Below are 946,230 nucleotides of genomic sequence, written 5' to 3'. Positions count from 1 at the left end.
GTCCCCTCAGCCTGCGCCTTCTCTGGCGCCTGGGCGCGGGCATCTTCCTTGTTGACGAGGCTGCTCCGTCCTGGAAAAGGCGGGAGAGAAAGGAGGAGGGAGGGAAGGAAGGAAGGAAGGAAGGCGAGAGACCCGCCTGTGCTCCAGGGAGAGGCAGGCCCAAGGAAGCAACCGCGGCAGCGGCTTTCGCCTCAGCGAAAGGCTGCGGGCGGCGAAGGCGAGAGCGCCAAAGCGCGACTCGGTGCCATGTTCTCCTCCGGAGGCGGCGCCGAGGAGGAATGGAGAGAGACGGGGGTGACTGAGGGGAGGCGCGCGCGGCGTTTTGGCTGCCCGGGGCGGTGCGGAGGCAACGGGAGGGGCGCGCGGCGCTGCCGGCGCTGAGGTGAGAGAGAGAAAGGCGAGACGGAGCTTTAAGGAGAGCCGCAGCAGCTTGCGCAAACAGACGCTCTCCAAGCGCGAAAGCCGCCGCCGCCGCCGCTACGTTGCTTCCTCGTCGCCTCTGCCTTTTTGCTTCCCTCCCAGCTGCTGCTGCTGCTGCTGCTGCCTGTGGGTGGGGAGCTAACCCTAACCTCCACCTCTTTGCAGGGGCTGCGGAGGGAGAATTGTGGGTAATCCAGCTGCGCTCCTTCCCTCGCTCTCTTGGGGTCTTTCCGCCTGTCCTCCTCGAAGCCGCCTTCCCCGTCGGAAGCCAGGGCGGACGCCGCCCCCTAGAGCAGCTGCCCGGGAGCGCGGCGAGGCGTCCGGGCGCCGCCAGCTGCCGCCAGGAGCCTCGCTCCCTCCCATAAGGGGAGACCTCCCCGCGTGGGGGTGTTTCTTTAAACTGTTTTTACACAGCCCACAACGTTTCTCCAATGGAAATAGGGGTGTCCTATCCATGATCACTGCAGATGGTGACAGCAGTCACGGAATTAAAAGATGCCTGCTCCTTGGGAGAAAGGCGATGGCAAACCTAGACAGCGTCTTAAAAAGCAGAGACATCACCTTGCCCACAAAGGTCCGTATAGTTAAAGCCATGGTTTTCCCAGTAGTGATGTATGGAAGTGAGAGCTGGGCCATCAAGAAGGCTGATCGCGGAAGAATTGATGCTTTTGAATTCTGGTGCTGGAGGAGACTCCTGAGAGTCCCATGGACTGCAAGAAGATCAAACCTATCCATTCTGAAGGAAATCAGCCCTGAGTGCTCACTGGAAGGACAGATCCTGAAGCTGAGGCTCCAGTACTTTGGCCACCTCATGAGAAGAGAAGACTCCCTGGAAAAGACCCTGATGTTGTGAAAGATGGAGTGCACAAGGAGAAGGGGACAACAGAGGACGAGATGGTTGGACAGTGTTCTCGAAGCTGCCAACATGAGTCTGACCAAACTGCGGGAGGCAGTGGAAGACAGGAGTGCCTGCCGTGCTCTGGTCCATGGGGTCACGAAGAGTCGGACACGACTAAACGACTAAACAACAACAACATACATCTCTTGTACATCTTAGCAAGGCTACTCCGAGGCATTGCTGTCAACTTACAGATTTGAAAATAAGGGACCAGCAGCCTCGGTAATAAGGGATCAGCAGCCAAAATGCGGGATTTTGCTTGACTTATGCATAAATCCGGCACTCATGGAGCCATGCTGCTTTGGCTGCGACTGTGTTCTGCAGGGGGTGGACTAGATAATCCTAAGGGTCTACAACTGACCAAAGAAAAGGGGCAGACAAAACTGATGAACGACGTCCAGATGGCAAAGCTTACAGGCAGAATTAGAAACCAGGAAGAGGACCTCTTTAATAAAGAATGGGGAAAGTTTACAATTTATTTGAAAAGCTATTATAAAGAGTTACATACATTATAATAATAATAATAATTTATTATTTATACCCAGCCCATCTGGCTGAGTTTCCCCAGCCACTCTGGGCGGCACCCAATCAAGTGTTAAAACCAGTACAGCGTTAAATATTAAAAACTTCCCTGAACTGGGCTGCCTTAAGATGTCTTCTGAATGTCAGGTAGTTGTTTATCTCTTTGACATCTGATGGGAGGGCGTTCCACAGGGCGGGCGCCACTACCAAGAAGGCCCTCTGCCTGGTTCCCTTTAGCCTCACTTCTCGCAATGAAGGAACCGCCAGAAGGCCCTCGGCGCTGGATCTCAGCGTCCGGGCAGAACGATGGGGGTGGAGACGCTCCTTCAGGTATACAGGACCGAGGCCGTTTAGGGCTTTAAAGGTCAGCACCAACACTTTGAATTGTGCTCGGAAACGTACTGGGAGCCAATGCATTGGTAGGATTGACAGAAAACTTGTAGTAAAAATTTGAACTATGGCTGGACAAATGATTTATAAAAATAGAGTTATGAAAGTGATGCAGAGGGGGAAATCACTGCATTAAGATGCTGCACTGGTTGGAGGGTATGCTAAGCAGCACGTCGGGGCTGCCGTTGTCCTGGTGCAAGGAGTTCCATTGGCCCTTCCCTGCCCGAGAGGGAGGGAGGGAGACTCTCGCCCACACTACCTGTGAGCCCGGCATGAGGCGGTTGCGGCGCCGCCGCGGTTGCTGAAGCGCCGCCCTTCTGCGTCCCTCCCCATCCCCTCCTCTTCCTCCTTCCTCAGGCCGCCTCCTCAGCAGCTGGCGCCTCCAGCTTCCCCTGCCAGCGCGGCGGAAGTCTCGCAAGAGAGGGGCTGCCTGCCTGCCCGCCGCCACCCGTCTCCTCACGATGCGCCACTGAGGGGGGAAAGGGAGAGACGGAGACGCGGCAGCTCGTGCACGCTCTCTCGAGGCGAAGGACCCCGAGCCACTGCTTCCCTCCCAAGCCGGGCAAGCATGAAACCAGGAAATTTAAGGCAGGAAACGGCGCTGGGATAAGGGAGTTTTCCGCCAAATAAGGGACAGTTGACAGCTATGCTCCGAGGTAAATACCATTTGTAAATCATTTTCAAGTAGTTCTCCTTCAACTAAGAACGTGCTGCAGATGCAATGAGGTCTTTCATAGGTGGTGGACCCCAAAAAGGCTAAAAGAGTATTGGGAAATAATTTATACAGTGGTACCTCAGTTCTCAAATTTAATCCGTTCCAGAAGTCCGTTCCAAAACCAAAGCGCTCCAAAACCAAGGCGCGCTTTCCCACAGAAAGTAATGCAAAACGGGTTAATCCGTTCCAGACTTTAAAAAAACAACCCCTAAAACAGCAATTTAACATGAATTTTATTCTCTAACGAGACCGTTGATCCATAAAATGAAACCAATAATCAATGTACTGTGCTATAAAATAAATAAGACAGTATTGTATATAATTAAAATTAATTATTTTTCCTACTTGCTCTGATGCTAGTCATTGTTTGCGGGGGGGGGGGGGGGGCTTTTATCCATTTCCGCAGTCAGACAATCAATCAGCTGAACTGGGTTCCACACAGTCACAAAAACAAATTAACCAAAAAATCTTCAAAAACAAAAACACAAAATAAATAGCAAAGCCAAAAGTCCCAGATACAATGGTACCTTGGTTCTCGAACTTAATCTATTCCGGAAGTCCATTTGACTTCCAAAATATTCGAAAACCAAGGTGCGGCTTCTGATTGGTGCAGGCGCCTCAGAAACAAAAGCCGATGGCCGCATCAGACGTTTGGCTTCCGAAAAACGTTTGAAAACCAGAACACCTACTCCTGGGTTTTTGGTGTTTGGGAACCAAGTAATAATAATAATAATAATAATTTATCATTTATACCCCGCCCATGTGGCGTGGTTTCCCCAGCCACTCTGGGTGGCTTCCAACAAAATATTAAAATACAATGGTCTGTTAAATATTAAAAGTTTCCCTAAACAGAGCTGCCTTCAGATGTTTTCTAAAAGTCTGGTAGATGTTTTTCTCTTTGACATCTGGTGGGAAGACGTTCCACAGGGCGGGCGCCACTACCAAGAAGGCCCTCTGCCTAGTTCCCTGTAACCTGGCTTCTCACAGCGAGGGAACCGCCAGAAGGCCCTCGGCGCTGGACCTCGGTGTCCAGGCAGAACGATGGGGGTGGAGACGCTCCTCCAGGTATACAGGACCGAGGCTGTTTAGGGCTTTAAGGGTTAGCACCAACACTTTGAATTGTGCTCGGAAACATACTGGGAGCCAATGTAGATCTTTAAAGACCGGTGTTATGTGGTCTCGGCGGCCGCTCCCAGTCACCAGTCTAGCTGCCGCATTCTAGATTGGTTGTAGTTTCCAGGTCACCTTCAAAGGTAGCCCCACACAGAGCACATTGCAGTAAAAGCAAGAGATAACTAGAACATGTACTACTCTGGTGAGACAGTCCACGGGCAGATAGGGTCTCAGCCTGCGTACCAAATGGAGCTGGTAAACAGCTTCCCTGGACACAGAATTGACCTGTGCCTCCATGGACAGCTTGGTTTGAGAACTAAGGTGTTTGAGAACCAAGTACCACTGTAGTTCTCCTTCAAGGAATAACATGCTGCATAAATGCTGGAGATGCAATGAGGTCTTTCATATGTGATGGACCTGTAAAAGAATACGGAGTATTGGGACATAATTTATAATGAATTGGAAAAAATGTTTCCAAAAAGACCCCAGAGTCCTTTTTGTTGGAGATAATTCAGATGGAAATTCCCAGGTGTCAAAAAAGGTTATTTATGTACGCCACTTTGGCGGCCTGTGTTTTGTTAGCCGAAAAATGGAAAACAAGTAAAGTCCCAACTAAAGAAAAATGGCACCTTAAACTGATGGAATATGCACAGCTTGCAGATCTAACTAGAGAATTAGATCTAACTAGAGATCTAACAAGAGAACAAGAAGAGCATTTGTTTAAAGAAGATTGGAAAATGTTTATTGAATATATGGGGAAAGTGTGTACACTTGAAAACATTGGCAGCATTAAGAAATTCAACAGTGTGAATAAGTATTGGTGGAAGTAATAATGGAATACTGAATGGTTTAGTTTATATAAAATATGCAGGGATTTATGTTATGCAAAATGAACCATGGAAAGAGAAGAAGGGAAGTCACTGATATTTTAAGGTTGTTTAAATGAATATTCTAAATTGCAAAACAGAAAATTTTATATATATATATATATATATATATATATATATATATATATATATATATTCTATGTTTCTATATGCTGGAAGCAAATATATATATATATATATATATATATATATATATATATATATATAAAATATCTGTATATAATATTATTTATATATATATATATATATGCTTCTAACCTATAGAAACATAGAATTGTAGAGTTGGAAGGGACCACGAAGGTCATCTAATATCCAACCCTCTGCAATGCAAAAATCGTTTGCCCAACATGAGGCTGGAACCCATGACCCTGAGATTAAGAGTCTCCCGCTCTCCTCACTAAGCTAACCCAGTGATATTTGATTTATAAAAACATAATAAAATATTAGACATTTTTTAAAAAACCGTATACAGGGCTGCCTTCAGATGTCTTCCAAAAGTTGTATACTGACTTATGGCCTTGGCTCAAGAGTCATATAACTCCATACCCTCTGATAGAAATATGGATATCCTACTATACATTTTTATGATGAAAATAGGGACGTCCTTAGGAAAAGCAGAACATTCCGGGATCAAATCAGAAACCGGGACGGCTTCTGTAAATTCAGGACTGTCCCTGGAAAATAGGGACACTTGTAGGGTCTGTTTTTATTAAACATTTTCTTGGGTTATAAAAGTCCATACATCATCTCTCTTTTCAGTTCTTAAAGTCCTTTCTAAAGATGAGTTCTATTCTATCCCCAAGGTTGTTGGTGCATTTTAAATGGACAAAAAAGGGCTGAAATAATTGAACCCAGTGAGACTTCATTCCGAATAGACATGCAGATGATGACACTTGCAGGATTTCTTAACAGTAAAGTCATAACTAATCTGAGTTATGTGACCCATAATATGTACTCTTGCTTAAGCAGTGCTTTACTTAGTCAGAAGGATGTCAACGCAGACTGTGTACACATTACTCTTTTAAAGCGAAGTGGTTCTCTCCCCCCCCCCCTTCAAATCACATTTGCACATCGTTGAACACACAGTACAGTTAGATGTGTTTAGATGTGTTTACCGTGTGGCCTGTACACACACACACACACACACACACACACACACACAGAGTAGTGAGCAGAGAGAATACATATATTCATATGATGTACATTTTCAAATTTGAGTGAAAACGGTTTGGTGGGGAAATGCATCAAAACACGGCATTTCTCATGAAACTGCAGGATAGATGTGGATTGTGGCTAACGTACGTACAGTGGTACCTCAGGTTAAGTACTTAATTCGTTCCGGAGGTCCGTTCTTAACCTGAAACTGTTCTTAACCTGAAGCACCACTTTAGCCGCCGGAGCACGATTTCTGTTCTCATCCTGAAGCAAAGTTCTCAACCCGAGGTACTATTTCTGGGTTAGCAGAGTCTGTAACCTGAAGCGTATGTAACCCGAGCTGGCTTCACAAACCAGCAGTGGGAGTATTCTAGATACAGAGTAAACAGGTAAAAAGATGAAGGTAAAGGACCCCTGGACCGTTAAGTCCAGTCAAAGGCAACCAAGGGGTTCTCGCTTTCAGGCTGAGGGAGCCGGCGTTTGTCCACAGACAGCTTTCTGGGTCATGTGGCCAGCATGACTAAATCGCTTCTGCCACAACAGAACATTGTGACAGAAACCAGCATTCCTTATGATAGGTTCAGGATACAGCAGGCACTAGGTCACACACACACACCTGAAAGTAGCTAGTGGTCACCACAGAACCTCATTTTATCACCTGCCCATTCTGAGGTAGATTGGGCTCTCAGTCCCATAAACTCCTTAACTGAAGAGGGGTTTGATCTTGGATCTCCCTTCTGAAACCTCAGGCCTGACTGCTGAACCCATGATTTGTTTTGTTGTGGGTTAGCATGACTGGCTGATTATAAAGGTTTTAGCATCCAGCTGGATTTGGCTTATCGCCAAATACTGGGATTGGTGCTTTTGAGGGCAAAACAGAGCAATGATAATAAATGGCTCGCCATTTATTTTTTTATGAGATATGGGCTGTACCCTTTAATAGCAGCTAAGCAAGGCTTTCCTGTCTGCCTCGACAGTGGGATCAGTCAAAGCCATGTCTAGCAGTCAGGAAGAAAACACTCCTGTGATGGACAGGCTACAGACACACAGAAACTGTTGCCCGAGGGTTGACAGACTTGCGTCCCCAACAACACACCATATAAAACAGAGATGGCACTTCCTTCTGTTGTACCTCAGGCAGAAACAAGGAAAGGGGGAAAGAACAATGTGGGTGACATTCACTGAATATTGCAATACTACCTGAGGTTAAAAAGATGAGTGTTAAAGGCATTCATGCCATTGTGGAGGGCTGCAATGTGCTATTGGAGGTGGTAATCCTATTGGTACTTAGCTGGGATTAAGTTGCATTGAACTCAGTGGGACTCACTTCTTAATAAACATGCATTGGGTGCGATCAGAGTTGTAGCTCAACAACATGGCGGCGGGAGACCATAGAGTTGGTTACCTCTTCTTAAAGTCTTGTTCTCATTTTGATGTTGTTTCCATTATTATGAATCAGCCTCTGAATCCAAACCCAGTATTGGCCGTTCTATCACTAGACAGTGCTCTAGACCATGGGTCGGCAAACTAAGGCCCGTGGGCCAGATCAAACCCAATTGCCTTCTGGATCCGGCCTGCGGATGGTCCGGGAATCGCCATGTGGATCACCAGTTTGTGCGTTCTTTCCCTCTCCCTCCCTCTCCCTCACGTGACGCCTCCCCCTCCCTCCTCCTGGCTTCTCCCTGCCCTGCCTAGAGGAGGAAGGGGGCTGGGCTTTGTTGGTGCCAGCAGCAGCAGAGCTCGAGCGGTCGCCATTTTAAGCAGCCCCTCTCCGGAGCCATTTTGCGCACGACTCATCGTCCCCCCACCACCGCCAGCTCCTGCCGCTCACAAGACACAGGTAAGCAGCCACTGGGGCTCGTGGTGATCTTGCCTCATTTCCCCCCCAAAAATATAGCCCGGCCCCCCACAAGGTCTGAGAGACAGTGGACCGGCCCCCTGCTGAAAAAAATTGCTGACCCCTGTGACGAGAACCAGCTCGCCATCCGTAAATAATCAGTCTCACGCCAAGATGGGTTGAAGAAGTCTGGCTGCAGCTCTCCTAGAAGCTGCTGCTGCCCCAACCTTTATTGTGTGTCCACGAAAAGATACAAATTCAAGGAGAGAGCTTTGCCTCAGTCAGCAGATAAAAGACAATACAATACATTAGTCTCATGTTCTCACACCAGACCACGTATTTGATCATGTTATACTACGTGGACCAATCATTGGATGGCATGAGCTGTCCACGCGCTGCTCATGCTTCCAAGCAATGCTTTCTGCTATGAAATCATCCTTGCAATAATAATCTTTTGCCCATGCTCTTATGGACAAATGACCATATTCCCACACCCCTGCTCTAGACCCTCCCCTTATAAAGATCATGTTGGAATTCTGGAAGCCAAGATTGAAGTTTCAGGCAAGCTTTCTTTGGTGAGAGAACCCTAGTGTCATAGTTCTGTGCTGCCAGCCATGGCAGAGCTCAGTGGAGGGAGAAGCCAGCTGAAGCTCAGGGGGTACTTGCCTGGAGGCAGAGTTGGTATACAAGGTCCAGTCCAGTCCAGTCCTAAGATTAGGCGTATCTCAGTTCATGTAGTCAGACAATCCAGGGGTCAAGAAAGACAAGAGTCCAAGGTCACAAGAAGCATGAAGCAGCAAGGTCTGGCTAGGAATGACAGGTGTTGTTTCCAACAACTGACTGAGGTTGAAAACCCAGCTCAAGATAGTTGGTTCTCCTCAGGAGCAAGAAGGCTGATCAGTAGCAGGTGGAGTCATTCTGCCTTCTGCTTCTTCGACTTCTGGCCCATGACACCCAGTGAAGATTTACCATCACAAAACATGCAGCAAAGTAAAGGGTGGAAATATAGTCTGTAAAACCTTTAAAATGTGCCCTTCCAGTGAGCCCCCAAATATCCCACTTTAAAAGCTATTTCCAAGCTATCCCACTTCACTAGCATATAGTAGAGCTAGAGCACTGGCTGTCAAAATGTTGCTTAGTTACAGAAAGTAGAATTTTCTAAACAATTGGTATATTAAAAACACTAGTTTCAGACTACGTTCTGGTCTGAAACAAAAAAAGGCTGGTTAAATTCATGTGCCAGAACAACAACCCCTATGGGTTTTGTTGGAATTGATCAATGTTATTTTACTATAAGGTTAATAACATACTCTTTTTTAAAAAAGAAAAAAGTCTTATTCTCTTTCTGTCTGTAACATCAAACAAATTCACCCGGCATTAACCAAAATGTTTATTTGCTAGCAAATAATTGTTGATTTGTTATCAAACTTTACTACCTGTCAGGGAACTGCCATCGGAGCCTAGGGGGGAGGTAAGGCTCCCCAATGACGCTGGAGAGGGAACCAGCAAGGAGAGAGGGAGAGCTTCCGCTGGGGAAGGAAATAAGCATGACGCCAGGAAGGAAGGGGAGGCTGAGGGAGCTTCGGAGGGAGGGCTCCAAGACTCTTCGAGCGGGACCAGCGGGGAGAGCACAGGACCTCCGCTTGGGACGCCCACTCTGCGCAGAAAGCTTCCGCGCAGGGAGGCTAGGCGGAGACTTGGTGTCAAAGAACTTTTATGTTGGAAGAAGTTCAGGAAACGCCCACTGACGGATTCTGCCAGTGATTGAGACAACCACGGAGTAAAGGCTGTCCAGCCAGGGGAAAGTTTTTAGCCAAACAACCCAGCCTGGAGCAGTTTGCGGCTTACGCACAAGCAACCCCAACCCCCATTACACTACCCTATTCCAAATTTTGAAGAGAGAAAAAAAATGTATTTGGAAGCTATATTTCTATGAAATCCTTAAAATATAAAGATTGGGTATGTGAAAAAATATCGGTGCAAACAATACGCTTTTAACCAGTAAGAAGTACACATTTCAAAGGTTTCTAGATTCATTTTATGGATAGAAAAGGCACCGAGCCCTTTGTGCTACTTGCTTTTGAGTTCACTTTGAGGAATTTCTCACACACATAAATGTATCTGGTACTCAGCTTCATCTGACAAATGCTGGAGAGCACATTACATTTTATAACATCAAGTTCAGAGAGGGGTCATGTCAGGCCAGGTTGTGTCTAGGCATCAAGCACACAGGCTCCAACATGGGGATAAGAACAGGCTAGATCATGGCAATAATTAACTTAAAAAAACCAAAAATGAAAAGGGGATCTGTAATATTTTTCGCTAATGAAAACAACTGCAAGAGATGGGTCTATTTGTATTACAAATGTTTGCCAGGGCAGGGACGACCAACTATAGTGAGATCTATCTCCACATGAAAAATGGCTATTGCCCAGAAGATAAGCTTTTAGGATTAGATCCTTTTAAGCTGTTTCTAGTTTGTGTGTGTGTGTGTGTGTTTTCAATGGACTAAATACGATTATTCAAGTACATTCAAATAAGATGCTGCCATCTGTTCTGTACGAGAATTGATATAGTCTGAGATAGAGTTCTGCAGTATGGATAATCAAATACTGATTCATACATGCCACTGATCTTATTTCTCAGATTCCATGTGGATCCTACAGCTGATGTGCATGATAAATAGCTTAGAAATTGACTATTTCTACCATACTGATGTGTCCTTATAAATAGAGAAGTGTGTCTGTGTGTATGCTGGCTGTTTTTGCCAGGAAGAAGAAGAAGAAAAAGAGTTTGGATTTGATATCCCGCTTTATCACTACCCGAAGGAGTCTCAAAGCGGCTAACATTCTCCTTTCCCTTCCTCCCCCACAACAAACACTCTGTGAGGTGAGTGGGGCTGAGAGACTTCAAAGAAGTGTGACTGGCCCAAGGTCACCCAGCAGCTGCATGTGGAGGAGTGGAGACGCGAACCTGGTTCGCCAGATTACGAGTCTACCGCTCTTAACCACTACACCACACTGGCTCTCGATAGCTCAGAATAGCTTCAGCAGGGGTCTGCCATACTCACTGCAAGAAACAGGCAAAAATACAGTCGTACCTCAGAAGTCAAGCGCCTTGTGAGTCGAATGTTTTGGCTCCTGAACGCTGCAAACCCGGAAGTGAGTGTTCTGGGTTGCGAATGTTCTTTGGAACCTGAACGTCTGGCTTCTCATAGTTTCCAGCAACTTCCCCCTTCAGGGCCTGTCTAGAAATGACTGGAGGTTTCCCAGTGTCCTGTCCATCCGCTCCATAAATCCTGGCCATGTCGATGGGCTATACTAGTGGGTGTTTTGTTTTTTGCTGTGGGTCAGGAAAGGTAGTTCTTAACATATATCATAGGTCATTTCCTGTCAAAGCTGGCTTGATTTACCAGTATAAACTATTCCATTGTAAGTGGAATACAGTGGTGCCTCGCAAGACGAAATTAATCCGTTCTGTGAGGCTCTTCGTATAGCGGTTTTTTCGTCTTGCGAAGCAAGCCCATTGACAGCTTAGCGGATTAGCGCTATTAGCGGTTTAGCGGCTTTTAGCGATCAGCTGTTAAGCGGCTTATCAGCGGATCAGCTGATAAGCGGCTTAGCGGCTTAGGGAAAGGGGGGGAGGGGGAAAAACCTGAAGGAACTCGCAAGACATTTCGTCTTGCGAAGCAAGCCCATAGGGGAATTCATTTTGCAAAGCGCCTCCAAAACGGAAAACCCTTTCGTCTAGTGGGTTTTCCGTCTTGCAAGGCATTCGTCTTGCGGGGCACCACTGTACACAGCAGAGAGCCAGTGTGACAGAGCTATTGGACATGGGCTGTGTACCTGTTTGCACTTACTCTGCATCTAGTGTGCTGGTTTGGGAAGCTGTTTACATAAAAAGTAGCAGCACATCGATCCTGTAAATTATTGCGAAATACTTTGTTTTTATGTGCTTTCCCCACCCCACAAACCAGCTTCAATTCGAATTGAGAACATCTCAATTCGAGGCAGATTTAGGGCAGCATGACCAACTTCGCCACACTGGGTGCCAAGCTTACTTCTACACCACCTGTCCGTTACTCAAGCGAGGGAATGGCTTTTCAATAAAACGCAAGAATTGAGCAGAACGGAAGGCATGAGAAGCAGGTGCCAAATTTTGGCCTCGTACAGGTCACCGCTGAAATTTGGAAGACCCCTGCAGCTGATCAGGTAACGACATCCCCACCTAGTCACTACTCAGTGGCAGAGACATGCACCTGTTTTGCAGCTTAATACAGGACAGTGGTACCTCGGGTTAAGAATTTAATTCGTTCTGGATATCTGTTCTTAACCTGAAACTGTTCTTAATCTGAAGCACCACTTTAGCTAATGGGGCCTCCTGCTGCTGCTGTGCCTCCACACAATTTCTGTTCTCATCCTGAAGCAAAGTTCTTTTTTAAAAAAAATATTTTTTATTAACCGACCAATCAAATCAAATCAAATCACATCACATCACATAAATTCCGAATTACAAAGCTGAATTTTAAATTTTTGTTGGGGGGACCCATATTTCAAGTTCCGAAGGGGGATTCCGATCATCTTCTTGCTGCTGCGCTAATATCTGCTAATCTGTCCAAATAATGTTCATAATTCTATCCAGTCTTATCTTGCTGTTTCCACATCTCATCTTGTTCGTATATTTTCCTTTTTTTCTTTATGATCTCTTCTGATAATCTCCTTAAGCAGGTAAACACCAATTATAATCCTGTGTGAATTTTTCTGTTCGTCCAATCATCATATCAAGATGGTTTCCATATATCATCACTTTCATAAATAACAGCACTCTTTCCATCATTAATCTCGCAAATCTGTCGCTCTTTAGTCCCTCTGAGGAGGCTCACCCACAATATAAAAACAGATCTGTTCCTCCTCCCAGACATAAGTCTTCCGACAGAACTTGCCAAAATGGTGACGGTTTTTTTGCTGCGTCATTCCAAAGCTCTTATGCTTTCCACGATCTTCTTGAAACATGCTTTGGTTAGAAAATTATCTCCACACAGTCTTAAATCCACAGCTTAAGTCATTTAAACGGCATTTCTGACTTGTGACTTGTGGGGGGGGGGGATTCTTGGTTAATCACATAGAGAAAAGAAAGAAAAGTTTTTCCCCCTCCCCCATCCAGTCCCGTTGCCGCACATACCGAGCCTTGGTGTGTCTTCTCATGATTTATTCTTGTTCCTCCGACCTGTCTTGTTTATCAGAGATCTCTTCAGTTAGCAGTCTTTACTCCCCCTTTTTCCTTGAAATATGTGCATTAGCTTCCTCCTAATTGTTTCTTTTGAAGTTGCTGCAGCTAGAGGCGTGAGTAGAGACAGCGTCCAGGAGTGCCGAGATCCGCACAAGGGCTTTCTGCCTAGTGCCCCCACCCCCACAAATTCGGGGGTGGTATAGGGCACAGCAGGCAATGACAGTCCCCCACACACACTTGGGGGGGGGGCAGGGAGGCTGTTTACTCCCATCACAGCCTCTTAATTACCTCGTGTGGGTCGGAGAGATGTTATTGTCAGCCATCTTCCGATACGCCCCTAGTGGCCCCCCTTCTGAAGCAAAGTTCTTAACCCGAGGTACTATTTCTGGGTTAGCGGAGTCTGTAACCTGAAGTGTATATAACCTGAAGTGTATGTAACCCAAGGCTGAAGTCTGGCACTGGTCACCCTTTCCAAGCATTCAGTCAAGATAGAAGGAAGAGTAAACAATGACAGCAGTCCAATACATGGTTCTCTTAATTCCTAACGCCCTGGGGTTTTCTTTCCCAAAGTGAAGGCTGTGTTGCAGAAAGATTGCATGCAGGCGACAACTTTCAAGATCTGGCTTTGTTGAGGGGAGACATATGGAACTATTGCACTTCTGCTGTGGGCTCACTTGTGGAGATGAGACCGGTCGCTTCTTTTTCCTAGTCATTTTCCTGAAGACGCAGTCAGTATCCAAGATCTCCCATGCTTTTGTAGACACTTCCCACCCTTGGCCTAGGCAGGCATTAAAGTCTCCAGTTAAGATGAAGTCAAGGTAGGTCAGGGCAGATGAAGTCCAGATTCTCGAGCACGAAAGCAGAGTTAGAGGTCATACATTTTCTATTATTGGGGAATAATCAGGAGCTCACCAAGTTAGTGGCAAATATCTTTATCTGGTTTTTTGTCGGCGAAACACATTGCAGACGTCTGATCTCCCTGGAGACCTAGAGATGTAATGTTAGACTGCTTTGCCTCTTTCATTTGACAATTGGTTTGTGTCACTGGGAAGGCGGTAATTTTGTATTGATTTGCTGCCAATAAAAGGTTTGATGATGATGATGATATGGAACTATTATTCAAAGGCATATGGAGATATATAGTAAAAAAAGTTAAAGGACCACTGGACAGTTAAGTCCAGTCAAAGGTGACTATGAGGTTGTGGTGCTCATCTCGCTTTCAGGCCAAGGGAGTCGGCACTTGTCCACAGACAGCTCTTCCAGGTCATGTGGCCAGCATGACTAAACCGCTTCTGGTGCAATGGAACACCATGACGGAAACCAGAGCACATGGAAACACTGTTTACTTTCCCGCCACAGCTGTATCTATTTATCTACTTGTGCTGGCATGCTTTCGAACTGCTGGGTTGGCAGGAACTGGGACAGAGCAACGGGAGCTCGCCCCGTTGCGGGGATTCGAACCGTCGACCTTCTGATTAGCAAGCTCAAGAGGCTCAGTGCTTTAGATCACAGTGCCTCCAAAAGATGGGCGTCCTGGTTGGAGGGTATGTAGGCGCTGCTACAATAAATAATCAAGTTCTTACAAATGCAGAAGGGGTGTGGATTCCTACTCATCCCAAGGAAAAAAAGTTGCAAGTTGCACGTGGATCGGTTGCTGTTTCATTAAGCTGGACAGGGTCACCCTTGTGAGCAGGCCGCCCTCCCTCTCATTCCTTTACATCAGGGCTGCTTCTCAGCTGTTCAGCAGTTATCAGAGTTATGAGGGACACAGCTGGCTGTCACATAAGCCAGAGTTTCATAAAAAGAAAGATGGAAGCAACTTGACAATTTCAAACACTTATGAGTAAGATGGTTCAAGAGCACAGGCTAAATATATTTCCTGAATGAGAATGCACACAAATAGAAACTGAGGCTTTGCTACCTTTTAGAAGAATGGCTCCGCATTTCCTTTTTGTCACATTCATGTTTTCACAGGCACTCGGGACAAATTACTCATGATATGGCAGATTTACGATTGTGTCTTCTGTCTTTTTGTATGTATATATAAAAACCAAACTGCAATCTCTTGCAGAGCTATAAATGAAATTAGCATGCAGAATGAGAAGTGTGGTATTATTTAGTTAATTTGTAAACTCCTCCCTTCTGTACTTGATGCCCAAGTCCTATAAACAGTTGCCCTATAAACTCAGAAACAGGACCCACTGAGTTCAATAAGACTTTAATGAAAATGCATATAGGATTTGTGGGATGTGAAACACATAGCTGTCAATTACAACATTCCTAGAGCGGACATGCTAGTGGATGCTTTGTACCAGCCAGGAGTCTAACTTCCCATTTCCTCCTGAGCTGTGACAAACTTCTTCTGCATGGGACTAGAGGCGTGTGTGTGTGTGTGTGTGTGTGTGTGTGTGTGTGGCCTAACCTGGGCAAGGGAACACAGCTCCTTTCTCTGGCTCTTCTCCATTTTGCTGTTCCATGTGTTAGCAGAAGTGACTGCCTGTCCACAGTCACTTAGGCACTAACTCCCTAATGGGATAATTACACATGCGTATATAGTTTTGCAACCTAAGTCTGCCTTCAGGGATCCAACTGTGAACTGAATGATTGTGAGTAAACTACTTTTATATTGACTTTAATAAGACTGTCGTGTCTATTCCTTTTAAGAGGGACAAGAAGGGATCTTACCAGGAATCCTAGCAAGTTAGGAAGGATATCATCAAACAATATATCCTCTCCTGCATCCCTGAACATTCCCACAGGATTGCAGCCTTTTTCATCTGAATACAGAACATTAATGGGGGGGGTAAGTTGTAATGTGGTACGCTACATTTTCACAATACTTATTTAACAAATGTATAACCCACATTTCACACTTCCGAGGCAGCTTTGTACTAGGATTACAGTCCCGGCCTTGCTCTAATCACACACACACCACACACACACACAAATATATAAGCACATGGCACACTAACACTTGCTTAATATAATGACTTCAGAGGAGCCAGTCTCACTGAAGAGTTCAAGGATGTGCCACTTCATATATTATCAGCATCCAGAGAATGCAAGAAGCTATGTTCTCCTCCTTCCTAGGACAGAATGTCTTCAGCATGAGGGGCCTTTTAAACCCTCCATACTATTAATGGGAAGCTCTGATACATCACATTATTACAACAGCTTTCTGACCTTTCACTATCCCTTGAGGCACCCTAGAGCAAGTTGCAGTAATGATGTCCTTCAGTATAAGAACTCTACTATCCATTTCTGGATATCAAAACTTTTATCATTAGAGGGACTGAATCTCCTGAGCAAGCATAGAATCCGTTTTAATAGGGAATATAAAGTTTCCTCTACAGATCTAACTACACAGGTCATAACCTTCCTTTCCTAGAGTTTGTTCACACTCCTCTAGCATCTAAACATCCTAACATCAGAAGGTGTCTTCACATGTACACACAAGTACACACATCTTCCCATTATTGGATTACTGACATTTGATTCATAGCAGTTGATCTGCCATTCCCAAGTCATTAACTCAGCTTTCATAGATAGATCTATGCTTTAGAATCAGCCAGCAATATGTAACAATATAGAGCTGACCTGTTTTCAACATGGCCTTAGAGTATTGCAAAACCAGCCAGATGATAGGAATCTGGGCATCCCAACAGTAGCATAGCGTGGGTTGTTGGTGCCCGGGGCAGGCAAACTGCTGACGCCTCTGGAATGCCCCTCCACTGGAGCCAAGTGGGGCTCCAATGCACTACCTGCCTTCCCGTGCAGGAGGGAGCCTGGCCAGCCGACACAGTTCTTGGCAGATTAATCACCCTAATGCCAACAGAGAGGAATGCAGGGCTGGGGTTCCCCCTTGCCCACCTCTCTCCCTCTATGCCCACTCACCGCGGGCCTGGGTTGCTCTGCTGCCTTTGCCAGGACGGGGCAGGGATCCCTGTGGAAGCTGGTGCCTGCATGGGGGTGCAGTCCCTCAGAATTTTGTGCCCAGGTCCCCACCCCCTTGCCCCCCACGCTATGCCACTGCATCCCAAATTTAGGAATTTTGAGTCCCTAGTACTGCACATATTGTTGGAAGGTTGCTTCAGGCAAACAGGTCTGCTAATTCTTCTTATGACATATACATCAAAATGTACCTGCTTGCTACACGTTTTAAAACCTAAGAAACTAACCACAGCGTTAAATCGAAATGGGACTTGGGTAATTTTGTGATCCTATGGGCTTGGTAAACATCTGTAAGGCTTGACTGGCCTGTTTCAACCTGCCAGTGGGTGACTCTTGGTCCTCTGAATGTGTTTTCTTTGTAATATTATGACAGAAACTGGCCATGGCATGGTTACGCTGAAGTCTACTTTTGGGGGTGTTTGGAAAGGAATGATGTCTGGGTTTTCTGAAACACTGTTTCGTGAGTTTTCCCCACCCAACAGCCTGGTCTCTTGATTCAGTGATGCTTATGGGAGAGAAACACCATCACTTTTCTGCTGCTCTATTTTGAGCTTACCATGTCTTTTCCATACCAGGAGTACTAAAAATACTTTTTGGTGTGACCTTTATTTTTGCTTGCCTGAGAAACAGAACAGACGTATCAAAATAGTCTCTGATGTTATCTTCACTAACTTTCGTTCCCAAACGGAAACAAGCAGAATGGCACTTTGTTATTTGAGTACCATCAAATAAAAGTGAGCAATGGATAGGGGTACACACACACACACACACACACACACACACGTGAGGAAGTTGCAGTCTAGAATTGTGGCTACGGTAGGTTTCACTTCCCCCCAAAATAACTTTTTGTGGTGCTTCCTAACTTTGGAAACTGCCTCTAACTGCTCCTACAGCAGGCTACTACTGCTAATAATTATATATATATATATATATATATATATATATATATATATATATATCCCACCCATCTGACTGGGTTTCCCCAGCCACTCTGAGCATCTTACAGCATATATAAAAACACAACAAAGCATCAAACATTAAAAAACAGAATATCCTATGCAGGCAACAAACAAACCAATAAATCAATAGAAAGCAATAATAGCAATAATAATAAACAGTTTACAGTTATACCTAAATTAAACTAAACCCAACTAAACATTTATCCAACCCCAATCTGACAGAAACAAAACAGAGGAACCAAAAAATTAGAAGTGTTGCCCCAACCCAAAAGTTGTTCCAGCAATGTCCCAGGGGCCTCCCAGGAGCCTCTTTTAGCTGTTCAAGGTGAGTCTGGGCTCCACCTCCTAGGCCACGTGGAAATGAGCCTTGTGGCAGGGAGTGGTCTTCCTTCCAGCGCTCACAGCAGCGGCAGCATGGTTCCCCAGATCCTCTGGGAACGAAGATTATGTGGGATGTGAAGCACATAGCAGTCAAGTACAGCATTCCTAGAATGGCCATGCTAAGAGATGCTTTGTACCAGCCAGAAGAAAACTTTCTGTTTCCTCCTGATCTGGGGCAAATTTCCTCTGCATATGACTAGAAGGTGTGTGTGACCTAATCTGGGGAAGGGGAGCCTAGCTGCCTGAAACCCCCAGAGCGCAGCAGCAGTTTGCGCTGTGCTCCGGGGGCTTCAGGCTTCAGGCGGCTATCCGCAAGCCTTCAGAGTGCAGTGCTGCGTTCCAAAGGCTTGCGGAATAGCTGCCTGAAACCCCCAGAGCACAGCGCAAACTGCCACTGCGCTCCGGGGGCTTCAGGCGGCTTCAGCGAAAGCAACGTGAAGCCTCCAGAGTGCGGGGGGGGGGGCTCTCCGTCTGCGCTTTGGAGGCTTCGCGTTGCTATCGCTGAAGCCAAGGAGCCTGCATTCGCTCCATAGGACGCACACACATTTCCCCTTCATTTTTGAAGGGGGGGGGAAGTGTGTCCTATAGAGCAAAAAATACGGTACATAGTTCTCACCTCATTTAATCCCCACAACCTGGCCCTAGGTCACCCAGTGAGCTGCATAGCTGAGTAAGGAGGTATTTGAACCCAAGTCTCTCCCAGGGTTTCCCCTTCTGAGAAACAGCTCTTCACTTCACTCACAGAAGCTGCTCAGTTCTGCTCCTGGTGAGCAGTTGCTGGCATGGTTTAAAAAAACAACAACTGCAAGCATTCTATGATGTCACAGTAGGGGGCTTGCAGGCACTGGGCAACCAAAGTTGGCATGAGTGTTACACAAATCTTAAGGTGCACACATAGCAGACATGCATCCTAGAGAAAAAACAATCCTTCACCATTCAAAAATTATAAAATATTCCCTAAAAAGAAAGACACTTTTTTTGAGTTCACAGAGCAATCCTGAAGCCATCTTGACCCTCTAAATGGCCCCAGATATTTACTCTGCAGTTGAAGGAAAAACCTTTCCCAATAGTTCTTTTCACTTACAAATTCTTCAAAAGCTATAAGCCTCTCATATAAATAGGGGTAGATTTGTATTTACCATTTCAAGGGAACGGCTCAGACTGGCCAGGAAAGGGTAACCAGCAAGCATTGTCAGGTATCATGACAAGAGACAAGCCAGGAGACAAGACTGCCTCTTTCTGTGATGTATGTATGATGCTTGTTGGGTGGGCAGTGGTTTTCAGCCAAGGTGCTGTGGCACCCTTTGGTGCCTTGAATGATGGTCAAGGGTGCCCGTGAGCAACACGGGCCTCTGTCCCTCTTTCTCTCCCCCCCCCATGCCTTCTTGCACTTCTGCCTCCCAAAGGCTTGTGCAGCTGTAGCACCCTGCTTGTGGTTAACGCTTAGCTGGAATGAAATATTCAACGCAGCAATAGAGAAATTAAAATAATTTATTTGTCAGACAAATAAATGATAGGCACAGTGGTATATGGTTACCAAAGCTCTGCCCCTTCCAGCCCTGATGGCCAGCACTTATATTTCCTCAGCCCAGCCCCCTTGCTCCTCCTTTGGCTGCCTCTGTCCAATCAGCCTGGTTGAAATTCCTATTGGCTGTTTGCTAGAACCAATCATAAAAGATACACCCATTTCCTATTACCTTTTATGGGAGACAAAGAGCTATATTTCCTTCTATCCATAAATGGCAGACAAGTAGCCATATATCTTACATTTGCCTCGACAAGGCACCTTAATTACCAGATCACCTTTTGCCCCTGTTGCCCCTGTTGCCCCTGCATTCCAAAACAAATGGCTAAAACAAATGGCTCGTGGTATTAAATTCTATCTAAACAGAGACCTTGGGTTCACATTCTCACACACCATCAATGAAATAAGAATCTAACATTTCTTACTTTCTAAATCCTTTGCCTAATTACATTAAGCCAACAAATCTCATACATAACATAGATAGCTTTTTAGAAGAAAAGGCCTTTGCAAAGTAAAAAGGAACTCAGTAAAAAACAGCTTCAAAAGAAGCCTCTTCAGTTTACACCCCCCCCCTTTCCCAGCCAGCTGCTTTTCCCATTAGCTCTTCCCAAAATTTATTGCCCTTTAACTCTCTCAGTATACCTTAAACCTTAGGAAAATATGGCTAGGGTCTGATGGGAGGCACATGGTATTATTTTCTGTTAAACAACAAATCTTACTATTTACCAACTCTTAATTAGTGTTTTTGCAGCTTGATTGTGAATATGTAGGGTCAGTGTAACCTTTGCTCCTAGCCTGTAATTCCCTTTTACAACTCTGAGAAACTTGTTTCCTGCTACTGCTATAAAAAGGGGGGGCCTTGTTCAGGAGAGCAGGAAGATAAACAACTGCCAAAGTCCTTAGCCAGCTGGTTTCTGCCTGGCATGAAACATACAAACATTTGCAAATATATCTTTAAGCTCATTTTAAAATACAGGCCTTGATCAGATGCCTCACAGCTATTTGTTGCAGCACCCCTGGCTACAAGCTCCCCAGGCGAATGGTGCCTCTGGAACTGGCCAGGGGGTACTTCCCAGGCCCCTGTGGGGCAACATGAGGAGGCACCTCTCTTTAGGGAAGGGGCAGCAGCTGCGGCTGTCCAGAGGACTCCTAAGGAGAGGGGAGAGGAGGAGAGGGAACTCTCCACAAGGGAAGGAGTCAGAAAAAGAACGAGAGGCTGCCAGCTCTGCTGGCAATGGGTGACATAGCTGGGCTCCTGAGCCTCACAGGGCTGCTGCAGAAAGAATGTAGTTGGTCAAGGGAGCCGTGGACTCAAAAAAGGTCAAAAACCTCTGGGCTAAGGGAAACCCAGCCAGATTGGGAGGGGGGATATAAAAAAATATTGTTATGGGCAATTTCTCAAGTCTTTAAAAGTTGTTACACACACTTGTCTTGGCTCCTCACCTCCATGCAACATGTAAGGTGAGAAACCCTGTCGCAACAGTAAAATTAAGATCTGCCTTGCTTTGACTGGTTCCTGCTGCTGCTCATTTTTCTCTGACCCATCATGGATTTAGCCCCAACCCCAAGAAACTAGTAACTGAAAGGAGGTGGGTCATGGGAATTGAAGCGTGTGCTTTCTGCATACGACACCCACTGCCAAGCAGCTCCATCTCACCTGCCCCCAACCCCATACCACCCTCTCTCCTAAAATAGACTGGGGTCACTGAGTCCTTCCCAGCAATAGCCGTACTGGAAGATTCCTAAAATGTTATTAATCCAGAGTTCAGAGTTAAGAAGCCAAATATAAAATAAACGTTCATAAATGTACACGGCAAACACATAAGTAAGTACAGGGGAGCAATCCTGCCAGCTTCTTTAGGAGACAACAAGAGTCTGCAAAGCAGGATACAAATAATAGAAAAAGTATTAAACTGTACATTTCAAAGAATATATAAAAATCACCCTAGCGTTGCATGGCATTAACATTGTTGTAACCACTAGGCACATGGACTCTCCAAGAACCTTGGCACTGAGGCCAGGAATTCCATGTTCTCAACTGCCGTTGCCTAGCAATGGAGCTAGTGACCGTTTGAACTGAGCTTCCTGCATCCTCAGCATCTCGTGGCCTGTAGTGACCTTCGCTCAGTCACTACGTTAGAAGATGGCGTCAAAGTATCCCAATACTAGGAGGAGATAAATGTTTTAATAATTGGAAAAGAGATTTAGCTAAATTTGTATGGTCAGGGGAAAAGCCAAGAATAAAACACAAAATAATGATAGATAAGAAGGAGAGAGGAGGATTTGGTCTCCCTGACATGGAGTTATATCATGATGCGGTGGGTCTGACCTGGCTAAAAGAATGGATCAAATTAGATGACTCGGATGTATTGGAGGGAGTAGAGACGAGATTCGGATGGCATGCCTATCTAATAGATGAAAAAGTCAAAGTACATAAAGGCTTCCTATGGCATATAGTTAGAAAGTCTATATATAAAATATGGGAGAAATATAAAAGGCTCCTAGAACCGAAAACTCCCTGGTGGGCATCGCCGGCAGAAATTGTTGCAGTGAAAAAATTAAATATGAAAGAAAATTGGGATACCTATAAAATTCTATTAAAGGAAGAAAACGGAAGAAGAAGAAGAAGAGTTTGGATTTGATATCCCGCCTTTCACTCCCCTTCAGGAGTCTCAAAGCGGCTAACATTCTCCTTTCCCTTCTTCCCCCACAACAAACACTCTGCGAGGTGAGTGGGGCTGAGAGACTTCAGAGAAGTGTGACTGGCCCAAGGTCACCCAGCAGCTGCATGTGGAGGAATGGAGATGCGAACCCGGTTCCCCAGATTACGAGACTACCGCTCTTAACCACTACACCACACTGGAATTGGAATTAAAGGATTATACAGAAATTAAAGCTCATATTAGTGATTGGTTCCAATATATTCAAATTAAGTATAGATTAGTGAAAGACAAAAAGTTAGGATTTGAAAAAGAAATATCAAAATTTGATAAATACTTAATACAAGAAAAAAAAATCTAAATTGTACAATCTGATCTTAGAGTGGGAAACAAAGGATGAATTGGTTAAAGCATCAATGATTAAATGGGCACAAGATATTGGGGAAAATATTATGTTTGAACAATGGGAAAAATTCTGGAAAGAAGATATGAAATTCACTATGTGTTATATATTGAAAGAAAATTACCTCAAAATGCAACATACATGGTATTTAACACCTGAAAGAATAGCAAAAATAAATAAAAATTGTAGCGACATCTGCTGGCGATGCAGCACTGGAAAAGGGACTATGATACATATATGGTGGAATTGTTTAAACATCAAACAATTTTGGGAAATAATTTATAACGAAATGAAAAAAATGTTCAGATATTCATTTAGGAAAACACCAGAAGGTTTTCTATTGGGAATAGTACCAGGAAGCCTAAAGGAAGAAGACAAGACCTTATATTTATATGCAACAGTAGCCGCAAGGCTATTGATTGCGAAAAATTGGAAAAGCGGTATTGTACCGACAAAAATAGAGTGGCTTGCCAAATTATTGGAGTACTACAATATATCCAAAAGAATGGGAGAAATAGGAAGGATCTCAAAAGAGAAGATAGACAGGGACTGGAAGGTGTTTAAAAGATACTTGCAAAACCATATTGAAAAATCAGAACTATTAGAATGAACAAGTTCCGTTTCAAATACTGAAATACTAAATAAGATGGATAACAATGTGTAACAGAAAAAGAGGTATGAAATGAGGTTAAAGGTGTGTGAAAGAAAGTAATAGAAGTGGAAAGAAATTGCAACTGAGTAGATTGGAAGTCAAACACAAAGGTGGGGTGAGGGGTGGTGGATGGTGATGGGAAAAGGAATTATTCGTGGGATTGAGTGTAGGTATGTTTGAACACTTTTAAGGATTGTATGAAATGTATGTTTGTATATTTGTAATATATGTGTATTAAAAAATCTTTTTAATAAATAATAATAATAATAAATTTAAAAAGAAGAAGAAAAAGAAAAAGAAGATGGCGTCCCAAAGACTCCTGGAGGTAAGTGGAGGTTGCCATGGCCAGGGGACTTAACTCTGGAACCTAGATTAATAGCATCACCAAGTTTGGCAAAGAGCTATCCAAAGTCAAAGAAAGGGTTGAGCTTTGCCCAAGTTTTTGGAAGGGGAGAAGGAATGCCAAAAAGGAAAATTCAGTGTGCGATATTGAAGTCGATTGAATATTATTTTGAACAGAGGATTCCTTCTGATTTATGTACATGTGAATCTAGAACAGACTTCGTTTCTATACAGTGGTGCCCCGCAAGACGAATGCCTCGCAAGATGGAAAACCCGCTAGACGAAAGGGTTTTCCGCTTTGGAGGTGCTTCGCAAAACGAATTTCCTATGGGCTTGCTTCGCAAGACGAAAATGTCTTGCGAGTTCCTGCGGGGTTTTTTCCTCCCCCCCCCCTTTTCTAAGCCGCTAAGCCGCTTATCAGCTGATCCGCTGATCCGCTAAGCCGCTTATCAGCTGATCTGCTGATCACTAAGCCGCTTATCAGCTGATCCGCTAAGCCGCTAATAACGCTAATCCGCTAAGCTGCTAATGGGCTTGCTTCGCAAGCCGAAGAAACCGCAAGATGAAGAGACCCGTGGAACGGATTCTTTTCATCTTGGGAGGCACCACTGTACATGCTGGATGTTATCTTTGTACTATAGTTTGGAAGGGAAAGGGGAAAACAGAAGAAGAAAAGAAAGTGTGAGCGGCTGGCCCAGTGGAGGGGAAGGGGGTGCCAGATGGAGCTGGTTTTTCTGCAGAGCTGAGGCAGGGAGCCCTGCTGCCCACCTGTCCACAGAGTCCATCACAAGAAAAGGGCTGCTCCTAGGTGCAGGCGAGGGAGAGACAGGAGCCCTGGCGGAGCTCTGCTCCTGGAGGAAGGACGGATAAGAAACCGTGCCATGGGCTCTGCTGAGACAGGCCAGCTCCTTCAGGTCTCCTCTCCTCCAACTGTCATCTGGCGGCAGCCATTTCAGCAGGCTGCCTCAGTGGGAGAGATGACAACAGCATTCTAGACACTGAAGCCTGAGCTTGTGAGTTGTCTTTTCCTCTGCCCTCCTTGCCCCCTTTCCTTGTGTGTTGTATTTCTGTTGGTCAGATTGTTTCTTACAATAGAAGTCTGCCATTAGGGAGTTTCTTGCATTTGATTTCATGGAAGGCTCTCTTGGAGCCTTTTTGGCTTAAGAGAGGGGTACAAATGCTCTAAATAATAATAATAATAATAATAATAATAATAATAATAATAATAATTTTATTTATACCCCGCCCTCCCCAGCCAAGACTGGGCTCAGGGTGGCTAACAACCAATAATAAAAACAAGTTGATTAAAAAACAATTTAAAAGATTAAGATACAACATTAAAACATTAGGATGCAGCCTCTTCACAGGAGGGAAAAGGAAACAGAAAGAGGATGAGGGAATCAAACTGATTCTAAGCCAAAAGTCAGGTGGAACAACTCTGTCTTACAGGCCCTGCGGAAAGAAATCAGATCCCGCAGGGCCCTAGTCTCATGAGACAGAGCCTTCCACCAGGCCGGAGCCAGAGTTGAGAAGGTCCTGGCTCTGGTTGAAGCTAATCTAACTTCCTTAGGGCCCAGGACCACTAGGGTGTTGCTATTTATGGACCTTGAGGCTCTCTGTGGGTCATACCGGGAGAGGTGGTCCCGTAGGTACGAGGGTCCTAGGCAGTGAAGGGCTTTAAAGGTCAAAAGCAGCACCTTAAATCTGACCCTGTACTCCACCGGGAGCCAGTGCAGCTTGAAAAGCGCTGGGTGAATTTGCTCCCATGGCAGAGACCCCGTGAGGAGCCTCGCTGCAGCATTCTGCACCAGCTGGAGTTTCTGGGACAGCTTCAAGGGCAGCCCCGCATAGAGCGAATTACAGTAGTCAAGCCTGGAGGTTGGAACCGGTTCAGACCAGTTGGAACCGGTTGAAGCTGGTTTAAACCGGTCAAAGCTGATTGGAACCGGTCTAGACCAGTTGGAACCAGTCCAAACTGCTTGGAACGAGTCTAGACCGGTTGAATTTGGTCCAGACCGGTTTGAACCGGTCCAAGCTGTTTGGAACTGGTCTACACCAGGTCGAACCGGTTGAGACTGGTTGGAACCGGTTGAAGCCATTTTAAACTGGTCTGGACCGGTTTGAACCGGTCCAAGCTGGTTGGAACCAGTCTAGACCAGTTGCAACCGGTTCAGACCAGTTGGAACTGGTTGAAGCCGGTTGGAACTGGTCCAAGCTGGTTGAAATCGGTCTAGACCAGTTGGAACCGGTTCATACCGGTTGGAACCGGTTGAAGCCAGTTTAAAACTGTCCAAGCTGGTTGGAACCGGTCCAGACCGGTTTGAACCAGTCCAAGCTGGTTGGAATAGGTCTAGACCAGTTGGAACAGGTTTAGAGCGGTTTGAACCGGTTGAAGCTGGTTTCAGCTGGTCTAGACCGGTTGGAACTGGTCCAAACCAGTTGGAACTGGTTGAAGCCAATTTGAACTGGTATAAGCTGGTTGGAACTGGTCTAGACAGGTTGAATCTGGTCCAAACAGGTCTGGTCCGGTTAAAGCCGGTTTCAACCTGTCCAAGAAGGTTGGAACCCGTCTAGACCGGTTAGAACCGGTCTAGATTGGTTGGAACCATCCAAGCTGGTTGGGAACTGTCACAGTTGGTTTGAACCAGTCTCAGCCGGTTGGAACTGGTCCAAGCCGGTTGGAACTGGTTGAAGTCAGTTTCAGCTGGCCTAGACCGGTTGGAACTGGTCCAAACCAGTTGGAACTGGTCCAAGCAGGTTGGAACTGTTCCAAACCGGTCGGAACCGGCTGAAGCCAGTTTGAACCTGTACAAGCAGGTTGGAACCGGTTCAGACCGGTTTCAACCAGTTGAAGCCAGTTTGAACCGGTCCAAGCTGGTTGGAATCGGTCTAGACCGGTTGAAAGTGGTCCAAAGCGGTCTGGACCGATTGAAGCTGGTTTAAACCTGTCCAAACAGGTTGGAACCGGTCTAGACCAGTTGGAACCGGTTGAAGCCGTTTTAAACCGGTCCAAGCTGGTTGGAACCGGTCTAGACCGTTTGAAACCGGTCTAGACTGTTTGAAACCAGTTCAGACCGGTTGGAACCGGTTGAGGCCGGTTGGAACTGGTCCAAGCTGGTTGGAACCGGTCTAGACCGTTTGAAACCGGTCTAGACTGTTTGAAACCAGTTCAGACCGGTTGGAACCGGTTGAGGCCGGTTGGAACTGGTCCAAGCTGGTTGAAATCAGTCTAGACCAGTTGGAACCGGTTCAGACCAGTTTGAACCGGTTGAAGCTGGTTTAAAACGGTTCAAGCTGGTTGGAACCCATTTAGACCGGTTAGAAACAGTCCAAGCTGGTTGGAACTCGTCTAGACCAGTTGGAACCAGTCAAGCTGGATGGAACCTGTCACAGCCAGTTTGAACTGCTTCAGACTGGTTTGAACTTGTCCGAGTCGGAGGGAACAGGTCCAGATGGTCTGAACCGGTCGAAGCTGGTTGGAACCTGTCCAAGCCGGTTTGAACCGGTCCAAGCTGGTTGAAGCCGGTTTCAGCTGGTCTAGACCGGTTGGAACTGGTCCAAACCGGTTGGAACTGGTCCAAACCGGTTGGAACCGGCTGAAGCCAGTTTGAACCAGTCCAAGCAGGTTGGAACCGGTCTAGACTGGTTGGAACCAGTCAAGTTGGTTGGAACCTGTCACAGCTGGTTTGAACCAATCCCAGCCGGTTTGTACGGGTCAAAGCCAGTTGAAGCCGGTTTTAGCCGGACTACACTGGTTGGAACTGGTCCAAGCTGGTTGGAACCGGTCCAGACCTGTTTGAACCGGTTGAAGCCGGTTTCAGCTGGTTTAGACCAGTTGGAACTGGTCCAAACTGGTCGGAACCGGTTGAAGCCAGTTTGAATCTGTCCAAGCAGGTTGGAACCGGTCTAGACCAGTTGGAGCCGGTTGAAGCCAGTTTGAACTGGTCCAACCTGGTTGGAACCAGTCTAGACCGCTTGGAACTGCTCCAAGCTGGTTCAAACCTGTTGGATCCGGTTGAAGCCGGTTGGAACCAGCCCAAGCTGCTTGGAACAAGTCTAGACCGGTTGGAACCGGTCCCAGCTGGTTTGACCCGGTCTAGACCAGTTGGAACCGGTGCAAGCTGGTTTGAACCGGTCTAGACCGGTTAGAACCGGTCCAAGCTGGTTGGAACCGCTCTAGACCGGTTGGAACAGGTCAAAGCCAGTCTGAACCATTCCAAGCTGGTTGGAAACGGTCTAGACTGGTGAGAACCATTCCAAGCTGGTTGGAATGAGTCTAGACCGGTGGGAACCGGTCCTGACCGGTTGAAGCTGGTCTAGACCGGTTGGAACCTGTCCAAGCCGGTTGGAACTGACCTAGAATGGTTGGAACTGGTCCAAGCTGGTTAAAACTGCTCTAGACCGGTTGGAACTGGTTCACAACGGTTTGAACTGGTCCAAGCTGGTTGGAACCGGTCTAGACCAGTTGGAACCGGTTCAGACCAGTTGGAACCCCTCTAGACTGGTTGGATCCAGTTCAGACCGGTTTGATCTGGTCCAAGTTGGTTGGAACTGGTCTGGACCAGTTGCAACCGGTTCAGACCGGTTGAAGCCAGTTTAAACCGGTCCAAGCTGGTTGGAATGGCACGAGACTGGATGGAACCGGTGCAGGCCGGTTTCAACCGGTTGAAGCCAGTTTCAGTCGTTCAGGACTAGTTGGAACCGGTTCAGACCGGCTGGAACCGGTCCAAGCTGGTTGGAACTGCTCTACACCGGTGGAACCAGTCCAAGCTGGTTGGAATGGGTTTAGACCAGTTGGAACCGGTTTACACTGGTTTGAACCAGTTGAAGCCGGTTTGAACCGGTCCAAGCTGGTTGGAACCGGTCTAGACCGGTTGAATCTGGTCCAAACAGGTCTGGTCCATTTGAAGCCGGTTTGAACTGGTCCAAGGTGGTTGGAACCGGTCTAGACTGGTTGGAACCGGTCCAAACTAGTTCGAACCACTCTAGACCGGTTGAAACCGGTTCAGACCGGTTGGAACTGGTTGAAGCCACTTTGAACTGGTCCAAGCTGGTTGGAACCGCTCTAGACCGGATGATCCAGGCTGGTTTCAACTGGTTGAAGCCAGTTTCAGTTGGTCTGGACCAGTTGGAACTGGTTCAGATCGGTTGGAACCAGTCCAAGCTGGTTGGAACGGGTTTAGACCAGTTGGAACCGGTTTAGACTGGTTGGAACCAGTTAAAGCCGGTTTGAACCGGTCCAAGCTGCTTGGAACCAGTCTAGTCCGGTGGGAACCAGTCAAGTTGGTTGGAACCTGTCACAGCTGGTTTGAACCAGTCTCAACTGGTTTGAACTGGTTCAGGCTGGTTTGAACTTGTCCAAGTCAGAGGGAACAGGTCCAGATGGTCTGAACCGGTCCAAGCTGGTTGGAACCTTTCCAAGACAGTTTGAACCGGTCCAAGCTGGTTGAAGCCGGTTTCAGCTGGTCTAGACCAGTTGGAACTGGTCCAAACTGGTCGGAACCAGGACTTCCTGGTTGGTCATGTGGTATGGCAGTCGTGGAGTCTTTCGGCTGAAAGAATTCCAGCACTTTGAAGAAGGGAGAGACTGTAAGAGTGACACAGTTCCCCATTAAAATCTCAGATCGGGCATTCTGCGACTCCTCCAGTCCCCGGTAAGCTTGTAAGGGCACCGAGAGTGAGTGGGGTGAGACGCAGCTCAGCGGAAACGACTGCTCTCTTCAAAGCTGCAAAGCTCTGAGAAATGGCTCCCCTTCTGTTGAACAAAAATATGAATCGGCGTGCAAAGACTAAAGCCTAAAAGTAAAGAAAACTTTTAAAACTGGCAGCGATTTCCCCCCCTTTCCTTTCTTTGGGTATGTGAATGATTTATTACAATTGGAAACTTGCCTAATTAGACTGAGATATCCTCTCTTGGCAGCGGACCAGCCGAGAGGAAAGGCTAGTCTCCATGGTGATTTTATAAGGAAAGTGAATAAACTTAATCTCCACCTCGACTGAATAGCCTATAAATTGTCCTGCACTGACTAGTAACGTTCTAGAGTGATAAAAACTGTCTTACTTCCTCTCAAGAAAGAGAGCTTTGGATAAACTTCTCTCTGCCATATTTTTTGTTGTGACTGAAGCAGTTTTAAAGACTAAGGAAGCTGCTTTCGATTTGGCTGGTGGAAAGGAGAAACTCTTTTTCCTCCATTGTTCTGGCAGACTGTGTGATTGACCTTGACGTTCCTCAGTTATGACTTCAGAAAAAGAAAAGCCTATATGTGGCTCTAAAGAACCGACGCAATTCGAGGAGTCGGTATTGTCAGCGTTAAATGATATTAAAGAAGGACTGGACCGCAATACAGGCACGGTAAATAAATTGGAAGAAAGGTTTGACCAGTTGAGCACCGACCTGCAAGTTGTCAAAGAGCAAATTAATACACATGATGAAAGATTGACACAATTGGAGAATGTTCGGGTCCAGGACCTGGAATGCTTGCAACAGGAAAATGCAACAGCTATAGCTTATTTACAGCTGGCCCAGAAACAATCTCATCTGAGATTGAGAGGATTTCCTAATCTGGAACAGGATCAAGATAAACTCAGAGAATGTGTGATAAAACATTTTGTTGAATTCTGGGATCTGAAAAAAGAGGAGAGGGAAGACTGGGTGGAGAAAGCCTATAGATTTGGACCTAAAAAAGAGACTAAAATAACTTATGACTGTATTGTGGTCTTTAAGACCAAGGAACAAAGAGATATCATTTTGGGACATCACTTCAAAAAGGACTCAAAGTGTTTGATAAAGTGGTGGTTCTTTTCAAGGAAATTCCTAGGGTTTTTTTGAATTTGAAATCCCAGTACAAGGATTTGACAGACATTCTGAGGAGAAAGAACATTTTTTTCAGGTGGGAATTTCCAGAGGGCCTATCCTTCAAATTTGAAGGAAGAAAGCAAAAGATTAAGAATCTTCAGGAGAAGGATAGATTTATCCAGAAGCACTCGGTAGAACTTGGATTGCAAACTCCCCAGCTGCGGGGGGCGGAGGCAGCCTCCTCGTAAATAGACAATATGGTGTTGAGAATTTATTCATGGAATGTTCATGGCATGAACTTGCCACAAAAAAGGGAAAAAAATTATCATATTTTGGAGAAACAACATTTGGACATAATTTGTCTACAGGAAACCCACATTACAAGATTACACAAAAAATTTTTAATAAATAAAAGATTGGGTCAAGAATTTATTTCTTCTGACAAAGTCAAAAAAAGAGGAGTGGTTTTCTACATCAAAGATAAATGGAATCCAAAATTTGCTTTCAATGAGGAAGGAAGATATATTGCAGTTGAAATTTCAGCACAAGGCGAGAAATTTTTGGTATTAGGAATCTATGCACCTAATGATGGCAAAGCGGAATTTTTTAAGAACCTGGAAGCAAGTCTGCCGGAATACTTGGATTATAACATTATTTTGATGGGGGATTTGAATGGACTTGCATCTACCTTGATGGACAGAACTCAGAGATCAAAGGTTACGAACTCTGGCAGACTACCAAAGACTTTCTTTGATCTAACTGAAAAATTTGATCTGTCAGATATATGGAGAATTAGAAATCCAATGGAAAGAGACTTCACTTTTTTTCCAGATGCAAACCAAGTATTTTCATGAACAGACTATATATGGATATCCACAGACTTGGTTCCTAAAGTGGCAAAAACGGAAATTTGCCCTAAAACCTGCTCGGATCATAATGCAGTTTCTATGGACTTGAAAATGTTTGTTCAGGGTTCCTTCAGGTGGCGAATGAATGACGATTTGTTGAGAAATTCATCAATTGTAAATAAGGCCAAAAAACCCTAAAGGATTATTTTGAACTTAATATGACTCAAGGAATGGAAATAAGGGTGATTTGGGAGGCCAGCAAAGCGGTAATGAGAGGGTTTCTGATACAACAAAACGCAATTAGGAGAAAGTCACAGAATGAGGCAAAAGACAAAATTATGGAACAACCGAAAGACAAAGAGGAGAAGCTTAGAAGAAACCCAAAGAATTTGCAGATCCAAAAAGAAATTAAAGCCTTACAGGTTCAATATTCACAGTTAGTAAACCAAGAAATTGAATGGAAGAAAAGAAGGATGAGACAAAGAAATTTTCAATCTGCAAATAAATGTGGGAAACTATTAGACTGGCAATTAAAAAAGAGACAAAAACAAAGTACTATTACAAACATTGTTACAGAAGGAAAATCGGTAGAGAAACCTGCAGACATTAGAAAATGTTTTTATAAATATTGTAAGCAACTGTATAAAAAAGAAAAAGAAGATCATTGAAAGATTGGCTTATACAACCTCTGGTAGAAATATCTAATTCAATTTTACAGGGTGGGAAAGCACCTGAAACCTGGAAACAAGCTTACATTACTCTGATTCCTAAACAGGGTCAGGATAGATCCAACATTAAAAACTACAGACCAATCTCCCTACTTAATGTGGATTATAAAATTTTTGCAAATATACTGGCTAATAGGCTAAAAAAGATTTTATCTGAGTATATTCATAAAGACCAGGCAGGATTTCTGCCTGGAAGACATATGAAAGATAATATTAGAAATGTTGTGGATATTTTGGAAAAGTTAGAAGCAAGAAAGAGTTGTAAAGCAATGTTAATGTTTACTGATGCTGAGAAATCCGGCCTCGACTACTTCACCTGCGGAACAACATTTTTCTGAAAAAATCCCTAAGCCGCGCGGTCACAATTTCATCAAAAATCGGCCGTTCTCCACTTCACTCAAAAATGGTGCCAAACTGTTGCGAATTCTCCCCTGAAAGGTTTGGCGGTGGAAACAGAAGGCTTTTGGTCATAGGCCAAGAAATCCGCCCTCAACTACTTCACCTGCGGAAAAACATTTTCCTGAGAAAATCCCTAAGCCGGCAGGTCACAATTACATCAAAAATCAGCCGTTCTCCACTTCATTCAAAAATCGTGCCAAACTGTTGCGAATTCTCATCTGAAAGGATTGGCGGTGGAAACGGAAGGCTTTTGATCACAGGCCAAGAAATCTGCCCTCGACTACTTCACCTGCGGAAAAACATTTCTCTGAAAAAATCCCTAAGCTGGCCGGTCACAATTTCATCAAAAATTGGCCATTCTCCACTTCACTGAAAAATGGTGCCAACCTGTTTCAAATTCTCACCTGAAACGTTTGGTGGTGGAAACGGAAGGCTTTTTATCATAGGCCAAGAAATCAGCCCTCAAAGACATAGCCCGTGAAAAAAAAAATTCTAAGCCCCGGGGTCACAATTTCAGCAAAAATCCGAAATTCCCTAATTAACTCAAAAATTGTGCCAAACTGTTGCAAATTCTCCCCTCAAAGGTTTGGCGGTGGAAACAGAAGGCTTTTTTTTCACAGGCCAAGAAATCAGCCCACGACAACTTAACCTGGGGGGAAATAAATTTCTAAGCCCCGGGGTAACAATTTAATCAAAAATCGGCCGTTCTCCACTTCACTCAAAAATGGTGCCAAACTGTTGCAAATTCTCACCTGAAAGGTTTGGCAGTGGAACGGAAGGCTTTTTATCATACGCCAAGAAATCAGCCCTCAAAGACATAAACTGTGGGGGGGGTAAATTCTGAGCCCCGGCGTCACAATTTCTGCAAAAATCTGAAATTCTGCAATTCACTCAAAAATAGTGCCAAACTTACAAATTCTCCCCTGAAAGGTTTGGCGGTGGAAACAGAAGGCTTTTTGTCATAGGCCAAGAAATCAGCCCTCGAAGACATTACATGAGGGGGAAAAAATTTCTAAGTCCCGGGGTCACAATTTCAGCAAAAATCTGAAATTCTCCAATTCACTCAAAAATGGTGCCAAACTGTTGCAAATTCTCCCCTGAAAGGTTTGGCGGTGGAAACAGAAGGCTTTTTGTCAAAGGGCAAGAAATCAGCCGTCGAAGACATAACCTGTGGAAAAAATATTTTTAAGCCCCGGAGCCACAATTTCAGCAAAAATTTGAAATTCTCCAATTCTCTCAAAAATGGTGCCAAACTGGTGCAAATTCTCCCCTGAAAGGTTTGGCGGTGGAAACAGAAGGCTTTTTATTATACGACATGAAATCAGCCCTCAAAGACATAACATGTGGCAAAAAAAAATTCTAAGCCCCGGGTCACAATTTCAGCAAATATCTGAAATTCTCCAATTCACTCAAAAATGGTGCCAAACTGTTACAAATTCTCCCCTGAAAGGTTTGGCGGTGGAAACAGAAGGCTTTTTGTCATAGGCCAAGAAATCAGCCCTCGAAGACATAACCTGTGTGGGGGGGGGGAAATTTCAAAAGCCCCGTGGTCACAATTTCAGCAAAAATCTGAAATTCTCCAATTCACTCAAAAATGGTGCCAGACTGTTTCAAATTCTCCCCTGAAAGGTTTGGCGGTGGAAACGGAAGGCTTTTCATCATAGACCAAGAAATCCGCCCTCAGCTACTTCAACTGCGGGAAAACATTTTTCTGAAAAAATCCCTAAGCCGCCGCGCGGTCACAATTTCATCAGAAAATGCCGCTTTTCCACTTCACTCAAAAATGGTGCCAAACTGTTTCAATTCTCACCTGAAAAGTTTGGCAGTGGAATCGGAAGGCTTTTTATCATAGGCCAAGAAATCAGCCCTCAAAGACATAACATGTGGCAAAAAAAATTTCTAAGACACGGGATGACAATTTCAGCAAAAATCCAAAATTCTCCAATTCACTCAAAAATGGTGCCAAATTGTTGCAAATTCTCCCCTGAAAGGTTTGGCGGTTGAAACAGAAGGCTGTTTATCATAAGCCAAGAAATCAGCCCTAGAAGACATAACCTGTGGGGAAAAAAATTCTGAGCCCCGGGTTCACAATTTCAGTTAAAATCTGAAATTCTCCAATTCACTCAAAAGTAGTGCCAAACTGTTGCAAATTCTCCACTAAAAGGTTTGGTGGTGGAAACAGAAGGCTTGTTATCATAGGACATGAAATCAGCCCTCGAAGACATAACCTGTGGGAAAAAAATTCTAAAGCCCCTGTGTCACAATTTCAGCAAAAATCCGAAATTCTCCAATTCACTCAAAAATGGTGCCAAACTGTTGCAAATTCTCCCCTGAAAGGTTTGGCAGTGGAAACAGAAGGCTTGTTATCATAGGACATGAAATCAGCCCTCGAAGACATAACCTGTGAAAAAAAAATTTAAGCCCCGGGGTCACAATTTCAGCAAAAATCACTTCCGGAGGCGGCGCGAAACAGCGATGGCGGTCCTCTTCACTCTCTGAAGAGGGGCTCCGCAGAAAAGGGTCGCTCGCTGCGGCATAGCGGCGACCCGTTAGGAAAAACCACGGGCAGAGGGAGCCCGTGGCCGTGGGACTCGGCGGGCGCCAGGAACCCCCCCAGAAGTGTCGAAGGGACCCCGTAAGGGGCTCCGGAGCGCGAAAGGGGGAGCGGCGCTGTGAGTTCATCGCTCTTTCTGCGGGAGGCGAAGCCGCGCGGCTGCTGCTGATGAGCGCCGACCTTTCTTCCTGTGAACATCAATTTGGCAAGTAACATACCCGTGAGTAAAGTGAACTACAATTTGGACTTAAAATATTTTTTTTTCTCCGGGTTTGAAAACGGGAGACGAGTAAAAGGAAGTCCGTCTCCCGATACTGCTTACAAGATCAAAGCATAGACATAGAGGAGCGCTGAGGCGTTTAAGGGAACTTTATAAAGTGGAACTATTGTGCATTTACAGAATTTGCAGTCTTCTTATTCAAAAGACTAAGAGAGATCTTATCTATGCCTACGGGACTTGTATTTGGAACTTTGTTTCAAGAACGCAAGTCGTCGGGCTGTCAGTGCGTAATTGAGCTGTCAAACTGCGGACTACAGTAACAAGATTTTAAGTTGCTACATATATTGAGACTTCAATGTTTAAAACACTGTTGCAAATACCTCTCTGGCTCCTTGTGGCTTTAGTTTAAAAAGTAGAGGACTCTGCGAACCTTCCTTTTGTCTTGGAATTACAAATTAAAAAAGAGATCATAGAAACTTTAAATGGCGGAAAAATCCTCTCCTTCCTTGAAATTTTAAGATACTCCCCCTAGAGGATTGTGGAGTTACAGAGGCCTGGGAAACATACTTTGTTTGGAATCTCTGTGGTTTAATTGTTTGTACTCTGGACTTGCTTTCTCATGGAATAAAGGATAATTTGACCTTGAACAAGAGGCAGGTGTGGAATGAGTGGCACAGGGAAAACAAGAGCAGCAAAAGCTAGAGAAAGAGAAAAAGAAAAAGAAAGGAAGCCTGTGCAACTTGTCCAAACAACCTTAGCTCATCACCGCAGATCATCTGTTCCAACCGTCCTGATAGCACAGGAGGGGGAGGCCGAACAGCCTGCTGAAGAGGACATGGCAACAGGAGGATCTGACACAGTTTTGAAACAAATTTTAGAACAATTAGCAATTTTAAATCAAAAAGTGGACAATCAATCACTAAAAATAGACCAAGCAACATCCACTATTAGTGCGCTATCTGAAAAGGTCTCTCAGAATACTCAGGCAATTGAGAATTTACAAGGAGCTACAGCTGAAAATCATAAATTAGCTGTGGAAGCTTATCAAAAAGCGGAGCAAGCAAGTAAAAAAGTTGATGAGATTAAAGGTGAAATCAAGCCTCTGCAAAGACAGGTAGGGGAACAACAGGCCTACGCATGCACACGAAAGCTCATACCTAGAACTAACTCAGTTGGTCTTTAAGGTGCTACTGGAAGGAATTTTTTTATTTTGTTTTGACCATGGCAGACCAACACGGCTACCTATCTGTAACTGGAACAGGCCTACCTGTCGATGGTTGAATTGAGAAACAAGGAAAATAACCTTAGGCTGAGAGCTGTCCCAGAATTGGAGGAAGGCAACTTGGAGGGATTCTTGACACTTTTATTCTCCAAATTTTGGGGAATAGAAGAAGATAAAGACTTTAAAATTGTGACTGCATTTAGACTGGGCAGATCGGTGAAGAAAGACAAGTCCAGAGACTGTTTGGTTATTTTGAGATCAAGAGAAGAAAGAGACAAGATACTAGGCCTACATTTCAAAAAATCTTTAGAGATAGAAGGTAAAAAGGCTGAAATTTATAGAGATATACCCAAATTGTTATTGGATCTTAGAGCCTCATACATAGAACTGGCAAAGCTGCTGAGAAACAACACAATCCCTTACAGGTGGGAGTTCCCGCAAGGACTATCATTTAGCTATAAAGGAAGGAAAGTAAGAATTAGAACACCAGAGGACCAGCAGAAGTTTCTTCACGACAACGGGGAAGACCTCCAGAAAGGAGCAGTTGCGTCTTGGCCACCTCCATTACCAGAAACTAAACAGCCTGGAGCTGGACCATCATTACCACCGCCGGGAACGGGGGAATCCTAAACACCCCATTGTAAGGCCTACAAATTGATTCAAGATGTCTCTGCAACTTCTTAGTTGGAATATAAATGGCGGAAATTCTCCAGAAAAAAGAAGGAAGGTATTTCACATTTTGAAGAAAGAACAATTGGACATTATTTGCCTGCAAGAAACACATGTGACAAGGCTCCATCGGAAAGTGCTAATTAATAAAAGGTTAGGCCAAGAATTTATTTCTTCGGACAGAGTCAAGAAAAGAGGAGTAGTGATATATGCAAAGGAGAGCCTGTCACCGAAATTTCTATTTAAAGATGAACAAGGCAGAATCTTGGCTATTGAAATTCACACACACGGAGAAAAATTTTTGATATTAGGAATCTATGCACCTAATGATGGAAAATCGGAATTTTTTAAGAAGCTGCATGAGACTTTACTGGACTATCTAGACTATAACAACATCATTATGTTGGGAGACATGAACGGGGTTGTTTCTGTAAATATGGATAAGTCGCAGAGTGCAAATATAACAAAAGATGGCAGACTACCTAAAACTTTTTTTGAAATGACGGACAATATGGATTTGATTGATATATGGAGAGTCAAGAACCCCTTAGGAAAAGAAGGAACTTTCTTTTCTGAAGCTCATCTGTCATGGACACGAATCGACCAAATATGGACAACTAAAGGACTGGCACCTAAAACTAGAAAAGTGGAAATTTGCCCAAAAACTTGCTCCGACCATAATGCTTTGAAAATGGAATTGAGACTAAACATAACCGGATCCTTCCGATGGAAAATGAATGACACCTTATTCAGAGATCAGGAGATTGTGAAGAAGGCCCAAAAAACTTTAAAAGATTACTTTGAGATAAATCTAAACACTACGGTGGAAAAAAGAACAATCTGGGACGCAAGTAAAGCGGTCATGAGAGGGTTTCTAATACAACAAAACACTGTAAAGAAAAGACTCTGGAATGAAAAGAAGCAGAAGATACTGGAGAGAATAAGTGAAGGAGAAAGGAAATTAAGATCCAGGCCCAAGTCTAAGGAAGTGCTGAGAGAAGTGAAATTTTTCCAGGCCCAATACATGAAACTGATAAATCAAGAAGTGGAGTGGAAAATTAAACAAATGAGACAAAGATCTTTTGAATCAGCTAACAAGTGTGGGAAACTGCTAGCATGGCAGTTGAAAAAAAGACAAAAACTAAATACAGTTACAAATCTAGAGATTGAAGGGAGAATGGTTCAGAAACCTGAAGAAATCAGAAAATGTTTCCAGAGATATTTCAAAGATCTTTATGCACAAGGGCCGCAGAAAGAATCTGAGATGGATCAATTTATTAAAACTAACGGATTACAAAAAATTTCCCAGGAAATGAGAACAATCCTGAATGTTAAAGTTTCACAGCAGGAAATCGAGAGTGCCATACAGAACCTCCAACTAGGCAAATCTCCAGGCCCTGATGGACTTACCTCCAAATATTATAAGGTTTTGAAGGACTATTTGATACAACCCTTGATGGAGGTATGTAACCAGATCATGGAGGGTAAGAAGGCACCAGAAACGTGGAAAGAAGCTTTCATCACATTGATTCCCAAAACAGAAACTGAAAAGACTCAACTTAAGAACTACCGTCCCATCTCACTCCTAAATGTGGATTACAAAATTTTTGCAGATATTTTGGCTAATAGATTTAAAAAAGTATTGAATGAAGTGATTCATAAAGATCAAGCAGGCTTTCTCCCGGGTAGGCATTTGTTTGACAACACGAGAAACATTATTGACATTTTGGAACTCTTACAAACAAATATTAACACTAGAGCGGTGTTAATTTTTATTGATGCGGAGAAAGCCTTTGACAACATTTCTTGGATGTTCATGAAGAAAAATTTGGAAGGGATGGGAGTGGGACGGGGGTTTGAAAATGGATAGAAGCAATATATTCAGAACAAAAAGCTAAATTGATAGTAAACAATGTGGTGACGGAGGAATTTAATATTGAAAAAGGGACACGACAAGGGTGCCCCCTATCCCCATTATTGTTTATCTCGGTCCTGGAGGTGCTTTTGAACATGATTAGAAAGGACCGGTCAGTTCGGGGTATTGAGGTCGGAGTGAAACAATACAAATTGAAAGCATTTGCAGATGACTTGGTATTAACATTACAGGAGCCAGTCCCTAGCACAAAAAGAGTTTTAGATTTAATCTCTGATTATGGTCGGGTGGCGGGATTTAAGTTGAATAAGCAAAAAACTAAGGTTTTAGTAAAGAATTTAACATCTACAGAAGCAGATGAGTTTCTGAAAGAGACAGGATTAAATGTGGTTAAAAAGGTGAAATACCTAGGGGTGTATCTGACTTCTAAAAACTTGAATTTGTTTAAGGATAACTATGAGAAATGTTGGTCAGAAATTAAAAGGGATTTGGAAATTTGGACAAGACTAAAACTTTCCTTGTTAGGCCGAATAGCAGCTATAAAGATGAATGTTTTGCCGAAAATGTCATTCTTGTTTCAGACCCTGCAGATTGTGGACAAAGTGGAATGTTTTGGAAAGTGGCAGAAGGATATTTCTAAGTTTGTTTGGCAGGGCAAAAAGCCCCGAATTAAGTTTAAAATACTAACAGATGCGAAAGAAAGGGGGGGGGGGATTTGCCCTGCCAGACTTGAGGTTATATTATGAATCTACAGCCTTCTGCTGGATGAAAGATTGGTTCTTGTTAGAGAACACCGATGTCCTAGATCTGGAAGGGTTTGATAACGCTTTTGGGTGGCATGCGTATTTGTGGTATGACAAGGTTAAAGTTCATAAAATGTTCAAAAACCATATTGTTAGAAGAGCAATTTTTATGGTCTGGACAAAATATAAAGATTTATTGGAGAGTAAAACACCAAGGTGGCTTTCACCGGCGGAGGCCAAGGCACGTAAGAGACTTAACATGGAGGCCTACTGGCCAAAATACTGGGAACTAATCGAAAAAGTTGGTGACAATTGGAAGCTGCAGAGTTTTGAAAGTGTAAAAAGCAAGGTGCGAGACTGGTTGCATTATGCTCAAATTCGGGAAATTTTTAAAACAGATAAAAAGGTTGGGTTCCAGGTGGAAAAATCGAAATTAGAGACAGAATTGTTAGAATCTAAAGACAAATTACTTTCAAGAATGTATAACTTGCTGCTTAAATGGAATACACAGGATGAGACAGTCAAATCCGCCATGATAAAGTGGGCACAGGATATTGGACATAACATTATGTTTGATGACTGGGAAAGGTTATGGACCACCGGAATGAAATTCACGGCATGTAGTGCCTTGAAAGAAAATATTATGAAAATGATATACCGGTGGTACATGACCCCAGTCAAGCTTGCTAAGATATACCACCTGTCTGATAATAAATGTTGGAAGTGTAAAGAGGCGGAAGGGACATTCTTTCACCTCTGGTGGACATGTCCGAAAGTGAAGGCCTTTTGGGAAATGATCTATAATGAGTTAAAAAAGGTATTTAGATATACCTTACCCAAGAAACCGGAGGCCTTCCTTCTGGGCATTGTAGACCAGAATGTGTTAAAGAAGGATAGAACTTTTTTTATGTATGCTACAACAGCAGCAAGAATTCTCATCGCAAAGTGTTGGAAGACACAAGATTTACCCACACTGGAAGAATGGCAGACGCAGTTGATGGACTATATGGAACTGGCTGAAATGACTGGCAGAATCCGAGACTTGGGAGAAGAAACAATGGAAGAGGACTGGAAAAAATTCAAGGACTATTTGCAAAAATATTACAAGTTGTATGAATGTTAAGAAAATGCACTTTTTAGGAAATATTAGCCCCAGCAATTGTAATTAGGTGAAATGAAAACTAAGGCACAAGAAGTTAGAGGTGGAATCAAGAAAAATTTTTATTGCATTATGTTTTAATTAAAATACATAAGATTACGGTTATAATAATTTTGACTTTGGTAACATGATGATTTGAAAGATACAATAAGTAATGAAATAAGATAATAAATAGCTGAAGATTTTGTATTATGAACATTGGGTTATAAATATATTGAAATGGGTAACATGACAAAATGAAAGATACAATAAGTGATGAAATAAGATAACAAAATGCTGAAGTTGGTATTATAAATAATGCAGATTCGGGAAGATGTGGGGAAGTCCAAAAGATTCTGTAAAAGAAATATGAATTATGAAACTTTTGTATTTTATCTTTTTTCTTTTTCTTATTCTGTAAAACTAATAAAAATATTTAAAAAAAAAAAACAATTTCAGCAAAAATCTGAAATTCTCCAGTTCACTCAAAAATGGTGCCAAACTGTTGCAAATTCTCCCCTGAAAGGTTTGGCGGTGGAAGTAGAAGGCTTTTAAATCATAGGTAAAGAAATAAGCCCTCGAAGACAAAACCTGTGGGGAAAAAATTTCTAAGTCCCGGGGTCACAATTTCAGCAAAAATCTGAAATTCTCCAATTCACTCAAAAATGGTGCCAAACTGTTGCAAATACTCCCCTGAAAGGTTTGGTCGTGGAAACAGAAGGTTTTTTGTTATAGGCCAAGAAATCAGCCCTCAAAAACATAACCTGTGGAAAAAAAATTCTAAGCCTTGGGTTCACAATTTCAGCAAAAATCTGAAATTCTCCAATTCACTCAAAAATAGTTCCAAACTGTTGCAAATTCTCCCCTGAAAGGTTTGGCAGTGGAAACAGAAGGCTTGTTATCATACGACATGAAATCAACCCTCGAAGACATAACCTGTGAAAAAAAAAATCTAAGCCGTGGTCACAATTTCAGCAAAAATCTGAAATTCTCCAATTCACTCAAAAATGGTGCCAGACTGTTTCAAATTCTCCCTTAAATTGATTGGCGGTGGAAACAGAAGGCTTTTTGTTATAGTCCAAGAAATCAGCCCTCGAAGACATAACATGTGTGTGTGGGAGATTTCTAAGCCCCGGGGTCACAATTTCAGCAAAGATCCGAAATTCTCTATTTCACTCAAAAATGGTGCCAAACTGTTGCAAATTCTCCCCTGAAAGGTTTGGCGGTGGAAACAGAAGGCTTTTTATCATAGGACATCAAATCAGCCCTTGAACACATAACCTGTGAAAAAAAAAAATTTCTAAGCCCCGGGGTCACAATTTCAGCAAATATCTGAAATTCTCCAATTCACTCAAAAATGGTGCCAAACTGTTTCAAATTCTCCCTTAAATGGATTGGCAGTGGAAACAGAAGGCTTTTTATCATAGGTCAAAAAATCATCCCTCAAAGACATAACCTGTGGGGGAAAAAGTTCTAAGCCTGTTTGGCGGTGGAAACGGTGCCGATCTGCTGCAAATGCTCACCCTAAAGGTTTGGCGGTGTAAACAGACCGGTTTTTATCCTAGGCTAAGAAATCAGGCCTCGACGCCGTAAGCTGCGGAAAAGCTTTTTTTGAAAAAATCCCTAACCCGCGGGGTCAGAATTTCACGAAACATCTGACGTTTTGCAGTTCACTCAAAAAAATCTGACATTCTGCAGTTCACTCAAAAATGGTGCCAAACTGTGGGCAATGCTCCCCTGAAAGGTTTGGCGGTGAAAACAGACCAGTTTTTATCCTAGGCTAAGAAATCAGGCCTCGACGCTGTAAGCTGCGGAAAATCTTTTTTTGAAAAAATCCCTAACCCGCGGGGTCAGAATTTCACAAAAAATCTGACATTTTGCAGTTCACTCAAAAAAATCTGACATTCTGCAGTTCACTCAAAAATGGTGCCAAACTGTTGCAAATGTTCCCCTGAAAGATTTGGTGGTGAAAACAGAAGGGTGTTTATCCTAGGCTAAGAAATCAGGCCTTGACGCCGTAAGCTGCAGAAAATCTTTTTTTTAAAAAAATCCTTAACCCACGGGGTTAGAATTTCACAAAACATCTGACGTTCTGCAAGTCACTCAAAAATGGTGCCAAACTGTTGCAAATGCTCCCCTGAAAGGTTTGGCGGTGAAATCAGACCGGTTTTTACCCTAGGCTAAGAAATCAGGCCTTGACGCCGTAAGCTGCAGAAAATCTTTTTTTGAAAACATCGCCAACCCACGGGGTTAGAATTTCACAAAACATCTGACGTTCTGCAATTCACTCAAAAATGGTGCCAAACTGTTGCAAATGCTCCCCTGATAGATTTGGCGGTGAAAACAGAAGGCCTTTTATTCTAGGCCAAAAAATCAGGCCTCAACGCCGTTAGCTGCAGAAAATCTTTTTTTGAAAAAATCCCTAACCCACGGGGTCAGAATTTCACAAAAAACCTGACGTTCTGCAATTCTGCAAGCTGGTTTGAACTTCTTCAAACGGGTAGTAACCGGTCCAAGCCTGTTGGAACTGATGCAAACCAGTTGGAACTGGTCCAGACGGGCTTGAACAGGTCGAAGCCGGTTGGAACCAGTCAAAGCTGGTTCGGAACTGGTCCAGACCAGTTGGTACCGGTCATAGACGGTTTGGACCAGTCCAAGCAGGTTGGAACAGGTTCAGACTGGTAGAAACTTATCTAAGCCGGATGCAACAGGTCCAAAACCACTACGAACCGGTCAAATCTGGTTTTAACTGTTCCAAGCTGGTCGGAACTGGTTCAGATGAAGTAACCGGTCCAAGCTGGTCGGAACTGGTGCAGACCAGTTGGTACCGGTCATAGACGGTTTGGACCAGTCCAAGCAGGTTGGAACAGGTTCAGACTGGTAGAAACTTATCTAAGCCGGATGCAACAGGTCCAAAACCACTACGAACCGGTCAAATCTGGTTTTAACTGTTCCAAGCTGGTCGGAACTGGTTCAGATGAAGTAACCGGTCCAAGCTGGTCGGAACTGGTGCAGACCAGTTGGAACCGGTCGAAGCCAGTTTAAACCGGTTTGAGCCGGTCAGATCTTGTCAAGACCAGTTGGAACCGATCCAAGCTGGTTTGAAGCGGTCCAAGTCAGTCGGATCAGGTCCAGACTAGTTTGAACCGGTTGAAGCCGCTTGGTACCGCTTGAAGCAGGTTGGAACTGGTTCAGACTTACCGTTATCATTATCGTTATAGATATCCATAACCATAACCATAACAATAGTGATAGCGATAGCAATATGCATAACGATATGGATAACGATAAGTTAGCTGTAAGTTCGTTATTGATATTGATTTTGATATCATTATCGTTATCGTTTTTGATATCGTTATCAATTATTGTTATCAATTATCATTATCTTTATCTTTAACCGGTCAAAGCCGGTTGGAACCAGTTGAAGTATGTTAGAATTGGTTCAGACTGGTAGGAACTGAACCAAGCCGGTTTGAACCTGTCCAAGCTGGTAGGAACAGGTCCAGACCAGTTGGGACTGGTCCAAGCCAGTAACTTTAACGATAATGATATTGACATTGACCGGTTTGAATCGGTCGAAGCCGCTTGGAACTGGTTCAGACTTATCGTTATCAATATCATTATCATTATCGATTTCAGTATGGATATTGTTATCAATATAGTTATCAATATCCATAACCATAACGATATTGATACCGATATCGATATCCATAATGATATCGAAGCTGGTTCAGACTGGTAGTAACCGGTCCAAGACAGTCGGAACTGGTGGAGTCCAGTTGGAACTGGTCGAAGCCGGTTGGAACTGGTTCAGACTTATTGTTATCAATATCATTATCGTTATCGATTTCAGTATTGATATAGTTATCGATATCCATAACCATTACGATATCGATATCCATAACGATAACAATATCGATATCGATAATGACTTGCTATAAGTAACTTGGTATAAGTTCGTTATCATTATTGATGTCAATGTCAATGTCAATATCATTATCGTTATCAATATCGTTATCGATTATCGTTATCAATAATGATAATGATAACTTGTCCAGACCGGCTTGAATCGGTCGAAGACGGTTGGAACCTGTCAACGCCAGTTAGAAGTGGTTCAGACTGGTAGGAACTGGTCCAAGCAGGTTTGAACAGGTCGAAGCCGCTAGGAACTGGTTCAGACTTATCGTTATCAATATCATTATCATTATCGATTTCAGTATGGATATTGTTATCAATATAGTTATCAATATCCATAACGATATCGATACCGATATCGATATCCATAACGATATCGAAGCTGGTTTAGACTGGTAGTAACCGGTCCAAGCCAGTCGGAACTGGTGGAGTCCAGGTGGAACCATGTTAGGGGACATTCGGCACAGAAACATGTGTGTATACCTTTAAGAAGTTTCTGGGATTAATTGGCTGCAGGTGGCCGTTGCTATAAAGGAAAAAAACTGAGTTTTGTGGCCTGCCTGCAGGAATAACACCCACCAGAGTTTGTGTTTATTGTTTTGTAATAAAGTCTTCGTTTTAGTTTGGGTTTTTACACCTATGTCTCCTGGAGTCACTCTGTCCTCTGCCACCGGCTGGAAATCCCCCTCCAACAGGTTATGGGCCCAGTCCCCAGTCCTGAGTGGGCAGAGACAGAGCATGAAAAGAACCCAGAGACTGGAAGCAACTCAGCGTTTCTCAAGCAGCTGGCTGTGTGAAGGCAACGGCAGGGAGTGTCTGTTTGAGACCAGGAGCCAAACATTTCTTCAAGCCACGTGTGAGTAAGGACTGAGTGGAAAGCTGAAAGCTGGGTGGAGCCATGGCTGGACTTGGAGCTGGAGCTCAAGGGGGAGCTTCATATTTTCCAGTAGAGAAACTGGGAGAGTCCAATTATATGTCATGGAGTTTACAGATGCAGGCGTTTTTAAAGAAAGAACAATGTTGGACTCTTATTGTTAACCCTCCTGTAAAAGAAGTAGATGAAGTAGACCAAAGGCTGGAGGACAAAGCCTATGCCAATTTAATTTTGAGTTTAGAGAAGTCTCAGTTATCTCATGTGCGAGACCTTGAAACAGCAAGTGAGATTTGGCAAGCACTGAGAGCAATACACATTAGAGACACTGCTGGCAGCAAAATGAGAGCTCTGTACCGAGCCAGACTAAGTGAGGGTGAATGTGTTTCAACACACCTTCAAAGAATGCGTGATTTATTTTCACAGTTAAATGAACTTGGGGAACATTTTTCTGAACAGAGAAAGGTTTATATTGTGCTGTCTTCACTTGCTGAGTCATGGGACAATTTAGTGATGACTCTGGAGGCAATTCCAGAAAGCCAATTAACAATGCATTTCTTAACTGGGCGTTTGCTTGATGAGGAGGAGAGACGCCATGAGAGGAAGGCCACAACCCCTCACCGTAACTCCAGAAATGGGAGGCAGTCCAGTAAAAGATATGCAACTGATGAGGAGTGGCAACCTAAAGAGGTTGTAGACCACAGAGAGGAAGCAGCTTTCACAGTCAGAAGATGCTATCGTTGTGGGTCAACCAAGCATTTAGTGTGGGAGAAAACACAAAAAAAGGGCGGCATACGTTTGCTGGGAAGCGAGGAGACAGGAAGAGTCGAGTCCAGTATGTTTCTGCAGCAGTTCGAGGCACCAGTCACGACGTTGGACAAGACTGGATTTTAGACTCAGCAGCGACAAACATTTTTGTTAAGTCTACACAAACCCTTGTAGAAAAGCAGCCTTGTAAATCTGTAAATGTAGTACTAGCTGATGGAACAGTGCATGAGTCAGCTGGAAAGGGTAGTGTGAATATCAACTGTTTAAGTACCAAGTTTACCAATGTTTTATGTGTACCAAGTTTAGAAAATAATTTGCTTTCAGTTACAAGTCTTGTTAAACAGGGATTTAAAGTAACCTTCTCTGGTTCAGGCTGTAAAATAGAGAAAGCTGGAAAAGTGGTTACAGCGTCACTAAAAAATGGTTTGTTTGTTTTGAAAGACCAGCTAGTAAGTGAGTCTGGGGCATGTGTTAAAGCCTGTAATAGAGCCTTGCATGATGAGTGCCAGCATCTTTGGCATCGTCGTTTGGGGCATGCCAATTTCCGCAGTATTGCAAAAATGTCAGAATTAAGTAAGGGAATTAAAATGAAAAAATGCTCAGTTTTTCTAGACTGCAATACCTGCAAGGAGTCTAAAAGTAAACAAGGGTCTTATCCTGAAAGTACTAGAATTAGCAAGAGGCCATTTGCTTTAGTACACTCAGACCTTTGTGGGCCATTTGCAGAGTCTGAAGGAGGAGCAAAGTTTTTTTTGGTTCTTGTGGATGATTATAGCTGGTATACTTGGGTATACTTGTTAAAACACAAAAGTGAAACTGGTCAACTGATTAAGAATTGGGTCAACTATATAGAAAGGCAGTTTCCCTACAAAGTTACCCAATTGCAGAGTGACCGTGGAGGCGAGTTCATGTCTGAAGCCCTCCAGGTCTGGTTGAAAAAGCGTGGTATTAGTCACCGTAAATGGTGTCCGTTTTTCGCCTGAAGAAAATTCAGTTGCAGAATGCAAGATAAGGTCTTTGCAAACAATGCTAGATTCTATGCTATGTGATTCTGGCTTATCCAGGAAGTTTTAGGGGGAAGGAATTCTGTGTGCTAACTACGTACAGAACAGATTGTTTCATTCTACCATAAACAATACCCCTCATTTTTTGCTTTATGGAAAAAAACCCTTTTTGGACCATGTTAAAACTTTTGGTTGCTGGGCTTGGATTCACATCCCAAAAGGACAGAGAAGGAAAGGAGAACCCAAGGCAAAGAAACTTAGGTTTGTTGGCTATCAAAGTTGGTCAAAGGGGTATCGTTTTGCACTAGGGCGTGGCAGAGTTGTGATATCAAGACATGCAGAGTTTTGTGAGCAAGATGGTTGGGTTCGTTTACATGGGAATTCAGAAGTTGTGTTATCTTCTGATAATACAGATAAATTTGTGAAATCTGAGGAAGAAAAGCCACAAATTAAAGAGAGTTCTGAAAGTGATAGTGGTGAGAACTCAAGGGATGAGGGTCCCAGTACACAATCTCCTAAAGCTGAACCAATTTCTCCTGAGCAAGGTGAATCAGAAGGGGAAGATAGTTCAGAGGGGGAGAGTGTTAGAAGATCACAAAGAAGCAATAAGGGAGTACCTCCAGAAAGGTTTACTATACAAGAAGTTAAAACTGTTGCTGTGAAGAAAGAACCTTGTGATTACGAGGAAGTTTTAAAGTTACCACACCAGGAAATAGTAAGGTGGAAAAATGCAATGAAAGCAGAAATGAAATCTCTCAATGTGTTTACCATTGAGACATTGCCAGAAGGAAAAAAGGCAGTGGGCTGTAGATGGGTCTATAAAATAAAACATTTGGCAGATGGTGGTGTTAAGTACAAAGCTAGGCTGGTAGCGTGAGGCTTTACTCAAAGAAAAGGTGAAAGCTTTGATGAAACCTTTTCTCCTACTGCAAGGAGTGAAAGTGTATGTTTATTGCTAGCTGTTGCAGCACAACGTGGGTTTAAGGTAAATCATTTTGATATTGAGACAGCTTATCTTAACGCAAATCTGCAAGAAGAAATTTTTATGAATCAAGCGCCAGGTTTTGAAGCAGGCGAACAGAATTCTGTATATAGGCTGAGCTGAACAAAGCAATTTATGGGCTCAAACAGTCAGCTAGAAATTGGAATGAGTGTCTTGATAATGCTTTAAAAAATCTTGGCTTTAAAAGAAGCTTAGCTGATAACTGCTTGTACACTAAAGGAAAGGGTGATAAACAAGAATTATGTCTGTCTTATGTTGATGATTTGCTTTACTCTACAAAAAGTGACAAGCAAGTGGAAAAGTTTGCAGAACGACTAAGAAAGGAATTTAAAGTAAGAGATTTGGGTCCAGTAAAAAATTATCTCGGTTTAGAAATTCAAAGAACAAACGATGGAAGTTTTTTGTTGAGTCAAAAGGATAAAATAATGGAGTTACTTGAAAGAAACAATATGCAAAACTGCAAGGGAGTAAAAACCCCAATGGAAATAGGTTTTTTCAAGGATGAAAGAGAATGCACAGAACCTGTAAATCCTGAAATGTACCATTCAATTGGTGGAAGTTTACTATACATTTCATTGTGGAGTAGACCAGATTTGAGTTATGCAGTTGGAATACTGAGCAGACTAGTAAGCTGTCCCACAGAAAATGCCTGGAAAGGTTTAAAACGTATTTTCCGGTATTTAAAGCAAACACTTGATTATTGTTTAAGATTACCATCTTCAGGGTCTACAAAATTGCAGTGTTACATTGACAGCGATTGGGCCAACCTGCCTGATAGAAAATCAATTTCTGGAATGGTATTTCCGTTTGGGGATTCCTTGATAGGTTGGAAGTCCAAAAAGCAAGGTATCGTGGCCACATCTTCAACAGAGGCTGAATACTGTGCTTTATCAGAGTTGTGTAATGAAATAAAATTTTATGTTCAGATCCTCAAGGATTTAGATATACAATGTGATTATCCAGTTCAAATATGGGAAGACAATCAAGCTGTAATAACTTTAGCTGGGTCTGAGCAGTTTAGAAACAAATCAAAACATTTAGAAATTAAATATCAAAATGTGGCTGAAAATGTGAGGCAAAACCTGATAATGCTGAAGTATTGTGAGAGTATGCAAAATGTGGCTGATGTATTTACAAAAGCACTAACTTTTGAGAAACATGCACAACTAGTGGCAAAATTAGAAATTGTTGTGCGTGATGTGTAAATATGTTCTGTATATGTTTAAAGTACTGTTTCTGTTTGAATGAGAGGGGATGTTAGGGGACATTCGGCACAGAAACATGTGTGTATACCTTTAAGTTTCTGGGATTAATTGGCTGCAGGTGGCCATTGCTATAAAGGAAAAAAGCTGAGTTTTGTGGCCTGCCTGCAGGAATAACACCCACCAGAGTTTGTGTTTATTGTTTTGTAATAAAGTCTTCATTTTAGTTTGGGTTTTTACACCTATGTCTCCTGGAGTCACTCTGTCCTCTGCCACCGGCTGGAAATCCTCCTCCAACAAACCAGTCAAAGCTGGTTGGAACTGGTTCAGACTTATCAATATCATTATCGTTATTGATTTCAGTATTGATATAGTTATCAATATCCATAACCATAACAATATCGATATTAATAATGACTTGGTATAAGTAACTTGGTATAAGTTTGTTATACCAAGTAACTTGGTATACGTTCGTTATACCAAGTAACTTGGTATAGTTTGTTATCGTTGTCAATGTCAATGTCAATATCATTATCAATATCGTTATCGATTATCATTATCAATAATGATAACGATAACTGGTCCAGACCACATTGAACCGGTCGAAGACGGTTGGAACCTGTCGAAGCCGGTTAGAAGTGGTCCAAGCAGGTTTGAACCGGTCCAAGCTGGTCGGAACTGGTGCAGACCAGTTGGAACCGGTCGAAGCCGGTTGGAACCGGTTCAGACTTATCGTTATCAATATCATTGATATCAATATTGTTATCGTTATCCATAACCATAACGATATTGATATCAATTTCCATAACAATATTGATAATGATAACGATATCGATAACAATAAGTTAGGTATAAGTTCGTTATCAATGTCAATGTCGATATCGTTATCGATTATTGATATTGTTATCGATAACAATAATAATAGCTGGTCCAGACTGGCTTGAACCTGTCGAAGCCAGTTGGTACCAGTTAGAGCTGGTTAGAACTGGTTCAGACTGGTAGGAACCGGTCCAAGCCGGTTTAAACCAGTTCAAGCCGGTCGGATCTGATCCAGACAGGTTTGAACCGATCGAAGCCAGTTGGAACTGGTTGAAGGCGGTTGGAACAGGTTCAGACTTATTGTTGTTGTTAACAATATCAATATCGTTATTGATATCAGTATCAGTCTCGGTATCGGTATCGGTATTGATAACCATAACAATATCGACAACGATCTTGATATCCATAACAATAGCAATAATATTGTTATTGTTTATGATATCGATTTATATGATATCAATATTGATAACGATAACAATAAAGATCAGTATAAGTTCGTTATCGATAACGATATTGATACCTATAACCATCACGATAACGATATCCATAATGATATCGATATCCATGATGATAAGGATAAAAGTTATCCATATACATAACAATATCAATATTGACCGCGATAACGATAACAATAACGATAACGATAAGTTAGGAATAATTTTGTTAACGTTAAAGTTATTATTTTCAATATTGATTATCATTATCGATTATCATTATCGATATAGATAATAATAACAATAATGATAACCGTTATCTAAAAGAATATTGATAACTATATTGATGATATTGATAACGATAAGGATAACGATATCCATAATGATAAAGATATCCATGACGATATCGATATCAATAACGATATTGATATCTATAATGATATTGATATTGATAATGATTGATATTGATAACGAAAATGAAAGGTATAAGCTTGTTATCGATAACGATATCGATAACGATAACTATAATATAGATAAGGATAAGGATGATATTGATAAACGATATCGATATCCATAACAGTAAGGATAAAATATATTGATATGCAAATGATATCGATATTGATAACGATATCAATAACAATATTGATATAAATGATATTGATAACAATAACAATAACTATAATCGTTATAGATAACCAAATTGATCGCAATATTGATAACGGTAACTTTAACCATATCAGACTTATCGTTATCGATTTCAGTATTGATATTGTTATCAATAAAGTTATCGATATCCAACCGGTCCAAGCTGGTCTGGACCAGTTATCGTTATCATCATCAATAACGATAATCCATAACGATAACAATATCGATATCGATATCGATAATGGTAAGTTAGCTATAAGTTCATTATCGATGTCAATGTCCATATCATTATCATTATCAATATCAATTATCGTTATTGATAATGATAACGATAACTGGTCCAGACTAGCATGGGCCAGTCGAAGCCGGTTGGAACCAGTCAAAGCCAGTTAGAACTGGTTCAGACCAGCTTGGACCAGTCGAAGCCGGTTGGAACCAGTCAAAGCCAGTTACAACTCGTTCAGACTGGTAGGAACCGGTCCAAGCCGGTTTGAAGCCGGTTGGAACCGGTCAAAGCTGGTTGGAACTGGTTCAGACGGGTAGGAATCGGACCAAGCCAGTTGGAACCGATCCAAGCTGGTCAGAACTGGTGGAGACCAGTTGGAACTTAACGAAGCCAGTTGGAGCCGGTCCAAGCCAGTTGGAACTGGTTCAGACTTATCATTATCACTATCATTATTGTTATCGATATCGATATTGATAACATTATCAATATTATTACCGTATTTTTCGCTCCATAGGGCACACCTGACCATAGGGCACACCTAGTTTTTTAAAAAGGGAAACGTTGACAGCTATGGGTGTAATGTGTCCAGAGGCCTTACCACATTCTAAAAATCCATCAATATACAGCAGTGACAATATTGTAGAAACTATAATGCTGTGGCTAAAGAATGCATTACACACAAAACTGCAGCCAAGTTGATGCATTAAAAAACACCATTAAAATATGGACTATCTCCATGTTTCACAATCTGAAAACATTCTTCTTCTTTCCTGTAGTATTATTATTATGCCTAAGCACTCACAGGATACTAAAAACTGAGAAAAATTATCACTTTAAATAACAGAACAAAGGAGGAGCTGTTTAGGTTTCAACTACATTGATCCACAAAGAAAACTAAAGGGGGTATGGTGCTTTATGTGGTGGATTGGCCCTCAAGTCAGCCATTGAAGACATGGGTTTCTATGCAGTCAGTCTGAAACGGGACCCAAAATCCTCATTTTTCCTCCTCCAACGGAGCATTTCTAAAATGCATTAATTTGAGCTCTTGATTTGAGCTCTTGTATAAACAGAAAGCCAGCTGTATAAACAAGTGCTCAAAGCCCTCTCCTTTATCAGTCCATGACGGCAATGGATGGCCTTGCCAGTTCTGTGGAGCAGGGATGGCACGCCTGGGTCTTATCTTACATCCTGACCACAAAGATGCACAGACCTTGTCAGGTCTGACAAGAGACCCGGGAACGGCGCCAGGAGCGTTGTTAGAGTTGGTGACCTCCTGCCCCAAGATAAGAGTATAGGAACAGGAACAACCTTTTGTGGTCAAGAGTACCGGAACTGGAATATTTATTTATGGTCATGGATGTCAACTTGCGTGTATGAGCTCACGTGGTTGGATTCCTGGGGAAGGGGGGAGAGGGTGCCTGGAGGATATATATACTGCATGAAATTTCTCATTTTTTGGGACTTGCTGTGGACTGACCACGAAAGTGCCTTCTGCTATCCGGAGAGCAGAATAAACTCTTTCTCTGAATCAACCTCGGTATCATTTGACTTCCTTTCTCCCTCCCGGGAGCAAAGCAGACCCCACCAGTCAGTAAAGTCTAAGAAGGCTACACCATGAAGTTCCCTGGGTAATCTTGGGCCTCTCAGCCTAACCCAGGCTTCCTCACCCTCGGCCCTCCAGATGTTTTGAGACTACAATTCCCATCATCCCTGACCACTGGTCCTGTTAGCTAGGGATGATGGGAGTTGTAGTCCCAAAACATCTGGAGGGCCGAGGTTGAGGAAGCCTGGCCTAACCCTACCTCACAGGGTTGTTGTGAGGATGAAATTGAGAGGAGGAGAACCATTTACCTCACCTTGAGAGGAAAAGTGGGATATAAATAATAAATAGTATGGGTGGATCTACACACGGGCGGGGGGGGGGGATGTGCTATAAAAAAGTCAGAAATTAAACCGTTATAACAAAAGGAAAAAAACGCTATGGGAAATTGCGTAGAATTTTCTTTTATTCTCTGGCGCCATCTGGTGTTGCATGTTTATAATGCATTCAAAACTGTGTTTCCTTACTAATGTAACATGGCCGACTGTTCACTAATGGTAGGGTTGCCATATTTCAAGAAGCAAAAATCTGGACACAAAAAGTTGTTGTTATGTACTGAGTTGAATAGGATCAAAAATGCAGCAGTCTGATTGGTCCTAGGACAATAGGATTCAGAATGCAGCAGTCTGATTGGTCCTAGAACAACAGGATCCAGAATGCAGCAGTCTGATTGGTCCACAGGAGCCACCCAATCCAGCTCCAGGTGGAAGTGAATCCGCAACCTGATTGGCCTACAGGAGAATCCCGGAATTAGCCAATCATGTGAGGCCCATTGTGTAAATAATGTATATAAAGCAGATACTGTGGGGGAACTTCCATTCCTCCTCACCACTATGAGCTGAATAAAGAGCATGAAATCCACTCTCGACTCCGAGTATATTTCAGTTGTTGAGACTTTCTTCTTTTTCTGAAAGTCGTTGAGCTTTCTTGTGCAAAGTTTCAAAAACCCAGACATTTTGCCGGTTTCCTGAAATCCCCCCCCCCCCCGGGCGCTATTTCTGTCATTGGCAACCCTAGCTAATGGGGATTTCTGCCTTTAGAAAAGATGGAATTGGTCAGGTTCAACAAACCACACTTTCTCATCATATAGTCTCCTGACCAGTCCCCCCCTCTCCCCCCCTGCCTCCCTCTGCAAAATAGATATATTATTAGAGAGAGTAACTAGTAATAGCTCAGGCACACTCCCACCTGCAGTTCCTCAGCTCAAATTCACACCACACTCAGTTATTTCCATTTTTTAAAATGACACAGCGTTGGTTTGCCACTCAACATCTACTTTAGGGAGAAGAGCGAGTGAGAAGCAGAGCACAAAGATTTTTTTGTCCATGTCCTGCTTTGACCTTTACTTAATCTGCCTAGTGTTCTCTTAATAACGTGTTTTCATATTATACAGTAGTAAATAGATCATCTGGGATTAAATTCAATTTTTGAGAAAATAGTAAAGATTCCCACCCCCATCCCTGGACCTGAGATCAGCTGTAGTGACCACTCTGGCGGGAAGGTAAACGTCGTTTCCTTGCACTGCTCTGGTTCGCCAGAAGCGGCTTAGTCATACTGGCCACATGACCCGGAAGCTGTACGCCGGCTCCCTCGGCCAATAAAGCGAGATGAGCGCCGCAACCCCAGAGTCGGTCACGACTGGACCTAATGGTCAGGGGTCCCTTTACCTAATGCTCAGGGGTCCCTTCGTACTTTTATCAAAGTACGAAGCATGCTTTGGCATGCCAAGGGCAAGGGTTCCATCTTGGAATGGAACAAAGCTTCCCCAGGCAAATGAGTACAGAGACCAAAAGCACGTGCCAAATTACTCATTTTAAAGTTGAGTTTAGATACAGGGCTGGGGGTAGGAATATGGAGAAACCAATCATTTGGGCTCCTGTGTTTTTCCAGTTACTAAGAAGCACACAGTGGCACCGTGACAATCCTTAACATGTGGTTTAGCTCATGGAAGTAGCCTCTAAAGACATGCTTAAGGACAGGAAAAGAACCACCCCTTTATGCATTTTGAGGAGATGTTTCATCTGCAACAGAAAGAAGGTGATGTGTTCTGTATTCTCCTTAAACATTTCCCCACACCCATAGCTCCCTAATGCAATTTGTGGATAGGAAACAATGCAATGGAGTTTCATGTGTGGGGGGGGGGGGACACACGCACGGAGACAAGAGTTTCATTATTCTTCCACTGCATGGCAGCAGAGCACCACAGAAAATCAACAGAGATTAATTCAGCTAGCAGTGCTTAAGCGACTTCTTGAAGATGAGAAGTCATACAGGCATTGAATAGACTCCCATAACCTCTGTCCCTGCGTTGTTTGTAACACATACGCAACACACCTTCAGTTTTCTGGCATGGGACTTGAAGTCAGATTACACCCACAGCCCCCTTTCAAGTCAGATATTCAAGGCAGTTTATGTTCGCAGCGATAAAGAAAGAAGATGAACCATTCTGCCTGAAACCTACTGCTGCTCGGAGTGCGGTGGTGAAGTCAAACAGCAGCAAAGTGAATTCTCCAGGGCGCAAGCCAGGGAAGTGTGGTCTGGTTGGCCCAGATAACAAGACCTCCCTCTCAGCTTCACTGATGTGGTCCAAAGGAAAGCAGGGCAAAACGTTCTGGCTTCGGGGACAGCCCGTGAAGCCTCCGGAGGGCAGCGGGGTGCCTTCATCCCACTGTCCTCCGGAGGCTCCGTCTCGCTGTTCTGGCTTCTGGGGCAGCCCATGAAGCCTCCGCAGGGCAGCTAACCCCAAGCTAGAACAGCGAGACGGAGCGCTGTGCAGTGCTCCCTCTCCCTGTTCTGGCTTCTGGCTTAGCCGTGCAGCCTGCATTCGCTCCATAAGATGCACACACATTTCCCCTTAATTTTTGGAGGGGGGAAAAAGTGAGTCCTATAGAGTGAAAAATATGGTATATACAATGGAAGTTCCCAGCAGACTGTGCTGGAAGTAAACAGACATGTGACCTACAACAACTCCACATGCCTGTTCTAAAGGTGGAGCGGAAACTCAATATCCTAATGCTGGGAAGGTAAGTGCAATGGCTGGGGCTTGGGCTGCGAAGTGGGGAGGAGGACTACTTGCCCCCCTCACCTCTTCTTCCAGCTCCTCCCCCCAGCACCACTTCTCCGGCTCACCACAAGGTCTGAGGGACAGTGGACCGGCCCGCTGCTAAAAAAATTTGCTGACCCCTGCTCTACAGCATGTGCAGAAAACACCTTCTTGACAGTTGGACCCAATGTTGATCACGTCTGCTCAATCCACCGGAGCCTGTCTTCCCATTCAGGTGAAGCCCCTGACTCGCTGAGGGTTTGAGTCCCATTCGATTGGTGGTGGACTCTCCTTCCATGGAGGTTTTTAAGCAGAGGCTGGTTGGCCAGCTGTCACGTATGATTTACTTGAGATCCCTGCATCGCAGGGGGGTTGGGCTAGATGACCCTCGGGTCCCTTCCACCTCTACGATTCTATTAATCTATAATTCACTCTACATCCTCAGACATGAATTAAGGTGGGTGGTGATGAACAGCTTGTCACCAGGCAACCCCCCCACCCCATTTGATTTAAAACAGCCTCTACAGAGCAGTATAATGTTTAGCTACCTTCCACCAGTATCATGGAATCATGGAATAGTAGTCTCATGCCAAGTAGGTATGCTGTTCACAGATGGCACCCAATGGCATGCAGGGATATTGCAGCACCCTTCTTCAGAGTACAGTCATGCCTTGAAAGTCGAACGGAATCCGTTCCTGAAGTCTGTTCGACTTTCAAAACGTTCAAAAACCAAAGCACGGCTTCTGATTGCCTGCAGGAAGTTCCTGCAGCCAATCGGAAGCTGCGGAAGCACCGTCAGATGTGCGGCTTCCAAAAATAGTTCGCAAACAGGAACAGTTACTTCCAGGTTTGCGGCGTTCAGGAGCCAAAACATCTGAGTACCAAGGCATTCGGGATCCAAGGTATGACTGTATAAGAGTTTTGCTGCATCAGAACATTTTCTCCACAAAGCATGCTCAGTGTTGCATTCCTGCCTAATAGCAGGGCTTTCCCCCCACCCAGCCAGCATTTTATTGCTCATTTCTCCTAATACGATTTTCGCTTGCAATTTTGCCTAATCATTAATAATAATAATAATAATAATAATAATAATAATAACAATAATAATAATAATAATTTATTATTTATACCCCACCCATCTGGCTGGGTTTCCTCAGCCACTCTGGGCGGCTTCCAGCTGAATATTAAAAACAGTACAGCATCAGCCATTAAAAACTTCCCTAAAGAGGGCCACCTTCAGTTGTCTTTTAAGAGTAAAATAGTTGTTTATTGCCTTGACATCTGCTGGAAGGGCGTTCCACAGGGCAGGCGTCACTACCAAGAAGGCCCTCTGCCTGGTTCCCTGTAACCTTACTTCTCACAATGATGGAACCGCCAGAAGGCCCTCCGCGCTGGATCTCAGTGTCCGGGCTGAACGATAGGGGTGGGGGCACTCCTTCAGGTATACAGGACCGAGGCCGTTTAGGGCTTTAAAGGTCAACACCAACACTTTGAATTGTGCTCGGAAATGTACTGGGAGCCAATGCAGATCTCTCAGAACCAGTGTTATGTGGTCCCGGTGGCCAGTCCCAGTCACCAGTCTAGCTGCCGCATTCTGGATTAGTTGCAGTTTCCGGGTCACCTTCAAAGGTAGCCCCACGTAGAGCGCGTTGCAGTAGTCCAAGCGGGAGATAACCAGAGCATGCACCACTCTGGCAAGACAGTCTGCGGGCAGGTACGGTCTTAGCCTGCATACCAGGTGGAGCTGGTAGACAGCTGCCCTGGACACAATTGACCTGTGCCTCCATGGACAGCTGCGAGTCCAAAATTACTCCCAGGCTGCGCACCTGGTCCTTCAGGGGCACAGTTACCCCATTCAGGACCAGGGAATCCCCCACACCCGCCCGCCCCCTGTCCCCCCAAAACAGTACTTCTGTCTTGTCAGGATTCAACCTCAATCTGTTAGCCGCCATCCATCCTCCAACCGCCTCCAGGCACTCACACAGGACCTTCATATTTTCTATGTTTTCCCCCAACATATGCTGGTTTTGTTTTTTTGTTTTTGGCACATTTTTGGTTAGAGGGCTGCACCACAAAATGCAAAGAAGCATCGATTTCGAAGGCTAGCTCTGTTTCAGTTCACATTTCGTTTCAAGGCGTTTCGGGAATTAGGTAGGTTTGATGCAAACCTTGGCCTAAGCCAAGCTGAATTTCTGCCCCGTTCCTTTCTAGGATGTAATAATTGTTTTTCCTCTGTCTTTTACATTCTGCCTCTTCTCTTCTCTATTCGAGATCTCCGTCCTCCTAGCCAAACGCAGAGAGGAGCCCTGGAGATGTGCAGAGAGATCCGGCAGAGAGGAAGGAACAAGAGCCACAGGACTCAAAGCCAGCAATTGAATGTTAATAGATTTTGTGGTTTGGCATGTATTATTCAGATTTGCAATGACAGAATGTTGAGGATGGACTTATGAACAGGTAAGGCCTGTTTCTTGTCTTCTCTGACCATTGTTTCTTGTCTTCTCTTACGTTACAACTAGGAAAAAGCGAAAGGCAACCAAAATCTGAATTAGGAATGGGGAAAAAATATTTATTGTGCTGTTGGCTGGGAAGGGTTGGGGTGGTACATGCCTACCCCCACCATAAATTTCTCCCTATATTTGGGATCCTGCTCCTGCCTGCACAAGGTGATATACACATTGAGTCTCTGCTCACGTGATCGATACTTTTTATTTTTGCAGCCACAGATTGTGCCATCAGGGCCCGTGTGAAGTGACTCGCCACAGCAAACAGTCACAGAGGGAAGGGCCTGACACAGAGGGCTAGAGAGCAAAGCAGAAGCCGCACAACAGTTTGAGCATCTGCGTTCACTCGATGGGTTTTCCTTTAGGAGCCTCCTTGTAATTTTTGCTTTCTTTGCTGAATAAAGAAGCTTCACTGCAAGATAGCCTGGATTCTCTCTCTGTCTCCCTGACCCGCGAATGACTGGTCTGCTCCGTGACACTAGCAAGCTGAGATGCTTGTGCCGATGGAACAATCAGAAGAGCACACTAAGTAGAAGAATTGAAGCATTGCCACCCCCCTCGCCATTCCCCGCTCCCCCTCTTTCCCCCGCTTTTCTTCCTAACCTAACACTGTATGCAACACTTTAAATAATAATAATAATTATAATAATAATAAAGTTTCGTTTTTAATAGATGAATACAATTTTGTTTTTCACATAAATTCTTCCTCACATGAGCTGGACAACTTTCCGCCCTTCCCGCCTCATGGTTACCTTAAATTCTTACTAAATCATCACATTTATACTTTTTCCTATTTACCTTACAGTGGTACCTCAGGTTAAGTACTTAATTCGTTCCGGAGGTCCTTAACCTGAAACTGTTCTTAACCTGAAGCACCACTTTAGCTCATGGGGCCTCCCGCTGCTGCCGCACCGCCAGAGCACGATTTCTGTTCTCAAGCTGAAGCAAAGTTCTTAACCCGAGGTACTATTTCTGGGTTAGCGGAGTCTGTAACCTGAAGCGTATGCAACCTGAAGCATATGTAACCCGAGGTACCACTGTACTTCCATGCCATTTGTCACATTTTAAATAAATCTAAAAAGATAGATTCTTCAACCTTAAAAGGTAAAGGTAAAGGACACCTGACAGTTAAGTCCAGTCACGAACAACTCTGGGGTTGCAGCGCTCATCTCACTTTACTGGCCACGAGAGCCGACGTTTGTCTGCAGACAGTTTTTCTGGGTCATGTGGCCAGCATGACTAAGCCGCTTCTGGCAAACTAGAGCAGCGCATGGAAACGCCGTTTACCTTCCCGCCGTTTACCTTACCTATTTATCTACTTGCACTTTGACGTGCTTTTGAACTGCTAGGTTGGCAGGAGCTGGGACCGAGCAATGGGAGCTCACGCCGTCGCGGGGATTCGAACCACCAACCTTCCAAACAGCAAACCCAAGGCTCAGTGGTTTACACCACAGCACCACCCGCATCTTCAACCTTACAAGCTTTTGAAAAAGTCCTGCTGGTGTTGTTAATTGTTTACAATTGCACTTCAGATATTGTATAAATTTACCCCAGTCTTTTTGGAAAGTTTGATCTTCCTGGTTTGGAAGTTTCCCGGTCAACTTCACCAGTTCTGCATATTCTATTATCTTCGTCTGCCATTCTTCAATAGTTGGTAATTCCTGGTGTTTCCATTTTTGGGCTATCAAAGTCCTTGCTGCAGTAGTTGCATACATAAATAATTTTTGGTCTCTCCTAGGTATTTCTTCCCCTACTATATCCAGTAAAAATGCTTCTGGTTTTTTAACAAATGTACCGTATTTTTTGCTCTATAAGACTCACTTTTTCCCTCCTAAAAAGTAAGGGGAAATGTGTGTACGTCTTATGGAGCGAATGCAGGCTGCGCAGCTATCCCAGAAGCCAGAACAGCAAGAGGGATTGCTGCTTTCACTGCGCAGTGATCCCTCTTGCTGTTCTGGCTTCTGAGATTCAGAATATTTTTTTGTTTGTTTTTCTCCTCCAAAAACTAGGTGCGTCTTGTGGTCTGGTGCGTCTTATAGAGCGAAAAATACGGTACTTTGGTACATTTTCTTTAACTCATTATATATCAAATCCCAGAAGATTTTTACTTTACTGCAAGTCCACCACATATGGTAGAAGTTTCCTTCTTTTTCTTTAACACTAATGTCTCACAAGAAACGAAACTGATCTGTAGAATACACAGTTTGTAAAAAGAGACAAGGCACGTATTTTTGTAAACTAAGAAATCTTTAATAAAAATATATTCAAAAAGAAGAAAAGGACACTGCCAAATTTCCAACTCCTTTGACTTCCCATCCACCCTTCCGTGGGTCCACCCTTCTGCCTTTGACTGGACTTAACTGTCCAGTAGTCCTTTACCCTTACCTTTTTTTAGCTGCTTAAGCACAATGTGGCATGATCTTCTCCTTGCTACACCTACTTTATAAGAGGATGGTTTTGTACTACTAGCTTCAATGTACTATAGCAATCAAGAAATGTAATGATCTGCAACCCACCGTGGATGTTTTCATTACATTAGTGACTATCAGTTTGATGAGAACCCCTCTTTAATGAATACCTGACAAGGAAATCATTCAAAAGGAACGGTTTGACTTGACAGAAGCGAATTTCATATAATGTTTATGAGGTAAAAAATATTCAGCAATTAGACTTTAAAAAACCCCACAAAAACCCAGTGGGGTGCCACTATGATCCAATCATTCAAAATTATGAAGATCTCAAATTTTCTTTTAGCGTGGTGCACTAATTTAAAATGTTGGGGGTCAAGGTGGGCCGTATAATAAACTTTTCCCACTCTGTTACCAGCAATATGTTATGAAAATCGTGAGTTCTAGGCTGAGAAAGGCCTACTGCTCAATAAGTGGGATATATTTAGAAGGAAGTTAGTAGACTGAATCAGCCTTTTTTGTTGTTGTTTATATTTTCAATTCTATACACTTCATTAGTTTTACAATCAATTTAACATTTCAAAATTTGACTTGCTTCCCCCTCTTTCTGCGCTTCCTTAAATTCATCCCCCCATCTTCTGCATATCCCAATTCATTTAACTTGCTAATTTCTTTATCTACTATAAATATATACTTTTATAAAACTGCAGATTACATTAATCCCGCTAATGTTTTTATCTGTTTCCAATTTATCTGTAAATATTCAATAAACTATTTCCATTCGTTTATAAAAGTTGGTTATCTTGATTTTTTATTCTTTTGGTAAGTTTCGTCATTTCTGCATATTCCATAAGTTTTTGTATCCATTCTTCCTTTACTGGGACTTCTGGTTCTTTCCACTTTTGGACAAGCATCATTCTTGCTGCTGTAGTAGTATACATAAATAAATTTCTATACAATTTTAGGCAGTTCTGTCCCTATAATTCCCAAAAGATTGAATCAGCCTTAATGCATATCTCTGCTAACACACCACAGTTTAGCACTGAATATATTTTACTAAGCCTCAGATATGCAGATGACACAACCTTGATGGCAGAAAGTGAGGAGGAATTAAAGAACCTTTTAATGAGGGTGAAATAAATATGGTCTGAAGCTAAACATCAAAAAAACGAAGATCATGGCCACTGGTCCCATCACCTCCTGGCAAATAGAAGGGGAAGAAATGGAGGCAGTGAGAGATTTAACTTTCTTTGGCTCCATGATCACTGCAGATGGTGACAGCAGTCACGAAATTAAAAGATGCCTGCTCCTTGGGAGAAAAGCAATGACAAACCTAGACAGCATCTTAAAAAGCAGAGACATCACCTTGACAACAAAGGTCCATATAGTTAAAGCTATGGTTTTCCCAGTAGTGATGTATGGAAGTGAGAGCTGGACCATAAAGAAGGCTGATCACCGAAGAATTTATGCTTTTGAATTATGGTGCTGGAGGAGACTCTTGAGAGTCCCATGGACTGCAAGAAGATCAAATCTATCCATTCTTAAGGAAATCAGCCCTGAGTGCTCACTGGAAGGACAGATCCTGAAGCTGAGGCTCCAATACTTTGGCCACCTCATGAGAAGAGAAGACTCCCTGGAAAAGACCCTGATGTTGGGAAAGATGGAGGGCACAAGGAGAAGGGGACGACAGAGGACGAGATGGTTGGACAGTGTTCTTGAAGCTACCAGCATGAGTTTGACCAAACTGGGGGAGGCAGTGGAAGACAGGAGTGCCTGGCGTGCTCTGGTCCATGGGGTCACGAAGAGTCGGACACGACTAAATGACTAAACAACAACAACAACATATTTTACTAAATGAATGGACAGTTTTTCCTATTCAAGTAGTGGGAGAATGCTTTTAAACACGTGTTTCTGTGAAAAGGCTATAGCACTGTTTGCTTGATCGATACTAAGCTTCTGTTTTATTTATGGAAAGAAAGGCCATTGCGATGGGACACCTAACCGTGCATTTGAGTCGTGTTCCGTAAATGCTGCTTGTTCAAAGGATGAAGTGTCCTTGTTACAGCAAATCCTTCTAAAATCTGCTTCTCTCCAAGCGGAGCTTGTGTACACAGACTGGGAGTGGGGTGGGTGGGAAGTCACAAGCATTGGGAATCCAAATTAAAACTGGATATTAAAGGATGACTCTGTCAGGTCCGAGCATGGCGGATGTCACAGGAGCGATAGGCAAGCTCACCGACCAAATAATCAGAGGTCATCACCGCTATCATCATGGATTGCCCCATTGGTTTTGATAGGCTGGGCACCATTCAATAATAAACAAGGGACAAAGGGACGAATAGAGAACAGGGAAGTTCAGCAAGCTCAAAGAAAAAGCTCTGCAACACTCAGGATAATTCCTGGGCAATGGGCAGCACGCTCCAACAATTTCAACAGCCTTCTCTCCATCAACAACATGGACCATTATGTCTCCTGGCCACCTTTTACTCAACCTTCAAGGAGTTGGTACTGAGTTCCTCCTGAAAGTGGCCCAAGGTCCACCAGTGGGTTTGGGAAACACCAAACTCAGTCCTCATAATCTGGGTTTAGATACCTCCATGAAGCTATTAACTATGACTTCCATGGATGGTTAATAATAATAATAAGGTAAATGTTATGTACTGAAGTTCTCACCCTGGGCCAGCAGGGGGATACTGTAGATAGTTCAGGTCCACATATGCAAATAAGGGATTGAAAGTGACGTTCAGTGATTGGATAGTTACAGAAAGTTGTTACAGTTACGTTGTACTGGAGCTCTGTGTAAGCAGGTTGGCTGAACCCTTCAGTTCAGTTCTGTTCTGGCCTGTGAATAAACAAGAGCTGTTTGAAGAATCGCTGTGTCGTCTGACATGTTCACCCACAACTTAACAGTAAAGGTACCCCTGATCCTTAGGTCCAGTCATGGATGACTCTGGGGTTGCACGCTCATCTCGCTCTATAGGTCGAGGGAGCCGGAGTTTGTCTGCAGACAGCTTCCAGGTCATGTGGCCAGCATGACTAAGCCGCTTCTGGCGAACCAGAACAGTGCACAGAAAGGCCGTTTACCTTCCCACCGGAGCAGTACCTATTTATCTACTTGCACTTTGACGTGCTTTCAAACTGCTAGGTGGGCAGGAGCTGAGACCAAGCAACGGGAGCTCACCCCATTGCGGGGGTTCAAACCGCCAACCTTCCGATCAGCAAGCCCAAGGCTCAGTGGTTTAGACCCCGCCCATCTGACTGGGTTTCCCCAGCCACTCTGGGCGGCTCCCAACAGAATATTAAACAGAATAAAACTTCAAACATTAAAAACAACCCTAAAGAAGGCTGCCTTCAGATGTCTTCTAAAAGTCAAATAGTTGTTTATTTCCTTGATCTCTGGCGGGAGGCATTCCACAGGGCAGGCGCCACTACTGAGAAGTTCCTCTGCCTGGTTCCATGTAACTTCACTTCTCGCAGTGAGGAAACCGCCAGAAGGCTCTCAGAGCCAGACCTCAGTGTCCAGGCTGAATGATGGGGGTGGGGACGCTCCTTCAGGTATACTGGGCTAAGGCCGTTTAGGGCTTTAAAGGTCAACACCAACACTTGGAATTGTGCTCAGAAGCGCACTGGGAGCCAGCCAATGTAGATCCTTTAAGATCAGTGTTATATGGTCCCGAAGGCCACTCCCAGTCTAGCAGTCGCATTCTGGATTAGTTGTAGTTTCTGGGTCACCTTTAAAGGTAGCCTCACATAGAGCACATTGCAGTAGTTCAAGAGGGAGATAACCAGAGCATGCACCACTCTGGCAAGACAGTCTGTGGGCAGGTAGGGTCTCAGCCAGTGAACCACCAGACAGCCCTCGGAGCTGGACCTCAGTGTCTGGGCTGAAGGATGGAGGTGGAGACACTCCTTCAGGTATACTGGGCTGAGGCCATTTAGGGCTTTAATGGTCAGCACCAACACTTTGAATTGTGCTCGGAAACGTACTGGGAGCCAATGTAGGTCTTTCAGGACCAGTGCTATATGGTCTCGGCGGCCACTCCCAGTCACCAGTCTAGCTGCCACATTCTGGTTTAATTGTAGTTTCCGAGTCACCTTCAAAGGTAGCCCCTTGTAGAGCGCATTGCATTGGCCTAAGCTACGGGTAGTTGAGATTCCTTACTAAGTCTTGGGAGAAAGTGCTGGGCTATACAAACAAAACACTACAGGAAAATGTAAGATTTTCAGAGGTGAATATGCTCTTGAACTATATACCCATTGTATGGAAGTTGACAACAGGACAGCAGAAATGGATTCTATGAGCCCTAATGTTGGCCAAGAGATTGATACCCATGAATTGGAAGAATAGAGATACAATTCCCCTTGATCAATTTGCTCATTTCCCTGAAATTTAAAAACCAAATATTGTTGGCAGGATCCCTTAGGGAGTTTGCAAAACAATTGTACATGTATTTCATACACTTACATATTTTTCAAGTAAGTGTACAGGAACAGCCAGGCGCTGGCAGGAACATAAGTGAGTTTTCCACCATTCTCAACAGGTGGTCTAATGCTATGTGTTCACAGTTACTGGCACATGACAGTGGTGTTGTCTTTGCCTAGGAGCACATAGAAAGGGAACTATTTTCATTTCATTTTCTATATGGTAGTGAGATTGAAGTAAGTCGATTCTGCCAGGGTTATATTTCTCAGGCAGAACAAAACAGGACCATTCAGTTAAGCCGAGTTTGCAGGCTTGCTTATTTATGGATTTGTCTGCTTGCAAAAATTTTATGTCAAGGCATTTCATAATCTAAAGTGACGGCTTGCAATCTAACAGCTGCAACATAAAAGGAAAAAGGGCTGCGGAGGGAAGAGGGAAACAAGCAATGGCAGGCACTGTCTTGCCAAATGCAAGGTGGTTCTTTAAAAATGAGATTCAGAAGCAATACAAAAGATAAGTGAGTGAGAAGATTAAAGATTTTATTCTAAACAGCAAGCAATATGTTATGTACTGAAGTTCTCGCCCTGGGCCAGCAGGGGGATACTGTAGATAGTTCAGGTCCACATATGCAAATAAGGGATCGAAAGTGACGTTCAGTGATTGGATAGTTACAGAAAGTTGTTACAGTTACGTTGTACTGGAGCTCTATATAAGTAGGCTGGCTGAACCCTTCAGTTCAGTTCTGTTCTGGCCTGTGAATAAACAAGAGCTGTTTGAAGAATTGCTGTGTTGTCTGATAAGTTCACCCACAACTTAACACAATATATACATACCAAGCAAGCACTTTGAACTGCCACTTGGAAGCCCTCAAGAAGTGGTGAAGTGACTCCCCTAGGCAGTCTTTAGTTTGCATGGCCCCACGGCCAATCAGTCCGTGCATGAGCTTCAAAGAAACTCTGCCCACAACCATCTGATTTATAGATAGCTAGATAGCCAGCCTGTGTGGCTTGCCTGACTGGGTACATGCAGATCATTCATTAGCCACCCGCTCCCAGTGCCTCACTTTCTTGAAACAATGTCCAACATCAAAGAAGGTTGTGGCAAGGCTGGCACTATCTCTTCCTCCTACCTGATTAGGACGTGAAAGGCTGTTCTCATGCCATCTGTTATGTACTGAGTTGAATAGGATCCAAAATGCAGCAGTCTGATTGGTCCTAGAACAGTAGGATCCAAAATGCAGTAGTCTGATTGGTCCTAGAACAATAGGATTCAGAATGCAGCAGTCTGATTGGTCCTAGAACAATGCAGCAGTATGATTGGTCCGCAGGAGCCAGCCAATTCCAGCTCCAGGTGGAAGTGAATCCGCAACCTGATTGGCGTACAGGAGAATCCCAGAATTAGCCAATCACGTGCAGCCCATTGTGTAAATAATGTATATAAAGCAGATATTGTGGGGCAACTTCCATTCCTCCTCACCACTATGAGCTAAATAAAGAGCATGAAATCCACTCTCGACTCCCGAGTATATTTCACCATCAAAGAACTTAAGAGACAGGGAGAGGGGGAAGAAACAGAGGCAGGAAGAGGGCAACCATGTCAGATCACTAAGTCCTTGATATTGTTGTAAACAAAAGCTTCCCTTTTTCCCTTATGGGGTATCCAAGAGCCCATATAGAGTCCTTACGTGGGTTCCCTATTGGTAGGGGAAATAACAGAGGCCAACCAGAGAATATTGAGAAGCAAAGCAGCTAGTAAGCCTGATCATTATTAAAGCTGTTGCAACAGGGTGCTCCCCTCACACGCAGGAAGGAGGAAGACCCAGAACAAAGGTGTGCCTGCCCTTATATAGACATTTTAAATTCCCTGCCCTGGAGCTCAAGACCACCCCTCCATACATCATACATACATCATGGAAGGGATGTAACCCAAGACCATCCCCCACAAACATCATACCTACATCAGAGAAAAGGTGATCTACAACAGAAATTTGAATGTTGTTGTTTTTCCTGTCTGCCAGGTTATCTGATAATGCCTTTCCTGGTAGTCTGACCATTCATTTGAAATGGTGATTACCCAATTCCTGAGACAATGGGAAGGTTTCCTCACCCCCTCCCTCCTTGCAGAGAAAACATTTGGTCAGTTTGGGAGTCAAAATGGGTTCAGGATGGTCTTCCTGTGCTGCTCCAGACATGTGGTTTATATATTTATGTACGTGTTTGCTTGGTACATTTATGAACATTTATTACATATCTAAGATCTTAAACTTCTTATAACAATATACAATTTATCTTCCGGATACATTGCCCATACAGGTCCAGCTCTCACATCATATGGCACAAAGGTAACGTAAACCAGCAGGACATAGTTCTGGGAGAGGAGAGGCTAGTTTGGGTCTTTCAAATTTCAGCGGCGCCTTTCGTGTGGCCAAAATTTGTGTGGCCCACCTCTTCCCCTTCTGTTCTGCTCAATTCACTATGTCAGGGACGTCCAACAACCAATAGACTGTGATCTACTCACAAGATAAAAAAACTAGCAGTGATCTACCCATTGTCGTAAAAAGGCTGGCAGTGATCTGACCAAAATTATGGAGCTTTTTTTAGGAAGCCAAAGGTGGTTTTTTTGCTTTTTTTGCTTTTTTGTAAGAAGAGGGGACAGAGATCAACCAGGATCGACCAGGAACACCCCCACGATCTACCAGTTGATTGCGATCTACCTGTTGGAAATGCCTGCACTATGTCATAGTTGCGACGTCCTGTGCTTGGCGCCCATTGTGGCAGAACCTGTTATGCTGCCCTTGTTAAGTTGTGGGCGAACATATCAGACGACACAGCGATTCTTCAAACAGCTCTTGTTTATTCAGAGGCCAGAACAGAACTGAGCTGAAGGGCTCAGTCAGCCTGCTTATATAGAGCTCCAGTACGCATAATTGTAACTATCCAATCACTGAACGTCACTTTCGATCCTTCATTTGCATAACTATCTACAGTATCCCCCTGCTGGCCCAGGGTGAAAACTTCAGTACATAACAGCCCTAAATTCACCTCTGAGCTAATTGGTTGTTGGGCATAGCCAGGGCAACGGTGAGCTGGGACTTCACATATTCACCTCTCCCTCTGAAGCAGCCAAGTAGAATGGCTCTTTATGGAGTTTGGGGAGAGGAGGAGCCAAATGGCATCTGATCCAACCAGGGAGTTGGTCTGTGCTGCCTCACGTGCCTCTTCAAAGCAACCAGAGGCATCCGACTGAGCAATGTGGAGCACAGAAGGCTGGGCTGAATGGGCCTTTGGTTCGTAACTGTGTGAACAGCCGTCTCCTCTGGAATTTCTTTGCTGCCAGACAAGAAAACGAGCACAAGTCCTTGCTCATCCGGAAAAGAATATTCTACATTTCTCTTGCTAAGCATCTATCTTGCCAGCAGCAACCGGCGAGAAAGCAGATTCAGACTTGCCAGAGATGGCTCTCAGCAGCATCTGAGAAGTGTGGAGTAGCCAAGGAGAGCCCTTAACTCCTACCTACCAGGACAAACGTCGGCTCCCTCGACCAGTAAAGCGAGATGAGCTCCGCAACCCCAGAGTCGTTCATGACTCGACTTAACTGTCAGGGGTTCTTTACTTTTTCCTTCACCAGGATCCTGAGTCAGCATCTGCAATAAAATTCAATTTCCTTGCCTTTACCCAATACCTTTTATAATAATACAGTGGTACCTCAGGTTACAGACGCTTCAGGTTACAGACGCTTCAGGTTACAGACTCCGCTAACCCAGAAATAGTACCTCGGGTTAAGAACTTTGCTTCAGGATAAGAACATAAATCATGCGGCGGCGGCGGCGGCGGCAGTGGAAGGCCCCATTAGTTAAAGTGGTGCTTCAGGTTAAGAACAGTTTCAGGTTAAGAATGGACCTCCAGAACAAGTTCTTAACCTGAGGTACCACTGTAATGATTATTATATTCTTTGTATGCCACCCATCTGACTGGGTTTCCGCAGCCACTCCGGGCAGCTTACAGCATATATTAAAACATATCAAAACATCAAACATTAAAAACATCCCCAAACTTCTAAATCTTTTAAAAGTCAGATAGTTGCTTATTTCCTTGACATCTGATGGGAGGGTGTTCCACAGGGTGGGTGCCACTACCAAGAATGCCCTCTGCCTGGTTCCCTGTAATCTCACTTCTCGCAGTGAGGGAACCGCCAGAAGGCCCTTGGACATGGACCTCAGTATCCGGGCTGGATGGGAGTGGAGACACTCCTTCAGGTATACAGGGCCAAAGCTGTTTAGGGCTTTAAAGGTCAGTACCAACACTTTGAATTGTGCTCAGAAACGCACTGAGAGCTAATGTAGATCCTTTAAGGTCAGTGTTATATGGTCCACTCCCAGTCACCAGTCTAGCAGCCGCATTCTGGATTAGTTGTAGTTTCTGGGTCACCTTCAAAGGTAGCCCCACGTAGAGTGGGTTGCAGTAGTCCAAGCGGGAGATAACTAGAGCATGCACCACTCTGACGAGACAGTCCATGGGCAGGTGGGGTCTCAGCCAGAGTACCAGATGGAGCTGGTAGACAGCTGCCCTGGACACAATTGACCTGCGCCTCCATGGACAGCCGTGAGTCCAAAATGACTTCCAGGTTGCGTACCTGGTCCTTCAGGGGCACAGTTACCACATTCAGGACCAATCATATATCACAATCATCTAAGATCTGTGGGTGTTTGGAGAACTGTATAAATCTTAAAACCTTTTGGGTACACCTAGGTCTTGGCTGGAGGGGAGGTTGTAGTCTTTGCATGCCCCTCCTTGGTGAAGGGTATCTTGTTAAAGGGATCCAGGAAAAGTGGCTTCTGTCTGACACCCAGGTTGGGGCTAGGGCCATAGCACTCCGGCAACAGGGACCCCTCGGGGGTACCCCTATTTGATGTAGGTCAGAGGCCCCCCTCAAGCTGTAGTTTACCCTTAGATGCACTGTCGGCAGATGGGCTGGAGTGGAATAATTTGTGTTTTTTGGTTTTTTAAATATTTTTTATTTATACTTGTAAGATATATATACATTTCACTGATTTTACCATAATTTTGACTTTTTAAAACTTGACTTCTCCCTCTTTCTGTGCTTCCTTAAATTTATTTTTAATATCTTCTGCATATCCAAATTCACTTAACTTACTCATCTATTTATCTTCTTTAAATATATACTCTTATGTAATTGCAGGTTATTACAATAATCCTGCCAGTGTTTTTATCTGTTTACAATTTATCTGTACATATTCAATAAACCATTTCCACTCTTTTATAAAAAGATTTCTTATTCTTCCAGTAAGTTTTTGTATCTATTCTTCCTTTGCTGAGACTTCTTCTTCTTTCCATTTTTGGGCAAATAACAATTTTGCCACTGTAGCAGCATACATGGATAAGTTTCTATGCAATTTAGGTACCGTAGTTCTGTCCCTATAATTCCCAAGAGAAAGGCTTCTGGGTTTTTAACAAATGTTATTTTGAACATCTTTTTCATTTCATTGTATATCATTTCCCAGTAAGCCTTAACCTTACTGCAAGACCACCACGTATGATAAAAGGAACCTTCTTACTCTTTACATTTCCAACACTTATTTGATTTAGTAGCGTGGAATAATTTGGCTTCACCCAGTGTCTGTGCCAAACCATTCATATCTGTAACCATTAAAGATGAACCCATAAATCTATATGCCGTTGTCTTGTCTGGTTATTCACTCCCTGGGGAACTGTGTGGTCACGGGGTCTTGACATGTCCCTATGTACATCAGAGAAATGTTGGATGGTATGTTCTTGTGTGTTTGTGAAAGGTGACATCATCATCATCGCCATATTTCAGAGGCTGGCTCTCATAAGTTGACTGCTGTCATCTGAGGAAGAATAACTCTATTACTACTAATAATACATTTCCTGAAATTCTTGAAATACATGAAGAATGCCAAAAGTGCAAACTCCCGAACCTCCCTAAAGCCAACCAAATAATATTCTAGCTTAGACTGAGTAGCATCCTTTTCTAGCTGGCTAAGGTCATGTCTAATTAAAGTCGCGAGGAATCTCTGAAGACATTTGCCTTTTCACGACTTACAAAACCTAGCTATACTTAGCTTCCAACTTTCAGAGGCTTTCTGAAACAAAGCTGAAAGACTGCTTACCTGCAGACCCTAAGAGGACTAGATATCTAATTATAATTTCAAAATAAATGGTATTCCCCCTAGTGCAAGAATCAATCCGGCAGCAATTAAGATTTTGCTGGGGAAATAAAGCAGCGAAAGAATGGACCTGATGAGGAGACAAGCAGGCACAGGAAGAAACCTCTCTTGACAGGAGAGGAAGGAGAAGATTCCCCTCTGAGCAGACGCCTCAAAGTCCTGAAGAATAATCATGACACAGGAGGAGCAATACTGCCCCAGTGTCAAGGTAGGTGGGTTGCCAAGGTAACAGCATCCCACCTTCCTTTGTGACATCTCTTGCTGCTGGCTTAAAAACCACCAACCACAGATATCCAGTGTGGGTTAGCCAGAGGGAGCCAGGAGGTGATGGAGAGGAGGAGAGATTAGAGAGTTCTATTTTTGTCTACTTTTTACTTCTATTATTTTTATTTGTATATTTATTTTATTCTTTTTTTTTTTACTTCTGTATTTATTTTATTCTTTATTTTTTGCTTCTGTATTTATTTTAGTCTTTCATTTTTTTGTTTTTTTCCAATGCAAACCTTCATTTATTTTGTGTACACTTTTCTTTTTATATACTTTGTGTGTATATTTTGTGTATGGTTGTTTTAGACAGAGATTTAGGATTATGGGTAGAGGTAGGATTAGGGGTTGGGGTGAAGGTTAAGTGGGCATTCTAGGTAGATTTAGATACTGCAAAGCGGTCATACAGGAGAAACTTCCAGCATGTTCAAAATGTAAGTAGGATTTCTACTGCTTCTCTTCATATCCTGGAGTGATGACCTGGGACCCCGCTCCCTTGGGAGTGACTAAGTCAGTCACCTGACTCATTTGCTGAGTCCAGAAAAGATTGAGTGAGTAAAAATGAGTGGCAGGCAGTGGCACCGTCTTGTACACAATATTGAGGAGGCCCAACGTTACACACACGCAACATCACACGTGCAACGTGTGGCTCATGTACATCATCATCATCATCATTATTTATTGAATTTATATACCTCCCTATAGGGACGTGGGTGGCGCTGTGGGTTAAACCACAGAGCCTAGGACTTGCCAATCAGAAGGTTGGCGGTTCAAATCCCTGCAACGGGGTAAGCTCCCGTTGCTCAGTCCCAGCTCCTGCCAACCTAGCAGTTCAAAAGCCTGTCAAAGTGCAAGGAGATAAATAGGTACCGCTCCGGTGGGAAGATAAACGGCGTTTCCATGCGCTGTTCTGGTTCGCCAGAAGCGGCTTAGTCATGCTGGCCACATGACTCGGAAGCTGTACGCGGGCTCCCTTGGCCAATAAAGCGAGATGAGCACCGCAACCCCAGAGTCGGCCACAATTGGACCTAATGGTCAGGGGTTCCTTTACCTTTACCTATACCCGGAGGTCTCAGGGCAGTTCACAGAATAAAATCAAGATATAAAAGATATAAAACCACAAAATGCATAAGAAAAATAAAAACAACAACCCAATAGCCCCCACCAATAAAAACACATTTTAAAAGGGCATAGGATGTCAATCAGATCAACCAAAGACCTGGTTAAAAAGGAACGTTTTTGCCTGGTACCTAAAGGTGTGTAATGAAGGCACCAGAGCCCTGGGCAGGCCTTTAATCAGGTCTTTTAATCCGGCACTGCTCTGCCCCCTCAACATTTGGGGATGGGATCAGCCCTCTGCCAACAAATATTGAGGGGGCCGCCCCTAGGAATTGATGCCTATGGTGGCAGGTGTGTTGAGGAATCACCAACCCAGGTCTCTGGGCAGGATTGTCACTAGAGAGAGAGGGACGAGCAACGTCCAACAAAAACGCATTGAGATAAGCCACCCGGTGCATGGTGTCAGCGCTGTGACAACAAGGCTACTCGAGTTTGGCTCACAGTGCTTGATTCTGACAGGAATTGAGCAGAGATAGAGCTGCCGCACAACCACCAGGCTCAACCAAAAGTGGGGAAATGCAGGAAGCCACATCAGCAAAGAAAGTCTCTTTGTACCACCAAGTCAGCTGATATTTCAGGACTCTTCTATATATTTTTTTAAAAAAATAAATTTTATTAGATTTTCAAAAGTATAAACATACAAAAAAAACAAATCCAGAATCCAAATATCAAGATCATTTTGAATCTCCCAACTCCCCCCCCCATCCCTTCCATGTGTCCTATTGATAATATTTTCAACTGCATATCCATACTTCTCCAGTTTTTTGTCTTTCTAAATTATCCATACATTCCCTTACATTACAAGTGTGGTTAAAATCCTGCCAATGTCTTAACCTGCTTACAATGATATTGTATATAAATTATAAACTTTTCCCGGTCTTTTTTAAAGTTCTTGTCTTCTTGATTGCTGAGCTTCCCAGTTAATTTTGCTATTTCGGCATAGTCCATCAACTTGGTTTGCCATTCTTCTCTGGTTGGGGTTATATCTTTCTTCCATGTCTGGGCTAATAGCATCCTTGTGGCTGTTGTTGCATACATAAACAATCTTTCCTGGTCCTTTGGAATCTTGGTACCTATAATTTCTAATAAGACAGCTTCTGGTTTTTTAACAAAAGTTATTTTGAACGTTTTTTTTCACTTCATTATATATCATTTCCCAGAAATTTTTAATTCCTTTACACATCCACCACACATGATAACAGGTGCCTTCTTTTTCTTTACATTCCCAGCAAGTATTTGTACTCATTCTATAACATTTTTGCTAATTTAACCAAGGTCAAATGCCACTGGTACACCATTTTCACATCATTTTCTTTCAATGAACAACATGCCGTAAATTTCAAATCTGTTTTCCATAGCCTCTCCCAGTCTATCATTTGTGTTTTATGACTCTTCTAAAGACTTTCACCTCTGGCTTTCTCACTAGCCTGATACAGAATTCTAACAGGCTCACCTCACCCCCGCACCTTAATGCATTTGTCATTTTGCTTAATATACTAAGAAAGATTACGATAACCCCTTGGGGGAGCTGGAGGGTTAGGGATTGGGAACCGAGTTGTTCTTATCTGGCAAGGCCTCTAGATCTCCAAACTAAGCCACTAGTCCTTATTACTACTCAGAGGAGAAGGACACAGATCGAATACCTAAATTCTATTTTCTGAACAGTCGCTTTCCTTGTGAGAGGTGAACCCCAGCCTATACCATTTCCAGGCTGACGAGTGCACAGCTTAATGAATGCCACAAATCCTTATGATTGAATGAAATGCTTCTGATTATTTACATGTTTACTTTAATAAATATGGCTCTGATTAAACAACAGCTCCTGATTGTGAAGCCGAGATGGTTCGTCATTGGCATGCCGCTTTTGAGAAAAATCTGTGCAGCTGCTTGTCAGTACTATTTTTGGCTATACTGTGTGTGGGGAGCAGAGTAGCTGATCTGGCTATCTGCCTAGAAGGGGCCTTGCAGGTAAAGGAGTGGCTTGGAGGCCTTTAAGGGGTATGAATCACGGCGTGATAATAGAATCTCTTTCTGAATTTATTTTTTAAAAGCTTACAAAAGCACCACTTGCAAAAAAGCTAGAGCTACTGATTGAAGCCATGCATAATATAAAACCAAATGAAATTTGTCAAACTGGGAGCCCCTTTTTTCTCTTCCCCAACTGAAAAACTTAAAATTAAGCTGGATATTAAAATGCATCTTATTGCCACAGGCAGTTGTAGATCGTCATTTTGCATTCATAGCATTGCACAGACCAGCAAACCCAGCAAACCCTGGGTACTGGAATGACTCTACCAGTCCACGTTGGCCATTGGATCATTGAACCATGGTGGTGGTGTGTGGCGATCACACAGGGTCCCCGGACGTTTGACGGTCCATTGATCCCTGTGCCACCACTGCGATTGCTTTCCCGCTGCCATCAACCCATTTCTCACGGGTACACACTGAGTCCAGACAGTTGTTAACATTAAATCAAATAAGCAAGTTTATTTTATAAGCCTTAACAAGTTTATGGTTCCAGATAATTTTTCTTGTCAGTTTCTTTTTTTTTTTAATATTTTATTTGGATTTTTCAAACATAAATGCAAAAAAAAAACAAAAAAAAAACAGTATAACATATATCATAACATCTTTTCATAACATCTTTGGACTCCCTCGCGCCTCCCGCTCCCATTTACATCATTGTCAATTCTTGCCAGCAATTTATCATCTTGTTTACACTCTTATGTCAAATTCATTTAAATATAATCTATAAGTTCTCCAAAAGGTTTATAGTTTTTTCTCAAATTTACTTATCATCTTAATTCTCACTAATTTAGTGGTGCACAATTATTTATGATCTAGCATCCTTTCTTAGCATTCAACCAAATTACAGTATTTTTTTAAATAAATCTTGAATTTCTTCCAATCTTCTTCAACCCTCTCCTCTCCCAGGTCTCGGATTCTGCCAGTCATCTCGGCTAGTTCCATATAGTCCATCAGTTGCATCTGCCACTCTTCCAGTGTGGGTAGTTCTTGAGTCTTCCAATTCTTAGCGATGAGTACCCTTGCTGCCGTTGTTGCATACATGAAAAATGTTCGGTCCTTCTTTAACACCTTCTGGCCGACAATGCCCAGAAGGAAGGCCTCTGGTTTCTTAGGGAAGGTATACTTAAATACCTTTTTCAGCTCATTATATATCATTTCCCAGAAAGCCTTCACTCTAGGGCAGGTCCACCAGAGGTGAAAGAATGTTCCTTCATTTTCTTTACATTTCCAACATTTATTATCAGACAAATGGTATATCTTAGCAAGTTTAACTGGGGTCATGTACCATCTATATATCATTTTCATTACATTTTCCTTCAAAGCATTACATGCAGTGAAGTTCAACCCAGTGGTCCACAACCTTTCCCAGTCCTCGAACATAATATTATACCCAATGTCCTGTGCCCACTTTATCATAGCTGATTTAACCATTTCATCTTGTGTATTCCATTTTAACAGCAGGTTATACATTCTTGAAAGTACCTTAGTCTTTGGTTCTAGCAATTCTGTTTCTAGCTTCGATTTCTCCACCTGGAACCCTAGCTTTTTATCATTTTTTAAAACTTCATTAATCTGAGCATAATGTAACCAGTCTCGCACTTTATCCTTGATTTTCTTTCTTGTCAGTTTCTTATCCTTAGTTTCTATACCGGCCTATAGCTTCCTAACAACTGCTAACTGATTATCCCAACTGTCTATCTGACTCCTCCTATCAGTTTCTCTCACTCTCTCACAACACAACTTGACCAACCCACAGACTTATCTTCCCTCTTCCTTCTCTAACACCCAACTGACTTCCACACAACTCCAACTCTAACTCCAACTCCTCCCCTTGGGTCCAATCACTTCACAGACATTTAACCCTTTCCTTATGACCCACCTAGGAGGCAAACGCCACATGGTGTTTCTCAGTGAAAAAACTTGCTCCTTGCTAATTTGCATCTATGTTGGTCTTTGCCTGCATTCGAGTTTTGAAATGGCTCCTTGGGTATCACTGAAGGGATGGGGAGCTGTTACTGCACTCCAACTGTCAGGGAGCTGACAAGGAGGGCAGGCTGTTCACAGACCAGAGAAAGACAGTGAAACCACTTGGCTAACTTGCAGCTAGTTTCTTTATGAAGGAAGCAGAACAAAGAACACATGGAGACTTCGAAGTGTTGCTCCTGTCTAGATGAAGCAGTTGCCCAGACTGCCCACTTCCCTCCCTAGACCTCTGTGTCAGGCCCATCTCTCTGTCTACAGCGAGTCCCAAGGCACCCTCTCCGTGTCTGCCTGGCTCTCTGATCGGTGACGCCCAATACAGTCCTACCTCATGTTACGTTTGCTTCAGGTTGCGCGTTTTCCGGTTGCGTCCTGCGGCAACCCGGAAGTAACAGAACGGGTTACTTCCGGGTTTCGCCGCTATCGCATGCGCAGATGCAGAAAATGAAGTCATCGCATGCGCAGAAGCGGCGAATCATGACCCACACGTGTGCAGATGCACAGACGCGGGTTACTATCTTTTCAGGTTGCGAATGGGCCTCCAGAATGGATCCCATTCGCAACCAGAGGTACCATCAGGTAGATGCATTGTTCTGGGAGGGGGCTGCCTTGCAGGCTCTCAGCAGAGAAGCTGTCAGAGTGGCTCTGCCGTAGAGCTGCCAAGTCTGATTCCTGTCCCTGCCCTGTGCTGGGGCACTTGCCTGTTTCCTTCTCTTCATCATCCTTCAAGCTCCCTGCCTCCAGTAGTTCCCAGATCGTCCCCTCCTTTGGGCTGTGGGCGGTTTCCCACCACCAGGAGCCAGGATCTAATTCCTCTCCCTCTGTGCTTCCCCTGGGGGGCTCTTGGTCAGGCAGCTTCCACCGCCCCTCCTCAGCCAGCCAGGCCCTGACATCAACTCCCAGCAGCCCACATAATATGACCCTGTGGTCAGGGATGATGGGAGCTGTAGTCCAACAACAGATACCCCATCGTTGGGCTAAACTAAGAGCACTAAAAGCAGTTTTGTGGTAGTAAAACAATTGGTTCATCTTCAAACTAAGTATGCAGCAGCACTGCCCATATTGAAATAGATCTGCACCAGAAAAGATTTGTTCAAAAGTCAGTGGTGTGTAGGAATACTTGCATGGTTTAACAAAAGCTGCTCGTTGGGCTTAGAATTTTAATTCTAAAGTCTCTCAGGTTTCCTTTACCGTTCATCTAGTCAGCCTGAATATCTCTGTGACATCAGAGTAGTTAAGCCAATAGCAATTAAAAGGACAATGACAGTGTTGTGTAAAAGCTGAGGAAACCAATGTTTATATATATGAAGATTCACAGCATTTGGAAACACTGGATGAAGAGAATAGGGCCCCAAAGAGGAACTCAAATAAAGGTCAGTTTTGCTCTTTAACTAGGGGTGGGATGAAATTCTGTTCAGTTCACGTCCTTCCCAAGCCACACTTCTCTGAGTTTTGCGATGCAATTCTCTAATAATAATAAAAAAATGTGTTCATAAAATGCATACATTTAGGGAAGTGTGCTGAACATGTGTGCATTCTAAAAAAATGTATTCTGTTAGGGAGATGTTGCTCGCCAAGATGTGTATGTGAGGCACAATTGTGTACAGAAATATTCACATCAGGAGAATATCTGCACTAAAGTGTTGACAATTTTTGTGAAGTCTTTCTTTTTTTAGTTAAAAACAAAACCAATGCAGAAAAGTAGCAAATGGAATTTAGCATTGAAAAACCAGAAGGACTCAAAATGGATAGATTCACCAATAATAATAATAATAACCCCCTCTGTGACAGGATTGATGGAGATACACTACTGCTAACCCATAGTCTCAGACTTTTGCTGACATGGATAGGTAGCTCTGTTAGAATCCCTGAGCAATTGTCTGGTACCCCCTCTAGGAGCAAAATTTCACCAAGAAAGTGGCATCCATGGGGAGGAAGAAAACGAGACCTTCCGAATTTCTGTTCAAGGTAAAGGGGAAAGGCCTGGTTTTTTAACGGCGGCAACTTGGTTTTAGCAGCTTACAGAGACAAGGAGAAGAGTGGGCATTTTCATCGCTCCAAATCCATGGGGCATTGGTAGAAAAGTTAGCAGTTGTGAAGCGGCAAACAGCTGCATGGACGGATATTCAGGAAGGATGATTCAGTGTGACCAGGCAGGGGCGAGAGCTGTTTGAGTAGGACTGGGTACGCACAAGTGGTTGTGGGTGGTTATGACTGAGTATCACCACAGAGGAGCAAATTAGAATGATGTGTCAGAGCAAAAGAAAAGAGACAGGGTGTTATTTGGCAGCAGCTGACTCCTGTGGAGATAGGTACTTGACCCGGCACAGAGATAGAAAAGCAGATTTTAAAAATCAAAACCATCATCCAGATTTTTGATGATGTTATTTCCCCATACGTTCTAACCATCGCTCATTATCAAGTGCAGTCCCTATTTTCTGGTTCCTGTCCTTGCTGAATCACTTGCACATAAGAAAGAGACCCGTCAGGTAAGCTCAAAGGCCCATCTAAGTCCAACTTCCAGTCCTCACAGATGCCTATGGGAAGCCCACAAACAGATGTTCCTTTCTTCATCGGAGACAGTACTTTTTCATTTTTTAAAAAATAAAGGTTTAGGGATACTCTCATTTTGACTCAAGAAAATCACCATTTTATAGTTCAAATCGGAGGAAATAAATACAGTAAATGGACCAAAGTATAAAGAACATGCTACAAAAGAGGCTTCTGGTGAGACCACAGGGACATTGCTATGCCTGACAACAAATCCTAATTATTGGATTCTTTTGCCCCATCTTTTTGTGCCTGCCAAACAGCCGTGTCATGACAATATTTTATTCTCTTGTTAATTATGCTGTTTTAAATGTGCATTTTATAGTTTGACTTCACTTAGCAATGTTTTTTTTTAAAAAAAAATGTTTAAGATGTTTGTTGTTGTTGCTAACTTTGTGTTAAGTCTGTATTCTGTAGCTGACCTCCTTTGTAGTGTTTTATTTTGAAACCTATAAGATAATATTTTAGTTTTCTGTTAATTATATCGCTTTGACTGTATACCCTATATTTGACTTTCTTCAGAAATGTTTGATTCAAGATTGCTTTATTGATGCTTTAATATGTTGTAAACCGCTTTGAGATTTTTCTTAAAAATATAAAGTGCTATAGAAATGAAATAAATAAAAAATAAATAATAAATAAGTTACTTCCACTTTGCACACTGCTTCGCACATTAAACACTCACTTCCGTGTGAGACTCAGGAAACACTGGGAAATGAAGGAAATGAAGCCACCATCAGAAGTGGTAACAACGAAACTGACCAATCGCTGTGCTAGATTCCAACTCCTACTTCACACATTAAACGCTCACTTCCGTCTGAGACTCAGGAAACATGGTGACAGGAAATGAGGCCGCCATCGGGGGCAGCAACAGAACTGATGATTCACCACGCTATTCAACGGAACTGATGATTCACCATGCTAGAGAAGAAACTATTTTTTTTTTTTTAAAATAGTTGCTTCTCCCGTTAAGATTCACAAAATGTTTAGGGGTACACGTACCCCTGTTTTCCCCCCCAGAAAAAAGCACTGATTGGAGAAATGTTGGGTGGATGCCTCTATTTTCATCAGAAATGTTGGAGGGTACCCTATTTTTATCAGAAAAGTGTCGGAGTGTATTCTTCTTTGGTGGAGACCCGGTGCCATTTTATTATTTCGCCTCAGGTTCCAAAACGCCTTGGGCCAGCCCTGTCTGTGGACCAGTTGTAGTCTCAAACATCTGGAGGGCATCAGGTTCCCAGACTACAACTCCCATCATCCCACAAGCCATACCTGACTGGGGCTGCTGGGACTTGGAGTCCAAAGCTTCTGAAGGGCACTTGGTGAGGGATATTTGCTTTTATTATCGATATCTTTGTGACTTGAATGAGAATAAAAACACATTTGGCCTTGCAGAGGCTTTTTGAGGGAGAAGAACAGCAATGCCACAGTGGGAGGCCTGGGCTGTGAGCGCCTCTGACAAAAACAACACCTAGGCTTACAACGGGAAATCAAAGCTTTTGTGAAAATGGTTGTGTTTTTTAAAAAAATTAAAATCCCACATCCGAGGTGAGCAGGCATCGCTTTGGCCCTAGTCCTGCTTACTCACAGGATACATCACAACTTGGAATGAGAACGGGGGGGTGGAAACGCTCAGCCTCTGCCGCATTTTAAATAGCTTTGTTCCAGATTGAGCGATCATTGTAATTAAAGTGAAGCCGACTGTCACCCAAATTGAAGCTACCAAATTGCAGGTCTGAGAGGTGATGAAGAAGCAGGTATCCAACTGCCTGGCAATCCAAAGGCATAAATGAAACTTTCGAGTTTGCATTCATTGAGAACGTCGTCAGGTTGGAATCCGCACTGGAAACGGAAGTGGAGAGGTTCTTGGTAAACTGGGCACGACCATTTTGAAAAAAGAAGCCCAAGAGGCTCAGTGGTTTAGACCACAGCGCCACCCGCGCCCTTTACCCACCGATCAGTATAGACAGTGAACAGGTAAACGGAGCCGTGATCTGGTTCAGGATAAAACAGCTTCCTAAACTCAGAAGGCCTTTTCGTGTGTACCTAAATTAGTTGCATTTCCTAATGCAATTATCTCATTAATGCACATGACTAAATTAGGACGTGGGTGGCGCTGTGGATTAAACCACAGAGCCTAGGATTTGCTGATCAGAAGGTTGGTGGGTCGAATCCCCGTGACAGGGTGAGCTCCCATTGCTCGGTCCCTGCTCCTGCCAACCTAGCAGTTCGAAAGCACATCAAAGTGCAAGTAGATAAATAGGTACCGCTCTGGCGGGAAGGTAAACGGCGTTTCCATGCGCTGCTCTGGTTCGCCAGAAGCGGCTTAGTCATGCTGGCCACATGACCCGGAAGCTGTAAAGCCAGAAGCCAGTAAAGCGAGATGAGCGCCGCAACCCCAGAGTTGGTCACAACTGGACCTAATGGTCAGGGGTCCCTTTACCTTTACCTTAAATTAGGACCATGAATTTCAGTGGGTTTACTCTGAGTAAAACTGGGTTGAAAACTACCCATACTCTGCTCCTCATATACTCTTATACATATGTCTATTTCCACTGTTCTGGTTAGAATCTGATAGTTGTGAGCATTTCCCCCCTAAGAAGGCATTTTATATAGATTTCTATGGGGCAATCAGTTCCAAAATGAACACGGCGATTTATGACAACCAGATCGTAAGCATTTCTTACCACCTACAGCTTTTATCTGTTTATTATACACACTGTGCTTTTTCGTGTTAATAGGGAGAGTGAGCAGCGCTGCGGCTAATAGTCAACTCAGTTGGTGAGTGTTAACAGCATAGCAGCCAACATGAGGCCAGTGAAAAACAAGGAGATGTTCGCATGCTCAGAGGAAGCTTAGTTTGCAGAAGTACAAGAGGTAGTTAAACATCTCAAAATTGTACAAAAAAGAGGAAACCCAGCCAGATGGGTGGGGTAATAATAATAATAATAATAATAATAATAATAATAATAATAATAAATTGTTGTTGTTGTTGTTGTTGTTGTTGTTGTTGTTGTTGTTGTTGTTGTTGTTATCCAATGCTCAGTAGCCATGGGATGTTGAATGTGAATTGGAAAAGAAAATGTATGTTGTGTTAGGGAAAAGAAAACAACTGGAATGCCTTGCTTCAGCCCCTACGGGTTATATTATCCTGAGGGGTAAGGATGGGAAAATCTGTCAATTTTGGTTCTCTCTGTTTTTCTCCAACCTCAGATTAACTTCTTTACATTTCTGCAGCAATTTGCAATTTTTAAAAACAATCCTTATAAAATTCTTCAATGTTTTAGAGTGAATTTCTTCTCATAAACACACACACACACACACACACACATATATGTGTGTGTGTGTGTTTATGAGAAGAAATTCTGCTTTTCTGTATGTCATTTTCACAAATACATATTTGGTTTTTAGGCACACTTTCTCCTAAAACATGCATTTTTGCAAACACTGGCTGGAGAATTCTGCACCGGAAAATTCAGATAAGTGCAAATTTCGAAGCCCGGCTGCGTTTTAGTTTGCATATCGTTTCGGAAAGCACAAATCTGATGGATTCAGCTTTAAATGCACAGTGAATCACATCTCTCCCCCTAAGGAGGATATAGTTGGCTAGCTTAAACCCAGAATGAGCACCCATGTTGTCGGGTGATGATACACGCCATTATTTTGTTGCAGGTCCTGCTTGTCAAAAACTAAGTACTCAAAATCACAAAACCTATGTACTTTTGTAGGTCTGATCCTGCCCAACAGAGGGTGTCCTTACACATATTTTCTTTCCTTGGTGTATATAAAAAGAGCAGGCACACTGACCGCATTCTTGTTCCTAATCCTCATCCATGATAAGATTCCTGGGAAACTGATTTTGCCAGTGTGCTGCAGGAGTTTTCTTGGTTGCCCGGTGCTGATTGGCTGGTAGCTGTGATGTCACAATCCCCATTGTTCCCATGAACAACCTGCAAGCTATTTTGAAGAAATTCATTCCTGTGTGTGCCTTAAAAAGAGAAAGAACGAACTTTTCCTTGCTTGAACGTACAAATATACTTTCAGCTTGCTTAAAGCATTGTGTGTGGGGGGGAGCAGCAAAGCACATTGTTGATGTTTGATGTTTTATTATTATTTTTATGTGTGTTGGAAGCTGCCCAAAGTGGCTGAGGCAACCCAGCCAGATGGGCAGGGTGCAAATGTCAAGGATTCGAATCTGGGACCACCTTCAGGAAAAGTAGGTGCTCTTCAACCAAGCAGTGGCCCTTTCTCAAAGTCAGAAACCTTCCTAAGGGGAAACGTTCAATAATGTTGGGAGCTGGGAGATGCCAGACCCCTTTAATCCCTGGATCCAGCAAGTGTTAAAAGATAAGCCTGCTAATTCTGGCAAATAGTCAAGCTAGACTTGGGGGGTGGAGGGTGTTATTGGGTTGTTTTTGTTTTGCTTATGTATTTTGTTTTTTTTACACTGAGATTTTATCCTGTGAATTGCCTTGAGATCTGCAGGTATAGGGTAGTATACAAATGTTAATAATAATAATAATAATAATAATAATAATAATAATAATAATAGACTGAAGAAATGCACTTCTGCTTTCAAGAGGGGTTGTTTTTTTTGTTTTTCATTACGAAATTGTCAAAGTAAATGTTCTGTCAGTTAGTCAGCAAATGTTACCTCTGTATAAACTGTTACCTTCAGTTATTACATAGATATACATTTTATTTTAAATATATACATTTTATTTTAAATATATACATTTTATTTTAAAAATATAAAGAGCCCAATCCAGGCCATGCGAAGCATTTCCCCAAGGCGTTATCCTAAGCATACCTGCCAGGAAAGTGGGTTAGGTTTGCATTTCAATGCAACCCTACCTAATTTGCACTTTGTCGGCAAAAGTTCGCAGTTTTTTCGCTTTAAGAAAAGAAGAAGCTATACAAGACCATTTTCAAGTTCTTTTGATTGTTAAATTTATATATATACTGTTAAGCATAAGAACATCTCTATTGTTTCTCTACCAATGGGGTTGTCTGTCACAAACATGGGTGCAATAATGATAAAAAGGTCTATTTTCTGTTCCGTTTGCACATGAACCTAAAAGATAGGATTATTATATTATATTATATTATATTATATTATATTATATTATATTATATTATATTATATTATATTATATTATTATATTATATTATATTATATTATATTATATTATATTATATTATTATATTATATTATATTATATTATATTATATTATATTATATTATATTATATTATATTATATTATATTATATTATATTGTTGCAGTTTCCCCAGAAATCCCCCAGGTAGCCTGAAAAAAATAACCCTTCCAGCATTTTAACAATTTTTACATTCTTAGCGGTGCCTCAGAAAATCTTAGAGCTACAATAAGAACATTTCTGCGTCATAGGGGCAGGGCCCAGGAACTGGCATAGTACCACATCTTTTTACAGTGAGTAATTTCAGGTGTTACTTCCAGGGTAGGTTTGTACAGACAAGTGGGTATAACATGTTGTTCCCCACCGGAAGCAATGAGTGATGGGCTTTCATAGAATCATAGAGTCATAGAGTTGGAAGAGACCACACGGGCCATCGAGTCCAACCCCCTGCCAAGCAGGAAACACCATCAGAGCATTCCTGACTTATGGTTGTCAAGCCTCTGCTTAAAGACCTCCAAAGAAGGAGACTCCACCACACTCCTTGGCAGCAAATTCCACTGTCGAACAGCTCTTACTGTCAGGAAGTTCTTCCTAATGTTTAGGTGGAATCTTCTTTAATGGTGAGAAGGGAACAGATACGAACCATCAAGTACAATATTGAGTGGGAAAAGAATCCCATCCATGTAAATTTCGCCTGGGGCTCTGCAGTGAAAATCTTGGCATTGGGCCCCCTTGGTAGAAATGAACTATTCCCATGACTTTGCTTATTGTAGACTGAGGCTTTCTACTGTTTTCTTTCGCAGTTTAGAACCAGATATTAATGATGTGGTAATGGAATTTTCTTAGATACAAAAATTATTCTACAGTCGCTTCAGGCACCAGCTCTCTCCTCCTGGTTCTCGGCTCTGAACAACTTGTTGCAAACAATGACTCTCTCTCCAGACAGGTGTAGTTTGACTCTTAAGAGCCAAATGCACCTAAACACCTGATTGTTTTCCTATTTATCGGCTGCTTTTATGGCTGCACTTTTCAAGGATTGCCAGTTTGTTTTCTGTATTCCATTTATCTTCATTTTTGTTCTTATGAGTTCCCTCGAGCTTAGCGAGGAGGCAGGATATAAATGAATGGATGAAAAATGCTGCGATCCAACTGAAGCAGAGTTTGGCTAACCTGAGGCCTTCCTGGTGTGCTTGGATTCCTGCTGCCATCACCCCCAGCCAGCATAGCCAATGATTGGGGGAGCTGTAGCCTGGAAACATCTGAAGGGCCACAGGTTCTCCACCTCTGAGCAAAATGATTTTTGCCCCATGGATTTCGGCATGGGAGAGTGCTTAACTTTCCTTCTGAAGTCAATGGGGGGGCTGATGTTTTGATTTGATTGAGTGGAACAAACAAAGAAAGCAACTAAAGGGGGGAACTCTGTCAACCCTGTCAACACACCCACGTACCTCATTTTTGTCAAGATCTTGCATTTCTTCTGAAGTCCCACATTGATCACATGGCTCGCTGTTCAACGACGGCCTTTCCCCCCTGAAAAACAAATGGAGATCATCTTGTTTTGAGCTGCATTTTCAAGCAAATGGAACTGCCTCCTCTTGTCGTGCTCGCCGCGCCTCCGAAGAGCATTGCACATAAATACCGGGAGATTTCTTTTTAAATGAGCTTTTTTAAAACAAACCCCCCCCCCCCAGAAAACAAAAAAACAAGCTCTCCATCTGAAACTCCATCTGAAAATCATTTGACTATTATAGCCATTTCACTAACTACTTAATTACAGCCATCTATCTACGTCTGTCTCACCCTGACACCCACAGATGCGTCCGCCCACAGAGATCTACCCACGCAAACCTCCTCTCTGACTCATGTGACGAATGGTTGTCAAAAAGAAAAGGGAAAACAGAGGAAAGAAAGAAATCCCCCACTCCCTGCCAAACGCAAACACTTTCTTCAAACGTATGCTGTTTCCTTTTTATCTCTTTCCGTGTGTTTCTGTGAGTCATCCGATCGGTCTCTGATCTAAACCCAGGAGACGAGAACCTACATGTACGCGGCAATTGCGTGCATTTGGCTTAGATTATTGGTGGTTGTGCAGCCACCTTAGAAAACGCAAGCAGCTAATATTCTGAAATTCTCACTCCACCCCCATCGAAAGCATAGCCTTTAAGAAGTGCTGTTTTTACTCTGGAAGATTGTGAAGAAAATATCAGAGTGAGAACTGCCATGAAGCAAGAAAATCTGAAATATAGGTGCACTCTCTCTATACACACACACAGATCTCAATAATTACTAGTATTTAAGAACATAAGAACACAATAAGAACTTGCTGGATGGAGTCCACGGCTCAACTCGTCCAGCATTTTGTTCTCACAGTGGCTGACCAAGAACAGCCTTAAAGGTAAAGATAAAGGGACCCCTGACCATTAGGTCCAGTCGTGACCGACTCTGGGGTTGCGGCGCTCATCTGGCTTTATTGGCCAAGGGAGCCAGCATACAGTTTCTGGGTCATGTGGCCAGCATGACTAAGCCGCTTCTGGCGAACCAGAGCAGCACACGGAAACGCTGTTTACCTTCCTGCCGGAGCGGTACCTATTTATCTACTTGCACTTTGACATGCTTTCGAACTGCTAGGTTGGTAGGAGCAGGGACCGAGCAACGGGAGCTCCCCCCGTTGCGGGGATTCGAACCACCGACCTTCTGATCAGCAAGTCCTAGGCTCTGTGGTTTAATCCACAGTACCACCTGCGTCCTAATTTAGTCATGTGCATTCATGAGATAATTGCATTAGGAAATGCAACTAAATTAGGTACACACGAAAAGGCCTTCTGAATTTAGGAAGCTGTTTTATCCTGAATCAGATCACTGCTCCGTTTACCTGTTCACTGTCTATACTGATTGGCAGGTAAAGGGAGCGGGTGGCGCTGTGGTCTAAGCCACTGAGCAGGGACTGAGCAACGGGAGCTCATCGCGGGGATTCAAACCGCCAACCTTCTGATTGGCAAATCCTAGGCTCTGTGGTTTAACTCACAGCGCCACCGGCGTCCCACAAGAACAGCCTTATACTCCGTAAATTTGTCCAATTCTCTCTTAAAGCCATCCGAATTCGTGGTCCTAACCAACTACTGTGGAACTGAGTCCCATTGTGTCAGGATGCTGTCAACGGCTCCCGGCTGGTTGCCCAGGAAAGTATAAAGACAAGGGAAAGTTTCTTACAGTCCTTTCTTATTTCAAACTTTACAGAGAGAGGCTATAGAACCCAGCCTCTTGGATAACGGCGTCGCAAGGGAATCTCCACACACACACCCGTCTCTCCTATGTCCTCATTCATCATCATCATCACCTTCTCTATAGGTGCTGCTATGTGCCCACTGTCTTCAAGCTCTTTGCTCTCCTACTTTTAAGGCTCGCCGGGTTCTGGGAGATGGAGGGGTTTGAAATGTTTTCTAAAGACACCGTGTGAGTCAGCTGCCATTCAGGTCCTGCCTCCTCCTCTGCCATGATTTCCCAGCTTTTCCCCTCATCTGCCTCTGAAGTGTGATCTCCTTCAACCTCCTGCTGAAAATCTAAACTGTCTTCCTCTTCCTCCCCCCTGGAAGGGTCAGGATGGGGAAGCAGTCTTCACCGTTCCTCCTCTGCCCAGTCCCTGACACATTGCTTAACTATGCACTGCATGAAATCATACTTTCTTTTATCTCTCCAGAATCTTCCAGCTTCAAGGGATCCCCATGAGTTCTAGTGTTCCTCTACCCACCCTCTCCATGCCATACCAAATTTTATAAACTTCTGTCAGGTCACGGTTCAAATCCCCGCAACGGGGTGAGCTCCCGTTGCTCAGTCCCTGCTCCTGCCAACCTAGCAGTTCAAAAGCATGAAGTGCAAGTAGATAAATAGGTACCACTCCGGCAGGAAGGTAAAGCGTTTCCGTGCGCTGCTCTGGTTCGCCAGAAGCGGCTTAGTCATGCTGGCCACATGACCCAGAAGCTGTACGCCGGCTCCCTTGGCCAGTAAAGCAAGATGAGCGCCGCAACCCCAGAGTTGTCCGCGACTGGACCTAACGGTCAGGGGTCTCTTTACCTTTACCTTACTAAAGAGAAGTTAAAACTTAAGTTGACCAGAGTGGTCAGGGCAACTCAGTCAGATGGGCAGGGCACAATAATCGTCGTCGTCATCGTCATCATCATCATCATCATCATCATCATGATGAAGGTGACTTACAACATCCCAGTCCTAAGCAGTTTTACGAAAAAAAGCAAGTTCCATTAAACCAATATATTACACTACTTTCCTTTCTCTTTCCCCACTCCTTTCCCCCACTTTTTAAAATTCCTCTCATTTATCACATTATTTCTTTTTAAATGAAAATCTTTCAATAAAATATCAATTAAAAAAACCCTGAATGGGATACATGTGAGTTAATATATACATATATCATTAGAATCGCAGCGTTTAGAATGTACAGTGGTACCTCTAGTTATGAACGTAATTCATTCCGGAGGTCCATTCTTAACCTGAAATTGTTCTTAACTAGAGGCGTGCTTTCGCTAATGGGGCCTCTTGCTGCCACTGCGCTGCCAGCACACGATTTCCGTTCTCATCCTGGGGCAAAGTTCTCAACTCGAGGTAACTCTTCCAGGTTAGCGGAGTTTGTAACCTGAAGTGTTTGTAACCTGAGGTGTTTATAACTCAAGGTACCACTATACTGGCTTAGTACTTTTAATCAGGCATAATTTTCTGGCTTGAAACCCAAGTGGGATTTAAGAACGATACAATTGTACTGTCAACGGTACCTGGTCACTTTGTTGAGTAAGCCTGGGAAATTTTTAGACTCATCAAATGGATTGAGGCCCACCAGCCAGGGATGGCGGCCCCACCGGTCTTGAGACAAGTCAGTTTTTCTGCCGGCCTGTGAATGCAAAACAAAATTTAAAAGGGTATGCCAAGGAGTTTCAAGCATTTGGAACTCATAGAACATGGCCTGTGTGCTACATTCATTGTGTACAACAACTCGCAGGTCACAAGTTCTGCAGACCTGCTGTCAAGGCCCACTCACAACACCTAGCAGAGATGGAGGCATGCAGGTTCATACCACCTGCTTGGTCCAATAAGGCTCCTCTTTTGGAAGACCTAGAACAACACATGCCTGCTAAAAAATATAACGGGTCAAGCAGCCTTGAGAAATTAAAAACACCATGACAGGTCCAAATCTGCAGGCTAACAAGCTATTCTGCAACTGCAGAAGTGGGAGGATGAAAAAAGAGAATAGTTTTGGCAATGGGGCCAGTTAGCATCCAGTCATGATGTACTCAAGGAACTTAAAAACAGAAAGCGTAATGCTGGTAGTCAACAAAAGAGGTTTAAAACTCTCTCGAGGCAAATCTTAGAAAGCGTAGTATAAACACCGACAACTGGGAAACACTGGCCTGCGAGTGCTCCAGTTGGAGAACAGCCTTTACCAAAGGTGTCATGGGCTTTGAAGACGCTCGAACTCAGGACACAAGGGAGAAACGTGCTAAGAGGAAGGCACGCTTGGCAAACCCTCACCATGATCAACTCCCACCTGGAAACCTATGTCCACACTGTGGAAGAATGTGTGGATCCAGAATTGGCCTCCACAGTCACTTACGGGCTCACTGTTAAAACTGTGTTCATGGAAGACAATCTTACTCGGCTACGAGTGATCGCCAAAGAAGAAAAAAGACTCAAGGCTTTGAGTATAAGTCAAGTGGTTATGGATTTAAAGTTATCTGCACCATGAGGTCAGTCTTCTCCACTATGGTGAAATGCATTGTGTTAAGTTGTGCGTGAACATATCAGATGACACAGCGATTCTTCAAACAGCTCTTGTTTATTCACAGGCCAGAAGAGAACTGAACTGAAGGGTTCAGCCAGCTGCTTATATAGAGCTCCACTAGAACGCAACAGTAACCATTTTCTTTAACTATCCAATCACTGAATGTCACTTTCAATCCCTTATTTGCATATGTGGACCTGAGTTAAAACTATCTACAGTATCCCCCTGCTGGCCCAAGGTGAGAACTTCAGTACATAACACATTGCTTTTCTGTTTTAATTACAGATAAATGTGCAGATATTCTCCTGCATTATCATATGCAAATATTGTACAGATCTCTGCCCTCTGTGACGCTGTATGCGTGTGGCATTTATTTATATTTATCTTTTGACAATGCATCAGCTTAGCTAGCTTGCTTCCATTTGTCAGGACTGCCAGGATGAGTCCAACCTACTTGCTTAAACAAAACAAATTCCTTCCAGTAGCACCTTAAAGACCAACTAAGTCAGTTCTTGGTATGAGCTTTCGTGTGCATGCACACTTCTTCAGATACACTGAAACAGAAGTTTCTACTTGCTTAAATGCACCTCCAAAACACAGCTCCACCAACCTCGTACACACTTTCCCCAAGGAGTAAGTCCCATTCAACTAAACAGGACTTACTTCTGGGCATAGGGATGCCCTGTAGGTTTGCTAAGTGCCTAGCATTACACAGTGTTGATGTACTTGAATTATGACCTCATTTATGAATGGGAAATAAGAGGTACCAGCTGGAGGTATCCACACTGCCACTGAATCATTTTCAAAATAATAAGTGTTAGGAGAATCAATAAAAACAACTGAAATTAGACACTTGAGGGCAGGGCCTCCTTTTGCTCCAACAAAAAGAGATGGCAAATGTCTCGCTGGTCTCTAAATAGGCTTGGCATCTCCTGCTGGATTCATGTATCAGATGTGGCACTCAGGATTAAAGAAATTAAACAGGGCCAGATTAACTGCTAGGCTAATGACCACTACATTCGCAAAGCAGTTCCCAGCCACTGCCCCATAAGATCAGATGCACTCATTTCAGTGCATGTAATCTCCACAAAGGCACATGTTCACCCTAAGCTCACTCTCGCTACTTCCCCTTATGCATGGCAGGTGATTGGTGCAGATGAGAGTCATCTGCAGAACCTACGTGATTCAGGCTCCATATACACTACATGTACACGGAAAGCACATTCAAAGCACGTTCTCTTCCATAAAGCATTCTGAGCACCGAAATTTACCCTGCAGAGAGTTACAATTCCCAGCAACTCTGAAACAAACCAAAGAATAACGTCACCTAGCAATACTATTTCAGATTAAAGCTGGCTGGGGTGGGTGGGAGTGGGGATTTTATTAATTAATTAAAAGGTTGGTAACCAGCCTTCTAACTAAAACTTTCCAAGGTGACTAATAAGACATATTATAATGAGCATGAAAACATACTTCAAGGACCGCCTCTTTCCATATGAACCTACCCGGACCCTGAGATCATTTTCTGAGGCCCTTTCTCATGTGCCTCCTCCACGAGAGGTCCAGAGGGTGGCAACACGAGAACGGGGCCTTCTCTGCAGTGGCTCCCTGTCTGTGGAATGCTCTCCCCAGGGAAGTTCACCTTTAGGCACCAGGCAAAAGCATTCCTCTTTAACCAGGCCTTTGACTGATTTACATCCAATACCCTTTTAAACGGGTGGCGCTGTGGGTAAAACCTCAGCGCCTAGGACTTGCCAATCGTATGGTCGGCAGTTCGAATCCCCGCGGCGGGGTGAGCTTCTGTCGTTCGGTCCCAGCTCCTGCCCACCTAGCAGTTCAAAAGCACTCTTAAGTGCAAGTAGATAAATAGGGACCGCTTTATAGCGGGAAGGTAAACGGCGTTTCCGTGTGCTGTGCTGGTGCTGGCTCGCCAGCTGCAGCTTCGTCACGCTGGCCACGTGACCCGGAAGTGTCTTCGGACGGCGCCAGCTCACGGCCTCTAGAGCGAGATGAGCACGCAACCCCATAGTCGGACACGACTGGCCCGTACAGGCAGGGGTACCTTTACCCTTTTAAATTGTGTGGGAAGGTGTTATTGGGTTGTTTTTGGCTTTGTTTTGATTATGTATTTTGTGTTTGGATATTGTGATTTTATCTTGTGACCCACCTTGAGCCCTGCAGGTATAGGGCAGTATACAAATTTAATGAAGAAGAAGAAGAAGAAGAAGAAGAAGAAGAAGAAGAAGAAGAAGAAGAAGAGGAGGAGGAAGACTGGATTCTTAAAATGTCTGCCACTGGTCATAGCACTAGAAGTAAGACAAGGCACTGTTCCAAGCAACCCAAAAGCACCCAAAGCCATAAAAGAAGGAGCCATATAAATGTCCCTAGGTGCCACCACCGAGAAGGTCCTGTTTTGTATCACCACCTAGTATAATTCAGACAGTGAGGCACAAGAAGCAGGTCCATGGAAGAAGATATCCATATTTACCATTGCAATACCCCAATTTCCTAGCGGTGCAAGATTCCAGGGGTTCCAGGCACGGTGGAGGGTTTCACAGCATTAACACCCCAAAAGGGTCTTCTTTCTCCCACAGCCACAGCCTTGGATTCAAATATAGATCCAGTATGGCCCTCTCTCCTGCTTGCTACTTTGATTCCGGCTCACATCACTGCAATTTTCAGCTCTAAAACTCTGGCTTTGTCTTTACCCACAAGCTGAGTTGGGAAAGGGGGCCCTACCCACTTGCCGTCTCGCACAGAACCGCTTCCTTTGTTCTCCTTAATTGCTCATCGCCCAGCTTAATTGCTCATCGCCCTCACCAGGAGGCTAGCCTGGCTATTCCAAGAATCAGAAGCCTTGATTAAATTCTAACACTTGCCGGATCCAGGGATTAGAAGGGTCTCGGCATATAGGCTAACACCCCAAACCCCTAACAATACGTAGGTTCACATGGGCTCAGGCCATTTAAGGCTTAAAATGTCAAGCCCAGCACTTTAAATTGGGTCTGGAAACCAAGTGGGAGCCAGTGAAGTAGATGCAAAGGTGTTTCCATACTCATCTGTCAACACCCCAATGGCCACATGTTGCACCAGCTGCAATTTGTGGGTGCTTTTCAAAGGCAACCCCACACAGAGCGCATTGCAGTAGTCTAATCTCGATGTGACTAAGGCTTGATTCACCCCGCTCACTTCACAGCACTCTCCCACCGCAGAGCAGGTCTGAGTAATCTATGTGGCAGTTGTTTGCAAGATGCGATGTGCTCTCTGAAACGATTCCTTGTGGCTGCTGTTTTGCGATGGACGTGGTTTTTCATTGTTTTGTCTGGAGGCACATGTTAGATTTTTAAATGTGTTGTTAATGCTGCTTGATTTATGAGGGGGGGATGTGACTCATGTCCACACACACACACACACACACACACACACACACACACACACACACTTGTGTGGCTGGGCCAGAAAGCTGTTGGATAGGGTCCAAAATCATTACAACCTTGACAAGACCCCCAGCATGTACAGTGGTACCTCGGGTTACATACGCTTCAGGTGACATACGCTTCAGGTTACAGACTCCGCTAACCCAGAAATAGTGCTTCAGGTTAAGAACTTTACTTCAGGATGAGAACAGAAATCGTGCTCCAGCGGCGCAGCAGCAGCAGGAGGCCCCATTAGCTAAAGTGGTGCTTCAGGTTAAGAACAGTTTCAGGTTAAGTACGGACTTCCGGAACGAATTAAGTACTTAACCTGAGGTACCACTGTATACTAAATCTAGCATTCTCCTTGTCCTGGGTTTATGTCAAACTCCCTGCAACTCGAAAATCCATCTTTTTATATAAGATACAGAAGCAGCTGGCACGTTCACAGTGAAAGGAAAATCTGGGATACTCTTGGCTTGCCGAGTGTACAGAGTGTGGAATACTCTCCTGGAGAAGACTCCAGAGTAACTAAGTCAGATGGAAAGGAATGGAAGCAACCCTGTTGCTCACATTCGTGCGGAGACATGCTTGGTGCAAATAAATCCCTGGAGGAGAAATTGTTGGCTTAAAGGCCTGCGTGTTTGTGTCATACATTCTGCGATACAGTGCGAAGCCCTGCTGCCCTTTGGTCCAGCCCTGTCTATGTGTTCATTTTCTTAATTTTTTATTGTTTAAAATGACGCTCTTCACATGAGATTTTTTAAAAAAATTAATAAAGAGGAAGCATTGTTGCAGACACGCTTGCCAAGGAAAACACAATCTGTTTCGGCTCAGGCAGGGTACTTACTGCATGATTCGTCACAGGAAAGGTTCTGTCGGGGTGGAGTGGGATGGTTTATTATTTTAAAACCTCTTTGTAGTCAATGAAGCTTGCGTTTCTAGCATGTACATAAATTGGCCGTGGTATAATTAGCCAGGCTACCGCTGCCGATTAAAACGATAAATCCTTGCAGCGAAGAATTGTTGAAAGCAAATGAGCGTGTCACATTCTTCTTCTTGGATATAGGGAAGTGGGGAGTTTGTAGAGGACTTAAGTAGACATGAGTTTTAGTTTTTAATGGGTCTGCTTTAACTTGCCACTAACTCCAGCAAAAGGAAAGGGGGAATGGGCTACACATGGACTACCAGGTAGAGGGCCTTCTCGGTGGTGGCGCCTGCTCTGTGGAACTCCCTTCTGTCAGACGTCAAGGAAATAAACAACTCCCTGACTTTTAGAAGAAATCTGAAGGCGGCCCTGTTGAGGGAGGTTTTCAATATTTGATGTTCTATTCTGGAGCCACCCAGAGTGGCTATCATCATCATCATCATCATCATCATCATCATCATCATCAAAATGTCATTCACAGAACACACAATAGGTAAACTAAGAGTACCTGTTTTGGATTTTCATTGAGCAGGAGGAGAGTGAAGAGTTGTTATGGGCCAGGAGTCAGCTTCACCTGCGGAACAGCAGCCTGAAGGGGGAGAAGGGGGAGTGTGAATCCACCTGCAGCTGATCAGCCTTCAAGGCCAGGAGGAGAAGGCACTGATGAGAACCTTCTGGCTTCAGCCTTCTTAAGCAGAGCACTCAGCAGCCGTCAGATGCTGGAAACAATGCCTGTGGTTCTGGACTCTACCTTTCTGCTCTCTGCTCATCAGCTGGACTCTGTGATCATCTGGATTCCCTGATCTGTGGACTGGACCCTTAGCTCTGTGATCATCTGGATTCCCTGACTTCTGGACTGTATGCGGATTCTGCTCCTAGTCCCTGCATGCTCAGCAACGGGACTCAGGATGACGTTAGGACAAGAGTGGGAAGGTTCATAGCAAGAAGCGGACCCTTTGAAAAGCACAGACTGGGACTGAGGCGTTTAACATTTTATATTATTTATAAAAATGCATGCCTCACCTTTCATTGCAAACAACGTCAGGGTCCAATAAAACAACACAAGCACACACATTAAATTAAAAGCAATCAAGCAAGATGAAACAATGCATTTTTGAACTCACAAGGCTGTGCATACACCATTTCAACCATCCCGTGCCCAGAGAACCCTGGAAAATGTAGTTTAGCCTTACAGAGCAACCATTCCCAGCACTCTTAACAAACCAGAGTTCCCAGGATTCCTTGAGGTGAGGTAGAAGCAAACATAAATAACAGCAGAGTTGCACCTTTCATTCACTAACGGTTAATATTTAGCTACTTAGAAAGTGTCAGTTTGCCTGCCATGCCACTCCATGAAACACAGAAGTGTCACACCCTGTGGTTTTGGCAGCCAACTTTTGAACCAGCCTCTGTAGGTGCATAGAGTGTTCAATGAGCAGATATTAGCAGGTAATTATGTTAATCCCTATGCTGTGAAAAATGTCAGCTGTCTGTCCTCAACAGAAGCCTCGTGTCCGGATCAAGGGAATTATTAGAATCACTCTTATTCTGCCTTGGTCGGCCCACACCTGGAGTACTGTGTCCAGTTTTCGGCGCCACAATTTAAGAAGGATGTTGACAAGCTGGAATGTGTGCAGAGGACGGTGATCAAGATGATTGAGGGCCTAGAAGCCAAGTCTTATGAGGAGCGGTTGAAGGAGCTGGGTATGTTTAACCTGGAAAAGAGGAGACTGAGAAGGAAATATGAGAGCCATCTTCAAATATCTGAAGGGCCGTCTCATGGAGCTGTGCACATGCAGTTCCACACTCCTTCTCTCAAAGATGTTCATCAGGGTCTTTCTCTCTCTCTAGGTTTGACAGATTCTGGCACAGCAATCTGAACCTGACCAGGTATTTGCCCTGCGCTGGCTTCACATACCCTCAAACATTTCTCCGATGAAAATAGGGATGTCCCATTCCATAATGATAATTTTACTATTTATACCTCCATATATTGGACCATCAAGAAGGCTGATCACTGAAGAATTGATGCTTTTGAATTCTGGTGCTGGAGGAGACTCTTGAGAGTCCCATGGACTGCAAGAAGATCAAACCTCTCCATTCTGAAGGAAATCAGCCCTGAGTGCTCACTGGAAGGACAGATCCTGAAGCTGAGGCTCCAATACTTTGGCCACCTCATGAGAAGAGAAGACTCCCTGGAAAAGACCCTGATGTTGGGAAAGATGGAGGGCACAAGGAGAAGGGGACGACAAAGGACGAGATTGTTGGATAGTGTTCTCGAAGCTACCAGCATGAGTTTGACTAAACTGCGGGAGGCAGTGGAAGACAGGAGTGCCTGGCGTGCTCTGGTCCATGGGGTCACGAAGAATCGGACACGACTAAATGACTAAACAACAACCCTGTATATCTTGCTGTGTTGCCCCAGCTTCCAACATATATAAAAACATAATAAAACATTAACCTTTTTTTAAAAAAAAACAACAACACAACAACAAACCCTTCCCTACAGAGGATTGCCTTCAGATGGCAGCGGGGTTGGATAACTCCATACCCTCCAACATTTCTCCAATGAAAACAACGACATCCTAAGGAAAAGCAGGACATTCCAGGATCAAATCAGAAACCGGGACGGCTTCTCTAAATCAGGAACTGTCCCTGGAAAACAAGGGCACTTGGAGGGTCTGCCACATTTACGAGGTACAAAGGAACCTTGATGGGTTGAAAATGGCAACAGCGCTGCTCTCCTGTTTCATTTCCCTCTGCAGACTGTCCTGAATAGTGGCGCTTAAAACTGTTGTTGCTTCTTCTCCTGCTGCCCACAAGCATCTATTCAATCTGATATAGCAAGATTCGCTTTGTTTTCTTTAAACCATCAGCATGGGAGATGCGAGTTGCATCATGCTACAGGCCTGTGTGTGTGTGTGAGTTCTTTGAGATTAACCGCTTCCCACCACCAGAGCAGCTTCCCACATGAGATGGAACTAGCGTGGCATACGTGTGTGTGGGTGGCCTTATGGCTGTGAGCATGGGTGGGTGGGTGCGTGGGAGGCCTTGCAAAACGTGCCAACAGGCATGTGGGAGCAGAGGTTTGCAGCGAGAGGAGATGCCTCATAAACGCGCCTCGGAATCCAGAGCCTGTACAAACCCTTGCACAACAGCTTTTTTTTTGCCTGAGATCTCTTGCCATCGCTTGCTTCACAGCCAAGGAGGGAGGCCAGGGCTACAGTGATCAGGGATATATGGATATTGCGCTGGGATGGATAAATGAAACAATACAGTCCAACATTTCCCCTCCACCTCACAGGCACAATATTTGCTACTCCTCTCTGGGGGATGCAGGTGGTGCTGTGGGTTAAACCACAGAGCCTAGGACTTGCCAATCAGAAGGTCGGCGGTTCAAATCCCCGCGACGGGGTGAGCTCCCATTGCTCGGTCCCTGCTCCTGCCAACCTAGCAGTTCAAAAGCACACCAGTGCAAGTAGATAAATGGGAAGGTAAACGGTGTTTCTGTGCGCTGCTCTGGTTCGACAGAAGCGGCTTAGTCATGCTGGCCACATGACCTGGAAGCTGTACGCCAACTCCCTTGGCCAGTAAAGCGAGCTGAGCGCCGCAACCCCAGAGTCGGCCACAACTGAACCTAATGGTCAGGGGTCCCTTTACCTTTTTACTCCTCTCTGGACAGTCCTGCAAGAAATTAGTTCTGCCAATCTCTCTAAGCAGCATGCTTTGCTGCTACAACAATTGCCTGTGCTATCCCCACGACGACAATATTTAGGAATCTGCCTTATACCGAATCAAACCATCGGTCCACCCAGCTCAGTATTGGCCTTGATGCTGAGTGGTTGCAACTTTGCAAGGTTTCAGACAGGGAGACCTGGCCCAGACCTACCTGGAGGTTGCAATATACCTACCAACATTTCTCTGATGAAAATAGGGATGTCTTATTTCATAACAATAGGGACACGGGTGGCGCTGTGTGTTAAATCACAGAGCCTAGGACTTGCCGATCAGAAGGTCGGCGGTTCGAATTCCCACAACGGGGTGAGCTCCCATTGCTCAGTCCCTGCTCCTGCCAACCTAGCAGTTCGAAAGCACGTCAAAGTCCAAGTAGATAAATAGGTACCACTCCAGCGGGAAGGTAAACGGCGTTTCCGTGCGCTGCTCTGGTTCGCCAGAAGCGGCTTAGTCATGCTGGCCACATGACCTGGAAGCTGTACACCGGCTCCCTTGGCCAGTAAAGCGAGATGAGTGCCGCAACCCCAGAGTCAACCATGACTGGACCTAATGGTCAGGGGTCCCTTTACCTTTATTTCATAACAACAACAACAACAACAACAACAACAACTGTATGAAACTGTATGGATTTGGACAGAATGACAGAGCTGGGGGCTTTAGTGAAAATTGTATGACTGCTGATCTGAATGTTTCCAGTTTGGACAGGAAGTCTTGTAATCATGGGAGGAGGGGCAATTTGGAGCTTCCCAATATGTTCAGACTTGTAGTTGGAGGCAGTGCAGAGGAAAGTCTGATGCAGCCCTGGGGAAAACATGATGGCACTTACTGACTTCAGATATTCTCCAATTTGTGCTTCTTTTCCTCGACCGCGCCCTTCAGCACCATGTGGTGTGTGCACGTAAAAAGAAACTGAAATAAACGAAACTTTCTCTCTTAACAAAATCCTACCTGTGACCTTACAACTATAAAACAAAAACAGTTTAGTGCAAGGTTCATTTGCATGGAGCTATGTTGGGGAAAGGCGTGCAAGGAAGACAAAATTCTTTTGCAGCGAAGGAATGACTACTCTTATTATCTTTCAGAGCAGTCAACACTTTAGGCATCCTGGTATCACATTCCAAAGGACCGCTGTTTCATAATTGCCCCCCGGAGCTGCCTGCGTAAGTATTTATGAGTCAGGTTCAAATGGAGATGGCTCATGCAGCAAACATGCAGGGGGGAGGTTTGTTTTACTTCCGTTCTCACTTTGCCAGGTCTAGGCTGGCGTAGTGGAGGGGCTTGAGGACTGAGCCCCTTGGGGGGAGAGGTCAGGCATTGGATCCAGCAGATTCAAAGCCTCTGGCTCCCTGCCACCCAAACCCTCATTGTTCAGTTTTCTGATGCTGCCACCAGCGGGGGAATAGCCAGCGATAGCTTTCCACCTGTCTGAGCACAGCTGGGTTTTTGTTTTTGTTTTTGTTTTTGGTCCAACAGAGGCATCAGTGTGTCATCCTGATCCCCTCTAGCCATCAGCAGCAGAGGGTTTAGGATCGTTCTCTTATGAGTATCATCCTTTAGGCCGGCAAAGCAATTTCTTGGAATGCTTGTTGCAATCGGCAAGAGTAGCTGAAACATATAAAAAGGTTAACTTTGCATTTATCGCTCTGATTAGTTCTATAGTGTGCAACACAGGTCAGCAAAGCGATCAAGGGTCCGGAAACTAAGCCTTATGAGGAATGCTTGAAGCAGCTGGGTATGTTTGGCCGGGAAAAGAGGAGACTGAGAGGAGATATGATAGCCATCTTCAAATATCTTAAGGGCTGTGTTATGTACTAAGCTTGGATCCTAGAACAATAGGCAAGCAGGATCCTAGAATGCAACAACTGATTGGCTTGCAGGAGAAGACCAAACAGGCTCCAGGAGGAAGTTAATCAGCCTATTAGGCTGGTAGGATCGTAGAATGCAACAACTGATTGGCCTGCAGGAAAAGACCAATCAGGCTCCAGGAGGGAAGCAGAATCAGCCAGTCAGACGGGACTCATTCTGTAAATAATGTATATAAAAGCCTGAGGTTTGGGGGGCAATTCAATCACTGTTTTACAAGCTGCAATAAAGAGCATGAAATCACTACAGGACTCCGAGTATATTTCAGGCTGTCACATGGAAGAGGGAGCATGCTTGTTTTCTCCTGCTCTTGAGGGTAGGACTCGAGGCAATGGCTTCAAGTTAGAAGGAGATTCCAACCAAACATCAAGAAAAGATTTCCAACAGTAAGAGCTGTTGGACATTGGACCAGTCTCCCTCTGGAGGTAGTGATCTCTCCTTCCTTGGAGGTTTTTAAGCAGAGGTTGGATAGCCGTCCGTCCTGGATGCTTTAGCTGAGATTCCTGCATTGCAGGGGGTTGGACTAGATGACCCTTGGATCCCTTCCAACCCTATGATTCTATAATCCAGGCAGATCTATCTCCTTGCTCCTTTCAGTTTGTAATGGCTCTCTACAAACAGCCAACAGTTAAAATAAATCACCAAGCTGAGTTGTAAACCACATTAGGAAACCACTTGCCCTTGGCAGTGATGGGGCTGGGTGTGGCCACAGATAGCAAAGGATTGCAAGGGAAGTTATGATTACAGAGTCTTACCCCGGCAGCCCTTTAGGAGAGGGGGGAAATAATTGCTCAGAGGGAGGTGATTTATTCATTACCCAACTTGTTTATGAGAAATACAGATCAAACTGTTGCAGGAAACCAAAATCTAAATTCAAAGCCTAGGGCAGCTATGTTCAATAGAAAATTGCCAAAGGCCAGCTCACATGTAAGATATGTTTAATTGGGCCATAGAAGTAATTGACTGCGTTACTGCCTAAGATAAATACTTCCGTTCCTTGGAGACTTGCCAAATCTTCCAAGTATCATTTAGAATTGACTGCTGTTGTGCCTCTCGCTCTCTCAATCAGAGCTGTCTTTCAATGGCTTGAGTAAAAGCAAGGGATAGTCAAACCTCTTCTTACATCCGCCTCCGCTCGCGTCCATTTCACCCAACGTCCACGGCAAACCCAGAAGTAACTGGCAGGTATGCCACCATTCGTGCATGTGCAGGATCGGCCATCGCTGTTCGTGCATGCACAGAAGCGGCGATTGCCGTACCTATTTATCTACTTGCACTTTGACGTGCTTTCAAACTGCTAGGTTGGCAGGAGCAGGGACCGAGCAACGGGAGCACACCCGTTGCGGGAATTCGAACCGCCGACCTTCTGATCGGCAAGCCCTAGTCTCTGTGGTTTAACCCACAGTGCCAACCGCATCCCTGCTGTCCTGTAGACAATATTAAAAAAGAAGGGAAAGGGGCATATTATCTGAAGGGAACCCTGTTTAGTGAAGTTTTTAATGTTTGATGTTTTATCATGTTTTTAATATTCTGTTGGGAGCTGCCCAGAGTGCTAGTAATAATAATAATAATAATAATAATAATAATAATAATAATAATAATAATATGCTCAGATCCCTTGGACTACCCACAACAATACCTGTGATTGCCACCAAAGTTCACCAAAGCAACAAAGTGTGTGTGTGTAAAAGAAAGAAGGATGGAGGGTGAAATATTTTCACAGAATCATCGAATCTTAGAGTTGGAAGGGATCCAAGGGCCATCTAGTCCAACCCTTCAATGCAGAAATCTCAGCTAAAGCATCCATGACTGATGGCCATCCAGCCTCTGCTTAAAAACCTGAAAGGAAGGAGATTTTACTGGACTAGTGATATTTCCCAGCGGAGGGGATTCCGCACAATTCTAGTCCTTAATATTAATGCATTAAAGGTACAGGGACCCCTGACCATTAGATCCAGTCGTGGCCAACTCTGGGGTTGCGGCACTCATCTCGCTTTATTGGCCGAGGGAGCCGGCATGCAGCTTCCAGGTCATGTGGCCAGCATGACTAAGCCGCTTCTGGCGAACCAGAGCAGCGCATGGAAATGCCGTTTACCTTCCCGCTGGAGCGGTACCTATTTATCTACTTGCACTTTGACGTGCTTTCGAACTGCTAGGTTGGCAGGAGCAGGGACCGAGCAACGGGACCTCACCCCGTCACGGGGATTCGAACCGCCGACCTTCTGATCGGCAAGTCCTAGGCTCTGTGGTTTAACCCACAGCGCCACCCGCGTCCCTTATTAATGCATTAGCCGCATACTATTACCCAGTCGTGAGTTCCCAAGACAGTCAGCCTACAAACCATATTCTGAATCAATTGCCGTTTCTGAGTAAATTCAAAGGCAGCCCCATCTATTTTTATTATTTATTAAATTTCTATGCCACCCTGAGGATCATGGGGTGGTTTACAATATAATATATTTCACCTCCAGGGTATTCAGACACAGATAATAGAGTCCTGACTATTGGACTGACCCTTTGAAGGGCGCTTGCAAATGGACCGGCACTCACTTTTCCTCTGGTAGGAAGTGCTCTGCACGGGGACTCAAGATGGGTACCAAAAAGGGCGGGGGTCAATGAGGGTCAGTTGGGGGGTGTGATAACTCTTTGGGGTGCAGCAGAAATGTAGGTGTCGAAGGGGCGGCACATCCTCCGACATTCCTCACATGACAACGTCCCTATTTTCATCTGAGGATTGTTGGAGGGTATGCTAGCATGGTCTGAAATATTTGAGGGAGGGCGGGCGAGGGGAACAGGCCTCCCTAAATGGCATCCCTGGTTTAAAGCTTATAAGGTCAGTATGTACAGTAAGTCTTCTTCTTCTTTGGCGATCACTCCTAGCCGAGAAAGGTTGTCTTCCATAAACACAGTTTTAACAATGAGTCCGTAAGTGACTGTGGAGGCCGATTCTGGATCCACATTGTTATGTACTGAAGTTCTCACCCTGGGCCAGCAGGGGGATACTGTAGATAGTTCAGGTCCACGTATGCAAATAAGGGATCGAAAGTGACGTTCAGTGATTGGATAGTTACAGAAAATGGTTACTGTTGCGTTCTAGTGGAGCTCTATATAAGCAGGCTGGCTGAACCCTTCAGTTCAGTTCTCTTCTGGCCTGTGAATAAACAAGAGCTGTTTGAAGAATCGCTGTGTCATCTGATATGTTCACCCACAACTTAACACACATGTCCTTCCACAGTGGGGACATAGGTTTCTGGGTGGGAGTTGATCGTGGTGAGGTTTGCCAAACATTCCTTCCTCTTAGCATGTTTCTCCCTTTCATCCTGAGTTTGAGTGTCTTCAAAGCCCATGGCACCTTTGGTAAAGGCTGTTCTCCAACTGGAGTGCTCACAGGCCAGTGTTTCCCAATTGTTGGTGTTTATATTACTTTTTTTTAGATCTGCCTTGAGAGAATCTTTAAACCTCTTTTGTTGACCACCAACATTACGCTTTCCATTTTTAAGTTCGGAATAGAGTACAGTGGTACCTCGGGTGAAGAACTTAATTTGTTCTGGAGGTCTGTTCTTAACCTGAAACTGTTCTTAACCTGAGGTACCACTTTAGATAATGGGGCCTCCCGCTGCCTCTGCACCGCCATCACACGATTTCTGCTCTCATCCTGATGCAAATTTCTTAACCCGAGGTACTATTTCTGGGTTAGCGGAGTGTGTAACCTGAAGCGTCTGTAACCTGAAGTGTCTGTAACCTGAGGTACCACTGTAGTTGCTTTGGAAGATGATAGCCAGGCATCCACACAACATGACCAGTCCAACAAAGTTGATGTTGAAGAAACACTGGTGATCTTTGCTTCTTTCATTACACTGGCATTAGTTTGCCTATCTTCCCAAGTGATGTGTAATTTTTTTCGGAGACACTGTTGATGGAGTTGGCGTTTATATGTGGTCCACATTTCACAAGCAGACAGTAAGGTTGGTAGTACAATAGCTTTGTAAACAAGCATTTTGGTTTCCCTGCAAATGTCCCAGGCCTCAAACACTACAGTAAATGCTCCCACATGGCTACCCCACTGTAAACTAAGGCAGCTCCAAACACATTTCACAGGGCTGAGGCCTGCTTCTCCATCTGGTTTGGGAAAATACCTTGCCAGCTAAATTCATTTATGCAGCGCTCGCTAGCACCGTATGTGGTGCTAAAATTCCATGCTTTACCTTAAGGTGTCTTGTTGACTGTGTAAGAAGAAAACAAAAATCTCTTTACATGTCAGAATACAAAAGCAAAGTGTGCCCTGATGGTAGGGGAGCAGGAAGACTCGGCCACCTGTTGCAATCTTTTGTTGATTTAATCTTTGGTGCTAATTTAAAAGGCTTTGGGCTTGAATTCATGGCTTTTCTCTAGCCTTGATACTTCACACAGGTCCACACCATCTGTTGAGCTGGAGCCATCCATTTTATGGAATTAGTAGGTTTAAACATGAAATAGCACGTATGCTGAGAAGGAGAATGGCTAAGCAGCAGAATGGCACACAGGACCAAATTGCTCAAAACTCAGGTGCATCATTAAAATGCCATTCCTTGAGCACACAATGGGTAAACTCAGAGTACCCATTTTGATGAGCATGTCAAAGCAATAGATATAGGACATAATATAGATTTTAATCCCTGGGGGAAATGTTGGAAGAGTGACCTGAAGTTTACAGCATGTTATTTCTTGAAGGACAACTACTTGAAAATGATTTACAGACGGTATTTAACTCCGCGTTAAAGGCTTGCTAAAAGGTATAAGTCCAAATTAGATAAGTGCTGGAGATGGAATGAGGTTGAAGGTACATTTTATCATATGTGGTGGACTTGTAAAAGGGTAACAGAGTATTGGGAAATGATATATAATGAATTGAAAAAAAATGTTTAAAAGTACCGTTCCAAAAAAACCCCACACCAGTGTCCTTTTCGTTGGGCATAATTCAGACGAAAATTCCCAGGTGTCAAAAAAGGCTATTTATGTATGCCACTACTGTAGCCCATGTTTTGTTAGCCCCCAAAAGGAAAGTGAGCGAAGTCCCAATGAAAGAAGAATGGCAACTTAAACTGATGGAATATGCGCAGCTTACGGACCTAACATATAGAACAAGAGAACAAGAAGAACATACGTTTAAAGATGATTGGAAAATGTTTACTGAATATATGGGTGAAAATTGTGCACATTTAAAAACGCTGGTAGCATTAACATAAATTCAACAGTGTAAATAAGTTTTGATGGATGTAACAATGGAATACTGAATGGTTTCGTTCATATAAAATATGCAGGGATGTACAGTGTGCAAAATGAACCATGGAAAGAGAAGAACGGAATTCATCAGTACTTTAAGGTTGTTTAAATGAATGCTCTAACTTATAAAACAGAAAATTTAATTAAAAAGTATATATACTAAGAGTACCCGTTTTGGATTTTCAATGAGCAGGAGGAAAGTGAAGAGTTGTCATGGGCCAGGAGTCAGCTTCACCTGCGGAACAGCAGCCTGAAGGGGGAGAAGGGGGAGTGACTCCACCTGCAGCTGTTCAGCCTTCAAGGCCAGGAGGAGAAGGCACTGATAAGAACCTCCTGGCTTCAGCCTTCTTAAGCAGAGCTCTCAGCAGCCGTCAGATGCTGGAAACAATGCCCTGTGGTTCCGGACTCTACCTTTCTGCTCTCTGCTCATCACCTAGACCCTTGGCTCTGTGATCATCTGGATTCCCTGATCTGTGGACCCTTAGCTCTGTGATCATCTGGATTCCCTGATTCCTGGACTGTATGCGGATTCTGCTCCTAGTCCCTGCATGCTCAGCAATAGGACTGGGGATGGAGCTAGGACAAGAGTGGGAAGGTTCATAGCAAGAAGCGGACCCTTTGAAAAGCACAGACTGGGACTGAGGCATTTAACATTTTATTTTATTTATAAAAATGTATGCCCCATCTTTCATTGCAAGCAACGTCAGGGTCCAATAAAACAACACAAGCACACACATTAAATTAAAATCAAACAAACAAGATGAAACAATGCATTTTCAAACTCACTAGGCTGCATATACACGATTTCAACCATCCCGTGCCCAGAGAACCCTGGGAAATGTAGTTTAGCCTTACAGAGCAGCAATTCCCAGCACTCTTAACAAACCAGAGTTCCCAGGATTCCTTGAGGTGAGGTTGAACCACACCGTGAAAATGTGGCAGAAGGCCTGTAAATGCCGTTTTGGTAGTCAATATAACCCCAGGACTAATTTTTATTTGCTGCAAGTAGGGTTGCCATGTGTCCTCTTTTTCTAGGACATGTCCTCTTTTTCAGGGGTAAGATTTCCATCTGGATGGATTTTTAAAATTTGCCGAAATGCCGCTGGCTATACTTTCTCGATGACACACAGACATAACTGGTGGTTGAAGACTTGCTTTCCTCTTCTCTTCCCCTGCCCCCCTCAGCAATATATCACAACTTCCACAGCCTACATATAGTAGGGGTATTTAAACCGAGAGTCATCACTGTTATGTACTGAAGTTCTCAGCCTGAGCCAGCAGGGGGATACTGTAGATAGTTTTCACTCAGGTCCACATATGCAAATAAGGAATTGAAAGTGATGTTCAATGATTGGATAGTTACAGAAAGTTGTTACTGTTGCTTTGTAGTTGAGCTCTATATAAGCAGGCTGGCTGAACCCTTCAGCCCAGTTCTGTTCTGGGCCTGTGAATAAACAAGAGCTGTTTGAAGAATTGCTGTGTCGCCTGATATGTTCAACTTAACAATCATAGTGCCCTCTTTTTTGCTCTTCAAAATATGGTAACCCTAGAATGATCTCACATATGCTTATCTGCTTTGAAGCTGTAAGCTTTGTTGCAGATGACCTAGTTTTGACGTTACAGGAGCCAGAATCTAGTACGAAAAGGGTATTAGAACTGATTCAAGAATTTGGTCATGTGGCAGGATTTAAGTTGAACAAGTTAAAAACTAAAGTGTTAGAGAAAAATCTTACACCGACTGAGAAAGAGAGGTTTCAGAAGGAGACAGATTTGACCTTGGTTAAGAAAGTAAAATATCTAGGGGTTAATATGACTGCCAAGAACCTAAATTTATTTAAAGATAATTATGAGAAATGTTGGGCAGAAGTGAAAAAAGACTTAGAAATATGGTCAAATTTGAAGCTTTCCTTGTTGGGTCGAATTGCAGCTATAAAGATGAATGTACTGCCAAAAATGTTATTTTTGTTTCAATCACTGCAAATTTTGGACAAGATGGACTGTTTCAAGAAGTGGCAAAAAGATATCTCTAGATTTGTCTGGCAGGGCAAGAAGCCAAGAATAAAATTTAAAATATTAACTGACGCAATGGAAAGAGGCGGATTTGCCCTGCCAGACCTTAAACTTTACTATGAATCAGCAGCATTTTGCTGGCTGAAAGACTGGCTGCTTCTTGAGAACACAGACATTTTGGATTTAGAAGGTTTCAATAATGCTTTTGGGTGGCATGCATATTTGTGGTACGACAAGATTAAAGCACATAAACATTTAAAAACCATATTGTCAGGAAAGCATTGTTTAATGTCTGGATAAGATATAAAGACTTATTGGAAAATAAAACCCCAAGGTGGTTGTCACCAATGGAAGCAAAGGCTTTTAAAAGACTCAATATGGAGGCCAAATGGCCGAAGTATTGGGAAATATTGGAACAAGAAGGAGACAAATTGAAATTGCAGAGTTTCAAGAAATTAAAAGATAAAGTGCGAGATTGGCTTCATTATTTTCAAATAAGAGAGACCTACAATTTGGACAAAAAAATTGGCTTCCAGGTGGAAAAATCAAAATTGGAAACAGAATTATTAGAACCCAAAACTAAGATACTATCAAGAATGTATAACTTGCTGTTAAAATGGAATACGCAGGATGAAACGGTTAAATCAGCTATGATTAAATGGGCACAAGATATTGGTCATAATATTATGTTTGCGGACTGGGAACAGTTGTGGACCACCGGTATGAAATTTACGGCTTGTAATGCCCTAAGAGAGAATATTATGAAAATGGTGTACAGGTGGTACATGACCCCAGTCAAGCTTGCAAAAATTTATAATTTGCCCGATAATAAATGTTGGAAATGTAAAGAGATTGAGGGTACATTCTTTCACCTTTGGTGGATGTGCCCAAAGATTAAGGCTTTCTGGGAAATGATCTATAATGAAATGAAAAAGGTGTTTAAGTACACCTTCCTGAAGAAACCAGAAGCCTTTCTCTTGGGTATTGTCGGCCAATTGGTGTTAAAGAAGGACAGAACATTTTTTATGTATGCTACAGTAGCAGCAAGAATCCTTATCGCAAAGTATTGGAAGACACAAGATTTACCCACCCTGGAAGAATGGCAGATGAAAGTGATGGACTATATGGAGTTGGCGGAGATGACTGGCAGAATCCGAGACCTGGGAGAGGAGCTGGTGGAAGAGGACTGGAAGAAATTTAAAGACTATCTACAGAAACAGTGTAAAATTTATGAATGCTAAAATGATGTTGGATTAAAAATTAAGTGGCATTAGTGATAAAGTTAGAAAGGGTATGCAAAAATGAATTGATGGATGAAGATATTTGAGTTGTGATATGTTAAGATACAAAGTTAAAGATGATAAATTGAAAGAGGGCAAGGATTTGCTGATTTGATTATGTAAATGGGAATACAAAAAGGGGAGGTGTGAGGAGGTCAAGGAAACAAGGTAATGAGCTTTAAAGTTAAAAAAGGAAAGATGGATTTTTTCTTTTTTCCTTTTATTTTTTATCTATTTTTTGTTTTTTGTATCTTGTATTTTTCTGTTTTCTTTTTTCTCTTTTCTGCTGTATTTTGTTATGATTTTGTAAAATCTCAATAAATATTATTAAAAAAATAAAATAAAGCTTTAAGCTTTGGTTCAGTTCCGTGGAAGAGGAGAGGCTTCTCACACTTTCTGCCCGTCAGTTACTCCCTTATCTAAGAGATGGATAAGAGTTATGAAGGGCCTCTAAGCCGGTTGAGTTAATGGGGCTATTGATGCTGACTTAATAGCTTGTGTTTTGTATAAGTAACACTTCACATATTAGCACCTCACAGGTGTGATGAGAATTTTAAGGTCTCAGATAAATATTAAATGTTCATAAAGGTACCAACCAAGTACGTACATAGATCAGCACAGGAAGACCTGAAACCATTTTGATTCCCAAACTTACCAAATGTTTTCTCTGCAAGGTCAAAGGAAAATGGAAAAGCCTCCCCATTGTCTTTTCCTTCACAAATCCTGTCTTAAGGGCGCATTTAAGATATGAAAAGGGTGTGAGTCTGTGACCTGGCTCAGGAACTAAGTATTTATCATTACAAAAGACTGGCCAGGCTCCCCAGGCAATCCAATCAAGTGACCATTAAACAGGTAACCTGGCAGACAGGAGGTAAACAAACCACTCAGATTTCTGCTGTAAACCGCCCTTTCTGTGATGTAGGTATGATGTATGGGGGGGGGGTCTTGAGCTACACCCCTTATGTGATGTATATATGATGTTTCTGGGGGTGGTCTTGGAATCCAGGGAGGGAATTTAAAATGTCTATATAAAGGCAGGCATACTTTTGTTCTGGGTTCCTCCTCCTTCCTGCGTGTGGTGAGTAAGGACCCTGTTGCAACAGATCAGTAAAGATCAGGCTTACTAGCTGCTTTGCTTCTCAATATTCTCTGGTTGGCCTCATTTTCTCCTACCAATAGGGAACCTACGTAAGGACTCTATATGGGCTCTTGGATACCCCATAAGGGAAAAGGGCAGATTTTTGTTTACAACAGAGGTAAATACGTGCAGAGCCCATAAAGGCAGCAGGGCTCTGTAGGCTGGTTTGCAAGTTTACACTTTTCTTTAATAAACTGGACGTTCTGGTGTTTTTGACATCCTTGTTTGATATCCCTGCACCAAACCACTTGCAAATGCCTTCCTTTGGGCCTGTGGATCAGGGCGGCAGGTACTTTAAATGCATGGTGTACACAAAGGTGATATTATTTGGAAATATTTGTAATATTTATATTGGAAATATTTGTAATATTTATATTGGAAATATTTGTAATATTTATATTGGAAATATTTGTAATATGTATATTGGAAATATTTGTAATATTTATATTGGAAATATTGGTAATATTTATATTGGAAATATTTGTAATATTTATATTGGAAATATTTGCAATATTTATATTGGAAATATTTGCAATATTTATATTGGAAATATTTGCAAAAATCGAGCAGGCAAACATTTTCCATCTGTGGGCAGGAAAAGGCTCCCTGTCTGGATTTCTATTTGTCTCACAACTATTTGAGGAACCCTACTGGAGGAGGGCTGCAGTGGGAGGGGCCAAGGAACTCCCAAAGTATCGCTAGAATTGCATTTGTTCTTCTCCGCAACTTACGAAAAATGTTGAGATACCTGATTCCATGTCAGTGGAAGACTTGCATATTTTATGATTCTAGCAAGGCGCATTATCACCCTCACCAACAGGGTAGAAAAAGATGTTCTACAGTACTTGACACATTTGTATTTTAATTTTTTTTGGAGGGGAAAAAATTACAACTGTTTTATGATCATACTAGAACACTGTGGGGAGATTCTGCAGTTCTGGGCTCTCAGGCAATTCCTGACAGCATCAGAGTCCTGTCAGTATCTGTCAAAACATGCAGCATGTCAGTGCTCACAGCCGCTGCCTAATAAAGCAAGAAGCAAAAAAAGGAGAAAGATTTGATTCTAATATGTGCGTGGGCTGATGTATATGGCAAAGAAATGAATATGAAGTAAAATATACTGCATCTTCAGGTGATAAATTCAGGTGTGTACACACATAGAGAGACATAATATAGGCAGTTGTGGCATAGACAGACGTATAATCTCTCATAATATGGTGCCCTGTGTGAGACCAAAATTTGGTGCCCCAAAATGGATCTTCTCAATTATGGCCCAGTAGACCTGAAGGAGCATCTCCACCCCCATTGTTCAGCCCCCATTGAGATCCAGTGCCGAGGACCTTCTGGCGGTTCCCTCACTGCGAGAAACCAAGTTACAGGAAACCAGGCAGAGGGCCTTCTGTGGAACGCCCTCCCAGCAAATGTCAAGGCAATAAGCAACTATCTTACTTTTAGAAGACATCTGAAGACAGCCCTGTTTAGGGACACTTTTAATGTTTAATAGACTATTGTATTTTAATATTTTGTTGGAAGCCGCCCAGAGTGGCTGGGGAAACCCAGCCAGATGGGCGGGGTATAAATAATAATAATAATAATAATAATAATAATAATAATAATAATAATTACTACTACTACTACTACACAGGAATTTTTTAAAGCAAGATGACTCCTATCCAAAGAGACCATCCTATCAGAAGCATTGAGCTGTGCTCAGTCAAAATGTGATTCATATATATAATTTTTATTAAATTTTCATATTTTTCCTTTGTCACATTCATATCAAATCATATAATCACATACAACTTTGCTCATACCAAGCATCGACTCCCCCCCCACCCACTCCCTGGCTTTCTTAAGCAATCACAATCATCTTCGCATTTCTATATCACCCTACTTACCTTCTTACTATACTTTTAAAAAAATAATTTAGTATTTGTAAATCAGTTTCAAAAATTATCATTACTAAATACTTTAAATCAAACCTGCAAGCTTTCTCAAATGTTTACAATGTTCTTTCATGTATTGTATAAATTTACTCCAGTCCTTTTCAAACAGTTCGTCACACTGGTTTCGGATTTTCCCTGTCGGCTTTGCCTTTTCTGCATATTCAATCATTTTTGTCTGCCATTCTTCCAATGTTGGAAGTTCCTGCTGCTTCCATTTCTGGGCTAAAAGTGTCCTTGCAGCTGTGGTAGCATATATAAACATATTTAAGTCTACTTTGGGAATTTCTTCAGCCACAACACCCAATAGAAAAGCCTCCAGTTTTTTTTAAATAAAAGCATATTTAAATATCTTTTTCAATTCATTATGTTATGTACTGAAATTCTCACCCTGGGCCAGCAGGGGGATACTGTAGATAGTTTTCACTCAGGTTTACATATGCAAATAAGGAATTGAAAGTGACGTTCAGTGATTGGATAGTTACAGAAAGTTGTTACTGTTGCGTTGTAGTGGAGCTCTATATAAGCAGGCTGGCTGAACCCTTATTTTCAGTTCTGTTCTGGGTCTGTGAATAAACAAGAGCTGTTTGAAGAATCGCTGTGTCGTCTGATATGTTCACCCACAACTTAACACATTGTATATCATATCCCAGTAGGCATTAACTTTACTGCACATCCCAGTCAAAATATGATTCAAGCTGCGGAAATCGAGCAGCTCTAGTCCCATTTGTGTCACTTGCATACGCCCGCCGCAAGCATTTGGGGAGGGCAATTTGGGGCACCCTTCACCCTACTGACCCCTTCCTCACCTGCCCGCTCACCCCTCCCTCCTCTTCCTCCCTCCTGGTCCGCTGTCCCCCTCTGCAGCCTCGGGGGAGCGTTGGGGGACAATGTGCAGACCACCGCAGCCTGGCATGAGGCCACACCAGCCTGCGCAGCGTCAGGAGATGCCACGAGATCCGGCGTGGCCTAGCGCACCACAGGAGCCAAAATGGGACTGCCAGGATTGGGATAGAAGCCAGGGTGACTTCTGTCAATCTGTGATATCCTGCTTAACCTGGGTAATAATAATAATAATTTATTATTTATACCCCGCCCATCTGGCTGGGTTTCCCCAGCCACTCTGGGTGGCTTCCAACCGAATATTAAAAACAATACAGCACCAGACATTAAAAACTTCCCTAAACAGGGCCGCCTTCAGTTGTCTTAAAAGTAAAATAGTTGTTTAGTGCCTTGACATCTGTTCCACAGGGCAGGAGCCACAGGCAGAGAAGGCCCTCTGCCTGGTTCCCTGTAACCTCACTTTTTGCAGTGAGGGAACCACCAGAAGGCCCTCGGCGCTGGACCTCAGTGTCCAGGCTGGATGATGGGGGTGGAGACGCTCCTTCAGGTATACTGGACCGAGGCCATTTAGGGCTCTAAAGGTCAGCACCAACACTTTGAAATGTGTTCGGAAACGTACTGGGAGCCAGTGTTTCCGGACCGGTGTTATATGGTCTCGGCGGCCACCCCCAGTCACCAGTCTAGCTGCCGCATTCTGGATTAATTGTAGTTTCCGAGTCACCTTCAAAGGTAGCCTCACGTAAAGCGCATTGCAGTAGTCCAAGCGGGAGATAACTAGAGTATGCACCACTCTGGCGAGACAGTCCACAGGCAGGTAGGGTCTCATCCTGCGTACCAGATGTAGCTGATAAACAGCTGCCCTGGACACAGAATTGACCTACGCCTCCATGGACAGCTGTGAGTCCAAAATGACTCCCAGGTTGCGGACCTGGTCCTTCAGGGGCACAGTTACCTCATTCAGGGTCAGGGAGTCCTCCACACCTGCCCGCCCTCTGTCCCCCAAAAACAGTACTTCTGTTTTGTCAGGATTCATGTAAGCAGTTGTTGTCTTGCTGCATTACATAATTTGAGATCTGTATTGAGTAGCTAACCCTTCGCAACATACAAATCCAATCTCTCTGGGAGGGAAGAGTTCTTTTTTTATATGATTGTCATTAAAATTTCCGTTTTACATTTTAGCATATTCATTTAAACAACCTTAAAATATTGATGACTTCCCTTCTTCTCTTTCCATGGTTCATTTTGCATAACATAAATCCCTGCATATTTTACATAAACTAAACTATTCAGTATTCCATTATTACATCCATCAAAACTTACTTACACTGTTGAATTTATCTTAGTGCTGCCAACATTTCCAAGTATACATAATTCCCCCCCCCCATATATTCAATAAACATTTTCCAATCTTCTCTAAACATATGTTCTTCATGTTTTCTTGTTCTATATGTTAGATCTGCAAGCTGCGCATATTCCATCAGTTTAAGTCGCCATTCTTCTTTAGTTGGGACCTCAATCATTTTCCATTTTATGGCTAACCAAACCCAGGCCGCAGTAGTGGCATAAGGTAAAGGCCAGTCGTGACCGACTCTAGGGTTGCGCGCTCATCTCGCTCAAGAGGCCGGGAGCCGTTCTAAGACACTTCCGGGTCACGTGGCCAGCGTGACTAAGCTGCATCTGGCGAGCCAGCACCAGCGCCGCACACGGAAAAGCCGTTTACCTTCCCTCTAGAAAGCGGTCCCTGTTTATCTACTTGCACTTAGGGGTGCTTTCGAACTGCTAGGTAGGCAGGAGCTGGGACCGAACGACGGGAGCTCACCCCGCCGCGGGGATTCGAACCACTGACCTTTCGATCGGCAGGTCCTAGGCTCTGTGGTTTAACCCACAGCGCCACCTGCGTATGTATGTAGTGGCATACATACCGGTAAATAGCCTTTTTTTGACACCTGGAAATTTCTGTTTAAATTATCCCCAACAAAAGGGATTCTGCTTTTTTGAGGAAAGTACTTTTAAACATTTTTTTCAATTCATTGTAAATTATTTCCCAATACTCTTTTACCATTTTACAAGTCTACCACATATGAAAAACGTACCCTCTACCTCGTGGCAGCTACAGCACTTTTTTCAGTCTTACACATCTTAGCAAGTCTACTCGGAGTTAAATAACACCTGTAAATCATTTTCAGGTAGTTCTCCTTCAAGGAATAACATGCTGTAAACTTCAGATCGCTCTTCCAAAGTTTTTCCCAGAACCTTGGGAGGGAGTAGTTCTGTGCCCTCCTTTAAACACCCACCCCCAACTTTATTCACAGACCCTCCCTGTGAATAGCAGCTATTTGTGTGCCTCGCAAATGCCCATCCGAAACGACTGTGGGGAGCAATGAGATTCCACCTACATGAACACCACTTGGCATCGTCCTACGTGCTTGTTCCTGAGTGACCCTATCAGTCAGTGAACACAAAAAGTAATACAAGAACAGCCCTGCCTTCCCAGGATCCCGTGGGTGGGTAACACAGCACTTTTTGAAGCAGCTGAACTCGAAATGTATGAAGTGTAAACTTTTAATGGCAGATAAATGAGTCACTGCAGGATTTCAAAATGTACAAATAGGATGCACCTCCTAATTCAGCTCCTCTCAAATAGCTTAATACTAATTTGTTGAGAAGTACTTTCGAATTATGACAAGAATCCTCCTTTTTCTTTCTTGCCTTAAAAAAACCTCACAAGATTTCCCTGCCTTCTGAAAGTGGCATGTGAATAGTTAATAATTTTTCTATATTTTGGGTTCAGAAAGTAATCTGTTTACTTCTAAAATGGTGACTCGTCTTCTTCTGAGGACAAGAAGAAAATGCGGGGGGGGGGGGTTAATGCGAGGATTTATTTGAATTCAGGTTCTGTCCCCTTCTCCCGCTGCCAAAGCAATTATCTCTAATTTTCTACATAGCAAAGAGAATTAAGCCATTCTGGAATCCCAGAAGTAAGAAGAAGTTTAAATCAGATATAATTTAGAGACACAATAGACTTAAGAAATAAATTTAAGATATTTAAGACAGCAAACACAATTCAATTAGCACCACTTATGTGTGACTAAAAGAGGAAAGACGCAAATGTTTGAATGTCTGCGTTGAGCTGAATGGAGAGGTGCTAATGTATATGTGACACTGTTTGGAAACTGGATTGTAGAAAATGGGCAAATCTCAACTTGACCCGGTGACTTCTTTATCCAAGCCACTATATTTATATCAGCCAGTTGAAAAGAGCTCAGGTTGTTTCAAATACAGAAGTTAATAATGAGTAGGCACAGATGCCTAGCTATATGCTTCAGAAGAATATTGTGACATGCCACCCCAATCTCCGCTGAGTGGCTTCGCAAGTTTCCTGGGTTTCCAGGCACTTATCTAGAGTTGTGGGAACATTAAGGCACAGTGGAGGGAAGTGTCTTTAAGAAATATGGTTTATTAATACATATTTACACATTGAAATGTGCAGTGGAGGGAGTGCAGAACGTTATACCCCAGTAATGTTTTTCATTGCTACCCAAGATGCTCCTAGCCTGCCCAGCAACTAGTGGCCTTTGTTCTCCTTTTTCTTCCCAGCACGCCTCTTGCCAAGAAGGCAAGCCCTGTATAGGGAAGATTTTCAATGTTTAATGTTTTGTCGTGTTTTTATATATGTTGGAAGCTGGCCAGAGTGACTGGGCCAACACATTCAGATGGGTGTGGTATAAATAATAAAATTATTATTATTATTATTATTATTATTATTATTAATTGAAAAGGTAAAATACACCTGGACGGTTAAGTCTAGTCAAAGGCGACTATGGGGTTGTGACGCTCATCTCGCTTTCAGGCCGAGGGAGCCGGCGTTTGTCCACAGACAGCTTTCCGGGTCATGTGGCCAGCAGGACTAAACCGCTTCTGGTGCAACGGGACACCATGATGGAAACCAGAGCACACGGAAACGCCGTTCACCTTCCTGCCACAGCGGTGCCTATTTATCTACGCCATCTGTGTCCCTACATTATTATTAAGGACGTCCTTATATTTATTGGAAAAATGCTGGAGGGTATGCTCTTTTGCACAGACCTGAGAACCTTATAAAATGTTTAAAATACCTGGCCATCGTTTCATAATGGCTAGCGAGGCTGATTTATGTAAGCTGGCCCAGGGATTCCTTGTTTGGCACAGTTCTGTAGCTTGAATTTTCCCTTCCTAGCCTGCTCCAGTATTCTGACATTCATTGATTTCTTGAGTTTAGGGGGGGGGGTCTCCCCTGCCAACTTATAACCATATCCCCCTCCCATTTTTCCCCATTTCCAACACCTAGTGGGCCAGAATGCTCCTATTCTTAGGTGTGCCATATTTTGCATGCTTGACACAGCAAGTAGGAGGAGTACATGGGGGACTGTATACTTTCTCCCCACTGATTCACCGCAGCACAAAAGGATCTAATGTTTCTCTATGTCTGCCCTCCTCCCCCTGTCTCAAGAGTCATCTGCTTGATGAAACAGAAGACACTGCGGCAGTTGTGCTAAATTTGAAGCAGACTAGCATACATCAATTAATTGAACAGGGCTTCTCCTCTGTAGGCTGATTCATAAAATAGGATAAAGAGGGGGAGGGAAACCCTCCCCACATGGGTGCAGCTATTTGCACACAGGTTGTTGTTTTTTTAATTTCAAATATGAATTACTTCCCACAGAATGTCCCAAAGCCAGTGTGAGAGCCAGTAGTGGTCTGGATTAAACCTGGCAGACTAGGGTTCTAGTTGTGGTTTCTACTGAGCAATGAAAAAACCAGGTGACCTTGGTCCAGTCACCATCTCTCAGGTAAAGGATGCCTGGACAGTTAAGTCCAGTCAAAGGCAACTATGGGGTTGCGACGCTCATCTTGCCTCAGACCGAGGGAGCCGGCCTTTGTCCACAGACAGCTTTCCGGGTCATGTGGCCAGCTTCTGGCACAACAGAACACCGTGATGGAAACCAGAGCGCACGAAAACGCTGTTTACCTTCCCGCCGCAGCGGTACCTATTTATCTACTTGCACTGGTGTGCTTTCGAACTGCTAGGTTGGCAGGAGCTGGGACAGAGCAATGGGAGCTCACCCTATTGCGGGGATTCGAACCACCAACCTTCTGATCGGCAAGCCCAAGAGGCTCAGTGGTTTAGACCACAGCGCCACCCGCATCCCAAACCTACCATGTAATTTGTATGTGGATAAATGACAGGATATATATATGATATAAATTTGGCAAAGGGCCTTCAGGAAGTCTCCTTTTGAATGCAGTGTGGAGAGTCGGAATCTCTTCTGATTTGTTTATTTTTTTAAAAAATTATATGCCACTCATTGTCAAGAGACTCTGGAATTCTAGGTTCTACTACAGAGTGGTTTAAAACCACATAATAAAAGACATTCCAAAATCAGATATTGTGTGTGTGAGAGAGTACAGCATACCTATTTCTGCAAATAGGATGCTTTATGTTGTTACAGGGTGCCCCAAAATAACCCGGGTATTTATTTTATTATAAATTCCATTTCTTGCCTGCCCTTCACCAGGCTTCGGCAAATCCAAAATACATCAAAGCAAACTACAGTGAGAATAGGGGTCAGTGTAAGTGTGTCAGAAACCTCACAATGAAGGTACCAGAGACACTTTTGTGGGGAGGGGATTCCACAACTTAGGGGCTATGGAGAAAATGTCCTCTCTTGCGGGGGCCACCCTCTTCTCTGGGCATTTAAGGGCAATGGAGGTACAAAGAGGGGCCCCTTTCTTGATGTTAACACAGTAACAATTTCCTTACAGATTCTCAAGGATGCTTCCATTTGCAAAGGTCCACTTTCCCAGGTTTTATTTCCCACCTTTTATTAGGAGACAGATATAGATAATGGGTTGATGAGAGCATGCTTGTAAACCAAGCAATTACAACTGAAAGTGTAATTATAACTGAGCCAGAGGGCCAAGAATTCCAATTATTCCAATTAAGTATTCTATGCAAGTTTTATTTAAGGATTAAGATGCCTGGTTGTGGGTTGTATCTTGGCAGTTGTGTGCATTTGTGTGTTGGAAATGTGTGCAACCGTCTTCACTCTTCTGCTTAATTACTAAATGATGAAACAATAGGCTATATTATGGTAAGTTCTGCTTCCTGATTAAAGTACACAAAAGGGTTACATTCTGTGGGGCTCGGATGGGTGCAATCCTATGCGTGTTTATTCCGAAAAATAAGTCCCACTGTGTTAATTGGAGATTATCCCTGAGAAAGTGTGCATAGGATTGCAGCCCTTTATCTTGCTAGAAATCTTGTTGATGGCAGCTTTTATAAGGAGTCAGCAGGAACTGGAAAGAGGATGTTATTCTCTCAGCTAATGAATGGTTGAGTAAATCCTTCTAAAGAGGGAAGATGAATAAGATAACTTGCTTCTACTGCATGTTGTGGGGAAAAATAAATCCATTTACTGGCAGGTGGTGAGGACTGAAACCAGTTTTTAATCTGGAGTGTGGAATATTTCGCTATGTAACCTACAGTACAAGTGATGGCTTCTTGTTTCACCTGGCCTGTTCTTTTTCAGAAATCTGCAACCTTGCGAATGTTACAGGTTCCTAAACTCCCCACTCCCAACCCACAGAGCACTTGAAAATCACTAAGAGTCTTGGTGGACCCATTTAACGATTTCTCCGCATGTTGTAGCAATAGTCATTCTACAGAATCCAAATTGTAATACAGTTGTACCTCAGAAGTCAAACGGAATCTGTTCCGGAAGTCCGGACTTCCAAAACGTTTGGGAAGCAAGACGTGGCTTCCGATTGGCTGCAGGAAGCTCCTGCAACCATTCGGAAGCCGCGATGGACGTTCAGGTTCCAAAGAACGTTCACAAACTGGAACAATCACTTCCGGGTTTGCAGCGTTTGGGAGCCAAAACGTTCGTCTCACAAGGTGTTTTACTTCCGCAGTACGACTGTACAATAAAATACAATATAAGAAACAAAAGAAGCAACAAAAAGATGATTGAAAATCCTTATGAATATTCAGTGGGATGGAGGTGTTGTCTCTCATCTTCAGCTACAATTCCATAGACGTGTCGTGGACCACATGAATGAAGCTCACAGACCACTGGTGGTCCACAGACCACAGTTTGGGAGCCCCTGTTCTATCAACCACATTATCCCATACTGGTGAACTCTCTCTAGTTTGTTTACTCCTTTTTAAATAATTTCAGAATAAGATTACCATTCATACAAGACGAACCACCTGGTCTCCTACCCTTCCATCTGCACCTCACCACAGGTAACCCTCCAGACCTGAGGATGGACAGGCAGTGGAATTTAATAGCGGAGGAAAGTTTTGGATAGATGCCAACACTTACTATTTACCAGCAGTTTCTTTTTTCTTGTATTTTACCTTGGAAAACTCAAATATTAAGATAATAAGGAACAAGGCAACTGCTTACCCAATTTTTTGTTGCTAATGCCCAGGTACCAAATACCTTACATAGTGCATCAGACAAAGTGGGCATTGACACATATGAATAATTGGTTTTCCCTTTATATGCATTTTTTTAAATAAAAAAAGTAATAAATCTCATATATTCCCTCACTGCAAGAAGTGAGGTTACAGGGAACCAGGCAGAGGACCTCCTTGGTAGTGGCACCTGCCTTGTGGAACGCCCTCCCATCAGATGCCAAGGCAATAAGCAACTATCTTACTTTTAAAAGATGTCTGAAGGCAGCCTTGTTTAGGGAAGTTTTTAAATGTTTAATGCTGGATCGTGTTTTTAATATTCGGTTGGGAGCTGCCCAGAGTGGCTGGGGAAACCCAGCCAGATGGGCGGGGTATTAATAATAATAATAATAATAATAATAATAATAATAATAATAATAATATAATTAAAGGGATTGAGTGGGGAAAGTGGGGCATACATTTTAAAGGAGGAAAGGGAGACACAGGCTGATTTTGTAAAATGCAGGGGGGAAATGACAGCAAGATCAGAACTACCAATAACTTCTGGTGTTTGCAAATATGCAGTTCTGGCGGGGTGTGGGTGTGTGGAAACACAGTTCCTAAAAAAATAATACTGCTAAACTAAATGACCCATATGTTGTACACAGATTTCCCCAGAAATATACCTTTAAGAAAAAGAACACAAGCGAGCCAGGTAGAAATTATGCAGCATAAAAATTACATGCCAGCATTTCTACCGGTTGTATTTATGTGCATAAATCCAAGTATAATTTATGCATCTAATGTTCTGTAGAATCAGAGTCTGACTATGTAAATAAAACTGAACTGTAATCCCAAGCCATGTGAGATGTATTCATTGAACGGTACTGAAATTGGAAATATCAAAGCCTTAAACTGGTACCTACTTACATTTTTACCTGGCGGGTAATCAATTTTACTGGAACCATGCCCATTGTGGCTGACAAAGCCAATGTTCCAGGAAAATATGGTCCTCAAAAACCTAGTGCCATCCCCTGGGAAGTATAGTTTGTTATGGGTACTTAAGAGTTGTTAGGGAACCGCTATTCCCTTCAGAGAGTTACAGTTCCTAGATTCCCCTTGGCAAAAGGACTGATCGTTAAGACACTGGGAATGTTGGAGGGCAGGAGGGAGCTAACAAATTTCAGAACCCTTAATAAACTACAATCCCCAGGATTCTTTGGGGGAAACCATGACTGTTTAAAGTGGTATGATACTGCTGAAAATGGATGGCGCAGATGGGTGTTACAAACACGAATGTGCAGAGACAACTTGTGCCCGTGTTCAGTGTAACATGTGAAGTCATAAACTTCAAATTCACGCTCAAGTTAAGCTTCTCCCCCACCTTCTTTGTGTCAACACTGTATGGAAGTTACTTGCTCCTCAGTAACAACACAGAGCAAGGCACATCGGGAAAAATTGTGCTATCTGACGCCATAAATAGTTCATCTTCAGCTCGAGCCCAGAACTGAGTACCGTATTTTCGCTTTATAAAACACACCAGACCACAAGACGCACATAGTTTTTGGAGGAGGAAAACAAGAAAAAAAAAAATATTCTGAATCTCAGAAGCCAGAACAGCAAGAGGGATCCCTGCGCAGCAAAAGCAGCAGTCTCTCTTGCTGTTCTGGCTTCTGTGATAGCTGCGCAGCCTGCATTCGCTCCATAAGACGCACACACATTTCCCCTTACTTTTTAGGAGGGAAAAAGTCTTATAGAGCAAAAAAATACGGTAGTTCCCGTAAACCAGTATGCAAACCAGAATTACCAGAAGAAACAAGGACAAATATGCAGTCTTTATTACTCCTGTAGCAGAATTACCTCTTTTCTCCTTCTGTTTAAAGTAAGACAAGGGGAGGGAATTCTTTGCCAATGAGACTTTTTATTTTGTATCCAACGAGGCACACAAACGCAGACAGACAAGAACACAAATGCAGACAAAAATCACACTTTGGTCAAAATAACCCTGCTGAAGCTAACAGCCAGGCTTCCTTAATATCCCGCCCCCCATTCGAAAGTTATAGAGACAAGACTTTTTTCTGCCTGTATTGCTGACAATCGGTGAGTCTTAATTATTAGCATTCTAGAAGAAGCCTGTGTACTGATTGCAAGATAGGTGAGATCTGCATCTTGGAAACGTCGTGAGGTAAGTCAGAAGGGCGTGTGATGAAATCAAACGCATCTGTGCATGGCAGGAGAGGGCATTTTGCATGAATCTCTCTCCATGTGTAAAGTTCTATAATTCATGAAGCAGCCCAAGCTACAAGGATTGACTAGGCTTCTTTGGGTGAGATGAGTTTACCATGTGGGAGAAAGGGGTAAAGGTAAAGGGACCCCTGACCAGTAGTCCTGGCCTGGCCTGGCCTGACCTGACCTGGTCCAGTAGTGGCCGACTCTGGGGTTGCGGCGCTCATCTCACTTTATTGGGCGAGGGAGCCGGCCAGAGCAGCGCACGGAAATGCCGTTTACCTTCCCGCCAGAGTGGTACCTATTTATCCACTTGTACTTTGACGTGCTATCGAACTGCTAGGTTGGCAGGAGCAGGGACTGAGCAACGGGAGCTCACCCCGTCACGGGGATTCGAACCGCCGACCTTCTGATCGGCAAGTCCTAGGCTCTGTGGTTTAACCCACAGCGGTACTTCCAGTTTCCCATGTGCTCTCTGAGGTGAATGTACTGTGTGCCCTTCTGTACCCCTGAAATCAGCTCTTATTTCTACAGTAGAAGAGGGGCATGGAACTTCTGGCCTTCCAGAACTACAACTCCCATCAGCTCCTAGCGAGCTTGGTGAATAGCCAGGGATGATGGGATTTAGCATACAGCAACATCTGGACTGTCAAAGGTAGGTAGGTAAGATGTTTAAGAGTGCCTTTCAGTGTTTCCCAAACTTGGATCTCTCGCTGTTTTTGTACTACAATTCCCATCATCCCTGACCACTGGTCCTGCTAGCCACGGATTATGAGACTTGTAGTCCAAATACAGCTGAAGACACAAGTTTGGGGAACACTGCATAGCTGCTTCAGCTTACTTTGTTAGGATTTTTTTTAAAAGGTTGTTTAACACACAAAACAAAATGTAAAAGCCCTGCTTATTGGGACTGAAATGATTTGCAGGACTGTTTTTTTTTAAAAAAAGTAAAAGTACCTTAGTACTTACAACACAGCTGTCTCAGGTCATTTACAACTGAAAATAAAAAAATAGATCTGTACCACAGATTTAAATTTACATTACATTGGCCTTTATAAAACAAGATGCTATATACTATGGGTAAGTGGTATGTGCTTTCTTTGCTTGTAATTACTGTCAGAAATTATGAAACTGCTCAGATATCTGCTACTTGAAACCTTAGTTAACATGAAAACACACATTATTAATTCACAAAACAATAAAATGACCCAATTTTAAACTACACATTAATCCATCTGTTTTGATCCATTAAGCTGAAGATTCTACTCTGTTGAATACATTTTTTCGTCAGTAAAGTAGTACAACAAAATTCCAAAAACAGTATTTTCTCTTTTTTTTTTTAAAAAAAAGATTTTTTCCCCCTGTCTATAATATTAAAAACATGTGCACTGGTGTTTCTACTATAAAGCTTTGCTCCACAAATCAAGTGATAAACAGTTATTAAACACATTTTACAATGATACCAGATAGTTGTGTGGACATGTCACCTTACACTTTACACAGAGTTTCAATATGGCATATGGAATGACTCGGTAAATCACTATTACACGGAGCAAAATCTTCAGAGATGAAGAGCAATATCCTATTATGGCAAATCGACAAGAACCGGTGGCGTTTTCATCACCCCCCTCTGAAAGTACTATAGGCAAATTCAGCACTTCAAAAAAATAAATAAATTATAGTTTTGAAAACCCCGTTTTTAAATGCAAACACACGATCCGAAGGAATGAAAGAGAGGAGGCTATTATTAGGTAGGTCCACATGTCACAATGATGTTGTGCATAACATGCAGACACCACACTGAAATACCCCGGAAATGTCTCTGTATTAGCCAGTTGTTACATTATGGACAAAATGGCACCCTTAAGAATCGAATCATCCTGCACAGCAAAAACTCCTCCAGAAAATAAATAATGAGTACAGTTGTTCATACATACATTTCCGTGAGACTGTAGCCAATATGCTGCCTTCTAGTTTTTGCTGGACTAATCCCTGACCATTGACCTTGCTCCCTGGGATTTAGGAGAGCTGCAGTCCAGCATTTTCTGAAGCATCAGATTTGCTACACCTGCTGTATGTGGTTTATATATTATATTATATAGGAGCAAGCTACTCCTATAACAGTAACGTATTCCTCCTCTTATTTCTCCTGTGAGTATTGGTTGCTTTGGACAATACAAATTTCTTGCAGTGCTTTCCCAACTCTTCTGTTATCTGGAACATTCCGGCTTGAGAAAATGAGAACGACTCTAAGGATCATTCCAAAATGTTGTCAGCATTGCAGCAGTTGCCCGGGCAGGCTTAACCAGAGTGTCTTAATAAATGCAGATGCATTTGTTACCCTGTTTGAAGTGTACAATATGAAGCAATAGTGTGCTGCTGCTTCTACCCATAATTCCCTAATAGCGGACAGGAACACAATGCAGATAAACACAGAAATGTGTCCAGGAAGTGCTTGAGAATGACCTTACATCAATAAGCATAAAAACGCCAGTTATCATACAGTCAGTTCTTGCGAGTGCTATTTCCCTATAAAATCGTATGTAATTGGTTTTTGTTTTTTGCTTCTAAAACTTAAAACATTGAAAACCTGCTGTTAAAATGCTTTCTTAAGAAGCTGTTCTCCCCTCCTTAGGTCTTCTGTCCAACTGCTTCAAAGTAAGGATTTTTCTTCTTTAAACCCACCTCAGTTATTGTTATATCTCTACATTTAAAGTAGACATTGAAAACTTCAAGTAAAAATAATGGCAGCCACATCTACTGGACGCAATACAAATCTATGACACCTATTAGTTGTTGGGGTTGTGGGTCTGTGTGTTTCTAAACTTTTAAGTTATACAAATACACAATACATTCTTAAATAACAAGGGCCCACAGTATTATTAGTTTGTGAGCCTTTCCCAAATTACAAAGCCGCTTTTTCATTTCATAAATGTTTGCACCCACTTCTCGTTGCAGCTGCAGTTTTCAACTGGTTATTTCGTACGTCAGTTCCACAACATGACAGTCCCAGTCCGTAGGCTTTGGCTATGAAATCGCTTATTTCAATGAGGCAACGCTGGTTATTAAGGCATGTTTCCGTTTCTCATTCAAAGCTTTATTTTAACATTTAAAAAAACAAAACAAAAAGGGAGCATGGCTATCTTGTATCTTCTGGTTCTGTCTTTATCACCTTCCTTTCAAGGCTGTTGAAAGCAGAGTGAGGAAAATCTTTTAAGATACCAAGGCCTTCTGCAACAACAAAATGGATTCCTTTTAGAAAAATATCGACCCGAAACAACAGTGTTCTTTTCGACCAGTTGTAGTCAATGCACAGCATATAAAATCTTACACAAATGTACCCTTCTAGTACCAAACAGCAATAAATTCAGTTTAATCACTAGGCTATATCTGCTTTCCGTCGTAATGTACCGCCGGCGGTTTACGACAATGTAAAAACATAAAACCAAACAATAAGATTATAAGAAGTTATAAGCAAAAAATGAAATTATAAACAATACTGATGTGGCATGCAGTTCTAGCACCCCATGTGGTTGGCCTTGCAGATATTTCTGCTGTGATATAAACCCTGAGGCATGCTGGAGAAATGGAGAATTAACATTTGAATGAGGCCCGAAATATCACTAAGCACTTAAAAGGCTATACAAGATGCCTGCAAATTATTTTCCCTCTCCTGAAAGAAAGCGCCCCACAAATTTCACACAATAGAGTTGGTCCCAAGACATTTTGGCACCTGAGGTAAAGCATAAAGTGGTGTCCCCTCACCAGCAGGAAAGAAGGGATAAGGGAAGATCTACATCTGGAAGATCTCCATTGGGATCTGCTGCCCCTGTGAAACCTGCTGCCTGAGGCAGTCACCTCACTTTGCCTCATGGGTGGGCCGGCCCTGGTCATAGTTGTTATGAGCAGGAAAGATTTTTACCTGAAGGCTGTGACTTTGCTTCAGCACTGGCGTACAATCTGCTCAAGTCACTGCAGAGAGGCTTCACGACGTGAGGCTCATCATCTAATGAAATGTGAGGCATATGCCTATTTGGTAGACTCGACATGCGTAGATTTAAAGGCCTTTCCCCTAAAATATATTGACAAAGAGATATCCATTCAATACTATAACCGAGAGGCAGTTCATGCACAGTGCTGCTAATGGTAGCCCCAACAGCCCATGTCACCATGATATGATCATAACTTAATATGATCTCTTTTTATTAATTTGTATGTGCTTTCGTGTGTGTGTTTTTATGTTGCCGTTTTCCTGATTTTAGTGTGTACAGTGGAACCTCGGTTTCCAAGCACCTCAAAAGCCAAATTATTCAGAACCCGAACACCAAAAACCCAGAAGTGAATGCTTCCGTTTTCGAACACTCCTCAGAAGTCAAACGGCTTCCAAGGCGAGTTTCTCCATTTTCTCCATTGACTTTGCTGACCACCCATTGCGCCTTGGTTGTCAAACGTTTCTGAAGTTGAACAGTCTTCCCAACGGATTACGTTCGACAACCGAGGTTCCATTGTATTTGTTTTCATTTTAATGATCTATTGCTGTCTTTCAGACTCTATACCACTTAAAGATTTCCGAAATATTTGCACTCAAGTGCCTCAAAGTGGCTTACATCGTAAAAACAAGACATTGTAAAAGGTAGAAAGGTAAAGGACCCCTGGACAGTTAGGTCCAAAGGCGACTATGGGGTGTGGCACTCATCTCACTTCAGGCCAAGGGAGCCGGTATTTGTACACATACAGCTTTCTGGATCATGTAGCCGGCATAACTAAACTGCTATTGGCACACGGAGGACTGTGACGAGTGCCAGAGCACATGGAAACGCCCTTTACCTTCCCGCCACAGTGGTACCTATTTATCTACTTGCACCGGTGTGCTTTCGAGCTGCTAGGTTGGCAGGAGCTGGGACAGGTCAACTGTAAATAAATAAATGTAAGTCCAATCTGTTCCAATTAACTTTATTGTACTAGCCACTGGCCATGGCAAATCTGAATCAAAAATAAATATAAGCAAAAGGCTTGTTGTGCCAGAAATTACGGACTATTTTTAGATCTCCACATCTCTCTTACAGTTCACTGTCCAGGGTCTTCTTTTGGGGAAATGTAAGTCAATAAACAATATCTCAGAGCTGTAGTAGCCCCTGCTCCTCTCGCAATCCTAAGGGCAACTTAAAAATCTTCCACCCATGTGTCTTGACTGCTTCCATATGGCGTGTGGCATGGAAACATGAAGCTCTTTTCATAGCAGCCATTGTAGGCATGGTCTGGAACTAGCAAAATGCTTGTGAGATCATGTGGATGACCCAAGCCAGGTGGGAACAACCGCAGGAGAGGCAACCACGAAGGAATCTAGGTGTCAGGGGCTCAGGAGCAGAAGCACAGGGAAGGGAGGAAAGGGAGAGCGAAGGGGAAGAATCGGAGGGCAGCGTAGGAGAAGATGACAGTGGCCCGAGAGATTCCATGAGCCTCTCCAGCGAATCGGAAGATTCACAGAAGGGGGCGCCGGTGGCCAGGGCAAGGGGGGTCCCAAGGGGGACACTCCAGAAGCAAGGGGCCAGCGGGGACTCCCAGAGCAGCAGTTGGAGATCAGGACCAGCTTCCCCACCAGAGCGTAGTGGGGGGGGAAGAGTCCCAGATATCGGGGCCAGCGTTTCCCCCAGCAGGGAGGGAAGATGAGTCAGGGCTGACCACGCCTCCATCGGAGAGTCAGGGAACGGAGGGGAGGTCAGGTCCAGCCAGCATCCCGGAAGAGGGAAGCAGTGATAGAAGCAGTGTAACGGTCAGGAGGAAGGTCACTGGGTTGGCGCGAGAGCCAAGTTCAAATGTGCAGGCGCGCGGGACAGCAGAGAACGAGGATTGGGAACCAGGTCCTAAAGCCCGCCGGAGGCAGGGGGAGGAGTCAGGCGACTCAGCGTCAGAAGAGTCCAGAAAGGGGAATGCCTCAGCGGGCAGGAGGACCCAGCGGAGGAGAGAGCAGAGGAAGAGGTGGAGCAGGGCTAGAATCTTAAACTGGTGTCAAGGGGGAGGAGATTCAGACGGAACTTCGACGGTCTAGGGTTTAAGACGTAGAGCTGCGCACTGCGGCTTTGAAATGGAAACTGAACTTTAATAAAGACTTTTGTACATAACGACGACCTGGCGTTGGTCCTCTGTGAGCTGGGACCTTGGGACAGCTCTGACACTAGGTCTCAGAGGCTTTATTTCTCCTAACACAGTATGTACACAGACTACATTTCTGCCCCCACAATATTCTCCCAAGAAATCATTAACCACAGGAAATTTCATTTCGTCATAATTTAGCAATCGTCGCTGTTGCACCATTCTCAAATTCTAAAACAGATGTGTGATGGCAAATACATGCCTGGAAGCTACTATACCTTGCCCAACACCATAATCCGATGTCAAGCCATTGGCACAATGCTCTTCTGAATTTTGTCTGTAGAGGCCCGTGGAAAGGCGTCTCTCCAAGCCAGCTTGGCTGCAGAGGAACTCCATCTGCTTGGCCATCATCTTCTCAGGCTGCAATTGAGACAAAGGCAGATTTAGGGACTTGCCACAATTACAATTATGATTACTAAGTACAGTCGTTTTACACCAACCAGATGCCAAGTGAAGTACTGTACACTGAAATGGCATAGTCTGGGCCAGGAATCCTACAAAGGCTGAATTATGGAGGGAAGAGACTGAATTATCTACGAAAGGCTGAATCACGGAAGGAGACTGACAACCAGTAGTGGAGCTGGTGATCTCCAAGCAAAAAGAAATCAGGGAGCCAGCAAAATGTAAGGATGACAGGATCTGAGAGTTGTTGCCTGGTTATTAATCCCTCTCAACGCTGACTGATAAAACACTCCAAAAAAGCAATCATAACGCGATAGTCAGAATTCTTTTCTTTTGGTGTTGTACCAGGACTCGGGAACACAGGTAAAACACAACGCAAGAAGAATCTCAGTACACTTGTACATTTGGTCACATCATGGTTGTTGTTGTTTTTGCAGACTTGAGAGAAACTAACAATTAGCTGAAATCTACAGCAAGCTGCTTCAATTCAGAATTTGACTGGGGGAAATTCTCAAAGTTAATCAGAATTCACCACTCTGTTCCAAATTTCTCCCTTCCATCCTACTGGGGTACCCAAAAACACAAAACGGAAAGGAAAACAAATCTACAGCTATTTTCAACCCACTTAAATATTTTGACATCTTTATGACCCTTCAGAATGAGCCCCTGCCCATTTTGGGTGCCTATTTCTAATCAATCAATTAATATTTCAACAGCAACTTTTTTTTTCCTCCTTTGAAAAATTGCAAATACAATTGTGGCAAGATTTCCCTCAAGCTTTATTTTTGGAAATAGCACTATCCATTTTTTTTTTTTTTAATGCCAGCAATCTGCCATTCTGAAAAGTGTAGCATGGCAGTATGATTGTGGGGGGAAACAGTGTGAAAGTTTCGCCTGGAAAAAGACCAGGGCCTTATACACTACAGGAGAAAGATAATTAACAACCTGCTAAAAGAGAGTGCAAAATTATCAATGCCAAGAGAATTATAAACTCTGAATGTGATCTATTTCCATTACTGTGATGTAGATCATTTGGAAAAAGGCAGAATTGTAATATTGAAAATGTGCAGGTTAAATGTGTGCACGGGATTTAGATGAGTCCTTAATCAAAGTCAAAGCAAGCTTTCAGATTTTGCTTTTCCCGTAGAAGTCATCACGTTTCCACAGGTGGTGGAAGTGCTTTAGCACTTTTGCTACAGGACCATCTCGTCCTCTATCACTGAATGTTCCCTTTCCAAGGGGTTAGTTACACTCCTACCCATACCTATAGCATAACTGTTTCTCTTGGTGGCTGGTATTTTTTCTTTATCTCTCCCTTCAGATCCACATCTCCAGTGCATACACCAATCTGGTTTAATCTACAGATACAGGTGCAATGGTCTTTGCGCAAGCTATGTATTTCCACACACCAAGCTTCAGATCCAGTAACAGCTGTCTCATTGCACTCCCCAAGCTTTCTGAGGTCAGGTGGACTGAGTTTTCCTTCTCACCTGTGAATACAATACAGTGGTACCTTGGTTCCTGAACAAATCAGCTCCCAGACACCTCAAACCCGGAAGTGAGTCTTCCGCTTTGCAAACGTTTTTTGGAAGCCGAATGTCCGGCGCGGCTTCCAATTGAGTGCAGGAAGCTCCTGCAGCCAATTGGAAGGCGTGCCTCGGTTTTCGAACCGTTTCAGGAGTCAAATGGAAACCTGGAATGGATTAAGTTCGAGAACCAAGGTTCCACTGTACTAGCTTCCTGACATTCTCTAGGCCTCTCCTTCAAGAAGTATGAATAGAAACTGGCATGCGGATTTCTTGCGTTCCTCCTTGATGAGGAAAAACTCTTCCTTGGGACTTTTCTAGCTGATGTAATTATGGTCTTCAGCAGGTACAGGAAGCAGCTACAAGGAGATGAGCTCAGCATCCTCCACGTGAAAAAGCTACACCAGTAAAAATTGAAGCTCTCAGCACTGAAAGAACGGCATTCGATTGGTGAGTGCGCCAGTGCTTTCAAGGATGAAGCCATTGCACAACCAGATAGAACTGTGATGGTAGAAGAAACTCAGCTGAGGAGAGAGAGCTCACAAACCCAATGCAAGAAATGCCATCAGTATGAATCTGATAGGAGACACATTGGTGCTGTCTGTAATGAAGTGGCTGACTCATTTGATAACTTCTTAAATAAATGTTTTGATACCAATCTGTTGCTTGCCGTGAAGCCGCTTGCCACCTATTGGAAACCAGGTATAAGTTCACATGGTGCTAGGTGCAGGCTTTTTGATCTAGCACAACTTTCCCTTGTACAACGTCAGCGATGTTCACAAGGAGACACTGTTCTGTTTGGTTTGTTTTCTTGCGTTATCCGGTGCACAGAGACATGTCACGACACTCATAGCACATCTTCTGGCAGCCGAGCCTCATAATACTGATGCTGAACATCTCAAGGGTGACCTTGGAAGTCCATCAACAGAAACAGACTCACTGCTGATTCAGAAAACGAATGGCTCCATATAACTACCACAATATGTTCCCATTCCTCGGAGGGGATCCGAGGACATCAGTGCTCCTATGGATTAAAAAATGTAAGCGCAGAACCCACGACATGGCTAAACCAAGAGAGCAGGTGTGGTTTCAGGGATTATTTTTTTCAGAGGCCTGAAAGTGGAACTGCTCCTGATGCCCAGTCCCAGATGGTGAGAATCTAACCAGCTCGAAAGTAAAATGAAATCGAACATGCTCAGCCTGGTGTGGAAGGAGGCAGCATGGCACAACAGAGTAATCTTCTGTTCTGTGTTTGTTGTGTACTGGTCTGTAATGACTGTATACCTACATATACCATTTAAGTATAGTTTTTGTTTTGTTTTTAAATTTTATTTATATCCCGCCCTCCCCAGCCAAAGCTGGGCTCAGGGCGGCTAATAACAATAAAATAATACAACATTCTAAAATCATTTCATTATAAAATTAATTCAAATCAAATTGATGGCAACCATTGGGCTAAAGTTCTATGAAGATTGCCAAAGGAGGGAGCCAGGCTGTGCCCTGACCAAAGGCCTGATGGAACAGCTCTGTCGTGCAGGCCCTGCGGAAAGATGTCAAGTCCCGCAGGGCCCTAGTCTCTTGTGACAGAGCGTTCCACCAGATCGAAACAACAACCGGAAAAGGCCTGGCTCTAGTTGAGGCCAGCCTAACTTCTCTGTGGCCTGGGACCTTCAAGATGTTTTTGTTTGAAGACCATAAGTTCCTCTCTGGGACATACCAGGAGAGGTGGTCCCGTAGTTCAATTTGAATCAATAAATGCCTTGGACTGGCCAAGTAATTAGTCCTCATAATATACTGTATTGACCGGGGGGCGGGGCGGGTTAGAGCAGAAATTTGGGGGAGGTAAGTTCCCTTACCTTTTTAAAATTAAATAATATTTTTTTGTCTGGGAGGTTGAAAGAGATAAACACCCAATGCCTGGGCCAAAAATCCACCTATATCTGTAATCAATGAAGTCGTGGGCATTTTTTAATCCAGATCATTGTCTGCTTGGGTTTATTAATCACATCTTACATTTAGCCACTGCCCGGGGCGTGTAGCACTGCAGCTGGGCCCGCAACAGACAAACAAACAAACTTTGTGACGAGTTCCCCCACATTTTTTCCATAAAAAAGAACTGTGTGTTGATACAAGGTTATAAAGATTTGAAAGGAGCCAGTATTTATCTTCATTTCCTATTTATTTTTATCTTTTCTCATCTGCTCCTTTTTTAAGGGATTGCTTAGCTCCTTTTTAAATCCCACGCAAAAAATGTATCTCACACTGCACAATCGCAGCAGGCAGCATTTGACACTGGCAGGGCTTCTGACGAGGGCTAGCTAGTCAGGTGTAGAGGGCTAGTCAGGTGTAGGGGGTGAAGAATGAGAGCGCTCAGTCTCAAGTTTCCTCCATAAAGTCGAAGGCAGCACAGCTTAGACAGGTGATTATGGGGGACCTGGTGCGGTTATCTGCCCAGATGCCAAACTCTGTACTGACAAAGAGGCAGAAAACACTGAAAGATGCCCCTTGCTCTGGTCATTTAAAATCTTCATCCCCTTACTATGAATGAAGGTAAAGCTGTAGCTGTTACGAGTGTGTGTTTGTTTGAGCATGCCATTTTCAAAAAAACACACACACCAGTTGTGAGTCATACCACCTACACTAAAAGTGAAACGATCGCAGCCAGGTCAGAAGGACCCCTTGATCTGCAGAACGGGGACAGAGTGTCCTGTAAGGAAAGAACTGTGATTGTTCTGTAAGAAGCATTAATGCGAGGAAGCCTTTTATTGCAGCCCCTAGGTTGTTTACCTGTGAGCCAAGCGCTGCCAGGTCTTCACACTTTCCTTTTGACAATGCCTGTTGTATTTTGACTGAATCCTGCTGGTAAAAACTCTGGACCGCGTCGTGGAAGTCAGGGAAGCCATCCTGCAAACATGAAAAAGCAGGGAAAGGAGCTGTTACTATTTCAGAATGTTTCAATTCACAAGACTAAAGATATTTTTCCAGTCTTAAATCATCACTACAGCCAATGGTGTGTGTGGGGAGAGAGGGAGGGAGAGAGAGAGAGAGAGAGAGAGAGAATAGTTCTTCCGCAGTTATTTTAAGGGCAAAAATAAACGTTTCAAGGTTTTAAAGCTGAGCAAGTGCAGAACAAAAGTAGGTTCTTTTAAAGGCACAAAGAAATGCTTCGAGTGCAAGTTGTTCTACCTAAATGAAAGCTTGTGGCACAATAAATGTGCTGGCTTTTAAGGTAGCAAAAGACTCCTTGAAGTTTTATTTAGGAATTTCAATTAGGAATATCAAAAGGTCTGCTTTGTGCAAGTTAAGACATTAGGATGGAAGGGAAACAAATAAGTAACCTTATCAGCAAGCAGTTTCCAGATGCAGCCACGGTGCTTTCATTCTGTTGTGAAAGCACAAAAACGTACAACAAAACAGAAGCCCATGTTGCATAACGTCACAGGGACATCAAATCACGACTCCTTTTTCTGAATGACAAACCAGCACCTCTGGTGAACCATTGCTAAACCCCTACCCCCCGCCAAAAGGCTTGGAACTGTAACGGGAAGCAAAGTGGACCGAAATCAGCTGTCCCTCACAGAGCAAAAAGCTGCAAAGTTTGCTCCCTAGAAATTCCTGATTACCATAAGCTCGCATTTAAGAAGACGCGCTTTAAATATGCATGGTGCTCATCAGCCTACAAGGGCAGCTTTCGCAAAACAGGCACCTGCGTCAAGCCTCATTTGGGTGCTCAAGCAACAGGTGGGGAGGGGGGCCAGAGGGTGTTAAAGAATGATCGAACATTATTTATGTATGCAACAACAGCAGCAAGGATACTCGCCGCTAAGTATTGGAAAACTCAAGATTTGCCCACGCTGGAAGAATGGCAGATGCAACTGATGGACTATATGGAATTGGCAGAAATGACCGGCAGAATCCGAGACCTGGGAGAGGAAGCCGTGGAAGAGGACTGGAAGAAATTCAAGGACTATTTACAAAAACATTGTAAACTATATGAGTGCTAAGAAGGATGAGAGATTTGAAAATAACAGGACCCATAAAGTTAGTTGATAAGATTATGAGAATGAGTGAATTTTACGAGAAAAATAAATTTTGAATAAACATTGTGTTAAAATTAGGTATTTAAGACCTAGATAAAAATATTCAAAGTTAGGGACAAAACATTGGAAATGTGTATAATAAGAATTGAAACAAGGTGACAAGTTGCTGGCTAAAGTTTTATAAATTTGGAATGCAAGAGCGGGAGATGTGAGGAAGTCCAAAAGATGAAGAAAAGATGGGTATTACAAGATGTTAAATTTTATGTTTGTTCTTTTTTCTGTCTATTATCTGTTTATTCTGTCTTTTCTCTACTGTATCAACAAAACTCTTAATAATTTTTTTTTTTTTTTAAAGCAACAGGTGGGGAGGGGATCGTGGATGCCCCGCCCTGCCCCAAAACCATGGGTGCTGCCCAAACCTTCCATTGCTGAATGAACTGATGTGGTTAGAAGCTTTATTCAGACTTCCCCGCTCAATGGGGGAAGGCTTTGCTGGGAGCAGGGCTTGTACTAGTGACTCTACCGCCACCTTTACGTGAATTCGGTATGAATACCTGAAGAGCGCTGCAGTCTTGCTCACAGCACTGTGAACGCAGTTGTCCTAAGTGGTGAGGCAGAGCTCCTCTGACTTTCCATCCTCACCACGGCTGCAGCGGCAGAGAGAGGAGAGGAGGAAGGTGGCTGCGACCAGAAGTATTTAAACCTTTAACCCAGAGCTTTTCAACCTTTTAAAGTCCACGGCTCCCTGACCAACTGCATTCTTTCTGCAGCACCCCTGTGGGGCTCAGGAGCCCAGTTACATCACCCCCTTGCCGGCCGAGTTGGCAGCCTCTCACCCTTTTTCAAAGGGACACGGGTGGCGCTGTGGTCTAAACCACAGAGCCTAGGGCTTGCCGATCAGAAGGTCAGCAGTTCAAATCCCCACAACGGGGTGAGCTCCCGTTGATCGGTCCCTGCTCCTGCCAACCTAGCAGTTCGAAAGCAGCTCAAAGTGCAAGTAGATCAGTGTTTCCCAACCTTGTGCCTCCAGCTGTTTTTGAACTACAACTCCCATCATCCCTGACTAGCAAGACCAGTGGCAAGGGATGATGGGAATTGTAGTCCAAAAACAGCTGGAGGCACAAGGTTGAGAAACACTGAAGTAGATAAATAGGTACTGCTCCAGCGGGAAGGTAAACAGCATTACCGTGCGTTGCTCTGGTTCGCCAGAAGCGGCTTAGTCATGCTGGCCACATGACCCGGAAGCTGTCTGCGGACAAATGCTGGCTCCCTCGGCCTATAGAGCGAGATGAGCGCGCAACCCCAGAGTTGTCCATGACTGGACCTAATGGTCAGGGGTACCTTTACACCCTTTTCCGAACACCCACCCTTGTGGAGGGTTCCCTCAGCCTCCTCTCCTTGGGAGTCCTCTGGGCAGCCGCAGCTGCTGCCCCTGTCTCTGAGCTACTCCCCACTGCCCCAAAGAGAGGTGCCTCCTCACACTGCCCCACAGGGGCCTGGGAAGCAACCCCTGGCCAGCCCCGGAGGCATCATTCACCTGGAGAGCTTGTAGCCAGGGCTGCTGCAACAAACAGCTGTGCAAGCCTTTGGGAGGTAGAGAGATGAGGGGGCAACAGAGGAGGGAAAGAGGGACAGGGGCCAGTGTTGCTCTCACACCCCTGACCACCATTCAAAGCACCATTCAAACCACTGCTTCAACCATGTTTCACTGATAACTGCACAACGATAACACTGCTTATTTGGAGGAAGAATGAAAACAAACACAGAGGTCTGGAGTGAACGTGACTGGAATTTCCTATACCCATTCCTACCCAGCTGGTCTCTTCTACTCCTGCTTTTTTGGAAGCTGCCCAGGGTTGTACATGACTCTTCCTTCCGAGCCCAGGTGGCCTGAAGCAAGCATCGCAGCTCATCACTCAGAAATGCCACTACAGGCCCTAAGTCCAAGTCACAACCACCCCGCAAAAAAAAAAGAAGTAAAATCTGTAACCCGCCTACTTCTTCCTGGGATGAAAGAAAGGTGTATGTTAAAAACAAAAGGGGAGTACCTATTTTTTTCTCTTTCTTATTAAGTTTTTGATAGGTTTTTAAAATTAATATTAAATAATATTTCTTATAAGTATGCTATGAAGATGATACGAAGTTGAATTCAGAGAGAAGATGGATAGAAAATATCTGTGTGAGGGACAGAGTGGTTTTTTGTCAGGTGTGAGGCTGAGAAAGATGGGAGCTGGGAAGACGTGGATCTCATGTTTGTGAACTGAAGATTAAGATAGAAGGCTGATAGAATATACAATTTTGTGTTTGTGTGGGTGTGGTTTCTCACTCTTTTCTTTTCCTTTTTATTATTTTGATCTTTTAAGGTATCAGCTTTGCTTGTTTTTTTTAATATTGTACAGTCGTACCTTGGAAGTCGAACGGAATCGGTTCCAGATGTCTGTTCGACTTCCAAAACGTTCGGAAACCGAAGCGCGGCTTCTGGTTGGCTGCAGGAAGCTCCTGCAGCCAATCAGGAGCCCCACTGGACATTCGGTTTCCAAAGAACGTTCACAAACCTGAACACTCACTTCCGGGTTTTGATAGTTTGGGAGCCGATCTGTTCAGGAGCCAAGGCGTTTGAGATCCAAGGCATGACTGTATTATTTGTTGAAAACCTTTAATAAAATTGTTTTTTTTAAAAAAAATTTAAAAATCTATGAAAAGGAACCCTAACGGAAGAAGGAGGTGAAGAGTGTCTTGACAGCCAAATGTTCCAAATGGGCCATGATAAAGAGACTTAGTGGTTTTTAATGGTAGGAGATGTTGCTGCGTTGTATTATTATACTATATTATATCGTATTGTGTTATTTATGTACATCGTTTACTTTCTGAGAGTTAAGAATAGGACTGGGATAAATTGTGTTTGCTGTGCCCGTATTTTACACAGGTTGTATATGAGGTTTGTTTGTTTGTTGGTGTTATGCCTAATAAAGGATTTTGAATTGAATGTTCCTTTCTCCCCGTTGCTCTCTGTGGCCTGCTCTATCAAACACACCCAGTGTGCTCCCTTCCAACTTGGCTGTTCTTAAAGCGATTTCTTTGAGCAGATGTTCCCAAACCCCACAGGCGCTTTCTTCCCCTCCGCCAAACACTTCTCCTACACGAACACCAGATTGCACCGCTTCTGTTCTTTGTGATCTTCAGGGAGAGAAAGAAATCCCACACTCTCTTGCTTTTCAGCCCTGCTTGGCAGCGGCGTGGGCATGCCCGCGTTCTTTCTCTCCCACCTTATAACTCATGCTGACATGAACGCTGAACCTCTCCCCCCCCCCCTCCAGCCCTCCCAGCTACCCACCCACCCCTTCCATTTCCCTCTAGGTCTCTTACTCCCACTGAATCTTTCAAGTTTCGCCCTCTCATACATCTTCCCGCCACCTCCGCTTACGGATGTGCTGTTTGGCGGCAGGATGCCTTTGTACTGCTTAGTTCATAGGACTGTAATGACTCTGTTGTCTGTCTCACATGCCCTGCCAACTCTCAATCCTGTATTTTTTTGGGGGGGGGACACCCCTAGCCACACACCCTTTTCTGCACAAAATAACAGCACTGAAGGGAGAAGAGCTTTCCTTCAACCGCCAGTGATTTTGCTGTGCTTCCTCTGGGAAAAGACACAAAGCCTTGTGTGCTGTCATGGCCTCGGGGGGGGGGGCTAGTGAGGGGGCACCCACATCAAGTCCACGCTTACACACACACCCCCCACACATCAAGGCAGCTGCTGAAGAGGGAGGGTGGGAACTTCATGTAACTAAAATATTGCTTTTGTTTCGTCGCACGTGAGAAGGCATTCAGGGACCTCGCCGCAACTCATTAATAGCTACTCCCAAATCCGAACCTAATTGCTGCATTCCTTCTTCCGCCCACTCGGCTCCCAGCGCTTGTCATTTTCCCGGGATTCCGCCCCCGCCTCTCCCTGCAAACTTACCCACCCACTCCATCGAGAAAAGGGAGAGGTCACATGAGGGGGGGGGGGAGGCTTTCACAGGTAATTGGGTGTAGTTTGTGATATGCTTTGCCTCCACACACACCCTCCACCCTCTTTCTTTTGTGTTGCTTATGCAAAACTCCTTCACCCTGCAGAGGTGATGTTTGCAACGCCGTCTGTAGGTTTGCTTGCCCACGCAGTCCTGCTCTCAGGCGCCTCCATCTCCGAGAGGGAAGGAGGAAAACCCTCCTCTTTATTATACCGGGGAAAACCATTTCACTTCACGCCTGGGGTGTGTGTGCGTGCAATCATTTCCACCTGTGGAAAAGAGGCGTTAAGCGTTAAACGCCTCCCGAGATCAAAATGGCAGTGTTTTACACGCACTGACGTCGGTGGAAAGGCTGAAAAGGACTCATCAGTACAGTCATACCTTGGAAGTCAAATGGAATCCGTTCTGGAAATTTGGAAACCAAAGCGCAGCTTCCGATTGGCTGCCGGAAGACCCTGCAGCTAATCAGAAGCAGCGGAAGGCCCCGTCGGACGTTTGGCTTCCAAAAGTAGTTCGCAAACCGGAACAGTCACTTCTGGGTTTGCGGCGTTCGGGAGCCGAAACATTCGAGAACTAGGCTGTTCAAAAACCAAGGTATGACTGTAGTGACAATCTGGGCTCCTGCGTTTCAGTCCTCGTCGAAGCAGGAGAACTGAGGTGGCAAAAGAAAAAATAGTTTGGCGTATATATTCAAGGGTTACCTGGCTCATGCTTCAGCAAGCTGTATAGCACTTCCAGAACTTAAGCTTTTTTTAAAAAGGGGGGGGGACCACCACCTGCTGCTGTATGGGAGGTGTTTGCAAGAACAATACCAGACAGGCTGAAATCTTGAAAAGTTACTATGCCTCAATGAGGAAAACCTTATTTCCCCTTGTCTTTAGCAAACAAATGGCACAATATAACTATCTGTAAACAAACACTGAACATCCATAAAAATGGCAAAAGTAATTTCTTTCCCAAATAGGTTTTTTCTTAAACAATATCAAGCGCAGTAAGTAAAGAGTTCGCTTGTAATATATCTGTGGTTCAGTGCTCATTTCTTCTCTTTCCAAAATAGATATTATCTCGAACAATTGCAGTAATAAAGAGTCCACTTATGATATAAATCAGTGGTACAGTGCTTGGACGTCGTTCTGGTAATCCGATGTTTCGTTGCTAAAGAGCTTAGTCATCAAGCTTTGTAGTAAATAATACACAAGAGAAAAACGACTTAAAGTAGGGTATATCTGTCCCCATCTGCATGTTTCCATCAGGAGAAACATAGAAAGAGAATGATGTCCTTCAGTTTGTTAAACCTCCTCCTCCTGTGTTGACTGCAGTAGTCATTGCATCACCGCCCTGTTTATTGTTTTACTGTTTAACAAACAAACAGCAACCATTCTCTGTTTCAAGCATTACCAGGGGTAAGGATTATTTGCTTGCTTGCTCCATAGAGGCAGGTATTGGCAGATTGAGCGGGCGAGATCAGTAGTTGGTCCAATGGTCAAGAAGGTAGACTCTGCACGTGCCGTAGAGGGAAGTGAGGGGCAAATGGGGCTCCTCAACCTGGGAAGGTAGCCCATCTAGTAAAGGTAAAGGGACCCCTGACAGTTAAGTCCAGTCTTGGACGACTCTGGGGTTACGGCGCTCATCTCGCTTTATTGGCCGAGGGAGCCGGCGTACAGCTTCCGGGTCATGTGGCCAGCATGACTAAGCCGCTTCTGGCGAACCAGAGCAGGGCACAGAAACGCCGTTTACCTTCCCGCTGGAGCGGTACCTATTTATCTACTTGCACTTTGACGTGCTTTCAAACTGCTAGGTTGGCAGGAGCAGGGACCGAGCAACGGGAGCTCACCCCGTCGCGGAGATTCGAACCCCCGACCTTCTGATCAGCAAGTCCTAGGCTCTGTGGTTTAACCCACAGCGCCACCCGCGTCCCTAGCCCATCTAGGAGAAGGAAAAAACTCTGGACATAAACCTCTGCTACCTTGTAGGAGATCTTCAGGAGAAGAAAAGGCTAAGGAATAAATCCTACACAAATCCAGAGTGGAGTCCCTAAGATGGTTGGGTGGTGCCTTGTACGCCTCCTGCCAGCAACTCCTGCAGCCAAGCTGGTGCCAAACGTATTGCTCTGCTTTCCTTTGGAGCTTCCTGCAGCCAATCGGAAGCCGCGCCTTGGTTTCCGAACGTTTTGGAAGTCGAACAGACTCCCGGAACGGATTCCGTTCGACTTCCGAGGTACGACTGTACAATCAGGCCACAGGAAATAATGGGCTTAAGTTACTCCTAGCCATCAATTTCAGTGGGTCTGCTCTGAGTATGACTAACACCAGGTACAATCCACGTATATATGAAACACGTAGATGTTTGGCATTTTGCAACCTTTTACTAGGGTGTAGTTTTCAGACGCAGGGACGCGGGTGGCGCTGTGGGTAAAACCTCAGCGCCTAGGGCTTGCCGATCGCATGGTCGGTGGTTCGAATCCCTGCGGGGGGGTGAGCTCCCGTCTTCCGGTCCCAGCTCCTGCCCACCTAGCAGTTCGAAAGCACGTCAAAGTGCAAGTAGATAAATAGGCACAGCTTTATAGCGGGAAGGTAAACGGTGTTTCCATGCGCTGCGCTGGTGCCGGCTCGCCAGATGCAGCTTGTCACGCTGGCCACATGACCCGGAAGTGTCTCCGGACAGCGCTGGCCCCTGGCCTATAGAGTGAGATGGGTGCACAACCCTAGAGTTGGACACGACTGGCTCGTACGGGCAGGGGTACCTTTACCTTTACTAGTTTTGGGACAGGGCTATGTGTACAAGAACGGATCGCAGCAATTACCTTCCTTTTCCTGCTGCACAAAAAGGAACAAGACTTTCAAAGTCCCCTTGCAAAATTCTCACTGGCTTTAATAGGAACATGTAAGTCGCTAATTATTCCCTCGCCCTGTCTCTTCACTTTTAGTCCACCCAAAACAAGCAGTTACAGAATAAAAATGTGCCCTCGACATTTTCCCAGGGTAGTTTAAACACACACACACACAAAAAAATAGAATTGTACAAAGGAATTTTTGCATCCAAAGGGACCATTTCCTGAAATGTTCCTTTACAGGGAAATATATGCATCCAAATAACTACTGGCCTGCTGCATCACATATCCCTCAACACAGAAGGGAAATTATGGTAAAATTGACAGCCTATTTACTTAGTCTGCAAGCTACATTATTTAAAACTGGATCTATTTTTTAAAAAATACCAAATGAAAAAATACTGAATATATTTCCATGTTTTTGCTAGGTTTAGTCATTACCTCCATAAGCCAGAGTGTGTGTATACATGTGTTCATTTTTCTGACTATCAGGAAATTGTTCCCTAATGGCAACAAGATCCATTAGACAGGGCAAGAACATTCCAGAGCTACTGGCAGGAGTTTCTCTCCGTGCTATTTCCCTCCATTAGGAAGATCTGAACAACAAAACACAGTTTATGAGGCATCTGAAAACAGCCAAAAATAAAATAAAAATTCCACCTACTCAACAAAATTATTTGTGTTTAGGTCAAACGATGCTCTAGCGCACAAAAAGACCCAAACCGTATAACTGAGCAAGACGTGAAGAAAATTGTTGCCAGTGCTCCTCAAATGGAGGTAGAGAGGATCATGATTTGCCTGAAGAAAACCATGATGGAACTTAAGTGAGGCTTAATTTATTTCAACAGGTTTACTATGAGCATAACGGGCACAGGTCTTCTCTGTGTTGCCTCCTAATCTGTTGAATGCTCTCTTCAGAGAGGTGCGCCTGGCGCCATCATTATATGTCTTTAGGCACTAGGCAAAACATCCCTCTTTACTGAGGCCTTCAGCCATTAAATAATCTATGGTCTGTTAAAGAAAGGGGACTGTCGTTATGATTATTTTTATTATTATGCTGTATACTACGCAAACTATATACTATACAAGAACACAGTCATACCTCGGGTTAAAGACGCTTCGGGTTAAATCTTTTCAGGTTGTGTCCCGCGGCGACCCGGAAGTACCGGAATGGGTTACTTCTGGGTTTTGCCGCTCAGGTATGCACATAGCTGTCAACTTTCAGATTTGAAAATAAGGGATCAGCAGCCTCACCTGTCCCGGGGACAGTCTACAGGATATCTAACAATCCGGGATAGCAGCGGGAAATGGCGCTGGAATAAGGGAATTTCCCGCCAAAAAGGGAAGGTTAACAGCTATGCGCATGCACTCAAAATGACGTCACGCGCATGTGCAGAAGCGGTGAATCGCGACCCACGCAGACGCGTGTTGCATTCTGCTCAGGTTGCGAACGGGGGTCCAGAACGGATCCCGTTCGCAACCAGAGGTACCACTGTACTGTACACTTGAGTGTTCCAGTTTGCGAACGTTCTTTGGAACCCACACCTCCGACATGGCTTCCGAACGTTTGGGAAGTTGAACAAACTTCCGGAATGGATTCTGTTCAACTTACGATGTACCACTGTACTACTATACTTTTAAATTATGTTTTTATTCTTATGCTCCATAAAATACAATTTTAATGTTGTACACCACTCTTGAGATCTTTAATAAAGGGCAGTATAGAAATCAATTTTTTAATAACAACAACAAAACAACAACAACAACCTAGCCTGATAAACATTCAGTGTTTATCTAGCATGGCACAGAGGCTGCAGTCAGCAAGCCCCATTTAACACAACAGAATAAGAAAACATGCACAAGATTGTGCTTCAGTTAACTGATCTACAGCTGAAGCTAGACAGGAGCCTTATGATGAGGATGTAACATCAGTCAAATTCCACTCCTAAAAATATTCTCCAGTAAAATGAGCCCGATATTTATAAAGTGAAATATTTAAATTCAGATCGGTGTTTTCTCCCCCTGGTATTCTGCTGAAATAATACCTGCTGATCTTCTGAAAGAAAAAAAAATTAAGTAGAGACATCCTGGTCTCGTAAGCTTTTTGGGGAAAAGCTCTCCCCCAACCTCATGGGCCGGTATTTTCCTTTTACTTATTTCAGGGAAGAACATGTGTAACTGCGCAAAAGGCCAGCTGTGTGTGTTTTACTGCTACTATAACTAAATGTAAAAGAAAATCTATATATGCAGGAATTTATTGCACCTGTTCCACTGTAGAAATGCTGTGAAAAGGGTGAACACCAATTTCAAACTGCCCATTGAAAGCAATAAATAAATAAAACTGGGGCAGTGAAGGGGGAGATGGAACATATATCTATTTTATCCTGATTACTGGTCAACTTTTCATCTCCAAACTCACAACTTCACAAGCTCCACTATATTGTTTCAACTGCCCTCATATTTTAAGTGACTACTACAGAACCTTTGATAAATCGGACCATATTTATTCAGAACGCATTGTATTTTAAGGGATTTGTTCTTCAGTTGGGAGAGTGAGGCAGAACATAGCCGTTGACCAAATGAAGCCTTAATGGTTCTTTCCTCTCTCACGCAAGTCGGTTTTAGCAATTACAACTAAACAGAACAAATTAAAATACAGTACCTCTATCTTAATTCTCTTTGGTGACAGTTCATCCCTTTCTCCACATTTAGACCTAGGAAATGAAAACACATTTTGTTTTATTTTTACTAGGTAGCGCACACTTATCTTCAAAAAAAGAAACACCTTGGAAAAATCCTTGCCTGCAACAGAGAGATAGAAAACTGAAATTTCTCATTTAAGCCTTGATTTCCAGGTAGGTTCACAAAGCATGTCCTGTAGTTTAAGAACCTGACGTAAGGTTCAATCTTGCTGGACTATCATTAGAGATTATGGGCGGTGGAGAAGGATTTGAATGTTTAAATGCTCCTTTGTACAGTGGTGCCCCGCAAGACGAACGCCTCGCAAGACGGAAAACCCGCTAGACGAAAGGGTTTTCCGTTTTGGAGGCGCTTCACAAAATGAATTTCCCTATGGGCTTGCTTCGCAAGATGAAAATGTCTTGCGAGTTCCTGCGGGTTTTTTCCCCTTTTCCCCCCTTTTCCTAAGCCGCTAAGCCGCTTATCAGCTGATCCGCTGATAAGCCGCTTAACAGCTGATCGCTAAAAGCCGCTAAACCGCTAATAGCGCTAATCCGCTAAGCTGTTAATGGGCTTGCTTCGCAAGACGAAAAAACCGCTAGACGAAGAGCCTCACGGAACGGATTAATTTCGTCTTGCGAGGCACCACTGTATAAAAAAACCTCCCTGTACAAAGGAAGCTAGCGTGTCGGGGTTGAGGTCAGATTTTTAACTTCAACCCTGTTGAAGCCACCTGATCTACGAAAAGTACAATTTTCTGCAACAACTAGGAAAAATGTGGTGTGGAAATGCCAAGACTCATGGGCTCCCAATAGGTGGGGTGGGGTGTGCACAATTCAGGGTCAGCAAACTTTTTCAGCAGGGGGCCGGTCCACTGTCCCTCAGACATGGTGGGGGACGGACTATATTTTTTTGGGGGGGGGGATGAACGAATTCCTATGCCCCACAAATAACCCAGAGATGCATTTTAAATAAAAGCACACATTCTACTCATGTAAAAACACGCTGATTCCCGGACCGTCTGCAGGCCGGATTTAGAAGGCAATTGGGCCAGATCAGGACTATGAGTTAGGGAGGGAATGGGACTCTTGATTTCAGGGTCATGGGGGTTGGACTAGATGACAGGGTCCCTTCCAACTTTAGATTTCTATGATTCTATGACCCTGACTGCAGAACAAGAAAAATAAAAAAAGGTTTTCTGATACAATAAACCTCATTAAAGCAATTAGGATCTCCCCCTGCCTTTTTTTTTTTTTTTAAAGCAACTTACTTTGTAGTCCGGTAAGTGTATTTGTAGGTAACTTCTCGGGATATTTGTCTCGCCAGTGCAAAGAGTTCGTCCCTCCGGGTCAGAAGTGCGTTATCCTTCACACACAATTGAGCAGCGGCTTCGTTAACTGTGAGCTGGAAAACAAAAGACAAGGGATGCTTCGTTGCCTTAGCTGTATCACTCCTTTGAGGAACATGAAACCCTATGTATCTCCCATTACTGTTGCAATGTACATAAACAACATTATAGAGTTTCACAGAGAAATCTGGAGGGCTTTCTTCAGATTTCTGGCATCATGCTCAACACAGTTGCCACAGTTTTATATAGATACGCACACGCACACACCCCGCAAAAAACCAAGTTTTTAAATGCTGCTAGGTACCTTTGATTCCCCCCCCCCCAAAAAAATTGAAGTTATACCTAAATTCCCTCGGAAGTAAGTTGGTACTTTTAAAAAACAGTTATTAGATCAGGGACAAACTATTTTGTTTAAAACCAATGCATGCTTTTAAAATGAATTCAGGCAGACCTGAAGGATTCTGCTTTAATAATAATAATAATAATAATAATAATAATAATAATGGTCCTGAGGTCGACTCAGGGGGCTGGCTGTGTAGCCAATCCCTTACTGCGCCCTGTGAGCACCCACTGGGATGAACTGCTATGACAAACTCCTACATTTTGGTGTGATCAAATGCGATCCCCCAGAGTGTCTGGAGATTTGGCTTCCTCTGCAGCGAAGCTTTAATAGTCTGCTAACTTGGGTTTTATTTCTGAGCGAACCATCTCAAGTTAATAGTGTTTGCACAAAATGGCCAAGTGGCCTAAACCAGAGGTTTTCAACCTTGCTGAATCCACGGCTCCCTTAACCAACTACATTCGTTCTGCTGCACCCCTGTGGGGCTCAGGAGCCCAGTTACGTCACCCCTTGCCTGCAGAGCTGCCAGCCTCTCACCCCCTTTTTTTGGACACCCTTGTGGAGGGTTCCCTCAGCCTCCTCTCGTTTGGAAGTCCTCTGGGCAGCAGCTGCTGCCATCTCTACGATAATCTTTATTGTCACTGTCCCATACAGAACAACGAAACTGAAAATCTACAGCAGACATTCAGAAACCAACAAGCCTGCTATCCCAGCTATCCCAGCCTGGTTAGCCCCCTAAAAAACTCTGATACCCCATAATTAAATACAATATACGCCCATAGAGACTACCTTACACTGCATTTAAAACCAAAATCGCATTTGAATAGAAACTTTCTCAGGCGGCTGGTCCTAGTCTTTATAACCCTGTACCTTCTTCCAGAAGGCAGAAGCTGAAAGAGATCATTTCCGGGGTGCGCACTATCCTATACTATCTCTGCAGCTTTCTTATGGCACCTGGAAGCAGATTTGATCCAAGGTAGGGACGCGGGTGGCGCTGTGGGTTAAACCACAGAGCCTAGGACTTGCTGATCAGAAGGTCGGCGGTTCGAATCCCCGTGACAGGGTGAGCTCCCGTTGCTCGGTCCCTGCTCCTGCCAACCTAGCAGTTCGAAAGCACGAAGTGCAAGTAGATAAATAGGTACCACTCCAGCGGGAAGGTAAATGGCGTTTCCGTGCACTGCTCTGGTTCGCCAGAAGCGGCTTAGTCATGCTGGCCACATGACCCGGAAGCTATACGCCGGCTCCCTTGGCCAATAAAGTGAGATGAGTGCCGCAACCCCAGAGTCGGCCACGACTAGACCTAATGGTCAGGGGTCCCTTTATCTTTAGGGAGAGTGTTTTTGTTTTTCCCCGACCATGCAGCTCCCAAACCACACACACTGGTCTCTGGTCTGCCCCACCCCTGCCCCAAAGACATATGCCTCCCAGAGGAACCGTTCGCCTGCAGAGCTTATAGCCAGGGCTGCTGCAATAAACAGCTGTGCAAGCCTTTGGGAGGCAGAGACGCAAAAGAGCATCAGAGGAAGGAGGAAAAGAAAGAGGGACAGAGGCCAGTGTTGCCCATGGCACCCCTGACCATCATTCAAGGCACCCCAGGGTGCCACGGCACACTGGTTGAAAACCACTGGCCTAAACAGACTAATGGGAGCTCGGAATCATTAAGCAGGTGGAACGAACCTCTAAATAAGTTTCTGATGGGTTGCCCAGACCATTTATATCAGAGATGGAGCTACTGTCCCAGAAACCAATCCCTATCCATCATGAGGCTGGTTTTTACTGGTCTGAGATTCCCATAGAAATGGGAGACTTCACCCTCAGCCTTCATCGTCTCCTCAGAAGACAGTGATGGATGGATGGATGATGATGATAAAAGGAGAAGGAAGAGGAGCAGCTTGAGTCTAAAGATGCCCAGTTATCATACTCCCTGTTCTGCTTATGAGAGCGCTGTTTGTGAGCTGGAATAGGAATGTTGCGAGAGAAAAATGCTCCAAATTCAGATTAAGTTTCCATTTGCACAAGGTATTATGCAAGATTTTGTACGGGCCGCTAAAGTTCATATGCTATGGCCTATATATTCCTTATTTGCCATATTTTTCATTCTTTTAACACAACACCCATTGCACTGTGTGCATATAACTTTTGGATCCAAGCCAATATAACCTGTATTATTAAAAATGGAGAAGTGAAAGTTGCCAGATGTACACTTTCTGTTATGACATTCCCAGCTGGGGGATGTGTGGGTGTGGGTGTGGGTGTGTCCCACCTTTCCCCATCTAACCACTTCTCTGTGAATGAAAAACAGAATATAATGTCACAGACTGGCTCCTGACATATTATCTGCATTCACTCGCTGGATTAAGACTGACACTATAGCTGCCAGTTCCAAGTCACAACATGCTCTACATTTGCCTGATGTTAAGTAACCTCATGCGTGAGAGAGAACTGGTGTCAACTAGGGTTGCCATCAAAATTTCACCTGAAGTAGTTCAAAACATATTTGGGGTTCCCTGGTTAGGCAAAACACCTGAGGAATTTTGAGGGAAGTCCAAAGTATCTCCATAAGGCTAGCAAAATTCCTCAATGTTATTCAGGCCAACATCCCCTAGGCCTAGGTTATAACTGAACTTCCACAGATAGGCAATTCTCAAGCAAAATAAATGAGTATTTTTTAAAAAACAAATCCGAATAGAAGACTGTCGATTTTTCCTCTGGGGTCTCATATATCAGGGATGTCCAACAAGTCGATCTCTACAAGGTTTTTATAGATCGTGGTCGATCGCTGGCCCCATTCCGGCCCCAGCCCCTCTCCCTGGGCTGGCTTCTATTGTTGCAGAAGAGAAGCCGGAGTTTAGAAACAGAGGCTGTTATCTGGCCAGCAATCATAAGGTTAGTGGCTGCTTCCGTTCCTGCCGAAAATTCCCTGACCCCCTAAGAAACGGGGCATTTCTCCTCCCCTAAAAAAAGGTCAACAAATTTGAATCACTGCCAGATTTTAACTTTGAAAGTAGATCACAGTCTCTCAGGAGTTGGCCACGCCTGTCATATATGATAGATGCTGAGGTTTATTTCATTGCTGGCTATTAAAATGATATGGCCCTTTCATTTCAACAGTATACCAAGGTGGTTGACAGAAGAGAACAACAATGTACAGTGGTACCTCTGGTTGCGCACAGGATCTGTTCCAGAGCTCTGGTTGGATCCTGAGGTGTGCATATCTGAAGGTGCTACTTCTGTGCATGCACGTGGCGTGGTTTAGCACTTCTGTGCAAGCGCACAGCGTGTGGAGCGCTTCTGCGCATGTGCACGGTGCGTAGAGTGCTTCTGCGCATGCAGCGAAACCCGGAAAAATACGTGCGTATCCCGAAGGATACAGAACCAGAGGTGAACGTAAGTAGAGGTACCTCTGTACAGTCGTACCTTGGATGTTGAACGCCTTGGCTCCCAAACAAATCGGCTCCCAGAAGTGAGTGTTCCTGTTTTCGAACATTCTTTCGGAAGCCGAATGTACGACGAGGCTTTTGCGGCTTCTGTTTGAAGCCGCGATTTGGTTCTCAAACGTTTTGGAAGTCGAACGGACTTCCGGAACGTATTCCGTTTGACTTCCAAGGTACAACTGTATACCAAAATATAACAAGAAAAGTCTTATCAATAAAACAGTGAGGTTTTAGTAGCCAGAGATGGCAGGAGCAGGGATTAATAACCAGGAAAAGCTTAGGGTAAAGAGGAATGCTTTTAATGGCTGGCAGAAGCACCCAGCTGTTGGTGCCCACCTGATCTCTAGGGGGAGATGATTTCCCAAGGTGGGTGACCCCAGAAAGACAGCAGTTCTCCATACCACTGTAAGGTGGAGACCTCCAGGCACCAGGCGAAATTTTGCACTTGGCTTATGACCACTTGCGACTAAGTGAAAATAGCTGGGCATCATGATGGCGCCTGACACCTCCACCATCTGGGGATCATTGGATCGGGACTGTTTTCACACGCTAATGCCCCATCTGTAGAATTAACTATCAGTTCTATTTCATTTGCACAATCGGAAACCTTCATCTGGTTGTAAATATTAATAATAAGTCTTTCTGTAAAAAACCACACGATTTAAATCAAGTCTTACTGATTGGATTGGATCAATTGGATTTAAATCAAATCCCCCTGCCCTGTGACAAAGTCATTCTCCCCTCTTTAAACTTTATAATATTCAACACGTCAAATGCCTATGTACATGCAGCAATGCACAGAGCTAGAGGATTCTAAATTTTACGGACCCAGCAGCCCGAAACCTTGTCCCACTGCAACATAAAGAAATTACATTAGCCAAGGCTGAGCCCAATATTCTTTCCCCTCTTCACAATTTCCACAGTGCCACACTCAAGACCAACAGCCATGAATTCCTCTCAGTGACTACAAAGACCTTGGAATGAATCTTCGCATCAGGAACAAAAGCTAAATGAAGTGAGAATGTGGTGGCTTATGCTGACATTCGCTACATATTGTTCTGTCAGTCTACAAGAAGATAAGATTTGGAGAATCAAGCAGGTATTATAAAAGTCTCTGAACACTGAGAACTTCAGAAAGAATGGATTTCATATGAATTAACACTATGGCAAAACTCTTGCTTACCCAGCAGAAGCTGTCTTAGACATTGCAAAAGGATCTTTGAAGTAGCTCACACAAGAGAGTTGCTTCAAAAGGTGCTTTTGCACAGCTTCAATTCCCTCAAAGCTGACAAGCGGGGACTAAATTCTGCTGCCTTGGGCAGATCTTATTTCTGCATATCCTCCACTGCCTGCAATCATAAAACAACATTTATATCAGTGGGATTCACCCCCAAATGAAGGTATTGTCTCAATATAAAAAAGTGGATATAAGATTTAGTCCTATTCACTGACATACATTAGGAGACTAATTACATATCTCCTTTCTCCGTGGATGCAACGCATCTTAAACACACACACACATTATGGTTGTTGATTTAAAATCACATACTTTTATTTCAGTATGTCAGGGCATTTCGTATCCTATCTTAAAAATCTCTCAGCAGAACACAAATCCATACAAAAACAAAGAATCTGTTTAGGTCAGATAGATTTTATTGCTTCCTTGAGTAAGGAAGATTTGGTTTTCACATGCTGCCATGAAAGGACGAAACTAGTACCACAAATAATCAAACCATAGATCTGACTCATTCTATTAAGAGCCACAACATTCAAATATATAACAAGAATGTGATCTAGTTTCATTTACATTAGATCTTATACCAGAGTAATGCATGCCGTTACTAGGGCCCTGCGGGACTTGACATCTTTCCGCAGGGCCTGCAAGACAGAGCTGTTCCACCAGGCCTTTGGCCAGGGCACAGCCTGACTCCCTCCTTCGGCAATCTTCGCGGAGCTCTGACCCAATGCTTGCCATTGGTTTGATTTGAATTAATTTTATAATGAATGGTTTTAGAGTGTTGTGTTGTGTTGTGTTGTACTGTTTTATTGTTGTTAGCCGCCCTGAGCCCGGCTTCGGCTGGGGAGGGCGGGATATAAATTTATTATTATTATTATTATTATTATTATTATTATTATTATTATTATTATTATTATTGCAAAACTCTTGTAGGTTGATTGGTGCCTCAAAAAAAGGAAAGGAGATGGAAATTGAACTACCACCAGCTTAGACTTACAATGCCATAAATAGAGGGTAGAGAATCCTTTCCGGCTCCGCAAGGCAAATCTGACAGGTGGGTAGGTTCACCCATCTGGTGGAATCCCACACGCTTTGCATGTCTCACAGAAACCATCTTAGAACATTGCAAAAGCATCTTTGAAGTAGCTCACACAAGAGGGCTGCTTCAAAAGGTGCTTTTGCACAGCTTCAATCCCCCCACAGCTGATGAGCGGGGACTAAATCCTGCTGCCTTGGCTACGTGATCTTGTTCTCTACTGGCCAATGCAGGATTAAACCTTAACCTCCCATCCACCAGATGACATCACCAGTGATGTCAGCTGAGGAGTGGGTGGACACAGCTTGAGGGAAACGGCATTGGGGGCCAAACTGTTCCCCCTGACGGACTAAGAGTGGCTTGCGGCCCAGAGGTTTGTCACTCCTGCCATAAACCCACAAGTAATCCAGTCATGTGACAAATTAAATGCTATAATTCAGAGGATCCTTTTTTCAAATAAAACATGAGCAAGTTAAAACGCATTTCACTGCTCTTACCAGTGAAATTCTGCACCTCACAGCTGGCTGATAAGATGCTGGTAGTGGGGTTGTTTTATAAATAATCGTAGCATTTATAGTTTTAAAAATGGAGTGCAAGTGATGTTTGTGGGGCTCTAGAGTACTATACACAGGACACGCAAAAAATAAGCTCCACTACCTCCAAAAATAGTAAAGAATAAAAAAATTCAAGGTTGTTGATACTGAATTCTTACCAGCTGGGGTGACGGCCTTTTGGATTTCTCTTTCTTCTTATCACTGATATATTATTGGTGTATGTTTTAATTATGGTTTGTAATCCGGCAAACTGTTATGAAATTGTCGCACCCTTCGGCTAGTACAGTAAACTTACTGATGATGGTGATGATTTATCTTGTTACTGCAGACCTTGATCAGCCCAAAGGCGATCATTATGAGTGATGGCACTCATGAGTGAAGCAGCGGGTGAAACACTCACAATAGCCTTTAGACCAGGACTGGGGAACCTGTGGCCCTTCAGACTCCCATCAGCCCTAGTCAGCATGGCCAATAATCAGGAATTATGGGACTTGTAGTTTAGTAACATCTGGAGGGCCACAGTCCTGTTTTAGACAGTCAGTCACCAAGGAACTTCTCTCTAGGAATCAAATGATTGCAGACACCCAATATCCAGAGCAGAGGTGGGGAATCTGGATCTGGCTGGCAGATCCACCTGGGCAAAGCCTGATTGATGTGTGGGGCCACCCTCCTGCCACACACTTGATGTCACAAGGACTTAAGTAACTCATTTTGCCCACACAATTCTCAATCAGCCAAATGCTCCTCCTTTTATCAGTATTTGCATTTTTTTTGCCTAGATATTCTTGGAATTGAAGAGCCCCAAAGGCATTTTCTAAACAATGATTTAATTTTGCGAAAGTATTTGCTCGGTATGTGAACTGGAATTCCTCTTAAGATATAAGAGGGATAAAATATAAACTAGTCTAGGTATCACATTCATTTTAAGAGCATTGGCTTTTCCCCACATGGTCAGGTTCAATGACTCCCATCTGTCAATCTATTGATACCTCATGATATATTTTGTTGACGTTTCATGACACTAATTTAGATAAGTCTTGTGGCATTAACATGCCTAGATATTTAATGTTGCCATTGCAAATATAAACCTGGTATTGTTTAAATGTCTGAACCAAAAAGTTGTTTCCTATTAACGTCAAATCCCGATTTGGACCAGTTTATAGTGTATCCAGAGATATTGCCAAAAACATCTATTTTGCCCACACAATTCTCAATCAGCCAGTTCACTCAAAGGCATAGCCTGCGAACCTCAGAACATGCCACGTCAGGCACAGCACTCCAGAAGACCAAACAAACAGTTGTTTGCTTGCCCTAGGGTACACAGCCTCGGCCCAGTATACCTGAAGGAGCGGCTCCACCCCCATTGTTCAGCCCAGACACTGAGGTCCAGGGCCAAGGGCCTTCTGGCGGTTCCCTCACTGTGAGAAGTGAGGTTACAGGGAACCAGGCAGAGGGCCTTCTCAGTAGTGGCGCCCGCCCTTTGGATCGCCCTCCCATCAGATGTCAAAGAAATAAACAACCATCTGACGTTTAGAAGACATCTGAAAGCAGCCCTGTTTAGGGACGTTTTTAATGACTGATGTTTTAATGTATTTTTATCTCTTGTTGGAAGCCACCCAGAGTGGCTGGGGAAATATTATTATTGTTGTTGTTGTTGTTGTTGTTGTTGTTACGCACAGGACTTGGCAATTGTGGGCACAGCGCTTCCCAAGCACTGCGAATCAGCTGACTGCCTTCCATGCAAGCCCCACTATTGCCTGTCCCATCATATATGACATCTGCTGGCAGACCTTATTATGTTGGAGGTTCTGCATTCCCACTCGAGGGACAGAAGACCTTACAACAGTCAAGCATTAGAAACTGAGATAGAAAAGCTATTCACCACATGGCTCCTGACGTTTTGCAGGCGCCAAAACAAAATATCTAGTCACTTTTTTAAAAAAACAGCAAAACTTTTTTATTCTTCTTCTTGAAAAGCATGAACCACTCTAGTGCTACGTGAGCCAGATGATCTGAGGCATGTTGCATGGGTCAGTGCCAGCTTAAGTCCTCGTCTTTTGCCATTGCCGTTATTACAGAGGGCCTTCTCGGTAGCGGCACCCGCCCTGTGGAACACCCTCTCATCAGATGTCAAGGAAATAAACAACTACAGTGGTACCTTGGGTTAAGTACTTAATTCGTTCCGGAGGTCCGTTCTTAACCTGAAACTGTTCTTAACCTAAAGCACCACTTTAGCTAATGGGGCCTCCTGCTGCCGCCGTGCGATTTCTGTTCTCATCCTGAAGCAAAGTTTCTGTTCTCATCCTGAAGCAAACCCAAGGTACTATTTCTGGCTTAGCGGAGTCTCTAACCTGAAGCGTATGTAACCTGAAGCATATGTAACCCAAGGTACCACTGTATCTGACTTTTAGAAGGCAGCCCTGTTTAGGGAAGTTTTTAATGTCTGGTGTTTGGTTGTGTTTTTAATATTCTGTTGGGAGCTGCCCAGATTGGATGGGGAAACCCAGCCAAATGGGCGGGGGTATAAATAATAAATTATTATTTAGTGGGTCCAATGGCCAAGAAGGCGGTTTTCTGCACATGTCAAAGAGGGAAGGGAGGGGCAGATGGGGCTCACTAACCTGGGAAGGTAGCCCAACTCTGATATTTTGGTGCCACGCTGCCCTGCAGACCAGCTGACTGGCGAGGCATTGCAACCATGTCATCCAGATGATGTTAGGCCCCAAACATCTCCACTTCCTCGCAAAAGGCGGGGTTGCCTGTCACAAAATGCACCAGGCACCCGGCTAATTGTGAACACTGGCTTACAACAAACCAAAGCAGCCTGTATGCCCTTTGAATAACACTGGCTACTTTCTTATAGGTCTTAGCGATAGAACCTATGACACACAAGATTCCTACACCTGCAACTCAACATGATGTTTTATGCAACACTGAGTACTATCAGCAGTTGCCAACATCTGCCAGACATAACCTGCTTAAGGGAGAGGATGATCTGGCTGAGGTCTGCCATTTTACAAGACAATAAAGATTTTAGTCTCTTTTGAAATATTGCCCAGGAACTCTAAGTCGGAAGTTCCACCAAGGTCAAGGACACAGTCCCAAGCAAAAGCATATAGGATTGCATCTTAAAGCGTTTATTTTATTAGAACAAAAAAAGTTGGTCATCCACAAGTTGGGTGGTTATGTTAACTTATAAAAATAAAATAAAATAAAAAAATTCCTTCCAGTAGCACCTTAAAGACCAACTGAGTTAGTTCTAGGTATGAGCTTTCGTGTGCATGCACACTTCTTCAGATACACAGTGTATCTGAAGAAGTGTGCATGCACACGAAAGCTCATACCTAGAACTAACTCAGTTGGTCTTTAAGGTGCTACTGGAAGGAATTTTTTTATTTTATTTTGTTTTGACCATGGCAGACCAACACGGCTACCTATCTGTAACTTATAAAAATAAGTTAAGAAACCACGAAAAACAATCAGACAAACTTTCTATATCATTCATTACAATGCATCAAAAGTTTTTACGGTGCTAAGAAGGTTTCTATAAATATGAACAATTCACAGAACAGTTCTTCTCTTTGGCATTTTTCCATTGAACACCAGTTAAGTCTACAGTTAGAATTAAGAAAAAAATAAACTGAAAAGCAGAAATGAAGAAAATACCACCAACTATTAAAAACGTGTGTCGGCTCTTGAAGGCAGCTGTTCTAATTAGTTAGCAAGCCAAATTTAAGCAGCGTCTGAGTCAACTTTCACTGGTTTTTCACCTAGGCTACCCTAGGGAGAGACCTTTCGCACCAGTGACAGCTTTGCATTCCAACTTGGGAGGTATAGGCAATCATTGCAGGTAGGCGATGGAAGAAATTTGCTGTGTTGCTGTCATTGCTGCCCTTGTTAGTCAATTACACCATCATGAAGGGGGAGGGGTAAGTAAGATCCACATAAACATTGGCATTCTTTGTCAGGGAACTGCCATCGGAGCCAGAGGGAGAGGGAGGGCTCCAGAGGGATTCCGGAGAGCGTCCCGGGAGGGAGAGAAGCAGCCCATCTTCTGGGGAAGGAAATCAGCGTAGCACCAGTGGAGATGGGGGAATCGGCGAGGTGGCTCCATGACTCTTCGCCGGAGACCAGCGGGGAGAGCACGGGTCCTCCGCTGCCCACACCCTCCCTGCACAGAAGGCTTCCGCGCAGGGAGAGTAGGCGGAGACTAGGCGTCAAAGAGCTTCTTTGCTGGAAGAAGTTCAAGAAACGCCCACTGACGGATTCTGCCAGCGACTGAGACAGCCACAGGTGAGTGGTAGATCAATGCCAGATTTTAATTCTGAAAGTAGATCACAGTCTCTCGGGAGTTGGCCACCCCTGTCCTAACCAAATCGATTTAGGTGGGAAATTGGAACAAAATAGAAAAACCTACAGTGGTGCCTCGCAAGACGAAATTAATCCGTTCCGTGAGGCTCTTCGTATAGCGGTTTTTTCGTCTTGCGAAGCAAGCCCATTGACAGCTTAGCGGATTAGCGCTATTAGCGGTTTAGCGGCTTTTAGCGATCAGCTGTTAAGCGGCTTATCAGCGGATCAGCTGATAAGCGGCTTAGCGGCTTAGGAAAAGGGGGGGAAAGCGAAAAAAAACCGCAGGAACTCGCAATACATTTTCGTCTTGCGAAGCAAGCCCATGGGGAAATTCGTTTTGCGAAGCGCCTCCAAAACGGAAAACCCTTTCGTCTAGCGGGTTTTCCGTCTTGCGAGGCATTCGTCTTGCGGGGCACCACTGTATGTGCAAAGCCTATTTGTTTCAACTATGGATTTCACTCTCATTTAAAAACTTGATGGAAGAAACAAAAACGCATCACCGTATGAAGATTCCACCTCAAAGTTTTCTTCTACAATCTAAGCAACCACAACTCAAAATATGCTTTCTTCTGTTCAATCCATTTCAGCATCTGACTATAGCTCATGCTCTTAAAAAAAAAAGTGCTAAATTTTTAGGTGGTGCACAGATCAAAACCTTTTTTTTTTATCTTAAGGAAACCATGGCTTTGAACCCAACTTTTGTACCTTCCTTATAAGGGAAGCAAAATCTTTTAATAGCATTGGATTAGCGTTTCACATCACAGTGCAATTTGTCTGCATCCCTGAAATGGCCACACTACTATTCAGACATTTGTTATATCTGAAGGTAAAAGAGAGGATCTCTTTCGTTTTAGACTATAGTACACACATTGACACAATAAATTTATATCCATCATGTGGTACAGGAGAAAATGTGTTTGTCTAAATGAGTTTTTTAAAAATCCGCAAAGCTGCTCAGGAAGTTTTTCGTCGAGAAGAAAAGAGTTTTGCAGCTTTAAAGTCAGAGCACCACTGATTTTCACAGAGCTCCAGCCAGTAATTTAACTCTGGTGGATGGAAATACTATTACAACTCCCTTCTTTTTTCATCTTGCATTTTCTGAAAGGAAATACTTCGCTAAGTGTTCCCCAAATTGTGAGGGGGGGAAATGTTGCATCAACTGTAAAATGAAGAAATGCTGACACAATATTTGCTTTGTGTTGCATGTACTGTAACTGTTCATCAATAGTACCCAAACAAACAAGGATGGTTAAGCCTGGAATTTAAAGCTACAACATGCAACATAGAAACATGCAATTTGGTAAAGAGATACTCCTGAAGTGAATGACTAGATTCATTCCTTTGAGAATTGAGGGACTTTATAATTTAGAGAATCTGGCCTATAGTCTGTGTAATGGTTCTAGGGGTTGCTCGTGCGTAAATCAGCGCCACGCTTGGCTGGGTTGCCTGAGTGAACCCTTTCTGTCCGGACAGCCACTCACCCGTGGCTGTCTCAATCGCTGGCAGAATCCGTCACTGGGCGTTTCTTGAACTTCTTCCAGCAAAGAAGCTCTTTGACGCCTAGTCTCCGCCTACTCTCCCTGCGCGGAAGCCTTCTGCGCAGGGAGGGTGTGGGCAGCGGAGGACCCGTGCTCTCCCCGCTGGTCTCCGGCGAGGAGTCATGGAGCCACCTCGCCGATTCCCCCATCTGCCCCCCTTCTCCACTGGTGCTACGCTGATTTCCTTCCCCAGAAGATGGGCTGCTTCTCTCCCTCCCGGGACGCTCTCCGGAATCCCTCTGGATTTACGCACGAGCAACCCCCTAGAACCATTACAGCGCCCAAGTATTACTACTACTACTACTATACCGCCCTATACTCGCAGGTCTCACAAGATAAAATCAAAATATGAAAACACAAAATACATAATCAATATTTTTTTTAAAAAAACTAACCCAGTAAAACCTAACACATTTTAAAAGGGCACTGGATGTGAATCAGCCAAAGGCCTGGTTAAAGAGTTCGTTCTTGCCTGGCGCCTAAAGGTGTATAATGAAGGTGCCAGGCGAACTTCCCTGGGGAGAGCATTCCACAGATGGGGAGCCACTGCAGAGAAGGCCCCGTTCTCGTGTTACCACCCTCTGGACCTCTCGTGGAGGAGGTACACAAAAAGTAAAAATATTATGTTAGAAGGTCTTGCTTGCTGCCTTAACCATTATTACTGGCCTGACAAGATTTGGATTTTCTGTGCTTCCCCTAAGAAAAATGTAGTATCTGGGCTGGTGCGGCATGAGGACAAGAGAACCTCTGAGAAGAAGACTGGAAAAGAATAGGGAAAAGTGGTTCTTGCTCGCGCCATTTTACCTCGTGGAGGGTGAGATGCTTGCCATCTTTCCTTTTCGAGTCAAACCTGCCATATATTGCACTGAACTTCCTGATCTCCTCCTCTTTGTGAGGGTCCTCGTCGCTCATCTCAAAAATGTGGCCCACCATCTTGGCCAGCTTTTTGTTGATTTTCAGCAGTTCCTTCACTTCATTCAAGTCACTTTTGGGGAGGGTGGGAACCATGCGCTCGACGCACTCGGTGACCGAGAGGGCCGCCGCCGCGTCCAGGGTTTCCGTGTTTTCCTTTGGTGAGGCCGGAGAGCCGACGTCGGCTGGGGAAAGGCTGTGTTCGCTCTCTGTAGTGTGGTGGCCTTGCCATAGTCTCGTTTCGCTACCGCTCTGCAGCGACAAGTTCCCCACCCCGTCGGACTTGCCCGCACCGACGCTCTGAACGCAGGTGGCGGCGGCACATTTTGGAATCTTCAAGTGAGGCTCCCGGGTATTACTATTCCTTTCGTAACTATTGCATGAGATTCCCAACCAAGCAGGAGATCCTTCCGGTAACTTATATATTGGGATGCTACTGACCGGTAAGGAAGTAAGAGGCTGGTTAAAAAGGCCTGGGTTTGTCACCCAGTCTCTCAAAGCCTTCTGCAGTCTTCGGACGTGAAGAGGTTTGCTGGCCATGCCGACGAGTGCCATGATCTCCAGGAACTCCTCTTCCCCGGCTTCACACAACTGCTGGACGTCATCCCCTCCCTGTTGAATGAAGGCATCGAAGTAGAACAAGAGGTTGGCTTTCTGCAAGATTCGGTACAGCTGCAATTCTCCAAGGGTTCTGGGCAACGCTGTGGCCATGGTGGGTGGAGAGCCCTGCAAAAGAAGAAGTAGAATAAGGGTAACAAAATGAATGTCCACTTCCAGATCCCTTATCCAACCCTCGTTGGTTCTTGCAAAATGTCTGTGCTTTGGATGGCGAGGGAGGTTTGCTGGTGAACAAACTTATTACAGTGGTACCTCGGGTTAAGTACAGTGGTGCCTCGCAAGACGAAATCAATCTGTTCCGTGAGGCTCTTCGTATAGCGGTTTTTTCGTCTTGCAAAGCAAGCCCATTGACAGCTTAGCGGATTAGCGCTATTAGCAGTTTAGCGGCTTTTAGCGGATCAGCTGATAAGCGGCTTAGCGGCTTAGGAAAAGGGGGGGAAAGGGGGGGAAACCCGCAGGAACTCGCAAGACATTTCGTCTTGCGAAGCAAGCCCATAGGGAAATTCGTTTTGCGAAGCGCCTCCAAAACGGAAAACCCTTTCGTCTAGCGGGTTTTCCGTCTTGCGAGGCGTTCGTCTTGCGGGGCACCACTGTACTTAATTCGTTCTGGAGGTCTGTTCTTAACCTGAAACTGTTCTTAATCTGAAGCACCACTTTAGCTAATGGGGTCTCCTGCTACCTGAGGTTCCACTGTAGTTACAGGATCTTGCATGGTACAACAAAGAGAATACAGTGGTACCTCAGGTTACATATGCTTCAGGTTACATATGCTTCAGGATACAAACTCCACTAACCCAGAAATAGTGCTTCAGGTTAAGAACTTAGCTTCAGGATAAGAACAGAAATCGTGCTCTGGTGGCACGGCGGCAGCAGGAGGCCCCATTAGCTAAAGTGGTGCTTCAGGTTAAGAACAGTTTCAGGTTAAGAACGGACCTCCGGAACGAATTAAGTACTTAACCTGAGGTACCACTGTACTGGACCGGGACCTGGTTCAATGTTAAAAAACCCTAATCATCTTCAGTGTTTGAAATTAGCCAGGCGCCAGGCGCATTTTGCACCTGGCTATCGACCACGTGCAACCAAGTGAAGATGCCTAGGTGCGAGGATGGCGTCTGACATCACCATATGGAGGTTCATACCTATCTGCATAATCGGAATGAATTTCAGGAAGCAAAATGCCTTTTCTGTGCAAGCCTGAGCAGTCACCGTTAAGAAAAAGTGGTCAAAATAGGCCAATATGTATGTAGTATCTGGCCAAGTCAAATCGTAACAGGCCGCTTTCTGTGAAACATTAACATTTATTAATATTTACAATTTTAGATCCAGGTGGCAACAACAGACTGGTTCTGCCAGAAAAAGTATAAATGCCGCCCCCCCAAAATAGATACCCCTTTTGCAAACTAATGTTAAAAACAGGGAGCTGCTACATAAAATTATTAGTAAGTGTATTTGTATACAGAAAGTAAGTAAAATTGAGCTGCCTATTGTGAGGGTCTTCGATTACTTCTGAACTCTTGTTTCTCTCTCTCTCTCTCTCTCTCTCTCTCTCGCACGCACACGCAGGAAACCAAATGACACGTAACAACAGTTCTCTTACTGTCCCTGAATCAAGTGACTTTTCCTCTTTAAGATCTCCAAGTTCTTAACCTAATTCAAGGTTGTCAACTGCTCAGGCTGCACAGAAAAAAGCATCTTCGGCTCCAGAAATTCATTCTAACTGTGCAGATAAAATATAACTGATAGAATTCTACAGGATGTGGTGTTAGTGTGTGAAAACAAGCGAGATCCAATGATTCCCCCAGCCATGCCCTTCCAGACTGTGGAAATGTCAGGCGCCATCCTGGAGTCAGGTTGCAAGTGGTCGATAGCCAGGTGAAAAACGTGCCTAGCTGATTTCAAAACACTGATCAACAGTTACTTTGAACCACTTCAATTTAACTTAAGGGCTAGGGAGGCGGGTGGTGCTATGGGTTAAACCACAGAGCCTAGGACTTGCTGATCACAAGGTCGGCGGTTCGAATCCCCGCGATGGGGTGAGCTCCTGTTACTCGGTCCCAGCTCCTGCCAACCTAGCAGTTCGAAAGCATATCAAAGTGCAAGTAGATAAATAGGTACCACTCCGGCGGGAAGGTAAACGGCGTTTCCGTGCGCTGCTCTGGTTCGCCAGAAGCGGCTTAGTCATGCTGGCCACATGACCCGGAAGCTGTACACCGGCTCCCTCGGCCAATAAAGCGAGATGAGTGCCGCAACCCCAGAGTCGGCCACGACTGGACCTAATGGTCAGGGGTCCCTTTACCTTTACTGAAGGGCTATTCCTTTAACTTTTTGACCATTAAACTAAGGGTAGAGAATCTTATGTCCAAGTGATGAACGTGGCCCCGCTATCTGACTCGAGAACTCCCCGGAAACCGTATCCTTCATTAGCCCTGCCGCTTCACAACCCAAGTGTTTTTGCCTGGCTGAAATGTGTCCTTCGACTCAGGATAATGCTCCTTGCCTGTCCGGATGGAGAGAAGATGGACGTTTGAGAGAGTTTGTGTACAAGTAGCCCACTGTGCAAAGGTAAAATTAAAGATTTGTTGCTTCGCCCACGTGCAAAAGCACAAAGAGCTCTGGCTGATTCCCACACACAAAAGTAGTTGTGCTGCCTGTGAACTTTTGAATCAAAAAGAAAACTTTCTGAAGCAAGCACAGAATGTAAGTCAAACGGTTAAACCTGAATTTTTTAAAGACAAGGATGTATCTGTTAAGCTTCCAATAGTCTCCGGCTCCTACAGATCTCCAAAAATCACACAAGAAAACTAATGAAACTAATACATTAAATAAAAAAGACATGAACAAGTTAAATTAAGCCCATTTTCAGCTCATCACGGATACATTAACTGCCTATTTCTAAAAGCTACACCAGGGATGTCCTAACTTTTTTCAGAGGGCCAGATTTGATGAAGTGAACATGCATGAGGGCCGACCAAAGTTGATGGCCTTTTTTTAGGACTGAAGTTGTTGAGCTTTTTGTGGAATTTAAGTGGTTCAGCTTTTTTTTTATAATTTTACCCCAATAAATAAACTACCACAGGAGCAGGATTAAATATACCGGCAGGCCAGATTAGGCCCCCGGGCCAGACTTTGGACATGCCTGAGCTACACACTATATCTGACCAAGACAAATCATAACAGGCCGCTTTCAGTGAAACGTTAACATTTATTAATATTTACAATTTTAGATCAAGGTGGCAACAGAGTGGTTCTGCCATAAAAGGCATAACCCACTCCCAAGAGATGCCCTTTTGCAAACTAAAGCTAAAAATGGGGAGCTGGGGACTATCCACTGCTACATAAAATTATTACTAACTATATTTGTATATAGAAAGTAAGTAAAATCAAGCTGGATATTGTGAGGGTCTTCGATTACTTCTGAACTCTTGTTTCTGCGTGTGTGTGTATGTCTGCACATAGGAAACCAAATGACACTTAGCAACAGTTCTCTTAGGTGCTATGCAGATTCCACATTTGGTCTTGGGTTCTAGGGATAACCTGAAGCCCACATAGCACCTAAATGAGTCCCGTTTGGAGGTCTGCTACCTTTTCCCATAAGAACAGAAGAAAAGCTAGCTGATGGCCCATGTAGTCCTGCATCCCTTTCCCACAGTGGCCAACTAGAGATTGATGAGAAGCCAAGAAGGTGGGCCCAAGGGCAACAACACTCTCCCCACTTATGAGTCCCCCACTGCTTCCAGAAGTGGAGGCAGAACCTACCTGTTTTGGTTTGTACCTATTGATAACTTCACCCTCCTTGAATTTGTCCAACAGTCTTTTAGAGCCATCTAAGATGGTGATGTATGGAAGTGAGACCTGGACCATCAAGAAGGCTGATCGCTAAAGAATTGATGCTTTTGAATTATGGTGCTGGAAGAGGCTCAAGAGTCCCATGGACTGCAAGAAGATCAAACCTCTCCATTCTGAAGGAAATCAGCCCTGAGTGCTCACTGGAAGGACAGATCCTGAAGCTGAGGCTCCAATACTTTGGCCACCTCATGAGAAGAGAAGACTCCCTGGAAAAGACCCTGATGTTGGGAAAGATTGAGGGCACAAGAAGAAGGGTCGACAGAGGACGAGATGGTTGGACAGTGTTCTAGAAGCTACTAGCATGAGTTTGACCAAACTGTGGGACGCAGTGCAAGACAGGAGTGCCTGGTGTGCTCTGGTCCATGGGGTAACGAAGAGTTGGACATGACTAAACGACTAAACAACAACAAAAGATGGTGGCCACCACAACACACACATTTCACCTTAAGACTGTAAACAGAGGCAGACTCCAGGGATTCACCATCATCCAACCTTTTCTCCAAACACCCACCATCACTGAATATGGGTTGGGTCCAGATATACATGAGCTGTATGGGACTAGCAGAAGGTGACTTTCCCAACCCACCTGCCCAACACTTAGAAGAAATATGGGAAGGTGACTGGGGATCGGATATAAGAAAGTCTGCTTCTATCAGCCAGCTTTGCATGCTCATCTCTGAACTTTTCAACTTTAAATTTTTTTTGGTACACTGCCTCAGGTGTCCGGAACGGCAAAGTACTGTAGATCTATTTTAAATAAAAATTGACTCCCGTGGGAAAGTCTTAAAGTTTGTGCTTAGCTTCCCTACTGCAAAGAACGAAAATGTGAACGGTGCAATTCTATAGACGTCTGCTCAGAAGTTGGCCGCACTGTGCCTAGGCCTGACTCTATCATGACCCAAATTATTAATGTGCTAAACCCGAACCTGTTCACAAGCCCAAAGATCTGCACCTGTTGTTTTGGTCTCGCAAAGTATTAAGTCAGAATGGCGTTTCTCAAAGGGTGTGGCACGCCACACTGGTGTGGCAAGAGCGGACGGCAAGTGTGGCGGGAAAGTTCAAGAAGAATCAAAGAAACATTTAAACATATCAGTGCAGTATAGTATAGTGTATGTTTGTGTTTGTGTTTGTGTTTGTGTACACACACACACACACACACAAAAAAAAAAAGCTAGAAGCAGTATCCATGCTTCTCTTCAAGAGCACTGGCTATTCTTCTACAGTTCTCCATGGTCATGAATATATTGTGAATGGAGATTTTCAACTCTTGACAAGTATGAAATATGAAAAAAGAGAGAGAAAGGCTTCCTTGTGTTGATGAGATGAGATTCTGCTTGCCTCAAGTGCAAATGCAAATGAGATTAGCCGGCAAAAGCAAGCTCACACCTCTCATTGAGTTTGTAGACACACTTAAATGTATTTATGCAAGCGGCTCGCTTAGAATTATACGGTGGAAATGGTTCATGGCCTTATGTAGCTGCATTGTTTTATACTTTGTGGACGTCCCATGATCATATTATAAAGTAGCTGTGTTCTGTGTGGGGACTCTGGGGGTGCCAAGGCCATGCCACAGCACAGCTGACATTATTATGGGAACCAAATGCACTCCAGTGAGTGTCTCACAGTGGCTAGAATTCCCAACACACTAAGGAAAAACCAATGAAAAGTTTCCAAGATATGTCTCCCTGGATTCAATCGCACTTTTAAGCAAACCTAGGGAGGACGGCATTGCAAGTCTGCAAACGTCAGAATAGCTACTTTCAGGGTGGGGGAGCCCAGCTGCAATCAGTAAGCCTTACCTCTGAGTAAACACCAGTAGGATTGTCCAGTTTACATCCCTTAAGGAGTCTGTCACAATGCAATACTCTGAGCAACTTTAAACAACACTACTACCCTACCGGGCCTGAGCTTCCCCATATTTTTGGGCCTGGGTTTCATTTCATTACCACTCCATGCCCTCACGGAGGCCGATTGCTAGTCTTCCACTCAGTGTTAGAAACTCAGATATATAAAGCTAGGTGTCAAATGGCTCCTTAAACCAGGGTTACAGGTGCCAAAATGGAATGTCTAGTTGCCATTTAGGGGCCAGACAGCTCAAAGGTTGTGATTTTCGATAGGACGTTTTGGTTCCTGAAATTGGCCCCATTGTGCAGATTAAAATATCGCAGATCGAATTCTAAATGATGTGTTGCTAGTACAGTGGTACCTTGGTTCTCAAATGCCTTGGTACTCAAACAACTTGGAACCCAAACACTGCAAACCCGGGAAGTGTTCCGGTTTGCAAACTTTTTTCGGAAGCCGAACGTGCTCGGTTTTAAGTTTTACGCTTACGGTTTGAGTGCCACACTTCTGTTTTGAGTGTTATGCTGAGGTCTGTCTGTTTTGGGGGCTCTTTGTGTTTTTGTTTTTTGTGACTGTGTGAACCCAGTTTAGCTACTGATTGTGTGTCTGCAGTACATTGTTTATTGCTTTCATTTTATGGATCAATGGTCTCGTTAGATAGCAAAATTCATGTTAAATTGCTGTTTTAAGGGCTGTTTTTAAAAGTCTGGAACGGATTAATCCGTTTTGCATTACTTTTCATGGGAAAGAGCACCTTGGTGTTGGAATACTTTGGTTTTGGAACGGACTTCCGGAAGGGATTAAGTTTGAGAACCAAGGTACCACTGTATGTGAAAACAGGCATTACCTGAGGATTCCAAGGCATGCACCTCCAGATGTATGTAAGTGGCCTATAGCCAGGTGCAAAATGCGCCTGGCAAATATAAAACTCTGATTCCACTCATAACAAACACCTTTCCAGTGGAAAGTGCAGCACAAGACAGGAGGCGGCAAAGAACAGAGGAGCAATTCAAACTCAAGCTGCACATCAGTACGTACCTATAGTTTGCGTCCCACTTTTTTCCCTTGTCAATACAACAAGCTTCTCCTTTGCAAACAACATATTAATTAGGGTTGTACATGTATGGCCTAGCACGTTTCTGAGATCACCAAGGCCGCATGTGCTCCCATAACCACTTAGATCTGATCAAGGCCCAACAACAGCCGCACGGCGGCTAATCCAAATTCCAAGCGACAGGGCTCACGTGAAACCATGCACCAAGTGGAAATCCAAGATTTCACCCTGCCACCTGAGACTTAACAGGGAGGGAGGGAAGCAGATACTCCGGATGGAGCGTGGCCTGTCTGCAAATGGCTCCCGTGCACTAAAGAACAGTTCCTACAATCATGGTTCAAAATTAGCAGGGCACCAGGCGCATTTCGCACCTATGGATTCTCCATTTGCAAGCACCTCAAAAGGTCTGTGTGATGGTGCCATTGATGGTGGTCACCTGCAAGGGAAAATCTAGAGGTAACAGGTGGAGTTGGTGCTCCAGAGCAAAGTCTCTGCTGAAGAAATTACACGAGCTGCCCGAATCCAGCAGCCCCTTAACCTTGACTGGGTGCCCATTCGGGAGTTCTAGCACCACTTCTATGGCTATAGCTGCCTTGGGGGGGTCAGGCTGGGGCACTTCTACTGGTCGCTGGCCTGGCTGCTGCCCCTGCTGGTTGGCAGCCAGGCGTTGTCGTTTCCCTGCAGCTGCCCTTCCTCCCCCTTCTCATTGTGGCCTGCAGCCCCCACCATCCCCTGCCAGGCTTTTCGTTGTGGGCAGACCTTCGCAAAATGTCCCGGTCGTTGACAGAGGAAACACTTCTTGGTAGTTTTCCACTCCTTTCCCTCCCTTTTACGACCTTCACCAGAGTTTGAAACTTCGCGCGCATGCGCACGCCATCAATTTCCATCGGCTCCGCCGCCTGGGAATGCTCCCTCAGTATCTCAGGAATGCGGTTGTCATGGAAACGTTCCCCTCTTGTTTCCCGCTTCTCCTGAGCCCGCGCTTCCTGGCGTACGCCGATCGCCAGCACAGCCTTGGTGAGCTCATCCATCGACCGTGGCCAGGGGGCTCGGCACAACTCGTCTTTCACTTCGGGGGACAGACCCTCCTGAAACAACATTTGTATCGGTTCAGAGTCCAGATCCCACCCGAGCCGGTGGACTAACATCGCAAAACGCGACCAGTAGTTTCTGACGGACTGGCCCCCCTGCTTGCACCCCATCAGTTCCCGCCGAGTCACACTTTGCTCCACCTCGCTGGAGAACATCGCGTCCATTGCCTGGAAGAATTTCTTAAGGTCCTTCAAGGCATCATTTTGCGTCGCCATTAGGGGCCTGGTCCATTTGCGCGCCCCATCCTGCAGATGCCCCACAATGTAAGCCACCCTATCCCCGTCATCAGCAAAGTCATCTTTCTGCAGTTCCAAAGCGTACTGCACTTCCGTTCGGAAAGCATTGTAGTTTTGGGGCTTTCCACCAAACTTGTGTACCAGCCCCGGTACCTTCCTTGCGATGGGGGTGGTTCTGACCTGTGCATCCTGAGCCCGTCTCTCGTCCAGCCGCGCTGTCAGGGTAGCTACATGCGCCTCCAAGTCTCGGTTCCTCTCGACCAGACTCCGCACCGCAGCTTGTTGCTCCGTCTCTCCGGCTGTCCCTGTTTGGCTCATCGTTCTGCCTCTCCGGGGCTGTGCACAAACAACGTCAGTGACTTGACGGATTGCTGTGATGGTTCTAGGGGTTGCTCGTGCGTAAATCGGCGCCACACCTGGCTGGGTTGCCTGAGTGAACCTTTTCTGTCCGGACAGCCACTCGCCCGTGGCTGTCTCAATCGCTGGCAGAATCCGTCAGTGGGCGTTTCTTGAACTTCTTCCAGCAAAGAAGCTCTTTGATGCCTAGTCTCCGCCTACTCTCCCTGCGCGGAAGCCTTCTGCGCAAGGAGGGTGTGGGCAGCGGAGGACCCGTGCTCTCCCCGCTGGTCCCTGGCGAGGAGTCGTGGGACCGTCTCGCCGACTCCCCCATCTGCCCCCCTTCTCCACTGGTGTTATGCTGATTTCCTTCCCCAGAAGATGGGCTGCTTCTCCCCATCCCGGGACGCTCTCCGGAATCCCTTTGGAGCCCTCCCTCTCCCTCTGGCTCCGATGGCAGTTCCCTGACAGTCTGGGTGCCATTTTTTTTCACGTGGACGACACTCGAGGATTACTGAAAGCTATGTGCTTTGAAGCCTCAAAGTATATGTTAAGGATAAACAGTATGCTAAGGAGTCTAACAAGAAAGACTAGAGTGTTTTGAAATTTGAAGTACGGTGCCAATATTTTTATTGTAAACACCAAATTAAACATGTATTAACCATTTCTGCTAAAAATGTGATCCTAACAATGTGTCACTTATGTGAACTGTGTACAGTGGTACCTCAGGTTAAGTACTTAATTCGTTCCGGAGGTCCGTACTTAACCTGAAACTGTTCTTGACCTGAAGCACCACTTTAGCTAATGGGGCTTCCTGCTGCTGCCACGCTGCCAGAGCCAGATTTCTGTTTTTATCCTGAAGCAAAGTTCTTAACCTGAAGCACTATTTCTGGGTTAGCGGAGTCTGTAACCTTAAGCGCCTGTAACCTGAAGCGTATGTAACCTGAGGTACCACTGTACTAGTTCATGCCTATCAAAATAATAAATAAAAAATTTTGCCGACCCCCTCCCCATGGCAACTAGATATTCTGTTTTGTCACCCACAACCCAGGTCACAGGAGCCATTTGGCTCTTAGCTTTTCTATCTCACTTTCAAACACTGCATACAATGCATGTTGTTGTTGTTGTTGTTGTTGTTGTTGTTGTTGTTGTTGTTGTTGTTGTTGTTGTTGTTGTTCAACGGCCACAGCTTCACAGATCAAAAGGCATGGGTCGAATTCTGGGTATCATCTCTGGGGCAATGCCGGTCAATAGAAGCTAAAGACATATTTAGCTGTGAGTCGTCCACCATCAAATTATTAACTGGCACATGTGAATAAGCGGCTGTTCAGATATTTCCCTTTCAGCACCTACAGGTCTGCACGTATGAACATGCAACCAGCCTCAAGAGGCTTTTAAAATTCCCTCAACAAGCTTTAAGCTGTCTGAGGAGTTGAAGCCAGATCTGATGACAGGGAAACTGAATGATAAACTACATATGTTGAATCCTCTCACTGAATCATCAGGATGAGTGCAGCCTAAACTTTGAAAGTTGTAAAAACCTTCTGGTAGAAACAGTGATACCGGGGGGAAGCGTGTGAGAGAGAAAATTTTCAATACATTTTCAATATTTTGATCTTTCAAGTAGGGTCTGGAGTGATGGGGGAAAACACCAGACACCTTTTATAACCAGGGATTATTCGCCATTTTCCCCCTAAGTACACGTCTTCCCTTTCCTGCTTCTGTTTTGTGCTATTTCTTAAATAATTGTTGCTATTCGGTTTTATGCTGGTAGTCTGGGAAGTAAATGGCAGGCTGAACTTCATAGCAGGGTTTTAATCCCCTAAATAAAAAATAAGTTACTAAGGCCAGTTACTAAGAATTGGGGGGGGGGGGACATTTTTCTAAATGGGATTGGAAAGGGAGTAGCAAGAAAGAAAGACTTTGTTTTCCACAGCACCAGATGAGTTTGCATCCTTAATAACAAAAGCACAGTGCTGCTAAGACTGCAATCCTAACACCAATTACCTTGGAGTAAGCCCCACTGAACTAAATAGGATTTACTGGCAAGCAGGCATGGTTATGGTCACACTTGTAAAGCCAATTGTTTTAACTTACAATTACAAGATGTGATACTGTATGTGGCAGGCATTAGAGGAACTGCCTGGGGAATGCTACAGAAATGCTAAGAAGTGTGGAATTACTGTACAGTAGTTGTTTTAACTATCAAACAAACGACGGGCCAGAAATCTTCAACATCTCCCTATCCAAGTCAACATCTTGGGATGACCAACTTTTAAAATAGAAATTCCTGCCCAGAGCAGAAGATGGAAATTGCAGATTTTCTGTGAAGGTTACAGAGAGGAGGCGTTTCTGCTGCTGCGAATGTTGTTCATGTAGGCCTGTTCATGTAGGCGAAGCAGGATAAGAGGAGAAGTCAAGAAAGTGTGGGCTGTGAGGGTGGGCTTAGCATGCATTAACCAGTTCCTTCCCAGGCTGTCTGCAGGCTGCCTTGGTAGCAAAGGCAACTGGGAACGAACATGCTGTATGGAACCGAGCAATCAAAATTTCACAGTCAATCTCTGGGCACGCTGCGCAGAGGGGAACCAGCAAAGACCCAAATTGTCACCTTTTAAGGCACACTCTGTGCCCTCACAAAACACCCCTCCTTGCCCCAGTTAAGGCTGAATTGAAACAGCAAGCCTTGCTGTATTTTTTTCAGCAGCGATACTCTGGCATTATGGGGTGTTTTCACACGAGACTCCCACCCGTATCTGTAATACAAATGGTTTTCAATGCCCCCCCCTCCATTTTAAGTTCTCTTTCTGTCTCTCTTCACGAGGCTAAGGAGCGCTCCCATTCAGCGAAAGTTAAATGGCAAGGAATGAAAAGCAAAAATAAATATAAAAAATGATCTAGTAACAGAGGCGCCAGCTTCTCGTGCACATCTTCAGATACAGTTAAAGTGGGTTGTATGCAACAGAAGGTTAATTCAGGAGTTGGTGCAGCGCATCTTTTTAGGTTTTGAGTGTCAGCAATTGCTTCCTGGCCCCCGCCACAAAAGAGAGAAAGGAAATCCCAGGCTTGAGAACTGGGTTGCAGTAGCACAGAGCTCAAAAGCTAGCAATAGTGAGAATTCTATAGGTACAGAGGACTGCCTATATTAAGACAGAATGGGGTGGGGTGAGAGGTAACATCTCTCGCCATTCCCAGTGCCACTGGGCACATGTTTAGATCTCTCACTTGCAAGAAAAGCAATAGAATACATTCTAAAACGATCTCTTCAGACATTCCAGAGGTGGGCATAAGTTCAGACCGGGATCTGCTAGTGGACCTCTGGGTTATTTTATGTAGGTCAGCAAGGGACTTCTGGCTTCCAGTCATTAACAAAATGGAAGCAACCCAAATGAGAGTGTGTTTGTGACCCGCCTCCCTACTCATTATAATGCTGAAATCATGAAACCTAAGGGACTGGGAGACACCAGGATCGGATTTGGTGTGGAAGGAATGTGAGCTCAGTTCCTGGGCTTGTTAATTCTTTCATTCTAAATGTACGGATCTCAGGGGTTTCTAGAAAAAACAAAGTACATCCTGAAAGCCTGCCCACCCACTAGACTTTCCAAAAGATTTCTTCAGAAACGACTGAACGAAGATTTGTGCAGCTCACAGAATCACTGTATCTTCCACAACACTCGATTTATTTTGAAAGGCTCTGCATCTTTCTGAAGCCTAGCATTCCAGTACGAAACATTAGAAGATGGCTATTTCTTTTTTAGCAAGCAGGGCTTAAATAAACAACTTTATCAGTGACATCTTGACGCTAAACTCTGTTTGCTCTGATGTAAGTCCATTCTAGTTTGATGCAAATTATATATATGGTTTACTGCCTTCCTTGATGAAATGATAAAATCAACAGGGCTTCTTTCCAAATTCAGGATGAGGGTGCTAACAATACAAAACCCAATATTTTCCCAAACAACCAGCTATTTAGAAATTATTATTTTTTTGCTAACTAAACAAAAAGGATGGTGTTTGTTTTCTTTCCCAAACTAGCATTTCTTTCAAAATATGCAATCAGTTCTGCTCCCCTACCAAAATGGCATTTAAGATCTACTGATGATTTATTAAGGATCTCTACCTTAAATTTATTATGTTCTGTTTTGACAATCCACCAGCTTTTCAGTACAGTATTATGTTTTGGTAGTAGAATATCTTCAGCATTCTGCCCCCCCACCACCACCACCTCGGAGGTAGCTGAATTATTAAGCTACAAAGAAAAACAGTCTCTCATCAAAGTTGGTAAATAAACCTAAGTCCTTTATTAAAACAAATTGTTGCTTTCAGTAAAATAATTTGGATCACCTACCTACGCTTTCAAAACCCTACAAAGTGCATCATTCTTTTGAGGGGGCGGCAGAAAGAATCAGGAATCCTCCCATTCAAAAATATTAAGCTGACTTTAGTTTACAACTAGGGTGTGTTTGTGCAAAAACAAACCAAAAAAAAAAAAAAAACACACCCAAAACCACACATCATGTACAGTATTTCCACACACATGGGAGTATGCCCGCAGACAAATGAAGGGAAGCTGTTAAAATATATTTGCTGGAGGGCAAATATCGTGAGGACAAGTGTCTAAGAGGGACAAGGAGCAACCTCTAAAAAAAAAAAGTCTCAAAAATCTGTAGCATAATAAATTTCCCCAGCACTTAAAAAAAGTTCACAGACGTAGAGAAAACATAGTAAAAAAAAAAATCCCACCCAATGTAGTGTTTGGATTTGCACTCCATCCCCCAAACTTTTAAGCGAAGACAATACATGGACGTTTCAGTACTTTCCTCCCACGCCCTCACCCTTTTCTGCTCTGGATTTCTCTGGGAATCATCCACACTCCGCCTACATATACACGAATCCGCCCTCTCCTTCCGGCAATCTGCAGCAGCAGAATGAATTGTACCAAGCAGCAGCTAAGAAAACACCCTGCGGGACAGGGCAGAAACTTCTCCTATTTTCCCTTTATCCCATTCGTCCCATCAGCCTCAAGGCAGCATGGCCAAAGGTCAAGTAGTGTGATGTGATGTGGGGGAACCTGGATACCTCCAGATGTGGTTGGGGACTCCACCCCTGCCTCAGTTTCTCCCAGTTACACCCCCCCCACTTTACCACCATCGCAGCCTCAGAGCGCCAGCGAGCCTGAATCAGAACTTGCAGCAGAAGCCTCGCGCGCAGCTCGCATTCTTAAGATATTCTCCTACCGCACCAACACGCGGAGGCCTCACACTCGCATTCACACGTGCGTTTTTGACGCGCGATGTTGACTTCTCGACGAGGCAAGTTTCAGCCGCTGAAAAGCCAAGCCGGGGGGGAAATGCCTCCCGAATCGCGAGCAAGGAAAAAATAATAATAATATCCATTGCGGTCTCTCCAGAAAGGCTTTTTTTTGTGTGTGGGTTAGAAGGGGCGCGGGAGAAAACTTAGGTCCTGCATTGGAGAGGGGGCTGGGGACTGGATGACCCTCGGGGATCCCTTTCCAACTCTGCAAAAGCTGCAGCCTTCAACCCGAAGAGCGGATCCCATGCCAAAGATCTCGCTTTGCCGGGAAGCCAAGGCGCGCCCCTCTTTGAAGAGAACTCGACGGCAGGCAACCTGTTCGCCAGGCGCCAACATTTCGCAGCCCCGTCTCTCCATACGCTTCCTCGGGAGCCAGGCAAAAGAGAGAAAGGATCCCCGCGATCGCGCCCGCACAGCCCCTCGCGCGTCTCTCTCTCTCCCCCCCCCCCCGGTCCTGCGCGCGATCCAGTGCCCACGAGGGTCCCCGACTTACTTCTTCCTCGCAGGACGCTGCTGCCGCTGCCTGCCCGGCTCTTCCCTTCTCCCGGCGGGCGCGAAGTTATGGCCAGGGTCGCCTGCGGCCGGCCTCGTCCTTCTCCTTCTGCTGCTGCTGCTGCTGCCGCCTTCCCATGGGTGGGCGAGCTGCCTCCCGCCCCCTCGGCCCAGCTCTGCCCGGCAGCCCCGCGACAACCCAGCACTGGCGGCGGCGGCGGCGGCGGCAGGGCTGCAGGGAGGCACCGGCGGCGGCGGCGGCGGCAGCAGCCTCGCCTTGCCTCCACCTCCTCCTCCTCCTCCTCCACCGCCGCCTCCTCCTGGCCTTCCCGCCCGCGCGCACATCCAGCGCCCCCCTCCCGCGCCGCCGCCGCCGCCGTCACGTGGGGAGATTCCGCCCGCCCGCCCGCCGATGAGCCTGCGCCGGGCCCACCTGCCACGCGAGGCCGCGTGACGCAGAGCGCGGAGGGAGGAGGGGGGGGGGCGGAACGACACGGCGGCGGCGAAGGAGAGAGGAAGGAATGATGGGACGGAGGAGCGCCCGGCCCGGCCCGGCCCGGCCCGGCGGCGGCGAAAGGGAAGAAGCGAGGAGCGCGGAAGGGGAAGGAGGCGCCTCCTCGCTCGCGCCCGCTGCGCTGCTCGCGGGGCAAAGCTTTAGTCGTCGGAAGGGAAAGGGAGGCTCGCTGGGAGGTTGGAAAGCTCTCCTTTTCTTTCTTTCTTTCTTTCTTTCTTTCTTTCTTTCTTTCTTTCTTTCTTTCCTTCCTTCTTCCCCTCTTTCCCTCTCCCCCTTTCTCTTTCTCTCCCTCTTCCCCTTTCTTTCTTTCTCTCTCTTTCGCTTTTCCTCTTTCTCTTTCTCTCGTTCTTTCTCTAACTCTTTCTCTTTTTCTCTTTCTTTTCCCTCTTTCTCTCCCTCTTTCCCTTTCTTTTTCTCTTTTCCTCTTTCTCTTTCTCCTGTTCTTTATCTAACTCTCTCCCCCTTCCTTCCTTCCTTCCTTCCTTCCTTCCTTCCTTTCCCTCTCCCCCCTTTCTCTTTCTCTCCCTCTTCCCTCTCCTTCTCTTTCTCTCCCTCTTTCCCTTTCTTTATTTCTCTCTTTCGCTTTTCCTCTTTCTCTTTCTCTCGTTCTTTCTCTCTTTCGCTTTTTCTCTTTCTTTTTCCTCTTTCTCTCCTTCTTTCCCTTTCTTTTTCAATTTTCCTCTTTCTCTTTCTCCTGTTCTTTATCTAACTCTCTCCCCCTTTCTTTCTTTCTTTCTTTCCATCTCTCCCTTTCTATCTCTTTCTCCCTTCCTTTCTCTTTCTTTTCTCTTTCTGTCTCTCTCCCTTTCTCTTCTTTCTTTCTTTCTTTCTTTCTCTCTTTTTCCTCTCTGTCTTTTTCTTTCTTTTCTTTTCTTTTCTTTTCTTTTCTTTTCTTTTCTTTTTCTCTTTCTCCCTTTCTATTTCTCTTTCTTTTTTCCTTTCTGCTTCTCTCCTCTTTCTCTCTCTAGCTTTCTTTTTCTTTCTCTTTCTTTCCGGGGCACAGAATGTTACATGAAGTAATGCCACCCATCCCTGCCTGTGCTTTAAAGGCAAACTTATCCGGAGCTCGTTCTGTGAACCACCCTGAGATCTATGGATGAGGAGCTGTATAAAAATGTAATTATCTGCTGCTGCTGCTGCTGCTACTACTGTTATTATTATCAGAAGTTTTCTTCTGTGTACCCTTGAGTACCCCCAGAAAAAAGCACTGATTATTATTATTATTATTATTATTATTATTATTATTATTATTCTGTGCTCCTCATTCCCACAGGTTTTCCAAATGGACTTCATTGAAGCTGTTTATTATTATTATTATGCTGCATTCTGCGCTCCCACAGGTTTTCCAGATGGACTTCATTGGGCTTTTTCCCAGCCAGAGCTGAGCTCCAGCACCTCTCAGGTGGGCGTCATTGCCATTCTAAGGGAATAAGGGAGAAGTTTGTGGTGAGCTGCAGCCCCTCTTTTGGTAGAAAAATAGCTCTTGTTGTTGTTGTTGTTATTTGGCACTTAACAAAGTGAGTTGTCCGTCACAGCTTCCCTGCTGATCTCCCATCCCCACCCCTACGTAAAAGGCTGCAAGCCTGCGCCCGCTTTTCACCCTGGAGCTCAGTGTGGTTTCTGCCATAGAACTGCAATGTTGGAAGGGATCCTGGGGCTCATCTAGTCCAATCCTGAGCAGTGCAGGAATGGCCACAAAAGTACACCTGGCCTTCCAACCTCAAAGGGTAGCTTCGTTGACTTGGAACCCCAAAATTTGGGACCCCCCTCCCAACCTGTGCCCAAGTTTTGCAGTTGTTTTTTGCAGCCATCTTCCGCCTTTGCCGGGAGGCATGTGAGGTGGGCAGCCGAGGGGTCTGCTGCTCTAGATGTAGCCCGATCCTCTGAATGCAAGGCTGAACTGCGCCCAGAGGGACTTGCACTGAAGCGAGTCAGTGACTCAAGCCCTTTGCCAACTGCACAGTAGCAAAACCATGCCCCCACCTCTCAGATTTATTATTTGTTTGGGGACTGTGTTGTGGACTGAGCTTTACATCCTTATTCCACTTTGATTCTGATTTGATTTTAGGATGTCTTTTAACTGATTGCTTAATTTTATGGTGATATGTTATATATTTGATGCTAGCCGCTCTGAGCCCGGTTTTGGCCGGGGAGGGTAGGGTATAAATAAAATTTATTATTGTTACTGTTGTTAAGATTTTGATTTCTTAGGCACCTTGAGTTTATTTTGCAGTTTAAGAAGATAAGTTTTTAAAATGAATAAAGGACTGTTCCTCTATTACGCTACCTGTTAGCTTCAACAGTTCTGTTTTAATTCTTTCCTTGTTTTCCTTGTGTCAGCTTGCCCTTTTGATGTACTTAGAGCCTCTTATTTCCTTCTCCTTTTCAATGTTGTCTCTTATAATATGCCATTGTATGAAATGCATCCTCCTCCAATTAAACTTTCTTGGGGGGGGGACCCCAGAAACTACATACATATTTGCCCTTTTCGAGTGGAGAGACACTCCAACTCAATAGACTTCTAGTGGGGAAAGCTGTTAAGGAACTTATCTCTCATTCTGAACAAGCGACGTGGGCTCCGGTTTGTAGCATGCCTTGTGTGACAATGGTTTCCTGGAAACTTTCTTTTCAAAACACATAGCCTCCCCAAGCATTGAAAGAACCAGAAGTATTCCATTGTTCCTGTAAATGAATATTACTGCATTAAAAACACATTATTCAAGCTGATCTCATTGAGACTAGCAGTGGGAACCAGAAAAATGCTCTCCACCCATCGCGGATCTCAATCCTAAAACATTTTAATCCGAAGTGTTTTCAATGGGACTTACTCTCAGATAAGTGTACTTATCTGTACCGGGGTTGTACCTGCCTTGAATGACTTCTACCTAAGTCCTCAGGAGGTTGAACTGAAATTGGTGGGTGTTCCGGGTATAAGTTCTTTATAGTAACACAAGGTTCTGAAGGCAATAACCTACCGTATTTTTTGCTCTATAAGACTCACTTTTTCCCTCCTAAAAAGTAAGGGGAAATGTGTGTGCGTCTTATGGAGCAAATGCAGGCTGCACAGCTATCCCAGAAGCCAGAACAGCAAGAGGGAGAGTTGTTTTCACTGCGCAGCGATCCCTCTTGCTGTTCTGGCTTCTGAGATTCAGAATATTTCTTTTCTTGTTTTCCTCCTCCAAAAACTAGGTGCGTTTTGTGGTCTGGTGCGTCTTATAGAGCAAAATATACGGTACTTTGTCAGAAGCTTGAAGTGGGCAGCGAAGGTGTTGGGCACCATCTGTATAAACCCCCAAAAGTCATATTTGGACCTTTTATTAGGACCAGCCTAAATGGAAACATAAAGTAGGTGTGGCGAACCTGAGGACCTCCATATATTTCTGGACTACAACTCCCATCATTCCTGGCCACTGGCTGCTAGGAGTTGTAGTCCAACGACACGCCCATGCAGATGCAAGCTGCAAATCCTGTGCCCTTTGCACAAGCTTGTCTTCTGCAGTGGAGCAAACCCACCGTCCCACAAATCCACCATTTTTATTTTGCCTCAGTTCCTTCCCCCTCTTTTCAGCAAAGCTTCCACGGAATTAGTATGGATGCTAGCGGCAAATCTTGCCTCTGCCATGCAGGGGGTTAGACTAGATGACCGTTGGGGTCCCTTCTACAATTCTATGATTCCATGACATCTGGCGAGCTGCAGGTTCCACATCTTTGAAATAAAGCAATGCTCAAATCTGAGTAGAAGGCAGACTCTATCCTTTCAAAAGGGGGGTGGGGGCAGCGGCAGCCATTGCTCCATTTCTCCCAAAATCCTAGTTGTATAACCTGATATCTATGGCACCTGACAGATTCTAACAGTTCCATCTTGGAATTGACTGCGAAAGCTGATCTCACGGCTGCAACATCCAGTCTTCATATTTGCATTTGTTTCCTCCCACCACTCATCCCTTTCCCCCCAACTTTGTGCAACATCTGAAGAACTTGACAGCTTGCCAGTATTTTGGTCGATCCTAACAAACACAGCAGGTGGCTAGGGCTTGCTGATCAGAAGGTCAGCGGTTCGAATCCCCACAACGGGGTGAGCTCCTGTTGCTCAGTCCCTGTTCCTGCCAACCTAGCAGTTCGAAATCACGTCAAGTGCAAGTAGATATATAGGTACCACTTTGGCGGGAAGGTAAACGGCGTTTCCGTGTGCTGCTCTGGTTCGCCAGAAGCGGCTTAGTCATGCTGGCCACATGACCCGGAAGCTGTACACCGGCTCCCTTGGCCAGTAAAGCGAGATGAGTGCTGAAACCCCAGAGTCAGCCACGACTGGTCAGGGGTCCCTTTACCTTTACTAACAAATGTATTGCCCAATTATTGATTGTCCGTCCTGTTGTACACATTGAAAAGCACATGACTTCCCGCCGCCCCCCCCCCACAAAGAATCGTGGGAACTGATTTGTTAAGGGTGCTGGGAATTGCAGTTCTGTGAAGGGGTAAACTATAGTTCCCGTGATTGTGGGGAATGCCTATGGGCTTTAGATGTATGGTGTGTATTCAGCAGTTGGATGGCAGCAGTTGCCTAGGATCTCGGACAGAGAGAGACTTTTTCCCAGCATTCTTCTGCGAGTTCTCTTTCACTACAGAGGTGCTGGCAGACTGATCTATATTTGCTAGCTCTATATACAACAGGAATCATAGAAATGCAGAGCTGGAAGGCACCCTGAGGATCATCTAGTCCAACCCCCTGCAATGGGGATTGAACCTGCAGCCTTAATGTTTATCAGCACCATGCTCTAACCAGCTGACCTATCCAGGCCAACATACATGATTGGGTGTCTTTTTTTAAAAAAAGAGAGAGGTTATAGAGGTTTTGCTTTGCTTTTAATATATCAATATGCAGTACCAATGTACAAATAAAGCATAGAATAACAATAATATTAGCATTTTAAATTAATAATAATAAGCAACGAATTAGCCTCTCTCCCCAACATCCCAAAGCACTCTCACTAGCTTCTCACATAAAATCTTGCTGAAATAAGAAAGACCTCGTGCTTCCTCTAAAAACAGGTTAAGTAGGCATGGCCTTTTGGTTTGAGAGAGATGGGAGTTGCAGCTTGATAAACTAGAGAGATACAGTGCACGTGATTTTTAATTATGTGTCCCTTTTCCTTTAGAGAATTCTTCCGCCACCTCACTGTTCTTCCAGACACTTGGCATTTTTTCAGTCCATAAATCCAATGCAAAATAAGACTCTTGCCTAGGCTTATTCTGCAATAAGCCAGAAGGAACAAAACTGCACATTCAGAAATATCATATGGTAACAGTCCTCCTTTTTTTGGACTGTCACTCCAGAGTCAGGGTGGGGAGATTCACGGTTGCATGGTCTGTCACACCAAGACCTCCTAGTCTATGGAAAGCTCACATGGCAGAAAGGTGGTTTCTGGCTTTTTAAAAAAATGGAGTGGAAGTGCAGATTTTCATGAAATGTATGACAGATGCTGCAATAATTTCTCTGCCCGAAAGGACAGAAGTAGTTTAAAAAAATCATGGAAACACCATCTGTCAAGGCAATTTACACAGTTTGGGCTAAATATAATTTCAAATCGGCTCTGGCGGTATCTGCATGTACATCTTGTTACTATAATGAACAAACTCATAATTAAGATGTTTTAAGGGATATTTCATACTGGGGAAAGGAGAATCTTAAGTGTTTTGGAGGAGTTTATCTCAGGATAAACTCTCTTAACATTTGAACAAGTGGCGCAGAAAATGAATCCCTATAGTCCTAAATTGCTGGTTTTTTCTTCTTGAAATTAGCCATGCCATTATTGGAGAAATGGCCCAATTAGAGAGTGCAAGTGGAAAATTTATTGCTTTCCCTAACCAATAAAACACCGGCAGACAAGACAGATGGAATACTCTCAAGTATTCGATCTGATGGCATTTTCAGAATAAATAGGGAAGAGATAAACCCGGAATACCACTACCAAACACTGATAGTTGCTATATGGCGTACATGGAGGGGAGAATTCATTGTGATGAACTTAAAACACACCTTTTAAACTTGTTACATCAGTGGTACGCAACTCCTTTGAATTAAAATTGACTTACAGTTTTTGTCTCACGATTATTGCTGGTGTTAACAGCCAACTACATAGAATTATATGAAAATATGTTGGAGATGCTAGGAAATCAGAAGTTTGGGCTGCTTTGCACCATTTGATATTTAACAAATTGCTGGGTATTAACTTCCAGTTGATCCTTTCAAAAAGGCAAAGGCAATATGGACAGAAATGGTGCAGAGATTATAATTAATCTTATTTCTGTGAAAATACAGCACCACAGTGGAACAGAACTATGCCCTCCCCAGCTGATTGTGTACTTCTTACACAACAGCAAGAGAGAATGATAAATATAACAAATTTGTCAAAGAAAATGCCTTTTATCATTTGTGGGTTTTGCTGATATGCCTACTGTAAAAAAAAAATATTGAAGGTACGGCAATCCCTATCAGTGTGATCTGGGGCAGGAGGGCTGCCTGTTATCTGGGCCTCCTCTAGTGAGACTTCCCCATTTCCTGACCTGCTGCTCCCCATTTTGCATGTTTATATCATTTCTCTAAATTTGCAAATCCCCTTGGGTGTGTTGGCAGAAAGGCAATTTATGAATGCATTGGAGAAATAATAGTAAATAAAGACTCCAAGAGTACCCAGTCCTTCTTTGTATGTTATGCACATTGAAGTTCTTAGTAGTAGTAGTATCTCCATCTGACTGGGTCGCCCCAGCCACTCTGAGCAGCTTCCAACAGAATATGAGAACACAGTAAAACATCAAACATTAAAATCTTCTCTATACAGGGCTGCCTTCAGATGTGTTCTAAAAGTTGTGTAGTTATTTATCTCCTTGACATCTGCTAGGAGGTGGGTGCCACTACCAAGAAGGCCCTCTGCCCGGTTTCCTGTAGCTTCACTTCTCAGTGAGGGAACTGTTGGAAAGCCCTCGGAGGTGGACCTCAAATGGGCATGGTCTGGACAGGTAAAAAGGTAAAGGACCCCTGGACAATTAAGTCCAGTCAAAGGCGACTATTGGGTTGCAGCGCTCATCTCACTTTTCAGGCTGAGGGAGCCGGCATTTGTCCACAGACAGCTTTCTGGGTCATGTGGCCAGCATGACTAAACCGCTTCTGGCGCAGCGGGACACCATGACGGAAGCCAGAGCACACGGAAATGCTGTTTACTTTCCCGCCGCCGTGGTACCTGTTTATCTACTTGCACTGGTGTGCTTTCGAACTGCTAGGTTGGCAGGAGCTGGAGCAGAGCAACAGGAGCTCACCCCGTCGTGAGGATTCAAACCGCCAACCTTCTGATCGGCAAGCCCAAGAGGCTCAATGGTTTAGACCACAGCGCCACCCGTGTCCCTGGACTGAACAATGGAGATGGAGACACTCCTTTAGCTACACAGGGCTGAGGCCGATTGGGGCTTTAAAGGTCAACACCAACACTTTGAACTGTGCTCGGAAACGTACTGGGAACCAGTGTAGATCCCTTAGCTCTTACCAGTGGCCCATAAAAGTACTGACTATCCATTCAGAGATCTGATATGGAAGCAAGGAATACACACAAGAGCATTCTTTTCATGACTCGTTTCCAGGGCGCCAAATGAGTAACCTTGAAGGTTTAGGCAGCATTCCCCACCCCCTGCAACATTTTCCCATGAGAAAATGTGGCAATGTGCTACCCTACAAAGCCATAGAAATCTTCACAAAGCTGCCATCTCGCCTCCCACTCATTTCCCCCCACTCCATACCCTCAGGCAGTACAGTAATGATAATTAGAGCTGCAAAATACCATTATGGTCTACGGCCCTTTCATCCTCAAGATATACAGCATGCATTACCCAAGGGTAGGGGAATCTAGCAAAAAGGGGAAGGGGTCTACAAATTGAGATTGAAAAGCACCAAGGCAAAACTCCCTAAGAAGCCTCAATGTACTTTTAAATTTTTATTTAAAACCCAAAACCAAGCACTTTCCATTAAGTCGTGCTGCTGTATTTAAACTGCAAATGCAGGCAGCTTCTGCTTGTGAAAGGGAGGGGGGGGTGAACCGTTTCGTCCTTTGCCTCGGGTGGCAAAATGTGTCAGTGTGGCTCTGCAGAGTCCCATAGTCCTGTCTAATGATGGATGGAACCCTCGGGAAGACGTAATTTCTGGAGCATTAGACAAACACTTTGCTCCACCATTCCAACTTTTGCTTCCCCTTTATTTATCTTAGCAAACTGGAGGCCTGGAATCGTGCAGATGCCCAGCCAAATTCTAATCAGCAGGGCTATTGGTTTTAGAGTCGTAATGGGTGGAATGACTGCTATCCTGCAGGTATTTACCGTATTTTTTGCTCTATAAGACTCACTTTTTCCCTCCCAAAAAGTAATGGGAAATGTGTGTGCGTCTTATGGAGCGAATACAGGCTGCGCAGCTATCCCAGAAGCCAGAACAGCAAGAGGGATCGCTGCGCAGCGATCCCTCTTGCTGTTCTGGCTTCTGAGATTCAGAATATTATTTTTTCTTGTTTTCCTCCTCCAAAAACTAGTTGCATCTTATGGTCTGGTGCGTCTTATAGAGCGAAAAAAACATAGATATCTGCCCTTTTGGAAATGTTTAGAGGAGCTTTGTACCTGTAACTAGCAATGACAAAAAGTTAAGGATTATTGGGAAATGCTTTATAATGAAATGAAAAAAATGTTTAAAAGAACGTTCCCCCCCCCAAAAAAAACAACAACCCCAGAGGCATTTATTTTGAGTATGGTACATATAGAGGTACCCAGGGGGCAGAAAAAGCTATTTTTGTGCGCAACGACAGCAGCTAAGATTTTGTTAGTTCAGAAATGGAAGGGGGGAGAGGTTTCAAATAAGGAGGGATGGCCTCTGAAAACGATGGAATGCACAGAGCTAGCAGGCCTAACCAGCAAGGTAAGAGAACAAGAAGAACGGGTCTATTAAGAGGAATGGAAATTATTGCAAATTTGACAGTATAATGTAGATTAAGACATAATAGAAAAGGGAAAACTACAATGAGGAAATAAATTTTGCAGCCAGTTTTGGAAGTACGGTCGTACCTCAGAAGTCAAACGGAATCCATTCCAGAAGTCCATTCCACTTCCAAAATGTTCAGAAACCAAAGCACAGCTTCTGATTGGCTGCAAGAAGCTCCTGCAGCCAATCTGAAGCCACGGAAGCCCTGTCGGACGTTCAGCTTCCAAAAATAGTTTGCAAACCGGCACAGGCACTTCCAGGGTTGCGGAGTTTGGGAGCCAAAACGTTCGCGAACTAAGCTGTTCGAAAACCAAGGTACGTCTGTACGAGGAACCATGGAAGCAGAGGAAGAGAAGCCGTTGTATGTACTGTTGTATATTTAATGGTGGAAAATGTAAATCTAAAAGTTTAATGAATTTTTTTTTAAAAAAAGGGGAATCCCAATGGTGTAAGAAAAAATCAAGTAGTTCACTAAAGGGGGAAAAAGCTTGTGCGGAAATTCTGCACATGCATCCTGCTGATATTGTTTAATGATTATGCCTACCATGATTAAGCCTACCATGCAGAGATGAAGAACAGCATACCCTCAACATTTCTCTGATGAAAATAGGGACATCCTATTCCATAATTTTACTATTTATACCCCACCCATCTGACTGGGTTGCCCCAGCCACTCTGGGCGGCTTCCAACATATATAAAAACATAATACAACATTAAACATTTCAAAACTTCCCTATACAGGTCTGCCTTCAGATGCCTGCTAAAGGTTATCTCCTTGGTTCGGGGGTCACATAACTCCATACCCATCATTTCCCCAATGAAAATAGGGACGTCCTAGTGATGTATGGAAGTGAGAGCTGGACCATAAAGAAAGCTGATCGCCAAAGAATTGATGCTTTTGAATTATGGTGCTGGAAGAGGCTCTTGAGAGTCCCATGGACTGCAAGAAGATCAAACCTCTCCATTCTGAAGGAAATCAGCCCTGAGTGCTCACTGGAAGGATAGATCCTGAAGCTGAGGCTCCAATACTTTGGCCACATCATGAGAAGAGAAGACTCACTGGAAAAGACCCTGATGTTGGGAAAGGTGGAGGGCACAAGGAGAAGGGGACGACAGAGGACGAGATGGTTGGACAGTGTTCTCGAAGCTACCAGCATGAGTTTGACCAAACTGTGGAAGGCAGTGGAAGACAGGAGTGCCTGGCGTGCTCTGGTCTGTGGGGTCACTAAGAGTCAGACACGACTAAACGATTAAACAACAAGAACAACAAAGTGATGTATGGAAGTGAGAGCTGGATCATTAAGAAGGCTGATTGCCAAAGAATTGATGCTTTTGAATTATGGTGCTGGAGGAGACTCGAGAGTCCCATGGACTGCAAGAAGATCAAACCTCTCCATTCTGAAGGAAATCAGCCCTGAGTGCTCCCTGGAAGGACAGATCCTGAAGCTGAGGCTCCAAGACTTTGGCCACCTCATGAGAAGACTCCCTGGAAAAGACCCTTATGTTGGGAAAGATTGAGGGCACAAGAAGAAGGGAACGACAGAGGGCGAGATGGTTGGATAGTGTTCTCGAAGATACCAACATGAGTTTGACCAAACTGCGGGAGGCAGTGGAAGACAGGAGTGCCTGGCGTGCTCTGGTCCATGGGGTCACGAAGAGTTGGATACGACTAAACAACAACAACAAGGAAAAGTGGGACATTCCGGGATCAAATCAGAAACCGGGACGGCTTCTGTAAATCCAGGACTGTCCTTGGAAAACGGGGACATTTGGAGGATCTGCATAGAAGAGCCTTGAAATTAAAGAAAAGTCGACAGCAAGCAATTGTCTGAAAGGCGAAAGCTGCAAGAAGGATCCAGAGGCAGTACCATGCATGCCAACAGAACAGCTGATGTCGCTCCCTGCAGAGGAGATTCTTGAAGCACACGTCTCCCACGTCTTGCTCCTTAGAGGAGGACGAAGAGGAGGAGGAAGAAGATATAGCACTAAACAAGCATGCAGTTGCCTCACCCCCTCAGTACAGTCTGTTTAGTTCTGCAGGCTAGGAAAGGTCACAACACAAACAGAATTATTACATTAAAAGTGTATGCTTAACCATATTTCCTGAAGACGCTATCGACGCCTGTGAAGAAAACACTTCCAACTGTTTGCTTTTTAACATTGAAGGTTGATGAGACTTTACATATGCATCTTGGTGTACTCAAAAGTAGCATTTTCAAAATAGCGCCCAGGATGTTTTGGCGTTGGTACAATGTGCTGAACAAATAATGGGTTCCGACGAAGAGTTTACGGTTAGTTGAATGCTAAACTGCAGATTTATGTGGGAATAAAGCCCATGCAGCTCAACGGGCAAGCAGCCACGTATTCAGGTGCCAAAGCAGTTCTGTACAACAATATGACAAACCACCTTCTTTTAGTTACAGATAGGTAGCCGTGTTGGTCTGCCATGGTCAAAACAAAATAAAAAAATTCCTTCCAGTAGCACCTTAAAGACCAACTGAGTTAGTTCTAGGTATGAGCTTTCGTGTGCATGCACACTTCTTCAGATGCACACCTTCTTTTAGAACATATCTAGGGCTGCAAAAGCCAAAGGTTCTGCATGTGAAACACCTCACAGGCCATAATGCATGACTGGCAAATGGTATGTCTGACATTAGCATCCATCCTGGTGGCCAAATGCCGGGGACCATGAGTTTTGAAGGATCCACTGTGGCCGACACTGTCAACCCTTTAAAAATACATATATGTATTGTTACGAGAGTTGGGTGCCTCCCCCTCTCTCTGCCGTGTGGTGGCAAGAGGCCTTAAGCATTAAGAAATATAGTTTATTCACCTATTTGTACCTTCAGTCTGCATGGAGGGAGTCCAGATCTTACAGCATGGTCGTTTTAAGAGGGGCTTGTACCCCACAGCAATGCAGCCTGTCTTCAGCCTGCCTTCCCAAGATGGATCCCAGTCTTTCTACCTCCATCTTCTTCCCAGAACACCCTGCTAAAAACTTCCTTTTCCTGTCCCCTCACAGCCAGTTACCATGGCAACCTTCCAAACCCTTGTCTCTGTTCACACCTCAGAGCAGGGAGAAAGGACAGTTCTCATTGCCCATGACCCTCAATGGCCTTCTTTTGTTTCTTAATGGCCCTAGCTTGGCCAGGTCATTTTGCATAGGCTAGCCCAGGAATTCCTCTGCAGCTTGTATTTCTCCCTTCACAACCCAAATAATCAAAATCCTACCATTTATTAATTTCAAGGTTGGGGGAGGGGTCCACCTGCCATATCTATCACAATATTTTAACTTTATTTTATTTTATTTATATCTCACCTTCTCCCCAAGGAGCTCAAGATGTTTTCTTTCTCCCACATTTTATCCCCACATTTTACAGCAACCATGACTGATAGCCAGGCAGAATTCCTTCTGCAGAGTTATAGTTGGAGTCTACGTATGCAGTGAACTTAAGTGGCACAATCTATTCTGGTTACAGCGTTTGGAGGGGGGCCCTTGTTTTTAATAAAACCTGGAGTTCTCTAATGACAAAAACCTGGTCTTCTGCCCTGGTTTCCATGTCTACAACCTAATGACTTCAGGCTGATTCATAGGACCAAAATTGGATTTCTCATGCAGCAGTCCAGAACATGGTACACATTCCTGCTCAGCTGTAGAAGGCGATCTTTGTTGTTGGTCCATTCACCTCATCAGTGAAGATGTTTTTTCTTCCTGACCATCTGCGACATGCAAATATGCGCAGAAGGTAGCTCTGGGGTCATGCAAATTGCCCCAAGGACTCTTTCAGTTTCTGGTGGTGTCTGTAACACTTCCTGCCATAGCTGTCAGATGCAAAAGAGAAGTGTTATGTACTGAGTTGAATAGGATCCAAACTGCAGCAGTCTGATTGGTCCTAGAACAATAGGATTCAGAATGCAGCAGTCTTATTGGTCCTAGAACAATGCAGCAGTATGATTGGCTGGCAGGAACCACCCAATCATGCTCCAGATATAAGTGAATCCACAACCTGATTGGCTTACAGTAGAATTCCAGAATTAGCCAATCATGTGCAGCCCATTGTGTAAATAATGTATATAAAGCAGATACTTTGAGGGGACATTGATTCATTCCTCCTCACCACTATGAGCTGAATAAAGAGCATGAAATCACTTTGCGACTCTGAGTATATTTCAAGAAGGATGCAAAATTTTTTAAGGGGGTTGTCACCATGTCTCACCTTACTGTCATGAGCTGCCCCTGCCCCATATCTTTTTGCATTGGCCTTCCACCAGCCCTTTGTAGCTGGCCATAGCAACATCAGGAAAGGGATGCAGGTGGTGCTGTGGTCTAAACCATGGAGCCTCTGGGGCTCGCTGATCAGAAGGTCAGTGGTTCAAATCCCCGGGGTGAGCTCCCATTGCTCTGTGCCAGCTCCTGCCAACCTAGCAGTTCGAAAGCACACCAGCACAAGTAGATAAATAGGTACCACTGTGGTGGGAAGGTAAACGCCATTTCCATGTGCTCTGGCTTCCATCACGGTGTCCCACTGCGCCAGAAGCGGTTAGTGATGCTGGCCACATGACCCAGAAAGCTGTCTGTGGACAAATGCCGGCTCCCTCAGCCTGAAAACGAGATGAGTGCTGCACCCCATAGTTGCCTTTGACTGGTTTTATTGTCCAGAGGTCCTTTACCTTTTACTTTTTCCTTTCACATCAGGAAAAGGCCCAGATCTCACCTTTCAAATCCTTATTTGGTGGCCATTTTCAGAAGAAAACCTAAAAAAAGAACGGTTTTGTTTTTTCCCATTAAAGCTGCTAATTTAATGCCGATGGCATGAATAATGAACAGGACTGGTTTCAGCTAAATGAAGTGGAGCACAGACTCCTACGCAGTTCTGCCAACACACTTCAGCTCTGACCCCTGGCCACCTTTCCACAGCCTTCCTCCTGAGCCTCTTACATGGAAACAGGACTAGCTCTATGAGCCGGTAAGAGCAACTAAAGAGAAATGGCAAAGAGGGATTGCAGCAAGAAAAGCCAGGAGAGGAATTCTGCCTGTATACACACCATACATTTAAAGTACATTCCCCTGCTCAAGAACCATGGGAACTGTAGTTTGTTAAGGGTGTTGGGAATTATAGCTCTTTGATGAATAAATGACAGCTTCCAGGATTAGGGTGGGTGGTGAGAGAATGTGCTTTATCTGTATTTTGTATACACCGTGCCATGTTTTGAGGAGGTAAAACTGTGTGTGTCCCCCTCCCCATTAAGCCTAAGCACAATCTACCTTCCTTATTTTTACTGGTGTTATAGATTGGGGAGAACTCCTTAAACCATAGAAATTAATAAATGGTGGAATTTTGATTAATTGAGAGATGGATGAAAGCAGAAGCTGTAGAACAGGCATAGGCAAACTCGGCCTGCCAGATGTTTTGGGACTACAACTCCCATCATCCCTGACCACTGGTCCTGTTAGCTGGGAGTTAGATGGGAGTTGTAGTCCGAAAACATCCGGAGGGCCGAGTTTGCCTATGCCTGCTGTAGAACTCTGCTAGGCAAGGATAGTTTATGCAAACCAGCCTAGGGAAGAGCAATTCTGTTAAGATGACAAAATGGATTGATGGGCCATCTGCGATGAATCGTTTGGGCTTGGAAGACAGGGTTTTGTGTTTGAAGTGACAGGAAGGGAGAGTTGTTAGCAAGGTGTGCTGGCAAGAAGAAGGTGGGGAAAAGGTTGAGATCCATCTTGGGCAGGCTGGAAGAGCCCCTCTTGAAATGACCATACTGTAAGATCTGGACTTCCTCCATGCAGGCTGAAGGTGTAAATAGGTGAACAAACCATATTTCTTAAAGCTACAACAGTCTCTGTCGTGTCTCAATTCTCCGAAGGAGTACAGGATCTGGGTGAGTGTCTGGAACTCCCTGGAATATTGCAGAGAGTGGGGGTTGTCCCCAAACATTTGCAAGACTATTATTAATTTCTAAGCTGCCTTTCAGCCCTGGAGGTGATCAAGATGCTTACAACCTGGTTAAGGCACAACCATCTTATAAAAACAGCAGCAAAAATTCTCCTTGCCGTCAGAATTGTAGAGAAGCTTCCTACAATTGTCTTTGCTGCCCACTTAAAAAGAAGCATTGATGGGCCCATCCCCAAGGAGCCCCAAGGAGCCCATTCAAAATCCTGGCCGCCTCTGAAACATCATGAAGGTCTCCCTTCCAAGGGCTGGCAAGGGGAATGAAGGACTCTGGTCCTCGGCGGTTGTAGATCTTTAAAGGCCAAAGACAACAGATTGGACTGAGCCCAGGAGCAAATTGGTAGCAAGAGAAGCCAACAGACGATCTGCACAGGCAGTTCCATTGCAGCTGAATTCTGGATCAAACACTCGGACTGCCTTCAAGCCCCTTACGATAATCTAATCTTTGGGGTTTTTTAAGTGTCCCTCTCAGTGCTAGAAGTATTTGTTTTCTGTGAAAATGCTTGATCTGTTTAAAAAAATAAAAATGCTGGAGGTGGCAACAGAGGAGGACAGGAAAACTGGTTTGACTGACGGCGAGTGTCGCTGTGAACTCGAGAAGTGGGTGTTTGGCTTAACAGCCAGTCACTTAGATCTCCTCAGTTCCCCAGGAGCCTTTTTAGTTTGTAAGGCTAATCTTATAATTCTCCCCCTCCCCTTGCGTGTGGGAGAGCAGGGCGCACTGGTGTGAAAGTTCTGCAGCCCCTGCCTTCCTATGTATCGTGTGCACGCGCAGAGTGCACAGTCCTTGTGTTAACTACAAAGTAACTGAGACACAGACAACAATCTTCTCTTCTGTATACCAGGGGTCAGCAAACTTTTTCAGCAGGGGGCCAGTCCACTGTCCCTCAGACCTTGTGGGGGGCCGGACTATATGTCGCCTTGATTATGACACACATTTTTGGCAAAAAAAACCTTATTGGGACCAACCCCAACGTTGCCCAAATGTGATTTTTTTTGGGGGGGGGGTTGTTCCCTCATACACCCACGCTGCATCCTTTGCGTTTTACGCGTTGACAGTTATTGTTTCTCTCATAAGGCGGGCTGGGGGGCTGAGGTAAGCACGCCATTCCTGTTCATAGCTGTCAACCGTCCCTTATTTGGCGGGAAACTCCCTTATCCCAGCGACGTTTCCCACTGCTGTCCCTTATTGATGATGTCCCTTACATTTCCCGGGTTTCAAAGGAAGCAGCTTTTCTCCCTCCCTTCCGGCCAGGGAGGAGGGAGGCTCCAACTGTGTTGCTTGGCTGTGTTGCTCACCCAGTAAGGAGTCTAAGAACGACTGGGGGGTGGAGCTTGCATGCCCTGTGCCGATCAAATCAACCACGTTGCCTGGGGACTCACCTTTGCTCAGCGCTTCCCAGCGGAGAGGTGATGGTGGGAACCACTGCTTGAGGCTTCGTTTGGCTGCTGGTTGGGCTTTCTGCCTTTGGCTCGGAGGGGCTCAGAAGCTGAACATACCTGTGCCCAGAAAATCCCTTATTTTGGCTGCTGATCCCTTATTTTCAAGGCTGCTGGTCCCTTATTTTCAAATCTGTAAGTTGACAGCTATGTTCCTGTTAGCCCTGGAGAGCGTGTGCGTATGCGTGGGTGAAGGGAAAAGCCGTTGGCCACGCTAAGTCAGGCCAGCACTGCTGAAGCAAAAACGTTCTTTTCCCTGTGTGAGGGAAGATGAGGCGGCAGCGGCTATTTACCTTTCCATGGCTCACACCGTGTAGCTAACAAGCGGCCTCCCCAGCAGAGCGCAGAATGGCTTCAGTGTGCAACCGCCCAGGAGCTCCCCACTTCCTCTGGCGGGGAGCACCGCCGCCACAGACGCCTGCGGGCATCACTCCCAAGGCGCCTACGAGCCCCTGCCCCACAACTGCCCTTCCTGAGGTCAGTTGCCAGCAGTTCCATGGTGGAAATCTGAACTGTGACTCCTTTTCCTTCTTCCCCACTATGGAAGAAAAGATTGCTGCACATGCACGATGGACGAATAAGGGGCTTGTCTCGAGCAGCCGCCTGCCTCACTTTTGACCCCCAAGCCTGGCTGAGTCGCAAAAACCATCGCATGCATGCGCTACGGCCACTGCCTGGATTCCCAGACCGTCTGCGGGCTGGATCTAGAAGGCAATTGGGCCTGATCCGGCCTGCAGGCCTTAGTTTGCCGACCCATGCTGCATACTAAGATGGGTGTGGGCTGTGGTTTGTGTGTGTGTGTGTGTGTGTGTATGCATCTGTGGCTTCCTCTATTACTCTCTTAAAAAATCCTCACTCCAAATAAAGATTTTTTTGGCCTCTTTCAAGATGTCTCTTGTGTGAATCTTGACTGTAACACTCCTCTGCGTTGGTGTTGTCAAAATCCCAATTCTAAGGAATTTCTCCCACTCTACGTGGGCTTCTAAATGTCATGGAACATGACTCTAAGCAGGAAAGCATGTCCCGCATGCACATATTGTACAAAGAGAATCATAGAATCGTAGAATTGTAGAGTTGGGAGGGATGCTAAGCATCATCTAGTCCAACCCCCTGCAATGCAGGAATATGCAGCTGTCCCGTTCAGGGATCGAACCTGCAACCTTGGCGTTATCAGCACAGGTCTCTTACAGCGATGCATGCTTTGCTTGCAAATTATAATCACATACCACTGCTTTTTAATTTTCCTTTTCAAAAAGCCCTGCCCTACAAACCATGTTTTTTTAAAATATCATTTGCATTTTGCAAATGCCATAGCAGTTTGCACAGCATGGTTATTGCAGTCCTATCCATGTCTACTCAGATGTAAATTCTACCAAATTCAATGGGGCTTACTTCCAAGAAAGTGGGGATAGGATCGCAGCCTAAATATTTGAGAACCTGAGGAGTCTCCACTGTGCAAATTTCTCCCATCCCTGCTTCCCAGGGAGTTGCAAAAGATGATAAACCTCAAAGACCTAGAAATCTCCAAGAGTTGCAGTTGTTAGGATATTTAATATGTACCAGGGGGCTTTTTCTAAGTCAGGAAAAGGCATAACACATTCCAGCACCTTCCTTCTTTTGCATCTTTTTCAGCGTAGGCATTGGTCATTATCAGGAAGCGACTCCCCCAGTTTACAGCTGGCAACACCACCTGTGCCAATCTGATTCCAGCCAAGATAACCAGCCAATCATGCCCAGAAGGAGACATGGAAAATGGACTTCGACTACAATCCTATGCTAGGGTTGTCATATGCCTGGGAAAATCAGGACATATAGCAACCCATGTCAGAAGTCTGTATTTTGCCAAATCTCCTTTAAAATAGCTCAAAAAAACCCCTATCCTATGTAGACTTAGCTGGGAGTAAGTCCCATTGAACTCTATGGGGCTGACTTCTCAGTAAAGATATCTAAGACTGCCCTGTTACTTGCTTGCACGTTTTCCTGGAATTTTATTTCTTTTCCAAAGTGACATTTTGACTAGTTTTGCAAAGCAGTTTGCCAATAAATTTCAGAGCTTATAAAGGAGAACTAGCTTGCCTACCCACCTGTTTTATAACGCTGTTCCATGTTAATAAATGGCTGTCCGAACCAGATTGCCTGGGTAAATAAATGATCTAAACCTAGAAGACTGAAATACATAGCGAAGAACTGGGGGGTAAATGTGGTGAATTGCTGCCAGAGTAACATGAACAGAAAGGAGGGATGCTTGCTCATATCCAAATGTGAGGCACCTAACCATAAGCCTGCATTTTTATCAAAGCTTCTATATATTTCAATCAAGGCTTGTATTTAAAAATGAGCTTAAAAAAGGATTTTCAAATGTTTCATGCCAGGCAAAAGACCAGCTGCCTAAAAGAACCTTGGCAAGATGTTTTTCCTCCTAAGACAAGAAGGGCCCCATTGATTTATAGTAGAAAAACAATTCTCAAAGTCATAAAAAGGGAGAATTACATATGCTGCCCCAAGGCTGAGAAAACACCATTAGGAATGGGGAAAGATAATACTAATGTGCCTCCCAGTAAAATGAGCCAGATCTTCTTTCTAAGGTTGAAAGGCCAGGAGCAAATGGAAGGAAAAACATTTAGCTAGAAAGAAAGAGAGCATTTTTGGGGAAGTCTCTTCTAAAGCTGTTTCTTAAACTAAGAGAGTTAAAAAAGGTTAAAATGTGTTAAATGTTGGAAAGGCAACTGGCTTGGCAGAAGAAGCAGCTTCTTCCTATTTTATTTTGAGGCTGGAGAGGAGGGGGAAAGGGGGAGGTGCAAACTGAAGAGGCTTCTTTTAAAAGCTGTGTTTTATTGAGTTCCTTCCTTTTCACTTTGAGAAGCTTTATTCTTTTAAGAGGCTACCTATGATAAATGTATGAAATATATTAGCTTAAATATATTGGCTTAAATGTAATTATGCAAAGGATTTAAGGAATGCTAGATTCTTATTTCATATGGTTGTAAGAGTTGTATTTATCCTGAAATTAAGTCAGCCACCAGCCCCCCCCCCTGCCAGACAGAAGACGCCATCCAAGCAGTCTTGATATATAGCTGTCAGGCATTTTGTTTAGAAACATTAAATGAAGGAAATCTTTCAATGTTGATGTGAAACTCAAGATCCTTGACATCTGTTGAACATAAAATGTAAGATTAAACCATTTGTTTTAGAAGGCAATAGGGCAAGAAGGGCAAGAGGTGAGCTGGTAATTAAGATTCCATGTAAGATATATTATTACTTATTTGTCATTTATATATAGCTCTTTGTCTCCCATATAAGGGCAAGGAAGTGGGTGTATCTTTTGTGGGTGTATCTTTTGTGATTGGCTCTAGCAAACAGCCAATAGGAATTTCAACCAGGCTGATTGGACAGAGGCAGCCACAGGAGGAGCAAAGGGGGCTGGATTAAGGGAATATAAGTGCTGGCCAGAATGGCAGGAGGCCAGGCCAGAGCTTGGTAACCACGTACCACTGAGCCTCTTATTTATTTGTCTGACAAATAAATTACTATTTTAATTTCTCTATTGCTGCGTTGAATATTTCATTCCAGCTAAGCGTTAACCACAAGCAGGGTGCTACATTTTATGGTGCCCTGTGACTCGGATAAGTGGTCTGCTGGAACGCAGCCCCTTCGCCCTACTGGGCAGGGTACAAGAGAGAGGACAACTGCTTACCCAAAGCGCGCACTGGTAATTTTTTCCAGGGGGAACGCAGAAGACTCGTCTGTCTGATACCCTGCTCACTGGCGGCGACGGACCGGGGGAAACAGGGAACCAACCAAGGGTAAGTGCACAAAGGGATTTTTGGCCCTCCAATTAATTAGGAGGAAGAGAAGTCTTGATCAAACTTCTGCGTCTCAGTAAGGGGAAACTGAGTACGCTAGGTGGTTGGGTACATCAGATGGTGATCTGGTGTAGGGAAAGGGAAAAATTGGGAGGTAGAGTGTGGTGAAGTATCCAGCGCATTGTATGTGTGAGAAAGTACAGAGCAATCTGTAGCTGACCCGAGTGTGGAGTGGGCAGTACTTCGGTTCCTAGTAAGGCGACTTCACTAGGCAAGGAAACCCACGAAGCGCGTCTGTGAGTGACTGAGTGGATACTTCACAGGGCCATACAATGGGAGTTGGGGGTTCAAAGGGGGAAAATACACCTCTTGAGTGTATGTTAAATAATTTTAAGAAAGCCTTCTCAGGGGCATATGGAGTCAAAATGACGCCAGAGCGCTTGAGAACGTTATGTGAACTAGAATGGCCAAAACAAATTACTGGATGGCCATCCCAGGGAACCTTTGATATAAATTTAGTAAGCAAACTTTGGACTGATATCGCCAAAGAAACTGGAGGGTGCCCAGAACAATTTCCATATATAGATTCCTGGCTGAGCACATTAAATAAAAATCCTCCATGGATAAGGGAATGCAAAGTCAAACGATGCAAATTATTGGCTGTAAAAGCCGAAGCTAGGAAAGGAATCTTGCCAAATAAACTCAAACCCATTTTTGAGGGGCCAGAGGAAGAGGTGCTTCCACCTCCACCCTATGCTCCACATCGAAGGGAGCTTAATCCAAACACTCCACCAGTTGTAACCCCAAGGCAAGAAACTGGAATGAATAATGGGAGTGGAGTCACAGAGCTTGATTCCTTGATAGATTATGATAAATATCTTCAGGAGGCATTGGAGTCCTATAATAAAGCCCAAGCAGAAGTGGTTATTCCACCTGTGACTCCTAATAGACCTCCATCTACAGTCTCCTTTAGTGGAACAACTGATTGCCCACCCCAAACCCCTGTACATCCAAGTCCCAGAGAAATGTTACAGAAGTTACAGGGAGACCTTGCTCGGTCAGCAAGCAATACAGCCAGGCGTATAAAGCTGCTAAAAGAACGCCTTGCGACAGATACCATCCCCTATGATTTGAGGCCCCTAGAGCAAAGTGAAGAGAAAGATCACGTAGTAGCCCCTCTTAGAAGAGTATTTGATGCACTTGAGGAGCCTGTGCTGGTTAATGGGCAACCCGGACCACGGCCACCTCGAACTTCGACCCTGCAATATATTCCATTCACAACTACAGATCTGATGAATTGGAAAACACACACCCCATCTTTTGCAGAAAAACCTCAGGCTATGATGGACTTGGTGACTTCAATAGTAAATACTCATAGTCCTACTTGGACAGATTGCCGCCAGCTCCTGAATACTCTGTTCACCACTGAGGAAAGGAGAGACATAATTGAAAAGGCACAGATATATTTGCGTGAGCAGGCCAGAGCGGGAAATATTTATAATATTGACCGTCATCTCCAAGATAACTTTCCCTTGGAAGATCCTAATTGGGATCCAAACAATGCAATTCACCTGGCCAGACTTATCACCTACCGCCAGACACTTGTGCAAGGTATCCGCAGGGCATGCCAGAAGCCCACTAATATGTCTAAAGTCTCAGAAGTAGAACAAAAACCAAATGAGAGTCCGGGAGACTTTTTAGAGAGGCTGCAAGAAGCCTATCGTATATGGACTCCTTTTGACCCTGAAGCCCCTGAAAACAGCAGAATGATTACTGCTACATTTGTGGCCCAGTGCGCTTCTGACATTCGTAAGAAAATTCAGAAATCAGAAGGATGGGAAGGGATGCTGATGAGCCAAATTATGGCCATTGCACGCCGAGTTTATCGGAATAGGGATGAGGCTGAGAAACAAGAGAAGAAGAAGTGGCAGAAGGAAAAGATGGTAATGCTAGCCACAGCAGTGAAGCAAGACCACCGCCCCTTAAATGGAGGGCGAGGGCGAGGAAGGAATCCACCACTGGGAAGGAATCAATGTGCAAATTGCAAGAAGGAGGGTCATTGGAAGCGGGAGTGTCCTGAACCCCTGAGGTTGGAAGAAGTACGCCCAGGCCCAGGCCCAGGCTCCGGCTCCGGCCCAAGAAACCAGGGACGGGGACGGGGAATGATCCGAGATGGAAGATATCAGAGACCAGGACAGGGACGGAGTAGAGACAATTTCATTGGACTGGCAGAAGAGGATTTTACCCAAGACTAGGAACGACCGGACTCCATAAAGTTAGGCTTCCAGGAGCCCACGGTCACGATTCAATTAGGGAGCCATTTAATAGACTTTATGATTGATACTGGGGCTGAATACTCAGTACTCCCAGAACTATTGCAGAAAAAGGCATCTAAAAGTGTAGTCATTAAAAGTGCCACTGGACAGTCAGCTAAGAGGTCTTTCCTCCAACCTTTGGAATGCCAGATTGGGGGACATCGTTTAACCCATCAGTTTTTGTATATACCTGAGTGTCCAATACCTCTCTTAGGTAGAGATATGCTGTCCAAATTGCAGGCCCAAATCACTTTCACTCCTCGAGGTCCAGAAATGAAACTGCCATCAAAAGCAGCAGGAATAATTACCCTCTCAGTACCTAAGGAACAATCATGGCACCTAATGTCAGCCTTGCAAGTCCAACCCACATTGGATACAGAATTAAACAAGCTCCTCCGAACTCTACAGGTGCCACCAGGAGTATGGGCCGAAAATAGCCCACCAGGAATGGCTAAGAATATAGCTCCAATTGTAGTAACCCTAAAACCTATGGCTACCCCTGTATCTGTAAAGCAATATCCCTTACCCCGGCGAGCAGCGGAGGGCATCCAGAAACATTTGGACCGCCTATTAAAATATGGTCTGCTTAAGCCTTGCCAATCAGAATGGAACACACCCCTTTTGCCTGTTCGAAAACCTGGGACAGATGAATATAGGCCAGTGCAGGACTTGAGGCTCGTAAACCAGGCTATCGAGACCTTGCACCCAAATGTACCAAACCCATATACCTTGCTGAGTTTGATCCCACCAGAAGCAACATTTTTTACTGTATTGGACTTGAAAGATGCATTCTTCTGTTGCCGGCTGGCACCACAGAGCCAACCTATATTTGCCTTCCAGTGGGAAGACCCTTTGACAGGAACAAAAGGCCAGCTAACCTGGACAAGATTGCCCCAAGGATTCAAAAATTCCCCAACTTTATTTGGCACTGCCTTGGCGAGGGATCTAACAAGTTACCCCTCAACACCGGGAGAAAAGGTGGTTCTGCAATATGTGGATGATCTTATACTAGCTGCAAAGGATTTTGATACCTGTAAAGAAGGGACAGAGGAACTGCTCCACTTGCTCTGGGAAGCTGGCTACCGAGTTTCCCAGAAAAAGGCACAGTTATGTTTAGAAAAGGTCAAATATTTGGGCTTTGACATCTCACACCAACAACGAGCATTGAGACCAGAGAGGAAAGAAGCTATTTGCCTTATCAAGGAACCTACCACAAGAAAACAACTTAGGGGATTCCTGGGAACAGCAGGGTTTTGTAGACTATGGATACCTGATTTCAGCAGTCTGGCCAAGCCCTTACATGAAAGCACTCGAGGTGCAGAAAAGGACCCATTCGTATGGGGACCTGAGCAGAAACAAGCCTTTTTAGTTATCAAACAACGACTTATGGAGGCACCAGCCCTTGGATTGCCTAATTCGGAAAAACCCTTTCAGCTGTATGTACATGAACAGAATGGGATTGCAGCGGCAGTCCTGACCCAGAGATTAGGAAGTTGGAACCGTCCAGTAGCTTATTTGTCTAAACAATTGGACTCAGTAGCAAAAGGATGGCCTCCATGCCTAAGGGCAGTAGCGGCCACTGCGAGCCTTGTCAAAGAAGCTGATAAATTTACCTTTGGCCAGACGATGTATGTGAATGTACCTCATGCTGTTCTGACACTCATGGAATATAAGGGTAGTTATTGGCTAACGAACCCAAGGATGGCTAGATACCAAGGCCTATTGTGTGAAAATCCCAGGATTCATCTACGAGTAGTGAATATGCTCAATCCAGCGACTTTGCTGCCCCTACCAGAGGTAGATGATGAGGAATCACATGATTGTCTCCAAATAATGGATGAAGTTTATTCCAGTAGACCTGATCTGAAAGATGAGCCATTAAAAAATCCAGATGTTGTATATTATACTGATGGTAGCAGTTACCTGCATGAAGGTGCCAGACGGGCAGGATATGCTGTGGTCACCAATGAGGAAGTTGTGGAAGCTGAAGCTTTGCCTGCTGGCACCTCAGCACAAAAGGCTGAACTTATAGGTTTAACTAGAGCTCTGCAATTGGCAGCCGGATGTAAGGCAAACATCTATACTGATTCAAAATATGCCTTCTTAACCCTGCATGCACATGGAGCTCTATGGAAAGAAAGAGGTCTAATCGGAGCCCACGGGAAGGCTTTGAAATATGGACCTGAAGTAGAAATCCTGTTAGAAGCAGTATGGGCTCCAGAACAGATTGCTGTAATGCACTGCAAAGGTCATGGACGAGGAAGGGATCCAATAACCAGAGGAAATCATGCTGCTGACAAAGCAGCCCGAGAGGCAGCCCAAAAGCCTGTGGGAGGATTTATAGCAGCCCTCATACCAGAGGTAGTTCCAGAAGAAGTTAAACCTCACTATACCCCAGAAGAGAGGAAGTGGGCTGAACAGGAAGGAGCGGTTGTGAGGGACGGTTGGATGATCCTGCCGGACAATAGGATTTATGTACCTCATCATCTAGCAGGCACAATTGTAAGAAATTATCATGAATCTACTCACCTTGGCGGTACTGCAACTAGAGAGAGTCTCAGTCGGAAGTTGTATATTATTAATCTATCACAATTAGCAACTTGCATTTCACAGAAATGTGTTCTTTGTGCTAAAAACAATCCCAGGCAGGGACCGGTACAACCTCCTGGAATTCAGCATGTGGGATACGTCCCCATGGAAAGCCTAATTGTGGACTTCACAGAGCTGGTCCCTTCTAAGGGATTCAAGTATCTCCTTGTGTTTGTAGATACTTTTACCGGATGGGTTGAAGCTTTTCCCACCCGAACTGAAAAGGCACGAGAGGTAACTAAAAGACTCCTCACTGAATTGATCCCAAGGTTTGGATTACCTAGATGCATTGGAAGTGATAATGGGCCAGCGTTCATTGATCAAGTAGTACAAGATGTATGTCGAGTCCTACAAGTAAAATGGAGACTGCATACAGCATATAGGCCTCAGAGTTCAGGGAAAACTGAAAGAATGAATCGGACTCTGAAAACCCAATTGGCAAAATTAACCCAGGAAACGGGATTGGGATGGGTAGATGTGTTACCCATAACACTGTTTCGTGTTCGGTGTGCACCCACAAAAAGACTTAAGTTGTCACCTTTTGAGCTCCTGTATGGGAGACCGCCCTCCTTTGTTCAGGATATTCCAGCTGACCTTAAACAAATAGGAGATCATGTGACACAGGAACAAGTGCAATCTCTCTCCCGTGTTTTTGTTTCTCTTAACAGGTGGGCCCTCGAGCGCACGCCGTGCAGCATTGCCGAGCCGATTCATCAGTTCCAGGCTGGCGATAGCGTATGGGTGAAAGAGTGGAAACGCGATCCACTTGCACCTAAGTGGCGTGGACCTTACACCGTCTTGCTCTCTACTCCAACAGCGGTGAAGGTAGCTGAGGTGACCCCCTGGATTCATCACTCTCGTTTGAAGAAGTCTGAAGGCAGTTGGACGTGCAAAGGTGACCCCTCTAATCCTTTAAAACTAACTCTCTCCAAAAACCCCTGTATCTAGCCCTACCGGGAACGGGCTAGGTCACGGGCAACATTTGACGACCGGCCTGCTGCAGCCACAACCTGGAAGCTGGCTGACCTGCGCACGCCTGAAGCTTGAGGAGCGTCTGAACCAGCGACTGTGAACGGAAAGATTCTCTAATACAATTGATTGACTGCCCCCCCCTTGTGGAACAATTATCAGAGATATTACTCATTGGGGATCCTCGGGATATATGTTTTGGTCTTGGTGGTTCCCCATTTCTGTCACTGGGGGAATTATATTGGGGCTAATAATTATTTGCTATCACAATAAGGTAATCTTTTGTGGAAGGAATGCATATACTAGACATCAACATGATTTTATTATTAATCCTGATCCCTTGGGAAGGGGAAGGGTCCTTGAATCTGACCAAATTGGCTAAATATGGATTCAGCCATGACCACAATATGTGGGTAGGTTTAGCTGAAATGGTAGCTAATGTTGCAAATAGGACCAATTGCCTTGTTTGCTCTCTTGGGCCAGATGATTCAGAGGGAGGTATGCCCTTATTACCGATACCATTAGATGCCATTGGTATGGTAAGCGAAATGCCACACCAAACTGAAATACAGAATTTCCCCGGATGGAACTCAACTAAACCATTACGAGTTATACCTGTACAAGGGGAATTCTGTGTACATAAATCATCAGATGCAGCTGATTCTCCCATGATAGGCTCTTCTCATTGTCACTATACTTGGGATTATAAGAAGAATAGTCATACCTGGGCACACGGTACTACCTATCGAACTCGGAATGCCTTGCCCTGTGCACCTCCTTTTATTCATGCATGGAAAGTGGTGTGGAACATAACTGTGACAGAAGAAGGCAATCTAACATACTGCACTGTGAACTCTCTACCCCTTTTGGTATTTCGCCTTCTGTATTCCCCGTACCAAAAACCTCAGACCCGATGGTTGTGGTGGATATGTGGAGAATGGGCATACAAGAAACTCCCTTCCAAATGGAGTGGGACTTGTTTCTTGGGTTGGGTATTACCACCAATGTGGATTATGCCCACTAGTTCGGCCAGGCGAACACGAAGGAATGCTGATATTTCTCATATAGCAGGAGGAAGTACCCAAAGTTGGAGCGGTACTGATGATTGGCCGCCAGAGCGCATTATAGCCTATTATGATCCTGCCTCCTGGAATCCTGGTGAGCTCATACAAGGGGCACGGGATCCTATTTATAATCTAAACAGAATAATTCGATTGCAAGCAGTAGTGGAACTTGTAACCAATGCAACGGCCCAGAGTTTGAGACTTATTGCACAACAGTTGGATGAAAGTAGAGCCGCCATTTTGCAGCTGAAAATGGGAATGGATTATGTACTTGCCAGGCAGGGAGGCCTATGTGGAGTCTTGAACTTGACAGGGAATGCCTGTTGCTTTAACATTTCTGATAATGGTGAGGCAATCCGTGTGTTGGCCACAAAGATGGAGAATATAGCACATGTCCCAGTACAAACATGGGAAGGATGGGATATGGGATGGCTCACCAATTGGTTACCTAATGTCACAGGACTCAAAGGGATACTATTGTCTTGCTTGTTTTTCTTGACAGTAGTAGTATTGGTTTTATGTATGATGCCATGTATCATTTCATGTTTTAGAAGTACAATTAGCAAGATGGTTTCAAATGAAACTCTACCTCATATCATGGCCCTATACAGAGCTTTACCTCAGGAATATGATGAAGGTCAAGCTATCAAGGACACTTGGGATGAAGGTCCTTGAGCTTGAAAGGGGGGAATGAGGCACCTAACCATAAGCCTGCATTTTTATCAAAGCTTCTATATATTTCAATCAAGGCTTGTATTTAAAAATGAGCTTAAAAAAGGATTTTCAAATGTTTCATGCCAGGCAAAAGACCAGCTGCCTAAAAGAACCTTGGCAAGATGTTTTTCCTCCTAAGACAAGAAGGGCCCCATTGATTTATAGTAGAAAAACAATTCTCAAAGTCATAAAAAGGGAGAATTACATATGCTGCCCCAAGGCTGAGAAAACACCATTAGGAATGGGGAAAGATAATACTAATGTGCCTCCCAGTAAAATGAGCCAGATCTTCTTTCTAAGGTTGAAAGGCCAGGAGCAAATGGAAGGAAAAACATTTAGCTAGAAAGAAAGAGAGCATTTTTGGGGAAGTCTCTTCTAAAGCTGTTTCTTAAACTAAGAGAGTTAAAAAAGGTTAAAATGTGTTAAATGTTGGAAAGGCAACTGGCTTGGCAGAAGAAGCAGCTTCTTCCTATTTTATTTTGAGGCTGGAGAGGAGGGGGAAAGGGGGAGGTGCAAACTGAAGAGGCTTCTTTTAAAAGCTGTGTTTTATTGAGTTCCTTCCTTTTCACTTTGAGAAGCTTTATTCTTTTAAGAGGCTACCTATGATAAATGTATGAAATATATTAGCTTAAATATATTGGCTTAAATGTAATTATGCAAAGGATTTAAGGAATGCTAGATTCTTATTTCATATGGTTGTAAGAGTTGTATTTATCCTGAAATTAAGTCAGCCACCAGCCCCCCCCCTGCCAGACAGAAGACGCCATCCAAGCAGTCTTGATATATAGCTGTCAGGCATTTTGTTTAGAAACATTAAATGAAGGAAATCTTTCAATGTTGATGTGAAACTCAAGATCCTTGACATCTGTTGAACATAAAATGTAAGATTAAACCATTTGTTTTAGAAGGCAATAGGGCAAGAAGGGCAAGAGGTGAGCTGGTAATTAAGATTCCATGTAAGATATATTATTACTTATTTGTCATTTATATATAGCTCTTTGTCTCCCATATAAGGGCAAGGAAGTGGGTGTATCTTTTGTGGGTGTATCTTTTGTGATTGGCTCTAGCAAACAGCCAATAGGAATTTCAACCAGGCTGATTGGACAGAGGCAGCCACAGGAGGAGCAAAGGGGGCTGGATTAAGGGAATATAAGTGCTGGCCAGAATGGCAGGAGGCCAGGCCAGAGCTTGGTAACCACGTACCACTGAGCCTCTTATTTATTTGTCTGACAAATAAATTACTATTTTAATTTCTCTATTGCTGCGTTGAATATTTCATTCCAGCTAAGCGTTAACCACAAGCAGGGTGCTACAAATGCACATTCAAACTTCTTGAATGGTACTTGTATCCCCACGTTAAACTATGTATATGTTCCATTCATTATGAATGGTGTATGCAATCTTCTCCTTTTTCCAATTTGTTATACTTGAAATCTATCATCTACAACAAAAAGAGCTTTTTGACTCGCATACCCTCCAACAAGGACACGGGTGGCGCTGTGGTCTAAACCACTGAGCCTTGGGCTTGCCGATCAGAAGGTTGACAGTTCGAATCCCCACGACGGGGTGAGCTCCCGTTGCTCGGTCCCTGCTCCTGCCCACCTAGCAGTTTGAAAGCATGTCAAAGTGCAAGTAGATAAATAGGTACCGCTCCAGCGGGAAGGTAAACGGCGTTTCCGTGCGCTGCTCTAGTCTGCCAGAAGCGGCTTAGTCATGCTGGCCACATGACCCGGAAGCTGTCTGCAGACAAACACCGGCTCCCACAGCCTGTGAAGTGAGATAAATACCGCAGCCCCAGAGTCATCCGCAACTGGACCTAACAGTCAGGGGTCCCTTTACCTTTATTCCATTATGATTATGATTATGATTATTTCCTGCCCATCCAATTGGGTTGCCCCAGCCACTCTGGGCAGCTTCCAACATATATATTGTCAGGGTTTCTGGGAGAAGTGAGGAGATGGCAGAGGAGACGGAAAGTGAGTGGGAGGAGGGAGAGAGAGACGAGGAAGAAGATGACGGAATTCGAAGGGAATCTATGAGCCTAAGCAGTGAGTCAGAGGATTCCCAAAAGGGAGCTAGCATGATCAGGCGAAAAGCAGGAGAAGAGAGAAGCTGTGAAAAGTCAGGGAAGGAGGGGAGAAAGCCCAGTGAAGCACAGACGCTGTCAGAGGGGTCTCAGCCGGAACGGAGTAAAGGGGGTGGAGTTGTCAGCCTCTCGGAGGGAGGAGGAACAGGAGAAAACAGAGAGAGGGGGTTGGAGCAAGGTGTTCAGCCGGAAAGGGTAGAGAGTGGAACAGGGGGCAGTATAGAGGACGAAGGAAAGGTCAAAAGCAACGTACGCGCGCCAAGTTCAAACATAGAGGCGCGCGGAAGTGGGGAAAGCTCAGAGGAGGAGCCCGGCCCCAAAGCCAGAAGGAGGGGGCAGGAGGCGGCAGAGGATTCAGCCTCAGGCGAATCCCGGAAAGAGAGAACCCAGGGGGGCAGAAAGACCCTGCGGAAAAGAAAGGAGAGGAAGAGGTGGTCTAGAGCCAGGCTATTAAGTTGGTGTGGAGGAGGGGAGGAGTCAGAGGGGGACTTCGGCGGTCTAACGTGACAGACGTACAGCCACAATGCTGAACTGTGAAAGAAGCAATTATCTTCAATAAACTTTTCCTGTAAGTAAACTACAACGGAGTAAGGTCTCTCGTGAGCTGGGACCCACCTGGGTGGCTGTGACAGAAAGTCCCCCTCCCTCTGAAAGCAAAAATTTTTTTTTGCGAAGCTCACGAACGGGGCAGCCATGAGTGCTGAGGAACAGCTGGCTGCACTCCGGGATCAGATTACCACTCTCACAACGGCAGTCATTGCTTCGCAGAAGAAGAATGCTGACTTGGAGAAAGCGTGCCAGGATTTGCAAGCAAGGTGGGAAAATGCGGACAAGGCGGGGACCCCGGGCTCCAGAGCGGAGGGCATTGCGCTTGGAAGGAGGGGGGGTGCCCTAGTTTCGCATTTTAATGGCAACTTGCAAGACTATCCCAACTTCAGGGCAGATGTCGTGTATGCACTGCATTTACTCCGTCATGATTTTAGAGATGAGGAGGAGAGAGTGGGATTTATTGTTTCGCACCTGCATGGGGAGGCCAGGGCTTGGCTACGCAATCTGTGGCGCGAAGATGGACCAGCCCGTCGCAATGCAGATGCGTTTATCAAGGCAATGGATGCTTGTTTTCAATCCTCTGTGGATAAGGACATTGCGCGCCGGCAGATGCACGGGCTGAGGCAGGGGAGAGCCACTGTACGCCAATATCATTCTAAATTTTTTGCATTGCTCACCGCCTTAGATTGGCCGAAGGACAGTCTACCGGTCAGGGATCTTTTTTGGGAGGGATTGAGCCCCTCCGTCAAGGATGAGATCGCAAGGGGGGACAGACCCCAGACCCTGGAAGACGTGGTGCAACGGGCTTTGGCTATAGGAATTCGACATGAGGGACGTCCGTGGCACGAGGAGGGGGGGCCCCAAGCGCGCGCGCAAGCAAAAGCTCTCCCTTTTGTGCACAGGGATTTCAGCCGTGCGCACCCCTCACCAATGGGGAAGGAAGGCGAAGAGCCAATGGAGATTGGTGGTGCTAGGGCTCAAAAGCCATCCCAGAGCCCCATCCCTGCTGCAGCCAAAGCGAAGCCTCCTAGAGGGACCAGGAAGTGTTACATCTGCGACAGTGCACACCATATGGCGAAAGAGTGCCCCCAGAGGCTCCAGAAGCACACTGCAGCACTAGCAACTGTGACAGCAGAGGTGCAATCAGAGGAGCAGCTTCAGGGAAACTGCAGTGCCTGGCTGGAAGCAGAGCTACTGGGGCTCAGCCAGGCGGATCTGTAGAGAAGTCCCCAGCATCCTTGCAGCGCATGGACCCTTTACCTCCCAAACCAGCAGTTTTACTCACAGCAACACTCCAGCTGCCTGATGGGCGACTTCTCGAGGTTCCAACAACCATCGATTCGGGAAGCAACGCCGATTTCGTGGGATTACAGTTCGTCAAGCAGCATAACATAGCGCTCCTGCCTGCAACGACGCCTCTGAACGTGGTCACGGTAGACGGCAGGAAGTTGCTGGGGGGGCAAGTGGTGCAGCAAACCCCTCCCATGATGATGCAAATTGGAGACCATCGAGAGCTTATTAGTTTCAATGTCACCCACTTATCGGACACGCCCATCGTGTTGGGCATGAGTTGGCTGGACAGGCACAGTCCCGCGGTTGCTTGGTACCAGAGGCAGATCACCTTTTGTTCATCGTATTGCGCCCAGAATTGCATCCAAACCGATCAAGGAGGAGAAGCCGAACAGCAGCTGCATCTGAGTATGGTGCAAGCGGTTCCTCACAAGTACGCGGAGTTCTTGGAGGTTTTCTGCGAAAAGGAAGCTGACAAATTGCCGCCTCACAGACCTTACGACTGCGCGATTGACTTAGTGCCAGGCGCGCAGTTGCCAACTGCCAAGCTGTACTCCATGTCGGAAGACGAGCTGCAAGAGCTTCGGGAGTTCATAGAACACAACCTCAAGCGCGGATTCATCCAGGAATCTAAAGCAGCGGGAGGCAGTCCTGTTTTCTTTGTGAAAAAGAAAGACACGCCCCAGAAGAGGCTCATTGTGGACTACCGGTTCATAAACAGACTAACTAAGCCCAAGGCCTTCCCCATGCCCAAAATTGACGACCTTTTGGCTACAGTCAGGAGGGGGAAGATTTTTACCAAGCTGGATTTACGTGGAGCTTACAACCTCATCCGCATCAGGAAGGGCGACGAGTGGAAGACGGCCATGTTCACTCCTTTGGGCACGTACGAATACAGAGTTATGCCCTTCGGTCTACAAAATGGCAGCCATGTTTTCCAAGCATTCATGCATCACGTCCTGGCAGGTCTCCTCTACAAGAAGTGTGTCTGTTTTCTCGACGATATCCTGATTTTCTCGGAATCGCCAGAGGATCACGATAAGGACGTGAAGGAAGTTCTGCAGAGGCTGAAGGAACACAGGCTGTACGCCAAGTTGGAGAAGTGCCAGTTTGATGTGAGAGAGGTAGATTTCCTTGGCTACAAGCTGTCCGACGAGGGACTGGCCATGGACAAGACTAAAGTCCAAGCGCTGTTGGACTGGAAAAGCCCTCGAAATCGGAAGGAGGTCCAGAGGTTCATCGGCTTTGCCAATTTTTATCGCAAGTTTATTAAAGGTTTTGCAAACGCGACGGCGGCAATCACTGACACCCTCAGTTCCAAGAAGAAGAAGTTCGTCTGGACCGAACAAGCAGAGCGATCCTTTCGGAAGCTTAAAAGCCTTTTCGCCTCCGAGGAGCAGCTGCTGCACGTGAATCCTGGCAGGCCCATGCGGGTGGAGACAGATGCATCAGACAGAGCAGTTGGGGCCGTCCTCTTGCAAGAGGATTCGCAAGGCAACTGGAGACCGGGTGCATTCTACTCCCGGAAGCTCAGCAAGACGGAGCGCAACTACACCATATGGGACAGGGAGTTGTTGGCCATTCATGCAGCTTTCAAAGCGTGGCGACACTTCTTGATAGGAGCCAAGCACACGGTGCAGGTCCGCACGGATCACAAGAACTTGGAGTATTGGCGGACGGCTAAATTGCAAACCCAACGACACATGCGCTGGGCGGAATTCTTTGCGGATTTCGCTTTCAAAATAGAATACATCCCTGGAGACTCCAATGTTATAGCAGACGCGCTGTCCCGAAAGCCTCAATACCTGGAGGAAGTAGCTCCAATCGCAGCAAAGTACATTTTCGCACCGCAGGCGTGGACGTGCGCTACCATCGCAGTCGACCTGGACGCGGTGCGACGCGCGCTGCAAGAGGATCAGTTTGCACAATCCAAGATGGAGGAGCTCCGCAGAGGGTCGCCTGACAACAATGAGTTTCAGTTGCAGGATGGACTTTTGACTCGCAAGGGCGCCCTTTACGTGCCCACCGACGAGCTTCGCGCCACGGTTTTGCAACAATTGCACGATGCCCCGAGTGCGGGCCATTTCGGCAAAGAGAAGACGATGGAGTTGGTGGCAAGGGACTTTTGGTGGCCCCAGATGAGAGGAGAGGTGGCGGACTACGTAGCCAGGTGCGATATCTGCCAGAGGTCCAAACCAGTGCATCAGAAGCAGGCGGGATTGTTAGAACCGCTGGAGACACCGCAGCAACCGTGGGAGAGGGTAGCGTTGGACTTTGTTACAGACCTGCCCAGCTCCAGAGGTAAGACGGCGGTGTTAGTGGTTGTGGACTTGTTCACCAAAATGGCGCACTTCATTCCTTGTGCCAAGGTGGCGACGGCAGAACAGACCGCAAAGCTCTTCATCGATCACGTCTTCAGAGTGCATGGACTACCGCAGTCCGTCTTGTCCGACAGGGGGCGCCAATTTGTTTCCACTTTCTGGCGGAAGCTTCTGGGTATCTTGCACGTCAAGATCAACCTGACGTCGGCGAGGCATCCACAGACCAACGGTCAAGCGGAGAGGGTCAACGCGATCATGCAGCAGTACCTACGGTGTTACGCCAACCAGCGACCCGCGGCGTGGGTGGACTACCTGCCGATGGCTGAGTTCGCCTACAACAACACGAAGCACGCATCCACCGGGGTGACGCCTTTCTTCGCGAACTATGGACGTCATCCCAGAACCTTCCCGAGCTTTACAGCACCTGAAGGGGGGGAACCTCAAAATGCCGACCAGTTTGCAGCAGAGTTGCAAGAGGTGCACGAGGAGCTGCGGAGACATTTGGAGCTGGCAAAGCAGGCGTATAAGGTGCAAGCCGATAAACACAGAAGGGCGGGGGAAGACATTCAGGTTGGGGACTGGGTATGGTTAGCAGCCCACGCGATGCCGGCCAGATCGTTGGCCAAAAAGAAGTTAGAACACAGGCAGCTAGGACCATATCAAGTTGAGGCTAAGATCAATCCGGTGGCTTTTCGCCTAGCCCTTCCGGAGGGCTCCAGGGTGCACCCGGTCTTTCATAGGTCGGTGCTCACTCCCTACAAAGCCCCACACAGGTTTCAAGAGTCAGGAGCACCTCCAGAGCCACGTAGAAGGGCGCCTGAGAGAGGGGAGTCGCCAAGACCAGAACCTCTTAATGAGGTCACAGAGATACTGGATTCACGATGGGGGGAGGAGGGGGTTGAATATTTTCTCGCCAGGGAAGGCACTCCAGTCTCTGCAAATAGCTGGGTGCCGGGTTACGCTTTGGACGAACCCCTGTTGAAGGAGGAGTTTCATGCAATTTTTCCGCACAAACCCATGCCCGAGGAGTATTTTGATGATTGGCTTTTCACGCCCACTTTGTCGGGCAGCACGTTCGGGGGTTTCTCCTCGCCCGAGGGCTCTACGCCCAAAACAAGCCCGACCAGGGATCCCCGCCTGGGGGGGGGAGAGACAAACCCTTATTGGTGGGTGGATCAGCCAAGGGAGGTATGGAGTCAGAGGTGGATGATAGGTCCTTGGCAGGCAGCGCCAGGAGACGCAGTGAGGGAGGAAGAGACTGTGATGCCTTCAGGGGGGGAACCCGAGTTCGAACACACGTATACGGAGCTGCCAGAGGAGAAGATTGACGTGGACACCCGGTATCCTGAACCGACCCAGGAAGAACCACATTTCCCTCAACCTGCACCCAGCGACCGGGAGGGGGGAAGGGGGGGCTTCGAGGGGGGGATGGATGTCAGGGTTTCTGGGAGAAGTGAGGAGATGGCAGAGGAGACGGAAAGCGAGTGGGAGGAGGGAGAGAGAGACGAGGAAGAAGATGACGGAATTCGAAGGGAATCTATGAGCCTAAGCAGTGAGTCAGAGGATTCCCAAAAGGGAGCTAGCATGATCAGGCGAAAAGCAGGAGAAGAGAGAAGCTGTGAAAAGTCAGGGAAGGAGGGGAGAAAGCCCAGTGAAGCACAGACGCTGTCAGAGGGGTCTCAGCCGGAACGGAGTAAAGGGGGTGGAGTTGTCAGCCTCTCGGAGGGAGGAGGAACAGGAGAAAACAGAGAGAGGGGGTTGGAGCAAGGTGTTCAGCCGGAAAGGGTAGAGAGTGGAACAGGGGGCAGTATAGAGGATGAAGGAAAGGTCAAAAGCAACGTACGCGCGCCAAGTTCAAACATAGAGGCGCGCGGAAGTGGGGAAAGCTCAGAGGAGGAGCCCGGCCCCAAAGCCAGAAGGAGGGGGCAGGAGGCGGCAGAGGATTCAGCCTCAGGCGAATCCCGGAAAGAGAGAACCCAGGGGGGCAGAAAGACCCTGCGGAAAAGAAAGGAGAGGAAGAGGTGGTCTAGAGCCAGGCTATTAAGTTGGTGTGGAGGAGGGGAGGAGTCAGAGGGGGACTTCGGCGGTCTAACGTGACAGACGTACAGCCACAATGCTGAACTGTGAAAGAAGCAATTATCTTCAATAAACTTTTCCTGTAAGTAAACTACAACGGAGTAAGGTCTCTCGTGAGCTGGGACCCACCTGGGTGGCTGTGACATATATAAACATAATAAAACATTAAACATTAAAAAAACCTTACCTGTACAGGGCTGCCTTCGGACGTCTTCTAAAGGTTGTATAGTTACTGATCTCCTTGGCTTGGGAGTCACATAGCTCTATAACCCCCCAACATTTCTCTGCTGAAAATAGGGACAGCCTAAGGTAAAACAAGACATTCCAGGATCAAATCAGAAACTAGGATGGCTTCTGTAAATCTGGAACTGTCCCTGGAAAATAGGGATACTTGGGAGTGTCTGTGAAAAGTCTCTTGCGGTGGGTGGCCTCTCAAAATTCTCAACCTGCAATGGCACGGCAAATTTGGAGAAGCCATTTTGGCTCAGCACTAGGAAGTCCTGTGGGGCTAAACAGTCCTGGGATTGTGCTTGAAATCAGGAGTTTGGATCCAAACACCATAAAGCACGTTTAAAGCAAACGACTTGCCTCAAAGGACCCTGCGGGCTGTAGTTTGTTAAGGGTGCTGAGAATTACAGCTCTGTAAGTTGCCAATCAGAAGGTCAGTGGTTCGAATCCCCGCGACGGGGTGAGCTCCCGTTGCTCAGTCCCAGCTCCTGCCAACCTAGCAGTTCGAAAGCACGTCCAAGTGCAAGTAGATAAATAGGGACCGCTTTATAGTGGGAAGGTAAACGGCGTTTCCATGCGCTGCTCTGGTTCGCCAGAAGGGGCTTGATCATGCTGGCCACATGACCCGGAAGCTGTACCAATAAAGCGGCCAATAAAGCGAGATGAGCGCCGCAACCCCAGAGTTGGCCACGACTGGACCTAATTGTCAGGGGTCCATTTACCCTTTACCTTTAAGGGGTAAACTACAGTTTCCAGAATTCTTTGCGGGAAGTCCTGTGCTTTCAGCGTATTGTGTATATGCAGCCTATAACCCATTGGTAGAAACTGTTGCGCAAGTGCTAGTGGAAGATCATGGGAGAAAGTATCTACAACTTGCATCGCTGTGTGCCTGCTGCAACAAGCCCACAAATCATGCGCTGGAAAACAAGCTCATTGCAAAGGAATTCTTCATGTCTGGGGGTACAAACTGTTCCCGATAGGAAGGTGCTTGCAGTAGCGACTGCCAAACCCCAAGCACAATGCGTGCCTTCCATTCTTTCAGAGAGCTGCTTTTAGTGTATTTTTGGTCTCTGTGGAAGCCGCCCAGAGTGGCTGGGGAAACCCAGCCAGATGGGCGGGGTACAAATAATAAATTATTATTATTATTATTATTATTATTATTATTATTATTATTATTCCTAACTCTACAAGTTGATGGTTCTCTTATTCTTTGATCACCAGTTTTTGCCACTCCCTGTTTCTAACTGCAGTGAAGTTGTGGCTGTCAGCAGGGATGCTACCAAGGAGGGCAACACTTTGGGGATGGAACAAGGGCACGGGCCAGCTCCCTTGTGCTAAAATTATGGTTTTAATGGGGGTGGAGTTTTAACTTGGGTAAGGGACGCGGGTGGCGCTGTGGTCAAAACCACTGAGCCTCTTGGGCTTGCTGATCAGAAGGTCAGCGGTTCGAATCCTCAAGATGGAGTGAGTTCCCGTTGCTCTGTCCCAGCTCCTGCCAACCTAGCAGTTCGAAAGCATGCCAGTGCAAGTAGATAAAATAGGTACTGCTGAAGCGGGAAGGTAAACGGCATTTCCATGCGCTCTGGTTTCTTTCACAGTATCCCGTTGCACCAGAAGCGGTTTAGTCACGCTGGTCACATGACCCAGAAAGCTGTCTGTGGACAAACGCCAGCTCCCTTGGCCTGAAAGCAAGATGAGCGCAGCATTGCCATAGGCGCCTTTGATTGGACTTAGCTGTCCAGAGGTCCTTTACCATTTTCTTTTCTTTTTTTACCTTTTTAACTTGGGTGGCTGTTATTTGTTTGGGGAGGGTTGTTTTTTAAACTGTTCTTAAGTGTTATGTGTTAATTTGTTTTTTGTATTTTTTGGGTTTTATACGACTGATTAATATTCTACAGACTTTCAAATGTGTTTGTGAGATGGGAAGGTTGTTCTGTGTTTTGTTTTGTTTTAACTATTTACTTGTGTTTTTAGCTTGTATAACTGTGCTGAGATCTTGTGAAAAGGGTGGAAGAAGAAGAAGAAGAAGAAGAAGAAGAAGAAATGCTTTTTTCTAAAAGAATGTTTAGGAGTACTCTTATTTTGACTCAAGAAAATCACTATTTTGTAGTTCAAATTGGGGAAAATAGATACAGTAAATGGACAAAAGTACAAAGATTCACAAAATGTTTAGGAGTATGCGTACCTCTGTGTATCCTCAGAAAAAAGCACTGATGATGATGATGGTGCAATGTTTTCTCCACCACCCTCCAATGCCCACCCTCCCCTACCCTCAGGAGCTGGGAGCTAATACACCCCAGGTTATGGAATCCAGAGAAAAATTAGCAACCTATTCCATGCAAACAGTTATGCAAAGGGCAGGAGCAAATGGAAGAACTCTGGATTTCTGTTGATCGTTTTTCCACAACACTCCGAAAGTCCGAAACAGCCCTTATATGAGTAGATGAGGCTTTCTATTTCTAGAAGAGCACTTTTGGACCAAAGCCAGAATGTCTGTCTGTTCAAAACCAGCTAAGTATACGAAGAAAGGGAGAGGAGGTGTGAAAAGCATTGGTGTCACTGTTAGATTGTGATTGTCTAAGGGCAAATATATATGTTATAATTAGGGGAGATTGTGGGAAGATTATTATTTTTATAAGTTATTGAAATCCCAAATGTCAGCAAAGGAAAAGTTGAAAAATGGCAAATTAACCCCCCCCCCCCCAAGGAACTGGAACTCTTAAATACCAGAAATGGCTGTTTCTGGGTACCATTTCCAATTGAGTCAATGACACTCCTACAGTGCCCTGTTTCAAATGGTGATACTTTGAATTTTGATGATTATTCCCCACTCTTTCCTCAAAACTGCAATTGTGCTCCTCTAGAAAGCGGACCTTGCCGACAAAGGTCCGTATAGTTAAAGCTATGGTTTTCCCAGTAGTGAGAAGTGAGAGCTGGACATAAAGAAGGCTGATCGCCAAAGAATTGATTCTTTTGAATTATGGTGCTCTTGAGAGTCCCATGGACTGCAAGAAGATCAAACCTATCCATTCTGAAGGAAATCAGCCCTGAGTGCTCATTGGAAGGACAGATCCTGAAGCTGAGGCTCTAATACTTTGGCCACCTCATGAGAAGAGAAGACTCCCTTGAAAAGACCCTGATGTTGGGAAAGATTGAGGGCACAAGGAGAAGGGGACAACAAAGGATGGGACGGTTGGACAGTGTTTTCGAAGCTACTAACATGAGTTTGACCAAACTGCAGGAGGCAGTGGAAGACAGGAGTGCCTGACGTGCTCTGGTCCATGGGGTCACGACTAAACAACTAAACAACAAGAAAGAGGTAGAATATATACTGTACCATATTTTTCCGTGTATAAGACATGGGTTTTTTTTTACCAAAAAATTTGGTTTAAAATTGGGACTCATCTTATACAAGGGTAGTGCTGAGGGATGTTTTCTTAATTTGGAGTCCCAAAAAATAGGGGGTGTCTTATACATGGGTGTCTTATAGACGGAAAAATACAGTAACTTTGGTTTTGACCATAAGTATTAAACTAGGAATCCACAAAAGGGAAAAGTACTGAATGGGGATTTTTTTGGGGGTGGTGGCTTGTCTGTTAATATATGGAAGTGTTTTGTATTCTGTCATTCCTCTACATGTTTGACAGTGTTAGATTCAATGAAAACTTTATTATTATCATGCAAAATTATTTTTCCCCCAGGTCTGTGAGATGAATAGTTTCCTCATATTGATATGCAGATTCAATAAATCTAAACTGACCGAGGACATGTTGCCCTCTGTAGATTCATACACCAATAATAAGAGGATAACAGGAATATAATCCCCCTCCCTAGTTGGACTAGCAAGTCCTGCTGTGGTCAAATGGGCCTTTTCAGCAAATTTGTGGCAACAGGAACAAAGGTTACCCAATAAAACAGCTTTGAGGTTATGCTGGGTGGTCAAAGTGATATAGCTGAGGCATTAGAGACCTTGACTAAACACGACTGCTTTACTCCTTCTCACAAAGTACCTCTTCTTCTTCTTCTTCTTCTTCTTCTTCTTCTTCTTCTTCTTCTTCTTCTTCTTTTCCTTCTTCTTCTTCTTCTTCTTCTTCTTCTTCTTCTTCTTCTTCTTCTTCCTTAGTTTCCACCCCACCATTTGCTATTCAGAAAATGAAAATAACTAGTCAAATACTTTCAAGTAGGGTTATTGTTTGGATAGCACTATTCTAACACTACGTCCGTTTTTTTAATGTAAAGTAATGTATTTCTCATGGCCTTGTGAAAATCGTAACTGTAATTTTGCCGGTGAATCTTTTGTGTCTGGGTAGGATTGGAATTCTAGTCGATAACTCTTTGGTTTCTTTTCCCCCAGTAACGATCAAATGTTGGTGGTGAATCGACATGCGTTTTCAAAGTTGGCCAAGTAAAACTCAATAAAAATACGGCATGTGTCCTAACGTATATGGATTTATTCAGATTTTATTCTTTGAGGTACAATAAGATGAAAACATGACAACTCTTTATATTGACGGAAGCTAAGCCTTAAAAACCCCATCTGAAGTCTTGCATTTATTTATTTTTACAAGTTTTAATAGGTTTGTAAAACTTATCTTTTCTCATGTTAGATGAAAGTTTGTTATGTTAATATGTCTAAACACCAGGAAGAACTTTCTGATTCTCACAAGAGGTGGCAGACTCTCCTTCCTTGGATGTTTTTAAGCAGAAGTTGGTCATCTGTCATGTATGATCTAGTTGAGATTTCTGCATTGCAGGGGGTTAGACTAGATGACCCTTGGGTCCCTTCCAAATCTATGATTCTATGAAGAGACATTGAACTATTATTCAAATGAATAATGGGCAACTTTAGGCCCTCCAGACATTGGACTACAAACTCCATCATTCCTGACCATTGGCCATGCTAGCTGAAGCTGATGGAAAGGAGTCCAGCAACATCTTCTAACCGCCAATGCTAGTTCTTAAAGATAAAACTGGATAAACCTGAATATTTCTAGGGCATCAGATATAGCCTTCACTGGAGGCTGGATGGCAGGCCGGATGGATTAAAGGGATTTCATTGCTGCTGTTGACATTAACAGGGAAAACATAAGCAGGCAATATTTGTGATGATTTAAATGAGGAAGAAATATACCATTGAACAGATTGTTTTGTAATCCTGGCGGGTTCACCAGCAGGTAATAGAGAGCCAGTGTGGTCCACAGTGCTGTGCTGGATTGGAGAGCCTTGTGTTCAAATTCTCATTTCAGCAATAAAGCTTCCAGGGTGGCTTCTGGGTCTGTTGTCCTCTTTCCTGGCCCAGCAAACCTCACAGAGTTGTTGAGAAGATGAAATCAGACATGTTTCTTTTTCACTGCCTTCAGCTCTTTCAAGGAAAGGTGGAGTTCAAGTGTAGCAAATAATTGTTGGGAGCAAAATAGACCGTAACGTTATCACCTGCACGCTGGAATTGATTTGCTTTTTGCTATGTTATAAGAATTTTAATGTCTTATATATATAAAGACAAATATATAAATGTTCATAAATGTACCAAGCAAGCAAATACACAAATGTATAGACCACACGTCTGAGACCCACAGAAAAGGTCCTGAGACCATTTGTCTCTTCCAAATTGACCTCAAATATTCGGTGGCGCTGTGGGTTAAACCATAGAGCTTAGGGCTTGCCAATCAGAAGGTTGGCGGTTCGAATCCCCGCGACGGGGTGAGCTCCCGTTGCTCGGTCCCTGCTCCTGCCAACCTAGCAGTTCGAAAGCACGTCAAAGTGCAAGTAAATAAATAGGGAGCTGGGCATGTTTAGCCTGGAGAAGAGGAGGTTAAGGGGTGATATGATAGCCATGTTCAAATATATAAAAGGATGTCACATAGAGGAGGGAGAAAGGTTGTTTTCTGCTACTCCAGAGAAGCGGACATGGAGCAATGGATCCAAACTACAAGAAAGAAGATTCCACCTAAACATTAGGAAGAACTTCCTGACAGTAAGAGCTGTTCGACAGTGGAATTTGCTGCCAAAGAGTGTGGTGGAGTCTCCTTCTTTGGAGGTCTTTAAGCAGAGGCTTGACAACCATATGTCAGGAGTGCTCTGATGGTGTTTCCTGCTTGGCAGGGGGTTGGACTCGATGGCCCTTGTGGTCTCTTCCAACTCTATGATTCTATAATTTTAGGTACGGCTCCACCGGGAAGGTAAACGGCGTTTCCGTGCGCTGCTCTGGTTCGCCAGAACCGGCTTAATCATGCTGGCCACATGACCCGGAAGCTGTACACTGGCTCCCTCAGCCAATAAAGTGAGATGAGCGCCGCAACCCCAGAGTCGGTCACGACTGGACCTAATGGTCAGGGGTCCCTTTACCTTTATTCCTCTGCAAGGTCGAAGGAAATGGGAAGCCTCCCCATTGTTTCTTTACTCACAAATCCTGTCTCATGGGCACATTTATGGTATGAATAGGGTGAGCCTGTGACCTGGATTCAGGAACTGAGTAGTTATCATAACAAAAGAGTGGCCAGGATGCCCAGGTAATCCAATCAGGTAACCGGGCAGACAGGATAAAAACAACACATTCAGATTTCTGTTGTAGTCCGCCCCTTCTCTGAAGTAAGTATGATGTTTCTGGGGGTGCTCTTGGGTTCCAGGGTGGGCAGTTCAAAAGTCTATATAAGGGCAGGCACACCTTTGTTCTGGGTCTTCCTCCTTCCTGCGTGTGAGGGGAGCACCTTGTTGCAACAGCTTTAATGAAGATCAGGCTTACTGGCTGCTTTGCGTCTCAATACAGTGCTACCTTGGGTTACATTCGCTTCAAGTTACATACGCTTCAGGTTACATACTCCGCTAACCCAGAAATAGTGCTTCAGGTTAAGAACTTTGCTTCAGGATGAGAACAGAAATCGTGCTCCGGTGGCACAGCAGCAGCAGGAGGCCCCATTAGCTAAAGTGGTGCTTCAGATTAAGAACAGTTTCAGGTTAAGAACGGACCTCCAGAACGAATTAAGTACTTAACCCGAGGTACCACTGTATTCTCTGGTTGGCCTCTGTTATTTTCTCCTACTGATGGAAACTTACATAGGACTCTATAAGGGCTCTTGTGTACCCCATAAGAGAAAGGGAGCAGTTTTTGTTGACAACAGCTATGTGGGAGGAATCCAAAGTATACTTTTATGGGGTGATTTCTGACATTTATATTGTCTTTCGGGGGTAGGAGGACTTTTTATGTGTGTCTGAGTGCCGTGTTTCCTTCCATACCTTCCGGAATGCCCCTATTTCCCTTGCCAGCGCCAGCGCTGCCGAGCTCAGGAAAGAGGATGAATTGGCACTTGTACCGAGTTACGACTGTGGCGGTGGTTGCGGCATCTCTATGGCCGCCAGCAGTGGCGGCCTCTTCCTTTGTACAGAACAACAAACCCCTGTGTTGAAAACTTAACACAACATACAATACAGTGGTGCCTCGCAAGACGAAATTAATCCGTTCCGTGAGGCTCTTCGTATAGCGGTTTTTTTGTCTTGCGAAGCAAGCCCATTGACAGCTTAGCGGATTAGTGCTATTAGCGGTTTAGCGGCTTTTAGCGGATCTGCTGATAAGCGGCTTATCAGCGGATCAGCTGACAAGCGGCTTAGGGCTTAGGAAAAGGGGGGGGAGGGAAAAAACCCCGCAGGAACTCGCAAGACATTTTCGTCTTGTGAAGCAAGCCCATAGGGAAATTCGTTTTGCGAAGCGCCTCCAAAACGGAAAACCCTTTCGTCTAGCGGGTTTTCCGTCTTGCGAGGCGTTCGTCTTGCGGGGCACCACTGTACAAGCAACACGCAGACCGGTATACTAGATAGCACTGTAATTCTTATTGCATAACATACATGATTTAGTAACAAAAACAAAATGTGTGTGTTAAGTTGTGGGTTGACATAGCAGACGACACAGCGATTTCTCCAAGTAGCTCTTTATTTTGTAAGCTGGAATAGAACTGACTGCAAACAGCTCAGCTGGCCTGCTTTTATAGGCAGCCGGCTGTCAACATTGTAGCAACAACAACCCAGAGTTTTCCCGCCTAAAATAACTGACGTGGACCTGAGTGAAAACTATCTACAGACCTGAGTGAAAACTATATACAGTATCCCCCTGCTGGCCCAGGGTGAAACTTCACTACATAACACCCCTCCCCACCGAGATAAGGCGTTAGTTACAATTGTAATGGTTCCCTTATATACAGCACTATGCGTAATGGTTCAATTAGGCACAAAAGCATATCGGTTACATTTCCCATACTTAGACCAACAGTGATACATGTCCAACAACATAGTCCTTTAAATAAGTTGGACGCTTGGAAACTCTGCCAGACCGCCGGGGACTGGTAGCCAAGTCCGGAGGGCCACACAGTTCTTGCTGAGGCTGTGGTGCGACCCTAGGTAGCGTTGGAACCAACTCCCCTGGATCCGCTGCTGTGGGTGGAGCCTCCGCAAGTGGAGTGGTCTGAGTCTGTGGTGAGTCTGGCAGACCCTCTGAAGCGGCTTGGTTCGGCTCCACACTGGCAGTTTGCGAGGGAGGCGTAGGTGGGGCCTCGCCATCTGTACGTGTCTCTTCTGGAGCCGCAAGCGCAGTTGGGGGCACCTCGGTAGTGTCCAAGTCCCCAACCCTGCGCCTAAGCTGGTCTATGTGCCAGCGCCACAAGCGTCCGTCTTCGAGTGCCACCTGGTACGAGCGACGTCCAGTGACTCCCACTACTGTGGCTGGCACCCAAGGAATGTCCCCCACATAGTTCCGGGCAAAGACCTGGTTTCCTGGGACAAATGACCGTGGCGCGTTGGCACAGCCTGGGGGTTCAGCCACGGCAAAGTCCGGGTGTAGCCGGTCGAGCGGTGACCTGAGGCGGCGGCCCATAAGCAGTTCAGCAGGACTCCGCCCTGTGGCCGCATGAGGGGTGATGTGTTGCACGAACAAGTATTCGGCGACCCGCTCATGCCAGTCTCCCCGGTCCAGGCGCGCCAGTGCCTCTTTTGCCGAGCGCACCATTCTTTCCGCTTGCCCGTTGCTGGATGGATGAAAGGGTGCCGTTAGGGCATGGCAGATGCCCAGTCCCAAAAGATACCGCTCAAACGTGCCTGACGTGAACTGCGGTCCGTTGTCAGAGACAAGGACATCAGGACACCCATGTGTTGCAAACAGGCCTCGCAGCACCCGGATGACAGCTTCGGTAGTGGTGGAGGGCATCAGGGCGACCTCCAGCCATTTGGAATAGGCGTCCACCACTACCATAAAGGTCCGGCCGTGAAAGGGGCCAGCCAGATCGATGTGCACCCTCGACCAGGGTGTCTTTGGCGTCTCCCAGGTGTGTCCCTTAGCTGCCGGTGGTGCAGGTCTCAACTCTTGGCACGCTTGACAGGCGGACACCCAGGCAGTGATGGCATCGTCCATATTAGGCCACCAGACGTAACACCGAGCCAACGCCTACATTTTGACAATTCCCGGGTGGCCAACGTGCAGAGCCTCCAGGACGCGCTGACGGAATCCCTGGGGAATCACGACGCGGTCTCCCCACAGCAGACAGCCGCGATGAGCTGAGAGTTCATGTTGTCTGGTTGCGAAGGGCTGGAACTCCGATGCAAAAGGCCCTTGTGGCCACCCCCTCCACACCCAGTTGAGCACCCGGCTGATGGTGCGATCCCGGGCAGACGCGGAGGCCACAGTGGCAGCCGATACAGGCGCTGCCGGAAGATCCTCAATCAGAAGGAGCGATGAAGCTGGAGCCGGGTCTTCCACAAATGCTGGAAGAGGGCAACGGCTGAGGGCGTCGGCATGGCCCATCTATTTCCCTGGGCGATGGATGAGCCGGTAGTGGTAGGCAGCCAGGAAAACAGTCCATCGCAGCATGCGTGGCGAGAGGACCGGTGGAGTTGGACGATCACCGGCGAGGAGGCCCAGGAGTGGCTTGTGGTCAGTGATGAGGTCAAAAGTCCTGCCATAGAGGTATTCATGGAACCTCTTCACTCCAGCCACAAGTGCCAGTGCCTCCTTGTCGAGCTGGCTGTAATTCCGTTCCGTCGGAGATAGCGTCCTGGAAAAGTAGGCGAGCGGTGCTTCTCTTCCGTCTGGAAAACGGTGACTAAGGACAGCACCAATGCCAAAAGGTGAAGCGTCGCAGGCAAGGACCAGCGGCCTGGATTCACTGTACTGTACCAGCACACTGTCTGATGAAAGGAGAGCCTTGACCGCGTTGAAGGCCGCCGTCTCCCGATGACCCCAGGCTCAAGGCGTCTTAGTGCTAAGGAGTCGGTGAAGAGGCTCAGCCACTGTGGCTTTGTGGGGCAGGAACATGTTATAAAAGTTCAGCAGCCCCAGGAACGCCTGCAACTCCGTCTTGTTCTTTGGGGTGGGGGCCTGCTGGATAGCGTGGATCTTGGATGTGGTCGGGTGAAGGCTGGAGGCATCGATAAGATAGCCCAGGGACTCTACCTGTGGAACGGCGATCTGGCACTTCTCCCTCTTTACCTTGAGCCCGGCCTCTTGGAACCTGGTCAGCACGGCACGGAGGCGCTCGAACAGCTGCTGGTGTGAGTCTGCAGACACCAAGACGTCATCAAAATATGGTACCACGCCCGGAAGCCCTTGCAGGAGACGCTCCATAAGGCTTTGGAAGATGCCAGGAGCCACACTCACCCCGAACTGCAACCGGCGGCAACGGAATGCCCCCTGGTGGGTGACGATCGTCTGGGCTTCAGCAGTGGCATCATCGACTGGCAGTTGTTGATAGGCTTGGGCAAGGTCCAGCTTAGCGAAGACCTTACCCTCACCCAGGGAATGCAGCAGGTGTTGGACAACAGGAACCGGATAAGCGTGCTGCTGAAGTGCCTTGTTGATCGTGCACTTGTAGTCAGCGCAGATTCTCACCGACCCATCTGGCTTGACAGGCGTGACGATGGGGGTTTCCCACTTGGCGTGGTCAACCGGCTCCAAAACTCCTTGGGCGATCAGTTTGTCCAGTTGTTCGTCCACCTTAGCCTTGAGAGCAAAGGGAACCCAGCGTGGCTTTAGCTTGATGGGGGCGACTTGTGGATCAAGGCTAAAGGAGATGGGCGTACCTGTATATTGCCCCAAGGTGCCGTCAAAAACCTCGGCAAAGTCTTTGACCAGACCCTCAGACTCTGCGTTAGAGATGCAGTTGATGCCGGTGACTTCCAGGCCGAGGGCATCAAACCAGTCTAGCCCTAGGAGGCTTGGCCGCTGACCTTCGACCACCACCAACCGGAGCAGGCCCGAAAAATCCTTGAAGGCGATCCGGAACCGGCCAACGCCTACCACGGGAATGTCGTTTCCCTGGTAGTCTCTCAGGTGTACGCGGTGAGAGTCGAGTTGCCTTTTGGACACTCTGGGTACCAGTCTTTTGATGGTGCTCCATGACACGATGGACAGGGCAGACCCGGTGTCGATCTCCATGTCACATGGAGCTCCTTCAATGAGCACCGTGACGTTCAGCTTGCGTCGCGTAGGCGAGTCGGTTTGGCCAATCGTGGTTCCAGACGGGCAGCGGCAGTTGGTGAGAGCGAAACAACTTTCCTTGGCAGACTGGAGTGAAGACTTGGACTTGCGAGTCGATGAAGTGGGGGTGTCAGACGGAGCCGATCGGCAGACCTTAGCGATGTGGCCCCTTCTGGAACACTTCCTACAGATGGCGTCTCTGAATCGACACTTGGCACGGGAATGGTTGCCTCCACAGCCGGCACATTCTGGTTGGCCCTTGGATTTCTGTTGGAACTTCCTGCGCTCCCGCTTTGTCTGGTGCACGTCGTTGTCTTCACTGGAGGATGCCTCATCACTGCTGGCCTCTTCATGATGCACCGGAACTGGCTCCCTAGCAAGACGCGGGCTGCTGGACTTGCGGATCTCCTGGGCGGAGCGTTCAGCAGCTTCTGAGGCCACAGCCTCCTCAATGGCTTTCTGTAGCGTGAGGTCTGGCTTGGCAAGGAGACGCCGTTGCAGATGGATGTCCCGGACCCCGCAGACGATTCAATCCATCAGGGCATCGTCTAAGTCTCGGAACTCACAGTGCATTGCAGCCTGTCGCAGGGCGGTGGTGTAGTTGTTGATTGACCCCCCCCTGCCTGGTTCCGGTGGTAGAACGCATGGCGGGCAGCAATCTTGGACGGCTTTGGTGCGTAGTGGTTGCGGAGCTTCTCTTGGATCGTGTCCCATGGTGTTGCCTGGACTGCTTCAGGCGCAACCAATGCTCGGGCCGTCTCAAACACCTCAGGCCCACAGAGGCTGAGGAATAGGCCCCGCTTCCGATCCTTTGATACTGCTGTCAGCTCGTTGGCTTGGAGGTAGCAGTCGAACCGAGCGAGGTAGGAGTCCCATGATTCAGAGGCTGGCGCAAACGGCGGTAGAGGCACAAGTGAAGCCATGATTCCGATGCCGGCGTGAAGGGCGATGGATGGAACACCGTGCTCTAGCCAGAACAGTCAGCTCTGAATTGGTTCTGTCCAGTGATTTCGCTCAGTGATTTCGCTCTGTGATTCAGCTCAGTGATTCAGCTCAGTTCAGAGGCTGGCTGCATCTGGCTGTGCTCTGATGTCCATCGATCCCATCCTCGTCGCCAGTGTTAAGTTGTGGGTTGACATAGCAGACGACACAGCGATTTCTCCAAGTAGCTCTTTATTTCGTAAGCTGGAATAGAACTGACTGCAAACAGCTCAGCCGGCCTGCTTTTATAGGCAGCCGGCTGTCAACATTGTAGCAACAACAACCCAGAGTTTTCCCGCCTAAAATAACTGACGTGGACCTGAGTGAAAACTATCTACAGACCTGAGTGAAAACTATATACAGTATCCCCCTGCTGGCCCAGGGTGAAACTTCACTACATAACAGTGTGCACTTGTAAATTCTCTAATATATTTGAAATCAATTGAACACACGTCTGCCAATCTTTGAAAGAAGAAGTATAATAAGTCTACGGTTGAAACAAAGTAATAGATGCTATCCTATGGGCTAAGCGGTAAAAGTTTTTAGGCGTTCATGGTGCCAGAGTAGTAGGTGAGTAACAATGGACAGTGATCCCGGATAATCTGACTGTTTCGCTGGAATCTTCTTCAGCACAACCCATGGATTAGAAAAATGCACAGGGAGCAGTGGTCATATGGCTATGTATATTTTTCTAATATATAGCCACATGACCACTGCTCATTGTGTAAATAATGTATATAAGGCAGACATTCTGGGGAAACTTCCATTCCTCCTCACTGCTATGAGCTGAATAAAGAGCATGAAATCCATTCTCGACTCCTAATGTATTTCAATTTCTATACAAGTACAGTGGTACCTCGGGTTACATACGCTTCAGGTTACATATGCTTCAGGTTACAGACTCCGCTAACTCAGAAATAGTAGCACCTTAAAGACCAACTAAGTCAGTTCTTGGTATGAGCTTTCGTGTGCATGCACACTTCTTCAGATACAGTGTATCTGAAGAAGTGTGCATGCACACGAAAGCTCATACCAAGAACTGACTTAGTTGGTCTTTAAGGTGCTACTGGAAGGAATTTGTTTTGTTTTGACTATGGCAGACCAACACGGCTACCTATCTGTAATCAGAAATAGTACCTCAGGTTAAGAACTTTGCTTCAGGATGAGAACAGAAATCGTGCGGCAGTGGCAGCACGAGGCCCCATTAGCTAAAGTGGTGCTTCAGGTTAAGAACAGTTTCAGGTTAAGAACGGACCTCCGGAACGAATTAAGTATGTAACCAGAGGTACCACTGTAATCCTAATCTATGAGTAGAAAGAAAGAGACCACCATGACTCAGGTCATCATTATTATCTTGCTTTTCCAAATTAACTCGTTTGCCTTCGTTATGCAGACTATTGCTACCAGTTCAGCATTCAACCAGCCTAACCAAATATCAGAAGGAGCCCACGTGAAGCGGCTCCTCAGTGCTCCCCAGCGTCAGGGACTAGAAAGTGAGTCTGTTTAGCAACAAAAATCCTTCCATTTTTCTCCTACAGGCTTACTACAGTCTCCAAATAGCTTCAGCTCAGGCCCAAACACCACAATCTAACCCTTGAGGGGGTGTTAAAGAGAACACAATGTGTCATGCTGCTATATTTACCCTTGGTTAATTGTTAGATTTGCATTGGTGACTGGAGAGGAAGAGAAGGGCCCAAATGGGTCGTTGTTAAAAATGTCATGAGGAAAATATCCCACAAGGATTTCAGGGATAAACAAGAGCAGCCTCAGTCATATAAGAAGCGCAGCACTTAAAAAACTAACAAGAACGTCTACTGGTGGATTGAGGTATCTGTAGAATGCATATTGGCTTCACAAACACACATATCTTTAAACTACGATCAGAGCGCATTCTTCTCCATAAAGAATTCTGAGCATTGTAATTTACCCTTCGTAGAGTTGCAATGCCTAGAAGATTTGAACAAACTACAGTGCTCAGAATTCTTTACGGAATTTCCCCCATCCCAAAATATATTTCTTTTTTTTCTTTCCCCCCGTAAATATTTTTAAATTAATTTTCCACAGTTACATTTTCACAATTAAAAACAAAAATTAATTCACATTTCTACCAGATTAGATTTATACAAATACATTTTCACGAAACTTCTCTTTGAGATTCTTTGAATCTCTGGATTTCCCTCCATACCCTCTTTTGGTTCCTTATTTATATCAACCAAATTCTTGTGCATTTCCATACTTACACTTTTCCAATTATTATCTCCCTTATGGTAATTTTTTTTCTAATTTTCTGCTAGTTGCAAGCGTTTGCTTAAAATCCTGCCAATGTGTCACTCTGTTTACAGTATTTTTGCACATAAACAATGAACGATTCCCACTCTTTTTTAAACTTCTCGTTATCATAGTCTCTGAGCTTTGCCATTAGTTTTGCCATCTCTGAATAATCCATTAGCTTGATTTGCCATTCTTCTTTCGTCGTCTCCTTTCTTCCTTCCATCTTTGGGCTAACAGTATTTGTGTTCTTTAGGGAGTTCAGTTCCTATCAATCCAAGTAGAAAAGCTTCCGGTTTTCTAAACAAAAGTTATTTTAAACATTTCCTTCAGTTCATTATAAATCATTTCCCAGAAGCTTTTAATAATCTTACATTCCCACCACATATGATGGAATGTACCACCCTTTTCTCTGCATTTCCAACACTTTTTAGAACTTGTTCTATACATTTTAGCAAACACATATCTCTTTAAAGCACAATCAAAGCACATTCTTCTCTGTAAAAAATTCTGAGCACCGTAGTTTACCCTTCATAAAGTTGCAATGCCTAACAGCTTTGAACAAACTACAGTGCCCACAATTCTTTACAAAAATTTCCCGCACCCCAGAATGGATTATAAATGCAAATTGTAAGACATGATTGTGGCACTAGCTCATCCAGGAAAAGTACGGTACTATTGAGACTTTTGCAAGCTCTTGTCTCTTTCACAACAAGTTTCTCGCTTGTGGTGCCTCTCCTATGTTTTGATGTAAGGGTGAACATAAAAACTCAGATGGAATAAATCAATTAAAGCCTAGCCTGCCCACCGGCCCGCAGCTCCACTGGGAACAGAAACTGTCGCTAGAACAATTAAGAGAAAATATTCAATGAGTAAATTATAGACGAATCCCTTTTATTAAAGGGATAAAGAGGGATCTGTAGAAACAGGCAAGCAACTACAAACAGGAAACTTTTAATTAACTGCCGAGCCATTTGGAAATCATAGTAACAAAGTGTTCAGAACGCAAGATGTTCTGAACTTAAACTAAAGGAGAGGAAGGGGCTTTGGTTCAATCAGCCCCCATATCTACAGTTTTGTAACCCTAACCCTACCCCCACCCCCCAGCTAATGTTTGGGTGTTAGGCTGTTGGAACGAGATCTCTGTATAAATACAGCTTCTTTAAAAAATACTCTAGAATTGCTCACACCAACCACTCATGACCCACCTAACAGGTGCAGCACTTTTTACTGAGTGAATGCAAGGAATCAGACAGATAGCAGGGAGGGCAAATGAATGGCTTAACCCTAGACATTTCTCACTCACCAATCTCAATTCTTTCCCCCCTGTCCAAGTAACATAGTCATTGCTGGCCCATATGGCTTTCTGATCCCTAGAGGACAGAGCAAGGAGACTCTAATGGTTTCCCCAAACTCTTGGTATACTGCTGTTGACCCACACAAGCTGCTGCCACACACACAAAAAGTCATCCACAATATCTCCACCCAATCCCCCCTTTCCCCAAAATAAAGGCAAAAGTATTAAGTAAAGAATAAATGTTTATTACAGAAAGAGACACAGAGTGTTCACTGTTGCGCTTTCTCTGTAGCAAAACAAAGGGGAAAGCTGTTCAAAGCAGCAAACACACCCTCCCGCCAGCCTGCGTATCATATTAACTGTGCTAGGAACTGTTTGTAGGTGTGACCTTCAAGGAAACAGCTCTGAGCATGTTCAGAACTCAAGTATGAAATGGGCAGGACAATTCATCCGTCAATCATCTGTTGAATACCCCTGCTGCACATAGAGCCTTATGCAAAGCTTAACACATCAGCAGATAGGTGTTGTAATAGTGATGTTCCCTCAAAAAGGTTTTAGTAAAAACACAGACCTCTTCTTAAAAACAGAACCTGATAAAACCTACATCAAAGTTCTGCATATGCTTATTCTAACCAGTTGATCATGATTAGCAATTTTGTGTGTGTGACTAAAATGGCTGTTGTTTACCACACAGTTAGCTCCACGCAGGGATTCAGCAGTCTCCTCATTTCTCATGATCTTCATGTTCTCCACCCACAGAATGCCCATTTGAAGATGTTCTTCAGCATCACTTAATAAAAAACAAAAAAGGAATAAGAAGAGCTACACTTCAAGCAGGCTTTATTCCAAAACAGCAGAATACTGAATATGACAGTGCATGCAAACAGCTTATAAAAGAGTCTGTGCTAACCTATTATACCAAACAGATTGGGCCATTTGCAAAATCTCAATTTTCCCATACCCAAGACAATACTTATCTCTTTATCTAGCTGATTTGTCTTTATCCAGGTGATTCATGCTTCCTGTTATACAATCAGCCATACCCTGCAAACATATAATAGAAATATCAGCAGTTGCTAAACAACATATTTAATGTCTGAGCCATCTGCAATCATCTGCATGGACTCTAATCACTTCTTCAGTGCTCAGAAAGACAAAGAACACTTGCAAAAGCTGGTGGAAAGTTTCAATGATGACAAGGCATCCAATATCGGAAATTGTGCTGAATCGTGCCATTACTGGTTTCTTTTCCCCTGTCTGCCCATAACTATATATTACTTAGGGCTCAGCTACATTAGTACTGAAATAGCGATCTGAATGCACTATAAACATGCAACACCAGATGGCACCAGAGAGCAGTCAAATTTAAAAAGTGATTTTTCATAGAGGTTTTTTTTTGTTCTAACAATCTAATTTCTAACTTAATTATAGCATGTGTTTTTCCTGTGTTTAGCTCTTCCCCTACTGCATGTGATTTTCTGGCTGCAGATGTTTTATGTATATATGTATGTATATGCAGTGTATGTATATGTATGTATATGCCGTGCTTTGGGGGGGGACGCAGGGGGACGCGTACCCCTAAACATTTTGTGAATCTATGTTTGGCCTCATTGAGGATCAGTATTTCAATATGAGTAGGAAAATGAGAGTACCCCTAAACATTTTTTTTAAAAGCACTGTATATATGTATGTACAGTACTTAACACTTTTGGGCCCAGAGACTCTCAAAGCAACGAACAAAGCAGAAATTTTAAATCCTTATAGCAAAACGTTTCAGCTTTCACCTTCGTCAGTTGCTCTGATAAAAAAATGATGCTGTTTCCAAGGTGGATGGAAAGCTCAGAAGGGCTTAGAATGAAAGAACTGCAGAATTGTAAGGGACCCTCAGGGTCATCTACTCCAACCCCCTGCAATGCAGGAATCCCACCCACTTAGGGACTAGAAACTTGAACAGGCAATGAGAAATACTAAAAAAAAACCCCAAAGAGAATAGATTGTGGCTCCTGCAGTCTCCTTCAGTCCTTTTGCTTCCAGGGCTAAACCATAATTTGGTTTAGTGTTATTATGTCCAAATATGAGCTTGTGCCTTGTCTTTCTCCAGACAAGCCACAAGTGGCAGACCAAGAACGAACATTTTTTACAGGTTCTGGTTTTATTCTGGAACTAGACAAACCATCAGTCTGGGTTTGGACAGAGCACATTCAACCAAACCATGGCTTAGCCACAAGTAGCGTGGCAACAGTAGGAGCAGAGAAGGAAAATGGCCGTTGCCACCCTCTGTTCTGAGAATCTGCCTGTTTGTTCATTCTTGCTAAAGTCTGGCTTAGCATTTAAAGGCAACTTGGGTCATAGTAAATTACGGAACAGCTCACTGAAGGCTGCTATGGTTTTGAGAAGAAGAAAAGCACTCTTAATTAGTACCGCCACTCCCTCCTTCAGGAGTAAAGCATTAGGTGTTAAATAAAATGGTTCATAAAACATTGCAAGGACAAAACTGCAAATTTCCCAAACGTGATTTCACTACCAAGAAGCTGATACACGACTGAGAGTGGGTGGAAGCAGAGGGGTGGACAATCAACATTGTGTTTTCTTAGTGACTATGAAAGAACAGCCAGCTAGGGTGATGTAGTGGATAAGGGAATGAGCAGTAAATCAGAAAGTTCTTGTTTCAAACTTTATCCGAGCTATGAATTTAGTGGGTGGCCTTTGGCGAGTCTCGGTCGCTCATAGCCTCTCTGCATTCAAGAGGCTGCCACACCAACGAGCTGGGAAGGAACATATGAACTTAGAAAGCGGAATCCTGAGCAGATCTGAGAGAAACCAAAACAGACAAACAACTGAGAACGAGAAGCTGTGGTTTTGTATCGACTGACTAGGCATTAACTAGTTCAGTCTTGTAGATACACCCACAACATTTACCAGCCCTGGGGGTGGGGTGGGGGACTAGCCTAAGTGCCCATGGTGTCTGTACTGATTGCAGCCAGCATGTAAACCAAGCTGGTTAGCATAGGAGCAATGGTTATATTTCCAAGCTGGGTGTGACATAAGAAACACCCTCTCTTCTGTGGCAGTAGGATGGCAGGACAAGGATGGAGAATTCTACCCCTCCTTTCCCAGGCAGCCGGCTCACCTGCATAGAATTTCCTGTTGCCTATGGGAACCCGGTGAGACAAAGATTTATATTGTTTGATTGTCTTCTGAAAATATCCAATACATTGTTGAATGGTGACACTAGCTGCTTTGGGCTTCCTTAGGGAGGGAAATCAGTCCTGAGTGCTCACTGGAAGGACAGATCCTGAAGCTGAGGCTCCAATACTTTGGCCACCTCCTGAGAAGAGAAGACTCCCTGGAAAAGACCCTGATGTTGGGAAAGATGGAGGGCACAAGGAGAAGGGGACGACAGAGGACGAGATGGTTGGACAGTGTTCTTGAAGCTACAAACATGAGCCTGACCAAACTGCTGGAGGCAGTGGAAGACAGGAGTGCCTGGCGTGCTCTGGCCCATGGGGTCACAAAGAGTTGGACACAACTAAATGACTAAACAATAACAACAAAGGGAGGGAAAAGTGAGATAAAAACATTGAGTGGTTCCCAATCTCCCCACTCTCCCCTCCTCCCACTGCAATGGACAGGCAATTGATGTGGGTTCTTTCACGAGGGGACAGACAATGGGGGGACAGACAATGGGTAGGTCAGGCGAGTGATTTTTGGCAATCCCTCCTTAAAAAAGGCTCCACAATTCTGGGCCATCCTCCCCCCTAAAAAAGTTCAACAACTCTGGGCAATCTACCCCCATTTTTTAATTTGGAGTCCCCCAAAATAGGGGGTTCTTATAGACAGGGATGTCTTATACACAGGAGGCGTCTTAAACACAGAAAAATACAGTAAACGGAGACTCTGAATGTTGCAAACGATCAAATGCCAAAGGACAACCAAAGACTTGCCACGGCTGAAAATGAAACTCAGCATTTCTTCCAGCTTCGACTGGAAGGTGTCCAAGCACGCGATGATGTGGGAACCTCACTAACGCCAACCTGATTCCTACGCTCGGCTTGAGAAGGAACCCAGCTTTGCAGCGGCTTTGCAATAAGTCTTGTTTTATTCCGCTTATAAAAAGATGATGCTCTGATAATTACAGGCGGGATAAAGATCAAACAACGTCACGGGCGCTGTTCCAGCAGCCTCACATTCTACCCAGCACATAGTAGGAGGCAGAAGCAAAACAAAATCTTCCTCGATAACCAATGCCAACGTGTTCTGCATGTACCTACTTTACCAGGAAGGGCGAGTGTGCCACTGGGTTGTGAAGCTTCATCCAAGGAGGTGTGAATTGTGAACATGGTTACCCAGGGTGACCATGGCTGTGCTGGGATTTGAGCTTTCACTTCCTGGACCTAGGTCTAACACAATCTGTACCATACATCTGAAGGACTCTTATACCACTACAATAGTCCTGGCTTCTAATGATGTTGTGCTGGTCCGGGGGGGGGGGGAGGTTACCGTGGGGCGAGATCCAGGACCTGAGTTGAGGGTCGGCAGACAGTCCTCCTCGGGCGAAGCGGGGTCCACAGCAGGAAGCCAGGCAAGGACAGGAACTCTGGGGGAAACAGGACTGGATGCTGGCCGAAACAGCTCATCAACGACGTTGCTCCCGCAACCTGGGACCGGGCTGACAGGCCTTTATCTTCTCTGAGGCCAGGGGCGGTCCCGGCCCCCAGGAGACCCGCCTCTCCTGGCCTTAAGGCAAGCACTCCTCCTGGGAGAAACCAGTTCCCTTCGCCTCTCTGCTCTGAGTGTCTGCAGTTCAGGAGAGGCTAAAGGGTTACTGGGCCCAGGGGGAGACTCACGTGCAGGCACTGAGTCCTCAACCACCTCTGGAGCCAAGGTGGATTCACCTGGTTCCTGCTCCTGAGGATCCGGCACAGGTGCAGGCGCTTCAGAATCAAGGCCCTGCCCCAGTTCAGCCGGCCCTGGAGGCGGGGACTCCTGTGCAGGCTGGGATTCCTCTGGTTCAGCCTCTGAATCGGAATCCCAGGCCATCACAGATGTGCAGTGAACTTTTTCATAGGGGAACAGTTACGGCCAGAGGTGCCAGCTTGCGAGACGTTGTGACGTCCTGATGTCGCATGTACGAATATCTTGCCTTCCTCCTTAAGCTGGGCAGAAGCTTCCTGGGCTTTGGGTAGGTGGCAGGAGGGCTCTTGGACCCATCAGAGCTTCGTGCCTCCCTCCCTAAGCTGGGCAGAAGCTTCCTAGGCTTTGGGAAGGAGGCACCAGAGGAACATTAAGGGGACTAGCATAGGGGGTCTGCACACGGGGTGGGTGGGGACCCGCTATGAATAAGTCATAAATTAGATTGTTATAACAAAAGGAAAGAAAAAACCCTATGTAAAGTCGCATAGACAACGTTTTCTGCTCTACAGCGCCATCTGGTGCTGCATCTTTACAATGGAGTTTCAACTATATAACTGTATACCGACCCTAGTATACCGACCGCACACCACTGCTGGCTTCCACCAAAAAATTCTGGGAACTGTAGTTGGTTAAGGGTGCTGGTCATTGTGAGGGATTTGCTGACTGCTCTCAGCATTCTTGACCACCCTTGACCACCTCCTTGACAACTGGGGGGCGGGTGGAATTAATGATTAGTACTTCAAAGTATCAAAATAACTGACCATTCGAATGCAAATGAATAAAGGAGGCTTAGTTTTTTGGAACAGCAATTGGTACCCAGAATCAGAGAAGCAAGAATGTTTGTATCTGGCAGAGCAAAAAGGATGCTGGTGATGTTGCTGTAAGGATAAGCTAGTGCGCTTGGAGAGGGGGCTGCTGTGCACCCCTCCACTGAAGACTCAAGGTTGTATGTAGGTGTCAAATAAACCACATATCATTAAGACATATTAGCCCCCATTGTGCCTAATTTCTCCAAAGGAACATAGACTCTGCGTGAGAGCCCGGAACCGCCCCCTCCCCCCGGATTTTGCTACCATTCAGCAGAAAGTGGGGACGGCACCCAACTTTCGTAGCAATATTAACAACAGGGAGGGACACAACAGAGGGAATGCCACAACTATGCCCTTCCAAACTCACTTGGTGGTTTTAGAGAGTGGATGTGAGCCACGTTTTTAATATCCTAGTGTTCAGATCACTCCACGGCGTTTGGGAAATTTGAAATGGCAGATCTGCCTCCCATGGGGCTTGCCAATTGCCCGAAGGTGACAAGTGCTGGGGAGCCAGAGTTGATGAAATATCTCCCCCCCCCCCAGTGGCAAAGCGTTAAGGTGTCAAATGAGTTAGGGGGCCGGTCTGAAGAGAAGGTAAGTGAGAAACCCGAATGAGGGCATATTATACTACAAAGTTCTATCAGTTTTGTTTCAGTTCCCAGTACAGTGGTACCTCAGGTTACATACGCTTCAGGTTACATACGCTTCAGGTTACATACGCTTCAGGTTACAGTCTCTGCTAACCCAGAAATATTACCTCAGGTTAAGAACTTTGCTTCAGGATGAGAACAGAAATTGTGCTCCGGCGGCACGGCAGCAGCAGGAGGCCCCATTAGCTAAAGTGGTACCTCAGGTTAAGAACAATTTCAGGTTAAGAACGGACCTCCAGAACAAATTAAGTACTTAACCCGAGGTACCACTGTATTCTTGGGGGGGGGGAGTGCCATACCAGCTAAGTAGTATAAGCCACAGCTTCCCCCAAATAATGATCTAGAGAAGTATGACAGGCTTTTCCGAATTCTGTTAGGTTTCCTTGCCCCATTCTCACAAAATTACAGTCCCCAGCAGGTTCATTAGGAAGAAGGAATGATGATTAAACCCGTTTATAGCCTTTGGCAGTGAAAAATTGCCAGATTAACTCTCCCCTTCCTTTGCTGCCCCCCGCCCCCGTAAATTGTGCAAGCAGAAATGAAGGATGTGTTTGCAATTGTATAAATGAAGTATGGTAATGCCATGGCTCTGATTTGCATAAAGTTTACATCTAATTTGCATGGTGTGTGAAGGAAGTTCCCAGACTGGGGGTCCTGAATATGGTGATGCTGTGCTGAGACCCGTTCAAAATTGGCAGGAAGAAACCACATGCAGATCATTAAAAGAAAACTGAGTTTAAATTTGCAAGTTGCGGTAGGTGGCTGGGAAGGGATACACAGAGAGACTCCAACAGCAGAGTCCAGCTCTCTTCGTGCATTATAAATTTGTATATTTGGGAAAAGCCCTGCTCTTTCTTGCAAAAAGCAAGAAACTGTAAGCACATTTGGCTAGGCACAATAGAATTTCCTCTGCGATTGGAAACTGATTGCTTGGCTTGGAGGAGAAATTTGATTCCCTTCACAGCAAAAGGCAGACCTACCTAATTTGCACTTTCGGATACAATATATAAAACAAAAGATTGTTAGCCTCCAAATTCTCCAAATTTTACATTGCAGTTCTCTAGCCAAGTAGGCCTCTTTATGTGCACAAAACAGCATATTAAGGTAAAAGTACACACTAAAAGGGACGCGGGTGGCTCTGTGGGTTAAACCACAGAGCCTAGGGCTTGCTGATCGGAAGGTTGGCGGTTCGAATCCCCGCGATGGGGTGAGCTCCCGTTGCTCAGTCCCTGCTCCTGCCAACCTAGCAGTTCAAAAGCACGTCAAAGTGCAAGTAGATAAATAGGTACCACTCCGGCGGGAAGGTAAACAGCATTTCCGTGCACTGCTCTGGTTTGCCAGAAGCGGCTTAGTCATGCTGGCCACATGACCCGGAAGCTGTACGCCGGCTCCCTCGGCCTATAGAGTGAGATGAGCACCTCAACCCCAGAGTCAGCCACGACTGGACCTAATGGTCAGGGGTCCCTTTACCTTTACCTTACACACTAAAATGCATGCAGTCGTACCTTGGTTTTCGAACAGCTTATTTCTTGAATGTTTTGGCTCCCGAATGCTGCAAACTCGGAAGTGAATGTTCCGGTTTGTGAACTATTTTTGAAGCTGAACATCCGACGGGGCTTCTGCGGCTTCCCAAGCCGCACTTGGGTTTCTGAACGTTTTGGAAGTCGAACAGACTTCCGGAACGGATTCCATTCAACTTCCAAGGTACAAATGTATATTTGTGAAATTATACACATGTATTCTATTGGAGAAATTGCTTCGGGGGGGGTGATGTGTGTTGAAACCAAAATATGTATGGGGGGGGGGAGTGTCATTAAAATGCTGCTGAATTTTAAAAACGACTCTCATTTAGGAATAACAATAATCACAAACTGATGTGGAAATGTAGAGAATTGAACCTAAGATAGCAAGAAATGAAAAACTGAAAGAAACCAAAACGGATAGATTTGCTGGTCCCTACTGATTGAACAAATCCATGCATGTGGGAGATTATAAATACATTCAAGCATACATTCAATGCACACTTAAAATCTCACTCCAGACCTTCCTGGTCAACCCAGGGTGCAGCAGGTGTGAATGGCCCTTGCTTCAAATTCAGAATGGTTGAAGAGGATTTATCTGTCTCTCTCTTTAGTTGTTGTTGTTGTTGTTGTTGTTGTTGTTGTTTAGTTGTTTAGTCGTGTCCGATTCTTTGTGACCCCACGGACCAGAGCACACCAGGCACTTCTGTCTAACACTGCCTCCCGCAGTTTGGTCAAACTCATGCTGGTCGCTTCGAGAACACTGTCCAACCATCTCGTTCTCTGTCGTCCCCTTCTCCTTGTGCCCTCCATCTTTCCCAACATCAGGGTCTTTTCCAGGGAGTCTTCTCTTCTCATGAGGTGGCCAAAGTATTGGAGCCTCAGCTTCAGGATCTGTCCTTCCAGTGAGCACTCAGGGCTGATTTCCTTCAGAATGGAGAGGTTTGATCTTCTTGCAGTCCATGGGACTCTCAAGAGTCTCCTCCAGCCCCATAATTCAAAAGCATTAATTCTTCGGTAATCAGCCTTCTTTATGGTCCAGCTCTCACTTCCATACATCACTACTGAGAAAACCATGGCTTTAACTATACGGACCTTTGTTGGCAAGGTAAAAGGTAAAGGTACCCCTGCCCGTACGGGCCAGTCGTGTGCGAATCTAGGGTTGCGTGCTCATCTCGCTTAAGAGGCCGGGAGCCAGCGCTGTCCGAAAACACTTCTGGGTCACGTGGCCAGCGTGACGAAGCTGCAGCTGGCGAGCCAGCACCAGCGCCGCACATGGAAGTTTAAGATTAAAGCTGTAGTTAAAATGGTTCATGTTTGGGGAGGGCCTTGTGTGTTGTGGGAACCCCCTGAGAGTGGAATGCATCATCAGAAACCATGTATGCAACTGAACTGTTGGGAAAGAAAGAATTCTTGGGCTCCAAAAATATTCTTTGTCCCTGAACCTCTTCCATGGAATGATCTTACCCCAGGGGAGATTGACTGAACAATTATTTAACTCTATATAAAACTAGAGAGAGAGGAAGGAGATTTCCAGATAACATCTGTAGAGAAGATTATCTCGTGTAGCTAATTGGTCTCAGGGTTGGGTTTGTTTTTGAAAAAGAGGCATGTCCCTGCTTGTCCGGCCTTTGGCTTGGAAGCCCTTATTGGTAACCATAGATAAGAGAAGGGAAGGCTGGCCGTGGTCATTCAGTGGCGAGGGAAAGGCACTCTGCACATGCTCAAAGGGCAAAGAGATCACACAAATAATAGCAGAGTCCTGACAATGAGTACCTTTTCCAAGGGCTAAGCAACCGTTGCTGAAAATAAAGGCTTGCTCTCAGACCCCCAATATAGGGTGCAAGCCCCCACTTGTTCCCGCTGCTCCTATTAGTCGGTCTGTCTGTGGAATAAGTTGCCATGATTGTGTTAAGTTTCTGTTTGGGGCAGGAACCAAGGCATAAAGAACTCAGGACCACCGAGTCTTATACTGTCTAGACCTACTGGTAGATTACTGGGTGATTTAACGTATCCCCCAACTTCCTTTCTTGTTCCCAGAAAACCCCTGCTCCACGCAACTTTTCGCCATCTGCCTGCCTAGCTTTTAAAAGGAATTTTTTTCCCTCTCCTGCTTTCAATCCTGAACCTTTTTCCGCCCACATGGCAACTTTGTTTTGCACAGATGCAAGGATTTCTCTGGGCCAGGCCGCCAACACCTTTTGTCTTATCCCAGGTGAAGCCGTGGCTTGGAAAGGAATTTAGCCTGCATTTTCCCACCGGCCTAGACTCTTCCCTTCAATGCTTCAAATGTTATCTAAACACTACTTTAATTTCTACCATTTCACTAACAGATCCTGTTACAATAACAAGCTAAGAAGAGCCATTCTGAATCAGGACCCTCCAAATGTCCCAGTTTTCCAGAATTATAGAAGCTGTCCTGGGTTCTGATTTGATCCCAGAATGCCCCTATTTCCCCTGCCAGGGCTGCTGCTGCTGCCAAGCTCAGGAGGGAGGATGAGTCAGTGTTTGTTTCAAGTGGTGGCAGTGGTGGCAGCTGTGGCTCAGAGGACTTCTCCATGGCCGCCACCACTGACCTTGGGCAGCTTTTAATGGCTGGAGAACAGGAGAGGAGGAGTGGTTGGTACTGCCAAGGCCCAGCCCTTCGTGTTCTGCAGACCAGCTTAGCCTTAGATCTCAGCCTAATGCACTAGGAAAACAATTCTTGAGTTACTGTAGGCAAAAAAGCCAAACCAAAAAACCCCGACATTTTGGATAATGAAAACGATGGCCTATGCAGAAATGGCGAAGCTGACTGGCAAATCAGGCACCAAGAGGACAACAAATTTAGCAAAGAATGGCATAACTTTATAGAATATATTAAAGGTCACTGTAAACATTTAAAAAACGTCAGCAGGATTGATATAGCACTTGTAATTTAAAATGATAATGGATAAAAAATGGAAATGTAATATTAGATAAATGCAATTAGATGCAGGAAAAAAGCAAGGAAAATTTTGGAAGCCATGGGACGGGTAGAGGTAAGTCTGGGGGTTCAGGTAACCCCATAAATGTATTGATATGTACTATGGTGTTAATGTAAATGTGTGTGTGTGTGTGTGTGTGTGTGTGTGTAGAAAATGGTTTGTTTTTTTGAAAATTTGAAAATTATTTAAAAACTCTAAAAACTAGGTGCGTCTAATAGAGCAAAAAATACGGCAACTAGAGCATGCACCACTCTGGTGAGACAGTCCACAGGCAGGTAGGGGCTCAGCCTGCATACCAGATGGAGCTGGTAAACAGCTGCGCTGGACACAGAAATGACCTGCACCTCCATGGACAGCTGCGAGTCCAAAATGACTCCCAGGCTGTGCACCTGGTCCTTCAGGAGCACAGTTAACCTATTCAGGACCAGGGAGTCCTCCACACCCACTGGCTCCCTGGTCCCCAAATACAGTACTTCTGTCTTGTCAGAATTCTACTTCAATCTGTTAGCCGCCATTCATCCTTCAACCGCCTCCACAAGATCTAGCCACCAGGCAAATATATGGCAAAAGGTTAAGAAATGGAAATATTGTTGAGAAGGTGTAGTCATAGGTATGTCAGTACTCAAATCTGAAATGTTAAATTGTGTTATTAGTGTTATTGCGGTTTTTGTTGTAGGTTTTTTGTGGTTGTTGTTATTATTGAAAAAATGATTAAATAAATTAAAAAAAGAAAAAAATGGATCCCCAATTGCATGTTTAGGTTAAAAGCGGTATAGAAATTTGTGATTTGCTTGCGTTGTTTTCTGGTTTTGTGCAAATCTTAGGAAACAAAGTGGGAGTGGGAGATAGATACATTTTATTTATACCCCCACCTTCCATTCAAAGGGGATTCTTAGGATGTATCCCCTGTGTGCTTAAGCTGTGATCTACCTCAGAAATTACAGAAAGGTGGGGAGCACGAAGTACGATCTACCGGTATTTTGTCCCGAAGAAATAAATGCAGTCCTAGCTTGTTTATCTTAGCCTTGACAACTGTTCACATGTGTGTTTTTTTGACAGCTTGCATCTCAACTGATGCATTCTGTATTCATTTACGGAATAAACCAAAATAATTAGCTTGTCTAATCAACAACACACAGGATTTGGTTTGCTACCAGACTTGTTTTCTTTGCTAATTTGCTCTCTTGTCTGCTGCTCTCCCTCTCCTGCCGCTGTCACTCAGACACTTTATTTTCCACAGGAATTTACACAGGAAAAGGAAAAAAAAAACTTGTGAGAGATGATAGATTACCTCAGCTACCTCTTTTGGTCCTCTTAACAGTAAACTTCTCCCGGGGGTCTTACATTTTCTCAAGATACTTAAGTAGTGGATCCACCATTCATAAAAAATCTAATATCTTCCTCTCCTACTTTCTTTCAAATCTGTTTTAATTTTAATAGGCATCTTATTTCCAGTTTTAGTTCTGCATCTATCGATTTCTGAACCATGAAAATTTGGTGGGAGTGTGTGAATCAAAGGGGAGGAGAGAGAATAAGAATGGATCGTACACAGAATTAGAAAGCTAGAAATGCAAAATATGTGGTACCTATCACTATCTTTGTTTTGATTTTTGTGGATATGGAAATGAATTCTCTCCTGCTGGGATTCCTAATTCGAGGAGTGTGGGGGACACACCTTGCTGAGGCCAAACACATATTTGAGGCGATAAAACTGCAGGACTACCTTTTATGAGAGACAGCTGACCTATCCCTTCTGCATCCTCCCAAATTTAGTTGACTAGAAGGCATTCCACACCAAGGAATGCCTTTTTATATTTTATTACATCCATCAAAACTCATTTACACTGCTGAATTTATCTTAATACTGCCCACGATTTCAAATATACACAATCCCCCCCCCATATATTCAATAAACATTTCCCAATCTTTTTTAAACATATGTTCTTCTTGTTCTCTTATTCTATATGTTAGGTCCACAAGTTGCGCATATTCCAGCAGTTTAAGTTGCCACTCTTCTTTAGTTGGGACTTGGCTCGTTTTCCATTTTGGGGCTAACAAAACACGGGCCACAGTGGTGGCATACATAAATAGCCTTTTTTAACACCCGGGAATTTCCGTCTGAATTATCTCCAATGAAAAGGACTTTTTAACCTGAGGCTCTTCTGACCTCCCATTGAAAAGAGTTTCTCTTTCTCCCTCTGTTGGTCAGATGTGCTACTGGTTATTTCTTTCCTAAAAACAGAGGGTGCAGTCCCTCAAATGTTAGCCCTAATTTTAGCAATTAAATGTGCCATTTGTTGGCGATAAGCTCTATTCAACTCAAATGGGATTTCCTTCTATGTAAACACATATAACCCCATAAGGCTAATTCTCACAACAATATCTATATCTATCTATATCTATCATCTATCATCTATCATCTATCATCTATCATCTATCATCTATCATCTATCATCTATCTATCTATCATTATCTATCTATCTATCTATCTGTCTATCATCTATCTATCTATCTTTCCAGTGATTTTTTTCTGGGGAGATGCGGTGGGACGTCTAAACATTTTGTGAATCTTTGTACTTTTGTCCATTTACTGTATTTATTTTCCCAAATTTGAACTGTAAAATGGTGGTTTTCTTGAGTCAAAATGAGAGTACCCCTAAACATTTTTTTTAGAAAAAAAAGCACTGTATCTATCTATCATCTATCTGTCTATCCGTCTGTCTGTCTGTCTGTCTGTCTGTCTATCTATCTATCTATCTGTCTGTCTGTCTGTCTGTCTATCTATCTATCTATCTATCTATCTGTGTTTGTATTTGTACACATACATACACACACAATTACAACACACTCTGAGGTCAGCTATACACTTTCTGTTCAAACAGCAAATGAAATGATAAATCTGCTTTTCAATTGTGCCACTTCAGGCTACACCAAATTCAAGGATGGAGGAGAATATCCCAAACTGAGAAAAGCTGTCCATTAATCCATTTTGGTTGGGGACTAAAGGAAAGCCCTGTCTTCTAAAGCAGGAACATTCTGGAACAGCTGCAAATATAGGGGGAGAGAGAGAAGTTCTTGGTACCTGCAAACACGTCTGTGGCTTTTTCATAATTCCTGTCATGGCTTCTACTGTTCATAACATTGTTGCCATGACTCCCCTGTGGCTCCCCCCCCCAAAAAAAAGTGTTCTGATGAACCAACAACCCCAGCGATAATTATAAAGTATTATTTCAAAATAACAGAAAGTCATTACTGGCACTTCATGAGCACAAAAAAAGAGGCCTACTCTCATGTCACAGAGGTTGACAGCTTCCTTTGAGCATGTAGAGCTTAATCGTTAGGCTACCTCAACACATTGCGGCTAAACTATAATTCTAAAAAAAAAAGGGGGGACATTTTCGAATTGCAATTATCTTTCCCCATCTTTAAAAGTGTTAGAAATGGAATTTCCAAGCACATGCCCTCAAATTATCAACAGCAACTACTGACACAGACATGACAATAATAAGCAGCTACAATTTATTAAAATGCAAATGTGGAAGTGCGATGCAGAGAAAAGAGCAGATATGTGTTGAAGGAAGACCAACGTTGTGTTGAAGAAAGACACATACATGGCAAAACCCATGGAGCGGGCAATGTTGATTTAGATTTGCTTGTCAGATGCTTCATTAAAAAAGAAAAGAAAAGAAGGGATAGGTATGATAAAAATCAAGCATGTATTCTTGGGAGACCGGATTATTTTTGTCACTGCTTTCAGTGGATGCTGGATTTCATTTCATCAGTGCTCCCTGGAAGGGATGATTGGCAAAGACTTTCTGCCTCGGTCATTAACTAAGCTGCCAGTTCAAGAAACTGCGTGCATAAATGTAACGGCCGCCGCTAGGTTATTGGTTGCTAAAAATTGGAAATCAGAAGAAGTACCATCTGTGGCAGATTGGCAACATAATTTTTTTGAAATGACTGAATTAGCAAAAATGACGGCAACAATTAGAAGGCAATCTAACCAAAATCTCAAACAGGAATGGAAGTGTGTGGAGAATACATGATTAAAAGATGCTCCAACAAAAATTGATTGATATGTATAGACTGATCTCACAAAGTGAATTTAAATAGATATACAAGAATGTATGTTTAATGATTAAGATACAAGAATACAATCACAATAATAAAGTTAATTTTAAAAAATTACGAAGTCAAGCACATGAAGACATAGGGTAAGACAAGAAGTAAGTAAAAGGTAAAGGGTAAAGGGACCCCTGACCATTAGGTCCAGTCGTGAATGACTCTGGGGTTGCAGCGCTCATCTCGCTTTATTGGCCGAGGGAGCCGGCATACAGCTTCCGGGTCATGTGGCCAGCATGACTAAGCCACTTCTGGTGGACCAGAGCAGCACATGGAAACGCCGTTTACCTTCCCGCCAGAGTGGTACCTATTTATCTACTTGCACTTTGACATGCTTTCAAACTGCTAGGTTGGCAGGAGCAGGGACCGAGCAACGGGAACTCACCCCGGCGCAGGGATTCAAACCGCCGACCTTCTGATTGGCAAGTCCTAGGCTCTGTGATTTAGACCACAGCGCCACTCGCGTCCATGAAGTAAGTAAGAAGTGACTAAATGTTGGTACTTAATGAAATGAAAAATGTGAATTTGCAGGTATGATGTATATGTAATATTATGTAAACATTTTGTATATGTATTGAGATATCAATAAATAAACAAGAGAGAAAGAGAGAAAGAGAGAGAGAGAGAGAGAGAGAAAGAAAGAGCATAAATACCTACGCTGCACCTGCTAGTAAAATGGGTGGGGCTTCCCTCCACCTTTTCCTCCTGTGCACCCAGCGCTGCCCACAGTTTCACTCTGGAGGCTCAAGAGACCCCCATCCTCCAGAACAGTACCGGGGACGACGACAACAGGGGATCGTTCCATAGGGCAAGCAAAAATGCATGCACTTACGGAACAAGCAGAAAAACCCCTCACAAAATTGAATCCCTCTCTAAATTAATTCCAGGACATCTCTCCCTGTCCATCATATTTGCCCATCTCTCATATAGTACTGTTTACAGAGAGCACGTTACAACTTCTGGGCTAAAGATATGGTGAGAGATTTCTACCCCGCATACAAAATAATAATTCTGTCACTTTCTATTTTTACCCATCTGCATCCAGAGGGGACAGACATCAAGGCTCACACCACCATGAAAACATAGATGGACCAGTTGCCATTTGCCTCCTCTGCTCTCATATCTGTCTCTGCAGTGGCCAGTCCAGCTGCCACTCTTATTTCATGTTTGTTAAAGGTACCTGATTTAGCTTGCTTTCCTCTTCCCTCCCTAGTCGCTTTTCTTTTTATATCATGCCCATTAAATTGAAAGCCTTTAAAAAAGTCTGTGTACAGTAATTTCTCGGCCCGTTACTACGATGAATGGAACGTTCAGACGAAATGCTAATAAAGCATAACATAAACCCAAAGACAACTTTGCAATAATCTTCTGGCATAAGACATACATTGTTTTGGGACAAATGACTGTGCATGAGTCTAATAATAATAATAATAATAATAATAATAATAATAATAATAAACCAACCTCACTTCTCACCTGCTCTGCCGCTGCTGTACACCTTGCCACCTCTTTCTTTCTTTTTTGCATTTTAATCCTTATTATTTTACATATTAAGTCATATTTATATATCCTTTAACTTATCATAAATTCGTCATAATCTTTGTAGCATATACGGTAACATTGCAGAAGTTAATCAAAGCATGTCAGAGATTTCAAAAGGAGAACAATGTTCTTTTAAATATAATCTGAATAATTCCCATTCTTTGTTGAACTTTTGGTTTGTCTGATTCCTGATTTTTCCTGTCATCTTTGCCATATTCAAATAGTTTCACCTGCCACTCCATTTTAGTTTCACCTGCCACTCCATTTTTTCTCCCTTCCACCCTTTAGCTATTAACATTCTTGCAGCAGTAGTTGCATACATGAATACCTTTCTCTGTTCCTTCGAAATATCTGCAGCTATGATGACTAAAAGAAAGGCTTCTGGTTTTTTGATAAAAGTTAGTTTGAACATTTTTTTTTAGCTCATTATGAATAATTTCCCAAAAGTTTTTTATCTTCTTACATTTCCACCACATGTGTTACTTTGTTCCTCAGATTCTTTATGTTCGCCAGCTTGCTTGGTGTAATGTACCATCAATAAAACAACCATGTTATTTTCTTTTAAAGTATAGCAAGCTGTGAACTTCAAGCCCTTTCTCCAAAGTCTTTCCCAAGATGCTATTTGCATCTTATAACCAAAATCTTTAGATCACTGGATCATTACTGATTTAACCTCCTTCATCACCTCCCAATCCAACAGGAGCCTATACTTCTTGGAAAGTAGTTTATCCTTGCTTTGTAGTAAGTCTTTCTCAAGTTTCGGTATTTCAGTGGTGAACCCTTTTCTTTTATCTAATTTAAATATATCATTCAACTGATGAAATTGTAACCGATCAGTTAAGTATTTTCTAATTTCCTCAAACTTTTTCAATTTTAATCTTTCAATGGTCTGGTTGTGCTGATTTCAGGCAAGATCTTGCCCAAAATGGGTGCCATCTTCTGCAAAATCAGCTCAGATAGTGGCGGTGTTTCTCGGCTGCTGGCGGAAGCGGTGGGGTACCCGTGAGCATGTTGTTTGGGGGGCGGGGCTTCTGCTGCTTGAGGCAGTGGCCTCATCCTGCCTCATGTACATTGGAGGAACATTGACCCATCACCAATGTCAGAACAAGATTCTTCACTGCCAGTCTAATCTGGTTCTATATGTGGTAATTGGGGTAGGTGTGTGCCATCTTGTTGTTGGCCTCAGGCAGCAAAATGTCTTGAGCCACCTCTGCCTATGACGGATGGGACTTGGAGAGCGTGAGGGTCCCTAACACTGACTTAGATGAAAGGCAACTAAGGTGATTTCACAGTGGCTGCATGTCTGTAGCCAGGAGCTGAAATTTCTGCAAACTACAGCAGGATATAAGGAACTAATGGCTGCTATAAATCAGCACACACATATATCCTGGAATTTTCTTCTTCCAGTAAATAGTTCCTCTGCATTATAGGACAATGCTAAAATGCATGTCTAAATGTCTAGAATGCATCTCCCTTTTCCTTTCACATAGCCAGGCAAGCTGTTAAAAGTCCTCACAGCATCACAAGCAAATTATAGATGGCAGAACTTAGACTCAACATCAGTCTGTTGATTCCTTAGAATAATGTTTTAAACCTTCAGTGATCTGTTTGCAGGTTAATGTGCACTGATAGTAAGAAGGCCCAAGTTGCTAATTAAGAAACCCCTGCCTTTGTTTTGTTCTGCTCCTCGTGTTTGGAAGCAGCCATGGATCTCTGAAACAGACACACAGTTATTTCTGGGAGGCAATAAACAATTTCGGAAGGAATTCTTCCTGACAGATCTGGAGCTGCCCTGGGGGCTTTCGCACAAAGTCAGCAGCAGTCTGTCACAACTGTCTGGCACCCAACGGCTCTGTTTCTGAGGAATGAGCAACCGACCCCTTTTATAATTTAACTGAGTATCAAGACCCTGGCCTCTGTTAACTGCAGGACTGCAGCGTAACCCTCATATTCACAATGGGAAGATGTTCTATGGCACCGAGGCTGTGAAATCAGGGGCTCTGGCAGAGGGGAGCCACGTATATGATGTAGCACCTCCATGTGAACAGTATATATAATCCCCTGGGATTTATGGTGACTGCACTCTTCAGAGCTGTCAGTCAACATGTATTTATCTATATCCCACCTTTTGCCCTGACAGGGACACAAGGTGGCTTAGGGATTAAAGAAGGGCAGCTGAAAACAAAGTGGGACAAAACCCAATAAGTAAAAAAACAAAACAATTTAACATAAATAGAATTAAAACACTCTCTCTCTCTCTCTCTCTCTCTCTGTGTGTGTGTGTGTGTGTGTGTGTAAAATCAGTTTGAAAAGTAAGGTAAAGGACCCCTGGATGGTTAAGTCCAGTCAAAGGCGACTATGGGGTTGCAACACTCATCTCGCTTTCAGTCTGAGGGAGCTGGCGGTTGTCCACAGACAGCTTTCCCGGTCATGTGGCCAGCATGACTAAACCGCTTCTGGTGCAACGGGACACCGTGATGGAAGTCAGAGTGCACAGAAACACTGTTTACCTTCCCACCACAGCAGTACCTATTTATCTACTTGCACTGGTGTGCTTTCAAACTGCTAGATTGGCAGGAGCTGGGACAGAGTGACGGGAGCTCACCCCGTTGTGGGGACTCGAACCGCCAACCTTCTGATCGGCAAGCCCAAGAGGCTCAGTGGTTTAGAGCACAGTGCCCACCGCGCCCCCAAAATCAATTACAATCAAACAGATAATACAATAAAAATAGCATGGCACCAGCCCTTTCATTAAAAGCAGTTAGTTCCCCAAAGCCTGTTGGAACAAGAAAGCTTTACCTGGTGGTGGAAAGACAACAAGGAAGGAGCTTCTCCAGGGAGGGAGGTCCAAGGTCTGGGAGCAGCTACTAAGGAGGTCCTGTTCTGCATCCCTACCAAGTGTATCTGTGAGGGTGGATGAACCAAGCAAGGGGCCTCCCTTGAAGATCTCAGAACCTGAGCAGGTGTGCTGGTGTGAGGCAATTCCTAGGGTCCAACACTTAACGCAGCCTATCCGTCACACATTCTGAGGTGCTGCTTTTCAAATGCAGCATTGGCCTAGCTACCCAGACACTATAATGGACTACATAATCGGGGGTTAACCGAAGGAAAGAAACAGAAAGAAGTGAAGAGAGAACTGAGTGCCATCTGCAAAACGCTGCATTTGCATACAAATCTTTAGCGGAATGAATAGAAGCTACCTAGGCCCAGGGCTTCATGGCTCCTATTCTCACAAAACATTTTACAACCCATTTCAAAACTGCTGCTGCATCGCTCAGCTTTCAAATAACCTCTCATTGTTCCGCTCCAGCATTTCGCAAGGGGAGTGCAGCACCAGCCCACCTGAGTTATTACAGTAGATTGGGATAAGTGTTCCCAACAACAGAAGAGTCTTCATCCTGGTATCTATTAATGTCAAAGAAAACATAAAGTTTAGCATAAGAATACTATAAGGGTAAGCACAGCTGCCTATTTTCTTGCAAATCACCCTGTGGGTTTCCCCACCCCCAGCAAAAGGAACATAAAAAGCAAGCCCTGCGTTATTTTATCGGCAAAATATTTCCCTCTAATGTGCTTCTCAGCAAGAAATGAACATGTTGTGAAATTACTTGGCCTAATTTTAACTCTGTCGTTCAACGCAAGTCGTTTAACATTCCACATAAAAGGATTTGATGTATATATACCCATAGATGCAGATACACACACACACACACACACACAAATACAAATACAAATATATACAGTGGTTCCTTGGGTTACAGACGCTTCAGGTTACAGACTCCGCTAACCCAGAAATAGTACCTCAGGTTAAGAACTTTGCTTCAGGATGAGAACAGAAATCGTGCGGCGGCAGCGGGAAGCCCCGTTAGCTAAAGTGGTACCTCAGGTTAAGAACAGTTTCAGGTTAAGAACGGACCTCCAGAACAAATTAAGTTATTTACCCGAGGTACCACTGTACAAGGACTCTCTTTTGTATTGCTTAATGCTACTTATTTTGAGAGTTTCATTCTTAGAATCAGGATACGATAGAAGGAACCCTCTCCCTGAAGTTGGAGGGGGATCTGGAAGGTGGTTAATTACCAGCGGCTGGTAAATTAAAGCAAAACAACAGCAGCAGCAGCAGCAGCAGCAGCAAGAAATTGATTAGGTAAGTGCTGATTCCAGTGCCCAATTTTGTCATATAGGGCAGGCGGGGGAAAAAAGAAATAACCAGCAAGGCCTTCTTAGTTGTCCTTTACTCTTTCCTTTTCAGAAAACCAAATATTAAGTACCTGGGTTACAAAACTGCTCCGAAAAGTCAAGCCCACTTCCTTTGACGTTCACCTCCCACGAATGACACACAATCTAACACCCACCTACCAACCCTGAGAAACATCTACAAAACCTGCATCCACTTTCCTTCCAGCCAAAGATAAAACGCCCCGCAGCTCACAAAGCAAATATAACGAGCGCTTACGTAAAAAGGAAAGGGGGGGGGGGAGAAACCAAGAGAGAAAGTCCTTAGTCATCAGGAGGCTATGCAGCAATTTCACTTGCTTTTGTATTTATCTGTTATTATTCGCTTTCAAACGCTAAACAATGGGCAATATTTCTTTGGGTGGGAGAGCCGGGCTGAAACCATAATGGGAACGTGGTTACGGTATTTGAAATGGAAGGGAAAGCCCAATGGTGACATAAATCACTTCACTTCGTTCCAGAACACACCACCCATTTAGCTGTGGCCAGAATCGACTGGCTAGGCTTTGGGTTTAACAACACATTAAAAAAAGAGGGAGATGGCAGCTCTCTTATGGCCAAAATGGACCAGGGTTAGCTTAGTTGTCATGGCGATTCAAGTTCCCCAACATCCAACCAAGTGTAGCATCCCGTTCCCCACAGTGGCCAATAAGATGCTTTTTGTGGAGCCCACTAGGAGATCACGAGGGCAATAGCCATCGCCCATTCCCAGCAACCGGCATTTAGAGGCCTATTGCCTACGAACCTGGAGCTTACATACAGTAACCCCACAAAACAAAGTGAGGCTGGTGACTGCAGGGTCTTTTCAGTAGTGGCTCTTGAGTCACATCTGGTGTCATGGAATCATAGAATTGTAGGGACCCAAGGGTCATCTACTCCAAGCCTCCTGCAATGCAGGAAAATCAGTTAAAGCATCCATGACAGATGGCCTCCCACTGCTGCTTAAAAACGTCCAAGGAAGGAGAGCCCACAACCTCCTGTGGGTGACTGTTCCACTGTCAAACAGCTCTTCCTGTCAGAAAGTTTTTTTCCTGACTGTTTAGTCTAAGGCTACCAGATTTTTTTCAAAGAATCCGGGGACACTTTTGTCCCCATATGATGTGTCTTGTGCCGTTGAACCAATCACGCAACATTCATTCCCTACTAATAAATCTACAACACTTAAAATATAAATCTGGGGACATTAAATTAAATCCGGGGACGGATTTTGTCTGGGACAGATTTGTAAATCCGGGGACTGTCCCCAGGAAATGGGGACATCTGGTAACCATTGTTTAGTTCAAAACTCCTTTCTTGTAACTTGAAGCCATCGGTTTGAGACCTACCCTCCAGAGCAGGAGAAAATAAGCTTGCTTCCTCTTTCATGTGACAGCCCTTAAAATATTTGAAGATGGCTATCATATCTCCTCTCAGTCTCCTCTTTTGCAGGCTAAACATACCCAGCTCCTTCAACCGATCCTCATAAGGTATGGTTTCCAGACCCTTGATCATCTTGGTTCTAGCCTGTCAACACCCTTCTTAAATTGCGGTGCCCAGAATTGGACACAGTATTCCAGGTGTGCTCTGCCCAAGGCACAATAGAGTGGTACTATTACTTCCCTTATGGGACACGGGTGGCGCTGTGGGTTAAACCACAGAGCCTAGGACTTGCCGATCAGAAGGTCGGCGGTTCGAATCCCCATGACGGGGTGAGCTCCCATTGCTCGGTCCCTGCTCCTGCCAATCTAGCAGTTTGAAAGCACGTCAAAGTGCAAGTAGTTAAATAGTACCTCCAGCAGGGAGGTAAATGGCGTTTCCATGCGCTGCTCTGGTTTGCCAGAAGCGGCTTAGTCGTGCACCAGCTCCCTCGGCCAATAAAGCGAGATGAGCGCCACAGCCCCAGAGTCAGTCACGACTGGACCTAATGGTCAGGGATCCCTTTACCTTTACCTTTATTACTTCCCTTGATCTGGACAGTAGACTTCTGTGATGCAGCCTAGAATACAGTTAGCTTTTTTTTGGCGTCATATTTATGGTCCTTCTAGCACCTGGTTAAGATGCTTCTGTTCAGCCAAGCTCTTACTTTACTGGTCTTTAAGAAGAAATTTTTGTTTCAATGGTTCTTGTACTTATTTATGTATTTTAGGCATATTTACTAGGAAATAAGCTCCGTGGAAGACTGTGGACCATGCATAGAATTGCATTGTTAATTGTTTTACTGCATTGTTTCTGTTTAACTGGAAATGTGTTGTTTAATATTTCATTTTATTAAATTGTCTTTGAGGTGCTCTGAGCACCTTTAAATAAAAAATAAATCAGAAAAGTGGAGCAGGAGGAGGATACATAATTCAATTTGCAACTGTGGCAGATTAAGCCCGGTGTGAGAATTTCCGTATTTATATTCCTGTACTTTGAAGTCTTCATTTTGAATACTTGGAACAGACTTTGTTTTACTTCAATGTATCAGCTTCCCAAGCAGCTGCCTTCTTTAGATAAGTGTGTGTCTTACCTAAGAAACAGGATATGCGGGGATACTGATTAAAAAAAAATATATTCCAAACCAAGTTATTTTATTTTACTAAGCAGGAATTAATAATAATAATTATTATTTTACTATTTATACCCTAAAGTACAAAATAAAAAGGAAATCGGTACAGTCATATAGCATCATGGCACTGTTTACATTTTGATAGCAAGCCTTGACTTTAATATAGGTTACAAAAATAATTAGAGGTCTTTCCAGCTATGGCTCCCCACCTGTGGAATGCCAACTTCTTTTCGGCTCCAGGTAAAGAATTGCCTTTTTCTCCAATTTTTAGATGGGCTGTGTTGATTCTGTTGTATTGTGAGTGCGCTGCACAGCTTTCTATGACTGTTCTTGGAATGGAATGCTATTATTATTATTATTATTATTATTATTATTCCCATCCTTGTCCCTGGATGAGTTACAGCAATTTAAAAATCCTGTTTATGTTTTTAAATGTAAGTCATTTGGGGACCTTGTAGGTAGCAAGCAACTAATAAGTTTAATTATTGTTAATAGTAATAATAGCAACACGTAAAAAATATATGATGGCATACCAGACCCACAACCACAAAGAATTTTCCCATAAAGATAAAACGGTAAGTTGCAATGCATTTTCCAAATGTTATCACATTTCCTTTTTCATGTCCCAGCCTGATTACAATTAATGCAGCAATTTTCTTTGACATTGATTAAGCCCCTATTTTTACCATTAAAGCGGGGTAAGTTTAGCAACATTTAGTGGAGACAGATAAAATACAAACAATTGCTACTTTAGAAACCATATGTGGCTAGACGTTACAAAGACGTGCTATCAAAAATCTCAAGTGCTAATTAATTATACTTTCTGATATGTGTTTGGAATAAAGTGGGATTTCACATTTCTCTCGCTTTGAAAAACTGGCTCGTGAGTTTGAAAATAGCCGAGGAGCTTCAAGTCGCTTATCTGAGAAGAAGGAATCTTGGCAGAAGCAAGAACTTGCTGGTCTGTCGTGCAAACTGTTTCTCTTTAACAAGGTCAGAATAAGTATTTCAAAGCTTTCATTATTTGTGCAAGAATAGATGCTGTGTCTGGTTTGGGTTTAGGGGATTTGGGCGTCTGAGTTAATCTGACACCTGCTTTGAGACTGTCTACCATTTTCCTGCCAAACAAGCTGGAAAAACCTGTCAAACAACATACAGAACAGCTTACGAAAACAAAGCCTCACCCTGAATATTTATATTTTATTTTTTTCCAAATTTATTTATTTGATTTTCCATAGAAAAATTTACGCTCACACCACAACATATTATATAAAAACAGGATTCTCACGAATCCTCTGAACTTCCCTCCTCCCCTTTATGGTTCTTTTTGTTAAACCTTTCTTACTGCATCTTTTAATAGTCCAAAATTTTATATCTCCATTATATCCATAGTCCTTGTCAGTGCTTTTTTTCTAGGGGGACGCATACCTCTAAACATTTTGTGAATCTTTGTACTTTTGTCCATCTACTGTATTTGTTTTTCTCGATTTGAACTATAAAATGGTGATTTTCTTAAGTCAAAATGAGAGTGCCCCTAAACATATTTTTTAGGGGAAAAGCACTGGTTCTTGTTACATTACAAGTGTTATTGCAATCTCGCTAACAATTTTAACTGTTTACAATTGTCTTTAAGGTAAGTTATAAATTTCCCCCATTCCTTATTAAAGTTTTGGTCTTCCTGATTTCTGATTTTTCCAGTCATTTTTGCCATTTCGGCATAGTTCATCAACTTGATCTGCCATTCTTCTCTGGTAGGGACTTTGTCTTCTTTCCATCTGTCTCTCTCTCTCTCTCTCTCTCTCTCTCTCTCTCTCTCTCTTACTGAATACTTATATTTTAACTTATAAGAGCCTCATTCTTCCAAAATGGTTATTATTTATTGACAATAGCTTCCTGGCTTTGTCTTAACCTGCATAACCTAGTTGGATTGTTATTCTACAGGTTAAAGTTTTCCACAGAGATGAGGGACCTGCAGGCGTTTCAGATGTTATTAGACTATGATTTTTATCGCCCTTCACCATCAGCCAAGCTAGCTGGGCACTAATGGGAATTACAATGAAATTGTTATAAGAAAAACTGCTTCCTTTCCCTTCTGGGGTATTGCAGAGCCCGTATAGTATAGAGTCCTTAGGTGGGTTCCCTATTGGTAGGAGAAAACAGAGGCCAACCAGAGTATATTGAGAAGCAAAGCGGCTAGTAAGCCTGATCTTTATTAAAGGAACTGTTGCAACAGGAGGAGAACCCTGAACAATGGTGCGCAAGCCCTTATATAGACTTTTGAAATTGCCCGTCCTGTAGCCCAAGACCCCCCCTCCCTGAAACATCATACATACATCACAGAAGGAGGCGGTCTACAGCAGAAAGCCTGCCTGCCAGTATACCTGATAATGGTCACTGATTGCATTACCTGGGCAGCCTGGCTGTTCTTTTGTGATGGTTAATGCTTTAGTTCCTGAATCCAGGTCACAGGCTCACCTTATTCATGCACAAATACGCCCTTAAGACAGGATTTGCAAGCAAAACGACAATGGGGAGGCTTTCCCCATTTGCCTCCCTTACTGCAGAGGAATATTTGTGGTCATTGGGAGAGTCAAAATGGCTTCAGGATTACTCTCCCATACCATTTCAGACACATGGTTCATATATTTAGATATGTGTGCATTTGTGAATATTTATTCTATATTTGAGACCTTAAAATTCTTATAACAAAATCTAGACGTCCACAGTTCCACCACCTCTGTCAATATAGGGATGATATAATAGTGAAGTCCCACCCCCTTAAATGTGTCCCTTACTTTCAATAAACCTGAAACCACTCTGCCTTTTGAGAGAATGGAGTAAAATATTGAGAAGTAAATAAAAGAAATTTGTCAGGAACAGCTAATCAACTGCAACAATCAGAAGGAGACTTCTGGTTTGTTAACTAGACTGAAGTGACCTAATCATTTGGTCTTTATGTCCACCTCCTCAAATACACTTTATCATGATTTCCCCCTCGGCATTTGCTGACACGAAGAGGGAAGTGTTATTTTCCGACACCCGTACAAGTACTGTGGGACAGATTGCCAAAAGTTCAATATGTGGGGGATATTTTTGTATCTCAAAGCCTCATTTCCACCCATGCAATTCAGCGACGTCGGAGATGTTTTGTGCCCAATTCCATGCGCCTTTCGTGCTTGCTTGCTTTGTTTTTACAGTTTGCGACTCCTGACATGGTGGTACTTCTGTCGAGCGGCGCTGAACTTCCTGCCTCGCCGTTTTTCATTCCTAAATGTTTGCACTTTGCTATCAATGCGATCTGCAGTAACTGTCAGAGAGCTCTCAATTAAGAGGAAAATGTAGCTCTAGGGGACGGTGGCCTATCAAGAACGCTTAGAAGGCTTTGCCTGAATTCCAAGGCAGGAGCTCCATCAAGCAGTTTATAATAGCTGTAGGAAACTGGCTTGTGTCTGTACAGAGTTCCTTGATAAACAGGCTTCTAAAAGTAGCAGGAGAGCCTTAAGAGTTGATTCTTCTCCAATAGGAACAGAAAACATTACAGCAGGGATGAGGAACTTGTGGCCTCTCAGAAGTTGTGGGACTTCCATCATCCCTGATGATTGGCTATGCTATAACTAATTTTGGACTCACAGCTGTCCATGGAGGCACAGGTCAATTCTGTGTCCAGGGCAGCTGTCTACCAGCTCCATTTGGTACGCCACCTAAGATCTTACCTGCCTGTGGACTGTCTCAACAGAGTTTTCTCTAGTTATCTCCCACTTGGACTACTGAAATGTGCTCTACGTGGGGCTACCTTTGAAGGTGACCGGGAAACTACAACTAATCCAGAATGCAGCAGCTAGGCTGGTGCCTGGGAGTGGCCACCGAGACTATATAACACCGGTCCTGAAAGACCTACATTGGCTCCCAGTACGTTTCCGAGCACAATTCAAAGTGTTGGTGCTGACCTTTAAAGCCCTAAACGGCCTCGGCCCAGTATACCTGAAGGAGCGTCTCCACCCGTCATTCAGCCCAGACACTGAGGTCCAGCTTCGAGGGCCTTCTGGCAGTTCCCTCACTGCGAGGTTACAGGGAACCAGGCAGAGGGCCTCCTTGATAGTGGCACCCATCCTGTGGAATGCCCTCCCATCAGATGTCAAGGAAATAAATAACTATACAACTTTGAGAGGCTATCTGAAGGCAGCGCTGTATAGGAAATGTGTAATGCTTTTTATATACGTTGGAAGCCCAGTGAGCTGAGCGAGGTACAAATGATGGGGACTGAGGCAACATCTGCCTCAGATTTCCCAGCTCAGCATGAGAGCTTCAATAGCAGTACTCTCTATTTTTCCATGTAATATGGACTTAGGAGCACTGTTCCTTGGTGGGTTAGTTACTTCCACACCTTAGACAAACTCTTGTGCACAAGAAATGAACAATTGTTTCTTCTTATAGGTTCTGAATTATCCAAACAATGACTAACATCAGTGCAGGTAAGAAAAGAAAATACTTTTAATTTTTATAATCTACAATACTATGTTATTTATCTTATAGTACAGTGCATTGATTATTGCTTTCATTTTACGGATCAATGGTCTCGTTAGATAGTAAAATTCATGTTAAATTGCTGTTTTAGGGGTTGTTTTTAAAAGTCTGGAACGGATTTATCCATTTTGCATTACTTTCTATGGGAAAGAGTGCCTTGGTTTTGGAACAGACTTCCGGAATGGATTAAGTTTGAGAACCAAGGTACCACTGTATGTTTCTTGTCCATTGTAACTATTCTGAGTTACAATGAGCAAAAAAGCTCTTTATCGCCCTCACCTGGTAGTTAATGGAAGAGAAGCTTGGGCATCTTTACTGCACATTGCATAGCAATGAGTGACTCACGCATTCTCTGTTTAAAGTGCATATCTGCTACCCTCTGTGACCCACATGGGTGGAAATAATCCTGGCACTGATAAAGACCCATGGCTTGTAGGCCAACCTGTGGGGGTTTGTGAAAGTGATATTTACCAAGCTGGCAAGTTATTTTAATCCTAATGAACAGGAACAAGCCACAAACATTTTCAAAGCAGATTTGAACATGATGAGAAAGTGGAACGATGTCCAAAAAGAAAGGAAGTGCTAAGAATCATACGTACCACAGGCAGGTTACATCTGGAGGGCCATATCTGACCCATCTCAGTTTTAAAATTGATTTTGAAGTTAGGATTTCCAGCTTTTCAGCCAACCACTATAGCTGTGCCCTTCACAGTGGGTTGCAAACATATTGCAGGTGATATTTTATCTCCATGCAGTGAGTGAAAAGATTTACCTGCTGATTTGTGAAGATCGAACTACTGCTAAATGCAGGAGAGCTGGCCAGGCTCTGTCCATTTGGTAACTTTACTCGAATCTATTTATTTGTGAAGCTCCTCTTGGCCCTGGCAAATTATAATTACAGATAATAACCCATACTCTCAAAAGAGTTTTTTCCTTTCAACAGCATGTGCTAGGCTGCATTTGTTTAATTTAAACTTAGGTAAAGGTAAAGGGACCCCTGACCATTAGGTCCAGTCGTGGCCGACTCTGGGGTTGCGGTGCTCATCTTGCTTTATTGGCCGAGGGAGCCAGCGTACAGCTTCCGGGTCATGTGGCCAGCATGACTGAGCTGCTTCTGGTGAACCAGAGCAGCGCACGGAAACGCCGTTTACCTCCCCGCCGGAGCGGTACCTATTTATCTACTTGTACTTTGATGTGCTTTCGAAATGCTAGGTTGGCAGGAGCAGGGACTGAGCAACGGGAGCTCACCCCATCGCGGGGATTCGAACTGCCGACCTTCTGATCGACAAGCCCTATGCTCTGTGGTTTAACCCACAGCGCCCCTCGTGTCCCTAAGTTAAACTTACCTCACATGAATTAGCAATGATGTTTGGAAGTGTGTAAACTGCTTTGGGGTTTTATGTGAACCACGTAGAGGTTTTTGGGGGATTAAGCAGCATAGAAAAAGCTGTTAAAAAATAAAGCCTTGTATTTCAAAGTTATTGAAATACAATTAATCAGCTAAATATCAGAGTGTTAACTTCAGAGTTTAAGTTCAGAACCTGTGGAATCACGGTTTCACCAAAATCTCGACGTTATCCGATTCACTCGAAAATGGTGCCAAACACCTGAAAATGGTGCCAAACACTCTGTAACACTTTGTGGTGCAAACGTCATGTTTTAGGCACGCCAAAAAATGAGCCCTCAGCACCCTGACCCGCGGATCATGGTTTGCCCTACCAAACATTTTGCCAAACAAACCTCGGAGAGAGCTTGTGCCAGTGTTTGGATCCACTTTCGTGTGAATCGGACGATGTTGGGTTTTAAATCTTGACGCCATGGATTAGGGCGCCGCAGGGATCATTTTGTAGGGGGCTGTGAAACGTGTTGTTTTAACTGCTAAACGTTGCAGTGAGACTCGTGTCAACATTTGCAACCACTTTGGAGAGAATTGAATGACATCAGGGTTAAGTGAAAACTCATCAGTTACAGTTGCAAATGGCAACAAAATATCTGTGCAAGAAAAAGGAGCAGGTTCGCTCAAGTGTGTTGCAAGTAGAAAAACTGTTTGTAAAGAAGTGAGAGATGGAGTTTACTTGCCCGAATTAACAGTTTGCTGAGTGCGACAACCCTGACCAAGCGTGGTTTTAATGCAAATTTGAATCACAACAAACGTGGTTGCCAAAGATGGTGTTTTGTATGGACAAAATTTTGAAAACAATGGATCTGTTGGGGGGGGGGGCTTGTGTGCTTTGCTCCAGAATCAGGATTATAGCAGACCTGCAAAAAAGTGGGGCATATAATATTAATTATTATATTATATTATATTATATTATATTATATTATATTATATTATATTATATTATAATTATATTATATTATATTATATTATATTATATTATATTATATTATAATTATATTATATTATATTATATTATATTATATTATATTATATTATATTATATTATATTATATTATATTATATTATATTATTATGTGGGGTGTGGGGATCTAAGTGGATGAGCTACTTGTCCTCCCTCAATCACTTATATTCCTAGGAGTTTATGGGTGGTGTGTTTTAGCTGGGTAAAGGTAAAGGTACCCCTGCCCGTACGGGCCAGTCGTGTCCGACTCTGGGGTTGCGTGCTCATCTCGCTCTAGAGGCCGTGAGCCGGTGCCGTCCGAAGACACTTCCGGGTCACGTGGCCAGCGTGACGAAGCTGCTCTGGCGAGCCAGCACCAGCGCAGCACACGGAAACGCCATTTACCTTCCCGCTATAAAGCGGTACCTATTTATCTACTTGCACTTAAGAGTGCTTTCGAACTGCTAGGTGGGCAGGAGCTGGGACCGAATGACGGGAGCTCACCCCGCCGCGGGGATTCGAACTGCCAACCATACGATCGGCAAGTCCTAGGCACTGAGGTTTTACCCACAGCGCCACCCGCGTCCCTTTTAGCTAGGTATATAAATTATAAAAAAGAAAAAGAAGAAAAGGTTTGGTGAGAGGAATGGATATGAAACCTTGTAAAGTTGACCTGAATAGTGAAATATCCCAGGTGGGGCTTGGTAGCTTGGGAAGCAGGTGTGTGATGCTTCAGCTGGAGAAGGTTCGGGTGAGGGTCAGATGCCTCGTAAAGCCCAGAGGATATAATCCTGGCCAGACCTGCGTCTCATCGTAGGACATAAAATGAGCCCTCAGCGCCCTAACCTGCAGGGTCACAATTTCACCTAAATCCCGACATCGTCTGATTCACTCAAAAACGGTGCCAAACACCTGCAAAAATGAGCCCTCAGAGCCCTAACTCCACTGTAAACCAGCCCAGATTCATGTGTGCAGCTGGACCCTGCGGTTTCAATCAGTTCAGCTCTATGTATTCCCCAAAGGGTAAAATTTGGCCTCTTGACACTCAGTTCTATGTATAAACACGGACTGATCCTGCCTGCAGTCACAAACACAACATACATAATGCTGAAAGCACTTTATTAATTGCATCATCCATGTGTCACATATTAATTGCAGGCAAATTAAAGAGGAGAAACAACCTCTGCAATAACGGTCCCTGGAGATCTGCCTTCTAGCTTTTCGAGTGTTTAGCCTGCAAGAGTAACAGCACAAGCCTATGCTTATTTACTCAGAAGCAGGTCCCACTGGGCGCAATGATACGTATTCTCAGATAAGTGAATGTAGGCTTGCTGCCTTGGGGGGGGGGGGGAGAGAAGCAGCCATTTGTGGTGAGGGGAACAGCAACTGAAATGAAGATGAATCAATGGGGAGGAGGGCAGGGCTCCTGCCCCTTTCATCCCCCAGAAGTAGCTGTATTGATCTGTTGCAGATCAATTGGTTATCTCCCGCTTGGACTACTGCAATGCACTCTACGTGGGGCTACCTTTGAAGGTGACCCGGAAACTACAACTAATCCAGAATGCAGCAGCTAGACTGGTGACTGGGGGCAGCCGCTGAGACCATATAACACCAGTCCTGAAAGACCTACATTGGTTCCCAGTACGTTTCTGAGAACAATTCAAAGTGTTGGTCTGACATTTAAAGCCTAAACGGCCTTGGTCCAGTATATCTGAAGGAGCGTTTCCACCCTCATCGTTCATCCCGGACACTAAGGTCCAGCTCCGAGGGCCTTCTAGCAGTTCCCTCACTGTGAGAAGTGACAGATAGGTAGCTGTGTTGGTCTGCCATAGTCAAAACAAAACAAATTCCTTCCAGTAGCACCTTAAAGACCAACTAAGTCAGTTCTTGGTATGAGCTTTCGTGTGCATGCACACTGAAGAAGTATCTGAAGAAGTGTGCATGCACACGAAAGCTCATACCAAGAACTGACTTAGTTGGTCTTTAAGGTGCTACTGGAAGGAATTTGTTTTGTTGTGAGAAGTGAGGTTACAGGGAACCAGGCAGAGGTCTTTTAGGAGACATCTGAAGACAGCCCTGTTTTTGATGCTTGATGTTTTATTGTGTTTTTAATATTCTCTTGGGAGCTGGGGTATAAATAATAATTTATTATTATTATTATTAGGCAAAAAGTTCCCTGCATTGGACTAGATGATCCTTGAGATCCCTTCCATCTCTGCATATTCAATGATGAGACGGGCCAAAGGTCCCCCAGTGAGGTGTCAGTGGGGATTCCCCCAGGCAGGGCAGTCCCGGGGAGGCCATTTCCTCCTCGTTTTCCTGCCTCCCTCTCGACCGCCTCGGGGCGCGTTTAATTTCATAGTCTGGAACTGCTTTCCCCAAACTCCCACTGCGGTGTGAGATCTCCTCCTACCGCCCTGGAGGAAGCGACTTCCTTCCCCCGCGGTAGGGAGGAGCGCCTTGATCTCCTCCGCCCCCTCCAGCCCCGGCTAGCCGATCCCCCATCGCCAGGGCGCCACCAATGCGCAATGGCGCACACAACACAAGCGCCGGGCAAGTCGGGTCTCTCCATCCAGGCCTCGGCCGCCGCGGCTCTCGGCGCTTTCCGAGGCATCGCTTTGTTCAAACAGCGGCGGGCGATGCAGCTGGGATCCGGCGCGACCCGGCAGCGGCTGCCGCCGTATTTGCTGCTCCTGCCGCTGCTGTGCGCCCTAGCGGCGGTTCGTCAGGTCCGGTCCAGTGGCGCGCCGGCATTGCTCGCAGGTAAAGCGGCTGGAGGCTAACGCGCAGCGATCCTGAACTGCCTTTCTCAGCTTTGGGTCCCTAGAGGTTGATGGACTACAGCTTCCATCGTCCCTCGCCACTGGTCCTGCTAGCCAGGGATGATGGGAGTTGTAGTCCAACCAAACCTCTTGGGGACCCAAGGCTGAGAAAGGTGATCGGATTTACCTCTGAGTAGACATGCATCCGATTCAGGGCTAGGCTGCAGTCCTAGGACCATAGGATCCAACTCCGAGGGGGACCATAGGAGCCAACTCTGAGGGGCCTGAGGTCCCTTTGCCCCCCAAATATTTGTGGGGGGACCAGGGCCCCCCGAAAGTAGATGGGCCTTGCCATTCAAATGGTCATATGGTGTGCTTGTGCTGCATCGTGTTCAAGTGGAGCAGGGCTTATCTGGACTTGGCCCCCCCTCCAATCTTGTATCTAAATTGCCACTCCTGCCTTTGACGTTGGGGACAGAAGCTGTAGTGCTTCCAGACGTTGTTGGACTAATGGGGGTTGGACTAGATGACCCCTGGGATACCTTCCAACACTATGATTCATTGGTTCTGAAGGTCCACAGCTTCCCCATACCTGCTACTGCCATTCAGTAGGAATTTATGTAATTTGTGTAAACATGGGATAGGCTCATGTGTTTACTTTTTCTCTCTGGTTGTGCGTTCAGTACTTTGTCTTGGCAGTACTTTGCTGCCCATAAATATTCCCGTTGTGTGCAAATGTCAATCAACCCTTGGCCTGTGATCCGGTAACCAGAATATGGGAGACTAAATAGCTTCATGGTGGTGCTGTGGTCTAAACCACAGAGCCTAGGGCTTGTCAATCAGAAGGTTGGTGGTTCGAATCCCCGCGACGGGGTGAGCTCCCGTTGCTCGGTCCCAGCTGCTGCCAACCTAGCAGTTCGAAAGCACGTCAAAGTGCAAGTAGATCAATAGGTACCGCTCCGGCGGGAAGGTAAACGGCGTTTCCGTGCGCTGCTCTGGTTCGCCAGAAATGGCTTAGTCATGCTGGCCACATGACCCGGAAGCTGTATGCCAGCTCCCTCAGCCAATAAAGCGAGATGAGCGCCGCAACCCCAGAGTCGTCCACGACTGGGCCTAATGGTCAGGGGTCCCTTTACCCTTTACCTTTATGTACATGTTTGTGTGAGGCACCCTGTGATCTCCCATCCACACTACTGATCAGAAGCTCTGTTAACCGCAAGCCTAAAGGCTGGTATCCCCTCAAAGTCTCTCCCAAAGTTTTGTGCTGGTTTGTAACTTTGAGATTCAGTTCTGCATCATCAGATGCTTCAAAACAACTCTCGGGGCACAATGATCTTGATCTAAGATATATGTGTCAGCTTGCATTTCTTAGCAAAGAAAGTATTGATCTGATGTGTAGAGATCTTTCCTATTCTAATTAATTCAAGAGGCTTCTGGAGAAGCTTCTCTGCATGAAAGAAGCAAGCAGAAGGTTCATGATGTGTGAGTACAGCTGGTTTAAACTGGTTCTCTTCTCACTTCTCATGCTGACTATAAAAGTAGGGCCAGAAGGAGCCTGGGTTTCACTTTCTCTATCTCTCTTCCTTCTGCTGAGGTGTTCCGAACATAGTATGCTTAGTGTTAATGTTTAGACTTACTATAAGTTATTGTAAGCTTAAGTCTGCTGCAGCTGGATTTCTTATGGACAGTGCCAATCCTGAATGTATTGGATTTGTGACCATTATGCTCAATTGTCTTCAGTAGCAGCAAAGCTCTGCTGGATGAAATACAATTGCCTCTGGTCTATTGGGGGGGGGGGCGGAATCCTGCAATGTGTTGTAAGTTTTTACTCTGCTAACTATACATTGGAATCTACTCTGGATCAATATTGGGTAGAATCCCATGACAATATGAACTTGTGCCCGAGAAGGGTTGGCTGATGTTACGGAAGACTTAGAGCAGTGGTTCCCAAATGGTTTGGTATGGTGACCCACAAATCCCAATTTACCTAATATGCATCCATTTATTGTCATTTGAAATTAGACCTTAGGTCAGCAAACTTTTTCAGCAGGTCCACTGTCCCTCAGACCTTGTGGGGGCAGGACTATATTAAGAAAAAGAAAAAGAAAAGAAAGAACAAATTCCTATGCCCCACAAATAACCCAGAAATGCATTTCAAATAAAGGCACACATTCTACTCACGTAAAAACACCAGGCAGCCCCCACAAATAACCCAGAGATGTATTTCAAATAAAAGGACACATTCTACTCATTTAAAAACACGCTGATTCCCGGACCGTCCATGGGCTGGATTGAGAAGGCAGTTGGGCCGGATCCAGCCCCCGGGCCTTAGTTTGCCTACCCATGCCTTAGGTCTTGGGCAGTTGCTGGGTTCATGCATTTTAACTGCAAGCTTGCCTGTTTTCAAGCAGCATGTGTGGCACTAAAGCAAAAAATAAATAAAAATGTAATGGCCCTATTAATGTGGAATTTGTCAAAATATTTACAGTACTTCCAGAGTCATTTACACTTTAGTTTGTGCGGTGGGTGCTGTGTTTAGGGATACTTAATAGCCAAGGAGAGCAATTTAAAAAGTAACAACCCCTTCGCTAACGAAATCAGTAAGATGAGATCCAAATATTTTAATCTGTTCAACTGCTGTTTCCAGTCATGTTTCAGTACTTTGTCTTAAGCCCAGATACAGTGGTACCTCGGGTTAAGTACTTAATTCGTTCCGGAGGTCCGTTCTTAACCTGAAACTGTTCTTAGCCTGAAGCACCACTTTAGCTAATGGGGCCTCCCGCTGCCGACATGCCACGATTTTTGTTCTCATCCTGAAGCAAAGTTCTTAACCTGAGGTACTATTTCTGGATTAGCGGAGTCTGTAACCTGAAGCATCTGTAACCCGAGGTACCACTGTATGCAGAAGCTGAATGTTATTCCACAGCAGCAAGAGCAATGCATCTTCTCATCTTCAGAAACACTCTCCACACACAGATCTTATGGCCCCTGGGACTTTAGGATTGTAGCCTGAATAGTGTAGCATGAATTCAAGTTACGACATGAAAAGCCAATTCCAGGTTTACTTCCAGCCTTATAGTGGGGTTGCAGGCCAGGCAGTTGCACCAATGCAATTTTTCATGGGCTGCATGGCTGCAGCCTAACACAGTAAAGCATATTTGTCTATTTTTTGCTGGGAGGGGGAAGGGGGGGGAAAACTGGAATAATATGATTCTGGTCACCTGTTGAGGATTGGACAGGAAGACTCAAAACAGCTTCTCTGTTGGAACAGTCTCAGCGGTAAGAATTTGGGGGTTTAGCAGTGCATTTTGCAGTGCCAGCATATCACACCTATTAAAAATACGCTGCCAATCAAGGTTTGTAACTGGGAAAATCGGTGTATACTGCAGATTACATATAGCAGCAGGAAAATGTCCGAGCGACTTGCATGCATCTCCAGACTTTGTGACACCTTCTTCTTTCTCCGTCTAGAGAATAACTGTAGGCACTTGGAGACGATGGACGTCAGCCGTGGTTCAGAACTGGCTTGCTACTGCTACATTCCGCATGGAAAGATACAGCTGAAAAATATTTGGTCAACTATTCAGGTACAGCCCCAGTCCATGACTCATTCATCCCAAGGGAACGTGGTGACTGTTCTTCTCCCTAAAGAATACAGTTCTCACGATAGAAGACTAATGTATTGGAAGACAACTGCCACATGTTGGCGTTCGGAAATGCCAGTATGGGTGTTGTGTAGGAGAATATCGGAGGTGTGACGTGCTTTCCTTTCTATTGTGGGTAGGGAACTTTTGTGACATATCAACACCTTTCTTTTGAGTGGGCCTCTTTGCAAGACATGCGCAGGAACAAATGTAAAAATCAGTGACAGCATATGGTATCATAAATATTTCTCAGCAGCAAGTGTATCTCTCTAACAGCAAAACAATACATTGAGAGGAAAGGCGGCAGCAAGAATCTTAGTATTCTATCCCGACCAAAGTGCACTGGCAGACAAAATTATTAGAATGTACAGAATCAGCAAAGATAACGGGAAGAATTAGAGATCATACAGACCAAACGTTTATTAGAGAGTGGGATATTTACAGAAAATATCTTAAAGAGCATTGTAAAAATGTGAATTCTCTGGCAGGCTTAGAAGGACCCCTGTAGAAACACGGAAAATCTTATAGAATTAATGATACGGGATAAGACTGGAGTGATAACGAAAAGTGTGTTACATAAAAGTAACCCAGGACCCTCGATGGTGTGACTGGAAGTCATAATAGAAGCTGTGTTGCAAGAAATCCACTTACTTTTTGGAATTTGTATTACCTTTTGGTTTTTCGTTAGTTGACTGTTTTTTCTTTTTTAAAAAAACTAATAAAGCAATAAAAAGAAGAGGAAAGGCAGCTGTACAGCTAAATCTGCTTTTGGGAGTCTTTGTTGCAGGTCAGCGAGCAGAAATTTTGGACAATGGTATTTAGGGCGTTGTGTTTAATGGGACTTAACTTCCCAGTTCTGGTGCGCGTCTTAAGGCTGAAATCCCAAATACTTTCCTGGGAGTCCCATTGCACTCAATAGGACTTACCTCAGACTAGATATGTACAGGACTGCACGGCATGTAGACATCTCCACTGCAAGCCTAGGTTGATTTTGTACTCAGAATCTTGGGAATTTTAGTTTTGGGGAGGGAGATCTGCCCCGTGCCGCAGATCTAAAGTTCCCAAGCTCTTCTGGAGAGACAGAATAACTGATAAATCAGGTTGTTGGATAGATCTGTCCCTCTGGGCTCAATCAGAGTGCCTTCAACACACAGACTTTCTGAAAAGAGCGGGAACATGGAATAAGTATCTCCCACTTCTGGGTAATATAGCAATGTGGCTCTCCAGATATTGTTGGACTCCAACTCCCATGAGCCTCTAGCAGGATGGCCAGCAATCAGGCATGATGGGAACCATAGACTAGCAACAAGCGAAGGGTTGCAGCCTACCTATCCCTGCTGCAAAAGGCAATAGCTCTCCACCCCCAAGGTCTTTTGATCCAAAGTTCTCTTCTTCAGCTCTGCTATTTGTGTTAAAAGAGAACGGACAAAACAGAAGGCTTGGAAATCAAACCAGCTTATCCTGGACCCTCACAGAAGCCTTATTGGGGCATACCGCTTGTACATAGATCCTACACGTGAGCAAGGAGAAAGGAGAATAGCCTTTATTGCTATTCTCCTCCTGCTCCACAACTTGGAAGCTGAAGTAGGAGCCTCCACGACTTGTGGAGCAGAGACTCCATGCTTCAGATTTCCCCCTCCAACCCCTGGAGGTTGCTGGAAACAGTGGCAAGGGAGAGTACTGTTGTGCTCAGGTCTGCCTTGTGGTCATGGGGCTTCCCAGAGGCTTCTTCTTTCTTCTTTGGCGATCACTCGTAGCCGAGTAGGATTGTCTTCCATGAACACGGTTTTAACAGTGAGAGCGTAAGTGACTGTGGAGGCCAATTCTGGATCCACACGTCCTTCCACAGCGGGGACATAGGTTGATCACGGTGAGGGTTTGCCAAGCGTGCCTTCCTCTTAGCTCGTTTCTCCCTTTCATCCCGAGTTTGAGCTTCTTCAAAGCCCATGACACCTTTGGTAAAGGCTGTTCTCCAACTGGAGCGCTCGCAGGCCAGTGTTTCCCAGTTGTCGGTGTTTATACGACATTTTTAAAGATTTGCCTTGAGAGAGTCTTTAAGCCTCTTTTGTTGACCACCAGCATTACGCTTTTCATTTTTAAGTTCAGCCATGTGGTTGGCCGCTGTGAGAACAGGATGCTGTTTTCGATAGGCCACTGGTGAAATCCAGCAGGGCTCTGTTTCTCTTTTATGTTCTGCTTCTCTCTTATTTTGCACCCTCCAGCTCATGGAGGGTGATGGAGACAGCAGCACAGGGGGAAATGGGGTTTAGGACATTCATTCCCATTCACTCTGCTCCTATGCAGTCAGATCTATGATTATCTATCTATCTATCTATCTATCTATTGACGGTGCTGACCTTTAAAGCCCTAAATAGCCTCGGTCCTGTATACCTGAAGGAGCGTCTCCACCCCCATTGTTCAGCCCGGACACTGAGATCCAGCGCCAAGGGCCTTCTGGAGGTTCCCTCATTGCGAGAAGTAAGGTTACAGGAAGCCAGACAGAGGGCCTTCTCGGTAGTGGCACCCACTCTGTGGAACACCCTCCCTTCAGATGTGAAGGAAATAAGTAGCTATCCTATTTTTAAAAGACATCTGAAGGCAGCCCTGTTCAGGGAAGTTTTTAATATTTAATGCTGCATTGTTTTTAATACTTGATTGGGAGCCGCCCAGAGTGGCTGGGGAAACTCAGCCAGATGGGCGGGGTATAAATATTATTATTATTATTATTATTATTATTATTATTATTATTATTATTATTACTAATCTACAACTCCATCATCCCTTGTCATTTGCTGCCCTGGCAGGGAATGAAGGGAGTTAGAGTACCAACAACATCTGGAAGGCCGCAAGTTCCCCATGCAGATTTTGCCTATAGCAAAAGTTCCCCAAGTTCCCCAGATTTAGCTGTACATTCCTGCTACAGGCAAAATCAAATTGGAAAAGTTATCTCAGAGTTTCCCAAACTTGGGTCTCCATCTGTTGTTGGTTTTTTTGGACTACAACTCCCATAATCCCTGACCACTGGTCCTGCCAGCTAGGGGCGTCGGGAGTTGTAGTCCAAAAGACAGATGGAGACCTAAGTTTGGGAAACCCTGAGTTATGTGATTGTTGCTCATCCCTGCTCTGTTATTTCCTCCTGTCCTAAGCCGAGAGGAATAATTCAGGTATCTTCTTTATAGGTGAAGATAAGCAGCGCCGAAACATTTGAGGTGATGTCCATCCCAGAGGAACGGAATTGCCAAAGCTCTGAAAACCTTCTTGCCTTTTTCAAGTGCCTATTTAACAATATTTGGCATTCGGGCGTGTCTAATGAAAGCACAATATCAGCGAGCCTGTATGGAGAGAAAACCTGTTTCTGGGTGCAGCCTATGAACAAAGAACCCTTCACTGTACACACAAAACTAAACAGTGAGTCACTTTATTTAATCTGTTTGTAAAGTGCGCTTGTGTTATTGGAAGGATGCACAACAAGGAAGCGACTAGCTTAAAAATGAAGCAATGTGGACTTTCCTCCATTTTTTCCATTCTGTTCTGTTTTAGTGTTGGATCGGACACGCTTTCTGCTGTTTCTCACTGGCATCCTTCTCTTTCATTTTGCGCATAATCTGAGCAGGTGAGATTCAGCTCTGTTTCACTGGGTGTATCCCTTATGACTTTAACTTGCTGTTCACGAAAAACGTGGTGATCCGTTGGCTGAAAGAAAAGCACTTGGGGTGTGGTGTGGAAGAGGCTTTAGAGACATAAACCCTTGTTAGTGGGCACAGGGAAAGGGTGGGTCTTCTCTCCCATGCACCACTTTTGCTCTGAAAAACCAACCACTCGTCTCTCCCTGTATATATATGATCAGGGGAGACCTGTGCCTTCAATATGTCGGCTTCTACTGCACAGAGTTTGATCCAGAGTTGCAGGAAATCTGTTTGCACAGAGCTTCCCCTTTCCGTCGCACAATTTGATCTAAGAAACATATCGTAGCCGTGGCAGTTTTTGAAACCTTTTTGCAAACAGTGCACCTGGTGGGGAGAGACAGCTATAGACAGCTCATCCATTGAGGAAGAGAGAGATGAGAGACAAAAAAAATAGCTAGCCTCGCTCTTTGGCTTTCCAGCCTTCCATGTTGAGCAGGGAAAGTCTGAAGGGGGAGCGTTATACCTGTTTGCTTGAACACAGGGAGAAGGCTCCGTACGACTGGGATCCTTGCATGGGATGGTTGGAAATGGAGAGGGTGGGACTGATGGATTGGAGTCAGAGGCAGCCAGTCACCCCACGCCTCTAACTTATGTAAATATTTCCCAAGCAGAGCTTAGGAGGAAAAAAATGGGGGTTGTGAGCTGAAACTATGCAGGGACCCAAAGAGAGAGAGACAGAGAGAGACTGAGGATGCCCCCTTTGGTATATTTAGGGAAGGTCAAATAATGTGCTATGTATAGGTATTCTCGCCCATAGGTCTCTAAAGTTTTAGTAAAATTGTGTTTTTGCATTTCTGTGTGTCTGAAACCACCTGCCCATCCACAAAAGTTCTAACAGCACCCCCCCTGCTCTCAAAACAGGAGTATCACATTCTATTATTCTGCTGGAGTCACATTCGGTGTCCTTGCCACTCTCGTCTTTCTCCTTTTGATGCTTAAAAGATTTATTCCCAAGGTGAGTGTACCGCTGATAACATAAAACAGGCCAGATAAGTATATCGATGCTAAACTCTGCTTTTCAGTGTCAGTTTGCTTTTCATCCATTCTCGGGCTCCCGAAAGAAATGATGTTATCGACGTAGGATTCCTTTAAACAGCAACACGTCGCAGCCGAATTTCTGACATTATTTGTGCAATTAATTATTCTGTCCTTCCAAGAAGCTCCTCTGAAATAATGGTTCTTTCCTTCGTTCCAACCTCTTCTTGGAGGAACGTGTAGCCCTGCAGACATTGGCGGACTTCAACTCTCATCAGCCCTGCCAAGACAGCAAGTCATAGGATCATAGAATTGTAGAGTTGGAAGGGATTGAACCTGCAACCTTGGCGTTATCAGCGCCATGTTCTAACCAACCGAGCTAATCAACAATCAGGATTGATGGAAGTTGTAGTCCTTCAACGACTGGAGGGCTTGGCTTAGTGGGCGAGTCTAAGGCAGGAGCAAATGGTAAATGAAGCCTTTGTATAATTCTTGATATAGTTTTGTTTTTCATCATGGGACAAACGATTCTGCAAGCAATAGCCTGGTCACTCTGCCTACAATCCAAGTGTGTGCTTTGCCCCTGAACCCCAAATCCCTGGCTTCATCTACTCCATGGGTAGGCAAACTAAGGCCCAGGGGCCGGATCGGGCCCAATGGCCTTCTCAATCCGGCCTACGGACGGTCCGGGAATCAGCATGTTTTCACATGAGTAGAATGTGTCCTTTTATTTAAAATGCATCTCTGGGTTATTTGTGGGGCATAGGAATTCATTCATTTCTCCCCCCCCCCCAAAAAAAAATATAGTTTCACCCTCCACAAGGTTTGAGGGACAGTGGACCAGCCCCCTGCTGAGAAAGTTTGCTGACCCCTGGTCTACTCCATCCTTCAACTTCCTGTGTGGAGCAGGAAATTCTCTTACAATGCCCCTTCAAAGCTTCCCACTCAGGGTGGATGCTCAGAGCAGATTTTGTGTGTGCAGCTTCACCTCCCCCTTCATGCAACTCCCAGCAGCCCACAACCAGCATGGCCAATGGGGCAGAGAAGATGAGAAGTTGCAATCCAGTAGCATCATCCTGGCATTAGATTGGGGAATAATATTAGCAAACTGACAAACCTAGACAGCATCTTTAAAAGCAGAGACATCACCTTGCCAACAAAGGCCCGTATAGTTAAAGCTATGATTTTCCCAGTAGTGATGTATGGAAGTGAGAGCTGGAGCATCAAGAAGGCTGATCGCCGAAGAATTAATGCTTTTGAATTATGGTGCTGGAGGAGACTCTTGAGAGTCCCATGGACTGCAAGAAGATCAAACCTCTCCATTCTGAAGGAAATCAGCCCTGAGTGCTCACTGGAAGGACAGATCCTGAAGCTGAGACTCCAGTACTTTGGCCCCCTCATGAGAAGAGAAGACTCCCTGGAAAAGACCCTGATGTTGGGAAAGGTGGAGGGCACAAGGAGAAGGGGATGACAGAGGACGAGATGGTTGGACAGTGTTCTTGAAGCTACCAGCATGAGTCTGACCAAACTGCGGGAGGCAGTGGAAGACAGGAGTGCCTGGCGTGCTCTGGTCCATGGGGTCACGAAGAGTCGGACACGACTAAACAACAACAATTAGCAAACTGCCAGCATATTTCACGTGTGACTTAAAAGGGAAACGGCAGCAAGAAGTTTACATTGTGTGAGAGACCTTAGAGGAGTGTTGAAAAATTATAGGGGTGTTGAGTGGGTTTATAAAAGAGTCTTCTTCCCTTTCCTGCTTTATAGGCTCAGCCTGGTACCTGGATGTAGGTAACACCCCAGTAAGAATTAAAAGTACAGTCGTACCTTGGAAGTTGAACAGAATCCGATCCGGAAGTCTGTTTGACTTCCAAAACATCCAGAAACCAAAGCGGGCTTCTGATTGGCTTCAGGAAACCCCTGCAGCCAATCGGAAGCTGCGGAAACCCCAGCGGACGTTTGGCTTCCAAAAGAATGTTGAAAAACTGGGACAGTCACTTCCGGGTACCTGCTTTAGGCAAAGCCATGCCTTTTGCGTCCGGTTTCTCCACATTACAGGCTGATGTGACCCTTGCCCACCCCCCAATTATGTTAATGTGTTGACATGGGTGCTGACATGATCGTGACAGCTCTGTTGCACATTCACACAGACCTTAGGAAATGTGATAAGACGTCCTTGTTCACTTGACTTCTGATTTACGAGACGGTTGTTTCAAACGTACAGTCGGACTAATGGCCTGCGTTTTGTGTCAGGTTTTTATTGGGGGGGGAGAGATTGTCGTCTCTAGCAAACGGTGGGTCCCATGCGCATGAACATATATGAATACTAGTGGAAAAATTGTGGAAGTATATTTCTGAGGTCTGATGGTTCATAACACCACTTTTTTTGGGGGGGAGTAATACCATAAAATTATATATCAATGGAAACATAATTTAATGAAGAATGTAATGCAACAAGGTTTGTTCAATTATCTGTATTCTATCAAAAGTTATAGCCAAATAACCATGAAAAGGCGTGTTTAGAGAGCCAATCAGGTGCCATTTTGTTTTGGCAATGATGGCTCATAACACTACTTTTTGGGGGGAGCAATACCATAAAACTATTTATCAATGGAAAGATAATTTAATGAAGAATTATATATCTTTCCATTGATATATAATTTTATGGTATTATTCCCCCAAAAAGTGGTGTTATGAGCCATCAAACCTTGGAAATACACTTTCTCCAAGAGGTTTCCACAATTTTAGTGTATATACAAACCAACAAAATGCCATTTTTGTTCATCTGCCTCCCTTTTTAATCTTCTCTCACCATCGTTAGGTAAGCACTTTCTGGATTTTAATGAGCGGCTGCTGGTTCTCTTCCCTCTATTTTCTTTACACGTGGAAAGAGGATTTGAAATGGCTGTGGCATCACTGCACGCACTATGTCCTAGGTAAGGGAATGAATAGAAATAGAAAACTGAAAGTGAACATTAGGCTGTGTCACACAGAAAGCATCTCATTCATAAAGCAAAAAATTTCTAAAATGGCACTTTGCCCTCTAAGGTTTTAAAGTTGCAGCCACTGGCATTGCTCACCTGTCATAGATAATGGTTCCCTGTGAACGCAGCAATATTGCTTATTTTGCTCCTTGCCGCAATATCTAAGAAACGTAAGAGAAGTTTTCCTGGCTTGAACGCAAGCCAGGTTTGTTCATGGGAATAAGACGGTTTGAGCATATTAGACCAATCCTGGTCCAACTGTACTGGCTACCAATTAGTTTCTGGGCCAGATTCAAAGTGCTGGTTTTGACCTATAAGCCTTAAACGGCTCAGGACCACAATACCCCAAGGACCATCTCTTCCCATATGAACCTACCCGGACCCTAAGATCATCTTCTGAGGCCCTTCTTCGTGTGCCTCCTCCCCGAGAGGTCTGGAGAGTGGCAACACGAGAAAGGGCTTTCTCAGCAGTGGCTCCCTGTCTGTGAAATGCTCTCCCCAGGGAAGTTCGCCTGGCGCCTTCATTATACACCTTTAGGCGCCAAGCAAAAATGTTCCTTTTTAACCAAGCCTTTGGATGATCTGTTTGACATCCTATACCCTTTAAAATGTGGCTCTTTTCTGGGTGGGTAGGGTGTTACTGGGTTGTTGTTTTTATTCTGATTATATATGTTGTGATCTTTTTTGTGAACCGCCCTGAGGCCTCTGGGTATATTATTATTATTAATAATAATAATAGCAACAACAAGAAGTTCAGCATCAGCTTTTCACAGTGGCCAAACAGAGATCTATGGGAAGGCTGTAAGCAGGCCATGAGCACAACTGTACAGTGGTACCTTGGGTTACATACACTTCAGGTTACAGACTCTGCTAACCAAGAAATAGTACCTCAGGTTAAGAACTTTGCTTCAGGTTAAGAACAGAAATCGTGCTTCGGCGGTGCGGCGGCAGCAGGAGGCCCCATTAGCTAAAGTGGTGCTTCAGGTTAAGAACAGTTTCAGGTTAAGAGCAGACCTCCGGAATGAATTAAGTACTTAACCCGAGGTACCACTGTACTCTCCTCTAGCTTAGCACTACATCTAAACTGAGGGTCATTGTTTTGTTTCACCCCAAACCACGACCTGTAACCAAAGTTTGCATTTGTCTTACTGATTGTGGTTTGTTTGGATGTAACCCTAAGCCAGCGATTGTGGTTTGTTTCTCCCTGGCAATAGCAGGAAAGAGCAAAGGGGGCGAGACCAATAGGGTCCCAGTAAACCATTGGCCACGGTTTACCGTGACGAGCAGGGTGCCCGGTAAACAATGGCCATTGTTGTGGGACCTTGCAACTAGACTGAAATCCTATGTACACTTACATCGGGGGTAATCTCCGCTGAAGGCAGTAGGGACTTGCTTCCAGTAAATAGGGAAGGAATTGGGCTTCGTAATTGAGCTCTCTTCAGTTTCTTTTTAAAGTTTTGTCCAAATGAGATGCTAAAATCTTCCCTTAGGTTTTTTTTTTAAATGAATGTGCACCTCAGGTTTTTTATTCACATGAAGAGGTTATGTCGGAAACTGAATGTGTGAACTTGCCCACAGGGATCTCTTTATTCCACGAGGTGGAAAGCAGACTTTGCAAATAAATTTATCAAAATGATTAGCTTGCCTGCCTTTCGTACAGTCACGTGTGACATTGCAGCACCACGGAAGCTCCCTTCCAGTTGAAGTCATTTCGCCTGGTCTCCTAGAACTGATTCTTACCACAAATAATAGGGCAAGGGGCAATTTACTAGCTTGAAATAGGCTAAGGTAGTAGAGTTCCTTCCTTGTTGATTTTTGTATGGTTTTGTCGTTTGCTTTTCCAGGATATTGCCTGATAGTTGGATCCATCAGTTTTGGTTTTTGTCACAAGCATGGGCCGCTCAAGAGTGAACAGAGTATGAACCTTCTGATGTGGACACTACAATTTATAGGCTTGGTTTTCATTTATGTTGGCATTTCCATTCCAGTGGTTGCCTATGCAGTCATTGTCACCATGCTGTGTTCAAAAATCCTGCATTATCCTCTTAGAGTATTCGGCTACATTGGCAGGTTAGTATCCTTTTGGGCTGCTAAACCACTGGATGAACAACCCCCTTTAATGGACATGTTTCCTCCCACCGTGTATGGAATGCAGGATCTGCCCACATGTATTGGCTTGGATCACGTCACTTAAGAAATATTATTTTTATTGGCTCTGGAGAAAGCATGGGTTGGGTGGGAGTTGGCCATCCTCTAATACAGGCCTCCATCTGTTATATTCTATGTATACCTTGGCAGTACGGTTCTCGTCAATAATACACAAGATTGCACAAACACCGCATTCTAAAATAAAGCACAAGTGCACCTTTTCCAACACATCTTCCTTTTGATGGCATCCCTGTTAAGTGCAGCTGCTTTCAAGACTCGCAAGAAGGGGCTGTTTGTTTTCCACTCTGCCTTTTAAAGAAGGTGCCCAGCAAAGGATGTTGTGAGTTGTTTAAAGGCAGGTGCTGTTTTAGCACACATATAAAAATAGGAATATTGGGCAGGAGCCAGTGAATAAGCTCTCTTCACAGAAGGACCTTGGCTTCCACAATGGGGCTTTCCCTCAACCTCTCTGGCCCCTGTGCCTTCCCCAAATTGGCTCCAGAGAGGGGAATAATAATAATAATAATAATAACAACAACAACAATAATAATTTTTATTTATACCCTGCCCTCCCCAGCTAAGACCGGGCTCAGGGCGGCTAACAACCAATAATAAAAACAAGTTGATTGAAATACAACTTAAAAAACAAGATTAAAATACAACATTAAAACAATTAAAACATTAAAGAACATTAAAAGACTTACCCCATTCAGATGGAACAGCCAACGTAGCACCATGTTGAATTCCTCCCCAAAAGTCAAGCAGTATTTTAATTTTAATTAATTTTAATTAGATTAAAATATAATTAAAAAGTTAATCGGTGTTTTAATTTGCAAATGCAGGGCTATGGAGAAGGGAAAGCTTGGGAGTTTTTTTGCCTTGTAGCATTTGTTATTTGAAAACATTCCTTCCCTCCCTGTTCCCTAGTGTTATATATATGGTCTGAAACCTGGTGGGGAGAGCATAGTCTTGTTTAGGATTAATTACAGTGGTACCTCTGGTTATGTACTTAATTCGTTCTGGAGGTCTGTTCTTAACCTGAAATTGTTCTTAACCTGAAGCACCACTTTAGCTAATGGGGCCTCCCGCTGCCGCCACACCGCCGGAGCACGATTTCTGTTCTCATCCTGAGGCAAAGTTCTTAACCTGAAGCACTGTTTCTGGGTTAGCAGAGTCTATAACCTGAAGAGTCTGTAACCTGAAGCGTATGTAACCTGAGATACCACTGTACAGTGCAGCTACAAACAAGTTCTGATTCCCCCTTGTCACACACTTTTTTTGTATTTCAAATCCACAGAGCAGCATTCGATCCACCAGCTGTGGCCTTTTGTTTTCTCCTTTTCAGAAAAGTCAGCCGGCTCTTCACATCAGGAAAGTTGGAGGTTCGTTACCTGACTGAAGAAGAGTATCGGGAGCAGGGTGAACAGGAGACCCTCAAGGCCTTGGAGGACCTACGAACCTTCTGCCGTCGCCCCGATTTCCCCTCGTGGGTAGCAGTGGTGAAGCTGCAGTCACCGCAAAGGTAGGAACTTTCTTCTTCTTTAGGCCAATCAAAATTTCACAGAATAGCATGCCAGCTTTTGAGTTCCACAGAACTCTTCATCAAAGCAGCAGGGGAGGTGTAAGTGTGGATCTTAGCTGATGGCAGTGCCACAGGCCTGCAGCTGGTGAGAGTCTTGAAGCAGAATTTATTCACAAAGTAGCTTTCTATTTATTTATTTTTAAATATAATTTTTATTAACAGGCCAATCAAATCACATTAATTCCAAATCACATTAAATCCAAATTATACAGCCAGATTTTTAAAATTTTTGTTGGGGGTACCCATACTTCAAGTTCCGAAAGGGGAAAAACATCACGCTTGCTGCTGCCTTGATCAAACAGTTCTATCCAGTTCTGTCCAGATAGTCATAATCTTCACAAGCGGGTGAAAAACAAACACTCCTGTGTGGGTTTTATACTCTCCAAAAATCATATCACATACAGGACAGACGCCATTTCCACACCTCCATTAAAAACATTCCCACTGTCTGTCCGTTGATTCACAGGCTTGCGAATATATATCTCAGAGGGCTCTGCCAGGTTAAGATAACGTCCCGATAACCATACATTCACATTCCAATGACCCTGGTCCTCCTCCCTCTCGTCCACCTTAGGCAAGCCTGTCTTCACGAAACTCCGTTTTTAACTGCGTCATAAAAGTTTCCTTTCATTCCCCGGTATTTCCACCAGTCCTCTCTTCAATCAATAATCCACTCCCACACAGTTCTTAGTCTCCTGCTTGTGATTAATAATAGCAACGATTCTTCTCTCTGTCTGGAGGGGAGGGTTATTGATACTCACATAAGGCAAAAAAAGAAAAGTTTTTTCCTCCCCTCCCTTTCCGTTTCACTCCAACATACCAATCTCTTGATGTTGGTTCTTCACTTGATTTATTTTCACGCCCGTCGCTCCGCTCACAGATATCCCATTAATCAGCAGTCTTTACTCCCGATCTTCACTTGATGTATGTGTGTTAGCTTCTTTCCAATTATATATTTCAAATTAAATATTTCAAGCTAATGCGAACCAGTGCGCTGATTAGAGACAGCGTCAGGAAGAGCCGACTTCACTCGAGGGCTTCGTGCCAAGTGTCCACACCCCCTTCTTTCGAATCCGGGGGTGCATTATGGACACCGCTGGCAAGGCAGTCCCCTCCATCCCCTTGGGGGGGCAAGGAAGGCTGCATACTTCCCATAGCAGCCTCTTAATTACCTCTTGTGGATCGGAGAGATGCGCCCCCTGGTGGTAGCTTTCTAAAGGAAAAGGGTGGCTTTCCCCCAAAGTGAGTCTGAATGAGAAGGAAGTTAAGCATTCGTTTGCTTTAGGCCAGGGGTGCGGGGAAGCTGTGGCCCTTTGGATGTTGTTGGACTACAATTCCCATCATCCCTATTGGCCATAGGGCTGGGACTGATGGAAGATGGAGTCCAACAGCATCTGGGGGCAAGGACACTGGTTCCCCATCCCTAGTGTAGGCTGAATTTAGGAGCCGCTTACTAAGCTGAGTTGTTGTTGAGTTTTAATCAAGTTATAAACTGCCCTTCTGGAGCAGGATTATTATTATTATTGGGGGGTGGGGTTGGAGAAGGTTGTATTAACTCTTTTCACATTGCAATAAAAAACAAACTAATAACACACAAAAAAGCAAAAGAATAAAAGAACAGAGAAAAGGTCGTAGAGACAGGTAAGTAGACAGGTAAGTACAGAATCTTCTCTCACAGATATATCTTCCGTCCCATACAGAAAAGGGTGCATCCTTCCAGCTCATAACTGGGGGCGTCCCTTTCATCTCTCAGCCTCTCACCCATTTAGGGAAATTTTTAGTGCTTGATTTTTTATCGTGTTTTTAATATTCTGTTGGGAACTGCCCAGAGTGGCTGGGGAAACCTAGCCAGATAGGCAGGGTATAATTATTATTATTATTATTATTATTATTATTTTATTATTATTATCATTACAGTGGTACCTCTGGATGTGAACGGGATACGTTCCAGAGCCCTGTTCATATCCTGAAGTGAACGCAACCCGCATCTGCGCGGGTCGCGATTTGCCCCTTCCATGCATGATGTCATTTTGAGCATCTGCGCATGCGCAAGTGGTGAAACCAGGAAGTAACACGCTCCATTACTTCCAGGTCGCCACGGAGCGTAACCTGAAAACATTCAACCTGAAGCACATATAACCCGAGATATGATTGTATTATTATTACAGTGGTACCTCGGGTTACATACGCTTCAGGTTACATACGCTTTAGGTTCCAGACTCCGCTAACCCAGAAATAGTACCTTGAGTTAAGAACTTTGCCTCAGGATGAGAACAGAAATCGCGCTGCGACAGCAGGAGGCCCCATTAGCTAAAGTGGTGCTTCAGGTTAAGAACAGTTTCAGGTTAAGAACGGACCTCCGGAACGAATTATGTACTTAACCTGAGGTACCACTGTATTATTATCACTACTGCTGAGAGACTTCCCCTTCGCTGCCTCTCACACAGGGACATCACCTTCACCCGCGTGCAGTTCTTACCCAAATTCAGTAAGATAAAATAATTAAGAGAAATAATAGTAAATAAGAATGGTAACAAAACAGAAAGAGATGGAAAGAAGGTTGAGAGCAACTTCCTACCATCTGTTAGTTATGCCAGCAAGTATTCCTCATCATAGTCCAGGTATCATGTATAACTGGCGACCAGTGCTAGCTTATGCTTGCTTTGCCCATTTCCCCCCCACTTGAAATGCAAAGACACAAACGTGTCTTGAAAGATGTGGGAGATATTGCCGGTGCTAAGAACGCAGTGGGTGTGGTGGACAAGAGTTTCCGAGCGGCACTTTTATATACAGTGTTGCCCCGCAAGACGAACGCCTCGCAAGACGGAAAACCCGCTAGACGAAAGGGTTTTCCGTTTTGGAGGCGCTTCGCAAAAGAATTTCCCTATGGGCTTGCTTCGCAAGACGAAAATGTCTTGCGAGTTCCTGTGGTTTTTTTCCCCTCCCCCCCCCTTTCCTAAGCCGCTAAGCTGCTTATCAGCTGATCCGCTGATAAGCCGCTTAACAGCTGATTGCTAAAAGCCGCTAAACCGCTAATAGCGCTAATCCGCTAAGCTGTCAATGGGCTTGCTTCGCAAGATGAAAAAACCGCTATACGAAGAGCCTCACAAAACGGATTAATTTCGTCTTGCGAGGCACCACTGTATAGCGCTTTATGACATAGCTGTCAACCGTCCCTTATTTGGCGGGACAGTCCCTTATCCCAGCGCCGTGTCCCGCTGCTGTCCCTTTTTGATGATGTCCCTTAAATTTCCCAGGTTTCAAAGGAAGCAGCTCCTCTCCCTCCCTCCCTGCCGGCCAGGGAGGAGGGAAGCTCCAACTGTGTTGCTTGGCTGCCCGGCCCGCCCCCCTCCGGCCTCCTCTCACCAGCCTCGGCCCCCCGGAGCCCCTCCCCGCCGGGACTGAGGAACCTTGAGAGGAGAGCGAGGGCAACCCTAGAGAAAGCAGTTCAGAGAGGAGGAGGAGGAGGCGGAGGCACAGGCAGGTGTTCCAAGGGCTAACCATAGAGGGGGAAAGCGGAGGAAGGACCGCAAGCGCTTCTCCCATAGATTTGTAGTTGTAGACTAGCATAAATGGTCTGATCCGCGGGTTTACTTCGGGAACTATCCCCCCCCCCTTCCTCCCGCCCCGCCTGATGGAACTGAGAGCTGCAGATGGAGCACGAGAGAAAAGATACAGAATTGCAGCAGCATCTCCGTAGCTTGGACTTCGTTTTGTGCAAAAAGTGGTTGCTGCTTGTAGTTATTTAATTGCAGTGTTTCATCGGCTGGTGTCTTGAGCAGCAACCTCTGGAAAACGAAGGGCTAAAAACCGCCGCTGCTCTCCCAAATTATCTGGTCCCCTTTAACTTCGTATTTCAGCTGGTTGACTAAAATCCCTTATTTTGGCTGCTGGTCCCTTATTTTCGAGGCTGCTGGTGCCTTATTTTCAAATATGCAAGTGGACAGCTATGCTTTATGATCTCTCCTGCCCCACCCCTAGATTTGCAAAATTTGTCCTGGGGCTTCCGCACGTGTCGCCTGAGGAAGTGGCCGCCCACGACGAGCAGTACGGCTTGGGAGGGGCCGCCTTAGAAGAGCAACTTTTTAATCCAGAGGCCGAGGCGGAGCCAGACCGCCAAAGGGAGCCCTGCGAGGTGGAGGAAGACCCCAAGGAAGAGGAACAAAGGCAAAACTTTTTCAGTAAAGATGTTCTCTGAGTCACACTGTCTGGAGGTAGCGAGGGAAACACACCGCAGTTTTGCAAGTGAGTGAGAATTCGCAGAACGGACCTTGGAAGATTCTGCTTTCTGAACTGCACTGTAGGGGGCAGCCAAGATTTTCCGAAGGAGTCTCTTCTGCCGCTTCACGTCTCTTTTTGCAACCCAAAGGTACTGGGTTTAACCAGAAGTTCGACAAGGCTTTTGTTTTTTATTCCGAATCAGAGGCTTGCAGGGAAATCTCCTCCCTGCTGATTATATAAAAAAAGATGACCACTTTTATATGGCTTGTTTGCCCGATTGTCAAAAGACTCAACTTCTGGGGTGCTGAGCTCAGAAAACGAGCAAGAGTTTAAAGCCTAATAAAAAAACTATTTTTTATTATTTTCGAAAGGCGAGGGTGAACCAAAGTTGTCAGTCTTTGGTTTTAACATGGTGCTGATGTTTAAGAGGGAGTTGTAGCTCTGCTGCAATTATCCTCTTCCCTATTTACATATCCTGGTTTGGAATAAGTATGTATCCTGTGGTAGAGGGAGGGCAGAATTTCCACTACCGCATGGTGTGTGTGGAAGTCCACAGCATCTTACGGGCCCCACATCCATTCAACTGTGGGTACAAGGCTTGCCTCCCCAACTTTCTACTGAATATCTGGATGTCTAGGGCAGCTCTGGGCAGGCCAGCAAGTGGGGTCTTGTTCTTCCTTCCAAACATACACTGTGGGGACTCTTAGGGACACAGTCCCTACCAGAGAAGAATGGCAAACCAAGCCGACGGACTATGCTGAAATGGCAAAGTTGACCGGAAAACTCAGGAACCAAGAGGACAAGAACTTTATAATAAAGAATGAGGGAAATTCACAACATATTTAAGAGACCACGGTAAGCAGATGGAAACATTGGCATGGTCTTGGTTTCACTTGTAGTGTATCAATTGTCATGGAAAGCATGGAATGATGTGATAGTTAAAGAGTCTGGAGAAGATGCAGTTTTAAACGATTAAAAGGGGACTCCAGGGAAGGGGTGAAGTTCTGAGATTCAGAGGAATCTCTATATATGGATCTGTAATTGAGTTTTTTTTTTTTTTTTTTTGGTAATTTGGTATTGTAAAAAGCAAATAAAAACAATTTATAGAAAAAACATACACTGTGGCGTAGAAGTGCACAGCTTGGTCTCTGGTTTATCACAAGTGGTGTTGAATGTTTTATTTTAAATGAAACAAGCCCGTCAGTATATCACATGCAGGATGTGTTTTAAATTCTCTTAATGTACTTTTAATCTTTTGATGGAAGCCGCCCAGTGGCTGGGGAAATCCAGCCAGATAGGCGGGATAAAAATAATAAAAAATTATTATTATATTATTATTATAATTATTATGTGATTGTATGGAACTAATGGAACACTCCGCAAAGGAGCATTTGATATGGGTTAGGAGAGATTCTTGTAGGGGTGGGGTGTGCAATCTTGAGAGCTTTTGATGGTGTGTATTCAATATACTGCATGCTGAGCCGATCCCTTTATTTCCCCTTTCTCTGGTGGATAATCCGGTTCAAAGTCTTTATCTTTCTACCTCACAAGGATTATTTGCAAAGCTAAAAAAAGAAGTACATCCTGAAATCTCAGGAGCCTGGGGAGGGGGAGAGGAGAGAGATATCACAGCCAAGATTCAAATCAGTACGAATGGCTACGCTGCTCACGCAAGACAGCTTTTAAAGCTGAGCTCTACCGCCCAAGGGGACTTCAAAAGGCAGGGGCTGCTCAGGAACAACATTCTCTTAAAAGTAGAGGAAGCAGAAGCATGAGCCGGAAGACTCCCAACGCTGTCGCCAGGAGTGGAGTCTTGCAAAGCGCATCTGTATCCAGCAACAGCCGAGGATGCAGAGCAGAGAGATTTTGAATGGCCAAGGAAGCGAAGGTGATATTCTGCCCTCTCCCTGTAGGGCTAGAGTTGGGATGGGTAAACGGTGGGTCTGGAGAGCAGCTGACATACCATTTTGTGCTATTAAATACCAAGGATGAGCAAAGTGGCTCCCCAATAAATCAATAAGATTGTTTGTTGCGGGTGCTCAGCAGCCACATCACAGGGCCCCCAACCCAACATCCGGTGCGTCGGACCAGAAGTCACGTCCGCAAGACCTCGGAACCTGACTTCTAGTGGCACTGGAAGTCAGGTTCCAAGGCCAGGGGGCGCGTGTGATGTCATGACATCACATCGCAGTGTGACGACATGACGTCACGGGCACCCATAACATGGAGCCCAGGTTGGCTCCCCTAATGAGGCTATGCAAAAAATAAAAAAGCAGCTGTGTCCCTTCATGGTTTTTCCATTTTTTAAAAAGCACACAATCCCACTGTCCACAATTTTAAAAGTTTACAGTCCCACTGTCCGTAAAAATATAGTTACCTGTGCCAACTCCATGCAGTTGTATGAGCCTGGACGTAATAATAATTGAGCATTGCCAGAGATCTGTTTTACATATACAGTGAAATTTTATTTCTCTCACTACATCTTAACAATTTCACAAATACGAAAACCCGTGTACGGTCTCATCGCCCGCGTGTAACGAAGGAACAGGTTCAACAGACAATTCAGAAGTGTAAACGTTAACGCGTAAGCTCAAAGCGTTACAACGCAGCTGCTGCACATTAAGGTGTTATTGGCAACGTTAGCCATGTGAATCTCTCTACGAATTAGCTAAAGAGAGGGTTTAATATTTTATTTTTAAACTGTTTTTAGCCTGTCATCTGCTTGGTTGTTTCCTAACCTCCACACACACGTACCCCAGCTGTAACATAATAAATACAATTCTGATTCTCTCTCTCTCTCTTTTAAAGGACACTTAAACAAGTCATGATAAATTTACAGTACATTTAAGTGGAAGTGCAAAAAAACCCAAAACACTTATCAACTACTCTCTGTTGTTTGGTCCCAGGTGTCCACGTCTAGGTTCTGTAAGGCTTATGCATGGGGAAGACCCCATAGTATTCCATGCGGAAATCTGAGGGGCTCTTTTGCCTTCCTCACAACCTAGCTTGAGGTATTCCGTTACGTGGTCTGCATTCGAGCCAAGTGTGACCCCCACGCAGCTTTGCCTAGAACAGATCTAAAAATCTGACATGCTTCCTTGCAAGCAGCTTTCGCCAAGCCTGGAGCCCCACTCCAGCCTTTTGGGACTACAACTCCCAGAAGTCTCAGGGTCACACTGTTGTGTTTGGGGCTGATGAGAGATGTAGTCCAAAACACCTGGGTGGTGGACACTAGGCTGTACATTTCCGTCCACCTTTTAAAAGGATTGATCGCCTGCGGCCATCGCTTGTCTCGATTACATGGAATGGAATGTCTCTCCCCGTCGCCAACCAAAAGCCAGTTCAGGAAATGAATCTTAGTATACAGGCTGGTCTGCCCAGGGGTGTAAGTGCTGGGGTGGGGTGGGGGGCAAACACAGCCATTTGCCACGTCGCTTGGCTGCCAGAAGACAACAGTGGTTTGGTTCTGTGCTGCCTTTCAGTATGAGAGCAACCCTGCCCTTTTTAAGCAGCTGTTCCTCAGGAGAGAAAGCTTTTAGCAACCCTCTTGAGCCTCAAGGCTTCGGCCTGGAATAAATAATAATGTTAATAATTTTATTATCTATCCCCCACCTGCCTGGCTGGGTTGTCCCAGCCACTATAACGTTTCTTTTCTCAGCTATAATCGGCAAAAGCGGGTTCGACTAACATTTGGGAAACATGAAAAGAAAAGAAACATGAATCTGCCAGTGTATTTGACAAGCAACACAAAGTGTTGTCACGACAGCTCAAAACGTACGGTGCCGATTTTTCATTTATGTAAGATGGCTCTTCTGTCATTCCAGCTATGTTTATATTAATGATTTCACCTTTTCCTAACCAAGAACCATTAGGAGTTGTGTCCCACCCCTTTTGGCAGCCCACAGGCACTTTAAATGTACCCCACACATCGAGTGAGGAACTGGCAGTCTGTCCCCCCCCACCCAAAAAAACCCATGTTGCTGGACTCCAGCTCCCATCAACCACCGCCCATGGTCAGGAATCATGGTATGTGTAGTCCTAGCAGCATCTAGCGAACCGCAGGCTCCTCACCCCTGCTATAAATAAATATAACCACGCCCCCCAATAAAATAAACTTTACACTATCGTGAGATAAAACATATTGGCCCTGATCAAGAAGTAAAGCGGCCAAGCTCACAAGGATCCCCTCTCTTGCACCAAACAAAAGGTGCTGTCAGCACGAACCACACGTGAATCCTGTTATGGGTTTTCCCTGGCAAGACCTGGGTGTCCCCCAAGTCCAAAAAAGGATTCTGACATCCTATGTGAGCTAGGAGAACAGCCATTGGTCCCAGATGTGCATATGTGGCTCCCGCCTCTGAGCATGAACGCAAATACCCCATAGCTGACTACAACAGGGTTGGAAAGGAAAGATTCACCTCCACAGACTGTTTCTCCCCGCGTTGGGTTGGGTCAACAGGGTCCCATATTCTCACAAACGGAACAATTGCAGTCAAGTGGGGGGTTTTATGCATAACGCCGAACCTACACAACACAAACACAAGCCCTAACCCACAGCCTCGTAAACGAAGGGTTGTAGGCAGCTAAATAGTTTTGATTCAGTCTAAATGCCCTTACCAATTCCCTGCGGCCTGGCCAGAGAGCAGTGAACAGCAACCTGGCCAGTTCAAAAGGTTCCAAGGCTCATTTTTAACACAGAACTCAACTGGCCCAAAGCTATTCAAAGTTCCTGAAAAGTCTTTACAAAAGACAGAATTCTAAGCTGCTCCTTCATTTAGGTATTTAACTAGCGTAGTCTCTCTATAGAGTTTCAGTAGTTTATGCATCTCTCCTTGGGAAACTAATATGCCTCCCAATAAATTAACATAGATTTAGGGTGGGTGGGTGGAGAGAAATACCTATGAATTCTCTTTTCCCCTTCCCTAAGAACTGATTTTAAAAATAATAATAATTCATTGTCTCGAGCAAGAGAGAATGCAAGGCAGCATTCCTCTTTCGGAACCGAAGCAGACTTTCACAAATTAAATCCACTACCAAGTTAGATTTCCGTTTTTTTTTACGCACAAATGGACCCCAAACCTCGTTCCCGCAAAGGTTGAAAAGCGTTTTGTGTGGAATATTTTAACTCTAGTTAGTTATTTTGACACCGGCCTCTTCTGGCCTAGCCTTCCTAGGTTTTTAGTCCTTCCTGCCACAGGCCTATTGGGCTTTGACACAGAAAAAGGCCTTAAATATTTAAAAATGCGTGCTGTGTCAGGTTACCATCGCAGAGATGAAGGGAGCTGCAGTTTCAAGCTTTTCGTTTCAGCATTCCTCTCAGCTCCCCGCAAAGAGCAGGATCCAGTGCAACAAGATGACGACAGGCAGCAAAGGCCTATTCCTGCCCTGCCTCAGGAGGCTGAGCGCTGCAATCGGCAGGAGCTGGGTCTGGATCGGTGCAGCCTGGGCTGAGATGAGTTTCAGGAGCTGCTGTAGGTACAGAAGTCTCTGCAGACGCATCACTGCTTTGATTCTGAGGGACGCTTGGTGCAGAGTCATGACTATTGTTGGCTTTCTAGGAAAGAAAAAGGATCCCATGTAAAAATGCATACTTGCGGTTTTCCCGCTGCTCAGGAAAGCGCACATATTCTTCTACTGCAGGTAAGCCAGGCAGCCTTGTCAGAACAACAGCAGCAACGGAAAAATCATACACAGCACAGCACATAAGCAATAAGAGCAATTATGGGGAAGCGCGATCATATCCAGGTAAAAACGTTGGACAGCAAGATGTCAAAAGAACTTACCTTGCTTATTACCTTTTCCTAACTGCTCTTCCCCAAGAAGCATGCATGAAAAAAACTTGTTGTATTTTAAGGCAAAAAAACGTTCTCTCGAAATGTTACATAGGCAATAACGCAGCACATCCCTACGGCTCGTTAACACGTTTTGGCGCTCCTGTGCACATACTTTGCTTGACATATTTTCCATGTAATCCTTTGCATTAGCGCCACAGCGAGTTAAGAGTTTGCTATTTCTGGAGCTGAGCTATGAATATTTCAGGAGACTTACTAAGCAGCAGGCCATTTTCCTGCTCATGAAAAAAAAGGGGGGGAGGGGAGATTGTAACATTTTCTCAGGTATTTTTAACGAGTTCGTTTCTACAATATGCAAACATAAAGCTAAAGCTAAAAGTTAACACGACCCCCCCCCTCAAATCCAAACACTAAACAAATCCCACAGACCATTGCGGCCCAATTGGAACATGGCAGCAGGCTTGTGTATTCAGATCTCCCTGCTAGCTTGGGTCCGATGGCTGCAAAGGGGCCATATTCTTTCCTGACTCTAATGTAGGTGACATCTATCATTCAAGGGCTGAGATGCTTCTCCCTGGGTGCTTTAGATAGTAGTGGAACAGATTCTTGTGCAAAAGTATCAATGAGCTATCATTAGTGCCAACCTCTGAAGGGACATATTTAGTCTCATTTTTAAGACAGCTGCTCAAATGCTTTATGAGGCAGAGACTCCTCTTGATGACAAAACTAAGAATTTTGTCATTAGCCGGTTAAGCTGCTTGTGAAGATCTTGGTGGAATTAAAGGCCAATGTTGCTTGAGTGTAACAGCACATTAAAGAAGTACGGTAGTTAGTACAGCGTACTTTCAGGCAAACACACACCAGGTTTCTCAAAACTTTGGATTCAACAGCAGTGTTGATAGGCTCCCCCACTGCCTTACAACAATGTGAATGTTTTCCTTCTTTTGTTGCTGAAGCCCGCCTGCAAATTACTGGTGGAATTGGGTAATTTTAGACTCTGGCCTTGCAGAGTGAGGGGAGCTCTATAGATGGCAATATCTAGTCACTTATTTCAAAACGCAATGGCCAGCCATGTTGTGTTTGGGGGCCCCCCAGGACTTTTGCTCCAAATTTTGGCCCCCGTGCATCATTGCTGCAAATCACATAGGACAGGCTTCCTCAACCTCGGCCTGCCAGATGTTTTTTGGCCTACAACGCCCATGATTCCTAGCTAGCAGGACCAGTGGTCAGGGATGATGGGAATTGTAATCTCAAAACATCTGGAGTGCCGAGATTCAGGAAGCCTGACATAGGAGGCTGGCTACACCTCAGTCCAGAGTGGGGCAATAGACACTGTCAACAATCCAATTACTTGATCACAAATATGTACCTGATTAACCAGGAGATTCTCGTTAGTTTGGGGGGGGGTTCTTTTTTAAAAAGTAAGTTTTTAAAAAGTGATCGGTGCCATCTTATAAGAAGCATCCTCTCCAATGTTGAGAAGGGATCATGCGTTTTCTAGGGTGCACATCAATTAAGACAAATACAGTCGTACCTTGGTTCTTGAACACCTTGGTACTCATCTGTTTCGGTTCCTGAATGCCACAAACCCGGAAGTGAGTGTTTAGGTTTGCAAATGTTTTTTGGAAGCTGGATATCCGAGGCGGCTTCTGATTGAGTGCAGGAAGCTCCTGCAGCCAATCGGAAGCCGCGCCTTGGTTTTTGAACGTTTTCAGAAGTCGGATGGACTTCTAGAACAGATTCTGTTCGAGAACCAAGGTACAACTGTAATGCTATTTTCTTCGGATTCTTTTTCCTTGCACACATATTTATGCATTTTAAGATTCAGTGAATTAAACATCATTTGATTAACCAACTAAATATAAATATATATATATATATAAGATCAAGTCGGTGAGAGTCCATATTTAAAGGGAACCCCATATATGTGTGTGTGAGAGAGAGAGACAGAACCTTCTTCCCAAAATCCAGGTACTTTTAAGACTGGCTTTGTTTCCAGCCTTGCTCTGCATCAACCTGCCGCAAATATTTGATGCTTGGAGGCTGCATATAGCTGTTGTGGCTAATTTCTACTGATTATCTGCCCTTTCCAAGAAAAAAGAAAAACACCAAAAAACCCACCCTTGTAAGATATACACATTATCTCCTCTTGTGGTAAAGCATTCCGTAGATTAAATCTGTGGTTGCACAAAGCAGAATTCTCTCTAGTCAGTATTCAAGCAACAGCTAATAAGTTTTGTTGAATAACCACAATCGGAGGAGCTTCCATGTTGTATATGGAGACAACCCGCGGAGTTTATGGGCTCAAGCCCCCAAATACAACCTTCTGGGGCTTGTATTGTTTACCTCAAAGAAGAGAAAAGCACTGCAAGCCCCATAATTCTTCTCCAGAACCCCCTGTGTACACCACTCCCAGACTGCCCTAAACACCCCAACGGACAGATCTGCGTGGTTGAGATACCCCCAATGCTATTTCTTTTGGAATGCAAAGCTTAACAGCTAGGAATTCAGGGAGGCTTGCAAGAGACATTCGCCTGTCAGGTAAGCACACCTGTCAAAACGGAAGAATAAGCTAGGAAATGAGTTGAGCCATTTCCCACTTATTGGATGGGGTTGCCCGTTTCTCTGCTGTCCGAATTAAGAAAGGGATGGCAGGTACCAATGATCACACCCACCCCAAGAACGTTTCCTTGGAACCCTAAAAACCACATATCCGATTTCTCCTCCTAAAAACACCTTTTAGGCAGCAAAGCGTGGGTTACCTGCAACGGCTGGTTCTCGAGCACCTGGTTGCTTTTGGAGAGCTGGACCATTTCCTTGATCTGATAGAGAGCATAGGCGAAAGTGACCCAGGGGGAAGAGCTGACACTCCAGGCAGGCTTGTTGACGTCTTCCTGCTCTTCCTGGTGCTTTGTTTTCTTGGGAGGAAGCTTGGGCTCTGGCCGAGGCATGATATCTTCCGTCTGTTGCTGTACCAGGTCAATGGTGGCTATGGGCACAGGGCTGGAAGGCACTGGGATCCTTTCGGCCAGCATGGTTTTTTCTGAAGTTCGAAATAACCATTTGAAAGGTCAGTATTTGTTGCCATACAGCAGGGGTTGGCCAGGTTTACCTCGCCTGGGCCAGTTCACTCCAGCGGAGATTCTTCCGTGGGCCTGATCGCGTGCGCGATTTCCAGCGTCTGCACATGTGCAGCGCGCGGCTACTGGCCAAGGGGGCGGCTCGGTTTAGGGGCGGCTCGTGGGATGGTTAAACAACCCCCGGGGGCCACTTGTGGCCCATGGGCCTTAGGCTGCCGACCCCTGCCGTACAGGGTGGATAAAAATCAATAAAAAAATATTAAAAATCAGATTTTTTAAAAAATGCAAATCGGATTTTTAAAATACAATGCTTTTGGAGGAAAAATATTTCTATAGATAAGTTTTCTATTTAAGTTACATTACAGTCCAAGGGCTATTCATCAGGAAATAAGTTAAGTTTTTCATGTGTGCTAAAACCCAGTCTTAAGGGTTTTTTTAAAAAAATAAAATTGTTTAACCGCATCAGTAAACAAACATAGATACATATGCTACAACGTTATTGTTTTAGTTAAATAAATTGTTTAAATTGTTATTAAGCAAATTGTTATTTTTCTCCTTCCAATAAAGTACAGAAGAAAGGTTGTCCAAATATAAACAGTTACCTTATTAAATCTCACAATAATTTCATAATGATCGGTCTATGTATTTATAATAGTATAACCAAATCAGTAATTTCTGATAGAACTGTAAAAACGACTCTGAAAATTTATTATTCCAAAAATGAAACCTTCATCTGATTGTAAATATTAAGCTTACACTAGCAAGAATGAGTCTTTCTGTAAAATAAAAATACAGTGGTACCTCGCAAGACGAATGCCTCGTAAGACGAAAAACTCGCAAAACGAAAGAGTTTTTCGTTTTTTGAGTTGCTTCGCAAGACGGATTTCCCTATGGGCTTGCTTCGCAAGACGAAAACGTCCTGCAAGTTTGTTTCCTTTGTCTTAAAACCGTGCATTCACTTCGAGGAGCAACTCATAGCACGCGGTGTGGTAGCCTTTTTTGAGGTTTTTGAAGACTTTGGTGATTTTTGAAGCTTTTCCAAAGTCCGTGCTTCGCAAGACAAAAAAATCGCAAGACGAAAAAACTCACGGAACGAATTAATTTCATCTTGCGAGGCACCACTGTAAAAAAATGATTTAAATCAAGTCTTACTGACTAGTGAATTTAAATCATGATTTAAACCAAATCCACCCTGTTGCCCTATAAAATTTACTTCTGAGCAATCAAGGGCACTTTTCAGAACCCCCAAACCCTTAAGCTCTGTATGGAAAGAATAATAGAATCTATTGTTCGATGATTCTTTCATGGAGGGGGACACACTTAGTGCAGCCCCCTGTAATTGTCAGGGACTGGGCAGAAGAGGAACGGTGGAGACCGCCTCCCCACCCTGACCCTTCATCCAGAGAGGAGGAAGAGGAAGACAGTTTAGATTTACAACAGGGGTTTGAGGAAGGTCACAGCTCAGAGGCAGAGGAGGGGGAAAGTTGGGAAATAATGGGAGAGGAGGAAGCCCCGGGGGTAACCAGCTGACGGACACAGTGTAGCTTGCAGTTGTGGTAGTCCAAAACACCACAATGGCTTCCCTGGGCCCACTTGCTGCTAAGAATAACTCAGATCAGGGGTCAGCAACCTTTTTCAGCCGTGGGCCGGTCCACCATCCCTCAGACCATGTGGTGGGCCGGACTATTTGGAGGGGGGGGGATGAACGAATTCCTATGCCCTACAAATAACCCAGAGATGCATTTTAAATAAAAGCACACATTCTACTCATGTAAAAACACGCTGATTCCCAGACCATCTGTAGGCCGGATTGAGAAGGCAATTGGGCTGAATCTGGCCCACGGGCCTTAGGTTGCCTACCCCTGACTCAGATAGAGCGCTATTTTCTTACTGCAGCTCAGTTTATCAAGAATCTGCTCATGCTTTAAAATGAATTATATGTAAGGTAGCAAGACAAATTGAACTATGGGGCAGTGCTTATCCTTAGCAAGCTCTTTCACTCTTAGACCCCCATTCCCAGAGACATCCAATAATAATAATGTCCAAATGCTGCTGTCTTTCCCTTGTCTCTGGATCAGTTTGTCTTGTAGACAGAGGACCTGACATTTTTGCTTATTAAGGATGGCTTCTATTGAAAAAGCCCCTGTGTGCCCAGCGTGGAAAGTTCTGCTTTAAACAGAAGAAAACACGAGGTCATTTAAAAGAAAGCCCGGCCCTATAGCACTAAGGTTATGACTCGAGTCAAATGAGCAATGAGACTAAATGGGCACGAGAGGAAAAGAGTTCAAAGCAGATGAGATCACCCCAAGAGGCAGAGGAAAATGCTGTTAGGTTGGGTGCCTCTGAATACATGGAAATAATCTACCTACCTTCTTTCTCATCAGGAACTGCCACCCACTGGATCAAAGCAAAAAGCAATAGGATCACAAGACAGGCCATTCCTATCCCTCTGAATGTCGAAGCAGCTCCTGTGGAGAGAAGCAGGGAAGAGTGAGACCCAATTCAAGCATGCAAAGAGCGATTTCTAGCCAGACCTGTAATGAAGTAGATAGACGAAAGGTCTGGCTCAAAAGTAAGGCAGATTTGCATCTTTATAGGTTTATTTTTATTTATTTATATATATATAATTATCTTCTGAGGCACCTCTGAGGATTGCACTTTTAACGTGGTCTACTTTACGCCAGTTAGATCACACCCTTTGGATGAAAACATTAGGAGAGAAGTTGTAGAAGCATTTTAAACACCATGGCTTGGATTTACAGTGGTGCCTCGCAAGACGAAAAGAATCCGTTCCACGAGTCTCTTCATCTAGTGGTTTTTTCGTCTTGCGAAGCAACCCTATTAGCGGCTTAGCGCTATTAGCGGCTTAGCGGCTATTAGCGGCTTAGAAAAAGGGGGGGAGCGAAAAAAATCGCAAGACTCGCAAGACGTTTTCGTCTTGCGAAGCAAGCCCATAGAGAAATTCGTCTTGCGAAGCGCCTCGAAAAGCGGAAAACCCTTTCGTCTAGTGGGTTTTTCATCTTGCGAGGCATTTGTCTTGCGGGGCACCACTGTAGAGTGGAACTATGGCGTGTCTAAGGACGCGGGTGGCACTGTGGTCTAAACCACTAGGCCTCTTGGGCTTGCCAATCAGAAGGTCGGCGGTTCGAATCCCTGTGACGGGGTGAGTTCCCGTTGCTCTGTCCCAACTCCTGCCAACCTAGCAGATCAAAAGCGTACCAGTGCAGGGAGATAAGTAGGTACCACTGTGGCAGGAAGGTAAACAGCGTTTCTGTGTGCTCTGGCTTCTGTTGCGCCAGAAGCGGTTTAGTCATGCTGGCCACATGACCCAGAAAAGCTGTCTGCGGACAAAGGCTGCACCCTATAGTCGATTTCGACTGGACTAAACCATCCAGGGGTCCTTTCCCTTTCCCTTTTGGCATGGCTAACTTAAAGTGAATAAAATTTGCTCACGATGCTCAAAGCATTGAATTTATGCTAACAACTGGCGGGCAGGCTTCCTCCTCTGACCATGCATGCATGATTAAAGTTTCTAAATTCCTGCATGAAACTAAAAGAGTACTCAGCAAGGGACAGATATGGAGAGTTGGGGATTGATGTTTAGAACCTTTGATGTGTGCCCACATCTGTGTGTATCGGGACTTGCAAATATTTTAAAAGTATGGGATCATCTCCCGTTCTGTTCTTCATTTGAATACAACTGTTAAGGCCTTCTTGGTGGTGGCGCCCGCCCTGTGGAACACCCTCCCATCAGATGTCAAGGAAATAAACAACTACAGTGGTACCTCTATTTAGGTTCACCTCCGGTTATGTATCCTTCAAGATACGTACACAGCAAACCTGGACGTATTTTTCCAGGTTTCACTGCGCGTATGCGCAGAAGCGCTAAACTGCATGCATGCGCAGAAGCAGCACCTCCGGTTGCAAATTCCTCAGGATCCGACCGGAGCTCCGGAACGGATCCTGTGTGCAACCAGAGGTAGCACTGTATCTGACTTTTGGAAGACATCTGAAGGCAGCCCTGTTTAGGGAAGTTTTTAATGTTTGATCGCTTTATTATTAATAATATTCTGTTGGGAGCTGCCCAGAGTGGCTGGGGAAACCCAACCAGATGGGTGGGATGATGATGATGATGATGATGATAATAATATATTGTCATTATTATTATTATGTGTTTTGAAGATGACAGGTAAAAGAAATGTCTTAAAGATACAGGTCCTTCTAATTTGGTGTGTCAAGTATCCACACAATTTCATACATAACACAACCCCCCCCCCAAAGAAAACACAAGCATGATATCAGCATTTGGCTAACATAACTTAAGCATAGGGAAGTGAAGGGCTGGGAAACATTTAATAAAGCAGCATCCAAAATGCATGAAAGGAGAGCAAATTGCTAATGGAACTATCCAACATGTTTCTCTTACCGAAATAGTTGACCAGCACTCCTCCAACCATTGCTCCGCACCCTCTGCCCAGGCCAAGGTGGAGGCCCTGCAGAATACCCTGAGCGGAAGTTCTTAATTCGGGAGGAACAGCAGCACTTAGGTAGGAAATGCAAGCTGCCCAGATGGCTGCATGGGTCACACCTGCAGAAAAGGAAGATGTTTCAGAATTCAGTGCCGTATGCTCCTGAAAATTGTTTTTTGTTTCTTTCTTCTTCTTCAGCCAGATTCAGGTTGTCTTGGATGAAATGGGTTTTAGGCTGGGCTTCAAGGACAGAAGTTGCTTGCTTTACTGGATGAGATGAGGGAGTGTGAGACCCTGTTGATTCTCTAGGGCAGGCATGGCCAAACTTGGCCCTCCAGGTGTTTTGGGACTACAGTTCCCATCATCCTTGACCACTGGTCCTGTTAGCAAGGGATGATGGGAGTTGTAGTCCCAAAACAGCTGGATGGCCAAGTTTGGCCATGCCTGCTCTAGGACTTTTGTCACCAGCGACCATGGTATCAGTGTTGATGTGCTGTCTGGTTTAGAGGTGGCAGACCCTGGTTTTTAATGCTCCCTTTTCTACTTAGATGGCTAAATGCAGAAGATGGTGCTGGCGGATGACCCTACAGCACTTATGCTATGGACTTCCCCATAGAAATCCATTTTATCACCAATTCTACTCAACATCCACATGAAACTGTCATGAGTCTGGGGGTGTGAGGTGAGGCATCATTAAGATGCAGGGGGCACCAGCTCTGTATCTCTCTTTTATCAAATCAGGAGAGGCAGGGGCTGTTTTGAAATAGTGCTTGGGAACAGAAGGACTGGATGAGGCCCGATAAACCGAGACTCGAGCCAGACAAAACAAAGGTACAGTTAATGGGAGGTTCATCTGCCTAGTTAGGCGGCCTTCAAACTGTTATGGATGGGGTTGACCCAGTCTCCCCAAACAGGGGTGGTTAACCTTTGTTTTGTACCGAGGGCCACAATGACCATGGTGCCCCCTCAGGAGGGTCACATGGCAAAGTGGGTGTGGCCAAAGTATAGAAGTGGCCATGGTAAGAATCGTAGTCCTGAATGCTGCCATCCAAAAACACATTTTCTACCAGCTGTTCTACACTATTTTAATTGTTTGAATCATTTGTTATTAAATCCAGCAAACAAACAAATACAGTGGTACCTCGGCTTACATACGCTTCAGGTTACAGACTCCGTTAACCCAGAAATAGTGCTTCAGGTTAAGAACTTTGCTTCAGGATGAGAACAGAAATTGTGCTCCAGCGGTGAGGCGGAAGCAGGAGGCCCTATTAGCTAAACTGGTGCTTCAGGATAAGAACAGCCTCGGTCCAGTATATCTGAAGGAGCGTCTCCACCCCCATTGTTCTGCCCGGACACTGAGGTCTAGCCCTGAGGGCCTTCTGGCGGTTCCCTCACTGCAAGAGGCCAAGTTACAGGGAACCAGGCAGAGGGCCTTCTCGGTAGTGGCGCCCGCCCTGTGGAACGCCCTCCCATCAGATGTCAAAGCGATAAACATCTACCTGACATTCAGAAGACATCTGAAGGCAGCCCTGTTCAGGGAAGTTTTTAATATGTGACATTTTAGTGTATCTTTCATCTTTGTTGGAAGCCGCCCAGAGTGGCTGGGGAAGCCCAGCCAGATGGGCGGGGTACAAATAATAAATTATTATTATTATTATTATTAACAGTTTCAGGTTAAGAACGGACCTCCAGAACGAATTAAGTACTTAACCCGAGGTACCACTGTAATATAAATTTCCAAACGGCATGTTTTTGGGAGGGGCTGCTTGCTCCTTGTTGCAAGCAAAAGCTCTCTTTAACTGTTTTCTTATTACATTCTGAAATGCATTAGATGCAAACTAGAGTTATCCGGGTTTCTAATTCATTGATTCCGAGAGTCAGATCAAAGGCTGCCAAGGCATTTCTGCTGCTGCCTGCAAGGTGACATGCCTTTGATCTCAACTCTACTAGTTAAAACTGTGCACACAGAGAGAGAGATAGCACAAATCTGCAGTTACAGCTCTCCCATTAAAGTTTACTGCCTTGTTTTGCATCACCTGTGCTTTTAAGTTTATACATCAGGCTTAACGTGGCATAGGCTGCTTTCACACAACTTTAGTTTATCGAGAGCACCTGCTGTTTCTCTACAGCATTCCAACCGTCACTTAACAAAATGTCAAACATGTCAAAATGTCACGATGACAAAGCACAGGGACGCTTTGCTGCTACTGCCTTGAGCCAGATATATATAAGGAACGCCATTCGCTGGGCGAAAACCTGTTTCAACTAATCATGTCTTTACAAGCTGTCTTTACTTAACTGTCAGGTGACACCGCCTTCTCCACCCTTGGCACTGGCAAAAGTCCCAGGTAAATATCTACTTTGGCCGTTAACTATCTGTGGCCTTTTAGAAGCAAGTGGGATGCATTTAATGTATTTCTCTTTCCTCTCGGTTTTAATGGGGGGGGGGTTACTGTCCATTTGTATGGTTGTTATGTCGCTCTGGATTGCCCCGGGCAAGATCAAGCGAGAGACAAATTTAATAACAAAATTAAAATACTTCTGTGTCACAGATCCTGAGAGACCTGCATTGGCTCCCAGTACATTTCCGAACACAAGTCAAAGTGTTGGTGCTGACTTTTAAAGCCCTAAACGGCCTCGGCCCAGTATACCTGAAGGAGCATCTCCACTCCCCATTGTTCTACCCGGACACTGAGGTCCAGCTCCGAGGGCCTTCTGGCAGTTCCCTCACTGTGAGAAGTGAAGTTACAGGGAATCAGGCAGAGGGCCTCCTTGGTAGTGGTGCCCGCCTTGTGGAATGCCCTCCCATCAGATGTCAAGGAAATAAACAACTATCATACTTTTAAAAGACATCTGAAGGCAGCCCTGTTTAAGAAAGTTTTTAATGTTTGATGTTTTATCGTGTTTTTCATATTTGGTTGGGAGCCACCCAGAGTGGCTGGGGAAACCCAGCCAGGTGGGCAGGATATAAATTATTATTATTATTATTATTATTATTATTATTATTATTATTATTACTACTACTACTACTACTACTACTACAGTGGTACCTCGGGTTACATACGCTTCAGGTTACATATGCTTCAGGTTACAGACTCCGCTAAGCCAGAAATAGTACCTCGGGCTAAGAACTTTGCTTCAAGATGAGAACAGAAATCATGCTCCGGCGGTGCGGCAGCAGCGGGAGGCCCCATTAGCTAAAGTGGTGCTTCAGGTTAAGAACAGTTTCAGGTTAAGAACGGACCTCCGGAACGAATTAAGTTCTTAACCCGAGGTACCACATTATTATTATTATTATTATTATTATTATTATTATTATTATTATTATTACTACTACTATTATTTTACTGCTACAGAATTAGATCAGAAGCCTCATCAGCCAATTTTCCCTCAAGTTGGATGATAAGGATAAGAGATTTCATGAACTGAGACATAGGGAAGCTGGTTTGGCAAGAAGTCATGTGTATCCAGTGAGCCCACATAGTTTTGATCATATAAACCAGGAATGGGGAGCTGGTGGTGCTTGAGATGTTGCAGGACCTCACCTCCTGCTAGACTCAGTCAGTATGGCGAATGGTCAGGAATATTGGGAGCCACAGTCTGACAACATCTCATATAAACATTGCTAGCTACAGCCCATATATTAACATGGACTCAAAAGTCTGTGCTCAGGGGCAAAGGGGCTTAGTACATCCTTGGTAACTGGTGCATTGAGAAGCCGTGTCTGTTGCAAGGAACGGAGGCGGTCTCCTTGCAGAGATTTCAGTTTGGTAGACGTGGGACAAGGGGGATGTGAACGGAAAGCCCAAGACTCGTGCCAAGTACTAGCCCCAAAGGCACAAGCCTACCCCACAAATACACACCCAGCCAGATACACAAGAATTCCAAACACAGCCTGCAAACAGGCCCCAACAAATGGCACTTGTGTGAACTGCAGCCTTCAAAAACGTCAATGCCAATTGGAGGGAATACGGCAGGATAGCACCGTGAAGTCTCTGTGGAAACAGCATGGGTGGTGAGCGTAACTGAACAGTGCAAAAGGACTGTGCAAAGTAGAGAGGATGGCAACTAGGCATGTTCGGAAACATACCAAGTAATTTGCAGAGGCGCAGAGAGTAAGCTAGAGCATAGGAGCAGCAAGCCAAAGGCTAGACAGGAAGCTACTGTACTTTTCCGTCTATAAGACGACCCCATGTATAAGATGCTCCCTATTTTGGGGGACTGAAATTTAATAAAATGGGGGAGATGGCTATATTGCCAGAGTTGTTTGGGGAGGGTTGTTTTTGGGAAAGATTGTGCAGAGTTGTTGGGCTTTTTTGGGGGGGGGGGGTTGCCCAAGGTTCTTGAGCTTTTTGTGGGGGGGGGGGGAGATGCAGAAAATCACTAACCCTAAAGACAAGAGCTCAGAATTGCTTGCATTGCAGAAGGTGACAAGTGTCTGCCCATTCGCAAACACAAGCTGGAAACCAAACACTCAATTGCCGCAGTGTCAGCCAATCCAAGGCAGCCCTTGACGCAGCAACCAATCACCTGCCCAATTAACGCAGAAGCAGCCAATCCAAAGCAGCCCTTGACGCAGCGACCAATCACCCGACCAATTAACGCAGGAGCAGCCAATCCAAGGCAGCAACCAATCACCTGCCCAATTAATGCAGGAGCAGCCAATCCAATGCAGCCCTTGATGCAGCAACCAATCACTCACCAAATTGCCGCTTACAAGCTGCAGCTCACAGCTACAACCAATCACCCAGTCCCCAAATGCACTGCCCATGTATAAGACTAGCCTAGTTTTTAAACATTAATTTGGAGTAAAAAAAAACCTCGTCTAATACACAGAAAACTAGGTCCGTTCCCCCCAGCCTAGCCTATTGCGGTCTGCTTTGACCAGCAACATTTCTTCTGGGTCCCCGGCAAATGTTTTCCCCCGAATCCTTGAAAAGCGCCGATAGCAGGGACTGGACCTCAATGCCACTGAGCGGCAAGACTCCTCCCTCCCCTGAGATCATTTGAAAAGGCCTTGCATAAAATGCTCCAGTCCTCATAGCTGCTTCTCAAGGGCATCTGGAAATCATATAGATGGCATCGTTTGGATCTTGCGCGTATTAAATTACATTTCATTATCTGATCGCTTCTGCCTGAACAGAATGTACCTAGAAATGAAAGGGAGGCAGCAATGAAGGGAAGCGGCTGACTCTCAGACGGCAACTGATCTCATTCCACGGACGAGGAAAACTCCCACTGATTTCATAAGGAGCTCAAACGGCACACTCTGTGGGCATAAATAAAGGGCAGCAACTCAAAGGAGAACGGCTTAGGAGCTGTAAAAATCTGGATCTGGAGCCATATGCAATCTCCTGGATACTTTTATCGCTCCCACTTGAAAAGAAGTTGCCTCGTATCCAAGGGAAATGTTTGTATCAAGTTCAGGAGAAAATAATTATTTCTATTTACAAGGCCAACCTGAAGGCTCTCAGCGTGTGTGTAAGACAAAGACAGCTTCTGCCACAAGGGATTTAAGAAGGAAGGACATGTTACGAGGGAATATGTGTGTGGGCCCCCAGAACATAACCCCCATGTTATTGGGGTGGGGGCGACAGACGCCTGCATTGAAAAATCAAGGCACATATTAAGGGCCCTTTTCAGGTGAGGTTCTATCATATCCTGGCAAATTCAGGTTGTACAATCAAAGCTGATTTAGTGCTCTCAATCAACAAACCTGCTACTCCTCCCAAACGGAAGTAAGGCATGCCATGTAACACCAACTGCCCTGGGAGTCCAAGGGAAGAGGGAGGAAAATAAGCTGAGATTCCAGGGGAAGAGGGAGGAAAATAAGCTGGGATTCCAGGGGAAAAGGGAAGAAAATAAACTGGAATTCCAGGGGAAGAGGGAGGAAAATAAGCTGAGATTCCAGGGGGAGAGGGAGGAAAATAAACTGGGATTCCAGGGGAAAAGGGAAGAAAATAAACTGGGATTCCAGGGGAAGAGGGGAGTGGGGGAATAAGACAACCCAAGGCACCTGCCCCTGCAATAAGGTCCTCTTCCCCTCTCTCCTCCCGCTGCCAACTGGGCCATCTACCAACAAGTACCATGCCCGAAAGATGCCAGGAGACGGAGGGAAGAAGGGGAAGACAATGCCTGGGGCCTGCTCCAGAGGGTCTCCCCAGAAGATCCTAATGATCAGATTGCTCTGTACAGGGGTGACCTGCCCAGCAGGTTTCTTGGTCCCAAACTGTTTAGGTCTTTAAATGTCAGCAGCCGTACCTCGAACCTGGTTTGGCACACCAGTCCAGATCTCTCAGCCATGTGCATAAAGTTAGGCACTGGGGCAGCTTCATCTTACAATAGCTGCTGCTATCCACCATGGGAGGTGACCAATGTATGGACCACCATGGCAAGGTTAGCTGCCACACAGATGGAGGTTGGAAAATGGGGACCTTGAGCCACTGAGATTCACTTCTATTCTGGTTTTGTACACTCCAGCGTTCTCTGAATGCACAGTAGATAATAAATCTTGCAATAAAGAAAAAAGTGACATTGATTTGGGCAGTTTTCCCCAACCTTGGGTCTCCAGCTGTGGGGTTTTTTGGACTACAACTCCCATCACCCCTAGTCAGCAGGACCAGTAGTCAGGGTTGATGGGAACTGTAGTCCGAAAACAGCTGGAGATCCAAGTTTGGGAAACGCTGATCTAGGAGAACACCCCTTCCCAAAAAATTTGCACCTGCTCCTTGAGAGGGAGCGCAACTCTGTCCGGTATAGGTACACAATTCAGTTCTCAGACCTGGAAACCGCACCTCAATTGGGTGTCCACCTGGATGGGATTCAGTTGCAGCCCATGACTGCACCACCATTCAGATTGCAGATTGAAGGGCTGGAAAATCTCATAAACTGTATCAGCAATCCCCATGCCTACTTCCTTTCCCCTGGCTTCTGCCTTCCGTCTCTTCCCTGAGTATTTTCTGCCTACACAAGATGAAAACAGTCATCAAAATAACTTTCTCCGCAGCTGATTCGATTTAATCTGGGTGTGGAGGCAAGTGTAGGTTCCACCCACCCACCTCCAGCAACTCCCATGCGCTGAATTCTTCCTGAGCCAATTAAAAGCTGTCATCCAGTTTGCAGGGTCGTTAACATGTGCAGCCGGGCATATTCAATGCGCGTGAAATTGGCAGCGCTTGCGCAAAGAGAGACATCTCAGCGTTTTGTTTGTCTAAGTCAGTGATGGCCAAACTTGGCCCTCCAGCTGTTTTGAGACTACAACTCCCAACATCCCTAGCTAACAGGGCCAGTGGTCAGGGATGATGGGAATTGTAGTCTCAAAACAGTTGGAGGGCCAAGTTTGGCCATCACTGGTCTAAGCGCAAGCCAAGATCTCATGGTTGGAGAGGAGACCTGGAAAGTACAGTACCGTCTAGAAACTCAGAATCAAAAGTGGCAGGATGGGGGGAGCAGCAGCAGGAGTCAAATAAAGGGTTCCTGTAGCCAAAAAGGTGTGTGTGTGTGTGTGTGTGTGTTTGTGTACATGCACACACCCAAGGCCAAGTTCCTGCAACCTACCCCATATTTTTCTTCTTGAGTCAAACACTCTTCCGTTCTGGCCCTTGCTGCCGTAACTACAGTGGTACCTTGGTTCTCAAACTTAAACCGTTCCGGAAGTCCGTTCCAAAACCAATGCGTTCCAAAACCAAGGCACACTTTGCCATAGAAAGTAATGCAAAACGGATTAATCCGTTCCAGACGTTTAAAAACAACCCCTAAAACAGCAATTTAACATGATTTTTGCTATCTGACGAGAGCATTGATCCATAAAATGAAAGCAATAAACAATGTACTGCCGTCATACAATCAATCAATCAATCAGTAGTTGAACTGGGTTCCACACAGTCACACACAAAAAAAAAGAGAGCCGCAAAAACAAAAACGCAAAATCAATAGCAAAAACAGACAGACCTCAGCTTAACACTCAAAACAGAAGTGTGGCACTCAAATTGGAAGTGTAATACTCAAAACGAGGCATGTTTGGCTTCCGAAAAAAGTTCGCAAACCGGAACACTTCCAGGTTTGCAGTGTTTGGGTTCCAAGCTGTTTGAGTACCAGGGCATTTGAGAACCAAGGTACCACTGTATTTCTTGTCTAGGTTGGTTTCAGTGTTCATTATGACACAGTTGCAATTCAAACGAACAGCCAGATTAAAGGAATTTGTACAAATGAGGACTGATTATTCTGAGCACTGAGTTTTGGGATTGAATGTGTGAGTGCAATTTTTGGGAATCGCAACGTGTTTTGGGATTTGCAGCATGTGAGTGCAAATCTAACAAGGTTATGTTTATAAAACGTCAAACAGCAACTCTTGTGTGAAAAGCACCATTAGAAAAGTCTTCCCCAACCTGGTGTCCTCTAGATGTTTTTGGGCTAGGACTCCATATCCTCACTGACCATGCTCTCTGGGGCTGGTGGGAGTTTGGAGTCTGACAACATTTGAAAGGGCATTCTAGCATGAGGAAGTGCTGGCAAAATATCTTGAAAGCACAAGTCTTTTTGCTTCTCTTTGCATGCAATCTGTCCAATTTTTTTCCACACCAGTCATTTCTTTCCAGACTTCATTGACCTTCATCATGATTTACAAAACGTCACTGATAACTGGGGAACACTGAAGAGAACCGGTTATTCCTAAACATTTACCTGGGTGTTTTTGTTTTAAGATCCAATGCTAAAAAACAATGGACTCCTTTCTGTTGCAGAATGTGAGAAAATCAGAAAATTTCAGGGATATGAATGCCTTCTAGACAGGAATAGGCTGAAGTCTGCCAGCAACAAAGGCTTATTTGCAGAAGGCACAAGCTTCCGTTTGAGCTCCTGTCCCCTTTGTTTAGGGATCAAGGTGTGTTCTGCCATTTCACTGTTTGCTTAGGTGAAAAGCCACAGAATTTGAGGTCAACTGAAGAAACCACCTCCAGATATTAAACTTGCACAGAGCTTTTTTAAAAAAGGATCCCTTGGGTTATTTACTGGTAGGTACAAGAACATAGACGGACTTTTAGTTCATCATGGCCCAGATGAAGAATTTATGTACCTGGTAATGATGCAACCCAGGATCAGAAGTACCGTATTTTTCCCTCTATAACACGCAGATTTTTTCTCCTAAAAAGGAAGGGGAAATGTCTGTGCGTGTTATAGAGCGAATGTGTGGTCCCTGGAGCCGAAAAATCAGGCAAAAATCAAATCGCGGCGCTTCACGGAGAAGGGAAACATGAAAAGAGGAAGCGGCTGCTTTCCTGCATTCTGCCTCAGGGTCTTACTGCCCACCCTCCTCTGTTTCGTTGCTGTGTTTGCTGAAACAGAACAAAGAGCAGGGAAAGCCCCTCCCCTCCAGGCAAGCAGAGGGGAATTCCCCTCTGTGCTCCAGTGCGGCTGGGGGAGAGCGAGAGAGAGGGGGGAAGGGAGAGGGGGGGAGGGGGAGGGAGAGAGAGAGGGGGGAGGGAGGGAGGGAGGGAGGGAGGGAGGAAGGGAGGAAGGGAGGGAGGGAGGGAGAGAGAGAGAGAGAGATAGATGGCTGGCTTGGGTGGGGGGAAACTTTTGCCTTTCTTTCCTCCCTCCTGTTAAATCCCTCTCCTGCATTCTTAGCCAGCTGCTTCTCTGACACCCCTCTCATGTCCCTTCTTTGTTTTTCCTTCGCTCCCCACTTAAAATGTGGTTACAAAGCATAGATCCACATGGATCCTCAGGATCTTTGCATTGGGTCACCCCAAATTCACCATCAGATCACATAGCATGTCCATGGCTACAGCCTGCCCCCCCAAAATCACGCACCCACTGTTGCCTGGGGCTGCAATGGTGCAACAAACGTGGTTAAAAAGCATGGATCCACATGGATCCTCAGGATCTTTGCATTGGGTCACCCCAAATTCACCATCAGATCACATAGCATGTCCATGGCTACAGCCTGCACCAAAAAAGTCACGCACCCACTGTTCCTTGGGGCTGCAGTGGTGCAAAAACGTGGTGAAAAAGCATGGATCCACATGGATCCTCAGGATCTTTGCATTGGGTCACCCCAAATTCACCATCAGATCACATAGCATGTCCATGGCTACAGCCTGCACCAAAAAAATCACGCACCCACTGTTGCCTGGGGCTGCAATGGTGCAAAAACGTGGTTACAAAGCATGGATCCACAGGGATTCTCAGGATCTTTGCATTGGGTCACCCCAAATTCACCATCAGATCACATAGCATGTCCATGGCTACAGCCTGCACCAAAAAAAATCACGCACCCACTGTTGCCTGGGGCGGCAATGGTGCAAAAACGTCGTTACAAAGCATGGATCCACAGGAATTCTCAGGATTTTTGCATTGGGTCACCCCAAATTCACAATCGGATCACATGTCTGTGGCCACAGCATGAAGCCCAAAAATGATACATCCACTGTTTCATTCAGAATGCTTTTTCCCTTGTTTTCCTCCTCTAAAAACGATGTGCGTGTTATGGTCAGGTGCGTGTTATAGAGCGAAAAATACGGTACATCACCTCCTTACCTTGAAGAACTTCCATAGGCAAAACTGTCCAAGCATTTTCCAGGTAGGAGATGTAAATGTAACGAGCTGTGTTACAAGCAAGGCCGATATACAGGACTCTAAAGGTAGGAAAGAAAGAAAATGACACGGGCTAGTTTAATGTTTGCCATGTCTTGCACATAGTAACAAACCAACAAACAAACAGTTACTAGGCTGGCTTAGAGCAATTTTCTGGCAGTTTTATACAAGGTAGAAGTTTAAATAAATGAATGTAAAAAAGGTAAAGGACCCCTGACAGTCAAGTCCAGTCACGAACGACTCTGGGGTTGTGGCGCTCATCTTGCTTTACTGGCCGAGGGAGCCAACATTTCTCCACAGACAGTTTTTCCGGGTCATGTGGCCAGCATGACTGAGCCGCTTCTGGCGAAACCAGAGCAGCGCATGGAAACGCTTCCCGCCGCAGTGGTACCTATTTATCTACTTGCACTGGCGTGCTTTCGACCTGCTAGGTTGGCAGGAGCTGGGACAGAGCAACGGGAGCGCACCCCATCACGGGATTCAAACCGCCGACCTTCCGATCAGCAAGCCCTAGGCTCAGTGGTTTAGACCCAGCTACTGCTCTATAACAGTTCTTCCCATATAGCTCCTTTTCTGAGATATTGGTTCATTGTGCTTCCTTGCATTAATATGGACCCGGCCATTTTCAAGTTAGGAATGACCGCTCTCTCAAGTGATTTTAAAAAGGGGGGGGGCAGGCAAGCTTCAATGTTAGTACTGTCTCCTGCCCCCACCTCCAAGACTCTTACAAAAAAAGAGGCTGCTGTGTTTCATGTACCGAACTGGAGGAAGGGAAACCAGGTCTCTGCAGAGGGATCAACTTAACCATTATGCAAGGGGAGATGTGTAGTTCTATAGTGGGGGGGGGGGAGTGTACAGTCTGCAAAGGACTGAAATAAAGTAAGATGAAGCATGAATGAAATGGTCAGGAATTGTTGCCTAGGAAGGTACCTCTCCTAGACTTGCCACCTTTTGTTTCTAAAGAGTTCCTTGCACCCTGAAAGGTTCCTCCCGCAAACTAACATGAAGAATATAACTTTTAAAAAGTATTGAGAGCCCCGTGTGGTATAATGTTCTAGGGGAAAGACTGGGACCTGGGAGACCAGGGTTCAAATACTCACTCCCCCATGAAGCTCACTTCGTGATCCTTGGCCAGTCACTGTCTGCCAGCCTAACCTACCTCACAGGTAGGTTGTTGTGAAGATAAAATGAGGATTGGGGAGAGACATGTACACTACCACCTAGACCTCCTCTGAGGAAAGGTGGGGTGTGAATGTAAAATATATAATAAATAAGAAGTCAGAAAGCAAGTACTGTCACTGAAAGGGGATTTGCGAATAGCTGGATCACCTGAGACAGAAGAAAAACAGCTGCAAATGTGAAAATCTTTAATAAAAATTTTAAAAACACAACTTTTAGCCATTACGTGCTGACAGCTGGTTGGCATGGAGGAACTGTATTATACAGTCATACCTCAGGTTGCAAACGTGATCCGTGCGGAAGGCACATTCACAACCTGCAGTGTTCACAGCCTGAAGCGCCGTGTCTGCACATGCGCATGATGCCAAAACACGGAAATAACCAGTTTTGGTACTTCCGGGTTTGGCACAGTCCGCAACCCGAAAACTCGCAACCCGCAGCGTTCGTAACCCGAGGTATGACTGTATGAGGAGGACACAAATCAGTGAAAAAGTACAATTAAGCATAACTAGTTATGCAGGGTTTTTTAAAAAATGTTTTGTTTAAAAACGTTTCATAAAATGTATTTGGGAGGTGGCAGAATGAAATATTTTAAAACTGTTTCCAGTCTTTAGAGACACAGTTTATGGCATTCACATGCTATTTACACATTTCTCAAACTGAGATTGATCCAGCTCTGGTAGTCTCTAAGTTTATAGCATCTCAAGTGTCTAGTATAAACAACAGACAAGGAAGCATATCCAACCAGTTACCCAAGAATGGACTCTTTATTTGCTTGTAGTCATTGCTAACAAAGCTCTCCGAAGAAGACAATAAAACACTTAGCAAAATTCCTGGCTAAACAAAGTAGATAAATCACGTAATCAGTTTCATCAACTGAAATTAATTATTTTCAAACATTTCATTTGTAGCAAACGTCTCTTCATTTAAAAAACAAAACAAAACAAGACTTCTGAAGTTAATACTGGAATATTCTAGAATACTCAGACAGCAGGCACTGATAATCATAATACCTATGAATAACCGCCCTGAGACCTCCGGGTATAGGGTGGTATATAAATAATAATAATAATAATAATAATAATAATAATGTGTCAAGTCACTTTTAGATGTATGCTTGCCAAGACTGCCTCCTTTTTGTATACATTGACCCACTGTGTGCAGGAGAGCTTTCAATTCTTTTTTAAAAGAACAAAATTTTCTCTGATGATATGTAGTTCAACTATTGTGAGAAACGGAGGATGAATTATTCACTCCCCCCGCCCCCGGTCATTTCTGATTTATGTGCATCCCATAATGCCCTTGTTTACTCAGCTCTTTTCTATCTGCAGAATTCCAAAGGAAGTCCATCCGAAGAAATAATTTACACACACAAAAGAGAACAAAGCAATTGGTCAAATATTACTCTATACAATGCTATTTTTCTAAAAAAATGAGTGCCGGAACTCACGCCTCCCTTGTTCTCTGTACAGCGGTACCTTGGTTCCCGAATGGCTTAGTTGTCGAACAAATCGGCTCCCGAATGCCGCAAACCCAGAAGCAAGTGTTCCGGTTTGCAAATGGTTTTTGGAAGCCGAACGTCCGACATGGCTTCTGCTTAAGTGCAGGAAGCTCCTGCAGCCAACTGGAAGCCGCGTCTTGGTTTTTGAACGGTTTCAGGAGTCAAACGGACTCCCAGAACGGATTAAGTTTGAGAACCAAGGTTAAGTACTTAATTCGTTCCAGAGGTCTGTTCTTAACCTGAAACTGTTCTTAACCTGAAGCATCACTTTAGCTAATGGGGCTTCCTGCTGCCGCCGGAGCACAATTTCTGTTCTTATCCTGAAGCAAAGTTCTTAACCTGAAGCACTATTTCTGGGTTAGCGGAGTGTGTAACCTGAAGCGTATGTAACCCGAGGTACCACTGTAATGGCAATGGTGCCCACCTGAGAGGTGCCAGAACTGAGTTCCAGCTGGAAAAAAAAGCCCTCTGTATTCCCTCTGTACAGTGGTACCTCGGGTTACATAGGCTTTAGGTTATAGACTCCGCTAACCCAGAAATAGTGCTTCAGGTTAAGAACTTTGCTTCAGGATGAGAACAGAAATCGTGCTTCGGCAGCGCGGCAGCAGCAGGAGGCCCCATTAAGCTAAAGTGGTGCTTCAGGTTAAGAACAGTTTCAGGTTAAGTACGGACCTCCGGAATGAATTAAGTACTTAACCCGAGGTACCACTGTATTCCCAAAGAAGTGGCTATTCATTGTTGTCCCTTGCCTCTTTGTGAATCTGCTGAACTACAGATTCACATTCAGTTTCCTGCAGACCCAATTCATTAACCGTATCGCATAGCTACGTTCTTGGCGCGTGGTTCTCTCCTATGTCATAAATAACACTACCCCCACCAATACTGTCAAGTCTTACACAAGTGTGCATCCTTATTTTTTTTAGATTTCAGGCAAAATATATTGAGCAGTCTTTGTGTGTCAAGGGCATTACAGTGGTGCCTCGCAAGACGAATTTAATCCGTTCCGCGATTCTCTTCATCTAGCGGTTTTTTCGTCTTGCGAAGCAAGCCCATTGACAGCTTAGCGGATTAGCGCTATTAGCGGTCTAGCGGCTTTTAGCGATCAGCTGAGAAGCGGCTTATCAGCGGAACAGCTGATAAGCGGCTTAGCGCTTAGGGAAAGGGCGGAAAAAAGCGGGGGGGAAACGCGGGAACTCGCAAGATTTTTTCGTCTTGTGAAGCAACCCCATAGAGAAATTCGTTTAGCGAAGCGCCTCCAAAAACGGAAAACCCTTTGATCTTGGTCTGACTACACTGGCTACCAATTAGTTTCCGGGCCCGATTCAAAGTGCTGGGTTAACCTATAAAGCTTTAAACGGCTCAGGACCACAATACCTCTTTCCATATGAACCTACCCGGACCCTGAGATCACCTTCTGAGGCCCTCCTTTGTGTGCCTCCTCCTCGAGAGGTCCGGAGGGTGGCAACATGAGAACAGGCCTTCTCTGCAGTGGCTTCCCATCTGTGGAATGCTCTCCCCAGGGAAGTTTGCCTAGTGCCTTCATTATACACCTTCAGGTGCCAGGAAAAAGCGTCGCTTTTTAACCAGGCCTTTGGTTGATCTGTTTGACATCCTATGCCCTTTTAAAATGTGGCTCTTTTCTATAACGACTCTAAAGTGAAACTGTATTTAAATGAAGAAAAAAATTGAATTCTTGCAGCGGGGCAAGCTTCTCATAGTATGGTACCTCCGATTCGCCAACCATGCACTTTCTCAGCTGCTAGAGTTACCCAGACTGGAAGATTATTGTATATTATGTTGCTACCAAAAAAATAAGATAAATAAGCAGCGAGTGACCTACCTCTGTGCCCCAGAATATTTTGTTACCTTAGGCAGAAAATCTTCCTCATTCATTTGGCAAAACAAAATGGTATGCATAAACTAATTCAAAGATGAAAGGTCATAAATCTATTTCCTGGGATGTGGGGGGGGGGGGAGTGTTATGTTGGAAATTTGAACAGGAGCAGATGAATTTTGTGGACCAAACATTTCTACTACATCAGAAACCAAAGTTCTTTTAAAGCAACCTCCCAAAACCGGGTTTTCTTAACGGTGGCATTGCTTTAAAGGCATACTTGTGTTTTTTCAAGCAAAACATGCAAAAAATGACAGTTCGGTCATTAGTTTTGCCAGGACTTTCCCTTGAAAGGTACTCTTATTTCATTTATGGCAGCATGGCAGAGAGATATGGAATCTATGTGATGTCACCCTGCATTACAGTGCTGTCCTGGGCAAAGTCCCAGCTGCCAAATATTTCCCCTGTGGCAGCTTTTGAAAGATCATCTTTCAAGGTTAGGCACTGGGAACTCTATTTGACCCCAACGACAGTTATTATCCATGCTATGGAGAACAATGCGTTTGCACCAGTAAAATCTAAGCCTGAGGCTATAATCCTATACCCACTTTCCTTTGAATAGGCTTTGTTAAACTCAAGGGGGCGATTGCAAAAGGGCTCACTTCTGAGTACTCACAGGTTTGCACTGTTAAGGTACGTGTGGCTATATCCAAGTGAATTACACTCTGGGTGGGGCCCACTGAAATCACGCCAAATATGATTCAGTGGGATACAATTCAGGCAATTCCAGCTGGTCCACTCACAGCCTTACTTAAGAGCCGGTTTGCATGCATGTATTTCTTGTGTGGTTACTATAAAAAGGTAAAGGGAACCCTGACCATTAGATCCAGTCGTGGCCGACTCTGGGGTTGCGGAGCTCATCTCGCTTTACTGGCCAAGGGAGCCGGCGTACAGCTTGCGGGTCATGTGGCCAGCATGTCTAAGCCGCTTCTGGCGAACCAGAGCAGCGCACGGAAACGCTTTACCTTCCTGCCGGAGTGGTACCTATTTATCTACTTGCACTTTGACGTGCTTTAGAACTGCTAGGTTGGCAGGAGCAGGGACCGAGCAACGGGAGCTCACCCCGTCGCGGGGATTCGAACCGCTGACCTTCTGATCAGCAAGTCCTAGGCTCTGTGGTTTAACCCACAGCGCCACCTGCGTCCCTATACATTAATGTAAAAGGTAAGGTTTCCATGTGCTCTGCTTTCCGTAACATTGCGCAATAAGCGGTTTTGTCATGCTGGCCACATGACCCGGAAAAGCTGTCTGTGGACAAATGCCGGCTCCCTTGGCCTGAAAGCAAGATGAGCACCAAAATCCTATAGTTGCTAGTCGCTTTTGACTGGACTTAACCGTCCAGAGGTCCTTTACCTTTTATACGTTGATGCATTTGAAAGTCTGAATCATTTACCCCACCCTGTTCAAAACATCTCCACAGTGTCTGGTTTTATGCCAAATAACGGCTATCAACAAAAAAACAAGCCTTTCTCATGCAGTTTTTGAACTGGCTTCAGGTTGACAGTTGTCATGCAGATGAATTTATTAATCTGTAATCCTAACAGTGGATGGTACCATGTTATGCGGGAGAAATAAAACCATCAACAGGTTAAAAGGTTTTCTTTTTTAAAAAATCCAGAAAATACTGGGGAAATCCAGAAAATAGCTCCTCAAACACTGACGTGTCTAATAGATCAGATATAATAATACTGAACATTTACATAGTTCTTTTAACCCTTCAAAGAATTTCACAGGTATATTCAAATATAACTCTTACAACAGCTCTTTAAGCTAAGTTATTATTATGCTTCAAATTGCACATCAGAGGAATGAGGCTTAGAAAGAGTGGCTTTCTTAAGACCACCTAGTTCAGTTTTGCCACATATGAAATTTGAACGAGGGACTATCCCGATTCACACCTTAAGCTATGTACACACGGTACATTTTGGGAACTGTAGTTTCCCCCAAAAGAGCTGCAATTCCCAACACACTTAAACCCATTATTCTTCCCGGGGCGGGGGGGAGACAGAGGTGCTTTAAATGTATATACAGCTTCACTCCCCTGGGCTGCAATCTTAAACCCACTTACTTGGGTGTAAGTCCCACTCACTTTAATATAACTTGGTTCTTTGTAGATATGCTTAGGACTGCACCGTTTTGCCATCACAATTCTTTTGCACCTTCAGATGCGGCGGCAAATCTTTGGCTCTCCAAATGATTCAACTCCCAGCAGCCCCAGGCAGCATGGCCAGGAATCAGGATTGACGGGAGCTCTAATCCAGCAACATATGGAGAGCCAAGGTTTCCTTGTACTATTACATTCGTACCTTGGATCCTGAATGCCTTGCGAGTCAAACATTTTGGCTCCCAAACGCCACAAACCCAGAAGCGAGGGTTCCGGTTTGTGAACGTTCTTTGGAACCCAAATATCCAACGGGGCTTCCGATTGGCTGCAGGAGCTTCCTGCAGCCAATCGGAAGCCGCGCTTTGGTTTCCAAATGTTTTGGAAGTCAAACGGATTCCATTTGACTTCCAAGTTACGACTGTATTGTCGGAACTCCGTTCGACCGAACTGATAAGGCTCATCTTCGGAATTGCCTCCCGACGATTAATTGACGACCTGATCCTTTGATAAGGCCTCAGGAACGTCGTCCCAGCAGAGCTTCAAAGCAGCACGGAAGGATGAGATAGTATGAGCTACATTGCTATGCTTTATTTTCTAGCTACGCAGAGAGCTGTGAGAGCAGAGAGCAACAGAACAAAGGAACCAGGAAACCACTAACGTCACATCCCGTCTCCCTTCCCGTCAGACTTGAAGGTCTCTGGAATGTAAACAGAGTCCTGTGACTCCCAGCAGCTGCTCAGTGATAAGAACAGAAACTAACATTTATATCTATGCTTGGCGCAACACTGACTACGGCTAGTCAACTTCCACCATACCGTTTGCTTACCTGATGTGTCCAATTAGCTCGATCAACTTGTGGCTGAAGAAATACGCGGTCAGTTCGGATACGTGACTCAGGACGGAGCAGACCCCGAAGAGAGTGGTGGTGCCGTTCAGGTCCTCCAAGTGCCAGTAAAGAAAGGTGAAGACAAATCCGTACCCAAAGCCCATGAACCAAGCCACAAAGAGCACGGAGCCATATTGGATACTGCAGAGCAGCTTTATCAAGTCCCAGAAACTAAAGGAGGGCGACTGGCTCATGTCACTCGGGGTCTCGTTGGAGGAGTCGTGGGAGGAGTTCCTGTCCGCCTGGGAGACGTCCCCTTCTTTGCTTTGGTTCTCCTGTTTGTAGTGGTTGTAGTGGAACCGGAACTGGGTGGCCACGATCAAGGAGAGCGTCATCAGCACGCCAAAGACGATGAAAACAATCCTGTAGTTCTTGTACTCCGGGGCTTTGCAGCCTTGCCCTTCGATGAGCACATCGATGCGGGTGGCGTCGATGCCGATTCCTACGGAGAGCATGGCCAGGCCCCAGCCCAGAGAGCCCCACATGCGCTGGAGCCCGTAGCGATCTCGGTGCTTGCCAAGGTACTGCAGGGTCACCGTGTCCACAATCGTGACCGACGAGGCGCTGAAAAACTCCCCTATGATAACAACCATCAGGATGAGCAGGAAGATGGCCTCCACTTCCTGGTGGTCGTAGACGAGAGTGGCAGCCCCGGTGGTGGCAGCGGGAGGCACCGTCGGACGGGTCAAATTCCCCAACGACCCGGCAGTAACGATGCCTTTCGGAGTACTGGGAGTGACCACGCTCTCTTCGGCCCTCAACGCGTTCCGCGTGGTCAGAGGGAATGTGGTTTCAGGAGGAGTTGAGCTCACCGCCGCCAAGCTATAAGGAGAAACGTCTCTTTTCCTCCGGCCCTCCGGTGACGCAGCCCGGGCGGTAGGAATCGCCGAAGGAAGGGAGACGTTTTGCGTGGTTGCCGTCGAGAGGTGGCTGGCGTTGGTGGGAGAGACTGGCGGCGGGAACTTTGGTACGCACCTTAAGGTAGCCGGTTTGACGAACCCGATTCCCAAATTGAACAGCACCCAGCACAGGAGGGAGAAGAGGAGGACGACTTTCCCTTTTTTGAAGCGGTCCGCCACCACGCCCCAGAACGGAGCGCTGCAGAACTCAATGAAGTACCTGATGCCCACCAGCAGCCCGCTCTGGCTGGGCGTCATGCCCAGTTGCTTGTAATACACAGGAAGCAGTGGGTAGAGCGAACCATAAGCAGCATAAAAGAAAAAATAAAAGACTTTGGAGATCAGGAGATCGTTGTTCACTTTGACACAGTGCTTTTCGAGCCAATCCAGCTCCTCGTCCGGAATGGTGGTGGTGGTCTCTGTCGAAGGTGTATCGCTTTGGGTTTGGGGGTCTGGCTCCTTTGAAATCCCGTTGAAAGGGTCAGCGAGCACATACTTCCTCTTTTGCTCCTCTTCGTCGTCGGTTAAAATGGCTACTTTGTCGTCGGCTGCCATGGCTTACTGTCAGCATGAGCTACGTGCCCAGATCTCCAAACTTTAATTCAAGTAGCCTGTGGAAACACACAAGAATCACCACGGTTAAAACACCATGCTTAAATATAGGCTAAAATATAGACCAGGGATGGAGAACATGATAACGGCCAGACGTTGCTGGACTACAACTCCCATCAGCCCCAGCCAAAATGGCCAACAGTCATGGATTTTGGGAAATGTAGTCCAATAATTTCCAGGGGGCCACAGGCTCCCCATTATGATATACTCATTTCCTATGGAATAAAATGTGTCTTTTATCATTTATGGTTACAGTTCAGGATCTTAAACAGGACTTTAGGACTATTAGCCCTTATTTACAGAGATATGGCAGCAAAGAATAACTCAATTTTTTACTAACAACTTTGATCCTTCCTACAGTAACATAAGACCCAGCAACATCTGTAAATACAAAACTAAGAAACGTCTGCATGCAATTGTCAAAAAATCTCCAGTTCTTATTATATGAATGACTGTACTCCAATAAGGAAAGGACAAAGGATTATTAAAGAAGTGTCTCTATGAGAAATTAATGCCAAAGTTTATTTACGTATCATTAATTACTTATTAAATTTCCACCTTCCTTCCAAAGGAGCCCAGCGCAGAAACCAACAAGGGATAAAACATTAAAATCACCATAAAAAATGTCTTTTAAACAATTTCAATACTGATGCAGCCTGGGAAACATCTCAACCTAGAAGGCTTGTTGAAAGAGAAAGGTTTTCAGCAGGTGATGAAAAGACAACAGAGATGTCGGCCAATTGGTGCCAAAGAAAGATAGAACATTCTTTATGTATGCAACAACTGCAGCAAGAATACTTATTGCAAAGTATTGGAAGACACAATATTTGCCCACCTTGGAAGAATGGCAGATGCAAGTGATCGACTACATGGAATTGGCAGAAATGACTGGCAGAATCCGAGATCGGGGAGAAGAGTCGGTGGAAGAGGACTGGAAGAAGTTCAAAGAATACCTCCAAAAATACTGTAAAATGTTTGAATGTTAAAATGATGTTGGATATAAAGATAATATGGCATTAGTGACTTGGTAAAAAGAAACATGTAAAAATGATTTGGAAAAAGAGGGGTAAGACCAGAGTATTATTATGTCGTGACTAAACAAATGATATAAGGGACTAAGTTATAAAGAATATGTGATAAATGGCTTAAGAGGAAAGGAAAAGAAACCAAAGGCATAATAGGTTGAAATGTATAAATTGGGCACAAGATTGGAAAGAGGGTAGGAAACTGCTGAATTTGATTGTGTAAAGGGGAACACAGAAAAGGGAGATGTGAGGAAGTCAGGAAAGAGGGTTACAAAGATGGTAAGCAAGGAATAATTTTTTCTTTGTTTTTTGTTGTTTTCGGTGTGCAATTTTTGATTGTCTTTTTCTCTGTTTTTGCTTTTCTTTTTTCTGATTGTGATATTTGTTTTATTATGGAAAACTTTAATAAATATCTTTTTTTAAAAAAATAGACAACAGAGATGGCACCGGTCTACTATATAAATTCAAATAATCATCATCATCATCATCAACAGGGTAGGTGCTACCACTCTAAAGGCCCTGTTCTTACATTTTGCAGAATAGACCTCCTGTTAAGTTGTTATTCACAGGAAGCCATACTGTGCAGAGTACAGTGAAGGGATGATATGATCTTTCAGGTATTATCAGTCAGGAAGAATATTATGGATCGACTGCAAAGAAAACTTGCTCTAATTCTTTTGGAGGGATGGCATTACCTCTTCTGGCTAGAACCCTTTGTGCCACATTGAAGGCTGTTCTGGTTGATACCACAGAAGTAAGGCCTATTAATAATATCAGTGAGTCTCAGGTTGGGGCCTGATTTATTTATTTTTAGTGACAGTGTTGGCTCTGCTTCTACAAAACCCACAGGTGTTCAGTACCTGAGGGGGTGGGTGGGAATGGGAACAGGCCACAGAATTCATACTATAAAGGGAAGAAATGAATTGTGCTAAAAAGTGAGGGAACAGTTCCTAGCAGGATAGATAAAAATCAATTATTTTTAAAAAAATATTGGTTTTTTTATTTAAATTGATTTTTTTTAATTTAAATTGATTTTTTTATTTAAATTGGATTATTAAAATTAAATACTTTTGGAGGAAAAAATCTTTCTAAAGACAAAGGCTATTCATCAGGAAATAAGGATTTGTTTTAAGTTTTTCCTCTGTGCTGAAACTCTAAGTTTTTTTGTTTTTTTTAAAAGGTTAAACCACATCAGTTAACAAACATGAATACATATGCTGTAATGTTTTTGTTTTAGTTAAATAAATTGTTTAAATTGTTATTAAGGAAATGATTATTTTTCTCCTTCCAATAAAGCACAGAGGAAACGTTGTCCAAATATAAACAGCTAGCTTATTAAACCTCACAATAATTATCTATGTATTTCTAATAGTATAACCAAATCAGTAATTTTTGATATAAAAATGTAAAAAATAACTCTGAAAAGTTATTATTCCAGAAATGAAACCTTCATCTGGTTGTAAATATTAAGATTATACCAGCAGGAATGGTCTTTCTGTTAAAAAAAAAAAAGAAAGATTTAAATTAAGTCTTAATGACTAGTGATTTAAATCGATTTGATTTAAATCAAATCCACCCTGGTTCCTAGAAACCTGGGAGGGCTTTTCACCTCAGGAGAAGGGTGCAAAAGAGCCCAGGTCATTAAGCATGCAGCTTTCCTGAGTTTTTTCAGTCCTTTCCACATTCCTACACAAAATGACTGGATCCGTACTTCTTGGACTTTTGGGCACATCAGAAAAATCAAAATGGGAGACGACTATTCAGAATGCCCTAGTAAAACAGCGTCACAGCCGGAAGTACTTTGTGCAAATATATCGAAAAGATTACAGTTCAGACGGCGATGAGAGTCGGGAGGCAATTAAAAGAATTAACGGAGGCAGAATCACACATAAACACATATTATGCTTTCTTTCGCTGTACCAAGCGTGAAGCTACGTCTAGTAGATGAAAAGCTGAACAAGGTCTGGCTTCGAATGCCACTCTTTGGTTGTTGTCGCATTCATTTTCCGAGGAACCATTGCAAAAAAAGGGAGTGTGTCCATAGGGACAAACTTCCTGTTACATCACACTCAATTAATAATAATAATAATTTATTTATACCCCGCCCATCTGGCTGGGTTTCCCCAGCCACCCCGGGCAGCTCCCAACAGAATATTTAAGAATGCGACAAAATATCAAACATTAAAAACCTCCCTAAACAGGACTGCCTTCAGATGTCTTCTAAAAGTCAGATGGTGGTTTATTTCCTTCAAAGCCTGACTCTGCCCTCCTCACAACCACAATCCCATGAAAGGAATGCCCAGATAGGGCTACAGCCTCCCACACACTCCATAAAAATCAAATTTTCAGAATAAGTTTTCAGGGCCAGAGCCCACAGTATCCCAAAGCCCCTTATGAACGTGGTCAGGTTAAAATCAGTTGCAATTATGATGCATGATCAGGTACCATGATGAGATGAATGACACATTATTATGAAGTCCAAATCCAAAATCCGAATAGATTTTGCTGTACTATCCAAAATCTGTGGCAAAACCATGAAGTCTATACCACTTCCTTTTAGATTAGATCTATGTGTTTTAGGCACTAGATCCTTCCTCCGTTCTTCACAAGATTGGTCAATAAAGATTAGGCCAACAGATCAGTCAAAAATGGCTCAAATACTGAGTCAGGTGTTCGTTTTTTTAAGCATTAACTTTATTAGAAAAGGGGGAAAAAGAATTAGTGTTTAAGTCTTCAAGGGCCTTGGTATTTCTGCCAACTCCTTAATAGTAATTTGAAACAATCAAATTAGCTTTTATAACATCATAATGTGGGAATGTCATTGAACTGGCAAGCTTTCTGGAGATGGAGTTTGTATAAATTAGTTTAATAACAAACCAAGAACCGATGGCAATCTCTTCACTAGTATTATTATGGGATGGGCAAAATGAAGGCGGATTGGATAAAGTATTGATTCTATTATTTTTTTGTTAGCTGCCTGGATGTTTATCGCAAGACATATTTAAAAGAGCTAAATAAGGAGGGTAAAATCTGGCCCATGGCTACTGATGACAAATTAACTCAAAAATTAAGATATAGTAGAGTAGAAAAATATATAATATTCATTTTCAACAACTAGGCAAAAAAAATTTATTTTATGACAACAATGTTTAAATGCCTCTAGGGAAATATGGTACTATTTGGAATTCTTAATAACTCTTCAGCTTCAAGTGAGAATACCATAAAACTCTGAGAACAATATCCTGATATTACAAATAAAACATTTTATTTTTATTTTTAGAAAGGGCATACTACTACCCTCCAATAGCAATAATTATCCTTCTCCCCAGGGACTGTAAATGTAACAACCCCAATTTGTATTGTTTGGGTATGCTTAATTTTAATTCAATTGTATGTTTTCTGCTTCGTTTCCTTATTTTGTATATGTTATAAGTTAATGTTATGTGTTACACAATAATATGTTTCGAATAAATAAAAATAAATATTATGATGAATTCTTTTTACTTTCCACAGCATTTCTATAAATGCTAACCATTTACCAAACATTTTTATTTTATACAGGAACACCAGGTCAATCTATCATTTCCCAACCTGGTGCTCTCCAGAGACTACAATTCTCTTTAAACCATTTTTGCACAGCCATGTCATGTTTGGACTGGTCAGAGTTGTAAATACAGAAAAACTTCAGTGTGCCAGGTTGCAGAAGCCTGGCCTATAATTGCATGGTTTTTTGTTTTGTTTTAATGAAATTTTAAAAGAACAGAAATAATGCAAAATACAGGAACCATTTTAAAGGAAGCTGAAAAAAGCTACACCACGGTATTCTTGGCTTTGTAGAATATTTGCGAAGAGTTGACTGCAATCAAATATTAAGTAGTTAACTAACTGGTCAACTGCCAATATTTGACTGGTCAATTGACCAAATGAAATTCCTTCTATAGATTCTCTTAGAAAGCTAAAACTACTGAGAGTTTTGCTCAACTCTTCCAGGAAACCATACGGTTTCTATTTCGTAACATCTACCCCGGTTACCGATGACAGTGTGGTTTTCTACATGCGCTGAAATACAACTCCCTAAACCTCTGAAGGAAATTATGACTTCTCAGAAGTTTCTGTAAAGGGACTAAAAAAATTAAAGGAATACAGTCATACCTCGGGTTGCAAACGTGATCTGTGTGGGAGGCACATTCGCAACCTGCAGCATTCACAACTCGCAGCACCACATCTGCACACACGTGTAACGCGATTCAGCGCTTCTGCACATGTGCAAAGCGTGATTCAGTGCTTCTGCGCATGCGCTGAAACCCAGAAGTAACCCGTTCCGGTACTTCCGGGTTCAGCACGGTCCATAACCCGAAAACACACAACCCGCAGCGTTTGCAACCCGAGATATGACTGTTCTGCTGAGATTGGATGATCGAAAAACCATTAGAAGACTTGAGTAGAGACCCCCTGCCTTATTTTAAAGCCATTGTACATTTGTGAATGAGCTCTTGCTGCTAAACCTAAGTCACTAGTTCCTTAATAATAATAATAATAATAATAATAATAGTTTATTTATACCCCGCCCATCTGGTTGGGTTTCCCCAGCGACTCTGGGCGGCTCCCAACAGAATATTAAAAACACGATAAAACATCAAACATAAAAAAATTTCCTAAACCTAAGGTGAATATCAGATACAGAGTGAGGTTGCCTAAGTTGTCTTAATACTTGCTGTGCAAACTTTTCTTTGCAATGCATGCATTTGCATAACTGTGTGGGGGTTTTTAATGAAAATTCAGGATTTGTAAGGATGAGGCAAGTTTAATCGCTGGAACAATCTTATTAACAGCAAATACGGTGATACTGAAGTTTCTGATTATATATAATTGTATTTATTTATTTTATTGCACTTTACCATAAGGTGCTTTTTCTAGGTAAAACCAAACCTTGCAGACATTTTCACCACAGACAATGGGTGGGGGGCGGGAATGCCCACCATCACTGATCTTCATCCTCAAGATCAGGGGTCAGCAATTTTTTTCAGCAGGGGGCCGGTCCACTCTCCCTCAGACCCTGTGGGGGGCTGAACTACATTTTTTTGGGGGGGGGGTGAACGAATTCCTATGCCCCACAAATAACCCAGAGATGCATTTTTTTTAAAAAAGCACACATTCTACTCATGTAAAAAACAACAGGCAGGCCCCAGAAATAACCCAGAAATGCATTTTAAATAGAAGGACACATTCTAGTCATGTAAAAACACACTGATTCCCAGGGCCAGATTTAGAAGGCAATTGAGCCGGATCTGGCCTCCAGGCCTGTTTGCCTACCCATGCTCAAGATACTAAAGTAGCAATATCTCTTATCTACCCCGATCGCCCTGAAGTTTAGGTCAGGTTGAACCCAGCAACTTAAAATGGACAGTCAACAAATATTTGCCTTTTGAACTTATCGATTTCCAGGTGCCTTTTGGGCTTACTGGTTGCATGCAGATGAGCTTCAACAGAGAGCTTACGCCCTCCCCCAACATGCAAAACTGTCCCTTGCACCTTTCAGAGCTGCTGAGGTCACAGAAACCGAGGAAGTCTGGTGAACAGCAACCATGGGGGAAAACCCCAGAAATGGTGCTGTTTAGCCAGCACAGCTGGCCATAAGCTCACCCGCAGATTCTTCTGCAAGAGTAAGCAGTGAAGGAAGAACTACGCTGAGCAAATGAAACCAGTGTGCATTACTAAATGTCAACCGTGCACTGACATCTACTTAATAAAAGGGAGGACGTGTTGCAGTATGTGTAAATATCCGTACGGAAGGAGCAAAAATTGGGACCAGCACCACCAGGGCCGGATTTAGGTTTGATGAGGCCCTAAGCTACTGAAGGTAATGGGGCCCTTTATACGTCCAGCTGTCCATTGTCAACAACAAATTGTTGCTGTTCTTGTGTGTGTTGAATATATGCTATATGGTAATTTATGGACCTACAGTCGTACCTTGTTTTGCGACCGGGATCCGTTTTGGAGCCCCAGCCACTAGCCAAAAAGAATGCAGGGGAAAGGGCCGCGTTTGCGCATGTGTGCGGAGCTGTTTGTGCTTCTGCGCATGCACAAGCGGCAAACCCGGAAGTAACCCATTCTGGTACTTCCGGGTTTGCCGCGGACGTTCGCTGGAATGGATGCTAGATGAGGTGGACGTTCGCGGAGGTATTACTGTAATAGGTATCTAAAGCCATTTGCACATGTTGCATTGCAACCAGTCCATGCAGAATGTAGGCACCCTATATATAGAAATGAGCAAACCAGTGATATTTTAGGGAGCAGGCTAGCAGGCCGGGCCCATTACTTGTTTCATAGGAGCCTACACAACACAAAACACTGTTGCTGTATGTAGGTTTGTTTTTAATCTTATATTTCGGAAATGTACATCACTGGGTTTTTCCCTTTAAATTTTTGGGGGGCCCCAAAGAGAGTGTGGCCCTAAGCTATAGCTTGTTTAGCTTATACATAAATCTGCGACTGAGCACCACCGACACTTAACAGCAGAACCTATTATTCACATGTTAGTTTTAGATGATCCTTCAAGGGACTTGGAAGCACAACCTTGTTGACTCAAAAGGAAGCCCCTGCGAGCTCTGTAGGGTTTTTCTTCCTAATATATGTGCTTCAGACTGAAGCCTCGCTCAATGGAAATAATTATACCCTCGCTGCTTACAATGGTAGTGTAGCCTCGCTGAAAGTCAGCACGATCACATCAGCACAAATTATCAATCTTAAAGAACCCGACCTCCACTCTGGGCTTAATTCCTAACAAATAAAAAAGAGTTTAAAAGACAGGTTTATGGGCTGTTCGGCTTTTAGCCTTCCAGAAAATTAATTTCCCATCTGAACTGCCATTACGAACGGTCTGCGTTATAAAAGCACTGCTATTCATTAGCGTAATCATGTGGGTCTCTCTAGCAACACATACAAATCCACGAGTTAAGTGATTCATGAAAGCCTACCTTAGCTTTGACTTCTTCAAGCCACCAGTGTCTGAAATTTAGTGATTTGCCCATCGGCCAGTACTGTGACATCTATTATTACCTCACAGCCCACCATCTCATCCCCCCATTTGCCTCTAGTCAGTGGGTACAGGTGACTTGTCAGGTTGAAGGCAGGGGTATGAAGTCAACAGCCCCTTAGGCAAGCTTGAGCTCCAACTACATGAACCACAAATGAGATGATCAGCAGCACTCACGTCATGACTTTAAAAAAAATAAAATTAAAATTAAATATCAGTCACCAATTAACATGCTTACTCTCAGGTAACTGGGAATAGGATTGTAGCCTGAATAAATGTTGCAGCTTTACTAACAAGATTTCGGAAAAGCATCTCTCTCTAAAAAAAGGTTCTCTGTTTTATTCAAAAAGGGAAAAAACCAGGGGTTTATAAGTGGCACAAAATAATATTTTAACCAGAGACAGGAACTGGAATATAGGAAATAACCCTGGTGACAAATGCAACATATGTCACACCGGGTTGGATATATTTTACGATATTGCTGCTAGATTGTTTTCACAGCCCACCTAGGCTTCGCACAGCATTTTACAGCATTGGTGTGAAATTAAAGTGAGAAATTTCTGGGAACTCGCAGGTGGGACTAGGTTATTATCTTAACCACCAGTTTTCATCCTAAGGAAATGCTTCGAGCTAAATCAAGATAAGAAAAGCTCTTCCCTGCACATTAGGAAATACCTAGACGTTACAACACAGCCAATGGCGCTGCCTCTAGTATGACTGGATGGAACAATTATGCATGCAAAACTGCCAAGGGTTGAAGAGAAAGCTTGAGGGAAATTTTCCACCCTAAACAACAACATAGAGCATAATCCCAGCGAAAGGCTCGCGTTATGAAGGGGTGCGAAAGAGGTAGATCAGAAATAAAAGCATCCATTTAAACCATTTACAGGTGCAATTTAAACCAGCATTCGGTTTCCAACAGTGACGAACCAGTGTCAGAAGCCAGCCAGCAGCAAATCACACTGATCAAGTTGGAGTTTATTAGCAAGAACATGATCTGCACAGACTGGGTGGAGTGTCATGCCTAATGAGCACAGCAGTTCATCCCAAGTAGGTCTTGCCCCCATGAAGAGGTTGCTGAGACTGAAAGTCCCCCCCCCCCCCGCCCAAAGCCGTCTAAATTTCCTCCTCTCCAGGGCTTTTTTGCAAGCAATCAGAGACTGTGCCTGCTTGAAGCCAACCTGTCCTCCACCCTTTTCATGCCTTTTCTGGTTCTGGGAGATCAGAGGGAAGGGAGACACCATGACTCTTCACCAGCCTGACTCATCTCTGCTTCTTGGCCTCTCTTCTCCCTCTTCAGCTTCTGCCTCCGATTCTGAACTTTTCTCTGCCACAGACTCTCCGAACTCACTAAGCCCTGTTACCTCTTCAGCTTCCAAACCTCCTCCCATTCTTCTCCCTCTTATCACATATCGTTGTCCCACCACCACATCCTGGGCTGTTAGGAAACACCCTGTTTCCCTCACCAAGCTACAATTCCCTGAATTCCCTGTGAAGAGGGGCTGATTGTAAAACACTCTGAAAACTGCAGTGCTGTGAAGGGAACAGCACTTTCCTAACAACTCACAGCACTCCTAAAAAACTACATCTCCCAGAATTCTTTTGGGGGAAAGCCAGGACTGCATCAGAGCACTTTAACTGAATGGTCCAGACAGTGTTAGAAACTGAGATACGAAAGCTAGGAGCTAAATGGCACCTTAAACCTAGCTTACAGGTGCAACAGCAGAATGTCTAGGCGCGTTTTTTTAAATAACAAAAATACAAAGCTGAAAATGAATGAACTGCAGCTAAAATATTATGTTCATTTTTCAAATGGTCTAACCCTTCCCCTGCCCTCCCCTAATATTCTTAAGAGGGTCTCTTCTCCAGTCAGCAGAGAGTAGCTAGAAGTTGGGAGGCAGAAAAAGGTCCTCTTTTCCTTCCACTCTGAAGTTTTAATCTGAAATCTTAGGCACCCAGAGCTCAGAAACTGCTCGCACTAATGAAATACCCTGTTTCAAAATGCACCCAGAACAATGTGAGTTTCGAACACTGGGTGCAGATGTGGCCTTAGCCTTCAGCAATGTAGGATGGGTGGTAGCTACTTCGGGAATAATATTTGGCGGAAAAACTCTCCATCGTTCCTCTTCAAAACTTTAGGCTACAGGTGGTGGACCTGCGACTCTCTAGGTATAGCTAGGATTCCAATTTCCTAGTGTTGTCTATTCCCAGCGCTTGCTTGGTCCCCTATCCCAAACGCACAATTGCAATACAACAGGTAATGACAAAGAGATTCTCCAGTGTCTCTCCTTCAAGAAAAAACACCATTCAGCAAACATCTGGACTGAAATGCCAATTCAATGAAGTTGGAACCACAACACTCACAAGTGGGAACTAACACGGCCAGTTTGGTCAGTCTTCCTAATCATTTTTTAAAAATATTATGTTAATTAAAAGAGATATATCCTCCTTTCAGCCTCATGTGCTTGTTTTCAAAACACTCACAAATGACTCTAACCTATTGACTTCTGATGCCCTGCTGAGGGGCAGGGGGGAAGCCATTCAGCTTGTTAAAAATAAAACTCATTAGGGCCGACCTATTTGAACGTTGTGGCAATAAAAAAACGCTACAGTGGCTATTATGCAGCTAAAATAAAACCAGGGTGGGTGAGTGCGATAGTGAGAATGCAGGCAAAGTCCCATGAAAGTGTTTTACCTTTGTGCACAAAAGCCCTCTGATATTTTAGCTGCTTTTACAAGCAACACCACCACTTTTGCAAATGACACCGGTAACAGCAAGGATGACACACAGAGAGATGTTGTTTCCTTTTAGCAAATGCAAGCGCACGATTGGCTGCCTCTCTCTAACTAGCCCTCTCTTCCCATGTTAACAACCGCCCAGTTGCTTTTGCAACGTTTTCGCTTTCCACTGGCAATTACATTTGCGGAAGTCGCCCCGCAGGAAAACGCCGGCTCCCTGGCACATCACAAAAACAAACAGGAGTCGGGTTTATTAACAGCCCCGCTGTCCCTCAAATATCCAGAGGACCTGGTGGAACAGTGGGAAATGATGCCCGTCTGATCATCGTCTTGTTAAATAATTTAATTTTGGTACTCATTTAATGTTTTGTTTTTTCAATTCTCCCTATGCACTTAAAATTTAAGCACTTAACACAGAAGCAGAGGGCCAAGGAAAACAGCAGCAGGAGCAGCAAGCCAGAATTCAGGCACATAGAGCTTGCATTATTATTATTATTATTATTATTATTATTATTATTATTTATTGTATCTGCATACCGCCCTTCATCCAAAGATCACAGGGCGGTTCACAACGGAAAAAGACAAAATGAGAACACAAATTGTACGTAGAGCGTAACGCCAGGACTGTACACACTTGACCTGGAGGCAGGTTCCACAGCACTCGGACGAGTTTTCCTTTTGAGGAGACAGTGGGCAGGCTTGATCCATTGACAGGAGCTTATTAACTCCCGTGTATGTCTGTGCATGTGAATTCAACCACTCTGCCCTGTGCTGCATTCCCAGGACATATAGTGAGGCTTTCAACCCATGTCAAATTATTTTCTAAGGAACTTAAATAATGTCACAAACACCCATCACAGACACACCACCCACCCAGGGGTGCCAACTTTAATAAAATATTGGGGGTGCCCAGGTAAGCCATGCCCCACATAATCAATCACATGACACGGCGCATGTACCCTATTTGAACGGGAATGCCCATTAACTTTGGGGAGGCTGGCCCCCTCAACTATTTTAGGGGGGGACAAAGACCTCTCAGGCCTTAGGGGCTGGCTCTTATGCACCCATCTTCCTTTCAAACCACAGGACCCAACTCCATGGGGCTGTGGGTGCTTCACCACAATAATATATTTGTGGGGACTGGGACCCCCCCCCAAAAAAAAGTCAATGGGGAAAGTTGCAGGCAGCCACAATCTTCAGCATGGGGTGGCACCTATGTTCCAAATCCACAGAAGGAGCCCACCCGGACTATGCAGGAGTAACAATTTTGAGGTGTTTGTAGAATTTTGTACTGTTAAAAGGGAAAGGGGTCAAACCATCAAAAGGTTGAAATTTTGGGAGGCTGGATAGCTCCAATGGAATGGCCTCTCAGGGGTGGGGGTGCACATTTTTATTCTTATTTATTTATGATTATTACTTTGTCAAAATAACAAAACAAAACAAAAAGGAGCCCGTCCTAGAGTTAAGTGCCAGGGGTCCCTTATTGGAAGGTATGGCCTCCGCAGATTACTACGGTATTTCTCTTTCACACGGAGAGGCACACACACACACAAATTCGTGTTCCTCCACACCACGCCTCGGCCATTCCAATAATAATAATAATAATAATAAAACACAAGAGCCAACTCCAGGGGGCCGTGGGTGCTCCACCACCCACAATAATATATTTGTGGGGACTTAGCACCCCCACCACCCCAAAAAGTCAATGGGCAAAGTTGCAGGCATCCACAATCTTCGGCGTGGGATGGCACCAATGTTGCAAACCCACAGAAGGAGCCCACCCTAGAGTTTGCCAGGGGTCCCTTATGGGAAGGTCTGGCCTCCCCAGATTACTATTTCTCTTTCACACGGGGAGAGAGAGAGACAGATTGATTCGGGTTCCTCGATGCCACGCCTCTGCCGTTCTAATAATAATAATAATAATAATAATAATAATAATAATAATAATAATAATAATAATAATAATAATGGCAGCAGCAGCAGCAGCAGCTGGGGAGCAGCTCCACCCGCCAGCCTTTTGTTCCTTCTCCGCAAGGCGCGAGGGCAGCGCGCGCCTCTCCGCGCTCGCCTTCGCCTTCGCCGGGCAAGAGGAGGCGGAGAGGCGGGGAGGGGCGCGCGGAGGCAGAGACTCACCTCGGCTCCGCGAGGGGGGCGCTAGGCTCGCTGGGCGACTGCAGCTGGGGGTTGGGGCGGCGGCGACGGCCCTGGCAGCCCTGGCGTCGGCGCCTCGAGTGCTGCTGCTGTTGCTGGACGGCGGCGGCGGATGGCGAGCGTGGCGCACCATCTCCTGCTGGCCTCGGCGCGTCTGGCTGGCTGGCTGGCTGGCTGACCCCGGTCGCGCCCCAGAACACCGGCGCCCTGCAGGGCCCGCCTCCCCGGGCTGCTGCACGCTGATGCTGGAGGAGGAGGAGGCTTCGCCGGCTGCCGGAGCACCGCCTCGTCCGCCCGTCTCTCGGGGGACCCGCCGGGGAGGAAAAGGCAGGACCCAGGCGCGCCAGGTGCAGCCCAGCCGCGCTCCGCCTTCGCCGCGCCGCGCCTCTTCCTTGCGCAGCTTTTCCTCCTCCTGCCGCTCTTCCTTACCTTCCTCTAGTCTAGTCTAGCGGCTGCTTCTTCTTCTTCGCCTTTTCCGGGTGTTTATAATATTTTTCATCCATCCAATTTCATGCACAAGGCCTTCTTTTTCCCCCAAAATTTTTTTTATTAGTTTTCACAATATTATAAACAAACACACAAGACAAACAAACATAAATCATAGCCTTATTGAAAATTACAGTTATTAACTTTGTTAAGTGGCTTCCTCGCTTCCCCTTGGTTGAATTTCATTGCATGTTCTTTTAACGGTTTTCCAAATCCCAATTTTTATGAAATTTAACTTAAACATGCACAAGGCCTTCTTTGAAGGTATCACATCTCCACACTGGTTTATACTGTAAAGCTTTGCTTGTTGTCATGATTGACAACATAGTCCGACTCCGCGAATGACCCACGGGAGAGAAAGCGGGAGCTGATGGGTGTTTGCAGCCCTTCAGATATGTAAAAAAAGTATGCTTTCTTTCTAAAGGTATTGTGGAATACGGAACTTAAAAAAAAACCAAAAACCAGTATTTTATTAAAATCTTTATTGAAAGTTCAAAAAGTACATAATGCACTAAGCATGGTGAGATGTAAATGAAAGGAAAAGAGAAACAGAAACAGGTTTTTAAAAACTTTTACAACTGTATTTTTACAAAAAGATATAAACGTAGAGGTTTGTGGAATTACAAAAGATGCAAGGCCTCAAAAAGACAATAAAGTGAGTTTTTCTGTGGAATTCATTCCATAACTGGGGGGCCACCACTAAGGAGGAACTCCACTGGCAACATTTCTCAGATACATTAGCCCCTCCCCACGGAAGGTCTTAATGTGTGGAAACGGATGGTTCTTTGAGTATCCTTACCTGATCTAAACCATGAGTAGAATCATAGAATTGTAGAGTTGGAAGGGTTCCCAGGGGTCATCTAGTCCAACCCCCTGCAATGCAGGAATCTCAACACATGGTAATTTAAATGTTTCTTCTTCTTTTTTAGTACTTCACATTGGACCAAGAAAAGGACTGGGAGCTGTCGGCCTAGTAAAGAGGTAACATGTTTAAAACACAGAGCCCCTCAGTTAATCTAACAGTTGTGTTCCATAGTAAAAGAAGTTTCTGAACTGTTTTCAAAGGCAGCCCCACAACAGTGCACTAACAGTAGTCTAATTTGGAGGTTACCAAGCCCAGATAGCTAACCCCAGGCTACGTTTGTCCAAGTGGGGATGCAGCTAAGGCCCAAAGTAAACATTTATTTGATAGGCAGCCTGCAGCTAGGTATCTAGATTTTTTTCTGACTTAATTACACGCAGAGGGGGGAATCCTTATCAGGAAGGCAGTGCGAGGGAAGAAGGGGTAGGGGGCAATCGTTTCCCTTCCCACCTTGCATGGCTAGAAGTTGACGGGATGAGATAGCCAAGAGAGACTTTCCCCTGAAGCTTCCAAGCTGCACACGATGTGTGTGATCACGTTGGAGAGGTAATGACAGTTGGCTGATAATTAGAAGCACAAGGTGCCCGAGTGGTATCATTAAGTGAGAAAAAAATCCAGGCACATAGCTTCCAGGTTCTGTTTACTGAATGTTTGCATTCAAGGCTTCTGGTAACAAAAAAATGAATCAAGTCACACCTGCTCCCAAGCTGCAGATCTATTCTATGTAGTCCTATGTAGGATAGAATGAACACCACGTGCTTAGACAGACGAACCACCCACCCAGAATATATCAGTCTTGATTGGATACAGCTTCAGATTACTGGCTCTCATCCAGACTACAGCCTTCCCATTTCCCTGTGCCTGGAATTATGAAAGCAGGTGGCATGGAGGAATGTTTGGGTCCCCAATTTTATTCCTATTATTATTATTATTATTATTATTATTATTTCCTCCACTTTTGAGCCATTTTAGGGGAACTGATGCTCATAACCATAGGGTTTTTGCGTTTGTTTTTTAAAAATATTTTTTATTAAATTTTCTGTTTCACAATTTAGAAAATTCATTTAAACAACCTTAAAATATCAATGACTTCCCTTCTTCCCTTTCCATGGTTCATTTTGCATGGCATAAATCCCTGCATATTTTACATAAACTAAACCATTCAGTGTTCCTTTATTACTTCCATCAAAACTTATTTACACTGTTGAATCTATCTTAATGCTGCCAACGTTTTCGAGTGTACACAATTCCCCCCCCCATATATTCAATAAACATTTTCCAGTCTTCTTTAAACGTATGTTCTTCTTGTTCTCTTATTCTATAAATTAGATCCACAAGCTGCTGTGTTCTAAACCACTGAGCCTCATTGGCTTGCCGATCAGAAGATCGGCGGTTCGAATCCCCTCAATGGGGTGAGCTCCTGTTGCTCTGTCTCAGCTCCTGCCAACCTAGCTGTTTGAAAGCATGCTAGTGCAAGTAGAAAAATAGGTACCGCTCTGGTGGGAAGGTGTATGGCGTTTCTGTGTGCTCTGGTTTCCATCAAGGTGTTCCATTGCGCCAGAAGCGGTTTAGTCCTGCTGGCCACATGACCCGGAAAGCTGTCTGCGAACAAACGCCGGCTCTCTCAGCCTGAAAGCGAGATGAGCACTGCACCCCATAGTCGCCTTTGACTGGACTTAACCGTCCAGGGGTCCTTTACCTTTTACCTATTCCATCAATTTAAGTTCCCATTCTTCTTTGGTCGGAACCTCACTCGTTTTCCATTTTGGAGCTAACAAATCATGGGCCGCCGTAGTGGCATACATAAATAACTTTTTTTGACACCTGGGAATTTCCAACTGAATTATCCCCAACAAAAAGGACTCTGGTTTTTTTTTTTTTTTTTTTTTTTTTGGTTTTTTGAAAGGTGCTTTTAAACTTTTTTTTTCAATTTGTTATAAATAACCATAGAGTTGCTCCTCTCCCTGCATTTTCCCCTGCTCCTCGTTCAATACTAATAAAAAGTGTTTTTTCAGTCTCATTTGTTCTTACTTCAATGAACACACTCCCATTTACTACCATATTCCCATATTTGGGTAGAGTCATGTGCACAATGTTGACCGTAATCCATATCTATCTTGTTGTTTCTTAGGAGGAAATACTACATTTTTCTGCATTTCCCCCGAAACCAACTTTGATCCGAATTGAGAAAATGATAGACCCACCTGCATTTTAAGACAGTAATGTGTAAAACATTCTTATTCGATTAATCACGTTGCTTCTCACAAGTCCTTCTGTGGATAACATTTTTTTCAAAGCGATGCTACAAAAATAATGTTGTTTTTTAGTTTCCTTTTTACAGTGCTTCAAGGCTATTGCTGGTTTTGGATGGGATTCAGCCGCACACTGGCAAATTCAAGTTGTGCAATTAAAACTGATTTGAAGCTCTTGCACAACAACAACAACCCCCACCCAATTCACCCCAGACTTTTGCAATAAGGAAAGTGACAGGAAAATGCATTGGAACGTGTGAAATAACAATTGCTTAATGCAATGTTTATCTGTTTATCTACTTGCACTGGTGCGCTTTCGAACTGCTAGGTTGGCAGGAGCTGGGGCAGAGCCACGGGAGCTCACTCTGTCGCACGGATTCAAACAACCGACCTTACGATCGGTAAGCCCAAGAGACTCAGGGGTTTAGACCACAGCGCCACCCATGTCTCCGGAGTAGGCATGTGTACTGTACACATGCACACCGGAAGATAAAACACCTCATAACTTGCTTTTTCTCCCACTGTAATCTCAGCCCATGGGCACTCGGACGCCATCTTCTCAGTCCATCGGTGGAAGTAGTTGCAAAACGTCATGGCACAATATACAGAGGGGTACCAGTTGGTCCTTAAAGATATGACTAGACTCGCTCTCTTTGCTGCTACAGACTAGCTCTTCTGGAATTTGTCTCTGAGGAAGGGCAGAGTTTGCTCTATTTGTGTAGCAAGCCAGAGACATCCACCCTTACTAAATAAACATTGGGAGCGGCTTGGTTGCCAAGGAAGGGTGGTTGCTGGTTCCTTGCCTAGGATGTTGGGTGGTGCTGTGAGAAGCAGAAAATAATAGGAAGTGGCTTTGTAATACTGGGTGGTACGTCAAATGAAAGCTGTGCTACACAACTGTAGGTTGTACTCAAACAGCATCAGCTACCAAGGGTGGTGCTCACATAGAAGCCCATATGTCCCATGAGACGGACAATACAATTGTTAATTCCTCCACCGGAACCTGAAATATATCTATCCTTTGTAAATGTGAGGAGATGGCTCTGCAACAAGGATGGCTGGGGGGGAAATTGTAGTAGTCAAGGTGATGGCATTCTGTAAATCTTCAAATGCTTCAAATGTTAATGAAATATGAAGGCCAGTTGTTGTTGTTTTTTTAATAAAGAACTGGGTTGTACCAAACTCAGACAATTAAACGCCACATAAAGGATATTGTTTTGCCCATTGTAAATGTCATATATTCAGTGGTTTGTGTTTGCCTGAGCTTGAGTCTGGACTAAGGATTCTGAGCTCTTGTGTTCCAATTTGATACATGATGTCCAGTCACAGAACATTTTAGGATTTGGGCCTCTGCCATTGGTCCTTGAACTCTGAGTTGTGATTTGCAGCTTGGAAGTTTAGACAGGCAGTCATGTTGGGAGTGGGAGTGGCCCATGCTTTCAGGAATGTATATAAGCAGTTGCTTTGCCCCTGTTTCCCAGTTATGTAGTTCAATAAAGGTTCTTGCTGTTATCACCGTGTCTTGCCTCATGGGAACCCACCTACACTTCAGTAAACATATTTTTATCATACAGAAAGGTGACTTAGCTGCGTAGACGTCATACATTTAAAGCACATTGCTTTCTCCAAAAAATCATGGGAACTGCAATTTACAGAGCTATACAGAGCTAAAGAATTCAACACCACTCTTAAAATACAGTTCCCATTATTTGGGGGTAGGAGGGTGTGGTTTGAATGTGCTTTAAATGTATCGTGTGTGTAAACAGGAAGAATTCTACTCCTGGCTTTTCTCACTGCAGTCCCTCTTTGCCGTTTCTCTTTAGTTGCTCTTACCAGCTCATAAAACTTACTCCGTATTTCCATGCAACAGAGGCTCAGGAGGAAGACTGTGGGAAGGTGGCCAGGGGTCAGAGCTAGTGTCTGTTGGCAGAACTGTGTAGGAGACTGCTCTCTACTTCATTTAGCTCAAATCAGTCCTGTTCATTATTCACGCCATTGGCATTAAATTAGCATGTGGCACTGTGGTCTAAACCTCTGAGCCTCTTGGGCTTGCTGATCAGAAGGTCAGCAGTTCGAATCCCCTCAACAGGGTTAGCACCCATTGCTCTGTCCCAGCTCCTGCCAACCTAGCAGTTCAAAAGCACAGCAATGCAAGTAGATAAATAGGTACTGCTCCGGCGGGAAGGTAAACGGCGTTTTCGTGTGCTCTGTTTCCGTCACGGTGTCCCGTTGCACCAGAAGTGGTTTAATCATGCTGGCCACATGACCCGGAAAGCTGTCTGTGGACAAACGCCGGCTCCCTCAGCATGAAAGAAAGATGAGCGCTGCAACCCCATAGTCGCCTTTGCCTGGACTTAACCGTTATATGAACAACAACCTTCTTTGGGTATATTTTCTTTCTTCTGAAAATGGCCACTTGATGTGGAAATCTGTGGTGTAGAAAGAGGGCGTTTAACCCTTTCCACATCAAAATTCTATATGATATAAACTTGTAGATACGGCTTCAGAACGCAAGCTTTCTGGTGTCAAAAGCAGAAAATGCCTTTTGAAATATTAATTCGGTCTTATTGATTAAATCTTTAATGGATGTCCCGGTTTATAATTATAGAAGCAAAGTGAGAGTTGCCACGAACCTCGGATTATGACATCAATGAATGACTCACAGTGCAATCCAGTGCTTGGATCCTCAGTAAGTCATTCCCACTGAGTTTAACGATGAGGCTTACTTCCTGGTAAGTGGAGGAGGTGGGACTGCAGCCTCAGTTACTTTTGGTTTGGTAGCTAGCGGGCAGAAACACTGGAGGAAAAATGGACATGTTCGTGGGAGGAATAAGCATTTGCCAGTTCATTTGCCTGATCCACATCATATAAACCAGCAATTATTTAACCTGGAGGTGTTCAAAATGCCTTCAGAGTGATTGCAAAAGTCCATCTTGCACTACAAAGAGGCACTGAAGCCATTCAGGATTTTTCCTTCATAAGAAACTTGAGGACACCTTCCACTTTAAAAAAATGGGCAGCAGGACCAGCATCAAAGGTCAGCATGGCTGGGCATCTCCCAGGGATCGCACCACCCTGGACCTGCTCCTCCTCTTGTTCACCTGCCCCTTAGCTCTCTATCCCAGACAACAGTGGCAATGCGAAGGAAGTTCAGTAGGTGCCACTTCCTGCCTGGCAAGTAAGCCAGTGGGAGTGATGATGAGCCAGTAGCAAGCGACAAGGGCAGCGAGGAGGAGGCAGACTCACCCAAGGGCAAAGGGCTATGGGGAGTGTCTTGACCAAGGGCTGCCCAAAACCTGGAGCAAACATTGATGAGCAGGCTGTCCTGATGCGGGACGTGGGTGGCGCTGTGGTCTAAACCATTGAGCCTCTTGGGCTTGCCAATCAGAAGGTCGATAGTTCAAATCCCCGCAACGCAGTGAGTTTCCGTTGCTCTGTGCAAGTAGATAAATAGATAAATAGGTACCACTGTGGTGGGAAGGCAAATGGCATTTCCATGCGCTCTTTTTTCCGTCACGGTGTCCCGTTGCACCAGAAGCGGTTTAGTCATTCTGGCCACATGACCCACAAAGATATCTGTAGACAAACGCCAGCTCCCTCGGCCTGAAAGTGAGATGAGCGCCGCAACCCTATAGTTGCCTTTGACTGGACCTAACCGTCCAGGGGTCCTTTTTACCTTTACCTAATCCACGCAGGAATGTGCTTTAAACGTGTGTTGAGCACGCAACAAAATTTCACTAGTTAAAATCTAACACTTAAATATTTTAACTATTAAATTTGGCTGCCACCTTTTCCCCACTGGCAGGGCTCCTGTGCTACATATATATATATAATGTCGTTTATTTATTTTTGGAATTCTAGGAATATAGATCAGTGGCTGGCGTAAGCAAAAGTTAGTAACGGGTGGAACTTTGAAAAGGGGAAGAATTTGTCAACTGTAAGGGCATACGATTTAATAATAATAATAATAATAATAATAATAATAATAATAATAATAATAAAATTTATTTATATCCCGCCCTCCCTGGCCAGAACCAGGATCAGGGCAGATAACAACACAATGACTGGAGGCAAAGGAATACATCTCTTTAAAATATTTTAAAGGAAAACGTATTGTAAAGGAGACATTGTGGCAAACGGAATTCTGCAAGTGAACAGGACTCAAACAACAAATTATTTTGAAACCCAGATTAAGGAGGAGTATTTTGAGGGCACATGGGTTATTACTAACATTAAATCAGAAATAACGTAAATTTATGGGGCAGTGGAATAAGGACGATTTGGGCACAATATTTGGAAAACTGGATTCCCGCCTCCATTTGTTTCACATTCCAAAAAAAGCTGAATATAAAGGAATGTAAAGATTGCACTTAATCCCATAGAGGATAAAAACAGATGAATTGCTGGAAAGCTGTTAAAAGGCCCAGCAGCTCAGTAGAGAAAAGGTTGGCAACCCTGTTTTTAAGTTGGGGCTTCGTTTTAGGGCACCTGTTTCCCCAACCATTTCAGCAATTGTGCTAATCCTAGATACCATCAGAAAAGATCCTATTTCCAGAATACAATGCAACTTTAGAACCTGCCTAGCTAGTTACTGAAATGAAAACACTCCAGACAGACAAAATGTAAACAAGGCAGAAACAGGCTATTTTTGGTTAAGCGGGTTTTTCCCCCTGACCTAACTTTTTAAATTAGGTTGCTGAATTATAGCTAGAAGGTGGGCTGCTCTTCCTTTGTTCCTACAAAAACACATTTGACTCTCAGTGGGAAAGAAACAGGACTACGTCCTTTGACATAATTTCAGTGCCTATACAGTTATACCTTGGTTGACGAACGCCTTGCTACTCGAATTTTGGTTTTGGAAAGGACTTCCGGAACGGATTAAGTTTGAGAACCATGGTACCACTGTATTTTCATATAGGTTGCGTCCATTGATTTATAAAAGTAGCATTGATTCCTGGAAATATCGGACATTTTCCTGCATGCCATGTGCTGAGAAGGTAACAACCCTGATCTGTGCACAGCATATTATTACTAACTTCTGCCCTTAGAGAGGGCATCCATATTCTACTTTAACTAAAAAGGCATAGGGTGGAATTGCATCCTTTGTATTTGTACGGAGGATTTGCTCCACGGGCCTGCATAAGTCACCTGCCTCTGGGCTTTTGTTTTTGTCTGTGAAATGGGGATGGGAAAAGACTCATCACAATGTGGTCGACTGTACTGGAAGCCTAATCCATTATTGGCTTTAGCTACTGCTTGCATTGGAAAGACAAAAGGGAACCTCTCCTTAAATGGGGATGCAGATCAATTTACACATAGCCCGTTGATGCTAGAAATTATCATTAGGGACAGATGTTTATTTTGAACGCAGGAACGTATTGTAGGAGATCACAGTCAGTGTTACCTGTTAATTACTTATCCTAGGCCAGGAGTGTCCAAACTTTTTTCAAAGAGGACCAGATTTGATGAAGTGAACATGTATGAGGGCCAACCAAAGTTACAGTGGTACCTCAGGTTAAGTACATAATTCGTTCCAGAGGTCCGAACTTAACCTGAAACTGTTCTTAACCTGAAGCACCACTTTAGCTAATGGGGCCTCCCACTGCTGCAGCGCCAGCGGAGCACGATTTCTGTTTTCATCCTGAAGCAAAGTTCTTAACCTGAAGCACTATTTCTGGGTTAGCGGAGTCTGTAACCTGAAGTGTATGTAAAGTTGTTGAGCTTTTGGGTGGGGGGGATTTTACTACCCCAGAAAATAAACTGCCATACAATTTTAGCGCAAAGTTGTTGAGCTTTTTTAAAAAAAATTACCCCAAAGTTGTTGAGGCTGGATTAAACTGACCGGCGGGCTGAATTACACCCCAGAAACAGACTTTAGATATGCCAATCCTAGGCCATGCTTCTGTACTTTTTAACCACAGCCTCGCATGGAGAAATGTAGCAGGTGAAGCTTTTCCTGGCATGGAAATAAAATATGGGGCACAGAATTAGAGGGCGCCCTACGGAAATTGGTGACCATGTTGAGTAAGCAACTTGCCTACAACGTCAGAGCATTTATTTAACAGATGATATATTTACAGGTAAGGGACGGTTTTATACCTGGCGATTCTAGAGTGGCCAGCTGCAAAGGAAAGCAGGCCTCCTGTACATGTAATTGTTATGTAACCAAAAGAGGGGATTTGTCAGTTTATTTGCAGCTTTTCATACTCCTACAATGGCTAAAATGTCGCTGACAATCTGTAAATCAGTGCCCAGTGCAGGCAGAGTGACCAGGGACAACAAAGAACACAATGTCTGTACTCTTCATAGCTATGGAAAAGGGGGAATTTCATCAGATTATCAGCATTTTATGACAGGGTTACTGTTCCTCCCTCCATTGGTTCCTGCAGGTGTGCTTCATGCAGACATTAGCAAGGAGTGGGGAACCCGCCATCATCCAGATTTTGTTGGACTACGACTCCCATCATCGCTGTCCATTGGCCACGTAGTCCCAACAACGTCCAGTAGGAGGTCCTCCATCCAAGCAGCAGAGGAAGAGTATTTATTTGTTGTATTATCTTTTTTTAAAAATAATATTTATTAAAGTTTCCAATAACTACATGTAAATACCAACAACAACAATAAAAACATACATAAACAAAAGACAACAAGTATAATTTCAAACCTTATTTTCTCAACCTATTTTTCCCCGACTTCCTCATACCTCCCCGTTCTGTATTCTATTTTCATTATCCAATCAGTAAATCCATTCCCTTATTTCCCAGAGTTTTTTGACCAATTCCATTCCTTTTCTTAATCCACATCTCTGAACACCATATTATTTTTCAACCCATGTCATTCTAGCCTTCATTAATTTTATAGTATTTATTAAGATAAATACTTCTCCTTCTCCTCTCCTCCTTCTCCCTGCGTCGGCTACGGGGTTGTCGTGGCCCCTGAGAGCCGCTGGGCAGTTGGCCAGGAGCTCTTGCGCCTGGCTCGATTTGGGTTGCAGGGGGGTGTCAATGGTTCCCCCAGTTGACATGCCGGGCATCCCCGGTTCCCCCTTGGCAGTGGCAGCAGCAGCAGCAGTCTCAGCAGCCAGGAGCCAGCCTGGTAGCACAGTTGGCTCTGGCTGGCTTCAGGAGCTGCTTGCTGCTGTGGCACCCACAATTTTGCCTCACCAGAAGTCCCCATGTGATGTGTCTTGTGCCGTTGAACCAATCACGCAACATTCATTCCCTACTAATAAATCTACAACACTTAAAATATAAATCCGGGGACATTAAATTAAATCCGGGGACATTCCGGGGACAGATTTTGTCCGGGGACAGATTTGTAAACGCGGGGACTGTCCCCGAGAAACGGGGACATCTGGTAACCATAATTTATGTGGCACTCCTTGTGGGATAGACCGTGCTTTTGCCTGCTATGCCTCAGCAATCTGGAAGAGTCGATCAAGAGCTGTCAGGACAATCTTGTTCAAAACACACACACACAGATGGCAGGAGAACGTCCTGTGTGATTTATTTTATTTAGTAAATTTATATACCGCCCCTCCTCCATAAATCTCAGGGCAGTTCACAACATAAAAACACAAAATATACAATAAAAACAGGAACAAAAGAAACCACAAACCAATAACACCCACTGCCTTCACACTTGCTTTCTGTAGCATGTATATGAGGCAATTATAAATGATTAGTACTAATTTTCCTATGAAATGCGTTTCTCAACAGTAAGGTGAATAAGGTTATTTTTCCAAGGTGAAGTCTGTCTCCTAAGAAGCCATGGATTTGTTAATTCACTGTTTACCTAATGCAGACTAATACACAAAAGACAGGACATACTATTTGGCAGGCATATTATTGGACAATAAAGCCATATTTACTGGCAACATGCAGGTTACCTGCAGATTAAAGGGCTCATTAATTAAAACTACAAATGGGATAAAAGGTTGTTGCTAAATAAATAAGGTAAAAGGTAAAGGACCCCTGGACAGTTAAGTCCAGTCAAAGGCAACTGTGGGGTGCAGCGCTTATGTTACTTTTCAGGCTGAGGGAGCTGGCTTTTGTCCACAGACAGCTTTTCTGGACCATGTCGCCAGCATGACTAAACCGCTTCTGGCAGAAGGGGACACCGTGACGAGGGCCAAGCGCATGGAAACGCTGTTTACCTTCCCGCCACAATGGTACCTGTATATCTACTTGCACTGGCGTGCTTTTGAACTGCTAGGTTGGCAGGAGCTGGGACAGAACAACAGGAGCTCACCCCATCACACAGATTCAAACTGCCCACCTTCGGATCGGCAAGCCCAAGAGGCTCAGTGGTTTAGACCACAGCACCATCCATGTCCCTGCTAAGCAAATAAGTAGCTGGCTTGTTATGTGGCTTTTCAGTTAAAACCAATTTAGCCGAACAGGACTGAGAACAATTCTGATGGTAAAAGTAGAAAATTGCAATATAAACCAGTAAGCTTTGAAAAGTTCCCTGTTGGGACTCAAGGCAGCTTACAAAGAAAACCAAGAACCGCTAAAAACATGGAAACATCAACCATTAAAATAGAATACAGTGGTACCTTGGGCTACAGACGCTTCAGGTTACAGACTCCACTAACCCAGAAATAGTACCCTGGGTTAAGAACTTTGCTTCAGGATGAGAACAGAATCCCGCCGCGGCGGCGTGGCGGCAGCGAGAGGCCCCATTACCTAAAGTGGTACCTCAGGTTAAGGGCAGTTTCAGGTTAAGAATGGACCTCCGGAACGAATTAAGTTCTTAACCCGAGGTACCACCGTAAAACATAGATAAAATTAGAGCTATATACATATATAAAAACTTTTTAAAAATATTCCAATAATTGTAAGAAACATAAGCCATGCTTAGAATAAGTTAATGCTGAAGGCAAGAGAACTTACTCTAAGCATGACCAAGTCTGGCTCCTCCAACTCACAACTTCTCAGTCTACACCTAGCACAAAGTAATTTTGTTAGACCTGGGCACTGCAGCAAATCTGTTCTGTTTTAAATCCTTACTTTTTAATACATACAAATTATGCAGGCACTTAGGATAATTATTGAATCTTTCTGTCCTCTGGCCAGTCCTGCTTTTTCTGCTCCCAAACACATGTCAGTCTCAATTAACCAATGTGGAAAATTACGCAGAACACATGCAGAGCTGAAATGTGAAAGGATACATCTCTCTCCATCCATGGCTCTCTAAAGAAATATAAAATAGCATTGGGTTTAATTTCTGCTTTCTGTGTCTTAAATTTCTCTCACCTGCACAAACTTTTTGAAATATGAAAGGACAGTCGCTAAAACGTGTTTTTCCCCAGTCTCAAAAAGAGAGGACTTTAAAGGCTGCGGGCCCTGTACCCACTTGCTTAAGAGCAAGCCCAATTGGGACTTATTCCTGAGGGGACATGCATTATAAGTATCCCATCTCTATGCAAATCTGAAACATTATGAGCAACTGGGCTAATAATAATTATTATTATTATTATTATTATTATTATTATTATTATTATTATTATTTTATTTATACCCCACCCTCCCCAGCCAGAGCTGGGCTCAGGGCAGCTAATACCAGTAAAATTACAATAAAAACAAAATGGGGGGACGGGGACGGACGGACCTAAAACCCCAATTTAAAATGCAATTTAAAATGCAATTTAAAATGCAGTCTCATTTTAAAAGTAGCCCATAGATCAAAACAGTAAGGGGAGGGAAACATAAGGGTCAGACTAAGTCCAAACCAAAGGCCAGGCGGAACAGCTCTGTGTTGCAGGCCCTGCGGAAAGATGTCAAGTCCCGCAGGACCTTAGTCTCTTGTGACAGAGCAAACCCCACCAAGTTGGGGCCAGTACTGAAAAGGCCCTGGCCCTATTTGAGACTAATCTAACCACCTTGCGACTTGGGATCTCCAAAGTGTTGTCATTTGTGGACCTTAAGGTCCTCCGCGGGGCATACCAGGAGAGGCGGTCCTGTAGATCCGTGGGTCCTAGGCTGCATAGAGCTTTAAAGGTCAAAACCAGCACCTTAAACCTGACCCTGTACTCCACTGGGAGCCAGTGCAGCTGGTAAAGCACTGGATGAAAGTGATCCCATGGCAAGGAGCATTCTGCACCCGCTGGAGTTTCTGGGTCAGTTTCAAGGGCAGTCCCGCGTAAAGCTGCAATCCCGTCCCTGGTTGCCAGAGATAAAGTCCCATTCAAGTTATTGGATTTCATAGTATGCATAGGGCTTGCCTGCGACATTGCAACAAATTGATTTATGGCCCTCCGTAATAATAAACCTCCATTGTTCCTGTTGTGTATTGAGTCAAAGGATTTTATATCTGTATTATTATTGTCTGTATTTGCATTAGGGTAAAGTAACTGCCTTTTGGTTCCAGAGGGTACAGCTACTATTGGTTCATTTAAGCTGCTGTATTTGGATCCTCTGTCTTATTGGTTTCCTCCAAAAGGCAGGACTGTGATTGCCTGATATTGTTCCCTCCAAAATGTATCCTTTCTAGCTAGTTCCCTGTCCCTATAAATGTAGCTCTCCCCTCCTCAGGTCTCAGTCTTGTTGCTTTAATAAAGAAGTGTTACTAGAGAGCTGTCTCCAGCATATTATGTCAAGAGAGCTGAAATCACAAACCCCACGTCACAACAGTTCCTGAAGCTGCAATCCTAGGCAAACATATCTGGGAGTAAGCCCCAGTTGAATGCAGCGGGACTTCTTTCTGAGTAAACATGCATAAGGTTGCGGTGTCAGGTGTTGTTATGTGTATTCACTTGGGAGTTGGCACCAGTGAGTTCAGCGGGACTTCTGTTGCGTCAATGTGCAGAGAATCTTACTGTAAGGAGAGTTCGTTTTCCAACTCGCCTTATGCCGTTTTTTATAGCTCTTCCCACACACCCTTCAACAATCTGTGGCTTTGTTTACAGAGAAATGGGAGTGTGAGCCACTTCCGGTGGTGGCTTGCTTGCTTGGGGTTTGGTTTTGGGATTATTATTATTTGCTTGGCCCCATTTTTGATTCGGAACACAGGGGCTCAGAATCCTTAGTCCAGACTCAAGCTCAGGCAAACACAGACCACTGAATACATAACAGGTGTGGTTCAGGGACACATTCCAGCCAGGCAAAATCACTTCAGGGGTTGCATAAGTTCAGGGCTGGTGGCGAGGGCAGCTCAGGGAAGAGTCCTAAAATCCAACTAGGGCTGTGAAATCCAAAACCTGCTCCCTTTCCCAGCTCTCCTTGCTCGTGCTAAGCAAACCTGGTTTCGGACTCTTCTAACTCCGCAGGGTTGTGGTGACCCTGGGTACATTTCCAAGAGAGCGTCAGACAAAAAGCATCCTAATTGTTCATCAGTGTGCATTTATGCCTATCGGTGACCAGCTAAAATCAAGCAAGCCGAGATTGAGAGAGAGAGAGAGGCTTTGCAGCCTAGAACCGTATGAGTCAGAATACAGCGGCTGCTGTTCCGAAATGCTACCAGGCTAAAGTTGGGCAAAGATCCAGGAACAGGATGCTGCAAGGCAGGGTGTGACAGAAATTCTGCCACTCAAAATTAGCAAAAATAAATAAATGTCTGCGTACATTCCTTCCCTTATTCAAAAGAATCATTGTTGGGTTTGTTCGTGATTACATTTAGATCCCCTCTTTTCCTCCGAGGAACTCAAAGCTGCAGAGTTCTCCCCATCGCCATTTTATCTTCAGAACAATCCTGTGAGGTAGATTAGGCAAAGAGAATGTGACTTACCCAAGGTCACCCAGGCTGGGTGGGGATTTCAACTCTGGTCTCCCAGGTCCGAGTCCAGCACTCTAACCACTGCACCACACTGGTCTTCCTTCCTCTCTTCCCAATTCCTGTTTCTGTTGTGTAAAAAGAAAAGAAAAATATATATATATATATTTTAAAATAGTATTAAAAAGGAAGGAAGGTTGTTAACTGCACTGTTCACAAATGTGTAACTATTGCATAACTATGTGTAGCTATGAGTGGTTAGAGTGTCGGACTCCAACCAGGGCCATGCAGCTCACGGGGTAACCTTGGGTCACTCACTCATTCTTAGCATAACCTACCTCACAGAGTTGTTGTGGAGATTAAATGTGAAGGGGGAGAAACATGTAACCCACCTTGAGCTCCAAGGAGAAGAAAGGAGCGATATAAATGCAATAAATTAATTAATATGGCTTCAAAGATGACCATTCCTTAAATATAAATGTGGATTATTTATAACAGGTAGGGAATCTGTGGTCCTCCACTTTTAACATTTGAGGGGTGGGGGAGGTACCAGTACTGTGTACACTTGAGAACCAGGGGACGCGGGTGGCGCTGTGGTCTAAACCCCTGAGCCTCTTGGGCTTGCCGATCGGAAGGTCGCATCCCCGCAACGGGGTGAGCTCCTGTTGCTCTGTCCCAGCTCCTGCCAACCTAGCAGTTCGAAAGCAGACCAGTGCAAGTAGATAAATGGGTACTGCTGCGGCGGGAAGGTAAACGGCGTTTCCGTGTGCTCTGGCTTCCGTCACAGTGTCCCGTTGTGCCAGAAGCAGTTTAGTCATGCTGGCCACATGACCAGGAAAGCTGTCTGCAGACAAACGCCGGCTCCCTCAGGCTGAAAGCGAGATGAGCACCGCAACCCCATAGTCGTCTTTGACTGAGGTTGCGGTACAGGTACTTTTTTTACCCATGAATACCCCTAGGAAAAAAAATCACTGCTGACGATATAGACCAGATCAAGGCTGGGGAGGGAAGTTGTCTCCCCTTTATCAATATAGTTGTACCTTGGGTTACGAACTTAATTTGTTCCGGAGGTCCGTTCTTAACCCGAAACCGTTCTTAACCTGAGGCGTGCTTTTGCTAATGTGGCCTCCTGTTGCCGGCGTGCCACTGGCGTGCGATTTCTGTTCTCACCCTGGGGCAAAGTTCTCAACCCGAGGTACTACTTCCAGGTTAGCGGAGTTTGTAACCCTAAGTGTTTGTAACCTGAGGTATCACTGTACATTGTCTAGCCTCAGGGTCTTCATACCAGCTACCGTGGGAGACTCATTAACAGTAGAATCCTTTTCTGACACAAGTTTTGCTTCAGCTGTACAACTGATAATCTGAGAATGATAAAAGAAAGCTAGCAGTGGCTGTGTTGAATTCTACCAAAGGGATTCCAAATGAGCCAGATGGAGGAGCTCTGTTTTTAAGGGAAGAACAAGGTTGCCATCTGGGGTCTGCCGTGAGCATTTCCGAGACATAACAGCTGTTCGAGGTTTTAATCGAGCAGAAGTTTAGGATGTAGGTTCTGATTTTGATTCTTCTTCCCGGCATGTAGATACTATTTGGAAGGTGCAATTTTGTGCCCCGGATGGGTAAAATAAATATCAGAACCACATAGCTACCAAAATTTTATGGACCAGCTGTGTAGAAGTGAGGCTGTAATACAGGATGTTGCCTTGCAGTGTTTTGGTCCTTCGATTTCACAGCCTGTTCCAGAGGGAGTCATTAGGACTTTGCAGGTCCAGCCCCAGGAACTATTTAGTAGGGTGTTGCAGGGTTCAATCTCTCTTATGCTAACTAACATTTAGATGAAGTCGCTGGGCTAGATTCTCCAGACGATTGAAGTGTGTCATCATGAACATTCCAGTATAGCATGCCCAACCCTATTAAAAATAAAATTAAATGTCTCTTTCCTATTTTTCTTTTTACAATGTTTCTACAACAAAAATTAAATCTAAACAAAAACCGACCTTCTCTTCGACTTCCCTCCCCTCTGCGGTTTCTTATTTACTGCACAACCAATTCCAACCTATTTGTGAATTTAATCTTTTTACTCTCTGTAAGTTTTTGGTGTTTTACTGCTTGTGTTTAAGTCAATCCTGCCAACGTTTTTGATTGTTTACAATTTGTCTACATATATTAAACAATTTCCCCGCTGTCTGTTAAAAAAGGTCTCTCATCTTGATCTCTTATTCTTTTGTTAAGTTTCAACATCACTGCATATTCCATCAGTCTTAATTGCCAATCTTCTTTCGTTGGGACGGTTTCTTATTTCCATCTTTGGCATAGAATTCAAATGAGACATTTGATGGTACTTCTTGATAAGGCAATATGGGAGTCATCTATTCTGAATGGATTATTACGCAGCACTTGAAAGCTTTTCAGTTTAGCTTTTTTCACATAGAGGTTTTCAGGGGATGTGTGATTTAGGAGAGCTGCTGTATTCTGATGATGTGCTGTGGACAGGAGTGCTTTTTTCCAGCTCAGGCCGGTATGCTAACTACACTCTTTGCTTTGATAAGAGATTGGCACATCCAATTTTGCCGCCTGAGTTGAAACAGGAGTGTGCCCCTCCTGCCGCCGCCACCCCACCGCTTACTGGGGTTGTGCGAGAGAGGTCTGCAAGATCTCACTCATCGGGGAGCTGCTTCCTCTGGTGCTCTGCCTCATCCCCACCATATATAGGTTAATAGCTGAAAATCCCCTTAAAACTCTATTCATGCGTATCATACAACCTATGTCAGCCATTAGCAACAGTTATTAATAGTACACAGATGTACTGTATGGTTTTTAATCTCTGTGTAGAAGCCAGCAGCACTGGACGCACTTCATTCAAAGATATATTCATACAATAAAAGCATTTATGTTCTCCGGTGTATTGGTGTCTATCTAATCCACGGAAATTCCAGCACTGCGCACGCTCGTACACACATACACACAAAACTTGTAGGATACCATTTGCATTTAACAGCTGCGTTGCAAGCAGAAATACCGCAGCTGCAACTTTCTCCATCATTGCAAGATGGGAAAGACCTGCTGTTGAATTTCTGATGCTATGATAGAGTTAAAAGACGTAGCTTTCAGGGGACGGGGGGGGGGGGGGAGAACGACAGCCCTTTCAGTCTGTCCACGGCACGACTCTGTGATGCAAGTGTTGCACACACCATCCGTGGGCACTGCCAACGGGGCAACAGCCGAGTGGTGCAGCGATAAAACCGCTAGCACATTCGCTTGTTGTATTTCGTTGGTGGTGAGAGAGGTTGGTGGTGGCTTAGGGTGTAGTTGGTTGTCTTTGGTTGGCTGTAGTGAGAATTGTTTTTGTGTGTGAGTGTGTGTGTGTGTATTTTTGAATCACTCATACAAGTAACACTGACAGGAAACCCCACACATTCACTAAGTAGAATAATAGAAGCATAACCACCCGACCCCACTCAACTTACCATCTCCCCCTGACTTCCTAATGGTTTAAACTAATTCATGAACCAATAACCTCCTTTTGTAGTTGACCTCCTTTGTAATGTTTTATTTTGAAATCTTTTAAGATAATATTTTAGTTTTTTGTTAATTGTATACTCTATATTTGACTTTCTTCAGATTGTGTTATTGATGTTTTAATATTCTGTAAGCCACTTTGAAGCGGTATAGAAATGAAATTACAGTGGTACCTCGGGTTACAGATGCTTCAGGTTACAGATGCTTTAGGTTACAGACTCCGCTAACCCAGAAATAGTACCTTGGGTTAAGAACTTTGCTTCAGGATGAGAATAGAAATCGCACAGCGGTGGTGCGGGAGACCACATTAGCTAAGGTTAAGAACAGTTTCAGGTTAAGAATGAACCTCCAGAACAAATTAAGTTCTTAACCCAAGGTTCCACTGTAATAATAATAACTTATAAATTGACCACTAATAATGAACCATATGTTGTAGATATCACTCCACATTCATTATGCTATTTTTGTGATATACAAATGACACGAGAAAACTTGGTATACTTATTTGTGTAACATTATTCTAGTTTATAAACCTCCACTCCCACCCCCAAAGGAAACTACTAGCACATTTGCAAAGCTAAGCAGGGTCTGGTCTGGTTTCAAACTGTATGGGGGACTGCATTGTTGAGAAGGCTGGACTTAGATGACCCTTGGCATCCCTTCCAACTCTATCTATAAATCTGGAGGCTGGAGGGGGCAGGGAGGCAGAGAGTCCTGGGAGGCAGAGACGGAAATCAGGGTGGAGAAAGGAGACAATTGTTTATCAAAACAAAACAAATTCCTTCCAGTAGCACCTTAAAGACCAACTAAGTCAGTTCTTGGTATGAGCTTTCGTGTGCATGCACACTTCTTCAGATACGTATCTGAAGAAGTGTGCATTCTTCGTATCTGAAGAAGTGTGCATGCACACGAAAGCTCATACCAAGAACTGACTTAGTTGGTCTTTAAGGTGCTACTGGAAGGAATTTGTTTTGTTTTGACTATGGCAGACCAACACGGCTACCTATCTGTAATTGTTTATCAGAGAGGCCTCCAGGTGGCGTTAATGCCAAGAAACAAGGAGGCCTCCCACGTCCTAGAGAAAGGGAAAGCAGGTGATGTAGAAAAATGTTTCTACTGCTTCCCCAACAAGTAAGGCATTATTCCACTTTCCGGTTTCAGGGATAACACTTCTGCGTGCAGCTGAATTACTGCGGATTAGGGTGGGGAAGAATCATGGAGTCGGAAGGGATCCCCAAGGGCAGGGGTCAGCAACCTTTTTTTCAGCCGTGGGCCGGTCCACTGTCCCTCAGACCATGTGGTGGGCTGGATTATATTGGGGGGGGGAATGAACGAATTCCTATGCCCCACAAATAACTCAGAGATGCATTTTAAATAAAAGCACACATTCTACTCATGTAAAAACACGCTGATTCCCGGACCGTCCGCGGGCCGGATTGAGAAGGCGATTGGGCCAGATCCGGCCCCTGGGTCTTAGTTTGCCTACCCCTGCCCAAGGGCCATCTAGTCCAACCCTCTGCAGTGCAGGAATGGCAACTAAAGAGTGGGCAATAGATCAACCTTTGCTGCAATCTAATGAGAGTGATGTGGGGTGGGGGTTTTTTGGGGGGGGGGTTGGCTGGAAACGCAAACAAACCTCTGTATCCCACTTGCAGTGTGAGCAGTGGGCTCCATTGCAGGGCGGCCGTGAGCCTCTGCCTGGCCTCAGCAACGTGGAGGCAACAGCACTGGGCTACACGGAAGGGTTGTTGTTGTGGTGGTGGTGTGCAGCTTCCCGTGCAATCTTATTAAGCGCATCTGGGTTCAATGGGACTTGGTTGTAGTGTATTAAGAATGGACTACACGGCAGGGTTGTCGTAAACCGTTCCTGCGGTCACGGCCATAACTCCCTTGCAAAAATATTTAAAGCCTTACAAAAATTAAAAATCGCGCAAAATAAGACCCATTGCCGCTGTCCAGTCGCAGCTACGTCATAAGGTTCCCCTCCATTGATACTTATGGGCAGCTCTCACGGTCAGGATTGGGTTGCCAAAGGGAACTCGGAAACGCCGCATCCGGGCTATGCGACGCGGCTCTTCCCTTTTACTTGATCTCTTGCTTCCTTTCCACTCCCCGGCCTCTCTAGGCCGCGCGAACTCTGACGCGCAAAGAGATAGCGGCGCAGCCACGTGATGTCATCACCTCGCGCCCTGCCGGCCTCCTCTCCTCATACCCGTCGAAGCCGGGCGTTAGTGGGCGAGAGAGCGCCGGTGGCAGGATGGGGCTGCCGGCTGTGGCTCCGGTGTTGAGGCGGAGGCTTCCCAGGTTAGACGGCCCTGCGAGTGGGGCGAGGGCCGAGAGCGGCGTCGAGAAGCGCAGCCCCGCCTACCTTTCCTCAGAAGTAGCCTTGAACGCAGTGGGAGCTTACTCCCGAGTAGCGGGGCCTGCGCTGCGTAGCTTTCGCTGAACACTCTTATTATTACCGTCCTGGATGAGGTTATAAACTTCAACCAGGCCATTGGATTATTAACAGTCCTGTTAAATGTGTTTGAGGGAAGGGTGTGTGTGTGTGTGTATTATTTCTTTTGTTCTTATACTTTGTTTTTACTACGCATTTTTGTGGTTTTATTCCATGAACCGCCCTGAGATCTTAGGATGAAGGGAAGTATACAGATTGAATAAATAATAACAATAATAATAATATAAAAGGTAAAGGACCCCTGGACGGTTAAGTCCAGTCCAAGGTGACTATGGGGTGTGGCACTGATCTCCGCTTTCAGGTCGAGGGAGCTAGCGTTTGTCCACAGACAGCTTTCTGGGTCATGTGGCCAGCATGACTAAACCGCTTCTGGCGCAGCGGGACACCGTGATGGAAACCAGAGCGCACGGAAATGCCGTTTACCTTCCCGCTGCAGCAGTACCTATTTATCTACTTGTACTGGTGTGCTTTCAAACTGCTAGGTTGGCAGGAGCTGGGACAGAGCAACGGGAGCTCACTCCATTGTGTGGATTCGAACTGCCAACCTTCTGATCGGCAAGCCCAAGAGGCTCAGTGGGTTTACAATTGCCCTTTCAGCCCTAAGGAGTGCCTCCCATAAGTGCCTCTGACCATGAATGCCCCAGAGGGGAATGGACAGTGTTAAGAGCAGGAACTGTTTTCTAGGTCATGAAAGAGGAGAAGGAAACTTATGGAAGACGGGAACATGTGCTTTGGGCTGCCGAGATTCAGGAACAGAATCTCTTTAAATGAAGGCAGCTCTTTGTGGTTCATTCCCTTTGTTTTTTGACAGGTGTGTGTGTGTGGCGACAGGTACTTGCTCTCCCTACGGGTTCCAGCAAGCGTCCCATTGCTGCATGTTAAGGTCATATTAAGGTGATCCAAGGTCAAGGGCGATGTCAGCTCAGCTCATTGGCTGAATTTAAAGTTGGTGCTTTAAAGAGGGACCAAGTATCTAAATGAGCCCTGTGAGAAGAAAAAAAGTTTGGAGTTTGGGAAGGCTTATCCTGCTATGTGGAATGCTTCCTTCTTGGCTGAAAATCATTTCAAATTTAATTTTTGGACATGTTTGTGTTTATGTTAAGGTGTACTAAAAGCACAACATAGGAAAGGTAATGTAGGGAAGATGTATATTTTTTTCAGAAAGCTGGTCCCTTTGTCCTAAAGTTTGCACATGAATGATGCTTATTCGTTTGTTCATTCAGTATACCACTCTTCATCTGAAGATCACAGGGCAGTTCTCAACATCAAAATACAACATACATAATAAAACAAAAACAAACCAATAGCCCACAAGCACATTTAAAAAGCCATAGAATGTTAATCAGCCAACACCCGGTTGAAGAGAAAAACTTCTGTCTGGCACTTAGAACACAATATAAATATGATGGGGGGGGGGGACACCCATGTTAATAAATATGGAGTACTCCCCGCACAAGCCTACAATTCCCAGAGTTCCCTGGGTCAATTCATAAACTACTAGAGAAAGCCCCCCCCCCCCCGCTGTTTCTGCTTTAAATGTATAGTGTAGGTGTGGCTGACAAAAGCATGTGCTTGATTTGCTTGACATTTTTACATAGGCTGTGGCACAAGATATGGCTGAACTTGATTTTCTTGTTTCAGATTGAAGCCATTCAACAGGTTACAGGTCATTGTAGAACATTTGGTAAGTGTGGAGGTCTCCTTCAGGTTGGGGAGGCTAATGTGGGTTTCATAATGTTCAATATGTAAACTGTTTTCAGCAAGCCCATGGGGGCTTTTGAATTGTGCTCCTCCAACAACCTCTCCAGAAGACAAAAACACAAGTTTCAAAGGCAATTTATGATACAACAAGCCCACAACTTATGTTCCAGGGATCTCACCTAAAGCCAAAACCGCCTTGGGTGTAATGGCTGGTGGAATTGCCCACCCCCTTTTTAATGTTTAAAAAATTATTTTGCCAAGCGCATAAAGCTGAATGCACACAAGTCAAATGTGCGTAAGTTGTGGGCTTCGTGTATACTGTTCACATGGGGGAAAGGCAGGAGACAAGCACTTGTGGGTGTGCATAAGCTCATACATGAGCCTAAAGTAGTTTGCTAGATAGGAACATAGAAGCTACCTTATACCAAGCCAAACTATTGGTCCATCGAGCTCCGCATTATCTTGCAGTGGCTCTCTGCGTTTCAGTCAGGGAGTCCGTCCCAGCTGGTGGTACCCGGGATTGAACCTTGGACCTTCTGCATGAAAACTAGACGCTTTTGGATTCCAGTTCCCATCAGCTCCAGCCAGAATGGCCACATAGAACAGGAGTAGTAGTAACATTTGGAGAGCCAGTTTTTCCTCCCCTGCTCTAAAGAATTTGCATGCTGGAACCAACTTGCAAATTAGCAGCTTGTTAAAAACCTTGGGTGGATCTACACACAGGAACCCTCCCCCTGCTATAAATAAGTCAGAAATTAAATTGTAACAAAATAAAAAAAACCGCTATGTAAAAATCACATCGATTTTTTTTTTGTTCTCTGGCGCCATCTGGTGTTGCATGTTTCTAACACATTCAAAATGTTTTTTTGACTAATGTGGCTGAGTCCCTTGATTTTTGTTTTGTTTTGTTTGTTCTTGTTTCAAATATGCAGAGTATGTCCAAGACGGCAGCTTCTTCCTCTGAGGTTCTCTTGGAAAAAAAGGGGTGTGCTGGTGTTATAACCATGAACAGACCCAAGGCTCTAAATGCATTAAATATATCCATGATTCGACAGATGTATCCACAACTGAAGGTTGGTGATTTTCTTTTATATCAGTGCTGTGGGCACAGTGTGTGGGTTGACAGAGGAGGCCATTCAAGAGCAGCACCTCAAGCAGCGGCTATAGCCCATCACTTTTTTTCTACACTTCAGCAGCTGAATGTGTGAACTGCCTCTGTTGAAAACCATTGGGTTTGAGGTGGTGCGAAAGTTCTGTATGCAACGTATGATCTGTGATGGCTCATTCACTAACAAAATCCATGTCTTGACCACGCATTCATTTGGCAATGAGCATTCATGTGCAAACCAAGCCAAGGGCTCTGGATGAACCAGTAATCAGATTAATTTTATGGCCATCCTTCTGATTTAATTGGGGATGTACTGGGGAGTGGGGAAGGACCTGAAAATGAGAACAGCAGAAATGCTGTTACTGGTAGTGGATTTTATCTACGCTCACTGAATAAGTAACAGGCAGTACTGAGACACACACACCATGTTCATCTTCGCTATATTTACAGAAGTATACTGGTGGTCTTAGTGGCAGCAACCGTACCCTGTGGTGTCCCACAGCCAAACAGAAATCCCTATTTAAATGGCAGAGTAGTAGGAAGGGGAGGGGGAAGCCTGGAAGCAGGGCCAAGAAAGGTAGTACTGAAAACAAGTGAATATTGCTTCAAGGGAGGGAGAAGAATGAGTGTGACCGCTCCCTCTGGAAAAAGGAAATGTCTCAAGGGGGATTCCTGTGCAAGGTGGGAAGTGGTGGGAATGGATATTTCCCCTTGCCATCTGCAGAGTCAACATTATAGGAAAGGGCTCAGGCTGGCTGGGGGTTTGCTTGGCTTTGCAGCTTTCCTTAAGTTAGGCAGGGGAGAAGGGCAGGGGGAGGTGAGATGTGGCTTCCCTGGACTTTCTCTGGAGGAAGGGCAGGCTATAAATCAAATAAACAAACTTCACTGGGATCCTAAGAAGCCAGGGCCTTTTATTGCTCTCCTGGACTTCTAGTCTATCACCTGGTTCAGCCATGGCTCAGTAGGGGGAAGTGCATGTGGATTCAGGGTTTCGTCAGGTTGCTGAGATTCATCCCAAAGGTGTGGCAGTGCTGCCGTCTGTATCGAAAGGAGGAAGAGGCAAAGCATATGCTAGAGAGCTGTTGGGGTTCTCCCCACACCCCTTTTAGTGCTGACTTTGCTCTGAACAAGGGAATGGGTCAAAGGTGGCTGTTCTGTGTTCAAGAAGAGAGAGGTGGTATGGAGCCTCGTAAAGCACGTGGCTTTGGCCCAAGGAAATTAGGGTGAAACTATATGATGCCTTGTGCCCCCCCCCCAAATATGTATTGCTACCATACAGATATAAAGAGGGTAGAAGCATCTTCCAGTGTAGAAGCAGCCAGTGAGATAGAAACGCTGAACTGTTCCCAACCTTGCTGTTTTTCCTTAGCCTGGTTTATTTCTGTTATCAGAGCCCACATTCAACATGTTTTATCTTTTGTAGAAATGGGAGAAGGACCCTAACACCTTTTTAATAATAATAAAGGGAGCTGGAGACAAAGCTTTCTGTGCAGGAGGCGATATCAAAGGTAAGGTTTTGAGTATTCAAAAAGTTGAGAGTTTCAGTTGTCATTGAGTACTTAAAATTTCAAAAGCTTTTTGATGATGTCCCTCAGCAAAGACACCTGGGTAAGCTTAGCTGTCACAAGATAAGGGGGCGGTTCTGTTATGGACCAGGAACTGGTTCAGAAATGGGAAGAAGAGAATAGGAATAAATGGATTGTCCTCCCATTGGAGGGATGGAGTCTTCTGAGGATCAGTGCTGGACCTGTGCTTTTTAACAGGTTCATAAATTATCTAGATTTGGGATGAGCATGAAGTTAGCCAAGTTTGCTGCTGATACCAAAATGTTCAAGGTACTTAAAATAAATTGGGAGAAGCTCCAAAAGGATCTTTCTAAACTAGGTTAATGGGCAGTAAAATGCATTTAATTGTCAGCAAGTGTAAAGTAAGGCACAGTGTGGCAATGAATTCTAATTTCACGTATATGCTTTCGGACTCTGAACTGGCAGTGACTAACCAGGAACAACTGGCCTTGTAGTTGATAGGTCAGTGAAGTTGTCTCAGTTTACAGCGGCTGGGAAAAGATGAATTCCATATTGGCGATCATTAGAAAAGGCACTGAAAATGAAACTGCTCATATAGTAATGCTGTTATACAGACTTGTGGGGTGACTGCGCTTGGAATACTCTGTACAGTTCTGGTTGCCTCGCCTCAAAAAGAATATTGTAGCGCTAGAATAGTTTCAGGAAAGGGCAACCAAGATGATCAAGGGGTGGAGACTCCCTTGTAGGGAAAGGTTTTTTTGTAGGGAAAGGGCATTTGTGGGTTTTTAGTTAACGAAAAGGGAGAGCAGAGGGAGATATGACAGAGGTGTATAAGATTATCTGTGGTGTGGAGAAAGTGAACAGAGGGTTGTTGTTGTTTTATTCCCCTATCCTAATTCTAGAATCTGGTGCCATCCGATGAAGCTGAACGTTGGGAGATTCAGGACAGACAAAAGAAAGTGCTTCTTTACATCGCACCTAGTTAAATTACAGAATTTGGATGTCCATCAACTTGGATTGCATATATTGTGATCATGGAAATTTGCTGCAGTCACATTTCTTGGTATTCCAGACAGTTTAAGTGTTTTGGTAGCTAAATTTGACACTTGTTTTGTTTGCTAGCTATCGTTGAAGCAGGAAGAGCGGGAGAAGGGATGCCACAATATTTCTTCAGAGAAGAGTACGCCTTGAACAATGCTATCGGTGTGTATACCAGTAATTTAAAAGTATTTTAGTAGTTTAAAAGTACGGGCTTAATTTGAGTAGGCGTGGAATCATAGAGTTGGAAGGGAGCCTGAGGATTCTCTTGTCCAAGTAGTGCCACTGTATTCTGCTCTGGTCAGACCTCACCTGGAGTACTGTGTCCAGTTCTGGACACCACAGTTCAAGAAGGACACTGACAAACTGGAACGTGTCCAGAGGAGGGCAACCAAAATGGTCAAAGGCCTGGAAACGATGCCTTATGAGGAACGGCTAAGGGAGCTGGGCATGTTTAGCCTGGAGAAGAGGAGGTTAAGGGGTGATATGATAGCCATGTTCAAATATATAAAAGGATGTCACATAGAGGAGGGAGAAAGGTTGTTTTCTGCTGCTCCAGAGAAGTGGACACGGAGCAATGGTTCCAAACTACAAGAAAGAAGATTCCACCTAAACATTAGGAAGAACTTCCTGACAGTAAGAGCTGTTCGACAGTGGAATTTGCTGCCAAGGAGTGTGGTGGAGTCTCCTTCTTTGGAGGTCTTTAAGCAGAGGCTTGACAACCATATGTCAGGAGTGCTCTGATGGTGTTTCCTGCTTGGCAGGGGGTTGGACTCAATGGCCCTTGTGGTCTCTTCCAACTCTATGATTCTATGAACCCCCTGCCGTGCAGGAATATGCAGCTCCCCATATGGAGATCAAACCTGCAACCTTGGCATTATCAACACCACACGCTAACCAACTGAGCTAGACGTAACCCTTCTTAAACCCCTTCCCTACCCCGCATTTTCACACTAGTACCTATGTGGTTGGTAACACGTCACCATTCGTTTTAAAAATTGTTCTAAGAATAGCATTTCCAGTTTCCACAGTTTGCGCCAGTACTCCACGGCGTTTCTTTCATACACTGGAAGGAACCTTTTTCAGTCTGAGGGCCGCATTCCTTCCTTAACAACCTTCCAAGGGCCATGTGCCAGAGGTAGGTGAGGCTAGAAGCAAAAGTAGGTGGAACAACACACATTTTCCTCTTGTCCAGTAGGGTAGTTTCTGCACATGCTCACACGCTCCCCACTAGCCTTTATCCTGAGAAACAAGAGGTGGTGTTGTTTGAGAACAATAGCACTCTGGGAGTGAAGCACAGTGGGTGAGGCGGTGTGGCCTGGTGAGAGATGCAAGAAGCCTGGGCTCTCCTTGGACCCTTGGCCCTGAGCTTCCACACACCTGACCTATTATGCTGCTATATTCTGTGGAATGCTTTGTATAGGTAGACCTGCCTGGCGTCTAGTTTCAGATACTCTTTGTGCCAGGCAAATAACTTTTTATTACCCAGGCTCAACACTAAGCTCTTCTTAATCAGTTGATTCCCCCCCCCCCATCCCATCCCTGGTATTGCTAGGTTTTTTTTGGGGGGGGGGTTGCTTCGGTTTTACTGTTCTCTTGTTCATTCCTTATTTTATCACTGTTGTGAGCTGCCCTGTGTGGGCTTTTTTTAACGGAATGGTGACATAAGAATGTTTTAAATATTCAAATCTTATATTCAGAAAGAGAGGAGACACCACAGCACTTTAAGGCATGGATGGGGAATCTCAGGCTAAATGCGGCCCTCCACATCTCTCTGTGTGGCCCTCTGAAGTCTCCCCAGGCCACCCCTTTCACTGGTTCTGCTTCCCACCCTGAATGTTTTTGCCCGAGTGCAGTGTGTCTCCCAACTTTGATAATGCTTCTTGCCACTTGGATGGATGATAGAGAGGTACCTGTGTAGAAATAATCATAGTGTGCTAGGGTAAAATTAGCATTTGTTGCTCCATCCACTTGCCTAGCCATACCCACCAATGACTTGTTGCACCTGGAAAGGGTGCTTTGAAGGGAATGGAGTGCTCAGACTGAAAAAGGGTCCCTGCACCTACTTTAAAGGTTAGCAGGTTTATTATGGCATATGCCAGGCATAGGCAAACTACAACTCCCATCACCCCTAGCTAACATGACCAGTGGTCAGGGATGATGGGAGTTGTAGTCCCAAAACATCTGGAGGGCCAAGTTTGCCTATACGTGTCATATGCTTTTGTTTGCTGATCTTTAAGGTGCTGTAAAATTCTTGGCGCTCTTTGCCACAATGGACTAACATGGCTAATCTTGGAATTCAGAGTGGGATAATTATAATTTGGTCAACAAATTGAATATTCAAGTTATATTATCAGGCTTCACAAGGTCTTTCCTTGCAGAAGTGTGCTTTATTCTGTTTTAATCATGTAAATGTCTTTTCATTTCACTTTTCATTTGTATATCCCCTTCCTGTATTACTAATATAGGTTTACAAGCTGAAGAAACAACAAAATAGACAGCAAAGACCTAAAAACAATCTGATCCAGTACCAAAAAAAGCCATAATAAAAACATAACTTTAAAATAAACAACTTACATCAAATGTAGCAATATTCAATAATCCATTAGAATATAATGGTAAACAGTAAAATTAAATATCAGAAAATGGCAATGAAACAGTTTATACTTAACTGTTACAATAAATAATTACTAAACTATAGTCAGTAAAAATAACAGCAAGTCACAATGCATAAAATATCAGAAAACATACAAAAACACATGAAAAGATCAAATTGAGAACAAGGACACGCAACATAATTTTTTTTAAAAAAATAAATAAATCCCTAAGCTGCTCTCTTCACAGCTGTTTCTGCTATTCTTAAAGTCATGGTCTGGGAAAGGCTCCTAGGAGGGTGGGCCAAGGCAGGTGGAAAGACTATTGCCTGATGGCCAACACAGAGTCTCTCTGCCCTCACAGTTCTTCACCTGGAAACATCTCTCTTATGAAGACTCCACCTGGGGCAAGGCAGGTGGAAAAAGCCATTGCCTGGTGGCCAGCACAAAGTCTCTCTCTCTCTCCTCACGAAATGTGTTGTTTCCATCCTGACAGGCACCTGCCAGAAGCCATACGTGGCGCTTATTGATGGAATTACAATGGGAGGTGTAAGTAGAAATCTTTTCTAAGGCAATTGGCTTGGCTTGTGCTTTCATTCTGTTTTAAAGTCGCCAGTGAAGTGACTTCAAGGGGTTTCAAAGAAAGATGTGTGAGAATAACATTGACCAGGGATAGCTCAGTTGGTAAAGCACAAGACTCTTAATCTTAGGGTTGTGGGTTTGAGCCCCACATTGGGCAAAAGATTCCTGCATTGCAGGGGGTTGAACTGGAGACCTTTGGCATCCCTTCCAACTCTACAATTCTATGATTATATTTTTAGCATTTGTGAAATATTCTTGAGCACCTTCTTTTCTGAGGGCAGTTTTCAGTCTTAGAACGTTTACAACATCCCGCTCCCTGTGAGCTGAAAGAAAAGCACTTTTTCGCTGAGAACAGTGGCAGCACCAGAAAAAGGGGGCACAGAAGGGGCAAAGTATAATTCTTAGTGGTTGAGTTGTGTCACACGCAGTAAAAACTCAAAGCAAAATAGCAGCAAATGTTAATGGCAGGATGGCAGGAGTCCAGCAATTGGGGGGGGGGGAGCAAGCTCCTTGGTTTTTTTGGGGGGGTGCTTGTTCACCCCCTTTGGTGCTGTGCATAACTGAGAAGGGTCTCCATGCAGGCTTGGGGGTGGGCATGTGGGCTTGAGGGTAAGGCCAAGATGAAGATACCGTATATACTCTAGTATAAGCTGACCTGAATATAAGCTGAGTCACTTAATTTTAGCACAAAAAGCTGGGAAAACCTATTGACTCGTGTATGTCAGATCACCACACCACAAACCTGGTGGTGGCGGCAGCGGTGGAGGAAGAACAAGCAGCCTGAAAGGGCTCCTTTTGGGCCACTTCTCCCTCTGCCGCTCGCAAGAGCAGGCATAGGAGCCGTGGTTAGGAGAGGCGCAGCATCGCCTGCCCTTGCGAGAGGCGGCAGCGGCAGGACCAGTAGTGAGAAAGGGCTTCTTCTGGGCCACTCGTCCCTCTGCCGCCACCCACTTCACTCAAGTATAAGCCGAGAGGGACTTTTTCAGCATAAAAAATGTGCTGAAAAAGTTGGCTTATACTTGAGTATATACGGTATTTGGCTAGGACAGATGGGAGTTGAAGTGGAATTGGTTCACATGTAGCTTCTAGCCATCAAGTGTTAAGTAATGTGTGAACTCACCCTTGGTTTCAAGGATGTTTGTGTGCCCAAGAAATAGTAAGTTTTGTATACTGTTGAACAATGCAGAATAATTCAGCACATTTGTGGAAGTTATGCTTTGTATTTATTTCAGAATCCACCTCATAGTTTGTGTGACGTTGATGTTTTTCCTTCTGTGTTGGTGTTCCTTGACTCATAATTGGATGGGACCTTGAAATGTAGTTGTTGACAGTAACTGCTGAATTAAAGCCAAAGCTGCTTATCAAACACAGACAGAGTGTGTTTGTTTATGCTTTAAAAATAATTCAGAATATTTATGATGTGATTCTCATTGTGAAGATATGTATAGTTAGCGTATCCATTACAAAATTCTGTACGTTAAATATTTTGGTTATCTGCGAATGCCAGACAACACGAAAAAGTTATAAAGTACTTATTGCAAATGCACAATCTACTGGGTTTGATCCAATTATGATTTTTTTTTTAATCCATTCTTGCTTTTGATTCTGTGTATATTTCTGCTATTGGAGGAAGTGGGGATATGGTTTTTGATGATTTGGTCTTTCTCCCTGTAGTTCCCATCTGCCCTCCTCATCTTCAGGGGGTTGTGGGGACAGAACAGTAGTGCAGACGGAAGGATGGAAATTGGCAAAATGTTGTCCTCTCCCCTTCAGTTAGTGAAGACGTTTGCCGGACCAAAGACGCTGTTATGCAAATAAAAGGAGTCCTTCCATTTGCCAAAGTGCACCATTGAATACAGCCCAGTATATCTGAATTTAAAAACAAACATGTCACATTTATAACTCCCAATGCTTAAGGGTCTCGCATATCTAAAGTGCATCATGGAATATTAGATGATTTAATCGTCCTTTTCCTCAGTTATTGAATCAGTCCTGCAGATGTTTCCTTGTTTAAACCATCTGTCTTTGGATGACATATGCCAGAATGGAAGTAAGGCAGAAAAAGGCAAACATCTGTCAAGATAAAATATTGTGAGGTACGAAAGGATGGAAAACAGACTGCTTCCACTTGTCAGGCACCAGGGTGCTTTTAAGAACATTGCATTAGCTTAGAGGCCTTGGTTTCATCAGAATTCACGTACATGGAATTAATGGTGGTTTGAATATCTGGTGGCCTAATGTGACCTCCTGCAAATATTTATGAAGTTGGTTTTTAGGGTGTTTTTTTAAAGCTGGTGTGCCATAAAGTCATTAGTGACTTGGTTTATGCTAGCATTTTGTAAGCAAAGTGCAGGGAAGTGAGTGTAGCTTGGGCGTCTTTATCCTTTTGTATAGTTTGTACAGTTTGGGGATTTCTGAGAATATTTTTTCTTCAAATATTCCAGTGTCTGCTTTTCAACAGTGAGAATGTTCTGTTATTACTGCTGAATATAATAAGTGGTTAACTGCATCTTTCTGAGATCCAGAGCAAACGTGTGAAGTGTTTGATACTTTAAAAATCCTTTCTAGAAGGTGTGTATTCTTAATTTTGCAGAGGGTTATATTAAATGTTACTCTATTATCCCCCCCTTCTAAATCAATCTAAAAAGCAACATAAATCTGTTAAGAACAAGCTTAGTACTTTTCATGCTATGCAGTAAAAACTATATTAAAGAGGGTCATTTAAGGAACATTTCAGAGCATTGATTTTTGAGCAAAAGTAGAACAGGTTTGTGGTTACTACATGTGGTTTCTTCTATTGGTGGAAAGAGTGGATTGTCCTACGAACCAGTAATTGGACTTGGCTCTTCTTGAGAATAATAAAAGGGGCATATCATTCATTTGTAAAAAGTACGAAGTCATTTCAGAGGCTGCTTGACATGTGCACCCATTTTGCTGCATTTCAAAATGCCTTCATAAAAGATGTAGGTGGTATTCAGCTAAACAGGCGCACTAGTGCAAGGATGTTCTATGCATAGGATTAGGGGAACCCCCTGGACTATATTTAGGGTAACACAGTCAGAGGAGAGGCTGGGAAAGTTCCATTACACAGCTAAACATCCTAGCAGTAGTGGAACTGTTTAACTAGATACCATCCTTTGGTCATATCTACACCATATATTTGAAGCTCGTTACTTCCCCCAGAGAATTCTGGGAAATTAAGGGTGCTGGGAAGTCTTGCCCTGTAAGGCATAAACCAGGATTCTTGGGGGGGGGGTGGAGGGGTAAGGTCACATGCTTTAAATGCATGATATGAATGTGACCATAGACCCAAATTGCCCTTCTCCTGTAGGCCTCATTACTTCCACCATGTGAATGTCTCTATTTTTCCTGGCTCCACAAAAATATCAACCTCAACTTCTGAATTAAAATTGGAGGGTTTCTGGGAGGGATCCACCTAATGAATCCCAAGCTGTGAACAAAGGCTCCCACTTGTACAGCAGGGCTTTCTCCTTGCACCCCCAAAATGGGTTTGGTTGGGGAGATGAGGTTGGATCATTCCATTTGGCATTTGGGATGCTTGTGCTCGCCAGATTGTGCAACCCTCTATTCTTATAGAATTGTAGAGTTGGAAGGGATCATGAGGGTCATCTAGTCCAACCCTCTAGGAATCTTTTGCCCAACACGGGGCTCAAACTTGCGACCCTGACATTCAGAGTCTCATGCTCTACTGACTTAGCTATACCTTTGTCTGTGCACTGGTCTGCCTCCAGAGTCTTTACACTAGCATGTGAATCAGAATCACCCATTTTTGTGTATTTGTGTGAGTGCCTCTGGCTGCAAAGAGGCCAGTATCAGAACAAACTCACTGGGAGATGTAATGTGATTATTCTGTCTGTTTCTGTTGGATTTGAATACTCCAGCTTATCCCAGTGCGGAGACTCAACTAAACTGCCTGTGTCTGAGGCGGCTGGTTGAAAAGAACGAAGGTCAGAGAACCACGTGAAGATGCAGCAGAGAGCTGCCTCCATGGGTGGGGTCTTTGAGTTCATGGGAGCCTTTAATTCAGGCATAGTCAAACTCAGCCCTCCATATGTTTTGGGACTACAACTCCCATCATCCCTGACCACTGGTCCTGTTAGCTAGGGATGATGGGAGTTGTAGGCCAAAAACATCTGGAAGGCTGGGTTTGCCTATGTCTGCTTTAATTATTGACACATGAACAGTTCTCCCTTACTGCAATTAGCATACCCTGGTTCGCAGTTTGGGGGAGACAGCTTTACAGGTTATGTATCTAAATCGGCTGGGGAACCTTTTGGGCTTTCACATGTTCTTAGACTCCAGCTCCCATCAACCCTAGTCAACAATGACTAGTGTTCTGGGATGATGGTAGTTGTAATCAGACAACATCTGCAGGGCAGCAGGTTTCCCACCCCTAACTTAAGTAGGGGAGAGTTGAGAGCAGCTGTGTACCATTGAATCATAAGCAAAGTGAACCAAAAAGCTAGATTTTTTAGGTTTATTTTTGCAGCTTTGTAGGTCGTTGACAGCCAATATGATTGAACTTGGATTGGGTATTGATGACCAGGCTTTAGCCATGTATCCCTTTCCTCCTCTGTCTAACAGTGGTCTTGGGCAGAATGCTCTTCCCTCAGTCCTGTTTCCTCCACCTTCAAATTGTGGTGGGGAAAGAAGGATGTTGAAAGTAGGAATGAAAGGATGTTTGTGGTTGTTCTTCAGAGAGGATTTTGCACACTTAAATGTAACAGTCAATATAGGTATTAATGCATTCAGAGCTGAGTAATGTACAATTAGCCAAGTTCTCCTTTGCTGTGCTAAGTGAATTCATTTCACACTTTTCTAGTTCTATGAATGTAATTGTGCAGTTGTTGTGATCATGACATACAGGTAAATGCAGTTTAGCATCTTTTGATGAGCACTTAGCTGAATGTTCCTGCTGGCATTATCTGTCAGCAGGTAGGAGCTGCAATGCTAATGATTCAGTTGTTGCCTGCACATTTCAGTAAACAGCTACTAACACAAATTATACCATTTCAACTGGGTCTTTCTAGACTTGGTAAAACACTCAGCCTGTGTGCAGTTGATCTTTTACTGATGCATTTGGCAATGGTAAGAAATTAGGGTCAGTGTGGAGCAGACATTTTAACTTCTTGGAATTTTCTGCACATCCTCAGTAATATGCATGTTGTGGAACTCTGGATATCCTCAGTAGCATTTGACACTCTGGTTCCACAGCATGAGCCAGAACCCAGTATGCTACTAGGAAGATGTGCATAGGAGGACCTTGCTCGGCCTGCTTTTTACAGGGAGCTGATCTGATGCTCCCAAGAATTTGTGCAGATCAGAATGCAACTCCTTGATGGATCACACATTTCTCAGGATTCTGCGACGTTGTTTTGATGTGCAAAAAGCAAATACAAAAAATACGTGGTTTACAGGAAAGTGCATTGAAAAGCATTGAGAAGTGCATATTTTATGTAAAAAGTGCAAATAAAATATGTACAGTTTAAGGGGGGACTTTATTATGCTTAAAAGGAAAAAGCACCAAACTGGCTGGAGCAGACATACAGCTGAGAGCGAATGAAGCCAAAACTGAATTAGGCAGCTCAGTTTCAGCCCTACTCCAAAGTAAGATCATAGGATCATAGAATGCTTCCTATGCCAAGTCCAGTCATGGGTCAGTATTGTCTGCTCAGCCTTCTCAACCTGATGCCCTTCAGACATTTATGGGAGGATAGCTCAGTTGGTTAGAGTGTGGTGTGGATGACGCCAAGGTTGCAGGTGCAATTCCTGTATGAGACAGCTGCATATTCCTGCATTGCAAGGGGGAGGACTAGATGATCCCCAGGGTTCCTTCCAACTCTGTGATTTTGCACCATAGCTGCCATCATTCCATGCTGGCTAGCGATGACTGGACTTGTAGTTCAAAACAGTTTGAGGGAGCCAGGTTGAAGGCTTCCATTGAATGGCCATGGGAACCGCAGTTTACTTTTGCAAATAAAGCTTGAATATTGTAGAGCGATCATACCATCATTGGTGGTACTTAAAATGCGTAGAAAAGGGTGAATGCATAATTTATTGGTTTATCAGTTCTCCAGCAGGTATTATGTATGGTGCTGGTTTGCTCTACAATAAGTTCTAAACTAAGCATCCAATAGATGGGGGTGTAGAGCTTCTCTTTTACGCCCTTCAAAAGCACAGTTCTTTCAGTAGCATGCAGTTTCTCATTTGAATACCATTTTGCTTGTGTAATGGCTTCAGAACAAGTTGTTCAGTTCATAAGGAGAAGGGGGAAATGAGTTCACACAATACACTTGAACTTTAAAAGGACTGGCACAGATTATGGCGACCTGTCTCAGTACCACTAGGCGTAATGGTGTTTTGGCACTGCTAACGAGGCAATTTGAGGGTTGAAAGTCCCTAATGCAGACATGTCTGGAGCACAAGTTCATTTTCTACAGGCTGAACTGATTTGTTTAAGCTTTTCTCTTTGGAAAACCATTCTGTTTCTAATCCAATCCTGCAGTGGCTTGTTTAATAGAAAACGGGGGGCATTGCAGCCTGGGTTTCCCCAGTGCTCCCTTTAGCCATGAGAAAAAAGTGTCTGAAAAAAAGTGTCACATAATTCTAGAGATGCAGACTTCTTTCTTGATTTTGATGGTTTGAAAGACAGACTCCAAATTAAAGCTGTATTTTTTCGACTTCCGGTCGGCGCCAGCGTTTGATGGCGGTCCTAGCCTCGAGCTCCGAGGCAGGACTGCTCCGTAAGTTCGGGTCTTACCCGCTACGGCAAGCGGGGGACCCCTAAAATCACAGGCGCTGAAGCCTGTGAGCAAGGAGATTCGGTGGGCACCTTTGCGCCCCCCCGGCATCGTGAAAGAGCCTTTTTAAAGGCTCCGGAGCGGCATCGGGGTGAGCGCGGTGCTGAGGATCGCTACCCAGCTTACGGAGTGAAGCCGCGTCGCCATTAACGGAGAGCGCCGATTCCTTTCTGAAATCAACGATTGGCAACAACAATACCCGTGAGTAAGATCGCAAAAGTAAAACGGGACTTAAAAATTTAGAAGATTTGGCTGAAAACGGGAAGGCAAAATTAAGGAAGTCAGCCTCCCGGAACTGCATGACTAACGGAGCAATGAAAAGACTAAGCTGTGTTTAAATGGACTTTCCTTTTAACTCTTATTAAACCAGACATCGAAAGGATCTCCCCCCTGTTGTGCAGGAGAAGGGGGGGAGGAAACAGAATTAATTTTAACCTGCAAAAGAAAGGGATAAGGAATAAAAAACCTCTGCTGCCGATACTTCTGGCCAGGCTGCCGGAGCAGCGATCGCCTGAAAAAAGGAACTGTCAAGTGAGCTGTCAAAGGACAGCGGCTACAAAATAAGACTTATTTTGAAACATACTCGGGACTTTGGTGGATTACAATTTTAACAGTAAAGTGCTACAAACTAAAGACTTTTAATGGGACTTTTGCCTTTGGACTTTCTGTTTCTTTGTTCTGGGTGCCTTTGGATGGTTACAATTTCCCCCTCTAGAGGGCTTTAGTTACATTACAGTGTATCCAGTGGGATTTTCCACTTGCAACTTTCCTGTGTGAATGACCTTGAGTTATGAGCAACCCGTCAGAAGAGATTTCAACAAGAAGTAAAACAAAGCAGGCTCAAAAACAAGCTCAAAAAAGAGGCTCCTTATCAGGAGCAGCAGCTGCACAAGAAAAAATAACAGCAGCATCAATGGAGTCAATGACACAGGCCCTGCTTAAAATAAATCAGTCACTAGAAGTGCTCACTAAGCAATCTGCAGAACTTACCAAACAGTCTACAGAGAACTCTAAGAAACTGACGGAATTGACAACAAGACTAGACCTGAATACAACAACAATTTCATCTAATACAGATTCTATAAACCGTTTGGTTCAAGAATCTACGGAAACAAGGAGAATAGCAGAGAGTGCCAGGTCCACTGCTGAAGAAACCAAAGGAAAGTTTGCGCCTATTGTAAAAAAAGTACATGAACATGATTCAGCATTAGCCCTACTAGAACTGGAAAGGAAAAGTAAGAATCTGAAATTAAGACTGGTTCCAGAAGAGGAAGAGGACAAGCTTGGGGAATTTCTCACAGATAAATTTCAAGACTTCTGGAATGATGAGCTAGATGGAGAGGAAGATGAATTTATGATAACTTCAGCCTTTCGGATTGGCAGGAAGCAAGGGAAGAAGCCAAGAGACTGTTTAATTACCTTAGGATCAAAGGAACAAAGAGACAAAATATTGAACCTACACTTCCAGAAGGCCTTGGTCATTAAAAATTCTCAGATTCAAATCTTCAAGGATATTCCTAAATATTTTTTGGAGGTTAGATCTCAATTTAAAGAACTAGTTGATCTATTTAAGAAGAACAATATCCCATTCAGGTGGGAATTTCCACAAGGGCTGTCCTTTAGCTACAAAGGGAAGAAAATTAAAATAAAAACAAACCAGGATAAAGAGATCTCTTTGGAAAGAAATCAAGAGGATCTTCAGAAAGGAACTGTCAGTGAGGAGGAAGTACCGGACATCTCAAATCTATCTTTTGGACTGAACCGAGCACCGACCGAGGAGGAACAACAACTGGGTGCAGTCGGTGGAAGATCTACCCAGTAACCAAAATGTCTCTGCAACACTTCAGTTGGAACTGCAATGGTTTGAACCACCCTCGAAAAAGGGGCCAAGTATTTCATTTATTAAAGAAGGAACATCTAGATGTAATCTGTTTACAAGAAACCCACATCGCCAGGATACATAGAAAACTTTTAACAAATAAGAGATTAGGACAAGAATTTATATCATCAGATAGAGTCAAGAAAAGAGGAGTTGTGATTTATGTCAAGGAAAAATTTGAACCAAAATTGATCTTTAAGGATGATCAAGGAAGATACCTGGCAGTGGAAATCCAAATTCATGGAGAAAAAATATTGATTGTTGGAGTTTATGCACCAAATGAGGGGAAGGCTGAATTCTTTAAGAAGTTGCATGAGACTTTAATGGACTTTTTGGACTTTAAAATTATAATGATGGGTGACATGAATGGAGTCGTCTCTACAAATATGGATAAGGCCCAAAGACAAATAATATCTAATGATGGAAGACTACCAAAGACTTTTTTTGACCTGACTGACACTATGGATCTGATTGATATTTGGAGAACTAGGAACCCTCTGGAAAGGGAGGGGACCTTCTTCTCTGAAGCAAAAATGACATGGACTAGAATTGATCAAATATGGATTTCTAGTAATCTGGCATCAAAGGTTAAAAAAACAGAAATCTGCCCAAAGACCTGCTCTGACCACAATGCTGTCAAGATGGAAATGAAACTGACAACAGCTGGAACCTTTAGATGGAGAATGAATGACACCCTCTTTGGAGATGAGGAAATTTGCAAAAAGGCCCAAAAAACACTTAAAGACTACTTCGAGATCAATTTGAGACCAGACACAGAAAAAAGAATCATTTGGGACGCAAGTAAAGCCGTGATGCGTGGCTTCCTAATACAACAGAATTCAATAAAGAGAAAAAAACAGAATGAGAAGAAAGAGAAAATTTGGAATCTAATAAAAGAAGGGGAGAAGAAACTGAGATCTAAGCCTAAATCCCAGGAGATATTAAGAGAAATAAAATTTTATCAAACACAATATATGGAATTGATGAACCAGGAAATAGAATGGAAAATTAAACAAATGAGACAAAAGACTTTTGAGTCTGCAGATAAATGTGGGAAGCTACTGTCTTGGCAACTGAAAAAGAGACAAAAACTGAATACAGTGACATCACTCGAAGTAGATGGGAAGTCTATTAATAAACCAAATGAGATAAGTAATTGTTTTCAAAGTTTCTTTAAGAAATTATACAAACAAGGGCCAAAAAATGAACAGGAGATAGAAGAATTTATTGGAAAATACGGACTATCAAAAATCTCTGAAAACAACAGAAGGAGTTTAAATGAGAAAATTACAGATCAAGAAATAGAGAGTGCCATCCAGGATATGAAGCTGGGAAAATCACCAGGACCAGATGGACTAACCGCGAGATATTATAAAGTATTGAAGGATTGGTTAATACAACCACTGAAAGAAGTCTGCAATCAAATTTTGGAGGGGAAAAAGGCTCCCGAATCGTGGAAGGAAGCATTCATCTCACTTATACCAAAGACAGAAACTGAGAAACATCAAGTTAAGAATTACCGCCCTATATCACTTTTGAATGTGGATTATAAAATTTTTGCAGACATTCTAGCAAAAAGATTTAAAAAAGTTTTGTTAGAGGAGATTCACAGGGACCAAACAGGCTTTCTACCAGGCAGGCAATTGTCAGACAATGTGAGGAATATTATAGATATTCTAGAACTTTTGGAAACTGATATAAATAGAAAAGCTGTTTTGATTTTTGTGGATGCAGAGAAAGCCTTTGACAATATTTGTTGGAGCTTTATGAAGAGGAATCTCCAAGGAATGGGGGTAGGCAAGAACTTTGAAAATGGTATAAGTGCAATTTATTCTGAGCAAAAGGCTAAACTTATTGTAAATGGTATGGTTATGGATGAAATTCCAATAGAGAAAGGGACACGACAGGGATGCCCAATTTCCCCTCTATTGTTTATATCGGTACTGGAGGTTTTCCTTAATATGATTAGAAGAGACCAGCTGGTTAAAGGTATACAGGTCGGAACTAAACATTATAAGCTAAGAGCATTTGCAGATGACTTAGTTTTGACATTACAACAGCCAGAAACTAGCACAAAAAGAGTTCTGGAACTTATTGAAATATTTGGTCAGGTAGCAGGTTTTAAATTGAATAAACACAAGACAAAGGTGTTGGAAAAAAATCTTACGGTGGAGGAAAAAGATAGTTTTCAAAGAGAAACTGGTTTGGAAATTACTAAAAAGGTAAAATATCTGGGGGTGAATTTAACATCTAAGAATGTGAACCTATTTAAAGATAACTATGAGAAATGCTGGGCTGAAGTGAAGAAAGATTTTGATATATGGTCAAGATTGAAACTTTCCTTGTTAGGCCGAATTGCTGTAATTAAGATGAATGTATTGCCGAGATTGTTGTTTTTGTTCCAGACATTGCAAATTTTAGATAAGATGGACTGTTTCAAGAAGTGGCAGAAAGATATATCTAAATTTGTCTGGCAGGGCAAAAAACCCAGAATTAAATTTAAGATTTTGACTGACGCAAAGGATAGAGGGGGCTTTGCCCTGCCGGACTTAAAACTTTATTATGAAGCAGCAGCTTTTTGCTGGCTGAAACCATGGCTACTTCTTGAGAATACAGACATTCTGGACTTGGAAGGTTATGATAATAGTTTTGGTTGGCATGCATATTTATGGTATGACAAGGTAAAGGTACATAGAAATTTTAAAAATCATATTATTAGGAAAGCATTGTATAATGTATGGAATCGATATAAAGATTTGTTTGAAAGTAAAACCCCCAGGTGGCTGTCACCAATGGAAGCTAAGCGGTAAAAAGATTGAACATGGATACAGACTGGCCAAAATATTGTGAAATTATAGAATATGATGGTGAAAAGTTGAAATTACAGAGTTTTGAGAAATTGAAACCTAAAGTCCGAGATTGGTTACATTATTACCAGATTAATGAAACTTTTAAGCAGGACAGAAAACTAGGATTTCAGAAGGAGAGGTCAAAGTTAGAAACAGAATTGCTAGAACCCAATACTAAGAATTTGTCTAGAATGTATAATCTGCTGCTAAAATGGAACACACAAGATGAAACGGTTAAATCAGCCATGATTAAGTGGGCACAAGATATCGGCCATGATATTATGTTTGCTGACTGGGAGCAGTTATGGACCACAGGTATTAAATTTACGGCATGTAGTGCCCTGAAAGAGAACTTAATGAAAATGATCTATAGGTGGTACATGACCCCAGTCAAGCTAGCAAAGATATATCATTTGCCCAATAACAATTGCTGGAAGTGTAATGAATGTGAAGGAACCTTTTATCACCTTTGGTGGACCTGCCCAAAGATTAAGGCCTACTGGGAAATGATCTATAATGAAATTAAGAAAATCCTTAAGTGGACATTTGTAAAGAAACCGGAGGCTTTTCTCCTGGGCATGGTCGGCCAATTGGTACCAAAGAAAGATAAGACCTTTTTTATGTACGCAACAACAGCAGCAAGAATCCTTTTGGCGAAGTATTGGAAGACTAAAGAATTACCTACTCTGGAAGAATGGCAGACCAAGGTGACTGAATTTATGGGACTGGCAGAGATGACCGGCAGAATCCGTGACCAGAGGAAAGAGACAGTGGAGGAGGACTGGAAAAAATTTAAAATCTATCTTAAAAATTGTTGTAAAATTTCGGAATGTTAAGATGTCAGGGGATTGGACACAAAGAATTACAGCTATAAATCGAAATTTATAAAGCAGAAACTCTTTTTAAAGAGAACTAAATATAAAAATGGGATGAAGAATTGCTAAAAATTTTGAAATTTGGATGCAGTGAAGGGGAGGTTTGGGGAAGTCGCATTATGTTTGTTCGTTTTTTGTTTATGTTGTAAAATCAATAAAAATTATTATAAAAAAACAAAAACAAATTAAAGCTGTATTTTAAAGCAGGTTTGGATAATGCTTCCTTTGGCAGGCTGTAGGGCAGGCTGCTGCAGCTTAAGTAACGAAGATTAGTTTATAAGAATATTTACATTTGCATTTCACTAGAAAAGTGGCACAGACCCTTTGAGAACGCTGAACGTTTACTGATTGCAGAGGTCCAGTTTCATGCTGCTTTGCAGTCCTACATTAAGTTCACGCAAGTTGCAATTGCCCCAATCGCTCAGAAGTTGGCAAGAAAGCAAATTTGAAGCCGAGGTTGTCTACGCCCCTTTTGGAAGGGGAGAGCATTTCACTGTGTTTAACAGGTCAAAGTTCTGTTTGTCACCCAGTCCCCAGCTAGGTGTGATGTAAAGTGGAAAAGTTTTTAAGCTGAACTGAAGGGATCAGGAACTACTCTTATCTGTTGAACAATGTGAGTTATCTCCACAGGTTTATGGCTTAGTATAAACATAGCATACATTCTATTGTCAGGCCAACAGTGAGTGAGTTAAAAACAGAAAGACCTTTCCACATGACTGTGCAAAGCACTCTAATGTGGGAGTCAATAGTTTTGCTAGGGAACATGGAGGCAGTTCTTTGAAATTAAAAATAAGAAGGGAAACCATCAAAGAATGATGGGCAAAAGGTAGCCTTTCTAATGTGCCATTTATTTTTCTTAATCGGAGGTGTGTTCCAGTGCTGGAGACACAAAATTTGCATGAAACAGTTAAAAGATGGTTGGGGTGTGTGTGCTTGTGTGTTTTCTGCTACATCTCATTTTTCTTGCCATGTGTCAAATCCATTCCGTGCCTGTAATACTTAGTGCAGCTACAGTCTGCACAGCAGCTGTAGTAGAAACAAGTTTCATTGCCTGCAGGGGAAATGGAAATTTCCCCGGTATAGAATGTTCCTGGGAAAATGTGACGTCCCTCACTCGGAAGGGAAGACGGCTGCATTTTGTCCAACAGATGAGTAGCATCTTGTGTGCTTAGGAGAAGGTGGAGCCAGAGGGCTTTGCAGATATTGGAGGTGGGTTGCTCCTCTGGAGTTAGAGATACAAAGCCTGGGTATCTCTGTCCAACCCAGGAAGAGTTGAAAACTCAGACTCTTCGAATTCCCCTTCGAATCCCCCTTCGGATCTTGAAATATGGGTCCCCCCAACAAAATTTAAAATTCGGCTTTGTAATTCGGAATTTATGTGATGTGATTTAATTTGATTTGATTGGCCGGTTAATAAAAATTATTTAAAAAAAAGAAAAAGAAAACTCAGACTCTAAAGCCTGGGAGCTTTATGACAGCACGTTACTGTTTGCTGTGAGGATAATGTCATAGTTAATGCTGTAGCAAAATCTAAGTTACGCCTACTTTTGCTTCGAATGTGTAATTTTGCCCCAAAATGAATAGATGCCAGTGTTGGGTGTTTCCTTGGAAACTCAATGTAATTTGTGCATCTAAACCATAAGGAAATACAAAAATGCATTTTTGTCTTATAGGAATCACTTTACTGCTCTCTGACTGCAGAAGGCAAATCTGTTGGCCTATAAACCTTCGCGTAACACCTGCTGCGTATTATTAGTTGTAGATAATAGAACACGGGAAGATTTCAAAGAAGCAAACAACAAAACCAAACCCGACTGTGGTTCTTTGACTTCTGGCAAATGTACTGCTGGGAGACCTTGGATGTTGCAAAATCTTTTTTAAAAATATGTCACCTTCTTTGTCAAGTATATAATGAAACGTCACTCCTAAAAGATTTATTACTGGAAAGTAGTTACCAAGTGGTGGAGTATTTTTAAAAGGGCGCGGGGGACATTCTAACATGGGAGGCTGTTTGCAAAACAAGGAGCTAGTTCCCAAAAGGTAGAATCTGCAAACTATCATAAATTGGTTATTGGGAAAATGCAGATATAGGGACTGTCTGAACGTGTTATACGCGTAAGATGCACCAAGTTTGATGCCCAGCATCATCTGCCAGTAAGGGAACATGGATGACTTACGATGAGATAGAATGGTTGGCATTTCTCCCCCTGCCCCAATAAGAAAGGCACAATTACATAAATGGCCAATGTATTTAAGGTAAAGGGACCCCTGACCATTAGGTCCAGTCATGACCGACTCTGGGGTTGCGGCGCTCATCTCGCTTTATTAGCCGAGGGAGCTGGCATACAGCTTCCAGGTCATGTGGCCAGCATGAGTAAGCCGCTTCTGGCGAACCAGAGCAGCGCACGGAAACACCGTTTACCTTCCCACCGGAGCGGTACCTATTTATCTACTTGTACTTTGACATGCTTTCGAACTGCTAGGTTGGCAGGAGCAGGAACCAAGCAACGGGAGCTCACCCCGTCGCGGGGATTCGAACTGCCTGCATTAAAAAACATGCTGCCTCAGGCTATTGATGTGTCTTGGAGGATTTTACTATCTTCTTCAAGGCTCCAGTACTGATGTTTAGGATTTATTTGATGAACTGTCCCTTGCTGAGACAAAATAAAAAAATTCCTTCCAGTAGCACCTTAAAGACCAACTAAGTTAGTTCTAGGTATGAGCTTTCGTGTGCATGCACACTTCTTCAGATATCTGTCCCTTGCTGGTATACTCTTCCCTTGCATATTGCTCTATAGATGACTTCCTACTTGGAAAAATGCTGCTGAGCTGCTGCTGGGTTTCTACAATATCTGTTCTTGAGTTTCTGGTATTGATTGTGGTTTCCTACTTCACAGAGGCAACGAGCAGAATTTTAATCACCTGCAGTTTTGTTTTGTTTTTTGGCAGGAGTATTTTCATTCGCTTACTAGAGTGTCTGTAGTTTGCTTAGGATCAGTTTTCAGTGAGACTTCCTCAGCAGAGCTGAAGGTAGGAGGAGGCCCATGTAGGAGTACTTTAAGGGGTGTGGGTTATAGGTATAAGAAGTAATCTTCCATCACCCCCTTCATCTAGATCCTTCCCATTGCTATTTTCCAATATTGAGCTTTGCCATGCATTTCAGAACAAATTCTCTGCGCCTGATTTAGGGCAGCGGCAAATGATTTTTTTCCACCTTCTGTTCCAAATAAGATGATGTATGAATGCCCAGTTTATCAAGACAGCTTCTAGCCAGGATGCAAGTTCTCAAGTCTCGTTTTGCGTAGGAATGACCTCATTCTGGGATCATATGAAGTCCTTTATGAATGATAAAATATTTAGCATGGGTTGGCGAAGTTTGCAGAGTAATAACCTGTCATGCTGCCGATTTCTGCTCCTGTAAACAATAACTGTTTCACAAGTTATTGATAATATATTGCTAGGAAAACACATTCCTGAACACTGAGGTCTCATTTGCTCCCATTCTATCATTTATAAGGGTTTATAATGTGATTTTGAAACAATTCTGAATAAAACAGTGTTCAGATGTATGGTCCATAAATTTCTGTTTCTGAGAAACGGTTGGCAGACAGGTTATCAAAATGTGAAACTTACTGAACCTTTATGTTTCCCAATAATTCTTAAGCTTTTGGGGGGCTTCAGAAAAATATCAGAATTTCTTGGTAAGTCTAGTCATGTACCTTGAATAAAGAAGCACATTTCTCCATAATTTCCCTCATTTACTGGTCATCAGCACTCAATCTCTTGCTAGCTCAGTTCTTCCTTTGCTTGGTGTTTTTTAAATTGGTGAATGTCAAAAATGAAGCTTGTTTTTGACATTTACCCACCAAGTCATTATAAATGACAGAATTAAAGGTAAGCTTTGAGGTTTTATAAAAAAGTGTCGGGATTTCCTGCTGGTCTCAAAATCTTAATTATATGTCAACATTTATTATTCATTGACACTGACATGATACACGCATACTAAAAATCAATAATTGCATGGCTTTAGGGGTGGGTAATGGTTGGAAATGTAAATAGTATGGATTTGATCTAGAATTATTCATGCTGAAAGTGGACTCACTACAATCAGTGGGACTTGTTCCATTGATTTCAGTGGATCTACTCTCAGCATGATTCAGTCTGGATCTAACTGTATGTAAACAGCTTTTAAGATGCTTCCCCTGAGCTACTGCTGTTTACTTTGTCATCTTTAAAGATGGAGAAGATCTACGATGCAGTAGGTAGCTTTCTGTTCATGCACAGGGACTTTACATTGCCTTGCTTCCAGTGGCATCTCCTCCCTTTCAAGTTTGGATAAGTAGCACCCTGGGGCGGTTTCTGGAAGAAATATTGGTCCTCTACCCATGTATTATTGTAGCACAGAAGCACTTCCTTGATGAGGATACTAACCAGAGAGGTGGGGGTGGGGGTTTGATTCATTGATGAAATGAGAGACTTTGAAGTCTTCAACAGTAGTTTTGCCAGGCTTTTGTCTTTTCCAGTACAAATGAGGAACAAAAGATTGCAGTCATGAGATTTTACATAACACTTTAAATGGAGGTATAATTTAACAATTTGTATTCATAATCCCAAATAATTTTGCTTACAGAATAGAGGTGAGAGAGTGTTGACTTATCAAATTAGTTCAGAAACAAAGTGCTAATCTTGACGGTCTTATTAACTTGCTATTTTTTTTAATGTGCTTGCCCAAATATCCAAATAAATCACTGGAATAATTTCCTCCATATCCATTAAAAAATATTGTGCCGCTGAGTGATGTCTGAGATCTAAAGTGTTGTATGCCCAAGGCGGAGGGACTACGTACCTTTGGTACTTAAGCAATACAGTGGTACCTCGGGTTAAGTACTTAATTTGTTCCAGAGGTCTGTACTTAACCTGAAACTGTTCTTAACCTGAAGCACCACTTTAGCTAATGGGGCCTCCTGATGCTGCCACGCCGCTGGAGCCTGATTTCTGTTCTCATCCTGAAGCAAAGTTCTTAACCTGAAGCACTATTTCTGGGTTAGCGGAGTCTGTAACCTGAAGCGTATGTAACCCAAGGTACCACTGTATTCCCTCTGAATGCCAGAAGCCAAGTTGCTTCTGAAATTGAACAGATGCTTGCAAACAGTTTATGATACAGTGTGTGTCTCAAATAGTACTGAGAAATTATTATATTAACTGACTTAGTTGGTCTTTAAGGTGCTACTGGAAGGAATTTGTTTTGTTTTGACTATGGCAGACCAACACGGCTACCTATCTGTAACTGAGAAATTATTGAATAGCTAGGGTGTGTGTGGGTCCAGTTCAAAGAACAAAAAAAGTTTTAAGGAACCACTGATCTTGCCCAAACTCCTAGGTGCTCCTACAGTAGCTCTGTGCATCCCAGCTAGTGTTGCTTCTCAGGAAACTTTTAAATATACAAGTGCCCCAGATTTAGTTGATCCGAAGTTGAATCCCAACAACCGTGCTTACCAAAATACATGTTTGTAAATCACGTCCAGTTTTCTTACCAGTCTTTTTGCAGTGAAAAGGTTCATAAAGAGCATCTACAGTATGTTTGGGATACACTTCAGGAAATGTGTGCTGCACGATTTCATTAATTACCTAGAGGTTTTTGGTTTTTTTTTGGAGGGGGGTGTCAAACGTAGAATCGGCCATTGAAGCCTACTTCAACTAAGTATTATTTCTGCTTTTTACTATGCAAGCAAAGGTGTGTCTATAACTCTCAGTGTCCTCTCCAAATTATACAGATTGCACATATTCAGTCAACCCATGAATAAAATGTTGACATTCCCCACCCCCCAATGTAGTGTTCTTATTTCATAGAATTGTAGAGCTGGAAGGGACCACGAGGGTCATCATCCTGTGGTGCAGGGATCTTTTGCCCAAAATGGGACTTGAGCCCATGTTATAAGAATTTTAAGGTCACACACACAATGTTCATAACTGTATATATAAACCACATGTCTGAAACCCCACAGAAAAAGTCCTGAAACCATTTTGTCCCTCCCAAATTGACCTCAAATATTTCTCTGCAAGGTCGAAGGAAAATGGAAAAGCATCCCCATTGTCTTTTCGTTGTCTTTCGTTCGCAAATCCTGTCTTAAGGGTATGTCTGTGTATGAATAAGGTGAGCCTGTGACCTGGCTCAGGAACTAAGTATTTATCATTACAAAAGACTGGCCAGGCTCCCCAGGTAATCCAATCAAGTGACCATTAATAGGTAACCTGCCAGACAGGAGATGAACAATGCACTTGGATTTCTGTTGTAGACTGCCTTTCCTATGATGTAGGTATGATGTATATGGGGGGTGGGCTACACCCCTTCTGTGATGTATGTATGATGTTTCTGGGGGTGGTCTTGGACTCCAGGGCGGGCAATTTAAAATGTCTATATAAGGGCAGGCACACCTTTGTTCTGGGTCTTCCTCCTTCCTGCATGTAAGGGGAGCACCCTGTTGCAACAGCTTTAATAAAAATCAGGCTTACTAGCTGCTTTGTTTTTCAATATTCTCTGGTTGGCCTCAGTTATTTTCTCCTACCAATAGGGAACCCATGTAAGGACTCTGTACGGGCTCTTGGATACCCCTTAAGGGGAAAAGGGCAGATATTGTTTACAACACCCATAACGCTAAGATTAAGAGTCTCATGCTTTACCTACTGGCCTTTTGAGGCATTCTTGCTGCAGTGCAGTTAATTCATCCATAAGAATCGGGGGCCATGCCTGTGAGAATTGCATATTCTTACGGAGCTTTTGCTAATTACTGGTGTATCATTTTGAACACCTAGTTCCATGCTAAATATAACCTTTAACTGCATCAGACTGTTTAGTGCCAGAATAATGGAATGTGACTGTGTAATTTTAGAAGCACATAGTGTGTGGGAGCTATCATCAGTTAATGGAATAAGAATGCAGGTTTAAAAGATAAGTAGGCTGACATGTAGGTGCTTGAATACTGAATTGCTTTGGACCCCTGGGCTCTCACTTGTGGGGTGCCTCAGGGTTCTGTCCTCTCCCCCATGCTTTTCAACATTTACATGCAGCCACTGGGAGAGATCATCAGGAGGTTTGGGCTGGGTGTTCATCAGTATGCAGATGATACCCAGCTCTACCTCTCTTTTAAATCAGAACCAGTGAAGGCGGTGAAGGTCCTGTGTGAGTGTCTGGAGGCGGTTGGAGGATGGATGGCGGCTAACAGATTGAGGTTGAATCCTGACAAGACAGAAGTACTGTTTTTGGGGGACAGGAGGCGGGCAGGTGTGGAGGATTCCCTGGTCCTGAATGGGGTAACTGTGCCCCTGAAGGACCAGGTGCGCAGCCTGGGAGTCATTTTGGACTCACAGCTGTCCATGGAGGCACAGGTCAAATCTGTATCCAGGGCAGCTGTTTACCAGCTCCATCTGGTACGTAGGCTGAGACCCTATCTGCCTGCAGACTGTCTCGCCAGAGTGGTGCATGCTCTGGTTATCTCCCGCTTGGACTACTGCAATGCACTCTACGTGGGGCTACCTTTGAAGGTGACCTGGAAACTACAACTAATCCAGAACGCGGCAGCTAGACTGGTGACTGGGAGCGGCCGCCGAGACCATATAACAACGGTCTTGAAAGACCTACATTGGCTCCCAGTACGTTTCCGAGCACAATTCAAAGTGTTGATGCTGACCTTTAAAGCCCTAAACGGCCTCGGTCCAGTATATCTGAAGGAGCGTCTCCTCACCCATCGTTCTGCCCGGACACTGAGGTCCAGCTCCGAGGGCCTTCTGGTGGTTCCCTCACTGCGAGAGGCCAAGTTACAGGGAACCAGGCAGAGGGCCTTCTCGGTAGTGGCGCCCGCCCTGTGGAACACCCTCCCATCAGATGTCAAAGCGATAAACAACTACCTGACATTCAGAAGACATCAGGGAAGTTTTTAATATGTGACATTTTAGTGTATTTTTCATCTTTGTTGGAAGCCGCCCAGAGTGGCTGGGGAAACCCAGCCAGATGGGCGGGGTACAAATAATAAATTATTATTATTATTATTATTATTATTATTATTATTATTAATGGATGATGGCACAGGCTAACAAGAGGAGCAAGTTTTATCTAACGGAAATAACAAATTTAATTATTAGCAGAATTGCATCCTGCATTTCGCAAAATCCTTGTGGGCAAATGTCACACTGTGCTGATTTTAAGCCGTTTTCCATTTATCGCATAGGTTGCTAAAGCAGACTTTATCAAAAAGGAGCTGAATGACTTGTCACGAGGGCAATATTTAGAGCAGCTCAAACTCACAGATGCGACAAACGCTCAGTTCTTCCTACACCTGCCTAGAAGTTGCTGCCATCCAAAAACTAGATTCAAGTAGCTGCTTGTTGATCTCTCTTCTTCCTTCCCTGTTCTGACAGATGTTCTGTGCATACAGATATATAAACTTCCAGCTCTGTGTTCCTGAGTCTTTGTTTAGAGAACCCTAAAATACCCCAGATGTGCTGGAGATTCTAATCTCCATGATAGAATTTGTACAGGATTGACCTGCATACGATTTTGCGCTTACGACTGAAAATGTTGAAAGCAGCCTTGAATCAAGACTGAAAAGGATTGTATCTTTGCTGATGCTGCAGTATATTTCCCATCTGGCATATTGGCTCGACCGTTAAGTCCCTGAATATTATCCTGCAGACAAATGGTGCAGTTAGTTTCCTAGCTAATCTCTGGCTATTCGTAGTAATTCCTGGTAATGGATAAAAATGGTGTTAGCCCGTTGATTCACGGAATGCTTGTATTTGTGTAGTCAATCAAACGTACATTGTTCCTCAAGCGAAGAATTCTGTGGATGTGGAAGTAGACTTCTGTGGAAGGTTTAAGGCATTGGCAAAAATTGGAATTGCTTGAACAGGGTTTTACGTTACTGTAATGTGTCGAATACTTTAATTCTGTTCTTCTTGGGAGTTGGAATAGTTTTTTAAAAAATGATATGGAATGAAATAAAATACATATTGAAAACAAAGTTTTATAAGGTAAATTGCCACTCATAATTTGATAGAACCCACTCATAATTCAACAGAAGATGCCTACTTTAATCTTATATGTAGGCAATGTCAGATCAACGTAAGAACTTTAGAGCATAAAGTAGGCCTGGTATTCTTTGAGATCCTAAGCATGCAAATTTTTGTGCACTTGTGTTTCGGCAAGGTACTGTGGAGACGTGTGTGCATCTCTTGTTCTTGAAGAATTTTGAGAGCTCACCTGCTGCAGCACTTAGACCATGAGTAGACAAACTAGGGGCCGGATTAGGCCCAATCACCTTCTAAATCCAGCCTGAGGATGGTCCAGGAATCAGCGTGTTTTTACATGAGTAGAATGTGTCCTTTATTTAAAATGCATCTCTGGATTATTTGTGGGGCCTGCCTGGTGTTTTTACATGAGTAGAATGTGTGCTTTTATTTAAAATGCATCTCTGGGTTATTTGTGGGGCATAGGAATTCGTTCATTTTTTATTTTTTCTCCAAAATAGAGTCCGGCCCCCTCACAATGTCTGAGGGACAGTGGACCGGCCCCCTGCTGAAAATGCTTGCTGACCCCTGGCTTAGACTGACTGGCTAGGCAGGACAGGGGAGATCAGGGTTCACATTCCCCATTCCAGCCATGAAGCTGGGCAAGAATTACTTTGGGCCACTCACTCCAGCCCAACCTACCTCACAGGGTTGCTGTTCTGGCTGCCCGAGCACGTGGGACAGCCAAGCTAAAAATAAATCCTGTTCTGTGGCCCACGTCGATCCGATTGCCAATCCTTGAAGTCTGGGCAGCTCAGCTGCTTAGAGCGTGGTCTGATAACGCCAAGGTCGCAGGTTTGATCCCCGTTTGGGACAACTGCATATTCCTTCATTGCAGGGGGTTGGACTAGATGATCCTCAGGGTCCCTTCCAACTCCACAATTCTATGAATCTATGTAATTGTGGTTTCTGCCACTCGCTGTTACCGCTCCTCCCCTTTTGAACCTATGAAGCTGCATTATGCCTTGTTAGATAATCTAGCCCAATACAGTTTATGGGAACCCGAGATAATTTTTCAAACATTTCTTAATCACAACTATTTCTGATAAGAGGCTCCCTTGCATCCAAGGGGCTAATGAGAAGTCCTCATATATTTAGTTTCATCAATACTGCGCAGCGTCAGGTGATCCCAGGCCATTCACTAGGGGAATTGAGCTTTTGACACTCAGCTTATAAGGCATGTGTTGCTCCCTGTTATGCATCAGATTGGAAAAGCAGTTGTGTAGCAAGTCATTGACTTTTGGGGGGATTAGAGCATGGAGCAATACCCACGCCTCCCTCCCTGTTCCGTTACACCGCATTAGTCTAAACCCATAAACCCGTCGCTTCTTGGCACATTCCCATTTTCGCCTGATTCATTGTGTCCTGCATGTTACCCCTGACATTTACAAAAGTCCTAGCAAATGACAGTTCCCAGCGCAGCTTGAATGGAACGATTTGAGATTTTTCTCAGTTTGTGTTGCAGTCTGCTTCCCACCAGATGTCAATAAGAGAGATATCTGTTGGCATCTTTCACAAGTAGGAATCCAGCACAAAGTACAAACGTCTTTTTGCCCGAATGCTGAGTCTGGCAGGTGCTTGAACTGACTTGCAGACAAAACAATACATCAGTCATTGAACCTATATTGTAATTCTAGGGGGTGTGCCCCTTCTCTCATTGCTCCACCACCACTCACCCAGGAGTGGGGAACTGTTAGCTCCTACCCCACAGGCCACCACAGACTGGTGGGCAAGGCAAATCACTTATCCATCACAAGTAATCTTTATGGTATCACATAATTGATAGGTGTTTTTCCACCAACCTGTCAAAATCCCTTGTGGGGTTCTGAAGCTTCTGCTGATGGATGCCAGAAAGAAGGCTGCATTTTGAAATGTGGGTTTCTTTCTTGCTTTTTGTGATGGCAATGGCATCAGCAGCCTTGTTCCCTGTGCAACACTGGAGGTTGAAATGGGGCGTGCAGCCCTCCTGCTGCATATAAAGGGCTTTTGCAACCATCCATGCTTTTCAGATGCAAGGAGAAGCGGGTGTGTGTGTGATCGCAGTGAGTTTTCAGAGCCTCCTTTTGGAGCATCTTCAAAACGCATTAAATGGAATTTTCCCTCCTTGAGTAGGCGTGTTCCTAAGACCTGCCCCTTTCCACCTCATGCTGCTGCTACAGCCAAATAGGATGAAGAACTGGCCCAGCGGTGGGAAGAGAGGAGCATGGGGAGGAGGCAGAAGCAGTGGCCAGGTGGCCTCAGAACGCTGCCTCTTCATTGTGTTCGGAGGCTTCAGTTGCAGATTATTAGGCAGCCCGGCAACTGCTTCCAGTCCACTTCCTGTACTCCTAATATGCAGCAGTAGCAGAATCAGCAGATCCCAAGCTCATTGGAGAGGAGGAAGGTGGCCAGTAGCGATGTTGGCCAGCCTTAGGCTCTGGATCATGGAGGCAGGGACCCTGTTTTTGGCAGATGTTAGCATATATCATATTGAAACTCTTGATTCTGGTTTGCATCTGGGTCTGATGCAGGAGCTGGTCCCTGTGTCGATATTATGTGATATGGTGATGCTGGCAAGTAAAAAAATCACAATCGAACCTTGTTCAGACCTTTGTTGTCAAGACAGAGGTACTTCTTCATGTGTCTTTACATTAAGTCGGACTCCAGTTATGAATGCTTAATTGCTCTTAATCTCACAGCAGAGCACACTCTTTTTTCTTTAAATTAGCCATATATTTAGGTAAAGGTAAAGGTACCCCTGCCCGTACGGGCCAGTTGTGTCCGACTCTAGGGTTGTGCGCCCATCTCACTTAAGAGGCCAGGGGCCAGCGCTGTCCGGAGACACTTCCGGGTCACGTGGCCAGTGTGACGAAGCTGCTCTGGCGAGCCAGCACCAGCACAGCACACGGAAATGCCGTTTACCTTCCCGCTAGAAAGCAGTACCTATTTATCTACTTGCACTTAAGGGTGCTTTCGAACTGCTAGGTGGGCAGGAGCTGGGACCGAAAGATGGGAGCTCACCCCGCCGCGGGGATTCGAACCACCGACCATGCGATCGGCAAGCCCTAGGTGCTGAGGTTTTACCCACAGCGCCACCTGCGTCCCAAAGCCATATATTTAGCTTTCATCAAATAGTTGGTTTGATCATGCATTTGTGGTTCATTTCTTGTTTCTGGCCATATGTAGATAGAAATATGTACATATTTTGAGACCGCTTATCCTTACCAGAATTGCCTTCTATTTAGCCACAGTAAACCTCACCATCCTTCCTCTGTTCACATGATGCACATCTGGAGACTTGATTGCCTGCTAAAGGGGTTCGTTTATGTAGCATCCTTGAAGTAAGGGAACCCATATCTTCAAATAATCTGGTATTCCCACAGAGATGCACTGCAAGGGATCAGCGTAAGTGAATTAATTAGCCTTTTATTGTATTTTGAAGGTCATAATCACCATGGGCTCTGGCAGCCCAGTGGAGGTGGTGTGTGCTGGTGCCAGGGGAAGCGAATGTCTCTGCAGATGCTTCGCTCTTGAGGCTGTTCCTCGAGAGCCACTTAAACTTGCTGACAGATGTCAGGAAATAGATAGAAAAGGCCGGCACAGCCTAAGTGTTGGCTTCCCTAGATAAAAACTTCAAGCAGCATTGATTGGTTTAATTATTACTGTTTTATGTAGATTGATTTGAAACCCAGTATTTCCAAAGCGTAACTCTCCCTTTTAAATGATTCTCCCATGGGCAGTAGTAACAGGCTCTGTCCCAGCTTCTGCCAACCTAGCAGTTCAAAAGCATAGCAGTGCAAGTAAATAAATAAGTATTGCTGCGGCAGGAAGGCAAATGGCATTTCCATGTGCTCTGGTTTCTGTCACGGTGTTCCGTTGTGCCAGAAGTGGTTTAGTCCTGCTGGCCACATGACCCGGAAAGCTGTCTGTGGACAAACTCCAGCTCCCTCAGCCTGAAAAGCGAGATGAACATCGCACCCCATAGTCGCCTTTGACTGGACTTAACCATTCAGGGGACCTTTACCTTACCTTTTATTAACAGGCACCATGTTAGCGGAAGCATTTCTCCTGCGTGCGTGAAAGAAGTGAGATCTTAAGATGTTGCATACCATTGGCTGTTCTTTTATAAGCACTTGTAGTTAAAAAGCATATATTTGTTATCTGCTACCTGATGAAGATGCTGATGCTGATTATATTTTATTATTTGTACCCCACCCATCTGACTGTACAGAAACTTAATAAAACATCAAACCTTAAAAACTTCGCTATGCAGGGCTGTCTTCAGATGGCTTCTAAAGATTGTGCAGTTGTACCTTGGTTTTCAAACAGCTTAGTTCTCGAATGTTTTGGCTCCCGAACGCCGCAAACCCGGAAGTGACTGTTCTGGTTTGCAAACTATTTTTGGAAGCCAAACGTCCGACGGGGCTTCCACGGCTTCGGATTGGCTGCAGGAGCTTCCTGCAGCCAATCAGAAGCCGCACTTTGGCTTCCGAACGTTTGAGAAGTCAAACGGACTTCCAGAACGGATTCTGTTTGACTTCCAAGGTACGACTGTATCTCCTTGATATCTGACCTAATGCGGGGCACCTTCTTAGTTGATTTTTAAAAGCATACAATGAAACAATTTAAAGCTTGCAACCCTCATAAAACGGAGCTATCATGCACTCACTCAGAGGTGAAGAAAGAGAGTTGATGTTGACTCAGCTGCTGGCAGCCATATTTGTTTTGGGCGGGGGCAGGCATTTGGCTCAAATGCAAAGGGGAGGACATAGGGTTAGGCGGGCCTGTGCATCGTTTAGAAGGCTCACCGAGGAGAGGGACTAGCGCATGTGGGCTCCCATCGCTGCCAGTTAATAGTCTCATAGCTCACTGTGTTGCTCTGTTGAGTGTGTGTGTGTGGGGTGAGGTCAGTGTTTTCCGTGGAGTCCTGGCTCAGCCAGGAGTTACACAGGAACGGAGTGGTGGCGGAGTTGAGGCCGCTGCTGGGAACATCTCCCAGCTTCTCAGGGAGCCCTGCCCGTTCTTGGAGAAGAATAGCTTTTAAATGTGTATTTGAACGAAGCTCCATATTAGAGGCAGCCTCTTGCTACACCAGGAGGACAAATGGTTTGAACTTCCACCAGCAGAGAGAGAGTGGCATTATTAAGTGGACAAGCTTAATATGGTCCCAGGTTGCTTGACAGGAGAGTAGTGCTATCAAGTGAAGTTACCAAGAAAAAGGAGAAGAGCAAGCAAAAAACTTAAAATCTTGGAATCGTTCCGTGGGCAGTAGTTCTTGTAATTGAAACGAATTTTTTTTGGAGGGGGGGTATTCTTTGATCACAACTTGGTTGTTGCATCTTAATTCCACATGGGTTCCAATCTCTCCACTTGGCGACATAGCTAACTCTCAGCCTGGCCTAAAAAAAAAATAAAAAAAATAAAGCCAGACAATAAGCTAACTGGGATGTCCAGTGATCAGATCGGGGCCTTAGTTACGAGGTTTTTTAAAAAAATTCTCATGAATAGTAGAATAAATAAAGTAAATTAAGGAACTATAAAAAAAAAAGATTGCTGATAACAGCTCAGTGAAAGCTGTTGGCTGGAAGCAAAGGGGAATTGTTTCCATCATGCACTGATCCAAGTTGTAGCCACTTCTTTGCCTCAGGGGATTTTGGAGGAAGTTGTTAACTGGAAATAACAAGGATGGGGGCAGAAGATGCTATCTGGCTAATTCTGATTCTGTATCAATACCGTGTGATTTTTGTCCTTGTACTAGTTTGGGGTATAATGTTAAGTTTAGATTATTATTTTAAGCTTCAGTGAACACCTCTTGGGGCTGTAAAATGGGGTATATAAGGATTTTAAACAATAGCTAAAAAATACAGGGGTTGGGGAGAGCCAAGTATGCCATTTTGAAGAAAAGGAGGGGTATGAATTAATAGACTTTGATAAGCAGTTGATTTGTGTTTGTAAATGTGTGTGCATATGTTGCAGATTTTTAGTATAACTTCTGCCTTTCCGTTTTTTCTTTTTCTTTTCTTTTTGGTAGGGTGTTGGTGTGTCTGTTCATGGGCATTTCAGAGTCGCTACAGAGAAGACGGTTTTTGCAATGCCAGAGACAGCCATAGGTAAAGACTGCATGTTAACATTTTCCATTGTGCTACCTTTAAGACTTTTGATAAAGAAGCAGTGGGGTGTAGCAAGTTAAGATTGTTGACTTTAGCGGGGAATGGGTTCAAATCCCTGCCTTTGCATGAAGTTTGCTGGAGTCCTTGGTTACACTCTTTCAGATGGACCTGCCTCCATGTATGCTGTTCTAAGGTCAACGGAGGAGGAAGAGTGGAATATAATGTGTTTATTGTAATAATATCACTACCCCACACCCCGCTGCAGGATTTCCAAAGACCTTACATACAGGAAACAGAGACACCAAATAAACAAATTATGTATAACACCCCATGCTTTCTGTATTTCTGAGGCAGCTGTCGACAGATGTCCTTGCATATCATCATCATTATCTGAAATTAATAATAATAATGGTCTGGTCCCTATCTTTCCATTAATGGAACTCTGTTTTTTTAAAAATGAATTTCAAAGGACTTTGATTCAGTGGAGGCTCCTGGTGGAAAGGAAGAGGCAATTTTTGATCATTCATGGAGGGGTAATTCAGGGTCTGAACCAAGACATTTGCAAGAAGAAAGGGCAGCGTGAAGAATATATACAAGAAGAAAACATAAAGTCCAGGGTCAGCATCATTCGTAAAAAGGTGTAGTTTTGGCTATTAAAACACGGGTCTATGAAGCATAGTGGCCATGGAAATCGGGCAGTAGCAGAATGACTGAGCATTAATGTGTTTTTTTGGTAGTGGGTGAAAAAAAGGAGGCAGAGATCTTAATTTCAGATGAAAGGGACCAGCTACAAGGCCGGGGAAGGTTTAGAAAAGACAAAAGAGCAGCAGTATGTTTTAATGTGAGGAATAGTTTCCCACCTTCATAATTTTAATTTTAATTTTGCTTTCTTCAATTGCAGGTCTTTTTCCTGATGTAGGTGGAGGCTACTTCTTGCCAAGGCTTTCAGGGAAGCTGGGATATTTTCTTGCCATGACTGGATTCAGGTTGAAAGGAAAAGATGTTCACAAAGCGGGAATTGCTACTCACTTCATAGAAGCAGAGAAGGTAAATCTACCTGAGCAGGTACCCAGCCATGCTGTAATCCCAGGTGAACACTGGGGCCTAGTCTGGAGCTGCTGGATTTGGAGGGGGGTCTTCTCAGGCATCTTTTCACTTCCTGAGAAGGAGAAGAAGTCCTCCTTTCCCCTGCTAATGCTTCTAGAGGTATCCTGGCTCTCAAAACAAATTTCCAGGACACATTGCAACACTGAATTAGGCACACTAAAGCCTATGTATTTCAGTGGACTTTAGCACAGCCTACTCTTAAGCTGGGGAAGCGGGTGGCGCTGTGGGTAAATCCTCAGTGCCTAGGGCTTGCTGATCGCATGGTCGGCGGTTCGAATCCCCGCGGCTGGGTGAGCTCCCGTCTTTCGGTCCCAGCTCCTGCCCACCTAGCAGTTCGAAAGCACCCCTAAGTGCAAGTAGATAAATAGGTACCGCTTTCTAGCGGGAAGGTAAACAGCGTTTCCGTGTGCTGCGCTGGTGCTGGCTCGCCAGCTGCAGCTTCGTCATGCTGGCCACGTGACCCGGAAGTGCCTCCGGACAGCGCTGGCCCCTGGCCTCTTAAGTGAGATGGGCGCACAACCCTAGAGTCGGACACGACTGGCCCGTATGGGCAGGGGTACCTTTACCTTTACTCTTAAGCTATACTGAGACTTCAGAGTTATGTGGCCTTGTATAGAGTTCTTCCATTTAAAAAAATATCCTGGCTCGTTCTGAAGCTGTTAATTGCAGTTTCCTGGTTCAAACAGGAGATGATAGTTAATGGAAACTGGAAACTGTTGTGGAAACTGGACTGCTGTTGTGCACTCACTCACATTGGCCTGTTGATTAGAGACATGGTAATCTGAACATGGCTACTATATTTAAGTCTTTTGATCTCCTTGTTGTGTATTTGTGAAGAAGGCCACCTTCACTTTTGCTGAGAGAAGTGGGAAAAAGAATATGCTTGCTAGCGGGGATTGCCCTACCCCATTTGATAGCCACGAGTTCTTTGCAAGGGAATATATTGAAATTATATCAGCATCTCGTGAAATAATGCATTTAGCAATTGTATTTTCGTTTGCAGATGGCTGCCCTAGAAAAGGATTTGACGGAATTAAAGTCCCCATCGAAGGAAAATGTTGCTGATATATTGGATTCGTATCACAAGAAGGTAAATGGATAGCTAACAATAATAGAAGACTGCGAAAAGGAGAACCTTCATACAGGACACTGAGTCTCTGTAAGTGTTGCTAATTGATTTCCCCCCCAGCACCTCAGTGGCATGTTATAAAATCAAGTTTGACAATCGATCATAAACTGCTCCCACTTATGGCCTGTTCTCTTTGCAGTTCTCCCCCTCCCTGATTGTTGCTGTTCACAAGGTCACTTTTTGTTTGAAATGTTGTCAGCTAAAACAGCTGTTAGTGTCAGAGCACCGAACATAATTTTTGTTTTGTTTTGATAGTGTTCCAAAAATACTAGAGCCAAAAATTACTTGCTGTAATTGCTAGAATAACATCTTTGGTGTTATTCCTATATGGGACACTTTATGGATTTAGTTTTTCTTGCTTTTCCTATTATCTTTTAAAAACGTATGTGGCTGCAATCCTATACATGCTTACCTGGAAGGAAGTCCCATTGAAGTAATAGATAGCTCAGTTGGTAGGACATGAGACCCTTAATCTCAAGGCCGTGGGTTTGAGCACCACATTGGGCAAAAGATTCCTGCATTACAGGGAGTTGGACTAGAAGACCCTTGTGATCCCTTCCAATTTTACGATTCTATGATAATTGGGTCTTACTTCTGAGTAGACATGGCTAGGATTGTGTTGTAAGACGCTAATCTTCTGTTTAACAGATGTAATGTATGCAACCTAATGAGTTTGACAGAGTACTTCCTTAGATGGAAAGGAATGAAGTCTAACTCTTGCCTCTGTATGCTTGAAATTTTGCTGTCTTCGAAAAAGTTGGACACATGAAAGGTTGATTCTCTTTCTCCAATATGGCTGCTTCTTTCTGTACCAAGCTTCTCTGATCAACAGACAATGGGAATATTAATGGAATGAGTAAATTTTCAGCAAATTGGGAGAGAGAATAGTGATGTGCAAGCTGAGCGCTAATGGAGTGGAAGCTGTGCACAGGGAGCCACCAGAATACAAATGACAGGCATTAGTTTTTGATCCACAGCTGATGCCGTTGTAACTGAAACACATGTTTGTAGCTTAACCTTGGCCCCTGCAGCGCCAGCAGGTTCAAGGCATTTGTCACGAGACACAATTTGAACGCTTCATGTCGTGCAGGGCCCCTCTGTTTGGCCGGGAATAGTCAATACCAGTCACCTAATTGACGTTCCTTTCAATCGAAATGTGTATAAATATAGTTCTAGTAGCACTGTGTGTTGCTGGAGATAGAGGAGGGAAGGTTAATTTGCAGGGTGGCAAGGAGCGCCTTTCATACATTGAAATAATGTCACAAGGAGCAGCTTTTACCACAAACAGAGGGGAGCCATTCTTTAGTTTGTAGGTTTGCTGACCCTGGCGATGTGCCATGCTGCATTTGACAAAATTCCCCCTCCTACAGAACATAGAATCGTAAGGATCCATAAGGATCATCTATTCCAACCTCCTGCAATGCGGGAATCTTTCTGCCCGACGTGGAACATGAACCCAGAACCCTGAGATTATGTCTCGTGTTCTACCAACTGAGCTATCTGGGCATACAGTCAACCTTGGAAGTCGAACGAAATCCGTTCTGGAAGTCCGTTCGACTTCCAAAACGTTCGGAAAACAAAGGGCGGCTTCTGATTGGCTGCAGGAAGCTCACGCAGCAGTCACTTTCAGGTTTGTGGCGTTTGGGAGCCAAAACGTTCGAGAACTAAGCTGTTTGAAAACCAAGGTACGGCTGTATATTGTAATGTCATGGGCTGCTAGCAGTCTCCCATCCAAAGGGCTGATCATGTCCATGCCTACTTAAGTGTCAGTACCATTGCAGCATCAGAGTGTCTGAGGCTGTTGTTCTTTATGTCAGGCCATCCTGTTCTTTTGTGCACTGTTCTTATACTCCACACTGTGTAAAAGTAGATAAGCTTTTAAAACGGTAGATAAACTTTTATCTTCAAAGCGTAGCTAGAACGTGTGAGGCACTTTGTTTTCAGAAGCACAAAAGAGACAGCTTTGTCTTCCATCAGCCATTTAAAAAGGATTCTGGAATCCTGGACATTGTTTTAGTTACAGTCTGAGCCCACCTGAGGGTGCAGCACTGAATGATAAAGTAGTTCAGGGTTTGGCTATTTGAATGGGAGATCACTGCAAGCATCATGCAAAATCAAAATAGAAGTGTAATAAGCAAACCGAGAAACAAAAACAGGTTAGCTATAATTTTAGAAAAGTCGCTTGAACTCAAAATGATATTTCATTTATTGCATTACTTTTTTAAAAGAGAAAATAGCAAATAGCTGCTTTGCTGCATTTTAGCGTTTGGGATACGGATATGAAAGGTGTTGGTGTGTTCTGCTTTTTGTAACAGTGCAAAATTGATCAAGAAAAAGAATTCGTGCTTGGCGAGCACATGGACAAGATTAACAGGTACTTACCATTCATTCATGTTTAGTGGGAGCTCTGGATTGGGTTCAGTAAACCTTTCGGTTACTTTTTGTTGAGATTCTTGCAAAAATATTTATCCAATAGACCTCTTTTGCAAAAATATTTATGTGATAGAGCTCCTTTGATTCAGTAGCTCTTAAATAATTGTGGTTCCTCACTGAGGGCCAAACTGCACATAGCAAAAAGAAACTAGATTTCTTTCTATGCAGGCCCATTGCTATCATGTATAGAGCTGTCCCAAAAGCAGGAGGAGCACAGGGGTGGGATATGTGTGTGCCGAGTTCTCAATCTCCCTCCTCCTCCTTTTCCTCTGCAGTTTGTTGGTCTTCCTCCAATACTGGAAGTGAGCTTGGCTAGAGAGGAAGAGCCCTCCCTTGGGTGGGAAGCTCAGGGAAAGAGAGAGGATTCAACATCCCTGTACAAACATGAGTTAAATTGTGTGACACCCCTTCCTTCCCCAGTGGAAGGGTGACACGGGTTTGTTAGGCCAGATTTAGGTACAGTGGTGCCCCGCAAGACGAACGCCTCACAAGACGGAAAACCCGCTAGACGAAAGGGTTTTCCGTTTTGGAGGCGCTTCGCAAAACGAATTTCCCTATGGGCTTGCTTTGCAAGACGAAAATGTCTTGCGAGTTCCTGCGGGTTTTTTCCCCTCCCCCCCCTTTTCCTAAGCCGTTAAGCCGCTTATCAGCTGATCTGCTGATAAGCCGCTTAACAGCTGATCGCTAAAAGCTGCTAAACCGCTAATAGCGCTAATCCACTGTCAATGGGCTTGCTTCGCAAGACGAAAAAACTGCTATATGAAGAGCCTCACGGAACGGATTAATTTCGTCTTGCGAGGCACCACTATACTTGAATTTCCAGAAAAACACTGGAATAAGTCAGGTGCTACCAAAATCTTTTTAACTGATTAGTGGACAGAAAAGAATGATAACCATGGCTTGTGTAAGTAATAATTTCCATGTATAAAACCAGAAATGCCTATGAGGATTTTTGTAAAAAAAAGTTACCTGAATACCACTTTGACTATGTTAATCATTGCTGCCCAGGTAGTTATTGCTAAAACATGGTGTGCCAACAATTCTTTAGGATTGAGGTACATTGTTTTCTATGTTATTGTGCCTTCTTTGGCTCACACATTAAGGATTTGTGATTGAATCTCTTTTAAAATCTCTTTTCAAATGGGAAAAAACTTGCCAAGGACATTTTCTTGAAAGGGTCAAAAGCTTCACATGCTGCCTGGTGTGGCTATTTTAGTATATCTCTAGCTGATGGTACATGTATTCTACAACTTTCAGGTATACATACACCAGTCATACCACCAAGTATTATAAATATGTAAATAAGGTATATACCTTGGGAATATTATAATTGCTTCCAAAAAAATCCCTGTAATTTTGCTGACTCTTGACAAAATATTTCTCCTCTTGACGGAAGTGTGATATGTTTTCTGTTTCAGCTTATTTTCAGCAAACAGCATGGAAGAAATTGTTCAGAACCTGAAGAAGGATGGCTCCCCTTTTGCACTTAAGCAGCTAGAGGTGAGGTATTAGATTTTTATTTTATTTTAGGGTTGCGTATGTAAGCTACCATTTTTAAGTCTGCCATGCTGCCGTGAGTGTAGCACAGGGCAAACCACAATGGGATGTATCTAGCTCTGGCAACAGACTTCCACTTATGCAGTTAAACTTAATATTATTATTATTATTTATTAAATGTACATACTGCCTTTCATACGAGAATCACAGGGTGGTTTGCAATATAAAAGCACAAAAATACATACCATAGCAACAAACAACCCACACACAGTTTAAAAGGCCATAGATTGTTTAATTAGCCAAAGGCCTGAGAGAAGAGGAATGTTTTTGCCTGGCACCTAAAGATATGTAATGAAGGAGCCCGGCGAGGCTCTCTGGGGAGAGAGTTTCACAGCTTCCATCTCCTCTCCTTGGCAACCCCCCCCCCCCGCACCCTCAGAATCTGTTCCAGAGAGTTGGGGGACACTGTGGAGCAGACTATGGGAAGAGGAGAGGAAATGAAAGTTTCCACTCACTGTGTGAGTAGAAAGCTGCTTGCACAGCATAGATACAACCTTAACTCTCAGGTTAGAAAAATGGCAGCCTACCTGACAGATCCATTAAATAACATCGGCGTCGTCATCAACAACAATAACCATTTGTTGACTAATGTAAATAGGGAGAACCAAAATTCCTTGTCACAACAGCTCCACTGGTGAGTGGTCCACACAATTCAAAGTTATTGTCTATAGAACCTTATATGGCTTGGGTTTAGGCTTACATTCGCTAACATTTTAATGTTTAGATTTTGTATTATATTAATTTTGACCCACGGAAACTATAAGTATAACCAAACTGAAGTACGCATTTTAACTTAAAATAAGTGTTTTGAGTGTTTAGGTTTATTTTGTCAGCTGCATTTGCAGAGAGGAATCTGTTTCAATCTGGATCAAGGACTTTTGAATGTAGTTGTTGAAAATGAGTATGGACCTGTTCAGAGGTATCAAGGGCGTCCTTAATTGAAAAGAGCAGCATGAAATTTTAAATCTCTTCCATAATCAAATGGTGTTTATTCAAACGATTGAGAAATTTTGGGCTGTTTTTAAAAGTTGCTGCGGCACCAGATTTTTGCTTGGCTTAGGTGGCAGAATCTATTAACATGTGTAAACATCTGCTGATGGCACAGGTGTGAAATTGCTGTTTGTCTTGAATCACACAACCGAAGGCAGCAGGTGTAAAAACACTGCTGGATATAGACTTGGTATGTTAGAGGGGAAAACATTCATTGCTGTGTTTTAAAACTATCAGCACAGTTGATTTGGTTTTCAGCGTTTGCTCAGTGTTGCCCTGCTGGATGGTGTTTCTGAAGCTGAAATAATGGAGATCAAGCAGGTGAATACTTGTCCCGCAACCTGCTCCAAGAATCCACATTCTGTGTGTCCAAAAGTTATATCACAGTATATAGATTAGGTAATGATTAACTTACAGCTACTGCCTGTTTATTCTTGTTCTCAAGCCCTTCTGTTCTGCAATTGCTGATAAGAAAATTCCTAGACTTCACTAATGTTTTGATGGCCTTGATTTTCTGTTGACCTTTTTTGAAGATTTATACCCTGCCTTTTGATCCTCAGCGCAGCTCACAACATAACAAGGCAGCACACAGTGGAACAAACAAAGTGTGTATGCATACAACAGCCAGCAGCCATTATTCTGCTGGCTTTAGGAAGGGCTTGAGCAGGCATAGGCAAACTCAGCCCTCCAGATGTTTTGGGACTACAGCTCCCATCATCCCTAGCTAACAGGGCCCAGTGGTCAGGGATGATGAGAGTTGTAGTCCCAAAACATCTGGAGGGCTGAGTTTGACTATGCCTGGGCTTGAGGGCCCTTTCCTGTACTTCCGCAGTCCCAGAGCAAGGGAGAAACAAACAAGCTTTGTGCAACTGCTTGGATAGATGCTGGATGGGACTAGGCTAGTCTCCTCCTTGCCACATTGCTCTTCTTGGGAGGCAGATGCTCCAACTTCCCAGTGACCCTGTAGTCCTTTGGCTAACAAATGGGGCGCGTGTGCATTTCCTGGGATGTATGTGTGTGTTGCATTCGGCCAATATAGCTTACTTGAATTATAACTAATTACTATTATTTATTTATACCACGCCCATCTGGCTGGGTCTCCCCAGACACCCTGGGCAGCTCCCAACAGAATATTAAAAACACAATAAAACATCAAACATTAAAAACTTCCCTAAACAGGGCTGCTTTCAGATGTCTTCTAAAAGTCAGATAATTGTTTATTTCCTTGACATCTGATGGGAGGGCGGGTGCCACTACCGAGAAGGCCCTCTGCCTGGTTCCCTGTAACCTTACTTCTCGCAGTGAGAGAACTGCCAGAAGGCCCTCGGCGCTGGACCTCAGTGTCTGAGCAGAATGATGGGGGTGTAGACACTCCTTGAGGTATACTAGGCCGAGGCTGTTTGGAGCTTTAAAGATCAGCACCTTTAAAGCACCTTTAAACTCTACAATTGAAAAAATAATAATGAATGAATGAATGTTAGCCTCCCTGTAGCTTATAGAGGTTCACTCCAACTTAGTTTTCGATTAATTTACGCATGTCAATAATGAATTAATCTTTGGTTCTAAAATAACCCTTTCTTTACCGTAGAGAAGGTCTGAGATTGGATCAGGTGGGTAGAGTCAGTTCAAGTTCAAAATAAAAGTTGGCTTTTAGCAGATGCTAATTAACTTAGATGGTGATACCTTTAAATCCACGTCTAGACAAAGCCATGCAATTTGTAAGCCTAAGTCCTATTTACTGTCCATTTAATTGAACCAGTAACATGCTGGCTCTCACCCCCTGTTTTTAGGAAAATGAGGTGATGAATAGCTCAGTTAGTAGAGCATGAGACCCTTAATCTCAGGCTTGTGGGTTTGAGCCCCACCTGCATTGGGTGAAAGATTCCTGCATTCCAGGGGGTTGATGGCCCTTGTGACCCCCTCCAACTCTACAATTCTATGATTCTATGTAGCTTTGCTAAAACAAAGGTGCTGAAACTGGAGGTCATTCCTGCTGCCCCCCAGTGAAAAGTCTAAAAGCCTGCAAAGTTTTTTCTCTTTCTCTTTGTATACACACACCAAGTTGTTAATCAAAACAGCTGTAGTTTTATGCAAAAAAGCAGAAGTTAATAATTGGAGCTTGATATAATAATGCTATTCCTCCCCAGTTGTCACTGATAGTTATAACAGGTAATGGAATATATGCAATCTTTTCTGCCTTTGCAATAAAAACTAAAGTGTGGGCAAAAAGGTACATATTTTGTATGAATGCACGGTATTGTTTGTAAGTAGTAGCCACTGGCCTTGATTTATTTAAGGGCATTGACACATGGATCAGTGGCTGGATCAGGAACCATGCGTGCAAATCTGATTTGTGCAGAAATAGGCCATCTGTGTGGCATCCCCATTTCAGAACTTGTCACATCTAAATACCTTCAAAAATGGTGACTAGACTTGGGTTGGAGTGGCTAGTTTAAAAGCAGTGTTGAACTTCCTTGGAATTATTATAAAATAAGTTTGTTCAGTGTATTTTGAAATATGGTTTATTCTGGTGACACATACGAAGAAGTGTTGAAAGCCATCACATAAATTTTTGACACCTGAGCTAATTTTAAACATGCACCTTAGTAGAGAAACAGTGGCTCTGATGTCTTTGCCCTTGGCTGTCCAGAACATAACAAAACTATCTATCTGAGTCTATACTTCACTTGAATCAAATTTTGTTTGGAAGCAGTATAAAGACTATTCATTTATGTCTTTTAAAATATGTGCTGCTGGTATTGAAAGCTCACCCAATACTGCTGATACAATTAGCAATAGGCTAAAACAAACCAATCCAAATAAAAGTAATTTAAATTAAAATAAACAGACCAACAAACTAGGGGGTAACAAGGAGCAGTAGCCGTCAAGAGGTCTCTCTCAGAATTTCCAAAATTCTCTCTGGATATAAAAATGGCTGTAGAAAGCAGGCAGGAGGCTGTCAGGGTCCTCATAAGAAGAGAATTGTAGAAAATCCAGTCTGTTAAAAAGAAGGCCGTGATTCTGTTAGTGGAGACTTGTCTAGCCTCAACATAGGATGGAATTTGGAGCAGTTAGTAAAAATCCACGGTGCCTTTATAGACTCATAGAAATTATTACAATGATTTTATAGATACGTAAAACACAGCGGGTCGGATTGAACTAATGAATCCCATCAGTGGAAGCCCCAGGCAAGGACTTTTACATGCTAAAGGGGGCTCCCCCACTCTGTATTATTTGGGGCTTTTATTTCAGTAGGTCAAGTGGTATAATTCTTTATCTTGTGTACAGCTGAAATATAATTGAAGGCACTGGTTGTAGACAGGCTCATGCAAAGGTTAATGCCATTAGTGGAGTAGCAATATTGGGATTTGTTTTGTATGTATGGTGTTTTTGAGAAGTTACAACCACTGAGCCAGTGTGGTGTAGTGGTTAAGAGTGATAGACTTGTAATCTGGTGAACCGGGTTCGCTTCCCCGCTCCTCCACATGCAGCTGCTGAGTGACCTTGGGCCAGTCACACTTCTCTGAAGTCTCTCAGCCCCACTCACCTCACAGAGTGTTTGTTGTGGGGGAGGAAGGGAAAGGAGAATGTTAGCCGCTTTGAGAGTCCTGAAGGGGAGTGAAAGGCGGTGTATCAAATCCAAACTCTTCTTCTTCACTGTGAAAGATATTAGTTTGTACAATGCTTCGATATGTGTGTGCTCACTACATGAGCTAGCAGTTATAGCTCTGGCATTGATATTATAAAACAATTTTATATACGTGAGCTAAGCAGAGTTGGGATCGTTCTCTCGTTCCTGTTATACCCACTTAGAGACTTAGTTTTGAGTAGACATGTTGTGGTTTCTATATAATGTCACCTTAAAGTTAGATGCTGATGCTTATTCCAATTTTTAAACTCGCTGTGGTGCAGAGCCAGCATCCGTTTATTCCCAACATCCAGCCAGATGAGGATTTTACTATATACCCCACAAGAGATTTGATAAAATTCGTCCCGCTGCTTAATGTAGATGAAGTTGTTCTGTGAGTTTATAAGTGGCCACCATGAGGCAAGTGAATAAAATTCGTCTTACCATTGCCCAGGCTTTTTAAAAAAATTTAAGCTTCCTTGGTCGCCCATAACACATTATGTATTGTCACTCCAGACTTGAATTCAGTTGCTTGCTAAAAAGAAACGAATGTCACTGTAAATATTTTGGACTGGAAAATGTAAAGCTGAGTTTTTGGCTTGACAAAAGTTGGTGGATGGCAGCCAGCATGATGTCATTACTGAGTAAGCTTGCAGGGATTTGCCAGTTTGGAGGCTTTCCAGTCATATTCCCCCACGGAGGCATTTTTCTGAACCAAGGGTATGTGATAGTATTGTTTGCTTCAAGCTACTCCTCTCACGTATTGTAGCTTTGTCCTAGGAGTTTCCTAGCTTTCATCTTTCAGTTAATAAACACTGTAAACAGAAGAAACCATTGATTAGTAAAGCTGCTGTTTTCCAGGAGGATCCCTTAATCTGGGGCAACTTCATTTCCACCCCTCCCTTGAAACCACAGCTGTTCATCTGTCATTAATCCGGATGCTTCTTTCCTCAATGAGAGGGGAAGCGGGAATTGGGATATGCAGTTTGACCAAGTATTGTGATTGGATTGTTCCTGTGTGCCTGGATAACGCTTCGCATGCTGAATTTTCAGCGCGTCCCCCCACTTGGTGTGTGCTGGGGTTTTTAAACTTGGTATGCTGTTTCTCGCCAGAATTCAAACTCGCCCAGCAGAAAGCATTTATCAGCACAGTGCTGTAGGAGGCAGACTAATCTCACTTGAGAGATGCATTCTCTCTGGGTAGCTTCCAGTCTTCCTTATGTTCCACTGACTGATCAGTTTTTTTCTCCATACTGCATTCATTTGCTAGGCCTGATTATCATTTCCTCTTGGCACAATATCTCTGTTATGTTGCTGCCGTGATCATCTCCAGCTTGCAGGCTTTCCACAGGTATCTGATCTGCTGCCACTATGAGAACAGGATGCTGGATCAGGTGGGTCACTCTCCTGATCCAGTAATCTTTTCATATGTTCTTAAGGCTCAGTGACTCACTATTCTACAGCGTACCTACCACTGATGCTCTTTTCGCTTTCAGCATTTTTCTCCTTCCTGTCTACCGTTAGATCCCTCCACCCGGAACCTCTTCGGGATTCTGCAGACTGGAAGTTTTCAAACTTGTTAACTCATCAGGGATCCCTCGCCCTGGAAAGTAGTGTGGGTGTCACATCATAAAGATCAGAGGTGGGCCAACGTCCCCTGACTTAACGTCATGTGGGCTCGGAAATGAGGCAAACCATTTCCCCTCCAAATATGGAGAAAAGGCTCGGTGAATTTCTGAACCAATCCAAGTTTGCTGCCCGTTTTCCTGGTTGCAGCTGTTCAGAGTAACCCCTTTGCAAAATTGCGGAGTGCAGGAGTGGCTAAACTTTGGTCCACCCTATGTTGTTGGACTACAGCTCCCATCATCCCTGTCTGTTGGCCATGCTGGCTAGGGTTGATGGGAGTCTGAGTCTAGAAACATTGGGGGCCACAGTTTTGGAAGACTGCACCTAGGAAAACTGTTGCTGCGTGCAAGGAGGTAGAAAGACCTGCCTGGGTGCTGTTATTCTAAGGATAATCAGTGAAACGATGTTTCCAATGATTTCAATAGGGAGAGTTAAAGAGGCTATTTTCCTGCAAACAACTTGGGTGGGGGGGAATAGTAGCTGACTGCAGAAGATTCTCTCCTCCATCAACCTTCAGTGGTGGGTTAGTGTTTGCCCTCTACTGGGTGTTTTTGACTTCCAGGGTGGTGGTAAACTCAGAAGTCTTCTTTGACCTGGAGAATTTGAGAGCTCTTCTGATGCAAACATCACAGAGCCCTTAAAGCTCATTCCCCAGGCCTGAGCTTGTACTGCAATTTTTTTGGAGGTGGGGCAGCATTTTCAGGTTGCGGCCAACTTCCTCCATCCCACATTATATGCAGGCCTCTAGGGGTTTAACTCTGGACAATGCGTAGGACAGGCTTGCAGCTACCTCAAGTTACCACTTGGCACAGCTTTGTAATACTTTCCCAATTTGAGACATGAAGATATAGCACATACATGCTCCTTATCAATGACTTTTGAAAATTCCTGGTTAGGAAGCAACTGGAACGTTAAAGAGAGGTTGGAAGCAGATGCTGTTAACTGGGGTTTGTTTCCCCCCAGTGCTTGTTCTTTCCTTGTCATTGCTATCAAGCCAGCTGGTGGTGATTCATGTATACAAAACCCAGAGGCACAGAACTGTGCTGCTAGTGCTTGCAGGAGTTAGCAGATGTAAGGACGCAGGCAAAATGGGTCACTGCTTTTATCCGCTGGCGTCTGGAGGGAGAGCTCTGCGCGATCAGGAGCCAGAAACACACTTGATGCTGAGGCTGTTTGGAAATCTGCCATTTGCCCCTGTGGGTTAAGTATTTAATATCCCCATTGAAAAACAGCAGCAATAGGTGAAACTCACCATCTGCCGGTTCCCATTTTGTGTATCTTTCAATGTTGAATGCTGTTCGCTTGGATCTTTCCAGTTTCTCTCTGTTTCTTACATTCCTGTCATAAGTAGAGGGGCAAGTCACCTTCCTTAGGATCAGGAGGCAGTGAAGTTTTTAATTTGTCTTACCCAAGAGAGGAGATTCATTCCCTGATCTGTTCCTGGCTCAGCTAGGAAGCAGGCTTAAGGCAGTATACTTCATTCCTCTTTTCTGACTATCCTCTTAATTAGTCTCTTTTCTCCCTAGCTAGGAGAGTTGGGGAGGAAGTGCCAGTTGAGACAAAGGCTGAAAGGAAGAAGCCCAGTTTGGTCTCCCAGGCTCATCTCTGACTCCTCTCCTCCAGGGGAGGAATGTTAAATGGAGCGCATGCCTTGCTGTATGCTGAAAGTCCATTTTGTTTCTCATAGGCCAGGTTCCCTGGAGGGCAAAGGTTTCTAACAGTGCTAGCCAGCTGAATTAAGAAGTATGAAGATGCTGCTAGCGGACGTCTTGCCCTTTCGTATGGAAGTTCTAGTCCCGCAATAGCATCATGGTGTCATTTTCCTATGGAAGGAGATGTGTTGCCTGAGAGAAGTTTCATTCATTGGCTGAGTATTCAGGATTCAACCTTTGTCAGTAGCCAATCTTGCGGCCTCTGGTTGTAGACTTTCTCCAGAGGATTTTTGGGGCATCAACTCTGAATCAGTTTATCCCTCTTGGGGGCTCTTTTGTATATGGCATACCCCAGAATTTCCCTCTGCCCATACCTTGAGAGAAGATGTTTCTTTAAGTGGTGACTTTTCTGAATATTAGTGGAGAAACATTCTTTCCCCACCTAAGAATTTAAAAATTCTTAGGTGTGTAGTTTCCCGCATAGGTATCTTGTTCTGTTTATACTACCGTATTTTTCGCTCCATAAGACGCACCTGACCATAAGATGCACCTAGTTTTTAGAGGAGGAAAACAAGAATAAAAAATATTCTGAACAAAATGGTGGATGTATGATTTTTGTGGTTCATGCTGTGGCCACAGACATGATATGTGATTTGACAGTGTGTTTGCGGTAGCCCAATGCAAAAATCCTGAGGATCCATGTGGATCCGTGCTTTGCGCCATTGCGGCCCCACACAACAGTGGGTGCGTGATTTTTTTGATGCAGGCTGTAGCCATGGACATGCTATGTGATCTGATGGTGAATTTGGGGTGACCCAATGCAAAAATCCTGAGGTTCCATGGGCTTTTACCTCCCCCCTCCCAGGCAGCCTCATTTATCTCTAGCGTCCCTTATCTCCCTTCCCTATCACTTGCTGATCAGCTGCTTCCTTTCAACACTCGCTTTCTTCTTGTTTGCCTTAGTGTCTTTTCCTTAACTGGAGCAGTTTTTTGCTCCTCCTTTTCTTCTAATTTCTCTCCTCATTCCTTTAGTTTTCCTGTCTCCTCTCCTTACAAGTTCACTGTCTTTACCTCTCCCCTCCCAGGCAGCCTCCTTTATCGCTAGTGTCCCTTATCTCCCTCCAATCTCTTGCCAATCAGCTGCTTAGCGGCATTGTTTCAACACCCACTTCCCACTTTCTAAAAAAAAAAAGCATGATCTGCTTTTCACCCCTGGGCAATTCGGCTCCAGGGACCACATATTTGCACCATAAGATGCACAGACATTTCCCCTTACTTTTAGGAGGAAAAAAGTGCGTCTTATGGAGCAAAAAAAGGTACTTCACTAAAAGTTCCATGTTCTAATATTTTGCTGTTCCTGAGTGAGGGTAGGGAGTCCCCCAGTTGAGGCCTGTTTCAGCTTTCTTCATCCTGGTCCTGTGGATGGGAACTTTCCACTTCCAGAATGCCCCTCTGCTCATCCCCATAAAGGAGATTCACCAGATAAAGACAATATCTCATTTTCTGAAAAAATTCAGCCACACCCACACACCCACTGCTTTTTCCCTCTCATAAATAAAATGTATGATTTTCCTTTAGCAGGTTTGATTAATGATGTACATGTTTTCACAGCAAATGGGGAAACAAACTTGATTTATTAGGCTATGTCACTAGTAGTCAGATGTGCTGGCTGTGTCACATGACTGAATAAAGTAGTAGTAAATTATAATTAATGATACATAGGCAGAAATCCAAAGAACTACTTAAGATGTGCTCAGGGGACACACACACCCCGCCTTGAGTGGCAGAACTAATTGTGCAGAATTCTGGATCTACGCTTTAATACTTCTAGAAAGCTTTTCTTCCTAAGTGCTCACAGTGGTATACATCTTAGTTGTTCTTCCAACAACCTTTTGGCTCTTGATAACAAAAAAAAATTGTACAGCCCTTTGTAAGGCTATATCCTCAAGCTTTCTATTGGCTAGAGCTACAGGTAGGTAGCTGTGTTGGTCTGCCGTAGTCAAAAGAAAATAAAAAAAAATCTTCCATTAGCACCTTTGTTGTTGTTTAGTCGTTTAGTCGTGTCCGACTCTTTGTGACCCCCTGGACCAGAGCACGTCAGGCACTCCTGTCTTCCACTGCCTCCCGCAGTTTGGTCAAACTCATGCTGGTCGCTTCGAGAACACTGTCCAACCACCTCGTCCTCCGTTGTCCCCTTCTCCTTGTGCCCTCCATCTTTCCCAACATCAGGGTCTTTTCCAGGGAGTTTTCTCTTCTCATGAGGTGGCCAAAGTATTGGAGCCTCAGCTTCAGGATCTGTCCTTCCAGTGAGCACTCAGGGCTGATTTCCTTCAGAATGGATCGGTTTGATCTTCTTGCAGTCCATGGGACTCTCACGAGTCTCCTCCAGCACCATAATTCAAAAGCATCAATTCTTCGGCGATCAGCCTTCTTTATGGTCCAGCTCTCACTTCCATACATCACTACTGGGAAAACCATAGCTTTTACTATACGGACCTTTGTTGGCAAGGTGATATCTCTACTTTTTAAGATGCTGTCTAGGTTTGTCATTGGTATGAGCTTTCGTGTGCATGCACACTTCTTCAGAGCGTCAGACTTGGAGCAGACTTGGACCGGAGACCAGGATTCAAATCCCCACTAAGCCATGAAGCTGATTGGATGACCTTGAGCCAGTCATTGTCACACAGCCTAATCCACCTCACAGGGTTGCTGTGAAGATAAAGGGTAGGAGGGATAGTCAAGTATGCCACTTTGAGCTGCTTTGAGGAAAGGTGTGATATAAATGTAATAAATGTATAATAATACATAGCCTGATATTAAGACACACTGTAGTTGTTTAGTTCAAAGAGCAAGCAGAGCCTCTAAAATGGGAACAGTGCAAATTCAGTTCATTGGAAATGCCCAGTCCTAGGTATGTAAACCAACATGATCACAGAAGCCTGTTAACTAGTAGTTCTAGCCTGCTGTATCTTGTTGTATTTCTTGTGAAATGGCCCTCTTGCCAGTTTTATACAGGACTGGATCCAAGACCTGTCTGAAGTTGTGGGTATAGTTTCAGCGTTTTCAAAGCCCACCAGGAGGAGAAAAATAATGGAACAAAGAGCTTTAGAAGGGAGGGTAGGAGAGCTTTGAGAAGTATTCAGTGTCACTCTTCAGAAGTGTCGTCTCTTAATTTGGGGGTGGGGTGTATGTGGAATGTCAAAGAACAATGATTACCTTTCATGAATGAAACATTGGTTGGATTTATTCCGGTCAAGTATTTTGAAAGGGAACAGCGCACCTAGTGAACTTATACTATCACATGCTATGTGACCTTTACAATTACTTGTGTAGCGTTAACGCGGAAAGGCAGTCTTCTTTGTTTCCGGGTTCCTGCAACGTGCAGCTCCTCCTAAACTGAAAATTTACCTTGGAAATGAATGAATGAGGTCATAAGATTTTATGGTAACTATATTCGTAATGTATTTTTGTCGGTATTAGTCCTTTGATGCTATGGCCTGTCGGCTACGCAAATAAAGTCTATTCATTCATTCACCTTGGAAATGTTTTTTAATTTCCACAGACCATTACAAAAATGTCTCCAACGTCTTTAAAGATGACCTTGAGGCAGCTTAGAGAAGGAGCTTCCCTGAGCCTGCAGGATGTGTTCACCATGGAGTACAGGCTGAGCCAAGCTTGCATGGTAAGGCAGCTTACAGGCCGGTGTCATGCATTCATAGTTCACGTAAATAGGGTCAAGCACCCAGTTTCCTGGTTCAGAAGGGCGATTCCAGCTTATCTTGGTGCTCATGGTTTGAGTAATAGCCAACCTTAGTTATACTTAGAGTAAACTCATTGAAATCAATGGCCTTAAGTCTGTGGTTTCCCCAGCCACTCTGGGCTGCTTCCAACAAAATATTAAAATACATTAAACATTAAAAGCTTCCCTAAACAGGGCTGCCTTCAGATGTCTTCTAAAAGTCTGGTAGTTGTTCTTCTCTTTGGCAACTGGTGGGAGGACGTTCCACAGGATGGGTGCCACTACCGAGAAGGCCTTCTGCCTGGTTCCCTGTAACTTGGCTTCTCACAGTGAGGGAACTGCCAGAAGGCCCTCGGCACTGGACCTCAGTGTCCAGGCAGAACGATGGGGGTGGAGACGCTCCTTCACTAGCTAGTTACCAAGGGCATGTTGGGGGTATAGGAAACATTTATTAAAATAGATTTGATGCTGCAAATATTTATATTTAATGCTAAAGAAGTGGTGAGACTTACATTCTGTTTGGATTACTGTAATGCACTGTTTGTGGAAAGTGTTGGAATCTGCAGTGAGCCCCAAATGCTGCAGCCAGATTGCTGACCAGTAGTTACACTGTTAGTTACAATAGCTTCACTGGCTATTGTCCATTTCCCAGCAAAATTCAGAGTGCTGGTTATGACCTATGAAGCTCTCTTAGTCCCATCACCTTCACAGACATGTTTGGTGAAGACATGAGAGAGGGCCTTCTCAGTGACTGCTCCCAGATTGTGGAACTTCCTTCCACATAAGCCCAGGCTCTCTTCTCTGCTTTTCTTTTTGCTGGCAAGCCAAGACTTTTTTGTTCAGTCAGACCTTGGGTGCTGTGAGCTGCTTTGGACCCTGCACTGGGAGAAAGGTGGGATATAATTTAAATAAATGAACACCATGCTGAAATTTGGCTTACATGTGCTATCTAGACTACATTAATTTGAATTTGAATTGCAATAGGAGCAAAATATAGGATATCTCAAAGTGTGCTAGGGAATTACTGTATTATGATGAGTTATTTTTTCTTCCAGCGAGGCCATGACTTCTATGAAGGCGTCCGAGCAGGTAAAGTAGAGGCTGGAGAGGCCATTTCAACTTCCTAGCTTTCATCCCCCCCCCTTTTTTTTTTTTGCTTTTGTATTGTTGGTAGACAAGTAGTAGCCCATTTGACATTGACTTCTTGTGCTGCAAACCTTTGTAGGAAGGTTTGCAAAATGTTTGCAAAACTTAGAAAACCTGCTTCCTGACCCCTGCAATCCCCAGGCCTGGTTTGTTTTTTTAGATGCCAAGTCTATTGGGTATCTCTCTGAATCCTTGCTTTGTGGGTAGCAATTTGCCTTATTATAGTCTTTATTTTGTGGTGAACTGCAACCATCATACTCTCTCACTTAAAGTTCTCCTTTCATCATTAGCGACAGCTGTCGCCCACAATGTTTTGTGAGTTAAGCATCCTGAAAGATTAACCAAAGGCATGCAGGCTTGGCGCAGGTAATCTAGAACCCAGCATCACGTAAGGCTGATGGCAGTTAGTTGAGTTAGATGCCCGGCTCCTAGTAAACTCATCAGAATGCCAGCACAACTCTCAAGACTGCATCACAGACCAGTGACAAGGGACTACTTGGAGGTCTTCATTCCCGATTGAACGTACACTGGGAAAAAACTAAAGGTGTAACAGTTATCAGGACTCAATATTTATAGCACTAAAATTGCATTTTGCTGTTCCTTAACTACAGTGGTGCCCCGCAAGACGAACGCCTCGCAAGACGGAAAACCCGCTAGACGAAAGGGTTTTCCGTTTTGGAGGCGCTTCGCAAAACGAATTTCCCTATGGGCTTGCTTCGCAAGACGAAAATGTCTTGCGAGTTCCTGCGGGGTTTTTTCTCTCCCCCCCCCCTTTTCCTAAGCCCTAAGCCGCTTATCAGCTGATCCGCTGATAAGCCGCTTATCAGCTGATCCGCTAAAAGCCGCTAAACCGCTAATAGCGCTAATCCGCTAAGCTGTCAATGGGCTTGCTTCGCAAGACGAAAAAACCACTATACGAAGAGCCTCACGGAACGGATTAATTTCGTCTTGTGAGGCACCACTGTATTATATTTCAAGACACCTATGTTGTTCGAGGGAGAAAGGGCACAGTGAAGCACTCTTGTTGCATAGCCTCTTTGCTCATGCAAGGCAGACGAGAATGGGAAGCAGAAGCAGGCAGGCAACTGAGATTTGAATGCTAATACCAACCACAGTGTCAACTTGGATTGCTGTGTTTAGGAACATCAGTCAAACGCTTTTGGACCTTATTTTAAAAATGAGATCAAACTGCTAGTGCAGTTCTTTCAGAAATTGCACCAATAGGAAGTCCCACAGCAAATGCAGTAAGCCGTCTTGAGTCGCAAATTTCTCTAGAATAGTTGTGAAATGTGACTATTCAGTGACCTTACCTACCTGATGTACGGTTTAACTTTTTAATGATGCCAATACTAATGATGTTAAAACAGGTATTGAGTGCTCCAGGCAGAATTGCTTACGCCATTGTTTTATATGGCCAGTCATTCTAAGAAATAAGCAGATAACCCAATTAATTTGTTTTAATTAATTCTTAACTCTTTCTAAAATAAGCCTCCCTTAACTCTTCTCAGCCTCAGATTTCCCAATATGAATTGTGGATGTCAGGGCTGGAGAACCTGCCAGCACAGTAAACGGGGGCCCTCCCCCACCCAAAATAGGCTTCAAAAAAGCATTGCTTGTGGTGTGCGGGGTGTTTGTAAGTTTCTCTGCTTTGCAAACATACATTGATGATGAGATTGCCTAACACAAATGAGGAAATGGGATATAGTTACAGGATACACTCTACTTTGAATTTTATTTTAATTTCCGTTTTGCTAAGTTTATCAATCTGCTTACCAACTGTGGATAAAGCAAAAAATTATGTGCAAGTATTTATGTTAAAGATTAATAATGAAAGTGTTTCTAATGCAGTTGCTCTACTTTTCAGGCTACTAGCATGTAACTTACTGCAATAGCCATTAAAGGGGGGTGGAAGGCAAGCAGTGACAAGATGGAAGCTGGAGTCCTCATTCAAAGCAGACAGAAATACCAATAACTGTGATTCTTATTGCTAATGTGCCAGGTTATTAAAACCATCTAGGAGTCAGACAGAGGGCAGAACCAGATTACTCGTTGTGCTGATTTGCATAGCCCCGTGAAGTGCTGACTGAGAAATAAACATTCAGAGCAGCTGTAGATAATCCATTTTCTATTTGAATAGCTTGGCTCTTTTTGACCTGAAGGTTGACTGCTACCAAACTAGGGTTTTAAGTGTCTGCTTTCACTCTCAAATCGTCACTAGGTCAGTACAATTTCTAACCTTATTACACTGTGCTCATGCGAGGAAGATTGGCTAGTAAAACCCCTCCCCTCACAATGAAGTTATTGGCACTTGATTTTAACATACATTGATACAGCAGTGAGGAACCTTCAACCTGTGAGCCTAATTCGGCCAGCCAGGCTTCCCCATTTGGCCCGCAAGACTGTTTTGGCCAATCCATCCTTACCTGCCCTGCACCTGATGTTATATATGACAGATGTGAGCAGGTATAGATGCGGCTCACTCAGCCAAAAGCATGGTTTGCAGGCACTGCTGATCACTGGCACATGAAAAGCCTCGTGCCTTTGCAGTTTGATTTCAAATTCCTCGCCAAAGGAAAACTGGTCACTTGACATCATTGTGATATCAGGCAATTGGCAGGCAGGCAGTCTTATAATCTAATAATACAGCAGAGCTGGGAAGCCTTTGGGGTGGGATTTGGAGAGCAGCAGCACCCGGAAGGTCACATTTCCCCCATTCTTTGGCAAGAGCAGTGCAGCCCCCTATAATGAGTGCTGTGCACTTTAAAGAGGGTTTGGTCTCCTACTTGGTGTTGGATAGACGAGTCTTCCTTGCTAGCTAAGCATAAGAAGCCTTCAGTGAATGCGTTGTGACATTTTACATTTTGGGGGAAGCTTCTCCCCGCTTTTCCCGTGGCAGGTGTCATAACTAAGAGGCCTCTGTAAGTCTTGTCTCACTTTCTTTTGAAACATAAATCAGCAAGGATCCTTGGGCCCTTTGCACAGATACGGACTTGAAAGATTAATGCCCACAAAGCATAGCAAGTTTTTGAAAAGAAACATAAAAGGATCAAAACATGTGGATATTACGAGTGAAAAGGGGAAACCATTATGATCACTTGGTCTGACACTTTGTATGGCAAAAGTTCAACGTTACAATGCATGCATCACAGGCTACTGGGTTTTTTTGCTGACTGTTTCGTTCTCAGCCATTCTATTCTTGGAGATAGGAGTTAAAGCAATATTTACTTCTCCATTCTCTGTAGAGAATGCCCAGACCACCTGTTACATCCTGATGTACTATCACAGTTTGTTCTCGATATTCATTGGCACAAGGATAACACCTGTTTCAAATATTAAGGAAGGTATCTTAATGAGAGCATTATTATTTTTGTTTTCTCTGGTAGTGATAATTGACAAAGATCAGTCTCCAAAGTGGAAGCCAGCCGTTTTGGAAGAAGTAACAGATGAATATTTGGACTCATGCTTTAAGTCTCTTGGAAGCGGTGATCTCAAATTATAAAAGATTTGGACTAATGCTGTGCCTCTTTTAGCTCTAGCTTTTACTTAAAGCAACTAATGAATAATTTTGAATTTGACATATTTGGGATAACTGGCATTGAGTGAAATGCTCATTGCTGTTGTATCAAGTACTGGGGTCAAATATTGGTCTAGAGGGAATTGTTGGGGCAGTGCTATCCAGGGGTTAGCCATCCTAGAGCTTTATCACCTGTGTGTTTGCATTTTTACTTTTCTATGTAAAATGAACAAGATTATTTCCTATAAAGACTCAGATATCCTTGAATCAACTAAATGTTGTCTGCATATTGGGTTGTTTTTAAAATATATGTTTCATAGGTGGCTTATGAGACGAAACAAGAATTTAAAATAATCACAATTACCTTTATCATAATGTATGGAAACTTAATCCAGATGGATGAGCTGTTGAGCTGTGATCCAAAGACTTGAAGTGGACAAAAAGAGTGTTCTAACCAAGATATCTTAGCCACAGCTAACTAGTTTGTCCTGATGAGTCAGGAGCTGATTTGTCGCTGAATGGACAGTACATGTGAGATACGTGAAAACCTATGATTGTATTTTTGGAGGGCTATTAGATATATGACTTAATTGATTAAACCTGCTTGAATATTTATGGTACATAAAAATAAGATCTGATAGAAAACATGTACTTCCTGTGTTTTTGTTGCTAGGTGTATGGAGGCAAGTCTCCAACAGGTCTATCAACACCAACCAATCACCTCATTGAATGGCCTCTAATGTTGACTTAAAGGTCTCCATCTTGTATTCTTTTTAGGCCATCCTCTTGTTCAGCCACTTTGTCGAGGATTGCTCGAATCTCCCTCTTTGTTTTTAGCCAGGAAGAATAATAAGTACACCTTGTGGTTCCTGTCTCATTGCGGCACTGGCTCCATTGCCTGAATAGCTAAGAGATGGTTAGTGGCTGTGCTTGTCTAGCTCCCTGGACTAATGAGTATTGATAAATTTATCTCTGGGCTGTCTGAAAAATCCAGCGAGTAGTCAGAGGAAACGGCATCAATCACTCACCTGTCAGATATGGAGAAGTCTGCCTTCTGGAGGCCCGGAGACCTGGCATCATGCAAACTGCTTTTCGGTTCCCTTCTGAAATTTCATGGGTGAGGAATACCCCGAGTTGGACTGTAGCCAAGCAGAAGAGGGGGCTGTGGCTCGCTGTGTGTGGTTCCAGCATGATTTGTAGATGCTTGAGGAATGTTGCTCATTGTATTGTGATCACCCTTCTTAAAGCGCAGGAGTGCCTTCTGTTTGTCATGTGTCTCCACTAGCAGCTCCAGTAGCTCCTCAAAGAGCATCCACCTGCTGTGAGTTAGCAAGCTGGCTCTGTGGCATTGATGTCCCAGTTGCAAAGCCAGATGTTACATCTAGCGAAGTTGGTTGCTGCCATAGCCCCGGCACTGGACTGCACTGCATCCCGCGCAGCGTCTGCTTGGAAATTTGCAGCAATGGAGAATTTCTTCACTTTTTAAAAGGTAAGAAAAACCCAGCTGTCCCAAACAAAAGGCGTCGGTGTGATGGTTCCACCCCCATGTAGGATCAGCCATTTGGTCCCCGCCTGTGCAGCTGGCGGGAGGAGGCATCCCAGCCTCATGACTGCCTACCAAGATCCCTTGGGGAAATCATAATTGAGTTTTACCACCTTATATGATACAGTGGTGCCTCGCAAGACGAAAAGAATCCGTTCCGCGAGTCTCTTCGTCTAGCGGTTTTTTCGTCTTGCGAAGCAAGCCCATTGACGGCTTAGCGGCTTAGCGCTATTAGCGGCTTTTAGGCTTAGCGGATAAGGAGATAAGCGGCTTAGCGGCTTAGAAAAAGGGGGATAAAAGGGGAAAAAACCCACAGGAACTCGCAAGACATTTTCGTCTTGCGAAGCAAGCCCATAGGAAATTCGTTTTGCGAAGCACCTCCAAAACGGAAAACTCTTTCGTCTAGCGAGTTTTCCGTCTTGCGAGGCATTCGTCTTGCGTGGCACCACTGTAATGGTAAGTCATTTTCAGGTTTTGGACAATACGCAGCTAGTTCAGTTCTCAGGAACTTCCACTGAGTTCTGTAGAGGAAAATAAGAGGCTAGAGCCCTGAGTTCCTGAGGAAGCTGCAATGTGCATATTTAAGTTGTGTGTGGACACAGACTTCTTCCTGTACTCTGTCTACACATTCCCTGCTCTGCTGTGATATAAATTTTGCTGGCATTTAAATAGTTCTTCTGTTTCTTGGGCTTCTGCAGATGTAGCAATGCCCTGCAACTAGATTCTATTGATTTTAGTTACTGTGGTGGTTAGTTAATGAACATTTACATGCCACAGCTGGCTGGCTGTCGATCTTCCTTCTATAGGCTTTTTATAGTAAGGCAGGTCAAGCCACTGTTCTACTTGTTTCCATGGTAATAGATGATAATGTCACAATTTCAGAATTTCTATTTCTCTGAAGAATCAAGGTAGCTAAAAAATTGTTAGAAAATGAGAAAGCTTGTTTGAAAAGAAACATTTTTAGTAATAGTTAATGAGAAACTGGATGGAATAACGAAAAGGAAATACAAAGCAGCATTATTCATCAGTAGCCCCTTAAGACATTTAGGAACTGTGATTTCCCTATTTCCATAAATTGGGAGCAAATACACATACAGACCAATCTACTGTTCTAGAACCAAGATTTGAGGGGGGCAGGATTTCTCAACTTGTGTCCTTCCATCTCTACACGGCATGTAAGTGGAAGGGCCACCCCCTCCTTGTTCTCTTCTTGAACCATCTCCCTTCTTGGTTCTTGTTTAAGGCCTTTGGTACAGTACTGGACCAGGGACATCAATTGGCCTTATATCTTAAACATCTAGTATTTGGAATCTGCTAAACCACCATTCTGTGCTAGAAAGCAAAATTCCATTGCCACACAATGGCAGCTACCCAGGTTTTAAGTTCAAATTTAAAGTTTTTCAACCAGATTTCAGGCTCGATATTTGTAATTAAGTTTTTGGAAAATGAGAGAAAACAACACAGGCAATGTAATCACGGTATATTTCCACACTGATGTGTCATGCCTGTACTTCCCTCATGCACCCATTCAAGATGTTATATGTCTTTTTAAAGCTCTTAACGCAGTTTCCAAATAAATACACAAAAGTATTATTATTTTTTATTCAAACACAGTTGAAAGTGATTAATCATTTGGGTAGAAAGAAAACATAACATATACTGTAAAAAATATATTGTAATAAGCTATAGTTTAGGTTACCACTTCCTTGTGCTACAGAAGTACTGATTTACAAAGTTGTGCTGTAGATAGTGCTTTAAAGCATGGCTTTTGCCATATTTACTTGGTAATTTTCCTGATTTTAAAATAAAAAATATGCTCAAAATAAAGTGTATTGTTAATGTCCATATTACACAGTATCAAACAGAAGCTAAATCTTTTGTGATACATTGATAGAACACTGGCAGTAATACTGGCAGTAATATGTCTTTTATAAAGTATAATAGGGGTCGCATTCAGTTTTATTTTGGTTAGCGTCCAGTTTAGTGATATTAATTTACGTAGAAATGAAATATCTTTTGAAATATTAAGAACTTCATCTGGTGTTGAAGATCTGGAGAAGTCAAGCTCTTCCCCTGCTCTTACTCCAGGGCTTTTAAGATTGTATCTTTGCAATATGCCTGCTTGCAATATGCCTGCTACCAAAGAAAGGGCTGCAGCAGGAGCAACAATGCAGTATCTGGGACAGGTGGCTTCTCACACATTGCTGCCATTTCTACTACAATAAGATACACCAGAAGGAATGACAGCACCACTTGGAGATCACCCTCCCCTCCACCCCCACCATTTCAGCACTGAAATTTTACTAAATTGAAATTTAGTGTTCGGAAATGATATTGCATGCCACGGTTGGTCCAAGAACAAGTAAAAGTTCATTACATTCTTAATTAAATTTCTTTTCACCAGCAAAACTAAAGAGTGGGACTCCTATGTTGCCTTCCATATAACCTGCATTTCCTTTGTCTTGTGCTAACTAGAACTTGCATATCTGAAAATAATATTGAGGACATACCCCAAACATTTTCAGCAAAACTGTTGATCATTTGACTAAATCCTCAAATAACTTACCTAGTTCTCTCCTCTTCCAGTTCTGCCTTTCATTCTGTCTGCTGCATTTCCCCTTTTCTCTCTTAAATAGTGTTTTAAACGCTATTAAATATTGTGGTCTCGACAAAGGGTGTTCCAATTAAAATGTGATATTTTTAAAGGTATGCTGCCCTGCTGTTTACTTTGTTACCAACAAAAAAATAGGCTGGAATGCTTTTTCAACATTACTCAGCAATTTTCATTATTTGTTGTCAGTGTAATTTGTTTCTTAACCATCAACATTCAATGTTAATTCATCTCCCTTACAGCAACAAGTCTTTGGTCTGACATACGATTTGTGTACTTAATTGAACGAAGTTGCAAACAACTACCCCAGTACATCAAAATGATCAGATATGTCTAGAAAAAGAAGCTCTGATGGTGGTATGAACCATGAACATGGTGGTATAAGCACTTGCATCCCTGGTAGAGTTAAACACTTAGCTAACTCTCCTATAAATGGGACTTAAAACTCTTTAACTTTGGCAACACTGTATTCAGTGCTTACATTTACAATATTCTCTTAGGTGGAGTTAGCAATTCACATGCCTACTTCACCATCACAACTAATAGTTATAACCATATTTCTTAAACCCTGGCTCAATCTTAATTCAACTATACCCACTGTTCCAGAGATTTCAGAAACACGAGCACTTAATGCATTTGTTCTTGTGCATCTTTAGTGCTGCTGCCAATACTGAACACAACTGATTGGAGCACTGACTTACACACAAGTTGAAGAACCATTTGATACTACTGTGTGTGGTTCTGTTAAAAAATGAATAGTAAAGGCAAGGTGTTACATTACCAGAATCAAGGCTAGCTGCATCTGTACAACCGGTGTCTTTCAAAATCACAACTGCTCTTGTATGAATGTCGCTTTATTTGCACTAGCACCAAAAACAAGAGACGCCTGACAAAGTGAGAGGAGCCAAGCCTTGCAATTCATGAATCGTCACTTTCTATGTAGGGGATGTCACTATATTTGCTTTCAATCATTGACCATTGCTTCACAGCTTGATCCAGAATCTCTAGGGAGAGACGGTGAGCAAAGTCCATCACTGCAGGGCTTGCTGAAGACGACATCCCAGACTTTGTCTGATATTGGGAAGATTTATCTACGTTACCTCCACTATATTCGCTGACTTCCCGGCTTCCATCATCTAGAATAGTGTGTGGGAAGGGGCTTTTGGATTTAATACAGCCCATGGTACAATAACAGTAACTGGAAGTTCAATTTAGCTGCACGGTCAACCTTGAAGTACTGTCCTTCAGAGGGCTCGAGAATGCCACTTTCTTGAAAGCAGAGATGAGAATATGTCTCTCTCCCAATATCTGTGGAGAAAACGTTTTACATGGTTGGGTTTAGATAGGTTCTTGTTTTTGGTTCTACTCTAAAAGTGGATTTTTAAAAGACAGATTTGCTAGACAGAGTTTAAGAAAAATATAATTTGTTTTCTATTTAGGCCTTGAAAGGTTTTAGGCAAATGGCAACCACTTACAACAAAGGACTCTCTCCAAACACCCCCTCCCCAATTTAGAACATAAATACTAATTTTTGTCTCCTCTTCAGCTGCCAAGCTAGCAGTTTTCCACATTTATTTGCCGATTCAAAAGTTTTTTGTTTCATTAATTTAATCTTCCACTCTATTTCCTGGTTTATCAATTTAGAGTATTGTGCTTGATAAAGTTTAATTTCTCTCAGAGTCGGCTGTGACTTCGGGTTTAATCTTAACTTCTTCTCTAATTCTTTAATTAAAAATTAAATACAGTTACAAATTTAGAAATTGAAGGAAGAAATATTCAGAACCCTGCGGATATCAGAAAGTGTTTCCAGAGATACTTCAAAAAATTATATACTCAAGGGCCGCAAGATGAGGTTGAGATTAAACAATTTTTGGAAAAAAATGGACTACCAAAACTGTCACAAGAAAATAGATCAATCCTGAATTGTAAAATAACACGACAAGAGATTGAACAAGCCATTCAGAACATGCAATTGGGCAAATCTCCAGGGCCAGATGGCCTGACCTCCAAGTACTATAAGACATTAAAAGACTATCTGATACAACCACTGATGGAGGTTAGCAATGAAATAATGGAGGGGAAGAGGGCGCCGGAATCGTGGAAGGAAGCTTTTATCACATTGATACCAAAATCGGAAGCTGAAAAGACACAACTTAAGAACTATCGTCCCATTTCTCTTTTAAATGTGGATTACAAAATATTTGCAGACATTTTGGCAAGTAGACTTAAAAAAGTTTTAAATGAAGTAATTCACAAGGACCAGGCAGGCTTTCTCCCAGGTAGACACTTGTTTGCTAATACAAGGAACATTATTGACATCTTGGAACTTCTGCAAACAGATATAAATACAAAAGCAGTGTTAATTTTTATAGATGCAGAGAAGGCCTTTGACAATATCTCCTGGAAATTTATGAAGGGAAATTTAAAAGAAATGGGAGTGGGACGGGGTTTTGAGAATGGGATTGACGCAATATATTCAGAACAAAAGGCTAAACTGATAGTTAACAATGTGGTTACAGAAGAGTTTAAAATCGAAAAAGGAACACGACAAGGCTGCCCTATTTCCCCTTTGCTATTTATTTCGGTTCTGGAGGTGCTCTTGAATATGATTAGAGGGGACCGGTTGGTGGAAGGAATTCAGGTCGGAGCGAAACAATATAAACTTAAAGCTTTTGCAGATGACCTAGTTTTGACCCTGCAGGAGCCAGAATCTAGTACGAAAAGAGTACTACAACTGATTCAAGACTTTGGTCGGGTGGCGGGATTTAAATTAAACAAACAGAAAACCAAGGTATTGGAAAAAAAATTGACAGATACAGAGTCAGAACGGTTTCAGAGAGAGACAGAATTAAATGTGGTTAAAAAAGTAAAGTACCTAGGGGTAAACATAACAGCAAAAAATCTGAGTCTATTTAAGGATAACTATGAAAAATGTTGGTCAAAAATTAAGAGAGACTTAGACAGTTGGACAAAATTGAAACTTTCTTTGTTAGGCCGAATTGCTGCTATTAAGATGAATGTATTGCCAAAAATGTTGTTTTTGTTCCAAACACTACAGATTGTGGACAAGACGGAGTGCTTCCGGAAGTGGCAGAGAGATATCTCTAAATTCGTCTGGCAGGGCAAAAAGCCCAGAATTAAGTTTAAGATATTAACTGATGCGAAAGAAAGAGGGGGCTTTGCCCTGCCAGACCTAAAGTTGTACTATGAGGCCGCAGCTTTCTGCTGGCTAAAAGACTGGCTACTTCTCGAAGACACTGACGTGCTGGATCTGGAAGGTTTTAACAATGCTTTTGGTTGGCATGCATACTTATGGTATGACAAGGTTAAGATCAATAAGGCCTTTAAGAACCATATTGTCAGAAAAGCAGTGTTTAATGTCTGGACAAAATATAAAGACTTATTGGAAAATAAAACTCCAAGGTGGCTATCACCTCTGGAAGCTAAGGCCCGAAAAAGACCCAATATGGGAGACCAAATGGCCAAAATATTGGGAAATATTAGAAAAAGATGGAGACAATTGGAAATTGCAGAGTTTTGAGAAAATGAAAGATAAAGTGCGAGACTGGTTACACTACGCTCAGATTAAAGAAGTTTTTAAAAATGACAAGAAGCTAGGGTTCCAGGTGGAGAAATCGAAATTGGAAACTGAACTGTTAGAACCTAAGACTAAGGTACTTTCAAGAATGTATAACTTGCTGTTAAAATGGAATACACAAGATGAAATGGTTAAATCGGCTATGATAAAATGGGCACAGGACATTGGGTATAATATCATGTTTGAGGACTGGGAAAGGTTGTGGACCACTGGGTTGAACTTCACTGCATGTAATGCTTTGAAGGAAAATGTAATGAAAATGATATATAGATGGTACATGACCCCAGTTAAACTTGCCAAAATATACCATTTGTCTGATAACAAATGCTGGAAATGTAAAGGAAATGAAGGAACATTCTTTCACCTCTGGTGGCCCTGTCCTAAAGTGAAGGCCTTTTGGGAAATGATATATAATGAGCTGAAAAAGGTATTTAAGTATACCTTCCCTAAGAAACCAGAGGCCTTCCTTCTGGGTATTGTTGGCCAGAGGGTGATAAAGAAGGACAGAACTTTTTTCCTGTATGCAACAACAGCAGCAAGGATACTCATTGCTAAGCATTGGAAAACTTAAGATCTACCCACACTGGAAGAATGGCAGATGCAACTGATAGACTATATGGAATTAGCTGAGATGACCGGCAGAATCCGAGACCTGGGAGAGGAGAGGGTTGAAGAAGACTGGAAGAAATTTAAGATTTACCTACAAAAATACTGTAATTGGGTTGAATGTTAAGAAGGATGCTAGATCATAAATAACTGTGCACCACTAAACTAGATGGAATCAGGATGATAAATGAGATCGAGGGAAATATAAACTTTTTGGAAAATTATAGGATTATATTTAAATGAACGGAACACAAGAATGTAAACAAGATGATAAATTGCTGGTAAAAATTTATAACGATGTAAGTGGGAGCGGGAGACGCGAGGGAGTCCAAAGAAGTTTTGAAACTATGTTATGATACATGTTATATTGTTCATTATTTTTGCACTTGTATTTAAAAACCTTAATAAACATTCTTAAAAAAAAAAAAAAAGAACATAAATACTAAAAAGTTTAGTTTCGTAACTGTTACCCACACTAGCTAAATGTTATTTTCAAGTTTAACCTGAGTTGCTCAGCACACCTCAAAGGCTGGTCCTGGATATGAATATAGAATTGTATTCAGTGCTAGCCCTACTCAGAGTAGACCTACTGAAATTAATGCCCATTAATTTAAATGGCTCTATTCTTAGGATGTGTTGGATACCACCCATGGGCATAATTTTAGCCTAACTGGGTTTAGACTGCTTTAGGATACAATTAATGCTAATGACAGTTTAGTGGTACCTGGATAAACCTCCATGGTTAAGAGTAGCATCAGGCTCACAAACTCCTCCCCTGTCCTGTACAGCCAGAAGGACTTTTAAAAAATGGGGCAGGGAACTTTGGCAGCCAGCCTGCATCTTCAGAACCTCCGAAATACAACACAGCAGGGTAACAACTTACACAAGAACTTTGACAAAGACTCTCCTCCCTGCAAGAGAGGGGAGTGGTTGTGGCTGGCAGCCGGACTCCGCCTCAAGCAGGGGGGGCGTTTGCCCCCTGCCTCCCACTCACCTGGCTGGCGCCCCCGCCCTTGGCCAGGCACCCAACCAGGTGCCTTCAAGGGGGCGTGTACAGCAGCCTGAATTGCTGCGGCGCCAGCCTCCAGCCCTCACTTTACACAAGAACTTTGACAACTTACACAAGAACTTTGACAAATGAAGCCACACAGATGGGTGGAAAGAGCAGACAGACAAGTATTGGAGAAACTAATCACAAAAGAAAGACTCAACATCTCAAACACTTTCAGAAACTTTATGAAGCCACGTGAAATTACTTTCGAGCACAACTTTTCTCATTGTAGTGTGTTCAACATTAAAGTGTGTGTTTGAAACGGCCATATGTGCTGCCACCTTACTGGTCCTTAAGCCCCTCTAACTTTTTATCCTTGTAAAGCAAAAAAGAATTTCCTTTAGCACACTGCCCAGCAGCTAATTCCTCCCTCAGAAGACTTAAGAGGCAGGACAACCAACTAGGAGATGACAGCACTAGCACTTGCAAGTGCCACTAGCATCCTGAAAATACAGAAGGCTCAGCAATGTCCAACACTACTATGCAGTTGGGATTTTGCAAGCCTCTGGCAATGCTAGACCATTAATGACCTCTTATTAAAGGAGGGATGAGGAACCTCTGGTTTGAATTTGGCCTGGTGGGGGGTCCTTATTATTATTATTGATTGGTTTGGAAAACAGGGCTTGCTTTTGATGCTGAATTCAATGCATGCACTGCTGGGATCAGATCCTCTTGGGAGTGGATCCCTGCCAAATGGAACTTGCACTCAGCCATAGATTTAAATTCTGTGCTGACTGCAAAACCTGCTTTTTGGCAGGGATCTTTGGAGCTCTGACTTGAAATCAAATTAAAGCCAGGGCTGCAAGTAAGAGTAGTGAGCACAATCAGATCCCCACCCCTGGTTTAAAGGATTGTATCTAACCAAGTTCTCCCAGGCCTTTGGCTAATTAAATAATCTATGGCCTTTTAAACTGTGGGGGGAGGGGTTTTTGTTTGTTACTATGTTAGTTATTTTTGCGTTTTTAAATTGTGAACTGCCATGTGATCCTTGGATGAAAGATGGTATAGAAATTTAATAATAAGCTTGTGTTGCTAATGAACTTGCATATGAATTTTAAGAACTGGCAAGAAAGGAAAGGTATGAAAGCACCAATTGTGGGTGAAACAGGCTTATTCATTCATAGGTATGTACTTTATTAGGATCAATGCATTTTGAATTAGGAACGTTTTCAGGGGCACTATGCAGTTAAAATAACAAAAAATCCCCAACCATTTATATTGCATAGAGTTCCTGAAGAAGATTGCTGTCTTAAATGCATTTGGCCTAATAAAGTTACCATCTGTGTACCTACAGGTTTCCACTCATCTCTTGCTTCCACTGTCTGGCACACACACCTGTTCCACAACTATAGCCAGAATTTTAAATGCTAACAACTAGTATTTTAAACACACAGTACAGTACTCAGACCAGAAAGCTCAACAGCAGGCTCTAACAGTTAACTAGATACAAGCAGCTATTGTCATATATGTCCCAGAGAATGAGAGCAGCAAAGTAGAGATGAAGAAAAGATGGACATCCAGTAAAAGACAATGATCACCTTAACATTGTCAGTTAATTATTAATGAAACATCCAAGTTCAGAAGTATTTCATGGTAGGCATTAAAGGAATTTCTTGGACAGAAGCTGCACCTGAAGAAAATCTTGTCCTTTACATATTCAACACTACAGAACATTGAAAGCTGTCCTATGACAAGCCAGACCATTTGTCCATCTGAGTGGCAATGGTTCTCCAGGGTTTCAGACATATTCCCAGCCATGATCCTCAGCATACAAAGCAGACGCTCTAAGGCAGGCATGGCAAACTTATGGCCCTCCAGAAACTACACAAACTAAAATTCCCAATATCCTTGACACTGGTTATACTGGCTGGGGCTGATGGGCATTGTAGTCCAACCAACGTATTAAGGCAGGATTTCCCAAACTTGGGTCTCTAGCTGTTTTTGGACTACAGTCCCCACCATCCCTCACCTCTGGTTGATGGAACTGTAGTCCCCAAAACAACTGCAGACCCAAATTTGGGAAATCCTGTACTAAAATTTGGCTAAGAAATAACTGATTCCACATGCAAGCTGTAGGAAAGTCTTATCACTGTCCTGATCATATATATAGGGAGGGTAATGTTTAAAAGCCCTTTACCATGTGCAAAACTCCTAATGCATGTACTGCTTGTGCACCAGTCATGCTCTCAGGATGATGGTTGCATAGGTTTTTAAACATGAATGAATCTTATAGTTTATAATAGATACTTTTCTGTAGCATAGAAAAAATAGTCTTAGCCAATTTAAGACCAGGTGCATTTAACAGATAACAAAGGAATTTGCAGCACTAAGTTGTCAATCAAACTGTCAGTCCATGTTCAATATTTTCTGACATGTCTTCAGCCTCCTAAAGCAAAGTGGCTAATCAGTGCACCTTCTACTTATCATACAGCAACTCCAGGATTAGTAAATTAACATAGGCCAATTTTATGATTTGGAAAAAAATGGCTTTTGCGGCCAGTCTGAAAAAGCATTTTAATGACAGAAGTTCAGCATAGTTTGAAAATGAATGCAGACATTGAGTTATTGGTATTATTCTATAACTACATCCAATGTCTGTCTAGTTGACAAGTCAAGGAAAATGGTCTGCCTAGCATTTCCTTAATAGATCTTAAAACATTTCTTTCAACCCTACCTGGAATACACAAATGAAGAAATAATTCCCTTATTCCTGTTAGCGAGGGGACTCTTTTCATTCCACTATTCATTTTATTCATCTAGAAAACCACTGAAGAACCCTACTCCCAAGTAAGGTAAAGGGACCCCTGACCATTAGGTCCAGTCTGGGGTTGCGGCGCTCATCTCGCTTTATTGGCCGAGGGAGCTGGCGTACAGCTTCCGGGTCATGTGGCCAGCATGACTAAGCCGCTTCTGGCGACCCAGAGCAGCGCACGGAAACGCTGTTTACCTTCGCGCTGGAGCGGTACCTATTTACTTGCACTTTGACGCGCTTTCAAACTGCTAGGTTGGCAGGAGCTCCCCCCGTCGTGGGGATTCGAACCGCTAAACTTCTGATTGGCAAGTCCTAGGCTCTGTGGTTTAATCCACAGTGCCACCCGTGTCCCCCTACTCCCAAGTACTAAGCTCCAAAAAGACTACTACCCAACTGCATCTGTACTATATACTAAAAAAAGGCCAGTTAGATTTTGGGATTTTGTACTAAGGCTCCGGTGTTCTCCAACCAAGAACTCAAAAGTATATCAGATAAAATCCTATGATTGGTATTCTACAAATACACCACTTCTCCACAACTTGACTCAAATTATAATGCTTCACACAATGACCTGATACAGATGTAATCCACAAACACCGGTTTGCTGTTACAAGCTTCAAGATTGCACATGAAAGGAGGATATTTAAAACTTTAACTCCTGGTGTACATTGTGTACTTAAGACTTCTAAAAAGCTGTTGAGAATATCCCATGCCAAAGACTCCTGGGTAGACTTAGCAGACAAGAGGTAAGGGAAGAGACCCTCTAATGGATCATTAACAAGGAACAGAAAACAAAGTCCTCTGTGGAAGCATATAGAAAGTAGTGTCCCTCCAAGGATTGTTATTGGGACCTATGGTTTTTAACTCGTTCATATATGAACTAGAGTTAGAGGTGAGCAATGAGTTGGCCAAGTTTGCTGATGCCAAATTGTTCAGTAAGGCAAAGAAAGACAGTAAGGAGCTCCAAAAGTATCTGTCCAAACTGAGTAAATGGACAGTAAAATGGCACATGTAATTCAGTGAAAGCAAATGGTAAGAGATGCATGTTTTTTGGAAGGGGGGCGGGAATCCTAATTTCACATATGAGCTAATGGGGTCTTAACTGTCAGTGACTGACCAGGAATGAGATATTGGCATCATAGTGGATAGCTCAATGAAGATGTCAATTCAGTATGTGGCAACTGCAGACAAAGGTGAATTCCACATGCTGGATCATGCAGAAAGAGATTGGGCAATAAAACTCCCAATGTTATAATGCCACTACACAAACTAGGGTGCAAGCGCACTTGGAATACTGTATATAGTACTAATCACCTCACCTGAAAAATAAATTTGTAGAGCTGGAAAAAGTTCAGGAAAGGGCAAACGGAATGATCAAGGGGGAAAAGTAACTCCCCTATGAGAAAAGGTTACAACATTAGGGGCGTTTTAGTTTAGAAGTAGTGCAAGTAAAGGGGAACCTGATAAAGGTGTACAGTGGTACCTTGGGTTACATACGCTTCTGGTTACATACGCTTCAGGTTACAGACTCCACTAACCCAGAAATATTGCTTCAGGTTAAGAACTTTGCTTCAGGATGAGAACAGAAATGCGGCAGCAGCGGGAGGCCCATTAGCTAAAGTGGTGCTTCAGGTTAAGAACAGTTTCAGGTTAAGTATGGACCTCCGGAACGAATTAAGTACTTAACCCGAGGTACCACTGTACAAGGTTGTACAGAGTGTGGAGAAAGTGGACAGAGGGAGGTTTTTCTCCCTCACATAATACTGGATGATTCAGGACAGACAAAACGAAGCACTTTCCCCCCACCCTGCATAGTTGAACAACGGAATTTGATCCCACAAGATGTAGTGATGATGGCCACCAACTTGAATGCCTTTAGGAGGACTGGAGAAGTTCGTGGAGGAGAAGAGTATTAATGGCTGCTAGACACAAAGGCTGTGTACTGCTCCCACTGAGGCAATACAAATAACAGTTGCTGGGAAATGCAGATGAGGTTCTGCCTGCAGGGTTCCCATGGGCATTTGTTTGGCTACTGTGAAAACAGGATGCTGGACTAGGTCCTTCTTTTTGAGGACTTTGAAGGGGGAGGGGAACCCAAACTGATGAGATATACAGAAACTACTGAAGAGAGGGCAATAGGCATTCAAGAGCAGGCTACAATTGTGGAAGTATGGCCAATAATTCCTTAGCTTTAGGTTAGTAGAACTATGTCACCACAAATTTCAGTTACATCTACTCCATAAATCCTATGGATTCAAAAGGACTTGCTCCCAGGTAAGTGTTTGTATAGGATTGCAGATAAAATCTTTCACTAATTCCATGGGGATTAGTCTTGAATTTGGCTCATGTTTTGAGCAACGGTTGTCTCGCATTTCCACATTCTTTCTATACAACTATGTGACTGGAAGCAACATGCAGTCTAAAATGACAAAAGCCAAGAATCTGAACATTCTGCTCAGGCTGCTATGTTCTACATTCTGTGCCATACAGTTTTTCTACCCCTGCTTATTTCACTTCATTAAATTAAGCATACTGAAGCCTAATTGACCAGCTGGGCATGAAACATTTCTCTCATTATGATTTACAGCTCCTAAACAAGGCCTTGTCTTTGCCAGAATACTCTGTCCTAAGACTACAGTTAGATGTGCCAAATACCTCTTTTGAAAAGGAAAAATCTAGCTACGACCTTTTCCTTAAGTGTTTATGGAGGCCACTTACCAATTAGTATCTTGCTTTGAGCGTATTTCTCCAAATGATCCACAGAATAAGAGGCACAACTCGCAGTCTAGGTTCCTGTGTAACAAATAGAGAATTTGTTCTTGTTAAAACTAAGCAGCCTCAAATGAACAAAGCTGCCCTACCACAACTCCTTACCTCTTTGCCCTAACGGTTCTGACCAGAAATGTGTTTTGCTTTTAAAGTACAGTACAGTCCAGAAGAGCCAAAGCACATCAGGGTATTAATTACTAAGCCTTTGCTTCTATCTCACCATGCTTGCACCTTATAGTATAATTGTACTATTGCATTTTAGAAAATAACACCACTGTTCTCTTTTAAGATTATGCCTACAATAGACATATTTTCCCATGTAGAATATAGTGTACACCAAGAATTTATGAGGTTTGCCTTGAACTATGCTACAGAAATGCTTTTATCAGTATGCTAGTTTTTTTAATCTTTCAGCATTAAAACGGTAGCTTGCGTATTTACATACAGCATCATATGTCCAGTGACAAATCTATGGTAACATTCTACCTTACTGTCCCGGAGTTAGTCTCTAAATCTTCTGTGTATTTCTCTGGTAAAATGCAGTTTTAGGAAGGATGTTTGGATTGCCTTTTAAATAGAACTGCATCTTCTCAGAATATCTAGAAGTTACACGTGACAGTGTTTTAAGTGGTGGGAAGATGCATTTTGATTTTAGCACACACCTACCATCACCACCTATCCAGATAGAAAACCTGTATTGTGTTGAAATTATAGCTATTTTAGAGTAGTAAGGAGAACTAGATTTATTGCCATATTAAACAATAGTAAGAAATGGTCACAATCACTTAATGCAGAGGTTTTAAGCCTTTTTGAGTCCACAGCTCCCTTAATCAACTACCTTCTTTCTGCAGCACCTCTCTGGGGCTCAGGAGCCCAGTTATGTCACCCCTTGCCTGCAGAGCTACCAGCCTCTCACCCTTTCCCGAACACCCACCCTTGTGTAGTGTTCCCTCAACCTCCTCTCCTCCCCTCTCCTTGCGAATCCTCTTGGCAGTCTCTGAGCCCCACCACCCCAAAGAGAGGTGCCTCCTAAAGGCACCATTCGCTTGTGGAGCTTATAGCCAGGGCTGTTGCAATAAACAGCTATGCAAGCCTTTGGTAGGCAGAGATGTGAAAGGGTATCAGAGGAAGGAGGGAAAGAAAGAAAGAGGGACAGAGGCCAGTGTTGCCCACAGCATCCCTGACCATCATTCAAGGCACTCCAGGGTGCCACGGCACACTGGTTGAAAAGCACTGACTTAATGAATACAACCCATTTGAGAAACTATGGATGATGAGCTATTGACAAGAAAATGAGTAGAGCTTATAATAGGCAGAAGACTGCATTTGGAAATGTGTGATAGTGGGAAATGTGTTCACATCTTTGGTGTGAAAAGTATTATTTCATTCTTGGCCCTGATATTTCCACTTGGTATTAACTTTTCCAAATTGTGTGGTTATCAACAGCATTTTTAGAGTAGTCATAGTATGTAAATATTTCTGTATACTTTTATAAAGCAGTATACTGTATTTTATTTTGCCAAACTATTCTATTCTTTAGTACTCTGTAAAGTGCAACAACAGTGAAGTTTATTGTACTTTGAACAGGAAAGTCTGTGCTAAATTCCACGGCCCTGGCTTCTAAACCAACTTTACTTTCTGTTGGCTTGCACAATCTCTCTCTCTCTAATCTGTGCAATCCACATGGATTTAGCAACTTTTTTCATATCAGAGATACTCCAAACATACTGCACAATCTTGGGAAGATAGAAGCAGCCGTGCCACATCAGGCCAAAGATTCACCAATTCAAGCATTCTAACAATGCCCCAACCTTATTCTGTATAGAACACTAATGTCTCGCATCATATGTAACTGATACATAGAAAAGACTTTACAACCTGAAAAAAGAGACAATGAATGTACTTTTGTAAACCAATAAAATATAACAACAAACAAACAAACTGCCCGAGAGTTGCCACTAATGCCAATATCTTCCTAGTGTGTTGACAATACTGCGCTATTCGGCTGAAACAGCCTATGTTAGGTAACTGGACTGGTCTACTGACTTAACAGATTGAACAAGCTTCCCAGACTCTTCAACCCTTTGATTTCCAAGGCAAGAGCATTGGCATTTGTATTTTTTGAAACTGATCAAGAAGCTCTCAGCTTCTCCTTACACATTTTCTTGGCCCTTAGAGCAGTGTACTAAAAGCACTAACAGACAGGTGCTCCACAGCTAACTAAATACTAGCCAGGCTTAACACAAACAGCAACCTAATCCCGCCACTTTACTGTTACTCTTTCATATAAATCAGAGGAAGAGATGGTAATATGTCACCGTGAGCAAGGACAAAATTTGTCCCCCTTCCCATAGCTATTATTTTCACAATTATTATTTTGCTTCCCCTCAGCTTGGTGCCCTATGCAAGGAACCACCCACAATGCCCTAAATCTGGCGATGCCTCCCAATTTTAACCAAACTATCCTGTTCCATTTCAATGTGCCCATAAGCAACTGTGTCCAAGGAAAATGTTTACATGAACTTAAGAAGCTAAAAACCTATCAAGTCCAGTATCCTGGTTTCACAGTGGCATATCACATGGTCTCTGATGATAATTTCAAACACAGCTCTGTGTAAGACGCACTTGTCCTTGGTTTCCAAGTGACTTCAAGCAGCTGAAAGACTCTGCCCTTATCTGTGTATTTTCTGCAGATTCACATATGCCTCAGCAACACCTGTGCAACCTCCAGAACTTCTAGTTGCACAAGTGTAAAGCTGCTGATTATTTAATCAGAAATTAATATGAAGCTAGAATGGGTCACCAATCAGCCTAGTCCTATGCACAATTTATTAAATTTAGTGAGACTTCTCACACAAGTTGTTACAGGTGTACTTCATTTTCCCACCTTAGAAACAAGCAAGAAATGATACAACTTGCCACTACAATTTGAACCACTTTTAATGGAAGAATTTAAGCTTCTAAGAAAAGCACAAAACTTTCTAGCTGGACTATCTGCCTATCCTTGGTTACACAGCTTGGGGAGTGGTTGCACATGCAAGCTACTGATTTGGAATTTTGTAGTGCCCCCAGTCCGCCTTTAGCCACGTTTGCTTAGCCAGCGTCACATTTTGCTGGCTTTCCCTTCATGAATTCTTCCTTTCCTAATTCCGTCGCTATTTTTTAAAAAAGGGAGTGGTGACAGGTGGAATCAATGAAGCCCCACCAATAAACTGGTGACAAGAAACAAGTGTCAGGCTCAGCCAGCCCAGTACCAGATGTCTGCTTTTCACCGCAGCACAGAAAAAGCGGGCGAGGAACTGCACGGCTGGAGCCTCGAGTCCTAAGCCTGATGGACAGCTTAACAGGCATCAAAGCCCTTTGACGTAGGGTGTTTTGCATCTATCTAGCAGAGACTGAAGGATGGCTAGCCCCACCGGCTCCTCCCGAAAACACAGGGCTGCACAAGTCACTAAGCCATTACTTCCAGCCTGCAGACGACTCCAAAGCCCACCTTTTGCAACGGAGGGTTGCCATTCTTACTGAAACCACTTACCCCGCCTTAGTTTTGTTGGCTTCAGAGAAGCTAAGGGAAGTAGGTGGTTTGTTCCCTTTCAACTACTTGGTGGGGGGAGGGGGAGGAATGGAGTGGATTAGAAATTAAGCACCATGGGTGGGGCTGGGGCAACCCTGTGAACGCAAACAGCTTCCCGGATACTTTTATCGTGATGGGCAATATCTATGCAGAAAACACGTCAGCTGTACCCGATCAAACCGCGCAGATCACTCTTCACCCCCTGGTGGCCCAGGAACGTCTTACAGCCTTATTTTGGGGGCAGCGCCCTCTCCTCTCCTCTCCTCCCCGCCCAACTCCCTTCCTCCTCGGTGTCACTCACGTTGTTCGGCAGAGAGATTGCTTCCCGGGGAGATGCACGCATGCTGCAGAGCTGGGCTGAAAGAATGCAATCCTCCAACTCTGCTTTGCCAATCACCCACATTCCCGAAAGGGCAGCAGCAGCAGCAGCAGCCCCTCCCGTAGTGGATAGCTTATGGAAAAGAGCAGGGATTTGGAGGACAGGGCGTCCTTCTGCTTAGGCTACTCACTCTCGTCTTCGAGGCTGTTGCTGCAGCTCCAAACGCCGCTTGCCTGGAAACAAGGGAATGCATCTTTTACAAGTATACTGCGGGCCCAAGTTCGGGCTCACTCCAGTGCAACAGATTTTAATAGATCCTATAGACTAGTCAGATCAGCAATTGAAACTGCCGGTTGTTCAGAAAACCCCAACCACCTCCGTGCAATTCATCCGCCCCTTATTGCGCTTGACCTGCACGATTAACCGCCCAGTCGCCAAATCCCGCCAATCACACAGCACTGCGGCGACACCTGGAGGTCGAGCTAAGAAGCTTCCTCTAATGAAACTGACATTCAAGGAGGAGCCCAGTTGTTGCTGTTGTTTAAAAAAATCAATTTGTTAGCAAGAGGTTTGTCAGAGAAAGGAAAATAAAATTAGAGAAGAATGGTCACACTTTCCAGAGATATATTTTGAAAGCTAACATTCCATTTCTGTGTGTGGGGTAGACAGTGTGCAACCTTTCACCTGTAGTTATTGCAATCTAGTTCAATTATATATTTACATCTGTTGGCTTTACTACTACTACTACTACTAATAATAATAATAAAAATAATAATAAATTCCTTTTACCCCAGCCTTCCTCAGCTGTAGTCTAGGCTGGCTCACAGAAATAAAATCTTTAAAAATAAGTATTAAAATAACAATTCAAAGTAACATAAAATACAATGCAGGAATAACAGTCATCAATGAAATCAAAACAATTCCAGAAGGATCCAGAAATAGTGCAGGAGACAGCCTGAGCTCGAAAAGGATGCTGCAGCATGCCATAGAATGGTTCTGATGAGAATGTGGTGTGCAGAGCCTATATGTATGTAGTATGGAATCAAGGTTTGCACCTGCCTGCACACCCCACCCAGGCAAGCTTGTCCTAGCAGACAGTCTCACACTGGATTTGGTGAAGACCTACATGTAAAGTCCAATGTTTGTAGGCCTGAGGATCCTGATTGTTTCCCTGATTTTTAAATTTATTTTTAGGTTAGGTTTTTTCATGATTCCAAACCTAGCCCTCCTCCCTCCAGTTCAAAATTGGGGGGTGGCTGGCTGGAAAGAGTCAGATTTCGTTTGTTCCTTATATATCAATATTGCATTTGTATTCATTCCACCTTTCCTCTAGGGAGCTCAAGGTGCCATTTTCTCCATCTTAATCCTGTGGTGGAGGTTAGGCAGAGATACAGCAATTGGGCCCAAAGTCAGACAATGAGGTTGTGGCTAATTTTAACTTTGGTCTTTCAGGTCCACTAGATATCCCTTAACCTTATTCCTCATTCTGGAAAATAGATGTAGAAGTGAATAAACTGAGGGAGGGGTATAATCTATTCCCATGTCTGGGAACTCATGGATTCTCTTGCTAACAGTCCTGTTTAGCACCTTTAATATTAACCAGTTCAGGCTGCAATCGTGTCTTAGGGAGCAATTCCCATGGAATCCAGTGGGGCTTACTTTCATTTAATGTACAGCTTCTTTACCATCAACCCACATTAGAATTGGGATCCCTTCTTAACCAAAGCAAGACACTTTTCAGTTTAGCTATTTGTCAAATCGCAATGCTTGCATGTCCACAGTAGCTTTACAAGGGAGGATGGGGAGAAAACCAGAACAACTTGGCCAGACTGCTGATTGGCTACCAGTTCTAGTGGGCACCAGCACCACTGCACAAATCTCGGTTATTATCCACCTTGGGGTCCCTGTGCTAGCTAATTGTTAAAAATAACAGCAGCAAACATATATGGCCAAACTTGCCTAGTTTGGTCCTTAAAGACATTTACTCTCTTAAAAATCCAATATTCTCTTTGAACACCATTTCATGTTAGCATTGTGGCGATACAAAGTAAGTTTGGTTCACTGTTGGCATATTGTGTTTAGGTTATTCAGTAGTGCCCTAATTTAGAACCATTTTAATGAGATACAGACAGTAGTTGTCTCTTACATAGTAGCGATAAACCCAGGGGCACATAATTGATCTCTAGACCCAGTTATTTTGGAGCAGCCAATTCTTCTCACTTAAAAATTGGTTTGATGCAATGTATGCCTACAAATGGATGATGCAGAAAGCATTCAAGTTGTTTAAAAGAAACAAACATAAAGCAGTTGTAGTCTTCCAAGGGTAATTTAACTCACAAGGTCCAAGTGATGATTGATTTTGCTATATAAAAATGTTAGTTAAGGTGAAGAATAAAACTGAGATTTACAGTGCCCCCCCCCCCAATAACTACTACAGATATCACATGGTGTATTGATTTGCTTGGTGCCTGCATTTCAGGAACTTTGGGGAGCAGAGTTTAGGAATTGAGGTATAAATTGCAATAGCTATGCTGCGACATTACAAATTTATAAGATCAATTATCACTAATGTTTATGGCATATCATTTACTGGAAGGTGCCAAATACTTGATGCTGATCAGCATTAAACATTAAATTTAATAACTCTTATGGTTGCTTTTCAACTGGAGCTTGCTATTGTCTGTTCCTTACAGCAAAGTCTTTTCTGCTTTTTCTTAAGAAATAATAGTATGAGACCTGAACAAATATGACTATAAGGCACAGCATATATGCACCAGCTGTTTTACCTAGGTTATGTCTCAGGACATACCAGAAAGTAACAGGAATAGCAATCTGGTTGTCATTGGTATTAATTATTAGACTCCCACTTCCATTGTTACAAGTAAGTAATTACTGCATTAAATACAGATGGACATCACAAGACCAACTGCCCATTTGTTCTGTTTATGTGAAGCAGCAAGCTGGAGCAATTCCCTGCACAAATATCTAATTGCAACACAGTACTCTGCAATGTCGCTTCCATTGAAGAGGCAGGGTAATGTTTCTCTCTGAAACAGGTCTATTTGTAAAGGAAGGATCTCAGCCAAATGTTGTAAATGGCAGATTGGATGTTTTACCCAGTAATCCATTTATACAAGGAGAAAGCTGAATCTTCTGCTTCAAACACAGAGCTGCAGTGCTTTCTCACAGGTATCGTGGGGATCTCATTTGCTAGTAGCAGATTACTAACAAGCATATAGATTCTGCCCCTTGCCTTGGATACCATCCTAGAACTACAATGCAAATCCTTGCATGCACACTTCAATTTATTATAAACAAAAAGCATTTAAAAGTATAACTGAAATCAAAGCTTGAGACAGATCCTGTAGCATTTTAATTACTCATTTTGCAGTATTTTAACCATATTTTGTGTTCAATTTACAGAATTGTTTTAGATTAAAGAGAGTATATGGCATGTTATCTGCCAAACAGCAAAGGGATTAACTGTGCAGAGGCCATTAAAATATTCCAAAGAGGATCAAATTGATTTATGACTGAGAAATCAGAAACTAGGAACATAAATAGCTGAGAAATCAGACTGACAACTGTTTTAAAAAAATCAGGAATCAACTGGTTGATAGGCCTGTGTGATGTATCAATACATTGCCCAAAACCAGTATGAGGGCCAGACCTCAATGAATTTTAAACGAGCTGCTTGCCCACACAGGCAGTCAAGGGAGGAACGAGCTACACTGGCCCTGGCAAGGTGATGTCTCTGCTTTTTAAGATGCTGTCTAGGTTTGCCATTGCTTTTCTCCCAAGAAGCAGGCGTCTTTTAATTTCATGACTGCTGTCACCATCTGCAGTGATCATGGAACCCAGGAAAGTAAAATTGGTGTTTGGACTTAGAAGTAAAGCAATGGAATATATGAGATCTGTTTCAACACTTAATAATATAGAAGCAAACATTTTATTGATGAATACTGACTTAGATTCCTAGAACTACTTTAGGTGTAATAACTGTAATCCCCCCTTCCCCCTGAGCAGCAGACCCCATGTCAGGGCTAGTTCTACCAACAGGCAGAGGGAGGCAGTTTCTTGGGGGCACTGCCTCTCAAATAGCTGATTAAGGGTACAGTGGTACCTCTGGTTAAGAACTTAATTCGTTCTGGAAGTCTGTTCTTAACCTGAAACTGTTCTTAACCTGAGGTACCACTTTAGCTAATGGGGCCTCCCGCCGCCGCCACGCGATTTCTGTTTTCTTCCTGGAGCAAAGTTCTTAACGCGAGGTACTATTTCTGGGTTAGCGAAGTCTGTAAACTGAAGCATATGTAACCCGAGGTACCACTGTATAGTGAAAAGGGGTTGGGGACATAGTGTTATAGGGGACATGATGATTCTGATCCTACCTGCAGGACTGTTTCCTAAATATGGAACTTGGAAAATTGCTATGGGTTCTATGGTATCCTCCAGGCATATTAACATCTACATCAAACTACTTGAGGAAGCTGACTAACACCAAATAAGACCATTGGTCCATCTAGGCAGCAGTGCGGGCTGCTTTTGTAGGAGCTACCACTAAGACCCTTCCCAGGTAATCCTGCCACACACTTCAGATGTGAACTTGGAGAAGGGTCTTTAATGAAGATCTTAGTGTACCAGGGGTACACTGTGAAAACAAGCAAACCTTTACTACTAGATAATGGGACCTTTGTTTATAAAACTTGATAATCCAAGATGGTGTTGGATTATTGCAGCTCCCAAACAAGTGCCTAGAAGAGTAGGCTGGTCCTTCAGAATAGAGAAACTAATTATCTCTAGATACAATGACTAATAGAACTGGATCTAGTTCCTTTCCATTCACATTTTGCTTTCAGCAGTCATCTGCTCAAAACAAACATTTCCATTATTTGGTGCACATACACACACATGCACGTATACAAATATGCACACTCCAAATGACTATAGTGACTGGTGATTTTAAAAAGCTGTACCTTAAACAAGAGCTGTAGTAACTTTTCAAACAATTTTTGTTGCTGGTAACAGTTCTGATCTCTGACAACCTCTTGCCACCACTAACTGTCATCTCTTGACTAGACAGGAAAGGTTTCCTAGGCAAGCATTGTTTATACAGCCATTGTGACATAATTGCTAGCTTCAGGGCATTTTAGGATGAGTTTCTGTGTTTAAGAGCTTACAGCCTTTCTCAACCTGTGGATCCCCAGACGTTGTTGAACTACAACTCCCATCACCCCTAGCTAGCAAGGCCAGAGCTCAGGGATGGTGGAAGTTGTAGTCCAACAACATCCGGGGACCCACAGGTTGAGAACCACTGGAAGCAGAGCCCATGAAAGGTAATATTAGCCCCTGAGGGATTTAATATATCTATTTGTGAATTCAATTATAGCTTTCAGCTTCTGCATGTCTGTCATAGAGATGAAGGAGTTATCAAAGCACAGGACATGTAGATGTGCAAAAACTTATTCCTTGCCAACTAGGCTGGGCAAGGCAAAGGCTCCCACATGGGTTCCATTGTGCCCTGCGAAGTTCTTGGTTCACCCCTAGCTGGCAGAGGGGTAGAGAAAGGGAATCACTGCAATTTACAAGTATTTCATCCTTCTTACTAGTTGCACCAGGCAGACTTTCCATATCTAAAGAGGATGGAGGGAACACACTTCATCTGGTTTGTGTACTTTTCATACATGTTCACTGGCAAGTCAGTTCCTTTCTACTTCTGTGTAGATTTTTAAAGAAAAATTAAAAAGAAACCCAGCTTTAGTGAAAGCAATTTTTTAAAGTCCTTACAAGGTGAAACACCTTTTTCTTTCTTTCTCCTTTTAAAGGTATTTTCAAACCGCTTGGAAGAGCTCATAAATGCAACATGTGGAGGTACTGTATTGGCCCAAATATAAGCTGCACCCACAAATAAGCCGAACCTTGAAAATTCAAGGGGGGGGAGAGAGAGAGAAAAAAAAAGACAATACCTGAATATAAGCTGCTCCCTTAAAATTGCACAGGCACTCACACCCATAAATGGCAAATGTAGAAGAAAATCCTATGGGTACCATTCCCCTGCACTCCCAGGCTGCTTCCTAGATGGGGGGGAGCTGCACCACTTTGCTGGAGGCATAAGGTTGCACATATAAGCCACATTTTATCCTTGCACGGTCGGAATTTGGGGGGAAAGTGCAGCTTATCTTTGGGCCAATATGCTATGGGGGGGAAATGCCATTTGAAATGCCTCAGGAAGTGACTTGGCAATTGTGTAGAGAAAAAGCTGTCTGCCCTCTTGCACCTATGAAATCTTCTGTAACTTTCCAAATAAAATAAATTGTATCCATTTTAACTTGGATTCCTCTTCAGGGATTCAAATCTTCTTTGGATATGGTGCTGTGTTCTTGGCTTCATTTTATCCATTTTGTTTACCACATGTTGCTGCCCAAGGATGTGGAGAAACCGCTTGCTATTGTTCAGCCATCCATATGTACTCAGATACTTTCCCCATGTTGAATCCTCTGAGAAAAGATGATTCCCAGTCATCTGAAGGGTGTTGTGGTGAGGCCATTATTGAAGCCCTCACCTTGGGACAAAACTCATGGTCTTTTGTCATCTTTACTGGCTATGCTCAGAATTACATAACTGTGACTTCCAGTGTCCACTAAAGTACATGTCAATTAAACATGCACCTTTTGCTTGCAAGCAGCACGAAAGTCTAGAAAGACGACATAATCATATAAAAAAAATATTACATTTTTAAAATAAGAATCACCTTGTTTACAATTATACTGATTTGTTTAAAAGTTTCATTTTAGATGAGTTGGAAGGTGGAATGATGGACAGGGCTTTACGAAGTTGCCCTTTTGGGCACAATGATCTTTTCCTTTTTAGATACAAAATGATATTAAGTATAAAAATATAAACATAAATTTGTTTATTTAAATAATTCTGAGCCTAAGGAATAGGGTAAGCAACACATTTAATACACAAAATAGGGCTTGTGGTGTAGCAGATGATGTCACACAAGGACTTGGGAGACCAGGGTTCAAGTCTCACTCAGGGGGGAAATTAATAAATTATATTAAATATTATTTTCCAATAAATTCTGCCAAGAGATGTCTCCTCAAATCCCTTGTGTCTTTGCATCCTCTCCAAGATATGAAGGGAGAAAATAAAGTAGCAAAATCTTTCAATTAGCAGCCAAAGCCACAAACCAATTGTGCCGCAGGGAGTTTTATCCAATCCTCCCCCCCAGGAAAAAAACAGAAAATTCATGGGTGGCAGGACAGAGGACAGGAAAAATAATGCCTAGCTGTGGCCACACAGATATTGTAGACCATGAGAGAGTAAGATCTTGAAAGCCTTCAGATAAAGACACATAAAGATATATTCCATTAAGCATTATATACATATAAGTACAAGCAAAGCAATATCAATAATAAATAAATAAAATCATGAAAATGCAGACTTAAGTATAAAGGGTAACTGAATAAATAGGCAAAACAAAACAAATTCCTTCCAGTAGCACCTTAAAGACCAACTAAGTCAGTTCTTGGTATGAGCTTTCGTGTGCATGCACACTTCTTCAGATACACTGAAACAGAAGTTTCCAGACCCTTCTATATAGTGAGAAGGTGGGGAGGGGTATTACTCAGAAGGGTGGTGGGAATGGGTGATTGGCAGATAGCTGTGATGAGCCTGTTGACGACTCTTAACGACTGCAATAGGTCTTACAGGAAAAAGCAAGGGGTGAAAAGGTGAAAAATGGCTTTGTCATGTATAATGAGATAAGAATCCAAGGGTCTCCCAGGACATTCTATACAAGATCTCAAAGTAGCTGTTTTACTACAAAGGAATTTCAGAAATAGACTGGAAAGAGAAGCTGCTGAATTACAACTTATCACCAAACTTAAAACCATGGAGAAACCTGGTCTGAACAAAGACCCTTGGATTCTTATCTCATTATACATGACAAAGCCATTTTTCACCTTTTCACCCCTTGCTTTTTCCTGTAAGACCTATTGCAGTCGTTAAGAGTCGTCAACAGGCTCATCACAGCTATCTGCCAATCACCCATTCCCACCACCCTTCTGAGTAATACCCCTCCCCACCTTCTCACTATATAGAAGGGTCTGGAAACTTCTGTTTCAGTGTATCTGAAGAAGTGTGCATGCACACGAAAGCTCATACCAAGAACTGACTTAGTTGGTCTTTAAGGTGCTACTGGAAGGAATTTGTTTTGTTTTGACTATGGCAGACCAACACGGCTACCTATCTGTAACTGAATAAATAGGGAACATGTGGTTAATTAATTATTGTTAATTAATTAATTATTGTTATTGTTAATGCTACACATGATTGTGTTAAAACACTAAGTGTGAGCTGAACTGTAAAAGGGTTAAGTGAGTGGTAGAAAGGACTATGTTCAATGATGTTGTTTAAAATTGAGCATGCATTTTTACTGTATTTTATTTTTACAAAGTTTAAAATTTAGTGAGGGAAATCCAGAGATTTTCTAACTAATGCATATAGGAACCAAAAATTCCACCAGAGGTCAGTATATATACACAGTACTACACAACTCAATGGTCTCCTTTTGATAATGTGCTTTATAGGAAATCTTCAGTATCAGAAGAAATGCAAGAAATGCACAGATTATAATACAGTGGTACCTCGGGTTAAATACGCTTCAGGTTACATACGTTTCAGTCTACAGACTCCGCTAACCCAGAAATAGTGCTTCAGGTTAAGAACTTTGCTTCAGGATGAGAACAGAAATTGTGCTCCGGCGGCACAGCAGCAGCAGGAGGCCCCATTAGCTAAAGTGGTGCTTCAGGTTAAGAACGGACCTCCGGAACGAATTAAGTACTTAACCCGAGGTACCACTGTGCTGAAAAGCTCTACAGTTAAAGAAAACTTTTTCCCCCTTTTATCTTTTTGGTGGAAAGGTGTATTTCAAAATCCAAAGGATTCATGATGCTATGTAAAGGGGTGGTTACTTTTAAAAAAGCCTCAGGCAATAAATCAACACTATAAGTGAATATTTTTTTCACCATTTTATTATAATGATGCTTAATAGTTGTACGGTAGAACCTTGGTTGCTGAACATAATCCATTCCAGAAGACAGTTCGACTTCCCAAACGTTCGATAACTGAGGCGTAATTACTGGTTGGCAAATTCCTTTTAAAAAATGGAGAAGCGTGCCCTGGAAGCTGTTTGAAACAAGTTTTGGTTTCCTATGAAACCTAGAGATGACTTGGAACAAAAAAGAGCTGCACTTTAGGAGCCTGGCTATTTCTTCAGGATGAAGATGATAAAGAAGTAGACCCTTAAAAAGGTTCCTTTTGGAGGAACCAGTTCAGTGTTCAGCTGTACAGGGTTAGTGGACTGAAGTAGTGGGGCATTACAATAAGGGGCAACCACTAGATTAAAGTTAGAGGAGATCTGATCATTACTGGGCTGAAAATCCATTGCAGCTGGAGTAGGCTGAAGGATGGGGGGACACCATAAGTTGTTCTGGCTGCACTGAGAACTGTGTATCCATAGGCTGCTGACCAGTAACCCCTTAAACAGGGACCCAACCACCCTCCCCATCCACAGGAGCTGAAAGGAACACTGATGCCTTACCAATGTATTGGACCCTTCTGACATCTGGTGGTATTGGGCCCTTCTGACATCAGTAGGAGCTCTACACCTCTGCTAGTGAGTGCTCTGGGTATATCACTGCTGCTACTCCAACTGCTTAATCTTTTTTGTGGCCTTGCGGCTGTTGCTGTCTCCAGGACACCTATTGCCACTGAGGCAGGGTCCTCGGAAGCCATCTCTGTTGCATTTATGTGTCCAACTGGTATGCAGGTATAACATACAGTATACATGCCTAAGATGTAGTAAACTCAACGGTTGTAAAAGAGGAAAGGCATAAAAATTGATGCAGTAAGGGGCTGACTGTTCAGAACCCCGTCATACAGCTGATCAAAAGATTGGGATGGAGCACTACTGCTCCAGTGCTTCAGAATGTAACATTAGATCCATCTCCCTTGGAAAGCAACATTGGAAACTCAAGTGAAGAGGGGAAGGAGGGAGGGCAAACACAATGATCTTTTCTTAAGAGAGAGGCAGAGATCAGGAGAGTGTGCAGGAAGGCAACAAGATGGTGACTGGGGAAAAGCAAAAATGGCGACCAGAACAACAAGACAAACGACAAAATATCAAGAAACAAGCCTGAAGAAGAAATGCCCGAGAGAAAACACAGCAAAGATACATGAATTGAAGACGGATACGTGATTGCATTTGCAAAGGCAGAACAGCTTATGGGAGTCGCCTACATCCCAGTACGTTGTGCCTGCCCTTGACTGCTTGGTGGGATCACAGAACCCAACCTGACCTGATAGGCTTAATCCCACCATGGGAAATAGTGGAGGTTGCTATAATCCCCTCCTCCCATATTACCATGTTTGTGCACAGGTACAAGTGGACAATGTCACACAGCATGGCAGCCACATGTCCACTCACCACCACCATCATATTGGAGTTTCTGTTTAAACAAGCAATGTCTTCAAGCAGTCTTGGCTAGTTTTCTATTAAAGGGCAGGAGGCTGAACTAGACGACATTGGGGAACCCTTCCAGGTCCTATCTTGTATGCTTCTATAATGATAGAAATAGAGAAACATGAGTCCCAGGAATAGGAAATTGCCTAAGGCTGCTAAAACTGTCATATGATTCCAAGTGGCCCAGTTGAAGTGGGTTATGTTCTGAAGGTAGATAGTTTACACAACTCTTTCAGCAAGTGCCAGTTGACACTGGGGTATTAAAATACAACTATCATAGTAACAGCCATGCAAACTTGCTTCTTTTTATTAGTAACATTCACCTTGTTTTCATTTATTATTATTATTATTAATACCCTGCCCATCTGGCTGGGTTGCCACAGCCACTCAGGGTGGCTTCCAACACATATAAAAACATAATAAAACGTCAAACAATTAAAACTTCCCTATAAGTAAAATGACATCATATAAAACCAGGAATGGCAGCACCAATAAAGCATGAATTGTCCCGACTGCATGATAGGGTATAATACACTATTGTAAGGTTGTCATATGGCACAGAAATGGGCAATTGCAGAAAGGGATTGAAGTTATTTCACTGATGCAGCATCTAAATGACATTTTTAGTCACCACCCACCAATTTAATTCAGCAACAACTCACACTTTATACATGGCATTAACCTATTATAGTGGCACTGGAAATTATAGGCAACATAGCTTGACTGACTTGCTGCATGTGGTCTGTTTAGGACACTGTTGCAGTAACATTAGCACATATATCTTTACAACTTAGATGTAACTGTCATAATTTTTAAAAGTAAATGAATGATAAAGTGTTAAGTGTGGCCATGATGATTCCCATCCAAAGTCTTTTGCTGGCATCAGAAAGTTGGCTGAACATCGACCTTTTTCAGTGAAAATATTAGCTCGGATATGAACGTCAGCATACTCACATTTTTTCCAGCATTTTATTACAATGATGCTTAATATTTGTACATTTGTTTCCACTGTAAATCTTGTTTCTTTTTAAATATTGTGTAACACTTCCTCTTGACTTTTACAAAGTTATATAAATCTGAAGGACATTTTAAAGCATTTTAATCCTTCCACAATTCTCAATATACTATAAGCAATGAATGAGATATAAATGCATGTATGCATATTTCTATACTAAGAAGATAAATAAAAGATGGAGAGGATACTGTAGGGTTCTCATTGAGTCCCAATACTCCCAATACTCTTGGGAGTATGGAATGAATAGAATTTGCTTGTGGAATGGCTACTGTAATCAACTAGAAGAGCAATGAATTTGTGCACAAAATGCTTTAGAATATAAGAATTGATGTGTTAGGTCAGGCCAACTGTCTTATTTAGCGCAGCAATCTTGTCTTCTCTTGGTGGCAAACAGTAGGTTACCTCTCCCTACCTGCGAATTGGCTGAGATTATGGGAGAAGAAAATGATGTTGAGGGGAAAACAAAGGGGAGAAAAGGGGGTTTAATGTAGCCTCCTAAAATTTGAAAATGGTAAGTTTCAGTTTGTGAGAGCATTCCACCCTTTCCCACATCCATTTTGCATCCTTTCTTTCAAGCTAAAATTTGGTGCAACATTGATCATAGTATTTGTGTTTGAATGTGAATATTTTTCTGTCGAGTGCACAATTTTACTGAGAGAGATTATAGGTGACACATGATGTAGCCGTGGTATGTGAGAAAGAGTTTTAGCAGACTACAAACATAGTAAGCAGTGTGATGCAGCAGCTACAAAGACTATGAGAAAAGATTCTAGACTGCGGCAACACTTAAAGAAACGAGATCATGAAAAGTACAACTGTTGAAAGTGTGGGATATAACTTCTGAGAAAGGTTTGCATGGTGTTAAAGCAGACAGTGTATAGAACCTTCATTTTCCTAAACTGTTTCTGTGTCCTTTGATCTCTATGCTGACCCTTTCTTCAAAATCTTAGACTGATACTCTTAAGCTTGCATGTTTTTGCTTCCGTTTCCCCTCCCACTTTTTTTTTTTTACCTTATTCAGAGACATAATTTTGAAACTCTCTCTGCTGAAAATAGACGCTTACCTCTTTCTCTGGGTGGGCAGCAGTTGCGGGCTCTCATGCTTGGTCACCATCCCCAGGCAGTGAGAACAGAGTGCACATGGCTGGGTGGCCTTTGGGGGAATTTCCCCTGGCCGCCTGGCTTGAGTTGCCGCCAGATGCTGCACCCCAAATTAGCCAATGAGTCGCCTTTCGGGGGGGGTGCCTTGCAGGCTGAGAGGGTATTGGCTGCATGCATGTCCTCGCAGCCAGTGAGGCACAAAAGCTGGCAGCACCATCCTGCCTCAGCGCAGTTGGCACTGACCCGGGTTTGGGGCAGCACTGTGACTCAGCCCACAACAAAGGAATAAACAAACCAAGGGACATAGCTCCTTTGAACTCCAACTTAGTTAGTTAAAACTAGAGAATTCTTTACCACCCAAGTATGTATTTCCAATAATAAGCCTCTTTCTTATTTTTCCACGTCTCTGCTAACAAGGATTCACAAGCTGAAAGCCTCCAAGCTGTGCAGTAACTTTGCATATCAGTCAACAACCACTCTATTCTGCTTTGGTGAAGCATGTCCAGTCCTGGGCATTACAGTTTAAGGAGGATACTGACAAACTGGAACAACTCCAGAGGCAAGCAACAAGGATGGTGGAAAAACTGGAGACCAAGCCATATGAGAAAAGATTTCTTTTCAACCTTTTGGAAGCAAGGGCAATTACTGATTTGGGGAAGAACGGACTAGGTAAATAATCAAAAATTTATCACAATTTCACTCTACATAATTTCATCGATAAACATGTTATTGGTAAGAAAATGTATTTTATTCTTATAAAGTAGACATTATAAAATGTATTTTATGCTTATAAAGTAAGTAACTTAAGGCCACTGGTTTCAGTGGGTCTGCTCTACATACTCATAGCCTGACACATATCACCCCATGTGAACAAATGGTAATATTTATATTAGTAATGATTTTTATCCTACAAAATTTGAGAGTCAGATTAGAAAGGCATGGAAAACATGAGCCTTCTCAAAATCAATTATGTAAAGACTAAAGTGATAATCCTTGGTAGGAAACTGCTCTTTTCACAAATGATAATTAGGTAAAATTGATGCATAGGTCGATCAACTGTGGTCACTTTCCTCCATATCAAGGTCAAGGGATAAGGGATATGAAATAGATGGCTGCCTCTAAAAGTGGTGTAGGATTTGTAGTCTGCAATTTTGTTTCCACTAATGGACCAGGCCCAGTTCAAGGTATTAGTAATGGTGTACAAAGCCCAATACAACCTAGCAAAATACTTAAAGGCACACTACCTCTGATACTTTCAGATATCTGCAGGGTAAGTGCTGCTCATGGTGCTGTTGATGGGCACAGCACTGGCATGGGTCATGGCATTCTTGGCAATGGTTCACAATGTCTGGAACACATTCCTTACTGACATCAGAATTTCTCCTGCATTGCTGACATTTAGTTGCCATATTTATTTCCCCAGACTTTTTACTGCCTGATGCTGTTTCGAAGGTTGTTATTGATTTTCTGTAATTTTAAATATTTTCAATGGTATCTACTATATGCTGGGCTGTGATTATAATAAAATAAAATGTACATTTAGATGCAAGCATTCTTTAGTTCTTACAGACTCTGAATGTCATCTCAGAAATGGGATGTTCAGCAGTGAATTATGTTGTCCACCAATGTTTGAGCAGAGATGCACCCAACTGCCAATTGTTAGTTGGAAACCAAGGACAGGAGATGATCCGATCCTCATGTCTTTGTGGTCCATGACTCACTTAACTCACACCTATTTCTATCAAATTGTGCTCCTCATGCTGCCCAACAGGTGCAACTGCATCTTGCATGACCTATTTGAGCTACATACAGCTTAGAGTTCTCTTTGTGGGAGATTCTGAGGTCCTTATCTTATTCTGCTGGCACTTGGAACCTGTGAAAAAGTAGTAATGAATACCAGAGCCTCTTCCTGTACATGGATGAAGGAGGACCCTGGGCAGTTCCCAGCAATTCCTGCTAGCTGAGTTTGGGATGATGTTTCAGCAAAGGCTTAAATCAGGGATGGCGAATCTGTGGGCCTTCCTGATGTCGTTGGATTCCAACTCCCCTCACCCACAAGCAGCATGGCCAATGGTGAGATATTTAATTTAATTTAATTTTCTGTATTGCTTATATCCCATGTTTCCTTACTAGGGAAAGCCCAAAGTGTTAAACAGAAAAATAAACACAAAATATTACAATAATCAATAACCATGCCCCCCTGTAAAAATGTTTTATTTGAGGTTTTAGAAGGTCGCATGCCGGGAGGGGATGGGGGGAGGTGGGATTCAAGAGTAATAGTGAATTCTGAATAAACCAGAAGATATAAATTCAGTGGGTTAAATCCCAAGAAAACAAGCTGAAGTATTAATGAAATGATCCAGAGAAACAATGCTAGGAGCAGAATGATATCACAAAACCATTTCTCCTCAAATTACTGGGCCAATTTATCAAATTATTGGTGGAAATGGTGTTTCTTCCCAGCCCTAATTGCAGCTATTTGCACCTTGATCCTAAATCTGTTCACCTCAATCAAGGAAAGATGATGTGAATGTTGAAGCAGGATCCTGTGTATGATACTATTCAAACTTTCAAAAGTGTGTTCCACAGGGTAACTGCTTGGTTTCAGAGTTATGTCAGCATATGCATCTCTGTTTGGGATCTGCATAGATACTGAATCTAGTCCTCTACACTGCCACCCCTAAACAGGTGACTGGTGTGCTGTCAAAGGATACCACACAAGCCAGCTGTCCTGGATATATGCGCAAGGAGATTCCTTCTCAACAGTACATGTCTTGTCTACTACTGCACTCAATGACCTGTGTAGAGTGGTCATTATGTGTTTGTTCCCTGTAATGTATTTAGTATTAGGATGTAAATAAGATTCTATCTCCTTAATTACTTATACCATCTGAACTCAAACATAATCAAATTAATAAAACATGCACATGTAGACTGGTTAAGATTTTGGTTTTAAATTCTTAGCTATTGTCTTTTCAGTGGTGTATTTCAAATTTCATTTTTAAAAATCCATATTGTTAAATAAAATATTTAAGAACAATTTTAATTTATAAGAGTGACAGTCTTTACACTTATTAAATGTTTTCTTTTTCAATTATTGGCCAGCCTTTTTAGATATGGGAGGATACATAGACTGATTCATAATAAAAGCAGCAGCTGATTCACATTTAAGAATGGTAATACTATCTTTTGATACTGCTGGCCATGCTCCTTGGAAATATTCTTACAGCCTGTGAGGAGATACTCTCTATGGAATAGTCAGAAAATCAGCTCACCCTTGGCAGTAACAAAATGCGGTCTAGCAACTTATGAGGGACATGGCTTTAACATCTGACAGTTAGATTCATTGTTGGTTTAGCAGCCAATCATTGGTTTTGACGACACAAGTCTAATGAAGGTTGGAATATAAAAAGCCCTCTTGGAATATACATGATTCACCAGAGTGGTGAGTTGTCTCAGATTGCATTTGCCTTCAGTGATTCACACAGTACGGAAAGATTAAAAAAGGAACCAAAGGAAGGAGAAAGAAAGGAAGGGAAAGCCCTGCACTGAATGTGAGATCCTGCAGAAATAAAAAATGTATCTTTATATTTACCTTTTCATGTTAATCATACCTGGTCCAGTGGATCTTAATGAAAGTAACCAGGCAAATGAAAACATGGAAAAAGATGGACTGTGCAACGCATGTACATGGAGGCAAAGTACAAAATCTTCAAGAATAGAAGCTATAAAAATTCAGATCCTCAGTAAACTGCGTCTGGAGCAAGCACCTAACATTAGCCGGGATGCTATAAGGCAACTTTTACCTAAAGCTCCGCCACTGCAAGAACTGATTGATCAATATGATGTCCAGAGAGATGACAGCAGTGATGGCTCTTTGGAAGATGATGATTATCATGCTACAACTGAAACTATTATTACAATGCCTACAGAGTGTAAGTACGTTTATTCCTTTATAAGATAGCACTAGAGACCAACAATCTCCTTTTGATCTCATCTAACAAACTGCTTGTGGAAGCATGCAACTGAGAGAGAGAAAAGCATTTTTTTAAATTGAATCATGCTCTACTGACAAGTAATTTTTCTTTTAATGGTATTTCCCCCTTTATATACAAACTAACAATTAACTTGTTTATTGCTGTTGGTATGTAAATAAGCTATTTAGTTAATCAACCTTATTATTTCAGTAATTTATTGAGCAAAAGTAAAAAAGGCATATTAATGCATCAATTTGCATTAGCAAATCTTCTACAGACACTTGTTTTTAGGAGTTCCAGAAAACAGGGAGTAAAGGGAACATCCATGTAACTGACAAAATAAAACATTAAGCTTCAATGTACTAATATATTTTTACATGTTTTCACATACAGATATATAAATTATAACTATGACAAAAATTCTGTGTGAAAATTCCCCAAACTCCTACTTTTTGAATTTTGGTGCTTATTCACAATCATTCTTCTGATCTTCTGTTGCACTGGCACAATTTTTTAATTATAGCAGAGCTTTCGTTTCTTCTTCCTTACACTATCTCAGCCAATCATGTATCACATAGTGAATTTGATAGCATCATAGAACCAATTACATTTGGCTACCTAATGTTGTCATGGGACGCGGGTGGCGCTATGGGTTAAACCACAGAGCCTAGGGCTTGCCAATCAGAAGGTCGGTGGTTCGAATCCCTGCAACGGGGTGAGCTCCCGTTGCTCGGTCCCTGCTCCTGCCAACCTAGCAGTTCAAAAGCACATCAAAGAGCAAGTAGATAAATAGGTACCGCTCCAGCGTCAAGGTAAATGGCGTTTCCGTGCGCTGCTCTGGTTCGCCAGAAGCTGCTTAGTCATGCTGGCCACATGACCTGGAAGCTGTACGCCGGCTCCCTCGGCCAATAAAGCGAGATGAGCACCACAACCCCAGAGTCAGTCACGACTGGACCTAATGGTCAGGGGTCCCTTTACCTTTACCCTTTACCTAATGTTGTCAGTGAGGGCAAAAAATCCAGTCGGAACCCCGAACTCAGCTCTAGCTGCACCCCAAAGTAATTGATTGAATTAATGTACTGGAAGGAGCCCAGGTCAAACATTAAACACTTCCCACTATAGTACTGCCTTCAGATGTCTTCTAAAAATTGTATAGTTATTTATCTCTTTTGACATCTAATGGGAGTGCGTTCCACAGAGAGGGTGCCACTGCCGAGAAGGCCATCTGCCTAGTTCCCTGTAATCTCACTTCTCGCAGTAAGGGAACTGCCAGAAGTACCTCAGAGCTGGACCTCAGTGTCTGGGCTGAACAATGGGGGTGGACATGCTCCTGCAGGTATACTGGGCTGAGGAGGTTTAGGGCTTTAAAAGTCAGCACCAACACTTTGAATTGTGCCTGGAAATGTACTGGGAACCAGTGAATTATATGAATTATATGGTGATATGGTCCCGGCGGTCACTCCCAATCACCAATCTAGCTGCCGCATTCTGGATTAGTTTTAGTTTCCGAGTCACCGAGTCAATACTCATTGAAACATGTGTCCTGTTGAGGCAACATAGTACCGAGAGACAACGTTCCTTTTCTGCCAAGGTGTGTTCTGTGGCGAAAATGTTACCAGACAGGAAGGCTTGGTTGAGTTGTCAATACATCCGGAGCCACATACTCTCTCTCCAACAAACATTTTCATGCCATTTTGCGCCCCCGCAAAACATTAAACATGACGGGTACTTTCTGAGTGGCAAAAATGTTCACAACACTCAGTCTCTGTGCTTAGCTCTGGCATACATTTGCTTTCTCCTAATTTAATTACTTTGTCCACAACTGTTAATTAATACAATCTATATTAACCACATTATTAATCTAATGCATTCATTAATGTAGCACTTAATAAATGCCAATGGTGCTATATTTTAAATAATGAAATGTTCATGCACAGCTCTAGGAATTCTATTAGTTGTGTTAAGAAGGAATGAAGATATTTACTGAATGAGCAGATTCTTAGTTATCTTCTTAGTGCTGAGCATCTGCCATGGCTCCTATCAAGTATCTTTTGCACAGCTTATATTATAGTATCTTATGTTCTTCATTAGCTGAAGTATTTGGCTATGGCAGCTGTTTTCAGAATAACACTTAAGGCGATGATAAAATAAAGTAAAAGGACAGCTTGAGCACACATGACTTAGATTTGCTACCAGCAACAGTGGTTTAAAAGGAGCGAAATGGTTATTTTAACATTTCTTTTGGAAAGAATAATCAAGAATTTATGTTTTAGAAATTCATATTTAAAGTAACATGATTTAATTATTTGTGCTGACTTATCAAAAACATTGTAGAAAATACTTTTATTCTATTTATTTCACTCTTCATTGATGGCATTTTAAAAATGCAGAAACTTTTTTGGTAACTTAATATGAAAATGACTTAAGAGTACATGTCTACTCAGAAGTAAATCCCCTGTGATTAGGATTGCAGCCTTAACATATTTTTACTTCAGGCACAGGATCTTGGGTCTGCAACCACATCCCAATTAGAAGCAGGCCCATGAACAGAAAAGAATGCTATTGTAAATCTGTCCTTTATATTGCTGTCTCTGGAAAAACCCACTCATATAGGGGTTCTTTGTGGTACATGAGTGCTAGAATACATCAATATGTGATATTATTTTACACTAGATGCACGGAGAGTTAAAATGTATCTAACAGCTTATATAATCTCACTGTATGCTAAAATAAGATTTCCTACTATACTGCAATTCCTAGTCTCACAAAGTCAGATATGGCAAATTAAAAACCAGAAAATTAAAATAAAGTTATTAACAATACATTTGTTGCAATGCAAATGAAAGCAACTTGGTTTCTGCTATACTTACTCTGTTATAGCTTATTCACAACTCTACTATACAGTGGTACCTCTGGTTACGTACTTAATTCGTTCTGGAGGTCTGTTCTTAACCTAAAACTGTTCTTAACCTGAAGCACCACTTTAGCTAATAGGGCCTCCCGCTGCTTCTGCGCTGCCGCCGCACGATTTCTGTTCTCATCCTGAAGCAAAGTTCTTAACCTGAGGTACTATTTCTGAGTTAGTGGAGTCTGTAACCTGAAGCGTATGTAACCCGAGGTACCACTGTATGTAATTAAAATAGAAATAACACTACATAACTTGATTGAATGTTTGCCATTCATTGTGTTTTAAGTGGAAGTTATATGTCACAGCCACTTTCAGGCTGAGTACACTGTACAATGTGTTCAGTACCCTTGGTAATTTTGACTAGGGGGTGGGGGGAGAGAGAGAGACTTTATTTCAGAGAGTGATTTGTACAGCTGGACAGTTAGTATAACTACACAGACTCTCCAAGATTCTCAGGGTATATTCCCTTATGATTTGTTTTCTTTTTAATAATCAGTATAATTTTAAAAGTTCAGCCTGTCCTTTTCAGCAGAAATCAGCGTAATCACATAGTACAAACATGACATCATATTCATCATATCCACTTAGCAGTCCATGGAATTCAATGGTATTTACTCCCAGGTAAATGGTATAAGATCAAAACATAAAACACAATACAGAAAAAGCAAATAGTGAAATTATATATACACATGAATCATTTTCACCTAAGTCCTCAAATGAACAAGCAATTCCTTAAGATTTCAGTGGATTTCCTCCAAGAAAGGTCTTTTGAGTACTGAAAATTTAAAAAAAAATCCAAGTTTTTTTGTTTCGTTAGGTTTCTTTCTTAATCTATGGTCAATATTTCCCCCCCTTTTCTTTTCTTCCTATGATCTGCTTTCATATGGCCACTTATTTTGTGATTATGTTTCTCTTTTTTATTGCAAGCTAATGGAATTATTGTGTTTTATTGGTAGATCCAGATTTAGTTAGCTGCATGTAGGTATCATTCAAATCAATATGAAAACTTAGTTATGACTTAGATCCCACTGAAATCAACAGAATCTAGGTGCAACTAATTTAGTCTGGACTCTGGACCCAACCCTATGGAAACTGTGAGGTGCTTTAGAGACTTCAGAAGGTGGTGGAATACAAATTAAATAAATACAAATAAATACTGGATCCAAGGCCACCATCTATTGACAAGGGAGAATTTTAAATGTAAAAAGTGACTGGACCTACTCCAAAATACCACTGGAACAGCAGACATTATACATGGAACTATACAAACTGTGAATGGGGATCTCTATTCGATAAGGATTTTTTATGTGCTCCTTATTACTGGATATGCACTCACTCAGATTGGCCATAAATGTTTGTTGCACATCAAGAGGTTGTGGGAGGGGGATAGCAAAATTTTGATGGAAGTATTGAATACTGATTAAAATGGGGCAAAGTGTGAAGCACTTGTGGTGGTTAAAAAAATAAAAGTGGTATACATCTTAGATGGTCACATGAGATCTGAGCAACTGTTTCTACTGCAAATTGTAAGTCACTGCTAAGAAATTGTCTGAAGATATTATAAAATGTTTACATGTTTTCTGATGTTTGCAAACAAGTAATATTTTCTATCCATTTGTTTATAGCTGATTTCCCTATGCCAGTGGAAGGAAAACCCAAATGTTGCTTCTTTAAGTTTAGCTCCAAAATACAGTATAATAAAGTAGTGAAGGCTCAGTTGTGGATATACTTAAGACCAGTTCAAAGGCCTACAACAGTATTTGTACAGATCTTGAGACTCATCAGACCCATGAAAGATGGTACAACCTCTACTGCAATTCGATCTTTGAAACTTGACATGAACCCAGGCACTGGTATTTGGCAGAGCATTGATGTGAAGACTGTGTTGCAAAATTGGCTCAAACAACCTGAATCTAACTTGGGTATTGAAATCAAAGCTTTGGATGAAAAAGGAAGAGATCTTGCAGTAACTTATCCAGGACCAGGGGAAGATGGTTTGGTAAGTTTCACTTGGAAATTTTGCAGGAACTTATTTGTAATTCATTGCTTAAAAGGATGTTTCAGACAAATGAAAGAGGAATTTAGAAAAGCTGTGATTATTAATGCAGTGTGAAAGCTCCAGTAAATTAATGATACCAGGAGCTGGAAAATGTCCTCCGTGCTCCAGCAGAACAATAAAACCAGAATTGTACATAAACTTCATGTAGTTGTTTGCCTGTAACTGGAATTATTAACACTTATTTTTCAGTTCCTCAAGCTGAGTGCTATATGGAAGGTGGTTATATAAGCCATTTTTAATAGCTAAAAATTAATAACACCAACAATTTGGGTGTTTGATGTCTTAATGCTTTCTAACAGGACAAAGAAAAAGTTTATGACTAGGAGCCAAAGACTTCCTCTTTGTATATGTCCAAGAGCTTGAGGATTCACAGTGACATTTTAAAATTTTGTCCTTTGGGCAGTACACTGTATAACAAATTGTTTTCAAAACCATCCTAGGTTTTTTTTTAAATGGATTGCCATGTAACATTGTAGCTGCTGCAATTCTTCTAGGCTTTATTTTATTTTTACCACTCTTCTCCTTACACATAAAAGCCCCTCCCAAGTAAAAAGCAGACAAAGTTGTGTTGTTTTTTTTGTAACAAGGCTGGTTACATCATCATCACCATCAACATTACAGCTCTTGAATGCTATACGTTTAGAAAAATATATTTTTTGTGTCAAATGTCAATCACTTTACCAAAATACTATTCCTTTTTCTTTATTCATAGAACCCATTTTTAGAGGTCAGGATTACAGATACACCAAAAAGATCACGCAGAGATTTTGGTCTGGACTGTGATGAACACTCAACAGAATCTCGATGTTGCCGTTACCCGCTGACTGTGGATTTTGAAGCTTTTGGATGGGACTGGATAATTGCACCCAAAAGATACAAAGCAAATTACTGCTCTGGAGAATGTGAATTTGTATTTTTACAAAAGTATCCACACACTCATCTTGTACACCAAGCAAATCCAAGAGGTTCAGCAGGCCCATGCTGCACACCTACTAAGATGTCCCCAATAAATATGCTGTATTTCAATGGAAAAGAACAGATAATATATGGAAAGATACCAGCTATGGTGGTAGATCGTTGTGGGTGCTCATGAGTTCTTCATTAGGTTTGCCACTTCATAAAATATGGAATCTATGAAAAGTATTTCCCTTGAGCATTTTTTGAAACTGTGAATTTTTGTACAATAGGCCTACCTCTGATAGGCTATACTCTAGGCTATTGTAAAGATTTCGTACCAGACAAGCTACAGTATGTGAATTGAAAGACATTTTTATGCAAGGGCTGGTTAAAAACCAGTGAAAAAGATAAGCTACAATCAAACTCACAGGATTTCACAATGAATTTCTTATTCTGGGAAGGTATTTTTTCATTTATGCAAACAACATAATCATATACAAGTTTCAGCAGATAGAAGTAGAAAAAGGCAACCTCCTTATATTCCAGAGAATGAAAAGGAGCAGGCTATTAAATATAGTCTGAAAAGTTGAATTCACTGTTGTACTTGCATTAGAGGATATATTTGTGACGTATAGAGTGAACAGAGTACCAGTGAATTTTTCTCAAACACTTGAATTGAGTTTAGAGTATAAAAACTGATAAGATGAAATTCCACAAAACAGATAAGTTCACAAATTAGGGTAGGTACATTTTGTTTCCATTCCTTTTATAATTAGTATGTACATTACTTTCTGCCAATGGTGCTATCATAGTAGACTTACAATCCAGTCCCAAGATTTGCTGCAGGAAGCAATAAGTATTTTGGATGGGATGTACCAACAGCTAGATTACAATATTGTCACAAAACTGGATATTGTATTGGAACTGCAGACACCAGGAGAACTGAGGTTCTGACAGCTTTAAGTGCACACATTACAATGAATCTCCCTCTCCTAAACTACAGTTTGTCATTCACAAGAATTTTTAAAAATTACTTTAGCAGACAGCTGTATTACAAATAATAAATGGCAAGAAATTGTTCTTTATTGTACAATTGTTATAACCCATATTGCAACATTACAGTTTGCACTATGATAAACCAATTGAGAGAATTCATAAGTACAGTACTGTAAAAATAAAACATGAATATTTGTGTAATATAATATATATATTATATATACACACAATATTATAATGTAAATAAATGTGTTTTTTTAAGTTACTATGACTATACCATATATATGATGCAACAAATTTGGAATAACTCAGATTAAAATTACACTTCCGTCAATGATATAAATAAGTTATTTTATTATTTTGCAACAAATATACCAATATTCAGTATTTATTCTAATGCTCTTGAGAACACTGTTATATAAATGAAATCACCCTAATCAATGATTGCTCTACCCACTTGTTGTATACTTGTTGCTTATATGGGTTCTGTTTTTTCTTTCTTTTAAAATTAATGAGTGAGGCTACATGTAAGAGTTTCATATGCACATGCCTTAGTGCAGGGTTTGCCAGCCTGGTGCCCTCCAGATATTTGTTGGTCTCCAACTCCCATCATCCCTGATCATTGGCCGTACCAGTCAGGTCTGATGGGAGTCCAACAACATCAAGTGGCTTCACCTGAATTAGTGGATCAGAGCGATGGCAGACATAAGGTTGTAAACAATGGTATCCATATTAAACACAAATGCTATGAAATTAATCAACATGACTAAGTTATGTCCAGTAAATTCAATGGGCCTAATGTGAGTAGAATTTAGTATCCTGCAACCAACTATTATTGCCAGATCAACTATGTTAGCAGTATATGTCAGGAGATATTGTGGGCTGGATCCAAAGATAACCTTTCAGGGATGGAAGGGAAGGGCTGTTTACTTTGTGTTTAAGCACTGCATGAGAAAAAAGAAACTAAGTCCCAAATGTTCCTTCACTTGCACAACAGCATGAACAGCCTCTCATGTAAAAAGTATGGAAATGGGTAAAAAAATTACCTGTTAATAGCATTGTGTGAACTGTGGCATAAACTTCTGTACAAACTTTTACAGAACAGCATTAGTGGCTGCTTTCCTTCACTCAACATTATTTGCATTCAACATATCGTTGATTCAGTTAAATTCTTAGCAATATATCAACATACTGTTAACAGCACAAACCCATATATTTTCACTAACTGTATTTTTCTTATGAGCTAAAATCTTGCAAAATATTTTATTACTTTCATTTTATAAGTATGTAATAAACTTTAATTTTCATGTATTACTGTATATTTTGCTCAGCATAATCAGTAATTTTTAATCAAAACAAAGTTTAGAAATCTATTTCCTATCAAGAAACTTTATTTTCAAATGTGAAAAACAATTGAAAATACAAACATTGTTCAATTACCACTATAATTTCTGTAAAAATATTTTCACTTTTGTATAATATCAAAACTCTATTTGTTGTATACTGGATTTCAACTTATCATTTTGTGTGAAATTACAGCAGAATATCAGTCTCTGGGTTTTCTTCTTTTCCCCCAGCTGTGAAATAGCTAAAATGCCAATTTTCTATTTATTTTTATTTCAGTGGGATTTAAACAGTTTTGTGGGTTGCACAAAGAGGCCACAGTTCAGTGCAGTTAAGATCCACTATCAGAATCCATGAAATATAATGCATACATGCAAAGCATTTCCCCTTGTACACAGAGAGCCTAATTATTTTCTCTACTCGCAACGGCTCCTCCTCAAGCATAGCAGAATGTCACTATGGAAGGTCCCCTGACCTTGTGCATAGCTATCTACATGGGAGGGGCTAAATTAGGAATGGCATGACTGAGAAGTCCTTGCGCACGTATGGAAGATCACACATGGCAGTCACAGAAATCAGTGAGACTTAGGTATGTCTAACCCTGTAGTGTACTGAAGCCTGAATGTGTATGCAATATTGGAGAATGTTAGGTGAGACATGTGGAGCATGGAAAACACACATTTTCCCATATACGTATAAAACAGGTTTGGGTGGCCTGCTCTTTACACCATGGGTAGTTAACCTGTGGCCCTCTAGATATTGTTGGGCTACAACTCATGTCAGTCCTGCCAACTTAACTGATGTCACAGATAATGGCAGTTGTACTTCCCCAAAATCTGGAGGGCATTAAATACTCTTGCAGTACATAAAATTGAGTACAAGGAACAAAACCAACCCCTCACCTGGCCTTACTTTGCTGTGCTCCCTACCTGGTTCGCTTCCAGTACCGAGGCCAAGCTAAGAAAGATTTGCTTAGAAGCTACAAAATACAGCAAGATAACACATGAGAGTGCTTTAATATCACTTCCCCCACATGCTCCATTTTGTGTAAAGTGTCAGGCCCACACACCTGTGAGAAGGGGCCATGTTTAACAATCGTGTGACTCTCATGTTTAAATCGTGTGTGCCTTAGCCATTGTTTTGGTCTAGCCCCCTTTTATAGACGTTCTTAAGGAATAGGCCCTTAAAGCTAAACATAGAAAGAATGCGTAAGAAATCTTGGCAGATCTCAGATGACTAGATAACTCAAATCTGATTTTCTAGAAAGCATGTTAGCAGCTAGGAATTTGTTTAAAGAACTAGCAACATTTTGATCAAATGGATTCAATACATAGCACAGGTCCTGGATACAATGGTAGCTTCAGTTGCAATAAATTATATATACAATCTATGATAATAAAATAGGTCCTTGTCTTAAAACTCACACAAATGACAAGATTTATGCATGCCTCTTCTAATGCTGAAGAAGTATTTTTAAAATAGCTAGTTTCACATTAAATTGCATGCACCACATTCTCCAATTTATGCCTTTAAGAGAAGTTTCTCTTCAAAGCACTAAAGCCCTAATATTTCGTGCATAACTGTGCTTTCCCCAAGTCAACAGCAATAGTTTTCAGGGCCGACAAAATTATTTGGCACCTCAGGATAAAAAGTCCACAAATGTTTCCCCCTTGGATTAAAATTCACCAATATATAAAATTTACTGCCCTGTTAACATACCCAAATTCTGCTGCCATACATGGCTGCCTCACTCTGCCCAAATAGCATGTTTTGATGGGCTTTGCCTGAACTGGGGAACAGAAGTCCTTCAAAATATATTCCTACCAAATAAATTTAAATAATACAATTCTTTAAAATCCTATTACATTCAATGCTTGCAACATTTGGATCAAGTTCTGCTGCACTTTTTGAAAGAGAATATTCACACAGATTGGCAATAAGTCAGATTTTAAAGGGTCGCTTTGTTTCTGAATACTTCACTTTGTTCTCAGAAAAAATATTACTTACTGATGTACAACATTCACTCAGAGATCACAAGCAACACCTCAACTAGCAGCAGCAGCAGCAATGAACAGTTTTGATCAATATTTCAATAAATCAGCTAGTCTAAAACTATGTTCCATATGTTTTGTCTTGGACCCAGTTTATCCACTGATCACTTATCATAAATAACACAAAAAGTATGTGGTGAAAAATATTCCATATTATGGAAATGAAAAAAAACAACCCCAAAATATTTCCATGCTGATAAGCTTGGGTAAGACAATTTTTCTTTGATTTGCTCAAAAGATGGGCTTAAGTAAGATTTATTGGTGTTTTCACTGCCAGTTATAGCCAATATACTTGACATGCTGAGTTTCATAAATCAAAACAATACACACAAGCACTGCTTCATCTTCATTACACTACTATTCAGCATGATTCAGTAGAACTGTGCCAAACAATCTCAATGGCAGTGAAGGAATATTACATAGATGCTTTTTGGCTGTGTTAAGATGTTTGCTGTGTCATGATGCTGTTGCCATGTGGTATTACTACACAGCCTGGGTGATGGGCCATAGAGAAAATGCCACTCATTTCATTGCCGCTGATACATGGCACAAAACACAGCATCTTATCTCATATCCTAAAAACATTTTCCATTTTCCATGTGTTTTCTTACAAGCGATATGGCAAAAACAACTTGCTAGTTCAGTGTAAGTTTTTATTTGAAAATGTTTTTAATAATGTCAAAATTATTTTCTATAGTTCACATTGAACACACTCCAAGGCTTTCTAATGTTTTCTACAGTTTCTAATAAAAGACGAAGAAAAAAAGCAGACTCCCTAATTTCCAAGCTACAGTACCCGGGCAAGAGAATTTACTTTCAACATCAATTGCATCAAGAATCTATGAAACTTCACATCTTAGTCAATCATCCTCATGTAATTATTACATAACTGCATACAGAAGGAATGGAAAACTTTTTCTATCAAGGACTACATTATCTTAGGAGCAATCTGCAAGGGGTCATATGCTGGTAGTGGTGGTGCCAAAACCAAGTCTTTCTGCAACACCCCTATTTCACTCTTTCTACCACCCTCTGTTTTCTTAAATTCCCTTCTTCTCCTTCCTCTGACTTTCCCTTCACACACTCTCACCACCCCAGTTTTCTCTCTTCTCATGTACCTAGGTTCCGTTGCGCCCTTTTCAAAAAGCTGTATTGCCACCCACCCACCCACCCCGGACCATGGACCAGAAACTCAGAAATTTGCTTTTTGCCACCTTTCGCACTCCAGCGTGACTTTCTCCATGGCCCAGAGCAACAGGGAGCAGCCCAGAGAGCATACGGATGGGCAGACAGGCTCATAGCCACTCTGAACCACAATGGAGAGGTTCCAATTTTGCACCACTTCCCCAAGCTTGTGCCTTTGGGGACAACCTCACCAACTCCTAGATATGCCCAAGCAGAGGGACCAGACTCTATTGCCAGAGATCTGAACAGCTTACTTGCAGAGGGCCCCTGCCTTTCTCCTTCCATTTTTTGATTACATCTATCCTGCATGTCATTAGGCTGAGGGATAAAATATTCCTCCACCCCTGGCTTTCCAGTATCCATTCATGTACCTGAAGTGTGCCAATATTTCCAGAAACCGAATAGCTGAAAATCGCCCGCATCTGTAAATTGAAATGGTACCTCTGCTTTTTCCATTCCTCTGTGTTCTAGCTCAGACACCTGCTAATTCTGCTTCTTTCCCTTGAGCGGTTTTCACATTTTCTTAACTAAGTTTCTTTCTTCACACTTCCACACTTTCCTTCCTAGGAAACTTGTTTGCTTTATTTCTTCTTTATTTAATCCCCTTGCTGTTGTTCACTTTCTCTGACCCTTTATCTCAGGCCACTGCCATCTCTGAGCCTGCCCAGCTATAATTTTCCTGAAAGGCCACATTTCCATGAGAATAATCATGTAATAGCATACAGCATAGAACTGCACAATATCTATGCCACTATTTGAGGCAAAGCAGCTGAAAGGGTCAAGCAGATTAAGGATCTAACATTTACTTTAAATTGAATTTAAGAATCACAAAGGATAAATGATGATGGGGCAAATATAAATTATAGAAAATGCTGAAAATTATAAACCTATTTTATTCCCAAAAAATTAAGTAAAAGTACATTGATTACATTGTGGATAGGATCGCAAAGGTTAAGGAAACTGAAATTTTCACATAATCTGTGTGCCGATCAAGTATTCTAAAGCAGAAAGAATATAAAAATAAATAAAGGCAAGGATATTATAAGAGTGCATATTTTTCCTTGTGAACAGATGTTTACTCTAAAAGTAATATGCAGCGCCGGTAGGGTATATTTATTTTCCAATTGTAAATATAGTTACATATTTCAGGGATATGTTTTCCTCCCAATGTGAGCACGTAACTCCTATTAACACTAATTGCAGTTACACATGCACACTGAAAGAAGATATATCCCTTTCCCTTTTATGTCACTATCCAAAAGCATTAGAGTATTGCCAGCTGCCTGAAGGATCATAGTGCAATTGTGGTGCTAATGTTAGCAGAGCTATATCAAGTACTATATGTAGAAATAAGGCAATCTATGCAAACATTTAAAATAGAAAAGTTTTCATTGATGGCTAGTGTAGAAAGAAGATGAACATGTGGTATATTCAGTGCTAGTTTCTCAACCCTGTGTGCAGCAGTTCAAGGCTCCAACACAACATATGCTCTCCCTCTGCTCCTCTTGTTTCCTTAACATCTCATTCCCTTACACCTATGTAAATATTTATCCTGGCCAGGAGGCAGGTCTTTGGTTCTGTGTGAATGTATGTCAATGTGCAGTACCAATCAATATACAATATCAGTTGGCTATCTGAATATCACAAGGTCTAAATGTGAAATACCATGCAGTTATCCAGGGGGGCTGGAATAAACATTTTTGCAAATCAGCTTAAGTAGCATTGTTATTTCAAATGGTAGATCAGTCTTAAACATTATTTGCAATTTAAAAATCCTGATAAAATATAACACAAAGGTGTATCAGTTTGATACGACATGTTAAAATGTTTTTCTCGGTTTCCAACTAGTACTACCACCACTACAATTCATTCTGCAAACAAGTTTTGAGATCAAGATAATACGGTCATTTGAAACTTGAAACCAAAGTGTAATAGATCACATCTTAATGGCATCACTAAAATACTCTTACTTAAGATTTTCCGTTAGTTTCCATTAGATTAACATGTCTGGAATGTTGAGACCTGGAAACTTGCCTCTCACTATGGTAACTATGCTTGGCCAAGGCAATGCTTGATTAAGAAATTAATTAATTGCCTTTTTGTTTATTACATTTGCACTGACGATCTCAGCTTAATAAAAAAGATTCCACTGCAGAATTATTTTCAAGACATACATAGGCTATATATAAAGAATGAAATCTATAAATGCCTAAAACCTAATATACGTGCTAAGCTTGTGAATGTGATATTTTGAGGCATCTGTAACCCTCTGCAGGAAACAGAAGGAGCTTCTCATCTTCCTAAAGTTTCTGCTGATGCATTCAGTATGCCGTCTGGGATTAATGCATCTCAATGTGTCTTCAATAGACTAATAATTACATTTAGAAATAATAATTATATAGATTACTTTTTCTATATAATATTAATAATTTTAAAAATGTAAACACAGTTCTGATGATGAATTAGAAATCGAATGACAGGAAAGAAATAAAAAGACACACACAAATATACACAGCTCATAAAAACTAAATATACAAAATTGAATGAAAAATTGCATGTTCTGCAATTTCCTGCATGTTCTGCCAGAAAGTCAATTTGGGGGTGTGAAAGAGTAGCAAATTCTAGATTCTGCCAAGCTCCACCCACAAGTGACAAGTTCTGTAATGGCGCCACCTACCCTAGTTGTGGTGCTGCAGCCCTACTCGGGGGAGAGTATTTTTGCAATAGAATTTTAATCAACTCTATTAAGAAGTATGTCCCACTGAATTTAATAGGGTTTACTCACAAGTAGAGCTAGGATTGCAGCATAAATCAACCCTCCTGCATATTAACCACTTGTATCTTCAACTAATCAGATAGCAACAGATAAGTTTCTTAAAGTGAATTCTGATACAAAAACACACAATTTTATGGTCCGTTCCTCTAAGATCTTATATCAAAAACATTTTGTTTTGTTATGTTGTACTTTAATATTCATTATTACGTGACTGGCAGTCACATTCATTACTATAATTCAAAATATAATTCAGGAACATTTCTCTTTCATAAAATCATGCGCTGTTGGTCTAAAATAATGTGAAAGAGTATGCCTAGTTGCTATGTTGACTCCAGAGAAAAGAAAATAGAGAAATGATAAAGACATAGGGTTGTAGCCAACATTCTGCAAGTGCAACAGAATTTCTTTCTTCTGCCCTGCAGCCCCCTACATACCCACAAAATCTGCTCCAGAGGTTCTATTAGATTTTTAGGTTGTGCAGGGGGCTGCAGGGGGAGGGATGTGTGAACAGAAGTCTACTCTACTTGCACAATCTTGAAGACAACCCCTGTTTTTCACCATCACTCTTCTATCAATGAAAATCTTAGACCATGCACAAAGAATGTTTGTGGGGAAATATACAGATAACTAGTTCTTGGTTTAGATTAGATCTTGTTTTTCTATTCTGAAGGATCTTGTAATACCTTTCTGTGCTGGATCAAACAATACAGCCATTGAACAATGTTGATATATGAGTCAAGGTCTCAGTTTGTTGCAGTTTTGCCTGACAGTTGAAGATAATGCATATGACATTTAATTCTAAAGCTATTAATACCTCTGATTTTGACAGCAGTTTGGAACATTCCATAGTAGGGAGAGATATAGAGGTCAATCCTCTCATAATGTTTGGCATCCAAGAGATGTATACGTATGAAAACATTTCAACAGAATGCAATTTGCTCAAAGATGATACTGTGAGATGAGGCTGGATGGTTTCATTTCACAAGCTAATCTTCCAGTAAGTTGCACGGTTGAACCTTTCCAATGGAAGGTTTTCTAGGATGTGTATCCATGGAAATCATTCTAAGAACTATGTTATGAATGTAAAATACTACATTGTAAGTGATTTTCAGCTTTAACTACTATTAAGAGTTTTTCCAACCACATTTCTCCCAGCAGTGATGTAGCTCCCTCTCTTCTCTCAATCTCTGGCAGTTTTCTTTGCTTCTGAATGTATATAGATCAAAGCACATGGCAATCCATGTGCAGAAACAGGTTTCCACAACGGAATGGCCCTTCTTTATTCAGTGCCTTATACAAAAATATGTGCTGCAGGAAGGGGAAGAAGCCTGCATCCAGCAAAAAGGAGGAGGAGCTTGCACAGTGCTAGAAACAAACTGCAACATATCTGATTGTCACAAATCTAACCACTTACTGGGAGAACAGAATGATTCTAGGTCCTTCTGTTTCCCTCAACAACAATATCAGTTTGGAACTGCAGTCCAGGCATCTGGGGTTCTCAAACTGCTTTTGTGAAATTTGGTAGAAAAGGAATTTGGTGGTTTTAGGTTAACAGAAATGTTAAGCCTTCTAATTTGTTTTCTGCTTCCAACTTTTTTTAACACTACAGTTCTGGGCAGTGCTAATTCTCTAGAAAAAGAGGTACCAGAACCCACCACAAACATCTCCCTCTTAGCATGGCAATGGCGCTCACCTGAGAGGTGCTGAAACTTAGTTCCAGTGAGTTCTGGCTGAAAAAAAGACCTGGTTCTGGAAGAAACTGTAGGGTTCTTTTTAATTTTTAGTATAACTGCCTTGCTAGATTAGATCACAGTATGCCATTTGGTTTCCAGGGGTGGACACCTAGGTGCCTCTGGAAGCTTCCAAGCAGAGCATAAAAGTGATGGTAATTCTCTTTGATGCATGCAGTCACCATCTACATGGATCCATCACCTATAATTCATGATTTTAACCCTTAGAATTTGCTAAAATAGTATGGATTACTATTCTATTAGCTATGTGTTGTGTGAAAAAGTACTTCATTTTGTTGTCCCGAATCTACTAACAATCAACTTCATTGAGCAATCCCAAGTTCTAGTATAATGAATGTAGCATGCACAATTTTATAAGCCTTAACATAAACCACTTAAGATCCTTAGTTTGTTCCCACTGATGGAAGCATTCACTGAGCAGACTACACCCACAGGGCACTCACACCAGTGGAAGTGGGATTCTTCAGGAACCCTTGGTGCCCCACTCATCCTTGCAGCCCCTATCCTGAAAATAGGTTCTAGAGGGCTGGAAGACTCTCTAACAAAGGGTGAGGGTGGAACTGAGGAAAATATATTCTCCTGCCAGTAACCCAAGCAGACCAGACGTGAAAAGAGCTTTTAAGCTCTCTGCCTTGTCTGAGGGGCTAGGGATGCTCTGGGAAATCTCAAGGGTACTTAGATGGCCCCACAAGACTTTGTGCAAGCACCCCAGAGCTGGTATACTGAACAGGCCTTCCTCAGTACACTGGGTCCCAGTGTGCTGAGTCTGCTTGATGGAGGTAGGGAAGGCATGTAGCCTAATCCTATCCATTTTCATAGGAAGGTAAATAGGCAAACCTACCAGATAGAGCTAAGTATTCTCGGTTTTACCACATTTGGCTGTGAAATATTCTCACACGAATGGAAATAGTTGTTAAAGCTGTTAACTTTACTGGTACCTCAAAAATTAAAATTATAAGGTCTCCCAGTGATGGTTCCTCATTCCTCCAACTGTCTCCACAGGATGAGAGAAACATCTAGCCCTGAGGCAAGTAAGCAGCAGCAGCGACAGCTTCTTCTAAACAGTTGTCTTTTTCACTTTATTGCAACTTTTTAGAAGAATCTATTATCATTGCTGCAATAATCTCATGTAAACTGCTTTGTGAGATCCCCCTGAAAGCAGTATTTAAAGTATTTAAACTTTATTTTTAAAATAACAATAATTTAAAAACAAACAAACTGTAATTCCAGGAAAGGTTTTCTTCTCATCTATCTCATCTATCTGATCTTCCTTTGTGTTTTAAATCATAATTGTTTTGGCAAATGCACCCAATTCCGAAGGTACATAGACTAGATAAGGTTTCTATTGATGGGCAAATCTGTCAATTTTGGTTTCTCTCAATGCTATGTTTATGATAATATTTTATTATACTTTGTGTTTTAAATCATAATTGTTTTGGCAAATGCACCCAATTCCGAAGGTACATAGACTAGATAAGGTTTCTATTGATGGGCAAATCTGTCAATTTTGGTTTCTCTCAATGCTATGTTTATGATAATATTTTATTCTCTTGTTAATTAAGCTGTTTTAAATCTGCATTTTATATTTGACTTCCTGGCGGGTGCAATTTTGCCTTTGAGCCAACTCAAGCCGCTTCTCTCCCCCCCCCCCACTTGCTGCCAGAGTCAGCGGCAGGTCGCAGGGAGATCGCAGCGAGTTTTCTCGCTCTGCAGGAACCCTTGGTGCCCCACTCATCCATGGGTTTTTTTAGGGGTGTGTGGAGTCTTCACACTCTCCCCTCAGCCTGATCCAGCTCCGAAACAGTTGCTGCTAAGTGGACAACGCAGAATCCGCCGCCATTCCAATCAGAAGCAAACAGGCCATTCCAATCAGAAGCAAGTCCTGAAGGGTTTGGTTTTGGTCTTTTTTTGTTAACTTTGCTGCTTCATTGTGTAGTTGACCTCCTTTGTAATGTTTTATTTTGAAATATTTTGTAATACTTAAGATAATATTTTTAGTTTCCTGTTAATTATGTTGCTTTGAATGTATACTTTGTATTTGACTTTTTTCAGTAATGCTTAATAATAATAATCATAATAATTTCTCATTTTTCCAGTCTTAAATTCATAGCAGTTTTTTTTTCTTTTTTTAAAGTCCTCTTGGAAATACAGCAGCATTTTAGTGTGAACTTCTCCTAACATGTACATTTTAGTATGGAATTTTGCCTAACATGCACTTTTGGGAAAGCATTTCTCCCTATTATAAGACGTTTGGTATGTTGTTTTTACTAATATATGCATTTTTTCTGCACACTTTACTCTACTATATGCATTTTTGTATGTACTACTTGCCTGGAAACTTGCACTGCAAAATTCCAAAAAAGTGCAATGGCTGTTTCAGTTCCTGTGTTATTTTGTAAAGTGAATTAGGGAGGTTCACCTTTAAATGCAAACTGAACGGAATATCTTTCCCATCCCTAATGTTTATTTAATGATGGGTAAAGAATATTTGAATTGCGTATGAATGATTTGTAAAAAGAAAGTGTGCTATTTCCTTGGGCTGGAAGGAATGTTACCTACTCTAGAAGTAATACTCTCTTAATCCTAAATGTATAGAAACAGGCATTTGGTGATTTACTTGGTCTTGAGGGGAAATCCCTATGCACATAGAAACTTCTCTTATATCTCAGAACACAACCCTGATATTAAATAGGTTATGGGGTTGACTCTGACACAAATTAAGCCTTGAAAGAAGCAAAGTGTTTAATATTATTATTATTACTACAACTATCAACACCATCAATTTATAAGCAAACTCTTTATCAAGCTATCTCAGGGTGGCTTATAAAATCATTATGTATCGCATGCAAGACATCCATTAAAATGAGCAAAACACAGATATACAGGAAGTGATAATAATACCAAGGATTTTAAGAAAATGAGAGAGATGTGGGGTGAGGAAAATGCAGGAGAAAGAAAAAAGTGGGGGGGGGCAAGAAACAGGAGGAGGAAAACTGAGAAACCTGGCAATAAAAGGGAAAAAAATTAAAGTGCATCAATACTGTAGATTAGTGGGTTGAAAATGAACTCTGGATGTGGGGAAAATGTTTGTATCTCCAACAATGCAAAGTGCACCTCTGGAGAGCTACCAAGATTGTAGCCAGTAGAAAAGAGGTACGGTAATAATTTTATCAAGATAGCTTTTAATTTCACCTAAATACCAGGTTGATTTTCTGGGACAAACATGCAAAAGGTAGAGAAATTCCGTATTAATATTAAATAATGTTACAATATTATCCTGTTAACTACTGAATGAGCATTCAGCACTTCTAATGTGACTTTATCAGGACATATTCGTTTATGTGCCTTATGCAGAGTGATGTGCATTCAATATCACTGCCACCCCAGCTGTACAGAAGCTGAGCTATCACATAACAGTGGCAAGCCTCCAGGGAAGACAAAATGTGCTGCACCTGTTTATAAGTGCTTAGCTATTATTCATATTTACCTTCACCCTACTTTTGCTGCAGTACACATTCGTGCCAGAAGCACTTCCCACCATGGCTATCACTATGTCCACAAAAGGTCTTCTTAAATTTCTGCTTTCTAAACAACTGAGTCTATAATCCTCCTAATACTACACGCTTTTCTCACTATCGAGCCTGCCTTTTATGACTATCATTGACTTCATACCTATCAGCAAAAGGGTTTAAGGTTGTTGTTTGATAAATGCAGTTCATATTATGCACATTATAGGAATGTCTGTCCCTATCTAGTAATTCATTTTCTACTATCTTCCAACTGGAAGAAGCTAAATATTCTTTAAAAATAAGCTAAATATCTACTAATCACAACCTTCCTCTTCAATTACAATGTAAGGATTCTACACATAAATTTTAAAAGAAGTGGCTAATTATTGGCTGAGGTGCTTTGATGCTGACATGTGTAAATAACTTGTTCAACAGCTGACCAACTCCAGATCCAACTGTTAGTTTTGGAATCAGTCTGGGAGCTTAAGACACAGTTGAACAGCACATGATGAAGTATTTGAGAGTGATTTAAAACATTTAGCATCCATAACTGTAAAATTGAATTGGCTAAAAGTTGTTCTGGGAAGACGTCAGTAAACAAGAAACATTACTAAAGAATTGGAGTAACATCATTGCTCTGCAAGCAGATATGTATGAAATAGCTTTACCAGTCAATAGCATGTGGGAAGACTGACGCAGTCCTGATTGCCAAAGAGTGGGAAATGTAGTACAAAAAGCGTATAATTCATATCAAGTTTTAAGTGGAAATACTATTCCTTTTACAGCACGGATGAAATCCTGGCTGCATGTATACCTGAACCAGAATGCCCCTCTTTTAGCAAATACTTGCATTGTATTATTAACTGTGGGTTTTATGAATGGTCCATTAGGTCTTTACTCAGAAATATTTTATTTTTATTTTCTATAACGTAAAGTAATGCATCTGTGGCATTGAACTGATAAAGAATGAAAGACACAGTTTTTAACACCATCAATTGTTGACAATGTTCAATGCTCATTGATTGTAATTTACTCTCAGTTATAAATTGTGGAAAACTAAGACTGACATATTAGCAATGCAGGAGAAACACTTTGGGGCAGAGCATTTTGTGGGGACAGATTTTTTCCATCAGTCTTCATCCATCTTTGATTAGCTCTGCTAACAGCGGACAGAGGTCTTTCCTACATCTACCAATAATGCGGGCTCTGGACAGACTACTGCCACATGTAGAAAGTGTAAGGCCCCCAAAGCAGGGTTAGAGCAAGAACTGGAAAGAGGTAGAGCTGAGTCACCCATGAATCTACTGGGTGTTAAGACGGTCCAGCAGCCAGAGGGGACCCAATTTCAATTTCTCTGCAGAGTCAGTTTGGTACTGGTACAGCAAAAAAAAGTAAAAAAGTAAAATACTGCCCCCCCCCTTCTGCTCTGACCAATACAAGTGACAGGGCTTCAGATTTGAACTCCATTGCTCCCCACCCAGAAGTTAGATTTGCTCTCTAGGTGACCAAAGATTAATGTATAAGCAACTGCTCCTAAAAACAGACACAACAGAAGTGGTCTGGGATAGGTGTGATTTCCAACAAAGCATCATCAAACGCTGAGTTATATGGCTTTCAAAAAAACTTCTGGTACTTATATGCTCTGTTCTTATAATACACTCCTATCCACATTTTTTTGCGCGCTCTCTCTCTCTCTCTCTCTCTCAGAGAGACACACACATGTACTTCAAGACAGAATTCTAAATCCTGAGAAACAACCCCTCTTTTTAAAAAATCACTAATTTGTTTAGCAAATTCTAGTTCTCGCTCTTGCTATTATCATAATGTTTGGGGAGTTTGACTGGAGATTTGCATAGTATAAATCATATGTAGCATGAATCTAACTTTACAGAGCTATGGCCAGCAAGTTGTAACTTTTGGCACTTCTGTGAGAAGTCATATGTTTAATCTGATGTCATGAATTGGCTCTGAGGTTCCAGTGAAGGTGAAAATTCCCACAGTCCAGCAGTGCTTCAAGAAGTAAAGTATAAATGACTAAGTAGAGTAGCCTATTCTAGGATTTGGGATGGGTCTGTACTGATGTACTCTTCCTACAGCCCCTACTTCTCATCACAGCTGACAGCTATTACGGCTGCTGGCCGATGGCCTCAGATGAGAAGAAAAAACATACAGAACTTTTGACCTTATTCAGTTACTATCAGTGCCAAGCAGCAACCAACATATTGGGCATCACCCAAGTTCAACAGTACATGCTTCAGAGCTGTCCTTCCAGTTGCTCTGAATCTATTCCTTACACCTTCCTAAAATATTATTAACTGCTGTATTTCAATACTAATTTCAACGTGCGTTTTACTAAATTTAGTTCAACTGAAAGTACCTGCTTCCTGTGATGCTCATTCTTGGCAATGGACTGCAAAGATTTCCGCAGCTCACACCGTGATAGTAGATCATAGCGCTTTGTCTTACTCCTTTGGAAGGTGTCAGATCTGAAAATTATGAATAAGAAATCCCCATTTGGAAGCATGTATTTGTACAGAACAAAAAGAAAACAGAGGGAAACTGCCATAAAATGCAAATAACTAAAAAGAGAGTCAAGATAACCACAGAGCTCTGGGTATGGAAGGAAGTCTCATTGTGTTCACTGGGGATTACATCCTCCCTATTTATTCAGGATTGCAGTTTAAAAAGTGGAAGTAGATAAAGGAACAAGCAATAAAAACAGTAAGACGATCACTAACTCTCCATAAGAACAAGTCTCCGTAATTTCAGTAAGCTATTCTTTATGAGAACCCAATGAAGTGGTTGTGAATAATTAAAATAAGAGGGAATTAAACAGAACTAGGTTGTAAAGAATGTATAAATGCTTTATATCACATTGAAACGATGAAGACATACTGGAGGGGGACACACACAAATTCCATATGATTTTCTAGCTGCAAATACAGTGGTACCTCGGGTTACATACGCTTCAGGTTACAGACTCCACTAACCCAGAAATATTACCTCGGGTTAAGAACTTTGCTTCAGGATGAGAACAGAAATTACACCGCAGCGGCGCAGCGGCAGCGGGAGGCCCCATTAGCTAAAGTGGTGCTTCAGGTTAAGAACAGTTTCAGGTTAAGAACAGACCTCCAGAACAAATTAAGTTCTTAACCCAAGGTACCACTGTAAACCCTTGATGACTTCGCTATTTCTTAAATGTCAAGATCTTTATTTTCATATTAAGTAAGCAATACAAACATTTCCTGTCACTTTCTTTCAATGAAATGATATTTTATATCAGCATTTGTACTTCAATATATTTGGAACATAACATTAACACATAAACATAGACATTCACAGTCCTTCTGAATCCATCTCTACAATATTGTTCAGCACTGAGCTTTGTTCCCTTTGACACTGTGTTTAGCTAGTTTTGAATATCCTATTATTTTTTTCTAATTCAACACTTTTCCTTGCGAGGGTTCTCAGTCTCAAGCTTGTTGACTGGCACTGAGCATGGCTAGAGTGTTTGGACCATCATAGTGGGCAGAGCTTTCATGCTTACTTGACAAGAACTGAAAAACTGGGTTGTGCTGGCTATGGTTCCCAATTCAGAGAAAACAAGTAATAATTACTTCATTTTCATTCATTCATTCATTCATTCATTCAATAACTGAATAGTGCTCAATATTACAAACTATAAGAGGTTGATAATGGAAGCAGATCCTTGTAAATATGTAAATAAATGTAAATATTCTACATATTTGAGTAGGATTGTTTTAAACAAAAATGTTTTTAGCAGGCTCTGAAAACAACATAGGCAAGATACCTGTCTGATGTCAATAGGCAGGGAGTTCCAAAGTGTGGCTACAGCCACACTAAGATCAATTTCTTACAAATGCAGAATGAGTATTATGCGGCACCTGTAGTTCTGCAGATCGTTGTGGCTGAGTGGGCGTATATGGGGTAAAGCAATCTCTCTCTTTTTTTTTTATAAATATTTATTAAAGTTTTTAAATATAAATGCACAAACAATAAACAATCTTACTTCTGTCACAAACATAATTTCATCACTTCTTTGGACTCCCTCGCGTCTCCCGCTCCCATTTACATCGTTAAAAGTTTTTTCCAAACAAATTATCAACTTGTTTACAATCTCATGTCCACTCATTCAAATATAATCTAGCACTTCTTCTAAAAAAATTTTTATATTTTCTTTTAGTCTCACTTATCATCAAATTTAAATCTAATTTAGTGGTGGCCAATTTTTTATAATCTAGCATCCTTCTTAACATTCAACCAAATTACAATGTTTTTGTAGATACATCTTGAATTTCTCCCAGTCTTCCTCCATCTTCTCTTCTCCCAGATCACGGATTCTGCCAGTCATCTCGGCCAGTTGCATATAGTCCATCAGCTGCATCTGCCACTCTTCCAGTGTGGGTAGATCTTGAGTTTTCCAGTTTTTTGCGATGAGTATCCTTGCTGCCGTTGTTGCATACATAAAGAATGTTCGGTCCTTCTTTAGCACCTTCTGGCCGACAATACCCAGAAGGAAGGCCTCTGGTTTCTTAGTGAAGGTATACTTAAATACCTTTTTCAGCTCATTATATATCATTTCCCAGAAGACCTTCACCTTAGGGCATGTCCACCAGAGGTGAAAGAATGTTCCTTCATTTTCTTTACATTTCCAACATTTATTATCAGACGAATGGTATATTTTGGCAAGTTTAACTGGGGTCATGTACCATCTATATATCATTTTCATTACATTTTCCTTCAGAGCATTACATGCGGTGAAGTTCAGCCCAGTGGTCCACAACCTTTCCCAGTCCTCAAACATAATGTTATGCCCAATGTCCTGTGCCCATTTTATCATAGCCGATTTAACCATTTCGTCTTGTGTATTCCATTTTAACAGCAAGTTATACATTCTGGATAGTACCTTAGTCTTTGGTTCTAACAATTCTGTTTCTAACTTCGATTTCTCCACCTGGAACCCTAACTTTTTGTCATTTTTAAAAACTTCTTTAATCTGAGCATAATGTAACCAGTCTCGCACCTTATCCTTCATTTTCTCCAAACTCTGCAATTTCCAATTGTCTCCATCTTTTTCTAATATTTCCCAATATTTTGGCCATTTGGCCTCCATATTGGGTCTTTTTCGGGCCTTAGCCTCCAGAGGTGAAAGCCACCTTGGAGTTTTATTTTCCAATAAGTCTTTATATTTTGTCCAGACATTAAACACTGCTTTCCTGACAATATGGTTCTTAAAGGCCTTATTGATCTTAACTTTGTCATACCATAAGTATGCATGCCAACCAAAAGCATTGTTAAAACCTTCCAGGTCCAGTACGTCAGTGTCTTCGAGAAGTAGCCAGTCTTTTAGCCAGCAGAAAGCTGTGGCTTCATAATACAACTTTAAGTTTGGCAGGGCAAAGCCCCCTCTTTCTTTCGCATCTGTTAATATCTTAAACTTAATTCTGGGCTTTTTGCCCTGCCAGACAAATTTAGATATATCTTTCTGCCACTTCCGGAAGCACTCCGTTTTGTCCACAATCTGTAGTGTTTGAAACAAAAATAACATTTTTGGCAATACATTCATCTTAATAGCAGCAATTCGGCCTAACAAAGAAAGCTTCAATTTTGTCCAACTATCCAAGTCTCTCTTAATTTCAGACCAACATTTTTCATAATTATCCTTGAATAGACTCAGATTTTTTGCTGTTATGTTTACCCCTAGGTACTTTACCTTTTTAACCATAGTTAGTTCTGTTTCTCTCTGAAACCGTTCTGACTCTGTGTCTGTCACATTTTTTCCCAGCACCTTGGTTTTCTGTTTGTTTAATTTAAATCCCGCCACCCGACCAAAGTCCTGAATCAATTGTAATACTCTTTTCGTACTAGATTCTGGCTCCTGCAGGGTCAAAACTAGGTCATCTGCAAAAGCTTTAAGTTTGTATTGTTTCGCTCCGACCTGAATCCCTTCCACCAACCGGTCCCCTCTGATCATGTTCAAGAGCACCTCCAGAACCGAGATAAATAACAGAGGGGAGATCGGGCAGCCTTGTCGTGTTCCTTTTTCAATTTTGAACTCTTCTGTAACCACATTGTTAACTATCAATTTGGCCTTTTGTTCTGAATATATTGCATCAATCCCATTCTCAAACCCCCGTCCCACTCCCATTTCTTTTAAATTTCCCTTCATAAATTTCCAAGAAATATTATCAAAGGCCTTCTCCGCATCTATAAAAATTAACACTGCTTTTGTATTTATATCTGTTTGCAAAAGTTCCAAAATGTCAATAATGTTCCTAGTATTGGCAAACATATGTCTACCTGGGAGAAAGCCTGCCTGGTCTTTATGAATTACTTCATTAAGAACTCTTTTAAGTCTACTTGCCAAAATGTCTGCAAATATTTTGTAATCCACATTCAGAAGGGAGATGGGACGATAGTTTTTGAGTTGTGTCTTTTCAGTTTCAGATTTTGGTATCAATGTGATAAAAGCTTCCTTCCATGATTCCGGCGCCCTCTTCCCCTCCATAATTTCATTACAGACCTCCATCATTGGTTGGATCAGATAGTCTTTTAATGTCTTATAATACTTGGAAGTCAGGCCATCTGGCCCTGGAGATTTGCCCAGTTGCATGTTCTGAATGGCTTGTTCAATCTCTTGTTGTGTTATTTTGTTGTTCAGGATTAATCTGTTTTTTTGTGACAACTTTGTTAGTCCATTTCTTTCCAAAAATTGTTTAATCTCAACCTCGTCTTGCGGCCCTTGAGTATATAATTTTTTGAAGTATCTCTGGAAGCACTTTCTAATTTCCATAGGGTTCTGAATGTTTCTTCCTTCGATTTCTAGATTTGTAACTGTGTTTAATTTCTGTCTCTTCTTCAACTGCCATGCAAGCAGTTTCCCACATTTATTCGCCGATTCAAAAGTTTTTTGTTTCATTAATTTAATCTTCCACTCTATTTCCTGGTTTATCAATTTAGAATATTGTGCTTGGTATAGTTTAATTTCTCTCAGAATCGGCTGTGACTTCGGATTTGATCTTAATTTCTTCTCCAATTCTTTAATTTTCTGCAAGATCTTATCTTTCCTTTCATTTTGTGTCCTTTTCTTTACGGCGTTCTGTTGTATCAAGAACCCCCTCATCACAGCTTTGCTTGCGTCCCAGATAGTTCTTTTTTCCACAGTAGTGTTCATATTTATCTCGAAGTAATCCTTCAGAGTTTTTTGGGCCTTCTTAATAATCTCCTGATCTCTAAACAAATTGTCATTCATCTTCCATCTAAAGGAACCGGTTGGCAAAAGTGTCATATCCATCTTCAGCGCATTATGGTCGGAGCAGGTCTTTGGGCAGATTTCCACTTTTCTAACCTTGGGTGCCAGACCTCTAGTTATCCATATTTGGTCGATTCTTGTCCAAGTCAGCTGGGCTTCAGAGAAGAATGTTCCCTCTCTTCCCAGGGGGTTCTTAGTTCTCCAAATGTCAATCCAGTCCATATTGTCTGTCATTTCAAAAAAGGTCTTTGGTAGTCTGCCGTCTTTTGTAACATTTTGGTTTTGTGACTTATCCATGTTAGTCGATACGACCCCATTCATGTCTCCCATCATAATGATGTTGTTGTAGTCCAGATAGTCCAGCATAATCTCATGCAACTTCTTATAAAATTCCGATTTCCCGTCATTTGGTGCATAAATTCCTAGTATCAGAATCTTTTCTCCTTGATGTTGTATCTCAATTGCTAATATTCTTCCGTGTTCATCTTTGAATAAAAATTTAGGTGACAGGCTCTCTTTTGCATATATCACCACTCCTCGCTTCTTTACTCTGTCCGAAGATATAAATTCTTGACCAAGTCTTTTATTTATTAACACCTTTCTATGGAGCCTAGTCACATGTGTTTCTTGTAAGCAAATAATGTCCAATTGTTCTTTTTTTAATATATGAAAAATTTTCCTCCTTTTTTCCGGGATGTTACAGCCATTAATGTTCCAACTCAAAAGTTGCAGAGACATCCTGAGTAAATCTGGTTATTTTTCGAGGGGTGGTACCTTATTCAAAGGATCTTCAGGATCCAAGGGTGCAGGTACCTCTGGTATTTCAGGCCCTGGAAGTTGATCAATTCCTTTGTGAAGGTCCTCTCCGTGTACGTTCAGAAATTTATCTCTATCTTCCAATGTTCTGATTTTGATCTTCTTCCCTCTAAAGGTGAAAGATAATCCTTGAGAGAATTCCAACCTAAAGATGATTGAGTTGTTCCTTAGCAATCTTGTCAGCTCCAAATAGTTAGATCTAAGATCCAACAGTTGTTTAGGAATATCCTTGTAAATCTCAATTCTTTTGTCCAAAATGTCCAGTGACTTTCCGTAGTGTAGGCCCAAAATCTTGTCCCTTTCCTCCTTTGACCTCAATATTATCAAACAGTCTCTGGGCTTCTCTTTCTTTATAAGTCGGGGTAAAGCAATCTCGCAGGTAAACTGGGCCCAAGTTATTAAGGGCTTTAGAAACCAATAGTAACACCTTGAACTTGTCCCAGTAGCAAATTGGCAACTAGTACAGATCTTTGAGCACAGGTGTTATATGCTGACAGAGTCTTTCCCACTCCTGTAACTGCAGCTTCCAGATCAAGCACAAGTGAAGCCCTACATAGGCTGAGATTACACATCTAGAAGAGAAGCTTCACACTCATCTAGCCTCAAACTTAGCTGCAAGAACCACAGGACAATTGCAACTGGATTCAAAATTATAGAGATGGGTTGAATGAAATGGCTTAAACTGGGGCCACATCTTATTAAGAACATCTGCAGGAGAAATGACAAGTGTGGGAACCTTGGATAAACCAAATCATGCCTTGTCAAGTGACAAAAAAGAAGCCCAGCTCCAAAGCCTGGGCCCAACCTTATGAGTAGAAAGGCCTTCCTACCCCACGTTCCTGGGCCCCACAACTAGAGATGGGAAGATCTAGTTTCCAGAAAAATTGAGAAAAACAGTTTGATATAGTTTGAATATTCCACACACTTTTTTTTTTCTGGGAAAAAAGGCTTTGGGGGGAGAAACCTCCCCCCCCAAAACATTTTTTCCGTTTTTTTCCAGGCCTTCCCATCTCTGCAAGTACGGCAGGTTGGACTCAATAATATTTCTGGCCCCCAGAAAATTTCTTCACCTGCAAATGTGTCTAAGGGTCATCACCTGTTCCCTTATCTCCCATTAACGTTTCCCAAACTTACCTGCCACAGAAGTGGGTCAAGCCTCTGCTTAGTTCCTCTACACTCACTTGCTGGAAATCCATTCCCAGGCTGTTGTAACATTGGGGTGAGGTACCATTGCACCATCAGACCTATCCAGGGCCAGCTGCAGTTCCCTGCTTATTTTGTGGATTGCTTTATTTGAACTCTTAGTTTCAATACCACCTGTCCACAACCTCTAGGGGAGACATTTTCAACCTTAAGATGACCACCCCAGGTCATCACTGCTGAATCAACATGATGTCCATGCGGCTTGTAAGACTAAGGACCATGCCCTCCAATAACCCCAAATCTTTTCTTCCCAAGTGTAACACCCAAACCTGTGGATGTTGCCATACATGGCAAGACTGGAACAAAGTCAGTGCTACAGGACTGTGTACTGTTGCACAAGGTTGAGTGAGCAGTAAGTTATCCATCTCTCCTTGGAGCTTAGGACTCTTGAGCTACTGTACTCTGAGCACTGTGAGATTACCAGGCCATGGCTCTCTAAAACGTATGCACATGCACACACATTATTTAAAATGAGTAACTTTTTCTTGTATCTCTTGATCACTTTTAGGCCTTTCAGACTTACGACCAGCAGTGAGGAGGATTGCTTGTCTAATTTCAGCTTTCTACATTGAGTTTGTAAAAGTGAGTAGTTTAGCACCACATTGTGAGAGGGCAATTCCCACCTCAAAGCACAGTAGCTCAAGTTTTGCTGGTAGCTGCTGGAAGGAGAAATGGGTGGCAGGACAGGTGAATTAAAGTCAGCAGTGCTTAAAAATAAGACATAATTTTTACAGCAGGAATAGAACCTCCATCTTATCCAGGTGGTGTTATGTACACTGATTCCTGCTGGCTATCCTGCTTGGTCCAGCTAGCAGCAAGCAAATGAGGAGGATGGAACTATAAAACATTCTTACTCCCACTCTATTGTTTTATCTGCTGCTGCTAATTTTGCACTTTATCATTGCCTTGTTCTTTTACTTGAAAATGTAAATAATTTACAGCTGTATAATCAAATGTTCCACTTCCTTCAATAGTGCCTACAGTTTATACACAGTGATCACTTAATCAGTTACTGAAATACAGCCACTTCTGGAATGAAATGCAACAACTGCTTCATAGTATAGAATGCATCCCATCATAGAAAAGGAAGTGAAGAAGAATACCAGAACTAATTGAAATTGCAGGGAGAATTTAGGTAGGAAGAATGCAATTATCCCTTTTGGAATTTGGCCAGGATATTAAGATTAACATCTTATACTTCTATGATGAGTCCCATAGGAATTTTAACAGCTACAAGTGGTCAGGACCTTGGTTTTACATCTCAGTCTACAGAAGCTCTAAAACATAATGCTTGGCTTTGGCTTATGCAGGAATTAAATGGAAGGGTGAAATATGCCTCACAAGTTCCTACACCATTTAGATTATTCCTTAGAGGTTTACCATCCAACTATCTGTCATCAAGACAAAGCCTTTTGCTTCTGTCTTATATTAGCTTAACATAAAGAGTGCAAAGGTCTACAAGGATCTAAGCAGCTATGTGAAATGAAGGATTAGCAACCTTCTAGACAATAGTTTGAGTTACTGATTCAGTGGCTGATGCTTCAGTGTTGAAAAAAATGTTCTGTAACAAGTATAAAGTACAGGAGTTTGTGTGAATCATGTAGATACAACATTAGTGTATAAACATCTAAGCAGGCTGCATAACATTTCATCAAGATGGTATCATATGTCAAAATGTGTGACATGGATACATAGAAGAACATAATAACCTTAATATTAACATAGGATTCACCCAAAGACAAACAATCTATTACCATCTTAAATTATTATTATTTGAATTTATTTACCATCCTATACCCGGAGGTCTCAGGGCAGTTCACAGAACTCACAAAAGAGTTTATGCAGGATTGTTTCAACAATCAGCATAGGGTTTTTTTGTTTTTGTTTTTAGAAAAAAAGTTACAATCACATGGAAAATCATATACATCCAACATAGGGAAGAACCCAACACTCTAGGATAAAGAGTGCCATGTTCTACTAACTGAATCAGCCAGGTTCATGCAGATGTTCCATGCAGCCGCCTTTCCCCATTCTTGGCCCTAGCCCCTCAAATTCTTATTCTGCATGTGGCTTTTTAAGCAAGGGTTTCAAAATCAGCAAACCTATTCTTTTAGTTAAGAAGATGCCTGCTAAATGCAGTGTGGTACTTGAGGAGCCAGTTTCTCCCTCCATGTCCCATTCTGACCCATCCATGACTGTGCTTGGATTTACTTATTCCTCCCACCCCAAGAAGTTGCATCCTGTTTTTGCCACACAAAGGAATGAAGCAATGAGTACAATGAGGGTACAGGAGGTAGCGAAGTTATCTGGGCATCCAATTGCTTTTTATTTCACCCATTACTGCCCTATATTTGACCAAAACAATTCCACATCAATGAAAGGGTTAAGAGTTTATTATGCCTACATAGCCAAAAGTGAAGCAAAGTAACCATGTATCTTAACACCTGGAAGAAGCTGAGGAAGGCACAGCTGGCTTCTAGCTTTCACACATTCCTAAGTTTTCAGTTACTACCAGTATTTCCCAAACAAGGCTACATGACAAACAGTTGCAGGTGGCCAATTGCTCATATACAAGAATAGCTTTACTCAGCAAAATCCTACAAAAGTCATTTGTCAGTAGAAATATTTGTATCTCAGGATGTAAGTTTAGCATTATTGAAATGTTGTCTTCCAAAACTGCAAGTGTGGAAAAATAGCTGTACATGGCTTGGAACATATGAAACAGAAACTGCTTTAGCTTAAGGAGCATGTATCATTGCCTAGGACCCTCGTACCTACGGGACCGCCTCTCCTGGTATGTCCCACAGAGGAACTAACGGTCTGCAAATAAAAACATCTTGGAGGTCCCAGGCCTCAGAGAGGTTAGGCTGGCCTCAACTAGAGCCAGGGCTTTCTCGGCTACGGCTCCAATCTGCTGGAATGCTCTGTCACAAGAGACTAAGGCCCTGCAGGACCTGACATCTTTCCACAGAGCCTGCAAGACAGAGCTGTTCCACCAGGCCTTTGGTCAGGGCGCAGCCTGACTCCCTCCTCTGGCAATCTGCACAGAATTTTGCTTAACGGTTGCCATCAATTTGATTTTAATTAATTTTTAGAATGAGATGTTTTTATAATGTTGGATTATTTGATTGTTGTTAGCCACCCTGAGCCCAGCTTCGGCTGGGGAGGGCGAGATATAAATTATTATTATTATTATTATTATTATTATTATTATTATTATTATTATTAGTTTTCCCAGCACCTTTACTTCAAAACCTTTGTTTTGCTTTGGAAGGTGAAGGAATCTAGGAGTGGTTACAAACAGCAGAAAAGTATACCTGTCCTCTTTTGGAATGGACAGGAAGAATTTCCCCACCAAGCATCTAGACTTCCAGAATTAGCGTGCTTTTTTCAGGGGGTACCCAAATGTACGCAGCAATGGCACCTCTTTTTGTTTTGTTAAAAAGTGTGGCACTTACTGTAACAACTTCATGGTGAGTACCGGCATCTATTTTTCTAGAAAAAAAGCACTGAGAATGAGTAAATGCCTTACTCCTTTCAATTGAAACTATTTTACTTAGATCAAGTCACATGGCATTTTAGAGGTAGAAGGCACCGTGCAGGGAGTACTATGAAACCCTCTGGTAGAACAATACCATTAATGCATTAGCATCCATTAAGTTTAGAAGCTCAAATGAAAGTTTTTAAGGTTCAGCACCAAAATCTATAATGCCCCGCCATCAGTCCTTCTGTCTCTTGATCTTGAGTTGCACACCCTTCAACCCTTATTCCCCCATTTCTCAGTCTTCCCCGCTCCTCTAGTCCATGAGCTACTGGCTGGTGTTTACCTTTCATCCTGGGATCACCCAACATCCACTCATTTGTCTCCTCTACCTCCACATATACAGATGTGGAAGGTACCCACAGGTATCATCCAGACTGACCAAACTCATAACAGTATGTACACAGTGCCATAGCCCAACTACCTGTTTGTCCCTTTACAAAAAGCATAATGTAGTGTAACTATCGTTCTGCCCAGACAGTGAGGTCCAGCTCCGAGGGCCTTCTGGTGGTTCCCTCACCGCAAGAAGTAAGGTTACAGGGAACCAGGCAGAGGGCCTTCTCGGTAGTGGCACCCGCCCTCCCATCAGATGTCGTATTTTTAAGGATTTTTGTATTAAGAATGTAAAGTGTCCTAGGATTAGTGTCAGGCTAGAATTTGGGAAAGCAGCATTCTAATCCCCACTCAGCCATGAAGCTGACTGGGTGACTTGGGCTGTTCACAGTTTCCCAGCCAAACCTATCTCATAGGAAGTGAAATAACTATGTATGCCACCTTCAACTACTTGGAGGAAAGACGGGATATAAATGTTAAAATAAATAATTAAAATGATTATAAAATGAATTTAAATTACAGTCAAATATAAAATAAAACCACTGCATTAAGCATATTCTGATTCTTTTTATATTAGGCTAGGTGCACTAAATTGTTTTTAAATATAAAAGATTTCTACAAGAGGAAATACAGCAGAAACAAACAGTATTATGGTGCCTTCTGCACAGGTGTTATTTCAGAGTGATTAGTACAGATCATCAGATGATCATCTTCATCCATGTGATCAACAAGACCAAAAGGTCAATATGGTTTTAGTTTACCATATGCTATAAAATTTGTATGATAAACTGACAGATTAGCATACTTTTTCAGCTATTATAGACACTTCAGTCTTCAAATCAGAAAACAGATTAGAAATCATTTTGTAATCTCTGTTAAGAGTTTGATACATCATGCATAAAGCATAACAGACCTCTCAAAATGTTAATCCTTCTGGCAAATTCTCACAATTACACAGGATTTGCCTAGAAACTACAATAACATAATTACATATTACAAACCAACATAATTACATACGATAACAGAGAAACACTGCATAGTAATATCTGTAAATAAAAATTATATTATATGAATATTTTGATTGTGGTGATTTTAAAAAATGATAAATATCATTTACAAACATAAACAAAATATGAAGTCTAGGTATGGTCTATTTATTCAGATTCCATTACTGAATCTTCAAATTATATTTGATTACTAATAAATGACAATTTTGCATTTCTGGTTTCATGCATTTCTAATAAGCTGCTCTAGCATTACTTTATTTAGCTGCAACACCATGCACAAATGCTGATCCTAAATATATCTCCTGAACTCCAAGTGACTTGTGTTTGTATAAATAGAGCATAACAAGCTATGAAATCTTCCTTCCAACAAACTGTCCTATGCCAAAATAGTTGCTCTGGATTTTTTTTTAAACTATGGCTGAAAGGCTGGATAACCAGAAAACAGCTTAACAAAATAAATATCCTTAAATCTGTTTTAACAATTTCTCTATATAGATCTTTTCCATCAAATGACAAGGAAGCAGTGGAGGTTTTGAAGTGTTATAAGGGTGCAGTTGTGCCGTCACAGATTGGATCAAGTTTATAAATTCAGCTTTAAATCAGAAAGGATAGAGGTGCTGTTAGCCAGCAGGAGAGCTGAAACTAAAGTAGGAATTTGTTCTGTCTTGAATGGGGCTGCACTCCTTTTTGAAAACCAGGGTTTGCAGTTTGGGGGTGTTTCTGTATCTGCCATTGCTGCTGGATTCCCAGGTGGCTGCCATAGCTAGGAAGGTGCTTTTGTAGAGCTTTGACTGTGATAAAGCAGATATTGCCACTGCCATGCATGCCTTTGTCACAGCCAACTGGATTACTGTAATGCACTCTGCATAGAGTAACCCTTGAAAAGAATTTAGAAATTTTAGTCACTGCAAAATGGAGTGGCCAAATTGCTCTCTTTTCTACTTTCCTGATTGCATCAACAATGGCTTCCAATTAATTTCCTGGCGCACTTTAAGGTGCAGCTTCTTACCTATAAAGTCCTAAATAGCATGGTATCAGGATATTTGAAAAATATTGTGCCCTCCCATATGATTCTGCCTGTCCACTGTGCTCAAAGGACTTGGCTGTGTGTTGCACCTCCTTTAGAGAGCCAGCTAGTTAAGTCACAGGAAAGCGCCTTTTCTACTATGGGACCAAAGCAGATGGATGAAAATAATTAACAAGCCAGGGCTTTCCCACTGGGCCACTGCTGAGCTACTGGTTCTGGTGGTAGATGCAGAATGTGATGGAGAGCCATGGTGTTAGAAGTCTTCCCCTTGCCCTCTGATAGTCTAACTAACACTCTGCAGCTGAAACTCCCAGCCTGGATATGTCTACAGAAGCAGACAGGCCAGGGATTTTGTCATTGGGCTGCTGCTGATGTCGCCTTGCCTTCTGCATCTGCTGGCAGCTGCAAAAGGAGCTTGGGGGAGCAATGGTGTTAGAAGCAGTTCTCTAGCATTTCAATTTTTACTCTGCAGCTGAATCTCCTGGGCTGGAAATGGCTGAAGCAGCAGATGTTAGTTCCTCACAGGCCAGGGCTTCCGCTCACAATTTGCTAAAAACATGGAAGATAGATGACTCAAAAAACACAGTGAATGAATTAATGTTAAATTCCTGTATGCATGAATTAAGAAACTGTTCTGGGCTGGAGTACAATATTTTAATAATGCAGCTGCCATGTTCATTAGTCTCTATGTTTCCGAAAACTAATCTCCTACGTAAGTTACAACACTCAACTACTATGCTTCTATTCTGTTCTGAGTGATGACTTAATAATGCTTCACAGTTGCATGACATTTCATTAACAACGCTACTTAAAATATGAAAATATCTGCCAATATCCCAAATTAAAATGAATAAATGCTGTTTTATAAGTAAATTATGATTGCATGTTCATACAAAGGTTCTTAATGCAATGCTAATGAATACCTAATTCAATTTATAATATAACGTCAACACTTTATGCTTAAATTACATTCAGTTATAATGTAGCCGACGTAACAGTCTAAATACATTATACCTGATAAGATTGCCGTGACAAATGAACAGACAATAGGGACAAATGAAAGTTATGTAATACAGTGCTTAAAGCAATCCAAGGATGTATTGTACAAAAGGAAATATACTTCTGCTTGTACGAGGCAGCGCCACTGAATTCTTATTTCCTCATCCTACTTAAACTCCCCATGCTCCATCTCTCACTGTTGCAGAGGGTTTCTCGGCCCACAGGAATGGGTTTTAATAAGTGCAGAGGGCTATGAAGGGAGAAGGGCCACAAAATCCTCACCCTGCAAGCTGAATTCTGAACACACTTCTCTGGATCCTCTTTTCAAGCAATCCAAGTTAATCGCTGCATTCTCACAATGCTAAGGATGAGTGGTATCTGGCGGGGGGGGGAATCATCTTTCTTTTTTATATTAAGACATCTCTAGACCAGGCATAGGCAAACTCTGCCCACCAGGTGTTTTGGGACTACAATTCCCATCATCCCTGACCACTGGTCCTGGTAGCTTGGGATCATGGGAGTTGTAGTCCCAAAAACATCTGGAGGGCCAAGTTTGCCTATGCCTGCTCTAGACAATGTCATTTTCCTAGGGACACTGTGAAATGAAATGCATGCTTGACTCCAGGAAGCTAAACATGGTATCACAGTGTGAGGCAATTCCCTAGTAAGAAAAAAATATCTGCCACTAGGTCTCCCGCCTGCAGTTTATAAGGAGAGTACAATAGTGTTCATCCCTCTTAATTATGGAACAAAACCTTTTTGCACCTCAAGCCATAATAAAGCCAAAGTAAATCAAATGTGCCTGCAGTTATATCTTAACAGCATTAGCTACCTTTCATCATACTCTGATAACATCAGACATGTAGCCTGAACCGTATGGGAAAAGCCTAAAATGCATCTACTCCAGTTCCACACCAAAAAACATCATCCTTTCCTAAATCTGAAGCAACACTAGCATGGAGAAAGCCTCTGTTGTTTGGCTGAGGCTCCCATACCAGGGAACAGTGATTGGCATGCCATAAATATACTAATATAACAGACCATTATTACTTTTATAGTATAAGAAAAATTGACATAATCCTTATTTCCAAACACACCCACTTGGATCCAGAGCTAATCATCAAATTTATTCAGAAGTGTATCTTCACATAGTATGTTAAGGATTGGACTTCAAGTCAATCTACAACATGCAGAGCAAAATGAAATTATTTAACTACGGTACTTGGCTACTCCATTCCACTTCTACTTAGTCTAAGCAAAGCTAGAAGGAAATACAGAGTTTCTAACTTGTATTTCTATGGTAATGCTACTGCTGGGGGCACAGGGCTAGTGTTACCATTAGACAGAACAAGGTTGCTCCCTTTATCGGCTGAATTCAGAAGTCATGAAAAAGCAACAAAATGTTACTTAAAGTATTTTCATTCCTAGGGAGAGGAGTTTGTGGGGGTTTTTCTGATAAGGATGCCATGCTATCTTGGCCGCCTCAAGTACTACACACCTTGACTAGTGTGGTGCTATTTGCTGTTCTCAGGCAGTAAAATATATTTGAAAAGCCTTCCTTGTAGGAAAGAATTTTCTGGCTGGAAAGCAGTGCTCCATTATTTCCCTGTGCAAATGCTGTTCAAACAGTTTTACAACATTCCCACCACCAAGAAAACACCAAAACTCCAAGTAAACTCAGCTGAGGAAAAATTAACCTTGGGGTGGAATTTGCAGATTAAACACTGTCATTCCTATCTGTAAATCCATCCTTGCAAGTGCCTTCTGCCCTTCCCACTATCTTCTTGACAAAATTTGGATTGGGTCACAGAATACCACTTTAACATCTTGCTTCACCTTGAATGTATTCTCATGAATACTGTGCACAGTCAAAGCATATCTTTCTGGCTTGCTCCTACTCTAGGATAACATTTTTTCTCTAAAATGTCTGTTTGTTGGGAGGAATTCAACACTGTGCTCTTCCGAATGTTCGATCAGCACAAGCATTTTGGCTTACCAAAACAATCTCCCTCTTCCCACCCACAGTGTATATTCCAGGGGTTCTCCAGACCCCCACAGATTCAATTGGCTGGAGGGGAGAACCTTATTGGGCAGGCAAAAGTCTTTGCAAAGGGCTTCCGCTGATGGGACTCAATAGTTGAAAGCCCACTTTGAAACATAAAACTACAATAAACAGAGAAAATGCAGCAGTTATTCAGTCAGTTATCCTTTCACATGAACTTATAAGCAAATTCATATGCACAACAGATGCAGGATCAGGCCTGGAGGATATGAAAAAGAATTCAATAGGATTTCTTACATTTTTAGACTTCAAGTACAGGCAACGGCTGATTAACACATGTCTGAATGACGCGCAATTGCACAAGCATGCATGGTGCCAAACCCGGAAATTACCCAAAAACGTCACTGAATGCATCACTAAAAGGGCGGAACGGGGGCAGGGAGGAATATGCTTATACACACTCTGCCAGTGTATGCAGGAGCCAGGAACAGAACCCCCATGAGAAATGGTTGTCAACTATATATGCATTTTGAATAAAAAGAAAAAGGCATAAATTCTACAATTGTAAATTACAGCTGCATTACATTTAAATACTGAATCATTATGCTCTGAGGATATTTTGTAGTGAGGATTATCTTATTACATTCCATTACTTTCTGCATCTGCTTACTGATAATAAAAGAAGCAGCTGTTTTAAACTAACAGGTGTGAACAGTTCATTCAAGCCTTTAAACAGAAGCTAAATTCAATTTCCTTGTTGAATGTTTTGAAATTATATTCCAAACACCATTTACAATATTATAAACAGTTAATTTGTATGGACTTTGATTCATATGTAACATATATGAAATAACTTTTCTTCAAAGTTTAATTCAAAATCTTATGCTTATACTGTGCACATGCTGAACTAATTATGTCAGATGTTTTCTATAAAATCTTTAGTCACACAACTGAGCAGCTTTTCTTCGCCAACTGTTATATATCAAATTCACTGCAGAAAACCATGATAATTATGAAGTAACAGAGGATCAAATTCATAGCAGTAATATATCTCTATCTTAGTTAAGCTATAAATGATCATCAAGCTTGAAATCGTATATTTATTTAAAATCAGTTTTCTGTATCATTTGCAACGATGTGCGCTTCACAAAATGTGATAAATATTTTCACTTTTAAACACTCAGTAGTGCTAAACGTATTATCACGACTCTAGGTCTTACAGCACTTGAACAAAATTAAAAGAAAATCCTTTAAACTAATCTAAGCAGTGGCTGGATTTGGTTAAAGAAATGCCATAGAATGATTTGTATTAAGCAATAAATCATATTACTTGTAATAATTATGAACTCCTCTGGGTATCCTTTTAAAGAATAAAAAGAAATCCACTTATCAATATGAAAATGCTTATAAGTATTTTTTAACAGATGTGATAATTCCACTTACATCAATTACTTCACGGGCCTCAACTTTACACACAGAGACGTCATATATCAAGCTTTTTCTTTCAATATAAGTCTCCTGCAATTGAAAGTAAAATTAAACTATTTTATATCAAGAAATGGTTATTCATTTTATATAAGTTAAGCTGAAAGCCTGTTAAAGAAGGAACAGTGGTACCTCGGGTTACATATGCTTCAGGTTACATTCACTTCAGGCTACAGACTCCGCTAACCCAGAAATAGTACCTTGGATTAAGAACTTTGCTTCAGGATGAGAACAGAAATCGTGCTCCGGTGGCACAGCGGCAGCAGGACGCCCCATTAGCTAAAGTGGTACTTCAGGTTAAGAACAGTTTCAGGTTAAGAACAGACCTCCAGAACAAATTAAGTACTTAACCCGAGGTACCACTGTACTGCCATACTTACTGAGTTTAAGAACACTGACGTAATCCAATACATGCCAAATTTGTTTGTTTTGCATTCAGTGGATCTCATTCCAAAGGTCCAACATAAAAGTTCAAACAGCAGCTACTTTTTAAGTTGCCATATAAATACAGAACTTACACATAACGTTGAAATTCATTTTGTTAGTTTTGGCCCAGGTCTCCCATTATGTCAAGATCATCTTGGATCCTGTTTCTGTCGGTGTTCGCCGACTCAGTTTGGTGCCATTTGCTCCTTAACGAAGCAAATTATAAATGTGTTAAACAACACCAGGTCCAGGGCACAACCCAGGGATATCCCATCAGTCCCTTTTCTTCAGGTTGATGCGCAGCCATTGGCTAGCACCCTTTAGTATGGCTCACCTGCCAGCTACAAATCCACATAATATAAACATCATCTAGCCCACATTGTACCAACTCGCTGGCAAAAATATCATGGAAGAACTTGTCAGAAGCCTTATTGAAATCAAGCCATGCTATATTACACTTTTCCCTTCTTCTAATACAGATATTATTACAGAAATTTTAGCTAATTTTCTGTTCATAACAATGTACAGTACAGTGGAACCTTGGTTCCTGAAGCCCTGGTACTAACATTTCAGTTCCTGAACGCCGAAAACCCGAACTAAGGGTTCCAGTTTTCAAACATTTTTCAGAAGATGAATGTCGGATGCAGCTGCCGGCTATTGTTTCTGGGGCGCCTGCGCCAATCAGAAGCTGTGCCTTGGTTTTCGAATGTTTTGCAAGTCGAGTGGACTTCCGGAACAGATGACGTTCGAGAGCTTAGGTACCACTGTGCTGGAGTTGCTTTGCTGATGCCTAGGGCTAGACCTCAGCCGTCACATGCTACTACTATGTAATACAGGGGGTTTTCCTGTCCTTGTTCATTTCCCCACTGCCTCACAGTATTTTAAAAAGAAATTTTAGAAGCAACTCTTCTAATCTCCTCAGACTCTATTAAGCAACCTGCCTGGGACCTCAGGATGAAAGGTAATGGCAGAAATACCCGGGGGAGGGGATGTGCCCCCTAGGACAGTGTTTCCCAACCGGTGTTCCGCGGCACACTAGTGTGCCGCAAGACGTTGCCTGGTGTGCCGTGGGAGGGAGGTGGGCGAGTCCGGCGGCGAGAGGCGGGGCGGCGGCGGCGGCGAGCACACGCGGGGCGGCGAGCGAGCTCCCTCCCAAATCCCATCGCCGCTTGCTTCGGCCGGCCGCCCCGTGCCGCCGCCCCAAGCCTCGCGCGCCCAGCGGGAGCTCCTGCCGGGCGCGCAAGGCTTGCAGACACTCGCCCGAAGCACGGGGAGCCCTCCAGAGGGCTCCGTGTGCTTCGGGCAACAGGCTGCCGCCCCAAGCCTTGCGCGCCTGGCGGGAGCTCCTGCCGGGCGCGCAAGGCTTGCAGACACTCGCCCGAAGCACGGGGAGCCCTCCGGAGGGCTCCCTGTGCTTCGGGCAACAGGCTGCCGCCCCAAGCCTTGCGCGCCTGGCGGGAGCTCCCGCCGGGCGCGCAAGCCTTGCAGACACTCGCCCGAAGCACGGGGAGCCCTCCGGAGGGCTCCGCGTGCTTCGGGCAACAGGCTGCCGCCCCAAGCCTTGCGCGCCCGGCGGGAGCTCCTGCCGGGCGCGCAAGGCTTGCAGACACTCGCCCGAAGCACGGGGAGCCCTCCGGAGGGCTCCCCGTGCTTCGGGCAACAGGCTGCCGCCCCAAGCCTTGCGCGCCTGGCGGGAGCTCCCGCCGGGCGCGCAAGCCTTGCAGACACTCGCCCGAAGCACGGGGAGCCCTCCGGAGGGCTCCCTGTGCTTCGGGCAACAGGCTGCCGCCCCAAGCCTTGCGCGCCTGGCGGGAGCTCCTGCCGGGCGCGCAAGGCTTGCGGACAGCTTCCTGAAGCCTGGAGAGCAAGAGGGGTCAGTGCGCACCGATGCCTCTTGCTCTCCAGGCTTCAGCGAAAGCCTGCATTCGCCCCATAGGACGCACACACATTTCCCCTTTATTTTTGGAGGGGAAAAAGTGCGTCCTATGGGGCGAAAAATACGGTACTTTCTTTGTGTTTATTTGATGCCTATTAAAGAGAGTTACTTTATATATAGTCAATATAGGCACAGAGTTAATTTTTTAAACATTTTCTAATGGTGGTGTGCCTCGAGATTTTTTTCATGAAACAAGTGTGCCTTTGCCCAAAAAAGGTTGGGAAACACTGCCCTAGGACACTAGTCTTCAGCGGACAAGGCAGAACCCAGTACAGGGCCTAAATCCGACCTAAGACTGCAACCACAGCACTACTATCATAAAAACACATAATTAAGGTCTCCGAAGGCTTCTTTTGGCAAGCTTAGGCCTCAACAGGCAGACAAGTGCTGCCTGAGAGAGGTACTGCCAAGGGGGGGGGGGCTATTGGGTTGTTGTTATTGTTGTTTTTATTTTTATTATGTATTTTATGGTTTGATATATTGATTTTATTCTGTGAACCGCCCTGAGACCCCCGAGTATAGGGCGGTATATAAATGCAATAAACAATAACAATAAAGTAGCCACTCCCAAAGCTGTTTGCAAATCACACCGATTTAGAAAGGTGTGTTTTAGAACCGTGCATGAATTATTCCTCAGGGCCTAATTTATTTCTAATTATTATTATTTACTGGGTTTTATAAACAAGAATAATGTTGTACAAATAAGTGCACCAAGTTTTCTCATGTCTTCCGTATATCCCAAAAGTAGCATAATAAATGTGGAAAAAATATCTACAAGGTATGTTTCATTGTTAGTGGTCAGCGTCCCCCTCTTCCCCCTTCTTAATTGTTTAAACCAATTCATGAACCAAGAACTTATTTCTAATTATTATGAGTATTTTTGGGTGGCTTAAGAGCTAAGACAGGCTGGTTTGGTTGTGGGTGGGTGTTTGCAATTTAACTTGGGGACATTTCTGCAACTCTTACCTCCTGCTCCCAAACCCGAAATGGCATCTCTGCTTTTTCGAAACCTGACTTAAGCCCGTTTGCCCGTTTTTCGAGAAAATGGCGGGGGTTCCTATCGGCGCCCTTCTCCTTCACCTGCTGAGAGACTGAGGCAACGAGTTAAAGCGGACGGGGTGTGTGCGTGTGTCGTGGGTAAAAACACACACACCCACACACCACAACTACAGTCACCACCAGCGAGGCCTGAGGAGGCAACCCGAGGCAACTCGGCGGGACTCGAGGCGCACAAACGAGGCGGGAAAGCCGGGCAGGACTCGGATCTAGGCGCCCCAGTGCAACGTTTCCTCACAACATCCCCTTCTTTTTCTCTCTTCCAGCCCGCTTTTCGTCGGGGTTCCTTGAAGTATTTATTGGGGGACGGGGAGAGGTTTTGGTTTTTTCCCCCGCCGGGAGAGGAGAGAGGAGGAGGATGGTGAGGGGATGAGGAAGGCCGCGACGCGCCTCTCTCTCGCTCTCTCGCTCGCTCTCTGGCCAAGCTGGGGCCACGAGCTCGTTTCGAACGAAGGCCACGTTCTGCGGCCGTTGGAATGGCGGTTGGAGTCACAACGGAAGGGACCGAGGCGGGGGGACTGTGAGAGAGCGAGAGACCTTCGGTGTGTGGGTGGGATGGGGGGGGTGTCACTTGTGTGCATATCCTCCAACCTTTATCCCGTGAAAATAGGGGCATCCTATTGCATCATCATCTTCTTATTATTATTTGTTAAAATCATTTTTATAAATATAAAGTTGTAACAATCCAAATGCATTTCCATATCTAGAGATTACTCTGAATCTCAGGACTCCCCCCCCCCTTCATGGGTCCTGTTGTCAACATTTTCAACGGCATATTATTGCATAACCCGTATTTTGTATTTGACCATATTGTCCGTGGTAACATCATCATTTTATTATTTATACCCCATCTGTTTGACTGGGTTGCCCCAGCCACTTTGGGCGGCTTCCAACATATATAAGGAAGTAGGCTTTTGTTTTTTTTTTTATAAATATTTATTAAAGTTTTTAAATATAAATGCACAAATAATAAACAGTCTTACTTCTATCACAGACATAATTTCATCACTTCTTTGGACTTCCTCACGTCTCCCGCTCCCATTTACATCGTTAAAAGTTTTTTCCAAACAAATTATCAACTTGTTTACAATCTCATGTCCACTCATTCAAATAAGGAAGTAGGCTTTTGGGGTGTAAAGATAGGTGTCAGGCAGGAATTTTGTCTAAATGTCTGGGGAAACTTGGATGGATGGGGAAAACCAGCAGAAAGTGCTCCAAAAGTTTTAAAATTACTATTTCGGGGTTAGTTATCCCAAAAAAAAGCTCAACAACTGCGTGTGGTGTCACAAATTTTACTTTTGTCATATGGGAACCCTAAAAAACATAAGAAAACATTAAACATTTAAAAAAAACTTCCCTATATGGGGCTGCCTTCTACAGGTTGTATAGTTACTTATCTCCTTGGCTCCAGGTTGTATAACTCCATACCAATCAACATTTCCTCAGTGAAACTAGGGACGTCCTATTCCGTAATCATCATCATCTTTATACCCCACCCATCTGACTAGGTTACCCCAGCCATTCTGGGTGGCTTCCAAAATAAATAAAAATATTAAACTTCCCTATACAGGGCTGCTTTCAGGTGTTTTCTAAAGACTGTATAGTTACTTATCTCCCTGACTCTGGGGTCACATAACTCCATAGCCTCCAACATTTCTCCAGTGAAGGGCATCTTAAGGAAAAGCAGGACATTCTGGGTTCAAATCAGAGACCGGCCGGATTTCTGTAAATCTGGGACAGTCCCTGGAAAATAGGGACACTTGGGGGTCTCAGTGACTTCGTATGTTTGCAGAATTTAGCCAGAGGGAAGCCCCACCAGCTTTGCTGGCCCTTTGAGGGAGGACAAAAAAATTGCCCCCACCCCAAATCCTTATTTTCACAATACTTCCTTTTGGTACAGTTGCTTTTTTAATGGATCTCGTCAACAGGCTCATTGAAACTTCACATTATTACAAAAACAGAAGTAGTAGTAGTTGTTTTGCACTCATCTAGAAGGAAGACTTGCATCCTAAACCTCCACCGCTTTGCAGCTCTACTCATACATTAGGCGGCTTTGGAAATAAACCCCCAAGGAAAAATCCAGACCCGCTGCCTTGCAGGACATATTTAGGCAGGAAGAACCAGCTGCACAAATGTAGAGCAACTTCTAATCTCAGGGTGGTGGGTTCAAACACCATGTTGGGCAAAAGATTCATTCATTGCAGGGAGTTGGACTAGATAGATGATCCTCATGGTTGCTTCCAAATCTACAATTCCACAATTCTATGAAATATAAGACAGGGCCATCTGACTTCCAGTAGTATGTGTGAAAAGGATCTAGGAGTCTTAGTAGACCACAAGCTTAATATGAGTCAACAGCAGGCTTCCTCAAACTCGGCCCTCCAGATGTTTTTGGCCTACAACTCCCATGATCCCTAGCTAGCAGGACCAGTGGTCAGGAATGATGAGAATTGTAGTCTCAAAACATTTGGAGGGCCAAGGTTGAGGAAGCCTGGTCAACAGTGTGATGCAGCAGCAAAAAAAAAAGCTAATGCTATTCTAGGCTGCATCGACAGAAGTATAGTGTCAAGATCAAGGGAAGTCATAGTACAGTGGTGCCCTGCAAGGCGAACGCCTCGCAAGACGGAAAACCCGCCAAACCTAAGGGTTTTCCGTTTTGGAGGCGCTTCGCAAAACGAATTTCCCTATGGGCTTGCTTCGCAAGACGAAATGTCTTGCGAGTTCCTGCGGGTTTCCCCCCCTTTTCCTAAGCCGCTTATCTCCTTATCCGCTAAGCCTAAAAGCCGCTAAACCGCTAATAGCGCTAATCCGCTAAGCTGTCAATGGGCTTGCTTCGCAAGACGAAAAAACCGCTATACGAAGAGCCTCACGGAACGGATTAATTTCGTCTTGCGAGGCACCACTGTACCGCTCTGTTCCACCTTGGTAAAACCACACCTGTTGCAGTGTCCAGTTCTGCACACCACAGTTTAAGAATATTGATAAGCTGGAACATGCGCAGAGGAGAGCAACCAAGAAAATCAAGGGTCTTGGAACCAAGCCTCATAGAGAAACAACTGAGGGAGTTGGGAATGTTTAGCTTGCTCTAGAGGCTAGGATCCGAACCAATGGATTCAAATTACAAGGAAGGAAATTCCGACTCAACATCAGGATGAACTCTCTGACAGTAAGAACTGTTCAACAGTGAAACAGATTCCCATGACAGGCAGTGGACTCTCCTTCCTTGGAGGTTTCTAAGCAGAGGTTGGATGGCTGTCATGGATGCTTTAGTTGACTGTTATGTACTGAGTTGAATAGGATCCAAAAGGCAGCAATCTGATTGGTCCTAGAACAATGCCGCAGTATGATTGGTCTGCAGGAGCCACCCAGTCCAGCTCCAGATGGAAGTGAATCCACAACCTGATTGGCCTACAGGAGAATTTCGGAATTAGCCAATCACGTGCAGCCCATTGTGTAAATAATGTATATAAAACAGAAAGTTTGGGGGAACTTTCTTTCTTCCTCACCACTATGAGCTGAATAAAGAGCATGAAATCCACTCTCGACTCTGAGTATATTTCATTGACATTCCTACATGATCCACAAAGGTCCCTTCCAACTCTAGAATGCTATGATCCCTTCAAGACAGGTGCATTTAAATTTGTGCAGCCCATATGAGGAACTCAAATTGCAACAACATGATTGTGGCTGTAATAAAAAAAAAAAGTAAATGTCTCTTAGGGAGAAGGCCCCCACTGAACACAGGACTTCTGCGAAAACAGGCACAGAATTGCACTGCCAAACAGCAAACGAAGAATTTTTTATTGAGTTTCATCTATCACACATACCCATCAGAGTCCAACCAGGACAAAACTTGGCATAACCTTAGTGCAGCTAAACATGTGATAACCGCAGCCATTATCACATGCACAGACGACAGCTTCATTAATAGTTCAAGGGGGTTAAAGGCATGCAGAAAAGAAACAGCCAACATTGAGCATATATCCCCATCTCTCTGGTGTATACAGCAACATGCAAACGTGGCTTGAAATGCTGGAGATGACTGTTTTTTAAAGACTTGGATTTTTAGTTAGGATGTTCTACACCTTCCGCATCACAAATCCAAGATACAGTGGTACCTCGGGTTAAGTTCCGGAGGTCTGTTCTTAACCTGAAACTGTTCTTAACCTGAAGCACCACTTTAGCTAATGGAGCCTCCTGCTGCCGCCGCGCCGCCAGAGCACGATTTCTGTTCTCATCCTGAAGCAAAGTTCTTAACCTGAAGCACTATTTCTGGGTTAGCAGAGTCTGTAACCTGAAGCGTATGTAACCTGAAGCATATGGAAGCTGAGGTACCACTGTACTTATAATAAACCAGTCCCCTAATGCATGTGAACCACTACCATGTTCACAATCATGTGGTTAAAGACTAGCAGAACAGACTTCTTTTTTTTAAGCTCAGTTGGTATGTGGTGCCGATAATGCTAAGGTTGCAGGTTCGATGCCCGTAAGGGACAGCTGCATATTCCTGCATTGCAGGGGGTTAGACTAGATGATCCTCAGGGTCCCTTCCAACTCTACAATTCTATGATTCTAACAAAAACTTATGGGTAGAGCACTGCAGATCCTCTATTCAAGCAAATCTAGCCTGTGGCAATAACCAAACTCCTAGCTTTCAAATGTGGCCCATAATGTCATATCCAGATTCTGAAGTTATGGAAAAGGCAGTGAAATCTGATTATGTCTGGTGTGTCTCATCCAGATCTTGATTACTGCGGAACTGATTAGCGATATAAAAATCTTTTGCAACATAACGACTGCAATGACTACTTTGCCATTGTTCACAAATCAGCATGCTCCGATCGCCAATGTGCATTTCTCAGATGGCTGTATTTTATTAAAAACAGCCACATGCTGCAATGTTAGTTCACTACTATAATTTGAAATATTAAAACTGGATCTTGTGAACCTTATGCTGAGTGCAAGAGTCCACAGATTAATTTTTCAAAGTGCTACACCAGTGAAGACTCACCAAGGACTCAGCTAGATAAAGATATATGTGTTGTATATGCATTAGGTAAAAAGGTAAAGGACCCCTGGATGGTTAAGGCCAGTCAAAGATGACTACGGGGTTGAGCTTCAGGCCGAGGAAGCTGGCATTTGTCCACAGACAGCTTTCCAGGTCATGTGGCCAGCATGACTAAACCACTTCTGGCACAATGGAACACTGTTGATGGAAACCAGAGTGCATGGAAACGCCATTTACCTTCTGGCCGCAGCGCTGCCTATTTATCTACTTGCACTGGCATGCTTTTGAACTGCTAGGTTGGCAGGAGCTGGGACAGAGCAACAGGAGCTCACCCCGTCGTGGGGATTCAAACTGCTGACCTTCTGATCGGCAAGCCCAAGAGGCTCAGTGGTTTAGACCACAGCACCGCCTGTGTCCCATATATGCATTATAACACTGTGACACCGGATGGCACTGTGGAGTTCCATTTTTGCCAAGCCGGTTTCTCATGCAAGGTTTACAATGCGTTTAACTGAAACACTTCTTTGATGTGTCTAGATCCAGCCCAGGTTTCATGTTTGAATATACATCTGAATATTATCTGTAGAGCTCCTAATTCAGCAAAACAATCCCCAAGCAGAAGCAGATTCTGCACATGCTTCAGTGGCTTTGAGTAACAGCCATCTCATAACTTTTGAGAAATTAGAATATGAAATAACACAAGAGAAATACAAATTTTTATTTGGATGTATCCACATATTGTTCACTTGTAGAAAATGCATCCGTAAATAGAGCCATACACTTCAACCCTGAGTATCCATTTAGTTTAGTGGAGACAAATCAGCATTAAACATTATATTCCATTTTCTTCTTGCTGTGAGCGGTCTTCTTTTGTACTTTTTTATTATGAACTACAAACTTGTCCAGTAGAATAATAATGTAAAAATAGTTATTTGGAAATCAATTTCCATCAGCTGATCTTACACTTTCAGAATGTGGTTTGTCCTTCAGTATATTTTCTGAGAAACAATGAATTATTCGAAAACACATTTCAATACCATTAATTCAATGCTCATGTTCATTTTAAAAAATAGAAATCTTCCACTTCATAGATATCAAAACACAAGACAGTTACAAATAATTTCTTAATTATGCAAAAAAAAAAAAAAGGAGTGTTTTGTTTGTAATTGTGTGAAATGTGACTGCAGGACGAGGTTTTTCCTTGCTAGTTATTCTGGAATATTTGTTAAATAATGAAGAAATGGACGACCATGAACACAGCCTTTATGTTGATTTCCAAGTTGTGTCTCCATTTTGTGGATGGTGTCTTGTACATCTTCCTTGGATATATACAAAGGTAGCTGCCGACACAGTCTTACTGCTTCTCCCTATGGGAACAAAAATGTTTACATTTAGACATTAACCTGAGGTTGTGGATCGAGGGCCTGACCCCCGCTATGTGAAATAAACACACAAGGACACGCGATATAAGGTTAATGGGCAAGAAAAGGCCACAACTTTATTGATTACAGCAGTGAAAAAGGTATTGGCTTAGGCATTGGATGACTATAGGAGGTGGGTTTATTCAACAGTAGGTGGAGCCTGTTGATGCTAATCCAACTATAGGCTCACCCCCTGATGTCACCGAGGGTCGTGCCATGGCCTCCCGCCAAGCAGGCATTGGACGGAATACACGACCGCCAGATTCCTTTTAACGGAATAACCCACGGTAGATAGCATAGGCAATGGCCACACCTAGCCCTTGACACACATGAATCCAATGCCTAACCTACCCACCAATACCACAAAAGTTGTGACGATTGCTACGAGGTAGGCGAAAAAACCAAAAAGCCTAATGCCAAATGGAAACATTCCTACCAGGCCCCCCAGACAACCGGGGCGACCAACCTAAGGTCCATAGCAAGGCCCAAAACCTAGAACCTGAGCTAAATGGGAGTGGAGGGTGACTCGCTGCGGGACGACGACGACTGAGGAGGCGGCGGAGCTGGCCCCGCAGCATTAAGCTGCTAAACACGCCCTCCGGAGACACCTGATTGGCTGCCTCCGGTGGGCGTGGGCGCCAGCCAGGTGAGGAGGGGCGGGGGCTACGCCCCCCGGCCAGGAGGCGGAGCTCGGGCTCCCGCCCACAACCATTCCCCTCTCTTCCAGGGAGGAGAGTCTCTACAATAAAATCCAATAAATTATATAGGGTGCAAACTTCTCCATTGAACATTTTTTACTACTATACTTTTTCATAGAAAATCATATTCCAATCTTCTTTGGCCAATCAACTGAATTAGGTATCTTTGGTTTTTCCCAAATCTAATCTATGAAAGAAGAAATTTTGCCAACAAAATGTGGTGCAGCTCCCAAGCAACAGTTAACCAATCATAAGAAGGGCTTAAGGAGTGGCTCATTCTTGACCACATTCTTTTTCCCCCTTTCTGCTGCGGAAATAAGATCAGGCTGTTATTCAGAAGCAAGCTCAGGGAGGCTTACTTTAGAACAAATTTGCACTGCGGTCCAGTTTCCCAAATCCCAATGTGTAAGTAAGTTACTCTTCTGTGTGGAAAAGATCCTGCCATAAATTGAAGTACAGATTCGGATAGGTGACCTACGGATATACTGCAGCTAAATTATTCTACCCAGAAGTTGCCATTGAAGGGAAGAGTCAGGAATGGAATTTGATACATGGGCTGGCTCAAATTAAGAAAGGGACCTTTCTTCACTCTCCTCCCTTCCTTTAGTTCATATATTCCACATTCTGGAGACTCAAATGGCTCAGGGCAGTGGCTCCAAAACTTTCTCCTCCACAGAACACATGAAAATTGCTGAGTGTCTTGATGGACCACTTAAAGATTTTTCTGATTGCAATGCTCTATTTTAGAGGCCGTATGATTTCTAACTATATTTTTGTTGCTTCATTTCTTACGCATTGCATTTTATTGTCTTACTGTTTCAATTCCACAGGATTCAAACTGTAAAACAATAAAATGCAATATATAAGAAATAAAAATGGCCATTAAAAACGCAGTTTTAAAATCTATATGGGTATCTGATGGGCCATCTTCCATCTTCCACCACAAATCCAGACATTTTGCAGACCACAGTTTGGGTACTCCTGGCTTAGCAACTACATGAATAGCTTTTTAGAAGTTGATACCAGATGGGTTTTCCCAGTAGTGATGTATGGAAGTGAGAGCTGGACCATAAAGAAGGCTGATCGCTGAAGAATTGATGCTTTTGAATTATGGTGCTGGAGGAGACTCTTGAGAGTCCCATGGACTGCAAGAAGATCAAACCTCTCCATTCTTAAGAAAATCAGCCCTGAGTGCTCACTGGAAGGACAGATCCTGAAGCTGAGACTCCAATACTTTAGCCACCTCATGAGAAGAGAAGACTCCCAGGAAAAGACCCTGATGTTGGGAAAGATGGAGGGCACAAGGAGAAGGGGATGACAGAGGACGAGATGGTTGGACAGTGTTCTCAAAGATACCAACATGAGTTTGACCAAACTGGGAGAGGCAGTAGAAGACAGGAGTGCCTGGCGTGCTCTGGTCCATGGGGTCACGAAGAGTCGGACACGACTAAACAACCACCACCAGATGGGTGGTGGAGGAAAGCAATCTGGACTGGGGCACAGGAGTAGAGCTTTAAACACTTTGACTGCTTGTGCGTTCCAGATCAGGAAACCCAAATCTGCTACCTGCATTGGAAGAAGGGCACCCATTTGTGCCAATGGAACCTTTTATTGGAATGCAAATAACAGTCATCCAAGGCCTGATCTGTATTGCGATTGCTTCTGGTATTAATTTCTCCTTTTAGGTAGCAATGCTTTAAGCATCAAGCTGTATCTTTTGATAAGACAGTGGCACTAAAAGCAGCATGCTAAAGAAGAGCTTGCAAACCATGAAGCAATACTTACCTCCAGGTAGTTCATTACTTTAAGAGGTCGACACTCACGAACTTCTTTTGCATTACAATCTACCACAGCACTCAGAATTTCTTTCAGATCAGGTATCCCATAGTACGGCAGGCAGTTTGCCATTCCTTCTATTTCCAGCCTATTTCCCATAGCTGAAACACCAAATAGTAAACAAATGAATAAACTGAACACAATGGTACCTGGAGTTACCGAGTGTGTTTTAAATACTGTTTTGATTTACACAACAAAATATTCACATTGAAAATTGTTGTTGCAGCTGCAATCCTAGACACGCTAGGGGCTAAGCTCATCGGGACTTACTTTTGAGTAAACATGCATAGAACTGTGCTGTAAAGTTGCAATTATAGATCCCCAGAGCTACACATTTTTAATTTTCTTAAAATGAAGAACACAACTTAAAATATTTCATTATTAGTTACTTGCACAGTGAGAGTGCTTCAGTTTATTCAAGTTCAACTTTGGAAAGCACTGGCTAAATGCTTATTTAATTTTTTGTTAGTATTTCAATGTTTGAAACAAAGCTTTAATCCTATATATATACTGTATTTTTTGCTCTATAAGACTCACTTTTTCCCTCCTAAAAAGTAAGGGGAAATGTGTGTGTGTCTTATGGAGCGAATGCAGGCTGCACAGCTATCCCAGAAGCCAGAACAGCAAGAGGGATTGCTGCTTTCACTGGCTTCTGAGATTCAGAATATTTTTTTTCTTGTTTTCCTCCTCCAAAAACTAGGTGCGTCTTGTGGTCTGGTGCGTCTTATAGAGCGAAAAATACGGTATGTATGAGAGAAAAATGATGTTAGGATAATTTCATATGGTACCTACCTCTTTTCTGTAGAATGCTTGATGCCTGTTTTGAAAATCCCCCCTCCTGGCATTTGGCCTCTAAAGTCTAATGTGCTAACAACATGGATTTGGTTTTTGCTTTATTTATTTGCCAACCTCTCTAATAAAGGAGTCATAGGTTCTCAAGGTAACATAAATCCCATTATGTTCAAAATGGTCCCAATTATCTTTTTTTTTTTCAATGTAACACATCTACCATATAAGCCTAATCCCAACCGCACCTTCAACATTTGACAGCTTGTACAGTTCTGCAGTCTAAAAGGTGTAAAATACATGAATACATTTTATCTTAAAAAAATTACCTTGCAGATACATCAGTAAAATATTTTGGAATGAAGAAGCCCAGTTGCACAAGTCAACACTGCTTGCACTACATTGGTTCATAATCAATCAATCACTTAATAAAGCAACAACAACAACAACAACAACATATTTACACCCTGCCCATCTGACTGGGTTTCCCCAGCCACTATGGGAAGCTTCCAATAGAATATTAATAATAGTAGTAATAATGCGATCAAACATCAAGCATTAAAAAATGCTCAAGTACTGAACTTTATTAACCTTCCAGATCCTGTGCTAAATTTAGATCACAATTAAACCTTCAATCTCTTAATGCCAGTCCTTTTACACGTGTGTGTGTGTGTGTGTGTGTGTGTGTAGATAGATAGACAGACAGACAGATAGATAGATGATAGATATAGATAAGAATCACATAGGGTAGAGCAAAAAGATAGTTTTCATAATGGAGAGAATAAAGCTGTTGGGATCCCCACAATTATTTATACTAAGGCTGATACTATCTATAACATATCTGGGATGAACAGGGAGGTAGCAACCCGGCAACAGAATGACAGGCTTGACCCAATGCACACCACTGCAAAGCGGGACAATCTATACTAATTTATGCAGCGTAGAGCTAACAAGAGTTCTGCAGATGATAGGTAGGGGAAATGGTAGGTATGGGGAGGAGAATCCCTTCCCCTTCAGCAGCACTACTTGGCTACACATTGTAGCTTATAGCTCAAATGGTTTGAGCATGAGGCTCTTAATCCCAGGGACATGGGTTCGAGCCTCAGATTGGGAGAAAGATTCCTGCCTTGTGGGGGGTTGAACTAGATGTGCCCCCTTCCAACTACAATTCTATGATTCTCTTATTTGGAGCAAAACATACAATGATCCCCCAAGTCTGGACATCTAAGCCAGGGGTCGCAGTTTTGTTTTTCTCACGTGCTGGCAGGGGAGCAAAGGAGTCTGGGTCAGTGTGTGTACGTAGTCAACCCTGAATTATATCTCATCCTCCAATCAGCACTTCTGAGAGGGTAGCAGTCAGGAGATATCCCTGTCCGCTGGCTTCCACCATAGGAAAGTCTCCAGCTACAGATGAGTGAAGTGGAGGCAACCCTACCTGTGCTGGATTACCCCAAAACAGAGAGTATTATGGGAGTCGGGGAGATTATGGGAGTTGGGTCACCCACTGATCTGTCTGGAGCTGGCACAGCAAAAAACAAACAAGAAAGAACCGCCTTTCCACCTTACAGCTTCCAGATCAGGAGGAAGGATTCTACAGTGGTGCCCCGCAAGACGAATGCCTCGCAAGACGGAAAACCCGCTAGACGAAAGGGTTTTCCGTTTTGGAGGTGCTTCGCAAAACGAATTTCCTATGGGCTTGCTTTGCAAGACGAAAATGTCTTGCGAGTTCCTGCGGGTTTTCCCCCCTCCCCCCCTTTTCTAAGCCGCTAAGCCGCTTATCAGCTGATCCGCTAAGCCGCTTATCAGCTGATCCGCTAAGCCGCTTATCAGCTGATCCGCTAAGCCGCTTATCAGCTGATCCGCTAAGCCGCTTATCAGCTGATCCGCTAAGTCGCTAATAGCGCTAAGCCGCTAATGGGCTTGCTTCACAAGACAAAAAAACTGCAAGACGAAGAGACTCGCGGAACGGATTCTTTTGGTCTTGCGAGGCACCACTGTACAATAATTAAAGCTGTAATCCTATACCTACTTACCTGGCAGTAAGACAAACTGAACTTAACAGGTTTTGCTTTTGAGCAGGCACTGTTCTTTTTTATTATTGTTATATAGCATTTAACAAAACTCCATATAGGTAAAGGACCCCTGACCATTAGGTCCAGTCGTGGCCGACTCTGGGGTTGCAGCGCTCATCTCGCTTTATTGGCCGAGGGAGCCGGCGTACAGTTTCCGGGTCATGTGGCCAGCATGACTAAGCCGCTTCTGGCGAACCAGAACAGCGCACGGAAACACTGTTTACCTTCCCACCGGAGCGGTACCTATTAATCTACTTGTACTTTGACGTGCTTTCGAACTGCTAGGTTGGCAGGAGCAGGGACCGAGCAACGGGAGCTCACCCCGTCGCGGAGATTCGAACCGCCGACCTTCTGATCGGCAAGTCCTAGGCTCTGTGGTTTAACACACAGCGCCACCCGCGTCCCTAAAACTGCATATACGTTAACATAATTTCCCCCCTTGGAGTGGGACAAGCGCCAGTAGATAAATTGTGCTCTATACTGTATCCTGTTTTTCTGGGTATAAATCTTGGCACCCAAAAACAGGTTCCGCTCCCCAGAAGTACAAGAGAGTATCGATCAGAAACTATGAACTTTGATGCAGGGCTAGACATTTGGGAAGTCAAGCTAAATAGTTTTAAATCAAACACAAACTGTGTTTCTACAGCAACACATGTAGTTGGGATTACAGAATATGCTAATTGGAGACTTATTTATAAACTGAATTTAAAATCAGCCTGCATTCACCAGACTTGTGGATGGTTAAGAAAGGAAAACACTCTTCTTGGAGGGAATTGGTTTTTCATCAAGACACAGTTCCAAGGTTCTATCTTTCCCCCGCCCTTTTTCTTTTTAAAGACCTATCCTTTGAGATGCCCATATGTTATGGCAGATCTGTCAGCAGTCCTCTACATACGAGGCTGAAATGGTAACACATGAAGCTATAGCGTTTCTCAAAACTCACAGCAAATCTTTGCTTGGACCTAGCGAATTACTAGCTTGGCATCATATTGCAATTAAAGCTCGCTTCCCCACAATACTGACCGACACATCTTATTTGTACTTTAGCTGTTAAAACAATGAGAGGCTGTTAAAACATGTGGCTAATCTAAGGCACAAGCAGAAGGTCTTCAGCACGCCTGGTATAGGAGCAGGACAGCCCAATGTCCTGGCTGTGACAATGTCCGGCCTACACTCTGGACAATGCCACTATTTCACCAGTTTAGCAATCTAGGCAAAACCACACTAAGATGAGGGGAACGGAATATTATTGTACAGCAGTGAGGGTAAGATCAGTTCAATAGTGGAATGGACTGTCATGGAAGGTGGTGGTCTCTCCTTCATTGGAGATTTTTAAGCAGAGGTTGGGTGGCCATCTGTCTTGGATGCTCTAGTTGAGATCCCTGCATAGCAGGAGGTTGGGTTAGATCAGGCATGGCCAAACTTGGCCCTCCAGCTGTTTTGGGACTACAACTCCCATCATCCCTAGCTAACAGGACCAGTGGTCAGGGATGGTGCGAATTGTAGTCCCAAAACAGCTGGGAGGGCCAAGTTTGGCCATGCCTGGGTTAGATGAACCTTGGGGTACCTTCGAACTCTAGAATTCTGTGAGTGGTACAATCTATTTCTTGACTTTGTGAGGTAAGCAATACCTGTATACCTGAAGGAGCGTCTCCACGCCCATCATTCCGCCCAGACACTGAGGTCCAGCTCTGAGGACCTCCTGATGGTTCCCTCACTGTGAGAAGTGAACTTAGTGGGAACCAGGCAGAGGGCATTCTTGATAGGGGTGCCCTCCCTGTGGAATGCCCTCCCATCAGATGTCAAGGTGATAAAAAAAAACTACACAAATTTTAGAAGACACCTGAAGACACCCCTGTATCAAGAAGTTTTTTATGTTTCATGTTTTATTTTGTGTTGAAAGCTACCCAGGGTGTTTGGGGCAACCCAGCCAGATGGGTGGGGTATAAATAATAGAATTATTATTAAGAAAAATGCTTGAAATGTGTAAACAAACAGAAATTATTTTTATTCACAAGCAAAGAAGTTTTTACACAGGAAACTAATCATACATGGCTTATGTCGGCCTTACTTATTAGAGACTAGCAAAATATGTCAACACATTTGTACCATTGGGAACGTAACATTATATTCTCTGAACATCTAAATGAGTGCATGAATTATGTGCTAAGCTCGGGTGTGCCGCATGTCTCCTTCATACTGCATGACGCCTTCTTTTCTCCCTATTCTCTAATCCGCAGGATTACAGAGATGAATTTAAAAAGGAGGCCGGCAAAATTTCATGGAAAATGAGGGTTGTAGTCAATGCTAGCCCTTTTCAGAGTAGAACCACTGGAATTAATGGTTCTAAATTAGTCACGCATTAATTTCAATGGGTCTCCTCTGAGTAGGAATAGTATAGAATACAACCCTGAGAAATTAAATCATTTTGAGTGAATGAAGATGAGGAGGGCAAAGGTTGCTGGTCACCCAAGAGACCTGCTGATTTATTGCTTCAAGTCCTTGCAAACATTTGAAGACTCTGCTTCATGCTATCCGTACCTCTGTGTACAGTGGAAATAATCCAATCAGTATTAAGTACTTAAATATTAAGTACATTTTAATATTTTAATGTTGTATTTTAATCTTGTTTTTAAGTTGTATTCATTCAACTTGTTTTTATTATTGCTTGTTAGCCACCCTGAACCCGGCCTTGGCTGGGGAGGGTGGGGTATAAATAAAAATTATTATTATTATTATTATTATTATTATTATTATTATTATTAAAATCAGTGCTTTTTCTCAGCCAGAGCATAGTTCCAGTACCTCTCTAATGGGTGTCATTGCAGGCCAACGCTCCCCCTGCCCGCTTCTTGTCTTTATATACTTCAGAGAAGCCGAAAACGAGCATTTGAAGTCAAAATGGAAGCTGGCTGGTGTGTGAGTCTACACTATTTTTTTAAATCTATGATTTGACTTAGCTATGAGCTGCTTGCGAGCTGTGATTGGTCAAGCTATGAGGCGGCACCGATTCGTATTTCCTTTTCAAGAGAGAGAGTCCATTCTTCCTCTTTAAAACTGGGCTCAGGGCAGAACATTTGTGGTACGAAACGTTACAGGATTTTCGCAGTTCTGCGGGCACAACTGGTTGCATATTACATTATAAGCAAAAAATCATAATGAATGCTCAGTAAAAGGGAAGTCTGGAGGGGCCCATAGTGGATAATAGGGGCTGTTTTTTTCTAGACACCAATGTGGTAATGAAACACAAGTATTGTTATATACAGTACTATGAAAAAGAGGCAAGCAAGTAATGAGAACTACAGGTGCTGAATTAAATCAAAATATGAAGCCACACCATACCTGGTATTATCTTTATCTTAAATCCGTTTGCTGTAAGTCTTGTATCCGACAAGTAGGATGACCCATCAAATCTTATGCTTTCCTTGGGCATATTGCAAAGAACTTCTTTATAACGTGAATCACTAAAAAGACTGAAAATCAATCATTAATCACTTTTATGAGACAGAATCAAATTTTAATAGTGTCCCACAATCAAAGCACACGTCAATGAAATTTTAGAACTGCTTTACAGTGGTACCTCGGGTTAAGTACTTAATTCGTTCCGGAGGTCCGTTCTTAACCTGAAACTGTTCTTAACCTGAAGCACCACTTTAGCTAATAGGGCCTCCTGCTGCTGTCACGCCACCGGAGCACGATTTCTGTTCTCATCCTGAAGCAAAGTTCTTAACCCGAGGTAATATTTCTGGGTTAGCGGAGTCTGAAGCGTATGTAACCTGAAGCGTATGTAACCCGAGGTACCACTGTATTTCTAGGGATGCCAGCTCGGACAGCAACTACAAGCACACATGCACAGTTAGAATACATCTTCCCAGCTATCCATTGTCCTGTGTTACCCCACAAGGAGAGAGCCACAGTAGCCGCTGTCCATTTTACATCACTGCAGTTGCAATCTTAATTTTTCTAGTTAAGTGATGTGGGGAAAACCACTGAGATACTTTTATTTTTGCCAACTGAGCACATGTGGTGCTTTTTCATTGGGATCACAGCTGAGGAGAGAGGGCTGAAAACTCCCTTCCCCGCATGCAGGAATCCTGCTAGAATTCACCCCCTAATATTAAAAATAGTTAAATGCCGTCACATCTAGTTGGGCTGAAGAGCAAAGGCCCACAGGAACAAAAGAAGTAATTGCACAGTTCTTTTCTCTCTGGCATCCACTGTTTCCTGCTCTTTCCCCTCTCAGCTTAAGGCAAGAACAGACAATGCCAGAGAAAGCAAAGAAAGCAAAGGTTTCCTTGTTCCCTCTACTCAGTCAAAACATTATGGCAACCAGGGAACAGTAAGCCTTTCCTTGGAGAAAGCACAGCACAGCTAAAAGATGACTCACAAAATGGTGGCCATATTGATGCTGCCATATTTCATACTGATATTTACTAAGACTGTCATATTTTGTTTGTATAGGTAGTAGGCTTTCAAAAAATCACCAGGGCGCTTTTGGCATTCAAGGGTACATAAAATCTGGTTTAACTCTTGGACTACATGTGTCTTGTACTGGCTGTCTGAACCAGTAGTCTCTGTAGGTATCTATACATATCTTATACTTATCAAATCTCCTTAACTGAATTTGTTTGATAGTGGAATATAATTATACCTCAATCCATACAACAATCATAGGGCCAATTCAGCTGTAATGTCAAGCTTTAATGTCCAGTCCCCTGCCTTCTGTTATTTTCTGGCTTCAACATTGATTCCTATTGTGTCTGAAACACAGGACCATGGTTTGCTGTCAATTTACCAATCAGGGTTAAGCCACGGACTAAGGACGTGGGTGGCGCCGTGGTCTAAACCACTGAGCCTTGGGCTTGCCGATCGGAAGGTCGGCGGTTTGAATCCCTGCAATGGGGTGAGCTCCCATTGCTCAGTCCCAGCTCCTGCCAACCTAGCAGTTTGAAAGCATGTCAAAGTGCAAGTAGATAAATAGGTACCGCTCTGGCAGGAAGGCAAATGGCGTTTCCATGCGCTGCTCTGGTTTCGCCAGAAGAAACTTAATCATGCTGGCCACATGACCTGGAAAAACTGTCTGCGGACAAACGCCAGCTCCCTCAGCCAGTAAAGTAAGATGAGTGCCGCAACCCCAGAGTAGTTCGTGACTGGACTTAACTGTCAGGGGTCCTTTACCTTTACCTTTACCTTTTTAAGGACCCTGATGAGGGAAACGGTATTAAACCATGGTTTCCTAATTCAGACATAATGGGGAAGAGACCAGGCTGGCAGTGTAGAAGCTGGTAAGCAGGCCTGAGGCGCATTTTGAGCTTAATAAAGCCACGGTTTGGGAAGCTTTAAATGTAATGTCCAAAATAGGCCACAGGCACATTTAGGACAAGCAAAATGAAGCTGGAGATCTTAGGATCTCTGTTAGATTGTAACTATATAAGCTGGGTCTGTACTGGATTTGGGAGGGAACACAGGAAGGTGGAATCACTTTTATTACACTGTCGTAAAATAAAAAGTAAAATAAAACCAGTCATTTGCTTGTATGCTTGCTTATATGATCTGCTTTTGAAATGGCTTTCACCTTACCTATCAGTTAATATAATCGGGTTGTCCAGTTTCTGTATAGGAAGTTTATGGTTTTCAAGCAGTTTTTTAAACAGAAGGGCTTCTTGCACTCTGTACGGATTCAACATCATTATCTTTTTCTCAGAGGCAATTATCCACGCATCAGGAAAATTCGGAAGACGAATTAGGCAAGGATCATCCTTAACAGCCTCTTTTTGTTTAAGCACATGAAGTTTATGTCTGAATGAATCCATAGAGAAGGGCACTTGAACAATTTTTATTGCTTTGCAACTATTTGGTTTCTCCTCCATTTGAGAATGAAAAAGTTTATCAAGTTTCTGCTGATTAATTAGACAGTCTTTAAGTTTGGACTTATGTTTTCTCTCTCTCTCCCTTGTTGATCTTTGTATACTCTGATCTGCAGCTTTTCTGCTCTGCTTGTTGTATCGCTCCAAGTCTCTTTCAGCCTTTTCTTCATATCTTAACAAAGAGGGGAAGAAGGGGGAAGAGAAGGAACATATGAAAAACTAGCAATGTTTCAGTCATTATATATCCACCTATAAAATATGTTTTCTCTCAAAATTAATTGTTGGAAGATAAATAAATGTCATTCTCCCACGCTATTTTATCATCTTAGTTAATATATTGTCTCTTATAAGTACCCCAATATTCAGCAGCCAGTTCTATTTGTAGTAGTGCTTATCAACACATTACTTTACAGATCTTATGTTTGTATTGTTTACCGCTACTAATCTGGCAAGTAAAGGTAAAGGGACCCCTGACCATTAGGTCCAGTCATGGACGACTCTGGGGTTGCGGTGCTCATCTCGCTTTATTGGCCGAGGGAGCCGGCGTACAGCTTCCAGGTCATGTGGCCAGCATGACTAAGCCGCTTCTGGCGAACCAGAGCAGCGCACGGAAACGCCGTTTACCTTCCCACCGGAGCGGTACCTATTTATCTACTTGCACTTTGACATGCTATTGAACTGCTAGGTTGGCAGGAGCAGGGACTGAGCAACAGGAGCTCACCCCGTCGCAGGGATTCAAACCGCCGACCTTCTGATCGGCAAGACCTAGGCTCTGTGGTTTAACCCACAGCGCCACCCGTGTCCTTTAATCCGGCAAGTATTAACGCCAAATGCAAAATATGATATACAAACTATATGCACTGTATACAAGATTATGGGAATTTATGAGCTGTACAGGCAATAAGCTGTTTCATACATATTTGTGAATACATTTAATGAAAAACCAGGGGACGGAGGCAGCAACATCTAAGTTTATAATAACCAGCAAGCAGTAGATAATTAGAATTAAATTATCTATACAAGATGTTACACTTATCAAGCCAAAAGCATTTCCCATTCTGGTTTTGAAATTAATATGGATAAAATTTGTTTTTGAACAGGAGTCACACACAGGATGGAAACTACTGTCCAGTTTTAGTGAGCAGATGTGAAGTTTGCAAACTTACTTCTTTTTCTCTTCTTCATTCAGTGTTTCCCACATTTCTTCCAATTTCAGCATTAGTTCTTCCATGCTCACTTTGGTATTTTCAGCTAACAATTGTGGGCGATGGTCTTGAGTAAAAAAGTCAAATGCTGACATGGCTTTCTTTATTATCCGATTTTTTATTATGTCATAGGCTGTAATCTGTCCCAGTTTATCATTTACCACGTTTGTTTTTTTCAGACTTTGAATGCTACTTCCCTCTTGAAATGTTTGTCGGCCATCATCATTTCTTCTCTCTTGAGGCCTTGCACATTCCATTTCAGGAACCAAAATCCGAACAGGTTCAATGTTCTCTCCTCTGGTATTCCTAAATGCGTTCCCCAAACTCCATTTATCAGCAGTTACTTCAGAAGAAGCTTTTAGGGTTGTGGTTCTCTCTATTGCTTCCTGGAAATGGTCATTTCTCAAATCATCATCAAGGCCATTTTTAGAATTTGTGTCCATTAAGGGATTGCCATCTAGGTTAAATATCACCTTAGACTTATTCTGTTGGTGCTCACACAAAAATCTATCAGACGCAGCTGTCTCGCAGCCAGATAGTTCATTTTTGGTAGAAAATCCTACAGCTGAATTATTATACAACATTTGATTCTCCAAACAAAGCTCTGTGGGTTTTTCCATTCCACTATTTTCTGCATTACTCAATGAAATCAATTGAGTGCATGCATGTGAATCAATGTTCCTGGGTTCAGCTTCATTTACAGACACATTCATTTGTTCTGCTTCATTAACAAAGATGTCTCCTGAAGTAGCACCTGACGAATCAGTTTCACAAGAAGCAGTCCCAGGTAGAGGTCCATAGAGTGAGGTCAAGACATTTTCAACAGCAAGACAGACAGACTCCTAAAGCAGAAAAATGGTAAGTACATTATTGTGATAAATAACTTATGCTAGCTAGCTACAGCATAATTAAGTCAATTGAAAATGGATTCTGCTCAGCTTATTTTTAAACCTAAGGTTATGCATTATTATTTTTAAAAAATCTAAACACATTTTAACTGTAATTATAGCAAAACAACATTATTAGACTGCTCATTTATATATAAATGGACACGCTGTACCTTATTATGAAGAAACACTTGAGATTTATCTGGTGTTAAATTGACATCCAAAGCAGATGGAGGAACAGCAATGTTGATAAAGAAAACAGGGTGTGAACGATTAGAATCCTTGTGTGACTTCAGGTTATAGTATTGTTGAACCAGCTAAAACCAAAAAGAATAGCATTTAAAATGTACTTTCCCATTAGAAATGAATGCAATACAAAACTTTGATATGATATATACTTATCTTCCATGTGTGCAAGTAGCAACATTTTAAGTGCATGCAGAGCATGAATTTTTCTATAACATCTTGCGGGGAGTCCCCCATTAGTAGGACGGAATCAGCTTTCAAAGAGTTGTGAAATTTTTGTAAAAAACCTTGTTACCAGAAATGTTGAAATGTTACCATAACACAACGGTATTGACCTCCAATTTTTCATTAAGCATTGAAAATGGATGTGAGAGTCAATAAAATTGGCTCATTACTATTTTACACTTACAAGAGTTAACTAATGTACTAATTAATTGTCCATTAGTAGTCCCTTGGCCTTGCCGATCAGAAGGTCAGCGGTTCGAATCCCTGCAACAGGGTGAGCTCCCATTGCTCTGAACCCAGCTGCTGCCAACCTAGCAGTTCGAAAACATGCCAGTGCAAGTAGATAAATAGGTACTGGTGCGGCGGGAAGGTAAATAGTGTTTCCGTGCACTCTGGTTTCCGTCATGGTGTTCTGTTGCACCAGAAGCGGTTTAGTCCTGCTGGCCACATGACCCAGAAAGTTGTCTGTGGACAAACGCCAGCTCCCTTGGCCTGAAAGTGAGATGAGCGCTGCAACCCCATAGTCGCCTTTGACTGGACTTAACCGCCCAGGGGTCCTTTACCATTACCTTATTAAGAAAGATTGCATCTCTCTCAATTTTATGACATATAGAGGGCAAGAATTCATGGCCAGGATCCAAAGAGCCATGCAACTAATTACACAAACTAGGACACGGTGGTGCTGTGGTCTAAACCACTGAGCCTTGGGCTTGCCAATGAGAAGGGCGGTGGTTTGAATCCCCGCGACGGGGTGAGCTCCCGTTGCTTGGTCCCAGCTCCTGCCAACCTAGCAGTTCCAAAGCACATCAAAGTGCAAGTAGATAAACAGGTACCGCCCTGGCGGGAAGGTAAACGGCGTTTCCGTGCACTGCTCTGGTTACGCCAGAAGTGGTTGAGTCATGCTGGCCACATGACCTGGAAAAACTGTCTGCGGACAAACGTCGGCTCCCTCAGCCAGTAAAGTGAGATGAGCGTTGCAACCCCAGAGTCGTTCACGACTGGACTTAACTGTCAGGGGTCCTTTGCGTTTAGAGTGGGAGTTGGCATTGCCATCTCTATCTCATACTAACAAACTCGGAAACTGAAGGCAATTTCAAATGATGTGGCCTGCTTGACAAAATTAAAAACCCTGCTGGCGCAACCTAGCCATTGTGTGCAGCTAATGAAGCTCTTTCAAACCTGGCAAATGTTTCATAATCTGCTGGGACAAGGAGCTGAGAAAAACCGTACCTTTAGAATTTCCTTCTGATGTACTGGTCGATTGTTTACAAAGATGAAGCTCCTTTCTGCACTTGAATGACTTGTCAAACAACCATCTGACCTGGGCTTTGGAAGAAAGCCGCTGAGAAACACCTAGAATTGCAATTAAACTGGCCATTAAAAACCACCATTTCCCATGACAATCACTTCACAAAAACTAGAAGGTTCAGATCAGAAAGAAGAAATGACTGCAGATTTTCATGGCATTTAGAAGTCTCCTGCTTCACTTTCCTTGAAATTAAATCAAGGCAGATGACGATGAATGAGATCAAGAGTTAGTGTGAGGCTGTCGACAGAGCACTAAATTTGGATGTTGAAAAGCCAAGTTCAAATCTCATCCAGGTTTGAAGGTCACCGGGTAACCCTAGATGTCACTCATAACCTCACCAGGTGGTTCTCACTCTCCTGGTCAGCACTTACCAGACATTGAAGTTAACCATGAATTCATCTCCAACTGAGATTTAATTCTGAACTAGGGTAGATTTCTGGAGTTAAGCCTGAATTTGAAAAGCTGCTGGAGGCTCGAAGCCCCCACAGTAGATCTTCTTGTCCTAAGGGCCTTCTACAAAAATGTTCTTTTGCACCCCACCCCCCAGTAATTTTTCCGCTGCTCTGCCTAATGGGGCGTTTTGAAGAACAGCCCTGCTAAGATAATTCAGGAAACAATCAAGTTCTTCTCAACTGAGGGAGGGAGGGACTTGGATAATTTCCAAGCTAATCCAAGGCAGGTGAGAGAGATGTCACCCACCTCCACTAATGTTAAAAAGAAGCAATGAAGAAACCTTAAAAGATACAGAGCAAACCAACAACAAGCCAATCAGAATCACAAAAGCACTGCATGTGCAGCACTTAAGTATTTTTACATCCTTTTTATAGGAATAATATCTTTACCTCATTCCTAATTACAGTTACTTGGAAGGCAGCCATACTGATTTCATGTGAATGTACAGTGGTACCTTGGTTTTCGAATGTAATCTGTTCTGGAAGTCCATTTGAGTTCTGAAATGTTTGAAAACCGAAAACTCAATAGCCGACAGCTAGGCCTCAGGATCTTGCACTCAGTCACGTGGCATATTCAACTTCTGAGGTGCGTTCGAAAACCGAAGCATTTACTTCCAGGTTTACAGTGTTTGAAAACCGAAATGTTTGTCAACAGAGACGTTCGAAAACCGAGGTACCCCTATACTGTCATGGAAATCTAGTTAGGATTATAGCCTAAGAAGTGCGAACTTCGTTCCCCTTTTATGTGATGCTAGAAATTCACTGTGTGAACCAGTGACAAACAGGTAAACTCCAAAGCCATTCCTATGATATACCCATTGATGGTCCAAGCATAAAAAGTTCTTTAGATATAAACTACACCTTACTGAGAAAAAAATCAAGCGTGTTTTTTGTTGTCAAAACAAAACACATGCAGATGGAAAGGAATGGAATTTAACACAATAGCAACCCAAAATAGAAGTACGGTGCTCGATTTTATATCCTTATTTAAAAAGTGAAGAACTCATGCTGGTTCAACTGATGAAATAACAGGTGGGGGAAACATATAGAAAATTAGAAACTTACCTCAGGATCTTCACTATGGTGTTGAAACGGTACCATGCCGCTCATAACGGCAGTTCCCACTACTGCCATGAAAGCCATTTTGTGATCGGACACCCTGGTCTTCTGCCACATAACTGTCTGAAACAATATAGCATAGACTTCATGTCAAAATTTTGACATTAGATTTAGATTTATTCAACAGGGACATGACATGACCACAGATATTTGTGCGCAACACTACACTTGAAACAGTGCGTTTAACATTCTGTTCCTAGACACCAATGTGAACCCATTATTTTCTTATGATTTAGTATCTAATACAGAACACTTTCTTTCTTCTTTTGTACACAATGAGCTATGCTGAAGCAACTGGGCTGCCTATCTGAGTGCAGGGGGCATGACTGGCTGAGCTGCCTGCCTTCCAGATTGAGGATTTGGGCTTTATTTTTAACCACTGTGAAATATGAAAATGCAGGATTCTACCACAGATATCTGCTTCTTCACTCACAAAACCCAACAACGCAATTAACAGACTTAAGGGAAAGTTGCAAAACAGGTTAATAAATAGGCTCACTGGTGCAGATGGGATACATGTATGTATGTATGTACGTAGGATGTTATTGGTTATCTTTATAAAACCTTTCCCCAAAAAGTATAAAATAACTAAAGCAGCAATTAGCGAAGACGCAGGAGCATTAGAATCCATTCTTCCTTTAAGTGTTCATTATAATTCTAGGGAAGCGGGTGGCGCTGTGGTCTAAACCACTGAACCTCTTGGGCTTGCTGATCGGAAGGTTGGCAATTCAAATCCCCGCAACAGGGTGAGCTCCCGTTGCTCGGTCTCAGCTCCTGCCAGCCTAGCAGTTTGAAAGCATGCCAGTGCAAATAGATAAACAGGTACCATTGTGGTGGGAAGGTAAACGGCGTTTCCATTCGCTCTGGTTTCTATCACAGTGTCCCGTTGTGCCAGAAGCGGTTTAATCATGCTGGCCACATGACCCAGAAAGCTGTCTGTGGACAAGTGCCAGTTCCCTCAGCCTGAAAGCGACATGAGCGCCGCAACCCCACAGTCGCTTTTGACTGGACTTAACCATCCAGGGGTTCTTTACCTTTACCTCATTATAATCCTGCTCAAAATAGGCACTTTCCATCAAACTTTAAAATGCTCAATTAACCTACCGCTGCAGAGAGAAAAGAAAACGGCCTTTATCTAGATATGCACAGCCTCAAAAGGCTGCTTACTGCAGTATGTTCCATTCACAGCAGCAGTTACAGTGGTACCTCTGGTTACAAACTTAATTCGTTCCGGAGGTCTGTTCTTAACCTAAACCACTATAGCTAATGGGGCCTCTCGCTGCCGCCACGCGATTTCTGTTCTTATCCTGAGGTAAAGTTCTTAACCCAAGGTACTACTTCTGGATTAGCGGAGTCTGTAACCTGAAGTGTTTGTAACCTGAGGTACTACTGCAATAGCTACGGCTCTGCACTTGTACCAACACTCAGAGATGGATTGGAAAATTACACCCGGATTCAGGAGCAACACAACTATATTATATTCAGGGGCCCGCAAATTCAATGGGCTTGGCAATAGTTGCATCTACAGAGTCTAGTGGACCTGATCAATCCAAGCAGTTTTCCTGCAGTTTTCCTGCACGCAGCACCGTCCAGAATATACACGAAGGACAAACTTCTGGTTCTGTTGTTTCTGCCCCCCGCCCAATGCAATGGCATCTAAAAGCTGACTTCAGTATGCAAATGCAGTACTGCACACAGAATCACAGAATTGTAGTGCTAGAAGGGAACTACGACATGGAGCCAAAATCCACAGCCCAGAGATTAAAAAGTCTACGTTCTACAGACTGCAGAGAAGCTAAATATCCTCTGAAAGTATCTTTCCCAGACCTACATTCCCCATAATGTGACTGCAAACAGTGCCTAAGAAATCAACCAGAGACCCAAACACTATTTCCCCCCAAAATTGTGGAATTGTTGTTTGTAGAGACACTTTCAATAGTTTTTCACTTTTCTGATTGGGTCTTGTTTCTTCCAACAAAGCAGTTTTTTAATAGCATTTAAAAAAAGAGAGAGGTTATATTTGCAAGGCATTGTTTTCACGTGTTTTGTTGAAATATTAACATTTAAAGCAAATCTAGACCAAGATGCTTTTGACACAACTGATATAAACATCACGGTGCTTATTTTAGCTTCTATCAATGTGACGCCGCAGATATAAATCTTAGTTGCTGATTAATGCAAGGATGTTATTACATTGCCTGACCTGCTGAATGTCTGATATACATAACTCTTCAAAAGATCAGTTAAAAAAAGTTTTAAGAGAGCTCTGGAACATGAGAACTTACTAAATGCAAAGTTTGTAAAAGCAGGTAACAGCTAATCACCAGAGGAATTTCTTATTTACTTTTCCTTAGGAACTGGAATCAGTAGGGGAAACCTGCAAAACTGATTTTTTAAAAATCAAATGCACCAAGCCCAAAAAGCCTTGTTAACTTTTACATTTCTTTACTTCTGAAAGCAACTTGATTTCCCAAGCAAGCTTCCTTGCACTACTTTATAATCTTGATTATACTCCGAAATCGTGCTATAAATATATCACACACCCCCATGTATTTTCTAGGTCACATAAACCTGGGGCCTAGGATGAGCCAAGAAAGAATATGACTCTGGGCAGTATGATGACACTGCGAAAGTACCCTATCAAAATATATTATTACATACAGACCATCTTAGGTTTTGACAGAGCTGGCCAAATATATCTTGACTCCTCTCTGTTTCATTGAAGAGTACTGCATGAATCGAAAGACTACGAAGTCTTTGACATCGCTTTTGCCCAGATCTGTTCTGTGTGGGGTGCTGGGGAACCAGCCCACCTTACACAGAACAAATGCCTGCTAGACCTATTCGAATGATACTGCTTCCTATAGGCTGCCACTGAGAAAAATTGCTTTGAAAAAAAAATACACAGAGAGGTGATTCCAGGGCTTCCATGATACAAACCAGTAATGTTCCATTTTCCAACTGTTCCCTCCACCCCTTGAAAACTTTTGCTGTTTCAAAGTACGCTTTTTAAGCTGCCAATTAGTTAACAGCATAAACTGTTTTGCACTTGTTTGACATATCAAAGTTATTTGTCTGTCCCTTTTCAATCCAGAAGAGACTAACCTAACTATATTTTGTAGGCACTGCACTCTTCCTTCCTGGATTAAGGAGACTAAAATAATAACAAGAGAGGAGATAAAGAAATAGTATATTTACAAGCAGGGCAAAAAAAGAGAGATGCTTGCCACCTAGGACAACTGTGTCCTGGCGGAATTCAATTTTAGATCCTTAAGTAGATGCAAACATTGTAAAACAAAATCTTAGAGATGAGCATGGAAGTTCATCTCAAAACAGACACAACTTCACACTTGTGAAAAGGAGGATGTCTTGTGGGGATTGAACTATTTTTAGGCTGATGCTTATTTCTGATAGAATGTAGTGTTGGAAATGACCTCAAGAGTCATCTAGTCCAGTCCCCCACAATGCAAGAATCATAGCTAAGGAATCCCTGACAGATGGTTATCCAACCTTTGCTTAAGGTAAAGGGAAAGGGACCCCTGACCATTAGGTCCAGTTGTGGCCGACTCTGGGGTTGCGGCACTCATCTCGCTTTATTGGCCGAGGGAGCTTCCGGGTCATGTGGACAGCATTCCTAAGCCGCTTCTGGCGAACCAGAGCAGCACACGGAAATGCAGTTTACCTTCCCGCCAGAGCAGTACCTATTGATCTACTTGCACTTTGATGTGCTTTCAAATTGCTAGGTTGGCAGGAGCAGGGACCGAGCAACGGGAGCTCACCCCGTCGTGGGGATTCGAACCACCGACCTTCTGATCGGCAAGTCCTAGGCTCTGTGGTTTAACCCACAGCGCCACCCGCGTCCCTCTCAACCTTTGCTTAAAAACTTTCAAAGAAGGAGCGTCCAAGGTAGACTTTCCAAGGTAGATCATTCCACTGTTCTGACAGCTCTTACTGTCAGAAAGTTCTTTCTAATGTTTAGTCAGAATCTCATTTCTTGTAATTTGAATCCATTGGTCCAGGTCCTACACTCTGGAGCAGTAGAAAACAAGCTTGCTCCATCTTCCATGTGGCAGCCCTTCAGTTATTTGAAGATGGCTACCACCTCTTAGTCTTCTCCAAGCTAAACATACCCAACTCCCTCAACTGCCCTTCGTAAGACTTTGTTTCCAGGTGTCCTGGTTTGTCTTATAATTTTTATGTGAGCTTTGTGGTTTGAGTACACATGCTTTGTGAACCACCCAGAAGACATTTTTGAATAAGTGGCATGAAATGTAAATATATAATAATAACATAAAAAATGGAAATAGTAGAGAAAAATGGGAACCAATTATGACTTCTGCAAGGAATTTGCAAGTACTAGAATCATGCTCTGAAGAAGCAAACACTGATATAATATTAGAAAACCCCATATTAAAAACAAAAGCATATACAAAGGCCTAGTTCACATGTAACACAAAATCAAAGTATGGTTTACCATGAACAAGCAAGCTTACTTGTGCACAGGGGAAAAACTGTCACAAGTCTCCTCTTCCCTCTCTCCTGCTGCCATGTTCGCAAAAGCTGAGCCATAGTTTACTTAAGTGCTATGTCCAAACCTGGATGTATGGTTTGTCTCACTACAAGCAAGTTTGGACACAACACTAAGGCAAACCATGGCTTAGCTCATGGTTGCATGGCAGTACCAAGAGCAGGGAAGGAGCAAAACAGCTGCAATTTTCTCCATGTGCACCAGCACGCTTGCTTGTTCACAATAAGTCAAAGTTTGGCTTAGTATTAGGTACATACCAGGCCACTGAGGCAATGCTAACTGTTCAGTACTGAATGACAGAATAGAATCTATTCTCGTTTCTTTATATTACTTGCACAACTGTTTTCGTTGCCTATCAAGTGTTTGTTTCTGTGGCAATGGCCGGGTCTCAAGTAGCACTAAGCCATGGTTTAGTGGATAACCCTCAGTGAGACAGAAAACATCAGGGTTGCATGTTCTTCCTATATAAATGAGGACCTTCTGCCAAAATTACCTCCAGTTTCAAAGAATCATGGTTTAATAGTGGGTAAACTAAGAATCCTGATTTAAAACGAACAATGTTTAGTTACTAAACCCAAGTTACAAATCACAGGTTATAGAGCTGGCTTAACTATTGTTTGTTTGAAACCAGGATTCTTGGTTTGTACACAACAAACAAAGTGCCCTTGAAACTGAAAGTAATCTTCACAGACAGCAGAAGGAAGGGATTGTGTACAAGAACACTTTGTCTAGGCCCCCCGAGTCTTGTCTATGTAGTGCAAACGTTTAGCTGCTAAACCATGGTTAGCAGTACAGTGGTACCTTGGTTTGCATACGTCTTGGTTTGCATACGTTTTGGATTACAAACACATCAAACCTGGAAGTGTGTGTCCCAGTTTGCAACGAACAAATTTCTTTTGGAAACCCCATTGGCGAAAGCACACCTTGGGTTACAACCTGTTTTGGTTTACAAACAGACCTCTGGAACGGATTATGGTTGTAAACTAAAGTACCACTGTATGTGTAAACAAGCTCAATGTCCTATGCATTGAGAAAACAATTTTAGAAGAGGATGTGTTAATATCTCCTGCTAGGCCTAAATAATTTGCTAGTTTTCTCCCCAGACAGAAAAATCTAGCTTTTCCCATGCAGTAAATCTATCCCAGGTAAACATTACACTAGTGCATAGAAAATTGCATCATGTGTTCATACTTTTCTCCAGAGGGGAGATGAATTACTCTGCGTATCTGAAGAAACCTTGGAAGTGTAAGAAGAGAAAGCACAGCTCGTTCGCTTATTCATTATGTAAAATGTGTCTTCCCCTTAACCATGTCACAATTCATGGAATTCTCCAGGAGCGGGTGGTGCTGTGGTCTAAAACACTGAGCCACTTGGGTGTGCCAATTGGAAGGCCATCAGTTTGAATCCCCGTGAGGGAGGGAGCTCCCATTGCTCTGTCCCAGCTCCTGCAGTTCAAAGGCTCGCCAGTGCAAGTAGATAAATAGGTACCACTGTGACAGGAAGGTAAACGGTGTTTCCGTGCACTCTGGTTTCCGTCATTGTGTTCCGTTGTGCCAGAAGCGGTTTAGTCCTGCTGGCCACATGACCCAGAAAGTTCTCTGTGGACAAACGTCGGCTCCCTCAGCCTGAAAGCGAGATGAGCACTGCAACCCTATTGTCGCCTTTGACGCCACTTAACCGTCCAGGGGTCCTTTACCTTTTACCTCATGGAATTCTATATTTGATCAAGTAAAACGAATTTGTTTTAGGATATGTATGCTACTACTGAACACAAACATGGAAGATCAACTGTTGCCTCTCCCTTAAGGGAATGATTTTGGCAGTCATTCTATCTCCACATAGATCATTGTCCCGTGAGTGGTTCCACAGAAGACGAACGCACGTTTGCAGAGACTTTTTTTTTGTACGGCTTACTTCGTCCTGTAGGCCCAGTATGCAAATGCAAAAATTTGTATGAATGCTGAACTCTCCTCAGCCTGCAAGGAGTTCCAGCGTAAAAATACCTTCACACATTTATGTGGGGACGGACGGACCACCATTTCTAGCCAAGGTAAGCTGCTTCAGGGCCCAGATCTGGCCTACGGGCTTGCCAGATGGCCTCCCCTGTTTTAAAGAGCCTAACTTTAGAATCCTGTGTTAAAAATTACAAGCAGATGCAGCCATGTGTAGTACTGAAAGCTAATGCCGGGTGAAAAATAATACCTCCATCAGGAGTTTGCTTGGTCCTACAGAAGCACTGCAAGTACTTGTAAATTCCAGAGATAAGGAACTCTGCACCCTCAATTAACAAGCAGTGGTTGCTTTTTTAAAAAATTATTTGTTGTTTACCTGAATGGTGCTCAATTATAAATCCCAGCTCACTGAAGAGTGCATTACTAATCAGGTGAGTCACATTTTATTCTTTATGAACACCTTCTCAGCATCACCCGCACTCTCTTGCAGGCCTTGGGAAGATCTGTTTTCTATTAGATTTCCCCACTGTCAGTCTTCAGAGCAAATTCTGTCAACATTGTCATACTCAAATTTCTCCTTGCTCATCTAAACCTTTCCTCTCAAAGGGGGAGGTATTCTGGGGGAGCAGGTGACGGAGAAGCCTTTGGCAGGGTAGCTAGCTACTGAAAGAGACTGCCAAAAATCTGAAAATGAAGTGTTGGGAGAGTACTGAGCCTCCAGACAGCGAGGTCTTCCCTCTAGCGAAGTTTAGCAAAAAAAACCCCCAACCATACAAATCTTAGCAAGGAAACTATGATTCCCTTGTTCCACTACTTATGAAACAGATTGAAGAACACGACACTGCAATTCTAGGCTGCATCAATAGGAGTATAGCATCTAGATCAAGGGAAGTAATAGTGCCACTGTATTCTGCTCTGGTCAGACCTCACCTGGAGTACTGTGTCCAGTTCTGGACACCACAGTTCAAGGAGGACACTGACAAACTGGAACGTGTCCAGAGGAGGGCAACCAAAATGGTCAAAGGCCTGGAAACGATGCCTTATGAGGAATGGCTAAGGGAGCTGGGCATGTTTAGCCTGGAGAAGAGGAGGTTAAGGGGTGATATGATAGCCATGTTCAAATATATAAAAGGATGTCACATAGAGGAGGGAGAAAGGTTGTTTTCTGCTGCTCCAGAGAAGCGGACACGGAGCAATGGATCCAAACTACAAGAAAGAAGATTCCACCTAAACATTAGGAAGAACTTCCTGACAGTAAGAGCTGTTCGACAGTGGAATTTGCTGCCAAGGAGTGTGGTGGAGTCTCCTTCTTTGGAGGTCTTTAAGCAGAGGCTTGACAACCATATGTCAGGAGTGCTCTGATGGTGTTTCCTGCTTGGCAGGGGGTTGGACTCGATGGCCCTTGTGGTCTCTTCCAACTCTATGATTCTATGACACGAAAAAGGTTTCCCTCCACAAGTCCGCTTGTTTGAGTTAGCTAAAGACATTTCTTATTTTGAACAGTGAAGCATCTTGCGGCATCTTAAAAGACTAAGAATCTTTCTGTTGCATTTGCTTTCATGGATTAACCCCCCCCCCCTCAGATGCACGAAGGAGTTTTGCTTAGTTAGCAGATAATATATTAAATAATGCACCTATGGGCTTACAGCAGGGAATTGTAAACAAGTCATGAAATGCAAGAGACACAGTCTGACAACTCTATGCAAGCATCTCAAATCTGCAAAGAAGTGTGACAGAAAGTGTGCATATACCATATTTTTTCGTGTATAACACGCCCCCATGTATAAGATGACCCCTATTTTGGGGGTCAGCAAAGTTGTCGAGCTTTTTGGGGAGGAGATTGCCCAGAGTTGTTGAGGTTTTGAGGTTGTTGTTGTTGTTGTTGTTGTTGTTTTGGGGGGGGAAATCCACCACAGCCAATCTCCAGCAGGCCTTGCCACAGCAACAAATCACACGCCCAATTGCTGCTGCAAATCTCCTGATGCCACCAATCGCCCGTCACACCTCTGCTTTCCGTGTATAAGATGACCCGCAATTTCTGCCAATTATTATGTATCTGCCACTGAAGATCATACAGTTCAAAAGCAGGTTGTATTGTTAGGTGTCAGGTTTCATTCTTCTGATAAGATGAAGATGATTTTACTACAGTGGTACCTCGGGTTAAGTACTTAATTCGTTCCGGAGGTCCGTACTTAACCTGAAACTGTTCTTAACCTGAAGCACCACTTTAGCTAATGGGGCCTCCCACTGCCACTGCGCCGCCAGAGCCTGATTTCTGTTCTTATCCTTAAGCAAAGTTCTTAACCTGAAGCACTATTTCTGGGTTAGCAGAGTGTGTAACCTGAAGCGTATGTAACTGGAGGTACCACTGTAGTAGTAGTAGTAGTAGTAGTAGTAGTAGTAGTAGTAGTATTATTATTATTATTATTATTATTTTATTAGCTCAGCCGGCACAGCATGAGACTCTTTTAATTTCAGGGTTGTGGGTTTGAGCCCCACACTGAGCAAAATATTCCCACACTGCAGGGGGTTTGGAATAGATGAGCCTTGTGGCCCCTTTATGATTCTACTACTTTTAGTGGAATCGCCCGAGAAAAAGTACAATCTGGCCCAAGCTGAAAGTCCAAATGGTGAATGTCTGAACCCAACCCATTTAGATGCTTTGCGCTCTACCCTAAGTGCCGCTTGTGTCCAAGGAAATACTGCCCTGGTCCATTTGTCTTTTTTAAAACATTTCCCGAATGTCCCAAAATAACTCTATAGCTGAAAACAGGCAAGAGGTGTGTGCGGATTCACATTAGCCTATACATGGTGTGCATCTGTGGGAAGGAGAAACAATTTGGATTCCTACAGAATAGGATCCAGTAAAATCAGAAAGAACAGGAAAAATGCAGAGGGTCAGGATAGTTTCTTGCCTGCATTTTCCTGCACAAAGGGGGAAGAAGCACACATGTCATGCATACTGATTGGGTTTTTTTAAATAGGCAGCCAGCATAGCAACTGAGCTTTGCCTCAACCACTTCGAGAGCAACTGTTTTGTTTTCTGGGGGAGCAATGGAGGACAGATCTTTGTGTCCAGCAGTGACACTGCAAGGCAAGCAAGCAGTAAAACGAAGGCGTCATTGGACGTTTCTGCAGCTCCCTCCGATTCTCCTGGACACCGATGGAAAGCAAGTCCGCTCCCTTTCGAAAAATTGCAAAACACACTCACAGGACTCCAGTTTACGCACTCCCTGCCCGTAATGTCTGACTATGACCTATAAGACCTGAAGACAAGAATTTCAACAGGTACCGCATACTATATATGCGAGCAGCTGATACAACATTTCTGCTATAAATGATGTGCTGTCATCTGAAAAATGCAATGGATGAGAAACTAGATGACTCAAGGAATTGGTAACATGATACAAAACATTCCACCTTTAGGTCAGCACTTCAAATTCAACCTGTTTTTTGGGTGGGGGTGGGGGGAGTTGTTACATCGAATATTGAACAGCTGGGAGAGTAAGATGAGTTGGTCTCAGTCATTTCCTAGTAGACAGGTGTCCATCTCTCGCACATTTACTAACCAATCAATAAGTTATTTTCTGGTTCTATTAAACATGCTCCCTTTCTCCTTTTTCACATGGGTATGCACAAGTCTTTTTTTCTTACGCAAAACATTTCCCTCCATTCATACTGCCTTGGAAGGGACCTTTGCAGAGCAAGTTCCAAGGCAGAAACATTGGCTGAAAACAGTCTGCTCCCCTGCTGCAGGGAAAATGAGCCACTCCCGGGCGTCAAGAAATGATCGCCTCCTTTCTTCACAAACTCGAGAGAGGGGAATGAAAAGGTCCAAAAGATCAGAACATGCTAATATGAGAAATGGCAGAGTTAAAAGAAGCCACACAGAGAGGCAGATGTTCCAGAGTACCAAGTTTCTCCACCTTGGCTCTCCTAAGAAACAATCTAAATAAACAAATAAAAAGAATAATGCTAAAAGAAAGAAAGAATGAAACAATTGGAAGTCCTGTTGAGCATGAAGTTGAAGGGAATTGCGACATTCACGGTCCTCAATAACCACAATGCAGTGAAAGTATCCTGTTTTTGTCAAACCAACCATCAACCAACAAAAGCTGCTAGATATATAGCTGTGCAGCCTTTGAGAGCTAATGCTTGTACTGTTTTTACATGTTCTTTATCACACCGCCCTTCTGCCATCGAAGCCAAGACAGCACACATGTGGCCTCCAAGCAGTTCACTAGCCAGGTGACTGAACAGATCCAGGGCTGCTTAGCTTCAGCAAGATTGCTAAGATAGGCCTCTTCACGCTAGCCAGAGGTTTCACCAAGAATGCAACCAGAAGACGCCCACAGAGATGCTATGTGGATGAACTATTGCACGCATGTAGGAGGAGTCTGTACATGCAGATGCCAGGGTGCGACCATTATGGAGGCATTTTCCTAATCTGCCATACTAGCACAAACTACTCCTCAGGTGGGACGCAGGTGGCGCTGGGGGTTAAACCACAGAGCCTAGGACTTGCCGATCATAAGGTCAGCGGTTCAAATCCCCATGACGGGATGAGCTCCCGTTTCTTGGTCCCTGCTCCTGCCAACCTAGCAGTTTGAAAGCACATCAAAGTGCAAGTAGATAAATAGGTACCGCTCCGGCGGGAAGGTAAACAGCGTTTCCGTGCGCTGCTCTGGTTCGCCAGAAGTGGCTTAGTCATGCTGGCCACATGACCTGGAAGCTGTACGCCGGCTCCCTCGGCCAATAAAGCGAGATGAGCGCCGCAACCCTAGAGTCGACCACGACTGGACCTAATGGTCAGGGTTCCCTTTACCTTTACTCCTCAGGTAGACATGTTTGTTTCTGGCCTTCAGCTCAGCAGCCTCCTCTGGTCACTTGCTTACAGGGCCAGTGAATTGTACGAACAGGCCCTTCCCTGTTCTCTCCACCTCTTCAAAGTCAGTTCCTTGCACTTAAGCTGCCTTAAGATAAAAATGGAGTGCACCTCCAGGGGTGAAGTCAAACAGCACCAAAGGGACCTCCGTGAGGCGCAAGCCTGGGCAGTTTGTATGGAGGTCCTGGCCTCCCCAGACGACAAGTCCTTGCCTCGCTGATGTCGATCCAAAGGAAAGCAGAGCGATACGTTTGGCACCAGCTTGGTGGCAGGAGTTGCTGGAAGGAAGCATACAAGGTGCCACCCAACCCTCTTAGGGGACTTCGCTCCAGATTTGTGTAGTATTCCTCCTTGGCCTTTTCTTCTCCCAGAGATATCACGCCACGCAGCGGAGGTTTAGGATGTGAAGAGAAGAAGAGTCTGGATTTGATATCCCGCTTTATCACTACCTGAAGGAGTCTCAAAGTGGCTAACATTCTCCTTTCCCTTCCTCCCCCACAACAAACACTCTGTGAGGTGAGTGGGGCTGAGAGACTTCAAAGAAGTGTGACTGGCCCAAGGTCACCCAGCAGCTGCATGTGGAGGAGCGGGGAGGCAAACCCGGTTCACCAGATTACGAGTCTACCGCTCTTAACCACTACACCTTCTCCTAGGTTGATGAGCCCAACCTCCCCCTCACTTCCCTCTACACATGTGCAGAAGCTTCTTTCCTGACCGTTGAGCCCACTATCAATCTCGTCCACTCAATCCACCAAAGCCTATCTTCCCGTGCAGAGTAAGTCCCTAACTCACCGAGGGGTTGACACCCATCAGCTAACCTCACCTGGTGTAGGCAGCCAGTCGAAGCTTTTTCCCAGGGTGTGGCTACTATCACATGCTCACAGCTTTGAGGAGCCACAGGTGAGAGCTGAGGGCAGGGTGGGGACGAAAGGAGGACGAACTATCCCAGAAGGACCATGACATGTCCCCCAACAGAGGTACTATCCTTGCCCTAACACCCCGTACACCTGGTAGGACGTGGGTGGCGCTGTGTTCTAAACCACTGAGCCTCTTGGGCTTGCCGATTGGAAGGTTGGCGGTTTGAATCCCTGCGACAGGGTGAGCTCCCGTTGGCTCCGTCCCAGCTTCTGCCAACCTAGCAGTTCAAAAGCACGTCAAAGTGCAAGTACAGCATTACCTCGGGTTATAGACGCTTCAGGTTACAGACTCTGCTAACCCAGAAATAGTACCTCGGGTTAAGAACTTTGCTTCAGGATGAGAACAGAAATCGCGCGGCGGCAGTGCAACGGCAGCAGGAGGTCCCATTAGCTAAAGTGGTGCTTCAGGTTAAGAACGGACCTCCAGAACGAATTAAGTTCTTAACCAGAGGTACCACTGTAGATAAATAGGTACCACTCCGGTGGGAAGGTAAACAGCGTTTCCGTGCACTCTGGTTTCCGTCATGGTGTCCCATTGCGCCAGAAGCGGTTTAGTCATGCTGGCCACATGACCTGGAAAGCTGTCTGTGGACAAATGCTGGCTCCCTCTGCCTGAAAGCGAGATGAGCGCCGCAACCCCATAGTCGCCTTTGACTGGACTTAACTGTCCAGGGGTCCTTCACCTTTTACCTTACACCTGGTAAACACAGGCAACAGGAGCTCAAACTTTCCAGCTACCAAGTGGTCTAATTTATTTCCCGAAGAAGGTTTACTGCAAAATGTGAGCAGGTTGGCACAGGGGACAGCTCATTATCACTTTCCAAGTTGCCTCTACAACTGTTAGCGCTTCCTAGGTAGCAACACAATCTCGTATTATTTTCAGTGCTATTTCTGAAGTGTTACAAATAGCTGGAATGGAATTATCAATTAGAGTTTGTGCTATGTGTGCTATATATAGTATTTCCTTACAGCAGATTAAAGAATTCTGCAGACAGAAGATTTGAGATGGACTGACGGAAGTTACTCCCATGCTGCCCTTCACTACAACGGTCACAAGACAACAAAATAAATACCTAAAAAAAAATCATTAGAACTCATTCAAATAAAATGCCTACATAGCTAACATAGTACGGAAGTACATATAGTATATGTGCATAAATTATTCCTAAGATTTTAAATAGCAAAGAATTTGAAGCTATCTTTACCAACAACCAATGAGAGAGCTCATTATAGGGTGAAATTAGTCGTTTCCAGGTATCTAGAATATGGCAAGCTATTTTTTTTTAACATTCTTTAATTCTTGCCTTTTAAACACCCAATATTCTCAACTTTCTGTTGTCCACAAGAACATCGCTTTTTTAAAAAAAAACCCACAAACTAACTAACAATTACTTCAGTAAATTATCTCCCTGTGGCCACCTCAATATTCAGTTGGCTTTCAAGGAACATGGTGACGAAAGAGGGAAAATACCTCTTTCTAACATAACCATACTGGCAGGAGTATCAACATTATCAGCATTCAAAGAATGTCTTGGCAGGATAAACCTTCATAAACACATGAGGCACAAGCTAATCCAAGTTGTCAAAATAGCAATAGTCCCGTCAAGGGTTGATCTGTTAAGCAAGCCATTATTTACTGCTAATGCAAACAAAACATTTCAAACAAAAACAAAACAAAAAATCACCCTAAGTTTGTAAAGGGCAGCAATCAGGAAACTTCCAAGTAGACTGCTAAGCCTATATATCCACTTTTGTCTGGAAATAAATAAATAAAATGTAAGCATGTGGCAACACCGATTGATTGTGCAAATATATAAAGTCTTCATTGAACACGTAAACAAAACGGACGGTTCTTTCAGTACGTGAAAATAAAAGGTCAAGAAATGAAAGAGGTAATTTGACTGATATTGTTTGGCAACACAGAAAATGCGTTGAACCAAGAGGTTTGTTAATTTTCTTGTCGTTATTTTCAGCGTGTTATAAAATACACCTACTCAGTGCTTTTTCTCGGGGGGGGGGATGCAGGGGTACGCATACCCCTAAACATTTTGTGAATCTAAGTTTGGCCTCATTGAAGGGCAGTATTTCAATATGAGTAGGAAAATGAGAGTACCCCTAAATATTTTTTTTAGGGGGGGGAAAGCACTGCACCTACTTATTTGCATTGAGCTCAGATGCCACTGTATGATTAGACACCCAAAAAGAGACTTTCTTACCATAATATCTTTGACCACAGGATGGGGGTGGGAAATCCTTTTAAAACAGCTGTGATAAATTTTCACAGTAGTTATAGGGATGGGTCTGAAGGCGTGATGTTTGAGCAGAGCAGAAAGGCACTTTTGGTCACACAAAGCAACCCCCCAAATACTTCCAATTCTCCCATGTTATTCCAGAGAGACCTCATTCTTCAAAACCCACAAGGTTTCTATGGGGAGCCTCACTGTTTAAGGAAAGATTCCCTCACGCTTCTCTCAGAACGCTTCAACAAGTGAATTTCTTAATTTTCTTCACACAATCACTAAGTTTTTGGGCTAAAGCAGGGGTCGGCAAGGTTTACCGGCCATGGGCTAGATCACTCCCACGGACATCGTCCAAGGGCCGGACTGGAGCAGCATGATGCCGGAAATGGTGTCTGCACATGTCCAGACGCTGGAAATCGCTTTTGCACATGCCCAGATGCCAAAAACCGCACCTGCGCAGAAGCGATTTCCAGCTTCTAGACATGTGCAGACGCCATTTCCAGTATCTGTGTGTGCACAGACGCCATTTCTGACGCCGCTCAGCGAGTCCCTGCGCCATGTTGGTTTAGCGCAGGGGACTCGCCAAGCACGCAGCTTGGCTCATGGGCCGGTAAAACGGTCTTCATGGGCCGCATCCAGCCCATGGGCCACACGTTGCTGACCCCTGGGCTAAAGGTTTCTACCACGCTACCACTTCAGTTAGCTATTAAAGTACCCATTACCTGAAAATACTTTATGCTACCTGCTTCATCTCATAATTTACAGTGGTACCTCGCAAGACGAATGCCTCGAAAGACGAAAAACTCGCAAAACGAAAGAGTTTTTTGTTTTTTGAGTTGCTTCGCAAGACGGATTTCCCTATGGGCTTGCTTCGCAAGACGGAAACGTCTTGCAAGTTTGTTTCCTTTGTCTTGCAAGTTTGTTTCCTTTTTCTTAAACCCGTGCATTCACTTCGAGGAGCAACTCATAGTACGCGGTGTGGTAGCCTTTTTTGAGGTTTTTGAAGACTTTGGTGATTTTTGAAGCTTTTCCAAAGTCCGTGCTTCGCAAGACGAAAAAAATCGCAAGACGAAAAAACTCGTGGAACGAATTAATTTCGTCTTGCGAGGCACCACTGTATCTCATAATCCATTTCTTCCTGCTCTTTTGTTTTTAGAAGTTGCCTCCCCGACCTCACGGGACTCTTCTGTCGCAGTCATGGACAAGACACAACACATAAAGCCAACCAATACCCCTTTATGACATACACAGCCCAACAAGACAATGACAAAAAACCCACCAACAGCATACAAATCAATATGGCTAACCTGATCCAAAACACCCACCCACCCCACTCACACATGAAAACAAAGACCACCACAGCCAACCACAAATGAACAGCCACACCCTAAGCCAACCCCAACCACTCTCACCACCAAAGGAATGCAAGCAAACAACAAAGAACCTGCACAAGCAACGCTGACACCAAACCCTACATATAGTAAGTAAAATAGTAAGACCGTCGCCCGACCCCACCCATCTCCCCCCCCCCCTCTCCACCTCTTTCCCCCTTTTCTTCCCAATGTCTCAACAAATGAAACTGATTTGTAAAAATGTTACATGGGAAAAAATAAACACGAGAGAGACATTGCAAACACTTTTGTAAAACAAGAAAATATTGAATAATAATAATAAAAGATAAAGCCAATCAATAATCAATACACAAAGGCTGCTGAGCATAATCACTTATTCTTGCCTGGAATTTGAGCTTACTGCTAGTGGCATTTTTCTGTATCCCTCACAGCTCCTGTGGCCCACAACGGAATTATTTACTGCACACAAAACTTCCTTATACAGTCGTACCTTGGTTCTCAAGTGGAATCTGTACTGGAAGTCCGTTCAACTTCCAAAAATATTCAGAAGCCAAGGCGCGGCTTCTGATTGGCTGCAGGAGTGTCCTACACTCAACTGGAAGCCGCAGAAGCCACATCGGACATTCAGCTTCCCCAAAAAGTTTGCAAACCAGAACACTTACTTCTGGGTTTGCGGCATTTGGGAGCCCAAATGTTCACGTCGCAAGGCGTTCGAGAACCAATGTATATGAAAAATGAGGCTGGTTTTAATCATGAGAATCCAAAGATTGAGGTCTGTGCACCTGCTGATTCTCCCAATAGCACCCTCTCAACCTTTATAGATTCCTTGGCCTTCAGGATAATAATAATAATAATAATAATAATAATAATAATAATAATAATAATAATTTATTATTCGTACCCCGCCCATCTGGCTGGGTTTCCCCAGCCACTCTAGGCGGCTTCCATAAAAACCAAAAATACACTAAAATATCACAGATTAAAAACTTCCCTGAACAGGGCTGCCTTAAGATGTCTTCTGAATGTCAGGTAGTTATTTATCGCTTTGACATCTGATGGGAGGGCGTTCCACAGGGCAGGCGCCACGACAGAGAAGGCTCTCTGCCTGGTTCCCTGTAGCTTTGCTTCTCGCAATGAAGGAACCGCCAGAAGGCCCTCGGCGCTGGACCTCAGCATCCGGGCAGAACGATGGGGGTGGAGAAGCTCCTTCAGGTATACTGGGCCGAGGCCGTTTAGGGCTTTAAAGGTCAACACCAGCACTTTGAATTGTGCTCGGAAACGTACTGGGAGCCAATGTAGGTCTTTCAAGACCGGTGTTATGTGGTCTCGGCGGCCGCCCCCAGTCACCAGTCTAGGCTTTTAGGCAGCACACCTGTCTCAATATGTATGTATATATATATATGTACTGGCTAATGAAGAGGCCAATGGATTCTAGTGATTTGTTTTTGCCTTGTTCCCACTCATGCTGTAGCTAATGATTGCCCTCTAGTGCTGAAAAGTCTCAAGGGCAATGCTTTGAATACTAACAGCTGCCCTGTCAAAAGTTCCAATTTAACACTTAGAAATGCAATTCTCACTACAGAGAGCTGAATTCATATTATGTGGCTTTTTGCTTAGGCCCTGTTACAGAATCGCTTGACCTGTGAAAACATTTTGAGTCTAAGTACTTTGCTGCAAATCGCTGTTTGAAAACATTCCTTCTTACTGGTTCTTGATTTATATAGGCTTTCCCTCATTATAAATATATTTGGACAAGGATTGTTATAGATAGCTTGTTTTATTCTCAACATTTTAGAAGGATGCGATTCTGCAAGATTATCATGAAGGTTATGGCTGTATCCGATACTCCCTGGTTTAAATTTTTGAGCTGAAATGGTGAACGTGGACATTTTTGTTAAGCCATTTCCCTAAAATGTCTCAATTGCGGAAATATTCACCTTATTCCAATAGCGTTCACTTCAACTGCTTCCCCCCGCTAGCGCAGACACATTCCAACCCTTTCAATATGGATAAATATTTTCTCTTTGTCCACGATTAATTACCATTGTTCACACATCGGATGACATTACACAACTACTCAGGTGAGTCAAACAAATTCAATAAGAGCAAGCGCAAAGCGACCAAAGTAAATGAACAAGTGGTGATTTTCACACGCTGTGACACACACACACACACACACCCCCCAAGAAATCACTTGGGGTGAGTCAACACCACAGAAAAATCCCCAAACAATTGTGAGTAGCTGTACTCTGTCTTAAAAGACCCCTTGGCTCTCAATAAATATGTACAATGTCTTCCCCCCACAGATAGGATTTCTTATTATAGATAACTCCAATTTACTCATACAGAAATCAAACAAGAGTGGGGAAAAACAAGAGTCTCTCGTCTTGAATTTAACTACCGTATTTTTTGCTTTATAAGACTCACTTTTTCCCTCCTAAAAAGTAAGGGGAAATGTGTTTATGGAGCGAATGCAGGCTGCACAGCTATCCCAGAAGCCGAGGGAGCCGGCGTACAGCTTCCAGGTCATGTGGCCAGCATGACTAAGCCGCTTCTGGCGAACCAGAGCAGCGCACGGAAATGCCGTTTACCTTCCCGCCGGAGTGGTACCTATTTATCTACTTGCACTCTGACGTGCTTTCGAACTGCTAGGTGGGCAGGAACAGGGAGCGAGCAATGGGAGCTCACCGCTGAACTTCTGATCGGCAAGTCCTAGGCTCTGTGGTTTAACCCACCACGCCACCCGTGTCCCTAAAAAGAACATATAAGAACATAAATCCACACTGGCTGCAGAGAAAGTGAAGCCCCGTGGCCTCTACAGTCAGAACAGAAATGGCAAAGGAGTGATATAGCAATCTGTACTTTTGCTACCAGCTTGCTGTGTACCACCAGGCCATGCTAGCCAAAAAACAAAACAAAAAAAACCACACAACCCGCCACCTGCTGTGACTGCCACCCATTAGCACTGCTGTGCTTCGGGGAGAACTCATTTGTAAAGCATAGGGGCAGCCCGGCTGCTAAAGCTGGGCAATACCTGATTTGCAACATCGTAATTTATCTGTCATGAAATTCTACTCAATTTCGATCCAGAGCAGAATTCCAACATCTCGTTAGCAGAGTAAAAACTTAAAATACATTGTAGTATTCCCCCCAAAATAGACCGGAGGCAATTGTATTTCATCCAGCAGCACTTTGCTGCTACTTAAGGCAAATGAGCATAATGGTCACAAATCCAATACATTCAGGATTGGCACTGTCCATAAGAAATCCAGCTGCAGCAGACTTAAGCTTACAATAACTTATAATAAGTCTAAACCTTAACACTAAGCAAACTATGTACAGAACCCCACACCAGAAGGAGAGACAGAAAGAGAAAGAGAAACTCTGGCTCCTTCTGGCCCTACTTTTGGCAATGACTTTGACAGAAGAGATAACAGAACCAGTTTAAGCCAGGTGCACTCAACTTCTCTGAAGGAATAACCCAAACATCATCAATTTGCTTTGACAAATTCAGCTTGACCATTAGATGTCACTCTCATCTTGTAAATAACAGTGCAGTCATTTCCAGGAGGGTTCTTTCCTCCAAACTCAAGATAGATCCAAGGAGAGTTATGGGTAACTTTTACCATTCTAGAATAAGATTATTTAAAACTTCACCAAAGCCCCGAAAGATGACGATCATGGACTACAGGTAGGGCATCTCTACCTATTCAGCAATAACCCCTCCGAAAACACACCACCATCTCAATCCCCTTTAAAAAATGGTACCAAGTCAAAGAAGTGCTTTGCACAGATTTGCAGAAAGTTAAGCAGTGGATGAGCAGTGGATCATTTTCAGCTGCTTAGAGGTGTTTTGTTTTTTAACAAACAGGCAGAATATAAATTTTGGTTAATAAAAATACACCGTATTTTTCGCTCCATAGGACGCACCAGACCATAGGCGCTGCGCTCCCCGGGCTTCAGGCTGCTCCCGCCGCACTCCGAAGGCTTGTGGATAGCTGCCTGAAGCCTGGAGAGCGAGAGGGGTCGGTGTGCACTGACCCCTCTAACTCTCCAGGCTTCAGCGAAAGCCTGCATTCGCTCCATAGGATGCACACACATTTCCCCTTCATTTTTGAACGGGAAAAAGTGCGTCCTATAAAGCGAAAAATACGGTATCAAGGGAAGAGTAGCAGCAGCAAATTCCTGGCAATAGTATGCTAGCATGAAGAAACACGACAGGTTGGGGAAACTCTTGAGTTGGCAGCCACCCATCAACAACCCGGATTGCCAAAGCCTGACCAAACGGGTAGTGCTAGAGACCAAAGGCAGCTGCATTTCCAGAGAGCCAATGAAATAGACTTTCCCCCCTTTATTTTGGTCAGGATTGCAAGCCACCATCTCAAAATGGAGGCAATAGGTGCCCAAAAAGAAATCTTGCTGTGCTCAAGCTCTGCTGAAATCACAAGGTGCCTAATTTAACTTTCTTTGGATTTGGGCCATGGAAATCTGACCTTATCTAAACTTTGGAGAACTTCAGGTTTGAAAAATACAACCATAATAGTGCAGCCATCTTAGTCATTTCGAAGACAATGTGTTTGTTACCTTGTTGTGTGTAAATGTGATCCTCAGTTCTGGTTTTATGATGCCGTAGGCCATCAGAAGTTTCTGGATTTTTTTAATTTCTTCCTTACGTTTTTTATCTGTTGAGTAAAACTGCTTTCTCACAGGCAGATTCTTGAACAGCTTCAGAACAGTTACAGTTGTACCTACCAGAAGGAGAAAGGGGGGAAAACCACAGAGTAAGATTAACTTGATATATGACGTAAGCCAAAGATGACCAAGTGCTCATGGCTCTACCAATGTATGCTATTTCCCTCCCACTGGTACCCATATTAGTACAGTGGTACCTCAGGTTAAGAACCTAATTCGTTCTGGAGGTCCGTTCTTAATCTACAACTGTTCTTAACCTGAGGTACCACTTTAGCTAATGGGGCCTCCCACTGCCACTGTGCCGCCGCCGCACGATTTCTGTTCTCATCCTGAAGCAAAGTTCTTAACCCGAGGTACTATTTCTGGGTTAGCGGAGTCTGTAACCTGAAGCGTCTGTAACCTGAGGTACCACTGTATTAGTATTAAAGGTAAAAGGACCCCTGACCATTAGGTCCAGTCGTGACTGACTCTGGGGTTGCAGCACTCATCTCGCTTTATTGGCCGAGGGAGCTGGCATACAGCTTCCAGGTCATGTGGCCAGCATGACTAAGCCGCTTCTGGCGAACCAGAGCAGCGCACGGAAACGCCCTTTACCTTCCCGCTGGTAATAGATACCTATTTATCTACTTGCACTTTGAGGTGCTTTCGAACTGCTAGGTTGGCAGGAGCAGGGACCAAGCAACGGGAGCAATCCCCGTCGCGGGGATTCGAACCGCAGAGTATCAGTATTAGGGCTAAGCAAACATCTTAGCAAAGGCAGCATGACTGTCAGGATGCTGTCAGCGGCTCCAGGCTGGTCGCCCAGGAAAGTATAAAGACAAGGAAAAGTTTCTTATACTCCTTTATTTACAGAGAAAGGCTATAGAACCCAGCCTCTTGGATAATGGCGTTGTCCTGAATGCATCTCCACCCCCACCCCCCGTCTCTCCCTCATCATCATCGCCTCTCTCTACGGGTGCCCTCTGTCTTTGAGCTCTTTGCTCTCCTACTTTTAAGGCTCGCCAGGTTCTGGAAGATGGTGGGTCTGGAATGCTTTCTAGTGATAACGTTTCAGCCAGCTGCTCTGGCTCTCCCACGATTTCCCAACTTTCCTGCTCATCTACCTCTGAGCTGTGACCTCCTTCAAACCACTCTTGCAAATCTATACTGTCTTCCTCTTCCTCCTCCCTGGAAGGGTCAGGCTGGGGAGGCAGTCTCCACCATTCCTCCTCTGCCCAGTCCCTAACAACTGCATTCTCTAAACCAGTGCCCACCTCCATACAGTGCCCACCTACAGACTGGATTATTGTAACCCGCTCTATGTGGGGCTGCCCTTGAGACTGACCCAGAAACTCCAGCGGGTGCAGAATGCCGCGGCGAGACTCCTTATGGGGTCTTCGCTGCGAGATCACATTCATCCGGTACTATACCAGCTGCACTGGCTCCCGGTGGAGTACAGGATCAGGTTTAAGGTGCTGGTTTTGACCTTTAAAGCCCTATACGGCCTAGGACCCTCGTACCTACGGGACCGCCTCTCCTGGTATGCCCCACAGAGAAACCTACGGTCTGCAAATAATAACATCCTCAAGGTCCCAGGCCTCAGAGAGGTTAGGCTGGCCTCAACTAGAGCCAGGGCCGCCTCGGCTGCGGCTCCAATCTGGTGGAACGCTCTGTCACAAGAGACAAGGGCCCTGCGGGACCTGACATCCTTCCGCAGGGCCTGCAAGACAGAGTTGTTCCACAAGGCCTTTGGTCAGGGCGCAGCCTGACTCCCTCCTCTGGCAACCTGCACAGAATCTTGCTTAATCAGTTGCCATTAATTTGATTTTAATTGATTTTTATAATGAAATATTTTTAGAATGTGCGATTATCTGATTGTTTGATTGTTTGATTGTTGTTAGCCGCCCTGAGCCCGGCTTCGGCTGGGGAGGGCGGGATATAAATAAAATTTATTATTATTATTATTATTATTATTATTATTATTATTATTATTATTATTATTATTACATGGTGCCTGCTCATTGCCGATGGACAACAATTTCCTCCATCCTTGACCAGGTTTAACAGGAGTTGTGGTACCTTCAGATATCGGACTACGTTGGCTGTCCCTGCTATAGACCAGGTCTCCTAGACTATGTAGCTATGTGCTTATCTTCAGGGGGATTTAATTGATGAGTCCTGTCAGAGGAAGCCCTGCACACAGTGGTGTAGCGTGGGTTGTCAGCACCCGGGGCAAGGCAAGTAATCTGCGCCCCCAACCCGTGGATTTGTGCCCCCTAACCCGTGGATTTGCGCCCCCTAACCCTAACCCCCAGATGTTGCGCCCGGTGCGGCCGGCCCCCCCTGCACCCCCCATGCTACGCCACTGCCTGCACAAGGACTTTTGCTTGTGCAACAGGGCTTCCTCCCACCCCACCCTACCCCCCAAAATTAGCTGTAGGGGTTCGGAGAACCCCCAGAACAGCATGTGGGGGTGTGGTAAGGGCTGGAGGCAAGAGAGGGGATCATTCCCTCTGGCAGTTTGAACATCTTTCCTTGACAGAACAATGATTTTAGCATGACGTTGAATTCCTTTGCAGGTATTCAACTGGGTTTTACTCCAGAGGTGATCCATTGGAATTAATGAACATAATTCAAGTTAAATATATTATTATTATTGTTATTATTATTATTATTTATTTATTATTTATTTATTTATTCCCCACCCATCTGGCTGGGCTTCCCCAGTCAATCTGGGTGGCTTCCAACAGAATATTAAAATACAATAATCTATTAAACATTAAAAGCTTCCCTAAACAGGGCTGCCTTCAGATGTCTTCTAAAAGTTTGGTAGTTGTTTTTCTATCTGACATCTGGTGGGAGGGTGTTCCACAGGGCGGGCGCCACTACCGAGAAGGTCATCTGCCTGGTTCCCTGTAACTTGGCTTCTCGCAGCGAGGGAACTGCCAGAAGGCCCTCGGCGCTGGACCTCAGTGTCCGGGCTGAATGATGGGGGTGGAGATGCTCCTTCAGATATACTGGACCAAGGCCATTTAGGGCTTTAAAGGTCAGCACCAACACTTTGAATTGTGCTCGGAAACGTACTGGGAGCCTATGGCGTAAATGGACCTATGCTGAGTAAAATTTAGTTGAATACCATCCTTTGTCTCCAGGTATGTTCAAATGACTTGACGTTGCAAAGAGCTATAGCATCTTGGGCTGTAATTCTAGACTCACCTGGGAATAAGCCCCATTGAACTGTGTAGACGCATATTGGGTTGCTCTGTCTCATATAATTAAATCTCATTATTTTTCATGTTAACGGCAAGCAATAATAATATGGAAAACTCCGTGACACGACTAAACTATTCAGAATGTAAAACAGATCTTATTAAAGAGATTATATGCTCATTTGAGCCCAGAGGGCTCAGGGGCGGGGGAGGGGGGGGGAGAGAGAGAGAAACGTTGCTCAAATTTGCTGCACCAAAAGGAAATACAATTAATACAGTAACTGATCTTGACTTGAATTTACATGTGCCCTTGTGGATGTCAAACATCTCATGCAAAATCCACCCCCATTCAATTTCTGTACAAGTTTCACTTACACATCTTAGGACCCAAAGCCTTATATATTTTACAAACCCCTATAAAAGTCAAATATAGATGAAAGTTGGCATCCCAACACCACGGCATAATCAAATGTTAAGTGCAATATCTAGGAACAGAGTGGCATAAAATCTACAAAATCCATGATTAAATGCAATAATGTGCAAGTATTTTAGAGTTTGGAAGATTTAAACCCCCCCCTTTTTATATATAAAAAAGGATATAAAAATGTCCTAATTTTCCAAAGCAGCAAACAACTTGCCGATCTTTAAAACTGCTGTATCAGGTGAAAATCTTTCAGGGAGGGGGGATAACCTTTGCAATGCTAGCACAACACCCCAAAACATGATGCTATATAAGTGACTTTACAGTTGAGGTGCAAGCAGATATGACTGCACAAGTGTTTTATGATCAGAGCGATAACATATTTACAAGCAAAATGGGAGAGACACTATCATATTTAACAAGAAGATTCTTAAGATTTAACTGCTCTGATTTCTGTTTAGGCGACTCTCCACGCACCATGATTAAATTCCAGCATGGTACTCTATTTTACGAAGTACACGCTGTACCAGCTTAAAAGTCCTACCCTTTATAGATGCAATGTATAAAGTTACATTTAGGATTGCACCATGGTGAGGTTTTCATTTGTTAAAAAGGTACTTTACCAGCAATCAGTAATAAAATCAAAGTGGTGTGCCATCAAAACACATCTATTTAGATTTAGATTATGTAGCAGAAACACGATGACAAACGTTACATCTTTAGAGTATAATCCTGCCAGTTTTTTTTACTATTATTATTATTAAACAATCATAGGAAATGAAATGATTGATGAGTGATTGCTATTACCGGAATACATCTTATTAACTGAGATGCGCCTAGCTTACCCTAAGTAAAGGTAAAGGGACTGCCGACCGTTAGGTCCAGTTGCGGATGACTCTGGGGTTGCGGCACTCATCTCACTTTACTGGCCAAGGGAGCCGGCGTACAGCTTCCAGGTCATGTGGCCAGCATGACTAAGCCACTTCTGGCAAACCAGAGCAGCGCACGGAAACGCCGTTTACCTTCCCGCTGGAGAAGTGCCTATTTATCTACTTGCACTGGTATGCTTTCGAACTGCTAGGTTGGCAGGAGCAGGGACCAAGCAACAGGAGCTCACCCTGTTGCGGGGATTCGAACCGCCGACCTTCTGATCAGCAAGCCCTAGGCTCTGTGGTTTAACCCACAGCACCACCTGCGTCCCTAAAAGCTAGTTGAGGGGGCACCCAGATTTTAAAATATGGTAAATACGGTTTTACTCCTGTGCTTAAGCTGCACCGACTGAGGGGCTATGGGATATGGCAGAAGGCCCTCACGCCAGTGCCCTCTCTGCCAATGAAATCATAAGATACAATGCTACCACTACATGAGATATACAAGCACAAACTTATGGCAGTTAAACTGGCACAGCTCCACCAGCATGACAGCCATGCCAGATTGGAGACATCTTTATGATTATGATTATTAAAATTTGCAAACTGCCTTAGACCTGCAGGTGTAAGGGTAGTTCACAAGATAGAATCGCAATGCAGTGGTACCTCAGGTTACAGACGCTTCAGGTTACAGACTCCGCTAACCCAAAAATAGTACCTCAGGTTAAGAACTTTGCTTCAGGATGAGAATAGAAATCATGCTCCGGTGGCACGGTGGCAGTGGGAGGCCCCTATAGCTAGGAGAGCCAGTGTGGTGCAGTGGTTAAGAGCGGTGGACTCATAATCTGGTGAACCAGCTTCAATTCCCCGCTCCTCCACATGCAGCTGCTGGGTGACCTTGGGCCAGTCACACTTCTCTGAAGTCTCTCAGCCCCACTCACCTCACAGAGTGTTTGTTGTGGGGGAGGAAGGGAAAGGAGAGTGTTAGCCGCTTTGAGACTCCTTCGGGTAGTGATAAAGCAGGATATCAAATCCAAACTCTTCTTCTTCTTCTCTTCTAAAGTGGTACCTCGGGTTAAGAACAGTTTCAGGTTAAGAACTGTCCTCCAGAACAAATTAAGTTCTTAACCCGAGGTACCACTGTATAAAAACACAAAAGACATAATGAAAATAATAAAAAAAGAAGAACCTAATTTCCCCTCCTCCCCACCACATTTTAAAAGGGCATTGGATGTCAATCAGCCAAAGGCCTGGTGAAAGAGGAACGTTTCTGCCTGGTGCCTAACAGTGTATAATGAAAGTGCCAGGCCGACTTCCCTGGGGAGAGCATTTCACAGACGGGGAGCCACTGCAGAAAAGGCCCCGTTCTTGTGTTGCCACCCTCCAGACCTTACGTGAAGAAGGGTCTCAGAAGATGATGTCAGAGTTCGGATAGGTTCAGTCAGATGGGCGGCATACAAATGTTGTTGTTGTTACTACTACTACTGATACTACTATTATTACCATTATTATATGGGGAGAGAACCCTTCAAATACCATATTGGCCCGAATATAAGCCACACCTGTAAATAAGCCCGCACCTTTAAAATTCAAGTGGTGAGGGAGGAAAAAAGTCAATACCCGGATATAAGCCACTCCTTATATCAGGCACTCACACCCGTAAATGGCAAATGTAGAAGAAAATCCTACGGGTCCTATAGAGGACCCGCAATTGAAAGCGATGAATGACATTAGAATTAACTGCACAACAGCATCAAGCTCACAAATTGGCAACAAAACATTATTTTGTTCCGTTTTACCGTATGTATGTTTCAGCAGCGATGTCGTAAAAGCCAATTTTGGTAAGGTCGCGAATTTAAGCTGCACTTTTCACTTTTCACGGTTGGAATTTGGGGGTAAAAAGTGCGGCTTATATTCAAGGCCAATACTGTATTGAAAATGGCCTGGGTTCATTTAACCCAGTGCAAGTGGAAGCCAGTCCAAGGGCTCCCACTAGGGCAACATAGCTTCCTGCCCCCAATCTTCTCCCCCCGAAACACCCACCCAGCCCGCGATGGGAGGAGAGCGAAGGGACTGTTTTCTCTGGCCAGCTGAAACGCTCCTGCAGACGGAATGGTCCAAAGAGAGCGATACTGAATTCCTCCCCATAAATCCTGTTAACAGCCCTACCTTGTCCGAGATGAGACGGCTTTTGAGAAGTCACGTGACCGCTTCGATCCAACAGGTACTGGGTGCTGAAATCATCAGAAGCGGTCTTGGTTGTAATCAGGACCTAGAAGCGGAAGGTGCTGGCGTCAAACGGAAGCTTCCAAAATCATTTGGTAGAGGCTGCTCTCCTGCTCGCCAACCCCTGCTGCCATCTTTCCACATATTAATCGCCTGGAGCTTCCCCTTGGCTACCCCATACGACAACTCAGCTCACTTGTCCCCTGCCAATCCCAAAGCGATTTCTCTCTTCCATTTTGCAGCCCCACTGTGCACCTGTTTTCACCTTCACGCCAATACCTATGTGCTCCCCCTCTTTCTGTGCAACCCTCCTTGCACCCAAACCACTTTTATGGGTAGCTTCCTGTATCCTCCACTTCCTTCTCCCCCCACACATTGCAGCTGCTACACACCCTTCTCCCTTCTGCGTAGCTGTGAGGTCGCCCCCTACCTCCTCTTCTGCAGACCCTTTTATCTTCGAACCCAAACCCATGCCTCCTACTCCCTCTCCATTTTCACCTTTACTCCTTTTTCCACTACCCTCCTCCTCAGTTTTCCTCAACTCTCCCTTACACGTTGATCACCCCCTATTTCCGTGTCTTATCTAGGGCTGGGCGAGACCTGGTTTTCAACCTCGCAATATGTCGCCAACCAAACGTCGCAATATACCGATACATCACCATGTCTGAGGTAAGGACAGAGCATTGGCTGGGCTTGTGGTTTTTCCCACATCGTGATTTTTGCTGGCGCCTGCTCTTGTGTGAGGCAGGAGGGAAGAGCTGAGCCGTTACGAGTTAATGGGGGAATTGAGAGAAGCCTTTTCTCACATTGTGTGTGTGTGTGTTATGCAAAAATCACGATTCACGATATACTGCCAGGTCAAAAATTACAAAACTGGCATCACAATATGGACTTCAAACCAGTTTTGGACAATACACTGATATATCACCCCAGTCCCAGTCATATTCTCTGCTTTTGTGCAGCGCACATTTACATGCACACATTATCCTCTTTGCCCCTTTTCCGTCCTCCTCGCTCTCCCTTCCACACAAAACACCATACCCATTTCCTTGCCGCCACCTCCTCTCCTTAATTAGCATCCTTTATGCACACACCATGTACTAATCTGTGCTACTTTATCAGTAATAATAATAAAAAATAAAAAATAAAATTACTTATAGCCGATCCATCTGGCTGGGCCTCCCCAGCCACTCTGGGCAGCTCCCAAAAGAATATTAAAAACATGATAAAACATCAAACATTGAAAACTTCCCTAAACAGGGCTGCCTTCAGATGTCTTCTAAAAGTCAGATAGTTGTTTATTTCCTTGACACCTGGTGGGAGGGTGTTCCACAGGGCGGGCGCCACCACTGAGAAGGCCCTCTGCCTGGTTCCCTGTAACCTCACTTATCGCAGTGGAGGGAACCACCAGAAGGCCCTCAGAGCTGGACCTCAGTGTCCAGGATGAACGATGGGGGCGGAGACGCTCCTTCAGGTACACTGGGCCGAGGTGGTTTAAGACAAAGAGAATCTTAAGAGCAAGTCTGTCGTCTTGTTTTGCGCAAGGAGGTTAAGTTCCGTTGACGGATGCTGTATGTATATGGGTGTGTCCTTGTTAGCATCTTCTAAATTACTACACTGAATCCAGAAGTTTAGGTTTGAAGGCAACACATGGTACCCGGAGTGGAAAGTAGAAATGTGATAAGGTACTATGGAATATTTGAACCTAACAGAGCCTGAGATACCTGCACTCAGGCCAATCCAGAATAATTTACAAACAAATAAGCACCTGAAACTATGTTAGGCTTTTACCTCAGACATGCTACAAATTGAACCCAAAGCTTCACCACGGAAACCGTACGTTGCCAAGTTTTCAAGGTCCTCAGATGAGCTTATTTTTGAAGTGTAGTGTTTCACAGCCGCAACAGGAACATCCGCTGCCTTGATCCCATCACCGTTATCTCGGATTTCAATCTTATCAAAACCATAGTTTTCCTAGTTAAAAGAACACACACAAACACATCAGGTGTGTAACCAGACACTGTTTAACTCTTCTCAATACATATCATATCCATAATTGTCATAGAGCTCCAAAAATATACGTATTTTTATAGGCTACAGGGCCTGTAATCATGCACACAATTTATGGTGTACCACAAATTCTACAGAAATTAATTCTGATGAAATGTTAGCCCATATCCATAAGCATAAAGGTTAAAGGACCCCTGACCATTAGGTCCAGTCGTGACCGACTCTGGGGTTGCGGCGCTCATCTCGCTTTATTGGCTGAGGGAGCCAGCGTACAGCTTCCGGGTCATGTGGCCAGCATGACTAAGCCGCTTCTGGCGAACCAGAGCAGCGCACGGAAATGCCGTTTACCTTCCTGCCAGAGTGGTACCTATTTATCTACTTGCACTCTGACGTACTTTCGAACTGCTAGGTTGGCAGGAGCAGGGACCGAGAAATGGGAGCTCACCCTGTTGTGTGGATTTGAACCGCCAACCTTCTGATCAGCAAGTCCTAGGCTCTGTGGTTTAACCCACAGCGCCACCTGTGTCCCATATCCATAAGGATATTTTTTAAAAACAACAACAACAACAACAACAACACCCTTCTATTGGAACCAAAATGACAGAGTTTTCCAAACCCAAATACAACTGCAGAGGGACAATTTGGGGAGGGGGGGAGAATCACAATTAACCCTTTCCTCCCCAGATATGACCCACCCACCCCCCAAAAAAATCACCACTCTCCTGCTACAATTAGGCTTGGAAAAAGTCCTATACAGTTGTACCTCGGAAGTCGAACGGAATCCGTTCTGGAAGTCCGTTGGACTTCCAAAATGCTTGCAAACCAAGGCGCGGCTTCCGATTGGCTGCAGGAAACACACAGAGATGTGCAGAGATATGCAGAGGAGGATGTTCGGGTTTCAAAGAACATTCACAAACCAGAGAACTCACTTCCGGGTTTGCGGCATTCGGGAGCCAAAACGTTTTGAGTCGCAAGGCGTTCATCAACCAAGGTAAGACTGTATTGGTTCCAGTAGAAGGTCCCCCCCCCCCAAAAAAAAAGTCTAACTGTTGCAGTGTGTGTGTGTGTGTGTGTGTGTGGTCATAGTTCAGCTGCCTCCTCACCCGTACTCTTCAGGAAGATCAACCGCTTCCTCTCATTAAACTGGGGGGGGGGGGAGCAAAAACAGTTTTTCCAAGCCTTATGGCTTAGGTGAGTGCACATATTGTAGTGTGTTTGTGTGTACATGGCTGCAACATGTAGGCAGTAGACACAACGGCTTTTTCAGTTTGCAAATCAGCCCATGGGCCCAATAATCATACACAAACTATTAGTGCTTCTTAGACTGCTTTGCATCCCACTTCAGGGGTTTGGTTTTTTTGTTTTGTTTTTTGCAGAAGTGCGATCTATTAGATGTTTCAACAAAGCAAAAGACTGCAAGCAAAGTTCAGAAAATTATCAGCCGGCACTGTATCTGGAAAGACTTCTGCGTTCTCAAACAATCCCCTTTGGTTTCGATTTCTAGTCCTGAAGGCAAGTTAAACCAGATTATCCACATTGTCAAAAGGAGCAGCAACATACAAGAGAAATCTTGGAAAACCTGCTCTTTGTAGAGGTTCACGTGTATATACCTTGGGGGCCAAAATCTGTAATTCCTCAGGGCTCTTTTGTTGACGCTGGTATTCCCTTGCTAATCAATCCCACATGAAAGCCTACTGCCTACTTATGAAACACACACAGATATGCAGAGAATCTGGTGGCACACGGTTACCGCAATGTGCCTTGTAGATTTGCGCCTGGACTCTATGCTACCCTTTTCTGGGTACATGGGTCCCATGGCTTTCATCCTGATCCTAAACCCTGTTCGGTTCAAGGGGCATAATTTCAACACACAGCTATCCAAGATCTTCTTAAAGACCTTCAGCAATGAAGAGCCCATCACCCCATCCAGACAACTGGTTCATTTCCAAATTGCCATCAGGATGTTCCTCCCAGCTTGCAACTAAAATCCACCGTCCTGTAATGTAAGCCCATTGGATCTAGTCCAGACCAATGGCGTAGCAGACAGCAACTTGTTGCCTTGTTCTATATGACCCCCCCTTCCAGTATTTGAGGAGTGCAAACAACCTGAAAATAGTGTTTTGGAAGACAAAAGAAGCAATAAGAGATAAATCTATGCTTTATAGTTGAATATTCAACAAATCTACCGCCTCTGCATAGAGACTCCTCATATGTCCTTCAGAAAATAGAGCATTTGATCTTACTGGGTGCAGTATTTTAAGAGGAATTCTGTTGCTGCTGCTGCAAGGAATTTTTTTTTTTAATGAAAATAAAATATGTTTTAGGCAAAGCAGAGACCTCTATGTTTCAGAAAACATTTATTGCCAACCCCTTCCTAAAACCATTCACTCCCTCCGTTTTTAAATAGGCTACCAAAAGCTTTCTTCAAGTAAACAGCGTTCAAGTGAGCAAAGTCTGTAAAATGTAAATTGTGATCCTCAAACAAACAAATGATTAACGCCACAGAAGTCATAGAACCAGTCCACAACCTTGTTTCAATGATTTGGTATTATCTGGAACTTTGGATTTTTTTTAAAAAAAATGTAAATCATATTCTAACGCACTCAGTGGAACAATTATTATTTTTTGGTATGTACTGAATGTTAATAATTATCCCACATGAATAGTCATATGCAAAAATATGATTTCCCTTCAAAATGAAATCTTGAGTTCAATAGGGAGCTCTAAAATTATACACACACATTTTCAATCAAGAACTTACCAGCCAAAACCCAACATCTCCAGATCATAGACACAAACAAAGGAATCTGAATTTCAGCAAAGTTCAATTTCCTTACGCTTGGCAGGTTTAAGGAACTTCAGAATGATTTATATGGTGCCTGTGTGAATTCAAGCTATACATCCATATAAACCGCCAAAGATTATCAGATGTTGACAGAAATGTGTTTGTGAAATTTTAAAGCACAACTATATAAAAGAATGCACTATTCAAACCTTCATGCAATAAAAAATGAGTATTATTGTATTCCCATCCGTGTTCCAGTTTTAGCTTAATATGACTTACCAATTTAACATCAACATTTGTTGCGTTAGCATCCAAAGAATTCTCTAATAGTTCTTTAACCACACTGACAACAGACGTTATCACCTGCGAACTCGAAACCAGCCGGATAGTTTCTGCTGCCAATTGCTTCATTTCCAGGCTTTCAGGATCAAATCTGAGTGGGGAAATATAAATAGCAGAATTTTATGAACGTGGGTTTTTTTTAAAAAAAACAAAAAAAAAACATTGCTCATTTCCAACACAGAAGTGACTGGAGTAAAATATAAAATAAGACAGAAGCATGAAACAATGTTAAATTGCAGGTGTCGTTCAACTGAACTCAGTACCTGTTGCATACTGCATGTATAATCAGAGCCTACTTCAGTAAATATCAATTTGTTAGTGGAAAAAATGTAGGCCATCCCTTTCAAATATAGACAGCTGTGTTCTTGTAACGCTTGGTGTATCTTCAGGGACCAATTTCAGGTTTTGATGGAAGTGGGCCGATGGGGAGGGAAAGGTTAACAACCCAAAGACCCACTGCTGAATATTTTCAATATTGCATTGCAAAAAAAAAATATAAAAGACGTCTCTTTTGTCGTTGATAGACTAGTTCAAACATAGCTTAGCATTGTAAGAATGTGACTGTGACCCAGATTGCAGGACATGCTAAGCCAACCATGGGTTAACATGAACGTGTGAGACCCCAGAGACAACTGTACAGTGGTGCCTCGCAAGACGAAAAGAATCCATTCCGCGAGTCTCTTCGTCTTGCGGTTTTTTCGTCTTGCGAAGCAAGCCCATTAGTGGCTTAGCGGATTAGCGCTATTAGCGGCTTAGCAGCTTAGCGGATCAGCTGATAAGCGGCTTAGCGGATCAGCTGTTAAGCGGCTTAGCGGATCAACTGATAAGCGGCTTAGCGGATCAGCTGTTAAGCGGCTTAGCGGATCAGCTGATAAGCGGCTTAGCGGCTTGGGGAAAGGGGGGGGGGAGGAAAAAAACCCCGCAGGAACTCGCAAGACATTTTCGTCTTCTGAAGCAAGCCCATAGGAAATTCGTTTTGCGAAGCACCTCCAAAACGGAAAACCCTTTCATCTAGCGGGTTTTCCGTCTTGCGAGGCATTCGTCTTGCGGGGCACCACTGTATTCAGTTGTAACTGGAGACACTGAGATTATGTACGGGTGTTTTTTAATGTGTAGATATATTTTCAAGAGCAGAATCACAATATAAATTTATTATTTATAGACTGTGATCTACAAAACACTGATTTCGGTATATTCAAACACAGAACCCCCCACAAAACATCCCACTGATGTCCAAGGCAGTCAATCCAAAGTAGCAAACAAAGCTCATCCGTTGAGGTGAGTGATTTAGACTGAACATGGAAGGAATGTCCCTGAAAGAATACACACTATATTCTCGTTTTGTATGAGTAGTGTGATCTTGGTTGGGTTGCTAAAAAAGAAACATGTTCCATTTCTTTTCACAGTGAGGCTATCAAGCCTTCCTGCTATACAGAAGTGGTCCAATGTTGGGCAAAGTTGGAGGGGGCTGTCTGCTGAGAGCCATTATTTGGACACTATGGAAGGACAGTATTAGAAGCAACACATTTCTGAAGAACATCTCCTGGGAACCATCAGTGGGGACAGCAAGGCACTGTTGCTCTCAGCTCCTGCTTGCATTGGAATCTGGTTGGCTACTGGACTCGATGGGCCTCTGGCCTGATCCAGCGATGCTCTTACAATGTGTGGCCCTTGTGTCTGACTGGGTGATGTGTGCCCAATGTCCTGTGGGGTAACCTTACAGCACACCCTTGTATAGGTAAAGGTAAAGGGACCCCTGACCATTAGGTCCAGTCGTGACCAACTCTGGGGTTGCAGCGCTCATCTCGCTTTACTGGCCGAGGGAGCCGGCGTACAGCTTCCGGGTCATGTGGCCAGCATGACTAAGCCACTTCTGGCGAACCAGAGCAGCGCACGGAAATGCCGTTTACCTTCCCGCCGGAGCGGTGCCTATTTATCTACTTGCACTTTGATGTGCTATCGAACTGCTCAGTTGGCAGGAGAAGGGACTGAGCAACGGGAGCTCACCCCGTCGCGGGGATTTGAACCGCCAACCTTTTGTTCGGCAAGTCCTAGGCTCTGTGGTTTAACCCACAGCGCCACCCGCGTCCCACACACCCTTTGTATAGCAGGTCCCTAAACCTGGCTCTATGAAGAGGACAGCGACTACTCCATCGCTTCCATGCACTTTATTATACGCCATGCCCTCTCACTGTGTGTTTGTTAAATGCAAAAACTGGACCAGCCAATGACTGAATGAAACCACACTGATTCAAAGGCGTTGCCCACGCTCCTGGTACTGGCCTGGAACAGTACAGTGGTACCTCAGGTTACATACGCTGCAGGTTACAGACTACGCTAACCCAGAAATAGTGCTTCAGGTTAAGAACCTGAATGAGAACAGAAATCGTGCTCTGGCGGCGCGGTGGCAGTGGGAGGCCCCATTAGCTAAAGTGGTGCTTCAGGTTAAGAACAGTTTCAGGTTAAGTACGGACCTCCGGAACGAATTAAGTACTTAACCTGAGGTACCACTGTACTGGCTAACCTTTGCCTCCCTCCCCAGAGGCTGTGTGCTGGTCCCAGGGGGGATGAGGTACTATTACCGTAGGCCAAGATCAACAGGGAGCCGGGCGGGGTAGCAGGAACGATGGTAGAGCAGAAGCAGGAAGCCAGGCGAGGAACCGGAACACTGGTAGGGTAGAAGCAGGAGTCCAGGCGGGGAACAGGGACACTGGTAAGGCAGAAGCAGGAGTCCAGGCGGGGAACAGGAACACTGGTAAGGCAGACGCAGGAAGCCGGGCGAGGAACAGGCACACTGGGAGTGCCGAACAAGGACTGGGTAAAGCAGATACTTCACAACGACGTTGCTCCCGCAACCTGGGACCGGGCTGCCTGACCTTTATCTTCTTCTAAGGCCGGGGGCGGTCCCGGCCCCCAGAAGCCCCGCCTCTCTTGGCCTTAAGGCGAGCACTCCTCCTGGGAGACACCAGTTCCCTTCGCCTCTCTGCCCTAAGCCTCTGCAGATCAGGAGAGGCCGAAGGGTTACTGGGCCCCGGGGGAGGCTCACCTGTAGCCACTGAGTCTTCCAGCACCTCTGGGGCCTGAATGATTTCACCTGGTGCCTGCTCTTGAGTTTCCTCAGCAACTAAGCCTTGCCCCAGTTCAGCCGGCCCTGGAGGCGGGGACTCCTGCGCCGGCTGGGATTCCTCCGGATCACTCTCAGACTCGGAATCCCAGGCCATCACAGGCTGCTTTTCTGGCTTTCTTTACCCAATTAGCTTAGTTGGCGTTTTGCGACAGGGAATTTTATTAGCGCGAGCAGTTTTTGACCTCTTGGCGCAGTACTGCGCCTAAGGTTTCAGATTAAAATCGTAGAGTGGAAGCAAAAGAGGACCTTTTTCTGCCTCCCCACTTCCAACCACTCTCTGAAGAATACACCTTATTTTTCGCTCTATAAGGTGCACTTTTTCCCTCCTAAAAAGTAAAGGGAAATGTGTGTGTATCTTATGGAGCAAATGCAGGCTGCGCAGCTATCCCAGAAGCCAGAACAGCAAGAGGGATCGTTGCTTTTGCTGCGCAGCGATCCCTCTTTCTGTTCTGGCTTCTGGGATTCAGAATATTTTTTTTCTTGTTTTCCTCCTCCAAAAACTAGGTGCGTCTTATGGTCTGGTGCGTCTTATAGAGCGAAAAATACAGTAGAAGAGACCCTCTTAAGAATATTAGGGGGTGCCGGCAGGGGAAGCATGGTTTTGTTTTGTTTTTCAGTCTCCAGATGAGGACTTAGACCATGTGAAAAATGAACCTAAGATTGAAAAATGAACCTAGGTATAAGGCGCCATTTAGCTTCTAGCTTTCATATCTCAGTTTCTAACACTGGAAAGAATCTCAGTTTCTAACACTGGAAAGAATGTAGTTGGTCAAGAGAGCTGTGGGCTCAAAAAGGTTGAAAACCTCTACGGTAGAGAACAAGCCTCTTAATCTTAGGGCTGTGGGTTCCAGCCCCACGTTGGGCAAAAGATTCCTGCATTGCAGGGGGTTGGACTAGATGGCCCTTGTGGTCCCCTCCTACTCTACGACCTGCAGATGATATGCATAAGAACACAAGAGCCCACTGGATCAGGCAAACAGCCCATCTAGTCCTGCATTCTGTTCTCACAGTCGCCAACCAGGTGCCTATGGAAAGTCCCAATGTAGCACCTGAGCACAATTTAACACTCCCAAGAAATCCTGTTGACAGCAAGACCCACAACATGCGATGGGCACCCCTTTCTTCCTACTTGCGCATGCTTTGTGACTGGGCTATTACTCTGGGAAGGAAAGAAGCCAAAACATCCCATAATAATAATAATAATTTATTATTTATACCCCACCCATCTGGCTGGGCCTCCCCAGCCACTCTGGGCGGCTTCCAACAAAATATTAAAATACAATAGTCCATCAAACATTAAAAGCTTCCCTAAAGAGGGCATATTCAGGATTATGTTGCGGGATGGGCGGAACCGAGTTATCTCCAATGGTTAAGTATTTTTATTTATTTATTATTAGTTAAGCATTTTTATTTATGGACTTGCCCCTCCTGGCTACATCCATGTTGTGGGGGTATGTGTGTGTGCTGAAGAGGACCTCAGCTCCTAGGAGCTGACTCCTACAACCAGAAAATTGATGGCTCAAGCGACAACTGTGGGCAGGATAGGTGCGTTGCAGGGTTGGTCTAGAAATGACCCTGGTGGATCCCTCCCGGATCCCTCCCAACTTTACAATTCTGTGATTCCATGTGCAATACTACATTTGCATGCTGGTCAGTTTTTAGATGCCACTGGACTGGGGGTGTATGTGGCAAAAGTAACAGAACCTGAAGTTTCTTAGCCCCAGAAACCCACCCTCCATATAATCTCTCCGCCAAGGCGCAACTTCTTCCTTCGCTTGCATCCGGTGCCACAATCCAGGCCTAGAGCAAAGCGCAGGAAGGTCCTCGGAGCAGGGGTGCCAACTGGAATAAATTATTGCGGGGAGGGCAGGTAAGTCCCACCCCACATAACCGATCGCATGACGCGGTGCATGCACGCGGACTGAATTGCAATGCCTCCGATATTGCAATATTTTATATGGGGGGGGGTGGGGGCGTTGGGGCGAAGGGAACTGTCTCCTATGCAGCGCCGCGAGGCCAGAGGAAGGCGAGGGAAAACAAACAAAAAGCCCCCCCCTGCACCCCCCAAAAAAGCAGCTCGTCAGGCCGGCCGGCCGCTACCTGTTCCGGGGCGGCCACGCAAGCCGGCCGAAGAAACTCCCCCTTTCTCTCCGCCTCCGGGAACGAGGCGCGCTCCGAGCCGCTCCCCACGCCGCTCGCGCACACGCGCGCGCACACCTCGGCCGGAGGAGCGGCGGGGGCGGGGCCGAGACGCCCCGGCCAATCAGCTGCTCCGCCTGCTCCCAGGGCAACGTTCCACGGCGGTGGCCAGAAGGGGCGGGCAGCGTTTGCAAGCGAGCCGGGGCTGCCGAGGAGGGTCCGTCGTCGAGTGCATCTCCCCTCCCGGTAAGGGCGAAGAAGGCGCGCTGTGCCGCGGGGCAGGTAGGTGCATGGATGGTTGTGTGTGTGTGCACGCGCCCTCGGCCCCAAGGCCGTCGTTATGCAACTGGTGGCGGCGGCGGCGGTGCGCGGGGCCGTGCGCTCCGTGCAAGCGCGGCTCCTCTGCGCAACAAAAGGCGGCTGCACCCTTCGGGGAACAATGCAGAGAGCTCTGCTGCTGCTGCGTCCTATAGGCATTGCACGGAGGCCTCTTCTTGCTGCTGGTATTTAAATGCAGCAATTGCTTTAGAGGTGTGTGTGCCCCGTCTTTTTTAGCAAAGGCGCACCTCTCCGCTTCGAGACAAAGGATCCTCAGTAAGCTGCCGTCCTGTCTCGGGCCGAGCCCGTTGCATCTGCCATGATCAGGGTGTCGGGGCTGGTGGCGATGGTGTGCTGCTGGCAAGGAGAGAGAGAAATGGATGCAGGCGTTGCCGAAACAAATGCACGGGGGGGGGGGTTGCTGAACGCAAAAAGTGCCTTGAGCTGGGTGGGTGTGTGAAATAGACGTGCAGTTTTGCTAGGCCCGCACTGGGGTGTGAACCGGAGGAAGAGGAGGAAACGATGTTTACCTTTCCCCCATATATACTGCACCCCATAGAGAGAGACGTACAGTAGTTGTGTATCCTGTTGCAAAGCAGGAATGCACCCCGAGGCGTGCACATTTGAAGAACGTGGTGAAACAATGGCCTCTCGCCCTGGAAGCAAACTATTGGGAAAGAGTTCTTCTCCGCTTTCTTTTATAAGCGGAGGTTGTTTGCAAGCGACATGCCCGTATACTTGCCACTAAAGCCGTTTTAGAGCTTTGGGTTTAGTGGAGCTAGCAGCCCAAACATCTCCAGTCCTAAAAAGTTCAACTCTCGAGAAAGGATGCAGTTTTATTGCTAGATGGGCCTCGGTTGATTTACTGGGACAGTGATTAATTTTCAAGTATGCACATTTTTTTTAACGCCCTAAGTCGTATGTGCTGATGTAGCTTCGGTCTTGTACTCATTCTTCTTGAGGATCTTGCTCCCACAGTTTCCTCAACCTCGGCCCTCCAGATGTTTGTGGCCTACAACTCCCATGATCCCTAGCTAGCAGGACCAGTGGTCAGGGATGCTGGAAAATGTAGTCTCAAAAATCATCTGGAGGGCTGAGGAAACCTGGTCTTGAGAATAATTGTTACTCTGTGTGTGTGTGTGTGTGTGTGTGTGTGTACAGTCAATTTACATTAAACTATATTCTCATTTGGGGACTCAGGTGGGTGAGTATGCACATATAGGAGGGACCAGAGCATAACTGAACATTGTTTTCAAGGAGGCATCCTTCACCAGTCAGGTATTACGCGTCTCCTAGTACAATAAGGGAAATGCAAAAGGGAAAATGGAGTGAACGTTCTGTTTAAAATTGACAACGCACTTGCTAGTGTCTCCTTGGCAATAAGACTTGGACCTGACACAGGCTTTCCACAAAGTCTCTATTCCCAACATAATGCAAACTATTCTCATCCTTGGTGTCAGTCATTTCTTGAATGACAAAACTGGATCCCATTATTAAGAAGATGCAGTTGAACTCTCTTTTTCAAAAAAAGAAGACTGAGTTTTAGGAAATTGACGATCTTACACTCTCTCATCTTCTTTCATCCAAAATGTAAACAAATCTAGGGGTCCTTTACCTTTTTACCTGTTCTTAAATTGACCTTTTTACGTGTACAGAATTCTGTGACTGATTTTACATTGTGTAAAGTGCATTGAAATAAGCATTCAGTGTGTGTTTTTAAGCCTGATGTTTAGGTAATGTTAACTACTGTTGACATTTTATGCTTAAATTCTGAGTATTTCTGAGTAGGGAATTGACTACACTTTCTATCAAACTTATTTCCCTCCCTAATTTTTTTTGGAGGGGGCTGGCTTATTTCTTCTATGGAATGTCATAAAATTGATCTGTGATTGACTAACGGCATAAAATTGCAGCAACCTCTAAAACTGGCAGCTTATAAACATTCAAAAAGCTTATTTAACTTCCATCAGCCTTAACTCTTTGTTTGCAGGGGAGGTGTGTGTGTGTGATATATGTGGAATTTTTGTTGCTTTGAAGGCAAATGAAACTAAAGTCTGTTGAAACTAAAGTGCCTCTGAACTCGAGCACTTCTTATACACTAAGCCAGTGTTTCCCAACCTTGGGTCTCCAGCTGTTTTTGGACTACAGTTCCCATGATGCCTGACCACTGGTCTTGCTAGCTAGGGATGATGGGAGTTGTAGTCCAAAAACAGCTCGAGACCCAAGGTTGGGAAACACTGCACTAAGCCACAAACATTGCTGCCAGGTAGAGATAGGTCTACTTGTAAAAATGGAGATACTGTGCGTGTAATTTTGCAGTGCAGTTAAAAAGCAAGCCAGAAGTTGGTGATACACTGTTTTGAAATACCATATACAGTGGTGCCCCGCAAGACAGAAAACCCGCAAGACGAAAGGGTTTTCCGTTTTTCGAGGCGCTTCGCAAGACGAATTTCCCTATGGGCTTGCTTCGCAAGAAGCAAGCCCATAGGGAAATCTCCGGGGACCTCTTTTAAATGCTGGCGGTGGGGAGCAAAGCCTTTCCCCCCCCCTCCGGCCTTCAGAAGAGGTCCAGGAAGGCCGGCTGGGCCGAAAGGCTTTGTTCCCCACCGCCAGCATTTTAAAAGCGGTCCCGGATAGCAGGGAAGCGCTTCCCGCTATCCCAGACGGCTTTTGAAGGCAGGCGGGGGGGAGCAAAGACTTTCGCCCCCCGCCGACCTTCAGAAGAGGTCCTGGCGCTGCCGCCCACCAGCATTTTAAAAAAACCCGGGGCAGCGGAGAAGTCCTCTGCTGTCCCGGGGTTTTTTAAAATGCTGGGGGTGGGAAGAAAAGCCCTTGTCTCCCCCCCCCCAGCCTTCAGAAGAGGTCGGGGGACAGACTGTCCCCGGACCTGGTCTGAAGGCGGTTTCCATAGGAACGCATTGATTGATTTTCAATGCATTCCTATGGGAAACCGTGCTTCGCAAGACGAAAAACTCGCAAGACGAAAAAACTTGCGGAACGAATTAATTTCGTCTTGCGAGGCGCCACTGTATTGTTTTAACCTATGAGAAAGATGCTAAAGGTGTTTTGTGCAGCAATTACTTGTTATGGTCACGTCCGTAGTCTGCCAGTGGTATGTAGAATGTAGCAGGTATCCCTGACAAAGCATACTTTCTTTCAACCTTTCTGCAATATTACATTTCAGAATAAGAAAAGAAGATGAACGTCGGGGTGGCCCACAGTGAAGTAAACCCCAACACAAGAGTAATGAACAGCAGAGGAATGTGGCTCACGTACGCTCTTGGGGTTGGCTTGCTCCATATTGTCTTGCTGAGCATCCCGTTCTTCAGTGTTCCGGTTGCATGGACCTTAACCAATGTTATTCACAATTTGGTAAGTACCCTACAAAGCAACGGAGAAAGAAAGGAGATACTAAGATACCTGTTACGAGGTAGAGGCCCGGGAAGGCTCCTTTCCCAGAAAACAAGTGAGACTGTTGAATAGTGTCTTGAAAGTCGTCAAAACAGAAATGTCATTGGAGTAAATCCGTTCCGTTCCCAAGGTGATAAATAACATGTTTAATCTCATCGTCTGGGTGCAGAATGATCTATGGGGGGGGGGTGCTCTTAACACACCCAAGGGCATAAAACAGGAACAAAAATAAACATTAGGAATATTCAAATAAGATGGCCATTGAAAGCACTCTTGCTCATCTGAAAACTAGTGAGAAATTTAAATGACTTCATTGGACCTCTAGAGCAACAAATGCGTTCAATCCAGGGCGCTGGATTCTCCCCAGCTAAGCTGCTTGAGGGTTGTGGGTCCCCTCCTGATGGTGGCGTTACTTGCGTGTTGAGGCCCCCCCAGGACAACCCCAAATAAAGACACAGTTCACACAACATCTTTGTTTTGGCATAATTTTGGCCACAACCTTCTTGAATTACAGTATGTGAGTGGTTGCTTAGGCCTTGGTTAGTGACTATCTGTTCCCATATAGAGGTAGGAGCAGAACTGACAACCGCAAGCCTGCGGAAGTCAGTAAGGGTAGACATTTTTGGGGAGAGAATAGAGCTTGGGGTTCGGACAAGAGCAGGGCGGGCCCCTGGATTCCTTTACCGGAATACCTTTGCAGCAGCAGCATTGAAGGGGCAGGCACAGCCAACCACATCCCCTCCACCAACCAAAATTATCCAATGCCTAACCGCAACCTTACAAGTTGTGACGATTTGCCACGCGGTAGGCAAAAAACCAAATGGCCCCAGCCAATCAGCCAAATGGTGAAAATTCCTACTAGGTCTCTGCTCCAAAGCAAGCGACCCCATGACGGGCATAGCAAGGTCGGCACGAACAAACCCTAAATATAGGGAGGGTGGATGGGTAATCGGATGTGCGCAGCGAAAAGAGGAAGCTCAACTCTGCGCGCAAGGAATAAATAGCACCCCCATCAATCAAACAATTTTGCAACGTTACGTTTTCCCCAGCAACAATTGAAGGTTCCCTATCAAATTCATGGCCATTCATACTAACCCGCCCAGCAACAGGGGATGTCATGGTTGCCCCCACCGCAACACGTGCTCTCTCAAGAACCTGTGGGCCACTTCCCTACTGGCCTGCGTGTGCTTCTCCCTTTGAAAACAGCCAGGGGGGCTTCTGGGGTCCTCTTGCATTTCTTAAAGGAGTAGGCACTTAACCACTGCAAGAAAAGAAGCCTGCTCTCCAACTAGCTCCTCCATAGAGGAATGGGAGAGTTCTACAGAGGTCTCTGTGAAGATAATGAGGCTCTGGGTTAATAATTTCCAATTCTTTGTGGAAAGGACATCAGTTAGACAGAGACAGCAAGCGGAGACCACCTAACACCGGTCTTGAAAGACCTACACTGACTCCCAGTACGTTTCCGAGCACAATTCAAAGTGTTGGTGCTGACCTTTAAAGCCCTAAACGGCCTCAGCCCAGTATACCTGAAGGAGCGTCTCTACCTCCATCCTTCTGCCCGGACACTGAGGTCCAGCGCTGAGGGCCTTCTGGCAGTTCCCTCACTGCGAGAAGCCAAGTTATAGGGAACCAGGCAGAGGGCCTTCTCGGTAGTGGCACCCGCCCTGCGGAACGCCCTCCCACCAGATGTCAAAGAGAATAACAACTACCAGACTTTTAGAAGACATCTGAAGGCAGCCCTGTTTAGGGAAGCTTTTAATGTTTGACGGACTATTGTATTTTAATATTTTGTTGGAAGCCACCCAGAGTGGCTGGGAAAACCCAGTCAGATGGGCGGGGTATAAATAATAAATTGTTGTTGTTGCATGCTCCTTCTTGACTGTCCAGCGCTAACTTCACAAAGACGGGGTTAGGTTGCAAGCCATACATTACTGAAGCAACCACCTTCATCTAGATGAGCTTTGATCCTTGTGTGCAACTGCAGAGTTTAATTTTGCAAACGCTTTGCAATTGTTTGGCACAACAGGTTAAGCATGCATTAAAATCTTAATGAGAAATGCTATGACTGCCATATTCCCCTGGATAAACAAAGTGCCACCTCAGGGCCTAGGCCTCTGGGGTCATTAGAAAGGACTGAGAGACTTAGCTGATGCAGGCAAATCTCTGAATAATGTTATGCAGGGAGGCATTTGGTTGATTAAAGCAAGCCAAAGTGGCTTCTTATTTTGTTTACCATAAATGTCACATTTAAAGAGTCAAATTTATAAATTCTGACACAAGAGGCATCTTGAGGAATATTACTAAGTGCCATACCTATAAAACATCTCAGCTGTGATGAATTACTCCTGGCCAGTATTAATGCTGCCTTTAGAATTAAGTGTCGATTGTGACTAGCAGATAACTTGCTCAATTTCAGGCACTATGAATGGAGAACTGTGAGATGTTAGACTTCAAATAATTTGCACATTATCTGCTATTAATTAACCTGTAGGTTGTAGGGAAAGGAAATAATTTTAAGTGAGCTGCTTTTACTGTACTGGAGTAACACACAAAGCTCCAGAAACACACTGGCCATTATTTTAAAAATTATTGCTTTCTAGTATCAGCTTATAGACTACCTTTTCTTTTGCTCTTCTCTGAGGAAAAAAAACCTCCAGGGCTGCTCCTAAAAGTACCTGGAGCATTAAAATAGTCTTCCTGTACTTTTTGATGTTGAAAAGGGAACAAATGATATATGAAGAAAGGGAGTTCATGTGGGGAGACCACAACAGCAAAGTCATATTTCGGGCCCTGCCTTCAATTTGCACCTTCAGTTTGTGGTTGAGGGGGGAAAGGTGATTTAGAGTGAAGATTCAGGAGCCACCTTGTCCTGCCATGCCCTTTAGGTATCACAGACTTGATTATTTTATTTATTGAAAACATTTATATGCTGCTTAACGTTTCAGAAATTTCCCAACTGGGTACAGCCTGGGAATTGACCCTGTTGTGCACACAACCAATGCAAAAAGCGAAGGGAGAACCTTACAAAACCATTTTGACTTTGAAACCCCTGGAAAATGGGCGGTTGGAATGCTATATTCTCCTTCAATTGAAGGGAGTGCAATGTTGAGGACACTCAACACCCTTGACACCTAAAGAGACATACTTGAGAAATAAACGACTTGTTACTTGAGAGCTCCTATTGTGAAACTCGCCAGTGCATCACTATTCCCTACCTCAAATTGCCTTTAAATCAGCTTATTTGGGTCGCACCCCCAGTTGCGAATTTCTCCAACATTGGTGTGACTTTCAGCTCAATCCTGGGCAGTTCTATTCAGAAACAAGGCCTGGGATTTACCGTATTTTTTGCTCTATAAGACGCACCAGACCACAAGACGCACCTAGTTTATGGAGGAGGAAAACAAACAAAAAAAAAATATTCTGAATCTCAGAAGCCAGAACAGCAAGAGGGATCGCTGCGCAGTGAAAGCAGCAATCCCTCTTGCTGTTCTGGCTTCTGGGATAGCTGCGCAGCCTGCATTCGCTCCCTAAGACGCGCACACACATTTCCCCTTGCTTTTTAGGAGGGAAAAAGTGAGTTTTATACAGCAAAAAATACGGTACTTAACATTGCTGCCTTCCAACGTTAGTGTGGGTGCCCCCCTCTGTGCTGAAGAGAAGGGATCATCACATGTTCAGTCTGATGGGCAGGGAAGTAGCAATCTGTATCCCCTTTAAAGCCCTAAATAGAGTAGAACTTAAAACTCCCCTTCGCCTCATCCAGTCTTATGTGTACTTTAACCCCCCCCCCTTTTTTTGTTGTTGTTGCTCAAAATCAGAGGAGACTCGCAGGGCCAAGAATTTTGCTTTGGCTGAAGTTAGCCAGCACCACTCATAGGGTTTTGAGAAAAACCACACATTCCGTTTCTTTATCAACTATTCAACTTTTCCAAAATAATAAGCTGAGGGGTGTGTCACATAGAGGCCAGCCACTGAGGACAATCGCCATTTGTCTTGGCATTTCTGTGTAGTCATTTGTCGAGCACGGGTACATATGCCAAACACAGAAAAACAGAACAAATTCCTCTTTTCGTTCAATAGCAGTACTTAATGTGGCATGGTTATTTCTCGCAGAGATTCTGTGTGGTTTTCTAATAATGCCTTCTTTTATTTTTATTTTTTTCCCCACAGGGAATGTATGTATTTTTGCATGCTGTAAAGGGCACGCCATTTGAAACACCTGACCAAGGTAAAGCAAGACTGCTGACGCACTGGGAGCAGCTGGACTACGGGGTGCAGTTTACATCCTCCCGGAAATTCTTCACAATCTCTCCAATTATTTTGTAGGTTTCTTTGTTTTTTTCAAGTTCAACTATGGCAGTGTTTGTAGTCTGGAAATTGTGAAACAGTCATATTTGGTGCGGAAAATCAGTTATTGCATAGGGTAACAACGTGTGAAATTTGCAAAAAAATAATAATATTGGGGTCACATATGTTTTACACAATCCTTTACTTGTCTACTCAGAAGTAAGTCCCACTGAGTTCAGAAATTCCTCCAACAAAAGAACTCATTTTTTTTCTGTTTAGCTGCTTAGAAACATAATCTTATTGCTGTTCCTGCCCTCAGGATACACACACCTACTGTAGTGAAGACTCTCTTAATTATTTTTTCCTCTCCTTGGGTCTTTCGTTTCCACCAACTAATGCAGTATCCATGGTATTCTAAGCCAGAGTCAAACTTTGAGCAACCTTATTACAACGGTTGATAATGCTCACAAGTATTAAGCATGGCCTGTGGGCACTTAGTTGATCATCTGTTTTCTGAAACAAGAAAGGTAGCAACCTAGATTGTGAAACATGAACTATACAGAGGAATGCATTTGTCCGTTGGCAGCTCAGTAGGTATTGCAAATAACGTTATGCAACAACCTGAAATATCTCAAGGAGACTGCTGGCATTCAGCTACAGTATATAAACCGTTTATACCGTAGTATAAACATGGCAATTTGTTGTAGGTAAGTCACTGTCTGTCTGCATCCCCACTCCCTTAGCTTCTTACTCGTAATGATTTATGAGATATTGTATATGATGGTTTGAGTGCTTTGGGAAAGTGCTTTTGTGAATGGATTCAAATTGTCTTGCAAGCCACATACCAGAAAGTCTAACCCAGCGGTCAGCAACCTTTTTCAGCCATGGGCCGGTCCACCGTCCCTCAGACCATGTGGTGGGCCGGACTATATTTTGAAAATAAAAATAAAAATGAACGAATTCCTATGCCACACAAAGAACCCAGAGATGCATTTTTAATAAAAGGACACATTCTACTCATGTAAAAACATGCTGATTCCCAGACTGTCCACGGGCCAGATTTAGAAGGCGATCAGACCGCATCCAGCCCCTGAGCCTTAGGTTGCCAAAGGTAAAGGGACCCCTGACCATTAGGTCCAGTTGTGACCAACTCTGGGGTTGCGGCGCTCATCTTGCTTTGTCGGAAAAGGGAGCCAGCGTACAGCTTTCAGGTCATGAGGCCAGGAGTACTAAGCCGCTTCTGGTGAACCAGAGCAGCGCACGGAAACACTGTTTACCTTCCCGCCAGAGTGGTACCTATTTTATCTATTTGCACTTTGACGAGCTTTCGAACTGCTAGATTGGCAGGAGCAGGGACCAAGCAACGGGAGCTCACCCCATTGCGGGATTCGAACTGCTGACCTTCTGATCGGCAAATCCTAGGCTCTGTGGTTTAACCCACAGCGCCACCTGCGTCCTACACCTGGTCTAATCTCTTTAAAGTTCCTGTGACTTCTGCAGTTGGAAATATTTTGTAATAAATGCATATTCTTTGCTGAGATTTTCCCCTTGAACCAATTGTCAGTGGTAACTTTATGCATGCCCTTCATTACAAAGAGATTTCTTTCCTTCTGCCCTGTATTCACTCCCCCTTTGTTTTTCTGCAGGTATTTCCTGGCAAGCTTCTACACAAAATATGATCCAGCACATTTCATCCTAAACACGGCTTCTCTCTTAAGCGTACTTATTCCGAAGTTGCCACAGCTGCACGGAGTCAGAATCTTTGGGATCAACAAGTATTAAGCAGGAGAAACGAAACTAAGAGCAATCTGACCAAAACGTGGCATTGGCTGCTTGTTTCCCTTGGCAGAAGGAACAGTTTGCAGTGCCACTTATCTAACAATCTACAACAAGACTTTCTACTCCCAAGATGTGTGCTATTCTTTCAAAGCTATGCGGGAGAGGAATAAGACTTTCTCAAGACGTATCAAACTTAAGTGGTATATCTTTGGAGGAAAGGCTTTGCATAAGGAGCTAGGCAGGCCTAGTTCTATTATGTTAGGTGCACTGGCAGGATATATGCCAAGCTAGCATAAATGAGTCTCAAAAGGAGAATGAGTAATTTGATTGAAGCATAGGCATAATGTTTCACAAGCTTAAGACAGCTGCGGTAACGCAAAGTGCATTAGGAAAAGAAGGGGAATTGCCCAAGTTCTCCATTGTAAGAGATGAGTATGGTTTAAATGCTGTAAAGTAGCCAGTTAATGCTTTTGGGGTGTTTTTTAATGTTATTATTTTACATCCAGGATTTTATCTCCAGCTGCGGGAGTTGCCAGGTTAATATTATACTAGCAAGCGCTGTGACTCCATTGTAATGGATTTCATGCCTTATCGGTTCAGGGGGCTGAGGTCAAATTTAAAGTCTTTGTTTCATACCAATTTAAACCAATCAATAATGTTTTCCAGACAAAGCTGATCGTTCTAAAACGTCCATAGTATCTAAACTTACAAAATGATCTGTAGAACTGGGTACTTTTCCGCCTTGGCTGACCTTAGTGGCTGGGTTCATTAAGACCGAGATATTTCGCCTTCAGTGCAAACTGCTAAATAATTTTTCACTTCCAGAGATGGCTCGCAAAAATGAGAGCCCTGTTTCAGCTAGTAGAAATGCTGTCTCCAGTAGAATATCTGTCTTTGTACCAGGCAACAAACATTTTGCACGGGGGTTGTGGACCTGACCCCAGTGTGCATCGGCTGAGTTCGCATAAGCCCGCTTTGCTCTGTTGTGCCCATGCCCCATTTTCCGGATACTTCCTTGTCGCACGTGTGCAGTCACACACATATTGGACACGTGCAAAGCATTCATTGCCTGTACTCGGCTGGAAATTGCCATGCGGTGGGAAACACACGACACCATGATGTGTTGCCTCCAGATTTCCGCATCCACCCCCTTGTGCTTTACGCAAGTTGTGAAAATTAAGGGTGGACTGCAGGCTTGATTAGAACTGTGTAGATTGGGGGATTTTTTGCCTTAAGAGCTTAAGGTCTTTGTTTCAGTGTTTGGTACTACCACACCCTGTATCAGCATATGCACAAACAACCTGATGTGGCAAATACCTCTTGGATAAATCATTTTGTGCAACCCAAGGAAGAGGCATGTGTTTCCCCCTGTTGAATGGGGAATGGCTGTGACTTGGTAGCAAAGAAAAACACCTTGTTTCAATTAAGACTGCCTCATTGCCCACAGAGACGTGTGAATTCAAGCTAGTAGTGATTATGCACTAATGGGCTACTTTCAATAAACTATACTTTCCTTGGACTCTAGAAACGTCTGTTAAAATATCAATGTTTTATATTAATAAAGTGAATGACTTTGAGACTGATCATATCAACACAGTGCATTGTTAAGTACAGTTCACTGTACCAAAATAAGAAGAGGCAAGCATAACGAATTGTAAATAGAATTATAGTTGTAATGTAGGGCTAGTGTTTGAAACACTACGTACTAAAAATGTATGAAGAATTGAGTAAGAAGCATTTTCAACAACTATCTAAGACATTGATGTGTTAAGGGTTTTCTGTCTGCCTTTTGACATTTCCCCTCAAATCTGATTTCTGTGATTTATTCAGATTAAAGAAAAAATGCCCTAAGAAGTCTTTCATTTGTTTTAAAAATGAATTAATCAGCGCACCATTTTGCTTACCTTCCATAAGGTAACATGGCAGGTTAAGGCTTGCTTACGCAATGTGAGATGCCTGATCTTGTGTGAAAATTGTTACGTTAGATGGCCTATGATGTGGCAAGAAAGATACGGGTCACTATTAGCATCCATCTGCTTCGGGAGACAATGGAGGAGTGCGCCTTTGGGGTTGAAGTCAAACTGTTGGAAGGTTACGGCGCCTGCTGTGGCAATAGAGACTGATAGGGGAGAGATGGGTTTCGTTGCAGCTAGGGCAGATGAAAGCGTCTGGTTGTGCGGCTGCAGATATACCACGGTGACCCTTCGATCTGCATTCCTCCTAGCGGTCATTCCCCCCTCTGGTTACTGCTATTCATGCACAAGCTTTCTGACAGTCTTCAGGCACTTCAGTTCCCATTTATTTCTGCCAGGCATGTGTAGCTTATTTATAGTAAATTTTCCCGAGAAGGAGACAGATGACTTAACTCCTTAGATTAGATTAGACCAGGTGTAGGACGCAGGTGGCGCTGTGGGTTAAACCACAGAGCCTAGGACTTGCCAATCAGAAGGTCGGCGGTTCGAATCCCCACGACGGGGTGAGCTGCCGTTGCTTGGTCCCTGCTCCTGCCAACCTAGCAATTCGAAAGCACGTCAAAGTGCAAGTAGATAAATAGGTACTGCTCCGGCGGGAAGGTAAATGCTTAGTCATGCTGGCCACATGACCTGGAAGCTGTACGCCGGCTCCCTCGGCCAATAAAGCGAGATGAGCACTGCAACCCCAGAGTTGTCCATTACTGGACCTAATGGTCAGGGGTCCCTTTTCCTTTAATTCATCATTTAGGGACGCGGGTGGCGCTGTGGGTTAAACCACAGAGCCTAGGGTTTTCTGAGCGGAAGGTTGGTGGTTCCAATCCCCACGACAGGGTGAGTTCCCATTGCTCAGTCCCTGGTCCTGCCAAGCCAACCTAACAGTTCGAAAGCACAGCAGTGCAAGTAGATAAATAGTTATAAATATAAATAGTTACCTTCCTCTGGCAGGAAGGTAAAGGTGTTTCCGTGCGCTGCTCTGGTTCACCAGAAGCGGCTTAGTCATGCTGGCCACATGACCCGGAAGCTGTACGCCGGCTCCCTCGGCCAGTAAAGCGAGATGAGCGTCGCAACCCCAGAGCTGGCCACAACTGGACCTAATGGTCAGGGGTTCCTTTACCTTTTTAAGTCATCATTTAGGCTTGCCTCTTCCGCTTTTCACTTGTATTTTGCTTTTGATTCCACTGTGACTAATGAAAGCTGAAGTGCAGAGCAACTATTACCCCATTGAAATTACTCATGCATCAAGTGAGTTTTAACCAGACAGCTAGCCTGGGTCACTGGGTTTGGTTTGCATAGTCATATTCCATTTAAAGAATAAAAACTGAAAACCTTAAGGCAAAGTAGTGCAGGTCATGCACAACATACTGAACTCATTCCAAAATACAGTGGTGCCTCACAAGATGAAATTAATCCGTTCCGTGAGTCTCTTCGTGTTGCGGTTTTTTCGTCTTGCGAAGCACGGCTATTAGCGGCTTAGCGGCTATTAACGGCTTAGCGGCTTTAAGAAAAAGGAAACAAACTCGCAAGAACTCGCAAGATGTTTCGTCTTGCGAAGCAAGCCCATAGGGAAATTCGTCTTGCGGAACGACTCAAAAAAACGGAAAACTCTTTCGTCTTGCGCATTTTTCGTCTTGCGAGGCATTCGTCTTGCGAGATACCACTGTACATAGTATAAGACGTGATGGGCAGATCATAAGTCGTCTTTCCCTTCCTTCCCAGTAACCATGCAGAGTTGGAGAGGGAAATATGAAGTAAGTTGACTGCACTTTGCCTTGATCTCTAGACCTATATCAGGGGTTAGCAACCTTTTTCAGCTGTGGGCCGGTCCACCATCCCTCAGACCATGTGGGGGGCAGGACTATATTTTGGGGAAAAACATGAACGAATTCCTATGCCCCACAAATGACCCAGAGATGTATTTTAAATAAAAGCACACATTCTACTCATCTAAAAACACCAGGCAGGTCCCACAAATAACCCAGAGATGCATTTGAAATAAAAGGACACATTCTACTCATAAAAACACGCTGATTCCCAGACCGTCCGCGGGCCGGATTTAGAAGGCGATCGGTCCGCATCCATCCCCTGGGCCTAAACAACTGGTTTACCCCTGGCCTATATCCTATCTCTACCAACTATGTTGCTAACAGAAATAGGGAGCAGATGGGAATGTCCTGCCCATTTGTTGGATGAGCACTTTACCAGTTTGTTTAAAATTAGCAGTTAAGGACTAAAAGATCCTAAATGCAAACATGGTTTCATTATCAGCCACTGCAATATTTAAATCTGATACGATAACACTTTTCTAGCAGTAAATGAAGTAACTTTTTGCATAATATTCCAAATGACAAACTTCAATTTTTCTGACTATAGTTCAATTAGGGTTGCCTAGAGAACTTGTATAGCCCATTGGGGACGGGGAGGGAGCCAAACCTGATGAAATTCTGCCTCCCGTGTAATTTCTAATGATGTTTTATCGCTTTTATATTATTAATGCTGTTGGGAGCCGCCCAGAGTGGCTGGGGAAACCCAGCCAGATGGGTGGGGTATTATTATTATTGTTGTTGTTATAAAATAATTTCTAAAGACATAATATAAATCACTAAATATAACCATTTAGTGGCTATATCTCCTAACCCTAACAACTGATTTTAAAATTGAATTCTAAAATACTGTTCCCACTTTTAAGTTGCTGCAAATTTCAAAGGAAGTTTTATAGTAGTTATATTAAAATATTTTTAAAGAAAAAAGCAGACAAACATTGCGGTCACAAGCTCAATACTAGACAATAGTGGATCAAATACTGTGTTAACTGTAAATATGACTACTGGTTTGAATGCAGGGTGATTATTTACTTACTAAATAATTACGTAGCAAGAATTGTGTAGCTAAAAATTATTAGAGGAAGAACTGATTGCCCTTTCATGTGGCATGCATCACCCTCCTGTATTTTTTGGGGCAAGTTGTTCCAAGCCCTTTTAAGGACTAAATAATTGTTTCAGCTGGACAAAATAAATGGGAGTAGCTGGTTTTAGAATTAGACGCTAAGCCACCCAGATACATACACATATCTAAGGAATGTTTACCTTCAGCTTGATCAATAAAGAGGATTTAATGGAAGAAATGTGCCCAAGTGCTAAATGTCAGCAACGCTTTAAAAATGAGTGACAGAAGCTTTGTACAGCCACGTTGTTGTTTTTAAATCAGTTGCTGTTTGTTAAGGCTTTTGACTCTATTATCACTGAGATAACACAAGGAAAGCGACAACATTCAGAACTGGCCTGGACTTTGGATATAAAGTGACTATTTTGTCCAAGACATCTTCTTTCCAAATATCCAGAAATAGAATATTATGCAGCTTCATGTTTGGGAGATCATATGACAGCTTACCTGACTTAACAGAGTTTGAACGCTTGCATCCATAAGCTCTTGAAGTTTCTTACACTGCTGTGGCTTAATTCCTTTCAATCTGCTTTTGCTCTGATACTGTATCGGTGTGTGTTTTTTGAATATGCATATTGTTTTTCTGTAATGGAAAAAGTAGGTACTAAAAAACTGACATTTGGGTTGTTATAAGAAAATACTGCTCCTTTTCCCTTATAGGGTATCCAAGAGGCTGTATGGAGTCCTTAAGTAGGTCGCCTATCGGAAGGAGAAAATATCAGAGGCCAACCAGAGAATATTGAGAAGCAAGGCAGCTAGTAAGCCTGATATTTATTAACTGTTGCAACAGGGTCTCACTACCAGGTGAAAAGGTAAAGGACCCCTGGACGGTTAAGTCCAGTCAAAGGCGACTATGGGGTTGCGGCGCCCATCTCACTTTCAGGCTGAGGTAGCTGGTGTTTGTCTGCAGACAGCTTTCCGGGTCATGTGGCCAGCATGACTAAACTGCTTCTGGTGCAACGGGACACCGTGACGGAAACCAGAGCACACGGAAATGCCGTTTACCTTCCTGCCGCAGTGGTACCTATTTATCTACTTGCACTGGTGTGCTTTCGAACTGCTAGGTTGGCAGGAGCTGGGACAGAGCGACGGGAGCTCACTTAGTTGCGGGGATTCGAACTGCCAACCTTCTGATCGGCAAGTCCAAGAGGCTTAGTGGTTTAGACCACAGCGCCACCCAAATCCCTAAGCTCACTACCACACATAGGAGGCAGGAGGGACCCAGAACAATGGTGCACAAGCCCTTATATAGACACTTGAAATTGCCCAGCCTGTAGCTCAAGACCGCCACCCCAAAACATCATAAATACAGTGGTACCTCGGGTTACATACGCTTCAGGTTACATACGCTTCAGGTTACAGACTCTTCTAACAAGGAAATATTACCTCAGGTGAAGAACTTTGCTTCAGGATGAGAACAGAAATCGTGCTCCGGTGACGTGGCAGCCGCGGGAGGCCTCATTAGCTAAAGTGGTGTTTCAAGTTAAGAACAGTTTCAGGTTAAGAACAGACCTCCAGAACGAATTAAGTACTTAACCCGAGATACCACTGTACATCACAGAAGAAGGTGGTCTCCAACAAAATTCCTGTTTTGTCAGGATACCTAATAATAGCCACTGATTCCTCTACCTGGGCAACCTGGCCATTCCTTTTGATTTTTTTTTTTTAATGATATTTATTAAAATTTCCAAAAAATCCAGAATACAAAAGAAAAGACAAAAAAGAAAAAAAAGAAAAAAGAGAAAGAAAAACATTTACATTTAAAACCTTTCATTAACATCTTTCCAGGACTTCCCCATCCCTCCCCCTCTTGTATTCCATTTCCATTAGATTAATTCCACAAGTTCTTACCCCAAATTTTAAAACTTGTTATAATTATAGTTAGCCCATTATTCAATTTAGTTTATCTTATATAACCATTTCTCTTTATATTTTTTGTACTTCCCTAAGATCGACCCCAATTCCCTTCCACGAATTCCCCTTTTTTGTCACACAGAGTAAAACAAAAGAAAATAAAAGGATATAATTTTACAGCCTTTGGGTTCCAAATCTCCCTCCCCCCTTTCCCGGTTTCGATCCCCAAAATCCATCCATCTATCTACTGCCGGACTGGAGATCCCACGTCCATGTCCAAATCTCTCTCGATTTCACTTTGCCGTCTTTTTGGTAGTCTTTAGTTTCAAAAGGCCCAATCTTAGAGAAACTCTCAGAAAAGTTCATTCTTCTTCCATCCAGACCTCTATATTTAAGAGTAAAACTCAAATTCTGTTTCTTGATCCTTTTAAAGTCTGGATGTCCCAAATGTTCCAACTTCGAGCTTAGTCCAGTTCTTGTTCCTCAGGTTTCTTTTCCTGTTCCGCTGCAAAAACCTTCTAATTCAAAAACTTCTAGTTCCTCTACAGAGGCTTTATTTATTCAGGAACACAAACTTACGTCCAGTCCCTTCCATTCTTCAATAGATAAATCCATTGTCTCCTTTAGTGTAGAGACCTCTGTAGACAAAATAATGCTTCGTTTTTGCAGCTTTCCCAGGAGATAAAAAGTCCTGTTCAATTCCATGAGTATTTTTCCACTTGCCACCATTCTTGCAATGTCCCAGAACTCCCTCTAGAGGGATTATGGTAATTTAGTTTCCTTCCAGATCACACCCAAAAGTCAAGTTAACTTGTTACCCTTGTTTTCAGTAATTTATATCCAAATTGTAACGAATCTAACCAGCAAAGTCATCATAACAAAGTTCTCTTTTATTCTCCCACTTTGACAGCTACTTTGACAGCTGTCAAAATTTCTATATCTCTTCACCAGTCTCTCATAACGGATCACTCCCGGTTCCCGGGGGGTTACACTTTAGTTCTCACAAACCACTCTTCTCCTCCAGCAAAATTACTTGTAATTTCCCTTCGTGAAATTAATAACTTTTTTCAAATAAACAGACTCTTCTCTCGATCTTAGTTGTCAAATCCTTGCGTTAAATCATCTACAACAGGGGGGAGACGGACTTCCTTTTTGCACCTCCCCCGCTCGCTCCGAATTCATAAAGCAAATTTTTCCTTTTAGGTCCGATAAATTTACTCACGGGTTGTTATTTTTAATCCAAATTTTCAAAAGAAGAAGTCGGCGCTCTCCGTCGAATGGCATGCGGCTTCGCTCGGCAGGGGAAGCAGTGGACTCATAGCACCACACACACCCCGTCCCCCGCTCTGGAGCCTTTAAAAAGGCTCCTTCATGGGTCGGGGGGGACGCAAATGGTGCCCACCGAGTCACCAAGTCCATGGGCATCGACGCCCATGGTTTTTGAGGGTCCCCGCGTCGCCGGCGCGGCAGGACCCAACCCCTGCCTAGCAGGCTCCCTCCGGAGCTCAGAGGGAGTCCGCCATTCGGCAATGGTGCCAACCCGGAAGTGCTGGCCATTCCTTTTGAGATGCTAAATAGTTCCTGAATCCAGGTCACAGGCTCACCCTATTCATGCACAAATGCATCCTTAAGACAGTAAGCAAAAGACAATGGAGAGGCTTTCCCATTTCCTTCCTCCTGGCAGAGAAATATTTGAGGTCGGTTTGGGAGAGTCAACATGGTTTCAGGATTGCTCTCCTGTACTATTTCAGACACGTGGTTTATATACTTATGTATGTGTTTGCCTTGTACATTTATGAACATATGATTTATATATATATGAGACCTTAGAATTCCTATAACAGGGTGTACATGCAATATGGGGGGGGGGGGAGAAAAATCATGTAACAGCCTCATTTAGCTTCTTTCCCCCTCTTAAATAATATTCCTAAGGAAAAGATAACAGCTGTGCAAATTCAGACTAACTGCAAAGCCACCATACATTGCAAGTGCATCACTTACCTCCAACCATCCTGGTAACTGGTCATTAAGGATGTTGGACATTTCACAGGCTTCTCTCTCTCTCTGTGTGTGTGTGTGTGTGTGTGTTCATAACAATTTAATAATTATGTTAATAATTATCATTTATACCCTGCCCATCTGACAGGGTTTCCCCAGCCAATCTGGGTGGCCTCCAGCACATATAAAAGCATAATGAAACTTGAAACATGCTCGAAGTGTATGGCGTATATGCAGCCTAAAGGGGGAAAAAGTTTTTAACAAGGACAGATAGAATCATCAAATCATAGGGTTGAGCAATCAATCCCCTGCAATGCATGTGAATGTAATATAAGAGTCTGTTGGTTGAAGGCTCATCTAGTCCAATGTTTACTGTTGGGCAAAGATTTGGTGAGTGAAAGGGACAGGACAAGGCTTGCATTGAGACCAGGAATATCTCTGAATTATTTTAGAAAGCAGCATATACCACTCCACACTACAGACTCGCACATCATGATTAAGAACAGAACAATTCTGATTCATGGGCTCCTGACTGCTGCTTGATGGACTCTTTTGTTCCAAAAGATGCTGGGTGACCTCATAGGCTTTTGTTGTTTTTTTTAATGTCATGGCTGTGGGAGTGGGGTGAAGCAGAGGGCAAAGGAAGGCAGAGTTCCTATTTTGTAGAAAAGGGAAGTTTTCTTTCAGGTCCGGCGGCTGCCCCAACCAATTAACATGAGGGTGCAGGATGCAAGCTTTCCAGTTCCCCAGAATTCTTCAACCCGATGATTCCCCCCTCCCCCCCCTCCATGATTTTGTTTGCCATAGTCTGATTAAGAGCCCTCAAGAAGTCAAAGGTTTGCACATTATGGTGTGCATTTTTTGGCTGCCCCAAAACTATACCCCATTTTTGGATTAAAAAATAAAATAAAATTAGGGCCAATGTTATTATGCAGTTAGGACCATCTACTATAAAATTTGCATGATTGTTTGGAAAAGCCCTCATTATAGAAAGCAAGCGTGGGGAAAATGTTTTCCCCCTTTTTAATTCCCTGTTTGATTCCCTACCAAAAGAAATAAGAAAAAAGCGCCATGCATGCAAAATACAGCACAGAAAACAAAGAATAACCCTAACTCCCGCAGGTCCTATGCCCTCCAAAATGGAGGGTTCAAAAAGCGACCCGGAAATCGAGGGGCGCTCGCTGCTCTACCCTTTCGCTCGTCTGCAGCGACGTGGTTGTTGCAGGCGCCCGCCTCTCCCGCCAATTCGATTGGTTTACCCTCGCTCACGTGGTTCCGCCAACCGCGCGCGAGAGGGGGGGGACAGCCATCCCAAGCGTCATTTCGCCAGTTTAACCCTTTCGGGGGCTCCTTTGCACGCCCTTGAAAGGGGGAGAGGCTGCTTGTTGCCCGTTCGTAGACGCATACAGTACCCGATTGGCGGGTAGCGAATGGAAGGTAACTCTCGTCCTGGGGAAAAGGGGAGGTTATTTTAGATTAAGGGAAGGGGTGGGGGACCTTCTCTGCAGGGACCTTGTTTAATTTGGGGGGTTACCTGTCATGGATGCTTCAAAATAAAAAAGAATCCTTCCAGTAGCACCTTAGTTTGTTATTGGTATGAGCTTTCGTGTGCATGCACACTTCTTCAGATTGAGTTTCCTGCATTGCAAGAGGGTTGGACTAGATGACCCGCGGGATCCCATCCAGCTCTGCAGTTCTATAATTTTTGTGGACGGAGCCGCCAAAACCAAATGCAGAAAGAAAGGGGCGAGGTTATGGCAATGGTGCAGTGCCTAAATCAGAATTATTTAGAGTTGCTTCTCTGTGCGTGCATGCTTGGGAGCAACGATTCTAAGATGTGCATAGAAAGACAAAAAGGAAAACGCATATCCCAGTGTGGTTTGCAATGTGCCTTGTACGAATGCTGATGTTATTTGCTTAGGGTTCGCCAACCACAAAACAGAAAGTCACAAAATGTGAAATATCTAAAAGGAGATAGGAGAAACAGGTTTCCGAATTTGCCTCTCTGTGCCAGGTGCTAGCACTGGGCCTTGTCTCTTGTCCAGTTCCCTAGCATCTCTGATTTAACAGACAGATAACCATCAGGTGAAGACACTGGGAAGAGCATGCAAGGCTGTGCAATCGTTTGGCATAAGCCAGTTTTCTTCGTGACTTTGTGTATATCAGGGGTCAGCAAACTTTTTCAGCAGGGGGCTGGTCCACTGCCCCTCAGACCTTGTGGGGGGCTGGACTATATTTTGAAAAAAAAGAACTAATTCCTATGCCCCACAAATAATCCAGAGATGCATTTTAAATAAAAGGACACATTCTACTCATGTAAAAACATGCTGATTCCTGGACTGTCTGTGGGCCAGATTTAGAAGGCAATTGGGCCGGATTTGGCCCCCGGGCCTTAGTTTGCCTACCCATGGTGTATATCATTAAGTCACGGGTACAATTTACGAACTCAGGGATATCGTTTGCGATTTGATTTGAGTGCTGGTAAACTAGATGCTTTCTCCAGCAGAAGCAGTGTTAGAAACAGATATGAAAACTAGGAGCTAAATGGCACCTTAAACCTGGGTTGTGGGCGCCACAACAGAATGTCCAGGCGCACTTTTTTAATAAAAAGGATACAAAGCTGAAAAGGAATGAACTGCAGCTAAAATATTACGTTCATTTTCCCCATGGTCTAGTCGTTCCCCTGCCCACCCCCCTAATATTCTTTAAAGGGCCTCTTCTCCAGGCTTCAGAGAGTAGCTGGAAGTGGGGAGGCAGAAAAAGGTCCTCCTTTCCTTCCACTCTACGGTCCCAGAGCTCAGAAACTGCTTGCGCTAATGAAATTCCCCATCGCACAATGTGCCTAGAACAATGGGAGTTTCAAACATTGAGCAGAAGCCTTGCAGCTCAGTGGTGGGTGCACAGTTTCTACAGGAAAACATCCTCAGGATTGTTTAATAATAATAAATAAAAATGCTTATGGCAAATATTTTTAAACCGCTCTTCATCTACACACCTGGGCAGAAGACAAAAGGCATGGAATAAAAGAGTCATGCTGAAAAAAGTCATCAGGAACAAACAGAGGCATATAAAAACAAACAGAAGAAACTAAATAATAAACAGGTTTTGAACTTTCAAATGCTTGGTCAAATAAGCTTTTAACCCAGCATTGGGATGATGGTAATGTTGGCACCAGTCGTTCTCCATTCCACAAATGGAACACAATGACATTGTTGCTGCATGATGAATTTCCCCTGACATCAGGGCAAAGAAAAGATCCTCCCCTTAAGACATGGGTAGGTGGTTTAGGAAGAGGCACTCCTTTAGGTATTTGGGTTCTAAGACTTTTATGGCTTTAAAGAGCAGCACCAGCCCCTTGAATTAGGGTGGGAAGCAAAAGATATTTCAGAATTGGCATAATATGATTCCATCTAGCAGTAGGCAGTTAAACATTCTGGTATTCTGCCTCTGATGAAACTTCTAAGCATTCTTCAAGGGCAGCCCAAATTTTAATAGCAGTTTCTAGGGAATAGTACTAAATGTATGCTGATATTTTTTATTTGGCTTATTTATGACAGATTACAAATATGTAACCTGAGTTTCATATAACTCTGCATCAAACCTTCCAGGGATGCTACCTACAAACTTCCAGAGTCTTTTAAGTCACAACACCATTTTGTCAAACCTACAGCCAAATTTACATTCGAAGTTATAAACAAGATTATGCATTAAAACAGACTTATAGCATGATCCTATGCATGTTGATCAGGAAGTAAGCTAGAATTGCAGGAGGGAGAACTCCCTATTTTCAAATCCTCAAACAGATAATCATCAATCTTGTGAAGTACCTTGAGATCTTTGGATGGAAGGCGGTATATAAATCTAACAAATAAATGAATAATCAATTTGCAGAATATGACTTGGAACAATGACTGATTATGGTTACTCTAGTCTTTCTTTTTCTATTGACATCTCATCTGTATTTCAAAATAACTTCTTGTGAGCCATACTGTTTACTTTGTGTGAGCTATGTTTGGCAACATATTCAACAAGGAGAATAAACCTTGTTCCGCAAGATTTTAATCTCTTATCTTGACTAACCAGAAGAGATAATATTACATTCCTTTTGTCGCTCCGTAACACTGAACAATAAAGATGCAGCACAGAAGGAAATGAATTTTAAAAAAATAAACAAACGGTATCAGAGTACTTCTAAGTATTTTCCCCTTGTTTGGCCTTTATGTTCTGCTGCCACTGCAATCCAAATGATGGCTGTGTATTTGCTTTTGCATTGTTAAACCTTACACCTGCCTTACACTAAAGCTTTTGAGGTCCTCCAGTTGCTTCAGAAATACAGTCGAACGCCTTGCGAGTCGAACGTTTTGGCTCCCTAACGTCGCAAACCCGGAAGTTCGGATTCCAAAGAATCTGAACATCCGACATGGGTTCCGCGGCTTCCTATTGGCTGCAGGAGCTTCCTGCCAATTGGAAGCTGCGCCTTGGTTTCCAGACATTTTGGAAGTCGAACGGATTTCCAGACGAATTCCGTTCGACTTCCAATGTATGACTGTAGTGCCTTAGCCAGGTGGCTCTAAGAATCATGCTCAAACCCCAGGAACTTGTGATCTGGACCTGGACCAGGACCAGGACCAGGACCAAGGGCAACATCCAACAGAGTAGTTCTGTTAGCACAAGGACTTCTGCCTATGAAGTGGAACTTCCTCTCCCTGTGCATTTTGTATATATATTCTGTGGGTCTCCTTAAACCTCTTTGAGCCAATTAAAGGGGCACATGAGAAAAGGAGAGGAGAAGGAGGGAGAAGAGGAAGTTCTATTGTGCAAATGGAATCCCTTGCAATATCAGAACTACTTCATTGGATACCTCTCCAAGTTCACAAGTCCTTTCACATGAAAAATCCATCCCTGGCTTTCCTTCAAGATTCCTGTTTGAACAATCTAATTTGGCAGGGAGTGGAAGAGGAGGGAGCTTTTTAGCTGCTGCTGTTGTTAAGACAATTGAGAGCCAAAAGCTCTTGCCAATCGCCTGCAAATCACTCAAGAGACCTGCCAGAAGTCTGCAGAAATTGCCTGTGGTAGCCCTGAGCTCTCCTGCATAAGCCTTTCTTAAATGAATGGGAGTTCTGCCAGAGCACAGTGCTATTTGTTGAGATGCTCTATAGCAGAGGTTTAGCTCTGGGGACCCTCTCTCTGAGTGCCTTTCCGACTCTCCAGATCAGCCAAGAGTAAGGTTCATGATGCACTGCTGAAGGTTTAGAAGCTTTTCATTATTTATTGAGAAGCGATGAAGGAAAATCCCTATACTAAAGGATTAACGCAGGTGCTCACATTTCATTCACCTGTGTTCGCTTCTGTAACCTGCCAACAGAGTTTTGTCCAATTATTTAATCCTTCTGTTGTTGTCCGCAACAGATTTCTCAGTGTTTGAAAGCTTTCAAAAGCACATCTGTCTTTCTTAGTTTCAGCATACGAAGCCATCCATAATGCTTAGCTTTCTCAAATCTTGAGGATTCTTTGGAAACAACAAACAGGGCTTGATTAGTATTAGTATTGGCATAGTCTTTATTCATAAAATGAAGGTGGCTGAAGACTCAAATATCCAGTTTCACTATTCTCCCACTTTTGGGGCAATTGATACTGACTTCCAGCTACACCTGAATACACTGGTCACATGAATCCTGAAGAAATGCACAGAATTCACCACTGTCCAGCTTTTGCCATACACTTCTTGTTTGCAGCATTCCAAGAATCAAACTGTTTTCAGTTCTCTGTGTATCATCCACACTCACACAGCTACTTTATTTTGCATAAACACCAGTTACCCATAACTGATGCCTGCCATGGGCAGAGAAGGTTGTTGTGAAAATGAGCCTATGCTTAAAAAAGGTAAAGATAAAGGACCCCTGACAGTTAAGTCCAGTTGCGGACGACTCTGGGGTTGCGGCGCTCATCTCGCTTTATAGGCTGAGGGAGCCGGCGTTTGTCTGCAGACAGTTTTTCCAGGTCATGTGGCCAGCATGACTAAGTTGCTTCTGGCACAACGGAACGCCGAAACCAGAGCAGCGCATGGTAACGCCGTTTACTTTCCCGTCGGAGTGGTACCTATTTATCTACTTACACTTTTTTTGGCGTGCTTTTGAACTGCTAGGTTGGCAGGAACTGGGACCGAGCAATGGGAGCTCACCCTGTCGTGGGGATTCGAACCACCAACCTTCTGATCGGCAAGCCCAAAAGACTCAGTGGTTTAGACCACAGCGCCACCCACGTCTCACACTCACACAGCTACTTTATGTTTCATAAACACCTGTTATCTGTAACTGACGCCTGCCGTGGGCAGAGAAGGTTCTTGTGAAAATGAGCCCTATGCTTAACTACAGTAAAAGACCCAGCAGAAAAAAAACCCCAGCAGAAACCTCCCTTCTGTCTGTTAGCCCCTAGCATTGTACTATACAATAGCACAAGGAATTCAGGGCCTCGTGCCTGTTCATGTGCTTTTCCCTTTGCACAAGCCAACAAACAAACCCAGAATCTTGGCTTGTTGAAACATTGGTCAATGGCTTTGGAACAAGCCATGGTATTAAGACAGCTTCAAACCATTGTTTGAGATCCTGACTTGTTTCTGAAATAATTAGCCACAGTTCAGACAAAACAGGAAACTATAGTTAATCGAAGACTTCATTGTTTGTTGGCAGATATTTGCTGGCTTGCAGAAAGAGCTGCAGCCAATCCCAAAACATGTAGCATTACCCAAAGGCCTACTTTTTATCTTGGCTTATTATTATTATTATTATTATTATTAAACCAAAACATGATTTCTATTTATTCCAGATTTATTCAAATCGTGTGTCTTTGGAAACTGTGAAATGTGACGCCTGAATTGATAAAGAAAGAACACTCTTTCAACACAATGTTTTTGACACAGGTACAATCATCCCCCATTTGATCACTTTCTTTGCTTCCAGATGTCTAGCCCATTACATTACCTCAGAATGTGCTTTGTTTTCTTCTGCCAGTGTTTGACCTTCAGCATGACTGTCATTCTAGACAGTATTGGTGTTTTCCAAATAGTTCGATGACATTTATTCATAGTTCACTAGCTTCAGGCTGCCCTTAATCCAGCAGACATCAACAAGTTATACAGATAGCCAAGACATTAAAAAAAAACCTGTTAAAATTATGCAGCTATAAAGTTTGCAAAACCGCAAGAGAATGGATATGTTTGCTTTGTGCTGCTTATGAAAGGCCTGTGACAGATTCCTCAAAATCAATTAATGTTCTAGGACAAGGGTACCCAAACTTTTTTCAAAAAGGGGCCAGATTTGATGAAGTGAATGTGCGTGAGGGCCGACCAAAGTTGTTGAGCTTTTCTTAGGTTCTTAGGATTTAACCCCAAAGTTGTTGAGCTTTTCAGCTTTTTTAAGGATTTTATCCCAGGACATATACGGCCACAGGGGACAGATTAAATCGACCGGCAGGCCAGATTAGGCCCCTGAAATGGACTTTGGACATGCCTGTGCTAGGAGGAAGGAGGATTGCTTTTGTGGTGTAGTGGTTAAGAGCGGTAGACTTGTAATCTGGGGAACCGGGTTCGCTTCCCCGCTCCTCCACATGCAGCTGCTGGGTGACCTTGGGCTAGTCACACTTCTCTGAAGTCTCTCAGCCTCACTCACCTCACAGAGTGTTTGTTGTGGGGGAGGAAGGGAAAGGAGAGTGTTAGCTGCTTTGAGACTCCTTTAGGTAGTGATAAAGTGGGATATCAAATCCAAACAACAACTCCTCCTCCTCTTCTTCTTCTTCTTCTTCTTCTTCTTCTTTTTCTTCTTTTGCCCTGGTAGAAAAATAGTGCACTGCTGAGTGCAAGGAAACCGATATTCTAGAAACATTAAGGAAAGATGGCTGACCACCGACAGTTTCTTTCCTTTCATTCCGTCCCCAGGTTAGGGACAGTGAAGACTTATTTTCTTAGCTTACTCTCTGCAGGATTGAAAAAGTCACGATTTGTTTTCCCCCTTTCCTCCTGCTGTCTAGGGGGATTTGGTGATTAAAAGAGCAGGAAATTCCAGGCTGTCAATTTACGGCTTTTAGCTTGTAAGGTCTTTGCTTTGATCTTTATACAAAGAACAGGAGGCAGACTTCCTATTTGCACTTTCCCGTCTCGGCTCAAATTCAAGGGTATAATTTTAATCCACAAGTTTCAATTGTCCTACTCACGGGTTGTTGTTTGAAATCCGAATTGTCATAGGAAAAAGGACAGCGCTCTCCGACCTCAGCTGTGCAGCTTCGCCCCACAGAAGTAGCGATTGACTCTCAGCACTGCGCCATCCCCCGTCTCACTCCGGAGCCCTTTGTGGGGCTCCTTTGCCAAACAGGGGGGCGCAAACAGTGCCCGCCGAGTCCCACGGTCGCAGGCTTCTTCTGCCTGCGGTTTTCGAAAGGGTCCCCGCTTCTCTGCAGCGGTAAGACCCGATTTCTGTGGAGCTGTCTCCCTCTGAATCAGAGGGAATCCGCCATTGTTGGAGGCGCCGCCTCCGGAAGTCCTTAAATTCTAAATTCTAAATTTTGTTATTGTACAGTTTCTTTGTAGGTATGCCTGTCTACAGAAATCTTTCGCAGTGAGCGGTTTTAGAGGAGCAATTTCAAAACCTCCTGAACCTTGCTGGATCGATTGTTTAAGAAGAGTCTCTGTTTGCCGTGGCAAATGCTTTTCTACCAAAATAGTTCTGGATATCGAAACCAGCTGCGATGATACAGCCGCAGCTGTGGTGGATGAAGCTGGCAACATTTTAGGAGAAGCCCTGCATTCTCAAAGTGCGGTTCATCTGAAGTAAGTAATTCTTACTGTTGGTGAAAACATAGTTTTAGGTACTTGGTTGTTTAGTCGTTTAGTTGTGTCCGACTCTTCGTGACCCCATGGACCAGAACATGCCAGGCGCTCCTGTCTTCCACTGCCTCCCGCAGTTTGGTCAAACTCATGCTGGTAGCTTTGAGAACACTGTCCAACCATCTCATCCTCTGTCGTCCCCTTCACCTTGTGCCCTCCATCTTTCCCAACATCAGGATCTTTTCCAGGGAGTCTTCTCTTCTCATGAGGTGGCCAAAGTATTGGAGCCTCAGCTTCATAATTTGTCCTTCCAGTGAGCACTCAGGGCTGATTTCCTTAAGAATGGATAGGTTTGATCTTCTTGCAGTCCATGGGACTCTCAAGAGTCTCCTCCAGCGCCATAATTCAAAAGCATCCATTCTTCGGTGATCAGCCTTCTTTATGGTCCAGCTCTCACTTCCATACACTACGTACGTTGAATATCATGTTGTTATTTTGTCATCACGTGTCACGCAACGGTATCTGTAAGTGCATCTAGATCGCTGCCACAGTATCAACAATCCAAGATCAGTGGTGTCAAAAAACTCCTTAAAGTCTGGGGAAAAACCCAGAAAGGTAGATCTCTTTGATTTCTTAAAAACATACACACCACACACACAATTCATCTCTCGTGTTGCTACTATAGCTGTGTTGGAAGCCAGACCTGCAGGTTGCCAAAAAAAGAAAGAAGTGCTGACTAGCCAGAACATCAACTTCTGCGTTTGAGTTTTTGAGCTAGGCCAAACAGATTTAACATAAGCATCATGTACTTTTTTTTAAAAAAAAATAAATTTTATTAGTATTTTCCACACAACAACACGAAAAATATCGAAAAATAACAATACGCAACACAAAAACCAACATTTGAAAACTAAAGAAAGCAACAACAAAAAACAACAACAACAAAATCCATATCTTACAAGTTAATACTATAAACAATAAACAACTACAAGATATTGACTAGCACCAATCCCAAAGCACCTCCTTTATCTCTCATTGTGTCTTCCTGTTTTCCTTATCATCTCTATCCTAACATCTTGATATAAATCCCTCTTTCTTATCCTTTCATGTAAGCATCATGTACATGTTTGTTTCTCATCAGAACAGGTGGAATTATTCCTTCGGTGGCACAACAGCTTCACCAAGAAAACATTGCAAGGGTAGTGCAAGAAGCACTTGCCGTCAGCAGAGTTAGCGCAGACGGACTCTCAGCCATTGCAACAACCGTGAAGCCAGGACTTGCTTTGAGCCTTGGAGTTGGCTTGGCCTATAGTCTGGAACTGGTGGAGAAATGCAAGAAGCCTTTCATTCCCATCCATCATATGGAGGCGCACGCTCTTACCGTTAGGTTGACCAATCGTGTGGACTTCCCGTTCCTGGTACTTTTGCTCTCGGGGGGGCACTGTATACTAGCGGTAGCGCAAGGGGTTTCAGATTTCCTTCTCCTTGGACAGACATTGGACATTGCACCTGGGGACATGTTGGATAAGGTAATCCTTTTAATTAGTGTTTATTTATTAAAACATTTGTATGCTGCTATATCATAAATATATCAAAGCAGTTTACAGCAATAAAGACACAAAGCAATACAATACAATAAAGCTATAAAGTTAAAAACAGACATCAATTAACCATTGTGGAAGGATGTATAGTGGTACCTTTGTACTCCAACGGCTTGGCTCCCAAACAAATCGGCTTCTGAACGCTGTAAACCCAGAAATGTTCCAGTTTGTGAATGTTTTTTGGAAGCCAAACATCCGACGCGGCTTCCACGGCTTCTGCTTGAGTGCAGGAAGCTCCTGCAGTCAATCAGAAGCCACGCCTTGGAGCCAGTGTGGTGTAGTGGTTAAGAGCGGTAGTCTCGTAATCTGGGGAACCGGGTTCGCGTCTCCGCTCCTCCACATGCAGCTGCTGGGTGACCTTGGGCCAGTCCCACTTCTCTGAAGTCTCTCAGCCCCACTCACCTCACAGAGTGTTTGTTGTGGGGGAGGAAGGGAAAGGAGAATGTTAGCCGCTTTGAGACTCCTTCGGGTAGTGATGAAGCGGGATATTAAATCCAAACTCTTCTTCTTCTTCAAACAGTTTCAGGAGTTGAATGGACTACAGGAACAGATTGAGTTTGATTGAGTATTCTTAATTGCCTGCATAGGCCTGGTGGAATACATAAGTTTCCAGCAGGCGTTTAAAAGTTGGCACAGAAGGCCCCTGCTGAAACTCTGTTGGCAGAATAGCCCACGGGACAGGGCCAATGAGGAAAGCCCTGTGCAATTGTCCCACTTACTTGGTGATCATTTAGCTAATTGGGCTAAAACCATAACGATGTGGCTGCCATGCGGCTGGCTCAGTGTCAAGCCTCAGCACATAACAACAAGGATTTGAGGTGTGACTTGGGTTCTTCAGAATCATAAAGCTACTCCTTGTGCTCATTTGCCTTTTCCAGTGACTTTTAAAATATATGTGTACATTTCTTTAATTTCTGCTTCCATTTGGATTGTTTAGGTAGCCAGAAGGCTTTCTTTACGAAAGCACCCAGAGTGCTCTGGCCTGAGCGGTGGAAAAGCGATAGAACGTTTGGCTCAGCAGGGAAATAGACGGCGTTACGAATTCAAAGTCCCCATGGAGCAACATCACAACTGCAACTTTTCCTTTGCTGGACTTCAGTCCCAGGTCACTAGAGCGATCGCAGAGAAAGAAAAGGAGGAAGGTATTTACCAAAATAGGACGGATACAAATTGCGCATGAGAGCTTCACATAGGCTTGGGGAACCTATTTGATTGTAATTTCTGCAGGGTGTCAGGAAGGACAACTCCTGTCCTGCATTCCAGACCTTGCTGCAGCAGTCCAGCACACGGTAACTGCTCATATTGTCGCTCGAACGCACCGAGCCATTCATTTCTGTAGAAGGACGGGTATCTTGCCACAGAAGAAGGCAACTTTGGTAAGCGGCAAAACAAAATTTAAAAATTCCTTCCAGTAGCACCTTAGAGACCCACTAAGTTTGTTATTGGAATGAGCTTTTGTGCGCATGCACACTTCTTCAGTGTGTGTGTTGTCAGGAAAACAAACCAGGGAACTGCGTCTTTCCCTCCGCAGCTCCCCTTGGGATGATTCATCGCTCTTCTGTCCTGAGTTGCTACTGCGACATATATCCGAAGATATCGGCACACACAAATGCAGAGTTCAAAGCAGAAGCTGGACTTGAGGTGTAGAATACTCAGCTAATTTATTATGTACAAGATCAAGTGTTGCAGAACAAAGAAATCAAGGCTTCTCTCTCCTTCTCGTCCGAGAGAGAACAGAAAATGCGGAAGCATGACATAACGGAACAGTGTAACCGAACTTCCGTTCTCATGACTCCAACAGTGTGGAGTGTCAACACAGACATGTGATAAAAACAAACACACATCAGCAGTGGGAAGGAATGAAATCCCAACATGTGTGTGTTGCACAGTTAACCTATCCTAAGCTCCAACAATGTGGCCAGCAGCTTAAGTTGTATTAATCACTTGCACCTTTAGGTCCAGGAAGTGGTAACCTGATCAACAGAGAGACACAAATTAGTAACAAATATTATTAACTAACACGAAGGAAATAAAATAAACTGAATCCAAGAGCACGAGGCTTTGTATGTACTTGAGGAAAGTCAACATGTCATGGGGGGCTATGTTTGTTCCTGGGCTCTGCCTTTCCCACACCCGTTGAATGTAAAAGCTAATGGTGCCTACTCAAATATCTTTACATGAATTTCAAAATGGCAGAGGGGGAGAGGGCGTGTTTCTGCCCTGTGCAGGGATTACTGCCAGCAAGGTGAGCCAGGTTGCTATAAGCATAATCCTGCCGCCCTACTTCCTCAGACTTCCCATAAACATGACTTTCGAACACTGGTTTCAGGTGGCTTCGGGGGGTGTTGCAAGTAACCAGTATATCCGGAAAGCTCTGCAGGTTTTAACAGATGCCACCGATTTCGCCCTGGTATGTCCGCCTCCCAGACTGTGCACTGACAACGGTGTTATGATTGCATGGTAAGCAAATAGGTGTGTTTTCTTCTTCTGTTTGGAATTCTGTTCTGAATTATAATGCAACATAGTTAATTGGAAAACACTTCGTTGGTATATCTAAACACAGTTTCTGTGTAGTTGTATATAGCCCCATGGGAGTTAAAAAGGAAAAGGTACCCCTGCCCGTGCGGGCCAGTCTTGACAGACTCTGGGGTTGGTGCGCCCATCTCACTCAAGAGGCCGGGGGCCAGCGCTGTCCGGAGACACTTCCAGGTCACGTGGCCAGCGTGACAAAGCTGCATCTGGCGAGCCAGCGCAGCACACGGAAACGCCGTTTACCTTCCCGCCAGTAAGCGGTCCCTATTTATCTACTTGCACCCGGGGGTGCTTTCGAACTGCTAGGTTGGCAGGCGCTGGGACCGAGCAGCGGGAGCGCACCCCGCCGCGGGGATTCGAACCACCAACCTTTCGATTGGCAAGCTCTAGGCACTGAGGCTTTTACCCACAGCGCCACCCGCGTCCCCCAGGGGAGTTAGTTGCCAATAAATGTATACGTTTTGTATATGTGATGGCGTTGTATATTTGGGGTACATATCTTTCTTACAGGACGCAGGTGGCGCTATGGTCTAAACCGCAGAGCCTAGGGCTTGCTGATCAGAAGGTCGGCAGTTTGAATCCCTGCAATGGGGTGAGCTCTCGCTGCTCGGTCCCTGCTCCTGTCAACCTAGCAGTTCGAAAACACGTCAAAGTGCAAGTAGATAAATAGGTACTGCTCTGGTGGAAAGGTAAATGGGGTTTCCGTGCACTGCTCTGGTTTGCCAGAAGTGGCTTAGTCATGCTGGCCACATGACCCGGAAGCTGTCTGTGGACAAACATCGGCTCCCTCGGCCAGTAAAGCAAGATGAGCGCCACAACCCCAGAGTTGTCCGCAACTGGACCTAATGGTCAGGAGTACCTTGACCTTTACCTTTCTTACATGGAAGTTCATTAAGTGCGAACCACCCTGGTAGCATTGTCCTTCAAAGAGAAAACTGCCTGTTATTGTTGGGTGAAGGAGAAGGAGGAGGAGGAGGAGGAGGAGGAGGAGGAGGAGGAGGAGAAGAAGAAGAAGAAGAAGAAGAAGAAGAAGAAGAAGAAGAAGAAGAAGAAGAAGAAGAAGAAGGAGGAGGAGGAGGAGGAGGAGGAGGAGGAGGAGCACGGCCAAACCACATTTTCTCCAGTTAAGGGCCCTTCTTAGGCTAGCAGAAATTATCTCTGTCTGAAATCTCTTTGCTGAGCTTACATCAACAATACTACATTTAGTTCACTGTAATGGGGGGGGGGGGAATGAACTAGTTTATGGAAAACACTTTACACAATTATTCTCTCTTTAGGAATGGCATTGAGAGGCTTTGTGCAGGACTGGGTGTTTTATATAGCACAGAAGGCATAAGATACGAACCAAAGTAAGTAGTATTTATTATATTTCCCCCTCAGTTTTATATACTGTGTTCTGTTATCTCTATAGCACTCCAGAAAAACAGAGACAATAACTGTTGAGTGTTTTAAAATCTTACGAGACCTAGAGAGAGTGGAGCGGCAGAAGTCACAAGCAATAGTTTTCTGTTCCTCTCCTTTGTTCCTTTATATCCAGGATTATACCTCTGTATTCTTCCTTGCTGTATAGCAGCCCAAATCAGTTCAGTAGTATTTAACCTTGCAAAATATAATATATTGGGTAGGTGGGTGTGGGTGGGTGTAGGAAATGCACAATAGGAAAATGTTGCACAATCGTTGGGAATAAAATTTGAAATATACTCGGAGTCGCAAAGTGATTTCATGCTCTTTATTCAGCTCATAGTGGTGAGGAGGAATGAATGAAAGTCCCCTCAAAGTATCTGCCTTATATACATTATTTACACAATGGGCTGCACATGATTGGCTAATTCCGGAATTGTACTGTAAACCAATCAGGTTGTGGATTCACTTCAATCTGGAGCATGATTGGGTGGTTCCTGCCAACCAATCATACTGCTGCATTGTTCTAGGACCAATCAGACTGCTGCATTCTGAATCCTATTGTTCTAGGACCAATCAGACTGCTGCCTTTTGGATCCTATTGTTCTAGGACCAATCAGACTGCTGCAGTTTGGATCCTATTCGACTCAGTACATAACACCCCTCCCCTCTAAGTTCCAGTCCTGCCCGGGAGGTCGCATTCATAGTCCTCAAGGTACGCTGGCGGCCTACGTGTGCGTTGCGGCCTGGGGTGTTCCCTGGTCCGGGGTTCTGGTTCTGGCTCGTGTTCCAAGGATGCTGGCTGTGATGGGGCTGTTTGGTCTGGCGCAACCGGCTCGCTCAGTCGTGGTTCTGGTTCCGGTGTCCTTTCGGCCTCCCGGGACCTCTCTGTATTTACTGGTTCTGCCTCTCCTGCTGGCCCCTGCTGCTCTATGGGCCTCACTGCCCCACTGTTCCCCTGGGACTCCTCTGACCTGTCCTCCTCCTCCTGGTTTTCTCCCGGGAATCGTCGCCGTATCTGGTCACAGTGGCGGCGCCAGCATTGCCCCCCATCCGTTAGCACCTCGTACGACACGGGGCCAGTGACCCTGGTGACTGTGGCGGGTACCCATGCAGGCCCTGCCCCAAAATTCTTTGCGTACACTGGGTCCTGGGCCTCGAAGGTCCGGGGGTTCCTGCCTTCCCCCACCCCTACCTCATCCTGAGCTCTATCGGGGTGAAGGCGGTCCAATCTGATTGCAAGGCGCCGACCCATTAGTAGTTCAGCGGGGCTCCGGCCAGTCGTTGAGCTGCGGGTGCTGTGCTGTGCTAGAAGGAATGTGGCAAGGCGGTACTCCCAATCCCCTTGCGTCATGCGGCGAAGGGTGTCCTTGGTGGTCCGCACCATGCGTTCTGCTTGGCCATTGGTGGCAGGGTGGAATGGCGCCGAACGGATGTGGCGGATGGCGTTCTGCGCTGTGAAGGTTTGGAATTCTCCTGACGTAAATGCAGTCCCGTTGTCTGAGACGAGAGTGTCAGGGAGCCCGTGCGTTGCAAACAGCCTGCGTAGTACCCGGATGGCTGCGGATGTAGAAGTGGATGGTACCAGTGCGACTTCCAGCCATTTGGTGTAGGAGTCCACCACTATGAAGAATGTTTTCCCCTGAAAGGGGCCAGCGAAGTCCACATGCAGGCGTGACCATGGTGCTCGGGCAGACTCCCAGGACTGGACTGGGGCCCTTGGGGGATCTGGGCGGGATTCTTGGCAGGCCTGGCAGTGTTTGACCCAGGCCTCTATCTCTCCGTCGATCCCCGGCCACCACACATAACTCCTGGCAAGGGCCTTCATTCTTACTACCCCTGGGTGTGTCTCGTGTAGGGCTGTGAGGACCCTTTTGCGGAGGGGCTGGGGAACAACGACCCTGCTTCCCCATAACAGGCACCCCTTGTGGGCCGACAGTTCATGTTTGCGGGTTGTGTAGCTGGCGAATTCTGGCCCAGGGCTGCTGCTGGGCCATCCCCTCCACACCCAGTCCAGGACCCGGGAGATGACCCTATCTTTCTTGGAATGGTGTGCAACTTCTTGTGCCTGAATGGGGCGGTCGGGAAGCAGCTCCAGGCTCATAACCTCTTGTGCAGGTGCCGGGTCGGGGCCTGTTTCTGGTAGTGGTAGCCTGCTGAGGGCGTCTGCATGGCCCATCGCCTTCCCAGGGCGGTGAATCAGTGCATACTGGTAGCTGGCAAGGAAAATTGACCACCTGAGGACACGAGGAGACAGCACTTGGGGGGTCTGCTTTTCGGGGGCAAACAAGCCAAGCAACGGTTTGTGGTCAGTCACCACGGTGAAGGGCCGCCCATACAAGAAATCATGGAATTTTTTTACTCCCTTCACAATTGCCAGGCCCTCCTTGTCGATTTGTGAGTAGTTCCGCTCGGTTGCGTTGAGTGTCTGGGAAAAGTATGCCACCGGTACCTCTCTTCCATCTGGGAGTTGGTGTCCCAGGACATCGCCAATGCCATAGGGTGAGGCGTCGCATGCTAGCACCACCGGCAGCTTCTCGTCGAAGTGTGCCAAGACCAAGTTTGAGACAAGCAAGTCCTTGACTGCCTGGAATGCGGCCTCCTGGCGATGGCCCCACACCCAAGGGGCCCGCTTGTCCAGGAGTCTGTGTAGGGGCTCCGCTACCGCCGCCTTGTGGGGAAGGAAGGAATGGTAAAAGTTCAATAGTCCCAAGAAGGCCTGAAGTTCAGTCTTGTTCCTGGGCGCTGGGGCATCACAAATGGCCCGTACCTTGTCCCCAGTCGGGTGGACCCCTTCTGCGTCCACCATGAATCCCAGAAAGTCCACCTGGGGCACTCCTAGTAGACATTTTTCCCGCTTTACCTTGAGACCCGCTGTCTGGAAACGGTGCAGAACGGTGCGGAGGCGGTCCTCAAACTCCTCTGGTGTGGGCCCGGCAATCAACACATCATCGAAGAAGGGGGTGACGCCAGGAATCCCTTTAAGGAGAGAGTCCATTAGATTCTGGAATATGCCTGGTGCCACGCTGACACCGAATTGCAGCCGCTTTACCCTGAATGCTCCTCTGTGCGCCACAATCGTCTGTGCCTCTGCTGTTGCCTCATCTACTGGCAGCTGTTGATATGCTTGGGCCAAGTCCAGCTTGCCAAAAATTTTCGACCCAGCCAGGGTGGCAAGGACATGGCTGACCACTGGCACTGGGTATGCATGGGCCGTGAGGGCCTTGTTTATGGTACATTTGTAGTCTGCGCAGATGCGGACTGAGCCATTAGGCTTGACAGGTGTGACGATTGGGGTTTCCCAGGGGGCATTAGGTACCGGTTCCAGCACTCCTTGCTCCACGAGCCGGTCCAATTCCTCGTCTATACGGGGTTTCAGAGCGAACGGGACCCGGCGGGCCTTGAGCCTGACTGGTCGTACTGCGGGGTCAAGCTGTAGAGCAATGGGGGGGCCCGTATACTGTCCCAATTTCCCATCGAAAACCCCCGGAAATTCCTTGCATATGGCGTCCACGTCCACTTGTAAGCTAGTGTGGTTCACCCCGGTGACAGCTAGCCCCAGTGGTCCAAACCATGCCAATCCCAGTAGGCTAATGTAGGGGCCCTTGACCACAAGCAAGTCCAGTTGCCGCGTCCGCCCTCGGTATTGCACCCTGAAGGTCCCCACCCCCATTGTGGGGACCTTACGTTTCTGGAAGTCCCGGAGGGTGAATGGGGCCGGCCTGAGTTTGGGACCCCCAGTAGGACACAGTTTCCTTAAGGTCCTTGCCGAGATTATGGATAGAGTTGAACCCGTGTCAAGCTCCATGCGGCATGGGGCCCCCTCTATCTGTACCTCTACATAAATTTTCTCTATGTTGGGGTGGGGCAACTGGTATACCTGGAAGTCCGTGAGCTCTGTCGAGTTGCCTTGGTGCGTTGGGCCCCGGGACCTGGGGTTCTTGGATTGGTCGTCTGATGCCTGGTGTCGGGTGGGCTGAGCCCGACACACCCGGGCGATGTGTCCCGATTTTCTGCACTGTCTGCACTCTGCATTGCGGAAACGGCAGGTCCTCCTCTCATGACTTTCTCCACAGCTTGCGCAGTTCCCTCCTTCTCGTCGAGGCAGCTGTGGTATGTGGGCTGCTTGAGTGCGCTGCTGTACTCGGTGCACCTCCTCCCTGTCAAATCCTGAGTCGTCGGTGAGGTCTTCATGGTGGACCCTCGGTTGGGACGGCTGGCTCGGCCGTGCCTCTTGTGTCGACCTCTCGGCAGCTTCCGTTGCCAGGGCCTCCTCCAGAGCGACCTGGAACGTTAGGTTCTTCTTAGCGTAGAGGCGTCGTTGCAGCTTCTCATCCCTCAGGCCACCGACGAGGCGGTCACGAAGCATGTTCTCCAGCTCTGAGAAGTTGCAGAACCGGGCGGCTTGGCGGAGAGAGGTCACAAACCCAGTTATGGTTTCCCCAGGGGCTTGCCGCTTTGCGTAGAAGGCATTTCGACGAGCCACCACTGAGGGCTGTGGCAAAAAGTGCCCCTTCAGCTGTTCCATTATTGTTTTGTATGGAACAGTAGCAACGTCTTCAGGCGCAAGGAGAGCCCGGGCGATTTCAAATGTCTCCTCTCCGCAGACGCTGAAGAATATTGCCCTCTTCTTGGCGTCTTCATCATCGGTGACCCCTTTGGCTTCTAGGAGGAAGGTGAAACGGGAGGCGTACGCTTCCCAGTCTCCAGATGCTGGGTTGAACGGCGAGAAGTTGCTGTCAGTTGCCATTCTGAGTTCCTTGTGTCCCGGAGCTGAAGCCTGGATACACGGTGCGAGGCAGCGGTGCGGCAGGTGGCGGTGCTGCGGTGCTGTGTGTGGCAGTCAGCTCAGCGGGATCCCACCTTCGTCGCCAGTGAAATATACTCGGAGTCGCAAAGTGATTTCATGCTCTTTATTCAGCTCATAGTGGTGAGGAGGAATGAATGAAAGTCCCCTCAAAGTATCTGCCTTATATACATTATTTACACAATGGGCTGCACATGATTGGCTAATTCCGGAATTGTACTGTAAACCAATCAGGTTGTGGATTCACTTCAATCTGGAGCATGATTGGGTGGTTCCTGCCAACCAATCATACTGCTGCATTGTTCTAGGACCAATCAGACTGCTGCATTCTGAATCCTATTGTTCTAGGACCAATCAGACTGCTGCCTTTTGGATCCTATTGTTCTAGGACCAATCAGACTGCTGCAGTTTGGATCCTATTCGACTCAGTACATAACAAAATTGGACATATTGACAGAGAAAACACCAATCTCTGACCATTTCAGGTTTTTAATGTTAACCAGGTGTTCTTCTCAAAATTTGGGAATATGATTTCCTGTCCGTTGGAAATCACTGTAGTGAACAAAAAATGATGGCAAATTCCAGCTGGCCCACACTGATTGACATGTTGGAGGTTGAATGGATACATAGAGCTTTTTGAATTCTGTTATTCGTCCTTGGATAAGGTGTTATAGGACCTCAGAATCCACCAGGGGTTTCATAGAGACAGAAAGAATGTCTTTAAATTTTAATTACAGTGCTCAGATATTTCAACAGGTTTGTTCACCGCTGTGCTTTTTTATGGACGATTTCCATATCAGTGTTGACCCTGTTCATATTATAGGCAGCACATAATTCCTCTCACTGGATTTGGGGGTACACCCTACTGCTGATATTATATAGTGGGCGGTCCTTAAATTGTTTAAATTAATATATATAAAAAAGAAAGAATAAGTGGCATTTCGTTCAGCAATACTAGTCGCGTGTTGTTGTTTTCTTTTGCTGTAGCTTGGCATCTTTTTTTTTCTTTAGGCTCAGCTGCAATCCCAAATCTAAACATAGTCTGAGTTACACTTTCCTAAGGACAAATTCATCTTGGCTTTTCATCAGAATTTGAGCTATGTGCTGTTGTCAATGCCCTCTTCCGGGCTCTCAGCCATGTATCTAATTTTTTCACTCACAAATGGCTGTGTCCGAGTCCCTGTGACTTTGTCTACAGCTTTTGGCTTGGACAACAAGTTTCTTCCTCTTCCAACTGTACTTTCAGAGCCTCTATATTTCTGGGGAGGACAGTTCTTCCCAAAAAGCAACAGAAGTAGCCACCCTTCTCACTGAATTTCTTCCGAAATAGAAATTTGGGGAGTGGGGAAAAGAAAAGACATGTAAATACGTTCCTTTAGCTATAGTGTCAACTTACCATTTCTCACGTGGCTGCTGCCCTGAAGGAAATAAACAAAGTGCTCCTCTTATGGATGTTCTCTGTCCTATTTATATGGTCTTTCAGGACTTACTAAATCTCTCTGGTGTAGCTCCTCCTCTCTTTGGGGTTGAGGAGAGAAAGGGGGGGAAATGAACTGCTGATATTTGTCTTGGGAACAAAAGAAGGGTGAGGGCAAATAATAATTTTATCCTTGTGGAAAATGTATAATTCTTTTCCTGAAGAAAGTATACTGAACTCAAAAATCCTATGAAGAGACATCACTGTTATGAGAGGAATTGTCTGAAGACTTATGAGGAAACTTAAAATTTATTAGCAGATGTTTAAATTCTAGATGAGATACGAAAGGTCAAATCTGTTTATACGGATCAAGAAAACCCAAATACTTCTGCTTGGCGTTAGTCTGCACAATGTAGTAATACTAAACTATAGCTGCATTGTTTTGCATAGTACAACAGTTTTCATTATGGGAATTAAGATTAAGAATGGTATAAAGGAGATACTGAGCATAGAATTCATTATTACCTACAGGAGCCAAATATGTATGCGGTTTATAATGCTGGCTAATTATTTTGTATGATACGGAATTTATAATGGTATGCCTATGCTTGTGCCTTAAATGTATTTTCTTTTTAATTCTTATTTATTAGAGCTCTGCTTGGGACTGATATCTCAGAAGAAGTCCAAAAAGCTTCCATCAAAATGCCAGCACCAAATCAGATGTGAAAAGTGAATTCTGCCACCATCCATTTCAATGGGAGCTCCGTGCCATTTGCCCCAGCTTCTGTGTGACAATGTGCCATTGCTGAGATTTTTCATTACCACGCTAGGGATATCAAAATGAAAAATAAACCAAGAACATAAACCAAGAATTCTTATAAGGTGTAAATGAAGAAGATATTTCTAAGTGCTCTATCCTGTTCTGTAAATTTCAACATCGACCCTTGTCAACAGTTAAACAAGGCTTTTGGTTTCCAGAAGGACTAGTGGAAAAAAGAAGTAAAAGCAGAAGGATTTCTGCATGACAGATAATTCCATTTCCTTTCCCAAGTGGTTGCATACTTGAATGCAGTTGCTCTTCTTGATTGTGGACTTCTTGATTGTGAGGCTACCTACACCAAAGTGAATTGGAATAAATCCCCTTCTGAACTTGTTTATATTTTACTCTGTTTGTTAATACAGTGGTACCTCGGGTTACATACGCTTCAGGTTACAGACGCTTCAGGTTACAGACGCTTCAGGTTACAGATTCCGCTAACCCAGAAATATTACCTCAGGTTAAGAACTTTGCTTCAGGATGAGAACAGAAATCGTGCGGCAGCAGCGGGAGGCCCCATTAGCTAAAGTGGTTCTTCAGGTTAAGAACAGTTTCAGGTTAAGAACAGACCTCCAGAACAAATTAAGTTCTTAACCCGAGGTACTACTGTATAGTTTATCTTTAGCGTGCTGTCACCATCCTTTGCTTAAGATCATGGCCCAGCGAAGTAAGTCCTTTGGTTTAGTCCCTTTGTAACTCAGTAACCACATTAAGCACCTAGAATCATAGAGTTGGAAGAGACCACAAGGGCCATCGAGTCCAACCCCCTGCCAAGCTGGGAGATAAGAATCAAATTTGGTACGTTTGTTTAGTACCTTCCAAATGGGAATACCAGTTCAAAGCCTGCACCTGTTTGCAAGTGGGGGAGAAATGTTATACCTGCCTTGAAGGTTATTGATATTAAAGCTGATATATTGTATCCAGGAATACAGCCCCTGCAGCCCCTTTCAAATGGACCAAGAAAGATGGGGGAATCACTGTAATAGGATACATCCCTATGAAACCGAGCTACCTCACTGTAGTTTAATAAGCACATTTACAGCGTAATTCTCTATTTTAAGCAAAACATCTGCTTAAACCAGTTTTCAAGGTGAAGGGAAGGAGGTAAAACATACCGCCGTTTACCTCTGGCCTCCGTTGCGCCAGAAGTGGTTTAGTCATGCTGGCCACATGACCCGGAAAGCTTTCTGCGGACAAACGCCGGCTCCCTCAGCCTGAAAGCGGAGATGAGCGCCGGACCCCGTAGTCGATTTCGACTGGACTTAACCATCCAGGGGTCTTTTACCTTTTTACCTTACCTTAAAACATACCATGGACAGATACTTTCTATGAAGAAGCCTTGAATTATTAGAGTAGATGTCCCAGCATCCCTTCTACTACGCCCGTATAGAAAAGACATAAAATTAATTTTAATGTGATCACTTGAAATGTGAGAGTTAACACAGAGGCAAGACTGGAAGCATCATCATATGAAAGACACAGCTCACGTTTGTCACCTGTACCTTTGGTACAGGTGGCTATACTATTGAGCTATACTTGGGAAAACCAAGATTCTTCAAAGCACCGTCAAGACATTCATTCCAATTCCAAGCAGATTGTCAAAGCCCAAGATGGCTTTGTGGGCTTCGGGAATCTGTTAGGAATTGGAATGAATGTCTTGACGGTGCTTTGAAGGATCTTGGTTTTCCCAGAACGTTTTGGGGTAAACCAGAATTGCACAGCATAGAATCCTGCATTGTCTGCAAAGATCTAATTTTGCATGCTTCAACCGAGTTTTCTTGGGGTGAAAATGGGTTTGATTTGCGATGAATGATCCCCTGCCTTTTTAGCCATGCTTGGAAGGCTTCAGACAGCCCAGCTCCCAAAATTGGGATTTTTCTAACATGAAATGCAGCCTCTTGAACACCGTGCTATAGTAGTTAAATTGGGCAAAAGCTGGAATTATCATGTGGTGTGCAATCCAGCCATCATTTAGCTCTTTTAAGTCTAATGGTTAAGGATGTGCTGATGGTCTCCCACTGAAGTCAATTATGCTTTAGAAAGTGCTTGGCTGCGGCTGAATGGCGCTACACACTTACTATTTCTGTTGCCTTCCAGCTTGAAGAAGGTGTGTATATAAGCAGGGGGCTGTCTTTGTCTCGGGGGTGAGCTCCCCACACCTCTTGGAACCCTGGAAAAACAACTGGAAGGAAATGGGGCTGATCCAGTATGCTTACCTATCTTAACGTGCCAACTTCCCCATATTCCAAACACTTGATGAGTGTGTTTTGGCACCAACAGTAAGGTCCACCAGGTCTTTCTTCCAAGGTCTTTCTCCCTAGCAAGTGTGCTTAGGATTTCAGGCTTAAAATATGGACTACTGCAATGCGCTCTCCGTGGGGCTACCTCTGAAGGTGACCCGGAAACTACAACTATTCCAGAATGCGGCAGCTAGACTGGTGACTGGGGGCGGCTGCCGAGACCACATAACACCGGTCTTGAAAGACCTACATTGGCTCCCAGTACGTTTCCGAGCACAATTCAAAGTGTTGGTGTTGACCTTTAAAGCCCTAAACGGCCTTGGTCCAGTATACCTGAAGGAGCGTCTCCACCCCCATCGTTCTGCCCGGACGCTGAGGTCCAGCGAACCAGGGAACCAGGCAGAGGGCCTTCTTGGTAGTGGCGCCCACCCTGTGGAACACCCTTCCATCAGATGTCAAAGCGATAAACAACTATCTGACATTCAGAAGACATCTTAAGGCAGCCCTGTTCAGGGAAGTTTTTAATGTGTGACATTTTAGTGTATTTTTGGTCTCTGTGGAAGCCGCCCAGAGTGGCTGGGGAAACCCAGCCAGGTGGGCGGGGTACAAATAATAAATTATTATTATTAAATTATTATAAAAGATACCAACATTGAGAGATATTGTGAATGTTCTCTTAGGTTTCTCTAGGCCACACTGGAGGCAAGAAAAAACACATGAATGCTTACAGTTAATTGCCAGCCTTTTTATTCTCTACCACAGCAGCAATTTTTTATTTTATTTTTTGCATTATTAATAGACAAACTTTCATTGTGCAAATCTGTTACGGACAGAGCAGTAATATTTACCCTAATTATCTGAAAAGTATTAGCAGAGACATTACTGTTTTTGTTGCTGCCCCAGTGCAGGCACTAAAGTCAAGCTTTCTTTCCCGACAAGCTGCTGAGGAGCGCGGAGACATCGACAATTCTCGGCCTCGAAACTTGAATGAGGTCCGATGTCGTGGCGTGTGGAAAGGGAATGTGGCCGGATACTGGGACGCGGGGCTTTTCCGGTGTTTTGAACCTTCCCATTAGGTGAGTCGCCGTGGGCACCAAGAAGAGGGAATCCTTTGGACGACACTTTGTTTTGTATATCTTGACGCCACTAGTCTGTGACTTGTCTGCAAAATGAAAACATTGCTTTCTTATGCACCAGAGGAGTCGACTCCTAGAATATTTGACGGAGTTACACTTTCCCCCCTCCCGGTGCTAGGATTTTTATCCATTTGTGCTGCTCCAGCAGTAGCAATATGGTGTGTGTGTGTGTGTGTGTGTGTGTGTGTGTGTGTATAAACACATAATTTTCTTAGCAAACAATATAACATATATTGGTCTTCACACTAAAGACCCGACCTCCCGTCTATTCCATATTTCGATTTCATAATACTTATTGCCAATACACACTTTTATCATAATTAAACTTATTCTTAATATATCTAATTTCGTATATCTACCTTGCAACTATTACTAAAGTTCCTCGAATGCTGCAACAGAATTTATTTATTTTTAAAAAAATAATTTTTATTAATTTCCCAATTTTAAAACAAAACAACAACAACATACAAACATCAACAGAAACAAACAAACACACAAAATATCATTTCTTAACCTCATTTTCATAACCCTCCTTTCTCGGACTTCCCCATACCTCACCCTTTTTGCATCCTTGTTTTACAGTTTTTCAACAACCCTTTTTACCAATTAAATTAAAACTTGTTATCTTTCTCAATTTCACCTTAAATCATCAAACAGTTTCAGCTGTAATTCTGCATCTTCCTTCCCCTTGACATTTTAGCACTCCTCAATTTTATGACAGTCCTTAAGATATACAAAACAAATTCCTTCCAGTAGCACCTTAAAGACCAACTAAGTCAGTTCTTGGTATGAGCTTTCGTGTGCATGCACACGAAAGCTCATACCAAGAACTGACTTAGTTGGTCTTTAAGGTGCTACTGGAAGGAATTTGTTTTGTTTTGACTATGGCAGACCAACACGGCTACCTATCTGTAACTTAAGATATACTTTAAACTTCTTCCAATCTTCCTCCACCGTCTCCTTCTCTTGGTCACGAATTCTGCCAGTCATTTCTGCCAGTCCCATAAAATCAATCACTTTCGTCTGCCTTTCTTCCAGTGTGGGTAGTTCTTGTGTCTTCCAATACTTTGCTAGAAGAATCCTTGCTGCTGTAGTGGCGTACATAAAAAAAGTCTTGTCCTTCCTTAACACCAATTGACCGACCATGCCCAAGAGAAACGCCTCTGGTTTCTTGTGAAAGGTACATTTAAGTACCTTCTTAATTTCATTATAAATCATTTCCCAAAAGGCTTTAATCTTTGGGCAGGTCCACCAAAGGTGAAAGAAGGTACCTTCAGTCTCATTACATTTCCAACATTTATTATTGGGCAGATGATAAATCTTCGCAAGCTTGACTGGGGTCATGTACCACCTATAAATCATTTTCATAATATTTTCTCTTAAGGCATTACATGCCGTAAATTTAATGCCGGTGGTCCATAACTGTTCCCAGTCAGCAAACATGATGTCATGACCAATGTCCTGTGCCCATTTAATCATGGCTGATTTAACTGTCTCATCTATTGTATTCCACTTCAGCAACAAATTATACATTCTTGATAAATTCTTAGTATTGGGTTCTAACAATTCTGTTTCTAGTTTCAATTTCTCCACCTGGAAGCCAATTTTCCTGTCTTGTTTGAAAGTCTCCATTATTTGATAATAATGGAGCCAGTCTCATACCTTGGACTTTATTTTCTCAAAACTCTGTAGTTTAAATTCACCACTTTCTTGTTCTAAAATTTCAGAATATTTTGGCCATTTAGATTCTATATTAAGTTTCTTCACCTCCTTAGCCTCCATAGGTGATAACCACCTAGGAGTTTTATTTTCCAACAAATCCTTGTATCGAATCCACACATTGTATAATGCTTTCCTAACAATATGGTTTTTGAAACCCTTGTGAACTTTAACCCTGTCATACCATATATATGCATGCCAACCAAACCTATTGTCAAATCCTTCCAAGTCCAGAATGTCTGCATTCTCGAGAAGTAGCCAATCTTTCAACCAGCAGAAAGCTGCCGATTCATAGTACAGTCTTAAGTCCGGCAGGGCAAACCCCCCTCTTGCTGCAACAGAATTTAAACTAGTATATTTATTTTTCAGATATTCTTTGAAAACCTCCCATTTTGAAACAAATTCCTGTTTTGATTTATTCTTTATTTTTTCTGATAGACCATCTAATTTGGCATGTTCTGTTAGGTTTTGGATCCAACCTTGTATAGAGGGGATTTCATTACTCTTCCATTTTGCTGCGATCAGAACTCTTGCTGTCGCCGTCGCATATAAAAAGATACCCTTCCTCTTTTGCGGAATATCCAAATCAGTTATTCCCAGGAGGTAGGCCTCTGGTTTTTTATTGAAAGAGATCTTTAGCATTTTTTGCAGTTCTGCATGGATACTCTCCTAGAATACCTGTATTTTCCTACATATCCACCACATATGGTGGAAAGTTCCTGAGTTTTGTGTATATCATTTGAGAGCGCGTGAGACAGGAAGTCTCAGTACTGTTGGAAGTTAGTTTCATTTCTGTTTGTGATGCTGTTCTGTACTGGTGCTGAGGGAGCACAGACATGCTGATGAAGTCTCTGTATATAGACTGTAAAATAAAGTAGTTTAGAGCTACTGATTGACTCTTTCTTCTGCTATGATATGCCAGAAGACGAGTGTGCGCCTCTCAGGAGGGAAGGGTCACTTATCACCGGTCTCTCTGGACTGAGGGAAATTTATAGCCAGGGAGGACCACTGGAGAGACACCCTTGGGAAGTTGGCAGCCTTCCCGGGCGTTTTTGCAACACCGTTGCCACTCAAATGGTGTGTGTGCCCCCATCTTGTGGTCAATTTTGTGGGGCGCAGGGCTTACCTGGGACCCTCCAATATTTTATTCAAGTTGGCACCCTTGTTATACGCTGGCAATAATAATAATAATAATAATAATAATAATAATAATAATATCACCTTTATTGTCAATAAACACTCAATCTCATCGCACAAAACAACAACCCCGAAAGTCAGTTGCACTATATTATTTTCCGTTCAGCAGCCTAACAGTCCACGGAACAGAGGGATTCTTAAGCTTATGTAAGTAAAGCGTTTGTTTGTCTTTCCCCCTCTGAACAGTTGGCACCCTTGCCATACAAAAACTGCCCCTCACTTGCAAAAAAAAAACCTGCTTTGCTTTAGACCAAACTTGAGTCTCCAGCTGTTTTCGGACTACAATTCCCATCATCCCTGGCCGCTGCTAGCTAGGCATGATGGGAGTTGTAGTCTCCCACCCCCAATACAGCTGGAAACCCAGGTTTGGGAAACACTACTTTAGACACACTGTTTGGATTGAGATGCAGGCCAGGCATACTGCACCCAGTTCTTTAATGGCTTTTTGCATCTGCCTCGGTTTGGTAGAAAAAAACCCAAAGAAAATCTGGCACGCCTGAAGTCTGCCCACCTGTGGTCTACATGCAGGTAACGTGTCTGTCCCCTTCACGTGATGTCTAAAGATCAAGGGCCCCCCAGAACAACAGCTTGTGAAGTGTGAGGGATTGCCACTGGAGGGCAGAATGGGCCCCTCAATTCTCTGGATTCTGTCCAGATATAATCAAACATTTATTTTATGTATTTGATGAGCTAATAGATATCAGCACACGTACAGTGAGATGTAACATGTTTGGCTTCTCCTGCACTTTGCTCTTTATGGGTAATTCAGAATTTCCTTCATTTGTCATAATACTGTATATTATATGGCTGACCTAAAAGGGCAGAGCTGTCTAGCCAATGGGAGTTATTTCTGAATAAATTACCTCGTATGTGTACGGGAACTGCAGGTGGCCCTCCGTTTATCTCCAAACTGAAAATTAAAAAGGCAAAATGTTAGTAGTAGTCTTGACCTATAATATAATGACAAGCAGCGAGGACAACAAAGGATCTGTGTTCCAATTAAGCAATAAGCATTTAAACAATTAAATGCGGAAGGTTGTACCTCAGCTCTGATTTCCAAACAGCTGGGATGGCAGAAACTTTGCTTACTTAAATGAGTTTCTTGCTGGGGAATGTATTAAGGATCTAGACCAGGGTTTCCCAAACTTGAAGCTCCAGCTGTTTTTGGATTACAACTCCCATCATCCCTGACCACTGGTCCTGCTAGCTAGGGATGATGGGAGTTGTAGTCCAACAACATATGGAGGGCCACAGGTTCCTCACCCCTAATCTAGGCACCGGTCCTTAACCTCAGGAGAAAAAAAAGAAATCTTATACACAGCTTGTTATCTAACAGCCATTTCCTATTTATATCATGATATGTAATTGTAGCGCTAGACTGTAATCACCTTTAACACAAACTAGAATACGCTGTTGTGTTTATGATTTTTTCTGTGGTTGTACTGGGAAATTAAAAGATGCTTTTGTTTTACAGTGCATAGCTCCCCCCCCCCCCATTTCTGGAAAACACAAAATGTTGTTCTTCTACAGATTTTCACAAAACTTCACCATCGAGGGTGTCCAACGAGATAAAAATAAAGCTAAAACATCCAAATATTGCTGATATATACCTCTCAGTTAGAGAACTTTGTGAAGGAAATAACCCTTCACACAAAAAAAATTCTTTGGGAACAAGTCTCTATACAACTAAATATAAAATTCCCTGAAGGTTTTGGAGATTACCAAAAATATTTATTTATTAATTTATAAGCTGCACTGTCATTAAAAAACAACAACAGTAAGGTGGAATATAAAAACAAACTCAACAAGGGTCCATAAAAACATAATTAAGAGCATCAATACAAATCAAATGGATTTAAAAGAGAATTGCAAGAACTCATGAGAAATCAAGAAGCAGGTTGCATTCTGCCTGTCCTGCTCTGCAAAGAGACCATGGGGACCAAGGCTCCTTAGTCCTGTGTCCATGCCTGAACCAAGATTGAAATGGATCCCAATAATCTGTGTCATTCAATAATGCTTGCAGCTGCTCCACCAAAACCCTCTCCACCACTGTCCCCCAAAAGGGGGTATTTGTGGAATCAATATTACCCTGAAGTCAACTGATATTTTGATTGCTATTTGCATGGGGTAATGAATAGAAATCAGTAAGATTTTCAGTACGTGAAAAGTGAGGGACTCAATACCTTAAAAAACAAACAAACAAACAAACCATAAGATAATTGAAAGGTTGCTAATTGTTACCTGAGAGCTGGAAGCCCAACTCTTTTTTGCCTCTTAAATTCTCTCACAAAGTCTGAATTTATTCTTGCATCCTTGCTAAGGTTTACTATTAGCCTCTTGAACAACTTGGGCTTATTCCTACATTGTACTAGCAAATGGCGATATGCAGTTCGGTTGAATGTTAAATATCCCAGAGCACATGCCATAGATGTACGAACCTGAAAAAAGAACCTCACTTTCAGCTGTCTTTTCCCTGAAGGATTCTATTAAAGCATATATATATATAATCAATAAAAGAAACTCATCTAAATAAAAACACAGAGAAAGAAAGAGAAATAAAAATGGAGAGTTCTCTCTCAAAAGTAGAACTTGTCACGCCACAGAAAGTTTATAATTCGGCAGAATATTTGAACTATTTGATATGTAGATGTATAATTTGGAATATTTAATGAGATTTGATTGGATTATTAAATTAGAAAATCTAATAATTTTTAATTTTTTTTTAAAGTGGTGGATCCTCCCAGCTCTCACCTGGGAGATTTCCTTTCTGCTTCCAGACTCCCACCATCTCACCTAGGCGATCTTCACTTCCCTGCCCATGTGGGAACAGGATACTGGACTAGATAGGCCTTTGGCCTGATCCAGTGTCAGGAACTGGTAGGTATTCGGATGACAGTGTGGGCAGAGGAAAGAGGCCAGGGGATTGACCCAGGAGAGGGGCCAGAGATTTATGGGGTTTGGCACTACCTACAAGGCAGGAGCCTGAGCAGGTGTGTGTGTGTAAGAGGAATGGTCAGAGATGGAGATGGGTGTGCAGGACAAGTCAAAGGAAGAGGCTGCTCAGGTAAGGGACAGGCCAGTCGAATCCCTGCCACTCCCTGCCCCGCTGTCTTCTAGGCCTGAGGGGCTTGAAAGAGGATAGAGCAGTGATGGCTTCCAGGTAAGAGAAGCCTCAGGTTGCATGGGTCCACCCATCAGATGAGGGTACATAACCTGGAGGGTGTGTGGTCCCACTACAGTAGTGCCCCGCAAGACGAACGCCTTGCAAGACGGAAAACCCACTAGACGAAAGGGTTTTCCGTTTTGGAGGCGCTTCGCAAAACGAATTTCCCTATGGGCTTGCTTCGCAAGACGAAATGTCTTGTGAGTTCCTGCGGGTTTCCCCCCTTTTTTCCCCCTTTTCCTAAGCCCTAAGCCGCTTATCAGCTGATCCGCTAAAAGCTGCTAAACCGCTAATAGCGCTAATCCGCTAAGCTGTCAATGGGCTTGCTTTGCAAGATGAAAAAACCGCTATACGAAGAGCCTCACGGAACGGATTAATTTCGTCTTGTGAGGCACCACTGTATTGCTACAATTTCTCTGCAGAACACAGACCCAGGAACAGCTGCCTAAGAAGCACGTGTGTGTTTGTATCTAGGGCGTTATGGAAATTGCTGTTAGTGCATGTTTTCCCAATAAAGAATTAACTATCAGACTTGGCTGGGGATGCCTAGGACATCCAACAGGGTTCTTCTTAAGAAAGGTGAGACCTTGGGTGGGAAAAATGCTATAAGTAAGTCAGAAATTAAATTGTAATAGCAAAAGACAAAAAAAAAGAGGGAAAAAAAGGACTATGTAAAAATAACATAGAAATTCTTTTGCTCTCTGGCGCCATCTGGTGTTGCATGTTTATAATGCATTCAAAACGTTGTTTTTTACTAATGTAGCTGAGTCCCTTGTAGGTTTCTAGCTACCCTTGGTAAATTATTATATTCAGTCAATTAAAGTGATGGGAATTCAGACCTTTCAGATCCCTGTTTACTGCGTCAAAAGACTTGCACGCCACACCCTGGAATGTGTGATCCATGCTGGATCTGGTCTGTTCTTGTATTCTCTACCATGGTGTCTGGGAGGTCCACCTTCCATAGTACCTGTTTTCTACTTAAAGAGTGGTGATGGGAGGTGATATAGGTTAAAAAAAAAAGCTGGGGCTAAAATGCAGCCTTGCTTAACCCCCTTGGTGGCTGGTACAGGGCCTATGAGTTGGCCATTTCTGGAGGATCTTACGTACAACACAGTATCTTTATATAGGCCATTAATCAAAAATAATAATCTTTTATCTATACTGGATGTATTCAATTTGGCCCAGAGTCTTACTCGTGAAATTGAATCAAAGGCCGCCTTCAAATCAATGAAGGCTGCATATAAGACCCCACGGGTTTTCTTGGCGTATTTGTCAATAAGATGTGCTAAGACAAAACAGTGATCTGTGGTAGATCTGCCTTGCCTAAATCCAGCTTGCTCCTCTGCCAAGATGGCCTCAGGGTCCATCCAACTGAGGGAGGGGATATATTTTAAATGAACAATTAATCATTGAACAGTTCGTGCTGCAGTGATATTTTAATTACAATTTATGGTTGTTGTATTTACACCAGCGTTTTCACCAGTTTTCCAGGAAAAGATGGCAATACAACCAGCCTGTCGAGTCCATGATCTCCCCTGGATCTCTCTTTTCTTAAAAAACCGTGTTACAAAAGAGATGGTCTTTAATTGAGCAATCTGAATGTGACTGTTGCTATTTTGGAGTGATATTAAGTCTGGAAGCACCCTGAGAGCATATATACAAAAAAAAAAAACCAAAAAAAAAAAAACACCTCCACCTTTTCCCATTAATTCTTTCTTGAAATTAATGCAGAGTGGCTAAATAATGGCTTTAAAAGTTGGGTTTCCCCCACCATCACTGCCACCTGTCTAATGTACGCATATTGGCGAAATATGGCTTCCAATGTGCATTACTGAAAAACCAATACTGTATATGGCATTCATTTTTGATTAATAATCTCAGGGTAAAAGGAGGTGATTAGATTTTGATACTATTAAAGGGTCCACATTGCTTATTTTCATGCTGTTTTATATTTCACCAGTTTAGCTGCATTAGAAAGTTAGACTGAATGGATCAAATGGGGGGACGGGGACTGCAAAAATAAAATAGCTGTACCTCTTCTTCCTTTGCGTATAAATGATAACAAAGACGCTGGACAGTTCCTAAGCATGTAATTGCTTCTGGAATACCTGCTCTTGTGTGAGCCAAACTAGCCAATAGCTTCCCTATAAAGAAATAGATAACTGAGATTAAATGTTACTAGTAAATTGAGCTAAAATTATACAAAAAAGCTTTTTGGTACAATTAACTTCAGCAGGCAGGTGTCCATTTCTGAAACATTTCAAGAACCCCAGTACAATTTCTATGGCCACACTTTTCAGTATTCTTTTTAATTGCACTCTTGGAACATATTGACACTTATGGCTTTAGGTAAAATGTGTGCTCCAATGTGCATTTACCGTATTTTTCTCTCCATAAGACACACCATTTTCCTCCTAAAAAGTAAGGGGAAATGTCTGTGCGTCTTATGGAGCGAATGCGTGGTCCCTGGAGCCAAATTGCCCAAGGCCGAAAAGCAGATTGTGCTTTTTTTTTTTTTAGAAAGACGGAAGGGGGTATTGAAATGAAGCCGCTGAGCAGCTGATCGGCAAGCGATTGGAGGGAGATAAGGGACTCTAGCGATAAAGGAGGCTGCCTGGGAGGGGGGAGGTAAAAGCACATGGATCCTCAGAATTTTTGCATTGGGCCACCCCAAACTCACCGTCGAATGACATATCATGTCTGTGGCCACAGCATGAACCACAAAAATCATACATCCACTGATTTGTTCAGAATATTTTTTTTTCTTGTTTTCCTCCTCTAAAAACTAGGTGCGTCTTATGGTCAGGTGCATCTTATGGAGCGAAAAATACGGTAATTTAAATGAAGCAAGAACCTTTGCTGTATTGTCGGGTGGGGCAACCCAGTCAGATAGGTGGCATAGCAATAATAATAATAATAATAATAATAATAATAATAATAATAATAATAATAAATAACAACAACAACAACAACAACAACAACAACAACAACAACAACAACAACAACAACAGTCTTGACAGAATAAACACCTGCCTCTAGGGTAGTAGAAACCAAGACACGGCATATAAACAATCACATCCTACTATTTTAAGATTTTGCACTATTCCAGTGTTGTATAAGCATGCTGCCTTGAAAAACAGTGCTTCTCTTTGCATCATTACTTGCCTATTAACACAAGAGTCGCTGTCTTTTCCGAACATAGCAGGTCGACCAAAATAGAAACTCCTTTTGCAGACAGACTGACTTTATCCTTATCAACTATAATTCTGGCTAGTATAACTATCTGAAACAAAAGAAACATTTTTACACAATGCATTATTAATCAGGCCTCACACATTTCCCCCCCATTTCTCTGCATTTCCTGCTTCCAGCAAAAATTGTTATTCTTTTTTTGTCCCAGTACAGTGGTGAGAAAAGAATCCGTTCCGCGAGTCTCTTCGTCTAGCGGTTTTTTCGCCTTGCGAAGCAAGCCCATTGACAGCTTAGCGGATTAGCGCTATTAGCGGCTTAGCGGCTATTAGCGGCTATTAGCAGCTTAGCGGCTAAGCAGCTATTAGCGGCTTAGCGGCTTAGAAAAAGGGGGGGGGAGCGTCTTGCGAAGCAAGCCCATAGGGAAATTCGTCTTGCAAAGCGCCTCAAAAACGGAAAACCCTTTCGTCTAGCGGGTTTTTCGTCTTGCGAGGCATTCGTCTTGCGGGGCACCACTGTACAAAGCAAGCATATTTTAATGAGAATGTAGTTTATGGCTACACAATCATAGGAATGGAAGAGAATATGTTTGTGTTACCTGCGGATGGAGACAAAGCACAAAAGCTCAGCCCTCACACTTCTGAGTTTGCAGAAGCATTTATTACTCTATGATACAAACATATGCAGACATACATGGGAGAATGTACACTAGAAATTAAGACATGCGTACACATTTTGCAAGTTAAAACACGACACCTTTTTCCATATTTCAACCCAATTCTTTAAAAAAAATTCCTTTTTGCAATTTTCCTATATTCTTTATATTTTACAAAGATATGCTATTGTGTTTATTTATGTACATATGCCCTTGTTAGTGTATATAGGTTTCTCTGCAGACTAAAAATATGAAACTGTAACCGATGAAGTAACAATAGCAGAAGTATTTGAAGTGGGCACAGATTGAGACATTGGGCACAACTTTAAAAATGTTGAGATCACAGGTTCCCAAGCAATGCCTTGAACCTCTTAGGCAAAAATGACTCTTCACAATAGATGAATGGTTGAAGGAACAATTGGACAGGCTACGTTGACACAAGTCATTGATAACAGAAAAAGCAAAAATAGCCATGGTGGCCTTTAAGAAAAAATCCAAAATCCACATTACATATACCTTTCTTAGGCCAATGAAGAGGTCACAAAATAGTCTGCAAGTTTTCAAGCTCTCCAGAACCCTTCACCAGGCTATATGGTAAACAGAGTAGGATTCAGGAGGGGAAAGTTGACTCATATAGAAACTATGGAGTCTTTATTTAATTGTGACAATCTTGAAATGTGGGAGGAGGTAGCAGGTAGTCTAATGAGGCTCTTTTGGGTACTACGCAGGTGTCAGGTTGTACCTAGGACACCTGAAAACTTTTCAAAGGTATTCAAAATGATAGATATATCATTTTTTTCCAGAGATTTGAGAAACGGAATCTATACTAGAAAACTAACATAAGAAGAACCCTTGTAGATCAGGAAAATGGTCCATCTCTCTTCCAGGACCCTATTCTCACAGTGGCAAACCAGATGTTTATGGAATACCCACAAGGATCAGAAGCTGCTGCCGAAAGGGAGAAGATGAAACTCTCCTTCTCCAATATAGTAGATTGAGCAGAGTCCTTTGTATTTGAGCAAGAAGACAGAGGCATAGCATTCAAACAGTCCTTTATGGAAAACTCCATTTTCAAAAATGGCACACGCGTGCTTATGCATTCTGGGTGAACTATGAGCGTGATCTCTGGTTTTGTACCTGAAAGGCGGCCATTGCTCTGTCTGTCTCTACTTCCGATTCCAGGAAAGGTTCAAATATAGACACAGATATTGGTCCACTTTCTAAAATCAATAACTGCTGGCTGGGATTATTATATGCAAAAAGGGCGATAGCATTTCCTGCTCGCAAACAGATATCCTTAAAACAATCAGAGAAAGAAGTAAATTGTATTGACCGTGAAATATAAAGTACATAAAATCTACCGTACACACACACACACACACACACACACACACACAACCATGGGTGGTATTCAGCTAACAAGTCCTGTCAGTGCAAGAATTTCTGCTTGTGCAGTGGGAGACATACAAAAACACACACACACACACACACACACACTCAAGCAAGCACCCCACACCCTACCCAGATCTGCTCCAGAGGATTGGGGGAACCTTTAGGACAGATTTAGGGGGTGCACTTTCCATGTGGTATTATTAAATTCCAGAGGGTGGAATTACGCAACAGCAGCTGCCAGAATATTGATTGCAAAAAAATGGAAGGGGGAGAAAATCCCATCACTATTAGAATGGCAAAACAAACCCTGTGAGTTTGTAGAAATGGCAAAATTGATGGCAGTTATTAGAGGCCACTCAAATCAGAGAATAATTAGAGAGTGGTATGGAGTGAATACATGAAAAAATATGGTTCCAAAATTGAAATATTAATAGAGAATGTGTAAAACGTGCAGGGGTAAGCAAGAAAATAATAACAGAATCAATTGAATACTTATTAAATTACAACAACACAACAAGATGGAAGAAGTAAAATATTGAGATCACACATGGGTGAAGGGGAGTGGGGGGTATATGGGAACCTATAATATAATTTATAATATAATTTGTTAATTGCATTGTATTTACATATAGCAAAGGGAAGCCTAGAGCAATTAGATATATTTTAATTTAGGTAATCTATGTAATAGGCTTATGTTAGAAAATTAATATGGATTTTGAATTTGATGTTTGTAATTTTTTTTGGTTTTGAAATAAAAAATAAAATAAAATAAAATAAATTCCAGAGGGCGGCTGGGTAAATTTGTTGCAGTATGAAGAATGGAATCTTGCGCACCCTTAAAAGCCGACACATTTATTGCGGCATTGTTTGTTTTTCGGTGGTTCCTGTAATCAGGCACTGACATTAATTGAAACAAAGAAGGAAAGAATGTCAGTGCCTTATTACAGCATGAAGCGTATTTAATCTTGTCTCTTAAATGGGCACTATGATGTTCTCCAGTAAAGCCAGTACCTTCTCTGGTGCGTAAAGGAGCCCAAGGACGTCAGAATAACTAAAGCCTTCCTTCTCTCGCAACACACTCTGCAGGTTATCATTCTTTAGAACAATGCAAGCCAAAGAATATGCAACTTCAACCTAAACAATCAGTTGAATGGAAAAGCAAAAGTAAAAAAAAGAAAATATCATTTTTATATAATAGATCATATCCTATCCTATTCACATCAAAGTTCAGAATGGGATTCAGACATATACACTGCATATAAATAACATTTTTACTGATTTAATAGGTGATCTTGAACACATTGGTTAAATTCAATTATTTTTAGCCCAATACCAAATTTTCAGCCCCATTCCAAACGTCCTTCAGAGCTTGCTGACTATCCCTCAGTCCCCAATGAACAATCCCTTTAAGTAACACATAGCTGCAGTACAAGGACATTTACACCATAAAAAGCCACAATCTCGTCCAGAGTTGTTATAATATGTGCACTTAATATATAACAAACTGGACTCTTTCTGCACCTCACAGCACAACAGTTCCACACTGCTTAATGGAGATTTTTGTCTTGCCCTGAGGTTTCCAAATATATTTACTGATAAACATAGTTCTCCTTCCCCTAACTGAACCCTCACAAAAACCCCTGTGCGATAGGCTAGATTCAGAGAGACTAACAGCTTCAAAGTCACCCAGTGAGCTTCATGGCTTAGTGTGGATTTGAACTGTGGGCTCCCAGGTCTTAGTCTAACACTATAGCCACACCAAGACACTTAGGTTGGAATGACCGCTCCCCACATCAAATGGGGGGTGTTTTTTGCATGGTCGCACGCAGCCCTCCCCCCCGATCCTATGCAGCTCCCTAAAATACAACCTGGCTTTCCCCCCTCTCATGCTGGATACCTTGAGGTTCCCACCTAACCTCAGACAGTTAACCAATCCTGGTGCGGGGGGGGGGGGGGCGGCGTTGCCAGGGGAGTTGGCCAGGTGGGGTGTACCACCCTGCCCACACAATAGAGGGTGGAACTTACCTGGGAGTCCTCAGTCGGCTCCAGAGCTTCACCCACCCTGCCCTCCCTCAGTTATGCCTTCTTTTGCAGGTTAGGCACAGGTACGCGGGCGCTGCTACGTCATTGGTTGCTGTTAAAGGACCGGGAAGGAATTCCCCTGCATTGGCAGGTTTTGCCTTCCCCATAGCAAAATAATAATAATAATAATAATAATAATAATAATAATAATAATTATTATTATTATTATTATTATTTATACCCCGCCCATCTGGCTGGGTTTCCCCAGCCACTCTGCGCAGCTTCCAACAAAACACTAAAATACAATTAAAAGCTTCCCTAAACAGGGCTGCCTTCAGATGTCTTCTAAAAGTTGGGTAGTTATTTTTCTCTTTGACAACAGGTGGGAGGGCATTCCACAGGGCAATTGCCACTACTGAGAAGACCCTCTGCCTGGTTCCCTGTAACTTGGCTTCTCACAGCGAGGGAACTGCCAGAAGGCCCTCAGCGCTGGACCTCAGTGTCCAGGTAGAACGATGGAGGTGGAGACGCTCCTTCAGGTATACTGGACCGAAGCCATTTAGGGCTTTAAAGGTCAGCACCAACATTTTGAATTGTGCTCGGAAACGTACTGGGAGCCAGTGTAGGTCTTTCAAGACCAGTGTTATATGGTCTCGGTGGCTGCTCCCAGTCACCAATCTAGCTGCCGCATTCTGGATTAGGTGTAGTTTCCGGGTCACCTTCAAAGGTAGCCCCACGTAGAGGGCATTGCAGTAGTCCAAGCGAGAGATAACTAGAGCATGCACCACTCTGGTGAGACAGTCTGCGGGCAGGTAGGGTCTCCGCCTGCGTACCAGATGGAGCTGATAAACAGCTGCCCTGGACACAGATTTGACCTGTGCCTCCATGGTGTCACAACTTTGGCGGTTTCAGGCCTTGGGTGGAATCCTTTAGTCTATCTTCCCTAAATGGGGGGGGGGGCATGAAGCGGTGACCCATGCCCCCACTGCGGCAGCGATACCAAGGTTCCCCGTTAAAGGGGTTGTTTTGAGGGGTGTCATTGGCCATATGCCAATAGGTTGTCAGTGGTCTCCCCTGCGTTGAGGTGAAATGGGGGGCGGGCTCTCTCTGCTTAAACATACGTTTTCTAGAGTCAGCCCAATCCCCACACATTTTGGATAACCCTGATGTTCCCCAGATCCCTGGCTGGGGACTGGGAGGGATAAACGCCCAATGCCTAAGCCAAGGTCTCCCTACATCTGAATCTTTAATAAAGTTGCCCATTTTAATCCCATAACACATTGTCATGAGTCATTATTCCACTAGGGAGTCGCCTGGGGTTGGGGGGGGGTCTCTGCTTGTCCACACAATTAGTCTTTTGCCAGCCAAATAGCCAATGCCCCAAACAGCATCCTAGTACCTAATTCTCTCCCTCTCCCCACAACCTCCCCATAACCTCTAGTGAAATGGTCATCACATGGTCATCAAAATGCAAATCTCCCCATCCTTACTCCACATAACTGGGTGCCACTAGTGGTTGAGTTGTATGATTAGAGGTCACAGGGGAGATGTTAGATATTATAGGGGAGAGAAGATGTGAGGATATCAAGCCAAATATGGGGATGTTGCTGTTGGCAGCTCCTTGTCTACAATAACATCTCGTTCCAGTCTTTAGGAACTGGAATGTAGCAAACAAAATTATTATAGCCGTGTTACTTTTGTGAAGTCAGCGTCATACAACTCTAACCAATTAGGTGCCAGTTTCCAAACTGGCTGTGACCAGCAGCTAGTTTCTTTGTATAGAAACATAAGAAGCTGCCTTATACTAAGTCAGACCCTTGGTCTATCTAGATCCTCATTGCCAACACAGACTGGCAGCATCTCACCAGGGTTTCAGGTAAGGGTGCTTCCAAACCCTACAGGGAGCATTTGCATGGAAAGCACCACGACTGAGTTGCAGCCCTTTAGCATCACGCAAAGATGTATTAGCTTATATTATGTGATGAACTGAAAGGACTACTTAAACCTACTCAAGAATCAGGGCTTTCCCCGCCTCCCCCTGCTGGAACTCAATGGAACTCAGTTCTGGCACTTCTCAGATGGGCACCATTGTCATTATAAGAGAGTTTATGGTGAGTTCTGGCACCTCTTTTTCTAGAAAAATAGCACTGTCAAGAAATGTATCCCCAAGGATGTGCTTTATGGAGAGCTGGCTTCAGGTACCAGGCCTGTTGGCAGACCAACTCTGCATTACAAAGATGCTTCAAATGTGACATGAAAGCTGGCAACATCAACCCCACCATCTGGGAATTCCTTGCAGATGACCAAAGTGCCTGGAGATAGACAGGTCACATATCCCCAGCAGTAACCAGAGGAAAAATGACTACCAGAGGAGCGCAGAGAGAAGAAACACCATAGTTCATCTGCAGCAGCACAATCAGACGCCTTCAGCTTCTCCAGCTGCAACAAAACACGTTTCTACAGCCACAGCAGGCGCTGTAATTCTCCAACGGTTTGACTTCTCCTCCAATGGCACACTTTTCCACTGTCCTCCGAGAAAGACAGATGCCAGCACTTAAACCTACTCAAGAAATGCTTTGGAGGAGTTCATCTCTATACTGAATAAGGCTACCACTTAAAACCCACCTTTATGTGAAGAGAACTATGATGTTTCAGTAAGTGGACCAATATTGGCAAGGCTCCTTCATCTACTACGTTGTCTTGACTGACTGGATTGTTTATATTAGCTTCACCTGAAGGTCCAACAAGTCAGGCAGAGAGCCCCACATAAGGAGCACAGGAAAAATTGAAAAGATAATGAGAAAATGTAATGTCAGTACAAGCAAACCTCATATTTGTAACTATTCTGTGTTCTTAACTCTTTAGACAATAACATGTTCCAAACGGCTACCTCAAGTCTAGGGAGCATTATCACAGAATGTGGAAGACCTGGGAAATTTCTGTGCTGTTTGGTGGGATTTCATTTCTTATGTCGAATTCAGACATATGAAACCCTGGCCTCATCCATACTTCCCCTTGTCCAGCCACTTTCACTTGGGAAAACCTGCTCTTTACCGCTGAATCAGAACAAATGTCAATCAGGTTTTCCCGGGAATTGCTGTTTGCTCTGATTTGGCAGTAAAGAGCAGGTTTTCCTGGGAAAAGCAGAAAAACGCCCAGACCCGTACTTTTAGGACAAGTGAAGTGTGAACGAGCCCCCTCTTCCTCCAAAAAATAGCAAAATTTGGCTTTCATTGTGTGTTTTGCTGCTTTTATTTTTCTACATTATCTGCTCCCTACATATTTGGAAAATGCAAAATGGGCAAACAGTAACTCTGTACTTGTTTGTTTGCATTTTTGGATTCTGGCTGTAACTCTGACTTGTTTGTTTGCATTTTTGATTTTACATTAATGATAAATAACAATGAAATAAGATAAAAATAAAATGTGGGCTTTATAGAGTTTAGGTCCAGATGTGAGGTGTGTGTTCGCAGATAATTCTATTTTTGCCCTGAACAGATAAGGACCAAAAGGAGACATGGAAGGAAACTTCCTTCTCTAAGTTGGTGATTCAGTGTCAATTAAGCCTGAATTATGTGGTTGCCAATGAAAGCAATTCAAGGTAGCCTCTTGCTGGCTGTTTGTGTGTATTGGCCCATAGATAGCAACTAGGTTAGAGAGTGATAGCGGTCCATGTTTCATAAAGCTCACACATCTGCATAGTCATGCAGTAGAAAGAGGCTCTATGCCTGCTCACCAACATTGTCCTTATGAAAACTTGGGGCACAAGCCAAATGCAGGTCACCAGCTATGGACTGGCTGACTAGGCCTTCTAGGTAGTTAACACTAGGAAGTCAGTTTTATTTTGTCTCCATTTCCAGTTTCCCCCATCTTAAATTCAGTTCACCACATTTCCACATCTGCTTGTGATTAGGGGGGGAAAAGTCCTCATGAAAATTCATCAGCAATCTAGTGCAAATTTCTTTGGCCAATATACACATTTTAATGCAACTTTGCCTAATAAGCACATTTTTTGCCACTCACTTGACCCTATTATTTTTGCATGCTGTTTTCACAAATATATGCATTTTTATGCAGACTAGTAAAAATGCATTTTTGTACCCATCACCTGGCTGGAGAACTGCATTGCAAAATTCAGAGAAGTGTGAATTTAGAAGGATCTCTGTGTTCACGTTCACCTACTGTTGCGAAAAATTGAGAATTGGGTAGGTTTGTCTTCTAATGTGAACTGAATCAAATTTCTCCCCCATCCCTACTTGACAAACTCTTCTTGACAAACCAGGAGATTTATCAAGGCCCTGGTCAAATACCACACGTGCCTTTTGTTAATGGAAAAGACTACTTATATCACTAAAAATGTATTAGGGGTTATATCCGATGACAGTCCTACTTAGAGTAGGTCCACTGAAGTTAATTAACATGACTAGCATAGGCCCATTAAATTTCAGTGGGTGTAGTCTGAGAAGAACTTAGTTGTATACAACCCAGCTTCCAAAGTTCTTGCATTGTTCTAAACTGCTTGATTATTTTTAATTGTTATAATAAAAAACTGCTCCCTTTCCCTTATGGGGGATTCCTGAGCCTGCACAGAGTCCTTAAGTGAGTTCCCTATCAGTAGGAGGAAACAAGAGGCCAACCAGAGTATATTTGAGAAGCAAAGCGGCTAGTAAGCCACAAATGGGGGATTGTTATGAAAATTTTAAGGTCTCAAATATAGAATAAATATTCATAAATGCACACATGTCTAAATATATGAACCATGTGTCTGAAATAGTGGGAGAGCATTCCTGAAGCCATTTTGACTTTCCCAATGACCTCAAATATTCCTCTGCAGTAAGGGAGGCAAATGGGGAAAGCTTTCCAATTGTCGTTTTGCTTGCAAATCCTGTCTTAAGGATGTAGTTGTGTATGAATAGGGTGAGCCTGTGACCTGGAGTCAGGAACTAAATTATTAACCATCACAAAAGAATGGCCAGACTGCCCAGGTAATGCAATCAGTGACCATGATCAGGTATTCTGGCAGAAAGGATTTCTGCTATAGACCACCTCCTTCTGTGATTTCTACTGTAGACCGCCTCCTTCTGTGATGTATGTATGATGTTTTTGGAGGTAGTCTTGGGCTACAGGGTGGGAAATTTCAATAGTCTATATAAGGGCTTGTGCACCATTGTTCAGAGTTCTCCTCCCTCCTGTGTGTGGTGAGTGGGGACCCTGTTGCAACAGTTTAATTTTCCTTCAATAAATATCAGGCTTACTAGCTTTGCTTCTCAGATGTGCTCTGGTTGGCCTCTGTTGTTTGCTCCTACCGATAGGGAACCTACAAGGACTCTATACGGACTCTGTAATACCCCATTAGGGAAAGGGAGCGGGTTTTCTTATAACATAACCTAAGTACAACAGAAAAGGAACTACAAACCAATACAAATGGTCCCCAAGGCTCTGATGACACTGAGCAGTGTGCCCTCTGCTATCCTTCCACTCCTTAGCAGCCGAACCAAAGGGGAAATTCCGTTCCCTTCGCAGATCTGGTTCTGGTGAATTTCGCTCTCCTTGCTAAGAGCTATGACGGCTTCACCTCCTTCCAAAACAACCACAGCAACACACATTTAGCAACCTTCAGTCCCATGCCCAGTTTTTCTTTCAGAAATGTAACGGAAAAGGTTGATGTCATGTCAGGGAACTGCCATTGGCTCAGAGGCGAGAATTAGAAGGGCAGTTGTGTTACAGGGAGCCTCCGGAAATCTTGTGAAGCAGTTCCTCCTCCGGGGAGGAGGAAAGACCAACCTCCAGGGGGAAGAGGTGCAAGGACCAGAGGATGCTGGTGGGAGCCTTAACACTGCTTCTGGGCTAGCCGGTCAGGAGGAAAACATGCCCTTGCTATTGCCCATCCTGCGCAGTAGTCTGAGGCGCAAAGAGGGGAGGAGATGGTTGGGGGTAACGAAACTCTTATGTTGGGGGTGGTCCAAAAAAAGACCACTCCCGGATTCTGCTAGCGATTGAGCCAGACATGAACTTTGGGGCTCTTCACTGTAAATAGTTTGCACCAAAATAAAGCCTGTAAAACACAGGTTGGAGTCCTGCCTGGTTACTCTCGAGCAACCACAACAGCCACCTGACAGTTGACTTACCAACACACTGCATTTTATCAGAGGGTGACAGCAGCATATCGATAATAAGGTTGTATCCAATCTGTTCTGCCATGTATTTCTGCTGCTTCAAGGTTTGCCCTGCCAGGGCCCAAAGTGTGGCAGCACCTTGTTCTTTAACTTTCAAGTGAAAAGCCTGCAGATTGGGCAAAATAATAATGAAAAAATGTTCCTGGTTATATTTCAAAGCGTTAACCTCTGAGAGGATGTAATCCCAAGCAGACCTCACCATCAATAAGCTCCACTGAACTCAGAAGGACCAAGCTACAAAGTTATCTAGTGAGGTCAGATAACAGCCTACTCAACTGCTCTACAAATCCCAGAGAAAAGATGGGAAAATACTTGCCTTCAGGAGCTTTAAAAGGAATTTGGTCACAGACTTGGATAGAAATCTCATCTGGATGTTAGTGTTCCTTTCAGCGAGTGCCTCAATTGCCATTGCTCCTTTCACTTGGACACCGATTTTCCTTCCTCTGAGAAGTTCAACTAGAGGGGCAATGACTTGCGCATCAGCAATGGCGTTCTGCATTCTAAAATTCCCTCGAGCAAGTTCTGCAATCGCTGCCGAAGCCACGGCCAGCAGCACATCTTTATGCAGAAAAAGATCACGAAACAGTAAGAGCCAGCCACATGTAAGACCATAGCAAATAACAGCCCTGTTACTGTTTTCGCTGTTATTATTTTACGTTTCATTTGCAGATCAGAGATTTGATGCAGTAATAAACGTCTAGTATTCTGTTACCTAAGACAATGTTTGTTAAGCAATACTGCAGGGATGGGGGAGTTCTCATCGGTCCCAACCAGATAGGCCAATGGTAAGGGATGATGGGAGTTGTAGTCTGACAGCATATGGAAGGTCACAGGTTCCTTATCCCTGCAATATAGGCTCTCAACCGAGCCAGTAAATCCATAATCCATGTCCATGTGTAACCCAAACTTGCTACTTGGGCCTCACCCCTCCTTGATTTGCCCCCTCCACTAAAAAGCAGCCTCTCTAAGAAGTTTTATCTCTGTGTTCAGGGCATAGCTGTCAACTGTCCCTTGTTTGGCGGGAAACTCCTTTATCCCAGCGCCGTGTCCCGCTGCTGTCCCGGATTGATGATGTCCCTTAAATTTCCCGGGTTTCATGCTCGCCCAGCTTGGGAGGGAAGCAGTGGCTTGGGGTCCTCTGCCTTGAGAGAGAGCGCGCGAGAGAGAGAGCGCACGAGCTGCCGCGTCTCCGTCTCTCCCTTTTCCCCCTCAGGGGCGCGTCGTGAGGAGACGGGTGGCGGTGGGCGGGCAGGCACCCCCCCTCTTGCGAGACTTCGGCCGCGCTGCCAGGGAAAGCCAGAGGCGACAGCGGTGGCTGAGGAGTCGGCCTGAGGGAGGAGGAAGAGGAGGGGATGGGGAGGGATGCAGAAGGGCGGCGCTTCAGCAGCCGTGGCAGCACCGCAACCTCCTCATGCCGGGCTCGCGGGTGGTATGGGAGAGAGTCTCTCTCCCTCCCTCTCGGGTGGGGAAGGGCAGATGGAACTTCATAAGCTAAGCAAAATCCCTTATTTTGGCTGCTGATCCCTTATTTTCGAGGCTGCTGGTCCGTTATTTTCAAATCTGTAAGTTGACAGCTATGGCTCAGGGGCAGACCTTGGTAATACGCTGCCCTGTGCAAGGCCATTCACCAGCTTAAGCTGGGCTTTAGAAAAGAGGCACGAGGTTATGGCATGGTCCTGGGCCCTCCTCCCACCTTTCCTAAGTCTGGTAAGTACTTGTCCAGTTTTGGGAAGGAGGCAGGAAGAAGAAGAAGAGGAGGAGGAGGAGGTGTTTGGACTTGATACCCCACCTTTCACTCCCCTTAAGGAATAACTCCCCAAAGCGGCTAACAATCTCCTTTCCATTCCTCCCCCACAACAAACACTCTGTGAGGTGAGTGAGGCTGAGAGACTTTAGAGAAGTGTGACTAGCCCAAGGTCACCCAGCAGCTGCATGTGGAGGAGCAGGGAAGCGAACCTGGTTCACCAGATTACGAGTCTACCGCTCTTAACCACTACACTATGCTGGCTCACAGGAGGATTCTAGGACCCTGCCAGAGTCTTCACACCTCCTTCCCAAAGCCAGGCAAGCATTTAGCAGGCTTTGAGAAGGCACCCTTCTCAACTGAACACCTGGTGTGACTGCACCAATTGGACTTCCCTAAATCTGCCCCTGCTGCACCCCCAGTATCCACTCCTTGCAGCTTAGATGGTCTGTTGCCCTCCTCCAAAAAGGGGGCCCAGGAGAACGTGCACTGTGCCCACTCCCCTGTGTATGGATAGCAGTACTTGTGATTCTGCATTTTGTTCCTTTGCTCTACCTGAATCTGACTGCAAGAAGTTGACAAGTGGCTCGATGCCCCTGGCATCTTTCACTTTCAGCTGGTTCTCATGGTTGTTAATGCACATCACTCGAATGCAATTTATTACGTTCACAAGCAGGTCTTCTATGTTGTACTGCAACAGATTGACAAGCGCAGGAATTCCACCCTGCAGGAAAAAGAAAGAAAAACAGTGTTGAAGAAAGCATATATCAAACTGTCAATAGTGCAGACACAACTCTTGTTCTCTGTTCATCAGAAGCCAACTTTGAGAATGTTCCCTCTTTATCTAGCCACAATTAGTAAATACATCTTCACCCCCTCTTAAGGCTAACCAGTACTTCTCTTAACCTGGGATCTGAATCTTTTGGCTTGACATGGGTTCCTAATCCTGAGTTTAGGAACAGAGGAGACTGGTGCTCATAGGGGCTAGTAGGGCAGAAGGCAGGGAATACAGCAAAAGGTAGAGCCAGAGACAGAAATAGGCAGAGCCAACTAATTCTGGTTTTGACCCCATTCCCCCTACTGAATTCTACAAAGGCAACACTGAGACTAAGGAGGAAGAGGCCATGGAGCATGGTGATGGAACACGGCAGAATGTCAGAACAGCTTCCACCACTGAGGAGAACTCTAGTTACTTGTCAGGAATGAGCCAGCTCCAAGTGAAGGTTTGCAGCCAACTGCAGAAAGCAGCCAGGAACAGAGGGGCTTAGATGTTAGTGAGGCAGGGGAGAGCTGGCAGCTGCAGATCGGGTCTTCCTGACCTTGATGAGCAGGCTGATAAGGTAGTAGCTGAGAGCAGGCTGGAACACAGCCAAAGCTCGCAGGAAGAACAAATAGGCGCGAAAAGACTCAGAGTCAGCCTCGCTGAACAGGAAGAGGTTGGAGCTGATCCACTAAGTCTGAAGAGTCGGTGAATGGGAGGGCTGCTAGGTAGGAAGCAACACAAGAGACTTAAGGGTAATGTTCAATATCTTCTGTCAACGCCGGAAGAAGTCTTCAGAAGGGTCATCTTGAGTAATGATGCCAGAGGCTTTCTCAGAGCTGTCCGAAGCTATCTGTTTGTTTTTGCAATAAATCCTCCTTTTTAATTACCTACGCTTACTGTGTTATCAAGTTGGGAACCTGGACTCCTGACATTACTATTAGGAACCTTAAGCACAATTAAGATTAGTTTCAGTGTACCTAGATGATCCTCAGGGTCCCTTACAGGTCTACAGTTCTATGATTCAAAGGAAGAAAGGGGGTCTCTAACTTAGGATACTTTTACAAATTGAATACACCTGAAGTAAAAGCAAATACATTTTATTATTATTATAGTACATTTTAAAAGGGAGGGAATGAAAGACAATACTAAGGTTGTTTTTTTTAGGGTTAGGCTTACCTGTTCAGCAATTATAACCTGATTGTTATCCAACTGGGCAATATCATATAAAAGGACAGCACAACGGGAAAGCAATTCAGGTTCATGGGTTGCCAGTAGCTTAATTAATACTGTGATGCCTCCTGCTTCTACAAAAGCTTTGGCAATGGACTCGTGGATTGAGATGTTACTCAGAACTCCCACAGTGATGCACTCCAGGTAGACGATGCCACTTTTTAACAAGCTGATTAACGAGGGTATGGTACCTGTGGTGCAGAGTGCAAACGAAGGATCAGTTAAAGTTTTCTTTCACAAACACAACACCCTGTGAATCACTTGAAAGTTTCTGACTTGTTTAGAAGAGAATTGAAGAATCTGTATGTGTTGGCAGGGGAGGGATGTATGAAAGATTACAAAAGCCCTACTTGTGCATGTAACCCTACACGTGAGCAAGACAGGGTAGGATTGAGAGCATTATGCTCCTTCCAACCCTAACCGTATCATCCTTCTCGCTCTCAAACCCATGGAGGTTTCCTGCTCAATGGAAAATACAAAAGAGGGCTATAAATCATGTGGGGACCCCTCACATTCTTTTACTACATCATGATGTAGTAAGGGTAAAGGTAAAGGACCCTGACCATTGGGTCCAGTCGTGACCGACTCTGGGGTTGTGGGCTCATCTCGCTTTACTGGCCGAGGGAGCCGGCGTACAGCTTCTGGGTCATGTGGCCAGCATGACTAAGCCACTTCTGGCAAACCAGAGCAGTGCACGGAAATGCCGTTTACCTTCCCGCCAGAGCGGTCCCTATTTATCTACTTGCACTTTGAGGTGCTTTCGAACTGCTAGATTAGCAGGAGCAGGGACCGAGCAACGGGAGCTCACGCCATCGTGGGGACTCGAACCGCCGACCTTCTGATCAGCAAGTCCTAGGCTCTGTTGTTTAACCCACAGCACCACCCGCGTCCCTGCTGCTGTAGTAGCATACATAAATAAATTTCTATACAACTTAGGTAGTTCTGTCCCTATAATTCCCAAAAGAAAAGCTTCTGTTTTGTTTTTTGAATAAAAGTTATTTTGAACATCCTTTTCAATTCATTGTCATGCCATTTTAAATGCATCAAGTCAATCTCCTCCCAGCAGCAAGGTTTTAGGGGAGGCTGTGCCAGAGGAGAAGAAAACTATAGAGTAGCACTAAACTATGGTTTACTGTTACATCTGAATGTGCCTGGTATCTACAAAAAAGTGAGGATGCTGCAGTTATGAACTGGGGCTTTATCATCTACTGTTAATTCTGCTGAATCCTGCCCCCAGTGGTTTCTGTCAGCAAGTACATTCAGTCTTTCACAATTTCATTTAAAAATGTACTTGAAGAGGATGCTTCCAACATGTTAAAAGCTGCCTCCAACAGTTCGCTTTATTTAAAGCCGATCTACTCCCAGGAGCAAAGGAGCAGAGAACTTTCCTAGAGTACATCCTTGTGGGATTTGCAACGGACGGTGCTGCATAAATAACAGTTTAAAAATAAGTCATCCGAACGCAGCTTAGGTATAGCACCGAAAGCAATGGGGCAAGTTTGTCATAGCTTCAAGTCCTTTGATTTTTAGTGGGAACTAGATAAATTATAAACAGATGAAAACATTGGCAGGATTATTGTAATAACCTGCAGTTTTGTAAGAGTATATATTTAAAGAAGATGAGTAAATGAGCGAATTAAGTTAATTTGGATATGCAGAAAAATTTCCTTAAAAACAAAATTTAAGGAACCGCAGAAAGAGGGGGAAGGAAGTCAAGTTTTGAAATGTCAAAACAATTGTAAAATTAGTGAAATGTATAAAATTAGTGAAATGTATAAACTTGAAAAGAATAGATGATAGATAGATAGATAGATAGATAGATAGATAGATAGATAGATAGAGATAGATAGATAGATAGATAGATAGATAGATAGATAGATAGATAGATGATTTTTAGTGGGAACCACATTTGTCTGGATCCAACCCGGTGTGTACAGTTTGCTTTAAAAAGGCAAGGATGCAAGGAAGAGGTACTATGTCTTCCTATGCATTCACATCAGGCTTGGATTAATCTCTTTTATTGCCCCCCCCCTTGTTATTAGAATCGTAGAACAGTAGAGTTGGAAGGGATCCCGGGGGTCATCTAGTCTAACCCCCTGCAATGCAGGAATCACAACTGAAGCATCCACGATGACAGATAGCCATCCAACCTTTGCTTAAAAACCCCCACCCCCTTCCAAGGGAGTCCATTTCACTGTCAGACAGCTCCTAACACCAGAAAGTTCTTCCTGATGCTTAGAGTGTCCTTTCTCGTAGCTTGAAGCCATTGGTTTTAGGTCCTAGCCTCCAGAACAGGAGAAGACAAGCCTGCTCCCTCTTCCATGTGACAGCCCTTTAGATATTTGTAGGTGGCTGTCATATCTGCTCTTATCCAGGCCAAACATACCCAACTCCTTCAACTGTTCCTCATAAGGCTTGAAATCACCTTATATGGGCATTTAGTAGCTGGTGCACAGATACTTATATGAAAACCTACAGCAGGAATGGAGAACCTCTGGCACCCCAAGTTGTTGTTGGACTCCATCAGCCCTAGCCAGACAGGCCAGTGGTGGGAGGGATTATTGGAACTGTCGTTCAACAGTATCTGGGGCCCCTGACCTATAGCATAAAGACAGCAACATATCTTGTTCTGCTTATCTCACCTGCATCCAAAATGCACTTCCAGTAATTATCTTTGGCAAGACAAAGGACTTCCAAACACCGTATGGCCATTTCTTTCCTTTTCTGCTCTTTGCAATCCAGCATACCTGTTGAGAATCCCCAGAGCAATTTGAAGACACTTGCTGGTTACCCCCAAAGGATGTATCCAAGCTGAACCTTTTTGCAATAACTCCAGTTTGCAGAATTGTTTTTCGTTGGAGTTTATCCAGCCAATAAATGGCCAGGAAACACATTTTCAAAACTCTGACGCAGCTCTAGGTAGAATGGATTTGTTATGTACTGAGAAGAAGAGTTTGGATTTTATATCCCGCTTTATCACTACCCTAAGGAGTCTCAAAGCGGCTAACATTCTCCCTTCCCTTCCTCCCCCACAACAAACACTCTGTGAGGTGAGTGGGGCTGAGAGACTTCAAAGAAATGTGACTGGCCCAAGGTCACCCAGCAGCTGCATGTGGAGGAGCGGGGAAGCGAACCCAGTTCCCCAGATTACGAGTCCACCGCTCTTAACCACTACACCAAAATGCAGCAGTCTGATTGCTCCTAGAACAATAGGATTCAGAATGCAACAGTCTGATTGGTCCACAGGAGCCATCCAATCCAGCTCCAGGTGGAAGTGAATCCACAACCTGATTGGCCCACAGGAGAATCCCGGAATTAGCCAATCACGTGGGGCCCATTGTGTAAATAATGTATATAAAGCAGACATTCTGGGGGAATTTGCATTCCTCCTCACCACTATGAGCTGAATAAAGACCATGAAATCCACTCTCGACTCGGAGTATATTTCAGAGGGGCAATTCAAGAATGAGGTATCAACAGTGAATTTTTTATTTTTTGCATTTTGCCCTGAATGATGGTCAGGGGTGCCGCGGGCAACACTGGCCACTGTTCCTCTTTCGTTCCCTCCCTCCTCTGATGCCCTTTCGTGTTTCTGCCTCCCAAAGGCTTGCACGGCTGTTTATTGCAGCAGCCCTGGCTACAAGCTCCCCAGGCAAATGGTGCCTCTGGGAGGCAACTCTCTTTGGGGCAGGGGTGGGGCAGTTCAGAGACCAGGGGCTGCAGCTGCAGCTGCCTGAAGGACTTCCAAGGAGAAGGGAGAGGAGAGGAGGCTGAGGGAACACTCCACAAGGGAGGGTGTTTGAAAAATGGTGAGAGGCTGGCAGCTCTGCAGGCAAGGGGTGACGTAACTGGGCTCCTGAGCCCCAGTGGGTTGCTGCAGAAGAAAATGTAGATGGTTAAGGGAGCCGTGGACTCAGAAAGGTTGAAAACCTCTAGATTATACCATTTCAGACTACAGTTGGCAGATTTTATTTCTTTTTAATATTCCCTTTCATTAAAATAAAGCTCCTTTTCTACTTCTAGCAAGCTTTAAAAACTTGGAGGCATTCAAAAGAGGTATCCCTCCTCACCTTTATCCTGAAGTGGTACAGCTCATTCAAACAACATTTCAGTCTACCCAGGTCTTTAGGACTTGATGGCCAACATATTCAACAACCAAAACTGTGTGCTTTTATTTTTATTTTGTTTTACTTTTGGAAGTGTTGCGGTTTAGTCCTGCTGGCCACGTGACCTGGAAGGCTGTCTGCAGAGAAACGCCGGCTGCCTCGGCCTGAAAGCGAGATGAGCGCCGCAACCCCATAGTCTCCTTTGACTGTACTTAACCGTCCAGGGGGACTTCCAGAGGCAGCGCCATCGGCAATGGCGGACTCCTTCTGAGTAGGAAGGGGAAGCTCCGCGGAAATCGGGTCTACCCGCTACAGCGAAGCGGGGACCCTTCCAAAAACCGCAGGCGGGTGAAGCCTGCGACCGTGGGACTCGGTGGGCACCTTTTGCGCTCCTCCCGTGTGTGAAAGGGCTCGGAAAAAAAGCCCTGGAACAGGACGGGGGGTGACGCGGTGCTGAGAGGCGATCGCTACTTCTGCGGAGTGAAGCTGCGCAGCTGATGCCGGAGAGCGCTGACCTTTCTTCCTTTGAAAATTTGACTTAACAACAACCCGTGAGTAAGAACTCGATAAAAACGGGGGGATCAAAGGGATTGACTTCCTTTGATCGGCATAAAACCTGAATTTGGCTCTGAAGCAGGAAGACGCTAAAAAGGAAGTCCGTCTTCCATTTTGTAGGCAAGATCAAAGCAAAGACTTTGGGAGCTGAGAACTGCAAAAGTAGAGATATAAGGAGTATAATTCCAACATCTGCTGAAAGAACCCCACTTAAAAGTGGGGGGAAGAAGAAATTTGTTATTTAAAAAGAAAAAAAAGGGGGGGACTTAAGACTACCACCCAATCCCTGTTAGTGGGCTGCCAGAAACAGTTAGAAAAGTTTTGCACCGCTTATTGCTACATTGTTTGATCACTCTGCTTTTGGACTGAAAACCTGGTGAGACTCTCTTTTATAATTGTTGCCTGTGTTTGGAAATTGGGACTCCCTCTGTAACAGTTGCCTTTGACTGAAAGATCTACTGTATCCATTTTAAAGTGAACATTGTTGCTAAGCTCCCCTAGAGGAGGGCTGTGATATAACTGGGTTTTTTCCACTACAGCTGGCTAAGAAACTTTTCTCATAACAAAAGACTGGACTGTGTGAGTGACCTTGAGGGAGATAAAGTAATGGATCAACTTCAACCCCAGGATAAACCTCCAAGAGTAAAAACTAGACAGCAGCAGCGAAGACAATCAATTGTAGCCCCCCCCAGTGACAGAAAAGGAAGAATCTGGACAATCTGGAGCAAAAGGTGGGGGCTCCGATGAGACACTTAATGCATCATTAGATAAAATCTTTGGAGCATTGGAAAAATTGTCAGCGAAAATTGACTTAAACACCACAACTATTAACTCTAATACACAGGCTATTGATAGGCTGCTGCAGGAATCTAAATTGACAAGGGAAATTGCAGAGGAAGCTAAACAAAAGGCACTGGACGTAGAGGGGAGGATCCAGCCAATAAACAGACAACTAGAAGATCACAAGACATAATTCTCTTTATTTGAGCTAAGGGATAAACAGGCCAATTTGAAAATCAGAGCGGTCCCAGAATCAGAAGAGGATAACTTAAGTGAGTTTTTGACACAGGAATTTGAAGATTTCTGGGACCTGGACCAAGATAAAGAGTTCAAGATAGTGACGGCCTTTAGATTTGGAAAAGGCGGTAAAGGAAAGAAGAACAAAGCAAGAGACTGTTTGATTACACTCAGATCTAAAGAAGAAAGAGATAAAATTTTGAGTCTGCACTATAAGAAAACACTTGAGATAGAAGGCACCAGGATTGAGATTTACAAGGATATTCCTAAACATCTTCTGGACCTTAGGGCCAAATACGTAAATTTGGTGCATTTGTTAAGAAGAAATAACATCATCTTTATGTGGGAGTTCCCTCAGGGTTTGTCTTTCACTTACAAAGTACGAAAGGTGAGAATTCGAACAGAGGAGGATAAAGAGAGATTTTTGAAAGACCACGAGGAACATTTACGAAAAGAGTCAGAGGAAGGAGAACTGAAGATACCAAAGCCTGGGGCTTTGGACATAGCAAAGTTACCACTGGGTCTGGACAATCCAGAGAGAGTGAAACCACCAACAGACCAAGAGCAGTTGCTGGGAGCAGTTGGAGGAACAGAATAACCACACAATGTCTCTGCAGGTATTAAGCTGGAACATTAGAGGGCTGAACTCCCCTGATAAGAGGAAGAGGATTTTTCATTTGCTAAAAAAGGACAAATTGGACTTGATTTGCTTGCAAGAAACTCATGTGACCAGATTGCATAGAAAAATATTAATTAACAAAAGATTAGGTCAAGAATTTATTTCATCGGACAAAGTTAAAAAGAGAGGAGTTGTGATTTATGTGAAAGAAAGCTTACAACCTAAATTTGTTTTCAAAGATGACCAAGGAAGAATCATTGCAATTGAGATACAATTTCAAGGAGAGAATTTTTTGATCGTAGGGATATATGCCCCAAATGAGGGGAAATCAGAATTTTTCAAGAAACTGCATGAGACACTGTTGGACTTTATGGACCGTAACATCATCATGCTCGGAGATATGAATGGAGTGGTTTCGACAAACATGGATAAATCAGAAAGACAAGTGGTAACTAAAGATGGAAGACTACCGAAAACTTTTTTCGAATTGACAGACAATATGGATTTGATTGACACATGGAGAACGAAGAACCCCCTAGTCAAAACAAAACAAATTCCTTCCAGTAGCACCTTAAAGACCAACTAAGTCAGTTCTTGGTATGAGCTTTCGTGTGCATGCACACTTCTTCAGATACACTGAAACAGAAGTTTCCAGACCCTTCTATATAGTGAGAAGGTGGGGAGGGGTATTACTCAGAAGGGTGGTGGGAATGGGTGATTGGCAGATAGCTGTGATGAGCCTGTTGACGACTCTTAACGACTGCAATAGGTCTTACAGGAAAAAGCAAGGGGTGAAAAGGTGAAAAATGGCTTTGTCATGTATAATGAGATAAGAATCCAAGGTCTTTGTTCAGACCAGGTTTCTCCATGGTTTTAAGTTTGGTGATAAGTTGTAATTCAGCAGCTTCTCTTTCCAGTCTATTTCTGAAATTCCTTTGTAGTAAAACAGCTACTTTGAGATCTTGTATAGAATGTCCTGGGAGATTGAAGTGTTCTCCTACTGGTTTCTCTGCCTTGTGATTCCTGATGTCCGATTTATGTCCGTTTATTCTTTGGCGTAAGGTCTGGCCTGTTTGTCCAATATAGAGAGCTGAAGGACACTGTTGGCATTTGATGGCATACACAATGTTAGACGATGAGCAATTAAATAGTCCCGAGATGGTATGTGTGATGTTGTTGGGGCCAGTAATGGTGTTGTCCGGGTGTATGTGGCAGCAAAGTTGGCATCTGGGTTTATTGCAGGCTCTGGTGCCAGTGTCCGTGTTAGGTCTGGTTGTAGTATTATTGTGGGTTAGGAGTTGTTTAAGACTGGGTGGCTGTCTGTAGGCAATGAAAGGTCTTCCTCCCAGAGCTTGAGAAAGAGAACTGTCATTGTCCAGGAGAGGTTGCAGATCTCTGATGATGCGTTGTACTGTTTTAACTTGGGAGCTGTATGTGATGACTAGAGGTGTTCTGTTATTTTCTTTTTTGGGTCTGTCTTGCAGCAAGTTCTCTCTGGGTATCAGTCTGGCTCTGTTGATCTGTTGTCTAACTTCATCTGTTGGGTATTTTAGTTCTAAAAAGGTTTGCTGTAGATCTCTTAGGTGAGAGTCTCTGTCTGTAGAATTGGAACAGATGCGGCTGTAACAAAAAACTTGGACAAGAATTGACCAAATCTGGATTACTAGAAGTTTGTCTCCTAAGATTCGAAGGGTGGAAATCTGCCCAAGAACTTGCTCCGACCATAACCCTGTGAAAATGGAAATGAAAGTAACATCGGTTGGCTCCTTTAGATGGAGAATGAATGACACTTTGTTTAGAGATCAGGAAATTACAAAGAAGGCCCCCAAAATTGTGAAAGACTATTTTGAGATAAATCTGAAGACTTCTGTGAGAAAAAGAGTAATCTGGGACGCTAGCAAAGCCGTAATGAGAGGTTTTCTGATTCAGCAAAATGCAATCAAAAAGAGAACCCAAGAGGAGAAAAAAGAAAAGATTCTGGGGAAAATAAGAGAAGGAGAGAAGAAACTTAGATCTAAACCGAAGTCACAAGAGATTCTAAGAGAAATTAAGTTGTACCAAGTACAATATATGAAAATGATAAACCAAGAGATAGAATGGAAAATCAAACAGATGAGACAAAAGACTTTTGAATCAGCGAATAAATGTGGAAAGTTGCTAGCGTGGCAACTGAAGAAGAGGCAAAAATTAAACACTGTCACTAACCTTGAAGTTGATGGAAAGAGTATCCAGAATCCACAGGAGATCAGAAATTGTTTTCAAAGATACTTTAAACAACTTTACACACAGGGGCCACAGAATGAAATTGAAATTGACAAATTTAATGGACTGGGAAAAATCTCTCAAGAAAATAAACTGTTCTTGAACTACAAAATAACAGAACAAGAGATTGAAGGTGCCATTCAGAGTTTGAAACCAGGCAAGTCTCCAGGACCTGATGGGCTAACCTCCAAATATTATAGAACCTTGAAAGACTATTTGATTCAACCATTAAAGGAGGTTTGCAATGAAATTATGGAGGGGAAAAAGGCGCCAGAGTCGTGGCAAGAAGCATTCATCACACTTATACCAAAAGATGAGACTGAGAAGACGCAACTTAAGAACTACCGTCCCATATCCCTTTTAAACGTGGATTACAAAATTTTTGCAGATATTTTGGCTAAAAGATTGAAAAAAGTTTTAGTTGAAACGATACACAAGGACCAGGCTGGCTTTCTCCCTGGTAGACACCTATCTGATAATATGAGGAATATAATTAATATTTTAGAAAAGTTACAGGTGGAAATTAATACAGAAGCGGTTTTGATATTTGTGGATGCAGAGAAAGCCTTTGATAATATTTCTTGGAATTTTATGAAAAAAAACCTTCAGGGGATGGGGGTAGGACAAAACTTCGAGAATGGTATAGGTGCGATTTACTCTGAACAAAAGGCAAAGCTGATAGTGAATAACGTGGTGTCAGAAGAGTTTAGAATTGAGAAAGGGACACAACAAGGCTGCCCAATTTCCCCATTACTTTTTATTTCAGTCCTGGAAGTCTTACTTAACATGATAAGAAGGGACCGTTTGATACAGGGCATTCAGGTCGGAGTTAAACATTATAAACTTAAAGCATATGCAGATGACCTTGTTTTGACATTACAAGAGCCAATAGCTAGTACTAAGAGGGCCTTAGAAATAATCCAGGATTTTGGTCATGTGGCGGGATTCAAGTTAAATAAGACAAAAACTAAGGTTTTGGAAAAAAATCTGACTCCGCTTGAAAGAGAAAGGTTTCAGAAGGAGACAGATTTAACACTGGTAAAGAAAGTTAAATACCTAGGGGTAAACATGACCTCTAAGAACGTGAATCTATTTAAGGATAACTATGAAAAATGCTGGTCAGAGGTGAAAAAGGATTTGGAAATATGGACAAATTTGAAGCTTTCCTTGCTAGGCCGAATTTCTGTTATTAAGATGAATGTATTGCCGAGATTGCTGTTTTTGTTTCAATCGTTACAAATTATTGACAAAATGGACTGTTTTAAGAGGTGGCAAAGAGATATATCAAGATTTGTCTGGCAGGGCAAAAAGCCCAGAATAAAGTTTAAGATACTTACAGATTCTAAAGATAGAGGGGGATTTGCCCTGCCAGACTTGAAATTATATTATGAATCAGCAGCTTTTTGCTGGTTGAAGGAATGGCTACTTCTTGAAAACACTGATGTTTTAGATCTTGAAGGTTATGATAATGCATTTGGATGGCATGCATATTTGTGGTATGGCAAGGTTAAGGTACAAAAGTCTTTTAAAAACCATATTGTCAGAAAAGCATTGTTTAATGTATGGTCGAGGTATAAAGATCTTTTGGAAAGGAAAACCCCAAGGTGGCTCTCACCCATGGAGGCCAAAGCGCTGAAAAGAATTAATATGGAGACAAAATGGCCAAAGTATTGGGAAATTTTGGAAGAGGAAGGTGGTAAATTGAAACTGCAGAGTTATGAGAAACTTAAAGATAAGGTGCGAGACTGGTTACATTACTTTCAAATAAGAGAAGCATATAAACAGGACAAGAAAGTGGGCTTCCAGGTGGAAAAATCAAAGTTAGAGACAGAGTTGTTAGAACCCAATGTTAAGGTATTGTCAAAAATGTACAACTTGCTGTTGAAGTGGAACACGGAGGAAGAAACGGTAAAATCAGCAATGATAAAATGGGCACAAGATATAGGATATAATATTATGTTTGCTGACTGGGAGAAGTTATGGACCACCGGGATTAAATTTACGGCATGTAATGCCTTAAGAGAGAATATTATGAAAATGATGTATAGGTGGTACATGACCCCGATCAAGCTTGCAAAAATTTATCATTTGCCCGATAACAAATGTTGGAAATGTAAAGAAACTGAAGGTACATTCTTTCACCTTTGGTGGACGTGCCCAAGGATTAAGGCTTTCTGGGAGATGATATATAATGAACTAAAAAAGGTACTTAAGTACACTTTCCCTAAGAAACCGGAGGCTTTTCTCCTGGGCATAGTCGGCCAATTGGTGTTAAAGAAGGATAGAACCTTTTTTATGTATGCAACAGCAGCAGCAAGAATTCTCATCGCCAAACATTGGAAGACACAAGATATACCCACGCTGGAAGATTGGCAGATGCAACTGATGGAATATATGGAAATGGCGGAAATGACTGGCAGAATCCAGGATCAGGGAGAAGAGTCGGTGGAGGAAGACTGGAAGAAATTTAAGATGTATTTACAGAAACATTGTAAAAATTTTGAATGCGTATGATGTTGGAATGAAATGAAGGGGTCCTAGCAATATGATTAGAAGTTAAAATTCGTGAGGATAATTAACTAAGGGTAAAATTAAGAAGATATGAATTTGCTGTCTAAATTTTTAAATGGGATACAAAAAAGGGAGATGTGAGGTAGTCAGGAAAATAAGTTAATGAATGTTATTTGAAAAAGGGATTTTTCTTTTTTTAAATTTTCTTTTTAAGTTTTGGTTTTGGTTTTGCTTTTTTATGTGTGTATATGTATTTTCATTTTTGTTTTGTTTTTGTGAACCTTTTTTCTGTAAAACTCAATAAATATTATTATTAAAAAAAAAAAATGTACTTAACCGTCCAGGGGTCCTTTACCTTTACCATCCAGGGGTCCTTTACCTTTACCTCAAAAGGTGGAGTGGGTTAATAGAAAGCATTTACGGTAGTCTGCCAATATTTCCTTGTCAGCCTGCTGAGTCCTATGCTGCCACCATGTGGTAGTTCAAAGTTCCTTCTGACAAATCTGTTATGGTCTGGGGGCTGCTATAGGACAAGTCTTTCCAGAGTTCCCTCCAGCTTCCTATCCTGCCTCTAGATAATACAGCATCAGATGTGTTATCACTGGGCTATGGGGGCTGTTGCATCCTCCTGTTGCATCCATGGGCCACCTTGTTGCATCCTCATGAACTGAAACATCCCAGTGAGTTAGGGCCACCTAGAACCACTTTGCAGGGAGACAAACTGATGTGCTTACCAACAAGAGTTTTCCAAACCGGAAGATCAGGGTTGTGCAGCTCAACCAGATGCTTCAGAACCTCCGTATGAAAGTTCAGCACCGCCAAATGAATGATATTATTTCCTTCGTTGTCCTTTTTCAGCCAGTTGGCTTTGAGAGAAAACAAATACTGGATCGTATCTAATGCCCCAGATGTAGCTGCAAGCAAAAGTGGGGTGGAGCATTTTCTGTAGGAGAGAGGAGAAACATCACTGTGATGCAGATTAATACTCAGTGAAATAGGATGATGAAATGGATTTTATTTCATATACAGGACAAGCCTTGGTCATAGTTCATGGTTAGTCCAGAGAGAGCTTAACCATTGGCCTGGAGTCATACAAGATGCTAAGCCAAACTATGACTGTAGAGGAGCAAATTGGCTGTGATCCCTTTCCCAAAGAAGAAGAAGAAGAATTTGGATTTGATATCCTGCTTTATCACTACCCGAAGGAGTCTCAAAGCGGCTAACAATCTCCTTTCCCTTCCTCCCCCACAACAAACACTCTGTGAGGTGAGTGAGGCTGAGAGACTTCAGAGAAGTGTGACTAGCCCAAGGTCACCCAGCAGCTGCATGTGGAGGAGCAGGGAATCGAATCCGGTTCACCAGATTACAAGTCCACTGCTCTTAACCACTACACACACTGGCTCTCTGCACATCCATGTGTTCATGCTAAGCTATGTGCAAGCCAGGGCATTGTTTCTGCAAGTTAGCTGCTGAGTGACAGTGGAATGCTGCACACATCTATTTAGAAGCAAGCCCTACTGAGTTCAATGAGATTCACTCCTAGAAAAGTAGATGAAGAATTGTGGCCAAAAACAAACAAATAAAAGTATGCATCTCTCCCTATGTTCTCTAATAAGGAAAGCCCTGTCATGTTCATTAGGGCTTGGTGAGATATCGATATATCATCCAAAACTGGTCTGAGGTCCATATCATGATATCGGGTTCATCGTTCTTGACCTGGCAATATATTGCAAATCACGAAATGTGTTAGGGCTGGGCAATATATCACTCAAAACTGGTTTCAAGCCCGTATCATGATACTGGTTTCATAATTTTTGACCTGGCAATATATTGCGTATCTTGATGTGTGCGTGTGTGATGGAAAAATCACAATGTGGGGAAAACTGTGAAGCCAGCCAATGCCTCTACATAGCTCCACCCTTATTTCAGACATCATGATATATTATGATGTTTAACTGGGGATATATCACAGTGTTGAAAACCATATGCTGGCCAGCCCTAATGTTCATTGGGATATACTCACTGGCAAGTTTATATAGGATTTATTGTTATTTTATCCCTTCCAGATAAATTGCATGTAGCAGAAATGCAGTTGAGCTGAACCGGGCTGTGGTGGGATAGTTTCTTTGCCTGCTTATCTTGCTCTCTTTACCTTCCCACTTTGCAACGTTGATTGCTCTAAAAAGGACTCTTATCAAGGATTCTAGGCTTGAACCCGGAACATGAAGGTGAACGTTGGTCTAGACTGCATTCTTAGGCTATCTGAAGGTCCTCCGCGCTCCTAGTAGACTCTTCCAGGAGGATTTGATTGATATGGGACAGTACACCTTTAGATTGGTTAGAAGTCGACATAGCAAACATTTCAAAACATGATCACACCCTAGACTAGCCTGTTCCCTTGCAGGCAAATGTAGCCAGCTGACGGGCACATTACAAACCCTTGTCTCAATTTGATTGACCCAAGATTGGGCAATTTGGTGTTACATTATGCATAATCACTAACCTTCGAACTCTGAAACTTGACAATACTTAGAGTTCCTTACTTGAATTCCAAAAGGAAACAAGGCGGCGTAAATTCCCATGCTGTTTTCTGCTTGCTTACTTACTCATTTCGTGTTTCAGACTCTAACGAAGCTGGGTGTTTTCGGTAGAGAATTGTGAAGCAGGTAACATTGTCATAGAAGGCAGCGTAATGTATAGGCAGCCACCCATGTTCATCGGGTATTTCGTAATCTGCTTTTAAGGCCAGGAGGAAATGGAGGGCTTCGACGGAGGAGCACTGAGCTGATAGGTGCAAAGCAGTGGGACCAAAACCTGACAGAGGGAACAAGATGCAATAGAATGAACTACACCGGGGTCAGCAACCTTTTTCAGCCGTGGGCCGGTCCACCGTCTCTCAGACCATGTGGTGGGCCGGACTATATTTCAGAAAAAAAATATGAACGAATTCCTGTGCCCCACAAATAAGCCAGAGATGCATTTTAAATAAAAGCACACATTCTACTCATGTAAAAACACCAGGCAGGCTCCACAAATAACCTACAGATGCATTTTAAATAAAAGGACACATTCTACTCATGTAAAAACATGCTGATTCCCGGACCGTCTGTGGGCCGGATTTAGAAAGCAATCGGGCAGCATCCGGCCCCCAGGCCTTAGGTTGCCTACCCCTGAACTACACAGACATGGTACACTTCGGCTGGCAAAATCTAAGGCAGAGCACCCAATGATTTGAATAATTATTTGCTAGTTTTATGCCAATGCTGTTTCTACACCACCCCTTTATTATTTTATGTGTACAGTTGTACCTTGGTTGCTGAATGCCTTGGAACTCATATGTTTCAGCTCCTGGATGATCGAAAACCAGGAGTGTTCCGCTTTTCAAACGATTTTCAGAAGCCGAACGTCCAGCGCAGCTTCCGTGGCTTCCGATTGGCTGCAGGAGCTTCCTCCAGCCAACCAGAAGCCGAACTTTGGTTTGGAAGTCGAACGGACTTCCAGAATGGATTCTGTTCGACTTCCAAGGTACGACTGTATATGTATGTATGTGTTGAATTTATAGCCCTTTTCTCCAAAAAGCTCAAGGTGATGTCTTTGCTTCCCCCCCCCCCCCGTTTAAAAACCACGACAACCCTGTAAGGTAGGTTAGTCTGAGAGGCAGGGGCTGGCCCAAGGTCACCCAGTAAGCTTGAAACCTAGTCTCTCTAAGGTCCTAGTTTCACACTCTCACCTCCCCACCACGCTGAATTTTCACAGAATCAATATTGTTTCTCTTTCCAGCACTAGAAAAATAGCATGTGAATTTATCAGATTTTTAAAAAAGCATCCAACATGCCATGCATTGTAGCATTAAAAATGGAAAACATAGCAAAATCTCTGCCCACCCCTGAATATGAACAGCATATAGCCCAGCCTCAGTGGAGAGAGAAAGAGAAATCAATGGCAACAAACTAAATAATTTTCATCATTGTAGACTATAAAAAAGTAATGCTGTGGTTTTTTTTACAACTCACCACTTTTCTCTCCTGCAGTGTCCTTATCTTGGAAGCTCGTTGTTCCTGAAAGAAAGCCTATTTATTTAATCACTCCAAGCATGACATCCCTACATGCCAGTTTGATATATAGTCATAGGTTCTTATTTTAATATTAATTATATCATAGGTTCCAAAGCTATTGGCTATGCAGAATTTCCAGTGACAAAATACTATCGACTTCAGTGCAATCAATCTTTTTAATTATTATTATCTTTTGTGTGTGTGTGTGTGTGTGTGTGTGTGCTTACAGTGTAATCTCTGCATTAAATTTACTCCCGGAACAAAATTACAAAACTACAACATGCTTAATGGATTCCGAAGAGATTTTCTTCCGAATGGGCTTACCTGTGCACCCCTTAATGGCAAGAGCAAAGCTCCCACTAACTCAAATATTTCATTGAATGAACCGTTCTAGTTACACTATAGAGCATTATCTCTTAAGGTACAGAAGCTGCAAGTCTTTGCCCTTAAACTTATAGCCCCTAGTTTTCCTAAAGTTAGCGCAACTTTATTTCGTATATTTATATATATTACAAAAGTCAGAGGACAACAAAGTATTTATCACTTACCCTTTGGATCCGATTTCTGGGGACGTTTCCCTAGAACAAAATGTATTTATTATGATTTGGCTATTGCGTCTTTCTTTCTTTCTTTCTTTCTTTCTTTCTTTCTTTCTTTCTTTCTTTCGGTATACACTATCCTGCTTCTCATTCTAATGATGAAAGCCTCCTCCAAACAGTTATTTCAGAGATGAAGAATCTGTGGTTCTCCTTTCCAGATATTGCTAGATTTCAGTCTGCAGGGCCAATGGTCAGATGATGGGAGCTGTTGTCCAGCACAGCAGCATATCATGGGTTGCCAATGCCCAGGTTGGGTGGGCACATATGCCAGGCGGGGGACAGAGCCCGCTGCTCCAGCCCAGCCCACGTCGCCAAAGCCACTGGAGCCAAGTGGGGCTGCATTGCTCTGCCTGCTCGCCCACACAGGTATCTGAACTGGAGTCGGTAACAGGTCAGATGAGGGCTAACAGTGATGTCTGGAGCAATAAAGTATCTCACACACTTTAGAAAAGAAAATTGGAATCAAGAGGTGAATGAAGGCTTCCTCAAACTCGGCCCTCCAGATGTTTTTGGCCTACAACTCCCATGGTCCCCAGCTAGCAGGACCAGTGGCCAGGGATGATGGGAATTGTAGTCTCAAAACATCTGGAGGGCCAAGTTTGAGGAAGCCTGATTTAGATATCTCTTGTTCTTGCACAAAGTCTTTTCTACAACCAAGAAAGGGGACAGGGGAGATGCTTTCCTTGTGGGAAGGACACCTGGGACTCTAATAACTTCTCAGCAGATACTATTTCATACCTTGGTTAACTGGGATGCTGCGCCTCTGGTTGATTGTCAGATATGATTTAATCAGCTGGCATATGATTGGCACACGGTTGTAGATAGCAGCATAGTGGATAAGACCGTAGCCATGATCGTCTGAAAGAGCAAGGCTGGAGAGGGACGTCTTGCGGCAGAAGGTGAGGAAGATAGCAGCCAACCCTCTTTCAGCAGCAGCCCTCATGCCAAATGGCAGGCTCTAAATGTCACACGAGCAAAACAACAAGAATAGCAATACAGTGATTTTTCACTCCAGCTACTTTGATTTGGGCTGTGTGTACCATGCCCTGAAAGAAAGAGAACAGTTAAAACTCTGTACCAAGATAAATTGACTCCAGAGGCCAGCCGACTGTAGAAGGATCTTTCTTATTCTGCATTGCATTATATAATTTTGTACTTGTTCTGTATCATGCGTTCCATCCTGGCTCGTTAGATTGAATGGGCAAGGATGTATACAGGCCACTGAAGTCTTGGCCTCAACCACTGGATGCCAGTTTCGGTACTCAAATTATAGGGGGAAATGTAGAGAGGCCCTTAATGGAATCTTCAAGATACCCGCCTCCCTCAACAAATTTTAGCCAAATTATTATCCTGCCAGTGGCATGCGGTCAGTGGACTAGGGGGACTAGGCTAGTCCCCTAAATGTTCCCAGTAAATTAGAGTATTAAAGTATTAATACTCTGGTGCCTGCTTCTCAAAGTCTGGGAAGCTTCTGCCCCGCTTAAGGTGGAAGAAATGATGCTCTGACCATGTCCAAGAGTCCTCCCATCATGGAGACAGCAGGGCTCCAGCATCCTTCTCAAAGCCCAGGAAGCTTCTGCCCGGCTGTCAGGGACTGGGCAGATGAAAGAAAGTGGTGGAGACCACGTCCCCAGGAGTCTTCCAGAGAGGATGAAGGGGCATTTAGTATAGACCTCCATGTTAGTATTTTTCATCCTCCCATTGCTGTCGGATCTTGAGGCCAAACTGTTTACATTCCATTCTTCTGGAAGTGTGAGAACGGAAACTCAGCACTGAGGCAAGGAAGAAGGGCTACCCCTATGCTATTCATATAATCAGTTATCAGAAATCAATATATTCATATATGCTCACACATAATCGAGGCTTACAGTGTTTGAAAATCCATTTTGAATCAAAGGGAAGCTGTGCCTTAGCTAACTGCATATTGCTTGGAACAGCAAGATTTAGAACCGACCTTTCCCCTACTACTTCTGTGAACCCTGGACATGGGGAAGACGTGAATCAGAGATTCTGGTACAAAACCCCCTCAGATACAGGCTAAATTAGTCCACAGAACAGGAAGAGCAAAACCACAAGAACTCCAAACTCCCTGTCCTGTCATAACTAGGGGAGAGGTTAGACAGAGCGTCATTACAGGCATCGGAAAGCAGAACTTGAACTCGGTGTTTGACCAGTGCTTGTCCAGGTGCTGGACGCATGGCCGGAAGCTTGCTAATTGGTTATTCCTTGCTGACAATATCGTGACTGTCTCATGATTGTCTCATGATCTATGATTTGCTGTGATCTACTCAGGTATAAAGACCTCTGGATTTCTGTCAATCGGGGTCCCAGTTCTTTTGGAAGAGATTCCAACTGGGTCCTTATTGCCTGGCAATAAACTTCACCTTCTTTTTCTCCTATTACTGAGTCTGCCTGATCCTTAATTTGCACCTAGTGAGTTCCTGCTCACGCTCACCTGCAACATTTGGTGCCGTGACTCGGATCATACAGGCCAGTAGGGTTTTTTTACCCCAAAAGAGCCTTGCCGGCTCGGGCGGGGGAACACGTCGGAGGGACCTTGTTCCAGCTCCAGGCGCCAATCGGACATCTTTTCCGAAGGAGAGGGGCAACCGCCTTTGGCGTGGGCTTCCGTCAGGGCGAAGGCAACGACCGAGGGAGAATCTGAACGTGAGCCAACAGGAAAAGCGCGCCACGAAAGGAACTCACGGTGAGTAGAGGAAAGAAAAAATGGGTGCTTGATCAACACCCCAAGCGATCCACCAGTAACCTCCCGTTAAAGGGAAAAGGATCCCAAAGGGAAGGGAGGAGAAGCTGGGTCTGCTAAGGGATAGGAGAAACAGGTTCTGCAGAAAAAGGTTTGGGGGAAAAAAAAAAAACAGCTGTGGGGGGTGTGTGTGAGAGAAAAGTGTTGTGTGTTTTTGCCAAAGGGTTTCGCCGCAAGCAAAGGGGGGTGAAACGGCTGTGTGTATGAATGACTGAATGTCCCGGGACTTGTGGCTGGGGGACTTGTGGCTGGGAGATTTGTGGTTGGAAGATTTATGGTTGGATGAGTAAGGGCTGGTTTAGAAAGGAAGAGTTGAAGAAAGGAAAGATTGTGAGCAAGCGAAGAAAGGTTAGGGAATTGAGGGAGGAGTGTGCTGTGGTTTCCTGGTCCTATTTTTGAAACCTGCCTGACAAAAGCGTTTTGCCTGGTGAAAAAGGAAAAGCTTTTGCAAGAAATGGGGGAAAATGTTCAAAGGACATTCAAGCTTGTACACCCCTAGAATGCATGATAGAGAATTTTAAAAGAGTCTTTCCGGAAGAACCAGGAGAGGTCAGACCAAGTAAGGAGATTTTGAAGAAATATTGCCGACAGGTTTGGCCTGCCCAGGTTAAAAATTGGCCCCCAGAAGGAACATTTAATTTAATATTATGTCAAGCAGTTATGGACTCAATAATGCAGAAACCGGACTTATTTAAGGAGCAGTATTATTATATTAATAAATGGATTACAATATGTTTGAAAAATCCAGATTGGCTCAAAACAAAGAAAGGAAGCGGTAGCAGCAGTGAGATTTTTGCTGTAAGGCAGGAAGCCAGAAAAACCACAAATTCTTCTGCAACTGACAGGAAAATTTATGTTGCTCCGCCGGAGGAAGAGGGAATCCTCCCCCCTCCATATAACTATAGCAACAGAAATCAAGCAATATTGCCGCCTTCAGGGCAAGTATTGCCAAGTCAAAATGCAATGGCAGGACAAGCCCAACAGATACCTATGCCCAGCCGATCTCAGCTGGCGGTAAAAAACTCTCAGCAAGCTTCACAGGCAGCCCCACCTTTTCAAGCAACGCTGGATGTGCCTAGCCTTCCAGATTTGCCTTCCCAGCCAAACCAAGCGGCTGCTTTAGATCAAAGCACGTTGCCCTCCCCTCCCGAGGAAAAATTCAACCAGGACATGTCAGCCTGGCAGACACAGACAGGGGGAGTGGAAGGAGGAACCAGTACATTTCAGATGTCTGGAGCATGGGGGGAACAAATCGATTCGTTAAAAACCCCAGAAAGCCGTGACAGTTCAAATTTATGGAAATTGATGAATGCTATTACAGATTCTGGACAGAAATTGGTCCTAAAAATGAGAGAAACTGATTTGCCTAGCGCATCTCAAAGCCCGGCCTCACCCAGTTTACCAAAGGGAGGTTATTATTTGCGAAATAACAAGGGGCCCCAGCGCCGATGCTTCCCCTGAGGGCTGTCTTAGGGCCCCAAGACTCTCGCCCGGTAGATGCCAATGGAAGACCGACCGGTCCTTGGCCAGCGAGGACAGTCACGTTCCAATACGTCCCGTTTACAACAACAGATTTATTGAATTGGAAAACACATACAGTACCCTTTTCAGAGAAACCTCAGGCCATGCTGGATTTAGTTGCTTCCATTATGGTAACTCATCTGCCTACATGGCAGGACTGCAGACATCTTTTAATGACTCTTTTCACCTCTGAGGAAAGGAGAAGAATAGATTCCACTGCAGATAACAATCTCAAAGCCCAGGTGCCCAATTCTGAAAATAATCTGGATGCGTGGGTTCGCGCCAGGTATCCACTTTCAGATCCAGGGTGGGACCCTGATAGGGATAAGGACGCCTTGGACAATTATCGGCAGGAAGTTTAAAGGCTATTAAGGGAGCTGCCAGGAAGCCCACCAACATTTCTAAAGTTGCTGAAGTCGTTCAACAGGGTGATGAATCTCCTTCCAACTTTTTGGAACGCTTAATGGAGGCATATAGAATCTATACTCCCTTTGATCCAGAAGCCCCAGAAAGTAAGCAAATGGTAAATGCGGCATTTGTGGCTCAGAGTGCTTCTGACATAAAGAGGAAATTACAAAAGTTAGATGCCTTTGAAACATTGCAAATGGAACAGCTCCTAGCAATCGCGCAAAAGGTTTACTTGAACAGGGAAAATGAGGTTAAGAAGGACAGAGTTCGGGAATTGAAGCAAAAGGCAGTGTTTTTGGCTGCAGCCATCAGTCAAGGCTCAGCATATGATGCAGGTGCCCAAGGGAGAGGTTCAAACAGGGCACGTGGAAGGGCAAGTGGAAGTGGAAGAGGAAGAGGAAGGGGACTGCCATTGGGAAGAAATCAGTGTGCAATTTGCAGGAAGGAAGGTCATTGGAAACAGGAGTGCCCTGATGCAAGGGAAACAGAGGGAGAAGGTGGATTCAGGGAACAGAGGGAACGTGGACGTTGGGAATTGCAGCATGGGAAAATGCAAGCAGGAAGATATGTGAGAAACAGAGCAAGTAGCAGAGATTTTGTTGGATTAGCGCAATTGGAGGAATATGAGAATGAGAATGCATAGGACAGACCGGGCTCAACTCTTTCCTTAGGCTCCCAAGAGCCCATGGTCTTGGTCAAAATGGGGAGCCGCTTAGTGAATTTTATGGTAGACACAGGAGCTCAATTTTCGGTGCTCACGAAGCCGTTAAAAGCAAAAAGCAACCAAGCAGTGACAATTGTGGGGGCCACTGGCAACAGGGTTCTAAAACCGTTTCTGCAACCTCAAGAATGCCAGATTGGAGGGAAAACCCTTACACATCAATTTCTGTATGTGCCAGAATGCCCCATTCCCTTGCTGGGACGTGACTTTCTGTCAAAGGTTCAAGCCCAAATCACCTTCACACAAGAAGGGGCAGAAATGAAATTACCCGAGGCTGCTACAGGGATTGTTACAGTAGGAATCCCTAGAGAACAGGCCTGGAAGATGATGGTGGCTTTATCAAACAAGGACTCCCAAAGGGAAAAATCACAGATTCCAAAAAATCTGAGAGCCCCACCTGGAGTATGGGCAGAGGATAACCCACCAGGCATGGCAAAGAACATAGCACCATTCATAATAGATCTAAAGCCAGGGGCAAAGCCAATAGCAACTCGGCAATACCCCATCCCAAGACAAGCAGCAGAAGGAATGCAGATGCACATAGACAAGTTTTAACATTAATGGAATACAAGGGAAGTTATTGGCTTTCCAACGAACGAATGGCAAAATACCAAGGGCTTTTATGTGGTAACCCACAAGTACATTTGCAAGTTGTAAACACCTTGAACCCCGCTTCCTTGCTACCCCTTCCCGAGTCAGTGGACCATGAGCCTCATGATTGCATTCAAGTAATGGACACAATTTATTCCAGTCGTCCAGATTTGCAGGATGAGCCCTTAAAAGACCCAGATGTGGAATATTTCACAGATGGAAGCAGCTTCATAAAGGAGGAGCAAAGGAGGGCAGGATATTCTGTGGTTACTCAAACTGATGTCATTGAAGCACGGCCTCTGCCAATTTCATCCTCAGTGCAGAAAGCAGAACTTGTGGCTTTAACCAGAGCACTTCAGCTAGCAGCTGGCTGTAGCGTAAACATTTACACAGACTCAAAGTTTGCTTTTTTGACTTTACATGCCCACGGAGCCTTGTGGAAGGAAAGAGGGCTCATTAGTGCAGAAGGGAAAGCGTTGAAATATGGCCCGGAATTAGAAGCACTTTTGGAAGCTGTATGGGCTCCAGGGAAGGTTGCGGTCATACATTGCCAAGGCCACAGCAAAGGAGCCACGAAAACGGCAAAGGGAAATCAATTTGCAGATCTGGCTGCAAAACGGGCTGCTCTATTGCCACCGCCACCTGCCTCAATAACCGCTTCTCTTTTTCCTACAGCGGTTGATGTAAAGCAAATGAAACCGGTTTACACAGAGGCAGAAGCAAAATGGGCCCAACAAGAGGGGGCTTACAGAATGCCACCACAGGATGGATGGTTTATCCTACCAGACCAGCGTGTATTTGTCCCGGAAGCCTTAGGCAGGGGCATAGTGAAACAATATCATGAATCCACTCACTATGGGTCCACAGCATTGCGGGAAAGCCTAAATAGGCAATTTTACATAACCAGGATATCACAGCTGGCGGAAGCAGTATCACGTGCATGCCTTCTGTGTGCAAAAAACAACCCCAAGCAAGGACCAGTACCTCCGCCAGGAATACAGCAAACAGGCTTAATGCCAATGGAAAATTTAATAGTGGATTTTACAGAAATGCCAAAGGCAAAAGGGTATAAGGCGCTTTTGGTTTTCACTTGCACTCTTACAGGCTGGCCTGAGATTTATCCAGCTAGAACAGAAAAGGCCCAGGAAGTAGTAAAGCGCCTCCTAACAGAAATCATTCCAAGGTTTGGTCTACCCAGGTGCATAGGCAGTGACAATGGTCCGGCTTTCATTGCATCAATTGTGGATGGGGTATGCAAAGCTTTGCAAATACAATGGAAACTACATGCGGCATATAGACCTCAAAGTTCAGGAAAAACCGAAAGGATGAATCGGACTCTGAAAGCACAATTAGCGAAATTGTGCCAGGAAACTCATTGTAAATGGGTAGACTTATTGCCTATAGCTTTGTTTAGGGTCAGATGTTCACCAACAAAGAGACTAAAACTTTCTCCATTTGAACTTTTGTATGGAAGACCTCCTCCAATAACCAAGGGAATCACAGCTGACTTAACTCAGGTGGGGGGGACAGATAACAGCAGAGCAAATCCAGGCTCTTTGTCGTATCTCTCTTGATTTAAACAGGTGGTGTCTCGAACGCACTCCCATCAGTTTAGCCGATCCAGTCCATCCTTTCCGTCCAGGAGACCGAGTGTGGGTACGAGATTGGAAAGACGAACCACTGACGGCTCGCTGGAGAGGTCCCTACACGGTTCTGCTGGCCACGCCTACAGCGGTAAAGGTAGCGGAAGTCACCCCGTGGATTCATCATTCTCGTCTGAAGCGGTCTGAGGGACATTGGAACTGTGAGCTGAACCCATCTGACCCTCTGAAGTTGAAGCTCACCAGGAACCCCTGCACCTAGCCCCTCCGGAAGCGGGCAGGAGCACAGGCAACGGGACTACAGGTCTGCTCTCACTGCACCTGGAAGCCAGTGAGTCTACGCACACCGGAAGATTTGGGAGCTGCACCAGCGTATGGAAGGACCCCTACTGGTTAAAATATCAGTCAATCCTAGATTCCAGCCAGACTTTGCATATAAACCCTTAGTAGAAATAACAATTACAAGGGCTGATAAAAAGGGGGGACATTCATGATAAGTGGGTGGATTGGGTAACTGCATACGGTAGTTACATTCCTTTCTTTCTTTGGGAATTCTACATACCAGATTGGGCACAAGCAGGTCCAAGACAATAGTTTCACAAGCAGAGGGAAGAGTACATGCCAGGGGAACCAAGGAGAGCCGTACGCAGCTTCTCCAACCCACCTCCCCAAGGGGCATTTTCCCGCACTGTACTGGCCACTGTAGTTGTTTTTCCTCCACCACCCACAGGTCCTTTCAAGGTAGCAGTTGCAGAGTGTATACAGGGTGAGTTGACCCCACCAGCTCGACCAGAACCCGGGGACCACTAATAAGTCCACTGGGTGCGGCCAGGCGGGGGGTTGTCTCGCAAAAAGGTATGTTCTGGTACCTGCTACCTTATATAATTGTTGCAATTTCACTCCTTCTGGTCCTGATCATTCTATTCTGCATATATAAGAAGGATCACGGTAGTGACACCAACCCAGAGCCAGAACTGATAAGGTTCAACCCCGAGGGCCCACGGGGGGAAGTTGAAGATGAAGCTTCTGTTCATATTGATGTGCTTGTGGCTCCAGAGAGGCCCAATGGTAGTGGGTAATGCCTTTATAAAACATGCTGAACACATGTTCCAAATATATGGGGAGAATGCTACCTTATATTATGAACACCCAATGCCACCACCCGTGTTTTGCGCTCGCTGCAGGCAGAGGTTGAAGATTTGAACCAATTGACGATGACCCATAGATTGGTTTTGGATTACCTCCTTGCACGTTCAGGCGGTTTTTGCAAAATTGTCCCAAAGGGTCAATGCCAGGTAAAATTCCATGATCTTAACAAGATGATCGAGGACGAATTGCAAAAACTGCAGTCTTTGGTAGCTGACAACACACCCACTCAGAATCCCTGGGGAGAGATGTGGTCATGGATCCCAGGGGAGGGGTGGGTGCACAGCCTTCTGACTGCCTTAGCCATAGGAGGGTTTATTTTTCTGTTGCTTCTTTCTGTAATCCCTTGTTGTCTGTCTTTGCTTAGGGGGATGATAGCCCGCAATGTTAAGCATCTCACTGACCCTCAGATTCTGGCAATATACAGAGCTTTGCCCCCAGTGCCAGATGAGCCAGAGGAAGATGATGGTTATGAGCGAATGCATAGGGAACCGGTTCTGGTGCAGGAACAGGCCCCTTTGCAGGAAGCAGTGGTTTATTCTGATGTCCAGAGTGGTGTTCAAGCTCAGGAATCAGATGAATCTTCTTTCTGAGCTTGAAAAGGGGGGAATGAGGCAAGGAAGAAGGGCTACCCCTATGCTATTCATATAATCAGTTATCAGAAATCAATATATTCATATATGCTCACACATAATCGAGGCTTACAGTGTTTGAAAATCCATTTTGAATCAAAGGGAAGCTGTGCCTTAGCTAACTGCATATTGCTTGGAACAGCAAGATTTAGAACCGACCTTTCCCCTACTACTTCTGTGAACCCTGGACATGGGGAAGACGTGAATCAGAGATTCTGGTACAAAACCCCCCTCAGATACAGGCTAAATTAGTCCACAGAACAGGAAGAGCAAAACCACAAGAACTCCAAACTCCCTGTCCTGTCATAACTAGGGGAGAGGTTAGACAGAGCGTCATTACAGGCATCGGAAAGCAGAACTTGAACTCGGTGTTTGACCAGTGCTTGTCCAGGTGCTGGACGCATGGCCGGAAGCTTGCTAATTGGTTATTCCTTGCTGACAATATCGTGACTGTCTCATGATTGTCTCATGATCTATGATTTGCTGTGATCTACTCAGGTATAAAGACCTCTGGATTTCTGTCAATCGGGGTCCCAGTTCTTTTGGAAGAGATTCCAACTGGGTCCTTATTGCCTGGCAATAAACTTCACCTTCTTTTTCTCCTATTACTGAGTCTGCCTGATCCTTAATTTGCACCTAGTGAGTTCCTGCTCACGCTCACCTGCAACAGCACCGCATTTCCGTTCTCTGTGCTTTTGTTTTAGGCTCTTTGTTCTGTCTCCCAGACAGACAGGATGTTTGTGTGAACTGCTCCTCACGCTGTTGTTATTTTCCTTATTATGATTTGGTTTGATTTGATGTATAGCAATAAAATTAGCAATGCTACATACTTCCGCAGCCAAGGTTTCGTTTACTCTGCTGTTTGCATGCTCATGTGAGCAGATATGAGTCGCTGAGATACAGGACTGCTGCCGAACTCTTCATGAGAGTCCTGTTATCGGAGGGAGAGGCCTCATATTCCGGTAGTGGTTTGGTAGAAGGCACATTCCAGAGGAAGATGAGGGCAAAAGTTGGGAGATGATGGGAGATGAGGAGGACGACTTTGAAAGCATTCAACCGGCAAAGCTTGAGCAGCAGTTGAATGAGCCGCTGTCACTGGAGTGTCTCCCAGAAAACGTACCCGCCCCCAAAACCAGGCGTTCACTGAGGATAGCAGAGAAGAAAGCTCAAAGGCAAGCGGCAAGGAGTCTGATAAATAGGGAAGTAATGGAGAATGGGCTGTTTGGGCCATTTCCACTAAGGTTGCCACCTTTGTTCTGGCAAAATACTGGGCAGGGTAGGGTGGGGCAGAGAGAGGCATTGGAGCGATTTTCTTTTCCACCTGGTGCATAACTCAAGCAATCCATTACAATCTGTGGCAGCCTAACAGGATGGCCTCTCTGGAATTTGTCACATGCACAGAGACAGATATGCATGAATTTGTAAATCTGTCTGAGCTTTGCTACCCGTAGCTTAAATATATGACTTTTCACACACCCTTTCACATAGATAGATTTGGAGAGGAGCCCTAACTTGGCAGAGAGAAAGGGGGGGCAGGGGAGTGGAAATACGGGACAAACTGCATCCTGCATTGAATCAGCACAGGACATAGTATTTTGCACTATCATATGGGACGATCCTGTATTATACAGTGTTATGTATTCAGTGTTCTGTGTTTGCCTGAGCTTGAGTCTGGACTAAGGATTTTGAGCTCCTGTGTTCTGATTCAATACATGATATCCAATCACAGAACATTTCAGGATTTGGGCCTCTGCCATTGGCCCTTAAACTCTGAGTCATGATTCACAGCTTGGAAGTTTAGATAGCCAATCACGTTGGGAGCGGGAGCGGCCCAGGCCTTCAGAAATGTATATAAGCAGTTGTTTGCCCCTGCTGTTCAATTCTATTAGTTCAATAAATGTTCTTGCTGTTATCGTTGTTTCTTGCCTTGTGGGAACCTATGCTTCATACAGGGTGGTTGGAAACCTTAAATTTCCCACCTGGCCTGAGAAGCAGGGCAGGCGGGTTGACTCCATCCACAAAGGCTGCTCTAACTCGAATGAAGCATGATTTTGAGCGACAGAGGGAGAGGAGCAAAACTGTTCTGAAAGCGCTGTTTAAAGGAAGATGACAATAAATGTGGTGGACCTCACAGGGTCCATTCCCTTAAAAAAAACAAAAACCATACCTTGCATTTAATAGCCTTCTTATAGCCAAATCTTTTCTTGAATTGGTCCATTGCTTGAATATCAGTTAATGGGAGCCTTTTGGGTTTAAGTGTGCTTACTACTTCGTTTATGGCTCCCCACCACTGGCTCTTAAAAAGCAGATAAAATGGTTCAAGTTCGATCCCGATTACATAATAGCTGGAAAATGCAGGGGGTGGGGGGAACACACACACGCACAGTAGAAACTGGAATATTTTAACACATTATTTTGTAGCCTATATTTCACAATGCCTGTAAAGTGAGCCTGAGAATCTTCTGACCCACCAAATCAAAGACATCCCAATCGCTTAATATGGTGGTCCACCAGGGGCTTATAAATATATATTTATTGCTGTCTCTGAGACTGCAAAATTGGGATTGTGGTTAAACACTAGACAGGCCACAATACACAAAATAATAATATATAATAATTATTTATTATTTATACCCCGCCCATGTGGCTGGGCCCCCCCCAGCCACTCTGGGCGGCTTCCATAGAAACCAAAAATACAGTAAAATATCACACGTTAAAAACTTCCCTGAACAGGGCTGCCTTAACATGTCTTCTGAATGTCAGGTAGTTGTTTATCGCTTTGACATCTGCTGGAAGGGCATTCCACAGGGCGGGCGCCACTACCGAGAAGGCCCTCTGCCTGGTTCCCTGTAGCTTTGCTTCTCGCAATGAGGTAACCGCCAGAAGGCCCTCAGCGCTGGACCTCAGCATCCGGGCAGAACGATGGGGGTGGAGACGCTCCTTCAGGTATACTGGACCGAGGCCGTTTAGGGCTTTAAAGGTCAGCACCAACACTTTGAATTGTGCTCGGAAACGTACTGGGAGCCAATGTAGGTCTTTCAAGACCGGTGTTATATGGTCTCGGCGGCCGCCCCCAGTCACCAAAATCAGTTGCCGGGAGACACAAGTGCTGTTGCACTCATGTTCTGTTTACAGGCTTCCCATGGGTATCTGGTTAGCCACTGTGAGAACAGGATACTGGACTAGGTGGACAACTTTGACCTGGTTCAGCAGGTTCTTATGTATAGGACTTTATTAAAAAAAATCAAGCAGTAGTAGCTGCATTTAGCTCAGTGGACTGCAGGTTGTGTACACCTGTCTAAATTGGACCATGGCATACCATTATAATTCATTTTAATCCTGCCTTTCCTCTAAGTAGCTCAGGATGGCATACAGCAGCATACCCTCCCCAAACATTATCCTTGCAACAACCCTGGTTGTTTGGATAAGAGAGTGTGACTGGTCCAAGGTCCCCCAGTGAGCTTCATGGGTAAAGTGTCAGTTTATCATCCTAGCCCAACGCTCAACCCACTGCACCACACTATTTGTACAGTGGTACCTTGGTTCTCAAATGCCTTGGTACTCAAACAACTTGGAACCCAAACACTGCAAACCCAGGAGTAAGTGTTCTGGTTTGGGAACTTTTTTTCGGAACCGAATGTGCTCCGTTTTGAGTGTTAGGCTTCTGTTTTGAGTGTTATGCTGAGGTCTGTCTGTTTTTGCTATTTATTTTGTGTTTTTGGTTTTGCATCTCTTTTTGTTTTGTTTTTGTGACTGTGTGGAACCCAGTTCAGCTACTGATTGATTGATTGATTGTGTGACTGCAGTACATTGTTTGTTGTTTTCGTTTTATGGATCAATGATCTCATTAGATAGTAAAATTCATGTTAAATTGCTGTTTTAGCGGTTGTTTTTAAAAGTCTGGAACGGATTGATCCATTTTGCATTACTTTCTATGGGAAAGCGCGCCTTGGTTTTGGAACGCTTTGGTTTTGGAACAGACTTCCGGAATGGATTAAGTTTGAGAACCAAGGTACCACTGTAGTATCCTTTTAACATTGCTCTAGTACCTGGGCAAAACGGATGCGGGTGGCGCTGTGGTCTAAACCACAGAGCCTAGGACTTGGCAGTTCGAATCTGCTCGACGGGGTGAGCTCCCGTTGCTCGGTCCCAGCTCCTGCCAACCTAGCATGTCAAAGTGCAAGTAGATAAATAGGTACTGCTCCGGTGGGAAGGTAAATGGCGTTTCCGTGCACTGCTCTGGTTCGCCAGAAGCGGCTTAGTCACATAGCTGTCAACTTTTCCCTTTTTTTAAGGGAAATCCTATTCGGAATAAGGGAATTTCCCTTAAAAAAAGGGAAACGTTGACAGCTATGCTTAGTCATGCTGGCCACATGACCCGGAAGCTGTACGCTGGCTCCCTTGGCCAATAAAGCAAGATGAGTGCCGTAACCCCAGAGTCGATCCTAATGATCAGGGGTCCCTTTACCTTTACCTTTTAGTATCTGGGCACTGTAAAGTTCTCTGTTATGTCTCCCTAAGCCTGAAAGAATAGAACCTAGGCATAAAAGATGGAACAAAGGTGGTGCTGGGGTCCGGGGGGTGGGGTGGAAACATTTGATAGAGTAGAAGTGCACTGTAGGCAAACTTGGCCCTCCAGATGTTTTGGGACTACAACTCCCATGATCCCTAACAGGACCCGTGGTCAGGGATGATGGGAATTGTAGTCTCAAAACATCTGGAGGGCCAAGTTTGCCTATGCCTAGTTTAGACTAAAGGACTAAGAGGAAGCACAGAAAATATGGTTGTGTCATGCTTTATGCCAGACTGGATTCCATCTACAAGATTTTCACTACGTGACTGGATTCCCTTTATGATAATGCACAGTGGACAATGAGCTATGGTCAAAATAATTTGTTTTTTAAAAGCAGCAAAGTTCAGTTCTGCATTCAGATTAAAAAATCTCGATGAATAAATAATAAACATCCGTGCTCAGTCGTCAGTATGTCTTTTAAGCAAACTTATTTCTAATCTATTATTATTTTGCATACAGTGGTGCCTCGCAAGACGAAAAGAATCCGTTCCGCGAGTCTCTTCGTCTTGCGGTTTTTTCGTCTTGCGAAGCAACCCTATTAGCGGCTTAGCGGATTAGCGCTATTAGTGGCTTAGCGGCAAAGCGGCAAGCCCATAGAGAAATTCGTCTTGCGAAGCGCCTCGAAAAACGGAAAACCCTTTCGTCTTGCGGGTTTTTCGTCTTGCGGGGCATTCGTCTTGCGGGGCACCACTGTACTGTAACATCTGCTGCACGTACACAAGTATTTACTGGCACTTAGGTATGAGCCAGTTTTTGACTCTCAACCATTAACTAGTGTTACGTTTCCAAAAACTCAATCAAAAGCATCTCACATGCTCTTTACCTCTTGCCTTGAAAATCCATTATTGGTATGGGGTAATGTTCTCTATAGGGTGCATCTGGGTCCAACAGTTGAGCGAGGTGATTTGCTGCACATGTATGCATTTCGTCATAGGCAGCCTATAATTAATGTTAAAAACAACAGACCCTATTTATGCCTGCAAAGCCTTTAAAACTTCCTGTATCAAGGCCAAACACTGCTTTAAGTAGTTAAAGCATCTTGTCAATTTTCAGTAAAATATGCAGGCTCAAAATCTGCTAAGAGCTGAGAAGAGCTCAAAAACCCAATGGGTAGAGAAACAGAAGTTCAAATCCTGTCTGGGCACATGGTGGAAACAGGTTTTTAGTTTCATAAAATCAAAGAACCAAAGTTATTTGACTTCCAACCCATAACATGTGAGGTTACAGTTCTACAACAGTCCTGTTCTTGCTACCGTCAAGTGATTACATGCTGAATTTCTTCAAAGTAAATGCTTGTTAAAATAAAATAATACAGATAAAAATAAATGTATTCCCTTGTAAAATACATTTTCTTGAAACAAATCAGAACTGAAGGGTGGTATTAAACTAAATTTTGCTCAGACTCATTGGCATTCATGATCACGACTAAGTTAGATCCATTAATTTCAATGGATCTGCTCTGAGTAAAAGGAAGCTGACAATCACTCCCTACAATTTACCTTTCATGGTGTCATTTAATAATTATTTATGCACTTTAAATATTTTTTATACTGCCTTTGCTTGAGAATGACACCAGGGGAGTTTACAATGCTGATACTGAAAGCAATTAATTGCAATAAACAATAACAATAATCATAAAAAACTAGCAGACAAAATGGTACTCAGATCTAAAAGGTTTAAAATGCTTAGAGAGTCCCTTCAAATCTCTGAGAGGTGTTTTTTTGTTTTTGTTTTGCTTAATGCCTGAAAGAATGTAAAGTTGCTAGCAGGAGAGGATGTGCATGTTTTCCATCATGGGGCCACCACAACAAAAGGCCCTTCTCTACTTGCCAAATGCCAAAATATAACAAGGAAGGTGCAGAGAAATGGGCCTCGGTGGATTGCTTCAAAGTACAGGCTGTTTGATATAGGAGAAGCTGTTCCTTTCACCCATCCTAGGTGCTAATAATAGTAATAATAATAATAATAATAATAATAATAATAATAATAATTCATTTATACCCCCTGGGTAAAGAAATGCAACTCTAGATAGGCACTCTTCTTTTGTCCTATTTGAGTGTCCCGCTTTAACTGGCAGTAATTTCTACATGTACCGTTGCACATCACCCTGGCCCCTCTGCATGCATTGAGAGAAGGCCCCCACAATAATCTTTATTTTATTGTTTATATGCTGCCTATCTGACTCTGGGCAGCTCCCAACAAAGTATTAAAAGCACAATAAAACACCAACCATTAAAAACCTTCCCTAAACAGAGCTGCCATCAGATATCTTCTAAATGTTGCATAGTTATTTATCTCCTTGACATCTGATGGGAGGGCATTCCACTACCGAGAAAGCCCTCTGCCTGGTTCCCTGTAACTTCACTTCTCGCAGTGAGGGAACCGCCAGAAGGCCCTCGGCGCTGGACCTCAGTGTCTGGGCAGAACGATGGCAGTGGAGACGCTCCTTCAGGTATACTTAGGGATTTAAAAGGGATCACTAGTACTTTCAAGCAGGCTCCAAAGTGAATTGGCAACTAGCCGATCCGTTCTGACATTTTTCTGAGGTACAATCTGAACAAGGGAAGCATTCAAACCAGCTTCAAAGGTGGCCCCAGATGGAACATTTTACAGAAATCTGAAAAAGAGGTACCAGCGCATAGATGACTGGTTAGACGGCCTGTCTTCTGGAGAGGTTGTAGCTGCTGAACCAGACCCAGCTAGTGGTAGGAAGAGTTTCTGTGGTAAGGAGACTTAAGGCGGTGTCCACGCTACATCTTTAAAGCACATTTGAAGCAAATTCTTTCCCTCAAAGAATTCTGAGCACTGTAGCTTTACCTGTCACAGATTTACATTTCCCAGCAAATCTTAACATTATCTACAGTGCCCAGAATTCTTTTGAGGGAGACTCTGCTTCGAATGAGCTTTAAAAGGTATAGTGTGTATGCTGTAAATCCCCAACCCCTACAATCTCTCCTTATCGCGGGCTAAATTATTTCGAAAATTCTGATTTAGTACCTTAATCTCATCTGAAAGGTCTTCAACTGAAGGAGTACCAACATCATATTCAATGCCACCGTGGAGATGGAAATACTGATTCTGGGTGTATACAAAATGCTGGCACTTAAAATCTGGTCCGAGCAAAATTGGAGGCAGCTCACGTTCCGTTTTGACTTTATCGTCTACAAAAAGGAAGAACTGGTTTTTAACACAGAGGAGAAGGCAGCTGCCACTGCTCTTAGCGAATGACATGAATGAATGACATTAGTAATAATATAAAATTATATGCCCAAACTTTAAGCAGCACTTTCAAAAATGCAGATTTCCCGTAGTTTCATCACACAATAAGGACTGGTTGGTGTCAAAAGTGTTATGTACTGAAGTTCTCACCCTGGGCCAGCAGGGGGATACTGTATAGATAGTTATGCAAATGAAGGATCAAAAGTGACGTTCAGTGATTGGATAGTTTTAGAAAGTTGTTACAGTAACATGGTACTGGAGCTCTATATAAGCAGACTGATTGAGCCCTTCAGTTCAGTTCTGTCCTGGCCTGTGAATAAACAAGAGCTGTTTGAAGAATCGCTGTGCCGTCTGATATGTTCACCCACAACTTAACAAAAAGAGTATGCTACGTAAGAGTTCCCTGGGAAGAGTTGATTGTTAAACCACTCTGTATCTCCATGAGAGAAACGTGGGTCTCCTCACAAAACCCTTCACAAACTACAATTCTGATTATTCTTTGGGGAAAACCATGGCTATCTGAAGTGGTATAATATTGCTTTAAATGTATGGTGGAGATAGAGCCATAGTGTACTCTTTTGACATTAAGACTGACATTTTGGATTAAGAAGTAGTTCCAGTTCTTGTTCATTAGGAACAAATTCCATGGTGACTGGTTCCCTTTTATTTCCTTTATTAATTCTTGCCACATGGAACCCCAATCAACTGTTATTCATTCATTTGGAGGGAGTCTGGTGTCTTAATTTTAGCAGACCCTCCAAGTGTCCCTATTTTCAAGGTACAGTCCTGGATTTACAGAAAACTGTCCCAGTTTCTGATCTGATCTTGGAATGTCCTGCTTTTCCTTAGGATGTCCCTATTGTCAACAGAGAAATGTTTGAGGATCTGGAGTTATCCAGCCCCTGAGCCATCCGAAGAAATCCCTGTATAGGGAAGTGTTTTTTAATGTTTTATGTTTTTATATATTTTTATATACGTTGGAAGCTGCCCAGAGTGACTGGAGCAAGGCAGTCAGATGGGTGGGGTATAATAATTTATTATTTCTACCCTGCCCATCTGGCTGGGTTTCCCCAGCCACTCTGGGCAGCTCTCAACCGAATATTAAAAACACAATACAGTGGTGCCTCGCAAGACGAAATTAATCCGTTCCGCGAGTCTCTTCGTCTTGCGTTTTTTTCGTCTTGCAAAGCACGGCTATTAGCGGCTTAGTGGCTATTAGCGGCTTAGAGGCTTAGCGGCTTTAAGAAAAAGGAAACAAACTCGGAAGAACTCGCAAGACGTTTCGTCTTGCGAAGCAAGCCCATAGGGAAATTCATCTTGCGGAACGACTAAAAAAATGGAAAACTCTTTTGTCTAGTGAGTTTTTCGTCTTGCGAGGCATTTGTCTTGCGAGGCACCACTGTACAGCATTAAACATTAAAAACTTTCCTAAACAGGGCTGCCTTCAGATGTCTTTTAAAAGTAAGATAGTTGCTTATTTCCTTGACATCTGATGGGAGGGCATTCCACAGGGCAGGCACCACTATCGAGAAGGCCCTCTGCCTGGTTAATAAATAGTAGAATTATTATTATGGAAAAGGATGTCCCTTGTTGGAGGGTACGTTTCAGGTGCATTGCCTCTTGTATGCTTTTGTTAAAACAAAATATCATTTGTTTTAGTCCATTGCAGGGTATACAAGCATGTCATGTCGACTGGCTGGCTTTTTGTTTTTGTTTACTAAGCGTTCCTTGCATTTTTGCTACTGTTGTCTAATGTGGATTGTGTGTGATGTATCATTGCTGGTTGGACTGATTGTAAAGTTTTTTGTTTGTTTTAAAAAAGCGGTTCTAGTTCTCAATAGTTAAACCTGAATCAGGACTGTACCATTTTAGACAACTGGTAAGGGGCTCGTAAAGGGACACGGGTGGCACTGTGGGTTAAACCACAGAGCATAGGGCTTGCTGATCAGAAGGTCGGCAGTTCAAATCCCCGCGACGGGGTGAGCTCCCGTTGCTCAGTCCCTTCTCCCGCCAACCTAACAGTCTGAAAGCACGTCAAAGTGCAAGTAGATAAATAGGTACCGCTCCAGTGGGAAGGTAAACGGCATTTCCGTGCGCTGCTCTGGTTCTCCAGAAGCAGCATAGTCATGCTGGCCACATGACCTGGAAGCTGTATGTCGGCTCCCTCGGCCAATAAAGCGAGATGAGCTCCGCAACCCCAAAGTCGGTCACAACTGGACCTAATGGCCAGGGGTCCCTTTACCTTTACCTTTACCTTTACCTTTACCTTTACCTTTACCTTTACCTTTACCTTTACCTTTACCTTTACCTTTACCTTTACCTTTACCTAAGGGGATTGTTCTTACAGATATGGCCTATAACTTGTTCATGGATTAAAAGCAACCTCTCTGCGAAAGGATAGAACATAGTCTTACCTGAATATGGCTGAAGAAGCCGACTTAAATTTGGGATTTTATTTTTCCTTTTTAAATTGATAATAAATGGAATAAGAAAACTCATTAGCTTTAGATATGCAATGTTTTTCCGGATCTCGACCTTTTTTTCTAGGTATTTCTTCACAAGTTTTTGTTGAAGAGCTAGCCTCTGCTGCAGCCTCTGGTATCCATGCATACTGAGGCTGTCCTCAGTCATCCTTATTGCATTACAAAGGTTGTATGCTGCATCAAACTTGAACACATTTTCATACTGCTGAACCTCTGTGGTGGCAAAAGTCAGCTTGAGAAATATGTAGTCTGCAAACTGCATAAAGAATGCTTTTTCCTCTGGACTGTTAGGGTCATACGTTGGATCTTCATTCAGGTTTTCCTCATAGATTCCTTGGAAATCTGGTTCTTTTGAAATATCCATTAGACCTATATCATACATATGTACACAAAAAGATATATAAATATATGAAATAAAAACAGATCGGTTAAACTACAGTACAGATATTCCCTTTCCTACATGGATAAGGACCAGACAGTTAAGTCCAGTCAAAGGCGACTATGGGGTTGCGGCGCTCATCTCGCTTTCAGGCCAAGGGAGCTGGCGTTTGTCCACAGATGGCTTTCCGGGTTATGTGGCCAGCATGACTAAACTGCTTCTGGCACAACGGAACACTGTGATGGAAACCAGAGCGCATGGAAACGCCGTTTAGCTTCCTGCCGCAACGGTACCTATTTATCTACTCGCACTGACGTGCTTTCGAACTGCTAGGTTAGCAGGAGCTGGGACAGAGCAATGGGAGCTCACTCCATTGTGGGGATTCGAACCACCAACCTTCTGATTGACAAGCCCAAGAGACTCAGTGGTTTAGACCACAGCGCCACCCGCATACCTTTTTACCTACATGTATACACACACACACATGTATATATATATATGCGCGCAAGTGAAACAACTGTAATTAGTATGTAAAAAAAATCTAACACAAATAAAAGTTCACAGAAGTGGCTTTTTAAATCATACAGAATAACCTTGCACGTCAAGAGAACTCCTTACTCATCCTTACTTTAATTTTTGTCAGGGCTTTTTTTCAGCTGGAACTCACCAGAATTCAGTTCTGGCACCTCTCAGATGGGCGCCATTGCCATTATAAGAGAACAAGGGAGGCATTCATGGGGAGTTCTGGAACCTCTGTTTCTAGAGAAATAGTGCTGATTTTCGTCAAGAAGAAATTTGGAAACTATTAAATTCCCATTTACTTCTGTTTTAAATACAGGCACCCAAATTTAGCAAGCAGTATTCCAAGGCGCCCTTTGGTGGGTGTTGCCAATGCAGATAAGAATTTGGATGCTCCTCATCTGTGCCACAGAGCTTATAACTAGTATGAGTAGGTACAATTTTCTACTTTAGGCAGCAACTTTTTTGTCCGGGCTTTGGATTTTCACCTCCTGAAATATGGCAACCCTATCTTACCAGCTTGACAGAACTCTGCACAGGCAGTTCTTTCTGTTTGAGGGATGCCGTCTGCGTCAATATCCATGCTAGAACGCCACAGTTCAGAGAATCTGACACGTTTTTCTTTGGGCATGTATGCCCCATGCCACAAGGCTTTCAGCATGTAATCCACGGTGATCAACATTTGTCCGATTCGCGTGTCAAAGTATGCTGGAGGGAGGGAGCAAGAAGTACTTTGGTCGTAATTAGCATCCAAACTGATGGACGGAATTTGGTTCAGACAGTAAATCCCAACAGACAACTCTCTGATGATCTGATGGATTTCTCTGCAGTCCAGCTCTAAGTCGGGCTCCACGGGTGTTAGAAAAATAGCCGTTGGGACATTTATGCTTTTCATTTGTCTCAGCAGCCCAGTGGGGAGGTCCAACGTTTGGCGCAAGTTATCTTTGGTTGCCAGCCAGCTACAAAACGAAGTGGTCAGTAGTTCCTGAAGCTCGCTTCGCTCGTACTTCTCAAAGAAGGCACTTGCGTTTCTCTGCGCAGCTAGGTGAGCTAAATAAGTTGCCTCATCTGCTTGCTCATTCCTAAGCACTTGCTTTTTCAGTGGTCTCAGCATCATATTGCCTCTTTTTCTGTTCTATTGTTTCCTAAATACTTAAAAAAAAAAAAGAGGGAGAGAGAATATGTAATGCACATTAGTTAATCAAGTGGTTTATGGGTTGTTGGAACAGAAATATTCCTGTGAAGATAGGACTAAAACACAGAGCCTAAGTAGTGTATTCCTTGACCTTTAACAAGGCACATTTCCGAGCACAATTCAAAGTGTTGGTGTTGACCTTTAAAGCCCTAAACTGCCTCAGGCCAGTATGCCTGAAGGAGTGTCTCCACCTCCATCGTCCAGCCCGGATACTGAGGTCCTCCTCTGAGGGCCTTCTGGCAGTTCCCTCACTCTGAGATGTGAAGCCAGGCAGAGGGCCTTCTTGGTAGTGGCACCCACCCAGTGGAACATCCTCCCATCAGATGTCAAGGAGATAGATAACTATACAACTTTTAGAAGACATCTGAAGGCAGCCCTATTTAGGGAAGGTTTTTAATGGTTGACGTTTTATTGTGCTTTTGATCAGGGCCGTCTTAGCTAAAGGCGCTAGGGGTGCGGGGCATCCGGGAACCGGGCTCTCAGGGGCGCCAGGCCGAGAGTCCGGGGCCCAAGAGTTGAGTCTGGGGAAGAGCCCGCCCATCAGTCGGAGTGCCGCGAGGGGCTTTTCTGCTGCAGGTGGCTCTGTGCCGCGAGTTTGGGCACGACCAAGGCTGTGAGATGCTGAGGCGGCCGGCCGGCTCCGCCTTCCTGCTCACCTGGGACTGGGCAACCTGGGGGGTGGGTGTGTGCCCTGGGTGGATCTTTGCACCCCAGCACTGCATATGCTTAAGACAGCCCTGCTTTTAATACTTTGTTGGGAACTGCCCAGAGTGGCTGGGGCAACCCAGCCAGATGGCGGCATATAAACAATAAAATTATGATTATTGCGGTGGACATGCCCTCAATGCATGCAAAGGGGCCAGTGTGGTGTGCAATGCTATGTGTAGAAATTACTGCCAGGTGGAGCTGGACACTCAAATAGGACAAAAGAAGAGTGCCTATCTAGAGGTGCATTTCTTTAGCTTTGGCCCCACATTATTTCTGTGATTGTAAGGTTTTTTAAACAAACAAACAAACAAACAAACAAACAAACAAACCCTGTTTTTAATATTTTAATTTTGATATTTAATATTGCCTTTTAATTGCTGTAATCTGCACTGGGGACTTAGCGTGGATAGCAGGCAATAAGTAAATAAATAATAGAAGTTTGCAATAACTAAGCAATTTCTTATGGGACAAAAAAGTCCCCTTAGATATCCTGCCCTGACTAGGGTTGCCATATGTCCAGAAAGCTGGGATTTGGCTATCAGAAACTGCGTCCAGGCGGAAATCACTGAAAATGTCCTGGGAAATCTGGAGGTAAGGCAACTGCCATGTTAGTATTGTAGATTTTGGCGAACTTTCTTAAAAATACCTCCAAAATGTCTCAACAACTTGGGGCAAAACTTTAAAAAGCTTGACAACTTTGACCCCCCCTCCAAAAAATACCTCAACAACTATGACAATCCTAGCCCTGACACCATTTTGAATTGGGCCCTTATGAAAGCTACCACATTATTATTATTATTATTATTATTATTATTATTATTATTATTATTATTATCATCATTATCACCATTTCTATTTAAGCATGACCTGAAAAGTAAGGGTAAAGGAAAAGTTACTGGTTTTTTTGTTTTTAAACTACCCACACTGGAACAGGAAGGTATTGAAAAGCCTTAAGGGAAAAAACCACCTGCGATCTTGAACACCCATTCTAAACTGTATGTTTTCTGGATTGCGGGAGGTTGATGTAGAGGGGGAGAGAAACGGAAGATTGCTGTAGTTAAGAGGGAAAGTGCAATATTGCCAAAATCTCAGAAGGAAAAATAGAAGCATCACCAGAAAAATGCTTTTCCAAATCCAGACGGTGCATTCAAAAGACAAGCCTGCGCAGGTACCACAGCCAGCAACTGTGAGGCCTTGTCTCTTGACCCAGGTCTAGGGAGCACCCACTTTTGTTTCCCTCAGCTGTTGTGTAGTAGACAATGTGGGAAGAGAGGCTGCTGACTAGATGTGGTAGCCATGGAAACCAAAGAACAATGAGGGAAGTCAACAATGAGGGAGCCTGTGGGATGGAGTCAGTAAAAAGACTATTTTTACTGGGCAATTTCCACCTTTTCTGTGGGGGCAGACAGCTCTTCAGTGGGCCCAGACAACGTTGATTGTATTATGTGCTGTTTCTGAGTGTCCCTTCCACAGTTCAGTATATAAGTATGCTAGGAACTTCACTGTGCTTGTCTGCCTGCATCCAATGGGATTTCTGACTCTGAAAGGCTGCCCCCTTCCCTATTTCACACCAAACAGCTTGCCTTTCCAAATAGAGAGGGATATCGTGGCCACACTAGAACTTTCCGTGGCCTAATCTAGGCAGCCTAGTCCAGGCATAGGCAAACTCTGCCCTCCAGATGTTTTCGGACTACAACTCCCATCATCCCTAGCTAACAGGACCAGTGGTCAGGGATGATGGGAATTGTAGTCTCAAAACATCTGGAGGGCAGTTTGCCTATGCCTGGCCTAGTCAGTATTTATTCTTCAAATTCTTAGTGGTTCTGTCAACAAATGCACTGTTGTTGTTAGCAAGCTGAAAAATTACTCCCAAGAAATTAAAATCAGAGGAGTCCCGAGCTTTCGGCAAGGAGCCAACCCGCTCATGCTAGACAAAAAAGCAAATTTCCTTCATCCTCAAGGCATTTCTTCCTATTTCACCTCCTGCGTTGCAATCCGTTCTACAAAACAACTCCAGTTCTGCCATTTAAAAATATTAAGAACTTCGGGTCAGCATGTTCCATGAGCAGTTTTACAACCATTCAGTTTATTACGATCAACAAATCTCTTCAGATTACTTACAACAATTTAAAGAGAAACGTTTCTGCAATCGGGAGTAATCTTAATTTCATTTCAGGATTCCCTCTCCTCCAAAAGTGATTATTCCTATGGTATGATAACAGTAGCTTTTAATTCTTGAATTCAAGATTGCATTCATCTGCACAAAAAAGCTTGTGATCTGTTTTGTGTTTCCCCCCAAGGCCCACACTGAATTTGCATTAGCTAGTAGGTTACTTCTGGAATTACAGTAGTTACTACAGTGGAATTCTTAACTCTGCTTTCAGTTGCCTTTGTGCTGCTCTTCAAACAACAGTTGCATAATTTTCTTCCAGCTCAAGTGGGGAGTTTAGGGATAAGTGTGGGTCAAACAACCTGGAAAGAGATTTTGGCACCTGATCACTGTTGCAACAGTAATTTATTATCCACATTGAACAATACGATGACTGCAGCAAACCTTTGCTGATATATTCATTCTAGTGACGTTTTCTTGGCATCTGAACCAGTTTTGTTGTCATTTACATCAACATCTCTGCCAGCAACTGCACCATATCTTTATTTCAGGTGCAGCTGCAGTATGGGTCTACCCAATAAAAATGCACTCTGATCTCGGGCCACAACACCATCCTTCCCCTCTTATGCAAGGGAAACTGGTGGGAGCAAGACAGCAAGCAGCTATGATGTCCTTGAGAAGAGGAAGAAAATGGAACTGCCCATCATCAGACTCTTCTCCTCTAGCGCCCCTGAGGGCGGCTGCCCAAATTTACAGGCAGTATACTTTAGCAAAGATGCTAAGCAATTTTAGTCCTATTGGAAAATTCAGCACACCCACTCTATAGGCTTCTTCACACAGGTACATGCTCCTACACTCACAGAAGTATTTATGCCAGTGGTTTTCGTAATTTTTATTTGATTTTACAACTGTAAAATTATAACAATATCAAATACACACTATCGTCATATTTTTCAACTGCATCTTATTTCTTCACCCGTATTTTAAGTGTCTCCATGTTATCCAATGTATTTGTTTACAAGCGTTGTTAAAATCCTAGAGTTTTCATTTGCTTACAGTGGTCTCTTAAATACATTATAAATCTTTTCCATTATTTCTTAAAATTTTTGCCTTCTTGGTTCCCGAGTGTTCCGGTCAGTTTTGCCATTTCGGCATAGTCCAACAGCTTAGTTTGCCATTCTTATCTGCTAGGGACATTCATCTTCTTTCCACCTCTGGGCTCATAGCATCCATGCGGCCACCGCTGCATAAATGAAAAGTATTTTCTGCCAGTGGCACCCTGGGGTGCCTTGAAGGATGGTTGGGGTGCCACGGGCAACACTGACCTCTGTCCCTCCTCTGATGCCCTCTTGCATCTCTGCCTCCCAAAGGCTTGCACAGCTGTTTGTTGCAGCAGCCCTGGCTACAAGCTCCGCAGGCAAATGGTGACTTTGGGAGGCACCTCTTTGGAAAAGGGGCAGCTCAGAGACCAGGGACAGCAGCAACTGCCTGGAGGACTCCTAAGGAGAGGGGAGACGCTGAGGGAACACTCCACAAGGGTGTTTGAGAGGGTGAGAGGCTGCCAGCTGGTCAAGGGAGATGTGGACTCAAAAAGGTTAAAACCCTCTGCTCTATGTGATAGACATATTCTGCAGGAAGAAAAAATGTGCACTGGGAATAACTGTACAGTGGTACCTCAGGTTAAGTACTTAATTCATTCTGGAGGTCCGTTCTTAACCTGAAACTGTTCTTAACCTGAAGCACCACTTTAGCTAATGGGGCCTCCTGCTGCCAACGCGCCACCAGAGCACGATTTCTGTTCTCATCCTGAAGCAAAGTTCTTAACCTGAAGCACTATTTCTGGGTCAGCGGAGTCCGTAACCTGAAGCGTATGTAACCTGAAGCATATGTAACCTGAAGCAAGTATACAGAGCCAGCACTGACCAATGGCTCTTTATGGAGAGATACTTGGGAGCTAATACACTGCCATTGTATAACACTTTATTTACAAGGGTACAGCTTAAAATGTTTGCACACAGAGCAGCTCTATAACCTTTCAACTACTTGCTGGTTCCCTTTGTGGAATCTACTTGAGTGTCTGCTTCGATGCCCTTGGCTATGATATACGACTACATCAATGAATATACAGAGTCCAAGACTTTTTAAAAACCTTTTATTTTCTTTCATGTTCACAACACAGAAATATCATTCAAAACAAACCAGGGACCATCTAGCTAGCTAGTCATGACAACGTTCCACTGAAGCCAACAGAATGTCGTGGGTTGTGAGACTCCATACGTTTGTTCTCAGCGGGATCTCTAGCACTGATCCTGCACACATTAACTCAAAAGTAAGTCCCAGTGCGGATCCCACCGGGGCTGACTCCCAATTAAGCACACTGGCTGTATCTGTCATTTTCTGGATTGTGACTACCGTGTGATTGAGTTCGTAACAGGCTTCCCAGAATCCTGTACGCAGCTACTCGACTGGAAGTGACTGGAGTCTTGTGCATTTGTCAGATGCCTTTTCGCTGCTGTTTTCCATTTTTGCAATCCTGGAACCAAACTGCATGGCCCTCTTTGGCAGGACCGACGAGGCTGTCAAGCCAAGCTCAGCCGCTGCCAGGCGGAGAAGCAATTTCTCCCCGATGCCTCGACGTAGAGTCAAGTTTGCTTTCTCCCAGATGGGAAGAGAATTGAGAAAAGATACTACTTCTTCGTCAAGAAACGGAAACCTAAAACGAAAAGAAAAGAACACCAAGCAAAACTTATTTTTCAAGAGAATTCAAAAATAAATTGCGAAGAATATTTTTGGAAAAATCCTTGAATCGACTTATTTGGCGGTTACAATCAGAGCTAATTAGTAGTTTCCTGTAAGTATCCAAATGTGTGAATTATTCATAAAGGTAAAGGACCATGACAGTTAAGTCCAGTTGCGGACGATTCTGGGGTTGCGGCGCTCATCTCGCTTTACAGGCTGAGGGAGCTGGCGTTTGTCCACAGACAGTTTTTCCGGGTCATGTGGCCAGAATGACTAAGCTGCTTCTGGTGCAATGGAACACCGAAACCAGCGCGTGGAAATGCCGTTTACCTTCCCGCCAAAGTGGTACCTATTTATCTCCTTGCACTTTTTGGCGTGCTTTTGAACTGCTAGGTTGGCAGGAGCTGGGACCGAGCAACGGGCGTTCATCCCGTTGCGGGGATTCGAACCGCCGACCTTCTGATCGGCAAGCCCAAGAGGCTCAGTGGTTTAGACTTCAGCACCACCCGTGTATTCATACACACACCTATAAAAAAAGCCAGGCAGCTCAGAGCTAGACAAGCATACTGTGGGAAACTGTGGAGAGACACATCCTTCTGAGATGTGTAAACTGAAGGTCAATCCAGATAAGACAGAGGCACTGTGAGTGGGCGGTTCCTTAGACCGGATGGATGGGAGATTGCCTGCTTTTGATGGAGTCACACGCCATTTAAGGAGCGGGTACGCAGTTTGGGGGGTACGTCTGGATTCTGTTGCTTGAGGCTCAGGTGGTCTTGATGACATACAGCACCTTCCATCAGCTTCAGCTGGTGGCCCAGCTGTGCCCTTATCTGAACAGTGATAGCCTAACTTCTGTCACCTATGCTCTGGTGAACTCTAGGATAGATTACTGCAACACATTATACGTGGTGCTGCCTCCAAAGATGGATCGGAAACTTCAGCTAGTGCAGAATTCTGCAGCCAGGTTGCTCAACAGGGCAAGATGGTTACACCGATCCTGGAATGAACAGGCTGCCAATAAGTTTCTGGGTTCAATTAAGTGTGCTGGTTTTGACCTATAAAGCCTTAAACGGCTCAGGACCATGATACCTCTCCCCATATGAACCAATCTTGAACCCTGCAATCTTTGTGTGCCTCCTTCACAACAGGTCTGGAAGACGGCAACATGAGAACAGGCTTTTTCTGTGGTGGCTCCCTGTCTGTGGAATGCTCTCCTGGAGGAGGTTCAGCCGGTGCCCTCATTGCATATACAGTGGTACCTCTGGTTACGGACTTAATTCATTCCGGAGGTCCGTTCATAACCTGAAACTGTTCTTAATCTGAGACACCACTTTAGCTAATGGGGCCTCCCACTGCCGCCGCGCCGCCGCTACGTGATTTCTGTTCTCATCCTGAAGCAAAGTTCTTAACCCAAGGTACTATTTCTGGCTTAGCCGAGTCTGTAACCTGAAGCGTATGTAACCTGAAGCGTATAACCCGAGCTACCACTGTACAGTGGGTGCTCAGGTTGCAAAAGTGATCCATGCGTGATGCATGTTCGCAACCCGCAGTGGCGCATCTGCGCATGCGCGAGTTGCAATTCAGTGCTTCTGCGCATGCGCGACCACCAAAACCTGGAAGTAACCCGTTTCGGCGGTTCGCAACTTGAAAAAACGCAACCTGAAGTGTCTGTAACCCGAGGTATGACTGTAGTTAGTAAAGGTAAAAGTCCAGTCAAACTTGACTATGGGGTTGTGGCGCTCATCTCGCTTTACAGGCTGAGGGAGCCAGCGTTTGTCCGCAGACAGCTTTCTGGGTCATGTGGCCAACAGGACTAAACTACTTCTGGCGCAACACAACACTGTGATGGAAACCAGAGGGCACAGAAACGCCATTTACCTTCCCGCTGCAGCAGTAGCCATTTATCTACTTGCACTGGTCTGCTTTCGAATTGCTAGGTTGGCAGGAGCTGGGACAGAGCAACGGGAGCTCACTCCATCATGGGGATTCAAACCACCAACCTTCCAATCGGCAAGCCAAGCCCAAGAGGCTCAGTGGTTTAGATCACAGCGCCACACGTTCCCCCATGTATTTAGGTGCCAGGCAATAACATCCCTCTTCTCCCAGACCTTTGGCTAATGAAATAATCTACGGCCTTTTAAACTGGTGGGGGTGGGGAATTGATTTCGTTTGTTATTATGATATGTATTTTTTTTTCTTTTTATATTGAAAACTGCCTTGTGATCCTCAGATGAAGGGCAGTATAGAAATTTAATAAATCAACATCATCATCACTTCAACTTTCTGCACCTGAATGAAGTAATGATGCTAACAAAATATCCTCAGTTATGATGATTTTAAAAGAAATAGCCCAGTCATTTCCCGCTACAAACAGCTTACCTAGCTTCTTTGCCATGATCCCCAATAACTCTATCATCTCGGCCAAGGTTCCTAGATGAAATTCGCCCCAGTTCCATTTCCAGTTCTTCATTCAATCCCTCCAAACCATGTTTTTCAAAGCAAGCCCGGTGCCTAGAATAGCCGGCAAGCTGCTCATCTGCTCCAATTCCAGTAAGTACAATCTGCAACAGAGCACAACTTGCAGTCTTAGCATTTATTTACTTAACCCGCTGTACCCTAAAACACATATACTCTGCAATATTTTGCATTTACTTTGGTAAATCTAATTATAGCTACATCCAAATTAAACTCTATTTAGATAAGGGAGCTACAAATAAAGAGTTTTATAAGGTTCAATTCTGTTCCAATGAACAACTGGTGATCTATTTAGACAGGAGCAGAACTGCATTTTATTCAGCTGGAAATATGCAGAAGATGACTACGCCAGATTTTCATCCCATTTAAATCATAGAGCCATCATCGTTACAAAAAGAATACAGTAAGCGGTGTTCAAAACTCCCATTGCTCTAGGCACACTTCGCAACTGGGAATTTCATTAGTGCAAGCAGATTCTGAGCTCTGGGCACAGTACTGCACCTAAGTTTTCAGATTAAAACTGCACAGCGGAAGGAAAGGAGGACCTTTTTCTGCCTCCCCACTTCCAGCCACTTTCTGAAGAATATAGAAGAGACCCTCTTAAGAATATTAGGGGGGTGGGCAGGAGAAGGACTCAACCATGTAAAAAATGAGCGTATTTTAACTGCAGTTCATTCATTTTCAGTTTGTATTCTTGTTATAAAAAAGTATGCCTAGACATTCCGTTGGTGTACCCATTAACTTAGGTTTAAGGTGCCATTTAGCTCCTAACTTTCGTATCTCAGTTTCTATCAGTGACAGTAAGCCCGTAACTTACTTTCACATATCCAACTTGTCCACATTCAATTTTACATGTGTGGCAAAAGAGCTAATAAAATAAAAAGGAACTGCACAGTTATGCCCGGAGTGAGTAACCAGGGCTCACTCCCTTGTAGGCTTAGGATTGCAATACCAACTATGGAGTAAAAATAGATGTGTGTAAGAGAGTTGTTAAGTCATAAATCGATAGCTAGCTTTATACCTTCGCAACACTTTTATATGGCCTTATATCTCCCTGACTGGTAATCAGGCCTTCTCCTCTGGAAGCAAACCACACAGCACAACCGATGCTATCATCCAGAACAGTGCCCAAGGGATAAACTAAATGACTTATGTGTTGTCGTCTCATTGCTTTTAACTCTTCAAGCGTAACGTTGATTTCCACGAAATTCCACGATCTGGAAGGACTGATGGTTTTCAGTTCTTCCAGGCCTGCCTTGCCGGTAATTCTGTCAGGCACGTTAAAAGATGACGAAGAGCCACATTTCACAATGCCGGTGTCATCAAAGCATCCCTGACTAGGGGGCGACTGTTTCTGTTCCTTGCTCTGTTTCTTGGTGGAACTGCTTTGCCTTCCTTGGTGTGTTACCTTGAAGGCCACATTGAGAAGATCAATGGGTTCTTCCGAAGGAACGTGCCTGTCAGCAAGGGCTGCTATGAGAATGGAATCAATGCCCCCAGAAAAAAGCACCGCAACATGGGGTTTCGTCAGAGTTGTACCTGACATTTCTCCTCTTAAATGATCGGCCTCTCTAGACAGACATAAAACTCGTCTTTCTACTGCTCTACTCAACACGTCAATAAACTGGCGAACGAGTTCCTTCTTATGGTGCTCTGCAAGAAACATCTGTAGAACTTCCACATCTGCTACACTGTTGGTAAAATCAAATAACTGGGACTCCTCCTGTGTGTTAAGGGACTCCTTATTTAACGGAATGACAGGCGCTACCAACGTGTGTGAGTCATTCACCACAAGAGACACGTAACTTGGAGAATATTTGGAAGCCATATTTAAGTCACCAAGGACTGCTTTCTTGGTAGCATTCTGTCTGGAAGGGTATTTCCAAGGATACAGCGTTAAAATCACTGCTTTGGATGCAGCGCAGGCCTTGAGATCCAATCTGAAGATTCCCGATGCCGGAACTTCCTGCCACGGATTACCAGAGACGGCACTTACGGAAGAAAGCACGAGAACTTTGTCTACCTCTTTATTGAACTGCCACAGCAGACTGCGGCGGCCAAAGAAGTCTCTGCCGAACCACAAGCAATGCTCCGACGCCTGATAAAAAACAAAAGACCATGGACCCTGAATGGAAGATAACACTGACAAAACATCCGATTCACGGCTGCACGTGCAAAGTTGCCGAAAAATAATTTGAGTGTCGTTCTCTTCAGCTGTTACAGGAACACCACTGAAGATTTCCCCATTCCAAAGAAACACATTGCCACTCATAGGATCTTCCACAGGCTGTGGAGTCAACTGTCCCCTTAAGTGAAGCACATGGCCAGAAAATAAGCAGTGGTATGGAAGTTGGGGTACAGTCTTTATCAGTTGTTGACTACTATTGGGTCCTCTTCTTCTAAGATTACATAAAATATCCTCTTTCAAGAAACAGCCGTCAGGGGGACGTACAGACAAGCTGACCACACAGCAAATTCCACACATTGTAAAGGCGTGTTTGAGGCCTTAGCTTATTTCTTGATTTTGACTTTCTCCAAATTCTCCATTTCCTGATGCGCCTTCTTCAGTTCATCTAATGTGTCTGTAAAAAAGAGAGGAAAACCTGTATTTAGCGCATCATTTAAAAACTGCAAAATAAAAGCGTTATAAAGTATTCTAGGCAGTCCATAACGGCATGCTCTAAAAGTCCAATTATTGCCAAATTTAAAATGCACACTTTCAACTGTGTCCACGATCCAGAAATCTGCAATAACAAGAAGGGGAACAACTCCTCCAATCAAATGGACTGGGCAGGAGCAGGAAAAGGGGGGTGGGGTGCCAATATGTAATCTATGTCCCAGCTAACAGCAGGGAAGGAAACACAATAGTCGCAACAGAAGACTCATTCTGCTAGTATTCTCATGGGCATCTGCACCAGAGCCTGAAAATTCAGAGCTGTGGGTTACAGAACCCTTTTAAACACATGGCAAAGGTATGAATAAAAAAAAGAGGATAGGAAAACAGGAACTTGTATCACATAACTCCATAGCCTATTTTTTTCCACCCACCAGATATAGCTGTTTAATTTCACTTCTGTAAAATTTAGCAACAGCAGTATCTGAGCTTGCTATATTCCAAATCCTGATATTTTTGTATTACAGTAATGAACTCCTTTCAGATGATTTATGATCACACCCCCATGCTAAAAACTGATATGAAGATAGCTTCTTTCATGTAAGAATTTACATTTTGTAACGAAACCCATCCATCAATTCACCCTTTTTATTTTGTTGAGGTAAGCTGGCTTCTTAAATCTATATTTAAGCATCATTCTAATTGATTTAACCTTAATCTCAACCACATATGAAGAATATTTTAATCTTCTTTCCTTCTTAATATCAGAAACCCCGTAAATATACAACTTTGATCCTCAGTAAATCTGAGCTTTCTGATCTATCTGTCTAACTATCTATCTATGCCTATTTTCAGACTAGTGATATGCTTCCCACAATCACACGACACACTTTATATGGCTCCAAGGATCAAAAATTCCTAACTGGTTCATGAAAAACAGGCCCCATAGAACTAATCATCATAAATATTTCTGGATGGTTGCCTACATTCTAATGATGATTATGATTACTTTATATTAAGGACATAATTGGGCATATATAAAGGAACGCTATCTGTACAAGTGTAATACCATGTAAAATCCGTACTATGTAACATCACGCAACTTCTCTACATCCAATCACAAATAAAAAATTAAGAGAGCCAAGGAACATACTTTTGCATTCGGATAGTGTTTGGGTTCTGTCTGCTAGAAAAAATATGTTGCTGTTGGGCTGCTGCCTGTAAACTTTCTGCAAAACAAGAAGAAAACAAGTAGGTTTAACTACACTGGGAAAAAATAAGTGTTCTTATTTCTGAGGTTTTTGTTATTGTTTTTGAATTCTGGTCTTAAATTATAATTGCGTTTTTTTTTTAAAAAAATAAAATCAGAAATCACCTTCTTTCTCTACCATTTTTCAGGGAGGGGTATCTTGCTAGATTATAGAAGTCTATAAGCAGGTTTATCTTAATTTTTTTACAAAGCTTTGACACAAGAGTAGCGTGTCATGGTTTTGATTGATTAGGATCCCACTCATTCAGCGGGCAAAACGGATGCATGCGTGATTAAATTTCCTGTTTCGACATTTCTAGGGACCCATGAAGTAGTTGCCGATTTGCACGTACATTGCAGATATCTTTCAGAACAAAAGTGGAAGGTACGGAAGCTAACACAGCTCAGTTTACTCTGTGCACTGCTGCAGTTATGCGCAAATCTGAACACCCCATTTTCAAAGCTCCCTAGGTTTCTTCATATACAGTTACCGTATTTTTCGCTCTATAACACGCACCAGACCATAACACGCACATACTTTTTAGAGGAGGAAAACAAGAAAAAAAATATTCTAAACGAAATAGTGGATATATGATTTTTGTGGTTCATGCTGTGGCCACAGACATGTGATCTGACAGTGAGTTTGGAGTAGCCCAATGCAAAAATCCCGAGGATCCATGTGGATCCATGCTTTGTAACCATGGAGGAGGGAAGGAAGGGGAACCATGGATCCTCTGCTCACGACTGCAGCAGATCCCCGCCGCCACCCGCAGGCATTCGCTCCATAACACGCACAGACATTTCCCCTTAGTTTCTTGGAGGAAAAAAGTGAGTGTTATGGTGCAAAAAATACGGTAGTTATAATTTAGCAAAAGGAATTACCCGGTTCTTCTTCAAGTTGGAAACTTCATCAACTACAACTTTTTGCTCTTTAATCTGCAACAAAAGGGAAAAGAAACTGAGAAAATGCAAATGTTCTGCTACTAAATTCAATACCACCAATACACTTGGCCATTACAGGAGCACAGCATGTGACTGGTCTTGGAGGCAAACTTTTGATTTTCCTTACAGCATTAATGGGAAGAAGCAACGTGGTTGCACTTTCTGCAAATGCACAGTAATAGAAATTCTGCTTTATTGATGTGTGTTTCTGTGTTGAAGGCAGCAGCTATGCCTTGAGAATTAACAACTCCATGAATTAGACTCTCATGATTTGCAAGACATAGTTGTTGCATCAACAGGATGGCACAGGTGCATGTTTCCTCAGAAGTAAATCCCACTGTGTACAACAGAGCTTTCTTTCTAATAAGTGTGTTTAGGGATTCAGTTGTGAGATAACGAACTGTTGACATCACTACGTTAAAATGACACAGCAAGTTCTTTTATCTCTCTCTTGACAGCAGAACTTAACGCTTGCTCAAGATTCTTCCATCAGAAACAATGCAAAAACAGCAACAATTTAGGGCGCCTCTGTGTGGCAGTTTCCCATGGACTTGGTGCAGCTCATGAACAGCATTAGAAACTGAGATATAAGAGCTAGGAGCTAAATGGCACCTTAAACCTAGGTTATGGGTACAACAAACGAATGTCTAGGTGTGCTTACAAACCTGAAAATGAATGAACTGCGGTTAAAATATTATGTTCATTTTTCACATGGTCTACTCCTTCTCCTGCCCACCCCCTAATATTCTTAAGAGGGTCTCTTCTCCAGTCTACAGACAGTAGCTGGAAGTGAGGAGGCAGAAAAAGGTCCTCCTTTTCTTCCACTGTGCAGTTTTAATCTGAAATCTTAGGCGCAGTACTGCGCCCACAGCTCAGAAATTGCTGGCGCTAATGAACGTCTGTCACAAAATGCACCCAGAACAATGGGAGTTTTGAACACTGCTCATGCATACAAGTTTTATTTTGTAAAAAGAACTGTTAATGTTTTCCACTAACAATATAACATCAACCAAGTGTAGAGAAACAGCAGAGCACAAATATTGCACCAATATATTATATCAAGCCATATTCATACCAGTGGAGGTAGCTGACCACTGCAGCTGGCCACCTCACAATGGAAAATTGCCACGATATATTTATAAAGAACGGGGTTGTTACAGAAGGCATGAAATGAAGCTGCATGCAAGTTTTACGCAAGAACCACACAACGCTGTCTTCATGATGCCCCTCATTATTTCCCCATTTAATCTGAGTTTACCATTTGCACAGAAATCCCAGCAAGTTTCAAAACAGCAGCAAAAAACAAAACAAACAACAACAGCAATGGAAATGCTAAATCCTGATTAAATGGGGAAACCCACAGCTTGGCCTTTTGGTGAGGACAATATCAGATGGATGGTGCATATAAATAAACCAAAACCAAAACCAAACAAACCCACATCCCCAAACCCCACTTGCATCCATGAACAGCACCGATTCCATAATAAACCAAAGTGTTGGATGACCATCTCCCTCTGTTAAGGTTAGGCCTTTCCCATTCACCTTTCTGTTGAGCTCCTCTTTGTCATACAGCTTCATCTCCTCTGCCTTTTGCGGTCTTTGGCTTGACATTTGCTGCAAGTCCGTGCTATTCCAAGGCCACCCACACTTCTTTTTCGGTGCGATCAGCAGTTGCTTTCTCGAGGGATGAAAACCGCGCCTCAAAACCAGCCAGGATCATGAGATCTGAAGGAAAAGGAGGGGAAAAAGCTTCAGGATCAAGCCAAACTGATCAGTGGCCAAACTGATTCCTGCACACAAGCAAGACCTGAACAGCGCAGCGCTCTCCACACTTGTGAATCACAGCAACTGGTACTCAAGAGTCACAATGCCCCCCCCCCCAGTGGGATGGGGAGATGGGTTACCTAAAGGGGCATCTGAACTGCAGTGACCTCGCTGCTGCCTCAGCCCCACTTCTTCCCCTCCTGCCTCCGTAAGGGGTGTCAGGGAGGCCAAGTAAGCAGTATCACCCAAATTCTGAGGGGAAGTAAAGTTCGCCAACTAACGCAAGATAAAGTTAAACTAGAAGGATGATACGTAAGAGGCACTCATGCCATGAAGTCAGGGTTTCCAAAACCTGGGCCTCCGGCTGTTTTTGGACTACAATTCCCACCATCCCTGACCACGGATCCTGCTATCTAGGGATAATGGGAGTTGTTGTCCAAAAGACAGCTAGAGGCCCAAGTTTCGGGAACTCTTCACTAGATTAACAGAGGCAGATTTAGGGGAGTGTGAATGGTTCACCCACATTGGGTGCCAAGCTGGGGGGGGGGTGCCACTGCAACAATAATGTAGGAGAGAAAGTGAGGGCAGGGGGCACCAAATTTTGGCATCGCACAGGGTGCTGCTGAAATTTGAAAGCCCAAAGTCCGTTGATGATATTAAACAGGAGGACTTTGGTTATGGTAGAAATGGGTTAAGGCTCCCTTTCTTACATTCAAAAATTGAACACCCCGCCACCCAGTCCATTTATACAAGCTGGATCTGTGCAAAACGACACTGTTTTTTGCACATGGTGGAAAGTAAGGAAATGCAACTCTCTGAATAATAATAACGACAATTTTATGATTTATATGCTGCCAGCCCATCTGACTGAGTTGCCCCAGTCGGCTCCCAACAAAATATTAAAAACACACAAAAAAAATCCACCATTGAAAACCCTCCTGAACAGGGCTGCCTTCAGATGTCTTCTAAAAGTTGTATAGTTATTTATTTACTTGACATCTGATGGGAGGGTGTTCCACAGAATGGGTGCCACTACCAAGGAGGCCCTCCACCTGATTCCCTGTAGCTTCACTTCTGGTAGTGAGGGGACTGCCAGAAGGCCATTGGAGGTGGACTTCAAGTGTCCAGGCTGCTTGATGGGGATGGAGACAGTCCTCCAGGTTGAATATCCATTTTCCACCTCCCCTCCCAGGCTAAAACTCCGGATCGCTTCCGGACTCCATCACAGGGCCGGCCCTCCCATGAGGCACACTGAAGCGGCTGCCTCAGGAGGCAGAATTGGGGCAACCCACTGGAAAACCCGCATGCCTTTGGCAGATGAGTGCAGCGTTGAAGGAAGCAGCCATCACAATATCAAATGATCCTGATGTCTATGGCTGCAAACCTATTGCGCCCAGTTAACTAGGGAACAAGTCCCACTTGAACTCAGAATCTGATCCAACGAGCTCAGGGGTGCCTGAGACCTCCCTAGGGTTTCCCCGCGGGCACCTTACATTTCACACGTGCAGAGTACCCGGCGCTCGACTTCTTCCGCCATCCAACGACCCTCTCCGCCCACAGTGACGCGCTTCTTTCCTTGGGCTCGGAAGCAGGGTGGGTCCCTCGCGGTGGTTCTTCCGATTGGGTCGGCGGGATGACGGGCGTGTTGGAGAACCTATGAAAACGCCTTAAATAGGCTCAAGAGAGCGGGTGGGGGGGAAGAAGGGAGGGAGAAAATATGCAAGCGGAAGGAAGGACTGCAAAGGGTCGCTGCGCTTTTACGCACGAAACGCAGCTAGGAAGTGGCAGGCTGGTTGGGGGGGGGGGGACGGACGGACCAGTTTATAAGACTTTTAGATGGATGATTCCCGGGAATCCTGGCCTGCAATGTGGCCAGTTTGCAGGCTGACGTTTACATTGGGTTGTTTTTCCTACTGGAACAAATCCCGGCGCGTTTTACATGGAAATCGGTGGCTAAGTCTGCAGCGCTCCAGATTTCACTTTAGATTCGATCAGTGTTTCCCAACCTTGGGTCTCCAGCTGTTTTTGGACTACAGTTCCCATCATCCCTGACCACTGGTCTTGCCAGCTAGGGATGATGGGAGTTGTAGTCCAAAAACAGCTGGAGACCCGTTACAGATAGGTAGCCGTGTTGGTCTGCCATAGTCAAAACAAAACAAATTCCTTCCAGTAGCACCTTAAAGACCAACTAAGTCAGTTCTTGGTATGAGCATGCACACTTCTTCAGATACACTGAAACAGAAGTTAACTTCTGTTTCAGTGTATCTGAAGAAGTGTGCATGCACACGAAAGCTCATACCAAGAACTGACTTAGTTGGTCTTTAAGGTGCTACTGGAAGGAATTTGTTTTGTTTTAGCTGGAGACCCCAGGTTGGGAAACACTGGATTAGATGATTGCAAGGAATCCCAGCCTTCAATGTGGCCGGCTTGCAGACTGCCGTTTACATTGGGTTGCTTTTCCTATTGGAACAAACCCCGGCACGTTTTTGCTTGGAAATCGGTGACTGATGCTGCAGCGCTCCAGATCTTGCTTTTTTTAAACGGATTCGTTTGTTGCTCTAGCCTCGGCGTGCTTTCGGGCGAGGGACTCTTTTGGGTGGGTAGGGGCTGCAAATCCCAAACAGCCGCTATGGAATCGTAGAGTTGGAAGAGGCTTAATCTGACCACCCCGAGGCTTGAGCAACGCAACGCATTGTGGCGGGTGGGCTGTTTTGTTCGGTGAAAGTAGCCAGCATAATTCAAAGATAAAGTACGAACAATATTTTGAACCTCCAGGCTAAGCAAAAGCCCTTCTCCCTGACACCTATAATTCTGTGTGAAGCATCTTGCGTGTTCCTGTGGGCTGAAATGGTACAGCCAAACACAGGCTTACCATTTGAAAGAGAGCGAGGTTTGGAATATGAATAAATCGCACTTCATATACATTTCGAGGCAATTTATAACCATACAATAAAACACCTAAAAATAAGTTTAGGAATAATACAAATAAACACCCGAGGCAGAGACTCTTTCCTCCTCAATCCTGCTGAAAAAGTTTGTCAGAAGAAAATGGTTTTTAATTTTTTTCCTGGAAATTACAAATAGGAGGCAGCTGTGTTTCAACAGGTATGCTGTTCCACGAAAAATTCTCTTGGGGGTCCCTCTACAAATAAGATATCAAGAATCATTAAAGAGTCTAGGACTACTAAAGTACCTACCGTATTTTTTGCTCTATAATACTCACTTTTTCCCGCCTAAAAAGTAAGGGGAAATGTGTGTGCGTCTTATGGAGTGAATGCATCAGCTATCCCAGAAGCTGGCACAGCAAGAGGGATTGCTGCTTTCACTGCACAGCGATCCCTCTTACTGTTCTGGCTTCTGAGATTCAGAATATTTTTTTTCTTGTTTTCCTCCTCCAAAAACTAGGTGCGTCTTGTGGTCTGGTGCGTCTTATAGAGCGAAAAATACGGTAATTGATTTTAATGGCATTCTATCAGCATTTGGGGAGTGGGATAATTAGCTAGCAGAAGTCCCTTTTCCAATCACTTGAAAAGTTAGCTCAGGAATCCCTAGCCGTCTCTTAATACAAGTGTGCAGTGCCGTCTAGTGGACGCCTAGGGATCATGCCAGGCTGTCAACTTTAGGCTGTGCGCAGGCATACCTAAAAACAGGAAAGATTTTGAGTTTTTTTCTGACGCAGGGTGGATAAGTTCTGCTTCTCCTCTCTTCCCCTCAAGGGAAACACGCAGCCTCTAAATCATTTGCCTCTTCGCCCGTATAACCCATACTTCAGGTAGAATACTTGACCCGTTTCTTTTCTCTAATAGTGTTTTTGTGTGTGGTCATCTGGTCAGATTTTAGCTCTTAAGGCTGGGCTTGAAGTTCTTGGAGATCTTTGCAACGAAGCCATGATGGATGGGTGGGGCTTTAAGGGTGGCAGCGAAACTGTCCCAAAATCAAACACATCTTGGTTTTCTTTTTAGCAAGTACGGTAACTACTTATTTGCAGCATAGTCCTGAAACTTGCTGCATGTCCCCTTTTGGGGAGGAGTGGTGGCATCTCTGCATCAAAAGAAAGTTTGATTGCACTGAAAAAGAAAGCTATGTATGTTGTGTGTGTGTGTGTGTGTGTGTGTGTGAGAGAGAGAGAGAGAGAGAGAGTGTATTCCTCAGAAAATGGAACTGTCTTTTGTTGTTAAGCTGTACAGTTCCCTGCACATTAATGGTAATATATATACATATGTGTGTGCATGTGTGTGTACACACACACACACTGAGAACTAATGATTATTCAACATGATTCCTGGAATGTCAGTAGACTGCATTCTTGGAGGCAACATACCACATGTAAAAGTCCAATAACATCTACATTAAAACCACTCCATCAACGCTCCGAAGTATCGCAAACTTAGCAACATGTTGCAATGCGGCATAATTAACCCCTGTTCAGGATTCTGCCAACCCAAACCATTCTTCCTCCACTCTCTGGTTTTCTGTTTCCTTCCCTCAACAGTCAGTCAACATTCTGTGGCGACTAGCTCAGTCCTCTTTCGATTGGGTTTTTTAGCAGTGGGATGGGACTTAGTCTCCCCCCTCCTTTTTTCATTGCTATGAGTTTGTGGGTTCCAGACTCCCCAAAATTCCTGGGTCCAGTAGGTGTTAGAATTCAGAAGGCTTGGGGAGTTAAACTGGATGCTAGATTCTTAATCCCTGGACCCAGCTTTCTTTGTTCAGGTAAATGGGCCATTACGAGAAGAAAGGAAAGGTAATGAGCTACTGAGAAATCAAAGACCCTGTGGCAGACGACAAATCAACTCAGAGTTAGTTAGAAGACAAAGCCAGAGTTTGAATTAAGGTCTTGTAAGGTTGCAGGCTGGTAAAGGGCAGCAAGCTGGAAAGAGGGTCAGAACAAGATGGTTGACTTATATCTCAATCTAAGGCTGCAGCTATGGGAGAAACAAGACCATCTTGGGTGTTGATGCTGTGAACCCCTCCATCGTAGGCTCAGGATGTATATATGTGTAAATAAACCATATGTCATAAAGACACCACGGTCTCTGCTGTGCCTCATTTCCAAAAGGAAATGATGAGTAAGTGCCTGGAACGTCGGGAATCTTGCCCCACTCAGATATTGGGGTGGCATGCAACACTATTCTGAAAATCTAGGGGTTTCCTTAAGCCACTTGATACCTCCCTTTTTATGGGTGGTCCCATTATGGATTCATATATTATTAAGCATGGCATGATGTTTTTCCTGCACTGGTTTTATATGATGAAAACATTTAGCATCACCAGTGGTTATTTCAACATCACAACATAATTACAATGTAATGGGTTGTTGTTTTTTAATGTCTTGATTTTTAATTTTTAATTATTTTTCAGGTTTAAACATTTCACTAATTTTACAATCATTCTGACATTTCAGAACTTGACTTCCTTCGCCCTCTTTCTGCAGTTCCTTAAATTTATTTTTAATATCTTCTGCATATCCAAATTAACTGATATAACATAAAGGTTATATCAGTACAGATGGTTGCACTTTTTGTAGAAAGAAACCTAGCCACAACCAGCTAGATAGTTTCTTCTCGGTTATTAGGGACAGAGCTGACGTCTGCAACAGCCAGGAGGAGAACCCCCATGTAAGGGGTGGTGGTGTGGCCCTGTATTTCCATTTTTTTATTTCTTTTATGAAACTGGAAACTTGACATATTTATTATTATTTACCTTGCCTTTCTGTTTCTAAAAAACCCGAAGCCTTTCTTTTAGGAATTCTAGGGGCCGAAATTCCAAGGGAGCAGAAAAGACTATTTATGTATGTGTCCACGGCTGCGTGGATGTAATTGGCTCAGAGATGGAAAGAAGATAAAGTCTCTACCAAAGAAGAACGGCAGATCAAGTTGATGGATTATGCCGAAACGGCTAGAATGACCGGAAGAATCAGAAATCAGGAAAACAAAAATTTTAATAAGGAATGGGGGAAATTTATAATTTATCTTAAAAACTATTGTAAACAGTTAAAATTGTTAGTAGGATTGGAATATCACCTGTGGTTTAATGGTGAATTTTAGACACAGTGGAGAGGTAAAAGATTTGGATTATTATAAAAGATGCAGGAGGAAATGATTAACAATAGGACTCACAAAGGAGAAAAGGGAAGTCCAGGAGATTGTTTTTATGTTGTATGTTCAATATGTGACAGTAAACTTTTAATCTGAAAAACCAAATAACTTTATTTTAAAAAGAAAAAAGAACCTTGCCTTTCTGTTTTTGGTTTTTTTTTTTTTTAAAAAGCACTTCTTGCAGCATAAATAGCAATAACAAGCATACTAAAAAGGATGTAAAATAAGGCTGGGTTCTGCATTATTAAGCAAACAGCTGCCATTTAATGGATTGTACCCACCCACCCACCCACCTCCAGCTTTATTGAACAAACAGCATACAGAAATAAAACAAAAATGGCATGTAAGGCATCAAAGAAAACAAATCAGATGAATTTCAGATGATTTTCACACAGCTACACAAATCCTTTTCTGTTGCAAATTAGAAAATGATGTTTAAATCTAAAAGCTTAGCAAATACTTTCAAGAGTCAAAGCAGTCAAAAAGTTAAAATACATATTTTGAAAGCTGGTTGTTTTCTAGTTCAACATTGAACTAGGTTGCTGAAATTATGCAATCAGAGCAAGAAAAATAACATGATTAATTTATACCCTTTGTGGTTTTCTGACAATGTTATTCACAACTGGAATTAAGTGTAGATGACTGTTTAGATTTTATTTTCTCTCAGGCTACAGGAGCTTTGCAAATAAATCTAATATCGTTAAGAGCTGAAAAGTGCATCATTCAATGACTAGTTGTTGATCTGCTAAAATCAACTTCACAACAACACATCTATTTCTTTGAGTCAAGCGGATGAAAACATCTCAGTAAAGAAACAAGTTTCCATGCCACATTTGCTAGGGATTATTTGCTTTTCTTATAGGAAGGACTTTAATTCATTTTAAATTCTATAATGGATCTTACTTTGCCATTTAAGCACTTGACTCAGGCATTTAAACCTCAGGCAAAACAGAGAAAGACTTCGGGGCCGTATGTTGAACCACATTAAAAACGGGACTGTAGAACCTCCACACTAGAGCATCTAAATTGCAACGGAAAAGGTCTCGAGTCTTATATTCAGCATCTTCAGGTTGACATCTCTGGGTCCAGGTAGGGCTGTCTGAAGAGCTGCTGTCAGTTCTGTAAAGACTGTTGTGCTAGATGGACCAATGTTCTGACCTGGTACGAGACGGCTGGCTTTGTCTTATAGTGAGGTTTCATATCCTGAGGATGTTTTGGTGCCTGTGGGGAAAATAAAAATAAAACCCTAATGGCATCCTGCTTAGTGGTATGAATAAACAAAACAATTAAACAACTGACCACTTGTTGTCCTTTAATGGTATGCTAAATCTGCTGTCCAAGATGGGCTCCATCTCCCTGACTTATCATAAGGCTGAAAATCTGTAATAAATACAACTGGTTGCTGATTTGCAGCTTGTCCAAGTTCAAGGCTTTATTCTATTTATATACCTGAAGTATACCTGAAGAAGCGTCTCCAACCCCACCGTTCAGGCTGGACAGTGAGGTGCAGCGTAGAGGGCCTTCTGCAAGAAACAAAGTTACAGGGAACCAGGCAGAGGGCCTTCTCGGTAGTGGTGCCTGCCCTGTGGAACACCCTACCATCAGATATCAAGGAAATAAGCAACCACCTGACATTTAGAAGACCTCTGAAGGCAGTTTAGGGAAGTTTTTAATGACTGATGTGTTAATGTAGTTTTAATCTTTTGTTGGAAGCTGGCCAGAGTGGCCGGGGAAACCCAGTCAGATGGGTGGGGTATAAATAAATTAGTAGTAGTAATAGTAGAATCTTGGGAGAAAAGCAATGACAAACCTAGACAGCATCTTAAAAAGCAGAGACATCACCTTGCCAACAAAGGTCCGTATAGTTAAAGCTATGGTTTTCCCAGTAGTGATGTATGGAAGTGAAAGCTGGACCATCAAGAAGGCTGATCGCTGAAGAATTGATTGCTTTTGAATTATGGTGATGGAGGAGACTCTTGAGAGTCCCATGGACTGCAAAAAGATCAAACTTATCCATTCCTAAGGAAATCAGCCCTGGAAGGACAGATCCTGAAGCTGAGGCTCCAATACTTTGGCCACCTCATGAGAAGACTCTCTGGAAAAGACCCTGATGTTGGGAAAGATGGAGGGCACAAGGAGAAGGGGACGACAGAGGATGAGATGGTTGGACTGTGTTCTCGAAGCTACCAACATGAGTTTGACCAAAGTGCGGGAGGCAGTGGCAGACAGGAGTGCCTGGCGTGCTCTGGTCCATGGGGTCACGAAGAGTCGGACACAACTAAACGACTAAACAACAACAATAGTAGAATACAGGATTGTCCTGTATTTCAATGTAAGATGCTGTGTACAAGCCATAAACAACCAGGACCCTGGTTCCCTATGCTCTGACTTGATCAGCAAGATCTGCTGAGGCACTTTTCGTGATCCCTAATGTCCCTGAGGTTTGGATGGTGTCCACCAGGGACTATGTCTTCAATGTGGCAGGCCCTTTCTCATGTGCCAAGGAAGTGGGGCGAATTTGCCCATCCTTTCCTTCTGTTCCTTCATTCTTCTCCCCTGTGTGTTTGGGGGTGAGGATGGGGAAGTAGAAACCTGTGTGGGACAAGAAGGTTGGCAAAGAGAACAGAATGGAAGATTCAGTGACTGCACACTCCCCGGTTACCTCAGAGGACTTGGAGGCGATGGAACCAGCATCTGAGGGGAGAAATGTCAATCCAAGGCAGTGTTCGGCACAATTATGTGCCGTGCTGTGCCAGCGGCTTACCGTATTTGGATTGCTCTGCTGCTGAAACATGACAAAGGTTGCCCACGGAGCAACGGAGCCAAGTATAATTTCTCAAGTCATTATTCTTCGCCCATGCGGCAATAAACATCACCCATGTGTATTAATGGATAAATCATCGCTGATAAAAATGACCAAACCGCAAGCGGAACGAAGACTCTGGACCTGAGAAGGAGTCGTTTAACGTCTCTCCCATTCCCACATTTATTGATGTTTCCAACAGTTCCGAGTGCAGAGGGAAGGTTTGAAAGTCTTTAAAATAAATGCATTTCTAATGAGTGACTAAACGTCATAAATCACCACACCTCAAACAGCCGTGATAAGCTAATGGTCTTCTTTTTATTTAAATACAATATATAACCAAGTAGAGTTCCCTGAGCTACAGGGCAATATTGAAGCAAAATGGTTTCTCCTTTCTAGGCCTTGAGCCTTAAGGCGGCCGTACACACCCTCAATTTAAGTAGGATATGAGTCAATGCAACACACGTGCAACTGTGCTATTAAGTCACCTTGTCCCCCTTCTGTAGGTATAATTTCAGGACCATAGTGTGTTGAACCATCGTTACTCATCCAGGTTTCATATAGGTGTTGGTAATACAACAGGGGCTATAGGGTTGCCACCTGTCCTGTATAATACAGGATTGTCCCGTATTTCAATGTAAAGTACTATGTCCTGTACTGAGTCAAATACAGGACGCAGTTTGTCCTGTATTTCCATTTTGCTGCTTCTTTCCCTCTCCTGACGCTCTCTCTTTCTGCCAAGTTAGGAATCCTCTCCAAATGCCCACCCCAGCTCCTGACTTGGCTGGAGAAACCCCTTCTCGCTTCTTTCTTCTCTCCCCCCCCCACCTCCTATCTCTCCTCATCCTGCCCCCAAGGAGGAGCAAACCAGGGCAAGGATTTCATGTTGTCGCTTCCAGTTCCCATCCACAGAGATGTAGCATGGGAACACTTAGCCCCATCCCTCAGAAGTCAACAGGTTCTGGGGCTCCAGAACCAAGCAGTTTTGTGCCAGTGTAGCCCAGAAGCCCCCATTATGAGCATAGTTATCTGCATAGTATTTGAGAGAGGAAGGTGGGGGAGAGAAGTAGCTTCCCACAAGGCCTGAAGGACCAGGTGCGCAGCCTGGGAGTCATTCTGGACTCACAGCTGTCCATGGAGGCACAGGTCAATTCTGTGTCCAGGGCAGCTGTTTATCAGCTCCATCCGGTACACAGGCTGAGACCCTACCTGCCCGTGGACTGTCTCGCCAGAATGGTGCATGCTTTGGTTATCTCTTGCTTGGACTACCTCAACGCTCTCTATGTGGGGCTACCTTTGAAGGTGACCCGGAAACTACAACTAATCCAGAATGCGGCAGCTAGACTGCTGACTGGGAGCGGCCGCTGAGACCATATAACACCGGTCTTGAAAGACCTACATTGGCTCCCAGTATGTTTCCGAGCACAATTCAAAGTGTTGCTGCTGACCTTTAAAGCCCTAAATGGCCTTGGTCCAGTATACCTGAAGGAGCGTCTCCACCTCCATCGTTCTACCCGAACACTGAGGTCCAGCGCCGAGGGCCTTCTGGCAGTTCCCTCTCTGTGAGAAGCCAAGTTACAGGGAACCAGGCAGAGGGCCTTCTTGGTAGTGGCACCCGCCCTGTGGAATGCCCTCCCACCAGATGTCAAAGAGAAAAATAACTACCAAACTTTTAGAAGACATCTAAAGGCAGCTCTGTTTAGGGAAGCTTTTAATGTTTAATAGGTTATTGTATTTTAGTGTTTTGTTGGAAGCCTCCCAGAATGGCTGGGGAAACCCAGCCAGATGGGCGGGGTATAAATAAATAAATAAATAAATAAATAAATAAATAATAATAATAATAATTATTACCCTCCTCTCTGCCACCTAATTTTTCTTTTCCTCTCTTTCATAAATTTAGCATGTGGAATAAAGTTTGTCCCTCACAGCGGTTCTCAACCTGTGGGTCTCCAGATGTTGTTGGACTACAACTCCCATCATCCCTGAGCTCTGGCCTTGCTAGCTAGGGGTGATGGGAGTTGTAGTTCAACAACATCTGGGGACCCACAGGTTGAGAAAGGCTGCCTCAGCAGAATGTGCCCTCCTATTTATTTATTTTTTTGCCCCGACCTACATGTACTGCTGTACAGTACTGCATGTGCACAAAAAGAGTTATGTGGAAAGTCAAGAATTTCAGCTCTGGGTAGCAAAGCACAGACAGATTTACAAATTTATGTTTAGGTGTGTGTGCGTATGCCAAATTCCAGAGGGTGTTAGGCTGCAATGGATTCTAATGGGTTGCTTTGAAGTTACTTCAGCACCAGGTGTGGGGGAAATTGCACCCCCAAATCTCATACCCTCCAACACTTTGAAGCCAAGACCTGAGACGCCATCTTCCCGTTTTTTTTATTGCGAGAGCACAGTTGCCATTTTGCACCCCAGCCCCCCCTTTAAAAAGCACTTTTCCAGGCACAGCGTCCAAAAAAGATCTGGTTGTAGTTATCCTAGGCTCTCTGACACCCATCCAGCAATGTTTACAGAGATTGCGTGTTTTGTCCATGGGCATAAATTTACACGCATGTGCACTAGAGTCAAAATACAAGTGCCTTCCATGGTTGAGATTTAACTTGTAGAGACCTCACTTTTTTAAAAAAAGAAAGATATATACATTGGGATCCTCTGCCCTTGCGGATCCTGCTGTCTGAGGCGGTTGCCTCACCTTGCCTCATGGGTAGGCCAGCCCTGCTCCAGTTGGCGTGAAGCTGGTTTGAATAACCATGCATTGAACAGTGGGATTTCACAACACAACAATTGTGTTTTTAATATTCTGTTGGGAGCTGCCCAGAGTGGCTGGGGAAACCAAACCAGATGGGCGGGGTATAAATAATGATGATGATGATATTATTATTATTATTATTATTATTATTATTATTATTATTATTATTACAGTCGTACCTCGGGTTAAAGTAGCTTCAAGTTAAGTATCTTCAGGTTGTGCTCTGCTGCGACCCGGAAGTAACAGAGCGCATTAATTCCGGGTTTCGCCGCTCATGCATGCGCAGACACTCAAAATGATGTCACGCGCATGTGCAGAAGCGGCAAAACGCAGCAAATACATGCGCAGACGCACAGTTGCGTCTTACATTTATTTCAGGATGCGAATGGGGCTCCGGAACGGACCCCGTTCGTATCCAGAAGTACCACTGTATTATTATTATTATTACAACAACAACAACAACAACAACAACGAAAAAGATACAGTGGTTTACCTATCTATCTAGGTAACTTACCATCAAACGAAGACATACTTCACCAAAGACTGAGACAATTTACTACAGCACAAGAAGCAGCGCTTTAAATTTTCCATTGCTTGGGTGTGAGAAGTAGGGCATTTCAATAACGCCATGTTCCTACCTTCCTCTGTGTCCTCTCATAAAGTAGCTTCTCAAGTGCTTCGGCTGCATAGTGCACCATGCCCCAGAAAGGCTGAGGGGAAGCTTACCTTTCAGCTGTTCTTTCATTTACAACGTGTGAGTCAGGTCAGGATACAAGAACAATCAAGTTTGCGCTGCCTGCTTGCTATCATTAACATTCATGAAGGGCAGATCAAAGTTCTGGACATTAGTTATGAGAAAAAATTGGGGCAAGAAAGCAACAGCATGGAAAGGGGGTCTCCATTAAGGTGCTTACAGACACAGACACCCCCAACTGACCTATTTTCCAGGGACAGTCCCAGATTTACAGAAGCCAGCCTGGTTTCTGATTTGATCCCAGAATGTCCTGCTTTTCCTTAAGGTAAAGGGTAAAGGGACCCCTGACCATTAGGTCCAGTCGTGACCAACTCTGGGGTTGCGGTGCTCATCTCGTTTTATTGGCCGAGGGAGCCGGCATACAGCTTCCGGGTCATGTGGCCAGCATGACTAAGCCGCTTCTGGTGAACCAGAGAAGCGCACGGAAACGCCGTTTACCTTCCCGCCAGAGCAGTACCTATTTATCTCCTTGCACTTTGACGTGCTTTCGAACTGCTAGGTTGGCAGGAGCAGGGACCGAGCAACGGGAGCTCACTCTGTCGCGGGGATTCGAACCGCTGACCTTCTGATCGGCAAGTCCTAGGCTCTGTGGTTTAACCCACAATGCCACCCACGTTCCTTGCTTTTCCTTAGGACGTCCCTATTTTCATCAGAGAATGTTGGAAGGTACGGAATAGGATGTCCCTATTTTCATTGGATAAATGTTGGAGAGTATGCAGACTGGGGCCTTACATCTCAAGCAGGTCACTCAGAACAGCCCCTCCAAGTGTCCCTGTTTTCCAGGGACAGTCCCAGAAAATACAGACGCCATCCCGGTTTCTGATTTGATCCCAGAATATCCTGCTTTTCCTTAGGACATCCCTATTTTCATCGGACAATCTCACCTCCATGCAAACTTTGTGCAAGCAAACTGGGCCGAACGCTCAGTAAATAGGTAATCGGGAAGCTATAAGGCTTTCACATGAGTGATAAGTAAGCCCTGCACAAATCTTCAGTACTTTTTTAAAAATCAAGCCTGATGTTTGTTGTGTGATTACAACCTCCAAGATAATCCCCCACACTTACCATGTAGAGATCTTGAGAGGATGGCATGATTCGCACAAGTCTGTAATATAATAATAATAATAATAATAATAATAATAATAATAATAATAATTTATACCCTGCCCATCTGGCTTGCTTTCCTCAGCCACTTTGGGTGACTCCCAACAGAATATCATCACCAATCTTTATTACAGTCCAGAGACCCAACAAATCATTACAAAGCAATACACAATTCATACAGCCTACCTCCAGGTTAAACAAGCATTTTGTTCAGAATATAGGGATCATTTGTTCTTGCAACCACCGATAAAAACTTTGCCACTGCTAATGTTCTAGCATTTGTCCGGTCTTCCTATAGGAACCTGACATAGTGAGCCTCTGATTTTCTTGGGAAAGGCACCAGCAAGGGTAGTATCAGTTCAGCCCTGGCTTGCTCATATTTTGCACAATGCAACAAAATATGTTTTATGGAATCGATGTCTTGAGCACACGAGCAAAGTCTGTCCTGGTAGGGAACTCCTCTCAACCTGCCATCCAACACTGCAGAAGAAAAGACGTTTAGTCTGGCTTTGGTGAAAAGCCTTCGATAGTCCCAACAGAATATTAATAATAATATTAAAAATGTGATAAAACATCAAACATTAAAAACTTCCCTAAACAGGGCTGCCTTCAGATGTCTTCTAAAAGCCAGATAGTTGTTTATTTCCTTGACATCTGATGGAAGGGCGTTCCACACGACGGGCGCCACTACCGAGAAAACCCTCTGCCTGGTTCCCTGTAGCTTTACAGTCATACCTCAGGTTGAAGTAGTTTCAGGTTGAGAGTTTTCGGGTCGCGCTTTGCGGCGACCCGGAAGTAACAGAGCGCATTGCTTCCTGGTTTCGCCACTCGGGCATGTGCAGATGCTCAAAATGACACCACGCGCATGCGCGGAAACGGCAAATTGCGACACACGCAGACACGAGTTGCGTTCGCTTCAGGATGCGAACGGGGCTCCAGAACGGACCCCTTTCGCATCCAGAGGTACCACTGTACTTCTCGCAGTGAGGGAACCACCAGAAGGCCCTCTTATGTAAGCCAAACCATGTCTACCAGGACTGGCCAAACATACAGGCTCCCGGAGAGGTGTTTGCAGTCCTTATGTGCTTCCTTGATCCTTTTTTGTCCCATGACACACTGAGCTAAGCCAAAGTTTGACTTAAGGTGTGTTCACATTACCACCTTAAAGTGCAGCAAAGTTGTTTTTTTACCGGTTTCACAGCACTTAACCCTCCCCCCCAGCTGTTCACATTAACACAAATTAGTGTCAGGTGCTGTTTCAGTTTGTATACGCACCAGGGGGCATTTATCCTTATACCAAGGTCTCATGCCTTGGCTGCAGACAAATTAGGAAGACTCCAATCTCTGGCCAGTCCAAGACATTTTGGCACCTGAGGCAAATAATAATAATAATAATAATAATAATAATAATAATAATAATAATAATTTATTATTTGTACCCCGCCCATCTGGCTGGGTTTCCCCAGCCACTCTGGGCGGCTTCCATAAAAACCAGAAATACACTAAAATATCACAGATTAAAAACTTCCCTGAACAGGGCTGCCTTAAGATGTCTTCTGAATGTCAGGTAGTTATTTATCGCTTTGACATCTGATGGGAGGGCGTTCCACAAGGCGGGTGCCACTACCGAGCCTGGTTCCCTGTAGCTTTGCTTCTCGTAATGAGGGAACCGCCAGAAGGCCCTCGGCGCTGGACCTCAGCGTCCGGGCAGAACGATGGGGGTGGAGACGCTCCTTCAGGTATACTGGGCCGAGGCCGTTTAGGGCTTTAAAGCGCAAAACAGCACTCTGTGTGAAGCTGGTGCGAAAAACAGTGCACTGTGCAGTAGTATTTCACAACAAAGTACAGGGTGCAGATGCATTTTGGAGAACATCATGTGAACACAGAGTAAAAACCCGGCACTGGAAACACGGTGAGTGCGCAGTAAATGAGAGTGTGAACACAGATTGTGTTGTCCAAACTCAGACTCACAGCTAAGCTCTATGCTCACCAACCGCAAGCTGTAGCCAAGATCAAACTGGATTTGTATGACACACTCAGTAAAACCAAAAACAATCAGGGAGGAACAAAACAGCTGCAAGTTCATCTCCCGGAGCCTGCATGTTTTATGGATTCCAGGCGAGCCCTAGTTTGGCTTGGTATCTCGTGCGAACTAGGCCAATAGCGCCTACAAACTGGGTGTGCCTTTGGCGTTCAGCAATCTGTGGGGATAGGTATTATTTGGTATTGGGAGTCGCTGGAAACAAAATGACTAGGTTGTGCTCAGGTGAGGAAGAAACGAAAGTGGTGGCAGAGAACACTCATCGAAGTGTCACAACACACACCTCTCAATAAAATGCACAAATGAGCTTCTACACCAGCAGTGCTTGAAGATGCAGAGCAGGTTATTGTTACTATCTGTATTTTCTGTGATAAGGGGAAATCTGGATCATAATATTAAAAATACTCTGCCTGTTTCTCCTCATTCTTTTGTACTCTCAGCTCTGACCTGAAATGTCCGCATAGGAATATCATGGATAGGTGTGTAGCTGTGGCAGGGATACTTGGGTCCACATTGCTACATCAACATCCTGTGATTGACAGGTCAAGCCGGTTTGTCCTGCTGTGCTCCCTTGGCAATTGCAAATGTTGAACTCCTTGGCAATTGTGTCCATGCTGCCTCGTTTCTTTTTGTATTTTTAAATCTATAAATCCCTACATTCTTAAATACATAGCGAGGGGGTGGAATGCAACATATTAGAATGAAATCAACAACAGAGCTATTAAAACATCATTAAAAACTTAATCAATATCAATAAATGCAGGCTAATTAAAAGGGGGGAAATGACTTTCATCACAGACTTGTCCTGAGCCTTTCAGGGGGTTCCCTTGCAGTATTGTAGTTTTGTTTGTTGAAACAATCTCTCGATTGAGTGCTAAAGAGTGGGTTTTTGGGGGGGCGGGGAGTGGCAGTGAAAAGGTAAAACTGGTTCGATCCATGCCTAGAGACTAGTGGGAAACTGCTCAAATCAATGCTTTCTAGGCAGAAGTGTAGACAAGCCCCTTAGCATTTTGCTGATGAAAATAGGGATGTCCTATTCTATTATTGGGATGCGGGTAGCGCTGTGGGTTAAACCACAGAGCCTAGGACTTGCCAATCAGAAGGTCGGCGGTTCGAATCCCTGCAACGGGGTGAGCTCCTGTTGCTCGGTCCCTGCTCCTGCCCACCTAGCAGTTTGAAAGCACGTCAAAGTGCAAGTAGATAAAAAGGTACCGCTCCGGCGGGAAGGTAAACAGCGTTTCCGTGCGCTGCTCTGGTTCGCCAGAAGCGGCTTAGTCACGCTGGCCACATGACCTGGAAGCTGTACACCGGCTCCCTCGGCCAATAAAGTGAGATGAGCGCTGCAACGCCAGAGTCGGCCACGACTAGACCTAATGGTCAGGGATCCCTTTACCTTTACCTATTCTATTATTAATAATATTATTATTAATATTACTCACCTATCTGGACAGCTTCCAATATATATAAAAACACAATGAAACATTAAACATTTAAAAAAACAGTGCTGCCTTCTGACATCTTCTAACAGTTGTATAGTTACTTATCTCCTTGGCTCAGGGGTCACAAAACTCCATACCCTCCAACATTTCTCCACTGAAAATAGGGAAGTCCTAAGGAAAAGCAGGACATTCTGAGATCAAATTCTGCAAATCCAGGACTGTCCCTGGAAAATGGGTACACTTGGAGGGTTTGCCTTTGTCAGTATAGATAAAACTGGATGAATCTATGGTCTGGCTTGGTGTAAAACAACTTTATATGCTGTTTTTAAATTATCCTGTTGTATCTCAACTGCCTTATGAACTTTTGGGCTGAAAGCCAGTCTACGTATGTAACTTAAAACACAACCCTGTACATGTTTACAGTGGTATCTCAGGTTACATATGCTTCAGGTTACATACGCTTCAGGTTACAGACTCCGCTAACCCAGAAATATTACCTTGGGTTAAGAACTTTGCTTCAGGATGAGAACAGAAATTGTGCTCTGGCAGCACGGCAGCAGCAGGAGGCCCCATTAGCTAAAGTGGTGCTTCAGGTTAAGAACAGTTTCAGGTTAAGAACGGACCTCTGGAACGAATTAAGTACTTAACCCGAGGTACCACTGTACTCTGAAATAAGTCTCACACTGTTCATTTGGGCTTACTTAGAATACATATACTGCAGCCTTTTAGAATAGCGTGGCTGATAGAAGCTTTTCTCCAGCTAAGATGACACAGTAATATATATTATGCCTCCTGGTCTCATAATTTTGGCCTTTACACCCTTGTGCAAATTAATTGAAACAAAGCATGTTTTCTATCTTACTCATAATCCTGTACTCAAAACAAACATGAAAAGTCAGTTGATCATTATGGTGTTGGAACCCTGCAGCCAATAGAAGGAATGATGCGCTCGCAGCAATATATTGAGGTTCTACGAAAGAGTTATTCCAGAGCTGGAAAAGAGGTATCCTGACAGTACTGGGATATTGCCCCCTGTCACACATCAAAAGTGGTGAAGAAATTCATGACAGAGCAGTAAATACAGGTACTTGATTGGCCAGGGAATTCCCTGGACGTAAATCCCATTGAGAATTTGTGGGCTATATGCAAAAGTCGCCTCCGTGCTGTAGACTGTAAGGCTATGAAGAAGTTCATTCAGGCGCTGATTCAAGTGTGGTACAGGGATCTGAAAATCAACAGTGACTGTTCGAAACTAGTAGACTCCATGCCAAACTGTATTCAAATACTGCTTTAAAATAGCAGAGGTCATATCCGTTACTAATGTATGTATATGTGAGTTTTGTACATGTATATGTGAGCTTTGTACAATAAACTACATTGTTTGTTTCAATTAATTAGCACAAGGGTGTATGTATTTTGTGAAGAAAAGCATGGGAAATAACCTAGAAATCTAAGCTGATTCCGATATGTATATTGCCATCATTAATATTACTATGGATGCTGCTGATTCTTGGGTCTGTTAATATTCTTTTGTCTGTTTATAACGACCATTGTTTAAGGCAATGCGTTTCGCACAATGGCCCCACTGTTTCCCTTTCTGTTTCTGCTCTGAATCTCTATTATAAAGTTGAGCTTTATGTGACCTGAATGCGATTAATAATTCTTCAGTCTCTCACAGGAAACTTCTTCGCAAAGTTCCAAAGCGATTCATCAAGATTAGTCAATTTTAAACCTCTGGTAGTCCTATAAAATAGCTGCTTTCTCATCTTTTATAAATAAATGAAGAAACAGTAGTTATGCTGTTATTAGCAATATTTGCAATTGTGTGCACATATAGGGACCTTCCCCTTTTTTCAGTGAAACAGACTCAGGAGAGGCTTGGCAGTGCCTCAGGAGAAGCAAATATTTTCGATATGTGCAGTGTCCTAATTTCTTCTAATTCAAATCACTCTCCTCTTTCTTGTTAAGATGTACACGTTATTTATTTAACAAGATTTATATACTGCTTAATAAAAGAAAATCTAAGCAGTTTACAAAAGAATGACAGGGAAGCTATTTTCTTATAGCAGCCCAATAAAGAACCACCTAGAAAAGTTGTTAGTTTTATAATTTGATTTGCAACTTGATCCTGTGCTTGTTCCTACTGAGTTCAACGCTACTTATTCGCAAGGAAGTGTATCTATTCCTGTTGTGGACCAGACCGCTTTTTTCCAGTTTTGCAGACAAGCTGAATAAACAGAGATAAGCTTTCTGAACAGTTGAGCTGCATTTAATAACTCTCACCACAAACCTGCTATAGCTTTATCCAAGTGCTTTGCTTTCAGTTCTTCTTCAACTTGTTGTGATCTATGAGGAGGTTGTGTTTATTTCCATATATGATTAAGATCTCAAATATGTGTCATTGTTGTTAAGTGCTGGACAGGTTGTGGAAGATGACTCAAATGTAAATTCTAGTGAATTGAAATAGTGCATTCATTCTGAAAGAAGACGTTCCAAATAGGTTCTATGGAGCTATGATGTTTCAGAATTAGGAGCTATTATGTTTTGGAATAAGGATGTTTAAATGAATGAATGAATGAATGAATGAATGGCATCTCAAAATAAAAGAGCGAGAAATACAAAAATAAAGGATGTCCCAATAGGCAGAGAAGGGTCTCTGAGTTCCTTCTCAGAACGGGAGATTCCCAATATGTCATGCTCTGAGTTCTTGAAGGCAGAATGGAATATTATACGAAAGTAAAATTCATTACAAATAAAACTTGAACAGTTAACATGCAACTACAACTCTGCACCTCAAACTTACATTGGTCATTTTACCAATATAAATCCATTTTAAATAAAAAAGGGAATACTCCCCCCCCCCCATTAACTGTATTTGTTTTGGATGGCAGAACCTACAGACTTAATGAAGTTGTCCTGTACGGTGCTGGCTCATTGGTCTGTCTAAACTAGTAATGCCTACTCTGACTTGCAACAACTGTTTTCCCCAGTTCTGTGAGCAGGCAGAGATCTCCAGGGTACAGGAGATGGAACATGGGACGAGGTGTTTTGTTTTTGTTTTTTAAAAAGAAAAATATTTATACAGTGGTACCTCAGGTTACATACGCTTCAGGTTACAGATTCCGCTAACCCAGAAATATTACCTCGGGTTAAGTACTTTGCTTCAGGATGAGAACAGAACTTGTGCTTCGGTGGTGCGGCAGCAGCAGGAGGCCCCATTAGCTAAAGTGGTGCTTCAGGTTAAGAACAGTTTCAGGTTTAATTACGGACCTCCGGAACGAATTAAGTACTTAACCTGAGGTACCACTGTATACCACAGAGAGAGAGAAAGAGAGAGAGTTTACAGCATAAAACCATACAATAAAAACTGGAGGTGCAGTTGAACCTTGATTCAGCACTGATGATGGGTTAGCTTTCCTCCCTACGTCTGATTTAGCAAGCTGACTTAGGCGGCACAGGCTAGATTACCATACTTAGTGCTGCTCCCATCCCACAGCACTAGCAAGTCACATTCCAGCAAAGGAGAAGGCAATCGGGATTTAAGCTCCCAGTCGTTGCTTTGTAGCTATGTCGGTGCCTGGCCCACACCTGCCATAGGGCAGGTGAGTATAGTTTAGGGGAAATCACCTGGCAGGTCAAATTTGGCCTGTGTTCCACAGGATCCCCACCCCTGCTATGCATTTAGCACCATACACACCAACTCTGAGGACACCCCACCCCCAAAGTATGTGGGGAAGGGGCTGAGCTCCCCCCAATCTTGAGGGGCCCTGCCCAGTCTCCCCATGTTGGCAGAGGGCCCCACCAGGCCTCCCCGTGGTGGTGGAAGGCCGGCCTGGTGTGTCACATATGTGACATCACATGCATGCGATGAGCCCCTCCAATGTGGGGCGGAACTCAGCGCCTCTGTTTAGCTCAGTGATTAATTCAGCCCTGCGTGAGGGCACTCAACGGGTTTAGGTGAACATTTCTTGAAAAGGACAATAAAGCAAGATATCGGTAACACAGCAACTGTGTTCCTCTACAGTAATGCCATGCGCTTGATTTATTGACTTATTTGCACATTTATTGTGCCAAGTGCTCAGGTGAGCATACCAACACGACGGACTGTTAATCATTGGTGAATTTCAACTCCCATCTTTAAGGAGTCTTAGAATCAGCTTATTAATTGATGAAAAACTTGTGGGTAAATATTATCTTTGTTTACAAATTTTAATAAGAGAGAGGTTAAGCAAGTCTCCCAAGTCAAGCACAATGAATCACTCAGATCCAGAATTATATTTTAGGGAGTGTCTGGCTCATTGCCCTTTGGTCTATCATTAGGACAAACCTCTTCCTCCCTCCCTCAATGTTCCCAGGATCTGCCCTTTCCATGCATCTTCAGTTTCTTTCTGTTTGGGTTCTGCTGCACTGGGTTTATAATATACCATTTCTTCATTCTTTCTTAATGATCTCATCATCAGGTTTTTATAATACTCTTCCCCCCTGCATGTTTCTCGTTGAGACTGTTATTGTGAGGACCATTTGTTGCACTGACCTCCTTAACCATCCTTTCGGCATTTCCTTTGCATTAAACGTAATTGCAATTCTATGAATAGTGCATTTATAGCTAAGTTGTTTGTTTGCATTGTATGTTATTTCACTCATTTGCATTAAAAGCAACGGCAGCTTTCAAAGGAAGGTGTCTTCTATATACTCTTTAAATGCAAATGTCATAGGCTAAAAACTGCAGCTTGCCTTTTTGTGAATGAGCAGCTCTAATGCCATGGAATATTATCACGTATTCCAACTGCTCAGGCTGAAAATCTCACAGCCAGAATGCCTACAAATTGCAGATTCTGTAAAGGAAAAGATGGGTGTCATGTACAGTTGGGTAAAATAGATGTGAGGGAACGGAAGCAGGCAGTGTGGGAGGCTGAAGTTTAGGAAGCTGAGCTAGAATGACTGAGGCAGTGTCAGATACAGCTCAGCAGTACATTCCTAAGCAGCCTTAAACTGTGTTGGGGGGTGGGGTGGGGAACCTGTGCTCTTTGTTCTGCTACACGCATAGCCCTCGTGACTTTGGAGACACGAGGGGAGGGGAGCTTAGAAGAGTAGGAACGGCAAGTTCCTGGGCTGCTTCTGCAGACACTGTCCCCTCCTCTTCTGCTTCATCTGCCAAGTCTGCACTGCTTTCTGCCCCTGGCTCTTCTTGCTTGCTTAAGCTTGTTGCTTCTTCAGTATCCCGTCATTCCTCCCTGCCTTCACCCTTGGATCCGTCCTCAGTGTCCCACCACCACTCCCCAGGCTCTGAGCTGTGAATCTAGAGGGTTCCCCAGCTGGTGCGCCATCCCCACTCTTTGTCATCCAGGCAGCCAGGGACCTAAGGAAATGAGAGCCCAGAGGCATGGTGGCTGAAGGAAGTGGGGTGTGTGTGTAAGCATGGACATGTGTCAGCTTGTGGGTTCAACAGAAATAGAAGAAATTCAGACCATAAAAGGGAGGAAGATACAACTCAGTTTTATTAAACCGTAAAATAAACACACATTCTAACCACAACATAATATAATTAACAAGCAACAATGGTCCTCTGCTTGTGGGCACAATTAATAATAATAATAATAATAATAATAATAATAATAATAATTTTATTTATATCCCGCCCTCTCCAGCCAAAGCCGGGCTCAGAGCGGCTAATAACAGTAAAAATAACACAGTTTGCATAAAATCACAATCAATTAATTGAAATACATTCTTAAATCAATTCATTCTAAAATCAATTCAGAGTCAAATTCAGAGGCAACCATTGGGCTAGAGTTCTATGAGGATTACAGAAGGAGGGGATCAGACTGTGCCTTGGCCAAAGGCCTGGTGGAATAGCTCTGTCTTGCATGCCCTGCGGAAAATATGTCAAGTCCCGCAGGGTCCAAGTCTCTTGTGACAGAGCGTTCCACAAGATCGGGGCCACAGCCGAAAAAGCCCTGACTCTGGTTGAGGCCAGCCTAACCTCCCTGTGGCCCAGGATCTCCAAGATGTTTTTATTTGAAGACCGTAAGGTCCTCCGTGGGACATACTAGGAGAAGTAGTCCTGTAAGTACGAGGGTCCTAGGCCGTATAGGGCCTTATTGAATGTCTTAAATAAAGGGGGGGGGGCTGGTTCCTCTGATCATCAGATGGAAGTGAAACCTGGACTTTTCTTAGTCTGCCCTGAACAAGTCTTTGTTGATGGAATGGACAGGTTATCCTGGAGCTACCTTGAGAGGAGGTCTTCATTAAACGCCTTGGTGTCACCTTGTCTTCACCATTACAAGTGGAGCTAGTTGTGTTAGAAAGTTCTCGCCTAGAGGTGTCCTTCTGCTAGTTGTCCCTAACTTACATGATTTCCAGCAAGGCCAGCCTGCAGATCTGCAAACCACTCCCTATGCTATCTTGCAGTAATTAAGTCATCTAATAACGTAGCGCTGTCAGAAAATTAGTTTTGTCAGCAAAACAGTATAGTAAGATCAACAGAAGAATGTATCAAGACACAAGTTAACCCACAAATGTTCAGTAGCATGTCCTGGGACTAGGATTATATTTGGGTCTCAAGAAACATCTTAAACCAATTATAGCCCCTTAATAATTGGGTTCACTTCCTCTTTTATGGACTGAGCTCTTCAGTCCCTCTCTCCACATCCATATCTGTGTCCCCTGCTCATGTCAACAGCAATTATCACATCACAATCCACAGGGCAGCAAGCATTGATCTGATAATTCAGCTTTCTTTCTTTCTTTCTTTCTTTCTTTCTTTCTTTCTTTCTTTCTTTCTTTCCATGCTGTGTGCACAAAGATTTTTACAGACAGTCCGCCCCCTTAACACAGGTGTCTTACCAAACAGAAGTGGTTCCAAGTTCTTCTAAAGGACATGGGCTGTAGCACGATGGCAGCTCATTTGGTTAGAGTGTGGTGCTAATAACCCCAAGATTGCAGGTTCAGTCCCCGTGTGGGACAACTGCATTGCAGAGGGTTGGGCTAGATCAGTGTTTTTCAACCCTTTTTGGGCAAAGGCACACTTGTTTCATGAAAAAAATCACGAGGCACACCACCATTAGAAAATGTTTAATATTTTTTTCTTTAATGGCAAACAAAAACGTTGCGGACCGTTCTCTGCTCAGCGGGGATTGATCCGCTGATCCCCGCTGAGCCGGCGGATGACAGCTCCGTCTCTGCACTGTGTGCGGAGAGGGAGATGTCACAGCCCCGCTGCTCTCTATGGGGAATCGGATGAGAGCGGACCGCCTGTCCACTCTCATCCGATCCCATCCGATCTGATCCCCACCCAGGACGGATGGAAAATAGGGTGGACACAGTCCGGCGCCCACCTAGTGGGCGAAAATTTGACATTTTTTAAAAAAATCTTTCGAATTTTTCAATTTTTCCCATGGCACACCAGGCAAAATCTCGCGGCACAGTGGTTGAAAAACACTGGGCTAGATGATCCTCAGGGACCCTTCCAACTCCACAATTCTATGATTCTATGACAGAGCACAGGCTTCTGCATGCAAAAGGTCCAGTTTCAATCCTTGGTATCTCCAAGTAGGGCTGTGGAAGACTGCTGCCCAAGACTTCATAGAGCATGGGCAGGCAAACTAAGGCCCGGGGGCCACTTCTGGCCCAATCGCCTTCTCAATCCGGCCCGTGGAGGGTCCTGGAATCAGCGTGTTTTTACATGAGTAGAATGTGTCCTTTTATTTAAAATGCCTCTCTGGGTTATTTGTGGGGCCTGCCTGTTGTTTTTACATGAGTAGAATATGTGCTATTATTTAAAATGCATCTCTGGGTTATTTGCGTGGCATAGAAATTCGTTACCCCCCCCAAAAAAAATATAGTCCGGCCCCTCCCCACAATGTCTGAGGGACAGTGGACCGGCCCCCTGCTGAAAATGTTTCCTGACCCCTGTATAGAATCACTGCTAGACTACTAAACTGGATGAACCAGTGGTTTAACTTTGAACAATCAGCTTCTTCCTCAAAAATGTTTCTAAGACATTCCTGCCATCTATGTGCCCTAAGCCTAATGTGGAGTTTGGTCTAGACAGTTTTAGACCGATAAGCCCCAAAATACCCACCCCCCGCCGCCCCACTGAAGTAAATTATTTATTTTGCTTTCAGTCTTTGGCAAATAAAGAAAGGCCTACAGGATTGGTTGCCAGTTTCCTAAAGGGTTTTTCTTTTTCAGGTGTAGGTAGTCTTGGTGGTGAGACCGCAATTTTGCGGTCTCGGGTGGCGGTTTTAGGCCTAGAGCGGAATCCTTTAGTCTATCTTCCCTAAATGGGTGTGTGTGAAGTGGTGACTCACCCCCCCCCCGCGGCGGTGATTCCAGGGTCCCCTCTTAAAGTGGGTTGCATATGAGAGTCACTGAAGGAGCGTCTCCACCCCCATCATTCTACCTGGACACTGAGGTCCAGTTCCGAGGGCCTTCTGGCGGTTCCCTCACTGCGAGAAGCCAAGTTACAGGGAACCAGGCAGAGGGGCCTTCTCGGTAGTGGCGCCTGCCCTGTGGAACGCCCTCCCACCAGCTGTCAAAGAGAACATCAACTACCAGACTTTTAGAAGACATCTGAAGGCAGCCCTGTTTAGGGAAGCTTTTAATGTTTGATGGATTACTGTATTTTAATATTTTTGGAAGCCGCCCAGAGTGGCTGGGGAAGCCCAGCCAGATGGGCGGGGTATAAATAAATAATAATGATGATGATGATGATGATGATGATGATGATGATGATAATTCACTGAAAGGTTTTCAGTGAACTCCCCTGTGTTGTGGGAATATGGGGTGGGCTGCCAGTGTACACAATCATCTTGCTGTGCACCCTCCCATATCCCATCCACCCTGAGGAGCCCCAGTTCTTCCGGCTGGGGGGCTGGGAGGGATACATGGGAACCCAATACTCAATGCCTAAGCCAAGGTCTTCCTACATCTGAAAGGTTTAATAAAGTTGTGGCCAATTTTTAATTCCATAACACGTTGTCACAAGTCATTATTCCTTCTGGTGGTCTCACGGGGGTCTCAGCCTGGGCACGCAAAAACTGCCTCCCCCCATTTAAGTAAATGATTTATTTTGCTTTCAGTCTTTGGCAACTAAAGGAAGGTCATCCTCCCGACTGCCTTTCTGAACCCAAAGACATTGCTATGAAAAGTAAGGGATGCTAAACAATCTGTGGTCCGATTCCTGCAATACAGGAGAGGATTGTTTTGTTCAGTCTTGTTTTTCAGGCAGATGTGAGTTTCTGCTGGGTAGGAGTCTATCTTGATTATAAATATATATAGGGAAGTCTGAACGGGTGTGAACTGATCCCAGATAAACACAAGCAGAGAATGTTTACCAGGCAATGCTATAACCAGAGTGTCGGACTGGAGCAGGAGGCATAGTGATGCATTTAACCTCAAGCAAACACAAAGCTTAAAGCAACATATAATTATGAGAGAAGATATTTTCTCTGGCTCATCTCCCCACTAATTCAGGCTTGCTTCAGTCCATCCTGAAGAGCAAAGTTGCATCATTCATTCATTTCCTCCCTTTCCTCTAACCACCCTGGGACAGTCTCTTCCCTTTTAGGACGAACCCTATAATAATCCTCCTATGTGATGGCGGATACGACATTTCTTGTCCGCTTTGTATTGGTAATTTCACAATGACAACTAACTGCTTAATAGCAGCTTAACGTTATTACCGTGCGCCTGCAAATCTCAAACGTCTGCGGAATAACTTATCTCATACTCTTTCTGCCCATGGAATGTTTTATATCATTGTGGATATGTAACAGCAGTCATAATCAAATGCTATATGCATCATACAGGACACCCAGGCAAAGATATTAGCATGCCCGTCTTTTACCACACCCTAGTCTGTTTCATGATAGGAAACATAAATAGAGAGGGGCTGACAATTAGAAACAAGAGGATTAGAAAACGGGACCTCACCACTTGGAATAGTTAACCTCCTGCTCATGTTTGGCTCAATCCCTCTTTGAACTGGGGCAGACTCTCCAAGTGTCTCTGTTTTCCAGGGACAGTCTTGGATTTACAGAAGCCGTCCCGGTTTTGGATCCTTAGGACATCCCTATTTTTATCAGAGAAACGTTGGAGGGTATGGAAGAGGACATATCTATTTTCATCAGAGAACTGTTGAAGGGTATGCTGGGCCAAGGGTCAAAAATGGTCTCATATGCCTCATGAACTGGAAACTACAACTAATCCAGAATGCGGCAGCTAGACTGGTGACTGGGAGAGGCTGCCGAGACCACATAACACCGGTCTTGAAAGACCTACATTGGCTCCCAGTATGTTTCCGAGCACAATTCAAAGTGTTGGTGCTGACCTTTAAAGCCCTAAACGGCCTCGGTCCAGTATATCTGAAGGAGCGTCTCCACCCCCATCGTTCTACCTGGACATTGAGGTCCAGCGCCGAGGGCCTTCTGGCAGTTCCCTCACTGCGAGAAGCCAAGTTACAGGAAACCAGGCAGAGGGCCTTCTTGGTAGTGGCGCCCACCCTGTGGAACGCCCTCCCACCAGATGTCAAAGAGAACAACAACTACCAGACTTTTAGAAGACATCTGAAGGCAGCCCTGTTTAAGGAAGCTTTCAATGTTAGATGGATTACTGTATTTTAATATTTTGTTGGAAGCTGCCCAGAGTGGCTGGGGAAGCCCAGCCAGATGGGTGGGGTGTAAAGATGATGATGATGATGATGATGATGGTTATATTACTCTGCTCAAGGAAACAGAGGGAAGGACAGGCATAAGAAAGTAAAAATAAAGGGCCGGGAAGGCGGAACCTTTTCTGCATTATTATACTACTTGAATGCCTGAAAGGGGGTTAGATAAAGCACTGGTTCTTAATTTTTAATCCACTGGCATCCACCAAGTAAGTTGTGGAATTCCCTCCCCACAGAGGTGCACCTGCCATTTTCATTGCACAGCTTTTGCTGTATGTTGGAGATGCACCTCTTTTGACACCTGACTCTCTCTCTCACACACTGTCACTGTCAGGGACAGGGCAGAGGATGAATGGTGGAGACCACCTCCCCAGCCTGACCCTTCCAGAGAAGAGGAAGACAGTTCAGAATTACAACAGGGGTTTGAAGGAGATCACAGCTCAGAGGCAGATGAGAGGAAAAGTTGGGAAATAATGGGAGAGGAGGAGGAGGAAGAAGAAGCACGAGGGGAGCGTTCCAGACCCCCACCCTCTCCCAGAACCCGGCGAGCCTTGAAAGTAGGAGAGCAAAGAACTCAAAGACAGAGGGCCCTAAGCAGCGCCCGTAGAGGAGGAGATGATGACAATGAATGGGGAAGTAGGAGAGATGGGGTGGTGGTGGAAATTCTCTTGGGACAACGCCATTATCCAAGAGGCTGTGTTCCAAAGTCTCTCTCTCTCTCTCTGTAAATACTGAATGTAAAGTAGACGGTAAGACACTTTCCTTGTCTTTGTACATTCCCGGGCAAACGACCTTGGGAGTTGCTTGCAGCTGTCTCTCTCTCGCTCATACACACGCACACAAAGATCTTAAGATCTATCATATTCTTCTGATTGTAAATTGTTTCAACTGATACCTGAAAGATACCTGAAAGATATCAAACAACTGGTACCTGAAAGATAATAATGAAGATGCCAGGCAGAGGGAATTATATCATTTGGGGGTGCCACTACTGGAACAAAACCCTTTGTGTTACTTACGGCCCCCTAACTTCAGAAGGCAGGGGTGTTGCTTAGAATGGTGTGGGTGCTTTGTAGCATTGTTTGTTGTTGTTATTTATTAATTTTTATGTCTCAGGGCGGTTCACAGGATAAAATCATGATATAAAAACACAGAATACATAATCAAAACAAAAACACCCCCCCAATACATTTTATAAGGGCTGTCAGTGATAGTAGTCAAGGGAATATAGCAGTCAGCCACAAGGCATCTTCTAGGACTTAATTTTGGCACCTGGACCACCCTGCCCAATAAGCTGGCCAGCCCTAGCCTCCCCATAAGCAGAGAGACAGTAGCAGTACTTGCTATGTAGAAATTTAGCCTTCCTCCTTTTGTTAATAAAGGAGGTGCTTTTTTATGGAGATACTTTTTTTTTTATTAATACTAAAGTCCCTGAGCAATTAATTAGCATTCAAAGTAGAACATTGACTTTTTAAACAGATAAGAATGGAGAACAGCCTTCTGGTTCTTACAGTGTATGTTCAGATAGAAGTTCCTTTCAAAATGAAGCTATTTCCATCACTTGAGAGAAGCATTCATCACATAAAAGGCCTTTAAAACACTGGGACTTTAAAACACTGTATTGCTCAGGGCTATGATTCAGTTATGCCCTTTAGGCAACATATTGCAGCAAGTTTTATTCAAGAGGAAAGAACAAAGAACAAAACGGAAAAGGATTGCACCTGGATTCCTGTTGGTATTCATACGCTTTTGTGGCTCTCCAAAGAAATTGTGACTCTTTTGTGTTACTGTTTTGAGGCTGCATTGAGAGAAAGATCCATAGAATCATAGAATCATAGAGTTGGAAGAGACCACAAGGGCCATCGAGTCCAACCCCCTGTCAAGCAGGAAACACCATCAGAGCACTCCTGACATATGGTTGTCAAGCCTCTGCTTAAAGACCTCCAAAGAAGGAGACTCCACCACACTCCTTGGCAGCAAATTCCACTGTCTAACAGCTCTTACTGTCAGGAGGTTCTTCCTAATGTTTAGGTGGAATCTTCTTTCTTGTAGTTTGGATCCATTGCTCCGTGTCCGCTTCTCTGGAGCAGCAGAAAACAACCTTTCTCCCTCCTCTATGTGACATCCTTTTATATATTTGAACATGGCTATCATATCACCCCTTAACCTCCTCTTCTCCAGGCTAAACATGTCCAGCTCCCTTAGCCGTTCCTCATAAGGCATCGTTTCCAGGCCTTTGACCATTTTGGTTGCCCTGCTCTGGACACGTTCCAGTTTGTCAGTGTCCTTCTTGAACTGTGGTGCCCAGAACTGGACACAGTACTCCAGGTGAGGTATGACCAGAGCAGAATACAGTGGCACTATTACTTCCCTTGATCTAGATGCTATACTCCTATTGATGCAGCCCAGAATTGCATTGGCTTTTTTAGCTGCCGCATCACGCTGTTGGCTCATGTCAAGTTTGTGGTCAACCAAGACTCCTAGATCCTTTTCACATGTACTGCTCTCAAGCCAGGTGTCACCCATCTTGTATTTGTGCCTCTCATTTTTTTTTGCCCAAGTGCAATACTTTACATTTCTTCCTGTTAAAATTCATCTTGTTTGTTTTGGCCCAGTTCTCTAATCTGTCAAGGTCGTTTTGAAGTGTGATCCTGTCCTCAATTCATAACAAATCCACTTTCAGAACTACCATTACCATCTGAGAAGACCAGATTCCTATTGGCAATGTGGGATGCCTTTTTAAGAGTCAGGCATGGCCCTACCATAAGGCAGAGTGAGGGAGCTGCCTCGGGTGGCAGATGCTGTGTGGTAAGGTGTTGGAGGGCAGAACTGTGTGTACTACATGGTGCCTTCGAAGGAAACCTGTTGCCTTCAGCTGTGGCGGCGGACATTGTCTCATTGTCAACGCTGAAGTAAGATTCAAACTGCCACTCTAGTACTTTTATGTATGTGGAATTGAAAATGCTCTTTTGTTTTACCTCAGGGAGCAAAATGTTTCAGGCCAGCCTTGTGGACTTAGGGCCCCTCCAGAATATGACGTCATGCGCCCTGCGGCCTTGGAACGTGACTTTTGGTGTTTCTGGAAGCATTGGAAGTTGCATCGAAGGCTCTGAGCACCCACAACAATTTTTTTGTACCCAGGGCCCCCTTTGGTTAGCGTCCCTGCAACTTTCTTTGTTGTTCTGCAAGGCTTCCTTAATATGATTGCATAATTGCTGTCTGATAGCTCACTCTTGTGCTACAGCTTGGTAAAAGTGGAACCCAGTTCCCTACCAGAACATTTGTAGCATAAAAAGTTGCAGGATTTCAGCAAGAAGTTATGGGACATGGACTAATTGGAAACAAAGCAGTATGCCTGCAGGTACAAACAGTATTAAAAGCAGCTTTGCATATAACTGCCCTGATACCATCATGTACACAATTCATAACAAATACAAAATAAAAAGGACTTCTGGGAAGACATTTGGCACTAGAATCACCAACTGTTCCTGAATAAAAGATGATGGCTTTTTGTCTTTTAGAAATGGATGTTCAGAGAGTGTCTGTACCACTAACACTTTGCTTTTTGGTAATACAGTGGTACCTCGGGTTAAGAACTTAATTCATTCTGGAGGTCCATTCTTAACCTGAAACTGTTCTTCACCTGAGGTACCACTTTAGCTAATGGGGCCTCCCACTGCTGCCACCGCGCAATTTCTGTTCTCATCCTGAAGCAAAGTTCTTAACCTGAGGTACTATTTCTGAGTTAGCGGAGTCTGTAACCTGAAGCGTCTGTAACCCGAAGTATTTGTAACCCGAGGTACCACTGTAATCCTCAAAATGTACTCACATATTGATCTGGCATTTAAAAGAGAAGTTTTGAAACCCATGTTCAATGAAATGCCAGCCAGGCTTTACATATCCCAAGAGATGTGAAAAGACAGTACAGTGGTACCTCGGGTTACAGGCACTTTGGGTTACAGATGCTTCAGGTTACAGACTCCGCTAACCCAGAAATAGTACCTCGGGTTAAGAACTTTGCTTCAGGATGAGAACAGAAATCATGTGGCGGTGGCAGGGGGAGGCCCCATTAGCTAAAGTGGTACCTCAGGTTAAGAACAGTTTCAGGTTAAGAATGGACCTCCAGAACGAATTAAGTTCTTAACCTGAGGTACCACTGTATCCTAAAAATGTTCCTCGTTGGTTCATCAACACCCCCCCCCTCAAAAGAGCTTAAAAAACCTCCACAACTATTCAAATTTATTTATTTTTTACTAAAATAGATTCCAAAATTCAATGTGCAGTAAGGGCGGGGTGGGGGGGACCCGCATTCTATGGGGACAATATTACGGAATATAAATAGTCAGATCCGACAAAAATCGTCTGAATACCCTGAATGCAGATCTAGGGTGGTACTGGTAAGCGGAATTTGTGCAATACGCAGGAACTGCATTGCTTCTCTGTTTTGCATCCTGCTGGGCCTCTGATGCATCAAAGAGGTGATAATTCCAACCCATCGCTTGCTGACTGGAGGGTTTGCACATGGCATGGAGTCCTAATCTACTCTGGGAACACCATTGTGCTGCGCTACGACTCAGCATATCTTGCTTGAGGTGTTTAGCGTGGAATGCTCCAGATAAGGCATTTATTGAATGACCATGTCGTGTTTACTCGCATCCGATGGGAGGGTTGAGGTGGTGTGGCCGTCCTGTTTTCCTCCCACAGAAAACCTGACTTTAAAAAAAGAGAAAAGAATGTAACAGGTGTGGGTGTTCCTTGTGGCTATTTCCCCCTTCTTCTTTTTTCAAGGCTCTTCCTGCTGGTTTCCATCTATAATTAATTCCACATTCCACCACTGCTAACCTGATCTGCAGCAGAACAACAGCGTCCCAGGGTGTTTCCAGGTTGTTACCGTTTTCAGGTGGGATTTAATCACATCCCAGCAAATGCAGGCTGTGCAATTAAGGCGGATTTGAAGTTCTTGTGAAACCATCGTTTGTGGTGGACCTGTAAAGTAGCCAAGGGATACTGGGAGATGATATACAATTAATGTATTTTTTGCTCTATAAGACTCACTTTTTCCCCTCCTAAAAAGTAAGGGGAAATGTGTGTGCGTCTTAGGGAGCGAATGCAGGCTGCGCAGCTATCCCAGAAGCCAGAACAGCAAGAGGGATTGCTGCTTTCACTTCGCAGCGATCCCTCTTGCTGTTCTGGCTTCTGAGATTCAAAATATTTTTTTTCTTGTTTCCCTCCTCCAAAAACTAGGTGCGTCTTGTGGTCTGGTGCGTCTTATAGAGCGAAGAATATGGTAGTTAAAAAATATATACCGTACTTTTCCGTGTACAGTGGTGCCTCGCGAGACGAAATTAATCCGTTCTGTGAGGCTCTTCGTATAGCGGTTTTTTCGTCTTGCGAAGCAAGCCCATTGACAGCTTAGCGGATTAGCGCTATTAGCGGTTTAGTGGCTTTTAGCGGATCAGTTGATAAGCGGCTTATCAGCAGATCAGCGGATCAGCTGATAAGTGGCTTAGCGGCTTAGGAAAAGGGGGGGGGGGAAGGGGGGAAAACCCACAGGAACTCGCAAGACATTTTCGTCTTGCGAAGCAAGCCCATAGGGAAATTTGTTTTGCGAAGCGCCTCCAAAACAGAAAACCCTTTCATCTAGCGGGTTTTCCGTCTTGCGAGGCGTTAGTCTTGCGGGGCACCACTGTATAAGACAAGGGTATTTTTACTCTAAAATAAAGTAAAAAAACTGGGGTCGTCTTATACACAGATAGTGCATGGGGGGGGTGTGATTGGTTGCATCTGTGAGCTGCAGCTTGTCAGTGGAGATTTGGTGGGTGATTGGTTGCTGCGGCAAGGGCTGCTTAGGATTGGCTACCGCTGTGGCAATTGGGCCAGCAATTGCCGGCTGTTGTTGGCGAGTGGGCAGGCGCTTGTTGGCTTCTGCAGCGTAAACAATTGTCAGCATTTATCAGTTGGATTAGTGATTTTCTGCATCCCCCCCCCCCAAAAGCTCAAAAACTCTGGGCCATCTCCCTCCATTTTCTTAAATTTGAGTCCCCAAAAATAGGGGGTGTCTTATACAGAGGGGCATGTTATACATGGAAAAATATGGTATTTAAGATATCTCCCCCCAAAAGATCAGAATCCTTTCTTTTAGGGATAACTGGATCGAATGTACCAAAAAACCCCAAAGGAATTTGTTTATGTATGCGACTACTGCAGCGAAAGTATTATATGCCCCAAAATGGTGTAAGGAGGCAATACCCATGAAAGAAAAGTGGCAGTTGAAATTGATGGAATATGCAGAATTAGAAAGTTTTAACTAGTAAAATCAGAGAACAAAAGAAACAGTTTTCAAGGAGGAATGGGATGTCTTTGTAGATTACTGTAAAAATTATTGTAAACATGTTAGCACGCCAGCAGGTTTGGATTAAGTTCAGCAGTGAAAGTCATTTTGAGAATAAAGCTGAGGGGAAAAAGGTATAGATTAGTTACAATATGCAGCAGCAAATCACGAGAAAACAATGGAAAGTTGGGACGGAAGTTGGATTTTTAAGTGAATGTATCCTGGAAAATGTTTGATCAATTGTATTTTATTTGTGAAAATTTATATATATATTTGTATAAATCAAAGTCAAATAAATGTTGGAAATGTAAAGAGAAAGAAGGTACTTTTTCCACATGTGGTGGTCTTGTAATAAGGGTAAAGCTTATTGGGAAATAATGTATAATGAATTGAAAAAGATGTTTAAGATAACATTCATTAAAAACCCCCAGAAACTTTTCTTTTGGGAATTGTAGGATTAAAACTACCCAAACAGTATAGAAATTTACTTATGTATGCAACTACAGCTGCAAGAATATAATTTGCCCTAAAGTGGAAAGATTAAGAGGTCGTGACAAAAGAAGATTGGATACAGAAACTAATGGAGTATGCAGAAATGGCAAAACTTACTGGAAGAATAAGAAATAAAGACAACAAACTTTTAAAAAAGGAATGGAAGCGGTTTATCTAGACATAAGTCCCATTGAACTCAACAGAGCTACCCAGGTAGACATATGTTTGCTAATACTAGGAACATTATTGACATTTTGGAACTTCTGCAAACAGACATAAACACAAAAGCTGTGTTAATTTTTATAGATGCGGAGAAGGCCTTCGATAATATTTCTTGGAAATTTATGAAGGGAAATTTGAAAGAAATGGGAGTGGGACGGGGGTTTGAGAATGGGATTGATGCTATATATTCAGAACAAAAGGCCAAACTGATAGTTAATAATGTGGTTACAGAAGAGTTCAAAATTGAAAAAGGAACACGACAAGGCTGCCCGATTTCCCCTCTGTTATTTATCTCGGTTCTGGAGGTGCTCTTGAACATGATCAGAGGGGACCGGTTGGTGGAAGGGATTCAGGTCGGAGCGAAACAATATAAACTTAAAGCTTTTGCAGATGACCTAGTTTTGACCCTGCAGGAGCCAGAATCTAGTACGAAAAGAGTATTACAATTGATACAGGACTTTGGTCGGGTGGCGGGATTTAAATTAAACAAACAGAAAACCAAAGTGTTGGGAAAAAATTTGACAGACATAGAGTCGGAACGGTTTCAGAGAGAAACAGAATTAACTATGGTTAAAAAGGTAAAGTACCTAGGGGTAAACATAACAGCAAAAAACCTGAGTCTATTCAAGGATAACTATGAAAAATGCTGGTCTGAAATTAAGAGAGACTTGGATAGTTGGACAAAATTGAAGCTTTCTTTGTTAGGCCGAATTGCTGCTATTAAGATGAATGTATTGCCAAAAATGTTGTTTTTGTTTCAAACATTGCAGATTGTGGACAAAACGGAGTGCTTCCGGAAGTGGCAGAAAGATATATCTAAATTTGTCTGGCAGGGCAAAAAGCCCAGAATTAAGTTTAAGATATTAACAGATGCGAAAGAAAGAGGGGGCTTTGCCCTGCCAGACTTAAAGTTGTACTATGAAGCCGCAGCTTTTTGCTGGCTAAAAGACTGGCTACTTCTCGAAGACACTGACGTGCTGGACCTGGAAGGTTTTAACAATGCTTTTGGTTGGCATGCATACTTATGGTATGATAAAGTTAAGATCAATAAGGCCTTTAAGAACCATATTGTCAGGAAAGCAGTGTTTAATGTCTGGACAAAATATAAAGACTTACTGGAAAATAAAACTCCAAGGTGGCTCTCACCTCTGGAGGCTAAGGCCCTAAAAAGACCCAATATGGAGGCCAAATGGCCAAAATATTGGGAAATATTAGAAAAAGATGGAGACAATTGGAAATTGCAGAGTTTGGAGAAAATGAAGGATAAGGTGCGAGACTGGTTACATTATGCTCAGATTAAAGAAGTTTTTAAAAATGATAAAAAGTTAGGGTTCCAGGTGGAGAAATCGAAGTTAGAAACTGAATTGTTAGAACCAAAGACTAAGGTTCTATCTAGAATGTATAACTTGCTGTTAAAATGGAATACACAAGACGAAATGGTTAAATCGGCTATGATAAAATGGGCACAGGACATTGGGCATAACATTATGTTTGAGGACTGGGAAAGGTTGTGGACCACTGGGCTGAACTTCACTGCATGTAATGCTCTGAAGGAAAATGTTATGAAAATGATATATAGATGGTACATGACCCCAGTTAAACTTGCTAAAATATACCATTCGTCTGATAATAAATGTTGGAAATGTAAAGAAAATGAAGGAACATTCTTTCACCTCTGGTGGACATGCCCTAAGGTGAAGGTCTTCTGGGAAATGATATATAATGAACTGAAAAAGGTATTTAGGTATACCTTCACAAAGAAACCAGAGGCCTTCCTCCTGGGTATTGTCGGACAGAAGGTGTTAAAGAAGGATCGAACATTTTTCATGTATGCAACAACGGCAGCAAGGATTCTTATCGCAAAAAACTGGAAAACTCAAGATCTACCCACACTGGAAGAGTGGCAGATGCAGCTGATGGACTATATGCAACTGGCCGAGATGACCGGCAGAATCCGTGATCTGGGAGAAGAGAAGATGGAGGAAGACTGGGAGAAATTCAAAATGTATTTACAAAAACATTGTAATTTGGTTGAATCTTAAGAAGGATGCTGGATTATAAAAAACTGCTCACCACTAAATTAGATCTAAATTTGATGATAAGTGAGACTAAAGAAAATATAAAAATTTTTGGGAAGAAGTGCTAGATTATATTTGAATGAATGGACATGAGATTGAAAACAAGTTGATAATTTGTGTGGAAAAATGTTTAACAATGCAAATGGGAGCGGGAGACGTGAGGGAGTCCAAAGAAGTGATGAAATTGTTATGACAGAAATAAGATTGTTTTATTATGTGTGCATTTATATTTTAAAATCTTAATAAATATTTATTAAAAAAAAAAATGAACTCAACAGAGCTAACTTCTGAGGAGACGCTATTTGTCTTCACATGGACACTGTTAGATTTTTCTTCTTGTTTCTTTGACAGCCTTTTTTATAATAAATAAATAAATACCAGAATATAAATAAATACCAGAATATATCACATGGGAGCGACACACGTGAGCATCCTTAGGGAGAAAGGATGTGGTGTTGCAACATGGAGTGCAGTTTAAGGGAGTGACCGAGGTGTTCTAAGCAAATTATGGACAGTAATGAAAACAAGATCCCTGATGATAAGCCAGGATATTAACATTCCTGTCCTGAAACTGAATCCTTGAGCAATAGATTGGGAGGAAAACAAACAACTAAGGATGAATAAAGCCCTAGGTCACGTGACTTCCAGAAAATCAGCCAATTTAAGCAGACAGCAGTTCAGCAGCAATTCCCATGTGTGCTTGCTGTAAACTTGCAACTTTAACAAATTCAGAGAACTGGAGGGGATTTGTTTTAAATACCCAACCTGACCAGTGCAGGTGCAAGGATTAAAAAGGGATTCAGACAGATTTTGCATGATATTAGGAACTCTGCTTTTCATTGTGGTGCGCCAGCACTAGTGCTACAAAAACAAAGAATTTTATGGGCGTAAAAGACATGGAAACTTCCAAGTATTTAGTTAGCGTAAAGAGGCTTGCTTTTCCAGAGAGCTAAGCTATGCTCACAAAACATGCCAGTGCTTGATATTACGCGGTACACATGTTTTGTATCTATGTGTTTGTGTCATAAAACAAGTGCATATGGTTTAATCAGATTAAGGCTAGCTCTTTGAAAAAACAACACACTGAAATCTTGAATATTAAAGGCACTGCCTAAATAACAAAAACAAAACTGTGAATCTGAATGTTATGTGAGAATTAAGGTAATGTGGTGACTTAAGCGTTACAGCTGAACCTGAGTTTGGAACATTTACTTAGTCGCAAAGCTTAAGGGATCCCCTTGGGTTAATCGTTCTCTCTCAGCCTAGATAAAATAGAGGGAAAACACCCATCTATGCCACCTCAAGTTTCGGGGAGGATGCTAATGTAATAAATATCTAATATTAATTTATTTATTAAATGTACATACTTCCCTTCAGCTGAAGGTCTTATTGTGATCTTATATACAACCTCGGCCTGAAACCACATGACAACATTTACCTCACAACATGTCAGTGTGTCAGAATTATTAATATTATTTGCATTTGTATTTGCTAGGTGCTGTATGCAAAAAATGAGAGAAATGTCTCAAAGCAACTAAGCAAAATACAAACAGATAAAATAATTTTTAAAGCCAATTTTTAAAAAGAAGGTGATGTACACTATAGTTTTCTTTTATGGGAAGGCTACCTTATGGAGCAGAGGGCCTACTCGGTTGTGGTGCCCACCCTGTGGAACGCCCTCCCATCAGATGTCAATGAAATAAACAACTATCTGACTGCTAGAAGACATCTGTAGGCAGCCCTGTTTAGGGAAGTTTTTAATGTTTGATGTTTTATTGTGTTTTTAGTATTCTGTTGGGAGCCACCCAGAGTGGCTGGGGAAACCCAGCCAGATGGGTGGGGTATAAATAATGAATTATTATTATTATTATTATTATTATTATTATTATTATTATTATGCTTTACCCAAGATCACCAAGTGTATGTCCTTGGTCAGAGTTAGCAATCTGTCTCCCAGGTCCACAACTACTTTCTTTCGTCGCATCCACATCATTATTTTGAAACACATTTAACACACCTTTAAAGCCCATGGTTTCCTCCCAATAATCCTGGGAACTGTAATTTACTCCTCACAGAATTACAATTCCCAGTACTCTTAACAAACTACAGCTCCCAAGTTTCTTTTCTTTTCTTTTCTTTTCTTTTCTTTTCTTTTCTTTTCTTTTCTTTTCTTTTCTTTTCTTTTCTTTTCTTTCTTTCTTTTGAAGGGGATGTAACCATAGTTAAACTTCCCTTCTTGGAAATGGTGCAAATTGTCTTCCCATGAACAAAAACAACAGCGCTCACATGACAGCAGTCCATAAGTTAAAGTGTGTGGCTTTTTTGTTACTAATGTGTTATCCTGCACCCACAAACAAGGGATGGACCTTCCTTCCCAAGGAGGCCGGAATTCTCCCTTGGTTTCCTTTGAATTATTGAGGTTGATATAAATCGAAAGCCTTGCGGGTGTCTCACCCAAAGACCCACCCTGCTGCACTCACATGCCATTGCGGTGTACCAACGTTGTGCAAATAATGGTTGTCGCAAGACTCCTTACTGTACCTTGCTTGCGCTAAGCAAAACAGGAAGTTCACCTCGTCCAACTTCCAGCAATTGTCTCCTCCTTGGATGAAATCGAAATTGCAAATTGGAGGTTGCGAAGAGCGCATTGAACTCATGACCCAGCAGCGAGATGAGATAGGCATCTGTACGAAAGACAAGAAACATGCTGCAGTGCTGAGATTGCAGGTCTGTGGGAGGACTGGATCTGTACTGACCTAACGAGAATGTTTGCTGGATTTGCTAGGCTTCATAATGTATGAAACGAAACTGAGATATATCTACTGGGATGGAAGCCTCCTTCCCTGTGAAAATAATATCAAGATACCAGTCTTGAGTGATTATACCGTAATGTACTTCTGATGTGGGCACTGAGACACGGGGACTAAAATGAATGATATAACCTTTCCCCACAGGGGAGATGCTTCAACCCCTTAATGATTTTTGTTTGCCCCTTTTTATAATGATTATTTATTAATTTTCTTCTTTTTTATAACAAATTGACTTCAAATTCAAATTTAAACATATTATTTTTAACAAATGACCTTCCCAATTCACTACATCGTTACCTTATATATTAAATTCCCACCCTTCCTCCATGGTCTTTTTGTTCCTGTCCTTTTCTACTGCCTCATATATCAGACTGTTACCTGTCCAAAAATCTCTCTCATAACATTATTTTTTATTTACGTCCACTGTTGATAACCCAACTCCTGCTCACGATTTCCTTAAATTAAAATACTTTTGCAGATCATCCAGAAAAGGCTCGCTTGCCTTCTTCTGAACCTTTTCAAGCTCTATATAATATCCCTTCTGAGATGAGCTGGCCAGAACGGTACACTGTATTCCAAGCGTGCTGGCAATGACAATTAAATGGCAGCTTTTGAGTCCTCAAAATGGAAAGAAAGCTAATGAATGGGACAATGACTCCCAGCACAGGATGATGTGATTTAGGGTAGCATAATACTCAAGCCATTTGAATGTGTGAGTTGCCTTAATGTGCAGCTTGAGAATGCATAGCTCACACAGGAAGCAAACGCATTATGCCCCACAAAAATGCTGTGAGGAAAGTTTGACCCTATTCAGTCATCCCAAAACTTGGTTGTGGATTACAATGCAGCTCCAGATTGGATCAGACACTTCTCCAGATTTAGCAGGACATATTTTCCATCAAAATGTGTGTAAAATGCTTATTTTATGGAGGAAAGCACTGAGGAAAAAATGCTCCCAATAATGAGTATAACAAAGTGAATTTCTCGTACATTTTTTTTAAATGCACAAAATGGGGCTGAACAGACCAAAATGAAACAGGACCGACCTGTCTCTTTACAGTGGCACAAAATGTACATAACTTTTTGAAATGGTTAATATGATCCCAGTCCCAGAGAAAAAGGTTGCGAACATGTGTGTGTTTGCTTTATTTAAATATGATACTGAATTCACGTCACAATATTTAGCGTTGTTCAGTATCGATAGAGATGCTTTCCTACCAATGCTAAAGTTCTTTAGCAGGGAAGGTTCTTCTCATGGCAAATAACATTTGTGTGATTCATCAATACTAAATGTAGGCGCCAGCTTAATGGCAGAAATGTTTTAAACAAGAGCTTCCCTAAGCAGAGCAAATTAGTGGTCCATACGCTTTTGTAGCTGTGCCTCTAGCAATGACCTATAAACCTAATTTGGCAGTAGATGCCCTTCCCAAAATGATGCCAGCTTAGCAATATCATGCTGGAGAAATAACACCTGCCCCTCCTTATTAAGAATTACCTTGGCAGAACACTAAAAAGTGGAACTCGCTGGAATATGGCCCTGATCACATCGTGTTTACGTGCTTTCTGTGTAGTACTGGAACTACCACCAAATTTCTAGAACCTTTTAATGAGGGTGAAAGAGGAGAGTGCAAAACATCAACATAAAAAAAACCCTGAAGATCATGGCCACTGGTCCCATCACCTCCTGGCAAATAGAAGGGGAAGAACTGGAGACAGTGAGAGATTTTACTTTCTTGGGCTCCATGATCACTGCAGATGGTGACAGCAGTCACGAAATTAAAAGACGCCTGCTTCTTGGAAGAAAAGCAATGACAAACCTAGACAGCATCTTAAAAAGCAGAGACATCACCTTGCCGACAAAGTTAAATCTATGGTTTTCCCAGATGCATGGAAATGAGAGCTGGACCATAAAGAAGGCTGATCGCCAAAGAATTGATGCTTTTGAATTCTGGTGCTGGAGTAGACTCTTGAGAGTCCCATGGACTGCAAGAAAATCAAACCTATCCATTCTGAAGGAAATCAGCCCTGAGTGCTCACTGGAAGGACAGATCCTGAAGCCGAGGCTCCAATACTTTGGATACCTCATGAGAAGAGAAGACTCCCTGGAAAAGACCCTGATGCTGGAAAAGATTGAGGGCACAAGGAGAAGCGGATGACAGAGGACGAGATGGTTGGACAGTGTTCTCGAAGCAACCAACATGAGTTTGACCAAACTGCGGGAGGCAGTGGAAGACAGAAGTGCCTGGTGTGCTCTGGTCCATGGGGTCACGAAGAGTCGGACATGACTAAACGACTAAACAACAACAATTTTTCTAGAAAAAGAGGTGCCAGAACTCACTATGAACACTTCCCTTGTTCTCTTATAATGGCAACGGCGCCCACCTGAGAGGTGCCAGAACTGAGTTCTGGCGAGTTCCGGCTTTTTTAAAAAAGCCCTGCATCTAGTCTAATCTCTTGTTCAGGGTAGAATGCAACTACAAGTTCCCTGACTGCTAGCCATCCAACCTCTGCTTGAATTACCTCTCAAGGTAGTCTGTGTCCCACTGTCAGGCAGCTTTTACTATTAGGAAGTACCTCCAAAAAAGCTGCTTCCTTGCAGAGTGCACACGCTCCAAGTTTTGTGCTCTAGAGCAACTGACAACAAGTCTGCTCCATCTCCTGGAGGTCTTTGGACGTATGAAGACACCTTAATCGTCTCTTGTTGGGCCTCAGTTTCCCCAGCTATTTCGATCATTCTTTATAGGTCATCTCTGACGCATGAAAAATGATGCCCCAATAAATGTCCTACACTATTAGGTGCAACCTCCAGATTCTTTGTTATTTTGAAACATTGACATACAGTTTATGACCTTATTAAAAACTGTAGACTTCATTTTCCTTCATAAGTACCAGTTTCCCCTTATTTTATTCTCATGATGGATGCTAAAATTGTGACCTGCATGTTCAAACATGAATATACCACCATCCCAAGAACATTAACTTGGTACAAGAAGACACTGATTTCAGTGGTAGGTAAGGTAAAGGGACCCCTGACCAGGTCCAGTCGTCTCCGACTCTGGGGTTGCGGCACTCATCTCGCTTTATTGGCCGAGGGAGCCGGCGTACAGCTTCTGGGTCATGTGGCCAGCATGACTAAGCCGCTTCTGGCGAACCAGAGCAGTGCACAGAAATGCTGTTTACCTTCCCGCCGGAGTGGTACCTATTTATCTACTTGCACTTTGACGTGCTTTTGAACTGCTAGGTTGGCAGGAGCAGGGACCGAGCAGTGGGAGCTCACCCCGTCGTGGGGATTCAAACTGCCAACCTTCTGATCGGCAAGTCCTAGGCTCTGTGGGCTTCTCTAATGGGCCCATGCAGGACCTTCCTTGCTAGAATGGATTGACACATTTCAAGGTGAGGCATCCATGGAGAATCCATCACTTCCCATGACCAAAGCGAAAGTCTAGAACTCTGTTGCCAAACCAAAGAATCTGTGTGGTTTAAGGTTGATGAATTACAAGTATCAGAAAGGTGCATGTGAGTGGCCTGATCAGAGATGGGACAATTCCAAGACCCAGGCCTGATCTGCATGCATCTTATCATTGGCAGGGCCCAAAGGGTCATCCAAGGAAACCAAAACTTAAGTAAAAATCATTTTGTGCATGCGTGTGCTTTGACTCTGTAGCTGCCTTCTCTTTCTGTGCCTTGCTTCTTTTCTGTTATTCTATCTATCTAGGGAAAGGGTTTTGCTAAGTCCTTTTTCTTGTGGGCATCTGTTGATAATACATGCGCCCATTGCACCAGGACTAAATTTCAGAAGGGGGAAAGACAGCAGAGATGGCATTGCCTTAACCTTGTTCTTTCCCATTTTATTAAACTGAATTGTGTTGCACAAGAAATGATCTCTCATGAACTCTCAAGCTGAGGTTAGAGGACAAGGATACAGAGTCCACGCTAAGGTGGCCAAATTCTGTGCGACTGCCACAAAACTTAGGGAACAAGCTGTGCTACCATAATGACTAAGGCCTTAAATGACAATTTTAGGTTATATTTTAACCCTAACCCTGTTATACCTAATTGCAAATTCAAATGTATCCCTATTGAGTTTTATGACTTCCCTCATATTGTATGTGAGCTGGAACTGGTCAGTGACCGAAATTCATTCATTCTCAAAATGAGGCATTATACTGCATCTTGGGCAGCCAGAACTTCGGCCTGGGAAAGACTGTTGTTACCAGTGCTTTTCTTCTAGAAAAAGAAGTGGTACTCACCATGAAGTTGTTACAGTAAGTGCCACATTTTTAATCAGTGCTCTCCTTCTAGAAAAAACAAACAGGCGATGGTACTGCGTTCCCTTGAGTACCCAACCAAAAAAAGAGGCACTGGTTGTTAGTGATGACAGAAATCACATGCGTTTTTCTGTACTGTCTCTTCCCATATTGCAGAACTAGGGTTATCTCTTGGGCATTTACTCTTTTGTTTTCCATTATTTGAGGAAAACTAGGACCCCTTTCAACAGAATAGTTGCTCATCACAAAGTGCCACTGAACTGCCTAGAAAAGGTACCAAATCTCCTTGGTGAGAAACATTTACACTGTGCATTTACTGTATTTTTCCATGTATAAGACCATATTTTTTCCTTAGAAATAATAGGCAAAAAAATTGGGTCGTCTTATACACAGATAGCAGAGGGGGGACGGGCGATCGGTGTCAGCAGCCAGCAGGAGATTGGCAGCGGCGATTGGGCATGTGATTGGTTGCTGTGGCAAGACCTGCTGACAATTGGCCTGCGGCTGCAGCAATTGGGCGGGCTATTTATGGCAGCGGCGAGGCGTGTGTGCAATCGGCTGTGGTTGCATCTAGCATGCAGGTGGGCCTTTGGCAGCAAGCGTGCAGACGATTGTTGGCTGCGGTGATGCATGTGAGTTGCATTGTCTTTTTTAAAAATAATATTTATTCACAGTTTAAGAGTTACAAAAGGAAAAGAAAAAAGAAAAATAATACAAAATACAAAAAGAGAATACAGAGAAAAAATAAAATAAAAATTAACAATATATTCACTCAAAAAAGAAAAAGAACAAATTAAACCTTTACATAGCTTTCTTCCTTTACTTATTTCCTTGACCTCCTCACACCTCACGATTTTGTATTCTAGTTCAAATCATTTTTCCAGCAAATCCTTCCAACCTTATTTTCATTTAAATAATTTAATTTAATATATTTATAATTAACGTCCTTTCTTTCATCAATTTCATCAACTCATTTTTACTTAATCCTTTATATCATTTCTACCCAAACCACCTAATTTTCTTTTTCCAACATCTTTCTAACAATCCTTAATTTTACAATATTTTTGAAGATATACTTTAAATTTTTTCCAATCTTCTTCCACCGACTCTTCTCCTTGGTCCCGGATTCTGCCAGTCATCTCGGCCAGTTCCATATAGTCCATCACTTTCATCTGCCATTCTTCTCGGGTGGGTAATTCTTCTGTCTTCCAATACTTTGCGATGAGTATTCTTGCTGCTGTTGTGGTGTACATAAAAAAAAGTTCTATCCTCCCTTCGCACCAATTGGCCAACCATACCTAGGAGGAAGGCCTCTGGTTTCTTCTGGAAGGTATATTTAAATACCTTTTTCATTTCATTATAAATCATTTCCCAGAAGGCCTTAACAACTTTGGGCAATTTCCCCCCACAATTTTTTTTGTTGCCATCCAAAAAAATAGGGGTCGTCTTATACATGGAGGCATGTTATACACGGAAAAATACAGTAGTTATCTGTTTGTATCCACCAGTGCTTCTCAATCACAGGGATTCTCAAAATGGCTAGCACTGGGATATATATATATATATATACACACACAGGGGACAGGAGCAACCAATCACTATAGTAGCAAGCAGAAAGTTCCCTTAGAGTTCACATCCCAAAGGACAAACCAGAGCAAATTACATAAAACACAAGATACGAATTTAAAGAAATGGGTGGACCTGAACGGGGTGCATGCTAATGTGAATGATAGAAGAACAAAAAACTTCAGGATGCTTCCTATAAGCTGTTAGTGGCTTAAGCATCCTCTCCCACAGGCACATCAACATTCTGCATGTTTTAAACTGTTTTTAATATGGTATTTTAAATGGTTTAAACCCGCCCTGGGACTTAGAGTGAAGGGCAGGTAATAAGTTGTAATGGCAATGACGACTACATCCTGGAAGGCCACAAGTCATTTATCAGGCTTTGGTTTGTTTTTAATTTTTAATTTTTGCTTTAATTTACAAACTTACGGACTTCCGCTTACTTAGGAAGTCCCTCAAGTATATAGAAAACACTAGTTTATTTCTGAGTGCTTTTCAAGCCGACAGGACATTCAACCACCTGAGTTTGTTTCTACTGTATTCAAGTGGGTCCTGCAACAAAATGGTGTGGTGTATCCCAAGGAATGCCTGAGAGGACATTGATATTTAAAGTATTCAGGGGCACAGGGCCATATACAGATTCAAATAAAAATTGCATATGGATATGCATAGATGTCTCTGTGCAAAAACAGATGGTGGTTGGCTGGAATCTTACCTGCACTTTGCTGTACAGCCAAGAACCCCATCAGCAAACAATTTATTATTTTGTAGGGACGTGTGGTTTTTGTAGGGACGTGTAGTTTTTGTTTTTGTTTTAAATCTTTGTAAATTTACAAAGTGATATGCCTCTTCATACCTACAATTTCTCTCACTTCTTAAATAGATTTTATTAGTGCTTATAGAAAAATACAAAGTTAGTATCAAATGTCTTTTCCCCTTTTTTTGTCCCAGCTAAGACTTCGATCTGAATACAATAAAAAGAAAGAAAGGGAAACAAAGAAAAAGAAATAGAAAAGATGTTAAGAGAGCTTCTTTTAGATTTTTATATATACTTTCTGTTTTAACTCCTTTTAGTTTTTTAAAACGTCTTTTAGATTTTAAATGATTGTACCCCTCCGTCCTTATGATGGTCTACGACCGTAATAAAGATTTGTTGTTGTTGATGATGTTAAGAGAGAGAGAGAGATAAATAAAACTCAGAAGGGACTTCCAATTCTTCGTCTGTCCATGACACACACACACACACACACACACACACACTTTATCCACTCCCATATCACACTCAACAAAGCCACTTTCTGTAAACAAACATTGTCTTCCATCCTCAAATCCAATCTTTAAAAAGGATGTCTCTTGAGCTTGTAGAAAGCACTCAGTTTTAGTGTGTGGAAAGGACCATCTTTTGCTTCCAAATGTATTGGCACTCAACCACTATTAGAAAGGGAATGGTGATATCGGTATCCCTGGTGGCATGCAGGGTCCTGATCGGAAAAATCTATGAAATGGCACATGGCAAAGGAGAGATGGCAGCCTTCCAGAAGGGAGAGCTGAACAATGAAGTTTCCAGACCAGGAAAGAAGGGCATGAATGAAACCCAGAGGGGGACTTGAGTTAAATTTTGGGAAACCTGTCCCTACCAGAGAAGAATGGCAAATGAAACTGTTGGACTATGCCGAAATGGCGAAACTGACCGGAACACTCATGAACCAAGAAGACCAAAACTTTAACAAAGAATGGGGGAAAACTGATCTGTAAAAATGTAACTTGGGGGGAAAAAGAGACATTGCTCATACTTTTGTAAACCAAGAAAATCTTTAATTAAAACAAAACAAAACAAAACAAAGAATGGGGGGAAATAAAAATTTATCTTGGAGACCACTGTAAGCAGATGAAAACATTAGCAGGACTGCAATAACACTTGCAATGTAGCAAGTACTACGGAGATAATGGAGTAATATAAAATGTGGATCACTGAAACGATGTGGTAGAAATGGTTAATAATAGGATCCAAGGAGGGGGAAGGTGGGAAGTCCAGAGATTCGGAAGAATCTTTAAATGTGGATGTGTATGGTTGTATTTTTATAATTTTATATTTATAAAATCAAATAAAAATTATATTAAAAACAATTATGGGAAAGTGGCAGGAATGATGGGGGTTTTGAGCGAGAAAGACCTAAGGTGCATTCTTTTCAGTGGTGGCCGTTTGCTGTAGAGCAGTATTTCTCAACCCTTTTTTTTTTTTTGCCATGCCCCACCTAAGCATCTCTAAAATCCTGGTCTCTCCCCCCCCCCCCCCATGACATATAATTCTTATTATTCAAAAAGTGAAGTCCTATTCACGTGGAGGAAGAAATGCAAAAAAATAAAAAATTCACTGTTGATATCTCATTCTCGAATTGCCCCCCACCTTTAAAAAATCAAATTGCCCCACGTCGGGAACCGTGGCTTTAGAGGGTCCCCGGATCACCCTTATGTGGTCCTTGAGTTTTGTTTTGAGGCGCAGCGCTGGAGGAGACTCAGGAGGATGCTATGCGTCGCAGGGTGTCATTTGCAGAGCCCTGCGGGGAGCAGATAATGTTCCTCTTCTAGGGTGGAGATTCCGGCCAGCCTTCCTAGCCTTATAAAAGGCCCCCCCCTCCTCTCAGTCCCGGCTTCCCCAAAAGAAGCACCAGCCCTCTCTCTCTCCTCTTTCTCTCTCTCTCCTTCCCAGCCATCCCTTCTTCCCTTGCAGAAGGCGCAGCTCGCACAGTCAGGACGGGCGGGAGGGGATATGCAGATCTGCCGGCCGCTGATAGGCGACTCCGGGGAACTCCTCCACCTACGCGCCGCCCCTCGCTTCTATATAAAGGGTCGGCTCGCCACAGCGCCAGGACAGAGCCCAAGGGGTCAGCTCGGGCAGGAGGAGCCGCGGCCTGAGGAACTTGGTGGGCGCCTTGCGGGGTCCCCATTCCCAGCGGAGCGGTCGCGTCGCGGCCACCTGCCCATAAGGCCATTTCTTTCCAACTTCAGCTACAGTGATAGCTAAGTTTGGAAAGAGCAACACGGGGGTTAGGCCGTTTCGTCCGCTGCTGCTTCTTGGCGCTGCGCTCTGCCCCGCTTTCCTCTCCAGGAAAGCTCGTCGCGTGTGTGTGCGTGCGCGCGTGTCTGCCGGCCCGCCTCTGTCGCGCTCTCTCACGAGAGCAACAAGACGCCGAGAGGAAAGGACCTCCCCCCCCCCAACAACAACAACAACTCAGAGGTGCCAAGCTGAGATATATATATATAAGCCATGGCAGAACAGCAAAGCAAGCAAGGATGCTGTGGTGAGTCGCAGAGCGCGGAGAGGGACACGGGCTCAGCGCACGGGCGCAGGGGGCGAGGCTGGCTCGGTCGCCCGCCCAGCGCAGGCTGCCTTGTTGACGCAGGGAAGCGGGTCGTGGAGAGGTCTTGCGCGCACCGGGGAAGGAGGGAGTTTGCGCAAAGGCGCGCGAGCTGCGCTGGATTCTCTTCTGCGCGCCCAGCGCCAGGCGCTTGCCCGCAGTATCTCGTTGCCCCACAGGCAGAGAGGAGGCACCGGCCCCTATGGAGCTTGGGGGGGGGGGGGCTGCGACAAGGGATCGAAATAATACTGATTTGATCTTGAAGGAAGATAATACTGATTTGATCTTGAAGGAAGCTTGGCAACCAAGCTTTCTTAGTTCGGTGTTACCCGCTCCAGAAATGAAGCTTTCTGTGAGTTGGTGTGTTGCCAGTTCATAAAACTTGCTCGGAGGTAATTGGTGATATTTCGACTGCCCAGGGGCCTCCATAGGATTTAATCCAGCACTGGGTGCCGAGTTTGGTAGTGGGTGCACATGCACCCAGCCTGCGCTGTAACCACTCTTGCAAAGTACTGCCGTACCTTGGTTGCCAAACGCCTTGGAACTCACATGTTTTGGCTCCCAAACGATCAAAAACCAGAAGTGAGTGTTCCGGTTTTTGAACCATTTCCAGAAGCCGAACGTCTGGCGCAGCTTCCGATTGGCTGCAGGATGCTCCTGCAGCCAATTGGAAGCTGCAAATGGTTTCAGGAATTGAACGGACTCTTGAAACGCATTCTGCTCGAGAACTAAGGTACGACTGTACCTTGCTTTTGCTGGACAGTTCAGCAGTTTGACGAAGGGCCCACGTAGCCCATTGGTAGCGGGCAGCTGCCTTTAATGCAGAAGACCCCAACTTCAGTCCAGTTATGGCAGCGGGTGTCCTATGTCTGAAGACCTGGAGAATCGCTGCCCGTCAAGAAAGATGGTGCCGAACTAGATGGATCAGTGGTCTAAGGCAGCTTCCTATGTTTTGGCAGCCAGCTCCTATTTAGGAGAAGGAATTCTTTAGCAGAAGAAATCCAAGATGCGTTGGAATCCTGGCTATGTCTGGGAGAAGAAGTGTTATGCTTTGTGGGGCTATATTCCCTTACATGGGAAGAGGGCACACAGGTAATGCTGGATTGCAACCAGGAGGTATAAAAGGAGGTTGCTGAAGAAGAGGAGAAACTTCGTGGTGTTTTTCGCACTGAAGAGAGAAACATCTGCATACTTCTGCTTTCGTTAGCTTGGCTGAAAGGGTCATATCCCTATAACCTAGAAAAGTGCATGGGTGGCGTTAGTTGTGATGGCGTGTATGTCGAAAAGAGGTAGGACCACTGCTGGAATTTAGTTCATAACTTTCTGCCATTGGAATTTCATAGCAGCGCTTCCGAGTAGCACATGAAATAATTCTGGCGGACGATGCATGGACGTTAAATTGGGACTAAGGCAGCAGGTCTCAAGATAGAGGGGGAAAATGTGGCAGACTCGATAGATGGAAAAACTAAGTGCCTTGTGACAGTTAATAAAACTTGGTGTTAACAGAGGTGGATATTTCTTTAAGCAAAGACTGAAACCTATAGGTAGTTGTCAAGCTGTCTTGGTGCTTTAGTCAAATTTATTAAGCTAAATAACGATACTAAACAACGGCAGAGATGATGGTAGAAGCTTGGCCACTGTTTAGCTCATGGGTAGGGAAACTAAGGCCCCGGGGCTGGATCCTGCCCAATCGCCTTCTAAATCCAGCCCGTGAACGGTCCAGGAATCAGTGTGTTTTTACATGAGTAGAATGTGTCCTTTTATTTAAAATGCATCTCTGGGTTATTTGTGGGGCCTGCCTGATGTTTTTACATGAGTAGAACATGTGCTTTTATTTAAAATGCATAGGATTTTGTGGGGCAAAGGAATTTGTTCATTTTCTCTCTCTAAATTATAGTCTGGCCCCCCCACAAGGTTTGAGGGACAGGGGACTGGCCCCCTGCTGAAAAAGTTTGCTGACCCCTGGTCTAGCTGCACAAGAAAAGTAAATTTGTAGGACACACTTAAATGACAACTCTTCTGTTTCCGTGTTAGGATCCTGTGCCAGTTATTTCACCTCTGCAAAATTCCTACTGTACCTTGGCCATTCACTGTCCACTTGGGTAAGTAATGTATAACCGTAGATAATATACATTTGGCTGGTCTGTATAGCAGGATGACTTGTGGACAACTGTTGCATATATATCAACAAGAGGGGGTTGTGCTGTGTGATATCATGCCACAATTCAGGGAAAATGTGCAACAATACATTTAATAAAATATGCTCTGACACATTGGTCCTGAATTCGTTAGCAAGCCCCATCACAGGTTTCAGCTCTGTTAGGACCAGAGCCTATGCTTTTCAATGAAGAATAATGTAGATCTCAGCTTTGTTAAAGAGCTTTGATATCAATATTCTGACTTATTTTCAGCAGTAGCCAAAGGCCTGGTTGGCTAAAGTTTTTTTAAAAAATGTTTGAATTTTTATTCTGTTTTTATATGTGTTGGAAGTCGCCCAAAGTGGCTGGGGAAGCACAGCTGGATGGGCGGGGTATAGATAATGATAATGATAATGATAATGATAATGATAATGATTGTTGTTGCTGGAATTTTTCTCCTTTCCCGTACCAAGAGGTATTTATTTTGTTTGCATAGGCAACTCTAGTGTGTAGAATTGGGGCAAATGTGCTTTAAAAATTGATAAAATTATCAGTGATTTATGAGGAAGAATGTTTGTTAGCAAAAGGGGATGGTTAAGACACAGCATTTCCAAGGAGCAATAATAATAATAATAATAATAATAATAATAATAATAATACAACCCATATGTGCACTGAGAAGCTTCTGTCCTGATTCAAATAAAAGGCAAACTTTTTTCTTTCTCTGTAGAAGGCAAGTTAAATTAATTTTTATACGCTGTTCCCCTGTGACTGTCATGCAGGAACACGGAGCTTATGATCTTTGTGGCAGCATATAGTACATCTGTATCAGGACAGTGCCACCAAACGTGGCATTAAACTGACACAGCAAAACCACTAAGGTTGATATTGCAAGAAGGTGAAAAGACACACATGATTAGGACTGGGGTTTCAGCAAAGCCTCTCTTTAGTTTGGCCATAGTTTGCTCAGGGACAGCTTTGCCATTAGTCAGAGCAAGGCAGCAAATGCTGGGAACTGGGCAGGTACTGAGAAACAGAGCTCTGGGTACCACTCGGTCGGCCCCAAACCCTAAACCCAGGCTGCTGCCCTTGGGTGCAATGGAAGACACTGTCCACTAACCAGTGCTGAAATAAGGTTGAACTTTTTATGTGGAATGGGGTGCCATCTTGTCCTTTGAAGCAGAAAAACCTATTGGGCCATTCCTGGTTGGAAGTGAGTATCTCCCTATTCAGTGCAATCAAGAATTTTCCTAAACTCACCATAAAATACTTGGGGCATGATCTAGCTAGAGTTAAGTTTTGCAACTCCCATGGATTTCAGGAGGAGCACTAAATGTGCTTTTTTAAAAATGTGTCAGGTTGAAATTGTAATTCTTGGCTGTCATATCATGGGCAAAGCACATGCATAAAGCACAAAGGTTGTTTGAATGGCTCCACTGTAGCTGTTCACCTTGGAACCTGCTTTTTCTATTTAAAACGGGCTTGCTTGTTCAGCTGGGTGACCAGCTGTAATAAGCAGCTCTTTAAACCTCTGGCCATGCACACCTCTCTGCTCTGCCTGCACACATCTGCATCTGGAATTGTGGGTTATAATTTAGCTAGATTGGTCCTTAAAATACATTGGACCTCCCCTCAACCCTGGCTGTTGGCTGGGACTGATGGGAGCTGGAGGGCCTCTTGTTTCTCACCCCTACTTTAACCCCTCTGGGTCCTTAACCAACCATGAATTTGCGGGTGGGAGAGGTTGAAATATTTTGCTCAAGATGCAATAGAGAGATAGGTTCCATAGTTCAGTTCAGAGTTGAGCACGCATAAGCCAGTTGGTTTTCCCAGGGGAAAAGGCCTCCCCCTTCCCCTCCTTTTTTAGGAGAAAAATCAGTCATTGAAAGATGGTGGCATGTGTGGAGTGGTGCTGTAGTACAGAAAGAACACCTTGGCTGTTGTTGTGCAGGCAGCAGGTATGCTCTTTTGAGCCCTAAACAGCCTCGCTCCAGTATACCTGAAGGAGCGTCTCCACCTCCATCGTTCCGCCCGGACACTGAGGTCCTGCGCCGAGGGCCTTCTGGCGGTTCCCTTGCTGCGAGAAGCTAAGTTACAGGGAACCAGGCAGAGGGCCTTCTCGGTAGTGGTACCTGCCCTGTAGAACGCCCTCCCACCAGATGTCAAAGAGAAAAATAACTACCAAATTTTTAGAAGACATCTGAAGGCAGCCCTGTTTAGGGAAGCTTTTAATGTTTAATAGGTTGTTGTATTTTAGTGTTCTGTTGGAAGCCGCCCAGAGTGGCTGGGGAAACCCAGCCAGATGGGCGGGGTATAAATAATATATTATTATTATTATTATTATTATTATTATTATTATTATTATTACTACTACTACTATTGTCTATGGTTATAACTAGAGGTGTCTTAGGTGCAAATCAGTAAAACGAACATGTTCAGTTCAGTAGGTGTTTAACCTAACCATGCCCCAGTTTTGCTACATAGCACCCTGATGCCTCTGTCTAACAAAGGCAAGTTCTGAAGCACAACAGATTGTCCTGTATGTGGGTATGCAGAGGGTGGAATCCTTGTAGTTTCATTTGTTTTTACTGGGAATTGCTTCTGAGGCACGGGGTTCGTATGAAGGCATAAGAAGCTAATTAACTTCCCCAGTTTAATTTGCTAACAATAGGTTTGTGCCACCCATGACAGCCTTAGTGTCTGACTCACTGCTTTTCTCTCTTAATAAGAAAATAAACAGGCAAAGAAACACTTTCTTAAGTAGCTAACTTTGCAGAAGCAATACACACACAGACACACACTTTGTGGAACCAAGACTTTAAATATTTGAATTAAAGGACGCTTAAATATTGCAGGCAACTGTATCCATGCTTGCTTTTGGTTGTTAGTTTTGTGGCAAGGAACTCCTCCTTTGTCTCCAAGAGAATGTTGTGCTCAATCTGACAGCTGTCACAAGCAATAACTAAGCATTTAATCTGAGGTTACACCTGTGGCTTCAGCTAGGACCTTTATGGAACAGCCAAAACCACTTACATTTTTAAAGACGAAAATTCTGCTTCTAGTAACTATATCAAGTTAGGGTAATTTCATATTTTCAATCCCAGGATGATCAGTAAGGGCACTTACGTCAAACGTGGCTCCTCAGTGAGTGTATTTACTCATACGCATTGGTTTATTACATTTACAACTTAAGAACAGCTTTACATGCACACCCAAAAATGTGCAATGTGTGGCATTACCCTTATGCGCTTAGCTAAAGTCTTCCATAGGTCCTTTGGTTTAGTTGTTACCAGATTGTTTGTTTTCTTGCTCCCTTGGCTATTTTCAGGCATTAAACAACCATTCCCACTGTTTCCAGTATTTTTAGAAGTGAGTGTTGTTGCTTTTGTAGCCAAAAAAGGCACAACCCACACACACGGAGGAGGCACCAGCATGTTCAGGGGAGTCTCAAGGTTTTCAGAAATACCAAAGAATATTTCTGGCGGAGGTGGTGGGGGCTTAGATAAAGGGACCACAAAACAACCCAGTGAAGACTGAGCATGCTTAGAGGCTACAGAATGTGGGCTGAATATTGGAGGTGGCCAAACTGGTTGGTAGGACCAATAGAATGGAGAATTGTGGAGGCTGGCTTGGCTAGAACACTGAAGAGAAGCACACATTCATTGCAACATTTCAATGCTGGCCGCACTTGTGCGTTCCATGTTTGTTATCGGCAATTGCCCCCTTTCTGCTGCTTATCAAAGTGAGAAACTTATCTGCCGAACACACATTTAGGACTTTTCAGAGGAAGGTAGATTGCTGAAATGTGGACATCACAAAATAAATGAACGTCAGCGACACCCCTTAGCTAGCTTGTCTGACAGATGGCCTTTAAAGGGTCATTAGACGACATGACCCTTCCACTCAGATAATGAGGGTCACAGGCAATAATTGACGTACTGTGTAACAGTCCCATTGCCTGCAATGTAACCTGTCCAGTGCAAATTAAGGATTACTGTACAGCTATTGCTTTGTGACAGATGAGGAAACTACTGGGTTTCTGTTTTTTTTCAACAGCAGATTAATTATGCCACCCAAGCTACTGTTCTGTATATTTATTTGAGGCATAGTAAAACAGTTACGGGCATTTCATCAGAGTTCATCTGCTATCGCAGTTGCTAGGATAATGGGGAAGTTTCCATTGCAGCGCTTGCAGGATTTATTGGGTTCTACAGATATAGAAGTTGAAATCTAGTCAACTTCAAGCAGAGTTGGAACAGTTTCAAGGGCTCCAACTTCCAAGAAACCAACATTGGAGTTAAAGTGCTGTGAAGGAGGAGGATGTTGGGTTATTACAGGGCTGAACAGTTAAGGTAACCAATGAGAAGGATGCAAGGAACTTCAGTGTGGGAGATAATAAAGGAGGATAGTTGCCTGGTGCCTTTGTTTATTCGTTTTGTGTTTAGGTTGTCTTTTTAGTCTCCTTGCCAGGGAAAGGGCAGTGGTGATAACGGCAAGAAGGTGGGACCCCTCAAGGAAGGAGGTTCACTGGGAGCGTCTTACCCAAGGGCTCTCCAAAAATATGGGGAAGATGCTCTTGGTCGTAGATACTTTATAGACACCCTAAAGCAGAGCTTTCCAAAATGTGTGTCGCGACACATTAGTGTGTCGGCTACAGTGTGTAGGTGTGTCCCATGAACGCTCCCTGCGCTCCTTCCAGGGCTGCAAAGGGAGTAGGTAGCCCACCGGCTTGCTAGTAAAACTGAATTAGTGTGTCGCGAAATGATGCATGTCTAAAAAGTGTGTCGCCAACATGAAAGGTTTGGAAAGCTCTGCCCTAAATTGTTATGTGCAGCACATGATTTAGAGCTATTTAGTATTAAACTAAATCTCTCTTTTTTCCCCCCTCTAGGGAGATCGTATGTGGCACTTTGCAGTGTCGGTCTTCCTGGTTGAACTGTATGGAAACAGTCTGCTCTTGACTGCTGTTTATGGGCTGGTTGTGGCAGGTTCAGTTCTTCTTCTGGGAGCCATTATTGGAGACTGGGTAGACAAGAACCCAAGGCTCAAAGGTTAGTCATGTTTTAGTGGTTTTGTTGAAGAATGTTGACATGTGTTAAGTGGACCCCAAATCACAGAAAACAAGATGAAAGCTGTTACAATGGCTTACAACAATGTTTACTTTCTAAATAGAATTATTATTGTTGTTGTTATTATTATTACTATTATTATTATTATTATTATTATTTCAAGTTTTCAAGCTTTCCCCTCACCCATGTGGCACTGGGTTGTATCTCAACTTCAGAGTACAGCTGCTAAAAGCAATAGACACAACTAATGTATGCCTGCTGATTTCAGTAGGCCTACTCTGAGTATGGCTTAGTTAATTTTATGCCAGTCTGAAAATTATGTGCCTTATCAAGGTGTAGAATATTTGAATAAAATGCTAGAGGCATTGAAAGTTTGATTAGTATCTCATTCGGAGCTGGTATAGAATAACTGTGCAAGCTTGCAGAGTTCTATCCAGGTTTACTCAGAAGCAAGTACCACTGTGTACAACAAGGCCTATCCTCTTTAAAAAACCTGTGTGGCAGGGCTATAATGGTCACATATTCTCTGTAAAATTCATATGCCTTGTCTCTTGGACTAAGCATTTTGCAGACAGTATAATTATGTGACCTGCTTAAAGCTAATTTTAAATAATTACTGCCATTAGTAGGACATTTCAGCTACTCACGCTAGGTGTTTCCTCCTTTGCTGAGGCGTTAGCATTTTTAAAAATTATGCCTTTGTTTTGAAGGCAGGGCCCAATGGGTAAACAATTACTCCGTGTCTGAACACTAAGCCCAAGGGGGTTACTCAGTGAAGGCGTAGTTACTCTTGCTGGTGGAGCAAGCCAGACAGCTTCAACATAATTTTTACCAAATGTCTTCTTCATTTAGAGTGATATTTTAATTTCTTTAGACTTGCGGGTGTTATATCCTAGGGAGCAATCTCAACCAAGTGTTCGTCTTATGCACCCACTCCCCTCTTTTTTGTCCCTCAAAGTGCTGGGAGAAATACCAGAAGCCAGGAGACTGAAAACACAAAAAACGTTTTGCTTTAAATATTGAAGAGAAACTTGCGTGAAAAGATGCAAGGTCTTCCAATGGTTGCATATTTCCTATTGTCATTGTTGGCATGACCTAAATTGCAATTTCCCCTCCTCTCCCTTTATCCTAAACAGTGGCCCAGACATCCTTAATTGTGCAGAATGCATCGGTCATCTTGTGTGGCATCCTTCTGATGATGGTCTTCCTGTTTAAGACTCAGCTTTTGGCTCTATATCATGGGTGGCTCCTGGTAAGTGCACAAAAAACCATTGATAAACATTGGATTATGATAGCACTGTTGCCTTTTCAGTCAGCCTGAAGCTTTGTGATGTCACAATACTTAATGGATTCAATCGAATATAGTCAGTGCTTAAATGGATTTCCTCTTGCTAGGCCAATAAGGTTGGTCCCATCCTACATCAATAGGAAAGCAATCTTATACCTGCTTAAGGGACGCGGGTGGTGCTGTGGTCTAAACTACAGAGCCTAGGGCTTGCTGAACAGAAGGTCGGCGGTTCGAATCCCCGTGACAGGGTGAGCTCCAGTTGCTCAGTCCCTGTTCCTACCAACCTAGCAGTTCGAAAGCATGCCAGTGCAAGTAGATAAATAGGTACTGCTCTGGCGGGAAGGTAAACGGTGTTTCCGTGCGCTGCTCTGGTTCGCCAGAAGTGGCTTAGTCATGCTGGCCACATGACAAGGAAAAACTGTCTGCGGATAAACGCCGGCTCCCTCGGCCAGTAAAGCGAGATGAGCGCCACAACCCCAGAGTCGTCCGCGACTGGACTTAACAGTCAGGGGTCCCTTTACCTTTACCTTTGTACATACTTACCTTTGAGTAAACAGTGACATTTTCTCTTGAGTGGACATGCACAGCAGGAGTGGGGAAGTTATGTCCCTTCAGGTGTTGGTAGACCACAACTCCTATCAACCCTCACAACAGGCCATTATGACTGGGGCTGTTGAGTCCAACAAGATATGGAGGGACTCAGGTTCCTCAGCCGTAATGTATAGGTTTGCACTGTTAAACATGAACTTCAGTACTCTGTGTGGTTACCAGTGGCGTCATTTTGGGGGGGCCTCTCAAAATCTGGTCAGGCGGTCTCAGAGTTCCCTTTTCAGAAGAGGAAGGCATTTAAACAAGCAAACTATGATTAATCCTTGCCTGCCAAGCCAGAACAAGAAACTCAAGGTCAAGTCACATTCAGGATCTCACACATCATGGTTTGATGGATTATCTGAACTGAACAATGGTCCAGCTTTCAAGGACACTCTTTTCTTTATACTAGGGGTGACGAACTGGCCAGTTCCTTATCTCTCCCACCCCGCTGTAGGCCAACTTGGGCAGGTGAACAACATGCCTGTCTATCATCTGATGTCATAATGTATTCAAGCCTTCTTTAAGGGGGGGGGGGGACACTGGTTTAAAATAAATAAATCTGTAGGCACTAGTGCAGCTTGGGCTGTGCTGGGATCTTTTAAATCATCTGGCGGTATTTGTAGAGAGCACTGCGCTTTGAAGCCCCAACAATCAGTTGATGGTCAGGACTTCAAAGCACCTCTGGGAGGCATTATCAATCAGCTGATCAGCAGTACCTGCAAATCCCTTTTTGGTCCAGCCATGACTTTACCTGTTGGGCAGGTGGGTGTGGCTTGGCCATAATGGCCTGGCTGGCCAAATGGGGATACCTGCTATACCTTAATGGTTTTGGATCGCTCTAGTTTTATGTCCACACAGGGGGAAGAGAAGACATATGGTGGTTTTTGAGGCAGTGGAAGATGCATCTGCTAGCAGACAACGGTTGTGGGCAAGAAGTAAACTTTCCTTCCATAAATCCTCTGAGCTGCCCTGAGACCTGTGGGTATAGGGCGGTATATAAATTCAATAAATAAATAAAAATCACTGTTCATTATTAATCCGTTGGCCTGGTTCAGCATAAAATAACTAGCATGTTAAATTGTAATTTAGCAGTTTGAGGGAGAGTGGTTGATTTGTTTTCCTTATGCTTGAACGTCTCTTTCCATTCCCACAGACCCTTTGCTATATCCTAGTCATCACAATAGCAAACATTGCAAATCTAGCCAGCACTGCCACATCGATTACCATACAGAGAGACTGGGTCGTTGTTGTTGCGGGTGAAAACAGGAGCAAATTAGCAGGTGATGTATTATTGGGTTTTGGTTATCTTAAAAAGTATTTTACTCTGTGTACTCTGAAGAACTTCCTGACAGTAAGAGCTGTTCGACAGTGGAATTTGCTGCCCAGGAGTGTGGTGGAGTCTCCTTCTTTGGAGGTCTTTAAGCAGAGGCTTGACAACCATATGTCAGGAGTGCTCTGATGGTGTTTCCTGCTTGGCAGGGAGTTGGACTCGATGGCCCTTGTGGTCTCTTCCAACTCTATGATTCTATGATTCTATACTTGGCTTTAAACTAGCTGAAATCAGCACATTTTTCTGTGTTACAGGAGTCGTGAGTCAACATCAGGTTATAAAGGGCAGATTATATTTGTTTCACTTCCCTCCTCTTTCTTGCTCAGAGAGAGCAGGAGAGTAGCTAATTATAATAAGTGGATTATCAGCTGGTCATGTAGACATTATGCTCTTGGCCCTTGTTATAGTTCAGCTATTACACTGTCAAGGTTGAACAAACACAGAACTTTTTACACAGCTGTGTTTAGAATCAATACTTTGTCACATTTTTACTACGAAAATATTTCTTGCAGTAGTACAAGGACGGTGGGTGAGCATCGATCTAATTTTACCAGGTGCGATGAGTTCTTGCCAATATCCTCTGTTGTCAGAGGGGTGAACTGTGTTGCCATATGGCAAGCCTTAAACCCCAGTCGTAAGCCTGCGCAGATGGAGTCAGTAATCTCCAGGATGTTTCAACAATCTAGACCACATTCTGTTGATTTTAGTTGCTTGTACATGTTTGGACTTGAAGTGCCTTTATTTATTTAAAGATTAAAAAAAGAATACTTGTATACCACAACCTCATTTTTTAAAAAACAACAACACTAAAGTGGTTTGCAACAATTACATATGCATAACAAAAACCATGCAAACAAATTCAAAAAGATAATCAGACAACTGTTGCAGAAAGTGTTCATCTTAATTGTCTGCAGAAGCCTGGGAACAAAGAAAACTTTTAAGCAATCGTCTGAAGGTCAAAATAGAAGACACCTGCTGCATATTTTGGAAGAACATTCCACAGGGCTGGGCTGGTGACACTAAAGACTGTTTCTTGTCCATATCCAATGAGCCTCACCAACTCAGGGGACAAGCAACAACACCTCCTATGGATGATCTTAGAGATCAAACTGGGATGTAAAGGTTCAGGCAGGGCCCTTAGGTTACCTGGACTTAAGCTGTTCAGGGCTTTGTAAATTAATACAAGGAGCTTGAACCCGGCTTGGTAGTAGATGGGTAGCCAGTTCAGCCATTTTCACTGGTGTTACGTGTTGTTGTCCAGGTTTAAGGTTGTTGTATGAATTTACAGAGCCCTGAACAATGTAGGTCCAGGATATCTCAGGGATCGCCTGAACCCTTATATCCCCGCTTGATCACTGAGATCACCTGCAGGAGAATCTCTGCACAGTAATCCAACAGAAATTGTATGTTAAGACTATTGGAGATGAGGTGGTGGAGCCAAAAGACTGCGGCTGCTATCTTTACTGTACAGGGCTACAGGTACATTTGAAGAGAGAGGAAATGTGAGAAGCTGCATACTTTTTGTTGTAATTCAGTTGTGCTGCCAAGTCTTTGAGGAGCTTCTGGCTTGTTTGTACTTAAAAAATAACAATGATCTGTGTTTGTATGATTATTTAAGAAGTTTCTGGGTCAGTATGAGGAGGAAAACGTAAGGATAGTATATAATATAGAAGGTCTGAGTGTTGGCCTCTGAACCAAGGCTTACTTGTTTGCAGTAAATTTTATTGAAATCTTTAGATCGTTGTGTGCAAGTAAATAGTATTGAATTTGTGGCTCCCAGCTTCTATATCAAGTGCCAATTTTGCGTTTTCCAATGTTCCCTTACAGATATGAATGCTACAATACGAAGAATTGACCAGCTGACCAATATCTTGGCCCCCATGGCTGTTGGGCAGATAATGACCTTTGGATCACCTGTGATTGGCTGCGGATTCATTTCTGGGTGGAACTTGATTTCCATGTGTGCAGAATATATGCTGCTGTGGAAAGTTTACCAGAAAACTCCTGCTTTGGCTCATAAATCCAGTTCAAAGGTTGAGGAGTCAGAACTGAAGCAGCTGAACATGCAGAAAGGTACCAGCATTTCCAAGGAGTGTATTTGGCCAAATAAAAATTACCTATAAGATACAAACCTACGTACAGCTTCCCCAAAGCAAGCCCTATTGAGTTGAAGGAGACTTCCTCTCTCACTGTGTGAAGAGTTGCAGCCTTAGTCCCTTTCTTTTCATAGAATGCTTCCAAAATGGATTGCACTATAAAAAGGTCTTTTGAATTTGTTTGGAAATGTTAAACTTGCTTGTTTCCTACAGGTGGATTCCATACATATTGCTATCACTCCTGCTTCTGTCGGCGCCTAATGATCACCACCTAATTCCATCTCCTAAGTGCAGCTAATACCCTAGTCATAAATATATTCCTTCGAAAGCTGATCCTTTTAAAATCAGTTAAATATATTCTTGAATATTGTTTTTTGAAATCATCATCATCATATACTACCTTTCATTAGTAGGAAAATACCAAAGTGATGTCCATTTTAAAAATAATAATAATACAAAATTCATTTAAACAGACAAATGAAATGAAATGGCAAAACTAGCGCCGTGTGTCAAACACTGCTACTGTCCTAATGATCCACATTCTTTGGTTTAAGCCAGATACTTAAGACCTGGGTGCAGCTGAACGGTCCGCTGAGTGGCAGAAAGCATGTAGGCTCTCCTGAGTTCTTGCTAACAGGAGTTCTCCCTGCTAACAGGACTGTAGTTTGACGAACCACTGTAGAAATAAAGTAATGGCACAATGCAATGTTTTTCCTTGGCAGTACTTAACTCTTATCTCGGTCCACAGATGGCGAGTCAAAGCCCAACGAAGGAGTCCAGTTAATTGGCGAGAAAGACATGGCTGTCTTTGAGCCCAAGCTGGAGGAAGAAGTTAGCTGTCTTTCTCGAATGGCTGAGCCTTTCAGTACGTTCCGGGACGGATGGGTGGCCTACTACAACCAGCCGGTGTTCCTTGCAGGAATGGCCCTTGCGTTCCTTTACATGACTGTTCTAGGCTTTGACTGCATTACTACTGGCTATGCATATACTCAGGGACTGAGTGGTTCCACTCTAAGCCTCTTAATGGGGGGTTCTGCCATAACTGGAATCCTGGGCACTGTCGCCTTCACCTGGCTGCGTCGCAGGTGTGGCCTGGTTCGTACGGGTATCATCTCTGGAGTGGCCCAGTTGGCTTCCCTCGTCTTGTGTGTGATTTCGGTGTTCATGCCTGGAAGTCCTTTGGATCTGACTGTTTCCCCGTTTGCTGACATCAGTGCTAGATTGTTTGAAAGTAACCCGTTGCCTACGATGGCGCCTCAAGGCGAGCTCCTGGAAATGCCCTTTACAACTGGAATGCCTTCCTTGTTCAATGAGTCAACTTCTGATCCGGGTTTGGCTCCCAACCCTGTGCCTATTGTCTCTGTAAGCCTTCTGTTTGCAGGAGTCATTGCTGCGAGAATTGGTAAGTTAATTCATAGAATCATAAAATTTTAGGGTGGGGAGAGTCATCTAGTCCCAACCCCTTGAGATGCAGGAATCTCAACTAAATCATCCTTGACAGGTGGACATCCAACCTCTGGTTAAACACCTCCAAGGAAGGAGAGACCAGCTCCTGAGGGAGTCTGTTCCCCTGTCAAACAGCTCTTACATAAGAAAGGTCTTCCTGATGTTGAGTCAGAATCTGCTTTCCTGTAACTTGAATCCATTGGTTTGGGTTCTGCCCTTTGAAGCAGGAAAAACCAAGCTGCCTCCATCTTCCTTTTAGACATTTGAAGATGGCTGTTTCTGATGCTTTTAATAACAATTTGGACCTCTCCAGTAGTTGGAAGATCCTCTTGCTTAAATCAGATTTTAAGAGAAAGGATTGGAGCCTAAATATGATATAGAATTGCTTGTGCAGAAATTGTAGGTTCACATTCCTTGCATATATATGATCTTTGCAAAACATGCAAGGCAGAAACAAGTTTCCAAGCAAATATACTATGCTGACATTCACCCTGAATAGTCTCACAACAAAGCAGAACTGTGCATTAGTACTGGAGTCTAGAAGGGTTGATGAGAGAATAGTTAAAGAGTAATCCCATTGCATATATTTTTAGGTTTTGATAGTTCACATCCTTTCTTAATTATCTACCGTATTTTTCGCTCTATAAGATGCACCAGACCATAAAACGCACCTAGTTTTTGGAGGAGGAAAACAAGAAAAAAAATATTCTGAATCCCAGAAGCCAGAACAGCAAGAGGGATTGCTGTGCAGCGTAAGCAGCGATCCCTCTTGCTGTTCTGGCTTCTGGGATAGCTGCGCAGCCTGCATTCTCTCCATAAGACGCACACACATTTCCCTTTACTTTTTAGGAGGGAAAAAGCGAGTCTTATAGAGCAAAAAATACGGTAAGTTGCAATCCTAAATGCGCCTTCTAGAAGGTAAGCCGCATCTGATGCTTTAGTACTGATTTCCAGAAATCAGTTTGTGTTCTCAGTTAACAAGCAATCTCTTTATTTTTCCAAGAGGTGAATAGGTTAGGCATTTTTACTTACATACGGAAGAAGAAAAATTCACTTAGAGGCAAAAAATAGGCATGAATTTTATTTTGGTTCATTTCATTAAGGCATGGAAATTGTCTCTACGTTTGCAAAACAACTGTAGAAAAGAAGGTCTTTTAACTTTTGGAGATACATGAGATATCTTGTGTGGCTTTCCTTTTTTTGCCCCCCAAGCAGGAACTGAACAAATTCCCTTTGTATTTGTCTTAACAGGACTGTGGTCTTTTGACCTGACCGTCACGCAGTTGCTGCAAGAAAACGTGATCGAATCAGAAAGAGGTATCATAAATGGCGTCCAAAACTCCATGAATTACCTTCTAGATCTTCTGCATTTTATCATGGTCATCCTAGCTCCTAACCCAGAAGCTTTCGGATTGCTGGTGCTTATTTCTGTTTCCTTCGTTGCAATGGGCCATCTCATGTACTTCCGGTTTGCCCATAAAACCCTGGGAAGGAATGTCTTTCTCTGCTGTACCCCTGTGCCAAAATCGGTGTCTGACGACCCACCAGCTTGTGATGCGTCCAGCGTCTAGAGAGAGTTTCACTTATTGCTGCCAGCGCTTGTTTTTCCTGTCCATGTACATATATATACATATGCTTTATTATGGGTCAGGGGTAGCTGGTACCTCTAAAAAGTGGTGCTCAACGCTCCACCTCAACTCCTTTCAAACTGTTTTGCCTTTGGGCACATGATCACGTGTGGCTTTTCCCCAGTTAGAAGTGGCATAGCTTATTTATTTAAGGGGATATCTCCTGAGTAGTGTTTTTTTTTTGTAAGAATGATAATTAAAAATAAAAATAAATAAAAGATAAATACAATAAATCAAAAGACAAATTGAATGAGAATGAATTTTGTTCTGATTCCGCCTCCTCCCCCCACAAAAAAATAATAATTAATGCGGATTTGGAACAGAGAAATTAAAACCAGTTTTAAATAACTATTGCATCCTCTGTAATATGACCAGTGATCCCCCCATGTAACATAGATGTACTATGTTTTGTCTCTTTAACGAAATTGCCAAGAAACATGACCAAAACGTTACACAAATGAGCAAAAGAGTTATGTGCTTTACTCAAGAGTAGACCTATTAAAATTAATGGACCTAACTTATCTGTGCTCATTAATTTCAATGGGTTTGCCACCTAAATCTGTATTTCTGTGATGGTTGTTCTTCTTGTTTAACTTGGAAGAAATGCCTTTATTGTTTTAAGTATGCTCTTTGGAATAAAGAATAGTGAATGATATTGTAGAATATATTTGCAGCACTTCTTAGGAACCGACAGTAGCAGGTACGAATATAGCATTGTAAAGCCTAGGGCCTTACCTCCTATTTACGAAACTTGATTCCATAGTGTTAAGGGGAAGATACATGAGCTGGCTTTGTGTGTTTGATATTAAAAAGTGTGAAAGCATTACACTGGCCCTTTAAAAACAAAAAAAAGTTCAAAATGCGTACGGATCCTTAAGCTGAAAATCTCAACCACTTATTTTTGTTTAGCCCACTAATGTCAGGAAAACAAAAAAATCTATGAAGTTTGTAGCTAAGAAATTATTCACCTGGAAACCTCCTTATGGGAAAGGCCTTCTGAAATAAATGGGAATTTGCAGAAGAAACTCATTCCCATGGGGCTCAAATAAGAGGCATTCTGATTTGTGTGTATGTGTGCTTTAAAGTCATGCCTATGCCTATGCTATATTTTTTGAGAAATCAGACCTATTGAACGTAACATGTTAGCAAGTGTTAAATAATCCATGCTGACTGAAATGTAAGGAACGTGTCCTTGATCCGATTCTCATGTACCCAAGCAGGTTGCGCCATGCAGCTGCTTTCTCCATGCCAGGTGGTGTTGAGGCTGCCATGCCGTAGCATCACATGGCCAGCACATGTTGTGTTGGGTGTAGCTTTGCATTCCTCACCTTTCAGCCAGCATGAATTGCACTCAGTAGGGTGATCTACCTGCAGATGCCCACTTCAGCTCACAGACTTGTTGGATTGTGGCACATAATGGACAACTTTAAATGTTTTATAGAGTTGATATTCTTATGCACTCGACTATATATATATATATAAAATCTCAATGTATCTTTTACTGGGAAAGTGTACTTTTTTATTAAAAAAAATACCTGTTTTTGTAAAAAGGCTTCTTACTGTATGATCTTGTAAAAACTGCTTTGATGATCGGTAGCGACTGACAATGCCATATGTGCTAACATGCTTTCCGAGTCCTTTTTACAGTGTACAGGAAATGCTTTTTACATTAACCGTTTTATGCACTTTTGTGGAAATTGTATTAATGTTGCTCTGAGCACTTTGCTTTCCAGTAGAGTTGAATTCTCTTTACTGTATTCCTGGGAGTTTTTCTAAGAGATAGCAGTGTGATTTTAAATCTCTGTTAAATATTTGTAAAATATTTGTTTGCATAAAATACAAACCGTTTTTCACACTTTTTGTTTTTTTGGTCATTTTGGGGGGGTATGCTTTCCACACACATACACATACATACATACACACACACACACACACACACACACACACACACACACACACGAGTCAAGTTGTATAGAAATAGTCTGACCCTGAATTTAAAAGGACTGTACATCAAAGCTTCATTCTAATCTGGCCTGACTCCTAGGACTTTGAAACTGACACTAGACTTTGTTTTGAATGGAATGCAGACACAACTATTTCTGACGTGATTGATGGCAGGGTCACAAAACGATTTGAGGAAATCAGTTCCTGCAACCGCAGGATTTTCCTTCTACAGAATTTTCTTTTTAGCCATCTGAAACTATGAGTCACTCTTTTTTTTGGTTGATAGTACTTCAGCTGTACATTTCATGGACATTTTCTTATCCAACTTTTTATAAAAAAAACAAAGATTACATTCTTTTTTTAAGGGATGGAGCTATAGCTCAGTAGTAGAGCATATTCTTCACTTTCTTGCAGGAGGGCATGGGCTCAGCTAGCATTTTCAGTAAAACGGATCTGGGGGCAGGTGATGGGAAAGATTTCTGCATGAGATGGAGAATCACAGCCAGTCAGAGTTGAGTGTTCTGGGCTAAAACTGAATCACTCTTCTGCATTTATTTCCCTTTAGGATCATAGGAGGCTGCCCTATACAGAGTCAAACCACTGGTCCATCTAGCACAGAATTGTCTGAAATGAGTGGAACCAGCTCTCCAGGATTTCAGATTTGATTCTCTCCCAACCCTGGGATCTGAATGCTAAGCAGATGTTCTTCCCAGCCTTTCTCAACTATGGTCCCCAGATGTTGTTGAGCTACAACTCTCATCATCCTTAGCTAGCAGGACCTGGGGGTCGGGGATGATGGCAGTAGTAGTCCAACAACATCTGGGGACCCAAGGTGGAGAAAGGCTGGCCTAACCATTGAGCTACAGCCCTTTGTGTGAAAAATGTGCTAATGGGGAAGGGAAACTCCATGGGTGTGGAGCATGCATACACTCTGACAGAACTGGTGATGTATTCGGTAACCTTGACAGGTTGTTGTTTTTTTAATCAGCAGTTGGGGGTGGCAGTTCCTCCCCATTTCCCAATGCGTCTTCATTTGTTAAAGGAAGACAGGGAAAGAGAAAAGAATATATATATATGCAGTGTGGAGCTGTATGGAAGCATCCTTGTAAAAGGCCATTTGTGTTCTTCTCTGGAATAAGTCAAATGCATATTCAATGAGTTCAAGCAGAAGCAGGTGTCTGAGAATTCTTGTTTGGGGAGCCATGATGGGGCAAGGTTTCTGGGTTTTCAGACATCTCTCCCTCTCTAGCACTCCCCTTAATAATAAACAGATCTTTCCCTCTACCTGAAAACAGTGGAAAACCCTGGGCTGAATACTTTTTGCCCAGTGCTGGGTGACCATCAAGTATGTACCCAGAAACCTGTCACCTATGCCCTCTATGAAAAGTTCTGTAAAGTTTTGCTTCCCTGTCCCCTACCTTAAAAAAAAAAAAGAGCGCTAATGTCATTTTAGACTTAGAATTCCAGTCCTCAGTCTGTTTTTACTAGACCTTTTTGCACAGACCATTTTACACAGACCTTGCGGCATGTGAATAGGACTGAGGACATTTAATGTGTTTACTGAAAACCCAGCACAGTGTGGGACAAAGTGCATGCTGTAAGGTAGTGCTTTATCCTGTCCTAGCATAAGTCAATATTTCTTCCTAGTTAAACTTTTCCCTTATTGGATTTTGCAAGAGGAAAAGTACACAACAAAGTGCATAGAACAGTCCGACTCCAAATACACCCAATAAAATGGATATCCGTATCTCGGAGACACGTTGACACATGGAAAGAAGTTAAAGGTCCTTTGCTGTGATTGTTTCGATCTGGAACATCCTCCTAAAACATACATCCTTTGTCAGAGGAAGGGAACCTTTGCATCTGACCCAATGACACACTGTTGCGCAATAGAACCCCCGATAGAAATTAATCCAAAATTATTTAAGAGGCAAGATGGAGAAGGTGTTTCAGTATGCATAGCTGAGACCTCTCTCTCTCTCTTGGGAAGCCTCTGATTCCACTGCCAGGAGTTTGTCGCTGTGGCGCTGCCCTGCTGAATGTTGACGTTCACTAAAACTTGTTTTGAGGATGGATGTTAAGGGAAATGCAAAAATTGATAAGGCGGGTGGTAATGGAGGGAGCTGTTTCAGGGCATAATGGGAAAAGACTCAAGCCTGTAGTCTCTTAATAGTCTTGAAATGGAATAGATGACCTGTTCTGTTGTCGGACAGTCTGACGTAAATCCCATTAGGATCAATGAGACTTACACTCAGGTAAATGTGTGCTGCATTGCAGGCAGGCTTAATTGTATTATATTGTGCTGGTCACAAAGACGATTTGGTTGTATCAAAGGGGAAAAGGGTCCAAGATGCAATGACTATGCTCCCTTTAGAAAATTTTATTTCAAGTCAGTTATTCAAAACTGTCTTTCACACTAATTGGAATACTGTGGGGGCCCCTATATATGCCATAGGCAGATCTGATTGACTGCCGACTTATATAATTTCAATGGCAGATTGTTTACACCTTGCAAAAACACACACACCTTTCATTTGGAGTTGGTTTGTTCGCTTAACATCCAGTTGGGAGAAGCATTCCGATGTACTCAAAAACTTGGTTGCAACTCTGTGATGTTTTTTTAGAAATACATTAAAAAGAGCTGGCCTTTACTTTGAAAAGGAAACCCTCCCTTAATTACTGACAGTTCATTTCTGGGAATGAAGCATGTTGACCATAGTCAAGTACATGGAAAGAGATGGGGGAATTTTTTTTTGCCACTTACTCCACTCAGCTGAGAAGAAGCAGTGGGGCTGAAGCCAAAATGTCTGCAATGTTTGCTCAGCTGTTACCCTGACAGAACCCACTCAGATATTGTTTGCAGCGTAAAAAGCCCTGAACTCCCATCACCTGCAAAGGTCTAAAAGCTACATCAAGGGACAAATGTCATGGTTTGGATACAGCTCTGACAAGACTAAACAGCAGAAGACATGTACTGTACACTGTTGGAATTCTTCACATTTCTTTCTTTTTTAAACTTAAAAAGGTAAAGGGACCTCTGACCATTAGGTCCAGTCGTGACCGACTCTGGGGTTGTGGCACTCATCTCACTTTATTAGCCAAGGGAGCTGGCGTACAGCTTCCGGGTCATGTGGCCAGCATAACTAAGCCACTTCTGGCAAACCAGAGCAGCACACAGAAACGCCGTTTACCTTCCCGCCGAAGCAGTACCTATTTATCTACTTGCACTTTGACGTACTTTCGAACTGCTAGGTTGGCAGGAGCAGGGACTGAGCAACGGGAGCTCACCCCATCCCAGGGATTTGAACCACTGACCTTCTGATCGGCAAGTCCTAGGCTCTGTGGTTTAACCCACAGACCACCCGGGTCCCTTTTTAAACTTAGGGAACATTATTTTGGCTACAGAGGTTTACACACTAAAGTAGACAATAGACTTATCTATTGAAAAATGGAAGGGACTTGGCATCATGTTTCGTTCCTGAATAACAGAGCCTCTGCAGTGGAATTTAGAAGCTTTTGGAATTAGAACATTTGTGCAGGAAAACAGGAAAAGAAAGAGGAGAGAGATTAACAAGAACAACAAGGATAATAAGAATTGGACAAAGTTGGAAGTGGGAACATTTGGGACATCCAGATTTGAAAGGTTTAAGAAATAAAATTGGAGTTTTACTCCCAAGTATATAAAAATCTGGATGGAAAAAATGGGCCTTTTTGAGATAGACTCCTTCCAAGATTGGACATTTAAAATTAAAGAAGACTGGTAAAGGACTATGGTTTAAATAAATGTGGGAGCTCCAGGAAGACATCAGATGTTGATCAATATGGGGAACGCAACCAGGAAAAGGGGGAGGGAAATTTGGAATCCAAAGGCTGCAAAATCATATTTTATTTTATTATATTTTAATCTATTATGTATATTAAAGGGGGGAACGCGCGGAAGGGAATAGGTCGATCTTAGGAGATGGGAAAATATTTTTAAATTGGGTTAATGATAATAAGGTTAAAATTTGGGATAATAAATTGCTGAATTTATTTGTAAGAATTGGAATATAAGAGGGGGAGGGGACGGGAAGTCCTGGAAAGATGTTACGGAAAATAAGATCTTAAATTTGGATGTTTTGGTTTTTTTATATTGTTATAATTGGAAACTCTTAATAAATATTATTTTAAAAAAAATAAACTTAGGGATGCCTTAGACCAGTAGTTTCCAAAGTGCATCCCAGGGAGTCCCTTGGAAGCTCTGTGTTTCCCAAGAAAAATATCACTAATGGCAGCAGATCTTGCCTGAAAGATGTATTAGTTTATCACCACTGTGCTAGGTGGGTTTTCTTGCTAGACCCAGATGTGGGAGAGGGGAGAACGGGGGGATCCCCAAATTTTCTGGACCGGGGAGCACATTTGACAGAGGTAACTGTCACAGGTGCCACAAAATACCCATTTCACAGAAAGAAAAAATGTCAGTGCTCAGAACCGTTCCGTCCCCCACAAAATACCAGGCAAAATACAATGTGTCTTGTCAGCTAAACAGAGACAAAAAAAGCAGGGGAAAACAGGCAATCTTCTCCCAACCAAACAACCATTTAAAAATAACGTTTAAAAATTTGGTAGGGGCAGGGAGGCCTTGGCAGGCACCAAGGGGGTTGCGGCGGGTGATGTGGTGCCCATGGGTATCATGTTGGAAACTCTAGGGAAAGGGTACAGTCTCTTCTCTGTTTCTCCAGGGCCACAGTGGGACCTTACAAATAAGGATGTCCAGCTCTCTACGTGAACTGACTGTGTTCTACAACAAACAAAATTTCCAGATGGAAGGTCTGGAAGCCATGTTTGAGATGTCAAGAAGATAAGCTGTTCCGTTCTCACAATCACCATCTATCCCCTAAAAGCTCCAGTAAACTCTTTCTATGATATTTTAGCTACTATTACAGAGGGGTTAAAAAGCAGAGACATCACCTTGCCAACAAAGGTCCGTATAGTTAAAGCTATGGTTTTCCCAGTAGTGATGTATGGAAGTGAGAGCTGGACCATAAAGAAGGCTGATCGCCGAAGAATTGATGCTTTTGAATTCTGGTGCTGGAGGAGACTCGTGAGTGGACTGCAAGAAGATCAAACTGATCCATTCTGAAGGAAATCAGCCCTGAGTGCTCACTGGAAGGACAGATCCTGAAGCTGAGGCTCCAATACTTTGGCCACCACATGAGAAGAGAAGACTCCCTGGAAAAGACCCTGATGTTGGGAAAGATGGAGGGCACAAGGAGAAGGGGACGACAGAGGACGAGATGGTTGGATAGTGTTCTTGAAGCTACCAGCATGAGTTTGACCAAACTGTGGGAGGCAGTGGAAGACAGGAGTGCCTGGCGTGCTCTGGTCCATGGGGTCACGAAGAGTTGGACACGACTAAACGACTAAACAACAACAACAACACAGATGGGTTAAAGAGGGAATTAGATCTGTTTCACAATGATGACAAAGGCTGCAATCCTAAACCCACATTCCTAAATGTGATGGAAACTAGTATGACTCCAAAAGTGCTCCATTTGAAGAATGAAAAGACCCCCCCCCAGGAATGTCACCCCAGTAGACAGCCAGTTATAGAAGTTTCCTCCGCATTTCAGACCTAAATATACCAAGATACTATTAAGTCTTGAGATCCTGTTATTTACTGTTGTGATTTTAATTTTTTCTTATGTAAATCTTCAAATCAAGTGCAAATTACGTTCAAGAGGTCAAAGAGAAAAGGGAAACCAAAGAAGCCAAACAAATGTCCATGAGAGATTCAGAGGGTGGCAACACGAGAACGGGGCCTTTTCTGCGGTGGCTCCCTGTTTGCGGAATCCTCTCCCAAGAGAGGTTCGTCTGGCGCCTTCATTATATACCTTTAGGCGCCAGGCAAAAGCATTCCTCTTCAAGCAGGCCTTTGGGCTGTTTAACATCCTATTTCCTTTTAACATGTGGTTGTAGAAGGGTATGGGGGGAAGGCTATTCATTTGTTTGGGTTTTGTTCTTGTTTTTATTTTGTATTTTGAGTTTTTATCCTGTGAACTGCCCTGAGATCTACTGATGAAGGGCGGTATACAAATTTAATTAACTGATTAATTGTAAATAAAAAATAAATAAAAAATAAAAAGTGTTCAACTTCACAGCCTTTACTAACTAGCTGTCCTCAAGCTGTTTTGTCCTGCAACTTCCATCTGCCCTGTAAACTGGGGGCGAGTGGGGGCACCAGGTTGACAAAGAATAATCTGCAGCATCTGAATTATACTTCTCAACAACATTTTACACCCTGCCTATTAATAATTAGATTAGGATGCTCGCTCCCTCTCTCTCTCTCTCTCTCTCTCTCTCTCTCTCTCTCTCTCTCTCTGCTAAATTCTTGCACAATTTAAAAAGTGACTCAGCAGTTCATGACTTGGCAGATTTCTAGTCAGCAAAAGCCAGGAAAGCTTGAGGGAGTAGCCTGGGACTATCGTGATTTACTTGTGTATAATATTTGCCCTTCTTATCTATGCTCTTGCTGCTGAACTGTCATATTTTGTGCCCGAAGTAAAACAGAAGCTTAAAGCATTTCACGGATACCACTTTAATAACTGCCCTATCCAATGCCAAACTGACGTCATTGTTTTAATGTTATCCCAGGGGTACAGGAAGGAGTGGCACTGTGCAAGCTTCTGTTTTGCAATTTAAGAACCTGCTCTTAAAAAGTGGGGTGGCCATGTGTCCTACTTCTATTTGGAAGTATCCCCCGTAACTGAAGGGTTGTCTGGTCCAAGTGCAGTTTACACTTGATCTTAGCCAAAAGGCCGAGAAGCGATGTGCAGTTTAATCACAAGGAACCCTTATAAAGGAGATCAGGAGTGACCTTGAAGCTTGCAGTCCACAGTTGGCACCATGAGCAGCAGACAGGGCACACATAGGGCACACTCCACCTTCTCACAGTCTTCTCCACTATGTCCAGGCCCAAAACTCCAACATGTCCAGGCCCAAAACTGGGCAGCGCATCTTCCGGGCATTTTTTTTTTCAGGCTCCAGGTCACAGTGTGAAATCGATTTGAATAAACATTCACAAACTTTTTATAGATAATAATCAGCTAAATAGTTTGAGGATCTATACAACTGTGTAACATGCAGAAAATAGCATTTTTAGAGAAATCAAAGACTGGAACTGAGGGAAGTCGGGGGGTGGGGGTGGGGTTCTGTGGGGGGAGGGAGGGAAAATGGGGTGAAAAATAAGGATGATATGTTTCTGGATAATATTTTTTTAAAATTTTGAATAAAAAAGTTATTTTAAAAAGAAAAGAAAAAAAAGATTAGACACCTACATCCAATGATCCTGAGCAGCAGAGACTTGACTGGAGAAAACAGAGAGCGTGGGAAGAAATTTAGAGAGGGAGAGAGAGAGAGAGGGAGCACTCAATGTTTTTTTTTTTAATAACTTTTTCAAAAATTAACTTTTTCAAATTCTTTTGAACAAGCATCCATCCGAATAAATCTCTCATATCCGTTGGGGGGGAAAAAAGAAGGTCACAGTGTGAAATCGTGGTGCTCAAAATGGCTGTCGTGCCCTCACACGAGAAAACGGGGTGCCCCAGTTTTCCCAGGACAGTTGACGGATATGGAAATGTAACATACGTCTGTTAAAATTGCAGCAATTATTTCTACAGGTGCATCTACACACACACACACACACACACACACAATTAGTGTTCGAGAGATTTTGTGCAAATATTTATCTCTCATTTATTTATCGTGGTGCTAAGTGGCCACTGTGAATGACGGTGTGATGAAACTTTGGCATAAGCTACCCCAGAAAGAGTCAGAGAAACCTTAAACTCTGAAGAACTTTGTCACCAGTTCAAGCATGTTCTCACATGTCAGCTCAACTTCCTGGTAAACAAGGGTTTTGGAGGGGCCTTAGGCAAAACCCCCACCGTGATCTCCCTGCTCCTTCAGAAGAGCTGGTCAATGCATGCCTCCCAAGCAATACTCTCATTACCCTCACATGGAGCTATTTGTATATAGATTTGATTCCACCCACCCCCGGCCCTTCCAAACAAATACATGTTCTGAGAGGCACAAAAGCACTTCAGATTTCTAGTACATCTCAGCTGCAATGTAGGGCAAAGTTCAGCTTCCTGGTCCCTCTTTCCTGTTTTCTTGGCAGGCATTTTAAGGCTTACACTTAACCACAAGCAAAATGTTGCCAAGCTCTGTTTTTCCTTTCCTTTCTTCTACAGGATTTCGTTTTAGTCCTTGCAAAGCTGACGGGGAATTTTTTAATTTTAAATATGCCTAGGCTTTGTAAGAATTCCCCCTGCCTTTATCTAAGAAAGAGCTTTAAATTACTTATCAAAGCATTGCGTTTTTGCAGATGGCAGAAAGTGAGGAGGAATTAAAGAACCTTTTAATGAGGGTGAAAGAGGAGAGTGCAAAATATGGTTTGAAGCTCAACATAAAAAAAAACGAAGATCGTGGCCACAGGTCCCATCACCTCCTGGCAAATAGAAGGGGAAGAAATAGAGGCAGTGAGAGATTTTACTTTCTTGGGCTCCATGATCACTGCAGATGGTGACAGCAGCCACATAATTAAAAGACACCTGCTTCTTGGGAGAAAAGCAATGACAAACCTAGACAGCATCTTAAAAAGCAGAGACATCACCTTGCCAACAAAGGTCCGTATAGTTAAAGCTATGGTTTTCCCAGTAGTGATGTATGGAAGTGAGAGCTGCACCATAAAGAAGGCTGATTGCCGAAGAATTGATGCTTTTGAATTCTGGTGCTGGAGGAGACTCTTGAGAGTCCCATGGACTGCAAGAAGATCAAACCTATCCATTCTGAAGGAAATCAGCTCTGAGTGCTCACTGGAAGGACAGATCCTGAAGCTGAGGCTCCAATACTTTGGCCACCTCATGAGAAGAGAAGACTCCCTGGAAAAGACCCTGATGTTGGGAAAGATGGAGTGCACAAGGAGAAAAGGACTCAAAGCTACAAACATGAGTCTGACCAAACTGCGGGAGGCAGTGGAAGACAGGAGTGCCTGCCGTGCTCTGGTCCATGGGGTCATGAAGAGTCGGACACGACTAAACAACTAAACAACAACAACCACAAGTAACAGGCATATTAATTTCCCCTGTACCATAACATATATGCTGTAAAAAAAATGAGGGCGGATGTCCTATGGTGAAAGAATGGGGGAGTTCTATAAGGTTACTTGACTTTCTCAACAGGAGCAGTCCTTGAAAGGAAAAGCTATCCTCCTTTTGCAAATCAGGTGAACTTGGCAACCCTGGGCTTGGCTTATAATGGCAGTGATAGTTGTATGTATTGGTGTGCAGTCCTCCAATGAAAATATTCCATAATAAAAAAAATAAGGGCCTGATCACACCGAATAGTAACAGCAGTCAAGGAATGGAACAATGTGAATCCTCTCATCCTTGGTCACGTGACAACAGGCCATAGTAGTTAATAGGCAGGACATAGCAGATAACACCAGTTTCCCCCCCTCAAAATTGGCTTGCGGCTAAAGGCCTCCCCTTAGGTAGTTGCTCTCGGCTGCCCTCTCTGTGTTTTCTTTTGCAGTATGGCTGCTCTCCAATGAAGATGTGCCCCCTTCCCTCAGGGTAGGACAGTGCCTCTGCAGCCCTGTGGTGACAAGTTGCAAGAAGGAGCAGCTGCAAGCTGAATTTGGGCAACTTCATGAATATTGGGCAAGTTCAAGTCTTTCTTTGGGGCAAGATCGTTCTGTAGAGAACGAAACACGATCAGCAAGAAGAGAAGAAGAATAAGAGTTTGGATTTGATATCCCACTTTATCACTACCCTAAGGAGTCTCAAAGCGGCTAACATTCTCTTTTCCCTTCCTCCCCCACAACAAACACTCTGTGAGGTGAGTGGGGCTGAGAGACTTCAGAGAAGTGTGACTGGCCCAAGGTCACCCAGCAGCTGCATGTGGAGGAGTGGAGACGTGAACCCGGTTCCTCAGATTATGAGTCTATCGCTCTTAACCACTACACCACGCTGGGTCTAATATGGAAGTATGGCCGAGAAACTCTTCCGGGTTCTTAGCTGTGAGGTTTTGCTTGGGATAAAGCGTGTTCTCTTTCATGGAGAGCACGTGTTGCGGTGGGGTCTATGGAAAAGCCATATGGTTCAACCTTGTAGGCAACCGGATCGTCAGAACAGAAAATATAATCTGGGGACCACAGCTGAGGACCTGCCAAACTGACATCTGTGAACGAGGCAAGCCAGGGAGCCAAGCCACATGTACCAGTGATGGGTGACACTAATAATAATAATAATAATAATAATAATAATAATAATAATAATGCCACTCATCTCCTCTGGGCCTCCTACCTTCAGAATCCATTTGATCATCAGAGTGATGATAAACTCTCTCAAGTCTCTCACCGTCATCAGACAGGCATCCCTCTTGCAAGGCACTATAAGGCTTGCTTGCAATGCAGCACTTTGTGACATCAGCTGGCAAACAGGGGCCAGGCTGCTGGGTTGTAAGCCAGCTCAATTAATAGAAATAAAATCAAGGGTGTGTGTGTGTTTGTCAAAGTGTGCTGGGATGAGGCCACCGTGGGTCATCTAGTCCAACCCCTGCAATGCCAGGATCCTGCCCACAGCCAGCCGTGGCTGGGCTCCAAACTCCAACCATCTTCTTCCCAGCCAGATGCACTGCCCTCTTGCAATTCTGCATGGGGTGGAGAAAGAGGAGAGAGAAATGTTTTGCTCTGTGTCTCTCAGGACATGGATATGAGAGCCACACCATGCAGCCCGGTCAATATCTCAAAGGAATCCCTTGGAAGACGGTAGACTCTCCTTCCTTGAAGGTTTTTCAGCAGAGGTTGGAGGGCCATCTGCCATGGATGCTTTAGCTGAGATTCCTGCATTGCAGGGGGTTGGACTAGATGACCCTCAGGGTCCCTCCCAACTCTACAATTCTATGATCCTATGATTTAAATTGCATCTAATGAGCATTTAAAGCACATGATGTCCCCAAAATGATCCTGGGCATTGTAGCTTCTAGGCTCTTACCTTGGGAAACTCAGTCATAGCGGAGACTGTACAGCAGTACAGCAGGGTCCTTTTAGGCTTTGAAAGTGAGTTTGAATGTTGCGGGGGAGGCAGTTGAGAGTTTGTTGAGAGTGGTGGGTTCTAGAAGTGGGGGGGGGGGCAAGGGGCAGCTTCCGATTGGCTGCAGGAGCTTCCTGCACTCAGTTGGAAGCCGTGTCGGACGTTCGGCTTCCAAAGGACATTCGCAAGCATGATCTCCTTCATGGAGAGCACATGTTGCAGTGGGGTCAAACAGGATACCACCTCTTGGTTACAGGGCGGGGCCGTTTGGATGGCCATGACTGTGATTGGGCCAATTTGGGTTTTCAGATCAGAGGAAATGACTTCAGGTCTGGTTTTCACTTCTGCTCCTTTCCTTTTTTTCTTGTTGAAAACAGCATCTTCAGGTATTCCAGTTGCTGATTGTGGTCCTACCCTATCCCTACACCCCCCTTATAACATATATTCTCAGCGGAGGAACCAGCTTCACGAGTCAGGGTTATAAGCCGATTTATTAGAAAACCGACTAAGAGTTTGTTTTTAAACAAAGATCTCTGCTTGGTATGTAGTGAGAATGACCGCTCCCCACTTAAAAAACGGGGGGCGCCCTTTGCGTGGACGCGCGCAGCCCTGGATCTGGAGTGGCCCCATCAACATAGGCTTTGCCTTCCCCCAGGTGGGATACCTGGAGGTCCCCGCCTACCCCAGTGAGATGCTTTGAAAGTGCAACAAAACTCAGCCGTTCTCCCAGAACTGAGGCTCATCCACATGGAGACTAATCCTGTACACAAGATTTATGTTGCTTTTGGGGTGTTCTATTACATCATTGTTATTTATTGTTTGTAGGCCACTTTGCGATTCATGCGAATGAAAAGCAACATAGAAATATAATTTCTTGTGCTACAAAACAAACAAATAAAGGGGGGGGGGAGTACATCTATCGCCTCCACTGCTTGAGTTACACTGCTTGAGTTATTGTGCTTGAGTTACACTGAGTTGCTGGGTCTGTTAATAGGCCTAGGATCCTGCCTAAGTCCCACCCTCTTTCAGGGCTTATGCCAGTTTCAGATCAGCCAAACTCATCTCAGTTGTCTGGGTTCTGACTAAGCCAGGCTGAGGGAGATACCGTACACCAGATTCTCTCCTGCTGAGCTGAGGATAAGGGAGTTAAGCCTGTGTAGTCCAGCTGTTCCAGGAACCTCCTGGCTCAGCTAGAGATCCAGTGGATGCTAACCTGCTCATCCCAGGGGATCTTGCTATAGAAGAAGAAGATGAAGAGTTTGGACTTGATATCCCGCCTTTCACTCCCCTTAAGGAGTCTCAAAGCAGCTAACATTCTCCTTTCCCTTCCTCCCCCACAACAAACACTGTGTGAGGTGAGTGAGGCTGAGAGACTCCAGAAAAGTGTGACTAACCCAAGGTCACCCAGCGGCTGCATCTGGAGGAGCGGGGATGCGAACCCGGTTCGCCAGATTCCAAGTCCACCGCTCTTAACCACTACACCACGCTGGGTATAGGATTGCTCCTTTGGCAATAGAAATGCTTTTGATATATGAAGGCAGCAATTGCGAGTCACAATAATAGGAAAAAGTACAAGCTGGCTTCAGTGGGGCAGAACTAACCACCTAGAATGTATTTGGAAAATATATGTGAAGAAGATGCCCCTCTGTTGCTGATTGCTTGTGTGCCCTGGTGCCCATGCAGAGCAGTAATAAGTAAACAGATCCTGGAACAGATTTTTCTTTACTTTCTTCCTGCTAAAGGTAAAGGTAAAGGGACCCCTGACCATTAGGTCCAGTCGTGGCTGACTCTGGGGTTGCAGCGCTCATCTCGCTTTATCGGCCGAGGGAGCCGGCGTACAGCTTCCGGGTCATGTGGCCAGCATGACTAAGCCGCTTCTGGCAAACCAGAGCAGGGCACGAAAACGCCGTTTACCTTCCCGCCGGAGTGGTACCTATTTATCTACTTGCACTTTGACGTGCTTTCAAACTGCTAGGTGGGCAGGAGCTGGGACCGAGCAACGGGAGCTCACCCCATCGGGGATTCGAACCGCCGACCTTCAGATAAGCAAGCCCTAGGCTCTGTGGTTTAGACCACAACGCCACCCGCGTCCCTTTTCTTCCTGCTCCTGGTTGTCCAACCCTTAGAGTTCTAACTGAGTGATGGGAAGCAGTCTCTCTTCAGGGTGAGGCATTTATCCCTGCAGGATGCAACTTAGTGGGTCATCGCAGCCCCTGAGATACATGCCATTGACAGCATTTGTATTAGAATCAAAGAATTGTAGATTTGGAAGGGACACCGGGGGTAATCTAGTCCAACCCCCTGGATTGCAACGTGGGGCTTGTGCATTGCTGGGGGTTGGAGTAGATGATCTTGTAGTCCCTTCCAGCTCTACAGTTCTTTGATCCCTTCTATGCCCAGATGCTCTGAGACTAAATGTTTAGTTGTACCTGGTTCTTTCCAGTCCGATTTTCCCCACGCAGTTCTGACCAGCTCTAGAGTGGACTCCCTTATTTCACTCCCAGACACTTTTCAAAAGTTGTCCCACTAATTCTTTGATTTCTCTCCTTATTTGGATTTAATTTGGGAAGTTTTCTCACTCTAGGGACAGTCTTGGAGGCTGTGTGCCGATGAGCTGATCTCTCCCTCTTCTGCCACTGCTCATTTCCCAAATTGAGACAGTCTGAACTCTTCAGATCTTGGGTTGCCCCAGTGGGGAGCTCGGGTTTTTTGTTTACAGTGGTACCTCGGGTTACATATGCTTCAGGCTACATACGTTTCAGGTTACAGACTCCGCTAACCCAGAAATATTACCTTGGGTTAAGAACTTTGCTTCAGGATGAGAACAGAAATTGTGCTCCGGTGGCGCGGCAGCAGCTAAAGTGGTGCTTCAGGTTAAGAACAGTTTCAGGTTAAGTACAGACCTCCGGAACAGATTACGTACTTAACCCGAGGTACCACTGTATTTGTTTTGTTTGTTGCATTAATAGAAAATTTTACTCATTGTTTTTAAAAGATGGCATGTCAAGTCATCAAGCACAAGGAAAGAAAGATTAAACAACAAATACCTAGGTTATATATGGCAAAGAACAAGAACATTCAATCTAAAATGTCCCCTTTCTATAGACTTTTTAATGTCTACAGTTCCACAGTTGCAGACATGAAACAGTAATTGCCCTGAATAGAGATATTTCCCGATTTTTCAAAAAAATACCCAGTTACAAGACATTTGTACTGACAGTAAACACAGAACAAAAGTAATACATTTAAGCATTTAATATGCCTTGTTTTCATCAAGGTAGGTGGATCTGTGTGTATCAAAACAAGTGCTGTACAACTACTGTTTATATGATTTACTTGAACCCACAGGGACACAGGTAAGAAACATTTTCATGAACAGAAGGATGGAGGATGTGCGCATTATAATAAACCAAGTTTGTGTTCAACCAAAAGATGAGGATCTCCCATTCCTTCACTCTGAATAGCCTCAAAACCAAGGCAGTCACAGTTGCCTTTCCAGATATCCAGGGACAAGTTAGAACTAGGAAGGAAGGGAAGATGCTGGACCTGCTTCACTGCTTAGAATTCCATTTGCAGCTTCAGAGGTGCATGCAGTCCCTGAATATTTCTCAGAGTAGAAAATTTCATCTTATCTTGATTTAACAACAACAAAATTATCCGTGTTAAGTTGTGGGTGAACATATCAGACGACACAGCGATTCTTCAAACAGCTTTTGTTTATTCAGAACAGAACTGAACTGAAGGGTTCAGCCAGCCTGCTTATATAGACCTCCACTACAACGCAACTGTAACTATTTTCTGTAACTATCCAATCACTGAACATCACTTTCAATCCCCTATTTGCATATGTGGACCTGAGTGAAAATTATCTACAGTATCCCCCTGCTGGCCCAGGGTGAGAACCTCAGTACATAACAATCCGGTATGACCAAAGGATGAACAGGGGAAAGTTCGCCCTACACATTTGTAAAGCCTCTATTTATCACATCACAGCTTTCAAATGCTTCAGCAGCTGAAAAATCAGAAACCAGAATACAGTCCTTCAGCTGAGATCTAAACGCTCTGGAATTCATCTTTGCACCGTCACCCAACGCCTCTTCTTTCCGCCAGCTGGCATCACTGGGGAATCCTCAAGCTGTGTTTTTTATAAAAAAGAAGGGGGGAAAGGACAGTGGTCAAGGACAATGGGAGTTGTAGTCAAGCAACCCCTGTAGAAAGGCCCCCAGTCCCCAAACCCGCCTTATCAGTGTATGCCTTTTTTCAGAAATGAACCCAGAACATGAACACGTATGCTCAACTTGTAGGGTGTTCTCCCTGCCCCATGCAAAGGTTCCCTTCCTCTTACCTGTTCATTTTGGGGGAAGCTTGGGCAGCAGCCACAGCGGTGCAGACAGGAGATCCTGCAAGAAAGAAGGGATCTTCAAAGCACGGGAGAACTCAACGCTATGCACTGCTTCTTGGGCTCAAATCCTGTTTGCTGCTTTCGCAGTGGCATCTGGGTGGCCCCTGGGAGAAGAGGAAGCTGGACCAGGTGATCCCTTGGCCTGATCCTGCAGGCCCTTCTGGTTTGTTTCCTAAGGCCCCCTCCTCCCCCCTGTCCCATTACCTCAGAGGCGAGAGGCCGTAGTCTGGGCTCCAGTCCCTCCTGGAATGCGGCAGTTCTCCGGCTGAACTTTTCCCTCGCTGCAAAGGAAACCGAGACATCAGCAGACACCTGGCTCCCAGCCACGCTAGCCCCAGTCTGGGGCAGGAGGGTGGGGGACCTGGGAAGGGGCATTTCCTCCTACCTGATCTTATAAGTGCTCCCCACTTCTACTCCGTATGGGTGTCTCGGCTCTGTCCCAACCGGCCTAGCACAGAAGCAGCAGCCAAAGTCTCCTCCCTTTCAAAAATAACCCGAGAAGCTGTTTTAATGGGAGGAAACTTTGGCTGCTGCTTCTGTGCCAAACTGGGCCGGGAAGGAGCCATGCCCATTTTGGAGAAGGGGCAGTGGGGAAGCATTGTGAGGGACGTCAGCTGGGAACCGCCGGGATGTTGTCCGGTTCTTCATCCCGGGGGCCGGAGCTGGTGCCTCATCCCTGGAGGTGTGGCCCTGTGGAGGAAGAAGGACATCATATGAGAATGGGTGCACATTCAGCTGTCTTAGCCACACCAAATATTGAAAGGCTTCTCTCTCCACTTTGACCGTCATGTACTGTTATGTACATACACGTTATGTACTGAGTTGAATAGGATCCAAAATGCAGCAGTCTGATTGGTCCTAGAACAATAGGATTCAGAATGCAGCAGTCTGATTGGTGTGAACAATAGGATCCAGAATGCAGCAGTCTGATTGGTCCACAGGAGCCACCCAATCCAACTCCAGGTGGAAGTGAATCCACAACCTGATTGGCCTACAGGAGAATCCCGGAATTAGCCAATCATGTGGGGCCCCTCTTGTAAATAATGTATAAAGTAGACATTCTGGGGGAACTTCCATTCCTCCTCACCTCTATGAGCTGAATAAAGAGCATGAAATCCACTCTCGACTCCGAGTATATTTCACATGGCAATCCTGTAGTGGAAGCCAAGGACAATCAGATGCCCCACAAGAGCATCTCGGATGAGGTGGCATTCAAAGAGGGTGAGACAATTGCATGGTGCAGAGGGTTATGCAAGGCAACCCAGTTGGAGGGAGTAATGCTTCTGAAAAGCATTTCCTGGAAGCCACAGGTGGGGAGAGTGTTTCTAGGACTCCCAAAACATGTTTCAAAAAGGATCCCTTCGTTCCCTCTGCCCAATTACCTGATGGTTGCCATGTCTCTCCAGGGATTTCGCCAGAACAAGGTACACAGGCTCCCTCCCTGCAAAGAAAATGAAGGAATCAGCAAACGCCTGGCTCCCAGCCATGCCAGCAGCAGTCTGGCGCATGAGGGTGGGGGACATGGAAATTAAAGCATTCCTATAATATAGGGCATTCAATTGGCATTTCCACTTACCTGAGGTGGGAGCCTTTCCCCCTTTGCTCTGGGTGGCCTCTCTCCTAAGGAAGAAACAAGCTCAGTTAGTCTGATTGGTTGGAGGAGTTCCAGATAAATATATAGATATATATATATATATAGAAAGTGCATCTAATGAGCATTTAAAGCACATGATGTCCCCCAAATGATCCTGGGGATTGTAGCTTCCAGGCTCTCACCTTTGGGAAACTCAGAAATAGCGGAGACTGTTGTAGAAAGAGTACAGCAGTGCAGCAGGGTCCTTTCAGGCTTTGAAAGCGAGTTTGAATGTTGGGGGGGAGGCAGTTGAGAGTTCGTTGAGAGTGGTGGGTTCTAGAAGGGGGGGGGGCAAGGGGCGGCTTCCGATTGGCTGCAGGAGCTGCCTGAACTCAGTGTCAGACGTTCAGCTTCCAAAGGACATTCGCAAGCGTGTTCTCCTTCATGGAGTGCACGTGTTGAGGTGGGGGCTAACAGGACACCCCTCTGTTGATGGGCGGGATCATATAGATGGCCATAGCAGTGATGGGCTGTTTGAGTTACCTTGGAAATTTTGATGTTGCCAATTTGTGGGATGGACCAAGGGTTTTATATATAGTGGTATCTCGGGTTAAGAACTTAATTCCTTCTGGAGGTCCGTTCTTAACCTGAAACAGTTCTTAACCTGAGGTACCACTTTAGCTAATGGGGCCTCTCGCTGCCGGCGCGCTGCCGGAGCACGATTTCTGTTCTCATCCTGAAGCAAAGAGGTACTATTTTTGGGATAGTGGAGTCTGTAACCTGAAGCGTCTGTAACCTGAGGTACCACTGTACTGAGCACACAGCATTGAGCGTTCTCTTTTGCTGCGTGCACCGGGTAACCTGGAGCACTCGGACCATTTGGAGGACCAGTGGAGCGATCTTCTCATTGTCTGGTTACATTTCTTTATGTCCCCCTTCTTTCTAATCCTCTCCAGCCCCTTAATTAATTTATTTTCCCCTTTTTCCTGTTTGATTTTCCACCCTAGCCCCGGCCAAAATTATGCCAAAAACCTTAAACATAAATTTCTGTGTGAATTGTGATTTATTTAGGAGGGTAGCTTGGGGACCTCAAGACACAACAACATTGGAATAAGACTGGGTGGCTTCCAGTGCATATAAAAACATTAGAAAACATTTTTTAAAAAAACTTCCTGATACTGTATAAGAGGATTTGCATCTCAACTACGTAAATAAACTTTTAATACCGTCGCTTGTGCCTATTGTTCCTTGTTTCCTGGACCAGCTACAAAGAAGCACCTGTTGTATATACATTATTACTATAGGCATTATTCCTTGTTTCCTTCCTTCCTTCCTTCCTTCCTTCCTTCCTTCCTTCCTTCCTTCCTTCCTTCCTTCCTAGTGTGGTACATAAATGCATTTATTTGATTTCAAGTGTGGTACATCAAGTGCAATTGTTCTACATAAATAAATAAAACCTTAAATGAGAAAATTACAGATCAAGAAATAGAGAGTGCCATCCAGGACATGCAACTGGGAAAATCACCAGGACCAGATGGATTAACCGCGAGATACTATAAAGTACTGAAGGACTGGTTAATACAACCATTGAAAGAAGTCTGTAACCAAATCCTCGAGGGGAAAAAGGCTCCCGAATCGTGGAAGGAAGCATTTATCTCACTTATACCAAAGACAGAAACTGAGAAACATCAAGTTAAGAATTACCGCCCTATATCACTTTTGAATGTGGATTATAAAATTTTTGCAGACATTTTAGCAAAAAGATTTAAAAAAGTTTTGTTAGAGGAGATTCACATGGACCAAACAGGCTTTCTACCAGGCAGGCAATTGTCAGATAACGTGAGGAACATTATAGATATTTTAGAACTCTTGGAAACTGACATAAATAGAAAAGCTGTCTTGATTTTTGTGGACGCAGAGAAAGCCTTTGACAATATTTGTTGGAGCTTCATGAAGAGGAATCTCCAAGGGATGGGGGTAGGCAAGAACTTTGAAAATGGTATAAGTGCAATTTACTCTGAGCAAAAGGCTAAACTAATTGTAAATGGTATGGTTATGGATGAAATCCCAATAGAGAAAGGGACACGACAGGGATGCCCAATTTCCCCTCTATTGTTTATATCGGTACTGGAGGTTTTCCTAAATATGATTAGAAGGGACCAGCTGGTTAAAGGTATACAGGTCGGAACTAAACATTATAAGTTAAGAGCATTTGCAGATGATTTAGTTTTGACATTACAACAGCCAGAAGCCAGTACAAAAAGAGTTTTGGAACTTATTGAAATATTTGGCCAAGTAGCAGGTTTTAAATTAAATAAACATAAGACAAAGGTGCTGGAAAAAAATCTTACGATGGGGGAAAAAGACAGTTTTCAAAGAGAAACTGGTTTGGAAATTGCTAAGAAGGTAAAATATCTGGGGGTGAACTTAACATCTAAGAATGTGAACCTATTCAAAGATAATTATGAGAAATGTTGGGCTGAAGTGAAGAAAGACTTTGATATATGGTCAAGATTGAGACTTTCCTTGTTAGGCCGAATTGCTGTTATTAAGATGAATGTATTGCCGAGATTGTTGTTTTTGTTCCAAACATTGCAAATTCTAGATAAGATGGATTGCTTCAAGAAGTGGCAGAAAGACATATCTAAATTTATCTGGCAGGGCAAAAAACCCAGAATCAAATTTAAGATTTTGACTGATGCAAAGGATAGAGGGGGCTTTGCCCTGCCGGACTTAAAACTTTACTATGAAGCAGCAGCTTTTTGCTGGCTGAAATCATGGCTACTTCTTGAGAATACAGACATTCTGGATTTGGAAGGTTATGATAATAACTTTGGTTGGCATGCATATTTATGGTATGACAAGGTAAAGGTACATAGAAATTTTAAAAACCACATTGTTAGGAAAGCATTGTACAATGTATGGAATCGATATAAGGATTTGCTTGAAAGTAAAACACCCAGGTGGTTGTCACCAATGGAAGCCAAGGCGGTAAAAAGATTGAACATGGACACAGATTGGCCAAAATATTGTGAAATTATAGAATATGACGGTGAAAAGATAAAGTTACAGAGTTTTGAGAAATTGAAACCTAAAGTCCGAGACTGGTTACATTATTACCAGATCAATGAAACCTTTAAGCAGGACAGAAAATTAGGTTTTCAGAAGGAGAGGTCAAAGTTAGAAACAGAATTGCTAGAACCCAATACCAAGAATTTGTCTAGAATGTACAATCTGCTGCTAAAATGGAACACACAGGATGAAACGGTTAAATCAGCCATGATTAAATGGGCACAAGATATTGGTCATGATATTATGTTTGCTGACTGGGAGCAGTTATGGACCACAGGCATTAAATTTACGGCATGTAGTGCCTTGAAAGAGAATATAATGAAAATGATCTATAGGTGGTACATGACCCCAGTTAAGCTTGCAAAAATATACCATTTGCCCAACAATAATTGTTGGAAGTGTAATGAATGTGAAGGAACTTTTTATCACCTTTGGTGGACCTGCCCGAAGATTAAGGCCTACTGGGAAATGATATATAATGAAATTAAGAAAATCCTTAAGTGGACATTTGTAAAGAAACCAGAGGCCTTTCTCTTGGGCATGGTAGGCCAAACGGTTCCAAAGAAAGATAGAACGTTTTTTATGTACGCAACAACAGCAGCAAGAATGCTTTTGGCGAAGTATTGGAAGACTAAAGAACTACCTACTCTGGAAGAATGGCAGACCAAGGTGACTGAATTTATGGGACTGGCAGAGATGACCGGCAGAATCCGTGACCAGAGGAGAGAGACAGTGGAAGAGGACTGGAAAAAATTTAAAATTTATCTTAAAAATTGTTGTAAAATTACGGAATGTTAAGATGTCAAGGGATTGGATACAAAGAATTACAGCTATAAAAATTGAAATTTATAAAAATTTTTTTAAAGAGAATTAAATATAAAAAGGGATGAAGAATTGCTAAAAAATTTTAAAATAAGGATGCAGTGAAGGGGAGGTTTGGGGAAGTCGTGTTATGTTTGTTTGTTTTTTTTGTTTATGTTGTAAAACCAATAAAAATTATTTAAATAAATAAATAAATAAATAAATAAAACCTTAGTCCTACATTTAACTTATTCATTCACTGATTGTCTTTGACACATGTGTCTAAAGGCCAGGCCTCCCCCCCCCCCGCCCAAGCTGGAACTCGCCAGAACCTGCCCCTCTCAGATGGGCGCCATTGCCGTTCTAAGAGAATGAGGGAGGCGTTCATGCTGAGTCCCAGCACCTCTTTTCCTAGAAAAATATATAGCACTTCTCAAGGCAAAATTGAATAAAAACAGCTTTAAAAATCAGTTTTATAAACAGCACAGAAAGCAGAGAAAAACAATACAGTGGTACCTCTGGTTACGTACTTAATTTGTTCTGCAGGTCCGTTCTTAACCTGAAACTGTTCTTAACCTGAAGCACCACTTTAGCTAATGGGGCCTCCCGCTGCTGCTGCGCGATTTCTGTTCTCATCCTGAAGCAAAGTTCTTAGCCTGAAGCACTATTTCTGGGTTAGCGGAGTCTGTAACCTGAAGCGTATGTAACCTGAGGTACCACTGTACAAGGGAGACACCCATGGCAGAGACCTATATTCATCCTGAAATGTCTTCAGTTGTTTCTGGGAAATAAAGAAAGTGTTGTTTAACTTACCCGTCAGTATTTCATGAGGGAAAATAGAAACATTTGTATACTTCCAGCACTTATTTCTATGCCAGAGTTGGGGAACCTTTTTCAGTTCAAGGACTCTCACTTCTTTCTGGGCAACTTGATAAGACATAACAGGTAATAATAACAGGTAACAGAAGCTCAGAGACAGTAAACCTCTCAGCAGCCAAAAATTGGGGACAAAAAAAAAAAAGTTTGTGCCTTGTAGACTTAAGATGAAGTCCAGCCTAGCAGGGTTCCTTATTTTAACATCAAACCAAGCAGTTACTATGCCAATGGTTCGTTATTTCAAGCAAAGAGTATTATTATGAAGCCAGTCTTGTAATTTTATACTCAGCAAAAATCACTTCAGACGACCTACTTCTGGATAAGACAGAGCACACGCTCAAACTGCTTTTTAACAATCACCATCACCAACGCATAGTAAAAATAGATGAAGAAAAGTATCAGTTAAGAGGAGTTCCCGTGTATGGGCACTGCCCAGGTATCAATAAGTCACCATTCCCTGTGTTTTTAACGGAAGCCAATGCGGTGAATTGTTTTGTGCAGTCGGTGTTAAGCCACACGACAAGCAGTGCTGTTATTATTCCTTTTGGACTCCTCAAATTACAAGCTAGGCTGGCTTAGCTAGAAGAGAAGATCACCGAGTCATTTGGCAGAGCCACTCTCTGAGTCACAGCATTAAGAGCCAATAATTTAGTGGTCTGGAACATAATGGCGAGTCCTAATAACCAGGAAGTTCATCTAGCTTTAGCAAACAAGTGTTGCTGATACAGATTTTTGGGAAACGATCCAGAAGGAAGGAAGGTGCTGACTGTGGGGTGCTTGCCGAAGATGGTTTGCTGCCTGAAGCAACGTCCCAAAAGCATGTTTTATCCCTGCTGGGGACAACACTTAGACAAGTCTGGCTGCACAATTTGGGCACCGATTTCCATCCCAGTACATTTCCGAGCACAATTCAAAGGGTTTTTGCTGACCTTTAAAGCCCTAAATGGCCTCGATCCAGTATACCTGAAGGAGCGTCTCCACCCCCATCATTCAGCCCGGACCCTGAGTTCCAGCTCCGAGGGTCTTCTGGCGGTTCCCTCCCTGCGAGAAGCGAGATTACAGGGAACTAGGCAGAGGGCCTTCTCGGTAGTGGCATCCGCCCTGTGGAACGCCCTCCCATCAGATGTCAAGGAAATAAACTACTATCTGACTTTTAGAAGACATCTGAAGGCAGCCCTGTTTAGGGAAGTTTTTGATGTTTGATGTTTTATTCTTGTTGTTTTTTAATATTCTGTTGGAAGCCGCCCAGAGTGGCTGGGGAGGCCTGGCCAGATGGGCGGGGTATAAGTTATAAGTAATAATAATAATAATGACCGTCGTCGTCATCATCATCTTTCTTTGTGATGTCAGGGCTACTCTGGACTGTGTGTGGATATGCCCTCCACCACTGAACACAGGAACCAAGTTGGGGATGGGCTAAGCTGACTTATTTTACAGACCCTTCAAGAGTCCCTATTTTCTAGGGGCAATCTTGGATTTACAGATGCATCCTGGTTTCTGATTTGATCTCAGGATGTACCTATTTTCATCAAAGAAATGTTGGGAGGTGTTTAATTATGTGACCTTCCCCAAGCCAAGGAGATCAGTTTAGAAGGCAGCTGAAGGCAGCCCTGTATAGGGAAGTTTTTAAATGTTTAATGTTTTATTATGTTTTCATATATGTTGAAAGCCACCCAGACTGGTTGGGGCAACCCAGTCAGATGGGTGGGGTATAATAATAATAATAATAATAATAATAATAATAATAGGATGTACCTATTTCATCATGTTGGCCAGCTGTACCCCGGCTCCCTCGGCCAATAAAGCGAGATGAGCGCCACAACCCCAGAGTCAGTCACGACTGGACCTAATGGTCAGGGGTCCCTTTACCGTTCCCTATTTTCATCTGAGAAAGGTGGGAGAGTATGCTTTTACACAGAAACACAGACACCTTCATCTTCCAGAGGCCAATACAGGAATGTGCAAGTACAAAGAACCACCGTATTTCCATTTAGTGAATAATAATAATAATAATAATAAATTAATTGCTTTGCCAACTAAAAAGACTCAAAGTGACTTACACAACGGCAACACAGTATTAACAATAAAACCAATTACAACAAACAAACAAACAAACAAACACCCCATACAAATAAAACCCAGGCCTTACAGAACTCACCCCACTAATAGTACTTAAAACCCTTCAGATTAAGAACCAAAAGGCCAGGTAAAAAGGAACTTTTTGCCTGGAGCCTAAAAAATAGATAAAGGTGGTGCTAGGTGAGCCTTCATGGGCTCACAAACGGGGGCGGGGGGGGGCTGTTCTTGTGTTGCCATTCTCTGGACTTCCCATGGAAGGGGGCATAAGAAGAAAATAATCACAGGGTCCAGCTTTGGGTCAGCAGACCTTCCCCTGCTCCTTGCTCAACTCCCTGTTTTCTTCTAAATGAGCTCTTTTCCAATACCTAGATCTATATGCTTTCTTACGATGTGGGAAAAGAAGAACTCAGAATGGGAAGCAAAACTGCTGAAGTGCTTTTCCCTCGCATGTTAACCTAAGGGCATTAACAGAGATTGCAGCATAAAATGAACAAGAAGAATATAATAATAATAATAATAAGAGCCCCAATCCAGATATATATGTATCCTCATGCAACAAGCGTTCAGCCTCGGACCAAGATGGCAGGTGTATATGGTCATTTGTAGAAATGCGTTCTCCCTTTAGCCCTTGTGAATGTATTGGAGCTGGTCTTATGCATATTGTTAAGAAGCAACAGAACAACTCACAGGAGTCCCAGAAACAATGCACGGAATGTGATATATCCACTGCTTTTTCTTGCATTTGCCGAACTTTTGGCTTCATTTTGTAATCCTTCCCAGACTTCTTAATTCTTATTGTGACCCAGAACCCTTTCTTGTTCATACGAGAACAGGAATAATTGTGGGAATGATCTCTCTCTGATCTAACAGAAGCTGAAATCATGGGGAAACAGTCCCATCAGGATTTGTTGTACTGGGGCATCCAAGCACTTTAATCTACATTAATAGTGCAAACCTAAGCTAGAATTTTGTTGGCCAAAAATTGGCAATTACAAGAAGTACCAACAGTGGAGGAATGGCAGATGAAGATGATGGACTTTGAGGAGCTAGCTGACCTGACCGGAAGAGTCCGCGACCAGAAGGAGGAGGAGTACCAAGAGGAATGGAAGAAATTCAACGACTATTTAGCTAAATATGTTAAGATAACTGAAATAGAATTACTTGCGAGTATCAGATTGACCTAGGATTTACATATGTGATGTTGTAGAATACTATGTCAAAAGTTAAAATGAAAAGAAAGGAAAATGTTAATCGACCAAGTAAATTGTATGTGAAAATAGTTTTGGAAACTGCTGATTTATATGGAAACTCAGCCAGGGGGACTCGAGGGTGTCACCTAACAATGTTAACAAAAATGGAATTATTACAGTATGTTTCTTATTTGTTTGTTTTTTAATGTTTTCTTTTTATGTTTGTGGATTTGTTTGTTAGAAATTTGGAAAACTAATTTAAAAATTTGGGGGGGGGGGGAAATAGCGCAAACCTAAAGCTATGATTTGCATTTGAATCCTTCCTTACACAAATTGTAGCAGCCTGCAAGGCCCCCATCCCTTAGTCTTTTCCTTTGGGTACCGCAGACCCTCCAAGTGTCCCTATTTTCAAGGGACCGGGGCGGAGGAAGGGGGCGGTGGGGGCAGGTCGCCCCGAGTGTCACCACTGAGGGGGGTGACAAAATGCCTGGTTGCACTCACCCCGGGGTGTGGTTGCCTGGGATTCAGACTTGGAGGCTGAACTTGAGGAATCCCAGCCTGCACAGGAATCCCCGCCTCCAGAACCAGCTGAGCCAGGGCTGGGGCAGGAGCCTGAAGGGTCCTCACCTGTGCTGGATCCTCAGGTGCAGGCATCAGCTGAGTCTGCTCTGGCTCCTGAGGTGATGGAGGACCTATTGCCTGCAGGTGCTCCACTCTCAGCCCCGTCAGGGGAAGCTGAGCTTGCCTCTGGGTCCAGTAACCCTCCAGCCTCTCCTGAGCTGCAGAGGCTCAGGGCAGAGAGGCAGAGGGAACTAAGTTCCCGCAGGAGGAGTGCTCGCCTCCAGGCCAGGAGAAGCGAGTCACCTGTGGACTGCCCTATGCCTCGGGGCAGATAAAAGCCGGCCAGCCCCAGTCCCAAGAGCAACATTGTTGCTAGCCTGTTCCTGCCTGCACCCTGTCCTGCTCTTCTGCCAGAGTTCCTGACCTCACCTGACTCCCTGCCTTGGACCCAGCTTCAGCTTTGACGGACAGCCTCCATACCGCATCATCCACCTCAGACTGGACTCGGACCTCGCCTCACGGTTAACCCTCAGGACCAGCACACGGGGCCTGCAGCATGCCCGAGCCACGCGTCTCTCCTGGGAGTGATGCGGTGGCTTGGGCGCCCGCAGGCTCCGCGCTGCCCCAAACTGTCCGACCGCTGCCTCCCCCTCAGCTGTAGGGCAGCTGAGTGGGAGGTTGCAGGCAGACTCCTTGGAGGCCTCATGAAGTATTCTGCCCCAGCTCGACCCACCCCGTGGGCGTCTGTCCCTGCCCCTGGGGGCAGGGCACACTCGCTGCCCCCAGGAGCCCGATCAGCTTTCTCTGCCACTGCCAGGGACGTCCCTGATTTAGACAAGCCGTCCTGGTTTCTGGTTTTATCCTGGAATGTCCCACTTTTCCTTAGGATGTCCCTATTTTCATTGGAGAAATGTTGAAGGGTATGGAGCTATCTGACCCCAGAGTCGTCTGAAGGCAATCCTCTATAGGGAAGTTTTAAAAAAATGTTTACTGTTTTATTATGTTTTTTTATATATGTTGGAGTGGGTGGGGCAACCCAGTAAGATGTATGGGGGTATAAATAGTAAAATTATCATTATGGAATGGGATGTCCCTATTTTCATCGGAGAAATGTTGGAGGGTATGGGTACCATTATACTGCAAGTTGTTTTGAACTGTTTAAAATATTGTGTTGTCATGTTGTAACCCATCCTGGGACCTCAGGGTGAAGGGCAGGCAATAAATTAAACAATTCTTATTCTTATTCTGTTAAAATGTATACAGTGCTACCTTGGTTCTCAAACACCTTGGTACTCAAACAACTTGGAACCCAAACACTGCAAACCCAGAGGTAAGTGTTCTGGTTTGCGAAGTTTTTTCAGAAGCCGAACATGCTCCGTTTTGAGTGTTATGCTTCCAATTTGAGTGCCATACTTCTGTTTTGAGTGCCATGCTTCCATTTTGAGTGTTACGCTGCGGTCTGTCTATGCTATTTATTTTGTGTTTTTGTTTTTGCGGCTTTTTTGTTTTGTTTTTGTGACTGTGTGCAACCCAGTTCATCTACTGGTTGATTGATTGTGTGACTGCGATACATTGTTTATTACTTTCATTTTATGGATCAGTGGTCTCATTAGATAGTAAAATTCATGTTAAATTGCAGTTTTAGGGGTTGTTTTTAAAAGTCTGGAACGGATTAATCAATTTTGCATTACTTTCTATGGGAAAGCGCTCCTTGGTTTTGGAACGCTTTGGTTTTGGAACGGACTTCTGGAACGGATTAAGTTTGAGAATCAAGGTACCACTGTACCCAGAATCAGATTGTGTAGCTATTTGTTGGTTGGTTAAGTGCTTAAAAGAGCAGTATCCTTTGTACAAGAGTTGGGGGGAAATACAGATCTTTGCTGAAACAGGTCACAATCAATGAAGGATGATGCAAAAGGGCGAACAGTTGCACCATGATAATCCTTTTTACCTCATAGGGCAATCTGTGACAGACAAGGGAGGCCATTTATTTGAATTATTTTAACCACATACCTTTCTGTGCTTTGCCACTGGAGAAAAAGGTCACACCACAAGAGGCTACAATTATTCCACAAGAGGCTACAATTATCATTGTGAAAATTACATACATAAAAACCATGGCCACTATTGCTTTGCATTATATTGCAAAAGGGTGTGAAGAGTCGTTTAATAGCACCAGAACAAATATTTTGGTGTAGGCCTATATTGCTGGCAAGGCATGTGCGTTCAACATGAGTCATTTTCATGCACCTCACATGCGTCTTCAAAGCACTCTAACAGCTTGGATTGGGAACAGTGTGGTTGTATGGCTGATTCCACAGTAACATGAAAAGGCAACAGAGGTTTCCCTGTTTTGTTTTTTTAAAATGAATAGTTAAATGCTGTTAAAAGTAATGCGGGTCGGAACAATTCATGATAGAACTTACATAAGTAGGTTTTCATAATGCAAGAATTTGGATTATCGGTTTCCTTGGCTGTTCTCAAATTTGTGTAAAGCTACTGGAGCAAAGGAAGAGTTCGTTACAGATAGATAAAAAAACCAAAATGCAAAGCAACTTCCAAATGTCTAGTACAGTGGTACCTTGGGTTACAGATGCTTCAGGTTACAGGCTCCACTAACCCAGAAATAGTACCTTAGAAGTAATGAACAGATAAAAGGGGTAAGGTGGGCAGAAAAGAATATAAGGTTAAAGCCTTTGCGGATGACTTAGTATTAACTTTGGAAGACCCCATGAATTTGGTAACAGAAGTGTTGAAGGAAATTGATCAGTTTGGTCAGTTGGCAGGATTCATTTTGAATAAGAAAAAAACCTAAAGCAATTATTAAAAATATAGATTTGGAGATTGTAAACAGATTACAGCAGCGAACTGAAATAGAAGTGGTAAAGAAAGTTAAATACTTAGGATTTTGGTTAACCCCCAGGAGTATTGATTTGTTTCAGAATAATTATATTCCAACATGGAATAAGATTAAAAGGGACTTAGAGGTGTGGGGAAGAATGAAACTGTCATTTTGGGGAAGAATTGCAACGATAAAAATGAATGTGCTACTGAAGATGTTATTTTTGTTTCAATCAGTTCCAGTAATCGAAGGGGCAGCGATTTTTAAAAATTGGCAACGAGAAATTTCAAGAACCTGAAACTGTTCTTAACCTGAAGCACCACTTTAGCTAATGGGAGCTCCTGCTGCCGCTGCGCCGCTGTTGCATGATTTCTGTTCTTCTGTTCTCATCCTGAAGCAAAGTTCTTAACCCGAGGTACCAGTTCTGGGTTAGCGGAGTCTGTAACCTGAAGCGTCTGTAACCTGAGGTACCACTGTAAACAAGGTAATGCAGTATCATTTCATAAATCAGTGTACTGAAAGGTAAGTGGGATGGTCTTCAATGAAAATATTACAGGAGGTGTGGGTGTGTCACTGATGTGGACACACAGTTTATTATTGTTGACATGAATTAATGGAAACAGCTATTGTCTGGCAGAAGAGGGGGGTGGAATCAACAAAGCATTAGAAGTTCAGTAATTTATTACGCCTTGGAAACCCAGTTATGAACACATTCAACACAAATGTCCCGGCATGGTATCCAAAATATTGTGCTTGGCAATCTAACCAGAGCCTGGGAACAGCTTTTGCCCATTAGCTGCTTCTTCCATTTCAGTGCTCTGTCTGCTGTGTAGGCATTTTAAATGACCGCAGCAGGAACTTAAATCATGAGTCTTGGCATCTGCATCAGCTCAACCACCTGAATTGCTAGAAAGGCGCATATTGAGGAACAGCTGCTCTTTTCTTCCTTCGTCAGCGGAATCGATGTGCTTACACAAATGTTGTAGCTCCAAAGTATTGTTCTTATGTGCAGAATTTTCTTCTGTTAGTGATAACTGCATCCACAAATACATGAAAAGTGAGACGGGGGTAACTTAATGCCAATGTATTTTTATAGGGTGATATTCAACTGAATAGAGGGACGCGGGTGGCGCTGTAGGTTAAACCACAGAGCCTAGGACTTGCCAATCAGAAGGCCGGCAGTTCGAATCCCCGTGATGGGGTGAGCTCCCATTGCTCGGTCCCTGCTCCTGCCAACCTAGCAGTTCGAAAGCACGTCAAAGTGCAAGTAGATAAATAGGGACCACTCCAGCGGGAAGGTATATGGCGTTTCCGTGTGCTGCTCTGGTTTGCCAGAAGCGGCTTAGTCATGCTGGCCACATGACCCGGAAGCTCTCTGTGGACAAACGCCGGCTCCCTCGGCCTATAGAGCGAGATGAGCGCGCAACCCCAGAGTCGGTCACGACCAGACCTAATGGTCACGGGTCCCTTTACCTTTACCTTATTCAACTGAATAATTGCACTAGCACAAGGATTAGCACTAGTGCAATGGGACTTTCTCCTTCTCCTTGCACCACACTGTCCCCACATCTACTCTGGAGGGTTGGGGGAAACGCGTGAATAGATTTAGGGGGTTCATAGCAGAGGAAACATTCCATTGTGCAAGGAGAAATCCTTGTTCTGATGGCATGATTTGATTAGCACTGTGGTGACTACAATCCATAGTGGGCTGGCCATATCTATGCTGCTGGGTTGGTTTTTTTTAAAAAAAGTTAAATAAATATTCCCAACTAAAGCCCTGTGGTGTAGACTATCTTCTTTTTTTAAAAAGATAATACATGACAAAACTGATTAAAAAGTCACAAAATTGCATGCAGAATGAGAGCTGCAGACAGGCTGATTTCACAGGCCATGTTCAGTAGATTCCCATGCTACGTGTGCATCCATATTCCACATGGTAAGTCACAGTATACTATTATTTTTATTTTTATTAAAATAGGCTGCTTTTCTGGAAAAATGCTTTCTCAAAATGGCTTACAATAAAAGCAGTGCAAAACTGATAATTTTGAAAACTTAAGACTACAGCTCAACCATACATGGCAATTTATATTTTGAACAGCACCAACATAACAGAGAAGGACCACCATTCATCTAAGCAACATCATGCCTGAAGGCCAGTAAGGGGGCAAAAAAGCCTCTGGGGCCTTCTGAAAAAAGAGCAGTGTAGAGATTTTGTGAAGGTCCGATGAGAGGAGGTTTCATAGCCAAGAAGACACCATAATAAAGGACCTTTCTCTTGAAGAAGAAGAGGAGGAGGAGTAGTTTGGATTTGATATCCCGCTTTATCACCACCTGATGGAGTCTCAAAGCGGCTAACATTCTCCTTCCCCTTCCTTCCCCACAACAAACACTCTGTGAGGTGAGTGGGGCTGAGAGACTTCAAAGAAGTGTGACTAGCCCAAGGTCACCCAGCAGCTGCATGTGGAGGAGCGGAGACGCGAACCCAGTTCACCAGATTACGAGTCCACCGCTCTTAACCACTACACCACACTGGCTCTCTTGTGGCAACCCGCCTTCCTGACTGAAGGGGTGGGAACACCAGGGCAGTCTTGGAAGCAAATCGTAAGGAGCAGGCAGGATGGGATGGGATTTAAAGGTTAAAAACAGCAAACTAGACCCCAAAATGCACTATTAACCAATAGAGTTGATATAATAAAAGGTGCTACATAGGCTGACTGCCTTGGCCCCATAAGGACTCTAGCATCTGCACTAGTTGAACTAGTTGAAGTTTCTGAACTGTCTTCAAAGGCAGCCCCATGGTCAATGGTACTGAAAACCACTGAGAGATCTAGGAAGACTTATGGTGCATCCCTGTGTGGAGAGTCAGCGTGGTGTAGTGGTTAAGAGTGGTAGACTCGTAATCTGGTGAACCAGGTTCGCGTCTCCGCTCCTCCACATGCAGCTGCTGGGTGACCTTGGGCCAGTCACACTTCTTTGAAGTCTCTCAGCCCCACTCACCCCACAGAGTGTTTGTTGTGGGGAAGAAAGGGAAAGGAGAATGTTAGCCGCTTTGAGACTCCTTCGGGTAGTGATAAAGCGGGATATCAAATCCAAACTCCCCCCTGCTGTCCATTCTCCAATGTAAATCCTCCACCAGAATGGCGAAAACTGTTTCCACCCCATAACCAGGTCTGAATTCAGACTGGAATGGATCCAAGTACAGTGGTACCTCGGGTTACATACGCTTCAGGTTACAGACTCCGCTAACCCAGAAATAGTGCTTCAGGTTAAGAACTTTGCTTCAGGATAAGAATAGAAATCGTGCTCAGGCGGCGCGGCGGCAGCAGGAGGCTCCATTAGCTAAAGTGGTGCTTCAGGTTAAGAACAGTTTCAGGTTAAGTATGGACCTCCGGAACGAATTAAGTACTTAACCCGAGGTACCACTGTAATCGATATCATCCAAAACTGCCTGAGGTTGAGAGGCCACCACTCATTCTATCGCCTTGCAAATTAGAAACAGACCAGTAGTTGTCCATGGCCAAAGGATCTAAATTTGGCATTTTAGGAGCGGTGACACTTTCACCCCTTGAGGCAGATAGAAACCACTCCTTCTGTCAATGAGGCATTAACTACCTCTGGGGTCCAGTCACCCAGCCCTGATTTCACAGCTACCAAAAGCCATGAATGGCAAGGGGTAAGTAAACAAGTGTCGGGCAGCACAGAAACCAAACCCCGCAGCAGGTTGCCAGGAACGGGCAAGACCAGGAAAAGTTCTTACCATCTACTTTTATTCAATATTCACAGAGAGAGGCTTGGAAATGACATTGTCCCGAGTAAATCTCCACCCCACTGCTCTCGTTCGTCAACAGCACACACACACACACACACACACACACACACACACACACGGTTGCCGCTTAGGGCCATCTGTCTCCAAGCCCTTTGCTCTCCTACTTTCAAGGCTTGCCGGGTTCTGGGAGATGGCGGGCCTAGAATGCTTTCTAGTGATAAAGTGTCAGCCAGCTGCTCTGGCTCTGCCTCCTCCTCCTCTCCCATTATTTCCCAATTTCCCCCCTCATCTTCCTCTGAGCTGTGACCTTCCTCAAACCCCTGTTGTAATTCTGAACTGTCTCCTCCTTCTCTGGAAGAGTCAAGCTGGAAGAGGGGAGGCGGTCTCCACCATTCCTCCTCTGCCCAGTCCCTGACAGCAGGTCATAGGTCTTGCCGCTCCAAACAGTTTGTCTACCTCCTCAGGCAAAGCAACCTGAAAAGTATCTGTCCTAACAGTTCTAGATGGTATCTTGGTCCCATCCATAGCTCACTTAGTCACAACAACAGCATCACGGTCAGCCAATTTATCTGTGAAGCGCAGAGCAAATTGGTCAAAGCAGCCCCTCAAAGATTATTGCTGCTGCCTGGCACTCTGATTGTTGATCCTGTCTCTGATGGTCTTGTGGCCACCTTATATTTGCCCACACACTCTTCTTGTACCAAGTCGGAACGGTCATTTTGCAATGCAGAGCTTTTCATGTAAAAAGCCTTCTTGATGCGCTTGGCTCAAACAAACAGTGCATTCATTTAAAACAGCAGATTAGAAAGTCAAACAAATGGGATAATTTTCTAAAGAAAGAAGCTTAAAACTCACAGTGCCATAACATTCAACCCATAACTGACCACTATGTGGCAAGATTCTGTTAGAACAAATTCATAGAATCATAGAATCATAGAGTTGGAAGAGACCACAAGGGCCATCGAGTCCAACCCCCTGCCAAGCAGGAAACACCATCAGAGCACTCCTGACATATGGTTGTCAAGCCTCTGCTTAAAGACCTCCAAAGAAGGAGACTCCACCACACTCCTTGGCAGCAAATTCCACTGTCAAACAGCTCTTACTGTCAGGAAGTTCTTCCTAATGTTTAGGTGGAATCTTCTTTCTTGTAGTTTGGAACCATTGCTCCGTGTCCGCTTCTCTGGAGCAGCAGAAAACAACCTTTCTCCCTCCTCTATGTGACATCCTTTTATATATTTGAACATGGCTATCATATCACCCCTTAACCTCCTCTTCTCCAGGCTAAACATGCCCAGCTCCCTTAGCCGTTCCTCATAAGGCATCGTTTCCAGGCCTTTGACCATTTTGGTTGCCCTGCTCTGGACACGTTCCAGTTTGTCAGTGTCCTTCTTGAACTGTGGTGCCCAGAACTGGACACAGTACTCCAGGTGAGGTCTGACCAGAGCAGAATACAGTGGCACTATTACTTCCCTTGATCTAGATGCTATACTCCTATTGATGCAGCCCAGAATTGCATTGGCTTTTTTAGCTGCCGCGTCACACTGTTGGCTCATGTCATTCTCCTTCATTTTGAGAAATTCAATGAAGGATCGTGGGGAGGACTCTCTTACTGCCATGCTTTGGCTAGATAAGCCATAAAGATCTTGCTTGTCGGGTACAGAGTCCACTGTTGGGTTTGACTCTGTTGAAGAACTCAGTTTAATGAAGATCTCACCTATAAAGTGAATACAATATACAAAGGCATGGGGAAATGCCTTAGGGGTTGTAGAACCTGTGGCCTTTCAGGTGTTGACAGACTCTAGCTCCCGTCATTCCTGATGTTGACTAGGAATGATGGGAGGTGAACTCAAGCAACATCTGGTGGACCACAGGTTCCCCACACCTGGCACAAAAAATGAGTCCTATTGAGTTGAATGGGACTTTCTCCCAAGTTGTGCATTAGAGCCTAAGGAATGATTTTGGGTGAAGGCATGCTTCATAAACCTTGCTCCACTGTTTGAAATCCTTATTTCAGCCAGAAAAACTAATGCATGATTCCTTTTAAACATTTAACATGGATGGAGAACATTTGCCAGGATAAGTTTTTAAAAAGTTTGTGTGGTAACTTCACTGTGGGCAAACATTTTTTAAAAAATCGGCTGACAGAAAGACCTGGAAAGTTTAAAATTGTCATGTTTCCTATTAAACAAGGACTTTGATTCATAATGTGGCAGGATGTACTCTATTGACACAGAAAAAATAAGACCATCCCAGGAAAAATCTGCTTACCTAGCTGTATTTGGTCTAACCACAGACATCCAAGAATTTATTTTAAGTAGACCCAGGTGAGACACACCTGTTTCACTGGGTAGCACCTAGTATTTTAAAATATTGATTAATGTTAACATTTAGAACATGCTTACCAGTTAAATGAATACATTATTTGTAACGTGCTACCAAGTTGTTAAGACTGTCTTTATTGGGCATAGAGAAATTCTTGGTAGCCTACCAATGATTTTACATAGTCCTCTTCTACATTATGAATACAGGTTACCATCTTTTTCTGCACTAAATTGACACCAAGGTTTATTCAGTGTCAGCTGTGAAATGCAGATTTCGTTACAGTGGTACCTTGGTTCTTAAAAGCCTTGGTATTCAAACAACTTGGAACCCAAACACTGCAAACCCGGAAGTAAGTGTTCCGGTTTGTGAACTTTTTTTGGAAGCTGAACATGCTCTGTTTTGAGTGTTATGCTTCCGATTTGAGTGCCACACTTGTTTTGAGTGATATGTTGAGCTCTGTCTGTTTTTGCTATTTATTTTGCGTTTTTGTGGCTCTTTTTTTGTTTTTGTGACTGTGTGCAACCCAATTCAGCTACTGATTGATTGATTGTGTGACTGCGGTACATTGTTTACTGCTTTCATTTTATGGATCAGTGGTCTCGTTAGATAGTAAAATTCATGTTAAATTGCTGTTTTAGGGGTTGTTTTTAAAAGTCTGGAACGGATTAATCCATTTTGCATTACTTTCTATGGGAAAGTGTGCCTTGGTTTTGGAAGGCTTTGGTTTTGGAGCAGACTTCCGGAACGGATTAAGTTTGAGAACCAAGGAGAAATATACATGAGAGTTTTCAGATTCTTCCTCCACCCCCCCCCCCAAAGTTTGTTTCAAAATTGGCTACTGCAGTTTTCTCCAGTTTTATCACTGGCTTCTTTCGCCTCCTCTTCCATTTTCCTTCTTTGTTGTATTTGCCAATTGTTGCCCATCGGTAATAGCTTGAAGAACAAAGTATATATACACAATGTGCATTTTAAAACTCTCTTCTTTCTTTGTAATTTTATAGAGCTTGTGTCTGCAGTATTGTTTCAAAAGGAGCGACTAATGACAAGATTAAAAATTAGTCTCGAGCTTAGATACTGCCAAGTGATCGTTGGTGTTGTTGTTTTTTAAGTCATAATGTTTTGTTGCAGCATTTCAAGTTGTCAGGTTTAAATTAAGCCACAAGGTTTCCTGTGACTCATCAATGGCAGCTGATTTGTGCTACAAGGCACCAAAAGATTATGTGACTGAAAAGAACGTCCTACAGTTGCTAGGCGATCCTGACATGCTTCCCTCCACAAAGTAGTCAGGTGCTTTGAATCTGAAATGGCGATAGCAAGATAAAAGGGGAAAGTTGGTGCCAATGTTCAACCTCTGTCCAACAAACCAGACCACTGTGAGAAGGATTCAGTTAATATGGACTCTTTCATATTTTAACAAGGCTACTCGTATCAAGATTCTGTTCTTGTATTTTCTTACAAAGTTAGGAAACTTTATGATTATTATTATTATTATTTCTTAATAGCTCATCTACTTGCAGACAGGCACCATAGTGTTATGTGTGGATAATATTTGTTGTTGTTGTTTAGTCGTTTAGTCGTGTCCGACTCTTCGTGACCCCATGGACCAGAGCACGTCAGGCACTCCTGTCTTCCACTGCCTCCTGCAGTTTGGTCAAACTCATGCTGGTAGCTTTGAGAACACTGTCCAGCCATCTCGTCCTCTGTCGTCCCCTTCTCCTTGTGCCCTCAATCTTTCCCAACATCAGGGTCTTTTCCAGGGAGGTTTCTCTTCTCATGAGGTGGCCAAAGTATTGGAGCCTCAGCTTCAGGATCTGTCCTTCCAGTGAGCACTCAGGGCTGATTTCCTTCAGAATGGATAGGTTTGATCTTCTTGCAGTCAATGGGACTCTCAAGAGTCTCCTCCAGCACCATAATTCAAAAGCATCAATTCTTCGGCGATCAGCCTTTTTTATGGTCCAGCTTTCACTTCCATACATCACTACTGGGAAAACCATAGCTTTTACTATACGGACCTTATGATGATGATGATGATGATGATGATTTCTTAATAGCTGATCTACTTGCTGATTTAGAAGCAGACAGGCACCATAGTGTTATGTGTGGATAATATTTGTTGTTGTCGTTTAGTCGTTTAGTCGTGTCCGACTCTTCGTGACCCCATGGACCAGAGCACTCCAGGCCCTCCTGTCTTCCCCTGCCTCCCGCAGTTTGGTCAAACTCATGCTGGTAGCTTTGAGAACACTGTCCAACCATCTCGTCCTCTGTTGTCCCCTTCTCCTTGTGCCCTCAATCTTTCCCAACATCAGGGTCTTTTCCAGGGAGTCTTCTCTTCTCATGAGGTGGCCAAAGTATTGGAGCCTCAGCTTCAGGATCTGTCCTTCCAGTGAGCACTCAGGGCTGATTTCCTTCAGAATGGAGAGGTTTGATCTTCTTGCATTCCATGGGACTCTCAAGAGTCTCCTCCAGCACCAGAATTCAAAAGCATCAATTCTTCGGCGATCAGCCTTCTTTATGGTCCAGCTTTCACTTCCATACATCACTACTGGGAAAACCATAGCTTTTACTATACGGACCTTATGATGATGATGATGATGATGATGATGATGATGATGATTTCTTAATAGCTGATCTACTTGCTGATTTAGAAGCAGACAGGCACCATAGTGTTATGCGTGGATAATATCGGGAAAGGCAGTTACAGCCACTGAACTTGACAACTTTTACCAGTTTGTGCTGTTGCGGCTAACACCCTGGCATAACTTCTAAAGCAGTAACATCATGGCTTACTTGGAATTCCTTAATCCTCCTGGTGTTTATGTTGAGACGGTGTTCTGTGGAAAGGTTTTGCCCTTCAGTCAAAAATCCAGGAAAAACATTGCCTTCTCTGAATTTCAACAAGGGGGGCATTTTTTGAAAAGTGCAGAAACGTAGCCCTGAGATGTTATTCATCTTTGAGATGAGGGTAAATTGACCACATGCAAAGGAAGTTAAGTCTTCTCCTGTACTTTTAATAATTGGGTAGGAGAGAGAGAGAGAGAGAGAGAGAGAGTTCTGGCAGGTGTAGCTTGTCTATCAGGAGTTATAAAAACTGTAAATGCTGGATTTCTTTCTTCTGTAGCATTATTAGAGATACAGATGTCTTGCACTCCTCAAATAAAGGGCAAAATGTTCAGACCCTAAGAGGGGTCCTTGAGAGTTTTGTGAAAGGAATTTGTTAGGCAGAACTTATCCCCATTGTATTGGAAAAGACACACTTGGAGCAATTCTCTTTTTTCTGTACAACTCTTAAAGGTGCAGGTACTTTCTTGAGGATCTAGACCTGATCATGCTGTGTCGGGGAGATGGAATCGAAAAATTGCATTTGGGGAAAACGTACTAGAGCAGGGGTACGAAGCTTGCTGAAAATGGTGCCAAGTACAGTGGTACCTCAGGTTAAATACTTAATTCGTTCCGGAGGTCCGTACTTAACCTGAAACTGTTCTTAACCTGAAGCACCACTTTAGCTAATGGGGCCTCCTGCTGCCGCCGTGCCGCCGGAGCACAATTTCTGTTCTCATCCTGAAGCAAAGTTCTTAACCTGAAGCACTATTTCTGGGTTAGCGGAGTCTGTAACTTGAAGCGTATGTAAACTGAAGCGTATGTAGCCCGAGGTACCACTGTATTATACATGCTAAGAGTTGAGTTTTCTTGTTTGCTTAAATCAAGTCTTAGTGGTTGACACTAAGAAGCTATTTTAAACATCCCCTGGAATGGAAGAGAGGTCTGCTTTGAGACATCAAATTAAAGAAATCAAATAATTCAATATAGCTGAGATTGGATACAAAGGTGTCCCATTCAGTAAAAAATAAGTGAAAATTGGAATCGCAAATTGTATGAATGAAAGCGCTTTCCAGTAAGGCAAAGTCAACATCAATTACAGCCTGCAATTTCTATATTCCCATCCATTTATTGTCATGTGTGTATGGTTTGCTCTTTCCTCAGCAGTAAATTCTGTCAACTTTCTGCTAGTCATATCAAGCTTCAGCATGGAGCCGTTTTTATAAAGTTATTTGTGTCAATTCGTACAGTATTTTCATCGTAGCCCTCTGGAAAAGCTCTGAACACAACCTCCTGCAATGCAACTGGGTTATTATTACCTCTTTTAGCCCCGACTCCATGTGATGGATGGAAAAATAAATTTTGTAGCCCGTGCTGTCAGCAAAATCTGGCACTCACACTCTTAAGACAAATATGAAGAGGGAAAAACTGACCTCTAGAAGGAAACAGCAGATGACTGAAATTAAAATGACAGGCTCTTAACATACTATCTTTGTTGAGACTCTAGATATGCACAAATGGCCACAAAATTCTCCCCTATTGGTTGACAGAGAGATCTAGAGACCATTTTACTGAATTTTTCCATGGCAAAGATAAATTCTCCAACAGTGTCTTAGGGGTGAGACTCAACATTAGATGAGGCAGTAGCACAGCTTCTTTTTCTCCCCCACCCCCGCCAAGATCTCCGTTGTGTGTGTGTGTTTGTGAGTGTGTGTGTGTGTGGTGCTCCAGTAACTATCTTGTTAGTCCGGGGCACTATTTGCACTCCCCGTTCTGCATCATTCTGAGACGTTGCGCGTGGGTAATGGCAAATGCCACCCCCAAAATGGAAGTAAACTATTTGGAGAAAATCCTGTAAGGTTGCTTTTTTGAAGGGAACTGTGCTGATGAAGAGAGACAGACACACAAACAAACACACACACACACAGAGAGAGAGAGAGAGAGAGAGAAAGAGAGAGAGAGAGAGAGAGAGATCGCAGAGATTTTTCAGGAAAAAATTATTCTGCAGAATTTTGGTTCAGTTCTATTTGAGACATCATCTTTAACCTTGGCTGAGCTTCCTGCAATACTCAACAAAAGAAGATGAATTGAAACTGCAGTTTTGGGGTACGCAGAAAGGGTTTTGAAACTTCTGTCGCTATCCAGTGAGGTTCAATACTTCAAAATAAGGCAGAGTCTTTGAAAAGGCTATGAAGCGGGCCTTTATGAGACTACATCACCTCTGAGTGCACACCAAGGAAAAACACTCAGCTGCTCTTACACAGAAAACTATTGTGTGAGGTAAATAAATTCACCAGAAAGCTTAAAAAAAATACACAATGTGTGTGTGTGTGTGTGTGTGTAATACACACTTAAAACAACAACATTTCAAGGCGTTCTACAACATATGAGAATAAAATGAACCAAAGGACCCATGCTGCATGGGTAGTTACTTGAGGAACAGTAAATAGCATTTTTTTGGAACCTATTGACACATAAATGGCAATTTCCCTTGCTATAACAAGTAGAAATCAAATCGTTCTTTTAAAATTCACTCACATCATCAACTTAGGGCATTTCACAAACATCAATGTTTCAGTTGCAGTCAAAACTGAGAAACTAGTAGGTTTTTAGCTCGATAAGCATCTACAAGGGCGTTCTCCAAGCATGATAATTGTGTGTGTACTTATTAATGTATATAATATATCTCAGTATTTGCAGTGCTTATAAGGTGGTGGAAGTCTGTTTCATACCTCATGCATCCCATAAGGCAAATGAAGGAGAAAGATCCAAGAATGAGGAACACTATTAAGCATCTTTTTTTTCTTGCTGGCTATATCATATACAGAGTTTCATTGATAATATGGCAAATTGCTGCATTCAAGACCAATCCAAAGATCATTAGATTTCTAACGAGCGTTTCATGAAAATACTCTCATGCACTGCTAGCGACTGAAGCAAAGGAACACACCAGAAAAACAAGTAGATAATGACAGACAGCCTGCAATTAGCTCAACACAACAGACACCACCCTTACAATTTCAATCGTGAGACTTGTGAGACGTTGCCAAATCTGTTAGCATCATGCTATTTTCTTAATTGCAGTTGTTTCAGTAAGCCCAGCATAAGTTTGACTAGACCTTTGGATTTTTGGAGCACAGAAAAACAAATGAAGTAACCTCATGTACCCAACTTGTCTTATTGGTTTCTTCCTTCGCTTGCGAGTGTGAACCAATTAATAACACATCTGTTTTAAAAAGAGAGGGAGACGTTCAGAAGAGCCACCCTGCCTTCTTCTCCATTAGCATGAAAATTGTATTTGAGCTGACGGTTCCTTTGAATTAAGAGACTGGACATCACACACACACACACAACTTTAGCCAGGGGCACAGAGAGCGATTTACGCGTAGAGATTGAGCCAGGACTACTGGTGAACTCAAATGCCAAAATGCCATGCAACAATATGCAGCAACAGGGACGCGGGTGGCGCTGTGGGTTAAACCACAGAGCCTAGGACTTGCCGATCAGAAGGTCGGCGGTTCAAATCCCCGCGACGGGGTGAGCTCCCGTTGCTCGGTCCCTGCTCCTGCCAACCTAGCAGATTGAAAGCACGTCAAAGTGCAAGTAGATAAATAGGTACCGCTCTGGCGGGAAGGTAAACGGCGTTTCCGTGCGCTGTTCTGGTTCGCCAGAAGCGGCTTAGTCATGCTGGCCATGACCCGGAAGCTGTACGCCGGCTCCCTTGGCCAATAAAGCGAGATGAGCGCCACAGCCCCAGAGTCGGCCACGACTGGACCTAATGGTCAGGGGTCCCTTTACCTAGCAACAGGAAAAAGTGGTTTGAAGCGGAAAAGCAAAGAAAAGTGGTGTTAAACTTTATATGTCACTTCCCCTCCCCACTTGCCCACCAGGCCCAGCAGCTAGGGTTGATGTATTGAAACAGACAAGACATACTAATGCATTATCTTTTTCTCCTTTTGCATGTCGGGGCAAAATGCTATCTACTTCAGTGCATACCGTTTCTTTCCTGCTTTGACAAGAAGATCTTCGCACGAAAAGAGCAGAGAGACCTAAAAATACTACTTTCCACAGAAAAGTCACTGTCAGGAGACCAGAATTATGAGGGTCACCCAGACTGCAATCTGAATGAGAGTGAGAGGAGGAGGTCTGTAAGGGGCACAAGTTTTGACAAGTTGGAAACAAACCTAACAGGAATGTTCTCCAGCTTCAGCGATCAGTTAAAGCAGCTGTTTAAAGGAATGGGGGACCTTAGGCCCAGGCGGCAAATGCTGCCCCTCCAGTTTTTCTGGCACTCTGCCCAGGCCACCACCCTTGTTGCCCCTACTATCACCCATTTTGCCTAACTAGAATGCCCTTGCTCTGATGTTTGCCTGGATAGAGGTGTTTGTCAAAGTTTGTTTCACCCTAGCTCTGCAGGGAATGCTAGTTTGTTGGGTTTTGCTTCCAAGTCTAGAGCCAACCCAGTCTCTCTATACCAGAGGCAGGGGCTCCTGGGATGTAAAATTGGACTCCCATCAGCTCTAGTGAGCATGGCCAATGGTCACAGGTGGAAGTTGTAGTCCTAAAGCTGGAGAGACACAGGTTAGCACCCCAGCTCTGAACATCTCTGACTTAAAAGTGTTGAGGAAGCAAGTTATATCCATTTATTTTATCATCAGGTGTTCCACCTGGCCAGCCATGAGGTAAAGTGCTGGTCTAGATGCAGTTTGCCCTATTATACAGAATTGTCCATACTGAAATTATTTTCCTCAGAAACACTTTCCTCCATAGCAGCTCTAGTCAAATAAATAAGTATGAGCCAATTTGGTTGCTACTTATGGCTTCCTCCTCAACAACATTTCATCAGTTTTAATATTGAGCTGTTGTACTCTGTTAGTACAGTGGTATCTCAGGTTACAAACACTTCGGGTTACAGACTCCACTAACCCGGAAGTAGTACCTCGGGTTAAGAACTTTACCTCAGGATGACAACAGAAATTGCGCAGCGGGAGGCCCATTAGCTAAAGTAGTACCTCAGATTAAGAATGGTTTCAGGTTAAGAATGGACCTCCGGAATGAAGTTCGTAACCAGAGGTACCACGTATTCCTTTGCTTGTACTTAACAGTTGTACTTAAGATAGATGCATCTTCAAGGTTCAACAGCACTAACATGCATACCTATAGACACATGCACAGACATGCACTGGATTCAGAGTTGTTTGGGCTTATAGAAGGGTCTTATACTAGCATAGTGGAACTGTTGACGTCGCCGTTTCAAAAGCAGTTTATCATGGGAGGCAGTGTTGTTTGAAATGGTCCCTGGGGTCCATAGCATTAATTTCATTATTCTTTCATCTTGGTGAGCATGCATATAATTTCTCCCTCCCAATGCTTTCTACTAAAAGGTTTTGAGCAGGCTATTTTGAGAGTTCAGAAGTGGCCTATTACCCAGTGACCTATTTTGCTCCTGCTGTCTGCACTGGACAAAAGTAGATTTGTTTTGCGTCTTGCATTTCAAATTCTGCCTCAAGCGCTCCTGGACGTCTTAGGAATGTAGATTAATAAATACTTCCATTTCGTTCAGCAAGTTTGCCGTCCCTCCTGAAGGACGGGTGCCTCATGCTATGATTGTTCACGGTGCTTTCAGAAAACAATAATGGCAAATCTTCCCATTTCCAGAGCAACTCCCATTTCAAAACCTCAACACTTTGTAAAACCAGTTGGACCTTGGATAAAACCTAGAGGTAGAAGCATGCAGTTGTTTTGAATTGTTTCCCCTACAAAACCACATTTTCTGTAAATAAACCATAAAAATGCTTGCTTCAAAGACTTCACTGCAGGAGACACTTGTTACAATTTATTCCAAGAAGTGAAGAAGCACCCTGGAAAATCGCAATCCTTTATTTGAAAGAATGACATCTTGTGGAATTATTGGTAAGAAATATAAATACATGTAGTTCACAATACTATGTGTCTAGAGAACAGATGCCCAGCTGTAGTCCATTTTTCTTAACTGGCGCATTTTTTTCCCTTGTTCTTTTGACAATTTAGGTGGAATGTTGTCCTCCAAACAATCTGTCGCCTGTGGTGCCTCTGAGTCCATTTTAGCAACTTCCGTGTCCTCCTCCTCCGATTCATTCTCGCTGTTGTCGCTTTCCATTTCCACTTCATTGGCAACTTCACTAGTACTATAAAAATACAAATGGAAGGATCAATAGAAATGTGCATTTGAGACCACTGAGACATTTATAACAAGTCTCAGAGCTAGAATATTTGCTGGGTTGTAGATACTTTTCTCAATATTCTCATGAATATGATAAGTAAGCTTTAGTATGACGGGGGACGCGGACTTCTTAAAAGTGGAAAAAAGTTTCCACACAAGTCACCAATAAGAGAATGGGAATTATAAGGGTTGCAGAATAATCTGAAGCAGTGGGAGATCAGCAGGAAACACAAATTAGGAGGGAATTAAGCTTTTCAATGCATCCTGACACAAAGAAAATACTCCGTAAACAGGCATGGCAGGGAAAGGCCCAGAAATGTTCCTGAAGTGTACAGGCAGTGGAGGTGCCTTTAAGACTAGCCTTTGCTAAGATTCAGTTTTACACACAACCTCTCATACTAATACACACTAAACCTTTCAGTATTTTATAAAATATTCTACTGAACATGCTGGGCCTAGCCACAGGTCACAGGCTGTGTTGAGACAGCACTTAATTCCATTTTCACAATGTTTCCTTTACAGTCGTACCTTGGAAGTTGAACAGAATCCGTTCCGGATTCCAACATTTGGAAACCAAAGCGTGGTTTCTGGTTGGCTGCAGGAAGCCCGTTGGATGTTTGGCTTCCAAAACTCGTTTGCAAACTGGAACAATCACCTCCAGGTTTGCGGCGTTCGGGAGCCAAAACTTTTGAAAACTAAGCTGTTAAAAAACCAAGGTACGACTGTATTTACATATCTTATGTGATCTTTCACATGACGTAAAAGGCACTTTTGGAAAACTAGTGGAATCTAGCCAAAGTTTAGTGCTAAATTCTGTGTTACCTGTTTCCAGAAAAAAATACGTTTGCAGCCCCAGTGACCCAGAAAACTGCAGTTTTGCATTGTAATTCCATGATGAAATTTTAGGCAGCGTTCTGGCGCACTGTCCTTTCCAAACATTTAAAATTTAGCTGAGTTTTTGGCAGCAGTCCTCCAAGGAGCAGGTTAACAAGGAAAACCACTGATTTTATATGTATATATATATATATGTATGTAGCCATCTGCTGCCTTTTTTTATATACATTTCAAGGCTTTTATATGTTATTTTCTCTTTTATGGTTTTATTTGCATAATGCCTAATAAAGGTTTGATAATAACTAATAACTAACTAAAATTTAGTGTGACATGGCAGTATACTGATCAAAAAGGCAGTGTTCTCTAATGGAAGAAAGTTATGCTGTGTCAAAGGAATGTAAGAATTGACACATTACCGTTAATGATTGGGAAATGATGAAATAACGCCCCGTGTCTGAATGCAACCTCAGACATGAGGTTCTCTAGCCCACCAGATATGTGTCATCATACCAGGTTCCCAAATGGGAGAATTATGTTTTAATACCTTCTCTTCTCACTCATTTTTTGTGTGTGAATATGGCTGTGCTTCCTATAGGGCAAGAGTCATTTTCAAAGAGTCGTTTTGCTTCCGTTTCTATGACAATGGTAACGTGTTAATGCCCTCTTAACTCAGCTTCGTGAAGAACCACCACCTCACAATGTAAGCGGATAGGGGAAAATGTTGTGCGCGACCTTCTTTTGTTCTGTAAAGTTCAGTTTTATTGTCGGCTCCCTTCGAAAACAAACGTTTAAAAAACTGAGGGCTTCTTACCTTTTATTGGCTTTGGATATCAGCAGTGAGTTGATAAAAATGGGGCACAGGAAAGAGGCAGATGGTAAGACATGAGCTGGAGTGTGAAGAAGCTGGGGAGGAAAGAAAAAAAAAAAAGGACACAATAAGAAGGAAAGCTTGTTAAATGGTAGTCAGTATTTGCATGTTCCTGAAAAGGCATTGTGTTTATTCTTACTTCTTTGACAGCAGGCGATTCTTGTGCAAAGTTCTTCTGAACAGGGAGTCTCCCAGTTTCTGTAGCCTCTTTGTTCTGTTGCTGGTGCTTTCCCAGTAGCAGGTAAAAAGGAGTCATGGGGAAGCTCTCTTCAACTGCCAACTAAAAAGTGGTGATGGAGAAAACAGACCCGAGTTAAAGAACAGAATAGGGTACTTAATCCCTGCCTCCCACCTGCCATGGTGTCCAAAGTTATTAAATTAAAGGAGGGGGGAAGTGCAACTGGAGAAAAGTTAAGCAAACCCCTAGAGTCCTCAACTTTTGGCTTGCGGCTAATGGGACTTGGAGTCCAACAATTTCTGGAGGGGCACAGGATTCCCAGGTTTGTCCCCAATGGCTTCCTTACATGTCTGGCTCCTTTTTTTTTTTTTTGGATATATAAAGAACCATTAGAAGTTCTTCAGGGCAAAGCTGTAATGAGAATCCCTCTGAATTCAACGACAGCACACTTTAACAGCAAGCAAGCTGGCTAAGAGAAAAACCCAACAGCTTCTTTTGAGACCCCCCCCCCATCCACCGCAATTACTAGTAGTTGGATCCAGCCCTTTGTTATTCACAAGTCAGTTATGCTCCTTGTTGTTGGCATCCGTCTGTCTCCAAAGACAATGGAGTGCGCCTCCGGGGGTGAAGTCAAACCGGTGGCCTCCTGAACATTGTTGGGGCCAAATGTCCCATTGGCAGCCTGAGATCTGCCACCATTTATTTCCTGGCCCACTGTATGGCTCTAGATGGCTGTTATAAGGTTTTATGTTGGACTGGTTGTACCTTATGTATATTGGGGGGCAATTACAAAAATATTTTATTTTTGCAATTGTAAAAATTAGAAAGGCAGGTATCTTTTTTCCAGCTCGCTTCTTATTTATGAGTAAAGCATAAACAGAATTAAGTGCTCACTTCATCCTTGCCTAGGCAGACATAATTTAAATTTGGGCAAATGCCAAAAGCTTAGCTTTTCATGCATTTCTTTATTGATAAAGCAGTTTAAGATAGAACTCCCCCCCCCCAAGTCCAAGTGTGATGCATATTTTTTATATATATAAAAAATAAGTAGGTAAAAAGTGTAAAGGACTCCTGGATGGGTAAGTCCAGTCAAAGGCAATTATGGGGTTGCGGCGCTCAAGGATCTATTCCAAAGTAGATCCTCTACCTTTGCGGTCCCACCATGATGCACTGCACACCACCCAGAAGGGGATCTTTGGATCCGAAGCTTAATATAAGTCAAACCGATTTTTAATACAGGGCAGTTCAATCAAATCACACAGAATGGAATGTAGACTGTTAGAATTTTTGTTCACTTCTTTTAAAGAACAATTACCTGTCTGCTGGAAGGTGTAAGTCTCTCTTCTGGGGTCTTTGTGCTAAATGTCATCAATTCCTAAACATCCAGAAGGAAGAAACACTATTATGAAAAACAATCTTTTGGTAGGATTTCGGTGAGTCTTAAAATATGGCACACAATCTAGATGATTTATTTTGTAGCATATGCACTTGAGAAATATAAGCATTTACTCTTTAAAAACAAAATCCAGAAGAGATATAACATGAAGCATGAAAAGTTTAATGTCGTTTGAAATTATTTCTCTTTTCTCTTCATGGGACACTGGGGATATTCATTAATATTTGACAGTATTTTTTGGGACCAAATAAAACTGCGTGATTTAACCGACTACAAGTAAAAATGACAATATTATTGGTCTATATCCCTATCACCTGACAATTTTTTTAGCTGATCGAAAGGTTTTAAACAAAAGGATGTATAGAATTGTGGAAGAAAGGCACCTCTGTAGTCAAGGCAATTCCCTCTCTTATTCTAGGAAGGAATCAACAAGAAACAATGTACGCCAGCTTAGTCAACATGATTGATTTTACCCTTATGAAACTAAAACTCACATGATTAGCTAACATTTAGACTAGAATACAACAGAATCATTTGAGTTGGAAGGGACCCCAAGGGTCATCTAGTCCAATGTAGTGGTTAAGAGCGGTGGACTCGTAATCTGGGGAACCGGGTTCGCGTCTCCGCTCCTCCACATGCAGCTGCTGGGTGACCTTGGGCCAGTCACACTTCTCTGAAGTCTCTCAGCCCCACTCACCTCACAGAGTGTTTGTTGTGAGGCAGGAAGGGAAAGGAGATTGTTGGCCGCTTTGAGACTCCTTAAGGGTAGTGATAAAGCGGGATATCAAATCCAAAATCCAAATCCAGAACGCAGGAATCTGTAGCCCAATGTGGGAATAGAATCAGCGACTCTGAGATTAAGAGTCTCTTGCCCTACCTACTAACTATCGTCCATCTCCCCTAATGAGAACTACAGTGGTACCTCGGGTTACATACGCTTCAGGCTACACACTCCACTAAGCCAGAAATAGTGCTTCAGGTTAAGAACTTTGATTATTTTTTTTTTTAAAAAAAGAACTTTGCTTCAGGATGAGAACAGAAATCGGGCTCTGGTGGCATGGCGAATTAAGTACTTAACCCGAGGTACCACTGTAATTAAAAAAGGGAAGCAGAAGATTTCTGAGTTAAAGCAGTGTTGTCCAGAAAACTTATACCAAGAAAGGGAGCAACATTGATTTCCGAAGTGAGGGATTCAGGTTTAGCTCTCAACTGACTCCCCCTGTGAGCTTTGCGGCTAAATGATGACCTCTTGTCCTGTCTCACCATGTTAATGGTAGGTAAGGGTAGCAGAGCTGGAAAGGGCTACAGAAATGACTAGCACGCCCACTTGGCTTTCTGAGCACTTAACAACTCATTGCAATATTGTCCCGGATGCGCATTTAAACACTTACAAGTGTTTCAGTCAAGAAGTAAAACTGAGATTGGCTGAGCCACTGATATTTTTCTGAATGAATGGGCTCGGGTAGATCTCTTGGAACAAAAACAGCACACCGGACTTGGCCTCTGCAGACCTTTCTGTGGATACACAAAGGCTGCGGCTCACAGGGTTTGAATACAAATACTGAGGGGGAGAAAAAGAAGAAAAAGAGAATTTTAGTCTTTAAGAACCAATTTGTGTGTTGCTTTTCTGAGGTCTGAAGTCAATGCATGATCACAAAATGATAAAGAAACCCATACATTCAGTATAGCTCCTGGTACTTATATGGGAACCTATCAACGAAGTCTAAATAAACCAGTCCACTGTCTACAGAGTTCCACCAATAAAGATTAGTATGGATCAAGCTACAGCATGATAGGCCTAGTTCTCAGTCAGTTAGTAAACCTGTCACTGGACTGTACCACCTCAGTGAGAAATAGGCTACAGAGCAGGGATGGGGAACTCCCATCAGCCCTAGGCAGTGTGGCTAAATGCTGGGCATGACGGGAATTGTAGTCTGGCAACATCTGCAGGACCATGGGCTGCCCAACCCAGCTGTAGAGTATCACCCATTGCAGGATAAAGAACAGTAAAAAGGAACTCCTGAAATGGAAATAGGTTTTCCCCCCACCATAGACTTTAAACTCCCAGAGAACAACCACCCCACGAACAGAAAACAAGGAATGTGAACAAGATATTACCGCTCACCTGATCTAGCCCAGTAGTGGGTGGAAGTTATTAAAAGGCTCTGCGGTGCCAAGACTGTCAGGTGGCCTTTTTCATTAAAATAGCTTTCTTATAATGAGAATCTACAACCCAGAAAACAGATCTCAGGGCAAGGCTCTAAGCGACATGGTATCCCAAAGGTCTGCTAGACAGATTGCCCTACTTCGGTAATGGCAAGACCACCTTGCTCTAGATCAGGCGCCCCCAAACTCAGCCCTCCTGCTGTTTTGGGACTACAACTCCCATCATCCCTAGCTAACAGCAGCAGTGGTCAGGGATGATGGGAATTGTAGTCCCAAAACAGCTGGAGGGCAGAGTTTGGGGATGCATGCCCTAGATAAAAGGGGTTTGGGCGCCAAGACACAAGGAAGTTCAGGCCAACCAATTCTGGGGCACTTGTCCTCTCACCCAGCAATCCCACCATGCTCTAGCCTGGCTCAGAAGGACCAGCGATCTTATAGATGGGCATTTTGAGGATGCAGTTGTGGGGGGAAAGACCAGCCTACTTGGTTCAGGATTCTGTTCTCACAGAGGAAAACCAGAGGCTTATGGGGAAGCCTGAAAGCTAGGTTTGAGTACAAGGGGGGTGAGAAACATTCCATCAGCAAACTTTCTTGTCTTAAGATCCAAACCATGGTATAGTTTCCATGTAGACAAGAGCGGCCTATTTTAAAGAGTTATTTTAAGTGGCTTTCAAGTCCAAGGAAGTAAAATATTTTCCTGGACAGTATGGTTCTGCAGTTTTGGCCAGTGATCCTGAACAAAAATGAAAGAGGTCTTTATGCTCACCATCTGAGTATTCCGAGTGGGATGAAACCGCGACGATGTTCTCAGACAGACAATCTGGCTGCAGAACAATGACATTTAATTGGGCACTCCATTCCACTGAAAATCAAAATAACCAGATTATGACGGAGAACCACAGACTCCCAAGGAGGACAGAACTGCAATTAATTCAAACCATGAATGCAGCTAGGAGAACTTTCAAAGGGAGGATCTGAACAGGGGAGAGGAGGTCGTTTGGGGATTCAGCAACAAGACCTGCCGTATAATTTTATGCGATACAGTTCCAACGACTGGATAAATAAAAACTAAAAGTATTTGGTGTTAAGCTGAAATATAAAGCAATTTGCCTCCTTGGGTTCTCTCAGAATGACCAATTTTTAATGGAAGGAAGGAAGGAAGGAAGGAAGGAAGGAAGGAAGGAAGGAAGGAAGGAAAGGTGATAAAATGGTCTTACATGTACAGCTCAGCAAGTTCCAACAGCACAAAAATCCAGTGTTGGTGGTGCCAAGAAGGTATTTTGAACAACTCTGCCTCCCAAAACACAGGTTTCTGGAAGAATAAATAACAAAGATAATGTTAATTAGTCGTGTCCATGAGATATTTCGCCGTAGGGTCACTATATAATCTAAGGCAGGCATAGGCAAACTTGGCCCACCAGATGTTTTGGGACTACAATTCCCATCATCCCTGACCACTGGCCCTGTTAGCTAGGGATGATGGAAGTTGTAGTCCCAAAACATCTGGAGGGCCAAGTTTGCCCATGCCTGATCTAAGACAACCCTAGCTCACTTCAGGCAGCTATTTCTGCTATTTCCATGGTTGAAATGGTTACAGGAGGGAGGCCAGCCATGTCTGCCTTAGGTGCCATGCTTTGTTTTCCCCAATCCTGGCTCAAGAGCTCATACCTCACAGACGGGTAAAAGATGGGAATCTACCTTCTGCATGCTTTAGTATACAGTTTAAGCAAGTAATTTTAAGTGAAAGGCTACGTGTGCTCAAAAGCAAGTGGTTTATTACAGTTTTGGAGACCTGCCACACATTAAAAAGTGGGTCACAATGGGCACTGCTGATGCCTAGGCGAATCAGGGATTCAAGAGACAGGACTGGCTGAAGTCTTTCCATTAAACCACCACACAACCTTTCTCTTTCTTCTCGATCTCAAGAGCAATTTTGTTTGCGCTCAGACTCTTATTTTATGACCCTCTAATTCCAACAAGGGAGATTCCCCCCCCCCCTTGCAACCAGGTAAATGTTTACTCTAAATAAACAGAGAGGCATTTCTCGGGCTAATTGTAGAGCTTACAGCTTCTTAGCAAACCCGTTCTGTTGTAATCCCCCTTAAGATAACACTGGTGTGGGCAGGTGCTAAAAAAGCAGGGCAAGATTTCTTTAGGAAACTTTTGCAATAAGTAAACTAGACAGGGGAAGCAAGCAGCATGCAAGAAGGTAATTCCAAAAGCGGAAGGTATTTCTGCAGTCTTGTTGAAATCAAACTATAGGCAACACCCAATGTCACATGACAGAACTTCTACTTCCTACTCATGCCCCAAACTTCCATGAGCCCAATAATCTGCTCCAGAGGACTGAGGACCATCTGGAGAAAAATTTGAGGGAAGGTTGGTGGCTGCAGGAGGGAAGATGGGCGTTTGTTTCCCACCCAATGCAATTTCTAGTTCTGCACAGATTATTCTGGACACATGTAAAAAATAAGCTGACTTTGTTACAGAGCTTTGTTGCTATTTAAAGAGCTTTCCCTTAAAACCAACGATTCTTGTGAAAGCTCAGAAGGGCCCAATAAAAAAGTTTCTGATAGGAAAATATTAAGGATTATTGCTTTAAAAACTTTGGGGAAATATTAGGTTAGTTTCATTACATGCTTAATGAATCTTTTTTTTTTTTTAACTGATTTAAATTAAAGGAACACATGGTTACTTACCGTATAGTCCCAGGAAGATGGCAGAAAGTACATTTGAGATCCCACAGTTCCGAGTCCCACACAGTGACTATTTTGTCAAAGGTGACTGCAAGCAAAGAGCCATCTTCGGAGAAACAGCAATTTGTAGCTTGATAGTTGTGATAGCTTCCTACGAAGTCGCAGGCCCAAGTTATGCTTTGATCTGTTAAAGAGAAAGAAATCCCACACTTTTGTAACAGGAAAGATGTGTTAAAATTGAGTAACATGATAAATAGTATGTAAGAATATTAAGGCAGGGGTCCACCATTTCCATTTGGCCTTGGTACCCAAGCCAAGAACTATGAATCATTTGTCTCACCCATTGAAAGTTTGGATGCATCATGTGGCAAGGCGATCCAGACCTTTGGTGGAAAAGGGAGGTTTCCTGGTCTCTCCTTGGCTGCAGAAGACCAAGAATCCTTCATTGCTTTTTCCATAAGTGGAAGCGGGGCTTACACATTGGGCTCCGCATTGGAACAGCAGCCTTCCACCATGTATTCCTTCTTAGGGCAGTAAGTGGAGTGGCAGGGAAATGCTTGACTGTTTGGACCTGTGGCCACAACACTCCCCACCTTCTTCCTAACCCTGAAGCTGGGAAGAGGGTAGGGCAGGCATCCCCGAACTCGGCCCTTCAGATGTTTTCGAACTACAACTCCCATCATCCCTAGCTAACAGGACCAGTGGTCAGGGATGGTGGGAGTTGTAGTCCCAAAAACATCTGGAGGGCTGAGTTTGCCTATGCCTGGGGTATGGGGACTATTGTGCAATTGCTGAGGTGACCCCTGCCCATAGCTGAAGCTTTTGAGGCTGGGATTTGCCATTGTCACCAGACAGCAGTGCCACACTTCTTCTGGGCAAGCAGGAATGCTGGAATAAGGTGAGGGCACTTAGTTAATACCTAACAGTGTGTGCTCCTTGAGCATTTAATCAAACGTTAAATAAGCCATTACCTTATTTAAATTGCATATTTATGCTGACATCAACTTCAACAGCAATTCCGGGATAGTGATCACAAGCGTGTAGGCTTTTCCTGGCACAAACATGACTCACTGTTTTGATTACAAGGAAGTACTTAAATCTTGAAAAAGGATAGTTGAGGTGTGTGACCACCTCAGCTGTTTTTCCTGGGATGTGTCCAAGGGCAATTTCAGACTTCTGTTGTAGGAGTTGTCAGTACCACATTAAAGAGGCACTATATTCTTATACCACATTAAATGAGTACTATATGTCTTTTGCTGAATGCCAGTCATAGGAACATATGCCTTTTTGTTTGAAAACAACCCCAGACTTGGCTTCCGGTTCCGCTCTGCCTTAATAGATTGCAGGCAGGAGATTGTAGGTGAAGGACAAAGGGTGATTGAGGGTAAATTATCCTTGCAAATTCCACCCCCAGGGATAGGAGGAATGGGCTTCACTTGGAGTTCGTCTCGGTACCTGGCTCTCGCTCCGGCATGGAATGCGGGGGGCAGAGAGGCGCTGAGTGCGAAAGCACTTTGCCTGGTGAAAACCCTCCAATGCCGCCATTAAGAAGCAGAGGTTCTTTTGTTAATTAGAGCTTAATTGGACGAAAGTACAGGTGTGTGGTGGAAGAGATGAGAGCACAAACTGTGGAACAAACCAACTACAAGGACTTTAAAGTTTGAATTTGTGATAAGACTTCATTTGATGCAAAAGATTGTGTGTGTGTGTGTGTGTGTGTGTGTGTGTGTGTGTGGAGAGCCTACGGTTTCTTTATTTAAAGTTTTCTTCTCTACATTTATGATTCGGCAACCCTCCTCTGAAAGTTAGTTCAATTTATACTTCCAACATGTATCTGATTCCGCCTTATAATTCTTAGCCAACCTACTCAGACTTAAACACCATCTATGAATCATTTCCAAGTAGTTCTTTCTTAATGAATAACATGCAGCAAATTTCAAGTCGCTTTTCCAAAGTTTCTCCCAGAGGTTAAGATCTATGTTGTCTCCTATATCTATTGCCCAGTATGTCACTGAAGCTTTAACAAGCTCGTCTTTTGTTTCCCATTCTAATTAAAAATTATACATTTTAGACAGAAGTTTACCCATATGTTGTAAGAATTTTTTTTTTAATTGTGAGCTTTGGTCCAAAAATCAATTCTTTCTATCTAATTTGTATATCTCGTTATATTGCAACCAATCCATAAGCTGGCTCCTTAAGTTTTCCATTGATTTCAGTTTGCCCCCCCTCCCCCCCGTAAAACCCAGCAATTCCCTGTAAATTGGTTTTGTTATAATGAGGCTATTACTGGACTGTAATTGAAAAGTAATAAAAACAATTTATTAACCAAAAAGAAAAAAGAAAACAATCCCAGACTTGCCGTGTGTTTTCTGTGGGAAGCTCTTGTTTTTGACCTGAAGATGAAACAAGCACAATCTAAAGGCATCAGAAGCACACTATGTGAATCTACGGAAGGATAAAAGTGTTGCTCTGCCTTGTTTCACGTCCCTGCCCTTATCAGTAAACAGAGAGAAGAGGATTTCCCCCCTCTCTATGGTGAATAAAAGCACAATGTAGTATTTTACAGGTACACCACCATCCTTTTACTCACTTTCACCATCATTGTCAACCAGTAGCATCCAGACTTTAAAGTGCCCATCGTTGCCAGCTGTTACCAAAGTTGGGGTTATATTTTCAGATGCGTCTGTGCAACGGAAACACATAGCTGTGACACAATCCTCATGCGGCATGTTTATTCTTGTGTTCAGAGTAAAGCTGCAAGAAAGGAGGAGAGAGATTCCTTGAAGCCACTGTGCTTAAGGGCACCTAACTCCATGTTGGATTGCGATCTCCGTAAGCACTATACTTTGACATTATAACCACCCTCCCTAAGAAATTAAGATAGATAAAATAAAAAGGATGGAGATTTTTTTATTTTTTTTTACATTTTCATTTCATCTGACAGGATTCAATTTGATATCTTGATTATTTAATTTCTATACCGCTATAAAAGGATCTCTAAGCAGTGTGCAAAAAAATGAACAACAAATAACTTAAAATATTGAAGTTACAGGTAGGTAGCCGTATTGGTCTGCCATAGTCAAAACAAAATAAAAAAATTCCTTCCAGTAGCACCTTGAAGACTAACTAAGTTTTTTATTGGTATAAGCTTTCGTGTGCATGCACACTTATCTGAAGTGGTATCTGAAGACATGTGCATGCACACGAAAGCTCATACCAATAAAAAACTTAGTTGGTCTCTAAGGTGCTAATGGAAGGATTTTTTAAATTTTGTTTAAAATATTGTGACAGTACAGTTACATATAAAATGGTAATTAATTCAACGCTACATATATACAGTCGTACCTTGGAAGTTGAGCGGAATCCGTTCCCCAAGTCCGTTCGACCTTCAAAACGTCCGGAAACCAAAGCGCAGCTTCTGATTGGTTGCAGGAAGCTCCTGCAGCCAATCGGAAGCCGCAGAGGCCCCGTCAGACTTCCAAAAATAGTTTGCAAACCGGAACAGTCACTTCCAGGTTTGCAGTGTTTGGGAGCCAAAATGTTCAACTTGCGAGGTGTTTGGGATCCAAGGTATGAATGAATGCGTGTGTGTGTGTGTGTGTGTGTGTGAGAGAGAGAGAGAGAGAGAGAGAGAGAGAGAGACACCCTCCCTTAGCCTCTGGGTTCTCACTCGGGGTCCAAACAAACTCTCAGCTTACCCCCAAAAGCCTCACAACGAGAAGAGTTCTTGGAAACAGCAGAGATCACCCTAGTCTCTTACTTCAGACTTGTTTTTTTATGGGCAGGCCCACTTCCTCAGGCTGCCCACAGATGTGTCCCATTCAGCTGCAGGGGCTTCTGTTTCCATAGTAAGAGGCACATATCTGCCTTGGTGGATACCGTTACACAGGTTCCGACCAACATGACAGCGGCCACAGAACAGGAGCAGCCACGCCACTAGGGCACATGTTGGGGGGACCTGTGTGCGCACATGTGCATGGACAAAGTAATGACGCGCAACAACTGCACATGCATGCTCCCTTTGATGCTCATACCTCAAGTCCCATCTTGTCACAGGTTTAATGGGGGCAGCAAGTGTGGGCAATGAAAACACTTGAGACTGATAAATCTACATTATCTGAAACAACCGGTTTTCTTCCAACTTGCTAGACAATGCAAGCATGAGTACCTTTGCTTTTGCTCGTCGTAAGCCCAGAGTTTCATGTACATTTCAAGATCGCTGCTGCTTCCTTGCCGCTGTTCTACAGTAGCCAGCCAGTTGCCTTCGGAATCAAAAGCAGCCTTCACTAACTCAATCTGGTTCAGCCCGTGTTCATGAATATACTCCTGCTGCACAATATCCAACTGCAATTTTTTGAAAGAAGAGATGGAGTAGGTTTATGGCCTCATGCACATTTGGAAGGTCAGTCAGTCAATGAATAATAATAATAATAATAATAAATTAATTACTTATACCCCGCCCATCTGGCCGGTCTTCCCCAGCCACTCTGGGTGACTTCCAAAAGAATATTAAAAGCACAATAAAAGATCAAACATTAAAAACTTCTGTAAACAGGGCTGCCTTTAGATGTCTTGTAAAGGTCAGATAGTTGTTTATCGCCTTGACATCTGATGGGGGGCGCTCCACAGGGCGGGTGCCACTACCGAGAAGGCCCTCTGCCTGGTTCCCTGTAACCTCACTTATCGTAGGGAGGGAACCGTCAGAAGGCCCTTGGAGCTGGGCCTCAGTGTCTGGGCAGAATGATGGGGGTGGAGACGCTCCTTCAGGTATACTGGGCCAAGGCCATTTAGGGCTTTAAAGGTCAGCACCAACACTTTGAAGCCAGCTACTGGAGAAGAAACACATATGCACTTTGTACCTCTTTATTCCCATCACCCACTCTCATTCCAATGCCATCTGATATGCTTCTTCCTGCCCCCAAGTTGCGCTGCTTTCCCCACTACTTCCAGCAAAGCCTTTCTTGAAATACTTTAGCCTCATCCTACCTACAGCAACACTGCCACACCACACCTTGTGTTCACTACTCGTTCTCCAGCCATCTGGGCCAGGGTTGTATTTAGGCCTGGGCAATATAACAATATATTGAATGTGTGTGTGTGTGTGTGTGTGTGTGTGTGTGTATGCACGCTATGCAAAAATCACGATGTGGGGAAAAACCGTGAAGCCAGCCAATGTCTCTACATAGCTTATCCTTATTACAGACATCATGATATTCAGTGGTACCTTGGTTCTTAAAGGCCTTGGCACTCAAACAACTTGGAATCCAAACACTGCAAACCTGGAAGTAAGAGTTCCGGTTTGCGAACTTTTTTTGGAAGTCGAATGTGTTCCGTTTTGAGTGTTATGCTTCCGATTTGAGTGCCACACCTCCGCTTTGAGTGTTACGCTGGGGTCTGTCTGTTTTTGTGATTTATTTTGCGTTTTTGTTTAGGCAGCTCTTTTTGTTTTGTTTTTGTGACTGTGTGGAACCCAGTTCAGCTACTGATTGATTGCGTGTGTGACTGCAGTACATTGTTTACTGCTTTCATTTTATCTCCTTAGATAGTAAAATTCATGTTGAATTGCTGTTCTAGGGGTTGTTTCTAAAAGTCTGGAACGGATCAATCCATTTTGCATTACTTTCTATCGGAAAGTGCGCCTTGGTTTTGGAACGCTTTGGTTTTGGAACGGACTTCTGGAATGGATTAAGTTTGAGAACCAAGGTACCACTGTATCAGTACACAACGTTTAACTGGTGATATATCATGATGTTGAAAACCAGATAACGCCCAGCCCTAGTAGTATTTTGTTTCTATGCAGAAATTATATGTCCAGTTAATGTTAAGAAAAAAACAACAACCCCAAACAGCAGCCACAAATAGCGTTGCTAGTCCTAAGCCTTATTTGCCACTGTGACGAGAGCATAGATCATCACTGGCCTAACTTACATTGTAAAGCTGCTTGTCATTTTGCAGCGAATAGAACTGCAGGTGGCCTGGTTTGCCGTTCAGAACCAAAGCTTTAGTTCGAGGGTCAACCATCAAGCCAGCCTTGACATCACTGCCTGAAAGGAAACAGATGGTTTGAGCTGGAATACAGTTTCTTTGGAGAAAAGGAGATACGCAGGTATATAAATAAGCTCTCTGAAGCAAACATACCTCTGCTCAATCCTTGAATGACTGTGGAGACCTTCAAGTTGCTGTGTATGATGATTATTTCTACAGGAGTTTTAAAAGAAAGTTAATAAGGTTAAGAATGAAAGCTGGCAGAGCATTAAAAGGCCTATTGTTTACCAAATGATGATTCAGAATCTGCATCAGCCCATAGAACAGGAGTGGGGAACTTGTCATGCAACAGCATCTAGAGGGCTGCAGATGGCCTTCCCTAGGCATAAAACGTTTTATTCAGAAAAAAATGGTGCACTTCAAATGGCCAGATATGGCTTGCAGCTCAGGAACATTATTGGATGCAGAACTCCACTTGGTATGGCCAAGACTGATGTGGTGGTCAACAACACATATGGTCAGCCTTAGTTAGATCTGCCAGTTGATATTCCTTCCTTAAAAAGCAATCACCTTGCCGACAAAGGTCCTTATAGTTAAAGCTATGGTTTTCCCAGTAGTGATGTATGGAAGTGAGAGCTGGACCATAAAGAAGGCTGATCGCCGAAGAATTGTTGCTTTTGAATTATGGTGCTGGAGGAGGCTCTTGAGAGTCCCATGGATTGCAAGAAGATCAAACGTATCCATTTTGAAGGAAATCAGCCCTGAGTGCTCACTGGAAGGACAGATCCTGAAGCTGAGGCTCCAATACTTTGGCCACTTCATGAGAAGACAAGACTCCCTGGAAAAGACCCCGATGTTGGGAAAGATGGAGGGCACAAGGAGAAGGGGACGACAGAGGACGAGATGGTTGGATAGTGTTCTCAAAGCTAACTAACTCACTAACATGAGTTTGACCAAACTGCGGGAGGCAGTGGAAGACAGGAGTGCCTGGTGTGCTCTGGTCCATGGGGTCACAAAGAGTCAGACACGGCTAAACAACAACATCCCTTCCTTGAAAGGAGGGACTTTAAAATATTTGAACATGCCCTAGTAACTAATGGGCAAGGGGCTGAGGCAGATTGGAAATCACAGTTACTTCAGAATGAGCCTGGTATGAGATACAAGGAGCATGCCACACCCATCCTAGATTTGCTTCCCTGGCTGCTGTGCTAAATCAAAAGTTCTGGTGCCTATCTTGTAAGCCTGTTAATCAGTTTTGCTAGGGAACAGAGAACTCTTTCTCCAATGAGTACTTCCCCAATCTTTTCAGACTGGCTGAAAAGGCCCCATTAACTATTAGGGCTGGGAGTCATTCTTGAACAAGCTTCTTCAGTAGTGGCCCCCACTTTCCAGTTGGGAGAGCACCACAGCCTCGCCGTTATAAACATTGTTCATTCATATGTACAGCTGCGTAAGGGTCTTTTAAACCAGTACAACCTCAGGCATACAACTGGCACTGAAAGAAAGCCAGTTCATCGTTGGGTTTGGGCTTGAGGCAGGAAGATCCTCATGGAGCGACAGGTGATAAAAATATAAATCCAGAGACAGCAACCCTCCCCCTCCCCACAAGCCCTATAGAATAAACAGAGAGATGCCAATCACAAAGCAGGGAGGGAAAGGGCCGGGGTGGCTTCAGATGCTGTTGAACTACAACTCCCATAATCCCTGACTGCTGGGGCTGATGGGAGTTGGTAGTCCTACAGTACCTAGAGGGCTATTGCTGGTTTCCAATCCATGGCTCAGGTGCTCACGGAAATTTGAAGCTGGAGGTGCTTGGATATAAATCACTGATTTAAGGAGGTTATCACCTTTCAAAACCCTAACAGCCACGGTTGTTTGACATTATAAAGAGGTAGGTTTCTCTCCCCCATTTGGACTTACTGTTATCTGCATGCGAGGTACAAACGAAGGCTCCATCTGGAGAGACGGAGATGTGCTCTATTGTGGATCCCAACCGGGGCAAGAATTCTTTCTTCGCATCTGACCCATCTCGCCACTGCACCAGGACAGACTCGATTCCGCCACTCAGGAGGCTAGTTCCTATCAAACCGAACAAAATGTGTGTGCCTTAGAAATGTAGCACTTCACACACACACACACACACACACACACACACACACACACAGCATACTGCTCAGTGCAACTGGAGCAATGTGACTTGCCACAGATCTGGTTACTCTCCATGGATGTTACAGTCTCGGAGGGCATCATTACCTGTGGCCATATACATTAATCTAGGACAGGGGTGCACAATCTTCGGCCCTCCAGATGTTTCTGGACTACATCTCCCATCAGCCCCAGACAGCATAGCCAGTGATCGAGGATGGTGGGAGGTGTAGTCCAACAACATTTGGAAGGTCACAGGTTGTGCAACCCTGATCTAGGTTTAGATGCTGAAAAGGACCAAGGCTGCAGTCCTATACACGTATACCTGGGATTAAGGCTCAGTGAACCCAATGGGATTTACTTCCCAGTAGATAGGCATGCACTGAGTTTGGTGCACAATTGCCATATGGACACAAATGCAAGTGTAATAAACAATATACACACATGTGGACACAGACTGCGTGGGCTCTTGTGGGCCCGACTATAAGAACTGAAAAAACCCAGCAACAAGAAGATCAGGAGCAACTGGATTGTGTTTATGAAGCAAATAGTTATGTTGCAACACAACAAAATGCTCCCACTTGTCAGGTCAAACTGCTTCCTGTTTCGGAGGGAAGCCAAGAATAAAATAAACACTGCGGTGGGTCACTTCAAGTTCCCGCTGAGGTCAACAAGATTTTATCTTCACAGCTTTCAACATAGAAAAACAAATTTTATTCAGTTCTATTTTGTGAGAGGATTAAGTTCCTACTTCCTCTGCTTGTTGAAGAACCGAAACAGTTTACTTCTGCCTGTCAACCCAAAGAGAGTGGCACGAAGCACTTTTATGCAGGGGTAGCCAACCTTGTGCTCACAATATGACTACAACTCTAATCATCCCCAAAAATTGGCCATGGTGGCTAGAGCTGAAGGCACCAGATTAGCTATCTCTGTCTTTATGCAACACACAGACAACTCTGTTGCATTTGCCACAGTCCCATCTCTAAACTTCCACACTTTTGCAAGATGTATTGAGGAGATCTAACTCTTTTGCTTTGACACTGCTGTACATTTATATAGCGTATTTCAAATCAAGAGCAGTTCACAAGCGTTTTCTGAAGAGAATGTTGGGAATCTGTTGAGAAATTCTCTTAATTGCTTCATCTTCAAAAGGATCTCAAAGCCACATACAGAAAACAGAAATCAAATTCAAGAGAGTAGAATTTCAGAACTATCATATTGCAGATGGGTGAATCTGCATGGGGAGAGATTGCTAGAAAAGTGACTTGCTCAAGGCCACTGGTGAGGTGATGGAAGAGGTGAGAGAATTGAAACAGCAAATGTTCCTAGCTTGGGTAACGTTACCTTCAACAGTGAAAGCGAGATCCATAACTTCACCGTGGTGCCAGTGCATTGTGGAGTACGTGTACTCTTTCTTGTGATTAAAATTTCTCCTAGTGCGGGGGGGAAAAAACCATTCAATTTAGGGCAAACTTTCCAAGTTAGGGATCTTGAGGAGGAGGACTGGTGCACAAAGAGATACATGAAGCACCTTGGGAAACTGCTAACCTATGTTAATTCTCGGGTTCTAATTATATTCTCCTGTGCTTTGCATACAGAATAAAAACATGGCACTGTGATTCAGCTAAAGAGCTCTGTTGGCATCAATAGACTTTCACATGGGGACTGCTCACCAGACAGGAAACTGCAGGCCTAAAGGTGATGGCGCATTCAAAGCCCAAATAAAATGTGGTCCACCTGCATTGCAGTCCTTTCTAGTGGGATGTACATCCCAAGGTGTATTCCAATACACATGGTGCATCCATCCTCTCCCTCGGTTACTTGCCCACTGACAACTAAAACTGGATTAAGGCCAGAAGCCTCAATACCAGGTCTTTTACCAATAACCATGAGAATGGTCTGTAGGCAGATGGAGCAGTCCTACTACTGCAACTAAGCAGGTTTGGTCAGGTCAAGAGCCCCGGGAACCATATGTAAGCCGGTGGAACGCTCTGCCACAAGAGACTAGGGCCCTGTGGGACTTGACATCTTTACGCAGGGCCTGCAAGACAGAGCTGTTCCACCAGGCCTTTGGTCAGGGCACAGCCTGACTCCCTCCTTTGGCAATCTTCACAAAACTCTAGCCCAATGGTTGCCATCAATTTGATTTGAATTAATTTTATAATGAAATGATTTTAGAATGTTGTATTATTTTATTGTTGTTAGCCGTCCTGAGCCTGGCTTCAGCTGGGGAGGGTAGGATATAAATAAAATTTATTATTATTATTATTATTGAGTTCTTTGGAAGACTGGACTATACATGTAACAAATAAATAGCCCTTGCTCACTTACAGATATGCACTCTTGCCACTATTCAAGTATGAAGATTTAGAGTAGATATTTCCAACAACTATTAAATTGTACAGCAGGCCTCTTCTCCTTTGCCTCCAGCTGCCCCAAGTATATCTTTACCACTCCATAATCAACACCTTCTAAGACAGAAACTTTCTCTGCTGGAATCAGAGGCGCATTTTATCGCAAGCTTTGGCAGGGAGAAGAGGCCGAAACTGTGCCTTTGTACTGCAGACTTGCACTGCAAGATTACAGCAAGGAAGGATATGCATGCTTATCAGAAAACCACTGCCAATAGCAGCAAACGTTTGTCTCACCACAGCCGGATTTTGCCATCGCTGTGTCCGCTTGCTATGCAATCTTCCTTTGGGTGGCAGGCTACGCAGGTGAAGAAGTCGCTTATTCTGGATTTCCCATCTACAGAAAAGCTTCAAAAACAGGAGTCATGGCTTTAAGTTAGTTTGGCTGGACTGAGCTGAAAGAAATGTCAACTAATCCCTGGCTGCTCAACAGTGCAAGGAAGGTGGATGGGGAATACCTTTCCATTTCTGGGATGTACTAGCAACCATTGCATAAATCCCCCCCCCCCCGAAGCATTTCTGATGCAGTAGTATCTGCCACTAGGAACATGCAAGAAGAGCACATGCTCTTTCTGTATAACTTCAGCAGTTTTCCTTTCCATTGTGCTCACTCTGACAAAGTAAAGGTAAAGGTAAAGGACCCCTGGACAGTCAAAGGAAACTATGGGGTTGCGGTGCTCATCTCACTTTTCAGGCTGAGGGAGCCAGCGTTTTCCACAGACAGCTTTCCGGGTCATGGAGCCAGCAGGACTGCTTCTGGCACAACGGGACACCGTGACGGAAGCCAGAGCACATGGAAACGCCGTTCACCTTCCCGCCGCAGCAGTACCTATTTATCTACTTGCACTGGCGTGCTTTTGAACTGCTAGGTTGATGATCTCTGGCGGGCTAGGGACAAAGGTGAGAGCTGTTTCCTGGTTCTGTTGGATCTCTCAGCAGCTTTTGTTACAATAGACCATAACATCCTTCTGGACTGTCTATAGGAGCTGGGAGCACTGTTATACAGTGGTTCCGCTCCTTCCTCTTGGGCCGTGTCCAGAAAGTGGTGGTGGGGGATGAGTGTTCAGATCCCTGAGCCCTCACTTGTGGGGTGCCTCAGGATTCTGTCCTCTCCCCCATGGTTTTTAACATCTAGATGAAGCCGCTGGGAGAGATCATCAGGGGGTTTGGACTGGGTGTTCATCAATATGTGGATGATACCCAGCGCTACCTCTCTTTTAAATCAGAACCAGTGAAGGTCTTGTGTGAGTGCCTGGAGGCAGTTGAAGAACGGATGGCGGCTAAGGGATTGAGGGTGAATCCTGACAAGACAGAAGTACTGTTCTTGGGGGACAGGGGGCAGGCTGGTGTGGAGGACTCCCAGGTCCTGAATGGGGTAACTGTGCCCCTGAAGGACCAGGTGTGGAGCCTGGGAGTCATTTTGGACTCACAGCTGTCCATGGAAGTACATGTCAATTCTGTATCCAGGGCAGCTGTCTACCAGCTCCATCTGCTACGCAGGCTGAGACCCGACCTGCCTGCAGACTGTCTAACCACAGTTTTGCATGCTCTAGTTATCTCCTGCTTGGACTACTGCAATGCCCTCTACGTGGGGCTACCTTTGAAGGTGACCTAGAAACTACAACTAATCCAGAATGCGGCAGCTAGACTGGTGACGGCCACTGAGACCATATAACACCGGTTCTGAAAGACCAACATTGGCTCCCATTATGTTTCCAAGCACAATTCAGAGTGTTGGTGTTGACCTTTAAAGCCCTAAACAGCCTTGGCCCAGTATACCTGAAGGAGCGTCTCCTCCCCCATCGTTCAGCTCAAACACTGAGGTCTAGCCCTGAGGGCCTTCTGGTGGTTCCCTCACTGCGAGAAGCAAAGCTACAGGGAACCAGACAGAGGGCCCTCTCGGTAGTGGCGCCCGCCCTGTGGAATGTCAAAGAGATAAACAACTACCTGACATTTAGAAGACATCTGAAGGCAGCCTTGTTTAGGGAAGTTTTTAATGTGTGACATTTTAATGTATTTTTAAACTTTGTTGGAAGCCACCCAGAGTGGCTGGGGAAACCCAGCCAGATGGATGGGGTATAAATTGTTATTATTACTAGGTTGGCAGGAGCTGGGACAGAGCAACAGGAGCTCACTCCATCATGGGGATTCGAACCGATGACCTTCTGATCAGCAAGCCCAAGAGGCTCAGTGGTTTAGACAACAGCACCACCTGCGTCCCTACAAGGTACAGGCAGGACAGCACATACTCTGTATGCAGAAAGTTCCAAGAGCTCCAGCTATGGCTGGGAGAGAATCCGGTCTGGACGTATGAAATGATTATATAGAAGGCAGCTTCTATTGCTCCTCCAAGCCTTATCCTATGGGATTTACAGTACTATCACTGGTTCATTTTGTTGTTGTTGGCATTCATTTGTCTCAAGAGACAATGGAGTGCGCTGGGGTGTGTGTGTGTGTGTGTGTGTGTGTGTGTGTGTGTGTGTGTGTGAAGTCAAACCTGGATAGTGTGTATGGAGATCCTGGACTGCCCAGACGACAAGACACCCCCCCCCCCCAGCCTCGCTGTGGTCCAAAGGAAAGCAGAGCAATATGTTTGGCACCAGTTTGGCTGCAGGAGATGCCAGAAGGAGGCACAAAGGCACCATCCACTTAGGAAATTCCACTCCAGATTTGTATAGGGTTTACTCCTTAGCAGATAAAAGGAGCGGGGGCACTGTTGTCTAAACCACTGAACCACTTGGGCTTGCCGATCAGAAAGTTGGTAGTTTGGGTCTGCACAACGGGGTGAGCTCCCATTGCTTTGCCAGCCTAGCAGTTCGAAAGCATACTAGTGCAAGTAGATAAATAGGTACCACTACGGCGGGAAGATAAATGGCGTCTCCTTGCACTCTGGCGCTCGTCCCACTGTCCTGTTGCACCAGAGGCAGTTTACTTCACCTTTTCCTCTTTAGCCTTTCCTTCTCCAAAGATATTAATAGCTGGGAGATATCCAGCTAAGTCATATTCAGAATAAATCCCCTAAAGTCAATAGAATTAAACACATTGATTTCAATTGGTCTACTCCAACTACAGTTTGGATATCACCATGTGGGTTTTTCTTTTCTTTTCTTCATTAATAAGCATAAGTGTTATCAGGGCTACAGACACTTCTGTAAGAAACAGCAAATTCCTGGCCAGTTCAGAAGCAACAGATGCATATTCAAAGCAGCAAAGCAATTACTAGCTGGAGTTGTCTGCCCTCACCTGTAAAGCTTCTTTTTCCTGAAGAAACAGACGACGAGGTGACCGCCGCAAGCAGATACCACATATTCACCCTGTTATAAACAAAATATAGTTTAGTACATGCCAGAGTCCAAGTGGATTAAAATGTATGATAAAAAAATAATAATAGAACATGTGATGGGCAAACTGCAAGAGACAGACAACTGCTATGCAAGTCAGCTAAAGCAGCACAATGGTATATTTGCAACCAGTGCTTTTTCCCTTCTAAATCAAATTCAGACATTTCCTCCATGGCTTTTACCCAGAGTGATCTCAAGAGAAATGATGGCTAATTTAGGTGCCCTGAGATCTGGATTGAAAGCGGAGTTTAAAGAAACATAGCAAAGATGCTGAACATGGGTGTAGTCAGCCTAGCTGCTGGTGGCAAACCACAAGGTTGAAGCTCCTTTGGCTCCACAGAACTGGCCATGTGGTTCTTGGTATCCTAAGACATAGGAGTGTACCCAAAGGAGTTTTGGGCTTGCGTTTTACAAAAACATGCCATACACCCCACTGCCTTTTGTTAACCTGTTTTTGGAACAGGAAGTGTTTCCAAAACAGCCTGAAAAGCAGACCTCATATAAAAGTGATAAATTCCTTTGAGAACACAACAGGTAACAGATAAAAAGGTAGCTCTTTGGATACCCCCTTAAGGCAGAGAGAAATACAGGTATTTTGTGTCCAGGGTCAGAAACAGGGAAATTTAGAGAGGGATTTCTTCAAAACTATACAGAATATGATACTTACAGCAGAACACCTATGCTATAATGCGGTAAAGGATTTTATGGTAGTTAGAAAGCCGCCCTGGCAGTGACTGACTATTCTGTCCACATTTCATGGAAAAGCAAAAAAAGTGGAAGGGCCTCTGCATTGGATTGGCTAAATTTCTGAGATTTTACAGTGGGCAGCCAAGGCAAAGAGGCTAGGAATGCAACGAGTAAGGCTGTGGTTGGAGAACAGGCTAAGAAGAGGGTGCATGCTCTAAGAGCTGAGGAAGTAAAGAAGGATGATTTGATATCAAGTTTGTGCATGCAGACCTCTAATATGATATACTGAAAGAAAGAAAGAAAGAAAGAAAGAAAGAAAGAAAGAAAGAAAGAAAAGGTATATACTTCTCTTCCAAGCGCTGTACATTTGGGTGACTGGCTTACACCATCCAAAATCAATTCCAGATCATTGGCTTCTACTTCCTGACCTGGTGTTTTGGGGATTTTCAGTGAAGCTAGCTGAAATGGACCTGATGGAAACAAAATTTATTTCAGTTTTAAACCAATTATTCTCATATAGATGAAATAATAATATTTTTTTTATCACATCTAACTTTTATCTCATTCATTAGCTTGAGTGCAATTAGGCTACAGTGGACGCTCGGGTTGCGAACGTGATCTGTGCGGGAGGCACATTCGCAACCCGCAGCGCCGTGTCTGCGCACGCGCGGGTTGCGATTTAGCGTTTCTGCGCCGAAACCCAGAAGTAACCCGTTCCGATACTTCCGGGTTCGGCAACCCAAAGCGTCTGTAACCCGAGGTATGACTGTATTTTGTTGTATGGCCTTTATTTATCATATTTGCACCAGGTTGTCGTTCCCAGAACTCAAAGCGACATCAACAATGCTGCCTCATTTTATTCTCCTAACAAGCCTACACAAAGACTAAGTGTACTGTGAATTATAGCAGCATTTGTGGTTCAGTGGCATAATTCTTGCCTGCCACGTGGGAGGCCTAGATTTGATTCCTAGCCAATGCAGCAACATGCCTTATGAAACTCTGGGATAGCTCAGTCGGTAGATCATGAGACTCTGAATCTCACGGTAGTGGGTTCAAGCCCCACATTGGGCAAAAGATTCCTGCATTGTAGAGGGTTGGACAAGATGATCCTGGTTCCTTCCAACTCTACAATTCTATGGTTAAATAATATTTCCCCCCACAATGCTCGGCAAAAATTAACACGCACTGTGAAAACTTTTATAGTTACAGACAAAATTATGGCAATGTATATCTCCCTACCATGATGCCCTCCAGCAGGTTGGCAAAAGCTGATGAGCACAGTGTTTCATTTTAAGCATGACTGCCACACTAAGATGAGGAGCATTAAATGCATTGGGGCTAGCCATTCCTACCTTTAGTTCTTTTAACCTGCAGTTCATCGATCCTCTAAATAAAATACCTGTTTGTGATACAGCAGCTTATACTAAAACACCTAAAGCATTCTTCCCATGCTAGGCAGTGAACTGGAATAAATCTGTAATCCCACTAATTCGGGGGTGGGATTTGCACTCACGGTAACAGTGCACCTTGTCCCCTATTCGCAAAGCTGTTGCATGCAGTTATGTTAACAGATTCTGGGCTGTGTAGTCCCAGCCCACCTATTCTGCACTGATTAGGCTTTCCTGTGTCAGCATACCACAGATAGTGCTGATATAGCAGTCACTGAATATCACCCTAACCATAAATGCTTACCAGCCAGAACAAGCAGTTCACGGGACTGGGCTTCAAGTTCTGAGCAGCATATATGACAGCTATGCCTCCACGCTCCATAAATGTCCAAATCCAAGACAACATAGTGTTTTAAGAAGTCTGCTTAGCATCTTTTTCACAAATTAAGAAACCTATTTCTACTCCTCTGCTGTCCTACAGCACAGGGCGGTCCAACTTTTCATACCCAGTGGGCTGCAGTAGTGCTGCCACACACTGAACTAAATTTCCATATTGTAAATTGAAGTGTTAACAATACATTTAATATTTAATATACATGATATATGTAATTAAATATATTTAATTAATATATGTAATTAAATACACTTAATTAAACACACAATTGATAGATCTAATTACTACACAAATTTAATACGCAAACAGATGTGTGTGCTTTTGTTAGCAAAATACGACACACTTTTTAAAAAAGGTTTTAAGATGTTATCTCTTGATTGTTGCTGATGACTGCCATTAAAGGCGGACCACCCTGCTATAGCAGGAACATTCCAAACAAACAGGAGACCGGATTCAGCATTCTCTGCCAGCCTAAGGGGTGTTGTGCTAGTGTAAGGGCGAGAATTATGGTTGCACAATATAAAATACAGCGCAACCATTGTGCTAGCAGAAGCCTGCTGTGCAACAGGTATTGGAGCTGCAACCAGGCATTAGAACCATGCTGGCTTCCTATGCCTTCTCTTGCGCAAACCTTTCCACTACCGCAGCTGGTATACCATTAGGGGACTTAAACTTAAGTGATACATAAATTTCCTCTCTGGGAATTTATTCCTTATAGGGATTCTACCCCATCCCCCACCACATACAAAATTCTATTTTTGGTATACTTTTATGTTGAGCATTGACGTATGTGGAGTTTGTTTGTATTTTATTTTGTTCACTTTTGATATGGTCTATACTAATAGTCTATTAATAAATAACCAATCCCTAAGATGTGACGAAGCTCCTATGTACCCCACTTTTCTCCCCAAGGGCAAGAAAAAACAGCAACAAAAGGGGAAAACAATTTCTTTATCCTGCCTTTCTACTTAACAATAAAACCCGCAAAAATGCTCACAGTCTTCATGTTAACAACAATCATGAAAAACAAGATGTACAAAATTAAAAGAACAGCAATTATGACATACCTGATCTTTCATCGTTATCTTTTGAGATGATAACAAACACCGAATTCTCAGATCCCGCAACTGCATAGAATGCAAAGAGTTTGAACCCGACAACCAATGTCTGTAAGAGAAAACACACACATACACAAAATCAATCTCTTTAGTCTCATCTAAAAGCTAAGCTGGAAACCCATGCAAGTTTATACAACCCTGCTAGTTAGAAGGTGTGGAATGGGTTTAGGCACAATTATCAATAAAGTTGTGCATACAGTTCAGGGATGGAGAACCTGTGGCACTCCATGTTTTTGGACCGCAGCTCCCATCAGTCCCTGTCAGCATGGGATGATGGAAGTTGTAGTACAACATCATCCTGATGACCACAGGTTCCCCATCTCTAATGCAGCTCATCTCAGTCATGAATCATCAACAGAAAACACTGTCCATTCTAAGCCTTCATTGATAAGAAGATAAGAGACCCTGCTTATTAGTCTTTGAAGCTAGACACTCGTATGCTGAAAAGAGCCCATTCGCCCCCCTACTCCATTGCAATGCATTTACATTGCAATCCTATACACAATTGGCTGGGAATAAGTCCTGCTCAACTTAACAGTCTTAGTTTTGAGTAGCTACCGTATTTTCTGCTCTATAAGACTCACTTTTTCCCTCCTAAAAAGTAAGGGGAAATGTGTGCACGTCTTATGGAGCGAATGCAGGCTGCGTAGCTATCCCAGAAGCCAGAACAGCAAGAGGGATTGCTGCTTTCACTGCGCAGCGATCCCTCTTGCTGTCCTGGCTTCTGAGATTCAGAATATTCTTTTTCTTGTTTTCCTCCTCCAAAAACTAGGTGCGTCTTGTGGTCTGGTGCGTCTTATAGAGCGAAAAATACGGTATATTGAGGATTCCACTGTAGATGCAGTTAGTGATGACTCGTATCAACCAAGATGCCACAGTGCAGTTTGCACAGCAGTGGCAAAGCATATCCAGGTCTGCAAACAGAGCATTTACTCACGAATCACAGAGATTTGTTTTATTCACTCCGATACATACCATTTCATTAATCTAATGAGAAGCCCATGGGCTGCTATGGAGAAAGAAGAGATGCAAAGAAAACATAACAAACCTTGATGAGAATGCCATCCATAAAATCCCAGAGTTTAATAGTGCCATCTAGAGACCAGGAATAGAGCTGGCGGAGAGAAAAAAGACATATTAAAATGATTTGTAAGCTCCTATTCTGGTTTATCTACAAAGCATTTTGATTCTTAGCAGTGCTGATTACTCCCTGTGTATGACAAAAATGCTAACAAAATGTGAAGTGGTTCTAACAACTCTGAAAAAAGCTCTGACTACTTATTTAATTAAAACTGCACATACCATGTTCTCTGCTGAAGATATAACACACAAGCACATTTACGAGAAAAACAGCCCAGAGATGGGATGATAATCAAAATCAACTACGATGCAGACAAAACGATTGCGACTTAAGTCCAAATAAGTATGTCCTAGCGCCAACCGCTCTTAAAAGGGAATAAATGTATTCTATGAGAAACCAGAATACCAGCAGAGGTGTAGTATTCATCACTGAGCAGACTGTTCCACTAGTTGTGTCTGTCACATAAGGAAGATGCAGCTTTGAGTCCTTTCAAATTCTTATGTCCATAAAAGACAAGATATGAAGCAGCATCTCCATTATAGATCTGCACATGAGGATGAGAGAAAATGTTATCTAAGCTATGCAGACCTCAGCCCAGGCAGGGTTTTATAGGTTTTCCACCAGCATTTTCAACTGGGCCAGGAAGTGATAAGAAACTATTGCAGAATAGGTATAATTTGCTCCATTTGAGCTATACTCATACCTGGCCATAATCATGGATTTGGCCTGGGATTACAACAACAACATATCACAACAACAACAACAACAACAGCAACAATATATCAAATTTCTACGCTGCCCTTCATTCAAAGATTATAGGGCAGGTCACCGTTAAGCACCAGAAAAATTACCTAGGATATTTATCCCAGTTTTCCCTTGAGTGCCAATTTTCTTTCATAAATGTGAGTGTTGGTGCCCTGATGTTGATTAGGACCCTGGCATATGTGGGGAGGGAACTTAAATCCTTTGCCCTCTGCTATGATCCCTATGTGGTTCTGAAATTTTGCAGTGAAAAAAGAGGCTCCAGTGGGAGCTTCCTTGCCCTCTTGTAAATTGCTCTCTCAGGCCCTCTAATCCAAATTGCCCCTCTCCAAGCAAGTTGGGGGCAGGGGAAAGTTTGCACTTAATTACAATTATGTTACATATGCTGCTTGTAGTTTGGCTCTAAGATAGGACTAGCATTGCCAAAATTTTAACAACCTGTAGATGGTTTTGGGGATTCAACTGGACTCCTGTCACTATGTTGCTGTGACCTTGGAGAACATGCAGACATTCCTCTGTAGCTGTACTGTAGACTTTCACATAGTCACCAGAAGCACACAAAAGGTACCTATAAACAATGAAATCAAAGCCAGAAATCAATTAAAAGGCATTTATAGTACTTGACAGAAACAACATAGGCTAACTTGGAAAATTCTAGAAGCATATTAGATAATATTTATCCATCTTCACATCCAGCATTACATGTAAAAGACCAATTCCCAACTGCCAAAGGTACAGAAAAACCAGACTATTTTTCAGTATGGTCCAGTTCATATCTAATGCATACAATACCAAACCATGAATGTGCGGATATGCAAGTACTCTCAGTAAAAATTGTAGCTGTTTTACTCCTCTTCCAGTTCTCCTACTGCCAAGCTATTTGGAGCTAATTTTGGGTGGGAGTTAGCAACTTAAGTCATGGGCACATAGCTTGTCACCTCCAGACAAACCGTACATAGTAAGCAGAACAAACCTTGGCTATACCAAACCAAAGCTGAGTTTGGTGCAGTTTGGGGGAAAGGAGCAATGTGGCCATGATTCCTGCAAGCGCATTTTAGCCATTGGTTTATCTTAATGATACATGGGAACCAGGTCATGGTAGTATTTAAATGCCACGTGTAATGGCATTTAAATACTATATTAAACACAAGCTGCCATGCACGCCTAATACGGAGACAGAAAAGTGAAATATAACTGTTAAAAAATTAAATAAATATTCTTGTATTTTGTTTCTCCAAATGATAGCAATAGACCAAAATATGCTTTTTAAATATATTGGCATTAATATACACAGTGCTTAGAGTAGCATAAAAAGAGTGTACAGCTCATTTTTTTTTGGGGGGGGGGGGACAGGGATGAAACATGTTGACAAGAGGAGGGAATGGAAGCAAAAGATAACTGGAGAATGAACTGTGTTGCATTTATTACCATGTGGTTTAAACACATTTTTGTCATAGTACCAGGAAGTTTAAGGTCTATTAAAAATACCAGTTTATCAGAAGCCTCTTTTACTCTGGATTGTTTGTACCACATAATATATGCACTTTTCAAAACTCTAAGGGGAAAAGGTATAGGCTCAGTGGTAGAGCAGAAGGCCCGGGTATAAGACAATTTCTTATGCTGATCTAGTGTAATACTCCTCTCCTCTTGCATTGCTTTCACTGTTATAAAGATCTTAAAAGCTTACTGATACTGGGGCACAAATCCCCATGAAGAAAAATTCACTGTTTTAACAGAACATACCTCCTATCCCTACATTTAATTGGCAGAATCAGCATCGCCACAGTTGCCACACAATGCCCGTTCTGCATTTGCAATTATATTTTGATAGTTTAGTGTAGCAGTGCCTGCGCTTTGAAACTTGCTGCCTGTTGAGAGCAAACAGGGGCCTTTGCTGTACTCATTCCGGTCCCCACTAAAAATATTCTTGTTCAGGTTGACAGCTGGGGTCATCTTAAACCTATTTTTAGTGTTTTCACTTTTGCGTATCTTAGAACAGGGCAGTAAATTTTGCTGGGCATCCTTTTCTTTTTTTAATTGTGGTAGTCGTTGTTGTTTGAAACCATAATTTTTAGGAAATTAAAAAGGGAGAAGGGTGGAACAAAACCAACCTAAACCGTGCACCTCAGACTGTGTGTGATCCTACAGTCCACTCAGCCTTATGTAGAAAAACCCACAAAACACGACGTGTGTGTGTGTGTGTGTGTTGTTTTTATTTTTGTTATGTATTTTGTCTTTCTATGTTGGTGATTTTATGTTGTAACCACCCTGCGACTTTCTGGAACATGGCGGTATACTATTAATTATAGCAATTATATCATAGTAATTATTATTACCATAAAGATACAGTGGCACCTTGCGTTACATACACTTCAGGTTACAGAATCCGCTAATCCAGAAATAGTACCTCGGGTTAAGAACTTTGCTTCAGGATGAGAACAGAAATCGTGCTCCGGCGGCGCAGCAGGCCCCATTTGCTAAAGTGGTGCTTCAGGTTAAGAACAGTTTCAGGTTAAGAACGGACCTCCGAAACGAATTAAGTTCCTAACCCGAAGTACCACTGTACAGGTAATGAGTCTCACTGCGTGTCTTATAAATAATAATAATAAAAAAGAGTCTCAGCGTGTGTCTTAATAATGGTAGTGTCTTGGCGTGTGTCTTAATAAAAATAATTTAAAAAATTAATAATAATAATAGTCTCAGAGCATGTACTAATAAATAATAATAATAGTCTCAGCGCGCGTCTTAATAATAATAATAATAATAATAATAATAATAATAATAATATGGAGTCTGAGCGCGTGTCTTAATACTACTAGTAATGTGGCGTCTAGACGCGTGTCTTACTCGGGAGTAAATTCAGCCGTCCCGCGGCTTAAGCGGCTGGCATTCCTGAAAAGCCCCCACTGATCCCCTCAGCGCCACTCACTTCGAATCAGCCGAAAAGACCGCGCGGCTCCCGCTCAGCCAACTGCCGCCGCAGCGAACCACGCGGAGCTGCTCATGCGCCACCATCTTTCCTCGGCGACCTCTGACCTCCCCCGACCCGCCTCGCTCCTCCGGAAGAAAGAGCAAAAGCTCCGTTGCCGCTCTAGCCCAAACCTTCCCTTAGAACTCAGTAGCAGCGCCCTCCTCCTCTTTCCGCTCTCCTGTCACGACGTACCAAGGGGTTAAGACCCGTACTTCCGGTTTTCTTACGATTGAAGCCGATAGGGGGGGGGGTGGAGGGACCATAGAGATGGAAAGGAATGGGATAGAAAGAGCTTTCGAAACAGAAACCGGAAGAGCGACGCTCCTCTTTTTCTAGGCTCTATGGATTGAAAGTCCGCCTCAGGGTCTGGCAATCGGCTCCCGGCCAGGAAGAACGGGGCATAGAGCTAGAAATGGAAGAGTCGCGCAATCCTTATTCTGCATGAGGCTGAGTTGCGTCTCCATCTCGCTTCCAATGCTATGTGTACAGTACAGGGTTTCCATCATAGATGGGAAACAACGCAATATAAAGAGTTCACAGTTAAAGGCGACTTTCCTTTAAATACAAAACGTTGAGTTTCATTCATTTTTTTTAAGGGAGGCGGGGCGGCAGCCTCGTGGCATTGCGCGTTTATTCCGCTTGAGTATAAACGGTGTGGTGGCCATTGCGTGGCTTTTGTTTTACTTGGCGCAGGGGGTGTTATGGACAGGTCAAAGCAGGGTATAAAAGATAAAGATAACCCGTTGATGGAAGCCGTTCTGGGGATTAATTGTAATGATAAATGAAGAATAATAATTTTGTTATTTGTAGCCCCACCCGTCTGCCTGAGATTAGAATTGGAGGCACTCCTTTAGCTTAAACAAAATCATGGGTGGGTGACTTTTTACACTTATAATCTTCTACACCAGCGCTTGCCAAGCTTATGTGTTGTGACACGTTAGTGTGTTGGCTGCATCGCACAAATGCTCCCTGCGCTCCTCCTGGGGCTGGAAAGGGGTAAGTTTAACCTGTGGTTTGCTATTAAAACTGAATTACTGTGTCACAACATGATGCAAAACTGAATTACTGTGTCGCCAAATGATGCATGTCTAAAAAGTGTCCCCCCAACATGAAAAATTTGGAAAGCTCTTCTCTACACAAATGTACGTGTGTATACACACACACACACACACACACACACACTCACACTGTATTTTCTCGAATCTACTACTCACCTTTTTTGGCCAAATAATGTTGCGAAAATTAAGGTGCACATTAGATTCGACAGCACATTTACATTCGCCAGCAAATACTTTTTTTTGTTTCAAGGTTCTGAAAATTGAAGTGCACATTAGACTCGAGTAAATATGATAGATAGTCTCCATCGTTTGAAGGCAGTATCAGTTTCCTGCTCACGAGCCTGCTTTGCACGGTGCTGAGAGACCTGACCCTCAAACTTGTCGGGATATCAAGCCCTTTATCAGGAGGAACTGGCAACAATCCTAGGCACCCGGCTTGATTCCCTGTTGACCTCCCTGGCTGCATTCCCCAGCAGGCGCAGGCAAGGTCTCGATCACTGATTCTTCTCAAACGTGAGAAGAACACACCCCTCTTTCCTGCCCCCCCCCCCGGCAGGGGAAAGAGATAGACAGAAACGTATTTACATGCCTTTATTTCTGTCTTTGCAGCATTACAAAAACGTGACTGCTCTCTTCAAGCTCCAGCAGTCTAGTGACAAACACTTCCTGGATAGGAATAAACGGAAGAGCTCATATTACACTCTGAGCTAATTCCGGTGCTTCGCACTGTGAATAGACTGTCCCTCTGACTCCCATGGGCAGTCCCAACATTCCCATCATGTTTACTTTTCAAGCTAGCACTTTGCAGCTGCATTGCATCCATATCGTAACAAAACTTACCGGTATTTTAAAAACAAAACACAGAGCTGTAAGCTTAAATATCATCAATATGCTTATCTCTGCAGACGTTTGCCAACTGAATACCCAGCTGCGGTTGAGCCTGGGGTGAGTTGTATGCACTGGAAAGAGCTTTCCCAGCACTCCTTGATTAAATAGGAAGAATGATAGAGAATGGATTAATTTATTTAAAGGGTACAAAAGGAAAAGCAATCTGCTGGGAGTAAACTGGAGAAAAGAGATATTGGGAAGTTTTCTAACTCTAGATTTCGACATTGATGGTTCATGAAAAATGAATTGAAATATCAAAAGCAGGGCCATGTTATTGCATAATTCTTAGAAGCTTTTTTGCTTGGGTAAGTTGCATGTCGAGGACCCCCAAGACACCCCTGAATAAAAACACGTTCACAAATCATTTTTGTTTTGGATTTTGGCCACAACTTTATTGAATTACAGTAAGTGAGTGGTTGCTTAGCATTGGTTAGCGACTATCTGTTCCCACTTGGAGGCAGGACAACTACACCCATGCGGAAGTCAGTAAGGGTAAGCAATTCTGGGGAGAGAAAAAGCTGGGTGCCAGGCTCACACCTCTCCCCAAATGCTCCCTGGGGCTCTTGCCTGGCCCTAGCCCTTTGTCAGGGATACGAACAAAAGCATGGCGAGCCCCTGGATTCCTTTAACGGGATACCCTTGCAGCAGCAGCATTGAAGGGGCAGGCACAGCCAACCTCATCTCCTCCACCAACCAAAAAATTAACCAATGCCTAATGCCTAATCGCAACTTTGGGACGCAGATGGCGCTGTGGGTTAAACCACAGAGCCTAGGACTTGCTGATCGGAAGGTCGGCGGTTCGAATCCCCGCGACGGGGTGAGCTCCCGTTGCTCAGTCCCAGCTCCTGCCAACCTAGCAGTTCAAAAGCATGTCAAAGTGCAAGTAGATAAATAGGTACCGCTCCAGCAGGAAGGTAAACGGCGTTTCTGTGCACTGCTCTGGTTCGCTAGAAGCGGCTTAGTCATGCTGGCCACATGACCCAGAAGCTGTATGCCAGCTCCCTCGGCCGATAAAGCGAGATGAGTGCCGCAACCCCAGAGTTGGTCACGACTGGACCTAATGGTCAGGGGTCCCTTTACCTTTAACCGCAACTTACAAGTTGTGACGATTTGCTACGCAGTAGGCAAAACCCAAATGGCACCAGCCAGTCAGCCAAATGGTAAAATTCCTACCAAGCCCCTGCTCCAAAGCAAACGACCCCATGACAGGCTTAGCAAGGTCAGTGCAAACAAACCCTAAATAAAGGGAGGGTGGGTAATCCGATGTGCGCAGCAAAAAGAAGAAGCTTAACGCTGCGCACAGGGACCTATATAGCACCTCCATCAATCAAATAAAATTGCAACAATCAATTTCCCCCAGTGACATTGGAAGTGCCCAGTCAAATCCGTGGCCATCCAAACTAATCTGCCCAGCAACAGGGAATGTCATGGTTGCTCCCACCGCAACACGTGCTCTCCATGAAGGAGAGCCCGCTCTGTCTTGTAATACTACCTTTGTTTGATTTTACACCCCATTCCCTCTCAAGGGACATAGGCTCTTCTAAGGCCCACTCTTGGTTAGAGAAATAAAACAGAAGATAACCAGGTAAAAGAAAGCAAGGCAGGCTCTATCATGTGTAACGTGTGAAAAAGGGGTCTTCTGAATGTGTATGAAAGTATCCCCATAAAGAAACACAATTCCTCCATATGCTGTCTTGAACAATCCCTATTTTAAAATATGGATGCAAATTTGGATCGACTGCTCTTGCATGCTAAAACTGGGAAAGCCATTGGGTGTCACTAGAGCTTCATCTCAGTGCTAAAACTTTTGGAAGAAATGGATACATAAAATGAGGGATTATTAGAGCCACTGCGAGTGTTGACATAATGGAATAAAAAAAGCGATCTCTTTTCTTCCTAGGGAAATTTTTTTGATGCTTCCATGCAGCAGACATATGACTCATATTTTTTTTAAATTTTGCAAATGTTCCTATCCACCTCCTTTCCCCCCCTCTTAGCAACTCCTTAAGGATTTGTGGTAGCCCGATTTTCTCTGCATTGTAAATTGGATTATTCAGATTCTGATTTAACAACTTGCAGGCTAGATTGATTTTAAATCAAGTTTCCCATTGGTACTACTTATTCCTTAAACTATGATGCAAATCTGACCACTAAACTGTGTTAGTATACAAGTAATTGAGTATTGATATGTCTGTGTTTCAGTCTTCAATCTTACACGTAGCATGTGTTTGTTGCATTATACAGTGGTACCTCGGGTTAAGTACTTAATTCGTTCTAGAGTCTGTTCTTAACCTGAAACTGTTCTTAACCTGAAGCACCACTTTAGCTAATGGGGCCTCCTGCTGCTGCTGCGCCGCCGGAGCACGATTTCTGTTCTCATCCTGAAGCAAAGTTCTTAACCTGAGGTACTATTTCTGGGTTAGTGGAGTGCGTAACCTGAAGCGTCTGCAACCTGAAGTGTATGTAACCCGAGGTACCACTGTAGCTAAAAAAAATCAACTTTTATCAGAGATCCAGATATGCATAAGAAGGACCATAGTGGATCCTTTTGGCTTTGAAACCATTTTCATATTTTTTTTCTTTCAAGGAAATAAGCATTGTTTTGTACATTATGAAAACTTGGTTTATACCCAAGTCAGACAAATTCTTTCCCCTTGTGCAGGAAAAGTGATCATGAAGAAAACCTGAGGCTGTTTTGTTTTTCTTACATCACGATGTCTACTGTTCACTTTTAAAAAATTGTCTTCCCTTTTCCTTCCATGCTAGGAGGTCACGCACTTACAATGCCAGGGCTGATTAAATGGTTAAGGAAAAATGAAGAAGGAATGGAATGAACCTCTTGAGCATATTTATACCATTAATCACACACATCTGTTTAAATCTGTAGAGACTCCTGAACACTACTTTTTTTCTCAACGTATAATGGTGAACGCCCATATTTGCTAACTAGGAGAAGGTTGAGTTCTTTCAAAAGTTAAAGCAATGGGTTTTTTTTTGCATTGTGAAACTGGAAAAATTCTGTGTTCATTGATATTAAATTTAAGAGCTGTGTGCTCATGATTGACAATCTTCTCATTTTTTTGTACGTTTGATTCAAACCCACAGAAGCCATGAACTGCATTTCTCAGCCAATTTTGTGTTCTAAACTTGAAGCAGACTGACTTTCAGCTTTACAGTTCTTCCTTAAATAAATTTCGTAGGATGGCATCCACTTACATTCCCCATCTAGTAGAACTTAGTTCTGCTCATGGAACAGGGTCCCCCTTCCCTTCTCCCCTCTGTGCCCCACTCTGTTCTGGAGGAGTTGATGACCCCCTGGAGCAGAGCTTTCCAAACTTGTGTGCCGTGACACAGTGTGTTGACTGCAGTGTGTAGGTGTGTCTCACAACTGCTCCCTGCCGGGGCTGGAAGAGGGTTAGTTAAACCTCTGGTTTTCTAGTGGAACTGAATTACTGTGTCACGAAATCATGCATGTCTGAAAAGTGTGTCACCAATATGAAAAGTTTGGAAAGCTCTGCCCTAGAGCACAGCTGTCAACTTACAGATTTGAAAATAAGGCACCAGCAACCTCGAAAATAAGGGATCAGCAGCCAAAATAAGGGATTTTAGTCAACCAACAGCCAAACGAAGCCTCAAGCGGTGGTTCCCACGGCGCAGCAACCTGGCAAAGGGGATGCAGCAAGGAAAACCACTGTCACCTCTCCGCTGGGAAGCACTGAGCAAAGGCGAGTCCCCAGGCAACACTGCCGATTTGATCGGCACAAAGCATTCAAGCTCCACCTCCCAGTCGTTCTTAGACTCCTTACTGGGTGAGCACCGCAGCCAAGCAACACAGTTGGAGCCTCCCTCCTCCCTGGCCGGCAGGGAGGGAGGGAGAGGAGCTGCTTCCTTTGAAACCCAGGAAATTTAAGGGACATCATCAATAAGGGACAGCAGCGGGACACGGCGCTGGGATAAGGGACTTTCCCGCCAAATAAGGGGCAGTTGATAGCTATGCCCTAGAGCATCTTTTGGGAGCAGAGGGGGCTGCAGGAGGAGAAGAGAAGAGAGGAGAGGAGAGGAGAGGAGAGGAGAGGAGAGGAGAGGGAAGAACTGTTATCTGTTCATTTGCAGGACATTGGATACCACTCATCATGGTTTTCTTATTCTTCTCTTGTCCTTACTCATCTTCCAGAAAAGTCAGTAACTGCCTGAGAAGTAGCAATTGCGCAAGCAGGGAGAAATCAATGAAGTTTGTGGGTCTTAGTTAGCTCCAGGTTGTTGCTTCTTGCTTCTTCCTTACAGCTCAGTACAGTTTTCCAGCCTGCGATTACTTTTTCCGTGGTGTGTTGTCTGAATACCAGAAAAGAAAGGTGGCATCTTGAGGTCTATTCTGAAAAGGAAATTGACATTTCTGTTTATAATACTGTGGTCGATTCAACTGCAAAATGGTCTTTGGTATTCATAACAGTAGAAAATGTATTTTCTCATTTTCCTAACAGGAAAGGACAATGTACTTTTGTCTCCGTCTTAAACCAGCTGTAAGCTGCCTATTCTATAGTGCATATGCATTTTGGAGTTACTTAACGTCAAATACCTTGTCTCATGTTCCTTGTTTTTTGAACAAAATGCTTTGGGGTTTCTGAGTGTACACAAGTAATTATATAATGGCATTTCCATTTGATTTTTAAAAAATTTTAAACAGCGAATCAGTTCCTGTCACCCATCTGTAAAGATAAGATTTCAAAATCTGGCTGCAGCAGTTTTTCCAGCAACAGCTGAAGGGGGTGAAATCTGAGCAGCTGTATTGGCAGTATTTCATATTGGGAAAACAATCACATTGCCAAGAGTTTGTCATTGGTCTTGCAGCAAATCTTTTTTTTTTAAAAAAAAAAGGAGGGGGAAGGGAAGTGCTTGCTGCTGAAGCTGCGTGCGTAGAGAGGTTGATACAGGCGCGCCACTTCTGGCCACCAGAGAAATGAGCAGAGCCATCACAGCTGTTCTCCCTGCAACTGATGCATATAGATGAGACCCCAAACCTTGCAGTTAACAAAGTGCAACCTCTCTCAGGATCTACAACTCCATCAGCCCCGGGAGGAGGTGGTTGTTCTGGCTCCTTGCCTGAGATGGGGTACTCTTCTGGAGGAAAAAAGCATGTGTGTTCTTGTCAGTGAACAATTTTCAAGAAAAGTCCTGGGGAGAGGGCAGGCTGGTGAGGCCCCCTAGACTTATAGGCCCGAGTTGCCCAGCCCTCGCATGAAGTCTTGGGTTTGCAATTTTGGGAGAGAGGAGACTGCCCGCTGGATTTAGAGACCCTGGACTTCAGCCTACTTAGCCTATACATAAATCTGGCACTGATAACTCGCCCCCATTTATAAGACGACTCCTATTTTTGGGGAGGGGACTACAAATTAAGGAAATGGGGGTGGGGGTGGAATTGCCCAGAGTTGTTTAGCTTTTTTGGGGGGGAGGAAAGAGTTTTTCAGCTTTTTGGGGGGGATTGCTGACAATCGCTCATCCACCTGACTGCTGCTGCCAAACGCACGCCTCGCCGAACCGACCAATCGTCTGTCCACTCACCGCAAATTGTCCGCCCAATTGTCAATTACCAGCATGCCTTGCCACAGCCACCCGCCCAATCACCGCTGACAATCACCTGCTTGCAGATGCCACCAATTGCCCATCCCGCATCTACACTATCCGTGTATAAGATGACCCCTTATTTTTATCATTTCCTTATAATGAAAAAACATCACCTTATACATGGAAAACTACGGTAGTTTCCACTCAAGTCCCTCCGAAAGACTCTTTGTGAAGTGTATTGGAAGGAGTTACAGAAGTGAATGTTGGAACAATAGGTAGCCTTAGTCAAATGTAAAGTGTGGCATACAGGAAATAAAAATTGTTGGAAGTGTGGGGTGAAAGAAGGCAGTTTCTTCCACATGTGGTGGACTTGTGACATAGTGAAAACGAATTGGGAAAATATATATAACGAATTAAAGAAGATTTTTAGGTATACATTTTTGAAAAAACCAGAGTCATTCCTGTTGGGAATGGTGGGACATTGACAAGAATGACCAGAAACTGTTCTTATACACAACAACGGCAGCGAGGCTACTGCTGGCTCAGGTATGGAAACAGCAAAAATTGCCTACAATAGAAGAATGGCAGTACAAGGTTATGGAGTACGCAGAAATAGCAAAATTGACAGGAAAAAATTGACATCAGGGGGATGAAACATATCAAAAAGAATGGGGAAACTTTATGTTATATAGAGAGAAGATGATGTGAAATAGGGAAACCAGTAGAATTAAAATAATATCTCATAATGGGAAAATACAAGAAATTTACTGAATAATAATATCAAAATGAATTAAAAATGTATATTAGGATTATTATTGAACAATATTTGTAAATGAATATAGACAGACAGCAAGAATTTGTATATACAGAAAGATTTATTTGTTTACGGACATTTCATGGAAAAAATGAAGAACAATCTTGTGGAAAATGGACAAAGACAATGCGAAAAGTCAAAGAGGACACAAAAAAGCCAGAAGAAGGAAGGAGGGAAGTCAGCTCGGGAGAGCAAGAACAAATGTGAAATATAATGTATGTGTATGTACAGTATGTAACTAAAAATTCAATAAAGATCATCTGAAAAAAAAGTAAAGTGCGGCATACTGGTTAGAGCATCAAATTAGGACCTGGGGACACAGGTTCAAATCCTCACTCAGCCATGCAGTCCATCTGGGCCAGTCACTTATCTCGCAGTCAAACCTATCTGATGGTTGGTTGTGGGGACAAAATGAAGAGGGGGAGCTCGCATGTGTGGCAGCTTGAGCTACTAGTAGTAATAATGACTAAAATGGCTCCAAGAAGCTTGGGGGAGTAATTTTGGGACAGAAATGAACACAGGAAAACTTAACGTCTGAGTACTGGGGGGAAATTCCTTACTGTGAGATCATTCAGACTGCCAGTTTCCTTAAGGGGAATGGAAAAAAAACACCCAACCCTATTATTTGAGTCATTTTAAAACTAGACTGAAAATTAAAAAAAAAAATTGAAGAGATCCAAAGGCTGCTTTGGTCTGGGATGAGTGAAACAGAGAATGTTACGCTGTTTCTTCCATCTCTGCTTTCTAGTGTTGTGTTTGGAAATGGACAGGGAAGCTTTGAAATAAGGTATCAACGCCAACCTTAAATAGCCACTGATACTGGCAATCTTCATGAGGAAACTTACATGAGAAGTGTCTTAGTTACAAATGGACAGGGCCCTTTCCAAGGCAGTTTATTTAACCATATGCTAATAGAGGCTGAGTAGGGACGTGGGTAGCGCTGTGGGTTAAACCACAGAGCCTAGGTTTAGAAGGTCACATCAGAAGGTCGGCGGTTCGAATCCCTGCGACAGGGTGAGCTCCCGTTGCTCACTCCCTGCTCCTGCTAACCTAGCAGTTTGAAAGCACGTCAAAATACAAGTAGATAAATAGGTACCACTCCGGTGGGAAGGTAAACGGCATTTCCGTGCGCTGCTCTGGTTCCCCAGAAGCGGCTTAGTCATGCTGGCCACATGACCTGGAAGCTGTACGCCGGCTCCCTTGGCCAATAAAGTGAGATGAGCGCCGCAACCCCAGAGTCAGTCACGACTGGACCTAATGGTCAGGGTTCCCTTTACCCTTTACCTTAATAGAGACTGAACTGACTCCAATCCTCTTTGGTCCAGGCACCAGGTGATGCTGGGAAGTTTGTTACTTGCCAGAAAGGAGTTTGCTGCAAAATCTTCAACAAGCATATATATTTTTTGACACATTAGGTTGTGGGTCAGGGCTCATTCACACCGAGTTTACTGTCTGTTTTCAGCTTTTTGTGTTTCCATTTAATTGACATGATGCATATGATGCTTCACTCAAAATAACACCAATATCAATGCTTTAGCCCTGCAAATCTGGATTTACCCAATTCATTCACAATGGATAGACCTAGATCACTAATGTTATTCCTAAAATGTTTGGAAAGGAAGAAAGCAATATACCTCCATATTGATTTTGTGAAATACTGGTAGCTTATAGATTCCCCTCCCCCCATGCCTTTAAAGGTAAAACTGACTTCTAAAGTTTGAAATGTGCTAATAGGTGTACTTCAGCTGCACAAATGGAAGAGGAATAGAGAGGAAAAGAGCTATTGTAATGTCAAAATGCCGCTTACCAGAACATAGTTTATGTAAAATTTGAAGAAATTGTGGGCTGTTCACTGCCTTCATTTAGGCCTTTTGTTGAAGAGAAATTACTTCTAGTTTCTATTTCTTCAAGCTGCAGAAGATGTGTTTCAGGTTACCATTCCTGAGTTTAAGGTTAGATTTCTAAATGTTTTATGGTGATACAAGATGAGGTTTGTATTTCCTGGCTTGGAAATACTTTTTTTTTTTTTTTGCATGACTTTCTTGTTTGCTTCAAATGTTAGATGAGGATATTGGCCTAAAAGGTTCTCCAATTTGCATTTTAACCCAAGATGGAGGAGAAGCCAAGTTTACCCTACTTTCCTCCAAAGCAATTTCAGAGGTGGGGGTCTAGTGCTGCCTGCTAACTTGTAGGTTTGTTGCAAAACATGCAGGAAATTCCAGAAGTGTGGAACAGCTGAGAGTGCCTCTTTCTGTGCGCTCATTCTATGGACGTGCTATATGTCTGGTGTGCACCAGAGTGTGTTCGCAGTTGAACTCATTAAGTGTACAGGGATCAAGCAAATAGTTATATATGACCAAGCTGTTCCAAGTTCTCTAGGTTGCAACCTAAACGTTACTAATCATCCCGAAAGCTGTGGGCAAAATTGTGATGAGAAATATTAGTTGTTGTTATTTTTACAACGCTGAGCAGAGAATGCTTTACACTGCACAGCTGCTGTGGAAGATCCCAATGAAATAATACTGTTCTTCTCCTGTCCCACTGTTTATACTCTGTTATAGCTATGTAGATAGAAGCAGACCAACAATTTGTCTGAAAACACACACACATACAAGAAAGTTTCCTGGCAGTGGTGATGTAGCTGGAACATTTAGCAACTAGACAACTACTTGCAACCCAGCTGTGCTTGCCTGTTATAGCTCATAGATTCAGCTCATAATGCAAGGAAGAAAATACATCACTTAATTTATTAGCTTCGGGCTTAAAAAAAAATCAGGAAAACATCCGATGAAAAATCTTACTGATGATAGTCGTTGTTTGGATGGGGGGCTTTTATCCATTTCTGCACTCACACAATCAATCAATCAATCAATCAATCAATCAGTATCTGAACTGGGTTCCACACAGTCACAGAAACAAATTAACCAAAAAGGCCTCAAAACACAAAATAAATAGCAAAAACAAAAGCACCAAACTTAATCTATTCCAGAAGTCCGTTTGACTTCTGAAATGTTCGAAAACCAAGGTACGGCTTCTGATTGGTGCAGGCACCCCAGAAACAATAGCCAACAGCCGCATCGGACATTCGGTTTCCTAAAGATGTTCGAAAACCGGAACACTTACTTCTGGGTTTTCGGAGTTTGGGATCCAAGGCGTTTGAGAACCAAGGTACCACTGTAAATGCATGAAACCACTGCTCCAGCTTCTGTTTCCAAAGCAGTTATCCTGGCAGCTACTTATTATTCTCCAGGTCAGTCTTTCTCCTGTATGTGAAGAAGTGATATAAGCCTTGAATTGATGGTTATTTGGGTATGTAAAGAAGCTGTTCTATATTACATAAAAATTCCAAAACATGCCCTTGGCCTTTTGCCACCTGTAACTTGTACAGTGGTACCTTGGGTTACAGACGCTTCAGGTTACAGACGCTTCAGGTTACAGACGCTTCAGGTTACAGACTCTGCTAACCCAGAAATAGTACCTTGGGTTAAGAACTTTGCTTTAGCATGAGAACAGAAATCGTGTGGCGGTGACAGTGGGAGGCCCCATTAGCTAAAGTGGTACCTCAGGTTAAGAACAGTTTCAGGTTAAGAACGGATCTCCAGAGCGAATTAAGTTCTTAACCCGAGGTACCACTGTAGATGGTTCTCTACTATGACTATATCCCACGGTCTGATATGCCATTTGCAGCTAGAGTGGATAATAAAGAGGCGAGCTACAAAACAGTAGCATAGGACAGAGCCAATCACGGAATTGTGCAATGGGAATAAAATGTAAAGGACCCCTGGATGGTCCGGTCAAAGGCGATTATGAGGTTGCAGCACTCATCTCACTTTTCAGGCCGAAGCATAGCTGTCAACCTTCCCTTTTTTTGCGGGAAATTCCCTTATTCCAGCTCTGTTCCCCGCTGCTTCCTGCTGCTATCCCGGATAGTTAGATATCCCGTAGACTGTCCCCGGGACAGGTGAGGCTGCTGATCCCTTATTTTCGAATCTGAAAGTTGACAGCTATGGGCCGAGGGAGCCGGTGTTTGTCCACAGACAGCTTTCCGGGTCATGACTAAACCACTCCTGGTGCAACAGGACACCGTGACGGCAACCAGAGCGCACGAAAATGCCGTTTACCTTCCTGCCGCAGTGGTACCTATTTATCTACTTGCACTGGTGTGTTTTTGAACTGATAGGTTGGCAGGAGCTGGGACAGAGCGACGGGAGCTCATCCTGTTGTGCGGATTTGAACTTCCGACCTTCCGATCGGCAAGCCCAAGAGGCTCAGTGTTTTAGACCACAACGCCATCTGCATCCCCGCAATGGGATTGGGCCCTTTCACAGATCAGTTAGCCTGTGAAAAAGTTCTTTAACCTAAATATCTGTACTACTACTACTACTACTACTAATAATAATAGTAAAAATTTATTATTTATACCCTGCCCATCTGGCTGGGTTTCCCCAGCCACTCTGGGCAGCTTCCAACAGAATATTATAAACACAATAAAACATTAAAACTTCCCTAAACAGGGCTGCCTTCAGATGTCTTGTAAAAGTCAGCTGTTTATTTCATTGACATCTGATGGGAGGGCGTTCCACAAGGTGGGCACCACTGGTAGTGTAATAAAGATAAACCTGGGCATATTAAATAGACTTGAAAAAGAATATTATGAGGAAGAAAACTGATGAAATACAAAAAGTTTATTTTATATTGTCTGTGAGACCGGTGGGCTTGCATGAAGTTCCTCAGTGTGTGGCTCAGTGCTACTGAGTTTTAGCTGCAAGCATGATAGATTAATTGCTGTGAATGAATGAAAACCAAACCAAAAGACACCGCCGTTCTTTCCAGCAGCAGTAGAAAAGCCCAGTTACTCATCTGTAGCCTGCATCAAAAAGCAGAACATGTCTGCATTGCAAAATTCCATTTTAAGTTAATCGCTTGAGAGTTTCTTCAAATTTTCCTTCCTTTTAAGAGCTTTGCTAGGCTTGATACATCAGAAAAGGTCATGAACGGAATGGACTCGTCATTGTTTTCAGGGAAGGTAAGTGTGAAGGTTTCTCCCACGAGGACTTTAAGTGAGTGACAATACAGGTTGGAAAAACAGATGACAAGAGTAACGTCATTTTTGGTCAAGAAAGTTGCTAAAGTAACGTTTCCTTCTTACAAAATGAGTTCACAATGGGAGTTTCCTCACAAAACCTAGGACTTTATGGCGAACATTGAGCACAAAGACAGACCTTGAGAGCCCAAACGGAGACAAGAAATATTGGAAAAATTATTTGCAAGATAAGCTAATGTAGCCAACTACAGTTCAGCCGTGAACCAAGCATCACACTGCTGTCTGGCCATTCAACAACAGCAAAAATTCTTGACACCATGCAAAACAGTCTAGTGACCATGTGAGAAGTCATTCTACTCCACTGCTGCATTTGTCAGAGATTCACCATTAGCAACAAAGATTTCTTTAAAATTTTGTGTATGGTGCTGCCTTTCAGGTAGGTGGCAACAAAAGATGGACATTGTGGGTGGCCCAGCCATGATTTTGATTTCTCCACAATGCCGTGGTTGTAGCGTAATTCCTGGGGGAAATAGTGCCCCAAAACTTCTAATGAATGTTTAGCATTGAATTTTATATGAACTTTTCAAAGAAAATGTATTACAGATTGTTGTTGTTTAGTCGTTTAGTCGTGTCCAACTCTTCGTGACCCCATGGACCAGAGCACGCAAGGCACTCCTGTCTTCCACTGCCTCCCACACTTTGGTCAAACTCATGCTGGTAGCTTCGACAACGCAGATATTGTGAAGAATGGGGAAAATTCATAACTTGGGAGACCACTGCAAACAAATAAAACTGTTAGCTGGACTTTAAAAATAACTTGTAAAGAAATGAAAGACATGGACAATTTAGAGAAATGAAAACTGTGGAGAATGTAATGATACATAGTTTTAGAAAAATTATTTAAGGACCCATGTAGGGGACGCGGGGAAGTCACGAGATTCAGAGAATCTCGTGTATATGTTAAAAGTTTTTCTCTTTTTCACTATTTTATTTATTTATTTTAAAAAATTGAGTTTTGAAAAGTTTTTCTTATTAAAATAATTCAGCATTAATACACACATATTGCGAATATACAAGCATACAAACATACACTATTTTAAATTTGTTTTTGTCAAAACCAACAAAAAATATGGGCTTGCAGTCATGCATACACACACACACACACACACACACACACACACACACGTTGTTGTTTAGTTGTTTAGTCATGTCCGACTCTTCGTGACCCAATGGACCAGAGCATGCCAGGCATTCCTGTCTTCCACTGCCTCCCGCAGTTTGGTCAGACTCATGCTGGTAGCTTCGAGAACACTGTCCAACCATCTCGTCCTCTGTCGTCCCCTTCTCCTTGTGCCCTCCATCCTTCCCAACATCAGGATCTTTTCCAGGGTGCCTTCTCTTCTTATGAGGTGGCCAAAGTATTGGAGCCTCAGCTTCAGAATCTGTCCTTCCAGTTACAGATACCTCATTTTAACTGGTTTCATTCAACACACACCATTGAAACCAGTGGAATTTAAAGTTTCTTAATTTGGGGAGCATTATGCTCATCCTCTATTCTACACCACACAATGGGCTGTTACCTTTGGTGTGTTTATGTGATTATTTCATCACTGAGTCTCTCTCCTAGAAGAAGTTGTCTTAATTCCAAATGTCAGCCTACAGAGAAATGTCACGGCTGAAAGATAATGATTTATAATGGAAAGACTGAGAGGCTGGGAACTGTTACTGTGTTAGTAATCAGAACTCTAATACAATAAACATCCCCCAAGAGTAATTTGCAACGGAGACTTTTCTATGAGAGCAGAATGTCATGGTTAGTCTCACCTCTTCTGTCTGGCTTAAACTGGAATAGAAATTCCAGTAGAATCAAAGCTAACTGGGAATATCGCTGCTTGAAGGCATTATATTGCGAGCTAATTTTATGCAAAATGTGTCATGTTCAATGAGCTTCGTATGAATGAGGTGTTAGGATTTTTTTTTATGAATCTCATAGAATGAAAAATAGATTTACATTAGTCATTGATAAAGTTCTTCCAAATGAAGGTAGGTCCAGAATTTATGTGAAACGTGTATGTACGTAGGTAAAGGTAAAGGACCCCTGGATGGTTAAGTCCAGTCAAAGGTGACTATGGGGTTGCGGTGCTCATCTCAGCTTTCAGGCCGAGGGAGCCGGTGTTTGTCCACAGACAGCTTTCCGGGTCATGTGGCCAGCTTGACTAAACTGCTACTGGTACATGGAGGACTTTGAGCACATGGAAATGCTGTTTACCTTCCCACTGCAGCGGTACCTATTTATCTACTTGCATTGGTATGCTTTTGAACTGCTAGGTTGGCAGGAGCTGGGACAGAGCAACGGGAGCTCACCCCGTCGCACAGATTCGAACCACCAACTTTCTGACTGGCAAGCCCAAGAGGTTCAGTGGTTTAGACCAAAGTGCCACCCGTGTGTGTGTATTGTGAGAGCAACCTCTTTCTCTCTCTCCCCCCCCCCCGCATCAGGTCCCTGTCTGATACAACATCATCACCTAGCATACTTGGTGTGCTGGGCCCGGGGGTCCAGGTCTGGTCCCAAACGCGGTCCAGGTCTGGTCCCAAATCCAAGGATTCTGCAAGGAGTCAGTCCGACAGGGCCAAGGCAGGACACCAGGCTAGGGTCACGTCAGGCACAGGGTCACAGGCAGGTTCTAGCAAACAGCAATGTTGCTCCCGCAACCTGGGGCAGGGTCCGACAGCCTTTTATCTCTGTCGGGGTAACGGCCAGTCCTGATCCCGAAGGCGAGCACTACTTCTGCGAGTACTCAGCTCTCTCCTTCTCTCAGACCTTAGCCTCTGCAGCTCGGGAGATGTTGGGTTACTAGACCCAGAGGCCTCCTCAGCCTCTCCTGACCCAACGGTAGTGGAGCAGCTGTAAGTGATTGCCCAGCTGAAGGCAACAAGGTAATCCCCGCATCTGGAGCCAGGGCAGGCTCATGCCCCTGACTCGGCCCAGCTGATGCTTGTTGCAGGGGAACCTGTGCAGACTGGGGCTCTTCAGGATCTGGCCCCAGACTTGGTTCAGATGCTGCCTGAAGCAGGGGATCTGGTGCAGACTGAGACTCCTCTGGTTCTGAGTCCGAGCCCGGATCCCAGGCCATCACACTTGGAGATATTAGCAGCTCAGTTTCAAAAAGTGTGGCAGCTAAGCACACAACTGTCATGAGCTGGCAGGACTACAGGGAAGAGGATTCTGACGATGGGTGTAATTGGAACCGGGACACACTGAGGATGAAGAAGGAGAGGTTGGTGTAGGATGCATAGCTGTCAACCGTCCCTTATTTGGCGGGAAAGTCCCTTATCCCAGCGCCGTATCCCGCTGCTGTCTCTTATTGATGATGTCCCTTAAATTTCCCAGGTTTCAAAGGAAGCAGCTCCTCTCCCTCCCTCCCTGCTGGCCAGGGAGGAGGGAGGCTCCAACTGTGTTGCTTGGCTGTGTTGCTCACCCAGTAAGGAGTCTAAGAACGACTGGGGGGGTGGAGCTTGCATGCCCTGTGCTGATCAAATCAACCACGTTGCCTGGGGACTTGCCTTTGCTCAGCGCTTCCCAGCGGAGAGGTGACAGTGGTTTTCCTTGCTGCATCCCCTTTGCCGGGTTGCTGCGCTGTGGGAACCACTGCTTGAGGCTTCGTTTGGTTGCTGGTTGACTAAAATCGCTTATTTTGGCTGTTGATCCCTTATTTTTGAGGCTGCTGGTCCCTTATTTTCAAATCTGTAAGTTGACAGCTATGGTAGGATGTACTCACAGCGTGACAGAAGATGACAAGGGGATGGGGATCAGTGCGCAGGAACCAGAGCAACAGGACCCATCACCAAAGCCAGAGGGCCTCCTGTCTCCATGAACATGGTGGGCTCTGAGGTAGAGGGAACAGCGGGCAGGGTGCTCCTGGATGCTGAGGCAGGCAAGGGCCCACAGCTCAGCTCCCTAGCTGGCTAGGTAGGGCTTGCTAGCTCTGGGAGGAGGTGTGTGATTCCTCAAGAAGGGTAGGCTTGGAACAGGTGAGGGTCACCTGCCTCATCAAGCCCAGATGCCCAGAATACAAAGTATAAAAGGGCAGTAGAGCTGAAGGGCTGGGTCTACTCAATTGGTCATTCTGATGGCTCTCTGTAGGACTGTGCTTCAGTTTGGACTCTGGACATGTTTGCTGACCCTGGCCTGGGGACTTGTCATACTGCCTTGCTGCCAGGTAGGCGAGGGGTTCAGGACAACAACATGGCTTTTTGAACTTGAAAAAACCCCTCTAACCACCTCACAAGTAACTGCAACACACCCACCCTCAAGCTTTTTGTTTTGTTTGGAGGAGGACTTTTGGCCACCTCAAACCTAGGAATGGGCAAATCTGTCCATTTCAGATTCTCATTTTTCCCTTCTTAAATTCTGTTGTCCACATTTCCGCATCAGTTTGTGATTTGTTTTTTAAAAGTCCTCAGGAAACTTTATTTATTATTATTATTAGGAAACTTTATCATTTTACTCGCAATTTCTAAAAATGTACAAATTTATACAAAGCCATTTTGTCATGTTACTTGTTTGGAGAACTGCATTGTAATATTCAGAAAATTGTATATTTTGAAGCAAGGCTGTGTTTTGGTTTGCATGCCTTGGAAAATGAGAATTGGGTCGATTTGCCTTTAAAGGCGAATGAAACTGAATTCCCCCACCTCTATTTAAAATCGCTAATAATTCAGCTGGGATGAAAATCAGGACCAACCCTAATCTATTGCTGCGTGTGTGTCCAAGTGCAGAATTATTATGTATACTGCAGATAGAATCAACAGCTAAACCGGGTCAGTAAGGTTTCCCTTAATCTAATTGCCATGGGGCAGATTTGATCAAATAATTTTGATTTGTTCTGAGATGTTTTTCCTTCTGCTTATGTGCTTGTAGTCAAAGAGACCCCTTGTCTGGAATTCTAAGCTGTGAACTAATAAAATGCAAATCCCCACCCCATTTTCAGAAGCACATATTGTTGACTCAAAGTCCGGTTCTCCGAAAAATTGAAACCTATAACACATGCATGTTTTTTGGGTTAGCTGTTAAGAATTGTGGTTTGAAACTGCAGAGTAATGGGTCTTTGGGATTCCTCTTACAATAGCTCAACATCTGGCTCACCCATTTTATATACTTCAGTGGTTAGCCATTTTTAATGGCTGTTAAAATGGCAAAAGATTCGTAAGGAAGGTTACAGCTGAGGAAAAGCACAGCTAAGTTGAATTCCAGAGGTGAAATACAAAGCAATAATGGGAAGATAGTCATAGCTTTGACTTGGTTTTTGTTTAATCTGAGCCAGGTTCTTGATGAAAGAGGTTATTTCTGGGAAGTTATTTTTTTATGTGGAGTAGATGATGGTCAGAAAGTTCATTTGGACTGCTTGATTCATAAAGTGAATTGCAAGGAAAACCAGAGCAGGGTTTTTTATTTTATTTTTAAGTGAAGTGGTTATTCTCTATTAAATAAGCAATATTGCCTTAAACATGTGCCTCCATGCTGTGTATGAAACTGAAACAAACATGAAGAGTGCTTAAAATTTTGTTTTTTTCTGGGCAAAGGATTTAGGACATAATATACAAATAGCAGACTGGGAGAGGCTATGGAGAACGGATTTGAAATTCACAGCATGTTGTACGCTGAAAGAAAATTACATGAAAATGATGTATCGGTGGTATCTGACTCCTGCTAAGTTATCTAAAATGTATAGAACAAGCTGAAATATTTGCTGGAAGTGTAAAGAAAAAGAGGGTACCTTTCATCATATGTGGTGGTCATGTAAGATAACAAAGTCATTTTGGGAGTTGATATATAATGAACTGAAAAAAATGTTTAAAATAACATTTGTCAAAAAACCAGAAGCTTTTCTATTAGGAATTAAAGGTACCGACATTCCAAAAGACCAGAAAAGACTGCTTATGTATGCGACAACAGTTGCAAGGATGCTACTAGCCCAAAGATGGAAGGAAGCAACAGTCCTTTTTTTAAAAAAAATATATATATATATTTTATTTGGGTTTTAAACATAAATGCAAAAATAAAAACAGCATAACATATATCATAACATCTTTTCTTAACATCTATGGACTCCCTCACGCCTCCCACTCTCATTTGCATCATTTTCAATTCTTGCCAGCAATTTATCATCTTGTTTACACTCTTGTGTCAAATTCATTTAAATATAATCTATAAATTCTCCAATAGGTTTATAATTTTTCCTCAAATTTACTTATCATCTTAATTCCTTCTATTTTAATGGTGCACAATTATTTATGATCTAGCATCCTTTCTTAACATTCAACCAAATTACAGTATTTTTTTAAATAAATCTTGAATTTCTTCCAATCTTCTTCGACCCTCTCCTCTCCCAGGTCTCGGATTCTGCCAGTCATCTCAGCTAGTTCCATATAGTCCATCAGTTGCATCTGCCACTCTTCCAGTGTGGGTAGTTCTTGGGTTTTCCAATTCTTAGCGATGAGTATCCTTGCTGCCGTTGTTGCATACATAAAAAATGTTCTGTCCTTCTTTAACACCTTCTGGCCGACAATGCCCAGAAGGAAGGCCTCTGGTTTCTTGGTAAAGGTATACTTAAATACCTTTTTCAGCTCATTATATATCATTTCCCAGAAGGCCTTCACCTTAGGGCAGGTCCACCAGAGGTGAAAGAATGTTCCTTCATTTTCTTTACATTTCCAACATTTATTATCAGACAAATGGTATATCTTGGCAAGTTTAACTGGGGTCATGTACCATCTATATATCATCTTCATTACATTTTCCTTCAAAGCATTACATGCAGTGAAGTTCAGCCCAGTGGTCCACAACCTTTCCCAGTCCTCAAACATAATATTATACCCAATGTCCTGTGCCCACCTTATCATAGCTGATTTAACCATTGCATCTTGTGTATTCCATTTTAACAGCAAGTTATACATTCTTGAAAGTACCTTAGTTTTTGGTTCCAACAATTCTGTTTCCAATTTCGATTTCTCCACCTGAAACCCTAGCTTTTTGTCATTTTTAAAGACTTCTTTAATCTGAGCATAATGTAACCAGTCTCGCACTTTGTCCTTCATTTTATCCAAACTCTGCAATTTCCAATTGTCTCCATCTTTTTCTAATATTTCCCAATATTTTGGCCATTTGGCCTCCATATTGGGTCTTTTTCGGGCCTTAGCTTCCAGAGGTGAAAGCCACCTTGGAGTTTTGTTTTCCAATAAGTCTTTGTATTTTGTCCAGACATTAAATACTGCTTTCCTGACAATATGGTTCTTAAAGGCCTTATTGATCTTAACCTTGTCATACCATAAGTATGCATGCCAACCAAAAGCATTGTTAAAACCTTCCAAATCCAGTACATCAGTGTCTTCGAGAAGTAGCCAGTCTTTTAGCCAGCAGAAAGCTGCGGCTTCATAGTACAACTTTAAGTCTGGCAGGGCAAAGCCCCCTCTTTCTTTCGCATCAGTTAATATCTTAAACTTAATTCTGGGCTTTTTGCCCTGCCAGACAAATTTAGAGATATCTTTCTGCCACTTCCGGAAGCACTCCGTCTTGTCCACAATCTGTAATGTTTGAAACAAAAACAACATTTTTGGCAATACATTCATCTTAATAGCAGCAATTCGGCCTAACAAAGAAAGCTTCAATTTTGTCCAACTGTCCAAGTCTCTCTTAATTTCAGACCAACATTTTTCATAGTTATCCTTAAATAGACTCAGATTTTTTGCTGTTATATTTACCCCTAGGTATTTTACTTTTTTAACCACAGTTAGTTCTGTTTCTCTCTGAAACCGTTCTGACTCTATCTGTCAAATTTTTCCCCAACACCTTGGTTTTCTGTTTATTTAATTTAAATCCCGCTACCCGACCAAAGTCTTGTATCAGTTGCAATACTCTTTTTGTGCTAGATTCTGGCTCCTGCAAAGTCAAAACTAGGTCATCTGCAAAGGCTTTAAGTTTATATTGTTTCGTTCCGACCTGGATCCCTTCCACCAACCGGTCCCCTCTGATCATATTCAAGAGCACCTCCAGAACCGATATAAATAGCAGAGGGGAAATCGGGCAGCCTTGTCGGGTTCCTTTTTCAATTTTAAACTCTTCTGTAACCACATTGTTAACTATCAATTTAGCCTTTTGTTCTGAATATATTGCATCAATCCCATTCTCAAAACCCCGTCCCACTCCCATTTCTTTTAGATTTCCCTTCATAAATTTCCAAGAGATATTATCAAAGGCCTTCTCCGCATCTATAAAAATTAACACTGCTTTTGTATTTATGTCTGTTTGCAAAAGTTCCAAGATGTCAATAATGTTCCTTGTGTTAGCAAACATGTGTCTACCTGGGAGAAAGCCTGCCTGGTCTTTATGGATTACTTCATTTAAAACTCTTTTAAGTCTGCTTGCCAAGACATCTGCAAATATTTTGTAATCCACATTTAAAAGGGAGATAGGACGATAGTTCTTGAGTTGTGTCTTTTCAGTTTCCGATTTTGGTATCAATGTGATGAAAGCTTCCTTCCACGATTCCGGCGCCCTCTTCCCCTCCATGATTTCGTTGCTGACCTCCATCATTGGTCTACGGCCATACTACCCTGAACACGCCCGATCTCGTCTGATCTTGGAAGCTAAGCAGGGTCAGGCCTGGTTAGTACTTGGATGGGAGGCAACAGTCCTGACTAGGGAAGAATGGCAAGCCAAACTGCTGGACTATGCTGAAATGGCAAAACTGACTGGGAGACTCTGGAATCAAGAAGATAAAGACTTTAAAAAAGAATGGGGAAAATTCATAACTTACTTGGGAGACCACTGCAAACTAGCTGGACTTTAAAAATAACTTGTAAAGAAACAAAATACATGGACAATTTAGAGAAATGAAAACGGTGGAGAATGTAATGATATGTAGTTTTAGAAAAATTATTTAAGGACCCATATAGGGAAGTCACGAGATTCAGAGTATCTCATGTATGGATATGTTAAAAGTTTTTCTCTTTTTCACTATTTTAAATTTGTTTTTGTCAAAACAAACAAAAAATATGGGCTTGCAGTCACACACACACATGTATATGTTGTTGTTGTTTAGTCGTTTAGTTGTGTCCGACTCTTTGTGACCCAATGGACCAGAGCACACCAGGCACTCCTGTCTTCCACTGCCTCCTGCAGTTTGGTCAAACTCATGTTCGTAGCTTCGAGAACTCTGTCCAACCATCTCGTTCTCTGTTGTCCCCTTCTCCTTGTGCCCTCCATCATTCCCAACATCGGGGTCTTTTCCAGGGAGTCTTCTCGTGATGTGGCCAAACTATTGGAGCCTCAGCTTCAGGATTTGTCCTTCCAGTGAGCACTCAGGGCTGATTTCCTTAAGAATGGATAGGTTTGATCTTCTTGCAGTCCATGGGACTCTCAAGAGTTTCCTTCAGCACCAGAATTCAAAAGCATCAATTCTTCGGCGATCAGCTTTCTTTATGGTCCAGCTCTCACTTCCATACATCACTACTGGGAAAACCATAGCTTTAACTATACGGACCTTTATCGGCAAGGTGATGTCTCTGCTTTTTAAGATGCTGTCTACGTTTGTCATTGCTTTTCTCCCAAGAAGCAGGCGTCTTTTAATTTCATGACTGCTGTTGTGTGTGTGTGTGTTTTCAAGGCTTTTCGTAATTCTTATGTCAGGGATTTTCTGTTTGCCTCCCCACTTTCCCCGGGAAAACGTTAGGACTGAATTGGAGCAAACTTAAATTGGTGGAAAACCCGATTGATTTTTGCTCTGATCAGGTGGTAAGGATTGGGCTTTCTGGGGTGAATTGGCAGGACAAGTAGAAGTCTCAAAGAACCCAAAGTTATGACCTGATCATTAGTCCAGGGAAGGCCCAATGGAGTAAGTTTACATTGGAATTTGCAAAGATCAGATTCTTCAAACATCCCTGAAACACAGAGATACGATTATACCTCTGGGAATAGTCAACATTCAATACAAAAGAGGAAATATGTGTGTGTTTTAGAGGATGACCCCCACCCCCTCTGCTGGTTTTCAGTGAATGCCTTCACAAGCTGTTCAGTTTTTATTAGGAGTGCAGTGATTTTAAAAATAATTTCTGGTGGCATTGCCAGTGGCAGAGACGTGGTGGAAAAAACATCTAATGCATGAAAAATGATCAGGTTATAAATGTGCTGAACTTACAAAAGTTAACTGGAAAAGGACAGTCCTCCAGCTCTTTTGTTTATGGAATCTTGGGGCCTTTCCCCCCCTGGTATATAAGATAGTAGCATAAGCTTAAAGGAAACATCAGTTACATTTTAGGGGAAAGTTTTGAATGCTTGTTTTCTTTCTAAATACAAGGCATTAGCGTGTTGAAGAGTCAACGTTACTCAATGCCCTGTAAGTGAAAAAATAAGTTGCTTATTGAATAATGGTCTCTGTTAGCGAACATTAAAAGATCCCTATAAAAATTATTTTGTAAGGTGAGGGTAGCAACTGGTGGCACCTAGGCTGAGGAGAAACTGCCAGGCACCTAGTTGCTAAATCTCCAGTTTTTCCCTTCCAGTATCCTTTGTACTTACTTTAGTGTCAAGGAATGAAACTCCCCAGACCTTTTGTTTAGGAGCTCCTAATACTTCACAAGCCTGCCTTCAACTTCTCCCTTCCTTCATTTTGCCTCTTTAGAGAAGGAGGGAGGAAGAGAGCAGTGGATGGACTTGACGTTAACACCACTGGTTGTTGTTGGTTTTCTAAATCTATACTATCTTCCAGCAGAGTTTATATATGAATATAGTGTTTAATTGTATTTTAATGATTGATTTTTCTATGTTTTTGGTGGTGGTTCTTTTTTCCTGTAAGCCACCTTGAGTCGAATCTGGGGGGAAAGTGGAGTATAAATATATAATGATGATGATGATGATGGTGATTCTGAGCATTTATTTCACATTCACGTTTGTGTGTTGTGAGACTTTGCCTACTAGATTGCATAGTACACAGGGCCGTCTTACCCATAGGTGCTAGGGGTGCGGGGCACCCGGGCACCCGGGCACCCAGCTCTGAGGGGCACAAGGCCAAGAGTCCGGGGCCCGAGAGTTGAGTCCGGGGAAGAGCCTGTACGTTGGTGGGAGCGCCGCGGCGGGGTCTTCTGCTGCGGGCATCTCTGCGCCACGAGTTCGGGGGCGACCGAGCCAGCAAGACACTGAGGTGGCCAGCTGGCCCCACCCTCCTACGTGCCTGGGACTGGGTAATTGGGGGGCGGGCGCCAGGCGGGTCTTTGCACCTGGCGCCACATATGCTTAAGACAGCCCTGATATGACAGCCTGAATGAGAAATACTATACAGTGGTACCTCAGGTTAAGTACTTAATTCGTTCCGGAGGTCCGTTCTTAACCTGAAGCTGTTCTTAACCTGAAGCACCACTTTAGCTAATGGGGCCTCCTGCTGCTGCCGCACCGCCGGAGCACAATTTCTGTTCTCATCCTGAAGTAAAGTTCTTAACATGAGGTACTATTTCTGGGTTAGTGGAGTCTGTAACCTGAAGCATCTGTAACCTGAAGCGTATGTAACCCGAGGTACCACTGTAAATGTAAAATGTACTGAATTTGGTAATGGTGCTGTTAAATCATATAAATCTCCTAGAAGGCATATTTTTCTGCTTTTCTGACTCATAAGTGCTGTATATAAAGACTAGTCATAGAAATGGAAGCAAGGTGAGCCATTTGATATTAGTGTAAAAGGAAACAAATCCCCAGCATTCTTTCAACCTACATGACTTAAGTAAGGTAAAGGTAAAGGACCCCTGGACAGTTAAGTCCAGTCAAAGGCAACTATGAGGTTGCGGTGCTCATCTCGCCAAGGGAGCCGGCATTTGTCCACAGACAGCTTTCTGGGTCATGTGGCCAGCAGGACTAAATCACTCCTGGTGCAGCAGGGCACTGTGACGGAGGCCAGAGCACATGGAAATGCTGTTTACCTTCCCGCCACAGCTGTACCTATTTATCTACTTGCACTGGTGCGTTTTTGAACTGATAGGTTGGCAGGAGCTGGGACAGAGCAACAGGAGCTCACCCCGTTGTGCGGATTTGAACTGACGACCTTCTGATTGGCAAGCCCAAGAGGCTCAGTGGCTTAGACCACAGCCCCACCTGCGTCCCAATGGCTTAAGCACCATGGTTTGCTTGCTCACGTTTATTTTCTTTGGCATCTGTGACCAAAAGGCCACCAAAATCAATTTTAGTGGCACGGAGAATACAAAAGACGTTGAAGGAAGTGGCATCTTCCAAGTTCCAAAGTGGGAAAACTCAGCTGTTTTTATAGGTTCTAGTGGAGGGTATGAAATAATAGTCTTGTTTCCCAGCAATGGAAAAACGCTGTAAATTTCAAGGTCCCAGTTTTGTGGTTCATGCAAATTTTATGTGAGTGTTTAGCACTACATTATCCTCTCCCACAACATGTCTGATCCTGTCTACCCTTTCCCCCTTATAAATCTGTTAGGAGAATGAGAGAAGTGGAACTTGAGCCTGCCATAGAGAAAGATATTATTTTCTTTCCATATGTTGATGGAGGGCAAGGGAAAAAACAACTTCAAGTGGTCTTCTGGATAAAGCGGAATATTTTCTTTTGGAAAGAAATCTATCAAAAGGAAGGAAATATATGAGTTGGACCCCTGTAGCCATATAATGGAACCATAAAAGCGTGGAAGATGTGTAAGGAATCACTTGTCTACTACTTCCTTTTAACAGCCAATGTCTCACTCTCTGCAGGCATTCAATATATTCCACATTTTGGTAAGTGGAGCGATTGCAGAACCACCAGGAGGCACTGGAGTATCATTTGGTTTAGCTGCCAAAGTAGCATTTTTATTTCTGTTTTCAGGGAAAGCCTGAACATATTTATCCGAGATTTTGCCAAAGTTCTATAGAGTGGATAGACAAGGTTGTCTAGTTCTCTCTCCTGCTTGTCCCTCACGTCTGGCAGTTGTGTCATACTAATAGAGTGCTAGCTGTCGACCATGCAGTATTCTCCATAAAGATTCCTGCCAAACTGCTTGGCCAAAGTGCAGCAACCCATCCATTTTATTCCTTGGCTGAGGATTACGTTTGGACAAGGGAAGGTCACAGTTCAGATTACACGCCCTCCAAGTGTCCCGATTTTCCAGGGACAGCCCCAGATTTACGGAAGCCATCCTGGTTTCTGATTTGATCCCAGAATGTCCTGCTTTTCCTTAAGGAGCCAGAGTGGTAAAGTGGTTAAGAGCGGTAGTCTTGTAATCTGTTGAACTGGGTTTGCATCTCTGCTCTTCCACATGCAACTGCTGGGTGACCTTGGGCGAAGTCACATTTCTCTGAAGTCTCTCAGCCTCACTCACCTCACAGAGTGTTTGTTGTGGGGGAGGAAGGGAAAGGAGATTGTTAGCCGCTTTGAGACTCCTTAGGGTAGTGATAAAGTGGGATATCAAATCCAAACTCCTCCTCCTCCTCCTCTTCTTCTTCTGGCATCCCTATTTTCATCAGAGATATGTTGGAGAGTATGGATTTATGTGCCCCCTGAACCAAGGAGATAAGTATCTATACAACCTTTAGAAGACATCAGAAGGCAACCCTGTATAGTTTTATTATGTTTTTATGTATGTTGGAAGCCGCCCAGAGTGGCAACCCAGTCAGATGGGTAGGGTATAAATGAAAAAAAATTATTATGAATGCTATTATGGAATAGGGGTGGGACACAGGTGGCACTGTGGTCTTAACCACTGAGCCTCTTGGTCTTGCCAATCGGAAGGTCGGTGGTTCAAATCTCCCTTTGCTCTGTCCCAGCTCCTGCCAACCTAGCAGTTCAAAAGCATGCCAGTGCAAGTAGATAAATAGGTACTGCTGCAGCGGGAAGGTAAACAGCATTTCCCTGCGCTCTGGCTTCCATCATGGTGTCCCGTTGCTCCAGAAGCGGTTTAGTCCTGCTGGCCACATGACCCGGAATGCTGTCTGTGGACAAATGCTGTCTCTCTGGGCCTGAAAGCAAGATGAGTGCCACAACCCCATAGTCACTTTGGACTAGACATAACTGTCCAGGGGTCCTTTACACTTTTTACTTTTATGGAATAGGATGTCCTTTTTTCATCCAAGAAATGTTGGAGGGTATGAGATTATTATTTATTGAATTTCTACCTTGCCTCTTTGCATACAACAACAAGAAGAGGAGTTTGGATTTGATATCCCACTTTATCACTACCCGAAGGAGTCTCAAAGCGGCTAAGATTCTCCTTTCCCTTCCTCCCCCACAACAAACACTCTGTGAGGTGAGTGGGGCTGAGAGACTTCAGAGAAGTGTGAATGGCCCAAGGTCACCCAGCAGCTGCATGTGGAGGAGCGGGGAAGCGAACCCGGTTCCCCAGATTATGAGTCTACCGCTCTTGACCGCTACACCACACTGGCTCAATGCAGTTCCAAGCACATTTAGAGAATAAGAATGGAAACACAAGAATACATACTGTGAAACAATATCATACATATACATAGCTGCCAATTAGAAACAATATACTGGAATTTATTTTACTTACTTATTCATTGCATTTAGATACCGCCTTTCAGCCAAGGCACCCAAGGTGGTTTACAGTTTTAAAGTACGTCTGAAGAAAAATGATACAACGTGTAAGATAGTAGTGGTGAGGGGGGAAACAGCCTGACTGGAGCAGGCCTTGCTGTATGTTCCTCCATACCTCATGCTCTTTTTTCTTCTCACAGGGCAGACGGTACTCGTTAATTAAATCACCGTTTGCAGTGTTATTTTTCTAGAGAAAGAGGTGCTGGAACTCACCATGAACGTCTCCCTTGTTCTCCTACAATGGCAATGGTGCCCACCTGAGAGGTGCCGGAGCTGAGTTCCGGCTGGAAAAACAAGCCCTGGCTGTAAACCACCTTGATGTTTTTGCCCCTCAATATTAGTCTATAATGTATATGAAATTAAAAAATGAAATAAGTATCCAAAGAGGGTGACATAGTCTTAACAGTTTGCTGGAACATCACTCCTTGCTGCCGAGCCATTATGATTTGCCCGATGGCTTTTCTCTCACCCTATAGATTTTTGGGTTCTTTGGACAGCAACCCACAGGGGGGTTAGGATACAGTAAGTGAAACGAGAATGGCAGTCAATTTTACAGCCTGGAAAAGTACAATAGAAAATGTGAACTGGGATAACTTCTGGGAGTGTAGCTGCCACAAAATTAGAGCAAAGAGCAAGGTGCAATTTTCCTGTAAACGCTCTGTTTTGGATTAGACTATTGCAGGGATCAGTGGTATGGGAGGAGGTAGGTGTTCTGTGAATGCTAATAGCAGCTTAATAGTAAATGTAGCGTTTGGTTTACGCAACAGCAGAATGTGGGACTCAGCTACACAGCTGCAAATGAAGCGTTTTAAATGAGTTGTAAAGTGCAATACACAAATGTGACACTAGATGGATGCGGTGAGCTATGCAAACTTCAATGTTTTTTTCCAAAACTTTTTTTTAAAAAGCATTTTCACAGCGTTTTTTATATGTGTGTAGGTTCCACCTTGGTCTCATTAATATTCATAAACTGTAAACTAAACAAAGCACTGTATAATTGCCTCCTTGCGCAATTAAGTGAGCTCCTGTCCCTTTAAAGAGAGAGCAAGAGAGAAGATCTGGGATCTGGAACCATTATAAGAATACTTGCTTACGCCCACACTACAGAAATAATTTATAATGGAAAAATGGCTTCTTAGACCAGTCAGGAAAATATGGCTTCGCTGTCTGGAAATATTATTTCTCTGTGTGTGGGGAGGGGAGAGGGGTTCCAAACACTTAATTAGCTTTTGGTTGGGGAAATTCTTGTCAATTCCATTGGCTGGAAATAGATTCTGACTCGTGTCCTTCATGTTGTCTCCAACTCCAAATGTGAACAATTGAATATTTGACATGCTCATGATTTATCTAGGACAGGGATGTCCAACTCCCAAGAGACTGCGATCTACTCACAGATATATATTTTTGGCAGTGATCTACCCCCCTTTTTTGCGGGCTCAGGTCAAAGTTGAGCTTTTTTGGGGGAGAATAGTCAAAGCAGTTAACTTTAAAAGTAAAGGGACCCCTGACCATTAGGTCCAGTCGTGGCCGACTCTGGGGTTGCGACGCTCATCTCGCTTTATTGGCTGAGGGAGCCGGCGTACAGCTTCCAGGTCATGGAGCCAGCATGACTAAGCCACTTCTGGCGAACCAGAGCAGCACACGGAAACACTGTTTACCTTCCCGCCAGAGCGGTACCTATTTATCTACTTGTACTTTGACATGCTTTCGAACTGCTGGGTTGGCAGGAGCAGGGACCAAGCAACGGGAGCTCACCCCGTCGCAGGGATTCGAACCTTAAGCAGGTCTAAAATGCTAGGGGGAAAAGGGAAAAGTCGCTCACTGAAAGATCAGTCAGGAAACAAACAGCCTCACAGCAAACACTCCGTCTTCTGTTCTAGCGATCATGCACGAATGGAGGAAGGTGGAAGCGGCAAGTGGGCAGGGCCAGATACTATTTTTCCACCACAAAGGAAGAAGAGCCCGCGATCGACCGTGATCAACTCAAACCTTCTGGGGATGGCAGTCGACCAGTTGGATATCCCTGATCTAGGGTGCCAATGAACTACAGTAAATGAAAATCGTTGCAGAATATGTGGTGCTCTGTTAAAGCAGAGGAGCAGAGAAAGAAAGCCCTTTTGCTTTATTAAGCTCATTAAAAGACACATAGACAATGCCCACGGCAGCAAATTTCTTTTGAAGGTTCCTCAGGACGGAGGTGGGGTAGCCCAGGTAAATTGACGACTGCCTGATGGCAAACAAAGTCTCTCTCCTCTCTCAGTTCTTCCTCTGCGAACAGCTCCCTTATGAAGGCTCCTAGGGCTGGAGGGGTAAGGCAACGCAGGTGGGAAAAGCCATTGTTTCCTGGACAACAGTTTCCCTCCTCTCACAGTTCTCCCTCTGAAAACATTTAAAGAAGGTGTGTGTATGTGGCGAAACTGGCCCACTTCTGCTTCGGGTCCTGCCTACCCCAGGTTGCCCAAAAAGGAATGATGCCCTGAGACTGAAACATGTTCTTTGGCAATCACTTGTAGCTGATTAAGATTGTCTTCCATAAACACGGTTTTAGCAATGGGTCTGTAAGTGACCGTGGAGGCCAATTCTTGATCCACACATCCTTCCACAGCGGGGACTGGTTTCCGGGTGGGAGTTGATCATGGTGTGGATTTGCCAAGCGTGCCTTCCTCTTAGTACGCTTCTCCCTTGCATCCTGAGTTCGAGTGTCTTCAAAGCCCATGACACCTTTGGTAAAGGCTGTTCTCCAATTGGAGCGCTCGCAGGCAAGTGTTTCCCAATTGTTGGTGTTTATACTACATTTTTAAAGATTTGCCTTAAGACAGATTTTAAACCTCTTTAGTTGACAACCATCATTACGCTTTCCATTTTTAAGTTTGGAATAGAGTAGTTGCTTTGGAAGACGATCATCAGGCATCCGCACAACATGACCAGTCCAACGAAGTTGATGTTGAAGAATCATTGCTTTGGCACTGGTGATCTTTGCTTCTTCTAGTACACTGGTATTAGTTTGCATGTTACACTCCCCTCAACTACACTGAGGCCACTAGTTGCATGCTTTTCTGGAGGTTAAGGATTTAACCATGGTCTTCCATGTTCCAATAAATGCACTGCAATTCAAATTATGGGAGATACATGGTGGAAGTGTGTTGGGCTCGATGGGTTTAGATTCCTCAGAACTCCCCCATTTCTGTAAAGATTGACACTTTATCACACTATTTTAGACAGATCATAGTTATGAAACTTTGAAGGTGTCTCATAGTGATCATTATGGGGTGTGTGTGCGTGTGTGTGTGCAATGTGCTCTATTTAACAGATGCTTGAAACCCTTGTTGACCCCTTCTCCTCCCTAGGGAAATGAGAAGCAATTTCATATTTATGTCAGGACCTATCAGTTTGCACAGACTGTTGGTGATTCCCAACATCACATCTTATTAAGAATTAAACTGATGATTATTTACCTTCCCTAGGAACTGCCTGCATTGTTGAGTATGAAAAAAACCCCAAACTTTAAAGTATGTTGCCCTCAGGGAAGGATTAATACGTTAATATGTGACGAAACTATCTGTTTGAAGTTCTCCTGAAATCTACCACGCCTATTTTTATCTGCCCCCAAACTTGCATTTAAAAGCAAAGCTGATTTCCCCCCTAAATACCAAACATATACAGGCTTTCGATAGCATCATATCAGTAATAGTTGGGATGGAGCAGAATTTTATTTGATCCACATTTTTCACAGAACTGGCCTAATTTGTTCCCCCTGGGACTACTACAAAGAACAGAATGTTCATATCCCTTGGATTTCATACATCTCCAAATTTTACAATAGTTTTCAGCTCAAAAAAAAAAAAGAAAAAAAAAAGAAAAAAGAAATTTGTATTTAAAAGTATATACTTTAGGTTAAAATACATATATACTTATTTGGAGATAATTAATTTTGAGTCTATTTTTTAAAAAAGAATTCACATATTAATACAGGAATGGAGTAGAATAGATTTATGAATTAAAGTCTGGGTTACTGCTTACATGGCAAAGAAGGTAGACGGAAGTAACTAGTAATATGCATTAAAGTAAATAAAACTTGATTATTGTACTATTTCACAATCTAAACAAAATACAAAGATAAGCATGCCAAACACGTTTAAACATGAGTTTGTTAGAATTATGTCTCAACTATTTATCGGTATCTGTTATGTAAAATAGTAAAAGAAAAGAAAAATATATGTAAAATGTCAGTTACTAAGATGTGGTATTGTGGTAGGTGAATTATACTTTGGGAATTGCAGTTAAAGGCATAAAAAGAATTGGGGGGGGGGGCGAGATGAAATAAAGGGTGCGGTTTGAGTGTTTGGAAGAGGACAGAGTTTAGTTTAATTTCAATTCTGAGTTGAGTTCATCGAAACAATTTTAGCTGCTATTCCCAATTATGTCCCGTTCTGTTTCCTTTCACAGAAGCCACCGATACCCACCAGACCTAGCCGAGAAACACTGAATGAAATGGCTAAATTAATATTGTCCTGGCAAGTGTAACAGTATTTAAATAAAGGAGCAAGCAGTGACTTTGGGAATTTCAGTTCTTATCTCGTTCCTGTGCTTGCACACAATCTCCCAAATAATTTGGAAAACTTCCTCCAAAGTGAAGAAATTATGCCACCTTCCTAATGAAAGTACTCACACCTGGAAGTTGAATTACCTTTATCAGTAGGCTGGGAGAAGCTTTGATAAAGTCATACGTCACCTCCTTGCCTCTCCTCCAAAATGAGATAGTTTTGTCCTTTTATCGTGTTTTGCACTTCCGCCAAGGATTCCTTTATGTCTTGCGGTGTAATTATAAAGTTGGTAAGTTCTATCATAGACACAAGGGGAGCTCTCCTCTCATGTGTCTACTCTGGTGGAATGAAGGAGATTTAAGCATTTGTCTCTGGAATTTTGGGTGTGTTACCATAGACCAGTGTGTTAGAGTGGTTAGAGTATAGGACTAGGACCTCATACCCTCCAACATTCCTCAGATGGAAATAGGGACATTTCTCACTCCCCCCGCCAAATTACCATCCTGGACCACCCATTTTTGTCCCCCTCAGACTATTTTCTGTCAGAAAAATGGTGAGTGCCAGCACCACAACACCAACGTGACACAACGCACACACTCTTCACCACCCTGAGAAAACCCCTTAATCCCAATTTTATTTCATTCTTTGGTAGATTTACAAAAAGAAAAGCATAATAATAATAATAATAATAATAATAATAATAATAATAATAATTTATTTCTACCCCACCCATCTGGCTGGGTTTCCCTAGCCACTCTGGGCGACTTCCAACAAAAGATTAAAAATACATTAAAAGATCCGTCACTAAAAACTTCCCTAAACAGGGCTGCCTTCAGATGTCACAAAACAATAAATAAAGTTTACAAAGGGCCAAGAGTAGACGTGAATGCACAAATCATCCCCCCCTTCAAATCAAGACTCCTTGTGCTCTGCTCCCCTGCCTGCCCAGGGCAGCCCTGGCCCTCTGCCTGCCCCTCAGAGCCAGTGCATCTTGTGGGGCTGGGCCTCAATGGTGGTGGCTCCTCCTCACCTGCTGTCCAGTAGCTACTACAAGCTGCCCAATGGAGGAGGCCGGCAACAGCGGTCTTGGAGAGGCAATGGGATGCTCTCTCACCACCACTGCTTGGGACAAGCGCTGGGTCATCCTCCTCCCCGAGCTTGGCAGTGGCAGCAGTGGCAGGAGAAATAGGGACTGTCGGAACTCCGTTCGGCCAAGCTGGTGGCTCATCTACGGAATCGCCTCCCAACGTGTTTAGCAACCTCGAGCCTTTGATGAGGCTCCAAGGCATGTCCTCCCAGCAGAGTTCCCAGCACAGGGAAGGATGAGACAGTATGAGCTACATTGGAAAGAGTTTTAATTCTAAACTACGCAGAACAGAAGATCAACGGAACATGGGAACAAAGGAAACAGGAAACCACTAACATAATATCCCGTCTCCTTTCCCTTGAGACTCCAATAGTATGGAATCCCAGGAATGTAAACAGAGTCCTGTGACTCCACGAAGCTGCACAGTGATAAGAACAGAAACTAACAGGGACATACCAGGATCAAATCAGAAGCTGGGACGGTTTTTGTAATTCTGGAAAATCGGGACACTTGGAAGGTATGGGACCTGGGAGATCAGGGTTCACATCTCTGCTCAGCCATCAGATGCACTTGACGTCCTTGGACCAGTCACTCACTCGCAGCCTAACTTACCTCACAAAGTTGTGTGAATAAAATGAGGAGGGGGAAAATCATGTACTCCACCTTAAGCTCCTTGAAGGAAGGGTGGGATATAATTGCAATAAATGAAAATTGAACATTCATAACTTTCTGTATATTCTGCTCATTTGAAAGATCCTCTGAGTAGCTAAATATGTCCAGCTCTGGCTTGGTAATACTGCCATTTTTAAGCCTTACACCATGTTTTTGGCATGGATTAGTAGCTTTCAATCCCACAACTGCCTGTAATTTGAAATCCTACCAAGGAAATCTGGTATTTTGTAGTGGCTGTTTCTCCCCCCACAGCTATTTACATGCAATGGAGGGTGAAAAAGAAACAGATGTTAGATGAAAAATATGTATTTTGAGGTGCTGAGAAAGGGGCATTGGGAAGAAGCATCGGGAAGGAAGGCCTTTCTAAAAAAAGAAAGAAAAGAAACTTTTAAAAACCCTAAACATTGCTATCGACTCATGTTTCTTAATGGATAATGACTGGAGTGAGCAGCAATAAATCACACTGAGGTAGAGTTAACTCTTTATTAGCCAAAGAGGATCTACACAGGCAGTGCTTTTTTTCTAAAAAAATGTTTAGGGGTACTCTCATTTTTGAGGTACTCATATTGAAATACTGCCCCTCAATGAGGCCAAACTTAGATTCACAAAATGTTTAGGGGTATGCGTCCCCCTGCATCCGCCCAGAAAAAAAATCACTGTACAAAGGACTGCCAGGCCTAAATAACATAGTAATTCATCTCTGTCAGGTCTTGCCCCCATGAAGCAGTTGCTAAGACTAAAGGTTCCTGCCTCCCCATAGTCACCTATGTATCTTCTCAGGGTCCCCCCCCCCCCCAGCAACCAGAGATTGCACCTGCATGCCTGCCTTTGCTCATCCCCCTTCATGCCTCTTCTGGTTTTGGGAGACCAGGGGGAAGGGATGCTTGTCACAGCAGAAGGGGGAGACACCTGTGCCTCTTCACAAGCCTGATCTATCTCTGCCTTTTGGCCTCCCTCCTCTTCTGCTTCAGCTTCCCAATCCGATTCTGGACTTCTCTCTGTCACAGACTCTCCCTGCTCACAAAGCCCTGTTTCCCTTTCACTGCATTTATGTGGGAGAGGGTTAATAAAAGCCTATGAAACTCAACACTGGACACACACAACCCCTTTGGCATACCTGAATGATGGACTGTGTTGCAGCTGTTTGTTTTCTGTACTGTACAGCTTTGACTGTAATCATAACATTCAAGTTAAAATCTGGAGCAAAAGGCATTTACTGGCCCATCATAGCTATAATTACTGACCTGCTATTTACTGTGTGTATGTCCATGTCCAACTGTTACTGTATAATTGTGAGAATTGAGAATGGTTATTAGCAGCAGCTAAACTGAAGCACAGCTGGGGGGCAGGGAGGAGACTGACTCATTCGCCCCATCTCTGGAGTTAGAAGATTGTCCAGAAAGCTCAAGTGGTGTGATAGTTTAGTCCCAAGCAAATACAGTGGTACCTCAGGTTAAGAACTTAATTCGTTCTGGAGGTCTGTTCTTAACCTGAAACTGTTCTTAACCTGAGGTACCACTTTAGCTAATGGGGACTCCTGCTGCCGCCGCTGCACAATTTCTGTTCTCATTCTGAAGCAAAGTTCTTAACTCGAGGTACTATTTCTGGGTTAGCGGAGTCTGTAACCTGAAGTGTCTGTAACCTGAGGTACCACTGTAATGGGATTGGGGAGTTTCAGCTTTAGAGTTACAAAGTGACCTGCACACACCCAGCCAAGGAGGACAAACACTTGCCGCACTCCTAAGAGGCACACACACACACACACACACACACACACACACAGGCTTCTAGCAGCTACAATAGAAATTTTATTTTATTAAAAACACACACATTTCATTGAAATTTTTCAGTACAGAGAAGCAATACATACCCATTACAGTGGTACCTCGGGTTAAGAACTTAGCGGAGTCTGTAACCTGAAGCGTCTGTAACCACTGTATTATTTAATTTATTGAATTTATATACTGGAGGTCTCAGAACAAAATCAAAATATAAAACCACAAAATATATAGTCAAAATAAAAACAACAACCCTATAACTCCCCCGCCCCCGCCCCAAGAAAAAACCCCACAATTTAAAAGAACATAGGATGTCAATCAAATCACCTAAAATTCTGGTTAAAAAGGAATGTTTTTGCCTGGTGCCTAAAGGTGTATAATGTATAATGAAGGTGCCAGGCGAACTTCCCTAGGGAGAGCATTCTACAGATGGGGAGCCACTGCAGAGAAGGCCCCGTTCTTGTGTTGTCACCCTCTGGACCTCTCAAGGAGGAGGCGGCACACAAAGAAGGGCCTCAGAATATGATCTCAGGGTCCACGTAGGTTAACATGGAAAGAGGCGGTCCTTGAGGTATTGCGGTCCTGAGGCGTTTAAGGCTTTATAGCTCAAACCCAGCACACCAGGGGCCAGGTTTAAAACAGTTTTTAAAATTCCATCCCAAGTAATGTATTCCATCGTCTTGTTTGCTCTGTGGTTTGCTGCATCGCCCACAGCTGCCTGCCTAAATGTTTGGCAAACTGTTCATCAGAAGGCCAAAGCAGTTGGTTATTTCCTTCTGTGCGCTGCGAACCGCAAGTGCCCCACTAGAGCATGAAAGCGGACGAGTTTGCCTTGGGCCCAGGCCATGTCGTCTATGGCACATGTTCAAGCCCGCAAGTGCTTTTTCAGGTTCCCTGTCGCAGACTCCTGGAGGAACTCCCTTCAGTTTGGAATGGAAACAAAATCACCTGATCGTTTCCTCCGCTGTGATGCATGTCGCACAGCTGTTTCCTTTCATTAGGCATGGAAGCGACTCCTCGAGAGAGGCATCTCTGCTGAAAGCTTAGGGGCAAGGGAAACAGATCCTTTAGGACAGACAAATTCCTCACTCCTACTATTTACCTCATGCCAGGGTTCTTCCTGGCAAAGAGGAGACGATGATGCTCGACAACCAGTACTTACAAGCTTCAGTCGCTGAGGTCAGTGCCACGTATATTATCAGATCGCAACCCGGCCAGAAAGGTTGCTATTTTAGAAGTCTGCCACAATTTTGTGGGAGGAATAGTGGAAATCGAATGGCAATTGAAGCGGGCAAGAGCTCTCTGTTGCCCTAGTGCAGGGGTCAGCAAACTTTTTCAGCAGGGGCCGGTCCACTGTCCCTCAGACCTTGCAGGGGCTGGACTGTATTTTGAAAAATAAATAAATGAATTCCTATGCCCCACAAATAACCCAGAGATGCATTTTAAATAAAAGCACACATTCTAGTCATGTAAAAACATGCTGATTCCTGGACCGTCTGCAGGCCAGATTTAGAAGGCGATTGGGCTGGATCCGGCCCCCGGGCCTTAGTTTGCCTACTTATGCCCTAGTGCAACAAATCCACTTTAAAAACAACAAAACAATGGATATTTTGTGGTTAGGAAAGCAACAAGGAAATGTACTGAGATATTTAGGGTGAATGAATGATTAACAGAAAGATGTACAAACACCCCACAAATCAGGATGAACGCTGCCTACCAAACAAATTGGAACAAATGTTCAATAAAGGCCAGAGTTTCCCTGTGTACACATCATATATTTAAAGTGCATGACTTTCCCCAAGGAATCCTGGGAATCAGAGGGACCAGGTAGCCCCCAAGATTGAGGGGGGGCTGGCGTGATGTCACGTGTTGCACACTGCGCCTGTGTGATGTCACACGACGAGTGACGCATGCACGATCTTGTGTCAGCTGGAGGAGCCGGCCGATGAAGCTGCAATGCGTGTGACACTGTGTAACTTTGAGCGACATTGTGTGCATGCAATGCATGCTGGGGCCTCTCAACATTGAGGGGGGGGGGCGATCCCTGTCCAACAATGATTGAGGGACCTGAAGACACTTCACATGTAGAATTGTGATTTTATGTTGTGAACCACCCTGAGATCTTCAGGTACAGGGCGGCATACGAATTTAATAATAATAATAATAATAATAATAATAATAATAATAATAGAGTTGGTACACCTGTGGTATTGTACACCTCACAGACCTACAATTCCCAGCTTCCTTAACAAACTACAGTTCCCATGATTCATTTGTGTGTGTGAATTTTAAATATCCAGTGTCAATGCAGCCATAGTTGAACTTCCATGTAATCTCTGTGCAAGCAGATCAGGGTGAATGTTTGATAAACAAGGTGTCTGGAAGACCTATGAATAGGCAAAAGATTTCAAGTCCTTTTGAAGCAGTCTCTGAAAAGGGGACGGACCACTGGAAAAAGTTGTTCATAATATGTTTCCCCCCCTTTCAGCTCATTTCTACCACACCATTGCATTTTCTTTGTGAAACCAGCATAATGTTTAGGGAGCTTGTTGAGTTGTCGCTGGCCCTGTCTGCCATGCCCTAGGCTCTCACTTGCTGGCACAGCAAGTCTCAGGGTTGGAAGGCTGGTGGAAGAGGATTTTGTTTAAAATAAATTTGGTCCACGATGAATGAAAACAATGCTCCTGTCAGGAAGTAGAAAGCGAGAACCCATCTAAGCAGAGTGGAAACTGCCTGTTTTTCACTTTCTGCCCAGTGAAAGACAGCTTTTCCCAGCTGCTCTGTGTTTTTGAACTTGCAGAGTACATCAACAGAAGCTTAGTAATGCAGGAAAGGATGAATATATCATTACGGTGGGGTCAGTAAATCCACCGCTGGAAGAAAAAGCAAATGGTGATCATACGAAAGCAGCATAAACTATCAAATGGCGGCTCTGCATTACATGGGAAGCCATAAAGTAGAGAGAGACAGAGAGAGAGAGAGAGAGAGAGCAAATGTTTTATAATGCAGCCTTTTGGGTGTGTTTTTTATAATAAAAAACCCCTTTATTTTAAAAAGGCTATTCTTGGATTTTCATGTAGTAGGTTTTGGAATGCAATACAATCCCAACTGGAATGAAAATTATATTTCAGAGGCCAGATGCTAACATAAGTGGTACATTGTAGCTTTCCAGTCTTCTCGACGCTAGGTTTAAACCAGTTTTTAGAACACAGTGATCATATGTGTTCTAACTGTACATATTTAGTAGCTATAATCAGTATTTTAATGCAATTTATACTGGTTATTATATATAAAAAAAATGTATTTGAAGAAGTGTGCATGCACATGAAAGCTTATACGAAGAACAAACTTAGTTGGTCTCTAAGGTGCTATTGGACATTTTATTTTATATATATATTGTCAGCATCGCCCTTGAGCCAGTGTACCAACTGGACTCATGCACTACAGCCCCGACTGGGCTAGGCGAGCTGGGTAGCACTGCCAGAGACCTCCTTTCCCACAGGAACAGGTGACAGTGCTGTGGACTCACAGCTTGGAGCTGAGAGCACCGGATTCACTGTCTCAATAATGCAGTCGTTGCGCAGCAGCGTTTTGCAGAGTCTTGCAGAGTATAAACCACTCGGAGAGCAGCTCTGTAGAATATCTTATTCTATTGCTACAGCTATAATACAAAACTATATACAGAGCTACAAATTCTAAGCATAAATCAATGCTATATTCTGAGTGCCTGCAGCTGCTCTTAGCAGCAATCTTATCACTAAACACGATCTCTTGCACTCACTCTCCGACACACTGACTGACTCTCTCTCACACACAGATATTCACTCACTTGACTAATTAAGTAGAGAGCAGTACATTGCTCCTCCTCTCTGTAGAGTCAGCAGAGACCTCAGGAGATTCTCAGGAGATTCTTGGGTATGGGAGGGGTGAAATCTCCATATATATATATATATATATATATATATATATATATCTATATCAGGAGATTCTCAGGAGATTCTTGGGTATGGGAGGGGTGAAATCTCCATATATATATATATATATATATATCAGGAGATTCTCAGGAGATTCTTGGGTATGGGAGGGGTGAAATCTCCATATATATATATATATATATATATATATATATATATATATATCGACTGTGTCAGACCAACACGGCTACCTACCTGAATCTGGTTATTGTAGTGCATCAAGTTGTACTTTGCTCCAGACTGACCAAAAGTGTTCGGCCTCCTTTTCTATGACTTAAAGAAAAGGCATCTTGCAAAATTATACCATATACATTATCCATACATACAGGGCATTTTTTGTTCAGATGTATTTATTTAACTTCAAAAACTGCAATCGGATTAATGTATGGCATTTAACTACACTAATGTTCCGAGCGCAGGCATATACACTTTTTGCTTCTTTAAAGCATTTTTCACACTGCCAAATGTAAAAAACCTATTAACATCAGCTGCATTCCCAAAGGGATTTACAAACTTGGAGTGTAGGTTTACAGGTGCTCTGAGATATTCTTCTGCCATCTGTCAAAATTGGCCACCTCCATTCATACTACTGCCAGATATATTCCCCTTGTGTTGTTCTGATTTGTAGAATGTGGATGAGCTCATAATACAAGCTTGGAACAACCTCTTTCATAGGACTCTGGTTTCCACGCAGAAACCAGCCATCATCTGGGAATCAGAATTGAAAGAGCTTCTTTTCTTGGCTCCATTTGCCATCGTTTTGTGTACCAGAACTTCCTAAGTACTTGGTACACATAATTCTGGCTACTTGGTGTCTTTTATTTTGCTTCTTACACAACAATCTTTTCTAAATCCAGTTCTATAGTCTGATTCTCCCTTCCTTGTTTATCTATAGGTAAAGGTAAAGGGACCCCTGACCATTAGGTCCAGTCGTGAGCGACTCTGGGGTTGCGGCGCTCATCTCGCTTTATGGGCCGAGGGAGCCAGCGACAGCTTCCGGGTCGTGGGGCCAGCATGACTAAGCCGCTTCTGGCGAACCAGAGCAGCGCACAGAAATGCTGTTTACCTTCCCGCCAGAGTGGTACCTATTTATCTACTTGCACTTTGACATGCTTTCGAACTGCTAGGTGGGCATGAGCTGGGACTGAGCAATGGGAGCTCACCCCATCACAGGGATTCGAACCGCCGACCTTCTGATTGGCAAGTCCTAGGCTCTGTGGTTTAACCCACAGCGCCACCCGCATCCCTTTGTGTATCTATAGATGGGAGCATATTGCCCATTCTGCTAGAGAAGGGATGTCCAACAGGTCAATTGCGATCTACTGGTAGATCCCTGCAAGGTTTTGGTTGATTGCAGTCGATCGCTGGCTCCCTTTCCTTAGCATTGGAAAAAGAGAATCTGGCCCCGCCCTCCATTGTTGCATGATCCGCAGAATGGAAGACTCAGTGAGGCTGTTTGTTTTACCCAGCGATCTGTTGATGAGTGGCTGTTCCTAAAAAAACTCAACAACTTTGACCTGGTCCCACAAAAAAGGGGGTAGATCACTGCCAGTTTTCAATTCTGTAAGTAGATCGCAGTGTCTTGGGAGTTGGCCACCCCTGTGCTAGATTAAAGAGACCTTGGACTCAGCATCTGGCAGGAACCACTCATGTTAGCTGGCTGGTGGCAATTCATCATCTTCTGTATATTGTGTCATAATAGAGGTTTTGAGAGCTGCTGCTAGAGCCACAGTGAAGAACTGGGCCCTCTCTCTATTGGCACAGGCCTTTCATGAACACTGGAGTGAGAGAAGCTAGCATGACCCTGGCCTATCCTGCTTGGACTACTGCAATGCACTCTACGTGGGGCTACCTTTGAAGGTGACCTGGAAATTACAACTAATCAAGAATGCGGCAGCTAGACTGGCGACTGGGAGTGGCCGCTGAGATCACAACACCAGTCTTGAAAGACCTACATTGGCTCCCAGTACGTTTCGAAGCACAATTCAAAGTGTTGGTGCTGACCTTTAAAGCCCTAAACAGCCTCGGTACAGTATGCCTGAAGGAGCGTCTCCACCTCCATCATTCTGCCCGGACACTAAGGTCCAGTGCCGAGGGCCTTCTGGCAGTTCCCTCGCTGCGAGAAACCAAGTTACAGGGAACCAGGTGGAGGGCCTTCTCGGTAGTGGCACCTGCCCTGTGGAATGCCCTCCCACCAGATGTCAAAGACAAAAACAACTATCTGACTTTTAGAAGACATCTGAAGGCAGCCCTGTTTAGGTAAGTTTTTAATGTTTGATCTTTTATTGCCATTATTATTATTATTATTATTATTATTATTATTATTATTCTGTTGGGAGCTGCCCAGAGTGGCTGGGGAAACCCATCCAGATGGTTGTGGTAATAATAATAATAATAATAATAATAATAATAATAATAATAATTCAATTTTAGTCAGTCGCTGTATCATTTTTAAAGTTACATATCCTTAAAACACAGATCGTTAACTAGGGTTGCCATATTTTGAAGAGCAAAAAAAGAGGACTTTTACATTTGCTGACTTCTACTTTTAACTATGGCTCGCTATGGCGACTCTACCCATGAAAAAGAGGATGTGTCCTGGAAAAAGTTGACATATGGCAACCCTAGAACTTAATCCTGAGAACCTTGAGCGATAAGAACCTTGTGGAGGAACTTTATTTATCCATAAAGAGTCTCTCCATACAAAGATAAAAAAGAAGAATCAAGCCAGGAGAGCTCAAATTGGTAGGAGTGGGGAGAAGGAAAAGATAGATTGCATGCACACAGCCATTTCCTGTGGAGCTGGCATCAATTCATTCCCTCAGTTATTATGAAAAACCCAGGTGACAACATTGCCAAACTGATGGAATCCAGTGTTTTTACCATAACGTCCTACCACATTTTTATTGCCTGGTTTGCGGTGAGAATAGTGATGCCAGCCTCTCCAGTTTGGACTGCTAAAGTGCTATGGATTTGATTTTTATTTCTTTTTTAAAAAATTGTGCATTGCCTTTTTGCATTACTGTAATCTAAGGTGGTTTTGTACATGACACAAAGAAATGACAAAATATGCAATGGATTACATTGACATCCTGTAACGATTCAAAATATGGCTAAAAACAATCAACAGCGTTCAAGAATTCATTTCGCATGAATTATTTGGCTGGTTTTAACCCTAGCATTGCATTCTGAGTTTTATTGGTGTGACTAGCACCACAATGGCACATATAGTGGATTTTCAATTCATTGAATTCTTTCATCCTCTAATCCATAGGCCTACTAACTTTTCTCTTTTGTGTAATCTCCAAGCTATACAGATCTTATTTGGGTTGCTTTCTTCATTTTCAGCTTTATGCCAGATGTTCAGCGTCTCCTATACTTCTCCACCAACAGTAATCCATATCTTCTTGAATTATTCTTCCAGACTGAGGCATTTTACTAACATTTGCCAGAAGAGCTAGCAGTTCTTTGTAGATGCATATGTGTCACAGATTTATTTATTTCAAAAAGTTTATACACTGCTTGATTGAAAGCAAGCAAACAACCCAAAAACTCTCAGGGCCATTCACAAAAGAGATAAAACAATAAAAGGTACTTTTTAAAAAGTTACTTAAAGTATCTTGGATACATGAATAACTTCCTTTATAAGGAACTCTTCCTTCTTATTCTTTATTGTAATACTCTTCTTTCGTCATGCATTCTGATTTAAAGAAAACCAGCATGTATTATTGTTGGAGCCACTGTGATTTTGTAGGTGGCGAAGCTTTTGTTCTTTCTCTCTTTCCTCAAACTAAGCAAATCAAACTCAATTAGCTTGAGTTAATGATACATGCTAACTTTCAGAAGGTGGCTAAACTTTGTTCATATGGATTCTGTCAGCGGTTTCCGCTCATTAAGATCGTTTTCTCAGACGTCCCTTCAAATGAAGGATACCTAGCCAGTGAGTCAGAACTTTGCCATATTTGGCCTTTTCCATTTATTTTCTCTCACCAGCGGCTGACTGCATCTTATTCAGACCGCACAAATGTTAAAAATTTTGATCAAGGGAACACAGACTGAAATGTGACTCATCCCGGCAGTCTGGGGTTTGGTTTTGCTGATGTCATTTTAGTTTTTCCAGTCCCAGATCCCAAACAGTTGTAATCGACAAGTCAGACAATAATTCTGCTTCTATGAAGCTAAAAAAACCTTGTAAAAATGATTGGGGAGGGGCGTTTTCTGTGAGTGAGCTGCTGAATTTTACCTTTCACCCCCTCCCTGCCAAATTCCTCTCTCTGTAGCTAACTTATTCCGTATAATTACTTGAGAACTTGGGACAGCTTGCTATTCTACACAGGACCAAACACTGAGGAGGAAAAATAGGCTGGTTCAGAACAGGGCCACAGTTTGTAAATTTAGCCTGGGGCTTCTATTTTATTGGAGTGCAGGGTTAGCTTTGGGCAAGGGCTTAATTCGAACGCGGAGTGGCAACTCATCCTTTGAAGAAGCGAAGTCATGATGAAAAAGAGACCTTTACTCAGTGCTTTTTGGGGGGGGGGAGGGGAGAAAAGGTGCTGGAATTCACCACATACAAACTTTTGTACTAGTAGTACAGGTGACTGCCCATTGACATGGAGGTTCAGTTCTGGGCCCCTGTGGACGTAAGTGAAATCACATATAATGGGGAGCACTCTTTGTCTAGCTCCTTCCCTTTGACCTTGACCGCCTTGGGTGACTTCCAAAAACCCGTCCCAAACCCAAACCCCAAAAGTCCCATGGTGATCGGCAAATGGTAACAGGGGCAGGATCGTGAAATCTTGAAGCCCCTAGTCATGAACCGGCAGTAGATATAGATCCAGTCGCTCTGACTCAAGGAATGAGGCAGTTGAACAGCTCGGCAGCTGTATCCATGACTGACCAGCCCTTTTCAGGATCTACTCTGCTCACTCCGAAAAGGGGGAGGGGCCAGAAAAGGTACCCTTAACATAGTCTGCCTCCCTTTCCCCCTGACTGGATTACTGCGCCCAGTGGGGTCACCACCCAGCGGTAGTAAAAACATGCTAAGAGGAAGGCATGCTTGGCTGATCCACGCTGTGATCAGCTCCTGCCTGGAAACCAATGTCCCCATTCTGGAAGGATGTGTGGATACAGAATTGGCCTCCACAGTCACTTACGGACTCATGGTTAAAACCATGTTTATGGAAGACAATCTTACTCAGCTATGAGTGATTACCAAAGAAGAAGAAGAAGAAGAAGAATGGAAAGCACACTGGAGAGTCATGGTGACTTGCAACGAGACCCAACCCAGACCCTAAAGAAGATATCTTTGGGCTCCGGGGAGGGTCTCCTCACCAGCCAGAGGCTTGTTGAGCTGCTCAGCTGAGGCACAGGGAGACTTCTTCCTTGTGTCTCTCCTCTGCAGGTCAAGGAAGCTGCCCTGCCTCTCTGGCTTGCATGCACAAGCAGGAAGGATAGGGTTGCTTTCCTATGTGCGTGCAGTTTGCTGCAAGGCTGAAGAGCCTCAACAAAGCCTAACTGTGTCCCCGGCCCACAAGGAGACCCTCTCCAAAGCCCACAGAGGATGTCCCCTTCAGGCTTCAGGGACGGCGTCCTCATGAGCTGGAGACACAGCGAGGCTTTGCTGAGGGATGAGAGCCCAGCTCCAGCCCGAAATAAGCCCTGCTTGTACTCACTGTTGAGTAATGAAAACCCTGCCTCACAGTGCTGAACCCCAAGCATTTCTCATTGTAGAAGATTAGCTTCCTAACAGATAAAGAGAACAGGTCTATGTCTAGTCTGTTTTTCTAGGTTAGTTGTATAACTAAGAAGATCTAGGATTTTCTGTCATGGATGGTAGCTGTTATGTTTATGTGTGTTTGTTGAGCTGGACTGGCCAATGTTTTCACTAAGTATAAGTCAGCATCTGATGTTATCAAAAGCAGGGATACAATGTCCCTCTCCTACTTCTAGTTACTCAGTAACTGGTAATTCAGAAGCTTGTTGTCTCTGAACTTGGAATTAAGTCATCATGACCTGTAGTCACTGATAGCCTCATTTGCCATGAATTCTGTGAGATAACCAGCCTCATATAACCAGTGCTTTTTTCTGGGGGTACGCAGGGGTATGCATACCCCTAAACATTTTGTGAATCTTTGTACTTTAGTCCATTTACTGTATTTATTTTTCCTGATTTGAACTATGAAATGGTGATTTTCTTGAGTCAAAATGAGAGTACCCCTAAACATTTTTTTAAGAAAAAAAGCACTGCATATAACCAATATGTTTAAGTCTAATAAATCTGTGAACAATCCTTCGGCTCCTCCATGATAATATGACAGCAACAATCGCAGATAACAATGGTTCTCAAAGTGAACCATTCACAGAGGGATCAGGTGTTAAACAGGGTTGCGTTATCACCCCAACTCTATTTATTGTTTTCATTGCCATGATCCTATTGTTTTCATTGCCATGATTCCCTGTTGAAGGGAAACTCACCACTGGAGTAGAAATGATATATACAACAGATGGAAAGCTCTTTAATCTGAGTAGGCTGAAAGCAAAGAGTAAAGTTGCCATAACTTCTGTCATAGAGCTTCAATATGCTGATGACAACATAGTGTGTGCATACTCAGAGGATGATCTCCAAACCATCCTAAATTTCTTTGCAGAAGCTTACAAAAAGCTTGGCCTATTGCTCAACATCCGAACAACCAAAGTGCTGCACCAACAAGCACAAAATAACCCCTCTGCAGCACCACAAATCCAACTCAATGGTGTAACGTTGGAAAGTGTTGATTACTTCTCCTACCTGGGCAGTTATCTTTCCACAAGGGCTGACACTGATGCTGAAATCCAGCATCACCTGAGTTCTATGAGTGCAGCTTTCTCCCAATTGAAGTGCAGAGTGTTTGACGACTGGGACATTCACAGGGAAACCAAAATGTTTGTTTACAAAGCTATTGTACTACCAACCTTACTATATGTTTGTGAAACACGGACCACTTATAAACACCATCTCCAACTCCTTGAAAGATTCCATCAATGGTGTCTCTGAAAATTTTTACACATCACTTGGGAAGACAGGTGAACTAATGCCAGTGTACTGGAAGAAGCAAAGATCACCAGTGTTGAAGCAATGATTCTTCAACATCAATTTTGTTGGACTGGATGCATGACTATCGTTTTCCAAATCAACTACTCTATTTCAAACTTAAAAATGGAAAGTGTAATGCTGGTGGTCAACAAAAGAGGTTTAAAGACTTTCTCAAGGCAAATCTAAAAAAATATAGTATAAATACTGACAATTGGGAAACACTGACCTGCAAGCGCTCCAATTGGAGAACAGCTTCTACCAAAGGTGTCATGGACTTTGAAGACACTCAAACTGAGAATGAAAGGGAGAAACGTGCTAAGAGGAAGGCACATTTGGCAAACCCTCACCATGATCGACTCCCACCTGGAAACCTATGTCCGCACTGTGGAAGGATGTGTGGGTCCAGAATTGACCTCCACAGTCACTTACGGACTCCCTGTGAAGACTATGTTTTGGAAGACAATCTTACTTGGCTATGAGTGATTGCCAAAGAAGAAGAAGAAGAATGTATGAAAAGCTTAATACAATGCAGTAAGCTGTCCTGCCCGGCTTAGCTATGCCACTTCCCTTCACCTTGGGAGGAACAAGGTAACCAAGCCTTTGTTCTCCCTAGTCTCAATGAGAAGCTCAGCGTGTGAAGAGTTGAGCTGGTTGCTGCAGCTCAACCACATGGCTATCACAAGCCTATACCAATAATTTAGGAACTTTCTGCACTTTGTAATTAAGTTAAGTTTTACTGCCTGTGCAACTTTCTGAAGTACATGAATCTGACGTTTAGAGAGTTTTTAAGTAAACAGGTTTTTATTTAACTTATCAAATGTGTGGTCTTTTCCTATGATGGGGGAAGTGGGAAACTTTAGAAGGGCATATTTAACAGCCTATATTTCCATGCTTTACTGTGCTGCATATTTTGTCATTTTAAATCTCTGCTGGGGTTCTCTCACTAAAGAGTACTTGCCCCAAACGATTTTTGGTTTAATCTTCCTTTTAAAGCCATACATGTCGGTGACCAACACCAAGTTCTGTATTTGCAAATTGCATAGGTTAACCATGTGCTGTCAGTGGAACTGTGTGTGTAAAATATACTTATTATGACCTGTTTTACATAGATTATTCATTTCTGACAATGTGGAAAACAGAGGGTTTCTTGGCTTGACTTAAGGAGACAGCAAATAGAAAGGTATGCAGTGGCAAAGTTTTGATTGAAAATGACAAATCAGATATTGCAGGAGTGTCTTTAAAAAAAACCATAAGGGATATAAGGACACATCATGTATTTGCTTGTTTCCTTTTCTAGATTCCACCCCCACCTTGCAATTTAGGGCATCCTTCTCCCTCCCAGCTCAACAGCTTCACATGCTGCAGATAGCTAAGTCTACAGCTAAGTCTACATCTGCTGCGTTCCTGTTCATAGAGACCAAGCCCTTTGCCAAAGACAATCTTCATCTGCTTCTCTATAATTTACTACCCCACCAAAAAGGCTTCCTGTAGTTATACAATGGGTGTGTTAAGCTGTGCACATTCTTTGGTATTTTCTCTTAGAATGCACAGTGTTTTTCTTTGGTTTTGTGCCACTTTTAGGTTTATTTGCAGCGCACCAGAAAAGTATTAACCTATCGCAGTGAAAAAGAAAGACACAAATTTCCTCAAGCCAGTTCTTTGCATAAAGAGCTCAGTCAGCTATTTTTTCTCCCTCACACCTGGTTTCTGTTATTTCCACTGCCAGTGGGTTTTGCGTGACTGAATGTGTGCTTCACCAGCAATTTATTCTCTGGTCCTCCTCCTCCTCATTTGGCTGAGGATATTGAACGAACAATGCTTATTTTCGACAACATCTTAAAATGAGAGGGTGGTTGTTTAGCTTATCTTACCACGGAGAGCGGCCATAGTTCAGTAACAGAGTATTTGCGCTGCATGCAAAAGGTCTATGGCTGAAAAATCAGGTATTTCCAGTTAAAAATGATTAAGATAGTCTGAGAAATGTTATATGGGTTTTCAGATCCACACTCTAGTCATATTCCAGGATTACTTCCACACAGACACACATTACTTTTACATGCTCTTTCTCTTTGGATTACCACTCTGTAGGGTGTGGTGCCACAAGTAGGTTTTCTCCATGTGACCTATACAGTAGGGATTGGTGAGGCAATGGTGTGTACCTTGCTGCAGATAGTAATATTGTGCAGTTTGAAGCAATTGGATGCGTAAGAACTGACTTCTTTTGGAAGAAATCATTGTCCGGGCTCATAAACATATTATTCAAACGTTTACTTGCAGCATTCTTTAAGACGAAACAGAAACATAAAATGGAGGCTTTTTTCAGCTGGAACACTCCAGAACTTAGTTCCGGTACCTCTCCTGAGCGTTCCGGCAGACCCTTTCTGTGTCTATAATAATCCTGGTGTTGCGGGCAGGCAGTGCGTTTTCTGGGTGGAGGAATTTGGATGGATCGGGAGTTAGCACATTGAGTGGCTTTGGCGCTTTGTTCTATGACTTAGGGTTGTCCGTCAAAAAAGGTGGGAGTTCCTGCACTTCTTTTTCTAGAAAAAAGCCCACTGCATCCAAGAATATCCATGCAATATCTTGTGCTATCCAGCACAGGCTCAGCATCAAAATGATCCAAACAGATCTAGAAGCAGAGGTTTCTCACTCTCATTAACAGCATCTGTTTCTCTGTAGCTGTTTTCCTTGAGAGCTTCATTTATATCTTCTATTCCCTGTGGCTGTTCAGAGAAAGACTAACAGACACCACCCTTTCAAGATGGCAAATTTGCAACCCAATGCCATGGTCCACCTGATCTAAAGTTACAACACTCACATGTTAGGCAGCAGAAAGCAACAATCATAAACTCATCAAGAGCTCAGAGTCTTTTAGAAACTACTGTGGAAAAAAGCAATGATAGCAATACACATTTAGCTATTTTCCATTTTAAACATTCATAAATACACACTTTTGTTCCAATATCAATTAAATCTATTAGACGCACTTAACATACTAGCTTCCCATTGCTGGCATCACTGTGGCTTACGGGGAGAGAGAACGGGAGGGGAAAGGCTGGCATGGTGCAGCTGCAGTGGTGAAGGCAATCTGGCACTCCAGCCAATGTGTTTGCATCACACACCTCCTTTTCCCAGTAAGTTGTAGTAACAGCAGTAACAGGAGGCTGGGTAAGCACCACAGCCCTGCTGACTGCTACCGCTGTATAGGTTTGCAGCCTAATCTCTTGGTGGACTACTGGCAATAGTTTACAAAAGGCATGAGTCATGCAGATTAGTCTATTGAATGCAGACGAGAAAGAAGAGCTCTTTCCCACAGTCCTTGTCAGTTGGCTTAAGATGCTCTGCAATGCATGGAAAACGGCCAAGACAATAACCTGATGCCAATGGCAGTGTATATATTTATGTCCTAGTTACAGGATGTTCAATAAGTGTTTATTTTAAAGTTAGGATGACAAGAGAGAGTGCACAATCTTTGAAAGCTAATGTTGGAGCAAATGTTAAGCAACATCTCAGTGTCGTTTTCTTTTGGGCGGTGGAAGAGTTGGAACTTGTTTTGCCAATTTTGCATTCCTTGTTTTATATTTATTTCAGTAAAACTACTTGCCCGCCATTACTGGGAAATCATTTTGCATTCTGTTACTCAGAGCAATGGCAAACACTGGTCTCTGCAGGAATAAGCAGTAGATCATTTTACATGGTTGTTTTCTGTATATGGTAAGTATATTAAAATTTGCTTTGGTGGGACAGCAATGGGCAATGTGAGCAGCCCTGATTCTCTTTTGCCATTGTTTTGAAACTTTGTGGGAGGAAAGAGTGCTTGAAAATGTTGTCACTGCATGTGCTAAACCAAGAGTTGGGAACCTTAGCCCTATAGGCAAAAGTCCCATAAACTTGCCAAACAAGCTCCCCTACCAGATAGGTGTAGCCTTATTTATTATGTCACCTCAACCTCAAAAGGAAAACAAGATAAATGGAGGAAGAGTTAGGACCCCAAGCTTCTAATCTTAACAAGAAAGTGCTGCACAGTATTCATAAATAATGCCAATTGGACACACATTGCTAGGTCTCCTTGGAAAATTAGTAGTAAACGTATAAATAAAAGGTAAAACAGAAGTACTCAGCAGGGACCCAGAACATCTCAGATGACATGGTTCTTCTTCTTCTTCCTCTTCTTCTTCTCCTCCTCCTCCTCCTTCTTTCTTCTACTCAATTACTTTGGCAGCGAGCACACTGAACGTCATGATAACACTTCCTGGCTTTCAGCTTGTGTTATGCCAGCCCATCCGCTCCCATTCCATTCATTAATCTTAAAGGAATGTTTCATATGAAAAATAAAAGCTTATTTATTGCAAGGCTTGCTCTAGTTCCCTAGGTGCTTACTGTACTTACAAGAACTCATACTTGTTCCAATAAGAAATCTTTTGAACTTTGGATAGAAAATTGTGATATATTTTACGTCTCAGAAGTCTTTGCTTTATTCTATCGCACCATTTCAATAGAGTGTTCTAACAAGACTTCCTGATTAGTCCCATATGTCCATAAAATTACTTCTCCAGAAATACAGGAAGGGGGAGTATTCCAGCCTCACAATATAGAAATCGCTTATCTCTTGCTTCTTTTTAAACTGAACTACTTCTGATTTAGGTTAGAATGTATCGTGAAAGCTGGCTTTCCTTTCACAATGTTTAATGTCTCTTCACTCTTCGACATATTCCAGCCAACCTGCAACCAAATAGGCTTATGTTACACATATGTAGCTGAAGGTTTTAGAAGTTTAAAAGTTGGTGAATGCGTGGGCTGACTCCGTTGAAAATCATTCCCAGGAAGTGATCTGAACGTTCTGTGGGCTTTGATTTGCAACAGCTCAACTACACATATGCTATGGTGGTCAGCTGAAGAACATGTAGGGATGCATGAGGAAAATGTGATTTTGTGAATTCCAGTATGAACTGGCCCGATTGTCACCTTCCAGACTAATGTGTGGCTCAGAACATAGTCATCCACAAGCTTTCACCCTTCTAGAATGTTCTGATGCTTTAAAAGAGGGGTCGGCAAGGTTTACCTCGCCTGGGCTGGTTCACTCCAGCGGAGATCCCTCTGTGGGCCAGATCGAGTGTGCGTGTGAGTGCACGTGGCTGTGATTTCCGGCGTCTGCACAGACACAATTTTTGGCATCTGCGCAGACACGATTTTTTGCGTCTGAGCATGCACAGATGCGATTTCCGCCACCACGGAAGCGAGTTCCCGTGCCGCAGTGCACCAGTTTAGCGCAGCGTGCGGGGACTTGCTGAGCAGGTGGCTCAGTTTGGGGGGGGGACTGTGTTAAATGACCCCTGTGGGCCGCTTGTGGCCCACGGGCCTTGGGTTGCCTAAAGGTAAAGGTAAAGGGACCGCTGACCATTAGGTCCAGTTGTGACTGACTGGGGTTGCGACACTCATCTCGCTTTAATTGGCCGAGGGAGCCGGCGTACAGCTTCCAGGTCATGTGGCCAGCATGACTAGGCCACTTCTGGCGAACCAGAGCAGCGCACAGAAATGCTATTGACTTTCCCGCCAGACCGGTACCTATTTATCTGCTTGCACTTTGACGTGCTTTTGAGCTGCTAGGTTGGGAGGAGCAGGGGCCGAGCAACAGGAGCTCACTCCGTTGCGGGGATTTGAACCGCCGACCTTCTGATTGGCAAGTCCTAGGCTCTGTGGTTTAACCCACAGCACCACCTGTGTCCCTGCTTTAAAACATGGCTTCAAAATGTATCAGAGTGCATTTACAATGCAGATTCTGAGACAATGCATTTAGGAGTGCTCATTTTGAGAGAAAATACATGTAAATGTAGATTTGTAAATTCTTTTAAAATAAAATAAAAATGCTGAGTAATTTGAAAATGGTATGAACCAGATTTATGACTGAATGCATGCAAAAAGTTACACAGATATAGGCAGATGTGTCCATTCCTAAACAAAATATGCATGAGTTTGCCAGGTCTAAAAATGTCTTTCTGGTATTCTAAGATAAGAATGGTGAACTGTCGCCCTTCAAATGATGCTGAACTCCCAATATCGCTGAGCATTGACCATTGCTGGCTGGGGATGATGAGTTGGAAGTTCAATAACATCTGGAGGACCATAGGTTCCATATTTGTGTTAGTTGATTAGCTAATTTGTATTTCTCCCACATTTAAAAGTGTCAAACATCCAAAATAGTTAATAGGAAGAATTAGGAAACGAAAACTAAACCTGATTCATAGCAAAAGATCACACTGAGCTTTCCAATATGCCCTGTTGACTTTTTCTGGGAATTTGTTCCGTGTCATTTGGACTACTATGGAAAAGGTACCTGGAAGTAGATTGAAGTAGGCAGTGAGTTTCATATTGGGCAAGGTGGTCTGTGTGCAGAATGCAACCACTGAAGGGCTTTATAGGTAGACATCAGTGCCTTGAATCAGGCTTAAACTAATCAGCAACTACTGCAAAACTGGTATGTCTGCACCATCTTTTGTTCCTTGGGAGGTGAGTAGTTCTTCCTTGGAAAACACAAGAGCATGGATGATTATGGCAGGATCCTTATTCTCTAGGAGAAGGCATAGCCACCTTGTATTTTTCAAGGTGTCTATGTGGCGCTGTGGTCTAAACCACAGAACCTAGGGCTTGCTGATCAGAAGGTTAGCGGTTTAAATCCCCGTGATGGGGTGAGCTCACGTTGCTCAGTTCCTGCTCTTGCCAACCTAGCAGTTCGAAAGCACGTCAGAGTGCAAGTAGATAAATAGGTACCGCTCCAGCGGGAAGGTAAACGGCAATTCGTGTGCTGTTCTGGTTCGCCAGAAGCGGCTTAGTCATGCTGGCCACTTGACCTGGAAGCTGTACGCCAGCTCCCTCGGCCAATAAAGCAAGATGAGTGCTGCAACCCCAGAGTCGTCTGCGACTGGACCTAATGGTCAGGGGTCCCTTTACCTTTTTATGTAACTGAGTTTAGTTTACTTATTGCCTGAGCTGCTTCCTGTTTCTCAAAAAGGAATGTGTATGGAGTTCCCCTAGGTTGCACCTCCTATTCAGTTGGCCAGAGTGTGTGCAGAAGAAGGTGGCCAAGATGATAAAGGGTCTGTAAACCAAGCCTTATAAGTAACAGTTGAGGGAGTTGGGTGTGTTTAGCCTAGGAAAGAGGAGACTGAGAAGAGATATGATGGCCATCTGCAAATATTGTATCGGGTCTCTACTATCACATGGAAGATGGAACAAGCTTGTTTTCTCCTGCTCTGGAGGGTAGGACCCAAACCAATGGATTGGAAGTTACAAGAAAGGAGACTCTGACTGAACACCAGGAAGAAATTTTTGATGGTAAGAGCTGTCTGACAGTGGAACGGACTCCCATGAGAGGTGGTGGACTCTGCTTCCTTGGAGGTTTATAAGTAGAGGTTGGATGGCCATCTGTCATGGATACTTCTGTTGATATTCCTGCACTGCAAGGGGTTGGACTAGTTGACCTTCAGGGTCCCTTCCAACTCCACAATTCTATGATTCTTTCTCCACTTACAAGGACTTGCACACCTCCAAGAATACCAGTATTCCTCAGCAGCACTATCTGTATCTTGCCTAGGTTTCATTTCATTCTGCTAGCTTCATCCACTTGATGACAGCATCCAGATAAGAGTTGCTCCCAGCTGTTTCAAAGGGGGGGGGTATAGATTTTGGTGTCATCAGCATATTGATGACACCATGCTCCAAAGCTGTGGACAATCTCACCCAGCAGTTTCATACAGATATTAAACAAGATTGATGATAATAATGGGCTGCTGTGAAAAGTTACGAGATGGTCCCTGTGGGGTTGAATAGGCTACCCTTTGAGTCCACTCTGAAAGCACGCTAGAGCAAGACAGATGATCAGCATGGCATAGCAAAATGCCACGCTCTACACTAGGGGAAGGGACATAACTAGAGTATGATGGTAGAGCATGGTAGAGCATATGTGTTGCATGGAGATTTAATCTGGTGGCGCTGTGGGTTAAACCACAGAGCCTAGGACTTGCCGATCAGAGGGTTGGTGGTTCGAATCCCTGCGATAGAGTGAGCTCCCATTGCTCAGTCCCTGCTCCTGCCCACCTAGTAGTTCAAAAGCATGTCAAAGTGCAAGTAGATAAATAGGTACCACTCCGGCGGGAAGGTAAACAGCATTTCCGTGCACTGCTCTGGTTCGCCAGAAGCGGCTTAGTCATGCTGGCCACATGACCCGGAAGCTGTATGCCTGCTCCCTCGGCCAATAAAGCAAGATGAGCGCCACAACCCCAGAGTCGGCCACGACTGGACCTAATGGTCAGGGGTCCCTTTACCTTTACCTTTATCCCTGGAATACTTCTGTCAGTGTAGACAATGTTGAACTGGATGGACCAGTGATCAGACTGCGTATAAAACAGCTGCTTACATTCTTATCAAAAGTCATGATAACTCCAGGATAATGGAGGCATCATCTCCTGTAGGTTGTATATGTATGCAATTACGTTTCCGAGCACAGTGTTGGTGCTGACCTTTAGAGCCCTAAATGGCCTTGGCCCAGTATACCTGAAGGAGTGTTTCCACCCCCATCGTTCAACCCAGACAGGGAGGTCCAGCTCTGAGGGCCTTCTGGCAGTTCCCTCACTGCGAGAACTGATGTTACAGGGAATCAGGCAGATGGCCTTCTCGGTAGTGGCACCTGCCCTGTGGAACACCCTCCCATCAGAGGTTAAGGAAATAAACAACCACCTGACTTTTAGAAGATATCTGAAGGCAACTTTTTTAAGGGAAGTTTTTAATGCTTGATATTTTATCACTTTTTTATGTGCTGTAAGCCACCTGGAGTGGCTGGGGAAACCCAGCCAGATGGGTGGGGTATAAATAATAACACTTCTTCTTGTTAAAGCTGGCGTTGACCTCACCCACCAAAGCACACTCCTCCATTGTCTCCCAAGACAGGTGGCTGCCAACTGCAACAACAGTCCAAAATGACAGAGGCCAAACTGAAATGAGTTAAGAAATTCAGCACATATTGCACAACTTTTCCCCATGCAGAAATGTTGGAAATTGGCCAGTGGCTCATCCACTGACTTCAGTGTTGTGGTTTTCAGAAGAGGTTGGATCATAACTACCTTCCTTGCAGAAGATGGCAACCCCACCTCCCTAATCCACCCTACCTCCATGATCTCAAATAAACAGCATGGTTCCTTCCAGTAAGCTTTAATAGGGCAGAATTGGGAAGGTTCTCAACTGCACCAATACTACTACTACTACTATAATATTCTGTGATATTTTTCTAGAAAAAGTGGTGCTGGAACTCGCCACGAATGCCTTCCTTGTTCTCTTATAATGGCAATGGCACGTGCCTGAGAGGTGCCGGAACTGAGTTCTGGATGAGTTCCAACAGAAAAAAAAAATGCCCTGAATATACTAAATTTGTATATTACCCTACATCAGTAGATCCCAGGGCAGAAAAAAATATAAAGTGAGAATATGATATATAAAACAAAACAAAAACAAACCAATAACCTCTCTCTCACAAACATATTTAAAAAGCCATAGAATGTTAATCAGCCGAACACCTGGTTGAAGTTAAACATTTTTGCCTGGTGCCTAAATAGATGTAATGAAGGAGCCAGGCGATCCTTCCTGGGGAGAGCATTCTGTTTTTTCCCCCAAATAATTTTTATTAGCCGACAAATCAAATCACATCACATCACATCACATCACATCACATAAATTCCGAATTACAAAGCCGAATTTTAAATTTTTGTTGAGGGGACCCATATTTCAAGTTCCGAAGGGGGATTCCGATCATCTTCTTGCTAATGCGTTAATATCCAAATCAGTCCAAATAATGTTCATAATTCTATCCAGTCTTATCTTGCTGTTTCCACATCTCATCTTGTTTGTATATTTTTTTCTTTTTTTCTTTATGATCTCTTCTGATAATCACCTTAAGCCGATAAACACCAATTATAATCCTGTGTGAATTTTTCCGTTTGTCCAATCCTCATATCAAGATGGTTTCCATATATCATCGCTTTCATAAATAACATCGCTCTTTCCATCATTAATCTCGCAGATCTGTCGCTCTTAAGTCTCTCTGAGGAGTCTCACCCATAATATAAAAACAGCTCTGTTCCTCCTCCCAGACTTAAGTCCTCCGACAGAAGTTGCCAACATGGTGACGGTATTTTTAACTGCGTCATTCCAAAGCTCTTATACTTTCCACGATCTTCTTGAAACATGCTTTGGTTAGAAAATTATCTCCACACAGACATAAATCCACAGCTTAAGTCATTAAAACGGCATTTCTGACTTGTGGGGGGTGGATTCTTGTTTAATCACATAGAAGAAAGAAAGGAAAGTTTTCCCCCCTCCCCCATCCAGTCCCTTTGTCATACCGAGCCTTGGTGATCTTCTCATGATTTATTCTTGTTCCTCCGACTCGTCTTGTTTATCAGAGATCTCTTCAGTTAGCAGTCTTTACTCCCCCTCCTTCCTTGAAATATGTGCATTCGCTTCCTCCTAATTGTTTCTTTTGAAGTTGCTGCAGCTAGAGGCATGGATCAGAGACAGCATCCAGGAGCGCCAAGATCCACAGGAGGGCTTTCTGTCTAGTGCCCCCATCCCCACAAATTCGGGGGTGGTGTAGGGCACAGCAGGCAAGGGCAGCCCCCCCCCACAACCTTGGGGGGGGTAGGGAGGCTATTTACTCCCATCACAGCCTCTTAATTACCTCGTGTGGGTTGGAGAGATGTTATTGTCAGCCATCTTCCGATGCGCCCCTAGTGGCCCCTCCTCGGGAGAGCATTCTGCATAGGGAGAGCCGGCAGAAAAGGCCTTTTCTTGTGTTGTCACCCTCTGGACTTGTGGAGGAGGCACACAAAGAAGGGCCTCAGATGATGAACACAGAGTCTGGGTTGGCTTATATGCAGAAAGGTGGTCTCTGAGGTATTGTGGTCCTGAGCTGTTTAGGGCTTTATAGGTCAAAACCAGCACTTTGAATTGGGCCTGGGGAACTAATTTGCAGGCGGTGCAGTCGGGCCAGGATCGGTGTAATATGCTCAAACCATTGGTCTTCAGAGTCTCAAAGTGTGGTGCCAGTGTGGTGTAGTAGTTAAGAGTGGTGGACTCGTAATCTGGTGAACCGGGTTTGCTTCCCCGCTCCTCCACATGCAGCTGCTGAGTGACCTTGGGAGGAAGGGAAAGGAGAATGTTAGCCGCTTTGAGACTCCTTCGGGTAGTGATAAAGCGGGATATCAAATCCAAACTCTTCTTCTTCTTCTTTTTCTTCTTAGAATCATAGAATCATAGAATCATAGAGTTGGAAGAGACCACAAGGGCCATCGAGTCCAACCCCCTGCCAAGCAGGAAACACAATCAGAGCACTCCTGACATATGGTTGTCAAGCCTCTGCTTAAAGAAGGAGACTCCACCACACTCCTTGGCAGCAAATTCCACTGTCGAACAGCTCTTACTGTCAGGAAGTTCTTCCTAATGTTTAGGTAGAATCTTCTTTCTTGTGGTTTGGATCCATTGCTCTGTGTCCGCTTCTCTGGAGCAGCAGAAAACAACCTTTCTCCCTCCTCTATGTGACATCCTTTTATATATTTGAACATGGCTATCATATCACCCCTTAACCTCCTCTTCTCCAGGCTAAACATGCCCAGCTCCCTTAGCCGTTCCTCATAAGGCATCGTTTCCAGGCCTTTGACCATTTTGGTTGCCCTCCTCTGGACACGTTCCAGTTTGTCAGTGTGCTTCTTGAACTGTGGTGCCCAGAACTGGACACAGTACTCCAGGTGAGGTCTGACCAGAGCAGAATACAGTGGCACTATTACTTCCCTTGATCTAGATGCTATACTCCTATTGATGCAGCCCAGAATTGCATTGGCTTTTTTAGCTACCACGTCACACTGTTGGCTCGAGTCAAGTTTGTGGTCAACCAGGACTCCTAGATCCTTTTCACATGTACTGCTCTCAAGCCAGGTGTCACCCATCTTGTATTTGTGCCTCTCATTTTTTTGCCCAAGTGCAATACTTTACATTTCTCCCTGTTAAAATTCATCTTGTTTGTTTTGGCCCAGTTCTCTAATCTGTCAAGGTTGTTTTGAAGTGTGATCCTGTCTTCTGGGGTGTTAGCCACCCCTCCCAGTTTGGTGTCATCTGCAAATTTGATCAGGATGCCCCTGAGTCCATCATCCAAGTCGTTGATAAAGATGTTGAATAAGACCGGGCCCAAGACAGAACCCTGTGGCACCCCACTAGTCACTCTTCTCCAGGATGAAGAGGAACCATTGATGAGCACCCTTTGGGTTCGGTCAGTCAGCCAATTACAAATCCACTGAGTGGTAGCATAGTCAAGACCGCATTTTACCAGCTTCTTTACAAGAATATCATGGGGCACCTTGTCAAATGCCTTGCTGAAATCAAGGTAGGCTACATCCACTGCGTTCCCTTCATCTACCAGGCTTGTAATTCTGTGAAAAAACGAGATCAGGTTAGTCTGACATGACTTATTTTTCAGAAATCCATGCTGACTATTGGTGATCACAGCATTCCTTTCTAGGTGCTCACAGACTGTTTGCTTAATGATCTGCTCCAGAATCTTCCCTGGTATTGATGTCAGACTGACTGGGCGGTAATTATTTGGGTCCTCTCTTTCCCCCTTTTTGAAAATAGGGACAACATTTGCCCTCCTCCAGTCTGCCAGGACTTCGTCTGTTCTCCAGGAATTCTCAAAGATGACTGCCAGAAGACGACTTCTTCTTCTTCTTCTTCTTCTTCTTCTTCTTCTTCTTCTTCTTCTTCAAACAGCATATCTCCAGGAACTATCCATCCCTGTTACATAAGAGGAAATTTTCAGTGGTTACAAATAGCAATTGTTTTTATTCTCCTGGGGAATTGGGAGATTTGTACATGTATAGACCCGCTGGGCCCTTTCCTTAGATGTGCAGCACAGGCCTGAACATGCTTACTTGAAAATCCTAGCATCATCAATGGGGCTTACTCCTAGGAAAATGTGCATAGGATTTCAGCTTGAGACTATATCCTTGAGCATTCCTTGCTCTAGGGGAAGTGTTTTTCAAAAGAGCATTTTTTAAAAAATTAATTTCTTAAAATGAAGCATAGCTAGTGATAAGCTCACCTACGGAGTCCAAAACACCTTTGTTTAAAATTCAGAACAGTAATCGAATTTACGTTTGACAAGCAGCGTAAAGCCATGACAAATATCCAGGCAGGATTTTACAGAGACTTCTATGAAGTATTTGAAAATCTGTTTCACATATGGATTCAATCCATAACAATGTAAAAGGCTGTAAAATATTGGAAAGAAGTCGGTGGGGAGGGAAAATGGAAAAGTAAAGAGAGTACATAAAAGACCTCTCCTTTTAATAAATCTGCTTTTCATTCTATATTTGAAATAACCAGGCAACTGTTTTCACAGTTTTATAATATTGTTATACTGGGCTACAATTCCATTGGTGACTTCACCCCCCCCCCCAAAAGTAGAGAAAGTGAATTATATCTCTTGTGGTTAGGTATTGTGATGGGATAATGAGCTGCTTGTGCGTAAAGCTTGATCCCTCTGGGGTTTGGCTGGTCATCCCAACCTAGGCACTAACGGAGCTCCCCAAAGCATGACTCCGTTAGTCGCTGGTAGTATCTGACAGTGGGCGTCTACGGAACCTACGCCAACATAAAAGCTGTTTGACAGACATGCGCTTTCGTGACTCTCTGCGTGACAGTTTCCGGCGCAGGGTGGGAGTTCCTAACGGGGGTCTTGTTACCTCTTCGCTGTCGTCACTGGAAGTATCCCAGAGCCTCCCCTCCGCTGTGACTCCTGCACTCCCCCTGCTGGTTCCTTCTGCTGCAGATTCTCTCCTATTCTCATGGAACTTATCCACCACCTCTCTCTCCGATGGCAGTTCCCTGACATCCACCTCCCCCCCAGGGCCCCCTTCACCCCCTCCCGCCTCCTCTCCCACTGGCGGTGAGGACGGAAAGCCCCTGAAGGAACTCTCCTCGTCGTCCGAGGATTCAAACACTTCTAGCCACGGCGTACCGTCTCTCTCCCCGTCTTCCTCTTCTTCGTCTGAGTCGGCTTCCTCACCCACCCCTGACTCAGGGAACCCTTCAAACTCTCCTTCCTCATCGGTGGTACCAAAGTGTTCCCTTCTAAATCGTGCCACGGGTTGCGGTTTTCTTGGGAAACGCTGATGAAATGTTTCTATTAAAACCTCGTCATTGACTACCTCTGCTGGTACCCAAGTGTTTTCCGACTCTACTTCCCCCTCCCATTCTACCAGATATTCCACCTGATTCCCCTTCCACCTGGAATCAATGATTCCTGCCACGTTCATGTCGCGCTCTCTCTCTTCTATCACGGGCGTTTGGGTGGCCTCTCTCTCATGCTCCCCCCACTCACGTCCCTCTCGGTACGGCGACAGTAATGACCTGTGAAATACTGGGTGTAACTTCATGTGACTGGGCAGCCTGAGTTTGAATGCTACTGGGTTGACCTGCTGTATGACCTCAAAGGGTCCCAATCTTTTGGGTCTCAATTTCTTACACCCTCCTTTGAACGGTAGTCCTTGGGTGGATAACCACACCCGGTTCCCCACCCTTATGGTTTCACCTTCCCTCCTATTTTTGTCTGCTTGCTTCTTATATTCTTCCTTGGCTTTCTCTAAGTTAAGTTGAAGCTGACGGTGGATCGCTTCCATCTCTTCAAAAAAATATTCCGCCGCCGGCACGCTCCACCTCTCCCCTCCCTCTCCTGGGAATGCCCGGGGGTGACATCCATAATTTGCCAGAAAGGGACTCATCCCTGTGGACACGTTCTCCGCGTTGTTGTAGGCAAATTCTGCTAGAGGTAACTTATCCACCCAATCATTTTCTCTGTCTTTTACATAACACCTCAGGTATTGTTGTAAAATCCCATTTGCCCTTTCCGCTTGCCCATTGGTTTCTGGGTGCCGAGCAGTTGAGAAATTGAGTTCTACGTGTAATAAGCTCCAGAACCTGGAAGTAAATTGTTTCCCTCTGTCGCTCAAAACCCTCAAGGGGGCGCCATGCAACCTAAAAATATGTTCTACAAACAACTTGGCGGTTTCCTCCGCTGTGACTGCATGTGAACAAGCTATAAAATGACACATCTTGGTTAATAGATCTACCACCACCATGACAGCTGTTTTGCCTTTGGATTTTGGCAGGTCCGTCATAAAATCTATGGATACTGCCTCCCATGGCCTTTCGGGCGTGGGTAAGGGTTGTAATAGCCCCGCTGGTGCCACCCTCTCTCCTTTTGCTCGCTGGCACCTGACGCAACCCCTGACATATTCCCGTACGTCCTCCCTCACCTTGGGCCACCAAAACTCCCTGGTAACCAACCACATGGTTTTGTGCTGTCCAAAATGTCCCGCGGTGGGGCTGTCATGCAACTGCTTGAGTACTCTGCCCCTCAGTTCCCCGTCGGGTATGTACAGTGCCCCTTTGTAATACAACGCCCCGTTCTTTTCTTCAAACCCCCCTGTGTTCTCCTCTGCCCTCCGGAGCTCTCTGAGTTTCCCTTGGGCGTATTCATCGTTCTCAGTACCCTCTATCAGTTCCCTCTGCCCCACCAATGCCGCCCCACACACCCAGCGGTCTTCAGGGATTACATGCCTTGCCTCGGGCGCTCCCTCCCCCTCTAAGTACTCAGGTTTCCTGGAAAGAGCGTCCGCCCTCACGTTCTCGGATCCGGGCACGTAACGAATCTCAAAGTGGAATTTGGAGAACTCCTGGGCCCATCGTACTTGTCTCTGGTTCAGCACTCGGGCTGTTCTCCAATATTCCAGATTTTTGTGGTCAGTTCGGACTTGAACCTTGTGCTGCGCCCCAATCAGCAAGTGCCGCCATTTCCGGAAGGCTTCATGAATGGCGAGCAGTTCTCGGTCGTATACTGTGTAGTTCCTCTCAGATTTGTTCAACTTCCGCGAGAAGAATGCTCACGGTCTCCATTCAGACGTATCTTTTCCCGGCTGGAGAAGAACGGCCCCCACCGCTCGGTCTGACGCGTCAGTCTCCACTCTCATTGGTTGTTGTAGATCCACATGCAACAGTTGCTCTTCCGACGCAAACGCCTGCTTTAAGCGTTCGAACGCCCGCTGCGCTTCTTCCGTCCAAACAAATTTCTTTTTGCTACTAAGACAATCCGTGATAGGCGCTGTCAAATGGGCAAAGTTCTTGATGAACTTCCTATAGAAGTTTCCGAAGCCCAGGAACCTTTGCACGTCCTTCTTGGTCTTTGGTGTTTTCCATTCCAGTACCGCTTGAACCTTGCTGGGATCCATGGCCAACCCCTTGTCAGACAACCGGTACCCCAGGAATTCCACCTCCCTGGTATGAAACTGACACTTCTCCAGTTTCACCCACAGCCGATTTTCTCGCAACTTGCTCAGTACCTCTCTTACATCTCGCACATGCTGCTCCTCATTCGCTGAGTACACCAGGACGTCATCTAAGAACGCTACGCAGTTCTTGTAGAGCAGTGGCCCCAGGACGTGATTCATGAATGATTGAAAGCAGGCGGAGCCCGCTTGTAATCCGAAAGGCATAACTAAATACTCAAAAGCCCCCAAGGGGGTGAACATAGTGGTCTTCCACTCATCCCCCTTTCTCACACGTATCAAGTTATATGCCCCCCTAAGGTCCAGCTTGGTAAAAATTTTCCCTTTTCTCACCTGTGTCAGAAAAGGGAAAATTTTTACCAAGCTGGACCTTAGGGGGGCATATAACATATAACTTTTTTGTCCACAAAGAACACTGGGCTGCCCCCCACCGCTCGTGACTCTCTGATGAAACCTCGCTTGAGATTCTTGTCAATGAACTCCCTTAACTCCTGCATTTCACTGTCTGACATTGCATACAGCTTGCCCACTGGCAATTGTGCCCCTGGGAGTAAGTTAATTTGACAGTCAAAGGGTCTGTGCGGGGGCAGTCTATCTGCTTCCTTTTCGCTAAAGACGTCAATCAAGTCAGCATATTGTGGTGGCACCTTGCCCTTGCCCATCACTTCCACCCCTGCTAGAGTGGCCCTGGCCCCTGCCTGAACCTCTCCCTCTTTGCAGTGTTCTAGGCAATGTGCTGATCCAAAGGAAACCACTCTCTGATGCCAGCCTACTAGAGGATCGTGTAGTGCTAGCCAGCTCATTCCCAAAATAATGGGAGCTCCTCCCAAAGTGGCTACGTTAAACGCTATCAGTTCTGTGTGTCTTGCCACCCTCATTACCATTGGAACAGTCTGCTGGCTCACTTCTCCTCCCAACAGTTCCCTCCCATCAATCGTGGTAACCTGCAAAGGCTTACTTAATGGGATAGTCTGTATCTGGTGTTCAGCTGCAAACTCCTTACTCATGAAATTACAGGAGCTGCCTGAATCCAATAGCGCTTTTATCTTTAGTGGGTGTCCATTGGACAGTTCCAGCAACACCTCTATCACAAGCGCTGGTCTTGGAGGTTCCGGCGTGGGCACATTCACTTCTCCTCTGCCTGACTGCGGTGCCCTGATGCTGGCAGCCAGGCGTTGGCTTTTACTTGCTCGCTGCTTGTTTCTCCTTCCTCCTTCCCCCCAACAGTTCCCGCCATTCCTTGCCATTCCTTCCTTTGCGGACAGACTCTGGCAAAGTGACCTGGCTGTTGGCAGAGATAACATCTCTTGGCGCCCTTCCCCTCCTTCTTCCGCCCTTCACTGGTGTTTGAAACTGCGCGCGCGCGCGCTGTTCCAATTTCCATCGGCTCTGCTGGCGGGAAAGGCTGCTCCGGAATCTCTGGAATGCGGAAATCCTTCCAACGTTCCCCTTTTCCTTCCCGCTTTTCCAAAGCCCTTGCCTCCTGGCGCGCTCCTATGGACAGCGCTGATTTAGTCAGATGATCCATAGACTCCGCCCTGGGCGCCCGGGAAAGTTCATCTTTCACTGCCGGAGAGAGCCCTTCTTCAAACAGCATTTGAATAGGTTCACTCGCAAGGTCCCACCCCAGTCTATGAATCAGCATGCTGAACTCAGTCCAGTACTCACGTACAGATCGGCTCCCCTGTTTACACGCCATTAACTGCCTCCGCACCACCCCTTGCTCAATCTCACTGGAAAACATCAAGTCCATGGCGCGAAAAAACTTCATAGTGTCCTTTAAGATTTCATTATTGGCTGCCATCAGGGGCCGCACCCAGTCCCTCGCCCCTCCCTCTAGATGGCCGATCACGTACGCCACTCTAGAGTTCTCATCAGGGAAGTCATCAAACAGTAGGTTAAGAGCATATTGCATCTCTGTCCTAAAGGCTTGATAGTTCCTGGGATCCCCCCCAAATTTCTGCACCAATCCAGGCACCTTTCTGGCAAGTGGGGTGGGTTTCCCTTTATCCGCATCTTGAGCCCTCCTCTCCTCGAGCCTCGCCGTTTGCAGCGCGAGCTGGACCTCCAACGCCCTGTACCTGTCTTCCAGGCTTGGACCTCCTCCAGCCCCAGCTCCTGCACCTCCGGTTCCAGCTGGTTCGCTCATGATGCCCTCTGCTTGCACAAGCTGCTTTCAGAGACTGTCAGATTGCTGTGATGGGATAATGAGCTGCTTGTGCGTAAAGCTTGATCCCTCTGGGGTTTGGCTGGTCATCCCAACCTAGGCACTAACGGAGCTCCCCAAAGCATGACTCCGTTAGTCGCTGGTAGTATCTGACAGTGGGCGTCTACGGAACCTACGCCAACATAAAAGCTGTTTGACAGACATGCGCTTTCGTGACTCTCTGCGTGACAGTTTCCGGCGCAGGGTGGGAGTTCCTAACGGGGGTCTTGTTACCTCTTCGCTGTCGTCACTGGAAGTATCCCAGAGCCTCCCCTCCGCTGTGACTCCTGCACTCCCCCTGCTGGTTCCTTCTGCTGCAGATTCTCTCCTATTCTCATGGAACTTATCCACCACCTCTCTCTCCGATGGCAGTTCCCTGACAGGTATCATACACATCCAAACCTTGGAACACAGTCTGGTTTTTGGACAATTCCTATTTTTCCAAAGTCATTCTCATTCTGGCAATGTTTTTACATCCCCTTCTCCTGTAAGAATTACTTCCTTTCACCCACTATTGTCACTGTAAACTTGCTCTCTCAGCCACTAGCCACCCCAAAGCTGCCAGAGGTAAATAAAAATATATAAAGAAAAAATATACAGACTCATAGAATTACAGTGCTGGAAGGTATCCTGAGGGTCAGCTAGTCCAACCCTCTGCAATGGCAGGAATCTCAGCTAAAGCATCCATTGCATATGCCATGAAGGAGAGTCCATCACCTCTTCTTGGAATCTGTTCCACTGTTCTTTGTGTCTTATTGATGCTTTGTCAGAATTTCCTTTTTTGCAACTTGAATCCATTGGTTTACAAGCTTGTACCATCTTCCGTGAAATTATTCCACAAAAAAAGTGTTCGTGTGTTCACCAATGAGCATCAAAATGGCCTTCTTTCCCCTCAAACATGGTGATATTTGGAGAACATTCTGTAAAGTTCCACCTCCTTGTTCTGTTGAGGGTGAGGAAAAATAAATCTCAGAAATGTCCCTAGATAAGTATCGTTTGAGAAATTCCACCTTAGCTGAAACACCCATTCTCTTTTATCCACCCATTTGTACAGAGACCAGGACCTTCCAAATTTGCCTCAATATTTTCTTTAGGCAAAATTTAGCTACATCTCTAGGACTCTAAGGGGGTAGGGGAGGGGGTTATTGGGTCGTGGGTATTTTTTTTTGTTCTTGTTTTTATTATGTTTTTATCTTGTATTTTTATGTTGTGAACCACCCTGATAAGGAGCAGTATACAAATTTAATTAATTAAATAATAATAATAATAATAGCTGACAACAGAATTCCTGTAGAACAGAAAGCACTGATAGATATGTGTAGGGAAACAGAGGCCTGGAACCAAATTTTTGCCAGAGTGACAGGTATAAAGCCTGAAGTTGCGCCTGAAGTTGCAGCGATGCCCTAGTTTGACAACAACAATGACTACTACTAATACTACTACTACTATTGGAAATGCAATTTATTCCCAAATAACAGGAACTGTGCAAGTCAAGGATAGCCAACCTAGTTCCCTCCAGGTGTTGCTGAACTACAATTCCCATCATTCCTGACCACTGGCCATGCTAATTAGACCTGATAGGGGTTGTAACAGAAGTGAGAGCTGGACCATAAAGAAGGCTGATCGCCGAAGAATTGATGTTTTTGAATTATGGTGCTGGAGGAGACTCTTGAGAGTCCCATGGACTGCAAGAAGATCAAACCTATCTTTTTTTTTTTTAATATTTATTCAAGGTTTTTCAAATACAATATAAATGAACAAACAAAAGTGTTACATGTCATCACATATTTTCTTAATTCCTTTAGACTTCCCCGCATCTCCCGCTCCTGCGTTCCAAGTTATAAGCATTAAACCAGCAATTTATCCCCTTGTCTCCATTCTTTCTATCAGGTTTTCCATTATTATCTCTCAAATTTTAGTTTTAGCCTAATCATTATCTAAAAGTTTGTTTTTTCTTAAATTTAACTTATCTTCATACAACACTTCCTCTATTTAAGTGGTGCCAAGTTAATTGTAATCAAGCATCCTATTTAGCATTCATACAATTTATAATATTTTTGCAAATAAATCTTAAATTTTTTCCAGTCTTCTTCTATCGTCTCTTCTCCCAGGTCTCGGGTTCTGCCGGTCATCTCCGCTAGTTCCATGTAGTCTATCAGTTGCATCTGCCATTCTTCCAGTGTGGGTAGATCTTGAGTTTTCCAGTACTTAGCAATGAGTATCCTTGCTGTTGTTGTTGCATACATAAAAAATGTTCGGTCCTTCTTTAACACCCCTTGGCCGACAATACCCAAAAGGAAGGCCTCTGGTTTCTTAGAGAAGGTATACTTATATACCTTTTTCAGTTCATTATATATCATTTCCCAGAAAGCCTTCACTCTAGGGCAAGTCCACCAAAGGTGAAAGAACGTTCCTTCACTTTCCTTACATTTCCAGCATTTATTATCAGACAAGTGGTATATTTTTGCCAGTTTGGCTGGGGTCATGTACCATCTATATATCATTTTCATTACATTTTCTTTCAAAGCATTACATGCAGTGAAGTTCAGCCCAGTAGTCCACAACCTTTCCCAGTCCTCAAACATAATATTGTGCCCAATGTCTTGTGCCCACTTTATCATGGCCGAAGATCAAACCTATCCATTCTGAAGAAGAAGAAGAAGAAGAAGAAGAAGAAGAAGAAGAGTAGTTTGGATTTGATATCCTGCCTTTCACTCCCCTTCAGGAGTCTCAAAGCGGCTAACATTCTCCTTTCCCTTCCTCCCCCACAACAAACACTCTGTGAGGTGAGTGGGGCTGAGAGACTTCAAAGAAGTGTGACTGGCCCAAGGTCACCCAGCAGCTGCATGTGGAGGAGCGGAGACGCGAACCCGGTTCCCCAGATTACGAGACTACCGCTCTTAACCACTACACCACACTGGCTCTCTGAAGGAAATCAGCCCTGAGTTTTCACTGGAAGGACAGATCCTGAAGCCAAGGCTCCAATACTTTGGTCACCTCATGAGAAGAGAAGACTCCCTGGAAAAGACCCTGATGTTGGGAAAGATGGAGGACACAAGGAGAAGGGGACGAGAGAGGACGAGATGGTTGGACAGTGTTTTTGAAGCTACTAACATGAGTTTGACCAAACTACGGGAGGCAGTGGAAGACAGGAGTGCCTGGCGTGCTCTGGTCCATGGGGTCACAAAGAGTAGGAAACGACTAAACAACTAAACAACAACAGGGGTTGTAGCCTGACAACATCTTAGGGTGGGCCCATGTGTTGGCTACCCTTGGTGTAAGCAAAGCCAGGCATGAGGGCATGAATTAACTTCACGCTGAAAATACTTGCTTGATCGTTCCAATTTAGAACTTGACGGGGATACTAGGTCCAAGGAAATTGGATTCATTCACAGAAAATAACTCACATGTCTGCGTGGGGAAATCTGTTCTTCATTTGGGTCCCTAAATTTGAGCACGGGAGCATCTAATGTCCTCCCTGAAGGATACGAGTAAGTGAAATATCTTGGGATATTGTTTATTATCCTGGATTTGGAGTCTCATCTTTCATTCCTGAAAGTCACCCCCTCTTACTCTGAACCAATTGTTCACTGGGGCACCCAGGGTTCACATTAACATCAACATTGTGGAGGGGCAGTTCTGGGTAGCCAATTGGATGCAGATGTTGATGTGAATGAGGGAACGCTCACTGCAGAATCCATCAGGCTTTGGACTGGAGCGCAGGTCTAAAACGTGGGCAGAAAGATTTATATGCATCTCTATTGTGAAACAGATACACGGGTGTTTCTGCAGCTGTGGCTTATCGATGTCTGTATTGCAGACAGATCATGTGTGTAAATCTCTTCAAACGATGAAGCTCTTTCCACAAATAACATCCAGTAGGAAAGATGCAATGCACACACAACCTGTAGGTAACAGGATTCTGCATTATGTAATGAGTATTCTCAAATCTATTCACCTCATTAACACTATTCTAAATTGGAAAAATCGTATAGTAAAAGCTATGGTTTTCCCAGTAGTTGATGTATGGAAGTGAGAGCTGGACGATAAAGAAGGCTGATCGCCGAAGAATTGATGCGTTTGAATTATGGTGCTGGAGGAGACTCTTGAGAGTCCCATGGACTGCAAGAAGATCAAACCTATCCATTCTGTAGGGAAATCAGGCCTGAGTGCTCCCTGGAAGGACAGATCCTGAAGCTGAGGCTCCAATACTTTGGCCACCTCATGAGAAGAGTAGACTTTCTGATAAAGACCCTGATGTTGGGAAAGATGGAGGGCACAAGGAGAAGGGGACGACAGAGGATGAGAAGGTTGGAGAGTGTTCTCAAAGCTACTAACATGAGTTTGAACAAACTGCGGGAGGCAGTGGAAGACAGGAGTGCTTGGCGTGCTCTGGTCCATGGGGTCACGAAGAGTTGGACACGACTAAAGGACTAAACAACAACAACAAATTGGAAAGTTTATGTAATTACCGCTCACCCCCTCCGAGAGGTGGGCGGGGTTTGTGATCCAGCACGAGGCTTCCCGGGACCAGGGGCTACCCACCTTGGCTACAGGGTGGCCATCGTCCCACCCCCATCCCAGCGGACCAATGGGTTGTGGGCTGGGCAAGGGCAGTGGAAAAGGCCTATGCTTCTTGGGCCAGTCTCACCATGACTGCAACAGGGAAGTGAGCATCATTTTCTGATGTTGATCAGTGCCCTACTTTTATCGAATGCCGATACCTTCTCTTATTATGAACGCCTACTGCAAATGTTGGTTAAATAGAAGTATGGAGAAATGCTCAAATGTTAGTCATAACATGTACCGGATTTGTCACTCTTGCGTATAATTCAGCTTAAGCTCTCTGTATTGTCTGCCATAAATTGCTTAGACAGAAGAAATTCATTCATCGGTTTCACATTTCACACAACTACTGACCCAGTGAAACAACTTGCGATTGTCTTCTTAATCTTCAGTACCCCCCCAAACCCATTTCCTATTTTAATTTGAACTAGGAGAGAATTTGAGTTAGGTCAACAGCTGCACTATTATACCACTTTAACATTCATGGCTTCTCCCAAGGAATCCTGGGAACTGTCATTTGAGAAGGGTCCTGGGAGCTGTAACTCTGTGAGGGGTTCTCTTAACAACTCTCAGCACTCTTAACAAATGACAGCTCCTAGATTCTTTACAGGAAGCCATGGCTATTCAAGTTACAAGATACAAGTTTCTGGCGTTAGGCAGAGTGAGGCACCTGCCTCAGGCGGCTGATTTGGGGTATCAGGAAAGGACTCCAGTAGCACTTACACTATGATCCTCTGTAGATTTACCCAAGTGTAAGTCCCATTGGACTGGGATGCATAACTTTACTTGCCTGTAAAAGTGTAATAGTCAATCAATCAATCAATCAATCAATCAATCAATCAATCAATCTCCTTTATTGGCATAGAATACAATAGTCCTAAAGTATGTTACATCTTGAAGACTGACCCAAAATCAGCCTCTAATTCAGGCATAGGCAAACTCGGCCCTCCAGATGTTTTTGGCCTAATACTCCCATGATCCCTAGCTAACAGGACCAGTGGTCAGATGTGGTGGGAACTGTAGTCCCGAAACATCTGGAGGGCTGAGTTTGCCTATGCCTGCTCTAATTTAATATCCATAGGGCAATAGATGATGTGGAAGATTGTCATCTAAATCTTTTGTCTCGGAAAGATGCACAATATTCTACAATCTCTCTCTCTCTCTCTCTCTCTCTCTCTCTCTCTCTCTCTCTCTCTGGAACTGAACTTTGTGTATGCTAAACTCCTTTTGAATTCAGTGAAGTTTTGGAATTCAATGCAGGCTTATGTGAGGAAGCCGACAGAGCGGGTGTGTACTAGCTTTTAAAGCTTTCTTTGTGTGAGTGTGTTTTATCGCAATGTATCACATACTTCTAATCCACTGGCAACAGAATAACAACTGAAATAGTTGTTTATTTTAAAAGGGGGAAAAACCAACAACGTTTACACGAATTCTTATGAAACAGAAAATTAAACATATGTGGAATACCAGTGCCGAGGAAAATGCCGAAGAGTTAATACAGTAAAGCCAAAGTTTGATAGCCTAACGTGCTGTTCTTTTTATTTTTATTCAATTATCTTTTTCATTCAGTACATACATCTCATATTCATAACATTTACTATGCATTCCTTCCTCCCTCCCTTCCCCCAACTTCCACTTCTGATTTGTTTCTCCTTTCACTCATCTTGCTACCTCCTAAAAGAAAAAGTACTAATAACATATTTATACAATAACATCTAACCTAAAAACATAAGGATAAAAATAAGTACACCATATTTCTCTATCTTCTACACATTTTTAATACCAATGATGTGAATGTTTATTTAAATCCTGCCATCAAGTCTATAGACTTTCTTTGTTGCTACAAATATAAAATAAATGGTTCCCATTCTTTTTCAAAGTCACTGTTGTCTTTTTCTCGTAGACTGTCATTTTTGCCAATTCTGCATAGTTCATCAACTTCTCTTGCCATTGTTCTTTAGTTGGTATTTCTCCAGTCTTCCAATTTTGTGCAATCAACATTCTCGTAGCTGTAGTGGCATCCATAAATAAAGTCCTCTTTTCTTTTGGTATATCTTGGCCTAAGATACCTCTGGTTTTTTTTCCAAAAGTTATTTTCATTTTTCATTTTTTTTAAAGAATTTTTATTAAAGTTTCAACAGATTTTATAGTAACAAACAAAACAAAGCAACACAACAACAAACAATGAACAATAAAAAACACGAAAACCAAACAAAAATATATAAGTTCAAGTCTTAGTTTCATACAACTTACTTTCTTGACTTCCTCGCATCTCCCTTTTCTGTATTCAAATTTCCAATTTAGTTTCGGCAGATTTTTCCTCTATTTTAACTAATTTAGTATTTCTTAATTTCTTTTAAGTTAACCATTCCTACTGCTATCCACTTATCTTCTAATCCCCCATCATTTGGTTAATTTAACTGTGTTTCTTTACTTGTTACTCATAGAACATCTTTACACATTCCTTTCAGCTTTGTCACTAATGCCACATTATCTCACTATCCTGCATCACTTTAACATTCATGTAATTTACAATGTTTTTGCAGATAATCTTTAAATTTCTTCCATTCTTCTTCTGTTTGTTCCTCTCCCGTGTCTCGGATTCTGCCAGTCATTTCTGCCAATTCCATATAGTCTATCAATTGCATCCATCCAAGGTGGGCAAATCTTGTGTCTTCCAATACTTTGCGATAAGTATTCTTGCTGCCGTTGTTGCATACATAAAAAAGGTTCTATCCTTCTTTAACACCTTCTGATCAACAATGCCCAAAAGGAAGGCCTCTGGTTTCTTAAGGAAGGTATACTTAAATACCTTTTCAGTTCATTATAGATCATTTCCCAGAACGCCTTTACCCTTGGGCACGTCCACCAGAGGTGAAAGAATGTTCCCTCAGTTTCCTTACATTTCCAGCACTTATTATCAGGCAAATGATATATCTTTGCAAGCTTGACTGGTGTCATGTACCACCTGTAAATCATTTTCATAATATTTTCTTTCAAGGCATTACATGCCGTAAATTTCATACCGGTGGTCCATAACCGTTCCCAGTCAGCAAACATAATGTTATAACCAATGCCTTGTGCCCACTTAATCATAGCTGATTTGACCATTTCATCCTGAGTATTCCATTTTAACAGCAAGTTGTACATTCTTGACAATACCTTAGTTTTAGGTTCTAACAATTCCGTTTCTAATTTCGATTTTTCCACCTGGAAACCTATTTTCTTGTCCATATTAAAAACCTCTCTGATTTGATAATAATGTAGCCAGTCTCGCACTTTACAAAAGTTATTTTCAACATTTTCTTCAACTCATTATATATTATTTCCCAATAAGTTTTTACCTTTTTGCAGTCCCACCACACATGATAAAACATGGTGTTCTTTTGAGTAAAGAGTAGGGGAATAGAACTCACAAAGAAATAATTCAGCTACCTTCAGCGCTTACACCAAATAAGCGTTTCAGTTAAACGTATTGCGAACTTTGTATGAGAAATCGGGTGGGCAAAAATGGACCTCCACAGCGCCATCTGGTGTCATAGTGTTATAATGCATGTACAACACATATAAAACGCTTTTTCTTTGCCAATGTAGCTGAGTCCCAGGGTTCAATGTAGTAGAATATTCTCATTTGTCAGTTGATTCATGCCAGGACCATGTAGATCAGCAGGCAATTTGCCACTATCTTTTTGTCAGGATGTACATTGCCCTCATGCCCAGAGTTAGTATCTGCTTTGGTTGATTTGACTATTCCACTAGCTTGTTTCCAAGACAGCAAATGAAGCTAAAACAAAACAAAACAAAACAAAACAAAACAAAACAAAACAAAACAAAACAAAACAACACCCATGATTTTCAATGTTCCTATATTCAGAGATTCCTTTCTGCATCCATTTTTATCTGCCAAGCACCTCCACCTCAGAATCTACCATGTTGCAGAGGATTCTTGTATATATCATCAATCTTTATTAGGGTCCAGAGACCCAACAAATTGTTACAAAGCAATACACAATTCATACAGCCTACCACCAGGTTAAGCAAGCATTTTGTTCAGAATACAGGGATCATTGGTTCTTGCAACCACCGATAAAAACTTTGCCACTGCTAATGTTCTAGCATTTGTCCGGTCTTCCAACAGGAACCTGACATAGTAAGCCTCTGATTTTCCCGGGAAAGGTACCAGCAAGGGTAGTATCAGTTCAGCCCTGGCTTGCTCATATTTTGCACGGTGCAACAAAATATGTTTTATGGAATCGATGTCTTGAGCACACGAGCAAAGTCTATCCTGGTAGGGAACTCCTCGCAACCTGCCATCCAACACTGCAGAGGGAAAGACGTTTAGTCTGGCTTTGGTGAAAAGCCTTCGATAGTTTTGGTACTGTCAGGTTTTTAATGTAAGATGTTAACTTAAAGACATGCCCATATTGTACTCCTACTGCCAGCGGACTACAGACTGCATGTGTATATATTCTAGAACACAATACTTAGTTCCAGGGCCGGCCCACCCATGAGGTGAGGTGAGGTGAGGTGAGGTGAGGCAACTGATCTGGACCCGAGGAGTGAGTCACTCGCCTCCTCTGAGGGTGAGCCCTCCCACTGCCATGCTTGTGCTTCCTGCAGTGGGGGCATGGCTATGGGATGTGCCTGTACCCACAGGGGATACAGCTGTGGGATTTTTTGCCTCAAACAGCAAAACATTGCAGGCCAGCCCTGCTGAGTTGATTCACCCTCAAATACATGCAATGTTTCCTTGCAAGGCAAGGTGCAGCAGAAGATCAGTATAACTGGCCAGACACTTCAATAAGGAAAAGCTAGCTTCCTTATCGGCTGAGTGAAAAACCCCTTAAGTCAGGCCGCCAACATTTTGGACCAGTGGACACATTTTTATTTTATCCTCCTGCTCCTCCTCCCCCACTACAAAGAAAAATATACAAGGTGGCCACATTCTTGCACACACTCATGTACACACAGCCACAGATGTACACCTCTCACTCTCTAAAAAAAAGGTAAAGGACCCCTGGGCGGTTAAGTCCAGTCAAAGGCGACTATGCGGTTGCGACACTCATCTCGCTTTTCAGGCTGATGGAGCCAGCATTTGTCCACAGACAGCTTTCCGGGTCATGTGGCCAGCATGACTTAACCGCTTCTGGCATAACAGAACACCGTGACGGAAACCAGAGTGCACGGAAACGTCATTTACCTTTCCGCCACAGGGGTACCTACCGTATTGGCCCCAATATAAGCCTCACCCAAATATAAGCTGCGCCTTTAAAATTCAAGGGGGGGGGGAGAAAAAAAGACAATACCCGAACATAGACCTCTCCCTTAAAATTCCACAGACATTCACATCCGTTCTGTTTTACTGTATGTCTGTTTCAGCAGCGATATCGTAAAAGCCAATTTTTGTAAGGTAGCGAATTTAAGCCGCACTTTAACTTTGCACTGTTGAAATTTGATGGCAAAAGTGAGGCTTATATTCAGGCCAGTATGGTATTTATCTACTTGCATTGGCGTGCTTTCAAACTGCTAGGTTGGCAGGGACAGAGCAATGGGAGCTCATCTCATTGCGGGGATTTGAACCACCGACCTTCTGACTGGCAAGCCTAAGAGGCTTAGTGGTTTAGACCACAGTGCCACCCGCATCTCCCTCTCTAGTAACTGTCTAGATGGGTGTCTGCCTGGGAATTGCATTTATGCTGGCTTAAGTTCCACAATGGAAGAAAAGTAGGCTGTAAATGTATGGAAGTAAATAAGCAATACCACTCAAATGCATTATGCCCTGGATGCAAGTGCTTTGGGGAAACACACACACACACACACACACACACACACACACACACACACACATGTTTGAGCTTTGCACTGGTATCTGCTTTTGGAGGCTGAGCTTGGCCTGGGAGCGCTTAATAAAAAGCAGAGATGAAAGTGCCTCGGAGCAGATGCAGACTAGTGCATATCCTCAAATTTGAACAACTGGAGAATCCTTCCGAAGCAGGGATTAGGAAGTGAGGTATCTGCTAGTTGCAGATGGATGTGAGTCCAGCTCGAAGGAACTGCCTCATATCAAGTGAGCATTGCCTATTCTGGATGGCAGCAGTTCTGCAAGGACTCCAGGATATGGGGGATATCCAGTGCTGCTCTTCCACTTGCAAATTGGAACTTCCCTTTCCTGTCCACACCCCCCTGCAGCCCCCTTAAAATCTGCTCCAGGGAGCATAATTTGGGTTCAGCAGGGAGGAAAGGGCAGTTGTACTGCATGAGTGGAATTCCTTTCACACGTCACTGGGTACACACTTATATCTTTTGAAACACCTTTCACCTGATCCATATAACTGGATATGTGAGAGAGATTTAATTTGGGGAACTTCTGCAAGAAATGCAGGTGCTTCTTACTACAGTGGTACCTCGGGTTACAGACGCTTCAGGTTACAGACGCTTCAGGTTACAGACTCCGCTAAGCCAGAAGTAGTACCTCGGGTTAAGAACTTTGCTTCAGGATGAGAACAGAAAGCGCGCGGCAGCAGCGCAGCGGCAGCGGGAGGCCCCACTAGCCAAAGTGGTGCTTCAGGTTAAGAACAGTTTCAGGTTAAGAATGGATCTCCAGAATGAATTAAGTTCTTAACCAGAGGTACCACTGTACTGAGCCACAGTACTTCCCTGTTGCCTTTTTCTGTAGGAATGAGGTCTAAGGTTTGTTGGCTGAATGGTGAATGCTAGGTGGTTATAATAACACTGCCACCAGTAGAATAATTGCATCATGGCCATCAATGAAAGGTGATATGAACGGAATAAATGACATAAGAATACCGATAGATTCACCCAAGGGGAGTGAATGCTTTCTAATTTGTATGGGGGAGAGAAAGAATTCAGCCACCTTTTCCATAACACAGAAGGAGTAATCTCTTAAACAGACAGATATCAGAGTTTCATTAGATTTTCCAGCTAGAGTTCTTAATAAAGGAAGAATCAGCCTCTCTTTAGTCCTTATTAAATGGATTGAATAGTAAAGGGGCCGCTAACATACAACCCTGTCTGACATCTCTAGTGCTTATTGATGGCTTTTGTCGCTTTGGTAGATAAGAAACTTTTCAGAGTCGGGGGGGCCACTAGGGGGCGCATCGGAAGATAGCTGACAATAACATCTCTCCGACCCACACGAGGTAATTTGGAGGCTATGATGGGAGTAATTAGCCTCCCTATCCCCCCCCCCAGGATGGTGGGGGGGACAGCTTTGCCTGCTGTGCCCTATACCACCCCCGAATTTGTGGGGATGGGGGCACTAGGCACAAAGCCCTCCTGTGGGATTCCGGTGCTCCTGGACGCCGTCCCTGATCCGCGCCACTAGCTGCAAGAACTTCAAAAGAAACAATTTGGATGAAGGAATGCACATATCTCAAGGAAGAACGGGGAGTAAAGACTGCTAACAGAAGAGATCTCTGATAAAATAAGATGAGTCAGAGGAACAAGAGAAATCATGAGAAGATACGCCAAGACTCGGTATGGCAAATTACTGATGGGGGAGGAGGGAAAAAACCTTCCTTTCTTTCCTTATGTGATTAAACAAGAATCCCCTCCCCTCACGAGTTAGAAATGTCGTTTTAAGGATTTAAGCTGTGGATTTAAGGCTGTGTGGAGATAAACTTTCGAACCAAAGCATGTTTTAAGAAGAGCGTGGAATGTATAAGAGCTTTGGAATGACACAGTTAAAAATGCTGTCGCCATATTGGGAAGTTCTGTCGGAGGACTTAAGTCTGAGAGGAGAAATAGAGAAATAGAGCTGTTTTTATATTGTTGGTGAAACTCCTCAGTGGGACTTAAGAGCGACAGTTTTGTGAGATTAATGATGGAAAGAGTGATGTTATCTATGAAGGCAATGATATATGGAAACCATCTCAATTTGAGGATTGGAAGAACGGAAAAATTCACACAGGATTATTATTGGTGTTTATCAGCTTAAGGAGACTATCAGAAGAGATCATAAAGAAAAAAGAGAAAATATATGAACAAGATGTGATGTGGAAACAGCAAGATAAGACTGGATAGAATTATGAATTTTGTTTGGATTGATTTGGGCTGATTTGGACATTAACGCAGTAGCAAGAAGATGATCAGAATCCCCCTTCGGATCTTGAAATATGGGTCCCCCCAACAAAATTTAAAATTCGGCTTTGTAATTCAGAATTTATGTGATGTGATTTAATTTGATTTGATTGGCCGATTAATAAAAATTATTATTATTTTTTTTAACAAAGAAACTTTTCAGAGTCATCTGTATGCGAATGCAACTAATGAGAGTAATGAAACAAATATAGAATGGAACAACTGCAATTTTCATGAATGGGTAATAAAACAAATACAGTCTTTAATAGTGAAAATGATTGGGTGTGTGACTAAACATAAACATCTTCTTGCAGACCCTAATAATAACCAGAATTCCACAACCTGTTAAGTAAAATTCTGCCAGCATATAACAGATGATCTCACGTTATTTGATTTAACAAATATTTGGATCTGATTTGTCAAAAATAAATGTAACAAATAGATAGCGATTCTTACCTTCATTTTGCCAAAACACCTCCAATAGTTCTGCACACTAACAACATGCCATATCATTGTGCCAAAATAAACAAGCAGTTTCTTCTATTACCACAGCCTACTGTATACAAATTAAAATTCCTGAACCCAACTAAAAATCTAGTATGATAAACATTCCTATTATGTAGTGGAACAGTTGTTGCACACAATACATTATTCACTGTGATTTTGCTACGAGATATGTTCATTCCGTTGTGTGTTCCAAAACACTCCTCTCAAGTATGCAAGTCAGGTTTATAATTGATTGCAGTGGTTGTTTTGTTTTTTTTGTCATGTTCTTTTCCATTCCAAGAAAGCTAACGTTTAATAAAAAGCCCCAAAAAACTGTTTTGAACATATGTGACAGAACATTTAGTGATGAGTGATGCGGGAAGCTGCACCATAAGTTTCACTTCCATACAACTCTAAAAGATACAGGCAGCTTCTGAGGATGAGGATTCGGCTGCATTTGCACCATACATTTGAAACACAATGCTCCCCCGCCCCCCGCAGGGCTGTCAGCAACCTTTTTCAGCCATGGGCCGGTCCACCGTCCCTCAGACCATGTGGTGAGCAGGGCTATATTTTGAAAAAAATTATAAATGAATGAATTCCTATGCCTGTCAAATAACCCAGATATGCATTTTAAATAAAAGCACACATTCTACTTATGTAAAAACACCAGGCAGGCCCCACAAATAACCCAGAGATGCATTTTAAATAAAAGGACACATTCTACTCATGTAAAAACACGCTGATTCCTGGACCATCTGCGGGCCAGATTTAGAAGGAGATTGGGCCACATCCGGCCCCCGGGCCTTAGGTTGCCTACCCCTGGTCTTAAGCATATGCGGTGCCAGGGTTGAAAGATCTGCCCGGCGCCCCTCCCAGATGCCCAGTCCCAGGAGCGCAGAAGACCGGAGCCGGCTGGCTGCCTCAGTGTCTTCCTGGCTCTGTCGCCTCTGAACCCGCAGCGCAGAGCCTCGTGCAGCAGCAGAGCCCGCCGTGGCACTCCGACTGACGGACGGGCTCTTCCCCAGACTCAACTCTCAGGCACCGGACTCTTGGCCTGGGACCCCTGAGATCCCAGTGCCTGGGTGCCCCGCACCCCTAGCGCCTATGGGTAAGACGGCCCTGCTTCCCCACACCCAATGAAATATGGAAACTGTAGTTTATCTCACACAGAGCTACAGTTCCCAGCACCCTTAACAAGCTACAGTTCCTAGGATGCTTTGGTGAAGCATGCTCTTCATATTGTGTATTCAGCCATAGTCTTGTTCCCTCTTTCTCTGCCAACAGTGCACTGCCCCTTTTGCCTCTTTCTGAGTTTCTTCTGCAGTTCCTTAGGCCCCTCTTTCTTTGTCGGATGTTCCTCCATGGCCCCTCTTTCACTGACCCTTCATTTCCACAACTTCCTGTCACACTTAACCTTCTTTTCCACCTCTTTCCCCCAAGCTTCTGTCTTCCCCTCAGTAGTCTGCACCCCATCCTTCAGACTTTATGCCTCTCTGGTCACTTAGATCCCCTGTCTCATGGGATTTCTTCTCACTCTGTTTACCAGTACTTTCCTTCGTGGTGGGATTGTCTGTTAGTTAATGAATTTCGGAAACAGATTGGTATAGAAATATCTGGAATTGTGGGTAGGAAGGTGGGAATATCTAAATTAATGGTTCTTATTAGTCTGAGTAGCGCCAAATTAAAAACAAAAGAGGAATGTAAATGGGTAAAATTGACGGTAACTGCAGCCAGACAGTTTATAGCGAATAACTGGGAAAATACAGAAGAGCTGGGGTGAACCAATGGAGGGGAAAAAAACTGAATAATATTATAATCTTAGAATATCTAACTGTGAAGATACACAAAATGAAAGGGTTTAAGGTCAGTGAGAAAGAGGAGGATTGGTTTGAGAAGATATTGAATTATTTGGGTAGGTTTGAACAATTTGGGGCAATTAAAATGTTAAAAGTTAAATAAACCTTGTGGATGGAGGAGTGTTAACGTATATAAAATTGTACATATGGTTGATTTGAATATGTTATTATTGATTATGTATACCCAATGTATCAGCCGCCTGGGGGGTTTCACTGTTTGTGTTTGGTTGTTGGTAAAAAATGAAAATTGTTTAACCCCCCCAAACAACAACAACAACAACATCAACAACACTGAGTACTTTGCTTTCTTCCTAACCACTCCTTTCCCTAGCCTCCCTATCAGGTTTTCCTAGAAAGAGGGACCTTGAAACTGACTTGTTGCACACATATTTTATCATTCAGCCCTTTGCAGCCCCAGCAGTCAGAATGATCACAAATTACTGATTAGGCTTGATGTGAGACATGCAGCTATCTCTCTTGTTTTTCTTAAATTAATTATAGCTGCAGGGGTCTCCAATTGCTATCAGAATCACAGTGCGCAGGGAGGGAAGATGAGAGACCTCTAAGGCTCCTTGGGTCCTCCCTAGCCTGGAGAATCAGCAGCTTCACTGGGTAACTTAGTTCTTCTACAGAAAGTGGGATGTGATTATTCCACCAGTGCAGAAGGACTAATCTTTCTTTCTTTTTTTAAAAAAATATTGTTTTATTTCCACACAATCAATTTCCACACAACAAATTATACAATCACCTACATAATTCCGCCCCCATGAACGTCCCTCAGCTCCTTTCCTTGATTTCGCTGCCCATATTTTCTCTGCATATTATAAAATTATATATACAGTCATACCTTGGGTTGAATGTGCTTCAGGTTGAGTGCTTTTGGGTTGCGCTCTGCGGCAACCCGGAAGTAACGGAGCGTGTTACTTCAGGGTTTCGCCGCTCGCGCAGACGCTCAAAATGACGTCACGCGCATGTGTGAAAGTGGCAAAACACGACCTGTGCAGACGCGCCATCGCATCTTACGTTCCATTCAGGATGCGAACAGGGCTCCGGAACGGACCCCGTTCGCATCCCGAGGTACCACTGTATCCTTACATATCTATCCTTCATGTTATCAACAATAAATTTGTGCATGTTTATTCAAAACCTGCCAAGGAGTCCAATTCAGTTTGTTGTGTTTTTAGATAGTTTGTATAAAGTTCCCATTCTTCCTTGAAGTTACAGTTGTCCTTGTCTCACAATCTGTATGTCAATTCGGCCTGTTCTGCGTAGTCCATAAATTTCTCTTGCCACTGTTCTTTTCTTGGGGTTTCTTCATTCATCCATCCATCCTTGTGCTATCAAGACTCTTGCAGCTGTTGTAGCATACATAAATAAGTTCCTTGTTTTCCTTGGCAGGTCTTGCAGAAGGACTAATCTTTCTCGATGGGGTCTCAGGCAGAGGGACCAGGAAAGTTAGGCTTCCTCTGCTGTGGCGGGCCCAGGTAAGTGGAATAACTAGGAGTCTGTGGACCAGTGGGGGCTTGTTCTGGTCTAACGGCTTGGCTTCTCCTCCATCCCACAAATACCCTAAATGGATACCCTTTGCACTCTACTGTTTAAACCACTGAGTTACAGGCATAAACACAACAAAACAAATTCCTTCCAGTAGCACCTTAAAGACCAACTAAGTCAGTTCTTGGTATGAGCTTTCGTGTGCATGCACACTTCTTCAGATACCAGGTATCTGAAGAAGTGTGCATGCACACGAAAGCTCATACCAAGAACTGACTTAGTTGGTCTTTAAGGTGCTAAGGTATCTGAAGAAGTGTGCATGCACACGAAAGCTCATACCAAGAACTGACTTAGTTGGTCTTTAAGGTGCTACTGGAAGGAATTTGTTTTGTTTTGACTATGGCAGACCAACACGGCTACCTATCTGTAACAGGCATAAACACAGGTAGGCATCTTGGAAGCAAGAGCCCAAATTGTCCTCAGGCTTGGCACCAGAGGTAGATCACTAGTTGCCTTAGCCATGGGACTCCTCACTGAAGGAGGACCTGACATTACACCAAGCCCTGGGCCAGACTCCATCTGGGTAAAAAAAGAAGAAGCCAGGATCATGTTACAAAGACTGAGGAGAGACCATCCACAGCCAGGGGGAGTTCAACCTCTGACATTGAGGCTGGATGGGTCCCAGGCCAGAGGGAGTGGCAGTGCCACAAATGCTAGATGGAAACCTGACCGCTCCGCAGAAGTGCCCGGCTACAGACAAGGACTCAGAAATATACTTGGAGTCGAGTGCGGATTTCATGCTCTTTATTCAGCTCATAGTAGTGAGGAATGCCAGTTCCCCCAAAATGTCTGCTTTATATACATTATTTACACAATGGGCCCCACGTGATTGGCTAATTCTGGGATTCTCCTGTAGGCCAATCAGGTTGAGGATTCACTTCCACCTGGAGCTGGATTGGGTGGCTCTTGCGGACCAATCAGATTGCTGCATTTTGGATCCTATTGTTCTAGGACCAATCAGACTGCTGCATTTTGGATCCTATTGTTCTAGGACCAATCAGGCTGCTGCATTCTGGATCCTATTGTTCTAGGACCAATCAGATTGCTGCATTTTGGATCCTATTCAACTCAATACATAACAGGCTCCAAAGGGGTAGTGGTCTCCTGGGCAGTGAGAGTCAAGGGGGCATCTTTGGGGGCATAAACTTTGGAAGAGTGATCTGAAATTTACAGCATGCTTTTCCTTGAAGGAGAACTACCTGTGGCTTTGCCAACCCCTGTGCTTACATCTTAATGCCAGGCAGGGGAGAATAGATGGGAAGTAATAATAATAATAATTTATTATTTATACCCCATCCACCTGGCTGGGTTTCCCCAGCCACTCTGGACGGCTTCCAACAAAACACTAAAATACCTATTAAACATTAAAATCTTCCCTAAACAGGGCTGCCTTCAGATGTCTCCTAAAGGTTTGGTAGTTATTTTTCTCTTTGACACCTGATGGGAGGGCGTTCCACAGGGTGGGTGCTACTACCGAGAAGGCCCTCTGCCAGGTTCCCTGTAACTTGGCTTCTCGCAATGAGGGAACTGCCAGAAGGCCCTCGACGCTGGACCTCAGTGTCTGGGCAGAATGATGGAGGTGGAGACGCTCCTTCAGGTATACTGGACTGAGGCCGTTTAGGGCTTTAAAGGTCAGCACCAACACTTTGAATTGTGCTCGGAAACGTACTGGGAGCCAGTGTAGGTCTTTCAAGACCGGTGTTATATGGTCTCGGCGGCCGCCCCCAGTCACCAGTCTAGCTGCCGCATTCTGGATTAGTTGTAGTTTCCGGGTCACCTACAAAGGTAGCCCCACATAGAGAGCATTGCAGTAGTCCAAGCGAGAGATAACCAGAGCATGCACCACTCTGGTGAGACAGTCTGCGGGCAGATAGGGGATGTACACCTTTTCACATCTTACGTCCCCCCCCCTCCCAAGTTGGCTTTGATGCTAAGGTGGAGATGGGGGCCTCAAGGGGACCAGCTCTGGAAGAGATTCTGTGAGCAGAAGATGAGCTAGACACCTCTTTCTGCCCACCAGTTATCTTTGAATTACGGTTAGCCACCAACGGATGACATAGAACAATTGGGGACAAAAGCCGGAAGTCTAAACTCTGCCATGTTCACGGTAGCCCATCACTCGTTTTCCAAGGAGCCAAACAGTAGGACCAAACAGAGGGTTGCTGGTGTGTCAAGTCACCCCCACAAAAAGCACAAGCTCCCTGCAAGGAACCTTGGGAACTGTAGTTTGTTAAGAGTGATGGGTATTGTAGATCTGCGAGGGATTCCCAGGATTCCTTGGAAGAAAGCCATGGTGTGAATGCAACAAAGGTCTAACATGAGAAGCAGCCCCTTGTCCATCCGATTTTGTGGCCCCTTGTCATGGGGATGTATTAAAAAATTGCTGGTGGTCAAGGGAGGAAAATGGAGAGCAGTCAGTGGACTTGTTTTTGTGTGTCTGCGTGCTTGTTTTGCACAGCAGCCGCAGAACAGGGGCGTATCAGCGGGTGAGGCCATAGAATTTCGGCAACACTTAAAGGCCCACAGCCTTTCTTGAACCTCCGTTGCATGGTCTAGAAGCTGGAGCCTGCCCCCGGCATAGAAATGACCAGTTTGCACACTGGATTTCCCTGCCACCATTAGAGGAGGGAGAGATGGGCAGTTTTCACGGTCACCTAGGAGACTAGGGTAGCCTTAGAGAATGCAGCAGCTAGAGGGAAAGGGGAATGGTTAAAACTCCCAGACAGTCATCAACAAGGAAAAGCTGTGTGTGTGTGTGTGTGTGTGTGTGTGTGTGTGTGTAGCCTCTTCCCAGAAGCTTGGAGGAGGGGGGCTAGGTCTCTCCCTTTCCCTGGCCCGTTACTATATAAAGAGTGTCTTAGCATCTCAGCCTCCCTTCTCCTCCTTCCAAGAGTGTGAGTGGTAGAGTCATCTTACCTCCGCCAAGTATGTTCTGCTCCCAATAAATTCTTTACATAGGAGATCTTTTCCTGAACAACAGCAGAGAGAGGGGGGGGGAAGCAACCTCCTCTCAAAAACTGTGCATGTTAAAAAAAAAATAATAGAGGGAAAAAGTTTGAGCGGAGAGCGTGAAGCGAGTTCTGATTCGGTTGTTTACCATCAATCACTCTATTTCTTGCCAGGGACTGGATGATTATGAGCCTCAAGAAACTGAAAAGGGGCAGGAAAAAACGTGGAGGCAGCATTCTTCCTATTTAAAGCTGCATCACTTGGGGGGGGGGTGTTTGCAGACTCTGCGAGAGCTAGTGCAGTTTTTTTCTTTTTTTAAAAAGCAAGCAAGCATCGGAGAACTGGCAGACTTCTTTTCTGTTTCATCCTGCGTGAGTGCTGAAAGGAAAAGAGCTGGCTTCATGGTGTTCAAATAATATTTTTACACTTTTTTTTTTGCATCCCCCCCACCCCGCCCGCCCCAGGAGGAGGATATACATGTCTAATATTTAGACATGATGGCAACCTGGACTCAAAGAAGAACTTTGGTCATTCTTATTGCTTTTCTAGGATGTTTGCGAACAATACGAGCACAAGAGGAAGAAGAGTTTGAAGGGGGTGAGTTATTTTAAGAAAATTCTTCTTTTGTTGCTTGCATACGTTGAGTAACAGTGGATCGGGAAGTCTGGAAGGGGCTGTGTGCGTGTGTCAGTGTGGTCTCTCCCCTGTGTGTCACTGTTGTGAAATGGGGGCTTGAAAAGGAACGGGCTGGAGATGGGTTTTAAAAAGTTGAAATGTCTTTTGCTTTTTGTGCAAACACGGGAGTAAGTAAAGAACAATGAAATATGCAACAAAGCAAACGAGAGGGGGAAAAGAAATCTCTGCAGTGAAAAATCCTGTTACTTGGCATTACCCCTCTGGGTGAGATTGTGGAAAGTTTTATTTTGTGTGTGTTGCAACAAAAGAGAGTGGTAGGGATGAAACTTTTGGAACATTTTGAGGAGAGAGAGAGAGAGAAGTAAACACAAGGACTTGGAAGGGTGGAGTCCTTATGCACTGCCTGAACTACATCTGTTTTATTCCATTCTTTGTTTGAGAGAATTACACAGAACTTTATTCTCTATTTCTCTGCTTTTCTCTTTCTCTTTTCGGGAGAGAGAGCTGTCTCCCTGTTGCCCAGCGACTTTGGCTTGACGGAATCCAGACTTCTGACATACTGTGTTCCCACCCTTCAGACTTCTGTGTTATCTGGATATTGGCATTTTGTCCCCTGATGTTAGAGAGGACAGGAAGTTAGGAGGCTCGGGTACTTGTCTTCGTGGCATTAGAGATGGTTTCCTTTCAGCTGGCCTGTTTGCTTCCTATTTGTATCAATTAAAATGCAATGTTTGGGAGGGTTTCATAATAGGTAGATTCTGCTGTCTTAATACATTTTGGCTAGCTGGAAAGTTGCATGTGGCAGTGAAAGTATCCCTCGTGGGATCTGATATATTTGTCACAAATTGGAACTGAGAATAAGGTGAAACATATATAAAGATCGCTTGCAAACTACTGGATTGCATTGTTAGAACGGTGTTAGTAGGATGCGCAATTGTCTTTGTACAGAATGCAGTAAAATGCTTGATACGTGGTTCAGGTTTGAACCAGGTCAGAGGGTTCCCTCCTCCTCTTGCAAAGGAAGACAAACCTTTTTCCAGTTCTGTACATTGTGCAAGCAGACCGGCAGAGGCTTTATGTAACCTCAGCTGGCTCAAGATGATTTGCACCAGGGCTTCAGACAGGACCGATTTGAAATGGGAAGACAATGGGAAACACACAGCTCCCTCCAAAGCCATCTGTACCCAGAGGTGTAATTAGTTTGAGTGGGTTTTACAGAGCGATCCTATGCATGCTTACCCACGAGTAAGTCTCGCTTTTCCCAATAGGTCTCGTTCCCTAGCAAACATGCTTAGGATTGCAACTACAACACCATTTTGTCGAAAGTAGAAAAGGGAAGCTGGAGCACAAAGTTTTAACTTCAAAGTCAATAAGAAAGCATGCTTCCAGCGAGCGAGATTTCTGAAGGGCTAGGTTAGTACATGCCATTTGTCTGTTTGTTTCTGTTATGGAAACCCTGGGGTGAGCCAGGGATGTTGCATTGCAACACATTTGCTAATGGATATTACACGCGGAGAGGTTTTCAACTGAGCAGATGAGGATGACTTGGCAGGCCAGAATGTGAACTATTTTATGGCATGACCGTAGCCTATTCGGTTATTGTCCCTTCTGCCTAGCGGTTTTACTACACGTTTAAAACTATATGAGTTGCCTTGGATTCAAGACTTGGAGGAGCACATCTGTAACCTCATTTTCACAGGAAGCACCAGCTTGTTTTGTGGTAGGGATTATCTAATGACACGATCCATGATGCAGAAAGCGTGTGTTTTGTAAGTCATTGTAGTAGTTTTATTTAACGTGGGATTACAGCAAGGCCAGCCAATGCATGGCATATTGGCCAGCCAGCTGCTGGGCGTTGCTGACTCTCTAGCTTGCTACTTTTGCTGCTGCCTCTACACTAGGGTATGTTGCAGTCCCAGATGGCAATGTGGTGTCTGGAGGCAGCACGGAGAGTATACTCATGGGAGAGCTCCCATAGGATTAGGAAACTAGAATCTTCCCTAAAGCTTCCTCTGGACACATGCCTCCTGGTTCTTAGGCCTTTACGGTAGCGATGTCTCTGCATACTCCCAAAAGTGCCTGCTCTGAAGCGGAACAGGCTGTTCCCTTAAATTGGACAATTTGTGAGATGTGCTGGCGAGTTTTTAAGATCCTGCACCTTTCCAGATCTCTGCATGTACTCCTCAGCCCCAGCTGGGTTGGCATTGTTTGCTACTATTCTGGTTGAGTCCTGTTGACTACACTCATCTTTAATGTAGGTATGGATGGCTGGAGGTCTCCCTTTTCTTCAATAGAAGTGCTGAAAGTCAGGTGGGATGCTATCCCACTTATTTTTAGGGGGCTCTATGACTTGTTTGCTAGTTTTCAGGACGACATAGTTGAATGTGGCCTAACCACACCACTTATGTTGAATTTAGATTGCGTTTAGATGATTTATAGCCCATCCTTTGTACAAGCCAAAGGGTGGTTTACAGCAAAATCAAACCGGATCCAAACAATGCAAAAAATAGCATAACCTCTAAATTCATAAAACAACTCACATCAGTTTACTAATAGCAGCAGCAGTGCACTAATCAAATTATCCAATCAGGTCTCCTCTTCCTCCAAAAGCCTGCTGAAAGGGGGCCTTTTAACCAATCGCCTGCACTTATATAGAGATGAGGCCTAGCACAGTTCTGCAGGGATGGAGTTCTACATACTTATTTATAAGTTTTCTATCCTGTGTTTCTCCATAAGGCCTCGGGGCAGGTTACAACAATCTAACATGCATTTTTTATAAGATAAAGATAAAACTGTTAAAATTAGAAAACAAACAAAACCATTCTAAATGGAACGGAACAGTATAAAGTCAACAAAAGAATCAGCCCCCTCCCCCACAGCACACACATGCCTTAACTGGTAAAGGTCAGGGTATGACGAAAGCTGTACAGTGAAGGTGGCAGACACACCTCTGTGGGGAAGGAGTTACACAATTTAGGGGCTGCCACAGAGGAGGCCTTCTTCTGGGCTGCCAGTCCCCACACTTCTGAGGGCAGCAGAACTGGCAAGAGTGTCCTTCTGCTGGTCTCCATCCCTGAGAACATACCCTCCAACATTTCTCCAATGAAAATAGGGACATCCCATTCCATGATGATAATTTTACTATTTATACCCCACACATCTTACTGGGTGGCCCCAGCCACACAATAAAACATTAAACATTAAAAAAAACCCTTCCATATACAAGATTGTCTTCAGACGGCTCGGGCATCAGATAACTTCATAGCCTCCAACATTTCTCCAATGAAAATAGGGACATCCTAAGGAAAAATGGGACATGCCAGGATCAAATCAGAAACCAGGACAGCTCCTCTAAAACAGGGACACTTAGAGGGTCTGTAAGAAGGTTAATTGGGATAGAGAAGTTCTTTCAGGTATTTGTGGCCTAAGTTGCTTAATGCTTTAAGCACTAACATGAGCACCTTGAATTGGACCCAGGAGCAAACTGGCAACCAGTGTAGCTGTATGAAGACGGGGGTTACGTGTGCTCTAAATGGAACTCCAGCCAGTAATCTGGCTGCTGCATCTTTGACAGTTGAAATTTTGTTATGGTTTCCAAGAGAAGACCCATGTAGAGCGCAGGGCAGTCATCTAGTCTGGAGGTTATCAGAGCATGGAGAACAGTGGCCAAGTCATCACAGGAGGTGCCACTGGAAAGGCCCTGCCCCAGACCTTCCACGCCACATACCTCATTCCACATTTCCTCCCCATGGGCAGTTGCCAGATGTTTCTATCTTGGAAGTTCTGGCCTACTCAGACTTCACCTCTGCTCATTTTAATAAACTGAATCCAGCGCTGTGGTGATTATTTGAGCTTGATTGCAAAGGGTTGACTTTCATGAACCGTGAAGGCAAATTATGACCTATTTTCTGTTCAGTTTTGTTTAAGCCAGGGGTTGTCAACCTGGTCCCCACCACTCACTAGTGGGTGTTTCAGGATTCTAGGTGGGCGGTAGAGGGTTCTACAGCACAAGCTGAATCCTCCTTCCATCGAGGGCTGTAGTTAAATAATATCTGGGGGAATCACAGGTTTCCCATCTCTCCCTTGTAGAATTGAAAGGTACAGTACAGTATTTATCTTTTTCTGTTTCTGCCTGGTTTCTCACATGGAACCTTTCGTGTGTTAGGCGAACGTGATAACCACTACACTACGGAAACTTGCATAAAGGTACAGTATTTATAAAGCCTGTGATGAAGCTGCTGGAAGAGCTTCTTTGCGTGGAGAGATCCACATTAGAAACTTCTCATCATCAGGCTGGCCCCAGAATGCCAAGGAGGTGCACAGGCTCTGATGAGCACGGGGGAATTCTAGACATTGCGCTAAATGAACTGGTGCCAGCAAAAAGGCACCCATGCCTTGAGCTCACCACTCTCTTGCATCCATACAGTACCCATGCTCTGACATTGTAGTACAGGGGAATCTTGGTTCTTGAACTTAATCCGATCTGGGAGTACGTTCGACTTCTGAAACTGTTCAAAAACCAAGGCGTGGCTTCTGATTGGCTGCAGGAGTTTCCTGCATTCAAGCGGAAGCAGTGTCGGATGTTCGGCTTCCGAAAAACGTTCGCAAACCGGAACACTTATTTCCGGGTTTGCAACATTCGGGAGCCAATTTGTTCGTCAACTAAGCCGTTCGAGAACCAAGGGACCACTGTATTGAGTTTTCCTTCCTTTACTCAACAACGTTGGCTGACATAGGCAGGATCTGAAGGAAACATGGAACATTGTGACATCAGCACATGGGTAAGTTCTATTGGACAGGGGAGGGGAACTTTCAGACCGTGGGGCCTCCCCATTCTTCCAGAACCTTCCCTGCTCTCTCTCTCTCAATGCCCCCGTATGGAAATTTGATTGTTTTAAGAAAATCTTCCTTTAGCTGTAATGGGAAACTGTTTTTCAGCTTAACTGCAGCATGGAGCCAGTTGGGTTGAGGAGGGGAAAGGGAAGGGCCCTGTGATTTTCACAAAGACCACCCCCTGCCCCCCCAGCAGTTAGACTTGAAAAAGCTCCATGGCTTTTATTTCCAAGGTTAATTGTTGTGTGCACATGGCAGAGAAAATGAGTATATGTGGACAGATGTGTCCAAGAATGAATGGACAGATGGATGGGCTGGCAAAATGCTAGATACAAGAAGGGTTAAATATGGATGTATGCAGATAAAGGTTTATGTGAGAGAGTGGGAACGCAGCAGGCCCCACCCACTTCTAGGAATTTGGCCTCCAGTTGAAAAAAAGTTCCCCATCCCCACACTGTGTGTTATGGATGTGATATGGCAATAGATGCGGTGTTCTGTTCTTGGTGGGTATTTATGAATCACTGCCCTTAGTTACATTAAAGTGTAGACAGGTATGTGTTCTCTTCAGTGCTCTTGCTGATGGCTTGAAAGGTCAATATCAGTACTTTGAATCACACCTGGAATTAACTAGGAATCAAAGAATCTCATGTAAAATTATACAGTATGTACTGTGTGTGTGTGTGTGTGTGTGTGTGTGTGAGAGAGAGAGAGAGAGAGAGAGAGAGAGAGAGATGTTTGGGTGTTGTTCAACCAAGTTTTACTCACAGGAAACCCATTAAAATCAAGGGACCTTACTTAGTCATGGTCATTAATTTCATTGGGTCTCCTCTGAGCTAGTTGAATACCACCAATTAAACTCAAAAAACATATATCTGATCACAAAACACAGATCTGTTTACAACTGTGGCAGGATCTTGGTAGGTGATTTTATAGCCAGTGCTGTTCCTTTAAGCACAGTTATAGTGCTCATACTATGTCTCTTAGGCCGATTGGAAGGTGGGCAGTTTGAATCCATGCAACGGGGTGAACTCCCGATGCTCTGTCCCAGCTCCTGCCAACCTAGCAGTTCGAAAGCATACCAGTGCAAGTAGATAAATAGGTATCACTGTGGCAGGAAGGTAAACAACGTTTCAGTGCTTTCTGGCACTCATTACGGTGTTCCGTTGTGCCAGAAGAGGTTTAGTCATGCTGGCCACATGACCTGGAAGGCTGTCTGTGGACAAACACCGACTCTCTTGGCCTGAAAAGCAAGATGAGCGCTGAACCCCAAAGTTGCCTTTGACTGGACATTACTATCCAGGGGTCCTTTGCCTTTTACCTTTTACTATGTCAGCATTGGAAATAGTTACAGTATAATGGATGCTATAGATTTTATGCTGTGCTATTATATTTTCTATGACATGAGGAAGGAAAAACAGATGGTTGCCAAACCATGACCTGTAGTAGGCCAAGCAGCCATTGAGTACTGGACAGTGTGATAGCAGGAACAGCATTTATCAAATCCTTCCACTTTGAATTTGGCATAAGGTTGAACACAGCTGAATCCGTACGTGCTCCAAGGTTGGATTAAGTATAGCTTGGAGACCCTGGTTCAATTGGGGGCCTTGATTACAGCATAATGATCTACAAGCTCCCTTCTGTACAGAGAATACAGAAATTTCACTGCAAAGAATTGGCAAACTATTGCAATAGATCATGACTTCTACTAATGATTTCCAGATCCAGCAAAGAGAAGCAGCAACAGTTGGAAAAATGTGCAATTCCTGCTTTCTCAACAATGACTCCTCTGAAGGATCTGTTTCCCATGGAAAATCATGATATAATATAACTAGGAATGTATTTTTAAAAATGGTATAAAACCAGTGTTGCTGGCACGTGGGGGAAAAGAAGACGACTGGGATGGATTAATGAACCCTATGCGAACCATATTGCAGGCCCCTGAACACTGGAAAATAGGAAGCTGTCTCACCCAATATTGTCTACTCTGACTGGCCAGCTCTATAGAAGTGCAAGGGACCAGCTTACAGCTGTGACTTCCCTTTTCCTCTTCCTGCAATCACCATGTTGCTCGAGGGTGAGAGAGGCCAGTGGAACCAGTTGCCACTGCCTTCCTGCAATCACATCTAAAGAGTAGATTGAGAACCATTGCATTAGACCTGGGACAAGCACATAAAGCTTGTCTGTTGAGCGTATCCAGGAGAAAAATGTTTCAGAATGTGATCTGGCTTTATCTCTAATGCTCTAATTCCTGTTCCCTCCCCCACTCCAGTTATAAGGCTCCTTTGCTATGGGTGGGGAGGAGGATCTGACCAGAGGGCCAGATCTGGTACCTTGTTTCCATTGGCACTGGAAGGGCAGAAAGCTGAGAGCCCAGCAGATGATGGAGCCAATGGCAGATGGGGCAACTAATTCTTGCTTGGCCTCTATCCTTCTCCTTGATGAGATGTCAGCACTGATGCAAAGGTGGAGAAAGCTGACAGCACAGGCCTGGACTGAATGTAAGAAAGAAGGCAGGCAGATTAGGGCTGGCTGGGGGTTTTGTGGCAGAGCCTCATCTGCCCTAATTAAACAGCCATCACTGACCATGCCAAATGTGTTTCTTATGCCTAGTGCCCACCAAATCAGAAGTGCGGTCTTTCGTTTGGCAGGTTAGGTTGCAATCCGATACATATGTAGGGCTTTTCCGCACTTCAGCTTGCCGAGAAAGCATGGGTCCGAGAAGTTTTCTGCTTGTTCTGCACTTTGCCCCTGGAAAACCTGCTCTTTAGTGCTAAATCGGAACAAATGGCAACCTGCGAAAAATCCAATTGCCATTTGTTCTGTTTCAGCACCAAAGATCAGGTATCCCTCGGCAAAAGTGGCGGGAGAAATGCAGGTGTGGATAGGTCCTTAACTTGGGAGTGAGTCCTATGGTTTATTTTGTTGTTGTGACCATCCTGGTCATTTTGACCATCACTAAAAAGAAATATAAATCCTATCCATACTATGCAGAATGCGCATAGACACACCATTAAAAGACAGCATTAGCCGTACATATATATTTTGAAATGCAAACCAAAACACATGTGTTTCTACATTTCATTGACGATTAGATCTTTACAGTCTACCGTATTATCCTTGATGAACATTCTTCTCAGTTTTTGAGTAGCAACCACAAATCTTACATTGAGTTAGTCCTATTGGAAAGAGTGATACTTGCTTCTAAATGAACGATTTGGGCTAAAAGAAGGGATGTGTATATATGTGTGTGTAGATGATATAGATATAGATATAGATATAGATATAGATATAGATATAGATATAGATATAGATGTGAGACATACTTCCTTGGTATTATACCTACATGTGCATATACCTAAAATATCTTGGTTAATGCAAATGTTGCTCTTTTATACCTTTATGCTCCTAATATCCTTTCTTGCCTTGTTACTCCGCAACAGTGTTGCTTATCCCCAAGAGTAATATCACATTAATTGGCAGCATGCACCTCAAAGGACATTCTTAGCTTTGTGGCATATATGATGCTGTGGTCTAAACCACTGAGCCTAGGGCTTGCCAATTGGAAGGTCAGCGGTTTGAATCCCCACGATAGGGTGAGCTCCCGTTTCTCGGTCCCTGCTCCTGCCCACCTAGCAGTTCAAAAGCACATCAAAGTGCAAGTAGATAAATAGGTACCACTCTGGAGGGAAGGTAAATGGTGTTTCTGTGCGCTGCTCTGCTTCACCAGAAGCGGCTTAGTCATGCTGGCCACATGACCCGGAAAAACTGTCTGTGGACAAACGTCTACTCCCTTGGCCAGTAAAGCGAGACGAGCGCCCCAAACCCAGAGATGTTCGCGACTGGACTTAATGGTCAGGGGTCCTTTACCTTTTTAATGTACCATTTTTATTGGCACAGAATTATTGGGCCTTGCTACAAAATGTCCTATTTTCATATTATTTTCCATACCAGCTTCCCAAACCCCATGGAAAACCAAAACCTCTGCCAAAAAGCAGCTATTTTGCTATATGCTTACCTAGGAAAACCCAGCTCAGAGGTAGCATGTGTTTTTAAGTAGAACCCACCCAAATTTCCAGCTGAGCTAATTGAGCCACAGGAGGTTAAATGGCTTAGCCATGATGATGGGGATTAGAACCTCTAGCAGCCCCTTGTTTTCTCTCTCTCGGTTATTTCAGTGATTAGACCACACAGGATCTGTTGCTTTATGAGACATCCTAAATAATGGCTTCTTTTGTGAATGTGTGCGTTGCAGAGGGAGGCAGAGGGGCTTCTGGATGCAAAGCCAACTGTTTACAATGTGGCAACTCGTATGCAACTTGTATATCATAAAAAGTGGGCCGTAAAAGAGGCACATCAAATTCCAGCTAACGAGCATGTTTCAAACGCCGGGTGTGTGGTTTTTGCTCCCCATTCTTAAGTTGTCTTCTAGATGACTGAAGGTCAGATCCAGGAATGCACTGTCTGGAGGAATAGGTTCTGGCAATGGTGCTGTTCATGATTTTTTGCGCTAGAGCTAGTGGAAGTCAAGTGACTTTATAAATGTGTATAAACCTCTGGACCATGAAATACTGAGCAGTGAGAAAACATGTACAGATGTACATTGGAGGTGCCATCATAAAACAGGTTTAGAACATAAGGAGCAATGTACAAGAGCTAGTGCAAGAGATTGCAAAATTCCTGGCACCAGTGGAAGGACACCTCTAGGGTTCAGTTCTTTTCTCATGCTAGGAGCTCAAGTGGAGTCAGAAAAAGCTGTATACAGAAGAGTGCCTCTTGATCCAGCCCTGAATGTTTAACATGCCAATTGAGCACAGCTTGGGTGGATCTATACACGGGGGGGGGGGGGGCGCTATAAATAAGTCAGAAATTAAATTGTTATAACAAAGGGGAAAAAACGCTATGTAGAATCTCAAATAATTTTTTTTGCTCTCCAGCGCCATCTGGTGCTGCATGTTTATAACACATTCAAAGCACTGTTTTTTGTCTAATGTAGCTGAGTCCCTTATGGTCCTTGAAAAAGGTCTCAGTCATGGTAACGAACCAATGTGTTTCAAGAGCATTTGTTAGGATTATTTTGCAACAACTAGAAAGTTGGAGCCAGGGGTGCCAACTTGAATAAAATATGGTGGGGGCCCAGGTAACTGATCACATGGTGCAGTGCGCACACACCATTTGAATGGGACGGCCAATCAACTTAGTGGGAGTCTGGCCTCCTCCACGGCCCCTAGGAGTTGGCTCCTAGGATTGCAGCTGGGTTCCTTCGAAAGGATTTCAGATAATAATAATAATAATAATAATAATAATAATAATAATAATTTATTATTTATACCCCACCCATCTGGCTGAGTTTCCCCAGCCACTCTGGGCGGCTCCCAATCAGTGTTAAAAACAGTACAGCATTACATATTAAAAACTTCCCTGAACAGGGCTGCCTTAAGATGTCTTCTGAATGTCAGGTAATTCTTTATCTCTTTGACATCTGATGGGAGGGCGTTCCACAGGGCGGGCGCCACTACCGAGAAGGCCCTCTGTCTGGTTCCCTGTAGCCTCACTTCTCGCAATGAGGGAACCGCCAGAAGGCCCTCGACGCTGGATCTCAGTGTCCGGACTGAACGATGGGGGTGGAGACGCTCCTTCAGGTATACAGGACCGAGGCCGTTTAGGGCTTTAAAGGTCAGCACCAACACTTTGAATCGTGCTCGGAAACGTACTGGGAGCCAGTGCAGATCTCTCAGAACCGGTGTTATGTGGTCCCGGCGGCCACTCCCAGTCACCAGTCTAGCTGCCGCATTCTGGATTAATTGCAGTTTCCGGGTCACCTTCAAAGGTAGCCCTACGTAGAGCGCATTGCAGTAGTCCAAGCGTGAGATAACCAGAGCATGCACCACTCTGGTGAGACAGTCCGCGGGGAGGTAGGGTCTTAGCCTGCGTACCAGGTGGAGCTGGTAGACAGCTGCCCTGGACACAGAGTTAACCTGCGCCTCCATGGACAGCTGTGAGTCCAAAATGACTCCCAGGCTGCGCACCTGGTCCTTCAGGGGCACAGTTATCCCATTCAGGACCAGGGAATCCTCCACACCTGCCCGCCTCCTGTCCCCCAAAAACAGTACTTCTGTCTTGTCAGGATTCAACCTCAATCTGTTAGCCGCCATCCAACCTCCAACCGCCTCCAGGCACTCACACAGGACCTTCACCGCCTTCACTGGTTCTGATTTAAAGGAGAGGTAGAGCTGGGTGTCATCTGCATACTGATGAACACCCAGTCCAAACCCCCTGATGATCTCTCCCAGCGGCTTCATATAGATATTAAAAAGCATGGGGGAGAGGACAGAACCCTGAGGCACCCCACAAGTGAGAGCCCAGGGGTCCGAACACTCACCCCCCCCACCACTTTCTGGACACTGCCCAGGAGGAAGGAGCGGAACCACTGTATGACAGTGCCCCCAGCTCCCAGCCCCTCTAGACGGTCCAGAAGGATGTTATGGTCGATGGTGTCAAAGGCCGCTGAGAGATCCAGCAGAACTAGGAAACAGCTCTCACCTTTGTCCCTAGCCTGCCGGAGATCATCAACCAGCGCGACCAAGGCAGTTTCAGTCCCATGGTGAGGCCTGAATCCCGATTGGAAGGGATCCAAATGGTCCGTTTCCTCCAGGCGTGCTTGGAGTTGTTCAGCAACCACCCACTCAATCACCTTGCCCAAGAATGGCAGATTTGAGACTGGGCGATAGTTGGCCAAATTGGCCGGGTCTAAAGATGTTTTTTTAAGAAGCAGTTTAATGACCGCCTCTTTCAGCGGGTCTGGGAAGGCTCCCTCACAGAGGGAAGCATTCACCACCCCGCAAAGCCCATCGCCCAGCCCTTCCCGGCTCGCTTTTATCAGCCAGGATGGGCAAGGATCAAGGAGACAGGTGGTCGGTTTCACTCATCCAAGCAGCCTGTCCACATCCTCGGAGGTAACAGATTGGAATTGATCCCATATAACAGGACCAGACAGAACTCTAGCACTCTCCCGCCCTGGCCCTGCTCCCACTGTGGAGTCTACCTCCTTCTGAATCTGAGCGATTTTATCTGCAAAAAACTTTGCAAAAGCATTGCAGGAGATCTTGGGGTCCCTACCAGGCCCCGGTGGTACAGGTGGTTCCGATAAACTGCGAACCACCTCAAAAAGTCTCCTGCTGCTGTTTTCTGCAGATGCAATGGAGGCGGCGAAGAAGGCCCTCTTCGCCGTCGCCATTGCCACTTGGTAGGCTCGACGTTGAGCTCTAACCCGTGTCCGGTCTGATTCAGAATGAGTTTTCCGCCACCGGCGCTCTAGCCGTCTCAACGATTGTTTCATCACCCTCAGCTCCGGGGAAAACCACGGGGCTGTCCGGGCTCCATGCAATCGGAGAGGGTGCTTCGGAGCCAGACAGTCAATAGCCCTGGTTAACTCCGCATTCCAGCATGCCACCAGGGAATCAGCTGAAAGGCCATCAACTTGGGATAAAGCATCCCCTACCACTCTCTGGAAGCCAATTGGATCCATTAAGTGGCGGGGGCGGACCATCCGAATCGGTCCCACCTCCCTGCAGAGGGGATGGGTTGCAGAGAAGTCCAGTTGCACCAGGAAGTGATCTGACCATGGCACTTCTTTTGTTTCGCTTTTAGTTAATGTCAGATCACCAACATCCGTAGAGGTAAACACCAAGTCTAAGGCATGTCCGTGGCTATGAGTTGGGCCAGACTTATTCAGGGACAGCCCCATGGAGGCCATGCTTTCCACGAAGTCCCGAACGGCCCCTTGTAAGGTCGTGTCGGCATGGATGTTAAAATCCCCCAGGACAACCAAGCTAGGTGTCTCCAGGAGCATATCCGCCACGACCTGAAGCAGCTCGGGCAGGGAATCCTTGGTGCAGCAGGGAGGTCGGTACACCAGTAGGAATCCTGTACTGCCCCTATTGCCCAACTTCCAGAACATGCACTCAGAAAACTGGGTCTTCCCAATAGGACGCCTGGTGCAGACTAATGACTTCCTAAAAATCACTGCAACCCCCCCTCCCCGCCCACATGACCTGGGTTGCTGTGCGTAAGAGAAACCTGGTGGGCAAGCAGCGGCAAGGACAGGCCCATCTGCTTCATCCAACCAGGTCTCTGTCACACATGCCAGGTCAAATCCTCCATCCACAATCAGGTCGTGGATGGCAGTGGTTTTATTCATCATTGACTTGGCATTGCACAGCAACACTTTCAGGTCATGTGGGTTTCCCTTGTGTTTGCAGTGCTGATTCTCCAGGAAAGGTCCTAGCTCAGAGCTAGAGCTTTGCCTACGGAGGGTCTCAGGTTCAGCATCTCTAGGTAGGGCTGGGGTTATTGTCTGCCTGAAACTCAGGAGACGTGCTGGTAGCCTGATGTGCCTGATGCTATATAGCACCCTATCATGTTCCTATCTTATATTGGTCTTATGATCCTAGGCATGTCACGATGTATGCTATAGAAAGCCACAATGGATATGAGAATCTTTTTTCTCTACTGCATAGTTGCTTCCCCCTTGATGACCCTTTTATGGTGTATTTCTTTACAACATCAACTTTGTTGGACTCATCATGTTGTGTGGATGCCTGGCTATCGTATTCCAAAGCAACTACAGTGGTACCTCGGGTTACAGATGCTTCAGGTTGCAGATTCTGTTAACCCAGAAATAGTACCTCGGGTTAAGAACTTTGCTTCAGGATGAAAACAGAAATTGTGTGGTGGCGGCACAGAGGCAGCGGGAGGCCCCATTAGCTAAAGTGGTACCTCAGGTTAAGAACAGTTTCAGGTTAAGAAAGGACCTCCAGAACAAATTAAGTTCTTAACCCGAGGTACCACTGTACTCTGTTCCAAACTTAAAAATGGAAAGCGTAATGCTGGTGGTCAACAAAAGAGGTTCAAAGACTCTCTCAAGGCAAATCTAAAAAAATATGTAGTATAAGCACCAACAACTGGGAAACACTGGCCTGTCAGCGCTCCAATTGGAGAACAGCCTTTACCAAAGGTGTCGTGGGCTTTGAAGACACTCGAAGTCGGGACGAAAGGGAGAAACGTGCTAAGAGGAAGGCACGCTTGGCAAACCCTCACCATTATCAACTCCTGGCTGGAAACCTATGTCCCCACTGTGGAGGGACATGTGGATCCAGAATTGGCCTCCACGGTCACTTACAGACTCACTGTGAAAACCATGTTTATGGAAGACAATGATCGCCAAAGAAGAAGACATGTAGTCCTGGGTGCTGCTTGGAACCTCTAATCTTTTGCTAATGAAAATCTATTAAGCAAATTCCTTTAGAAGTTAGAAATCCCGTCTGTGTTCATATATGTGTCATTCTCCCTGACTGTCACCTATTGATTTCGCGAAATGGCCTGTTTCTAATTAGGCGATTAGCAAAACACCCACCGTTATGATTGGCTGGATGTATGTGCAAAGAGGCTGGACCTTATTCACATTTGTGGTGCAGATGTAACAACATGATGTGTCCAAGCATCGATTTCCACCCCCAACCCCCCTTTCTTCCTCTGTTGCATGCAGGGATTTCCTCTCTCCTTTTCTATATCGAGGCAAACAATACTGTTGTTCAAACCAGCAAACAAAGATCAGAAAACTGGATGTAATTCTCACATATTGCTGAAGCCTTATCTTTCCTGGTGTATGCCATGTTAAATAACCCTTGCTTTCTGAAATAGGATGTACAACCTGAATCACTACAGCAGTTTCCTTAAATTATTTAATTCTAGTTACAAATCGCATCCTGGGAAACATCTCAGAGCGATTCAGATTTTAAAAGCCAACAATGAAAATGGATGAAACAATTTCATATATATAAACAAGTCAGGTCGAATGCAGATACAGGCTGATAATCCATAGCCTTGAGCAGAATTTTAACCTTATAGCCGGCCACTCCTTATAAAATTCCTGCAACTCCAATCACATTCAGCAACATTTCCTATCTAACAGACAGTGATGGCCCCAAGGTCATGCAGTGAGCTTTGTGGCTGGTGGGACTTTGAACCTAATTCTCCTCAATCCTAGTCCAACCCTCTTTAAGTACTATGCAAACTCAAAAAATGAGGGGTGCTAAAACGTTGTAAAAGGACTTGGGACTTCAAAAAGTGTTTTGGTTAAATTAATCTAATTTCGTTTTACTTGGTAAGTAAAATGTATATTGAAATTGCATAGAAGCCTTTAAAAATGATTGTCAAGTACCTACACTTATATTATTATTATTAGGCATTGCCTGACATTTCCAGAAAGTAAAATTAAAATTATTTGGTTTTCTGAATGCAGTTTAAGTGCTTCTTCATTGAGCACAGACTTACCAAGCTAAATATTGTCCAATCATAAAAAATAGCAGATTTGAATTCATCACACCCAAAAACATACTTTAACGACCCTTGCTGAAAAAAATGCAAAAAGTAAGTTCAACCCCCTAAAATGACACAGCCAACACTGTCACACTGGCCCTCATCTACAATGAGCATTTATAATCTATCTGATAAAAATCCCACTTCTAGAACCAGAGCCAAAAATGTTCATTCCTAGGAACAGCCTCTAATAAGCTAGGAACTCTCTTAAGTCATTCAATCGGGAGCTGCTCAGAGTGACTGGGGAAACCCAGCCAGATGGGCGGAGTATGTATAAATAAATAAATAAATAAATAAATATTATTCACCTTTTAACATTGTGGTTGAGTCACCACGCATGGACCAATGCAGATGAGTGTTCTATCTCCATCCCTCTGTGTCCATTTTCATCACCTTCCATAAATTGGATGGTGGCTGCAGTGAGGACCCTCTTGTAGCCATGAAGGGCCTATGTGCATTTTGGAATTCTGATCCCCTGCCCTCCCGGCTCCAAAATGTGTGGGGAGCCTCCCTCCACAGATACAAAAGCCTCCTTCCTGCAAACAGTCACTTTCCAGATCACAGAAGTTGATGAAAATGAGAATGGGGTGGAGATACAATTCTTTCCCCCAGTGCCCTCCCCTCATATAATAATTCACCCTCTTTTCCAATTCCAGGACTGAGGAAAAAAAGAAAACAACATTAGCAGATCAAAAATGTATCCAAATTGTGTGACGGCTATGCATATTCCAAAAGTGATTTCTCCATTCTGCCCATTGCATATAGTGAAAGTGGAATAGGGCGAATTGCTTAATATATTCAGGCTGCTACTCTTTGACACAGATTCTTGTCTCTTTCAGATGCATAACTTGGAGTTGCTATTTCCTTTGGTAATATGCTAATTGTTAATAGTATCAAATTTCACAATCCACATGTTATGTGCTTGCTTAACGATGTCTTGAGGCACATTAAGTACTATTCAAATGAAAGTATAGGCATGTTACTATGTGCTCTGGGCTATAGCAGGCAATTAAGGTTCATCAAGTACAGTACGACTTGTCCTTAATGTTGACTTTTATTTAAAGGAAAAGAAGATAGCTTGCGGCTATGATATTTGCCAAAATGAAATGTTAGTGCAATTCCAATGTGTAAGCAAATGGCTTTTTAAAATTCTTGTAGGAAAATAATTCCCTCCCAACACCAAAATAAAATGGAAGCAGTTGTGGATTTCCAATACAACTAGTGAAAATAAGGATTTTTAAAAATAATGTATGGAAGATCAGTGCTTTTTAGGGGTGGTTGTTGCAGTAGTGATTTTTTTTGACACGGGTCAATGTAACCTTGTGCAATGTAATGGCTTCAATGAGAGTGATGGCAATCTGGGTCCCTGTTTACCCAACAAACACATATAAGAATACTTATAGTATTCTCCATATAGACATCACTAGAAATCATGGTTTGCACTAACCACAGATAATAACCTGAGACATGGTTTTTGCTTCCAAGCATACAAATTATAGCTAGCATTTCTTGTCTACTTTCAGTTTCATATGTTTACTAGGGTTGCCATATTTCAAAAAGTAAAAACCAGGACACCTCAAAAGTTGTTGAGCTTGGCTAAGATCCAGGACAAAGTGCTATCGGAAATCCCCCCCCCCCCCCGGATTCTGCCTTTGAAATCCTGGTAATGTCTGGGACTACTCTATTCCAAACTTAAAAATGGAAAGCGTAATGCTGGTGGTCAACAAAAGAGGTTCAAAGACTCTCTCAAGGCAAATTGAAATGCAGTATAAGCACCGACAGCTGGGAAACACTGGCCTGTGAGCGCTGAAATTGGAGAACAGCCTTTACCAAAGGTGTCATGGGCTTTGAAGACTCTTGAACGTAGGACAAAAGGGAGAAACATGCTAAGACGAAGGCACGCTTGGCAAACCCTCACCTTGATCAACACCCATCCGGGAACCTGTGTCCCCACTGTGGAAGGATGTGTGGATCCAGAATTGGCCTCCACAGTCACTTACGGTCTCACAGTTAAAACCGTTTTTAGGAAGACAATCTTACTTGGCTACAAGTGATTGCCAAAGAAGAAGAAGAAGAAGAATGTCTGGGGGAATCTGGACGTATGGCAGCCCTTTGTTTACTGCTGACCCCATGGTGTTGTACGCTCTGGAGGAAGAGCATTGGTTTGTAACTATGGTTTGTAAAGTAGGGCCAGTGGCGTAGCATGGGGGGTGCAGGGGGGCCGGTCACACTGGGCGCAACATCTGGGGGTTGGGGTTAGGGGGCGCAAATCCATGGGTTAGGGGGCGCAAATCCACGGGTTAGGGGGTGCAAATTACTTGCCTTGCCCCGGGTGCTGACAACCCACGCTACGCCACTGAGTAGGGCATCGTGCAAACCATAGTTTATTTTTCTGGTTCGTGAGTCTCTTGCACAACATGGCCTTTGATTCATGCATCACCTTAAATAACTCTATAGTCATGCCTTCTTGACCAAGGTTTGATGTGATGCCTGAATTGAACCAGAGGTTGAAGTGTTGACATGGCTATTATGCAGGTACCTTATGAGCCCAAGGCTTAGACTTGATTTAAAATTCATAATAGGGGATGGCTCTTCAGTGACCCCCCCCCAATATGGTTTATAGAAGGTGAAGACCACTGAAAAGCCATTGCCTATTGAAATTCTTCAGATCCCTGGCATCATGTTTAATCCATGTGTGCTGCCTTTACTGCATGCTCAGGGGCACGGGTGGTGCTGTGGTCTAAACCACTGAGCCTCTTGGGCTTGCTAATCAGAAGGTTGGCAGTTCGAATCCTTGCAGCAGAGTGAGCTCCTGTTGCTCTGTCTCAGCTCCTGCCAACCTAGCCATTCGAAAGCACACCAGGGCAAGTAGATAAATAGTTACTTTGGCGGGAAGCTAAATGGTGTTTCCATGTGCTCTGGTTTCCGTCACGGTGTCCCATTGCACCAGAAGCATTTAGTCATGCTGGCCACATGACCCGGAAAGCTGTCTGTGGACAAACACCAGCTCCTTCGGCCTGAAAGCGAGATGGGCGCCGCAACCCCACTTTTGGTTCAGGGGTCCTTTACCTTTACCTTTACTGCATGCTCACAATAAGGAACTTTTAAACATAGTTTGTTCCACTATAACAAATGTCATTTTAGTAGCTTCCAAGAGCATAAAATGTTTCTCTGCCAGGTATTAGTAGATTGCTGGAAGCCCTCAAAGGCCTTTCTCTTGTACCTGTAAAGGATCATTATATGGACCATACCAATAGTAGGAGAGAGTTTCTCTTTCTTTCTCTCTTTCTCTCTTTCTCTCTCTCTCTCTCTCTCTCTCTCTCTCTCCCTTCTTTCCTTCCTTCCTTCCTTCCTGTAGTGAGGTTGGGTTACAAGGGAACCAATGGAGGTCAAGGCAAATTGAGACACAGATGGAGAAGGTCAGATGTGGTTTAATGGATAGCTAAGAGGAGGCTGTGCTATTTATGGTAAACGGACTGGGGTAATTCACAACTGATCGTGGTTACTATCACTCAACTTGAAACGGGAAGAATGCCCCATTCAATTTTCTTTTTTTAAGAAAAGGCATTACGGGAATCCTAAGGTATCTTTATGGAAACAATGCTTCAGACGAATGCAGTATCTCACCAGTAACAATGATGGAGGACGATTTCCAGATGTTTAAATGCTTGCCTTGGCAACGAGAAGGAATACTGAAACACGTACTGGCCAAATGAGAAAAAAGGAAGTGAAACAGTGATGTACGAGGCACAAGAGCTCATAGAGACTGGCACAATAAGCAGAATATGCAAAAGAGAGAACAGATGCAGGGTATAGGAGCCAGCAGATTCATTTCGGTGCCCAGAATACACAGACTGTTACAGCTATAATTCATACTAGATAATAGAGAACAATTGCTAGTCTATTTTTATCCATTTATTTGACTTGGGAATATAGCCACAGGGGAATTTCAAAGGTGCCTCCTTATAATTCGTCCACACAGAGTAATGGTGCTTCCAAGTATCTTCTGAGTGAGCGATACTTTGTGCAGATGTACTGCAGGTAGTTCAGGTTTACATCTGAATATCTATGCTGCAAGGGACGTGGGTGGTTCTGTGGGTTAAACTACGGAGCCTAGGACTTGTTGATCAGAAGGTCAGCGGTTCGAATCCCTGTGACGGGATGAGCTCCTGTTGCTCGGTCCCTGCTCCTGCCAACCTAGCAGTTCAAAAGCACGTCAAAGTGTAAGTAGATAAATAGGTACCACTCCGGTGGGAAGGTAAACGGCGATTCTGTGCGCTGCTCTGGTTCGCCAGAAGCAGCTTAGTCATGCTGGCCACATGACCTGGAAGCTGTACGCCGGCTCCCTCGGCCAATAAAGTGAGATGAGCGCCGCAACCCCAGAGTCGTCTGCGACTGGACCTAATGGTCAGGGGTCCCTTTACCTTTATCCATGCTGCAAACCAGGATGCGTAGCCATGGTTCTAAGTGGGTTTACTAACTCTGGTTTGAATTAACCATAGCATGCAGTGGAGACTTGACAGCATTTTTGAAGAAATGCCGGTTTAGAAATGGGATATTTAGAGTATAGAGGCATCAGAAGAGGTACACTTAACTTGCTTGTATTTCTCTGCTCCCAAATGCCCTCTAAAATGACTGGCCCTGGTGGAGTTTGAAAAGCATGTTTGCCTTTGCAAAGGGTTAAGCATCATCTCTCTCCTACACTTATTATTCACTCCAAATTTCTCTTCCCAAAGAGAGTTTCATCGTCATTATCCACAGCTTCAGCACTCAGTTACACGTAGTTGAAACTTGCAGATAATGTGCACTTAGCTTCTATGTCATAAATCTCATTGGATAATCCTGGACAAATCAATCGCTCAAGCCCAAATTAGATGTCACATGTACTCATGCATACCCGTTCTCAAATGTTTCCCTTTTTAAAATTAAAAGTAGCCTTTGGAAAAGCACCTTTGAATGGAAGGGCTGTTTGTGTGTGTGTTCAAAGTTACCTTTCAAAGCTGCCTGCATTGGAAAATTTAGATGCATGCATGTATTTTCCCTGTTGGCTCTCTGTGTGAAAGAGAATTGGATGGACAAACAACCATCCACAAATGAAAGGGGTTAAACAGAATCTTCCCATCCAAGGGCTTAGATCAGGTATGTCGAAACTTTGGCCCTCCAGAGGTTGCAGAACGGCAATAAAATTTTGTATGCATGCACAACGTCCACCAGCCCTCAGCCAGTATGGACAATGGACAGGGATGATGGCAGGTGTAGTTCAGCAACAACTGGAGGACCAAAGGTTCCGCACATCTTGGCTTCAATGCACAGCCTTCTGAGACTACTTTTGGTTGTAAAAAAAAATGGAATGATACATGCAATTGCCTGTCTTGTCCAGTTTGGACCACTGCTTAATCCAGACTGGTCATGCTCTCTGGCCAAACGGTTGACTGCAGTTATCACAAATGCAATTAAAGATGATGCGATCCCTTCACATGGAGGGCTGTAGGTTGGCAGAGTTCTTGATTATTCGGAAATCCCCAAGGGCAGGAATGGGCAACATTTTCCAGCCCAGGGTCTGCATGCAACTGGGGCAGAGCAATAGATATGAAATTGACCTTTGTATGGTAGGTTCATTTCTACACTCATGCTCACACCTGCTCTAACGTCCTTCTGGGCAAGCAGGAGTCTATACAGTGGTACCTCGGGTTAAGAACTTAATTTGTTCTGGAGGTCTGTTCTTAACCTGAAACTGTTCTTAACATGAAGCACCACTTTAGCTAATGGGGCCTCCTGCTGCCGCTGCGCCGCTGTTGCACGATTTCTGTTCTCATCCTGAAGCAAAGTTCTTAACCTGAGGTACTATTTCTGGGTTAGCGGAGTCTGTAACCTGAAACATATGTAACCTGAAGCATATGTAACCCGAGGTATCACTGTATCAGATGTCAAGGATGCATCCCACAGAGGCAAAAACAGTCATAGAAGATGTGCTGCAAGGCCTGTGAGGAGTGTGGCCCGGGGTGGGGGGGAGGGTGTGTCCCGGGAGAGTAGGGAGACTACTGCAATGCACTCTATGTTGGGCTACTTTTGAAGGTGACTCAGAAACTACAACTAATCCAGAATGCAGCAGCTAGACTGGTGACTGGGAGCAGCCGCCGGGACCATGTAACTTCGGTCCTGAAAGACCTACATTGGCTCCTAGTATGTTTCCAAGCACAGTTCAAAGTGTTGGTGCTGATCTTCAAAGCCCTAAACAGCTTCGGCCCAGTATACCTGAAGGAGCATCTACACCTTTGTCATCCAGCCCGGACACTGAGATCCAGCACCAAGGGCCTTCTGGCAGTTCCTTCATTGTAAGAAGCGAGGTTACAGGGAAGCAAGCATAGGCCTTTTCAGTAGTCATGTCCATCCTGTGGAATGCCCTCCCAGCAGATGTTAAACAGATAAACAGCTATGTGATTTTTTAAAAGACATCTGAAGGCAGCCACGGTAAGGGAAGTTTTTAGGGTTGTATTGTGTTTTTACTATTTTTTGTTGTGAGCCGCCTAGAATGGCTGAGGCGACCCAGTCAGATGAGTGGCATATAAATATGTTGTTGTTGTTGTTGTTGTTGTTGTTGCATCAAGGGCTGGACGGCTTTAGGTTCTCTATCACTGTCTGTGGGGGAGAAAACCAGATGACATCATTTAGCTTCCCCTTACTGTTGCCATCTCGACACTGCCACAGCGCTCACCCTGATACCAAGAGCTATTAAAATTTCTAGACTGGCCCACGCAAATTAAGCAGGTAAAGGTTGATTCTCAGCAGCAGCCTGACTGGCTTGGGATTTGAAGGGGTTAAGCAAGGCTTTCTGGAAGGTTCTGTATGGTACTTCAGCTAAGTTCTTCAAAGGGCAGGCCATGATACCTCTTTCCCTCCTGGCTTTACAACCAACTGAAGTGAACCCAGAGCTGATATTTGAAGTACCTTTCATCTCTTGAATGATATTTACCTTGGGGTTGTCTCGGGATCAGAGCGACTATTCTATCAGCAATGCTTCCGTGACTCTTTGGTGTTTTCCAAACTGCTGTGGAGCTAAGCGTGAGTTCCCACAGGAGCTCTGTTCTGCAGTGTCCAGTTTCCTGTTTGCACCATCAGGAGAGGCAAGATGTATGAATTTGCTTATGACCCTGCAATGCAACAGTAGAGGAATTTTTCGGTGAATGCTAATTGGCTGGCTAGTTGCCTGGTCCTCAGTGCTTTGTTTAACTTGACCCCAGAAGGTCCGGACTGAATTTCACCCTAAGGGCTACTTCAAACATTTTTGGGTAGGAAATGTGTCACATTCAGCCCCATGACTAGAGATCTGGCCAACTGGGGGTTCTAACTAGATTATTCCTCTGGCACAGAGAATATAGTTTGTTTTGTTTTTAAAATTACTTCATTCCCTTCTTCCTTATTCCCATACTTTGCTTTTTCCCATGTGCTTGAAGACGTTCCTGTTTTCCTGAATTAGGTGAGATTAAGCATTTTCTAAACTCTCCCTCCAAATAAAACAAACGTTACAATTTAATGCAAATCCCAGAATACTAGTGACCTTTGGCTGCAGATAATAACAGTCCTCTTCAAGCATTCAGCCTGGACACCTGAGGGATAAATGAGGAGGGGGCGATTCAGTCTTGCTCTCAACATTGCCTGGTATACCCCTTCTACTCCCATCCTTGGTTTATTCAGCATGACACTCTGAAGGGGTCTTGTAAATGTGTTCAGGTGAATGTACCTACAAGCCCCCCCCTTGCCGTGAGGAGCTCTTATCTGGGTTCCCATTTGTGAGGAGACTTGTGAAAATAATCTTAGCAGGCCTTTAAACATGGCGACGTGTAGTTTCAAAGTAGTGCTAGTGAGATAGTTCTGTTAGCACAAGAATTTGGGCTTGTCTGATGGCATCATCTGCCCCCTGCTCCCTGCCATGCGCTGTTCTGGGGCTTCTCCCAACTTGTTGTTGTTGTTTAGTCGTTTAGTCGTGTCCGACTCTTCGTGACCCCATGGACCAGAGCACGCCAGGCACTTCTGTTCCCTCCATCTCCTTGTGCCCTCCATCTTTCCCAACATCAGGGTCTTTTGCAGGGAGTCTTCTCTTCTCATGAGGTGGCCAAAGTATTGGAGCCTGAGCTTCAGGATCTGTCCTTCCAGTGAGCACTCAGGGCTGATTTCCTTAAGAATGGAGAGGTTTGATCTTCTTGCAGTCCATGGGACTCTCAAGAGTCTCCTCCAGCACCATAATTCAAAAGCATCTATTTTTCGGCGATCAGCCTTCTTTATGGTCTAGCTCTGACTTCCATACATCACTACTGGGAAAACCATAGCTTTAACTATATGGACCTTTGTTGGCAAGGTGATGTCTCTGCTTTTTAAGATGTCTCCCAACTACCCAGAGCCAATTTGGGGAGGAGGAAGGAGAGTGGGAAAAGACTTGTGCTAGTGGGACTCAGTGTGTGGGTCCCTGCGAGTTGCAACTACTTAGTTGAATCTGGCCGCCACACCAGAGGTTTCGAAGATGTTCTCTGGCAAATTGGGCGTGATGTGGCTTTGTAGACACCTCCAGGGACATTTCTCTCTGTAATGTGCAGACTTGTCAGCCTGTGGATAGCCTGACGCTGTACTCATTCACAGTGTGGTTGGGGTTAGGAAACAGCATGGTCTCACCTCAGGGGGTGGTATGTGCTGAGTGAGAGTTTCCAATATCTGAAGAAGCCCATATGTGGGAGCATCCCTCACCTTCAAAATCTTGTAATGCATTTTAATATTTACAGTATAGCGCAATGTGAATTTTTGGCATAGCGGACTGACCAAGATGGGAGTGTGCGAAGATACACAGCAGCCATAAGAGGATATTTGTCGTTGGGTGTATCAGTTGCATGGCTCGATTACTTAGTTCCACAATTCACATGCTATGGTGGAAGAAGTTTGCCAGTAATGACCAGTGTTGAGTTTTTTTAATGTTTACCTCATCCAGCAAGCAATTACAGAAATTATAGTAACCATAACAACAGAGTGCACATATAAACTATACACTGCAGAAGGCTTATAAAGAACTTGTGCAGCAGCCGAGCTCAAATTACAGAGTCTGTATTTTCAAGCATGCTGCACCCTATGTTAAGCATTCCACAGATAGTACTGTCTGAAAACTAGGCAGTGTTCAAGGGCTTCTAAGTCACTGAGTGATAAGGATACATTTACATTGTTACTGAATGGCTGTGAATATTTATGCCATTCATGAGGGGAGCATAAAGAAGTTTTTGTGGCACAGTGAATAATGTAATATTTGTGCTCATGAGTTCCAGGTTCATATCCCAGCATCTGCTTACTGGAAGTCTCTGGACCCCCCATTTTCTCTCATCTGCTGTTATCTATCTGTAAAACAAGGAATGCCAATGGTTCTTTATGGCAGATATGTGAATAAAATATGGGAAACTGATCTTCTAAACATTCTAGAGCAGTGTTTCCCAAACTTGGGTCTCCAGCTGCTTTTGGACTACAGTTCCCATCATCCCTGACCACTGGTCTTGCTAGCTAGGGATGATGGGAATTGTAGTCCAAAAAACCATGGAAGACCCAAGTTTGGGAAACATTGTTCTAGAGCTTTGGCCAAGCCAGGGTGCTGCAGGAGTAGAGATGTAAGTAGGCACTGGTTTCCATCCAACCCAAGTTCATGTCATGCAGCAGTGTTACCATTCTACTGTGGTTTGAATTCCAAAAAAACAAAAACAACAACAAAAATCCCAGTTATTTGACTTGCTAAACCACAGAGACTAGGACTTGCCAATCAGAAGGTCGGCGGTTCGAATCCCCGCAACGGGGTGAGCTCCCGTTGCTCAGTCCCTGGCTCCTGCCAACCTAGCAGTTCGAAAGCACCTGAAAGTGCAAGTAGATAAATAGGTACTGCTCTGGCGGGAAGGTAAATGCCATTCCGTGTGCTGCTCTGGTTCGCCAGAAGCGGCTTAGTCATGCTGGCCACATGACCCGGAAGCTGTACGCAGGCTCTCTCGGCCACTAAAGCGAGATGAGTGCCGCAACCCCAGAGTCGGCTGCGACTGGACCTAATGGTCAGGGGTCTCTTTACCTTTACCTGCTGTGGTGGAATATTACATAATTATTCCACACCATTGCAATGGAAATGCAATGCGAAGGTCAGAAGACTTTTGTCAATTACACATCATTTCATATCACAGACTGAAAACAACAGCAACAAATATTGATGGTATTCGCTGGATTGATTTCCGTTCTAGACATGGGATGAGGAAGAGAACTTTGGCAATTTTTGCTCCCATTTCCCTTTCCGTTGGAATTCTCCAACATTCCGATGCAGGAGACATATGTGGTATGGCACTCAAATGGGTGATGTGCTGTAGAAGTGAGCTGGGCAATGGCTTTCATTGCCCCACTTGGCAATTTCCTGGAGGTTGTGCATCTGCTATTTCGTAATAAAATAGCAAGATGGGCCAGGCTTGTTCACAGAAGATGGGCCAGACGTCAATTGAATAAATTAGAGTCAGAGCTCAAGAATTCCTGGTGGGACCTTTTCTCCTCCACTTTCTGTATTTCCACGGACTGGGGAGAATATGATGTTTGTGCACTCTGCTTTTCCTGCCTCAGAGAATCTTCTGTCCCTAGATGACAAAATGCCTTCATGCACAGTGCACTTAGGGGATGTTCATTGCCTTAAGAGTGCTGCAAAGTTGTCCCCCTCCCATGTCTTTCTTACACACCGGGTTGTTGTTTTTGATGTGTCAGGGATGTTTTCACCATATGCAAAGGTGTTCACACCTTGCTAGAGAAGAATTAGGAACAGCTTAAAGACTCCAACCTGTGTGAAACTGGTTTGAGAGAAACTGCATCACATAGTATTAAAAAAGTACAAGGTGCATATGCGTTTTGGATAATGTTATGTGAACATGGATTAAAAACTCAGCAGTGGAAATGCAGTGAGTCATATAAATGGGGGGGGGGGGTGTACACTGTCTAAGTCTCTCTCCCACATGCTAAACCTTAAAAGTATATGGACCAAGAGGGGCAACTCAATCTCCAAGGCTTCTGGTGGGCACACTGAATTACTGTCAGCTGATGTTGACCAAGTTCCATTTCTCATTGGCAGAAGCTGCTGAACAGCGTTGCTCAGCTCTGCCTTAAAACCTGACCAACAGTCATCCATTCATCCAGTCGTGTTATTTGCACGCCACTTTTCCACACAAAAAATCATGCTCAAAGTGGCTTGCAACAAAGAAAATACAAATGCATTTCAAACCAACAGTACAAAACATTTTCATAATAAAATAGCAAAACATAGTAACAATTTTATAACAGGGCAAAACAATGACATAGTAACAATGACATAATAATAGTAGCAAATAGAATAACATACGAACCCCCTACAATTCAATACTATACAGTGGTACCTTGGTTTAAGAACAGCCCTATTTACAAACTATTCGGTCTATGAACTCCGCAAAACAGCAAGTAGTGTCCCGGTTTGCAAAGTTTACCTCCGTCTAAGAATGGAATCCGAACGGTGGAAGGCCTCATTGGGGAAACTGTGCCTCGGTTTAAGAACAATTTCGGTTTAAGAACGGACTTCCGAAACGGATTAAGTTTGTAAACCGAGGTACCATTGTAACTATAGCAATATTACATAAACAATGTGCAGCATCCAACAGACCCTTCTGAGACCCATATCCTTTGCCTCTGGTCATTTGGATCTGGGTCTGGCTGCTCAAGGACTTAACCACCCATCATGTCTAGTCTGTGAGCATGGCCAAAACCTGGCAGAAAAATCAAATAAATTCTGGACAGTTCAATAAATCTCATGACATTGACCATTAAATATTGTATGGCAAAACCCCTGTCCATACTATGTGTGTTTGCCATTTGACCTTGGGTTCTGTCCACTTGGTTCATGAGCAAGACAGAAATTTCAGTTGACTTTTCCACGGGCAATTTGAATAAGCTACAGCTGTAGTGTTTGATCTGAGTTTATCAATGCTTTGCTGAGGGCCCTTGCGACCGACTGCTTTCTGCATTCGGGATCCACTTATTTGATACAATCTGAAATCAAAGGGGAAAGAATTGTGCGGAGAACTTTTTGTTGCACTATTTCAGGTTTGCACAATAATAGGTTCTGTTGAAGTATATAAATAATATATCCAGGTTTTGTTCAATTTCATATAACTTTAAAGCATAATGTTGAATAAAAATCATGAAATTTTGTATTTCTACAATAAGAGACATTTTTTAAAATTAAAGAAACTAGTTTGAAGCCACTCCCGTAATAACAAGCTCCAAAGGAGAGTTGTAGATTTTAGTGGTGGAGAAGTTTACCCTACAATTTTGGAACTGAATGCATGGGGTTTTTTTATATTTAGTACCAGATTTGAAGTTCACCTGCTGTTTGGGAGGAAAGAGTGTAAATTATAATCTGGAATTTCAGTTTCAATTTCAAGTGGAGGGAAATGTCACAAGCTGATTGAGTTCACCACAATCTGTGGAACAAATTTTTTTGGTCTTCCATTTACATAAATTTTATTTTTATATCAGAGCAGTGAAATAGGAAATGTTTTCCTATAGTTTTGGAGTAGTGGAAGACTCAAAACCAGGGTGAGCGGGTTACTTGGTAACCATTGGATCAAGTCACAATCTTGCACTTTTTCAGTTTGATTTTATCACACAGATTGGGAATCTGTGGCCTTCCAAGGTCTTAGCCACAGTTACCTTTCCTCCACACTTTAAAGCTCCATGTCTGAGTGCTCTTTTTTGTTGTTGCTCTAGAGCTTTCCCCACGAAAACCCACTCTTTGCTGCTGCATCGGAACAAATGACAATCCACAGAGAAACCTGAATTGGCATTTGTTGTGCTTCAGCTTTTAATAGCAGGTTTTGCATGGGCAAAAGTTAAGTGTGGATAAGCCCCAAAAGTTTAAAACTCTGGGATTAAAACTCTGAGTGTCCAGGTCCAGATCTGTTGGCCATGATGACATGGGGCTGATGAGAATTGTTATCCAATAACATCTGAAGGTTTCATTATTTCGGATACATAAAAGGGAGAAATCTACTTCCACCTACTGTTGTTCAGTCATGCCCCAGCCTTAGAAACAGCAATTCTCTGTGACAACCCACTGCTGTTTGAAACACTTGGTTATTATGGAAGTTCAATGGTAATTATTGAAGACTGAAGAAGTTAAGAGATGAAAGCATGTCTGGCATTAAAAGGAAAAAGGCACTTGTTTGTTCTGAATGTTCAAAGACATACTCTGTTGAGTGGCAGGCAATCGTCAACTCCCAGCTCCTCCTTCCTCCCAGCTTTATCCTCCTTCAGATAAAGTAAACCAGTGATGTAATTTCCTCTAGTTACCATCCAAGCATATGGCCAGGATTTCATGGAGACACTGAAGGTTTGAAGCTCTCCTTTTATCCCTCTGCTAATGTGGGCTTGGCAATGGAAGTTTAGGAATTTGGCTTGCATCCCAAACGGTACCCTCCATATCTGACATTAAGAACCACAGCTTAGGGCTATGTGAATCTGCCTGTTTTGGTTCATTTCAGCTTCTCTTTTTCTCAATCTTAAATTCAGTTCTCCACAATTCCACAGGAACACGGGTGGCGCTGTGGGTTAAACCACTGAGCCTAGGGCTTGCCGATCAGAAGGTTGGAGGTTTGAATCCCCGTGACGGGGTGAGCTCTCGTTGCTCAGTCCCTGCTCCTCCCCACCTAGCAGGTTGAAAGCACATGAAAGTAGATAAATAGGTACTGCTCTGGCGGGAAGGTAAATGGCATTTCTGTGCACTGCTCTGGTTTGCCAGAAGCGGCTTAGTCATGCTGGCCACATGACCCGGAAGCTGTACGCCGGCTCCCTCAGCCAGTAAAGCGAGATGAGCGCCGCAACCCCAGAGTCATCTGCGACTGGACCTAATGGTCAGGGGTCCCTTTACCTTTACCACAATTCCACAGCCATTTTTCTGTGTGGTTGTTTCACAAATGCCGTCGTGAAAATTTGATGGCATTTTAGTGGAAATGTCTCCTGATAAACTGTTATGCAGTTTTGACCAATCCACAGGGTTTATCTTTTGCAAGCAATTCCCCCATATGTGTTGCATTTTTTTCTATGTTGTTTTCATACGCATATTTAGGCACCCCCCCATATAAGAACGTCTGTATACATTGCTTGGTTGGATAACTATATCATAAAATTAAGAGAAGTGAGAGTTTCAAATGGTAGCTATTTTTTGGTTTGTTTATTGGTTCCAGAAGTGTGAATTGGTTTGAGAAGTGCACATTAGGTAATCGCTCATTGAAATGTAAACAACAATGGATTCTTCCACTCTGTCTAGCAGGGTTTACTTTCCCTTGTCCCACCACTTGAAAGAAGGCGAAGAGGTAGCTAATAGGAGTGTGAGGGTCACAAATGGAGACTCTCTGCTGGATGAGAGTACATATGGCTATGTGCATCCCAAGGGCTCATGTTTTATCTCTGGAAACTGATAATGAAAATAGCATTTTCATACCCAATTGCAGTAACGGCGTGATTCTTAAATAAAGTATTCAGCAAACATAGGAGAAAGAAGATTATTCCCTTCTGCATGTATGATGGGATCCCTAAAGCTGCTTGCATGAATGGTGTTTCTTCTTGCACAAGACCCCCCCAATTTCCATTTATACACCCCGCTAGATGCAGCCCCTGTTCGACGGTTCCACAGTAGTTCCTTTGGAGAGTGTTAGGTATACAGAAGCAACAAATACAGTGGTACCTTGGAAGTCAAACAGAATCTGTTCTGGAAGTCCGTTCGACTTCCAAAAGTTTCGGAAACCAAGGCGCGGCTTCTGATTGGCTGCAGGAAGTTCCTGCAGCCAATTGGAAGCCGCGGAAGCCACGTTGGATGTCCGGGTTCCAAAGAACGTTCGCAGACCGGAACACTCACTTCCGGGTTTGTGGCGTTCGGGAGCCAAAGCCTTTGACTTGCAAGGCGTTCACGAACCAAGGTACGATTATATTGAGTAAAAGCAACACCTAAGCAAAGAAAACAAAATGTCAGTGCTCAACAATCCACAGTTCAGCTGGCCCTGTAAGTAACAGCCTGCCTTCTTTTTTTAAAAAAAGAGCTGTAGGAGCAAAAATATGGCCATGATGTTATGTCCCAAGAGATCATTAAATTGCCTGTCCTAAAAAATTGTCTGTGCCAGACTTCTCTTATATAGACTTCAATTTCCTTTCTGAGTGAAGAAGCATCTGGTCCTACTCAGGCCCTCTGTGGTTACCCTTCCTCCACGTCAGCAGGGCAGGATTCCAGCTTCAACTAGTCAATGTCAGCTGTATGCTCCTCACAAACATTTTGTTCAAACATGCTAGTAGTGCTGGATGTGAACGAAAGCTTTGGAACTTCGGACCGAGCATGACTACAGATGTTACCAGATGAGGGGAAGCGGAAGTAGCAAGTGGCTCTTTGTAATGTCCCAACTGGAACTTGGGCACCAATTGCTGCTCAGCGAAGTGCACGTTTCCAATATAATCCAACACTGTGTGGGCTGCATTGCACACTTAGAGACGGCAAGCGCATCTTTGTGTGCGTGTTCAAAGCATAGTTAATCAGAGCTCGTGTGTGCATTGAGCCCGGCTTGTGCTGGTAGAGTCGGTCAAAGTGGCCTCTAGCCTTGTATCCAGAAACACCTCAGTTGCTCCCATCTATAAAAGTTGTATGTTGTTGTTGGCTTCAGTGTGTAAAATGGTTTACACTTACTCAGGCTAAGTCTACATGGGTAGGCAAACTAAGGTCTGGGAGCCGGAGCCGGCCCAATCGCCTTCTAAATCGGGCTCACGGACGGCCCGGGAATCAGCGTGTTTTTACATTAGTAGAATGTGTCCTTTTATTTAAAATGCATCTCTGGGTTCTTTGTGGGGCCTGCCTGGTGTTTTTACATGAGTAGAATGTGTGCTTTTATTTAAAATGAATCTCTGGGTTATTTGTGGGGCATAGGAATTTGTTCATCCCTCCCCAAATATAGTCCGCCCCCCCCCCAATGTCTGAGGGACCTTGGACCAGCCCCCTGCTGAAAAAGTTTGCTGACCCCTCTAAGACAAGGCACAATAAGGTCAAGGTGTCTGGATAGGAAATTCCTAATTTATCTACATAACCACCCAAAGATACGGTGAAGCCTGCTCCCCAAATATTAGGAATGGTATAGGGACAACAGGCTTTGGTGCATGTTCAATCTCCCATATGGCTTCAATTTATACAGGGGTTACATTACAGGGATTGCGCCTAAAACCAAAACCATGTGAAGTCTAAACACAGTGGGTGCAATGGTGGGTGGGAGTGCCAAAATATTTTGTCCTTAGGTCCAGTCATGACCGACTCTGGGGTTGCGGCGCTCATCTCACTTTAGTGGCCGAGGGAGCCGACGTACAGCTTCCGGGTCATGTGGCCAGCATGACTAAGCTGCTTCTGGCAAACCAGAGCAGCACACGGAAACACAGTTTACCTTCCCGCCAGAGTAGTACCTATTTATCTACTTGCACTTTGACGTGCTTTCGAACTGCTAGGTTGGCAGGAGCTGGGACTGAGCAACGGAAGCTCACCCTGTCACGGGAATTTGAACCGCTGACCTTCTGATCGGCAAGCCCTAGGCTCAGTGGTTTAACCCTCAGCGCCACCCGCTACAGCACCTACAGTGATTAGGAAGCCTCAATGTCGGTTCAAGACTGGTGAAGCAACCTACATGGCCCCCAACTTCTTGGCCTCCTTAGGGCTTGGTAGGGTTGCCGATGTGCCGGTGGCCTTGCTGTTCCATAAAGGCCTGCAGGGCGGGGGTTGCAAACTGCATAATTATTCAAAAACCAAGAACACGATCCAGTTACCTGCTGTGTCATCTCCCCTCCTTCCTCCCTCTTTGGTGTTCCACTCAAGGGAGTTTCCCGCCACGGATCCTGCTCCCATCAGCAGCTCTCACGTTAGTGGACAGCTGTGCTTGCTGCAGAACTGGCTGCAGAAAAAACAACAGCCTTGGCCACCGAGCGTGTAATGTATCTTAAAGCAACTGTATGGTGTATATTAAAGAATGCAAACTTTATGGGAGGCATATGAGGTCCGGTTGGGAGAATGATACAGAAGAGTAATGTGAAGCATGTAGAATTCTTCCCTTGCCGCCAAATTCCTGGACGCATGCTACGAAAACAAGCTCGAAAATATCACACAGGGAGTCCCATTTGTTTCAGATACAGAGCACTAGCATTTCTAGTAGCCTTTGTTTATGTGGAGACACACTGAGACTATAACCTTTTACACGATTGTAAGAGGCCTCCATGCCACTGTTACTGTTGCTATATTTCTTATCTGCCCTTACTATGACGTCCCATTGTGATTATTAATATTATTTTTATTAATATAATATAATATAATATAATATAATATAATATAATATAATATAATATAATAATTATATTTAATTATATTTAATTATATTAATTATTATATTAATAATATAATATTAATATTATATTTTGTCTGCAAGCCTATATTTTTCCTGTGCTGGTACGTTTAGTAAACTATTAGGAAAAAGCACATTAAGCCCAGTCAAAGTGCCATTTGCTTTTATGTGGTATCTGTGCGGGCCACATTATGAGTACATGCTTCAAAGAAACATAGGCAAAGGGGATAGTATGTTCTCTATGGCGGGGTGTCTAACCTGGGGCCCTCAATATGTTGTTGGACTCCCATCAGCCCCAGCCATTCTGGCCAATGATCAACATCTGGAGGACAACAGGTTAGCCACCCTTGCTCTGTGGCATGCACAGAGTTTTAATGTATTTTTAATGTTTTGTTGGAAGCCGCCCAGAGTGGCTGGGGAAACATAGCCAAATGGGCAGGGTATAGATAAATCTTTATTATTTTTATTATTAAGCGCTGCATATTGCATTTTAGTGTGTTCGGTATAAAGGTAAAGGTAAAGGGACCCCTGACCATTAGGTCCAGTCATGACCGACTCGGGGGTTGCGGTGCTCATCTCGCTTTACTGGCCGAGGGAGCCGGTGTTTGTCTGCAGAGAGCTTCCGGGTCATGTGGCCAGCATGACTAAGCTGCTTCTAGCGAACCAGAGCAGCGCACGGAAACACAGTTTACCTTCCCACCGGAGCGGTACCTATTTATCTACTTGCACTTTGACGTGCTTTCGAACTGCTAGGTTGGCAGGAGCAGGGACCGAACAACGAGAGCTCACCCCGTCGCGGGGATTTGAACCACCGACCTTCTGATCAGCAAGTCCTAGGCTCTGTTGTTTAACTCACAACGCCACCCGCGTCCCGTGTTCAGTATAGTAGACTCTAAAGCAGCCTTCCCCCACCTGGTGCCCTTCTGGTTTTGTTGGACTCCAGCACCCAGGAGCCCCAGTCAACAAGGTCATTGGTCAGGCATGATGGAAGTTGCAGTCCCACATGTGGAATGCACCAAGTCAGGAGGGGCAAATGTAACATATACAGTAGTACCTCGGGTTAAGTACTTAATTCGTTCCGGAGGTCCGTTCTTAACCTGAAACTTTTCTCAATCTGAGGTACCACTTTAGCTAATGGGGCTTTCTGTTCTCATCCTGAAGCAAAGTTCTTAACCTGAGGTACTATTTCTAGGTTAGCGGAGTCTGTAACCTGAAGCGTATGTAACCTGAAGCGTATGTAACCCGAGGTACCACTGTACAACCTTGTGCTCCACAGTCTTAACACATGATACGGGAAGATAGAGGATGGAAAACTCGACGAACAGATATGTTCCATGACAATCCTTGTGATTTGCAACCTAAATACCATCAAGAAGTGCTTTTTTAGAAGAAGAGTTGGCCACTGGGGAAACACAGGTTGCTAGTATATATAGTATGATGTCATAGCCATTTGCTGATCGCTATGGAAATACATCTGCAACCAATTAGTTATGTTGCCAGCAAGAGAAGAGGGAACATTCTGAAATGGAAAGCTTGAACAGCACAGACCAAAGGCAGGATTCAGTGTCGATGATAGCAAGAAGAGACTCAGATGGAACTGAACTGAATTTTTAATTCTCGATCACTTTATTTTGGAAGACAATCCTTACAGATTACTCTGGTTATTTTGATGAAAAGGCAAACTTGTATACCAACTGTTAGGGAATTGGAAGTATGGTCTGATGAAGTAGCTAATGCCAAAGAACGGCTGTTATTAAGACCACATTGTAATGTTTTTTGTACATTTATTAAATTTTTGAGAACAGTACATTAAATCCAGTCAAAGTGGAGGGAGATGTTCCTCCTACAGCAATGTGTCATTTATACATTAATGCAGCAGTGACAATTTAGCACAGTTAGGGTGTAATCCTGTATCCCGCAGGACTTACTTCTGAGTAGACATGCCTAAATTTGCACTAGGAGATGACGATTAATAATGAACATCTAAAAAAATTGGATATATATCTGCTTTGTTGAGAACTTATTATTAGAATAGTGCTAAGAAGTAAGTTTGTATGTTTGACTCACCACACGTAAAGATGGCCGTTATTTAATTGATTTCAAATATTCAGCCAAGCTATATGTGTATATGCATGTAGCTAATGCATTTAAACAGTAACCTTATTCAAATGAGTACTGCAAATATCACAAATACGGTTTATCACCCCCATGCAATTTGCAGTGCCTAGGCATTTAGGCATTTATATTTGGCACAGTCCAGTCAAAATTATGTATTTATTTGTTTTATTTTTATACCGCCCTATACCCATCAGGCCCTGGAGATTTGAATTCATTTAAAGTAGCTAGATGTTCCTTTCCTACCTCTTTTCCTATCTTGGGCTGCAGCTCCCTCCTTACGTCATATATTCTGTTATCACCAGGTTGGGCTTTGCTTTCATTTTGGGTGAAGACAGAGGCAAAGTAGGTGTTGAGTAGTTCCGCCTTTTCTCTGTCACCCAATAGCGTTTCTCCGTGTTCCCTACACAGAGGACCTACCACTTACTTCTTCTTCCTCTTACTTTGGACATAGCCAATTAAACCTTTATATTATTTTTCACCTCTCTTGCAAGCCTGAGCTCATTCTGAGCTTTAGCCAGCCTGACTTTCCCCCTGCAAATGTTGGCTACTCATGTATACTCCTCCTTTGTGATTTCACCTTTCATCCATTTCTTATTGTTGTTGTTTAGTCGTGTCCGACTCTTCGTGACCCCATGGACCAGAGCACGCCAGGCACTCCTGTTTTCCACTGCTTCCCACAGTTTGGTCAAACTCATACTGGTAGCTTCGAGAACACTGTCCAACCATCCAACCATCTCGTCCTCTCTCGTCCCCTTCTCCTTGTGCCCTCAATCCTTCCCAACATCAGGGTCTTTTCCAGGGAGTCTTCTCTTCTAATGAGGTGGCCAAAGTATTGGAGCCTCAGCTTCACGATCTGTCCTTCCAGTGAGCACTCAGGGCTGATTTCCTTAAGAATGGAGAGGTCTGATCTTCTTGCAGTCCATGGGACTCTCAAGAGTCTCCTTCAGCACCATAATTCAAAAGCATCAATTCTTCGGCGATCAGCCTTCTTTATGGTCCAGCTCTCACTTCCATACTTCACTGCTGGGAAAACCATAGCTTTTACTATACGAACCTTTGTCGGCAAGGTGATATCTCTGCTTTTTAAGATGCTGTCTAGGTTTGTCATTGCTTTTCTCCCAAGAAGCAGGCGTCTTTTAACTTCGTGGCTGCTGTCACCATCTGCAGTGATCATGGAGCCCAAGAAGGTAAAATCTCTCATTGCCTCCATTTCTTCCCCTTCTATTTGCCAGGAGGTGATGGGACCAATGGCCATGATCTTAGTTCTTTTGATGTTGAGCTTCAGACCATATTTTGCGCTGTCCTCTTTCACCTTCATTAAAAGGTTCTTTAATTCCTCCATTTCTTATACATGCCCTTATTAACTCTCAGCCACACTGGTTTCCTTAGATGCCTCCCACTTTTCTTTCCTGTTGGTATTGTCTGCATTTGGACCTTCCCTATTTCTCCTTTTAGAACCCCCCATCCTTCTAGGACTCCCTTCTCATTGAGTATTTCTGACCATGGGATCAAACCCGGTAGCTGCTTCAGCTTTTCGAAACTGGCCTTCTTAAAGTCCAGAGAGCGTGCCCAACTACGCTCAGTTTTCCCTTGCCTCTGTATCCGGAAACCCAGGAGAACACGATCGCTTCCTCCTAAGTTTTCGAGCATTTCCACTCTTACCTCAAAGCAGAACCAACTACAATATTCAGACGGACGCCAGAAGCACTTTGGAGCAGAGCTGGGTCAGGTGGCACCATGGAAAGCAGGTAGATGGAAGCAGGAATCAGTGTCAGAATGGTGCGGCAAGCACTTGTCCCTAGAGGGAGGGAGCACCAACTGGGTTCCAATTCGAGTTTTGGTTCAATTTATTTTAAAGGAAAAGTGTTAAGTTCAGTACGTGATTCTTTTTTCTATCGACATGGGTAGGAAGTAAAAGTTCTCAACACTGACTGGATCGTGTTCCATGTGTTTGTGGTGCCAAATTGGAGTAGTGCATGATATAAACTGGATTTGAGCAGGATATAAACTGGGGCAGTGTATGCTGCATGGCAGTGCATGTTCAGAGCTGTTGCAAGACAGGTAGCACCTAAAGCATGGATAAAAGTAAATATAAAGGGACCCCTGACCATTAGGTCCAGTCGTGACCGACTCTGGGGTTGCGGCACTCATCTTGCTTTATTGGCCGAGGGAGCCGGCGTACAGCTTCCGGGTCATGAGCAGCGCACGGAAACGCCATTTACCGTTCTGCCGGAGTGGTACTTATTTATCTACTTGCACTTTGACATGCTTTCGAACTGCTAGGTTGGCAGGAGCAGGGACCGAGCAACGGGAGCTCACCCCATCGCGGGGATTCAAACCGCCAACTTTCTGATTGTCTGAAGTCCTGGGCTCTGTGGTTTAATCCACACCGCCACCCGCGTCCCTAAAGCATGGATAGGATCAGCTAAAACGCTGATTCGGCATCCTGGCATCTAATTAACTGAAAAATGAGCTATGAAAAGTAACAAGCTATGATACATCTGATGAAGTAAATAAAGCAAAACTGAATGCATCTGGATCATAGAATTGGAGAGTTGGGAGGGACTTGAGGGTCATCACCCCCTTGCAATTAATCTTAATTAAATCATACATGACAGATAGCCAGCCAATCTCTGCTTAAAAACTTCCAAGGAAAGAGAGACCACTACCTCTCATAGTAGTCTGTTCCATTGGTGATCAGCTAGCTCTCCTGTCTCCTATTACCTCCTTAGGACAGGAGGTTGACACTACTTAATTTATATACAGTACAGTGTATATTGAAATACTGCCCTTCAATGAGGCCAAACTTAAATTCACAAAATGTTTAGGGGTATGCGTACCCCTGCGTCCCCCCCAGAGAGTAGGGGAGAGTAGCACTGAGTAGGTGTATTTTATAACACGCTGAAAATAACGACAAGAAAATTAACAAACCTCTTGGTTCAACGCATTTTCTGTGTTGCCAAACAATATCAGTCAAATTACAGTGGTGCCTCGCAAGACGAAATTAATCCGTTCCGCGAGTCTCTTCGTCTAGCGGTTTTTCCGTCTTGCGAAGCAAGCCCATTGACAGTTTAGCGGATTAGCGCTATTAGCGGCTTAGCGGCTTTTAGCGGCTTATCGGATCAGCTGATAAGCGGCTTAGCGGCTTAGTAAAAGGGGGGTGGGGAAAAACCCCGCAGGAACTCGCAAGACATTTTCGTCTTGCTAAGCAAGCCCATAGGGAAATTCGTTTTGCGAAGCGCCTCCTAAACGGAAAACCCTTTCGTCTAGCGGGTTTTCCTTCTTGCGAGGCGTTCGTCTTGCGGGGCACCACTGTATAAAAAAGGTAAAGGTAAAGAACCCCTGATAGTTAAGTACAGTCGTGAACAACTCTGGGGTTGCGGCAATCATCTCACTTTACTGGCCGAGGGAGCCGATGTTTGTCCGCAAACAGTTTTTCCGGTTTGTGTAGCCAGCATGACAAAGCTGCTTCTGGCGAACCAGAGCAGCGCATGGAAACGCCGTTTGCCTTCCTGCCGGAGTGGTACCTATTTATCTTCTTGCATTTTGATGTGCTTTTGAACTGCTAGGTTGGCAGGAGCTGGGACCAAGCAACGGGAGCTCACCCTGTCGTGGGGATTCAAACCGCCGACCTTCCGGTTTAGACCACAGTGCCACCTGCTCCCACACTCTCCCACATACACATACACATGCCACCTTTCAAACATAAGATGGTTATGATCTTCTTGAACTGCTTCTTTTCATTTGTACCTGAAAGGCTTGCTTGCTTGCAGAAAGCTAAACTACAATCCAGTCCACCTCAAACTGAATTCAGTTCAAAATGTGGCGTTACAATATTACAGGGTAAGGTGTTCTGAAATGGTGGGTTGATCCTCAATTCTCGTAGCTTTTAAAAGAATGCATCGCACAAGGTGGACGGCAGCTGTGAAAACGAAGCATCGAAAATTAAACTATGTTGTGTATAACGTAGCAAATCATGTCAAGGGCATATATGATCTTCAAAAGCTGCTATATGATACATAAATTGCAGCTAATGAAGACTGTGGCATCCTGCCTCTTAACTGGGCTAGCTGCGTAACTCTATATTACTGCTTTAGTTTTGGCACCAACACCATGTTGTTTTAGGACTCCGTTCAAGATGCTGGTCTCGGCCCATAAATCCAAGCTGGGCCTTCGTTTGCTACCTTTCCCCAAACTACTTTTGAGTATCCGTTCCTGTTTGAATAAGAAGGGCAAATAAACAAGCCATACTGGTGCTTTTTCCAATTACTGTGACATATATGCTAGTTTCCAAATTTTGTTTTCTTATAAAATGAATTCAGGGTAAATATTGTGCTTTTTGTTGGTTCACAATTCTCTTCAGAAAGATCTGGATGCCATACAAAAATCTGCCATATTTTTAGTGAACCAGCCACATGTTCTCCCTGGCTAGGGATATTTTCTTTGTCCTACTTGGTTCCCAATGATTAGCATTATGGGATGGGAAGAGAAATTCAGTTCAGTTTTCATTTTAATGTGAAACTACGTAATTTTCACTTTCTGAAATCGGAACACAGGTATTCTTTGTAATTTGCATTCCTCCGAATTTTGCAATGAAGTTTTCCAACCAAGTACAGTGGTACCTCTGGTTAAGAAGTCAATTCGTTCTGGACATCCGTTCTTAACCTGAAACTGTTCTTAACCTGAGGTACCACTTTAGCTAATGGGGCCTCCTGCTACCGCCACCTTGCGATTTCCGTTCTCATCCTGAGGTAAAGTTATTAACCTGGGGTACTACTTCCGGGTTAGCGGAGTCTGTAACTGAAGTGCTTGTAACCCGAAGCATTTGTAACCCGAGGTAACACTGTAATGTGTAGAAAAGTGTATATATTAGGGGAAAGTCTTCATAGAAACACGCATATTAATGAAAATAACATACAAAAATACATTATATGAGGGGAAACAATTTGAAAAACGTGCACTAAGATAATGATGAATCTTTGTCAAAATATTCAGAAACTGACACAGAAATCTGGAAAACTGAATTTATGACCAGAACAATGAGTAACTGAGAGAAACTGGAACTGACTGACTAACCCACCCCAAATCTTACTGTAGCATCTGTACTATGAAATATTTTGCTGCTTTTACATAAAACCACCACAATATTGCATGCCTTACCATCTTGTGTAATCTCATGTAAACCTGCTATATGACTTCTTATGCCAAGACCTTTCTAACATTCTTACACTTCCCTCCAAACAGCTTGCTCATATCTCATTCTGGATACAATGAACACTAACCCGGGATCTGTAGTTTCTGTGATGCATCCGATTGGTGGATTGCAAACCTTCTTCTTGACCCATACTGTGGACACTTCAAATCCTAAAATGCAGCATGCCTGGGTATTCTCTGGGAGCAACAGAAAATGAGATTATTATTTTTTTAAATGACCCTTCCCTCCGGATACATATGCCATCCCGTAATATATAGTACTTGGGGTAAGGTAAAGGTAAAGGGACCACTGACCATTAGGTCCAGTCATGACTGACTCTGGGGTTGTGGCGCTCATCTCGCTTTACTGGCCAAGGGAGCTGGCGTAAATAATAATAATAATAATAATAATAATAATAATAATAATAATAATTTATTATTTGTACCCCGCCCATCTGGCTGGGTTTCCCCAGCCACTCTGGGCGGCTTCCATAAAAACCAAAAGTACACCTGAACAGGGCTGCCTTAAGATGTCTTCTGAATGTCAGGTAGTTATTTATCGCTTTGACATCTGATGGGAGGGCGTTCCACAGGGCAGGCGCCACTACCGAGAAGGCCCTCTGCCTGGTTCCCTGTAGCTTTGCTTCTCGCAATGAGGGAACCGCCAGAAGGCCCTCGGCGCTGGACCTCGGTGTCCGGGCAGAACGATGGGGGTGGAGACGCTCCTTCAGGTATACTGGGCCGAGGCCGTTTAGGGCTTTAAAGGTCAACACCAGCACTTTGAATTGTGCTCGGAAACGTACTGGGAGCCAATGTAGGTCTTTCAAGACTGGTGTTATATGGTCTCGGTGGCTGCCCCCAGTCACCAGTCTAGCTGCCGCATTCTGGTACAGCTTCCGGGTCATGTGGCCAGCATGACTAAGCCACTTTGGGCGAACCAGAGCAGCACATGGAAACGCCATTTACCTTCCCGCCGGAGTGGTACCTATTTATCTACTTGCACTTTGATGTGCTTTTGAACTGCTAGGTTGGCAGGAGCAGGGACCAAGCAATGGGAGCTCACCCCATTGCGGGGATTCGAACCGCCGACCTTCTGATTGGCAAGCCGTAGGCTCTGTGGTTTAGATGGCTTGAAATGGGGTGTTTTGGGAACAATAAATCAGGGAACTCTCACATCTTTTGCCCTGCTCTGCATAAGCAGTAAGGGCTTTGGCTGAGGCTGTTTCCTTCTGCTGGTTTCCAGCCAAAGGTTGGCTTTCTTTGCCTAGTAGTAAATAAAGAGAAGGAGGTAAGGGTTACTTTCTCAATATCCATTGGAAAGAAAAAGGTATCTCTCTGGGACATGAGAACAAGGTAGTTTCTACATATCTTCCAGTCTGTGCATTCACTTGTGACCTGGCTCTTAAAACTTGTTGCTATTTTATAGCAAGGTCATGTGACAGGAACAGGAAGTGCCTGCATTTCCTGCTCTCGAGTTATTTCCAAATTGAGAGCGCAACTTCTGCATCAAATCCCAAACCGAGGAGCCCATACTATGCAGAATGGGGCAGCGATGCAGGAAAGGGAGAGAGAGAAAAAAACAAGTGGGAAGAGAGCTGATGTCTTGTTTTCAGGCTTGCCAGAGGCATCTTGTTGGCCACTCTGATAACAGGATGCTGGTCTATATAGCCCTTTAGTCTGATCTTTTAATGTCATTCCTGTTTTTCCTTTTCCTATAAAGCTTACAATGTGAATTTTGAGCTGTGTAATTGTTGATTTTTGTACGGTGTCTCGTTTTTTGAGATGTTTATACATAGGTTCACAGGTTTACACATAGGTTCATGAGCTGAAATAAACCTTTGGAGTCAGCTCCACCCAGTCTGTTTTTTTGTGATCATGTTTTTGAATTGCAGGTTTCAAAACGGTTCTAAAGTTGTATTATAAATTGTTGTAACTGGCCCTGCCACCTTGCAGTGAATCATAGAAGAAGGGCCAATCAATTTAACAACAACAACATCAATGTTTTAGAGAGCTTTTCAATCTTATTTTTAATAAAAATAATAAATATGCATAGCATGCAGATAAAAATACAGGAGGTCTGAAAAGACATTATAAAGTACAGTGGTACCTCGGTTTATGAACTTAATCCATTCTGGAAGTCCATTCTTAAACCAAAACAGTTCTTAAAACGAGGCACGCTTTCCCTAATGAGGCCTCCCACCGCTGGTGCCCTTCCACCGTTCAGATTCCGTTCTTAGACCGAGGTAAAGTTCTCAAACTGGGACACTATTTCCGGTTTTGCAGAGTTTGTAAACCAAATCATTCTTAAACCGGTTCTGTTCTTAAACCGAGTACCACTGTAATCTATACAAATGCTTCTGCCATACAGAGTGGTTAGTTATTTAAAGGTGCCACAAGACATTTAATTTATTTATTTTTGCTGTACAGCAGACTTACATACCAGCCCTCTGGAAATTAGGGTGAAAGAACTTCAGTTTGCCTCTTAATGATTGGAATTCAGGTCACACCAAGGAAAAGAATAAGCCATGGACACATCATCTGAGGATATTTTGAACTGTTGTTGTTTAGTCATTTAGTCGTGTCCGACTCTTTGTGACCCCATGGACCAGAGCACGCCAGGCACTTGTCTTCCACTGCCTCCCGCAGGTTAGTCAAACTCAAGCTGGTAGCTTCGAGAACACTGTCCAACCATCTCGTCCTCTGTCGTCCCCTTCTCCTTGTGCCCTCCATTTTTCCCAACATCAGGGTCTTTTCCAGGGAGTCTTCTCTTCTCATGAGGTGGCCAAAGTATTGGAGTCTCAGCTTCAGGATCTGTCCTTCCAGTGAGCACTCAGGGCTGATTTCCTTAAGAATGGATAGGGTTGATCTTCTTGCAGTCCATGGGACTCTCAAGAGTCTCCTCCAGCACCATAATTCAAAAGCATCGATTCTTTGGCTTTCTTTATGGTCCAGCTCTCACTTCCATACATCACTATGTCTTTTAATTTCGTGGCTGCTGTCACCATCTGCAGTGATCATGGAGCCCAAGAAAGTAAAACCTCTCACTGCCTCCATTTCTTCCCCTTCTATTTGCCAGGAGGTGATTTTGAACTAGGAGAGGATAATATGACTGGAAGAATGCAACATTTGTGCAGTGTGTTTAGGGCTCTGTCCAAACATACTTTAACTTACTGATGCTTCTGGAGCCTTTCTGAACACAACTGTTAGCCAGCCAGTAATCTAGCGTGTTAGTTCTGTTTGGGTGTATGGAACACATTTTGCAATGGCCTGACCTTGCCAGAGATAACAGGGGAGCACACGAATCCTTGGCTGTGGGTTTCTTGCATCTATTGCCATATTAGGAGATTGGAACCAAATGTTTGTCTGTGCTTCAGCTGTATGGAACGGAGGTCATCCAGCACTAACTCCATATCTCTCCAGGCAAATATGCTCATCACAACGAAGATGTTTAAGTTTGTACCCGTTCATTACGTTAATGACTGGAGAGGCTAAAAGACTTTGCATGTGATTTATTGAGTTCTCCAAGACAATGGGAATTCCGAGTGCCTAGTTTATAGGATTTGGATTCAGCTTTAATGCAAATAGCTTGACTCGTCATGAACATAAGGAAGAGAGATAATTTACGTTGCCTCTTGGAAATGCACCGAAGGTTCCGTGATGGGAACACATTTTAACGTTTAGCAACTGCTCCTAATAATGTGCATTACAGGCTATAAACGTTCTAGTAAGTGGCACAGCCCTGTGATATTCAGGGTGCCTGCTAAACTTTGAAAGGCCCACCACCATTCAGCTGGTATATCTCTTGGTGTCTTAATATCCAGCTCTGTTATGACCATATGTGGGCTCTTGCTCCAGACAATTTACTATATTCAGAACAACTCTGCAAATGTATGTGGCTTCCTTTCCAGTTATCCTGGAATAAGGGAGAAGCAGCTTTCACACAACCCATATCTCTATATCTATATCTATATCTATACAGTGGTACCTTGGTTTTCAAACGTAATCCGTTCCGGAAGACTGTTTGACTTCCAAAATGTTTGAAAACTGAAGCCTGCATTTCCGGAAGCATTTATAACTGGAAAACTCATTTCCAAAATATAAGATAAAAATAAAATTAAAGCTACATACAGCAACAGTGTTTTGTGTTGTGTAAGCTCCTATGGTGTAAATAAGGGCCTCCACAAATTGTTATTTGCGCATTTGTTATGTGCAAATGGCTTTAGATACCTACTAGGTCCATAAATTATCATATAGCATATACAGTGGTACCTCGGGTTACAAACACCTCAGGTTACAAACACTTCGGATTACAGACTCCCTTAACCTGGAAGTAGTACCTTGAGTTAAAAAATTTGTCCCAGGATGAGAACAGAAATCATGCGGTGGCAGCGGGAGGCCCCATTAGCTAAAGTGGTACCTCAGGTTAGGAACGGTTTCAGGTTAAGAACAGAACTCTGAAATGAATTAAGTTCGTAACCAGAGATACTACTGTATTCAACACAAAGAACAGTGGCAATTTGTTGTTGACAAAGGACAGCTGGACATATAAAGGGCCTCATTACCTCCAGTAGCTTAGGGCCTCATCAAACCTAAATCCGGCCCTGGGGAAGGGCTGTGGCTCAGTGGAGGGCACATGTGTTGTATGTAGAAAGTCAGAGGTTCTATCTTTGGAACCTCCCAGATTGGGCTGAGAGACACCCTCTCTGAAATTCTGGAGAGCTGTTGCCAATCAATGTAATACAGTGGTACCTCGGGTAACATACGCTTCAGGTTACAGACTCCGCTAACCCAGAAATAGTATCTCGGGTTAAGAACTTTGCTTCAGGATGAGAACAGAAATCATGCTTTGGAGGCGCAGCGGGAGGCCCCATTAGCTAAAGTGGTGCTTCAGGTTAAGAACAGTTTCAGGTTAAGTACGGACCTCCGGAACGAATTACGGTAAGTACTTAACCCAAGGTACCACTGTACTTAGCTAGATTGACCAATGGCAGCTGCCTATGTTTCTTATGTGTCTCTTTACCAAAAAAGCAAGGTCGTCTCATTAGCATGTCCTAGGCAATTCTGGAATAGATGCATTGGCTGATGTGAATTTTCTCTTTTCTTAGTTATTCAGTTATGTACTGAAGGTGAATGGATTGCTTAGTGTTCCTTCCCTGGGTCTGTGCTGCTAACTTGGCCTAGCTTTCCTGACCTCCTGATGCAGACTTACATCTTGACACAGTTTGTGGTGCTGACCTCATTACTGATGACGTCAGCATGAATCGGCTGGTGAATGACCTAGGCACCATGTCTCTATTATTCAAGGGCCCATGGATGTTGATAGGCAACCTTAGATTAAGGAAATGGCAGACGGGGAAGGAGAGAAGGCTAGTTCAAGGGCTAGGATTGGAGGAACTGATATTTTGAGAAGCAGCTAGAGAATATTTTAGATTGCGTAACAGGCAATGGTTAATATGTAGTAGATGTTGACATTTGCATTGGAATGTATTGAATGTGTTAAATATTTCTAAATCACCCTTCATGAATGGTGTCTCAAGCTGCTGTAGAATTTCGAGAATAAAAATATCAACGCAACATATAAATAATAATAATAATAATAATTTTAATGCTTTTGAGGATCAGGCGAATGCTTCCTTCCCAACATGCTGTCTGCTACTGTCTATGATGTGCTAGGCAGCTGTTCATTGTTTTCTTTTAGAACAGTATTTTTTAAAATAATAATAATCAGTGAGTGTACTGCTCTCAGATGCTCAATAGTCCATCTCTGCAGATTCCTGCACTTCAGTTAGAGCCTAGCTCAGGCAGTTGGGGAAGCTTCAGAGCAATGAATGAATATTTAGCGGAAAGAAAAGCAGACATCACACACACACACACACAGTTTGCATGCAAAAGATTCCTCTGATATTTTGGAACCTCCAGTCTCTTCTGTTGTTGGGCACTGACAATCCTGAATTCACCCATAGGAATGGTTCCAGATAAGTCTTTTTACACTTTGCTTGTCTGGAAAGTCAAATTTAACAGGATTTTTTTTTTATTTATGGCAGCTATAAAATATTTCACAGAGAAAGACAGTGCCCAGTCAAAAAATAAAGAATTACAGGCCTGAAACAAGAACGTAGGGTCTGAAGAGCCAACGAACTCCAGAATTTGCAAGAGTTCATCTATAGTCATAATTTACTCTTTTTCTGATTAGATTCTGCCCAAGTTCCTCACTGACCCAACTATTTTTGCAAGGATTCACACTAATTTACCAGTCTGATTCACACTGGTGTTTTTTTAAAAAATTATTCTGTTAGAATAGCACCATCATGAAACCCCCCCCCTCCAATCCACTCTTATCTACTCATACGATTACTTTACCCTATGGTAACTTTAATGATAAATGAATTTTATAATGACAATTCATTATTCCTGAATGAAATGTGGCGGAGGGATCAGATTGCTTAGAGTGGATGCGTTCAGCCAAAGCGTTCAGTCTACGGCCCTTTAGGGTCTCTCCTGCAGCCCCCACCCTATCCTCCTGTTGTTACCACAAACATTAACACCACTGAAAACCTGAAAAAATCTATAGAGATGATGGCTCAGCAGCTGGGATACCCATCTCTGTTTTGAAAAAATTGTAGAGTTGAGGAAGGATGTAGGAAGAGTATTATTAGAGCTGCTAAGTCTGGATTTTCCCGGACATTAAAGGTAAAGGGACCCCTGACCATTAGGTCCAGTAGTGACCGACTCTGGGGTTGCGGAGCTAATCTCGCTTTACTGGCCAAGGGAGCTGGCGTACAGATTCTGGGTCATGTGGCCAGCATGACTAAGCCGCTTCTGGCGAACCAGAGCAACACACAGAAACTCCGTTTACCTTCCTGCTGGAGCGGTACCTATTTATCTACTTGCACTTTGACGTGCTTTCGAACTGCTAGGTTGGCAGGAGCTGGGACCGAGCAACGGGAGCTCACCATGTCGCGGGGATTCGAACCGCCGACCTTCTGATCGGCAAGTCCTAGGCTCTGTGGTTTAACCCACAGTGCCACCCGCATCCCTCCCAGACATTACCGGGATCTCAAAGGTGGAAGTGATGTCCAGGGGGAATTTCCAGAAGGCGGTGGATCTTAGGCAAGTAAACTGAATGTGTAATTTCGGTGTTTTCATAAAAAAGAAAGCTCCTCAATTTTGGATTTTGGGGTCTTCCTTAAAAAAAGCTCAACACATTTCAGGGTGTCCTGGTGTTTTTTTTATGGCAACCCTAGACTTTAATCTGCTAGCTCTTTTCTTTTTCCAGACTTAAAGCGTTCCAAAAAATACACCAGGGGCACAGTGCTCAAGGTGGCAGGCTTCCTGGGTGTAAACAGTCATAGAATCATAGAATTGTTGAGCTGGAAGGAACCAGGAGGGGCATCTAGCCCAACCTCCCCACAAGGCAGAAATCTCAGCTAAGGCATCCTAAGATGGGAGCTACAGAGCCAGGCAGGCAGACTGTGCAGCAGGCTTAACTGGGATAGGTGCTGAAATGGTTGCACAGTGCCATGGTGGGACTATTGATGATGATGATGATACAGGCAATTATTATTATTATTATTATTATTATTATTATTATTATTATTATTATTATTATTATTTATACCCCGCCCATCTGGCTGGGCTTCCCCAGCCACTCTGGGTGGCTTCCAATTTTTTTTTAAAAAAAATATTGTAATACATCAAACATTAAAAGCTTCCCTAAACAGGGCTGCCTTCAGATGTCTTCTAAAAGTCTGGTAGTTGTTGTTCTCTTTGACATCTGGTGGGAGGGTGTTCCACAGGGAGGGCGCCACCACCGAGAAGGCCCTCTGCCTGGTTCCCTGTAACTTGGCTTCTTGCAGTGAGGGAACCGCCAGAAGGCCCTCAGCACTCGACTTCAGTGTCCGGGTAGAATGATGGGGGTGGAGACGCTCCTTCAGATATACTGGACCGAGGCCGAGGTAGCTGTGTTGCTCTGCCGTAGACGAAACAAAATAAAAAAAATTTCCTTCCAATAGCACCTTAGAGACCAATGGTGTTTCGATTTCTGGAAATGGAGTTGAGAGATGACCTAACCTGGGGAGAAAACAGCAAAGACCTGATGAAGAGAGCACAGCAGAGGTTATATTTTCTGACAATCCTCTGGAAAAACAATCTCTCAAAGGACCTGTTGATGACATTTTACCATTGTACTGTGGAGAGTGTATTAACTTATGGTCTGTGTGTGTGGTTTGGGAGAGGGAAAAACAATGCTGTCCAGAGTTGTAAAGACTGCAGAGAATAATTGGGTGCACTCTTCCCACCTTGGATCAAATCTATGCTGCCAAGTGCCATAAGAAAGCTGCAGAGATAGCGCAGAATAGTGCGCACCCCGGAAATGAACTCTTTCAGCTTCCGCCTTCTGGAAGAAGGTACAGGGTTATAAAGATCAGGACTAGCTGCCTGAGAAACAGTTTCTACCCAAATGCAATTCTGGTTTTAAATGCAGTATAAGGAGTCTCTATAGGAGTATATTGTATTTTAAAATGGGGTTTCAGAGTTTTTAGGGGGTTTTGAATGTCTTATGTATATTTTTCATTTTCATTGTTCTGTATGGAACAATGACAATAAAGATATCGTATTGTATCGTATCGTTTGTTATTGGTATGAGCTTTGGTGTGCATGCACACTTCTTCAGATATCTGTATCCGAATCATTATCTGTATCTGAAGAAGTGTGCATACACATGAAAGCTCCTACCGATAACAAACTTAGTTGGCCTCTAAGGTGCTACTGGAAGGAACTTTTTTATTTTGTTTTGATGCTGCTGCTGCTGATGATGTGTGTGCATGTGTCAGAGAGAGAGAGAGAGGAAGAGAGGAAGTGAACGGAAGACAGAGAGAGAGAGGAAGAACTCCAGATGCAGCGAACTGCACCAAGTGCCATCTCTTTTGTACTTATTTATGGCCATACTGAATCAATATAGGCAAACCTCCTACATAAAAACGCTTAAAGCTGCAACGAGAATTGCAAGAAAGGCTTTATCAGGCAGTGAAAGAGGGAGGAAAAGAGGAAGGCATTATATGTAGAATGCAACATATGCAGATTGCTGTGACTCTATTTTGAGATGCAGCGAACCTTCCCTGTTCAACATCATTCCGCTTCTTTGGCAGAAGTGTCTCCTAAAATGGAGTTGGCGGGAAGGTAAACGGCGTTTCCGTGCGCTGCTCTGGTTTGCCAGAAGCAGCTTAGTCATGCTGGTCACATGACCCGGAAGCTGTATGCCGGCTCCCTCGGTCAATAAAGTGAGATGAGCATCACAACCCCAGAGTTGGCTACAACTGGACCAAATGGTCAGGGGTCCCCTTACCTTTACTGTGTTTCTGGATGCCAGATTTGTATGTTTATTCTTATGGTTGTCAAAGGCTCACTTGGTGTGGTGGAACTGCTAATCCCCCACAGGTGGGATGTTGTTCCTCACTGGGAGGAAGAAGGGGATTGGCAAGAAAGGTTGGCGCAGTGCAAATGCAACAGTAGGAGCAGATTGGCTCCTGCTGGTGAGTTTATACCACTCTGACCTCCCCACCATGCTTCTGCTCTCTGAAAGCAACAGTGGCCAACCTCCTGGGAAGCTAGCATAGGGGTACTGCCCCACCCTGTGAGCTGCTTCTGATTTTTATATTTCATAAGAGCCTTTCAGCATAAGGTTCCAGGGTGGGTACTTGTAGCCAGTCAACTTGGAGGACTGACTGGTGTCCTTTAGCAAGCGGTTCTTATGATTCTGGCTCTGTGATCTGTACATACAGCCACACAGAACAAACTGACATGTATGTAGGGATATGGGAGAAATTTGGCATGGGTTGCATTTTAATGAGAACCTAACTGGTCTGACCTTCGTGAAATGACACAGAAACCAGAACACAATTATCCCTTGGAATTCAGTGAACTTTGTGATGCAGTCATCCAAACAAACGAATAAAATGTGTAGAAGGATGTGCACGATTGTGAAAATAACATGCATAATGTATATTAGGGAAAATACTTTGCAAAAATGGTATATTAACAGAAATGCATACTAAAGTGCTGGTGATTGTGTGTGTGTGTGTGTGTGTGTGTGTTTGTATAAAATAACAACCCGAAGCAGTGATGTGATGTGGAAAAATTAGAAATGGAGAGAAACCAAAAGTGACAGATTCATCCATCCCTACAGGTATGTACTCTGAAAATCAGTAGACTAACTTAATGTCTTCCCTGATTTCCGAAGACTGTAATTCTATCAGCAGCACTGGATCTCACTGCCGCTGATTATTATCCTTCTCCTGCCCCACTTTCCTCCTGCTAGATCCTGTGGGCTTCTCCTGCTTATGTAAAGGAAATACCAGTGGGTACTTTGGGTACTTGAGAGAGAGCATATTTCATAGGAGACACTCTTCCCTCCTTCTCTCCCTCCCTGCAATCTTGGCATGCCAGCAGCTGTTGTGAATATTGTCTGTTCTGATCTAGCACTGCTTTTGATTGGCTCCAGCAAATCCAATAAGATCTTATAAAGAGATCTGGCCTCTCGAACACCCCCCCCGAACATCCTCAAGCATAATCTACTCTCTCCACTCCCAGCATGATAATGGTCTTCCCTTAGACCAACACTGCTTGGGCCTGGGTAGGCGCCAGAAATATATTCAAAGACATAAAGCCCAGCCTAGTGACAGTATAGTACATATGTAGCCCACACCCTAAGACTTGGGGTAGAATTATCCTAGTGCATTTGGAAACAATGAAGCATGAATAGCCAAGGTGGGAGTCAGGGCTGTCTTAAGCTTATGCGGCGCTGTGGTGCAAAAATCTGCCTGGCGCCCCACCCCCCAGGTTGGCCAGAGTTGTTGAGGTGCACAGGCAGGGCAGAGCAGGGCGCAGAGGAGTGCGAGGCAGAGGCGCTAGGCTGGGTGCCTCGCTGTGTGGGCAGCGCACCCTGGGTGGGCCTCTCCATGGCCCTGTGCCAATCCCAGGTGCACAGGAGGGCGGAGCTGGTCTGCCGCCTCAGGGCCTCGCTTGCCCCCGTGGCAGAGAGCTGCCCGCAGCAGAAGAGCCCAGCATGGTGCTCCAACAGGCGGGCTCTTCCCCGGACTCCAACTCTTGGGCCCCGGACTCTCGGCTGGCGCCCCTGAGAGCCCGGCGCCCGGGTGCCCTGCATCCCTAATGCCTATGGTTAAGACGGCCCTGGTGGGAGCGCAGCCCTGGCTCCTAGTTCATGTGCCCTCCTGCTTCTGCCCTAGACTCTGCATCTCATCCGCGCATCACACTGACCGCTTCTGCATTACAGGCTTAAAAAGTGCAGACCAAAGGCCTGCTGCATTGCCTTTGGAGCGATGGGTTAATCATCTCTCGGCACATCATAAACCCACAAACAATCTTTCTGCATTGTGTGCGTGGTTTGAAATAACTCAGGACATTCCTGCATCCTATAATTTGGGGCCTGGGAAATTCTTGGAAAAATTAGTGCAGCAGTGTTTCGTATGTAGTGAGTTTCTATGATCTCTTGAAGAAGTAACACACACACACCCAAAACCAAACCACAATTCCTCCTTTGGTTGTCAAAGGCTTTGCAAGAAGGAACTCTAGCAAATGTGGGTGGATGTGGCAGGAAGCTGCCAGTTTTACCCGAGAGAATGGCTCTCTTCTTCAAAAATAGATATGCAACGTGGCACAAAGACCTGTTTGTATCTCAAGGCTGGCATCTCTTTCTGGGTGGGTAGATAATCTGCACAGAAATGATTAATGTCGAGGGACTTTTTAGACATAAGGCAGTGAGCGTTCTTTAAACTTGGGGGTGGAACTGTGTCCTGGTTTCTGAAGAATTCTGCACTGCAGAAACTAGGAAAGGGGGAGAAATCCGATCCAGTTCATATTTCCTGAAACAATATGCGAACCAAAACCCATCTTTCAATATTTGCACTTCTCTAGGCGTTGCAGTAAAGCAGGCATAGGCAAACTCGGCCCTCCAGATATTTTTGGGACTACAACTCCCATCATCCCTAGCTAACAGGACCAGTGGTCAGGGATGATGGGAGTTGTAGTCCCAAAATACCTGGAGGGCTGAGTTTGCCTATCCTTCAGTAAAGCTCTGCAGCCAAGTAATGGAGGCAGAAATGGGTGGTGTATGCATATAAACACACAGGTTGGTAAAAGTAGCGTACAAAATTGGGAAAGTGGCTTTGCAAGTTGGAGAAAAATTGCAGACAAAAATATGTATATTAAGAGATATTTGCACGAAAAGTTGATGATTTTTAAAATGAAACTTTTTAAAAAGTGAAATAAAATTGCAAACTGGTTTGGAAATCTGGAGAACTGACCTTAAGACTGTGAAACCAAGAGCGAGAGAGAGAGCGCGCAATTTTGATGGATTCTCAAGCACACACATTTTGTTTGCAGCGGTTTGTTGGCTCGTTTCTATTTTAGGCTCACCTAGGGGATGATAAACCCAGGATAGAGGAACACTGAAGCCCAATAAGATTTTGTGAAAAGAGAAGAATTGATAATAATATGCAGTGCATCTTCTCCCTCCTGGCCTCACCCTGAACATTTGTGAGTGCGGTGTTTTTTTTTTTAAACTTTCTCTTTACAAAATGGACTCTTGCAGTCCAGGTCCTTGGAGCATTGTGAGACAAGCCATGTGTGCGTAGCTAAGTTATGCCATAATCTCCCTCCCTCTCCAGACACCTCTTTTATAAATGGAAAGTTGTCACGAGGCCTCTGAGCTAGCTTTGGTGTGTGTTTGTTATAGAGTTGCCCTATTTGAGTTAAAGGTAAGCTATGAGTATGGTCATTGCCCTGCTCTGCGCAACATCAAACTAACTGAGTCCATGACGAATGAAACGGTACTTTTTTTCCAGGGGGATTTTGCAGGAATGCCCGAGGGGAAGAGCTAAAGGGAAATTAAAAACTAAGGCACCACAAAGGGCCTGAATTGTAAGCTACCATGCACCAGCATTGTAGCCAACTAAAATTATATGTCTGTAGCTATTTTGCTTTCGAAACCACAAATCAGCAAAAGAAGAAAAAAAGCAAGCATATGCCACACTTTTAAGTTAGGAATGGGGGACTGAGACCCTCCAGACAGTGTAAAGTAAAGGTAAAGGGACCCCTGACCATTAGGTCCAGTCGTGACCGACTCTGGGGTTGCGGTGCTCATCTCGCTTTACTGGCCAAGGGAGCCGGCGTACAGCTTCTGGGTCATGTGGCCAACATGACTAAGCCGCTTCTGGCGAACCAGAGCAGCGCATGGAAATGCCGTTTACCTTCCCGCTGGTGCGTACCTATTTATCTACTTGCACTTTGAGGTGCTTTTGAACTGCTAGGTTGGCAGGAGCTGGGACGGAGCAATGGGAGCTCACTCCGTCATGGGGATTTGAACCGCCGACCTTCTGATCGGCAAGTCCTAGGCTCTGTGGTTTAACCCACAGTGCCACCCGCGTCCCTTCCTTCCAGACAGTGTAGCTAGACTCTAATTCCCATCAGTCCCAGGCAGCATGGCCAATGGTCAGAGATGAGCTGCAGCTGGAGACCCCATTTTCTAAGTGGACATCTTGTTTCTATAGAGAGGAGGCATAATGTAGCAGAGGGAGCAGTCAACTTCCTTGGCATTAAAAACATGGACCTAAGCTGCTCAAGTAGCACTGGCTGTTAATGTGTTTGACCAAATGGAAGTTCTCATACAGAAGACAATAGTGACACAGATGCTCTCATTCACAAACTGGCCAGAAAGCTTAGTTGACACAGAAAAGAGTTGATTGCCACTTCCTCCAATCCATTTCTTCACATCGAGCATTTTAAGCATGCATAGGAGACAACTCCTAGGGACCGAGGTTCCTTCGGACCCCTAATAAAATATTTGAGGGGGCAGCCACCCCCCCCCACAAAGTTGATGGGCATTGCCATTCAAATGGTGTGCATGCACTGTACCATGTGATCGATTATGAGGAGCAGGGCTAACCTGCCTCCACCTCAATATTTTATTCAAGCTGGCATCCCTGTAAGAACATCTTTCCAGAACTGGTAAATTAGGACTGACATATGGCCGGGATTTCCTGGACATTACTGGGATTTCAAAGGTGGAAGGGACATTTGGGGGAATTTCCAGAAGGTGGCGGTTTGTAAACTGAGAAATCGCTCAACACCTTTGGGGTTTGTATTTAAAAAGCTCAACAACTTTCAGTGTGCCCTGGATTTTACTTTTTGAAATACAGTGGTACCTCAGGTTAAGAACTTAATTCATTCTGGAGGTCCGTTCTTAACCTGAAACTGTTCTTAACCTGAGGTACCACTTTAGCTAATGGGGCCTCCCGCTGCCGCTGCGCGATTTCTGTTCTCATCCTGAAGCAAAGTTCTTAACTGGAGGTACTATTTCTGGGTTAGCGGAGTCTGTAACCTGAAGCGTCTGTAACCCGAGGCAGCACTGTGTGGCAACTCTAGGTAAATAGATTTTATTTTTACTCACCATGTATTATCTCTTATCTCTGTTGTTGTTGTTGTTATTTAACATGCCCAACCAATTCTGTCATACAGTTGTACCTTGCAAGTAAAATGCTTTGCGGGACAAACAAATGCCGCAAACCCGGAAGTGAGTGTTCCGGTTTGCGAACATTCGTTGGAACCCGAACGTCCGACGCGGCTTCCAATTGGCTGCAGGAGCTTCCTGCAGCCAATTGGAAGCCCTACCTTGGTTTCCAAACATTTTGGAAGTCGAACAGATTCTGTTTGACTTCCGAGGTAGGACTGTATTCAGAAGGGCATCATGAAGATTCAGATTCACAACTTCCCCCCACATACTTATCTACATTGCTGAATTGGTCCATTAGCTTACAATCAAACCTTGCTGTAATTGGCTGCAAACACTTCTATTGCCTCTCAAATGTTAGAGCAGGGGCTGTAGTTCAGTGGCAGAACACGCAGATGGTCTTCGTTCAATCCTGGGCACCTCCAGGTGTGGCTCGGAAAGTTCGTTCTTCGAAATCCCAGAAAGCCACTACTACTCAGCAAAGACAACACTGAGATCGGTGGATCAGTGATCCATCTTGGTGTAGTGCAGCTTCCTATGTTAGGAACTGGCATCAAGGTAATTAAGCAACCTGATATTATAAAGCAGTGTGGATATTTTCTTTCTTGGGGTATTTGAAACAGCTGGTCACCTCCTCCTTATAAAGGATTCCCATTGTGTTCAATAGACCTTGTAACAGATTGAAATGGAGCTGCCATGGTTCTCCTGCTTGGAAACAAAGGCAAAGAGGGATGAATTAGCTTCTGTCTGAATATTTTGCTTGTTTGGAAACTGCAATTGGAGACCGCAGTGTCCCTGAAGCAAAAGTGCTACGTTGGATAAAGATATCTAGATCGCCTGAACCGAAGTAACAGCTGTACATTGACTGGCAATAAAACAGGCATCTGGCTTGCTCTCTAGACTTGCAGAAGAGAACCAAATGATAGATCTGATAGATTCCCTCCTCCATGGTTAATTTTCCAACATAACATTGAAGGTGCTTTCTCATTGCAATCTCAAGAATTTAATCTTGCCGGGAGAGAAGGACAGCTTACAAAAGTTTTGCAGTGTGTAAAACGTCTACCTCCATTTCTTATTCACACAATCTGTTTTTCAGTTTTGTTGGATGGCACACACACACACACACACACACACACACACACACAGAGAGAGAGAGAGAGAGAGAGAAACTATTCTGTGCCCCAAACTAATGTTTATTCAGTGTTTTCCAAGCATATCATTCCTGGAGTGAGAACTTGTTGGTAAGATGTAGAAACTGTTACTGCCAATTTTTTAGAGCGATGAAAAGAGGATGCTTATTTCAGAAAAGCTGACACAGCTTTACCTATAAAATAGCAGCCCAAGACATCTGTTTTCTATAAACTCATTGTTATCTTTACTGTGGAGCTTAAATCATGATGTTATTTTTTCCTGTCCTTTCACGTATGGCATTTAGGGCTAGTATAAATTCTCAGAAAGTGAACATGCCACACTGTTCTTGGGACTGCAGTAATTGAGAAAGCAGGCAGGGGATTATGTTCTCCCATGTCCAAAACTCCCTGCATGTGGAAAGCCAGGTTGTTAGTTTAGGCTCCTCCCTAATAGGCTAGCTTTCTCCTGACAAAAGTTTCTAACACTAGAGACATTCATATATGTAATCCCTTATATGAAATCTGAGGCACTTCAGTCTCAGGAAGTTTGTACAATGAGTTTTCATTTCTTTCTAAAATATATTTAATTAATTTGATGGATTTATATCTAGCCCTTCAAATAATTGAGGTGGTTTAGGATAAGAACCCTGACCATTTTCCTCCTGAATGGATTCTAAGGGAAATCCTTATAACAGGCATAGGCAAACTCGGCCCTCCAACTGTTTTGGGACTACAACTCCCACCATCCCTAGCTAACAGGACCAGTGGTCAGGGATGATGGGAGTTGCAGTCCCAAAACAGCTGGAGGGCTGAGTTTGCCTATGCCTCTCTTATAAGATTTCTTACGCACCCTGCACCACAAGGCCCCAGGCCAGCTAACAACAACAACAACAACAACAACTTATCATCATCATCATCATCATCATCATCATCATCATCATCATCCTGCCCATCTGGCTGGGTTTCCCCAGCCACTGTGGGCGGCTTCCAACAAAATATTAAAACTACATTAAAACAATATAACACAGTATTGAACTCAGTTCAATCAGTATAAAACAGAATTTAGAATACTGAAAATCAGTTAAGAAAATTTACATCAGAAGACTAGCATTGTTCAACCAACCAACCAACCAATGTATCTGATCATACCCATGCTTTATCAGCAGATGGTAAAAACTGCACAATAAGGGCAGCAGACGTAACTGTAAGCAGGAAACCTCATAGCTTAGGGGCTGCTCCAGAGAAGGCAATTCATGAAATGGAACTGCTGGTTCAATCAGTCCATCACTTTCACCCCCAAATTCAGAAGTCACAGTTTTTCACTGCTAGCCCCCTTATTTTTTGGGGTGGGGGTGGGAGTTAGTATAGCCAAATGACAAAACAAGAACAAACAAAGTGTGTCAGAAGCAGGGGGCAGGCTTGGCCCTTATCCATTGGTGTAAGCAACAAGGATCTCTTTAATTTCTCCTGTGGAAACTGTCTGTCACTCAGTTCTGAGAAAAGAATTAAATCAGTACACTCAGGGAATATGGTGGTCATTGTTGACACC

At 43.7% G+C, this 946,230-nt stretch overlaps 13 protein-coding genes, 7 long non-coding RNA genes and 1 pseudogene across 33 annotated transcripts in view; 10 read left to right on the top strand and 11 right to left on the bottom strand.

The window, feature by feature from the left end:
* Window positions 1–8,486: 8,486 nt before the first annotated feature.
* On the bottom strand, window positions 8,487–19,757 carry LOC309335640. The gene is made up of 2 exons (XR_014153619.1): window positions 19,597–19,757; window positions 8,487–8,877 (listed from the first exon to the last, which is right to left on the bottom strand). It is a non-coding gene; the product is annotated as an uncharacterized lncRNA (long non-coding RNA).
* A 106,059-nt stretch (window positions 19,758–125,816) lies between these two features.
* NAB1 (NGFI-A binding protein 1) lies at window positions 125,817–174,652 on the bottom strand. The gene is made up of 8 exons (XM_081838356.1): window positions 174,482–174,652; window positions 159,547–160,380; window positions 146,176–146,309; window positions 144,889–144,940; window positions 134,134–134,250; window positions 129,637–129,778; window positions 127,188–127,337; window positions 125,817–126,496 (listed from the first exon to the last, which is right to left on the bottom strand). Exons 2-8 carry the CDS (start codon window positions 160,363–160,365, stop codon window positions 126,405–126,407), a joined length of 1,506 nt encoding a protein of 501 aa, XP_081694482.1. The 5' UTR covers window positions 160,366–160,380; window positions 174,482–174,652; the 3' UTR covers window positions 125,817–126,404.
* A 1,253-nt stretch (window positions 174,653–175,905) lies between these two features.
* On the top strand, window positions 175,906–279,791 carry NEMP2 (nuclear envelope integral membrane protein 2). 2 transcript variants are annotated; one of them, XM_081839182.1, is made up of 10 exons: window positions 175,906–176,110; window positions 176,335–176,396; window positions 263,790–263,905; window positions 267,142–267,370; window positions 267,503–267,575; window positions 268,510–268,603; window positions 271,445–271,559; window positions 273,452–273,677; window positions 275,101–275,277; window positions 279,319–279,791. In XM_081839182.1, the coding sequence occupies exons 1-10, from the start codon at window positions 176,091–176,093 to the stop codon at window positions 279,533–279,535; spliced, it is 1,329 nt and encodes a 442-aa protein (XP_081695308.1). In that variant the 5' UTR covers window positions 175,906–176,090; the 3' UTR covers window positions 279,536–279,791. The 2 variants fall into 2 exon arrangements, with proteins under 2 accessions (XP_081695308.1, XP_081695307.1); XM_081839181.1 differs by lacking the exons at window positions 175,906–176,110; window positions 176,335–176,396 and adding an exon at window positions 259,918–260,319.
* A 2,208-nt stretch (window positions 279,792–281,999) lies between these two features.
* On the bottom strand, window positions 282,000–325,636 carry MFSD6 (major facilitator superfamily domain containing 6). Of its 3 annotated transcripts, none has more exons than XM_081872302.1 (7): window positions 325,501–325,636; window positions 310,997–312,566; window positions 303,436–303,533; window positions 292,857–293,018; window positions 290,800–290,898; window positions 288,113–288,393; window positions 282,000–285,112 (listed from the first exon to the last, which is right to left on the bottom strand). In XM_081872302.1, the coding sequence occupies exons 2-7, from the start codon at window positions 312,508–312,510 to the stop codon at window positions 284,933–284,935; spliced, it is 2,334 nt and encodes a 777-aa protein (XP_081728428.1). In that variant the 5' UTR covers window positions 312,511–312,566; window positions 325,501–325,636; the 3' UTR covers window positions 282,000–284,932. The 3 variants fall into 3 exon arrangements, with proteins under 3 accessions (XP_081728428.1, XP_081728430.1, XP_081728429.1); XM_081872304.1 differs by having other exon boundaries at window positions 282,000–283,125; XM_081872303.1 differs by lacking the exon at window positions 325,501–325,636 and adding an exon at window positions 320,570–320,683.
* LOC309335567 lies at window positions 294,757–319,360 on the top strand. Of its 6 annotated transcripts, none has more exons than XR_014153576.1 (3): window positions 294,757–295,247; window positions 317,154–317,259; window positions 319,038–319,360. It is a non-coding gene; the product is annotated as an uncharacterized lncRNA (long non-coding RNA). The 6 variants fall into 6 exon arrangements; XR_014153577.1 differs by lacking the exon at window positions 294,757–295,247 and adding an exon at window positions 314,066–314,209; XR_014153578.1 differs by lacking the exon at window positions 294,757–295,247 and adding an exon at window positions 314,228–314,368.
* A 132-nt stretch (window positions 325,637–325,768) lies between the features above and the next one.
* LOC309335632 lies at window positions 325,769–330,708 on the top strand. Its single transcript, XR_014153616.1, has 3 exons — window positions 325,769–325,865; window positions 326,934–326,985; window positions 329,652–330,708. It is a non-coding gene; the product is annotated as an uncharacterized lncRNA (long non-coding RNA).
* A 15,796-nt stretch (window positions 330,709–346,504) lies between these two features.
* HIBCH (3-hydroxyisobutyryl-CoA hydrolase) lies at window positions 346,505–406,095 on the top strand. The gene is made up of 14 exons (XM_081846744.1): window positions 346,505–346,650; window positions 348,446–348,488; window positions 349,438–349,578; window positions 351,037–351,121; window positions 352,262–352,342; window positions 355,268–355,320; window positions 382,851–382,929; window positions 383,831–383,976; window positions 385,040–385,126; window positions 387,481–387,539; window positions 389,017–389,098; window positions 400,614–400,733; window positions 401,846–401,879; window positions 405,320–406,095. Exons 1-14 carry the CDS (start codon window positions 346,604–346,606, stop codon window positions 405,433–405,435), a joined length of 1,173 nt encoding a protein of 390 aa, XP_081702870.1. The 5' UTR covers window positions 346,505–346,603; the 3' UTR covers window positions 405,436–406,095.
* A 4,608-nt stretch (window positions 406,096–410,703) lies between these two features.
* On the bottom strand, window positions 410,704–483,891 carry LOC309335427. Its single transcript, XR_014153495.1, has 5 exons — window positions 483,382–483,891; window positions 480,012–480,086; window positions 462,745–462,853; window positions 420,330–420,404; window positions 410,704–410,912 (listed from the first exon to the last, which is right to left on the bottom strand). It is a non-coding gene; the product is annotated as an uncharacterized lncRNA (long non-coding RNA).
* MSTN (myostatin) lies at window positions 440,273–449,308 on the top strand. Its single transcript, XM_081848690.1, has 3 exons — window positions 440,273–440,849; window positions 445,425–445,798; window positions 446,571–449,308. The coding sequence occupies exons 1-3, from the start codon at window positions 440,492–440,494 to the stop codon at window positions 446,949–446,951; spliced, it is 1,113 nt and encodes a 370-aa protein (XP_081704816.1). The 5' UTR covers window positions 440,273–440,491; the 3' UTR covers window positions 446,952–449,308.
* Window positions 483,892–483,941: 50 nt separating the features above from the next.
* Window positions 483,942–507,115, top strand: LOC309335475. The gene is made up of 4 exons (XR_014153534.1): window positions 483,942–484,013; window positions 498,121–498,211; window positions 503,116–503,226; window positions 506,883–507,115. It is a non-coding gene; the product is annotated as an uncharacterized lncRNA (long non-coding RNA).
* Window positions 489,179–544,423, bottom strand: PMS1 (PMS1 homolog 1, mismatch repair system component). Its single transcript, XM_081871166.1, has 13 exons — window positions 544,237–544,423; window positions 538,947–539,100; window positions 535,664–535,846; window positions 533,816–533,918; window positions 527,061–527,224; window positions 506,549–506,665; window positions 504,953–505,075; window positions 503,425–503,568; window positions 502,326–503,206; window positions 500,873–501,331; window positions 498,635–498,765; window positions 492,384–492,535; window positions 489,179–489,846 (listed from the first exon to the last, which is right to left on the bottom strand). The coding sequence occupies exons 2-13, from the start codon at window positions 539,076–539,078 to the stop codon at window positions 489,688–489,690; spliced, it is 2,748 nt and encodes a 915-aa protein (XP_081727292.1). The 5' UTR covers window positions 539,079–539,100; window positions 544,237–544,423; the 3' UTR covers window positions 489,179–489,687.
* Window positions 544,422–555,924, top strand: ORMDL1 (ORMDL sphingolipid biosynthesis regulator 1). 2 transcript variants are annotated; one of them, XM_081850087.1, is made up of 4 exons: window positions 544,422–544,557; window positions 547,778–547,965; window positions 552,175–552,326; window positions 553,938–555,924. In XM_081850087.1, exons 2-4 carry the CDS (start codon window positions 547,792–547,794, stop codon window positions 554,071–554,073), a joined length of 462 nt encoding a protein of 153 aa, XP_081706213.1. In that variant the 5' UTR covers window positions 544,422–544,557; window positions 547,778–547,791; the 3' UTR covers window positions 554,074–555,924. The 2 variants fall into 2 exon arrangements, with proteins under 2 accessions (XP_081706213.1, XP_081706214.1); XM_081850088.1 differs by having other exon boundaries at window positions 544,424–544,521.
* Window positions 555,925–564,138: 8,214 nt separating this feature from the next.
* OSGEPL1 (O-sialoglycoprotein endopeptidase like 1) lies at window positions 564,139–584,570 on the top strand. Of its 2 annotated transcripts, none has more exons than XM_081843650.1 (9): window positions 564,139–564,272; window positions 569,661–569,754; window positions 571,406–571,656; window positions 572,795–573,182; window positions 574,192–574,396; window positions 574,482–574,630; window positions 575,584–575,714; window positions 577,064–577,135; window positions 584,062–584,570. In XM_081843650.1, exons 2-9 carry the CDS (start codon window positions 569,740–569,742, stop codon window positions 584,135–584,137), a joined length of 1,287 nt encoding a protein of 428 aa, XP_081699776.1. In that variant the 5' UTR covers window positions 564,139–564,272; window positions 569,661–569,739; the 3' UTR covers window positions 584,138–584,570. The 2 variants fall into 2 exon arrangements, with proteins under 2 accessions (XP_081699776.1, XP_081699777.1); XM_081843651.1 differs by lacking the exon at window positions 564,139–564,272 and adding an exon at window positions 564,508–564,586.
* Window positions 584,571–587,197: 2,627 nt separating this feature from the next.
* Window positions 587,198–650,310, bottom strand: ANKAR (ankyrin and armadillo repeat containing). The gene is made up of 25 exons (XM_081850290.1): window positions 650,152–650,310; window positions 647,652–648,287; window positions 646,169–646,606; window positions 643,533–643,696; window positions 641,359–641,474; window positions 638,130–638,307; window positions 627,317–627,536; window positions 626,528–626,557; window positions 625,938–625,982; window positions 624,531–624,738; window positions 622,659–622,867; window positions 613,497–613,601; window positions 610,801–611,045; window positions 609,417–609,585; window positions 607,434–607,675; window positions 607,070–607,223; window positions 606,358–606,519; window positions 603,567–603,673; window positions 599,931–600,053; window positions 598,665–598,823; window positions 596,849–596,966; window positions 595,718–595,827; window positions 592,762–592,958; window positions 591,384–591,430; window positions 587,198–587,630 (listed from the first exon to the last, which is right to left on the bottom strand). Exons 2-25 carry the CDS (start codon window positions 648,250–648,252, stop codon window positions 587,386–587,388), a joined length of 4,392 nt encoding a protein of 1,463 aa, XP_081706416.1. The 5' UTR covers window positions 648,253–648,287; window positions 650,152–650,310; the 3' UTR covers window positions 587,198–587,385.
* Window positions 650,311–653,283: 2,973 nt separating this feature from the next.
* ASNSD1 (asparagine synthetase domain containing 1) lies at window positions 653,284–664,577 on the bottom strand. Of its 2 annotated transcripts, XM_081877273.1 has the most exons (7): window positions 664,425–664,577; window positions 662,710–662,892; window positions 661,108–661,161; window positions 660,130–660,205; window positions 657,384–658,944; window positions 656,267–656,448; window positions 653,284–653,861 (listed from the first exon to the last, which is right to left on the bottom strand). In XM_081877273.1, exons 5-7 carry the CDS (start codon window positions 658,845–658,847, stop codon window positions 653,606–653,608), a joined length of 1,902 nt encoding a protein of 633 aa, XP_081733399.1. In that variant the 5' UTR covers window positions 658,848–658,944; window positions 660,130–660,205; window positions 661,108–661,161; window positions 662,710–662,892; window positions 664,425–664,577; the 3' UTR covers window positions 653,284–653,605. The 2 variants fall into 2 exon arrangements, with proteins under 2 accessions (XP_081733399.1, XP_081733400.1); XM_081877274.1 differs by lacking the exon at window positions 660,130–660,205.
* A 46,645-nt stretch (window positions 664,578–711,222) lies between these two features.
* Window positions 711,223–729,161, top strand: SLC40A1 (solute carrier family 40 member 1). The gene is made up of 8 exons (XM_081880249.1): window positions 711,223–711,663; window positions 713,755–713,822; window positions 718,750–718,909; window positions 720,064–720,179; window positions 721,960–722,086; window positions 723,964–724,209; window positions 724,981–725,634; window positions 726,930–729,161. The coding sequence occupies exons 1-8, from the start codon at window positions 711,630–711,632 to the stop codon at window positions 727,247–727,249; spliced, it is 1,725 nt and encodes a 574-aa protein (XP_081736375.1). The 5' UTR covers window positions 711,223–711,629; the 3' UTR covers window positions 727,250–729,161.
* A 14,458-nt stretch (window positions 729,162–743,619) lies between these two features.
* LOC309335388 (proteasome maturation protein-like) lies at window positions 743,620–746,161 on the bottom strand (annotated as a pseudogene). The gene is made up of 5 exons (XR_014161603.1): window positions 746,110–746,161; window positions 744,932–745,417; window positions 744,565–744,725; window positions 744,237–744,460; window positions 743,620–743,973 (listed from the first exon to the last, which is right to left on the bottom strand). The product of XR_014161603.1 is annotated as a proteasome maturation protein-like (transcript).
* A 26,332-nt stretch (window positions 746,162–772,493) lies between these two features.
* On the bottom strand, window positions 772,494–803,354 carry WDR75 (WD repeat domain 75). The gene is made up of 21 exons (XM_081870797.1): window positions 803,211–803,354; window positions 800,720–800,849; window positions 799,487–799,552; window positions 798,388–798,487; window positions 795,884–796,008; window positions 794,754–794,824; window positions 791,748–791,858; window positions 790,444–790,532; window positions 788,875–789,033; window positions 787,108–787,167; window positions 786,898–787,013; window positions 785,138–785,313; window positions 783,560–783,723; window positions 780,973–781,153; window positions 779,491–779,585; window positions 779,040–779,135; window positions 777,499–777,668; window positions 776,027–776,086; window positions 774,673–774,813; window positions 774,477–774,568; window positions 772,494–772,796 (listed from the first exon to the last, which is right to left on the bottom strand). The coding sequence occupies exons 1-21, from the start codon at window positions 803,294–803,296 to the stop codon at window positions 772,583–772,585; spliced, it is 2,502 nt and encodes an 833-aa protein (XP_081726923.1). The 5' UTR covers window positions 803,297–803,354; the 3' UTR covers window positions 772,494–772,582.
* A 31,546-nt stretch (window positions 803,355–834,900) lies between these two features.
* LOC309352022 lies at window positions 834,901–836,020 on the bottom strand. The gene is made up of 2 exons (XR_014160993.1): window positions 835,897–836,020; window positions 834,901–835,039 (listed from the first exon to the last, which is right to left on the bottom strand). It is a non-coding gene; the product is annotated as an uncharacterized lncRNA (long non-coding RNA).
* A 2,608-nt stretch (window positions 836,021–838,628) lies between these two features.
* On the bottom strand, window positions 838,629–844,758 carry LOC309352013. 2 transcript variants are annotated; one of them, XR_014160991.1, is made up of 3 exons: window positions 844,730–844,758; window positions 843,460–843,531; window positions 838,629–838,682 (listed from the first exon to the last, which is right to left on the bottom strand). It is a non-coding gene; the product is annotated as an uncharacterized lncRNA (long non-coding RNA). The 2 variants fall into 2 exon arrangements; XR_014160992.1 differs by lacking the exon at window positions 844,730–844,758 and adding an exon at window positions 843,779–844,119.
* Window positions 844,759–888,490: 43,732 nt separating this feature from the next.
* Window positions 888,491–946,230, top strand: part of COL5A2 (collagen type V alpha 2 chain) — a 187,401-nt gene continuing 129,661 nt past the window's right edge. Inside the window, exon 1 of the mRNA XM_081855923.1 lies at window positions 888,491–889,035. Coding sequence (XP_081712049.1) covers window positions 888,933–889,035 — 103 coding nt within the window. The 5' untranslated portion in view covers window positions 888,491–888,932. The remainder of the gene's footprint in view (window positions 889,036–946,230) is intronic.

The sequence above is a fragment of the Podarcis erhardii genome, assembly GCF_964252035.2.
Source record: "Podarcis erhardii genome assembly, chromosome: 1".
Taxonomy (NCBI): domain Eukaryota; kingdom Metazoa; phylum Chordata; class Lepidosauria; order Squamata; family Lacertidae; genus Podarcis; species Podarcis erhardii.
The sequence above is the reverse complement of the archived record's forward strand: the minus strand, read 5'-3'. Positions and strand labels throughout refer to the sequence as shown.

Bases quoted from the DNA above. Each gene is read 5' to 3' on its own strand.
- NAB1 (XM_081838356.1), bottom strand. From the start codon at position 160,365: ATGGCCACAGCGTTGCCCAGAACCCTTGGAGAATTGCAGCTGTACCGA. The intron at 134,251-144,888 runs GTACTGTATTTT...TCATGTTTGCAG, and splicing joins CAAAGAGAATTAAGATAGAG to GATGGCTTCCCTGACTTCCA. The intron at 127,338-129,636 runs GTATAGTAGCTT...AATATATTTTAG, and splicing joins GGATTATGGTGTTGGGCAAG to GGGAAAGGCCTTTAAATCTA.
- PMS1 (XM_081871166.1), bottom strand. From the start codon at position 539,078: ATGAAGCAATTGGCAGCAGAAACTATCCGGCTGGTTTCGAGTTCGCAG. The intron at 503,569-504,952 runs GTACGGTTTTTC...TTTTGGTTTTAG, and splicing joins ATCAGAAGGAAATTCTAAAG to CTGGTTCAACAATACTATAA. The intron at 492,536-498,634 runs GTATGGTGTGGC...TTGGTGTTTCAG, and splicing joins TAAGATAAAGATAATACCAG to CTATGGGAAATAGGCTGGAA.
- ORMDL1 (XM_081850087.1), top strand. From the start codon at position 547,792: ATGAACGTCGGGGTGGCCCACAGTGAAGTAAACCCCAACACAAGAGTA. The intron at 547,966-552,174 runs GTAAGTACCCTA...TTTTCCCCACAG, and splicing joins CCAATGTTATTCACAATTTG to GGAATGTATGTATTTTTGCA. The intron at 552,327-553,937 runs GTAGGTTTCTTT...GTTTTTCTGCAG, and splicing joins ACAATCTCTCCAATTATTTT to GTATTTCCTGGCAAGCTTCT.
- OSGEPL1 (XM_081843650.1), top strand. The intron at 573,183-574,191 runs GTAATCCTTTTA...TGGATTGTTTAG, and splicing joins CTGGGGACATGTTGGATAAG to GTAGCCAGAAGGCTTTCTTT. The intron at 574,631-575,583 runs GTAAGCGGCAAA...CACTGGTTTCAG, and splicing joins CACAGAAGAAGGCAACTTTG to GTGGCTTCGGGGGGTGTTGC.
- MFSD6 (XM_081872302.1), bottom strand. From the start codon at position 312,510: ATGGCAGCCGACGACAAAGTAGCCATTTTAACCGACGACGAAGAGGAG. The intron at 303,534-310,996 runs GTAAGCAAACGG...TCCTACCTTTAG, and splicing joins GAGCTAATTGGACACATCAG to AGTCCTGTATATCGGCCTTG. The intron at 285,113-288,112 runs GTAACCCACGCT...TTTCTTTCCTAG, and splicing joins TCGAGAACCAGCCGTTGCAG to AAAGCCAACAATAGTCATGA.
- NEMP2 (XM_081839181.1), top strand. From the start codon at position 260,085: ATGGCGCACACAACACAAGCGCCGGGCAAGTCGGGTCTCTCCATCCAG. The intron at 267,576-268,509 runs GTGAGATTCAGC...CTCTCAAAACAG, and splicing joins TTTGCGCATAATCTGAGCAG to GAGTATCACATTCTATTATT. The intron at 268,604-271,444 runs GTGAGTGTACCG...CACCATCGTTAG, and splicing joins TTAAAAGATTTATTCCCAAG to GTAAGCACTTTCTGGATTTT.
- SLC40A1 (XM_081880249.1), top strand. From the start codon at position 711,630: ATGGCAGAACAGCAAAGCAAGCAAGGATGCTGTG. The intron at 720,180-721,959 runs GTAAGTGCACAA...CCATTCCCACAG, and splicing joins TATATCATGGGTGGCTCCTG to ACCCTTTGCTATATCCTAGT. The intron at 725,635-726,929 runs GTAAGTTAATTC...TTGTCTTAACAG, and splicing joins AGTCATTGCTGCGAGAATTG to GACTGTGGTCTTTTGACCTG.
- ASNSD1 (XM_081877273.1), bottom strand. From the start codon at position 658,847: ATGTGTGGAATTTGCTGTGTGGTCAGCTTGTCTGTACGTCCCCCTGAC. The intron at 656,449-657,383 runs GTATAAAGCTAG...GCTCTGTTGCAG, and splicing joins CATATAAAAGTGTTGCGAAG to ATTGTACTTACTGGAATTGG. The intron at 653,862-656,266 runs GTAAGCTGTTTG...TTTTCGTTTTAG, and splicing joins GATCATGGCAAAGAAGCTAG to GTTTCCGTTTCTTGACGAAG.
- MSTN (XM_081848690.1), top strand. From the start codon at position 440,492: ATGTATCTTTATATTTACCTTTTCATGTTAATCATACCTGGTCCAGTG. The intron at 440,850-445,424 runs GTAAGTACGTTT...ATTTGTTTATAG, and splicing joins TATTACAATGCCTACAGAGT to CTGATTTCCCTATGCCAGTG. The intron at 445,799-446,570 runs GTAAGTTTCACT...CTTTATTCATAG, and splicing joins GACCAGGGGAAGATGGTTTG to AACCCATTTTTAGAGGTCAG.
- WDR75 (XM_081870797.1), bottom strand. From the start codon at position 803,296: ATGGTGGCGCATGAGCAGCTCCGCGTGGTTCGCTGCGGCGGCAGTTGG. The intron at 799,553-800,719 runs GTTGTTAAAATT...TCTCTCCGCCAG, and splicing joins ATCCCCAAAACCATCTACAG to CTCTATTCCTGGTCTCTAGA. The intron at 774,569-774,672 runs GTAAGAATAAAC...TTTCCTCCCCAG, and splicing joins AATCGCCTGCTGTCAAAGAA to CTTCTTCACACTCCAGCTCA.
- ANKAR (XM_081850290.1), bottom strand. From the start codon at position 648,252: ATGATGCTGAGACCACTGAAAAAGCAAGTGCTTAGGAATGAGCAAGCA. The intron at 624,739-625,937 runs GTGAGTTGTAAA...TCCCTCTGTCAG, and splicing joins CACTGCAGGAGAGAAAAGTG to GTTTTGGTCCCACTGCTTTG. The intron at 595,828-596,848 runs GCAAGTAATGAT...ATTTCTTTATAG, and splicing joins AGCGACTCTTGTGTTAATAG to GGAAGCTATTGGCTAGTTTG.
- HIBCH (XM_081846744.1), top strand. From the start codon at position 346,604: ATGGGGCTGCCGGCTGTGGCTCCGGTGTTGAGGCGGAGGCTTCCCAG. The intron at 355,321-382,850 runs GTAAGTAGAAAT...TCTTTTTGGTAG, and splicing joins ATGGAATTACAATGGGAGGT to GGTGTTGGTGTGTCTGTTCA. The intron at 401,880-405,319 runs GTAAAGTAGAGG...TTTCTCTGGTAG, and splicing joins CTATGAAGGCGTCCGAGCAG to TGATAATTGACAAAGATCAG.